We start from the raw sequence: 1,153,433 nt of genomic DNA on the forward strand, positions 1-1,153,433 counted from the left end.
ATGACCGGGGCCATGTATTGCAAGATTTTGGGCAACAACCTCCTTCCCTGAGTTAGAGCTTTGAAGATGGGTCGAGGCTGGGTCTTCCAACATGAGAATGACCCAAAGCACACAGCCAGGATAACCAAGGATTGGCTCTGTAAGGAGCATATCAAGGTTCTGGCGTGGCCTAGCCAGTCTCCAGACCTAAACCCAATAGAGAATCTTTGGAGGGAGCTCAAACTCCGTGTTTCTCAGCGATAGCCCAGAAACATGACTGATGTAGAGAAGATCTGTGTGGAGGAGTGGGCCAAAATCCCTCCTCCAGTGTGTGCAAAGCTGGTGTAAAACTACAAGAAATGTTTGACCGCTGTAATTGCAAAGAAAGCCTACTGTACCAAATATTAACATTGATTTTCTCTGATGTTGAAATAGTTATATTCAGCACTGTAAATACATCAGGTCCGGGGCTTCATCAGGGAATGCATGGCAAGGGACCCTTCAGCGCCCTGAACCGACGACGGGTGCCAGAAAGTCACCGCCGATCCAGGACTCATTCATCTTTATGAATGTGAGTCTGTCCACGGAGTCTGTGGACAGACGGGTCCTCTTGTCCGTGACCACCCCACCTGCCGCGCTGAATGTCCGCTCAGATAGTACGCTGGAGGGGGGCAAGACAATAACTCCAGCGCATACTGAGCGAGCTCGCGGCAGGTGTCCAATCTGGCAACCCAGTACTCCATGGGGTCGTCGGTGCTCATACTGTCAGAAGCACCGACGGACGCCATGTAGTCTGCCACCATGTGGGCCAGCCGCTGGTGGTGACTGCTGCTGCTGCTGCTGGTGGTGGTACTGGGTCGCTCGGTTTGGAAGAACATCCTCATCTCTTCCATTAGGTCCCCTGCTCGGCTGCAGCTGGGTGCAGCCACCTGCTGGGTGAGATGAGGGGGGACAACTGGAGGCCGGGGAGTTGCCTGCTCCAACCGTCTGACAATGGCTGCCTGCAGTTCCTCCATCCGGTGCTGCCTCCGGCTGGCTGGGATGAACTGCTCCAGTTTCCCCTTGCACCTGGGATCCAAAAGGGTGGCCATCCAGAAATCATCCCTCGTCTTGATGGTCTTAACCCGGGGGTCCCTCCTGAGGCATCTCAGCATGTGGGCAGCCATGGGGAAGAGCACAGCCCGCTGTGACTCCTCAATGCTGGCCAGGTGAATGAGGTGCGACTCTTCATCCCTGAGGCGCTGCTGGTCAAACTCAGACATGCCCAACCCCCGGCTCTCCCTCCTGACCAGGCCCTGACTCCGGGACGACACCAGCAACCACCTCCTCCTCCTCTTCATCATCATCCTCCTCCTCCTCCTCCTCGTCCTGGCCCTGGTCTCGGTGGAGCATTGCTGACTCCTCCTGCTCCACCAAGGCACTCTCCCCAGCCTCGAGCAGGCGATCTAGTGTCCTCTCCAGCATGAACAGTATTGGCAGCACGCTATTGAGGCCAATTTGCTCACTGCTGACCATCTTGGTCGCCTGCTCGAAGGAGGACAACACTTGGCAGACCTGGTTTATCTGCCCCCACTGCGCACAGGCGATGAAAGGGAGTTGTGGTGAAGCCCTCTCAGTGCCTAGTTCCATCAGGTACTCCCTCACCGCCCTTTGCTGCTCCCACAACCTCTTCAGCATGTGGAGGGTGGAGTTCCACCGCGTCACACTGTCCACAATCAGCCTGTGAAGGGGCAGATTGTACTTCCGCTGCAATTTGGACAGGGACGCGGTAGCGGTTGGGGAGCGTCTGAAGTGGCTGGCAATCCTACGCGCCTTTGCCACAATGTCACTCAACCCTGGATAAGTGCGCAGGAACTTCTGCACCACCAGGTTGAGGACATGTGCCAGACAGGGCACGTGGGTCAGACTGCCAGCACTAAGGGCGGCGAGTAGGTTGCTGCCGTTATAGCAGACAACCATACCTGCCTGGAGCCTTCGGGGTGTCAGCCACTTCTGGACCTGAGCCTGAAGTGCTTTCAGCACTTCTTCTCCAGTGTGTCTCCGGTCCCCTAAACTAACAAGCTGGAGCACGGCCTGACAGCGCACGTGCCCCACACTTGAGTAGCTACGGGGGCGCTTGCTGGGAGGCTCAGCAGCTGCGGAGACAGTGGCTTGAGGGAGACCAGCAGTTCTCCCCTGGACACCCCGGGGCGGCACCACAAGATCGGTTGCCGCCGATCCCTCACCGACGCCTCGGAGGGAAACCCAATGGGCCGTGAAGCTGATGTAGCGTCCCTGCCCATGCCTGCTGGTCCAGCCATCCATTGTCAGATGAACCCTGTCGCTGACAGCGTGATCCAGCGACAGGGTTACATTCTGCACAATGTGCTGGTGTAGGGCAGGGACACCAGTCCTGGCAAAGAAATGGCGGCTGGGGACACGCCATTGGGGTTGGGCCTGCTCCAACATCTGCCTGAAGGGGTTGCTGTCAACTATGTTGAAGGGCAGCAGATGTTGGGCAATAACCCTTGCCAGGAGCCCATTGAGGGAACGCACACGTCGGTCTCCAGGGGGGAAGGGAGTGGTGCGGTCAAAGGCGTCTGAAATCGACGCCTGGCGCCGGACGGCAGTGCGGGACACAGACGTGGAGGGTGCTGTGGAAGTAGAGGTCTGGCTGCCGGTACCAGTACCTCTACTAGAGGGAGCGGGGGGGCATGACCTGCTGGAAAGAGATGAAGATGTGGCAGGGGCTGCTGTACCCTGCTCACTTGTGGTGGTGGCGCTGCTACCACCACCACGCTTCATCTCGTCATACAACGCCCAGTGGTTTATCCTCAGGTGCTGGTTCAGGGCTGTGGTACCCACCCGAGCCAAACACTTCCCTCTCTTCACCCTCACTTTACAAATCCGGCAGATGGCCACGGTAGGGTTGTCTGCCACCAGGGTAAAGTAATTCCAGACAGGTGACTTCAGCACCGCCCTCCTGTCAGATGGGGTGACGCTTACTTGCACCTGCTGGGACTCGGTGCGCACAGGTGGAGCTGCCTGCTGCTGCTGCTGCTGCTGCTCCTCCTCCTGACACCTCCTGCTGCCATCACCAGTGGAGACCCTGACGATGGTCTCCCTGGTGGTGACCTGGCGCACCGTTTCACCAGGGTGCCTACCTTCCCCGTCGTCACTGACGTAGTGAGCCGACGCGTCAGATGGCAACCATGATGGGTCACCCTCTTCGCCCCCAGAGATGTCAGACCAAGGGCTGAAATGTGTTGGTCTGAGGGAACCACCTGACATGGAGCCTCTAGCCTGGCTCCGCTGTCCCCTCACCCACGCCTGGGTCTGACTAGGTGCTGCTGTTTCCTGCACCAAAACAGCAGCACCAGTTTGAAGGGATGTCTCTGGGATACTGCCAGCAGGTATCCCATCCTCCTCATCCATCCCTTCAAAAAGGTCCTGACCATCAGGACAGAGCTGGAGGTCTGCCTGATGCATGGCCTCCCCCAAGAGATCCCTCTCACTGTCGCTGTCGAACAGTAAGATGCTGGACTCTTGGGGGCTGGGGGGGGTAGTACAGGCACCGGTGTAATGGTGGTACTACTGTGAGTCGGGACCGACGACTCAGTGGCACTGCTGTGCCCCATGTAGTCCACCACTACTTGAGCCTGAGATGGCAATATCGGGCGGCTGCCCGATGGGAAGAACTCCCGGATCAGGCGTACTCCCCTTGCACCCGATCCTCTACCACTAGTAGGGGCACGAGAGGTACCCCGTGCTGGCAGCGATCCAGCACTGGGAGTAACTCCCCTACCCCTGCTGCCACGGCCACGGATGCCGCTCATTATTGCTGATATGTGTGTGGGGGGGGGTAAACTTTATTGGGGGGGGGAAATGTGAACAAAATGTGTTTTTGTGTATTTTTTACAAGACAGGCACGCAGACAAAGACGTACACAGACAGCTACTAAACTATAAGAAAAGTAGTACACCAGACAAGGACTACAAAATTAAAGAAAAAAAAAAAAGCACTAAACAAACACTAACTTTTTTTTTTTTTTTTTTTTAAACACAAAACACAGACACTAAACACACACTAAGCTAAGCTAGATGAAATAAATGTACACTAACAGTGTGTACACTTACTACACAAAATTTAACTAAACTGAACACAAAACTTAGCTTTTATAAAAGCTCTTTAGGAAAAACTAAACAAAATGTGAACTGAGATGCCTATCAAATATCACTGAACAGCGAACCTGCAAGATCTAACAGTAACACAAGATGAACAAAACTTAGCTTTTAGAAAAGCTCTTTTATAAAGCTCAGCAAAATGTGTTCTGAAATCTCTTGCAAATATCACTGAACAGCGAGGATTGCAGGATCAAACAGTAACACAAATGAAAAAAACAGCACAAAACAGCACAAAACGTAGCTTTGAAAAAAGCTCTTGGGTCTATTGCTTTGAAAAAAGCAGTTGATATACTGGAAAAGATCCACTGGAATCACTAAATAGCAATGCTGGTGATGATCTAAATCAATCAAGAACAAAGACACAGGAAACCAGGAACACAGAAACAGCCTCCACACTCTATAGCCAGCTTCTGAATCTGCAATGAAATGGTGCTGGGAGTGAGCTTATATAATGTCCATGCAGGCAGGTTCCTATTGGTTGCTAACCTGTGACGAGTGTGGAAGGAGAACTCTGATTGGCTCTGATGCAAAAGGGCGGAGCAAATAATCGCGCAATATTCCTATTGCCGAATATTCGCATTGCGAATATTCGGCAATATAAAATGATCGCTTCAGCTACTCGGCCCAATGGCTCTAATCATACCAGCAATGCTTTCAGACGTCTATGGAGATCACTAGGATGTGATCTGTTTTAAAAATGAAACTGTAAAAATCGCTCTGATGCGGAAGATCGGGGCGAGGAAAGTAATCGCGCGATATTGCGTTTGCCGAATAATCGCATTGCGATCTTTCTGGAAAATTCAATGAACGCTTCAGCTACTCGGCCCAGGGTCTCTAATGATACCAGCAATGCTTTTAGACGTCGATGGAGATATCTAGGATGTGATCTGGTTCAAAAAAAAATTGTAAAAAATCGAATATTCGGAATTGCGAATATTCACCGCGAATTTCGAAATATAGCGCGATTGCTCGAATATGCTATATTCGAGTCGAATATTCGCAATGCGAATATTCGTGAGCAACACTACTCATAATAGCTTTTCAGTATCCTTTTTAGCTGGTTCAAGGTCAATCCACTCTTCCTCTCCAACATGCCCCTAACACTTGAACCTGGGCTGATGGCATGGATTACAGCCTCTCTAATTTCCGATTCCAGATATCCTTTCTGTAGCCCCAACTCTATTTGGTGTAGGAGGCTGGTGTAGGACAGTTTGTCCTTCTGCCCTCTTTCTCCTATCTGGCCGTCAATGTGGAAATCCTTCCGGATGGTTACTTCCTGCAAGCGGCCCTGGGTGCGTTTCTTCAGTACCTTCCCAGTGTTGGGCGTTATCTGGCCATCTTTCTGGTCCACCCATTAATGCGTTCAGCTATCATACTGGAGGTCTCCTGAAACCTCTCCTGTATGTTACAGTACTGTCGCTTCAGATCAGCCAGCTGTCGTTCTGCCAGTGATTTAACAGCAGCCTCTGCTTTCCTGTCTAAAGGTTCTAACTGCTTTTGACTGGGAGAGCGCCCTTCATGTTTGCTGGGGTGTGTCAGGTGGAACTCTGTCTTTTCGGACAATTTTATACTGGCACCGTGGAAGTTTTCAGGGACATCCCGTTCCCACTCTATCAGTGCATAGGTGCAGTCGGTCCCAGGATCGGGTTTCACTGCGACCACGTAAGCCTTTCTGTCCGGGGACAATGCTTGTACCACCTCTTTAATTTGTTTCTTTCCCCAGTCGCTCCATGGAAGTTCAATGACCACGCTTTCTTCTGAGCGTGTCCCTTCTGCTTCGCACCATTGGACTACTTTGATGGGGTCCATGATAGCGTGAAGGGGCGGGCTTGCTTGTAGAGTGACAGGAATCCCGGACGAGCCCCCACGTGTAGCACTGACCCCCGAAGGAGCTGCTGGTTTAATTTGGGCCTGCACTCTACCAATAAACCCCACTAACTTGGCTCAATCCCCTTGGCACAGCTGTGATGCAATGCAATACAATACAATGTAAGACAATACAAAATACCTGTATTATAACCCCAGGATCCACTGACTGCACTTGGAGTGAGAAAAACAGTACGCCACAACAACTGGATATATTTTACTGTGAAATATGCAAAGAAGTGATTACAGTAATTGTGCTGTCATCCCAACGTAAGACGACAGCACAATTGATTTAAACATAAGCTATTTGAAAACAGTATACATAAATATTTTATACCTGGGAGCTCCCCCTACTTTATTAGCTATGCGTGAGATCTCACTTAAAGTACTTAGTCTTGGATCTTCTTTCTTCGCTAGCTAAAGTGATTTGTAATCCACAGTTTTGATGAGTCAAATTGAAGTGAAAATGCTCCTGGTGTAACTGCAACAACTATTTTAAAATCGCTTGAAACGTCAAATTAGATAGGCCTCAAGCCTTCTCAGTTTAAGTTCCTCTGTGGAACTATAAATCCCAGTGAGGCCTGTATATGAGTCTAACTGCGTGTAAACTTAGCAAACTGTGGGTCGTGACACGCTCACCCACTGGATCGGAGCTCCGGGTAGTAACTTTTGTTCAGGGTCCTGTGACTGCAACTTGCTTCTCCGTCAGCTCTGTTCAGCTCCGCTGGATGGATCCGGTTCTCCGATGCTCGGATGAGTGTCTCTCGGTCTCTGCAATCCGGCCACTGTCCTCTAGCTCTCCGAGCTCAGCCTTCGCTCCCCAGCAGCTCGGCATCAGCCTCCAGAAGGCTTTTTGTTTACACTCCTGTCTCCACTTGTCTCCAAGGCAACCAAAACCCTCAACCAAACATCTCTCTGCATTACCAGTATTTGGGTCTCTAGATGGCTCCAAATACTTAAACATAGCAATGTCCATAGACGTTGTATTAAAGTATGCAAACACACATCAATATACAAGAATGTCAGCGCTACATATATGAAAGCTTTTCTTTTCTCAATCAAATGTATAGAATAATGTCATTATTTTTCTAAATTCATCTTAAGACTATACAGTAGGTTATATTGCAGGCCACTGAATTATATTGAACAACAGTGCACTCGGTTTACACAGCTAAGCTGCGGGAAGCGGGCCGGGAGATAACAGCTCCACAATCTGATGGAATAGGGTAGCTACCTCTGGAGGACGTCTTGCCTTGTTGGGGTTGTGCCTCCCCCCTCAGTTTCCTCCTCTGCTCTATCCGGCAACCCAAGTCAAGTCAGTGACCTCATCATCATCCCCTCCATCCTCATCATCACTTGAGCCAACTTGGCGATACACTACGGAACATGACTGCCAATTTGTTGTTAACCTTTGTTCTTCCCTCTCTGTAGGCTCATGTTACTCCCTTCCTCTACCTCAGAACCAACCTCAGAATCAAGTAATGTCTGTGCATCCTCAAAAATCAAGTGACTGACTCTGTGTTTAAATAATTAAGCTTACTACATGCTGGGGCTATCGCTTGAGTAGCTGTGGACAAGGAGGCAGAATAAGCTGCTCTGACAGCTGCGGTGGACTGCACACTAGTGTCAGCTTGGGTCATAGAGGATGAGGAGGATGATTTAGTAAGTCAAATACACCAAAAAGGAAAACTCTGCGCTCCTGAAAGTTCACCAATTATAAATCCACTTAATGTTTGTGAAGAAAAAAACATACATTAACACTTTAATTTTCGGAAGATCCAGTCCTTTATATGGTTAAAAAAGGGAAAGTTTCCACAATGTGCACAATATGATAAAAAAAGTATAAAAAAAACTTTCCAAATGTCTGCATCAGACCAGCACCCTCTTCAGACTTCAAATGGTTAAAGCTTGCGGTTTTAGTTTGTGGGCTGTCTAGCAAGACATCATTAGTGCAAATGGTGAGCACAGTACATTACCCAGCCAGATGTAAACATCGATCGAATGTCCTTCTCCTGGCTGATGTAACAATGTCCGGGATCCTAAGCTCTCTCCTATGCGGGTCTGGAAGCTTCACAGACCCGATAAATGTGACTGCTGGAGACACAGGGTGGATCAGCCTATCAGAAAGGACGCTCTCCCTGGGTGAACATGCAAGCGTCCCACGTCTGAGACACTGTTTCAGTAAACCAGCTGTACTGCAGGGAGAAGTTTAGGCGCCCTCCAGTGGGCAAATTGCAGTATGCGCTTGTTGAAAAATCAACAGCGTTGCATGGCGATTAAAATAATCGGATATAAAAGTTCTTATGCATGAATAGGATCTTCCATCATAAAAGGGGGATATTAAGAGGGGTCCTAGACGACGCGTTTCGCCCTTACAAGAGCTTTGTCACAGTCAATAGGACCTAGGTATAAAGTTTAATTAAATAGACTAAGATAGGGGGGGGAATTTGAGGAAGGGGAGGAGAAAGGGGAGGTGTACCAAACCGAGAGATTTAACCCTTTGGACATCCAAAAAGACAAACAGACAAATAAATCACATATATATTGCAAGAGAATTATTTTTAAAAAATATATAGCAAAAGAATTCGTTTTTTAAAAAAAACATATTAGCATATCATAAATTACTAAAAGATAAACAGCAGTTTTTTTGTGTCTTAACTGGTCACTAGATCTCATTATAACAAATCTATATTGTTGCAACATAATATTCACAATAGGTTGTATGGGCACTCTATCCAGATGGTGCCCTCTAGTGGCAATTCATAAAAACTATATTCTAAAAAATGTTATAGAATATAGAATAAAAAGCTATATATAAAATAGGAAGAGTTAGATAAGAACGTTAACTTCAATTTCCTCATTTAACCCCTTAGGTGCCAAGCTGTCAAACTTATGTATCCAGAAGACCTCCCTTCTGCAAAGAAGGGAGAATCTTTCATTGATTTAGTAAGTCAGTCCATCACCTTGTATGCATGCTTCGGCTGGATAGCATAAGCAAAATCACTAAAACATAGACAAATGTGCCCTGTCTGAGGACAGACCATGACCACCTTTGCCTGTGGACACAGACGCTGCAGCCCCCCTCATAGTGCCATTAGATAGGCCTCCCAGATGTGATGGGGGGGCTTATTACCCAACTTTTATAGAAACTGGGAAATGTGTGATTAGATTCACTTTGTTGACTAAAAAGTGGTGTTTTGTGCACTTTAAATTGAAAACTGACACTGGCAGAAATGTAAAAACGATATAAAAATAAAAAAAGGGGAAAACTAGTGACGCAGTTACAAAAACTGCGGCTGACAATTTTTAAAACAAAAGGGTGCAGGTAGGGGACAGAAAGAAAACAACACTCAGCAACCCCCCCCCCCCCTCCACCAAAAAAAATAAAAGGTACACAGCACTGTATACAGCACTAAATGTCATGTAATCCTGTGTCAAACACTGCACTAGAATAATACATTACACTGACAATACACTATACTGACACATTACACCAGGGCTCAAAATTTCAAGTCCAGAACTACTAGCCAGGCCTCAAGAGTTACTCGCCACCAGTTGCCCCACCTAATTCATGCACTACCCTGCGCCTAATTGCACACGTAAACACGCCCTCGTAGATTATCTCATGGAATGACAATGTTTTATGCAGAATCAAGTTACAAAATTAAATATTACTAACAACAACTTTAACAAAATGGGACAGGGCACTGGGGGCAGACCAGAGGGACAGGGCACTGGGGGCAGACCAGAGGGACAGGGCACTGGGGGCAGACCAGAGGGACAGGGCACTAGAACTGGGTCTCTTCCCCATTCTCTTGCTGTCTCCTCTGCAACTCCCATCCATCCTCTCTCTCTCTCCCATTAATCTCATCGTCAGGAGCCTGTGTGTGCGGCTCTACGCTTGCATGTCCCCACTTCCCCCTTTTATTCAGGCTGGCAGAGAGGAGAGGAGCTGCAGCACAGCGGGAGGGAACAACAATTTTGCCCATAATTCAGTTCGTAACACAACTAGTCGCACACGTCTAGCAATCAGTATGACTTTATGAAAGATCATTCTTATCAAACCATTCTTTGAGGAAGTGAGCTGTCATCTAGATAGAGGAAGGCTGTTTTGTATCTGGATTTTGCTAAAGCATTTGCTACAGTTCCCTATAAACACTTAGACCCCTTTCACACTGGGTTGCTTTGCAGGCACTATAACGCTAAAAATAGCACCTGAAAAGCGACCTGAAACAGCCGCTGCTGTCTCTGCAGTGTGAAAACCCAAGGGCTTTTACACTGGAGCGGTGCACTAGCAAGACAGTAAAAAAAGTCCTGCTAGCAGCATCTTTGGAGTGGTGAAGGAGCGGTGTGTATACCGCTCCTCCACCGCTCCTGCCTATTGAAATTAATGGGCACTGTGGCTATACCGCCAGCAAAGTGCCAAAAATTTACGGTAAAGCGCCGCTAAAAATATCGATGCTTTACTGATGCCGCTGCCCCAGTGTGAAAGGGGCCTTAATTTACAAAATTAGGTCTGTTGGCATAGAGGGTATGCACCTGGATAGAAAACTGGTTATAGCTGCACATCCAAAAGGTGGATTTACTCAAAACTAACAGGTTTGCTAGATAGCAGGTACCACCAATTGTTGTCTTACCTTCCACCTATTCTTCCAACTCTCTTTGCCATCCAGAGTTCACTACAAATTGTTGTGTATATTCAGATTTGAAACTTGACCTGAACTTCACCAGCAAAAACTAGCCACATACTTATTTATCGCTGACAAACGAACAATAGGGAGGGCTTGGAAGAAACCTTCTGTCTCATTTCCAGAGGCCAAGAATACCTTGACGACCCTTATGATCCATGAAAAAATGTCCAGTGTCCTCCATGACTCCCATGCAAAATTCCTTAAGGTATGGGCCTTGTGGTGGTCCTATACACTCCCTAATCTACACCCGACTGTCTAGGACTCTAAATTTAATTTGACCCCATCTCCAGCCTGGGGGACCCTCCTTTCTCTTTCCCACCCCTTCTCTGTTTCTGGGTCTCTTGCTCGCTGTACTGTTCTACACCTACCCCCCCCACTGTTGTGTGTGTTTTTCATTTTTTTGTCTGTTTTTTATTATGCCCCCCCGTTCTGCAGAAAACTCTGCTTCCCCTTGTCTCCAGGCTCTAACGCACTGACCCCCGGCCCTGGCTGGTAGGTCAGTGTCAGTTTATAATCTGTACCCTTAAAATATATATTTTTTCATGTACTTTTGCCAGAGCTCCTTTATGTTTCATGTCTATATCCCCTGCGTGGGAATTGGTTATCTGTTTCCCTTTTCATACCTCAAAAAGACATTGAATCAGAAAATAAAATCATCTAGGATGTGCCCCCACCCGTCCACAGTTTGTTCCCAGTAGGGGTCGTCGCATGGTCTGGAGGCATGTTCAACGTTTCCTATGGACTATCATAATCTCTCTGTACTAGTCTTTTTGAGATCCAACTGTATCAACCTATTATTGATTGTTTTGTTCAAGTTCAGCCAATTGTACGTGATCTTTCTTTTACTGATGTTCATAATGTACATATGTTATTTGAATGTTTGTATCCATACTATCATATTTCTGAAAAATTTCAATAAAAAATATTGAACAAGAAACTTGACCTGAACTTAAGCAAGCACCAATGATCCTTCTCCCAACCCAATGTGATATTACTTGGGCCTGGCTATTGGGTGCTCAAAGACCCATTACTGCATTGTCGGTAACAGAAGAAAAGTTGTATATTTCCCTATAGCCAGAGCTACAAAGTTGTTTTTTTTGGTTCTCAATTGGGGGAACAGGGTGGTGAAGAGGTAGTAGACTTTAAGTAAAAAACATTGGTTAGCACTTACTATCCAGAATACCTGTTACTTTTCCCTGATAGGATCACATTAATAAAATAGGGAAAAACGTGCAATCTGTGCTATTCTCACTTGATTTTATAAAGTATTTCACAAGGCCTTTTGTTAACCCAAATTAAATGTGATCAATAGGTAAAGTGTAATTTCCTCCTTTGTTAAGTTGGAAAGACATGTAGCATCTAAATCCTAAATGTCAGCTTTTGTTACATTCAAAGTTGGTCTTTGGCTGAGCTTCAAACTGAGTCTTTTTCACTATTCACTCCTTTGTTTGACCATTTTTTTATCTCCTCTTTATCAAACAGCCCGGTACCTCGTCTTTAATATGGAATAAAGTGAATGTAGGTTAGGGATCAATATGAAGGTATTGTTCTCAAAGACCTTCACAAATTGCATTTGCACCATCATCTGAAAAGCCATCAATCTTGCTTTCGCTGGCATCGGCTATGTTTCATAAGCCACTCTGAAAACAAATAGGAATGGAGTCATTGTAGAAGAAGAGACCATAAAATCTGATTTAACTTTGCCTCCTATAACATTATGAATTGAGTAACTGACACGTTAAGAAAAGAGGGCATGATGTGATAATTCACGGCCTTGAAATTGACTCCTGTGAAGCCATTTATGCTCTGAGAACACTCTTTACCTGGATCAATAACCACTAGGGATTCAATTGCAATGCTTAATGTTGTATTGGAGTTTTACTTTCTGTAATAAGTTTACGTATTTTATAAAACTTTTATGATGATAACTTTTACAAAGCCAATCTGAGCTAGCTTTTTTATTTTTTTTAAATGCTGAAAAATTAGATGATGAAGAAACTAATCATGATTTCTGAATTCTAGCTCTAGAATCAGGTCTGGTGATCTGTTAGTTTAGAAACACTTGGTGGTATAAGTGATGCAAGTGTAGCACTACCCCCGAAGGAGCTGCTGGTTTGTTTTGGGTGGCATGTTACCTCTATATCCCCGCCGTCTAGGGTTCTTGATGAGAGCTGCAGTAAAGTCAATGTCCACATGACAGGTGTCTTTCTGTGCTTTTCTTACCCAGTCGGGTAAAAACGATTAACAGTAGAAAGGTAAAGGAATAGCAAAATAGAAGATAGCAAATTCAGGTGTAACTGGATATGGAAAACAGTCCTGCTTCCAATGACAACTTTACTTTGCCACTCCAGCCGGAGTGGGTACAGTGCACTTGGACAGGCCTCTCTCACCAGCCTGGCAGCCAGAGTGTCACTCGGATGAATAGGGTTAGTCTCTGCCACAGACCCTCCTAAATATTGAAAACAATTGTGGTCCAAAATCCTTCTTGACTGGATTTAGCACCCGGTTCTCCTTCACATAGCTTCTGGTTTGATCAGCAACTGATAGGCGACCCACGTCCAGCCTCTCAGAACCAAAGTGTCCTCTGATGAATAGACAGGCCTCTCCTGAAACACCAGCCTCGTGCTCGGTATCTCCCGGACAGGTTCCTCATCAGTCAGCTTCCTCCAATTGGACGGACAGCCCAGGAACACTTGGCGAAATAGGGACCCAGTCGACTCACTGGATCCACAATATAGATGAATGCGCTCCGGACCAACGTGGTCCCGGAGCCAGGAACACACACGCACACACCCCGGCCAGGAGGACCACACACAGGGTGATGGGACGACTGCCCAGCTTAAGGGCAGGTACACAGCGACCCCCGAACCAATGGCGTCCACCATTCAAATACCCCCTCCCAGCATGCACAGCGAGGCGGTCAACCCTCCTGATTGGCTGCTGAGAGGAGTTATTCAACTACACTTGACCCCACTGCTGCCATCTGCCGTCCGGGGGTGACAGGAGTCCCCAGACAAAAGGATAGCACACAGTACAGCCAATCTGGAGCAGAGACCCCAAACTTAACCAAATAACAGGTTCAGAGCCAACTACCTCTCTAAACTCCCTCTAAATTTACCATAGCACCGGCTCTGAAAATAGCCAGGCTCTACACAAGGAAATAAAATGGTAAGCAAAGTATTAAAGATATCATTCAGTTAGCATAAAGCTCTTGTTTTCCGATTTCTCTTGAAACTTAATAAGGCTGACATTTGATACAGATTTTCATGTTGCATTTGATGGGAACTTTCTATGCTATATTGTCTCAGGCAGAATAGTTATCAAATCACCATTTTGATAGATAGCAGTCAGAATTTTGTATGCCAAAGCACAATCCACAGACTATCACTTGGTGACATTTATTGTGAGTTTATTTGAGGAAACTAATGAAGAAAGTAGAAAAGAAGACCTTTTTGATTAACATATATTCATGACTCCCAAAAAGTACATGGGGAAGAAATAACTTTAGCAAGTAGAGAGTAACTCCACTTTTGTTGAGACAAAAAATAATCAACCCCTGATGACATTGCAATTGACTTAACATGTTGGATGGCGCCTAGAGATCATTCTTTGTTAGAAGAGTCTGGTACCGTTTCCTGTCAACCAGAGGAGATCGGAATATAGTGGAGCTCATGCAGGAGTTGATGCAGCTCTGCCCTGTACCCACTTTGTGACTGAAGGCTTTTTCTATGTTATTATACAAGTGAATGTATCAACTTTTATTATTAAAACTTTGCATTACAGACTTTTGTCTTTGAGCATGGATTGATTTCCTGGTGTGAGAAAAGCTTTCATCCAATAGAAAGGATACAGTCAAGCCCTGGCTATAAAAAGGATAAGCCTTATAGACCTTTTCTTTTTAAAAGGTCATATTAGCAAGGTGAGGGTGTGGCCTTAAGAATTTTGTGGAGGTCTTATTGGAAGTAAAACACAAGTGATTTGATGGTGGAAAATAACAGGAATACTCATGGATAATTTATCATTTGTTTACTAGTTTGTGTGTTCACATTTGTGTATATCACTAGAATATTTACATTGTGGTGTCAGTATACAGAGTTATGTGGATCATATTTTTTAATATTGTATACACGTTGGGCTGATGTCACATTGGGAACAGGATGTGCACGGTCGCCATCTTGGATAAGGATGTCTTCGAACTTTCTTACAGGCTGGTGAAAGTTTCTTTAAAGTGCTTGTAAAGGATTGTTTTTTTTTTAAATAACAAACATGTCATAATTACCTCCACTGTGCAGGTCGTTTTGCACAGAGTGACCCTGAACATCCTCATCTGGGTTCCCCACGCGGCTCTTGCAGCTCCTCCCTGCATTGGATTAACCCCCTAGGAGAAGCACTATCCCGAGGGGGTTACTTTGTGGGTGCTCTCCTGTATCCAGCATTTGCATCCACAGACACGAATGCCGGACTCGTCCCCACCCCCCGGAGCCCGCATCATTGGATATGATTGACAGCAGCAATAGCCAATGGCTGCGCAGCTTTCAATCTATCCAATCAAGAGACGGGAACCCATGGAGAGACAGAAATTTGAGCTCAGGTAAGTAAAACGGGGGGGGGGGGGGCTAGAGAGCTAGGGGGACAGTGACAGCAAGGTGTTTTTTCACTTTAATGCATAGGATGCATAAAGATAAAAAAACACTAGGGTTTACAACCCCTTTAAATGTAAGTGCGGTAGTTGCCATTTGTTTTTGTTTTGTAAAAAACATACATTCCCTAGGCAGGGCCCCTCACCTTTGTATTATCTATGTGGAGAACAATGGGATGAAACTGTACACTCACAATAGAGCTAAAGATAGATTTGTAGAGGAACTGAAAGCCATATACCTCTGGTCTTTTTGACTCACTTCCTAAAAACAAAGAGTCAATTCCATACAGTAGGTGAGGTGTGAATCCATGTGAGCTATCTTTCCTTGGAGGAACATTCCTTTGTCGAAACACCTTTTCTTTGAAACTCTATAATGTGTGTCACATTTGTCATTGGAGTTAACACAACTACATGGACACTTATTGTGAACTCTATATGTGGCATTTTTGCACTCATATGTAATACAGTAGGTGTTTGTGATATTGTGCTTTTAGCACGACAGCGTCGCGCTGATACTCGGCGACAGGGTGCCGAGATCTCCCCGACACCTCGCACTCACTGGAATAGTGACAGCACATCCCAGCAAGCGCGTCATAGAAGCGACGGGAGATCCGACTTGGATTCCCGCCAATTCTACACGTGTGCGGCGTTTGTTATGAATCCTGAGGGGGAAGTCCCCGCCGGATTTTAAATAAAAATCCGGCATGGGTCCCCCCCTCAGGAGCATACCGGGCCCTTAGGTCTGTTATGGGTTGTAAGGAGAGCCCCCCTACGCCGAAAAAAACGGCGTAGGGGGTCCCCCTACAATCCATACCAGACCCGTATCCAAAGCACGCTACCCGGCCAGCCAGGAAGGGAGTGGGGACGAGCGAGCGCCCCCCCCCTCCTGAGCCGTACCAGGCTGCATGCCCTCAACATGGGGGGGGTTGGGTGCTCTGGGGCAGGGGGGCGCACTGCGGCCCCCCCACCTCAGAGCACCCTGTCCCCATGTTGATGAGGACAGGGCCCCTTCCCGACAACCCTGGCCGTTGGTTGTCGGGGTATGCGGGCGGGAGGCTTATCGGAATCTGGGAGCCCCCTTTAATAAGGGGGCCCCCAGATACCGGCCCCCCACCCTAAGTGAATGAGTATGGGGTACATCGTACCCCTACCCATTCACCTGCAAGAAAAGTGGTAAAAACACAAATAAACCACACAGGGTATTAAAATATTTTATTTTTCTGCTCCGGAGGCCTCCCCTGTCTTCTTTATTAGCTCTTTTACCAGGGGAGGCTTCTTCTTTGACGTCTTCGGGTGGGTGGGGGCCGCCGTCTGGTTCTCTTCCACCGCCGGGGGGGGTCGCTTTTAAAAAAGCCCCCACCCCCCGGCGGGTTTCCTCCGGCGTCTTCGGCGGGGCTCTTCTTCTTCCGCTATCCCGACGGGTCTTCTCAACTCTCCGGGGTTCTCCTTCTGTCTTCGCCGCTCTCCGCTCTTGACTCGTCGCACCCCGGTTCTTCGTCTCGCTGTCCGGTGTCTTCTTCCGTGCTGTACGTCTTCTCCTTCCGTGCTGTGATGAGTTCTTCTTCCGCGCTGTGACGTCATGTTCTTCACTTCTCTCCTTCTCCCGGTGTTGACACGTCGCCGGCTCCTCTCTGCAATGACGGGTGCGCGGGTGCATCGGACCTATATAGGCCTCACAGTCCCATCATGCTCTGTACCTACCCATGTGATACCTACCACGTGGGTAGGTATCACATGGGTAGGTACAGAGCATGATGGGACTGTGAGGCCTATATAGGTCCGATGCAAGGCGCGCATCCGTCATTTCAGCGAGGAGGACCGGCGTGGCAACATCGGGAGAAGGAGAGAAGTGAAGAACATGACGTCACAGCACGGAAGAAGAACTCATCACAGCACGGAAGGAGAAGACGTACAGCACGGAAGAAGACACCGGACAGCGAGACGAAGAACCGGGGTGCGACGAGTCAAGAGCGGAGAGCGGCGAAGACAGAAGGAGAACCCCGGAGAGTTGAGAAGACCCGTCGGGATAGCGGAAGAAGAAGAGCCCCGCCGAAGACGCCGGAGGAAACCCGCCGGGGGGTGGGGGCTTTTTTAAAAGCGACCCCCCCCGGCGGTGGAAGAGAACCAGACGGCGGCCCCCACCCACCCGAAGACGTCAAAGAAGAAGCCTCCCCTGGTAAAAGAGCTAATAAAGAAGACAGGGGAGGCCTCCGGAGCAGAAAAATAAAATATTTTAATACCCTGTGTGGTTTATTTGTGTTTTTACCACTTTTCTTGCAGGTGAATGGGTAGGGGTACGATGTACCCCATACTCATTCACTTAGGGTGGGGGGCCGGTATCTGGGGGCCCCCTTATTAAAGGGGGCTCCCAGATTCCGATAAGCCTCCCGCCCGCATACCCCGACAACCAACGGCCAGGGTTGTCGGGAAGGGGCCCTGTCCTCATCAACATGGGGACAGGGTGCTCTGAGGTGGGGGGGCCGCAGTGCGCCCCCCTGCCCCAGAGCACCCAACCCCCCCATGTTGAGGGCATGCAGCCTGGTATGGCTCAGGAGGGGGGGGGGGCGCTCGCTCGTCCCCACTCCCTTCCTGGCTGGCCGGGTAGCGTGCTTTGGATACGGGTCTGGTATGGATTGTAGGGGGACCCCCTACGCCGTTTTTTTTCGGCGTAGGGGGGCTCTCCTTACAACCCATAACAGACCTAAGGGCCCGGTATGCTCCTGAGGGGGGGACCCATGCCGGATTTTTATTTAAAATCCGGCGGGGACTTCCCCCTCAGGATTCATAACAAACGCCGCACACGTGTAGAATTGGCGGGAATCCAAGTCGGATCTCCCGTCGCTTCTATGACGGCTCTGTCTCCATCGCGGCAAGCCAGCTCGGCGCTGGCTCCCGCGATGGGGCTCGTAGGTGCTCAATCTCGCTGAGAAAGAGAGCGAGATTGACACAAAATCGGGTTCACCTACTGTACTTGGTGTTTCAATGTGCAGAAGAAGAGACAACTTCCATAGTCTAAACATTCAGCGACTGTTTACTATGAGTTTAGAAGCTTCTCAGACTCTGCAAAAGCGAAAAAATATAGTATCAGCCCAATATATCTTTTATCAGTTTTAGAATTTTATGCATCTCTTCAAACTTATTGGACTGTATTTAGTTAATTTGTAACAAAAAGTCCTTACATCAGAAAGGCCCTTGTGCTAAAGCCATATGTCATAAACATATGGGGGTAGATCCACAAAGAAAGTATGCCGGCGTATCTATTGATACGCCGGCGTAATTTCAAAATTCCCGCGTCGTATCTTTGTTTTGAATCCTCAAAACAAGATACGACGGCATCTGGGTTAGATCCGACAGGCGTACGTCTTCGTACAAAAAACAACAAAAAGTGTAGCGCTCATAATAAGTGAAAATAAACAATAAATGAATAAATAAGACCCTTGGGTGAAAAGGGACATAAATAATGGGGTTCAAAGAAACCAATCCAATAGTTGTGATGGATAAAAAACGTTCAATGATAAAGTTCAATAATAATAGTTGCTCCAGCATAAAAGTGACTTGATACTGAGAAAAAAGTGAGGTGAAATTTTGATAGAGAGTCCACCACCAGGAAAAATTCAGAGGCTTACCAGATGTCGTGGACCTAGATAGGTATATACCTAATAGGTCACTAGAGCTTAATGGTAGTCATGCCTTGACTCCAGGGTGACTTGAACAGCACACAGGAAGATGATTCCCCAGGTTGATACGATGGACGGTGATCACTTTCCTCAGAAGACCTCAGATACCCCGAGGAGCGAGGTGACGGCGACTTCCCCGGTCACATGGTGTGTCTGGATTCCTATAGGAAGTGGAATACTGAATATGAGCTTCCCTGTCCATCATTGCTGATCACTGTCAAGTATTGGTCTATGTCCCTATGATCTTACCGTCCATCGTATCAACCTGGGGAATCATCGTCCTGTGTGCTGTTCAAGTCACCCTGGAGTCAAGGCATGACTACCATTAAGCTCTAGTGACCTATTAGGTATATACCTATCTAGGTCCACGACATCTGGTAAGCCTCTGAATTTTTCCTGGTGGTGGACTCTCTATCAAAATTTCACCTCACTTTTTTCTCAGTATCAAGTCACTTTTATGCTGGAGCAACTATTATTATTGAACTTTATCATTGTACGTTTTTTATCCATCACAACTATTGGATTGGTTTCTTTGAACCCCATTATTTATGTCCCTTTTCACCCAAGGGTCTTATTTATTCATTTATTGTTTATTTTCACTTATTATGAGCACTACACTTTTTGTTGTTTTTTGCTTGTGTTTCAGAATCGATCTAGTTCTGTAGTGTTGGCTGCCATTATTTGTTTTTTTAGTAGTAGCGCGGTGATTCATATACTATTGTATATCGTACGTCTTCGTACGCCTTCGGATCTTAGATGCAATTTTTCGACGTCCGCTAGGTGGCGTTCCCATCGTAATCCATGTTGAGTATGTAAATTAGCTATTTCCGACGATCCACGAACGTACGAGCGGCCGTCACATTTTTTTACGTCGTTTCGGTTCAGCTTTTTCCGGCGTATAGTTAAAGCTGCTATTTGGTGGCGTACTCAATGTTAAGTATGGCCGTCGTTCCCGCGTATAATTTTGAACATTTTACGTTGTTTGCGTAAGTCGTCCGTGAATGGGGCTGGATGCCATTTACGTTCACGTCGAAAACAATGACGTCCTTGCGACGTCATTTGGAGCAATGCACCCTGGGAGTTTTGACGGACGGGGCATGCGCAGTTCGTTCGGCGCAGGGACGCGCTTCATTTAAATGAAACACGCCCCCTACCCGCCCAATTTTAATTCCGCTCCCTTACGCCGCGAGAGATACACTACGCCGCTGTAACTTACAGCGCGAATTCGTTGAGGATTCAAACCAAGTCAAAGTTAGTTACAGCGGCGTAGCGTATCTGACATCTGCGCCGGGCGCAGCGTATGTATGTGGATCTGTCCCATGATGTTTAATTTACACTATGATTTTAAAATTCAAACTCACTCACAAATTGATATTGCGCTCAACCCATATTATGTATAATAATTTAGCCATGCACTTACCTTAACCTTACCAAGTTCTCAGTCTTACCTTATCTCGCCTTCTGGGTAAGTATTGCAGCATTTTGCATAAATTCTTGATTGGTTTTCAAATACTCATTATTAAAGAGGAACTGCAGTCTGCTCACATAATCTCTAAACAAAAAAAAAACATCTTTTCCATTCTGAAGCTTCCCTCCAACCACTTTGCATATTATTTTTATATATGCTGTGATTCTGTACTTGCCACGTTTCTTCAGAAATCTCCCTTTACTGAGTCTGGCTGCAACTATTTTATTAGTGGGCAGCTCCAACTCTGCAACTCTCATTGGTCCTCTTATGACTCACCCCCTCCCTTCCTGGCAAACTCTCACAAGAGTGAGAGAGAGAGCTGTGCATGATGTCATGAGCCTAGGCTTTTTACCAGAAAAGAAACAGGAAGCGGGCTGTATAAGGTATTTACTGGCAGAAAAAATGTTTTACTATCCAAGTTAAAACAACAAGTGCAGGGGATTTAATAGATGGAAAGATGAAAATATTACTGAAGTTACGCTTTAATGTTCTACTAGTTTACTTTCAAGCTTAAATTACATATCTGGATCAACACCTTGCTCATTATCTATAAAGATTATTAGTACTCTGTGATTACCATGTTGTCTGTGAATATTTGTAAAAAGGTTGAGTACTGTCTGTAATACAGTACTTTTTTTATTTGCACTAACATACAATTGTTCAGGACAAGCTTTCGGGGTATGTCCCCTTCTTCAAGGTCCAAGCAGTATTGATTCACAATTTTTTTAAATTGTAAATCAATGTCAATCAATGTAAAAAGGTTAAAAGACTTATGAAAAGGATTACATTCTAGATAAAAAAAAAAAATGACTACTTTAACCACTTGAGACCCGCGCTATTGACAAAAAACGTCAACAGCGCGGCTCTCAAGTGCCAAGTGGATGTCTTTGGACGTCTTTTAAAGTGCATTAGCCGCGCGCGCCTCTGGGGGACGCGCAGCGGGTAAACACTGTCCCAGCGCATCGCTGAAGATCCGATGCGTGTACCTGGCGGCCGCGATGTCCGCCGGGTACACGCGATCGTCGGTAACAAGGCAGGGACGTGGAGCTCTGTGTGTAAACACAGAGCTCCACGTGCTGTCAGAGGAGAGGAGACCGATCTGTGTCCCTTGTATATAGGGACACAGCATCGGTCACCTTCCCCAGTCACCCCCCTCCCCCCACACAGTTAGAACACACCCAGGATACACATTTAACCCCTTCCTCACCCCCTAGTGTTAACCCCTTCCCTGCCAGTCACATTTATACAGTAATTAGTGCATTTGTATAGCACTGATCGCTGTATAAATGTGAATGGTCCCAAATTTGTGTCAAAAGTGTCGGATACGTCATCCGCAATATCGCAGTCCCAATAAAAATCGCAGATCGCAGCCATTGCTAGTAAAAAAAAAAATAATAAAAAAAAATCATAATTCTGTTCCCCATTTTGTAGGCGCTATAACTTTTGCGCAAACCAGTCGCTTATTGCGATTTTATTTATTTTTTTACAAAAATACGTCGAAAAATACGTATCGGCCTTAACTGAGAAAAAAAATAGTTTTTTTAAAAAAAAATTGGGATATTTATTATAGCAACAAGTAAAAAAAATATACAGTAGGTGTTTGTGATATTGTGCTTTTAGCACGACAGCGTCGCGCTGATACTCGGCGACAGGGTGCCGAGATCTCCCCGACACCTCGCACTCACTGGAATAGTGACAGCACATCCCAGCAAGCGCGTCATAGAAGCGACGGGAGATCCGACTTGGATTCCCGCCAATTCTACACGTGTGCGGCATTTGTTATGAATCCTGAGGGGGAAGTCCCCGCCGGATTTTAAATAAAAATCCGGCATGGGTCCCCCCCTCAGGAGCATACCGGGCCCTTAGGTCTGTTATGGGTTGTAAGGAGAGCCCCCCTACGCCGAAAAAAACGGCGTAGGGGGTCCCCCTACAATCCATACCAGACCCGTATCCAAAGCACGCTACCCGGCCAGCCAGGAAGGGAGTGGGGACGAGCGAGCGCCCCCCCCTCCTGAGCCGTACCAGGCTGCATGCCCTCAACATGGGGGGGGTTGGGTGCTCTGGGGCAGGGGGGCGCACTGCGGCCCCCCCACCTCAGAGCACCCTGTCCCCATGTTGATGAGGGCAGGGCCCCTTCCCGACAACCCTGGCCGTTGGTTGTCGGGGTATGCGGGCGGGAGGCTTATCGGAATCTGGGAGCCCCCTTTAATAAGGGGGCCCCCAGATACCGGCCCCCCACCCTAAGTGAATGAGTATGGGGTACATCGTACCCCTACCCATTCACCTGCAAGAAAAGTGGTAAAAACACAAATAAACCACACAGGGTATTAAAATATTTTATTTTTCTGCTCCGGAGGCCTCCCCTGTCTTCTTTATTAGCTCTTTTACCAGGGGAGGCTTCTTCTTTGACGTCTTCGGGTGGGTGGGGGCCGCCGTCTGGTTCTCTTCCACCGCCGGGGGGGGTCGCTTTTAAAAAAGCCCCCACCCCCCGGCGGGTTTCCTCCGGCGTCTTCGGCGGGGCTCTTCTTCTTCCGTTATCCCGACGGGTCTTCTCAACTCTCCGGGGTTCTCCTTCTGTCTTCGCGGCTCTCCGCTCTTGACTCGGCGCACCCCGGTTCTTCGTCTCGCTGTCCGGTGTCTTCTTCCGTGCTGTACGTCTTCTCCTTCCGTGCTGTGATGAGTTCTTCTTCCGTGCTGTGACGTCATGTTCTTCACTTCTCTTCTTCTCCCGATGTTGACTCGCCGGTCCTCCTCGCTGAAATGACGGATGCGCGCCTTGCATCGGACCTATATAGGCCTCACAGTCCCATCATGCTCTGTACCTACCCATGTGATACCTACCCACGTGGTAGGTATCACATGGGTAGGTACAGAGCATGATGGGACTGTGAGGCCTATATAGGTCCGATGCACCCGCGCACCCGTCATTGCAGAGAGGAGCCGGCGACGTGTCAACACCGGGAGAAGGAGAGAAGTGAAGAACATGACGTCACAGCGCGGAAGAAGAACTCATCACAGCACGGAAGGAGAAGACGTAAAGCACGGAAGAAGACACCGGACAGCGAGACGAAGAACCGGGGTGCGACGAGTCAAGAGCGGAGAGCGGCGAAGACAGAAGGAGACCCCCGGAGAGTTGAGAAGACCCGTCGGGATAGCGGAAGAAGAAGAGCCCCGCCGAAGACGCCGGAGGAAACCCGCCGGGGGGTGGGGGCTTTTTTAAAAGCGACCCCCCCCCGGCGGTGGAAGAGAACCAGACGGCGGCCCCCACCCACCCGAAGACGTCAAAGAAGAAGCCTCCCCTGGTAAAAGAGCTAATAAAGAAGACAGGGGAGGCCTCCGGAGCAGAAAAATAAAATATTTTAATACCCTGTGTGGTTTATTTGTGTTTTTACCACTTTTCTTGCAGGTGAATGGGTAGGGGTACGATGTACCCCATACTCATTCACTTAGGGTGGGGGGCCGGTATCTGGGGGCCCCCTTATTAAAGGGGGCTCCCAGATTCCGATAAGCCTCCCGCCCGCATACCCCGACAACCAACGGCCAGGGTTGTCGGGAAGGGGCCCTGTCCTCATCAACATGGGGACAGGGTGCTCTGAGGTGGGGGGGGCCGCAGTGCGCCCCCCTGCCCCAGAGCACCCAACCCCCCCATGTTGAGGGCATGCAGCCTGGTACGGCTCAGGAGAGGGGGGGGGGGCGCTCGCTCGTCCCCACTCCCTTCCTGGCTGGCCGGGTAGCGTGCTTTGGATACGGGTCTGGTATGGATTGTAGGGGGACCCCCTACGCCGTTTTTTTCGGCGTAGGGGGGCTCTCCTTACAACCCATAACAGACCTAAGGGCCCGGTATGCTCCTGAGGGGGGGACCCATGCCGGATTTTTATTTAAAATCCGGCGGGGACTTCCCCCTCAGGATTCATAACAAACGCCGCACACGTGTAGAATTGGCGGGAATCCAAGTCGGATCTCCCGTCGCTTCTATGACGGCTCTGTCTCCATCGCGGCAAGCCAGCTCGGCGCTGGCTCCCGCGATGGGGCTCGTAGGTGCTCAATCTCGCCGAGAAAGAGAGTGAGATTGACACAAAATCGGGTTCACCTACTGTATGTTTTTTTTAAATTGTCGCTTTTTTTTTGTTTATAGCGCAAAAAATTAAAACCGGAGAGGTGATCAAATACCACCAAAATAAAGCTCTATTTGTGGGGAAAAAAGGACGTCAATTTTGTTTGGGAGCCACGTCGCACGACCGCGCAAATGTCAGTTAAAGTGACGCAGTGCCAGAAGCTGAAATTTCGCCTGGGCACGAAGGGGGTTTATGTGCCCAGTAAGCAAGTGGTTAATGCTCATAAACACACTAGCAATTTAACATACATTTACAAAAAGAAAAGCCTCACTTTGTTAACAGTAGCTGCTGAAGTATAAAAATATTTTTTTGGAAGATTTACTAAATACTGTTTCATTACACCTACAGGATGTCCAAGTTTTTGTTTTGTCACTCTGTTGAATGTTGCACCAGTCGCATCTATATACACTTCTGTACTAAGAAATGTATTTTAAAATATGTATTTTTGCTTTGCTGTATTTATATAAATTGGTAATTTTACACACTCCACCAAGCTAACTATAGAAATTACTAGTCAAACCCTTTCATAGGAAAGAAACTTCTTTCATTTTGTATAAAGTGGTGAAGTTCAGACCTTGGTTTCTTAGTGAATCCTAATAGTTTAAATTTGCATTTCCTGAGTATTTTTGCTGCAAATTCGCTAAAGAATTTTTTAAAAAACATAATGCTTTGTATGGTATTTGAACCATGGCCAGTGGGGCTAAGAAGGGCTAATAATCAAAAAAACTCCCTCACTATAAAGGGGGAAAAGAGCAGCCATTGTGTCAATTACAAAGATACTGCTGCAAGATATTTGTTTGGAAAATGTCAATACATTTTATGAATTGCAGTAAATGGGCCTTGTTTAGGGGTAGGGGAACCTACTTTGTGGAAAAGAAACTAGGTCATACCTTTTTCTTTGTTTGGTAATAAAGAAAAAGATGTGGACATTTGAAAATGTACCCAGTGCTCAGAGTCTTTGCTGAGACTGGATTGTTTATTGGTAAAAATAAATTAATTGCTCACCTATAAACACTAAGGACCATTTCAACAATCACCACTCTGTATTTACATGGAGAAAGACTTGGCAGTTCTAAGTCAATCCTCCATTACCACCTTGAACTGTAAGGTAACAGAGGTCAAAGAGAATGGGTCAGATTGTTTCTATGCCATCAGTTTACAGCATGTACCCAGAAACAAGATTTATTTTAAATGGTAGCTCCACTTTCATGAAAAAAAAAGAAAAAAGAAAGAAAAAAAAATCTAGCGTATATAATTGAGACTATGGATGAGCCGAACACCCCCCCATTCGGTTCGCACCAGAACCTTCGAACGGACCGAACGTTCGCGCGAACATTTAGAACCACATTGACGTCTATGGGACTCGAACGTTCGAATTCAAAAGTGCTCATTTTAAAGCCTAATATGCAAGTTATTGTTGTAAAACGTCTTTGAGAACCCGGGTCTTGCCCCAGGGAACATGTATCAATGGAAAAAAAGTTTTAAAAACGGTTGTTTTTTTTCAGGACTCCATTTTTAAAACTTTTTTTCCATTGATACATGTTCCCTTGGGCAAGACCCGGGTTCTCAAAGACGTTTTCACAGGCATACTATAGACATACTATAGACACCCAGCAGGTACAATATTTAAAGGATTTTTTTTTTTAAATTTAAGCATCATTAAAATCACTGCTCCTGATATGTGCAAACTACAGAGCACACGGCCAGTACGCACCAAGTAGCTTTAGGTGCAAACTACAGAGGACACAGGCAATAAACCACATAAGAATACTGCAGCTAGCACAATCACCTGCCTGCCAGTAAATTAGTAAGAACTGATCTAGCTAAACTATACAGTGTATAAATATATGTAAAACACCTGGGATGTATATATATCCTCTACACACTGTAACATTACCTGACTAGCCTGCCTGCTCTATCTACCTGCAAAAAATGACACCCTCTCTGTCCTCTCTTAACCACTGCAACACACTACACAAGGCCGACCTGCAGGTGGCCTTTTATAGTGTGGGGCGTGTACTAAACTCCCTGAGCCATAATTGGCCAAAGCCACCCTGGCTTTGGCCAATTATGGCTCTCCGTTTTTTGCAAGCTGTGATTGGCCAAGCATGCGGGTCATAGTGCATGCTTGGCCAATCATCAGCCAGCGATGCCGCAGTGAATTATGGTCTGTGAAACGTAACTCGAATTTGGCACAAACGACCCGTTTTGTTCATATTTCGACAAACGATCGAACATACGATGTTCGAGTCGAACATGAGTTCGACTCGAATACGAAGCTCATCCCTAATTGAGACACGTCATATTGTAATTTACCTTTCCTTCTCAATCTGCACTTCTGTAATTTTCTTTAACTTGCAATACAATATAGCTACCTGGAGGTGTTCTGTACACAGAATTTGATCACTAATTCTGTTTTACACAAACTCCTGAATGATTTACTCAATATGAAGATAGACATACCTTAGAACAAAACCAGCCATGAAGCATTTGGTCTGTAAAATTTACTAATAATATTGTACACCCAAAATGTCTTGTGTCTTATAGATCTGTTCAGGGTTTGCAGTCTAACTTGGGTACATTCTCCACCAGTACTCTCCCAGGGGCCATCAGCACATGCTGGATGGACATGCATCCATAATGCCACAAGCTGGCCTCAAAGAAGTAGATATACACAGGTGTGAATATCCTTTCAGCCCTACCACTTGTTGGGCACCACAACAAACAGAAAGCTGACTTCTAACCTGGTGTAATGTTTCCTGTCCTGTTGGATGGGAAGAGCTCCTGTTTCTAATATGTTGTTCTGGAATATGAGTGCGTTAAAAGCATTTTTATAACTGCTTGGTGCTTTGTGGGGTCATTCACTCTAAGGGCCCCTTCATAACCTAAAAAATAGCACCTCATCTCTTTTCCCAAATGCAGAGCACCAGAGCGCAAGATAGTGTGAGTTGCAATGTTGCAGCAGAAAGTCCAGCTCTAGAATCACCTATAGACTACAGAATGTACTGCACTCTGTTCATGTTATGCTTGGGCATTGCAGGAACATCCCCCTGGCCAAACTGTTTTTGGTCAACCAGCAGCAGACATATCGGTAGTCCTGAACCTGGAATTAGATTCCAAATGTAGAGCAGAGGGATGGCAGGTTTTAATAATAATAATAATAATAATAATAATAAATAATAATTATAATATTAACCACTTAAGCCCCGGACCAACATGCAGCTAAATGCCCAGAGGTGTTTTTACAATTTGGCACTGCACTGCTTTAACTGGTAATTGCACGGTCATGCAATGTTGTACCGAAACTAAATTTGCGACCTTTTTTTCCAACTAATAGAGCTTTCTTTTGGTGGTATTTGATCACCTCTGCGGTTTTAATTTTTTGTGCTATAAACAAAAATAGAGCGACAATTTTGCAATATTTTTTACTTTTTTCTATAATAAATATCCCCAAAAATATATAAAAAAAAACATTTTTTTTCCTCAGTTTAGGCCGATACGTATTCTTCTACATATTTTTGGTAAAAAAAATCGCAATAAGAGTTTATCGGTTTGTTCGCGCAAAATTTATAGCGTTTACAAAATAGGGGATAGTTTTATTGCAATTTTATAAAAAAAAATCATTTTTTACTACTAATGGCGGCGATCTGCAATTTTTTTCGTGACTGCGACATTATGGCGGACACTTCGGACAATTTTGACACATTTTTGGGACCATTGTCATTTTCACAGCAAAAAATGCATTTAAATTGCATTGTTTATTGTGAAAATGACAGTTGCCGTTTGGGAGTTAACCACAGGGGGCGCGGAAGGAGTTATGTTTCACCTAGTGTGTGTTTACAACTGTAGGGGGGTGTGGCTGTAGGTCTGACATCATCGATTGTGTCTCCCTATAAAAGGGATGACACGATCGATGCAGCCGCCACAGTGAAGCACAGGAAGCCGTGTTTACATACGGCTCTCCCCGTTCTTCAGCTCCAGGGAGTGATCACGAGGGGGCGGCTAGAAACAAATAGCCGCGCCCTCATCCCGGATCGCTCCCAGAGGCTTACCGACCGCCGTATGTACCGGGGGGTCCCGATCGGACCCCCGACCCATGTCTAGGCAGCGACGAGTGGGCACATCGTTCTTCCTGTCCGTGCCATTCTGCCGACGTATATGTACATGCGGCGGTTAATAAAAAGTTTTTATTATTATTATTATTTATTATGTCAGATAATTTGTAACTTTGGATAAATTCGTATACGTTCACTAAAAGCCATATTTGGAAATTCCAATACCTATAATTTTATAGTTAGTAATAGTTATTATTGTTAGTTAGTTATTATTTCGGATTTTTCGAATTTTCAGGTTTTCAAATGTTCATTCTTTTGAATTTGAGAAGTTTCGAATGTTCTGGTTTTCAAAATTTTGTTCTTTTGAATTTTCAGTCTGACTTTTTTAATTTTTTAATTTTAGAATTTCTGAATTTTAATTTTCAGAAAACTTTGTTAAACGGGTTTTCGTTAATTTGAATATTTTCGAATGAACAAATTTGTCAAATTTTGTTGAATAATGAATTCGGAACTAAATGAATTGCAAATGTCTAGCCCTAAGCTACATCACCAATCTTGTCTTCAAATATCATCCAAATCGTCCCACCTGCTCCTCTCAAGACATCCTGCTCTCAAGCTCCCTTGTCTTCTTCTCCTATGCTCCTCTCCAGTATTACTCCAGATCCTCTCCCGTCCTCTGGAACTCTCTAGCTCAATTTGTCTTGCTATATTCTACTCTGGTGGCCTTTAGGCGATCCCTAAAAACTAATCTCTATAGGGGAGCCTATCACACCTCTAACTAATCTTTTATTTCTTCCATCAGCTCATCCCCCACAGTTAAACTTTTGAACCACTTTCTCCACCCTATTAGATTGTAAGGTCTTATGGGCAGGGCCCACTTAATGCTCTTGTATTTTATTGTACTATAACTGTACTGTCTCCCCTTTTTATATTATAACATGCTCTGTAAACTGTTGCCGCTATATAAATCTTGTATATGAATAACTTTAGGAATTCAGCGATTTTTTTAAATGTGCAGGCTTACTATGAGTTTAGGTGCAACAAGGTGCATGCCACATGTGGATCTCTTTTATTTACAACTAACAGTTTTATTACGATCTGGGAGTACAGATAACACTATACTTACAGCACTCTGACAGTAAAGATGCTGTTTTCTCAAAACAGCAACAGCTCTGCTGCCCCTTGCCCTTGCTCTTGCTGTCCAATTACAGAAGACTTTTCTATTTTGTGAATGGTTTCACAAAACACAAAGCACCCTGTGATTGGATAGGAGGAGGGGAGGAATGGGCACAGTTGCTACATGTGAATCTGCAGCTGCAGCTGCAGCTGCAGGAGCTGAGACCAAAAGGTCCAGCACCTGAGCATCGGATGTATAGGGATAGCTATTCTCCCAGCGCTCAGTGAAAATGTAAATTGTAAATTCAAGAGATAAGACCATATTTGGCAAACACCTCATTGGACACAACTCATAATAATCTGGCACATATTAGAACGTGGTTGAATTTTTGGAGTTCAGCTTTAAATCATTAACTCACATAACAAGATTAATTATACACTGCTACAAAAAATTAAAGGAACACTTTGAAATCAGATCTCAACGGGCAAAAATATCCTGCTATACTGATATGGACTGTGTAATGTGTTAGGAATGAAAGGACGGCACATAATTTGATGGAAATAAAAATTATCCACCTACAGAGGGCTGAATTCAAAGACACCCCAAAAATCTAAGTGAAAAAATGATGCAGCAAGCTAGTCCATTTTGCTGAAATTTCATTGCAACAACTCAAAGTGGTCCTCAGTAGTTTGTATGGCCCACAAGTGCTTGTATGCATGCCTGACAACATCAGGGCATGCTCCTAATGAGACGACGGATGGTGTCCTGGGATATTTCCTCCCAGATCTGGACCAGAGCATCACTGAGCTCCTGAACAGACTGAGGTGCAACCTGGCGGCACCGGATGGACTGAAACATAATGTCCCAGAGGTGTTCTTTTGGATTTAGGTCAGGTGAGCGTGGGGGCCATTCAATGCTATCAATTTCTTCATCCTCCAGGAACTGGCTGCATGCTCTCACCACATGAGGCCGGGCATTGTCGTGCACCAGGAGGAACCCAGGACCCACTGCACCAGCGTAGGGTGTGACAATGGGTCCAAGTATTTCATCCCGATACCTAATGGCAGTCAGGGTGCCATTGTGTAGCCTGTAGAGGTCTGTACGTCCCTCCATGGATATGCCTCCCCAGACCATCACTGACCCACTACCAAACCACTCATGCTGAACAATGTTACAGGCAGCATAAAGTTCTCAGCGGCTTCTCCAGACCCTTTCACATCTGTCACATATGCTCAGGGTGAACCTGCTCTCATCTGTGAAAAGCATGGGGCACCTGCCAATTCTGGTGTTCAATGGAAAATGCCAATCGAGCTCCACAGTGTCCAGCAGTGAGCACAGAGGACACTAGAGGACGTCGGGCCCTCAGGCCACCCCCATGAAGTCTGTTTCTGATTGTTTGGTCTGAGACATTCACACCAGTGGCCTGCTGGAGGTCATTTTGTAGGGCTCTGGCAGTGCTCACCCTGTTCCTCCTTGCACAAAGGAGCAGATACTGGTCCTGCTGATGGGTTAAGGACCTTCTACGGCTCTGTCCAGCTCTCCTAGAGTAAATGCCTATCTCCTGGAATCTCCTCCATGCTCTTAAGACTGTGCTGGGAGACACGGCAAACCTTCTGGCAATGACACTTATTGATGTGCCATCCTGGAGGAGTTGGACTGCCCATGCAACCTTTATAGGGTTCAAGTTTCGCCTTGTGCTACCAGTAGTGACACTGACCCTAGCCAAATGCAAAACTAGTGAAAAACAGTGTATATGAGTAGGGAAAAAAATGTCAGACACCTCCACCTGAAAAACCATTCCTGTTTTGGAGGTTGTCTCATTGTTGCCCATTAATTTCAATTAACAGCAAAGCAGCTGAAACTGATCAACAACCCCCTCTGTATACACCCCTCCCCCTCTGCTACTTAACTGACCAGATCAATATGCCAGGAGTTCTGATTCAAAAGTGCTCCTTTAATTTTTTTGGAGCAGTGTATTAAATTTAAACTCCAGACAAAACATTTTTTTTACAGAGCCTTGAAAAAGCATTCATACCCCTTGAAATTGTCCACATGTTGTCATGTTACAACCAAAAATAAATATATTTTATTGGGATTTTATGTGTTAGACCAACACAAAGTGGCACATAACTGTGAAGGTAAAGGATTTTTTTTTTTTACAAATAAATATCTGAAACGTGTGGTGTGCATTTGTATTCAGCCCCATTAAAAAAAACGAAGTTTTTCCAACTTCATCATTAAAACAACGTTGCTCACACACCATCGTTTTAAAAAAAATGCTCTAGCAAAGCGCTGTGACGTACAACACGTACGACGGCACTATAAAGGGGAAGTTCCATGTGGATGACACCACCCTTGGGGCTGCTTTAGCTGATTCCGTGTTAGTTAAAGACGATTTGCGCTTTTCTGTCTGTTACAGTGTGATGAATGTGCTTACTCCATTATGAACAGTAGTTTTACCAGAACGAGCGCTTCCGTCTCATAACTTGCTTCTGAGCATGCACGGGTTTTTAACGTTGTTTTAGCGCACACTCGATCATTTCCGAAAAACGACATTGTTTAAAACGTTAAAAAAAAATGCAGCATGTTCGGAAATTTTTTTTTTAGTTTTTCAGAACCCGAAAAATAATGTGAAGCCCACACACGATCAATTTAAATGAAATTTTTTTAAAACAATGTTTTTTTCATGCCGAAAAATGATCATGTGTACGCGGCATTAAAGAGAGAGAAAATGTAACGGCTGCCACAAAAGTTGAGGAGAAATCTTTCAATGGTGACACCTGTTCTTGCAAGAACTGTCAAACTTTGGGAAGATTTCTACTCACTTTGTGTCATGTTTCTGGGACACCAAATGAGGCACAATTTCCCCAGAAGTGGCACAGACATCAACACAAGCCTATCAGAAGTTTAAAGCTTTGGTCACTCACCACCCCACATCGTGCAGCAGAAATTCAAAATTGGCTAAATTTTTGCACTAATCATCCAAGTTTGCTGTTGCTGTGTGTGTGTTTTTCCCGCATTTTACTGCTCATAGCTGATAAATGTGAATCCCAGTGTACTCTTATGCTGCTATAACCCTTTATGATGAATGGTCAATGCGTTGTTTGCCCTTTTGCACACAGTATTATGAAGAATGGTTATTGGCGATGTAGAGGACTCCCTGTTGACTTGATCTACTGCCCATTCTTTTCTGGCAGTTAACAAAGTGTTTTCACCGACAGTACTGCCAATGATTTTTGGCTTTGGCATGGTATTCTGCATTTGTAGAGAGTGTAGTATATTAATATCCCAAGAGGTTATCAGTTTCAGAAATGCTGTAACCAGCATGTCTCCACCAACAATTATTCCCAAGTCAAGGTCACTTATATCATGATTATATCATCAAATTGATGTTTAAGCAACATCTGACTTCTTTTAATTTTATTCACATGCCGTTAACATTGAGTTGAAGTCATGTGAATTGATATTTAACTGTTTGTGTAAACGGTGTGGTGGACTTAAAGGGGTTGTAAAGGTTTAATTTTTTTAAATAACAAACATACCATACTTACCTCCACTGTGCAGGTCGTTTTGCACAGAGTGGCCCCGACCCTCGTCTTCTGGGGTCCCTCGGCAGCTGTCTCGACTCCTCTGCACAAGAACTAACCCCCCCCCCCCTCTGGAAAGTGCTCTCCCAAGGGGGTTAGCTTGCGGGCACGCTCCCGTACGATACAGTTGGCAGCCATAGCCGCCGAGTGTATCACTCGGTCCCGCCCCAGCGTGCCGCGTCATTAATTTGATTGACAGCAGCGGGAGCCAACGGCTGCGCTGCTATCAATCATCCAATGAAGAGCCGCCTCAAGCTGGGGGAAAGCAACACGGAAATTGCGCCCACGGAGGTTTGGGGCTCAGGTAAGTAAAACGGGGGCTTGAGGGGGGCGGAGAGTGCAAGGTGTTTTTTCACCTTAATGCATAGGATACATTAAGGTGAAGAAACACAAAGCTTTACAACCCCTTTAATAAAGTGTCTACTGTGTGATAATTGTTGGGAGTCATTAATACATTTGATTCAATTGCTTAGCTCACAGTTCAGCTTGTAAAAATAACTGATGCAACAGAAGGACCACAGTAGAACGAACAGTAGACCAAACAGGATTGTGCTTCATGTTGGTTCACACCATAAGACTAAAGTGTGTTAGCCCAGATCATAACTGTACCAACTGATCACAGAGAAAATCTGGATGGCTGCACTCCTAAAATCCATAAGACGGTCATCTTCATTTTACACATCAGTCCATAAAAGAAGCAACTCAAAGTGGTGGAGAGATAGAGAGAGAGGGAGATGGGTTGACACATTTCACGTTGTATTTAGCGCTTACTCAAAACCCTAATGATGATCATTTTATGGATCTAAGGAGTGCAGCCATCCAGGATTTTCTCTGTGATCAATCAGAAGGTCCACAATCGTTTTGACCATAAATGGTTTACCATCCACACACCTTATACATATTTTTCTATATAGTTTAACATTAGACACAGGATAAAATGCTTGTTGCAAAGAAAAATATGTGTATTGCACTTACTGTTGCAGAAGGCCTACAGACCCTTGCATACTGTAGGTCTTCCAACACTAATAAGAAGTGAAGTTCTACTTACAGAGAGCTTTTGTCAGCAGAATTAAAATTTCAAATTTAGGGATGAATTTTTCCAAATTGTCTGCAGTATGGTCAGAGGATATAAAGTTTATTTATTGCTTGTTAACAATATGTCAATATTAAAAAGTCTATTGATTGCCCACAGTAACTCCCCATTTCTTACATTTACTAACCTCCCCTTTTCAGAATGGTATGACACAGTTCCTCTCTAGCCCGTCTACCTGAAACTCTGTTAAAAGAGGCATTCATTTTAGAGTCCTCAAGTTTATACAGTTAGGCCCCATACACACGAGAGGATTTATCCGCAGATACGGTCCAGCGGACCGTATCCGCGGATAAATCCTCTCGAGGATTTCAGAAGATTTCTATGTGATGGCGTGTACACACCATCGCATTGAAATCCGCGCTGAAATCCTCTGGCGATGACGTGTCGCGCCGTCGCCGCTATTATGACGCGGCGACGGGCGCGACGCTGTCATATAAGGAATTCCACGCATGCGTCAAATCATTACGACACGTGCGGGGAATCCCTTTGGACGGATGGATCCGGTAAGTCTGTACAAACGAGCGGATCCATCCGTTGGAATGGATTCCAGCAGATGGATTTGTTGTGCATGTCAGCAAATATCCGATCTGCTGGAATCCATCCCAGAGGAGATTTCTCCGTGGAAACAGATCCGCTGGCGTGTACACACCATAGGATCTATCCGCAGAAACCCATTTGCTGGGATTTATCTGCGGATGGATTCTATCGTGTGTATGGGGCCTAAGGTAATGAAAACATCAGTGAGGTTGTGTACAGTTAAGTAACCCCTAGCAAATACCAGGACTGTATTTTGCCCATTTGTATAACATTGCGCTACTATTTGCATTACCTATTATACTACTTTGCGTAAAAAGCTTATTTTTATCTTGATTGTGTTTGTTTACAAATTTTTAATAAAATCAGCATATTTGTACCTTCCTTTTGGGGATATTCAGCAGGGTTTTTGAGAATAACTGATCCTATTCTTTCATATACAATATGAATAATAATATGACTACTTATTATTTTGTTATAGAAACAATAACAAGAAACAACATTTTTTAAATAAACTTTATTCTATATTACAAATAGTTTGTTTTTGTTGTCCTGGACTGCAAAATAGGAATGCATTATATTTACATACACAGGTATACAATTAATTATAACAAAGTTACAGAAGCTTGCCTTTACCAAGTTACAACTCTTTTTTTTCCAATTTAAATAGTATATCTAGCATAATAAAAACCTCCATTCCAATATTCATTGTTTTATCTCTTTGAGGCTCTTGGTAACACTGGACTCTAAAGATATGGTTATATAGGTGGAAGCTTTATCAAAAACCATCCTGGCCCATAGGTTTTTTTGTGCAGGCTTCATACCATGTAAACTGTACCTTGGTAATCCTGGTAAGAAACAGCTTTGGACTTGCATAGACATATTGCAAGTGCTAACATATGCACAATATTTATATAGAATATGCAATACTTTGATCAAAACAAGGGCATTTTATATAGTACATTTAATACAATAAAATCTGTCAGGAAGACAAACATTCACAGAAGAGCTTTTGATATATTAATAAAAATTTGTATTGAATTTGTGAATACTATCAGGCTTGGGACAAAAAGAAACCTCTCAAGCTGGAAGACGCTTAGAAGCTCTCAGCAATAAGCAAAATAGACCATCTTAATATACAAAGGGAAAGCTATTTTTGAGTATAGCGTTGCAGCCCTTTACAGATTACTATGGTGTAAATGCTTGAACATATTTATACACAGTATGAAGGAATACAAAAGGAAGATGGAAAAGTATAACTAGAGAAACAAGAGCTTTAAACAGGAAAAAGAAACATACTTCTAACATGGAGGTCCTAAACAAAGCGCTGAATCATTTGCAACCAGTTCTACGTTTGAAAAACAGAGAACAGAATTTAGTTCATAACCACCTGCCAACATGTACTTGATAGATGAAAGTAGAATCAGAGAGTTAGTACTTGTTTTTTTTCTTAAATGTATCAAGTTCACCATGGTTATGTCAATTTATTAAGGAAAGAGACTTTCCTATTTATTATTTAAAAAAATTCTGCAGATTAATGTCAAGTTGTCAATATTGTAATTGTGGGTATGAGTTTGTCCAGTTTACTGTTTTTGTTTATTTTACTAGCATTGGTACCCTATTTGAGTATGGTGCGGAACAGAAGAAAAACTCAATTGTGCCCAATAACAGTTGATCTTTTAAAGTGGATGTAAACCCCATTCATAAAAATCAATCTGGGCACATATATCTGTAGAGTTTACTTATCTCTCTCCAAAGCTCCAAGTCCTGTGTCTTTCTACTGCTCCATTCCTCTGTTATCAGCATGATAACTTCTGACAAAATCTCAGACACAGTAGATAAAAAGATCTGAGAATTTGTGTCAGGGAGGGTGATTAGAAGGAGATTAGGAGAGAGCTTGTCTATTCACAGTACAGCTCTGCATGTTTCTTTGTTCCTCTGCCTATGTGGAGGGGGGTGTGCCTTTCCTCCAATCAGCTCTCACACAGTGTATGCCCAGACTTCCCTCCCACTGCTGAAACAGGAAGAAAATCTCAAACACGATGTACACTTTCTAGAAGAAGAGTCTAGAAAGCTGAAGACAGCAGATATACATATAAAACTTATGTAGGGAGAATCATTTCATCTCTGTGTATCATCTGAGGCTGTTTACATCCACTTTTATCTCAGGTTTCCTCATTTATCTCATGTTGAAGCTGTGCCATCAGCAGCAATACTGGTAGGATTCAATTTATTACCATCTGCAAGACACATTCAAATGTAATACATAGAATGATCATCTGGCAAAATACACTGACATCCTTAGCATGTGGCAATCCTAAATGATACTTGCAATTTATGTATTTAACTTATACTATTGTACCCCTCCTTTCTGTATACTGAGTGGAATTTCACATGGAAAGTCAGGCTATGCCTTTTATCTCCCATTAATGCATACAGGATTGAAAATTAATACTAGAATATCCTAACCTAAATCAATATTGAGATAAAAGTCCCATGTCTCAGAACAGTAGGTCTGAAAATCAAGGTCAGATCCATTTTAGTGGCAAAACTTGACTTTAGCAATTTATGCCTCCTCCTCCAAGATATTATTTGTCCCATACTAAAGAGAAAGTAAGATGCCACTGACCCATGTAATTAGAAGAAATTAGTCATTCTATGTCATCTCATCTGCATATTTAAGATATATAAAAAGCCAGTAATTCAACTTCAAGCAACAACAATGCGAAAATCAAATTCCAGCAGTAATGCTGGCCTTTTAGGTTTCACTTCTGTAAACTTTATTTTTTTTGCATTGGGTAGAGTTGCAAAAAACATTCTACCTCTTCTCCACTATACTAACATATATGTTCTTATCAATTGTATGTCCCTGTTGTATAGATTTATAAAGATTTGTCACAGGAAAAGGAAATAATGGGACATTTTCCCAGCAGAAGCACAGCGATACAATATGTCAAAAGTTCTCATCCTTCTCCACTGTATACAAAACTCAAGAAAAAATTATTAGGGTTGACCACGGAGTAAGATGTTCTTATCAATATTTATGCCCCAGTTGTAAAGATTTTAACCTTAGCTTCTTGTCCCCGTGATATGGGGGCATTAAAATTTGGGAATGTTTCCCAACAGGGGCACAGAACAAAAACAAGTCAAAAATGTTCACCCATCTCCACCATATACAAAACCCAAGAAGAAAATGACTGGGGTTGGCCATATTTATTTTAAAGTTTAATAATGCAAACTAATGATGTTATTCTAAAGATAAGAGTAATTAAACTCTATACTATACAACATGTTTGGGTCATATGGTAATGTTGCATACATGTTTTAATTCAGATTGATGTATGTGTATTTGGACTGTAAACCTTTAATAATAAAAATAAAATCTCAACAGTTTTAAAGTCATGATTGTATAATATGCAAAGATACATTCTATTTGTTGACATCCCTGAATGCAGTTAATATATGCAAGCAGGGTAAGGAGATGATACTTTTAATAGATAAAGCTGTATCCGATATAGAGGCATTAAAATGTGTTATATTACCATTTACAGTATAATTAATATTTTTTAATCCATAAATCTGATTTATTTACAATAGGCTTCAATGGTCCCCAAACAAGGGAAAATAATTGAACATCTACATTTGCCAGGACAGCAAATGTGTGTTTTGAAGCTTGGATTAGGACCTCAACCATTGTACAGTACTTACTTGTGAGCCATAAAACTTTAGTTATATGAGTTTCAAACCATGTATGATCTGGGATTACATTTTAATCTGCAGAAAGTTAAATCAATTCCAATTTAGTGATAATCATATTTCTGAAACCTGTGCCATTTTGCGGTCTTTGATAAAGTTTCCACCATAACATAGAATATATTCACATGACAAACCACTCAGATCAATGCTTTCAGGCAGACATAAATAAAATAATAAAAAAAACTCAAATCAAAAAGAAAGAATAAAATGGGAACCACGTCCACATTGTCAGCAAGGCTTTCATTTCTCTCAGCTTTAACTGTATTAACATGCGCTATTTTAATAAAAAATTAACTGAATTCTAAGGTATACCTCTGGAGCTCCAGGGCAAAGACCCTACACGTTCACAGCACAAATCTGGCAGGTCCCAAGGCAAGAAAGAATTTTGAGGAGAAAAACAAATTTAAAAAAGTACAGGGTTTGAGACGGGTAGCTTTGAAGCTCACGATGGTCAACACGAAAAATTACGTTTTTCTATATGTACTTATCTTGTTTTTTTCTTTTATTTATTTAAATTGTCTGAGGTTGCTTTTTTTCTTAAAAAATGGAAAAAAATATGTACTATACAAAGAAGAATAAGGTAAGGTTGATTGAATTGGATAGCATAGTGGTCTACTCATATTCTTTCTGTACAGCTGTGCAAATGTTTGACTCATCATCTTCCTATATATCATGTGAAACGTCTGGACTGGAGCAGACACAAATGCATACGTGTTTGTCCTCACGAGGGCAAGTAGAAAGCCTTGAGTTGTCTACCACCATGACCTTTGGTTTTTTTTTGTCTACAATTCTTTGAGTATGTTGCTTCTTCTTCCCCTTGCAAAGAGTAGTTGCCAACCAATGCTTTAGACTTCATTTAAATGGCATTTATAGTTCAAAGGCCATCAGCCAATTCCAAGCAAATGCTATGAAAAGTTCAAATAAGGTGCATAAGGAATTAAGTGCTCTCAACAAAAATAAACATGATTCAGCAGTGGTTTTCTGTAGGCTTCCAGATTGTGGCAAACTAAATCCGTACTAAGGTTTTTTTTTTTAATTGACATAAATGTACAAAAACATGTTTTTTTATGCTAATCATTCAGAATAAGAAGACTTGTTATGGTCCATTACTGTCCCACAATGAAAAGACTTAAATGTTACTATCTAAAATATTAACTGTCAACCCTGCAAGTTTACAAAAAGAAGGTAGAATAACCTTGGAAAGATACTGTAATTACCTGGAATTTCAATGTTACGGTTTTAAAACGAGTAACTTGTTGCCACTCTTGTTGTTGATTTACTCAAGCAATGTCAACCTTTTCAAAAGGTGACATTGTATCCTGTTATCCCAAATAAAAATTGTGCTGATATTCTATTGCTTTAATTTTTTTTTTTTTTTTGTTTGCATGAATATCAAAATTTGTGCTCCTAATCCAAATGGCAGTTAAAATGTTTATATTCCAAGCCTTCAGAATGTGTGTAATCCTTCCAAGGCTGAATAAATAAAATTAATGATGGTCTACTCTGTTAAATGAATTACAGACTTTCTCTCTGTTTATGATGGACTTTTTGATGCATTGTGCTAGATAGTACAATCAATGTTTGATGTACAAAATTATTTCATAAAACAAACCTTAATAATCTGATATTTACATAATTATAAATTAATAAATTGTGGTTTGCGCTAAAACATTTTCTCTTGGTTCAATGCCTGCCACTGAAGAAACAAATCACGGGAAAGTACATTTAATGAGGCAGAACACGTAATTGGCAGGACCATCCTAGAAAATGATCAGGCCACATTCAAAGAATACAATATAAAATGGAAAACTGAGTTTAAGATGGTGCTTAAGGACAAACTAAATTTTCTGTGATAAGATCACTGTTCTGTGTACTGTAATATGAATACTGGATCACAAAATTAAAAACTCCTGTATAATATCTGAAACCATAAGTATGTACATGGAAAACTATATTGTTAATTTAGTAATGTTTCTATGTTTTATCAAAATAGGTAAGATCCTTGGGGATATGGAGACAAAACGTATCTGTAGAATTAGAGAGCAAACAGCTAATCCTCATTTTCAAGAGAGAGAAAAATATGGATCTAAAAAAAAAAAAAAAAAGGAGAAAACTTCTTTCTTCTAATGGCCTCTGGGAGATTAAAGAAGGATTCTCACACATTTCATTTTCATGTTTCATGTTCGAAGGCTTCATGAAGACATTTTTCAAGTCATTTTGTTGGGATATCAATCATGCCAACTTCTGCTGAAGAAAGGTTTTTTTTATATTGTCTGTCAAAATTCTTAATACTAGGTTCATGTTCCATCCATACCACGTCATGGCAAGGAGAGGAGCTACAAGCAGCACAGCACTTAGGACCTTATAGTTTCCCATACTGATACGGATAATGCGACCATTTGTCTGCAAGCAGAGGTCTTAGCTAGAATGTTTTTGATTCCCAAAGTTGTCCACATTATATGTCCTTCCTTAATCCACTGGACATTATAATGTATCCATGAGGTTCATAGAAGGAAGAAGAGGAAGCAGAAGACCCTGCATCCAGTCAATCAGAACTTGCACTTGGTAAAGATGACAATCTTGACTGAGGCACGGCTTGGTTTATCCCTTCCAGGGTAACCTGGAAGGACAGTTTTCAGCTGTCTATACTCATCAGGGTAATGACTTGTTCTAATTTGTAGGCAAGTTTTTGTTTTCCAGCCTGGTCATCTTGATCTAAAGCTGTTAAAATCTGAAAAAAAACAAAAACAGAAAAAAAAAACAATATTTAGAGCTGTAAATCAGCTTACAAGACCTCAAGAACAACCAAAAGTGTATGAAACACTCTAGTAACACTAAGAAATAATGCTGGATGTTAGGCTTCATATAAAATAAGCCCTGGTTATGAAGTTTAGAAATGTATATAAGGCACCTCAAAAGGTCTAGTATAAACCGAGTCAAGTCATGCTGTCTCCTGATTATAGTAATTTTGGTCATAAAACAGAGACAAAACCACTACAATCCACTTAGCCATTTGTTTTAAAATGTGTCTAAAAGCAAAGCTATACGTTTTAGAGAGGTTGGGGTGAGAACACCTGTCAGGTTTTTACTGCTGTCTGTGTTCTTGCCAAGGAGATTCAATCTCTCTCTTTGTCCTAATGGCCACTGGGAATAAAAAAAATTACTTATGAGTTTTAACCAGTTAGAAATAATGGGGAAATCTTCCAATGTAACACTTTTTCAAGTGCCAGCTACCAAAAGGGGATTTCTTCATTAGAATTTTGAAAAGATTTTATATTATTTTCAGTTGTATCTACAGGACAGGTGGTGAAGGGGATCTTAAATCGGACAGCGATGGCATTAAAAAATTCTCTTACATGGTTGTAACTTTTCCCTACACTAAAATCTACAATGATTAGTAGCTTTATCTAAACTTTAAATTAGCATTTTGCATAAAAACTAAAACATTTCTAAAGCTGTAGTTAGTACTTATGGTATGGTAAGGTATCTGACTTATCCCCCCCAGGCACTGAATAGGACCATTTTTAGCATTAATGCTGCAATTTGTGCAAATCTACCTTTTTATGTAATTCTAAGGCCTCGTACACACGACCGAGAAACCCGACGGGCGAAACACATCGTTTTGCTCGTCGAGTTCCTTGTGAAGCCGTCGAGAAACTCGACAAGCCAATTTTCTCCATTCCCGTCAAGGAAATAGAGAACTTGCTTTCTTTTTGGCTCGTCGAGTTTCTCGACAGTTTTCTCGACGAAAATGTACACACGACCAGTTTCCTCTGCAAAAAATATCTCCCAGCAAGAAACTGGTTTTTGCCGAGAAACTTGGTCGTGTGTATGAGGCCTAACTCATTTTTCACTAACTGTGTTATGTAACAAGGCCACATATAGATATTCCTCTGTACTAGGCCATGTAATGTGTAACACCAGATCACATAACCACTTGCAGGGGACTTGCATGTGGAATCTTCTTTGTGCTGGCCTGTGACTTTCCCACACAGCTCTACAATAGACTTCTGTTGCTTCCCTTTATTATTATTATCATTATTATTATTTAGGTACTTATATAGCGCTGTCAATTTATGCAGCGCTTTCCATATACATTGTACATTCTGTACATTCACATCGGTCCCTACCCTCAATGAGCTTACAATCTAAGGTACTTTATCACTTAGACCCCTTTCAGCGGTGACATGCCCGCTGACATCCGACCCGCTCCGATCCGCTAAAGTGTGACGTATGGAAACCCTATTTTCCATCTATCAGGTGGATTGGATGAAGGCGGACTCTACGGTCTGTCTTCATTCGATCCCCCATAGGGGAGAGCGGCGCTCTGACAGGTCAGTCCCTGCACAGTGTGCAGAGACAGACCTGTCATCTGCCTGCTCAGCGGGGATTGACGGAGTGATCCCCACGAAGCAAAGCGGAGGCCGCACACAGACACATCCGTGTGAAAGGGCCCTTTAGTGTATTCTGCTTTTTTTTACTGTGTTGTTCTGGAAAGTAGAAGAAAGGCTCTGTTAAGGATCCCCTGGAACAGGAGCCTGGTCACACTAGTTATTGCTGCAGTCCCTGTTTCTTCCCCACCAAACATGCCCAGATACTGCAATCTGTATTTAATATGAAACAGCAGAATACAAGTAATAGTTGGCATTTTAAAGTGCACCTGTGTGTTGGACATGTAGATAAAGGAAACAGGTTCCTTTTAATGCCAGCTCCAGTGGCTGAGGCACCCAACACCATCACATAGGGGTAGAAATAGAGTCCTCAGCTCTGTGTAAGCTCCAAGTTCTATGTGAGATAACTAGCTTATGTTATGTATAAATAACCAAATTGGTAAATCTGACTTTTTTTTTTTATCTCACATTTTATTTATTTCTATAGACACAGCAACATAATTCTCTAAAAGTAATATCTCTAACTGAAGCTAACACACTTTTTCTCCAAAACCAATTAGGACTTTGGAAGATATCAAGTATTGAAAAGCGCAGTTTGTAATGACTAATTATTTTGTGGCAAATGTCTGGCAAGAACAGACAGTAACACTTTCAAAGGGAGCACAAGTGGTTCACAAAGAGAAAGAGAAGAATCACAGTGACCTAGTAGTAATGAGATTAATTCATCAACACCCAGATAGAAGCTTTCAAACAAGTCATTTGGCAATTCTACATTCTGGGTGAAAGGGAATAAAACGCAGTAAGCAATCAAGGGCCCTTTTCAGGAAATGTTTATGAACATCTTTTTTTAAAACACTAAACAAATATAACAAAATAATAACCACAAATTTCAAGCAGACAGTTATGTTCATGTTTATAGATGGCAAAATGTGCACTAAAAAGATAAATTATTATGTTTTTGGAGGTCTTCAATGTGCTTTAATTACAGTATTTAAGCTTTACAAAATATTAATTACGACTGCACTGAAATTCTTAACATGCACAGCTTTTGTAGGTTTCTCAAAACACTTTTTTTCTGTATTTATTTATGCATCTTTTTAATTTACTCAGCTTCTGTTATTAGGATTGTCACTCAGATTATATGGACACCACAATGGCAACAGTGAATAAAAAAAAAAGCTTTTTACGGTGTCATATTCAATTACATTTTTTTTCTAAAGACTAGACAGTGTAATGGATACTGTTAGTGTAATTAAGACTGCAAATATTAAAATGTGTAAATGCTTGAGAATTCATTCATGAATTTGACCACAAATTAGTAAGTTTTAATAAGCAGAGCCACTTTGGGAAGAACTTCATTATGCAGTTATTACATGGAAATTGATATAAAAAAACTATATGGGGGATATTTACTAAAACTGGAGTGTGCAAAATCTGGTGCAGCTCTGCATAGAAACCAATCAGCTTCCAAGTTTATTGTTAAAGCATAATTGAACAAGCTGAAATTAGAAGCTAAGTGGCTACCATGCACAGCTACACCAGATTCTGAGTGTCCCAGTTTTACTAAATTTCCCCCTGTGTAGTTATTTTTAGGATTCCTCTAAAAGTCATACATACGAGAACGAATTATATAAAAAAAAAAAAAAAAAGCTGTGTGCAATCACTTCTGCCCAACATGTCATAGCTGTTAATGGGATAAGTTAGTACAGTGGTTCTCAACCTCAGTCTTCAAGTACCCCCAACAGGCCAAGTTTTGGGAATTTCTCCTATATAAAATAGCTGTCCAAAATAGCAAGCAGAAGGAAAACCTGCAAACATGACCTGTTGGGGGTACTTGGGAACTGAGGTTGAGAACTACTGGGTTAGCATATACATGGCATGGTTCCTATGGATCCTTCCAAAGCTGGTTTGGCACAGACTGCAACTTATTCTGAGGGCTCATTTACTCCAATTAGCACAGTATGCATGTACACCATTTAGTCATAGTTTTCAATGGTACAAATTTACATTTATGTAATACATTGTCATGCATTGTCTATTTTTGATGCATCAATACACTTTAAGAGGCCTATTGGTGACAAAAGCAGTGTATGAAAATGCATTATTGTTGCTAACACACCTAAAACTCACGAAAACATGCACAGAAAAATAGGAATCCAGTCTGTATGTTTGGTCAGGCAATTTGTATATTAGGAGACCTTCTGCAAACTGAAGGTATATGGGAACTATAAGTGGGTTAAGAAAAGATTAAGCTCTTATTGTATATACGGTATAAAAAAAAACTTAGGGAGGTTGATTTACTAAAGCTATATAGGCTGTTCACTGTGCAAGAAAAGTTTCCCTTATCTTTGTGAATGAGACAAGGTTTTGATTACTTCTATCACCCAATCGTGTTCAAGCAAAAACATTTTTTTTTCTTTGTCTGTGAATGTAAAACAACCTATTAATCAACCCAGTGATGTCTATGCATTACCGTATCATGTTGCCACTTTAAAGCAGTATTAAACAAAAGCCCAATATATATATATATATATATATATATATATATATATATATATATTGACGCTTACCAATTATTAGATGTGGTGGTTGCATCAGTTTTCTTTTATGTGAATGACATCATCTCCACCCAGCCAATGACAGTGGCTGGTAAAGGGAAACCAAAAGCTGGCCACCCGAAGATGTCAGCAGCGGGGTGGGGAGCTCAAGGATTCTGCATTGTTGGAGCTGAGGTGAGTATTGTTCCTCTTAGGCCTTGTACACACGGGCAAACATGTACGATGAAAGCGGTCCGCCGGACCGTTTTCAGCGTACATGTCTGCCCGGGGATTTCTGTATGATGGCTGTACTCACCATCATACAGAAATCCGTGCATACTCGATACGCGGCGTCGAGGCCGTGCCGTCGCGGCAACGTGCGTGGCCCTGCCAGTTCAATGCTTCCATGCATGCGTCAAAGTCATTCGACGCATGCGAGGGATGGTGGCCGCTCAGACATGTACGGTAGGTCTGTACAGACGACCGAACATGTCCGAGCGGACAGGATTCCAGCGGGCTGTTTCTAAACAAGTTTGGAAATATTTGCCCACTGGAAAAAGGCCCGGCGGGCAAATGTATGCTGGAATCCTGTCCGCTCGGCTGTACAGACGACCGAACATGTCTGCTGAAACTGGTCCACGGACCTTTTTCAGCAGACATGTTCGGTTGTCTGTACGGGGCCTTAGGGCCCTTTCACACGGGGCGGATCAGTAATGATCCGCTCCGTGTGTCCGCAAAGCTCAGCGGGGATCCTCCGTAAAATCCCCGCTGAGCTGGCAGCTGACAGGGCGGTCCCCGCACACTGTGCAGGGACCGCCCTGTCTTTCCTCCGCTCTCCCCTATGGGGGATCGGATGAACACGGACCGTATGTCCGTGTTCATCCGATCCGAACCGGCAGACGGAAGAAAAATAGGATTCCTTCCGTACGCAAATTCGGATCTTTGCGGAGGAGGACAAATTACGGGTGTCAGCGGATGTTCATCCGCTGACACCCGTAATCACAAAGGAACCCATGTATGTCCCGTTTTCATCCGCAAACGGACGGATGAAAATGCGGACACAAGGTCTGTATGTGTGAAAGGGCCCTAAGTCTTAGGCCCCGTACACACGACCAAACATGTCTGCTGAAACTGGTCTGCGGGCCAGTTTCAGCAGACATGTTCGGTTGTGTGTAGGCCCGAGCGTGCAGGATTCCAGCAAACATTTGCCCGCCGGGCCTTTTCCCAGCGGACAAATATTCCTGGACTTGTTTTAAAACAGTCCGCTGGAATCCTGCCCGCTCGGACATGTTCGGTCGTCTGTACAGACCTACCGTACATGTCCGAGCGTCCGTCATCCCTCGCATGCGTCGAATGACTTTGACACATGCGTGGAAGCATTTAACTGGCAGGCCCGCCCACGTCGCCGCGTATTGTTTACGCGCGGATTTCTGTACGATGGTTAGTACAGCCATCGTACAGAAATCCCCGGGCAGACATGTACGGTGAAAACGGTCCGGCGGACCGGTTTCATCGTACATGTTTGCCCGTGTGTACACGGCCTTAAAGTGTTTACAGTTCCTTTTTAGGATTTTGCATCTATCTGTGTGCTGCTTAATAATTTTCATAGTATTATTTAATTTTAACAGCCATTTCAACCTAGGAAAAGGCTGAGGGAAAGGTGGCTAGCTCTTTTGAGGAAAATGCTAGAATGTGCTTTAGGTCTATTGGTCCTTATTAATGCCACCAACAGTGGAAAACAGAATTACACAAAATATACAAAAGAAGACTATGCAGTTTGCCCCACTGTTCTCAGCACATTGATATCAGTAGCCAATTAATTTGCGTCAGCTGCAAATTAAGTATGTTTTTAATTAGAATTAAGCATTTCCTGCTATATTTGAGAAGGGCTGAGCAATAAGATGTGTTGTGCAATGAGATGTGTCCTGCCATAAAGCAGAGAAAGCTATTAACACTGAGGGATTAAAACTCTCAAGTTAAATTTGACTTTGCTAGCTGTATACAAAATCACAACACCATACAAATGACTTAGTATCCAAAGATTCATTATCATAAAGCATACATTGTGTACTATATTCTGCCTGTATTGCTTTATCGGTATGTTTCCAAAGATATTTCTGAACAGGGTCCATATGTTTTCTTAATTTCTTTGTTGATATGTCGATGGCTCCCCAGATGTTCTATGTCATTCTCAAATGCTATACTCATCACAGAGTTGGCATCACTTCATAAGCATGTCTCATTTCTTAAATTCCAGATAAAATGTTAACCAATAACAGATGCACCGCACATTGATCTTCTGCTTAACGTTTCCAGTTCGCAAGTGTGAGTTGGAAGAGGATGTCATATAAGGTGCACAATGATTTCCTAAATGGCTATTAGTTATGCTTGCTAAATAGTCTCTGTCTTCAAATGAAATAGTGTCTTTGTACTATAAGACGGCAAAAGTCAAACACTATTCAAAATCAATGCTACTTTTTGATTAGTAACGTTATAACCAAAAAATAAATCACCTTGTAGAAGCAGGCAAACTAAAGCTTTTGCAGATCATTGGCCAATATACATCAGCGTTGTAAATTCAGTTTTTTAGCTTTATTTTTCAAAGAGATGGAATTCAATTTCTGAGGCCTCGTACACACGACAGAGATTCTCGGCAGAATTCGCCGAGAAACTCGGTCAAAACCCGGATTCTGCCGAGAATCTCTGTCGTCTGTACAGTTTTGGCTCGATGGAGCCGCCGAGGAGCTCGACGAGAAAATAGAGAACATGTTCTCTATTTTCTCGTTGGCCGCGTTGTTCTATAGGAGAAGGCGGCCCGCCGAGCTCTTCGGCGGCTTCATCCCAAAACGAGACGAGGAACTCGACGTGCCAAGCACGTCGAGTTTCTCTGTCGTGTGTACGAGGCCTAACACGTAAACCTAATATTTTTTTTAGTGGCAACATCTAATTAAAAAAATTACATTTAAGCAAAAATGCATTACGGTTTTTAAACAGATATTTTAATATATATGGGAATGTTTGACCATTCTTCCAAAAGTGCATTTTTGAGATCAGGCACTGATTTTGGATGAGAAGGCCTGGCTCTCAGTCTCCACTCTGATTCATCCCAAAATGTTTCGGATTGAGGTCAGGAATCTGTGCAGGGAAGGCAAGTTCCTCCACCCCAAACTTGCTTATCCATGTCTTTATGGACCTTGCTTTTTGCACTGGTCCAAATTATTTGGTGGAAGGGAGATTATGGTGTTGTTGTTTTTTTCAGGGTTTTTGCTTGGCCCCTTCATTCCAGTAAAGGGAACTCTTAGGCCGCATTCACACGGTCGATCCATCCAATGAGAATGGTCCGACGGACCGTTTTCATCGGTTCGCCGCTGAAGCAGACCGATGGTCTGATGTACGTACACACCATCAGTTCAAAACCCGATCGGGTCAGAATGCGGTGACGTAAAATACACGACGTGCTGAAAAAAATCGAAGTTAAATGCTTTCAAGCATGCGTCAACTTAATTCTGAGCATGTGCAGGTTTTGAACCGATGCTTTTGTGTACTAACCATCGGTTTTGATTTTAAAGCAAGTTCTATAATTTTTGTCTGAAGGACAACAGACAGATGGGCCGTACACACAGTCGGTTTGGACCGATGAAACTGGACTTCAGGCCGTTTTCATCGGTTTGGACCGACCGTGTGTACGCGGCCTCAGGCCCTGTACACACGATCAGTCCAAACTGATGAAAACGGACTAGTTTCATCGGTCCAAACCGACCGTGTGTGAGCCCCATCAGTCTGTTATCCTTCGTTCCAGAAATTTAGAACTTGCTTTAAAATTGAACTGATGGACTGGTAACCGATAGGTCAAAACCGATGGTTAGTACGCAAAAGCATTGCTTCCAAACCCGGGCATGCTCAGAATCAAGTCGACGCATGCTTGGAAGCATTAAACTTCATTTTTCTCAGCACGTCGTTGTGTGTTTACGTCACTGCGTCGGTTTTTGAACTGATGGTGTGTAGGCACATCAGACCATCAGTCAGCTTCATCGGTAAACCGATGATACTGAACTTCAGTCCGTTTTCATCAGTTTGGACTGATCGTGTGTACAGGGCCTTAAGGAGTCAGCATACCAAAACACTTGTGCACAAAGCAAGGTCCCTAAAAACATGGGTGGAGAAACATTAACTGGCCTGCACAGAGTGCTGACCTCAACCCGATTGAACACCTTTGGGATGAATTTAAGCGGAGACTGCAAGCCAAACCTTCTCATCCAACATCAGTGCCTGACCTCACAAATGTGCTTCTGGAAGAATGGTCAAACATTCACATAAACACTCCTAAACCTTGTGGATAGACTTCCCACAAGAGCTGAAGCTGTTATAGCTGCAAAGGGTGGGCCAAATCAATATTGAACCCTATGGACTAAGATTGGGATGCCGTTAAAGTTCATATGTGTGTAAAGGCAGTCATCCTAATACTTCCTAACCATCCTAATACTTTTGACAATATAGTGTATATATTAAAAATGAACATTAATAAAGGGTACATTTATAACACTAATGTTACAGAGCATTTTTGATTGTCCAGAGAGCTCAGTAGAAGACTTTCTGTCTGTGGAGGTCTCTGTCTAACTGAATCTCCATACCGCCATGTTTAAACAGATCAAATGGGAGGGAGGGGTAGTTGGTGAGCACTGTGCCTGAGAGGAGAGGACACTTTCACCACTTTCACTTTCATTTCGGGAGTTCCCCCCTGTCATGTCACGGATGGTGAGAGGAGAGAAAACTGAGGGAAGAGGTGGTGAGCACCCCCCCAGTTCTCAATGTCATATTCTGCAGCAGCACTCCCCCCCCCCGCTTCTCAGTGTCCTGCCAAAAAAGTCCCCCGGCGGATAATGTCCCCCCTGTACTGCGCAGGCGGGGGCGGCATTGAAGGACCCGGCCTTGGGGCGGCAAAGGGAGTAAATCCGGGCCTGTTGGTGAGTCCCTCCTCTGGTGCAATCTGTTTTAATGGTAAATTGTTTTTCAGCTACTTACCTCTGTGAACTGTGTTTTAGCTAATCAGTAATCTTAGTCTGATAAACATATTTAAATGAGTCCAGAGCTTCACCTGCTGGGTGGCTTATAGTAAATGGCTTTAAAAAAAATAAGTTATTTTAATGAAGAGGGGTAACATCATGTAAACTTACCTCTTCACTATACTTCCCCACGTATGAGTAGATTTCTGAGAGTGCGCTCATTGTGTTAAACTCATTCATGTGCATACGAGATTGCTCTGCCAAATACGCATTCATATCTTGATCACTTATAGCTTGCATTTTTCCAATGTCAGAATAGTACCTGAAAGCAAAATAAAAAAGCTTAGATGTAAAGTTCATAAGAAGTATATTTAATCTGTAAAAATATTTAATCAAAAAGGCAACTATTTTCCTTGTCAGTCAACTCTTATTGTTTTAACTATTTCCCGACACCGATCTGTCTGTGTGACGCCACAATAAAGCAATACAAAATTCACTCCTCACTGCTGGCTGATTCTCATTATAATTACATTTCATCTAAAGTGATCAGCCTGTTCATGCATATACAGTTCTGTTTCTTGCTATTACAAATGTTCAGACTTTGAGAGGGACTAAGAGGAAGATGGAACAGGATCAAAGTCAGATGTTCAACTTCTCTAGAATATTTATATAATCATACTAACAAGACTGATTCCTGTTCCTTATCTTCGTTTTGAAAATTGATCTAGTTGTATATTATTCATACACTGTAGAAATGCTTTGGCCCTTTCAACTCTAAAGGTATGTAACAGTTGAATGGTACAAAGCATGTATATTTCATACTCTCCTTTACTTCCTTTAGAACCTAATAGGACTTGCTAAGTTCTGTTCTATCTGTATTTAATGGATACAATATGTTGGCTTCATTATGGCTGTTCATACATAAGCACAGAGAAAGCTCCCTGCAGCTTGAGTATGTAAGAAGACAAGAGATCTTAACATATCATTTTATCTTTCTTCCAATGGTTTTCTAATGCCTTGTACACACAATCGGAATTTTCGCAACAACTAAAAAAAGACTGAAAATTTTGAAAAAAAATACGTTTTTATTTTTTTCTGTTAATATTTTGTAAATAAGTAAGTTTTCTCTTTCAATTACAGGCACTGATATGGCGGCACTGATGGGCACCGATGAGATGACACTGATGGACATCAATGAGGTAGTACTGATGGGCACCGATGAGGTGGCACTGATGGGCACTGATTGGCAGCGCTGGTATGCGGCACTGATGGGCACTCATAGGCGGCACTGGTGGACACTCATGGGCAGCACTGATGGGCACTCATAGGCGGCACTGGGCACTCATAGGCGGCACAGATGGGCACTCATGGGCGGCAGTTATGGGTGGCACTGATGGTTACTTATGGGTGGCACAGATGGGCACTGATAGGTGGGCACTGGGCATGGATGGGCACTGTGGGGTGGCACTGATGGACACTGTGGGGTGGCACTGATGTATCCATGTTGTATCCATGTTGCCAGTCTGTGCCCATTTGGGCACTGATTGGCATCTTTTATTTTTTTTACTGCCCTTTTTTTTTACTGACTTTTTTTTATTTTTATTGCCCCTTTTTTTTGCCCTTCCCTGGTGGTCCAGTGTGGGCTTCCCTGGTGGTCCAGTGTGGTGATCCGAGGGGGGGGCTGCGCTGATAAACAATCAGCGTGAACCCCCCCTGTCAGGAGAGCCGCCGATCGGCTCTCCTCTACTCGCGTCTGTCAGACGCAAGTGAGGAAGAGCCATCAACGGCTTTTCCTGTTTACATTGTGATCAGCCATGATTGGACATGGCTGATCAGGTGGTAAAGAGCCTCAGACTGACACCCCGCATCACTGATCGCGCGACATGAAATCCTCCAGGACATCCATAGACGTCCAGTCATGATTTCAGAACCACTTCTCGGACGTCAATCTCCTATTGACCGGGCGGGAAGTGGTTAAGAGGATGACGTCACATAATAAAACATCCAGGAAATTTAATAATCTATTTAGTCATGCAGGAAATAACTAAAATATCATTATAAATGTTATCTTTTGAAGGACAATATGGTGGCTAAGCTATTATCAATCTTGCCTTGCAGTGTTGGCGTTCTAGTACTATATGGAATTGTTATGTTCTCCAAAAGCTTCTATGGGTTTCCTCTGGGAAATCGGCTTTCCATCCACAGGTAAAAGATGTGTTTTACCCAAATGAGTCCTGTTTCTGGAGCATTACTGGGTTATGAGAAAATTATATTATTATCCTTTATGAAACGGTTGTATCTAAATTACTGCACAATATGTTGATATTATGAGTGAACAAAATAGCTGTTGGGGTGATAGGTTCATATGTGGCAGAACTAAGTGTATGTACTTCACTGATCCCTCTTCAGAGTTTAATAAAAGCTTGGTTTTCAACCTTTTTTAGTTACCCAAGTACTTTGTTTTACACGCGCTCAATACTATTATTCCAAGGAACAAAGGGTTCTTGTTATAGATGTCCTTCTCTTACCCTAAAAGCAGTGGTTTAGATGTGAAGACCCCTTAACTAAGGATAATAATAACATTGGGTGGTTCAATATTCTTTAAAGATTGCTTAAGAAGTATGTACTGTGGGCCAGATTCACAGAAAAAGTACGCCAAAGTATCTGCTGATACTCCGGCGTACTTTCAAATTTGCCGCGTCGTATCTTTATTTGTAATTCACAAACAAAGATACGACAGCTTTTGGCTAAGATCCAACAGGCGTACGGCTTCGTACGCCTTCGGATCTTAGGATGCAATACTTCGGCGACCGCTGGGTGGAGTTTGCGTCGTTTTCCGCGTCGGGTATGCAAATTAGCTGTTTACGGCGATCCACGAAGGTACGCGCGTTCGCCGCATTCTCTTACATCGTCGCTAGTCGGTTTTTCCCGTCGCAAACTTAAGGCTGCTATTTCATGGCTTAGATTTAGACCAGCCATGTTAAAGTATGGCCGTCGTTCCCGCGTCGAATTTCAAATTTTTTTTTAAGACGTCCGGATGGAAAAGGATGGAAAAGGATGTAACGCACGTAGCCAGTCAAAAAACACGTCGGGGCGCAGTAATTTCGCGCAAAGCACGGCGGGAAATTTCCTAATGGAGCATGTGCAGAACGTTCGGCGCGGGAACGCGCCTAATTTAAATGGTACACGCCCCATTTGAATTAGGCTTGCGCCGGACGGCTTTACGCTACGCCGCCGCAAGTTTACACACAAGTGCTTTGTGAATCAAGCACTTACGACGAAAACTTGCGGCGGAGTAACGTAAAGGGGATACGTTACGCCGCCGTAATTGTTCGTGAATCTGGCCCACTATGTTTCTACAAAATTAAAGTTTAACTGTATTTTAAGTAAACATCATGCTACGGTACATCTCTCTGCAGCTTATCCAAAATGTCAATATGATGGATTGCCTTTTCTGAAGCTAAAATCTGCTTCAAGAAACATGGCTTGGCTCTGTGTTTGCATACACCTTTGGAGTGGAGAAGCTGTTCTTAGCAACCACCAGAGGGTTCTGTTTGAAAAGGAGAAACCTGTTCTGCATTGAGCTAACTAAATAACCCCTCTGCCAGAAACAACTTTTCAAAACATAGCAGGAAGTGCTCAGTGTCAGGAGATAGTAGGCGGTATTGCTAGAAAAAGTATTCTCTTAATAAAAAGACTATATATTATATTGTCAGTTTTGTCACAGACCCCTAGGACAAGTGAATATATATTATGTTGAAGTATGAACTTTTAATCAATGCAACAGTTGTACTTTACCAATTGAACTCACATAGCTTTTTTTGGCCCATATGAAAATGGATGGAGATGGTCAAGTATTTTGTTTCCCATGCCTGTGTAACTCATGCACATTGTGCTTAACACAACATTATGACATACTGTAGTCACATAGTCACATAGGGGTTGATTTACTAAAGGCAAATTCAGTTTGCACTACAAGTGCACTGCAAGTGCATTTGGAAGTGCACTGGGGAGTGCAGTCGCTTTACATCTGAGGGGAAGATCTGAAATGAGGGGAAGCTCTGCTGATTTTATCATCCAATGTACAAGCAAAATTGCTGTTTTTATTTTCCTTGCATGTCCCCTCTCAGATCTACAGCGACTCCACTTCCAAGTAGACTTTCAAGTGCACTTGTAGTGTAAACTGGACTTGCCGTTAGTAAATAAACCCCATAGTCTCAAGATGCCAAACAAATCAACCATATAAAAAATAAAAATGGATGAAGCTAATTTGTTGCAAACCCAAGAATATTCAAATTTCATTGTAGTACATTCCCTCTAGATTTTCAGACTCATCAAGGAATGTTGTATTCTCCATGTCCTTCATCCCTGGTGTAATTCCAGTGTGAGCGGACGTTGCATGAAGAAGGCAATCAGTCATTGCCATTCGCATCTGTGCTTTGCTGTCAACTAGTTAATTAGACTCAATCATTTACATATTTAATTTCTTCATTCTGACATTCTGTGCACCAATGCAGTCTGCAACATGATACATGATTTTATAATTAGGAGTAAATTCTGATATACTAAAATAGCTGACAGGTGTCCTGTAGACACCTATTAAGCATAGCAACTGAGTTTAAGCATCTGCCAAGCTAAGAGAAAATACTGTAAGGAAAAAACCTGGACACTGAGATCTTAAATAATATAAACAGTGGTCTGACTAAGTACACAGCTGCCTTTTAATGATGGAAGTAGATTTTTTTCTTAAGGTGTAAATTCACCTTTACAGAAATATCTGTATGGTAAATTTACACAGGACCTCCTTCTCGCCCCCCCCAAGTCCTGACCAGCATGGCAGCGATTACCCGTTCTAAGCTCCTGTACAGCCGCCTCACGGCTCCAGCACTTAGAACTCCTCTAAGCTTTCTCTGTTCTTCTTCCCTGCTGGCAGGATGGGCTACATGGGTTCTGATTGGTTAGTGCCACCCATGTGATGGCGCCAGCCAATTCGAATGCTCCTAAACATCTCTCCTAATGAGGGACGTTTAGGAAATTAAGCTCTGGGGATTTCTAAGCCGTGAGGCGGCTATACCGGGGGTTAAAAATGGGAGAACGCTACCATGCAGGTCAGTGGGACTGGGGGGGGGGGCAAGGAGGGTGTCCTGTGTAAGTTGACCATACAGATTTTTCTGTAAAGGTAAACTTACCCTTGAAGTTAATCTTCAGCTTTAGTTGTCAAGAATCTGGTAAGATCAGTTGGGTTTAAAAAAGTTATTTCACAGTGATATCACTTGATTCTTTTGAAATGGCAGAATGCATCCTTTAAATTATGCCACTAGGAAAAACATGTCTGATTGAAGTTTAAAGGGTGACTTACACTTAATAGGCTGTACAGATGGGAAAAAAAAACATATTCAGTACACCTCTGCAATATATTTACATTTATCACATTTTATGCCTTTCTTGCAATGATGCAAGTACAACAAATACCTGTTGGTCTGCAGAAACCCAACATGCTTCTAACTTCCTTTTTACCTGAAATATAGTGCCTCTGCTGCACTACAATTCCAAGCAGAGTTATCAGCGCTACCCAGTTCTTCCCTGCTGGACTACAGAATATCTCCCCATATCCTCATCTCTCTCCCTTTTCCATCTACATAACTCCTTCTTGTTTCTTCTGCCGGCATTCCCTCCCCTCCAGCACACACGGCCCTCTATTTGTCCCTCTCTTTTGCTATCACACACCCTGCAGTGGTTCCCCGATGGAGAAACAGCAGGTAAATGGGAAAAAACATCAGGCAGCTTGTGTGAAGGGGAGTGCAGAAAACATGAACAAGGAGTAGTTATGGAGATGGGGGAGGGGGTTATAGTCCAACAGGTAAGAACTGGGCAGGGCTGGCATCAATGCTTGAGATTTCAGTGCAGCAGAGGTGCTATGTTGTCAGTCCAAACAGGAAGTTAAAACCACACTGGTTACCTGGAAAATCAGGGAAAACGCATACTGAAAAGAGCATACAGTATATTGCAGAAACCTACTGAATATATTTTTTTCCCCCAGACATATACTTATGGGGGTAGATCCACAAAGAAATTACGCCAGCATATCTACTGATACGCCGGCGTAATTTCAAAATTCCCGCGTCGTATCTTTGTTTTGAATCCTCAAAACAAGATACGACGGCATCTCGGCTAGATCCAACAGGCGTACGTCTTCGTGCAATTTTTTGGCGTCCGCTAGGTGGCGTTCCCATCATAATCCGCGTCGAGTATGCAAATTAGCTATTTCCGACGATCCACGAACGTATGACCGGCCGTCGCATTTTTTTACATCGGTTTGGATTGCCCATATATACTCACGTCCGGCACAGCGGATTAATATATGAAGAATTCATATTGGGACTTTTATATAATTTGTATGCACAACTAATTATTGATGTGAATCATCGAGTTGGGGTGGTCACTTTGAATATAGTGTTATAATTTACACACTTATAATTGGAGTTTAAATTAAGAGGTTAGCGCAGTTATCTACCTTTATATTTTTAAAAGGGTCTAATTATCAGTTCTATACACTTTTATGCATTTCACGTGTCATTTCTTATCATAGAATGTAAAATACTGGAGACCATTACCTTTCACAAACACTAGTCAGAACGTTAATTTGTATTCCAGTAAAAACATACTCAAATTCATTCTGGAATTCACATCCAATGCTTTGATTTTTTGATAGCTACTACAGGTAGAGACAGAGGTAAAACAAAAATAGAATTTTCTCTTTTTAATGTAAAACTTATTTAACATCTATTGAGATATTTTTTATTCAATTGAGTAAAATCTGCTTCATGGATTTATGCTAATGGTTTCCTTCCTTTTTTATCAGGAACCTTTCGGCCAAAATCCAAAGACCAATTCATAACAATGTACAGATGCGTTGCAGCAAAATTACATTGCACCTGCTGCTGTGTGTCAACATGATATGTTCAACACTGCACAAATGCTGTCTGCATTAACAATATATTAGGCACGGGGGAAAAGGTGGATTGGTTATCATGCTACCTTACACATTTTATCAGCCCACCGCCTTGAACATATGTGCAGTATGAGTATATCTACAAGAAGCCTCCCTATGTAGCAGATTCATATTCCAGCGATACTCTAACCTTCTCCGGATCTCATGTAGAAGAGCAACTGACTGTGTTAGCATAGCAAGAATATTTCTATTCCCATATTCTAGTTTAAAAATAAACAGAAGACTTTATTTATTGCTGTTGGAATACAGACAATTCTTCTTTTAGACTCTTTTATAAATGAAACATCTCTTCCATTAACTTTGTGTTGTCTTCTTTTATTAGTACTTGTCTTCTTTTGTGAAAGTGTCTTAATTTATATATTTAAACAGAACAACAGTGAATCAAATGTAACCTCTATAAAAAATGAGAATTGACATTACAAAATACCTACAAGTTTAAACTATGAGGTCAACCCTTACCCTGGATAGGCCCACAAAATGTGAATATATTTTGGCTCAGGGCCCTTATCAGATCCATTTAATTTCCTCCATTTATGAAATACTTCATGAAGCCTCCCCTCTTATTAATAACCTGCACACCTATATGTAAAAATTGTCTCATATCATCCAGAGGCCTATTCTTCTTTACTGTTGGGCTAATATTTGGTCTTCCACCTATAAAACATCCTGATGTGTGGTGCAGAGAGAGACTGCTATTAAACTTTTAATGTTTTGGTAAAGAACACCTGAAGTTCTACATTGCCATGACCCCTAATATTTCGCATTGTTGTTGGCCTTGTAGCTTTGATATACAGTGGGGAAAATAATTATTTGGTCCCCTGCAGATTTTGTAAGTTTACCCACTTACAAAGAAATGAGGGTCTATAATTTTTATCATAGGCGTATTAAATTAAATTATAGAGACAGAAAATCAACCAAAAATCCAGAAAAACATATGAAACAAATGCTATAAATTAAGTTTCAGTTCAGTAAGTAAAATAAGTATTTGATTTCCAACCAAAACATGAATTAGTACTCGTGGAGAAACCTTTGTTGGCAAGCACAGAGGTAAAACATTTCCTGTAGTTGGTGACCAGGTTTACATACACCTCAGGAGGGATTTTGGTCCACTCTTTACAGATCTTCTCTAAAACCTTAAAGTTTCTTGGCTGTCGCTTGGTAATTTGACGATTCAGTTCCCTCCATAAATAAATCGGATTAAGGTCTGGAGACTGACTAGGCCACTTTATGATCTTAATGTGCTTCTTCTTGAGCCACTCCTTTGATGCCTTGGTGGTATGTTTTGGGTCATTGTCATGCTGGAAGACCCATCCACGACCCATCTTCAGTGTTCTGGCTGAGGGAAGAAGGTTCTCATCCAAGATTGTACAATGCATGGCCCTGTCTATTGGCCCTTCATTGTGGCAAAGTCAGCCTGTATCTTTTGCAAATAAACAGCCCCAAAGCATTATGTTTCCATCTCAGTGCTTCTTAGGGTCATAGTCAGCATTTTTCTTCCTCCAAACACGGCAAATTGAGTTAATGTCAAATAACTCAATTTTGGCCTCATTTAACCAAAGCACTTTCTCCCAATCCTTCTCTGAATCATTTAGATTGGCATGATTGTACCTTCTTGAGCTGGAGGACTCACTGAGTTGGGAAGAAGAAAAATGCTTACTAAGACCCTGAGAGCACCATCCCTACAGTCAAGCAGTGGCTGAAGAAGAAGCATATTAAGGTCATGGAGTGGCCTAGCCAGTCTCAAGACCATAATCCTATACAAAAATGTATGGAGGTAGCTGAAACTTTGAGTTGCCAAGCGACAGCCAAGAAACCTTAAGGATTTAGAGAAGATTTGTAAAGAAGAGTGAACCCTGGTCACTAACAACAACAAACATCTTACCTCAACAAGGGTTTCTACACCAAGAACTAAGTCATGTTTTGTCTGGGGATTAAATACTTTTACTCACTGAACTGCAACTCAATTTATAACATTTATAGCATGTGTTTTTTCTGGAATTTTGGTTGATATTCTATCTCTATAATTTAAAATACACCTATGATAAAAATTATAAACTCTTTTTTTATTTTTGTAAGTGGGCAAACTAACACAATCTGCAGGGGATCAGATAAGTATTTTCCCCACTGTAGGTTCTTATTTTCATATTTTCTGTCAGTGTTCACTAATACAACCATTTTGGGCTACTGTAATGCCCCTCCTTCAAAGTCTATTTGCTGTGCCCTTCCCGTTAGACCCGATCCACTATCTGTTGGATCTTCCTTTCCCAGGCCTTTCACTTATCCACATTTCTAAAGTTAGAAAATGTGGCTAGACACTTCCAGATTAAGTGACATTTATCTCATTGTTATGGCACCTTAAGGGCCTGTGTCATCAAGCTATCTTTCACTTCAAGCGGGCTTTACATTCATATACAAGTCTATAGAAGTGCAAAACCTGCTTGAAGTAGGTCAAATGCAGGTCAGAAAGATGTCAACTGCGAGTCAAACGCACCAATCAATGAACACTTAATGATTTGAAATGCTTCTCAAACTGATGCCATCAACACAAGGCCAAGCCCATTGACACAGTCCCATAGAGTAGACTGATGTGACTGATTATCAGAGATACAGTGAGGTTCTGTATAGATATGTTTTATATGCAAGCAGTGGTAATTATATATTTTTTTTCATTCAATTACATGTACCACCATATTGTTGCATCAGAAATTCTGAAATGGAAACACACATGCAAATTTTCATCTTGTAAAGGTGTATGTGCTGGTTAAGACTTAAGAGAGGCTGAATATATGAACACAAAGGGCAGCCAATTCCTGGCTGTCTGACTGTACAGAACAATAAGATTGGTATTAAATGGCAGTATATAAAAAATAAAATTACCCACTATTTCTTTGCAGTTCACCAACAGTTCACTAGCACCTAGAATGTTAACTATAATTTAAGGAAAACCTGCCATGCGAGAATGTGGAGGCAACCAGTACTTACCTCTGCTTCTGAGGTTACCCTTTATAATGCCCCTTTAAGTCTCTGACTTGAAACAAGTATATAAATAAGGACCTCTGGCTTTTCCCTGACTTTTTGATTTGCATAATTGTTTTGGGTCAGTGACTCAAGTATTACATTATTGGCAGCCCTTGCATTTTTCTCAAGGTGAATTTACTTAAATTGCTTATGTTGAACTGGAAAGAGATAAAAAAAAAAGAAAAAAAAAAGCTAATGATATTTATCCAAAAAAAAAATACTCTTTGCTAATCCAGAGTGGCAATAAAAAAATAAAATAACTTGTCAATTTGTGGTGATAAACACATGTCTAATGTCTCCTTGATAAATTCCATAAAGAGTATTGTGAAAAAGGGCAACATAACAACTATAAGCATGGAATTTAATCTCTGTGGTATGTGCATTAGGGATCTTGGGATTACTATTTTAACACCTTCCTGACTTGCATGACACCATTAGAATGAAAATTGTTGCAATTTTGCCCTTTGACATAAAAAGTACCATTGTATGCTTTTACCATTTTAGTGTATATAGTAAATAAGCATGAAACACTTGTAAAATTCATGAGACAAGATAAAGTTATTAAACCATGTTTTAAAAGCGTACCTTTCTACCCAGTTTTTATAACTTGGGATGTCCTTGGCATAGAGAAGCTTGTTTGAAGGTGAATCTTTGCCTAAACGGTGCTCTGAAGTTGAGCATGAGTCCATAAATGTCTGAGCCACCACAGAAAGACAGGCGTCCGTAATGCTGTTCTTGTGGATGTCAAAGACAAATTGAGGATTTTTGATGACATTCACCCAGAACCTCAACGGTAAGCTAGCAAGAAAAATACATATATGGTAAATACTTTACAATATATAGAAAAAGCAAAAGACAACTACATAACTAAATACACAACTGGAAGGACTGGCATACATATATACCTATAGCTAATCAAAAGATCTTGTATTTAACCACTTTAGCCCCGGGCCTGTTTTTCAGAGTCGGTGTTTATTATATATTTTTTTTCTAACACCCTAGAGAATAAAATGGAAGTCATTGCAATACTTTTTGTCACACCGTATTTGCGCAGCGGTCTTACAAGCGCACTTTTTTTGGAAAAAATTCACTTTTTTAAATGAAAAAATAAGACAACAATAAATTTGGCCCAATTTTTTTATATATTGTGAAAGATAATGTTACGCCGAGTAAAATGATACCCAACATGTCACGCTTAAAAATTGCGCCCGCTCGTGGCATGGCGTCAAAATTTTACCCTTAAAAATCTTGATAGGCGACGTTTAAAAAATTCTACAGGTTGCATTTTTTGAGTTACAGAGTAGGCCTGAAGCTAAAATTAATGCTCTTGCTCTAACGATCGCGGCGATACCTCACTTGTGTGGTTTGAATACCGTTTTCATATGTCGGCGCTACTTGCGTATACGTTCGCTTCTACGCGCGAGCTCGTCGGGACGGGGCGCTTTAAAAAAATTTTTTTTTGCTTTTCGCATTTATTTTTATTTATTTTAGAATTTTTAACACTGAAAAAAAAAAAAAAAAAAAATTATCACTTTTATTCCTATTACAAGGAATGTAAACATCCCTTGTAATAGAAAAAAGCATGACAGGTCCTCTTAAATATGAGATCTGGGGTCAAAAAGACCTCAGATCTCATATTTGGGCTTAAATGCAAAAAAAAATAATAATTTGGAAATGTCATTTTTTCAAATGACAAAAAAAAAAAATGTTTCTTTAAGACGCTGGGCGGGAATGACGTTTTGACGTCACTTCCGCCCAGCGGAGCTATGGGGACGGGCGAAGGAGATTTTTCCTTCAGTCTCGTCCCCGCTCAGCTGCCGGATGGTCGCGATCTCCTCCGCCGCTACCGACGGCTACGGTAAGCGGCGGAGGGCGCGGGAGAGCGGCGGGAGGGGGGGGGGGCCCCCTCTCCCGCCACCGATAACGGCGATCTCGCAGCGAATTCCCCGCGGAGACCGCCATTATCGTTAACACGGCCGCCCACAGAAGAGATGAATATTTCGATTGTGGCAGCAGCTGCTGCCGTTACCGAGATATTCATCTCTAAAGTGAGGACGTATAACGACGGTGGGCGGTCGGCAAGTAGTTAAAGTGATTCTAAGGGGATTTTTCTTTTACTCAAATATTTTCCCTGCATTAGGATACAAATTCTCTAGTGTTTGTATCACCCCCCTCACCCCCTAAATACTTACCTGAGGCCTAACTCGATCCAGCGCTGTGCCCATCTGCAGTGGCTCTCTTCTCTCTCTCCTGTCTCAGGCCCCATACACACGGGAGGATTTATCCGCAGATACGGTCCAGCGGACCGTATCCGCGGATAAATCCTCTCGAGGATTTCAGAAGATTTCTATGCGATGGCGTGTACACACCATCGCATTGAAATCCGCGCTGAAATCCTCTGGCGATGACGTGTCGCGCCGTCGCCGCTATTATGACGCGGCGACGGCGCGACGCTGTCATATAAGGAATTCCACGCATGCGTCAAATCATTACGACGCGTGCGGGGAATCCCTTTGGACGGATGGATCCGGTAAGTCTGTACAGACGAGCGGATCCATCCGTTGGAATGGATTCCAGCAGATGGATTTGTTGTGCATGTCAGCAAATATCCGATCTGCTGGAATCCATCCCAGGGGAGATTTATCCGCGGAAAAAGATCCGCTGGCGTGTACACACCATAGGATCTATCCGCAGAAACCCATTTGCTGGGATTTATCTGCGGATGGATTCTATCGTGTGTATGGGGCCTCACAGGACAGAGAGGCAGCAGCAGGAGCCATGCTGTGCATGTCTATAGACGTACAAAGCAGGGCTCAGGAAGTAGATTTCCTATGGTGGAAAATGGAGCATAGGAGGAGCCTAAACCACCAGCAAGGGGCCCAGAATGGGAGGATCAGGGACACTATGTGCAATACCAAACAAAACAGAGCAGGTAAGTTTAAACCTGTAATATTTTAAATGAGAAGTATAGCCAAATCTTTCTTGGTTGTACTTTTCCTATGAATCACAGGATTGTAGTTGTTTTTGCACCCCTGTGACCTGTTTTCAGCCAACAGATGACATCACAGAGAAAGTCCAGATTATGAAAAAATCCAGACCGAGAGCTGAGTGATCAGCAATGTTTGATTGCTCAGTTTTTTTCTCTTAAACCCATACTTCTCTTTTAATAAAAAAGAGCCTTTACAAATCCTTTAAGACAGACAGCACAGCTAGGTCAACAACCCACTCTAGCCAGCTGAATGAAAAATTAAATATAAGCAGCACACTGGTAAAAATCCAGTGTTCTCCCATTCTATCACCATGTTTACCATATGAAACTGAAAGCACTGTGAATGGAAATATAGCCTTCCTGCCTCAGAATTCTGACTATGCTTATGCAGTCTGTTGTACAAGGGAATATAGCAAGCTAAAACGTATAACTGGGCTGAATGATGTCTTCCATCTGTCTGGATTTCAGTTTTAAAGTAAATTTATCAGCCTTTTTTAACATTTAACATCAATCAAACATTAAGTCTAAAAGTATGCACCCCATGATGCATTCTATTACATTGATTAGACAGAAATGCCTCCTCTATAAATACATGCCTCTTTGAACCTTGTTATTAGTAGGCTGAGCTCATTGGCTTCAGAACTAAGAAAAATTACCAGCTCCCTATCCAAATCTTCTTAATATTAAAAACTAAAATGGCTGGCAGATAGGGTCATAAAAAACAAAACTCTCAAAAGAACACTGCGACAATACAGTAGATGGCCACATTTGAACCAAATAACTCAATTTAGAACTTGTATTAATTCTTCCCACATTTTGAATTACTCTCATTGTGGATCGTCTAATTCATTCAGCAGGTAAACCCACTTTTTTCCAAATATAGCGCTGTAGTGCCTTTCAGTAACCACACAAATGGCCTTTGCTTGCCCCAATATCATCATTTTAGTAAATGCCTGGAAATATAATATCAGATTTCACATTCAGTGGAAAGCATGACCCTCCTATCATATTGTAATTTATGGATATAACCCACCAAGTCATCCTAAACAATTGTAATTTAAGAGCGCGGGGGGGCGTGTAAATAGTGCAACTGTCAGTGGGATTAGAAGAGGACAGTGTGATATATGTGCAAATGTATGCCCTTAGATTTTATAAATGCATTTCTTCTGCTTCTCTGCCATCTAAAAAGATACATGACACTGTTCTGATGTTGGTCCTGCACTGGATAGAGTATATAGAATTACAAATCGTATTGTATCATGGGGCAACTAAAAAAAATGAGGGTAAAAGTCTGTGTCAACAGGCTTTTTTTCACAATCAGAACTGCTTCTTTTCACCCACACAAGTCAACAGGAATGCAAAAGCACCTGGCGATTTACTAAATGATCTCAGACGTTTCTCAAACTGATTTTAAATGCAACAGTAGTGCATCTGAAAAGGTGATGCATGTGCCCATGGGTGCTAGGCTTAAAGAGCACCAAGGGAGAAACCTATTAATTTACTAAGTATAAAAAACAAACAGAACACAGGGTGCCCCCATATAGGTGTATAGATGTATTAAAAATAATAAAAGACAATAAAGATACACTCACTAGTTAAAAGTGGATCAAAGCTTGTAATAAATCTATATAGACCTCCAAAAGATCACTGTGAGGCAACAGAGCTCTGCAGGCATGTGGCAGAGTTCTTGGTGAAGTGCAGCGGCCAGGCTTCAGACTTGAACATAAGCAACAGCAGCTTCCAGAAGTACCAAGATGGCTGCAGCTCCAAACAGCACCGCTTTCTATTGGGTGATGGTAAATGGAAGTGGATGGGGTGTGGCTACAAGTTATAGGGCAGACAGTACCCCCTTATTATTGTCAAAGGTGGTTGTTCAGCGGTTCAGGTGTGATGTTGATATGATTCATAGATGTGATTGTGAATACCCATTTGTTAAATGTGAATTTAGTACTGCTGTAATTTTCTATCCACCTTTACATGCCAGACATATGTCCAGCCAAATGCCTGCAGAGCTCTCTGCAGCCTCACAGTGATCCTTTGGCGGTCCATATGGATTTATGACAAGCCTTGATCCACTTTTAACTGGTAAGTTCATTTTTATTGTCTATTTCTTTTTTAATAAATCGCTACAACTAGATGGTTGTGTTTGTTTTTTTACATGTGTATTAGGATCTCAAGACCTAATCTGAGAGGAGCTGCTTCCACTTCACCTGGTGTTCCTTACAACTCTCCTGGCCCTCTTATGTGCCCTATTAAATAACAGTTGGGTCCTAGTCAGAGCAATATTCATTTTATTTAGTAAATTAATATGTTTAAATGGATTGTGTCTAAAAGTAGAAAACTAAAGTAAAAAAAAATCTGGTATCTTTCTAGATGCCAAAATGCATTCATCAACATTTGATCAACTGCCTTTATTTGGTAAGGTCATGCAAAAGTGGCATGCAATACACTAATCTATAGAAACAGGAAATCACCTTATTTGAGGCACATCAATTAACAGATGATTTGTGATTGGTAAGGGTTACTGCATTTTGCAATGTTTTATGCACTGCCTAATTCAATAATCAACAATGTTGTCAAGTTAAAAAAATATATATAATTTCTTAGGGTTCAGCTACCTGAGTGATTTTAGCAGAGCTACTTAATTAATGAAAATTGTTTATTACTTATCTCTGTGTGTAATGCAATCAATGTAAAATGATCAGTAGCAACTGATTGCACATGGTGGGGCAATACTGCAATCATAGGCTATTAACTGCAGCTTTCTTCTAAGGTCTAGCTCATCTTATAATATTCACCTGCTTGTGAGCTTATGATCACTTTACAGCAGGTCATGTATTTATTTATTTTCATTTATTAGCATAGCCAGAAATCTCTTAATGTAGCAGTTAAATTATTAGTAAACATCTAATATAGGTTATGTCCATCCACTCTAACTTTATATACACATTAACCATCCAGCTATGTTTCACAATAACAATCCAGCCCTGTGTCTATCCCCAATATAAATAATTTCAATGATGGTTGCTCTTCACCCTCTACCGTACATATTTCTGGCAGTAGAACATTGGGAATGTGGGATTCTTCCTGTTCCCTGTGACAATGAGCTGGATCAGGACACCACAGTGACACATATACACAGCCTGGGCACCAATAAGTGTCTGACTAATGAAGCATTAGCATATTATTAACATTATCTGCGCTTTTAATCTCAAACTGATTGCAGCCACTCAGACTAAATGAGCAGGAGGTTTATTTAAAGGGGATGAGGGAGGGGAGAGAGGAAATGAAGAAATTATCTCCTTGCAATCAGATTAAATTAACTTTGAGTCACTTCTTATAGACCTTCACATCAATGAGTCTACAATACAGGCTTCAGTAAGCCCTTGATCATAGAGGAAAATACACTGTCATTCTCAATCACTAGCACTATGGTAGTATGTGACACAGCAAGATGTAAATCTTGCATAACTGAATGTCAACTAACACATCTTGAGCCTCCCCTAATACTGATATAAAACACTTTAAAAACATATTTTATTAAAGTTGGAACAGTTTTAGCATGCTTCTAGAAATCAGTACAAATGAAAACAGCTATACAAAGTAAACTTTTAATAACACCTGTGCAGAGGAAAAAAGTACAAGTTTTAAAATTACCAGGCAAATGCACATTGCATTATGTTTAATCTGCAATCACATATATAACACAATCAGGGCATTTAAATAAAGTGTCTACGACACTTAAAATTCCATTATGCCTCCAAATGTTGGGGAAGGCAACATGCAAAGCAGATAGTGTGGAAAGCACTGCATGTAAAGGCTGAAGACTAAGACTGAAGAGTCCATGCAGACACTCTGTTCTAGTGTGTCTGTCACACAGATAGCACAATGGCTGGAGAGTTTTGTAGCAGGGTGGGCAGGACCTGATGGGAATTCAGAGACAATAGTTGCCCATTAGGTTTGCTCCTCTTGTGAATGGCAACAGGCAATGGGCAAACTGACAGCCAGATGGAGAGGACAAACCTAAAGAGGAATTAGTGTCTGAGCTTCCCGATCAGTCTCTGCCCACTGTCAGCATTACTGGTTGCAAGAAAGCTATTGGCTAGTCTTAATTGCCTCTAGTTTTATTATCTTTAAAATAGAGAATTTTTTTTAAAAATTTGGTGCAGTAATAGTGCCATTTGTTAAATAGTGGCACTAGTAAAAATTACCTTAATCTCACACATGTCGGTAAAACTATCAAAACTGGCGACAGGGATTTTTGTAATCTGGAAAAGGGCCTTTTAAAGGGCCATACTGTCAGAATAGCTTTACTGAATTCCTCTCCAATAAACCTCAGCAAATCCTAAATAATAATAGAGTGTGCAATGTAGTATATCCACAGTGAAGTGTCAATATGTTCCACAGCAGTTATTTTACAGTCCAACTATTTACATCAACAGTTTATTAATAGTGATTGCATTTAGTGTATGTAAATGTCAGAGATTACAATCTAGTCATAGGCAGTATATTTTAAGGAGGATCATTTCATGAGTAAGTTCAGAACCTATAACTATTACATTTCTGATTAAAGTGAAAGGGGCTGCTGAAACTTTAAATAGTAACTACACTTTTGTTAAGGAAAAAAAAAAACAATTTCTTCTTATAAGGATTTTAACAAACTTTGTTGTAAAGTCCTGCCTGTTTCTGCTCTGCAAAAAAAAAAGCTGTTTGCTTTTCAATGTATTTTGGATACCAATTCTGAATAGGAGTGGCCTTTTCATTAATGATCAGCTAATACCCTTGCAGGGCTCTAATGAGGAACACTGCAGTGCATAACTTTAGAAGTGATTAACCTTATGCCTAAAATCTGACTTTTATCTTAGTGCAGTGAGCCAATCACACAAGCAGGCAATTACATTTTTGGGGGCATCCAGCTGTGTACAGAATGCCTCCAGGTTGCCATATTGCATTGAATTTTACAGAAAATTACAGCAGCTGTAGAATGAAAAGGAAAGGTAATTTTCATTAACATTAAATAGTGTATTGTGTTGCAATTGTATATTCTATATTATTTTTTTATTTGTTATATTTTTTTCTAATGAAAGTGGAGTTACCCTTTGAGGGTTTTGTGAATTGAAACTGCTTCCAGGACAGGATATGGGGGCCCAAGCTGAAACTGGCCATGAGGATGGTCTTAAGAAATATTTTCAACACACAATCTCCCTGGGCGCCCTTAGTTTTTTCTAACTGACTTTGTAACCCATTTCATTGACTGGTTATCCCCTGAACAGCCCACTATTATGTGCCCATGGCTACCATAGACATGCCCTCTATTATTTGGAGGGGAGACAATCCTTTTTTGTATTTTGCAGTATAAGAACATAATCTACTACAGTGTAAAACATATCTTACTTTATTATATTTGGGTAGGACAGAAGGTTCTTATTTTTTGTAAAAATAGTTGTTAGTGTTCTTCAACCAAATTAATAACTTTTTCTAATCATACAGGACACATGAACAGATTATTATATTTGAAATATTTTGTTTAAATCAGACAGGTATTGTATTCACATGGGATCAGTGTTTCTTGGTGTGCAATAAGATACTGTCAAAAAAGGTGTAGTATTAAAAACGTTGGTTCTATCACCCAAAAAGGAAAGTTTTGTTCCCCAAGGATTTATCCAGTGTAAACCCTGAAATCCGTCTGTAAATGCAGAATAGCATGCTTGTTATTCTCACTGTGGAATTTAAGAGATTAATCCTCCTCATTGTGTAAAAGGGCTCTTTGATCTGTATGCATAGATCCTTCCCTCCTGCACTGTCAATCTGGGAAAGGCCAGCTAACACACAGGCAGGGTAAGCCAACCTGCACATGCTCAGTTGTGTCTTTTATGCTGGAGAGAACATTTCCTTGTTGAACACACAGCTCTGGACAAACTCTGCAGGTTATCATGTGACTGCGGTATACAGCTCAGCCAAAAAGGTATATAGTGGCAGTATTTTAATGTAAAAAGAAGATTTATAAGCTGTGGGCACTGTGGATGGGCAGATGAACTATTTTTATATTACCGGGTTAACAGTTAGGAACTGTGGTAGGGTTTACTGGATTAATTAATTTAATTTGTGTTTATGGTCCATTTTAGGTGTGCTAAAAAGAATGAGAATAAAGAATAAATGAGAATAAGAATAAGAATAAAAAAATGGAGCCTTTATGTGTATATTAGCGTTAGGTTAATGGTTAAGTTTATATTAAATGCCAATGATTAATTTTCAGTTGTTAACAGTTACATTTAGGTTTTATTTTAAGGATTAGGTTGTTTTCAGTGTCAGGGTTAGCTTAAAGGGGTTGTAAAGGTTTGTTTTTATTTTCTAAATAGGTTCCTTTAACCTAGAGCATTGTTGATTCAATTACCTTTTCCTTTGATTTCCCTTCTAAATGTTTTTTTTCTTTGTCTGAATTTCTCACTTCCTGTTTCTCCTCAGTAAGCTTGCCCAGTCCCAAGGGAGGGGGCGAGCACACTGACTAACCACCAGCCAGAAAAGCTTGGGTGATGGGGGAAACCTTACTGAGAAAAAAACAGGAAGTGAGAAATTCAGACAAAGAGAAAAAACATTTAGAAGGGAAATCAAAGGAAAAGGTAAGTGAACCAACAATGCACTAGTTTAAAGGAACACATTTAGAAAATAAAAAACAAACCTTTTCAACCCCTAAAGCAGTGATGGTGAACCTTAGCACCCCCGATGTTTTGGAACTACATTTCTCATGATGCTCATGCATTCTGCAGTGCGGTGTAGTTAAGCATCATGGGAAATGTAGTTCCAAAACATCTGGGGTGCCAAGGTTCGCCATCACTGGTTTTAAGTGTGTTTCCACTTTTGCAGCCAAATTTGGGATAAACCCCACTTTACATTTGTTACATGTTCTTATTGACATACCATAACTTAAACAAATGCTGCTTACTTTTTACTTGCTGTTTTCCAATACTGAAGGCTTCTTCTGCTATGAGGGGGGGGGGGGCTGGGGGGCTAATGATTACCATAATTAGCCCTGTCTGTAAATTGCTGGCTGACCTCATTATCAACAGAACACTGTCTGTCCTAACAAAGTGTTAAAGATCTAGAAGTTGGGTTTCCTCATTGAAAACTCAGTGTGTTGCTCTTTGTCAGTGGGGATTCATTGATTTCCCCTCTTTTCAAATTTTTCACAGTAACTTGCAGTTTGCCCAATGCCTGCTGCAAACACCAATAAAATGTAATGCCGCGTACAGACGGTCGTTTTTTGTGATGAAAAAAAAACGACGTTTCGAATCATGAAATAAAACGACGTTTTTGAAACTTAATTTTCAAAAACGACGTTGCCTACACACCATCGTTTTTTAAAATGCTCTAGCAAAGCGTGGTTACGTTCAGCACGTACGACGGCACTCTTTTCCATTGAAGCTAGCTTCATAACTTGCTTCTGAGCATGCGCGGGTTTAAAAACGTTGTTTTGAAACGTCGTTTTGCCCACACACTATCATTTTCATTGACACAAAAAACGACGTTTTGAAAAACGACACAAAAAATTCGAGCATGTTCGAATTTTTTTTTTGTCGTTTTTCAGAAGACATAAAACGACGTTTTCCCCACACACGGTCATTTTAAATGACGTTTTCAAAAACGACGTTTTTTTTCATCACAAAAAACGACCGTCTGTACGCGGCATTAGAATTGAAAAAAAACTAAAAAAAACTTTATTAATGCCATGTGAATGGAAACATATAACAGACATATAGTTGGGATTTCTCAACTTTGACAGCAAAAGTGCAACTACACTTTAAAAAGGGTCAGGAAGATGTGGGAAAATAATCTCCTCTTGTTTTCACACTGAAAGCTTTGCGTTAAATATGCTTAAAAAGTGTCATGTCATGCTATATGTGTACTCTTCCTTGTGATTTCATTTATGATTATGCTCTGGAGTTTTGTAAGCTGTTTTTGCTCAATAAAAACCTTTGTTTGAGAAAAAAAAAATATCCTTAAACATTTGATTATATTGGACAATATAACACATACTTTTTCTGTTGTCAAAGGCTGAAAACTTACCAGTTGCTCTTCCAGGTGTGTCGAACATGGGGATCATGGATATTGTGCTTGTCTGCTTGCTCATCCAGAAAATCAAACATATATTTGATGGCTAAGGGAAGAGCACTACCTCGATGTGCTGTGCTGAATATAGTCTCAAACAAGTCATCCACAAATTTCTGTAATGTGCCCTGCATTAAAAAACAATAACACTGTTAAAATATTATCAAATATTGATCACAGCCGTCAACTATTTCAGATACTGAAAACCAAGCAAATGTTAATTGATATTATCTTTTTCTTATTTCTTATATTCCTGAATTAAAACAGTAATAAGTGAACAGTAAATGGACAATGTATAGTGAACACTAAATTGACAATGTGACTTAAGAAATAGAACTTAGAGTGCTGATTGAAGTGCCACTACAGATATCGAAAGGGCTCATCCCGGCCCTAGCAAGAGTGCATTGAAACAAACAAATAAGATGTCACACTCCAGAAGATCCAGCCAAAATACATGAAAGTAAAATACGGCTTCAGTCCTGTAAATGGGGGCAAAACAAATTAGAGGGACATGGCCTGGGAGGAGCCGGATTGCATCTTACTTCCATGTATTTTGGCAGGATCTTATGGAGTGTGGCGTCCTATTTGTTTGTTTTAGTGCACTAAAGCAATCAGGAGCTTTCAACATGTGTCATGAAATTTTTATAGGTAAATGGCTAAATAAACATTTTCAGCATGCATATGCTTACTGTTTACCTAAGGATTTGTATTTCTGATTTACAAACCTATGCTTGGCTAAAAGAATACTATGTTACTTTTCTGCTTAGCATTATTGCTACCAGAATCAGTATTTCTACAAAAATGTGCATGTAGAAGACCAAACCATTATTCAGTTTTAAATATATTAAATTATTCTGTTTTAAATATATTTAGAAATGTACAGTATGTTATGGAGTGACAAAATAAAACTAAAATGAAGTTATGTGTTAAACAAAAAAATGTAATCAAACCGTTTTATGAAGATGAAAAATAATTTGAGCATAGTGAGGGAATGAATTTAATCAAAGCTGGATTTTGACAACACCTGCTTGTGTTATGCAAGTTTTAGGGAAATGAATATTCTAGTTCTGAAAACACCTGCACTTGTGAATCCCGTTTGCATAGAGTTCAGCTAGCAGCATGCATAACAGTATTTTTTTAATACACTAGGAAATGTGTTTTAGGATTGCATTTAAAAAGAAATTCTGTTCTTCAAAATCATACTTAAAACATAGAATATACAGTTCCAGGCAAACAGTTAAATACACAGTTTAAATACATATATGAATACGTTAACCTGTCACAGGATTCTTAATTTCACTCAGCAAGTCTAGTGATTCATACAGTTTTCCCACACTGCATGGCTAGGCAGGTTACACCATTATTTAACATTTAAGCTCTGCAGCTTCATTTACCATCTACCTGTTTATCTTCTGGTTGGGGTTATCATTTAGGGGGATTCCATAGTTTATTATCATATACATAGAACGAAAAGAATTGCGTATAAAGAGAAATAACTAACATTTGTACATTTTTGAAGTATGCCCAGGAGATAAGAACAGAGGACCAGATTCACATAGATTTACGTTACTCCACGGCGGCATAACGTATCCCATTTACGTTACACCGCCGCAGGTTTACAGCAAAAGTGCCTGATTCTCAAAACTCTTACCTGTAAACTTGCAGGGGTGTAACGTAAATGCGCTCGGCACAAGCCCGCCCAATTCAAATGGGGCGGGCACCATTTAAATTAGGCACGTTTCCGCGCCGAACATACTGCGCATGCTCCGTCGGGAAAATTACCCGACGTGCATTGTGCTAAATGACGTCGCACGGATGTCATTTGTTTAGACATTAACGTAAATGGCGTCCAGCGCCATTCACGGACGACTTACGGAAACGACGTGATTTTTTAAATTTCGACGCGGGAACGACGGCCATACTTAATATGGCTTAGAACACCTAGGGCTCAGCCCTAATTTTACGCGGCGTATCTCGACGGAAACAACGTAAAGTTAGATCGACGGGCAGCGCGGACGTTCGGGAATCGTCGTAACTAGTCATTTGCATATTCTACGCCGACCGCAATGGCCTCGAATTGCATCCTTAAGATCCGACAGTGTAATTCAATTACACCTGTCGGATCTTAGGGCTAGCTATGCGTAACTGATTCTATGAATCAGCCGCATAGTTAGGACGGGCGGATCACAGAGATACGACGGCGTATCAGGAGATACACCGTCGTATCTCTTTTGTGAATCTGGCCCAGAATATGTGTACAAGCAGAATGGCAAAAAAAATGTTTCCAACATTTAATACCTCCAATTCTTAGTGGGAAGAACAGAGAAAAGCAACTTAACTGCTTCCTATGTTTAGGGGATACAATTGCAGGTCCATAGTTTACAGACATCACATCTGTTTTTTTTGTTCAATATCTTCAAATTGATCACTTTTTATGATTCTGAAATTGTATTTATATAGCTACAGGCTATCATTTTCTATTCTTCTGTGTATTATTCCTTTTAAATATGTTTTAGCAGCTATAAACATTCCTTAAATGAATTGCTAGCAAAGTCATTATGGATCTCAACTCCACACAGCCATCAAAACATCACAAAATGGTTTGATGGCAACAAAAATTCCAACATACAAATATTCAGTGGGGATGACTAACTAAAAGTGGATAATGCTAAATTTGGGGGCAGTTGTGCCTGGTACTCAATCAGCTACAAACTTCAGCTTGTTCAATTAAGCTTTGAAAGTTAACTTGATTTTGTGTTTTAGTAACTCAACCCCAGTATGTCAGAGAACACCCTCACACTGGTATATATGGATTTGTATTTACTTGTTTTGAGTGCAAGATTATAAGGGCAGTCTTGGAGTAAAACATTATACTTACCTCCCTCATGGGAAGATCCAACAATCTCAAGGTCTTCTGGTGACCTTTTTTTATTAAAAAGCAAAGAGATCTATCACTTTGTTATAGATCCAAAGGGGTAAAATAATAGCCACTGATGTGTTTTAGCCATTGTTGGTGCCAATCATGTCGAGGATCTCTTTCATTATTACTATCTGTTGAAAATATGTACCAGCCCTTTGATAGGAGAGTCCTCCAATACTTCGAAATTTAGCAGTTGTGTGCCACAAGGTAAGGAGATTGCTAAAGGTAATAAAGTAGACTGAATCCGGTAACCTTAACCAGGATTGATATTATTTGTGGATTGGTACCTGCTGATGAGACTCCAATGGAGAGTTGTCCCTCACCTTTCCCAGGTCAAGAGACAAGCTATTGCAATTTGTATGCACAAACACAGTACTATATGACTAAAGTTATACACACAAATATGTTTATTTTGATATATTAGGGGATACAGTAGGATCCTGTTTCATAAACTGTTGTTCATATTACTCTCATTCTTCAGCCTTAGGAGTTCCAGACTATTCCATGCTATCTGTTGCTTTTGATATCCATTTTCTGACTCAAGGCTCTCTTGTCCATTGTCCACATCACAAGCCATGCATTCTTTGATGTTTCCTTCTTTCTCCTGGATTTTTTTCATAAATCCTCCCCAGGATTATTTATCTCTTCTTTATCATATGGTCAGTAGTTCCATTGAGCTACATATGTCTGTGAAGGCTCTCATGTATCCAGGTCATGGTATAGCTAGCAGTAGTAGTAGCTAATATGATGAAGATTTTTTGTGACTTTCATGGCTTATTTGTGGCTTCTTCAGTTCTGAAGAACATCAGGAACACACCCCAACATTTATTGTATCCCTTTGCCTTTCAACCCCAGCAATATGCTGAGTCTGAAGTTTGTACATGCAAAAGACCCAAATACAAAAAAAGTAACTTGATATATGCAGTGCAGTGAATTCACAGACTAAAATCATTTTACAGGGCGTCCCAAAAGTCACCGTACATAGGAAAAATGGTAAATGTAGGTACATGTACCTTTTTTTACAAAAAATGTATGACAATATCTTACAAAATATTTTTTATCCCCCCCACTAAGCTGCTAGGACCTAGTAGAAATGTATTTGAAATTAAAATACATAAATTAAATAAATAGTGTAGCAGGTTCCACCTTACAACATTGAATAAATATACTGTATATGTGCTATAAACCAACACTATGCAATCAATCATACAAGCTAAAGAACAGATAAACCATGACTTACAGAGATTTAACCAAGGGGGCAGACTCTGTATTGACGTCATGACACTGGAAACTGGAAGTGGGCTGAGACATTGTGTTCCTCACATTCCTGCTTATATATGCTGGGTGAGTTTTACTTAGAGCACAGTTATAGTGCACTTATTTTGTAAGCGCTTTTGTGTGTGCATGTATTAAAATGTTTTAATGTATTAAAATGTTTTAATGTATTAAAATGTTTTTGAATAAAAAGTTTAAAATTATTTTAAAAGTTTAAAATCTTGTCTCGTGCATTTGCCTTATAAAATACTGAGATGATCATGACATTCTAAATGCTATCAGAACCATATGGTGATACATCCCTCTAAGCACTAAAGCAGGATTTTGTGTTGTACAATGTGTGAGGTCCACCATAGAGGGTGGTGCTGTTTTGATTAATTGGAGCACTAATATACTTTGGTTGCTACTATAGACATCCACATGTTGAACAAAAACTTTTTTTGCACTGTGAAGAAAATCTTATTTGCATAATTGTGGGATGCACACAAAGCACCCTTTATAAGCTTTATATCAGAGCACTATAAAGAAAAAGTTTGCTTGCACTTTATGGGCCTGTTCACACTAGAACATGGTATGGAAAGACACGTTCCATGCATGTTTCTCGCACCACATGGGAATAAACTGCCCTTGTGAGATGTGTACAGATGCCATTAAGTATTAAACATTTTTTAATTGATATACAGTATGTAGTGTATAATGTTATCACTATCTGTGCTGTAAGTTTATATGAATAATTACCTAGAGTTGGTCTATAATACATAATGTATATGAATGTATTTAATCTTGTAATGTGGGACAGCACTGCACTATTTTTTAGTTCATTTTAATTTTAGTAACACATATAACTGATCACTCTATCTGATATCATCCCACGTAGGGAAGTGATATCAAAGAGAGTGATCAATTGAATGTGTTACTAAAGTGTGTTATTCATCTATCAAGGCCCCGTACACACGACCAGTTTCCTCGGCAGAATTCAGCTTCCGACCGAGTTTCTGGCTGAATTCTGCCGAGAAACCCGGCCGTGTGTACACTTTCGGCCGAGGAAGCCGACGAGGAGCTCGACGAGGAAATAGAGAACATGTTCTCTATTTCCTCGTTGTTCTATGGGAGCTCTTGTCCCGCCGAGCTCCTCGGCGGCTTCAGGGCTGAACTGGCCGAGGAACTCGATGTGTTTGGCACGTCGAGTTCCTCGGCCGTGTGTACGAGGCCTCACAGTTATCCTGAAGCAGTGCAGGAAACCAGCAAAAAAAGTAATTCTATCAGTACATTTTTTTATATTTGTAATTGAGGTGGTCATACTTATGACATTTGCACTTTTTGAATTTGTGAGGTTTTTAAACCAATCATTTCGATATATTTTAAGTTTTGCTTAACCACTTAAGGAACAAGCCTGTTTTTCAGATTTGGCGTTTACAAGATTAAAACATATTTTTTTGCTAGAAAATTACTTAAAACCCCCAAACATTATATATATTTTTTTCAAACACCCTAGGGAATAAAATAGCGGTCATTGCAATACTTTTTGTCACACCGTATTTGCGCAGCGGTCTTACAATTCACTTTTTTGTATTAAAAAATAAGACAACAGTAAAGTTAGCCCAATTTTTTTATATATTGTGAAAGATAATGTTACGCCGAGTAAAATGATACCCAACATAGCTTCAAAATTGCGCCCGCTCGTGGAATGGCGTCAAACCTTTACCCTTAAAAATCTCCATAGGCGACGTTTAAAAAATTCAATAGGTTGCATCTTTTGAGCTACAGAGGAGGTCTGAGGCTAGAATTATTGCTCTCGCTCTAACGATCACGGTGATACCTCACTTGTGTGGTTTGAACAATGTTTTCATATGCGGGCGCTACTCACGTATGCGTTCACTTCTGCGCGCAAGTTTATCGGGACGGGAGCTTTTAAAAAACATTTTTTTGTTTTCTTATTTATTTTTATTTATTTTATTAATTTTTACACTAAAAAAAATGGATGACTTGTATTCCTATTGCAAGGGATGTAAACATCCTTTGTATTCGAAAAAAGCATGACAGGTCCTCTTAAATATGAGATCTGGGGTCCAAAAAAAAAAAAATTGTCATTTGAAAAAATGACAACCAGAAAATATTGCTTTAAGAAGCATGGGCGGAAGTGACGTTTTGACATCACTTCCACCCTGCTATGCTATGGGGATGGGTGGGGGCCATCTTGCCCTCACTTGTATCCCAGCCGAGCAGGGGAAAGGACCCGATCGCCTCCACTGCTGGCGACGGCTCCGGTAAGCGGCGGAGGGCGCTGGAGAAAGGAGGGAGGGCCCCTCTCCCGGTGCTGATAACGGTGATCTTGCGGCGAATCCGCCATGGAGACCACCGTTATCGTTGACAGGACCGCTCACTGAAGAAATGGATATCTTGGTTGTGGCAGCAGCTGCTGCCGTTACCGAGATATCCATCTTTAAAAAAATTATGTATATATACAGTGAGCGGTCCTTAAGTGGTTAAACACAATGTTGCATTTTATATGCATATTTTCAGCTCCAAGATACGTACTCATAGATATTGTTTAAGTGACCCTTTACTTACAAATTATTATTTTTTGTTTGTTTTTCTGTTAATACAAAAAAAGCCACATAAACATTGCCTACGAATGAACTCCTGTATTTAAGACATACCTTAGTAGCTAGTAATCTTGTTAAATAGATTTCTGACACCATTTTACTTCCCCTGTCCCCTTCTTTCTGGTCTCCATGTTCATGGTTCTTCACTAAGTGCCACACTTTGACTCCACTTTCTAAGTCTGGTGTTATCATGGGTGTGCGAGAACGAAGGCTGTCTGGACTTCCAGTGTATTTGATCATATTCTCTGTAAAAAACAAATAACACATATAACTTTAAAACGGAATGAAAAATTAATTTTGAAATACAGAGTTTGTCTGAGATTATTTAAGGAGGCAGCACAAACAAGGAAGACACACAAAGTTCATTAAGCTGCTACAGATAGATTACAATTTTCTGTATTCAAACCAGTTATAGGTTATCATTTTTGGCCTGTGGGTTAGAATACACTGGTCTCTGTTTTAAGCCACATGTGTATTTGCTGACCCATTGGAGTTGATTGACTATACCTGGAAAGTGAAAAATTTCAGGCAGCTGTGCGTGGTAGCCAATCAGCTTCTAAGGTCAGCTTGTTCAGTTAAGCTAAATAAAACCTGAAAGCTGACTTGTTTCTATACTGAGCTGAACCAGATTTTGCTCTCTCCAGTTTTAGTAGATGAACCCCATTGTGTATTTTCCAGCAACCGGTCAGGCAGCATTAAGATAAGTAATGATAACCCGTAATACTAGAATATACACATTCAAAAAAAAGTCTAAAAAAGACAGCTTCACATAAAAATTACAGTGAAGGGTTTGACAGATTGACTTAAAGTTCCACCCCATTTAACATAACCATGGTAGCTGATCCCTTCGCCATTACTTTTTTTGTTTTTTTACAAATTCCCTCACTTCCATCCCACCTTGCCCCGGGTACACAATTCCACTCTCCTGTTGGCTCCTGGGATATCATTGTCATCAATCCCAGCAGTCAACATGCATCCTCCGCTTCTGGCATTGCTTTATTTCAAAACCAGAAATGACGCAATGCTAGGCAGAGTTAGGTGCCATTTTTGAACTGTAGACTCTTTTGTCATTATACCGGGTACTGAGCGGCGGTGGAGAAGGAATCCTTAGCGCTGGTTGCATGACTGGCAGAAGCAGGAGCAGTAAACTTAGGTGGTTCTGAACAAAAGGAATGTTGCAGAGCACTATGATGGGGGCAAAGATTTTGGCATCAGCACTATGGCAACCTGTCATGAAGAAACTAAGCAGGCGCAAGGTCAGGAGGAGCATGCTGGGTAGCCAGCTGCACCTAATCCCAGAAATAAGCAAAAGCGGGCTTCAGATGCCCACAACCTCAATGGCCCTTGCCTGCTTATGAGATCAAGTAATATTTTATTGATCTCTAAGAAAGAAGCATTACTAACATTATGCAAATATTATAGTACACGTTGTAACAATTACAGGGGAGCTTTAAAAAAAAGTTTTTTTGTCTTACCGCCTCACGCAACTCTATATATTACATAGATCATACTTGATCCCGATTCGCTTGGTCAAATATAAACCCGACTACAGCCCTCTATGCCCCAGCTGTGGTGACCCATCCAGTACTTTTTTTCATCTTTTGTGGTCGTGCCCGGTAATAAAGGACTATTGGACTCACATAGTAAAATTCATTCACCCCTGAGGTTATGCCCCAAGCAATGTTTGCTGGGGATGTTCCCAGACCCAGATTTAAGTTCCATAAAAATTTTCTCCAAGAATTGTTGGTCATTGCTAGACTGCTCAGAAAGTGGGTCCAGGCTGTGCCCCCATCGCTGCAGGAATGGATATCCACGGTTAATAAAGTACTGCCATACAAAAAGGAAATATATGTACATTTGGGACACATGGCTAGGCACCGCTGCCACTTGCAATGAGATATCTCAGTGATCCCTGCAATGGGGTGATGCCTCCCCTTTTTGGTTGGGTTCGCCTTTCTTCCCATCTTTGTGTCTAAATATTCCACATTCCCATACTTACCTGCTCTGTGTGCACGTTGTAATCGATGTGTGCAGAACACTGGTCAATTGTAATTTGCATTGTTTCCTGTGCAATAACCGGCATTAGTTATGGATGCAATGTTTATGTATGTATTGTAAAATGATCTTACTCTTCTCAATAAACACCACGTTATATGTAAAAAAAAAAGCATTTGTTGGTAATGTTCATACAGTATCCCAAAAAAAATCCATAAAACGTAAGGGTGATCACAAAGTGACTTACTCAAGGACACTTATTTCTCACTGATGTTCAATTCCACGATCTAAAAATCTGCAGATCAATAGCAATTCTAAAGCGGAACAATCAATCCCGATCTTATTCCATGAAAATAAGATGAAATTCTCATTTACACATTTGTTTATGAAAGCTAGATTGTAATAGAGTTCTGGCTTCAAGCTATCTATTCTGGTTATGCTCATAAGGAATAAAGCATGATAAAGTGAAATGATTAACTGGAAGGTAAGTAAAGACAGTGTTTATTGGAGCCAGAAGATCAGACGGTATATATTACATCTTTCTTAATCAATCTTGAGGACAAGGAGGCACAGAGATGTATTAGTCCATAGATTAGAATTTGTTGCTTCAGCAGTATAGGCAGAGGTTGAACAATTTAATTTAAAGAGGGTGGATATCAATGATGTCTATCTATCAAAGACTACAGAACAAAGTATTTATGTAACAAATATGTTGTGCACTATGAGAAAGAGCTACTCATAGCGTAAATAAGGATGCATAGGATGCATTAAGGTGAAAAAACATTTACCTTTACAACCCCTTTAACTTGCAATTCAGTTATACTAAGCTTCTTTACTATTGTCTGACGTACAATCTCTGTACAGAGATCGCACAGAAGTGATCTCTGTCGATTGGCAACAAGGGAGTATAAGTTTTAGTTTTAGTCTTAGGACTAAAATGGCATTTTAGTTTCAGTCCCATTTTAGTCTTCTGCAATTGTTTTATTCTTAGTTGTATTTAGTCGACTAAATCTCAAGTACATCTTAGTCATCTAAAATCTAAAGAGTGTAATTAAATTGTAATACATTCGTTAACATTTCTCTACCATTTCCAAACTCATTAAATACTGCTGGAGTGAAAAACCAAATATGTTATTATTTATGGTATTGAGGTATGAACATGCACTACAGAACAGTGTTAATTTTGAAGTCAAATTTAAATTTGGTTTTAATCTTAGTCTTTTGACTAAAATTACATTTTAGTCTTAGTCCCATTTCAGTCTTTTAACTAAAATGCTATTTTAGTTTTAGTTATATTTTAGTTATCTCAATTGTTTTTGTTTTAATCATATTTTAGTTGACTAAAATAGAATTCAATAGTATAAATGTTTTAGTTGACGAAATTAACACTGGTGTACCCACACTAAGACCGGGTTCACATATGTGTGGCTACAGTTTGCAGTCCGTGGTGCGGTTCATTTCTGTTCACCGGTTCAGGTGTGATTTAGGTGCAAATTTTTGCCTGAATTCACACCTGAACTGAACCCAAAAATGCACAGGATCCTTTTTGAAATCACACCATGGCTGCCCGGACATGTTGAGAGCCGGTCAAATTCCCATGTCTTGCAAATTGGATGCAATTAAAAACACATCCAATTTGCACATATGTGAACCTGGCCTAAGGAAGCAGTTACACTTTAATGGTACCTTCCTTTATTGATGTGTTCCTTGTAAAACAAACCATACAGCAACACTGCAAAAAAAAAATGATTACCTTCAGAAAACCAAGAATATGATTACACTCAGAAAACTAAGGTTCACAACTAATAGTCATCAAAGTACTCACACAACTTGTGTTGCAATTTTTGCAAACTGGTTAACTGACACAACAAAAGTTTCATGCAATTAACAATTTTTAACAAGTGGTGACCAAAGCCAAAAAAAACAGAGCAAGGATAGAAGAAAATGTTGATAAAAATGAAAAATGTCTAAAAAAAGCAATATAAGAGTGGGAGTCTGTACACAATAAAATATAATAAACAACAGAAAAAGGATGTAAATGAATGATAAAAAAAATCTATCTTCTAAGTTATTATTAACGTGATGAGCTTCCTCTTCAAAATCTATAGCAGAATATGACATGAGTACAAAAGCAAAAAGCACATTTAAATAGAGAAAGAAGGAAGTGTGAGAACCATTTGTTGTATGGATAACAGATATGATAGTTTGAAATGATACTGTATCATTATTATTCCCAATTCAACACGCATAGAATAGCTTCATTTAACAGCTACCTGTCACCTTCCTGACAAGAGACATTTGACTGCGAGAGCTTGTCAAATCTATTACCACTTTACTTGGTATTGTAGTTTCCTTGTCTGACTCACATGCTGGTTATTAGTTTTTACTCTTATTCTAAACCAAGCCACACAAAGCATACAGCAAATAGATCAGCATGAGATACAATTTTGTGTGGGAGCTGCCATTCACAAGACACTTCTTTTATAGTGCTCCATTTTGTTTACTTAGAGTCTCTGCAGAAAATGTACTGAATGCAAACAGAATGGTAGTTTGTGGCAGAAAGAGCTGTGAAAAAGCCTTTATAAAAACGGAAGTGTAAAGAGGAACCCCAGGTTGCTATCTTGATTAGCAATACAATACCTATCCCATATGTGAATTCTTTATTACCAGCTAGAATATTTCTTATTCTGTTCAGCTACTCTTGTGATTCTTACAACCCCAACACATGGTAATACACTTAGTGCTGCAGTTTTACAGCTTTTCCTACTGACTCAGTGGACTATTAAGTTGTATAATCCCGATGGTGTAGTCCTCCCTGTGACCTTCTCTTCCACCAGAACAGCAGGGATCTCTGAGAAAATGTACAAAAGTTTGATTAAATGATCAAATCACAGCATAAGATAGTGATGTTTCGGGGAACCTACAGTTCCTTTGTGTACCAGCTTAGTTCCTATTGGAGGATGCAGGATGAAACCTCTTTTGGTTGTCTGGTATTAGTGAAGCAGACGCTGCAGGTCTGAATTTACCTGCTCTGATTGGCTGAATCTACATCTGGGTAACACATTTGTCTATTTTGTGATTTGTGGATGGTACTTTAAGTATCACTTTGTTTCACACTGCACTTGTTATATGCCTTAATAATGAGTACCCAAAATGATGCTACCTTATGTTGTGATGTGATCATCTAATAATATTTTGGGATATTTTTATTCATCCCTGGTGTGCTGCCAACATATCACGTCTGAGGGTCGACCAGAAGTGATGCGGATCCCAGTAGGGCAATGAGACGTGGCTTGCAATCTTATCACACGGTCGGAGCCTGATCTTATGCATGATAAACAATTTTTTAAGGCATTCTTGTGAGTGTTATTTTAAGGTGCATTTTTATACAATAAAGAGTTTGCACAGGATTATGTTTTGACGATCGGTTTTGTAATCTTTGAATTCGTTTTAGTGGGGATTTCCAACCAGAGGTAAAACCAACATTGTGATTGGAGAATTGAGTTTGTTGAGCCAATCAATATAATGAAAGGCAAAATTTGCGGTGCATTAGGTGTAAATAAGGGAGTATGGCTAACTTAACTGGTGGTGATTCCAACTATTCAAGTGGATGTCAAGCAGTCGATTATGGACTCTTAACCATTCAGTTGATTATATTTATGGATTTATTAATGACATATTTTTGCCACTGGGTGGTAGAGGTGCAGTCATATTCCTAATAAATGCTGTAGAGCGCTGCTGAAGTATATGCTGCAATTTGCTATGTTTTTATTTTGTTTATTATATGTTTTAGAAGGCAGCTGCCTACCATATTAGTATTGGTTAGATATTCACTTCCCCTCTAGGAGCATGTAGTATTGGGCTACAGAATTTGATTATTGTATAAATTGAGGTGGTTGCCATTTTTGCATAGCTTGCTTTCTAAAATTGGTGTAGGAAAACATTGGATGCCTTCTGCTGCCATTGTGCTGTTCTGGGTTGCTAGTGTGTCCCTGCACCTTTAAGGGGGAATATGTTTCTTCCAGACATACTTATTCTTAAGTTATCCATTGCCAATTTGCTTCAATATGGAGTCACTCAAATGTAATGCCGCGTACACATGATTGGAAATTCCGACAAGAAAAGTCCGATGTGAGCTTTTGGTCGGAAATTCTGACTGTGTGTATGCTCCATGCTTCCAACAAAACATTGAGAGCAGGTTCTCTATTTTTCCAAAAAGTTCCTATCAGAAAATCTGCTTGTCTTTATGCAATTCCGACATGCATTAAAAAAACACACATGCTCAGAATCAAGCAGAAGAGCCGAACTGCCTATTGAACTTCATTGATCTCTGCTCGCCGCACGTCTTGTACGTCTACGTGTTCTTGATGGTTGTTTGTGTGACCGTGTGAGCCAACATTCCGTCAGAAAAAATCCACGGTTTTCTTGTCGGAATTTCAGATCATGTGTATGCACCATAAGCGTTAGGACCACATTTTACAGAGGGGTCTTGATGAGGCAGTGAGGCTTCAACATACACCTATCAGCCATTACATTATGATCACTGACGGGTAAAGTGAATAACATTAATTATCTCAATACAATGGCATCTGAAAGTGAGTGGGATATATTAGGCAGTAAGTGACCATGTTGTCCCTAAAGTCGATGCACCGAAAGCAGTAAACAAATGGGCAAGCATAGGGATTTGAGCAACTTTGCAAGGGCCAAATTGTAATGGTTATATGACTAGGTCAGGATCTATAAAAAGTGATCCAAGGAAGGAAGCAAAACTAGCAAACCTGTAACAGGGTCATGGATGGCTAAAGCTCATTGATGCACGTGGGGTGTGAAGCCTGGTACATGTAGTGTGATCCAATAGAAGAGCTACTTTAACTCAAATTTAAAAAAAGGTTAATGCTTGTCATGAACAAAAAGGCGTCAGAACAACTGTGTAACTGCAGACCAGTCAGACTGCCCTTGCTGACCCATATCCACATTCAAAAGCACTTCACAATGGGCATGTAAGCATCAGAACTAAACCACAGAGCAAAAGAAGAAGGTTGGCTGGTCTGATGAATTCAAGAACGGTTTGAGGAACACAACAATGATGAAGTCTCCAAATTCTCCAGATCTCATTTCAACAGAGCATCAGTGGGATGTGTAGGATACCACAGCATACATTCTAAGGTCTAGTGGAGTCTATGCCTCGATTGGGTTATGATGGGTGCATAATAAAGTGGTTATGATTAAGCACTGAGACAAGAGTGAAAGGCGTCAAACTTCAGTCCCCCGCTGTGTGCTTAACACGTGTATATGCTGTGTAGTTTGGATTTATAGTAATAAAGATGCAGCCATCTGGATTTTCCCTCTCTTGTCTGGGTGGTCATAATGTTATGGCTAATTAGTGTATATTTGCAAATGTGTGCAACTAAAACCTCTGTGAAAACTGTGAAAGGTGATGTGAAAACTTTTGTTTGTTTTGACTGTGCAAAGCCCTTTCATGTGTACATTGCTTCAAAGGCTAGTTATAAATCAAGCTGGATGCCATTTTGTAGCTTGCCTATCCAAAATGTAAAAAAAGTGGTTTATAATGACTTTATTATCTGCATGCATTATAACTGCCTAGACTTCTAAATATGCATTTCAGAATTTCTGTATGTATATACAGAAAAATCAAACATTTACAATTTCACACACTTTGAATCTCCTGATTCCATCATAACTATCAGATTATTTTTGTAAATACTGTCAATTATGTGTTTCATAAAAAATATTATTGCACTAAAATGTATAATTTAATGATTTCCTGAAGAGTAGTGATCATTTCTTGAATTCTTCATAAATATGGCACTTGAGATTTTAACTGAAATGAATTATAAAACCTCAACATTTTAACACCTCCATAGAATCTTCTAATTTCCAATCCAAAGAGTAATAATAAAACATAAAGACCTTTTTAATGTAATAGATGTATTCACATACTGTACAGTAAATCTAGAGGCAGAGAGGTCATTAAACCAGAAACTGGGGGATGTACCATTGCAGTATTTCTAGCAATGCTCCAATGAATGAAATTAATACTGCTAATTACACTCCTGTAAAGTTTAAACATGTTTAATGATGTATTTTATATGGTTATTAACACGCAGAAGCATTACTGATGATTCTTACATTGTCTTAAAGAGCACTGTTAATGCTTCCTGGTCTTCAATATAATTACCAGGTAAGTGTCATGTTCATTTAGACACCGACTGCTGTATACGGAAATTAATGATTATTTCTCATCCTCCAACTTTTTTCCTAACTTGGCAATAACAAGGAATGTAAGGAGAAAATATCTTTGAAAAGGTCACAGTGTCTTTCATTAATTGCAGTAACACTTCAGAAATTAATATTAATGAGACTTCTTGGCTCATTCGCATCAGTGGATGGTGCTCCCTAGGAGATTAAGTGACTGCAGTATTTCTGTTATCTGGAGTGGGGGAACTGCATTTATCCATGTTCATAGAGATGTGAAAACAATAAACTGCATGTAGCTAACCCCACGCGGTTATAAATAAAGATGATGCTAGACCCAAATCTGTAATTAACGTACGCATCAAAAGGGCACTTGAGAATATTGCAAGTCCTATCAAATTTTTAAAGCAAGTCAACTAAACTTCACAATATTGTTGCATTGAATTAAACATGTTTCTCTAACAGTTGGAAGCAAACTTGTTAGCCAATAACTTTAACAATATTTCATCATCATACAGCTTAAAAATATTTAGACACGTTATAGAGTTTACCAAATGTTTAAATTACTGGATGGAAACCTTCTTCATGTAGCTGTATGAAAGTAAAGGATGGTGCAGCTTTTATGCCTGTTGGTTATGTTATGAGAACAAACAGCCATAGGGAAGGTCTTTGCTAGCTACCATACAAAGATGTAAGGCGTATTCTGCTACTTAACCACATTACTTTTTTTGAGAAACACTCTACTGCCCCCTAAGCATAATCGTACGTAAAATGAGGCTGGGTTCCTATTTGGTGTTGTAAATATGTTTGTAGTTTTGCAAATTTTTTACAGCATTTTTCTGTTGTGATTTTCTTGTGCTGATAACATGCATTTCACAACCAAATAATCAGTGTACATAAATGTGACAATGAAATTATTGTGAAAGTCCATTAATCCTTAATTAGGACTATATTGTGACATTTCAGTCTCTATATTAAATAAAATGAAAATCTAAAAATAAATAAATAAATGTTCAGTTCTCCCCAAAATAGTGATCTTCTATTTCTTTCTTTCATCCAGTGATCAGTGCACTTCCACACACCAGGTGAAAAACCTGCTCAACTTAAGCAATTAACAACAAGCTCATCTATGTTAATCCTTCAAACCACCTCAGATGGTCACCTCTCTTCCCTCTTCCACAGATCCCATTTGATCTCCAATTTCCAATATACTAATATCCTGCTTATGGATTACATGTAACAGAATAGTGGATACATAATGCTTCCAGTTTTACACCTTTATTTAAATGCCCCTAAAAAAAAACACTTACAAGAGTAAGCGACTTTAAAAATACATCAGCCGGCTCACCACTCTCTGCAGCCACGGTAGCGGTGTGATATCACGGACTTGGCTCCTCCCTCCTAGACATATAGCGCCCTGTGATTGGGCTTTTTCAGTAGGGGCACATGTATGTACACTGATTATTTGGTTGCACTGCACTAGTTTATTTTGGATTTATGTTATAGGGTGTTGTGAAATCACTATAGAGTTGGAATTGGATAATGTATGCATTTCATTGTGTTTTCCTACAGTTTGCATGTTCTTGCCTATAAAATGTAAATCACTTATGTCAGCTATAATACAGTATACAATATATAGTACACAACATAACAAATGCACTACATATGTGTTTTTACTGCATTAAAATACAGTACATGTATTTGGGCCCCTAAATGCACATTTATACAGCAAGATGTTAAGACCACTCTCATACCACCAGTCAAGGGATTTATAAAGCCTGTGTTTTCTGCACAGTATCACAAATACATTAGAACCTTATAATTTGTCATTGGGAACTGCTTAGATATGAATACAGTCTACAGAGTTTTTTCCATTTCAACTGGATGGGCAATGACATCTATACTTTTTTTTTGATCCTCAACTAATGGTAAGAGAGAGGTCTTATCACCCTTATGCCCCTTACCCACTAAATTTGTAAAATAATTTCAGCTTGGTAAAGCAATTAGTTGAAGTTGAACTCCAGCCTTACTTTCAATCTTATACAGTTGTACATGCTCCTCTTTCTGTAATAAAATTGTGTAACCAGATTTCACAGCACACTGTGAGTTTCTCATAGGGTTCATTAGAAACTGCAACAAATCAGATAGAGCCTTTCTCATTTTCTAGCAAGAAGATGTCCAACATTATGTCGCCCTTTCCATCCCAGCTGTACTGTCCCTGGCCAACTCCTTTTATACATTGGATTTCACTTCTTATAATCATGGAGACTCTGCATCATATGTGGTCATTAACACAGTTTATTGTTTTCAGGAAGTTATTTACAGCACCCTGCTGGCCCCTCTTACCAGCTATGATCTGCCTGCATTACACAGGGGAGCACAGAGACCTAGTTATGATATCGCTGAGTCCAAAATAACGTATGTAAAACAGAAGGGTTTTATTTAATAATTTCATTAGCATGAATATGAGGGGGAAAGGAAAAACCATGGATGGCAAAATATAAGCAGATTAAACTTCAGCATTCATTTTAGCAAGGCAGATTATACTATGAAAAGTCATATTGGATTATGAATTTCTCATGTTTGAGATAACATTGCTTTTGATTCCTCTACATCTCAGTGCCACATCGCTACTCAAAATCATTACTAAAATGCTGCAGCAGCTCATATAACAAAAAATACACAAGTGTTCCATGATAAAGTGATGTTCAACAACCTTATTCAACAACCTTCTTCTGATTTCCAACATTAAAGAAACAATTTTCCTGGCCATTCTTGCTTCACTACATCAAATGATAACTAAATTGGGTTTTCCTGAGTGAAAAGTCATTGCTTACAATATTAAATAAAATAAATAGTCTGACATCTCCTAGAAGCAGCCAAAGCCTGCATCCCACTTAATTGGAAGTCCCCACACCCACCAACCATTGCCCAATGGCTCCACAAAGTGGACAATACTAGCCAGATGGAGGGCATGATCCTCACTAACCAACATAGGCAAGAGGTATATTCCAAGACGTGGCAACTATGGCATACATGTAAATACTCAGATGAGGGACAAAACCTCAGAGGGTCCGACTTAGCAACCTAATTAACTGACCTATTGCCGCGTCCTGACTCTTGAATGCTTGAGAAGGGCGACACCGTCCTAATGGACAGCCACCCGAATCCTTTTTTCGAATACACCTGCCCCTATCCCCCCCACCACAATTTTCCCTCTTCTTCCTTCTCCTGCCCTGTTTCTTTATCTCTGCGGTACTACACCGTTTACTGTGTTTCTCTTTATGATAAAAGGAAAAATTAGAAGGAAAACTAAACCCACAGGACCTGTCACTTCCACTTTCCAGGCACACCAAATTGTACTTTATACAAGTGGAAATGCCATGGGCTCACATAGGGCACACATGGGTGGTAATCCATACACGGCCTCCACTTCATTGTTTTACGTTGATGGGAACTCTGTATATATGTACCTTTGACTGTATCAATGCTGACATATTACTTACTTATGTTGTGGTCCCTGTGGACCAGTTTCTCTGTTATAAATAATAATAATAAAAAAAATAGCTTTAACTCTAATTTTTAATTATGTTTGGTAATTGTAAGAGAACAAAGGACTAGTACCATGAGTTTATGTCACTTTGTTTATGGGCACTATTTGAATTTAGCAAAACGAGCAGTTAACAGCTTTCTCTAAAGCCTGATTGTAGGGCCAGACTTAAGCCAAACTGATTCTACAATGAACAACAAAGGAGGAAAATTATTTGAACGCCTGCCTTTGCACACACATGAACTTTAATGGCACCCCAGTGTTAGTCTTTAGGGTTCAATATTGAGCTGGCTCACCCTTTTCAGCTATAACAACTTCAACTCTTCTGGGAAGGCTGTCCACAATGTTTAGGAGTGTGTGTATATGAATGTTTGGCCATTCTTCCAGAGGCACATTTGTGAGGTCAGGCACTGATGTGGACGAGAAGGCCCTACTTGCAGTCTCCACTCTAATTCATCCTAAAGATGTTCTATCAGGTTTAGGTCAGGACCAGTGCAGGCCAGTCAAGTTCCTCTACCCCAAACTCGTTCATCCATGACTTTATGGACCTTGCTTTGTGCACTGAACAAAATCATTTAGTGGAGGGGGGATTATGGTGTGAGGTTGTTTTTCAGGGTTTGGGCTTAGGTGAGGCTTGGGTGAAAGGAACTCTTAAGGTGTCAGACATTTTGGATTTTTTTTTTTTAAATCCACTTTATTTTTATTCTTTTCTTTTCTTATTTCATACATAGATATGCCTATTCGGCATCCATTACATTTCATTTGACATACATTTTACCACATTATTCCACATTTTTATATTCCTATAATACTCCAATGTACGTCTCTATCTTTTTATATCCCCCCCTCCCCCTCCCTCCCCCTGTCCTCTGCACTCTACATAGAAAATCTGTCCATCACCAATTTTGGTGGAGCGACACTCACATCTCTCAGCCAGGAATACCAAATCTCCTAATTTTGGACAATTTGATGCTCCCAACTTTGTGGGAACAGTTTGGGGATGGTCTCTTCCTGTTCAAACATGACTGTGCACCAGGGTACAAAGCAAGGTCTATAAAGACATGTATAAGCAAGTTTGGGGTGGAGGAACATGAGTCCTGACCTCAACCCGATAGAACACCTTTGGGATGAATTAGAGCAGAGACGGCAAGCCAAGCCTTCTCGTCCACATTAGTGCCTGACCTCACAAATGTGAATCTGGAAGAATGGTAAAATATTTTCATAGACACACTCCTAAACCTTGTGGACAGCTTTCCCAGAAGAGTTGAAGCTGTTATAGCTGCAAAGGGTGGGCCAACTAAAACTGGGATACCATTAAAGCTCATGTGCGTGTAAAGGCAGGCATCCCAATACTTTTGGTGATATAGTGTATATAGTACCTGCAAACACACGTTTTAATTGAATACTTTAATAATCTGATCTGATCAAATAATGTGTTAAGAATACTGATGTTTGTAGTTTCTGTATAAATTGAGTATATTTATAAAAAAAAAGTTATACGCTAATACAGATGCTGCACCTCTTAAGTAAAATAAATTGAATTGAATTGAAAGCTCAGTGTCAGATGTTTACCTGCTTAATTTCTTAAGAATTGCACAAGAAGCAAAACACTAATGCCGCATACACACGATAGTTTTTCTGCATGAAAAAAAACATTGTTTTTCAGCATGTCCAAAAAACAAAGTTTTTCCAACTTTATCATTAAAAACGATGTTGCCCACACACCATCGTTTTTGAAAAATGATGAACAAAGCGCGGTGACGTACAACACGTACGACGGCACTCTAAAGGGGAAGTTCTATTCGCCTTTGGGCTGCTTTTAGCTGATTCCTTGTTAGTAAAATTTGCGCTTTTTTGTCTGTTACAGCGTGATGAATGTGCTTACTCCATTCTGAACGGTAGTTTTACCAGAACGAGCGCTCTCGTCTCATAACTTGCTTCTGGGCATGCGCGGTTTTAAAACGTAATTTTTGCCCACACACGATCTATTTTATTAACACGAAAAACGACATTTTAAAAAACGACGTGAAAAAATGCAGCATGTTTGAATTTTTTTTTTGTTTTTCAGAAGCCGAAAAACAATGTGAAGCCCATACACGATCATTTTAAATGAAGTTTTTAAAAACGTTGTTTTTTTTCATGCCGAAAAACGATCGTGTGTACGTGGCATAAGTACTATAAACTCATGGAATTAAAACAGAATTCATTTTACCAAAAGCAAGCTGGACACAAACTTGAGCAATTCAAAATGAACATATGATAAAGAAATGCTTAAGTTGATATAACCCCTGAGTGAGAACTGCATATCCTAACGCCCAATACGTTCAGATATATAAGCAGCTGCATCTATATGCAAGTATTGACTTTTTTGGGGGAATTTCGTTTTTTTTTCCTTACCTCTTCTGCCTCCCTGATGATCTTTTAATGTTATGTTTAATGTCTTATAAAACTTCACTGACCAGTAGTGAGGCTCAGAAGTTGGGAGGCCCAAGGTCAAGCTCAAAGTTGAGATTTGTATACAACTACCTAAATCTCTAGATCATGGTTTCTCAACCAGGGTTCCATTGATCCATAGGGATCCTCCAAAGGTTGCTAGGGGTTCCTTGAGCAATGAGCAATCTTTGCCTCTCAGATAAGTTCCCACTGACACCATTGATCTTTTTAGCTATCTGTAAGGGGGTAATTCTTCCCAATGACCACAAGTGTAAGGTGCATTCATATGACTGACCATCTCACTAATGTATCATGAGCTGTAGACATAGTAATTTTTAGCAGGGGTTTCCTAGAGCCTGGGATGTTGTTTCAAGGGTTCCTTTGTGTTGAAAAGATTGAGAAAGGCTCATCTAGATCAATGCATAGTTTTTCACTAAAAGTTATCTATTATGACATTGTTTAATCAATGCTTTCTAAATTGTTTACGATTAGGAAACATTTGAAATTCAAATACCATTACAAGATAAAATGTGACTAGGTTGCTATAGGTACAATCAATGGCTGGAATTATATAACCTTAATATTCTCTTGGATTGCACCAAAGTTAGGCATACAGGGCCAGATCCTCAAAAGGGATACGCCGGCGTAACTGCTGTTACACCGTCGTATCCCTGTTTCTAACTATGGAACTGATCCACAGAATCAGTTTTCCATAGTTAGGAAGAAGATCCGACATGTGTAAGGGACTTACACTGCCGGATCTTAGGATGCAGTACCGCATCCGCCGCTGGGGGCATTTGGTGTCGAAATGCCGCCTCGGTATGCAAATTAGCACTTACGGAGATCCACAAAGCTTTTACGCTTCATTTTTTCTCCGTAAGTTTTAGTTTGCAAACGCAAAATTAGGGCTGCTTTTACAAAGTGTAAACTGTTTACACCTTGTAAAAACAGACCCTTCTGTCCAGCGACCCGATTTTTTTTTTGTTTTGAATTTTTTTTTTTCGCCGTATCTTTTTTTTTTCCCGACACAACTTTATTGACCCATCGCAATCCACAAAGCTCGGCGTAACGTAATTTCGCGCTATGCACGTCGGGAAAATGACGTCACGAGCATGCGCAGTATGGCCGGCGCGGGAGCACGCCTAATTTAAATGGGATCTCAAAAATATTCCGATTGCACACCTTCCGGCAAAATGGCCAAGTAGTAAAAGGGTGCTGAAACGATCACCGGCTGGGAACCGGAAAGCAAATCATATATATATATACTCGCCAGCACACCAGGAATCATAACGTCCAAAGATTTAATGCATATCTATTATGTCAAAAAGAGCAACGTTTCGAGGCCACGCAGGACCTCTTCGTCAGGCAAAAAGATACAAATACAATAAAGCAAACAAATATATAAGAAGCTGTCACCAATGAAAATCTTTGAAAAATAAAACCCACCCACCCCAAACACCTCCTCCCTCTACCCACCCATCCAATCAGGAGTCTACATTAGGTATGTTATGCAAGCACCTATTAGTGATCAGTTAATCACAAACAGGCATGAGCAAAGAGTCACATGGGGTACATACCCCCAGCTGTGTTCACGATCAAAACAGTGATCGCATAGCTGCTCAGTTGTACATTGCCAGAAAAAATGTATAATGTGACAGCGCGACTTGTAAAACAAGCCGCTGTGATATGGTTCAATGGGAGGTACTAGAGAGGAAGCGTGCTATATTCACCCAGGATAAGATAATAAGTGAAGAAAAGAAGAAACTTTTTATAAAAAAAGGTAAAATGACTAATAATAAGCACCAATACAGAACCATACACCTACATAGATAGACAAAAAAGAAGAAAAAAAGGAGAAAAAGAATAAAGAAAAAAAGAAAAAAAGTAAAATTAAACAATAATAAACAACTAGAAAAAATGTAAGAAATAAAGAATATAAATAAAAATAAAAATAGATGTAAATTAACATAAATAAACATAAATAGAAAAAAAACAAAATAAATATAAATAAATATAAATAAAAATAAAAATAAATATAAAAAATGAAAATAAATATAAAAAATAAAAATAAATAAATAAAAATAAAAATAAATAAATGCAAATAAAAATAAAAATAAAAATAAAAATAGAAAAATACAAATAAAAATAAAGATAAATAAAAATAAATATAAAACAAAAATAAAACAAAAATAAAACAAAACAAGGCAGAAATCAAAAAACAAAACAAAGTGAAATTACTGAAACAGAAGAAAAGAAAAAGCAAAAGAAAATACCAAAAAACAAAAAGGTAAGAAAGCACCAGGGTGAACAGACTGTTAAAAAAATGTAAGATATGACATGTAGACACAATACAGAGGGCTAACGGTCCGGGTGAGAACACCAACAGACAAATGGTCACTCAAAAACGAGCCATATCGATGTACATCCTATGTCAAACCTGCCTAAAGGTCTAAGTTGATAGGGTCATCGTCCATACATAGTCAAATGTAAAAATGTCTACAATGTCAACCATGAAAAAAGAAAACAAAATACAGTTAAAAGAAGCCCACAGGGGGCTTGAAAAAAACCGATGGTATAAAAAATACCATATGGGATGTCATTTCTAATATACAATGGCAAGATAAGATCAGAGAATAACTTTAAATAAATACGATGGCGCAAGAATAATATGCGATTGAAGAAGAACACTAGATAGATAAGCCCAATCAAAGGCCATAAGGCATTGCATAGGGGAGCTTAATGGAAGTCACAGCGATCAATCAGCGATCATCTATAAAGCACGTCAGTGACAAATTCGCGTTCAACCCACCAGGTTGCACTGTCCCTAATGTGTGTATCCAATAGGCCTCACGGCAAAGTAGTGCTCGATTCCGATCACCACCCCTATAGGGTGCTTTAACGTGTTCAATAACCATACCCCGGAGTTCGTGGATCTGGTGTTTGACTGTCACGAAATGTAAAGCCACAGGTTTGTTGAAGTCTACCTGTTCCCCCTTGGCGGTCTTAGTTAGGGCTACCCTAATGTCGCTCCTATGTTTTTGGAAACGCTTCTTAAATGGGCCTATAGTCTTTCCAACATATACCAATGTACAGGGACATTTTAGAATATAGACACAGAAGTCGGTGTTGCAGTTTAAATATTCGCGTATAGGATAGCGACCTCCCATATGTGGATGTGAAAAATATTCACCACAAATAAGGGAGTTGCATATATTACAGTTATAGCATCTAAAACATCCGGTTTTGAGGGATATCTTAGTTGCCGTCTTCACGTACTTGTGTCGTGGGTCAGCCTGTACTAGATGGTCTCGTAGCGTTTTTCCGCATTTGTACGCCATCATTGGTTTGGTCTTGATTGTAGGACTCAAAGATCTATCTGACTGCAATATTTTCAAATTGCGTTCCGTGGCGCATTTGATTGTGCCTGACTCTTGGTTGTACGTGTGAACTAGCATAGGGCACGAACTAGCCCTAGAGCTTTTGCTACTACCAGTTAATGCCTTATCTAGAGCTTGATCCAGAATTGGTCTGGGATAACCACGTTCGAGAAATTTCTGGTACATGATATCAAGTTCTTTCTTTTTATCTTGCTCATCTGAGCAGATCCGTAAGACCCGTACAAACTGTGAGATCGGCAAATTGTGGCGTAAATGCGTTGGATGTGCACTCTGAAAGTGTAGCAGAGTGTTTCTATCGGTGGGCTTAGTATATAGGGATGTGGTCATACTACCACCAGTGATGGTGATAAGTACATCGAGGAATGGAATACATTCACCCGAAATCTCTGGGTTGAACACGATCCCTGGGAAAATGCTGTTAATATACTCCACAAATTTCACAAAGTCCGTCTCACTCCCCGTCCATATAAAAAAGATGTCGTCTATATATCTCATCCATTTTTTTACATATTGATGAAACAAAGGAGATGGATAGATATACACCTCTTCCAGATAGCCTACAAACAGGTTAGCAAAAGAGGGAGCTGCGGAGCTCCCCATAGCTGTCCCTCTAATCTGTGTATACATCGTTCCTTCAAATCTGAAATGATTGTTCACCAAAATAAATTCAAGACATTCAATAACAAAAGCCCTTGGTAACTCAAGGGAACCTCGTTTAGACAAGAAATGATCAACAGCCTGAAGACCAGCCTCATTGGGTATGCAGGTGTATAGTGAGGAAATGTCCATTGTGGCAAGCTTCCAACCGTCATCACATGTGGAGGAGGGACCAAGTTTGTCAAGGAAATCACCCGTATCACGGATGTATGCTGGTAAATCCTTGACTACCGGTTGTAGATAATAGTCTACAACCTGGGCCAATGGCTGGGTGACAGAACCAGTGCCAGAAACTATAGGCCGAAATTTAAGGGGCGTGATGCCCTTATGGATCTTAGGCAGTCCATATATAACAGGTGTACGAGGAAATTCGTTGTACAAAAAATCAGCAACCTCGTCTGTCAACCAGCCATTGGTCCGACCGATACCGATCAGTCTCGCCAAACCATTCTTGGTACTCAATAGGGGATCACTCCCCAATAATAAATAACTAGACGTGTCAGCCAACATGGAAAGCATTCCCTCCCTGTAATCACTATAGTCCATGATAACCACCCCCCCGCCTTTATCGGCGGGCTTAATTATGATGTTTCTGTCATTCTTGAGGGATTTCAATGCTGAAAAGTCCATAGGTCCCAAATTGGTCTGTGCGTTTTTGGAGGCTTTATGAACGACATCATGTTTGATCGTTCTGATGTAGCTTTCGATCGAATGAAATTGTCCTGGAGGAATAAACTTACTTTTTAGTCTAAATGGAGACGGTACTTTAGATAATGACATAGGTTGATTGTGAAAGAATTGTTTAATTTTCAAGGTACGTTCAAACTTGAACATCTCTACTTCAAAGTCAAATAAATTTAATCTGTTAGCGGGGCAAAATGACAGACCCTTGGACAACAATTTGGATTCACCCTCAGTGATTGGTCTTGAAGAGAGGTTAATCACCGGGCACGCCCGGTTCCCCGTCTCGTGTTCATGCGAGGTAAGGGGGGGACCGGATTTCTTTATTTTTATTTTTATTTATATTTATTTATATTTATTTTGATTTTTTTCTATTTATGTTTATTTATGTTAATTTACATCTATTTTGATTTTTATTTATATTCTTTATTTCTTACATTTTTTCTAGTTGTTTATTATTGTTTAATTTTACTTTTTTTCTTTTTTTCTTTATTCTTTTTCTCCTTTTTTTCTTCTTTTTTGTCTATCTATGTAGGTGTATGGTTCTGTATTGGTGCTTATTATTAGTCATTTTACCTTTTTTTATAAAAAGTTTCTTCTTTTCTTCACTTATTATCTTATCCTGGGTGAATATAGCACGCTTCCTCTCTAGTACCTCCCATTGAACCATATCACAGCGGCTTGTTTTACAAGTCGCGCTGTCACATTATACATTTTTTCTGGCAATGTACAACTGAGCAGCTATGCGATCACTGTTTTGATCGTGAACACAGCTGGGGGTATGTACCCCATGTGACTCTTTGCTCATGCCTGTTTGTGATTAACTGATCACTAATAGGTGCTTGCATAACATACCTAATGTAGACTCCTGATTGGATGGGTGGGTAGAGGGAGGAGGTGTTTGGGGTGGGTGGGTTTTATTTTTCAAAGATTTTCATTGGTGACAGCTTCTTATATATTTGTTTGCTTTATTGTATTTGTATCTTTTTGCCTGACGAAGAGGTCCTGCGTGGCCTCGAAACGTTGCTCTTTTTGACATAATAGATATGCATTAAATCTTTGGACGTTATGATTCCTGGTGTGCTGGCGAGTATATATATATATAATTTAAATGGGAATCGCCCCCATGAAAAGAGGAACGCCTTGCGCCGGCGGAATTTAAGTTACACAGCCAAAAATTTCTAGGTAAGTGCTTTATGGATCGGGCACTTAGGTAGAAATTTTAAGGCAGTGTAACTTAAATGGGAAAATGTACGTTACGCCGGATCTTTGTGGATTACCCCCAGAGTTCACTGAACAAGAGTCTAGCTTACAACAGATCAATACAATTAGCAGCTAGCTCAGTGTTGTATTAACCAGAATGTCACGGCTGGGCACATGCACATAGAGGTACGTCCTGTGCTAGTACCCAGCCGTGGGTCGCGGGCACGCGCCCGCAACCCGGTCCGAAGCTCCGGGACCACGGGACCCGCGGACACGATCGCCGCTGGAGTCCCGCGATCGGTCCCCGGAGCTGAAGAACGGGGAGAGCTGTGTGCAAACTGTGGCGGCGGCATCGATCGCGTGATCCCTTTTATAGGGATACACAATCGATGACATTACACCTACAGCCACACCCCCTACAGTTGTAAACACACATGAGGTCACACATAACCCCATCAGCGCCCCTTGTGGTTAACTCCCAAACTGCAATTGTCATTTTCACAGTAAACAATGCATTTTAAATGCATTTTTTGCTGTGAAAATGACAATGGTCCTAAAAATGTGTCAAAATTGTCCAAAGTGTCCACCATAATGTCGCAGTCACGAAAAAAAAAACGCTGATCGCCGCCATTAGTAGTAAAAAATAAATTAATAAAAATGCAATAAAACGATCCCCTGTTTTGTAAACGCCATACATTTTGCGCAAACCAACCGATAAACGCTTATTGCATTTTTTTTTACCAAAAATAGGTAGAAGAATACGTATCGGCCTAAACTGAGGAAAAAAATATATTTTTTATATATTTTTGGGGGATATTTATTTTCAAAACTGTCGCTCTATTTTTGTTTATAGCGCAAAAAAATAAAAACTGCAGAGGTGATCAAATACCACCAAAAGAAAGCTCTATTTGTGGGAAAAAAAGGACGCCAATTTTGTTTGGGATCCATGTCGCACGACCCCGCAATTGTCTGTTAAAGCGACGCAGTGCCGAATCGCAAAACCTGGCCGGGTCCTTTACCTGCATTTTGGTCCGGGTCTTAAGTGGTTAAGCTTCTTGATTGGAACTGCTGGAGTCCCAAATCTGGAAGTGACATTATACTGTTGATTTGTTGCAATACCATTATAAGGCCAAGATTCCAAAGTGTGCTATGATGAGAGAAATGCCACCAAGATTATTGATGCACAGCAGAAACTGTTATTTATGTAACCTGTCATTTGTTATCAGTTAAGTGAATGTTATTTTTATTCATTTAAATTGTGTGTGCAAGCTATTTCACTGGTACTGTTATTGAGAGATGTAAAAAATTAGATAGATAGATAGATAGATAGATAGATAGATAGATAGATAGATAGATAGATAGATAGATAGATAGATAGATACATCTTTGGGGTCAGTGCAAGTAATTCAATATCCTAATTCTCCAAAAATAATCCATATACATCCACCACTTAATGGCTCTGTATTTTTCATGAAAACATTTCTAACTGGAGTTAATTTACTACAGGTTAATAGGCAGTTGCACTTTGCAGGGGGATTTTCCACAAAGCTTAGTGAATGTGGTGAAATTCCACTTTGTAAAAAAATACCCGATCTCATGCAAGGAAGAAAAAAAACGACATTTTTGCTTGCACATGATTGGATGATAGATGTCAGCAGAACTTCATCTCATTCACTAAGCTCTGGGGAAGTTTTCCCTGTAAAGTGCAACTTCTCTTGCAAAGTGAAGCAAGAGGAGGTGACTACATCCCTACATACAGTGGGACCATGGAGCATGAACATAGGCACTCTTTAAAAGGAAGTGCAGTCCCAACAGCAAAAAAACGAAAACATTTTTTTTTGGAGATTTGGGAACAATAGAAGGTACTTTTTGAGTTAGGAATTCATACATGAATAGAATTTTTAAACCAGTGTTGGTGTCACTTTAATATATTAAGATGAACAGTGTCAAACAACTGACAAATATATTTAAGAAGTGATCACTGAATTAGGAGTCTGTGTGCCAAGAACTACAATGATGGCAGTTGTGAGAGTCTACATTTCAGGTCATAAAATCAAGCGTCAAGCCTAAGCACCTAAATATCACCGATTTTACCTAGAATTTGCTTTTGCACCATTTCATTGAAATGGCCCAGTGATGTATTCTAAAATTAATGTGCCAACATCAACATTTGAATTACACAAAAAGCTTTAGGAATAATTACAAGGAATTATTTCTTCCTAACTGGTTAAGAAATTAGCTTTTTAAAATGCCAGAAAATTGTAAGTAAGCCAGTACTGAGAAATCTCTCCTGGTGCATTTCTTTAGAACAATGTAAGCATCTCTGAAATGCCTTTATGCACTGATTCAAGTAATATACAGAGACCATGCAGATTTCTCATTTGTACTAAAATTGCAGTAAATGATGTATCACACAGTGATATTATTTTAGCATTGTTAGCCAGTCAGACGTACACTTTAAAAGCTCTTCACTATGTTGAGTGTTGATTTAACTGTTCACTGAGATGTGCAGCAACATTGTGTGACATTTTTGTAAGTTCCTATGTAATTAAATAGCTAGTACTAGTTAGTCAAACTAAGTTTGAATTGTTCTGTAATATTGAATACAGTTAATTCTTCATCAAAGTGACTTCTTCAGTTTAAATGTGTGTCAAATACATACCCCCGCATTTATACGCCATCAAAAAGTTTACGTTTTCCAAATTATTTACAGATAAATGCTACAAAGTTGTGGATGCATAAAAAATAACCCTTAACCCGTACATACATTCTTCAACAACAGAGTAACATAACATAGTTGGTGGTTGTTAAGGCTTTTTTCTTTATCTTCATACATTCTTTGCATGAAAGTAAAAAACCTTCTGTGTGCAGACCCTCCCCCCACCAGCCCCTCCAATACCTACCTGAACCAAGCGATGTGCACGAGAGCGGCTCCTCCCGGGTCTCTTCCTCCTCGTTGGCTAAGACCGCAATGAGAGCCACTGGCTCAGGCTACTGTGATTCAAAGCTAGTGAGCCAACGAGGAGAGAGTGGGTGTGGGGCTGAGCTACCATAGAGGCCGTGAACATGTGACCCTTATGTGCATGCACGGGGTGACATCACCCTGGACCATTCAAGCAGCCAAAAATATGAAACCCAGAAGAAAGACCAGATGAACATGGAAGCACTGGGGACCAGAATCGTCCCTCCATCACATATTTTAACCAATCAGTTCTATCGGTAATCAAAGCTATAGAAACTATAGAAGAAAATGTAATGTATTATTTCTGCAATACAGTATGTTAAGAGTTTCCTTTAACCTCCCTGGCGGTATGATTATTTTAGATTTTAGGTGCTGAAAGCGGTACAATTATTTTGCAAGGAAATTTGGCGTTTTATACTGTAGGCCTGTAATTCTTAGGAATAACTCACTTAAATCTGACCAAACAAGAGTCTAGTAGGCATCCCGGGTATGAATTTAAAAAAAAAACAAAATGATAAATTATAATATAATAAAGAATTATAAATAATTATAACAAATAATAATATAATTATAATAAAAATTATTCAATAATGTAATCAACTCAAAATCACTGAAATTTGCTCAGTTGCAGAATTGTCGCTGTCATTACTTTTATTTTTTTATGACGAATTTCCCCACAAATCTCTATCGCTCAATTCTGCAAGTGATTATAATTTATTATCGCTGTTTTCTAAAACCATTTTTGACATAAAGGGACACTTTTGGTTGCTATGGACAATTTACAGTTTTCAGGCAGAAAGAACAGTTTTTATTATACAAAAGAACATGTAGGACACTGGGCAGACCACTAGGGACAAATGGGGTGTGTATTTTTTACATACAGTACTGTAATCTATAAGATTACAGTATACTGTATGTAATGTGTTTGTTTACTTTTTTGAATTTGACGCTGTTCTCCGCCCCTGTGCGTCGTAACGTCACAGGGAACGGAGATCGGCGACACACAGGGACACTGTGTGAATCGAGCGAGGACCCGCTAGCTCACACAGCGGAGAGGCATCGCTGGATCCAAGGACAAGGTAAGTAAACCATGCCTGTGGATGCTGCGAGGCGAGCCCGAGTCTGGCTCGGGGTTACCGATCGCAGCACAAAAATGTAACCGCGATTCAGACTTGGGAATACCACCAGGGGGGTTAAAACAGCCATTTCCTTTGATAATACCAACTGTTACTCAAATTTGAAGTGTTAAGATAATGCATAAGTCCCTGATGTATTATCTGTGAATAAAAAGGTTGTTGCCATTTGTACCTGAATATCCAATTTTCCACCAATGGGCTTTACTATTTTCAGGCTGCACATTCTAGGAAAAGGATGAGTTTGAAATAGAGCAGATTGTGAAGATACCACTAAGTTTATAAGCTTAAGAATTGAAAAGTTAACTTCAATAAACTGTAAGCCAGTCACATGCTTCACTATGATGCAAAACAGAGAAGTTTTGTCATTCTAGGTATCACTTGAAAAAGAATAAGCAGTTTTATGTATAGAAAAAAGGCTGTAAAACCATGTTATTATGTTTTGGCACATTTTAGGTTTTGCAAAAGTTGATTTTATTAAATTAATTTGTACACACAACTATTTTGCCTTGAACAATGACATCTATCTTCAGTGTATGGGTACTGCTATGGGAAGTAAAATGGCACCCCAATATTCAAACTTATTTATGACTGACCTGGAAGGCAAATTCCTGAACAGCATAAAATAAAATCCCTACAGATATTATCACTGTATCAATGATATTTTCATCATATGGACAGAAGGTGAAGAAAATCTAAAACAGTTTTACTCATTGATAAAAAAAATTCAATCAATCAAACTAAAAATGGATTATTCAAATATACATGTCAACTTGCTAGAAACCACAGTATACATCAGGGATGCAAACGTTAAACTTTGATATGCAGGAAACTGACTGACCGATGCCATCAGATACCATGGAATATGTTCAGACCCAGAAAACAGAGATAAACATCTCAGAACACTAGCAGACTTCTTCCATAAGAAAGGTTTCAAAGACAACAAACCATTGACACCAGCATAAACACATCCTTGAAAACCCAAAGAGAACATCTCCTCCAATATGGGAAAAAAAACCAAATAATTGTGTACCTCTAGTGTCCACATATAATACAGCAGTAGAAGGGATAAAAAGGATAATCAATGATTTACAACCCATCATAACAGAGGATGAAACTATGAAATAAATATTCCAACAACCCCTGGCATTCTACTACCAGGGCTGGACTGGGACAAAAATTTGGCCCTGGACTTCATCCAGACTGGCCCACTTTGACAGGTCTCTCCCATGGCAGTCGGACAAATCCTGCACCCCCCCCCCGGCCACCCAAGCCCCCTCTCCCCCTTCACTAGCCACTAGCCGTTCTATTTTATTAGTAGAGCGTCTGGTACTGGTATTCTTATAGGCAGTACCAGTGGGGAAGCTAGACATTATTTCACCCGGGGCAAGGAATCAGTTCGGTGCTCCCCCTTATGGGACATGATTAGGCAGAAGTGGGAAACTCCCAGGTCATAGCTGTTGAGTCAGCTGTCTGTCCCCTCCCCCATGCTCCTCTGGTCCTCCCCCTGCTTCTCTGTTCCCCCCCAGGTGAGCGCTGCAGGGAGGGGGAGGGGGTGAGCGCTGCGGGAATAGAGAGACAGAGGAGCCGACGGGGGCAGCGTTCCGCTGTCACTGAAGCTGGCCCACTGAGCCATCGGCCCACCGGGAAACTCCCTGTAGTCCCAATGGCCAGTTCATCCCTGTCTACCACCCAACTTCATACATAATCTAATAAGCAGGAAACTTCATTCATTCTGAGTCAAAAATAATGGTAGTAAACCCTGCAAACTGTGCAACAAAGTCTATTCATCTAAAAGTATCACACACACACAACTCCCTCTGTCTTATCTCACTAACTATGCTTGTTATATTACCATTGCCATGTATATTTGTGTGTCTGTTTGTTTGTTCTGTTTTTTTTTTATTATTATTATTTCCATCAGGGATTGTCTTCTTTTTTTCACAATCAAGATTTTCAGAGATTGTCTTCTTTTTTAACATTCTGCTAAAACTTTTATGAATCAGTACTGCTAGGACCTTGAAGAAGGGGACAAACCCCGAAAGCTTTTCCTGAAAAATTGTATGTTAGTCCAAATAAAAAAAGGATCATGGACAGTACTCAAAAGGTTTTGCAAACACATCCTTTGGGCATCAATTAAAATAAAAATATGAACTCTTTCATTACACAATCCTGTTCCTTTTACGTTATGAATTCATAAGATGTTAGATGTTGCAATACAGTTGTGTATTATGTGTTGGGCAAAGTATTAAAGTTGTACAGTACTTACAGGATTTACAACAGAATATATAAGAAGCAATGGATCAATATTTTTTTTCAGCAGTCTGCTTACCAGACAGTGAGAAAAAGTTTGTTTCAGCCAGCGTGTTAATGTACCAAAGGAGATTAATTGAAAGCATCAGCCAAGCTCCCTGTACAGCTCTGTTGACACCACAAATGCCTCATTACATTCGGTTTTGTAAGTGACATTCTCAGCAAAGAGGTTGGGGGTTAAAAGCAGAACCTAATGATCCTTCAGACGCTGGTAGACATTGCATGCCAGTAATAACCAGCCTGAACATTTCCCATAATCCAATTCATCATCAATTTAATAGCTGTGGTAAAATTGAAATATTGGCTTCAGTAAAGTACATTATGGCTGGTTGCTGTAGGTTACACGTTGCCCCTTGTACTGCTTATTTGCAAAGCTTGTAAATGTCACACGGTGGTTGGCAAACTACAGTTCTATTTCATTTCAGTTGGAAATTAATTATCAAATACACTCATTTATGAAATTAATTCAATAAATAATTGCCTGGGTAGCCGCAGCAATTTATCAGCAGACCCATTGACCGACAAAGGATAACTAGGACATTATGTATGGAAAAAAAATAGTTACCCAGTTTTAGTAAATCAACCCCATTATTTAATCTATTTCCCAGTGTACAACAGAACAAAAAGAAGACAACATGATAAACACTATGGAATTTACTATGCTTAGTAAAGAAAGCTGCTAGAGCCCTGTTAGCTTTGTATAGTTGTCTTTTTCCCAGCTGCAGATTTTACCTCACTTTCTGTCTGGTATAACATTGTTCCCAGAAAGCTAAAACTCTATCATGGATAGCAGGAAAACCTGACATGTGTTCAAACCTTACACTTTAAAGCTAAAATATACTAATAAAGTATTTTCCTGCTTCCTACAATAAAACTCAGCTGATTGATCAGTTGTAAAGGACACACAACTTGTGTTAGACATCATACTAACATTTTATATCAAAACTGACATAAGCTGTCCTTCCTATAAGCATTACACTGATATGGTATATTAAAGTTGGATAATATCTACTGTCAAGGTCAATTAATATTCTTGAAAACACAGCCTGGTTTGAGCACCTTATGGGTATTCTCTTGGCAATATCTGAGTGCCTCTTCTTGGTAATCTAACAAGGCACAACAGATGCAACAAAAGTGTTATAGACACTGGATCTATTACAGATATTAATAAGTATGCTTTTGTAAAGTTGTCTTTACAACTACAGCAACTATAATGGATGTAGTACTGTAAGAAGTAATTTATTGTGAAGACTAGGAAAACTGTTCAGTGTAATAGTGTGTGACAAGCACTGCTGTGATGGGTATGATGTTACATGTTTCTTTCTAGAAATGCACATCATTTATTAAACTCATGCATGCAGCTCAACATATTTGAGTCATCACAAAAAATTGGAGTTTGGCCAAGCAGAATATTTAACCTGCTGTTTCACATTAATAACATATTTAAATGCAACAGAATGTATTTACTATATAAGGCCTCGTACACAAGACCGAGGAACTCGTCGTAAATGAAACATTGTTTTCCTCGATGAGTTCTAGGCTTGTCGAGAATCTTGAAAAGCTTTCTTTGCATACACACTGTCAAGACAAAATCTCATCGTTCTCAAACGCGCGGAAGTACAACACGTACAACGGCACTATAAAGGGGAAGTTTGATTCCACTGGTGCCACTCTTGGGGCTGCTTTTGCTAATCTCATATTACTGCATGTTAAGTAAAAGTTTGGTGAGAGACGATTCGCGCTTTTCAGTCTGTTACAGCGTGACGAATGTGCTATCTCCATTACAAACCCTACTTTTACCGAAGGCATGCTCCCATCTCATACTTTATTCTGAGCATGCGTGGGTTTCTGAGCATACACACACGAACGTGTTTCTCGTCGTAAACCAGCCAGACGAGAAACACAATGAGGAAATTGAGACTCCCGACGAGGAAAAAGCGAACTTGTTCTCTTTTCTTCTCGTCGAGTTACACAACAGTTTTCTCGATGAAAAACATACACACAACCGTTTTTCTCGGCAAAAAAGCTCTGCCACCAAGTTTCTTGATGGATTCTGTCGAGGAAAACGGTCGTGTGTATGAGGCCTGAAATACAAAGCTCAACACAATTCCACAGTAGAAATTAAATTTTATCTTTGTACAGTAATTGTTCCTACCCATTGGGCAACATCTTCTTGGGTACTAAAAATTACTGCATGTCATTGGTCTTTTACCTTATTAAACCTTCCTACATAAATTTGATATGCAAAAAAAGGGCACAATATTTACATATAACAATATATTCAAGTGATGAATGTCCCTACACAATTAATTTTCAACAATTTGTCAAGACAGCAAAAAAATTTCTCACCGTATCTGCTGGCGGAAGTCCTGGATACAGTGGAGTTGTTGACTGCATTGTATTCTGTCACCTGCTTAGACACAAGTGCTACCACTGCACCATCTGGAACCTGATAAAAAGAAGCATGAACACAAATCACTCAGGTGTTAATATATAGCACGTGTGGTAAATGACAGTCAATATCTCTTTTTTTATACCTAACATGCTCCTTTTGAATTTTTATTTTTTTTGACCATCTAATTTGTTGTTTAAGTTTACTAGGTGTTTTAGGGAAACAAACATTTTCTAGGTTGTCACTTCACATTGGAAAGTGCACTTATAGGCAGTTGGTGTGTCTGATGGGGCATGCTATATTTTCATCTATTGCAAACCTTTTTAATGTTATAAGGCAGCTTAAATGGTGGCACTATGGGTGGACCTTTGGCACCGGTTGCAAAACTTTTATTAAAATGAATTGGACTAAGAAGCAGACCTTGTCCACTGTGTGTGCAGAAATTGTCTAAGGTCGTAAAAGAGCTGATACGGTAAGGATAGAATGCAAACAAAGAATTTCAAATGAGGTTTTAACTACTATGGAATGGAGAGACCAGAGATCAATGGGTCTGAATCTAGCTTAATTTATACAGTGCTACAATTTGAAGAAAAAAAGAAGGAAGAATGTAAGAGACAAACAAGAGAGATAAAAAAGAGAGAGAAAGGAGATGGGTAGATGATAAAAATGGTAAATAGAAAAAAATGAAGGTATAAGTCTATGTCAGTGATTAACCTCCCTGGCGGTATCCCCGAGCGTGACTCGGGGTGGGTTTTTCTTGCTGCGATCGGTATCCCCGAGTCACGCTCGGGGTAGACATGCAGAGCCTGCAGCGTGCGCTGGCTTACCTTGTCCTGGATCCAGCGATGTCACCACGCTGTGTGAGCGAGCGGGACCTCGCTCGATTCACACAGCGTCCTCCTGTGCCGCCGGTCTCCGTTCCCTGCGACGTTACGACGCACGGGAGCGGAGATCGGCGCCAAATTCAAAAAAGTAAACAAACACTATACATACATTATACTGTAATCTTATAGATTACAGTACTGTATGTAAAAAAAACACACCCCCCTTGTCCCTAGTGGTCTGCCCAGTGCCCTACATGTCATTTTATATAATAAAAACCTTTCTTTCTGCCTGAAAACTGTAGATTGTCCATAGCAACCAAAAGTGTCTTTTTATGTCAAAAATGGTTTTAGATCAGCTAGAAAACAGCGATAATAAATTATAATCACTTGCAGAATTGTGCGATTGCGATTTGCGGGGAAATTCGTCATAAAAAAAAAAAATAATGACAGCAACAATTCTGCAACTGAAAAAATTTCAGTGATTTTGATTTGATTACATTATTGAATAATTTTTATTTGAATTATATTATTACTTGCTATAATTATTTATAATTATTTATTATATTATAATTTAAAATTTTGTTTTTAAAAAAATGTCATACCCGGGATGCCTATTAGATTCTGGTTTGGTCAGATTTAAGTGAGTTATTCCTAAAAATCACAGGCCTACAGTATAAAACACCAAATTTCCTTGCAAATAATTGTACCGCTTTCAGCATGTTTTTTCAGACAGAATCATACCGCCAGGGAGGTTAAAAGATGACCCATAACAGCAAAATAGTTGCTAAAATAGTTTTTTTTTACTTCCTGCCTTTATCAACCCCATCAAGCTTCAAGTTTCATCTTGCCTTGCTGAATTATTACTGGGCACTTTAATAGGTAGATTCAGGTACCTGGGTGCAAACTTGCGGCGGTGTAGCTTAGCCTGTTTAGGCTACGCCGCCGTAAAAGTTAGCTAGGCAAGATTCTCAATGTACTTGCCTGCTAATATACGGCGGCGTAGCCTAAATCGGGCGCCGAATTCAAATGTCTTGGAGGGGGGCGTGTTTTATGGCAATGAGGCTTGACCTCACGTTTTTTACGTCTTTTTTTAACTGTGCATGCACCGGGCGCCTACATTTCCCAGTGTGCATTGCGGCTAAGTACGCCGCACGGGCCTATTGATTGAGACGTGGACATAAACAACGTAAATCCCGATTTGCGGACGGCTTATGCAAACGACGTAAAAAATGTGAATCTTGCGGCGGGAACGGCGGCCATACTTTAACATTGTTATTCCACCTAATAGATGGAATAACTTTAGGCCTGCTACTGCCTTACGGAAATGGCATAAATCGACTGGGGTGGCCGGGCGTACTCATTTACATATTCTACGCTGACCACAATGGAAGCGCCACCTAGCGGCCATCCAAAATATTGCAATCTAAGATAGGACGGCGCAAGCCGTCCTATCTTAGATATGTTTAAGCGTATCTCTGTTTGAGCATACACTTAAACATAAGTCGGCGTAGATTCTGAGTTAGGTCGACTTATCTACTGATAAGTCGGCCTAACTCTACCTGAATCTACCTATAAAACTGTCGTTTTCAAAGGTCACTGAGAACTGAGAATTTTTTTTTTTATGGGTGGTGGAATTTTTTAGTGAAGTGGAAAGCAAAAAGCAGTTACTTTGCCTAATGTGCTCTTTGGCCTTAATTCATCTCTGCTCATAGAAGAAATCAGATGTGGTTATTGTAAGCATAGGGCGATGACAACATTATCCTGCATTCATAGCACCATAAAAACTGATATCTACTGGAGGACCTTCCATATTTTCACATGTACATGGGAATTTTAAGGGCTCTCACTCACTGTAAGAAATGCCTGTAATGCTTATAAAATAGTAAATGCTTCTAGTGTTTAGATGTAATATAAAGGGTTTGGGAAGAATGAGAGGCTGGGCTCCTTTCACCCCACGTGTATAGGTGCAGTGGTACCATGCCTGTTTCTTGTAGTTTGGCAAATTATAAACAGGTACGCCTTATTAGGACTAATATATTAAAGTGTCAATACAAATAACTACTTTTCTAAATAGAAATGTATTCAGCTGAATATCAGCACCAGCACCATTACAAATTTAATGTATAAACATTTTAATTATACTACCTGGAGTTATTTCCTCGCAGACAATAATGCAATTAATTGTTTAAGTACAAATATAAACTTAAACAGGTAGCAATGAGAAAGTAGTTATTTGTATGCACAAAAAGGAAAAAAGTTAGGACTTTGAGGCCTGGTTTACACTGGTACGATTTGAAATGCGATTTGAGATGTCAAATCGCATCTCAAATCAGCGGCATTTGCCGGCAATTGTCAGCAATGGCACCGTCCTAATCCTGCACCAATTTTAATAAGTAGTTCCTGTACTACTTTTTGCGATTTCGGGCTGCGATTTACATTGACATCTGTGCAGAAACCTGCACAGATGTCTCTGAAATCGCGGCCGAAATCGGGACTGCCAGCGGGAGTAAAATCGTGCGAGTTCAGCTGAACTTGCACAGCTTCACTCCCGCAGCCCAGTGTGAACCTGGGCTGAAGGTGCTGAAAACCTCCCTTTGGAACAACTAGTCGTATACCATTTACAAATAAACAATCTTTTATTTGATTTGTTAAAATGTGTCTCAAAACGCATAAGACACTAGATTAAAACATAATGTACCAGCATCATACTACTAAGTATTATGTTTTAATCTAGTGTCCTATGTCTTTTGAGACACATTTTAACTAATCAAATCAAATAATTTTATATTTTTAAATGGTGTACAACTAGTAGAAATGGAGGAATTCAGCACCTTTAGAGTCCAAACTTTTTTCCTTTTTGTGCATACAAAGAACTACTTTCTCATTGCTACCTGCTTAAGTTTATATTTGTACTTAAACAATTAATTGCATTATTGTATGCAAAGAAATAACTCCAGGTATTATAATTAAAATGTTTATACATTAAGCCCATAATTTGTAATGGAAATGATCCTAGGTAAAAAAAGGAAACACACATATCTAAAGTAAAACAATTACTGTTACCTCCAGCAGCCAATTCTCCCTTTCATTCTTTTATGTTTATTGGATATATTAAATGGAAAGCATATGCCATAAATCTGTTGCAAACCTGGGCAATTCAGACTGAGCATGTGCTAAAAAATAATAATATGCAGAGATAATTGATCTTGTCTGTGCTTTGGTGTTGCAGTGGATATTTGTATTTCTTAAAACTGAACATGTAACTCAGGGAGAAAAAGAGGAAAAAGGAGAAAAAAATATAATTTTATGCAAACATAATTTTAGTCACAGTTCTATGTAGGAAGGTTAGGGCTCCTTATTGTTCCTATTTTTTTCAACTTGTAATAAAATGCACATCTACTAGAAAAAATAAATGAACACTGATAAGATGGGTAGTGTAGTGTCTGTACTAGCTTTTTATAACATTAGCGCTGTAAAGTTCTCAGTTTTGTTAATGCAAATATAAATATTACCCTTTATCCCCTGGGTAGAAAATGTCAGTTTATAAGCACATAAAATACATTTGGGGAATGTTTATATGTTATACTCATGCAACTGCACCTTGTACAGTATGTACATATAGACTAATCTCATGCAAATTGTCGAATGTAACAACATTTTATTTTTATAAATGATTTATAAGCAATTTTGGAAATGCGACAAAAACACAACTTACATTCCCTTACTTCTTTGTGCACAGACCTCATCTAAATAAATCTTACCCTGTGTATTCAGCAGCTCTGGGAGAATAAATAACAAGCCCTTTAAGTTGTGTTTTGTATAATTGGTACATTACTTTGTGTTGCAGCTTTCTGCAAAAAAATATATAATTTTAACGATTGTTATTTTTATAAACCAAATTAAGTTATCACCAGCCAACAGGATTGTAACATTTCCTGTGAAACCATGCACAGGAAATATGAACAATCAAACAGAAATGTCTCAGCCATAATATGGTGTTATATAGGGAAATACCAAGATAATAGGCTTCTAAAGCATGTAATTTTGGTGTTATTGCTGCTTAACTGATAATCCCATTGACTGAAAGCAAGAATATAGTTAATCTTGCAAAACTGCTCTGTAGCATTAGGCCTGGTACCTGGGGCTAGCACCCAGCAGAAGCAAGCTTTTACTTCAACTCCTGAACTCTGTAAATACTCTGTGTTTGTATACTCTAGCACACAGTGATTGGTCCTGTGCAGGATATCATTTAAACTGCTCTACCAACAACCGCAATAAGGAGAAAACAGCAGCGAGCACTCTGTTAGAGCAACAGGATCATGGCTACTTTTTTTATAACCTCCAAGAAAAAGGTTTATTGAGAAAAAAAAACATACTTTCTTCTAATATTTATTGTACTAGCATCTGTTAAAAATTGTAAAAGGTAGATCGGGAGTTGCATAGTGTTGTTATGGAACATGTGTATACGAGTGTAAATTTGATCGGTATCAAAAGTTTATATTGTGCCAAAGAATAAGTATAACTTGTATTAAGTTTATCTAATCTAGATAAAATATTACAAGCATTGTGGAATTTCCCAAAGGTCACATTTTGAAATGTGTGCAATAAAAAAATAAAATCTGTTTGCTGAATTGTAATTACGTAAAACATTTGTAAACATAAATGTGTAAATTAAAGGGGTTCTAAACCCTCAAGGTTTTCACTTTAATGCATTCTACGCCATGGTATATATGACATGTTTGTTTTAGTTTTTTTAACAGACCTTTACATATTCTTTAAAGTGCATGTGAATGTGTTAAAACTAGTTTTAATTAAAGTGGTATTTAACCACTTGCCGCCCGCCAATGACAAATTGACGTCGACAAAGTGGTTGTAGAATCCTGACTGGACGTCATATGACGTCCTCAGGATTCTGAGCCGCTGCACGCCCCCGGGGGCCCGCATCGCGGCGATCGTTGTTGCAGGGTGTCAGTCTGACACCCCGCAACACCGATCTCGGTAAAGAGTCTCTCACAGAGACTCTTTACCATGTGATCAACCGTGTCCAACCACGGCTGATCACGATGTAAACAGGAAGAGCCATTGACAGACGCGAGTAGAGGAGAGCCGATCGGCGGCTCTCCTGACAGGGGCGGTCCCCCCTCGGATCGCCACATGGACCACCAGGGAAGCCCACCCTGGACCCATCTCATCTATGCCCATCAGTGCCGCCATATCAGTGCCCGTAATTGAAAGACAAAACTTACTTATTTACAAAAAAAATGACAGAAAAAAATAAAAACATAATTTTTTTCTAAATTTTCAGTATTTTTTTAGTTGTTGCGCAAAAAAAAAAAATCGCAGAGGTGATCAAATACCACCAAAAGAAAGCTATATTTGTGGGGAAAAAAGGACGCCAATTTTGTTTGGGTACAGTGTAGCATGACCGCGCAATTGCCATTCAAAGTGCGACAGTGCTGAAAGCTGAAAATTGGCTTTGGTGGGAAGGTGCGTAAGTGCCCTGTATGGAAGTGGTTAACCTTTTGATCCAGTCACTCAGACCCCTTTCACACTGATAACGCCTATAGCGGAGCGTTAAAATAGCAGTAAAACACTGCGATGTTACCGCTATTTTACCGCGTTTTTACAGCGTTTTCAATTCATTTCAATTAGAGAGGGACGTTTTTGGAGCGTTTTAATAGCACTATTTTTACAGTGAAAACGTGGCAAAAACGCTGCAAAAACGCGTGTAAGGGCTATAAGTCTGTTATTTTTAACGTCTTTTAAAATACCACACTGTTCAGGCAAAGTAGCAGTAAAGGGGGTTGAGACAAAAACTGTTTAACATTTAACAGGCGTGCTTACAATGATTTTTTTTTGTACAACCTGTATCCCAAACGAAAGAACGAGTTTGCTGTACCTGCCTAAAAAGTGCTTATACAATATATTTTGTAAAAAATAAAGAAATTAATATAAGGTCACAAAATAATTTTAAAATGCAAAAAGAATGCATATTTACACAGCAGCATATAAAACAAAGAAAAGCACAAATATCAAGAAATTAACCTTTGTTTTTACAGGTATAACCACCAGTTTGAGTGGGGTGTGTGCCTTACGCAGGGTAAATTGACACAAAAACTAGGGCTAAGTAGGGATGAGACGAACACCCCCTGGTTCGGTTCGCAGCAAATCATGTGAACAGGCAAAAAATTTGTTCGAACACACGAACACCGTTAAAGTCTATGGGACATGAACATGAAAAATTTAAAGTGCTAATTTTAAAGGTTAATATGCAAGTTATTGTCATAAAAAGTGTTCGGGGACCCGGTTCGTGCCCCAGGGAACATGTATCAATGCAAAAAAAAGTTTTAAAAACTGAAGTTTTTTTTGGGAGCAGTGATTTTAATAATGCTTAAAGTGAAACAATAAAAGTGAAATATTCCTTTAAATTTCATACCTGGGTGTGTGTGTATATATATATATATATATATATATATATATATATATATATATATATATATATATATATATATATATATATATATATATATTAAATATATCTGTAATTAATAAAAAATATATAAATATTTGTCTTTTTATTTATTTCTCATAATTTCTTTCCTTGGTGCCTGCTCAACCTGGTTCTGTATACTCTTCTGTCTCTGTACTGTATCAGTAAAAAGTAAACAGCAAAAGAAAGCAAATAATGCATTTGGGAGCTGTTAATGGGCAATTCCAATGTGGTCCACACACATGTACTACCATATGACATCACATGCATGTACAATAGTTGTGCACAAACACAGAATGTTGAAGAAAATGTAGCAATGGGACAAATGAAAACTTGCATTCTTAGTTTCCAGATGAATAACCTACAAACATACAGTCACCTGTTATACTTTCTGAAAAAAATCAAAGAATATCTGTTTAATGCAATATGATCTGATTGAAAGCCGAGCCCAAAAATAATACTGCATTTTTTAAGGAGAATATGCCCTCCAATGCGTTGCTAGGTATTAACGCCTGTCTGTGTGATTTCATCAATGATGGTAATCGCTTTTTAATCTGCTCTTCCTGTCCCATATTTCTAGCCCATGCCAGCAGACAACACCCTGACATTTAATTTACTGGTATTGCCAAAAATGCACTCAGGGCTCTTGTTTGAGAGGCTGGTCGGCTTATCTCCAAAATTATTTGCACTTTAATGAACAGAGTGAGATTTCTATCAGGCTTTAGGCTGGCAGAGGCAGCGGACAGACAATGCCAGCAGCAAGAAGGAGAGAGGCCGTTCTCTGTGATTGGCAGCTGGGTGACAACAGAAGGCTTATCTCTATTATATAGCAAAGGGCTGTCTGTGCTCCTTTCCCCTTATTTCTGTCCTTGCGCTTCCCCTCTGCCTTTCCATCTTTGGACACGTTCTTGTTTTTAATCTCTGCAAATCCTAAAGGCAGGGTGACCCCTTCATATAGAACTTAAGACAGTACTGTATTTTCAACGTTGTTCTCCTCTATGGTCATCAATAAATTAGCTGGCAACATTCATTATGGTATTAATAGATGTAGGTATATATTGTCCAAAAGTAAAGTTTTTCCTTAGTTCTAATATTTGCACCAGCTTCGCAGCAGCATTTTTTACATCTATCAAAATAACCATTTAACCATGAGGTTAAACATAAAGTACTACACATAAATTCATACATGTAATACAATTATGAATCTGAAATAGTATACATTGTTAAGGGATAATAAACATAGTAATGTTTATATAACCATGATTCTATAATGTGAAATTAAAGTGATTGTAAAGGCAGAAGGTTTTTATCTTAATGCATTCTATGGGGCAGATCCACATACAATTAGATGGGCGCAGCATATGTGAGATACGCTACGCCGCTGTAACTTACTTTTGGCAGCTTTGAATCCACAAAGAATTTGCACCGTAAGTTACGGCGGCATAGTGTATCTCTCGCAGCGTAATGGCGCCTAATTCAAATCGGCGAGTAGGGGGCGTGTTTCATTTAAATGAAGCGTGTCCCCGCGCCGAACGAACTGCGCATGCGCCGTCCCTAAATTTCCCGCCGTGCATTGCGCGAAATGACGTCGCAAGGACGTCATTGTTTTGACTTAGACGTAAATTACGTCCATCCCGCGATTCACGGACGACTTACACAAACGAAAAAAAAATCTAATTAAACGCGGGAACAACGGCCATACTTAACATAGCAGGTCTAACTATACGCCACGAAACAGCAGCTTTAACTATACGCCGGAAAAAGCCGACTAGAGACGACGTAAAAGAATGCGACGGCCGCTCGTACGTTCGTGGATCGTCCGAAATAGGTAATTTGCATACTCGATGTGGAAAACGACAGGAACGCCACCCAGCGGACGCCGAAGAATTGCATCTTAGATCCGAAGGCGTACGAAGACGTAGGAAATTTAAAAGTACGCCAGAGTATCAGTAGATACGCCGGCGTACTCTCTCTGTGGATCTGCCCCTGTGAGTTTAAGTCAGGATGGTGTGAGCCTTTGCAAAGTCCATTTGACGTGTAGATTTACATCTCCTGTAATACTCTATCGTGCAGAAAGGAGCCACTATAGTAATGTCAGTTTTAGTGTGATTAACAGTGAATCTGTGTAGATTCATTCTGTGGTGTAATGTCTGTTCACTTTTTCTAATGTGCATTTTGCACACATGATCAGGAATACCAGTCTAGAGGATTTTGCAGGAGAAGATTTCTTGTATTCTGTATTGGTCTGGCAAGCCTTTTATTGGAACCTTGTCAGACGCATATCAATACTTGTAGCAGGTCCCTTCTGCAGAATGACTGCAACTGAAGTGGCCTTCACATTATGGTGTGCTAGAAGAATTTAGTTTAAAAAAAATGGTGTGGGGGTGTAAATTCATAAGTAAATTAAGCACTCTGGAACAAGGTCTAAACAGTGACAGAAATTGTATGTGCCACTATGTTCCTTTGTGAATCGTCACCCCCCATCAAAGGGAATTTACAAAAACAGGAATTCCTATCAATGTACCTTAACCTCCCTGGCGGTATGATTCTGTCAGAAAAAACATGCTAAAAGCGGTACCATTATTTGCAAGGAAATTTGGCGTTTTATATTGTAGGTCTGTAATTTTTAGAAATAACTCACTTAAATCTGACCAAACAAGCTTCTAATAGGCATCCCGGGTATGACATTTTTTTAAAAACAAAATTATAAATTATAATATAATAAATAATTATAAATAATTATAACAAATAATAATATAATTATAATAAAAATTATTCAATAATGTAATCAAATCAAAATCACTGAAATTTGCTCAGTTGCAGAATTGTTGCTGTCATTATTTTTTTTTTTTTATGACGAATTTCCCCACAAATCGCTATCGCACAATTCTGCAAGTGATTATAATTTATTATCGCTGTTTTTTAGCTGATCTAAAACTATTTTTGACATAAAGGGACACTTTTGGTTGCTATGGACAATCTACAGTTTGCAGGGAGAAAGAAACGTTTTTATTATATAAAATGACATGCATGACACAGGACAGACCACTAGGGACAGGGGGGGTGTGTTTTTTTTACATACAGTACTGTAATCTATAAGATTACAGTATACTGTATGTAAGGTGTTTGTTTACTTTTTTGAATTTGGCGCCGTTCTCCGTCCCCGTGCGTCGTAACGTCGCAGGGAACGGAGATCGGCGTCACACGGAGGCACTGTGTGAATCGAGCGAGGTCCTGCTCGCTCACACAGCGCGGTGGCATCGCTGGATCCAGGGACAAGGTAAGTAACTTTGCCTGTGGATCTAGCGAGGCAAGCCCGAGTCTGACACGGGGTTTCCGCTCGCAGCAGGAAAATCTAACCCCGTGTCAGACTCGGGAAGACCGCCAGGCAGGTTAAACTAACCTAATGTCACTTACTGTATATTTCAAGTTGATGACTTCAATATCTCTTTGTTGTACAAAATGCATGTTTCATGCTGCCTGAAGAAGGGTCTATTGCACTTCAAAAGCTTGCACTATAATTTACTCAGTTAGCTGATAACAGTACCACTCAAAATCCAAATTAGTACTTGAACACTGTAATTATGAAACACTGGTTTTGAGGATACATGTGTACATGGAAGTCAGGAGGCAGTGGCTTACAGGAGAATGTGTTTAAAGCATGCACCCTCTGTTCCTTGGAGAAAGGGTCTCCAAACTTTCTAAACAAAGGGCCAGTTTACTGTCCTTCAGATGTTATGGGGATCAAGATATGTCCAGTGGAAGCGAAAAATGCTAGTGTCAGTGGAAGTAAACCATGACTCAGGCCTAGTGATTCATATGTGTAAAAGTAATTCCATAGCACTTGTGGTCAGTAGGTGGAATACTTCTCCATTATTGGTACTGGTAAGAACAATAGTAGCACATTGTCGCTGTCAGTGGGTGGGATAGTGCCCCATTGTTGGTTTCAATAAGTGTAATAGTGCCCCGTCTTTGGTGTCAGTCGAATGAATAGTAGCAGTGGGAGGAACAGGGTCCCAAGGGTCATTTAAAATGCAAACAAAGTGGGCCACCATTTACAATTACAGCCGTTGAAATCCCTATTCCTATTAAAGTGATCGTAAACCCTTATGCCCTGTACAAACGATTGGAATTTCTGATGGGTTAAAATCTGATGGAATTTTCCCGCGGAATTCCGTTCAAGCTGTCTTACATACACACTGTCAGACCAAATTTCCGACCGTCCAAAACGCGGTGACGTAAAATACTACGACAAGCCGAGAAAAATGAAGTTCAATGCTTCCGAGCATGCGTCGACTTGATTCTGAGCATGCGTATTTTTTTCTCCTTCGAAGTTCCACACAGATGATCGGAATTTCCGACAGTATTTTTTTCCATTCTAAACTCCAACGGAAAAAAGTCTGATGGGGCCCAGACATGAAAAAATTCCATCTGACTTTTTTCATCGGAAATTCCGATCGTGTGTACAAGGAATTTGTTTAGTTTTTTTTATAGCAAACATTATACTTACCTTCTCTTTGTAATGGTTTTGCACAGGGCATCCCAGATCTTCCCCTTCTCGGATCCCCTACAGGCATTTCCTATGTGGGCTCACTCCCTAGCTAGCTCTGTATGTCCATAGACACACTGAGCATGGCTCGGCTCCATCCTCTGCTCGATCCTTACTGACTGTGATTGACAGTAGTAGTAGCCAATGGCTTCCAATGCTGTCCCTGAGCCTATGAGGAGGGAGACAGCTGAGATCACTCAATCGAGATTGGGCTCAGGTAAGTATAAGGGGGGATGGCAGCACTCAGAAGGTTTCTTACAATAATGCAAAAAAGTTTTTAATACAACACCCTTTAAACTTGGGTACGAAGTTATACACGGAGTCAATGTATTTAAAGTTTTTTTACAAAGTAGGGGAAGGTTATGTTTTGTTTTCTGCATCTCATTAGGAAGATTTCCCTTCACTTCTTGTCCTGTAAAAGGACATAAGAGTATATTTTTTACAATGTGGATTAAATCCTCTTTGTAAGTGTCCCCACTGGAAGATTACCCCTCTATTCTTGTTCTGGTGGCAACTCAAAATGTTGGATTTTCCTGCACTTTCATTACCAGAGACACAGGCAGCATTTACAGCAAAACCTGACATTGTTTGTAACCCTTCACCACGCTATTGAATCTGAAAAAAGTTTTGTCTTTAGTCATACTAAAGAGCTACTGGGTCTGTTGAATTATAAACTATTTAACAGTTTTTTTTTATCTCAAATTATTTCAATTAATGAGATATTACTTGATTTTTTGTAAACCTACAGTACATTAAAGACTTTAATACATTTAAATCTTCAGTATTAATACAGGTTAATTGCATGTAATTATGCAATTTTTCAATCCAAGAAAATGTATAATGACACCAAAGATAAGACATTCATGTTTATCTTTCAACTTTTCATAGTCTAGAAGTATTATGTTTAATCATTGTACAAATGGAAGAATTATTCTTTGCTTAACCCCTCCAGTATTAAGAATATATTAGCTGGCTTCAGATTCTTACAGATAAGACATTAGTACGCCCAAATAGGACTAATAACATGGCACTGTTTTATTGTGAAATTATCAATTTTTTTTCCGTTAATATAGACTTGTGATTTTGAAAAATGTTAATAGGTTTACCATTGCATTGCTGAAGACAGAACAGCTTACTATATTAAATACACACACAGAAACATTACCAGGTGATTATGAACAATCTGCCATGTTGCAACCATATAAGAATATATAGAATTATTTGGTGCTTATCTCAGTTAATGTATTTCTTTAGTTCCTTAGAAAGTGTAATACAGTATATTGTAGCTCACCATCCCTTAGATGTGGTGGCTGCAGTAGTTTTCTTCTTTCAGGCTAGGTACCTTTTATGTAAGTATGGTAAAATACCTGATGATCTTTCCGTATTTCAGTGTAAAATTTTGTGCACTGAAGTGATACCCTACACAATGTTATCAGCTTTTCCAGCTGTAGTCTATAACCTACAAACAAACTACAAGCCACCGCCTCAATATATAATAGAGATAATAATAATAGGAAGTGTCGGTAGTCCAAATAAGGAGAATGGGCTAGGGTGAAAACTGTGTTCCTCCATAGATAATGGTGAGTGATTGTTGTCACCCTAAGACAGGAAGTGTTACAAGATGAAAAAAATAGAAAAAGGAGAAAAAAAATAGAAAAGGGAAACGAATACAACCATTACATCTAAGGGCTGATAAGATGCAATATATTATTACAATTTTGTGGCAAAAAACTTTCTTAGGATCTGAAAAAAAGAATTGGTGCTCTACATAAAGATGGCCTAGGATATAAGAAGATTGTCAAGACCCTAAAACTGATCTGCAGCACAGCAGCCAAGACCATACAGCGGTTTATCAGGACAGGTCCCACTTAAAACAGGCCTTACCATGGTCAACCAAAGAAGTTAAGTGCATGGGTTCAGCGTCATATCCAGAGGTTGTCTTTGTAAAATAGATGAATGAGTGCTGCCAGAGGTTAAAGGGGTGGTGTCAGCCTGTCAGTGCTCAGTCAATATGCCGCACAGTGCATCAAATTGGTCTGCATGGCTTTGGTCCCAGAAGGAAGCCTCTTCTAAAGATGATTTACAAGAAAGCCCACAAACAGTTTGGTGAAGACAAGCAAACTAAGGATATGGATTACAGGAACCATGTCCTGTAGTCTGATGAGACCAAAATAAACTTATTTGGTTTATATGGTGTGAAGCATATGTGGTGGCAACCAGGTGAAGAGTACAAAGACAAGTGTGTCTCTTGCCTACAGTCAAGCATGTTGGTGGGAGTGTCATGGTCTGGGGCTGCATGAGTGCTTCAGGGACTGGGGAGCTACAGTTTATTGAGGGAACCATGAATACCAACATGTACTGTGACATACTGAAGCAGAGCATGATCCCTTCCCTTTATAGACTGGGCCACAGGGAAGTATTCCCACATGATAATGACCCCAAACACACCTCCAAGATAACCACTGCCTTGCTAAAGTAGCTGAGGGTCAAGGTGATGGACTGCCCAAACATGTCTCCAGACCTAAACCTTATTGAGCATCTGTGGGGAATCCTCAAATGGAAGGTGGAGGAGTGCAAGGTCTCTAACTTCCACCAACTCTGTGATGTCGTCATGAAGTAGAAGATGACTCCAATGGCAACCTGTGAAACTCTGGTGAACTCTATGCTCAAGAGGACTAAGGCAGTGCTGGAGAATAATAGTGGCCACATAAAATATTGAAATTTTGGGCCCAAATAGGACATTTTCACTTAGGGGTGTACTCTTTGTTGCCAGCGGTTTAGATATTAATGGCTGTGTGCTGAGTTATTTTAAGGGGACAGCAAATTTACACTGTTATACAAGCTGTATACTCACTACTTTACATTGTAGCAAAGTGTCATTTTTTCGGTGTTGTCACATGAAAAGATATAATAAAATATTTACAAAAATGTTAGGGGTGTACTCACTTTTGTGAGATACTGTGTATATAAATATTATATATATATATATATATATATATATATATATATATATATATATATATATATATATATATATATATATATATATATACTATTTTTTATTTTGGGAAACCTCTTAAAGGACTAACTGTAAAAAAAAATAAGGAAAGAGTTTAAAGAAAAAAGAGCAGCTTCCCCAAAACAGCCGCTCACGTTCTTTGTTCCACTTTTCTAGTAGATATTAAACCTGACAGACTGCTATGGTCCTATATTCTCTTTTGCTTTAAGCCATGAACATACATTTTTGTAGCAGGTAATAATCATTCAGATACATTCAGCTAAATTGAAATTATTCCTCTGCCATCCGATTTAAAATCAATGAAGTAACAAATTCGAACATGTTACTCCAAATAAAAATCTCAATATTTTATTGATATGTTAGAAGACTAAGGCCTCGTACACACGACCGAGAGACTTGATGGGCGAAACACATCGAGTTCCTTGTTAAGCTTGTCGAGGAACTCGACAAGCTTGCTTTGCGTACACACAGTCAAGCCAAAATCTCCTCGTTCTTACACGCGGTGAAATACAACACATACAATGGCAGGGGAAGTTCGATTCCACTGGCTAAACTCTTGGGGCTGCTTTTGCTAATTTCATGTGTTTGCGTGTTAAATAAAAGTTTGGTAAGAGATGATTTGCACTTTCCAGTCTGTTACAGCTTTAAAAATGTGTTATCTCCATTACAAATGCTACTTTTACTCCCATCTCATACTTTAATCTGAGCAAGCGCAGGTATCTTAGCATACAGACGTCCAAGTTTCTCATTGAAAACCAGCCCGTCGATGATCTCGACGAGCCAAATCAGACTCCCTTCGAGAAAATAGAGAACTTGCTCTCTTTTTGGCTCGTCGAAGTTCTCGACAGTTTTCTCAACGAAAATGTACACACAACCGGTTTCCTCGGCAAAAAAATATCTCCCAGCAAGTTTCTTGCTGGTTTTTGCCGAGAAACTCGGTCGTGTGTACGAGGCCTAAGTTTATTGGCACTAACTGCATTATTTGGAAAGTGAGTTTTATGCACTATTCATAAGAAATAAAAAAAAAAAAAACAGAATGAGTCATGTTTCTTATTTTGTTAACAGAATACAAAAATATAAAAAAAAAGTCCATCATTTGTGGTCAAAGTAATATTTTATATTATTTGCTAATACATATGACATATTGCTTAAAGTACCTGATAGTGTGCAATGACATTGAGCCTCTTCCAGTCGTTCTCTATTTTTGTTGTAATATCTTCATCCTGAAGAATCATCCGTGCTCCACTTGCTTGTCTCCATTCTGTAAAGTTATAGATTTAACACATTAAGAAAATATGTTGAGGGTTAATCATAATATTGCAATCTCTATGTAGCAATTCTAGTGATCAAAATGTAACTGAACGTATAAAGGGAAAATTTGCGATGTTATAAGAAACATTTAGAAATGTTACTTTTTGCCTAAGCAGTTTCTCCCAAAACCTGGTATGTAATAGTGCCTAGGTAATCTTGAGAATACAGCCTCATAGTTGTAGCAATCTGAAATCTAAGGCACTGATTTCTCTGACTGCTAGTCTCAGGAGATTTGCAGTGAGATTGAATGATGTGCCTATTGTACTGCTGTACTGTTTTCCTTTCTAGATGTTCAGACTTTAAGTGGTATTAAACCAAAAGTAAACATTTAGTACAGTATATTGCAGCTTACCATTTCTTAGATGTGATGGCTGCATTTGTTTTCTTTGTTTAGGCTTTCTTTCCTTTATTTTCACCTGGTAATCCTATCATTAAATCTGTTGTTTTCAACAGAACAAGCTTTCTAGCAGATATAAGGGTGAGACAAACCATTTACTACTGAAAAGGGTGCTTACAATAATCAGCTTTTAATATTAATGTAAAACCTTTAACCAAAAAGGAAAACAACTTGCTGTAACTGCTAATAATGTGTTAGCTGGAGTTTGGCTTCAATTTGTTAGTGTATCTAAGTCTGCTAGTCATTTTAACACTCCCTTAAGCCCTGTACACATGATCGGATATCTGATGGAATCTGATCCGATGGATTTGTTCGTCGGATATCCGATGAAGCTGACTTTCATCAGTCTTGCCATCCTTATTCACGGTGGAGGATACTTACTTGGTCACTTTTATTTATCTGCACCACGCGATTGAAAATGTATTGGATTTTTTCTTCTTTTTCACATTCACTTATGGACTTTATTTATTTTTAAGTTTAATATTTTTAGGTAGATTCAGGTACCTGGGTGCAAACTTGCGGCGGCGTAGCTTAGCCTGTTTAGGCTACGCCGCCGTAAGTTAGTTAGGCAAGTACATGATTCTCAATGTACTTGCCTGCTAATATACGGCGGCGTAGCCTAAAGCGGGTGGGCGTAAGGGCGCCAAATTCAAATGTCTTGGAGGGGGGGCGTGTTGTATGGTAATGAGGCTTGACCTCACGTTTTTCACGTTTTTTTGCTAATGCGCATGCGCCGGGCGCCTACATTTCCCAGGGTGCTTTGCGGCTAAGTACGCCGCACGGGCCTATTGATTTCGACGTGGACGTAAACGACGTAAATCCCGATTCGCGGACGACTTACGCAAACTATGTAAAAAATCAGAATCTCGCGGCGGGAACGGCGGCCATACTTTAACAATGTTATTCCACCTAATAGATGGAATAACTTTAGGCCTGCTAATGAATTACGGAAACGGCATAAAACTACTGCGGCGGCCGGGCGTACATTCGTGAATCGGCATATCTCCTCATTTACATATTCTACGCCGACCGCAATGGAAGCGCTACCTAGCGGCCATCCGAAATATTGCAATCTAAGATAGGACGGCGCAAGCCGTCGTATCTTAGATATGTTTAAGCGTATCTCTGTTTGAGCATACTCTTAAACATAAGCCGGCGTAGATTCTGAGTTAGGTCGACTTATCTACTGATAAGTCGGCCTAACTCTACCTGAATCTATCTATATATGTTTTGCGCTGCACTGTTTATATTACAATTGTCTATGGAACGTTTTATATGAATTTATCCTTAGTGCTGGCTTGCAATTTTTGTATTATTGATTTATAAAAAAAAATCCCAGCGCTGAATACTTTTTATTGTTTTGCCTACACACCATCAGTCAAAAATCCAATCGTGCCAAAACACTTCAACGAGGTGAAAACAGAGGAAAAAAGCCTAAAAAATAAAACGAATACAGTCACCATAGTCACCATATCCAATGACAAGTAAACTGCAATATATAAAATTTTTGATTTTGTGTTTAATACCACTTTAAGATAGAAAACTCCAGCTTCTATCAAGATGGATGCCCACACACCGAGACACCATGCAGAACCAGGCTTGGTATGTCAGTATGTCAGTAATTGAGAAAATACTTTCATGTCTTGTACACATGATCAGTTTTCCTGATGGGAAAACTGTGAGGAGAGCTTTTGGCCAGGAATCCCAGCCGTGTGTATGCTCCTTGCAGTTTTTCTGACGGGAAAACTGCCCCAAAAAAAAAGAGAACCAGACGTTTGCCCGGCAGTTTTCGGCAGTTTTCCTATGGGAAAAACTTTGATGGAGCATACACACTAAAGATTTTTTCACTTTCATGCATAGAATACATGAAAGTAAAAAACGTTGAGCCTTTACAACGACTTAAAACACTTGGACTTGGGGCATTAAAAAGTCCTAAGGGTGTGTTGAATGAATTTAACAACGTATGGGCAGATTGGGAACACCACTCCCCACAGATATAAGGGGAGTAATGAATGGAGTCTATCCCCCGTCTCCTCCTTTAGTTTTTTTTTTTTTCCTGGAGCCACATACACTCACTCCTCTCTCTAAAATATACATGACGATTAATGGGAAAGATAAACTACAATATCAGATGACTGAATTTTCCACCATTTTATTTATTCATTTTTTTTTTATGTTGTTTGCTTTACCCTACCCTACTCACCTACCCATCCTTACTGTCCCTACCCATGGGGGGGGGGAGATGGGAGGAAATAGAAAGTGAAGGGGGAAAAACAATGGGCCTTTCCCTCCCTCCTTCTTTTTTTTTTTTTTTTTTTTTTCTTAGGTGGAGGTAAATCATCCACAATGATAAAACACGATATAAACACGAAAAACACGATAGGAACACAAGAATAGAAGAGAAGAAAGGAGGGAATACCCAAATAGGGAACAGTTTCTATGGAGGAAGGGAGAGGAGGAGGAAGGTATATTAAGTGATTTACTCCATTTCCCCCCCTTTTTTTTTTTTTTTTTTTTTTTTTATTTATTTCCCTTTTTTGTTTTTGTCGTGTTTTTTTTTTTTTTTTCTCTTCCTTTTTTTTTATTTTTTTTTATTTTATGTATTTGTCGTGTTTGCACTTATAAATGTAATGTTCATTGTCTTTGATGGAAGTTGGTTTTATATGTAAGTGATGTTAAGCAATATACAGAAAATGAAAAAAAAAATAATTATAAAAAAAAAAAAAGTCCTAAGGGTAACATTGTTGTCCAAGTTGTACGTTCCATTCATTAGTTTGTACATACTGTATTGCATTGTTTACAAAGTTCACTAAGCCTGTCAATGAATGGGACAATTTATTGTTATAATTTTTAATGGGAATGATATGTTGCAGCACAATCATGAGGACAGAAGGGGAGCCTCCAAACAAATACTAAAGTCTATAGGGAGAGTTACATTGAGTGCGGCAGTGATCTGCTTTAGAAGCAGTCTATATGAAACTTTGTACGTTTTTACAGTTTTAGTTGAAGGATAAAAAAAAAGCTTAATAGAGAAGCCAATAAAAATGTGAAGTTTTTGTATTTTTCAGAAAAATTAATTGTTCCTGACATTATACCCTTACTGTCAGTTAAATTTACACACTAAAGTTCTGTATTCAGTTTATCACAACTGCTGGTGAATAAAGTACATTGAACAAATGTTAGTGGCAGAGTTGTCTATGTACCAAACCAAGGATTTCTGGGCCAGATTCACAGAAGACATACGCCGGAGTATCTACTGATACTCCGGTGTATTTTCAAATTTGCCGCGTCATATCTTTAGTTTGAATCCTCAAACCAAGTTACGATGGCTTTTGGCTTCGAACCGACAGGCGTACGGCTTCATACGCCTTCGGATCGTAGGTGTAATACTTCGGCGCCCGCTGGGTGGAGTTTGCGTCGTTTTCCGCGTCGGGTATGCGAATTAGCTGTTTACGGCGATCCACGAAGGCACGCGCGGTCGTCGCATTCTCTTACGTCGTCGCTAGTCGGCTTTTCCCGGCGTAAAGTTACAGCTGCTTTTTTTGGCTTATATTTAGACTTGCCATGTTAAAGTATGGCCGTCGTTCCCGCGTCAAATTTAATTTTTTATTTTTTTTTGCGTAAGTCGTCCGGGAATAGGAAAGGACGTAACGCACGTCGCCGTTCAAAAAGTTACGTTGGTGCGACGTCATTTCGCGCAAAGCACGGTGGGAAATTTCAAAACGGGGCATGCGCAGTACGTTCGGCGCGGGAACGCGACTAATTTAAATGATACACGCCCCATTTGAATTATGCGGGCTTGCGCCGGACGGATTTACGCTACGCCGCCGCAAGTTTACAAGCAAGTGCTTTGTGAATCAAGCACTTGCCCGTAAAACTTGCAGCAGTGTAACGTAAATGCAATACGTTACGCCGCCAGAATTCTACGTGAATCTGGCCCTATATTAGCAGGTGCAAATGAGTAAAATAGCTGATAAAAACATCTTATTATGAGTCTATGATGGGACTTATTTTACTTTAAACAAGAGTGCAGCAATCTAAGTCCAGTTTCCATAGGAATTTCACATCTGCCTCCTCAGAAAACTTGCATTTAAGCTACTGTCTCAGCCTTATACATCTTAATCCTATTTTACTGACAATTCATCAGACACCCTAATGTTAAGCACATTTTTGGATAGTTATTTTTAGTGTCTCTACAGAGCTATAATGTAAGGCAAACTTGACAGTAGGGTAAAACAACAGCCAACTAAAGGATTCCACTCTAATTACCAAAGACCATCGAGTGAACTGCTCACAATTTATTAGGAATGGTAAAAACGATTTTCTTAGTACACTTTCAAGGTTACAAAGTTTTTGAGGCTTGATTAAAAATATATATATAATTGCAATGAAAGCTTAAAAGACATCTATTTTTTAGTAATGTCATATTTCCTAATGAATGATCCAATAAACTGCAAAGAAAAACTCAGCTAAAGGTGACCTCCAAAAAGTATTCATATTCACCAAGTATAAGAACAGGAAAGTGTGCCCTGTACATTGTCATCAGATCAGTGAGCTTCTTTAAGCAAGAACACTAAAGACAGACACTCTCCAATCCAATCTGTTTCTGCTCTACCTTGTAGAGGGAGAGAGAGAGAGAGAGAGGTAAGTAAAAATCCCATTATCTTTATCTCTCCTTCCAATCAGAAGTGCCGATGAATGCAAACTCAGAAGACAGCAGCTGTGAACTCTTTATATTTCATTCAGAAGATAGTGTATCTTTCACCGCATATGTGAATTGTTGAATTTCTGTGCTTCAAATATTGCAGAAAGCTGCAGTTCAGAGAATATCCTGAATAAAAGCCAAGGACACTGGGATAACATGCCTACCTGCTGCTGCATACTTTAAGAATATATAATGGAAGTTGTGCAGATTATTTTTAGCCATGAACTCTATTTATTAATTCAGATATAATAATAGCTATAGAAATGTGTTGGTGTTAAAATAAATCTTGCAAATCAACTGCCTTAGCTATGGGGCCTACATGGAGTCACCATATTGTCAACACTAACTATTCAGTGAAAACAATTACAAAACAGTAACATACACAACAGACACAAGTCCATCTAGTTCAACCAATAGGAAATAAACTGTATCAATGTGTAGTATCTGCCTTTCAGATGATTGTTTGAACGTTTGCTGCCACTGGATATACTTGAGTGGGTACTGTGCTTCAAAACTTATTCAAATCCCGAAAAAAGTGCACCATCTAGTAGATTATATTCTGAAGGCTTTGTCCTCCCTAATAGAACTTGGAGTCCTTGTGTAATCTATTTTACATACACCTGTATACTGCAATACTCTGCATCAATGTGATGCTGGCAGCAAGCCGTGATAAATCAATCTCTAGGTAAAATTCAATGGATTTGTCTGGTCAATTGATTTGGTGGTACAAGGTGTGAATTTACTAACAGCAAATAGGCTGTGCAGTTGCACTCTACAAGTGTAGTTGCTCTAGAGGTTAGTAAATGAGCAAACGTTCTGTTGACTTTCATCATCCAATCATGTACAGGCCAAAATGCTGTTTTTTTTTTCTTTTCCTTCTTACACAATTGGGTATTCTTTGCAAAGTGAAGGTTTATCTTGTTTACTAAGCTGTGGTGAAACTGCACAGTCTATTTGCAATTATTAAATCAACCCCAAGTTGTCATATTTATGCACATATTGTGGAATCATTTTCCACAGTTGGACAATTAATGCTTAGTCCAACCCCTGTCTAAAGCCATGAGCACTTTCAAATCATGAACAACCAGTTGATTAAGTACAACTGTATCTTGAGATATGTATCATTGTTAAGCAATAGAACAAAATAAGAAACTGCAATTTTTTATAAGAAATGGAGGACTGGAAAATTGTTATCTGCTTCATAAACATACTTTTTAGCTAAAACCACCAGTGCTGTTTTGACCAAAAATTATTGGTTGGCAGTTATGGTTCTTTGCCCACTACTGTAGTTGTGTTGGGTTGCCATTCTAAATGATTGACACCACAACACACTTCATTAGGCACCCGCATTAGAGGGAAATTCAATAAATGGAATGTGTTTGTAGCGAAACCGATCCCAACCGCTCTTCATGTTCTCTTGATAAATCCATCAACCCATATATATAGTATATAGTGTTAATCTGCCTTATAACTGATCATACAAGACATGCAATGCTCTGTTTATTTACCTAAATCCATGTCTGCTGCTTTTGGTCGAAGGGAGCAAGGTAAGTTCTTAAAGATGGTATCCAATATCTTCTCCTTAACTTGGGTAATTGTGTCACAGTTGAGGATTTTTACAGGAATCATGGGGCTGTTCACATTATCAGGGTTAACACAGTTAAGAACCTGAACAGATAAATAAATACAAAAAAGAAGCTGGTAAATTTTGACAGCTAGGACAACACCACTTTTATAGATCTACACATTTGATGAGGTTTTGAAGACTATTCATTCTTCTTTTTCTACTAACAATGCAGTTGATGAAAACAAGAAAGGAAGTATCTGTTTGGTAATTAACCACTTAAGGACCGGACCAATATGCTGCTAAATGACCCAAGGGGTTTTTACAATTCGGCACTGCGTCGCTTTAACAGACAGTTGCGCGGTCGTGCGACGTGGCTCCCAAACAAAATTGGCGTCCTTTTTTCCCCACAAATAGAGCTTTCTTTTGGTGGTATTTGATCACCTCTGCAGTTTTTATTTTTTGCACTATAAACAAAAATAGAGCGACAATTTTGAAAAAAAATCAATATTTTTTACTTTTTGCTATAATAAATATCCCCCAAAAACATATATAAAAACATTTTTTTCCTCAGTTTAGGCCGATACGTATTCTTCTACATATTTTTGGTAAAAAAAATCGCAATAATCGTTTATCGGTTGGTTTGCGCAAAATGTATAGCGTTTACAAAATAGGGGATAGTTTTATTGCATTTTTTTTTTTTTTTTTTTTTTACTACTAATGGCGGCGATCAGCGTTTTTTTTCGTGACTGCGACATTATGGCGGACACTTCGGACAATTTTGACACATTTTTGGGACAATTGTCATTTTCACAGCAAAAAATGCATTTAAATTGCATTGTTTATTGTGAAAATGACAGTTGCAGTTTGGGAGTTAACCACATGGGGCGCTGTAGGAGTTAGGAGTGTAGGAGTGTGTGTTTACAACTGTAGGGGGGTGTGGCTGTAGGACTGACATCATCGATCGAGTCTCCCTATAAAAGGGATCACTCTCTCGATGCAGCCGCCACAGTGAAGCACGGGGAAGCCGTGTTTACATATGGCTCTCCCCGTTCTTCAGCTCCGGGGAGCGATCGCGACGGAGCGGCTATAAACGAATAGCCGCGCCGTCGTCCCAGATCACTCCCCGCGGGAATCCGACTGCCGCATGTAGCGGGGGGGTGGTCCCGATCGGACCCCCGACCCGCGGAAAGGCAGGGACGTACATGTACGCCAATGTGCCTGTACGTGCCATTCTGCCGACGTATATCTACATGCGGTGGTCGGGAAGCGGTTAAAGGGGTTGTAAAGGTTCGTTTTTTATTTTCTAAATAGGTTCCTTTAAGCTAGTGCATTGTTGATTCACTTACCCTTTCCTTCAATTTCCCTTCTAAATGTTTTTTTTCTGTTTTCTTTGTCTGAATTTCTCACTTCCTGTTCCTCCTCAGTAAGCTGTTCTGTAAGCTATTCTAGATGACTTTCCACCGCTCGGATGATAGTGGAAAGCTTACAGAGGAGAAACAGGAAGTGAGAAATTCAAACAAAGAAAACATTTTTTAGAAGGGAAATGGAAGGAAAAGGTAAGTGAACCAACAATGCACTAGCTTAAAGGAACCAATTTAGAAAATAAAAGACAGACATTTACAACCCCTTTAAAGGTAACATAATTGTTTGAAGGGAGAAAAAGAAAGGAATGTAAAGGAAATAAAAGGAAATAAAGGGGCAAGGAAATGAAGGGAAAGAAAGAGGATATAAGGGAAGGAAATCACTGGGAAAAAGAAGGGGTAAGGAGAAAAAGAAAGGCAAAGGTAGAGGAAAATTAGTACGAACATGAGGAAAGAAAGTTGCATGCAGCCCTCGTTGTGGTGCAGCAATGGAAAAATGTCCTATTAATCCTACTAATGGTATACACAGTAGGTTAGTAAGACTAATATTGGAACAGAAGCCCATACTTTAAAGTTCTAGTCTGATCCCTGATGTATTCAGGTAACAGATGTAAATGACTTGTTAATATTTAAAAAGAGTCTGTCTTCTGGGCTGATAGCTGTGGTATTTTCTCCCCCAGGCTTTTTGTGCTTTCTTGTTCATTCATTTCCATCATAGGTGGGTATTTATCATCGACAGCAGCGCATCCTATTCATCAGTTCAGTCACAGCCAGATCTCTGTAATTTGACCTATTCATTTAAGGAGCCTAGTGGGATTTCAATTAGTTACTGAGATCTGTAATGTACTCTGTGCAGCACACAGCAAAAGAAAAAACCTCCTGAATATGACAAAAATCATTTGAAATGTTTGCTGCAATTCAGAAGCATGGTGGGTAGCAGACTGGCTGGTGATCACCTGAAGTCACCTCTACCAACTTTTCCACACAATTCGTTTTGAGAAGTTTGTCAGAAATTTAATAAAAGTGGGAATAAAAGAGTAAAAACACTTCAACATTGGCAACTTTTCTGCTCGCGTCTAGATTTTTGAACAGGAATTTATTTATTCAAGTGGCACAGTACTAATTTTTGAATGTTACGTTTCCCTTCATGTTCTAATCCTTCTTAAGTATGAAGGAGATTTGGATGTTCCTCTAAAAGCTGAAATAAGATGTGCTTTTAAAATATACATTGCTTTAGGTCACAGTAGGCCGGATTAGTAAATTAATCAGCACATAAACCTTTCTTATTTACTGAAGGTGCAAATTCATCTTGCTTTTAAGTCAATGTAAGATGTCCATAAAACGACTTACGTCCTTTTGGGCACATCTTGGCCAAATGTTTTTTATAAGTGGGGTAAAAAAACAACATTGATGGTCGACCAGCTAATGACTGGATTTACCCTTAAAGCTAAAAATGCTGTGATTGCTCCACCCTTGCTATGAATAATTTGATGTTTTGTAAAAAAAAAAATGATTTTTCATACTTGGTCACTTACATGTATAAATAAATGTCACAGAGATGCAGTTGCCAGGCTTTGCTCATAAACAGCCATTTAAACTAATCTCACACATACAAAAAATGTTACATACTGTTAAATGTTATGATGCAAAGACCATCCCCAAACTTTGGAACCTAAATTGAGCAGAGCGAATTCTGTGAGGCCTCGTACACACAACCGAGAAACTCGACGGGCGAAACACATCGTTTTGCTCGTCGAGTTCCTTGTTAGGCTGTCGAGGATCTCGGCAAGCCAAATTTCTCCATTCCCGTTGAGGAAAAAGAAGACATGCTCTCTTTTTGGCTCGACGGGATCCTCGACAGTTTCCTCGTCGAAAAGTGTACACACAACCGGTTTCCTCGGCAAAAAAAAAAAAACAGCAAGTTTCTTGCTGTTTTTTGCCGAGAAACTTGGTCGTGTGTACGAGGCCTCAGACAATTTCCTTGTGTTTTTGCTACAATAAGGAGCTGTGATATTTACTAAATAGTGGATATACATTTTTGTATGATAAAAGCTCTGTTCCCTCCTGCAAAAGCAGTCAGAAGCCACTGTGCCATGTAGAGTGTAGATCCCCGAATACTGTAGAGAAATCTTACTGTACTTTGACTATTTTCTGATAATGGACAGGAAAATGTCCAATGTATGGTGATCTGACCTCTAAAAAGGAATATCCAAGAAGCAAGACCATGATTTAGCCATAACATCTGTGAAAACCACTGAGAGTCTGACCATGTCTAGTGGCTAATTGAGCACTGTTTAACTGCTTATAACTTGGTGGTTTATATTTAAGGGTAAGAGGCCCAGTGTGCTGTGGTGTAAGTGGGGGATTATTTAACCACATATGGGACAATATTAGACATACACTTGGGGTTTTCTTCATGCCTTTAACTTCATTTAGATCTATACAAACAGTTTTAAAGGATTTTATTTATATTTTAAAAGCAGTGCATTTTATTTCTAATAAAACCCAGAAGCTGGTTGAGTATTGTATTCAGGGTGTAACGTGTGAGGCCCCGTACACACGACCGAGGAACTCGACATGCCAAACACATCGAGTTCCTCGTCGAGTTCAGTGTGGAAGCCGCCGAGGAACTCGGCGGGCCGACTTTTGCCATTGAACAACGAGGAAATAGAGAACATGTTCTCTATTTCCTCGCCGAGGTCCTCGTCGGCTTCCTCGGCCGAAAGTGTACACACGGCCGGGTTTCTCGGCAGAATTCAGCTCTGAACCGAGTTTCTGGCTGAATTCTGCCGAGAAACTCGGTCGTGTGTACGGGGCCTGACATGCTACTGGTGCAGCAGACCCTAACCCCCCCCGAAACCCCACACTTGCTGTCCCTATTTGAACTATCAGGGCACTAATGAGCATTCTAGGTGGTTAATTGAATCTTCCTGCCATTCAGTAACTGCCTGCTTCTACGAGGTACAGGTGAAAAGCTACACTGACAGTCTGGAGGAGCCATAGGTTGCACCCGTGATCTGCTGATCGTGGTGCAATACTTTAAAGACTCCTAATAAAAAAATAAGAAATGCACATTTTTTAACTTGCCCCCCACTCTCACCCTGCAGTGCTGCTGTTAACTTTGTTTACTATGCTTCAGGTTGTGAATGAACAGGAAGCCGCTCAGCACAAAGTACTTTCCATTCATTCACTATCCAGTGCAGCTAAGGCTGCAGAGAAAGAGACTGAAGAATCTCTGTCACAAAAGTGGAGCATTAGGGGTCTGCTTATACCTCTGATATTTCACCAAAGGCCCCGAAGTCCTAAAATACATTTTTACAAATAGTAAAAGCAAAAAGCAAAATAACATAAAAAAAAAAAGAAAAAAAATACTGACACCATCCATTGCCCTACTGACACAGTCCTCTGCTTTACTGACATGTCCACTGCTCTACTGACATGGGTTAATACATTTTAAAATGTTTGTTAACATTTATTTTTAAGTGTGGTGGGTGTGTGTGTGTATGTATATTTCTGGTTGTCAAAATGCTGACATGTGACAAGTTTAGTTAATGGTATTTTATCACAAATGCAGAAGTGAAATGAGAAATCCTTTTTTTTAATTACAGTGATTGTAATGATATTACACTAGTGACTTGTAAATTTGTTTAGCATTTATGTAACATTGTTAACCTTAGTAATGCTGGGGAACGACAAGAGCAAAATAATAATTCATTAATTAATTGGTGAAAGGGAATTCATACATATTACGATTACCTGGGGATCTTCTAAAGCCATAACTGCAAAATGTTCACAAGCAATCAGCATGAATATTAAATGATATTACAAATGGTAAATATTTTACCAGTCTGTGGTTGAAAATTATTTTCCTCTATGAAACAGAAATGAGGTGGCTTGAACAGACATTGGAAATCAATTATAATTGTAATGTTTAAGCTAGTAATAAATGCTGGAGGGACATTAGCAAACTGATTACATCAAAAGAATTAAGCAAATATATTCTTCCTAATATATCAATTATACTGCAGAAACTATTAGCAAAACAAGTGGTTTATTCAAAATAATGCATGCCCAAGATTAAAGCAACAGATTCAATTAAGAGCCAGTTGTTGAAGCCACTTATACTTCGGGCTGAAGCAGAACCTGGTGCTGAAAAGGCCCATTCTGTGAGCAATTCCTGCATATCAGGGGAAGGCGCTGCACTTGCGATTTTTATGCGGGTGCCACAGTATTGTTGATGGCACTCTATCAAATGCAGATTGCAAACACACAGCATTTGTGGGCACCAAATTGCACAGTACCAAGCATTTTGGTGTAGTGTTTTTTGAAAAAGTATTGCAAGCACTACTTTTTCTGTGGTCCAGTGTATTATACAGCCTATTCAAATGAATGGGCTGTCAAAACCCACTGCATAGGAATGCATGAGAATCACAGGAGAAAGCGTGTTCCTGTGTTAACTGGCCCCAATTGTTTATTTGCTACTCTGCAACTCTGTTAAACTATGTGAGTGGAGACAAGTTGACCTTATGCAAGATGGAGGACCCTCTCCCAGCCACTACACAATATAGCTGGATACCGAAGCAACCAATTGCCAAGTAACAACACTATTATATGGAAGAAAGATGAGAGAGTAACAAAACAATAGACATTTCTTTCTATCTTTTTGGGTGAAGTGAGCAGTGGAGGGCATAGGAAAGAGAGTATATGCAGACAATAGGGCTCCCATTAACTTAAATCTGTAGCTTTTCTAAAGATGGGCAAATCAAAGGTGCAATTTAAAATGTAACTGCACTGCACAGAAATTGGGGAACAAATTTATAGGGGGTCGATTTACTAAAAGCAAACAGACTGTTCACTTTACAAGGAAAGTGCAAGAGAGTTGTTTTGGTTAGAACTTGGTGAAATGAGGTGAAGCTTTGCTGACTGCCATCATCCACTGATGTACAAGTAAATATGCTGTTATTTTTTGTTTTCCTTGGACGAAATTGTGTATTCTTTGCAAAGTAAAAATACACCACATTCACAAAGCTCTGGGAAGCCAAGACTACATATGTAAATGAGGCCTCAGGCTTTAATTGTTGTGTTTGCCCCCAGTTAGGGACACACACAACAATAAAACACTTTGTTAGTAGGCAGAAAAGAGTGATTGTGTCTGCCTTGCAGTGTAACATGTGTCATGTGGGTAAAAATTTACATAGAATGTAACCTTTCTTTATTTTTATTTTCATTTTGCAACACAATTGTTTTTCCCAGGCTCTATAACTCTAGCAATTAAAAGAAAACATTTATTTTTGAGAGAGAGTGATGTTCAAGTGACAGATAACGAATTGTCCTAAGCTTAGCAAACATAGTGTGTAATAACCTTCATCTTAAATTAATAACCTATTATGTTGTTTTAATAAACAAATGCTACATGAAACAATTTTCCACTGCCAAACAAGTTACTGTTTTAATCTGATCCTATTTTTTTCGTTTGCCCCAGCAATCATAAAGCACACACACTTAATAAAGCATCATCAATTGCTCAGAAAGCCAATTAACCTATACAATTAATTAGTAGTTCAGATGTCCTCCTGTGTTTGTCCCCGTGTAACATAACTTACCAGCGTCTTGTAGTCAATCTGTTGTCTGATAAGCTTGTCTTCACTCAGTGAATAACGGGCTTCTCCTGTGATCGAATCAATGGGGCCTTTTTCCATTTGCTGCTTAATAGCACAGAACAGAGAAAACAAGGGTTCTCCGGCACACTCCTAGTAAAAATACAAGAAATGTATGCACATGACAGTTAAAGATATATGTCACCTTTGCCTGGCAAAACAACAACCAGCAGAAAGCAAAGCATATGATGTAAGGTTCCTACTAAACTGCACTAAAAGTATTTTTTGAAATTCAAGCTCAAGAAATTGGGGAAAAGACACATTTTCAGATACAGTACATCCTAAACCCTAGTAGTTACTCCCTGCTTTGTAGAATGTATGCCTTATGTGTACGTGGGATGAGGACCCTTGTTACATACAGCTTTATACAATATACTTCAATATGTTAGTGGGTTAGGCATGGATTTTCCAAAATACCACCTGTGAGTCACAACATGCACCAGTGAAAGGAACACCAGGCCAAATGAATTTATTTGTTTGCTTTAAAAAACAACTAAAACGTTTCCCCTTCATCAGGACTTAAGTTAAAATAAGAAAATGTAATTGACTTAGAGAGTAACTCCACTTTTGTTGAGAAAAAAACATTTCCTTCTGTTTGATCACAATGTAAATTGCAGGGATTTTAACGATCTTTGTTGCAGATTGCTCTCTTTTGTTATTCTGAGGAAACAGTTGTTCATTTGTCTGTGTCCAGGTGAATCTGTGTGGGAGTGGTTTTATAATTATCAATTAGCTGCTGCATCTACAGGGCTCTAATGATGAAAGTGTCCAGCTCTGAATATGTTTGGAGGTGATTTCTATTTGGGTTATCCCATCAAAAATTAAATTTTTGTTGCAGGGGATGCCCAAAATCTGATTTGTATCTAAGTGCAGACTTCTGGGATAATCGGTAAGCCTGTCACGCAAGCAGGAAATTACATTTCCGGGGGATATTCTGTACACTATCTGTGTACAGAATGCCTCCAGGTTGACATTGCATTTTACAGATAATTGCAGACCTGCAAATTGAAAACTAAGTCATTTTTAATAACACTTAATTACAATATGGCTTGCATTACAATTGTATATTATTTGTCTTTACTCCATGAAAGTGGAGTTACCCTTTAAAATAGGGCTTTCCTGTGTAAAGCTAAGCATGGAAGTAAACTGCTGGACTGGGATCATTATTAGCTAGTAGCATCTGCATGAGCAATCAACCTATGAAAACTTTCTTATGGCCCCTTTTTGTGTGGCCAGGTAATAACCATACCTCACATAACCATCCCCTTGCCTCCATTCCATAAGCTTCATGAGTGATGTCTGTGCCTACCATAACATTGCAAAAAAGGTTTGTTGCACTGCTAATAATATCAAGCTGCACGTAAGATATGACAGCGTCTGCTTTTAGATTAGGTAGATTAGCAGTAAGAACCTGCACATATCTCTGTGGAAGTGTGGCTAGGTAATGTCAAAGTAATTACACTGCTCTGACACATATTGCATAATAATTATATGTTATATTTTGTTTATAAAAGCATGAAAGTGGCAGAATTGCCCGGGCACAGCTGGGCTCAGTAAGCCTGTTTAGGAAACATATTCTATCTTGTGTAAGCTCCTGAGTTGTTCGCTGATCTCCCGCTTGTAGCTAATAAAGTGGAGAGCCAGACTGGCAAATTGGAGAAGCCAGCATTGCAGGTGTGAGGGACAGATACTCGATTGTTTATGGTCTTAAGCACAGCGGTTTAGAAAATGTTTATGCAGAATCATCCTTGCTTCTCACAATTAGAGTTATGTAAATAAACCGAGGGATGCTAACATGGTTTAATTTACCTTTAATTTGTGAAGCAAAAGATAACTCTGCAAGGATAACTGGGACACAAGAAAAGGGCCATGAAGCTATATGAGCTCATACAGCAGCTGAATGTATAGGAAAATTACCCCAGCGGGAGCAATGGTTTGAATTTCACTTCTGATTCATTTTCAAAAATAGTCTAAAGATGAGTACTAGCGATTCTCACTACTGCTTCTTTATGTGACATGTGCAAATGGATACTGTCATGTAGTGTCTATCTTTAGGTTGTTTTGCTATGAATGTGTCCGAAATATTAAAAATAAAGCAATAGTTTCTCCATAGTCATTACTTGAAAACAGCTTCCTTTTCATTGGAAAACAAAAGAGACAATTGGAAAACAAAAGAATCAACACAATAGTGTCATTTAAGTAGTTATTTTCAAGGTAATGGGTAAAATGAAAGGTAATTGAGCATGGGTAAAAGCACACATCCTATTCTGTTATTCATGTTATGACCTCCCTTCTTCTTATTGCTTTAAAAGTACATCATTGCTGCTGATGCAACCTCTCTAGAAACAATAACAGCAAACAACATGAAATCAGTTTTTTTAACTTGCATTTAAACGATTAATTGGGAAGAACACACACATAATTCTAATCATTTAGCATTATAAATATGTGTGTATTCCAATAAAAGCATGTATAATGTAAGTATTTAAATTTGATTGTATAAGATATATTGTTAAAGTAGAACTAAAAAGCAAAACGTTTTTCTTTTTCCATTTTGGATAGAGCAATGGAGGGTTATAACCCCTGTCAGATTTTTTTCATCATCTGTGTCTAATTGCAGAGATTTCCCTTCACTTCCTGACCCATAGCCAAACAGGAAGTAAGAAGAAATCCCTGCAAATTAAGGGAAGTTCTTGGGGACCCCTAGGTCACCAGAACTATGGGAATGTGACCTAGGAATTTGGGATTTTCTTTAACTTTTTGATGATAATGGTAAACAGGACAAATAGAGATGGTGAATCTCCGTAATGGGAGCACAGACAGCAATAAAAACTGACAGGGGGTCTAATCCCACACCCCTTTATCCGGAGAGGGTAATTCTCCTTAATGGGAGCACAGACAGCAATAAAAACTGAGAGGGGGTCTTTTCCCTCTCCCCTCTATCCAGAGAGGGTGAATCTCCTTAATGGGAGCGCAGACAGCAATAAAAACTGTCAGGGGGTATAATCCATCTCCCCTCTATCCAGGGACAGTAAATCTCCTTAATAGGAGCATAGACAGCAATAAACACTGACAGGGGGTCTAATCCCCCTCTTCTCTATCCAAAACAAACAAAACAAAGTTTTGCCTTTAGTTATATTTTAAGCACACATCAGTTCACTAACAGTGGCACAACAATTCTTATTGAACAATACTGTGGTGTACCCAGCCTTCATTTCAGGGTTTTGAAGATCAGTTGCTAAACCACATTAAATAGCAACATACAATAATAATTATGGACCACAGATTAACATGTACAGTACAAGGTACATTTTATTTAACTTGGCTGCATTCTTTTAACAGTTAAATATTGTCATCATTACTTGTGATTCAGTGTTTCTAAAGAAAATGCACTGTACCTACAGTCCCTAAATTAAAATTAAATAAATAGAGACACAAAACAAAATCTTTAACTAAACATTTTTTACCACTTTTTTTTTAGAAAGCTGTACATTAAAAATCTAGGTGCATTAGAACGAGCCTTGTTCTTGTATTGCATAGCTTAATATAATATATGGATTATACCTTAAGGAACTTGTACAGCAAGAATGTGAACCAGTTTGTCAGCATCTTCTCTGCTACAGATTCTGTTCTAAAATAAAACATAAACAATGGCCAAGTAAGTAGATACATTAACAAATTATATGTTTTTTTTTATAAAGAAAAGAAAACCAAAAGGCAAGAACCCAACAATTACTCATCAATAATTCATTAATCTGATTTTGAACTGCCAACTAACGCTGGCAATATATAGGAGATGAGAGCCACCTGACAATTAAATAGCCTAGTACACACGGGCCGAAAGTTGGGTGGCATCAATAGAAACCGTCTGACATTAGGCCTGTGTGTACTGTTGTCGGTCCAACAGAAGCCCTCCATTCAGGGCCGGCTTCTGTTAAAGGGACATAACTGAAATAGGCCTGCTGATCAGCTCCTGGAGTGTTCTGGTGGGGGGTGTCCCCATGTCAGAGCACAAAAGAACAGCAGGGGAAATGGCTGTACTTATGTCATATAGGTAACACAGTGGCTCCTCCTAAGCTGTCAGGTTTTTTTTTTGTTCAGCCCTGAAAAAAAACTACTAGTGTGCACTACGGGCAGATGCCCCATTGACCGTCTGCTCTTGATCAGGAACAATGATTAGACTTTTTTTTTCATCCTATACCTGATGTTTATTTGCTTAAAATTACCTAATTCCTAAAATAAAGTATTGTAATCAAAGTGAAACTTAAAGCATGTGTGGGCATTCACATTCACTTCCAGGACTAGTCTTATGAGAGTTAAACAGATCTGTATATTCACATCAAATGATAGAAGATATATAGTTAGTTCAGCACCAAGGACAGCTCAAACTGTTGATACATCCCCAAATCATTCATAGGATTCCTTATGTATGTAAAGAATGCTGCATTCCTACCCAGTAAAACAATATTATACATAGTCTGGATCTCCATTCGTTTCTGTGCTATTTCTTTTTTCAAATGTGCCAAACAGTAAAATGCTTAGAAAACAATTCAATGAATAGTGCAACATTAAAAAAAAAAAAAAAAAACGTCACGATACAGTAAAGTAAATAATAATTAACATCATCAACCCCAGCTCCAGGGCCAGCATAGTCATGTGCGTATATGATTCATATAGCATTAAAAGAGTTTTGAACTATGATATTTTGTAAGTGCTGCTGTTTTTGAAGAAGTTATTTACTTCAGTGGGAGATACATCTATGTGTTTTTCTAGCAAGCTTTTTGTCTATTATGTATACTTTGTGCTTTAACTGTAAGTCACCCTATGTCAATAGTAATCACTGTAATAACATAGTGATTTCAATACATTGTACTATATATAACAATACAATTTTAAGGAATACAATTTTTAAGCACAAATTGTAGTGTTTTATGCTTTGTTCAAGTCAGCAGGTAGCCATAATGTATGGGATACTGTTGTTATGGTGCATATATTATTATACGTGTTATTGTTTCCTTCATTCTTTCATTCATTTTTAACAGTTTTAAAATAGTATTTTCTGAATTTCCAGTGCTGCACTGAATTGATTTGTGGCTAAAAATACGTTTTAAATGTCTTCACCTATAGATAGAGTTGTTCTCTCTAGCCGTACTAATTGTAATCAACATATTTACACATATTATCAATTTTAACATATTTACACATAATTTGTTGCTGAACATTTTCATTGAATTACAAAAATAGCTAGGGATATTAGCAGAGCATGTTATCATCTACTGACCACTAGTTTGTAATAGAACTTTGAGGTATATCTCTAAAACAAAAGCTTAAGTTATGGAAGTGGAACAGACTGGGGTGGATTTACTAAAACTAGAGAGTGTCAAATCTGTTGCAGTTCTGCATAGAAACCGATCAGCTAAGTTTTGTTTGTCTAAGCTTAATTGAACAAGCTGAAGTTAGAAGCTGATTGGCTGCACCGAATTTTACACTCTCCAGTTTTAGTAATTCAACCCTATTGAGCTTTTCATGAAACACACCTGCCTTTTGAATATGGGGGGCACACTGTCGATATTCATAATTTTTTAAGTAACAAACCTAGTTATACATTTAAATGATTCTCTCCTTTATGTTCCCAGCACATAAGAATTGAAGTTTGATAGGTAGCTAAGGGCAATAGACAGTCCTCTTTTTTTCGAATGTTAACCCTGATTTGTTAATGCACTTCTTATTTTCTTGTAATGAAAGCATAAAAAAAGATTTAAAATGTCACAAATAAAAACTCAGTATCAGCCTGATGCATCTTTTTTGTTCACTCTTAAATGTTTTCTAAATGTTATGTGATCATCACAAAATGTCATATCTAGGGATGTTACGAAAAGCCCAGTGAGAGTAAAGACGCTGCATTCATTTGATAAGGTTACAGAAGTGAGGAATCTTGTAAATGTAATTATTATAAATTTCTATGCTTAATACATCTTATGCAGCATATTCCCAGAGGCCTTGCACAGGAAATATGCAGCAGCAAATTTCGGAATCATTTAAATGTATAACTAGGTGTGTTACTTAAAAATGATGAATATGTAAATTATGGGAGACAGTGTGTCTCCCATATGCAAAAGGCAGGTGTGTTTTAGTTCAGCCATCTGATGCTCCCTTACACTGGCTGCATTTGGCTGAGCTACAAATGATGAAGGGGGTGTCACTGCTTTGGGCCCCTGTGTCTGAATGCCAACCAAGCTAAAGCACATGGCATGGAACTGGGAGCCTCTGAGCAATATTACTGTCTCTGCATAGAGTCCTTGGAAGTCTTTAGATATTCAAGATTTGCATACATAGAGAGCAGATTCCAATAAAGAATAACAAGGTCATAGGAAGCAGTGTGACACTAAATGATGCTATATCCATAATTACAACAGTAGCTCTTCAGGATTTTGGGCAGTGAAAGAAGAACCCAAGTCTAATCAAACTTTTTCCCATGGTTATCAGTTCTAATCCAGTAAGATCTTTATAAGTATTTTAACAAATCCATTATAATTTATGAAACTGGAAGGCCTTCAAGTAGGTAAATCAACTAATATCATAAACCAGACACCTTGAACTATTTTGTGCCTTATCCATCCCGGTTTGCTGAGAGCTATTGGGAGTCATGCTGAGTACACTGAGTACACTAAAATAGACTATACAAATTAGTTTTTCCAGTCTCAGATATCCATAGAATCAATACTGTCCACAACTGTAACAGGATATAGTAGCATGAACTGCCATGATAAAGCAGCTCTATATTATTTTCTGAAACATTTTGGGTTAAACCAATTTTTTTCTTGCCATGGACACACAATAAACACAACCAAAATGTTCATATACTTGTACTTAACATCAGTCACAAACAGTAGGACCAAAGAGGACCGATCAACTATCAACTCAAACTCAGCTCTGAAGGGAAATTGCATTGTTCTGTTAGTATTTTTTCTTCCTCCCTCTAACCAATACAAAAATGCCCAGTTGGTAAGACAGCCACGTTAACCTCCCTGGCGGTATGATTCTGTCAGAAAAAACATGCTGAAAGCGGTACCATTATTTGCAAGGAAAATTTACGTTTTATATGGTAGGTCTGTAATTTTTAGAAATAACTCACTTAAATCTGACCAAACAAGATTCTAATAGGCATCCCGGGTATGACATTTTTTTAAAAACAAAATGATAAATTATAATATATTAAATAATTATAAATAATTATAACAAATAATAATATAATTATAATAAAAATTATTCAATAATGTAATCAAATCAAAATCACTGAAATTTTCTCAGTTGCAGAATTGTTGCTGTCATTATTTTTTTTTTTTATGACGAATTTCCCCACAAATCGCTATCGCACAATTCTGCAAGTGATTATAATTTATTATCGCTGTTTTTTAGCTGATCTAAAACCATTTTTGACATAAAGGGACACTTTTGGTTGCTATGGACAATCTACAGTTTGCAGGCAGAAAGAAACGTTTTTATTATATAAAATAACATGCATGACACAGGACAGACCACTAGGGACAAGGGGGGTGTGTTTTTTTACATACAGTACTGTAATCTATAAGATTACAGTATACTGTATGTAAGGTGTTTGTTTACTTTTTTGAATTTGGCGCCGTTCTCCGTCCCCGTGCGTCGTAATGTCGCAGGGAACGGAGATCAGCGTCACACGGAGGCACTGTGTGAATCGAGCGAGGTCCCGCTCGCTCACACAGCGGGGTGGCATCGCTGGATCCAGGGACAAGGTAAGTAACTTTGCCTGTGGATCTAGCGAGGCAAGCCCGAGTCTGACTCGGGGTTACCGCTCGCAGCAGGAAAATCTAACCCCGAGTCAGACTCGGGAACACCGCCAGGCAGGTTAAGGTGATTCCAGTGACCTTTAATTTTAATTCAAATTTTCCAGGTATATACAAATCACTGAAGGCAACCAACAAGATTTGATTATGTGACAAGAAATGTGCCCTACAAACAATAGCATTTGCAGAGGTTTGCTAAATAGAGCAACTTGTTCTTCTAACTATGGCAGTATCCAGAATAAAACAACAGCCTAATATTTAATTCATCATGAACACACTGAGCATGTATCTGCTGCATCTAAGCACATAGCTGTGTCAAGACCTCTGACTCCAAGCAGTATTCTGCTATATATAAAAATAAAAAAATATGAATTTCCACTGCTTATCATTAAGCTTGCATGACTTTAATATCAATGCCTGTTCTATATCACATGTGATCCATTCAACTTAGTGGACATCCTATGTAAACACATAACACACCACCTATACATATATGCTGTCCTTATTTCAGTGATAAAATAAAAACTGCAGGTTCAAACCCCCTGACAGGACGCATACACTGAAGATGCTAGATGTCTATGAAAACACTATAGTGTAACCTGCTTTTTGTATTGTACCTGCACTCAAATTTATATGTTTATACAGCCGATATCCACAAGAGGTGAGTACAGTCATAGGCCTCGTACACACGACCGAGTTTCTTGGCAAAAACCAGCAAGAAACTTGCTGGGAGAATTTTTTTTGCCGAGGAAACCGGTCGTGTGTTCATTTTCGTCGAGGAAACTGTCGAGAAACTCGACGAGCCAAAAAGAGAGCATGTTCTCTATTTCCTTGACGGGAATGGAGAAAATTGGCTTATCGAGTTCCTCGACAGCCTAACAAGGAAATCGACGAGGAAAACGATGTGTTTCGCCTGTTGAGTTTCTCAGTCGTGTGTACGAGGCCTTTGTGTCAAAATCTGGATGGTTGAGAGTTATAGAAGACAATATAATAACAGAGCATGCCAGACATGCAGTCACTGTACCTTAGGTCCATATATTTTTGGACACAGGCACAATTTTCATACTTTTGGCTCTGTATGCCACCAGAATAAAATTAAAATGAAACAATCCAAATGGATTTGAAGTGCAGACTTTCAGCTTTAATTCAAGGGGTTGAACATAAATATCAAGTACAAATTTTAGGAACCGCAATCATTTTTATACACAATCCCCCCATTTTCAGGGGCTCAAATGTAATTGGACAAATTAATATAATCAAAAATACAATTTTCATTTTTAAAATTTTGTTGAGAATCCTTTGCTGGCAATTACTGCCTGAAGTCTGGAACTCATGGACATTACCAAAGACTGCGTTTTCTCCATACTGAGGCTTTGCCAGGCTTTAACTACAGCTGTTATTTGTTTTTGGGTCTTTTTGTCTTTAGTTTTGCCTTCAGCAAGTGAAATTGGGTTGAGATCAGGTGTCTGACTCGTTCATTGCAGAATATTCCACTTATTTTCATTCAAAAGCTCCCAGGTTGCTCTTGCAGTGTTTTTTGTATCATTGTCCATATGTACAGCGAAGCACCATCCAATCAGCTTTGCTGCAATTGTCTGAATCTGGGCTGACAGTATATTTCTAAACACTGCAGAATTAATCTGGCTGCTTCTGTCTTCTGTCTCATCATCAATAAACACCAGTGACCCAGTGCCACTGGAAGCCATGAATGCCCATACCATAACACTGCCTCCACCATTTTTTACAGATGACGTGTGCTTTGTATCATGAGCTGTTCCAAAGCCTTCACCACACTTTTTTCTTCCCGTCATTCTGGTATAGATTAATCTTGGTTTCATCCATCCAAATAATGCTTTTCCATAACTACTCTGGCTTTTTTAGATGTTTGTTGGCAAAGTATAATCTGGCTTTTTTTATTCTTCAGGCTTATGAATGGTTTGTACCTTGTGGTGAACCCTCTGTATTTGCTCTTGTGAAGTCTTCTCTTGATTGTAGACTTTGACAATGATACACCTATCTCCTGGAGTGTCCTTCACGTGTCTGGATGTTGTGAATGGGCGTTTCTTTACCATAGAGAGGATCCTGTGATCATCCACCACTGTTGTCTTCCGTGGACGTCCAGACCTTTTTATGTTGCTGAGCTCACCAGTGCATTCTTCTTTCCTCAGAATGTACCAAAACTGTTGATTTGGCCACACCTAATGTGTCTGCTACAGTATCTCTCTGATGGATTTGTTTCACTTGCATGGCCTATTTCACTTGCATAGACAGCTCCTTTGAACACACAATGTAGGTTCACAGCATTAGATTCCAAATGTAAATGCTGCGCTTAAAATCAACTCCAGATCTTTTACCTACTTTATTAATGAAGACATAATGAAGGAGTAGCCCACACCTGGCCATGAAACAGCTTTTGATTCAATTACTTTTGAAAAAGGGGGTGGCTATGCTTAAGAGCTGTAATTCCTAAACCCTTCCTCTGATTCGAATGTACATGCCCTCTAATTAAACCTGAGAGTGTGCACTTTCAGCCCATATTCATTATATAAGTATAGCTTAAATATGTTTTGGTAAATACCTGAAAAAGCTAGAATTGTTCCTGTTTTGAAATGAACTTCATCCTAGAGATTCACCATTATTATTTAAAGTTCCACAAAGCTGGCTATGCAACAAACCCCAGAGACAGAAATAATAAGGTAGAAAGAAAAATTTGTAAAGAGCAGTAATCTTTAGCAACCACTCAGAATTATTACTGAGAAATTCATACTGATCTGGCTTTGGAGAATTACAATTTAAATATAAATAAAAACAGCCTTGAGCACATCATAAATTATCTTTTAATCTTTTAATTACTATAAGGTTTATTTATTTGTCAGACTCACCTTCTTAGTAACAATTTGGGGTGATTTTTGCTTTCCAGGTTTTTGTCAATGAGATCAGACAGCAGTTGCTTTAGCACATCAGTGGCATACTCTAACTTGCTCTGCAAGACTGTCATAATGAGGGAAGCCACATTGCCTCTATCACGCATGGAAAAGCTGCGCTGGGATTCAAGTGTCCGGATAAAGGAGAGGAGGAACACTTTGTTGTTAATTTGCTGTGCAAACAGCTTGAGGCCTTTCTCCACACGCTCCTGTCTGTAGCCGGGAACCTGTGGAAATATAAATAATTGTAGGCATGTTTGTTACTGAGGGAAAAGTCCTAATGTACAGTATATACAATCACAAACAGGTAGTTCCATGAACTAAAGAAACTTTGCTCATGCAATATCAATCAGAAACAATTATTGTGTGTGCAAACTGAACACATTGATTAGAACAATACTTAAAGTGCACCTGTGACCTGCCTGTGGGCATTAAAGTATTTCTATATGTATAACAAGCAGTAGGTGATTGTAGCTGTCTTAGTGTACTTGTGACAGAAACAATTGAGTACTGTCGTGATACTTTATTACTTGCACATACAACTTTTCAGGACAAGCTTTCGGGGTATGTCCCCTTCTTCAAGGTCCTGCTGGGAACTTGATGAAGGGGACATACCCCGAAAGCTTGTCCTGAAAAATTGTATGTTATTGACAAAAAAAAAACAGTACTCAATTGTTTCTGACACATACTACAGACAAAAGTAGTATATTCAGACAGCATGGTGCTTGCAAGCCAGTGGGCAGTCTTACTTTAACCAATTTTCAGGTCTACATATGTTGCTTGTTTATAAATCTGAGCCTGATTGCATTGATTCAGTCCCTGTTTTAAAGTGCACCCGTAAAGTATTCACAGCGCTTCACTTTTTCCACATTTTGTTATGTTACAACCTTATTCCAAAACGGATTAAATTCATTATTTTCCTAACAATTATACAAACAATACCCCATAATGACAACATGAAATAAGTTGTTTGCAATCTTTGCAAATGTATTAAAAAATAAAAAAAACATCACATGTACATACATATGTACAGCCTTTGCCATGGCTCTCAAATTGAGTTCAGGTGCATCCTGTTTCCACTTATTATCCCTGAGATGTTTCTACAACTTGACTGGCATCCACCTGTCTATATAAGGTCCCACAGTTAACAGTGCATGTCAGAGCACAGACCAAGTCCTGAATTTCAAGGAATTGTCTATAGACCTCTGAGATAGGATTGTATCAAGGCACAGATCTGGGAAAGGGTACAGAAAAATGTCTGCAGCATTGAAGGTTCCAATGAGCATAGTGGCCTCCATCATTCGTTATGGAACCACCAGGACTCTTCCTAAAGCAGGCCACAGGGCCAAACTGAGTGATCGGGGGAGAAGGACCTTAGTCAGGGAGGTGACAAATAACCTGATGGTCTAACAGAGCTCCAGCCTTTCTCTGTGGAGAGAGGAGAACCTTCCAGGAGAACAGCCATCTCTGCAGCACTCCACAAATCAGGTCTGTATGGTAGAGTGGCCAAATGAAAGCCATTTCTCAGTAAAAGGCACATGATAACCCACCTGGAGTTTGCCAAAAGCCACCTGAAGGACTATCAGACCATGAGAAACAAATGTCTCTGGCCTGATGAAACAAAGATTGAACTCTTTGGCTTGAATGGTAAGCGTCATGTCTGGAGGAAACCAGGCACCACTCATCACCTGGCAAATACATGGTGGTGGCAGCATCAGGAGACTAGTCAGGATCCAGGAAAAGATGAATGCAGTAATATACAGAGACATCCTTGATGAAAACGTGCTCCAGAGCGCTCTGGACCTCAGACTGTGGTGAAGGTTTATCTTCCAACAGGACAACAACCCTAAGCACACAGCCAAGACAACAAAGGAGTGGCTATGGGACAACTCTGTGAATGCCCTCGAGTGGCCCAGCCAGAACCCAGACTTGAACCCAATTGTTCTCTCTGGAGAGGTCTGAAAATGTCTGTGCACAAACAATGGGAGAAACTACCCAAAAATAGGTGTGACAAGCTTATAGCATCATACGCAATGTATTTATTTTTAATACATTTGCAAAGATTTCAACCAAGCTTCTTTCACTTTGTCATTATGGGGTATTTTTTTGTGGAATTTTGAGGAAAATAATGAATTTAATAAATTTTGGAATAAAGCTGTAACATAAAATGTGGGAAAAGTGAAGCGCTGTAAAAAATTGCACTGTATATTTAGGTATTATGAAGAAAATCATCAGTGCGTTACAAGGGTTTAATAGTAATGTTGGATAAAAACCTTTACTACAATAAAAAGTTCACATATGAACAAAGATCCTTCACCAAAAAGACAGTTCTTTTGATGTGAAATCTTGCTATGCCACATTTGTATAAGCAGCAAAGTTGATCAGAGCACTGCTAAAAATGTAAGTAAAAAAATGACTGTTCCCCACTGCCTCCACCCACTAACTCACTCACTGCCCAGGAGATCGCCAATCACTTCAAACAGAAGATTGATACAATTTGCAAGGAGATCTCTACTGTTCAGATATCCTCCATGCTATACACCTCATGCCCACAGGTACAATCTTCCCTCTTTCAACCCCAACCCCAATGCTACGTTCACCCTCCGGCTCTATTCTACACTCTCTAACCCACATCATCCATCTCTCCCTCTCTTCTGGCATCTTCCCTAACTCTTTGAAACATGCACTAGTCAGCCCAATACTTAAAAAGCCCTCACTGGACCCATCCAGTCTTGACAACCTACGCCCTATCTCCTTGCTCCCCTTTTCATCCAAACTCCTTGAACATCTAGTCTACAAACGACCGAGCGTCCACCTTGCCGATAATAACCTTCTTGATCCCCTTCAGTCTGGATTTTGTCCTCCAAAATTCCACAGAAACTGCTCTCCTAAAACTAACAAACGATATACTAATGGCCAAAACTAAGGCACACTATTCTGTACTCCTACTCATGGACCTCTCTGCTGCCTTTGATACAGTTGACCACCCACTCCTCCTCAAAAAACTCCACACCTTTGGTCTCCGTGACTGTACTCTTCGCTGGTTCTCTACCTACTTATCCAACTGCACCTTTAGCGTTACTTACAATTATCCTTCCTCCTCTCCTCTTCCTTTCTCTGTTGGAGTCCCCCAAGGTTCTGTTCTTGGACCCCTCCTATTTTCAATCTAAACCTCCTCCCTGGGTCAGCTTATAGCCTCCCACAGCTTCCAATACCATCTCTAGCTGACGACACTCAAATCTATTTCTCTGCCCCTCAACTCGCCCCTTCATTCTCTTCACACATCACTAATTTACTATCAGATATATCAGTTTGGATGTCACACCACTTCCTCAAACTCAATCTATCCAAAACCAAACTTATCATTTTTCCTTCCCCACATGCCTCTTCCCCTGATCTCTCTGTCAAAATTGATGGCACAACCATAAGCCCATCCCCATATGCCAAGGTCCTAGGAGTAGTCCTGCACTCTGAACTCTCCTTCAAGCCCCACGTCCAATCACTGTCCAAATCTTGCCGCCTCAACCTTCGCAACATCTCTAAGATATGCCCCTTTCTAACCAATGACACAACAAAACTCCTAATTCACTCCCTGGTCCTCTCTCGCCTCAATTACTGCAACTCCCTCCTCATTGACTTACCTCAGTATACTCTATACCCCCTTCAGTCCATCATGAATGCTGCTGCCAGACTCATCCACCTTACCAACCGCTCTGTCTCTGCTACTCCTCTTTGTCAATCCCTCCACTGGCTTCCACTCACCCAACAAATTAAATTCAAAATACTAACAACTACCTACAAAGCCATCCACAACTCTGTCCCCAGCTACATCACTAACCTAGTCTCTAAATACCAACCTAATTGTTCTCTGTGTTCTTCTCAAGACCTCCTGCTCTCTAGCTCTCTCATCACCTCCTCCCATGCTCATCTCCAGGACTGTTCCAGAGCCTCTCCAAGCCTATGGAACTCCTTACCCCAATCTGTCCATCTATCTCCTTCTCTGTTATCTTTTAGAGGATCCCTGAAAACCCTCCTCTTCAGAGAAGCCTATCCTACCCACACCTAACAACTGTATTTTAATTTTGTCCATCTGATCATCCCCCCAAAGATACTACCCTTTGTTCCACTTAACCCTCCCTTCTAGACTGTAAGCTCTAACGAGCAGGGCCCTCTGATACTTCCTGTATTGAATTGTATTGTAACTGTACTGTCTTCCCTGACGTTGTAAAGTGCTGCGCAAACTGTTGGCGCTATATAAATCCTGTATAATAATAATAATAATAATAATAATAATATTGTGGCGCTTTTAAATGGAGAAAGTATTTATTATCTTTGAGCACATACAAAAATAAATTGGCGCATGTATATATTAAAACCAAGCTAGAATATTGTCCTGTTTTGTTTTCACTTCTTTAGTATTCATCAGAAACTTCATTCTGTCATGTAGAGCTGATTGCTTGGAAAACCAGCCTTAGGTCGCACTTACAAATTAGATTAAGGAAGCCTTGCAAACAAGTTCCCGTGTATCACTTTGATTCAGTACATCCTGCTGGAGCGCATGTTAATTTTAGGCTGCATGCTCACCAAGAAAACACACCGCTTATGGTAAGAGTGCCAAGAAGACAAAATTTACTGTAGCTAAAGTAAAGGAAACAGGCACATTTGTTTACCATAAAAAAGTTTCTTTTTCAGCAATACATGTCAGCTGTAAGCTACTGTAATTAGAAAAAGCACACAAATTGAGTGGGCTGCATAACCTGTCTAGAATATGTGTTGTAGTGAAGGCCTTTTTCCAGCAATTAACTTCAAAAGACATCCCTTCCAGGGAACTGTTCTTGTTTGTACTAATTACTGTGAGGCAATTAGCAGGAGACTGTAACAAAATAATTTCCATTAAGGTTGTTCTGTAGTATTTATAAATGATTTGCAATGGCTTTTCTTTTATATTATATTTGTTATATGTTTGTTAGTCTTCAGAAAAAAGTTTGCCACTTGGGCATTTCCAAATACTTGTGTTGAAATGGTTGATTACTGTTAACAGTGAACGTCATTGTTTGTACTGATGGAAAAGGAGAATTTTTTCTTCTAAACTGTTAGACAAAAAATAAGCGATCTAAGTTTACTTGTGCTTATATGTAGAATCAGCATATACAATTTCAAAAATACATATCTTTTTTTAAGTACTGTTGGGTAAAAAGATTTATTTCATTTCTGAAGCCTAAAGCCCTGTACACACGGCCTGGAATCTCGTCAGGAAAAAATCTTGTTTTTTCCTGACGAGATTCTTGGCAAGCTTTCCTTGCCCGCCGAGTGTACACACGACCATTCAAAAGAACCACCGTTCTTTTGAATGGCAAGAACGCAGTGACGTCATCGAATATGACGAGCATGCGCTCGTCACATTTGATGCAGTCGCTGGCATCTTGCTACACCCTACACTATGCCTTGGAAGCTACCGCGCATGCGCCAAAGTCTCATCGAGCATGTGCAGGTTTCCATGGAGGCAGGTAAGTATACAGACGCTCGGGTTTCTCGGCAGTTCTCTATTTTTCTCGTCGAGATTTCAGGCAGTTTTCTCAAAGGGAAACCATACACACGCACGGTTTTCTCTGCAAAAAGCTCTGCCAGCAGTTTTCTTGCTGATTCTGGCTGAGAAAACCGTGCATGTGTACGAGGCATTACAATGGCCTGTTTCACATGCATGGATAGCTCCTTTGAACGCATGATGTAGGTTACCAGCAATAAAGTCTAAATGCAAATACAGTGGAACCTTGGATTACGAGCACGTAAAGCACATAATCCAAAGTACTCGCATATCAAATCGAGTTTCCCCATTGAAGTAAATGGAAACTAAAATAATTTGTTCCGTATTGACTTCAATGGCGTGCAATACCGCATGTGGCCAAAAGGGGGGGGCACCGAAGAGCCTTGGAAAAGCTCAGAAAGGCTCAGGAACTGAATATTTCCGAGATTTTCCAAACGCGCAGATCGTCTCCTATTGGCGCCGTTCGGCTCTGCTCGGCTCTGGTGCCCCACCTCAGGCCAAACGCGATATTGCACAACGCTTTGACTTGAATCCTGCTCGTTTTTCGAGACAACACTCGCAAACCGAGTCAGGATTTTTTTAAATACAGTGCTCGCAATCCGAGGTTCCACTGTAACACACTTTAGGGTTGATTTACCAAAAGAAAATCCACTTTGCAATACAAGTGCACTGCAAGTGCACTTTGAAGTCCACTTGGAGGTGCAGTCGCTGTAGATCTAAATGGAAAAACTGAAATGAAGGGGAGCTCTGCTGATTTTATCATCCAAACATGTAAAAGCAAAAATGCTGTTTTTATTGTCCTTGCATGTCCCCATCAGATCTACAGCGACTGCACTTTCAAGTTCACTTCCAAGTGCATTTGCAGTGCACTTGTAGTGCAAAGTGGATTTCCCTTTAGTAAATAAACCCCTTATAATCAACTATAGACCTTTTATCTGCTAAATTGATGAAGAAATAAGGAAGGAGTAGTCTATACCTGGCCAAGAAACTTTTCATTTTATTGTCCAATTACATTTGGTCCCTTGAAAAAGGGGGGTGGCTATTCTTAGGAGCTGTAATTCCTAAACCCTTCCTATGATTTGGATGTACTGTAAATACCCTCAAATAAACCTGAGAGTGTGCAGAGCCCATATCCATCATAAAACTTTAGCTTGAATATGTTTAGGCAAACAACTAAAATTGTGCCCGTGTCCAAATATATATGGACCTAACTGTATGTGCATAAACACTACTGTTACTGTGCCCACTGCTGTTTGCATGCATGTTATCTTTCTGCTTACTCTACACTTAATTTGTATAAGTATATTGATTGTCAGCACATTTGTACACAGCATACGTGGTTGGCTCTTAGTGCTGCCCCTCTCTTTCACTGAGTTCATGGGATTAAAATAATCTGATATCAAAGTCATTGTCATTTTGTCTCTTGAATCAGCCTAGAGTTCCGCTTTAAGTTATAATTACTCTACAGGATGTGGGTACATTGTAAAGCATCCACCAGCAAATGAATACTTTCTGGAAATGCTTCATACTGTATATTGATATGGTATCTAAAACACTACAGTACCTCCAAGTCCCTCAGCACTGGGTGGTCTTCAATGCCAGGAAACAACACCCTCATTGTGTATGTACGATAATCCAAGAAAGGAATACCAGCTCCATCTAGGTCACTTGTCAGCTCATGGATATCTGTCTGAAGCTCAGCAAATGCTAAAACACAAGAAAAAAGTTATGACCCTCACAAATACCTAGTAGTTAATAACAGGTACATTTTTATGTGAGCAGCAAACTCCTTGTTGACCTTTGTTTGGTGGATGTTAGTGAGATCTGTACCTATGTGGCAAATGCACTTCACTTGAAATGATAAGGTTATGACAAAGTGCAATGATCTCCTCTAGAGGGCAACAAAGAGATGCAGTATTTCCAAAGCTTAACCAATATACACTTCAGCACAATCCATTTTTAGCCTAGAATGTTTTGCATTGCAATATGACATAAATGTATTTCTTCGAAACATGCACAAGATGCCTATCCTTCATGTTTTAAGCAAAACAAAAAAAAAATCCTTTGACCCTAATGTTACGAAATGTGGGCAAAAATAGCATAAACAAGGCTTAGGAATCCTGGGTTTAACACTTTAACCTTCCCAGTGTTCACAGAGCCACGGAAAGCATCTGTAACACCAGGTTGTCATGACAATATATCATTGCCAGCTCTACTCCTGCTAATAACACAGAAAATGCAATTGAAAACAGGTTGTGGAATAATAATAAAATACTTTAGCTAAAACACTTAAAGGTCATCAATTTGAACCCATTTTGAGAGAAAAAAATGAACTTGTTAAGTATTTAAGTCTTGCATTTTAAGGAAAAGCATTCAACATGTTTCTTATGTGCTGTACCCAATCAGTGACATTTTAAAATGTGTTCAAAATGGAAGAAGTAATCTCTTATAAGGCTTTTAAAGCACTTACATATGGCTAGCATAGCTCGTAAACCTGGTAAAAAAAGATGGGGAGTCAGTAAGTTCAGTAAACAACCAAAATTGAACACTCAAAGTGCAGATAAAATGTTTTGTTTTTTGTAGTAATTTAAAAAGATTTATGATTCAGTAAAAATATATTTTTTATGTGTAATATAGCATTTTAATTAAGATAGAGTAAAAAGAAACAATAAAAAAGGTGACAACTTTGATAACAATGTTACAGAATGATAAACCTTGTCCTGCTACACATCTGTCAAACCACCATATTATTTTTATGTCCAACTGATTTGTTTTCAGAGTTCAAGTTCTGCTACCTACACAACAACTCATATAAAAGATGGAGTGCTCCATTCCCTTGAGAAACAATGGGCCAGATTTAGGTACATTTACGTTGCGCAGCGGCGGCGTAACGTATCCCATTTACGTTACACCGCCGCAGGTTTACAGCGTAAGTGCCTGATTCACGGCGACGTGCGTAATGTCGTTTCAATTGAAATTCGACGCGGGAACGACGGCCATACTTTAACATGGCTGTTCTAAAGATAAGCCATGAAAAAGCAGGCCTAAGTTTGCGACGGGAAAAACCGACTAGCGACGACGTAAGAGATTGCGACGAACGCGCGTATCTTCATGGATCGCCGTAACTAGTCATTTGCATATTCTACGCCGACCGCAATGGAATCGCCACCTAGCGGCCGGCCTAGAATTGCATCCTAAGATCCGACGGTGTAAGTCAATTACACCTGTCGGATCTTAGGGCTATCTATGCGTAACTGATTATATGAATCAGCAGCATAGTTACGACGGGCGGATCACAGAGATACGACGGTGTATCAGGAGATACGCTGTCGTATCTCTTTTGTGAATCTGGCCCAGTGTTCCTGGCTGGCCTACACTACCAGCCTGAATACGGCTGCATTTTCATATTGGTTTTGTTTATTTTTTTGTATTTTTTATCATTTGTATTTATAGAATCAACATATTATGCATGCACATAGACCTTTCCTCATGTCCCTTCCCCTGGTCAGCAAAAGGACTCACAATCAAATATTTCTCTAACATCATATACATCAGCCAATTAACCAATTAAACACTGGCATGATTTTGGGAACAAATCAGAGCACCTAAGGAAGCTCATGCAAAAATTGGGAGGAACACACAAATGCCATGAATATAGGCTCCTTTGTAGGATTAAATACTTTTACTTAATGGTCATTAGGGTCATATTTATTAATTGTCACTTTCAATGCAGAAAAGTTGTATAACACCCACTGAGGCAATACAAAAGAATGAAGTTAAATCCAGGCATGGGGTGTGCTTTTAACTTTTTTTTTAGATACATATGTCTGTAAACTTTTTGCTTTATCCTGGTATTTCCTTAATGAAGTTATACATGCATAAGTTAAACTAAAGGTGGCTGAAAACAGGAAGAAGGATAACAGGTGATTCAAAAATCTCTACTTCCTACTATCTTTGTACCCACTAGTACTTACTAAGGGACATATAATAGCTAGTACAGTAGTTGTTTGTCACATTCAACTGGACTTATTCTGTAATGTCAAAGACATTTCATCACTCATCCAAGTGGCTTCCTCAGTTCTAGCAAGTTTTAGGAACATGCCCCAGCATTTATAATTACTTTGGTAACGCACTCATCTTAGTCAAAGAAGGCAGACTTTGCTTGTCCAAGAACAAGATAGATGGTTTAAAAGTTTCTGAATCAACCTTGTGCTAATTACATAATCCAATCACCATGGTGACATTTATCCAGTAGCTGGTTAGGGAAATCTGCCAAAAAGGTTGTTCTAATGGATCAAATCTTAAAGTGCACCAAAGGTTCCTTGTGTAACATCACTTGTAGCCCCAAAACTGTTTCTGTGTAAAAGACAATATTTCATTTTAAACACAGATGAGGCTGCTAATCCCTTCAGCCTATATCATAGCATTTAGCATCCCATTCGTCAGTGTGACATGTTCAACAAGCTCTTTTTTGAGCTTCCATTGGAATCCTGACTTAATTATAATAATAATAATAATAATAGAATGTACATAGTCATTTTTTTGCTATGTAAAACCCACCTTCTTTACATTCCAAGGCTACCCGTGATTCCAAGTTGTCCATTTGCATTTGCAGCCTTTTCAATGTTAAGTCACTTTCCCTGGATTTACGTTTATATGCTATAAGCACAGCCACAATGAAGATGATTAGCAGTCCTCCTGCTGCAGCAATACTGACAATAGCTGGTACACTAAGTGGGCTATCAGGTGTTATATAAACCATACCAGGGGAGAACTCCATTCCACCAACTCGAGCCTACAAAGAGATGACACATCAGAGACATTAAAACCATACTTTGAGTCTTAAATCACACGTCTACAAATTATTATATACATTGATCTATATTTTAAAAAGAGTAAGTGGTTGAACAAATTGTCAGCAGCCTAAAATAGTATTTACAGTATATGCTGAACATACTGTCAATTTAGCATAATCATGTACATAAGGAAGTGTACTAAGGTCAGGGAAAAGAGACAGACCAGAAATAGTAATGTTACAAATGTATATAATGTAATATAACAGAAAAGCAATTAGAATTTAAATAAAGCTCTTTTACCTGAAGGTCATGTCGGATGTGCAATCAGTTTGCTGTTAACCACTTACCAACAACAGATTGCAAACAGACAACTTAGTTATTCCTACTAAGTCACTCCCTTACTAGCTGGACTGCCGTACTACTACCTCTAGCGAGAGAAATGTTGCTGGGTCAGCGAGGAAGAGATTTCATTGGGGGCAATGGATCCCTTATCTGAGTGGTCCTGCCACTGGCAACACATCAGAAAGGGTTGATGTACCCCTTTTATTATAAACCTAAACCAAGTAGAGAATGCTAGGGCTTATTTACATGCTTGTGGCATGCAAATGGATGTGTGTCAACACAAAGTATGTCACATGTTAACGTGTGTTGTGTTAAGGCAACCCATTGGAATAAATTCCCTGCCAATGCATCAAAACATCCAAAAATGAGACATGCCATACATTTTGTAATGTAATGCACGCCAACATATTATGGTGCATTGCACTGCATTGTGGCAAGCAGAAATCTATATGGGTTGAATATGTAACATTGCAATGCAAAGATAAACATGGGCCCCCGTTATATTGCTCATAGTAGTTAAATTCTTCTCAAAGGTGGCACCACTGAATACAGATTATTTTTATACAATATTTTTACTGCAGTGACTGAGTATCGGATGCTAGTAATAGAGATTGTTTCATTCAGCCTCCTGCAGTCCAGGCAAACAAAACCACAGAAACAGTGTTATGACAAAACTACTCTGTATGTCAGTAGACACTTCTATAATCCTTGGAGCTCAGTAAGATATGTCCCTGATCATTTCCATTTTTCTTTCTGATAGACTGTGTCAGAATAAATGACCAATGAAAGTAGTACTGTATGTATAACTACATGTCTAGAACAGGACTGTAACACCAAAGGTGAGTTTTTAAGAATTTAACAAATATCCATAGTTATCTATCCACATTGGTCTATTTTATGGGGCAAATAGTAATGTGAAAAGCACAGCATTGTTTAAATAACAATCAACAATCTTTTTTTCATTACATAGAATTGGAAACCATTGATTGCTGTTTATTTTTTTGTTGAAACTATAACCTCAATTGGTTCTCATTCATTGCTACAAATAACAACTTTCTATAAATAAAGGGTCATATGCACATTTCTTTTTCATTTTGTGCATCTGGAGCCCATTTTATCTTAGCTGCACTGTTTGTCTTTGAAATTACATATTACTCATACTGTTAGCACTTTTGTAAACTTTGAATCTATACATAAAAAATACACAGCCAATTTGTAGGTGTGGCTTGACGATATAGACTACAGCTGCCTAAATAACTCTCTGAGATAACAAAGGAATACATTAACGATGACCAGAAAAGTTCAGCTGTCCTCTAACACGTTGGGGATTAAATCAGATTTGGCCTTTAGACAATAATAGAAAGTCATTGGGATGGATATAACAGTGTGGCTGTGTATCAGAGACAAGATGCAATAAGTAAGCTGGAATCTGTCTAGCCTTATCAATCTCCCTTTAACCAGCATTTGTAACTGATAACCTTGTCTACTTTGATTTGCAGCCAATACTCTAACACTTCAGTGGTTTTATATCTACGTTTATACCAAACCTGTAACTCACATTGAGTACAATGCTTTATATTAATGATAATTGTTAACACTTTACATTTTATTATCTTGAAACTATACATAATGTATTCTTAATTGGCCTTTTTATGTAACTTTTTTTTACCTAGGGTGAATTGGATTTCCCATTCAACTGGAAAAGGAGGAAAGAAAAACTGTATCAAGTAGGGATACAGTTCAAGCTATACCGACACCTCCTAGCCTACCAATTTTGTGAGATGAAAAGAAATATAAACTCATAATAAATGTTATTGATCCACTTAGCTTAGACTGGCACCAAGGGTGTTTTCTTGGTTTATAAACATTTATGTAAGGCTGAAAAGATTGTGCCTATATATGGAAATTTTTTTTTGCAAGTAATGCCCCATACAGACGGTCATTTTTTGTGATGAAAAAAAAATGACGTTTGAAGTGATGAAAAAAAACAACATTTTTGAAACTTAATTTTCAAAAACGATGTAGCATACACACCATCATTTTGAAAAATGATGAACAAAGTGACGGCACTCTAAAGGGGAAGTTCTATTCGCCTTGAGGCTGCTTTTAGCTGGTTACTTGTTAGTAAAAGATGATTTGTGCTTTTTTGTAGTATTGAGCAGAATATGCCATATTCGATTTCGCGATATATCTCGAATATATATTCGAATATTCGAGATATATTCGCTAAATTCGAATATTCGTGATATTTTATCGAAATTAAATGATTGCGATTTTTCGCTATTGCGATTGCGAAAATAATTGCGATTTTTTGATAACTGCGGTAGGAGCACTCTGATTGGCTCAGAATATTCGTGATATTTTATCGAAATATCGCAACATGCGAATGCGATATTTATTGCGCAATTTCGAGAAATGCTGGAGGAGCGCTCTGATTGGCTCAGAATATTCGTGATATTTTATCGAAATATCGCAACATGCGAATGCGATATTTACTGCGCAATTTCGACAAATGCTGTAGGAGCACTCTGATTGGCTCAGAATATTCGTGATATTTTACAATACAAAATAATTGCGAATATTCGGCAAATGTGGAAGGAGCACTCTGATTGGCTCAGAATATTCTTGATATTTTACAATACAAAATAATTGCGAATATTCGGCAAATGCGGAAGGAGCACTCTGATTGGCTCAGAATATTCTTGATATTTTACAATACAAAATAATTGCGAATATTCGGCAAATGCAGAAGGAGCACTCTGATTGGCTCAGAATATTCTTGATATTTTACAATACAAAATAAAAAGTGTTTTGCATTGGTGGTGATTCTTTACTCTATCCATCTGTCACAGCCGTTTGTCAATCAAACACCTTGAAGATTGAACACGTTCATGCTGCATGCTTTGGACTTTTTTTCACTTCACATATCAAAGACATTTTTATGAAAGATTATTTTTCTATTATTGGGACTATATTTCTTTATATATTTGTTTCACTGTGTATTTCACAAGTTATTTGCGCTTGTTTATTTTATAATTTGCCCACATGTCTTGTCACTAGACATATTTTTTATTCTTGTAGAGCGACTCCATTTTCTGTCTTGTATTAAATTATGTTGTATAACATTTTTGAGTTGCTGCTGTATTCTCCCCTTTTTTTAAGGTATGCGCAATTTTTTCCTTCTTACAAAAAAAAATAATATCAAACATACAAATATTCATAACAGAAACATACACAAAGCCCCCCCCTTTTGCATCAGAGACAATCAGAGTTCGCCTACCACAGTTATCGAAAATTCGCAATCATTTTCGCATTCGCAATAGCGAAAAATCGCAATGTTTTTTTTTTCAATTTGGCAACATAAAAGGATCGCCTCAGCTTAGCTACTCGGCCCAGGGTCTCTAATCATACCAGCAATGCTTTTAGACGTCGATAGGATGTGATCTGTTTTAAAAATCAAATTGAAAAAATGCGAATATTCGGAATTGCGAATATTCACCGCGAAATTCGAAATATAGCGCGATTTCTCGAATATGCTATATTCGAGTCGAATATTCGCAATGCGAATATTCGTGAGCAACACTACTTTTTTGTCTGTTACAGCGTGATGAATGTGCTTACTCCATTATGAATGGTAGTTTTACCTCCTGTCTCATAACTTGCTTCTGGGCATGTGCGGGTTTGAAAACGTCGTTTTGCCCACACACTATCATTTTCATTGACACAAAAAATGACATTTTGAAAAACGACACAAAAAATTCGAGCATGTTCGAATTTTTTTTTTGTCATTTTTCAGAAGACATAAAATGACATTTTGCCCACACACGATCATTTTAATTGACATTTTTAAAAATGTCATTTTATTTCATCACAAAAAATGACCGTCTGTACGCGGCATTAGGCTTCATGTACACAGGACATTATTCAATCTCTCCTGAACGATTTAACTTGACAGCTAGAAACCAGTGTCTAAAAATGTCTGTTTAGCTGCTTATAGCCGCGTTTGCATTTGGAAGCATTTGAAAAAAAAAAATTAAAAAGAAAAACTTCTGTAAACAAAATGCTGCTTAACGCGAGTTATCACGTTTTTGCTGCGTTTAGCAGCATTTGACGCTTGAAATGCCTCTAAACACAGCTTCTGAACGCATTTTTTTGGATTCCAGAAAAATACTCTGAACTCAACTGCCTAGAAACAAATATAAACGACCCTGTGTACATGTGCTTAATGTATTAGTGTATATACACATACAGTATATATAATATATGCAATGTATGGATAAAACTACAAAAACATTGACCCAAAACCATTATAATGTCTATATAAAGTTAAGCTTTAACACAAAACAAAAAAATGTGATTAGACTGTGTACACAGAGGAGAGTGATATAAGATGTATGGTGGTGAACTGTGAGGCTCCCAATAATTTATCTTAAACGATTACCTAAAAGGTACAACAAATAAATAATAACCTGAAATGTTAAATTAAAAAAAAAACATAGGGAGCAATGCAGACCATTTTTGAGGGGAAAAGTAGAGTGTAAGTGTCAAAGGGTCTAATGCTGTAGATTCTATTCCTGCTTTCAAAGAAAATACCTACAGTTCTATTTTGGGGGAAATCAAGGTTGTTTTAAAAAAAAACTATACCAAAACTACCACTTTGTAATGTGTGAAAGAAGTTCTAAAGGGGTATACAATTATTTGTACACAAGGGCCCATTTTTTAAGGGAAAGTTAAATAAAAACATGCAAAAAATAAATAAGGATGTTGTGGCCTTTAGGGCTATAGAGTTTTCTTAGCAATAGGAAGAGTATAACAGTAACACCAAATTCTGTGGTAATGGTGGTATGATATCACACAAAGAAACTCTGCCTACAGTACTTACCAGTACTTTGTGGCGCCCGGTTAGATTTGGGGATTCACACAGTAACTGAACATCAGAAACGGTAACTGTGCATTGCTTTTCACCAATGTACATAGAATACTTGAGCTTCATATTACCTCCTGCTACTGGTGGAATCAAGTTCTTCCCCTATAATAACAAACAGGTATCATTGCATCTTATAACTTGTTAAATTCACGATGGAGATAAATGACAATTTATGATCAAAAATCATACATAGGTGTCAATTATTTTCTCTTTACACACAATTTAAATTTTCATTCAGATCAGCAGAAAAGTAAATATGGCTCATCAGAACGTGAACCTTTGAAACTGACATGCTAATTCAAGCTAATGACTGCAAAACAATGTGCCCAATCAACATATTTAGATAGAAATTCTCCTAAAGGAAGTCTGCCATGACACACCTGTGTGATCACACGTTTACTTAAGCAGGCATTCCTTGGGGTAGATTTGCTAAAACTGCACTTTCATTGAACCTAGGTTTGCTTTAAATCAACAGTCACATGCAAAGAAACTTCTTATTTTTCAAAACTTCCCTTCACATGACTGGGAGTTCACAATGAGTTACAAACTAAACTGTGGTAGTGCGTCAGGTAATGGGTTTATCTTTACTGTCCAGAACCAGTAGACAACACATGAATGATAGTATGGCTGCTACCATAATGCCGTGTACACATGAACGGACATTCTGACAACAAAACCGTGGATTTTTTTCTGATGGAATGTCCACTCAAACTTGTCTTGCATACACATGGTCACACAAATGTTGTCAGAAATTCCGAACATCAAGAACACGGTCACGTACAACACGAGCCAAGAAAAATTAAGTTCAATGATTCTGAGCATGCGTCAAATTGATTACATTTACGACAAGAACTTTTGTTGTCAGAAAAATTGAGAACCAGCTCTCAAACATTTGTTGTCGAAAATTCTAATAGCAAATGTCCGATGGAGCATACACTCAGAATATTCGTCCAAATCTCACATCGAACATTTGTTGTCGGAAATTCCCACCATGTGTACGCGGCGTTAGAGTCCCATTTATCGAAGTAGGCATGTAGCTGTTTTTGTATATGTAGGAAGTTTCCTTTGTACCTGTTGTCTGTATAATCAGATATAATCAGATATAAACGCAGTGCCGAATCGCAGAAAGTGCTCTGGTAGTTAAAGTGAAACTTCTGCCAATGCTTTTGTTTCAACCCTTGTCAGATTTATATTGCTATCTTTATATAGCCCTGGTTGCCACTAGTAAATAAAAACGTAAAGTGTTTCTAAAGTCCAAATATTTTTTACCTTAATACATTTCCCAATCCCCCCTCCTGCAAACACTTACTGTACATGACACCTCTCAGTGCTGTCCCCACTGCCAGCCCCACTCTCCTCTCCCCCTGGATAGGCTCCCGCTGCTGTCAGTCAAATCCTGTGAGGAAGAAGCCTTGGCCGAACTGTGCTGTGTGTGTCTATGCATGCACACAGCCCAGCTTGGAAGTGCACCTGAATGGGTGCCCCCATGGAAGAGACGTGAAGCACTGTGTGCAAGCAGGGGACCACCAAAGAAGAGGTAACGGATCACTCTGTGCCCTATTACTGCACAGAGAATGTAAGTATATCATGTTTTTATATTTTAATTAAAAATGTTTTACTTTAACCTCCCTGGCGGTATGATTCTTTCCGAAAAAACATGCTGAAAGCGGTACCATTATTTGCAAGGAAATTTGGCGTTTTATATTGTAGATCTGTAATTTTTAGAAATAACTCACTTAAATCTGACCAAACAAGATTCTAATAGGCATCCCGGGTATGACATTTTTTTAAAAACAAAATTATAAATTATAATATAATAAATAATTATAAATAATTATAACAAATAATAATATAATTATAATAAAAATTATTCAATCATGTAATCAAATTAAAATCACTGAAATTTGCTCAGTTGCAGAATTGTTGCTGTCATTATTTTTTTTTTTTTATGACGAATTTCCCCACAAATCGCTATCGCACAATTCTGCAAGTGATTATAATTTATTATCGCTGTTTTTTAGCTGATCTAAAACTATTTTTGACATAAAGGGACACTTTTGGTTGCTATGGACAATCTACAGTTTGCAGGGAGAAAAAAAGGTTTTTATTATATAAAATGACACGCATGACACAGGACAGACCACTAGGGACAGGGGGGGTGTGTTTTTTTTACATACAGTACTGTAATCTATAAGATTACAGTATACTGTATGTAATGTGTTTGTTTACGTTTTTGAATTTGGCGCCGTTCTCCGTCCCCGTGCGTCGTAACGTCGCAGGGAACGGAGATCGGCGTCACACGGAGGCACTATGTGAATCGAGCGAGGTCCCGCTCGCTCACACAGCGCGGTGGCATCGCTGGATCCAGGGACAAGGTAAGTAAAAAGTGCCTGTGGATCTAGCGAGGCAAGCCCGAGACTGACTCGGGGTTACCGATCGTAGCAGGAAAATCTAACCCCGAGTCAGTCTCGGGAACACCGCCAGGAAGGTTAAAATCACTTTTAAAAGAATGTTGGACCCATTTGTATCCCTAAAACTAATTCGGACGTTTTGGCTGGAGTTTCACTCCAAATATTACTGAACTTATTGTATAGTTACATTAGGAAGGCTACAGTATAAAAATAAAAGGAAATTTAACATAGCAATAATTGCAACTCATCCAGTCATAAAAGACAGCAACAATTCACAATGTGACTTTTATATGTAATTAATATAAAAACAAGACTTGCCCTATTCCATTTACCTTTAATATTATAGGACTTCCAGGTTTCAGCTCCAAGATGCCAGAAGGATTGAATGACTCAAACACTGGATCTGGATAATATGTAAAATTGGTCTTGTTGAGGACCAGCAGGGACTGAACATTGTCTAGGATGAATCCAAATTCCTCAGGCCGTTCAGTAGTTTCACCCAGGTTGTTGGAATTAATGGCCACAGCTGGAGCTTGGCATGTCATTTCGGTAGAGTTCAATACTGTACAATTCTTTAAAAAGAAAAGGAAAATCATGGCAGTCACTTTATAGCAGCCGTAAAATCATTTGTACAACTGTTCAGATGCCTTCAGCATTAATACAGTTAAAATAAGCTTTGTATGTGCTGCAGAAAATATTATGTCACACGTATAATTATAATTTCAGAGTATTAGAAATCCGGGTAGCTTATTGCCTTTCTAGTACGCTTGGAACAAATACTGGAGTGTAATTAACCTTTTCTTCTTTGCAGTAGTGATGAGGATAATTAATTTTGCATGGAAATATTGAAGCTGGAAAAGGCTATAATATAAATCAAAGGCATTATATGTCCTTACAGCATGACTCAAAGTCTGAAATGCTTCTAACATGAAGATCTTGTTGCATTAACACGTTCGATAGAGCACTGGAAAAGTCTGTACTATCATGTTACTATGGTGAACAGTAGCTGCATAGAGAAGATCTGTTTGTGTGAAATGAAACTTTGCAATGGGAAACTATTACTTTTGCAATAATTTCTGTGTGGTTTTCCACGTTCCTCAGCAATATCAAGCATAGATGATAATTGAAGCTGCCAAGAGTACTATTTCCTGTTTTATTTTATTTTTTTGCTGAAACTCTAGAGACCCCATTTTTCATAATGTTGGTCTCTTGAAAGTCTTAGATGGTGCTAGATTCTGTTATTTCACAGCACAAGTTTCTGTGACCAATTAAAAATAATGTATTCACCTTTTTCTATAAAAAGGAACAATCTTTTCTCTGCACATCTATTTAAAAAATACATAAATGGGGAAAAAAATGATATAGATCCTGGTGACCATTATAAGAGAGCTACTGCAAAATTACATGATATTGGGTTCATTGCTAACCTTTTTAACTGTGAGTTACAGCACTGCCTGATATTTGCAATTGAAAAAGAAGCTCATTCTAAAGCCTCGTACACACGGGCCAGAATCTCGTCAGGAAAAAAACATAGTTTTTCCTGACGAGATTCTTGGCAAGAATCTCTTGTTGCCCGAGTGTACAGACTCTCCGTTTTAAAAGAACCGCGGTTCTCGTGAAAGGCAAGAACACAGTGAAGTCATCGCGTACAACGAGCATGCGCTCGTCACATTCAATGCTGTCGCCGCCATTTTGCTGCACCCTACCTATGCCTAGGAAGCTACCGCGCATGCGGCAAAGTCATTTCGAGCATGCACGGGTTTCCACGGCGACCAGGTAAGTATACACATTCTTCGGTTTCTCGGCAGGAAAACTGCTGAGAATCTCACGATTCTGGGCAGTTTTCTTGTTGAGAATCCTGAAACCCTACACACGCTCTGTATACTCGGAAAGAGAGCTCTGCCAGCAATTTTCTTGCTGGTTCTTGCCGAGTAAACCGAGCGTGTGTACGAGGCTTTAGAGTATGTCTTTAGAGCAGTGGCGGCTGGTGCTCACTATTTCGGGGGGGGGGGGGGGTGGCGCAAACTAACACGAACATTCATTCATTTGCTATTGTCACACAAGTGGGTGTGCTCAGGGCACAGTGGCCTCTGGCATTAATTACATGCTTCAAAAAAAAAAACATTGGAATCCATGTGTCCAGCGCCCCGCATGTAGATTAGGGGGCCGGATGCATGGATGGGGGGGGGGGGCTCTGCTTTAGAGGCATATTTAATCAGCAGTAAATCTTCAAATCTGCATTTTGAAACACATGCACCAGGAAGATATATCCTCAGTGAATGTTTGGTGAATATCAGGTTTACTGCTTTATGAACATATCCACTGGGATTCATTTACTAAAGGCAAAAAGGCTGCAAAATGCCACTTTGCAAAGATTACCTATTCACATGCAAGTAAAAAAAAAAATGTTTTGCTTGTCCATATTTGGGTTGATGGAAGTCAGCAGAGGTTCACTTCATTCACTAAGCCAAGGGGCAGATTTACCTTGCAAAGTGCAAATTCCCTTGCAAAGTTAAAAGTCTGTTAGTAAATCAACCTCTATGTCAAGGGCTTTACTAGGGAAAGGAATTATACAATGTGTAATGGCAAGTTTATCCAATAAATACAAAATCAAGATGTTTGTAAAGACTCACCACTTTACTTGTTACAGGTAAACACATTTTGTAAAACTGAAAAATTTGTGTTAAGATCTCTGCAATGTAAAATTTTAGTGTCAGGAATGCGAAGTTTCCCTCATGGCTAAATACTTAGCTTTATAAGTTAAACAAATTCTAGCCTAACGTTACTCTGAGGCCGCAATCAAGTGCTAGGAAAAGGTTAACTGTTAAAGCAAACCTGTGGTCAGGGTTTGAACATTTGAATACTAACATATTCTAACAAGGAGGAAATTATCTGGAAAAAATTCCTTGCACTATGGCACTGTGGTGCAATTAATTCTCAAAGTAACAAAGCCATATTGCTTCCCAATATTGTCATCATAAGGGTAGCTGACTAACAGAGATACTAGCAGGGTTGCCAACCGTCAGTAAATTTACTGACAGTTTGTAAAAATCTGTGATTTTTTTTAACATCTACCAGTAAATATTGGGGGCTGATAATTTCATGCTCTGTTGACTTTTTAAGTGTAAATCAAGTAAATTACTTTGTTATAGGTATTGTTGGTGTTTCGATATCATATTTATACTGTTCAGATATTCACTGTTAGTTTAGTAGTTTTTAGTAAAAAAATGTGTTCCACCAGTAAATTTTCCATGTTTCGAAAGTAAAACAATGCTGTGGAAGGTGGGCAACCCTGGATACTAGAAGCACTCCCAGTAGAAGCGCCAGAGAGGGACACGTTAGATAAATAAAGTATGTATTCAGTTTGCATATTATGACTGAATTTCACATTGTACCAGGAGTTCTCCTTTAAGAGGGTAAACGTTTTACTAGAGTGTGCAAGTTCAATGAAAAATTATTTTTGCAGTGATATACTGTGAGAAATGATAAACATAGAAATAGGTTCTATTTTAAAGTTGCAGACCAGCATTCAAATGAAATGTCTCGCTTAGGTTTAACAGTTTCCCTTTACCTTTTTCCCAAGTGATCTGTCAATCTTATTCAGAAATAAAAAAAGTCAGTCACAATGCAATAGCTTGGGGAATAGTCAGATGTCAAAGGCTAGACATGAGATGTCAAGTAATGTGGTGTTCGTGCCATTTGGGGGATCATTCTGAGGTTCACAAATATCATATACACAATAGTAGAGGGAGAAGTAGCAAATATATCTCACTATGTCTTCTTGCTTTGTTCTGGGATAATAAATTCAATCATAGGCTTCTATTTATAGAGCAGATGCTACATGTAACCTGAATGTAATAGGGTTATCATTCCTGGATCACTAAGGTATTACAAGGAGCAATGTCCCCCCTCTTGTAGCCTGAAACTGCATTACAATGCACATACACTTTCCAGGCAGGCCATACAGCTGTAAATCCACAGTAAAGTCCATTATGTTTGTATAATATATAGTGTCAAGTACATTTCATTATACATTGCACAGATTACTTCTAGAATTGGTATCTGATGTATCTAAATATGAATGTCTAGGTAGACATAAAGTCATGCATGCAATCAGAATATATGTCTTAAGGGCATAATATGAATTTTCTTCCAGTTGTAAATGTATGAAATGTTTTCCCTACATTAATCTATTATTCCCGTGTTTGTAGTTCACAAAGAGATTGGAAAGCGCTGTGCACTTTATTGTTATATACACTGTAGAACGTACAGTTCTATGGCCGATGAAGAGTTTGCAGCTGTAAATTTAAGTGGGTATTAGGACAAGAATCATGTGCACATTAAATCAGTATTCATAGAAAATGTCTGCTCAAATCCTTCTCTTAAATCTGTAATGACCTGTATATAAACATTCACAAACCACATCAAGGATGGGTGATGGCTGACCATGATGCTGAAATCAATCCAAGACATATCACCCTGACCATAAATCGTTTGGTTCAATGTCATTAGAGTGATAAGTGAGATGTGACATACAAAGCATTGCAATGGCATGTATTACTGTGTCTGTAATTCTGTGCGCTGGGCTGTGTGAAAAATGTGACATCTCTGCCCAGGCTAAAACTAATATAGTAAAAAGCTAAAGCTGGCCAGGCAGATACTGGCCGTATTTTGATCAATGTATGGGCACTGTGGTTGAAGAGAAGTTGATCTACCGATCGGCTTTATTCCAACCACTCTTTTGGAAACTTTCTGCTTGATCAGCACTGCAGCTATAGCCTGCAGCGCTGATCAGTGTATTCTGATGGCGAAGAAGTCTGCCTACTATCAGAATACAAAGACACAGCAGGGAGGATCCCCCATCCACACTGAGTGAATGGATGGGGAAATTAGTTCAGTTTAACTCGCTGATTAAATGGTAAAAACGGACTAACCTATGACCAGCTTAAGTCACCATTCCCATACAGATATTACAGATATATTTACTTATTACTTTTAACTTAGTTTTAGCTATTCATTATTCAAGAGCCTGGGGCCGCGTACACACGGTCGGACAAAACAGATGAGAATGAACCGAGGTTCAGTTTCATCGGTCCAAACCGACCGTGTGTATAGCCCATCGGTCTGTTGTCCTTCGGTCCAAAATTTTAAAACATGCTTTAAAATCAAACCGGCCCGCTGCCCGATCGGTCCAAACCGATGGTTAGTACAGAAAGCATCGGTTCAAAACCTGCGCATGCTCAGAATCAAGTCGACGCATGCTTGGAAGCATTGAACTTCGTTGTATTCAGCACGTTGTGTGTTTGACGTCACCGCGTTCTGACCCGATCGGTTTTTGGAACGATGGTGTGTACGCACATCAGACTATCAGGCCACTTCAGCGGTGAACCGATGGAAATGGCCCGTCGGACCATTCTCATCGGTTTGGAACGACCGTGTGTACGTGGCCTAATGCCGCGTACAGACGGTCGTTTTTTGTGATGAAAAAAAACGACGTTTTAAAAAACGTTATTTAAAATGATCGTGTGTGGGCAAAACGTCGTTTTATGTCTTCAAAAAAACGACCAAAAAAAAATTCGAACATGCTCGAATTTTTCGTGTCGTTTTTCAAAACGTCGTTTTTGTTTCACAGAAATTGACCGTGTGTAGCAAAAAACGACGTATAAAACGACGTTTTTAAACCCGCGCATGCCCAGAAGTTAGTTATGAAGCGAGCTTCAATGGAAAAAAGTGGTGAAACGTAACCTCGCTTTGCTAGAGCATTGTGAAAAAACGATGGTCTGTATGCTACGTCGTTTTTGAAAATTAAGTTTCAAAAACTTCGTTTTTTACATCACATAAAACGTCGCTTTTTTTTCATCGCAAAAAACGACCGTCTGTACGCGGCATTAGGCTTGAATGCCCAGTGCATATGGATTTGTTTTCAGCCATATACATTAAGCCAACATGATTAGTACTTTAAAAAGGGAACAATAATACTTTCGTAATGCATATTTATTATCTAGAGAAAATGATTGTAGTACTTTAGGCATACATACAAACATAGTATAGACTATATGTTTAGCAGAAGATAATAAAGATATATGGTTTATGTAGACATTTCCATTAGAAACTGGACACCTAGAAAAGGTTGATTATTTAGGCAGGCCATAATTGATGTGATTTTCTTTCCTGCAGTCCCTCAATCCCTTCCATGGAGCTATTGTGTTCTCCTGGTGGGGGAAGGGGGGGGTCATCGAGAACACAGTGATTATTGCTAGTGGCTATAGATACTGGCAATAATCACATGTAGAAATCGATAATCTAAATGTACTCACGTCAATTGATGAATCGACTTGGGTACAATCAGCCTGCCCATATATGGTTTGAATCATCGAACCATCTATAGCCGGCTTAAGTGAGGCTATAGAGTGGAAATTAAAAATACCTTCATGCACATGAGAAGACATCCAAGTCCATTAAACTGGAGCTGGAATGGAAGGTGTAGTAGGATGCACCGACTTGTGAATGTGCTTTGATATGATATGATATGCTCTATCAGCAAGTAGGCCAGATGCCTGCATTGGTCAGACTTGCTCACCTTACTGGACAATGGACAAATCTGTTGCAAGGTAGGTTGCCAGGAACAAAATTGAGAAAGGGTTAGGTATCCCAATCTGTGCAACTCACATGGTTGATGATTAAAAGAGGCATATCTAAGTATGCAGGCCTCCGTCCACATAGACCATCCCTCGCACCGTCGGCTCTCACTGCTGTCAGTCTGCAATGGTGACCGGGAAGACTACCCTGCAGTAGAACGATTTGAAAGCAAGGCCTGAAGTGCTCGTAGAAGGGATAATGTTAATGGTGGTGTGGAGGATGGTCTATGTGGGCAGCTTTACCCCAGATGCCTGCATACTTAGATGTGTGACTTGCTAAATGTTGTACCTTCATTAAATGTAACCATATTGCTACACTTAGAGGCGCCGTTGTTCTGTTTTATACTCAGTTGTGACATGACGCTTCTTGTATATCAAGACATTATTTGTATATCACGCCAAAATGTATAAAAAAAATCTCAAACCAAGTTACTCTCAAACCAAGGTTTATAAAAGATAAACTGTATTACAGCTCCATAAAATACACACAGATTAAAACTAATCTGAACAAAATTTCCCAGCAATATATTTGTGCATAAAATGTTAATCAGATAAAAGTGGCCCTCCTGGAACTGGTTTCTACTGTACAACCATAATGTTTCTGATTTACAGTTAGTCCAGAGACTGCGAAATCCAATGCGTTAAAATTTTATTTCATCTAGCTTCTTCAGGAATAATGAACCACTTGCACCCCCTCAAATAACATCTTATTTTTGTATAAAACCAAATGTCCTTTCATGGCATAGAGGCTGATCATCCAGAGGGATACGATTGGGGCACACAGAGACCACTCAGGTTCACACAGGAAGATTTTCATTTCTTCCTGGCCCAAGTCCCATTTGCACAGGACACTTTGATCTGATTAACATTTTATGCACAAATATGCTACTGTGAGATTTTGTTACTATTGGTTTTCATCAATGTGTATTTTATAGAGATGTAAAAGTTTATCTCTTATATATTGAAACTTGGGTTCTCCCTAAAGTCCCATTAGAGGAAAAATTACTATAGTTATTTGTGTAACATGTAAGATTTTCTAATATTCTGCAATGGCCACCTCAAGCTGACACAACAAGGTATGTTTTATACGTTAATATGTGCTTTGGATATAATGTTTTACCTTAAAGCACCTACTGTATATACATTTTTTTGTACTTTTTGAATTGGTGTAGCCTACAGTGTATATTACAAATACATTTATGAAAATGTTTTGGTAACACACTTCTATTAGTGCATAGTTCATCTACAGCTGACAATGTAGCCTGTCTGTAAAAAATGTAAGCTTCCAAAAATTCTTCTTCTAGTGTGTCCCCACTTCACTGAGAGCCGTTTTTATAAGACCATTCAATAACATGCAGACCATGGGCTAGATTCAGCAATCATTTACGGCGGCGTATCTCCAGATACGCCGCAGTAATTTCAAATCTGCGTTGGCGTATCGTTACGCCGATTCTCCAACGCAGATACGTCCAAAAAATAGGCTTCCTCCTCCGACGTAACTTGAATGCGGCGGCGTATAATTGTGTGCATTCTCACGCTGGCCGCTAGGGGCGCTCCATTGTTTTCAGCGTAGAGTATGCAAATTACCTAGTTACGTAGATTCACAAACGTACGTGCGCCCGGCGGTAGTTTTTTACGTCGTTTGCGTAAGGCGTTTTCGGCGTAACGTTGCTCCTGCTATTAGGTGGCGCAGCCAATGTTAAGTATGGACGTCGATCCCGCTTCGAAATTTGAATTTTTTTACGTTGTTTGCGTAAGTCATTCGCGAATAGGGCTGGACGTAATTTACGTTCACGTCGAAACCAATATGTCGTTGCGGCGTACTTGGGAGCAATGCACACGGACGGCGCATGCGCCATTCGTAAAACACGTCAATCACGTCAGGTCATCATACATTAGCATAAAACACACCCCCTTCAACATTTGAATTATGCGGGGTTACGCCGGCCCCATTTACGCTACGCCGCCGCAACTTACGGAGCAAGTGCTTTGTGAATACTGCACTTGCTCCTGTAAGTTGCGGCGGCTTAGTGTAAATACGATACGCTGCGCCGCCGTACGAATAGGCGCAGCTACGTGAATCTAGCCCCATGTATTCATGTGAAAAATTCTATATGTGCTCTTCACTATGACTAGATTCTTTCTTGGGAAAATGAAAAATACTCAAAGAATTGAAATGAATGAGTTGTGACCATAGGAGCAAAGGGCAGACAGAGGCTTTATCCAATATAGTATATCAGCCCTTATATCATAATTCTCCTATTGATTTTCTGTTGGTATGAAAATAATAAGAACTAACTGAAGCAGGCAGCTGGTTCCAAGTCCATCTCAACAGAGATGCCACATATTGTACTCTGTTTCAATAGAGATATAACACTGTGTACAGAGACATCTTTCACACTGACCTACATTGATATATTGATATTAATACCTAAATTAAAACAGATAGTGTTGTGCCTTGTTTACTGCTTGATTATTTTGCTATAAGAAACAGTTTTAATAAATTGCATGTGTTCATTATTCTAATGGTATTGTTTTACTAAACCACAATGAGCTCAATGCCATGTATGCTTTCTCTGTTTTTTAAATGTTATATTATATAATTAGATGCTTTAAAGTGGATGTAATCCCACTCTCATCCTTTCTAAACTACTGCCATAGTGCTGATCTATAAGGGTATACATGCCTCCTTCATGTATCCTTATCTGTCAAATGTCTCCCTACTGTCTGTTATAAGAACTGAAAAACTGCAGATTCTATGGGTGGGTCTGTTGTCTGTTGTCTGTCCACCTCTACATTCCCCTTGTCAACAAGCATTTTTTCCTATGTATTCCTTACACTAAACTCTGCTACGATCACTAACATCCAGTCAAAATACAGAAAAGTAACCACATGACTGCAGAAAAGGAGTGGGGTGGAAAACAAAAAATAATGCCTGTCTCAGGCTAGTGCATGAGATATGTAAATAACCTGTCATTTACAGCAAGGGGGAAGAACAGACAAAAGTTTTCTCCTGTTTGTCCTTTTATCTCACTGAAAAAAGAAAAGAGGATTGCTCAGAGCTGGATTAACTCTTTGTGGCAGACTGGGCACAGATGATAGGAAATATTATACTCTACATTGTGACAGCAAAAAAAAAAAATCGGGTTTACATCCACTTTAATATCTAAAAGTGATACTAAAGTCTCAATTTTTTTCTCATTAAAAATAACAAACATGTTATACTTAGCTGCTCTGTAAAATGGTTTTGCACAGAGCAGTCCGGATCCCACCCTTCTCAGATCCCTCTTCGCTGCTTCTGGCTCTTGCTTCCTGTTGAGTTCCCACACAGCAAGCAGCTTACTATAGGGGCACCCGAGCCGAGCTGCAGCTCCCAGTGTCCATTCAGACACAGAGCTGTGGCCCTTCCCCCTTTCTCTCCTCATTGGCTCACTGACTTAGATTTACTGCAGTGGACGCCAATGGCGACATGCTGCTGTCTTAGCCAATGAGGAGGGGAGTACCGGACAGCCAAGTCTCTTGTGCAACATCGCTGGATCGAGATGGGGATCAGGTAGGTATTAGGGGGGCTGAGGGGGGCTGCTGAACACAGAAGACTTTTTATTCTAGTGCATAGAATGCATTAGGATAAAAAAACAAACAAAAAACTTCTGCCTTTATAAACACTCTAAATTACTTTTAAGATAAATGTTACTTTAAAAGTACACAACATAAGTAGAATGTATTCCTTGTATCTATTATTTAGATACAGGAGAGACAGCTCTGCCCATACAAGCTTACAATCTAAAGAGATACAGGAAAGAATGAAAGTAAGGCAACGAGTATGCTACATATGACAGTGAGTGCCTTGTCAGATGGTGGAAGAGAAATTAGGCCTGGATTAGCTATGGTTATTTCCTAAATGGTAAATCTGGGGTATTACTCCTGAATTCAGACTGTAATTTTATTTGATAAGAACCCTATAAATATTCAACTATTAGGTTGACTTTACTATGCATTAAAAAGAAAAAGAAAGAAAGAGCGCAAATGTTCAGTCGAATTACATAATCAGGAACATAGAGAGGGGGTATTACTCCTGAAATTTTGGACATAAATCTTGACATCTGCCATGAACTTAAAATCTGAAGTCTCAGGATTAAACCACCCATCCAAGGGTGGCAATGATTTAATATCAAGATATACCCATGTCATTTACTTACTCATAGGCCACTACCAGCATGATATGAAGCTTAAACTGATAAATATACAGCCATACATACAAATCACTCCCTTTTCTCAAAGAAAAATGTTTCTCTAAACAGCAGCAGTTTTGTCTTATAGGTTATTTCTTTTTTTTTGTATTCACTGAAAAGACTGATCGCTAGCCATTACAAGGAAAAAAAAGCTGAAAGAAAGGACAAGCATTACTTTTATAAATTAAATGTTCTTTATAAAATGTTCCAGCATCTGACATTTCTAAAATTTCAGCAATCAAAAGGACAAAGGGCATCCAAACTATGAACACATGAATTCACATACATACTGGGGCCAAGTGTATACAGTAGCTGTAGAGCCCTTTTTGTAAGTGATGGTAGGATATCGTATTTTTAGTGCTAGCTATATTTACCTTATAGTGGGAAACACTTGACATCATTTTATTCTCTGTACATAAAACACTTGTGCTAGCGATGTAGAAAACATTTTTGAAATGTTGGCAATTCACTTATTTCTAAAAATGTTTTAAAGTGATATTCTGTATGGTAACATATATATATACATATATATATATATATACATATATATATATATATACATATATATATATATATATATATATATATATATATATATATATATATATATATATATATATATATATATATATATATATATATATATAGTTCTAACTCCACATACCTTAATAGGGAAAGGATTTAGCATTAGGTAGATTTGGATTTAAGTACACATTATCAGTGATTTTCTTTGGGCACAAAGGACTGGTAGGGAGTGAATTTGGTCCCTTTTTGATGACTGTGGCATTAACAGTGAGCATCTGCTCCTTATCACCAAACTACCTTACGACCTATGTCCCTAGCTACTTAAAAAGTAAATACACATGTGCTGTTTTCATGTCAGGGTAATCAATGGCAATGCATTTTCCATTTCATGGTGGTACTTTGAAGATAATGCTCACTTATTAAATACAGCCAGTCCTACTCTACATAGCTCCTATAAATGACAGAAAATGGTACCAGATGATCAGGTAAAATGACAAATTTTACAATGACAAGTACTTACATTAATGTGCTCTTTTCCATTAAGCTTGGCTCTTATTCGAGGGTTTCTAATAATATCTAGGTTCGTTCCCCACACTGATATTGGAGTATTCCCACTGTAAAAGAAGAATTGAGAAGAATCTTTAGTGTAATAATATCAACCAATGTTCATTTTAAAGCTCATCTCCAGGCACCACCTGTCATTAACCCTAAACCTCCCTCTACCCAATATGTGCCATCACTCTGTGTTTCTTAGTCGTCTTCCTTGTCCCTGGAGGTTGATCTTTATTCTTCATAGCCCCTGTGACATCACACAGGAGCTGAAAAAATCCTGCAGCCTGGGGGAAAGAATCTTTGGGGCACCCTATGTCATTTCCTACAGATGTAGGCTGTTCGCATTTCTAATGAGCCCTGTTCCTTCGAACTGCGTACGTAGGTGGGCTCTGGGATATGCGGGCATTGCTGTAGGTGTGTATGTAGGTGGTGACAGGGGGATAAATAACTCCCCTGTCCTTGTGGGGATACACACACACTGCCAACATAGCTCAAATTCCGCGTTAGCATGCAATGCATGGCATTTAATAGAAAAGCAGAGTCTTACAAGTCCATCATACATTTAGAAAAATAAAAATTTCTCAGATAACAGGGACTCAATGCATCTATACACAAGCTTCAGGTCTTCTTGATATTAATAGACTGGCAGCAGGAGTTTCATCTATTAAACTATGTTATTTCCTTAGCAGGGTATATCGTGTATAGAGGGGACTGCAAAGGAATCTTTCATTCTCTTATTTAGAAACTGTAAGTGGCAAGAAGACATGACTAGGATACAAAAGCTGTTCTTTTCCTAATACTATATTTTTTGGTGATATAATGCAGTGAGCATATTGGTTTTATTCTGTGAATGTACAAAACAAAACCATGTACATGTAACCAATATCCAGGAAGATAAACCATTTGAAATCCAACTGGGTAATTTAACAATCAGAATAATATAAGGGCACAGTGTACTGGGTTTCACCCTATTAGCAAATTGGTCTATGCAAGGAACAGGACAGGGGGCCTATTTTAACTGTTACATTGGTACAGTTCTCTGTGCTAACCAATATTATAAGTGTTTTCTTCTACTTGTTCATTATTTAATTCTATCTTAATAGAATGCAAAACATATCCCACTAAATTCAATATTCACTAAGCCAAAACAACTATGTTGGCAAATTTGTAAAAAAAAAAAAAAATCAGTTTTATAAATGCAAAACATGTTTAGAAATACCTATTTAAATGTACAGAAAGTACTTGCTTTGAAGACTTAATTTTGCGCAACAAAATGTGATTTTTCTCACATGTTAGATCAATCAAGTGTGTTTCAGCTGCTTAATTACATTTAGTAAGAAATAGGTAAACTAGCCAAGAGCCCAGGGCTGTTTACTTGAGAGCATATAAATCATATTTAGTATTTAATTGTACTATTTTTGCTTGCACATGTTTTCTTGTGAGTATGAAACAAAGGGTATAACTTGTTGGATGTTCACACTAGCATGTCAGTTTTGGAAAAACTGGGTTGTAATAATGGAGATCCTAAAATAAATATTTAATGACCCTTGAACCCTAATGTCTAAACCATATCAATAATGTACAGAGGCAGCTTGTATGCATACAAGGAGTCATCATAAATTACTACAGGTATATCTTTGCTATTGTGACTATTTAGTGTCACTGCTTAGGCCTCATGCACACTGGGAATTTAGTCCCAGTGCATGAGACTTCGTTGATTAGGTGCTTGTGGTAAGTAGAGGCACACCACCCAACCCCGCTGCTGGCAACCTGTAAAAGTCTCTGAGAAGCTGAAAGCTGTCATGGATGGATGAGGTTAGACGGTGCACTGAGGGGTGCTTAAATTTAGGGCAGGAATGAATGCTTAGAAAGCTAGCAGTCTGCGTTCTGGGTACTTATTTCTGGGTGCATGCTACCCTAAATGTAAGTACTGCTCCATGAACTGTCCAGTGACAGCAGCTGTCAGCCTCGTATAGACTTTTATAGGCTGCTGGCAGTGGTGATGTACCTTCCACCTACACCGAAATGCCTGAGCCTCATACACCTGGGCTAAATGTACAATGTGCATGAGGTCTAAATGTTTTTGAGTTCTTTTCCATGCAAGAATAGTTTATTCACATAAACATAATAAAACATTTCTATTAGACTGACATATCTCCCAACACTATTTGTTTTTTAAATAACTCTACATATCAAACTGCCATAATGATTGTGGGCATGTGAAGCTCAATCAATATCTCTTCCCAGTTTGCTTTGGAGAGGTGCATACTGGGTAACCAGCATGCACCTCTCGATCTCGTGCATGCGCGATTCACCGGAAGCCATAGCACCGATTGTTTCTAAAGTTGGCAACATAAATAAACACATTTCGGCACTGTGATCCGCCCTAAATTGCGTCATTTCCTGTCAGGAAATAATGTGATTTTTGATCACAGAACTGCCCACAGACTCATGGTAAATTATGATACATAATTTCCCAGGAGCACAGGTGAAGAAGGAAGTGACGAGGTGCGCCGTGGACCAGGAAGTGGCAGATTAGGATGACTACATAGCAACAGGGAGATTCTGGTAAGTAAAACAAAAAAAATTTCCTCCAAATCTTATCGTAGTCTGATAGTGAAAAAAAAATTCAAGGTGGAACTTCGCTTTAAGAAATACAGATACTTTTTGAAGTTCCTGTATACCTGTGCAATATTCGTGCTAGCAAATACATTTTTTTTTGTACATGATTAGGTTTACACATTTACCAGTCATTTACTTTGCAAAGTAAAGTTGCAGTTTTTAAAGTGAACATTTACCTTGCTAAGTAAGTAGCCCCTATATATTTTAAAAATCAATTACAAAATCACAGAAATCTATAATAATGCAATGGTATATTTGTAAACAAACTCAGTAATAACAAAAAAGTTGAGTTTTTCACATTGCTTTATATATTTTCACGAAAAAAGCTTCTGGTTCTGTAAAGTCTTCTACCTGGCAGCCCCTGCCTGGATATAATTGCGCTGAACAACATGGAATCTCCTGCTCATAAACTGTTCTACAGCCTCCAGATAAAATGATATAAGCAAATTCCTAGATTCTGTTCTTGGTGAAAAAAGCATTAATTGGAAGGATTTGTAGAGGTGTCAGCTGTTTTAACCAAGTCACATATTTCTCTGCTTAGATGTTCAGTTTGGCATGCAACGTTAAATACCTCTTTTAGCTTATTTTGGTTTGTAAGAGAGAGAAATGACAGGTACAAAAAACTAGACTTCAAACAAGCTGTGTGAAACATCATAGAGTCTGTATAATAAACCCTTTTTCTATGTTCTTTCATGCTTAACTTCTCAAAGGTCTATATATATAGTGCCAGCGTAATTTAGGTTACCTGTAGGTATCAGATTTCGACTTAACAAGTGATCAGCATTAAAAAATGCAAGACATGACAACTTAATGGGTATAAATATGTTTTGTAATCCTCACTGGACCATTTGTTTTAAAATGGCTGGAAAAATGCAGAACCAACTGAATACTTAACAATTACACAGTACAAATTGATCACATGTGAAAAATCTTAAAAATATGGACATATCAATGGTCATTGATCATTAACAAAACTTGTTAGAGGGAGTGTCCCTCCTCTGTGTGATTATCTTTTCTACTCAGTCTAAGATAATTGAAAGATATGGAAATAATAACGAGACAATAAAAGCCCAGCTTTTTTTTTAAATCAGCGAAATGCATCTCAGGTACACAAAAACATGTATGAGTACAAAAGGTCTTATTGTTCATTTTCTTTAGAATATAGAAACAGCCTGAGTAGAAAAGTCATCTGCCATAAGACTGTAGAGAAGGACCCTTGCTCTCTGTGTGGAAGCAGTGGTCTTCCTGCAAAGATCTAACACCCACCCAGACCCCCCCCCCCCGAGTCAGAGCTAAATCTATATAATCAGTGTAGGGACTGAAGAGTTCTTAACAATCAATGACATCACCGCCTTAATCACTGAAATGGCTGGGAATTTAACATTCATGTAAGCCAAGGAACCAGAAATAGTTGGAAAAATGATTTGAGGTTTTCCCCAATAATTCATACCATGCCCTTCAGGTTTGGTATCAATTTTAACAGGGACCCTGTTCAAAAAAAGCCAGTAATTCCCCAATCCTAGCAAAGGAGCTGGGGTTGAAAAAAATTGCATATTAGTCGCATATTAGTCTGCTATGCATTTTGAGGGAGAACCCCATGTATGAATCAGGGGAGAAAAAACATGAAGTTCTCCCGAAAATCCCACACCAGACCCTTATCCAAGCATGACAGGTCTGATGGATGACTGCTGATATAAATGAAGGGACGTGACACACCCGGGTTACATTATTAACTGTAAAGTATATTGCCATGTCCATATATGGTAAATGATATCATCAAGAGACCTGGCCCCTCCACTGGACCTGCCTCAGTTTGTCGGAGGCCAGTCGGTTTTTTGTTCTCTAAGCAGGTTAGGACACATTGGGCTTTGATAATGACAAGCATCACTGGACAATGTTATTGACTATGAACATACATTGTGGGATATTTTTTTTTTAATTAAGGATTTGCTACAAACTATGTCAGTGTGTTTATTTATAATTTTTTTTTTTTTTAAATGAGTACCCCCTACTTATTTACATAGGAAGGGCCAGTATTTGGGTGTCCCTATATCATAAAAGAGTATTTTCAGTGTCTGTTATGTGCCTGCCCACATACCTCCACAACCACTGTAAGTGTCAGTTCTGCTGTAGTAGATTATATAGATGTTACAGATGTGGCATTTCACAGGCAAGTTCAAAGCATCCCCCGGGATGCTAATTAAAAGATATTTTAAATATTAATAATTCACTTTAAGCATTATTAAAATTAATGTTACCCGCCAGAGTTTTTAAAAAAAGTTTTGTTTTAGTACATGATCTTGAGACCAGTGATTGACAATTCCTTTCCCTACTAGCCTAGAAAATATACATTATTGTTTTTAACCATTCAGCTCCCTTTGACTTCAGTGGGGTTCAGATTTGGCACCCAAACTGTAGTAAGGTTTGCTGAACCTGTCCCCAACCAAACTCAGGAATGTTCGGCTCACCATTACCAATCAGTAACAAGCATGAGTTTTGCTGAATGAAGAGTTATGGGTCTGACTTAGCAGGGTCCTTCTATACAGTGCAATGGCAGGGGACAGGCTTTCTGTTCATATAGTAGCTGTTTTCTAAAGTAAACAAACCGTAAAGCCCTGTACACACGATCGGATATCTGATGGAATCTAGTCCGATGGATTTTTTTCGTCCGATATCCGATGAAGCTGACTTTCATCAGTCTTGCCTACACACCATCAGTCAAAAATCCGACCGTGCCAAAACGCAGTGATGTAAAACACTACGATGTGCTGAAAAAAATGAAGTTCAATGCTTCCGAGCATGCGTCGACTTGATTCTGAGCATGCATGGATTTTTGACCGATGGACTTCCACACAGACTATCGTTTTTTTCTATCGTTTTTTTATCCATAGGAAAATTTTAAAACATGTTCTATTTTTTTTACCGATGGAAAACAAACTGATGGGGCCCACACACGATCGGTTTGTCCGATGAAAACAGTCCATCGGTCTGTTTTCATCAGACAAACCGATCGTGTGTACAGGGCTTAAGACTTTATTCTACATTGAAAAGTATCTTGGCCTTCCAGAAAGAGTGAAGACTGAAAAAGAGGTAAGTAAATTCTTGATTCAACTTGAACCCCAGACCTACAGTTATGCATAAGAATGAAGGACATCTAATGGAACACATGTCTTAAAATACCACCCTTTTCAGTCATTTAGTAAAGTTCCCTTCTGGCTATGTGCATTGAGTGATTCATCAAAAAAATACACATCAAACTATTACAGTCCCAAGCACAAAGGCAAAGAACTACACTGATATTTTTAACTAGGCATTTTCAAGTCTGCAAGCTATATGAAGGTCTTCAGTGTAAATAGATAAACTTACCGTCAGATTAAGCTTTTAAATGTACAGTATTTAATAAATTACTCTGTCAATCTAATTTTTTCTAGTTTACGTTTTGGATCTCTTTGGATTAAATAATATAGAACTTCTATAACTCCAGCCTATACAGACAAATACGAAGCAAGTCTAAGCCAAATGATAAGATATAAAGGAGCTGTCACCTAGTCTATTGATCAGACTGCTTCTAACCTCATCTTGCCTCTTTACAAGACAAGTGAACAGGTTTAATGAGCAGTGGAGCTGAGAAAGGTCAATGGTATTATCGTGTGCACACTCCATAATTTGAATACATCGCTTCAATAGTGACCAACTATAAAATGTTTCTAAGAAATATTGTTTTAGCTACAAACTCTGCATTTTTATTATAACCAAGTCTGTGAAAGCTGAGTTATAAAAGTATAAGTATTATTTTAAATAATAATAATATTTTATCATATTGATTCAGTTACAAATGCTGCACCTCTAGTGGATATGCAGTTAAGTATATTTTATAGCAAATACTGTCTGCAGTCGTCTTAACAATACCTGAAAATGCTCCACTCTGGTTCAAGTTTGATAATTCTAGGATCCTCCACATACTCAAATATTAATTCCTGAGGAATTTTGGCTTTGTCAATCTGAACAGTCACTTTCACCTTCTCCAAGCCCTCAAGGGAAGCTGTGGTGTTACAGAATATTTCATTTGCTGTTCTCCTGTAACAAAGCCAGCAAATATCATGACTAAACATGCAGCACTCAATAAACATATATATATATATATTATACACAGTACATATGTTTGTCTCTGTATTACAGATGCACTTACCCCAAATACACAGTAAATAACAACTGCTTTGTATCACTAAAATCTGTGAAGGTAAAATATCTTTATATCTAACACCCAAACATCATCTAAAATGTATAGAATATAGAAAGGTTTAACTTTTTTATCATGAAAATTGTTGTGAAATTAAACAAAGATAATGCATTTTTTAAATTAAAGTTGGATTGGTGGGCTTTTGTAAAATGTTAAACCTTTCAAGAAGTGAAGGCTGAGCTTTTATATATATATATATATATATATATATATATATATATATATATACACAGTATCTCACAAAAGTTATATCTTTTCATGTGATAACACTGAGGAAATGACACTTTGCTACAATGTAAAGCAGTGAGTGTACAGCTTGCATAACAGTGTAAATTTGCCGTCCCCTCAAAATAACTCAACACACAGCCATTAATGTCTAAGCCGCCACCAACAAAAGTGACTACACCCCTAAGTGAAAATTTCCAAATTGGGCCCATTTTCCCTCCCTGGTGTCAAGTGACTCCGGGTGTGAGTGGGGAGCAGGTGTGTTAAATTTGTTGTTACCACTCTCACTCTCTCATACTGGTCACTGAACTGAGAGTTCAACATGGCACCTCATGACAAAGACCTCTCTGAGGATTTGAAAACAATTATTGTTGCTCTATATAAAGATGGCATAGGCCATAAGAAGATTGCCAAGAACCTGAAACTGAGCTTCAGCATGGTGGCCAAGATCATACAACAGTTTAACAGGCCAGGTCGACCAAAGACGTTGAGTGCACATGCTCAGCGTTATATCCAGAGGTTGTCTTTGGGAAATAGATATATGAGTGCTGCCAGCATTGCTGCAGAGGTTGAAGGGGTGGGGGTCAGCCTGCCAGTACTCAGACCATACACCACACACTGCATCAAATTGGTCTGCATGGCTGTCATCCCAGAAGGAAGCCTCTTCCAATGATGATGCACAAGAAAGCCCGCAAACAGTTTGCTGAAGACAATCAGACTAAGGACATTACTGGAACCATATCCTGTGGTCTGATGAGACCAAGATAAATGTATTTGGTTCAGATAGTGTAAAGTGTGCGTGGAGGCAAACAAGTTGAGTAGTACAAAGACAAATGTGTCTTGCTTACAGTCAAGCATGGTGGTGGGAGTGTCATGGTCTGGGGCTGCATGAGTGCTGCCAGCACTGGGGAGCTACAGTTCATTGAGGGAACCATGAATGCTAACATATACTGTGACATATATGTGGAATTTAAAATTTTTAAACAAAAGATGTGTAAACAGGTAAAATAGTGGCCCTTAAACAATGCAGTATACAGGAAAAACTGTAAATGATAACAATGATTAATGTATAAAACATGGATATTAAAAAACATCACCCAGTGACATGTGATAAATCAATAGTCCATAAAACAAAAAAAACTTTTGTGAAGTATTTCAATGCTTAATCTTCCTAAATCTTCCATCACACCAACGTGCAAGTAACTCCTCTACCTTTGAAATCGCACTCACCAACTTGCAATGCCTCCCGCTTTTGTGTTTGGCTCAGATGCCTTTTAAACCTCATAATGAGTTAAAAACGATCATTCAATATTCAACCGTGCTTTACACAGGATCTCTCCACATGTGAAATGAAAAGAGTGTTCCAATAGCGTGATATCATTTCAACCAGTTTATTAAAATCACACACAAGCTTCAATCTTGGCACTCACATTTCAAATAATTCAAACCAGCAATCCGTGAAAACCACAGCAAAACCTGCAAATGTTGGTACAGTGGTGCACTGCAGTCACGACCTGAAGTGTGCGCTCAATATTAGATCTCACCCACTCCAAAGCTCCAAATCGCGATGTCAGTGTCCTGCTACCAGCTCAGGCGTCACACGTCAGTATGGATGATTGCCGACAATCACACAATCACATTTTCAAAGCGCAATTCTCACACAATCATGCGTGTTCACTTAAATGGAATGCCCTATGCGCATTTGTCACCAAAAAAGAACCTCCTAAAAGCTCCTTAAAATATAATGGCATCTACTGCACATCGTGAGTTGTACAGCGATTAAAACTAAATTTGGAATTGTGGGCAGAATCTCTGCCATTCTGCCAGTAATTCCAAATAGTGAACTGTGAATGGAGCCTCATCTAAGGACATCTGAATAGGGCCAAAAAGAAACTGAGTAGTGTCATGGACAGGGCTAGGTAAATGCTGGATTTCAAGAAGATACATGATTTAAATAACGTTATAAGGCAGTACCATATACTGTAATACTGGAAAGAAGCTCAAACTTCCTTTTATGCACAACAAACCATTTATTCCACTATGAACATACATGTCCTTTTATACACTACAGTAAATAAGCCTAAGGCTGAAAAGATTGCTGCATGCCTTTCATAATGACTGCATCCACCTTTTTCACTTTGGGTATTTAGGTCCACTTCCCTTCAAGTCTGATCTAAAGAGCTATCATAAATACCAAAGAAGAAAAAAAATAAGTTAATCCTATTACTGGTTTCCTTTTTTATCATACAAATGGGAACAAGATAATTTTGTGCAGATTTAAAGCACTTTGTGAAATAGCCTGTAACCTTAATCTGAATATATTATGTATGCTTCATAATATATTCTCAAGAAAAACTGCATTAAAAGAACATTATCTGACAAATCATAAAACTACTGAATACTAATACATTCAGTATGTGACTGTCTCATGTCACTGCTTTAATCTTGCAAATCACTTGCACAAATGCAGATTATTATGAAACAGTTTTGATGTTTTATCCACACAGTTATATAACCAAATTTTATTTTACTCTTGTGGTTTAATTTTACTATGCTTGATAAATAATTCAAAGAATAAAAAATTAACACGTGTCTAATCTGAGCACCACAGATAAACCACGATCACAGAAAAAAAAATAAAAAGTGAGATATATTTAATGCAAATAATCAACATTAAATGACAAAGGCAATGTTACCTGTCAAAAATGCATGGTTGTCCCCCAAACATCACTTTGACACTGCTTCCTGCACTTAAGTTTGTTCCAGTGATAGTCACTTGTGTCCCTCCTGAGACGGGTCCTTGGGTGGGCTCTAACTTTGACAAAGCCAATGTCTGTTAGAAGAAAACAGTTATTTTATTTATTGATTTCTGCAATTAGACATGTATTGTGAAAGGAATTTACTAAGACTGGAGCAGTGAGAATCTGGAGCAGCTTTGCATGGCAACCAATCAGCTTCTATTTTCATTGTTAAAGCCTAACTGAACAAGCTAAAGATCAAAGCTGATTTGTTACAACTGTTTCAGATTCTGGCTGCCAATTTTAATAAATTCCACTCTTATATTTCTACAGTATATAATATTACATACGGTAATTGAGATTTGTATTTTTTTTCTTACTTTAGTTTCTTTTCAGCTAATCTGAATATTTATATTTCCCATTTTTCTTTCATTTTAAACAGTTCTCTGTTTTACAAATGTATTTGTAGGAGGTTACCTTCTCAGATAGTCCTTACTGACCTCTATCTGATTTTAATTGAAACACAAGAAAACTGAATACTCAGTACTGAATATAATTTCATTGTATGACCTGTGATAGTATAATGACAATACATTTTTGATTCCTTGTATTGTATCCTTGAAGTGTAAACTGAAGCTGGAGTTTTAGTGTGCAACTTTTCCACCTACTCAATGATAGTAGAGTAGTTACATTTGCATCACTATGCTTAGCATTACAAGTACCATTTAGTCAACCGCAGTATGGTCTAAAGCTAGCCATATACATTAGAGCGCAGCATGCATGCATGAATGATTATACCATCTCACAATGTCTCCTGGGCTATTTTCTCCCATGTATAAGAGCACTCTATAGGTACTTTTGTTATGGGTAATGGAGAAAGGCGAACAAGCTAAATACAGAAAGGGTGTGTAAAAATAATGATAATTGAGCAAGATTTTCTAACCCATCCAATCAGTTTGTTCCCCAAGAACACTCATTTTGGGCTGTTGATTGATACCCCCTAAATAGTGTATTTCTGTGCAATTTAACTACAAAGGAAGATCTAATGTCTATGGGCATATTTAGGCTAGCCATTGATAAGGGTTGAGACCATTTTCTGATTAAACAGAAGCATGAACAACAATAGTCTACTCCCTTATCTATATAGAACAGGCACAAATTGACTGAAAAATCTCTACTGTGGTATACAAGATGTAATTTCAAGTATCACAGCCAAGCAGTTTCATTTTTAACTCCATTCCTCAGTGTCTCTGCAGTGTATCTAAAACATTCTAGCAGTTCAAGCTGCTGTGGGCCATAGCTGCATTGTGAGATTATGGGGGTATTAAAGTGATTGCAAACCTACCACACACATGTAATACTTACCTGCTCTGCGCAATAGTTTTGCCCAAGCAGCCGACCCTCCTCTTCTTTCTCACGCCGATGCTCCTGGTTGCTTCCCCTTGCCGAGTACCTACAAAATGCAAGCCGTTTGCTATGAGGGCAATTGTGCTGTGCTCCACATCTGTCCCTTCTTACTGCCTGTAATTGACAGCAATGGAAGCCAATAGCATACAGCTAGATCAAGATTGGGCTCAGTTAAGGTCAAGGTGGGGGGGGGGATTTCTACCTTTCTATGCATTAGGATAAAAAACTTCAGTGTGCAGCAGCCCCCCATATTTACTTAAACCCCATCTTGAACCAATGATGTTGCACAAGAGTCTCAGCTCTATCTGGGACTCTTCCTGCTCATTGGCTAAGAAAGCAGCAGGGTGCTATTGGCTCCCTCTGTTGTCAATCAGTCATGGAGCCAATGAGGAGAAGGGCGGTGAGCCGCGTCTCTGTATCTGAATGGACACACAGGGCTGCAGCTCAGCTTTGGTTCCCCCCATAGCAAGCTGCTTGCTGTGGGGGCAGGAGGGAGGGGACAGGAGTGCCGACGGGGACCCAAGAAGAGGAGGATTTGGGATACTTTGTGCAAACCACTGCACAGCACAGATAAGTATAACATGTTTGTTATTTTTAAACATGAAAACCCAAGACTTTAATATCACTTTAATACAGAGAATGCATTAAGGTATAAAGCCTTCAGGTTTTAGAGCCAGTTTTCAACAACACCTGGCCATGACAGCAAGCAGCTGCTGAGGTTCAATGAAGCACAGTTGGGAGTTCCCACAGAGCTATTGCCGTAGGAGAGTGCACAAAGGTGCCCTGCATGCAGAACATGGAGCAAGGATAAGAAAACAAAAACTTAACTGTAATTCTTCTTTAATGATTTTTCTTGGGTTCTGGAGTTGTTTTTTTTTATTTTACATATGTGAGTTAAGGCTTGCCCTACTTGTGCCTCTTAGTAATAGCCAGATATATTTCTAGTAAGATGTAAATTCCCTTGATCGCTTTTTCAACCCTATTGTGGAGTTAACCTTCCCGGGACCACCAAAACCATCAGTCTAAGGAGATTCATTTTTGTATTTAGAATGCGATAACATATGATTACAGTCTGATACAGGAGATCACAATGATACAGAAATAAAGCATAAAAAATGCCTATTACAGAAATGAAAATCTGGAGTGTATACTTAGATTAGCATTTTAATGGAAAAACTCCTAAGGACTGCAGGAGAGGAGAACATCTGCATTCAAGTGATGAGTTATGCAGAAGTGACAGCATACACACAAAAAATGGAGTCAGTGGCTATATGAAAGCTGAACCTGCTATTGCTTGGCTCTGTGTGACTTTCAAAATTTGGGTCTGGAAAATTGCATTTTAACTACATTATCCTAGCATGGCTGTTATCCCATATTCTATTAATTGTATATCGATGAAATAAAAACATCCTCAAAATGTATATACATGCTGCCATGGCGACTCTATTGTGGACCACAACATATGACTTTAAATGACGGATGTGCCCACAACCAAGATGTGCCCAGGCTTACATTTTGTGCATTAGAATTTGGAGACTTATGAATAGGTATAGATTTCTTACAAAATAAAACAGCGTTACAGGTAAAAAAAAAGTCCCTTTAAGATGATGAGTGCTGCCCACTTCAGATTGTGGTAAAACCAACACTGAAATAAAAGCAAAAGAAGAAGCCAACAGCCCTGAAGCTCTGAAGAAGAGGGCATGGCCCTTAAAATGCATAAGCTATGCCCTTGGATGGACAAATATTCAGAGTTGGGACTGGATTATGTTACATGCACTCTATTGTGTGCCTTTGTGAGTACATTGGAATTAGGTTTTATTCAAAAAAGAGTCTTGTGATAATGAACTAGGCAGGTGCAATTTCTTCTTTTGTTTTTAATATAGATTCTTTAGTCCCTGATGTAACTAATAATATGGAGTTCAAGAAGCATGTATTTGAAGCCTTGAATTGACCACTTGTATGAGGGCCGACTTCCCTTCCCAAAATCTCATCGTTCTCAAACGCGGTGACGTACAGCACTATAAAAGGGGACGTTCGATTCCACTGGCGCCACCCTTGGGGCTGCTTTTGCTAATCTCATGCTACTGCGTGTTAAGTAAAAGTTTGGTGAGAGACGATTTGCGCTTTTCAGTCTGTTACAGCGTGACGAATGTTCTATCTCCATTACGAACGCTACTTTTAGGTGCGCTCCCGTCTCATACTTTATTCTGAGCATGCGCGGGTTTCTAAGCTTACACACGAACGTGTTTCTTGTCGCAAAACCAGCCCAATGAGAAACACGATGAGGAAATTGAGACTCCCGACGAGGAAAAAGAGAACTTCATTTTTGCTCGTCGAGATCCACGACAGTTTTCATGACGAAAAACATACACACGACCGTTTTCCTCGGAAAAAAAGCTCTGCCATCAAGTTTCTTGATGGATTCTGTCAAGGAAAACGGTCATGTGTACGAGGCCTATGACTCCTTCCTGTTGACTGGTGGAGCCAATGAGTCTCTATATGCCGAGCTTGGATCATTATGCTTTCTTGATATTGGTCCCTGAAAGCTTGATTGTTGAATCTGCACTGCTGTACAAGCCATGTGCTGGTTCCTGTGATGTTAAAGACCCTATCAGTCTTGCTTTTTTGGCTCCCTGCTGCTGGCAGGTAGCCCACACCATTTGGTAAGAGTACCCTATTGCCTCTACTGGTGGTGGTAGCACATTTGATGGTGAATATTGTTTCTTTGCCGAATCGAGCACACACCTCTGTCCAAATATCTACTTATTTTGCACCATTTTAAAAATTACTTTTTTTAACTTTGGACTTATCTAAGCGTCACTTGACACAGTTAAATGAACATTTAGGTTCTCAATATGTTTATGTATATGTTGTTTCACTATTTTGCATACTAGTCTTGCTTTGACTGCAATGTCATTAATGTATTTTTAATTGTGCACTGTCACGTATATGTTTGCATTATTACATATATCACTAGTTACCTAGCGCTGCATTAATTTTGAATCTATACTGATATTAGGTATAAACTGTGTGATTTATAAGTATACAATAGAATAACTGACTTTTGTCAAGGTTAATACAAAGTGAAAGTTATATTTATTTTAAATAGTTAGGTATTACAGCATTCTTTCTGGAAGATTTATGATGATTTAAACAGAGTTTAGTGTTAAAAAATCTTTTCCACTTTTCTAGTAAGACTGGAAGCACAAAGAGTTCTTAAGTAATAGTGCATATTCCTTATTATTCTAGTCTTTACATACTGTGAATTTAGAGGAAAAATTTCTATGAACATTTATACAATGACTTTAAAACATCTCCCATTGTATAAGTCACAAGCTCACAAGGAGGAAAGATGAAACATAAAGACAACATGCCTCAATGGCACTTTCTTAACAGAAGGCCACTCATAAGGGGAATTAATTTATACATTACATTATTTCTAAGAAAGACATGTTGAGCCATCTATTTAAATAAGTTAGTCCAGGAAAATATTTCTGTTTATTTGTTTAATTTCACTATTTTGGGTTTGTTTCTTAGATACAGCACAAACATATCACAGGATGTGGTAAATATTCTTTAATTAGGATGATCTGGATTTAGTTTACAACTTGAGCATTTAGTCGGCTATTTTATTATTTAATTCTAGAAGTGCAAAAAATACCTATTATTTTATGGAAAGAGGTGTCACATAGCTCAATTTAAAGACATGCAAAAAAGTGACACTTCCATGTAAGTAGGATTTTTAATGTTAATTTCACCTAAAGACACATGTTCTAACAATGCTCCCCCTGATCAATTTTACTTTATTTGTAGCCAGAACTGTAATACAAAATTTAATTTGTATAGAATAGGGAAAGGGTTAAACACCTTTGCAGGTTGTTTTTATGTAAACCATTGAAACAATTTGGCATCATTTCCTGTCATAGGTATACGAGAGAAATTTTCCAAGAAAGGGGAATTCCCTTCTTAGACAGTTGTCACCTAAACATGTGTTCCTATTGGAAGGTTAACCCTCTCTTTTTGTTCCTGTGACAACTCAAAACATTTTGGATTTCACCCTTTATGTCTTGGTGGCAATGGTGACCAGTTCAAATAGAAAGGTTATATCTTCCCAATGGTGACAAAGACAGAAATAAAAATGTTTATAGAGTGTCTATCGACCACATAGAATTTGCACGATCCCCCCCCATCAACACAGACAGTGCTGACAGGGGAATATCTCCTGCCAAGCAATTGTCTGCTCCCAGCAGGGGGTGGGGAAGCGGTCTCTGCTGGAGAAGACAGTGATTATTGCTAAAGGCTATAGTGAATCCGACAGGCTGGTTGTACCCAAGTTATTCGAAAAATCAACTTGGTACATTCAGCCTGTCCACACATGGTTCGAATCTCCAGATTTAATCCATCTATGGCCAGCCTTACTGCTTTATTCAAACTAAAAAAACAAAGTCTTGTCTTTATGTACTTTTTAATATCATTCTGTAAAACACATATGAATATACCTAAATTAAAAGTTCCCAATTTTCAGATTCCAAACATAATAAGACTCTGAGCTGATTTACTAAAGGCAAATAGTCTGTGTACTTTGCAAGTGCAGTTGCACTTGTTTTTCCCCCATAACTTACTGAATATGTTCAAGCTTCACTTCACATGCACAGGCTGGATGATGGAAATCATCAGAGCTTCAAAACATTTCACTTTTCTGGTGAAAATGAGTGCAACTGCACTTTAGTAAATCAACCCCTTTGCCTTGCCTTTTGATCTAAGGTTTTGACTTCTTTTCATCTGTAATCTATCTGGCATATTCCCATTTAAGTTTTTCTCCAGACACAGAGAAAAAGCGAATGGTCTGTGTTGATAGGCTTTGGACCTTTGCTGATGGCATTAGTTTGACATCAGTTTGAAATGCTTCTGAGCTCATTCATTTGACCTGCAGTTGACTTACTTCTGATCTGCATTTTAACTGCTTCAAGTGGATTTTGCCTTTCAGTAAATTTGTATGGGAATGCAAACCCAACCTCACTTGATGAAAACAATAGTCCTTTGACAGATGCCCCTAATCACTCTAAATTTAACATAATTCCCTCTTTAGATAGTTATCCCCCAGAACAGATATCCCCACTGGAAGATTTCCTCCCTCTTCCTATTCTGTGACTACTAAATACTTTTAGATTTCCTGTCACTTCCTGCCCCAATAACAATGGTCATATAGAGAAGATATACAGGACACAGACAGCAATAAAAAATGGACAGGTTTTATCATTTACTGTTCTATCAAAACAAAAAAAAAAGTTTTGGGTACAGCTTTAACCTCTTGACCACCGCCCCATGTCAAAAAGACGTCCTCTTTTTAAAGTTGAATATCTCGATAACGGCAGCAGCTGCTGCCACAACCGAGATATTCATCTTTTCAGGGGGCGGTGGTGTACACGATAACGGCGGTCTCCGCGGCGGATTCGCCGCGAGATCGCCGTTATCGGTGGCGGGAGAGGGGCCCCCCCCTCCCGCCGCTCTCCCGCGCCCTCCGCCGCTTACCGGAGCCGTCGGTAGCGGCGGAGGGGATCGGATGTGTCCAGCAGCTGAGCGGGGACGGGACTGAAGGAGAAATCTCCTTCGCCCGTCCTCATAGCTCTGCTGGGCGGAAGTGACGTCAAAACGTCAGTCCCGCCCAGCCTCTTAAAGAAACATTTTTTTTTTTTTGCATTTAAGTCTAATTATGAGATCTGAGGTCTTTTTGACCCCAGATCTCATATTTAAGAGGACCTGTCATGCTTTTTTCTATTACAAGGGATGTTTACATTCCTTGTAATAGGAATAAAAGTGATCATTTTTTTTTTTTATTTCAGTGTAAAAAATTATAAAACTAAATAAAAATAAATAAGAAAACCAAAAAAAAATTTTTTAAAGCGCCCCGTCCCGACGAGCTCGCGCGCAGAAGCAAACGCATACGCGAGTAGCGCCCGCATATGAAAACGGTATTCAAACCACACAAGTGAGGTATCGCCGCGATCGTTAGAGTGAGAGCAATAATTCTAGCCCTAGACCTACTCTGCAACTCAAAAAATGCAACCTGTAGAATTTTTTAAACGTCGCCTATCGAGATTTTTAAGGGTAAAAGTTTGACGCCATGCCACGAGCGGGCGCAATTTTTAAGCGTGACATGTTGGGTATCATTTTACTCGGCGTAACATTATCTTTCACAATATATAAAAAAATTGGGCAACATGTATTGTTGTCTTATTTTTTAATTCAAAAAAGTGATTTTTATCCAAAAAAAGTGCGCTTGTAAGACCGCTGCGCAAATACGGTGTGAAAAAAAGTATTGCAATGACTGCCATTTTATTCCCTAGGATGTCTGCTAAAAAAAATATATAATGTTTGGGGGTTCTGATTAATTTTCTAGCAAACAAATTGTGATTTTCACATGAAGGAGAGAAGTGCCAGAATTAACCCGGTGGGCAAGTGGTTAAATATACACAAAATAAACATATGCACGCATTTACCTAAACACTATGTAGCATGCTTCAAAATTTAAAGCAGACTTTCATCCAAAAAGTAAAGTGCAACTCATCTCTTCTCTTGCCTCAAGCATCTAAAACATTTTCAGCTTTTTTTTCAGAGGATGGGCACCTTTTTTTGACAGGCACCCACTCTCAATTTCTCAATCCTCCCATAGGCGAGAATGGCATGCACTTGACCCGCCCCCTTGCTGTCCACTCCACACCCTCCTGGGACATATTACACATCCTAGGGGGGCTACAGGACTAGTCTCGCTGCACTTCCCTGCTTTGTGCATGCATATTGCAAAGCCAACTGTGAGATATCGGAAAATTATATGTGGCTCCCAAATTCAAGATGGTGGCACCAAAGAGCCAAAGCCCAGCACAGAACAGACTGAGAGGAAGACAGCACTGGTCTCCATGTACTGGTAAATATTTGTTTCTTGAAAGTCAGTAGTTACAGAATCTATCTATAGCTTAAAGTCAATACAATACTTATATATTTTGATATAGTTAAATTACCCCAGCATGTCATGGCCATGGTTGCATTTTACTTCATTTTTGTATCATAGTTTTTTTATTCACTTTACTGGGAATGGTGTGGCCATGTAAGATTCAGCTCAAAAAGTCATACACAAAATGGTGAAAAAATGCCAGTGATAGAAACCCATCAGAGTTACAGACATAAAAGTTATTATCCAAAAGTTAAGTGACACAAAGGAGCATCAATTATTCAAAGGTATAGTTATGAATGTTTTATTTTCTATTTGCAGTATGATCAGAAAAAGAGATATCATGTTTGATTGTTTTAGTCAGGCAAACAAAAGAATACCTTGCTGAGAGATGGAATAGAAATTTAGAGAACATATTATCCCAAGATGTTCTGCCACTTGTGTGTTTCCAAATATACACTGTTAATCTAAACTGGAAAACCAATCCACAAGGAAGTAAGATGGCATGTACAGTTCTGTTTGGTATGGTCTACAATTTGGAATATTTGTCAATGGAAATGTTGTTTACTGTAACACATGATGCTCTTTCTAAGTGTTTTTTTTATTTTGCCAACCCAAGGATAGCGTATCCTTGGCGTCACACACCATTTATTAAGTAACCGTTTAAAATTTGTTGTACTAAAACTGCTGTGATAGTTCCAAATTGTTATGCTGCATGTCTGTGTTTAATTGTTTGATATTTTATGCCATATCAGTCACAACCTCAAAAAGCAAACAGTGCCGGCAGAACTGGATCTTCCTCTACATAGTGGGGCTGATTTATCAAAACTAAAGAGCGCAAAATCTGGTGCAGCTGTGCACAGTAGCCAAACAACCTCTAACTTCAATTTGTAACATTTAACCACTTCCATACCGGGCACTTACTCAGCTTCCCGCCCAAGCCATTTTTCAGCTTTCAGCACTGTCGCACTTTGAATGGCAATTGTGCGGTCATGCTACACTGTACCCAAACAAAATTGGCGTCCTTTTTTCCCCACAAATAGAGCTTTCTTTTGGTGGTATTTGATCACCTCTGCGATTTTTTTTGTTTGCGCAACAACTAAAAAAAACACTGAAAATTTGGAAAAAAAATTACGTTTTTATTTTTTTCTGTTAATTTTTTTGTAAATAAGTTTTCTCTTTCAATTACGGGCACTGATATGGCGGCACTAATGGGCACCGATGAGATGGCACTGATGGACATCGATGAGGTAGTACTGACGGGCACAGATGAGGTGGCACTGATTGGCGGCGCCGGTATGCGGCACTGATGGGCACACATATGCGGCGCTGATGGGCACACATAGGCGGCGCTGATGGGCACACATAGGCGGCACTGATGGGCACACATAGGCGGCACTGATGGGCACACATAGGCGGCACTGATGGGCACACATGGGCGGCACTGATGGGCACTCATGGGCGGCACTGGGCACTCATAGGCGGCACAGATGGGCACTCATGGGCGGCACTTATGGGTGGCACTGATGGATACTTATGGGTGGCACAGATGGGTATTGATAGGTGGGCACTGGGCACGGATGGGCACTGTGGGGTGGCACTGATGGACACTGTGGGGTGGCACTGATGGACACTGGGGTGGCACTTTTGCCAGGTTGCCAGTCAGTGCCCATTTGTGGGCACTGATTGGCATCTTTTTTCTTTTTTTTTAATGCTTTTTTTTTTTTTTTTAGACTTCTTTTTTTTTTTTGTAGGCTTTTTTTTGCCCACCCTGGTGGTCCATGTGGCGATCCGAGGGGGGGGCTGCACTGATAAACAATCAGCGCGAACCCCCCCCTGTCAGGAGAGCCGCCGATCGGCTCTCCTCTACTCGCGTCAGACGCGAGTGAGGAAGAGCCATCGACGGCTCTTCCTGTTTACATCGTGATCAGCCATGATTGGACACGGCTGATCACGTGGTAAAGAGTCTCCGCCGGAGGCTCTTTACCGAGATCGGAGATGCATGGTGTCAGACTGACACCCCGCATCACCGATCGCCGCGCGGCATGAAATCCTGCAGGACGTTCTGGAACGTCCTGTCAGGATTTCATAACCACTTCCCGGAAGTAAATCGGCTATAGGCCGGGCGGGAAGTGGTTAAGCTCTGACAACATATCTGAAAGCTGATTGGTTTTTATGCAGAGCTGCACCAGATTTTGCACTCTCAATTTTTGTAAAACAACCCCAAGGTGTCTTGTGAGATACTCTGGTCTTCACATTGATCTTTTTTCTGCTTTTTCTAATGAGTGCATTTTTGCAGACTATTTCAGTTTACCAATCCTCAGATGTGGTGGCTGAAAATTGTTGTAAACCTAGTCATGGAATTTGAACTAAGCTGATGCTGAACCGGGCAAATTTTAATACATGTATACCCAGCTTTACTGAGTAGATCACCAGGTGAAAATAAAGGAAAAAAAATCCTTAAAGTGGTTGTAAAGGGAGAAGTTTTTTTTATCTTAATACATTCTATGCATTAAGATAAAGACTGTTCTGTGTGCAACAGCCCCAGCCCCCCTAATACTTACCTGAGCCCCATCTCTATCTAGCGATGTCCATGAGTGCCTCGTGCGTCCAGGACTCTCCCTCCTGATTGATTGAGACACAGCAGTGGTGCCATTGGCTCCTGATGCTGTCAATTAAACTCAGTTAGCCAATTAAGAGAGATAGGGGGAGGGGCCGAACCACGGCTCCATGTCTGAATGGATACACAGAGCTGCAGCTCGGCCTCTAGGGTCCCCATAGCAAGTTGCTTGCTGTGGGGGTACTCAACAGAAGGGAGGGACCAGGAGCTCCAGCCAGGGACCCAAGAAGAGGAGGATTTGGGCTGCTCTGTGCAAAACCACTGCACAGAGCAGGCAAGTATAACATGTTGTTATTTTAATAGAGTAAAAAAACGACTTTACCTTCACTTTAAAAATAAATGAATGCAGTCATCACATCTAAGAATTGGTAAACTGCAAATTAATAAATGTTTGTTTTTGTCTGTAACACCAGTTTAATGGAAATAGTAATGGAATGTTCAAGCTGATTTGATGTACCAAAAAAGAAAAAAAGAAAAATAGCTGTTTTGAAAACCACAAATCCCAGAAATTCCTGTTAGGCAAAATCTCATGGATATGTTGTGACATCCAGTTCTTCAATCGCTGTTGCTAGTTTGAAGGTTTTAATCATTTATTCAGTTTAATCAAATAAGTAGAACTGCACATTAAATAATTAAAATTAATTTAATGACAGCAAGCATTCTTTGCTAAGCAAATACTTGTCTATTGATTGCTATACAATGGAAGTGTCATACATACAGAGTTCTAAACAAACATCTTTTCATCATTTTTGTTTTCTACTTCCCATAATTCATTATGGCTCCTTTTATCTTTAATTATACATTTGATTGAAATATTGTACTGTGAATTTAGACTTTACACATTATTATTTAGGACATATGGTGTTTCTCAAAAGAGTTTATTAGCAATCTCAAATGTTCTTTCCTTTTATTGAACTGACCAAACCTAAGATGAAGCCATGCCCTACTACTACCAATGACTGTTCGTACCTAAGCCTTTTAAACCTTTTAAACTATAAAGTTATGTGCAGAATATAATTCTACTTCTCCATGGGACAAAAGTTCAGTCATTAACAGAAGTTTAAACTGAACACTAAAGTTTGCTGATCTGATGTGAAACGTAAACCCTTCTGTAGTTTATCCCATATCATTACTTTGGTATTATAGACAATAAAATAGCATTACTGTCTACCTTGAATGTTTTAACAGTGGCAAGGTTAAGTTCACGCACTGCTAGAGTTAACTGGATTCTCTAAAGAGTAGATGTTAAGGCACAAAAACATTGCTGAGCTCAGCAGACAGACTGGGTGCCAATCCAGCTTTTGCTTAGTGCTATTCATGAGGAAACGAATTACTCAAATCAAGTTGCATTACCCATCAAAATGAAGAGGCAAAGGGAAATTCTCTGAGAGATAAACTCTCTTTTCTAATGTGCCCTTTTCAGATGAAATAATTAAGGAAAGTGTGCAATGCAGTCAATTTTCAGTAACACTTCACTTGAAATGTTCCATCATTACAAACTCATTAGATGCTTGTGCAGATCCCGCATGTTTTTCCCACAGGCATTCCAATGCAATTTAGTGTTAATGAACACTTAAAAACACTTCCGGATTAAGTTGTTGCAACAATAGATGTGATGAACTATAAAGTTGCATTAAAAAAATCAGTCTTCCATTCAGTGCTTTCCTCAAAGTGATACACTTTATAAGGAGAAGACTTGAGTCTTAAAAAGCTCTCAGTATGCTTACTGCTTGCATATATTAATCTTAACACCTTGTACGCTTGCTGTATATATAGGGACTTGGGTATACAGAAATCCTGCAGTGCAATTATACATATAGATGAATAAGAAGTATTATATAACTAGATAATACATTCACTGAACGGTTGGACTTTGCCGCAGGGTTATTGAAGCAGGGTAACAAATGTTCTCCAAGAGCCATGTTTATGAAAAAGAAGCATTATGGGAAATAATGCAGAGGCAAAAACAGCAAGTAGTGTCTGTCAGATTATGTGTTCGGAATTAAAATATTTCTTATCAACTTCACACTGCCATTTTTAAAAGCATCTTGTAGTCTAATAAATTTATAACCAAATCGTTCTTGTATTTTTTTTTTCTTTCAAGATTGATAATTAATTTCATGCTGGTTGCTAAAAAGCAGAGAATGTAAATGCATACTAAAATGACAAACACATTTTAAAGGTAACATGTACTAAGAGACTTATGCCCTATACACACGATTGGTTCGTCTGATGAAAACGGACCGATGTATTTTTTCATCAGATATCCGATGAAGCTGACTTTTATCAGTCTTGCCTACACACTATCGGTTAAAAATCCGATCGTGTCCAATGCAGTGACGTAAAACACAACTACGTGCTGAGAAAAATGAAGTTCAATGCTTCCGAGCATGCGTCGACTTAATTCTGAGCATGCGTGGATTTTTGACCGATGGATTTCCCCACAGACGATCGTTTTTTTCTATCGTTTTTTTAGCCATAAGAAAAATTTAAAACAGGTTCTATTTTTTTTCACCGATGGGAAAAAAACTATGGGGCCCACACACGATTGGTTTGTCCGATGAAAATGGTCCATCGGTCCGTTTTTATCAGACAAACCGATCGTGTGTACAGGGCATTACTGTATGTAGGCTGCCATTTCTGCACCTTCCTGAAAATGGCAGTGACTATGGGGTTGATTTACAAAAACTGGAGCATGCAAAATCTGGTGCAGCTCTGCATAGTAACCAATCAGCTTCCTGGGTTTTATTGTCAAACTTAAAACGATACTAAAGCCATGTATTTTTGTTTTAAAAAATAACAAACATGGTATACTTACCGGCTCTGTGCAGTGGTTTTGCACAGAGCAGCCCGGATCCTCCTCTTCTTGGGTCCCAACATGCCGCTCCTGGCTCCTCCTTCCTGCCGGGTGGAGCTGCTTGCTGTGGGGGCACCCAAGCAGGCATGCTCCCAAGCCACGGCTCTGTGTGTCCATTCACACATGGAGCCATGGCTTACCCTGCCCCTTCTGTCTCCTGATTGGCTCACTGGGTGTGATTGACAACAACAGGAACCAATGGCTCCCGCTGCTGACAAAATCCAATCAGGAGTGTGAGTCCCCGGAGAGGCAAGGCTTTTACTTAAAATACAAAGCTTATTGAAATTCACTTTCCAAAGTTTTTACCTTTACTAAGTAAGGGGTTCAATACGTTTGGTATATCAACCAAAAAAAAGTTTACTGGACCTAGAACAAACATGCAGATTAGTTACTCTGATTTCACAGTGATTGACCAGATGCATGTTGTTATTTGTATTTCGCTCAGAAATTGGGCCAGCCAAACAACAACATTCACAACATTGTCAACATTGACAGCCCACGTATTTATCTCAGTACAGTATTTTTATTTTTTTGCTTAGCTTGTGTTTGAAAACTTAAATGCTAGAAATAAAGATAATAGAATGCAGAGAGCAAGAAGAAGAGTGCATATACTTACAACAAAGTAATAGAGCAGGGAAGATCTTGCCATGAAACGAGGTCTGCAGTTTCCCACACAGACGTCCACGAATCCAGCATGCTGACTTGGCTTGGCATCCCCTATTTCACATACAATTCTAAAAGTATTAAAACAAAGAGGTTAGTGGAGGCTTATTTTAAAGCAATTTATTGCTGGATAGGAATATATTGGTTTTTTTTATGTCTATATACCGGACACACTTCTTCATTAAGCTGTCACTAATTAAAGTGCATTGGTGGTTGAGTGCAATCTGTAACAGGCATGAATGACAAACTGTGTGCATGCTTACTGCTTTAACATTTTGAAATCTCTTTGACTGTTACTACAATCAAACATATAAATGCAAAAGGAAGTTTCTGCTCCAGGTGAGTCTGCTGTAAATATCTGGGTGCACATTTAGCCTGTCAATGCACAACATATTCCTCTCTTTAGGACCAGAACTTGCTGCAATGCTGTACATTCAGGAAAACTGTAGAACTAAGGCCTTGTACACACAGCCGAGAAACTCGACGGGCAAAACACATCGTTTTGCTCGTCGAGTTCCTTGTGAAGCCGCCGAGGATCTCGGCAAGCCAAATTTTCCCATTCCCGTCGGGGAAAAAGAAGACATGCTTTCTTTTTGGCCCGACGAGATCCTCGTCGGTTTCCTCGTTGAAAAGTGTACACACGACCGGTTTCCTCAGCAAAAAAAAAAACCAGCAAGCTCCTTGCTGGTTTTTGCAGAGAAACTCGGCCGTGTGTACGAGGCCTAAGATGCATTTCACAGCAAACAACACTTACTAGGAAGCCCTATTTTGCGTGAAATGTGTAACATTTTTCAATGAGCTATTAACATTTTTATTTTGGTCACCAGAGGAGACTTCAAGACCCATATACAATACTTAAACTGAAATCTGGACTTCAGATTCCAGCATAGCTATTGTAAAATTGGCACCTTTCCTTGTGTTTTGATAGACGGGCACAGAACAAAATATTGTTTTATAGAAGACAAGAAAACAATCCATTCAAGACAAATGTCATAATCCAAATTCCTTCAAAATACATTCATGATTGGTAAATTAGGAAAAAAACAAGTACTTTCTTTTTTATGGATAACACTAAAGTGTATAATTATCAACAAAATCTTACTGTTCTGCAGGAATATATTCTTCAATCAAAGGAGTGCATTTGACTTCTGCCACTTTGACATCATTTTCTATTTCCCAAAACTCAAGTCCTAAATTTTCTCCACGAATGGTTACTTTTGTGCCTCCTTCACGGGGACCAGTAACTGGAATGATCTGAAAAAAAGATAAATGCATGTAAGTAAAGCAAGCTTTATACATAGTCGACAGGAATGTTAGCATGTTGACATGGATTACTAAGGTTGCAGATGCAAACAGGAATTCATTTGTTGAAGTCTCCAACAACCCACAACAGTGAATTATGAAGTATTATTTTTTGCGAATGTTCTAGTCAGTGTTGTTGCTTTGAGGACACTTTTGGCAAAGAGGATTAATATATGTTTGCATTATGCATAGTGATATCACCACTATGTGGTGCAATCCCCTAAAGGGAACCTTTAATGATATAGACATGGAAGCTTCCGCAATGTCTTGTTTTCAAGGTGCAAATTCCAGGGTTGTCATCCTGGATGCCCTATCCAGTGATCATAGGGAGATTCTGACTTTTAAGGCTTCAAAGACTACTTGATCCAAGTCAGTGACTCATTAGAAAGAGAAGCAGGGAACATGATTTAATTTCTGTAAATTTATGTGATTTTCCTAGTAGCAGTAACATTTAAAAAAAATGATCTTATATATTTTATTCTGCAATAAAATTATCAGCTTAACAAATTTTAAAATCAAATAAAAATGGCAGCATGACACAGACAATTCTTCCCATCACACGATTAGGGGCTAGCAGAGGTTGTGGAGAAGATGTAGATTTTGTAACATCATTAATCCCAGTTGCCTAAAGCCAAACACAAACCCTTGTAGGTCTAAGCAGTGAATACATGATTAGCTCTGTGGTGGAAGTCTGCTGCCCCAGGGACTTGTGATAAGCTCTTATTGAGCTTTGTGCCCTCCAACTCCTCTGCAAGCATTCCTAACCTTTATAGGATGCTATTGAATACACTACACTTTGATGGATTGCTTCCCTTCTTATGTTTTAATTAGTGCAAGAAGAAAATGCTTAAAAGAAATACATCATTTGCACTGAAGTAAAGCAGTAAGAGCCTAAATGACATTTCTCTGCAAAGTTTTGTGAGTTTTAGCTTCTTATTGTCATCTGGTGAACTTCCCAATGAACTTCCCAATTATCTTCTCCAAGTGTTCTTTTAACTTTAATTTAAACCATGTTATGCCACAAACTAATAGCACATCTAGGATGTAAAAAGGGATGTAATAACTGACTTCAGGTAACTGTAAAACATGGTACCATGTATGTGTTCTGAATAATGAGCACTTATTAACTAGCTATACAAAAAAAGTATTAAAGGGGTTGTAAATGCAGAAGTTTTTTTATCTTAATGCATTCTATGCATTAAGATAAAAAGGCTTCTGTGTGCAGCAGCCTTCCTCAGCCCCCCAACACTTACCTAAGGTCCCTCTCTGTCCAAGCAATGTCCACAAGTGTCTCAGCCGTCCGAGACTCTCCCAACTGTTTGGCTAAGACACAGCTCCCGCTGTTGTTAATCAAAGTCAGCTAGCCAATCAGGAGAGAGAGGGGATGGGGGCCAGGTCGGGGCTCTGTGTCTGAATGGACGCAGAGAGCTGTGACTCGGCTCGGGTGCCCCCATAGCCAGCTGCTTGAGGGAAGGGCCAGGAGCACAGAAGAGGTACCCCAGAAGAGGAGGATCTGGGTTGCTCTGTGCAAATCCACTGCAACAGAGGAGGTAAGGAAACTTCCTAGCAAGGACTCTACCTCTTCCCTCTGGGAAGGTATGCACCATGCAGCATGGGTGAGTTAACCAGGAATTAACTTCACTGCATTGTTGGACTATATTCTTTGGCTTGTTCAGTAGTCTGTTCAACTGATTTTTTGCCTGGTCTGAAGTTTTTTAAAGGGTTGCACGGTGGTATATGGCATATCTAGGAGAACAGGGCCTGTAAATCACATACAGGGGTGTAGAGGAAGGAGTGGAATGCTACCTCAAGGGGTTCACTCAACAAAATGAGTTGGGGGGAAGTGTGTAGTTACAGGTAATCATGAACTGGTGGGAATGTAATAGCAGCCAGACAGCAGAGAGTGGTAACAGGCATAGGTGACAGGTTTGTTGTTATCAAGGAGGTGGTACTCACTAGTGGTTGGTTCCCCAGGGGCAATTGGGCTTGAACCTGCAGGGCGGAGACCCCAAGTACTTAGCCACATGGTACAGGAGAGGTGAAGGATTTAATTAAGTGCACGCATGAGGTCCGCGCTTGGTGCACAGCAGGACCCTATTTTGTCATTGGGGGTGAGGTGGCAGAGGAAAGGTGGACTGGTGGAGAGGAACACAGGCTTTATGATATTCCCCTTTAGATGCTACATTCTGGAAGCCAAGGTATGCAGCGATACAGGACAAAGAGTTCTACAGAAGGGACCTGTATGTTGCTACATATTTGAACAAGGTGTATGGCTCATTTCTACTTTCGACATTAGTGAGTGTGTGCATGAGAAAGATACCCCCCTACATGCAGAGTAGGTCCTGTCCACAAACCATTTCAGATACAGGGTAGAAATGGTTGTCTCCTTATTTCTCCCACCACAAGGGTCCTTTAATCCACAAAAAACTTTCCTTTCCTTTTTATTATTATAAAAACATCTGAGGTTAAAGAAGTAGAAAATCTTTCCTCTATAAATCAATAGCAGATTAGCTGCAATAATCTAATTATGTGAACAATACAAGGGCCCTGAAAAAAGTTAGAAAATGTAACATTACTGTAATTTTGACTTCTATAGTTCTTTTATTTGTATGCAGACTGCCCCAGATAAGGTCCACATGTAATACCGAGCCTCTATGACCACAAGAACTTAAATGTAATGAATACAAGGGGCATGCTAGGGAGAAAAGAACTAGATGATGCTGGACATCCTCCATCCAGGAAATTATTTGCTCTCTGTCTAATTTGCTTTTCGAAGCTTACAGTGAAATCAGAATAAGCTATTTCAGAACAGGAGACAAGGCTGTACAACTGTCCAAGACTGAAGGTCAGGCTGGAGTTGAGCTTTGCCACTTTGCTCTTTGGTAAATAACTCCCTTAACATCACTATCTTAGAGACAAAAGCTCAAAAGTGTAATAACCCAAGTTTAAATTGAGTTCTGTGCAATCACTCTTTAAATGTCTCTTCAAAGTACTGTTTAATTAAGAGACATTTCCATGCTAATGTCTTGCTGGCTTGCCGATAATCTGGCATGTAAGTTAGAGTTTAATAATTAATGGGAGAAGAGAAGGCTTATCCAATATTATATATTATTCAATAAACTAATTTGATTCATACCTCATTAATCTGAATAGGATTTTAGTTACATTAAACATTTCATAAAACACACTAAATATCCCTATTTCATCCTGTTGTGGGCAATTTTTCACGCATTTGCCAGACATTATGTGAAATATAATTAATGGAGACTTATTACATCAAATCAATGTTAATACAGAAATGAATTGGCATTCTTTTCCTAATTTTCAAATTGACAGTTTAGCCGCCACCTCTTTGCTGAAAATTCCCAGTACAAAGAAATCAGCTTTCTCCTAACAGTATACAGACCCATGGGGTCGGTGCTGAAAAGTGGTTTTACATCAGATATCCTGGTGTATTCTTCATTAAGCTGACAAAGCATCATTTTGATTATTAGTAAAGGCTTTTAAAGTATCATTAGTGAAACATTTTTTTTTCCTCTACTGAAGTGCGGAAAGCAAAAGAACAGGCAGCGTGAAATGTATTCCGATCAGTGTAAGAGTGACTGATCCACTGTAGGTTCAAGTTAATGAGGACATGCGTAAATCAGGCTGTTATTACACTGAAGGTGTATCAACGGGACTGTTTGTTAACCAAGGTATGGTGTTAGTTGGGACGCAACATCCAAAATGGCAAAAAAATAAATGTGTTTGTTGAGTTTATATATACTGTGTATATATATATATATATATATATTTATATATAGATATATACAGTATATATATATATATATATATATATATATATATATATATATATATATATATGTATGTATATATTGGAAAGCACTCACCGCCTAAACTGCTGGGTTACCACCAGCCACTAAATTTTCGTAAAAATCCTAAAACTCAAAGCACTACCGCTTGCAGCTTGTAAAAACATTCAGGAAAACTCCAAATATGTTAACTCTATTAAAATAAAACAAAATACTGCTGCTCCACATAGTGCAAATCAACAGATTAAACAAGTATCTAAGTACACATGTAAAGTCCGCACTTGACTATATTGACAGTCAGAAATCAATGCTGTATGAAGACGGGTAATGCCTGTCTCAATAACAGAAACCCAAGATAATTGGATATTTTTTGCCTTCCTCTGGATCAACTGTGGGTGAAGAATTGTGTATATGGGATTGTATTTTTTTTTTGGTTGAACTAGATGGACTTGTGTCTTTTTTCAAGCTGACCAACTATGTAACTTTATAATTAAGCAACTGCAGCATCCCAACATTGGACAGCCTGCTCATAATACCATGCATCCTTATGCACAATCAGACCACTATTCCATCGCAATTCTATTTTATTGTCATTGTTTAGCTGTATGTATCAGCCATGGGTAAAATGAATGAGGCAAATCAAGGCTTATGTTTGGTAAATATAGGCTTTTAGCCTTGTGCCTTTATATGAAAAACTAAAGCTCTTCTGGAAGAATAATGTGTATTGTATTGGAAACTAAAACATGCAAAAAGCTTCATCTGAAATAAAGCACAGCAAGGCTTTAACCCAACTAAGTCAACAGTGGATATTATATCCAGACTGAAATTACTGTGTATCTGCAATGCAAATCAGTGTCATTTTCTTTTGTCTTGAGCACAGACGTTTTCTTCCAAGCTGTGTAGTTTCTCATTTCATATGGCCACTGCTCAACATGTAAAGTCAATGCTATATACAAATAAATTACAATTATTACAGGAAATGGGAAAAATTGCAGTCTAAGTGTGTAAGCCTGTACTTTAATTGAGAAGTGAATTACAGTTCAGACACAACAGTGTATGAAATATCCAGAGTAGGCGGCTACCAGCAAAGTCTGCAGAGGTGCTTTTACATGGGAATAAATATACTGGATCATAACAAGCTGTCAGGCTTTACACCCTCTGCTAACAGCAGCATAATGCCAAAGCTTTGCTTGTCATCCGCAGGAACTGTTTTGCATCAGAACAATTTTATAGTCCTCTAATTTTCAGAGTGCCAGCATCAACACAGCCAACGGAAAAGAACCTTAGCCGATTAGATTTCCTCCTCCTATTTATTTGCTGTGTGTACTCAGTATTTCTTTTAGAGAGAGTCTAATACATTTTCCTGAATTCCTGTTAGCTAGATCTCTACGCCAACAAATAATACTCTAATAGCACACTGAGGATGTATAAAGGACCGGCATTTATTGGAAGAAACAGATAATGTGGTGAATTATAACATTATATATCTGTGATATAGAAATTAAAGTTGTAAACATCATAAAGTCCACAAAAAAGTCCAATTTAAATCTGTGTATTTGTGATATGGTGCTCCTTTACATAAAGTTCAACTCCACAACTGATAAACCCTGCTAAGTCCATGTACACGCTTGTGTAAAACGACATTATGTTTTAGTGTGGCTTTTCAATGCACTTGTACTTGTATTGTGTATTACAGCACACAGATGCACATTTTGAACGTGAAGACTTGAAATACCATTCATTTATATATATGCCTAAAAGCCTCTGCAGAAAAATACAGCAGGGTTTTTAAACCTACTGAGCTGCAACACAGCACAATAACAAATTACCTGGAAGGCTGTATGACACTTAAAGTGTCATTAAACTCACATCATTATAAACTATCAATACATGATGTTCATACTCAGTCACTATGGGATAAGTTTTCTGTATTTTGCAAGCAACCTGGTTGATCCTGCTGTTCTCTATTCTACCCTCCTGTCCATGTCCCCACTTCAGCTGGGGATTCTGCAGAGCAGCTGTCGACAGCTAATGCACATGCTCAGTTTCCAATGTGTTTCTATGCTGATCACATCTGAGCAGCCCAAGTGACTATAGAGTCATGCATGAGGGGCCGGCATATACCGGGTGATAAATGACAGACCACTCCCTAATTCCTTCTTTACACCCACAAATCAGCTAAACACAATTGATAAAGGCTTCAACTCCCTCTTATTCTAAGCACATACACACAATTGACACAGGTTGGAGGGGTGTGACACAACCTGTGATTGGCAGAAATCCACTCACACCGTGACATTGGCAAAAAATAATAAAGATTTTATTTTGATTGTATATTTGTATGACAATTTGAAACAATTTGTTGACAATAATTACTTATTTTTTACTACGTATTCCAAGGGCTGTGACCAGCAGCAGAGGACTGGAAGCTCCTCTCACCCATGTTTCCCTGCAGTTAGGTCAAGGTCAATATGGGTCAAGTTACAGCACTATATTGATTAGAAAAAAGTACTTTGATTTTTAATTACCATATTTATCGGTGTATAACACATGCTGGCGTATAACACGCACCCCAATTTTAAGAGGGGAGTTTAAGGGAAAAAAAAATTCTCAGCACCCATCCAGTACACATCCCCCCATCCATTATACACCCCCCCCATTCATTATATAGCCCCCCTCCATTATTATACATACCCCCATACAGTACACAGCCCCCCCATACATTATACATCCCCCTCCAGTACACAGCCCCCCCTATACATTATATATCGCCCCTCCATTATGCATTCCCCCATCCAGTACACAGCCCCCCCCATACATTATACATCCCCCCATCCAGTATACAGCTCCCCTCCATTATACATCCCCCCATACAGTATACAGCCCCCCTCCATTATACATCCCCCCATCCAGTACATAGCCCCACCATACATTATACATCCCCCTCCAGTACACAGCCCCCCCATACATTATACATCCCCCCTCCATTATACATCCCCCCATCCAGTACACAGCCCCCCCCCATACATTATACATCCCCCATACATTATACATCCCCCCATACATTATACAGCCCCCCTCCCCAGTATACAGCCCCCATCCATTATACATCCCCCCCCCCATCCAGTACACAGCCACCCATCCAGTACACAACCCCCATCCATTATACATCCTCCCTCCCCAGTATACAGCCCTCATCCATTATACATCTCCCATCCAGTACACAGCCCCCATATACATTATAAATTCCCCACTCCCCAGTATACAGCCCCCATCCATTATACATCCCCCATCCAGTACACAGCCCCCCCCATACATTATACATTCCCCCCTCCCCAGTATACAGCCCCCATCCATTATACATCCCCCATCCAGTACACAGCCCCCCCCATACATTATACATTCCCCCCTCCCCAGTATACAGCCCCCATCCATTATACATCTCCCATCCAGTACACAGCCCCCCCCTGCACCCCCAAGAGACCCCCTGGGACAGTGCTGCCAGCATTCTCTACAGTTAAGTAAAAAAAATCACTGTCAGCCCCTTCCACACTGCTCCTCCTGTGTCTCCTATTGCAAAACGAAGCTTCTATTTACCTCAATAGCTCAGTTTTTTTTCACTGACCTGGTCACATGACTTCTCTCCTCTGATGGGCTGGAAAAACATGATATCGATGTATAACGCCCATGCACTGTTTACCCTCTGTTTTCAGAGGAAAAAAGTGCGCGTTATACGCAGATAAATACGGTACCGTATTTATCGGCATATAACACACACTTTTTCCCCCTTAAAATCAAGGGAAAATCGTGGGAGGGAACGTGCGCCGCCGAAATAGACAGAGCCGAGTGTACTGTGTACTTGGCTCCGCTCGCAGTCATGCCTCCCGCCATTGGACCGGTGTTATGTCCATCATAGGAGCTGGGCCAAGAGGCGTGACTGCGAGACGAGCTGAGAGAAGCCAAGTACACAGGACCTCCGGCTCCGTGTATCTCGGCAGCACTCGTTCCCTCAATGCTGCAGATTGACACTGGGTGGGGGCAAGGCTGCAGATGGATGTCAAGGCAGCAAGGCTGCAGATGGATGGCAAGGCTGCAGATGGATGGGCAAGGCTGCAGATGGATGGGCAAGGCTGCTGATGGACACTGATAAGGCTGCATTGATGGGCATTTAAAATGTATGTTCTTTCTTTAAACTTCCCTGTTAAAATGAGGGTGCGTGTTATACGCCGGCGTGTGTTATACGCCGATAAATACAGTAATAAAATAATTACAGCGCCATCATTTATATACAGAAACAGAAGGGATAATGTAAATTAAAAAGTGTGCCCATGACTGGAGACTGAATGACTGATATTATGCCAACATAGGGTTTATTTACTAAATGCAAATAGGCTGTTCATTTTACAAGGGAATTTGCATTTTGCAATGACATGTTCCCTTAACTTAGTGAATGAGTTGAAGCTCTGCTGAATTCCATCATCCAATCATGTGCAAGCAAAAATGTATATTATTAACTTTTCCCTTGCACATGATTGGGTATTCTTTGCAAAGCAAATTTTTACCACATTTACTAATCTCTGGGGAAACTATGCTAAAAAAGTTCTGCTGGAGTCTGAAAAACCCATAGGGGCAAAATATTTAGCAAGTATGTTAAATGTGCATGAGAGAAATAACAGACCAATAAAATTTCTCAGTGTCTTTGATGGACTTTGATGGTGTGCATTTTGTCATGTGCAGGCCAAAACCATTTATGGTCTTGTAACAACAACATGGGGTCTAACATTCATCATGATATGGATCATGGGTTCTAGATATGTAATACTGTAGATTAAACTATAGACCTACTGAACTATTTTTTTACAAATACATTGTATTTTGGATAACCATATATTATATATATATATATATATATATATATATATATATATATATATATATATATATATATATATATATATATATGTCGAATTTTGTGTCAAACTGGTTCTGTATACTCACTTGTGTTATTCTTGGATTTGCACACTTAGCATGGGTTCCTGATAGCTCAAGCCAAGGGTTTTCTGCAGGTAAGCAATGCTGCTTCAGTGTACATTTGCCTTCTCCAGCACACCAACCACATTCAAAATCGGGATCAGCCTTCAAGCACAGGCCACAGCTTGGTCTCTTGGCACCGCATTTGTACAGGTGAACTGTAAATGACACATCGAAAGTACAGTAAGCTTGTATAGTAACAGAATGTACTCTTTGCATGCTGTGCACTGTGAATTGAATATTTTATCACAGTAAATACATTGCACAAAATAATTAAAACTGTTATAGCAGAAATCTCAAGTGAACCTCTACTCTGCGCTGTGCTGTTACATAAAAATACTTTGAGCTCAAAAGGCATCACACACTATAGAATATTCTACATTCAGCAGAATTATACACAATCATTTTCTTTCCTTTATTATGAAATTGAGAATTCTGATGATGAATGGATATATTAAATTAGAATAAATAAGTCACAAATCATTTATAAGGTTGCATTTGGAATATGGAGTATAAAAGTGACATAAGAGCTTTGGCAAAAGTTCAAAGACAAAGAACAAAATAACAAAAGAGATAGGGAGTTTTACTTTTAGGGCTCATTCTCACATACTTCAATACCCTGTGTGTAAGCAGCACTTCAGAAGGATTTACCCCCTTCCTAACCAAGCCATTTTTTGCGATAGGGCATGGCGTCGTTTTAACTGACAATTACGCGGACGTGCAACGTTATACCCAAACAAAATTGACATCCTTTTTTCTCACAAATAGAGCTTTCTTTTGGTGGTATTTGATCACCTCTGCAGTCTTTGGGCCAGATTCAGATACATTGGTGTATCTATCCGCGGGGCGTAACGTATCTCAGATACGTTACGCCGCCGTAAATTAGGGCGCAAGTTCCATATTCAGAAAGAACTTGCGCCCTATGTTACGGTGGCGTAACGTATGTGGTCCGGCGTAAGCCCGCCTAATTCAAATGTGGATGATGTGGGTGTGTTTTATATAAATTTAATGTGACCCCACGTATTTGACATTTTTTACGAACGGCGCATGCTCGAAATTACGCCGCAAATCGTCATTGCTTTCGACGTGAACGTAAATTACGCCCAGCCCTATTCGCGAACGACTTACGCAAACGACGTACAATTTTCAAAATTCGACGCGGGAAAGACGTCCATACTTAACATAGGATACGCCTTAATTAGCAGGGGTAACTTTACGCCGGAAAAAAGCCTAAAGTAAACGACGTAAAAAAATGCACTGGGCGGACGTACGTTTCTGAATCGGCGTAACTACCTAATTTGCATATTCCTTGCGGAAATATACGGAAGCGCCACCTAGCGGCCAGCGTAAATATGCAGCCTAAGATACGACGGTGTAAGACACTTATGAATCAGTCGCATAGATACGACCCCGCAACTCAGAGTTACGACGGTGTATCCGGAGATACGCCGTCGTAACTCCGTTGTGAATCCGGGCCTTTATTTTTTGTGCTATAAAGAATAAAGAAATGCAAAAAAAAAGAGAGAATTTTGAAAATATATATATATATATATATATATATATATATATATATATATATATATTTTTTTTTTTACTTTTTGCTTTAATAAATATCCCCCAAAAAATATAAAAAAAATGAATTTCTGCCTCAGTTTAGGCCAAAATGTATTCTTCTACATATTTTTGGTAAAAAAAATAAGCGTATTTTGATTGGTTTGTGCAAAAGTTATCGCGTCTACAAAATAGGGGATAGATTTACAATACCCCACTTTTAAGTACACAATGGGGTTTATTTACTATTGCTGGAGAGTGCAAAACCAGGCTCACTTCTGCATAGAAACCAATGGGCTTCTAACCCCAGCTTGTTCAATCAAGCCTAGTAATAAAACCTGGAAGCTCATTGGTTTCTATGCAGAAGTGAGCCTGATTTTGCACTCTCTAGTGATAGTAAATAAACCCCATTGTGTACTTAAAAGTGGGGTATGCCTGTAAATCTATCCCCAATTTTGTAGAAGTGGTTAAAGAGGACCTCTAGACTCCTTCAGAAAAAAAAATGAAAGTCAGCAGCTACAAAGACTTACCTGTCCAGGATTTCTAGCGGTTTCTTTATCCAAGTCGATTTTTTAGTGCTGCTGCCGCCATTTTAGGTGAGGGAAACCGGCAGTGAACCCTTGCGGTTTCACATCTGGTTCCCTACTGGGCATACACTGCACCGGTTCCCTACTGCGCCGGGCCATTGTGAATGGTCGGGTGGTTGGGGAAGGGGGAACGGACTGAACTTTCGGATGAGTTTGCCGTTGCAAAGCCATCCGGAAGTGGTAGCAGGTACCTTTTAAAACAAGGTACCCGCTCCCCCTTCCTACCCTAAAGGTGACAATTGTGGCAGCGGAGAGGGGGAGGAAGCAGATAAGCGTAGCTTTCCCTTTTGAGTGGAGCTCTGCTTTAATGCAGATCATTTCCTCTACATCGCTTTCCCTTTAAAGTTGAAGTCCATGCTAGAACTAAAATCCCTGCATCTATATATACCAACATTCTAACACTAACCTATCTAGCCCTGTAAATAAAAAATCAGTATACATACCTTTTCTGCAGGCGATCCAAGCCCAATCTCCAGCGGCGGAAGCTCTGCAGAGAACACGGTCGACAATGGCTGTAAAATGAATGAGGAGTGACGTCACCCATAGACTTACTATGGGGCTTTTGTTGTCGGACATGTCCTCTGCACCCACCTCCACAGCAAAGCCACAGATGACAGCTCAGCGTGGGATTGGGTTGAATCGCCTCTAGCGTTAGAATGTTGGTGTCTATAGATGCAGGGATTTTAGTTTTAGCATGGACTTCCACTTTAAGCACTTCCTACTAGAAAAACAACATTATTATGGGCATTTTGGGCCAGTTCACACCGCAAAGTTGCACTCTGGATACGTTCTGAATGAGTTCACGCCACATGCAGTTCCAGTGCATTTTTGCTGTGTTCCAGTACATTTCTGTGCAGAAAAAAATGCAGCATGTTTTATTTTTATTTCTCTGCAGCAGATACTGACTGGAACTGACTGCACCAGTGTGAACTAGAGTCATTGGAATACATGAAAAGCACTATGCATGCATTTTTCATGCAGAAAAAAATGCACTGGACTGCATTAGGTGTGACCTAGCACTTTTTCAATGCTTCAGAAATGCATATAAAACACATTTTAAATGCTATAGGCGAGTTATTGAGCGTTTCTTTATTCTTCATAATTAACACATGTGTGAATGAGCCCTTAGAAAGGATTAAAAAGTTTAGTTTGGAAAAAAATATATTAGAGATGACATGTATATGATGAAATCATTATATATAAATATATACAGGGTTAAAATAAAGATGCAATGAATACACCTGTTATGCCAAGGAGTATATGGATAAAAGACAATTTTACAGTAAGTTTATGGATTTTTTTACTGCGATTACGTTTTGCAATGCCCAAGCATATGAAGATGTAATGGAAAAATCTGTATAATAATTTAAAAGCAGATCACTAGATGCTGTGTTTAAAAAAAAAATAGATACTAAAAATGTAAATAAAAAAATGGAATTCCTGTGTGGGGGTGTGGAAGGATTTTTACCACCATTGATACAAAATACAATTTCTCAGGGGGTTATTTAGTCTTCTTCTGGAAGAAAACTGCTAGAGATTTTTTGAAAGCCAGACATACGTGTCTTTTTTTCAGCCTATTTAACTCCGTAACTATGAAGTCACAGAAAATAAATTATATGGAAATGTGTGACTATGAAGTGATTCCATTTCAATAAGAGTTATACAAAATGAGTACTGAAAAGGTTAGGCCTTTGAGCCCTAGCAATAGATAAATGATGTTGCCATGGAAACTGTTTTGTCGCCCAAGCCGAAGTTCCACTTTACCTTTGTTCAGAGCCGGATTGTCAATGCTGAAATCCCCGTTCCATACCACAGTCAGTTCCACTGGGAGGCTGTCAATCTCCATCCCTTCATAGTTATACTTAAGAGAAAAGACAAGACTATTTAGAATTGAGAGGTTCTTGAGAAGTATTTCATTTTTCATTAAAGTTTTTATGTTTTAGAAGAGCGATGATTATTATGAATGTCTCTTTTGGCCAGATGTGACAACTTTCTTGCACATGTTATAAAGACTGATATTTTGGGCTAAATTGCACAATTTACACAAGCAAACGATAAAGCAAATATTTATTTAGAAAATGACACAGAGCATACTAAATATTCAATAGAACAAATCAAATTTGTGAAATTCTCTTTATATAAATTCATATTCCAATATTGCCTATTTACAAAGGGCCCACCACTGATATACTGTATATCCCATAATAGATGCCCTTTGTCACCAAAGTCAATAAGAATTTATAGTGTCTGAGATATTAAAGCGGAGCTCCACCCTAAGGTGGAACTCCCGCTCATCGGAAACCTCCCCCCCTCCGGTGTCACATTGGACACCTTTCAGGGGGGAGGGGGGTGCAGATACCTGTCTAAAGATAGGTATTTGCACCCACTTCTGGCCACGCAGTCTTGGGCAGACTGTGGGCATGACGTCACCTCCCATCCCGCCCCCCCCCCCATTATGTTCTGGGAACACTCGGCTCCCAGTACACAGCGGGAGCCAATTGGCAGGTGTAGCGCGACTCGCACAAGCGCTGTAGGGAACCGGGCAGTGAAGCCGGAGCGCTTCACTTCCTGGTTCCCTCACCAAGGATGGCAGGGGGGCAGCAGAGTGACGAGCGATCGCTTGTCCTCTGCTGCGGACGGCGCTGGACTCCAGGACAGGTAAGTGTCCTAATATTAAAAGTCAGCAGCTGCAGTATTTGTAGCTACTGGCTTTTAATATTTTTTTTTCAGTGGACATCCGCTTTAATACTCCACACATAAAGTGACCCTATCACCACAGGGTCACCTAACAAAATAGGTCACCTGTAAAATAAATGCTCTTATAGTTATCTTTCTGATGGCTTATGTATTAAAAAGTCATTACATTACTGCTTCCCAGCAGCCATTGGGAGAAACCACAGCAGCTGGAGAGGTAACAAGTATTCTACAGACCCAGAACTATAGAATACTTGCAGTGATTGGGGAGCAGAGAAGCTGAAACCTTTCAATACAACTTTAATTTATAATGAATTGCCATCATGCCATTTTAAATAATTCTTCCTGTAGTGAATGACTAGTAATTGTTTATTCACATCGTTTACACTTGTAACCTTGGTACAAGTGTACAAGGGTACAAGGGTCACTTTAAAGGGGAGTTCCAGACAATATTTATGTTTATTAAAAGTCAGAGCTACAAAAAGTGTAGCTGCTGGCTTTTAATAAACAGACACTTACCTGCTCCAGCGTTCCAGCGACGCGCCGGCCGGGGCTCCGCTCCTCTCCCCCCCTCCCCGGCCGGCGTCTTCATTGTCACTGTGGGCACCCGGCCGTGACAGCTTTCGGCTTCACGGCCGGGCACCCACTGCGCATGCGCGAGCGGCACTGCGCATGCGCGCGCGGCCTGGCGCTGCGCTGTTTGATTGGACAGGCGATCACCTAGGACCTGTCACGTGTCCTAGGCGATCGCCTACAGGGAGGGGCTGCCAAAAGGCGATTAAGCCCCTTCTCCTGAAGCCCCCACTCCCCCCCCAAAAAAATTACATGCCAAATGTGGCATGTAAGGGGGTGAGGAGTGGGATAAGCGGAAGTTCCATTTTTGGGTGGAACTACGCTTTAAGCATTTCTCCATGTAAACTATTTTTTCTAGATGCAGCTATGAAAGTTAAAATCTTGCATGGAGCTCCAGACCGAAGGGGATTGACGGTTATTTTGTATTTCTTCCATTTGCAAATAATCGCTCCAAAAGTTGTCTCGTTCTCACCAAGCTTCTTGCTGATGGTCTTGTAGCCCATTCCAGCCTTGTGCAGGTCTACAATCTTGCCTCTGATATCTTTTGACAGCCCTTTGGTTTTGCCCATGATTGTGATGTTTAAATGGAAGAAAAAGATTTTGTGGACGGGTGTCTTTTATACCTTGAGTTGTCGTTAGGAGTACTTTCTTAAATTGACAGGACTAATCTGTGTACCACATGAGCACATACTTTAGCCATTCTGTGGGAGCCAGAATTATTGTTGGATGGTAGGGGATCAAATACTTATTTTACTCACTGAACTGCAATTCAATTTATAATATTTGTATCATTTTTTTCTGGATTTTTGGTTGGTATTTTGTCTCTATCATATAAAATACATCCATGATAAAAATGATGGACCCTTCTTTTATTTGTAAGTGGGCAAACTTACAAAATCTGCAGGGGATCAAATAATTATTTCCCCCACTGTAGCTGTGATGCTTTTACAACCTTGACAGCAGTCACAGACATTTGGCCGAAATAACCTATTTAAAGTGAAGGTAGACCTGGAGTTTTAAATCTCAGTAAACTCGACAATGTGAAGGAATACACAGTGAGAGCCATACACCCTCCAACCCAGAGAGACTGTCACATCCACAAGAGAACAATTCTGTCTCTGGTTCTAGACTTTTTTTTTTAGTACCTTAGTGTTGAACATACCTAAAATATTTATTACATAAAGCTCACTCTGTAAATCTGTGAAGAATGTGACGCTTTAGATATTATGAATCATACAGGACGTGTACCAGAAGAGCCTGAAGCCTCGTACACACGACCGAGGAACTCGACGGGTGAAACACATCGTTTTCCTCGTCGAGTTCCTTGTTAGGCTGTCGAGGAACTCAACAAGGCAAGTTTCTCCATTCCCGTCGAGGAAAAAGAAGACATGCAAGTTTCTTGCTGGTTTTTGCAGAGAAACTCGGTCGTGTGTACGAGGCCTGACATTGGTGAATTTGAGACTCAGTATAGCCTGAGAACTGGTGTTTACTTTTTCAAAAGATTCTCTGGCTGCTACTCTAAAGACAACATGCTAAACCCAAAGCATAACAGATGAGAATAATATCTAGAGGAATAATTTAATAAATGTGTTTTTCTCCCCTGCCTGCTTTTTGCTTTAAGGGCATACTACTCGCCTGGTAGATAAATTTGGAAAATATTGGCTTTAGAGTGAAAGCCTTTAAAAATAAATTATACCTAATACAATTGCTGGCCTACATGGGAACAAGAGAAACTCATGTTCGTCTAATGACAAGGAAAGCGCACACCAGTCTTGCCGGAGGGCTGCCATTATCTGCTGCTGTGTTGTTTAGTTCAGTCATTGCAAAGCCATGAAGCCATATCTGCCCTGAAGAAAGTGAACATTTCAACCCAATAGACACACACAGGCTATTTAAAGCTCCTTTGTAAAATGTCAAAAGGATGCTCCAGAATGGCACATAAGGGAGAATATTGTAGACATGACACAAAATAATTTCACTTTTGGAACTTGAAATACACTGGAAATGTAGCACAGCAAGTAACTAATTCTGCCCAGTTCTGAGCTAAGCTAAACCTGACTAAATAATGGAGCAAGTCTTCTAACCTCTACTCATGGACCTAATTAAAGGCATGGAACAAAGGGATTGCTGTGCAATAACTTAGAATTTTCAGTCAAATATAAGATTTCTTTGTATTGGGAACACTGATTTCTAATTAAAGTGGATCTAACATCAAAAACTAACTTTATTTCTGCCTGCTTTTAGGCTATTCAAAAATCAGCAGGCAAATACTTATCTGTCGCCTGAAGAGCTCTCCTGAGAGAAGCAGAGTTGCTGATTGGCTACCTCTGCCCTACGGGTATTGTGGACTGAAGTTTCTGTCTTTAGGTCCATATTAACGTGAGATACTGCACACCAAAGCCCTTAAGGCATAAGAAGTAATTGTCCTTTAGTTTATAATGAATTGTCCTACTCCATTTTAAATAATTTATCCTGTAGTGAATAACCAGTAACTGTCTATTACAGAAGCCTGTACATTGCTCACTTGTTTGTCTTTTTCCAGTGGTGTTTAATACAGCTATTAACAGCATCCAATCATAATTTAGTATTCCGAATCTTAGGCCTCGTACACACGACCGAGGAACTCGTCGTAAATGAAACATAGTTTTCCTCAGCGAGTTCCTTGTCAGGCTTGTCGAGAATCTTGACAAGCTTTCTTTGCGTACAGACTGTCAAGACAAAATCACGTCGTTCTCAAACGCGGTGACGTACAACACGTACGACGGCACTATAAAGGGGAAGTTCGAATCCACTGGCACAACCCTTGGGGCTGCTTTTGCTAATCTCATGTTACTGTGTGTTAAGTAAAAGTTTGGTAAGAGACGATTCGCGCTTTTCAGTCTGTTATAGCGTGACAAATGTGCTATCTCCATTACGAACGCTACTTTTACTGAAGGTGCGCTCCCGTCTCATACTTTATTCTGAGCATGAGCATACACACGAACGTGTTTCTCATCGTAAACCAGCCCGACGAGAAACACGACGAGGAAATTGAGACTCCCGACGAGGAAAAAGAGAACTTTCTTTCTCTTTTTTTCTCGTCGAGTTCCACGACAGTTTTCTCTACGAAAAACATACACGCAACCATTTTCCTCGGCAAAAAAGCTCTGCCACCAAGTTTCTTGATGGATTCTGTCGAGGAAAACGGTCGTGTGTACAAGGCCTCAGAATAGTTATTGCCCGTACACACGATCGGCAATTCCAACAGCAAAAGTCTGATGTGAGCTTTTGAATGGAAATTCCGACCATGTGTATGCTCCATCAGACTTTTGCTGTCTAAATTTACGCCACCAAAAGATTGAGAGCTGGCTCTCAAATTTTCAGACGGAAAAAAATCATATCGGAAAATCAGATCATCTGTAGCAATTCCGATGCGCAAAATTCTGACGCATGTTTGGAAACAAATTGACGCATGCTCGGAAGTATTGAACTTAATTTCCTCGACTCATCTTAGTGTTGTAAGTCACCGCGTTATTGACGGACAAAGGTTCAGAGAACTTTTGTGTGACCGTGTGCATGCACTTGAGCGTAATTCCGTCAGAAAATCCTATCATGTGTACGTGGCATAAGAGTAATAAAACATTATTGCTTATTGGTTGTAATAGATTATTTTGCGTATTGCGCTTATTCATACATGTACAGACCTCTATGCTATTAGCCGCAAGACACTAGTACTGTCCTAATATGATTGTTCTTTGTTTTAAAACTAATAGTCTTTTAGGGTTATAACATACTGCTATATTATACTTCCATTCAAAAATCTGGTGCCAGCCTTAGCTCAAATTCATTGCTCATTAACAAAGTTTGCTAAATCTTCTAGCTGTGAAAATGCACGCATTACAGCTGAACTCCAGCCTTCCCTTTAGCATTGCACAGTTTTACAGTCTACTGTCTTGTACTGAAATTGCCGACTTAGATTTCATTGCACAATGTGAGGTTCTCACAGTGAGCGTTAGAAGCTGCAGCAAGTCAGATAAAGCCCACCTTACTTCCTGGCTAGAAGGCATTCAGCATAATCTGACTATTTCTTCCCCAACTTGACTGTCCCTGGCTCGCCCATTTCATTCATTGGATTCATTGGATTATAGTTCTTTGAGGCTCACATGTAGGGTTACTCCTCCAGACTGAAAACTGTACATCAAATGATTTTGATATTTGTGCAACTCTCCCCATGAGCCGGCCCACTGCTTGCATCAGGGCTGAGGACTCTTGACATGAGTACTGAGGAAGGATTCTCCTATGCTTACAGGAAATTATGTACAGCGCCCTAACAACCCTCCCATCTTCCATAATCTGCCTGCATTGCATAGATAGACACAAAGGCTCAGTAGGTGGGATTTACAAAAACTGGAGCACACAGAATCTGTTGCAGCTGTGCATAGTAACCTAAGGCCTTGTTCACACTTGTACGATTTGAGATGCGATTTGAGATGTCAAATCGCATCTCAAATCGGCGGCATTTGCTGGCAATTGTCGGCAATGGCACCGTCCTAATCGGTGCGACGCCGCATCTGTGGCGCTGCACCGAATACAAAAAGTAGTTCCTGTACTACTTTTTGCGATTTCGGGAGGCGATTTACATTGACATCTGTGCAGAAACCTGCACAGATGTCTCTGGAATCGTGGCCGAAATCGGGACTGCCAGCAGGAGTGAAATCGTGCGAGTTCAGCTGAACTCGCACGGCTTCACTCCCGCAGCCCAGTGTGAACCTGGGCTGAAACTTAGAATCCGATTAGTTACTATGCACCGTTGCACCAGATTCCATGTTTTCCAGTTTTCATAAATCCCCCCAGTGATGTCATTACTGGGTCTGAAATTAGAAATCTAATGAGAAGGGAAAAAAATCATTAGTATGCTAATAATGGAGGGAGGAAACAGGAAAGGTAAAATATAAGTAGATTGAACTCCAGCTTTATGCTGGACAACAGAGAAAACAGAAATAATGATTTAAAAGTGTGTTGCTATAGCTAGTATTATTTATTGCACAAATACTGTGAGTTGAAAAAAGTGTGCAGTGACTACTTGGCTGTGTTGGTTTAGAAGGGAGCCATACGTAACCTGCTCACAGTCTGAATTCTTGTCTTTAATGCTCACTGAGGCTAACACGGGGAATCTGCCGCCAGCTGCCTCTTTATATTAGCAAATTATTCATGTAACAAAAGGCACTTTTCAGGAGGTACAGCTGTTCAAGATGTTCAGGCAGAACCTCCAGGATAGAATTCAGTACAGAGAAAACAGCACACAGGTTGCATTTGGGTGGAATCCAAACTAAAAATCTACCTAAGGACCTGCATACATACCACTGGGAGATAAAGGGCAAGATATTTATTCCTTCAGGCCGTATGTTGCACTATCATATCTTTGTAACATATTGTACTAAATCTGAGCTGGAAGGAATTAAAAGCAAATCAGCTCATAATGTTCAGAGCAGCCTTGCTTGTTCTGTATATAAAACAGGCAAGGTTCTTGAGACTTTTATCCTAGGCCACCCCAAGTGCTTCTTATGGGCCCAGAGGGGCAAAAGTTAATAAGACCATTTCCACTGCAATAATGTGACAGCTGCAATTCCTCATTAATACTCAGGTGTTATTTGTGTCATTTTGTGCAGCACAGAAAAGTTTCTGCAACAGAAAAAGTTTGTATACCTAAATTTAACAGCTAATAGTTCTTATTTGACTGAGTAATAATCCTGTCACATTTAAACTTGTATATCTAATACACATGAAATCCAATTATCATAAATTGTGTGCACGGCCAGATGTCTAACAGTAAAAACCAGTGCCCTGTTGAACTTTATTGTTAGGATTTTTCCAGAATAATAGCAAAGCCATTTTACCCTTTCAGCTTGTGGTTCACCTGCCTATCATGACACTTTAAGAATATCCCATATAAACCATAAAAAGTTAATAAGTCTGTATCTTAAAATGTGGCCACTATAGGCACTGTAAGTAAGTAAGTGATAATGTCCTACAAATAGTTGTATTTCTACTTAATTTGTTATCTGTGTGAATCTTAACAACAATGTCAGTTTAAACAATATTGAATATAATCACAATAAAAGTGACAGACTGTCTAAGACAGTGGTCCTCAACTCCTGTCCTCAGGACCCACTAACAGGCCAGATTTTAAGTATTACCATGTGGAGATGCAGACTAGAATACTGCAATTACTGAGCAGCAAATTATATCACCTGTGATGTTTTTCAGTTATCTTGCAAACCTGGCCTGTTAGTGGGTCCTGAGGACAGGGGTTGAGAACCACTGGTCTAAGACAACCCACTCCAATAGGAAAATAATGATTTGCTCTTGATCATACCTTTCTAATTACCTCACCTGACATATAGGCAAACTATTCTAACTGAGAAACCCAGAGAGATGGTTAGAAGAATGTTTTCTACCCAATGAAATTAGTAATCTAGAGGGTATTAAACTAGGGTAGCACTGCCCTGTCTGGTCTGGGAGTTGAATACTGGTCTGACATATATAAGAAACCATCTCACATATACATCCATTAAGGATGAGCTCAAGAATCATCCAAACACAAGTTTGGACCACACTTTGACTGTTCATGAATTCATCCTAATGTCAGACTCTTCCATTTGGCTGGAACTTAACAACATATACAGTATAGTAGCAGGATTTATGCCACTACTATATATGATAGCTTTCCATCTGTCAATGGTTGCTGAGGAAGTTAGCAACCAGTGACATCAACCGTCAAATTCAGTTACTGGCCAGTAAGCTCTACAAGATCTGGGAGAGTATGGGACCATGCCCCACGAAATGTCAATTAGTGTGAGTCAGCAATGGGATTTTTTTTGGCAGGTGTCATTCACTGTGATTGACAAAGGATGTACATTGTTGGATATTTTTTTTACAGGACTTGACAAAAATTGTGTGTTTTTATTATTGTGTACTTTTTGGGGGGAATGAGTACAAGTGTGTACTTCTTACTCATTCCTATGAGGGTAGGGGGTGATATCAGGGTGCCCCCCTATAGATGATAGATTTCAATAATAACACTGTCCACAGCCCCCCCTTCCCCACAACCACTGGACCAGGGTTGTGGGTAAAAGGTTATTTTCCCTCATCAACATGAGGGACAATTACTCCTCAATGCCTTTTATGGTTTAGGAGGGGTATGCACATTCATCGCCCTCTTTCCTGGCTTCCCAGGCTGCATGCTCGGATAACAGTCTGATATTGATTGGGGGGTCTATTTTTTTTTGTTTTGTTTTTTAAATGGGATTTCACCTTAAAAATTATACCTATGGATTTACTAAAGGCAAAACAACCATACATTTTTCAAATGCAGTTGAACTCATTTTCCACAGCGCTTGGAAAATGTGGTAAAGTTTCACTTTTGTAAACAATACCCAATCAGGTGCAAGTAAAAAAAAAACACAGGAGAGTCAGGACGCCCATTAACACACAGCTCCTTTCTCTATCTGCAACGTAGAGAGAGTCCTGACTCTCCTGTAGTCCAAGGGAGGGGGCGAGCACAACACTCCACACCAGAGAGAAAGCCTCACATTACTGTGTGGAGTTGCAGACAGAAAACCAGGAAGTGAGGATTTCTCAGAAGAAATAAGGACATTTAAAAGCAAAATCGAAGGACGAGGTAAGTGAAGGAGGACTGCACTAAAGAAAAGGAAGCTATTTAGGAAAAAAAATGTACCCTTTAAGTTTAGCTTATCCAAGCAAAAACTGCCTATGACTCCAGTGATGTAATAAAGAGCAATATCAAAGACTTTAGAATGCTATTATTATTTATATTACACATGAAATTGCTGTCCTATTATGCCCTGTGAATGACTAATCTAATCAACAAAATCATACAATATCTATGGTTGTCAAATTAATATTATAAGGGTACATCTTGAAGCACAACAGTATTCTTTTATCAATTTTCCATTGTTTTTCTTATTATTCATTCACACTCTGAAGTCAGATAAACAAACCAAACTGAAATGCAAGTGAAAGAAGACTGATTTTCTGTGTCTCTCCCAGGGTACCATGATCCCTCCACATTTCTTGTGTTACATCTAATTACACATTTACTTCTTATACAATTATTTTGCACTTTGCCATGTGTAGCACAATGAAAAAGTGATTACACAGTGGAGAAAATAGCCTTCAGCTGACATTTGAAATCAGAACAGAAAATTAAATAAAGGTCAACAAGAGATCTGATCATCATACCTTCTCTATTTTTTTCGATATCTAAAATTGCAGAATCTCAGCTTAGGGTATTTTACTGAAATCTTTCATGCTAAACACAACTTTTTACCATGGCAAAATAAATACTGCTCTGTATACAGTAAATTACTCTTTATTCTCCAAGCATTGAATACAAGAATATTTGAAAGGGGGAGGAATTGGGTGGGGATTGTCACGGTGCTACCCCTTTAGAATATTTGACTATTTGGGATGAGGTTCTAAATACTAAAAGTCTACCTTAGTCGTATACAATTCTACAATTTGTATACAACAGTATATGACCATATTCAAGTGATCTGGCTAATGGCATCACAGTAAGTATCAGACATTTTCATAACGTTGGTAACCAAATGGGTAGACACAAAAAAGAAAATAATGTAGCATGCGCTTCTGCCATCTTTGGAAGCCTCACTATTGATGCAAACATAATTAAGGGTTCTTTTATAGTACTGTGCACTTACAGAAGTGTTTTGGCATTGAACACTGGAACTGTTGAACCTTAGAGCTGGCACTCTTTGCTCATTGCCCTGGATATTCAGGATGCACTCATAGCCCTTTTGGCCTGATTGGGGCTGGGGTAAATTCTTTGCCTTTAATGTGATAGGTTTGACAACATCAACTGGAATCAGGATCTTTTCAGTATGTAGAAGCTGAGGGCATTCCTGCATAAGAAAAATAAATGTAACATTTAAGTATATTCAAATGTATATTGCACATATTTAAAATACAAAACATATTCAAAATGCAGCAATCACAACATAAACTCATAAGAATTATATTAGTACAAAGACTACCTCAAATTCACCTATATTGTCCCAACTCAAAAAAACGAAAACACTGTAATATCCATTGCATAGATAATATATAAATATACACAAACTAAGATATAGCTCAACAATTGTTTACTTTATTAACTCATATAAAACACTAGCAAAACATATGTATCCCTAGGGATCTGGATTATCCCCTATACTGCATATATAAAAGGACATATTATATAAAATAGTATTGACAAATATATATCATATAAAGTCCACATAATACATAAAATATATAACCTGTGTAAACCACTCCTCAAAAACACAATAACACTGGATGTGAAGAAATTAGAACCTTCTATATGTTTGTACAAGATCAATACATTTCATATGTTTATTAACAGCCCAGCCAAGTGCATGTCAGCCATTGTCTAATGCACAATATTGTGTTTGCATGCAAAAGCACAAACACCATGGAACAAGGTGTGCAGTTGTACTTTTCTGAGGCAAACAGGGAGATGGACTATTAAGTGTAATATTCTTGAATAAAATAAAAGAAGCAGCTGAATAAAAGTTGAATAAAAGAAGCAGCCTCCTAGCTGTAAAAGTAAATTGATGGTAACATTGGCTGTAGTTGATATAGCTGCACAATTCCAAAATTGGACAGGTTTACCAGGAAACAGCTTTCTGGGACTAAATGAGTGTCCACTGATGATAAAAAACTGTATACGAATTGTGTAAATAAATATTACCTTTATAAGCTGGTATATCACACAGGGGAGGGGGGAGGTAGCTACTTCTATCATTTTTTTTTTACTTTAATGCAGAGCATGCATTATGTAAAAAAAAAAAATTACCTTTACAGCCGCTTTAAAGCGGACCTTTCACCATCACTTTACCTTATTACATTTGTCTCCCTTCCATCTCAGCTTTACTAAATAACTTATATTGTACATAGTTTATTTATTTCTTCATCCTCCCACTTCTGTGTTTCTAGCTTCTTGCCAGGGGGCCAGCTGAGAAAATCAGGAAGTAACAGCTGGCTTCCAGTTTTTGTTGGATCCAAAATGGCATCATAGCAGCAGAGAAGCTAGGGGAAAATGATGGCTGTAAAGCCCTGAGCCCTGTACACACGATCGGACCTTTGTCCGACCAAATTCACATTGGAATTCCGACAGAATTCCATCGGAGGAAAAGAGAACATGTTCTCTATGTAAACTCCGATGGAATTCATCTGAATTTCTGATAGAATTACTCAGATGGGGCATACACACGGTCGGAATTTCCCATGGAAATTCCGAAAACTTCAGTGGACTACATTGACTAATAGGTATGTATTTTTTTAATTCTAATGTGATAACATATTTTGTAGTGCCTGAATTTCAATTTAGACATATGCCTAGGTGGAAGGTTCACTTTACAGTTCTAGCCACTGCTGATCAAGAAGCGTGAAGGAGAAAATTCCAAAATACTATAACATATGTGTTTAATTTATGCATTCAGATATGCACCTTAAGTTCCACTTTAAGCATGACCATTATATCTCCTTCTCAAGTTTCACATGTTTTGTGTATACACCATACAAAGTGAACTGCAGCACATCTGAACTTTGACTTGACAATCCTCATCGCTTTTTTCATTTTAGTGTTTGCAGATCTGTGAATATATGCTCAGTTTGGCATGGAAAACAATTATGCCCAGCAAAGTGAGAAGATAATTGGGTCTCTAAATGCAACAATTATAAAATTGTCACACATCTAACTGGACCATGCAGCCCTCTCTTACCTATACAGGATATAATTAAACTGTTTAAATGAAATGTGATATTGCAGCAGAACAGGTTTAAAACAAGCTAGCACTGCGACACAATAATGGAAAAGTGATAATCAGATGAATTCAGCATAGACCTAATTTAGAATTAATATTTTATTTTCATTTTCATACTAAAATATAACTAGGTTCCCTCAAAGTGAAAATCCAGCTGTTAATAAAGGAAAAAAAAAGTTTACCGCACATGCAAGGTAGTATGCTGAAATGATTTTAGCTAAATGTAATGAAAATTCCTACCTGCTTTTCTTCTAGAGATATTATAAACTTTTTCCTACATATTTTAGATATTGTTCATAAGCGGAGCCATGTGAGGGTCTAAAGGATAGCAACAACTAACATTTCTTTATATAGAACTTCAGAATTTATTAATGCAATTGCACCTAAAAAGTCCAATATAAGTTTGTACACTATAAGATTTTTCTTGCATTATTTGTATATTATCTATAATTATTTTCTTTCGAGTTTAGAGTTCAGTGCTTGATAATCTCTCTAGCAAACCACATTTATATCTTGATTCATGCATCCTGATTTCACTTGTTAAATTAATAAAAAAAACAGTTTTCTAATCACAACAATATGTACATTTTAGAGCTGTTGTTTGGCTACCAGAAGGTTTGACAGCCAAAAACGCAAGAAACCTCCAAAAAAAAAAGGTAAATCACCTTAAGTACAAGGCTGTAATGTTTTTTGAGAGCTAAAGCTATGGACTCTATATAGCATTATGAGATTAACCACAAAAAAAATGTATAGCAGATGTCAGAATACTCCTTAAAATATGTTAAAACATGTGTTTCTTTGGATGTTTCTGCATCTACAGTACATTAATTACTATAGTGAAGCAATATATTCCAGATATTCACATAATGGGCATCACAGTGAGTTTAATAGTGAAATATTAAGCTACTTATGTTGATGATTTTTTTTCTATATAAACAGATGAATTTTCAGGAGTCTGATTTTTACAACCTAAATCATGGGTGGGTTTTAAGGCGCCAGCCATTCTTTTGTTTCCAAAGATTTTTTTTTGGAAGGTCAACAGCAAGAACAATCACCGTATGACAGTCACAGAGAACAAATACAATTTTCATGATAAATAAAAATAAAAAAAAACATGTAATACTGGAGTCCTTATTCCAGGCATGGATAACCAGGACAAAGAATCACACAAGTGACAAAAATATATGAACACCGGAAAGGTTAGTACATGTAATATAATGCTGAAAGATTAGAAGTTTACAAGTTGGAATAACAAAATGGTCTTTCAAACATATAAAATGTCTAATCATACAAACGTAGAGATAACTGTGGTATATCCCAAAAATCATTTTTTTTTGTGATATGTATGAATCTTGTCATATAGAGTCTGATGTATACCAGACTTGAGACCAGGAAGCAGTTAGGAAACTCCAATTATAGGCTATTGCCCATTAAATGGAATTGAAAAGAGTGTTTAGTAATTTTTTGCACAGGGTAGGAATATCAGGTATAGAGGCAAATAAAAGGCATGGTTAAAGAGAAATTACAACCTGCTATTTTAGTTGATTTAGTGGCAGCCTGTTGAACAAAACTGTACACTACATTAGTATGCAAGTGTCAAACCAAAGCAACCATGTGAAAGGACAGCCATCCTATGCCCTTATCATTTGCAGCTATGCCTACAGTACTGGAGATCCAGCTACCATCAAGAATTGCAGCAAAGAGCTTCCTTTGGGATTACTCCTGGGTGGTGGCAGCAGATCCCACCTATAACCCCTACCTTCCTCCTCCTCTTTACCACCAGCACCCTAGTGCCCCAACTTGTATTTCTCCTCTGCCCCCTGCTGCCTGATGGCAATCCCTCTGGTGGAGGGTGGGAATGAATTTCTATGCAAAGTAATGGTGTCTGGCATATTAGCAGCACTGTAAAAAAATGGCTGCTATGTGCAGGAGTACATGACTTTTGTTGCTGATTTGTCTCACTGAAGTGCTGCCCCACTGGGAACTTTGGTGCATACCCATATGCACCAATGCCTGGTACTTAGGGGCGGACTGACCATTGAGCCATTTGGGCACTGCCCAACGGGGCCCCATCAGGGTTGCCAGGCTCAGTAAAACCAGGGACAGTATGCAAAAATCTATGTTTTTTTTAGATCTGTCCCTGATATGTCCGAAACCGACATGCCTTTTATGTGAAAATCCAGAGATTTTAGCTGCCCCGCCTCTGCACTGCCTCCTGGCGTGGTGGCCATCTGTAATCTTAGGGGCCCCATAATCTTCTATTGCCCGGGGGCCCCATGAGTTGTCAGTCTGCCCCTGCTGGTACTTGTATCATGGCTTATAAGCTGCAGGCAGAGGCTGCAGGCCACAGCAGTGTTGTCAGCAGCAGATATGTTAAAAAAGGCCCATACTGCAGAGAGCTTTCTATTTTCCGCATATTCAAGTGCTTGTGTATTGTTCATACCTTATACAGTTTCTAATAAATGAATGCCTAAAGTTTATATTTTGAATCTTTTACGAATACTTAGGTATACAGGGATGGAAGGGGGTTCAAGGAATGTGAGTTGTTGTTTTAAAGTGTTTTTGTGCACTTTGATTTGAACTTTATTAAACTTTTAAGAGTGTGGGACTGTTAACAAAAGCTCACTAACTATACTATCAAACTGTTGGTCTACTGTCCAGTTTGAAAGACGTTGAGGGCTTTAACTTGGTTTTTGTATAGGTCGATTCAGGTCCAATACTTTTGGATCATATCATATGTTGCATCCAAAAATACTTAACAAAAAAAATATTTTTTTGCAAGTTGCAAGGAATCTTTTTGGGGCTGCTGTTGCATTTAAGTCAGGCAATAATGTAACAAAAATAAATAAAATTGAGATGGTAGAAGACAATGTCGCTGGCCCTGTTCATGAGAACTGTACCACTCTGTATAGCCACATACAGCTTACAGCCACTTCCCAAGCAGGACATTTAAATAATTTGTGCTTTTTATAAGATTAACCTAAAAGTTACATAAAAAAGAGGATCCTCTCCCCACTATATGGTATTTAAAACAATTTCATTTTTTTGCATTTGGTACATTTCCTCTATGCCAGTTCTAAGCTCCCTATGCATTTTTTTTTAATCCCTTGCTTTGAAAATGGCCAGAATTGTTTTTCAAGATTCATCTCCTATAGACTTTACTGGGGTTCAAATTTAAATTCCCAATTTTCAGACTTTACTATGGGTTTAACATACACCTCATGAACTGAACCCAGACACACTGGCTCACCCATATTGTTGCACAGACAGTTTTACAGGCGGTGCTTGGGATAAGCAGAGCACATACAGAAAATGCATGCACACAATTCAAGGAAATTACAAAAAATATTTTGTGATACCTATTTGTAACCATTATATTTTCTTTTTTCAGTTTGCTTGATGGTTCTCACATAATACATAACATTCAATGCAGCACAAACTAGCACATTAGTATTGCGGTCACAAAAGTCACAGGAAACGTACAAGTGAAGCCAGTTTATGTGAATGTCAGGGGACTGTCTCTTGGAAAGCTCCACTACCTAATGAATCTGTACATTAGCTCTATGTTCCAACATCTACCCACATACCATTTCAATTTAAACGTAATTCTCAACCTCACGGCTTGTGAGTGCACATTCTGATCTGACTTCTTCTAAACATTATTTAATTTGTTTGAAATGTAGCTCTTTGTTGATATGTTCTAACAAAAGTCTCTGATATTGAACCAACCTGATCTTGTATCCTCTGAGAGCAATTTAAGGGAAAGAAATAGAAAGCTGGCAGGAAGTCAGGTGATGGCCAAGCTCTCAGTCATGATTAGAGCTCAATATTCCTTGAGTAAAAGCTTTTTCTCCTACAAGGCTTTTCTCTCTTTATTGATGGATCCTTTGAGCCAACTATTTAAACTTAAGCAAAAAAAGGTTACCTCTTTCTCAACCTTTGAAATAAAAAATTCATAAATTGCAAAGAAATTCCGTTCTAAGAGGTAATTTTTACAAGCTAAATAGGCTAACAATGTTCACAGGAGCTTTGAAATCCAAGCACAGAAGGAACCATGTGTAGACTTTGTTAAAAAGGCAGTCCTTATATTTTAGATAACATTATCTATTAATCAGGCACAGTCATCTTCCCATATCAGATATATTAAAAATTATAAAGAGCAACAACATACCCTGTACATAATAAATGTTGAAGCTCTTATGGTCCTGGCTGCCTCACCCAGGCACTGTTGCCCAGTGTGGCATAAATCCATCTAGGCAGATGAAAACATCTGTCTCCAACTATCGTCATTAGAAATGTGTCACAGCCTTGCCATAGAAAAGGAGAATTTGGGGCAAGAAAGGTCACATGAATACTGTTTGATTAGTGGAAGGAATATGAAAAAAATGTCACTTTAGGAGTGCATTTTTTTTTCGCCAGTTATGTCTAGTGAAGGCCTGGAAATAGATTTCTATACATACAGTACATACATTTATGGGTACTTTTATTTTGTATGAAAAATGTCATGCTTGTTATGTATGCTGGGTATATTGCTCAGTAACTGGTAACTGTTCCTATTCTGTATGTCAAACTGCGCATCACTGTATGTTTGCGCTATATATGAGGCATGTAATTCTCAATAGCTTTACTCTCTCTCTCTCTCTATATATACACACATACTGTATATACACATAGATACTGTATATATCAGTTTGTATATATGGAAATTGAATACTAGCACAGTACTATTTTCTGTGTTCTGTATTTTGTACTAATACGTACTATGTTTATGACCACTACATAGTAATATTCATACTCTTTTCTACACTATACCCATCTATTTTTGCACCTTTTAGGGCTCATTCACTCGTGTGTCAATACCCTGTGTTTAAGAGCTCATTCACACATATGTTGATTAAGAAGAACTTGGCAGTGCTGAATGTTCTTGTTGTGTTTTGAAGAATGCTTGTTACAGTAAATGTCCATGACAGTGCTGTTTTTCTAGGGTGAAGTGCTTAAAGGGGAAGTAATACAGGGTTATGATATGCTTATGATATGCTTTGAGTCATGGTTAGGTTGTGGTGTGATAGCAGGCATTTTTGAAAATTCTCTGCAAGATGGATTCATATACTTTGAGATCTTGATCTTTGATATCTTTGGCACTTGCCTTGGTCCAGCTCAAGCTCCTGCCTGAAACGCTTGTGTCTGCACATAGAATTATATAGGATATTACCACAAGGCTGCTTCATACAAACAGGAAGTGGCTGGCAATTATCTGTCCCAGTTCTCTATTATTTCCTTGTGAATTTTGGGATACGCTAATCTCTATTGCCTCTCCCCCAGCACCCAGCTTACACTTTATAAATGCTTCACTAACATGCCATAAATGCTATAGGTGCGCTTATGGTGTGGTTACAGTGCATTAGCATTGAAATTAATGGTGGCGGCTAACAAGCATTGATGCCTCATGAAAGCAACATGCTGCTTAATTTTAGATACAACATGACGCTACAGCTCATGTGTGTACAGTTCAGTGTAGTGCCCATTTTAATATTCAGACAAAGGCATGGGTGATTATGATGCTTTAAAAACACTACATAAATGCTGCTTAGACGTTCAGGAACATCCTTCAGAAGGAGAGAGATCGCGCTCCCGCACGATCCCAATGATCCCACTTTGGATTGGCAGGAGGGCTCTGTGATTTGCCCTCCTGATCACATAATGGCTGTGTCAAATCACAGCCATCATGTGATGTAAACAGCCTGGGGGACATCACAGGAAGCAGGAAAGGGGTAATGTGGCCGTGTCCCCCAGAGACAGGGCAAGGTCGCTCGGCAGGAGGGCTCTGTGATTGGTCCTCTTAATCACATTACGTCTGTGTCCAATCACCAACATCATGTAGTAAACAGAGAGCTGTTGCCAGGCGATCGGCTCTGCTTCTCCTCACGCAGTGTTAGGGCTCTTTCACACGGAGCGGATCCGTAATTGATCCGCTCCATTAGCCCGTTTGGCTCAGCGGGGATTCCTCTGTAAATCCCAGCTGAGCTGTCGGCGGACAGGGCGGTCCCCGCACACTGTGCAGAGACCGCCCTGTCTCTCCTCCGCTCTCCCCTATGGGGAATCGGATGAATACGGACCGTGTGTCCGTATTCATCCGATCCATTCCGCTGGACGGAAGAAAAATAGGGTTTTCTTCCGTCCGCAAAAGCGGATCTTTGTAATAAACGGACCGTTTGTCCATATGTGTGAAAGGGCCCTTAGTGAGGAGAAGGAGAGCGGATCTGCGAGGTGTATATGAGCTGTTTTTTACACACTGATCACCCAGCTAGTGTTCCCCAACAATGTTCCCAAACTGTGAAAAACACGAACACCTGTCACACATGTGTCCCACATATGTCCCAGTAAACATCTGTCTCAATGTACATCTGTCCCAGTAAACATCTGTCCACATCTGTCCCACTAAACATCTGTCCCAGTAAACATCTGTCCCACTGAACATCTGTCCCACTGAACACCTATCACATATGTCCGTGATTATCTGCGCACATCTGTCTGTGATCATCTGGCACACATCTGTCTGTAAATATCTGCCACATCTGTCAGTGATCATCTGCGCACAGCTGTCCGTGATCATCTGCACACAGCTGTCCATGCTCATCTGTGTACAGCTATCGGTGATCATCTGCCACATCTGTCTGTGATAATCTGCTACATCTAATTCCATTTTCCTGTGCTCCCGGGCCTTCAAAAATGTGATAGTTACTCAGGAAATTAAATGTGTAAGTTATGCCTTTAGAACGCCTGACGGGGCTACTTGGATGTTGGACCTCTCTATGTGGCTAGGCTGTGTAAAAGTCTCACACATGTGGTATATACTCAGGAGGAATAGCAGAATGTATTTTAGGGTGTAATTTTTGCTATGTGTTAGAAATATCTTATAAATTGACAACTTTGTGTAAACAAACACATTTTCATTTTCTTTCTATTGTGAAAAAAATCACATATTCACAAATCTCATTATGCCTCCTAGAATATACATTGGGGTGTTTTCCTTCCAAAATTAGGTCATTTTGTAGGTGTTTCTATTGTCCTGGTTCTCCAGGGCCTTCAAATTTGTGATAGGTAGTCAGGAAACTAAATGTGTAATTTATACTCCCAGAACGCCTGATGGTGCTCCCTGCATGTTGGGCATCTCTATGTGGATAGGCTGTGAAAATAAGCCTCACACATGTGCTATTGCCATACTTGGGAGGAGTAACAGAATGTCAGAATGACAATTTTGTGGGGGGATTTTTTTTCCTTTTCCAAACTATTGTGGGCAAAAAATTGCAACTTCAAAAAACTCACTATGCCCCTTACTAAATAAAGACTGTCATCTTTACAATAAGGGGTTGTTTTGGGGGTATGTGTACTGTCCTGACATTTTAGGGCCTGGAAATGAGCTAGGCTTTCAGTACATCAGGATTGATAAATTTTCAATGAAACATAGAATAGCTTGTGCTGTAGACTTTCACGCAAACCTAATATCATACACTTATTGGGATTTTTTTTTACCAAAGACATGTAGAAGAATAAATTCTGGCCTACATGTATGATGAAATTAGATTTTATTGTATTTCTTTTAAAAAAGAAAGTAGAAAATATATATATATTTTTTTTAAATCGTTATTTTTTCTACTTATATTGCAAAAAAAAAAAAAACAGTGGAGGATAAATACCAAAAAAGAAAGCACAATTTGTGTGAACAAAATTATAAAAATTTTATTTGGGTACAGTGTAGCATGACTGAGTAATTGTTATTGAAAGTGTGAGAGCACTGAAAGCTGAAAATTGGTCTGTGAAGGAAGGGGGTGAAAGTGCTCAGTATTGAGGTGGTTAAATACAGAGATGATGATATTGATGCACATGTGAACGAGCCCTAAGCAACATAAGCCCTAAAAAGGCAAAAGCATCAAGCCAGAGAGTAATACTGACAGTGCCAGAGAGGAATAGAGACATTGAGAATAGTTGCCATTGCAAAGCTTTTTGTATCAGCAAAATTGAGCCAGACCAAGCCAAATGTCAAAGAGATCAAAGTATATGAATGCATTGTGAGAATTCACACAAATGGCTGTTATTACACCACAAACTAACCATTCCTCACAGCAGATCATTCCTCTTCATCACTTCCCCTTTAGGAACTTTCCACTAGAAAAACATCACTTTTTTTGGCATTTAACAAGCATTCTTGATGCTATTTCAAAGCTTCAAAAACACATCAAAAACATGTCATAAATACTATAGGTGCATTAGTAAGCATTGCTTTATTCTTCATAATCAACACACACATGTGAACGCCCTAATATAACTTTGTTTGCTTTACTTCCATTTATTATAAGTGTAGCTAGTAGTATCGAAAGGTATTGAGGCTGACTAATTGAATGCTCACTTTGCAAGCAAATTCTCACTTAGCTTATTGAATGTGGTAAAAATATGTACATATCTATACATCCTGGTTGGGAAGTGGGTAAACTAGGATCATGGCTGATATCAATTGTTACAGGTGGCAATTGGCCTTCAGGTAAAATTGATTTATCACTTTTACAGGGCTCAGAAGGGGGTCTTGCCTACTACCATTTCCAGGCGCTCTTATTACATTGGTAGAGGTTGGGTTGGCTGACCACAGAGGGGATGGAGGAACATCCAATTTAGTTCACCATGTCAATCAGGATGGGGTAGACTGCTTGTGAACAGCCTTAGGATCATGATAAACAGGTAGATGGCTTGCTATGAATATTGAGTGGATATATTTATTGTCACTTCCAAGAAGTAACCACAATTGGTTCAATACCTGCCTAAGGCCCCGTACACACCATAGAATCTATCCGCAGATAAATCCCATCGAATGGGTTTCAGCGGATAGATTCTATGGTGTGTACACTCCGGCGGATATTTATCCGCGGATAAATCTCCCCTGGGATGGATTTTCAGCAGATGAATATTTGCTGACATGCTCAACAAATCCATCTGCTGAAGTCCATCCCAAAGGATGGATCCGCTCGTCTGTACAGACTCACCGGATCCATCCGTCCAAAGGGATTCCCCGCACGCGTCGTAATGATTTGACGCATGCGTGGAATTCCTTATATGACAGCGTCGCGCCCGTCGCCGCGTCATAATCGCGGCGACGGCGCGACACGTCATCGCCAGAGGATTTCGGCGCGCATTTCAATGCGATGGTGTGTACACGCCATCGCATAGAAATCTTCTGAAATCCTCGAGAGGATTTATCCGCGGATACGGTCCGCTGGACCGTATCCGCGGATAAATCCTCTCGTGTGTATGGGGCCTTAGTGTTCCATCAGATTAGGGTGGGATTGAATTGTCTGACCAATTATAGGATAGTCATGAAAGGAAATATGTCCCTATGGGGGTGACCTCTCCTGGGAATATTGTTTAAATGCCAAATCCTCAGTCTAGTGTTGCATTGTGCCATTGGGTAAAGGTGGCAATGGGACATTTATGACCAGCCTTATGCTGCTTATGGACATTTTTTCCATTGGTGTTTAGAAATAGAACATGTTTTATTTTTTTCTGATGGAAAAAAATGATAGGAAATTCCTAATAAAAAATATTTCAAATGGTCAAAATTAGTCAGTAATACCCACCAGAGTAACGCCAAATGGATCAAGCTAATCTGAGTGCCCTTACTGGCATCAGATCAGGGCAGGATTAGCCCAGCAAGGCCAAACTTGGTAACTCAACTATGCTTTCTATTCCCTAAATCTGTGCTTGTATCAAATTCATTAACATATTTTGATTGCAATCAAACCACAATGTCTTTATAAAAATGTCTGCTAGAGTTAAGAAGTTTGTGGAAGATAATTGAAGAGGCGGCTTCATTATAAAAGTACATTTCCATTATGTTCCTATCTGATTAACCTAATGTTTTTCTAATTAAATGTTATGGGTAATTCCTTTAGATGATTTATCGCATGACAAATTCTCAGTCCTGCCCCATTTACCCTCCAAGTGCTAAAGGGTATGTATTCAGTCTCATGTCTAAAGCTTATGATAATTACAATATGGTGTCACACTGCCGTACATTCTTTATACCCTCTAAAAATTGATTTATGTTTGGCAGAACTGCTGGAAATATTAAAACAACAATTAGAGTTTTTATTCCAATTTAGAAAATGCCTTCAAGGCAGTACAATATGTGTTTTCTTTGCACATTCCTATTCCTCCCTCTTTATATGCTGACACACCTTCGTCCTATTAAAATCTCATAGCTCTGCATAGGCAATCAAAATCTCTGATATTAATAGCAATTATACAGACACTGATCACACTAGCCCATTTTGCTATGTGTCAGCATCTGCTGTAATATCTTCATTTGGTTCAGATCACTAACAGCAGATTGGACATTTGATAAGGCTGTGAATTAAAAGTGAATTGAAGATCTATGACCATACATGTGCACTGAATAGCAAATTCAAACTGTACGTTCAGAGCATACTACAGTACAATTCCGTTTAGTAATACAGAATACAAATATACAAAAAAAGGGCCATGCCACATGTTCAAGTCTTTTTGTAAAATTCTTCTTGCTGGTAACTTCAAGTCTGTTATTCTGCAGGCCGGGGACTTTCAATAACTCACATCAAAGTATCTACAATGAAATCATGTACACCCCACAGTAGCTTATATATGCACACCCCTGATCATTCAGAAAGGAGCCATTTGTAGACTTGTTGCACCACCACTTAAGTCTATGAGACTAAAACTCCACCTTCACAAAGACATACTTTAAAGGAAGGAATGTTTCGCAAAATGAGTGGCCAAGAGGCAATAAGAGAACTACGGTATATAAAACATTCGGGAACTCCATTTTGTATTTACATAATATTATTCCACCTAGAAAAACAGCAACCATTTATGTGAAAAAAATATTGTGACAATCGCCAACTATTCATTGTAGGTGAACGTTCCTAGAGCATGTGTTTTAATCACCTGTCAATGTTTGATTAATAACACATTTAATAACACTGATAAGAGGCATGGAGGAGCTCAGCTATGAGGAAAGATTAGAGGAACTGAATTTATTCACTCTTGAGAAGAGGAGAATAAGGGGGGATATGATCAACGTTTACAAATATATAAGGGGTCTATATAGTGAACTTGGTGTTGAGTTATTTACAGTCAACACAAAGGACAAGGGGGCACTTTTTAAGTCTAGAGGAAAAGAGATTTCATCTCCAAATACGGAAAGGTTTCTTCACAGTAAGAGCTGTGAACATGTGGAACAGACGCCCTGCAGAGGTGGTTCTGGTCAGCTCAGTAGATTGCTTTAATTAAGGCCTGGAAACTTTCCTAAATGTACATAATATAACTGGGTACTAAGATTTATAGGTAAAGTTGATCCGGGGAATATCTGATTGCCTCTCCGGGGATCAGGAAGGATTTTTTTCCCCTGCTTTTGCAAATTGTATCATGCTCTGCTGGGGTTTTTCGCCTTCTTCTGGATCAACTGTGGGTATAGAATTGGGTATATGGGATTGTATGATATTATTATTATTATAATTTTTTTTTATGGTTGAACTGGATGGACTTGTGTCTTTTTTCAACCTGACTAACTATGTAACATTTGCTTTATACTAATGTCCCATTGCACGTGAAGTATGACCATGAACCCAATAGAAACCTTAATTTCTATGCTTCGTACACTATATTGTCAAAAGTATTGGGATGCCTCCCTTTACACGCACATGAACATTAATAGCATCCCAGTCTTTATCCGTAGGGTTCAGTATTGGGTTGGCCCACCCTTTGCAGCTATAATAGCTTCATCTCTTCTGGGAAGACTGTCCACAAGGTTTAGGAGTGTGTATATGGGAATGTTTGACTATTCTTTCAGAAGCGCATTCGATGTTAAACGAGAAGGTGTTCTATCGGGTTGAGGTCAAGACTGTGCAGGCCAGTGAAGTGACTCCACCCTAAACTCGCTCACCAACACTATATTGCCAAAAGTATTGGGACACCCCTCCAAGTCATTTGGTGGAGGGGGCTTATGGTGTGGGTTGTTTTTCAGGGGTTGGGCTTGGCCACTTAGTTCCAGTAAAGGGAATTCTTAAGGCATGAGCATACAAAGACATTTTGCACAATTTCATGCTCCTGTGTGGAAACAGTTTGGGGATGGGCCCTTCCTGTTACAACATGACTGCGCACCAGTGGGCAAAGCAAGGTCCATAAAGACATGGAACTTGACTGGCCTGCTTAGAGTCCTAACCAGTGATATTTCTTTAAATTCTATTGGCTGCAGCACGTTGTGAGGTGGTGGACTGCATCACCCAAGACTGCTCTAAAAAAAAGTACTGCATGACTTTTTTCAGCATACATCCCTACAATGAGGGGGTGAGAAATGGCCTGATAGGAGACAATGGGGGTTATTTACGAAAGGCAAATCCACTTTGCACTACAAGTACACTGAATGCATATGGCCTTGCCTTGTGCAAAAACTGTGCTGGGAAAAGAAGCCCAGCACAGTATTACTGCACCTGGTGTGAATGGGCTTTTAGATTGCACACTGAATTTGATTAAAAAAACACTATTTTATTTATTTACATATTTATTATCATGTGTTTATTAAATATTTTTGAAAATTCAATATAACTATCTGACCTCTTTTTACACAGGTCAGGTCAAACCAGAAGGTAATTGTACAGTACACATATGGACCTACAAAATGTATTGTTACTAATATTGCCTGTTAAAGGGGTTGTAAAGGTTTGTTTTTATTTTCTAAATAGGTTCCGAAGAGAGGGGGCATGCTGACTAACCCCCAGCCAGAACGGCTCGGATGATGGGGGCAAGCTTACCGAGGAGGAACAGGAAGTGAGAAATTCAGGCAAAGAAAAAAAAACATTTAGAAGGGAAATGGAAGGAAAAGGTAAGTGAACCAACAATGCACTAGCTTAAAGGAACCTATTTAGAAAATAAAAATCTAACCTTTACAACACCTTTAAGTATCACAATAGTGTTGCACTATTTTAAAATACAATTCAGTGGATGTTTACATTATGACACCATTAATCCTTTTTTTGCCATAAAGTCAGACGCAATTGTACAAGCATGGCATCAGAGATGTTATTAAGTTGTAAAGAAGAACAGGTCAATGTAATCTAGGCAGAATTCCAAGTTCCATAAATTTCAGCTTATACTCGTCTCTCTTCCTGCTGAAATTTACATAACCGTTACAAGCAATCAAACCGCTAGGACATGCAAGTGGCCAACAAATGCAGAATGCACCATATATTTTATCTCTCTTCCTGAACTTTACAATACCATTATATTGATAAATTGCACACAAATCTCCTGTTTTAGCTGTGGGAAAGCTAACTCCTGCTAAGAAAAATCTCAGGGATTTATGGGATGTGTGAATTTTAGAAGAGATAAAAGCCCGGTAATTGCATGGAAGTATATCCGCCATGTAATATAAACAGTCCCATGCTGCTTGTCATGTTCTATGCTTCATATCTCCAGATACCTATCTGATATACTAAAAAGGACTGTAAAACATTGGGAGTTATTTTCTGATGCTAGAAGATCTATTCACAGACAACATTGTGCGTTAAAATAAGTTTTGATAAACTACATCAATCTGCGATCAAAATATTCAGTCAGTCTTATACTGTAATGCAACAAGATAAACACAAGAAAAAGCAAGCATTGTCACTTGTATATAAATGTTATCATAACTTTAATAAGCAAAAAAACAACCTTATTAGAGGCTTGCCTATAAAACATTGTAAGCATCTGCAGTGAGTATACTTAGAATCAGTTACAGTATTGTTTCTTTTGGGATAAAGATTTTGCATGACTACATAAAAGCTGATAATTCTAACCACTTACCAAACGTGTAAAGAAGATATACGTCGGCAGAATGGCACCTGTGCGCATATGGACGTACCCGTATGCTGCTTTAAAAAAGCCGCCTTGCGGGCAAGCATGCCCGCTGCAAGCTCCATGACCGTGCCTGTGGGACCCGCGGACTCAATGTCCGCTGGTGTCCAGCGATCATGTCACGGAGTGTCAGAACGGGGGGATGCCATTGTAAACAAGGCATCTCCCTGTTCTGCCTAGTGACAGGACAGTGATCGACTGCCCCCCGTCATCAGGAGCAGCGATCAGTGTCGTTTCACAGTAAGTCCAGCCCCCACACAGTTAGAATCACTTAACCCCTTCCTCGCCGCCTAATGGTTAACCCCTTCACTGCCAGTGTCATTTACACAGTAATCAGTGCATTTTTATAACACTGATCGCTGTATAGATGACAATGGTCCCAAAATAGCGTCAAAAGTGTCACAGTCACGATAAAAGATCACCACCATTTCCAATAAAAAAATAATAATAATAAAAATGCCATAAAACTATCCCCTATTTTGTAGACGCTATAACTTTTGCACAAACCAATAAATATACGCTTATTGTAAAAAAAAAAAAAAATACCAAAAATATGTAGAAGAATACATATCGGCCTAAACTGAGGAAAACAATTTTTTTTTTTTTTTTTGGGGGGGGATATTTATTATAGCAAAAAGTAAAAAATATTGCTTTTTTTCAAAATGGTTTTGGTTTATAGCGAAAAAAATAAAAACCGCAGAGGTATGAATTGTTATGGTAGTGAGTAAGAATATGTGAGTGTGAATGTAGTAGTTATTTATGATAAAGAAGCTAATAGACATTAATCAAAATTCTTTTTTTAATACATTAGAACTGCGAGTCGGCTCTATACGGCGCCTGCGCACCGACGTTTGGCTTCTTTCAGAAACTGGTGACGCGCATTATGCGCCGGGGGGAAGCTTTTGTCATCACGTCAATCACTTAGTCTCTTAATAGGAACGCCCACTCCCGCGGGAGCCACTACCTGGAAGCCGGGGGGAAAATAGCTATACAAAGGTATGTACAGCGAAAAAAAAAAAAAAAAGCATACTGTACATGTCGGCAGTATGCTGGATGGAATGGTATATACATGTTTTTTAGGGTGAACCTCCGCTTTAAGACTGAGCTGTTTGAAATTTATTGTTTGGAGAATTTTGTGTATTAATAAAATTATCAATATGTTGTTATTATTTATTTAATTGATTTAATTGATTACACCAATAAGCATGCCATGGCCATTTTTATGCCATCAATTTGTTATGTGTGATTATTTAATTAAGTAATTTGTTATTTTGGGTAAGGAAAGGTGGGGCTTGCATTCCCATGCATTTCACACCACTGATGCCTGGGAAATTCTGCACTGGAAATATCAGCATGGCAAAATAATTTTTTTTACTTGTTTTGAAGAAGGTGGAGGTAAAAGGAGGTGACCCAAAGGAGGTGACCCAAGATTCAGAAAATACTAAGACTGAGGATTAATATGGTAGCCAGGCAAATACAGGTTGATTTACCTGATTTACACAGTACACCTATATCTCATGATTTATACAATACACCTACCGTATTTACCGGCGTATAAGACGACTTTCTGGATGTAAAAACATGCATCCAAAGTCGGGGGTCGTCTTATACGCCGGGTACGGTCTCCGTGCTCACTTTTTTTGCCGGCGGTGACAGTCTCCGTGCGGCGAGCTTCAATGATTTAAAAGACGCTCCTTCTCCTCAGAGTGTTCTGTGATAGGAGGAACACAAATCTTCCCAGCAGCGCCTCTGTTCTGTGTTCCTCCTATCACAGATGCCTTCTCATCCTTGGACGAGATGAGAAGACGTCCGTGATAGGCGGAACACAGAACAGAGGTGCTGCTGGGAAAATTTGTGTTCCTCCTATCACAGAACACTCTGAGGAGAAGGCGCGGCTTTCAAATCATTGACGCTTGTGCTCGCAGTACGGAGACTGTCACCGCCGGCAAAAAAAGTGAGTGTTTGCGGCGATTGCACTGGGGGGCAACAAGTTCAGGCACAGTGGGGGCAAGTGATGGCACAGAGAGGGGCAAGTGATGACACAGTGAGGGGCAAGTGATGACACAGTGAGGGGCAAGTGATGGCACAGTGAGGGGCAAGTGATGGTACAGTGAGGGGCAAGTAATGGTACAGTGAGGGGCAAGTGATGGTACAGTGAGGGGCAAGTGATGGCACAGTGGGGGTATGTAATGTAATGGCACAGTGAGGAATGTAATGTAATGGCACAGTGCAGTGAGATTTGAAAAAGCCTGTTTCTATCAGCGGTTCTGGCTACCCCTCAGCTTCCAGAAAGACTAGTAAGAAGGGGGTAGTCTTATACAGTGAGTATATCCCAAAACCAACATTTTTCCTGGAAAATTAGGGGGTCGTCTTATACGCCCAGTCGTCTTATACGCCGGAAAATACGGTATATATCTTTCTATATAGTGCATGTGCATTTGTGACATTGTTCATGATATAAAGGAGCAAATAAAGCAGTTTTTTTATATAGGCTATTGAAACCTACTTGGACTACCAAGAGATGCTTGGGTAGCTTCAAAGGCCTATCTGACTTTGTATCATAAGACATTGCGCTAAAAATAAAGATTTCACACTTTTTCTTTGTTTCGTCTAATATTTCTTTTGAATAATTTCTGATCTGAAAAAGTGACAATCAAGTCTTCCAAAACCAGCAACCAGTGTTTATTTAACATCCAGTGAAGCTCAGCAGAAGAGTATAGCATTTTACAGGTCTTTGTGCTCAGAGGCTCTTTAATGTTCACAGCTCTATTTTATTACATTTTTTATTACATTTTTTTAGCTGGTAAAATATATCCCATTGCACTTTTAAAAGTTAAACATATGAAGACATCTTCACTAAATCCTCTTGCTGCGTGTGTCCTTTCACCAGCTTTAATGTTTTCCATTATACTTTATGACGGGCTTATTCCATCCGCAGGTTTGTGTCTTTGTTGTACAACTTCCTTTGATTCTTTATCCTTTCAATATGGATTAGTCATTTAATGGCTCATAATGCACCGTTTGTTAGCGTTGTCAATTGGAGGAAGCTGTGTCCGATAGGTACAAAAAGTCCTTTTTTGATTTATATCAATAAAGCCCTTGAGACCCCGCTACATTTTTTTTATGACAGAGGATGCCCCTCCTATGGTCCCATGGACAAAGCAGCAGGAGTGTTGTCTATCTCAGCAGGCTGTACAGAAATTAATTGTGGCTGCTTGTCTGCAGTCATATCTTACATGAGAGACATCTTTTAATCAGCCTCTAACTATCCTCAGTTAGACTCAACAGGGTTCTATAAAGGGGAATCTGGCAGCTGCCCTTCATTCTCAGGTTTTGAAGAGATGCAAAGCAACACAAGATGAACAGATTGAGCACTGCTCCTGGTTTTTGTATTTTCATTTATTAATGATATTCTGTAGATGCTAGGGATTTTTTGGAACAATTTCTTTGACTTACACTACGTTATAGTTTAGGTGAAATTTTGTTAGAACTGTAAACTGATTTTCTTAAAAGGGTATTTGAGGCAAGAAGACACATAGATGGATCACACTGCCAAGATCTGCTTTAGAAAGCAGGTCAGCTAACAAATGTAAATAAAACTACTATGTGAAAATAGGGCAGACTGGGTGAAAAATATAAAATTGTCTATAATAGGGCTTATTCACGTGGTGACCCTTCCCAGCACTTGGCAGGGGTTCTGTGCCCAGCCAAACACCCTAAAAATGCTCTAAGAAATGTTTTTTATGAACGTTAAAGCTTGATTACTAATTAATTTGTGTGTGGTGGTCCCAATGCTATTTACAGCATGCAAACCAAAGCTAGCTATTGTTTTCTATAACTTCTTCAGGCGCACTAATCTGCTGTAATTCCTATAGAAAACTTTGTCTTTCACCATGGACATTCTGCTACAGTAGCCTTTGCGGTCACAGACAGTTCTTTGAACTCCACACACTCTGCACTGCACCCTCAAAGGGGTTGATGTATTAGGCCTCATGCACACTGGGCAGTGGCGTTTTCAGCTGTAAAAACGCTCTAACGCTGATAAACGTCGATAAACGCCCAAAAACTCACCAGCGTTTTTCAGCGTTTTTGATACATTGGAAAAAAAATCCTCAACAAAAAAATGCTAAAAACGCTAATAAACGCTAATAAACGCTAAAAAACGCTATTAAAAAAAGTTGAAAAACTCATTGCAAAGCTACTGGTGTTTTTAAAACGTTATTTTAACGTCCAGTGTGCATAAGGCCTCAAAGGTAAATAGACTGTTCACTTCACTGTTTCTGGCTTCCAGAATGGGGCCGTCAGCAAATCCAAGCTTTTAATTGTGCTGTTTCAGGTAATAAACCTGCACCTGTGCAGAATACAATTCAGCAATAATGTCTGAGGCCAACATCAGCTCTTCAAAAGAATAAAACTTACTTACAGGGAATAAATGTCTATTAGTGAAATGTATCAAATTGCTTACACACTACCTTCTTACACCACATAGAAGTATATCGCCTAATATGTACTACTGGCAACGCAACTAAACCTAAACGGTTCACCAACAGTAATTATCCACCCTTTAGATGTTTCCTAACAGGCCACCTTACAACCCTTTAATAGACTGCATACATTAAAAAGTGGCAAAACTATTTTTATTCATCCTTGTTTTTAGAGATAACTATTTTTAATAAAAAATGGGCTAACTTTACTGTTCTGTTATTTTTTAACTCCTTCCCGCCGAGCGTACGCATATATGTGCCCTTGACTTTAGGGGTTTATACCGGGATGATGCCCGCAGCTGCAGGTACCGTTTTTTAGAGCAGGCGGTCGGCTTTTCAGGCTAAAAGCTGCTCGGTTGTTATCCCGGAGAAGAGGGAGGGGACATCCCCCTTCCCGCCACCTTTTGCCACTCTTACCAGGCCTCGCGTCCCACCGTCCCACAGGGAGACCAGATCGACGATCTGCCTCTTCCAGCGTCTAGACAGAGACTGGTACGAAGCCGGAAATGGCTTTATTCCAGTCTCCTGTATGTAAACACAGAAGCGAACACAACATCACTTCCAGTTTACTCGATTGCCAATGGCGCCGGATTGAAAAAAATATACAGTATTCAGAATCACAATTTTTGAATACTTTGAAGTGCAAAGGATGGATCGGAGGTCTTTTAGTCCACCGATCCCCCCAAAAAAAACACAATGTAAAAATATAAAAATAAATAAGAAAAAAAAGAAACAAAATTTAAAGCGCCCCCGTCCCAGCGAGCTTGCGCAGCAAAGAAGCCGCATACGGAAGTCGCGCCCGCATATGTAAATGGTGTTCAAATCACACATGTGCGGTATCGCCACGATCGTCAGAGCGAGAACAATAATTTTTTGGTAACCGTAAAATTAAATGTAAAGCAACGCCTATGGAGAGTTTTAGGTAGTAGTTTGTCGCCATTCCACAAGTTTGTGTAATTTTAAAGCGTGACATGTTTGGTATCTATTTACTCGGCGTAACATCATCTTTCACATTATACAAAAAAGTGGGCTAGATTTACTGTTTAGTTTTTTAACAATTCATGAGTGTCTTTTTCCCCAAAAAGCTGCGTTTAAAACACTGGTGCACAAATACCGTGTGACATAAAATATTGCAACAACTGCCATTTTATTCTCTAGATTCTCTGCTAAAACAATATATAATGTTTGGGGGTTCTAAGTAATTTTCTAGCAAAAAATACGGATTTTAACTAATACCAAATGTCAGAAATAGGCTTAGGCATGTAAGGCATGAAATTCATGAAACAGTTTTTTCCCCCCAAAAAAAGTGTTTAAAAAAATTGTTGCGCAAATACCATGTGACATAAAAAGTTGCAATGACTGCCATTTTATTCCCTAGGGTCTCTGCTAAAAAAACATATATATATAATCAGTGAGGGTTCTGAGTAGGGATGAGCTCCGGTGTGTTCGCACACTCCACGTGCAGAGCCTGTCAGGAAGTCGACACAGCGCTGCACTAATCACAGGCAGGGAGACATTGTCCCGATGCTCAGCAGAGATCCGGAAATGTCTCACTGTCTACAGATAAAGAGGGGGATTCAATAAAAGCTGAGAGTCTGATGTCATAATATTTCAGTTTGGTCTACTGGGACTCAGTGACAACTCTGCAAATCATTACTTATCTTAAAGTGGTTGTAAACTTCAGGCATGAATTATTATTATTATTATTATTATTATTATACAGCGCCAGAAGTTTACACAGCGCTTTACAATATAAACGGTAGACAACGGTAGACAATACAATACAAGAGGAAATATGAACAAAATATTTCCTTCTATAGTGTATACTTGCCTCAATTAAAAAGACTGATGCCGCGTACACACGGTCGGAATTTCCGACAACAAATGTTCGATGTGAGCTTGTTTGAAATCATTAAACTTAATTTTTCTTGGCTCATTGTAGTGTTGCACGTCACCACATTCTTGACATTTGGAATTGCCGACAACATTTGTGTGACCGTGGGTATGCAACACAAGTTTGAGCCAACGATAAATTGGAAAAAAATCCACGGTTTTGTTGTCAGAATGTCCAATCATGTACAGTATATGCGGCATGAATGCCATTTCTGTCTGCTGCTTTGTTCCTCTGCTCCCAGCATGAATAACTTCTGACAAGTTTTCCTGACACCAAGAGAAAAATGGTGGAGGAATCTCTAGCTGATTGACAGCATCAGCTCTGTTCCTGTGTGCTGTGTGAAGGGGGGTGTGTATCTTCCCTCCAATCAGCTCTCAGAGCTCTCCTCACTAAGCACTGCAGTGTAACTTCAGCTCTCTTCCCCCATTTTTCTGAAATCTCAGACAAGCTTTATAATTCAGCTGTAGAGAGGGGAAGACTGCAGATATACAGGTGCAATTTATGTAGGAGGATGTGTTCTATCTCTGTGTATCACTTGAGGATAGTCCCATCACTGGGTTTATGTAAGAGTTTACAACCACTTAAGCCTCGTACACACGATCGGAATTTCCGATGGAAAAAGTCAGACAGATTCCGACCGTGTGTATGCCCCATATGAATTCCATCAGAGTTTAGATAGAGAACATGCTCTATTTTACTTTACTATTTTAGGTTCGATCGTGTGTACGGGGCTTTAGGGTTTGCAAGAGGGAAGGGGGAGGGGGGCGTGTTAGCTATGTGCTAATCACTGAGAGAAAGGAAAGAAATGCCTCCTCCTGTCTGCAGCAGAATGATGACATCATCTCATCCTAGGCTGAGTCACTGGACTGGAGGTAAAGGTATGCATTTGAATAGGAAAAAAATTTTTGAAAAAATTATCCTGTCTCTGTAAATTGTGACATGTCAGAAATGTATTCATGCAAACTTGTAAAGTTACTGAAAGGTTCACTGTAACGCTTTGCAAATCTTATGCAATATGGCGTAAAATGTTACAGTTCCAAATGAAAAAAATATATATAAAATAAGGCTTTCTTATAATAAAATTAGATTTTTTTTTAGAATCTGTTGTTACAATTCCACTGAACGTCTTATACAAGTGTGCCCAGCCAATCACAAGAGAAACAAAAAAAGGTAACATTTAGGTTGTTTTCCTTCACTTTGATTTAAAATATAATTTTTACTTGTCTCGAAATATCTCCCGGTCATAAGAACCATATGGTAGCGATTCAATTTTGCAAGCCTATTAAAACATATATAGTCACCCGTATTTCTCCAGTATTACTTCCTTTCAGCTATAACAGGTCTCTGGCAAACACTATTACCTATCCATTTTCTCTTCCCCAAACACAGCATGAAGTCTGCAGGTTTCCATAACAACAGCACTTAGCTCCCATCTCCACTTTTAATGATAGACAGGTGCCATCATCGCCGGATAATAAACTGGGAAAAATGAGAATTAAAGGCTCTAATATTGGCAGTTTGTTCATCACCATAATGAGACACAGTTACAGTTTAAAAGATGCTACTATGCCATAGGACTTGAAGCAACTAAGTGATCACAGCAGGTCTGTTTTATCACCTGATCCATCTGTCAAAGGAAGATGTTATACACCTCTCTATGTTTACCCTTATTGAAGGCTGGGTGTTGCTGTGAATTGACAAAATACATGTTCCACTTCTGTCTAAGCATTTTCTGTTTTAGAAAATTACTTCTGCATCTTTATACTTTGTGATAGTCAAATAGGATGACATGCTAGACTGTAAAGGGTCAGTGAACCCAAAACAATTATTTTAGTTACTGGCAGAGCCTGGTGTTTAATATGTTTTGGATACTCATACAGAGAGAATTCCCTGCTATGAGGCTCCCTTCACATCTGAGCGATCCGAATCGTAGGCAGAATCGTAGCGATTCTGCCCACTTTTCTAAATCATGGGACGCTCATGCGATCCCTATCACTTCCAATGGCACCCCGGTTGCAGTGCGATTTTAGCGTAATTTTCGCCCCACGAATCGCGCAAACAGAATGGGATGCCTGTTGCCCAAAAGACATTTGCTGGTACCATTGGAAGTGAATGGGATTGCACAGGCATCCCGCGATTTGCCACTTTTTCGAATCGCATGCAGAACAGCAGCGATTCTGCCCACGATTGGGATTGCTCACATGTGAAAGGAGCCTAAAGCCTTGTACACACGACCGAGTTTCTCGGCAAAAACCAGCAAGAAACTTGCTGGGAGATATTTTTTTGCCGAGCAAACTGGTCGTGTGTACATTTTTGTTGAGGAAACTGTCGAGAAACTCGATGACCAAAAAAGAGCAAGTTCTCTATTTCCTCGACGGGAATGGAGAAACTTGCCTTGTCGAGTTCCTCGACAGCCTAACAAGGAACTCGACGAGGAAAACCATGTGTTTCGCCCGTTGAGTTCCTTGGTCGTGTGTACGAGGCTTAAGTCCCAAATTTGCTTCTGTCCATAATGAGATGTGGGAGCTGCCACCCACCTTTATGCCTTCAGCTTATACCATCACATTCTGCATAATATAAAATAAAAGAAAATGGATCCCCACTCATAATGAGAGCAGCTGGCGTGCAAGAATCTTAGCTCCAATATCTCAGGATTAGAATCCCATAATTATTTAAGATTCCAGGTGATACAATTTACCAAAGATCTGGGTTGACTGATCCTTTAGCTTTTTTTTTACAGTACCAGACATGCTGAAGTCATAATTTTTCCTGTCTTTATCCCTGCAGCTACGACCAGCTACACTCCCTTTCCCTGGCCAGAGCATCCCTGTGCTGCCAGCAAGAACACCTCTCCAATTGGTTAACACTCTCAGGGCCTGGACTTGAACCTGGGACCTCGGCTGTGTGTAGCAATGACTCTGCTTGCTGAGCCACCGGGAATGCTGGACAACTCCTTGAACAATTCCTTGAATGATTCTTTTTTCTGCCAACTCATCTAAACCTCCAACCACGTCACTTCTGATTACACTTCAACATCAGCAAATAGAGATTTTGATGACTTGGCTGTTTTGACACAACACCGGCAGCATATACACTACAGTACACAACAAGTTGGCTGTTTTGACAGAGCAGAGGCTAAGGAGGAAAAAGTTGTCGCAATCTTGGAGGCGGCCATGTTATTGGTTGCTACCGGGTGGAGTAACAATGTCCACTCATTATATCATGCACCATTGTGTATATGCTGCCGCTGTTGTGTCAAAACAGCAACATCTCCAATTACTGATGCTGGAGAGTCACTGGAAGTAACATGGTTGGAGATTTGACAGAACACCTGCCTTGAATCTTATTTGTCCTAAACCTTGTACTCTTTGCTCCTTGCATGGACTTCCTGATTTAATCCATGTCTCTGCACTTCCTAGTTGTCAGAATATTGTGCCCTCTCCAGCCAATATCTCGCTTTGTCTCTCCTGCTGCAGTGGTATATTTGCTACCATTTATTACCAACCTTAAGCTTGTTCCTTGACTATGCTTCTGCTGAATCCAAGCCTGCAACTATACGTTACCAACCTTTGGCTTTTTCTTCGACTGTGCTTCTGCTTGGTCTCTACCTAATATATCTGCTACTGGCCCCTGGCTTGCCCACCTCCTGGTGGGGTATTCCTGAGGACTGCAACCTGGTACTAACACACAGCAAGGCCCATCTCCACCATCAGAAGCTCTGGTGACTATTGGTTAGACCCTGCACCTCAGGTAAACCCGTGTCATCAGCCAGGGTGACCTGCGTGAATATCTGTCCTGCTTGTCAGTGGGTGAATGAATGAAAAACTTATAAAGCGCGGCGCATGCAAACTGAATCGCTTCTGGGCGCTAGTTGTTCGTGTCTCATGACATCAAAAGAGCAGAGTTTTGATCCGTCTTCTGAAAGTCAGATGGTTTTCCTCCAACCGAATGCTGGTTGGTAAAGCGTTCCATAGTCTAGGACCCTGAAAAGCAAACCTTCTTTCTACTTTGGACTTGTATTTGGTTTTTGGTACCCTGACCAGATTTTGGTCGGTGGATCGCAGAACGCGATTTGAATTGTGAGGTTCTATCTTGTCGCAAAGATATTGCGGAGCCTTCCCATGGATGCACTTATGTGTCAGGCAGAGTGCTTTAAATGCAATTCTGTCTTTTACTGGCAGCCAGTGAAGGGTTCTCAACGAAGGTGAGATTGATTCCCATTTTTTTTTCCCATATAGCCACTGGCCTCGGAGCCTGACTCCAGACCATGACAACTCCCATCCATCTAGTCTGCTCTTTCTACATTTGCTGGCAGTACTGTGGTTCTTTGTTTAAACATCAGAAGCCTAAGGCACTGGGTTTGTGATAGCGTTGCTACCTGGTTCTTTTTGCCTTGTCTGGATTGCTTCTGTTTCAGACCCGTACCTAAAAACAGATCAATATTCTGATTGCTGCCTGTCCTGACATTTGCTTGGATACATATACTCTTCTGATTGCCACCAGCCCGCCCTAACCTTTGTCTTAATATAAGGTACTCTTTAAATGCTGCCTGCCCTGTCCATTGTCTGTATAGGGATACTCTGTTGATAACCCTTGCTTGGATATGATTACTCTTATGATTTTTGCCTGCTCTAGTCCTTGCCCTGATACAGATACGTCTCGGCTTACAGCCTGTCCTGACCCCCCTGTGCTACCATCTGCTACCATCTGCTTTCAGTTCAGACTGCCCACCCGATGACCCACCAGTCACCAGTCCTGTTGGCTACAGTAAAGAACATGCACTCTGAAATTTACCATCTAAAAGTCATCTGACATAGTGCATGAAGTTTTTCTCTCTAGCCTGTCCTGTGTGCTTCCGAATGCTAGTAGGGATACTAGCCTTAAAGTGGTTGCAAACCTGAGATAAAAATCTGAACAAAGCTTATCCTTCATTATTGTGTACTTGTCTCTATCCAAAGCACAGAGTGTGATTTCTATCTGCTGCCTCATTCTTCTGTTATCTGCGTGAGTCACTTCGGACAGCTTTTTCCAGAGACCAAGAGAATAAAATGAGTCATAGGGAGGAGAGCTCCAGCACAAAACATGTGATTGACTGCAACAACTGTGCATGTTCTCTGTGTAGTCTAAGGAGCAGGGTGTGTCCCTTCTCTTCAATCAGGCTCAAAGTTCTTCTCCCCAAGCTGTGCAGTGTGTGAATTTAGATCCCTGCCCCTACTATGTGCTGATGAGAGATGCTAACAGATTCTGTGTACATTCTGTCTGTTGTAGAAGGCTGCACAAGAAAGAGAGCTGCAGATAAATGGATACAACCTATGTAGGAAGATTTGTCACCCATTGAGTCGGGAGCACCCAGCCTATATCCATCTTCCTAGTTTTTAATATGCAACTAGCTTGCCTATGTAAGTATAACTTTGAATGCTATTAACATCAATATGGTGTGATCATGCAACTTTATCGCTGAGAGAGAAATCGTGAGACAGTGATTTTGAGATATATATCATATTTATTGAACTAATTTTGATTATTTATATTGTAGAATACCTCCTGACTCTTCTAATGACAGTAAGCCTATGAGGAAGGACCATTCCAGTCCGAAACATTTCAGGCGTAATTTATCCTAACATGTACGCTCGCTAGCCCATCAACGCACACAGGGTAGCTGAGAAACATGTTATATGTTTGTATTAAGGTATCAATTCGTTGCTTTTAACATTAGACACATGTGTGTCATATATTGTATATTTGTCTAAACCATTTTATTGTCTATACAACTTTCATTGTGTAAACTTAACAAACTTTTTAACTCATACCTGGTCCACCTTCTAAAATCCTGAGGGGTCACACTGTGCAACGAGCACTAGGTTTTTTCTTGTATATTATATGGATTAGACAGATCAGGTCATAACACACATACTGCCACTGTAATAGGGGAGTCTAAAAAGGTTTTGTGGGTTAAAGACAATTTAACGATTTTTAGCCCGTTTAAATTGCCCAACTCCACATGTGTTACTATACAGGCATAGCCTACTTTTAAGTACACAATAGGGTTTATTTACTAAAGCTGGAAAGCACAAATCAAGCTCACTTCTGCATAGAAATCAATGAGCTTCTAACCCCAGCTTGTTCAATTAACCACTTAAGCCTCGGACCATATTGCTGGTCAAAGACCAGGCCACTTTTTGCGATTCGGCACTGCGTCGCTTTAACTGACAATTGTGCGGTCGTGCGACGTGGCTCCCAAACAAAATTGTCATTCTTTTTTTTCCACAAATAGAGCTTTCTTTTGGTGGTATTTGATCACCTCTGCGGTTTTTATTTTTTGTGCTATAAACAAAAATAGAGCAACAATTTTGAAAAAAAATAATATTTTTAACTTTTTACCATAATAAATATCCCCCAAAATATATATATATATAAAAAAAAATCCTCAGTTTAGTCCAATATGTATTCTTCTACATATTTTTCGTAAAAAAAAAAACGCAAAAAGCGTTTATTGATTGGTTTGCGCAAAGGTTATAGTGTTTACAAAATAGGGGGTCGTTTTATGGAATTTTTATTAATATTTTTTTTTTACTAGTAATGGTGGCGATCAGCGATTTTTTTTGGTACTGCGACATTATGGTGGACACTTCAGACACTTTTGACACATTTTTGGGACCATTGGCATTTTTATAGCGATCAGTGCTATAAAAATGCATTGATTACTATAAAAAATACCACTGGCATGGAAGGGGTTAACACTAGGGGGCGGGGAATATGGTTAAGTATGTTCCCTGGATGTGTTCTAACTGTAGGGGGGGGTGTACTCACTAGGGGAAATGACTGATCGCTGTTCATACATTGTATGAACAGACGGTTAGGCATTTCTCCCCTGACAGGACCGGGAGCTGTGTGTTTACACACACAGCTCCCGGTTCTCGCTCTGTAACGAGCGATCGCGTGTGCCCGGCGGTGATCGCGACCGCCGGGCACACGCGCGGGAGTCAGGAGCGTGCGGGGATAGCGCGCGTGCCTCCGGTGGCACATGCGCGCCCCTAGTGGCCACTTCGAGAGCCAATGTAGAGCTATGGACTCTCGGGCAGGAGAGCCGACCTGCCGCCGTAGAACTGTGGCGGCTGGTCGGCATGTAGTTAAGCTTTGGTAATAAAACCTGGAAGCTCATTGGTTTCTATGCAGAAGTGAGCCTGATTTTGCACTTTCCAGCTTTAGTAAACAAACCCCATTGTGTACTTAAAAGTGGTGTATGCCTGTACTAGGTAGAATATTTTTTATTAAATTCCTTAAATATATGTTGAGGATTTTGGGTACATATTCCTATAGAGCATCTCATTTTTAGGAGCACTAAATAACCAATATCTAAGAGAGAACTTAAAATTTAGAAGTGGTATTGTGGGTATGTAGCCCCGTTTTTGTAACCCAGCCTATTATTGGCATATTTTGGGGAATTTGATACCTCATATGGGATAGTTACAATGGTTATCACAATTTGACTGCAGATCATATCAAGGTTTTGTGGTCCTCATAAGTTTCTACATAGCCTTGTATTTGTATTTTTCCCTGTTACTTGCTTGGAGCAGACATGGATTGTTCGCTGCTCCATTATATGATCTCTTTGTTTTTTTATTTTGTTTTATAAAAACAATAAAAACGATTGAAACAAAAATTTAGAAGTTTTCCATTAAATGCTTTTCAATGCTTTTGTGGTTAACGCTACATTCAGGGATAGTCTAGTTGGTTCAACATTTATGAGATCACCATTCAAGTTATAAATTTTTGTCAACATCTAGAGGTAGAAACCACTTACACATAACCCCAGCTAGGTTTTTATTCAGGCTAATCATAGTGCATTGAAAACTGAAATTGCATTCATACATAAGGAGCAAATGTGTGAGTAGTACTCAGTGTGAAATTCCCAAGCATTATTCTTTCAAATCTTTCTGGAAAGCATAGACACTAAGGTGGCTCCAATTTCTGGCATTGTTTTTACTTGCGTCTTTTTCAGCCCCTTACAGCTTACAATAATAAAACCAAAAACCTGACCCTACAGCAGGTACTATTATCCCTCCATAGAGGCCCAATGAACATGACAAAAAATGTAACCATGGCAACCGCTTCAGGTGACAAAACTAAGAGCCGCAAAGAAAGAATTAGAAGGAAAAAAAATATATATTTTTTCTGCTTATCTTTTCTTGTGCTGCAGTTTATGACAGCAATAATAGCTTCCTCAGAGAATCATTGTAGACAAGCACACAGCACAACAGAGCTGTTATCACATAGATAATGGACATTTAGGACCTGGCAATATTGCTTAGTCATTATTGCACATATGGAGATAGACGTATCTGTTTGAAAATATAACTGGATCTTTACCTTTTTTTCTGACCAAGAAAGGGATAAATAGCTCTAAATAAGGATAAAACAGATGATTTTAGAAGCATATTCACCATAAGAAGTCTCAGCTGACATTTTCTTGTGGAGACAAGTTGCATGCTTCTTACGTAACCTATCTTTAAAATGATAAACCACTAGCTTCCTACCATGCTCAACGTCCAATTTATCATGTGCAGTAGAGTGACATATGTGCCAATACAAGGCATTAGCAAAAATATGTCATTTTATCTGAGGCGGGCTTGACATTATCAATTGGACATATTTTTTCCTGACACTTTGCTACAATGTAAAGTAGTGAGTGTACAGATTGTATAACAGTGTCAATTTGCTGTGCCCTCAAAATAACTCAAAACACAGCCATTAATGTCTAAACCGCTGGCAACAAAAGTGACTACGCCCCTAAGTGAAAATGTCCAAATCGGGCCCAAAGTGTTAATATTTTGTGCTGCCACCATTATTTTCCAGCACTACCTGTACCCTCTTGGACATGGGGTTCACTAGAGCTTCACAGGTTGCCACTGGAGACCTCTACTACTTCTTCATGATGACATCACAGAGCTGGTGGATGTTAGAGACCTTGTACTTCTTCACCTTCTATTTGAGGATGCCCCACAGATGCTCAATAGGTTTTAGGTCTGGAGACATGCTTGGCCAGTCCATCACCTTTATCCTCAGTCTTTTTAGCAAGGCAGTGGTCATCTTGGAGGTGTTTGGGGTCATTATGAATGAAAAAATGAATGAAAAACTTATATAGCGCGGCACATGCGAACTGAATCGCCTCTGGGCGATGATGTTGGAATACTGCCCCGCGACCCAGTCTCTGAAGGGAGGGGATCATGCTCTGCTTCAGTATGTCACAGTACATGTTGGCATTCATGGTTCCCCCAATGAATTGTAGCTCCCCAGTGCCGTCAGCATTCATGCCGCCCCAGACTATGACACTCCAACCACCATGCTTGACTGTAGGCAGGACACACTTGTCTTTGTACTCCTCACCTGGTTGCTGCCACACACATGCTTGACACCATCTGAACCAGTTTATCTTGGTCTCATCAGACCACAGGACATGGTTCCAGTAATCCATGTCCTTAGTCTTCTTGTCTTCAGCAAACTGTTTGTGGACTTTCTTGTATGTCATCTTTAGAGGAGGCTTCCTTCTGACAGAACAGTCATGCAGACCAATTTGATGCAGTGTGCAGCATATGGTCTGAGTACTGACAGGCTGACCCCCCCCAACCCATTCAACCTCTGCAGCAATGCTGGCAGCATTCATACATCTATTTCCCAATAACAACTTCTGGATATGATGCTGAGCATGTGCACTCAACTGCTTTGGTCGACCATGGCGAGGCCTGTTATGAGTGGAACCTGTCCTGTTAAACCGCTGTATGGTATTGGCCAACGTGCTGCAGCTCAGTTTCAGGGTCTTGGCAATCTTCTTATAGCCTAGGCCATCTTTATATAGAGCAACAATAATTTTTTTCGGATTCTCAGCCATGAGGTGCCATGTTAAACTTCCAGTGACCACTATGAGAGAGTGAGAGTGATAACACCAAATGTAACATACCTGCTCCCCATTCACACCTGAGACCTTGTAACACTAACGAGTCACATGACTCTGGGTAGGGAAAATGGCTAATTGGACCCAATTTGGACATTTTCACTTAGAAGTGTATTCACTTTTGTTGCCAGCGGTTTTAGACATTAATGGATGTGTGTTGAGTTATTTTGAGGAGGCAGCAAATTTACACTGTTATACAAGCTGTACACTCACTACTCTTCATTGTAGCAAAGTATCATTTTTTTAGTGTTGTCATATGAAAAGATTTAACAAAATATTTACAAAAATGTGAGGGGTGTACTCACTTTTGTGAGATACTGTATATATATTTACATACTTAATGCAAATTGCACCATATAGCTGTTAAAATGTACCTTATAAGGCAATACACATGGGACCATTTAAAGAGCAATTCTGGGTAATGGGTAAACAAAATTGTTAATGTTATCCAACATACACGGTTGCTATGCTAAAGTAAGACAGCCCAATCAAAAAAACTTAACCTGAGTATATCATATGTGTTGTGGGTAAAATTACTTCCTGAATGTAAACTATAAAAATTAATATCTCTGTGTTTGCCACCTCTAAGGCAAATTTTGAATCTGTTTGGTGGCTGTGAGAAACTTTTCAGTTCTGTCTGATACAGTTAAACCCTAACTGGATGACATTTAGTTTGCTAAAGCAATTTGAATCATAAATAACTGCCATATCTTCTTCCTAAAAAATATTATTTCACCTTTTTAGAAATCCTTTTTTGCATCTCAGTGCTTGCTTTTAGCCACTCCCTGTCTATATCAATACATTCTAGCAGAGGCTGTACATAATTGCTCTGGGCTAGCTTCTGCAGTAGACCATGTCTGTGCCATGTGTGAGGCCAGAGTCACTTATTGCCTCCACCACGGGCTCATGTTACCTATATGTGTTATTTTAACTGACAATTGCATGGTCATGCAACACTGTACCCAAATTAAATTTATGCCATTTTTTCCCCACAAATAGAGCTTTCTTTTAGTGGTATTTGATCACCACTGGGTTTTTATTTTTTGCTGTCGGCAAGCGGTTAAAGAAGACTTTAAAAATACAATGTTGGTTCATACATCAACTACATTTATAGTTTGGCAAAAGATTAGATTAGGTTAATTAGAATAAGAAAATAGAAAATTACCTCTGGTATCTTGACTCTTCCTTCCTGGAAGGAACATGTCTGTGGATCATGGGTACACACATGTCTGTATTTACACCAATGACATTGATATGGACTTTCGACACAAGAGAGGCACCTGTAACCAAAGAAGGACATGCATTTTATAGATTTTATTTTAATCTTTAGTACCCAAAGTCACATGCATATCAACAATAAAGCTTTTTTTATTGTTATTTTTTTATTGTATCCACATTTATTGTATTGTTGCATAATTTTTAGATATGACACCGAGCTTGATACTTTGATACATTCTTCTTTTTTACATTTAGGCCTTGCAAACAGAGCAGATTCCACTCTAATCAGCAGGGGATCTGTGAGCTGATTAAAGCAGAGTGGAATGGATGTCACATTCATGGACATGGACTCCATGGATATCCTGCTGTGCGCTGTGCTCTAAGGGTGGCTTAGTGTGAGTGGTCTCCACTGTCTCTTTACATCAGGCTATCTCCTATCTAGTTCATCAAAACGGAAAAGGACGCAGCCCTTTTCATTCTTTTTTTTTTAAGCAAACCTGATGGCCCTGAAGGTAGGCAGGTGTAAATGGACACAAATCAGTTTACACCAGGGGTAGGCAACCTGGGGCCCTCCAGCTGTTGTGGAACTACATTTTCCATGAGGCATTGCAAGGCTGGCAGTTACAATTACTCCCAGAAGCATGATGCAACTTGTAGTCCTGCAACAGCTGGAGAGCCCCCAATTTTTTTAAACATCCCTTGTAATAGAAAAAAAGCATGACAGGACCTCTTAAATGTGAGATCTGGGGTCAAAAAGACCTCAGATCTTACATTTACACTTAAATGCAATAAAATAATAAAAATAAATAAATAAATGTCTTTTAAAAAAAAAATCCCTTGAAGGAACATTGGGCGGAAGTGACGTTTGACTTTGCTTCCCTCATCCAGTGTTATGGAGCAGAGCGGGGGACATCTTTCCCTCACTCAGCTCCATGTCTCAAAGGGGAGAGAACCCGATTACCTCTCCCACCCCCAATAAAAGTGATCTCGCGGCGAATCCACAGTAATCTACTGTACGTCAAGGTGCTGACGTATAACAACGGCGGGTGGTCCGCAAGTTTTTAAACAGCATTTTGTTTTTCTATGTAAATTTACATTTTTGCTGTAATAGGCTGTTTACATTGTACAGATGTGACACTTCACAGGAAGTTAAAAACATCCCCTGGCATGTTGGTTAAAGGAATTTAGCTTTTTTAATGTTTTACTTTAAACAGTATTAAAATTGCTACTCCCGATCAAACAACATTTTGAAAAGAATACGTTCTGATATACATGTCTCCCTGTTGTAATATGTTGGACCAGGGCCAGGGGCGGACTGACCATTGAGTCACTCGGGCACTTCCCGAGGGCCCCATGCCACTAGGGGGCCCCAGCAGGGTTGCCAGGCTCAGTAAAACCAGGGACAGTATGTAAAAATCGATGTTTTTTTTAGATCTATCCCTGATATGTCCGAAACCGACATGCTTTTGATGTGAAAATCCAGAGATTTTAGCTGCCCCGCCTCTGCACTGCCTCCTGGCATGGTGGCCATCTGTAAGCCCAGGGGCCCCATAATCTTCTATTGCCTGGGGGCCCCATGAGTTGTCAGTCCGCCCCTGCCCAGGGCAGTTCCCAGCATCGTGTGCCCATGGTTTGACAATCCCTTGCCAATTAGCCTAGAACATGGTCATGACTGCTTTCCTAGACTCGGCTGCCATAGACTTTAATTGCGTTTGGATCCATCATCTCAAACGCTGTAAAATGTGTAAAACCTGCCACAAACCAGACCCTGGTACGCTTGACTCATAATTAATCTAACATATAGGTGCATAGCAAAGACATTTACTGACAAAATTACATTATTCTTTATTATATAATACATTTGTTTGCATTACATTTTTTCTAAAAGTAATACAAATAAAGTTGCAAGGGATCAAAATGTTACTTTCCTAACTTGCTCCACTAAAATGATTGAACTTGGGTCACGTTGGCCTCTAGGAAATGGTACCAAAGTTAATAGAGGTATTGAAATGTTTTAGATTTACCATTCTCATGTTAAAACATGTTCCTGTATTCCATTTTAGAATGAAACCTCTAATGGAGAAAAAAAATCTGTATCTGGCAGGTCCAAAGTGTAAGGCCGCGTACACACAATAGGATCGCCAGAGGAGAACGGTCTGAAGGACCGTTTTCATCAGTCCAAACCGATCGTGTGTAGGCCCCATAGGTTCTTTAACCATCGGTCCAAAAAATTTGAACTTGCTTTAAAATTGAACCGATGGACGCCTAACCGATAGGTCAAAAACGATTGTTAGTATGCAAAAGCATCGGTTAAAAACCCGTGCAGGCTCAGAATCAAGTAGAAGCATGCTTGGAAGCATTGAACTTTGTTTTTTTAAGCATATCGTTGTGCTGATATCACTCTTGTGTTTTACGTCACCGCGTTCTGACACAATCGTTTTTTTAACCGATGGTGTGTAGGCGTGACTGACCATCAGTCAGGTTCATCGGTTAATCAATGACAACGGTCCTTTGGACCGTTCTCAATGGATGGACCGATCGTGTGTACGCGGCCTAATGCAGATTTACCTACCTAGTCAGTATGCTTTGAAAAATGAGCAGGGGATTGAAAAACGTCAATGACTATGTCCTACATGAGAGTGAAATGCATCAGTGGAGATGCAGCACCCATCAGAAGTATGATGTGCCCTGAACAATAAAGTTTATTAAAAAAGTAAAAAATGTGTAGTGTGTAACTAGAAATTTGGGGAGGAGATGAACCCCTTGTCTTGTCCCATAATGAAGAGTGATATCACGGTTTGGTGCCAAACTTGATCAGGCAGTGGCCACAAGATTTTACTGTACATTTTTTTTAAACATCCCCTGCAAATTCAGGAAAATTGGCTTGGGTACTGAATGTCTTGCTTTGACAGATTTGTCTTTGTGTATGTGGGGAGAAAAAAAAGACAAAGAGAATTCTTGTAGTTACTTACAAGTTTTTCAATAAAGAGCCAATGAAGCAAAACGATTTGGTAAATCAGCATAAAATAAATCTGGCTGGAAAAAAAGCCTATTATATGCCTTTGTGTGTATGACCAGACTTGTACCTGTGTGGTATGATGAAGTATGCACCTCCAGGTGTCCACACACCCACAGCATCATGCTTGGCTGAAAATCCAAGAAACTCTATTAAGCAAACAGATCGTTTTTCTCTCCTCCGCTTCCTATTGATTAGTGAGTTTATCTTACACACCTTTTGGCCATCAGGGAACTGAGAGAGAAGGAAAGGGCAAGCTGCAGGGCAAGACAGCCCTGGATTTATATGGAAATTGAGAACTTTTCAAATGTACTTAGGATGTATGGAGACACCTAGACTAGCCTGCTCTGTCACCCCATGCCCAGGTTATAAATTTGTAACATCCACAAGGTTTACTTTAAGCAGTGATGACCTCTATGTAGAGGAAACCAAAGCCTGTAAACACATGTGAGAACTTTAAAGTGGTTGTAAACCTTAGACATGAAATATGAACAAAGCATATCACTCTATAGTGTGTAATTCAATACAAAATAAGTGTAATTTTTGTCTGCTGCCCTGTTCCTCTGCTATCTGCATGAGTCACTTTTGACAAGTTTTCCTGACACCAAGAGAAAAAAGGGAATCTCCAGTACAGAGCCTGTGATTAAAAGCATAGCTCTGTTCCTGTGTGCTGCGTGAACAGGGCGTGTCCCTTCCCTCCAATCAGCTATCATAGCTCTTCTCACTGAGCTTTGTAGTGTGTAATTTATGCTCCCCACCCCCTGTTTTCTGAAATCTCAGACAAGCTTCATAAATTGTGGACTGTAGAGAAGTTCTGGATGTGGATTTGTTTCATCTCTGTGTATCACCTGAGGCCAGTCACTTCACTAGGTATATGTAAGGGTTTACAACCACAATGAAACAGTGTTCGTCCCATGCAGGGAAGGCAATTATTGTCAGCCCTACAGCCACTTATATTTCCCTTCTTTCAACCACAGCTTCATTTACATGTAGGAACAAAAAGATGAAGCTGTGACTAAGTTCCAAGTCATGACTTAAGCTTATACAGGGTTCAAACTTTGTCCCACTCTTAAGTGTCAGTGCTGGGTGTTTAAGTGGCCAGCCACCAAACACCAGCAATGTCACCTGGGAAGAAGAGGAGTGAGTCATATTTTATCCATTAACATCACAATTTTAATTCTCAGTGACATAGAGTACAGCAGGGACAGTCCTCCAAAAGCCAATTAATTGTGCAACACTTTCTGGTGCTATCAGTCACAAAGTAAGATTGGGGAGAAGATGGATTATCCTATCAAAATGGGAGGCGTGAAATCACAGTTATGAATAACTCTTGTGTAACCCTGTTCTGTGTTATCTAGATTATTTAATGACCATGGAACTAATACAAACTCAATAGTCTGTTTTCAATATTTAACATTGCGCTGATCAGTAATTAGGAATCCTTTTAAAAAAAAGTAAACTACAACAACTGATTTTAATTATCCAATATACACATGGGTTGGAATAAGCTATAAATCTTCTGAGGTCAAATTTTGTTCATATTTGATGCTCATTAAGATGCTCATAAGATTACAACAGGAAATTCAAGCTTTTTGAATCTCTTTGGAATATTCAGAGCAACATCTGTATTTAGTATACACAAGTATTTTCTACTAATATTCTAAGGATTGTTAGAAGAATATACCAAAGCCATACCGAAGTCAGCAGGAAGGTGTGTGTGCATGTAGGTATCTGTGCATAAAGGCGAGAGGGGGTGGGGGTCTCTTTTATAAAAACAAGCCCAGCAGATTTAAGCAGCAATACAATACTTGTTATTCAAATTGATAACAGACACTCACTCTGATAAAATCAAATTAAAAATGTATACTGTATGATATTGTGTCAAGTCAAAACATAGACAGCCATGAATATTTAATTATTATTTTGTTATCATTATTTCTGCTAAAGTATGTAGGAACTGAATTGTTGAACTGTTTGTAATAAAATTATCACGGAAAAATATAAGACTGTGCAAACTGAAGAAAAAGCTAACAAGTACAGCACGGTAGATACTGTACACATTCATTCTGGATTGATGAGGTTTAGACAAAGATATTGGGCCAGATCCACATACATGTAGATCGGCGCAGCGTATCAGAGATACACTACGCCACCGTACCTTACCTGGCGCATTTTCGAATCCTCAGCGAGTTTGCACCGTAAGTTACATCGGCGTAGTGTATTTCTGGCGGCGGATTTGAAATTGGGCGGGTTGGGGGCGGGTTTCATTTAAATGAAGCGCGTCCCCCGCGCCGAATGAAATGCGCATGCGTCGTCCGGAAATTTCCCGACGTGCATTGCGCTAAATGACGTCGCTAGGACGTCATTTTTTTAGCTTAGACGTGAGTTACGTCCATCCCTATTCACAGACAACTTCAAATTTAGACGCGGGAACGACGGCCATACTTAACATGGCAAGTCTATGTATACGCCGAAAAATACCAGCTTTAACTATACGCCGGAAAAAGCCGACTACAGACGACGTTAGAAAATGCGACGGCCGCCCGTACGTTAGTGGATCGTCGTAAATCGCTAATTTGCATACCCGACACAAAAAACCCCACCCAGCGGACGCCAAAGTATTGCATCTTAGATCCGAAGGCGTACGAAGACACCTGTCGGATCTAACCCAGAAGCCATCGTATCTTGTTTTGAGGATTCAAAACAACGATACGACGCGGGAAATTTGAAAGTACACCGGCGTATCAGTAGATACGCCGGCGTACTTCGTCTGTGGATCTGGCCCATTGAATTTAGCATCCATTACAGAGATACACATTGAGGGGGGGGGGGGGATTTACTAAAACTGGAGTGTGCAAAATCTGGTGCAGCTCTGCATATTAAGGAACCGATCAGCTTTAAAAAAAAAATTGGCAAAGCTTAATTAAACAAGCTGATGTTGGAAGGTGATTGGCTACCATGCACAGCTGCACCAGATTCTGAGTGCTCCAGTTTTAATAAACATCTTTTTTATGCTCTTTTTTAGCAATACATTAATTATTTACCCAAACAAGCTTCACTATGCGCTTCCTTATATCTATTTTTTGGGCTCAGTTCCGTTATTGTTTATCTGCCCTCTGGTAAGATTATTTTATAGGTGCGCTGTGGTGTGATGTGTCATTGCATACACTGAAGCTGGTGTGAGGGTCCTGTCTTTTCTACACACCATTTACTTAACCTCCCTGGCGGTATGATTCTGTCTGGAATTACGTACCAAAAGCGGTACATTTATTTTGCAAGGAAATTGGCGTTTTATACTGTAGGCCTGTAATTTTTAGAAATAACTCACTTAAATCTGACCAAGCAAGAGTCTTGTAGGCATCCCGGGTATGATTTTTTTTTTTAAAACAAAATTATAAATTATAATATAATAAATAATTATAACAAATAATAATATAATTATAATAAAAATTATTCAATAATGTAATCAACTCAAAATCACTGAAATTTGCAGTTGCAGAATTGTCGCTGTCATTATTTTATTTTTTTTATGACGAATTTCCCCGCAAATCGCTATCGCACATTTCTGCAAGTGATTATAATTTATTATCGCTGTTTTCTAGCTGATCTAAAACCATTTTTGACATAAAGGGACACTTTTGGACAATCTACAGTTTTTAGGCAGAAATGACATTTTTTATTATATAAAAGTACATGTAGGACACTGGGCAGACCACTAGGGACAAGGGGGGTGTGTATTTTTTACATACAGTACTGTAATCTATAAGATTACAGTATACTGTATGTAATGTGTTTGTTTACTTTTTTGAATTTGGCGCCGTTCTCCGTCCCCGTGCATCGTAACGTCGCAGGGAACGGAGATCGGCGTCACACGGGGACTGTGAATCGAGCGAGGAGGTCCCGCTCGCTCACACAGCGGGTGGCATCGCTGGATCCAGGGACAAGGTGAGTAAACCAAGCCTGTGAATCCAGCGAAAGGTAAGCCCGTCCAGCCCGAGCGTGACTCGGGTTTGCCGATCCTAACATGTAAAACCAACCCCGAGTCACGCTCGGGTTTACCGTCAGGGGGGTTAAGGCTTATTTCTTCAAGCTCTGCATATGTACTCTTTTTAGCTTAAATACACTGTTATTGCTTATTTTCAAAGCAATATGTACATACAAAATTATATTGACATTCTAATGCCATTCACATTAATAGATATCTGTTGTTTTATTTATTTTTGCTTTGCAGCCAATTGCTTTATCGTATTAGTGATTTAAGGCTAAAGGGGGTTTCATTGACAAGATATCAACAGGGGATTGTGTAAGAAAATGCATTTCCTCATGTATTCAGTTATCTTATTAGCCAGTATTGATTTTTCTATTATCGGTTTTTATTAGATTATGAAACATGCACATATATCTATACATGTTTATAGTTCCAACATAAAACAGGTAATCGTTTAGGTTTGCAACCAATCGCTTGATGACACTGATGATTTCTGGGCAAATGTTCCAAATCAGCTGTAGTGGAGTATTTCTTGGACAAAACAGCTGAAGAAACACTTTACATACCTTGGCCAGTCCCAGAAGTATTTAAAATTATAGGATATGCCATATGGAATAGAAAGATGTGCCTGTATCCTGGCAGGTCAAATTGTAAGACTGCTTTAATGTTAGATTTCAGAAGTATATTAAAAAAAACAAACAAAAAAAACAATAATGTATTTTTAATAACATCTAAGTTTTTTTTTAATTTGTCTTGAAGATGAAGATTAGCCTAAGCCCTTGCATAGAAGCATTCAGAAGAGAAGGATGGACAGCATTTCAAACCATCTGATATAAGGAGAGAGCATAAATGGGCTATTCTAAGGGCTCTTTCACACGGGCAGACCGTATGTCCGCTTTTTCATCCATCTGTGTACGGATGAAAAAGGGACATACATTGGTCCCTATGAGATCGCGGGTGTCAGCGCATGAACATCCGCTGACACCCGATCTTGCCCGGTACCGCAACCCTCCAATTCTGCAGACGGAGGAAAACCCTATTTTTCCATCCGTCTGCGGATCGGATCGGGTGAACACGGACAGACGGTTCATCCGATCCCCCCATAGAGGAGAGTGGAGAAAATTCAGGGCGGTCCCTGCACAGTGTGCGGGGACCGCCCTGTCATCCGCCGGCTCAGCAGAGATCAATGGAGCGATCCCCACTGAGCAAGCGGAGGTTCAAAACTGTCAAAACTGACAGGCGGACCTGAACAGTCCGATCGTGTGAAAGGGGCCTAAAGATCTACATAAATAGAGAAAGAAATATGAAAGGAGACACCAACTATCACCAAGTCCACATCCCTGTCCCCTCCCACCCCTCCTCCATCTTCCCCAAACCAAAATTCCCCACCTATCCCCAAAATCAACCCCTAGAACTGACTCCCTCCTGGAAATGCTACATTTGCAAACACATGTATCTGACCCACGTGTGAGCAATATACTTTGAGTATATATACATACATGACCGCTGTATCCGAAGGTACCTAATGAAGAATTACCACACACTGTGTCAAAAAAGGCAATAAAGACAAAAAAAGGTGTGTCAGCGCAGACACATAATTAAGAAGTGACATCATGGGGCATGCCCCCTTAGGCCCCTACTACCCTCCATTGGGTAGGAGTGCACACCAGCCCACCTCGGTAAAAGACTACAATCAGTTACAGCTGTACATATGGCGATGGGACTATATAAAATTGCTTAATGTCCAGTGCATGGATAGACCTTATCTATGGAATTAGAGTGGGTAAGATGGCATAACGTCAGCAAGCCTTGAGGTGTTAGCTGCTTATGACTCTCCATGTGCAGATAATCCAGACCATGACTATGTTGACAATTTGATCTTAGACGTCTACATTAGGTCATACAGCATTGTGGAAGTCCTTGTCTATTACACTGTGGATGTTATACTATGGCCGGTTTATGGACGTTTACATATTAAGCAAAGCCAGCTGGCAGAGGCAACAGAATATAACCTATCACCACTACTAGGAAGTGTTATCTCTTTAGATTGATCATTGAACGGTGTCTTTTCTATTAGTAAAGCAATGTCTAATAGTGGAGACCATAGAGAGCCGACAGTGTGTTTATTGATCCACACATGATGCTCTTATATATGATCCAGACTAGGGATGAGCTCCGCGTTCGATTCGAACCTATGTTCGAATCGAACATCGGTCGTTCGATCGTTCGTCGAAAATCGAACAAAACGGGTCGTTCGCGCCAAATTCGAATGACACTAAACGTCCCATAATTCACTGGGGCGTTGAGCGCTGATGATTGGCCAAGCATGCTGTATGTCCCGCATGCTTGCCCAATCACAGCGCTCAAAAAACGAAGAGCCATAATTGGCCAAAGCCAGGGTGGCTTTGGCCAATTATGGCTCAGGGGGATTAGTACACGCCCCCCACTATAAAAGGCAGCCTGCACGGCTGCCTAGTGTAGTGTGTTGGCGGTTCTAGAGAAGATCAGTCAGTCAGACAGAGAGAGATAGAGAGATAGAGACACAGTGTCTTAACTAGATAGATAGATAGATAGATAGATAGAAAGATAGATAGAGTAGGAAGTGTAGTCAGTATAGTTAAAAGTACAGTTTGTAGAGAATATATTCACATCCTTAGGCGTTGTCAATATATTTATAAACTGTACAGCTCAGCTAGTTTATCTATCAGGCAGGAGATTGTTCTACATGCAGCGCTCTAACGTGTTGTATTGCCTGCATTAGGGATTTACTTTAAATATAATTATTCTGTGTTATTTAACGTGTGCTAGTTAATTGCACACACAGACGCATTACCTGTTACTGCACGTGTGCAATTTATTTGCACAGAAGCGCAGTCGCTGTTAATGCAACTGGGCTATTGAATTGCACAGAAACGCAGTCGCTATTACTGCGTGCGTGCTGTTTAATAGCAACTAAAGGCAGTTGGTGTCACTGCGTGCGTGCTGTTAAATCGCATTTGACCGCAGTCGCTATTACTGCGTGCGTGCTGTTTAATAGCAACTAAAGGCAGTTGGTGTCACTGCGTGCGTGCTGTTAAATCGCATTTGACCGCAGTCGCTATTACTGTGTGCGTGCTGTTTAATAGCAACTAAAGGCAGTTGGTGTCACTGCGTGCGTGCTGTTAAATCGCATTTGACCGCAGTCGCTATTACTGCGTGCGTGCTGTTTAATAGCAACTAAAGGCAGTTGGTGTCACTGCGTGCGTGCTGTTAAATCGCATTTGACCGCAGTCGCTATTACTGCGTGCGTGCTGTTTAATAGCAACTAAAGGCAGTTGGTGTCACTGCGTGCGTGCTGTTAAATCGCATTTGACCGCAGTCGCTATTACTGCGTGCGTGCTGTTTAATAGCAACTAAAGGCAGTTGGTGTCACTGCGTGCGTGCTGTTAAATCGCATTTGACCGCAGTCGCTATTACTGCGTGCGTGCTGTTTAATAGCAACTAAAGGCAGTTGGTGTCACTGCGTGCGTGCTGTTAAATCACATTTGACCGCAGTCGCTATTACTGCGTGCGTGCTGTTTAATAGCAACTAAAGGCAGTTGGTGTCACTGCGTGCGTGCTGTTAAATCGCATTTGACCGCAGTCGCTATTACTGCGTGCGTGCTGTTTAATAGCAACTAAAGGCAGTTGGTGTCACTGCGTGCGTGCTGTTAAATCGCATTTGACCGCAGTCGCTATTACTGCATGCGTGCTGTTTAATAGCAACTAAAGGCAGTTGGTGTCACTGCGTGCGTGCTGTTAAATCGCATTTGACCGCAGTCGCTATTACTGCGTGCGTGCTGTTTAATAGCAACTAAAGGCAGTTGGTGTCACTGCGTGCGTGCTGTTAAATCGCATTTGACCGCAGTCACTATTACTGCGTGCGTGCTGTTTAATAGCAACTAAAGGCAGTTGGTGTCACTGCGTGCGTGCTGTTAAATCGCATTTGAACGCAGTCGCTATTACTGCGTGCGTGCTGTTTAATAGCAACTAAAGGCAGTTGGTGCCACTGCGTGCGTGCTGTTAAATCGCATTTGACCGCAGTCGCTATTACTGCGTGCGTGCTGTTTAATAGCAACTAAAGGCAGTTGGTGCCACTGCGTGCGTGCTGTTAAATCGCATTTGACCGCAGTCGCTATTACTGCGTGCGTGCTGTTTAATAGCAACTAAAGGCAGTTGGTGTCACTGCGTGCGTGCTGTTAAATCGCATTTGACCGCAGTCGCTATTACTGCGTGCGTGCTGTTTAATAGCAACTAAAGGCAGTTGGTGTCACTGTGTGCGTGCTGTTAAATCGCATTTGAACGCAGTCGCTATTACTGTGTGCGTGCTGTTTAATAGCAACTAAAGGCAGTTGGTGCCACTGCGTGCGTGCTGTTAAATCGCATTTGACCGCAGTCGCTATTACTGCGTGCGTGCTGTTTAATAGCAACTAAAGGCAGTTGGTGCCACTGCGTGCGTGCTGTTAAATCGCATTTGACCGCAGTCGCTATTACTGCGTGCGTGCTGTTTAATAGCAACTAAAGGCAGTTGGTGTCACTGCGGCTATTTTGTTACTTTACACTTGAGCCAAGTCGCTCTTACTGTGTGGTTGCTGTTTAATACCATCTGAACGCAGTTGGTGTGACAGCGACTATTTTGTTACTTTACACTTGAACCAAGTCGCTCTTACTGTGTGATTGCTGTTTAATACCATCTGAACGCAGTCGGTGTGACAGCGACTATTTTGTTACTTCACACTTGAGCCAAGTCGCTCTTACTGTGTGGTTGCTGTTTAATACCATCTGAAAGCAGTTGGTGTGACAGCGACTATTTTGTTACTTTACACTTGAACCAAGTCGCTCTTACTGTGTGATTGCTGTTTAATACCATCTGAACGCAGTCGGTGTGACATCGACTATTTTGTTACTTCACACTTGAGCCAAGTCGCTCTTACTGTGTGGTTGCTGTTTAATACCATCTGAAAGCAGTTGGTGTGACAGCGACTATTTTGTTACTTTACACTTGAACCAAGTCGCTCTTACTGTGTGATTGCTGTTTAATACCATCTGAACGCAGTTGGTGTGACAGCGACTATTTTGTTACTTTACACTTGAACCAAGTTGCAGTGTTATGTTGCGCCTACGGACACATTTTTATGCCCCTGTGTAACAAGGGCGCCTAATAACAATTTTTGATGCAATACTTTGCACGTGGCTCTTTGTTGCGCTCCAATTACAGATATTGGGAGGGGTTGCAGTGTTATGTTGCGCCTACGGACACATTTTTATGCCCCTGTGTAACAAGGGCGCCTAATAACAATTTTTGATGCAATACTTTGCACGTGGCTCCTTGTTGCGCTCCAATTACAGATATTGGGAGGGGTTGCAGTGTTATGTTGCGCCTATGGACACATTTTTATGCCCCTGTGTAACAGGGGCACCTAATAACAATTTTTGATGCAATACTTTGCACGTGGCTCCTTGTTGCGCTCCAATTACAGATATTGGGAGGGGTTGCAGTGTTATGTTGCGCCTACGGACACATTTTTATGCCCCTGTGTAACAAGGGCGCCTAATAACAATTTTTGATGCAATACTTTGCACGTGGCTCTTTGTTGCGCTACAATTACAGATATTGGGAGGGGTTGCAGTGTTATGTTGCGCCTACGGACACATTTTTATGCCCCTGTGTAACAGGGGCACCTAATAACAATTTTTGATGCAATACTTTGCACGTGGCTCCTTGTTGCGCTCCAATTACAGATATTGGGAGGGGTTGCAGTGTTATGTTGCGCCTACGGACACATTTTTATGCCCCTGTGTAACAAGGGCGCCTAATAACAATTTTTGATGCAATACTTTGCACGTGGCTCTTTGTTGCGCTACAATTACAGATATTGGGAGGGGTTGCAGTGTTATGTTGCGCCTACGGACACATTTTTATGCCCCTGTGTAACAGGGGCACCTAATAACAATTTTTGATGCAATACTTTGCACGTGGCTCCTTGTTGCGCTCCAATTACAGATATTGGGAGGGGTTGCAGTGTTATGTTGCGCCTACGGACACATTTTTATGCCCCTGTGTAACAAGGGCGCCTAATAACAATTTTTGATGCAATACTTTGCACGTGGCTCTTTGTTGCGCTACAATTACAGATATTGGGAGGGGTTGCAGTGTTATGTTGCGCCTACGGACACATTTTTATGCCCCTGTGTAACAAGGGCGCCTAATAACAATTTTTGATGCAATACTTTGCACGTGGCTCTTTGTTGCGCTACAATTACAGTATGTTTGAGGGGTGCCCTTTTTTCTACAATTTTGCTTTCCCAAAAAGATAATGCCACCCCCCCACCACCCCTAAAATAATCGAGATATTGTTCCCACACAGCACGTGCGCAACCAGTATTAAATTACTTTGTTCTTATAATAATTTAATGTTGTGCAGGGACATTTCTAAACATGTGCCACTACTAGAGACACACAGCAGGTGTGATATTTGAAGGAATTTTTCATTTTTATTTTTTCACTTTAAACATCATTAAAATCGCTGCTCCGCAAAAACGTCCGTTTTTAAAATATTTTTTTCGATTGATACATGTTCCCTGGGGCAAGACCCGGGTTCTGAAAGACGTTTACCAACATTAAATTGAATATTGGTCTTTAAAATGATCGTTTTTGAATTCGAACGTTCGAGTCCCATAGACTTCAATGGGGTTCTAAATGTTCGCGCGAACCAGCGGTCTGTTCGAACGTTCTGATGCGAACCGAACCCGGGTATGTTCGGCTCATCCCTAATCCAGACTTAGCCAGTCCACAACAGTTTTTCACTCCACGATATACTTCTGTGAGCTTTTACTGGATGCTTATCTTTGCAATGCAAGTCTTTGGTATTATTATGCTCATATCTTCTTCACACTGGCCGCATTGGGTTCATCCATGTTAATGTCGACTTTTGGACACTGCTTGTTGATTACATTATATATTTAATATTTTTCAGGACTGGTCTGTTTATGTGTCGGTACATACACACTTTTTTGTCTTTATTGCCTTTTCTGACATGGTGTACAGTAATTCCTCATTAGTTACATTCTGATACCATGGTCATTTATATACAGGCATACCCCATTTTTAAGTACACAATGGGGTTTATTTACTATCGCTGGAAAGTGCAAAATCAGGCTTACTTCTGCATAAAATCCAATGAGCTTCTAACCCCAGCTTATTCAATTTAGCCTGGTAATAAAACCTAAAAGCTCATTGGTTACTTTGCAGACGTGAGCCTGATTTTGCACTTTCCAGCATTAGTAAATAAACCCTATTGTGTACTTAAAAGTGGGGTATGCCTGTACTTGCAGGTCAGATATTAGATGTTTACAATTGTTGCATTTTCATGAGGAAGTTAGGTCTTACGAGGTTGATTTGGGAGATAGGTGGGGAATTTTGGTTTGGGAGAGGGATGGGGGGGGGGGGGCAGTGATGTAGTCTTGGTGGTGAGATACATGCTTTTTATGGCTTTTTGATACTGTGATGACGTGTTTATGACTCACTCAATAAAAATATGATCTAATAGCTTAGCTTTTAATTAATGTCTCCCTCCACATTTCTTATAGTATGTTGGTTAATCTCTGTGGTGACATCCACCATCACTTAGTGAGCATTTTTAATCACACTGGGTTGGCATCAGGGATCATACTGTGGGCTCCCAGAGCCTAAAGTTTTGTAGAAGATACTGTCTGGCAAGGGAACCACGGTCTGACAAACGGCTGGAAAAAATGAAACTAAAGGCAAAACTTTTTTCTTAGTTTTGGATAGAGTAGAGATGGATTAAAACACCTCTCAATTTTTATTTATGTCTGTCGGGGCCCCTATTTGTCCTGTTAACTGTTATCATCTAAATCAAAAGAAAATTCCAAATTGTGGGTTGACATCAGAACAGGAATGGAGGGAAAATCATCCAATGAGAACACTAGTGCTAGTGACCCTGATGTTACACTACAATTCCATCACTTTTCCCTACCTTTCAGGGATTTCTTTTCACTTCCTTCACAACACGTTAGGTACAAATATTACATGTATCCCTCCAAAAGAGCTTGCATACAGTTAAGACAAGAAAAGCAGTTCTAAACTGTCTTAACAGACCTCTAAAAATCTAAAATGCACTAGTTTTTTGGCACAGAGAGCATTTCCCCCCTTGTGTGCACCACTGGTAGAAGTTTAAAAAGCAATTAGCAAACACGATTTTCCAAAAGAACAATGTAGAAATGTATAAAGCTGCAGTCTTCAAAGACCAGTAAAAAAAAATGTTCTAGGAGACAAAGTATAATCCTCTACTGTAGGCACTCATTATTTTCCTGACATAGGGAGCTAGCTCCCAGTGGTTCCGGAAACTTCCCATTCCTTATGCCGCGTACACACGATCGGAATTTCCAATGAAAAAAGTCAGACGGAATTTTTTCATCTGATATTCCGACCGTGTGTGTGTGCCCCATCAGAGTTTTTCCTTCGGAAATTCCGATGGACTTAGAAAGAGAAATTCCGTTCATCTGTATGGAACTCCGACGGAGAAAAAAACATGCATGCTCAGAATCAAGTCGACACATGCTCGGAAGAAAAGAAAAGAAAACTTAATTTTTCTTGGCTCGTCGTAGTGTTGTACATCACTGCGTTCCAGACGGTCAGAATTTGGTGTGACAGTGTGTATGCAAGACAGCTTGAACGGAATTTCGTCGGAAATTCCGATCATGTGTACAAGGCATTAGACTACCTCTCCAAAGGTAAAGGAAGCTACTCACCATGTAAAAGCCTTGAGTCCAATTTATTCAAACTCTCCACGATACAGACAACTATATCAAACTGTCAAACTGTCTGCTATGTGTATGTACTAACGCGTTTCACTCCAAATGGAGCTTACTCACATGGTCACCTTTACCTGGAGCTTCCTTTTCTTGTGGAGAAAAACAAAAAGTGATTATTAAACTCCACTAATATGTTTGGCTGGACAAATGAGAACAAATGATATGATGTTTGTTACCCCCATTTACCATCAGCTAGCACTGAGGTGGACATGCTGCGGGCACTAATACAAAATCGCTTTATAGGACAACCATAGGATAATACTGAGAAATAACATGAACCCTCAAACATGAGGGTCATGTGTAATGCTCTACGGAAAGACCTGATGTTAGGCTGTTCTGTTTGAAGCCACATAAGCATTGGCAACACCATGAGACATTAACCACTTCCGCCCCGGACCATTTTGCTGGTCAATGACCGGGCCACTTTTTGCAATTCGGCACTGCAACGCTTTAACTGACAATTGCGCAGTTGTGCGACGTGGCTCCCAAACAAAATTTACGTCCTTTTTTTCCCACAAATAGAGCTTTCTTTTGGTGGTCTGCATTTTTTATTTTTTGCGCTATAAACAAAAATAGAGCGACAATTTTGAAAAAATGTATATTTTTAACTTTTTGCTATAATAAATATCCCCCAAAAATATATAAAAAATCGCAATAAGTGTTTATTGATTGGTTTGCGCAACAGTTATAGCGTCTACAAAATAGGGGATAGTTTTATGGCATTTTTATTAATATAGTTTTTTTACTAGTAATGGCAGCGATCTGCTATTTTTATCAGTACTGCGACCCTATGGCGGACACATCGGACACCTTTGACACATTTTTGGGACCATTGGCATTTTTATAGCGATCAGTGCTATAAAAATGCATTGATTACTGTAAAAATTTCACTGGCAGGGAAGGGGTTAACACTAGGGGGCGATCAAGGGGTTAATTATGTTCCATATAGTGTGTTCTAACTGAAGGGGGGCGTGGAACTGACTAGGGGAAATGAAAGATCGCTGTTCATACATTGTATGAACATACGATCAGTAATTTATCCCCCTGAAAGAACCGGGAGCTGTGTGTTTACACACACAGCTCCCGGTTCTCGCTCTGTCACGAGCAATCGCGGGTGCCCGGTGGTGATCGTGTCCACCGGGCATTCGCATCAGCATCAAGCCTCCGGCGGTGCGCGCACCCCTAGTGGCCGCAAAGCAAAATCACGTTATATTACGTGATTTTGCGCAGCCGAGCTGACCTGCCACCGTAAAAGTGTAAGCGGCAAGCGGTTAAGTAGGTATGATGTCAAAGAATATTTAGATGGCAGCACAGATTGGAGTGACGGAAGCTGGTTGTGTGCCACTATGGAAGTGAGTCAACAACAGTGTGTTATAAAAGGAGCCACAAAGCATCCCCTGGCATATAGTGTATCTGTGTCCATCATTAAACAATACCCAGATGCTTTTTAACTGCCTGTTTGTATAAGAATTTAGCTATTACAGTATGTGCAGAAAATGTTAATATGGCCAAGATATACATTAGTATTAAAAAGGGGAATTACTTATTTTAGCCATGACTAACACATTTAAACAGTGTATTACCAGGTTTAGAAAAATGTCCATAAGTTACAATAAACAACCATTATTGCACTGCACAGGTCCCAGCTATAAAAATGCTGACATGAATAGAACAGTAGGGAGCACCATAGTGCTCAGGGTATGAGGGCAGGAAGTTTAACAAAAGAACCACTCATGGGTCTGGGTTGTTATGGGATCCAAAGCATAAACAGAACACAAGCATTATATAAAGGATTGAGAAAGCTATTCAATTATGCATTGTATCATTGACTAAAGAATACACACAAAGCCTAGAATCCCATGCATTTTTTATGTCAATGTAAAGTTGAAAAAATGTGTGCACATATTGTATCCACAGCAGTCTATGAATATTGTTTTAGACTTATTAGATAAGTCAGTTGAGTGAGTATTATACAAAGAGTTAAAATCCCAGGTTAATATTCATGTACTGTATTAAAATTATGCATTGCAACTTCAACACTTGCCTCAATTAAACACATATATTCATAAATAAATGTCTTGGAAAATCATTGTATAAAATGGCCATGGATTTTCAGCAAAAGAACACATGAGTAATATTGGTTTGCCATCCATATTTAAAGAGGTGTCTGGAGAAATACTAATGACAGAAAACAGGTCTTTAACCACTTAAGACCCGGACCAAAATGCAGCTAAAGGACCTTGCCCCTTTTTGCGATTCGGCACTGCGTTGCTTTAACTGACAATTGCGCAGTCATGCAACGTGGCTCCCAAACAAAAGTGACATCCTTTTTTTCCCCACAAATAGAGCTTTCTTTTGGTGGTATTTGATTACCTCTGCGGTTTTTATTTTTTGCACTATAAACAAAAATAGAGCGACCATTTTGAAAAAAATTCAATATATTTTACTTTTTGCTATAATAAATATCCCCCAAAAACATATAAAAAAAAAATTCCTCAGTTTAGGCCTATACGTATTCTTGTACCTATTTTTTTATCGGTTGGTTTGCGCAAAATTTATAGCGTTTACAAAATAGGGGATAGTTTTATTGCATTTTTTTTTTACTACTAATGGCGGTGATCAGCGATTTTTTTTCATGACTGCGACATTATGGCGGACACTTCGGACAATTTTGACACATTTTTGGGACCATTGTCATTTTCACAGCAAAAAATGCATTTAAAATGCATTGTTTATTGTGAAAATGACAATTGCAGTTTGGGAGTTAACCACAAGGGGGCGCTGATGGGGTTATGTGTTCCCTGAAGTGTGTTTAAAACTGTAGGGGGGTGTGGCTGTAGGTGTGATGTCATTGATTGTGTCCCCCTATAAAAGGTATGACAGTGAAGAACGGGGAAGCCGTGTTTACACACGGCTCTCCCCGTTCTTCAGCTCCGGGGACCGATCACGGGACTCCAGCGGCGATCGTGTCCGTGGGTTCCGTGGTCCCGGAGCTTCTGACCGGGTCACGGGAGTGCGCCCGTGACCCACGGCTGGGTACTAGTACAGGACGTACCTGTACGTACATGTGCCTCTGCCAACGTATATGTGCAGGAAGCGGTCCTTAAGTGGTTAATGTGCCTAGAAGTGCAACAGTAGTGATATTTTACCAACTCTGTGGTATGCCTAGAGATGTAAAACATTTTAGAAATGTAGAAACCATGGGATGAAAAAAAAATTCCCAGCTTTTTCCCCAAAAATTTTGGGAAAAAAATGTAGTTTTATGAATTGAAAGGCATTTTGTTACACTGGGAATATGAAATACAATGTATATAAAAGCATTTTTTTTAAATCTCATGCTTTCCATTGTAGAGGAGATATCTGGGGTCTTATTGACATTTCCACTTATAGACAATGCTGATACAGATGCATATATTACTCTATGAAGAGCTTGATGAGTGTTCTCCTGATTTTCAGATGTCATGTTATCTATAAATGAAGGGATCCTGTATTTTTGGGAGGCAGTGGTTTGCAACACTTTACTTGAAGATGCTGCTGGAGAAGAGACAATTTGTTTCTATAATGAGAACTCTGGAGGGAAAAGTTACTACTGAACTTTCATTCTGGTCCTCATCATTTAATTCCATAAAGTATTTTTCAATGACTTTAGGGCACCTCTAGCATTGAGTATGTGTTTTGTCAACCTTTGAGTATTTTGAAAATAATATTTCTTCTCATGATATTTGCAAATTGCAGCTTTGCTCTCAGCAGACATTGCACTGTGGAAATGTTTCCAAACTCTAGATGTTGGTCAAACCATTTTACTGAGAGGAGGAAAAGAAAAAACAATATACCGACCAGACTTTAGGTAAACATTATGCTTTGATGATGAGAACATTATTAGGAATCATTTAAAGGTTATAAAGATAAACTAATTTGTCAGACAAATGTATCCTCTTACCTGTGAATTAAGGTTTGAGAGGACAAAAACTATCTACTGTACCCAAACAATCGCCCAACTGTAGGAGGTACAAGATGGAGCTAACAAGCAAACTAAACCAGAGGAACAGTTCCCCCTAGTAGCGGAAATGCAAATTACTCTTGTTTGAGAACTGTGTTGAAAAGTATAGTGTTACTTGAACTGTGTTTCAGGATTTACTGGTTTTCTTCAGCTAAGAGAACTTACAGTAATTGAAGACTACATAAAGTCTCAGAAATCTTTCAGTAAGGTCTCCATGTTATATAGTTTGAATATCATGTCAAAGATGTATTACAGGCATATCCCACTTTTAAGTACACAATGAGGTTTATTTACTATAGCTGGAAAGTGCAAAATCAGGCTCACTTCTGCATAGAAACCAATGAGCTTCCAGGTTTTATTACCAAAGCTTAATTGAACAAGCTGGGAATAGAAGCTCATTAGTTTCTATGCATAAGTGAGCCTGATTTTGCACTTTCCATCTTTAGTAAATAAACCCCATTGTGTACCTAAAATTGGGCTATGCCTGTATTTATTATTGTAAAATAACATATTCCACGCATCTTTTTCTTTTTTTAAATTTTCCCAAAAAAAAACAAAACATAAAACGTTTTTTTTCCCCAATGTTTTTATTCTTTTCCTCATCTCTAGGTATAGCTAGCATATGTAAATCAGAAATGATACATCTGTCAAACTGTTTTAGAAGTGTATCTAAAATAAAATAATTAGGGGAATTGAAAACAGCCCCAATGACAGTTTTAAGGTGGTTGTCCTCTTAAGAACTACCTGCGCCTAATTCAAACAAAAACAAAGAAAATCCCCAGCTCAACTTACCGATCTGAGTAAATTCAGTGCACCAGTGCGCCTCTGTGCCTGTAAGGAGGAGACCTGTCCTCAATCTATACATTATTATATATGTGCTCCTACTAAGGAGGCTCTCAAAAATGAAAGAGATAGGACTGCAGATAATACTGGGGTGCCTTGTTGCGGCCTCTGCAGCTTATGCATGTATTTGCAAATGTGTGCAAACGAAACCCCTGTTTTTAACATGAACTGTTGGAAGGGACAGTTTGGTTTGTTGCAGGCTGTTGGAAAGTTGAGCTGGGAATTTTCTGTGTTTTTGTTTGACATATGTCACCTTTGCATGTGCTCTTTTGCTGTTATTGGTTAGGGCAGTTGCCATTTGTTTGTACTGCACCTAATACAAGCAAGCACTTGTGCCAGTATTGGTAATATAACCGACATGTGTGGCAAATTGAAGCAAAATATAAGCAAAAGGGCTGAGGATACAGTCAATTTCATTACACAAATATGAGTAATGCCCATATTTTGGAAATTACTTGTCACTGGGAGGGTAGAGCCTGATAGAGAGACTAGTTGCTTATCAGGTCTGCTTCAATTTTGAATGACAGTGCAAAGCAGTGGTCAAATTCAAAATCTGTCATTAGACTGAATAGTGGCTATGGATCTGCACACTCCAGTGCACTTTTAATCAAAAGTAGGCAGACCTGATGGGGAAATATAATTTAAAAGTCATTTAATACTGTTTCATCATTATTATTACATAAAGTAAAAAAAAAAAAACATTTAAGGCACAAGTACTCACGAGTTGTGAACACTGCAGTTGTAGAAGACAAAGTTGGTACTTGCAAAAGTCATTCCAGTTTCTTTGGACTTAAGTTGAAGTTGGACAATGTGATGGTCACCTAGAAGGTAAGGAACAATATGACTAAGTCAGTTTAACTTAATCTAGTGTCTTTACTTTTCAAAGTCATATATTACTGAAACTGCATAATGCCATGAATTATATCTTTTCCTATTATTGTACAGTGAGCACCTTGACATTATTATACATTTTCTAATAAAAATGATTGAAGATTCTAAGCTTTAAAATGAAATCAACGATGGTCTATACATTTTAATAATGTAAAATAAGGTGTTCAAAGCTGTAGGTGATCATTGTCCACTTTACAGTCATCTTCATTCAGAATGACATAACCAGGCAGTGTGCAATTTGCCTTTAATCTTCCTCCCAAGTCTAAATTTTCTTTTTAACTAAGATCTTATGGGGCAAATTATTTTAGTTTCAAATCTGCATTAGAAAAATGATAAGTCAATTCTCATTAGCTGCTATGGGCAACATATTTGCATATTTGCCTTCCTTTCCAACCAGTTGTAAAGATTACTATTCCCGTATGCCTAAAATATTTTGACAATTGAATTTTTTCCACTCACTAAATAAAGTAGGATTATCTTCCTCATAAATTAGGGGAATCAGGCTAACGTTATAAAATCACAATAAATTCTTAATATACCTTGGCAGAATAATGGCTAATAAGCAAATATAATTTCTACATAATACTCAGAAATCTTATAAAGTAAATACTTTATACATCCACTTCCAATGCCTCGATTTAACAATTTACAGATTCAGCATGATTGTTAAAACCAATGCAAATTCAGCTGAATGCTCCATATTTTTAGAATAATTATTGCTTTGGGGAAGAGTCTTAAACTATATATATATATATATATATATATATATATATATATATATATATATATATATATATATATATATATATATATATATATATATATATATATATATAAATATATATATATATATAGCAGTTCATTGCTAGATTTTTACTAGAAAGCATATTGCATACTGCCACCCTGAGTATTTCATACCAACATTATTAAAATTGCAAAAAGCTAAATCATTCTACTTTTTTTTCCAGAGGCTTTCCCAGAACAGTTATCTATTAATGACACTTTTTTTATTATATATTTTTACTGCACTTGTTTTATGTATTATACAGTATAAAGCCTAACATTAATATGTTAAAGACTGTACATAACTGTTTTGGGTACATATTTTGAAAAACAAAAATACAAAACACAGGGTGTATCTATAAATGATTTAAACAAGATTCATAAACCCTTTACCTAAGATTCACACATTTTTCTAACTGGAAAAATTAGTGAATCCTGTGTAAAAGTTATGTGAAAACCTTTATAAACAGACCCCTACACGTTCAGTATTGAATATTTAACATGCTAAGTCACAAATGACATAGTGGTAAAACAATACAAGTTGAATAGAGGCAGGTACAAAAGATACACATTTTTAAAAGGACAATTTATGGCCAATTCCCACTATACTACCTTGAAATCGCAGATCAGCCGCAGCAACTCACCGCTCTGTGTTGCCGCTGCACTAGGGGGCAGTGTAATTCACAATTAATTGTATCGCACTGCTTCCTTTTTGTTTTGCTTTGTTTTGCACTAGCGTTATTTATATATATACACAGTGGGGTTTATTTACTTAAGGCAAATCCAAGATATAATAAAATACTTACAAAAATGTGAGGGGTGTACTCACTTTTTTGAGATACTGTATTTCACAAAAGTGAGACGGGCCTATACTGAAGGGGCCATACCCAAACTGGTCCCACAAAGTTTGAAGCAGGAAATTGTCCAAAATGTCTTGGTACGCTTAAGAGTTACCTTCACTGGGACTAAGGGGCCAAGCCGAACCCCTGAAAGACAACCCAACACAATAATCCCCCTCCACCAAATGATTTGGATCAGTGCACAAATCAAGGTCCATACAGATATGGATTAGCGAGTTTGCAGTGGAGGAACTTTGGCCATCACAGAGTCCTCACCATAACCTGATAGAACACCTTTGGGATGAATTAGAGCGGAGACTGTGAGCCAGGCCTTCTCATCCAACATCAGTGCCTGACCTCACATATGCGCTTCTGGAAGAATGGTCAAACATTCCCATAGACACACTAAACCTTGTGGACACCCTTTCCAAAGGAGTTGAAGCTGTTATAGCTGCAAAGGGTGGGCCAATTCAATATTGAGCCCTATGGACTGAGACTGGGATGTCATTAAAGTTCATGTGCGTGTAAAGGCAGGTGTCCCAATACTTTTGGCAATATTGTGTATATATCTGGTAAAGTTTTAATAAAGGCCTAATTATTCACTCCATAAATACTGTAACAGGATAGGAAGGTTAAAAAGTACATAAAACTTCAAAAGCCATATTCAGTAAGTAATACAAATTCCAGACAGAAGACACCTAATACCTTTTTGAGATTCTGCATGTAAATGGTAATTCATTGTTTTCTTTTCATGCTACCACTTTGTTTATTGTTTAGCCCTGTACACATGACCGGGATTCCCGGCGGTATAAAGACCGCCGGGAATCCCAAGAACCTGCTCGTTAAGTTTCCCTGTGTACACACAGCCGGGTTTCCCTTCGGGAAAACTGCGGGGAAAGCTTTGGCCGGGAATCCCGGCCGTGTGTATGCTCCCTCACAGTGTTTCCCCATAGGAAATCTGCCGGGTTTAAAACTGCCAGGAATCCCAGCGGGAAAATAGAGAACAGGTTCTCTATTTTTCCGCCGGGATTCCCATCAGTTTTCCTGTCAGGAAAACTGCGAGGAAGCATACACACGTCCGGTTTTCCCGGCCAAAAGCTCTCCCCGCGGTTTTCCTGGCAGGAAAACCAGTCGTGTGTACGAGGCTTTACAGTTTACAGTTCTGGCCTTATATTTAACAGCAGTCCATGCCTGTATATTTAGGCAGTACTGACAATTTAGAGCTACTTTGGTGAGTTAGATGATTAAAAAGAATATACATTTATCAGCCACATGGTGTGTTCTTAAGTTTTGATTCCGATTCATTCAGCACACATATCCCCTGAATCCTTTACTTTCTGAGCAACAGCTTCTCTTACCACAGGGAGCTGAAAGTCTGTACTTGCCAACTTTCTGTCATTATCAGACACTGACCCTGCACTCTGTATCTCCTCCCGGGAGGTTTCTAGGGATTCTTTAGAAAGACATCTTAACAAAACACTAAAGGCAGCCAAGTGTGAGACCTTTATGTGATGAATAGTTATTCAGACCAGGCACACATTGGAGCTTTAGATAAATTAGCTACTGTACCTAAAATAAGCACAAATAAAGGAGAACTCTGCAACGATACAATGCAATTAACTCCTCCCTCTAATTAGTATAAATAGGATAGTTAAAGGAAAAGACACCTGCATATAAAATTGACTTCACTTTTTAAATCACTTAACACAGCATGCAATGAGAAATGTTGTCCTAAATCAGTGCTTCTCAAATAGTGGGGCGCGCCCCCCAGGGGGGGCCCGAGGCTCCATAAAGGGGGGCTCGTTCCGGACCGCGGCGATCGCGCCATTTAGTATCCGCTTCTGTCCCCAGCCTCCTCCGCTAGTTAGAGGAGCGGACGGCGGGAGGAGGGACATTTTTTAACTGGGGGACGGGACCAGAGAGGTAGCAGGCTGTCATGTTGGACGGCAGGTGATTGGCTGCTAGGAGGCGGTCCTAGCAGCCAATGACCAGTTCGCCCAAAAGTCGCCCCGCCCAGTGCTGCTGCGGCTTCACTTGACGAATGTCCCGCCTCCTGCTCTCCGTGCTGAAAAGTTACAGGTAGGAGTGGAGAGGGAGGAAGGGAGTAAAAATATATGGAAATGTTAAGGACGAGGAGTGGGGGCTGTGCTGTGGGGGGAAAAGGGGGGTTATGTGATGGGGGAAACTGTGTGCAGGATATGTGATGGGGGTCATGTAAAGGGGGCAATACTTTGTGGGGGGGGTATGTGATGGGGTCATGTAAAGGGGGCAATTCTGTGTGGGGGGATATGTGATGGGGCAATACTGTGTGGGGGGGATATGTGAAGAAGGGCAATACTGTGTGTGGGGGGATATGTGAAGAAGGGCAATACTGTGTGTGGGGGGATATGTGAAGAAGGGCAATACTGTGTGTGGGGGGATATGTGAAGAAGGGCAATACTGTGTGTGGGGGGATATGTGAAGAAGGGCAATACTGTGTGGGGGGATATGTGGATACAGTGTTATGCAGAGGTGTACTTATAACAATTTTATAGACAAATGATACTATTTACAGTCGCGCGGGGGGGCGCGAAATGTTTTCTTCTTCCTAGGGGGGGCATGACAGAAAATAATTGAGAAGCACTGTCCTAAATGAAGTAATATATACCAAATATATTATATATATTTATATAATATAAATATAACCAATTACATTTTTGTTTTATTCAGCCCAAAAATGAAACCTGTTTATTACAGTCTAATTCACATTGCTGTTTGGTTTGGAAAATAAATCCCTTAAATGGGTTGTAAAGGTTTGTTTTCTTATTTTAATTAGGTTCCTTTAAGCTAGTGCATTGTTGGTTCACTTACCTTTTACTTCGATTTCCATTCTAAATGTTTTTTTTTCTTTGTCTAAATTCTCACTTCCTCTTCCTCCTCATTAAGCTTGCCCCCATCATCTTAGGCCACGTACACACGATCAGTCCATCCGATGAGAGCGGTCCAAAGGACCGTTCTCATCGGTTAACCGATGAAGCTGACTGATGATCTGATGTGCCTACACACCATCAGTTAAAAAAATGATCGAGTCCAACGCAGTGACGTAAAACACAACGACGTGCAGAGAAAAATGAAGTTCAATGCTTCCAAGCATGCGTCGACTTGATTCTGAGCATGCGTGGGTTTTTAACCAATGCTTTTGCATACTAACCGTCGGTTTTGACCTATCGGTTAGGCGTCCATCGGTTCAATTTTAAAGCAAGTTCTAACATTTTTGACCGAAGGATAACTGACCGATGGGGCCCACACACCATCGGTTTGGACCGATAAAACGGTCCTTCAGTCTGTTTCCATCGGTTTTGACCGACTGTGTGTACACGGCCTTAGACGTTCTGGCCGGGGGTTAGTCAGCCAGAACAGCTTACTGAGGAGGAACAGGAAGTGAGAAATTCAGACAAAGAAATCAAAGGAAAAAAAAACATTTAGAAGGGAAATCGAAGGAAAAGGTAAGTGAACCAACAATGCTCTAGCTTAAAGGAACATATTTAGAAAATAAAAAACGAACCTTTACAACTCCTTTAATTACATATCTGGGCAAATAATTTCACATGTTAATGTTCATAAGAGGAGTTGTAGAAGGTTGATGTAACTTATCTAAAAGATGTCTAGTAAGGTATACTGAAAACCATCATGTGCTCCTTCTAATAATAGTTGTACCGGTTTAATACCAATATTCATAGAAATAGATGCTTTGGTACTTATTGAGATTCTGACCAGTTTTAACTTTGGTCAGACATGCTTTGCAACTTACTTGTTTTAAGTATGTGAAGCCTCGTACACACGACCGAGGAACTTGACGGGCGAAACACATCGTTTTCCTCGTCAAGTTCCTTGTTAGGCTGTCGAGGAACTCGACAAGGCAAGTTTCTCCATTCCCATCGAGGAAATAGAGAACTTGCTCTCTTTTTGGCTTGTCGAGTTTCTCGACAGTTTCCTCAACGAAAATGTACACACGACCGGTTTCCTCGGCAAAAAAATATTTCTTAGCAAGTTTCTTGTTGGTTTTTGCGTACGAGGCCTGAGTGACTGAAAAAAAAAACTGAAGCCAGAGCCAGACAGGTAGCTAGCATTTTTAGAGGGAGTTTAGCAATAGTAGTCTATATGTGTGCTTTAGAGCAAGTTCCCATTAAAATATTTGCAATGAATGCCTCAAATTTTCAGTTTCCCATGAAACTCTACTTTGAATCTGGAAATTCTTTAATCCTAAAGCCAGCTGCAATATAGTCTTCTTCTGGCGCAGTTTTTTTTAATGCTGCCCATATACTGTACATACCAGTGATTGTTCGATATATTGATTGCTTTGTATTTCTGACACTGATTGCATGTATTGATCAATAAATCAATAGGCAATTTTCATTGGAAAAAGAACTCCAGAAAATCACATTTATTTACAACAAATTGGTATTTCTTTTCATTGTATTTAACAATTATATTTGAGTGTAAGATGATAAAAACAAAAAAAGTTTTTTATATAAATTTTGCAAGCTAGCAAACTTCACTGAATTTTTTGGGCAGGTTACCATCCAGCCTGGAGTCTTCCATCACTTGACCTGACAAGGGGTGCTAAAGCAGGGAAGCTTCACGCATATGTAGCAGCATGTAAAGGAGTCTTTCACAGGGATAGGGTAATGGTAGGCTCAAGCATTTGATGGGAGACTTAAAGTGATTGTAAAATCGTGTTTAAAAAATAAATAAAAAAATAACAAACATGTAGTTACCTCCTCTGTGCAGTTGGTTTTGCACAGAGCAGCCTGGATCCTCCTCTTCTCTGGTCCATCTTTGCTGTTACTGGCCCCTCCCTCCTTTCGAGTGCCCCCACAGCAAGAAACTTGCCATGGGGGCACCCAGGCCAAATCATAGCTTTGTGTGTCCATTCAGACATGGAGCCCTGACCCGACCCTGCCCCCCCCCTTTCCCCTGATTAGCACACTGACTTTGATTGGCAGCCACGGGAGCCAATGGCCCTGCTGCTGTGTCTCAGCCAATCAGGAGGAGATTCCCAGAAGGCTAAGACACGTATGGACATCACTGGAGAGAGATGGGGCTTAGGTAAGTATTATGGGGTGCTGGGGGGGCTGCTACACACAGAAGGTTTTTTATCTTAATGCGTAGAATGCATTAGGATAAAAAAACTCCTGTTTTAAAACTCCTTGAACTGAAGAAATTCTTTCAGGGTCTATTTAATTACATTGTCATTTAGAATATAACTTTATACGTCAATTGTGCAATACAATAGTTTCAAGAATTAACAGTATAATGGGCCCTAGGTTATGCTTTCCAACTTCGGAGCGAACTGCTGATATCTGCCATTTTAGTGACAATAAGATTGTCCCACTGGGCAGGTGTGAGGAGCTTAAGGAACGTAAAATGAAATTAGAGAGGGACACAGAAGAGGCTTGTCTGACAAATAAAGGGCTCATGCACACTGCAGCTCAAAAACAAGCTGCTTTTACAGACATATGAGCTTTTATTTCAGCTTGAAGAAGCTCTTTCGCTTGTATTTTTTGAGCTCATTTGAGCTTCTTTGAGCTTTTCTGAGCATTTTTTTTTTCACAAACCCTCCCTTCAGCTAATGTATCCTATTTTTGCTTTTGTGTGCATTTCCGGGCACTTGGGCACCTTTTCTGCTTGAAAATTTCTCTCAAAAACACAAGTTTGGTGGGGGAGGGGTTTCTGCCTGTAGGAACATATGCCTGTAAACGACTGAAAAAGACACTGGGATTTATTTACTAAAGGCAAATCCACTCTGCACTACAAGTGCACTTGCTGTAGATCTGAGGGGAAGATCTTAAATGAGGGGAAGCTCTCCTGATTTTATCATACAATCAAGTGCAAGCTAAAATGCTGTTTTTTATTTCCTTGCATGTCCACCTCAGATCTAAAGCGACTGCACTTCCAAATGCACTTTCAATCATGAGTACTTGCAGTGCACTTGTAGTGCAAAGTGGATTTTTCTTTAGTAAATCAACCCCATAGTGTTATTTGAAACATTGGCTAACATAAAGGGGAGTTTCCATGCATAAAAAATAAGAGCTCAAAAAGATCAAAGGCCGTAGGAGCAGCTTCTTTGAGCTGCAGTGTGCATGAGCCCCAATGCCACTTTCAAACTGAGGAGCTTTACAGGAGTTTTAGCGCTAAAAATAGCGCCTGCAAAGCACCTATAAAAAGCCTCTCCTGTCACTCCAGTGTGAAAGCCTGAGTGCTTTCACACTGTAGCAGGATGTTAAAAAAAGTCCCGCAAGCAGCATCTTTGGGGCGGTTTAGGAGCGGTGAATACACTGCTCCAAAAATGCCATGCCCATTAAAATCAATAGGCAGCGCTCTTGAAGTGCCTGCAAAGCGATTCTGCAGCGGCGCTTTGTGGGTGCATTTAAACCATTTTTTAACCCCTTGCGGGGTAAAAAATGACCACCGCTAGTCGCGGCAAAGCGTCTCTTAACCTCCCTGGCGGTATGATTCTGTCTGAAAAAACATGCTGAAAGCGGTACAATTATTTGCAAGGAAATTTGGTGTTTTATACTGTAGGCCTGTGATTTTTAGGAATAACTCACTTAAATCTGACCAAACAAGAATCTAATAGGCATCTCGGGTATGACATTTTTTTAAAAACAAAATTTTAAATTATAATATAATAAATAATTATAAATAATTATAGCAAGTAATAATATAATTAAAATAAAAATGATTCAATAATGTAATCAACTCAAAATCACTGAAATTTTCTCAGTTGCAGAATTGTCGCTGTCATTATCTTTTTTTTTATGACGAATTTCCCCGCAAATCGCTATCGCACAATTCTGCAAGTGATTAGAATTTATTATCGCTGTTTTCTAGCTGATCTAAAACCATTTTTGACATAAAAAGACACTTTTGGTTGCTATGGACAATCTACAGTTTTCAGGCAGAAAAAAACGTTTTTATTATATAAAATGACATGCATGACACTGGGCAGACCACTAGGGAAAAGGGGGGTGTGTTTTTGTTACATACAGTACTGTAATCTATAAGATTACAGTATACTGTATGTATAGTGTTTGTTTACTTTTTTGAATTTGGCGCCGATCTCCGCTCCCGTGCATCGTAACGTCGCAGGGAACGGAAATCGGCGGCACAGGAGGATGCTGTGTGAATCGAGCGAGGTCCCGCTCGCTAACACAGCGTGGTGACATCGCTGGATCCAGGAGAAGGTAAGCCAGCGCACGCTACAGGCTCTGCATGTCTACCCCGAGCGTGACTCGGGGTTACTGATTTTGGTAGAAAAAATCAACCCCGAGTCACGCTCGGGGATACCGCCAGGGGGGTTAAACAGCTGTAAAGCGCCACTAAAACTAGTGGCGCTTTACCGCTACTGCCCCCACTGCCTCAGTGTGAAATTGCACTTAAGGTAAATGCAGGTATCTGGTAGTGTCTTCTCTCAGACCGGACATGTACTTAAAAGTTACATTTGAGTGAGGTTCACTTTAAGTCTCTAAAAAAATACAATTCTGTTTCAATTCATCATGCATTGCCTGACACAAAGGGAATGTTTAGAGTTAATTAATGATAATAATTGTATAAAGCATTCAATGATTAAATGCAAGTTTTTGACCCCCATCAACCCCACACTTCAATTATTTTCTTCCTCCACCAAATGATTCATTAATCAATCACTGCAAATTGACCTTGACAATTAATCTATCTGGAAGAAGTTTGCTGTGTAAATTTACCTGTCAAAGCAGTGCACTGCTGCCCATCTGCCACTTGTTGTTTTGACAACCTTGTTAAGAAACTCTCATTTAATGGCCCAGATAAATGAATACAGATATTATTGTTTGACACAAAAGTGATGGCAGGGTTTGCAGATTATGTGCACTGTGTTATACATTGATTTGTTCTGCCAAACAATATGAACAATAAGAAAGCATGCTGTTGTTTTGTTAATGGCCAAGGCAGCAATTTAAAATCTAGATGCTGTTAAATGTGCATGGTATAGACCTGGCCAATTTGATATTTTCTACAGATATCATCTGAACTCATGCAGGCCAAAAGCAAAATGACAATGTTTTAATGATCGAATTAAAGATAGGGAGAACCTCAGTTGATGCAAAGTTTTTTTTTTTATAAATTGCTATCACAGAGCCATGTTCCTGCGTGGATTTTTAACAGCCCATTCATTTCAATGGACTGCTGAATGCACAGAAACAGCAGAAGCGACTTTTACAATTGTGCAGCACCAAACCACTTGGTACTATAGTACTAGTGGTGCAACGGATCGTCATTGATCCGTGATTCCAACCGAAGATATTGATCCGAACCGCACACATGATCTGCGGATTGATTTCATGAACATGTGCGCATGTTCAATCCACGCACAGTGTGGTCATGGCAAGTGGAGAAACAGAGGAGATTAAACGCTTGCGTCATTTAAATCCCCTGTATGGGAGCATTTTGGCTTCCCTGCCAAATATAATGATGAAGGAAAGAGGTTAGTGGATAAAACCGTGACGATGTGTAGGCACTGTGGCACAAGAAAGCCATATGACTGTGGAATGCATCAAGCATGGCCACGCATTTGAAGCGACATCACCCCAGTGTTTCACTGACAGGAGTGAAAACGAAAACAAAAGCTGCTTAACAACCGCTTATCACTGCGGCATTTAACCACTTGACCACTGGGCACGTAAACCCCCTTAATAACCAGACCAATTTTCAGCTTTCGGTGCTCTCACAATTTGAATGACAATTACTCAGTCATACAACATTGTACCCAAATGAAATTTTCGTCCTTTTTTCCACACAAATAGAGCTTTCTTTTGGTGGTATTTAATCACCGTTGGGTTTTTTATTTTTTGCGCTATAAGAGAAAAAAGACTGAAAATTCTGTAAAAAATAATAATTTTTCTTTGTTTCTGTTATAAAATTTGGCAAATTTAGTATTTTTTCTTCATTCTTTTGCATAAATGTGAAAGATGAAGTTACGCCGAGTAAATAGATACCCAACATGTCACCCTTCAAAATTGCACACGCTCGTGGAATGGCGCCAAACTTCGCTACTTAAAAATCCCCATAGACGACGTTGCAGGGTATTGTGGGGTATTGCAGAGTATTGTGGGGTATTGCGGAGTATTGTGGGGTATTGCGGAGTATTGTGGGGTATTGCAGGGTATTGCGGGGTATTGCGGGGTATTGCGGAGTATTGCGGGGTATTGCGGGGTATTGCGGAGTATTGCGGAGTATTGTGGTGTTTTGGGAGGCATTGCGGAGTTTTGCGGGGCATTGCGGAGTATTGCGGGGCATTGCGGAGTATTGCGGGGCATTGCAGAGTATTGCGGGGCATTGCAGAGTATTGCGGGGCATTGCAGAGTATTGCGGGGCATTGCAGAGTATGGGGGCATTGCAGAGTATGGGGGCATTGCAGAGTATGGGGGCATTGCAGAGTATGGGGGCATTGCAGAGTATGGGGGTATTGCAGAGTATGGGGGCATTGCAGAGTATGGGGGCATTGCAGAGTATTGCACAGGGAGGGATGGATGGCTGGATCTGTGACTGAATGTGTCACAGATCCAGCCCGCAGCAGCAGCAGCAGCCGGTTTGTTTACTAGTGATCGCTCCGTCATTGGACGGATCGATCACATGGTAAACCGCCGCTATCAGCGGCGATTTACCGTGATCCGTGATCAGTCGGGTCCGGAGGACCCGGCGATCACGGAGACTCCCGTGTGCGCGCCCCACAGGGCGCGCGGGAGCGCGATTCTAGGAGGACGTACATTGACGCCCTCCTAGAGTTAAGCAACCGCCTTGTAGACGTATTTTGTCTACAGGGCGGTTGCTAACTGGTTAAGCAGCCCCTAAGGCCATCACAAATGCTATCGGTGTGTATAGGTGCAGACATGAGGCCATATTCAGTTTTGCAAAACGAGGGCTTTAAACACATGCTGAAAGTGCTTGAGCCACGTTACAACATTTTTTTTTTTTTTTTTTGCTGATCCGAAAAATGATCCGATCCGTGACTCTGATCCGAGAAACGATCCTTACCATGAGTTTTTTTATCCATTGCACCCCTATATAGTACCATGCATTTTGATGCCCATGAGCGCACCTGCGTTGATGGTGTCATTGAGAATTACAGCAGTGCATTCCTGTGCAGTGTGGGAAAGTTTGCATGTGTGTTCCCACACCACAATTGTTCTAAACATGGCTCCTGAATTAAACATTTTATCACTCTCATATTACATGCTATATATGTAAATGTATGTTATCACCAAAATTACAATAATATATATTAGTATTTCTTTTGTCAATTTAGGGTATGTAAACTGAATAACAGAAAAACAATTGCAAACATTGTTTTTATTCTCAGTGCTGCTGATTGTGACAAAAGTAAAGCATGTCTGCATAATGAGTGTTAAAATGGCCATTTATTGTCTCAGTTAGAATCATGTGTGACAACAAAGGAGAAAAACTTGGATAAAAAAAGAAAGTATTGCCATTATGTTATAGTACCTGAACAAAAAAGACCTTAAAGTGATACCAGTCTTGTTTTTTTTTGTTAAAAAAATAACACACATGCTATACTTACAGTTGTGTTGCACAGAGCAGCCCAGATCCTCCTCTTCTCGTGTCCCCTGACGGAACTCTGGGCCCCTCCCTTCTACATAGTGCCCCCACAGCAAGAAGCTTGCTATGGGGGCACCCGAACCATTGCTCTGTGTGTTTATTCAGACATGGAGCCACAGCTTTGCTCTGCCCCCTCACTCTCCTCATTGGCTCACTGAGTTTGATTCACAGCAGCAGGAGACAATGGTGCCTGCTGTGTGTCTTAGCCAATCAGGTGGGAGAGTCCCAGACAGCCAAGCCCCTTGTGCAACATTGCTGGATCGAGATGGGGCTCAGGTAATTAGGGGGGCTGAGGAGGGCTGATGCACACAGAAAGTTTTTTATCTTAATGCTTTAAAAACTATTACTGGGTACTAAGTATTATTTTCTGTGTATTTCTGTGATATTGCATGCTTTGTACACTCAACCTAGTGTATCAGAGGGGCTGAAGTTCTTAAAGAGGTTGAGGTACTGTAAAGAACAGAAGACCCATACTAACCATACTATCGCGGTCACCAACAGTATAATCTTACAGGAAGGCTTTTGTTGAAATCAATGGTCTGGGGATAGGGCCTCTTTAAGGAAAAAGCTGGCAAACATATGAAATAACAGAGATAGAGATGTTCCCAACCCTGTATTTACTATTTCTCAAAAATAATAGTTACAAATTATGCAAACCAATTGATCTGCATTACATCAAAGCTGTTTAAACTTAATTTCTCTATTTTTGTGCTAATTCCAGTGAAGCACCACATTGTGAATAACCTTAATTGCCTGTATACACAAAGAAGCTTCTGCAAAGTCTTAAGATTAATTAATGTAATAAACGTTTCCTGCTGTGATTTTATGTTAATAAATTTATGCTTGACCACTAACAGTCTTTTTGGAACCACTAACAGTCGTTTTGGAAACCATTTATATGTAATTTTCCTATATTTTCAATATAGGTTTATTAAAATGTTTACATTAATCCTTTTCACATGATTATTTACTTGGTAGAATTATACATTAGTCCAATGGGTGTGACGTAACTATGACATTTAACCTTTGTAAGTAATGGTAAACATATGTAATTTTTTGAGAAAAAAATATAAACGTGATATATCAGTAACCAGTTTATTTTTTGTAACCTACAGAAATATTGCCTTTGGAACATTATGCACTAGCTAATGTGTTTCATGACCAAAATATATTCCAAAAAATCAATGACACTTTTTATTTCTTTCTCATTCACGATTATACTATTTGTTCATATTGTTAGAAGAAAAATCTTCTTTCTATTTTCTGCCGCTAAATATTTTCCTCACGTGCCACTTGCTTCTACTGGTTGATATATGGATGCAATAAATTAATGCTAAAGATTAATGCTCGGCCCTAAATAATAGCTTCACAGTCCTCTTCCACTCCTCTTCCACTCCTCCATGATGATGTGACGGAGCTGGAGGAGGTTAGAAACCTTACGCTGATCAACCTTCCATTTGAGGATGCCCAACAGATGCTCAATAGGGTTTAGGTCTGGAGACATGCTTGGCCAGTCCATCACCTTTACCCTCAGCTTCTTTAGCAAGGCAGTGGTTGTCTTGGAGGTGTGTTTGGGGTGATTATGTTGGAATACTGGCCTGCGGCCCAGTCTACGAAGGGAGGGGGATCATGCTCGGCTTCAGTATGTCACAGTACATGTTGACATTCATGGTTCCCTCAATGAACTGTAGCTATCCAGTGTCGGCAGCACATTGACTGTCTTTGACACACTTGTCTTTGTAATCCTTACCTGGTTGCCGTGACACACGCTTGTCACCATCTGAACCAAGTACGTTTGCTTATCTTAATCTCATCAGACCACAAGACATGGTTCCAGTAAGCCACGTCCTTAGGCCCCATACACACGATAGAATCCATCCGCTGAAAAATCCCAGCGAATGGGTTTCAGCAGATAGATCCTATGGTGTGTACACTCCAGCGGATCTGTTTCCGCGGATATTTATCCCCTGGGATGGATTTCCAGCAGATAAATATTTGATGACATGCTATCAAATCTATCCGCTGGAATCCATCCCAACGGATGGATCCGCTGGTCTGTATAGACTCACCGGATCCATCCGTCCGAAGGGATCCCCCGCATGCGTCATAATGATTCAACGCATGCGTGGAATTCTTTATATGACAGCGTCGCGCACGTCGCCGCGTCATAATCGCGGCGACGGCGCCACACGTCATCGCCAGAGGATTTCGGCGCGGATTTCAATGCGATGGTGAGTACACTCCATCGCATGGAAATCCGCACAAATCCTCGAGAGGATTTATCCGCGGAAACGGTCCGCTGGACCGTATTCGCGGATAAATCCTCTCGTGTGTATGGGGCCTTAGTCTGCTTGTCTTCAGAAAACTTGCTTATTCTGGAGTTCAGTTTTTTGCAATACTTATCCTAAACCTTTACAGACTATTGACATATTGTGACATATGTTTTCAAATGTACTTTTTATTCTTTTGCATATGTATTGTATATATGTATTTGCATGTATTGAAACTGGTTCTGAACAGATAAAAGAGCCCAAGCAATACTATAAACAAAATCATAATTATTTTACTTGTTTGAAAATTTTGCTTATTTTTGCTAGAGTTCAGCTTCAGGCAAGACCCTATTCTAAACCTTTGCAAGAGATTGTAAGCTCTAACAAGCAGGACCCTCTGATTCTTCCTGTATTTAATTGCATTGTAACTGTACTGTTTGCCCTAACATTGTAAAGCACTGCGCAAGCTGTTGCCGGTATGTACAGTAAATCCTGTATAATATTAAAAACATATGTACTGTGATATATTTGTAAATGGACTTTTTATACTTGTGCTCATATGTATTTGAAGACAAGCTTTTAAAAGTTTTGCAAATATTTTGCATGTATTGAAAATGGCTCTAAACAGATAAAGGAGCCCAAGCAATGCTATCAGCCTAATCCTATTAATTCTACTTGTCTGAGGAAATAGCTTATTTCTGCCAGATATTAATATCTTTTTTATATCTCTAATGGGCAACCAGTAGTTGAATTCATTTGTATTTTCAGAATAAACATTATTCATATTCACTAAAAGGAGGGCAGTCTCTACACAAGAAACTGAAAATAATTATTTTTTTTGTGTTCTTGGAATTTTAATAAACATAATGTTATAAAGTATATGTAAACCCTTACCTTGCAAAACAACACATTGAAATTTAAAATAGAAATGAAAAGAAAAACATTTCTGAATATAATGTATATCCACTTAAGCTCTGGAAGGTTTTAATTTCTTCATGACCAGGCCATTTTTTCCTTTTTAGCACTGCGCTACTTTAACTGATAATTGCGTGGTCATGCAACGCTGTACCATATAACATTTTTTGTGCCATTTTTTTCACACAACTAGTACAAAACTTTGGAGTTTCACCCTACTTTAGAAGTTCAGCCCCAGGCATTTCTGTTCACAGTCCCATTAATGTTCAGAAAGTTATTTTCTTGTAAAGCGTATTACATTCTTTCGGCAGTAAATAGCTCCACTTCCGCTGTACCTTGCCATGGCGAGGTACGTCATATGCGGCCGTCCGTTGGCTCCTGGGATAAAAGTGTCATCAATCCCAGGAGTCAATGGGCATCCTCCACTTCAACCAGTGTGCCGCGCCGCATGCGCAAGATCGGACTGTGTAATCAGCAGCACCGTATACTGAAAGAAGCGAAAAGCGGGCTTCCGATGAACACTGAAGATGGGAGCATTCTTACAGAGGTTACTGTGAGTATATTGCATAACTATATAACAAAAGAAGACTCAATAAAAAATATATTGTGATTAAAAAAAAGACTACATTTACAGCATATGCTGGAATGGATTAGGTAACCTGCGACTAGCGTGGTTTTGTGTTTTTAGGGTAAAAAACTGACTGGAACTCTGCTTAAAATAATATTTCCACAAAACAGACTCATAGTGGAAATACAAAAGTTGCTCTGATTCAAAAAAACCTGTATGAGAGCTGAAGTGGTTAGCATTGTTTTAGAAGCATTTGTCCAGCTTTGGCTCCACATATTTAGTACAACATATACAAATAAACCGTTGTTTATTGTTTTGTAAATTACTATATTTGTCAAAGTGAAAATTGTTAGCTTGTATCTACTTTAACTGCAGATATTCTGTAGGCATTATTGTGTGTCTGTCGGGCAAATTTACTGTGTGTATGTAAACACTAAAAATTCAGTGCAATCTATTTATTTTTTATTTCATCTGAGCTTTATTCAGATATGCAGCCCAGAGGGAAGATAATATAGGATTTACTCTGTAAACTCTGATTCTAACCTCGATTAAGCCTGAGTGTACCTTCAAGGCCCAAGAACCTTTCAAGTCATTTTCTGTTCTCTGTTTTCTTTCACAGTGTGAAAGCACCATATTTACTACCTTTACTGTTACTGAATGAAACTGACCTTTTGCTTGTACTTAATATTTTATATCATTTTTGCAGTTCTACTTTTGTCATAAGTATTGAAAGGCTTCTAGACATTGGCTTTAGAAGCAAATGAACTTAAATCATTGTCTGTAAATATAAAATAGTAAAGTAATATAAAAAGTCTGTATATACTGTATATTTATTACATACAGTGTCATCACTAGAGCTTCTCTGTTCACATCATCATTCACATTGATCAGTTTAAACTCAGATTAGTTGAGGGCCCTAACCAATATTTACACTTGATCATTTTAAGCATTTTTTTCTTCTCCGGAAATAAACGAATTCATGAATTTAAATACATGATATATATATTTGGATTTTTTTACAGTTAAAAAGCTCAAGCAAATAATGTCCTCAACATTTCTAATGTTGAAAAATATGCAAACCTCTTTACAAGTGTTTCAAATATGAAGTAACATTTTATATCCAAAGTAAGAGAAATAAGAAATAAGTATGCGATGGGTGCAAAGTCCAAATGTTAAGCCCCATACACACGATCGGGCTTTTGCCCGACCAAATCACATCGGAATTCCGACTTTTACAAATCGGTGTGGCACTGTAAAGTTGGCGTAACACCGATCTGAACAGTTTCGTTGCCGACAATAGGGTGCAATTTGTTGTGCGATTTGCACCTGTCAAGTTGCACCACTGTGAACAGGGACTTATTGTACTACTATTTACACTTTGAGGCATATTTATAAAACAGTTAAATAGTTAAACTAAATATTTACTGGAGGTGAATCAATCCCTGTCATTTAAAATCCATGCACTAGGAAGATTCACTTGTAGTGAATGTTTGGTGAATGTCATATTCACTGCTTTATAAATATACACCCTCTGTATTAAATCTACCACCAATCAATACCCAGAAGAACTCAGTCAAATACTAAATGGCTGCAATGACATAAGCAATGAAATCATGATTCTTTTTCCAATAGATGCGGTTATTACCCATTAGCTGATCACAATCTATAGATTAACATTCTTTGGTACAGTTCTTAATACAGTGAGAACAAAGCTTTATGTTCCAGCTGAGAACAAGACGCATAGGAATTCTGAGCCTCTCCCTGACCACTGTAGAGAACCGATTACCAAGGTTTCCAGTCATGTGTTCACCAATTAAGTTATTTATGGTCATCATATATAACCTGGAGACAGTTAAAAAATGTATATTAAACTGTTATGTAAAATAAATAAAATTGCATTTATCAGCTTAAAATTGGAAACAGGAGCAGGACACCCATAAAATGTAGTAAAAAATATTTAGGTAAGCCGATTAGTCATAGAGTCATTAGTAACTAGTAAGTTGACCCTCTTGTACTGACGCTGCAAAATTAGGCCTTAGGTATCTAGGCTTTAATGACTACTGGTCATGACGGTGTTAAACTACCATTATCAATGCTGTTTGGTAGCAAATTTGGTCTGTTGGCATTTTGATAATCCCACACAAGCACAAGATACTATAGCCGTTCACATTCAGATTGGTTATACTCAGATGTGCGCTTGAACTTTATTTCTGATAAAGTAACAGGCCTAAACATATTGCTACATGATCCTACCATTTTCAGTAATAATACGGGGTACTTCTTTTTCTGCTGGTGAAATACATCGGATCTGATTTCCAACCACCAAGCCATCCATTTCTGAAAGGTCTTCAAATGTGCAGTTGACACCAGCGGACAGCTCTGGTACATTGTAAGCCTCCAACACCAGCTGTAAAAAAAAAAAAAATACAGTGAAGTGAATCAAAATCAGAACTATGACTGACTATTGACTGTGTTGAAAGGAATGAAAAGATGGGAAACCAAGACTGGAAGCTTAAATAAGGCATAATTAAAATGTCTTGACAATGTTGCTGTTTAACTATCGAGGTTGTTCAATATCACTCAATATTGGATGTCATTTTTCTGTTGTTGTAAAAGAATGGAACAAGCACAAAAATATTATTTCCTACAAGCCGATGCTCCATGCAATGTGGATATAACTGGGCGGCAATGACCAAGAAACGACGAGCGGCTCAAAGAAATTGACGATTTCAAGGATGAGCACATTATGCTGAAATAGTATTGTTATTCTTCGCTGCTCTGAGCAAAAGATCCATTCAAAATAGATCTTGTACATCTTTAAAATAATTCTGCTGCAAATAATTACTCCAGAAGACTGCAATCAAGTGCATTTTTGCAAAAGAAAATCAATTACGCTTTTTAAATGTGTAGATTCTTGAAAAATACAATTGCCAAAGGCAGAAAGACCACTTGTTATTAAGTGGTGCTATTATCTTTAGCTGAATGGACTTTTCTGGAGTTTTCTGGCATCACACAGATCCGGTGTAACAATGATAGTTAGGTGAAACAGGCAACCTCACTAGTGGCTGACATGCTCTACATTTTAACTGTTAAACTCAATTTACCTTGACTGTTACACAGTATATCCTTTACTTTAAATCACCACCACTTCCTTAAAACCAAACAGTGTCATAATTTTTTTTTTAAATGTGCCTCAGAGCAGGTTTTAATACAAACCTTCAACCTAAAGCTGTCACCATTCAGCATTTCTTCTTTGCCATATGGTGTCTTCAGTCTTGGTTTGAATAACAGCATCATTCAAGTTTAAAGAATGTGCCTTTTAAGCACTCTAGGAGCCCCGAAATCTAGAGTGCTCTGAAATTCAAATCTTACATTCTCCAATGAATACTTAGCTCTAACCCAAACACTTCCATTTTCTGCAACTCTCTATTAGTTATGTATAATAATGTGCAACCTCAACAATAAGTTACAGGGCAGTCTTTGATATTCCTTGGAAAGTCAAGGTTAGCATATTAAGGAGTCCTGAGCTATGGGGCTCTTGCAGTTGAGGAAAGTAATGTGAAAGCACCTGAGGGAGCACTGATGTTTCATTCATGATGCAAGTTTAGGTAATTGTATATACATTGTATATACAGTAATGACCAGCATTTAACCTGCAACAAATGACTCAATAACAGGGGATTGGTCAGTGTTTGGCAGAGCACAATACATGTCTAAACACAAAGAGATTAGGCTTCATAGTTGGTACCTCCGTTACCTAAAAAATTATACTTCAAGTAAATCTGTGAATATGGGGTAATCCAAGGCCCCATAAATATATGCCCTATTTTATTCTCAACATAACTAGCAGATCACATCAATTATATGAAATGGGATGCAAAGAACAATGATGATGTGCAATATAAAATAAGTGATACAAACTATGTACCGTTCTTCTTTACTCCATTAAGAGCATTTAGAACAATCCAAACTAATTGAAGCTTTGTTTCCATGGGCTGCCACACTTTGCCTTATTAAATAATCGCATGTGTAATTTAACTTATTAATTAGGAATCATGAATACAACCATCAATCTTTATATACCAACAATTTCAATTATTATATGATCTATCCCATGGAAAATGGCTTCAGTATTTTTATGTCTCTGGCTGAGCGGTATTTGCAGCTTGCTTTATGTTACTAAATACGGTTAGACACTGGATTGATATGCGAGTAGGAGGGCTCTAGCAAATGCAGCACAATTACATAATCAAAGTATAGAATTTATATGTTTGTGAACAATTCTCCATATTTGTATTTACAGGTAAAGTATGCAGTTATTTTCAGTGTTCCAAGGTGTTCTGCAGTAATTATTTATAACTGACAGCATTACTATTGATTTTAAGTGGTGTCAAATACCAGCAATGTGTTACAGGCTAAACAAAAGTAGAGCAGCTTGTCTTTGGTCTAGGACAGTAGGAAATGTATTAGTAATGTTTTGGGAAACAGAAATATTACATAATATAAAGTTGTACAAAATATTTGTTTCCTATCCAGTCTACCAATATAAAAAGGTACATAACGTTTTAATTTATTTCAGCCTGTCCAAAATAATTCTGCAATACAGCAGTGTAAAAGTGGGCAATCATTTAAATGCAGGTACAGTTCTCCTTGTCCGATAGTAATGAATTGATGTGAGCCCTACACTGCTTTCTGTTCCCTGTGAATGGCTTAACCCCCATGAGGCTTTCCTCAATTTCTAGCCTGCACTGGGGCCTAATACACAAGATAATAGGTCTCTCTTCCTGCAGATTCAATTCAGAAGCAATTGTTTGGCTGTAACGCAAATCCGCCAGCAAATTGCTTTTGTTCTCCCAAAGATAACTCTACAAGTGTAAATTCTATGTTTCAACATAGATCCGTTTTTCCACATTAACAATGAAAATAATGATGAATTCGGGGAAATGATTACATTTATTAAATTAATAAGCTTGAATCTTTAGCTACAGTAATTACCATTTGCTTTGTTGTTAGGTTTCTTTGTTGGTATATATATAATACACTGTACCTAGGAAAGATATAAAAACTGCTTTATGCTGTTCTAAAGACTAAGAGGATTCTTACCAGCACATTATACTGAGAGACAGAGATATTGTTAGGATGGACGGTCAATCTGACACACTGCTTCATCTCTGACGCAAATCTTCGAGCCTCATGAGAACGCTCGCATCTCTCTTTTCTTGTACATCTAAAACACAGAACAAAACACACACATTAGCTATGATAGTCTACATTAATTTATCCAAAAATTCCTTAAAACTACAAATGGTTATGTCACATGTTGTAGGACTACATGTCTAAATATGCATTGGCCCACAAATGACTCCACTGATTCTCCACATGAAGCCCAAAACATACTGTTTTTTTGCATGCCATATATTTAATAGCATATTTTCTTCTCAATTGTGTTAACTGCATTAAAGTAGAAGTTCACTATACAACTAAGATCTATAAATCTACTGCCATCCACAATCTAAGACTTACCTATCAAGCCCTGTAAAGAAGAAATCGCTATACACACTTTTTCTGAAGCTGATCAAGTCCGGTCTCCAGCGGCGGAAGCTCAGTGCAGGAGACAGCCAACAATGATTGTGAAATGCCTGGGAAGTGACGTCACCCATAGACTTACTATGGGGCTTCTGTTGTCGGAGGCCCCCATCTGCACCGCCTCCACTGAGAAGCCACTGCTTCTCTGGACCAGAGCGGCTTCAAAAAAGGTATGTATAGTGATTTCTTCTTTACAGGGCTAGATAGGTCAGTCTTAGATTGTGGATGCAAGATTTACAGATTTTAGTTTTAGGGTGAACTTCTATCTTAACACTGCTTATCATATATGTGTTACATCAGTGGTCATCAACCCTGTACTCAGGGCCCAGTAACAGGCCCAGTTTGCAAGATAACTGAAATACATTGCAGGTGATATCATTTGCTGCTCAGTGATTGCAGTATTCTATTCTGCATCTCCCCAAGGTAATACATAAAACCTGGCCTGTTAGTGGGCCCTGAGGACATGGTTGATGACCACTGTGTTAAATAACAGAAATAAATGAAGATACAAATGTATTGTAGTACTGTACTTCAGGCTGGATTCACACTATGTGCAGCTGCAGGGCACAGCAGGGGGTCCAGCGTGTCCCCATTCACCGTTTAAGGTCCGAATTAGGTCCAAAATGTTGCCGGAATTCGGACCTGAAACTGAGCCAAAGACGCACAGGACCCTTCTGCTGTGCTCTCCGTGGCCGCCCCCGGAGATGTGTGAATTAGATGTGGGGCATCCAATTACCATAAGTGTGAACCCGGCCTGGAGGTGGTTTGGTAATTCCATTCCAATTGCCTGCAAGGGTCTCAGTTGTTGCTGAGTAAGGACAAGTCACTAGCCAGAGATCATGGTTACCCTTAACAGTGCAGTATGGAGAGAAAATTTGTTTTGAAAAGTTTGTGTACATAGGCTCTTAACTGACTTACTAGAACTGATCTACTGTGTGGGCTATAAGACATTTAATGGATATAAGTCTGCAACAGAAATCAGGTAAAACAAAAAAAAAGATGTTAAATATGGATACTGAATTATTCCAGTTCTCTGTTCAGCAATTTGTCATTAATTGTGGTGATATCCTGTAATAGGCTGTTTTTTTGTGTTCTAATGCCTGATAAAAAGACAGCAAAAATATTAGTGCAAAGTTTAGGGCCCATTTAAAGAGTGCCTATGACCAGGCTAAGGACAGCTAAGCATTTACATATGCCTAAAAGAGTAAAAGACAGCTTTAACCTCCCTGGCGGTATGATTCTGTCTGGAATTACGTACCAAAAGCGGTACAATTATTTGCAAGGAAATTTGGCGTTTTATACTGTAGGCCTGTGATTTTTAGGAATAACTCACTTAAATCTGACCAAACAAGAATCTAATAGGCATCCCGGGTATGACATTTTTTTAAAAACAAAATTTTAAATGATAATATAATAAATAATTATAAATAATTATAGCAAGTAATAATATAATTAAAATAAAAAATATTCAATAATGTAATCAACTCAAAATCACTGAAATTTGCTCAGTTGCAGAATTGTTGCTGTCATTATTATTATTTTTTTATGACGAATTTCCCCACAAATCGCTATCACACAATTCTGCAAGTGATTATAATTTATTATCGCTGTTTTCTAGCTGATCTAAAACCATTTTTGACATAAAAAGACACTTTTGGTTGCTATGGACAATCTACAGTTTTCAGGCAGAAAAAAAGGTTTTTATTATATAAAATGACATGCATGACACTGGGCAGACCACTAGGGACAAGGGGGGTGTGTTTTTTTTACATACAGTACTGTAATCTATAAGATTACAGTATACTGTATGCAATGTGTTTGTTTACTTTTTTGAATTTGGCGCCGATCTCCGCTCCCGTGCGTCGTAACGTCGCAGGGAACGGAGATCGGCGGCACAGGAGGACGCTGTGTGAATCGAGCGAGGTCCTGCTCGCTCACACAGCGTGGTGACATCGCTGGATCCAGGAGAAGGTAAGCCAGCACACGCTGCAGGCTCTGCATGTCTACCCCGAGCGTGACTCGGGGTTACCGATTGTAACATGAAAAACCAACCCCGAGTCAGGCCCCATACACACGAGAGGATTTATCCGCGGATACGGTCCAGCGGACCGTATCCGTGGATAAATCCTCTCGAGGATTTCAGAAGATTTCTATGCGATGGCGTGTACACACCATCGCATTGAAATCCGCGCCGAAATCCTCTGGCGATGACGTGTCGCGCCGTCGCCGCGATTATGACGCGGCGATGGGCGCGACGCTGTCATATAAGGAATTCCACGCATGCGTCAAATCATTACGACGCGTGCGGGAAATCCCTTTGGACGGATGGATCCGGTGAGTCTGTACAGACGAGCGGATCCATCCTTTGGGATGGACTTCAGCAGATGGATTTGTTGAGCATGTCAGCAAATATTCATCTGCTGAAAATCCATCCCAGGGGAGATTTATCCGAGGATAAATATCCGCAGGAGTGTACACACCATAGAATCTATCCGCTGAAACCCATTTGATGGGATTTATCTGCGGATAGATTCTATGGTGTGTACGGGGCCTTACGCTCGGGGATACCGCCAGGGGTGTTAAAAAAAAGTCCTTGTTGATCTCTGAAGCTGCGGGCACTGTGAACAAATACAATTTCTAAGTTCAAAGGCACTGTAATCACACTCCTCTCATTTTTCTTTCTCTGGCAGTAGAGGCTTTTAGCCTCCCAACCTTCTAATGTAAAAAAGACCTGGTGCTGTAAGGTGTTAGAAATTCAACTTTGTAGTATCTGTTGTGATTTTTGAGAATGCTATTTTCCACAGCACTTGCGGTAGAAAGGTTGGGGAGGAATATTTTTTATTTTTTTTGCCTGTTAGGATACAAAAATTAAAAATAAAACAAACTACAGATTGCAAAGATAGTAGGACAAACCCCCCAAAAATCTTCAAAACTATTAATAGTAAAAAGGTCAGGTCTGAGCATGTAGACCCTTTACCAAATAATCTAGAGTGGGTAACTGGGGACAAAGAGAAGGCAAATGTATTAAATATATATAAAATGTACTACAGCGCTAATATGATCAAATAAGGAAAAAACAACAACAAAAATACCCAAATGATAAAGCTGCATACATAAAAAAGGTGCTAAACCAGTGAAAACAAATTGGATAAAATAGGATAATTGGATAAAATACAAAAACAAAAAAGTCCACAAACATATATAAAGTGCTCTTGTGCATCAGTGCAAACACTGTAAAGTGAAAAACACCAGTTATAAGCAGCAAGAAACAAACCATTCACAGATCCAGCATGTAGACTGACTCAATGATAGGAGAAGCCTAAGTGACGCGATCGGCAGAAATACATCCGCATGAGGAGATCGCCACACTGAGCTGTATCTACAGGCTGTCTATGTGCAGAGGATTCATGAGTGTGGTTTCTCTAATCCAGGGGTCTTCAAACTATGGCCTGCTCTAATCAGTCCACAATCTCTGTTTTTTCTCGGCCATACTACACTATGAGCATTTTCCTTTATTGTTTTTTTCTCTCCCCTCTCTATGAGCTGGCTTTCAGAATCAGCAAGTGGCAGTATTGGACTGTGGATGGGAGGTATGGTGAAGTGCTGAGCATATCGCATGTGCTCCCTATCATTGAGTCAGTCTACATGCTGGATCTATGAATGGTTTGTTTCTTTCTGCTTTAACCTGGTGTTTTTCACTTCACAGTGTTTGCACTGATGCACAAGTGCACTTTATATATGTTTGTGGACTTTTTTGTTTTTGTATTTTGTTTCATTTGAACATCTGAGTGTTTACACATATATATACACTTGATGTGTACTGTACAATAGCAAGGGTTGATTTAGCGCATTCATCTTATTTTATCCAAACGTATTAAATATTTTCTTTAGCTCTGTGTATACAAAGGAGCATGGGGGAGCTCATGTCCATAATGGGGGTGGTAGTGACACAGCCCCAAATGATCCACAATGACTCAAAGAGTGATATGGTCCAGAAATATTTAGACAAAATAAAAGTGGATAAAGCACCTGGACCAGATGGCACACACCCATGGGTCCTAAAATAATTTAGCTCTGTCCTTTCAAGGCCATGGTTTCTAATATTTAGGTACTCGGTAATGACTGGAATGGAACCACTGGATTGGCGCAGGGCCAATGTGTTGTCCATATTTAAAAAGGGATCAAAGTCTTCACAAAGTAACTATAGACCTGTTAGCTTAACTTCTATAGTCGGGAAGATACTGGAAAGTTTAATAAAAGACCACATAAATAAGTTCTTGCTGGAATAAAATATTTTAACCTTCCTAGTGGTCTGATTATGTCAGATTTTTGTATGGTAATTTGGAGTTTTATATTGTAGGCCTGTAATTCTTAGAAATAACGCACTTAAATCTGTCCAAACAAGAGTCTAGTAGACATCCCAGGTATGATAAAGTTTGAAACATAAAATACATTTACAATTGGGCAACTAAGGGCAAATGAGGTTTAATTTTGATAAATGTAAAGTTATGCATTTGGGGGCTAAGAAAAGGATCTGGGGGTTTTGGTAGATCATAAGCTCAATAATAACATGCAATGCCAAGCTGCGGTTTCCAAAGCAAGCAAAGTCCTTTCTTATATTAAGAGAGGTATGGACTCCAGAGAGAGAGATATAATTTTGCCCCTGTACAAATCATTAGTAAGACCTCACCTGAAATATGCAGTTCAGTTTTGGGCACCAGTTCTCAAAAAGGATATCGGGGAACTGGAGAAAGTGCAGAGAAGGTCAACCAAACTGATAAGAGGCATGGAGGAGCTCAGCTATCAGGAAAGGTTAGATGAACTGAATCTATTCCCTCTTGAGAAGAGGAGATTAAGGGGGATATGATCCACATGTACAAATACATAGGTGATCCATATAGTCAACTTGGTGTTGAGCTATTCACTTTAAGGTCATCACAGAGGACAAGGGGGCACTCTTTACGTCTAGAGGAAACAAGATACAATCTCCAAATATGGAAAGGTTTCTTCACAGTAAGAGCTGTGAAAATGTGGAATAGACTCCCTCCAGAGGTAGTTCTGGCGAGCTCAGTAGATGGCTTTAAAAAAGACCTTGGATTCTTTCCTAAATGTACATAATATAACTGGGTCCTGACATATATAGGTAACGTTGATCCTGGGATAATCCGATTGCCTCTCAGGGGATCAGGAAGGATTTTTTCCCCTGCTGTAGTATATTGGAGCATGCTTTGCTGTTTTTTTGCTTGCCTTCCTCCAGATCAACTGTGGGTGAAGGATTGTGTATATGGGATTGTATATTTTTTGGTTGAACTAGATGGACTTGTGTCTTTTTTCAACCTATGTAACTATGTAACTATATATGCAAATAGTTTATTGTCCATAGTCTGGGCATAGGTGTCCTTAATCCCAAGGTTTCTTCAAGAAGCAGTGTCATTTTTTTTTGCAGTGTACAGTTTCCAATAGAACAAAGTAGTACTATGTCCTTTTTTCAAAGATGTCCTGTAATGATTGTTGCAATGTCAGACAGGGAACCCCCATCCCCCACATGGCTAACCATTACCACAGCTAGCAAGGCAAGCACTGGCACAAGGAATGTAGAAGAAGGTAAGGCTGACTCCTTGTGCCAGTGCTTGCCTCAAGCTGAGAGCAGAAGACTGGCACTCGTCCTGTAGTTAGCTGCAGTTTCAGGTCCCTGTACACCAAAGGGATGTGAGGTGGCCCGTCCAACCAAGCTAGCATTACATCTAGAAACATAGGACACAGTACTACATACACTGATCCATCGGGAACTGTAAAAAAAAGTGATACTTCTCTTTATGAAGGACAGAATCCATGAATGCAGTACCTGGAATGTTGTTGGGGCACTAATAGTCTTAACTAAATGCATGTTATAGACATTTATTGGAAATAGCCTAGATTAAAAGTAGGAAAACTAGTTGCACATGTGTTTTAATGATCTAAAACATCAAACTGAGATGAAAGAAGCACTGTAAATACAGAGTACATTCAATTTAAATAAGTGGCAAAGTAAAGAACTTGCATTGTATGTGTGTGTATTGCCCCTTTTCACCACAGGCATACCATAATAGCTTTGTATGCTTTTTTTTAAATATAATTCACCATGTATATTTCTCAGTTCAAAGTGTGCCTTATCATGCCAAATGAAACCAACATGCCAACGAATGAGCAACTCTAGCACCCAGACTAGCAGTCTGGTGTTTTTTTAGTGTTGTTGTAAGCAAGTATATATGTGGGCTGGTGGGCGTTCATAGGGGCTGCTGAACCTCACCTTACCTTTTTATAGCAAAAAAAAAACATTATAGTTCTGCTGCGTTTTGGTACATATATGGGCAAAAATAATTTATATGATTGGGACGCTATTAAGCCCATTCCAATGCTGGCCAGCTCACAAAGATACATTCAATATTATCCATTACACATACAGAGGATCTGTCAATCCACTGAAACAGAAAAGCAGCAAGCCAGTGAATTTTCCACTGATCCTAGAAAAATGTGAAATACATCTTTCTGACTGTATTTTATAAATATGCAACATTTTCTAATGGGAACTCTCAAAGGCAATACATTCACTGCACTGGGTTAAGTGTATAAAACTCTTGCAAACCGAGGCAGATGCCGATAGTGCAGCAGGGGAGCTATTAGCTGTGAAAACAAAACCAACTCTCATCAGATCTTTCAAAGAGAAAAGGGAGCTTGGCACAGCAGAGACACCAAGTGAAATTCTACCAATCAGATATGATTTAATTAGCAGAAAGTCAGAGGAATGCATTATTGGTATATGCCTCCAAAAATGTAGAACTCATTAGGAGTCCCTGGTCAATTAATCTATGCTAATGGCAGTGTTTATTTTATTTTATTTATTTTAAAATATTGCCGGAAGAAATAGAGATAAATGTTGCATACTGTGTAAGTCTTCTGCACAGTAAGAACTCTTCCTATATCAGGGGATTTGTCTATTGCAGCAATGTGTATGATGACATTTAATAAAGTCACCTCTGCTTTTCTACTTGTAAATTGAGTGATGAGGAACAGCTTAAAGGAACCTCACTCATGCTTTTTATTATCCATTGACACATCCAATATGTCCAGTTCATTGACTCAAAAAAATACATTATTAAAAAAATAATAATACTGCTGTCCTTAGATATCCCTATTTTTAAATAAATGTCTATATTAGATACAAATTCAAGTGTACCGTATTTTCCAGCATATAAGACGACTTTTTGGATGCAAAAAAATGCAGTCGGGGGTCGTCTTATACGCCGGGTACGGTCTCCGTCTTCTCAGCGTGTCCTGTGATAGGCGGAACACAAATCTTCCCAGCAGCGCCTCTGTTCTGTGTTCCTCCTATCACGGATGCCTTCTCATTCTCGGACGAGATGAGAAGGCATCCGTGATTGATGGAAACACAGAACAGAGGCACTACTGGGAAAATTTGTGTTCCGCCAATCACAGGACACGCTGAGAAGACGGCGCAGCTTTGAAATCATGGACGCTCGCAGCAGACAGAGACTGTCACCGGCCTGCAAAACGTGAGTGATGGCACAGTGGGGGCAAGTGAATGCGCAGTGTTTGGGCAAGTGATGGCAATGTGGGGGAAAGTAATGTGATGGCACTGTGGGGGCAAGTAATGTGATGGCACTGTGGGGGCAAGTAATGTGATGGCACTGTGGGGGCATGTAATGTGATGGCACAGTGGGAGCATGTAATGTGATGACACTGTGGGGGCATGTAATGTGATGGCACTGTGGGGGCATGTAATGTGATGGCACTGTGGGGGCATGTAATGTGATGGCACTGTGGGGGCATGTAATGTGATGGCACAGTGGGGGCATGTAATGTGATGGCACAGTGGGGGCATGTAATGGCACAGTGGGGGCATGTAATGGCACAGTGGGGGCATGTAATGGCACAGTGGGGGCATGTAATGGCACAGTGAGGCATGTAATGGCATAGTGAGGCTTGAAAAAAGCCTGTTTCTGTCAGCGGTTGTTTCTGTCAGCGGTTGTTCTGGCTACCCCTCAGCTTCCAGAAAGACTAGTAGGAAGGGGGTAGTCTTATACGGCGAGTATATCCCAAAACCAAAATTTTTCCTGGAAAATTAGGAGGTCGTCTTATACGCCGAGTCATCTTATACGCCGGAAAATACGGTATTTACTTTTTTTAAGCTGATGCAAACTAAAAATACAAACAACTACTCATTCAACAGTGGGGCAAAGGGAGATATCCTTCCCTTGTCTGCCAGTGTTGGATGAACTGTGGACTTCAAAGGGGTTTTCTAAGCTATATTAGAGTGAAGTGCTACAGAAGGCAGTTGAATCCCTCATACCATGTTTGCTGTTTACCTATAACAACTACGCACCTGGTCATAATACAACTGTGAATTTACCTTGTTTAAACAGTTTTATTAAATATTCATTGAAAATTCAGACTAACAAAATAGGAAGTATATATGAAAGATTAACAAGGTTTCTCTATGCAGAGTAACCAGCTTATCCACTTGAATACATGACACTTTTTTCCCTTCCTGCTCAGGCCATGTTTTAGCCTTCAGTGCTGTCGTATTTTGAATAACAATTGCGCAGTCATGCAACACTGTACCCAAACAAAATATTATATAATTGTTTTCCACACAAATGGAGCGTTCTTCTGGTGGTATTTAATCACACTGTTTTATTTGCTAAATAAACGGACAGAAAATTTTGAAAAAAAGCATTTTTCTTAGTTTCTGTTATAAAATTTTGCAAATAAGTAATTGTTCTTCATAAATTTAGCCCAAAATGTATTCTGCTACATTTATTTTGTGAACATAATCCAAATCAGTGTATACTATTATGTAGGAAAGTTAGAGTCCACAAATTATGGTATACAATATATCAGAAAATTGATCGATTAGGGACACTGATTGGTGACAGTACAAAAAAAGTTTGACTTTTTAGTATGTTTTTTTTTTTTTTTTAACACACTGACTAGAGCATTGTAAGGTTACCATAATAACATTGTGCTACTGTGAGGAAGTGATCAGGATTTTTATTTATTTTTTCTTTACACATTATGTTTGCAGTAAACATCCACATTATCTTTCATAGTCTCCAGGAGGACATATGAGGGTAGTGAGGGGACCAATGCCCTAAAAGATAATGAGCACTAAAACATGTCTGGTCCCCAAAGCAGGAAATCAGCTTGTCTCAAAGAGTCAAAAACGGCTTTGATCTATTACACTGTAAGATGTCCTGGGAAGAGGTGCATGGAATCCAGGCTGAAGAGTAAGGTAATGTGATGCACAATGCACTATTTAGTTTAAAAAATAATAATCTGGAATTGGGCTTTAACTGACAGTACCCTATCTCTTTAATATGCATAGTAGGAACAGTTTGCTTTAAACAACATGCTGTGCCCTTACCACACATACAGTAGATGCTACCCTTCCTGTACCACAAAATCACCAAAATTATCTTTCCAGTGAATTTTAGGGGCTGCCTTTTACCTATTGTTATACCAACATGGCCATAAAGCCACCATTTTGAGCTGTGCTCATTTCAATAACAGAGGAGAAGTCCTGCTTTGATGAGCTCAGAGTCATGTTGGGATAGAGGGATAAACTACAAAAACTTACAATTCCAAATTTCAGTACACAACAAGCAATGTGGGTGGGTATTAGTTGAACTGGTCCAAGCCGCTCATTAATACTATCCCCTGTAACCTATTTTTTAGATATCTCCATAACAGATCGACACCGCACCAAGCCTGCAGTGTCATGGGGCATGGCCGATGAGCTGAAACCAGTTTTTCATTCACCTTAAATTGGAATTGAACACAGTGTGCAGTGGTAAATGCATGCTATACTGATATTTTTCAGCTACTTAGCTTTGTCTTGCTGATCTGAAATGGCCTATGGGCTGTAGATTGGACGGCTCCATATGATTGTTTTGAAAGAAAATAGTATTCTATATTACTATAGGAATTGCCTTTGAAAGAATGAAAGGTCCCAGCAATATGCGGGACCAACATGGGATAGTTCAAAGGAGAAAGCACGCTGTGCAGTTCTCCTGCTGTGCATTTCTCTCGTTCCAGGTGTCATGCGATGCTGGGCAGCGGCGGCCGTGATTGGTGGACCAGGCGGAGCAGCTGATTGGCCGGTTCGAGCGGGAGGAAGCCCGCGCTGTAGGAGGCTATAAAGGGTCTCCAGCACGGCGGTCTCCTCAGCAGCCCTGTCAGCCAGCGTCGCAGCAGGTTAGTGCGGGCGCGTCTCTGCCTCTTATAAAAAAAAAAAAAAAAAAGTATGAAGCGCCGCGCTGCTAATAGCAGGGAGGCTCTCCTGTGCCAGCTGCTGGAGAGGGCTGAAAGCAAGGGGGGTGAGGAGTGGCTGCGCCGCTGTCTTGGGGAGGATAGTGCTGCGGTACAGGCTACCCCCCCTCCCCCTGTGCAGAAGAAGAAAGGCTCAGCTGCGGTAAAGCAGCAGCCTGGTAAGAGAAAGAAAGGGGGTCAGTGTGCAGCTCCTTCTCCCCAGGTAACAGTCTTGAAGGAAGAAGTTGGAGCTGTGACAAGAAGAGCATCTCGTCAGCAGGAGTGCAGCACTACTCACCTTACAGCTGTGGAGGAGAGCGAGCAGCCAGTGTCCTATGTTGGTGAGAATTCTTTATCTGATTTATCTCAATTGTCAGTACTAGTTAATTCATTGTCTAATGTGTTACAACAGTTCCAAGGGGCACATGTTAGTGGTGCTGATAGAGTTCAAGGGGCACAGGGTTCTGGTGCATATGCTGAGAGGAATGTACATGTTAATACAGGTGCACAAGCTAGTGGTGCAGAGCAGAGTTTTCATGAGGCAGAATGCCAGAGAGCACAGGCAGCTGGTGCCAATTATGTTCAGGATGTCAGCAATGATTTTGTGACATATGACATGACATGTTTGGATGATGTAAATTCTGTTTGGCAAGAACCAAGTGCTCCTGCTTTACAAAGCACCAAGAAGCCGGTTCCAGTCAGGGGTACGGTTAACATTATTAACCCTGCGTTGCCTATCAGGCCGTCGGCTGGGACAGTAGGGGAGTTTTCCTTTAAAGAACCCCTCCCATGTGTGCTGTCCCCACTGGGCTTTCATTTGCCTTTCATTTGACCTATTGTCATTATTGCCCTCCTCCAAGGAATTTTTAGTTAAAGCTGACAAGCAGGCCGGCGATAGGTCCGAGGAGGACAGGAGGCGGGCCGTGCCTAAAACATTTCAGAATTGGCTGCAAGCTTTCTGCATTTATGCTGCAGTGATGGGGGAACGTTTCCCCGGCAAGTGCTCCGGGCTATTCCAGCACTTGGACATTATAGCCGAAGCCTTCCGGCATTTCGGAGGCTCGGCTTGGTTCTCATACGATGAGAATTTTAGACAGAAATTAGCGGTCCACCCTTCGTTACACTGGGGGACAAAGGATGTAGGTTTGTGGTTAAACCTAATGTTGCCACCTAAACCTCAGTTCACCCCTAAGCCCCCGACAAGTAGTCAGGGTAGTTTTCGCAAAGGTTTCTGCTTTGCCTTCAATGAAGGCCAGTGCAAGTTCCTTACAAACTGCCGTTATAGGCATGAATGTTCATACTGCAGCGGTTCTCACCCAGCCAGCAGATGTTTCCGCAAATCCGCCGCATCCTCTTTTCAGCCGGTCACTAAAGATAATCATGGGAAAAGCACCGACGCCGGTGAGGCTAGCCGTAATGCGACCATGGTTAGAGCGCTACCCAGACCGCAGGATGGCGGCTCTGCTAATTGAAGGATTCAAGGAGGGTTTTTTAGTCCCGACCTTTAAAGGTCCGGGTTGTACGATGGTAAGAAATTTACAATCTATTGATTGCCACTTGGAAATAGTTCATGAGAAAATATCTAAGGAGCTGGCTGAGGGTAGGATCGCGGGCCCTTTTCAGGTCCCCCCTTTCGAGAATTTTCGTCTATCTCCCCTGGGTATAGTCCCAAAGAAAGAGGCGGGAGCATATAGACTGATACATCATCTCTCCTACCCTCCTAAATTCTCCCTGAATGATGAAGTTTCTGACGTTTTAGCTCCAGTTTGTTACTCCTCATTCGATGAAGCTTTGGTCATCTTGAGGCGGATGGGTAAAGGTTCGCTGCTGGCGAAAGCCGACATCAAGGCAGCTTTTCGGTTATTACCGGTCCATCCACAAGGTTTCAATTCCTTGGGTTTCCAATTCTCGGGTCAATTTTTCTTTGATAAAGCCATGCCCATGGGATTTTCGTTATCATGCTTTTACTTTGAAGCCTTTTCCACCTTTTTGCACTGGGTTCTAACACAGAAGTTTCCCCATGGTGCCGCCCTTCACTACCTAGACGATTTTTTAATTTTTGGAAGAGAAGGATCCTTGGAATGTGCTGAGACATTACAAGTTTTCTTCGGTATTTGTGAGGAATTTGGAGTGCCCCTGGCACACGGAAAGACCTCTTTTCCCTCCACGACTATCGAATTCCTCGGTATTACCATAGATTCGATACGAATGGAGTTCAGATTACCTGAACAAAAATTACAGAAGCTCAAATCTTTGATCTCTTCATTTTTGTCTAGGAGGAAAGTGCTATTGAAGGAAGCCCAGTCACTACTGGGGCTTTTTGCGTTTGCCGCCAGGGTCATCCCTATGGCCAGGGTTTTCTCTAGAGGTTTTTCCTTGGCCATTAAAGGCCTTACTAACCCGCGGGCTCATGTCAGTTTATCAAAAGGGGTCAGAGAAGATCTTAAGGTTTGGGATGCTTTTTTAACAAACTTTAACGGTTCTACAGTATGGCAACAAGAGTTTATAGTAAGCAGTCAGATGAATTTCTTTACGGATGCGGCCGGATCGGTGGGCTTTGGTGCCTTCCTTAACGGTCACTGGTCCGCAGGCGTTTGGCACAGGGAGTGGTTGCAGGAGGACATTTTGCAAAACTTGGTCCTCCTGGAATTATTCCCTGTAGTAGTCTCAGTGGTAATATGGAAGGAGTTCTTTGAAAACAGGAGAATTCTGGTCCATACGGACAACAAAGGGGTCCTGTTTGCTATTAATGCCTTGTCTTCCAGATCTCAGCCAGTTGTTAAGCTTTTGCGTTTTTTGGTCCTGCACTGCATGCGCTATAATATTTGGCTTAAAGCTGAGCATATAGCAGGTATCCATAACAATATTGCCGATGCTTTGTCTCGCCAACAGTTCACAAAGTTCCGGGACCTGGCTCCGTCGGCGGATCGACAGGGAACCCCTTGCCCGGAATTCCTCTGGGGCTTGATATGGAGCTGATTTTCAGTAACCTGCGCAACTCTGTTTCAAGTAAGACATGGTCGGACTATAAGTTATCTTGGTCCAGATGGTGTTCTTTTTGCCAAGAGAGGGGTTCTGACCCCTTTAGTGTCACCCCGTTATTAGCTTTGACTTTTTTGTCTAATCTGATTCAGGCACAGATGTCCCCGGCGTCAGTGAGTAAGATCCTTGCGGGTGTTTCATTCTTTTTGAAGTTTTCTGGTTTACCAGCATTAACCTCTTTTTTCCAAGTAACTCAGGTACTGAAGGGTTTTAAGAGATCCAGGCCTTCCAGTGACGGCAGGCGTCCCATTTCGGTCGAACTGTTAATCGACCTCCTTGGATCACTTCGGGAAGTATGTTCATCTGAGTTTGAGGCCCTTCTGTTTCGTGCCGCCTTTTCAGTTGCATTTTTTGGTGCCCTCAGGGTGGGTGAATTTACAGCACTTAACAAGTCCTCTTCGGCTTTTCTCAGGTTCGATCATGTTTGTGTGCAGGACGGTTGTCTTTCTGTTTTCCTTTGCAGGTCTAAATCGCTCCCTGTTGGTAAGGGCTGTTGGTTCTCACTCGCTAGCTCTCCTAACAAGGTTTTATGCCCGGTTACGCAGGTCAAGAAATATCTGTTGGTACGTCCTATGTCCCATGATTCATTTTTTGTGCATATGGATTCGTCCCCTCTTAACAGGTACCAGTTTTCTTCCGTTTTTAAGGCTTGTCTGAGTTTCCTGAACCTCTCTGGGTTGTGTTTTTCTTCACATTCTTTTAGAATTGGGGCGGCCACCGCAGCAAATTCGTTAGGTTTTTCGGAAAGCAGGTTAAAGTATGTAGGGCGTTGGAATAGTTCTAGGTATAAGTTATATGTTCGTCCGGAACTATTAATTTTATAATTTTCTTTTTCAGATCAAGGCAAGAAGGTGGTGTGGATAGTTGGCCATTCTTATATTTTTTGGGCCGCCAAGCATGCTGAATCAAGGCCCTACTCCACAAACCTAGGTCTAGACTCCTCATTTTCTTTGTTATGGTCGGGTGTTAGGGGTTTGAGATGGCGGAAGGTGAAGGAACATCTAGTGTATTTGTCGGCCATGTGGCCATCACCTCAGATTTTAGTGCTTCATGCAGGTGCCAATGATTTAGGTAAATTGGGTACTTGGGAACTGATATGTGAAATAAAGAGGGATTTACACACTATAAGCCTCATGTTTCCAGGTTCTGTTTTGGCCTTTTCCGAAATGGTCCCAAGAATGCTATGGTCTCCACAGAGTGGTCTGTTTTACCTGGACAGAATTCGCAGAAGGCTTAACAGAACCATTCATAGTTTTCTGGTTTCATCTGGCGGAGTGTCGTTCCGCCATTCGGAACTAGAAGGATTTATTCCTGGCCTTTTCCGTAAGGACAATGTTCACTTGTCACCCATTGGCATTGACATTTTCAACATGGGTTTACAAAACCTGATTGAAGCAGCCACGGTGGTGGGGGGGCCTCAGCCGGCAGTTGCTCTGCCGCCATCGGCCGGTGGGGATTAGTCGTCCAGCTTTTGCTGGATGGACAACAGGTTATTCCCTTTGAGATATATATGACTATTTATTTATTTAATTAAATTAATTTAACCCTTCCCCTATGGGTAACACCGTGGCCTTTTAATTTCCATTAATAAATATGTTGGATTATATTTGAGTGTGGAGTTTTTATTCTGTAAATACCTTTGTGCTAGCCCATGAAAGGTCCCAGCAATATGCGGGACCAACATGGGATAGTTCAAAGGAGAAAGCACGCTGTGCAGTTCTCCTGCTGTGCATTTCTCTCGTTCCAGGTGTCATGCGATGCTGGGCAGCGGCGGCCGTGATTGGTGGACCAGGCGGAGCAGCTGATTGGCCGGTTCGAGCGGGAGGAAGCCCGCGCTGTAGGAGGCTATAAAGGGTCTCCAGCACGGCGGTCTCCTCAGCAGCCCTGTCAGCCAGCGTCGCCCACCCTCCCTCCCTATTCCCTGTCACGATGTTGTCCAAAAAGGGGGATTAGTCGTCCAGCTTTTGCTGGATGGACAACAGGTTATTCCCTTTGAGATATATATGACTATTTATTTATTTAATTAAATTAATTTAACCCTTCCCCTATGGGTAACACCGTGGCCTTTTAATTTCCATTAATAAATATGTTGGATTATATTTGAGTGTGGAGTTTTTATTCTGTAAATACCTTTGTGCTAGCCCATGATTAGAGAGACAGGAGGTCCATAATGGTTTTGCTGTGGGGACCCATCACACATAATTACAGCACTGGTTGTTGTATATAACTGAGGTGGCAATTATAGATAACCTCCTGATCATTGTGCATAATTAAAGTAAAGCCAAAACTTTTTTTTTCTTTTTGGGATGTAGAATGAGAAATGGATAAAATCATTGACAGGTTTTCTTTGCTGTTTGTGTCTTAGTGTGTAAATATTCCTTCACTTCCTCTGGCCAAAGTAAGAACAAGTCCCCTCTTAAGCAGCTGCCTTTGCAACAATGTTCCATTTTGGAAAATTTCCACCCATCTCTTATGCTGGTGACAACTGTAAAATTGTGCTAAGCCCAAACTGATAATCCTAAAAATGCGTCACACTATATTTTCGCACTATTCTAAAATCGGCAGGGAGCACTTTTAAAACTTGTTTTGCCAGTAAATGCATACCTATTTAAAATGTAACACTTATGTCTTATTAGCATAGCTAGCTCACTTTTCATCTCAACCATTCAACATTGGACAATAAATAATTTTAATGCTATCAATGACTTTACAATTATCTCAGCATTTAGGAGATATTGTTGTAAGGGTTTAAACTTTGTTTTTTGTTTTCTAAAGTGCACTTAATTCAAAGAAAATCCTTGGCTTCTAATTTCAACAACCCCATACTGTGCACAAATGTCACAAACAATGAGAGCGCCTGCAGACCAACTTTGGAAAAGTAATACTGTTGGCTCTGTGTGAACGTCTTGTGTGCTGACCAAAGGGGGCACTGACACATCATTTATAACAGTCCTCAATGTGGGTTCATTTCAAATCAGGCCTGAAATCATACAGAATGCAAAGTCTTAGATCTCAGCAAAGCTCTTTCAATAGGAATAGTGTTGTGTTGCAGCTAGGGAATAAAGCAAGCTTAGAGATCTCTGCTTAGTATGACCTTTCTTTCATACTTTGTCCCACAAAGAAAGAGGTATCGCTAACAGCAAAGTGCATGGGAATGTTAAAGTAAGTTCCTAGCAACATGGTCATGCCAAGTCACCCAGTCACCTTGTCTGCTGAAGCAAAGCTATACCATATCTGCTTCACAATATGTAGATCTGCCAATGGAAGATACATATTCTGGATTATATTCTATTCTTTTGAAGAAAAATTGATTTTGCTAAATAACTGAAATAGTATTGTCAGTGAAGACGCATGCATGTGCGCAAGCACATGATTCCTGTAAGCCCTTTTTTTATGACCGTTTAGCACATTCATGATCACGAACAGAGGTTAGCACACATGCTTACTGGTGTACTATTTAAATTGCACCAGTGCCTTGTGTGCAGTTTGTTCTATTACACATTAGCCATCCATCCACAGCATAGCCAGAGTTTAGGTGAAGGTGCTAGCACAGCTCGTCTGCAGATAAACAATCAAAAGAAATCTGAAAGACATCAGAGACAGTGTGGAAAAAGAGAGATACCCCCCAGATGGGACTTTAAAGGCCAAACCACAATATAGGTATAAAAAATTAATATTTATTCGGACAAAGTGGACCTGTTGACATTGGCTCAAAACGCACATTGAGCACCTAAGTACATAAAAACATAAAAAACATATTCCATAGGCATATGGAATCACCAAAAAAATGTATAAAGCGTGTGCCGAGTGGCAAAAAGAAAAAACATAACACAATACAATACACAACAAAAACTGTAACATCAAAAACACTCTCCAAATGGTAGATAATGCCCGACGCGTTTCTGGTTCTTATCAAACCATCATCAGTGGCTTCAGGAGTGGGTATTATGCGAGATTTGACATTCGCTGATAAGGTAGGTGTAGGTCTCCCCAATGTTGTTCATGTGCATAGGTTAAATGCACGAGAAGGTAAATACTAGTAGCTTCACACAGAACACTCCTAAGAGAATATATGGAGCTATTGTGAAGTCCAAGCCCTGCTGACTGGCATACAGACAGGTGGCTGTCCAGATGCCCATGGAAATCCTGGGAGGTTGTAAGGATCGCTCAAGGCGTTATCCCCAATGTGTAGATGGGTGCCTGAGACAGTGTGGGGTACAGTAAATGTTGACATGTATCGCATTGTGGCTAGTGATTACTCATACCCTCAGGTACAATTAGGATGTATTAACCTCCCTGGCGGTATGATTCTGTCTGGAATTACGTACCAAAAGCGGTACATTTATTTTGCAAGGAAATTGGCGTTTTATACTGTAGGCCTGTAATTTTTAGAAATAACTCACCTAAATCTGACCAAGCAAGAGTCTAGTAGGCATCCCGGGTATGATTTTTTTTTTAAAACAAAATTATAAATTATAATATAATAAATAATTAAAAATAATTATAACAAATAATAATATAATTATAATAAAAATTATTCAATAATGTAATCAACTCAAAATCACTGAAATTTGCAGTTGCAGAATTGTCGCTGTCATTATTTTATTTTTTTTATGACGAATTTCCCCGCAAATCGCTATCGCACAATTCTGCAAGTGATTATAATTTATTATCGCTGTTTTCTAGCTGATCTAAAACCATTTTTGACATAAAGGGACACTTTTGGACAATCTACAGTTTGCAGGCAGAAATGACATTTTTTATTATATAAAAGTACATGTAGGGCACTGGGCAGACCACTAGGGACAAGGGGGGTGTGTATTTTTTACATACAGTACTGTAATCTATAAGATTACAGTATACTGTATGTAATGTGTTTGTTTACTTTTTTGAATTTGGCGCCGTTCTCCGTCCCCGTGCGTCGTAACGTCGCAGGGAACGGAGATCGGCGTCACACGGGGACTGTGAATCGAGCGAGGAGGTCCCGCTCGCTCACACAGCGGGTGGCATCGCTGGATCCAGGGACAAGGTGAGTAAACCAAGCCTGTGGATCCAGCGAAAGGTAAGCCCGTCCAGCCCGAGCGTGACTCGGGTTTGCCGATCCTAACATGTAAAACCAACCCCGAGTCGCGCTCGGGTTTACCGTCAGGGGGGTTAACTATAAAGCCCAGAGATTGGAAAACTTAGTACAGGCATACCCCACTTTTAAGTACACAATGGGGTTTATTTTCTATCGCTGGAAAGTGCAAAATCAGGCTCACTTCTGCATAGAAACCAATGAGCTCTTGCAGATAGATAGTCTGTATCATTTATCTGGTCTGGCAGGCCCAGAAGCATGTCCAGATGTATACTCCGAGGTATAGCCAGGAGACATAAAAAACTAAAACCCAGGATGCTGGTAAAAGGTCACAAACATCTGTAGAGAGGAGATAAAGAAAGCTCATGTATAGAAGCAATGTCAATCATCACAGCGGAAAGATTTCCCATCACCTTGTGTTCTTAGAACAACTGAAAAATATTGGATTTCTCGTCACTTTTTGTCTTATTGACAATGGTAACCAGGACATATAGAGACGTTGAATGTTCCCAGTATGGACAGAGACAACATCCAATCCTTTCATACTCCATGCAAAAATAGACAACGTTTAGTACAGTAGCTGTACATAAATTGCCAATTGCTAGACATGTAGCAGTAAAATATACAACAGTTTCAGTGAATCCCAACGTTGTCCAGGACAAGAGGTGAGCAGTAGGGAAATATAGAAGTAGGACTACTGTGGGCCATGGTTCTGGATGTGAAAATGTGGAACATATATGCCAGTACACCTAAAAGTGTATGTCATATAGATATAATGATAATGTTATGATATAATCAGAACTATTTTGGTTTTTAATTTTTAAGTATAACTAAAAGCATTTTTTTTATTTAGTTTTGAAAAGAGCTGAGAGGGATTATAACACCTGTCAGATTTTGTTTTCCATGTTAGAAAGATTCACCCCATCTCAACCAAGCAGAGGATTATTATTTTAGCTCAGACTCCTGCTTCACATTTAATCTGTGCTTTAAAGTGGTTGTACAACCACTTTTACCTACAGGTATGCCTAGAATAAGGCTTACCTATAGGTGCTGGAAATATCTCCTAAACCTTCACGTTTTAGAAAATATTTACAATAGAGCCATGTACCGAGGTCTACGGCGCATGCACCGTAGACAACGGCGCAGGCGCACCTTAAAAATGGCGATTGTGCCTTTTCTAAAGGGGGTCTTGCCTTGACTGGCAGCTCCGTGTGAATGCACGGAAGTGACGTCACGTGACCCACAGCCGGAGTTCGCAGGTCACAGAGCCAGAGTTCGCGGCCCAGGAAGGAAGAGGGGTGAAGATGGATGCTCGCTGCTAGTGGGGACAGCGTTGACATTGCAGGCTTTGGTTTCAGGTAAGTGACACATAATGGGCTACTATGCATCGCATAGTAGCCCATTATGCTTTACCTTTGTAGGGAAATAAAGAGGAAGTAAAATCCATCAGGGTTTACTTCCTCTTTAATTCCTCCCATAAGGTATTAATTTATTGTGATTGAGGCACATGGTACACAGGTACAAAAATAGTTAAAGTTTCTTAAGATGTTATTATTATATTAGATTGGGATCAACATTAGAGTATCCATTGCTGAATCCAGGAAAGTCTGACCATGTTAACATGATATCAGTTCCAGGTGGTATTTAAGTTTGATATCAACATGAATGTTAGTGACACCTCAGAATGTGACATGTATTTATTTTAGTTGATGGTAAGCATTGAGGCAAGAAGGTTAACTGGATTAAAGATGATTAGAAAATGAGAATGTTTGGCAGATGAAGTTTTCAAGGAAAGCACACTTTCCTTCTTCGTTGGCTGTCTCCTGTTTAAGGTTTTTCTATTCATCTGTTAATGCACCAGGTTCTTATGTTCTATTGCAGGTCAGACCCCTGTCAAGTGGATTTTCAGGCAATCTTACATCTTTTATATGAGTAAAAGTGCTTATTTTTCTATAGTATTTTTAACGTTTTCATTTGGACCCCTGTCAAAATTCGGCACTTCCCATTGAGTTGAGATCTTCCGCACATTCTCCATTTCAGGAAATCAGTCTCAACAGAAAGCTAATAAACCTGTTTCAAGCTTTCTTTTTTTAAGAAGAAAACCCACACAACACTGCTACCATCAAATAGAAGGACGTCTCATAATGTTGAATGGCAAGAATGGTGGAGGGTAATGCAGGGCTGGGACCCAACATTTATGACTCACTGCCATCCAGCATCACAGTGTACCAATGCTAACAGACGATACAACATTTACTCTATTACTCTAACTATTTTGCTTTTCTGTCTCTAGTAGACATGTGCATTCGTTTTTGTCCAAATGCATTTTCATCCCAAATTTCTGGTATTTTCGCGCTTGTTTTAACAAACGATAAAGAACGCGTAGAATCCGAAATCCAAAAGATCTGACATAAAAAATGCTTTATTTTCATTTCGTTGCAAAAACAGTTTGATATAGATAGAAGATTCGATATGACGGTGACAATAGCGATCTGTGTCTATGGAACCTGCAGCTGAATGTGCCTAACCTAAATCTATTATTTCAAGATTATTCATCATAGAGAGAAAAGATTCAAAATGATAGAGACATGAAGATTCGACAAAGCAGCTAAAAACATACAATCGCCGCAAGCGGACATTTATGGTCAAATGCTCCCCCCTTAGGCTATAGAAGAATTCTAATGTTGGTTAACTAGTAATAATAATTAATAAATATAATTATTACTAGTCATACGACATTAGAATTATACTATAGCTTTTGGGCGGAGCATTCGACCGGAAATGTACGATTGCGGCGTCGTCCAGTTTAGCTGCTTCGTTGAATCTTCTTAGAACATTCGACAGACACCATAAGCCTTCAGTTGACAGATTCGACCCTAATTAATTCGGATTTTGAATAAAAAAGAATTTCGGGAGTAACTAAATAAATGTAAACTCTGAAACTAAATATTTCAGTGTGCACATGTTTAGTATTTAGCTGAATTGTGCTATTTATACTATAAGGTAGTCTTTGGTGTAATTGGCAGTGATTTTTACATGACATCAGATCACAGTGCAAAAAAAGGAAAATAATTATTTGTGTTATTTCTTTTGTTTAATGTTAATATGACAGACATAATTTATTGGTACTTGCTAATATATATATCTTTATACACATTCTCATATAAGCTGTGTTCACATTTTACAATAAGTGCTAGCCATGTCATATGCTTTAAAACCTCTTTCTATTACTAGTTTGTAAATTGAATTATACTGGCCTGCGCTGAGATGGATTGTTGGCACTTATACACAGGAGGTGTAAGAGGTTGACGCATGGTTAATACTCTGGATTTCTTCAATATTTCCCAGACTCTATGGAACTGTGACTGAGGCTATTTACAAAAATGACTGCTTCCTTTTCCTAGCTGACCATAAGCTCTAGACCCATTACATCTAAACTCAAACCATATTGCTTCTTTAATCTTATGTCTGCTCCATGACAGGTTCGTGATTTGTTAGTAGATATTCAGTGTTTGTATGAAAGAATGGGTCTTTCTTCATTACAGAAGTTGTTTTATTATTGAAGAGAAGGAGAGAGAGGAATTTTGCTGGAAAACTGCAAAGATGTTGGGCTACTTTCTGCTAGAAGGTTAGAATTTACATGGAATGGTATACATTAGAAGTAGTGACATAATACTACAGCTAAAGGCTTATTGTTAATCACATGTTTATATACAAATAAACACATGTATATATGCATATTTATGCACATACACTATATTACCAAAAGTATTGGGACACCTGCCTTTACATGCACATGAAATTTAATGACATCCCAGTTTTAGTCCATAGGGTTCAATATTGAGTTGGCCCACCCTTTGCAGCTATAACAGCTTCAACTCTTCTGGCAAGGCTGTCCACAAGGTTTAGGAGTGTGTCTATGGGAATGTTTGACCATTCTTCCAGAAGTGCATTTGTGAGGTCAGACACTGATGTGGACAAGAAGGCCTGGCTCGCAGTTTCCACTCTAAATCATCCCAAGCATGTTCTATGGGCTTTAGTTCAGAACTCTGTGCAGGCCAGTCAAGTTCCTCCACCTCAAACTTGCTCATCCATGTCATTATGGACCTTACTTTGTGCACTAGTCCAAATCATTTGGTGGAGGGGGGATTATGGTGTGGGGTTGTTTTTAGGAGGTTGGGCTTTGCCCCTTAGTTCCGTGAAGGGAACTTTTAAGGTGTCAGCATACCAAAACATTTTAGACAATTTATTGCTTCGACCTTTGTGGGTACAGTTTGAGGATGGCCCCTTCCTGTTCCAATATGACTGCGCACCAGTGCACAAAGCAAGGTTCATAAACACATGGATGAGCGAGTTTGGGGTGGAGAAACTTGACTGGTCTGCACAGAGTCCTGACCTCAACCCCATAGAACACCTTTGGAAGGATAGAACACCTTTGGGATGAATTAAAGCCTGACCTCACAAAGGTGCTTCTGAAAGAATGGTCAAACATTCCCATATTGAACTGTACGGACTAAGACTGGGAGGCCATTAAAGATCATGTGCATGTAAAGACAGGTGTCCCAATACTTTTGGTAATATAGTGTATATGCATATACAGTATATATACATACAGTATAATATGATGTATAAAGAAGTGTGATGCTTTTTCTGTATGAACCCCAAACACACACAGTGTTTAGTACATGATGTATACCACTCAGAGCAACTGTGCTTGCATACTAATTTACTATGCAAGCACAGTTTCTCAAAAGGTAATATTATATTGAAATTTTCTTTATTTTTCATATGCAAAACGAAACACGAAATCGTAACATCATAAGTAATATCAAAACATAATTCAATACACCATAATGTACCAAAACAATCCCTTTATTTTGACACTTTAGGAAACATGCTCAGCAAGATCACTTTGTACATCTAACAAGATTTTCTCCAGCTGCCACATACTGTAGTTGAGGGTCATGTGGGCACTTTCCTATGTTCTGTGCATCCAAACAGACAGAAACTGATCAGTTGTTTCCTGCTATGTCATGTGGCAGGCAAGAACCATTTCAAAATGGATTGTGAAAAGCATGCCACAAACTACATTTTCTTACTTGCTGGATTTTGTGCTTTTAGTCCCTTGGGCATTTTAGCAGTTTTTGTTCTTTGTCTTTATTCTTTTACTCCCCCTGGTGTCTTGTGGTTTTGTGCTTTTATTTCTCTAGTGTAATGAGGGAGAGAAAGAGAGCTAAAGCCTTTGTGGAAATACTGTAGGCATTGGATGCATAGAGCTGTAACAGAAACATTCTGTCCCTTCTTCAGTTGCAGGATTGCTCTATAATTTGCAATAGAGTCACCTAACATCTAAAATGTGAGTGGTGTTATTGCTAAATAATTTTAGAAGCTGCTAAAGCCACCAATGTTTCAGTTACATACATACCTTTTGCACCCCATGGGCCCAATCTAGATCAGGCAAGAAATGACCTGGCAACACTAGAACAGTTTTCAACTCTAGTGATGGTGCAATGCTTGGTAAGAACAACCAAAGTTATGCATGTAGCAATTTTCTGAGAATTTTGCCCCGTACACACGATCGGAATTTCCGATGGCCTAAAATCCGATGGAATTTTTAGTCAGAATTTCGTTCAAGCTGTCTTGCATACACACTGTCAAGCCCTGTTCACACGGGCCAGAATCTCGTCAGGAAAAAAACGTTGTTTTTGCTGACGAGATTCTTGGCAAGAATTTCTTGCCCCCCAATTGTACTGCCGTTCTTTTGAATGGCAAGAACGCGGTGACGTCATTGCGTACGATGAGCATGCGTGACGAGCACGTCGCTGCACCCTACCTATTCCTAGGAAGCTACCGTGCATGCGTCAAATTCATTTCGAGCATGTGCAGGTTTCCACAGTGACAGGTAAGTATACACACTCGCGGGTTTCTCAGCAGGAAAACACTGCAGAGAATCACGACGAGAAAATAGAGGGAAGGCCTCGTACACACGCACGGTTTACTGGGCAAGAAAGCTCTGCCAGCAGTTTTCTTGCTGGTTCTTGCCGAGTAAATCGTGCATGCGTACGAGGCTTCAGACCAAATTCCGACCGTCCAAAACGCGGTGACGTAAAACACTGCGACAATTCGAGAAGAATGAAGTTCAATGCTTCCGAGCATGAGTTGACTTGATTCTGAGCATGCGTGGATTTTTTCTACATCGGAGCTGCACACAGACGATAGGAATTTCCTATCGTTTTTTTTTTCCATCGGAAAAAAATAAAACATGTTCTATTTCTAAACACCGATGGAAAAAAGTCTGATGGGGCCCACACCCGATCGAAATTTCAGATGAAAAAAGTAAATTAGACTTTTTTCATCAGAAATTCCAATCATGTGTATGCGGCATAAGTGTCCGACCAGACTTTTATAACCTTTGAAAACGAAAATACAGACAAGCTGAGCAGCTCTGTATCTATTAGTACTATATACCCTATTAAAAGCTGCCTTGTGTCACATTCATATAGTCCTTTTAGTTGGCACAATTTTCTCCCAAAAATCCTCCCTCCCCTTACCAGCTTTGTGTGGTTTCTAAAGTGTAGGCCTTTTGTGTCTGTGAAGGTTTCCAGGTCATGGTATAACACACTGCACTGCACATTTACCTAGCCTTGTCTAGTAGTGTCAAACATGTTTTACCACTCATCCAAAAGGCTTCCTAAATTCAAGAAATAGTTTATTTAGAACAGAAAAAGCTTTAACATTACTAAAACCAGCCTACCACTAGCTTTACTCTTGGGGAAGTGCCTATTCCAATATAGCCACTGAAGCCTGTAACATTTTGGTAACATTTTGGTCCACGCTACTGCTTTATCACTAGACTGAGAACATCTTGTTCTAGAGTAGTCCTGCACATACATCAACTGCAGTAATTATCAGCCATAAGTGGTAGCAACCACTTTGGAAAACTTTGTCAAAGTGGCAACTATATTCCAACTCTAGCACCATGTTTTGAAGATAATCTTGACCTAAAAATATAGGCCGGGTGCTAATATATTTTAAACAAATGACTCTCGTACTTTAAAGCCCAAGTTCACCTTTACCATTTTTGACTCCTTTGCTCTGCTGTGTTTTTCTGACCTGTCCACTTTATCAGACTATGCTGGTTGCCATAGGTGATCTGTACATAACTGGAGCCCTACGTGTTGGGAGATTTCAGCTTTTCCCACATAACATAACAAAGGAGTTATAATAAAAAGTATATATTCAAATAAAATGAATGAGCATATGAGGTTTGGTATTTTCTTGCCTTTCTAGGATGAAAAAATGCAGTTCCATTTTCAGTTTTTAGAGAAACATAAATTGATATTTTGTAATCTGCTGAGAAGCCCTAGGTGTAGTGGGTTTGTTTCTAATATAGTACTGAATTCAATTTCCAATAATACATGGAAAACATTATGCATAATATGCTTTACATTCCTTGCTAATTTATCTTCAATTGAAGTTAAAAATTATCCATGGGAGCGTGGATAACCAGATATTATAATGTTCATAGAGAATTATGCAAATTCTAGTCTACATCTACACCACATATGCACAAAAAATGGCATAAAGTCACTGTATTAAAAATGGAGTCACATTTCCTTCACCCAAAGCCTGTTTGCCCTGGGCTTTGTGTACAAGAGCGCTGATGACTTTGAATGCAGTCTGATGGTGTTTCCATCTCAAGAAATTGTCTTTTTCATTAAGGAAACGAAACCATGGCGAGTGTTGCTTCATTGCACATTAGAAATATGTCTGAATATAGTTCACTTGGGGCACAAGCGGAAATCTCACAACAGTCAGATTAATTTCTAATTATTTTATAAGTATGCATTTTATTTCAGGAATAGCAAAGCTCAGTGGTGGGTACATTGACATATCTTGGTGCGTACAATAGCCTGTGTTTTTTACCTTTAGGAAAACAATTCAAAAATATTGCATTGTTAACCACTTAAGACCCGGACCAATATGCAGGTAAAGGACCGGGCCCCTTTTTGCGATTCGGCACTGCGTCGCTTTAACTGACAATTGCGCAGTTGTGCGACATGAATGAATGAATGAAAACTTATATAGCGCAGCCCCTGATCTCGTTGCCAAATTTGCTACGGGAACTTAACCATTTTGGAACACTTTCAAATTTTAAAATTAATTACTCGAAGTCCGAAATACTCCCTATACAGATGTCACCCGCACTAGCTGACCGGTTACAGACGGCTTTCCCATTTACCTGGGCAAAATCCTCCCTGAAATATTTAGGTGTCCGGCTGATGGATAGGTACGATACCCTCTATGCAGCCAACTTCCCCCCCTTGCTAGCCACAGTCAAAAAGGACCTGGCCAATTGGACTAAGACGGCCTTTACCTGGCTGGGGAGGTTGGCTGTAGTGAAGATGAACATCCTGCCTCGCATCCTGTTTTATATGCAGATGCTGCCCATGTCCCTTCCTAGGACTTTCTTTACCCAAGTGTCCACTCTGATCTCTAAATTTATTTGGAACGACCGGAGGCCGAGGATCGCACTTCGGTTGCTTATGCGCCCGAGAGAGGCAGGGGGACTGGGTCTCCCCGATATTCAGAGATACCACAGGGCGATTATCCTACAGAGGATACTTAATTGGCGCTTCCACACTACCTCTAAGATCTGGGTCTCCATGGAGAAATGTATGGCGGGTAGGAACCTTTCCTATGCCCCTTGGCTGTCCCGGGGGGATAGAGGACTGTCGGACTCTGTTTCCCCGCTGACTGTCCAGACCTTGAGGATCTGGGATCGGCTCAATGCTCGGCTGGCGTTGGCCCCCCCTGTGTCCTCTTTAGCCCCACTGGGTGGTTTCCTGTGGTTCGCACCGGGAGAACAGGCGGGTTTTTTCGGGCCGTGGGTGGACGATAGTAATGCTAGCTGCGGTAAACTGCTACGAGACGGTAAGCTTTTGACCTTAGAGACGCTTAGAGGACGGTATGGGTCCTTTCCCATGGACTTTTGGCGCTATCGACAGCTTCATCACTTTTTTGAGACCCACGGGGACTCGATCAGGGACACTTCCACGCTTAAAGCCTTTGAACGCCTCTTTATTGAAGAGGAACCGATTCCACATATGATCTCTGAACTTTACCGCTTGCTTAGCCTTGCGACCCCCACACGAAAGCCCGCTTTTGTCCGGACATGGGAACGAGACTTAGAAATAACTTTTACCCCCAGCCAACTGACGCAACTGTACCAATTCACCCGATCTAGCTCAATTGACTCCAAGACCCAAGAAACAAATTATAAATTGCTGTCGCGTTGGTACCGTGTACCTGCGGACTTAGCTAGAATCTACCCTTCGGTGTCTGATAGGTGCTGGAGGGGCTGCGGCCACAGGGGCACGCTCTTGCACATTTGGTGGGACTGCCCGGTGATCAGACCTTTCTGGTTAGATGTACAATCCCAGATTAAGGATATACTAGACCTGGACGTCCCTTTCTCCCCGACCCATTTTCTGTTGCACATTCCTCCCATGCCGACGAGCCAATATAAGCGCAGTCTACTGCCTCATCTCCTGAATGCCGCAAAACGGCTACTTCCAATATATTGGAAGCGCACACAGGTTCCCAGCAGGGAGGAATGGATTCGTAGAGTAGATGAGATACGGGAGGCAGAGGACTGGATTGCCACTTGTAGGAATACGCGGGAGCGCTACTCTAGCACCTGGTCGGCCTGGACGGAGTACTTCCTGGACTCGAGACTTGTGTCATCTAGCTTAGATGTGGCATTGTTGGAGTTAGCAGACCCCTCCCTTAAGCAAAGACCTCGGGCCCAATAACCTGCAGCTCTACCCTTGGCTGAGCTGCTCTGAATTTCTTGAGTGTCGTCCTCTTTTAGTCGCTATCGTTGTGAGCTGGTGGTGGCGTGTGGCGCGGGGGCGGAGCTGGATGTCTGGTCTCAGGTACGTTCCTTCTGACTCTAAACCTTCTCTATCCCTTTTTTCTCTCCCTATCTTTCCCCCTTGTTTCTTCCATTTTCTCCCCCACCTCCCCTTTCTTTTTGCTCTCCCCCTAGGGGCCTAAGGGTGTTGTGGTGGCACTGGGGGTCCTGGTGGCTGATGCGCTGGGGGGGTGGGTGCTGGGGGCCCTGACTGGCCGGACGGACTCGGCAGCCGGCTCCCGGGGGGGCAGCCTGGCCTCTTCTGAGGTGAGGCCCCTTTTTTGCCACCCCGGGGCGGATCTGTCGATTGCTGGGGGGGTGGGTGGGGGTTACCGCGGGGAGGAAGGTAAGTTGGAGGCCCTTGGAGGCCCCCCTTCCTTCGTGCGTGCCCGGCCGGCTTCCCCCTATACCTTGCACAGTGCAATTGGTTTTGTTTTTCTTTTGTCCGTCGGACGGGTTGGGTCGGCCTTCGGCTCCCGGCCCCTCCTTGGGGCCCTTAAGGTTCCGGAAAACCCCTTTTAATACCTGGAGGATGGTGTGCCACCTCTGTATCTTAAATCTCAACGTAGGTGTACTGTATGGGGGAGGTGGGCCCCGTCCTCGGTCTGCCACCCGATTCTCCAGCCTCCCTTTGTGATGTTAGTACGGCTACTAAGCCTCGATGGGAATATGTGCATCCCCTGTCTTTTTCTCTGTTATGTTGAAAAGAAATGACAAAAATGGATGGCTTATTGTTTGATATATGATGCCTTTGACAACATAAGTTGTAATGTATTATCATGCCGTCCACAAATAAAGATTTTACAAAAAAAATTATAGCGCAGCACATGCAAACTTAATCGCCTCTGGGCATGGCTCCCAAACAAAATTGGCGTCCTTTTTTTCACACAAATAGAGATTTCTTTTGGTGGTATTTGATCACCTCTGCGGTTTTTATTTTTTGCGCTATAAACAAAAATAGGGCAACAATTTAAAAAAAAATTCAATATTTTTTACTTTTTGCTATAAAAAATATTCCCCAAAAATATATATAAAAAACATTTTTTTCCCTCAGTTTAGGCCGATACGTATTCTTCTACCTATTTTTGGTAAAAAAAATCGCAATAAGCATTTATCGACTGGTTTGCGCAAAATTTATAGCGTTTACAAAATAGGGTATAGTTTTATTGCATTTTTATTAATAATTTTTGTTGTACTACTAATGGCGGCGATCAGCGATTTTTTTCGTGACTGCGGCATTATGGCGGACACATCAGACAATTTTGACACACTTTTGGGACCATTGTCATTTTCACAGCAAAAAGTGCTATAAAAACGCATTGTTTACTGTGAAAATGGCAATTGCAGTTTGAGAAGTAACCACTAGGGGGTGCTGAAGGGGTTAAGTGTGACCTCATATGTGTTTCTAAATGTAGGGGGCGTGACTGGACGTGTGACGTCATTGATCACCTTTCCCTATATCAGGGAACAGACGATCAATGACAGTGCCACTGTGAAGAACGGGGAAGGTGTGTTAACACACACCTTTTCCCATTTTTCAGCTCCTGTGACTGATCACGGGACTCCGGCGGTGATCGGGTCCACGGGTCCCGCGGTCACGGAGCTTTGGCCCGCGGTGCGCGCGACCCACGGCTGGGCACTTAAAGAGGACGTACAGGTACGTGCTTGTGTCCAGCCGTGCCATTCTGTATATCGGCGTTAGGCAAACAGCTAAACAAGGTTGAAAAACAAATGTTTACTGTTTAACCTGCCTAGGAATTTGTAATCTTGGTCAGTTCTTGTGATACACATAGCGTTCCTGATTCCTTGCTCACTTCTTTTCACATTGAACTGACTGGATGCTAATTCATTGTTCAATGATCCAGCTGAAGACAGAGAAGTGACATAGGAAGTTACACAGCTTAACCAGGCAATGCATGGGTCTTCTGTCTGGCTGTGAGCAAAAGGAACAAAATCACAAAACTAGCTAAGCAGAATTCCAAATCCTTTTGTAAATAAATCAGCAAATATGCTTGTATTTTGGCCGTATAGTCAGCTGTTCTTTAGGGTTTCACTTTAATTCAACTGAGGGTTCATCCTAGTAATGAGGTTTTATACCTTTTAGAATATAAGTCCTATATCTGTTTGAAAGAGTTCCAAATAAGAACCATTTGAATTGTCCACTATAGTAGTTCAATATATAAAAAGTAGCCAAAGGTTCCTGATAAATGCCCCTCAAGCATTCAAAAGGTGGCCGCCGGCTCCAAACAATGGGGATGCCTCTTTGGAACCAGCTCCCTCATCAGCTCCGAGCATCCTCCTCCTTGATGGCCTTCCGTAAGGGCTTGAAAACACTTATTTTTTCACAAGCCTACAGATAGAGACTTGGCCTTCCAAGCCCTTAGCAGGACGCTGCCTTAATCCCAGGCTGCGGTCCATGGTCAGGGAGTAGGGATAGGCTTTTTGTGCCCTGACACCCCCCCCCCCTTCTTTTTATATTTCTGTTTATTTCTTGTCTGTTCCCCTCTTTTACTTAGAAAATATGACAAAATGTATCAGCCACACTCTACTCTTGGCTCCCCTTGCAATATTTATCAGATGTCAGTGACTGCATACAACAATGTCAACCTGGGAAGTAGCCTTCCTTGACGCGTTTCATCACTCCTGGCTTTCTCACAAACATAGAGGAAGATCCTTGTGAGCAAGACAAGAGTGGTGAAATGAGTCAAGGAAGGTTAGTTCCCAGGTAGAGACATTGTTGTATACAGTCACTTTTCTGACAGCTGATAAATACGGCAAGAGGATCTAAGAGTGGAGTGCGGCTGATACCTTTATTTATAATGATCATTATTTTATTTACCTTTTCCAAATGTTATACAATTTTCATGCAGCTAACTTTAGTTTGGTTCTATATTAGAAATAAAATGTTTCTTGTATGACTAAGTATTGTAGTATTAACAGGGAAACCAAGCACAGAGTCTTATGTGTATTGCAGCATTATTGACATTTAAAGTCAGCTACAACAACACTTTGACATTTACAGTCTTCTTGGGAAACTCGAATGGCACCATAAATGTTGAGATACAGATATCATTAACCTTCAGCTTTATTGGATAATGTGCTGAGCCCGACACATGTATTGGATGTTGTGGATCCTTCCAAACCACCTTTGTGCACTGAACCACATTAACAAAGGATGCAGTCTATTTACAGGTTTACAAATTCATACAATTACTCATAAATACCTCCAGGCAAATTCAAGAAGCTATTATTTTTTCAATATCCCTTGCTCATGTCTCACATCAATAGTAGTTGATGCGACAAATAACAAAACTTAGGCTTACAAAAAGTGTCTAAACTTTTTCTTGAATTTCTTAGTATTGCTTTTCGCAGCGGTTGATGAGCCTGACACATGTATTAGATGTTATGAGATTTGTTAGGGTCCTAAATTTCACCATTATTCCAGTGTGAAAAAAAAGCAAGCAGGGTCAAAGCTGAAAATTAGCCCTACCTTCAGCCGTGCGTAGTTGTACAAGCTCCTCTGCGGTACTGAAATTGGTTACTTAGATTTTTCTGCACACTGAGCTCCTCAAAACATGCATCAGAAGCTAAAGCAAGCCAGATACTGTAAAGACACTTCATGTTTTGACTGGAGGAGGTCCAGCATCATCTAGCCTCCTTTTTCCCAGCCTGGCTTCCCCTTTTACTAACTCTATTTCATGTATTATGATCATAGAGGCTCAGAACCACATGTGGGATTACCTATGGTTATCTGCATGCACAATGAATGTCTTCTTCTCTAGACTAACATCCACCCAAAAATATGTATTAGTATACTGCTTGCATCTGGGCTTCAGGAGGGAAAAACTGAGGCAGGGTGCCCTAATGTTTTCAGAAATCTTTGTATAGCACACAGCTGGCCCCTACCAGCAGCCATGACCTACCTACATTGCATAAAGTAGCACAAAGACCCAGTGATAACATCCCTGGGTCTTAAATAAGGTATGAGATAAAAAAGTGAAAAAGGATTTATTTAAACATTTTGATTTGACTGGAATGGAGAAACCAGAGAAGGCAAAATATAAGACAGTTAAACTGTAGCTTAAATTTTAGGTATGGTATACCTGTTTCACAAGAGGAGTCTGCATTTTCTTTGTTAACTCAGCATGTGATAAAATCCAACACACACAGGTGTTGCTAAGGTACTAAAAGGCCTTGGGACACTCACAGATGTTTTCTTTAAGGGAATACTGTCATACTATCATGTGCATATAGTAAAATGATGGGTGCAAATTAAAAGCATATGGCTAAATGATGTCTGAGAGTTGTAGTCCCTGATCTTACTGTACATACCAGTGTTGTACTGACCTGTTCCTGTATTAAGACTTGTAAGTGACATCCTACATCACATAACCATATCACATAACAGCAAAAGATACAAGGAATGAAGTCTATGTACAGGATCAGGTGAATGTTGAATGAGAATGGGCTGCTTCAAGTACCTGGGCCTAGCTCATTATTCAATACATTAGAACCTTAAAAGCCACCTTTGAGCTTGAACTGCAAAAAAAAGGTAAAATAAAAAAATAAATTCACTGTCTATTCATAGTTTAACAGATCTACTCAAAAACCTACAGACAGATTTACGCATTCTCATGACATTCCTTGTTCATGTCTCATATAATAGTTGATACTGCAATTAAAACCAAGACTTAACAGCATCCACTTTTTAGGTTGCTTTTTTGGTGAAACTCTAAGGGCCCTTTCACATGTGCGGATCATATGTTCGCATTTTCATCCATCCGTTGCGGATGAAAACGGGACATACATGGGTCCCATGTGATTGCGGGTGTCAGCGGATGACCATCCGCTGACACCCGGAATTGTCCGCCTCCACAAAGATCCGTTTTTTCGGACAGAAGAAAATCCTATTTTTCTTCCGTCTGCCGGATCGGATGAACATGGACATACAGTCCGTGTTCATCCGATCCCCCATAGGGGAGAGCGAAGGAAAGACAGGGCGGTCCCTGCACAGTGTGCGGGGACCGCCCTGTCAGCTGCCAGCTCAGCAAGGATTTTATGGAGGATCCCCGCTGAGCAAATGCGGACACACGGAGCGGATCATTACTGATCCGCCCGTGTGAAAGGGCCCTTAGTTAGTTACATATGTCTGACCAGATATGTTGTATAGCAGTTAACCTATGAATGTTTGTTGACTTTAAGCCTGGCTGGCAAGTCTGTTTACTAATCAAGAAATAAATAAATAGTTGCGCTAAATCAAATACCATTTGTGACAAGATAAAAGTACTACCACTGAAGGAGTATATTACATGCACATACTAAAGAAAAAAGGTAAAAAGCCGTGAAGCAATTTAACATAAGTGCCCAATGGTGAATGGACAACCTAAATATCAGAGAACACAAAAAATTGGTGAAACACAAAAAATAAAAATCAGTGGCACAATGACCATATATGATAAAGTCCAAAAAAATATTAATAAATGAAGAAGTCCATATAGTTGTGTGGTATAAAAGAACACCCGTGCACAATTCAAATACTGCACTCTCATGATGCCGTATAAACCAGAGTGTATCCGCCACCAATAGCCAAATAGTCTGCTTACCAGAGCCTAAGGTCCAATGGACCTAATCCAGCATGTAATGAAACCCAGCGGGTCACTAATATCAGCTGTATCCGAGGTGTGATATAACATAACAATACTGTTTACTGCTGTTCTCTTAGTTTTATTTTGTGAATTCTATGCTATTTCTCTAGATGCCTTCACTGACATATGATTCTTGTTTACGATATTTTTCCACTTTTATATGGAAATCCTTGATAAACATATTTAATAAAAAGAAAAAAACAAGACTTAAATGGACATACAGAACTGAAAAAGAGTTATGCCGCGTACACACGATCGGTCAAACTGATGAGAACGGTCTGATGGACCGTTTTCATCAGACCAAACCGATCGCGTGTGGGCCCCATCGGTTATTCATCCATAGGTTAAAAAAAGCAATCTTGTTTTAAATTTAACCGATGGATACCTAACCGATAGAAAAAAAAAGATTTTTGTAGGCACGTCCATCGGTTAAAAATCGATGCATGCTCAGAATCAAGTCGACGCAGGCTTGGAAGTATTGAACTTAATTTTTTTCAGCACTTCGTTGTGTTTTACGTCACCGCGTTCTGACACAATCGTTTTTTTAACCGATGGTGTGTAGGCACGACTGACCATCAGTCAGCTTCATCGGTTAACTGATGAAAATGGTCCATCAGAATCATCAGCTTGATCAACCACCTCTGTGGGCTACACAGAAAGGCTGTATTTATACTGAGTTAAAATTACACACAGGTGGAGTCTATTTACGAATTAGGTGACTTCTGAAGGCAATTGGTTCCACTAGATTTTAGTTAGGGATATCAAAGTAAAGGGGGCTGAATACAAATGCATGCCACACTTTTCAGACATTTGTAAAAAAAAACATTTATCATTTTCCTTCCACTTCGCAATTATGTGCCACTTTGCATTGGTCTATTCCAATAAAAAAAAAAAAAAAGTTTTTGGTTGTAACATGACAAATTGTGAAAAATGTGGGATATGAATACATGAACACAGGCACTGTGTATATGTATAAATAATATATATATATATATATATATATATATATATATATATATATATATATATATATATATATATATATATATACACACACACACACACACACACACACACACACACAGCATTTCTACAAAACATGGCAAATAGGTGATGTCTATCAAAAGCACATATGACAACAGTATAAAAAGTCCTATCAAGCCAAGTATGACTTTTTATTTTTTCAAAGTGATACATTACAAATGATACATTTTGATTAAATCATGTAAAAGGGTTCATTAACACACTGCTACATTTCAAAAAAAGATTTCAATATGCGACAAGGTGCCTATTTGTCACACTACATGCAGCAACCTAGAAGGGTGCTTTGATCAGTGGTTAAAAGCTCAGTTTATATCATGCAAGTAATGCTTGATGGAACTGACATGGCATGCTCAGAATTTCTAAATTTATTAAGACGGCAATGTTTCAGGATTTCGCTCACTTGCTCTGCATCTGTTTTGCTTTTGCACAACATTAAGGAAATGAGAAACAGCTGTTTTACCATATTCTCTCCTCGCGGGGACATTTCGCTTTGCTCAAAGGCCACCAAAGAAAAATTGGTTCTTCTCAAAGAAGACTAACAGAGAGACATGGTCTGCATATTGCAACACTAAATACCAAAAACTAAATCTTACACAAAAAAAATTATATTTCCTATTTTAAACAGTAAGGAATGATTCATCGTACACATTACAATCTGACTATACAATCTTTGAACATTCAACTTTAGAATTAATAGGAGAACCTACCTAATCAATCCAATAATTTGTATCCAATCAGACAGACCCTTCTACTACATACTTTAGTTGTTGGCAGTTCTAAGGGAGACTGTACAATCAGATTGTAAGGTGTACATTGAGCTTAAGACCTAGACCTCTTAAATACACACATATAAAACCTTTAGGTCACATGTTTTAAAGTGAGCTTACATTCATAAAATGTTGCAAAATATTCTAAAGGGAGCTTTCACACTGACTCGGTGCATTTTCTGAAAGCACACAATAAGTCCTCCAATGGCAAAGCACAGGTCACCCACACTGCAAAACAGCACCACATTAGTTTAAAACCACCCTAAACAGAAAAAAAAATCTTAATGTTTTTCCAAGTTTGAGGACCTTCTGCTAATGCCAAAGTTAAGAAAGTCATATTATGGCCCATAAAGTTATGTAGAAGGTTCACAAGAGTACAGTGCACCCAAGTATGTAGAGAGACTATAATATAAAGTCCACACCCCTTTACACTGTTTAAAATACTTTTTTTTCAGATTTCAATAGAGTGGAGATGGATTAGTAAAAGAAAATCACAAATTGTGGGTTGACATCAGAACACCGATGAAAATAACTGGCGGCACCAATGGTGAGTTAGGTTTGTTATATTAGAAGGGAGGTATACTTCTGTTGTTCCATTATAACAAATTTAAACTTTGATATCTGGGATCGCTTATATAGCTACATAATTACAGAACATAGTTAGTACAGTTGAATAAAGACACCAGTCCATCCAGTTTAACCCTGGTGTGTTTGTGTTTACGTCAATACCATATTTCATATCCTAGTATTTTGCATTCACAAAGAAACACATCTATAAGGTTTTTTATTTTTTATTTATCTAGACTTCCTGCTGACAGGGAAGGGGGAGGGAGTACTCCATCCTCACTGCTCTATCAGTAAAGAACCCCTTACACAGTTTAACATTGATCCACCTGCCAACCAATTTCATTGTGTGGTCACGTCTTTTTTTGAAACCTCTGGTTAAATAGTTTCCTCCCAATGCAAGAGTTACCATTTAAACATTTATATATCACTATCATATCACCTCTTAAGTGTCCCTTCTCCAGGGAGGATGCCTAATGTTTGCAGCCACTCCTCATGACTGAGGTCCTCCAGTCCTCTTATTAGCTTTGTTGCCTTTCTCTGGACTCTCTACAGTTCAACCACATGCTTCCTAAGGATCGGTGATCAAAACTAGACTGCATATTCAAGATGTGGCCGAAAAAATAGTTTTGTAAAGTGGGTGAATTAAAGTTGTATTTATTGCGTAAATACCCTTTTTAATGCATGCTAATAGTCTGCTAGGATTGCTTGCGGCAACTTGGCATTTAGACATATAGGCCCGGATTCGTGTAGATCGGCGAATTTTTAGACCGGCGTAGCGCATCTCATATGCGCTTCGCCAACGTAAATCAGGGAACAGTATTCACAAAACACTCGCTCCCAAACTTGTGCCGGAGTAACGTAAATTGGCCGGCGTAAGCCCGCCTAATTCAAAGTAGGAAGGTAGTGGGCGTGATCTATTAAAATGAAGCGTGACTCCATGTAAAAGAAGGGCCGAACGAACGCCGCATGCGCGCGCATGCTCAGAATCACGTCGCATATAATCCCTAAGATACGACGGCTCAATGCCTACAACGTGAACGTAACCTACGCCCAGCCCCATTCACGTACGACTTACGTAAACAACATAAAATACGACGGCTGTTCCGACGTCATGCATGGGCTGCGCCTCCTATATGGTGGTTTATTTTTACGCCGGATGTACGCCTTATGTAAATGGCATAGATTACAGCGATGGGCGCAAGTACGTTCGTGAATCGGCGTATCTCGGTCATTTGCATATTCGACGCGCAAATCAATGGAAGCGCCCCTTGCGGCCAGCGTAAATATGCGCCCAAGATACGACGGCGTAGGAGACTTACGTCGGTCGGATGGAGCCAAAATTCAGGCGTATCGTATTTCAAGCATCAGGCGCATAGATACGGCGGCGCATCAGTGCACTTATGCGGCGTATCAGAAGATACGTCGGCGTAAGTGTCTGTGAATCCGGGCCATATTGTTTCTGTAGAGCAGTGTAAAATAATTAAATTATTAAATGCATTCTTTGTGATTTAATGTTCTATCACAATAAAACAGGAAAACTTTAAAGGAGATGTCTTGTAATACTTCTTTAATGACTCTAAGTGAGATGGTAAAAATGCAAAACAAGGCTTTCTGCAACATACAAGCCTTCCCTCCATTCATTTATCTTGTTTTTTTCTGACAGCCCTGACAGAGTAACAGCAAGGGAAAGATCAGACTGGGACCAATTTGCTTTCAACACTTGATGCATGAACCCTCCACATTGGGAAACATGAATGTGGGGCAGGCAGTTGGTACACCTATAGCACAGCATCACAGGCAGGAGTGTCAGCCGTGAGATGAATGGCATTTACACATACATACACCCATGTATTATTCATCTCTGCATGCTTGTCAGTGATGACTTTTTAAGCTTGCAGAGCGAACATAACTATGTTTGAAGTGCATTTTCAAAGGCATACATACAATTGTACCTGGACAAAACACAACAGGAAACTTTCTATAAGAACATTGTGTAGCAGTAAAATGCTGACCTGTTTTTATTAAGTGTATGTAGTATGTATAGTACAGAAGAACCCACAGCACTACTTTACTTTATTTCCTGCATTTATATAGTGCCAGCACATTACATAACACTTTAGACAGCTCATAAATCCATTCATTCAGTCCCTGTTCCAAAGGAGGCTTACAGCCCAATGTCCCTACCACAGTCATAGAAAAACACACGCACTCCCAAGACTAGTTTTTCTAAAAGTAATTTAAATACGTTATTCTTAGGGACTGTCAAAAGAAATCAGCAGACCCAGGAGACACCAACACAAACATGGGGATAATGTGCAAAGGCAATGCAGACAGGATCCCAGCACTACAGTGCAAAACCACTACCCACTTAAAGAGGATCTTCACCCTAGGAACAAAAAATAAAAAATCAGCAGTTATAAATACTGTAGCTGCTGAATTTTAATATAAGGAGACTTACATGTTTAATGAACCAGTGCTGTCCTTCTATGGGCCCGCTCTTTGAGGTCGCCGGGTCTCCAGCGCCGGCCTCTTTAGAGTAGGAAGCCAGCTGTGACTCCTTTCAGCTTCACAGCCGGCTTCCAACTGCACATGCCCGAGCCGTGTTGCACTTTGTGAATGGTCTCGCAGCCTTCTGGGACCTTTGACGTGTTGCATAAGACTGAAGGCAGGGGGGCAAACATCTGCTTGAATTGCCTAGGCAAGTGGAAGTGGAAGCAGATACCTATCAGATACCTATCACTCTCACTGGGAGTGGTCAATTATTCTGGAAACAATTCAATTAAAAGGAACAGTGCCTTCTGCAGTATGCCATTATATTCCATCTGGAGTGGTTTCCTGTATATTTATTCTTGTAATATATATATATATATATATATATATATATATATATATATATATATATATATATATATATATCTTTTTTTTATACAAAGAGATTATTTGACCTTTTCCACAATAAGCCTTAGGATGCAATAGGCTCAATTCACAAAGACTTCAACACAAGCATACATATTTTTACTTTAACCACTGTACTTTTCAAATGTTATTAGACTTTCCCAGTAATTCACACCTCCTTGAAGTCTCTAACACGTAGAGAGCGTCCTGCCACACAGATGTAGTTCCCAGGAGGGGGTGAGCATGTTACTGACCACCGCAGTAAAGCCTCCCTTCACGGTGGTCAGTAAAATCAGACAAGCAGGAAGTGAACAGAACAGAGAAGAAATAGAGCAACTTCTGAGCAAAAACTAACAACGAGGAAGTGAAAAGAGGAATGTCTGCAGGTAAAGGATGCTTATTATGAAGAAAAAAAATTCCTTTACAACCCCTTTAACCAAAATAACTATATTTTAGAAAAAAGTATACTTACCCTGGTGTGTTAGCCTTGTATATTGAGCCTACTAAGTGAAAAATTTGAAAAAAAATGAAAAAAAAAAAAAAAAACTATTGCACATAAAGATGGGGGGGGGGGGGACAATAAATTAAAATTAAATTAAATTAAATATAATAATAAAAACAATAGAAATAAAATAAATCGAAAATGGACAACTGTCTCTTAATTGCTGAGATTTGTTTATATTGTAGATAGTGTGGAGAGGAATGACCCCTCTGAGATTTTTCCTAAATCCATATCTCTGTGGGGTTCAGTTGGGACAGGAAGACACTGATAACAGTGGAAATCGTATTATAATTTCAAATCTTTTCTTACTCTTCTAAAAAATTTTTGTACTGGTGGAAATTAAGACCTGACAGAGGCCAAAACCCTTAGTCACTCCATCAAAAACAAAATAAAAATGCTTTTAGCTTGGGTTGAGCATTGAACTGTTTTAGAATAGCAATTTAAGTACTGTAGGGGAACAGAATGTACTGATACAAATTATCTAAACAGAATTAATAAACAAACAAAAAAAACACACAATGTCCATAGTTACCCCTATCTACATTACACATTTCATGTCACTAACGTTTTTCAGAATTTCATTTTATATTAAACGATAAACTGACAAACACTGAGTGGCATAACATAGTGTGCATTGCTCTAGATTCAGCTCTGCATGGCTCCCTCTACACTGAATACCACTGTTATTGTGATAGTTATCAAATATTAATGCATACGCATTGATTCACTTAGAAGCTGAAAGTAAGAACATTGTTTTCAATGCACTGCTACTACATTGTCAGGTTATGGAGCTTCCCTTGCAGACCTTTCATAAAAGCAAACGATTTATTGGGTTTGCATCCTGTTAAAAGCCTTAAGCGGGTCTGAATGCCGACAACACAGGTGCTGTGTGTGTGTATATATATATATATATATATATATATTTATATATATATGCTTTAGCAAATACTTTATTTTTTTAATTCAGTGTAATATCTGAGATACATATTTAGCAGACAGTCTGTATATCATTAAAATTGATTTGCAACCAGTTGTTGGTGGGCTCTTTATTTTCAATATAGCAGTACTGTATACTGAAGAGCCTTTATTGAAACCTAACTTGAAGCCAACAACTGGATTTATTTCATTTAACTGGAAGGAATGACAACTATAGTGTGATAAAGGTTCATGCAGTCGGAATGTAAATATGAAGGTGTGCCATTTGCCTGAGTGTACTGTAATGACATGCATCTTATTAGCCAAACAATTCTTGCCCTACAAACACTGCATCCCAGGCAGATGATCTTCCAGCAATGACAATGGAAACTGAACACCTATCCACTAGGGTTGCCACTATTCCATTTCTGAACCAGACAGTTTAGTTTTGTCTGTCTGGTTCTTGAAGGAGAAGTGGGGTATTGGAAAAACAACAGACATGCATACTCACCTTAATGTCTGCAGCATCCATCTGATGCTGCAACTGTCTCCCCCTGGCTCCAAGACCAAGAGATGGTTGATGAGCATGGAGCAGCCCTCTGCTCTGCCCCTCCAGTGCTCACTGGAGTGCCGGGCTGTGCAGGGTGTGTGTCAGGGGCATACTAAAAGGCTAAGCCAGCTGCCAGTCTGGCAATTGGGTGAATCCCAGTGGAGTGACGTCAGTGGACTGGGTGGCATCAGACAGATGTTGGCTAAAAACGGCTGCAGAACTAAGTACAGTGCAGAACTAAATACACTCCAGTGACTCCTTTTAGGTTGAACTTCAGACAGACTTCAACATACAGGTTTAAAATACATACTGTATTTTAACCATGTTATCTGGATAGCTACCAGATAAAGGAGTATGCATGCTCCGAACACGCGCAATGCCCGCTCCCCCCTGACCTGGATGTGACGTCAGTGGCCAGCTCAGTGTGTACCTAAGTGTCCAGGAAGCACTGGCAGCCACCAGCACCACTGAAACCAACATTTTCCCACACCACAGCACGTCTCCACATTGAGCGGATGAACTGTTAATGTACTACATGCGTTGATGTATCTGCAACACTGAGTTTCTTTATTTATACTTGCAATAAACATTTTAGCACTGCTGCACTTATAAGGCACTGCTCTCTTTTTCGGTTTTCATATTCTTGCAGAGTTTATTCTAGCTCTTTTTAGAGCCAGCAGCTGTCAAGTACCAGGCCTCACATCTTCAGAGACATTTACTGTCATTGGTGGACTGTATCACCTACACAGACTACTTCTTCTGGCTAAGCCCTGTGCAATGCCCATTTCATCCAGCTTCCACAGCACCAATAGCTATTTTCCTTTATAACAACTAGACCTGGGTCAAAGAAGTGCATAAATGAGTGCACTCCTGTGACCCACAAGAGAAGTATGTGTGGAGTTAGATGGACTCCTGCCCAGCCAGAACTCTAACTCTAATGCCGCGTACACACGATCGGTCTGATGGACCGTTTTCATCAGACCAAACCGATTGTGTGTGGGCCCCATCGGTTATTTATCCATCGGTTAAAAAAAAATGGAACTTGCTTTAAAATTATCTGATGGATACCTAACCGATAGATAAAAAACGATCGACTGTAGGCACGTCCATCGGTTAAAAATCCAATGCTCAGAATCAAGTCGACGCATGCTTGGAAGCATTGAACTTCATTTTTTTCAGCACGTCGTTGTGTTTTACATCACCGCGTTCTGACATGGTGTGTAGGCACGACTGACCATCAGTCAGCTTAATCGGATAACTGATGGAAAAATACATCAGACCGTTTTCATCGGATTGACCGATCGTGTGTACAGGGCATAAGAACTCTAAGGCCCTGTACACCTGATCAGTCCAAACTGATGAAAACGGATTGAAGGTCCGTTTCATCGGTTAACCAATGAAGATGACTGATGGTCTGATGTGCCTACACACCATCAGTTCAAAATCCGATCGAGTGCAACGCGGTGACGTAAAACACAACGACGTGCAGAGAAAAATTAAGTTCAATGCTTTCAAACATGTGTCGACTTGATTCTGAGCATGCGCTGGCTTATAACCAAAGCTTTTGCATACTAACCGTCGGTTTTGACCGATCGGTTAGGCGTCCATCGGTTGAATTTTAAAGCAAGTTCTAAATTTTTCGACCGAAGGATAACTGACCGATGGGGCCTACACACCATCGGTTTGGACTGATGAAACGGACCTTCAGTCCGTTTTCATCAGTTTGGACTGATCGTGTGTACAGGGCCTAAGACGTCTGGTTCACCCACCAAAAATCTATGGCAACAGTGTCTGAAAACCAGCCCTTTTTGCACTGACTGAGTTTTCCTGCATCAACTGGGTAGTGTTTTCTCAGCCAGAGAAATAAAAGCAATTGCTTGATAAACAAAACTGATAACAAATGGGTGGTTATCCAGGATGTGGTATAGACCACTGGCCACCAGTGCCGAAAAGGAGTATTATTAGGGGTACTATATTCAGGGTTTATTTTCATGGGGAACTTGGTGGAACTCAGTTCCACCACCTCTGGCTCAGACCCTTGGGGGGGGGGGGGGGGGGGGCTGATCAACACAATCACTTGTAAACACAGAAGTCTGTTTTCTGTGTTTACAAGGGACAGCTCTCCACTCTGTGTAACCCCCCTAAACTCTGCACTCTGTATTTAATGCAATCCTGGTATTTAATGCCCCTTTAAGACCTTCCTACTGTGTGAAATTTGACTGATCACACCCACTATTTGATGTGATTTGAAGGGCGTTTGTCGGTGGAGGTTTTTTTGGGGGTTGTGGTTGAGTTCCAGCACATATTGTTTGAGAAAAAAAAGCCCTGACTATAGTGGACACTGAACTTCAAAAAGGAAGCCTCTGGGGGTGTCATTTAAATGAAACAACGGGGTCCTGGTGCTGATAATGCATATGTAGTTATACCCACTGAAAAAAGGCAAACGGCTCAAGATCACATCACATTTAAACTGTGCTACCTTGTCCCTGCAGATGTAATGAATGCAGCTAGGGGTCATTTAGTAATTACCACAAGATTCCAGATACACATTTTGAGAATAGTCTGCTGATGCCTTTGGTTTCTATTGTCCACAGTTGTCTAGATATCCTTGCTTTCTGAATCCATGTATCTATTTACTAGACTATCTTCATCAACCTAGCAATAAGAAAGATCAATGAACCTTCCTTTGTTATGCTATACTTGAACTGAGAAAACCAATTAGCCTTTCACTATATAATTCTGTTTCCTAACTCAATGGAAAGAGACTAAAGATACAAAAGCTATCCCTCTTGAGGCTCAGGTGTTAGCCCATTATTGATGGCGGAGTAAACATGCATTGTTTATAATGTGACGCTCTACAGTGCCTTGAAAACATATTCATACCCCTTGAAATTTTCCACATTTTGTCATGTTACAACCAAAAATGTAAATGTATTTTATTGGGATTTTATCTGATAGACCAATACAAAGTGCCAGATAATTATGAAGTGGAAGGAAAATGATAAATACGTCAGTTTTCATTTTTTTTACAAATAAATATGTGAAAAGTATGGCGTGTATTTGTATTCAGCCCCTTTACTCCGAGCCCCCTTCAAAAGCACAGTAGTACATCAATGTAAGCAATGTAAATATACTAGCCTGAGAACAATGTCTGCTTTATAAAGTTGTGTAGTTAGGAATTGTAAAAAAATGTAAAGCACGCATCACTTGTAACACACAACAGGGATATGCATATATACTGTATAATCTGTATATAGGGATCTAGGAAATAGTAGTCACACACACAAATACAGTTGAACTGGGTGGACCATTGCCTTTATGCAACCTCACTAACAATGTAACTATGTAACATTATACTAATCAAAACTATGTAATGTACCGGTACATTGTAATGTACAGATATTTCCCAAATTTCCAATTTAAGTTTTTCTTGTACTGGTCCCATGTTTCTTTTTCAGTGTCACAAGAATAAATGGATAAATGGATGGACTACAATAGATGAATGTGATAGTCACAATATAACTTATATATTTTAGAAGTCAAAAGCAAAGGAGCATTAGCGGTCTCACAACTATCGTATTTATCGGCATATACCGCGCACTTTTTTCCCCTTAAAATAAGGGGAAAATCGTGGGTGCGTGAAATACGCTGATACCCGCTTCCCGCGCCGAGTTTGAACTGCGTTGCCGACATATACCGAGCGCAGTACACTCGGGTACATTCGGCCAGGCTCGGCTTCGCTCGAGGTCACGCTCTGTGACGCCTCCTAGCCTTTATGTGTGAGAAGCTGAGCATGGCCGAGCGTGCCCGAGTGTACTGTGCTCGGTATATGTCGGCAGCGGCGTTCAAACACAGCGCGGGAAGCGGGGATTTGACTCAGAGACAGCGCGGGAGGACACCAAAGAGGCCGCAGACGGACGCCGGACCAGACAAGGCCACCGATGGACGCGGGCAAGACACCGACAAGGGGCATTCAAACTGTAAGTATTTTTTTTTTCTGAAATTTCCCTTCCAGGTTGGGGGTGCACGCTATACGCGGGTGCGCGCAATACCCCGATAAATACGATATGTCAATTCTGGCAATGTGAAAAACTGCCAGGATTATAGCAAGAACTAATTTGTCATCAAAGTAAACTCTCAGCAGTCTGACCCTTTCCTAAACCTTTATGTTAAAGCCAAACTTGGGGTAAACAAATACATTTACAGATGAACAACATACAGTACACAATATTGTCAAAAGTATTGGGACGCCTGCCTTTACACGCACATGAACTTTAATGGCATCCCAGTCTTAGTTTGTAGGGTTCAATATTGAGTTGGTCCACCCTTAGCAACTGTAACAGCTTCAATTCTTCTGGGAAGGCTTCCCACAAGGTTTAGGAGTGTGTCTACGGGAATGTCTGACCATAACTTCCGGAGGTGCATTTGTGGAGTCATGCACGGATGATGGATGAGAAGGTCTGGCTCACAGTCTCTGCTCTAATTCATGTCAAAGGTGTTCTATCAGGTTGAGGTCAGGACTCTGTGCAGGCCAGTCAAGTTCCTCCACCCCAAACTCGCTCATTCATGTCTTTATGAACCTTGTTTTGTTTACTGGCGCAGTCATATTGAAACAGGAAGTTGGGAACATGAAATTGTTCAAAATGTCTTGGTATGCTGATGCCTTGAGTATTTCCTTCACTGGAACTGTGGAGCCAATCCCAACCCCTGAAAAAACAACCGCACACCACAATCACCCCTCCACCAAATGATTTGGACCAGTGCACAAAGCAAGGCCTGCACAGAGTCCGACCTCAATCCAATCGAATAATGTTTTTTATATCTATACACAAATACCTTTCATTTTCTTTTATAAATGGAAGGGGTTGTTTTACAAGATGAGGTTCACAATCACTTTAAAAAGGTTAAAAGAGAAGTGCGAAAATCAAACAAAACAAGCTCACATATGCCGCATACACAAGATCATTTTTCAGCATGAAAAAAACAATTTTTTTTTTCGAACATGCTGCATTTTTTAACGTCTTTTAAACAATGTCGTTTTTCGGGTTGTAAAAAATGATCGTGTGTGGGCTAAAATGATGAAAAAAACCTGCGCATGCTCAGAAGCAAGTTATGAGACGGGAGCGCTCGTTCTGGTAAAACTACCGTTCATAATGGAATAAGCACATTCATCACGCTCTAACAGACAAAAAAGCGCAAATCGTCTTTTACTAACACGGACTCAGCTAAAAGCAGCCCCAAGGAATGGAACTTCCCCTTTAAAGTGCCGTCGTACGTGTTGTATGTCACCACGCTTTGCTAGAGCATTTTTTAAAAACGATGGTGTGAGTTTGTTTTGTTTGATTTTCACACTTTTTTTTTAACCTTTTTAATGATGAAGTTGGGAAAACGTCGTTTTTTAGACATGCTGAAAAACTATGTTTTCTTTCATGCTGAAAAATGATTGTGTGTACGCAATACTCCCCTAGACTGCTGTAGCATGGATCCGATACTGCATCTGTCCCCCATCAGCTCTACACCGAGAACTGAGCGATCAAAGACTGCTGATCACTCAGTTCCCCCTCCACTCTGAGCACAGAGGGGTGACTGCTAGTCACTGCTCTCTACTCTGCCCCTCCAGCGGCCACTGGAGCACTGGACTGTGGAAGGGACAGGAGTGCCTTGCGCAGGCTCTAAGAGGCTGAGTCCGCTTCTGGACAGGCATCTGGGTGGATACGAACATTAATGTCAGGATCCCTGCTGAGCTTGGAACAGCTCTGTGATGTCAGCAGCCCACTGGTGCCAGACACTGGGTCACAGGAGTACAGATGTAAGTGCACTCCTGTGACCCACAGGAGAAGTATGGCCAAAAGAGCTTGGACCATACTTCTCTTTTAACAGTTATTGCCAACAGTGATTTGTGTAATCCGCCATGTTCCATGTGAACCAGCTCCTGCATGAATTTCACGTAAAAATGGTCAGATCCACCTGTATTCCCCTCTACAATTGTGGATCAATTCACTCAAATCTAAAGGTCAGCTTTAGGATACAAGTGCACTTTACATATGGACAATAAGAAGGGTCGCTATGCACTGGGTTTTAACTTTTTGTTCAGTCCGCCTTTCATCTAATGCAGTGGTTTAAATACAAATGCCCAAATGCCATCTAATGCCAACTAAATAAGCTGGTTTGTCTAGCTTGCTATTTCCCTGTGGGACAGGTTTATACGAATTATTAATCTCTGCATCTTAAGAGAAGTATTTCATCATTACAACAAGATTTGCACATTTAGATTTACAATTTAGACAGCTTTCCAGCAAGATGATATATTTGATTTTTCTACTCAAAATAGTCCTGGTTCATAAAATGCAAATTGTTATTGCTCTTGTACTGTGCAAAATCTAATTCTGTTTTAAAGGTTAATGATGTTTTATACAGAGAGAGATTGAAAATCTTTATTAGAATGAAGCCAAAATAACTGCATATTTTCTTAACTGCTAGAAACAGTAAAGCTGGACTAATTCATCTCAATGCCATATCCATCACGGCAGGTGCAGCCAGTGATTTTTGTGTTTAAGCTGTCATAGGAATATTTGGTCTGACATGAGCTAAAACGGAACAAGTAGTTTAATGACAGCAGGGGGAATGTTATGAATGGCTAAACTAATGTTACCATTATGGGATAAAAGCACAGAGGTGTTGATTTCGCAACTTCTCCTGGGTCTATGAGGTCATAGGTTACAGGGATCAATTATGTATTTACGTTGCACCTGTGTGTTCACATTACATCTCCATTGAGGCTTGCTGTATGAGATGAGTGGATCACATTTATAATGCAAAAAATAATTCTTGTGAAAGAAGTGGCTGGGGCAGTTCCACAAAGAAATTACGCCGGCGTATCTATTGATACGCCGGCGTAATTTCAAAATTCCCGTGTCTTATCATTGTTTTGAATCCTCAAAACATGATACAACGGCATCTCGGCTAGATCCGACAGGCGTACGTCTTAGTACGCCGTCGGATCTAAGATGCAATTTTTCGGCAGCCGCTAGGTGGCGTTTCTGTCGAAATCCACGTTGAGTATGCAAATTAGCTATTTACGGCGATCCACGAACGTATGTTCGATCGGGGCATTTTTTTCCGTCGTTTGCGTTCGGCTTTTTCCGGTGTATAGTTAAAGCTGCTATACTGAGGCGTACTCAGTGTTAAGTATGGCCGTCCTTCCCGTGTACAATTTTGAATGTTTTGCGTCGTTTGCGTAAGTCGTTCGTGAATAGGAATTTGCGTAGAATGACGTCACCGTCGTAAGCATTGGCAGGTTCCGGTTTAATTTCAAGCATGCGCACTGGGATACCCCCAAGGACGGCGCATGCGCAGTTAAAAAAAAATTTGTTTACGTCGGGTCACGACGTATTAACATAAAACACGCCCCCATCACAGCCATTTGAATTCCGCGCCCTTACGCCGCGAGAGATACACAACGCCGCCATAACTTACGGCGCAAATTCTTTCAGGATTCAAAATAAAAAAGATAAGTAGAGTATCTTAGATACGCTGCGCCCAACGCAGATTTGTCTGTGGATCTGCCCCTATGTGTGTAGGTGGGGGGAGTGACATGTTTGAAGCTGAAATCCAATCGAACGTTCAGTCCTGAACAATTGTACAAGCTCCTCTTCTATACTTAAAAGGTCTGTTCTGATTTCACTGCACACGGCAAGCTTCTCACAGTGTGCATTACAAGCTGTAGTAAACCAGAGTCGACATCATGTCGTGGCTGGAGAATGCCCAATAGTATCTAGCTCTTTAACCATTTTACCCCCCTTCATGACCAAGCCATTTTTTGCAACATGGCAATGCGTTACTTTTACTGACAATTACGACGCTTTACTCAAAAAAAAAAAAGTATGTACTTTTTTTCCACAAATAGAAGTTTATTTTGAGGGTATTTGATCACCTCTGCGTTTTTTACTTTTTGCGCAATAAACAAAAAAAAAGACTGATGACTTTGAAAAAACAACAACACTTTCCGCTTTAAAACACATCCAATAAAAAAATGTAAAAAATTGAATTCTTTTTTTTTTTTTTATACATCATTATCAGGTTCATATGACAATACCTCATTAAAGGATTAACACCTAAACCTCCATGCCTGCAAGCCCCCTTTCCCCTCCCTTTCCCTTCGACCCTTCACTTTCCTCCCTTTTGCCTTTTTTAGTTTTTTGCCTTCTTTCCTTTTTCCTTTTTTTTTTTTGTTTCCTCTCGGGGCCTTGGCCGCCCCTCTATTTCTTATTTGATTTTCACTTTTCTAAAAAAAATGGAAAATGTATATAACTTAAGTTTATGATATCCATGTAGGTGCACGAGCAATATTGCTGATTATCTGTTCTTATTGTTATTCTTTTTTGTTTGTAACCCCTATGGACCAGTTTCCTTGATATAAATAAAAATAAAAAATAAAATAAAAATTGAATTTCTTCATCAGTTTAGGCCAATATTCATTCTGCTTAATTTCTATGGGCCAGATTCACAGAAGAAATATGCCGGAGTATCTACTGATACTCCGGCGTATTTTCAGTTTTTAGTTTGAATCCTAAAACCAAGATACGGCAGCTTTTGGCTTCGATCCGACAGGCGTACGGCTTCGTACGCCTTCGTATCGTAGGTGTAATACTTCGGCGCCCGATGGGTGGAGTTTGCGTCGTTTCCCGCTTTGGGTATGCAAATTAGCTGTTTACGGCGAATCACGAAGGTACGCACGTCCGTCGCATTCTCTTATGTCGTCGCTAGTCGGCTTTTCCCGGCGTATAGTTAAAGCTGCTATTTCTTGGTCTATCTTTAGACTTGCCATGTTAAAGTATAGCCGTCGTTCCCGCGTCAAATTTTTTTTAAAAAAAAATTGCGTAAGTCGTCCGTGAATAGGAAAGGATGTAACTCACATCGACGTTCAAAAAATCACGTCGGTGCGACGTCATTGCGCGCAAAGCACGGTGGGAAATTTCAAAACGGAGCATGCGCAGTGGGTTCGGCGCGGGAACGCGCCTAATTTAAATGATCCACGCCCCATTTGAATTAGGCGGCCTTGCGCCGGAGGGATTTAAGCTACGCCGCCGCAACTTTACAGGCAAGTGCTTTGTGAATCAAGCACTTGCCCGTAAAACTTGCGGCGGTGTAACGTAAATGCGATACGTTACGCCGCCGCTATTGTACCTGAATCTGGCCCCATATGTTTGGCAAAATAAGCAAATATTGATTGGTTTGCGCAAAAGTTATAGTATAATTAAATTTTTATTTTATTTTTTTACTAGTAATTGCAGTGATCAGTGACTTATAGCGGGAGTGCGATATTGCGGTGGACAAACCGGACACTAAACCATGTCCCCAAAACATTCCCGTTTGTGAAATTGTACAAAAAAAAAGTTGAACTGAAACAAATGCATACATTTTAAAGTGTTACTAAACCCAGGACCCTGCATTCACTATATCTGGTCTCCCACAGTACGCAAAACATGGAACATAGTTTTAGAAAATATAAACTGCTAAATACCCTTTTTCATCAGCAGTTAGAACAGTCTTGTAACTTGTATCAGTGTCTAAATAAAGCTTGTAAGATGAATTTTAATTTTCCCCTGACCCTCTGTCTGGACAGTGTTGATTGGCCATATGCTGATCACTTGCACTCTCCCATGGAAAAATAAAAACTCTAGCAATACACACCAAACTGAACATGTGCAGCCTGACTCCTAATGCTGTGTTCTATAAGTAGATAGGTTTGAGTCAGTTAAAGCAGAGGAGGATCAGAGAGACAGGATCACACAGCCTTTATACACAATGCAAAAAAATTAACCCCTTAGGTTTCACAGTGAGTCGAACCAGCATGCTTCACTGCATATGCAGACTGATTTAACTGTTGTGGGTTTAGTAACACTTTAAAGTGGAGTTCCACCCATAAATATAACATTACATCAGTAGTTTTAAAAAAATGTCATTAGTCCTTTACGAAAAAAAATATTTTTTTTAGATGCCTTCAAAGTGTTGTTGCTAGGCAGAATAGTTAATCTTCCCACTTTCTGCACCTAGATGCTTAATGCTTCCTAACCTACACCGCACAGACTCCTGGGAATGTAGTGGGTGTAACTTTCCAGGAGTCTGTGCACTCCCCAGTCTCAAAGAATCATGTGACTTGGACAGCACAGGTGCTGAAACCTGATCTGACACTGATTGTGCAGCATGTGCGAGATCTGCAAGGCTGAAATCCAGGAAGTCATACATTCTGGCTTCATGATGCCCACACTTAAGATGGCCCCAGTCAATTTCTATTTTATAAAGTGTCTAAATGCTGTAACAACATAACAAAACAGACCTTAGTTTACAGACTAACTTTACTAGAATACATTAAGCTTGTGTATTACAGGGGTATTTATATTTAAAAAGTGAAATTGTGGCCGGAACTCCGCTTTAAGGTAAAACAAATGTGCATAATACACACACATATTTTTTTTCTAACCTCAAACAGGCATATATAAATATATAAAAATATATAAAAATAGGCAAACTAGCAAATGTAAAAAATATGGAAATGTTGAATGAATGTATTTTGCCTTGCATTTGGTTGTCAAACCAGAGGTTAGGCAAAGGCTAGTTGTGTTGTATATTATTTTACAAATGTCTTTCAGGATTCTGGCACTATTCACTTTCATCTGAATTACAGTGGATCATTAACACAGGACAGGATGCTCTGCCTAATTTTTATTCCCCATCAGAACACCAACTATTTCAACTGCTGCCTGTTGAGATGTGTTGAAGGATTCAATGACCCTATTGCTTATTTACAGTCTACAGTAATGGTGCCAAGATGAAGCGCCAGGAAGAAACAAATGTAATAGCCTCCAGAATGAAGCCAATTAGTTCTGTTCCACCTTGGCATTCCGTAGTGCTCAAGCTATCTTGTTTGCATTCAGCACAGGCAGATTTTGCCCAGAAATTACACATCTCCTCGTTTATATAGCCTATAATACCATGCTATCAAATAGCAAAAACATACTTTTACATAACCATTATGTTTATGACAATTACAACTGTTTTAATGGTCTTGTTCAAGTGAGCGGTAAGACAATGTATAAACATGAAGTAATAAAATGAAAAGCAAGAAACCACAAAAGGACCCAAAGAGCAACAGCACATTATAATATGGTTATATATGTTTTCCAGTATGTATTATGTGTACATACAATGACTGTTTAAGAACTTTGTATTAATGCTTTTTTTTTTAATCAAGATATACAGTATATGAAAAGCACAACACAATACATATCGGTGTTTAATCTACATGTTATCACACAGAATTTTAATTTTCTGTTTTGTGCATATAGAAAACCTGGCCAATTGTACAAAACTGCATGTAATGGCATGAGTTATTAACTTCAATTACCTAGTTAAAATCTACAGTGTATTCTGGGATAAGATTACCAGGTTTTAAAAATGTAATCAATGAATGCCTGTACACTTTTAACCACACCTACCAAAACAGACCCCCACATATTGCCACACTCACAAAACAATGACCCCATTTTTTACACAACCTTAAACAATTGATGACCTTTGGAACAAAAATCAGGAATTCATAATAAAGAGACAAAATGTCTTGGGCAACATGTATAGGGGGAAAACTGTGGGTGTGGCAAAAATGCGGTAAAATGTGAAGGGGCTTAATGGGATGTATCAATAACCTTTGAGAGTGTTCAACAGACCCAGACCTGAAGGCCATAACATCTTTCGTGAGTCATTAGGGTGGCTCTTTCAAGCCCTGTGTCAATGTCTTTCCCCTTCCACATATTACTGATGTATTAAGCCATTTAAAAATGTTGCTCCAATTGTGTGCCTCTGCTCTGTCATCACAAATATGCATAATCTTTAAAGCCTGTCTACTGCAGAAAGAAACTTCTGATGTGATGAGTTACTACTACTTGAGAAATAACTTCTAAATGCCAGTTTAAGCATTGCCCTCTATTTTTTTTATTTAATATGCCATTTATAGAGCTGCCAGCTTCTTTCCTGGCCTGTAGGACCACCCACCGCCTGTCAGACCTGTAAAGATCTATGTCGGCCTTCAAATTAAATTCTATGGAGTCCCCTTAGATTCAAGTCCCAGGCTGTACAAAAAAAAATTAGAGCACACTTTTGTCTTATGTTCTTTTGGTAGAGAAGTGGATCCTGGCAGTGGCACGAAGAAGCGCTAGGCATGACAGGAGATGGCTCAACACTAGGGTAAATAATCTGAAGAGTACTTTTCTTGTTTAGAGCTTTCACTTGTGGCTTTCGGGTGCAAACTCTCCCTTATCAGTAGGATGCCTGTAAAATAAGTGACAAGAAAAGGGGGCCATACTGCTGGGGGCTGTTGTTTGCTGGGGACAGATGCCTCAAAATAAGGACTATCCCTAGCAAATAAGGATGGATGGAAACCACATTCTGGGTAATTGTTCAACAGTCAAAATCTTCAAAAGCAGTAACAAACTTTTATGTCAATATGTGGCTGAACTCCCCAAAACACTATAATTTATGTTTTCCTAGATGATGACAGCTTCATGCAGAAAAGTAAAGAGCTAATGATAGATAGAGCAATGCAGTTTACAGCACACGTTAAATAACACATGTTTAGATGTATGAGTTTGCTGAAAATCCTTCCTGTCCACATTTACAGTAAATTTACATGAGCATGCCATAAGATCAGTTCTGTTTGCACAAATTGGTGTTATAGGTTGAAACAAATGCTTTACTGTCGTCTGCCAATAAGCTGACTTTTCAATTCCTCATTTATATACTGGGTCCAAGAAGATAGTATCATGATCTCATATACCTCGTCTGTTAACAGCATTCTTTAGGAGAGGGCATCCAAAAGTGATATTTTGGTCATAATGCAAACTTTGTGGGGTGTGTCAGCCCTTGTCTCCTTAAGTGGAAAATTCTCATAACTGCCACTGTACAGTGAGTGTTCAAATTTAGGGAATCAACTAACAGAGGGGCAGATTCACGTAGAAATCTGTTACGCTGCGGCGGCGTAACGTATCCCATTTACGTTACACCGCCGCAGGTTTACAGCGTAAGTGCCTGATTCACAAAGCACTTAGCTGTAAACTTGCGGCAGCGTAGCGTAAATCCGCTCGGCGCAAGCCCGCCTAATTCAAATGGGGCGGGCACCATTTAAATTAGGCGCATTCCCGTGCCGACGGTACTGCGCATGCTCCGTCCCTAACATTTCCCAACGTGCATTGCGCTAAATGACGTCGCAAGGACGTCATTGGTTTCGACGTTAACGTAAATGGCCTCCAGCGCCATTCACGGATGACTTACGCAAACAACATGAAATTTTAAATTTCGATGCGGGAACGACGCCCATACTTAACATTGGCTAGGCCACCTAGAGGGCACCCTTAGTTTTACGCCGCGTATCTCTACGGAAACAACGTAAATTTAGAGCGACGGGCAAAGCGGACGTTTGTGAATCGGCGTAACTAGTCATTTACATATTCTACGCCGACCGCAATGGAATCGCCACCTAGCGGCCTGCCTAGAATTGCAGCCTAAGATCCGACGGTGTAAGTCAATTACACCTGTCGGATCTTAGGGCTATCTATGCGTAACTGATTCTATGAATCAGACGCATAGATACGACAATCGTATCTCAGAGATACGACGGTGTATCTCTTTTGTGAATCTGGCCCAGAGTTCTCAAGCAATGTACAAAATTGTTAGGTGCTTTAACTTTCCAGCATCCATCCAAAAAAGCTTTGGTTGGACAGACCTTCAAGTATTTTTCCTGAAATGAGGGAAGGTAAAAAAAAATATATTTATATATTCCTATTTGATGTTCAGAAGAAAAAAAACAAACATACGATAAATTAGCAACATGCCTCCTTTTTCCCCAGGTTTTTTTTCAAAATTAAACCATAGGCTGTAAAGCTTACTAGAGCTTTTCAATCATCTTGAAAGAATTAGCACAGTTTCATAAAACAAAAAAACATTAACTGAAATAATTAGGGAGAAATTGTTTTGTTCCTGTGTACACATGGATCAAATATTCTATCATGTGTTTGGAAGCATTACTGGAAATACTCTTCTGGCTACATTTGAATCTTTTTGTTTTTGGTTAATTTAAAACATTTTTATTAAGCCTGGAAAAAGACAGCCATACACATTGTGATATGCTCCTATTTTTATATTCAATACATTTATAGTTTATATTGATAACGGTACATGTTAATATTCACAAATGCCTACTGAAGAACCAGGTTTGTACACATAAACTTTAAAATTCTCTTTAATACTAGAAAATAAAACATTATGTAGTCCTGTAATAATCTTTCTGAATCCAAGTGTTCTGTATTTTCTAATGAGAACCAGAGAAGAGAACTTAAAAACCCAACTGGAAACCTGATCAGGAATGAAAATTGTGCAATTTCTGTCTATAAAATGGACAAGCTGCCACAGTTGTTTGCCGTAGATGATCGTGTTTTGCGCATTACTGCTGCCCATTTACCTGTACAACCAGCCAAGCCATTAATGAACTGTATGATAGATCAGTATGGTATTGCTTGTCAAGACTGCCAAACACACAGATTAATCCATTCACTCCATAAAAGGGCTACTAATAAACAACACCATTTTCTATTACGTTCCCAGTTTGCAGCAATTATCTTGATTGATTTCAGTCAAGTTTTACATAACACATTTCCTTTAACAAGGTCTCACATTATGCACTAAATATTGTGCTACTTTGAAAAGGAGCAACCTGTGAGATGTAAAACATGGCTTATATTAGATGTGAGAGCACAGGCCCTTTTGATGAGAAATATTGTTTCTCAGCATTTACTGACCTGAATGATATGTATATTCTAACATATTTTACAGCATAATGAATAATATGTCTATTTAGTTGTCCAGGTTTCAAAGTATTTGTTCTCCTCTTCTCATTAGCAGACATATGGAAGTCCACAACTGATGCCCTGAAACATTAATAATAATACAGAATGGTGGTGCATACATTCACTCAACTAACTTAACTATAGAGATATCAGCACATATGCCTGGCATGCATACATTTTGCCATATGTATTTCTGAGTCTTTAAAAGAGCTAACATTCCAGATTGTAGAAAGTCCAGGACTCAATGCTTCTTCCAATCTAGGGACAACATAGCACTGGTAGATATTATCCCTTAACCATTGCAAACAACCAGAAAACCCCAAAGGGAATATATGATACTATATATATATATATATATATATAAATTATGTTATACTGAATCTTATATTGTCAAATAATATATATATATATATATATATATATATATATATATATATATATATATATATATATATATATATATATATATATATATATATTATTTGACAATATAAGATTCAGTATAACATAATTTTTATTGTGCAGTGCTAAAGTTGATATTGAGTGGAAAAATGTTGCCAAAATCACATATCATTGGAAGTGAGGACAACAGAGGACTGTGAGGAATGTGAATGGGAATTCACTCAGCATGGGGGCAATGCTTGTAATGAGTCCATGTGTGTATAACCTAACAGGTGAATGGAAACACCGACCAGGTGCAATGAACAATGAAAAGTTCAATGAACAAATGGAAACAGTTCATAGGTATGCTTCCCAGTGGAAGGATAAAACACTTCAAACGTAATGCTGGTTCAGATAAAGAAAGTAGCAGTCATGGCTTGTCTGTAGCAATCTTCAGAAAATCATATAAAGAGGGTGGATACTCTTACCAGCTAAGGTGGACTTGCATGTTAGTACTAACATCAAGTCGGATACAGCATGGTGGTCACAGCGGACCCTGGGCTCTGTGCGGATGGATCTGTGGGATGGTCTCTCCAACTGGAACGATGGAACCGATCTTTTCAGATACCTCTCTCAGGAACAGAAACCCAAATGGACAGGGCCGATGACTCATGGATCAACACAGCATGTGTGGAAAGGAAAAAAAATGCTCCAATGGTGCAGGTCAAAAAAAACTGTGAAGGCTTTATTTGTAAAAAAATTAAACAATAAAATCACGTGAATAGTTATAAAAGGCAGTATGGGGTACTAAGCATGTTACCCGACGTGTGTGGTAACATGCTTAGTACCCCATACTGCCTTTTATAACTATTCACGTGATTTTATTGTTTAATTTTTTTACAAATAAAGCCTTCGCGTTTTTTTTTTGACCTGCACCATTGGAGCATTTTTTTTCCTTTCCACACATGCTGTGTTGATCCATGAGTCATCGGCCCTGTCCATTTGGGTTTCTGTTCCTGAGAGAGGTATCTGAAAAGATCGGTTCCATCGTTCCAGTTGGAGAGACCATCCCACAGATCCATCCGCACAGAGCCCAGGGTCCGCTGTGACCACCATGCTGTATCCGACTTGATGTTAGTACTAACATGCAAGTCCACCTTAGCTGGTAAGTGTATCCACCCTCTTTATATGATTTTCTGAAGATTGCTACAGACAAGCCATGACTGCTACTTTCTTTATCTGAACCAGCATTACGTTTGAAGTGTTTTATCCTTCCACTGGGAAGCATACCTATGAACTGTTTCCATTTGTTCATTGAACTTTTCATTGTTCATTGCACCTGGTCGGTGTTTCCATTCACCTGTTAGGTTATACACACATGGACTCATTACAAGCATTGCCCCCATGCTGAGTGAATTCCCATTCACATTCCTCACAGTCCTCTGTTGTCCTCACTTCCAATGATATGTGATTTTGGCAACATTTTTCCACCCAATATCAACTTTAGCGCTGCACTTATTGTTTTCTGTTTATACTTGACTTTGTTTGTTTGTGTGCTGGCTGCTACATGGTCTAAATTTCTCTAACTAGCGCAATTTTTTTCCCCACATTTTTTTTAACATAATTTTTATTGCATACAAAATATAAAACCTGATATAAAAAAAATCACAGGGTGAAACAGCATACTTATGTGTTTTTTATCTTTTGTTAATGTTTGCCAAGTTTTTTCCAGATGGATCATTATCTTTCTTTTCTATTGGCACAAGAGCATCTTCACCGAATGTCCTGATGAAGCAGAAGTTCCATGAAACACGTAGACTGATAGACCTGATGTATCTTGATTAAGTTCATAATAACCCCTACTCTTGGGGTGATGTTTTCTATCAGGTTTTATATTTTGTATACAATAAAAATTATTTTATGCTGAATCGTATGGTATTGTAAAATGATATGTACCTGTATATATACAAGGGTCTTCAAAAAGTTTCCACACTTTTATATTTTTGTTGGAAATAAAGAGGGTGAGAGGAGTTTTGCTGATGTCATTTTTAAAGTTGGTACAACGCTGGGAAAAAATGCATCACAAAGGAAGGTAACTATGTAGAAAAGTGATGTCATTTGTTTTTGAAATTCTTAAAAAAAAAAGTGTGGACATTTTTTGAAGAACCCTTCTATATTGCACTGGTAAGGTATATTTAAAGTCTCATATATTCCCTTTTCTGGTTGTGAGCTAACATGGTTCCATGATTCAAGTGGTAATATAGAGCCTCAAGGTGCTACTTGAAAAGTAGGTAGTATAATTTTTTCTGTTTAAAGATACAAATAATTCTCAATATGCTTGGTCAAAATAAACATTAACTACATACAGTTTAACCCTACTAACCAATTTGCTTGGAATTGTAAATATTTAGGTTTGGATAACAATGGTGGTGGTGGAGCCACTACATTGACTTTTACCTTGGGCTCACGTATGTTAAAGTACCAAACACCAGTTTGGAGATTTATATAATGCATCACAGAATAAGCGATTCATCAAGAACAAGACTATGGGTACTGTCTGTGACCCTGTCTTTGCAATATATATGTAGGGCAAGCCAAATAAACTTTAGGGGAATATGCACTTAAAGCTAAATTCCAGGTATGCATTTTATAGCATAGTTAGATTGTTGCAACATGGACCAATTTAAGTATGCATATGCCATACCTTTTGGATCCCTGTGGAAGGAGAAAATTGCTAAATAAAGTGCTGCTACTACAGTGATCACTATGATCTTCCTGGTTCCATGATGCGTGGCTGCCCTACTATATAGTAAACACACAGGGTCATTCTCTTATTGGATGATGTGGAGATTGTGATGTCACCACCCCACTTCTCAATCTCATCCAATTAGAAAACACCTTGCATTCATTGAGAAAAAATGCAATGAGTTCTGTGAATGGCACCCCTGAAGAGGAGGGGAGACTACTACAGTGATTTACAGCTTCAGCAGGAATTCCATAGGTATGGCATATGCATTCTTACATTGGTCCAAGCTGGATCCTTTTAACTATGGTATAACATCCATAGCAGGATTCACGTTAATGTGGCCCTCTCTGAATTTTAAAGGAATGTATATGAGATACACAAGAGCACTTTGAGGTTGAGGTTAAGTAAATGCAGCACAAAAAGCCAACCATAGATGGATTGAATCTCAGCCGGTTCAGCAGGGATCGGCTAAGATTCGACCCATCTATGGGCAGGCTGGTTGTACCAAATACATCCATTGATCGGCTTCAGAATAACCAGTCTGTTCATTTTTTTGCATGCAAACACTGCTGTTGGCAGGGAAGGCTCCCTGTGCCCCCTGCCGACAGAACACAGTATCACTGTAAAAGGGATTCCCCCATCAACACTGACTGTATTGATAGGCAACTCAAGCTTTTTCTTCCTTCCACTCATGGTAGAAGGAAAGAAAACTGCATAATCTGTGGGTTGCTTTAGTGTAGCATTGGATTATTGTGTGAAGGTAACATTTAACAGATCCTGCAAATGAAAATACAATCATGCATCTTGTAATCACACAAAAACACTGGTTCTATAATTGTTGGTATGTAAAAAGGGATTTTGGGAAACTACTTTAGTTGATGAGTCTGTTACGATAACCTAAACTGAGTACCTGACAATTCTATTACATCATGTGGTAAAAAGTATTGTTTCATATGCTCTGCACATGATATGTTACAAGTTATCACTGCTACTAAGCCACTGTTTATTTTGGATATTCACTTCCTGTAACTATGTTTCTGTAAGAAAATTATTGCCTTGAAAAATCAATTGTTATGATGTCATTAGTCTTGTGAAATAAGTGAAACAAATCACGCACTATTATTTCCCATTAGAGCACAATCTGCAATGCATTACTATCATCTGGCAGGGTGCTAGTTAAATGGAATGTTTTAGTAAACAAGATTCATATTGCCTCCTGATCACATGTTTGTGCTTAGCTTGGAACACGGCCCTGCCAAAGCTATCACTAGGGAGGTCTAGTCAAGCAAACAGCTGAGCTAAGCAAACAGCTGGATTTTCTTCCCTGGTACTCCGTTTTTTGTGGCTCTAAGATATAGGATGGAAAATCAATGCCTTGTGTACTTCTTTTGGCCCACAGCAAAACACAACATTTGTTTTTTGTTTGCATATACCGTATGCCCCTATTCACATGTAATATTTTATTTGTCGTTTCATTTCTTTTAGTGCTAAAGTATATATTAAAATAAACAAATTACAATCAAATTACTCTTTCCCTTTCAGGGAAAACTACATTGCATGTAGACAAATTAGTTTTGCAGAAGCCTGCCTGCTAAAAGTTTTTGAAATGGTTTAGTTCCACTGTAAGTTGAGACATAACCAGTCAGTTAACATTAACAAAGATGTTAAAGTCACCAAAAATGACTTGGGTACAAATGACAGAAAGTAGTATTGCCAGGCAGAGAAGTCATCAAGAAAGCACAGGACGGGTACAGACTGATGAGTTACAGCAATGCTTAGAGGAAATTGAGAATAAAGATGAATAAGTAGTCTCAAAAGAGCAGAGGGATAAAAAGAGAGGTGTAGGTAATTTTTAAAAGTGTTTAGTGCAGGTAGAAGGAATCCAAATCCACCAGCTTTTTGTCCACTGGGCCTGGGTGTGAGTCCAGTGGGGGCCAACATGGGAGAGCCCATTTGTAGAGTCAGAGTCAGATTCTTGAAGCCAGGTTTCAGTAACCTCAAGCAAGTTAAAAGAACCTGAGTTAAAAAACTAGGAAGGCAAATAAACCAGCAGAGGCACAGGTTATCAGGTGAACTTTTAATTTTGCCCTATACAACAAGTGAAAGATTTACTTTAAAAGAATTAAACTGCTACTATCACAAATTGCTAGGAAGTTGAATATTTTGTCAGAAGACACATGCAAAGTCTAATCTACTAAAAAAAATGATTCGTCTTTCCATCTATTTATCTTCTACAATATTGTAACGTCACACCAATAACTTTGCACTAAGTACAACTATAGTTGCTTCTTTCCCAGTCAACTCTCTTCCTTCTTTCTGAATAGCCTCTCACTTCCTGCAGCCTTGCTCCCCACGGTGGTTGCGGAGGTGCGCCACCTAGTGGTACTTCCTGGTTCGCTCATGTGCGGCCTATTTAAACTCCCAGCACTGACAGGAAGGTGTTCCTCTATTGCTGAAAGAACGCCACTGTCAGCTGGGCTTTCCAGACTCACCTTACTGAGCTCCAGCTTCCTAAACTAGGACCACCAGGACTCCACACATGGCACAGCCGTTCTCACCAACCAGGTCCAGGCTCCCAGGAAGCTCATCCATGACCGCTATCTGCAACCGCAAGTACTCTGCTATAGAAACCAATTACTAAACGCTGATCTCCATACTTGCCGCTTTGCTTCTAAGTTCATGTTCACTGCTATGCTAATCTTACCAAGTACTTTGGAGTTTCACTGAAGTCTCAACTACAGCTCACATGTTATGCTCACTGCTATAGATACCAATTACCTGCTTTTGCTTCTATGCCTGAGTTCACTTTCTCTAGTCAGTATGACCCCTAGTGTGCAGTCCCAGTACTGCGGCTACATTTATTCCTATACATGTGCTATACCATTAATACCAAGATTTACTTTAATGCTGCTTATGCTGGAATAAGCATTATTTACTTTACTGAGGCTGTGATGATAGAACCCAAACTCTTAACTGAGTTAAGAGTGAAACCTGGGTTCGAACCTGAGAAGTCTCCGCAGTTGCGATCCATAAACCTGAATCTACTTTGGCGTATTGTTACAAGTATATATATTGTGCAGTAAGCATATTTGTCATGCAGTGTACACTCCTGGCATCTGCAAAAATCTGGGTTGATTTACTAAAACTGTAGAGTGCAAAATGTGGTGCAGATCTGCATAGAAATCAATCAGCTTCCAGTTTTTTTTTTGGCCAAAGCTTAATTGAACAAGCTGCAGTTAGAAGCTGATTGGCTACCTTGCACAGCTGCCCCAGATTTTACACTTTCAGGTTTTCCTATATCTACCCCGCTGTGGCTGCATGCATGGGGGCTGAAGAGGACATGAAGCAGCAGAGGACAGAGCGATGACTGGGAGCCTGAATTATGCAGTGCTAGAGGAGTGCACTCTTATAAGGTAAATGAGCCATAATGTGCCCAACACACACACACAAGACAGACTTTTGTTCTGCTTTAAAGATAAGAAAATTATGCCTGGATACAGCAACATTTGTAATGTCTAACCAAGATTTGTTGGCAGCTACTGGTAAGCAGAAACACCTATATTATGTTCTTGGGACTCCAGCAGCGAGACCTTTACAGAATGCTGCACATTAGTATCAAACCAAATTGTTTGATATAGAAAGGTTTCACATATTTACCACTATGGAAAAATCAAGGACACTTAAGAGAACTTGTGGTTGAGTTCACTAAAAGCTTTAAGAGGCTCCTCCAGTGTCCACTTATATACCCTATCCAGTCCCACCACATTGTTGACCTTATTGATTAATATGTTTTTTTTATATTAAATAACATTTGAGGCACAATACAGGTACAACATCCTCACCCACTTGAGTTTTTTTTTTTACATTCAAGCATAACTTTTCATGCTAGCTAAATATTTTATGTGCTCGTTCTACAGTGTTATGATTCCATTACATGTAAGTCTAAAACATGAGGTTTCACAATTTCACCTTGCAATAGTAGTAAAACAATACTATGCATGTACCCATTGGACAGACCAAGTCATACAGTATGTGATTTGATTGCACTAAATTTTTTACACCTTCTAATTTTATCCAGAATCAGATCAAAGATGCAAATTAAGTACATCTACATATACTATGTAATTTCAGCCAGATATATAATAATGGCTGTAATGGGGGTGCTTAACCTGTGTAAATGTTCCAATCCAAATTCTACCACTGCACTGCATTCCACTAACAAGCTGGTGGATTTTTTTCTTAACAAGAAGGTCATTTGAAAGGCTAGGCATAAAATGCATTTGCGTCGCATTTGCATTTTCGTAAAATCCCAAGGTAAATGTACAACTTCCTGAGGCATATTAATCAAATGTTAACCAAATCACAGGCAATTTTCCTCCACTCTGGTATTCTTAATATGCAGCTGCAAGAGTATTTCTTTACCTTTAATGTAACTCAGACTGCATATGTCAAAATAAACTATAGCACCTTACATCTCCAGGCTTTAAAAAACGACCACAACAATACAGAAACGCCTACGTGTGAACACTGAATTCATTTGTTGAGAATCTACTGAATTGCAAACACTTAAGTCTTGTTATGTTTAGAATACTTATAGGTCTGAAGGTTAGTAATTACATAGTGAAGTGATAGTACGTGCTAAAGGTAGCTCACACCTATGGTGTAATAACTACAAGAGAGATAAACACTGCTTTGTTGCTCATAAATGGATGAGATCTGGACCACCTTCTGGGTCAACTGTCACATAACAGCAGAAATAAGAAATCAGCTTCTTATTTATGCCCCATGCTCCACCACATTTTCTACCAATTATGGCAAGCCTAAAAAAAAACTATCTTACAATTTTGTAGTGAAATTTGTTAGAGAGAAAATATTTTGTGCTTATTCTAAGAATGTGCAAACCATAACAATACTCCTTTCTTATTTGCTTCATATTTTAAATATAGCACTGAAATTGTTTTGTTTTATCCATTAGATACTGTAAATACAAAAATATAACTGTTAATTTTGACAGAAATCCAATGTTGTCTTGTACACTTTGCTGTGCCATTTCAAACAATGTCAACAGTAAGTATGTTAGGACTACAAAACTCATCCCCCTATGTTGTGGAGATGAGGACAGAAGGGGGTGTTCTGTGAAAAAATAAACTTCCTGTAAAAGGTGACAATGTTACTCCTCCAAAGATACAGCTAGAACTTTCAACATAAGACAGGAAGGGTGTTACTGGTAGGTCCAACACGATCCGATTATCGGACGAATGATCGTCCGTTTTTTTGTATGCTAATCTCATGTCGAATCTGATGAGTTTACTAAAGTCGCAAAAATTCTCGTACGGCAGAATAAGAAATCGGAAGTGATGTCATGTGTTGTAATGCATTAAGTATTGCATTTTCGAACGACAGCTGTACTGATTAAATGAAAATCGTACGATCTGGCATCATACGAAAAAAAAATTCTGTGCATGTCCGATAGAATAAAATCGGATGAACTGTCCTGATCGGCTCTCGAAAGCTCTGTACTAATGATCCGATTATCGTACGATCGTTTCGAAAGCGGCATTTTTTTTAAGATTTTCGGATCGTGTGTACGGGGCTTAAAGCCTGAAAAAAAATTGCAAGCTGGGATATATTGCTTTTTTATTCTTGGGATTAGATGTACTAAGCTAAATACTAAAGAAAATTGTACGAGATTGTATAATGCTTGGCCAGCTTTATACAAGTACATAGGAAGGAGTGGTAGATAAGAGCTGAAGGTCCTTGGAGCCGCACATCAGAACAGGACCCCCACCAAGCCGAGACTGCCACTTGTTCACACACAGCAGGTCTTGTTCTGATGTGTGGCTCCTGGGATCTTCAGAGATTATCTAACATTGTTTGGAGCATGTGCAGGCTCCTTCCCAGCCAGCACGCACAGCAGCAGGCACAGGTCTACCCTTACTTGCAGCCTGAGCAAGTCACATACACAGCATGGGTTCACATAAGGAGTGGACAGAGACACTCAGCTGTCGGGCTCCCGTTCACATTTCAGCGTAGCGGGAATTTATGCTCCCGCACCACTTTTTTTTGAGTGGTGTTTTGGAGCGTTTCTGCTCATTGCGCATAGGGTGGCCCATTCACATGAATGGGCTGCCTTATGTGTGGCAAAAGCTCCAAGGAAGCTTTAGAATATTTTTTTGAGCTGAGCGTGTTGGATTTCTTTACCTTGCTTATTGGTTCATTTACAGCACGATTGTCATGTGACAAAACTCACAGCAAACATACACCTGCTACCCACACTTGAGGTGCCATTAACATTTAATGGCAACACAAGTGCCATGTGCATTTGCAGTGCACGTTAGAAAGTGTGTATTTTCTGTTCAGAAACACACATATGTGAACGCTATATATATATATATATATATATATATATATATATATATATATATATATATATATATATATATTATATACACATACACAGTATATACACAGTGAGTGTCATCTATGCAATTAAATGTTTTACTTATGTTAGTGGACACTTTACTATTGATTCTTACTAGGGGGTAAGAAAGGGTAAGATAGGGTCTGCCTGATCTGAGGGTGCAACAAAAAAATGTCAAGGGACCAGTAAAATCCCTGCAATAGTAGCCCTAATGTTTATCAAATCACTACTTTCACTATTTTCACACATTATTAGCACATATAGACACAACATAACTTACAACATTCCTATTAAATTCCTACTAAAGCATCATTCACATGGGGTGAATGTAGAGGTTTTGTTTACACACATGGGGTTGCACAGGTGTTTACTGCATCCTTGTGCAGGTAGTCCCATTCAATGAGGCTTCAAAGACACAGTCCCTGCTCCCAATCTGATATCCATGTGAGTGCGGGTGCACAGCCCTGAATGCAGAGAGTGACAGTTTAAATCGTAACACCTGTCCATCGCCATGTGGGTAAACACGGCCTTAAATGGGTGTATGCTGCAGTATGCCCCATGTGAACAAAGTCTTACTATGTTTATTTTTTTTTTAATACAGTGTTATTTTCATTATTTTTTTAGGGGGGCTTTGGGCAACACAGGGGTGTAAATAGAACACCGGTGTCCCTTTTATGGGACAGAGAGAGGGACTGAATGAATAGAAGCCTCTGTACATAGGATCCTATTCATTCACAAACCGAAGCATAGTAAATTGTATTTAATATGCTTCAGTGATGAATGAACACAGGACAAATCTGTACTGATCACTCAGTGTTTATTTAGGAAGGGGCTGGTATGACATGACATATTTACCAATCCCCCCCTTCCACACTTCTTCCAATCTCCATCCTGACACTGATATTCCCGCCCCAGCATTAGCTGTAGTCAGCAAGAGGCATATGAGGGGAAGAAAGCCACAGCACTATAGGGAGGGGGTGCCTGAGCTTATGGGGGCAGTATGGGTGGGGTCAGAGCACCCAGGGGATCTATTTTCACAGTTCAGTCCCCCTCTGTTACCCAAAGCCAGTGGGAAGGGAGATGAGAAGTGGCTGATGGGAGGATTAGCCATGGTTCTGCACCGTGTAGAGTGCAGGACAAAGATAAACCTCCTCTTGACCATTCTGGCACCCCAAGTTTTTTGAGCAGTACGGGAATCCTGTAGCATGATGGTCAGGAGGAAGCACAGCTTGCCATTACTATGTCCAGAGCAGCCTGGGGATTCCAATGAAATCTGAAAGGGGTGCAGCCCTCCCCAGCACCCCCCTAGATGTGGCCTTGAACCTTACAGGTTAAATAAGTAGCTGCTTGAGAAGAAAAAGGATAGAAGCACAGAGTTCTATCACCAAAAATATATTTATATATATATATTCGACTTCTGAAATTCTGAGAGTATTTTTCAGAAGTACAAGCTGTTCCTTCAGTGCCACAAAAGTCTCTGCATTAATATTCCATGCTCCAAAATATCAATGTAAACATTGCTGAAGCTATGTCCAGTTGAAGAAGGATGGATTACTTGCGTTGTTTTTTGCCACCAGTAAATTATTCTTGATAATAAGTGCCATTTCAGGATAGAAAATAATAAAATAGACAATTTTCCAAATTTTTTAGCTTTTTAAAGTATGGCATACACAGATATGACCTCATTATTTTCTAGTATTTTGGTCAATGTGCTGTTTTACTACATAGGTTTGAAAAAAACATAAACTCCTAAGAGATGTGAAACTCGATAAATTCCCCAAAGATTTGTTAAAATGATTTTGTTTCACATTCTTACAAATACAAATCTCCTCAGAAAAATAGTGGACACAAAACCCAAATGTGTTCCACTGCAGATATAATTCAAAGAGAATCAGAAGGAAACAAAATCAATTTACATGCATGGCCAGAAGGCAATCAGAGGAGTCCGGCGCTGGGATCTAAGTCTTGTTAAAGTTTAGGTTTGACAAAAAGACAAAAAAGACTGGCTTTCAGCCAGATGCTGCTGAGTTATGTTCATGTGCTGTTTGATCATCTGAGAGGTAGGAAGATCTTTTTTAAAAATTCTGTAGTGGAAGGCCTAATTTGCTGAAATCTAAATTGCCGTAAAGTGGAGGGCACCTGCATTAACTTTAAACATTTAAAGAAACTCTAGTTATTTTTTAATTATCCTGCACACTATTGGAAGTTAAACTTAATCACAGGCTTCCTTTACTTCATACCTTAATAGGGCTCGTTAAATGTGTGGGTGCCCTTGCCAACCCTTTGAAAAGTAATCTCTGGTGGATCACGTTTCAGAGGTGTTTGACAAGTGGTGAGGAGGTAATACGTCATCTCTTCACCACCTAATTTAATCCAGTAAATGCTGCCCCACCTGTGATTCTGCCCCATAGGCCTGCATGGGTCAGGTTTAGTGATGTAAAGTGATTGTAAAGTCTATTTTTTTTAAATATCAAACATGTTATACTTTCCTGCTCTGTGAATTGGTTTTGCACAGGGCAGCCCAGATCCTCCTATTCTCAGGTCCCTCTTCGCTACTCCCAGCCCCTCCCTCCTGTAGAGTGCCCCCACAACAAGCAGCATGCTATGGGGGCACCCAAGCCGAGATGCAATCCCTGTGTGTCCATTCAGACACAGAGCTGCAGTTCGGTCCTGCCCTCTCTCTCCTGATTGGCTAACTGACTTTGATTGACATCAGTGGGAACCAATGGCACCACTGCTGTGTCTCAGCCAATAAGGAGGGAAAGTCCCAGATGGCCAAGGGACTTGTGGACATTGTTGGACAGAGATGGGGCTCAGGTAAGGTTTGGTGGGCTGAGGGAAGTTGCTGCACGCAGAAGGCTTTTTTATCTTAATGGATAGAATACATTGAGATAAAAAACCTTCTGGCTTTACAACTACTTCAATGTGACAAGGTGATTAATTGTGATTGCAACATGCGATGCTGTGCTTTACAGATGTGGCATGTATACAGCCCTAAGTGGCTGAATGTCTCTGTTCAGGAGGGAGGTTGGGAAGTGGTAAAACTGTGACTGTGTACCACCCCCTGGCTGCCCGTGTGAACAAACCCTAATGCCTCGTACACACAATCGTTTTTCTCGGCAGAAAAAAAAACAACGTTTTTCCCGACGGGATTCCTCTCAAGCCTGCCTTGCATACACACGTTCAGGCCAAATACCGCCCGTCCAAAGCGTGGTGATGTACACCACTTACGACGGGACTATAAAGGGGAAGTTCCATTCAAACAGCGCCACCCTTTAGGCTGCTTTTGCTGATCCTCATGTTAGTAAAAGTTTGGTGAGAGACGATTTGCTCTGAACACTGAAAGTGTTTGTGGTTTTCATTCCGTTACAGCGTAACGAATATGCTATCTCCATTCCGAACGCTAGGTTTACCAGAATGAGCGCTCCCGTCTCATACTTGATTCTGAGCATGCGTGGGTTTTTTCCCCTCGAACCGGTGTTCTCTTTTTTCCCACCGAGATTCGCGGTTTTAATGTCAGGAAGGCTGCGAAGGAGCATACACACGGCCTGTTTTCCCAGCCAAAAGCTGTGTACGAGGCATTAAAGTGTAACAAATTAAAATTAGACCATAGGATAGGAAAGCATAAACTCGTAGGCCCACAGATAAAATGTAAATCCATAGTATAATGAGTCCTAAATGTGTGCCCTTGATATGTTTTGCACAGCAGTTACAAATGTATTTCTCCCATATTAATTTTCTCAGAACAATTCCTTTTTTCTATTTGAGCTTTTTTGACATTTCCCGATTTATCCATCTCACATCATCTGTAAGTTTATATTACTTTTTTATGTACATTTTTTTGCTACATTTCTTCTGTTTAAGAGGAAATTATTTTGTAATAAATCAGCAGCAGTATATTGGGATCCTTGCTGAGGTTAGCTGCACGAGACCGACGTTGTTCTCTCATCACGTTTTTGAAAAAAGTGGGTGAGAGAAAGCAGAAAGACAGAGCAGAGAAGGAATACATACAGAACAGCTGTTATTTTTCATAGACAGATTATTAAAACAAAATGGGTTGCAGACATGTGCCAAAGAAAGAAGCAGTCTATTGTGCTTTTCTCCAACTTTTTTTTTTGATCATCTCATTAACATCCTAGGTGTACAAAGAAAAATTCTCTGTGCCTAGAGAACAGCAAACAGCCTAATGCAGCATACACACGATCAGTCCATCCAATGATAACGGACCGATGGACCGTTTTCATTGGTTAACCGATGATGCTGACGGATGGTCCGTCGCGCCTACACACCATCTGTTAAAAAAAAACAATCATGTCAGAACGCAGTGACGTAAAACACAACGACGTGCTGAAAAAAAAACAAGCTCAATGCTTCCAAGCATGCGTCGACTTGATTCTGAGCATGCGTGGATTTTTAACCGATGGTTGTGCCTACTAACGAGCAGTTTTGTCCTATCGGTTAGGAATCCATCGGTTAATTTTAAAACAAGTTGCCTTTTTTTTAACCGATGGTTAACTAACCGATGGTGCCCACACACGATCGGTTTTGACTAATGAAAACGGTTCATCAGAGCATTCTCAACGGTTTAACCGATCATGTGTACGCGGCATTACTCTGTACAATTGCTTTTGGTGCTGCTCAAAGTAGAGGTGAAAGCATATCTCTGTGTCCCAGAACATGGGGTGAAGGGTTGTCCTAATACCAATAGAGAGGGCTAATAAAGAGGAAAGGATCGCCAACTCCCATCGGGGCTTAATCATAGGGTGGTGCTAAAAGCATCAGAGTGTGTGGTTTGGTGGAGACATGTAGGTGGAGGTTGCTCTTTATCATTTATTCACCTGGACTAAGAGAGATGAAAAAAGATGGCACAGATTAGGCAGCACAAATATCTCCAAATAGAATGATACTTTTGTGGAGTTAAAACTACCTTCAGAATAATGAGGAAAGACATTGTTCACTTTCAGGCCGCGTACACGCGGTCGGTCCATCCGATGAGAATGGTTCCGACAGACCATTTTCATAGTTTCACCGCTGAAGTAGACCGATGGTCTGATGTGTGTACACACCATCAGTTCAAAAACCGATCGGGTCAAAATGCGGTGATGTAGAACACACGACGTGCTGAAAAGTTCAATGCTTCCAAGCATGCGTCGACTTGATTCTGAGCATGCGCAGGTTTTGAACCGAAGCTTTTGTGTACTAACCATCGGTTTTGAGCGATGGTCAGCCGTCCATCGGTTCGATTTTAAAGCAAGTTCTATAATTTTTGTCCGAAGGACAACAGACCGATGGGTCATACACACGGTCGGTTTGGACCGATGAAACTGCACTTCAGGCCATTTTCATCGGTTTGACCCGACCGTGTGTACACGGCCTCAGTGTCATTTTGTGAACGTTGCAAACCCTGACAGGGTGCTTGAAGTGTATTTCTGCTTTTGCAGTCAATCAGGGATAACACCTACTTTATATTTGTTATGTGTTTCCATTCAAATAGCATAAGTAAAACAAAATATTTAAAAGTTGCAGCTCACTTTTTTAGGTGCTCTTTTCTGCAAGTGCTATATAATTTTACTTAATTTTCTTTATTTATGGGGAGACTGGGCAGCTGTGTTTGCTATAATTAAACCTTCATCAGTAGTAAAATTAATTTAAACAATATCTGACCTAAGAAAGGTTTAGAAGCAGGGGTTCTTGCATTAAATGGTAATGAGAGGAAACTCAATCTGTCATTAGAAAAGCCTCATTACATAAAGCCCATGTAATTGAGATGAACAAAGACCAACACGTTTGATTACTCGCAGGATTACCAGGTGAAAACAAGGGAAGAATACAAATGCAGGGACCTTAAAGCGGAGCTCCACCCAAAAGAGGAAGATCCACTTATCTGCCTCCTCCCCCCTTTGGTGCCACATTTGGCACCTTTGAATGGGGAGTGGGTACCTGTTTTTGATGCCGTGGCAAGATCACCCGGAAGTTTGGCCCCCCTTCCTCCTTCCCCCGCTGCCAGGCCATTTATAAAGTGCAGATTGCTTTGCGCAGGTGCAGTAGGGAACCAGCTGTGAAACTGCAAGGCTTCACTGTCGGTTTCCCTTAAAAGCAATATAAAAATTGGCTGGGGTGAAGACACTGTGGCATTCCTGGACAGGTAAGTGTCCTAATATTAAAAGTCAGCAGCTATAGTATTTGTAGCTGCTGACTTTTACATTTTCCGAAGGAGGCTGGACCTACTCTTTAACTAAATATTGGTAAGCTACAATATGTCTTTTCTTTTTTGTTTGTGGGTCTAGATACACTTTATATTTAAAAAAAACTGTGTATGACTACATGTAAGAACTACAAAACCAATAAGCAAACGACGTTATTGTGATATAATTTTATATAATTGTAATATCTCGACTAGGCAATGCATGCTCCAGGATAGGCATCATTGAAGTAACCTTGTTGTGTACATCCTAATGGTAGGTATTCCTTCTAGTAACCTAGCCGTTAAAGAACATCTTTTCTCAAAAGGGAGACGACGCAACATATTCTTCATTTTCATCATTACTTGATATGAGATTCACTACTCCCTCAGAAAGTAAATGAAATTTGATTCACTCCATTGCTTATTTGATTTAAAGAAAACCCATATTCCCTTAGCTTTGTAATTAGCCTTCAGTGAAACTAATTAGCTAAAACCCAATCCACACTGAAGTCCACAGCATTTGCAGTCTATATAAACAGCAGTAGAAATGTTGATTAAGGCGTGATGTACAGCATCAGTTAGAAAATGCTTTTGTTCATTGAGATGGATATTTACTGAGAAGTCACTGAGTTCGATTTTGTCAAGTCGGCTGTCATCACAATTTACAGAAGCGACTGATCATTCAACAAATGAAAGTCTAAGCGGTTCCATTACCACTGTAACTATTTTCTATCTGCATCTGAGAGGCAACTAATTTGCTTTCCCAGCTCTTCCAACAGTGAACAATTTGTGTATGTCCACATAGAAGAACAGGTGGATTTGCAGTGGTTAAGCAATGTGGGCATTTTCACCTGTGCTTCTTTGAAGGCAGGTAAAGAATTAAAGGTTGGGGAGGCTTGATATCAGGTCTGTGATATCATATAGCAGACAGGAAACAAACACAATGGCTCTCCAACTGCTGAGAACTTCAAGAGTTTCAAGTACATTTATATGAACTGCCGGACAGCTGCCATGCAACATTATACTAGTGTAACTAAAAAAACTGTTTGTTTTCTAAAGTAACTTGGGTGATACAATTTTGAAATCTACTAAAAAACATCTAAGTCTAATCATCGAAATCCCAATCAAAAGAATCTCATATAAGTTGTAACATGTTAATGTGATTTAAAAAAATATATATATATTTTAATATGCAGCTTTTTATAAAATAAACATGACTAAAAGTGGCTGGAGGAGATCGGCAGCACTGTGATGTAGAAATAAAGAGGTAAAAATGGTAAAAAAAACGGACGATACAGCACATAAAAAGACATGGTCACACACTTTAGCAAGTTAAATGTCATCTACTGCAATAATACTGTTTGACATAAATTTCTTTATCCAAGGTTTATTGTCTGATCTAAACTTCTCCATATACATTCCATGACGACTGAACCTTATGTAATCTCACCAATCACCATTAAGATTTTTGCACAGTACTTACATTTGAAGGAATAGGTGTACCTTTTCTAAAACGATGGGAAAGGGTGAATCAACATTCTCTTAACTTTTTGACATCCCAGTCCGTTACTGATATATTTACACATGGCACTAACTAAATGCAGTCTGAATAGTGGTAAAATTGTCAGCTTCACATGTGGGGTTGATTTACTAAAGGCAAATAGAATGCTCATTTTGCAATGGAATTTTCTCCAAAACTTAGTGAATGAGGTGAAGTTCTGCTGACTTCCATCATTCAATCATGTGAAGCCATTTTCTTTTTAATTTTCTTGCATGTGATTGGGTATTCTTTGCAAAGTGAAACTGAGGGACAGATTCTCAGAGACTTACGTCAGCGTATCAGTAGATACGCCGTTGTAAGTCCGAATCTGCGCCGTCGTAAATTTAAGCGTATTCTGGAAACCAGATACACTTAAATTAGGCTAAGATACGAGCGGCGTAAGTCTCCTACGCCGTCGTATCTTAGGGTGCAAATTTACGCTGGCCGCTAGGTGGCGCTTCGGCGTATAATATGCAAATGATTAGATACGCCGATTCACGAATGTACGTGCGCCAGTCGCAATTAGTTACTCCGTTTACATTAGAGATACGCCGGCGTAAAGATAAAGCTGGTCTCTAGATGGCGCATCCCATGCAAAGTATGGACGTCGGAACAAGCGTATCTTTTTACGTCGTACGCGAATAGGGCTGTGCGTAAATTACGTTCACGTCACAGGCATTGAGCCGTTCATTCGGCCATGCATCTACATGGGGTCAAGCCTCATTTAAATACAACACGCCCCCTACAGCCTACTTTGAATTACACGCGCTTACGCCGGCCCATTTACGCTACGCCGCCGTAACTTAGGAGGCAAGTGCTTTGTGAATACAGCACTTGCCTCTCTAAGTTGCGGCGGCGTAGCATAAATACGGTACGCTATGCCCGCGCAAAGTAGAATCGGCCGTACCTGAATCTAGGCCTTAATGCAAATTGAAAAACACCTATTTGCCTTTAAATCAGTCCATGTGGCTCTAAATGTCTATGGGCTTGATAAGCACAGACAAATTATATCTCAGGTTGTTAAGAAATGCGGCAGCAAGCTATAGTCCAGCTACAGCCCAAACTTGTTATTTTGTTTTCTATGATGATAACAGGTTAGGGTGTGGGTGCTCAACCTATAGCCCTTAAGCTATTGCAGAACTACAAGTCCCATAATGACTTAACCCTTGGGAGTCATGCGTGTAACTGTCTGCTAATTTCAATGCCTTATGGGACTTATAGTTCTGCAACAGCTGGAGGGCCAAACATTGAGCACCCATGGGTTAGAGCCTTGGGTTTTATTATTGCCTATTGGGGAGATTTCTTCCCACATCCCATAAAGACAGAATGTGTTTGGGAATCTTTCCAATGCGGACATAGAAAAAGAAAAAAACACGTATTTATCAGAGTCAGAAAGAGTAATTATTTCTGATAATGTTTTTATTGCTATCTATGCCCTCCTGTCCTGGTGACACCAGTATCCCCTATTTCTTGTACATGCATCATAAGCATGGAAAATGATAGAAAATCCCTACAATGGAGTCATGAACCAAACAAAAATTTAACTCCTACCCACTTTATTCTAAATGAAAAAAAAAAAACAACATATCTTGACAAGGACTGCATTGACTTATTATAAAGGGTTGTTCATGGTATGTATGGAAATAATGAGATGAAAACTTTTGGGTTGTTGTCTTTTCTTTGATAACCCAAAAGCACAGAGCACAATCTTAGAAAATGCACAATGTATGCTTCCTATAAATGTACTGACTTAATTTATATTTATTATTTTTTTCTATCATGGATTTTTTTCTTTAACAAGGACAGTGCCCATTAATGTCACATTAGGCTAATGTTATTCCTTCTGGAAATAGGTCCAGTTGTAACGTTCGGTACATAATAATGTTTCATTATTAAGGGCATAAATATGCCCATTTATTTCTGAAGTGGACATTGAGTATTGATGTTAAGCGGTAAATAGAAGAGATCACAGTAAAACAAGCAGCGGTTCATGATCTCTCATTAATGCCTGCTGTTTTATGCCTCTTTGGGTTTGGTTAGGATAAGTTCTAAAGCCAGTTTAACATTATTTCACAGTTCCCCTTGGCTGTTCTGTTCCTGAAAAGTGGTGATTATCTTGGGAGGAGATGAAAAAGAAGGGGGGAAAAGATGAAAATCAATACTATAGGGTCGATAGTTTCACAGAGAGAATATTGGCTTATGCGACAAGGAAGCATATATCCAGGGAAGATTGCTTGTTCATTGGTAATGAAAGTCTGTTTTAATTAAAATACGACCGAGGCTTAATTGTCCATTCATGTCTTGTATTGTGATAAATTTCCATTGATCCCAAACTAAAATGGCTTATTGGATATGGCTATATATGCTAGTGGCATAAAGTACTTTGCCTGGTGATATATATTATTAGCAGTCAGAAAGTGAGAGGAACATTTTAGATTTTTTTTTAGCTAAGCAAAAAGTTAGTAAGTTTAGAAATACTAGTTCAGGTATAGGTTCACATATAAAGGAATAAACATATTACAAAACTAAAACACAAAACAGTGAAACAACAAAGCTATTACTCAAAGTGGTTAGTAAGTAGTTGCATTATTTTAACTGCAACTGGGGAATAAAACAAGAAATCCAAATAGATATTATGGCTATAAGAAAAAGGAGGACACGAATGCCTAGTGCATTACCTTTGACACCATAGTCCAATTATTAGAAAGCCAAAAACATACTCACAAACACCAGAACATAAAAAGCCCAGCAAATCACAACTCTAGCATAGAAGATAACACAATCTCTCTGATAGAAAATCTAACATGTTTCAGGAGACAGACCCCCTTACTCAGAGCTAAGCTAGCTCTGAGGAAGGGGGCTTGTCTCCCAAAACACATCAGCTTTTCAATCACAGAGATCATGTTATCCTCTATGTTGGAGTTGTGCTTTGATGGGCTTTTTATCTTCTCATGTTTGTGAGTATGTTTTAGGCTTTCTAATAAATAGACTATGGTGTCAATGGTAACACACTAGGCATTTACGCCCTCCTTTTTCTTTCTTGTAGCATAATGGAATTTCCCCACTTAAGGAGAGTAGCATCGCTCAAAGCATTGCCACAGTATTATTGGAGTCAGACCACTTGGCCTTCAAGAGAAAGATTAAAACCCATCTCTTCTGAGGTCAAGGGGTTCCTTACCCATGAAATGGATACAGCGCCCAGAGGCGATTCAGTTCGCATGTGTTGCGCTTTACAAGTTTCTCACTCACTCACTCACTCAGTATTAGATGTGGGACATAGTGAGCACTGAGGGTTGACTGGATATATTATGGCTATGTTCACACGGTGCAGTTTTGTGAGCAGTGCTTGCTGATTCCTGCAGGAAAAAGGTTCCTTCACCTTTTTTTTAAATGCAGCTGCCCAGAAACTGCCTGGTGCTTTGGCAATATGCAATTCCACAGGTGTACCAAGTTTTATGTGCAGCTGCATGTGGGTGTGGGAATGCAAGTGTTTTTTTTTTGGATATCCCCATTGGAGAGATTTCTCTGTTCTTCCTGTTACAGTAGTTATACAGGAGGTGAGTGGAAATCTTCCCTAAGTATAGGGAGATCAGGCCTTCTTGGAAGATTTTATTGACTGCAAGGTATCTGTTCTACTTTTCTTCTTGTGACATAATAAAATACTGGATTTTTTTCTCACCTTCTTTCCCTGTGATGGTCAAAGGGTCAAGGGAAAACAGATCTCCCCAATGGAGACAAAGAGGTTCTAACCTTTCCCCATTGTACCAATAACGAAAAAAAAAAAAAACTAAGGGCCAGATCCACAAAAGGGATACGCCGGCGTATCTACTGATACGCTGTCGTATCCCTGTTTCTATCTATGCGACTGATTCACAGAATCAGTTACGCATAGATATTCCTAAGATCCGGCAGGTGTAATAGTTTTACACTGTCGGATCTTAGGATGCAGTACCTCGGCCGCCGCTGGGGGCATTCCTCGTCGAAATTCCGCGTCGGGTATGCAAATTAGCACTTACGGAGATCCACGAAGCGGTTTCCCTTCATGAAGTCTCCATAAGTTGTTAGTTTGCAAACGCAAAATTAGGGCTACTTTTACAAAGTGTAAAGTTAGTACACCATGTAAAAGTAGACCCTTCTTTCCCACGATGCTGTCAATTTTTTTTTTAAATTTATTTTTTTCCCGCCGCATCTCTTTTTTTTCCCGACGCAACTTTTTTTACCCGGCGCGATTCACAAAACTCGGCGTAACATAACTTCTCGCAAAGCACGTCGGGAAAATCGCGTCGGGAGCATGCGCAGTACATCCGGCGTGGGAGCGCGCCTAATTTAAATGGGACTCGCCCCATTAGATTAGGCACGCCTTGCGCCGGACGGATTTAAGTACCACCGCTGAAAATTTCTAGGTAAGTGCTTTGTGGATCAGGCACTTAGGTAGAGATTTTGCAGCGGTGTAACTTAAATGGCAAAAGTTAAGTTACGGCCGTTTTTTGTGGATCTGGCCCTAAATACATAAAATAAAAAAGAGTGATGCAAATACAAATCTAAAATTGTGAGCATTAAATTCGATCATGGTTATGATCCCCCCCAACTTCTTGAAATGCCCTTTTCAAAATAGAAAAACTGCATGTTGCCCTAAATACAAAGAGAAATAAACTGGCAGCTGGCAGCTTGATGCCCTTAAGGAAAACACTACAAAGTTGAGATAAGGACATGTTCCACACAACTGCAGCATTTTAGACCTTTGAGGATCCAGAGGCAATTTTCATTCTTAGGGTGAAGTATTGATTACTTGGTAATAAAGATAAAATATGTAATTAAAGGAAAACATTTTTGTAATTTTTTACCACCCATTATGCAAATAGTTGCACGTCTGTCAGTTGATAAGACTGTGCAATTTATTGCGAGCATTCTGAAGCTATTGATTATATCCCTGCCAGGGGGAGAAGCATCAAATGATTAAATCTTTTCTTATATCTTAGCGATAATGTCATAATCATGTCAGAAGCTTTATTATCGCTCCCTTCTAGCCCAATAAAATTTCAGTTCATAATGGGTTTAATAGTTACTATTATTACACATTGATTTTTCCATTCCTTCTTTACGCTTACAGCGCACTTGCCAAGTCTGCATGCAGCAGTGGCTAGCTCTTCCTATTTGTTTTATCTATTTACTTTAGAGGAATGCTTTTTTTATGGTTTCATTACACATGCCAAAATCAATATTGTATTAAGTGTGCCACTCAATAAGTGAGCCCATGGTCCCTGACCTGTATCCTATCCCTATTCTAGGGAGAAGGTAGCACACAAATAGCAGAGGGGTGGAATAATCTTTTTCAGTTCTGCACAAATCATTTAGTATTGTATTGCCAACTAGAAAGCAGAATATACCAGACATGCTTTATTGGACACATTGATAGGTCTCAGTTGTCTGTTATTGTATAAATTAATGCTAAAAAAATGAAAACAGCAGAGGTGTGAATTCATGTAATGATCACAACAGATCATTGTAAATTTGGCCACTACCATAAATCAGCTCCCATTAAAACAGGGGGCCAGGTTTGGGCATGTATTGCACATAGAAGAAAGTGGACAAATAATGTGGATTGCAGCGGTGCTTATCTGAGGTTATGCAATCCTCTGTTTTATTTATTTCTTCCGTCATTCTAGGTTTCTCAGGGAGAGATTATACATCTCAAATATATTACTCTCATACACAGTCCAACCAAAGCCCATCCCAATTCTGTCCTTGGGCTATCCATCCTTGAAACTCTTAGACAGCAGAAAGTCCCCGGCTCCCTCATGCCACTGAAACACTGGAAGTGGTACCAGAACAATAATCAATTAAACACACATCTGTAATGTAAAAAGTGCTTGTCAGTTATTTTTTTTACTGTGCTATAAAAATGTAACATTTTGATGGTATATACTTCTGTAGAGTTAAAGTAGACCTCTGGGCATATATTTATCTAGTTTGACATTACAGAGTAGGGAAGCGTTATAATGCCTTTCTGTTTTATTATGGTCTGTGTAATTGTTGGAGAATTCTCTACTTATTTTCTGGCCATTGTAACCACTTTCCCTAGGAGAATAAGCTAGAGAAACTTTCTCTAACAGGAAAACACAAAACAGAGATTCTACTTTACCTTCACTGTATCCAAAACAAAAGTTGTGGTTGGAGTGCCATTAACACCAATAAATACACAATTAACCTAATTTAGTGGTTTTCAAAATGTTTGGTTTTTGTGGGTGTACATGTGTCATTCTGTTCCTGTGTTTGGAGAATACATCAAGCTTAATTTCCAATAAAACCAAATAATATCGACCACCACTATCAGCTCAGATCTTGGGGAAACTACTGGCACCCTGATACAACCATCCACAGTCTGAAGGTGTCTTATCAGAAAAGGTCTGCATAGCAAAAGACCATTTATCTAATTTGGAGATAAAGACAACAACTCACCTACATATGAAACACAAAGACTGGGGTGCAAAAAAAAAATGTCAGCAGGTGCTCTGGACTGATAAGTCAGATAAAGTACAGGCACATTTTTCAATCATAGAATATCACCAGGATTGTGCCCAGTCAGTCCCTACTTCATTCTGTAGCATGACAATAACCCCAAGCTCACAGCCAAAATCATAAAAAGCTATCCTCTGTGAAAAGAAGAACCATGAATTGTACGACAGATGGCATTGCTGATATCAACATCATTGAGTCAGTCGGGGAATACTTGCAGAGACAGAAGGAAGTACAACAGTCAACATCTGTGTAAGTTCACCAGGGTGCTTGGACAACCCACCAGGAGTACCTTCAAAAACTATGTACCTTCGAGAATTGCTACCGGTTTCAAGGCAAAGGGTGGACACAGCAAATAGTAATTTAGTTTATGTGTGTTTCTGTTTTGGTGATTTTACTAGGAAGTGCATTAATTATTCATAGCACAGGAAATGGATTTACAGCCTATCTACATAGTACCGTGTTCTAAATATGTATTCCAGTAGGTCTAAATACAAGATGTGACGTGACAACTCATTTTGCTGTAAAATCCATTTATCTTAGCTAATGTACTTATTTAAAAACACAAATAAAAGGTATGTCCCTGTAATCTAGATAATTTTATTTAAACTCTAAGCTCATTTGGCCAAATCTGGATTATACCTTTATGTTGAATCGTTCACAGTCACGCTTTCTGCTCAATTTTCTTAATACTACAAGCATGGATGTTTCGCCCCAGATAAAAGCTTTTTATGTCACCAAGTATAATTACAATTTCAACTATCTACCAGAACAGTGTGTATCAGGAAATTATTCCAGGAGAACCTGAGCCCCAAGCTCCATTTTGCCTTTGGAGAATGGCCTTTTACAATATTGAATACAAGTCCAAGTCTTCCTAAATGCAAGTGACTTCCGTGCAAGCCTTCCCTCTGTCTGTTCTTTGTGCCTCTCAGAAAACATTGCCAACAAATTAAATACATGTTCAGTTACACTCGTTGATGCAAATTACCTTGGCCCAGAGACACGTATTTCACATGAAAGGAAAAATCTTTCTGAAGCTGGTAATTTGATAAAAAGCTACATTCAAAATAATGCAAACACTGACTTCAGAAAATATTTTAGGGTAAACTCTGCAAGCCAGAAAATGATTTCATTTATGAACAAGTGTCCCTAATTTCTGTGAACAGTAGTTTTTAAAGAGGAACCCCAGACAGGGAAAAGGGACACTGTTTAACCACTTATCAACCGCCCGCCACAGTTTTACTGCGGCAACATGGCTTGGCTGGGTGAAACAACATTATGTTACGTTGCCTTGTGGCCACTATTGGTGCGCGTCCTGCCGGAGGCATGTGCACTTACCTGCGGGCACCCACGAGCACACAGCTCCCGGTTCTTTCAGGGGAGAAATGACTGATCATTGTTCATACAAAGTATGGAAATTTTTAGGAGAAAAAAGCCCCTTGGATGGTACGGATTGTAATAATAGGATGGAATTGTCAAAAAGTATATAAAAAGTATATAAAAATAGAAAAGTTTATAAAAAATGTTATATACCTTTTGACAATTCCATTCTATTATTACAAACCGTACCATCCCAGGTGCTTTTTTTCTCCTTCACATTTCCAAATTTTGCCGGGATGTGATTGTGATTCCTTGGAATTGCATAACAACTGATCTAGCTTGATTCTTTTTCTTTATACTATACAAAGTATGAACAGCGATCTGTCATTTCCCCTAGTAAGTCTCATTCCCCCTTCAGTTAGAACACAAATTAGGGAACACAAATAACCCCTTGATTGCTCCCTAGTGTTAACCCCTTCACTGCCCCGACATTTTTACAGTAATCAGTGCATTTTTATAGCACTGTTCGCTGTAAAACTGTCAATGGTCCCAAAAATGTGTCAAAAGTGTCCGATCTGTCCGCCATAATGTTGCAGTCCCGATAAAAATCGCAGATTGCCGCCATTACTAGTAAAAAAATAATTAATAATAAAAATTACATAATTCTATTCTCTATTTTGTACATGCTATAACGTTTGCGCAAACCAATATCAATATACGTTTATTGCATTTTTTTTTACAAAAAATATGTAGAAGAATACATATCGGCCTAAACTGAGGAAAAAATTATTATTATTTGTTTAAATTGGGGTATTTATTATGGCAAAAAGTAAACAATTTTGGGGGTTATTTACGAAAGGCAAATTCACTTTACACTACAAGTGAAAAGTGCACTTGAAATTGCACTGAAAGTGCACTTGGAAGTGCAGTCACTGTAGATCCGAGGGGGACATGCAAGGAAAATAAAAAACAGCATTTTAGCTTGCACATGATTGGATGGTAAAATCAGCAGAGCTTCCCCTCATTTCATTTCTACCCCTCAGATTTACAGTGACTGCACTTCCAACTCCACTTTAAAAAAAAAAAACAGCACCATAATTTACATTCATGTTCTGATTGCAGTCAATAGACATTAAAGTTAAACAAAACTAATAGTGCCAATATAATTAGACCAAAGGTTTCTCAACGAATCCTATTTTATTTTTTAAACTAGGAAGCTGAGCGGTGGAGCTTTGGGTAACCGCTTTATCTTTTGCAAAACATATTTTTCATATTACAGTAAAACCTTGGATTGCGAGCATAATACGTTCCGAAAACATGCTTGTAATCCAAAGCACTTGTATATCAAAGCGAATTTCCCCATAAGAAATAATGGAAACTTAAATGATTCGTCCCACAACCATTTATTCGTAAGTCCTTCAGTTTATAGTCCATATAAAAAGATTATAGCAATGTAATAGGATGTGTAACCATAAAATGCCCATCCACAAATGGAAGCCTCCACAAGGGGCTTAGAAGCAAAATCCAGCAGGAGCTACAGAGTATAAAAAAAGAAGAGAGGCGCCTCTAGTGTAGTAATAAGTTGCTAAATGTTGTACATTCATTAAATGTAACCATATTGCTACACTTAGAGGCACCTCTCTTCTTTTTTATATTCAGTTGTGACATGACGATACTTGTATATCAAGACATCACTTGTATACCAAGTCAAATTTTATTTAAACACTAGCTGAATACCCGGCGTTGCCCGATCTTCCTATCTTAACCTTTTGGGGAGGAAAATCATAGTAATATAAATATACCCATCTTTTATATAAGGGTGTAGGTAAGGGTTAATTTAACTGTCATATATTTTTATTTGGCATATAAGTAATATGTGTACCAGGTATTATTGAAATATCTCCAGGCATACAGAAGTTATGTGGGAACATACATTTCCCATTGATTTTCATGGGACTTTAAACAAAAACCCCGACCCTCACAAATACCCCGGCCATGGCAAATGGGGGTGGGTAAGGGTTAAACCACCTATCCTATGTTTGTTGCTGACATATAAGTAACATGTGTGCCAAGTTTCATGTTAATATCTTTAGCCGTTTGGACAATATGTGTACCAGGTATTATTGAAATATCTCCAGGCGTACAGAAGTTATGTGGGAACATACATTTCCCATTGATTTGCATGGGACTTTAAACAAAAAACCCGACCCTCACAAATGGGGGTAGTTAAGGGATAAATTAACTATCCTATAGTTTAAGTGGACATATAAGTAACATGTGACCAAGTGTTATCGAAATATGTACAGCCGTTTGGAAGTTATGAAGTAACATGTATTTCCCATAGAGTTGAATGGGACTTTAAAGAAAAACCCTGACCATGGCAAATGGGGGTGGGTAAGGGTTAAACCACCTATCCTATGTTTGTTGCTGACATATAAGTAACATGTGTGCCAAGTTTCATGTTAATATCTTTAGCCGTTTGGACGTGATGCTGGAACATACATACACACACACACACACACGTTGAGTTTTATATATATAGATTTGCTTGTATTGCAAAACGCTCTCAAACCAAGTTACTCTCAAACCAAGGTTTTACTGTACATCTGTACAGTGCTGCATAATCTTTTTTTTTTGTTTACAAAAGTTTATTGTAAAGTTCAGTTCAGAGAAAAAAAAACACAAGTGGTGGTTTACAGTTAGATACAGACGATGATTAAGACAAATATTTTAACAGGGTTGATGATTAAGAAAGGAATAAAAAAATAGACATATATTGCATATGAGGATATTGCATAGTGTTGGAGAAATAAGTTGCTCAGTAGGATAAAATTAGTTAAGGCACATCAAGGAATGAATAAGGCATAGTTAATTGTATGGTGGGGTGCTCCAACATGACCATTTTGTGTTGTATACTTGAATACTGTCATTAAGCGTATGATACACTCTTTCGGATAACTTGACCGACTCCATTCTTTCTAGAACCTGTGACCAGGAGATTACATTGGATCTCCAGTTGAGTGCAATCATCCATTGTATTGAACTACACAATGAATGAAATAGTCTGGTGGAATGGGTGGGGATTCCCGGTATTTTGTCATATAAAATACATATTTGAGGGGAGGGGGTGAAGGTATGACCTGAAGAGTTTATGAATCTGGTAACTGCCTGGTTCCAGATATGTTTCAGGAGAGGGCAGCTCCAGAAGGTGTGTATTAGGGTGCCTGGTTCTGTGCAGCCTCTAAAACAGTTTGGGGAGATTGATTGATAAAATGTGTGTAACTTGGATGGCGTAAGGTACCATCTAGTGAAAAGTTTCATTGGGGTTTCTCTGAAGGAGATGGCCTTGTTGCATTTTTTTAGATTTTCTGCCATGGAGTACCAGGTGTCAGTGGTAATGGTAATATTTAGATCATTTTCCCAGTGAAGCATTTGATTAGATTTGTCTTGAAGATTAAGGGAATTGAGGTAGGAGTATAGGCGGGAAATCATCCCTCTATCTCTGGAAGATGAAATGCATATCCTTTCAAAGACTGTGTTTGTGGAGGGGATAGTGAGAGAGAAGTATTGGACATAGAAGGCTCTAATCTTTTCATAGTTTTCAAGTTCGGATGGGGGGAAGCCTTTTTCTTTCTGGATTGTTGTGAATGGCATAAATACCCATTTATTCATAAGTGAGGAGAGTGTGGTAAGATTGTTTTGGATCCAAAGGGAAAATTCTTGCCTGTTGTCGAAAGCAGGCTTGAATCTAGGGTCCCCCAGGAAGGAGGTGAGGGGGGAGATGGGTGAGGAAAGGAGGTATGTATCTCTGATTTTTAACCAGAGTTGGATCAAGTGTGCCACTATTATATTAAGTTTAGAGAGCTTCTTATATGTAATATTATTGGACCATAATGTCCCTTGGAGATGGAAGGGGAGGATTGAGATTGTCTCAAATCTCTTCCATGGTAGGTCATTTGAGGGAGGGAACCATTGGGAGATCTGAGTTAATTTGGTAGCTAGGTAATAATGCCAGAGATTTGGAAGTCCCAGCCCACCCATAGTTTGGGTACGGTGTAGAAGGGCATAACCATATCTTGGTTTTTTGTCCGCCCATATAAATTTATTTATTGTCCTTTGTATGCCCTCTATCTTAGATTTGGGGACAATTATAGGGAGGGAGCGAAAGTAATAGAGAATTTTAGGGATTATAGTCATCCTAACCGCACAGATTCTGCCCAAAAAGGAGATATGGTATGATGACCAGGATTTCAGGAGGCCCTCAATCCGAGCTATGATGTAGGGAAGGTTGGCTTTATAGAGGAGTGTATGAGAGGATGTAATGTTAATTCCTAAGTATTTAAATGAGTGGGAGCACCAGATAAAAGGGAAGTTATGTTGTAATAGGGTTTGTACAACAGGAGGAATGTTAAGCGAAAGGGCAGAGCATTTGTTGGTGTTTATTTTAAGGCCCGAGATAACATGAAAAGTCTTTAAAGTGTCAAGGAGAACTGGAATGGACAGCGAGGGTTCTGTTATGAAGACCAGGGCGTCGTCTGCGTATAAGCTAATTTTAAATTCTAGATCTTTTTTGGTATATCCCCGGATATCTTTATTATTCCTAATGGCGTGTGCCAATGGTTCGATGGCCAGGGCAAAAAGGAGTGGGGATAATGGGCAACCTTGTCTTGTACCTCTGCCTAGTGGGAAGAATTCTGAGTTGTTACCCGGGATCTTTATACGAGTCTGGGGAGAATGATATAAGGCGTTAAAGCCTTGTAGAAATTGGTCTGAGATTCCAAATCTAGGGAGTAAGTCATTCAAATAGGACCAGCTGACGCTGTCGAAGGCTTTGTGGATATCTAGACTTAGAAGGCAAGCCTGTCTGGAGTTCATATTGGCGTCTTGGATAATGTTTGTCACCAGTCTAATATTGTCAACAATTTGTCTGCCTGGTATAAACCCAGTTTGGTCAGGGTGAATGAGGGGAGTTATGACTTTAGCCAATCTATCTGCGAGCAATCTACCGAATATTTTTAGATCGTTATTAAGGACTGATATGGGGCGATAGTTCTGAGGAAGGGTATGATCTTTGTCAGGTTTGGGGATTAATGAGAGATTCGCCAAGAGCATCTCCTCAGGGAAGTTGTTTCCCATAAGAATGTGATTGAAAAGATTAGTTAGGTTGGGAGATAGAAGGGGGGAGAATTTTTTATAATAGGTGGATGTGAATCCATCCGGGCCAGGGGTCGTGGATGTTTTGAGAGTTTTAATGATCTGAGAGATTTCCTCTGTAGTACAGGGCCTATTTAGAGAGTCTATTTGGTTTTGATTCAAGGAAGGGAGATGGAGGCTATCCAACCAAGCTTTGGATTGGGGATTTGGTCTGCCACCTGAATCAGAAAGTAGATCCTTGTAAAATGATGTGAAAATTTTTAAGACCTCTTGGGGGTGTGAGATGAGGTTTCCCTTGTTGTCTTTCAGTTTATATATATGGGTAGGGTTACCATCCTGTTTCAGTTTTTTGGCAAACATGGTTGATGGGGAATTACTGTGCAATAAAAATTTGGCTTTAGAGAATCTTAAGGACCTTTCAGTGTTGGCAGATAGGATTAAGTCGAGCTCACGACGTTTCGTTTGTATTTGATCAGTAATATCTTGGGATGTAGAGTGTTGCAGTTTTTGGTATAGTTGGTTCAAATCATTTGTTAGCGTTTTGATTCCTGTTAATCTTTCCTTGTTTTTGGCTGCCGCAATTTGGATAATATGGCCCCTCAGGACCGCTTTATGAGCAACCCAAAGGGAGGTAGGAGGGGTGTGCTCATTAATGTTCTCTGAGAAGTAATTCTCGATATGGTTGGTGACCAAGTTCTTAATGTTAGGGTCTGTCAGAAGCGAGTCATTAAGACGCCAGTTGTATATAGAGGGGACAAGACCTATGTAGGAAGTTTCAAAAGAGGAAATGTCGTGATCTGACCAAGGGCATGGATGTATCTGTGCCTGTGATGAGTTGGCCAGAAGAATTGGGGTGCAAAATATGTAGTCCAGCCTGGCGTAGCAGTCGTGAGGATGTGAGTAGTGTGTAAAAGATTTGATGCCCGTGTTATGTGCTCTCCAAGAGTCGATCAGCTGGAATTTGTTAATGAGTTTATTAATTGTTTTAGAGAATGCTTTAGAGGTGGGGGAAACCTTGCTCCTGTCTAGGGCAGGGTGTGCAGCCAGGTTGAAATCTCCACCAAGAATAACATGAGGGGCTTGGAATCTATCAAGTGTGTCGAAGAACTTGGAGAAGAAAGTTGTTTGTGCGTCGTTTGGAGCATAAACCGATGCAATTGTGATTGCTCTGTTGTTGATGGTGCCCTTGAGAATAATGAAGCGGCTGTCTGGGTCCTTAAAAATGTGTTGAATGTCAAAGACAATTGAGTTTTTAATAAATATCGCTACACCTCTGGTTTTATTAGTGAAGGTTGTGTAGTAATGTTGATTATATGACCTATTAAAGAAGGTGGGGTGTTTAGAGGTGGCAAAATGGGTTTCTTGAAGAAGAATTATGTCCGCACCTAATCTTTTGTAATGTTGGAATGCTTTTTTCCTTTTGTGGGGGGAGTTAAAACCTTGTGTGTTATGGGATATAATTCTAAGACCCATGGAAAATTATTACAGGAAATATCAACTGAGAGCATATCCCCATTGTGTACAACCAGGGGGAAAGGCCACAGTCACAGCCGAGCCCAGATATGGGCACCAACAGGAGTGCGGTCCATTGCCCCAAGAGAATCTGAAACCACCTAGAACAATCAAGGACATTGATGAGCAAAGTACCATATAGAGAGCTGAGGCAACAATAGTAATATAATGCAAAGATATACATGTCTTGTGAAAGGTAAACCACGTTGAACAAAAGATGATTTTTGCAAGCCTCTAAGGGGCGTGTCACATAACTATTGATAAACTTGTAACTTGTGGGGACAGAAAAGGATCTGTCACTAAAACAGATGTCAAAAAGGAACAAAAGGAAGGACAGGGAGTCCTTATCCCAACAGCCAAACGGGGGACACCCCATAGCAGGATGGGGTATCAGCCGGGTGTAACTGTAGGGGTGGGGTCAATCTAGCGGTGGCGGATGCGTCGGGCATTTTGATATCTTATGAAAGGTGCCATAAGATTAAACTATGTGTTGCAAAGGGGTTGCCTAGTGCATCATCTTATGTTAAAGAAAATGGAGTATAAGTTCCAACCAAGATATTTGCATTAGAACGAGAAGAACTAGACTCAGCAACAAAATTCAAGACTCAGCATTAAAGTTACAATAAATTCTCAGGTAACCATAGCAATGTTTGTGCTAATGAATATCTACAACGTCCAGACCAACGATGGGAGTTATAAATTTCTGTCTCTATGTGGAATCAAACAGTATAAACAAGCTGAATATAAACCTGAGGAATCCCCAGAGGAGAGACAGTCGGTATGCTGGAAGAAATATCTGATAACTTTCAATTGTCTCTTGTGGGCAGCGCCGTCCCGGGAATTGTAGACTATGGCTCCATTATTTCAGGGAGAGAGGAAACCTCTCCGGGTTCCCAAGTCCAATTTGAAAGTTGCGTTGGAGCATATTATTGAGGGATTAGATGTGATAGGGAGGAGGAGTTAAGGGGCAAAAGCCATCCGATCCAATTATATGAACAGTACTTTTCTCCCCATCATGTCGAGTACCTATATAGGTGACTGTGTACTTTCACCCTCGAATAGAGTCGTGGTATCCAAACAAAAGGGGTATGAAAAGTTCCCAGGAGGGTAGGTGCTGTGTTGGGAACAGCGTTTGAGAAATAAAAAAAAAAGAGAAAAAAATAGGTCAAGGAATCAGAAATGCATTGCATCACACACGTTATAGTTAGAAGCGTTGGTTCTGCAGGGAATGAATTAATCTTCTCTGATCCCTCGTATTGCGTCTGGAGGGCGGGGTGGACCATATTGGGGAGGGCCTGGGTGTAGTAGGAGGGCGTATTTGAGGGTCTTGAGCCAGCAGGCCCAATTTTATGAGCAGCTCTTTACCCTCAATCACATTGTATACTGTGTATGTGGAACCGTTATGCGGGATCGTCAATTTGAATGGAAATCCCCATCTATACTTGATCCTGGCCGTCTGCAATACATTTGTTACCTCCTTCATCCTGCGTCTCCTATCCAGGGTAGCAGGGGATATGTCTGGGTATATTTGAATCCTCTTACCCTCCATTGTGAGGTTAGGTGTATTCCTAGAGGCACGCATAATGTCCTCTTTTACCAGAAAGTCTCTCATATGCATGATGATGTCTCTGGGGGGGTTGTCAGCAGGGGGTTTAGGACGGAGCGCCCTATGAATCCTGTCACATGAGAAGGCAGATGGTGGTTTGTCTGGCAGGAGGCCATGGAAAAACCTTGTGACTGCAGGCATTAGGTCTATGACTGTTTCAGGGACTCCGCGCAGCCTAATGTTATGGCGGCGGTTTCTGTTGTCAAGGTCCTCGACCTGTGCCTGCATAAACGCAAAGTTGTCGGCCAGATTTTCAAAATCTTTTCTAAGGTCGTTGTGGGCTAGGGAAAGCTCATCATGCTTTGTCTCTAGTAAGTCAGTGCGGTTACCAATATTAGCTATCTCCTGTGATAGGGCTGCTGTTGAGCTATGAACCTCCTTTTCTATTTTGTCAACCAGTTTGTTGAAAATATTGGTCAGACTGGCATCAAGGTCTGCCTTGGATAGTGGAGACTCGTACTCACTGTACTGATGTGCAGATGGGTCCGGAGAGGGAGAGGAATCCCCGCAGATCTGTGCCTGTATTCCCACGTGCTGTCCGGCGCCATCTTGGGACACCTTGCTGTGTCTTTGCTCCATGTCGATGAGGAAGTTCGTTAGGCAGTGGTTAGAGCGCCGATTCCCCTTTTTCCTCGCTGATGGCATGCACCGGGTGTTCCCTCAGGGATGTTGCGTGAAATCGCCGCTGAAAAAGCTGTTTAGCCCTGGATAATCCGCCCGATGGGTCCGAGACCGACGGAGCTTGGCTCAGGCGAGTCTTCCCAGCATCGCGCCGCGCATGCGCCCCCGTGCTGCATAATCTTGACTGTGGCATACAGCATTATACAACACAGTCTATTATTGCAATCCCTCATATCCTTATATATTCTGCAATGTATCCTGCCAGTTTTATGTATGTGAATATGTCTCCTCGGCAATGACTTGGTAATCCCTTAATCTCTATATGCTATTATAAGAGTGTGCACCTTAGTAAACACAATGTTTGGGGTCACTAATCCTGTTTATGCATGTCACATGTATTTGGACATTTCCTTCCAGCCACTCCAAGTGTTATAATCTTATGCAGAATTCACACTGCGGAAGTATATAGCGAAGAAAACTGGAAATGTATTCCATTTTAGTTTACAGTGTAAATAAAATTTATATGGAAACATGGGCACGCTATAAAACTCAGCAACGCATTTCTAGCAAAGCAGGTACTGGATTTCAAATACAGCATCCCAGCCTTGGCATTTGTATTTAAAATGATGTTTACCTTAATTTGATATACTGCAGCAGAATCCAAACTGCCTTCCACATGGCCATTGGGAGTGTACTTCTTAATACCTGCTTTATGTAATTGCAAACATCTAAGGTGGGTTTGAATCTGATTGAGGATGTAAAAAATGTCTTAGTGCGCATAATTATTTTATATCAGTTGTTCTTCTTGTAAGAGGCATCTTGAAAATCTGGTGTGGGCCAGGTCCATCCATACGCGCTGTTGATCCTTCAGGTATAAGCCTTATTGTTTTGTCTAGCTCTCCCTGAGGCCAGCACCTGTTCCCCCTTACCCTTTTCTTGTTCCCTCCCCATTTCTCCTGTTCCCTTATCTAACTCTCTCTTTTCCTTCCTTTTCTTATCCTCTTCTTCCCCTCCAGCACTCACTGGAGGGCTGTTGAGCTTTGAGTGTAACAAAAATCCTGCTGCCTCTGGTATTTACACCATGTTGTTTTTTGGACAAACTGTTAAGGCTAGTTTCATTGCTCGGGCACGGTTACTATTATGGCATAATTGTTAATGTTCCTGGGGGTTTTTTCCTCCGGCAGGTTTAAAGGGGTTTCTTGATACCTTTAATTAGTGCACTTTGATTCAATTTTCATCTGGATACCGGAGGGCCCTGAGACCTTGGCACAGTCTGAACCCATCTGGGGTGACGAGGTTTCATGGCAGCCGGCGGAATTTTTAGTTAATGTTCGTTGTGTCTTCTGCTTATGTTATAAGTTTAGTGACCTTTGCATTTGGCCTTTTGCACTAGTACCAGAACCGCCTGGATTGTGTTTATCCCTGAAGTTCTTAGTGGATAATAACTGTCTTTACGCATGTTGCTTTGTATTCTTCCTGACTCCCCTGCACGGGAGACTCTTTGTTACATTATTTCTTACTTTCCAATAAAAGTTTGAAAAAAAAGAAAAAAGAGAGAAAAAAAAAAAAAAGTGTGGGATAAGGAATATACCTGGTGCACAGGTATGGATTCCAAGATTTCATTTTTACTGGAATGTGACTTTAAAATGGCGGATTTCCAGCAGCTGGAAAACCCACTCAAATTGGCTGTGCTGGGAGTTTATTTATGAAACACTTTTTTTTACCCTCTTACTCATTATACAGGGTTGCCCTTAATTCACAGCAAAATACAAGAGATACTGTATGTGCATGTACTGTATTTTACTTGAATCTCGGTGCACTTTTTGTATTTCTTCCAGATCTGTGCAGTAATCCAGTGTGAAACTTTGCCTCAGTGTCCTGTAATTAAAGTGGTTCTAAATGCAGAGGTTTTTACCTTAATGCATTATATGCTTTTAGGTAAAAAAGCTTCTGGGTGCAACTCTCCCCCCAGCCCTGCCACCCTCCGGTGGGAGCCAGTGAGGAGGGGGGGCAAGCCATGCTTTGTGTGTGAACAATGCCAGAGGAGTGCAACTCGGAAGGGGAGTAGCCAGAGCTACCAACAGGGGACCCAAAAAGAAGAGGACCAGGGCTGCTCTGTGCAAAACCATTGAACATAGCAGGTAGTATGACATTGTTCTTTTTTTAAAAATGTTAACCATTAAAATCTTTTTTTTTTTAAGACTGCTCACTGTTTCTCTAAATCCTTGTCCAGGGTAACCTGTCTTGTACATTGTAGTGGGTGAAGCCTGTTGGGTCTCTCCCACAGCTCTGTCCTCTTGACAGACTTTGCACATAACAATGATGATGCCATTGCTATGTTTACAATGTAATAACTGGGTTTATATCCTTTGTGGCTATAACAAAATACAGTATATTTGAGTGAAAGTTTTTGTGCCCAAATTCAAATATTCCCCTCTTGCAATATGCTTTTGCACGAATGTACAACATACGTGGTCAAATTGTGTGCTTAGCAAAGCATATGGGCAAATGAAAAAGTGCAGAGACACATATAAGCAAACATCAAATGCATATAAGGCGGTTTATACTTCAAAGACCTGATTATGTAAATGAGTAAAACAATCATTTATAAAATTCACCTTAATATAACTTGGTTCACTGCTATGACATAACACATACACCATCAATCAAACAACCTATACAGTATAAAGCTACAGACCAGAAATAACACAAAATACACTATTTTGTCAAAGGTATTAGGACACACACCATAAACATTAATGGCATTCCATTCTTAGTCCGTAGGGTTCAATATTGAGTTGGCCCACCCTTTGCAGCTCTAACAACTTCAACTTCTCTGGGAAGGCTGTCCACAGTTTTAGGAGTGTGTCTACGAGAATGATTTTTCCAGAAGCGCATTTGTGAGGTTAGGCACTGATGTGGACAAAAAGGCCTGGCTCCCAGTCTACACTCTAATTCATCCCAAAGGTGTTCTATCGGGTTGAGGTCAGGACTCTATGCAGACCAGTCAAGTTCCCACAGTTGGTAGCATTAAATTGTCCAAAATGTCTTGGTATGCTGAGGCCTTAAAAGTTCCCTTCACTGGAACTAAGGGGCCAAGCCAACCCCTGAAAAACAACCCCACATGATAATCCCCCCTCCACCAAATGATTTGGAGGGGTGGCCCAATACTTTTGGCAATATAGTGTGGATGAGCGAGTTTTGACTTGTCTTAACCTCAACCTGATAGAACACCTTTGGGATAAATTAGAGCAGAGACTGCGAGCCAAGCCTTCTAGTCCAACATCAGTGTCTGATCTCACAAATACGCTTCTGGAAGAATGGTTAAACATTCCCATAGGCACACTTCTAAACCTTGTGGACAGTCTTCCCAGAAGAGTTAAAACTGTTATAGCCGCAAAGGGTGGGCCAACTCAATATTGAACTCTACGGACTAGGATGGGATACCATTACAGTTCATGTGCCTGTAGAGCGTCCCAATACTTTTAACATTATAGTGTAATTGATGAAGTCTGATGCCGCGTACACACCATCACTTTATGTGATGAAATAAAACAACGTTTTTAAAAACGTCAATTTAAATGACCGTGTGTGGGGGAAAACGTCGTTTTATGTCTTGTGAAAAACGACAAAAAAAAATTGAAGCATGCTTAAATTTTTTGTGTCGTTTTTCAAAACTTTGTTTTTTGTGTCACAGAAATTGACCGTGTGTAGCAAAAAACGACGTTTAAAACGACGTTTTTAAACCCGCGCATGCCCAGAAGCTAGTTATGAAGCGAGCTTCAATGGAAAAAAGTGGTGAACGTAACCTCACTTTGCTAGAGCATTGTGAAAAAACGATGGTGTGTAGGCAACGTCGTTTTTGAAAATTTAAGTTTCAAAAACGTCATTTTTTACTTCACAGAAAATGACGTTTTTTTCCATCACATAAAGTGATGGTGTGTACGCGGCATTAGTCTTATCATTGATGACAGTCACAGTTTGTCTTTTGTATGTCAGTGGCAGCCTGACGGCATGATTTTCATTCTGTTCTGGTATTCTCTGCTAATACGTTGGATCAGTTTACAAAGCGAGCAGCAACCCATTTTTTCAGCATATATAAAGAACATATACAAATCAGGGCTGTGCATAAAAATAAGAGCAGGGCAGGTGGCACTTGTCAGAACAGTCACAGTTCTCCGCATAGCTTAGATAATCAAACTTGGCAACACTGCTGCCTTCTGGAGAGTAAAGTGCAAAAAAAGAAATAAATAAGTGCAGTAAAATTCTAGCGTGTGCAGACCGTGACTTATAATGGAATGCAGGACTTGTCCCAAGTATTGTACGATTTTTACAGCACATTCTTCATTTCATGTAGCTGTGTGAGGTATTTAACAAGCCACAGTCCCAGAACAAGTTCATTAACACAAAGATGCAACTTACTAAAGGTCAATGACACATATGGTATTTTGGGGCGGAAATCCATTTCCTGGAGAAATCTTTCATAATGTTGGTACCTGGGAACAGATAAATGTCAGGAACTGTAACTGTAACTGTAAGTCTGGCCAAGACGTGAGTTCTGAGGGGAAACTCATTTCAGCTGCCATTTTCTCACCTTTGCCAATTTGCCAGCTTACATCTTTAGGATGCACTATTATAACATATCAAGATCGCAGAGACTTCATAAACAAAAGGCCTCAGTACAAGAAGTTCTACTTGCACAGCTGTATCTGCAGGGTTGTTCAGTTTTTTGCTGCACAATCATAATGTCTGTGGACAATTTTATGTTTTGTTTTGTTTTTTCACTAGAAAATATTTGAAGTAACTCCTTCCAATCATTCACAGTATTACAGATCCAGTGCTGATGAAATGAAATTAGATGCTATGGATTGCCTCACATCATTAGGATGTACATTTCCTTATCACATAGAACGGGGGATCAAAACCAAGAAAGAGAGGCCTGGAGCAAGAGGATTGAAATAGAACTAGCAGAGGGCCGGCATGACAGGAGTGATAAGGGACAGCAAGGGTTAAAAGAAAGTTAATTCAGGAAAGTGGGGGATTAGTGGATTGGAGGAAAAGTTTGAGAGTAGGGGTTTTGTTTACTTAAAGGGGTTGTAAAGGTACAATTTTTTTTTCCTAAATAGCTTCCTTTACCTTGGTGCAGTCCTCCTTCACTTACCTCACCCTTCGATTTTGCTTTTAACCCTTTCATGCCAAGCGTACGCATATATGCGTCCTCGGCTTTCGGGGGTTATACCGGGATGATGCCTGCAGCTGCAGGCATCATCCCGGTACCGTTGTTTAGAGCCGGCGATTGGCTATCCAGACATAACAACCAAAGCGGCTAAAAGCCCCCCCTCCCGCCGGCTCTCGCCGCTCTGACCGTGCCTCCCGTCCCACCGGGAGACCCAATCCTCGATCCGGCGCCTCCAGTGTCCAGGCGCAGACTGAAACTAAGCCGTAAACGGCTTAGATTCAGTCTCCGCAATGTAAACACGGAAGCGACGTCATGACGTCACTTCTAGGTTTCTCGGCTGCCAATGGCGCCGGATTTAAAAAAGTACACAGAATTCAGAATCGCCGTTTTTGACGATCTGAATACTTTGAAGTACAAAGGAGGGATCGGGGGTCTTTTAGACCCCTGATCCCTCCATAAAGAGTACCTGTCACCACCTATTACTGTCACAAGGGATGTTTACATTCCTTGTGACAGCAATAAAAGTGATCAAAATGTAAAAAAAATACAGATTTTAACTTGTAAACACCAAATGTCATAAATAGGCTTAGGCATGAAAGGGTTAAATGTCCTTATTTCTTCTGAGAAATCCTCACTTCCTGTTCTTCTGTCTGTAACTCCACACAGTAATGCAAGGCTTTATCCCTGGTGTGGAGTGTCGTGCTGCCCCCACAGTAAGCAGCTTGCTATGGGAGCACCGAGCGGAACTGCTGCTCTGTGTGTCCATTCAGACAAGCAGCCATGGCTCAGACCCTCCCCCTCTCTCTCTTCATTGGCTCACTGACTTTGATTGACAGCAGTGGGAGCCAATGGCACCTGCTGTTGTGTCTCAGACAATCAGGAGGGAGAGTTCTGGACAGCCGAGGCTCTCGTGCAACATCGTGATGGGGCTCAGGTAAGTATTAGGGGGCTGAGGGGGGCTGCCACACACTGAAGGTTTTTTTTTATAATATTTCATAGAATGCATTAAGATAAAAAAAAATCCTTCTGCCTTTAGAACCACTTTAATAAAACTTTCAGCATATAGAAGTGGCTTTCTGATTTTAACACTTAAGACCAATCTTAGCATGCAGTATTGTTCATTTTTCGGTGACATATTATGCTAGTGAATATTTTGTAATGTCCGAATTTTGTCTGTGACAAGTCACGTTATAGCTAGATGGTCATATTGCCCTTCGGAAGCACACATTGACTCTGTAGCACAAAGAACACTTGGAATTTCTATCTAATTGCTTGCCTACCTGCTGGATTGGAAAGCTGTGGCCTCTAAACCCAGCCCCTCGCAAACATGAGAAGCGGACAAAAGGCTTTGTAATTCTTGAACAGCCAATCATGCATCACATATTTCTTTCCCTCTATGGTTCCAGCTAAGAAGTTTAGAAAGAAAAAGGCGAAATCAAAGACACTGCTTGTTTTATGCAGGCTGAAAGTCAACCAAGCAATGTGGTTAAAAAGAGAGAGTGAGATTCTATCTTTCTCTCTGTAGACGTCTTGAGTTACCTGAGGTCTATTAGCTACAATTCAGAAGACTTTCAGTAAGAAAGGTAAACGCAGGGTCAATCAATTAGACTGTGTCTGGCTGAAAAGATAATATAGCCTGCTGTGACCAGAAAGCTGGTATCTTCTAACCCAAGAATAAGGTCAGACGAGAGAGAAACCTAGAATATAGGGCATAATATGACAAGATAATAATCTGTGCAATGCCTTGGTAAACATTAGTAAATTGGAGTTAACTTAAAGCTGAACTCCAGGCAGATGTGAAAACACTATGTGCTGCAATTGTGTAGTCCTTTAAAAAAAAAAAAGCCAAATTCTGGGAATTGGACACAATCCAAAGCACTGCAAGAGTTAAATGCTCATTTAGTCTAGGGGTTCAGTAATAAGCACTGAGGTCATCGGTTTTATTACCAACCGCAACCAGTGGAGGTGTGTCCATAAAGGGGACAGAAGCGCCGCCGCCTCTCTCCTGTCACCCCTTTATCCCCATAGATAGATTCATGCGTTGCATGAATCTATCTATGGTCGCCGCTGCTGCCCCCTATTCAGGTGTCAGGCCTGTTGTCGGGCGCCGGGAACCTGAATTACAGCGGCAGTTTTTTTTTGGAAGCAAATAAATCTCTTTTCTAACACTGATCCGCCTCTCAGCCAATCAGGTGCTTGGGTCTGGTTACCAGTCACCTGATTGGCTGAAGTGACAGGCTCTGTGATTCGATGCCTATCAGGCGTCCAATCATAGTAGAGGACGGGAAGAGCATGGGAGAAGACATTGATGGGGCACAGTAGTGGCAATTGATGGGACACAGTAGCGGCAATTGATGGGCACACTGGCAGCAATTGTTGAGGCACAGTGGCAGAAATTGATGGGGCACAGTAGCGCCAATTGATGGGCACAGTGGCATCAATTGATGGGCACACTGGCAGCAATTTATGGGTACAGTGGCTGCATTTGATGGCACAGTGGCTGCGTTTGATGGCACAGTGGCTGCGTTTGATGGCACAGTGGCTGTGTTTCATGGACACAAGTAATGTAGCTGCATTTGATGGGTACAGTGGCTGCAATTGATGTTTTTTTAGTTTGTTTGTGCCCCCCAGAAATTTTGAGCACCAGCCGCCACTGACCACAACACTACCTGCCTCATGTCTGCATGTTCTCCATGTGCCTGTGCGGGCTTCCTCTGCATGCTCCGGTTTCCTCCCACACGCCAAAGACATGCTGGTAGGTTATTTGGCTCCTGTCTAAATTGGCCCTAGTATGTGTATTCATGATTGTGAGTTAGGGACCTTAGATTGCAAGCTCCTTAAAGGGCAGAGACTGATGTGAATCTACAATATATATGTAAAGTTCTGGGTAAATTGATGGCGCTATATACAGTAAGTACCTGCAAGCTCCAGTGCTGTACCCGAACCTCCAGGCTGTGAGTTGTTCCACAGCGTTACAGCGTGCAGTGGAGAGCTATTAATGTTGTATTGTATGTGGAGGAGGTGAACATGCAACTATGAGAGCAAATTAAATGAGAAGTTTGGGGTTCTAAAAAAGTAAACAAACATACATATTCATCTCTGTGCTGCAGCTGTCCAGCACCAGCTCTAAGCCCAGGAACTGAGCGATCACATGATCACTGATTGCTAAGTTCTTGGTTTTCTTGGAATGGAGGGTGGTAACTGTCATTCAATCAAGCAGCTGGGTGGCTCCCATTATTATGATCAGGATTCTTCTAGAGCCTGGAGCAGCTTTGTGACATCAGTTGGCAGGTGTTTAGCCTGTCAGTTGATTTTGGGCCGTAATAGTGCACAAGTAAGTGCACTCCTGTGACCCAAAAGAGAAGTATGATCAAAAAAGCTTTTGTCATACTTCACTTTTAAGGATTAAGGGAGCCTGGATGAGTGGGGAATGTTGTAATCATTATACCCTAAATGAGCATCTAATCCTTGCAGTGCCCATTTCAAGGGTATATATTGTTTAGTTCACAGAGTTCCTTAGATGTATTTTTTATTTAACTTGCAAATGTCTCTGCCGTCCCCTTATACAGCACCCCTCAGACCCAGAGAGGGAGAGGAAGCACTAGGGGATAACAATGCTCTGATATATACACATGCACTGGCAGGGAACATGCTGACCGAAGGAGAGGACAGAGTTGATGGCATATTAGTGCGGTATATGCCTAAACAAATGGATAACTAAGTGCTGGACATACAGGGGTGTGGCTATGCTTTTTGGAGCCGTATGTCACCTTTCTCAGGCAGCTCCAACATGCATTGCCACACCCCCATGTGGCATGTGACATCACTTCCTGTCAACCTTGCATTCCATGGACCATCTCTTCTTCCTGGAAGCTGGTATCCTCACATGACCCAGTTGGTGGTTCTACCATGGGCTCCAGGACTGGATTGATGTGTCCCCCACTGGGTCCTTGTGCTAATAGCCAGTTTTGATGATACGTGCTGTGCTATTCATCATCTTGTGAGTAGCTATTATTTCCTATATACTGCACTTAGCCTCGTGCCCTAATGTTCTTTTATAGTAGTGTACTCTTGCTAGTCAGTAGTTTGGGTGGAGGCAGTTGACACTACTTTATTCTTTACCAAAGGAAATGGTGTGTCAGTGTGGAAGAAGTGTATGGATCACAAAAGAGCCTAGACAAAATGTCTTTAATGTATTATACAGGATGTATATAACACTAACAATGTAAAGGGACAGTAACAGTACAGTTACAATATAATTCAATACAAGAGGATTAGGGGGGCCGATATGACAGTTCACATATTTGTACTTAGCTTCCTAAGTTATCAGCAAACTTGGCAGTACAGTTCCTAACAATTTATGACTGATTCTATAATAATTCCATATATTTAAACATATAATTCTGTTGTAACTACTCTAATATATAAGAGAAGCTGGATACCGATACGCACAATGCATTATGGTCATGATCTTGGTGTTTTATAAAATGGGATGTTCTTTCCAGGTGATTCAAACCTTTCACTGCTGGAGGGCTCTACAATATGCTTTCCCAGTAGTCCGGTAGAGCAAAGGTTTAACCTTTAGTTAGAAAGCTCTGGAGAGCGGCACAAAAGGCCAGCACATTCGTTTCCAGAGAAAATGGCCTCTGCACTGAGAAGGCTGTGAACATGACCAGAATCAAAGAAGAAAATAACTTTGCTTCCGTGACTGGGAGAGAATCCTGCTAGTGGACTACAAAACAATGTCATGGTATTGGCATTGGCAAGCATGAACGGGGTTAAGTAGCCAACCATATGCTTGAACTGGGCTATTGTTAATATTCTTTTTCTCGTTCAATTTTTTTACCCACCAGGACAAACTGTTAACAGGGATTATTCAGCTAATATTACAAAGGGGAACATTTATGCAGCAATAGGAATCAATATTATGCAGAACTGAATACCTATAAATGCAATTTCTATTAAAACCACTTTACACCTGTTGATTTGTATCGGGCACCAGAGCTCGATGTATCCATAGGCACTGTAGACTTTTGGCTATACAGTAAATGCCATAGTAAATGAGGCAAGAGTTCAAAGGACTCTCAGGCCTCGTACAGACAAGCGGACCTGTCCGATGAAAAATTTTCATCGGACATGTCCGCTGGGATCATTTGGTCTGATGGCTGTACACACCATCAGACCAAATTTCCCGTGGACAGACGACGCAGTTACGACGCAGTGACATGGCAGCGACGATGACGCAGCGACGTGCCCAAACCCGGAAGTTCAATGCTTCCACGCATGCGTCGAATCACTTCAACGTCATGCGCGGGTTCTCGGGCCAGCGGACATGTCCGATGAGTCATACTGACCATCAAACATGTCCGGCGGACAAGGTTCCAGCGGACATGTTTCTTAGCATGCTAAGAAACATTTGTCCGCTGGAAACCTGTCCGGTCGGCCGGAAAATTGTCCGGTCAGCCCTACACACGACCGAACATGTCCGCAGAAACTGGTCCTCCGGACCAGTTTAAGCGGACATGTTCGGTCGTGTGTACGAGGCCTAACTCATCAACTCCAATCTTTCACATCAGACAGATCTTTCATGCCCGTGTTATCCTTCTCCCTTTTGCACTTTATTATTATTGTACAAAATATAGATAGCTGTCGCTTAGCCACAAGTAAGGATGAGCTCTGGCGTGTTCGCATGGTACACGTGCAGAGCCCGCCAGGAAGTGTGCACGGCGATGCGCTAATAACAGCCAGGGAGACATTTCATGATCCCTGCAGCCGAGCATCGGGACAATGTCTCCCTGGCTGTGATTAGCACAGCGCCGTGCACACTTCCTGGCGGGCTCTGCACGTGTTCTATGCGAACATGCCAGAGCTCATCCTTAGCCACAAGAAGGAGCTTTGGATTTCACTACAGTCACCCCCCCCCCCTTGTTTAAAGCCCCCCCCCCACTGTGAGATACAACACATTTTTCATAGTACCGCCCTCACAACCCCTCCACTCTCAATCTCAAATATATTCAAAGTGCCCTCTCAATTGGGCACCCCAAGACCACCAGCCCCATCTCCTTTTGGTGATGTCCTCTTCTTGGAGGTGTTCAAATCTCACAGGCAGTGATGAAGGCACCAGTGCCAGGACAAGATCATCCAAAGGTGCCAAATTTCACCCCTCCCCCTTCATTATGTGCAAGCTTATGAGGAGGAGAGAGAGCACAGCCCGCACATCCACTCGGCTCTATCCTCCTCTCCTTGCAGCTTCCAGTGCTGGGCTTACAGAAGTAGTGATACCACATTTCACTACTCCTGTTAGCCTTATAGTAGAAGAAACTTGTGGTGCCCCCCCCCACCCTTTGTTTTAGCCCTGGTAGGCACCCAAAGAAGTCCTTCCTCCAGGAAGTAAACAGAATAGGAAAAGTTATGGGCTGGCAATGTCACATGATTGTGGCTTCAGGCAAGTTAAAAAGGGGATTTTATTTAACTAATTGGATCAATTGGAGGGGACGATGAGAGGGGGTGGGTGGGGGTTGAAAGGTTTACTGGAGTGGGGCATTAAAGAAACTTCATACTGTTGACTAGGTGCAGATGGCATTGCTAACCTCCCCTTCTGAAAATGACTGTTTCCTGCAGTCATACTGGTTCAGCTGTCAGTGACCTGGAAGTATACAGATCAGGTATTCGCTCATTCTAAATTCACTAGCTGCACACTAGTAGTTCTAGATTAGTGCCTCAAGAAGAACTGAACCTAGAAGAGCCAGATAACTATAATTTTCAGAAAGAGACCAGCAATGGTAGCCTACATTTTTCTTTCACTACAGGCTTCTTTTAATAACTGTTGGGGGAAAGATATCAGCCACAAAGGTAGAGCGTTGTTTTTAATGTGTCAGCATATTTATAGACTTGCATACATTTGTGTATTACTGCAAGGCAGGTATCAGAGCCTGCATATTTAAATGAGTTAATGTAGCAGCCCCCGTGTACATATAGAATTATGAACTAAATGTGAAAAATAAAAATACATCAAGCTGTTCTCATTTACATGCTATACTCTCTTTAAATATGTGGTTTTGTAAATTATCCACTAGAGGGAGCTCTGTATTGCTTGAAATCAGTCAGCCATTTAGATCAGAATCTGTTGAGAATAAAGGGAACCTGTCAGGTTGGAAATATGGGGGCTCCTGGCTTGTTAGTCTGTTATCTGCTTCATACTTAGTGAGTCATTGACCTGGAAACATGTGCATACCAACTGTCCCAACAGCATACATTATATCAAGTGTCACAACAACATATACCATACACAGTTATAAACCAGTGATATGGACTTATCACGACCATACTTTAGCTTTTCAAAGACAAGATGTTTGATGCATTTGGAAAGCACAGATGTGTGCTTTCCAAATGTGCTCATCCCTTTGCTTGCATCAGGACTCTGAAGGAAGCAAAGTCTCATTCATTTTAATGGATGGGGATAAAAAAGTGACAGGAGGAGGCAACCGGTCGCATGCACAAAATTAAGTTGATAACTATTTCTAAATACAACATTAAAAGGACTAATGGGTAGATTCAGGTAGGGGCGCGCAAAACTAGGTCGGCGTAGCCTATCGTGTTTACACTACGCCGCCTTAAGTAAGAGAGGCAAGTACATGATTCACAAAGTACTTGCCTCCTTACTTAGGGCGGCGTAGTGTAAATGCGGCGGGCGTAAGGGCGCCTAATTCAAATGGGTTGGGGGGGCGTGTTTAATGGTAATGAGGCTTGACCTCACGTTTTTGACGTTTTTTTGTCACTGCGCATGCGCCGAGCGACTACATTTTCCAGTGTGCATTGCGGTTACGTACGCCGCACGGGCCTATTGATTTTGACGTGGACGTAAACGACGTAAATCCCGATTCGCAGACGACTTACGCAAACAACGTTAAAATTTCGAATCTCGCAGCGGGAACGACGGGCATACTTTAACATTGTTATTCCACCTAATAGGTGGAATAACTTTAGGCCTCCTAAGGCCTTACGGAAACGGCGTAAAACGACTGCGGCGGACGGTCGTACGTTCGTGAATCGGCACACAAACTCATTTACATAATCTACGCCGACCGCAATGGAAGCGCCACCTAGCGGCCATCCGAAAAATTGCAATCTAAGATAGGACTTTTTTTTAAAAAAAAAGTGCCTGGCCTAACACAACCAATTACAGGTCATCTTTCAAGCCCTGTACACACGCTCAGTTTTCTCGGCAGTAAAAAGTCCACAGAGAAAACCGAGGGGAAAGCCGAGAACCCGGCAACTGCCATGGAGCTTTGGCCTGGAATCCCGGTCATGTGTATGCTCCATCGGCACTGCCTCGCAGTGTTTCCCATAGGTAAGTAGTACCCGGTGAAAAAAAAAATGGCGGGAATCCCGATGGGAAAATAGAGAGCAGGTTCTTGTCGGGAAAACTGCGAGGCGGCATACACACGTCCGGTTTTCCCGGCCAAAAGCTCTCCTGGCAGTTTTCCTGCCGGGAAAACCGGTCGTGTGTACGAGGCTTTATTGTTGTAGGCATTTTATCCTGATTTAAGGTCAAATCTGATTAGTTATTGCTTAACAAGCAACATGACTCTTTACCTTATTAATCTAAAATATCTGAAATGGTTAAAAAATTGAAGCTACAAAATATAATAGATAATAGGGAATTAGCACATATTTTGGGGGAAAATCACTGACAGAGAATCTCCACGCGCACGTATATGACATTTGTCCTCTTATCACAGTCTATTTACACTCTATTTATACTTCATCCTTTCATTAGAAACCATTATTGATTGCTTCTTTTCTGTGCCACTCTCTGCTCTTGATTTCTTAGTCCTCCCCAGCCAGTCATAACCTTTGTGGTCAGGTCTGGAGAAACACTTTTGTCCTTGAAACTCTCCTTGTCCTGCCAGTTGTATGAGACCTAGGCACAGCGTCTAGCTCATGCCAGCAAATGTTTAGACCTGGCAGTCTCCTGTAAATCCCTAGAGAGTTTTCCAGCAGCCAAGCTCCACGATTTCATTTCACACCATCTAAATGATTTATCAGAGTCATTGCTTGGGACAGGATTCAGATATGCCTTTAACGGCCTGTAGAAAGGGGCAATGGTTTGGCTCATTTTGATGCCTGCCCGTTTTTACCCAGAGAACCGACGTTAACCATTTCAGCTACAAAGATTCATGAAGACACAGTGTTACAATACACAAGCCTTAGGTCTTCGAAGGTGCCGAACCAAGAAATCTGAGAAATTAATTGCTTAAACCAAGAAATCACAGAATGACAATTTGATTTATGGAAAACAGAATCAAATTTACAGTAAGCCATAAAAGAAGCATGTTTTCTTTAGAAGATTCCAAACGAATTGATAATTTAAGTGTGTAGCAAAAAAAATGTTTGCGATATTCCCATTACCGCATACTTTTGCATGCAACACAGAGGTTATGTACTTTGACCCACAAAAAAAAAACACAGACAGACAAATTGCATTACACCAAATACATGCATAAGGGAATGTTGGGTGCTGCATTTATGGATCCAGATCACGGCTGCAGCTATTTCCAATTAACTTATGTTATAAGTGGTCATCCCTTTAATCTCTTTCCTTAAAGCGAAGTTCCACCCAAAGGTGAAACTTCCGCTCATCTGATTCCTCCTCTCGTCCGGTGCCATAATTGGCACCTTTCAGGGGGAGGGGGGACAGGATACCTGTCTTTGACAGATATCCTTTCCCACTTCCGGGAGCCTCAGTCGTGGGTATTGACGTCAGGGCTGGGGCTCCTTCCCCTGTCGCCGGGCCAGTAGGAGAGAGGAGCGGGCCTCGCGCATGCATAGTAGGGTACCCGTGGGGAAAAGCCAAAAGGCTACACTGCCAGGTACCCTTACCTGCAATGGCGGTGGTAGCACCCTACAGATGATGGAAACATCAGCTGCGGTGCGGACATCGCTGAGCTCCAGGACAGGCAAGTGTCCTATTATTAAAAGCCAGCAGCTGCAGTATGTGTAGCTGCTGTTTTTTTTTTTTTTTTTGGGTGGACCTCCGCTTTAAGAACAAATGAGAAGGATGAATAGGCAAACTCCTTCACCTGAACAGGTAGCACTGAGTAGCATCGAGCCACAATCACTGCAGGTAATCACTGGTATTGCGAACAGCCACACATAGCTGGGACCACTGTCAGCCTTTCCTTGCACTGTATTGGAGTGGTCAGAGCTTTTCACACACACCTGTCATTCCAGACGCAGGAAGATTTATGGCCGCTGGAAATCGCAGGTTGTGCTAATCATGTAAAAGAACCATTTGCACTATTCACTGTGGATCACCAAATAAAAGCTGTCCATCTACAGGACTGGATTAATGCAAAGCCATCTACACATCATGTTGCCAAATATCAGTAAGGTGGGATGAACACAACACATAGGGGTCTATATGTAAAACGTAAATTCACTGTATGCCTGTGACACACATCTGCTCAGTTCTAACAAAACTTGCCCTATTCTGTGTTATCGTCGTATGATCATAAGCACCATCTAGCGGCCATAACAGTATTTATTTTTTAATACCTCACTATTTTTGCCACAAGATGGCATTTAAAATGATATGAGATAATTATATAACACAGAATAGGGCAACAAAAATTCTCCGCTCCAAGCTGCTCTTCCTCACTGCCACTTCAAACCTGGGTGTCGGGGGCATTACAAAGTCACCTCTGCTCACAGACCAAGTGCTAAGATGAAAGATCGCACACCACATTTTTAGAAAGGATATATGTAAAGCTTAAAGTAGAACTACAGGCAAAAACTTTTTTTGGGATAGTACAAGGGACGGTAGTAACTCCTGTCAGATTTATTTTTGTCATCTGTGTCCCATTGGGGATATTTCCCCTCACTTCCTATTCCATAGCCAAACAGGAAGTAAGAGCAAATCTCTGCAAATTAAGGGAATTCCTTAAGGCCGCGTACATACGGTCGATCCATCCGATGAGAATGGTCCGACGGACTGTTTTCATCGGTTCACCGCTAAAGCGGCCTGATGGTCTGATGTGCGTACACACCATGAGTTCAAAATCCGATCGAGTCAGAACGCGGTGACGTAAAACACACAACGTGCTGAAAAAAACGAAGTTCTATGCTTCCAAGCATGCGTCAACTTGATTCTGAGCATGCGCGGGTTTTGAACCGATGCTTTTATGTACTAACCATCGGTTTGGACCTATCGGTCAGTGGTCGGTTCGACTTTAAAGCAAGTTCTCTAATTTTTGTCCAAAGGACAAAAGACCGATGGGGCGTACACACGGACGGTTTGGACCGATGAAACTGAACTTCGGTCCGTTTTCATCGGTTTGGACGGATGGTGTGTACGCGCCCTTAGAACTCCCATGTCACCAGAACCTATTGGAACTTTTCCCTTCTATTACTTTTCAAGGGACAACCCAAAATTTGGGGATTTTCTGTTACTTTCACCTTCAATGTTAATGGTAAAGAGGACAAATAGAAAGGTTGAGTCTCCTTAACAGGGGCACAGACAGCAATAAAAACTGGCATGTTCTAATCTATCTCTACTCTATCCAAAACTGCAAAAAAATTGTGGAGGCCTTCTTTTGGCAAGTTTCGTTGAAGCTGAGTGGGTGTGTGTCACATTCGTTCAGCAATTTTTTTATACACAGATCCCATAGTCCCATAGTCATGCGCAAAACCGTCTGGGGTGCACATGCATTTCAGGCACACTGGTGTGAGCCATAGTAAGATACCCTGCTAATGTACAAACCATCCCTAGCACAATTTATTGAATATCCTTGATCTTCCTTGCACAGTTTGTACATTTTTGTTGACATCCTAGAGTCCTAACACCTAAACCAAACTGCTAGCTGAAGTGGATTGTGGAACAGCAGCCGTGGATTGTAGGTGTATTGATGCAGGAGTATTTCTTCACTGGCCTACCCCAACTTGGTGTGCTGTGTATGGGTATGAAGTCTAATTTTGATGGTGTAAAATTAAGTCTAACCAGGTGAATGGGTTAAAAGATTACACTAAACAGTTGGCTTAGGGGGCAGGAAATACAAATCTGACCACTTATGTAGATGGAAAGCAGCTAGTGCAGTCACTGTAGTTCACTTCTAAAGCAAGTGTCACTATTAACTATGCAAAGATCTGCAGAAGTCAATAGAAACACTACTGCCAGTTCTATTTGCCACAGTTAATGGCAGCATGGGCAAGAAAAATACCATACTTGTCTCTGCAATGGTTTCCTTGCACCCAAGCATTATAGTATATGATCTGGAAAGGCTACAGGTCTGCTGCGGATATATTATTACTTAGGTGAAACAAGCAATTTACATTTCACTTTACTGGAACTAGGACCTTTGCAAACCCCTTCTTTTAACATCACAGTAGAAGGTAATTTCTCTTTGCCGCTACCTCAACTTCAGAGATTGGGAAATGAAAGAAATAAAGGTGTGCCTTCACTCTCCTATTTCCAAGTATGATCTCCTATAAAGGAATCAATAACCCTGTGCTGTTTTCTTTCATTAGAGTCAGGTTTCCTATTGTAGAGTTGGGAAAAGAGTAAGGTTGGTGAAAATCAATGACAGCTCCCTGGCATGCAGCCTTCAGACATAGAAGCCAGTATTGCAGCCTAAAGCAGTATTAAAGCCAAAAACAAACATGAATTACATTGATGCTTACCAATTATAATATGTAAAGGCTGCATTAGCTTTCTTTTTTTCTTTTCTCATCTGGTGATGAGAAAAGTAAGTCTGTTGTTTTTAAATCTGTTTTTAAGTCTGTTGTTTTTAAATAGAGCATGCTCTTTTCCAGTTGTATCACTTTACAGGGATGAGGCCTCGTACACACAAACGTTTTCCTCGACAAAATCCATCAAGAAAAATGCTGGCAGAGCTTTTTTGCCCAGGAAAACGGTCGTGTGTATGTTTTTTGTCGAGAAAACTGTTGTGGATCTAGATGAGAAAAAAAGAGAACATGTTCTCTTTTTTCTCGTCGGGAGTCTCAATTTCCTTGTCGTGTTCCCCGTCGGGCTGGTTTACGACGTGTGCATGCTTAGAAACCCACGCATGCTCAGAATAAAGTATGAGACGGGAGCGCACCTTCGGTAAAAGTAGCGTTCGTAATGGAGATAGCACATTCGTCACGCTGTAACAGACTGAAAAGCGCAAATCGTCTCTTACCAAACTTTTACTTACACACAGTAACATGAGATTAGAAAAAGCAGCCCCAAGAGTGGCGCCAATGGAATGGAACTTCCCCTTTATAGTGCCGTTGTACGTGTTGTACGTCACCGCGTTTGAGAACGACAAGATTTTGTCTTGACAGTGTGTATGCAAAGAAAGCTTGACAAGATTCTCGACAAGCCTAACAAGAAACTCGTTGAGGAAAACGACGTTTCATTTACGACGAGATTCTCGGTCGTGTGTACGAGGCCTGAGACAAACCATTTACCACTGGCAGGGGTACTTACAATGATCAGTTGTATCCCAAAAGAAAGAAAACTGTTTGGCTTTATTTTGTTAGTGCATTGAAATTTGCTAGTGCATCTAACACCCCTCCCCCCCCCCAACTGACAATACTGCTGTCTGCTGTGCACACTGTTCTTATTCATCCATAGTGGAGGCACTCCAATACAGGAAGTGTGTTACTGGCCAGATCACCAGGTACAAACAGAACAAAAAAGAAAAAGAAAAAGAAGAAAACAAATGCAGCCACCGCACCTAATGATTGAGCTGCAATATATTGCATTTTTAGTTTACTACCATTTTAAATAAAAAAGCAAAGAGATAACCAGAAAGGCTGCCCTATACTCTCATTGTGTTTCAAACTAGGGACAGGCAAATGTCTCTGGGTTCAACTCATTAACTCATGTTTGATATTCACTTTAATGGCTATCATAAATAGGTACATCTCTCATCAAATATTAGAAAAGATCCATGAAATGGCCATTCTAAAGTCTCATACACACGATCAGTGTTTCCGAAGGGAATTGTGTGATGACAGGCTGTTGGCAAAAAATATGATCGTTTTTTTTTTTGTTCCATTAGACAATTGTTGTCGGATTTTCCGCAGACAAATGTTGGATGGCAGGCTTTAAAATTTTCCGTGGACAATTGTCTGTTGTCGGATGCTCTGAGCGTGTGTACACAAGCCCGTCCAAAGTACAAACGCTCCCAGGAGACATTGCGGCATCGAGGAAGTGACGGAATACCCGCACACTACCCGATGAATCCATATACAGGAAGCGGCCAGTAACATAAAGGTTTACTAAGCTTCGCCTGCCCCTGACAGTGACTCGAGCTGGGCATCGCCGCTTAGTGAAGGATTGGCTCGGGCGGCTCGGCTACTCTAGTCCTGCAAAGGGAACTGAGTTCCTGCTGTGAAAAAAGTGCAGGAACTCCGTTCCCACGCGTTCCCGCAGGACTTGAGCCCTGCTCGGAATCAATGCTCTCCAAATACGACATTAGCAGAAGGTGCCCAAAGGGTGGCGCTAAATAGCTGAAAAATCACGTAGTTTCGTGTTTGCTAGCCAATGTTCTTCGGACAAAAGTCCTACGCTTTGTCTGCGGAAAATCCCATTGTGTGTATGAGGCTTAAGAGTCACCACCAAACACCTATAACCACTGTTCTACTTCCTACTAACATGAGTCTCCAATTTGTTTAAACAGTATTGTAAATTAAAACAAAATCATCAGCATACCAAGAGATCTTTCAAGTTGTATGTTATTTTGCTCACCTTAAACTCTGTTCCGTCATTAGTATATGTACACTGGAGCCCACACAGGTTTGAACTACCATACATCAGGGCTGGCTTAATGAGAGGGCACACCTGGGCACTGTCCAGGGGCCCCAACTGCATGGGAGGCCCCTGCACTTTCCCCAAAGCAGCTGGTCCTTGAGCCCACACTGCCCCGAAATTGGGGGCCCTGTGATGGCACTGAGAGTGATAAATACACACGGGAGGCAGTCTGCCTCCTTCCTACTTGATGTCTGTTTACCTGCACTGTCATCATTGTAGGGGCCCAAGAGCATTACCTTGCCCAGGGACCCATGATGCTATTAAGACGGCCCTGCCATACATATGCATGATTTTGCTGCAGTGAGTGCATGATCTAGTGGTGCACCTGAAGTCAGTAATCACTGCTGTCACTAGGCAGTTTAGATGATAGACTAACCTCAGGAATCATGTGTAATGGTCCCCGAGGCTTGTGATCATTGTGATGCCTTGTCACATTGATCACGATAAAAGTTGAAAACTAAAAGAGATCCTTACACAATGCATAAAACCCACTCTCATGGCTGTGTGTAAGAGCGAAGCTTGCTTCTGCATTTAATTCCCATATTAACCCCATCTTACCAGACATGCTTTTTTCGCTGACTGGTCTATTTTATACTTTTATGGTCTTTTTCCTTTTTCTTGTCGTCAATTGTGTACATTTATAGGACTATCTACAACAAAGCTGTAATCTGAATAGGGGGCACAACCTCTTGCATTGTTGGATTTCTGATATAATTTACTGAGCCTTTCCCTGTGTATTTATCAAGCCATGATCCACAGCCTGGCAAACACATACACCACAAAAGCAGTTTTCACAGGTTGACAAGGAAGCTGGGAATTTCTGTAACTAGTTGAGAAAAAAAATAGCAAAATAGAAAAATAAACACAACTTGGAAGATGGAGAGGGTTGTATTTCAAGTAACTTTGCAAACCATTGTTTTAGTAGGATAGTGGAATTAACAATAGAGAACTGCAAAACTGGGCCTCCTTAAAGCGGTGGTTCACCCTAAAAAACAAGTTTCTACCTTGAAATCCAGCATACTAGCGTGAGCTACAGTATGCCTTTATTTTATTTTTTTGCGCCTTACTCACAGTTTAATGGCGTAGTTAAGTTTCAGACTCCCCGCGGGGAATGGGCGTTCCTATGCAGAGGGGAACATGATTGACGGCCGGCTATGGCGCATCACGCTTCCCGAAAATAGCCGGAGTAGGACTCGGCTCTTCACGGCGCTATACGGCGCCTGCGCACAGACTAGGAGCTGACTGCGCAGGCGCTGTGAAGATCCAAGTCCTATTTCGGCTATTTTCGGGAAGCGTGACGCGCCATAGCCAGCCGTCAATCATGTTCCCCTCTGCATTGGAACGCCTACTCCTCGCGGGGAGTCTGAAACTTAACTACGGGATTAAACTGTGAGTACGGCGCAAAAAAATAAAAATAAAGGCATACTGTAGCTCACGCTAGTATGCAGGATGGCATGGTAAAAAAAATAAAAAATTTTAGGGTGAACCCCCCGCTTTAACATGCTAGGTGGATCGCTGACCTGGAACAAGCATGCAGCTAGTGAAGTCAAAGGAGAATCTAGACCAGTTCTAGACCAATAACTCAGAAAGTAATGGAGAAATTAGAAAGCTAATGCAGCAGTATAACAGCCAATTAACAAGCATTTTGCAAAGGAGGGCTCAGTAACTGCTCATCTATGTATTGTGCCAGTATTGGTTTAATGGAAATGACAAACCAAACCTTTGAACAAACTTTTCTAAATGGGTCAAAGTGTAAAATGGAACAACAAACTCATGGAAAAAGCAACAAATGAATAACTTAAAACCTTTATAAATTGGCCTCACAGTGTGACAATTTATCTTGTTGTGATTTAAGATGCAAAAAACGTTATTACATTTTTTAAATTAATAGTAGCAAAAAATAATATAGTGCTTTATTTGATTAACAAGAAAGAAATGTATACATTTTGTGCTATCAAGCGCAAGAAACTTACAGGTAGACATGTGCAAAACTGAAAAATGTGCTTTGTTTCGCATAAATTCGTTATATTACTAATTTTGTTTCCTGGACTGGGGAATTTGTTTAGTTTTGTTTAGTTTAGTTTCATTTAGTTTATTAATTTTCTAAAGAATTCCAAATTTTCTGAAAGACTCATTAGCTAATTTATCGACCAACTTGATCTTATGTCACTATAAGTAATGCCGCATACACACGATCGGTTTGTCTGATGAAAATGGTCTGATGGACCGTTCTCGTCAGACTAAACCGATCGTGTGTGGGCCCCATCGGTTATTTATCCAGCGGTTAAAAAGTTTGGAACTTGTTTTTAAAGTATCTGATGGATGAAAAACCTATAGAAAAAAATGATCGTCTGTAGGCACGTCCATCGGTTAAAAATCCACGCATGCTCAGAATCAAGTCGACACATGCTTGAAAGCATTGAACTTCATTTTTTTCAGCACGTCGTTGTGTTTTACATCACCGCGTTCTCACACAATCGTTTTTTTAACTGATGATCAGTCAGCTTCATCGGATAACCGATGGAAAAATCCATCAGACCGTTTTCATCGGATGGACCGATCGTGTGTACAGGGCATAACTTGTTTGATTCATTTAGCACTGCACTATTTATTTATTATCCTGATTTACTTTGTTTGTTTGAGTGCTGGCTGCTTTATATTTATTTTATTGTGGGTTAGCGCAGTTTTTTTTCCTTTTTACATAATTTATCGACCAATCCGAATTCTGTGTGAAAAAAAGCTGATTGTTAAGGAGTGAACCGGGAAGCCTGCCGCTGTGTCCTTAACATCTGATGACTCATCAAATTAAAAATTTGAAAAAAAAACAGGCCCCTGTGCTTTGTCAGTTCTACAGTCCCTTGAAAAAGTATTCATAACCTTTGAGATTTTCCACATTTTGTCATGTTACAACCAAAAATATAAATGTATTTTATTGGGATCTTATGTGATAGACCAACACAAAGTGACACATAATTGTGAAGTGGAAGGAAAATGATAAATGGTTTCCAATTTTTTTAAAATAAATATCTGAAAAGTGTGGCCAACATTTGTATTCAGCCCCCCTGAGTCAATGCTTTATGGAACCCCCTTTTACTGCAATTACAGCTGCAAGTCTTCTTGGGTATGTCTCTACCAGCTTTACAGGTTTTCCTCTAAGATTGCCCTGTATTTGGCTCCATCCATTTTCCAGCAACTCTGACCAACTTGCATGTCCTTGCTGAAGAAGAGTATCCCCACAACATGATGCTGCCACCACCATGTTTCATGGTGGGTATGGTGTGTTCAGGGTGATGTGCAGTGCTAGTTTTCCGACACATAGCATTTTGCTTTTAGGTAAAACTGTTTAATTTTGGTTTCATATTACCAGAGCACCTTCTTCCACATGTTTGCTGTGTCTCCCACATGGCTTCTCACAAACTGCAATGAGACTTCTTATGACTTTCTTTTAACAACGGCTTTCTTCTTGCTACTCTTCCGTAAAGGCCGGATTTGTGGAGTGCATGACTAATAGTTGTAATGTGGACAGATTCTCCCACCTGAGCTGTGGATCTCTACAGCTCCTCCAGAGTTACCATGGGCATTTTGGCTGCTCTTCTTCCCCGGCCTGTCAGTTTAGGTGTCTTGGTAGGTTTGCAGTTGTCCCATACTCTTTCCATTTTCTGATGATGTATTAAACAGTGTTCTGTGAGATGTTCAAAGCTTGGGATATTTTTTATAACCTAACCCTGCTTTAAAATTCTCCACAGCTTTATCTCTGACCTGTCTGGTTTGTTCACTGGCCTTCATGATGCTGTTTGTTCACTAAGGTTCTCTAACAAACCTCTGAGGGCTTCACAGAACAGCTATATTTATACTGAAATAAATTACACACAGGTGAATTCTATTTACTAATTAGGTGACTTCTGAAGGCAATTGAGTCCACTAGATTTTAATTAGGGGTATCGGAGTAAAGGGGGCTGAATACAAATGCACACCACCACCCTTTTCAGATATTTATTTGCAAAAACAAATCATTTATCATTTTCCGTACACTTCACAATTATGTGCCACTTTGTGTTGGTCTATCACATAAACTCCCAATAAAATGCATTTACATTTTTGGTTGTAACATGACAAAATGTGGAACATTTCAAGGGGTATAAATACTTTTTCAAGGCACTGTATTGCTGTTCAATCAGCAGGGAGCATCATATTTGCTGATAGTATGCTAGCAGATTACAAGCTTTTCTGCTCTGTGGCTGCTTTCCAAAGAAAATAAACTGTAAGGTCTCAGTTACACGGGAAGCTGCCAACATAAAAAAGATTATAGGCATTGTGGCTACAACACAAAAATTATACCCTATGTTGTCTCTGGTGTACATACTACCACCAAATTCATCCCATTCAAGTGAATGGGGCTGTGCTGCAACAATCATTCAAGTGCTTAGCATACACTTGCAACAGAGGGCCAGATTCACAGAAGAAATACGCCACAGTATCTACTGATACTCCGGCGTATTTTCAAATTTGCTGCGTCGTATCTTAATTTGTGATTCACAAACAAGATACAACGGCATTTGGCTATGATCCGACAGGCTTACGGCTTCGTACGCCTTCAGATCTTAGGCTGCAATACTTCGGCCGCCGCTGGGTGGAGTTTGCGTCGTTTTCCAGCGTTGGGTATGAAAATTAGCTTTTACGGCGATCCACCAAGGTACTCGCGTGCGTTACGTCGTCGCAAGTCGTTTTTTCCTGTCGCAAAGTTAAGCCTGCTTTTTCATGGCTTAACTTTAGACCAGCCATGTTAAAGTATGGCTGTCGTTCCCGCGTCGAATTTCAATTTTTTTTTCCTATGACGTCCGGGAATACGCGCAAAGCATGTTGGGAAATTTACCAACGGAGCATGCGCAGAACGTTCGGCGCGGGAGCGCGCCTAATTTAATAGGTACACGCCCCATTTGAATTAGGCGGGCTTGCGCTGGACGGCTTTACGTTACACCCCCGTCAGTTTACACGCAAGTGCTTGGTGAATCAGACACTTGCGCTGAAAACTTGCGGCGGTGTAACGTAAAGACGATACGTTACGCCACCGCGATTCTTTATGAATCTGACCCATAGTATTTACATAGAAAATCCCCATTCAGCTGTGAACAAAATATGAGCATGCCTGGCAGCCACCGCTCTACCACCCTCTGAAAAGTTATCCGCCAATAATCACTTTTCAGAGAGGAAGTAGACAGCCGCAGGTGTGAACACATCCTAAGACTTCGCACACCTTTTGTTTTCTTGAACCTGGAATGCATTTAGCATATTTAAACTGTAAGTTATGTTCAGGAGCTCAGGTATTATTTTGGGTGTTACTAGCACTTTAGGATTATATATTAAATATATATATATATATTTTTTTCCCAAACTGCGTCATCTATCAAAGTGATAGTAATGAAAACCAAAAGAAACATATAACATCCTGAAACAAAAATGTCTCCTTAGTGGGTATACTTGTCTGTTATTTAAATGCTAATTATAATTACATTTTTTATGTCACTTTCTAATAATGTTGGCACCCGGCCTGCACTTAATATATATCGCTCCACGGGTGGAAATGTTTCAGCAAAAGACAATTCCATTTCAAATTAACATATTGTTTATCTGTGTGAATCCTCACAGCAGAAACACAGCAAAGAAGAGGTTCCCTTCAGAATATACCAAGCTTTAATTAAATGTATCTGTGCCTTTTTTTGGGACCTTGTTATAATAAGCTATATCAAGCAAGTGGAACTTCTCTGCTTGCAAATATGCCTTGTTATAAATAATAAAATAATACAAATATAATACTACTACCATTACTACTACTAATAATAAAAATAATAACCATCATCATCATCAATAGAATAATAATAATCATCATCATCATCAATATAATAATAATAATAATAATAATAATAATAATAATAATAATAATAATAATAATAATAATAATGTGATAGAGTTCTACTTTCTCTAGCACCTTAAATAAATTCATATAATCCATATCTACTCTCATTTTTTTTATATTAACCAAATAAATGGCAGCTAGCATATGACTGGTTGCTATGGGTGACAATTCTATTTTCTTTGTTCTCTTTGAACACGTGAGCACTATAGTTCAAAGGGTAGAAATGTGCAGCAACTCACAGCAGTTAATCAGATGTCAGCTTTCATTAGTCTCATGACACTGTGCTGAGAAAATAAAGGGCCTGTACTACACGAATGAAAATGGGGTACTTGATGCATATACCTGCAGCTCACTGATTGCTTCCCAATGGTCAATGTGAAAATGTGATTTAAGCCACATAAATGCATCAGCTTTGCTTTGTACTACTCATATGTATAATTGTTATAGACTATAGCATATATAGTCATGATCGCCGGGTTTCACAAAAATAAAGGTTGGCAGAAATTCCTGAGTGCTCCACAGCACCTGGTCTACAAAATGTGTATTCATCCATGTAGTTCATACTGGCATGTCATCGCACCTGGAAGAGTGCTGAATGTTGCCCATTCCTGGCATATGTGGCATAGCTGGGTATTAATTTGCTATATACAGCTAAAATACAGGCTGGATGCTAAATGTAGGAGTAGAGATAAGCAGGCACAGAGATTGTTTTGTTAGGCAGAGGCTCACAATCCACATATTGTATGTTCACTTGACCCCAAACACATCTCTCAACAGGATCTATTGAGAATCGTACTTTCTTTGCAGGATCAGGCAGTGCAGGTGCTTGTGAAGTGGGATTCCCCACCCACTGTAATGCCATTTAGTTCTTTATCAAGGGTTTCCCAAATAATGAGGTATTGTATTTTCTAAAAAAAAATATTACATTACAGAGAGTGGGGAAGTCCACTGTACAATCCCCAGCACCAGAGTGTGATTCCCAATGAAACCTACTCACTCTTAGTTCAGGAGTCTGTAAATGTTACATGAAAAAAAAAAAAGGACACATGAGATTTTACTAATCCACAGAATGGATTGTATTGCATGTGGTGTCAGCCTGTAGTGCTGAAAATCTTAGGCCCCGTACACACGTCCGAGGAACTCAATGGGCAAAACACATCGTTTTGCTCGTCAAGTTCATTGTGAAGCCGCGAGGATCTCGGCGAGCCAAGTTTTCCCGTTGACTAACGAGGAAATAGTGAACATGTCCTCGTCGGTTTCCTCGGCCGAAAGTGTACACACGGCCAGGTTTCTCGGCAGAATACAGCTCCGATCGAGTTTCTGGCTGAATTCTGCCTAGAAACTTGGTCGTGTGTACGGGGTCTAAGGCAGCTGATACCTATTCTATTTTTGCCTGTTTAGGCAGATGATACCCATTTTACTAGTTTTTGAATATAAACCTTAAATGAGGGTCACAGCTTTTGTTCTAAACATTAAAAGTTGACCTTGTACTTACATGTTATGAAGCACGCACCAACCACAATGTGGGTCCCCAGAGCCAAGGCAATCACTGCATGAGGTATACTGACCACAGGACTCTACTGGCACTCGAGTTAGCTGTAAATGAAACAAAACAAATTATCATAATGATATATGTGTAACATTTAACTAAAGATCACCTTATATTATTCTTTCACTAGCATCAGCACATGAATATACAGAACAAAAGAAAATAAGTATACATTTAAGAACCAGCAGGAACCAATAAAGGATCAGACTGTAAATGAATCTCTTAAGTCATAAATGGCATAAAAGTAGCATGTTCTGAACACTGCATAAATGTCCAGATAAGATATCAAGCTTTACCCAACACATTTTAAATATAATAGTACACACATGTATTTTTAATCAGAAAGCTCAGCATACTTGGTTTTATATGGCCATTAATAAATTGTTTTGAACATACTCCACATAGTACAAGTCTGATAACTAAGTAGCATAAACACAACGGAGCAAGGTGGCCATATATCTTTTATATTATACACCTCACCCACCCCCTCCTTTATTGGAGACTAAATAATAGATATGAATTTTTAAAGTAAAATGGGAATGTATTGTGTGGGTCTATCTCATGCTGAAAGCAGAAAGCAAGCCTTACCCACTGTTTTATTATTTGTCTGCTCTCATTTTCCCAGCCTGTGTCTGTCTGTCTGTATCGATTAGATTCCCCTTGGCTGAAGGCCTGGATAGAACATGGGAGCCTAAGCTCATCCCTTGAGCTTCGTGGGTAGCAATGTTCTGAACTCACGTTCCGAAATATCTCATCAAAATGTAATCTATAAAGAATGTCTCTTTAATCAGTGGAAACACTGCCCCTCTTTCACTGCCTTCTCTGCTTCATGACTTCTTCACCACCTGTTGGGCCCTGCTTTTATCATAATAAGGTTAGATCTTGTGTGTCTAACATATAGAATGACTTTGTTTAACAGCTGTATGGTGATCTGCATTAAATTGTGCCCATGGCATTGAACTTTATGTTACTAAACTTTATGTTACTGAAGCACAAATACCAAACAGGATTCAATATTGTAACTGTTCCTATACTATACTTCTAACTGCTGGACTTAACCATGAAACATTGTATTAAACTTGGATCAGCTTCCTTATGATATATATTTAAATATTTACAGTATGAACACACACAGTCACATTTCAAATTTATGTTCATAAAATATAAAAAGAGGATTAATCAAGTAATAAACATCAGATGACAGTCATTCATTGGTAAATGAACTCACCACTTCTATATTTTACCCCTGCCACATAAACTGTACATGCTTAGAACAGTCAGGCTTTGTTGGTTTTGCCTTTTTCTTAAAAATGAAAACTGAGAGCAGGGAAATAAAGGCAAAATCACCCTGTTCAATACAATTCACCTGTCTTTAAAGTCCCAAGATGTGTTGCCATTGTGCTTACCCAAGACAAAAAACAGGTATCGCCCAAATGTTCTGAAATTGCATGCAAAAAAACTCTTTGTTACCAAGTGATAAATTGTTGCTTTTGTCTTGAGAAAAGTAAATAGTAATTTTATTGTGTATTTGTTATAAAAATTCCTATAGAGTATGAGCATTGCACAGGCACCTTTAATCGGGCAGTGCAGTTAAACTCTCAAACCCAGATATAAAATGTAGTATTCATGCATTCAAACATATTCCTTAAAGTTGCTACACCAATCATGTGTTCAAGAAAAGGTATCACATGATCTTTCATTACATATACACACATTTTGAAAGGCCCCAGAGGCTGCAACACCTAAGCAAGTGGCACCACTAACCAAACACTGCCATGAAGACCAAGGAACTCTCCAAACAAGTAAGGGACAATGTTGTTGAGAAATAAAAGTCAGGGTTAGGTTATAAAAAATATCCAAATCTTTGATGATCCCTAGGAGCACCATCAAATCTACCATAACCAAATAGAAAGAACATGGCACAACAGTAAACCTGCCAAGAGATGGCCGCACACCAAAACTCATGAACTGGGCAAGGAGGGCATTAATCAGAGGCAGCACAGAGACCTAAGGTAATCCTGGAGGAGCTACAGAGTTCCACAGCAGAGACTGGAGGACACTGGAGTACATAGGACAACAATAAGCCATACGCTCCATAGAGTTGGGCTTTATGGCAGAGTGGCCAGAAGAAAACCATTACTTTCAGCAAAAAACAAAATGGCACGTTTTGAGTTTGCGAAAAGGCATGTGGGAGACTCCCAAAATGTATGGAGGAAGGGGCTCTGGTCTCATGAGACTAAAATTGAACTTTTTGGCCATCAAAGAAAACGCTATGTCTGGCGCAAACCCAACACATCGCATTACCCAGAGTTGAGGGAAAGATGGATAATGCTAAATACAGGGACATTCTTGAGTAAAACAGGTACCACTCTGTGTGTGATTTGAGGCTAGGACAGAGGTTCAATGACAATTACCCTAAACACACTGCTAAAGCAACCCTTCCATGGTTTAAGGGGAAACATGTAAATGTGTTGGAATGGCCTAGTCAAAGCCCAGACCTTAATCCAATATAAAATCTGTGGTCAGGCTTTGCTGTTCACAAGCGCAAACCATCCAACTTGAAGGAGCTGGAGCAGTTTTGCAAGGAGGAATGGGCAAAAATCCCAGTGGTAAGATGTGGCAGGCTCATAGAAACTTATCCAAAGGGCCTTGGAGCTGTGATAGCCGCACAAGGTGGCTCTACAAAGTATTGACTTTAGGGGGGTGCACATTGACTTTTTCTGTTATTTTGTCCTATTTGTTGTTTGCTTCACAATAATAAAATAAATCTTCAAAGTTGTTGGCATGTTCTGTAAATTAAATGATGCAAACTCTCAAACAATCCAAGTTAATTCCAGGTTGTGAGGCAACAAAACACGAAAAATGCCAAGGGACGTGAATACTTTTGCAAGGCACTGTATATCTGAAAATCTTCAGAGATGTCCTTGCTAGGATCTATTTTTTTTTCACATCAAATGCTATGGCAGCAGCCAGGAGGAATAGAACTTTTTTTTCTAAATATACGGGAATCTACTTGTATGCTGATCTAAGTAATTTTTAAGTGGGCATAAAATCTCAATGATCACTAAAGCCCTCATAGACTATGAAATCCTATACAAATGGATCTAGCCCACCAAATTGCTGATTTCTGATCAGGGCAAAGCTTATGCTATATTTAACCACTTGGGATCCGCCTGCCGTCAATTGACGGCTACAGTGCGGATCCCAATTTCCAAACTGCCGTCAATTGACGGCCGCCCCTTAGGGCGGTCCCCGCGCGCGCTCCAGAGCGCGCTGCGGGGAAAATCTGTGTTGGCCGTGTCCCTCGGACACAGCCAATTACAGATCGCCGCGAACGGCCAATCAGAGTGGCCGTTCGCGAGGCGATCTGTGCGGCCAATGAGAGAGGATCTCATATGTAAACATGTATTTTTTTCAAAATTGTCTCACTTTTTTGTTTATAGCGCAAAAAATAAAAACCGCACAGGCGATCAAATACCACCAAAAGAAAGCTCTACTTGTGGGGAAAAAAGGACGTCAATTTTGTTTGGGAGCCACGTCGCACGACCGCGCAATTGTTAGTTATAGCGATGCAGTGCCGAAAGCTGAAATTTCACCTGGGCAGGAGGGGGGTATATGTGCCCAGTAAGCAAGTGGTTAAACTGAAAGCAGGATCCTAAATGGGGGATGGGAGATTTATTTTAGGGGTAATTATGCAGATTAGGGCCCACATTTGTTGTTTTTGGGGGGGGGGGATTTTGCTGACACATAATGCTTATATATCTTGGGGGGGTGCAGTTTGCGGTATGTTCACCCCTTGTCCCGTGACATATTCACAACATTTATGCCTTTTACCTATTGCCAAAGCAATATGCTGAATGCAATAGTATGTGTACTAAAACCTTAGTAAATGTATACATCAAAATGTGAAATGGGGGGGAGGGTAACAAACCTGCCTTTGGTTAATAAATATGCCCCTTTAGGTATTTGTATATATTAGGTATTGGTGCACATTGCTATTAGTGCAAATGTATGAACCAATATACATGCTATTACAGGGAATGTCTTGAAAAGTTTACCTAATGTTTATTACCTTATGTTTCAAATATATATATATATATATATATATATATATATATATATATAAATTGCAGGACTCTCTCATCAGGACAGTATGTTCTATACCTAGGACATGGGGCAGAATATATATTAACTGATTTGATTGGCAGGACATTTCAGTGAGACAATAACAAAACCTACACAGGCACACTTCCTTCCTACACAGGTCTTTTTGCCTATCTTTAGAGCCAGAGAAGTAACTGGGCTAAGTGTTTCTGTAAGACAAGCACATCAGAACTCGTCTGTCTTTGGCAATCAGATAAAGACTTTCCTCTTCTCTTTCATGTGCATTCCTTTTTCTGTGCTGGAACTCATGCAATCATTCTCCTCTGAAGCCTAGACCATTGTAACCACACAAAGTGCTACAACAATTGGGACCCTCATTATTTCTGAATACAGAATAAATAAAATTTGTAGTTGACTGACATTTAACACTCTCCAGAGTATGATGATTTTAATTATATTTTCAGATGCTTTCCAATAGGATCTGCCTAAGTTTTTCAAACTTGCAAAAAAAAAATAAGAGTCACACCAAGTAATTACAAATTGCTTTTTGCATTGTTGAAGCTGCATGAAACTGACACAGAACAAATCGAAATGGCAATTTTATCATTTCAAATAAATACTAAGCTATACTTTATGGGGAGGGATGAACATTTTCTAGGGCACTGGATGGTGGAAAAATAATATTTTCACAGAAATTATATATATTTTTTCCTTTATATAGCACTAGTGGCTCCTGTCACTCAATAATAGATATGTGCATTCCCGTTCGTACGAATGTTATTTTCGTACGAAAATAATCATTTTCGTACCCGCAGAATAATGTGTACATACGAAGAAATTTAAGCACCAAAATACGAAAAAGACGGGATTACGAATGAGTCGCATAACAAACAACCGCAAATACGAACAAACGATCCGACGAAAATACGACAAAACGAAAACGGCAAAAGAACGAATATGACATCTATAACAAAAGACTTGCATTCTGTATTTTGTTTGAATCCTTGTTCTGTTCGTATTTTGATTTTCAGTCGTATGTTCATATGACATCTTATAACAAAAGATTTGTATTCTGTATTCTGAATTCCTTTTTTCTGTTCGTAATTTGGTTTCAAAATACAGAATGCAAATCTTTTGTTATAAGATGTCATTTTCGTTTTTTTGAATGGACAGTGAGTGTAGTTAGTTAGTGAAGCAGCTTCTCTTTTGTGCTGAGTACAGTAGTACAGTAAAGCCAAATAAACTTTTCTGTGGATTTTCGTCTGAAGGGAGAGATCAGTTTTCCAGACTTTTGAACCTGGAACCCAAAAATGGTTTTCTGATGGAGTTTAAAAACTAACGAACGGTAAAACGATCGTTTTTATGTTTGTTGCTAAAAAAAGTCTGACCAAGTGTATGGGGCTTAACAATAGTTAATATGGATGAGCCGCGTGTTGAAAGTGCCGCGAATCCCGCGATATATTTACGAAAGTACAAAATGACGAAAATTCACGAAAATTATTGTCTAACAAGTAACGAACATGAATTAAACAGAATAACGAACCGTTCCGCATGTACGAAAATAAAACGGTAACCAAAATACGAAAAGATCGGAATACGAAAAAATCGCCTCGTACAAAAAACGAACGGGAACGAACAGGAAAACGGGTGTCTTACGAACAACGAACGGGAACGAACCTACGGAACGATACGAAACGGAACAAAAAAAATTGAATTTTTTTTCTGTGCACATGTCTACTCAATAAGAACAACATGAATGAACTCAATCAAAACACAATCACCTCAGGATTGTAGATATCTTAAAGTAATTGTAGAGTCTCATTTTTTATTCTATAACAATAACAAACATGGAATACTTACCTGCTCTGCGCAGTGGATTTGCACAGAGTAGCCCAGATCCTCCTCTTCACAGGTCCCGCTTCTGTGATCTTGGCCCTTCTCACCTGTTTAGTGCCCCCACAATAAGCAGCTTTCTATGGGGGCACCCAAGCCGAGCTGCAGCTCAGTGTGTCTATTTAGATATGGCGCTGTGGTTCGGCCCTGCCCCCTCTCTCTCTCCTTATTGGCTAACTGACTTTGATTGACAGAAGTGGGAGCCAATGGTGCTGCTGATGTGTCTCAACCATTCAGAAGGGAGAGTCCTGGACGGCCGCGACACTCGTGGACATCGCTGGACAGAGATGGGGCTCAGGTAAGTATTAGGAGGGCCGAGGGGGGCTGTTGCACACAAAGGCTTTTTATCCTGGATAAAAAAAAAACTTCTGACTTTACAGCCCGCTTAGGAGAGTAGGAGAGGTTTAGAACTTGTGTACGGTTTCTCTATTTTTTCTCTGTTGTCCTTCTTTCATGACAACACAGCTAGTAATAGAACAGACATACTACCTTTGCTATCCTTATCAAAACCTACAAAACATACATTTTATCAAGGGTTGAGAAATAAACTCCCCACATTGCTGGAAAGCATGTGTCGGGCTGATCACCAGAACCAGCACTGTCACAAGTCATATGCTTCTACATATCAAGAACAATGCGCAAGGAAAATGTCATTATGTGCTGCAAAGGAGGGCAAAGCACATACATATTTTAATAGTCTCAATTTTTTTGGTTCACATAGAAGCTTTATATATGTATATATATATATATATATATATATATATATATATATATATATATATATATATATATATATATATATATATATATATATATATATATATATACAGAGAGAGAGAGAGAGAGAGAGAATATATATATATTTGTGTGTGTGTGTATATGCAAATTTTTATATACACTTGCACAGAGTAATATGTACTTCAAGCTTGAGGGCCCTCTAAATTTACAGTGCTACAAACAAGATGCATAACATTTTTTATTAGCAAAATTTAATGGGAAGACATTCAAGCACGCTAAGTTATGAATTGAAATAGCTTTCATGTAATCGCTTCTTTTCAGTACAACATTTTGGCCAGTTTGAAAAGTATTTCATACAGACATACTCTGCTCAAGGGTTATCGGCAAACGACATACACAACAGTTTGCTGAAGTAAAAAAAAAAGGAACTCTACTGGGTTCGGCTGAACAAAGTGTTTTTCTGTTGAGTTATACAGTACTCCCACTCCACTCTCTGCTTACCAATGTGTCTCTCACTCCTGGAGTTATGTTAAACTAAACAGCAGGTCTTTTAGCTGGGGAAAAGAAGGGTGAACAGCTGCAATTTTCTTTTCAAAACTCCTACAAAGCTCATTTTTTCCTGCTGAAAAAGCTCATGAGAATTTAGAGAGTACATAAAATACCCCCAAGATATTACGTTCTACAATTGAAAGAATATTAATGCATTTCATGGTACTGAGACACATTGTTTGGCCTATTTTAATAATCATTTTAATTATTATGGCTGTCAGGCTTCATATCTGAAAACACTGTGTAAAATGCAATCTAACAAGTTCCTTACAGAACTCTTGGGTAAAGGGAGATAGATGTATTGTTAAAGCCCATCTTTGGGCATGTTTTTTTCCCCTACCTTGTGAAGAGTTGTAAGAACTCTGCTGTCCCGGTCCCTTACAGGAGTTGTATCCAGGTGCACCTAATCCAGCGCTGCAGATGTGGCTGACAGTGGGGATGTGATTCTATCTTAACATTCTTCCACTGTTCAACACAACACTAAAGTTGTGTACCTATGCAATGCTTTGCATGTTGGAAGCTAAATATGTTTAAGATTTTAACTTCCTGCTGTGGTCTCACATGGTGGCCCCACTGGACTCCCTCACCTAGACCCAGTGGACGAAAAAGAAGGTGGAGTTGGATGCCTTTTATCCCCACAGAACACCTTCCAAGTTTTTCCTACCCTCCCTCTCTATTCCTCTCTTCTTTCGAGATGCACTGTATTCCTCCGTTTTCTCCAATTTCTCTGAGGATTGCTGCAATTTATTGGCCTCCTGGACCAGTATTGTGCTTTTGTGATGACTTTGCTGCCTGGCTAACCTACTTTTTCTCCTGTAAAATATCCACTCATTCTTACTCATGTACTCCCTTATTATCTCTCGCGTTGACTATTGCAACTCCTTTCTCATAGTTCTACCTTGCCAAAGGCTATACCCTCTTCAGTCTAACATGTATGCTGCTGCCAGACTTATTTACCTTACCAACTGCCCAGTGTCTGCCACCCCTCTTGGCCAATCCCAACACTGTCTTCCCGATTACCCAGCAAATTTAATTAAAAATACTAACAACATACAAAGCCCTTTGCAACTCTGAACCTGAGCTACATCACCAATCTTGTCTCCAAATATCACCCAAACCATCCTCTCTGCTCCTCCCATGACCTTCTGCTCTCAAGCTACCTTGTCTCTTCCCCCCATGCTCATCTACATGACATCTCCAGAGTATCTCCCATCCTCTGGAATGCTCTGCCTTAAAGGGGTTGTAAAGGTACATGTTCTTTCACCTTAATGTATTCTATGCAATAAGGTGAAAAAACATCTGACAATTATCGGCCCCCCAGCCCCCCCGTTTACTCACCTGAGCCCTGGAAAGTACAGCGTTGCGAACATGCTCGATCGTTGCCTGGGCTTCACGGCTCTTCATTGGATAGATTGATAGCAGCGTAGCCATTGGCTTGCGCTGCTGCAAATCAAATCCAATGATTCAGCGCATCAGGGGGCAGGGCCGAGTCATACACTCGGCGGCTATGGTTGCCGACTGTATCACACGGGCCCCTGGGGAAAGAGCTTCCCAGCGGGGGTTAGCTCTTGCAAGGAGGAGCAGAGAGAGCCGCCGTGGGACCCCAGTAGAGGACATTCGAGGCCACACGAACTGCAGAGTGGAGGTAAGTATGATATGTTTGTTATTTTTTTTTTAAAACACAAACCTTTACTATGACTTTAATCTGTCCAGCTATATCTCATACTTTGGCTGCCTTTAGGCGATCCCTGAAAACGAATTTCTTCATGGAAGCCTTTCATGCCTCCAACTAATCTTTTATCACTTCCATTAGCTCATTCCCCACAGTCATAACCTTCTCTTCCACTTGACCACCCTATTAGATTGTAAGTTCTTATGAGCAGTGCCCTCTTAACTCTCTTGTATTCTATTGTATTGTAACTGCACCGTCTCCCTTATAATAATGTAAAAAGCTGCGTAACTTGTTGGCGCTATATAAATCCTGTGAATAATAATAATAATAATAATAATAATTACACAGTATTCAGCATCTAATATTTGAATAGCCCATTACAGAGTGATGCAACGATTCTTTGCTTTGCTTAAAACACTTCCAGTAACATGCTATACAACAGTATAAGAAAAAAGGCAGGTTGCCATTCTGTGACATGAGAAGACAGAGATTCTGTCTTTTTGCTAAGCAGGACCACGGATTTCTGCCTTCTTACACTTAAATCACATCCCCCACAGTTAGAAAGCTCCCCCCTAGGGACACATTTAACCCTTTGATTGCCCCTATTAACCTTTTCCCTGGAAGTGTCATTAGTACAAATACAGTGCATCTTTTTTTTGATACTGATCACTGTATTAGTGTCACTGGTCCCCAAAAAAGTGTCAAACGTGTCACTTAAGCCTCGTACACACGATAGGTTAACCAGAGGACAACATTCTGAAGGACCGTTGTCATAGGTTAACCGATGAAGCTGACTGATGGTCTGCCACGCCTACACACCATAGGTTAAATAACCGATCGTGTCAGAACGCGGTGACGTAAAACACAACGACGTGCTGAAAAAAATGAAGTTCAATGCTTCCAAGCATGAGTCAACTTGATTCTGAACATGCATGGATTTTTAACCGATGGTCGTACCTACTAACGATCGGTTTTGACCTATCGGTTAGGAATGCATAGGTTAATTTTAAAGTAAGTTGGCTTTTTTAAAACCTATGGTTAAATAACCTATGGGGCCCACACACGATCGGTTTTGACCGATGAAAACGGTCCTTCAGACCATTGTCCTCTGGTTAACCTATCGTGTGTACGAGGCCTAAGTGTCTGATTTGTCCTCTGCAGTGTCACAGTCCTGCTATAAGTTACTGATCACCGACATTACTAGTAAAACTATTTTTTTTTTAATTCCATAAAAATATCCCATAATTTGTAGACACTATAACTTTTGTGTAAACCAATCAATGTACGCTTATTGAGAATTTTTGACCAAAAACATGTAGCATAATACATATTGGCCTAAATTGATGAAGAAATTTGATGTTTTACATTTTTTATTGGGTATGATTTATCACAGAAAGTAAAAAATAGATATATTTTTTTCCAAATTGTCTGTCTTTTTTTTGTTCATAGCGCAAAAAAAATGCAGAGGTGATCAAATACCACCAAAAAAAAGCTCTATTTGTGGGGAAAAAAGGCCATACATTTTATTTGGGTACAGCGTCGGACGACCACACAATTGTCAGTTAAAATAACGCAGTGCCGTATTTATAAACTTAACATATATCTTAAAATAAATCCGAACTATTTTAGTTTTGCTTTAGATAGATAATTAAATATTAAAGTATAAACCTCTCAAAACAGTACAAACGGTTTCTTTACATGGAGAAGTAGAGTTTACACCTTCATGATATATAATGGTTTATTTGGGATTTTTTTCAATGGTCTTATCTGCTGAGAGATTACATGAAAATAGAATATTCACAGTACGTACACAATGTAAGCTGTGAAGTAATTGCAGCTCTGTCAAGTAATGGCTTACAAGGTTGATGTGATAAGACCAACTATAGTGCATAATATTTACAATATACTCATATAAAAACAACATAACCTTCTATTTGTGGTTTATGAAAAGGCTGAAGTTATTTTTAGCTATGTATTTTAATAAAATGGAAAGCACATTAAATAAAAAAGATTCACACAGAGAAGGTGGAATAGACTGGCGTGAAACAGATAGTGGTTTAGAGTTACCAGGGTGAAAATCGTTTGGAAATTCATAGGCCGGGATCCAGCTACAACTAATTAGCTTGGCTACAGAAGGGCAGCGATGGAGCCAGTGAGAAAATTGCTACTCCCATACATTGACAAACAAGCTTTAAACCTTCAGTCCGGCAAATTCTTCCACACAGGGAAGTAAAAAAGAACAGTGACATAGAGATGGGCTCATTACAAACCACACATGTCATTTTATCCAAACATTCTATAGAATAAAGCAAAAAAGAATTCAAAGACAACAGGCTTCTTTCACATTGGGTTAATCTTCTTTTCCTTCTTCGATGAGTGATTTCAGCCAGCTTCATTAAAGTTTTATAGTGTTAACATATAAGAATAATTGCTTTTTCTCCAAAGCATATATTGGCAATGCTTCCCAAGAAAAATAGTCTATATAACATCTCAGCTAGGTTTAAAATTATTCTTCTTACTAAAGATTGTAATTCAAAATTGTGGGCAGCTGAGCCCTGGTAGGAGAGAGTTTACTTATGCATGCTGAATGTCAGCTTGAGATGCTACTGGATACTCTGCCAGCTAGAAAATAATAGAATGAATGTCTTAGCAGTTAAAGTATATCCAAACCCAAGAACAAAAAAAAAAGTATTATATTGCAGCATGCAAGTCCTTAGAAGTTTTGGCAGAATTACTGTATTTATTGGCATATAACACTCACTTTTTTACCCTGCAAATCGGTTGCAAATAGTGTGTGCGTGTTATACGCCGATACTGCAATTTGGGCTGACTCGGAGAGAATGGGAAGGGGGCGGGACGAGACCCGTCAGATTACATACAGCAAGAATCTCCTGTTTACTCAACAGCCTCTGTAATAGGAAGTCCCGTCTCCTGGGTTGGCATTGGAACAGTGTTCTGTCTATCATAGAAGCCGGTCCAGGAGGCGGGACTTTGAATTAAAGAGTAAACAGGAGATTCTCGCTATATGTAATCTGACGGTGCTCATCCCTCCCCTACCTGAGATGGGCATTGATCAGGCTATATTCATGGCATTGGGGAGGCTGCAGATTGGCATTAATTAAGCTGCATTGACGGGCAATAGTGAGGCTACAGATTGGCATTGATTAGAAAGACTCAGAGATTGGCATTGATTAAGCTGCATTGATGGGCAATGGTGAGGCTGCAGATGGGCATTAATCAAGTTGAATTGATGGGAAAATGTGAAGCTGCAGATGGGCAATTTTGAAGCTGAAGATGGGCATTGATAAGGCTGCATTGATGGGCACAGACCCTTATTTTTCTTCAAAGTTCTTTATTTAAAATGTAAGTTGTGTTTCCTGAAACTTCCCTCTTAAAATGACGGTGCGTGTTATACGCCTGTGTGTGTTATATGCCGATAAATACAGTATTTTTTTTTTCCAAGTCCAAGACTATTTTCTGCAAGTACAGAAAAAAACATGTTGATCCCGTCAGAAATATTGTGTCATTGAAACATCCTGTGGACTGAACTGAAATCTCAAACAATGTTATCAGCTTTCTCAACTATTTTTTGTGTAGCTCTTGGTTATATACCTAGTTCTTTTGTGACTTAAAAAGCAACACCCCTCTACGTAATGAATACGAGGACAGGGTCAGGTGTTTGTAGTCCAAATAAGAAGAGCAACTTAGGGTGATAATGCTGTTCCTCCACAGATACAGTGCAGTGAGCGAGTAAAAACAAAGGAAAATAAGCCTGAAGAAAAAGAAAACGAATGCAGTAAAAACTAAAGACAGTGTATCAATTTTTTGTTTTTGGGTTGAAGTAGACTTTAAATTCATAAAATGGATGCACTGAAAACTACTGGGAAAGCTAGCCTGGGGTTTGAGCATTTTCCCAGCTCTATGAATGATCTCAACAGCTTTGTTGTACAGGAGAACTATTACTTAGATATAATTCCTAAAGTATAAACAGTTGTATGTATGTTAAAGCTCAACCCTGGGATATTAGCAACCACCTCCAATGTCTCATTCCCACCACCCTAAACAAAACTGATATAAACTGATAAAAAAAAAAATTGGAATGTACATTTTGCTTAGCTGACATCATGGTCCTGCAATGATCCTTCTCTTGTCTTCTGTTGGTTTCCTAAGGTCCTACTTTGGGTGTCACTGCCTGCATAATGCAAAAACGTACTATTGATGGAGGCAACACTCTCAGTGACCAGGTTCTTACTCATACGTTCCACTGGCAGGAGAACTCACAAAGAGATTTCCTTAATTTGTAGGGATTTCCTCTAACTCTCTGTTTGGCTATGGGACAGGAAGTGAAGATAAATCTCCACAATGGGACACAATTGGCAAAAAAAATAATGACAGGGGTCTGACCCTCCCTTACAAGCTGAACTGTCAAATGAACTGTCTAATCAGGAACAAAATGCAACACCCATCTGGCAAGGTGGTGTGTTAAATGTTCCCAGAGCAACGTGCACCAAGAAGTTATAAACGTTGTTATCGATGCCACCCAAGCAAGTCACATGAAGAAGCTTTGCAGCACTGAAAAAGTACCATTGATTCCTATTAGGTGGTAATTTATGATAGGTTCACTTTAAGGTCACCAAACATTAGTGCATTTTTATAGCAGATGATGTCATTGAGGCATGTGATGATTACATTCATTAACACTGTATATATTTCAGTAAATACTACTCCGTGTTATGTTATATAGGTTAAAAACATCATAGGTTAGGCCGCGTACACACGATCGGTCCATCCGATGAAAACGGTCTGATGGACCGTTTTCATCGGTCAACCGATGAAGCTGACTGATGGTCAGTCGTGCCTACACACCATCGGTTAAAAAAACATTTGTGTCAGAACGCGGTGACGTAAAACACAACGACGTGCTGAAAAAAACGAAGTTCAATGCTTCCAAGCATGCGTCGACTTGATTCTGAGCATGCGTGGATTTTTAACCGATGAACGTGCCTACAAACGATCGTTTTTTTTCTATCAGTTAGGTATCCATCGGTTAAATTTAAAACAAGATTGCTTTTTTTTAACCTATGGATAAATAACCGATGGGGCCCACACACGATCGGTTTGGACCGATGAAAACGGTCCATCAGACCGTTCTCATCGGTTTAACCAATCGTGTGTACGCGGCCTTACTGTATATTTTTTTTTTTCACGTGTAATCGAAAAAAAATAAAAACTGTTTTCTTACAATGAAAGTCAAACTAAAAAATAGCCTGCACATCGTCAGTAGAGCTGTACTATGGAAGCATAAATATATGTATTTGGATTGATAATATGTCACTGTTGATTTAAAGTAGACTTTGGTCTATGAAAATGTCAAAGGAATTACATTGATGTTTTGCACAAATAGGAAGAACACCTGCAGCTTAATCTGGAATACAAAAGTGAAGACAGAAGTCACGGAGCTTAAATTCAGAATGTAGCAAACTAATTCAAGGCGCAGGATTGCAAGGGGTGAGAATGCATCCACACTATATTACTCTAGAGGACAACATAAGCAGCATATACACTCCCTGTAGATACAAAGGTTGCTTTGAAGGTTCTTTTAATCTTTATTGTGGCAAAAGATATATTCTCAATTCAATAGCTATGCTAAATTACAAATTTTGTAGTGAAGTGGAAAATGCTTCACAGTAAATGCAACCAAAACACTAAAAAGTTTTCTTTATCAAATACACACACATACACATTCTTCTTTGAGAAGCATATGATTGTACTGTTGCATGATCGATCCTTCACCCAAATCACATATCCACTTATCTGCACAATACGTGACCTCCACATAATCAGGAGTTTCATTAAATTCCTCTTATCAGCATCAGTTAGCAGAAAACTGAAAAAGTTCACACTTTTTGACCCCTCGTAACGACAAATTTGGTCTTTCAAAGTCCTCCAATGCTTTGTTTGTAACAATTTTACATGCATTTTGGCACAGTTGTACAGAGTATACATCAAACCAGTCACTAAAATACCCTATAAACCTAAACCCGAGGACCCTGCATTCACTATATATGATCTCCCGCAGTACACAGAACATGGAAATGTGATTATTTTACTAAATATAAACTGCTATATACCTTTTATGATCAGAAGTATATAGCAGTCTTTTGACTTCTATCAGTGTCTGGTTAAAGCTTGTAGGAGGAGTTTTCTTTCTACTCTGACTGCCTTATGAGGCTGAACCCTGATCCTCTGTCTGGATAGTGCTGATTGGCTCTGTGCTGATCGCATGTACCCTCCCAAGAGAAACAAAAGCTCTCTAGCAAAACATACCAAACTGAGCATATGCAGAGTGACTCCAAAAGCCCCGTCTTATCAGGAGACGGATTGGGGACAGTAAAAGTAGGGGAGGAGCAGAGAAGACAGCATTAAACAGCCTTTTTACACAATGTGGAGTATTAATCCCTTGGGTTCCATAGTGAGTATAACACGTATGCTTTAGTGCACATACAGACTGTTGTGGGTTTATTAACACATTTAAGTATGTTAAAGCAATTTCAAAAGTTACTTTCAAAATCTGCAGGTTTCGTTGGAATAATACCTGGTGATCCTGCCTTCAGGATCACCTTTTATAGAGTGACCCTGTATTCTCCCTGTCTATCCATTGTTCCTTTGCTGTCACCCTGATACATGCTCTCCCAAAGGACACTATAAGTAGCCATGCTAACACATTTAACAAACCAGGAAAACATCCAGTATAGAAACCCAGTGAAATGGCTATTAATGTGACACTAAACAATGTAATAGTTTGTCCAAAAATATCTTCTACACATTCATAACTTAATGGCCCTGTAATCTGTTTTTCATTAATTTCTTTCTTACTGTGTTTTTCTGCCTCCTTGTAATATTGTTCATAAGCTCCTGAACCTCTCCCTTTTAGTCTCACTTCTGTTTATTTTGACTCCATGCACAAAACACTTCCCAAAGTCCATAGTCCCTGATCCATCCGGGAGTGAGCAAAAGAGTATGACTACGGTCCTACATACAATGAGACCACAGAGAGCTGTAGCATCTAACAGGGACGCAGATCTCAGCAGTGAGCAATAGAAGGATTTTTTTTTAGTTAAGAAAACATACTTGAATAGAATATATTTTTTATAACCATAGACTGGTGTTCTTGCCTATTTATATTTCATTTTGTACTGCTTGGAAATCTACAAAGATTGTCCTTTCTGTTGTGGTTAGCACTGCTTAAAGAGGAACTGCAGTGTCCTGAAATCATTTTGTAATAAAAACACCTTGGAAGCTTCCCTCCAACCATTTTGCATATTATTTTATATATACTGGGATTCTGTACTTGCCAAATATGCTGCAAAAATCTCCCTCCACTGAGTCTGGCTGCAACCATTTTAACTGTGGGCAGCTGGAGCTGCTGCCCGTTCACTTCCTGGATTTACACAGAGGCACACCTCCAGCTCTGCAGCCTTGCAACTCTCATTGGCCCTCTTTTGACTGATCCTTCCTCCCTTTCTAGCAACCTCTCACGAGAGTTAGAGAGACAGAGAGTTGTGCATGATGTCATAAGCCTGGGCTTTTGACCAGACAAGAAACAGGACGTGGGCTGTATAAGGTATTTACTGGCAGAAAAAAATGGTTTACTATCCAAAGCTAAAACAACAAGGGAAGAAGAATTAATAGATGGAAAGTTGAAAAAATTACTGACGGGCCACTTAAACCAAGTTGGTGTTTTTTTGGATACTTGTACCACTGTGACCGTCCATTGGGTATTCCTGGCTAAATATGGTCACAGGAATAGAGTGCCAGGGACAAAATAAAACTAGAGCTAATTAAGTCAGACAGAAGTTAACCTACCTGCACGAATTTGACTCATCTGAGGAAATTAGAGCATCTGAATACATTAAAAAACATATTTTTGTTTAGGGAAGTAGGGCCTTGGTAGAAATTAAAACCAGGATGGCAGCACTGCAAAACTAGATTGCTAGAAACTAAAGCACTGAGTTACTTGTACCTGCAGATATATATAATATATAATATAATCAGTTTCTAGTATACACTTCTTAAAGTCATAAGGCACGATGCTCAACAAAAGAGTCTCAAACACATCCTGCAGAGCTCACCTTTGTTCATTCACAACACAGAACAACGTGGGCATAGCATGCATTTTTCTAAATATGAAAGAACACAACTGTTGGCAAAATATATGAAGTGCACTCCATAAAATACTTCAACAGCACCAGTGCTATAGATCTTGATGATTATCATAAAAATGGAAATGTGCAATCAATGTCGCCATATAACTAACTGGGCTGTTTAATAAGGATGAGCTTCTTATTATTTATCGGTAACATTATTAAATGTTGCATTTTTATGACTCACTCAGTCCCCAACCTTGCCGTAAGATCTGCCTCTAGCTGCGAGGTTATGTAGAGTTCAACCTGTTTTGTGACACCTTTAAGAACCCCATTTAGGACGCAATTGGCAGATTTACACCTAAGCAGATCTCCTTCATGGTCTATAAACTACTTTCAACGAGCGCCATGTTATTTAGCTTGTAGATTACGTACCTTCTAGAACTGGTCTTCATAATTAAATAAAACTGGTAATCACATAAGAAAATATCGTCTCTATTTTATAGGCCTATGTGAATTCTTGTATAATTAGGCTTCTTAGTTGTCCCTCCCTCTGTGTCAGTCTCCGTTAGCAGTTCTTCAGATTCTATTCCTTCTAGGCAGCTAAGTCATTTTCAGCCGACGCAATCACCTGCCTCCCTCTCCCTGGCTGTTACATGTAAGTCTACTTACAGGAGCTTATAACTCTACATCTCCCACGGCTCCCCTTCTCTCTGAAATGTCTTGATAATAAATCAATGCCAAGCAAATTAATATACTCCCAGGTGGGACCCAGAGATTGGGGAGTTCCATTCTCTGGCAGAGAAACTACATAGAACATAAATCATGCTTTTTTTTATGAGTGACAGGGATATCAAGAACAATCATGGTAATTATGTGATATGTGAGATTATCTACACCCCGTTGTGTTTAACAGTATGCCCAGTGCACTCGAACTGTAGGTTAATCAAGACTCAACATACCTGAGAATTACAATGGAAACCATGAGCAGACATCTTGCTGTTTATAATTAAATTCTTATAATAGTACATACTTTGCTGGTATATGTAAAAAAATAAGTGTTTAATCTGAAATTCTGCTAACATGTGGGGCACATTGACTTAAAGAATAGTTAGCCATTAGGAAAAGCTAGATTAGCAAAAGCTGGACCAAATTAATTTAATAAAATTTAAGTTAAAGGGGTTGTAAAGGTTCGTGTTTTTTTCACCTTAATGCATCCTATGCATTAAGGTGAAAAAACACCTCTTTGTCAAGGGCCCCCCAGACCCCTGTTTTACTTACCTAAGCCTGTTCACCTGCTCTGTGCGTCCCCTGGCGTCCTCTCCTCCAGTCTCAGCGTCCATTGGATAGATTCATTGGCTCCCGCTGCTGTCAATCAAATCCAATGACGCAGCCGCTGGGGGTGGGCCGAGTCATACACGGCGTCTAGGGATGGCCACGTGTATGAGACGGGAGCGTGCCCGCAAGCTAATCCCCTCGGGAGAGAGCTTCCCAGAGGGGGTTAGCTATTGCAGGGAGGAGCCGCGAGAGCCTCCGTGGGACCCCAGAACAGAAGGATCGGAGCCACTCTTCGCAAAATGAACTGCACAGTGGAGGTAAGTATAACATGTTTGTTATTTAAAACTAAATAAATAAATAAATAAACCTTTACAACCTCTTTAAATAAGCTACAACTTGAATGGGATTATTTCAACAAGGCAGTGCACAGTCTGATCAGGGCTGATGTGCAAATCACTGAAAGATGCATACAGGTTGGTTGCTGTGCAGTACTGTACTTTGCCCATTGCTTTCTATCTCCTGAGAAAGGCTGTGTTAAAAAAAACGAAACACCTATTTAATACTAATGGCTTGTAGATAGAAAGAGGAGGTGTATAATCACACATTTAGGCTCAATTCACACTACTGCTATGTGTTTTTGATTTGATTTTCAGCGCAATTATGTAGTTCAACTTTGATGCAACTTTGGATGTGGCTCGCATATTCTATGGAGCCAGATTGCACTGAAATCGCACCAAAGTAGCACAGGAACTTTTTACAAAATCGCACAGCACAGAGTTGCATTTATGTGAACGAGAACTTAGTATATACAAAGATAATTGGACTGATTTATTAAAACTGCAGAGTGCAAAAAATCTGGTGCATGCACAAACACATGGGGAGTAAATTTACTAAAACTAGAGCACTCAGAATCCTGAGCACCTGTGTAAAGTTACCAATCAGCTTCTAACTTCAGCTTGTTCAATTGGGCTTTGACGAAAAAACCTTGAAACCCATTGGTTTCAGTGCAGATCTGCACTGGATTTTGCACTCTCCCTTTTTCGTAAATGTAAAACAGCTACATTGGGGGTTATTTACAAAAGGCAAATCCACTTCGCTCTACAAGTGCACTGAAAGTCACTGTATATCTGAGGGGGGGGGGGGGGCATGCAAGGAAAATAAAAAAACACATGCACATGACTGGATGATAAAATCAGCAGAGCTTCCCCTCATTTCAGATAATTTCAGATCTTCCCCTCAGATCTACATCGATCTACAGCGACTGCACTTACACGTGGACTTTCAAGTGCACTTGTAGTGCAGAGGGGATTTCCCTTTAGTAAACCCCCATAGTTTAGCCAAATAATTGATATATGGTAAATTTTAGTCACAGGGCATTGCATTGCACATTTCTAATTTTACAATACTATATACATGTAAGTGGGTGTAAAGTAGACCTGTAGGAAAATAAATTCATGGACGGACCTCTATCTGAAAATACGAGTTGCCTGGTTGTTATGCTGACTATTTAACTATAATATTAACTGAGTGAGTGATCCGAAACAAGTATTTGCATCAGGAAAGTCAAACAAAAGTCATAATTCCTTATGAAGTAAATCTCCAACAGCAACACAGAAGTAAAAACACTTTTGTTAGCAGAACAGAGGGAGGTTAGCAGCCCTGTCAGCTTTTTGCTGCTGTTTGCTGCAAATGCTCACTTCCTGTCTATTAAAATAGTTATCAGCAGGAAAATGTCCTCTCAGGACAGTTATCCCTGGAATAAGTGTACATATTGGAGACACAGACAAAAAAAATGCTCAATCCCCAAAAGAAAAAACATGTTTTGGCCAAAGCAGAACATCAATCCACTTGCTTATGTGGCATTGTTATTATTATGATGCATGAGCGGAAACACCCACATGGGCTATGCCCGGCCTTTGGGCCCTGGCAGAGCCTATGAGCGTATCTGTTCACACGCCACGAAAATCTTGCCCACAGAAAGAGACAATGAAGGTTTCTAGCTTCCGTATTAGTGGCCTTTGTGTGCAGCAAAACCTGTGCATGTACAGATATCAGGTAACCCTGGCACATGCACGGATGTGCCACAGCGTTATCTAGGGATCTGAGCCCTACGGCACATGTGCGCATGTACTGGGGGTGGTAAGGAGGTCTCATCTAGACATACAGAGTGGAAAAAAAGGAATGAGAGAGATGGGGTGGAGGCTGAGGAGGACAACTTCACAGTTAGGTTGAAGGTCCACTTTAAGATAAACCTAAAGGTTATGTTATCAATTAATCTAAACTACAAGGTGAATTCTAATGTCCTTAATTTAGAACAAGAATTAAAACTTTACGTACACCAAAACCCACAGTTAGGCCTAGTTTACACTTTTTTTTACTACTCCCCAACCACCCCCCTTTAAAGGGGTTGTAAACCTACATGTTTCTTCACCTTAATGCATCCTATGCATTAAGGTGAAAAAACACCTTAATGTGTCCGGCCCCCCTTCCCCCCCCCGTTTTACTTACCTGAGCCCCAAATTCCTGTAAGCACGTCCCCGCCGCCCTTCTCTCCACGGACTCCTGGCTTTGATTGGATAGATTGATAGCAGCGCAGCCATTGGCTTCTACTGCTGTCAATCAAATCCGGGGGCGGGGCCAAATCATACACTCCGTGTCTGTGGACGGAGACTGTATAACTCAGGAGCGCACCCGCAAGGTAACCCCCTCAGGAGAGAGCTTCCCAGAGGGGGTTATCTAATGCGGAGAGGAGCCGCGAGAGCCGCGGTGGGACCCCAGAACAGGTGGATTGCGGCAACTCTGTGCAAAACTAACTGCACAGTGGAGGTAAGTATGACATGTTTTTTATTTAAAAAACACGAACCTTTAGTGTCACTTTAAGCTGCCAAATGGGGTTGCATACTAGGTGTGATGCCTTGCTTTGTGGTATGGTAAAAATGTTACCCTGTCACACAGGGTATGAGGCTGCTCTGCAATCGCCCTGCAACTGTGTGAAATGCACATGGTTATGGTGGTGTGGGCTTCAGGCAACATATTTCCTCCTCGTAGTCTTTAAAATGCACTCTGAAATGTGATTCACCATGGATTGCCTAAGGCAATGCTAGGGTAAATGTGCCCTTATAGAGGCTAACAAGAAGAGGCACATAAGGAATGTTAAAAATTTGCAAACACAAACAGCAACAGGTGGAAGCAGGTCAGCTCAAACGGGACACCTGACAAGGTTCGGAATGCATAAATAGCACTTGTCTGAAAAAAATGTGATTAAAAAAATAAAAACATGAGACCTGAAATCATATTTTGCTGTAAATAATGTTCTGAATAAAGATGAGTTATATAGAAAGTAAGATATTAAATCATTCCTTATACGCAAGTAAAACATGTATGCCTTTTTATTGCAACAATTTTTTTATACTAATTGCCAAGAAATCTCCCACCAGCACAGTTTGTACAAGGTCCCCTGCAGGGAAAGCCACATGTGGTCTAATAGGCAAGACTAGAAGGTAGAATAATGCATACTGATGTCTCTCCACGTGCTGAGATTTATCACCTTGTAACTGCCCTAGAAGCTCCTGATCTCAAGTCCAGCCTAAAAATACTTTCAAGATAAACGGTTGCAGATTGATATTTAAAATGCTGTCCTGTCTGCTAGCTGTGATTTATTCCTTTAACCATTCTAATAAAAGGAAGGTTTCTTCAAGGCACTGTTGATATCACAAATCATTACATAAGACAGATATATTGTTTTCAGATGATTGCAGGATTGCTAAACTGATTTTAGCCATGAATATGTATCAACTTGCCTTCCCCAGCATCCCCAGATTGAATTTACCATAGAATTCTATACAATATTTGGTTTTAAAACAAAGTGTGCCAAAAGTTTCAGAACTGTCAATGTGGGTAGATGATATTTGCTTCATATCTACAAACCACTGTAACAACCAATTCGATGATGACTATCTTTCTATAAAGTAGAGTAACCGACACCTGAAGTTTAAATGTTTGTTAGTGGTGACTTTAGCTTCTGTCCTAGCTTGTAAAGGGCACCAAGCAGAGTGTCCCTTGCCTCTTTTAATTAATCTGATACCGTAAGAAACAAGATCTGTTCTTCTTTAAAATAAGCAGAAAATGACGAGGGGTGTAACATTATCCCCTTCACCACAGCAACCTCATCTAGCCAGCATGGTGGATTGGGACCTCTCTTTCATAAAACTCCACTCTAGAGCACATAGCTTCAGTGTCCCTGTGGTTAGTGAATGACAGATGAAAAGAAAAAAGAACCCAATAAGCTACTTAATCTGCAGAGGTGGTAGCCATGGTCATCTTTAAATAGGCAGTGGTGAACTGGCAGGAGTTACGAAAAGAGGCCACAGTCTACTGCAATGACTTTAGACCACTATAAATTCTGTTCATAGACCACTGATGATTACTTATAAAGGATAAACACAAATATGACAAAACTAAGACATAGTGGCCCAGATTCTCAAAGGACTTACGACGGCGCAGCGCCATGTTCGCCGTCATAAGTCCTAATCTGGCCCGTCGTATCTATGCGACTGATTCTTAGAATCAGTTACACATAGATATCCATTAGATCCGACAGGCGTAAGTCTCTTACGCCGTCGGATCGTAACTGCAAATTTTTTTTTGCCCGCTTTCTCGATTTCCGCGTCGAGTATGCAAATTAGCTAGAGACGCGAATTTCTGAACGTACGCACGGCCGACGCAGTAAAGTTACAACGTTTACGTTAGGCTTTTCCCGGCGTAAAGTTGCCTCTGCTATATGAGGCGCAGCCAATGTTAAGTATGGTCGTCATTCCCGCGTCGAAATTTTAAAAAGTTACGTCGTTCGCGTAAGTCGTCCGTGAATGGGGCTGGACGTCATTTACGTTCACGTCGAAACCAATGACGTCCTTGCGACGTCATTTGGAGCAATGCACACTGGGATATTTTACGGACGGCGCATCCGTGTGTCAATTTTCCACTGAATACACAGGGATTGGTTTACTAAAAGCAAATAGGCTGTTTACTTTGCAAGGGAATGTTCCCTTAGCTTAGTGAGTACAGACACAATTCACTTTGCAAGGAATAGCCTATTACACGCATAGAAAATAAATGCTGGCCCATGATTGAATAACGAACACCAGCAGAGGAACCTAATTTAATTCCCTTTAGTAAATCAACCATTATCTTGATCCTAGACAGACCTTAACCGGCTCAATGCAACTCAAAGGGGACCCTGAGTCATATCTGGAAAGTGCTGAACGTGTGCTTAAATATTTATAGTGAATCCTAAAGAGAACACAATATATTACCAGTCTGTGATGTCAATATAGAAAGTAGCCTGACTGAGCTCCATTACTTCAGCACCAAACACAACTCATCATAAACAGATCAGGCACAGAGAACTATTGTTGGCAGTACACTTGGCAATATTGTTGGCAGGCTTGGAGCTTTCATTTACTTTCATCCACAGCAATCTGACAACCATGCATTTATATTTTAGCCAAATAAAAAAAAAAACTGAGATGGAATCCATTTGAAGTCAGCTAAATGGCAATTTGATCAGTTTGCATGATGTAATTACTTACTTGGTCACTTGAAACAAAAAAAATAGTGTGTAGCAGATTGCAGTGGTTGAATGCTGATTGAAAGCTTACTGTAGATCCTTTTTTATTGCTGTGATATCTATTAGACATGTGCATTCGTTTTCGTTCAAATGCATTTTCGTTCTAATTTCTGGGATTTTTGCATTCGTTTTAACAAACGATAACGAACGTGCAAATCCAAAACCCGGAAGATTTGACATAAAAAATGCTTTATTTTCGTTTTGTTGCGACAACAATTCGATATAGATAGAAGATTTGACATGACAATAGCGATTTGTGTCTATCGAACCTGCGGTTGCATGTGCCTAACCTAACTCTATTCGTCCAAGATTATTCGACATAGAGAGAAAAGATTCGACAGAGAGAAAAGATTTGACATTATAGAGACATGGAGATTCGACGAAGCAGCTAAAAACATACGATCGCCGTGAGTGGACATTTATGGTCAAATGCTTCGCCCATAGGATATAAAAGAATTCTAATGTTGGTTGAATGGTAATAATTATAAATATAATTATTACTAGTCATACAACATTAGAATTCTACTATAGCTTGTGGGCGGAGCATTAGATCGGAAATGTACATTTGCGGCGTCATACAGTTTAGCTGCTTCGTTGAATTTGACAGACACCATAAGCCTTCAATTGACAGATTCAACCTTAATTCGGATTTTTGGACGAATGCCTTTTTTAACAAAACAAAATAAATAAAAACAAAATTTGGGAGTAACTAAAAATTATTTTTTTTCGGATGAAAACTAAATTCCGAAACAAAATATTTCAGTGTGCACATGTCTAATATCTATAGCTTTTCAACCTAAAAATACAGCTCCAACCAACCAAACTAGTAGTTTTTATCACTGGTAAAACAACAGCAAAACCTTACAAAATTACACGCATATATATAAAAAAAAAATAATAATTTTATAGCATAGATACAGCACTCTACCTCCTTGAGATGATATATTAGCTACATAGGCAGCACATTGTTTTCAATCAAATGATAAGGAACAGTACAGCACAACCATTATGTTGTGCTTCAAAGCAGAAACCAGAGCCTGTGAATGGTATAAATCAGGGGTCTCAAACTGGCGGCACTCCAGCTGTTTCAAAACTACAAGTCCCATGATGCATTGCAAGGCTGACAGTTACAAGCATGACTCCCACAGGCAGAGGCATGATGGGACATGTAGTTTCACAACAGCTGGAGGGCCGCCAGTTTAAGACCCCTGGTATAAACAACTACGGCACATAACAATTATGCAGAGAACAAATCGATCTCTTCTACATTCAAATTAAAAAATTACTGAAAAGACTCTACATTCCGTTTTATACACCTTCACCTTTCTTCTTCAGTAATACAAATGAGTGATCATCCAAGGCCTCACATTTATCATCCCTGGAAAAGGGATTTGAACTAGCACTGTTTTTAAGGGGTTAAATCACAAACCATATTCTTATCCAATGCCAATAAAATGAAAATCCCCACTTTCCTAAAGCTTTCCTTTATTGCTTTCTTAGCTATGTGCGCTACGGCTGGCTTTCTAAACAGCCTGCAACTTTTAGTAGAGAAAGGACACCATTCATCATTTCTTTTCTCCGGCTCTTGCTTGTAACCGGCAGATAATCAAAAAATCAATAAAAGACAGTTCAAGATTTTATTGATTTCAAGGTTTTATTCCGGGCAGCAATATTTTCACCGCAAGTGGTCAATTTCTAGGTTTTCATCAGTTCTGTCACTGTTAGAAACATATTACAGCCTCAGTCTAGTCAAATTACCAAACGAAAAGCAATGAAAAATAAAACTGAAGTACTCCTCCAATTCTGGAGCAGTCTTCAAGGCTTTAATGAGTTTTAAGGGTCTCCTAAGTGAAAACAATGACATGAAAAGCTTTGGCCATGAGCAGTAACAGACTGGATTCAGTTTTACATGCTTTAAAACCTTTTAAGATACATATATACTTATCTTGCTTTCTGCCTGTTATTGGAAAATCGGAAAAGGGAAAAAAAAATTTGTGCAAGAGGTAATGTAAAATTTAATGTTTATGTTGAAAGTCACCCCAGCAGCACAAACATATGAATGCATTAAACGGGAAACCACTTGTGGCCAATAGAAGTGGCCTACAGAAGAGACCCAATTCAATTGCATCATCAATAGTGACACTTTAGTCACTTTCATATTTATTGTATATGTTGTTATGTAGGGATATTTTGGATTTTGTTTTGAAGTAAAATGTTATTCAAAACTTTACTTACTTTGGACAGAGTAGTAAAGCTTTCGTACCTCGCCTACTAAGTCTTACGTGAGGTTCTAATAATCATGCAAACTGAAATCTTTGCCTGTTCTACAGAAATTGGTGCTCTATGCTTCCTTGTGACCAAATCGTATTCCCTTCTGGAGATTTACATGACTAATGGCTACATTTTAGATCTATAACCTGGAATGAGCCTGTAGCACTGACATTGGCACAACAGCCATTTCACTTTTTCTATTAAACGCCCGGATGGCAGAAAAATTTGAATTTCTAGGTGAGCATTGGTCCGATTCAACTTAAAAACACTAAGTAATGCAAATAACTATAAAAAACAAAAAAAAAACAAAGGTAATATGCAGAAAATTTATATTTTACAAAAAATGTACACTTTATTTTAAAATGGAGACTTTCCTAAATGGAAGGCGTTGGCATTCACAAAAAATGTAACCTTCAACCACTCTTTTCTGCTCATATCTTTGTATCATCAGGAAACCCCAATGTCCTATGTAGAAAACTGTGCAGTATATCCTGCTTTGTCTACAGCTGTCAATAGAGAGGCTTTGACTGATTTGTCCAGACGATTGTTCACTATCTTCACATATGTGTCCAGTTTAAAGGGAATACAATCCAGTAGCAAAGGAGCAAGTGAATAATATATTTGAGTGAGGATAAACTGTCTGTGATTACATGTACTATGCTCAACAGTTTTCTTTAGTTGAGGTTTTGTAAATCCACCTCCAGTGATTGAATATGGGCACAGTAATAATGCAAAGGACAACATGGACATTATTATTATTATTATTATTATTATTATTATTATTATTATTACTATTATTATCAGGGCTTTTTTCTCAAACAATAGGTGCTGGAACTCAACCACGACCCTCCAGAACCTCTCCATCCACGCACACCCTCCAAATCACATCAAATAGTGGGTGTGGTCAGTCAAATTTCATGAACAGTAGGAGGGTCTTTAAGGGGCATTAAATACCAGGATTGCGTTACAAACAGAGTGCAGAGTTCAGGGGGGGTTATACACAGAGTGCAGAGCTGTCACTTGTAAACACAGAATCCGGACTTCTGTGTTACAAGTGATTGTGGTGAGCAGCCCCCCCCCCAAGGGTCTGAGCCAGAGGTGGTGAGTTCCACCAAATTCCCCCTGGAAAAAAAGCTACAACAGGACACTGAGCTGCGACCTGGTACCAATTTGGCAAAGGTCTTCTCCCAATGTGCTTTAGAAGCTGAATGCCAGATATAGTCTGCCTTATTTCCTGGCTGGAGGAAGTCCAGCCAGGAAGGAGAGTGATGGGGTGCTGCGCCAGGTGACTATCTCTTGAAGCTCATCAAGAGAATGCCAAGAGTGTGCCAAGCAGTAATCAAAGCAAAAGGTGGCTACTTTGAAGAACCTAGAATATGAAATATATTTTCAATTGTTTCACACTTTTTTGTTATGTATAATTCCACATGTGTTAATTCATAGTTTTGATGACTTCAGTGTGAGTCTACAATTTTCATAGTCATGAAAATAAAGAAAACTCTTTGAATGAGAAGGTGTGTCCAAATTTTTGGTCTGTACAGTACCAATTGATTTCAATAGGCAGGAGTGGTGGAGGAGCGGTATACACACAGCTCCTTCACTGCTCCAAGGATGCTGCTAGCAGGACTTTTTTTTACAGTCCTGCTAGCTCACCGCTCCAATTTGAAAGTCCTCGGGGCTTTCACACTGGAGAGACAGCAGCAGCTGTTTCAGGTCGGTTTGCAGACGCTATTTTTAGCGTTATAGGGCCTGTAGAGTGACCCAGTGTGAAAGGGGTCTAAATATTGTAAAAGTGTGTGCATAGGTATATGGGTTTAGATGTTTTGGCCACTATATACATGGTTATCTAGAAACCAAGCCCAGAAAAAGAAAATGTTCAATATCCTGAAGCTCTGCAAATTAGTATCTTTAGCAAGAGCATTTATTTATCTGTGCTGCCTTTAAATGCTTTCAAATGGGGATTTTGTAGAAACTGGAATCACTTACTGTGATATAGCCACTAAAATACACCTGAGATATTTTATTGGCTGTGGGATGGAAATACTAAATGTATACAATTTAAATAAAAGCACTCAAATGTATAAAATTAAAATAAGTGCACTACTACTTACTGAGGTTGGCAGAATTGGCTGTATATAAAAGCAATAAATGAAAGCATAATGCTTTCAGGGAATTTAGTGGATTGTTTTATTAGGTTCTACCTAAATAGTGAAGTTCATACAAATAGTTTTCTCTTCTAGCAGATAGTTTTGAAGGAGCGTTTAAAAATGACCGAACAACTTACTAGCATGTATAAATGTCATTGCAATCAGTTATTATATCTACTGTTAAGTGTTTGTAGAACAGTAGAATCAATAGGGGAAGAATATCCCACATTGCAAGGATTATAACCACAGTAAACATAAAGATCAGCCAGTTAGTTTCCCTCTTTATGGTTCCATTGCAAAGCAGAACAAAAATGCATTGAACGAGTGAATTTGATATTACTAAATGCAAACGTAAAGGAAGCTGTTAGGTGAGAAACCCAACGGCTGCTATTTTTCTAAACACCTGAAAATGCTATTAGCATGGTAGTTATGTTGCACCAAAGACCTAGAACTGTCTGCACGAATGAAGTCAAAGTCCCAAATCTGCATTCCCAAACTGTTCAGCAATGCCAGCCTTTAACCGGTTAAGACCCGGACCAATATGCAGGTTAAGGACCCTGCCCCTTTTTGCGATTCGGCAGTGCGTCGCTTTAACTGACAATTGCGCGGTCATGCGACGTGGCTCCCAAACAAAATTGGTGTCTTTTTTTCCCCACAAATAGAGCTTTCTTTTGGTGGTATTTGATCACCTCTGCGGTATTTATTTTTTGCGCTATAAACAAAAATAGAGCGACAATTTCGAAAAAAATTCAATATTTTTTACTTTTTGCTATAATAAATATCCCCCAAAAACATTTTAAAAAAACATTTTTTTCCTCAGTTTAGGCCGATACGTATTCTTCTACCTATTTTTGGTAAAAAAAATCGCAATAAGCGTTTATCGATTGGTTTGCGCAAAATGTATAGCGTTTACAAAGGGGATAGTTTTATGGCATTTTTATTAATAATTTATTTTTACTACTAATGGCGGTGATCAACGATTTTTTTTGTGACTGCGACATTATGGAGGACACATCGGACACTTTTGACACATTTTTGGGACCATTGTCATTTTCACAGCGAAAAGTGCTATAAAAATGCACTGATTACTGTGAAAATTACAATAGTAGTGAAGGGGTTAACCACTAGGGGGCGCTGTAGGGGTTAAGTGTGATCTCATGTGTGTTTCTAACTGTAGGGGAGCGGGGCTGGACGTGTGACATCAGTGATCGTCATTCCCTATATCAGGGAACAGACGCTCACTGACATTGCCACACAGAAGAACGGGGAAGGTGTGTTTACACTCACCGCTCCCCGTTCTTCAGCTCCTGTGACCCGATTGCGGGACACCCGAGGCAATCGGGTCCACAGGTCCTGCGGGCACGGTCACGGAGCTTCGGACCGGGTCGGGAGAGCGCCGCCGGTGGCATGCTCGCGACCTGCGGCTGGGCTCTTAAAGAGGACATATACATACGTCCCTGTACCCAGCCGTGCCATTCTGCCGACGTATATAATCTTGCGGCGGTCCTTAAGTGGTTAAAGGGAAACTCCACTTTCGTGGGGAAAAAAAAATTGCAAATAAAGAAAAAAAAAATAGCACATATGATTCCGAAACAAATCATTTTGCAATTGAATGCTATTAAAAATGTAATTTTTTAAGAATACATTGCAATATGGCTACCTGGAGTTTCCTGTACACAGAGTGTGTACTGACCACTCCCCAGAAACATAATTTCCTGCTTGTGTGATTGGCTCACCAATTTTCCCAGAAGTCTGCCTAAGATACAAGTCATATTTCAGGCATCCCTTGCAACAAAACTTTTATTTTTTGAAAGATACTTTCAATAGTAACCTGTCTAAAGGGATGCAGCCCAGCAGATTTCCCCATTAGTGCCCTGTAGCTCCACACCTAACAGTTATTTATGAAACCACTCCAATTAGACCTTCTCAGAACAGAGGTACAGAGAAACACACAAGGATTTCTTCAGAATAACTAAAGGTAGGAATCTGCAACACAGTTTGTTATACTCATTGCAATGTACAGAGATCATCCAGAGGGGAATGTTGTTTTCTTAAAATAGGTGGCGTTACGCTTTAAATATCTCTGATGACTGTTGCTGTCTGTTCCCTCATTTGGAAGATTCTCTATCATTGTTTGCAATGAGGTCACCTAATTTGGGTACAACTGTCTAAGGTGGGGAATTTCCTAATTTTGGAGGGATTTGGTGCAATTTTATCTCAGTTCGTAAGTATCTGGAACAGGAAGTAAAGTGAAATCTCCTGAATGGAATATCTGCAATAAAAACAAATTCCACTAACAGTAAGCGTTTAATGTTTTATGTAACAATTGTTTCATTCTTCATCATACCACCCATTCAAAGTGATCAGTATGACTGCCTGAAAGCTACACAAAAACTAAAAAAAGGTCAATAAAGCTGCTAGTAAATACAGTAATACAGCAAATGTATTTTCTTCAACAATCTACTTGACAAAATTGTCTCCAATTGTAAATGTTAATACAGTTTATATACAGTATCTCACAAAAGTGAGTACACCCCTCCCATTTTTGTAAATATTTTATTATATCTTTTCATGTGACAACACTGAAGAAAGGATACTTTGCTACAATGTAAAGTAGTGTGTGTACAGCTTATATAACAGTGTAAATTTGCTGTCCCCTCAAAATAACTCAAAACACAGCCATTAATGTCTAAACCTCTGGCAACAAAAGTGAGTACACCCCTAAGTGAAAATATTCAAATTGGGCCCAAAGTGTCAATTATTTGTGTGGCCACCATTATTTTCCAGCACTGCCTTAACACTCTTGGGCATGGAGTTCACCAGAGCTTCACAGGTTGCCACTTGAGTCCTCTTCCACTCCTCCATGATGACATCACTGGGCTGGTGGATGTTAGAGACCTTGCGCTCCTCCACCTTCTATTTGAGGATACCCCATAGATGCTCAATAGGGTTTAGGTCTGGAGACATGCTTGGCCAGTCCATCACCTTTACCCTCAGTTTCTTTAGCAAGGCAGTGGTCGTCTTGGAGGTGTCTTTGGGGTGATTATCATGTTGGAATATTGCCCAATGAAGGAAGAAGAAATCCACTGCTCCAGATGTGTATGATGACCTGAGGGGAACCAAGTAGGAGTGCTAGCACTGGCTGGCCTCCGTGGAATACTTGGAAAAAGAAGAATGGCTGCCCATCCGAAGGTTCCAAAAAATTTGCCTTTATTAAAAATCACCAGGGTACACCAAGGACACCAGATATTTAGTTATGCAGATGTGTTTCTCACCTCCAAACTGTGCTTAATCATTACTCTTTTACATTACTCTCCATTGGAATATTGCCCTGTGGTCCAGTCTCCGAAGGGAGGGGCTCATGCTCTACTTCAATATGTCACAGTACACGTTGGCATTCATGGTTCCCTCAATAAACTGTAGCTCCCCAGTGCCGGCATCACTCCAGCACCATACTCCTCGCCTGGTTTCTCAACTCAAACTCCCACCCTTTAAAGGTGGCTATAGAATTAGACTTTACCTCCCACATGAAACTTCATCTAGCTCAGGAAAACAAAAAACAGGCCATTTGGACTATATTCCAAAATTTACTGGAATTCCTTGACTGATTATGATCCCCCTAAATGTATACTTTCTGAAACATACTATGGTGACGGCGGAAAGAAAACACCCCTATATACTCCTCCCCCTGACACTACCTCTACATCCCCCTACACTAGACTACCCTCTTTTTACTAAAACTAACATTTTTTTTGCTTTCACGCCTTTCATTTTGTGCTTTCTCTCTCTCATGTCCTCAGCCTTGCCTATGTGTTGTACATGTGATTATATAGACATGAGCAAACAAGCCCCTAAATATTGGTGTCTCTATACACATACTTGATGAATTCCTTTCCCTTATTCTAGTATATACATTCATGTAAAACATATTAGACAAACTGAAAGATATGGACTTATTGGAAATATAACGACAAAAAGGTCCTGTTATGATCCGGAACGTCATGCCTATGTTCCCACTGTTGACCATAGGTGTGTGCAGCATATAGGATTGGGGTGTGCACCCCAAAGCTCAAACACACATGCCTCAGCATGACACAGCCTCAGCTGCACCGGGCAGTGAATGCATGGCAAGTGCTCTGTGCTTAGCAGCTTTCTATTCATTCACAAACCGAAGCCTAGTAAATACAGTTTACTAGGCTTCAGTTATGATTGAACACAGTGAGTTTGTTCACTGTGTTCATTTAGAAAAGGATGCCTATGCTGTTGACAAATAGTACTGTACCTCTGTAGTCCCTTACACATGTTTCTACATTCTGTATCCTGCAACTATCTTTAATGAATATAAAACAAACGCAGATAAAAAGAAAATACAAAAAATAAAGTAGTAAATAAGACTAATGGACTTTTTCTATCGGATTTTCCGATCCTGTGTAGCCTCATCTGAGTTTTTTCATCGGAAATTCCGATGAATTCCATCGGAGTTTAGATATAGAACATGTTCTATTTTTTCCGATGGAATTCCGATGCGATTTGGCCGGGCAAAAGCCTGATTGTGTGTATGCGGTATTAGCAATATGAATATAAAGTTTGCATTACAGGTTCTGTAAGTAATAAGGACATATACTGTATATTCTTATATAAACATTCAGATATCAAGTTAATTACTTCATGTTGATTAAATCAAATAGTCAGTCAACTAATAAATATTACATCTTCAGAGTTAATGCAGCAAGCTATACTAAGCACCCATGTTTTGAAGCATCTTTATGACACCAGTTAACATTTGTTAACTGTATTAATGTACATGGAAATAAATGCTATCTATATATAGCAGAACCTGTACCTTTTCTATGTTTTATTATCCCATACAAAGAGCTGCTAAGGAAACCTTAAATGTATGCTAGCTGAAAGGGCACAAAGCTGCTAAAGAATTTTATTTCAATGGAGAAGTATTTGACTGTGCATCAAAGTCTACATGACATTTTATCTGCTACTCATTCACTTCCTGACTTATGCAACTAACGCTAACTTAGCAAAAGTCACTATTCCTTTTCTTATTACCTATCTCATGATGAAATACAGTATCTCTTTCCTTCAAAAGCAGACACAGCAGGGCACAAAACAAGAATGGTAACAAAACTGAAGAACCATATGACCCGCTTGACCTTTTTTTGCAATTAAATAAATGTAGTCTGTATCTGATCTGAATCTTTTAGTTATATTCGCTTGAACCCACAGCTGTCTAAAATCCTTTGTGAACTATCAAGTACAGGGAATGTCTTTATAGCATGTGTTACTGGGAGCACACTTGTCTATAAAGATTGTCAGCTTAGAATTAGGATTTTGAAATTGCATAAGTGCATGTTATATTTGTAGATAGACAAGTATATATATAAAAAAAAAAAAAAATGTGAAATACAATGAACCATACGAAAAAAATTATTCCTTTGCTCCATTCTGTACAATAATGTAATAGTACACACACAACATGACTATTACATGAATCTCTACACCTATGCATCCAATATGTATGCACCTCTGTATGGGTACTACATACTTTGTAGTGTTTAAATGAGTAAAAATTGCGTTGTTGGCCAAAGGTATTGTCAGGCAGATTAAGCTGGGCCAATCTTCAACTAAGGATCAGAAAACAATTAATCAGGAACTGTTGTTGTTCAGTTAAATATTTCCTGTCTAAAATTATATATAAGGTATATTGCTTTGTGGACCTTGACCAGGGATGGACTGGCCATAGGGACTACAGGGAGTTTCCCGGTGGGCCGTTGCCTCAGTGGGCTGTCCCCCCCTCTGTCTCTTAGTCCCTGTGTCTCTAACCCCCCCCCCCTATTTTAGCCCCCTCCTCTGTCTCTTAGCCCCCTCTATCTCTCAGACCCCCCTCTGTCGCTCACACCCCCCTCTGTCTCTCACACCCCCCTCTGCCTCTCAGCTCCCTCCCTCTGTCTCTCAGCTCCCCCCTCTGTCTCTCAGCTCCCCCCGTCTGTCTCTCAGCTCCCTGACTCTTAGGCTGCTTTCACACTGGGGCGGGCATTGACGGTAAAACACTGCTAGTTTTAGCAGCAATTTACTGTCATTTTAGCTGCACTATTCGGCATCTAGCAGGCGCTTTTAACCCCCGCTAACAGCCGAATTCAAGGTTAAATGTGCCCGTGTAGCACTGCTGCCGAAATGCTTTGCAGGCGCTTCAGCAACGGGGGCCATTTATTTCAATGGGCAGGAGCGGTTTGTACACTGCTCCTCCACCGTCCCAAAGATGCTGATTGGAGGACTTTTTTTAACGCCCTGGCAGCGCCCCAGTGTGAAAGCACTCGGCTTTCACACTGGGACTACAGCGGAGGCGTTTTTCAGGCGCTTTACAGGTGCTATTTTTAGCTCAAAAGCGCCTGAAAAAAGCCTTAGTGCAAAAGGGGTCCTACACTCAACCCCTCTCTTTTACACTCACTCTCTTTTTCTTACACTCACCCCCCTCTCTCACCCTCTTTCCCTCAACCCTCCCTCTCTCTCATTTCCCTCTCTCTCACCCTCTCATGATATACAATAATGGATGTAGGGGCCTTTTGGTGAGCATGATTTTTCGGGGGTGGGGGGCAGCATTTTATTGAATTAAAGTGGGCCGGTCTGGATGAAGTCCAGGGCCAAATGTGTGTCCCAGTCCAGCCCTGACCTTGACTAGAGATATTTAGGAGAAACCTCCAAAAAGTAATCCCCTATTTGTTGATTTTAGTGATTACTACTATACAATTTGAATTCTAGCCTTAGCTTCACCATTGTACTATTGTACAGTCTTCTGCCCTGTACGGAAACAGAATACTATGATTTCACACCACACTATGATCTTCTCACAATATGCATTAGAAACTGCAAGGTTATTGAGCCCCTTTCCTTACACAAATGACTGTATCTGGCTTGCCCCTTTATTCTTTGGATTTCATCACTTTCAATTGAGGAGGCTCAATAGGTTATCTAAGGCTGTCTGCATGGAAATACATTCTACCTAGGAACTCCCACTTCTCAAAAATGACATCCACCCATCAAGGCATTTTTACGTACTGTATGCATAACCACTCCCAACAGCCAATTCACTCTTGCATTAGGATCAAAGGTTCCTCAAAGGATTATTGAGTGATGTGACATTTTCAGGAAGCTCTGTACAGCACCATGCCAGCCCCGCTCAACCAGCCATGATCTACCTGCCTTGATGACATCACTGATTCTGCAATATGGTTATTTTTTATTTATTTTGATAAATGGGCAGAGGATGACCTAGGGAAAGCAAAACATAAGCAGATTAAACTTCAGCTTTAATATTTGCTGTTTTTTTTTTGTTTTTTTGTTTTTTGTTTTTTTAGAAACAATTTCTGCCTGCATATGGCAAATCAACCTACCTGATATCATTCCATATGTATATCAGCACTGAGCATATGATTTAAAAACCATCTGTAAGAATTATTTAAAGCCCATCTCCAAGCCCCTCACCACCCTTAAGACCCCCTATGTGTATTTAATGCTTTTTTTAAAAGTTTTCCTTCCTTTTACATATGTCTTCATGAGAGAGATGTGATGCACATGGTCTAATTTCTCTTCAAATCTTCCCCCAGCAAGTTTTCAGCTATGCAGAGAGCAGTGCTGGTATGACATTGTGATGTCAGCATTGTTTTATTCATCATTACACAATGAATTTAAGATGCTATGGTTGTGTCCCCCAGGTGCATTCACAGCATATCCTCAGGCTTCCAGGTTGAAGAACACTTAAGCCCTGTACACACGATCAGTCCATCCGATGAGAACGGTCCGAAGGACCGTTGTCATCGGTTAACCGATGAAGCTGACTGATGGTCTGATGAGCCTACACACCATTGGTTAAAAAAATGATCGAGTCCAACGCGGTGACGTAAAACACAACGACGTGCAGAGAAAAATGAAGTTCAATGCTTCCAAGCATGCGTCGACTTGATTCTGAGCATGCACGGGTTTTTAACCGATGCTTTTGCGTACTAGCCATTGGTTTTGATCTATCGGTTAGGCGTCCATCGGTTGAATTTTAAAGCAAGTTCTAAATTTTTGGTCCGAAGGATAACTGACCGATGGGGCCCAAACACGGTCGGTTTGGACCGATGAAAAGGTCCTTCAGTCCGTTTCTATCGGTTTTGACCGACCGTGTGTACGTGGCCTAAGAATCATTCAACCCATAAATCTGAGGAAATCAGTCTGTGTATCAGAGAAGATATGATGCAAAGGGCAGCACCAGAGAGTAGGTGAGAATTTCAGCCAAAGGTGATTTTTCTTTAAAAAAAAACAAAACATTTAAAACTTATCCCAGAGTCAGAATAGGGTATTAAAAAACAGGCACTGCATTTGAAAAGCCACACTGGTTAAATTGGGTACTTTACATCTTGTGCCTCTTATGATGGCTAGCCACACCCCCAGCTCCTCCTTTCTGAAACTCTTGATTGCCACACGATAGATTACCTATTACATTTTTCCCAATTAGGATAGCTAAAGCATAACTAAAGGCAACATTTGAGAGGGGGGCGACATTAGAACACCTGTAAGGTTCTTTAGTTCTGTTTCTGCCCCTGTGAAGAAGATCCATCCTATGTGTCCTGTTTACTATTATCACCAATTCACTACGAGTGCAAGTAAAAGTAAATATCACATTTTGGTTTGTCACAAAAACAAGTATAGAAAGGAAACCTTCCAAAGAGGACATTAGTTTTGGTACCCTGGTGACAATAAGGGATTCCCTCACTGGAGGGATTTCTTCCCACTTCCTGTTGTGGATATAGGACAGGCAGTGAAGGGAAATATTCCCAATGGGACACAGATGGCAAAAAAACGACAATGATTATAAAGTTTGCTTACTCTATCCAAAGTGAAAAAAAAAAAAAATAATTTTTGCCTTTAGCTCAACTCTAAATATTTAATGGTAACTAAAAAGGAGTAAAAGAGTAATAAAGAACATTTGTATGTCAAGTAGGGTTGCACTGATACCGATACTGGTATCAGTGCCGATACTAAGCATTTGCACGAGTATCAGTACTTTTAGGCTTGGTTCTTTCAGCTGTCAAAAAGCAGGCAATTATCGGTTGTTAAGGAGTGGGGCTGCTGCATCCTTAAAGAGGAAGTAAACCCTCCTTAATGAATACAGGAAAAAAATACACCTGCAAGAGAAATGCATAGCATACTAGCTCATTATGTGGCACTTACCTGAAATTGAAGCCCCCAAAGTGCTTCTCGTTCCCCTCCGCCGCTGCCGCCGCCATGTCCCCATGCAGCTTCTTTCTGGTATCACCGCTCCCACCCTGTGATTGGCCGGAGCGGCGATGACGTCACTCCCGCGCATGTGCGTGGGACCGGCACGATCCCGCGCATGCGCGCGGGACCGGCATAATATCGGCATTATCCCATTCAGAATGCGCCATAGACATCGGTGCAGTGTTTTCTGCATATATCTCCTTAACCGTGTAGGTTAAGGAGATATTTATTGCACCTACAGGTAAGCCTTAATCTACCTGTAGGCTTACCTGTAGGTGAAAGTTGTCAAATTGGGTTTACAACCACTTTAACAAACAATGATTCATTCAGCTGTCAGTGGGGTTCCCCTGTTGACAGCTAAAGTGTAAATGAAGAAACAAAAACAAAAAACTGCTGGACAATGTTTGTCAACAACATTGCTCAGCCGCTACAAATCAAAGGGATGAACTTCTGCAGATGAAGTCAGTTTAAATCAACCTGTCAAGTAAAAAAAAAAAATTCTGTAAATTAAATGACCCTCTGTTTTAACCCCTTAATAATCCTTAATGTATTCAAATCAGCCTTAATTAACTCCTTATTTTCTTTCTCCATTTAATTATTATTTGCCTGCTGATTTTTTTTCACTTCTATTTCATAAACTATTAATTAAAACTTTTTTTTGTTTGCTTTGCTCATTAATATTTTTGCACCTTTAACATATATTTACATGTCTCAAATAAAAAAAAAGGCTATTATTTTTAAAATATTTTATTTGTAAATAACTTCTCAATGCTTTGTACCATTGCTGACAGCTGAAGTGTAAACAAAACAGTTGCGGTAGGTATCGGTAATTCGTATCAGTGAGTATTAAAAAAAAGTATCAGTAACAAAATGGTATCAGTGCATCCATAATGTCAAGTTAAATATAATGATAAGTGTCAAATCAAAAGGAAGGTCTTGTTGTAAATGCTGAATGTGTGTGTGTGGGAGGGGGAGGGGTGGCGACTTTTGGCATAAACTTTTGACCAATAGAAATTGCTGCATATTAAGTAAGATATCGTTTTTGGCAGAGTTCAGTATACAGAACCCCGTGTGCCATCCTCTGTTCTACTGTGTATAAAAAAAATGCTATAAACAGTACACTAACTAGCAATCTTTTATACATGTGTCACAAAGTTCAGGTGCAATTGGATCATTAAATGACTAGCAGGCCTGTTACTTAAAAAAAAACAAAAAAACATTCAGTAGAACCTGCTACAGCCCCCCATCCCCTCTAGTAAAATGTAACAAAATAGAACAAAGCCAGAAACAGCTCAACCTGCTCCTTATAGTCTTGAGCTGCATGATTGTTCTAATAATGCCAGTCTTGAAATGTGTATACCGTTTCGCTTATTACTTTCTCCCTGTGTATACACGCATGAATCACCTTTCTGAAAGTGTATTTAAATAGACAACAAACTAAATTGTTCCCAGTGTTATTGCAGCCTCTCTGAATATAGTGCACGGCCATGCATAACAAAAGGACAAAGCATTACTCTATCAAATAACTGTACAATGCCAGCGTGCCATTGTGTTGATGTAACAATAGCATACAGGCAACAAATGATATCTCTCCCCAGAGAATTTGTCTTATTTTTCAAAACAAAAAGCTATGTCTTTGTATTTTGCGGCTTCTCTTGCATTAAATAATGTTAAGTGAAAATCAATAAAAATCATACACACAGTATTGGGTTTCATGTGCCTTAGTCATTTACAAGGTTACATTACCAATCAATAAAAACATACAATTTATCAGCACTTGTGGTGGCTGGGACTTGGGGTTGGTTTTCTAGAAAAATGGAATTGCAAATATGAGCATTATACAGGCATACCCCACTTTTAAGTACGCCATGGGGTTTATTTACTAAAGCTGGAAAGCACAAAATCAGGCTCACTTCTGCAAAGAAATCAATGAGCTTCCAGGTTTTACTACCAGGCTTAATTGAACATGCTGGGGTTAGAAGCTCATTGGTTTCTATGCAGAAGTGAGCCTGATTTTGCACTTTCCAGCTTTAGTAAATAAACCCCATTGTGTAGTTAAAAGTGGGGTATGCCTGTACATTTTTTTCTGTAAGAAATAATTATTAAAAAATCCCAAATAAAGCAGATTCATACATCAATTATATTATTATAATCTTAGGGCTGTAAAGGCAGGCAAATCTTATAGCTATCAGCTGAATGTGTGGAATTCTCTGACCAGTGGTGGCTGGTGCTCCATTTTTTGGGGGGCGACAAACAAACCCACCCCCACCGTGTCCACAGTTCCCCCATCCATGATCACAGCCTCAACTCATTCCCCGTCACTGTAAAGTCAGCAGATGGACAAAGAGCAGCCAGGTGGGCAGAGTCAGGCCCCGTACACACGACCAGTTTCCTCGGCAGAATTCAGCTTCCGACCGAGTTTCTGGCTGAATTCTGCCGAGGAAACTGGTCGTGTGTACACTTTCAGCCGAGGAAGCCGACGAGGAGCTCGACGAGGAAATAGAGAACATGTTCTCTATTTCCTCGTTGTTCTATGGGAGCTCTCGCCCCGCCGAGCTCCTCGGCGGCTTCAGGGCTGAACTGGCCGAGGAACTCGATGTGTTTGGCACGTCGAGTTCCTCGGCCGTGTGTACGAGGCTTCAGGCAGTGCACTTGTAGAGGAAAGTGGATTTACCTTTCGTAAATAACCCCCTATGTGTCCATGTACACATAGGCTTTTAGCAGAGTTTTGGAGTTGCCACATTTAGGTGAGTTTCAACCTCCCTCTCTTGAACATGGAAGAATCACATTCAGGATAGGAACTTTTTGAGGAGAAAATGCAAATGTGGCAAAATGCAGCACAATTTTGGCACGCTTTGCATTTTCCCGCAGCTGCAGTAAATGAAGGCAGGGTGTACATAAAGCCGAATCCATTTTACCTTAGAGAACAGAATAACTAAATTTGGATAGTTTAAAGCTGAAATCCAGGCAGATACACAACAAGACAAATTATTACATCATTCAAAGTACTTTAAAATGCAAGCAATTTTAAAAGAGAAGTGCAAATTTAAAAAAATAAACATTCATATTTGTCTATGTAGGTGCAGCATCAATCCAATGCTGCATCTGTCCCCTCCACCTCTGCATGAGAACTGAGTTACAAAAGACCATTAATCACTCAGTTCTTGGTCCTCAATGAGCAGAGAGCAGTGTCTGTCAGTCACCGGCTCTCTGCTCTGCCCCTTCAGCACTCACTGGAGAGCTGGACTGTGGAGGGAGTCAGATTGGCTGTCTGAGATTCTCAGTGGTACAATGAGGGCCAAGACAGCTGCTGGTCAGGCACCTGGGAAAATCCTGGCATTGTCGGGATCACTGTAGACCTTGGACCGGATCTGTGAAGTCAGCCGACAGTGAGCTTTAGGCCTCGTACAGACGGGCAAACATGTACGATGAAAATGGTCTGCCGGACCATTTTCAGCGTACATGTCTGCCCGGAGATTTCTGTATGATGGCTGTACACACCATCATACAGAAATCCGCGCGCCCTGGCAGTTCAATGCTTCCACGCATGCGTTGAAGTCATTCGACGCATGCGAGGGATGGCGGACGCTCGGACATGTACGGTAGGTCTGTACAGACGACCGAACATGTCCGATGGACAGGATTCCAGCGGGCATGTTTCTAAACATGTTTAGAAATATTTGCCCGCTCGAAAAAGGCCCGGCGGGCAAATGTACGCTGGAATCCTGTCCGCTCGGCTGTACAGACGACCGAACATGTCTGCAGACATGTTCGGTCGTCTGTACGGGGCCTTAGACATAACAAAAATCAAAAAGTAATTTTCATACTTAGAAAAAAAAAAGAAAAAATCAGAAAGACAGACTATCAGCTCAACTAATATCAAACATACAGCAAGCACTGTCAGATACTATTCATCAAAACATTCAGATAGCTTTTGCAACAAAGGTTACAGCATAGAAAAAAATGATTTCCTGAAATCATAACTAAACTATCATGTGTATTAAAGTCATACAGTCATCTCTGATTTATCTAAGCTATCTAAAACACTTTATATTTTAATTAACAATGTTTCAGTATTGTGACAATAAGAATGACAACCACTGCTATTTACACACAAATACCATTCTACTGTTTGTAAGTGCTGAGCTTTCCACAGAGCACATGCAGGAGCTGTCCATAGACAGAGGTGCTGAAATGAACTGAACAGACAGCACTGCAGTATAATCAACCCACAGAAAAAAAAAATCCAAAGCAAACACAAATCGAAACCGCCATTTGCACAATAATATACCCACATTTGATCCAGAGGAAGGCAAAAAAACAAAAAACAGACAATAAATCATTCAGTGAGAAAAAAATCTAAATAGACCAACATCAATTCTGTAAGCTAACTTTGCAAAACAAAACAGACTGTATACAGTTGTGTTGGTTAGAATAGATTCCCTGTGAATTATCTAATTTAGATGATTCAAAAAGACCAGGGATAGATGAACTTAACACTGATTTATGTAATGCTTTGGGCTAAACGTAGACTAACAATGTACATTGACCTGAAGCAGTCAGAATAAGTTGTATTAGGCTTCTACCTTGAAGCTGCGCAAAGTTCTTTATACTGTATTATTATATGAACCAATATATGCTACTAAGATTGGCATCAAAATACTTGAACTGTGCCATGTTAACCAATTTTAAAAGTGAAAGGAATTACTTTAAGGGAAAGCCAACTTTTGTTAAAATCATTGTGACATAATATACCCATGCATGCCATTTTATTGTTGTTTAACCTATTGTCATTATAGCGGAGTTCCACCCAAAAGTGGAAGCTCCGCTTATCTGCTTCCTCCCCCCTTCCAGTGCCACATTTGGCACCTTTCAGGGGAGGAGGAAGTGGGGACCTGTTTTACCACAGTGAGATCACTCGGAAGTTGGGCCCCCCTCCCTCCCTCACCGCTGGGCCATTCAGAAAGCACAGCAAGTACAGCAAAGGCGTTATGCCTCAATCCGAATCCTTCGCTCAATCATTGTACTGTTGTCTTTTCATAAAATAAATAAACATATTTAAAAAAAAAAGAAAGCACAACACGCTTCGCACATGCGCAGGTTTCCCTTCCCATAAATGGCGGCGGCAGCCCCCGAAAGCTGATGAAAACATTGGCCTTGGGTGCCAACATCAATACTGGATACTAGAGTCCTAATATTAAAAGTCAGCAGCTACAGTATGTGGAACTCGGCTTTAAAAATTACTTTTCCATTTCAACCACAAACCAGTCATATTTTTTTTTTAAATCTGGAGGTATTCTGTACTCCATTTTCATACATAAAGTTATCATTAACCTAATTTCCTGATTGATTAGCTCACTACTTTTTACATAAGTTTGAAATAAACATAAGAAGAACTTTTAAGACATTACCTATTCCATTCTTAGGATTATTACGGTGAGCATTTCATAGTTGATTTTTCTGGTCAAACATCTAAAGGGGTACTGGGGGATGCATTTTATTACAACACTGGAACTGAGCAAACAATTATTGAAAGCAGGCGCTCCTACTCAGCACCTGAAGAAGTTGGTTGAGTAACCTATCTCAGCAACTCAGCAAATTTGCAATTGATTTGACTAATAGACTTGTAATGCATATCATTTTCTTGAAGAGCATTGATTAATTCTCAACAAAAGTGGAGTTTTGCTTTAAATAAGCCACATAAAGGCACTTAGACACTTAACACAAATACATCACCAGTTATGTCTTTAGCCTTTTGTATTCTGGATATCTTTGAAAAGATTAACCTTTGATAAAATTGAAAGGTAGGAAGGGCAATTAATAACACCTATTAATTCAGTAGATCCAGATAATAGTGTTATAAGTAGCAAGCTATTCCAAAAGTGACTTCATCTGTGCCTGCTTTAACCCACAACCATTGTCCTAGCTATTTCATAAAGAAGCTTTTCCCATCAATTAAAATTCCATATCCTCGACTTGCAGCGTGCTAATAAAATGAAAAGCCCTGTCTGCAATCAATACACATTAGCATATTTCTCTGAATTGGATTGAAACTCTGTAGCTTAATTATTAGATTTTGCCTCTACAAGATTAATCAGGCATAGCTTATCACACCATGACTATCCAGTATGATAAATCAAACCTGCAGGGCCCCTTATGATGGCTCTCTGAGGGCAAATAAAAAGGTGAAGATGGGAATTTTCTGCTGAGAATCAGGATTATCTCATTCTAAAATATGTGCAAAGATAATTGTCTGCTGGGAAAAAAATATACACATGAAGGAAATGGAAGTTTATGTGACAGTTGTTGATGTCACATTGAAGTCAAGTAATTGTTACGTCTTTTAAGACATTCCCCTTTTGTAGACCCTGGCTACAGTGTTGTACCATCTGTTTCTATAAAGATTGTTGGTCTTTTTTTAATAAACCACATTTTGGAACAAAACGAGACATTACTATTTTTACACAATATTCAACCATACTCTGACCTTGAACAACAGCTCCATATAATGATTTCTGAATCGTCATTTTATTACTAATAGCACAGTACACAGCCTTCCATCTCTAACTGAATGGATAAAGGTAGAAAGCATTTTCCAAATAACCCAATCAGAATGAAAATTATTGGGTTCTTCTAAGTCTTTGCTGTTTCTTTCCCTGTATGTGACCTACAGCAGCACCTGTGATGAATAATAAAAACCTATTCAAAGCAGGTAAAAACAGTTTCAGCTCAAAAGTGAACATGGTAGGATTTAGCATTAAGTCAGGATGCATTTAGACCAACGGCTACCATGTTGTCTGGACGGAAAGGTATAATCTTATGCCTGAGGCCAAAAAGATTTGGGACAAAAAAAAAGGGGGGTGGGGGGCTGCCACCATTGCTCAGATATGAAACATAACAATTTTTTGGGGATAATAATGTGCTACAGAATAACATTTGGTTCCAACCAAACATATGCATTAACAAACTTGAATGTAAAGCCACAGAGAGAAAAAATCATACTGCTCTATGAGTGCAATGATGTTTTTGAACTAATTTACAATGAGGCATAATACACACACTAGCAGTTAACAATAGACCATCTCTTTTCAGTATTTACTGTTTATACATATGTGTGCACTATCTGGGGACAGGGTGATAAACTTTAAATGCATGTGTGTATTGCGCAAGTATAAAGAACCATATTGCAATGCGGCATTGTAACCTTTTTCAACCAATAGCATATTAGCTTACAGCAGCTAAATGCAGCCAGAATAATGAAAGCTATTTTAGATTGACTGCCATGACTTGTGACACAATATTGCATACCATACTGTGGCTAACTAAACCCTTTTTGTAAAAAAAATAAACAATTTATGTTGTGCTTTTAATGCCCAAGCTTGTACTGAGGATGAACTCTACACACATTTTACAATGGGATATGATAAAAAAAAAGGGGTTTGATTTATTAAACTGAAGCATGCAAAATCTGGTGCAGCTCTGCATAGAAACCAATCAGCTTCCAGGTTTTATTGTCAAAGCTTAATTAAACAAGCTGAGATTAGAAACTGCTTGGCTACAATGCACAAATGCACCAGATTTGGCACTCTCCAGGTTTAGTAAATCAACCCCTAAGTTACTCTCTGTGAACAACTCTATTCATGTCAGAGAACCCCTGCATTGAGCAGTAATGAAAAGCACTTTAATGCCACGTACACACAGTCAGAATTTCCGACAGCAAATGTTCAATGTGAGCTTGTTGTCCGAAAATCCGACCAAGTGTATGCTCCATTGGACATTTGCTGTCGGCATTTCAGACAACAAATGTTTGAGAGATGCTTCTCAATTTTTCCGACTAGAACTTTTGTTCTTGTCGGAAATTCCGATCGTCTGCAGCCAATTCGGATGCACAAAACGCATGCTCGGAATCATTGAACTTAATTTTTCTCGACTCAACGTAGTGTTATACGTGACCTCGTTCTTGATGTTAGGAATTTCTGACAACATTTGTGTGACCATGTGTATGCAAGACAAGTTTGAGCGAACAATCCGTCGGAAAAAAATCCACGGTTTTGATGTCGGAATGTCCGATCGTGTGTAGGCGGCATAAGGCTACGTTCACCTCTAAGTGGTTCACAGCGGTGGGACACGTTCAGCTAACACAGAGAAACCACAGTAAACATAGAATTAATATAGAAATTAAACAAGCCTATGTATATGTACTGCAGTACTGTGGACATACTATGCACTATGAAAGATACATCCTGAATTAAATTGGCACTTCAGCCAAGTTTTTCTGGCTCAGAAATGTTATTGAGGAAATAAACAAAGTTTACATGGCAATGAGATAAAAAGTTAGTCTTCCCCTAAGAACAGGGCATGGGACAAAGTATTTAACAATTTGGCACTGTGTCTGTGTATAGTAGGTACATAAATAAGGATTGGAGAGTAGCGCAATACGCGCATTAGCAAAGTGACACAAATGTTCAATGGTATGGCGTGGCAGAATGATAATTTCGGTTTTGTGCCAGTAGACACTATCTAATGGTGGGGTACCCAATTTGGTGATGTTCTGGGACAGCGCAGAAACGTGAAAGTTTAAAGGACCAGGTAATGGGAGGAAATGGTTTTCTTAGCAAGTATACCCATTGTGGATAATGTCCCAAAAGTTACAGGAAACAAAAAAGGAACCCCTCCCCCTCAAATTTCCCAATTGTTTAATAGTTTCAAACTGCATGACAAGTTGCACCCTATTGTCCGCAATGGAAGCAGTCAAGATACATTGAATTTTAATGTAGTTATTGTACTACTATTTGCAAGTTCAGGTACGACTTGCATAGACATCTGTGCTCGTAACCAGAGATGTGTTCCAAGTAGCACTTGAAGTAGTACTACTTTGAAATTGTGCTACTTTCAATGTCGTGTTCAGTGTGATTGGGGGCTAATGGATGTAGGTACAGAGATTTAGCTCTTTGATGTATATTCCCCATACCCCTAGTATGTTATCTATACAACATAGCAAACTACATACTGTATGCATTTTGTTTTGCTGAATTAAAAAAATATATATATACTGTATTTATTGGCGTATAACACTCACTTTTTTACCCTGAAAATAGAGGGTAAACTGTGCCTGCGTGTTATATGCAGGGGGCTGTGGAAGTTCTTTTCCTGAAACTTCCCTCTTAAAGTTAGGGTGCGTGTTATACGCCTGTGCGTGTTATACGCCGATAAATACGGTATATATCCTTAGGTATGCTGCGTGAATGGGAACACATAACAAACTTATAGTAGGGGTTTCTCAAATATGACGACAAATGTGTAGATACACTTTAAAAAGGTAAATAAAAAATGAACGAAAATGATTACAACAAAAATGCACATTTTCACATGTGCAAAAATTTATCAAATTGTAGCATTTTACAACATGCATTCGGAATATGCATTGCATGTAAAAGGAGTGTACTAAAATAATTTAACCGACATTCAAAATAACATAAACAAGTTTTGTCAGTGTTTTTTCCCCAAGTATAACTTTCGCTAAAATATTTTAAAAACACTTTGAAAATTAATCCTAGCAGGGTGTATCTGTATAGGAATATATTCAATATAAACCATGTTGGACTTTAAATTCCCACAGCTGCTCTTCCCTGAGGTTTAACAGTAAATTTTCACAACATCCCTCTCTCTCTATATATATTTTTTTTCCTTTTAAGACTATCTGGAACATCAAGTAATCCTGAGGGCAGTACAAACAATGTCAATGCTGATTAGTTTCTAGAATTCTATCGGGGAAATGCCTACTTATCTTGGACACTTATCTGTGATGTGAACCCATAACATAACAGGGGAAGAATAGAAATGACAATTCGCAGTGTGTGGCTTGGAATTTGTTTCCTGACAGCACAATTCTCAGTTGAGCAGATATAGCTCAACAAATAGTTATGATCTTCTATTGAATTATTTCTCCCCACAAAAAAAAATCAAGCACAGATCTATTAAAACATAGCCATTGACCCATGCTGGGGACATCTACACATAATGGAGTCGAGGAAAATTTAAGAAAAATGGCATATAGCTGCACTAAAAAAAATATTAGAATCAGAATTACCTATACAATTGTTTCAAAGCCACTGGGGGGTAGGTTGAGTGAGCCTTATCATTGAACAATGTTATTTTCTTAATTTATTTTTTTTAAGTAACATAAGCTAATTAAAGTTGAAATTTGGGAATTCTAATATGGGCATATAGGTTAAAGTACTTAGGTGGGCTTACAGGAAGAGGGAAGTCAAAGTGGGTCCCCCCCCCTAAAATATTTTCTACCTGTCCACAAAGAATGCAGTGCTGTTGCCAACTGGGTGGATCACAAGAATCTGTTCAAAGCTTTAGACATTTCTAGGCAGGTAATGTGATTCATACATGTATGCTGTAACTGTGCATTTTATTGTGATACCAATTGTATATTCAAAGCATGTATTGCTTGTGTAGGATAGGATCAGCCATTGCCCTCTTCACTTTAAAACAGCAGTGAAACCAAACTGAAGTGGTGCACTGTCTATGCCAGGGATGGGTAACCCTGGCACTCCAGCTGTTGTGGAACTACAAGTCCCATGCATTGCAATACTCTGACAGCCAGCAGCATAACTCTCAGAGGCAGAGGCTTGATGGCATGGTCTATCTGGCAATATATAGGCTATTCAAAATCAATCAATCAACCTTGTTTTAAATAAGAAACAATGCTCCCTGTAAACTATATATATTCTTCAGGATAAATGCTTAGGGTGGTAACCCAACAAACTGCACTTTGAACCTCATCAATACTCTCTGCAATGTACATTCTAATCTAACCAAACCCTTAAGGTACTTTCACACTGGGGTGGGGGTGCGTCCGTCATTTAATCAATGCTTTTCGGCCACTAGCAGGGCACTTTTAAACACCACTAGAGGCCGAAGAAAGGTTTAAAATTGGCTATGTTGTGGCGCTGCAGAAGTGATTTTTAGGCGATTTCGCATCCTGCCCATTAATTTCAATGGGCAGAGCATTTTGGGAGTGGTGTATACATGGCTCCCAAATCGCCTCACAGATACTGCTTGCAGGACTTCTTTTCCCATCCCGCAAGCGCAATGCCCCAGCACTCAGGCTTTCACAGTGTGGAGCTTTTCAGGCGGTTTACAGATGCTATTTTTAGAGCTAAAACTTCTGAAAAGCACCTCAGTGTAAAAGTACCCTTAGAATTTAGAGGTTCTAGCATTTTATTTTGAGCAATAGCTGTTGCAATTATTCCTCAGTTTTGGGGATCTATCCACTGAAACTGGTCCGCGGATAAATTTCAGCGGATCGATCCTCTCGTGTGTACGGGGCCTAACAATTAAAGTGGATGTAAACCTTTTTTTTTTTTTTTTTATGTCACAATGTACAGTATAAGATTTCCTATACATCATCATCTGTGCCCAGTCTTGCCACACATAGTTAATCCAGCTCTGAGCAATCATCTTTTATTGTTCAGTGAAATACAACAGACTTTCATATAAAAACCAAAGTCCTTGCTTCTGAAAAAAAGTGCACAATTCACATCCCCTCCCCTGTGTTTTGATTAAATGTTTTCAAAATATGGGGTGAGTCACAGTTCAGTGCCATGAGAAAATGCAACAGCCATCAGAATATACATAGAGCTGGAGGGAGGAGGGGGAGGGGGATGTGAATTGAGCACTTTTTACAGAAGCTGTGTATGTCTGCAAGCAGTGCACGAGATATGTAAATAACCTGTCACTCAAGCAAGGACTTTGGTTTTTATCTGGAAGTCTGTTTTATTTCCCTGAACAATAAAAAGAGGATTGCTCAGAGCTGGCATAACTCTGTGTGGCAAGACTGGGCACAGATTATAGGAAATCGTATTCTCTACATGTGACATAAAAAAAAAGCAGCTGAACATTTTAGGCCGAAATACCAAATCCTAGCAAATAGACAAAATATATACAATAGCGCAGCGCTGGAACATAAAAAGAATAGATAATATAAAACTACTACTAAAAGTTCATATAGAGCAAGACACTTTCTGGGATCTTTTGTGTCTTTCTCTATATTATTATTCATTTTATATTATCTATTCTTTTTATGTTTTATATATATATATATATATATATATATATATATATATATATATATATATATATATATATATATATATATACACAGTTAGACAGGATACACCACTTAGATCTCTATAAAGCACTCAGCCCACATATATTGAAGTTTTTCTCTCTGATAAATTGCTTATTTAGTTGTTAAATTCACTGTTGCTTTAGTTTAATTAACATACTGTCAAATAATCCTATAAAATATCTTCACACACATAACTTATAGCTCTGAGAAAGGGATTTTTATTAGCAGATAAAATAGCCTTTATTTTCTGAATACCACTGCAAAAATACTAAGACGTTTGGAAAATAATTATAAGGTTTGCTTCTTGTAAAACTAAACAGAAAACAGTCAAATCCCTCAAATGCCTTTAGCCATCGGGAACCACAAAATTCAAGAGTCAATGCTGTTTGCAAATGACTAGACATTTTTTTTATGGTTCTATGAGAAAAGGGCTCACAGTGAGAATCAATGCTTTGTACATCACAGGTAGGAAGAGTCCCCTCATTATTAATTATCAAGAGAAAAAGAAACATAAGCTAGAATACAGAGCTGCAATTATTCCACTCTGAGGTCCTCATTAATTTGAAAACTTCTGTGGTTGCAACATACTCTGTTACATTTCCCTACTGTTCACACCACTGTGTCCTTCCCATTCTTGACACCTCATCGTTTCTTTCACCAGACTGCCTGTAGTAACCATGGCAATGCCTGAAGAGTCGTTACTCTCATAGGAGAATTACACTACATCGTGATATGGAAAATAGCCTATTGAACATATGCTCTGAACATCTCATTAGCAACTGTGTCCAGAAATATTCCCCATCTTGCCTTTCTAATATGGAACCTGTCTTTAGCGATAGGTCACACCTCTCCTACCCATCAACTTTCATCAAGGGCAACTCTTTTGGTGCAGAGAGATCAGCTGTCATGTCTGTTGAAGTTTTAAGCTGATGAGGAGAGCAAAAGCATGTGTTTATGTCGTGGTACAGAAAGCAGGACTGGAGTCTTGCCAGCTTTAGCCTCTCCCAAGCACATGGCGTTATGTTTTGTATAGCCACAGGCATCTGGCAAAGGACAAAACAAATACTAAAGCAAAACAAAGAAAGCACCAAAGTAGAACATAGAGGTCAACTCTCTGTAATTGTTTGCCAGTAATCATGTTACCAGAACAGAGTTTTGTACACCAATATATTTTTCACTTTAACCTCCCTGGCGGTATGATTCTTTCAGAAAAAAGGTGCTGAAAGTGGTACCATTATTTGCAAGGAAATTTGTCGTTTTATATTGTAGGCCTGTAATTCTTAGAAATAACTCACTTAAATCTGACCAAACAAGATTCTAATAGGCATCCCGGGTATGAAATTTTTTTTAAAACAAAATTATAAATTATAATATAATAAATAATTATAAATAATTATAACAAATAATAATATAATTATAATAAAAATTATTCAATAATGTAATCAAATCAAAATCACTGAAATTTGCTCAGTTGCAGAATTGTTGCTGTCATTTTTTTTTTTTTATGACAAATTTCCCCACAAATCGCTATCGTACAATTCTGCAAGTGATTATAATTTATTATCGCTGTTTTCTAGCTGCTCTAAAACTATTTTTGACATAAAGGGACACTTTTGGTTGCTATGGACAATCTACAGTGTGCAGAAAGAAAAGTTTTTATTATATAAAAGTACATGTAGGGCACTGGGCAGACCACTAGGGACAAGGGGTGTGTGTATTTTTTACATACAGTACTGTAATCTATAAGATTACAGTATACTGTATGTAATGTGTTTGTTTACGTTTTTGAATTTGGCGTTTTTGAATTTGACGTCGTAACGTCGCAGGGAACGGAGATCGGCGGCACAGGAGGACGCTGTGTGAATCGAGCGAGGTCCCGCTCGCTCACACAGCGCGGTGGCATCGCTGGATCCAGCGACAAGGTAAGTAAACACTCCCTGTGGATCCAGCGAGGCGAGCCAGAGTCTGACTCGGGGTTACTGCTCGCAGCATGAAAATCTAACCCCGAGTCAGACTCGGGAATACCGCCAGGCAGGTTAATACAAGAAGCAGGCATCATTTACCATGTGATTATTCAATTTTCAAGTGAGACTTTAAAACAGTAAAACTTATTAATCATTGTACATCATGAGCACTTTATAAATTATGGCTAACACCACCATGCATGTCCCACCTTGCCCTACGTCCAATAAAGGGCTTCATGCAACAGCATCTAAACTAAAATTGTCCTTGTTACCCAGGGCAACCAAACTGTAACTGAATTCAACAAAATTCAAAAACATCTTCTACACACTTCTGATTTATGATACCAGGCAACTCATTTGTATAGCCATTTTGCCTGATTCTAAATGATCTTTCAAATAAACCACATAGTGAAGAATGCAAAACTCACCTGCTTCTCAGACATGATAAAGAGCTGCTCTTCATTCTTAGTAAATGCCATATCCCGCAAGATAGGACCGGAATCTACCACTTGTATGGTTTCATATTGGAAAGCTCCAGTGATAGGGCCATCAACACGTATCTGAAACAGATAATAAAATATGTAATGCAGGTATATTTCAGAGAAAAAACAATCTGTGAGAAGAAAAAAATGTAATTACAAAATCCATGTACACCATACTTGTGAGGATGCATTGAATGCAGAACATGTTGCTGTTGCAGAAAGTAAAGGACAAAGTTATAGGCATGAGTATACTGCTGGCGCAGCAGATGGATGATAATGGAACAGTCTCCAGCACAGGGAGATATCCTAGTAATTTATTACATTTCAACTGAAGCAAAAAAGAGAGAGCACCACAGAGAAAGCTACAAAACAAAATAAAGAAATCTACAACTGAACAAAATATTTAAACCATATGGTGCTGCCATGTGATTGTATGGCCTTATGTTTGGGTCTTCCTAAAACAGCAAGTAGAGACAGAGCCTAGTCTAAAAGCCATTATAAACTTGTTTTTTTTTTTAATTATAAACTTTTTTCAATAGTCAGGTTTTGTATAATATACACAGTTTAACCACTTAAGCCTCGGACCAATATGCTGGCTAAAGACCCAAGGGGTTTTTACAGTTCGGGACTGCGTCGCTTTAACAGACAATTGCGCGGTCGTGCAACGTGGCTCCCAAACAAAATTGGCGTCCTTTTTTCCCCACAAATAGAGCTTTCTTTTGGGGGTATTTGATCACCTCTGCGGTTTTTATTTTTTGCGCTATAAACAAAAATAGAGCGACAGTTTTAAAAAAAATGCAATATTTTTTACTTTTTGCTGTAATAAATATCCCCCAAAAACATATATAAAAAAAAAAATTTCCTCAGTTTAGGCCGATACGTATTCTTCTACCTATTTTTGGTAAAAAAAAATCGCAATAATCGTTTATCGGTTGGTTTGCGCAAAATTTATAGCGTTTACAAAATAGGGGATAGTTTTTTTGCATTTTTATATTTTTTATATTTTTTACTAGTAATGGTGGCGATCAGCGATTTTTTTCGTGACTGCGACATTATGGCGGACACTTCGGACAATTTTGACACATTTTTGGGACCATTGTCATTTTCACAGCAAAAAATGCATTTAAATTGCATTCTTTATTGTGAAAATGACAGTTGCAGTTTGGGAGTTAAACACTGGGGCGCTGTAACATTTGGGGATTATTGTGTGTGTGTTTACTAGTGTAGGGGGGTGTGGCTGTAGGACTGACACCATCAATCGAGTCTTCCCTATAAAAGGGATCACTCGATTGATGCGCTGCCACAGTGAAGCACGGGGAAGCCGTGTTTACACACGGCTCTCCCCATTCTTCAGCTCCGGGGAGCGATCGCGACGGAGCGGCTATAAACAAATAGCCGCGCCGTCGTCCCGGATCGCTCCCCGAGCGGACCCGACCTCCGCATGTACCGGGGGGGGGGGTCCCGATCGGACCCCCCACCCACGTCAAGCAGAGGACGTACAGGTACGTGCTTGTGCCTGTCCGTGCCATTCTGCTGACGTATATGTACATGAGGAGGTCGGGAAGTGGATAAATAAGGTAAAAACGGTATATCTATGAACAATTACACAGCTCTATTTTTTCTAATGACAACGAGACTGTGTATGTATGCTGACAACGATCACAGTAGATGACCTCTAGACATCAAAGTCAAATAACGAGAATGGGTAGCATATGTCAGTAGTTCTCAACCCTGCCCTCAAGTACCCCCAACAGGTCATGTTTTTGGAATTTCTCTTGAATAAAATAGCTGTCCAAAATACCAAGCCATTGACTCTGATTTAAAGTACCCGTGCAAGATAAGGGAAAATTGGCAAGCATGACCTTGGGGGTTCTTGAGGACAGGGTTGAGACCCACTGGCTTATGTCACATACTTTTCCATAATACTTTTTCATTATAGGAGCTCCAATGATGTGCACTAAATCAGAGCTGGATTTTGTAGCTTGCAGACCCTAGGTTGCTCCTGTTTGTAGCCACTGTCAATCCTCTTTTTTGCATATAAGGTAACTGTCACACTTACTAGTTAGTACTGTAGAGGATTTTGTAAAAAATATAATTATTTTACATGCTGCATAATTTGTTGGCATGCCCTACTCTCTACAAGAGAAAGAGACTGGTACATCTGAAGTAAGTTTTGGTGGTTGGATGTAACCGGAAGTGGACTTGGATGCTGCAGGCTTGAGGTGGCCTATGCACTTGGTGCTGGGGCACAAACATCACGCATGGTGGTAATGTATCCTCCTAGGTTGCATTTTGTGAGTTGTCTTTAGCTGTAGATAAAAAGCTTCTATAGCCTCGTACACACGGCCGAGGAACTCGACGTGCCAAACACATCGAGTTCCTCGGCCAGTTCAGCACTGAAGCCGCCGAGGACCTCGGCGGGACGAGAGCTCCCATAGAACAACGAGGAAATAGAGAACATGTTCTCTATTTCCTCGCCGAGCTCCTCGTCGGCTTCCTCGGCCGAAAGTGTACACACGGCCAGTTTCCTCGGCAGAATTCAGCCAGAAACTCGGTCGGAAGCTGAATTCTGCCGAGGAAACTGGTCGTGTGTACGAGGCCTATGTCTTTCTCCTCTTTTCTTAACATATAAAAGCAACCAGTAAAAAAAACAAGCTGAGATTTAAAGGCAGACCTTTTTTTTTTAAGGTCCTGCCTGGTAGGTCCTGGGCAGCATTCACCTAATGTGAAATTTGGCTCTCCTTTGGTATTTGAAGTACTTAGTAATTTCTAAATAGAGCAGTGAAAACTACTCTGTATTTCCAAATATCTAATATAAGGTCTGTGCTGTGATAAAGGAGGCTGTTAGCAGAAAGGTTGATGTACAAAAACCCTATGGAACCATAAAAATAATCACTTGTACTTTGATTGTGTGGAGCAGCAGGTGATTATCTTAACTTTGTATTTCCACTCCTCTCTACACACTGCAATTGTACAAGTAATGTAAAGCAAGCTTGCATTGTCCCTCCAAAGTACAACTTTAACAACTACAGACTGCACTAGGTGAATTACTAGGAAACTTATAGTTCCAAAATGTTAAATAGATAGTGTAACTTCACTTCACTGAGCTCCAAGTGGCTGCCTTTGAGCTAGTAGCTATTAATAATGTTACTGTTATATTCATATTGGCTCTAAAAGAGTTAGGTAAGTCACTTTTAAAAAACTTTTATAAAATATTTGTCAGCACTTTTTAAAGCTTGACTTGCCAAAAAAGTCTCATAGTCCCTAATCAGTTTATAAGGATGTAAAACTCAAAGTCATAAACGCATAACTCTGCAGGGAAACCTGCCTGATTGACATTAGGTTAGATATGGAAATGACCTCTAAAACATTATGGACAAAAGAAACTGCAGAAGAACAGGAAAAACCATGGATCGATCTTTTAATAGATGTCCATGCAGAAATATGAAATATGAATATTTATTCCAAATCAATGCATGTTTAAATAGTACTAGTATTAAATTATATATATACATATACACACACACACACACACACACACACACTGTATATATATATAGAAAGAACATGTAATGCAATTAAATTCATAATTCAGCAGGTGGAAATTATGTTCTAATTCTCATGTCATTTCAATGCTTGTACATGTAAATAAACTCATCCTAGCCTTTGATTTATTCTAAGCTTAATTCACTGTATATGATATACTAAATGTATGTCAACATATATTATACTGCAGCTAAGTAGCCTAACAAATTATTATGTAAGCTATTTCTATTACGGTCAATGTTGTTTAAGTGGCATTAAAGTATATGTAAATCCAATAAAACCCATTTAAGCTTTACCACCTTAAAGTGGTAGTAAACCCTATTTGGTCATTTATTTTTACCTACAGGTAAGCCTATAATAAGACTTACCTGTAGGTAAATAGAATATCTCCTAAACGTGCACTGTTTAGGAGATATTCACCCTGGATGCAGCCAGTTACGTGACCGGCGCATGCGCTCTGAGGATCCGGCATACCTTGCCAGACCTTCAGGAACCGAGGGCTCCCAGTCACATGCGCGGAAGTGATGTCATCGCTGCTCCAGCCAATCGCATAGTCAGAGCGTGCAAACCCGAAATAAAGACAGGGGAAAGATGTCAGCCCTCTCAGCGGTGACAGTACAGTGCTGGAGGGCTTTGTTCCAAGGTATTTTATAGTGTGCTAGTATGCAATGCATACTAGCAAATTATGCCATTACCTTGCAGGTGTTTTTTTTTTGTTTTTGTTTTTAACAACAGCCACGGTTTACAATCGCTATAATGTAATTTCAAAAGTAATTTTCATCATTTTCACTCTGCAGCTTTCATTGAAATACTGTACTTCCCTTGTCCATGCCCTGTTATAAGATGACAACTGATTGCCCCTGTCTCCCAATTGTGCTATTTCTTTGCCACCCTTTCATATTAGTTTCTTAAGGCTGAGTTCACACTTAGGCCTCGTACACACGACCAAGAAACTCGACGGGCGAAACACATCGTTTTGCTTTGCGTACACACAGTCAAGCCAAAATCTCCTCGTTCTCAAACGCGGTGACATACAACACATACAACGGCAGGGGAAGTTCGATTCCACTGGCTAAACTCTTGGGGCTGCTTTTGCTAATTTCATGTGTTTGCGTGTTAAATAAAAGTTTGGTAAGAAACAATTTGCACTTTTCAGTCTGTTACAGCTTTAAAAATGTGTTATCTCCATTACAAATGCTACTTTTACTCCCGTCTCATACTTTAATCTGAGCAAGCACAGTTTTTTTTTTAGCATACAGACGTCCGGGTTTCTCATTGAAAACCAGCCCGTCGAGAATCTCGATGAGCCAAATCAGACTCCCTTCGAGAAAATAGAGAACTTGCTCTCTTTTTGGCTCGTCGAGGTTCTCACAGTTTCCTCGACGAAAATGTACACACGACCGGTTTCCTCTGCAAAAAATATCTCCCAGCAAGTTTCTTGCTGGTTTTTGCCGAGAAACTTGGTCGTGTGTACGAGGCCTTAGTGCGGACGTGGCCCACAGCAGGTGCCCCTCCTGTTTTTTGTTTTAGGGACAAATCTGGCCTGAATTGTTGGCTGAATTTAGACCTAAAACAGAGCCAAAGACGCACAGGACCCCTGTGCAATTCGCTTTGCAGCTGCCACGAAGATGTGTGAAGCAGCTCCATTGAGAGCCGAGCACACTCTCCCTCATCCAATTCGCACTAGTGTGAATTAAGCCTTAAAGACTACAAGTTACACATATCTGTACGCATTGCACAGGCATGGTCTGTTGTCACTATTGGGAAACCTGCCTTAATAAATGTCATGCAGTCATAGTAGCATGCAGTGTAGTGCATGCATGCAGGCATGAAATGTCTACAAAGAGGCAGCAGGAAGATCTGCTACACTGACATGCACTAACAGATGAAAAATGTGAAAATAATTATTTTATTGAAAAATAGTGGCAATTGTTTATATTGTTTAGCAAGTTAAATGTCAGTTAGGATTTACATTTGCTTTAATTAGCTTATTGATAAATAAATTCTTACTGTCTTGCTTATTATGAGCATTCTATGTTGCCTATAATGACGCCAAAGGAAATATAGCAAAGAAAAAAAATGTAAATGTGTAGAATATAACATAAATGTTATGTATGATGACACAACACATGAAACACAGTAAACTATATATGCAGGTGAGAAATAAGCAGATTTGATCACATCAGAAGAGAAAGTAAGATGCCTATTGAGAGAACATCTGCTTTGCGTCTAGCTTTGTGTTCTCAAGTTGCCTCTAGTGAACCAGACCCGAGCCTCTAACCTGAAAACCGCTTCACTGCTGCCAGTAACTGGCTTTGCTGCTTTGTTTTTCCGGATGGTTGAAATGACTGGTGCACAGGACAAAAGTGTTCTTTCAAATGCCTGAGTTAAAATTTCCTTGTGTGTAACAGACCAATAGTGGAGAGCACGAGGGATTTTCTTGGAAAAGCTACATACGAAAATAAGATGCCAAACTGAAACCTTTTACTTCAATAATCTATAACACTACATGAATGTGTTAATCAATTTTAAAAGCATTGCAGGTTATGACTGAGCAGTGTTGCAGAAAACCAAACAAGCCAATCATTTATTCATTTAAAGATCCGGTTATTGCAAATTCTATGAAGACAGTAAATATCCGATTAGCTGTTAGGATTAAGCGCACAGGCACACATGGTGATTTTTGATGAAAAAAGTGGAGTTATAAAATGAGTATCTAGCCATGCCCTCCCGATATTTCCCATTGAGATATTTTTTTATGCTCAGACTGGTCCCTCAGTCAGATTTGATTTTCCAGATCAACAGAATTATGCATTGTAGTGTGGTGATCTTCTTGACTGGATTGAAGTTGAATGGATTATTTAGACAGGTCCTCACACCACAATTCTGTTGGAAAATGTTTCTGATCAAACACAACATTACTGTAGCTGTGTGTGGCCTTTTTAACACTAATACACCACAAACATTCTCCCTAACCCCATCCTAGTTGGGCTCTATAGACAGCTAAACCAAAAATAAATTGCTCTAAAATGATTGAATACTAAGTCTGTATTCATAAGCACTTTAAAAAAAGAGGAAAGTCCATTGTGATGTGATGTCCAATATATCCCTTGACACATTCACCAGAATATTAATGGAATTTCAAGAAAAGTCTGCACCTTATTGAAATGGCCCCTTACCAGATCCTTATGACCTTCTGTTAAAGAAGGTCTTGAACGCTGGTGACTATATACCCAGCCCGGGTCTCTGATCATCCGGGGTAATCGCGCTCTTTCAAGCCTCCACCACCCGAAATGGGTTTGATCATTAAAGAGCCCCAAAAAGACATAAGGCCTACATAGTGTAAATAAAATCTGTCCTACTCAAAATTTTCTGATCAGACCAGTAGCTCCATTCTGCATACAGACGGCAGAACTTGTTCAACCAACATTCACGAAACAACATGTTTTTTCTGCTCTTTTGCGGCACCCTTTGGGCAACTTCTTCTAATGTTGTCTTATGGTTAGCATTGGTTTGGAGCATGCGTGTTTGTACTTTGGATAATCCGACAAAACACATTTTTTGTCGTACTATTTGAGAGCATGACCATCCAACATTTGTTGTCAGAAATTCCAACAACAATTGTCTGATGGAGCATACAGACGGTCGGATTATCCGACAAAACACCTCCATCGGACAATTGTTGTTGGAATATCCGATCGTGTGTACGGGCCTTAAGACTTACACGACTATGTATTAAGTGTTTGTCCTTTTGAAACTACTTCAACAAAATATAAAAGTCTAAAGGCCCATACACACGATCAGACTTTTTGACAACAACGTTCCGACAGACGTGTTTGATTGGACAATCCGACCATGTGTATGCTTAATCGGACAATTGTTTTCGGTTTTTCATTGAACAAATGTTCTCTGTGAATGCTCTCAAACTTTTCGGCAACAAATGTCCGATGGAGGATAATCCGATCGTGTGTACACAAGTCCATCGGACTAAAGTCCAAAGTACAAACATGCATACTCAGAACCAATGCTAAAGATCAGACAACAATAGCATAAGTTGCCCAAAGGGTGGCGGTAAAGAGCTGAAAATACACGTGATTTGGTGAAAGTTGGCCGAAAATGTCCTGCCGTGTGTATGCGGAACAAGTTTGCGGCCAACGCCCATTCAGACCAAACTCCATGGAAAAGTCAGATGGAAGTCCGATCGTGTGTATGAGGCTTTACAAATGACATCTCTGCCTTGGAATTAGGTTAAGTTGTCACAACATTTTTCCAATCTTGTTTTTAGGCTAAATTAAAGTTTATTAGGGAGGACTTAGCATTAGATATATTTTATGATAAACGAACAATATACAAAAATATGCCAGTACTAAACCCAATGCACTCTGTGACAATAATAACATGCTCTTTTTCTGAATATATATAATATATTGACTATAGCTACAAATGAGACTGTCAAGTAAAAAAATATATATATTCTGCAAAATCTTCCAATCATTAAAAGGTATTAACTAATAGAGGGATTTAGAAATGGTGTTAACTATTTTATCACCAGATACTGCTGTGCTATAATATGTAAATACAGCACAATGAAAACAGCAGGCAAGCAAAGCATGAATGGATATTTCCACCTCCAATATCACCTGCCTGGGTGGCAGTGAGGTTTTACAGCTATTTCAGAATCAGAGAAAGGTTAAAATGACTGTTAATTAGAATGTGTCATGATGGAAAAGGCCATTCAAAAAGTTAACAGTTCTGTCTCTCTATTTTCTTGTAATTGAACTCTAGAGTCTTTAACGGATAGCAATTGCATTAATGTCAATAATTTCCTCCCTCTTGCTGTTAATGCAGTGAAGTTCACTCCTTATCATGTGTCATTCACATAAGGCCTCGTACACACGACCGAGTTTCTCTGCAAAAACCAGCAAGAAACTTGCTGGGAGATATTTTTTTGCCGAGGAAACCGGTCCTGTGTACATTTTCGTCGAGGAAACTGTCGAGGAAATGGACGAGCCAAAAAGAGAACATGTTCTCTATTTCCTTGACGGGAATGGAGAAACTTGCCTTGTCGAGTTTCTCGACAGCCTAACAAGGAACTCGACGAGGAAAACGATGTGTTTCGCCCGTCGAGTTTCTTGGTCGTGTGTACGAGGCTTAAGAGATTAAAATGTAATGTGACATATACAGAAAACTTTAGTTTACCAAAACATAATAAAGCAGAGCACCAACTTGAAGAATTACAGAGGGCACAGACATTTGCTTGTAGGCCATGTTAATAATTGAAAGCAAATCTGTGTTTTGCACATGTAAGGTGACTCACTCGGTTTGCTTTAAAACACCCTTACCAAGTAGCATTTGTATAATCACTTTTCCTTTATTTCCCTTCCTTGTTGTTCTGTTCTGTTCTGTCAACAAAGAGCAAAGAAAGCACACTCTGGGGGTTATTTACAAAAGGCAAATCCACTTTGCACTACAATTGCACTTGAAAGTGCACTTGGAAGTACAGTCGCTGTAGATCTGAGGGGGACATGCAAGGAAAATAAAAAAAACGTTTTTTTTTTTTGCTTGCACATGATTGGATGAAAAAATCACCAGAGCTTCCCCTCTTTTCAGATCTTCCTCTCAGATCTACAGTGACTGCACTTCCAAGTGGATTTGCCTTTCATAAATAACCCCCTCTGTGTAAACTTCAAGTTGCTTTCTTCTTGCCCCCACTGGGCCAATCACCAAGCACCAGTGCTGTCACGTGTATGTCACATGATCCTCCATACCTAGAAGCACTAGACATTTTCTTTATTCCTGGTGGTTCTTCTCTTTTTTAAACATAGAGGCAGAGCAATGAATGAAAGGTGAGTATGTGCTGCTGGGATTGGGGACATTAAAGCTGTGCTAATGTAAACACAGTGCTGAGGACTGTGACATTACCTGGTATACCTGGCTAGGGTATTGGAAGTGTCAATATTGGGTATTGGAAGTGGTCAATTTTTCAGTGGGTCCATGAATTGCAAATAGGCTTGGTTCATCCTGATGTCAAACTGATGCCAAAGACACAACTCCAAAGCCCATCAACACGGACCCTAGAGGTGATTTTGGCTAGTAGGAAAAAAATATGAAAACATATGTGCAATAGGACTTCACATCTAAAAAATATTATGGCATACTTTCCATATCCACCTATTATGATGTTACAAGTGCACATTCGCAAAACACACAAAGCTAGGTCAAAGTAAATATTATATATCAGACAAACATAAAAGTTATATTACTAAGTAGAAGTCCTTTGTACATTGCATCACAATAAATAAATCCCAATCCAAGCTTTTCCCCTCTGTGTTGTCAACATCGAGGTTGATTTACTAAAGGCAAAAAGACTGCTCTTTGCAAAGGCAACTGCTTCAGAGCTGAAACCTCGTACACACGATCAGACCTTTATCCGACCAAAATCACATCGGAGTTCCAAAGGAATTCCATCGGAGTAAAAGAGAACATGTTCTCTATCTAAACTCCGATGGAATTCATCGGAATTTCTGATGGAATTACTCCGATGGGGCATACATAAAGTCGGAATTTCCAATGGAAAAAGTCCGTCTGACTTTTTCCATTGGAAATTCCGATCGTGTGAGCAGTAGTTTTGCAGGCTTCCATCATCCAATCATGTGCAAGCAAAACATTTTTTTTTGTTTTGTTTTTTTCCTTTGCACGTGATTGGGTATTTTTTGCAAAGTGAAGCTTTACCTCATTTACTATGTCCTGGAGCTACTGCACTTGAGGAGTGCAACTGCACATTGCAAGGTGCATAGTCTATTTGTCTTTAGTAAATCAAGCCCATAGTGTGAACTTCAGTAACCTACACTGACGTCTTTCTAGACATGCTAGTCAGACATACTTGAGTTAATTACAGTCTTAAAAATATCCATTTCTTTTATAATCGTACTATTGTCTACATACACGTGTATTGGAGCAGGTAAGCTGTACGATAGGGTACACTAAATTGTATTCTAATCCAATGTCAGAACATTATTATTATGATGATGAATTCATGCTGTTTCATTGATTTTAGTTCCATTTTCTCTGACTATTGATCTGGCCATTATGCCCAATTTTCCTTCCACAATCTAAGATTGTTATGAAAAGTCTGCTAAAAGATTATTCTGGCTTAAATGTTCTCATAGTCAGAAACAACTAAACAGCAGGGTCTTACATTTTAAAATCTAATTTCTAACTTACCAAAACAGGCAGCTATTCGTTATAAGCCATGATGCTTTATATAAATTAGTACCAGCAGCACTATGTTTTATGCAGATGCAACTCTCATCTCACTGGAGTGATTCCATTAGTAAACACTTCTTCTATGTTCTACTTATGTTTTTGAAAAGTATAAAACAGCATAAGTGATGTAATAAAATTTCTTACATTTTAAGCCTCGTACACACGATAGGTTAACCAGAGGACAACGGTCTGAAGGACCGTTGTCTTAGGTTAACCGATGATGCTGACTGATTGTCCGTCACGCCTACACACAATAGGTTAAATAACCGACCGTGTCAGAACGTGGTGACGTAAAACACAACGACGTGCTGAAAAAAACGAAGTTCAATGCTTCCAAGCATGCGTCGACTTGATTCTGAGCATGCGTGTATTTTTAACCGATGGTTGTGCCTACTAACGATCGGTTTTGAACTATCGGTTAGGAATCCATTGGTTAATTTTAAAGCAAGTTGGCTTTTTTTTAACCTATGGTTAAATAACCTATGGGGCCCACACATGATCGGTTTTGACCAATGAAAACGGTTCTTCAGACCGTTGTCCTCGGGTTAACCTATCGTGTGTACGAGGCCTTAGTCTTCAGATTTAAAACTATATAAAGCCAACATTTTTATTTTATTTTTTTGAGAGGGGTTAGAACAGATTTGTTTGCACTCTGGGTCAAAATGAGGAGATTGATTCTTTAAAATTATTCTGGTGACCATCATCACTGGCCAAAAAGTAGGGAAAATCGCAAATTTTTGAGTCAGTGGAAAAATAAATCATGATAGGTATTTCAGCTATTTGCAACTCCATCCAAAATAAAAAAAAAGGTTTTCGCTTTTGATACACTGTCAAATGTAACTGTACAAAATATAGAAATACTAAAATAGCCCATGGCTGACATCTAACTTTAGTTGTTTGAGATTAACTAAATGTGTTTTGTTCCTACGGAATATATAAGCCCAAGAGCATGACAATTCTGTCAATTTTGGGACTGCTGTCATTGGACACTAAGTATTTACATGAAAAGAGCAGTTCTGTGCAAACTTTAATAGAAACACAAGAATATATATACTGCAATTTTGTAGCAGTTTTACCCACATTAAGGCAAACCCCATCAAATGAATCAAAATAATAACCCCTAATCTTATCATGATCATATTAGTAGGTTGTATTAGGCCTCGTACACACGGCCGAGGAACTCGACGTGCCAAACACATCGAGTTCCTCGGCCAGTTCAGCACTGAAGCCGCCGAGGAGCTCGGCGGGACGAGAGCTCCCATAGAACAACGAGGAAATAGAGAACATGTTCTCTATTTCCTCGCCGAGCTCCTCGTCGGCTTCCTCGGCCGAAAGTGTACACACGGCCAGTTTCCTCGGCAGAATTCAGTCGGAAGCTGAATTCTGCCGAGGAAACTGGTCGTGTGTACGGGGCCTAAGATGTGTTGATCTATTCAGTAATTCATGCAATCAAAATGTTCAACCTTATTAGAAAATGTACATAGTATCACTATTTATACCTGCCATTGCCCAAATATAAGGTTGAAGTTCCAACATGCTCATGAAAAAATAAATAAAAACTATTTCAACCTACAGTATCACTGATGCTGCCTATAAATTGGTCGTGGTATTATTCCCTGTGCATTAGCTGCCATACATAATGTAGTAGTTGTGCCTTATTTTAAATACCTGACGTATGTCTGTTTCATATGGAATTAAATAACAAAAGACAATGCACAACTAAAATCCATATTGCAGTAAAAATGTGCTGAGAAATACACTTCTATAATATAATAATATTCTGTGTACAATAAAGGAACGAATTTCAGCCCAAAAAAAACAATTAGACCCCTTTCACACAGTGGCGTTTTTCAGGCGCTTTAGCATTAAAATAAAGTGCCTGAAAGAAGCTACATCTGTAATCCCAATGTGAAAGCCTGAGTGCTTTCACACTAAAGCGCCTGAAAAACTCCCCAGTGTGAAAGGGCTCTTAGCGTTAAAAAAGCGCCTGTAAAACGCCTGAAAGAAGCCTCATCTGCAATCCCAATGTGAAAGCCTGAGTGCATTCACACTGAGGTGCTGCGCTGGCAAAGCGTCAAAAAAAGCCCTGCAAACAGCTTCTTTGCAGCACTTTAGGAGCGGTGAATACACCGCTCCTAAAGCGCCCCTTCCCATTGAGTCTCTTTTTTTATTGCCAAAGCACCTGAAAAACGCCCCAGTGTCAAAGGGGTCTTAGCGGAGCTTTACCAGCATTTTTCGGGGGCTGGCAGTATGAAAAGGCTCTGAAAGCACTCAGGCTTTCACATTGGGATTTCAGATGAGGCTTCTTTCAAGTGCTTTTTTAACGCCAAAGCGCCTGAAAAACGCCCCAGTGTGAAAGGGGTCTTAGTGCATATGATGAAAAATATAACGGACGATCAATGAGTAGTGAAGCTGCCACTGTGACAATGTGATCCAAATGATAAAGGTGCTCCGTGTCTCCACCACCCATATAAGTTGGCCGTTCACCTCAAGGTCATGACCCCTGCATTACCAGAAAGGTCAAAGCCAACTGTGTTCCCCTCAGGAGTAATGACTCTGAAGAACACTTGTTAAATCCTCACTTCTTTTCCCTCAGGTTTGGGCCCAATGATCCTCAGAAGCTCAGGAACCCAAGATACATATGGGAAGCAAAATGGAAGCACACAAGATCTAATGCTTTCCGTTTGAAGATTTTATTGTAAAAAAAGATCATAAATATTGTACAAGTCAAGCCCTGCCACCAGTGCCAACACAAACAGATATGTCAAACACATATGTCGGCATTCAGTTGGGCACTTAGATGGCCACAGGATGACATCACACCCAAGGCACCGCCCCCCTATGCGGGTTACATCCGAGGCAGAGACTTCTTCAGTAGGAGATACTTCATTGATTGGATTTTATATTTTTGATTAAATACACTAATTGTTTTTTTCTGGCTGTGATTTGTTTCATTACAAAAAATATCGTTATTATTATATTGTAGCAGTATATTTCATTTTTCAGCACATATTTAGTGTAATGTGGATTTTAGTTGTGCTGCACTGTTTTTTTGTTATTTAATGTCAGTATTGAGTTTCGTGATTTCACTTATATGGTGTTATCTGGCAACTTTATTTTGAATATTTAAGCACAGTTAGTATATTTTGAAAGCGCTTATTGATTTTGTAGCATATTGTTTCATATGAGAACCTCACGTGACGACACACACAAGTAAGAAGTGATTTTCCCTGAAGTAGTTCCTGTGTACATTCTCAAATAATAAAAAGGTTAAATGTGATCCAGTCCCCAAACACCATATGGACTGGAAAAAAAAAACTACAATGTGACCTATTGGTTTCATTAAATATCATCCAATCTTGTATAAAAAAATAAAAAAAGTGTATATCTTTTCCTAACCTTTTCTAATCTGTACTTGGCCTCTGTTAGCAGAGGACTTATCTCTTTAGTATTGTATTTGAGACAAAAAAAAAAAGACAGTTGTGTGCCAAGAGACATAACATGGCAAATGTCCTCTACACCCTTTAATGTAAACACTGTAAATGCACAGAATGTGGTGGATTTCTGCCTGCAGCCTATAGCCAAGGATGACCCCTTTATTTCCCCAAGTATGTCTGCTTTAGCTCAGCACACATTTCATAATATCACTAACTGAAGTGCTAAAATACTTGTCAGAATACATGCAGTGCTAACCCTTTTTCCATTATACAGAAAGTACATCTGAAGCATACAAAATGTATCAAAGGAACAAGTGCACAATTACTTCTGGTCTAAAATATGAACTCTGTACTGTATGAACAATTCTGAGTAATGTCATACATGACATTATACATATGCTTATAAATATTTAACTCACACAATGCTTTTGCATAAACTGCTCAACATGCCTATTATTTATGCACTCTTACAAAAAGATTGAACAGAAAAAGGAACAGAAATCAAAAGAGCATTTTACACTTAAAAGGAAAATCATTTATTGATTACCTAAACTTTGTATGTCAAGGAACATTGCCTTTTACAATCCCACGGTATATGAAATATAAGCATCGGTGTGCAACTGATAGCAACGAATCACATGTAAGCTAGCATTAGTTTACAGCAATCAGTCAGCATTTTTTTTTATCCTCATACTTGCCTGCCAAACAAATCTAATGTTGTCCTGTTGTGATTCAGTACTCTGCTGCCATATACTGGGTCCAGCACCGCCACCTTCTTTCCTTACGTCATCAGAAACCAGCTGTCTCTTAAGTGTTTTGGCACAAAGTCCTCCCACCTCCAATGCTGGCTAGAATCGAATGCCTCTTGGGATATCCAACATGGGTATCTCAGGAAGTTTCAGGAGCAAGGTCCAAAGGGGGTAATCCACAAAGATCCGGCGTAACTTAATTTTTTCCATTTAAGTTACACTGCCTTAAAATTTCTACCTAAGTGCCCGATCCACAAAGCACTTACCTAGAAATTTTGGGCTGTGTAACTTAAATTCCGCCGGCGCAAGGCGTTCCTATTTTCATGGGCATGACGTCATTTTCCCGACGTGCATAGCGCGAAATTACGTTACGCCGAGCTTTGTGGATTGTGACGGGTCAATAAAGTTGCGTCGGGAAAAAAAAATTATAAATTAAAAAAAATCGCGTCGCTGGACAGAAAGGTCTGTTTTTACAAGGTGTAAACAGTTTACACTTTGTAAAAGCAGCCCTAATTTTGCGTTTGCAAACTAAAACTTACTGAGAAAAAACGAAGCTGAAAAGCTTTGTGGATCTCCGTAAGTGCTAATTTGCATACCCGAGGCGGAATTTCGACACGAAATGCCCCCAGCGGCAGATGCGGTACTGCATCCTAAAACCCGGCAGTGTAAGTCCCTTACACATGCCGGATCTTCTGGCTAACTATGGAAAACTGATTCTGTGGATCAGTTCCATAGTTAGGAACAGGGATACGATGGCGTAACAGCAGTTACGCCGTCGTATCCCTTTTGTGGATCTGGCCCAAAATGTCTACAAATTGCCCAAAAACTGTATACAAGCCAGCAGGTGGATAAGGTTTGCCTTTTAATTACGCAAAGCCGCAGGTTTTCATTGTTCACTATTACAACATTCTAGCTGCCAACTTCCTAATCATGAATGACATCATTAGTTGCTAGGGAGGACATTGGGTGCCTGTGCAGTGTCATATTCTGCTCCCTATCGCAGAATGCTGCGGAAGTCACGTGGCGGTTAACTGCACATGCGCAATGCGTTCCAACGGCAAATGCGATGCATTCCAGGGGATTTACGACACTACCCTTCAGTGAACCATCACAATTTGTCATGGAAGTGATGAGGAACCATACACAGAGCGGCGGGGGGGTGGCGGGAGAGAAAGAGACATACAGATGTAATGAGAACCATACTGTATCTGCATGTCTCTTTATCTCTCCCCCCGCTCTGTGTATTGTTCTCATTATATCTGCATGTCTCTTTTTTTCCCGCCCCCCCCCGCTCTTTGTATGGTTCTCATTACATCTGTATGTCTTTCTCTCCGCCCCCCCCCCGCTCTGTGTATGCTTCCTCGTCACTTCCGTCACAAATTGTGATGGGTTCACTGAATGGTAGTGTCGTGAATTCCCTGGAACACATCTCATTTGGCGTTGGAACGCATTGCGCATGCGCAGTTCGACGCCACGTGACTTAGGCTGCATTCTGCGATAGGGAGCAAACGGTGACACTACACCTGCACAGCATCCTTGTTTTCCCCTCCCCTGCCCCTCTCCGTCAGCACTGGAGTCACAGCTGAGTGAGCGAGAGAAGCTGAGGGTGAAGAGAAACATTGGCATACTAGTTAGTACCAGTGTGCAAAGGTGTATTTTCTTTGGAAGAATATATCACCTGTAATGCTTGTGTCCTATGTGTCTGGATGTTGATGTGTTATGTAAAACAATTTGTCTATTTTGTTACATTTTAGAACGGGTGCCTGGAGATCATATAGAATTCTAAAGGGTGAAAATAGTAAAAAAATCAGCGCAATATACAGGTAAAACGGAATCAGCAGCTATGCACTAGGATTCAATTTATAAATTCCTTAAGAGTCAATGTAAAGTAGATAGTGCAGCGCTAGAGGAAAAGTCCAAATAAAGATCATCCAGGTGATTCTCTTATAAGTGACTGACAATATGAGGCATGCAGGTGATGTAGCGTGGGTTAGCAGGAGACCTCCACCAATAGTAACAATGGCCGCTCACCTCATTGATAATAAAAAATCGCTTTCCCATAAGGGTCAATCCCAGGCATGTAACAGCATAATCCAAGCAGGAAAGGAATACATCTCAGGTAATATCAGCATGGATGGCAGATCTCAAGTAATATCAGCATGGATAGCAGCCATGGAATCCGATGTAAGAAAAACAAAACATAGTGTTTCTCCGCAATAACCAATATAACATTTAATAGTGAAAATACACTTACATAAAAAGCACTATATCCAGTGCTAGGAATCAAATGCAAACAAAAACGCACAGCGTGGTCCGATAGATGGCAGCGGGTGACGTCACGTACTTCCCTACCGAACGTTGCGTCCCAAGGGCGGGACTTCTTCAGCGGATGTAGGGGAGAGGAAACGTGCACCCAGTTATATACATGTATGTTGCTATGGAAAGTAAGTAGCTACAATGCAGCATATGGACCAAAAAGGTCTCTAGCTACAGGGCAATGTGTGGGACAAAAAGCTCACTGGCTACGGATCAGCATGCAGGACAAAAAGCACCGCAAAAAAACAGAAAGCAAATCACTTACTGCGGCGATCATACCTATTCAAATCTGTCAGCAGAAATATGCAAGGGGAGAGTGAATATTACTTAAAAGCCCCGGAATACATATGTTTAGCAACGACAAAAGAAAAAATATAAAAATATATAAATATACAAAAGTCCCATTTAGACAAAATGGAAGATAGAAAAAACAGGGCTGCATAATCATGCAGACCAGTACAACACATGAGGTCAACCGCTGCAACCATCGGACAAGCAAAAACATAACATTAAAACAATGTAAATACAAATATTAATTATGAACAATGTTAAAAATATTTTGTTTAAAAAAATATATGTATCTGAAAACGCATGTCAACGATCGGATAAAAACAATTGACATCAAAGTCCACATTAAAACAATGTAAATACAAATATTAATTATGGACAATGTTAAAAATATTTTCTTGAAAAAATATATGTATCTGAAAACGCATGTCAACGATCGGATATAAAACAATTAACATCAAAGTCCACATTTAACCCGTCAGGACAAAGAACATGGGTCTCATGAATCCAATAAGATTCTTTCTTGCTCAATTGTCGGATAAAATTACCCCCCCTCCAATGACGATTAACCTTTTCAATTCCCCAAAAACGCAATCCTTTTGGATTTTTATGATGGAAATCCCTAAAATGGCGGGATACATTGTGTGTGGTTTTCCCTTGTTTGATGTTATTAACATGTTCGGCTAAACGTACATGTAGGGGTCTGGAGGTTCTACCTATGTATTGCAGGCCGCAATCACATTCCAACATATAGACAACACCTACGGTGTCACAAGTGATGAGCTGTTTAATATCATATTCTTTATCAGTGGCAGATGCCACAAATTTTTTCCTCTTTTTAATGTTCACTTTGGAATGTTTGCATGGAACACAACGTCCACACGCATAGAAACCTCCCAGGAATTTGAACATTCTATTATCTGAAATGACCGGGGGATCGAGCACACTAGGTGCTAATCGATCCCTAAGAGTGGGAGCTTTCTTGTATACAAATTGGGGTTTTGCTGGTAATGCAGGTCCCAATATTTTGTCCTGTTTCAAGATAGACCAATTTTTTGAGATGATCCGTTCAAATTTTTTATGTTGGACATTATAGTCCAAGATAATTCTAAAATTGTGTTTATCATTGGGGGGAAGGCTGACATTAGCCACACGATCGGACACTAAAACAGTTCTATCTAATTGCTGAACCTGTCCAATTTCCCTCTCAAGGTGGTCTTGGTTGTACCCTTTTTGCACAAATCTATCAGCCAAAACACGAGATTGGTCAACAAAGTCAGACTCAGTGGTGCAATTACGGCGTAATCTAATAAATTGCCCTTTGGGGATATTACATAACCAAGATTTGTGATGGCAACTTCCCAATGGTATGTATGCATTCCGGTCTGTAGGTTTGAAATAATTGGTGAGTTTAAAATGGTCCGTATTTTTGACTATGGTCAAATCTAAAAAGACAATTTTTTCATAGTCAATGGTCCATGTGAGTGTAATATTTTTGTTGTTATTATTGAGACCACTGATGAAGGTATCCAATGAGGACCTCTCACCATTCCAAATGATGATGAGGTCATCGATATAACGACGGTAACAGACTAACTCAGGGGGGCGATGTTGGAAAATCGCCTCTTCCTCCCAGTGGGCCATGAAAATATTGGCCACACTGGGAGCAAAACGAGCGCCCATGGCAACTCCCCTTGTCTGCAGCAAATAGTCTCCATTATACCAGAAATAATTTCTGGATAAGCAGAAATCCAAACAGCCCAAAAGGAATTCTTGGTGTCTCCCTGATAGTGTTGATGTGGAAAGGGCCCATTCAACAGACGCCATAGCGTCACTGTGTCCTATAATAGTATAAAGCGAACTGACGTCCGCAGTGACTAATATACTATTAGTGGAACAACCAAGAGATTCCAATATTTGGATAATATGCTTAGTGTCTTTCAGAAAAGCAGGGGTTTTAACCACTAAAGGTTGCAAAAACGAATCTATATATTGGCCCAATCTGGCCGATACCGAGTCGATCCCATTGACAATGGGCCTCCCAGGCGGATGGGTACTATTTTTGTGGATCTTTGGCAAGAAATAAATAATGGGGGTTCTACAAAACAAGGGATCGAGATACAACGCCTCTTTTTTAGTAAGAATCTTTTGATCCCTCCCATCTTCAATGATATGATGAAGTTCATCCTTGAAATCAAACATAGGATCTTTAGACAATACCCTATAGGTATCACTATCAGAAAGAAGATTACTCATTTCAAGTTGATAATAGTTTTTACTGAGGACAACGAGACCCCCCCCTTTGTCCGCAGGGCGGATAACGATGTCTTTCCTTTTTGCCAAGGATTCAATACCCCTTTTAATGTATTGAGGATCCAATACCTTTTTTACCTTCAATGCTTCCAAGTCATTTACAACCATGTTCTTAAAAACATCCAAAAACTTGTTCTCTTTATTAAGAGGGTTAAAAGTGGACTTATTACGCAAACCTGAGTGATAGGAATTAGCAATAGGTGCCGCTGTACTAGTGGGCTTAGACAGGAAATACTTTTTCATGTTAAGTGTCCTGATGTACTTTTGCAGGCTAATGTACGTTTGAAACTTATTCAAATTCTTAGTGGGGGCAAATTTAAGACCTCTATCAAGGACTTTCAATTCGTCCTCATCCAGAGGAACCCCACTAAGGTTATATATCCCTGCTCCAACTATGGTCTGGGTTTTTTGTAGGCGCCTGCCCCCTCTCCTTCCTCTCTTTCTTTTCTCTTTCTGGGAGTTCCAATATTCGGAGGGATGGGAGGTGGTGGATGTCTCCACCAATCCCCTGGTGGGGGATACTGGTAGTGGGGGTCTAATTGGTGTCCCTGGCGTGACCCTAAAAAATCCCCCTCTGCATAAGAGTGATGATTAGCCAAAGGAGTGAATCTGTTATAGGTGGAGATAGGATGGGATCTCGTGACATGAGAAGAATCCCTATAATCCCCATGTTGGCGTATATCCCTCCAGGGTGTGGGGGAGTTGGGTTGATATACTGGGGGATGATGAACTGAACCAGAAGGGGCAGATCCTCCCCTTCCCCTCCCTCTTTTGTTCTTACCTCTTTTGTTAGTACCTCTAGTGAAATAATTTCTCTGAGGAGAGGAATATCTCTCAGGTGGTGGATGATGTTGAACATCATTACTAAAGTGGGCTCTCGGGGTTAAATTCTGAACTTCATTAATAAGTGGATTGACAGGCAATCTGACATTATCATTGGTAACAGTTGTGGAGGTGCTTTGCCATTTGAAGATACTGTTTACACCAGTGAAGTCATCCCAATCCCTTATAAATTTTTTCTTTTTCTTGTTCTGAATTTCTGAGTCCCACTTCATGAGTTTATTTTTAAGTTCACCTGAGAGTTTAAGAAATTCCTCACTATCCTTGAGGGGTTCCAAAATGGTGGTAATGTCATTAATCTGGGAATTAAGGATCTTGAGTTTCCTCTGTTTACGAACCAAAAGGAGCTCCATGAGCTCCATACCTTTTTTAATAAAGAAACTACTCCATTCAGAGATAGAATCAATGTCCACCAGGCCATCATTAGGCGGGACATCCCATCTTAAACGTCTCGGAATGAGTTTTGAAGTAAGGTACTGCTCAAAAGATACAATGTCCCACCATGTTTTGGTCTTTTTTTCAAACAAATGTCCTAACTTGCGAAAGGACTGGGCTATATCATTCACTGGCTCGCTAGCATTCCTAGAAAAGACATCAGTGATTTTAATATCCCTTTTTTCCAAATATTGGAAAACATCCATATTGCTGCTAGATTAATATAAATTGATAAGCAGATAAATGAAAATAGTAAAAAAATCAGCGCAATATACAGGTAAAACGGAATCAGCAGCTATGCACTAGGATTCAATTTATAAATTCCTTAAGAGTCAATGTAAAGTAGATAGTGCAGCGCTAGAGGAAAAGTCCAAATAAAGATCATCCAGGTGATTCTCTTATAAGTGACTGACAATATGAGGCATGCAGGTGATATAGCGTGGGTTAGCAGGAGACCTCCACCAATAGTAACAATGGCCGCTCACCTCATTGATAATAAAAAATCGCTTTCCCATAAGGGTCAATCCCAGGCATGTAACAGCATAATCCAAGCAGGAAAGGAATACATCTCAGGTAATATCAGCATGGATGGCAGATCTCAAGTAATATCAGCATGGATAGCAGCCATGGAATCCGATGTAAGAAAAACAAAACATAGTGTTTCTCCGCAATAACCAATATAACATTTAATAGTGAAAATACACTTACATAAAAAGCACTATATCCAGTGCTAGGAATCAAATGCAAACAAAAACGCACAGCGTGGTCCGATAGATGGCAGCGGGTGACGTCACGTACTTCCCTACCGAACGTTGCGTCCCAAGGGCGGGACTTCTTCAGCGGATGTAGGGGAGAGGAAACGTGCACCCAGTTATATACATGTATGTTGCTATGGAAAGTAAGTAGCTACAATGCAGCATATGGACCAAAAAGGTCTCTAGCTACAGGGCAATGTGTGGGACAAAAAGCTCACTGGCTACGGATCAGCATGCAGGACAAAAAGCACCGCAAAAAAACAGAAAGCAAATCACTTACTGCGGCGATCATACCTATTCAAATCTGTCAGCAGAAATATGCAAGGGGAGAGTGAATATTACTTAAAAGCCCCGGAATACATATGTTTAGCAACGACAAAAGAAAAAATATAAAAATATATAAATATACAAAAGTCCCATTTAGACAAAATGGAAGATAGAAAAAACAGGGCTGCATAATCATGCAGACCAGTACAACACATGAGGTCAACCGCTGCAACCATCGGACAAGCAAAAACATAACATTAAAACAATGTAAATACAAATATTAATTATGAACAATGTTAAAAATATTTTGTTTAAAAAAATATATGTATCTGAAAACGCATGTCAACGATCGGATAAAAACAATTGACATCAAAGTCCACATTAAAACAATGTAAATACAAATATTAATTATGGACAATGTTAAAAATATTTTCTTGATAAAATATATGTATCTGAAAACGCATGTCAACGATCGGATATAAAACAATTAACATCAAAGTCCACATTTAACCCGTCAGGACAAAGAACATGGGTCTCATGAATCCAATAAGATTCTTTCTTGCTCAATTGTCGGATAAAATTACCCCCCCTCCAATGACGATTAACCTTTTCAATTCCCCAAAAACGCAATCCTTTTGGATTTTTATGATGGAAATCCCTAAAATGGCGGGATACATTGTGTGTGGTTTTCCCTTGTTTGATGTTATTAACATGTTCGGCTAAACGTACATGTAGGGGTCTGGAGGTTCTACCTATGTATTGCAGGCCGCAATCACATTCCAACATATAGACAACACCTACGGTGTCACAAGTGATGAGCTGTTTAATATCATATTCTTTATCAGTGGCAGATGCCACAAATTTTTTCCTCTTTTTAATGTTCACTTTGGAATGTTTGCATGGAACACAACGTCCACACGCATAGAAACCTCCCAGGAATTTGAACATTCTATTATCTGAAATGACCGGGGGATCGAGCACACTAGGTGCTAATCGATCCCTAAGAGTGGGAGCTTTCTTGTATACAAATTGGGGTTTTGCTGGTAATGCAGGTCCCAATATTTTGTCCTGTTTCAAGATAGACCAATTTTTTGAGATGATCCGTTCAAATTTTTTATGTTGGACATTATAGTCCAAGATAATTCTAAAATTGTGTTTATCATTGGGGGGAAGGCTGACATTAGCCACACGATCGGACACTAAAACAGTTCTATCTAATTGCTGAACCTGTCCAATTTCCCTCTCAAGGTGGTCTTGGTTGTACCCTTTTTGCACAAATCTATCAGCCAAAACACGAGATTGGTCAACAAAGTCAGACTCAGTGGTGCAATTACGGCGTAATCTAATAAATTGCCCTTTGGGGATATTACATAACCAAGATTTGTGATGGCAACTTCCCAATGGTATGTATGCATTCCGGTCTGTAGGTTTGAAATAATTGGTGAGTTTAAAATGGTCCGTATTTTTGACTATGGTCAAATCTAAAAAGACAATTTTTTCATAGTCAATGGTCCATGTGAGTGTAATATTTTTGTTGTTATTATTGAGACCACTGATGAAGGTATCCAATGAGGACCTCTCACCATTCCAAATGATGATGAGGTCATCGATATAACGACGGTAACAGACTAACTCAGGGGGGCGATGTTGGAAAATCGCCTCTTCCTCCCAGTGGGCCATGAAAATATTGGCCACACTGGGAGCAAAACGAGCGCCCATGGCAACTCCCCTTGTCTGCAGCAAATAGTCTCCATTATACCAGAAATAATTTCTGGATAAGCAGAAATCCAAACAGCCCAAAAGGAATTCTTGGTGTCTCCCTGATAGTGTTGATGTGGAAAGGGCCCATTCAACAGACGCCATAGCGTCACTGTGTCCTATAATAGTATAAAGCGAACTGACGTCCGCAGTGACTAATATACTATTAGTGGAACAACCAAGAGATTCCAATATTTGGATAATATGCTTAGTGTCTTTCAGAAAAGCAGGGGTTTTAACCACTAAAGGTTGCAAAAACGAATCTATATATTGGCCCAATCTGGCCGATACCGAGTCGATCCCATTGACAATGGGCCTCCCAGGCGGATGGGTACTATTTTTGTGGATCTTTGGCAAGAAATAAATAATGGGGGTTCTACAAAACAAGGGATCGAGATACAACGCCTCTTTTTTAGTAAGAATCTTTTGATCCCTCCCATCTTCAATGATATGATGAAGTTCATCCTTGAAATCAAACATAGGATCTTTAGACAATACCCTATAGGTATCACTATCAGAAAGAAGATTACTCATTTCAAGTTGATAATAGTTTTTACTGAGGACAACGAGACCCCCCCCTTTGTCCGCAACACTATCAGGGAGACACCAAGAATTCCTTTTGGGCTGTTTGGATTTCTGCTTATCCAGAAATTATTTCTGGTATAATGGAGACTATTTGCTGCAGACAAGGGGAGTTGCCATGGGCGCTCGTTTTGCTCCCAGTGTGGCCAATATTTTCATGGCCCACTGGGAGGAAGAGGCGATTTTCCAACATCGCCCCCCTGAGTTAGTCTGTTACCGTCGTTATATCGATGACCTCATCATCATTTGGAATGGTGAGAGGTCCTCATTGGATACCTTCATCAGTGGTCTCAATAATAACAACAAAAATATTACACTCACATGGACCATTGACTATGAAAAAATTGTCTTTTTAGATTTGACCATAGTCAAAAATACGGACCATTTTAAACTCACCAATTATTTCAAACCTACAGACCGGAATGCATACATACCATTGGGAAGTTGCCATCACAAATCTTGGTTATGTAATATCCCCAAAGGGCAATTTATTAGATTACGCCGTAATTGCACCACTGAGTCTGACTTTGTTGACCAATCTCGTGTTTTGGCTGATAGATTTGTGCAAAAAGGGTACAACCAAGACCACCTTGAGAGGGAAATTGGACAGGTTCAGCAATTAGATAGAACTGTTTTAGTGTCCGATCGTGTGGCTAATGTCAGCCTTCCCCCCAATGATAAACACAATTTTAGAATTATCTTGGACTATAATGTCCAACATAAAAAATTTGAACGGATCATCTCAAAAAATTGGTCTATCTTGAAACAGGACAAAATATTGGGACCTGCATTACCAGCAAAACCCCAATTTGTATACAAGAAAGCTCCCACTCTTAGGGATCGATTAGCACCTAGTGTGCTCGATCCCCCGGTCATTTCAGATAATAGAATGTTCAAATTCCTGGGAGGTTTCTATGCGTGTGGACGTTGTGTTCCATGCAAACATTCCAAAGTGAACATTAAAAAGAGGAAAAAATTTGTGGCATCTGCCACTGATAAAGAATATGATATTAAACAGCTCATCACTTGTGACACCGTAGGTGTTGTCTATATGTTGGAATGTGATTGCGGCCTGCAATACATAGGTAGAACCTCCAGACCCCTACATGTACGTTTAGCCGAACATGTTAATAACATCAAACAAGGGAAAACCACACACAATGTATCCCGCCATTTTAGGGATTTCCATCATAAAAATCCAAAAGGATTGCGTTTTTGGGGAATTGAAAAGGTTAATCGTCATTGGAGGGGGGGTAATTTTATCCGACAATTGAGCAAGAAAGAATCTTATTGGATTCATGAGACCCATGTTCTTTGTCCTGACGGGTTAAATGTGGACTTTGATGTTAATTGTTTTATATCCGATCGTTGACATGCGTTTTCAGATACATATATTTTTTCAAGAAAATATTTTTAACATTGTCCATAATTAATATTTGTATTTACATTGTTTTAATGTGGACTTTGATGTCAATTGTTTTTATCCGATCGTTGACATGCGTTTTCAGATACATATATTTTTTTAAACAAAATATTTTTAACATTGTTCATAATTAATATTTGTATTTACATTGTTTTAATGTTATGTTTTTGCTTGTCCGATGGTTGCAGCGGTTGACCTCATGTGTTGTACTGGTCTGCATGATTATGCAGCCCTGTTTTTTCTATCTTCCATTTTGTCTAAATGGGACTTTTGTATATTTATATATTTTTATATTTTTTCTTTTGTCGTTGCTAAACATATGTATTCCGGGGCTTTTAAGTAATATTCACTCTCCCCTTGCATATTTCTGCTGACAGATTTGAATAGGTATGATCGCCGCAGTAAGTGATTTGCTTTCTGTTTTTTTGCGGTGCTTTTTGTCCTGCATGCTGATCCGTAGCCAGTGAGCTTTTTGTCCCACACATTGCCCTGTAGCTAGAGACCTTTTTGGTCCATATGCTGCATTGTAGCTACTTACTTTCCATAGCAACATACATGTATATAACTGGGTGCACGTTTCCTCTCCCCTACATCCGCTGAAGAAGTCCCGCCCTTGGGACGCAACGTTCGGTAGGGAAGTACGTGACGTCACCCGCTGCCATCTATCGGACCACGCTGTGCGTTTTTGTTTGCATTTGATTCCTAGCACTGGATATAGTGCTTTTTATGTAAGTGTATTTTCACTATTAAATGTTATATTGGTTATTGCGGAGAAACACTATGTTTTGTTTTTCTTACATCGGATTCCATGGCTGCTATCCATGCTGATATTACTTGAGATCTGCCATCCATGCTGATATTACCTGAGATGTATTCCTTTCCTGCTTGGATTATGCTGTTACATGCCTGGGATTGACCCTTATGGGAAAGCGATTTTTTATTATCAATGAGGTGAGCGGCCATTGTTACTATTGGTGGAGGTCTCCTGCTAACCCACGCTATATCACCTGCATGCCTCATATTGTCAGTCACTTATAAGAGAATCACCTGGATGATCTTTATTTGGACTTTTCCTCTAGCGCTGCACTATCTACTTTACATTGACTCTTAAGGAATTTATAAATTGAATCCTAGTGCATAGCTGCTGATTCCGTTTTACCTGTATATTGCGCTGATTTTTTTACTATTTTCATTTATCTGCTTATCAATTTATATTAATCTAGCAGCAATATGGATGTTTTCCAATATTTGGAAAAAAGGGATATTAAAATCACTGATGTCTTTTCTAGGAATGCTAGCGAGCCAGTGAATGATATAGCCCAGTCCTTTCGCAAGTTAGGACATTTGTTTGAAAAAAAGACCAAAACATGGTGGGACATTGTATCTTTTGAGCAGTACCTTACTTCAAAACTCATTCCGAGACGTTTAAGATGGGATGTCCCGCCTAATGATGGCCTGGTGGACATTGATTCTATCTCTGAATGGAGTAGTTTCTTTATTAAAAAAGGTATGGAGCTCATGGAGCTCCTTTTGGTTCGTAAACAGAGGAAACTCAAGATCCTTAATTCCCAGATTAATGACATTACCACCATTTTGGAACCCCTCAAGGATAGTGAGGAATTTCTTAAACTCTCAGGTGAACTTAAAAATAAACTCATGAAGTGGGACTCAGAAATTCAGAACAAGAAAAAGAAAAAATTTATAAGGGATTGGGATGACTTCACTGGTGTAAACAGTATCTTCAAATGGCAAAGCACCTCCACAACTGTTACCAATGATAATGTCAGATTGCCTGTCAATCCACTTATTAATGAAGTTCAGAATTTAACCCCGAGAGCCCACTTTAGTAATGATGTTCAACATCATCCACCACCTGAGAGATATTCCTCTCCTCAGAGAAATTATTTCACTAGAGGTACTAACAAAAGAGGTAAGAACAAAAGAGGGAGGGGAAGGGGAGGATCTGCCCCTTCTGGTTCAGTTCATCATCCCCCAGTATATCAACCCAACTCCCCCACACCCTGGAGGGATATACGCCAACATGGGGATTATAGGGATTCTTCTCATGTCACGAGATCCCATCCTATCTCCACCTATAACAGATTCACTCCTTTGGCTAATCATCACTCTTATGCAGAGGGGGATTTTTTAGGGTCACGCCAGGGACACCAATTAGACCCCCACTACCAGTATCCCCCACCAGGGGATTGGTGGAGACATCCACCACCTCCCATCCCTCCGAATATTGGAACTCCCAGAAAGAGAAAAGAAAGAGAGGAAGGAGAGGGGGCAGGCGCCTACAAAAAACCCAGACCATAGTTGGAGCAGGGATATATAACCTTAGTGGGGTTCCTCTGGATGAGGACGAATTGAAAGTCCTTGATAGAGGTCTTAAATTTGCCCCCACTAAGAATTTGAATAAGTTTCAAACGTACATTAGCCTGCAAAAGTACATCAGGACACTTAACATGAAAAAGTATTTCCTGTCTAAGCCCACTAGTACAGCGGCACCTATTGCTAATTCCTATCACTCAGGTTTGCGTAATAAGTCCACTTTTAACCCTCTTAATAAAGAGAACAAGTTTTTGGATGTTTTTAAGAACATGGTTGTAAATGACTTGGAAGCATTGAAGGTAAAAAAGGTATTGGATCCTCAATACATTAAAAGGGGTATTGAATCCTTGGCAAAAAGGAAAGACATCGTTATCCGCCCTGCGGACAAAGGGGGGGGTCTCGTTGTCCTCAGTAAAAACTATTATCAACTTGAAATGAGTAATCTTCTTTCTGATAGTGATACCTATAGGGTATTGTCTAAAGATCCTATGTTTGATTTCAAGGATGAACTTCATCATATCATTGAAGATGGGAGGGATCAAAAGATTCTTACTAAAAAAGAGGCGTTGTATCTCGATCCCTTGTTTTGTAGAACCCCCATTATTTATTTCTTGCCAAAGATCCACAAAAATAGTACCCATCCGCCTGGGAGGCCCATTGTCAATGGGATCGACTCGGTATCGGCCAGATTGGGCCAATATATAGATTCGTTTTTGCAACCTTTAGTGGTTAAAACCCCTGCTTTTCTGAAAGACACTAAGCATATTATCCAAATATTGGAATCTCTTGGTTGTTCCACTAATAGTATATTAGTCACTGCGGACGTCAGTTCGCTTTATACTATTATAGGACACAGTGACGCTATGGCGTCTGTTGAATGGGCCCTTTCCACATCAACACTATCAGGGAGACACCAAGAATTCCTTTTGGGCTGTTTGGATTTCTGCTTATCCAGAAATTATTTCTGGTATAATGGAGACTATTTGCTGCAGACAAGGGGAGTTGCCATGGGCGCTCGTTTTGCTCCCAGTGTGGCCAATATTTTCATGGCCCACTGGGAGGAAGAGGCGATTTTCCAACATCGCCCCCCTGAGTTAGTCTGTTACCGTCGTTATATCGATGACCTCATCATCATTTGGAATGGTGAGAGGTCCTCATTGGATACCTTCATCAGTGGTCTCAATAATAACAACAAAAATATTACACTCACATGGACCATTGACTATGAAAAAATTGTCTTTTTAGATTTGACCATAGTCAAAAATACGGACCATTTTAAACTCACCAATTATTTCAAACCTACAGACCGGAATGCATACATACCATTGGGAAGTTGCCATCACAAATCTTGGTTATGTAATATCCCCAAAGGGCAATTTATTAGATTACGCCGTAATTGCACCACTGAGTCTGACTTTGTTGACCAATCTCGTGTTTTGGCTGATAGATTTGTGCAAAAAGGGTACAACCAAGACCACCTTGAGAGGGAAATTGGACAGGTTCAGCAATTAGATAGAACTGTTTTAGTGTCCGATCGTGTGGCTAATGTCAGCCTTCCCCCCAATGATAAACACAATTTTAGAATTATCTTGGACTATAATGTCCAACATAAAAAATTTGAACGGATCATCTCAAAAAATTGGTCTATCTTGAAACAGGACAAAATATTGGGACCTGCATTACCAGCAAAACCCCAATTTGTATACAAGAAAGCTCCCACTCTTAGGGATCGATTAGCACCTAGTGTGCTCGATCCCCCGGTCATTTCAGATAATAGAATGTTCAAATTCCTGGGAGGTTTCTATGCGTGTGGACGTTGTGTTCCATGCAAACATTCCAAAGTGAACATTAAAAAGAGGAAAAAATTTGTGGCATCTGCCACTGATAAAGAATATGATATTAAACAGCTCATCACTTGTGACACCGTAGGTGTTGTCTATATGTTGGAATGTGATTGCGGCCTGCAATACATAGGTAGAACCTCCAGACCCCTACATGTACGTTTAGCCGAACATGTTAATAACATCAAACAAGGGAAAACCACACACAATGTATCCCGCCATTTTAGGGATTTCCATCATAAAAATCCAAAAGGATTGCGTTTTTGGGGAATTGAAAAGGTTAATCGTCATTGGAGGGGGGGTAATTTTATCCGACAATTGAGCAAGAAAGAATCTTATTGGATTCATGAGACCCATGTTCTTTGTCCTGACGGGTTAAATGTGGACTTTGATGTTAATTGTTTTATATCCGATCGTTGACATGCGTTTTCAGATACATATATTTTTTCAAGAAAATATTTTTAACATTGTCCATAATTAATATTTGTATTTACATTGTTTTAATGTGGACTTTGATGTCAATTGTTTTTATCCGATCGTTGACATGCGTTTTCAGATACATATATTTTTTTAAACAAAATATTTTTAACATTGTTCATAATTAATATTTGTATTTACATTGTTTTAATGTTATGTTTTTGCTTGTCCGATGGTTGCAGCGGTTGACCTCATGTGTTGTACTGGTCTGCATGATTATGCAGCCCTGTTTTTTCTATCTTCCATTTTGTCTAAATGGGACTTTTGTATATTTATATATTTTTATATTTTTTCTTTTGTCGTTGCTAAACATATGTATTCCGGGGCTTTTAAGTAATATTCACTCTCCCCTTGCATATTTCTGCTGACAGATTTGAATAGGTATGATCGCCGCAGTAAGTGATTTGCTTTCTGTTTTTTTGCGGTGCTTTTTGTCCTGCATGCTGATCCGTAGCCAGTGAGCTTTTTGTCCCACACATTGCCCTGTAGCTAGAGACCTTTTTGGTCCATATGCTGCATTGTAGCTACTTACTTTCCATAGCAACATACATGTATATAACTGGGTGCACGTTTCCTCTCCCCTACATCCGCTGAAGAAGTCCCGCCCTTGGGACGCAACGTTCGGTAGGGAAGTACGTGACGTCACCCGCTGCCATCTATCGGACCACGCTGTGCGTTTTTGTTTGCATTTGATTCCTAGCACTGGATATAGTGCTTTTTATGTAAGTGTATTTTCACTATTAAATGTTATATTGGTTATTGCGGAGAAACACTATGTTTTGTTTTTCTTACATCGGATTCCATGGCTGCTATCCATGCTGATATTACTTGAGATCTGCCATCCATGCTGATATTACCTGAGATGTATTCCTTTCCTGCTTGGATTATGCTGTTACATGCCTGGGATTGACCCTTATGGGAAAGCGATTTTTTATTATCAATGAGGTGAGCGGCCATTGTTACTATTGGTGGAGGTCTCCTGCTAACCCACGCTATATCACCTGCATGCCTCATATTGTCAGTCACTTATAAGAGAATCACCTGAATTCTAAAGGGTGCCTTGACCGGAAAAAGGATAAAAAACACTGGCCTAGACCAGTGTTTCTCAACTCCAGTCCTCCAGGCGCCACAACAGGTTATGTTTTCAGGCTTTCTATTATTTTGCACAGGTGTTTTGATCAGTTTTACCACCTTAGTAATTACCACAGCCGTTTCATCTGAGTGAAATCCTGAAAACACGACCTGTTGGGGTGCATTGAGGACTGGAGTTGAGAAACACTGGCCTAGACAGATTAATGTCCCCTTTTTCTAGGTCGGTCTTGGGAAAGAAGAGAGAGCAAGCTACAAAAGTCAATTACTAGTCAATACCCTTTGAGCGTTTTTTTTATCCAAGTTTTTTATGCTTGGGATTATTCTACTTTTTGGATAACACTGGACATTATTTAGTAAATCTACTGAGGATGAATATGGCTGAGAATTGCGCCATGGTTTAATTAATACCATAGGGTTTAATTACAAAATGTCATTTGGCTTTGGAATCGGGACAAACCCTCCAGGCACAATTTCCAGAAGAAATACTAGAGTGACAAGAATTCAGATTTGAAAAATGTACTATGGCTTTTCCGTATCACATATTTCATGAAGCTAAAAAATATGTAATCACATAAACATAAGTAATGTAAAACATGATCACTTTCATATAGAGTACATTTAAAAAGCAGCAGTAGGACTGTACCATGAAAAGCTTTACAGCTGCAAAAAAAGTATATGCGAAACACAACTTTATTGTTGAGCCTTTTTAATGTGGGGATTAGGCACTTCCCAAAATATACATTTGTCTGTGCCGATATGACGATATTCTCATAAAGGCATGAGGACACGGCACATTCCACAGATGATTCACAGACAGCTCTGGAAAAAATAAATGCTGTGTGTGGTTTTCAGTGGAGGCCTGGATCTGATTTCAGTTACTCAATCCAAATTGCAAAACACAAGACATCTTCAGGGTCAGGTCCAATGCACCAGCTTAAGATGTCTCCCTCATTGCCCTTGTCTCTTGAAATGTAAACTAGCAAGAAAACATGATGTTACAAGCTAGCTTTGCCTAATTGATAATGCACTAATCTGAAAAGGTAAAAATAAAAGGACAGGAAATATAGTGAACTTTTAAATTTTTGATATGTTATTTCATATTTAAAGAACATTCATCTACAAAAGTAATGTTATTTATATTAGCCACAGAGATAATTTTTTAAACAAAAATGTATATATGGTTAACCACATCTACATAACTTTGTTATACTATTTTAGTTCAATCTTAGTTTATTGGGTTTACAAATACATAAGCACAGTTCAGGAATGTATATTAGACCAACACACATAATGCGAGACCTAAAGCAGTAGCAAAGATGCATATAATGGAAAGTGACATGAGCATATGGACCACAGTTCATTAAGAAAAGACACCATAAAAACCATGTCAAAATATTGTTAGTGGTCCAGTAGAAAAGTGACATTTCATGATATGGACATGTATATACTAATGGCTCAAATAAAATCTGTTTGTTGAGAACACTGGGTCACACCTTGAAAGTCCCACACACTTTGTACTCCAGGGTTATCCTTGGTTGTGAATTATTAAATGTCAGTAAGGGATGTGGTGGTGAGTATTCATATTTAACCAATGACATGACTTACTAACATATAAAAGGAGAACATCTGCAAACAAGGAACATTTTGTATGAAGGGAACCAACAGCATTGTTTCTGAACTCTACTGCCAGGTGTTGCATCATTAGGATATAGAGATGGGGCATTCCTGGCAGGTACCATTATTAAAGAAAAACCTAGAAGAGAGGGAGCCATTCACCCTGACCCCTGTTGATAGGGCAGAGTACAAAGCGAGAATACTAGAAGTCATTTTGGGGTCAAGCCTGATTTGTAGTATAGTATGTATTAAGGATGGCCAGCTTACCCTGTCAAAAGCTTTCTCTGTGTCGACTGACAGGAGACACATGGGGACATGAGATACATGTTCATGTTGCATGGGAAGAATGGTTTTATTCAAATTGTCCCAGGCTTCAAGACAGACAGCAAGCTCTACCTTGTCCAGATGGACGAGCTTAGAGAGTAAGGGTTGGATTTTGTTAGCAAAAATCTTGGAGTAAATCTTTAGGTCCAAGCCAATTAAGGATATGCCCTATTGTTGAAGCATTAACTGTGGTCCTTATTAGGGGTGGGTAATAAAGAAATATGTGTTTTTAAAGCCTGAGGGGGGAATAGTATCCTAATGAAAAAAGGGGTGCATATGTCCCTGATATGGTTATAGTATTTATGGGTAAAATTTGGGACAGGACTCTTCCCAAAAGGGGTGTTCCCTGTAGAGATTAATTCCTTCTCTTTGAAGGGTACCTGTAATGCATTTATTGTTTCTAGTAGGCAGAGGGGTTTCAGCTACATACTGTGACATCTCTTGATTCAAAGACTCCCTTGCTCTGGGGGTTACTAGACCCCAGAAATTCTAAAGGTTATGAAAGCATTCGCTAAAAGCCTGGAAAATTGAGGAAGGAGAATGGATGAGATTATTGTTGGAAGCCCTGACCTAAGGGATGTAAGTTACATTAGATATAGGATGCAGAATTTTAGCCAGAGGTCTACTGCATTTATTCTCATATTTGCGAACAGCTAGCTTATCAGAAAATGTAATCATGAGTAAACTGAACATGTCAAGAAGTTTGGAACTCGGCAAGATTTCTAACATAACGGCAGATGAAAAAGTCCTACACGTGAAGAGTCTTATGCCACGTACACACAGTTAGAATTTCCGACAACAAATGTTCGATGTGAGCTTGTTGCCGGAAAATCTGACCGTGTGTATGCTCCATCGGACATTTGCTGTCAAAATTGTCGACAACAAATGTTTAAGAGCTGGTTCTCATCTTTTACGACAACACGTTATTGTCGGGAAATTCCGATCGTCTGTAGCCAATTCCGAAGCACAAAAATCCTACGCATGCGCGGAATCAATTTGGGGCATGCTTGGAATCATTGAACTTAATTTTTCTCGGCTCTTCGTAGTGTTGTACGAATTTCCGACAACATTTGTGTGACCGTGTGTATGCAAGACAAGTTTGAGCGAACATTCCGTCAGAAAAAAAAATCCACAGTGTTGATGTCGGAGTGTCCGATTGTGTGTACGTGGCATAGCACTTGGTCTCAATAGTCTGTAGATGGTCCAATGTCAATAGTATGTCACAGACTTTATAATACTGTTGTTTTAGTCACATTACCACTGTCATTTGTTAATACTCATATCCCTCTGTTGCTGCCATCTCTCTTAATTTGTAATTGAATGTGGCAGCTTTCCAATAAAGAATATTAGCCATGACAAAGATGTCAGAAAATAGTTTCTATGAGGTCTTAATGCATTGTGAAAATTCATACACTGTCCTGATAACTAGCGGTACATTTTTCAATGCTATGAAGTGAACCAGAGCTATCAGAGCACAGTATCTCTGTGGTGCCTGTGTGTGCCTTTGGTAAAACAACCTTTGCCTGCTCAGGACAAAGAAACAACACATTTTAGCCCTGTTTCCCAGCAGCACATAGTAAACTTCTGCTATTGACCCAGCTGTTGTGAATGAAGGAGATACCCTTTTCCTCTGGGTATGGAGGAGCATGCTGCTTTTGCCCCGCTTGGGTTTTGGGATGTTAGTGCTGGGAACATTTAATAGCACTTAAAGGGGTTGTAAAGGTAACATATTTTCCTAAATAGCTTCCTTTACCTTAGTGCAGTCCTCCTTCACTTACCTCATCCTTCGATTTTGCTTTTAAATGTCCTTATTTCTTCTGAGAAATCCTCACTTCCTGTTCTTCTGTCTGTAACTCCACACAGTAATGCAAGGCTTTCTCCCTGGTGTGGAGTGTCATGCTCGCCCCCTCCCTTGGACTGCAGGAGAGCCAGGATGCTCTCTACATTGCAAATAGAGAAAGGAGCTGTGTGTTAGTGGGTGTCCTGACTCTCCTGTAGTCCAAGGGAGGGAGCGAGCACGACACTTCACACCAGGGAGAAGGCCTTGCATTACGGTGTGTAGTTACAGACAGAAGAACAGGAAGTGAGGATTTCTCAGAAGAAATAAGGACATTTAAAGCAAAATTGAAGGATGAGGTAAGAGAAGGAGGACTGCACTAAGGTAAAGGAAGCTATTTAGGAAAAAAATTGTACAGTAGGTGCCTCCAATTTTGTATATCCAGCGCAATGGGATCGCGCTGGATATCGCCGCTGGAGGCTGTGCTTCTTGTGCTCGCTGCCCCCACGAGATGCCACGCATCCACAGGAATCTATTGGGGGCAGCGAGCGAGATGAGCGAAATAGCTTGGCGCTGGCTCCCGCGACGGAGATCGCGGGTGGTCAATTTCGCCGCTAGCAAAGGCGAGATTGACACAAAATGGGCGGCACCTACAGTACCTTTACAACCCCTTTAATACTTTGTTGATATTTTCAGAGAGTACAGGGAGAGGTTGATTTTTATAGGAGAAATGGAACAGCTTACAACAACTTTGAATATGCAAAGATAGGACTTTATAACAGATACAGTGTCAACATAAATGCCAATAAGGCTAGATATCTAGACTTCCATACAGCTCAAATGAAGATGGTTTCCATAATCTCTTCCAGCACACTTTATTGGTAATAATAGTGTTCAATCCACAGGGGTTCTAGTGGCATTTTTTTTTAATATTTACAATAAAAGTTAAGGTGAAGTTTTAGGTGAGCTGTGATACAAGCACATCACCTTTGAGCCTGTATATACAGTATATATATTTTTTAACAAGTGATTAGTTGGAGGAGCATTCATATTTGCATTAATATTTGCCTGGAGTTCAGCCATAGGCCTCATACACACGACCGAGAAACTTGACGGGCTAAACACATCGAGTTCCTCGTCGAGTTCCTTGTTAGGCTTGTTGATGAACTTGACAAGCTTGCTTTGCGTACACACAGTCAAGCCAAAATCTCCCCGTTCTCAAACGCGGTGACATACAACACATACAACGGCAGGGGAAGTTTGATTCCACTTGGGGCTGCTTTTGCTAATTTCATGTGTTTGCGTGTTAAATAAAAGTTTGGTAAGAGACAATTTGCACTTTTCAGTCTGTTACAGCTTTAAAAATGTGTTATCTCCATTACAAATGCTACTTTTACTCCCGTCTCATACTTTAATCTGAGCAAGCGTGGGTTTCTTAGCATACAGACGTCCGAGTTTCTCGTTGAAAACCAGCCCGACCAGAAACTCGATGAGCCAATTCAGACTCCCGTTGAGGAAATAGAGAACTAGCTCTCTTTTTGACTCGTCGAGTTTCTCAAAAGTTTCCTCGACGAAAATGTACACACGACCGCTTTCCTCGGCAAAAAAATATCTCCCAGCAAGGTTCTTGCTGTTTTTTGCCGAGAAACTCAGTCGTGTGTACGAGGCCTTACAGTACTGAACTTTCCTCAGCACTGAGAGACAAAACCTGTCTACAAAAGAATCAAACTGAAGTAAAAATATCTACTGAGTGATGTGTATTTTCCATACTGCAGCAACATCATCAACAAGGTATAAATGTTGTCTCCATTTTGTAATGAGTGTATTATGCTGCTAATAGCAATATGACATTTACACACACATCAATTAATACTGCTAGAGAAAGTGTTAAATATCCAGACGCTTTCACCTTATTGAGACTGAGGGATCTGTTACAAAGTAAACTCTGGGCAATGCACAGTAACCCGGTCAGTGTAACTGAAGACAAAGTGGTTTGAACATGAGGTCAGAGACAGACAAGACAAGGTCAGAAGTTCAGAGACAATACAAGTGCCTTTTGCACAAAGGCAGAGGGATTGAATACACCTATCAAATGCTGCCTATGAGTGAAAAAGATCTTACATTGAATGACTGAGAGAATTTTCAAACTGTTCCTTGGGTTCTGCTATTCTTAATATTTTATGCATCGATTACTAGAAGTCAAAATTCTAGTATCTTGCTTGGCACTCTAACATATTTTGAGGAGGACACTAATTTTCAAATAACACTTTCCACTAAGCTGGAACTAATAACCTGGCAAGAAAGCAATTCAATGCCCGAAAGGGGTGATATGCCATTGAGCATTAGCCTTGGTCCTGAAACCAGGACACATTCTTGGCTATGCAAGTGACAGGGGTATAGCACCACTGTAACCTTGCTATTTCAAATGTATGCTGAGTCAAAGTGTTTATGAACTTACACATATGGAAGGGGGATTAACAAAGGGAAATATGTCAGTTTTTCTGTGTAAATATTGGTGTATTTGGTGTGTTCAACAAATTAACAATGTACTATGTGGTGTTTTTAACAGTGTTTAAAGCGGAGTTCCACCCAAAAGTGGAACTTCCGCTTTAAGCACTCCTCGCCCCCTTACATGCCACATTCACATGTAATTTTTTAGGGGGGGGGCTTCGTTAGGAGTGGCAGTTCCTGTCCCACTTCCTCCTTCCACCTAGGAGCTGCCTAGGCGACTCCTCAGCTCCACCTAGACGGCCCCTTACTCTAGGTGATCTCCTGGGACACGTGACAGGTCCCAGAAGATCGCCTGTCCACTCCGAGAGCGCAGCGCGACTCACACATGCGCAGTGTGTTCCCGGCCGCAAAGCAAAAAGCTGTGCCGGTTGCCCAGATGGCAATGGAGGAGCGACGCTCCGGGCGGCTGCATCGCTGGTCCGCGGAACAGGTAAGTGTCTGTTTATTAAAAGTCAGCAGCTACACTTCTTGTAGCTGCTGACTTTTACTAAACATAAGAAAGCCTGGAACTCTGCTTTAATCACCAAGTAATTGCTGTGTTATGGTATCAATTAATGTCTATTAGCGTGCTCCAAATAATCAACCACTTATGCCACAGATCTAAGTTACTAAGTGACCTAAAATTTACACTGTGGCTACAGCGGTATAAATACTCATACATACTGTTATCATTTTAGCCAGGAACTGCTAAAGCATATTTGAGTCTGTGTCTTCCAACGTTACTAGAATACTATATAACTATAACTTTAACTCAGAGGAAGTGGTTGAATGATGCTGGATATCAAAAGATGACATCTGGTGGCAGAGAATAAGTACTGCAGGGGAGAGCTCTAGCTACACAGCTGGGCCATTGTATTGAATAGAAGATTACAGCGCATATTTGTTTTGTGGTACTGTTAACCGCTTGCCGCCCGCCGCACGCAGATATACATCTGCAGCATGGCACAGGCAGGCAAAAGGACGTATATGTACGTCCCCTTTAAGAATCGGTTGTTGCGGGCATGCGCACGTGCCCGCCGCAATCTCCGTGAGCCCGCCCGCGGGTCCTGTTAACTCGATCGCTGTGGGCCATACTCGCAATTGTCTCCCGGAGAGATAGAACGGGGAGATGTTAGTGTAAACACAACATCTCCCCATTATGCCTAGTGACACTGTCACCGATCGTGTTCCTGTCATTGGGAACACGATCAGTGACGTGTCACAGCAAGCCACTCCCCCCTACAGTAAGAATCACTCCTTAGGGAACACTTAACCCCTTCACTGCCAGTGACATTTTCACAGTAATCGGTGCATTTTTATAGCACTGTTGCTGTAAAAATTACAATGGTCCCAAAAATGTGTCAAAAGTGTCCGATGTGTCCGTCATAATGTCGCAGTCATGATAAAAAAATGCTGATCGCCGACATTACTAGTAAAAAATATATATTAATAAAAATGCTATAAAATTATCCCCTATTTTGTAGACGCTATAACTTTTGCGCAAACCAATCAATAAACGCTTATTGCGATTTTTTTTTACCAAAAATATGTAGAAAAATACGTATCGGCCTAAACTGAGGAAAAAAAAAATTATATCTTTCTTGGGGATATTTATTACAGCAAAAAGTAAAAAATATTGTATTTTTTTTAAATTATCGCTCTATTTTTGTTTAAAGCGCAAAAAATAAAAACCGTAGAGGTGATCAAATACCACCAAAAGAAAGCTCTATTTGTGGGAAAAAGGGAAGTCAATTTTGTTTGGGAGCCACGTCGTGCGACCGCGCAATTATCAGTTAAAGCAACGCAGTGCCGAATCGCAAAAAGTGGCCCGGTCATTTAGCAACAAAATGGTCTGGGGCTTAAGTGGTTAAACATAGCAATAGTATAGATTGCATATACAGCAAATAGTTGACGTAAAAGAGTGTAAAATAAAAAAAACTCAAGAACAATTACATTTCTTCTTTATGGTCTGCCTAAATATTTCATAAGCACAATCTTGGTCATCTCTGTTTTTTCAGAACTGAGGGTTTAGTCTGGAAACCACATATTTCTTCATTATATACTGCTATACCAGGAAACTATTAAGACTTCCCATTAGGTAACGTATAATGCATTCCACATTAAAGCACTCTCAGCATACCCGGCCATCACAATTACATGCAGTAAGTGTTGGACAAGATGTAAATGGAGAATCAGGATGTTAATGTTTTTATCTGAGCCTTTTTGTCTAGTAGACTTCACTTTGTACTCTTCACTCATTATCTATGAGTTTTTATTGGATGCATTGACAGACTCAGCTTGAAATATGAATATTTGAGGTGTAATTGCACAGGTGGATTGCAGAGTAGTGCTTGACTCACATATTAAAAACTGTAAATGAATATCTTATAAATCAAAATCAACCCTGCTAGTAAGCAATATAAGGTGTAAGTGCAGCCTAAGGCCCCTTTCACACTGGGGCGGGAGGTGCGGTGGCGGAATAGCGCCGCTAAAAATAGCGGCTCTATACCGTCGGAAATTGCCGCAGGATTCGGCCACTATCGGTGTGGTATTAACCCCCGCTAGCGGACAAAAAAAGGGTTAATACCGCCCGCAATGCGCCTCTGCAGAGGTTTCTCATTGTTTTAAATGGGAAGCAGCGGTGAAAAGCTCCAAAGATGCTGCTTGCAGGAGATTTTTTTCAGGCGGTATTTAGGCGCTATTTTTAGCGCTATACCGCCTGAAAAACTCCTCAGTGTGAAAGGGGCCTTACCGTAAGCCTAGCAAAGACCCCCTCAAATATCACAATGCAGCTCCGATATCTGAGTGACCTATTGCAGTCACATTACTTTGCACTTTTGTTCCTGCTATATAGGAAAACTTTTGGTTTACATAAATTTTGTTTTGTAAGCTTTTTATTTTTTACTCCTAGTGCTGATACACGCCTCAATTGCACAGAAACACACTCCCTGGCAATTCAGTTCAATGTGATTTTCGGCCTATTCACTGCATGGGAAAAAGGAAATATTTCTTCTTTAAAGCTTGAAAAAACCTGCATAGATAGTGTCTGGCTTAGATGAGCAAAGCTATAGTAAACATACCTGCACATCATAAGGACAAACAGTAAAGAAAAATATATAGTATAGTAAAATAAAGCTGGCCATACACTAAGGGCCGGATTCAGATACATTGGTGCATCTTTCCGGGTGGCGTAACGTATCTCAGGGGGCGCAAGTTCCGTATTCAGAAAGAACTTGCGCCCTTAGTTACGGTGGCGTAACGTCCGTAAGCCCGCCTAATTCAAATGTGGATGATGTGGGCGTGTTTTATTTAAATTACACGTGACCCCGCGTATTTGAAGTTTTTTTACGAACATCGCATGCGCCGTTCGTGAAAAAATCCCAGTGCGCATGCTCGAAATCGTCAATGCTTTAGACGTGAACGTAACTTACGTACAGCCCTATTCGCGAACGACTTACGCAAACGACGTAACATTTTCAAAACTCGACGCGGGAACGATGTCCATACTTAACATTGGCTACGCCTCATATAGCAGGGGTAACTTTACTCCGGAAAAAGCCTGACGTAAAAAAATGCAACGGGCGGTTGTACGTTTCTGAATCGGCGTATCTACCCAATTAGCATATTCATTGCGCAAATATACGGAAGCGCCACCTAGCGGCAAGCGTAAATATGCAGCCTAAGATACGACGGTGTAAGACACTTACGCCGGTCGGATCTTAGGGAAATCTATGCGTAACTGATTCTATGAATCAGGCGCATAGATACGACGGCCCACACTCAGAGATACGACGGCGTATCAGGAGATACGCCATCGTATCTCCTTTCTGAATCCAGGCCTATATGTTTTCAAATGAACATGTGCACAATATTCTCATTACACTTGATGACTTGAAGAATATAATTCAAAAGTACTTCAAAATTGTGTTTGCTTTTACCATTCAATTTTGGAACAAATAAACTTTACTGAATGAAAACCACATACACTGTTTGTTCGATTAAAAAGAAATTTCCATCCTGCTCCTTCAAATGTAATCATCAAAAATGAGTGTTGATTTGACCCCACTAATGATTAGAAAATTGCACAGCTTTTCTTAGAATGAAATTCCTATAGTGTATGGCCAGCATAACAACATTTTAAACATTTATTTAAAGAAGGTGATTGGGAATAAAAAAAAAAAAAGAATTGCTGCATCAGCCACTTCCAAGCCACATTATAGCAAACTGTGAATTTCCACTGCAGCGGCTGAAACCTGGAATACACCACGTTTCCAGAACCAGTCCCTTAGGGACAAAATAATAGGGTACAGGAGTCACAGATGAAATCATTAGTGACGTTCTTATACAACTACCTGGAAGTGCAGAAAACATAACAATGTGGTGGTTCCCTGGGGACTGGATCTCAGAAAGACTTTCCAATAGGAATTCTCCAATAGGAATTCTGTTATAGTAATAGGCCAATATTAATTTAGGCGCGGATGACCTACATTTCAGAGTCCCTAAGCACATCCTTTATTTAGTGTATGGAAAATGGTAAAATATGATCAGAAATTAAATGAACATCCAGTTACATGTACACATATTAAGGATACGCTATGTAAACACACCTATTATAAGTATGTATAAAATGATACAGTCACTTAAACATTTGTTACGGCTCTGTGTCCGGTCATAAAGAGTGCGTTGCACCAACAAATATACTGGGAGGTATTGAACGGTGTGATACTTTATAAAAAATGTTTATATGATAATTATTAAAAAGTATTTTCGAGATAAAAAAAAAAAAGATCAATATAGAATTAAATGTCTTTTCCCTGTCTTGTATGGTAGTAAAACAACAGTCTATGTAGTTTAGTTGCAGCTCAACTCAATTTTTCAGTTTGTTCTTCGTGTTTTGTTTTTCCACTAACTGACCACTAGAGGTCTCACTAATGCCAGATGTCCATCTGAAGTGTTCAGACGCGAGCTGTCTACGTAGAATATATAAAGACTTCGAGCCTTGCTTTATACGCATTTTCTGCAAAGGGAAACTATGCAGTAGTAATCCACTGACATAGGTGGCCCACAGACAAGGACACTAGGACCTCCAATTTAGCTAGTTGAATAATAAAATTAATAATTAATAAAATATGACTAGTGAATGGCTGAGATGCACAATCCAGAATATTTCAGTATGGAAGAGGCTGATGGCACGACTGCTTCTGGGTCCATTATGCCAGGAGGCCCAACTGTGATTTATATTCAAGTTATTAACCAGTTGTATCTTAATTAACTTTGTGTTTTTCTTCACATCTGCTGTTTTAGCCCCCTTTACCCAGTTCTCATAGAATGCAGCCAATAGCAGTTGAGATAAGTTGCAGTCAGCAGGATTTTTTTATAAAAGTTTTATTGAGAGTAGTTCCTCTTTTTTGCAGCAGCTGTGCATATAGGGCAGGAATATTCAGGCTCTTTCCATGAGAGCCTGTGACAGCACATAAGGTATATTAACCCCGGCCACACTGTAGGATTATGTCAGTGGGGGGAAGGACAGAGAATAATTTTCGGTAACAGAAGAGGAATCAGCACTAAGCTGTAAGCTTAGTCCCATGTACTGATTTTTCTGTTTGTGATTTTGGCTGGACTTAAAGGGGTTGTAAAGACTTGGAGTTATTCACCTTAATGTGATCTTTCCAGCAATGAGAACAAGCACGGCAACTCCAGCCGGTATCTCGGGTCCTCATTGGATAAATTGATAGCAGTAGGAGCAGTGCAGATCCTGACCTCCCTGGGGCCCTAAGCAAAATTACATGTCACATTAAAGTTTAGAAGCGGGGGGGCTGCCGAAAATGACATGTCACACTAAAGTTGAGAATCGGGGGGCGCTGCCGACAGTGTTCTGCTGTCAGAAATGACATCTTGCATTAGCAAGTAAGAAGTGGGGGGTGCTGCCTTCTTACCTCTTCTCCTATGCAGTCAGCGAGTAGACAAGCGGGGTAAGGGGCCGAAAAGGACTTCTCACCAGACGGGGCCTCTAGTGATTTGGGGGGCCCTCCGCAGCATTGCGGGGGCCCTAAGCGGCTTGCATAGTGAGCCTATAGGCCAGACCGGCCCTGAGTAGGAGCAATCGGCTCCCACTGATGTCAATCAAATCCAGTGACATGGGGGCTGGGGGAGGGGCAGAGTCCTGCTGTCTGTGTCAATGGACGTAGTTGCAGGAGCGTGCCTGCACGGGTGCCCCTATGGAATGCGTCTCTGTGGGGGCAGCCGATGCAGGGAGGATCCAGGAGCGCCGCTGGGGGAGTCCAGAAAAAGAGGATCGGGGCCACTCTGTGTACAACCCTTGCACAGAGGAGGCAAGTATAACATGTTTTTTTATTTTAAACAAAAAAGCAAACCTTTACTATCAAATTAAGCTTTAATTATTAGAAACATAAGGTGATATTAACGAGTTTAACAAAACACAAACGTACTTAACTCAGTGTAACTAAACCCAAGCACCAAATAGTTTGTTGCAAAAGAACAATCACTTCATTCAAATCATTCCTGTTGATCCTACCAGCAAGGTGTATGCACACATCAATGGAGAGCATGCATGACTAACACATTGCATTGCATCCTAACTCATAAAACGTGAGAGTTGCAGTTCAGTGTGGTGTACAAAGGAGCTCCTAATGTAAAAAGCTACATAGAGATTTTCAGTAGCAACCAACAGTTGCACAATGCTGTAGTTTTTTTTTTTTGTTTGAAAGAAAATGTTGGTAGTTAAGTCATTCCCGTTCCCACCCAGCATCCTTTTAAAAAGTTCTGAATGCCTGGAGGGAGGGAAGGATTGGTGATCATGTGACCATTGTGATTGGCTGTCAAGGTGGTCACATGATTGGGAGACAGTCCCACTGGCTACTAATTGTTATTGAGGACTGAGAGCTGACTTTGACAGCTTGGTCTAAATGCTGCCACCCAGTGACGCAAATATGCAGCATGTGGGCATTCAAATACACATTTTTTTTAGCGCTGCACATATTGTATGTGTTATGAGGACAGAAAAAGGTTAAAGTGGAGCTTCATACAAAAGAGGAGCTTTAAGGTCTCCTTCCTTGCTCCTGTTTGTGAAATGGAGCTTTGGGATCATTCACAGTGAACAGCGCCGCTCACGCATGTGCAGTAGGCACCCGGCTGTGAATCCGCAAGCTGTCACAGCTATAGTAAAGATGCCAGCAAGAGAGGACACAGGGAGAAAACAGCTGGGGGAGCACACGCTGAAACATAGGACAGGTGAGTACTGTCAATAATTAATAATTTTAATATTAACTAAGAGGCTGGAGCTTCTCTTTAAAGTACAACTAAAAACAGCTAGCTAGATTCAGAGACAGTTACGCCGTCGTAACTCTGAATCTACGCCGTCGTAAATTTAAGCGTATTCTGGAAACCAGATACACTTAAATTAGGCTAAGATATGAGCGGCCTAAGTCTCCTACGCCGTCGTATCTTAGGGTGCATATTTATGCTGGCCGCTAGGTGGCGCTTCCGTTGAGTTTGCCGTAGAATATGCAAATGACTAGATACGTCGATTCAGAAACGTACAGGCGCCCGTCGCAATTAGTTACGCCGTTTACAAAAGAGATAAAGCTGCACCCTAGGTGGCGCAGCCCATGCAAGGTATGGACGTCGGAACAAGCCTATCTTTTTACGTCGTTTGCGTAAGTCGTACGCGAATCGGGCTGGACGTAATTTACGTTCACGTTGAAACGGCATACTTTGCAGCAATGCACACTGGGATATGTCCACGGACGGCGCATGCGCCGTTCGTTAAAAATGTCAATCACGTCTGGTCACCAGTCATTAACATAAAACAAGCCGCCGTGTTCCACATTTGAATTAGGCGCGCTTAGGCCGGCACACCACCCTTCCAGCTATGTTCCCTGTGATGTCACAACGCTATGCTTTATGTTGATAGGGAAGGGAGTGACACAAATGGTGACAATGCTGTCCTTTAAATAAAGAAGCTGCGTTGTCACCAGTTTAGAGAAAGTGTACTGTAAGCCCCCAGCTGCCAGGATGCCAGAAATCTTTCTTGCAATGCTTGCCATGTACTGAAAAACTAACAAAGGCATGTTTTACATCTGACAGATTTATTAAATGCTGAATTTCAGATTTTGATCATAGTGCTCTTTTCTTCTGCTCCATAGATTTAGGTACGGAGCGTAAATGGTGCTACAATTTCTCATTTAGGAGCTTTTTGGGTGATTCCTCCCAAGTGCAAGTCGACTGCGTGAGGTTAACCTAATGAGCATAATATCTTTACAATCACCAAGCAATTTCCTGTAGTAGCACCCAAGGGCGATTTTTATACTAGAAGTTTAAAAATCACCTGTGTAGCATCCTACGATTACATCAGACTTAGCAATGCTAAAACATGACGCTGCAAATTTAGGGCAATTCATGTGCTGTCAAAACAGAGATCATCTTCCCCATGGAAACTCACATAACTTGAGCAGCACACTGGATATGTATGTCACCCAGTAAGACTATATTTTACAAGTCTGCTTGTTCAGAAATAACAAGGACACCTGTTTATGGCACAATAAAATTAGGAACAATGCAGCGCTTGCCTTCAAATATGAATGATCATTTACTGATGAGGTGATGAGAAGCCGGAATTTATGGAAAGGTCTCATAGTCTGCAGCCTAAGGAGGAAAATTTTCATCAGGAATGACAGCTATTTCCTTTTTTCAGTGTCATGAAAGCATAAGAAAAAGGATTACCTTCAGTTGTATGTATGACTCACTTATATTATTCAGCGTCAGGAACTGTACGCCACCAAAATGTGAGGTCATTAAACATGCACTGTACAAGTGACCTATGGGGTTATTAAAATAAACCTGTGCTTTGTCCATGTTTACATTGATTCCCTTGACAGCATTAACTGGGAGCAAAGAAAGAATGGTATGGAGCAGGGATCCTCAAACTACGGCCCTCCAGCTGTTGTAGAACTACACATCCCATGAGGCATTGTAACACACTGACATTCACAGACATGGCTAGGCATGATGGGAATTGTAGTTCCTGAACAACTGGAGGGCCATAGTTTGAAGACCCATGGTATGGAGGAACATGTGGCTAACTTCCCTTTTTCACATATGAGAGCAGTGGAGCTTGGTGATTGGCTCAGAGATGTCACAAGAGGTTTATTGCAGAAAGATCACATCACAACAGGATAAGTGCAATGTTTCGGAGTCACGCAGGACCCCTTCATCAGGTATGTCATCACATGCCTGACGAAGGGGTCGTGCGTGACTCTAAAACATTGCACTTATCCTGTTGTGATGTGATCTTTCTGCAATAAAAGATTTGGACTGAAATTCAAGATCCACAGTGTTCTGGTGAACATGTGCATTTTTTTCATTAGAAAGCATGTTTACATATCAGCACAGATCTTGTTTGCCAGGATGACTGAATTCCCGTAGATGTGCAGGAACGACCCACTCTGACCAATGAAGATGGCCCCAGAAGAAGCCTAGTAGAAGATGCCAGTGCCAGAGAGGGACCCTCAGACTGTTGAAGGAGAGGTAAGTACTGCAGACTTTAGTTCGGCTTTAAAACCCCTGTCAAGTTCATCTACTTTAGGTGTGACTGTTAGGGAGATTTCCTCTCTCTTCTTATTCAGTCTAAAAGAATGTTGAATCTTCAATGTTGGTTAACAATTCCCCATTCTTTCCTTTTTTTTAATATATATATATATATATATATATATATATATATATATATATATATATATATATATATATATATATATATATATATGTATATATATATATATATATGGGGTTTAGCTATACATGAAGGTAAACCTGTCTATTTACTCTGCATAGGAAAAATACAGGTTAACTTTAATGGAATCTTGGTCTGAGTACTACACGCTATTACCACCACTATGATAGAAACTGCTGTTATCACATGACATTTTTTCCAACTAATTTTGATCACAGAGCACTCGGGCATGACATTAGTAAAATGATGGCGTTGTCAGTAACCAGTTTACTGCATTTAGTTCATGCATTTTAAAGTTTGGGGGGAAAAAATTGGGGACAATGAAGACTGGCAAGTGTACGAAAGATATACAAGACACATTTATCTGTTAGTTTTGGAAATCTTACTTTGACACCAATTATCTTTGATGTTTGAGTCATTGGCTTTCACAAATTTACCATACTTCCTTGCTTCCCCACTAAACAACACAATGATGTCTTGTGTGCTTCCTTCCTAAAACCCTGCTAATCCACTATATCCCATGAAAGTGAATCATGCCTCATTGTGTGTGCTATGAAAAACAGAAAACCATATGTATACTGAGACCTAACATGAAAATGTTTCATATTAAGCTCAGACATATCAGGCTGTTTATAAAAATATGGAAATAAACTATTGAATTTACAAATTTTTGAATGTCAAAAAGTGTTCATACACCAAAACTAGCTATAGAGGTGGCCAGACAGAAAGGCACAATGTGAGCAAGCTGAACAGTTCAATCAAATTCTCTACATATACTAAGGAGGTATAACTCTGCTGTCGAAATATGCACCAGTTGAGGGATGGTATATCTGAAAAATCTATTTAAGGTATAAGTGATTTTTGGTAGTTATATTTCATGCACATTTCATCCAGAAACAAGACTGCATTAAATGTGCACTAGTATCAATGTAAAATAAATTGTAAAACATGCAGCCACTTTCAGAGAGGTCAACAATAGTAACCCACATATTTCAATAATTTTAAAAGCGATCTATAGTCACTGTATACAGTTTCATTTTAGAACATTAGCATTGTAATACAAACAATAGTTATTTTTGATAATCCAGTAAAAAATTACATGAAAATGTTCATTCATGTTGTGAGTGCTGCCTGGCTGCTGACCATCTTTTTACACAACTTCCTGGATTCCGTGCATGCTTTCCAGCTTCTCCTCTGCTCTTTACTTTCAATTTCAAAGAACTATATATCCCATGGTACATTTCTGCCTACAATTAGTGATTTTTGAAACTCCTCCTCTCAGCACTCCTCTAGTTTAGAAGTCTCTGTGAATTCTGTGACACAGCAGTGTCTTCTTACAAGGCATAATGAATACAGGTCACAGAATTCAAGGAAGTAAATGTGTGTGGGTCTTCACAAAGTATGTTTACTTACTTACAAACTTCAAGATTGTTCAGATTATTAGGAGTAGGCTAGACATAATTGAAATATAATACAGAATACTTTATTAATCCCAAAGGGGTTTGGAAAATTGTTGTGACACAGGCACACTCAACAAAGTCAACACAAGATCACAATAATAAACTGAACAAGATACAAAAATACAACAAAATTACCAATAACAGCCACCAGCACCAAACAAAACAAAACTACACTACAAATAAAACAGCCATACAATTAAAATACATTATAAAATAAACAGACAATCAAACTACCAAATGCAAACAATGCACCACTTTCTCTAACACCACCCCAAATAGGAACCAACACAATCCAAACATACTATAAAAACAACACAAGATCCTGATCATAAACCAGAATTGAATCTTCACCTCCAACCCTTACAGAGAAGAATGATATAACTTGATCGCTACAGGCAAAAAAGATTTCCCGTGGTGCATCATGGTTGTAACAATCTGTCACTGATGGTACTCTGCAGACTGACCAGCATATTGTGGAGTGGGTGGGAGGAGTTGTCCAATATTGAATGTACCTTGAACAACATTCTCTTCTCCAACACTGTTGCAAATGCTCCAATTTTAATCCAACATCAATGGCCTTGTGAATCAATTTGTTGAGTCTGTTGGTGTCGAACACCCTAAGTCTGCTTACCCAACATGCTGCTGTCTACAGAAGAGCACATTCCACCACAGACTCAGCCAGACATAAAACATCCTCAGCATTGTCCGGCAGATGTTAAAGGACCGCAGTCTCCTCAAAAAGTAAAAGTGGCTCTGGCCCTTCCTATGGAGCACTTCAGTGTTTTTGCTCCAGTCCAGCTTATTTATGTGCACCCCCAGATACTTATGACTCACTACTACCTCAGGTGGAGATTGGGGTCACTGGTGGCTTCCTCTTTCTGAAATCCACAACCAGCTCCTTTGTCTTTGTCACATTTAGATACAGATAGATGATTATCCTAAAACCATGTGGCAAAGTTCTCCACCACAGTCCTATACTCAGTCTCTTCCCCATCCCTGATACATGCCACTACCGCAGAGTCATCAGAAATGGCCAGACTCTGTCTGGTAGCTGAATACATTGTTATAGAAAGTAAAACTAGAATGTGGAAATTAATATATGATTTTTGACCTTAGATACACTTTAAACCACTGTACCCACTGTAAACACATTTTACCATTGTAACTTTCCCACAATATTATTCTTTATAAATGCCACTGTTTACTACCTGCTGTAGGTCACTGTACCATTTAGATAATTTGCACCTCTTCACAAAGTTGAACATGTAACAGGGTCTAACCAATCAGATTTAAATGTTACTAAACCCACAACAGCAAAATCAGTCTGTATATGCAGTAAGGCATGTTTGATATACTCAATGTGGAACCTAAGGGGTTAATTCCCTGCATTGTGTAAAAAGTCAGCTTGATCCTGTCTTCGCTGATCCTTCCCTTCTTCCACTTTTCCCAAACTGTCACCTTATAGAACAGAGCCTTGGGGGCAAGCTGCACATGCTTAGTTTGGTATGTATTGCTAGAGATTTTTTATTTTTCTTGGGAGAGTGAATGTGATCAGCTTAGGGCCAATCAGCATTGCCCAAACAGAGGGTCAGTGGACTTGCAGCCCTATAGGACAGTCAGAGAAAAATTAAAACTCCTCCTACAAGCTTTAACCAGACACTTATAGAAATCACAAGACTGCTCTAACTGCTGAAGAGAAAAAGTATTTAGCAGTTTATATTTACTAAAACGATTGCATTTCCATGTTCCGTGTACTGTGGGAGACCAGATATAGTGAATGCAGGGTCCTGAGTTTAGTAACACTTTAAGTTTTCTGGTTGATTGCTATGCTATCATTGATCTATGTACTATCTGCCTGACTACACCAGAATAAACTAATACAAAGCTAAAAACAATGAAAATGATTGATGAAAATCTTGATGTCCAAGAGCTCTTAAACACAGAAAGCAATGAATATATTTAGCTCAATTTAATGTAATTTGAATGGAATTTGCATAAGGTTGTAAAAGTTAAATAAGCGGGTTAACAATAGCAGTACTAAAATTATAATTATAGTCATCATAATATCAGCTGTGCAGGAGGTATGTAACACCAAACACTTTTCTGTTTATAGTCTAAAAAAACCCTCTGAAATTTGTTTACGGAGAGCAAGATTTGCAGAGCCTGGGTAATGCTGCCATACTATTAATTGCATACAAAAAGGTCTAAATTGCCTCAGCTTTCCTTTGATTTAAATAAATTGATCAAAGGCTTTGTAATTAAATTTCTTTGAAAAAGCTTCTTGCAGTAGACAAAGGGAATGTTAGTTATGGAGAGAGACGCGTTACCCTGTATTGTTGCTCTCCTGCAATATTTTCATATTGTTTGGCGCATAAAAGAAAATGATGTTAAAGTAACTAAACAGTAAATTGTTTGTTACATTGCCCTTTAGCCCCAGCCTTGTCATGCAAAAAAAATATTTCAAACATATCTATCTCCTAAATTGTACAATACGTTACGGTTTTTCTACATACATAAAAGTAGAATGCACAGGGATATTTTACAGGATAGTTTTAGAAAGATAGTTTGGTTTTATGTAGGTATCATTGTGCTGAGCCACCTTTCAGCTTTGAAGATCTCTTGGAAACTCCAATGACAACATTCCTCTTCTTAGCGTCTCTGCTATGGATTTTATATTTTGGAGAATCCATTTAAAGAATATGATATGGGTATGTGGCTTTGGAAGGCCAGAACTGGAAGCTTTGATTGTGGCTTGTTCAGTCTTCCAAAGGAGTTCCAAAGGGATACAAAAAATCAGCTTGTGATTTAGATAAGTAATCCAACCAAAGATTAGCATGTATGTCAATGAAAATTCAGTTTGGGTAAATTTGGCCTAATGCAGTGGTTCTCAACTTTTCTAGTGCCAGGACCCCTTGGTAAAGTTTCCCAAGTTGTGGGGACCCCTAACAGTAAAGTTATTTTTGTCAGCACCCCAGGCAACACGGTGAGTTGTCAGCACCCAAGACATTTAGCACTCCCTGAGTCCCTTCCACTTGTACAGTGTTAAAACCCCTTATAATACATTTCTCCTTCTTTCTTTTTGTTCTCATTTCTTTCCCTTTTAACCCTCTCTATCCTTATTTCTTGTTCCCCCATCCCTCTCTCTAGCGTGTTCTTTCTCTTATTCCTTCTCTTCCTTTTTCTTTGTTCCTCCCCCTCTTTTCTCTCCCTTCCATATATTCTCTATTTTTATTCCTTCTCTTACTCCTTGGTGGGGAGTGGGGGTAATGGGATGAGTGCCAATACTAGTTGGAGTTCTGATCAGCCATGGGCTCTAGGAACAGCCCATCTGGGCAGCCACAGGCTACAGGGACAGCCCTACTGGACGGCCACAAAAAGGCTGGTAGAGGGGTGCATGCTTCAGGAACAGCCCAGGATTTGGTAACCCCTGGCAAATCATCATTTGACCCCTAAGGGGGTCCTGACCCCCAGGTTGAGAACCATTGGCCTAAAGGACCTATTCACACTTGTCCATTTTGAATTTGACTGCATGAAAATGCATTACAAGTTGAAAATACCAGTATTTCCTATGTGGCTGCTTGATATCTATGTGCTGCAGTTTAGTTTGTTGTAAAGGTACATTATAAGGATTGGTTCACAGCGTAGAGTGTAAATGGGCCTTAACGTTAAAAAGGCTATATACTATCAGGAGATGGATTGGGGACTGTGGAAGAGGGGGAGGAACCGAGAAGACAGGGTCAAACTGCATTTTTACACAATGCAGAGGAGTATGACAAGGATGCTTTATTGCTTATACAGACTGATTTTACTGTTGTGGGTTTAGTATATGCAAGTGTATTGAAATTTGTTCTGAAGTATTGCACTGCATTACATGCTGCATGTTCAACCTTTGCCCAGCGCTTACCAGAGCAGCACATTGCTATAAATGGAAACAATGCATTTTGACTGGTTATTGCTTTCAGCCAGCATTGAGCAATGCAGCCCAACTCATGCGGTGGGAACGGGCCCTAAATAAAATATATTGTTTTACCCTGTGAGGATCAGCACAATGCCATTCTTAAAATGTTATTACACAACTTGTAATTAGCTATATTGCTGACTGATGAATGTTTAGAGTGATGTAGCCCCCCTATGCACAAACCAAGACCTAATTAATGGTGTATCAGTATGTAGTTTATTACATTTATTATATTATATTTGCCATTTTTAATCCTGTCTCCATTTCATTCACATCCTCTCCAGTTCATAGAAGTAGCAATCTCCCTGGATAACTATATTTCTACATGACTGAACTCCCTCAATGTGCTAGACCAACAATTAATGTACTATTACAAACGTCAGTGCTCTCAAAAGCTGGCATACTTGGGCATTATGTCATCCCTGCATCCCATAAGGTGAGTAAAAATCTAATATGCAGTCACCATTGAAATATAATATCCTCTTCACTTTTCTGGCAACCCTGAAATTTATAACCTGGCGTCAAAGGGAAGCCTGTGCTGGAGATATATGGAATCAGCTGACAGCGATTCAGGCTCATGCTGTGGGAACCATTTATTCACAGGTCCCATTCACTAGCCTTCTGTCCCTAACTTATCACATCCTCAGAAGAGACGTCCACGGACACCAAGGCTCATATATCAGAACATCTATGAAGCTCATTTATCTCTGTGCTGTGAGAGGTATCACAAACATTGCACAATCAATTTCATATCTAAAGCCCAGAGGTTCCCATTGAAAACTGATTTTCTCTAAAAGTTTCCTGTTTTCTCTTTCTGCTATTTCGAGAAACACCATTATAACAATGATTTACACAATTTATTTTTGTACGTCATACAACCAGTTGGGCTGTAGGATCCTTCCATCCTGCTGTGATAACTGCCAGTTCTTAAAAGGTGTTTCAGTGCACTGTTTTAACATAGAACTCCTTTATCACAATTGGATTCCAATTGGCTTTATGTTGAAGCATCAAAAAAGATATGTATGTGAATAGAGTTAAGTGCAGGTAAAGTATAACAGGATTAGAAGTGCTTATTATTGCTGCTGTTCCAGGGCACATTCGAGAATAATAGTTATAACCCACAACCTGCAATTGTTGAAGTGTATTCTGTCTGTATTTCCCACTGTTTTTTTAAATAATGCTTCCACCTTAATATGTCATGTGTGTTTCACTTTGACAGCACAGTGACATATCCAACATGTCCCATTGCCCTTTCTAAAGAGAATTACTCTTTTAAATTACAGTATATGCTTTTCATGTTTGCAGTAGAATGTGTAGGCAACAACTAATGATTCACATGACTCCCTGGATCAGATGAAAGGCTTATTATTTTTTGCACTCTGCACCTTTTCATTTAACCTTTACAGTGTCCTCTACCACAAAGAAATGCAATTCCAACAGGATCTCAAGACATAAAATGCCTGTATCAACCTCCCTAGACAAAGCCCACAATACAGCCAACCATTTCCAGCCAACAACAAAGAATTGTTGATCCAGGAAATATGCCATTGCCTTCTGATGGATCAGGAGAGGATTTTGTTTTATCCCCCCCCCCCCCCAACAGGATCTCAAGACATAAAATGCCTGTATCAACCTCCCTAGACAAAGTCCACAATACAGCCAACTATTTACAGCCAAGAACAAAGAATTGTTGATCCAGTAAATATGCCATTGCCTTCTGGTGGATCAGGAGAGGATTTTTTTATCCCCCCCCCCCCCAACAGGATCTCAAGACATAAAATGCCTGTATCAACCTCCCTAGCCAAAGCCCACAATACAGCCAACCATTTACAGCCAACAACAAAGAATTGTTGATCCAGGAAATATGCCAGCGCCTTCTGGAGGATCATGAGAGGATTTTTTTATCCCCCCCCCCAACAGGATCTCAAGACATAAAATGCCTGTATCAACCTCCCTAGGCAAAGCCCACAATACAGCCCAGCCATGTCTAGCCAACAACAATGAATTGTTGATCCAGAATATATGCAATTGCCTTCTAGTGGATGAGGAGAGGATTTTTTTATCCCCCGCCCAACAGGATCTCAAGACATAACATGCCTGTATCAACCTCCCTAGGCAAAGCCCACAATACAGCCCAGCCATGTCTAGCCAACAACAAGGAATTGTTGATCCAGAAAATATGCAATTGCCTTCTAGTGGATCAGGAGAGAATTTTTTTTATTCCCCCCCCCCCCAACAGGATCTCAAGACATAAAATGCCTGTATCAACCTCCCTAGACAAAGCTCACAATACAGCCAACCATTTCCAGCCAACAACAAAGAAGTGTTGATCCAGGAAATATGCCATTGCCTTCTGGTGGATCAGGAGAGGATTTTTTTATCCCCCCCCCCAACAGGATCTCAAGACATAAAATGCCTGTATCAACCTCCCTAGACAAATCTCACAATACAGCCAACCATTTACAGCCAACAACAAAGAATTGTTGATCCAGGAAATATGCCATTGCCTTCTGGGGGACCAGGAGAGGATTTTTTTTATCCCCCCCCCCCCAACAGGATCTGAAGACATAAAATGCCTGTATCAACCTCCCTAGGCAAAGCCCACGATACAGCCCAGTCATTTCTAGCCAACAACAAGGAATTGTTGATCCAGGAAATATGCCATTGCCTTCTTGTGAATCAGGAGAGAATTTTTTTTATCCCCCCGCTGAAGCACATTGTACCATGCTTTAACCACTTCAGCCCAGGATGATTCCCCCCCCCCCTTAATGATAAGAGTATTTTTGGTGATACGGCACTGCGTCGCTTTAACTGACAATTGTGCGGTCGTGCAATGCTGTACCCAAAAAAAATGTATGTCCTTTTTTTTCCCACAATTAGCGCTTTCTTTTGGTGGTCTTTGATCACCCCTGCGGTTTTTATTTTTTGCGCTATAGACAAAAACAATTTACATTTTTTTTTGTCAATTTGGAAAAAAAAAGCAATATTTTTTATATAATAAATATCCACCGAAAATATATAAAAAAATGTCTTCCTCAGTTTAAGCTAATATGTATTCTTCTACATATTTTTGGTAACAACAATCGAAATAAACATGTATTGATCGGTTTGTGCAAAAGTTATAGCCTCTACAGGCTTTTTTGTCTTCCTCTGGATCAACTGTAGGTATATAATTTTGTATATAGTGATTTTCTATTTATTTACCCTATTTTTTTTTTCTATTGATTGAACTAGATGGACTCGGGTCCGATTCATTACTTTGTCAATACCTATGTAACAAATTTCTAGTTGAAAAAAATATATATACCATAGCTTGTAGATGTTATAATTTTTGCACAAACCAGTCGAAATACGCTTATTGGGATTTTTTTTAATAAAAATATGTAGCAGAATACATATTGGCCTAAATTGATGAAGAAATTTGATAAAAAAAAATTATAGCAGAAAGTAAAAAAGTGTTGTTTTATTTCAAAAGTGTTTGTCTTATTTTTTTGTTTATAGCGCAAAAAATAAAAACACAGAGGTGATCAAATACCACCAAAAGAAAGTCCTATTTGTGGGGGAGAAAAAAGGACATCAATTTTATTTGGGTACAGCGTCGCACAACCGCACAATTGACGTAGTGCCGTATTGCTAAAAATGGCCTGGTCGTCTTCTGGATGTGATTAATTATAGTGACACTGCAGGTGAAATCTGGTACTACAACCTGCCCGTGCACAAAAAATAAGAGTCAATATTTAAGGGAGTTTCTTTTCCAGACCAGCAATATGTTAATACCTTGGCCATGACTTGTTTCTGCACAATTACACATACAGACAAATAAAAGATTGTCTTACATCAGCATTTAAAAACATTTTTAATGACCAACTTCATCCAGAATTGATATTACAGCTGGGGATGGTTGTTGCCAAGTATAATTACATTGATATCTGCTGAGACCTGGCTTGGTACGGGTTTCATCACATTTCTGCCAAAACTACCAGTTCTGCCCAACTGCCACAGACTTTACAAAGCCAAATTACAGTGTCATCATGGTCTCACAATGAATTCTCCATAAGAAAATAACTGAGCCATACAGCTGCAAGTAAATGACACCTTTGTTATGGTCTAGTAGGAAGGGGCACAGAACTAAACTACTGTTTGGTGAATCACACTACTCGATTCTGCAACAGATATTGTTGGTGACTTAAAGCAACTTTGTTCCTTATAAATAAATATCTTTATTAAAAAAATACATTTATGCACCCACTTTACATCTAGGTGTGCTAGATATTTGTCCCACACCGTTCACTGTGTGTTTATTTTTTATTTGCTGGCCTCTTTTTGGAGATTATCTTTATCTTTCCAGTGACATCATTGTTTCTGGGTAAGGGAGAAGGGGTAATTTCCTGTTTTCGAAATCACATATAATTTAGTGGTGATATTAGGAGGTACTGCAAGAGGCAATAGTAGGAATTTAAGTGGGGAGTTCTTGCCTCTAAAACAAAAATAAGGACAAACGTGATTCAACCCATCAGTATCTGTCATTCCAGATAGAATTTTAAAGCGTTTTTAAAGTAAATGTTTTTATTCCCTAGAATGAAAAAAAAAACATGTTTTACCTATCTGCTCTGTTCAGTTGTCCCTTACATCCCCCTCTGGGGTTCCCTACCACTGCTTTCCGCTCCCCCTCTTCTCAGAGTGCCCCCTTGTGTGGGCAAGCTCCTTAGCCATAGACACACACAGCTCAACTTGGTCATGCCCACCTATCCCCTCCTCACAGAAGTTGACTAACAGCAGCAGGAGTCAATGGCTTCCACTGCTGTGTGTGTTTCCTGTGGAAAGAGGAAGAGAGAGCAACACTACTGTAGACGGGCACAGTGCTGGATTCAGAGAGGACTATTTGAAGGGGGAGGAATAAGTAATGGGACCTTATTTACCTGAAAAAAGGAAACCGCCGCTCCAGGTGGGTGCACTTCAGTGGTAGATGTATGTCTCAAAACCCGATGGGTGCAGGCAATGCACAGAGCATATGACTAAGCATTGTCCATCAATGTGAAACGCATCAGCTCTATCACCCCACTGTTTGCTGTTTTTTTGCTCTTGTAGTGTTTTTATTTACTAGAATAAAAGGCACAACTTTTTACTTTTACATTCTACTGGAGTGCAGCTGTCCATAATTGTTATTCTTTCATTTATTATTTACCTGAAGGCGGGAGATGCATTAAGGTAAAAATGTCATGACTATAGAACCACTTTTTATTTATTTATTATAAGAAGAAATTGTTTTTTGACCATACATTGGGATACTGAAAATAGTATTAGGTAACTGAGTGTAGTCAGATTCAGGAAACACAAAACACGCAATTTATAAAGTGCAAAATATACGTGCAGTGCAATCACATAGTGAATACAACACTACTTAAACAATAAAAAATAATAAAATACATCAGCTCAAATAACCTATATAGTAAATACAGTATAAAAGTCCCGTGTATAGGAACTCCACCGCTTGGAAAACACAAAGTGACAGTTCACGTGTTTTCTTCCAATGTTCCACCACCTTCATATAAACTGCCTGCTCACCTCCAGTACCTGACCCCACTCAGAGTCATCATAGAATCCCACACTAGATGGTACTGGAACACTCCTCCTACTATCGCCCCTGAATCTCGCTACTTCACTTTTTTTCCTGGTGTCTTCAGTCTCATTTGGTGACATCATTATTTAGGATGGATGGGTGTCTTGCTACCTGCACATTTTTCCAGGTGTCTTTGGTCTGGTCACGTGACATGTCCTCTCCTAACATATTTCATCTGGCGGTCAGTACAGCATGCTCCTGTGGGCCCACGGTGATTCAGCTTGGTAGACAAGCAGCACTGGATCGGTGAGCAGGTGTGTCTTCTTTTATCGCATTCCTCTCTGAGAAAGTCAGCATATGGTGAAACTCCACCAAAATATATGAACTGTCACTTTATGTTTACACAGCGGTGGAGTTCCTATACATGAGACTTGCATGCTGTATTTACTATATAGGTTATTTGAGTTGATGTATTTTTTAATTAAGTAGTGTTGTATTCACTGTGATTGCACTAGACGTATATTTTGCACTTGTTTATCAGAAGAGTTTGGTGGACACACTCAAGAAGGTGTTAGTAGCAGTCTCAGCCTATGTTATAAGGCAAACGATAGTTACTGGATGATATTTTGCACATATATTTAAATTGTTGATTGCGCTAATTATATTTTACCACATAGTTGTATGCAATTTATAAATCATCACTGTCTCATCCAAAATCACCCTATAGAATCTTTTTCACACCATTCATCTTGCCAAACACACTTTTATTACAATAATTAAAGCAATTAGTTTGCAATTTCAAGAGAGCTTTCCAGAGAATAACCACAGAACACCACATTATTAATTATACAAACTGGCAGTGATGGCAGATTTTAGAACACAGGCAACTCATACGAATGATGACCTAATATAGGAGTTCAACCAATGGAGGCATCCAAATTGGTCATGTCACCTCAGTGATATGGATTTATTTATTTATTTATTTATTTATTTGTCAATGGAGATGTGCATTATAATTTGAAACCACTACTACACTCTAAATTACATTTAAAGTAATTTAGTATCCATACTTTTAATGCATTCATATATTGCATATTGCATTAAATGAAACACATAGGAATGCACAAACTAGCAAAAGTGGGTGTAAACTGCCATTCCAAAATGTCATTCTAATGCATTTGGCTTAATAGTGAGTCACACAGAAAACGCTAATGTGAGCCTAAAGCTATTGGGAAGGGGATACACAAATGCTCTGCACATTGTGACTGATGGCCCTAGTTGGGAGCCAGTTTTTACCTCATTTGTCTATACTCTCAGTTTGAGAAGCTCAGCTTCATTATCATCTTTAATGCATTGCACTGCCTGTCCCCAAGTTAATGCTCTTCAATTTTCACAGCATCTTAATCCAATTCAAATGTGTGATTGTAAAATGTCTGGCTTGGTCTTTCTTCCAGAACCTGATGAGCACTAGACAGATCCTGACACATCAAACATTAAAGATACTTGTTACATGGATCTTACACATTTACCTACATTCTAAGACACATTAGCGGTGAAAGTATAGCTTTCATAACAAGCAAATAGTGCTAACATAATACTGCACACATAGCAATTTATCCAGGACCATTACTGTCTTATGGATCAGAGTGTTTTTGCCTCTAGCCCCTAGTAGCCATAACATCAACTGGTCCCCAGTGTTTAATTTGTCCACTGTAATTAACTAGAGATAGTAAACAAAGACCACAAAGCTGTTTTCTTTTGAGATTATAAGTGTCATTTATTATGCAGAACACAACTTAGATAACAATCATAGGAGAAAATTGTGCTAGAGGTGGCTATATGTGATTTTTTTTCATTGTCTTTAAATGGAAACCTTTTTAGGAACCCTTTTTTTTTTCATTTGACCAGGCCATTTACCGTGCGGCTAATTTTGAACAAGTATCTAAGTGCTAAACAAACTCTACATGTTTAAGGCTGCATATAGACATTAAAAGACCTTTTTAAAAACATGCATGTTCGCATTGGACAAACTTGCATTTCACAGTGAAAAACAAGACCGATCACCTGGGGAAATTATTCCCATCACGATCATGTTACATGACTTGGTGTCAGTGCCATTCTGAATGGACAGTAACATACTCCCAGTCATGATAACATTGTTATATGCATTTTATTTACAGGTTTACATTTTTTTAATACTTGTTATTTACATTTTTATTTTTTACAATATGTTACACCTTACCACGCCAGGTTTCTCCATTCCCAAAACACTCACATGCCCAATGCCCAGTGCCTGAATGAAAGCTTGGCACTTGAATTGCTTACATACCAGCTGCTGGAAACAACCTCATTCCTCTAGTCCTTGGCCTAGTTGGTTGCTAAATTATATTTCCACCCACCATTGCTATGGGTTTATACATTTTATTTTTGTTAACCATTATTTATCAATTTAATGTTTTAATAATTATTATATATGGACTTGTGCTGCAGACTGGCTCCAAAGTTGAGGTCCTTAGGGAAAATTAAGTGGCAGATTTATAAATATCAGACTTTATAAACATGCCCCTAAGGCTGGTATCTTTTCTTGCCATTTAGTTTTCTAAAATTGTTTTTGCTAATCTAAAAACTGACTCGCATTCACACATTATGGTCTATTTCAGGGGTTTCCAAAAGTTCTAAACAAAGGGCCAGTAGACTGTGGGAGGAACAAACTGGGGCCAGTTGGAGTAGAAAATGTCCTGGTAACAGTGGAAGTAAACAATGACCCATTGTTGGTGTCAGTGGTAGGAATAGTGTCCCAATGTTGGTGCCATTAGGAGGAATTTTGGCCCTTCATTGGTGTCAGTGGGAGTACATATGCACACTTGTTAGAATAAGTGGATGGAATAATTCCCCAAGAACCAGATAAAAGCAGATAAAAGCAAGCAAAGTGTCAGTAGGAGGACATATGCCCAATAGTTGGTGTCAGTTGGAAGAATTGTGCTCAAATGTTTGTGTCATTAGAAGGAAGTTTGCCCCATAGTTGGTGTCATTGGGAGGAATTGTGCCCTATTGTTGTGTCATTCAGATGAATTGTGCCCCTTCATTGATGTCAGTGGGAGTACATATGCACACTTGTTAGAATAAGTGGATGGAATAATTCTCCAAGAACCAGATAAAAGCAAGCAAAGGGCCCCGCATTCGACCACTGGGCTACAGTTTGGAGACAACTGGTCTTTTTACTGGTCCTTACGCGTTTCAACACGTAAGAACGTGACCCACACGACACGCCGGAAGTGATATGTGCGCTCCACTGAGCGGAATCAGGAACAAGGAAGTTACCCAGCATCCAGCCTACGATTCTAGCGCGACATTCCGATCGGCGGTTACGGTGCAGTGTCATTTACACTTCCATGCTTATGTTTGAATTTGCAATGTACGTTTAATGTATAAGGGGATTAGGTGGTGTAAGGGTTTATTTTTAAATAAATGAGATTACGCTATGAGCTGTCCTCTGTTTGTTTATTCTATCTGAGGCCCACCATTACCAATCATCTCCCTGACTGATGCAGTCGTTTCATCTTTGATGAATACTTTCTGCTGAAAGGCCTGTTTATTCGTTTTGGTAAGTTTGAACCCCTATGGGGAGTGTGTTCACTAAGGAATTCGGTGGACACTATTTGAAACACTTTGCGTGTTCTTTCTGTCAAAAACTTTATGGTGGTGTTGGTCACCTATTACTGTCACTCAACAATAGCGCTGTTTGTAATCTCTGACTGAGACAGATCTATCTATTTTTTTACTTATTGTTTTTTCAATGTTTACATACTCGCTGGTTGCTGACCAATTTGTACCGAACCATGTCTAGGGTTCTAGCTTTAGTAGTTTTGGATAACTGTGTATACTGCGATAGGACAGGGGTGGATGTGAATCTGGGGTAATGGGGTGCTGTGTTTTTGGTGCACAGTGTTTTTATATTTATTTTAAAGGGTGAATTGAGCCGCAGCAAAAAAAAAAAAAAATGAATCTAACCAATACGGCATTCTAACCATCCAAGCTAAAATATATAAAAGGCGAATCAGTTTATCTAAAAACGTCCTTATTTGTCCTACCAAAGTAAATGACATAATTTCAAAGGCCAAGCAGTGCAACAAGGTTACAAAGAATTCACTGGAACTGCAAACTTCAAACTTCAAACTGCACGCCCACAGTAGCACAGCACTCAAACCTCATGCCTATTCAGCGGCAGGGATCTAATTAATAAAACACAAGTGTCTGAGAGTCTTATTTAACTGGTTAAGTATAGTTTTTTCTTTTTTTTAAAGGCTCCATAGCTGTAATCAGGATGATTCAAGCTCCTATGTCAGTGAAATGTGACTGTTGTGGAAGAAACTTCTGACTGGGATTTTAATACATGAACAAAAGAACAATTAAACGTATTTAAAGTGATTCCATTCTCATTTAAAAATTAAAAAATTGTATATATACCTCTTAATGTGATCAGCCTCAATTAAATAATGAGAAATTTTACTTAAAGCAGAACTTCAGGCAGATGGGAAAGACAAAGAAATCTTTTAGCTCTGTAATTGATAATATATTACTACATGTGTTTGTTTTTTAATGCAATCAGCCTATCCAAATTTGTCTTGGTATAAGCCTTTTGCATTCTACTATACAATTTTAGCAGGAGAGCTCAGAAATGGGCCAGGGGGAGCCAGTTTTGAGGTGCAAGGAGCATGAAATATCATGTTGCAAAGCATAGTCATCCTGAGAGATGGAAATTGTCATTATTAAATACAAAGTGAGACGATCAAGGGGATTCCCTGCGGCGATCAAGTCTGTGGGATCTGCGGTTGGGCTCACGGAGATCACGGTGTGCTTGTCCACAATACCGCTTACTTAAAGGGGACATACAGGTACCTTTTACCCAGGAGTGACATTCTGTTGACGTATATGCTTGTCCACAATACCGCTTACTTAAAGGGGACATACAGGTACCTTTTACCCAGGAGTGACATTCTGTTGACGTATATGTGTGTGCGGCAGTTGGCAAGTAGTTAAAGTAGATAAGGTCTATATATATTTATACAAGCTTCATGTTGCTACACCATCTTTCATGGGGTAGTTAAAACCACTACAAATGTAAATTTATGATAACCATTTTGTCCCACAACATAGTCATATGGTCTAGAATGTTTGCATCTTCAATGGGTTCATTAAGATGTTTCTCCATATCAAATTGTACTAAATGCTTCTAAATTCCCCCTTAAGGCACTGGGTCACACGGGTCACACAGGCATAACATCTATTTATTCTTTTTCCTGAAGATTTTCCATTAAAATTGACCACAATATTCAAAGAGAAATATTTAGCCACTGGCATTGGATTATCACAGTGGGTTAGTCAAAGGCTTCCTGCTAAATCATGACACGCTAGTTCAGACTACACTGCAGCCATCTATCCCTGCATCCTCCATGACATCATTGATCTGTCTCCCTTTCTCACAAAGACATGCTTGTGCATTTATAGTGTTATTAGGTGCTGCTCTACAATTCAGGATGCTTTCCTAGCTCATCAGCAGCTGTGATTACTAAAAAAGTGAAAAGAAGGGGAGCTAAGGCAAAAGTCTGTGCTGCCTAAAGCAACCAACCAAATATCGTGTTTCATTTTGTAGCACACATTTAAAAAAAAGTAACCTGGAATCTGAATATCTTCTACAGCCAAATAGCCAATAGAAAATCTTATTTGCAGAAAAGAAAAAAGTAAGTAGTAGACATAGTCAATGGGTTTACTTGTCGTTTAACAACATTTTTGAATCTTGCAGGAAAAATGTTACCTACTCTGCCTAATCTCAGAATGTTATGAACACAACATGAATCCATATACCCGTTCGGTCTTATGCCACAGTTCATGAAGGTTTTATTGCTATGATGATACTATTGAGTCAGTATGGACCACAGTCAGACTTTATCCTGCTGTTTGTGTCATACTGGAGAAATTTCCCTTCATTTCCTGTTTAAGAAACACAGCAGAAAGTGGAAAAATATCTCCCAAACAACAACAGCTGTCTCCATGATATGATTTCCCCTAGAATTGCTTATCCAGTGAAAATTGTAATGTTTTGGATTTCCCACCCTTCTCTGTCCCATTGACAATGGTCTCAGGTGTGTGTGGCTAGTTGACTCCTTTGAGATCTGTGTTACCATACAAATGCTGCATTGTGAAAGTCTGGCTAAGCTAGTGACACACAGTGTCAAATGTTTGTCCTTGGCTAATGCTTTGGAAGGGGCAGCACAAACTTGGGAGTTTTAGGCTATACTCAGATATGGTTAGATTTTATAAATGATTTTATAAATGTGAAAATTGGGCACCCATAAGGAATTTATTGATCATGCTGTTATGTGGAAGAACTTGACTGTAAATGCTACTAAATTTGTCTTCCAGCCCTATGATATCCAGTAAGATAATAATTGGATAGGATAGTCACAACTATCCGCTATACATATGGGATAGTTGTACATTAACATTTAAATACAGGAGTGTGATCTAAATAGACCTGTGTGAGTAGCTAAAATAATATCTAAAACCAAAAACAAAACTGCAATTTTGTAACTTACTTGTCCTTAGATGTGGCACCTATGTTGTGTTTCTTTCCCTTTGTTTTTACCTAATGATACTGCCATCAACACACTTCCTGTTCTAGGGTGACAACATTTATTCACCATACTGTATCTACAGGAGCAGCGTTATCACCCAAAGTCTCTAATTTAAACATCACCTGCTCTCCTCATCGACATTACATAGGGGAGAGTTTTTGTAGTTAAAGTGATACTAAAGTTTAATTTATTTTTTTTGTTTAAAAATAACAAACATGTCATGCTTACCTGCTCTGTGTAGTGGTTTTGCACAGAACAGCCCAGATCCTCCTCTTCTTGGGTCCTTCATCAGCACTCCTGGTCCCTTCCTCTTGCCAAGTGCCTCCACAGCAAGCAGCTTGCTATGGGGGCACCAAAGTTGAGCCGCTGCTTTGCATGTCTATTCAGACACGAAGCTGTGGCTTGGCCCCCACCCCCTCTCTCTCCTCATTGGCTCACTGACTTTGATTGACAGCAGCAGGAGCTAATGGTGCTGTCTCAGTGAATGAGGAGGGGGAGTCCCAGACAGCCGAGACTCTTGTGCAACATCACTGGATCGAGATGGGGCTCAGGTATGTATTAAGAGGGCTGAGGGGGATACTGCACACAGAAGTTTTTTTTTTTATCTTGTTACATAGAATGTATTAAGATAAAAAAAACTTCTGACTTTAGAACCACTTTAACAATAGATATCTGGGAAAGCTGATCACATTGGTTGTGGTTTCAGTTAATTACACAGGAATTTACAAAGAGAGTGGATTTCTACCAGAATCAGCAGACGTTCTCTTGTACTTGCAGAAAATTTACTTAGCCTGAATAAAAAAAGAAAATAAATGCAGTCGCCACATCTAAAGGCTATTAAGGTGCAATGTATTTAAATGTTGTTGTTGGGTTTATATACATCATCAACAGGTGGAGTTATAAATAAAATTGCAGAGCTAGTAATCCCACAAAACTGCAGGTACATTAATTCTATATGCTTGCAAAATGAATGTTAGTAGACAATTTTACCTTCACGGGAATAGTGTGCATCAGGAAAATACTGCATTTTGGCAACTAGATGGAGTTGACAATCAATCATAGTAATTAGATATTTCTTATAGGTATAAAGCCTAAGTTAAAAACCGAATGAAATGGCATACGAAATTTACAAACGCATAAATTATGTTCAGTGTAATTAACTACATGACACCCCCTTTTTATAAATTGTGTTGCAACACAAGCAACGCGCTTCATATTAACAAGTGGCTTTATCTACTGCAAACAGTCCTACAGTTTTCAGGAGTCCAGTTATAAATGAAACCAATACTATAAGGAGACCGTTGCAATTATGCCATATATCAAGTAAAAGAAAATAGGAAACTCTTGTGATATAAATAAGATAAGGACTCAAGGTCACATGTCTGCATGTACTAGCCATTATCATATTCATTTATTAAAAAAAAAAATCTGAAGGTGGAATATTCCTTTTAAGCAACAATCATTTAGAAATAAACATTTCAGTGGAATTGCCATATGAAAGGCATAACACCATTTAAAAAAATGTATCTGCAGTGCCTGTCCCTGCATATTTTGTCATATATCTCTCTTCTGTTTCTCCTTCTTTATCTTCTCCAACGCGCCCAGGAAATTGAAGAAAAAAAGACAAAAAAATGATAGTCTTAACAGTAGCTGGATTGTCACAGAGTGTGTTTCATTGAGGAATTATATATGTTTTTAGGTATTATATATGTATTGTTTCTGTAGAAAAGGATAAATCCAGGACTTATCATTGTGAGAAAGAAAATATTGCCTTGTACAATATGCCTTTCGGCATTGCTACATTCTATCAGTAGCACTCCATATTTCTGTTTGCTTGCCCTGCGTGTGGTATATATCAAACCTTTTCTCCTGGAGCACCGCCAGCATTCCTTATGACTTGGCAGGCTGCCAGCAAACTCAGAGTTGATAAAAAGTACTAGTTGAAGCCTATCATCAAACAGTAAGAGGCTCTGTACAACCATTTCAGAACCCACTATCTGCGGAGGGTAATTCTGCTCTGAAAAGGAAATACAGCAATCACATTACAAGACGCCAGGTAATGTCTCGGCACCTTGGTGGAGTCTTAGAAACGAATGAAAAACACAAAACACTTGCAACTTTTAGCCTCTTTGTACTGTATACTTTTAATGTCAGAAAATGACCGTATCATCTGCTTTGGTCCTATAATAGGATGGAGACAGCTACGTCTGAGTTATATTCTAGCTGTACTAGGTTGATATTAGGTATCTGGATGAAGTCATAAACTCCAAAAGCTTTCATCCTGCTGATGCCCATCAGTATAATATTCACTAAGTACTGACCTGTAATACACAGTATCTCACAAAAGTGAGTACACTCCTCACATTTTTGTGACAACACTGAAGAAATTACACTTTGCTACAATGTAAAGTAGTGAGTGTACAGCTTGTATAACAATGTAATTTGCTGTCCCTTCGAAATAATTCAACACACAGCCATTAATGTCTTAACCACTGGCAACAAAAGTGAGTACACCCCTAAGTTAAAATGTCCAAGTTGAATCCAAAGTGTCAATATTTTGTGTGACCACCATTATTTTCCAGCACTGCCTTAACCCTCTTGGGCATGCAGTTCACCAGAGCTTCACAGGTTGCCACTGGAGTCCTCTTCCACTCCAACTCCTTCCTGGAATTAATTTGCTAATAGCTCAAGCATGCATGCAGGAGAATGTGCTTAGCTGAGAAAACCCCTTCTCCACTCCTGAAAACTCCTGGGTTACTTAAAAAGTAACCCACTTGTTGACCCTCCTGAAGACTCCTGTGACGTACATCATTTATCTAGGCCAGAAACCAGGAAGTAACTGAAGTATTTTTTTTTTTAAAACAAGTAGATATGATATACCTTCCAATCTCTTTACTAATGCTAGCAGCATGAGTATTAAAAATAATCAATGGTGATTGGGAGAGTGAAGTTCCGCTTTAAGATTATTTTTGGGATCAATTGTAAAACTCAAACATAGGGCATTTATACACATGTGTGACTTACCAATGTCAGATTTAGTCATTGCACGTTACAATATTGCATCCATAATGCCGCGTACACACGATCGGTTTTTCTGATGAAAACGTTTGTGGGCCCCATCGGTTTTTTATCCATCGGTTAAAAAAACTAGGAACTTGTTTTAAAATTATCTGATGGTTAACTAACCGATAGAAAAAAACGATCGTCTGTGGGTACGTCTATCGGTTAAAAATCCATGCATGCTCAGAATCAAGTCGACGCATGCTTGAAAGCATTGAACTTCATTTTTTTCAGCACGTTGTTGTGTTTTACATCACCGTGTTCTGAAACGATCATTTTTTTAACCGATGGTGTGTAGGCACGACTGATGAAAGTCAGATTCATCGGATATCTGATGAAAAAATCCATCAGACCGTTTTTAATCGGATGAACCGATCGTGTGTACAGGGCATAAGAGTTTGCTGTATGAGTTTACCGCACGTGAGCATTTTCTTTGTGTGGATGATTTCTGGTAATATTAAACACCATTGGGATATTTAATAAGTCTACCACATTGCATAGCAGTGCAAAACTGGAAGAATGAGGCAGCTTTACTATGAGACTGATGTTTGATTTTAAAAGTCTTTGCTCTGATTCTCAGAAGCAGAATTTCAAAAACATAAAACATAACTCCTTGCCAATTATTTGTGTGCTTGCATCCTAAGTGGAAAACATTTTCAAGTTCATTATCAACTCTAATTGGGTATTTTTGTAAAACTATGGCAGTTGGGGGCCAAGGATTGTGAGCCCAGGGGTCACAGACACATAACTGTTGGAAAATGTCCTTTGATATATGAGAAGCAGACTGATACGCGCTAATTATGAGCATGATACTGTCAGCAGCGCACTTGCTAAATCTCCCTATATAACTAAATATATAGCAAGCGTTCACTTTATGAATCTTGTTATGCAAACATTATCATGTCTTGTGATTGCAGGCATTTCAAATACAAAATAGTAAAATGGTGGAATAATCACATTTTGTTAAAGCCAAATTAAAGCTGAACTCCAGGATAAGTAAATATCTAAATACAAGGCATGAGTGAAACATTGCCTCTGTGGAAAAGCTTCCTGTATTAAGACCAGTCACTACTGCTTTCTCTCCATGTACAATGTGGCTGGTCTTGTCTCTGCCCCTCCTGTAGCTTTCTATAGGCAGCCTGAAAAGAGCGGAGCCTTCTAGGCCCCTCCCACAGCTCTTCTCTCAGCACAGGCTACATAAAGCAATGTAATGATGTCACTGCTACTTTAATACGGCAATATTTGGGTTTGCAAAAGCATGTGATTCACGCAAAGTACATTTAAATCATTTGTGGCTATTGAGGAATATATTTAACTGAACGTTTTCGTAGTCGGCATTTAGCTTTAATAATCCTGGTAACATACAGGAAATATGTAGCAGTGTTCCATTCTTCTAAACAATCCTTGATTAGAATTTTGGATAAATATACTTTAAAGTCTTAACAACTCCCACTTTATGCACTTTAGACTGCATGAGCATATTGAGGTCCCTGAGGAATCCGCTTTGATCATGATTAAGGACAAGGACTCTACTACATGCATCACTTTACAGTCAATTCGTAACACAAATAAGCCTAAAGCAAACTTCAAAACCCATGTTTTCTAGTAACATCAAAATATATATACAAAACTCCAGTGTATCTGTATGCCCTGACAGACTAAATGGAAAGTAGAAAGAATGGAATATCACTTTCCCTTCTGTATTCTTTATACTACAGGAAGTACAAGCCTACAAGGCGCAAATGTGCCCACGAGAAAACTTGTAGTATAATTTAAATTGTAGATGATTCCCATTCTCGTTAAGAAAAAACCTGTAAACCATAATACATCCATTCAATCAGCCCGAGAAAATCTGAAAGCTGATGTTGTAAGTCTCTAGGCAGTGAAGGATGCACAGTCATTGGACTGCAACCTCATCCGGGTCTATAAAACTGAATAGGACCTGAGATGAACTCTCCCTATTGTCTGGTGCTAAAAGACAGTTCTAAAAAACGTTTGGGTTGTCCATAGCAACCATTCTGCTTCTCATATTTATGTTTCTAGGGCACAGTATAAAATGTAAAGAGATAAGACAGTTGATGGTTGTTTGTATTGTACATCTAAGCCGGACGTAGAGGATTCGGTCTCAGTCGGTTCACAGGGACTGGCTGAGATTCGAGACATCTATGTGCAGACTTATTGTACCAAAATTGATCTTGAGCGTGCTTTTTACTTGCGATTATTGCTAGTGGCTATAGCCACTAGCAATAATAATTGTGGTCACTTCCGGTAGAAGACAATAGCTTTGTGGGATTCCTCTATCAACACCGGCTTCTCCTCCCCCCACTTCAGTTTGTTTGGAATGAGTAGTGCACATTTGTTTCACTGCTCTAAGCACACTATTCCATAGTCCATAGCCCCCCTTAGAGCTAGGAAGAGAGGGTGGCTACTTTTCTATATACAGTGGGGCCATGGGGAATAAACATAGCCACCCTCTAACAGGAAGTCGGATGACAGCAGCAATAAAAGGAATTTAGAGATTTGAGGGGAGGGGATAGAGAACAATAGAATGTACTTTTGATTATGTATATGATTGATTAGATTTTTTTAAACCTGAGTTTAATGACACATTAAGGTAAAAGTGTAACAACAAGTGCTGTTAAAGTTAAAGCCAATGGAATGTAAAATAAATAGAAACGTGTGGTTTTGCGCTTTTAAAGGTAAAAATGTATGTGAAAAAGGTGAAATAAATAAATATCAATCCTAAAGGTGAATAAACATATTAACCAATGTTCTGGACAGTACATAAGTACCTACGGTATATAAATATGTGGTACAAAAATCTCCCAAGATGATGAACACACAAATAAGAACGGTAAAAAACAGTCCTAAATAGGAAAAGTAAAGAACAGTCCTAAAATACGAAAAAAAAACACAAAAGAAAATCACTATGTGTGGATAGTGAACATATAAATAGCGTGACTGAATGAATATACCCTGTGACGATACACACCGCGATTGATTGAAAGGCACACCAGAAGTGACCCGGGAATACAAGCTCGCTGCTTGTGGATTGTATGCTGTATGTTGCTTGTGTCAATGTGAGTAAAAAGAATCAGTTTTTTTATCTAATAAATATACAAAACACTACTACACTATTTGTGAACCATTTTCTTCTATATACCATACAGGTAAGTCTGGGTAGGACCCCCCAGACCACAAGATTATCCTAGAAGAGCCAACGTCCACCTTAGGGAGCTACCGGGCTAAGGAGAGGAGGACCCATAGAGGTAGCCGGAATTTTCTGCCTGAGAGAGCCACCACCTGGGCCAACCATAGGAGTCCTAATTGAAGTCATTGGAATTTCAGCAGTAAGGTGAGAGGCCAATCAGCATAGAGGTGTCACTGCACTGAAAGAAAAGGCACTTGTCACATTTTGCTTTATTTTTATGTTTGCCCATTTTAAGTATTTATCACTTTTGATATTATCCATATTGGACTGATTCCAGGACTTCTATATCACGTATAGTGTTCATTCATTCATGCTATTTATATATTCAATATCAGCACAAAGTGATTTCCTTTAGTTTTTCCGTATTTTAGCACCATTTTTCCTATTTATGACTGTTTTTTACCCTTCTAATTTGTGCATTCATCGTCTTGGGAGATTTTCATACCACGTATTTATACACCGTAGGTACTTATGTACTGACCAGAACATTGGTTTATATGTTTAGTCATCATTAGGATTGAATATGTATTTATTTCACTTTTTTTCACATTCTTTTTTACCTTTAACAGTGCAGCACCACACATTGCTATTTAAAAACCAAGAAGTTCTTGGCTATATCATAAAGAATAATTCTTAATGTAACTAAAATATTTAAAATTTAATAATTAAAAGAATAAACATAACAGAGACATTAAAAGGAAGTTCCAACAAAAATGTTCCATCTGGACTGGAAGAAAAACTGGAAGAAACAGAAAAACAATATTGGATTTTTGCCTTCACAAAGCAAAGTTGTTTCTGACTATTCTTTTACCTTTATCTGTTTTAGTTTGATTTCAGGATGAGCTCCTCCTGAACAAGAGCAAAGGGCATAAAGTATATTATTCTATCATCTAATCATTCCCAGATGGGAAAGCCTAATAAAAAAAAAAACTAATAAAAGACTATTAACCATTCCCATGAAGCCAAAAATTGACTTTATTTTCTGCAGCTTTGTAAGGAGATACCTTAATGTCCTCTTGTACGTACAACTCCTTTTAAGGTTGTACGAGTTAAATATGAAATGTCTATACCAGCATCAAAATCAATAGGAGATGGGATGAACTGTTTGTTTTTATTGAGTTTTATATGTTATCAAATTTTCGAAGGAAAAAAGATGTAAAATCTAGTTTCATATTCCAAGCTAAGAAATAGTACAGTATAAGCTGAATGCAGTGCCGGGACAAGGTCATCCTGTGCCCATAGTGAAGATGCCAAACCCACTGGTGTTAGTGACAGTAATAACACTGGCTGGTGTCACTGGCTGCAACAATAACCCTCACCATTTGTATCACTGGCCACAATAATGGCTTCCAGTATTTGTGTCAAAGGGAAAAATAATAATACACAGCATTGGTGTCAGTGAGAGTACTATTAAAGCACCCCACATTGGTGGTCAATGGCAGTGCTGTTAACCCCTCCTTCTGCAGTGGTGCTCAGTTGCAGCACATTTTGAAAACCCTGAACGGTGCTGTTAAACTGAACCCCACCCCCCCTACACAAGTGTTCAATGGAAATTCTATTTTACATTCTCACCAATTGGTGGTCAGTGGTAGTGCTATTTAACATCCCCTACTGGTGGTCAGTGGTCGTGCTATTTAACATCCCCTACTGGTGGTCAGTGGTAGTGCAATTTAACATACTACACTGGTGATCAGCGGTAGTATTATATAACATCCCCTATTGCGCACTGTAAAACGTAACCCCCCAGCAGAGCATCTGTCTCTCCCCAACCAGATCAGAGCCTTACTTATTATGTCGGGCAGAGATCACTCCAGACAGAACAGTCTTTATTGTAGTGCCAGGTACAGAAATGCAGAGAGCGCTTCAGCCTATGACACTCTGCTGTAGTACTGCTGTGAAATGCGGCAACCCCCACATGAAAGCACTGCACCTGGGGCAGTTGTCCCTCCTGCTTCCCCCTCATTCTAGCAATGGCTTAATGCACCAAGTTATATATATATATATATATATATATATATATATATATATATATATATATATCTTCTCAAGAGCTCCTACTCTCTAGCTCTCTCATCACCTGCTCCCATGCTCGTCTCCAGGACTTTTCCAGAGCCTCTCCAAGCCTATGGAAGTCCTTACCACAATCTATCCGCCTGTCTCCTTCTCTATTAGCTTTTAGAGGATCACTGAAAACCCTCCTCTTTAGAGAAGCCTACCCTTCCCACATCTAACAACTGTATTTTCATTTGCGTCCATCTGATCATCTCCCACAGCTACTACCCTTTGTTCCACTTGATCCTCCCTTCTAGATTGTAAGCTCTAACGAGCAGGGCCCTCTGATCCCTCCTGTATTGATTTGTATTGTGACTGTACTGTCTTTCCTGATGTAAAGCACTGCGCAAACTGTTGGCGCTATATAAATCCTGTATAATAATAATAATATATAATCATGTCTACAAAATAACCCAGACACCAAAACTACCGATAGTACACACCAAACATAAAATATATATTATACAACTAAAAGGGACAAAGAACAGCATAGAAATCTTTAACTACTTGCCGACCGCCCACCGCCGTTATACGTCATCACTTTAGAGATGAATATCTCGGTAACGGTAGCAGCTGCTGCCACAATCGAGATATTCATCTCTTCTGTGGGCGGCCGTGTTAACGATAATGGCGGTCTCCGCGGCGAATCCGCCGTGAGATCGCCGTTATCGGTGGCGGGAGAGGGCCCCCCCCCCTCCCGCCGCTGTTCCGCGCCCTCCGCCGCTTACCGGAGCCGTCGGTAGCGGCGGAGGAGATCGCGACCATCCGGCAGCTGAGCGGGGACGAGACTGAAGGAAAAATCTCCTTCGCCCGTCCCCATAGCTCTGCTGGGCGGAAGTGACGTCAAAACGTCAGTCCCGCCCAGCGTCTTAAAGAAACATTTTTTTTTTTGTCATTTGAAAAAATGACATTTCCAAATTTTTTATTTTTTTTTTGCATTTAAGCCTAAATATGAGATCTGAGGTCTTTTTGACCCCAGATCTCATATTTAAGAGGACCTGTCATGCTTTTTTCTATTACAAGGGATGTTTACATTCCTTGTAATAGGAATAAAAGTGATAATTTTTTTTTTTTTTTTTTTCAGTGTTAAAAATTGTAAAATAAATAAAAATAAATGCGAAAAGCAAAAAAAAAATTTTTTAAAGCGCCCCGTCCCGACGAGCTCGCGCGTAGAAGCGAACGTATACGCGAGTAGCGCCGACATATGAAAACGGTATTCAAACCACACAAGTGAGGTATCGCCGCGATCGTTAGAGCGAGAGCATTAATTTTAGCCCTAGGCCTACTCTAACTCAAAAAATGCAACCTGTAGAATTTTTTAAACGTCGCCTATCAAGATTTTTAAGGGTAAAAGTTTGACGCCATGCCACGAGCGGGCGAAATTTTTAAGCGTGACATGTTGGGTATCATTTTACTCGGCGTAACATTATCTTTCACAATATATAAAAAATTGGGCCAAATTTATTGTTGTCTTATTTTTTCATTTAAAAAAGTGAATTTTTTCCAAAAAAAGTGCGCTTGTAAGACCGCTGCGCAAATACGGTGTGACAAAAAGTATTGCAATGACTTCCATTTGATTCTCTAGGGTGTTAGAAAAAAAAAATATATAATGTTTGGGGGTTTTAAGTAATTTTCTAGCAAAAAAAATGGTTTTGTCTCGTAAACACCGACTCTGAAAAACAGGCCCGGGGCTAAAGTGGTTAATAAAGCATCCTAAAGAAGAAGATATAAAAAGAAATCTGTAAATTATAGTCTGTACAAATTGCATTTATAGAAGTAATAAGATAGGTATGTGGATACCCAGATAGCAAGAAATTGCGCAGATAGCAAGTAATTGTGCTGCAAGTTTGAAAATGACTTGCTAAGCTATTGCTAGACCTGCCAGGCTTCACAAGTTTGTTGCACAATTGCAGCAAGTTTGCATTGCATGACACCAGATCAACGTTCTTTGCAAACATTCTGCAAGTCTGCTGCAAGTTCTGGTTCAGTTATGTTGTGCAATAATCATCCCACCACAGGGGTCACTGTGACTTGCAGAGCTCTTGCTGTAGACTCACCACTACAACTGTGCTCTTGCTAGAGACTTGCCATGCAAATTTGCTACAAATTGGAAAATTGTCAACTAGAGCTTCAAGTGCTCTGTAAATGTACAACTTGCCAGTCAAAATGTGCAGCAAGACTTACAATTCAACAATGCCACACATTTGTAGCAAGTTATTCTGCTATCAGGGTATATTGTTACTTTACACTGATAACCACATCTTTTTATACACAGTGCATATTTTTTTATTTTTTTTATGACGTACGTGAATGGGGATGTGCGTAGGTTACGTTCACGTCACAGGCATTGACCCGGCGTATCTTAGGGAGTAAATTTGACATGATACTGAGCATGTGTGCGCATTTGCATGGGGTCACGGCTCATTTTAATAAAACACGCCCACCTCTTCCACATTTGAATTACGCTGGCTTACGCTGGCCAATTTACGCTACGCCGCCGCAAACTTACGAAGCAAGTGCTTTGTGAATACTGCACTTGCCTGTCTAAGTTGCGGAGGCGTAGCATAAATAGGATATGCTACGCCCGCACAGAAATACGCTCTCCTACGTGAATCTGGCCCCATGTCGCTATGTTTGCAGTCTACAATAAAAAATACAAACATAAGGACCCTGCCTTGAGATTGTTATCACTATTATGGAATGTGATTGCTAAACAGCATAAAACACACATCGAGTTTAAAGCCTGTGTATAGTAGATAATCGAGGGACCTATTTATATTGGTAAATGAAAAACAACATCAAAATGAAACAGAAAGTGAACAAACAATGGAGATTGTACATTATAGATATGCTGCATTTTAACCCTTGTATAACCAAAGTTTTTGTAAAGCTTCGATTGCCAGATCAAGTTTAGCTGCTGTGTCAGTTAATTTCACAATAACTCCAGAACTAATTTTTTTTATTGACAGCGGTTCTGAGAACTAAGAACACACACCTGCACATTCCTAGGGCTCTTCAGCCAAGTTAATTAATTTTCTAACTGCAATAGGGCATTTTACATATGAACTTATACAGACGTACCGCGGTCAAGAAGGGGTTAAATAAATCATTTATTCATAATTTTCATTATTTAAATGAGCATATCTATAAACATAATATGATAGTTGCTTAGCTTGGACACAGAGACCAGTTGTGAGAGGGGCTTCCTGCGCTCAAGAGGGGACCTGTTGAGAGCACTCATTAGTGCCCCCAAAAGGCAGGCTGAGCCTGCAGAACAACACAAGGGTGCTATTTAAAGCAGTTGTAAACTGCTGCACTTTTTTTCCCCTTACCTGCAAGGCAAAGGCATAATGTGCATGCTCTGGAGAGATCCCAACTTCAATGTCCTATAATGATTTGCAGTTACCTGGAATATTCTGTTTTCATGTGCTATCAAAAAACAATTCATGAATGCCTCCACTGCTATAATAGTAAATGTGTGCTCCAATCACCCAACTCACCTAAAACAGAGGTAAGCTCCCCTTGGTGCCGACAACTTCACTGAGTCTGGGTTCAGGATCCTCAGCCATCTTGATTGGCTGGGCTGGAATTATGCAACTCCCACACATGCACACAGGAGGTTATTCATTCTGGTATTGCGGTATGTCAAGAATGTGTACTTTCTGAAGAAAATCATGAATAGACAGATAGGTTGGTTTTATTGCACAAGAAGTGTATTATGCCTGCTCGCATTTTTTTTCCCAGCAAATTTCTGCTTTTAATAAAAGGCTGCACAGAACATTATAGTTGTATGCCACCTTCTTAAGGCTTTGTGCACATGGTCAGTACCTGCGTAATGCCCGTACATGGCCGGTACCCGTACATGGCCGTTCAAAAACTGTACAGCACACACTACCTGCATAATGCCTCTGTACATGGCCGTTCAGGGACTGCACAGCACGCAGTATCTAAGTAACGTCTCCCCCGGAAACCGGGTTTGTTGCATACAGCCACCCACAGAGGTGAATAGGAACAGAAAAGCTGTACTCAATTATGTGCCCAGAGTTGCATTAAGCACCCATTAGCATACATCCCAACTTTCTGAAATGGGAATGAGGGGCACCTATTAGCAAGAGTATGTAGGCATAGGTCACACCCCCTGCCACGCCCCCCCCTCCTTAAAGGAAAATTGTACCAAAAAAATAATTGTGCTTTTTACCACTACTATTCCTTTATATTGGCTTTAAGTATTTACAAATGCAGCAATTTAGAATTTGAATGAAAGGTTTAGCACTGGGAAACCCTTTTTGATAGATAAATTGTGCATTTTATATACACCTATAGAGATCAGACCAAAATGAGGGACAAATGAGGAGGAATGAGGGACAGAGGGACATTGTTCCAAATCAGGGACAGTCCCTCTAAACCAGGGACAGTTGGGAGCTATGCATATGGGCACTGATGTTTGCTCTGAATGTAGACAGTGTGCTTGTAGGTGCTTTATGCAACTTCTGCTGCATAACTGCGTACAGCCACATATTCCTATTCATCTCAATGGGTGGCTATACAGGGTGGCAGCAGGTTTTGGAGGAGGCATTACACATGCTCTTTATACTGTACAGTCCCTGAACAGCCATGTGCATGAAGCCTAAATCAGTGCACTAAGGTTATTGTAAAAGGAACGCTGCCATTTTCCACTTGTACTAAAAAAGAAACGGATAAACCCCATTCATACAGGTCTAATGCCCAATTCTTCATCCAAATCACATCCCAGCCTGTCTGTAAAGCTGGAACCTGTTCAAGGACAACACATACAGCCATTATAAGAAATCAATTGATTTCACATCCTGAAGATGGGTACAAAATAGTCACAACGGAAGGACACAATTCAGATCTTATTGAAAGTTCTAAGTTTAATAATTAAGATGTGATATTACACTACAAGCTCAATAGCTACAGTACAAGCATATAATTGTATTTATTAGAAATCTGGTTTAAAAACGTTAATGTGCAAAAGCAGTTTTTGTGTAAAGGACAAAAGAACACCATAAATATATATATATATATATATATATATATATATATATATATATCCTGCACCTACACATGTAATTAACAGAGAAGACTGCAATGCAGCTGCTGGTGGAGCCATTAAAATGCAGTAAATGAACCCACACAGTTCCAAAGCCCGTCCATCCAGGACAAGCTGGCAGGAAAAAGAAAGATTTGGAGCAGAAAAGACTATACTAATCATAAAGAAAATTGTGTAATAAACACAGCAGGCAAAGATGGCATGCACTGGTATACAGGTGCACAGCTGCTGATCATGGTACATTTTACATGGCACAATGGGCAGTAAACTACAAATATATATTCAGAGACTCAGCTGAGCAGGAATAAATTGGATCAAAAATTCCACTTTCACACAAATTGCAATTCAAATAGTATACAAAAATGGCGTCTGATAACGCATTCGTGGAACATGCAAGTTACACACTGAGATATGATATAGCAGTAAAAAAAGGCAACAGAAAATGGCTGTTATATTTAATTTGGGATCAGTTAACCTAATTGTCCAAAACACAGCAGAATTCACTTGCAGTTAAAATTCAAGTGCCGTGTCTGCATGAGTACAATGTAATGATGTGTGTACATCAGAGAAAGTAAAGACAACAATGAATTCACTGCACTTATGTGCAATCAGTGTTCACTGCAAGTGTACTCCAATAGCACCACTACACTTGTGCAGGTGACTGCAGGAAAATCCTGGGAGTGCTTGGGTATGATACAAACATCTATATACACTGACCCTAAGGCCTCATGCACACTGGATGTTTTTTGACGCTTTTACAGCAGCTGTTTTTGGCAGTAGAGGTTTTTTCCTACAGTCATTAAACTCTCCATCATGTTATCCTATTGGTCCATACACACATAGGCTGTTATCAGCAGTTTTGGGCATTGGCGTTTTTGAGCAGTAGAAAAAAAAAAAAAATAGTGGGTTCTGAGAGACATTTTTCAGCTGTAAAAACACTCTAACGCTGATAAACGCTGATAAACGCCAACAAACGTTCAAAAACTTCACTCACCAGTGTTTTTTTAACGTTTTTGATCCATTGAAAAAAAAAAAAACCTCTAATGTGGAAAAACGCTAATAAACGCTTAAAAACGCTATTGCAAAAACGTTGCAAAAAAACTGAAAAAAGTTGAAAAACTCACTGCAAAGCTACTGGCGTTTTTATAACGTTAGTTTAACGTCCAGTGTACATGAGGCCTCAAGCCCTGTACACACGATCGGTCCATCCGATGAGAACGGTCTGATGGACCGTTTTCATCGGTTAACCGATGAAGCTGACTGATGGTTAGTCGTGCCTACACACCATCAGTTAAAAAAACGATTGTGTCAGAACGCGGTGACGTAAAACACAACGACGTGCTGAAAAAAACTAAGTTCAGTGCTTTCAAGCATGCGTCGACTTGATTCTGAGCATGTGTGGATTTTGCCTACAAACGATCATTTTTTTTCCTATCGGTTAGGTATCCATCGGTTAAATTTAAAACAAGTTGGCTTTTTTTTAACCGATGGATAAATAACCGATAGTACCAACACACAATCGGTTTGGACCGATGAAAACGGTCCATCCGACCGTTCTCATCGGTTTAACCGATCGTGTGTATGCGACCTTATACATACCTGCCAACATTTTGAGATGGGAATGCGGGACATCTACTAGCAAACATATCTAGCCATTGGACACGCCCCTGCCACTCCCCCTTAAAGGAGAACTAACCAAAAGAAAAAGTTTATTAAATCCACAAGGGCTTATTTTTTTACCATTACTATTAATTTACAAATGCCGCAATTTAGAAATTGGATGAAAGGTTTAGCAAGGAGAAACACTTTCTGAAAGGTAAAAAGTGCATTTTATATACATCTATAGGGATTAGACCAAAATGAGGGACAAATGGAGGAGAAAAGCAGGACAGAAGGACATTGCTCCAAATCAGGGACAGTCCCTTCAAATCAGGGACAGTTGGGAGCTATGGTTATTAATGTATTAATGTGACACCAATGTGACAGCAATATTAAGCCCAAAAACAAAAATGTACTATATGGCAGCTTATCAATGCTTTAAATGTGGTTAGTTGCATTTGTTTTTTTTCATTTTGTAAACCCTCACAGTTTTTCACCTTAATGCATTCTATGCATTAACCACTTCAGCAACGGAAGGATTTTCCCCCTTAACTGACAATTGTGCGTCGTATTGTACCCAAAACAAATGTATGTCCTTTTTTCCCCACAAATAAAGCTTTCTTTTGGTGGTATTTGATCACCTCTGCGTTTTTTTTTTATTTGTTGCCACAATTTTTTAACACTTTTGACACTTTTTTGGGACCACTGACATTTATACAGCGATCAGAGCTAAAAATAGCCACTGATTACTGTATAAATGTCACTGGCAGGGAAGGGGTTAATACTAGGGGCGGCCAAGGGGTTAACTGTGTTCCCTAGGTGTGTTCTAACTGTGGGTGATGTGGTTTACTAGGGGAGAAGACTGATTGGTGTTCCTACTTAGTAGGAGCACACAATCTGTCTCCTCTCCCCTGAGAGACACACAGATCCCAATTCTCGCTCTGTCACAAGCAATCGTGGGTGCCCGGGCGGTCATCGCGCCCAACAAGCACTAGCATCGCCTCTGGGGACACGCTGCAAGCACGCACCTGCTAAAGCGTCTTAAAGAGCTGATGTACAGCTATGACAGCTCACGTAGGGGAGCCAACCTGTCGCAGTATAACTGCGGTGGCTGGTCCAGAAGCAGTTAAGGTGAACAACGTTTTATGCTGCAGAACCCCTCAGACCAGTTGTGGTGTGGACAGGACAATTGTTTTCTATGTGCCTTTGCAGTGACCTGCGATCTTCCAGTGCAGTAAAATGCAGGTCACTGCAGTATGTGTTAACAGGGCCTCAGGCCCCTTTCACAAGGGTGCCTTCATTTTGTGGAATCCGCTTGCTCAGTGGTGGTGACAATTCTGTTTCCGTTCACTGTCTTCCCTCCTCTATAGGGAAATCAGGTGAAAATGGACTGTCAGTCTGTTTTCACCTGATCCTATCTGAGACGATCCACTAGATGGATGGAAAATAGGACCACCATCCATCTGGATTTTGAGGGCAGGATCGAATCGGATAGCAGCAGATACTCAGCGGACATATATGGGACTGGAGGGCCCGATCAGGTCTGCCTGTCAGTTCTTTTGGGCCGCGTGAAAGGGCCCTTAGAGTGTTTCCACTCTGGATGGAGGAGAAAGGGAGATACCTTTAAACAGCAGCATTGTCAGCCTAGGGAGAGGGTAGTGTTAGACACGCTAGCAAATTTAGATGGCCTTTACCAAAATTTAAAGCTGATTTTCAGCTAACAGCTTTAAACACAATTTTTCCTTTTGGAATAAGGGGTTTTATATGATTAAAACATTCATATTAGTAATATGATTGAAAGTCGAGCATTGTAAGCACCCCTGTCAGTGGTAAATGGTTTGTCTCAACCCTCTGCCACTTTTTCTGGACAGCTTGGTCTGCTAAAGGTTTAAGTTAAAAAAATAACTGGCTGCATCACCAGTTGAAAATAAAGAAAAAAAACATCACATCCAACAAATGGAAAGCTGAAACTTAGTGCATTTCTGTTTTGGGGTTAATGCCATTTTAATATTGCTTGAATAACTTTTGAGGTATGACCTGCTTAATGCTAATTGTGGCTGTGTCCTACTTTCTATTTACGGACTGGAATAAATATATAGAATAATACAATTCCTGGATACAGAAAGTACCCGGCTCCAACATTTGGCCAAAGGATCTGAAAAATAATTATTGTGCTCCTAACAATATATCTAAAGCAAACTAAAAGGACAGTGCCAGCTGAAAATGCACTACTCATTGCACTACTGATATAAAATAGTTCTGGTGTTCATTTAGAGAACATGTTACTGAGTGTGTTATTATCTATTATTATTGCCAGTTAAAGAAGATCTACCATTGCCATTTTTCTTACAGTTCTGTTCCCTAAGGCAGGGGTCGTTAACCACCGGGCCGCAGCCCACTACCAGGCCACGGCCTTTCTGCAGCCGGGTGCGAGCGGCTGGCATGAGACACCTGAGCGGGTGGCATGAAAGAGCCATGAAAGAGCCAGGTGGCCGGCATAAGAGAGCCTTGAGGGTGGCATGAGACAGCCGAGTGGCTGGCATATGAGAGCTGGGTAGATGGAAGAAGCGAACGGGGCGGCAAGCAGAGATGTCACCATCTCTCTTTGCCTCCGCATCACTGCTTTCCTGTCTTCACAGCCGGTGTTCTGTCAGCCTAAATTTCGGAGGTGCGGCGGGGTGCAGAGAGATGACATCATCTCTCACCGCCTGCCCCGCATCACCGTTTTCCTGCCTTCATTCAGAACCCACCACTTTTTTTGGGGGGGGGGAACAGACACACACTCTGGCTCTAATCAGGTGCTTAAAGACAAACAACCCTGCCGCTATAATTCATATGCCTGGCGTCCTGAAAGGGTCTGGATGCATGAATAAGGGGATGGCAGCGGTGATGGAAAGGGGAGGCGGCACCTGTGTGCCCATAATGGATGGGCCGCCCCTGGCAGCTTTACATAGCAACTTGCATTCCCAGGCCTGGATCTGACTCGTAAGTAAAGTACATTTACCGTCTTGAAGGAAAATAAGCACCTCTTGTAGGTGAGAGAGAAAAATAGAGAAACTATGGGGAACAAACCAAGCTTATAGAGTACAAAAATCCATTCTCAATGTGCATTTCCCCAGAACTGATACAAATAAACTGCAAGGTCAGTATAGACAATTACTAGAAGCTTCCCATTGCTTTATTTTTCTATAGATGAGAAACGTTTGCTCTGTTTGTTTTGTTTAGCCAAAATCAATTTTGTGTTATCTCCCAGCGTGCTCACTTTTAGAGGAAGTGGAAGCACCAACCTGCAACGTTTCTTTGAAAACCCTAATTGCATCTATAAGAGGAATACAAAGGCTTTGCTGCTCTGATCTTCCTTCAGATATGTAGCTTTCCTCCTTTACCCTTTTAATATCTCACACAATGATTGTTTAGAGCTGAACCTCTCATTTCAGATGGGATTTAAGAAAGACAAGGTTGAAGTTCCACAGCATACTAATGCAATATCCCTGGCTGAGTCACGCGGGATTACTGCACAACTGCAACAAGGTCACCGTTCATGAAAATCTAAGTGATCTCCAGCACTCTTTGAAAGCCGCAGAGAAACTATTAATGTCTCTGGCTGAATATAACACTGACCCTCAGGCGCACACACAATCCCTAAGAGAAGCATCTGATCCATCCTCTGCTGCAGACACATGAAATTAAATCAAATCATTTATTTCATGGGAACAAATCGTCTTTTACATGTCTTTAAACCAATTAGAGGTGCTTGCGAAGGACAGGAAGTCAGAAAGCCTTTGATGTGCACTAGTGGATGTTTCCGTTGTGACATGACAGACAGAGGAACATTACATCAGTGCAGCATGACAGTGACATGGTATGACACCACTGGTATACTCTGTTATCTTGTAAATAACACATTTCTCAGACATATAGGTATACAAAAGACGTGCGGAATAGACTGAAAAATCAACCTTCTTTGCAACAAGTGTACAATGAAAGGCAAGCACTAAATGCAGCCATACACCAGAGATGTAGTACAAGTACATTGGAATCTCAGAGGTCAAAGCGGATCATCCATGTGTTCATGGAGGATAACAGAACCCTCCTCTTAATCATCACCAAAATGTACAGGATACTGGGTGGGGATTTGAAGCCCATTGACTGCTAGCCACAGCACATATGCAGATATATTTCTCGGTCTGAAACATATGTAAGGCATTGTAACATACGTGACCTATCTGTATGCCATGTGTCCTTCGTTGTCCCTCCAACCCCCCAATTACTGTTTCTAAATATGCTGTGACGACTGACAAGGCCTATGATTGCTATAATGGTTTAGAAACCATGTAATCACAATTACATAGCCATCTTAAGAGTAATATTGTTATTGTGCACTGAAGTACGATATTGGAACTCTCACCTGTCTATCCATATGAGGCACCCACTCCATCCTTCAAAGGGGAATACCAAAGTACCAAACAATATAACCATCATGTAGTTAATGCCACTTTATTGTTTTGGTGTTAGAAGCCTGGTAACAATGTAACAATGCTACAGTCTCTTCCCTTATTGAGGGAAAGGGGCTTGCAGTATCCCTCCAACTAAAAATGATATTCAGAATGTTGAACTCTGCTGTAAATGTCAACTGTAGTAGATGTATAAATGTATAAAAATAAGCAAATCCCTAGAAAAGTACACCTTGGCTAACAAGCAATCATCTTAAAGGTTAAGTCACAACCGAGACCTGTAACATTCAAAAACTAAACTGAACCACATTGGAAAGGTATTCACCTTATTTAACAGATGCTACTGCTTCCTTGGTGAATTTATGTATTGCCTGAGTGTATTAATTTTGTTCTGCCAGCAAGATACATAACAATTGCATAGTTTGCTACAATTAGGGTCATTGCTAGGATTGTGATAAGCATGGGACAACCTTGGACGCATAAGGGAAAGGAATGAAGCTGAATGGTGGGTGTGACTAGGTTTCACGTCATCTTTCACGAAACGTGTTGAGCGGAGTCCATGCTCTGAACTTTACCACGCCCACCAATCCCATGAGGCTGTAATTTCAGCGTGACAATTTTCTGTTTGTATATGCTGCTTACATTCTTATCTGTATTGTTTTTGCCAATAGCTTTCAAATTTGGGTCTATCTGCGCAATAACTTTGAAATTAAATTCAGGAGGCAGGAGACACATGTGTAAGCCGTCGTGTTGCAGAGGAGGAGAAGACGCCCGTAGGAGCGCTGTCTACCCAGAACCTACCTAGATGGAGTAAGTGCTGGATAATTGACCGACCGCAAGACCCCTGGGGGGGTGTGTGTGCTCCAACCGAGTGGGAGCATGGGGGTACCACTGGCCAACCGGGGGAGTGGTTGTTTTCCACAAAAAAAAACACTAGCCCCCACTGCATCAAAGCCAAGGATGGCTCTGGGAAATTGAAACAAACGACAAAAAATTAGGATCATTGGTTTGAATCCCAACCACAGCACTGCTTTATTCAAGTCAGTGTCTCAAAAACGAATTCAGCCCAAGCCAGAAAATCAGCCTTTTCAGAAGGAGGCCAGAAGGAGGTGAGCAGATTTAGCTCCATTTTTCTCATTAAAGAGTTCCTTTAAATCTTACATTGCTGTCTGTGCTCCAAGGCAAGTGAACAGACTCCTGTTCCAAAGGAAAAATTATAAATAGCAACATTTAGACTAAAAATCAAATATGAGCGAAAAAAAGGACAACATTTGCATTTGCCTCATAATTAAAGGAATGCTCGTGAGCTGCCGCAGTTTGCTTACAAGCTCATATTTTAATTGATGATTTTTGTGTGACTGCAGTTGAGTATTTTATTTGAAGGCTGAAAGCATCATGTTAAGTCCCAGTGCTATACGGTAATTAAATGTCTATTGTTGGAATATATTGCTGTTATTTCTATTTATAGAAATACAAAAATTTACCCTTGCTGTATCCAAAAGAATAGCTCCCGCTGCAATCATCACAGCGGCTAAAACTCTCTGTTGTATTCTAATAAAAAAAAATAAAGAAAAAAAACAAAACCATAACAATGTGTAATATAAGTTAGAATATTAAATGGATCTTGCAGCACAAGCGTCTCCCTGGTTAGTATAATGGATAATCCACGCCACGCACATTTTCCGGCATGAGCTTCTGCGCTAGAAAATGAGAAAAGCTGGTTTATCAGGGACAGTAACACTTTATTCCCAAAGGACCTTGGCTAAGTCCATTTTCTGACTGCAGCATTAATTGAAAAGCAGGAGTAGGGAGGCCTGTGAATGGTTCTGCTATGACAATAAATCGTCCCGACAAAGACAAATGCATGCATTTACTGAGCAGCCCAAGACTTCCTTACAAACACGCACAAAGCTGCACCAAGCATAGCATCTGCCTATATCATCATACTTCTTTTTTTTTTTTAACTCAGTACCTGAAAGTGAGAATGGTGTGCATTTATATAGGACATTTTGTAAGTCTGACAGCATTGCTAGGGCTTCTTGCAGAAAAGTAGGTTATATAAAACACAAAATAGGGAATCTAGCTTTTTTCTTCTTCTTTTTTTAGGCTGCTAACACCATCCTCCTGGTTACAAAAATTGTAATTGTTTCAACTGATATAATAAAGTTTTTCAATGTGGTTAGGGACTAAAGGGTCTGTGCAAAAGGCATACCTGGGTACTTGCCAGATCTTGTTGCCAGGTCATTAGAATTTTCATAACCCTTGGAATTTCTATTTCATAGATGTAAACAAAGTGCAGTGCGTGTGATGTCATTTCTGAACTGTGCGTTTATGACACAGAAAGAGGAGGAGGGGTCCACGATGCATAGGGTGCCAGACGGGTAAGGATTCAAGGGCAAAGAAAGAGAAAGGTGAAGCACAGTGACCTTGAGCCTAAGAGAGAGAGGATAGACTGTACAAGCCTACTTGGATTATATAGACTAATTAGTGGCAAAACTGCAGATGATGAGATGTTTGTGAGTTTACACTGAGACTGGCTCAGTTGCAAAAAGATTTACTTGTTGAGGAGCTGTGTTGGGCTGGGGGTGAAATAGACTTCTGTACTGGCTGCTTCAGGGCTCAGGAGCCATAAAGGTGACTTTTGAGGCTGAGGGGAATATGATGGTAGTGCCTGGCAGTGAATCTAGTGGTCACAATTGCTTGGGAAGCAAAGCTCCTTGATAGGCAACACAGGTGGAGAACAAGCAGGCCGGCTGGACAATGTGGACAAGGCAACATTTTTTTTACAGGATCAGACTGTTGGAATGGCATATTTTTTATGTTGGGGGCATGTTACCAAGGCAGTGCTGTATTTATGTAATTAGGAGTGAGTGCCTAGAAGAGAGGAAATCCTGCTGTCCTGCTGCTACTGACTGCATTAACGCTACAGCGTTTTGAATTGTGGACATATATATAGAAAGTGCCAATGTATGAATAACATATCGTGGGACTTGCATTTCAGATACCATTTATTTGAATGACACCTAAAACACACTGCAATCGCGGCAACCCGCATCATGGGAATTATGTCATCCTACAGAAGCTCCTGAACTTTATTTAGGCGACATGCTTCTCGTGATATGGATTGCCGCACGATTTATCACGCACCGTGATTTTAGGTGTCATTCAAATGAATGGGATCTCAAATGCAAGTCCCACGATTTGTCATTCACACTTTCAAATCGCGGGCAGAATAGTGCCAAATCTGAAGTATGAATGCAGCCTCGCAGTCTTCATAATTGACAATGAAATTATAATAAATATTTAAAAACAGGACCAGCACTGGAAATGTTAAAATCTGTTTTGTACACGCTTCAAAATGAATGAAAGTGAAAGGAATGCAGCCTACCACCATATTGCTGCCAGACTTGCTGCTTGGCATTGGACTGGTATTTCCTTATTTATTCACAGAAAAAAACAAAGCATTTGATCGTTCTATTGTAGGTGTTACAGTATAGGACTTGTGTCAGAGAAGGCAATCTGCTGCTATGGGGAGTGAATAGTTAAGTTTTTTATATAGCCAAGTAATGCACAGGGAACAACAGGTTATTAAAGCCAAAGTCTTTAAAAAAATAAATAAAAATGTGGGCATTTTTTAAGTTTAATTAAATTTTTTACGTTTGATTAAGTTAACATTGTCTAATGTCTGGCCCATGTGTAACTGTTACTTCATTCACTAAAGCTGTTAGTTTGATTACTCTCGTACACTGTAGTAAATACTGAACATCTGGTGCTGAAACTCACAGCTCTGGCTGGAGTACAGTTTTCATAATAGGTCACTCGCTTTCCTAGTATTCCAAAATCTTGTATTATTTTCACTAAATACAAGATGCTCTGAGACTGAAGAACTAGAAATGGTGACATTCATACATCTCTCCTCCAATCACAGAACACCTTACAGCCAGACTGTTAGTTTATCACTTACTGTAATGTGTGGCAGTACTGAAGCTAACAGTTTAATCTAATGCAGCAGCAGCCACACATGTGACCACAACATTAGTGATGATAACTTATTTTTACATTGCTAATGTTCAAAACTTTTTTTTTTTCCTGGAGTTTAGCGTTAATATATTTCCAGGGATAGCAATAGATGGAAATGATGCATCCACTGAATTCTTACATCAAGGGCTGATCCTCATGTCAGTGTCCACAAACAAGGTGTACTTAACCCCTTAACATCACCTCCCAGTGGCCCTTTCATTGGGCTTTAATGCCCGGTAGGTGGCATGGCTTCTGTATCATATGACTGCTGTAATTGGCTACTTATGATCCGGAGCCCATCCTACTGGCTCCCAATCAGAAGCCTTGACCGAAAAACTGTTGGTGACTCAGAGCACAAACCTAATCCCACCATGGACATACAGTATACAGTAGGTGCAACAGCTTGGCATTTAAGCCCATCTTTCTTGCCATGGCATATATGCGTTACACGATCAGCAAGAGGTTAAATCCCAAAGCCGACCAGTCTCAGGAGAATAGTGATCCCCTGTCCTGGATATTTCTGGCCGATAGATATTATTTCCCTTTTAGATACAATAGAAGCAGAGGTGCCTGGAAGTTCTGCTCCAATGACAATGTATGATTTAATAACTTTTTTTGTTCCAACAAACACAATTCATATTTACACTTTAACCACTTATGGACCCCTTCACGCCGATATACGTCGGCAGAATGGCACGGCTGTCACATCAACGTATATGTACGTTGTCCTTTAAGCCCAGCCATGGGGTCGCGGGTGCGCTCCCGCGACCCGGTCCGAAGCTCCGTGACCATGACCGCGGGACTCGCGGACTCGATCCCCGCTGGAGTCCCGCGATCGGTCCCCAGAGCTGAAAAACGGGGAGAGCCGTGTGTAAACACGGCTTCCCCGTTCTTCACTGTGGCGGCGTCATCGATCGTGTGATCCCTGTTATAGAGGGACACAATCGATGACGTCACACCTACAGCCACACCCCCCCTACAGTTGTAAACACACTTCAGGTCACACATAACCCCATCAGCGCCCCCTGTGGTTAACTCCCAAACTGCAATTGTCATTTTCACAATAAACAATGCATTTTAAATGCATTTTTTGCTGTGAAAATGACAATGGTCCCAAAAATGTGTCAAAATTGTTCGAAGTGTCCGCCATATTGTCGCAGGCATGAAAAAATTCGATGATCGCCGCCATTAGTAGTAAAAAATAAATAATTAATAAAAATGCAATAAAACTATCTCCTATTTTGCAAACGCTTTAAATTTTGCGCAAATCAACCGATAAACGCTTATTGCGTTTTTTTTCTACCAAAAATAGGTAGGAGAATACGTATCGGCCTAAACTGAGGAAAAAAAATATATATATATTTTTTGGGGATATTTATTATAGCAAAAAGTAAAAAATATTAATTTTTTTCAAAATTGTCGCTTTATTTTTGTTTATAGCGCAAAAACTAAAAACTGCAGAGGTGATAAAATACCACCAAAAGAAAGCTCTATTTGTGGGGAAAAAAGGACGCCAATTTTGTTTGGGAGCCACGTCGCACGAGCAATTGTCAGTTAAAGCGGCGCAGTGCCGAATCTCAAAAAGTGCTCTGGTCTTTGACCAGCAATATGGTCCGGGGGTTAAGTGGTTAAAATGTGTTTGCATGTCTGAGAATACTCCAATGTATCTGGCCTAGATTAAAATGCTGCTAGTGATCAAGGCTTTATGCATTACATTTCCGTGTGTAGGAAACAAACATTTGGTGCAAATGAATAGCACATTAAAAATGTAATTAAAATTAACTGGACTTTTCTTCCTTTTAACACATCTGGGTCAGCTTAGTATTTATTTATGACAGACCATTGTCTGGTATTTTCATGCATCTAACCACAATATATTTTATTATTTCCTTGTGTTTAATTGTAGTTTAATGTAACATTTTCCATTTCTCCAACATAAATAGGCTAGAAGATATGGGTGACTAAAAAGCTTGTGTTAAGGCTCACTTGCTAAAGTGCAGGTCTAGCCGTCCATTGTGTATAGGCCATCTGCATCTAATTATGCACAAACATGCTTATCTTCATGCAGAGCACATGAGTTTCACACAAAAAGTTTGATTTCCAAATGAGAAGAACTGAGTACAGTTGCTCAAGGAGTATTAGACCTTTGTGTACCAAATTTCACAACTGTGTCAATTGGAATAACTATCCATAAATTTATGGCCAAATCAGACAACTCTTGACATTCAACTAAAATAATGTTATTGTGTGTTGAGTATTCAAGCAGTAATGAATCTTCTTTCAAAGTTAGGGCAAACCCCATATATGACAATTTAAACCAGATTCAGTCTTTCCTAATGCCCCACGTACTTGTGAAAGGGTTTGTGTATGAGCTTTTTCAGTTAGCTCAGAATAAAACTATCACGACCAGTGACAATTTGGCAATATACAATACGTACGTAGATAAAAGCAAGGCATTGCAAGTAAAAAAGGTCTGCCCCCTCAGGCCCCATACACACGAGAGGATCCATCCGCTGAAAAATCTCAGCGGATCGGTTTCAGCGGATAGATCCCCTGGTGTGTACGTTCCAGCGGATATTTATCTGCGGATGTTTCCGAATTCCAGCAGATAAAAATTTGTAGACATGTCTACAAATCTATCCGCTGGAATCGGCACCAGCGGATCGATCCGGTGGTCTGTACAGACTCACCGGATCGATCCGTCCGAACCCATCCCTCGCATGCGTCGTAATGATTCGACGCATGCGTGGATATCCTTATATGACAGCGTCGCGCACGTCGCCGCGTCATCATCGCGGCGACGGCGCAACACGTCACGGCGATGGGAATTCGGCGCGGATTTCAATCCGATGGTGTGTACACTCCATCGGATTAAAATCCGCAGAGGATTTATCCGCGGATACGGTCCGGCGGACCGTATCCGCGGATAAATCCTATCGTGTGTACCAGGCCTAACTGTATTCTCATGGCTCATTCTTTCCTATATTGTTTCACAACACACATACAAAGGTAAAGATTAATTGAGTTCTATATGGAAATAGCTGCAGGTTCAGCAAGGTGTCAACAAGCAGTATTCTTATTTCCTACTGTGAGGCCCCGTACACACGACCCAACATGTCTGCTGAAACTGGTCCGCGGACCAGTTTCAGCAGACATGTTGGGTCGTGTGTAGGCCCGAGCGGACAGGATTCCAGCATACATTTGCCCACCGGGCCTTTTTCCAGCGGGCAAATATTTCTGGACTTGTTTTAAAACAGCCCGCTGGAATCCTGTCCGCTCGGACATGTTCGGTCGTCTGTACAGACCTACCGTACATGTCCGAGCGCCCGCCATCCCTCGCATGCGTCGAATGCCTTTGACGCATGCGTGGAAGCATTGAACTGGCAGGGCCGCCCACGTCGCCGCGTCATCGTCACGGCGACGGCGCGGACACGCCACGCGTATTGTTTACGCGAGGATTTCTGTATGATGGCGAGTACAGCCACCATACAGAAATCCCCGGGCAGACATGTACGGTGAAAACGGTCCGGCGGACCGGTTTCATCATACATGTTTGGTCGTCTGTACACGGCCTAAGAATTTCCCTGGCCATATTCAGACATACACTATATTGTCAATATATGGTATTGGGGCACCTGCCACACAACTTTAATGGCATTCCAGTCTTGGTCCGTAGGGTTTAATATTGAGTTGGCCCACCCATTGCAGCTATAACAGATTCAACTCTTCTGGGAGAAATGTCTACAAAGTTTAGGAGTGTGTCTATGAGAATGTTTGACCATTGATCCAGAAATGCATTAGTGAGGTCAGGCACTGATGTTGGACGAGAAGGCCTGGCCCTCAGTCTCTGCTCCACTTCATCCAAAAGGTGTTCTATCAGGTTGAGGTCAGGACTCTGGGCAAACCAGTCATGTTCCTCCACCCCAAACTTGTCCATCCATGGCTTTAAGGATCTTGCTTTGTGCACTGGTCCAAATAATTTGGTGGATGGGGGATTATGGTGTGGGGTTGTGTTTCAGGTGTTTGTCTTGGACCCTTAGTTCCAGTGAAGGGAGCTCTTATGGCGTCAGCATACCAAGACATTTTGGACAATTCCATTCTCCCAACTTTGTGGGAACAGTTTGGGGATGGCTCTTCCTGTTCCAACATGACTGTGTACCAGTGCACAAACAAGGTCCATAAAGACATGGATGACCGAGTTTGGGAAGGAGGAACTTGACTGGCCCACACAGAGTCTTGACCTTAACCTGACAGAACACCTTTTGGATAAATTAGAGCGGAAACTGCGAGCCAGCCCTTCTCACCCAATATCAGTAACTGAACTCACAAATGCGCTTCTGGAAGAATGGTCAAACATTCCTATTGACACACTCCTAAACTTTGTGGAAAGCCTTCCCAGAAGATTTTAAGTTTTTAAGTTGTTATAGCTGCAAAGGGTGGGCCAACTCAATATTGAACCCTACAAACTGGGATGCAATTAAAGTTCATGTGTGTGTAAAGGCAGGCGTCCCAATACTTTTGGTAACATAGTATATATATATATATATATATATATATATATATATATATATATATATATATATATATATATATATATATGCAACATTATTAAGCAATCACCTGCCACTCACTTCTACTCCCAACAATCAGTGCCTGACCTTACAAATGTGCTTCTGGAAGAATGGTCAAAAATTCCCATAGACACTCTCCTAAACCTTGTGGATAGCCTTCCTAGAAGAGTTGAAGCTGTTATAGCTGCAAAAGATGGGCCAACTCAATATTGGGCCCTACGGATTAAGACGTCATTAAAGTTTATGTGTGTGTAAATGCAAGAGTCCCAATACTTGTGAAAATATAGAGTATACTGATCAGCCAAAACATTATGACCACTGACAAGTGAATAATATAGATTATTATTGTTGTTGTTTAATTCCTAAATACCACAACTGTATAATCTTTTACCTACCAACAACAAAAACTTAAGCTTTCAAATATTGTATCATATGTCTAGTGCAATGCTTCATTGATTTTATTGACGTTTGTAAAGTTATGAATAATTAACTTTATTACAGTCAATGGCAACATAAGATCAACTGTGAACAATATTATGATAGCTCATGTCAGATCAGTTTTATGTCAGTACACAGGAGCGAAAGTGGATACGTCTTGATTACAAATGCTAGAACTAGATGCCATTTGATATTCAATCATGTGAGAAGAAGCAGGGGTCATGTCTCTGAGGGACAATGAGGTCATCTGGCTTTGAGCTTTGACAGTTTATTGTCTTAGCCAAAGTACTGCAAAATACTCTTATTAGTTAACACAAAAACTTGTGATGTGAACAAGATCTGTCCAAGTTAGCATGCCAGTCCATAGACTGTTAATATCTGTTTTCTATTTCAAGTCTATAAATGTTTACTATTACTCAGACCCATTTCTCTGTCTTTGTGATTCTCCATGTGTTTATGCTTTCCATTATGTTTATATTTCTGCCATTTGATCTTTGTCCCAGAGGGACAGAAAAAAAACACAAAGCTGTAAAGCACCGCTCTGAACATGCAGACAGAATCAATAGCAGCCAGAAAGACAGGTCTTAGTGATGGTATTAAAGTGACACTAAACTTTGGTTTAAAAAAAATATATTCTATTCAAGTGCTGTATAAATTCGTACCTCAACAAATTACCTTCTGTTGTCCTCAGCCTCATGCAAATCTAAAAATAAATTTTTGATTGCTCCTGTGATCCGACTTCCTGTTAGAGGGTCACTACCAGTAGCGGCCTGTCTATTAGGAGAGCCCAGGTGCCACCCCCTCTTTCCTCTCTACCACCTATATGCAATGGATAGATTTGTGCATCTATCCAAGGCCGCCCCCTATTCATGTGTCCAGCCGCTTTCAGGGCACATGAATTACAGTGGCCATGGTTTTTCTTAAAGCACCTGATTAGAGCCAAAGGCTCCAATGAGCTTTAAATAGGGTGGGCTCGGGTTGCAGAGAGTGAGTCCGGAGCCCACCCAGGTGTGTTGTAACAGCGAATGAATATCCTCCTCCCGGCCAATCGGGAAGCAGGTATGAAACCCATTTCCCGATTGGCCAAAACATCAGGCAATCCTATTGGACGCCAAGGGTCAGGAGAAGAGGAGAGGAGACACACGGTGGAGCAGAATCTAGGAGAGGACACCGGAGCCCGCCACGCTGGAAGATGGCCACAACAGCTTCGACCACTGCTCTCACCACCCGCATCAACGTTAAGGACAGAGGGTGGTGGAGGGGTTGTTAGTGCCAAGCCACGGAAGGTGTAGCTGGCAGGTGTGCTAGTGCCAATCCACCGGTGGCTCGAGGGGTTGTTTGCTGCCATCCACCCCCAAAAAACCCCACCAGCCGCCACTGGTCACTACCTTTGTTGTCTATGGACCCACTGCCTGTAGGAACATAGCCAACTTCCTTTGATTGCTTCTGAAATGGACTAGGGACTATGAGACTGAGATTCCTTCTGAGTTGGACTAAGGACTAGTGTGCATAGAGCAGTACACATGACCACAATTAACTTGTACTGCTAATTTCGAAAATACGTAAGTGAGGGGGTTAAACAAGAGGTTTGGTAGATAGTGGATGATGTTACAAAGAGGCAGAAAAACACAGTAATAAATTATTTAATACAAAATGGATTGCAAGCCATTAAAGAGTGACTATACTGTATATGAATGTATTTTGGAGAATAAGGATATAATTTTTGTGTCACTTTAAAGTAATCAATGCAGTGCATTCTTGTTTAATGCTGGAAACATAATGGCTCATTACTTTTGGCACTGAAAACAAATGAGAATTTCTCTGTTACCTGACCTACAACATAACCTATCCCTAGCTTTAGATTTCACCCTGACACTTTGGGTTCTATGTATAGAAAATTATTTGCACAAAAGTCACATATAATACCTGTAATATATGTGACTTTTCCCAAACATTGGATCCTAAAATAGAAAATAGCCCCAAAAAACATTCAACAAGAAGAGTTATAGAAAATCCAACCAATAGAAAAAAAATTGCCTAACAACACTATAGAACATTCAACCGGAAGTGGAAATATTTATTCCATCATAAAAATTCAAGGTGCCAAGCAGGCGTGATAGGGGATCTAAAACCATAACCCCCTTCATTCTTTATTGGAATTATTGCGGCTTCTGGTTTTTAATCCACCAAAATGCATTGGCTAGTTATCTTTGATGTCTATGATGGAATATATGCCTTTGGGCTCTCAAATCATTGGTGTGGTGACCTTATTCACTCACATTCACTGAACTGTGACACAAGTAAATTTTACCGCTATATGATGCCATACATTACGCCTATACTACTTTTAAAACATTTTCATTTTTTTATTTTTTTTAGATAACATTATTTGTCACATAACATGAGTCTGCAGATATTGAGTGTTAACCACACTCTCTTTTTTGACTCATTGGTGGAACCCACTATGGCTGATAAAGGTCCTAACTGTGTATGACATCTGACTCAAGATCCCCTACCCATCCTTCCCCAAGACATTCCATTGAGATTACCTGGTTGGCAACCCCTGAAATGCTATGATGCTGATGGTGCTGAAATTGCTCATGGTGTTGCCTCCTGTTAAAAACACCAGACAGATTTTATGCATGCTTTGGATACAGTGAGGGGAGGAATCTCTAGCTTGCTGTCATATTTTTAACCTTTGTGTGTTTGGGAAGATTTCATTCCTCTTCACTATTTGTCCAATTGATGGTGGCTATAAAAACAGGATGTAAATCTACACAACTAGGATACTGACAGCAATAAAAAAAATTGCAAGGGTTATAACCTTTCTCAAAAAAACTGAAGAAAAACTTTTGACCAGAGTTGCACTGTATTTTTTCCATACAGTAGGTGGTGCGTGTTCAGGCTTTTTGCAAGGACAAAGTGTGTTATGTGGTTTAGAAATGCCAAATACAGCCCTCAATACTACATATAAATAATATGAATATGAATTATTCATTAACAAACACACTTTTTAGCTAGTGTACCTAATAGCCATCCAACTTGGCACAGACTCACCTAATACTTGCTAGGTGAAAAATATTCAGATAAGCTGACAGTCACAGTTTTTCAGAACTGCTTGAAATAGAACATTGGTTAATGAAGGTACACAGAGCTTCGGGACAGTATCATGAAGAATATAAGAAGCATCAAAGAAAAAATAAACTATTTTGCTGATCTCCCGCTGAGCTGGGCAAGGCTTACAAAATATAAATACCACTGACATTACAAAGCTACATCTAATTCATTTCTTTCCTTTTCATTGCTTGAAATAATTGCCCAGCACAACAAGCTAGGGAAATCAGTTCGCTGTTTTGCCTTTTGGAGGTACAACTTGGATTAGATGGTGTGTAGCATGGCTGATAAAAAGGAAAAAAAAAAAAGGAAAAAAAAATTAAGTCTCTAATACAAAGAGGATTCTAGCAAATTGTTGGAGTGCCAGCACAGAATGTGGCCTTGATATTTCCATGGTAACCGCACACACTGCAACGGCAGTTTTACCTAGACGTTATTCAAATGCTGTCTTAGAGGAAGTTTGCACAGTTTGTTATGGTCAAACGGAAGATGCTTTTGAAGAGATCTGTTTTTTTCTGCTTCTAAGAAAGGATATTAAAATGATTTCTAGGTATGTATTTATTTTGTTGTCGCATAGCATAACTCATGTAATTCCTGGTGGAAAGAATTCCACGGTTGTAAAGTGTTGTACCATATTAGTCATAGAAGGTATAAGGAAGGACGTGTAGAGTTAAATAATACTTTTCATTGGTTAACTCAGTAGATTAAAGTAAAACTCTAAAAAACTGGGGTAGCTGAAAGTTATTAGGCAATGAGAAAATGCATAAACAGAAGCAATTGGACAATCTACAGTATAACTAAGAGTTATCTTACAGTGAAGACTGAATGTCAACAGAAAAAGTAGATTCAAAACTACTGCCAAGTAAAATTTATGCATGGTGCTGCTCCCTCCTAAAGCCCCGTACACATGGGCTGAATGTCGGGAGACATCGGCCAGTTCAATGATTCCATGTCAACTTCTTCCAAACTTTACCTTACCATAAACACACATACCTACCATAATATAACAAACCAGGGAGCTTTAAAGGGGACAAGAAATTATGAATGAGAGTCACAGTTGTCTCCTAAGATTGTAAGATCTCCTTTTTTTCCTCTTGTTGGCCACATACATTCTGCATACTAGAGTCAGAATGGGCTTAGCCTTCCATAAGAACAGGGAGGTAATCATTGTTTTAACATAAGGTATCTGCTTTATATCTGCACTATATCTTGTTCTTGTACAAGAATATAAAAACCTCATGCAATCCTTCAAAGTAAACTGCAGGAAGCCACTCAGTCGCTCATATAATATAACAAAAGGCAATTAGTTTCACTCTGCTAAGGATAACATATGAATTTAAACTGTGTCATGTTATCTCTCAGTTTGTTGTTTTCATCCCAAAGATTCCTTATTCATTATAAGGTTTGCCAACATTTGCACAAAACAGAACTTTGATAATGTCACTTGTCCATGAGCATAGTGACAAGATACAAATTAAAGTAGGGTAATTCACTGCTATTACGCGTGTACTGATCTTCAAAATCCAATTAAACCTTGTGGCTTTTAATAGCAGACTTCTATTTTAAGGTTTATTATACTATATTAGGATTGACATACATTGCTTCTGACATAATATAGATGCTTAATTGGAAAAAAAAAAGACTGGAGAGGCTTCATTTAAGCCCAGTCAGTTCTTAACCCCTTATTTCAGGAGGTGTCTGCATTAGATTAGGAACTCTAATTTCAACTTCATTTAACAAGCCAGTTGGCCTGTCGAGTACTATCAGTATAATAGCAACAAATGAATCCTGGCCTGCACATTGTACAGTAAAATTCAATGTACTTTAATCTTGATATTGATGATGAAAATAATGGAAAATAATGTGGATCCACGCTATAAGTCTTCTGTTTTACCAACATTTTTTATGGTAAAAGGTCAATTAAAACACTAACAGGAATTTAATAGCTTTCCAAAAATTAGGATATCTGATTTGAACAACAAAGTGATTGTGTGTCTATGGACACTGTGGATTCTGAAGACACCTCCCAGATGACGGATCTTAAGGGAACACATTGATTGGACTTACAAAAGTTATTGTATCATCCAGATAAGGCTGGCGTTCATTTTACCTAAATGAGTGTTCATGTTTAGAAAAGCTGATGGACGTTTTAATCCCTCACTTAATGTCATTGAGTAGCTTTAGTGTAGGTTATAGAGGAAGAGACTAAATAGATATATTTTGGATTTTATTGGCCATAAAATCTTACTGGAGAATTTCAATACATTCTTGGGTCAACTGAGTAATATAATTCCCCCATTATGATTTAGGTTTCTATCAAGAGATCTTTTCAGTTAGATGTTCCTGGAATATATCCAACAAGAACCTCAAATATGTCCAAACTACCGCAACTCTATCTTGCTCCAGGCAAAGATTTTTTTTATTATTTTATAAATCCCAAAGAACTATAGTCATATAGATGATAATTAGTATAAATTGTCAGCTGTTGCTAAAGATTTTGCTTATTAAATTGAGTAAAGTGTAAAAATTCAGCTGAGTCTGCACCTTTCATTTTTTTAGAATATAATATGAGAGTTAATTGATTTCACCTGAGGTATACCTTATGAGAACAGAATCAGAAATGTGTTTGTTACTTTCCATCATTGAAAAAGTTCATCAACAGTATATCTAAATGAAATTAGGTACAACAATCAATGCAAGACGCAAACATACTATGTACATATGACAGACATGAGTGGATAGCTCAGGGGTCTTTTGAGACCCTGAAACATTGGTCTCTATGGAATTCAGTGAATTGTTTCAAATATGCTGGAATTTTGCAGTAACACTATTGGCCAGGCACCTAAAAAAACAACACTGGAAGCTGATTGGTTTCTATGCAGAGCAGCGCCAAATTATGCACTCTCCAGTTTTAGTAAATCAACCCCAATGACTTTTAGGAGTTATTGCAGCATGGACTGTTTACAGCAATCATAACCTGGCAGAGGTTCTAAGCCTACCCTCTTTTACTAAACAAATGTCTTTTGGTGAAGTCTGCATCCCCAATGGAGGAATTTCCCATAATTTCATGTCCTGTTCTTTTGCTGTTATGAGGCTGCACACTGCTATCCTATATGTATGTGTCTGTTTATAAAAATAAAATATTGCCTTTGGACACTTGCATAAGCATGAACTTTCACGTCTTCAGCAGGAAACCTCAATATGTAAAATATGAGACCTTTATTCATCAGTCATTGACAACTGATGATGTACTCATCTATATTTTCACATTACCTTTGCTTTGATGTTTTAATTAATTACCGTATTTTTTGCACCATAAGACGCACCTTTTCCTCCCCAAAAAATAGGTGAAAGTGTCCCTGCGTCTTATGGAGCGAATACTGCGCAGGCTCCACCACCCGTCGCCGCCGCCGTGTCAGAATACAGACACTCGGCTTCTCTGTGTAAGAGAGAGAGTACAGGATGTGAGGCAGGTCCTTGCAGGGGCATACCAAGTGGAGCGGGGGGAGGCGGTCTGCCCCAGGTGCCAAAACATGGGGGGTGTCAGCGGCGTTGATATAATGGTGCGCTCCGCACCCAGGTGAGTTGACACCCGCAAGATGTGACACCATCCTGCAAGTGACAAGAGCCCTGGCTGGCTTTTTGTTTTCAGCTGGAACACCCCCGGCGCTGTGGTCTGGTCCAGTATCACTTCCTGCCTCTCTCCACTGGCCGCTGCTGCTGCTGCTGCAAAATATGTCCTCAGTCCTCCTTCTTAGCTGCTGCCTGAGTGTATCTGATGCTGAGAGACAGCCAGAGGGGGTGTGCATTGTAATGGCAGTGTCCTCCACTGCCTGAGGTGAGCTGGTGATAAGGGGGGTGGAAGGTGTGGGCTGGCATGATATCCACTGTCCATCACCTGAGCTGTTGTGATAGAAGAGGCTGAAGGGGAGTTTGTGTCTGCCCTGCCACCCTGAGCTTATCTGGGAAAGGGGGGGGGGGGGTTGCTGTGTGTCCACCACCAGCTGAGCTGATTTGATAGGGGAGCTGGTATTACTGTGTCCACCACCCACCTATAGTAGTAATATAATATTAAATATTTTATTACATCATTTGGTTCAGAATCTTTTTTTTTGTTTTCCTCCTCTAAAAACTGGGTGCGTCTTATGGTCAGGTGCGTCTTATGGAGCGAAAAATACGGTACATATTTGTTTATTTTGTGCATAGGAAAAAGTAGCTCAGATATCCCTTGTATAAATGTTACATTGAAATATGGAAAAACAAAAAACCGCGCTTCACCCACAAAGTCTATAGGCAGCAGCTGACGTTGGAAAAACAAAGCAATATATAGTATAAATAGCCGCGCCAATCTAAATACATTCAAATAAATGTCAGTCAATGATTGAAAATAGGTAAAATCTCCATGAAGACAATAACATCAGATGGAGCCTTTGGTTTGCTTGATGGATGACACTAGGTTCTTAGAATATGGTCAAACCACGAACACCCAGGTGACATGCATGCATATAGTGCAAATCCTCCACCGTAAGAATAAGCTGCTTACCAAACGGCAAGCCTGTATTGCAATTGGCTATAGCCCAGCCACGGCCTTTCAATCCTCTGGATACTCAGGGTGGAATACTTGTGTGAACACTTGTGTGAACACTTGTGTTAAGCAGCGAGATCCAAGCCTCAGCAATGGGTTAGAAAAGAGTTGCGGTTCACTCTCGTTACACCCCTCACAGGACAACAGGATAACCGCTACTCCGCGCTCCGTGAGGAAAAGAAGCGGCTGTTTTAAACGGCCCCAGCGACAGCTCCGGAGAGTCTGAACTGCTTTGGAGGAAGTGCTGTATGTAAGGTTGCTGGTTCAACTAGACCCGGGTTTTAAGGACAATCTGGATGTATGGAAGCTCCCCAATGCATTGGTAGTGAAAACATCCACACGCACATATGGTGTCTGGACCGCTTGATTGCTGTTGTCCTGTGAGGGGGGTAACGAGAGTGAACCGCAACTCTTTTCTAACCCATTGCTGAGGCTTGGATCTCGCTGCTTAACACAAGTGTTCCACCCTGAGTATCCAGAGGATTGAAAGGCCGTGGCTGGGCTATAGCCAATTGCAATAAAGGCTTGCCGTTTGGTAAGCAGCTTATTCTTACGGTGGAGGATTTGCACTATATGCATGCATGTCACCTGGGTGTTCGTGGTTTGACCATATTCTAAGAACCTAGTGTCATCCATCAAGCAAACCAAAGGCTCCATCTGATGTTATTGTCTTCATGGAGATTTTACCTATTTTCAATCATTGACTGACATTTATTTGAATGTATTTAGATCGGCGCGGCTATTTATACTATATATAAATGTTACATTAACACCAACATTCTTGGGTCCTTTTGACCTAGAACTGACTGGTACTACGCTTTTTATTAGATGAGATTACACATATAATGATATCAAGAGTAACACACTACTCATTAAAAAAAAAAAAAAAAAAATCTGAGCATTTACAATGAAAACTCATCTCATTTCTCATCAGTTGGGACTAAAACAGTTACAGTGGTGAATTCATGGATAATAAAGATTACTTACAGTAATTCTCAGTAAGTTCTGATGTTATCATTAATTGCAGGTATTTCTATCAAGTGCTTAGAGTATGTGTAAGAAGGCTCATATTATTTTCATATGCCCAAAGAAAATCAGTTTTACTTAAAATATCTGGAAAGGTATACACCACAAGGTAGGAGAAGTAGTAGTATTGTTTATGACAACCAAACAGCTGATTGTTTCTGGTCCAAAGTTATCAGCTGAAAAGTAACACTTGATTGGCTGCTATGGGAAATGGGTCTTCACAAACTTTTTTTTTTTCTTGTTATAATAATTTTTTAAGTATTATTGGAAAATATTATGACCTCAATTTGTTATAATCTGAACGAGTCAATTAATTTAGAATAAGTCTGTCTTTAACATTCCCTGTGCAGAAAAAAGTTTTCAACATTTTTGTATTGTGCCATATCTATTCATCACTGGCTTTCCTGCTAAATTATACCACATAAAAATGAAATGATATGCAAATGCATGCAGATTATTTTTATTCAAAAATCTATTTCTTTATACAATGTTAAATGGACTATATTATTTGTGTCATGAAGTAAAGAGAGGTTAAAGTATGGAGCCAACATAATCAAATAGTGATAAATATATTAAAGTGTTGGTAAAATTAACACATTTAATTGCTGTTTTATGTGACACTAAAATGGTTTGCATAGTCATAACTGTAGCACATGTTTGGTGTATGAATACTTAAACCTGGAACGTGTTCAGCTTACTCTTTCAAACTGATTTGCATTTAATTCAATATTTTGTTTCTAATAATACCTTTTTTAGTTATACTAACTGTAGTTCTTATGCTGAAAGCACATCTTACTGTGTACATCCATAGTACATATGATGGCATACACATTTTATTAAATGATTATGTTGAAGCATATCTAAAGCCAAAAACGAAATGTAATGTGTTGCAGTTTACCAGTTCTTAGATGTGATGGATGCATTTGACCCTTTTTCTTTTTTAGGCTAGCTTCACAATGAACCACAGCCGTGTTCGCGCCAAAGTGCCGGTCATTTTAGAGCTGTTTAAGCAGCACTTTTCTGGGCCCTACACCCCCCCCCATACACACACACATAATCACCTTACCAGCATACCCTGCTGTGTCTTCCTTCTCTGCAGCCAGCACTAAAGACTGGAAGGAGTGGCAGATTAACACTGGTGAGTCTAAAGGGGTTGGAGGGGTCATACTTTAAAAAAACACTATCCCTTTCCCCTGTACTGGCAAGGTGACATGGTCTATTTAATCATGCTACATCTTTCTACACATTTTGGGTCAGGACAACAAATTAAATGCTCCTTTTTAGGTACCAATACCAAAATGGGATCATCTAACCAGTTGTTATGAGCAGTACAGATAGTAGTTTTTCAGCCATTCTTATATCTGTGATTCTACAGTCCTAGGCCTGGAATCAATGATCATTGTACAGTTTGACTAAAATATTCTATCCTTTCAAAAACAGTAGGATATAAAGCCAACCTAAAGCCTAGTACACACGGGCCGAATGTAATGCGGCATCGGCTGGTTCAATAGAAACCGGCCGACATTTGGCCCCTGTGTACTTCAGTTGGAGGGGGCATGACCAAAAAAGGTGAGCCAATCGGCTCTCGTTCGGCTGAAAGCCCTGACCAGACCGTTGTCAGAACATAATAGGACAGCAGGGAAGATTGCTGTATTTACATCAGCAAGCTAGTACAGTGGCTCCTTCTGAGCTGTCAGGTTTGTTCTGTTCAGCCCTGCAGGGTTGAAAGGAAAAAAAACTACTAGTGTGTATTAGGCTTATTAGTTATTAACTTAAAAAGTCACTTTGCCTTTGCTGAGATTACTGAAGTACAACTCCAACACTTTCAATGCTCACCAACAACCAAATGTATAATGTGTATGATGCTGAAACCAATCACCTTCCATTGCAGTTGAACATCTTCAATAAAGACAAGAATATCTTTTTTTTAACTGGTAAGGGAGTTGACTGGCAAATAAGCTGTGATGTGTGAAGGCCAGAATCAGGTAAGGCACAGATAGGAAAGAGACTGATAATGAAAAGGAAAAGTTGCACTGATGAAAATGTGTAGACTGCTATTGCTAGTCATTACGAAGAATCCCAATGTAATCAGCTAACTATGTGAATGCTATACAAAATGCACCTAGATTTCTACATATTGACAGGGGAATTCAATAAGGCTTTAATTTCATTGCACATTTCTAGCAGTAGGTCCCTTTCGAACTACCTCTGCCTAATTCAGGCAAGCATTTGTGACAGTTTCAGTAACATTATCGACATGGGTGACAAATTCAGGTAGGTCTTACATACGCTATAACAGTGACAGGTTCTTAAACAATTATTGCTAGTTTTCAGATTAGGAAACTAGCAGTAATTAAGTAGAAAGAAAGGAGCAGGGTTGGGACTTTAATTGAGGCATGTGGGTGTGTATGATGGTATGTATGGACTGTAAATAACTTGAGTGTCACAATTCCCTGGGGGTAATTCATGATAGTAGTATTAGTAAACATACCGTATTTATTCGAGTATAACGCGCAAAATTTTATACCCAAAAAAAAGTTCAAAGTTTGGGTGCGCGTTATACTCGAGGACTTTTTCCCCCCCGCCGCTACCGCCGCCGCACACGCCGCTGCTACCGCCGCCGCACACGCCGCTGCTACCACCGCCGCCACCGAAGCCACAAACGCCACTACAACGTTAATCACGCGGCGCGGGGGAACATTAGACAGCTTTCGTTTGAATAGCTGTTTTCCCTGCCGCGCGTAGACACTCCCCCTTGGACGGATCTGTCCAATCGCGAACGAGGGGGAGTGACTATGCGTGGCAGGGAAAACAGCTGTTCAAACGAACGCTGTCTGTAATGTTCCCGCGCGCCGCGTGATTAAAGGTAAGGGGGCACGGCTGGACACATACAGGGGGCACGGCTGGACACATACAGGGGGCACGGCTGGACACATACAGGGGGCACGGCTGGACACATACAGGGGGCACGGCTGGACACATACAGGGGGCACGGCTGGACACATACAGGGGGCACGGCTGGACACATACAGGGGGCACGGCTGGACACATACAGGGGGCACGGCTGGACATACAGGGGGCACGGCTGGACATACAGGGGGCACGGCTGGACATACAGGGGGCATGGCTGGACATAAATGATTTTTGGCAATTACAATGATTTTATACCGATTTTTAATTGAAAATTAGGGGTGCGCGTTATACACGGGTGCGCGTTATACTCGAATAAATACGGTAGTTCAAAAGTATAATAAGGCATTTATGATGTAGAAATACAATCATAAGTTGATATTATAATAATTAATTTACAAAGTTGATCACTAAACATGATTTGTGACAAACATAGCAAGAAAACAAATAAATACAAGTAATAAATAGAAAATATAATATATACAAAATTCACATAATAAGTACAGATAGAAATCATGATTGGTTAGAGTTATTGGAGCAAACGAGTTTCATGGCCTTTTGCCTTTTACCAATAGTCAGGAGTTGGATGCACGGAAAAATAATGGAATAAATGGTGAATTTAGCAGCTAGCTATGCATTCTATCCTAGAGGTGAAAATAAGGGACAATACCTTTACTACTTACAAAGTATCCCAAAGGTTGAAATCAGCTCCGAAAGTGGGATTAAAACGGTGGTCTGGTATGAGTAGGCTCCCCCGAGATTGAGACAGGGAATAGCCAGATAGGCACCAAGGCAGAGAAACAACCATGGGGGCCAGGCCGACGATCATTGTGGCGGGATTGTGACACTCAAGTTATTTACATTCCATACATATAATCATATACACCCACATACCTCAATTAAAGTCCCAACCATACTCCTTTCTTTCTACATATCTACATACAGTGAGGAAAATAAGTATTTGAACACCCTGCTATTTTGCAAGTTCTCCCACTTGGAAATCATGGAGGGGTCTGAAATTGTCATCATAGGTGCATGTCCACTGTGAGAGACATAATCACATTTTTTTTTCTAGAAATCACAATTTATGATTTTTTAACTATTTATTTGTATGATACAGCTGCAAATAAGTATTTGAACACCTGTCTATCAGCTAGCATTCTGACCCTCAAAGACCTGTTAGTCTGCCTTTAAAATGTCCACCTCCACTCCATTTATTATCCTAAATTAGATGCACCTGTTTGAGGTCATTAGCTGCATAAAGACACCTGTCCACCCCATACAATCAGTAAGAATCCAACTACTAACATGGCCAAGACCAAAGAGCTGTCCAAAGACACTAGAGACAAAATTGTACACCTCCACAAGGCTGGAAAGGGCTACGGGGAAATTGCCAAGCAGCTTGGTGAAAAAAGGTCCACTGTTGGAGCAATCATTAGAAAATGGAAGAAGCTAAACATGACTGTCAATCTCCCTCGGACTGGGGCTCCATGCAAAATCTCACCTTGTGGGGTCTCAATGATCCTAAGAAAGGTGAGAAATCAGCCCAGGACTACACGGGAGGAGCTGGTCAATGACCTGAAAAGAGCTGGGACCACCGTTTCCAAGGTTACTGTTGGTAATACACTAAGACGTCATGGTTTGAAATCATGCATGGCACGGAAGGTTCCCCTGCTTAAACCAGCACATGTCAAGGCCCGTCTTAAGTTTGCCAATGACCATTTGGATGATCCAGAGGAGTCATGGGAGAAAGTCATGTGGTCAGATGAGACCAAAATAGAACTTTTTGGTCATAATTCCACTAACCGTGTTTGGAGGAATAAGAATGATGAGTACCATCCCAAGAACACCACCCCTACTGTGAAGCATGGGGGTGGTAGCATCATGCTTTGGGGGGGTTTTTCTGCACATGGGACAGGGCGACTGCACTGTATTAAGGAGAGGATGACCGGGGCCATGTATTGCGAGATTTTGGGCAACAACCTCCTTCCCTCAGTTAGAGCTTTGAAGATGGGTCGAGGCTGGGTCTTCCAACATGACAATGACCCGAAGCACACAGCCAGGATAACCAAGGAGTGACTCTGTAAGAAGCATATCAAGGTTCTGGCGTGGCCTAGCCAGTCTCCAGACCTAAACCCAATAGAGAATCTTTGGAGGGAGCTCAAACTCCGTGTTTCTCAGCGACAGCCCAGAAACCTGACTGATCTAGAGAAGATCTGTGTGGAGGAGTGGGCCAAAATCCCTCCTCCAGTGTGTGCAAACCTGGTGAAAAACTACAAGAAACGTTTGACCTCTGTAATTGCAAACAAAGGCTACTGTACCAAATATTAACATTGATTTTCTCAGGTGTTCAAATACTTATTTGCAGCTGTATCATACAAATAAATAGTTAAAAAAAATCATACATTGTGATTTCTGGATTTTTTTTTTGATTATGTCTCTCACAGTGGACATGCACCTACGATAACAATTTCAGACCCCTCCATGATTTCCAAGTGGGAGAACTTGCAAAATAGCTGGGTGTTCAAATACTTATTTTCATCACTGTATATATGCAGGGATGGAGGCATGTTGGTGTTTAGTTCTAGGTTGAGACAGGTCACACACATTTTTAGCTCTGGCGGTAATTAAGGCTGGGTCTGTGGTGTCATACAGAGGTCCACAACACTATTTATAAATTCCCCATCAGTGTTATTTGACTCTGTACACCTCATACCTTTATCTTCTCTTTTAACAAATAATATAATCTCAAATTCTATGAAAATCTTAGAGAAATTAAGATTTAAATATAAATGACCAGCCAAATATTTAGTTTAGAGTCTGATAGTCCATGACTCCCTTCTTCACACCTGGCTTGGATGCTAAAACCTTCCATTATATTGCATTAAAATTGGGACAAATAAAACCTTCCACTGATTGGCCCGAGGTGAAGAGGTCGGAGCATGACATCACTCTCCCCATCTCAACCAGTCAGAGGAAGCCTTGTATTCATAATGTATACAGCGCTAACAGTGGGTGCATTTCTTAGTAAGGGAAATTGTTTGTTTGGGCCACCTTAGGGCGAACATACTATTTAAATTAAAACAAAACCTGGAGTTAGGCTTTCAAATTCCCAACTTTTAAGGGACAGCCTTGAAAACTCAGATTACACAAGTGAATGCATTCAATAATAGCATTTGATATTGCTATTATTTGTTCTGGAACAACCAGGTTTACAGAGACTGGGAGATACTTCTTTGGAGTCAAGAATCATGAAGTATAGGAGTCCTTAAATCAGCATGAAAGCCAGGTAACTAACAATTTGTGAAGGATGGCTAAGCAGTGGAAGCTTGCATAATTCTCTATTCACAGGTATTTTAGAGCATGTTATAGAAGTTTTAATTTTTCAGCAGCCATACTGGTTTAAAATCCTGTTTACCATTATAGCAGCTAACTCATATATTATCCTATAATTAGAACATACCAACAAGATTAATGCCTGACAGAGCTGTTCCACATTATATGGTTGAGATTGTTTGTTTAATCATATTGCAGTCACAAGAGAAACACACAAGGGACACACTCTCTATTTTAGTGCACAGGAATGTTTTCAAAGAGTTCCTTTTCTTATACTGCAAACAGTTATCTTTCCAGAGCTGAACAAGCATTTTATACAGAGAGAAGGGCAAGCACAGAATAAAATGGATTTTTTTTCAGACTAAATGACTGATACTTAAAGCCAAACTCCAGGTAAACAGAAAAATACACTGATGAAATACATATATGGCACAACATTTTTACCCTCTGGGAGAGTAGAAAATCAGGTACGTGGCAGTGGAGGCAGGAGCCTGTAGAAATCGGCTAGCTGGGTGCAGCGCAGGGATTGCAGTACTGTCAGCAGGCCGGGATGAAAAAGCTGATATCTGATAATAAACCAGGGCTAGAGCCAGAGCGGTGAGGTGGCAGTGTTTCAAGATTCGTAGCTTCCAAGAAGAGGACATTGGTGGCATTGAGGCATGGCTACGCATTTCGGGGGAACAAGGACCATACAGACGAATAGGCTTGAGTGTTTATGAAGGCAAAAGGGGAGTCTCCTTCTGTCTCCGTGTTGCGGTTGACCTGCTGCCATCCACAGCACCTTCCCAGTCAAACAGATGTTCTCTCCCAGCGGCTTCTACAGCCTGATTGTAGAGACTCAGCCACAACCCTGCCGAGCTCTGCATAGTTTTCACCAGGATACATGTTTTTACAATTTCACCAAATGTGAGTGGCACCTTTAATTTTATTTCTGGCTTCAATTGTTTTTAGACTAATTGCACTTAGATGGTGGCACTTCCCACTCCTCATTGTATACACAGATCCTAAGGTTTCCAATCCTTTCTTGGGACAACTGCAGCCTGAATCCTAGTGTTTTTATGACTCTGTCTCCCAACACGTTGTTGCTTTTTAATTTGTTCCCCCGATAAACAAGTCCAACCCCCCAACTCTCCCCCACTCTACTTTGCGTCATCATTTTGATGAGATAAGCTCATCACTGTGCTGCTTCTCCTTTTACAGTCCAGTTACATGCTGAAGCAGGTACAGGAAGACCTGGGCTCAGAAAAAGTAGGTTGAATGATGCTGGTTATCAGATGTAAGACATCTTTTAGCAGAAAAAAATACTGTGTTGGAAATATCTGGATTTATTATGACTATTAAAGCAAAAGCTGGTTTTATCTTTTAATGGGTTATTTGTTTTTTTCTTACTGTATCTTGGCTGGAGTTCTGCCTTAATATAACATATAGCACAGTAATAAAAAGTAATCTGCCATGTAACCTCTGAGGCCTCGTACACACAACCGAGGACCTCGACGGGCGAAACACATCGTTTTGCTCGTCGAGTTCCTTGTTAGGCTGTCGAGGAACTCGACGAGCCAATTTTCTCCATTCCCATCGAGGAAAAAGAGAACATGCTCTCTTTTTGGCTCATCGAGTTCCTCGACAGTTTCCTCGTCGAAAAATGTACACACGACCGGTTTCCTCGACAAAAAAAAAAAAACAGCAAGTTTCTTGTTTGTGTACGAGGCCTTACTGCATGTTAAATCAGTGAAAAGTGACCATCACGTTGCCAGCACATTGTGGTTTAACAATTAAAAAGAACAGCAGCAAATTCAATGATATAATAAAGTTTTGTCGCAGCTGCTCCTCCTCGTGGTCACATTTTGAGTGCCCTGGCATGATTCACTTTAGTTACTATAGCAACTGACATTAAGTTGGAAGAAACTTAATAGCATAAAAAAGTTGCAGTGTGCTTTGTGAGGTTTACAACATTTTAATTAGTAATATTAATAACATTACCTACGTCTAATGATAGCGACTTTGTTTTAGCAAACACTGTAATATGTCTTATGAGTAACAAAATCATCTATACATTTTTATGCATAATGTAACTATACTACGGCACCATTGGCAGAAAATAACAGTGACCGAGCTCTTATGAAATGTACAATTATAAGTAATGAGTGCTCTTGTAAAAGAATATTTACAATCTTCTGCATACACTCTATGATTGTTATTTAGAATTTCAATTGACACAAGCTACAGGCTCCAGCTTTATTTCCCAACAGCTCTCTATTGCACCCTGTGAACGCATGTAGAGTTATAAGGAACAGTAAGCCTATTGAAAAGAAAAAAGAGCATGAAGGCGTAGTAAAGAGCCACATAAAGCAGCCATGATAATTTAGAATTTCTTCTTACCATGGGATAAGTTCCCATTGATGAAAACAGAAGGATTGATGGTTGGTTCAGAATACCTAGTATAAGTTAAACATAAAGGAATAGAAGATAACAAGAATGTCTATTGAAGAGAACAGGAGATTTAGCTGGGCAATCGAGCGATTGTGAGAGATACATAAATAATAAAATACCTCTCGTGGTCTGAGAATACCGCTGCCTTATGGGTAAAGTCACTAAAGAGGTCGCTTTAGGCCCGAAGCTAAGGAAAACAACTCTACTATATCTTATACACATTCATGTTGATGTTTCCAGAATGCAGTCTGCAGATATTAAGGTCCTGCAATGCATATATAATGAGGGCGAGTAATTGAAGGGGATATTAGGATAGGCAGAAAAAGGCACAGAGATGTATTCTGATGTCAGTCATTATGTCTAAGGTGTTTTCACAGGTATTGTATTGGGCCTGTAATATATTCTGCAAAAGAAGCTAGGCTTGTTAATAAAGGGTAGACTCCTGGGGGCAGTGACCTAATCAAGATGTATAAATTGCATGTCATATGTAAATGATTGTATCCATCATAAACATGGTAATGCGTATCATTGTGGATTTATGAGCTGAAAAATTCATCACTGGAGGTTAATTATAATGTTTAGTAAACAGATTCCCATGAGGAACATATATTCAAAGATGCCAATGTCCATGATATCAGAATGGAATTAACTGGTCTGGCTGGAATACAACTACATGCCACTAATTTTAAAGCTGGTTAATAACTGTTTTGTTTGCATTTGGAAATATAAAAACCAAATTACTTGTACAGTGACAGTCATTATATCTAAATGTTTGTAATTTAGAAAAAATAGCCTTAGATACGGTATTTATCCTTGATCCTGACAATTTTAGAAGGACATGGTGATCAGTTGCATGTCTATGGACCGAGTAAAATCTAAATAAACACCTTTGATCTGTAGATCTTTCTCTCAGCTAGATAGAAATTTGTGTCTGAAAAGTGTGGCTGCTATGTAAACGGTGAATGTCTGCATATAGAAATATCAGACATCAAATGCCGTGTTTCTGAATATGTCACTGCTAATGACAGCAAATCTTTAACAAATATAGCCTTCTAAAATGCAGATCTAAGACATTTAGGGAGAACTAATGATGAAAGTAATCTGGCAGTGATGGAGAAAACACAAAACACACAGGAAAGAGGTGCACATTGAGAGCAAATGTGTGTCTGGCCACTCTGCTGCAGCCCAACAGTACTTTTTTTCTGTGCAGACGACCTGCTCAAGAGAGTTCTGAAAGCATCTTATAGGGAGAATGTTAACCTAAGATGGCCTTTTATGTCATATCAGGCAACATTTGTACGTCCAAAGAGCTGAAAAACCATGTCATTTTGTGTTTGTTGGCCGACAATTCTTTGCCGTTTGCATGCAAGACAAGTTCATGGCCAACGCCCTTCGGACAAAGGTCATAGCCTTTGTCCGCGGAAAATCCGATAGTGTGTACCAGGCTTTAGAATAACATTCACACCTGAAAATTCTCATTCACTGGCTATCATCTAATGTTTGTAGGCAACATTATTTAACAGAAAACCTACCATTTCTTAGACAAACACTAGAAGCACACCCCCAGACTTAAAGTGGAACTATAGGCAAAACTTTTTTTCTAATTTTGAATAGTGCAAGGTAGGATTATAACCCCTATCAGATATTTTTTTGCCATTTGTGTCCAATTGCAGAGATTTCTCTTCACTTCCTGTCCCATAGCTAAACAGGAAGTGAGAGGAAATCCCTTCAAATTAAGAGAATTCCTTGGGGACACCCAGGTCATCAGAACTAGTATCCCCATTGGAAGATTTTCCCCCTTTCTGGGGACAACCCAAAATCTGGGCTTTTCTTTTAGTTTCACTTTCAATGATAATGGTAAACAGGACAAATAGAGCGAGTGAATCTTCCTAATGGAGGCACAGACAGCAATAAAAACTGGTGGGTATTATAATACACCTCCATTCTATCAAAAAAAAAAACAGTTTTATAAATTAGGCACGTACATCCCACAAATTCATAATATATAATGCAAGTCCATAAAGTGCAAAAAGTGTCCATAGTGTGCATAGATCATCCAATGAAGATGTAATACCAGTGATCTCAGACATATAAAGTGACAACAGTGCTTCTCTGCATAAAGTGACTCCAGTGCTGTTTCCTTCACCACTATGCATTTACCAGAATGCCATTGGTAAATGGCATAACACAATATCCTTTGAGGTTTCCCAGCAGACATCCAGTGGCTCTTTCTCAGGTGCAATGGCCTCTTGTACTGATACCTAGTCAGAAAGGTGCTGCGGAACAGACACAATAACTCAAGGGAACAGCTATTACCAATGGCATTCTGGTGAAGGAAACAGCACTGGAGTCACTTTATGCAGAGAAGCACTGTTGTCACTTTGTATGTCTGAGATCACTGGAAATGCGTCCTCATCGGATGATCTCTGCACACTTTGGACACCTTTTGCACTTTATGAACTTTGATTATATGTTATGAATTCATGGGATATAAGAGGGTCACATGTTTGATTTATGATATTTTGTCACATATGACATTTTATGTTTTAAGTATTGTAGCACTACACTTTCCATTTCATTTGGGTTTTATCATAGGGTCAGTCACCTTTGTGCTAGTGGCGTCACCTCTGAAGCGCTCACTGTGTTTGACTAAAGGGGAGTTCCAGGCTTTTTTAATGTTTATTAAAAGTCAGCAGCTACAAAAAGTGTAGCTGCTGGCTTTTAAAAAACATGCACTCACCTGCTCCACGGTCCAGTGATGTGCCAGCCGGAGCTCCGCTCCTCTCTGGCCGGCGTCTTCATTGTTAGTGTGGGCACCCGGCTGTGACAGCTTTTGGCTTCACCGACCGGGCACTTACTGTGCTCGCCTGCGATCGCCTGGGACCTGTCACGTGTCCCAGGCGATCGCCTACAGGGAGGGGCCGATGTAAGCGATATGACTTATCACCTAGGCAGTCCATGGGTGGAATGTGGAAGTGGGACAGGAAGTCCCACTCCTCCTGAAGCAACCCCCCCCCCCAAAATGTGGCATGTAAGGGGGCAAGGAGTGGATTAAGCGGAAGTTCCACTTTTGGGTGGAACTTCGCTTTAAGAAAAAACTGTCCGAAAGTTTTCAGAAGTCACACTGGTGTCTACTGTGCACAAGCGCCTATAAACTTCATAGCACCCAAGTCTGATAACTAAGCAAGATATACCAAACACTACAAGTGCAGCATAGGGAGCCTGAACATTGTCTGGAAGAAGGATGTTTATTTGACTCATGTTTGTCGATAAGCTTGCCTGTGTAAACAGATAAGGTGTATACCCATGTAAATAACTAATTAGTCTCTGAACATCATGTATTGCAAACAAGATTTGATTATTAGCAGGTTATTTCTAGGCACAATGCTACTGTGAAATGCAGAGCAGTGTCCTTTATCTTTGACTAACAAAATAACAATTATAATAATACTGTATGATACACAAGTGTGAAACTTGTGTCATCTAAACATAAAACACAGTGTGGGTGATCGAATCTTTTAGAAACACAGAAAGCGCAATGGATGTTGAGTGTTTATTTTTACAAACTCCACATGCATGAAGCAGAAAGCATAGTCTACAGGGAATAATATAACTAGAAGTACAGTATTCCACCTAGTCCAGACCAACCAAGGTTGTGTTTCACTACATTTACCAGAGTAAACTAATTGACGCTTTTAATACATTTAATGCTATTAATTCTTACATGTGATTGCTCTTTCCATCTTCTTGTGTTAAATAAAACCAACAGTCTTAGTAGTTTGCTTTCTATTTTGCATACTTTACTCTCCAAAGAAGCTCAGTAGTGTTGTTTGATCTCCCTGTGGTCATGGATTTGCCCAAAAACAAGGGTAAAATATTTAACATTTACAGACCCTACCTAACAAACGCCTATGACTGCACTCTAGGCGCAAGAGAAAAGCATACAGTACAAGTCCACTCAAGTACAGAGGCCCCAGAAAATCGACCTGCACTGATTTTTTTTTTTTTTATGGACAATACATTTCCTACACTTTAGTTGCTTCAGTAAGAAATCTATGTTTGACAAGAATAAAAAGACCTGTGAACACAAAAAAAGATTGAATACACTGTGCTGATTAAGCATCTTATGCCACGTACACACGATCGGTCAATCCGATGAGAACGGTCTGATGGACCGTTTTCATCAGACCAAACCGATCGTGTGTGGGCCCCATCGGTTATTTATCCATCGGTTAAAAAATGTGAAACTTGTTTTAAAATTAACCGATGGATTCCTAACCGATAGAAAAAAAATGATTGTTTGTAGGCACGTCTATCGGTTAAAAATCCACGCATGCTCAGAATCAAGTCGACGCATGCTTGGAAGCATTGAACTTAATTTTTTTCAGCACGTCGTTGTGTTTTACGTCACCGCGTTCTGACACAATAGTTTTTTTAACTGATGGTGTGTAGGCACGACTAATCATCAGTCAGCTTCATCAGTTAACTGATGGAAAAATCCATCAGACCGTTCTCATCGGATTGACCGATCGTGTGTACAGTACAGGGCATTACACACTCAGGGAGTCCAGTGTTTCTTAGCAATTCTAATAGTTTACAATGTGCTCCCAACAATTTAATAAGAACCCTGTATACAGTATGTGACATGAAACTCCAAATTACTCTTACATTATATCCATAGCTTGTATATATTTATACCATGCATCCATACATATAAAAGCCAATATGGCAAACCATTCCACAAAAGTGCAATCGTATTTTTGCTTGAGTATGTAACTAGTTGGACACAGTTTTGTAAGAACAGTAATTTAGAGTGACCTGGTAACTTTGAAAATTACTGCATATATTATAAAGATATTAATGAAAAGGACCATAATAAAAAATGCATTAAAACAAAGGCTAATGGGCAAATGACTTTTCTAAGAAATGATTCATCAGGCATGCCATATCACTTTGCTGAAGCTGCAGAATAGTTATGGCTGAGATCATCAGAACTGTGTCTGAAGTACCAGCAGTACTGGAGGTTATTAACAGTGGAGCAGTGATGTACAGTTAAAGAAATGAACCATGACATCCAGTGCCTTCAGTTATGTTAGATAGGGGCAGCTACATTCAAAATTTGTGTATACTTAAAAAATAATTATCACAATTTTTTTTTATTTATTAAGCTCCCAATGAGACAAAGTACACACAGTACTTTGTCCAATCTTCCTAGGTGCCCTATAACATTAGCTGCAATGACAGGCAAGGTGCCTCTTCCCACCTTGGCACATGACCACCCAACACCACAGCTAGTAAGGAGAAGGCTGTTTTGATAGCAAGTACCTGTCTCTGGCTCCCATGCAAGCCCTGAAAAGAGGAATGAAGAGGGGAGTGAGATGTGTCAGCATTCATTTTGCTGGTGTTTGCCTCTGGCAAGACCTTTAAACCAAAGACAGGTGCTCACTATCAATGCAACTAGGTTGGGTGGCTGTATGTCAAAGGGGGAGAGCCCTGTCTAACATTGCAGCTAGAAAGATGGGACAAAGGACAGCATGTACATTGTCCAATGGAGAACTGAATAATGATAAAAACAGTAATAGGTCTTCTTTAGGAAAAAATATAATATATCCAAAAGATAGACATGATTTTTTTTTATTATTTGACAAGCTCCTTTTGCATCCTTGCATTTGGCTTTGTCTTTGTGCAAGGTTTTTAAGCTTAAACAAGAGCTCAGACTTTGAGTCCTTCACCCTAGAAAGGTCTTTTTGGCACAGTGCTCTCTGGTTCTTTGATTACAACTCTTGATTTGTACTAATATTGTAACATGATCCAAAAGAGCACACTTAGTTAATGGATTTTAGTGTATTGGATCTTGTTCTGTCCCATTTGTTGATCCAGAGGGAAAACATTTAGAGCTTTCACATTAACAGGCTCAAGTCACTTCCTTGGACCACGTTGCTAGAAATTTTTGATCACAGCAAAATAATTACTGGATAATGGTTTACTTGGCTCTAGGCTTAGAGCCATATGCTTATTCAAAACTGCAACTTTCTTACTTAGTTCAATTTGTGTTGCAATAAAAAGTGTACTGGACTGTTCAGATGGGAGTTTTTGCAGCCCATCACAGCATGTCCCACATAAACAATGTGTTTCAGAGATTTATTTCTTTTTACAGTGTCACTAAAATGAATGGTGCATTTACACCATATCATGTGATCAGTTGTATTTAGGTCCTGATAACTAGACCTTTTTAACAAGTTCACTCACAGGACATTTAAGTAAGGTCAAATCTAAAGACGTGCAGAAGAAAACAGGCATATCTTATCAAGACCGCAGAAAACTACAGCCATCTCAATTTTCGATTGCTGTGTTATAACCAAACTTTATTTTAGGTTCAAACTACCTTAACCTCCCTAGCGGTATGATTATTTCAGATTTTAGGTGCTGAAAGCAGTACCATTATTTTCAATTAAATTTGGCGTTTTATACTGTAGGCCTGTAATTCTTAGGAATAACTCACTTAAATCTGACCAAACAAGAGTCTAGTAGGCATCCCGGGTATGAATTTTTTTAAAAAACAAAATTATAAATGATAATATAATAAATAATTATAAATAATTATAACAAATAATAATATAATTATAATAAAAATTATTCAATAATGTAATCAACTCAAAATCACTGAAATTTGCTCAGTTGCAGAAATGTCGCTGTCACTATCACACAATTCTGCAAGTGATTATAATTTATTATCGCTGTTTTCTAGCTGCTCAAAACCATTTTTGACATAAAGGGACACTTTTGGTTGCTATGGACAATCTACAGTTTGCAGGCAGAAAGAACAGTTTTTATTTTATAAAAGAACATGTAGGGCACTGGGCAGACCACTAGGGACAAGGGGTGTGTGTGATTTTTACATACAGTACTGTAATCTATAAGATGTGTGTATAAATGTGTTTGTTTAAGTTTTTGAATTTGAATTTGGCGCCAATCTTCGCCCCCGTGCGTCGTAACGTCGCAGGGAACGGAGATCGGCGGCACACAGAGGCACTGTGTGAATCGAGCGAGCACCCGCTCGCTCACACAGAGCGGTGGCATCGCAGGATCCAGGGACAAGGTAAGTAAACACTGCCTGTGGATTCAGCGAGGTGAGCAGGAGTCTGTCTCGGGGTTACCGATCGCAGCAAAAAAATGTAACCCCGAGTCAGACTCGGGAATACAGCCAGGGGGGTTAAAGTTATGGTAAAAGTTATTTTTTTCTAAAATAATAAACATGTCATACTTACCTCCTCTATGCAATGGTTTTGCACAGAACTGATTCTTCTCTTCTTGGGTCCCCCTGCTGGCTCTCCTGGCTCCTCCTGCCTTCTGAGTGCCCCCATAGAAAGCCGCTAGAACCTGTTGCATCCGTTCAGATGCAGTCCAGTGAGTTTTCAATGTGCACCAAAATATATCCATGCAAAGTGTTTTTTCCCATGTACTCCAATGACCCCTCTAGTTTACCCCAGTGCCGTGTGTTCCAGTGCAGTCAACAAAAGTAGAACCTTTTGCATTTTTTCTGTATGGAAGACAGCAAAAGGCATCAAAATGCATCAAAATGTATGTTCTAAATTTAGATGAATAAAAAAAGAGGGAAACAATTGCAATGGAACAGCAAATTGTGGTGTGAACCCGTCCTTATAAAGAACATTGCATAATTCTGGAGGAAAAGTGGACTAATAGTGGTGAATTTAAAGTCATCGCTGTGTCAAGCACACAAACTTTTAGGCTCGGTTCACACTGCCATGACTTGGGATCCAACTTGTAAGACTCAAAGTCGCATGACATGTGAAATCCCATGTTTGTCAATGAGAGCTGTCTTAACCACTTCAGCCCCGGAAGAATTTACCCCCTTAATGACCTGGCTATTTTTTGCCATATGGCACTGTGTCGCTTTAACTGACAGTTGCTCAGTCGTGCAACGTTGTACCCAAAAAAATGATGTGTTTTTTTCCCCACAAATAGAGATTTCTTTTGGTGGTATTTGATCACCTCTGCGGTTTTTATTTTTTGCACTACAAACAAAAAAAAATACCAACAATTTTGAAAAAATATATATATTTTTTACTTTTTGCTATAATAAATACCCCCAAAAAAGTAGAAAAAACAAACAAATCTCTTCATCAGTTTAGGCCCAATATGTATTCTGCTACAGATTTTGGGTAAAAAATTGCAATAAGTGTATATTGATTAGTTTGTGCAAAAGTTATAGGGCCAGATTCACAAATGAGATACGACGGCGTTTCTCCTGATACGCCGTTGTATCTCTGTTTCTATCTATGCGACTGATTCATAGAATCAGTTACGCATAGATATCCCTAAGATCCGACAGGTGTAATTGTTTTACACTGTCGGATCTTAGGATGCAGTACCGCGGCCGCCGCTGGGGGGAGTTTGCGTCGTAAACCAGCGTTGGGTATGCAAATTAGGAGTTACGGCCGATCCACGATGGATTTTCGCGTTCGCTTCGTCGCCGCTAGTCTAGTTTCCCATCGCAAAGTTAGTCCTTTTTTTTGGTGCCCTAACTTTAGTCAGCAAGTGTATTGCTGTCTAAAGTATGGCCGTCGTTCCCGCGTCGAAATTCAAAATTTAACGTCGATTGCGTAAGCCGTCCGGGAATACGGAAGTACGCTACGCGCGTCGCCGTTCAAAAAAATTACGTCACGGTGCGCAAAGCATGGCGGGAGTTAAGAAACGGAGCATGCGCAGTAGGTCCGGCGCGGGAGCGCGCCTAATTTAAATGATACACGCCTATTTAAATTGGCCCACCTTGCGCCGGAGGCCGCCGGCGTAGTTTTCATCGCAAGTGCTGGGTGAATCAGGCACTTGCGATGAAAAATTGCGGCGGTGGAATGTATCTAGGATACGTTACGCCGCCGCGATTCTACGTGAATCTAGCCCATAGTGTCTACAAAATAGGGCATAGAATTATGGCATTTTTATTATTATTATTATTATTTTTTACTAGTAATGTCATTGATCAGCAATTTTTAGCAGGACTTCGACATTGCGGTGGACAAATCGGACACTTTTGACACTTTTTTGGGACCAGTGACATTTATGCAGCAACCAGTGCTATAAAAATGCACTGATTACTGTATTAATTACACTGGCAGGCAAGGGGTTAACACTATGGGGGGGATCAATGGGTTAAGTATTCCCTGGGTGGTGTTTCTATCTGTTAGGATGACAGACTGATTGGGAGTACAGAGAGATTGCTATTCTTGATGACTAGGAACAGACAATCACACTGTACTCCTCTGACAGATTGAGGATCTGCTTTGTTTACAAAGTTACATCCCCATTCTATCTCTCTGTGGAGCGATTGCGGGTGGCCGGCGGACATTGCAGGCGCCGGCCACGTGCATCGGCCCTGACTCCGCACCCACTGTATCTGGTATGGCATACTGGTATGTCAATTTGCGAAATAGACCCACCCTGCCACAGTATAACTGCGGTGGCTGGTCAGCAAGTGGTTAATTAGCACTACTGAAGTCGCTCTAACTTTAGAAAAGGTTCCCAATGTGACTTCTATCCAATTTGTGCCCATAGACTTTAACTGAAGTCGCTTCCAAGTCGGATCCTCATCTATATTGAGGTGATTTGGATCCGACATTTCAGGAAGATTACCCAGGCATTCCCTGAAAGTAGCTTCAAAGTTCCATCAAGTCGCATCAAAGTAGTACTCAAGTCACATCAAGTCGCCAGGAAGTCGCCTGGCAAAGTTTCATCGTAAGTTGCGTGACTCTCTGCTTACAGTGGTATGAACAGAGCCTAAAAAATGTCCTGTGTGTTTGCTTTATATCCTTTTATTTGCAATGTTTACTTTTATGTGTTGATTACTAAAAGTGTTACTTAACCTACAACAGTAAAATCAGTCTGTATATGCAGTAAAGTATGCTTGTTATACTCACTGGGGAACCTAAGGGGTTAATCCTCTGCATTGTGTAAAAAGGACATTTGATCCTGTCTTCTCTGCTCATCCCCTATTCCCACTATCCCCAAACCATCTACTTATAGAACAGAACCTTGGAGGCAAGCTGCACATGCTCAGTTTAGTGTGTATTGCTAGAGATGTATTTTTTGGGAGGCTGCATGTGATCAGCACAGGGCTAATCAACACTGTCCAGGGGTCAATCAGGGGAGAAAGCAAACGCCTCATACAAGCTTTAACTAGACACTGAGAGAAGTCACAAGACTGCTATATGCTGCTGATGAGAAAAGGTATTTATCAGTTTATATTTATTAAAATGATTGCATTTCAATATTCTGTGTACTCTGGGAGAGCAGATATAGTAAATGCAGGGTCCTGGGTTTAGTAAAACTTTAAGAAAACCAAGTCCAATCATGTCACAATAGAAGAAAAAAGAAACACATGCAGCCTATATATTCTCTTTTTGTGAATCTGTTCTATTTTAATATTTCAAATTAAACCATGGGGGGTCCTCCCACCATGTCTCCATTAATGAGCTCCAAGCCATAGCTACCTATTATTAGGGCTCACGGAAAGTACATAGGAAGGCTGTAAATGACATAAGCAGTCAGCGTTTTCCCACCTGTGTTTATTACACACAGTAGAGTGCTCAGAGTTATAAAGCATTGGCTCTATTAAGAGTAATGTTTGACATGCAGAAGAACAAATGAGAAATACATTCAGATGCTACCCTGCAGATAGCCCCAGTGGGGGAATTCCATTAGCATATTAGGTTCAGTGGATTTATACTCTAAAAACCAAACATGTGGAGAGAACATGTTGCGTACACACAAGTCGGCAAAAGAATAAAAAGGCAGCTTCCAGTTGGTCAGCAGACATCAGTAAAGCCATACTTGGAACAGAGAAATCCTGCAAATTCCTTGACCTTTCTGTCTGCAAATATCAGCTGGAAGGTGGTTTAAATGCCATATGCCTGAGCGCACGGAGGCCTGTTTTCATATTACCGCCACGGACTGATGCTTAAAAATTGGCAGGCTGTTAGCGTTCTGGTTAATATGCATTATCTATTAAAGTGTCTATGCTGTGCAATCTGCTAGCCTACTATTGTATGATAGTATGATACTTAGGTCATTCTGACTATATGCAGTAAACTGATGATTGGATCTTGCTTGAAAGTTAAAAACATTATAAAACTGATGACAGCAGCATGTGCCATCAGGCATGACCATTTTATTTTTTTTCAATATACACACACATGCAGTTTTGCCAGATTACTGAAAAATATATGTACAGTGCTGTGTATAGCTTTCTGAAGCATCAGCAATTTCCCAGCATGGCCTGGAATCTGCTTGTTATAGTGGAAAATAAGAAAAGTGGGGGTGGTGCGCTTAGAATCCAATCGCTTTTTTTTTTTTCTATTGGCTTCCGTCTTACATTATAAAATTTATAGTTGGAATTTACTATAAGCAGCAACTCTTCCTTCCATTCTAAAAGAATATTTACATAGAATTTAAATAGATGCATGCCTTTATTTACAGAATGGCAAAACCACTCTACATTGGAAAATGATTATTATTATATATATATATATATATATATATATATATATATATATATATATATATATATATTATAACAGTTTACGCAGCGCTTTACAATGTATAGGGGGGACAGCACCATTTTCTATAGGGGGGACAAAATGTACAGGGGGGGGTGAGCAAATACAATACAATGTATGGGGGACAAATAGAAATAATAACTAGACAATGCATTTCCTGAGGAAAATGCGAGTGGGAATGCTGAATAGCTGAATTGCTGAGCCCGCACAAAAGCCATTCACCATAACCACTACACTATCTTTAGGACATACAAGCAGTGTTCCTTCAGTACTTATAAAGCCTAATATCACACAGCTCCTTTCTCTATCTGCAATATAGAGAGTGTCCTGACTTGACTGGTCGCCCCTCCCCCCTCAAGAGGCTTTCTCCACATGAGGTGGGGGAGGAGGACTGCACTGAGGTAAGGAAAGCTATTTAGGGAATCAAAATACCATTAGAAACGCTTTCATCCACACACAAAATCAGTTATCGAAGCCTTCAAACAAAACGTAATAAATCCACAACCGTACATGCGATCGATACAGCGACTTCACCGTTTGAAAGACACGGCCCTTGTGAACGCATCGATATGAAATTTATGTTGATAAACTTAAAAATGTGGCCATGTCAGCGATTTAGAAAAGAGCGTCTTTGTGTGTTTTGCAGAAACATTTTTTAGACTTTTTAACATGACTCTTGTCCTTTAGAAGCTCCTGGAACTAAAACTAAAATACGTATCACAAAACTGATCACATTGCCTGAAACCAGACAAGCATACCTACGTTTTGATATATAAATTGTGTATGACAAGTAGATCTTGTGGGCGTGAGAGCAATTTGTTCCCCCTTTTTTTAAAGATAATATTTTTTGTGGATGATCTGCACTCTAAAGGTCACATGACACACTCTAAACCTGCTCCATAGGATTACATTATAACCGATAAAATATCACTAAACGTAAATTGCGTTTTCACAAAAACCGTAAAAGATATCAATCTGAAAAGTCATGTTTGGATAGCTGAATATTTTGTGACCGCTTTAAAGTTTGTTTGGTGTCTGTAAGTGAAAGTATGAAGGAGCTGAAACTTTTGGCAGAACGTGTGTTTTGAAGCAGGAAAAAGGATGTTCTCATTGACTTCAATGTTAAAAAAAAGTGTCTAAAAGCTTAATATTTTAAAAAGTATAAATAGTACAAAAAAACTTGAAGAAGTCCCATCGTTAGCTGAACGAGATGAACATTTTAAAAGTTGAATGGTCTCAATAGCTGAAAGTATGCAGAAGTTACGCAGAGCCAAAAAACGTACGGAATAAAATTAAAATTAAAATTAAGAAGAACTAGAAAATGCATTCCCTGAGGAAAATGCGAGTGGGAATGCTGAATTGCTGAGCCCGCACCAAAGCCATTCACCATAACCACTACACTATCTTTAGGACACACAGCTCCTTTATCTGCAAAGTAGAGAGTATGCTGACTTCCTGGTCGCCCCTCCCCCCTCAAGAGGTTTCCCCTCCCCCCAGGTCAGTGAGGAGGAATATTGCACTGAGGTAGAAAGCTATTTATGGAAAGAAATTCCATTACAAACGCCTTTTAATTCACAGACCAATACATTAATTACGCCTCCAAACAAAACGTAATAAATCCACAACCGTACATGCGATCGATACAGCGACTTCACCGTTTGAAAGACACGGCCCTTGTGAACGCATCGATATGAAATTTATGTTGATAAACTTAAAATTGTGGCCATGCCAGCGATTTAGAAAAGAGCGTCTTTGTGTGTTTTGCAGGAAAATTTTTTAAATTTTTAACATGGACGGTCAATGAGAGTGGTTTTGTCACTCTTGTCCTTTAGAAGCTCCTGGAACTAAAACTAAAATACGTATCACAAAACTGATCACATTGCCTGAAACCAGACAAGCATACCTACGTTTTGATATATAAATTGTGTATGACAAGTAGATCTTGTGGGCGTGAGAGCAATTTGTTCGCCCTTTTTTTAAAGATAATTTTTGTTTTCAAAGATCTCCACTCTAAAGGTCACATGACACACTCTAAACCTGCTCCATAGGATTACATTATAACCGATAAAAAAATCACTAAACGTAAATTGCGTTTTCACAAAAACCGTAAAAGATATCAATCTGAAAAGTCATGTTTGGATAGCTGAATATTTTGTGACCGCTTTAAAGTTTGTTTGGTGTCTGTAAGTGAAAGTATGAAGGAGCTGAAACTTTTGGCAGAACGTGTGTTTTGAAGCAGGAAAAAGGATGTTCTCATTGACTTCAATGTTAAAAAAAAGTGTCTAAAAGCTTAATATTTTAAAAAGTATAAATAGTACAAAAAAACTTGAAGAAGTCCCATCGTTAGCTGAATGAGACGAACATTTTAAAAGTTAAATGGTCTCAATAGCTCAAAGTATGCAGAAGTTACGCAGAGCCAAAAAACGTACGGAATAAAATTAAAATTAAAACTAGAAAATGCATTCCCTGAGGAAAATGCGAGTGGGAATGCTGAATTGCTGAGCCCGCACCAAAGCCATTCACCATAACCACTACACTATCTTTAGGACACACAGCTCCTTTCTCTATCTGCAAAGTAGAGAGTATGCTGACTTCCTGGTCGCCCCTCCCCCCTCAAGAGGTTTCCCCTCCCCCCAGGTCAGTGAGGAGGAATATTGCACTGAGGTAGAAAGCTATTTATGGAAAGAAATTCCATTACAAACGCCTTTTAATTCACAGACCAATACATTAATTACGCCTCCAAACAAAACGTAATAAATCCACAACCGTACATGCGATCGATACAGCGACTTCACCGTTTGAAAGACGCGGCCCTTGTGAACGCATCGATATGAAATTTATGTTGATAAACTTAAAATTGTGGCCATGCCAGCGATTTAGAAAAGAGCGTCTTTGTGTGTTTTGCAGGAAAATTTTTAAAATTTTTAACATGGACGGTCAATGAGAGTGGTTTTGTCACTCTTGTCCTTTAGAAGCTCCTGGAACTAAAACTAAAATACGTATCACAAAACTGATCACATTGCCTGAAACCAGACAAGCATACCTACGTTTTGATATATAAATTGTGTATGACAAGTAGATCTTGTGGGCGTGAGAGCAATTTGTTCGCCCTTTTTTTAAAGATAATTTTTGTTTTCAAAGATCTCCACTCTAAAGGTCACATGACACACTCTAAACCTGCTCCATAGGATTACATTATAACCGATAAAAAAATCACTAAACGTAAATTGCGTTTTCACAAAAACCGTATAAGATATCAATCTAAAAAGTCATGTTTGGATAGCTGAATATTTTGTGACCGCTTTAAAGTTTGTTTGGTGTCTGTAAGTGAAAGTATGAAGGAGCTGAAACTTTTGGCAGAACGTGTGTTTTGAAGCAGGAAAAAGGATGTTCTCATTGACTTCAATGTTAAAAAAAAGTGTCTAAAAGCTTAATATTTTAAAAAGTATAAATAGTACAAAAAAACTTGAAGAAGTCCCATCGTTAGCTGAACGAGATGAACATTTTAAAAGTTGAATGGTCTCAATAGCTGAAAGTATGCAGAAGTTACGCAGAGCCAAAAAACGTACGGAATAAAATTAAAATTAAGAATAATAAAAAACGAATATCAATACTGGGAATGCTTATTAAAGCATTCCCACTAATTAAGAAGAATAATAAAAAACGAATATCAATACTGGGAATGCTTATTAAAGCATTCCCACTAATAATAAAAAACGAATATCAATACTGGGAATGCTTATTAAAGCATTCCCACTAATAATACAAATACAAATGACAAATACAATACAATGTATAGGGGGGGGGGCAAATACAAATAATAATTCAAATACAAATGACAAATACAATACGATGTATAGGGGGGCAAATACAAATACCGTATTTATCGGCGTATACCGCGCACTTTTTTGTCCTGAAAATCAGGGCAAAATCGTGGGTGCGTGGTATACGCCGATACCCGCTTTCCCGCGCCGAGTTTGAATACTGCGCCGACATATACCGAGCGCAGTACACTCGTGTATTGTCGGGCAGTCTCGGCTCCTCCCGCGCTGACGTCCTGGACGTACAGGACGTCAGCGCGAGAGTAGCCGAGCATTGCCGACAATACATGAGTGTACTGCGCTCTGTATATGTCGGCGCAGTATTCAAACTCGGCCAGGGAAACGAGCGGGGAGGACGCCGGACCCGACGAAGAGGACACCCGAAGCCGCAGACGGACGTCGGACCCGACGAGGCCGCCGATGGACGCCGCGCAAGACACCAAAACTGTAAGTACATAAAAAAAAAATCCACAGGATTCGGGGCAACTTTAGGGGTGCGCACTATATGCGGGAGCCCGCTATACCCCGATAAATATGGTAATAATAACAATAATAATAATACAAATACAATACAATGTATAGGGGGGACAAGATCTAATTTTCTAGGAATATTACTGTACTTGAAAACGAGTGTATAATCAACAAAAAACAAAACACTGCCATGGCCATTGAACTGTTCATACCATATACACCCTCTGTTCGACAGGAGATACTTGCCATGTATTCTGTAACCTAAATTCATAACAACACTGCGTTATGAAAGGAATCAGAGGAATGTGTGCTTCTAGTTCCATGTAGGAACCATCTGTTATATTTTTCTTAAGACTCAGCCACAAATCTGTCAGGAAAACTGTTATCCTTTCCAGAGAGAACATTGCATAGTTATTTCAGACGTAAGTGTGATTGTTTTCTACTTTAAAATATGCTTTACAAATTCAGATGGAAGATGCTTATTAAATGCATTCTAAGTCAGTGATCTCTCTGATCTTCCCTTATGCTGTCTAGTTAGTCATCCTGCTAATGCTTCTTACAAAACAACATTGTACAGAAAGTATTCCCGACCACCTGGAGAAAAAATAATGGAAGGCCTTGGGGGAAAAAAAAAGGATGGGAGGGTGACAAATGTATATAAAGTCATGACTGGTTATACAGTAGCTATAGGGAATATACACATTTATGTATTATTTCCATCATGGTGTTAAATACTAATAGTGGGACGGCCCACAACATGGGTACAAATTATTTTGGCATTTATACGGAGGGTCATATACTGCTTGCACAGCAATTCAAATGTGATCCATGCCAAATACATAACTGGAAATGTACCGTGGAGTGGTCACAATTTATGATTGCCCCCCTCCCACAATGTAATGAATAGGAGTCTGCAACTGTACAAACATTGAGGCAGTTAAAGAGGAAGAACTGAAGTCTGCTACATAATTTGTAATAAAAACATCTTTGCCATTCTGAAGCTTCCCTTCAACCACTTTGCATATTTTTTTATATATACTGTGATTCTGTACCTGCCAAATATGCTGCAGAAATCTACCACCACTAAGTCTGGCTGCATCCATTTTAACTGTGGGCAGCTGAAGCTGCTGCCTGTTCACTTCCTGGATTTACACAGACACACAGAGGCATACATCCAGCTCTGCAGCTCTCATTGGCCCTCGTATAACTCATCCCCCCTTCCTTCCTTTCTGGTAAACTCTCACGAGAGTGAGAGAGAGAGAGCTGTGCATGATGTCATAAGCCTAGGCTTTTTACCAGACAATAAACAGGAAGTAGGCTGTATAAAGTATTTAGAGAAGAAAAATGTTTTACTATCCAAAGTTAAAACAACAAGGGCAGAGGATTTTAATAGATGGAAAGTTGAAAAAATCTACTGAAGGTCCACTTTTAAGGTGTAGGTGTCAAAATACATAGTAGTTGATTTAGTAAAACTGGAGAGTGCAAAATATGGTGCAGCTCTGCATAGAAACCAATCAGCTTCCAATTTTTACCAAAGTTTAAGGTGATATTAAAGCTTTGATTTTTTTAATAACAAACATGTTATACTTACCCACTCTGTGTAGTAATTCTGACCAGAGCAGCTCTGATCCTCTTCTTTTTGGGTCCTCCGCTTGCGCTTCTGGCTTCTCCCCCTTGAGCAGTGCTCCCAGAGAAAACCGCTTGCCTTGGGAACACTGCTGTGTGCTCGCTTCTGAGCTGCTGCTCCATCCATTCATAAGACACATAGAGACATGGCTGGGGCCCGCAGCCTGCTCTCTTCTCATTGGCTAAGCCAATGGGCTCCCACTGCTGTCTCAGCCATTGAGGAGGCAAGGTCCCCATACAGCTGAGGCTATCATGAACATCGCTGGATCGAGGTTGCTCAGGTAAGGATTGGGGGTGCACAGCACACAAAAGATAATTTACCTTCATGCATAATGCATGAAGGTAAAAAAAAATTTAATTCAACAAGCTGAATTTAGAAGCGTATTGGCTACCATGAACAGCTGTACCAGATTTTGCTATCTATCTATCTATCTTTTGCTATCTATAGTTTTAGTAAATCAACCCCACAATATATTAGTTTATTTTAGAGTTAGATTTTACTGAAAATGAAAATCCAATTCTGCCAGTTCTTTACTGTTCTCTAATAGGGAGGTTTAATCTTTCATCCTGTACAGGGACAGAAAGCCAACTTCATCCTCATCTCAATAAATACCATTCCTGGAAAGGAACTGAAAGAATCTTCAATAGGGAAAAATACAGTAATATAATCCTGCCAGAGGTTTACCCCATCATGTACAAAACAATAACAGTAATGCCGTGTACACACAATCAGACATTCCAACATCAAAACCGTGGTCACACAAATGTTGTCAGAAATTCTGAATGTCAAGAACGCGGTCACGTACAACACTACGACGAGCCAAGAAAAATTAAGTTCAATGATTGCGAGCATGCGTCAAATTGTTTCCGAGCATGCATAGAATTTTTGTGTGTCGGAATTGGCTAGAGATGATTGGAATTACCGGCAAGAACTTTTGTTGTCGGAAAAATTGAGAACCGGCTCGCAAACGTTTGTTGCAGCAAATGTCCAATGGAGCATACACACGGTCAGATTTTCCAACAACAAGCTCACATCGACCGTGTTTACGTGGCTTAACAGTTTTGACTAAGCTTTTACTATAATTGTAAATAAATCAGTATACTTTTGGAGTATTGAAATGTCAGGTTAAATAAATAAAATGAAAAACTGCAAGTACAGATGAATACCTGCTGATGTGCCAAAAATTAACTCAGTCCCTAATGTCCTGTCGCAGACTGTGCCTTTTCTAGACCACAATTACAAGAAGTGGTGTCAGCCCTGTCCAGTTGTTTTTTACATAAATACAGAACGTCTTTTCCTTTCCTCATCTCCAAAGCTAGAGGTAGGTGTTCTGTAGTCTACGGGGAAACCTGGTAAGACTGATTAGACTCCTTAAGATAAAATGAACTGCACACAAGACAGCTTCAAATTTATGACAGGATCAACTTTTTGTTTTCTGAAAGGATATAACAAAGTGCTTTCATCTGTATATTTAGCAGACCGGAAGGGAGACAATAAAAAAGTTTATTGTTAGCATCTACATAGACTGTATGTGCAGCTCTGTGCTGAGTGTACATGAATATGAACACTTTAGGGTTGATTTACAAATATAGTGTGCACTCTGCAAAGTGCAGTTGCTCCAGAGCTTAGTAAATTAGGTAAAACTTCACTTTGCAAAGAATATGCAATCACATGCAAGGAAAATAAAAAACAAAATTTTAGCGTCCACATAATTGGATGATGGAAGTCAGCAGAGCTTCTGCTCATTTACTAAGCTCTGGAGCAAATGTTCTTGCAGAGTGTAACTGCACTTTACAAAGTGCACAGTCTATCTGCCTTTAGTAACTCAACCCCTGTGTATTAGGTTAGCCCACAAACTTTGGATGTATAGTCCTGGCCTCCTGGTCCTATTGGGTAAGGGTAGTGATGCATTAAAAAGATAGGCATATAGATGATAATCTTATGAAACTACATAAGGAGGTCACCAGTAGAGAATTAGCACATAAAAATGGGGTAACTAGCTTATTCACTTCAGTGTACCTAAAAAACATTTCCCACATGTTAGGAATGCTTTGGTGTTGTGATGTGCAAATAATAATAATAAAAAAAATTGCATTGATTTAAGAACGCTTCTCACAGAGTCCTTTAAAAGCATCCTCGAAAGGCTGCGTTTTATGGATTTCTGTGCTTGAATTTTAACTCAAGCTAATAAATACAGAGTGTCAAGTACATCCTACAATAAATGCGCAAAGAATACATTTTCACAAAAAAACAGCTACCTTGATAGCAGCAAGTGGTTGTCAAGTGAGCGTTAAAAGTGATCCCACTGTAGCCCCATATTTTAAAAGGTTTTCCAGCGAGAGGGGATAGCTCTCCACAGTTTGTGACTGATGCAGTTTCTTTTAACTTTTACTTTTCTCCCCCAGGCTAAATCACTTGCACAGACTGAACTAATCTCCACAATAAGCCACCTCTTTGATTATAATTCCCAGTAAAGCGCCACTGTGCCAGACTGCAAGTTCATTTAAATACTTTGCCCATAATGTATACTTACTGCCATGTCTCAGCCTAGGAAAGCTTGATCCTACCATGGCGGCAGGAGAATGTTTTTCAAGGTCAGTGTGTGCATGTAAATGAAGAGGTTGCATAACATTTCAACGTTGCTAAAGCCCTATTTCATAAATCACTGACACTTCTTAACCAGAGGTGGCTATATCTATGTAAAGAGATCTCCCCATGACAAAGATGGTTATTAATACAGTCTTGCAAGATAACATTGTTTGATGCATTTTGTCCAATTTGCGGCAAATTCTTGTCTGTGTTTCTTTAAGTAAACCTGTCATGAGAGAAATATGAGGCTACCATTGGTCTCCACAATCTTCAAATATCAGGTTTACTTTAAAGGTAAATTGTGATAGGAAGTAAAAACATTGAAAAGAAGCAATATTTAAAAAAATATCGGTGAAAGAACAAATTACAAAATGCAACAAAATCTAAAAAGTAAAAAAAAACATTAACTCAAGAAAAGATTTTCATGAAAATGCTTTCAACTCAAAATTAAGGGTTTTATCAGATTTATAGTAATGCTAGTTTACAGCAAAAGGGTTTAGAAATTGGGACATTCTGTCTAAATATATATTTCCTATGTTATCTGAAAATAATAAATAGAAATTGCCCGGAGCTGTTTTATAAAGAGTTTAAGCTGTCATCCAATGTATAAGTTTGGAATGTCAACATTAAAAAGCAGTGTCCAAGTTTTCCTTTTAGCTTTAAAATTAGCCATTGGTTTCTTTAGGTTCAGGTAATCACTGCCCATCTTCCCCAACTCATTACTGAATCAGATACAAAAAACTGGCAAAGTATAAACACGTGTACAGCATGGTATCCAAGCAGTTCAATATCTGAGAAACCCAATCATGACTATACTCAGTGGCAGTTTCATTAAGGGCTGTCTTAGAACCCCATCTCAGTTGGGGATATGAGTTCAGACTTATACAGTAAGGGTCATTAGCACTAATTGTTTGCAAATGATGTGTTAGACCTGGTTTGAGGGGGCATGGGAATATCACGTTGCTAAGTTACTTTTCCTACTGGTAAATTGCCACTTCATTTCACACTTTCATAAGCATTACATGAATGACCTCATTGTTCCAATATTCATGCATACAACATGCACTAACAGATAATGGATCATGGAAATAATTATAGGCAACACATAGAAAAATTAGATAAAATAGATTGCATGCACAGAAAATATTTTGTAAGTGTGATACAATACTGTGAACCCTCTGTAGATGCCAAACCACATGTATCATGAACGCCAAAATAAATAAAAGGTATAAGGAACTTTAGCGTGTCCAAATCATTTGGTGGAGAAGGGATTATGGTGTGGGGTTGTTTTTCAGGAGTTGGGCTTGGACCCTTAGTTCCAGTGAAGGGAACTCTTAAGGCATCAGTATACCAATACATTTTGGACAATGTCATGCTCCCAACTTTGTGGGAAAAGTTTGGGGATGGCTCCTTCCTGTTCCAACATGACTACGCACCAGTGTACAAAGCAAAGTCCATAAAGACATGGATGAGTGAGTTTGGGGTGGAGTAACTTGACTGGCCTCAACCCAATAGAACATCTTTGGGATAAATTAGACACTGCGAGCCAGCCCTTCTCACCCAATATCAGTAACTGAACTCACAAATGCGCTTCTGGAAGAATGGTCAAACATTCCCATTGACACACTCCTTCACTTTGTGGAAAGCCTTCCCAGAAGATTTTAAGTTGTTATAGCTGCAAAGGGTGGGCCAACTCAATATTGAACCCTACAAACTAACTGGGATGCAATTAAAGTTCATGTGTGTGTGTAAAGGCAGGCGTCCCAATACTTTTGGTAACATAGTATATATATATATATATATATATATATATATATATATATATATATATATATATATATATATTGGCAACATTATTAAGCAATCACCTGCCACTCACTTCTACTCCCAACAATCAGAATAAGATAGGTACTGGTACCAATATCATACCTGTTAAATAGATTATATGTGAATAATGCCTTAACAGAACCATCAAAAGTCTCCAGCTCTAAATTGCATGGCTGGGCACTATGGAGTACAATAGTTAGCATAAAGGCCTTATTATGACCCCAGTTCTTCTAGGCGTTTCTCTTCTTCTCTGTTAAATGTTTCACCTCTGAGTGTGGTCAAATCAGTCTGTCTGATTTCACATCAAACTGTCTGTTTTTTTGCCATGATTTAAATGAAACGTTGGTTATAACTGAGATAACTTAAAGTAAGGGACCATTTTAGATTACATTTAAATTTAGATGCTTTAACCTGGACCTCCACTTGCTTGCCGTTATCCAGAGAAATCTCACCCCCTTGCCTGTGTCATTTTTCCAAAATTTCCCATGCATGTTGTTCCACTATAGATATGGCCTTCAAGCACTGGTGATCTACTTCTATTGAAGTTTTCTATTCTCCACCAATGTCCTTTTTAGTGTGTATCAAGCCTAAATTACCTTTCCACAAGAACAAAAATACATCTTTGTGAATAGTAAATACATTTTCATTACACATTGGGGATAAATAATTTTACTGTTTCTCAACAGGTGAAATGTGATATTTATTTAACTCTACGTCTGGCAAATAAATTGCATTCAACTGGAATGCACTAAACCCAACTGTTATACTTGCTGCTTCATTTTAACCTTTGAGTTGCAGGGGATGGGTCCTTACTGCTTTTTTCAATCTTTTGAGGTCTTCAACCCCTGCTCCTTGTCAAAGAGCATTTCCGTTTTGTTGCCACTATCCTTGTCTGTAATGGATGTAATAGACTGGTCTCCAAGAGTTCAGTTGACTCACATCATTGTCTGCTCTAGGTGGTCTGTGGGGTGTATTTACTAAAAGCAAATAGATAGTTGCACTGTTCAAGAGTATTTTTCCTAGAGCTTAGTGTTGGAGGTGAAGCTATACTGACTTATATCTTCCAATTATGGGTAAGCAAAAATGCTCTTTTTTTTTTTTTGTCTTGCACATGTTTGGGTTTTATTTGCTTATTTCACTTATTTAGTTATATTTCACTTTATTCACTAAACTCTGGGGGAACATTCCTATGCAAAGTGAACAGCCTATTTGGCTTTAGTAGGTCAATTGTAACTCATATATTATTATTATTATTATTATTATTATTATTATTATTATTATACAGGATTTATATAGTGCCAACAGTTTACACAGCGTTTTACAACTTGAGGGTAGACAGTATAAATACAATACACTTGAATACAGTAGGAATCAGAGGGCCCTGCTTGTTAGAGCTTACATATAAATATAAATATAAATATAAATATAAATATAAATATATATATATATATATATATATATATATATATATATATATATATATATATATATATATATACCTGTCATGTTTGACTGAAGTATTGTGTCAATAGTGTTGACCATGTTGCACCTCTTATCAAAGGCAAAATGTTATGTTGAAAAATTAAGATCATCATGTGGCTTCAACATGCGATTATTACATGCTGACTTTTGCTCAGCCATGCAGTGTAGAGCTGGGAACCTTTGATAGTGCTATGCAGGCACACTTGACATATGATTTATTGAATTAATGTGATATCGGTTGTGATTCATTCTGATTGATGTGAGGAAGCATAAGTGGAAAGTGGTTGGCGGATGATGTTGTCAATTTGCCTTTTACTTTAATACGTAGACAATTTTGGAGAGGAGTTTACATTCAACATGTTATATATATGAAAATGTATATTAAAAGTATTTTTTGTGCAGCAATTCCTTATAACTTTTCTTTCTTTTGGTGTTCTTTATAATTATAAGCAACCCTGTGAATTTATTGTTCACATATAATATACACCTTGCAAACGTTTGACACACAGGCCCATTATGTACTACTGTCATCATTCACATCATTTTAACAAGAAATAACCCTCAACTGATTTTCTCGGTATATACTAAAAATAAATGTAGAATAAAAAACAGTCATTAATTTTGTGACTCACAAAATGTGAATTTAACCTTTACCTCTACTACTCTTACAAGAATATAAGTAATACTACACGGCTGACCAATAAAACTCTTTGAAAGAAGAAAAGGCCATGATACAACATAGAAAAATACTTCTAACCCAGAGGATGGTGTCATAAATTAAAGACAGTATAACCTGAATGGATTTTTTTCATATGTGTGTCTAGCGCAGAAGAGCTTTTATGTTATCTTGCTGCACTGAAAAACGTAGGTCTTGTATTCTTGTCCCCTGGTACTTGTGGATTATTAAACCTCAATGACTTATCTCTACAACTTCAATCAACAACAATGGGGGAAGGATAGTGTTCTAACTCTATACACTGACAGATAAACAAAGGTTTTAGAATAGTTTGTGTCAAAAAATGAGTCACTATTTCTAATTAATCATAATTATAACCCACAACAAGAACATTACCACTGAGAGATAGTGAGATGATAGCTAGATTGAGGAAACACAAATGGATAGAACATTAGAGATAAAGCACTGTGGGGGTTATTTACTAAAATTGGAGAGTCCTAAATCTGGTGCAACTCTGCGTAGAAACCAATCAGCTTTCAGGTTTTATTGCCAAAGCTTAATTGAACAAGCTGAAGTTAGAAGCTGATTGGCTATCATGCACAGTTCCACCAGATTCTAAGTGCTCCCGTTTTAGTAAATCAACCAATGTATCCTATCTATCCAAGGCAGGTTCCCAGTAGCTGTTGTGCTATTCAGTTAGCTCATGGTATAAACTTTGAACTCCAACATACCCCCACTTTATCATTATTTTTTGTTTTTACTAGGAGGATGCGATACAGGTAGACAAGTGCTTTAGAAATAGCACATACACATAAATGGCTGCGTTCAAAGCTTTCACATCATAAAGCAAACTTTGGTCTTTGAAGGTAGACCGAATAACTCTTCAGTTCCTATTTCAGTTCTGACATGAGATATTATACCTTGGGAGGCTTGAATGGGCCTGTTTCAATAAATAAAGAAAAGCAAGATGTTTCCACTCACGGCTTATTGAAGTCAGCTGTGTGGAAAAAGCTATGAATGTAAATCTATGGATGGTGTAATGATACTTTTACTTGTTCTGCAGATTCATTATGAAATCAGGTGATTGTTAAAATACAAGACCTATTTACTGGAAATAGTTTCAAAAATGGGGAAAGATTCATCTACCTTAGTTAGGCCTCTCTTATGGCTGATGTGGATTCAATTTAAAAGCTTTTCTGCATGAAAACAGTAAGGTCACTCCAAGTCTAAGCACCTATACTTCCTAAGAAAAGCACAGGCTGTGTAGAGAGATAATATATTTAATTTTCTGCATACCCTGCAGACTTGGAATGACGTTCAAACAATCTAGTTACGTCAGTATCTAGTCAATCTAATGTTAGAAGAATTTATATTAATGTTGATATATACAGAAGAGGTAGTGCTAACCATTCCACTTACTGCCATTTGGTCTAGGACTATCGATTTCAGAAGAAAAACCTACATAACAATGTAGTTAGGTGCACAATCACTTTGCTCTGGATATACAGTGCCTTGAAAAAGTTTTAATACCCCCTGAAATTTTTCACATTTTGTCATGTTACAACCAAAAATGTAAATGTATTTTATTGGGATTTTATGCGACAGACCAACACAAATTGGCACATAATTGTGAAGTGGAAGGAAAATGATAAATGCTTTTCAAAATGTTTTATAAATACATATCTGAAAAGTGTGGTGTGCATTTTTATTCAGCCCCCTTTACTCTGATACCCCTAACTAACATCTAGTGGAACCAATGTGTAATTTAATCTCACCTTTCCACCCGTGTGTAATCTCTCATTATAAATACAGCTGTTTTGTGAAGCCCTCAGAAGTTTGTTAGAGAACCTGAGTGAACAAACACCAGACAGGTCAGGTATAACAGTGTGAGGGAAGTTTAAAGCAGGGTTAGGTAAAAAAAAATATCCCAAGCTTTGAACATCTCGGAGCACTGTTCAATCTATCATGCGAAAATGGAAAAAGCATGGCACAACTGCAAACCTACCAAAACATGATCGTCCACCTAAACTGAGAGGCCGGGCAAGGAGAGCATTAATCAGAGAAGCAGCCAAGATTCCCATGGTAACTCTGGAGGAACTGCAGAGATCCACAGCTTTAGGTGGGAGAATCTGTCCACAGGACAACTATTAGTCGTGCACTCCACAAATCTGGCCTTTATGTAAGAGTGGCAAGAAGAAAGACATTGTTGAAATAATTCCATAAGAAGTCTTGTTTGCAGTTTGCGAGAAGCCATGTGGGCGACACAGCAAACATGTGGAAGAAGGTGCACTGGTCAGATGAGACCAAAATGTATCTTATTGGCCTAAAAGAAAAATGCTATGTGTGGCAGAAAACTAACACTGCACATCACCCTGAACACAACATCCCCACCATGACACATGGTGGTGGTAGCATCATGTTGTGGGATGCTTTTGTTCAGCAGGGATAGGAAAGCTGGTCATAGTTGATGGGGAATATGGATGGGACCAAGTACAGGGTAATCTTAAGAAAACCTGTTAGATTCTGCAAAAGACTTGAGACTGGGGCGGAGGTTCGCCTTCCAGCAGGACACCGACCCTGAACATACAGCCAGAGCTACAAGGGAATGGTTTAGATTAAAGCATATTCATGTGTTAAAATTACCCAGTCAAAGTTCAGACCTAAATCTATTTGAGAATCTGTGGCAAGACTTGAAAATTGCTGTTCACAGATGCTCTCCATCCAATCTAACAGAGCTTGAGATATTTTGCAAAGAAGAATGGGCAAAAAATTCACTCTCTAGATGTGCAAAGCTGGTAGAGACATCCCCAAAAAGACTTGCAGCTGTAATTGTAGTGAAAGGTGATTCTACAGGGGCTGAATATAAAAGCATGCTACACTTTTTAGATATTTATTTGTGAAAAATAAAAAAGGAATTGAAAACTGTTTATAATTTTCCTTCCACTTCACAATTATGTGCTACTTTGTGCTGGTCTATCACATGAAATTCCAATAAAATACATTTATGTTTTTGATTGTAACATGACAAAAAGTGGAACATTTTAAGGGGTTTGAATATGTTTCGCCAATTTTGTGTCCTTCATGTGGAAATGTGGTAACACGCAGTGGATGTCATGTTCGCATTTCTCACTAATTACCATGGTGCCAAGAACAAGTCCATGGTTGGTTAAAAAAATTATATGGGAAACTGTTTACTAGCATTTAGTGATGTGCACTGACACTGACATAATGTGCAATTAAGTTTGAGAAATGTTGTCAATGTTTTAGACAAGGTAGCTTTCAGGCCTCGTACACATGACGTTTTCCTAAACAAAATCCATCAAGAAACTTGGTGGCAGAGCTTTTTTGCTAAGGAAAACGGTCGTGTGTGTGTTTTTCGTCGAGAAAACTGCCGTGGATCTCGACGAGAAAAAACAAGTTCTCTTTTTTCTCGTCGGGAGTCTCAATTTCCTCGTCGTGTTTCTCGTCGGGCAGGTTTACGACGAGAAACATGTTCATGTGTATGCTTAGAAACCCGCACATGCTCAGAATAAAGTATGAGACGGGAGCGCACCTTCGGTAAAAGTAGCGTTCGTAATGGACATAGCACATTCGTCACGCTGTAACAGACTGAAAAGTGCGAATCGTCTCTCACCAAACTTTTACTTAACACGCAGTAACATGAGATTAGCAAAAGCAGCCCCAAGGGTGGCGCCAGTGGAATAGAACTTCCCCTTTATAGTGCCGTTGTACGTGTTTTATGTCACCGCGTTTGAGAACGACGAGATTTTGTCTTGACAGTGTGTATGCAAAGAAAGTTCGACAAGATTCTCGACAAGCCTGATAAGAAACTCGTCGAGGAAAACGATGTTTCTCAAACGACGAGATTCTTGGTCATGTGTACGAGGCCTTAGTATGCTGAAAAATTTCTGAGTTTTGACGTGGTAAACAGCTTTGTAAATACAACATACCGGTACTTACATTTTACCTGAATTACTTGTAACTAAACTCCCCTTTGAGTTAATATAAATAGATTTGATCATTTAGAGGACTGATATATAAGGAAAAGACATGTTACCGCAAGATTTTTCTTTCCGTATCGGATAAGTAAAATAAATACTTGATTACAATGAAAAATTCTGTGTAGTACTTATGTCACATACCAGCTAATTCATATTGTAAAATGTAACACCATACTTAAAAAATATAGTTTTGAATTTGAAACATGCACAAAGGGTAATGTTGAATGTAAAATGAAATGTTATTTTTATTTGGGTACTGAAATCGTACATGAAGAGGTTAAGATTATTTACAATATAATACCTACTAAGCAAATATATAACAATGCACCATCATGATCAATTTGAAGCTATGCATGCCTGTCTATTAATTACATCACAAAACCACTGCAATACAAGATTTCACATTTCACAACACAAGCTCTAGAGGGAAAAAGGAAATAAAAAGAAGGTTTGCAAAATGCATGAGTCTGGAAATTGAGGTTTTGTTGACATTCATGTTTGATGAATAGAGAACATGCGGGCAAGATTTATTCTTTAAACAAACACCGCTGCAGGCTGTATTCCACACTTCTACCTCATAAGAGGCTGAGAAAAATTAGTTTGGAATCTCAACAGGTTGAAGAAAGAAAGTGGGTAACACAATAAAATGTATAAAACTTTTCTGTATCATATTAAAGCTTCTTTATAGATTTTCATACCTAGCCCTTTTACAATTTTATCTGGATTTCAAAACTAAAATTGACAGATTTTTTATGAAAAGATTCATTTATGTGCTGTATGCAGGGATTATTTGTGGTAAGGCTTTTCCACTTCTTAGAAAAGTTATTCCATGTTAAAATCAATCTCTATAGCAGTGGATTTTCCCTTGCATCCTCCAAGCACTAGTCAAGTTATGATCTTTCAAATTGTATTTGCAGTAAAATATATACTGTATCTATCAATGATCATATACACTTTCTGCTGCTGTGCTACTTTAGTATTGGAAGATCCTTCACATAGATATAAATACAAAATGATATGCATGCAGAATGTAATTTTTCCTTACAGATTAGGAGGGGGTTTCATTTTTTACCATATGGAAAGACCTGAAATCATTAAAAAAAAATGTAATGCCTTACAAACACTCTGGGGTTGATTTACTAAAACTGGAGAGTGAAAAATCTGGTGCAGCTGTGCATTGTAGCCAATCAGCTTCTGACTTTAGCTTGATCATTTAAGCTTTGACGCAAAAAAACATGGAACCTGATTTCTCTGCAGAACTGCATCAGATTTCGCACTCTCCAGTTTTAGTAAAGTAAACACCTCTGCGTCTGAGAGGGTGTACTGAAGTGAGCAAAGCAGTACAGGCTTATGAGATCATCAGGTACAGCACACAGCACTCAGGCTGTGCATAGCTATTCACTTCAATGTCTTAACCCAGATATTAAAATAGTAAAAGCAACATAGACCTGAATGCAGCCTTAAGTACAACAGTGGCCAAACAAGGAATATTCAAATATTCGAACAATTTGGCTTTAAAACAGGCCTCACTCATCTCAGTAGCTGCAAGCACATTGGAGCCATTCTTCCACAAAGTTTATAGCAGGAGTACTGAGGTCCTTGTCTAAGACAGCTCAGCTCCCCCTGCTTCCCCCCCCCCCTAACAGTGACTCAGTAGTCTTCCAACATTAGATGCAAACAGAGAAAATGTACAGACTGGCATCCACAATAGGACAAAACTCTAAAGGCTTCATTTCGATTATTAACACTTTTTTTTACCTTTCTAGCAAGTTTAGGTGAATATTTATTATGCAATCTAGACCAAGGAAAAAACATTTGGTACTGTATACTTCAACATACTGCAGACTGACAAAACAGCCTACATATAGTGAACAAATGATGTCACATGAAGGGTCCGGGGTTTCTTAGTTTTACCATATAGTTAGACGACTAACCTGACCTTGATAACGCATATTAAATATACTGCACACATTACAAAGATATGCTCACTAGAGCAGTGAGCTAACACATTTGTGCCAACTGAAAGTTCTGCCACCCTGGTGGCCACTGTATAAAGGTCAGGTTCAGCTAGGAAAGAAGATTTTCCACTTGGAGGAGTGTCTTGTCCTGAAGACACCACATTTTGGGGGTGTTTAGTATAGAATGCCTGAGCAAGCATACCCTTTATCTGTATAAAATTTCAGATAAGATGTAAATCGTTTTTGAAATGCTTAGCAACAGCATATACTCTAAAGTTTAAGGCCTCATGCACACCGGACGTTAAAATAACGTTATAAAAATGCCAGAAGCTTTGCAGTGAGTTTTTCAACGTTTTTTTTTTAATTTTTACAACCGGTTTTTAGTGGCTTTCAGCCTTAGCGTTTTTTAAGGTTTAAGGGGGAAAAAATGTATTATTTTTTTTTTTATTTGATCAAAAATGTTACAAAATGTTGCTAAGCCATGTTTTTAAGAGTGTATCAGCGTTTAACAGTGTATTTTGACGTTAGAGTGTTTTACAGCTGAAAACAACTGAAAAATTACTCTCAGTACCCACTAGTTTATTTTTTTTAAGCCAGAAAACATCCCAGCCAAAAACTGCTGATAACAGCCTATGTGTGCATGGACACATATGATCACATGATGAGGAGTTTATTGACTGTTCAAAAAAACGTCTGAAGCCAAAAACAGCTGCTGTAAAAACGTCCAAAAACGTCCAGTGCGCATGAGGCCTTAAAGTGATAGACAAAAATGAAATAGATGCAAACTCAAGTGGGAGTAGTCACATGGGATTTCTAATTTATTCTCCATCCAATTGTGATATGAGTCATTCAGAGTTAATACTTATATTTTCTAGCGTAGGTTTCAGTCACAGTACATTCAATAAAATAAAACAATGGGAATTAAACTGACATAAGAGTATTATCCTGTTTATTAAATGAATGAAAAGAACCAGAGCACTCTATAATCAATTACGCCTATCAAACTCTTTTCATTTTAACATTTCTTTTTTTCCATACCATGCCTCAGAATAAAGACACTTAAGTGCTACATTAGTTTACAAGTCTAACCAATGTTTTGAATTCTATTTGCAGTCCCATTTTAGTGATACCCCCTAATTCATCCAAAAGTATACAACATAAATGCAGAAATAACAAAAAAAAATAAAAAATAAAAATAAAAGGGTGCTTCTGATTCATTTGTGTAGTTCATTTGCTGATGAACTATACAATTTAAACATATGTGTGCTACCTCCTGGGGTTAGACTCAATGTTAAAGGTTTTATTTATGCTGGACAGACTTTTTTAAAGTGAGCAGACATATAATCACACACATAGGTTGGACTTGATGGACTTGTGTCTTTTTTCTACCTCACCGACTATAACTATGCAACTCTTACCATGTTTGTATATCTTCGTTAAAGAGAACCTGTCACCAATGGGCATCTGTAGTAATTTAAACTTTCAGTCTGAAACTTATCATAGTTCAGTCATATCTCTCATAGATTATGTTTTACTTACTTGTATTCTCTCCCAGTCAGAGCAGAAGAGTCAGGCTGTATGTAAAACCAACCTATCTTCAACCTGAGCTCATTGCTGATAATGGACATCTCCAAACTGTCATAAAAAATGTGCTGCCACCATCACATCATATAAAACTAAAGGCTTTTTTTTTAAATGACCGTTTTATCCTCCTCCAGCAGCATACACATTGTGTGAGTTATAATCCCTGGCAGAAACTAGGCCAGCCTTCAAGGGAGTCTTAAAGACCAAAATGGACTGATGCATTACCATGACCATACCATTGCTTTAATAAAAATACAAAACTCATAGCTCTTTGCCAGTTTCAGGACTCTGTAGCCTTAGGAGCACTTTTTAAATTAATGGAGCTTGTAAAAAAAAAATGGTAGGCCCTAACTTTCACATGACTGCCCCTCCTCCAGTAACAGAATACTTTTGCTGCATTAAGCTGAGATCACTCTATAGGATACCGTAGCCCACATTTTATGAATGGACAGGTGGCAGTATGCAGCAATACTGCGCAATACAACCGAGAGTGGATAACAATATTCCCTGTTTAAAGCGGTGTTCCGCGCATAATTTTTTATTTTTTTTGCAAGCTAAAATTAATCACATTAAATAGTCCTTAAAACATATTAATAGCTCCCCAATTGTTCCAGAAATCATTGCCTTATATCCTCCAGCTCATGTTGTGGTCGTATCCATTATATGTGTGGGAATGTGAAGCCCAGTTCCTTTTTCTTCCTGGTTTTCAGGGAGAGGTGCATGCTGGGTGATTTTTAGGCACAGTAATGCCCAGAGACTCCTGGGAAATGTGTGTCATCATTTCCCAGGAGGAAATGGGGTCTTAGGACAGGAAGTTGACCCACCTAGGACCAGGAACTAGGCAGATTACAAAATCTGCCTAGTAACAGCCAGATAGAAGTGAGTACGTTTTTTTTTTTTTTTTACATTAAAGGCAAGCTGATAATAGAAAGTTAATTTTTAGGGTGGAACTCTGTTTTAAGTTAAATAGACCCATCATTTTGAACTGTTAATTTTCAAGCTTATGTTACAGTTAGGCTGGCCTTAGCATATTCTATGCAAGGTGGATAAAAGAATCCTCCCTGCTGTGGTATTGTATTCTGACAGCGGGACTTCTCCACTGTCAAAATACATTGTTCAGCCAATGAGGCGGAAGATGGCAAACAAAGAAAGAATTTCCAGCATTCCCATTCAACAGAAGTCAAATCATGACATTGATTTCTGTCAAGTGGGAATGGACAAAGATGGATTGAAATCTGGCCAGTCCCTGTGGAACCGATTGAATTTCGATCGATATATGGCTAGCTTTAAGTTTCAATGTAAGGAGGGGGATGACTTACTTTTAGGGGGTAGGTCAATTGTTAAAGAAAAAGAAAGGAAAACAGTCCTTGGAGGTTTCCATTACTGACCACCCCTTTTTGGTGTCAACAGTCAAGTTTTGGTGCCTGCTTTCAGCCTAGGTTCACACTAATGTGGTGCAGGCAACCCCGTGATCCATGCATGTTTCTCATACTGCATTAAAATAACACTGCCATTGTGATCTGCAGCGGGTGTCAGTGCAATCTTCATGACTACCCAAATGCAGGTCAAAAAAGCAGTGGGTTTGCCAGAACCAGATATCATCGGATTGCACATTACAAAAGTACCATGCGATCCGGTTGCAGTGCAGTTCCAAAATGAACAGGCTCAAATCTACTTACTGAATTGCATGTGAATTAAAAAGGAATGCCGTTCCTGTGCAATTCACATAGTGTGAGCTAAAGTTTAGGAACAACTTCTTAGTTTAAAACTTTTGAGAACAGCGACAGGCTGGCTTTAAATAAAAATGACAGTTTTATTTTGGTGTTGGACAGGATCCTTAAAAAGTGCCAACCTTCTATTACAGTAGATAAGGAATAGGTTTACTTTTTGGGATGTTGCAGTCCAGACTCATGTACGTGCTGAATGCTAAAGTTATATAAATAAATTCACTTTTATTCTTAGATTTTTGCAGCTGTGTACTGTATTGAAATATCATCCCATTCAAATATATGTAAAAAAAATAAATAAAAATAAAATATCTTTAGCAAAACAGCCAAACACTGTTCATGTTTTAGATTGGACTTCCCGATTTCCTGTAATCACTGCTGGAGACAGAGCCCAGCCCTAACAATGTAGTAAAGTTGAATTGCCCTCCTCCAATCCTGGAACATCTGGGTAGCAGTCAAACATCTGTCCAATGCAGTTATTTCTAGACTACAAGCCTTCAGCATACGGCTGCAGAACATGAAAAAGAAGATGCTGTAATTAAAGCTTAGTCACTGATAAGAACACTATTTTTTCTTGGAAAATGAAGTTGCCATACAGTGTGAGAATGTTTCCATTAAACTGTGCTGTATATGATAAATTCTAACTATATTTTTATGCAACTAATGGGCTAATTTAAAACATGACAGAAGAGCAAAAATAGTGTTGCAGCCTTTAAATAATTATCAACCTTTAATGTTTAGATATGTCCCGATGAGTTGCAGATTTTGAGCCCTCGTTTAGGCCTCATGCACACTGGACATTTTTACAGCAGCTGTTTTTGGCAGTAGACATTTTTTTCTACAGTCAATAAACTCTCCATCATGTTATCCTATGTGTCCATGCACACATAGGCTGTTATCAGCAGTTTTGGGCAGTGGCGTTTTTGAGCAGTAAAAAAAAAAATATATATAGTGGGTTCTGAGAGAAAAATGCTCTAACGCTGATAAACCGCGACCGGAGCATGATGGGACTGTGACGTCAAAGGAGGCCTATATAAATCATCACGCACCGGACACCCGGCATTACAGCGGGAAGAAGCGTTGTGTCAACATAAGAAGAAAAGAAGAAGGCAGAAGATGGCAAAGAAAAGCGGGCTGCACCACCGCTAGTAATAGAGCTAAAAAAAGATAGCGGCGGCCAGCCCCGAAGAAGGCACCGGAGAGCAAGCGGGAGAAGAACCGGGGAGCGCTGAGACGACAGCGGAGAGCGGAGAAGACGGAAGAAGACCCCCCCCCCCCAGAGAGCGGAGAAGACCCCCCTGAAGCTGACTAATAAATTATTTTAAAACCTGCGTTGTGTGTTTATTTTCTTTTACACTTTTCCTCCAGGTGAATGGGTAGGAGTATGATGTACCCCATATTCATTCACCTAGGGTGAGAGGCCGGTATCTGGGGGCCCCCTTATTAAAGGGGGCTCCCAGATTCCGATAAGCCCCCCGCCCACAGACTCCGACAACCAATGGCCAGGGTTGTCGGGAAGAGGCCCTGTCCTTATCAATATGGGGACAGGGTACTTTGGGGTGGGGGGTCACCCAGTCCATGAAAAAAATTGAAGTGGTTCTTCAAAGCAAGGTTAAAAAGCACACACATCTATGGCGTTGTTGGGAGAACCACCCCCACATTTTGATGATACCTTGCTTTTCCCCCAAACGACTTTCCACGCACTTCCTTTTGGCCACTTCCTTTTTACTTCTCAGGGTCAGATTTCTTCTTGTCCCCTGGAAAACTCCCATGCAGAGATTTCCCTTCGCTTCCTGTCCCATAGCCAAACAGGAAGTGAAAGGAAATCCTTGCAAATAAAGGAAATATCTTGGGGACCCCCCAGGTCACCAGAACTAGTGTCCCCATTGGAAGATTTCCCCTTATTCGTTTTCTGGGAACAACCCAACATTTTTGTTTTACTATCAATGATAATGGTAAACAGGACAAATAGAGAATGGAAAATCTCCTTCATTGGGGCATAGGCAGCAATAAAAACTGTCAGGTGTTATAATCTCTTTCCACTCTATCTCTTTCCACTCTATCTAGGCCTGGTTCACACCTATGCATTTTTTAGTGCATTTACAGTTTTGCAGAAACACACTTCAGTCCATTTAACACGGTTTCCTATGGGTCACGTTCACATCTGTGCATTTTATGGAACGGGCCAGAGATTTTTTTTCTGGTTTTTGATTCCAAGACTTCAATAGATCAAAAACGTGTATTGAAAAACACAAAATGCACCTGGGTTTTGCAAACTGCAACCTGCATAGGTGTGAACCAGGACTTAGTTATAATTTAATGCCGCATACACACAATCAGAAATTCCGACAAGAAAACCGTGGATTTTTTTTCAACGGAATTTTGGCTTAAACTTGTGTTGCATACACACGGTCACACAAAATTCCGACCGTTAAGAACATGGTGACGTACAACACTAAAACTAGCTGAGAAAAATGAAGTTCAATGATTCCGAGCATGCGTCAAATTGATTCCATGTTTTTTTGCACGTCGGAATTGCATACAGAAGATCGGAATTTCCAACAAGAACTTTTTCCGTCTGAAAATTTGAGAATCAGTCCTCAAATTTTTCTTGGCAGAAATTCCAACAGAAAAATTCAGATGGAGCATACACACATCGGAATTTCCGACCAAAAGCTCACATCGGACTTTTCTTGTCGGAATTTTCCGATCGTGTGTACACGGCATAAGATTACCATCGGTTAGGCCATGCTAGTGTCCTTTCCATCTGATAGTAGTTTAGTTCACTAAAGTCTTGAAGCAGCCATAGATACTGGTTCAGCCCTCAATATAACAGCTGCAAGTTATAGATGTTTCCTAAAAGTCTGATTTGCAGGTTGTACATGTACAATTGGCTACATGTAAATAGGTGAAAGAACGGTGGGTAGAATTTATTGATTTGAATGTTGCTGCTGCATTGTATGTGTCTATAGGAAACAGAAAGGAAAACGTTCTACAATTTGCCAATGCTGTTCTATAATGAGCATTTGATACTTTAGTAGGAAGTCAATTACAGGAACCAAACTGCATGCTGTGTGGAAGGTTTGTGACTCACACCAGAGTTGGTTAAGCTTGCTAGCCTCACAAAATAAAAAAAAAGGGTTGCCATAGAAACAGCAAACATGATCATTCTACACATTCACAAATAATTCAAGTGTAGGTGTCCATGGTCTGTTTATTTAATATATTTAATTTTTTGCTATTTTGCCTTATGCCATTCAAAAGGATTTCCTTATATTTAATCAATGAACACTTAATGTACTGCACAAGTACTATGGATGTAAAATTTTTTGAATCTTTCAGTGTTGAGGAAAGGAGTTTTTTTTTTTACTGAAATAAAATTCTAGCATGTTTATAGCCACAGAGGCACTTTTTTTTTTTTAAAGGGTATTCCCCTTTTGTCAAGTTGTAACGTACTTTACTAGCGTCATTAATCAGCACTTAAAAAGAAGCCCATATGGAATTTTGAGGTAAACTGAGGACATAAAGCTTCTCAGCATTTTTCAGCAAGATGCTGCACCTTGGAACTTTGCTTATTTTATTCTACAGAGCAGGGGGGGGGGGGGCTTTTATCAGAAAATAATTCTAATTTTACATGAATCAGTAGAGTACATGTCAACATTGGTGTGTTCTGTGTATTTCCTCCAGATCTGTGCAGTAAAAAGCATTGCCTCCATGTAAAAAAAGATCACTGCTTGCCTCGTTCCTTTAGTAGAATGACTGGTCTTGTATCTGCCCCTTCTCTAGACTTCTGCAGACAGCCTACAGTGGGTGGGGCCTGCTGAGGTCATTTTTTTGTTTGGCTCTAAAGAAGAAAGAACTCCTTCAAAACGTGTTAGCCGTTAAGGATCCTGGTACGGTCCCCCGTTATGATCGGAATATCGCCCGGTCTGCAACACCAAGCCGTGGGAGTGTGGCTAGATGAACACTTTTACTTATATGCTTGTGAGTAGCTTTTTTTTTTACTTCTTATTTATTAAAATCTATTGGATAATGCACTAGGCCTTTATTTTGTTTGCTCTACCTGCTTATAAAGTGTTAGCTGGAGTTTGGCTTCAAATTGGTAGTGTATATACATCTGCTAGTCCCTCTGAAGCCCCGTACACACGGCCGAGGAACTCGACGTGCCAAACACATCGAGTTCCTCGGCCAGTTCAGCCCTGAAGCCGCCGAGGACCTCGGCGGGCCGAGAGCTCCCATAGAACAACGAGGAAATAGAGAACATGTTCTCTATTTCCTCGCCGAGGTCCTCGTCGGCTTCCTCGGCCGAAAGTGTACACACGGCCGGGTTTCTCGGCAGAATTCAGCCAGAAACTCGGTCGGAAGCTGAATTCTGCCGAGGAAACTGGTCGTGTGCACGGGGCCTAACACTCCTCTCCCCCCAGACTGGCAATGCTGATGTCCAAATGTATCTCTGTTGCTCCTTAATCCAGAGTAGGCACACTCTGAGGCCTCGTACACGCGACCGCTTTCCTCGACAGAATCCATCAAGAAACTTGGTGGCAGAGCTTTTTTGCCGAGGAAAATGGTCGTGTGTGTGTTTTTCGTCGAGAAAACTGTTGTGGAACTCGAGGTTGTGTGTACAAGGCCTAAGGCTCGATTCACACCTATGCATGTTGCTTTTGAGCGTTTTTGCACTGCTTTTTGCGGTGCTTGCTGAGTTTTTCGACACACGTTTTTACCGCGATTTTACAACGATTTGCGTTTTTTTACATTAATTTGTATTTTTATTTTTTTACATTTCCTTTAACAACCAGCTATAAACAGGTTAAAAAAACGCAAACCACAAATCGCGGCAAAATCGCGGTAAAAATGCGATACTTGCGTTCGGATGCATGCCCATTGAATTCTATTACATGCAAAACGCTACTTTTTGCGGGAAAAAAGTCCCTGACCCTTTCCAAAAATGCAGAGGCACAAAAAAGCATTGATGTGAACATGTTCCATAAGAAACCATGTTAAAAAAATGTCCCTGCATTTCTAGCAAAATACATCAAAAAAATGCATTAGTGTGAATGGAGCCTAATACAGGTGGTGTGTTACTGGCCAGATCACCAATGGAAAACAGAGGGAAATAAGCCTTATGCTTCGTACATACGATCGTTTTTCCCGGCTGACTTTTTATCGCCGGGAAAACCGAGGGAAAAGCTGAGAACCTGCTCGACAGCTTTTCCCCTTACACACAGCCATGAGAAAAAACTGCCATGAGAGTTTTGGCTGGAATCCCGATCGTGTGTATGCTCCACTGCAGGCTTTCCCCATAGAAAAATTGCAGAGAAAAATACCGCCGGGAATCCCGGCGGGAAAATAGAAGACATGCTCTTATTTTTCCTGCCAGGATTCCCGGCGGTTTTCATGTTGAGAAAACTGCCATGGCGCATATACACAGGCAGTTTTCCCGGCCAAAAGCTGTCCTGGCAGTTTTCCTGCCAAGAAAATGAATCGTGTGTACGAAGCATTAAAGAGGAACTGCAGTCTGCTCACATAATTTGTAAAAAAAACACCTTTTCCATTCTGAAGCCTCCCTTCAACCACTTTGCATATTATTTTATATATACTGTTGTGCTGTAATTGCCAAATATGCTTCAGAAATAAAACTCAACTGAGTCGGGCTGCATCCATTTTAACTGTGGGCAGCTGAAGCTGCTGCCTGTTTACTTCCTGGATTTACACAGAGGCACACCTCCAGCTCTGTACCCCTGCCGCTTTCATTGGCTCTCTTATGACTCATCCCTTCCTGGCAAACTCTAACGAGAGTAAGGGAGAGCTGTGCATGATGTCATAAGCCTAGGGTTTTACCAAACAAGAAAGAGGAAGTGGGCTGCATTATGGATTTACTGGAAAAAAAAGAAAATGTTTTACTATCCAAAATTAAAACAAGGGCAGAAGATATAATAGGTGGAAAGATGAAAAAATTACTGAAGTTCCACCTTAAAAAAAGAAAATGGATGCAGCATACAACTAAAGATCAGTAAGTTGTAATATATAACATTTTTGGTTTTGGGTTTATTACCACGTTAAGACCCGGTTCACACAATTGCATGTCATCCCTAAAGTCATTGTTTTCAATGACAGTCGTTCACATACATGTGCTGCGATTCCTCTACGAATGCGATAAAAAAAGGGTCTTGTCCAACTTTACTGCATTGTGTTGCGAATTTAGTCTCCATAGACATCAGTGTAAATCATTCTGGAATCACAATGATGGTTCACATATGTGCGAATTCCACCACGCGATTCTCCACAAAAACCAGGAAGTGCACAGGAAGTTAACACCTTTTTTTTTACACTATGATTTCATTGGCTAGAACATTAATTGCAGATATGTCCCACTCCTGAAATTCGTGGTAAAATTGTGGTAAAATTCGCACCTCAGAATGGACAAAAAAAATGATCAAATTCACAGCGAATCAGTGTGAACCGGGCCTAAGACTTGGTTTGAAATTGTGCGATTGCAGCTAAAGCATTTCAGTGCGAGTTCGAGGGCGATTTGAAAAAAGACATCTGTGCGGGTTCATGCATGGTAGTCTATTAAAATCGCCCCCAATGTCGCCAAAATCAGTGCGGTGCCGCAAAGTCGGCATCACACCGATTAGAACGGTGCCGCTGCCGGCAATAGGCTCTGATTTGGCATGACAAGTCAAATCGCATGTCAAACCGGCCCGATGTGAATGGGGGCTCCAGAACAGTTTCTGTGCCAGAAGTGCAAGTTCAAGCAATGCCGACCAGTCCAGCAGTAATGAGGCGTACACACGGTCGTTTTTCGGCATGAAAAAAAATGACATTTTTCAGCATGTCCAAAAAACAAAGTTTTTCCAACTTCATCATTAAAAACGATGTTGCCCACACACCATCGTTTTTGAAAAATGATGAACAAAGCGCGGTGACGTACAACAAGGGGAAGTTCTATTCGCCTTTGGGCTGCTTTTAGCTGATTCCGTGTTAGTAAAAGACGATTTGCGCTTTTTTGTCTGTTACAGCGTGATCAATGTGCTTACTCCATTATGAATGGTAGTTTTACCAGAACGAGCGCTCCAGTCTCATAACTCGCTTCTGGGCATGCGTGGGTTTAAAACGTCATTTTAGCCCACACGCGATCATGTTTTACAACCCGAAAAACGACATTTTTCAGAAGCCGAAAAATGATGAGAAGCCCACACACGATGATTTTAAATTACGTTTTTAAAAATGTCATTTTATTTCATGCCGAAAAACAACCGTGTGTATGCGGCATTATAGATAATTAGAAGCCTGACATTTAGTTACAGATCAATCAGCTGAGACAACGTAAAACTAAATATTATCTCCTCCTAGAATTTCTTTGTAAAGCAAAACATACTAAACTGTGATGCCTATCAATGCTTAGTTTGTATACATTACACCTGGAACACAAATCATATTTAGGTAGATTCAGTAAGAGTTAGGCCGGCTTATCAGTAGATAAGCCGACCTAACTCAGAATCTAAGCCGACTTATGTTTAAGTGTATGCTCAAACAGAGATACGCTTAAACATATCTAAGATAGGACGGCTTGCGCCGTCCCATCTTAGGTTGCAATATTTCGGATGGCCGCTAGGTGGCGCTTCCATTGCGGTCGGCGTAGAATATGTAAATGAGTAGATACGCCGATTCACGAACGTACGCCCGGCTGCCGCAGTACATTTACGCCGTTTCCGTAAGCCATTATCAGGCCTAAAGTTATTCCATCTATTAGATGGAATAGCAATGTTAAAGTATGGCCGCTGTTCCCGCTTCGAGACTTTTTACGTTGTTTGCGTAAGTCGTCCGCGAATAGCGATTTACATTGTTTACGTCCACGTCAAAATCAATAGGCCCGTGCGGCGTACTTAGCTGCAATGCACACTGGGAAATGTAGGCGCCCGACGCATGCGCAGTAGAGAAAAAACGTCAGAAACGTAAGGTCAAGGCTTATTAACATAAAACACGCCACCCTCTCACACATTTGAATTTGGCGCCCTTACGCCCGCCCGCTTTAGGCTACGCCACCGTGACATAGCAGGCAAGTACATTGTGAATCATGTACTTGCCAGCTAACTTACGGCGGTGTAGCCTAAACACGCTAAGATACGCCGCCGCAAGTTTAAGGCAATCTACCTGAATCTACCTATGTGAGTGAACTGTGCTGTGCTCATCATTTTAAGCTGAGTCAATCACCAGTCTTCCTATGCTTTATAAGTGAGGAACAAGGGACTTAGCTGTCTAATAAGAGAACTGGAAGACTCTAATTCAACTCATCACACGTTGATTTTTGGTCTGCCTTCAGCAATCTGCTTTCATATGTGGCTGTCGATAGTAATCATCATATATCAATGATAATATCTGTATAAACAAAACTGGCGATGTAATAATATCAGTTTCAACAAAAGCCTGATCATATTGATTATCCAACATAACAGTAAGCTTGCGATGATTAAGTCAGAGTATTAAATATTCATCACCAGTGTTTCACATTACGGTACTTTAATATCATATAAAAGCAAGTGCATGCCCACAGAAAGCTCAATTTAACCACGGAATGAAAAGGTATGGGCATTTCACAGTTAAAGTGGAACTTCAGTAATTTTTTCAACGTTCCATCTATCAAATCCTTTATCCTTGTTGTTTTAACTTTGGATAATAAAAAAAATAAAAAAATCCGCCCGTAAATACCATAAACAGCCAACTTCCTGTTTCTTGTCTGGTAAAAATCCCAGACTTATGACATGCACAGCTCTCGCTCTCACTCTCATGAGAGTTTACCAGGAAGGAGGGGAGATAAGTCATAAGATGGCCAATGAGAGCTGCAGAGCTGCAGGTGTGCCTCTGTGTGTATGTGTAAATCCAGGAAGTGAAAAGGCAGCAGCTTCAGCTGCCCACAGTTAAAATGGTTGCCTCTAGACTTAGTGTAGGGAGACTTCTGCAGCATATTTGGCAAGTACATAATTGCAGTACATTATATATAAAATAATATGCAAAGTGGTTGGAGGGAAGCTTCAGAATAGAAAATATGTTTTTATTACAAATTATGTGAGCAGACAGCAGTTCCTCCTTAACAAACACTTTTTTTTTAAAGGACCCTTTGTTCAAGGATCCAGCACTGCCCTCATCTGAGCCGGTCCCTCGCCTGTCTTTGGGTCCCTGGCAACAACACGTTAACTGTCAGGCCTCGTACACACGGCCGAGGAACTCGACGTGCCAAACACATCGAGTTCCTCGGCCAGTTCAGCCCTGAAGCCGCCGAGGAGCTCGGCGGGCCGAGAGCTCCCATAGAACAACGAGGAAATAGAGAACATGTTCTCTATTTCCTCGTCGAGCTCCTCGTCGGCTTCCTCGGCCGAAAGTGTACACACGGCCGGGTTTCTCGGCAGAATTCAGCCAGAAACTCGGTCGGAAGCTGAATTCTGCCGAGGAAACTGGTCGTGTGTACGGGGCCTGAGAAGCTGACTGTAGCTCCTTGTGGTTTTACAGCCGACTTCCCATTGCACAAGCCACGCTGTGCTTTGTGGATGGTCCCCCAGCCTTCCGGGACCTGTGATGTGTCCCATAAGGTTGTGGGCAAAGAGGGGGGGGGCAAGTGGGGATGGGTACCTGTGACGTGTCCCATAAGGCTGTGGGAAAAGAGGGAGGGGGGCCAAGTAGGGATGTGTACATGTGACATGCCCCATAAGGCTGTGGGCAAAGAGGGAGGGGGGGCAAGTGGGCATGGGTCCTGTGACGTGTCCGATAAGGCTGTGGGCAAAGAGGGGGGGCATTTAAAGTGTCCAAAAGTGATAGAGGAAGGAAGGAGGAGGCAGAAATACGAACTTCCCCTTTTGAGTGAAGTTCTGCTTTAGATCTCTCAACATTCTTCCAAAGAGCCTACAATTTAATTATTCTTTGTAATCCTGGATAAATTATCTGAACAGATTTTACATGATAAAATATTGCATAAGTGCATCTGCCTGTTTTTATATCCCATTGGAGAACAGTAAATGTTTAACATATCACTTTTTCACAATTCATGTGCATGTTAATTTGGGAAATGTGACTCACAGGGAACATCTAAAATAGTAATAGTGCCTAGCAATAAACTGAGAAATGTAGCTTAACTGACATTCACACTCAAGCAGAGCGCACTCCTATCATTTTGAAGCAATTTTTTCAGTACATTTTTTTAAGTGGTTGTAAACCTCAGACATGAAATATGAACAAAGCATATCCCTCTCGAGCATGTACTTAATTAGGAGAACTAAGCATAATTTCTGTCTGCTGCTTTGTTTCTCTGCTATCAGCATAAATCATATCGGACAAGTTTTGATGACACCAAGAGAAAGATGGTGACAGGGGAGGGAGCTCCAGCTGATTGACAGCCTCAGCTCTGTTTATGTGTGTTGTGTGAAGTGGGGTGTGTCCATTCCCTCCAATCAGCTCTTAGAGCTCTCCTCACTCAGCTATGTGCCCCCTTTTTTTGACAGCTCAAACAAACTTTATAAATTAACATGAATAGATGTAGACAAGAGAAGACTGCAGATAACAGGTGCAACTTTTGTAGGATAATTTGTTTCTCTGTGTATTACCTGAGGCCAGTCACTGCACTGGGTATATGTGAGGCCGCGTACACACGGTCGGACCGAACCGATAAGAATGAACCGAAGTTCAGTTTCATCGGACCAAACCGACCGTGTGTATAGGCCATCGGTCTGTTTTCCTTCGGTCCAAAATTTTAAAACATGCTTCAAAACCGAACCGATGGACCGCTGCCCGATCGGACCAAACCGATGATTAGTACAGAAAAGCATCGGTTCAAAACCCGCGCATGCTCAGAATCAAGTCGACGCATGCTTGGAAGCATTGAACTTCGTTTTTTTCAGCACGTCATGTGTTTTACGTCACCGCGTTCTGACCCCGATCGGATTTTGAACTGATGGTGTGTACACACATCAGACCATCAGGCCACTTCAGCGGTGAACTGATGAAAACGGTCCGTCGGACCATTCTCATCGGTTTTGTCCGACCGTGTGTACGGGGCCTTAGGGTTTACAACCACTTTAAAGCATTTTGAAAACTTTGTTTTGAATGTGTATAAGGCAATTCCTGGGCTCTGCAAAGTGAAGAGAGTGGTACTAGAAAAGGAGAGGGGTTTTTAGGCATAAAAGTACAAGCTAGTTTGACCAGATTTAAAGTTCTGGTGATGTCACTACTCTACTGCTAACAGTTCTTCTTGCTAGAAAGAAAGCTGTACCTGGGGGCCTGCAGTGCAAGGATTTCCCTGACCTACATTTTTGGAAAGAGAACTCCAATTACCATAAACTGTATAACTCTGAATTTCACCTTAGCATTTTATATTGCAATTGTACCTATTAAGTACGATTCGGCACTGTGTCGTTTTAACTGACAATTGCACGGTCGAGCAGCGTGGCTCCAAAACAAAATCAACGTCCTTTTTCCCCCACAAATAGAGCTTTCTTTTGGTGGGATTTGATCACCACTGCGTTTTTTATTTGTTTGTGCTATAAACAAAAATAGAGCGACAATTTAAAAAAAATGCAATATTTTTTACTTTTTGCTATAATAAATATCCCCCAAAAATATCTAAAAAAAACTTTTTTTTCCCTCAGTTTCTTTTACATATGTTTGGTAAAAAAAAATCGCAATAAGCGTTTATTGATTGGTTTGCGCAAAATTATAGCGTTTACAAAATAGGGGATAGTTTTATGGCATTTTTATTATTATTTTTTTTACTACCAATGGGGGCGATCAGTGATTTTTTTCCGTGACTGGCGGACACATTGGACACTTTTGACACATTTTTGGGACCATTGTCATTTTCACAGCGAAAAGTGCTATAAAAATGCACTGATTACTGTGAAAATTACAATGGTAGTGAAGGGGTTAACCACTAGGGGGTGCTAAGGAGTTAAGTGTGCCCTAAGGGAGTGATTCTTACTGTAGGGGGGGCGTGACTGGACGTGTGACGTCCCTGATCGTTATTCCCTATAACAGGGAACAGACGATCAGTAATAAGCCACAGAGAAGAAGGGGGAAGGTGTTTTTACACTCACCTCTCCCCGTTCTTCAGCTCCTGTGACTGATCGTGGGACACCGGTGGCAAACGGGCGGCGTGCTTGCGACCCACAGCTGGGCATCTTAAAGGGGACGTACCTGTACGCCCATGTGCCCAGTCATGCCATTCTGCCAACGTAAATAGTCGTGCAGCGGTTAAGACAGGAGTCTCAAACTGTAAGCCCTCCAGCTGTTGCAAAACTACAAATCCCATGAGGCATTGCAAGGCTGACAGGTACAAGCATGACTCCCACAGTCAGAGGCATGATGGGACTTGTAGTTCCGCAACAGCTGGAGGGCCACCAGTTTGACACCCCTGTAAATTTGGCTGCCTGTACCTACAGTACCAATGCTGCAAAAATTGTCTTGCCGGTATTTACTTTTTTTATACCAAGGAAAATGAAATGCTAATTTAGAAACATAATAATTTGTTGGCACCAGCCAGGATAATATAATTGCCCAAACCTATGCTAATAAAACAAAAGATAAATAAGTTAAGAAAAAGTTACCCAACACAGTAGTTTGCCTGATAGAAACTGAAACATAACTGAACAACAAGTACTTGGATTCTTTTGCCTCTCGATGCATCACATTTTTGGCTGGATGGAAGTCACGGTCCATTACGGCTTACTCTAGTCTGGGCAGGTTGCTTCTTGAATGGCTTACAACGTGAGCCGAATGAGTTCAGATCAAGATAAATAGCAACATGAAATATTTGTGATGTCCATGGTAATGTTCCTGTATAATGGCTTGCTGGAACCGGTCTCAGCTTAAGTCCCATAATTCCTATGGGCTTGCTATAATTATGAATCAATCCAGAAACACATTTAGTGCTCATAACCCACATTTGCTCCAACTGTCTCTCCTCTTTATCTTTGCCTCTCCAGTATTAGCCATAGTGAACAACAGTAACCAGTAGCAGATGCTGTTCAGTTATGAAAACAGATGCAAACTAATTAATGTGTAGTAATGAAGTTATTGGGCATACGAAGATAAGCAGCTGTCAATGTCCCATCACCTGTGTCATCATTTGTCACTCTCTCAAGAGAGGGTAAACAGACCACCTCCAGATGGCAACAATACCTTTAGGATATTACACTCAGTGAATTCCTATTAGCTAATATGTTGGCGATGCTCATCAACTGCAAAAATATAAACTCTTCACCTGCCAAGTGTCAGATATATTTTCATGAGATGAGTTCAAACATTTTTGTTTTGTTTTGTTAAGCAGTGCTGCCATCAGATGTTCGTTTCTCTTTGTATGTATTTTCCTATTGCACTCTACTGGAAGCCTTGGTCAAGGGAAAACCAAGCAAAGGCGCCTGACTTCAGAGCAAAGAACAACAGTTAATCACTTTTGGTACATCTCATAGCTAGATCAGTAGCAGCAAGTCTCTTCTTGCAAGAAATGTACTGCTGGCCATGATTTCATAAACCACTAAAATGAACTCTCTGATAGCAGAGGATAAAGGTGAAGAATAGTGACATAAAGCCGTGTGAGTTGGGAAATAGGTTGGCTAGACAGTACAGATTCAAGGTCATGTCAAGGTACAAAAGAAACTTGCAGTGCTTGAGAAACTGGGACTGGAAAATAATCCATAATTAGGTTAATTTGATCCACAGATGTCTTACCGGAGCCAGTGAAGAAAAATATGGGATGTGCATACTCTGCCAACCACAAAAAATCTTCATCCCAACTGGCAATGATAGCATAACAAGTAGTCTGGACCTGATACCTTGTAATTACAAAGATTCATAACGCATAAGCAAGAATAAACATTTTAAACAACATTTCCAGCTCCCACAACTTGCCTACAAATGCTCCTTCTGAAGAATTAACAAACTAAAAACTCTGTATATTTTAAAATGTCATTGGAACAAGTGCTTTGCTAGAAATACCATACACATTTCATGAACTTCTCTGGAATAAAAGGAACCTGTTGCTATTGACTTTTTTTAAAAGGTGTAAGGCCCCTTTCACACGGTCGGACCACTCAGGTCCGCCTGTCAGTTTTGACGGTGGACCTGAATGGCCGCTCCATGCATGCCTATGGAGAGTCGGATGTCAGCAGGGACTTGCCTGATGACATCTGACCTGCCAAAATCAGACGGATGGCAATATGTCCCCATCTGTCCATATTGGATTGGGTGAGATCTGATGAAAATGGACATGCTGTCCGTTTTCATCAGATCTCTCTATAGGAGACAGCGGCGCTGCACAAGCCCCTCCCCGCTCAGTGAGCAGAGAGGGACTTGTCATCTGCCGGCTCAGTGGAGATCAGCGACCGAGTCCACCTCGTGTGGAAGAGGGCTAAGTCACAGGCCCCTCTTCTTTATCTTTTCTTCTCCTGTATTTGCAACTGGATGTTTTCCTGTTAAAGTGAACCTATGCTTTGCCCACACAGGGGGACTCTATCCAGCTACCCATACTGACCTTCTCTTGCTGCTCAGTTTGGCCAATGGATCAAAATTAGAAAGCCTGATGTAAATTCTAGATCACAACTTGGATCTTTACATGGCTAGTGACTCTACCAAGCCCCAAGTGTCAGTGCTGAGGGTCTAATTGGCCCATTTTAAAGTACAAGGCTATAACACAGGAGGAAGAGGACTTGAAGGATACACAGGGCTAGTGCTGAGGGCCCAATTGGCACATCCCCTTAGTATCAAGGCTTTTACATAGTAGGAAGGGGACTTGGAGGGATACACAGGGCTAGTCCTGAGGGCCTAATTGGCCCATCACCAAGTACCAAGGCGATTACATAGTAGGAAAGCGACTTGAAGGATACACAGGGCTAGAGACTTTTTTGTCTAATCCTAGGTGATAGCAGTGAACACCTAAATGGGCAACTGTCAAGTACCAGGGCTTTAAGGGAAGGGGAATGAGTAACATGCTCCCCATACTCAAAAAGTACCAAGTAGAGGCAAGAGAGTGAAAGCAGGGTGTGTATGTTCAACTGGGGAGGATGACAGTTAAGTGAAAATATTGCCCTTTCCTGTATAAGCAAAGCACAGGTTCACTTGGGCAGTAATTTTCTTAAAAAAAAGGTTTATTCAGTAAATTAGTACAAAAAGCAATGACCATGTGCAAAGTGCAGTAAAAACTATAGCAGATAGGTTTTAAGGTGATTTTTTGTTAAAAATCACTTTTTGTTAAAGTGATAAGACTTCACTTTAACAAAGTCATTTTTGTGGACGTAACAAAGTATGCTGTAGTTTTGATATACAGTACTTTTCACATCTCATCTGATCAGCCCGGATAATAAAAAGAGATCCATTATTTTACCCAACAGGGGTCCCGACAAGGAATTGCAACCAACCTAGCAACCTCGCTTTACCTTCAATTATTTATGAAATGGTTAATAATATAATGTAAAACTGATAAGCTTACTCAACTACTTATGTTAACACAATGAAAAATATCTCAAACTTTTCCAAGCTATAGGAACTTTTACTCTTCTGCCCATGAATGTTTTCTAAAGGCATCTTTATGGTAGGCAAACATGTTTAACATTTCTTTAAAAAACAGGTAGGAAGCTATCGGAAATTACTGAAGTATCAAATATCATTGCATGATATCCATAACACTGGGGCTCCAATATTTGGTGTATTTTATAACTCGGATACATTTTGAAGTTCACATTTTCACTTATCAGGTCCTTTGCTGCAATTATGTCTCTATTGTGTTCAGAAGGATGTACATTATGCCCATTGTGTGCGAAAGTACGCGCTTTTCTTTAGAAAGAACGGTTTTGCATACACAGCATTGTGTAAACCGAGACTGCTCATACAGAATACATTCTAAAAGTATCCATTCCTCCTGATCTCTCGAAAAACTCTAGTTGCAATTTTATAGTAAAAAATAGAATGTAATTAGACGTTACAAAGGATCTTGTCTTGTGACACTACCTAAATATCTGCAATTGAAAGTCAGCTTTTTTGATTGTAATGAAATCAATGCTTTGGTTGTATAGAATAAAACAGAACATGACCAGCTACGATACGGAAAGGTTGGTCAAGGCAAAATACGACGCTGCTCTAGAAATGTTTGATTGTACAGATAAAAACCTATTAGCTTTGTTTCTGAGACATAAAACTGTACATGGATAGATTTTCTACAAGTCTTGAAAATTATGGACTTTCCACTAAACAGACACATCTAACAGAAGGTTTCCCATTGAGGAGAAGAATGGACAGGATCTGATTCACAGGAGCTTTATTCACTGCTCGAGAATAGAGCACACCCATTAATGCACTGGAAAAGCGTGTCATTCGGAGCTCCCTATGATTAATGGTGCAGCATACCTTGTGCTGTACTACAGAAAACACTGGCTGCTGAAGTTTTGGTGCACTGAAAAGCATTCTCAGGTTGATGCCTTTCGCAATTCTGGCAACATGCCTAGTACATACAAGCCTGATCTGCCCTCTGGTTTTCATTGTAAACAATACCTTAAGTGAATACTATTAACCACAGATATAATGTTAGTGAGCAGACAATTACATCCCATCCTCAAATACTATTTTCACTTTGTTTTAGATCTAGATGTGTTTTTATGTAAACCAGCTCCCCATAAGTTAAAGGGGTTGTAAAGGAAAACATTGTTTCCCTCAATAGCTTCCTTTACCTTAGTGCAGTCCTCCTTCACTTACCTCATCCTTCCATTTTGTTTTTAAATGTCCTTATTTCTTCTGAGAAATCCTCACTTCCTGTTCTTCTGTCTGTAACTCCACACAGTAATACAAGGCTTTCTTCCTGGTGTGGAGAAAGCCTCTTGAGGGGGCGAGCAGGAGTGTTAGAACGCCCATTAACACACAGCTCCTTTCTCTATCTGCAAAGTAGAGAGTGTCCTGACTTGCCTGCTCGCCCTCCTCCCCACTCAAGAGGCTTTCTCCACACCAGGGAGAAAGCCTTGCATTACTGTGTGTAGTTACAGAGAGAAGAACAGGCAGTGAGGATTTCTCAGAAGAAATAAGGACATTTAAAAGCAAAATCGAACAATGAGGTAAGTGAAGGAGGACTGCACTAAGGTAAAGGAAGCTATTTAGGGGGGGGGGGGAAACTTTAAGTTCTGGATTCTGCACATGTGCAGCTGTGCATGGTAGCCAATCAGCTTCTAACTTCAGCGTGTTCAATTAACCACTTCAGATCCAGAATATTTACCCCCCTTCATGAACAGGCCATTTTTTGAGATATGGCACTGCATTAATTTAACTGACTATTGCGCTGTCGTGCAATGCTGTTGCAATGCTGTACCCAAATAAAATGTATATCCTTTTTATATCCACAATTGTTTAATTTTTTTCTTAACATGAACCAGGGTCCCTGTCATCAATGGAGCCCATCACACTGCCCAGAAGATTTTTCCCCAGCCAGGGCTGACTGACCAGGATAAGTAGGCGGCTCCATGTTCTCCCATCTCACATCTCCTCCCCCTCTCCAGAGAGCCTCGGATCTCTTGCCTGCCATTTGTAAATATGCCTGCTGCGGCTCCTTTATCTCCACTCCACTATACATGTCATCATGCCCAGCCATCAGTGCCCCCTATCAGTGCCACCTATCATTGCCACATATCATGGCCTCCCATCAGTGCCGCCTATCAGTGTCTCCTATCAGTGCCTCCTATCAGTTCCTCCTATCATGGCCTCCCACCAGGGCCTCCTATCAGTGCTGCCTATCAGTTCCTCCTATCAGGGCCTCCCATCAGTGCCACCTATCAGTTCCTCCTATCAGGGCCTCCCATCAGTGCCTCCCATCAGTGCTGCCTATTAGTACTGAACTGGATGGACTTGTGTCTTTTTTCAACCTGACTAACTATGTAACTATGTACTGCCTATCATCAGTGACACCTATCAGGGGTGTTGCAGGGGTACAGTACTTCACCATAAAAGGTTGAGAAACACTGACATAGAACATGTAGGTGTTAAAGGGCCCATAGTTTCCCTTTGTCTTTCACACTAAATTGCGGTGCATAAGTGTGAATATGCCCTTAAGATATTAAACAGACTTTCAAGTGAACAAATGCAAACACCTATAAAGTGGGTCAATGCACCATTTCTTACAACTCCAAAGATATATATTTGCATGCAACATTCCTCCTCCCTCCTAAGCACAAAGCATGCATATTTTCATTACTTTATCATATTTCAGCTTACAGTGGAATGCTACCTGCCAGTCTTAAAGTGTTCAGCAACTTCAATAAAATCTAATAGGACTGGATGTAAATCATGTGTAAAAAATATTTTAGCTATGATGCAGAACATGCAATGGTGCAGTGGGTTTTGTAGCTTGACACCTGTATTTGCTAAAACAGCCTCAAAACACTACTTGTTAAAAAACCTTTGAAGAAAATGCCCAAATGTTTTGACAAAACACATTTAATGCAAAACAGTAATTGCACCTTTTTTCATCTTGTCAAATATAAGTAGGATAACTATCCATTCAAGTAGTAGATTCGGTTGGCATTTGGCATTACACAGTTTGACATTAATTTGCCTAATTATCTATGGCACTCGTGGCTCCAAGACGTTCAATTAAGCTAAATCCACTGCAATTAAAACTGAGAGGTCAAGACATTAGGAGCAAAAAGTTCAAATCACTTGGCATGTCAGATGCACTGGCTGCCCTTTGCTGGGTTTGAACTTTTTTGACAAGCCACGGCCATCAAGGCTCCTCCATGGAGCACTGCGGGCAGAGTTAATGGAGCTGCTCTCAATCCAGAGACATTGCATAGTGAATCCCTATTGCTGGCACACTTTCAAACAAAACTTAACTGTGTTCAATATTTATACATATTTTGTCTGAAACCACAAGCATCATTGTTATTCATAAGTCTACATATTCTGTCTTTAAATATATTACATTTATGGATATCAATAGGGAGAATAACTTTGTGCAGCCTTGATTATTCTACAATTGTGCATACATGTACCAATGTCTAAGCAGACTTGGCTTGCCTACCCTTATTGGACAATAATTAGGCTGTGTATGAAACAATAATGGTTTATAAGGCTACAAGATTTCTTCTTTTGAATGCCTTGATACTGAATCGCTGGGATAGGAGACATAACCAAATGCTAACCTATTGCTATGGCATTATCTACAAAAAAAAATGTTTTTCCTCATACAATACAGAGATTCGATTCAGATATTCAATACATGGAATGTCTATATTATGGTTTCAGCATCTATGGGCAAATCTGGTATACATCAAATTATACAGCACATAATGCTTCAATATTAAATGCATTAATAAATATGGGCCATCTGACACAATTCTTTATACATGTATGTGTGTCAGACCTCTGTTAAAAAGGGCTACAATGCCTTAACTCCCTTATGGGATAATCATATTCTGCCTGAAATTGAGAAATTAGAATATTATGACTTTTACAAAACCTGAGGTATCACCCATCTCAATCACTTATACTCTGACTCGACTCTTAAGTCTTTTTAGGGACTCATAAAAGAGCTTCAGTCTTTGTAAAATAGATTTTATTATCTTCCACTTAGACAGTCCAGTGTAGATAATTTCCCTTAAAGTGATCGTAAAGTCATATTTTGTATTAAATAAAAAAAATGTTATATTAGCCTGCACTGTACAATGTTTTTTCACAGAGTAGCTCTGATCCTCCTCTTCTGGGGTCCTCTGCTGGCACTCCTGGTTCCTCCCCCCAGCTGAGTGCCTACCATAGCAATCTTTTTTCTATGGTAATTCGTGCCAGCTCACAAGGCATGGCTTGGCCTTGCCACCTGCTCCCTCCCCACTGGCTGTGATTGACATGGCTCCCGCTGCTGTGTCTGAGCCAATGAGGAAAGAGAGAGCCGCTGCTGTTGTGCACAATGCTTGATTAGGTTCAGGCTCATGTGAGTCTAAGTGGGGTGGGGGAGCTTCACCTAGAAGGTGCAGAGAAAGCATTAAGGTAACAAACCTTCAGCTTTTACAAACAGTTGACCTCATTATACTTCTCTATTTGAACTCAACTAGTGGCCCAAACATTCAGTACAAACAGCCGCATCTCAAATACACTATCCTTTTCCCCCTTCGGAAACCTAACTCTAAAAAACTCAGCTGCCCTTTAGGGCAAAATAGGAAAAAAACCTGGGTTCAGTAACTGTCGGTTGTGTCCATATCCTCATCGTAAAATGTACCCAGATCATATTCATATTATATAGAATGTACAGCACGCCACAATGTCTCTATCAGTATGATCATAAACCCAACCCTGACTGTACACGTTGTGCCCTACTGGACCTTATACATATGCTATGGAGGTGCCCAAAGCTCTTTCACTGTCAAAATGAAGTGCTGACTACTATTATTAGTCTTTCACACCAACTTTCTATACTGATTTTAAATTAAGTCTACCGGGGCAAGAAAAATAGTGAGGGAATAATGACTGATATACAGACACCTATATATAGATTGCAACAGATGGATGGATAGTTCAAAGATGGATTGTTCCTTCTTCACCAGATGTAAAACAAGGAAAGCCACTGTCAATAAGATCCTAATATGTGAAAAATTAGTCCATAAACGATGAGGTGGTTTACAAAAATTTACAAAACTATCAGGCAGATGGCTTAATGTAGCCGACATTGCTTTCATGTCACTAATAACTCACAAATTGCGCTCAAAGTAAAATGTGCACTTACGCTTTTGCTGCCACTTAACCCCACTATGCAATTTTGTAGCCTATATATCTTTAGCATGGGTTTCTAATCTCTCCTTTCATGGGTCCAAGATATAATAGGTGTCTGGATAGTTTTGGAGTGCCCTTGCCCCTACCTTATGGACATTATAAGAACAGTTTTTCATGTGTATTTGATATTACACGTTGCCTCATCCTTTTATCAGCATATGCAAACCACACACTTTTGTTGCATTAAACCTTTATTATATGCACTGGGATTGGTGGGTGGAATTGGAGGTGGGAAGATATGGGGTTTGGGGAAAGTTTGCCTAATTTACCTGTAATGAAAACAAACCTGTTCAATAAAAACGACTTATGAAAAAAAAAGCAAGCTATACAAACTAGATGTAAGGTTTGGCAGTCAGGCTTTTCAACAAAAGCGAAATTACTTTTTTTGCCTCTCAATAATTTACAGACTTACTTAAACCTAATTAGAGAAGATCTGTGAAGTTACAGGTTTCTCCTTGGTAGTGATTATTGCACACTAAAGCGGTTACATTTCCCTTGTTATGAATGATGATTACTAGTTTTGACAGCCACCAGCCATGAGAGGTGTGAAAAGGAGAGGATATTTGCCTCGGAAGATATAATTTGGCTATAAACTGTTCAATTTACAACATACATAAGATTTTCAGTAATGGCATGCATGTGGGAAGAAATATAATATTTAGTCCATTAACAGATATTGTATGCTGGTTATTTTTATTTTTCTTCTGTATTGCATTCCTGATTTTTATTGTATTGTATTAACTATTGTTCAGCACTGTAGTCTCCTTACACTATTCTAATTTGCTCATAGATATTAATTTTGTAAATATTTAGACATTGGCATTTTACTTAATTAACTGTATATAGCATTTCACAATTCAACCAAAAGTGTAACAAGCATGGGGCTTTAAGAATATCCAATAAATATTTCCTCGGTGGTGTTGTGATGATGCTGTTAAATTGGCACTCTGTAATTATCCCTACCAGTGACATATCTAGCAACTGAACTGTAAACTTGTGATGCTATTGATTTAACACATTCTTTCATCCTGGATTCCAGCAACAATAATAAGGCAATCACCATTATGATAACAATGCACTTTCTATTGGAATGAGGCAATGATGGACAGTAATTAAAGGCAATGGCTAGATGTGCCCCAAATAGCCTCCTTAACCATACTTTGTCAAAGTGGGGTCAATTAGAAAGAGCGGTAATGTCATTTTGTGAGTGTCAATGTCAGGCAAATACAAAAGAAGTCAATGATGATGGTCAATAAGAATTAGATGTAAACAAATGGAACCGAAATTACAGGAACACATGGCTGTACACTAGATTTGCTCCGCTAATCAGAAAGGATACTATTGATGTTTTTCTTGTGCTGATAGATTAAGCTGATGAGGTGATTACCTAAGAGTGACATGTCAGGTCTATTTTCTGTACTTGGTATTGTTCATTAGTTATAGATTATAATGCAGTTAAAAAAATGTGTCATGGCAACTACACAAAACTGTAGAAGATTTGGTGATATCATGGAAGACAGATAAAATAGGAGACAATTGTAAATTTTAAGAACTATAAAAAAAAAAAACACAACCAACATGTGTAATAAATTGAAGGTATATTGAAAATGCCCATGCATACCTTTAATAAGTCTTAAAGTGAACCTGTCACAAACCCAAGCATTGTCCAGTAACATTGCATACAGAGCAATTTTCAGCTCCCTGCAAATACTTAAAAACGTTGCCTGGTCTGATGAGTCTCCAGCTGATGGTGGTAGTGTATTGTGTGGGGGATATTTTCTTGGCACACTTTGGGCCCCATAGTACCAATCAAGCATCGTTTAAATGCCACAGCCTACCTGAGTATTGTTGCTGACCATGCCCATCCCTTTATGACTACAGTGTACCCATCTTCTGATGGCTACTTCCTGCAGGATAATGCACCATGTCACAAAGCTCAAATCATCTTACCACTGGTTTCTTAAACATGACAATGAGGTCACTGAACTCCAATGGCTTCCACAGTCACCAGATCTCAACCTAATAGAGCACCTTTTGGATGTGGTGGGATGAGATATTCGCATCATGGATGTGCAGCCAACAAATCTGCAGCAACTTTGTGATGCTATCATGTCCATATGGTCCAAAACCCCTTAGGAATGTTTCCAACACTGTGTTGAATATATGCCACAAAGAATTAACGCAGTTCTGAAGGCAAAAGGGGTCCAACCCCGTACTAGAAAGGTTTACCTGATAAAGTGGGCTGTGAGTGTATATTTAATACCATAAAGAGGAGGTCGTATATGAAATATAGATATGGCACTTGTGTCTTCAATAGCATTTTCAATGCCTGGGAAGATCAACCCCCCCCTGCCCCCCCCCCCCCACGGACAAATCAGTATCTTAAAAGTAAGACACTGAATTACATTTAGTTTGCTTTTAAAAGTAAAATACTTATTCATATTTGCGCATTCCTTTAAAGTGTATCTATAGCCGAAAACTTTATTTGTCTATATATATACTCAACATGAACTTCTTCCTGATTTTCAGAAAATCAAAATAGTAACAAAGGTTGTCTAATACTCCAAAAAAAGAGGAAAAGCAGTTATATATACTATACATATGCATACATACAGTATGTTCGCTGACCAATGTACTCTGCACTTAGTGAATTATTTAAAATGGTGTTCACATTGAATACCCAATCCAGTGCAAAATAAATAAAAAATAAAAAAAAAAAGGACTTTTTCCTATATATAAGTAAATGATTGAAGTGATCATTGCTCCACTTTAGCTAGTAAATACAGTGTTCATTCACTTTGCAAATTGAAAAGTCTCTGCCCCTTTAGTAACATGTTACACTGACACCACTGACGCTGTACTTATTGTTCTACCACATATTGTCATCAAAAAACAAAAAACACACTACAGCAGCATAGCCATAAAATCCTGACTGCAAAAGCCATTTTTCATTAATACATTTTAAAAGCTTAATAAACCCCAAAGCCATTCCTTCTTGAAAATATTGTTGGAGTTTCTATACACATACACAGCCTCCCTATTTTACATGGGGTCCTCATGGGGTCCTCGCTCTGTATAAATTAGAAGTTTGAAAAACACATTTTAAGATATAATGCATTTAAACTACAGTTTCATGATATAAGATAAGCTAAATACACATAAATAAAATAGTAATAGAAAATTGCTTTCTAGCATAGTTTGTTATGTCTTGGCAGCTATAAAAGATGCATGATGTTAATAGGAGGTCAATGACAGTCAGAACAAGGACGTCCATAATACCTGACACATTGAATCTCTTTTCCACAATTGGTGTCAGCTAAGGCTTAATTATATTGTTTATGCTGTGGCCTTCTGCCCCCTCATTTCCATTCTGATGATTGTCTATGATTGTCACATTTGCTCCCTGCTGTTTTAACATGTGTAATATTCACTTTCTACCCCATTAAATGGCAGTACAAAAGCTTATGGGCCTCTCCGCCTAGGGCTCTTAATGTACAAACCACAACATGAAAAACTGAATACCCAATTAGTAGCATCATGTTAAACAAGTAAATACTCAACTAGCACAATCTTATAAAAAACAAGAAAAAAATAAAAATAACTGGATCTGGATCAACTGTGGGTATAGAATTGGGTATATGGGATTGTACGATATTTGTTTTTTTTATGCTTGAACTAGATAGGCTTGTGTCTTTTTTCAATCTGACTAACTACGTGACTAACTATGTAACTATGTATTGTGTAACCAAACATTATAAATCTTGAAATAAACAATTTCATAATTTTTTCCTTTAGATTTACCAAAACCATATAATATGAGCCCAAAACTGAACACTTTCAATTGGTATGCAATCAGGCAGGCCGCTGCACTACATAGCTGAAGGTAAATCTAAAGGAAATTGAAAAATAAAATGGTATAATGTATAGACAGCTTAATGGCCCTTTCACACTTATGCACTTCTGTCATGCTAGAAGGCAAAAAAGAAGGTGCATTTTAGGAGATCAAAAGTATGCGTTTTGTGCTGCCATTTGAAAAATCTTGCATGCAGCATCTTTGGTGCGCTCTTTAAAAGCGCACCAAAGATGCACCTTCTATTTAAGTCAATGGGAAATGCACCAAAGTTGTATGGGGTCATGTAGCACAAAAATTAAGGTTTTTAAGGAGTGGGCACTCTCCAACATCATAAACAACCAGACAATAACTGATTGTTAAGAAGCCAGCTTCCTTAACAATCAGTGGATCGGTAAACAATGCCCCCCCCCCCCACGACCACCCCTGTCAGGATAGCATAGGTGCTCCGCAAACTTTACTAGCCATCTAGCTTCCTCACTCTGGCTACCCCTTCTCTCCTCACATTCTCGGAGCCAATGCGCCAGGATGTGCCGTCTGTTGTCTTTTTGGCTCCTTCCCCCTCTGGTGGTAGCATCTGTCCTACACAAGAGGAGCTGGGGCATGCTCACCACCAAAGAGGTACAGGGGGAGGCATTATCAGTGGTTGTTAAGGATGGTGGCAGGTTTTTATTCCTTTACAACCACCCGCCGGCATATTTAATAACCAATGAATAAACGGTTATTAAGGAACGGACACACCCAATGGCGTTCTTAAAAACCAGCTATTCATGCATATGCACCGTAATGCAATGCATTTAAAATACACTATGTATTTTTTTAAAACACATAGGGGGTTGATTTACTACTTACCTGTATTTTCCTTGCATGTGATTGGGTACTCTTTGCAAAGTGAAGCCATACCTCATTTACTAAGCTCATTTACTAAGCTCTGGAGCAACTGCACTTGAGACTGTCAGTGTATCTGTCCGCTTGTACCTCATATGGGCAGGCAGTTCTACACTGACAGGAACAACCAATGGACTACCAGAGCACTCAAAAGCACCCTGGTAGTTTATTGAGGACTATAAGTCGACAGCCGCAAAAGCTGTTGGTACTCATAGTTTTTACATTCACAGAATTCTGTGACTGAACGGTGTGGGCTTTTTTAGTTGTGACAGCGAGCGAGGGGAAAAGATCCCCCACTCGCTGTCACAATAGGGGTTTGGGGGTGCAGGGGCCGGTGCGTTAGACTGTTATTGGCCATTTGTGCTGATTCAGTGAAGAAATTGGAGAGGATATTTTACTCGCACTCTGCAATTGTTGGTAAATTATAAGCAATCAGATTGCAATGTGTGTGGTCGGCGTGGCCAGTATTTTTTCCCCTGCTTTTTACACATTAGCTTTAGTATGTCCCCTATTGCTTTATATTGGTGCTTTAATACAACCATGGCTATAAATGCTGAGGGTTACACTTGAAATAACAGGTTAAACGTAAGGAATACAAAACGCTATTTGCTACTCATGATCAAAACCTGGCTATTACTATATAACCTAGAGTTGCTGCAGCTGAGGAAGACATTAACATGTGTTTGCTGGCTGTAGTAATTTTTAGAAAACCAGTATGATCTGTATATATTCATCATGGCAACAAAGATATAACTGTTCATTTTAAGGCAGGGTATGCAATAACATTTTTACTGCACGTTTAATGTCTTGCTAACACATTTATGCTATATGAATTTAAAATATCACTTACTGTGCAGCTCTCGACACCATAAAATGTGCTAAAGGCATATAAAATGTTCCTGTCTACTAAGTTTCACCATCTCTTAAAAGTTGTTTGCACCCTTGCCCTTGAAATCCAAGTCTGGCAAAGACAGCCTGCAATTAACAATAAAAATGTGTAGGGACAGCTAAATATTAGCTCATTCTGCTGCATTTTCTATAATGAATTTCTACCGCAAGATGGAGGTCAGTAGGGTTCGTTGCCTAGAAACTAGGTTTGCATTACTGCGCTAAGCCAGCTGGGAGTTGGATTTCCTGTGCTTTTAACAACTTTTAAAACGTGTGTATGTTACACTATTGGATCAAGTTTTTTTTTACCCTCAATGTAGGTATAAACACACTGCATTTACTTTACTTTTATTGAAGGCAAAAATAACTTTATTGCCAGGTGTGCTGCAAGTCCCTAATGGCCTGATCAAGTCTCAAGTCAATGTTGTTTAGATAAGATTTCTACTGTTGGTTTTCTTATATAAAAAAAAATGATTACTATAACTAATGACACCATCAAAATATAGACCAGGTTATATTAAAGCACACCGGTTATGTGAATCCTCCATTTTGCTTATTGTCCAGGGACAGAAGAGACTCTATGCAATAACATGCTTTTTTTCCATGCCCCAAGGCAGATATTGGGTACTCTGTCTAAACATAGCAAAGAGGAGCTCACTTACATTTGGTTTTAAAATATTTTTTGTCACCTTCTATGGGCAGGTTTTAAAGAGGAAGTAAACCCTCTGAAAGTTTTCCTAAAAAAAAAAACTGAGAATAGCATACTAGCTCATTATGAATTACTTACCTGAGATCGAAGCCCCTGCAGCGACTCCCGTTCCTCTCCTCCGCCATGATACTTGGAGTGACTTCCGGGTATCTCTGCTCCAGCGCTGTGACTGGCTGGAGCAGCGATGATGTCACTCCCGCGCATGCACGTGGGAGCCGTCAGGGACGGCACGGTCCCATTCATTAATAGACACATGCATTCTTTTTGTCCCGAATTTCAGGTATTTTCGTTATCGTTTTAACAAGCGAAAACGAACGCACAGAATACAAAAAACAAAAGATCCGACATAAACAAATGCTTTATTTTTGTTTTCGTTGGTCGAATGTGCCTAACCTTAACTCTATTAGTCCAAAATGATTCTACATAGAGAGAAATGATTTGACATTATAGAGAGAAAAGATTTGACATAGAGAGAAAAGATTGCTGCTGGAATTGGGCCTTCAATGACAGATTCAACCTTTATTCGTTCGGATTTTCGGACTAATGCAATTTCCAACGAAAAACAAAATAGATAAAAACGAATTTCGGGAGCAACTAAATTAATACATTTTTCGGACGAAAACGAAATTCCTGAAACAAAATATTTCAGCGTGCACATGTCTATTCATTAACGGTACGCTCAGTGCGCCTGCGCGGTTGACATCGGTGCAGTATTTTCTGCAAATATCTCCTTAACCATGTAGGTTAAGGAGATATTTCTTGCACCTACAGGTAACCCTAATCTAGGCTTACCTGTTGGGCCAAGTGGTCTGTATGGGTTTACAACCACTTTAAGGGCATTTTAAGGGCTTTTTCTGAGCATGCATGGATTTTTAACCGATGGACGTGCCCACAGACGATTGTTTTTTTCTATCGTTTTTTCAACCATCAGATAATCATTTAACCGATGGATAAAAAAACGATGGGGCCCACACACGATTGGTTCGTCTGATGAAAACGGTCCATCAGACCGTTTTCATCAGACGAACCGATCGTGTGTACGCGGCATTAGCTTGCCAGGTATAGTTATTTATGTTTTCCAGCCAGCCAGCTGAATAAAAAATTTACAGATTTCGCCATCTACAAAGATGGAAGGAGCAATCCCCCCACGCGGACACTGCATTCTGACAGAAGCAATTACCAGCTGATTGGCTATGGCTGCTGATGGAAATGATATCAACACATCCCAACAAAAGTCAATGAAACAACTGATTTCTGTTAAGTGGGGAGCTCACACACTGATCAAAATGTGTGCCGTCCCTGCCGGAGCAGACAAATTTTATAAGTGTATGACCAATTTTAGTCTCTTGCTAAATGAAACCTCTTGTGGCAATTCTAACCGATTTAAAAAGTGATATTAAAATCTTGGGTTTTTTTTTTTGTTAAAAAAAAAAAACATGTTACACTTACCTGCTCTGTGCAGTGGTTTTGCACAGAGCAGCCTGGATCCTCCTCTTCTTGGGTATCTTCTGGCCCCTCCCTTCTGCCGAGTGTCCCCCACAGCAAGCAGCTTGCTATGGGGGCACCCGAGCGGCTGCTCTGTGTGTCCATTCAGACATAGAGCCGTGGCTTAGTCCCACCCACTCTCTCGCCTAATTGGCTCACTAATTTTCATTGACAGCAGCGGGGGCCAATTGCACCTGTCTCAGCTAATCAGAAGAGAGAGTCCCAGACAGCCAAGGCTCTTGTGCAACATCACTGGATAGAGATGGGGCTCAGGTAAGTATTTAGGGGGCTGAGGGGGGCTTCTACACACAGAAGGTTCTTTATTTTAATGCATAGAATGCATTAAGATTAAACTCCTTCTGCCTTTAGAACCACTTCAACCAGTAATTTATTCTCAATTGAAAAAAGACATTTCACCTCGACAAACGTCATCCTATATATTTCCCTTTTATACAGCTTCTTTAAATTTGAAATGGTAGCGAACTACATTTTCATCTTGGTAAGTTTGTAGCAGTATAAATAGATTTATAATTTTGAAAGTCATGTCTTGAATTTCAAATAGATACATTAAATGAAACCAGATGTTTTACAACTTGTCCTTGCCTGGAGCTAGCGCATTTTTTCGCATACATTCAAATTTATGTATAGATTTGTTTACAATCATTATATAACAGTGATAGGTCCTAAAGATTGCAAAAATAAGATAGTATACTATACACATATATAGGAATAAATTGTGTTATTAATTGTTAAGGCTAAAGAGAAATGTGTAAAAACTGACATAGATTCTCATTTTATGTATAGTTCAGAAAAATTGGGCCAGATTCAGGTACATTTGCCCAGGCGCAGCGTATCAGAGATACGCTACACCGCCGTATCTTACCTGGCGCACTTTCGAATCCAGGAAGATTTTGCGCCGTAAGTTACGGCGGCGTAGTGTATTTCTCTGCGCGTATTTCAAATTGGGCAGGTAGGGGGCGTGATTCATTTAAATGAAGAGCGTCCCCGCGCCGATTGAAATGCACATGCTCCGTTTCAAAAATTCCCGCCGTGCTTTGCGCCAAATGACGTCGCACCGACGTAATTTTTTGAACGTAGATGTGAGTTACGTGAATACACGGACGACTTACGCAAAAAAAATAAAAAATTTAATTTGACGCGGGAACGAAGGCCATACTTTAACATGGCAAGTCTATCTATACGCCACAGAATAGCAGCTTTAACTATACGCCGGGAAAAGCCGACTAGCGACGACGAAAGAGAATGCGACGACCGCGCGTACCTTTGTGGATCGCCATAAAAAGCTAATTAGCATACCCGACGCGGAAAACGACACGAACTCCACCCAGCGGGCGCCGAAGTATTACACCTACGATCCGAAGGCTTACGAAGCCGTACGCCTGTCGGATCGAAGCCAAAAGCCATCGTATCTTTGTTTGAGGATTCAAACTAAAGATACGACGCGGCAAATTTGAAAGTACGCCGGAGTATCAGTACATACGCCGGCGTACTTGTACTGTGAATCTGGCCCATTGTTTCTTGACTTGGACAATCCAAAGGATCAATTGTTTGCATTTACATATTTATTAATAATTAGTTACAACTACTGTAAGTGTATTTTGCAATCCCCTTTACAGCACCACTGAGACTAGAAAAAGGAAAGGCATCAGTAGGAATAAAAACCCAATTCAATTGCAGCTTACCAATTCCTACAGTAGATGTGGTGGTTGCATTTTTTTTCTTTTTTTTAAGCTTTATTCCTTTTGTTTTCACTGCTGACAGGGGTGCTTACAATGATCAGCTTTTATTTATTTATGTAAAACCTTTTTCTCCAAAAAGGAAAAAAATAAAGTTTTGCTGTGACTATTTATAAAGTGTTACCTGGAGTTTGGCTTTGGTTTGTTACTGTGTCTAAATCTGCTAGTAAATCAAACACTTCCTTTCCCCTAGACTGAAAATGCTGCTATCTGTATATATCGCTCCTAAAGCGCCTCAAAGAAGCTGCTTGCAGGACTTTTTTTAACGTCCTGCCAGTGCAGAGCCCCAGTGTGAAAGCACTCGGACTCTCATACTGGGATTGCAGATGAGGCTTTTTTCAGGTGCTTTACAGGCGCTATTTTTAGCATTAAAGCACCTGAAAAACGCCTCATGTGTGAAAGGTGTCTAATAAAGGAGGTAAGTTCCTGGCCAGATCACTCTGTAAAAACAGGGGGAAACAAGCCTAAAAAAAGAAAACAAATGCAGTCACCGCATCTAATGATTGGTAAGCTGCAATATATTACATGTTTGGTTTTGAGTTTATTACCACTTTAACAGAGAATAGTTTGCATGTCATCTGACTAAGGTTCTTCAGTAAGGCTACTTCTTGTCCTTGGTGGTAAAATATTAGAAGAAACAAGCAAACAATCAGTGGTGGCTGGTGTTGGAGGATTTTAGGGGGGTGTTGGCGGGCTTCTCTAGGTCCGTATTCACCCTACGGGTGGAGCCCTCCAGCAGTCACAGCTCCCCTAGTTTAAAGGAAGAAGGACCCACTGCCCCAGGTATATAAAATAACCCAATTGGAACCTAGTAAGGATTGCCAGCCGCGGCCCACCTCCGTGGGAGACTTGAAGAAAAAGAAGAACGGCTGCACATCCGAATGTTCCAAATGCCTTTATTGAAATCACTGTGATGACACCAAGGACACCAGAAAATAGTCACATAGACGCGTTTCACACATACATCTTGTGCTTAATCATTTCCCTAATGAATAACTATGAATGATTAAGCACAAGATGTATGTGTGAAACGCGTCTGTGACTTTTTTCTGGTGTCCTTGGTGTCATCACAGTGATTTCAATAAAGACATTTGGAAACTTTGTATGTGCAACCGTTCTTCTTTTTTTTCACAGCTCCCCTGGTGCCTGATGCCACAGCTTCTGTGTTGATTCAGTCTTCAGTCTCCTGTGTTGATTGGCTGGGGCAGGAAGCCAGAAGCCAAGTGTTCATTCGCTGGTATGGCAGGGTCAGGGGGTTGCGCCCCGAGGATTTCATGAAACAGGCCAATTGAGGCCTTGAGCTCTGGTCACATGCTTGTGAGGGGGTGATGGACCTGGTAGAGACCTATTGGTCCAGCGCCCCACACAGTGCATGGCCAGACACATGATGTTTGATTGTGCAGGCTGGGGGGGTGGATTTTGCGGGCTGGGGGGCGGCCGCCACTGAAAACAATTCCAAAATGTATTTCAGTAAACATGATTTGTTTTTCACAATAACAAATTCTTATATTATAAACAGTATTGCAGAGGGTTAAGGATTAGGGAAGCTGTTTTGGTGTGCAACAGAATGTTGCTATATTACATCGCTTTCCAACAACTTTTCAGATATGAATCAAGAGATCACAGTCCAAGTACTAGAATGCTTCCAATGATCTAATTATGAGGTTTCCCTAAGCATCAGATCCCTACCACTGGTTCAGCAGGTACAGCATAAAGGGCCAGATTCACAAAATACGCTGTTGTATCTCTTGTTTCTATCTATGCGACTGATTCATAGAATCAGTTACGCATAGATATCCCTAAGATCCGACAGGTGTAATAGTTTTACACTGATCTTAGGATGCAGTACCGCGGCCGCCGCTGGGGGGAGTTTGCGTCGTAAACCAGCGTCGGGTATGCAAATTAGCAGTTACGGCGATCCACAAAACTTTTTCCCGTCGTTACGTCGCCGCAAGTGTTAGTTTGCCGTCGCAAAGGTAGGGCACCTTTTACAAAGTGGAAAATTACTCCACCATGTAAAAGTATACCCGTCTTTCCTGCGTCGCTTTTGAATTAAAAAAAAAATCCCAGCGCAAGTCTTTTTTTCACGTCGCGATTCACAAAACGTTGGCGCGTCGTAATTTCGCGCAAAGCACGTCGGGAAATTTGCGTCGGGAGCATGCGCAGTACGTCCGGCGCGGGAGCGCACCTAATTTAAATGGTACCCGCCCCATTTGAATTGGCCCGCCTTGCGCGGACGGATTTAGGATACACCGCCGCAAATTTCCAGGTAAGTGCTTTGTGGATCGGGCACTTAGACAGAAAATTTGTGGCGGTGTAACCTAAATCGGTTACGTTACGCTGCGCCCGGGCTACGTGAATCTGGCCCTAATTTCCTTAGCAACCCAGGTATTCCTAGATCACACTTGGATATTCCTGGTGATGTCTGCAAGCAGCACAATATAGCACAGTTTATTCTTGGCCTGTGTAAATGTAATAAGAAAAATAAAAATAGGTTGAGGCCTGAATATCATATTCTCAGGAGACACAGCTATAGTATCTCCAATTACGGCTCAATCTCACTTGTCCCATAAAATTAAAGTATTCCACGTCATCTTATTTTCCAGTACATAGCTGTATTTTAATAAATAAAGTTTCATATGCCTTGCTACACAATGCAAAGAAAACTAATAACATTATTACAGATAGAATTTATATGCAAATGCACCTAAAAGCCTTTATTGTATCTACTACATCAACATTAGACAACATGGCTTCCACTGGGGAGCTGATGGAAAGAATACAATTGTAAATTCTATTACTGTGGAAGATATGCTTAATCTCATTCACCAATTTAGGAAGTCCCATTCTTCACAATTGACAAAGAAGTGAAATATCTGGCATACTAGGGCATTATGCAATGAAATCACAAATCTGGTTATGTATGTATTTCTCAGTGACAGTGTTGTTAATAGTCTTTTCAACTGATCTCTCATCTTTACAATTCAAGAGACAATATCTTAATGTTGCCAGAGCAACCCTAGATGAACTACAATAGTCACCCAACAATCGTCAAAGCACTGAGCTTTTAGCATGAATGATATTACTAAGAAAAAGTCATTCTGTGCCTTAAACCATTCTTCTATAAGGCAGTCACACTATAATACATTGTTTTGCTTTAAAACCCAGAACTTTCTTTATGTATACAACATCATATAATTCCTTGAAAAAAATAAAAGCATATAATTGGAGTCTTTATATTCACCATTGCTCATGAAACACGGTTCACAATGTATTAGAATAAAGGTTACATATTTCTCATAGTTTCTCAAGTGCAGTATTATTAAAGTGTCGAGTTTTATAAATGGAACTGTAATTTTGTTTGTCTGTTATTATGGACCAGTCAATCAACAAAACAATAATTTGTTTCCTGCTTAGCAAAAAAACGATTACTAAAAGAATTGGTAAAAGTAATAAAAAAGTATAAAATAAAAGCCTATTTATGCATAAGCAATGGGTGTCCTTTAATTAACTACAAGCAAACGTGTGAAGGAAACAGGGCTATTTATATAAGAAGGTCAAAAATAGACCATTCATCCATTAAAGACCTGAAGGGCGCTAAATGTTTTACAACAGGGGTGTCAAACTCAATTTTGATCTTGGGCTGCATCAGCATTATGGTTGTCCTCAAAGGGCCAGTTGTATCTGTAGGACTGGCTGTCCTGAGCACCACACTGCCCCTTACACGTTCCCCGCCCTCTCTTACATCACAGTTCACCCCCCTACCTTGTGCTGCTGCCAGTGAGAAGCTGTTGGGGGAGCCGGGAAGCAAAAAGTGCAGGGTCTGGAGGACCAGAGGAGGTTGGAGCCAGCTGAATGTTGAGACCAGAAAAGGTGGAGACCAGAGGGTGTTTCGGCTAGATCTGTAGGAAGCACAGGATCAGTAGAAGGAGTTCTAGCCTCCACTCTGTTGCCAACTGCTGAGATGGGGGGCAGACATAAGCCTCTCTGCAGCTGCAGAGAGAAGGGCAGGATCTGGCAGAGGAGATCTGTTCTCCCTGCTGCCAACAGGTGAGACAAGGTGGGGGCAGGAACAAGGAGGTTGTCACAGCTGCAAGAGAGGTGCAAGGGCCAGATGAACTGGCCTGGAAGGCTGGATTCGGCCTGCAGGCCTTGTGTTTGATACCTGTGTTTTACAGAGTTTATGGTTAAAGCAGAATACAGGTATGGATATTTTATACATAGTTGCATTGGTCCAGGTCAACCAATGTAACTATGTGTATTCCATACGTGGTGGATGCCCCTGGAAGAAATACATCACTGACGTAGCCTCCGCTACTCCAGTGACTTCCACTTGCTTCTGGGTCCTGTGCGGAGTGACTGCCCTGCTACATTGTGAACATGAGTGCTTGGCACAGGTACCATTCAGAGAATGTGTTGCATTTTCTTAATGAATGCAAACAGGGGTCAAGTCCTGGGGAAAAAAGTGTGGGAACTCCCACCCAAGATCCACTCCCCCACCAAAAAAAAAAAAAAAATGATACGCTCATATGCATAATTACTAAACCGCATGGTTTTTTTGGGTTTTTTTCCGATCCACTGTACCTTAGTAATCCTTTATGTTACTGTCCGCAAGCAAGTTCTTTCTTAATCCCACGTTATCTCGCGGCAGACCTCCGCAATGTCTCCTTAGGAATAATGACAAAAGCTCCCAGGAGACATTGTGGCATCGAGGAAGTGACGGAATACCTGCACACTACCCGATGAATCCATATACAGGAAGCGGCCAGTAACAGGATTACTAAGGTTTGCCTGCCCCTGACAGTGACTCGAGCTGGGCATCGCCGCTTAGTGAAGGATTGGCTCGGGTGGCTCGGCTGCTCTAGTCCTGCAAAGGGAACTGAGTTCCTGCTGTGAAAAAAGTGCAGGAACTCCGTTCCCATGCGTTCCCGCAGGACTTGAGCTCTCAATGCAAAGCATTTTCAGATTGGACGAGGTGGAGAGCATGACATTACTGTCCTACCTCTCAACCATGTCCAATTAGAGAATGCTTGGCATTCATTCAGAAAATGCACAGTATTTCCTGAATGGCGCCTGTGCCAAGCAGCCAACCTCCCTTGTTCACAAAGCAACAGGCCAGCCACTCAGTATGGGACTCAGAAGCAAGTGGAGAATACTAGAGTAGCGGTTTCTAGTTCAAGGAATTTTACTTCATATTTACTGTACATTGGTATAAGCTTGACCAATGTAACTATAACGAAATATCCAAACCTGGTATTCCTCTTAAAATGTACTAAAAACACGAATGAGCCATTAACGGCAAAAAAAAAGCAACGGTGACAAATGTGATATATTTGTGCATTTGTATATAAATAGAAATTGTACACAAATGATGTAAGATATCAGAGAACGGTACAGCACCAGATATAAAGGATGCTGTGTAGTACTAGCTTGTGCCTGATTCATTCCCTTAGATCCAAGTAAGTGTTGGTGTGTATATTATTGTGCTTGCAGCTCTCCTGTGCAACATGAATCTTTAAAGAGTCAGCTTAGAGGAATCAAACTGCTTGCAATTACCACATTAGCATCACTTTGCAAAGGCCCTTCCAAGCGTGGCTTTTCAGGTCTGCATTTGAGCTGCTGTCACAGTTCTTCTTGTTTTCGAACACTCATCAAACCATTACACTGCATTTTTGATTGCCACTATTTCTGCAGCTGGTTTTACTATATTTTTAATAATGTTTTAGAATAACCGGCTGGGCATCTGTAAAAATAATGTAGTTTCCAAGAAAAACACATTCGCACACATATATATATATACAGAAATAACGTTCTTCATTCCATCTGAGCAAAAATGACAAGATTAAAGAATGAGAACATACTGGGATTCCTCCTGTATTAAATTGGATTGTAACTGTATTTTCTGCCCCAGCGTTGTAAAGCGCTGTGCAAACTGTTGGCACTATATAACTCATGTATAATAATAATAATAATAATAATAATAATAATATCCAAGATAACTTAAAGCAGAACTAAAGCTCCACTGTAACAAACAGGCAAGAATTTTATTTCAGAAGGGACACACAATGCCTCCTCTGCAGTAAAATGTACCTACCTGCATGCTTGCTGTATTCTCAGCTTTGCAAACTAATCTGCACATGCACAGCTCAGCTTACAGGACCAGCAACGTCCATGTGTGCTGGAATGACAGCTTCCTATGCAGGCAGAGAAGTGATGTCCTACCACGCCGGCCAATGAAGTCAGCCAAAGACTGGCACAGAATAAGCCGGAACCGGCGAAGGACTGGATCCATTGAGGGAAAGGTAAGTATAGAACCCTTTCATTGCACTATAAATAAGGCTATACTTGTGCCAACTTCCTTTTGACCCTTTTGGGTCAGCCCATGCCACTTGCAGACTCCTGGGATTTTGTCACACATCCAAGGAGGCTTTAGAACAGTCCCATCCAGTCAATGCATCTCGCTTATGTACAGTAAGGCCGAGTACTCACGAGCAAACATGTCCGTTCGAAATGTCCGACGGGCTGTTTCCGGCGTACAAGGCTGTTTTTTCATTTGGCCCGCTGGCTTGTACACACCAGCGGACGATATTTCCCTGCGGACCTGAACGCGTGCACGTAATCCACGTTTGACGTCACTATAAAGGGAAAGGCCAAAGTCAATGGCGACGCCCTCTGTTCCGCTTTTGCTAGTTACGGCTTTGCTCGTGTTAGTGAAGGTTTGGTTAGAGCTGATTCGCGCTTCTCGGTCTCCAGGCTTTAGCAGGTAGTATTTTCTCGTTCAGTGCGTGTGCTTGTGGGTACGTAGTTGGCATTCGGGTACAGGCGTGCAGTTCGTTCTGCTTAGCAGATTCGTACTGTGCGTTCGTATCTGTGTGTCGTGCGTTCTTTGCAGGTACCGCTGGATTTGATTGTGCTTTCTGTTGGAGTGTGTTCTTGACTGACCAGCCGGCCGGTTTGAAGCCATGATGGAGCAGCAGCGTCAATTTTCGCGAGTTGGTGCTGTTTATGGGATGGCTGCTGGATATGTTCATTATTCCAGTACTTTGGCCAGAAACAGGGGGCGGAGGCGTTTCTGGACCAAGAATTGGTTGCGCCAGCGTGACCAGTTCTCACATATGCCTCTGCTTAGGGAAATCCAGGAGAATAATCCTAATGACTATAGGAATTTTCTCCGCATGACGGACCCCGTATTCAACAGTCTGCTGGATCTTCTGTCCCCCTATATCACGAGGCAGGACACTGTGATGCGCCAAGCCATCACGGCCGAGCAGAGGCTTATTGCCACGTTGCGGTACCTGGCGACTGGGAGGAGCCTGCAGGACCTCAAGTTCTCGACAGGCATCTCTCCGCAGGCGCTTGGGGTCATCATACCGGACACGTGTGCTGCCATCATTAAAGTTATGCACGAGGAGTATATGAAGGTAAGTTTCCTCATTTTAACCTCACAATGTGTCTTTAATAATGTGGCAAACTAACTTTTGATTTTATTTCCCAGATATGCTGTGTGTTTAACTAACGTTCCCTTTTCTCACTATGCATGTTGATATCAGCTTTTACATGTTCTTTTTATTTTGGCCTACCTGCATATTTTGATCTTACCCAATATTAACCTGTCCAGCATGCTATCTTCGGGCCAACCCCCACCATGCCACTTTATTTTAATTTTTTTGGTTTTCTAAAAACAGTTTAAACACCCCCCACCCCCCCTTCAAAGTGTTTTTGTCCCCATCAGAGGGCTGTGGAGTCTGTTATTAATTAAGTGGCCCTATATATTTGTGCCCCGAAATTCTCCCTTCAAAATTTGCAAATGCTATTTAACAATTGTAAAGTTGCACAAGGATGCTTGTAGGATTATGTTTGCAATGTTTATGTGCCAAAGTACTAAATCTCTTTTTTTGTTTGTCCCCACAGCTACCCTCCACACCACAGGAATGGCAGTCTGTGGCTTCCCAATTTGCCGAGCGGTGGGATTTTCCTAACTGCGGTGGAGCAATAGATGGGAAACACGTCCGCATTGTGCCCCCACCCCACTCGGGGTCCTACTATTATAATTACAAGGGTTATCATAGTATAGTGTTGATGGCGGTGGTGTCGGCACAGTATGAGTTTCTCTATGTGGACGTGGGGAAGAACGGCCGGATGTCAGATGGGGGAGTGTTCGCACGGACTGATTTCTATGATCGTCTCCAAACTGGTGGTCTGGCATTGCCACCAGATGAAGATAATGTGGAAGGACTTCCGTTTGTGTTCCTAGCGGACGAGGCTTTTGGCCTTGGACCTCACCTAATGCGGCCTTTTCCCCAGAGGACCCTCACCTCAGAGAGGAGTGTGTTTAATTTTCGGTTGTCCAGGGCTCGGAGGGTAGTCGAGAATGCCTTTGGGATCCTCAGCAACCGGTTCCGCCTGTTCCTGACATCGATACATTTGGCGGAATATAAATTGAACACCGTTATATTTGCCTGCTGCATTTTGCACAATTTTCTACGCAGGCACTCCCAGACGTACCTAGCCCCCATGGGCTCTGAGGCAGGACTACCCTCAGAGAACATTCCTGGCCTGGACACTGGTCGCGCTGGCTTGGCCCCCCAATCTGCTCGTGAGGTACGCGACAAATATGTTGAGTACTTCATGGGTCGGGGGGCCATTGCTATGCCAGATCATATTTCTTTCTAATTCGGCCCCCAAAAGAAAGGAATATTCTCACAACTAATAAATAATTAGACCATTGGACTTTATACAGTTGTTTGTCATTACTGCTTTTTCTCTATTTTTCTGTCTTCCAGGTTATCTCCAAAAATAGTGCACTTCTAGTGCCACATTTACTTACTCAGATGTATTAACTAACCACATTTGCACATTATTCACTCATCTACAAACTGGGTATTCAGTCTATAAATAAGAAGCCACTCTTTTTTCTGCTTTTGATGTCTCATTTATTTTTTTTATTTTAGTCATTTTTTAACAAGAAATGTGTATTTTTAGGCAGAACACATTTCCTGCAAATTCTGGAGACAAAATATTGGCTTTTAATTATTTATTTTTTGGTCTTTATTGACAGTGATTATCAATAATAATGATCGAAACACAATGTAACAATAATTTCACTGAAACTATACGCAAGAATTTTTGGGCTTGTCATTTGTTTGTGTCTAATTTTTTAAACAAGATTTTAACACAACACAAAAATTTTTTTGTTTTTTTCTAAAATTAGTTAACTTCTTTCTTTAGGTGAGATTTATTGTTCGTTTTGTGATCTGAAACTGGAAACATTTACAAACCAAAAAAGATCAACACCAAACAAAAATTTAAAAAAAGAACAGCAGTCAGTCATATGGATGGTGTGCTTTCACACTGGAACACGCCAAAATTTCTAAATGCACACATTCAGTGAAAACTCGCCAAATGTCATTGGTTAAACAGACAAATGGCCACATGTGCTATCTGACATCATGGGTGATCAATGTCTGTGTTTTGTGGGAGCAAACCCTTCCTCTCAACTAGTTGAGGATCGAGGAGGGGTTTGTACCCACAAAGCACAGACAATAGATAGTCTGTGATGGCAGATAGCACATATTGGCACACTGTGTGTGCATTTAGAAATTTTGGCGTATTATAAAGTACAAAAATTAAAAAGGGTTTTGTGGGCGGGGGATGGGCGGGGGATGGGCTTCTGTGGTTCAGTCTTTGACACGGCCCATCATGTCCATGATATTTTTGTAATTTTGGTTGATGACTAGCATCCTTTGTCGCATGTTCTCCATTTCCGTGCTACACTCAGAAATGACATTTCGCACATTCTGCTCCATGACTAGCATCCTTTCCTGCATAATGTCCATTTCCGTGCTGCACTCCATTAGTTGCTGTACAATGATAGAAGCACTTGCACGTGAAAAATGTGCTACTCCATCTTGATCCCCTAAAAAGAAACAAATTGGCATTCAAAATATGTAAATAATTTCCAGCCTATCTGCATATGTTTGGCCCTATTAATATAGGGGTGACACTGACCTGATGGCCTGATAATTTCCACATCGCCAATTTCTTCATCTTCTATCACTCCTCCTTCTTCCACCACCTCCCCATCATCTTCTATCACTCCTCCTTCTTCCACCACCTCCCCATCATCTTCGACTCCTCCTTCATCCATCAATCCACCTTCTTGCAATTCGCCAAATTGTTCTTCCGCCACTTGCCCTTCATCTGATATAAATTCTAAGTCCAAAATAACTTCTTCCTCCTCTCTTCCTTCCTCCTTTCTTCCTTCCTCTTCTCCTTCCACATCCTCTTCTCCTTCCACATCCTCTTCTCCTTCCACATCCTCTTCTCCTTCCACATCCTCCTCTCTTCCTTCCCCAGCCTCCTCCTGCTCAACATGTGGAGGTGTTTGATTTTCCGGGTGTCTGGCCCTCTCTGCCTCCTCCAATTGCTGGCGTCTTCTTTCCCCTATAAGAAATAATAAAAAACAAAAGGGATACTCATCAGCACACAGATATTGGATATCATAAATCGCACACATTGCATAGACGATACATTTATGATGATTTTTGGTTGTTTTTTCTTTCAGCAATCCTCCATTTTTGGCGTAGTTCTAGGCCAAGCTCAGATCCTGCCCCTTTTTTGCAAAGAAGTGACACACATGGATTTCCCCCCAAAACATTAATTCTCGTCGACCCTCCAAATAAATATACTTTGATTTTTGAGACACAGGTGCTTTGCATTTCAAGATGTTAAAACATCAGCTTTATTTGCATTTTGGAGAATGAATCTTGTTTGCCTGTCACATTCACTCAATTTAATTTCTGTGATTTTGCTAGTCAACAATGTTGGAAAACCAAGTTTGGGGCCAGTCAGCCATGTCCAGGTGTGTTGTTCCTGGAGTAACGTCACATTTTTGCGAAACAATGTCATATTACGCGTGTTTACTATTTAACCAAATTTGTTTAAGGTTGTTATTTGACATAAACACAATACAGTATCTACACATGTTCAAAAGTAAAAGCAGGCCAAGGAGGCAGATGTGAAAAAATACATGTCAACACATTATTGCAGACATTCCCCCCCCCCCTTAAATAATATGGACTTACTTTTACGCAGAATTTTGAGGATCTTCTTCATGTGATGTGGCTCCCTCAATTTTAAATCGGACCAACGCTTCCGTAGTTGCTCCTTTGACCTGGTGACACCAAACATTCTCCTCATTCTCCTTGCCACCTTGTCCATTATGTGTGACTTCCTACGGTTCGGTGTTTTGTAGGGCCCACATTCACCATCATAATCCTTCCTCCTCATGATGTAAACCAACTCCACCATTTCTTCGAACGCCATATTAGTGGCTTTATATCTTTTAGGCCTGGATCGGGACGGTCCAGCCTCTGTCCCTTCACTTGCGCCATGAGAGCTCCGTGCCCGCTCGTGTGACATCGCCATCTTTCCTTCCCACAGAGATTAGGGGCGTGGAAACGAGGAAATGTCCCGTCAGGGGCGGAGATGAGGGCGGGGATTATTGCATATGCGGAGTGTCGCGAATGCCAACAACGTATTGACGTAGGTTACGCGGAGAATATTCGCGCGATTCCAGAACCTACACAGTTAACGCCACATTTACTTTTTCAATTGATTAGGGGCATGGCAAAGGTGACGAGGGCGGCGTTTCATACATACGCGGAGTGTATAAAAGGCGCTTGACGTGATTACGTAGGTTACGTGTTAATTCAGCGAGCGGAAGAAACGAGGATTGTGAGAGAGGCAGGTAAGAAATTTAAACATGGGATCAGCAGCGGGCTCTAAAATGTAGAGCAATGGGATGGGGGTTTGGTCTGTTGGTTGCACAGTTTTATTAAGCTATTATGTCTCTTGGATACCAGAATGTGATTTTCGTACCCAAATGCTTTTGTAGACATCACAAAATAGAGAGATCAAAAATGCTGTGACTCATTAGTAATTATGTAGGGTGTATTCAGATCAGGCCAAGTATTGTTCTGTGTTGGTTGGACAGAGGTCATTAGGAAGTTTCTTTCATGTAATCAATGCTGAGGGGCAGGATATCTACACATGCAATAGTGCCTTGATGAATGCTGTCATTTGTAATAATTGTGTATGGTTGTAGATTTATATTATTTCCTGCAATGTAACCAAAGGGGCGGCATGTTAAAAAAAAATGTTAGCTAAAACCAACCAATGGGGCAGAGCTGGCCAGCATTTTCTAAACAAGAGACACTGTGTTTGTATTTCTATATAGGTACTACTTTTTTAACAACATATTCTATCAATGTAAATGCTGAGGCTTTTTTTAATTGTGTTTTTGGTTTCTTTTCATTTTTTCAATCTAGAATAAAAAAAAAAAAAAATTTATTTCACAATGGATCTCCTGCAGAGCCAAGACATTATCCAGCATTTGCTGGATAAATTTCGGGAAATGCCCATCCTGTGGGATTCAAAGCAGGACCATTACCACAATAAGGACGTACGAGCGGCAGCACTTGAACAGCTAGCAGCATACATGAGGACATGGGTGCCAGAATGCAGTGCCAACATGGTGAAGGATAAACTTGCCAACCTCAGGGGCACATATAGGAGAGCGTACAAAGCTCACCAAAAACAGCTAAGATCTGGAGCAGCAGCAAGACCACCAAAGGAACCCAAGCTGTGGTATTACAACCAGATGTCATTTTTGCGGGATCAACTGGAAGGCAGGCCATCAATGTCGAGTCTGAATCCCAACCTTTCCTCCACGCTACCTCCCAGCGGGACTTCCCAAGATCACCACAGCCCTGCAGAGTCAGATGAAGAGGGCCTGGCTGACAGAGAGGCAGATCTGCGCCTCTACGATGATGAGGTATAGTAGTTTCATAACTATTTATGTAATAATATTAATTATTGTTTGATTCTTGACTTGATATTGGTTAATAAAATACAAGCTGGGAAGTAAAAATCTAAAATCGTGGGCAAACAAATAGGTGTCAGGGATGACAACTGCAGGGGTCAGAGGGTGAGTCTGTTTTCAAGTTTAAATTCAAGGCAAAAAATAAGATTCAAGCATGAAAATGTGAGTGAGTATATTCCTAAATATATTACAACATGTCCCTTTTTTTTACACAGGAAGAAGAGACCAGCCAGGAGGTGGCAGATCCTCTCCTCACTGACAGCCAGGCCGCAGGGGTCAGTGGCAGCCAGGAGGAGGCCGGGCCCAGTGGCGTTCAGCAGCTCCCCAGGACAAGCACCACCAGCCAGGCTCCTCCCCTTTATATTAGGCCACCAGGCCGTAAGAAGAAATTGGGGGCAGTGGAGGAAGCCAGCCTCCAAATGATTAGGGAGGCGAGTGCCATCATGAGGGCCCCCCTCAACCCCACTGAGGCCTACAGTGCCTCCGTGGCACATGACCTGAATCAAGGCACGGAGGAGCAGAGGCAACTGGCAAAGGGCGTGATCAACCAGGCCCTTTGGTGGATGCAGAGGGAGCTGCTGACCCCAGACACTGGGCTATGTGACCCGGCCCGGCTTGCTGAACACCATTCTCCTGCTGCCACATCATCCCCACCTGCAAGGGCCCAGGGAAGACCCGCTGGAAGGCAGCCTGGAAGGAAGGTTTCAAGGAAGAGGAGACGTTGATGCCCTGCCTTCCATTTGATCCCCCACAAATGGCATCTTGTTTGGACTACCACAGCTTGGGTTCCTTTGGTTATGTGCTGCTGCTTCAGATTTTATTTAGTGTGCTTCCTGAGGTTGGCTAGTTTATCCTTCACCATGTTTCAAATGCAAGTTTGCATGTATGTTGCTAGCTGTTCAAGTGCTGCCATTCTGTTTTTGATCCTTTTTATAATTTGCTCAAATAAAAGCCTTTTTGTTGATTTGAAAAACTTGCCTATTGTTTGTAATACTGTGGGTATTATTTTAGGCATCAAACATTACAAACAAATAAAATGATTAATCTAAAATATTCACTAACTCATGTGGGGGGGGGGGGGGGTCATTTGGTGTGCCAACATGGTAGACAATTTAAACAACCTTCAACAAAATCATGTTAAATATACAAACAAAAGCTAAATCAAAAATATTTCCTATTAAAATATTCTAAATGGTGACATAACTATAAACACCTAAAGAAAGTGGGAAAGATAACCATTAAACATTAAAAGCAAAAAATTTGAAATGTGGAGGACCACTAAAAATATGATACGTCGGGCCAATAAAAGTTTGCAAAAATCTTACTACATCACAGCTAACAAATGTCACTTTTCAGTATGGAACAACTCAGTTGAAATAACATGAGCTAAATAACTGATTAGTTATAGCAAGAGAAGAATGAATAAAACGACGGCATCAAGCATTGGTTATTGTGTGTTTTGCTTCAGTGTTCTATTGCTAGAATTAATCTTTCTATTGACGAATGTGCCATATCCCAAAGAAACGTGAGTTTTACCTGAACGAGCGCTCCCGTGGCCTCATTTAGTCTGAGCATGCGCGGGGTTTTTGTACGTTGGTTTTGTGTACTCACCACCAAACATGTACGTTCGGACAGGATTTGAGCGGACGGTTTTAAAACAAGTTTGGAAATAAATGTCTGCTGGAAAACGGCCCGGCGGGCAAATGTACGGTGAAATTCTGTACGCTCGTAACTACACACGACCAAACATGTATGCTGAAACTGGTCCGCGGGCCAGTTTCAGCAAACATGTTTGGTCGTGAGTATGGGGCCTTAGGGTTGGATGTGACTGGTCAGGAAGTCATAGGTGGCACCTGAATCAAAGATGGTTGCGCTGGACCAAATACAGCACTAAAGACTTCAGGTAGGAAGACAGTGCTGAACGTCTTGGGATGCAAAGTATGACTTTTGTAAAAGTAAACAGCTAAATTACTTGTACCTCCTGACTTTTAGTTTTTTTAGACCAAAGTGATGTTCCTCTTTTAAGCCCTGAAGCATGACATTGTCTGTATTATTGTGACCTAACCATGTGCTACTAACACAGAGGCCAAGAGTAGTTTTATCTATCTACGCTCTAGTACATCCCATAATATTCATGCATTAAAGAGGAACTGTAGTCTGCTCACATAATTTGTAATAAAAACATCTTTGCCATTCTGAGGCTCCATACACACAGTCGGTTTGGTCCGATGAGAATGAACCGAAGTTCATTTTCATCGGACCAAACCGACCGTGTGTATAGGCTATCGGTCTGTTTTCCTTCGGTCCAAAATTGTAAAACATGCTTCAAAACCAAACCGATGGACCGCTGCCCCATCGGACCAAACCGATGGTTAGTACAGATAAGCATCGGTTCAAAACCCGTGCTTGCTCAGAATCAAGTCGACGCATGCTTGGAAGCATTGAACTTCGTTTTTTTCAGCACGTCGTGTGTTTTACGTCACCGCTTTCTGACCCGATCGGATTTTGAACTGATGGTGTGTACACACATCAGACCATCAGGCCACTTCTGCGGTGAACCGATGAAAACCGTCCATCGGACCATTCTCATTGGTTCGGTCCGACCGTGTGTACGGGGCCTGAAGCTTCCCTCCAACCACTTTACATATTATTTTATATATACTGTGATTCTGTACTTGCCAAATATGCTGCAGAAATCTCCCTCCACTGAGTCTGGCTGCATCCATTTAAACTGTGGGCAGCTGAAGCTGATGCCTGTTCACTTCCTGGATTTACATAGACACACAGAGGTACACCTCCAGCTCTCATTGGCCTGCTTATGACTCACCCCCCCCCCCCTTCCTTCCTGGCAAATTCCCACGAGAGAGAGAGAGAGAGCGGTGCATGATGTCATAAGCCTAGGCTTTTTACCAGACAAGAAACAGGAAGTGGGCTGTATAGGATTTTTACTTTCAGAAAAAAGTGTTGTACTATCCAAAGTTAAAACAACAAGGGCAGAAGATTTAAAAGATGGAAAGATTAAAAAATAACTGAAGTTCCACTTTAAGCTTTCATAAAGAAAAAGGCTTCAGTTGGAAGCTACCATTCTTTGGGTTGGATTTACTAAAGGCAAATAAACTATGCACTTTGCAAGTGCAGTTGCACCCATTTGTTGCACCCATTTCCCCTAGTAAATGTAAATGTGGTAAAGCTTGACTTCGTAAAGAATACCCACTCAGGTGCAAGGGAAAAAAAAAAAGATTTTTCTTGAACATGATTGGGTGATAAAATCTTCTGCAGAGCTTTGACATGTTTACTAAGATCTGGAGAAAATTAGTGTAACTCTACTTACAAAGTGCACAGTCTATTTGCCTTTAGTAAATAAACCCCTTTGAATCCTGGGCCACCTGGAGTCAAAGGGGTGAAGTTTACAGCCTCAGCATAAGTGATGTAACTGGCCTGAAACTGTAATGCAGCCCAGGAGCCAGAGGATGGCAACTTCAATCTGAAGATTGTAATACATATAATTTCCTTAATGATAGTGTCCCTTTCAAAGACCCGATGAGTGCAGTTTCAATACTGCTAACTAATGGGTGACTAATAATGCTAAATTACGTTTTAGTCAGTAGATAATTATGTTTCACCTTGCATGCAAAACTTCCAGACTAGATACAAATCTTTTTTTCCTAAAAAGCAAGTTGTCTATGATATTTATCCATCTAGGGCAAGTAATGCAAGAAATTGCTGTTTTTTTCACCATGTTAATCTTTTATAGAAACTCTGCACTCAGATCCGGGATATAGAGTAGGGCTGTTCACAATATAAAGTGTCAGTTATGCGATGACAACCTAATTTAGAAAGAACGTTATTAAAGGAAGGATGGTTAGCATGACCCTATTTTATAGCATGTTAAATGCACTCCTTCTCCCGTTAATTCATTCTAATAATTTTAGAACAGTGACGCTATTAACTAAATGTCCTCTAGTGATTTTTTTCACCTCAAAGAAATCCAACAAGCTCATCTTTCATCCTTATGCCACAGGCTAAAAAAGAGAACCATGTCACAAATTGCCATTTCCTATGACATGCTTACAGTATATTTTTCCCCAGTACAATAAATCCTATAGTATCATGAATGTGATAATAGCGCATTACATTGCAAATACTAAGTACTAAGTTGAAGCATGGTAAATATTTTCTTTTGTATGGCATGATAGCAACATTGTGAGCATCACTAAACCAAAGGCTCATATACAGGCACTTATTCACACCTGTGGAAGTCACCGTACTACTGTGTTCGGATGTACACCTTTATTTGGATGGGATATTTCTATAAAGGACAGGACCAACCTGAACACAAATGTGTTCATAGAGCAAGCAACGCAAAACTTAAGAAGGGATGCACTGGTCCAAATCATTTGGTGATGGGGTGATTATGGTGTGAGGTTGTTTTTCAGGGTTTGGGCCTGGACTCTTATAGGTAGATTCAGGTACGGCCGTGCAATGTTAAGACGGCATAGCCTAGCGTGTTTACACTACGCCGCCTCAAGTAAGAGAGGCAAGTACCTGATTCTCAAATCACTTACCTCCTTACTTAGGGTGGCATAGTGTAATCGCGGCGGGCGTAAGGGCGCCTAATTCAAATTGGTTGGAGGGGGGCGTGTTGTATGGTAATGAGGCTTGACCTCACGTTTTTTGACGTCTTTTGCTACTGCGCATGCGCCGGGCGCCTACATTTCCCAGTGCGCATTGCGGCTAAGTACGCCGTACGGGCCTATTGATTGCGACGTGGACGTAAACGACGTAACTCCCGAGTCGCGGACGACTTATGCAAACGACGTAAAAAATTCGAACCTCGCGGCGGGAACGGCGGCCATACTTTAACATTGTTATTCCACCTCATAGGGCGTACATTCGTGAATCGGCGTACAAGCTCATTTACATAATCTACGCCGGCCGCAATGGAAGCGCCACCTAGCGGCCATCCGAAAAGTTGCAAACTAAGATAGGACGGCGCAAGCCGGCCTATCTTAGATATGTTTAAGCGTATCTCTGTTTGAGCATACGCTTAAACATATGGCGGCGTAGATTCGGAGTTAGGTCGGCTTATCTACTGATAAGCCGGCCTAACTCTTTCTGAATCTACCTATTAGTTCCAGTGAAGGGAACTCTTAAGGCGTCAGCATACCAAGACATTTTGGACAACTTCATGCTCCCAACTTTGTGGGAACAGTTTAGGGATGTCCCCTTCCTGTTCCAACGTGACTTTGCGCCATTGCACAAAACAAGGTCTATAGAAAGATGGAAGAGCAAGTCTGGGGTGGAGGAATTTGACTAGCCTGCACAGAGTCTTGACCTTAACCTGATAGAACACTTTTGGCATGAATTAGAGCGGAGACTGGTCAACATCAGTGCCTGACCTCACAAATGCGCTTCTGGAAGAAAGCAAACATTCCCATAGACACACTCCTAAACCAGGTGGACAGCCTTCTCAGAAGAGCTGAAGCTGTTATAGTTGATAAGGGTGGGCCAACACAATATTGAACCCTGCGGACTAAGACTGGGATGCCATTAAAGTTTATGTGCGCGTAAAAGCAGGTGTCACAATACTCTTGACAATATTGTGTATTTTGGACAGGATATATTTATAGCAGAATTTATTAAAATTCTAAACTATGCTAAAATGGGGTCTTACTGAACATTGCAGTACCTTATAAGGACCAATATGCCTGCACTGCTGCAGTGATGTAGAAGTGTTATTTAAATAAATACATTTAAGCATTTAAGTACAGAGAAACTCCATCGCTATAGTTCTCCATGTTCGTGAACATTCATCCCTAGTAGAGAAATGGCACATTTCTTCTGGTGCAATAGTCGTTCATGGCCAGGACTGCTCATGCAGAAAATTAGTTATTTTTTTTATTGTACTTGTTCTTTCCATGGACAAAACCCAGAGAAACCGTGTACGTAAATTCTATAACAAGCCCCCACTGACACTCCCCTTCCTCAGTCACAGGAAAAGATGGATGCTCTGTGTTTCTCCCTTAACTGGTTTTCCAGTTCTGTGACTTGCAGCTGATGCTATTTGTAATAAAACGGCAATGATCCTACTCTGAGCAGGTGATGTATTAAAACACTCAATGGGAAACTTTCCTATTTTACCCCTGCTTCTTTCTGTGAATGAAAAACAGGAACCATTGGGTTGAAGACGATAGCTGTATTAAATATCCTTAAACAAAATATAAAAAGAAAAATGTATTGTTTTTAATGGGGAAATCTTGAAAATAAAACAAACTGTTTTATTTTTTCAAACACCGCACTGTTAAATAAAATGTAAACTAAATAAAGGAGATGGGGGATATCATCTCTTGCACATGGGGGAAAAAATGAAGGGCCAGATTCATGTACATTTGCGGCGGCATAACGTATCGCATTTACGTTACACCGCCGCAAGTTTTACGGGCAAGTGCTTGATTCACAAAGCACTTGCCTGTAAAGTTGCGGCGGCGTAGCGTAAATCCCTCCGGCGCATGCTCCGTTTTGAAATTTCCCGCTGTGCTTTGCGCGAAATGACGTCGCACCGACGTTATTTTTTGAACCTCGACGTGAGTTACGTCCTTTCCTATTCACGGACGACTAATGCAAAAAAAATATTCAAAATTCGACGTGGGAACGACGGCCATACTTTAACATGGCACATCTATCTATACGCCACGAAATAGCAGCTTTAACTATACGCCGGGAAAAGCCAACTAGCGACAACGTAAGAGAATGCGACGGCCGCGCGTACCTTCGTGAATCGCCGGAAAAAGCTAATTAGCATACCTGACGCGGAAAACAACGCAAACTCCACCCAGCGGGTGCTGAAGTATTACACCTACGATCCGAAGGCGTACGAAGCCAAAAGCCATCGTATCTTGGTTTGAGGATTCAAACTAAAGATACGACGCAGCAAATTTTAAAGTACGCCAGAGTATCAGTAGATACTCCGGCGTACTTCTTCTGTGAATCTGGGCCGAAGTGTTTTTTTACTGATTTGAAATGGGATGCATTGTTGTCTATAGAACCATGCACACAGAGTAATGATCAATAATATAGCATTGAGTTCAGAGCAGTAAAACAAAAATAGAAAATGTTACATTTAAGTGCAGTCAGTTATTTGCATACGCATGTTTACTCGTCTATAAGCATGTTTACGTGAGTATAAATGAGTGGCACTTCCGCCTAGCAGCACTAGGGTTCGAATCTCAGCCACGGCACTACCTACCTGGAGTTTGAATGTTCTCTCTGTGCCTGCGTGGGCTTCCTCTGGGTCCTCCAGTTTTCTTCCACACCCCAAAGACATGCTGGTAGGTTAATTGGCTCCTGTCTAAATTGGCCCTAGTATGTGTATGTATGAATGTGAGTTAGGGACCTTAGATTGTTAGCTCCTTAAGGACAGGGACTGATGTGAATGTACAATATATAGGTAAAGAGCTGCATACATTGACAGCGCTATATAAGTACCTGTAATAATAATAATAATATTTTAACAACACTGGCAATGAAGAATAATTGTATTCGTCTATATGCTTCTTCACCTTTATCCGCCTATACTTAACATTACTGAGGTCTTTACACACAGTTTTTTACTTTACTGACTTTCTGTCAACAAGTTCCTGAGTAAACATTAGTAATTTATTACGCTTGTGTGCAACTGGCCTTAGACCTCGTACACACAACTGGTTTTCCTGACAGGAAAGCTGCCATGAGAGTATTTGGCCGGTAAAACCGGTCATGTGTATGCTTCATGGCAGTTTTCCCGACAGGAAAATTGCCGAAAAAAAATAGAGAATCTGCTCTCTATTTTCCCGTTGGGATTCCCGTCTTACTTTTCCCTTTTGAGAAAACCGGTCTCGTGTATGCTTTTCCAAGGGTAAAAGAAATGCGCATGCTCAGAATCAGAATGTGATGGGAGCGCTCCTTCTGGTAAAAGTAGCGTTTATAATGGAGATAGCACATTCATCACACTGCAAATTATTATTAACCGCGAATCGTCTCTCACCAAACTTTTACTAACACGCAATGACACAAGATCAGCAAAAGCAGCCCAAAGGGTAGCGCCATTGAAATGGAACTTCTCCTTTATAGTGCTGTCGTACATGTTGTACGTCACCGCGATTTGGACCGTCGGGATTTTGTATGACAGTCTATATGCAAGACAAGCTTGGCAGGAATCCCGTCAGGAAAACTGACGTTTTTTTTTCCAAGGGGAAAACCGGCCTTGTGTACAGGGCTTTAAGGAGTTAATATATAACCAACGCATTTGTACTGGAATGTGCATCTTTGGAGCTTTCACTGGGTGTTAATGTGCAGCTCCTCTTCCTCCCACATTTCTCCCTGTTTCCAATAGAATAAGATATTCTAATGTCACTTATTTTTTATTCATTTCGGACTGAATGTCACTTTTAATTCTGTCCAGTAACCTGCACATGTTATTAAATTTAATTTCACAAATTCTAAATTTCACATTTATATGTTTCTCAGGCATATCTGAACAGTCATCTGCCATCACTGACAGAAATAAAAAACACAAAAAAAGAAAGGGGTTTCAGGAAATCTGAAGTCTGCATAGGCATGGATGTGTATCTTTCAATTAAAAAAAGTACAACTAAAGTCTTCTGTATTAAAGTAGAACTATAGGCAAAACCTTTTTCTTTTTCATGTTGGATAGTGCAAGGGAGGGTTATAACCCTTGACAGATTTGTCCCATAGCCAAACAGGAAGTGAGAGGAAATCCCTCATAATAAGGGGAATCCCTTGGGGACTCCCAGGTCACTATAACTAGTTTCTCCATTGGATGATTTGCCCTTCATTACTTGTCTAGAGACAACACAAAATGTGGGATATTCTTTACTTTCACTTCAAATGAAAAAGGAAAACAGGGCAAATAGAGAGGGTAAATCTCCCTAATGGGGGCACAGACAGAAATAAAAACTGACAGGTGTCCTAATCTGTCCCCACTCTTTTCAAAACACAAAAAAAGGTTTTGCCTTTAGTCATACATTAGGTCTAAGCTAGCACCAAATCTAGTTACTATCTGATGCACAAGCAAACAAAACACCTTCTACCTTTCATAACTTAACAAATCTTCATTCATTCGTGTCTCAAACGCTCTCCCTGCCAGACACTACCACTCACAGTGGGACTGGAGGGTTTTAGCAACAATGGCAGTGCTGTCAATCCAGAAAGCAGTGGGAAAGACTAGGTGTGGCAGTGGCACTGGTAATAGCCCCACCTCACGATGCAACATTATTTAATCACACTGTAGTGCAAGCAGCTACAGCCTATATACAATTGGCAACTCGGCTCTGAATTAAGGAACAGTGCTGCATTGTTGCCACCCAATCACAGAAAGATGCATTCGGTGGGATCCACTGGTAGAATCAGCATTTAATTCTGAGACTAAGCAGGAAGAGAAAATTGTAAGTGCAGGTGCACATACAATTAAAGCAGAGTTCCACCCAAAAATGGAAGCTTATCTCCCTCCTGCTCCGATGCCAAATTTGGCACCTTTTGGTGGTGAGGGGGGAGCGGGTACCTGTTTTTGACAGGCACCTGTCCCTACTTCTGAGAGATCTCGTAAAATCACTCGGAAATTCGGCTCCCCAACAACTTCCCCGGCCGCAAGGCCATTCAGAAAGCGCAGCAGGCTTCGTGCCGAAAGGCTTCACTCCCAGTTTACCTTACCATGAATGACGGCAACAGCACCCGAGAGCCAATGGAAACATCGGCTGGGGTGCCGACATCACTGGATTCCAGGACAGGTAAGTGTCCTAATATTAAAAGTCAGCAGCTACAGTATGTGTAGCTGCTGACTTTACATGTTCTGCTGGGTGGGTGGGGGGGTACTCTGTTTTAAGTGAGGCAGAACATATTTTTATTTAGAGGCCACAATTCTTATCCAAATTTTACAGTTTGAGAAAGCTGAAGTTGAGAATGTTCCGCAGACACAGTGGATACATATACCAGTAAAATTGGAAATTTTGTGTGGTAATTTGCAACTGCCATAAGACAAAATAAGCTATAAACCATAAACCAAAAATAGGGGGAAATAGCTTGAACACATGTTGTGAAGATATAAGAGGATAATAAACTCTGCCATTTCACGCACTATTGCTGCAAATCACAGAAGCATCTATGTATCATAATATTTCATAAATATATTTACCCAATAAAGTCATATTCCAATGGGGTTGAAAATTAGCAATTCAATTTCTAGATGGGTGAAATAAAATCTTAAAAAGCAGCATTCTTTTCATAGGTGTATAAAATATAAAAACAACACACACATTAAACTGGGGAAACCTCATACTGTTTACCATAAATGACAGATATTGAGTGACAGACCAATAATATCTATGGACAGGTTTACCGTCTGAATTATTGACAAGATAAATAGAAAGAACAGCAGAAGAGTGGCCCAACATGAAAGCTCTCCATGCTGCTATTTCATGGTTGCCAGCTAAACTATGTTTATCAATCTTTGTATCTAGAAACCTACCATTACTTTTCTTAATAATGTATAGAATTATTTCATTTAAGCAGAGAAGGAAAATGTTATATATTCTATAACACCAGTCATCGAGACATAAAAATGGTTATCCACTCATATTATAGATCAGGGGTCTTCAAACGTTCTAAACAAAGGGCCAGTTTACTGTCCCTCAGACTTTAGGGGGCTGGAGTGGCAAATGGAAGTAGTAAATGCCCCAGCCTCAGTTGGAGTAAAAACATGATATGTGCCTATAGTCAGTAGAAGGAGCAATAGTGCCCCATCATTAGTATTAAAGGGGGGAATAGTGTCTAACCGTTTCTATCAATGGGAGGAATTATGCCCCCTTGCTGGTGTCAGTTGGAGGAATAGTGTCCCATCATTGGTGTGAGTGGACGGAAAAATGCCCCATTGTTGGTGTCAGTAAGAGGAATGGTTCCCCACTGTTGGTGTCAGTGGAAGAATGGTGCCCCCCTGTTGGTGTTAGTGGGATAAATAGTGTTCCAAGGCCTGGATAAAGGCTTGCAAAGAGCCACATTCAGCATACTGGCCGTAGTTTGAAGACCACTGTTATAGATGCTGCCTGCAAACAATAGCAAAAGACTAAATTATAGAATACTGGGGTTTGGGTATTTTAATACGATAGTCTTTTTTTTTTTTAAATAGATACAAACTGTATTATGATGTGAAAAATATTGAATGTATATCTCAGCCATTTTTATGCTTTGGATCTATTTGGGAATGGGTAACACCCTGTCAGTTTTTTTTTTTGAGAGAGTAAATCTTGCCAGCAGTTAAAAGAGAAGTATGAACATTTAAAAAACATTTATACTTACTCTGATTGATGCTGCATCTGTCCCCCACATGCTCTGCAGTAAGAACTGAGTGATCAAACACTGCTGATTACTCAGTTCTCCCCTGCTGTCTAAGCAGAGAGCTTTGACTGTCCCGGCTCTCTGCTCTGACCCTCCAGGGCTCACTGGAGCACTGGGCTGTGGAGGGAGCAGGAGGTGCTGGCTCAGGCTTTCAACAGAACACTAAGAGGCTGAGCCAGCTGCCAGTCCAGGCATCTAGGTGGTTCTCAACCATATGGTCAGGATCATTTCAGAGCCTGGACCTGCAGAACTAAGTGCACTGTGATATACAGGGGAAGTACAGCCAAAATATATTTGGCTATACTTTTCATTTAAAAGGAGTGGAATCAAACCTGATGGGGCTTTAATTGTATCTCACTGTATCATAAAGAATTTTTTTTATAAAGTTTTGGCTTTAGATATACTTTAACCACATCATGTGAGCTGCAGTTACAAGTAGAATATTACACCTAGCAATTAGGTGCTAATTAATATGCAGAATTTAGATTTGTGTGCAAAGGTATAGGTGTCAGGTCATTGGGGATTTAAAAGCTAGAAAATGATAAAAGCTATAAACTGGAAATGTAAGAGTGCGGAAAAGGTTTGCTTGTTGACGACTCTCCTTCTCTCTCATTTTCTCTGTCACATCTACCTCTACTCTCATCTTTAACACTTGATAAAGCTCTGTAGAACAAGCATCCGTAGTCTAGATGCTTTGATAGTGAAGTCTGAATCAATATGTGTAAAAAGAACAGAGAACAGTAATAAGTACCTTGATGTTATTCTATAATTAAGCTGCATTAAGCTGTGTTACAGTCCAGATTTAGGGATAAAGAGAAACTAAGGAAACTTTTGTAATTTGGTAGATTAGTGCATTACAACAAAGAATACAGTTTTCGCACACATACACATTAAAATAGTTTTGTTGTTATCAGCAGTGTTTATTGACTACATGTCATAGGAACATCATATTATAGCTCACAAGAAGGGTCTCATATGACATTGAACATTATGGGGAAGTGTCACATATAAACCACCCATATAGAAGACATTTTTAGATTATTTCACAAGGGAAACCAGTGACACCCATGTTTACAGTAACGAATCTCCATTGTGTTCATCATATGGTGTAATAATATTATGTTATTGTAAAAAACCTAAGAACTAGACAAAAAGCCACCAAGCTTAGTGGCCTCCAAATCTAAGGCAGATGAAACTTTACTGTTGTATGTGTTTTAAGCATGTCTATTTTGATTGACACAAGCTTCCATGTCTTTTGTAAATAGGGGGGTCCATCCATACATGTGTTTAAAATGAATGGGCTAGATTCAGGTACAATTGCGCTTTTTTTACGGAGGCGCAGGGCAACGTTTTTGCCCTGCGCCCCCGCAAATTTACTGCGCTACCCTTGATTCACAGAGCAGTAGCTCCGTAAATTGCGTGGGCGCGCCGGCAAAATGCCCGGCGTAAGCGCGCGCAATTTAAATGATCCCGTAGGGGGCGGGAATCATTTAAATTAGGCGCGTTCCCGCTCTGATCGTAGAGCGCATGCTCCGTCGGGAAACTTTCCCGACGTGCATTGCGGCAAATGACGTCGCAAGGACGTCATTTGCTTCAAAGTGAACGTGAATGGCGTCCAGTGCCATTCACGAATCACTTACGCAAACTACGTAAATTTAAAATTTTGCGACGCGGGAACGACGGGTATACGTAACTATTAGCAGGGGCAGCCTTACGCGAAAAACGCCGTACGGAAACGACGTAAACTGCGTACGCAGGGCTCGCGTAACGTTGTGAATCGGCGTTAGTATGCAATTTGCATACTATACACTGAGCACAACGGGAACGCCACCTAGAGGCCATCGCAAGAATGCACCCTAAGATATGCGGGCATAAGAGCCTTATGCCGCGCATATTTTAGGCTGCAGTCGGTGTAACGAGGTTCCTGAATCAGGAGCATTCGTTACGCCGGGGCAAGCAAGCAATTGCGCTGTGTAACTATGGTTACACAGGCGCAATTGCTTCTTGAATCCAGGCCAACGTGTTTTAATGGATGTCACTGCATGTACACAAGTTAGGCACTGTTTTAAATGGTGCTTTTTCAAAGGGTATTGACATGCATTGTCTACTTTTTTTTATTTTTTATTCTTTATTTAAAGAAATAAAGTATTAAAGTATCCAACAAAGCGGTGCATGATATAACAGAAGCAACTTCTCAAGTGTTGTACAAGAGGGGCACATACAGAAAATGCACACAATATGCAAGAGTACCAAAATGAGTGTCATATACTGAATGTCAGTAGAGAAGGTGTTCTTGAATATGGGGAGGTCTAGCTAATGGAAATAAATAATCTGAGAGTCGGCTTTAGGCCACGTTGGTCAGAAAGCACCGCTAGACGCTAAGATAGTAAGAAGAGATGTCTCCAGATTTCAGTACGGTTAGTTACCAGTCATAAAGCATGCTCAATTGGACAGCTGATTTCCTCAAGATGTAGGTCAGAGGGTCTCGAGAGCTGATAAAATGAGAGAATACAGAATTAGTGGGGGTGTCACGCTGGAGAACACACTGAAAAAGTGGAGGCCGAGAGAATTCAATCCCCAGAACAGGTTTTTAAAGGGGACTTTCCCTTATCAGAGTAAAAGAACATGTTCCAGTAGGACCATATTTTAATATATTGCTCCGGCCTATTCTGGGTGGTGAGGACCAAGTCTTCTAGTTTGTTAACATCCTCAACTTTGTGGAGCTTCAACGAGATGGAAGGAGGGTTTGGATCCTTCTATTATAAAGCAATGCAAGCTTTGGTGACATTAAGTGACATAGGACCGATATTTTGTAAGTCTTTACTGGGATCTGAGAGCAATGGAGGAGAAAGAAGGTGGGGCATTGCCTACTTTTTGACACACTAACATGCATTATAGAGACTACTAATGACAAACGTAGCACAGCAAACAGCATGATTGTTGATACACATGAATGTATGAATCCAGCTGAAGGTTACATAACTATAGACTGGGTTTATAGAAAAGCATATCAATTTGAATTCATAAAGAAAAAAACAAGTTATGCGAGATTTCCATCAATGAGCAATGTGGACTAACCCAGTGCACACATTGTAATGATTTTAACTTTTCTATAACTCAAATATATATGGGTTGTAAATGCTGAAACAATGCTTCAAACTATGCTTACTGTCTGCTGTAACAACCTTATTAATTTCAGCAGCTATTTATTTAGCTTACATTAACTCTAAGCACTGAATATAATTTTCACAGATCATTATCCTGATAAATAGAGTATGGTATATGCAGACAGAAGTTGAATGAAATCAAAACAGTAGTGAGGCTAATGGAGAGTGAAAGGATACAGGTAGAAACCTGGATATTGGAGAAACCATCAACTTTATTTTAAACAAACATAAAATATGTATTTAAACATATAGGAAACACAAAAAAGATAGAACAAATGTCAACTTTTTATGACTCCAACAGTGAAGTGCTCCACTCTTTGCATATCATCAATGTTCAGGAAATATAAATTATACACAAACAATTTCCAACAAGGTTCACTACCTCTGAATAACAATAAGGATTTCATTTCCACTGAAGATACCCAGTATCTTTAATAGATCTTACCCTTCACTGGAGCAACCTGTTGGGCAGGTTATTTATTTTATTATCTTTACGCAAATTTTATTTATTTATTATATGTAGTTCATTATTATACCAATCACTGGTCTCAGCTAGTCCTTACTATTTTTTCTCACAACTAGGTGTCTGTCATGCTGGGTGCATTTCTACTTGAAAACTCTCTAGGTAAAGTTAACAAACCACCACTGGTATGAAAGAGCAGGAATGTACATGTGCTCATAGGTCTCTGTAGACTTCCTGTTGAGCTCCATGGGACCAATGGGACCCTTGATTTACGATGCACTATAAAATGCATAATTCAACCATTTCTCTAGGTTCTGACCATGGTGCCATCCCTTCTGCACCTCACTACTGGTCTATCCATGTAATAGATAGCCTAATTGAGTGAGGCTGTGAGGTGTAGAGAAATAAAGGAGGCAAAAGCTGTCTCTAATTCAGGAGAGTCCACACCCAATATACAAGATACATAGACCTGGAGGTACCTGGCCTAGTTTGCCATACCACTGATAGTTTGCTAATTTGAACCTGTTCTTTTTTGAAGATGCAGAAAGCTGATCTAGCCTGTCAAAATATAGTAATATTATTAAATATTAACTTTGCATGGTATATCATGTTTCACTATAATATATATGTTCAGCCATAGTTCCTACAATTCACAGACGTACAAAATGGGACTACTCCTGTAGACAATAGTATTGTTATTACCATAACTCAACCTAAATGACTGAACATGTTTCAGCGGATTTTTCTTTTACAAGATATTTGCAAATTCAAGCCAAAAGAGATCAGGGCTATAGTAGAAACAACACTGCAAAAGGGTTGATTTCTATACCAAATATAAAATGGACTCCTAACAATTGTTCAATTTATATAAGAAGTCTTCAGGATTTTCAGAGCCATTCAACATAAATAGAAAAATGGGTAAATAAGTAATGTTATAGCAAACCACATAGAAAATGCTCCTATTTGATACATACCAGGATCCCATAATATTTTTCAACATCCGATGAGTTTCATTTATGCCTTGTACACACTTGGTCGGACTTTTGACCATGTAAAAGTCCGCCGTGAGTCCGTTGGAAGTCCGACGGAAAGAAAGAGAACAGGTTCTCTATCTAAGGTCCGTCGAACTTCCGGAAAAAAATTCTGATGGAGGCTACACACGGCCGGACTTTCCGAGAAAAAAAGCCAGTCTGATTTATTTTCTCGGAAAATCCGGCCGTGTGTACGAGGCATAAAAAATACTTTTCAAATAAACATAAAAGTGACAGTCACTGCATATGCACCAAAAAGGAAAGGGCAAAAGAGTTTAAAACAATAAATAAAAGCACAGTGGTAGTCGGAGATTCAGGAATCAGATAAGAAGTATAGTTTCTACATCCACACGCCTTGTACTAAACTTTTACAGTTATTTAAACCCCAGTCCAAATCCCTTATGAAAATTAATAACGTTCTTTTTTTTTATTGTCTTCGCCGTAGATTCAATATAATTGCCGCTTGATCCTACTGACCTTCTCGTCACTTGAGAGGTTAATAAAGGGCAGGGTGCTTATGAAGATAAATGGTCTGCAGTTTAATCTCCATCATATATCCTGTATAAATGGCAAGAGTATTGTACACCGGCTTCATGTGAGCAGTCCGCTCATTTCAGTTGTTGGATTCCACACATGTGGCTCCTTTGTGCATGGAGATGGTTATTCATTCCCATTGGATAGCTCAGCCTATGACTACTATATGAAGAATGAACTTATTTGAAGAAACAGTTGCTCATGTGGGTCAAGTTCAAACAGAAAAGAGATAATAGAGACTGATTTATAAAAGCTATAAGGAAAGGAAAGTGGAGGTGTATATGACAGAAAACAATCAGGCTCCATATTAGTGCTGGTTAGAAAATGAAAGCATCAGTGATTATTTGCAATGAGCAATGCCTCTGCTTTTGCTTTTCTCTAGTGTTTAGACCTTACCCTCTATGTAATAGAATTCCTTTAAAACTCAGCCTTGCCTGAACAAAAAATGAAAATGCCATGTTTTTATTTTATATTGTTGACTGCTTATTTAAAAAAGAAAAAAAATCCCAATCACGCCTGAAAGTATATATTTTTTTTCCCGTTTGTCCAGCACTGTGAGAATACATGCAAGATTGAAAAAAAGTCTACTGTAAAAGGACAGTAAACAAATGTGGATATAGAATGACATATATGACACCGAGCTGAGATAGCGGTCATTGGTTCAATAATGATCCGACTGTCACAACACTTTCCTTTTTATAGATACTGACAAAAAAATCTGTCTTTATGCTTTGAGTTGTGCTTATCTTAGCACACACTTCTGTCACAATTATCACCATTATAACTTTATAAATAACAATTTATGTATAACAATTATAACCTTTAGGTTACAATAAGCTATAGAACACCAAAACATGTTTGAGAGTCTTATGCCTTGTACATACGATCAGAATTTCCGATGAAAAAGTCAGACGGAATTTTTTCATTGGATATTCCGACCGTGTGTGGGCCCTATCAGACTTTTTTCCGTCGGAGTTTAGAAATAGAACATGTTTTATTTTTTTCTGATGGAAAAAAATCCTATCAGAAATTTCGATCGTCTGTGTGGAACTCCGACGGAGAAAAAAACACGCATGCTCAAAATCAAGTCGACGCATGCTCGGAAGCATTGAACTTCATTTTTCTCGGCTCGTCGTAGTGTTTTACGTCACCGTGTTATGGACAGTCGGAATTTGGTCTAACAGTGTATATGCAAGACAGCTTGAACGGAATTCCGACGGAAAATTACATCGGATTTTATCCCATCGGAAATTCCGATCGTGTGTACAGGGCATTAGTATTATAAAGATGTCTGCTGAGGTATGTAGATACTCATAGACACCCTCCAAAGCTTTCCAATGTTAGTCATGCAGCAAATCATCTAATGACTTTGTATCAGGCACATCGGCAGTAAGACAACGGTAAATATGTATTGCTTTCAACCGGTTGAAATGCCATTAGGGCCGAGATAAAACACATTGGTGCTTTTTCATTTCACTTAATGAAAATACTAGTATGATTACAAATTAATGAGCAAAATAAGAAAGATGGGGGTGAAAAGATAAAGGTTAGAACAAGGAATGGGCGTATAGTGATAATGATGCCGTTATTATTCCAGCAAATTAACCATCCCTTTACCTACTATGCCAAGGCTGAAAATGGTTCTCATAATTCTAGAGACACCCAAAGGTCAACTGGAATCAGAAATGTTAACAGAAACTGAAGTTCCATTTGCAGCCATTATGCAAATGGAGGGCTAATTTCATTGTGTGGGTTAGGATTCTGTGAAAGCATGTGCATGGAAAATTGATTTGTTTTAGTGATGTTATCATGACCAACAATACTTCTGTACATTTTTATGTTCGTAGTATAGTACACTAAGCACCATGATTAGTAGAATGTAACAGTGTATAAAATATTTATTAGATCATGTGACCACATTGCATAAGAAGACCTATTCATTGTATTTTTTTTTTATTAATTCATCTTTTATTAACATTTTTTCTTTACAAAAATCAGACATAACAAACAAAAAGCAAGTAACAAATATTTCCCCTTATATATTTACATACATATATCTCCCCTAAAGAAGATTATATAAAGTTCCCCAAGCCTATTCATTGTAATACCTGTATTTACAGGTCACAATTATATTGAAGCATTAACCACTTCAGAAGAATTTTCCCCCTTCCTGACCGGGCCATTTGAGATATGGCACTGCGTTGATTTAACCACTTAAGCCCGGACCTTTAGGCAGCTAAATGCCCAGGCCAGGTTTTGCCATTCGGCACTGCGTCGCTTTAACAGACAATTGCGCGGTCGTGCGACGTGGCTCCCAAACAAAATTGACGTCCTTTTTTCCCCACAAATAGTGCTTTCTTTTGGTGGTATTTGATCACCTCTGCGGTTTTTATTTTTTGCGCTATAAACAAAAATAGAGCGACAATTTTGAAAAAAATTCAATATTTTTAACTTTTTGCTATAATAAATATCCCCAAAAAACATATATAAAAATGTTTTTTTTTCTCAGTTTATGCCGATACGTATTCTTCTACCTATTTTTGGTAAAAAAAATCGCAATAGGCGTTTATCGATTGGTTTGCGCAAAATTTATAGCGTTTACAAAATAGGGGATAGTTTTATTGCATTTTTATTAATTATTTTTTTTTTACTACTAATGGCGGCGATCAGCGATGCCATTCTGTGGATGTACATTTACATGCGGCGGTCGGGAAGTGGTTAACTGACAATTGCGCGGTCGTGCAATGCTGTACCCAAACAAAATTTGCATCCTTTTTTCTCCCCACAAATAGAGCTTTCGTTTGGTGGTATTTGATCACCTTTAGAACCACTTAACATTTTTCATGTTCACTGTAATGTACAAGCTACAACCCTAACAACAGAACAAAACAGGAAATATTAATAAAATGAAAATAAATAAAATGCATACAAAAAAAGGTACAGTGGAACCTTGACTCCCGAGCATAATCCGTTCCAGGAGAATGCTTGTAATCCAAAGCACTTGCATATCAAAGCGAGTTTCCCCATAGAAGTCAATGGAAACGAAAATAATTTGTTCCACATTGACTTCTATGGCATGCAATACCACATGTGGTCAGAGGTAGGGGCGTCAGAGAGACTCAGAAATATTGGAGACTGTTCAGCTGCATTTGGAAACCCTTTGGAAAGGCTCTCACACACACCTGGGGACCGGAGTATTTCCAACCGGCTCTGATCGGCTCCCGCGCCCACGCACCTATGGCCAAATGCGGTACTGCACACTGCAGAGGCTTGAATCCAGCTCGCTTTGTGAGACAACACTTGCAAACCGAGTCAGGATTTTTTCTTTAAATAATTGCTCGTATTGCGAAACAACCGCTCGTTAACCGCATTACTCGCAATCCGAGGTTCCACTGTATTCTGGAAACCATACTTACAACTGTTTGGTTCTAAGAATCTGCCAACATTTATATTCATACATTTTCTATATTACTGATTTATTATGAATTTAGTCTGTAAAGTAGATTTTAGTTCCTCCAAAACAGTATCCCAAAGAACTGCCCACAGATTATAAGTCTCCTCATTTTCCTCATAGCTGTTACATTTGTTTAATAGTTTATCATTTAAGATAATTCATCTAAATATTGGATCACCACGTTCCACACTTGCACACCCCTGAATAATGTTCAGATCTCAGTACAAAGTATATCCTGGCAAAAAAGGCAAACAAAAAATTATTATATGGATTTTTTTCTCAACAGCTTCGGGGCTGTTCTGTCTGTTAATTTATTGTGAGCCGGCATATTACACATTCAGACAAAATGTCTCATTCTCAACACAGTGCATGAGCACAAACGGCAGAAATCACTGCAAAATAAGCTGTCATGTTTTCATGCTCTGTGACGAGATGTTCAGTGGCAGAACATGAGCTTCAAAGTCTTTTTACTGAAGCTCAGTGCTGTGATCGGAGCTGCACTGGACACCATATTTGAAAATTATTCAGGGCTGGAAAAGCTTTTCAAAGCACACTAACCTTTGGTTGTGAAACCCTATAATAAAAATATTAGTTTTTTCAATTTTTCTGCTTTTATTTGTACACATGCATTGCAAACCCTGATAATCTGGATTTGTGTGTAGCGTACATTGGAAAAGGAGACCATCAGAGTGGCCTCTGAACAGGCACGTTGAATATTACCTCTTAAAATGATGGGTTTTGTATTTGAAGGGGTATGAAAGAAGACCAGTTTTTGATATCCATAGCAGCCATTTAGGATCTCCTTAAAGCAGTTTTATACCAAAAACAGAAATGGAATATATTGCAGCTTACCAATGGTGACTGCATTCCTTTTTCTTTTTAGGCTTTTCCTTGTATTTTACCTGGTGCTTTTGCCAGTAACACATTTCCTGTCTTATGGCATCTGAATTATTGATGAAGTAATAAAGCAAAACACCTTTAGAAGCTGTAGATCTGGGAGGAAGGTAGTATTAAGTTGCGTACAGATGGTCGGAATTTACGATGGAAAAAGTCAGATGGGAGCTTTTCATCGGATATTCCAACCGTGTGTATGCCCCATCGGAAATTCCAACTCAAAAAGTCAGACGGACTTAGATAGAGAGCAGGTTCTCTATTTTTCCGTCGGAAAGTTTTGCCCGGTCAAAAGTCCAACCGTGTGTATGCGCCATTAGACTAGCAGATTTGGTTGAACTAGACTAAACTTTATAAGCAGTTACAGCAAACTGTGTTTGTCTTTTGGGATACAGATTTTACATAAATGAATTAAATTGTGCATCTGTAAGTGTTAAATGGTTTGTCTCAACCATGTAACTACTTTGCCAAGACAGCTTGGTCTGTTAAAGGAAATGTAAGTAATATTAAAGGGTTGGTTATTTATTTTCTTTATTAACAAACATGTTATACTTACCTGCATTGGGCAATTGTTTTGCACAGGGCAGCCCAGATCCTTCTCTTCTCGGGTCGCCCACCAGCTTTCCTGGCATCGCCCTTCTGTCTAGTGCCTAAGCAGTTTGTGCATTCACACATGGAGCATGGCCCTTCTCTACTCTATCCTCATTGGCTCACTGGCTCTGACTGACAGTAATAGGATTCAATCGCTGCCACTGCTTTCTCAGCCAATACAGAGGAAGAGACCCAGGAGAGCCAAGGCTCTTGTTCACATTGCTGGATCGAGATGGGGCTCAGGTAATTTTTAAGGGGGCTGGGGGCGCTGCTGCACACATAAGCCTCGAGCCTTTAAAAAATAACACACTTACTGGCTGGATCACCAGATCAAAATAAAGGAAAAAACACTGAAAAAAATGAATGCAGCCACATTTGGCGAGTTGCAATTTATTACTTTTTTGTTTTTTGGTTTAATACCACTATAATCTGAGATACACAGTGTGCACAGTACAGTTATTTCAACTACTTATATAGAAGAGGATGGGTGTGATTGCAAATACAGTACTCAATAGACAATTTTTTAGGTACACCAATTTTCCATCTACAAAGGGGTCATCAACAATACCCAAGTACAGTGTGGTATAAGATACTGCTCAACTGGTATTAGAGGCCTAATATGTGCCCAAAAAACTATTCAGCCACTGCCATCGGTGTAATGGGAGGGTTCAACAAGTTCATGCTTTGAATTTTAACCCTACCATCACGATGCCCCAAAAAAACAAAACAAAAAAAAACTGTAGCCCTTTAGTGCTGCTGCAGCAGTTTAACTTTCTGGTTCTTCAATGCCAGCAGTGTGATCCAGTATATTATGCATTCAAAGATGTCCTTCTGCTGTAAAGTGTGTTCTTGTGAGCAGCTATGGAGTTCCTATCAGTCTGAACAATTCTACCGGTTCTTATCTGACCTTTCTTATTTGGAAGGTGTTTTCACCCAGAGAATTGCCACTTGCTTTTTTTGCAGCTTTCTCTATACACTCTAGAGACTATAGTACATGAAAATCCCAGGAGGCCAACAGTTTCAGAGATGCTACAACCATCACATCTGGCACCAGCAATCATTCCCAAGAGAGTGTTGCTTAGCATTTACTCTAATAAAGTCATTTTGAGCATAGTATATTGTCACCTTTTTATCTTTGTACACTGTATACTTTCATTAAAATTCAAAGTTCCAGGTTCCTATAGCAAAAAAGAAAATGCTGAGTGTGTGATGAATTATCATGTATTTAGTTTTAACTGAGAAAAAAATGTATGGACTATTATGCATTACATAATAGCCCATTATGTGTCACTTACTTGAAACTGAAGCCTGCGATGTCACCGCTGTCCCCACTAGCAGCGAGCGTCCACCTTCACCCCTTTTCCTTCCGGGCTGCGAACTCCGGCTCTGTGACTGGCCAGAGTTGTGCGACGCCCTTTAGAAACGGCACGATCGCTGTTTCTAAGGTGCGCCTGTGCTGTTGTCTACGGCGCATGCGCCATAGACATTGGTGCACGGCCCTAATGTAAATACCTCCTATACCGTGGAGGTTTAGGAGATATTTCCAGCACCAACAGGTAAGCCTTAATCTAGTCTTACCTGTAGATAAAAGTGGTTGTACAGGGTGTACAACCACTTTAATAAGCAGAAACATCATTTAATAAAAAAACAAAAAAATATTCTTTAACTACTTCCTTACTGGGCACTTAAACCTCCCTCCTGCCCAGAAGAATTTTCAGCTTTCAGCGCTAACGCACTTTGAATGACAATTGCGCGGTCATACAACACTGTACCCAAATGACATTTTTATCATTTTTTTCACAAAAGCTTTCTTTTTCTGGTATTTGATCACCAGCGCTATAAACAAAAACACAATATTTTTTACTTGTTGCTATAATAAATATCCCAATTTTTTTTTCTCAGTTTAGGCTGATACATATTCTTCTATATCGCAATAAGCGTATATTGATTGGTTTGTGCAAAAGTTCTAGCGCCTACAAAATAGGGGATAGATTTATGAAATTTTTTAATTAATTTTTTTTTTACTAGTAATGGCCGTTATCTTTTTGTCAGGACTGCGATATTGACACTATTTTGGGACCATTCATATTTATACAGCAAACAGTGCTATAAATATGCACTGATAACTGTATAAATGTGACAGGAAGGGAAGGGTTAACACTAGGGGGCGATCAAGGGGTTAAATGTGTTCCCTGGGAGTGATTCTTACTGTGGGGGGAGAGGTCTGACTCGGGGAGGTGACCGATCTGTGTCACTATGTACAAGGGACACAGCATCTGTCTCCTCTCCCTGACAGGACGTGGATGTCTGTGTTTACATACAGACATACACGCCCCTGGCTCTGTGACTGCCGGTCGCGAGTACCAGGCAGGCATCGCAGCCGCCAGGCGGCGCTCAACATAGAAGAAAACAGCAGAACATCCAGGGACGTCCACCCGGCAGTTCAGGTCCGCGCTGTGGCCGTCTTTCGGCCATAGCGCGGATCTGAAGTGGTTAAACTGACTTCATCTGCAATTCAAAGTTTATCCCTTTGATCTGTAGATGAAGAAACAGAAAGATACAAAAAATAATGTTTCTTTTTACCTTTCTGTTTCAGTGGCTGAGCAATGTTGTTGATAAACATTGGCCATCTGCTTTTTTTTTTTTTTTTTACACCTCCATTTGCTGAGATTTTTTTTTTACACTTCACCTGTCAACAGGGGAACCCTACTGATGTGGCATCCCCAACAACTGGCACCTTTTTTTTTTTTTTTACATTTCAGCGAGATTCCCACCAAATGTATCGCTTTCAGGTATAGGAGCATTTGCTGATACATGTGCACGTGCTTAATATCGGTATCGGTGGTTTTACCAGAGTTTAGAAGCTACTGTAGTTAGGGGAGCTTAAACCTTCCTTAACCTCCCTTCTTGAATTTGAGGAATCACATTCAGGATAGGAACATTTTGAATGCTGACTGCTGGAAAACTGCTTACGGTTTACGTGTTCCTGGGGCCAGCGGTCAAAGTAGGCTGAAGCCTTACAGTAATTAGATATCTACATTATTAATGCTGAAATAAATACATGTTACTTTATTAAATTTTTACCTTATCAGGAATCATATTTTGTATATCTAAAAAAGGAAAAAAAAAGAAACTGCAATAACTGTACACTGTAACTCAGTACGGTTCATATAGCACACCAAAATATGCATGTGCCCTTTTGTTCACACTGCTACTGAGACTTCAGATTTCTATAGAGCTCGCTATTGTACTGAATTTCAATGGGAACTCCCACAAGGAGAATAATGCTGAAGACTGAAGCCATCAGGAGCAGCAAGTCTTCTATACTCGGCTTTATATATTCCAGCTAATCTCTGCAGACATGGCCAGAGTAAGCCACTACACTGGGTGTTCACGCAGAGGGATACATTGCGTACACCAAAGGCCATATTCAAATTCTCTGCCAAATGCAATGTCTGACCCAACAGAATAGCAATCTGCTGCCTGGCTGCTCATTTCTCGGCTGCCCTTCTTGTCAGCAGTCCGGAATATGAGAGCTGGTAGCCAGCCAGATTCAGCTGGCATTCTCTGCTGTTGGACCAGACAGGCAGCAAACTGCAGAAGCCCTTCCATAAAAGCATGAAGATCCAGCTCAAATAGTTGCACAGACACAGCAGTAACGCTCAGGGTTGAAAAGCGCGACCTCCGATTTAAGTTGAAACATCCAGATTTGAATTGAATGGGTTGTTACTTGCACCACTAAAACTTTTACCTACTACTGTATCTGTAAGAATCCCATTTTATATTTCAGCTCTGAATACCGTATTGGGGGGGGGGGAGCAGAGTGTGTTCTTTTCTGTAGCATCTTACATCACACACAATTTCAGCTCAAATTATTAATCAAGCTGTAAAATCCAACATTGCCAAGTTGAAGAGAATCATAAAATTAAAGCAATTAGATCAAGCAAAGATGGCTTAAAGATTGCGTTAAACCAAATGCTCAAAATGTGACAAGCGGAATGTGAGATCTCTACATCACAGCTTGCAAGCACTGAGACGCAGGGGTAGCATTTGTGCACAGGATGTGTATCCTGCTGCAACAGAACCACATTTTCTATTTTAAGTAAAATGTTCCTCATACAAACACAGTCAATTCTGACAGCCTGGAGCAGAAATACCTTGAGACACCAACGGTGCAATTATATTGCCGCTGCACTGTTTTCAACGAGTTTACCCCAGCAATCCCATTCTAATAAACTATGATAGCATGGAGAGGCGTCTGACAGCCACCACTGCAATGGACACGCTTTGCGGAGCAGAAACAGTGATGGAAAACATATCAGCAAAATGCAGCATTAGCACAGGCTTGAGTTCTCAGCTTGAGTGCTAAGGCTCTATTTTGCCCTTTGTGACCTTTTCATACCCCAAGCATGCAAAACATAACATCTAGTCCTTTATAGTTCATCAGCTGCTTAAAACCAACTCTTCCCAGACTGCGGCTATGGTGACGTAAAGTAGAACTATAGGCAAAACCTTATTTTTCATTTTGGATAAAGGAAGGGTTAGAATCCCTGTCAGGTTTTTTTTTCGCCTTCTGCGTACCAATTTAGAGACTTCCCTTCACATCCTGTCCCATAGCTAAACAGGAAGTCAGAGGAAATCCCTGGAAATTAAAGGAATTCCTTGGGGACCCCCAGGTCACCAGAACTAGTGTCTCCATTGGAAGAGTTAGCCTCTATTGCTTTTCGGTATTTCTTGGGATTTTCTTTTACTTTAATTTTCAATGATAATGTAAACAGGACAAATAGAGACGGTAGGAACTTGTATTGCATACAAACGGCAAAGAATTGTCAGCCAGCAAACATGAAACTATGTGTTTTTTCAGCTCTTTAGCGCCACCCTTTGGACAACTTCTGCTAATGTTGTGTTATGGTGAGCATTGCTTCTGAGCATGCGTGTTTGTACTTTGGATTTTTTTCCGAAAGGCTTCTGTACACACGATTGTATAATCCTACAACACACGTGTTGTTGGAAAATGTTAAAGCATGCTATCCAACATTTAATTGGCGGAAAATCTGACAACAATTGTCCGATGGAGCATACAAACGGTCGTATTTTCCGACAACAGCCTGCCATCACACAATTCCCGTCGGAAAATACGATTGTGTGTACGGGCCTGAAGAGATAACATTGAAGTCGCCTTTGCTACTTCTCATTCTGAAAATGCTAGTTTTGTCCGACAACACACAATGGCAGACAATTTTAAAGCATGCTATTCCACATTTGTCCGCGGAAAATACGACAATAATTGTCTGATGGAGCGTTCAAGCGGTTTTCCGACAACAGCCTGTCATCACACAATTCCCGTCGGAAAATACGATTGTGTGTACGGGCCTGCAGAGATAACATTGAAGTCGCCTTTGCTACTTCTTATTCTGAAATTGCTAGTTTTGTCGGACAACACACAATGGCAGACAATTTTAAAGCATGCTATTCCACATTTGTCCGTGGACAATCCGACAACAATTGTCTGATGGAGTGTACAAATGGTTTTCCGACAACAGCCTGTCATCACACAATTCCCGTTGGATAATCCGAATGTGTGTAGGAGGCTTAAAGAGTGATAAAGAAACAAACAATTTCAATATGTGCTGCCCTTTTGTGATGATAATGTAGATTCAGTTTGGACAACAACTTTAGCTATTGGCTTAAGACGGCCATGGTAGGAGGCTGTGTGAAATCATAAACTGGTATAATATAAACCAATTTCTGAAATTCTGTGTCTTTTTTTAATGCAATTTCTACTTAAAGATAATTCAAACCTTGATTTGAGACACACGAGACTAATCAAAAAAACGATATGACTGTTCTTGGGTTCAGCTTCGGGGGCAAGAGTCATTTACCATGTCTAAATCCACAGAGTTACAGCAATACAAATAAATACATAAACTAATGGATGAATAAATAAATGATAACCTTACATTTTCTATTTATTCATCTAGATGCTTTTGGCAATAACATTCTCACCATGCATGTTACCAGCTTTTCTCTTGTCATTATGCATAAGAAAAACAACACTGATAAGGAGACAATATGCAATCACCTAAGCAGCACAATTTCAATAATCTATATATGCATATGCCAACGAAAATATTATCATAAAGCCTTCTGAAATAAGGTAAAAATGAGTATCCATGTTATAGTAAGATTTTAAATATGTATTATTATTCATGAGTAAATGTAATGCTGCATACACACGATAGGTTAGTCTGATGAAAATGGTCTGATGGACTGTTTTCATCAGACCAAACCGATCGTGTGTGGGCCCCATCGGTTATTTATCCATAGGTTAAAAAAATAGGAACTTGTTTTAAAATTATCTGATGAATAAAAAAACCTATAGAAAAAAACAATCGTCTGTGGGTACGTCCATCGGTTAAAAATCCACGCATGCTCAGTATCAAGTCGACGCATGCTTAGAAGCATTGAACTTCATTTGTTCAGCACGTCGTGTTTTACGTCACCGCGTTCTGACACGATCGGTTTTTTAACTGATGGTGTGTAGGCACGACTGATCATCAGTCAGCTTCATCGGATAACTGATGGAAAAATCCATCAGACCGTTTTCATCAGACTAACCTATCGTGTGTACAGGGCATAAGAAAGCAGTGTATATAAGATGAAATGCTAAAGTTATACATGTATTTCAATCATATTCTTTTAAGGCAGCAAGAAACCTTGGTCAACAGTTTGTGCTGTTTTTAATAGATAGTTGTATTGTAAATGAAACCTGCCACAAAAGCAATAAGGAAGCTATCATGCTGAATTGTTTTGTCAGCCAATCTTGACTTGACTTACGTTGTAGCAAGCATGCACATAGGTGTACCTACTTTCTCTGGGTCAGTCAGCATAAACCATGCACTTTCAAAAACAAGTCAGCAATGCCAGTTCTTTTATTTCTATCCTGACAGATCCCCTTTGTAGTCCATATATCAAGCAAGCAAAAAGTACAAATTGGATAAGCAATAGATAAATTAAACTTGTTTTTTCAGTTAGGTGATGTAATTAAAAAGGGAATCTCTGTAGGTTCCTGCTTCCTGTTTCTCCTTATGAATCTGTGGCCAGGCTATGTGAATATAATTATTTCTATAGGCCCAACTGACCTCTGTAGCTGCAGGCACTGTGGAGTAATTCATCCTTAAGGGTCCCAGAAGGAAACACTTAAGTGCTCTGCCTGCTTGTGTCTTTCAGATCGAATTACTTTTTAGTCTTCACCTGTAGAACACTAGACTGAGAGACCCAGGGATTGTGAGATTTGTAGTTTCTTCACAGGAAGTGTCAGTTCTTAGACTACAAACAGAGATCATGCATTAGTCTAAGACAGCTAAGCCAATCCTGCTTCCAACAATGACTTTGCAAGCTTTCGGCAACTAATATGAAGACAGAGCAGATGCACTGTGGTGGGGGGTGGGGGGGGGGGGAGCTGTGAGAATATCATTCTTCAGAATTTCTGCTGTGAATTTGGAGGATTAATAATTACTGAAGGAAGCAATTAATATAATTTTTTTTGCATGATTATTTATTTATTAATGTAGTTATATTCCTGGTATTGCCTATTTGACTTACATTGTAATGTTGGGCTCACATGTAGTGGCTGCAGTTGGTAATTCCATGGATAATTGATTCCCCTATATCTATGTATTCATTCAACTAGCTTGTTCCTATTCACTTAAGGTACAGCAACTTATTTTTCCGGGTCATGCAGTTCCAATCAGATGCCTTGCCATTTCCTCTCTGTTGCATCACAAATGTGGGCGTGCTGATGTGACAAAAAGCACATCTCCTCTCTATATTGCTCTGCCTGCTTGTGTCTTTCAGATCAAATTACTATGTAGTATTTACCTGCAGAACACTAGACTGAGAGACCCAGGTATTGTGGGATTTGTAGTTTCTTCACAGGAAGTGTTCGTTCTTAGACTACAGACAAAGATCGTGCATTAGCCTGTGCATTGTTAAGCTGCAAGACTCATGTTTCAACACACACAGATATTGCTGACAAAGGAATGTGATGATTTTCTTTACTATAGGTTGCACAAACAGAGCAACAAAAAAGATAATGAAACAGCATGATCAATGTTAAAGGGGGGCACAACCCTTTGGATCCACCTTTGTGCAACTGCGGCTGCTCTCCCCCCTGCCTTTGCTCTCTAAGCTGCTGTTCATTTTTGAAAGCTTTGTCTTCACTGTTTATTGGGCACACTGCCCCCTTGAGAAGTTTCTCAGTTTTTCCAGGTGGGGTATGCCAGCCAATGGGAACAATTGGAATGCTCTGGAATGCTGGTGTGAGGCTATATAAGGTGGCTGGACCAGATCTAGTCCTCATTGGACCTTCTAGCAAAAGAGCTCCTGCCCACCGTTCGTGGGATTTTATGTGGTTTTTCTGCCACCCTGGGTGGGCATTGATAAATCTCAGTAATTCAACTTACAATTGAGTAAGAATGTTGGTGAATCTGTTTGTTTATTTTGAATAAAAATCTTCCTGTAATGATTATTATTTGCATGTAAGCACCGCTGCCATTTCATGCCATTTGGTTGTTGTCTTGTGTTTTTCTTTAATGCTTTTATGCATTTACAGGTTGGTTGGTGTTTGTGGTCTGCGGTCCGATGTACATATTAGGCAGGTGAAAAACACAAGGAGCAGGTAGGAAAGCTTACAATGCATTCAAAATAAAAAACCAAAGCAACGTTGAAATCCTTGCATATTGTACATGCTTTTCCTTATATTGTATTTTACACATCTCATCTATCTCTCATTATCACAATCACTCAATTCAAGCCCTTCATTTGGGCTAACAGCATTGTGAGAAGGTGTAACATATAAATTGTCAGACGTCCCTTTCCAAACTCAGTTTGAACCAGCAAGAGTTAATATTCCAACGCGCTGCTCTTTTTATACAAGATCTCAGCAGAAAATGCAGAAGTTTTCTCTAAACTTTCATTGCTTTCACTGGAACACAAAAAAAATCAGTCTTACATCTGGATACCACATCGTGAAAAGGTAAAATATTTCTTAAAACCCCAGGCTATATAATCCTTTCCTATCCAAGTCTGCAAATTCAAACCTCACTAGACAGTTAGCTAAAACTTGTGCGACTGGCACAACAAACCCCAAAAGGGATTTCTGATTATTGAGCTAATTGTTGAAAATACAATAAGAAAAATTATAATCGCAGAGAAACAAAGTCATTAAAAAGTCTGTTCAGAAGAATTTTAGCCATACATAGCACACAAGCATGCTTTGACTGTAAATGAGGTTTACTTCACTTTCCTACAATCCTACAGCTTTTATTAGTGGAACAAAGGGAGGGATGCTTATTGTAATAAATACAATCCTATCCATTGGCTCTGTAGGCTACCACTTCATAATGAAATCCTGTATAATAATATCTTATGTAAGCCTGCAAAACTATACTTGGACAATATGTATGTCTATATTTTATTATAATTCATAAGACTCTGTAATGATGATTTCATTCATGTAAACAGGCAGCCCAATACTGTGTACCTGGGTAGGTAGAGGCTACTGACAGCCTCATTTACAGCGCCAGCAACTATAAATGTGTGAATGGCTCGGTCTTAGAAGAGAGCAGGAAGAGAGCAGGAAGTCTAGACATATTTCCAGCCTAGATTCGTACTGGCGCCACTCTGTTACCAGGGACACACTCAGCTATACAATATACTGCAACACTAAGGACTTTAACGCCTTTGCCTATTATCCTTTCCATACCCATGGACTAAGGTCAGTTAGGTAGGCGGTTATTTAGACAGATTTACCTATCTGTTTTTTCTATGTCCGATTAATACACTGTATGCACTAGCTGGGTGTGTGAACATATACCTGGATCAGATTCATTGTTCGTTGCTTACCAGCAATCAACTGCCATACCACCGCATGCAATTGAGTTCTGCTTTTTCTTTATGATTATATTCTCCTATCTGGTTGAAACAATTTCCTTGTGAATTACAACCAGTGATAGGCCAATAAAAGACCGTTCGTTGATTACCACCAACGCGGGATACCCCTTAATGAAATATCTATGCTCCTGAGGAAGCGCTAATTCCATAAGCGCGCAACATGTCGAGCAAATCCTCCTAGTCCTCTGGACAACCATCCGGTCACTTGTGATATAACGTTTTTTATAATTATGCTTTTTATTTTAAGCTTTTTATGTTAGAACTATACAATGTATGTGAACCGTGTGTGGTAAACCAGTTGTCAATTGAACTTCACTTTGTGATTTTTTATTTATAACGGTTTCTATGATATTTCTATATTTATAATAAATTTTTCTAGTTTTCTACAACTTCTGTATCGTGTGCCTTCAAAGCCCAACTCACTAGTCCTTAGTTCAATTCTACAATATCGGGGCGGTGGCACATTTAATACCGGTGCATCCGTATTATCACCTTACGCTTGATGCACACCAAATTAGGTTTTTTTCTCCAGCCTAGATTTGCCCATATGCAACAGCAGCATATGCCAGCAAATGCAAATAAAGCTAAAATCTTTACAACCTGGGAATCGAATGTTCAGTAAATGTAGGCAATGATGAAAAACACCGGAATGGGTGCAGGAAGTCCTCAACAGAAACAGCATGGCAAATTAGTGATCAAATCAACAGCTTGTCCTCTCCAAACAGCACATGTCAAAATCACATTGGCTGGCTAAAACATTGGGCCTATTATAAATAAGACAAATGTAACTAAGATCTGTATTTCTCAGCAGCATTTCTTGCCATGTACAATACAGTTCAGTTTTAAAAAAAAAACGTATTAGTGGAATGATAACAAGTATCACCACCCTCAGGGATTTCCATCACTGGACATGGCCAGCGAGCAGCCAAACACTGGTTGCCAAAGCAACTCTCCCCTGGTAGGATAGGTTCCAGGTAAATATGAATCAAGGTGTGAAAGAGGTTTGAGACTGTAGGTGCCAGATAAGCTGAAGTTGTAGATGCCAAAGGGGCTGAGACTGAGTGCAGCAGAGACTGAGGCTGCGGTGCAGCATAGGTTAAGACTGTGAGTGAAGCAGAGGCTAAAGCTGCAGCAGAGGCTGAGACTGGGAGTGCAGTGACGGCTGAGGCTGTGGGTGCAGTAGAGATTGAGACTACAGGTCCAGAGAAATCTGAAGCTGCTGGTGCTGGAGGTTGCACATGCAGCAGCACCTTGGCTGCGAATGTAATGGAGGTTTGGCCACGGGTGCAGCAGAGGCTTGGCTGTGGATGCAATAAAGGCTTGGCTGTGGGCACAACAGAGGCTTGGCCATGGGTGAAATGGAGGCAGGAACTTGGCTGGGGTGCAGTGGTGGCAAGGCTGAAGGTGCAGTGGTTTAATGGTGGGTGCATTGGGCTTCAGATGCTAAGGTAGAAAGCTGAGGCATTTGCAGGCTACAGTAGTTCAGGGAAGCATAGGCTTCTTTAGCTTGGGGGTGCATATTGTTTAAATAATTGAATTAAAGCTATCTATCCATAACTGTCAGAAGATGATCCCGAATGTAGGCAATAACTACCCACCCCGAGACCTATCTTTTGGCCAAATATCCTACATATATATTAATTCAGATTGGAAAAGGTCATTGTTTATGCCTGTGAAATTTGCAAGAAGCAACCAACACAGAATTCCAGCAGCTTATCTTGGGACAAGCCAACTGTCCTTCCATAACTGGTCATATTAGGGTATCTGGTGCCCAAAGAGATAATAATATTGCATAAAGCAAGCTGGGTTGGTAAGTGCTACCTCGTTTACATAACTACTGTAACAAAATAATCAAGAACTGATTAAAAAAGACATTTCTGTGATATGTTCATGTGGAAGTTGTGATTTATTTAGCTCTAGTTGAATCTACAAAGTAAATGAAGCTTAGGGTGCCTAGTGCCGATGACACTTTATTATACGAGCCACCTTAAGTGAGCTTGAACGGTACTTCCACGCCACCTCACAGCTTTGATCTATGTTGCTTTCTTTGGTAGTATAATAACAGATTAGCTTTAGAATCGTTCAACTTTCTTCATCCTCACTAACATGGCCAGAAAACATAGCATTCGTAATACTATTATCAGCCTCACAGCTTCCCTAATCACAGCTCACAATGTTACTAGAAAATAGTTCACAGTTTGCACCGCTGTAGAAATCAGTTTGTTGTATTACTTTGGCTTCTCTAGAGGGGAAAGATTTCAGATCAGCATCCTTATCCATTTTCACAATGCCAGGAATGATATAAAGAGAGTGAAAAGTACACCATTTTTTCAGTTTCACTAAAAAAAATTATTAAATTAGATGGTCAGCAAATTAAAATGGGATTTTTTTCGTTCAGAACATGAATTGCCAATGCTAAAAAATGCCAATACTAAAAAATGTAAGATTAAGATGACTGTTAAAGAGTTGCACCACATTTCACTATTAAAGGAAGCATATGGTGTGAGAAATAGTGGGCTTCCATTACTGGCCCCCTTCTAGTTATCTGACTTTTATTAATTTAAATGGCCTCAATATTGGATGTCACTGTCATAGAACAAGTCTCAGAAAAGTCAGGGAAAGTTTGAATATTTATCTACCTATTTGCTTAGGGTAATTTACTCTTGAATAAGTGGATCAAGTGGTTCAGCAGCATCCATGTTTCTTTAATGACAGGTTCCCTTTAAGGACATTCTTTGTGTTTGACTTTCACTGGTAGAGAGGAGATTGATATGCCTGAGGAAATTTAAACTTTTCTCTAAGGGCCCTTTCACACGGATGTGTCCGTGTGCGGGCTCCACTTTGCTAAGTGGGGATTGTTCAGTCGATCTCTGCTGACAAGCAGATGACAGGTCGGTCTCTTTGCAGGGATCGACTTGTCATATCGCCGCTCTCCCCTATGGGGGATCGGATAAGGACGGACCATAGAGTCCAAAAATAGGGTTTTCATCCGTCCCACTTTGGCGGATCGGAGCAGGTCGGATAACATCCGTGGCTCCATAGAGGTGCACGGAGCGTCCGTTCAGGTCCGCCTAAAAAACTGACAGTCGGACCTGAACGGTCCGTCCATGTGAAAGGGGCCTAAGACATACATTACATGACCTCCATTAGCAACATTTTCAATATAGCATTCTTCTAAATTCTCAAAAAACAATAAGATTGTGATGAGTGTCATATACATTGTGTAAGGCAACCTTGCCCAGCTCATGCCCCGCTTGTGGCTATATACAGAATAAGCAGCCTGCTAACTGGCACAATCAACCCTATGTTCACCTTGTAAGCATTCTCCCTGTGTTAGACTAGTAAAAATGGTCACACACATTCTTTTTTTTAATGCACAGATAACTGGGTTAAATTATGTTTTTTTATTAAATCATCCTGGAGTTTAGGTTTATTAGTTAGGTAACTACAGTGTTTAGTGTATCCATCATAAAAAAAAATGAATTATTTGCCATATTAATATTATTTTTTATGATTTAACAAAAAATAGCGATAAGTTGACAAAAGAATATACAGAAAGAAATAGCCAGAAATATTTAAGTCACAAAATAAAGAAAACATTTGTCAGCAACCACTAGAAGAAAAAGACGAAAGAATCCCAAAATCTTGCTTTTTTTCCCCTATAGTCTGCATTAAAGAGAACCCTGGAACCATGTTGCTGATAAGAACAATTGACAACAGAGTGCTATTAATCACTAGAAGTAGGTCTGAAGATGTACACTGCAGCAGTGAAATCAAGTGCTGCACCTGCACAGAATCACTAAACGAGTCAGTCCGCTGACGTAGCTGCAGTAGCTATGCCAACACAAAAATACAAATAAATATACATACAGTATATATGCAAATATGAGAGCATAATTCACCCATTGGTCAAAAGAATAAAGCAGTGATCGTACAAAATCATACATTCTAAGGACTTCCTTTTATAGGAAGCCTGTCATTTGGGCAATGCAGGATTTGAAGAATATAAACCCCTTTAAACCTACAATATCACCATCAAGTATTAGACAAGGTCAGAATTAGACATTAAAGGAACATACAGGCTTTAAGGCCAGGATGTTCTATCATGATCAAACAGCGTCTATCTGCTTTCTTAGTACAGTCACTTTGCAAGAGCTAGAAGTAAGCAGAGAAAAAATTGATTTCTATGAAGACAACATAAGGTGACCATAGCCATATTAGTGCATTTTGAACAAAACGCTGGAGTTTGCTTTTCTAAGTAAAAAAAATAAAAATTACATGTTACCTCAATGCATGGTACCGCACGTTACATGAATTAGTGATCTGGGGCGCAATTCATTTTCAATGACACCCCAGTGCACTAAAACAATGCACCCGAAAGCTTACATTCCTTTGATGCATTGTGGTGTGCAGTGCTGGAAAAAAGTCTGATATTTGGTGTGTTGGCAGCTGACTCAAAGTAATAGCCCCTTTAATGCAATGCATGTTAACACACAACATAGTGAGCATTAATATGCATTCATATTTGCACCCCCTTTAAAGCGGAATTAAACTGTACCTGAGCACCACAAAACTGAAAACACTATTTAACTCATTTTTAATATGCAAAGAAAGTTCACCCATTTATTCAATTCTCCATGCTTTATTTTGTAATCACTATAAAAAACATCCCCCATCCCCCCCTCCTTTAACATTTCTGTCCCTGGCCATCTAAAATAATGGCAGATAATTCATGTAGCATTTACTTCCTATACTCCATCTTTCCTTAGCTCAGGCATGTAGGCAGGAAGGTCTGCTTAGCTGAGAAAGTCCCTCCTCCCCTTCTCCAGATAAAAATAAAAATCTCCTTGGGGATGTGTCACATCATTTTGACCTAGGCCATAAACCTGGAAGCAACTGGATAAATGTAAAAAAAGGTTAAGTAAATATAATATATCTTTCTACCGTGTTTCCCCAAAAATAAGACCTACCCCGAAAATAAGATCTAGCGTTATTTTCCAGGAGGGCTGCAATATAAGCCCTACCCCGAAAATAAGCCCTAGTTTAAAATGCTTGTAAAATCCTATAATCCACTCTATTACAGTACTATATAATGTACAATGTGTGTGTTTCTGTAATATAAATGCGGGGAAGAGATCTCTGGCAGGTCACAGAAGCGCAGATCTGCGCTCTAACAAAGGTATTTGGCACAATTATATTACAGAAACACACACACATTGTAAGCTATATACTACTGTAAAAAAGTGGATTATAGGATTTTACAAGCATTTTAACCACTTAATCCCCGGACCTTTAGGCAGCTAAATGCCCAGGCCAGGTTTTGTGATTCGGCACTGTGTCGCTTTAACAGACAATTGCGCGGTCGTGCAACGTGGCTCCCAAACAAAATTGGCGTCCTTTTTTTCCCACAAATAGAGCTTTCTTTTGGTGGTATTTGATCACCTCTGCGGTTTTTATTTTTTGCGCTATAAACAAAAATAGAGCGACAATTTTGAAAAAAATTCACTATTTTTTACTTTTTGCTATAATAAATATCCCCCAAAAACATATATAAAACATTTTTTTTCCTCAGTTTAGGCCGATACGTATTCTTCTACCTATTTTTGGTAAAAAAAATCGCAATAAGCGTTTATCGATTGGTTTGCGCAACATTTATAGCGTTTACAAAATAGGGGATAGTTTTATTGCATTTTTATTAATTTTTTTTTTTTTTACTACTATTGGCGGCGATCAGCGATTTTTTTCGTGACTGCGACATTATGGCGGACACTTCGGACAATTTTGACACATTTTTGGGACCATTGTCATTTTCACACAAAAAATGCATTTAAATTGCATTGTTTATTGTGAAAATGACAGTTGCAGTTTGGCAGTTAACCACAGGGGGCGCTGTCGGAGTTAGGGTTCACCTAGTGTGTGTTTATAACTGTAGGGGGATGTGGCTGTCGGACTGACATCATCGATCAAGTCTCCCTTATAAAAAGGATCACTCGATCGATACGCCGCCACAGTGAAGCACGGGGAAGCCGTGTTTACATACGGCTCTCCCCGTTCTTCAGCTCCGGGGAGCAATCGCGACAACAGTAAGTCTGTTGTTTTGAAAAACAACAGACTTACTGGATCACCAGGTGAAAATAAAGGAAAGGAAGCCTAAAAAATAAAACAAATCCAGCCATCACATCTAAGAATTGGTAAGCTGCAATATAATAAATATTTGCTTTTGCATGTAATATCGATTTAATAGCTTGGCTGTACCTTTTCTACGCTACACAAGAGTAAAAATGGTGGCACCCAATCGGGGGGGGAAACTGGATCTCTGTTGACAGACTGGAACAGTGTTTTTGTTCACTGATTAGGCACCGGTGAGTTGTTTATAACCTGAAGAGTTCATACTTGGCAGCTGTTTCTGCAAACATTGGCAAAGAAATGGGTTGATTTAAACAGACCTCTTAACAATGTTGATTATTATGGCTGCTTACACTGTGGAGCCATACTACTGCACAATTGAACCACAGTAGCCATCATAAAACGTAGTGACATTTCTCCATATTCTAAAAAGCCTTGGTACAACCCTCTTCTGGACGTCCCCATGTTATCTTTGGGTGGATCTCAAGGTTGTCAGATAATCCTCACATGTAAGACCTCGTACACACGATAGGTTAAACAGAGGACAACGGTCTGATGGACCGTTTTCATCGGTCAAAACCGATCGTGTGTGGGCCCCATCGGTTAAAAAAAGCCAACTTGCTTTAAATTTAACTGATGGATTCCTAACCGATAGGACAAAACCGATCGTGTGTGGGCCCCATCGGTTAAAAAAAAGCCAACTTGTTTTAATTTTAACCGATGGATTCCTAACCGATAGGACAAAACCAATCGTTAGTAGGCACGACCATCGGTTAAAAATCCATGCATGCTCAGAATCAAGTCGACGCATGCTTGGAAGCATTGAACTTCGTTTTTTTCAGCACGTCGTTGTGTTTTACGTCACCGCGTTCTGACACGATCGTTTTTTTAACCGATGGTGTGTAGGCGCGACGGACCATCAGTCAGCTTCATCGGTTAACTGATGAAAACGGTCCATCGGTCCGTTCTCATCGGATGGACCGATCATGTGTACGCGGCATAAGAAATTGACACAGAGTCCCCCTTTCTAGACTCTCTACAGTCATTCTCTGGCTCTCCCCAGACATCTTTAGGATAAGCAATCTATTTAATCTTAACAGGCTGGGGGAGGAGGAGAAAATTTGTAGAATTTATTAGCTTAAAGTGGAGGTCCGCCTAAAAAAAAAAAAAAGCCAGCAGCTACAAATTCTGCAGCTGCTGCAGAAGCCGATCAGTCGCTCGGCTCTTGGCTGCTGCAGCCGCCATCCTCGTTGAGGGAATCAGGAGGTGAAGCCTTGCTGCACATCCTCACTGGTCCCTGCTGTCTTCTGGGACCTGTGTGTCTCCCAGAAGACAGCGGGGAGGACAGTGTAGGCGCAGGAAGTGGCATAGGTCACCTTGATCACCGAGGTGATCTATGCCCGGAAGTGGAAGCAAATACCTGTATTACACAGGTATCTGCTCCCTCCTCCCCCCTGAAAGGTGGCAAATGTGAGGGGGGGGGGGAGCATTTCTAAAAGTGGAAGTTCCATTTTTGGGTGGAACACCACTTTAAGTCTGATTTCAATTAAAGCTGCCTTTCAGTTTATAAGTAGATGTCGTCCCATTGCTGCGACCACCGCTATAGAAAATATTATTAAAGTGGTTTTAAAGGCAGACGTTTTTTTACCTTAATGCACTCTATGCAGTAAGGTAAAAAATCTTTTGCAAATAACTTCCTCCTCAGGCCCCCCAAAGCCTGATCTCAATCCAACGATGTGCATAAGAGCAGAGGCCCTCTCCTCATTGGCTCAGACACAGCAGCAGGAGTCATTAGCTCACAGCCAGTGAGGAGGGAGTGGGGGTCAAGGCCAAGCCGCGCTCTGTGTGTCTAGCATGCATGAGTGCCCCCATAGCAAGCGGCTTACTATGGGGGCACTCAACGGGTGTAAGGCAATCACAAGTGCTGGTGGGGGACCCAAGAAGAGGAGGATCAGGGCTACTCTGTGCAAAACCATTGCAAGAGCAGGTGAGTATAACACGTTTGTTTTTATAAATAAAAAAAATGCATTTGGTATCACTTTAAGGCCTACTGTTAGTAGATTTAATATATACCTGTAAAGATAAAAGTTAGATCTAGGGCTCATGCACACAGGATGTTTTTAAAGCTGCTGCTAGGGGTGTTTGACGTTTTTTTTTTAAACTGCCTCTAAAAGCCCCTCCATGTTAGCCTATGTGTCCAGTCCAGTAGAAAAAAACAACAGCCTGTGCTTTCAGTAAAAACGAGCTGTAAAAATGTAAAAAATCGTGTCTTGCCGCCTTTAGCAGCATTTGAAGTTTTTAGGCATTTTTACATTATAGTGCTTTTAATGAAAAAACTCCAAGAAATGCACAAAAACTTGGGAAAACGCGCAATAATGCTAATGTTAAAAAACGCGGCTAAACATGGAAAAACTGGTGTTGCTCTGTAGTCCTCAGGATCTCAGCGGAAGGAGTGTGACTTCATCCTCACCTAGGAGCCAACAGTAGATGATGGGGTAAGTATAAACCCTAATTGTACAGGTACATTTACTAGTCAGTGATTTGTGAAGGGGAGGGGGCCCTAAGAGTGTGAACATACCCTGCATTTCACTACAAGGTTTGCTTTACGGGTAATAATTATAATTTAGATGTTTGAATATTTAATATTACTCCGAATGATGTCTGCTTTCACAGCAAGGGTTGCATGTCTTGTTAGACCAGCAGTCTGATGGACCAGACCTTGAAAAAGAAATGATCTCATGTAATAAACTTGTTAGTACCCTCCAGCCATACAAAATTCATGGAGCACCACATTCGTTTTGCAGACCACTAGCTGCTCTGATGTATCAGGTTTTCTCTTTGCTTCCTCTTTCAAATCACACATACATTGCTAGTCCCCAGTGATACATTTTGATTTGAAAGTAGAACAGGCACAGTGGTGCTTAAATTGTACTTTCAATGTAGGAAGAAAATAAAGCCACATTTTATATCCATAGAACTAGCCTGTCTGAAAACACTGAGGCATACTGGAATGCCATTTGATGCTTCTAAGCATTATGTGATACTTAGTATTAAGCATGGCTCCTGCTTTCTTTCACAATGACTCAGCCAGGCACTAAATATAATCCAGCGGTAATGCTATTTATGATTGTTGTACATGTTCATCAAGAGCTAACATAACACATAAATTTTCCCTGAGAAGTATAGAGACTAGCATTACATAATTTAAAGCCAATGTTGATCGGCAGTAAAACCTGGTACACACCACAATTTTTTTTTCGTTCAACCCACTGGTTGTGTTCTGACAGATGGGCAGCCCCCCCCCCCCCTCCCGTCAGAACACTGTGGTCAGTGCTCTCAGCCGATTGGCTGCTGGTTTTCCTGCATGCTCGCCTGATGGAAACCGGATGAATGGACTGACTGCCATGCAAACGGGCCGAATGTCGTGTGCGGTTTTTATTGAACCGGTTGATGCTGCCCAATATTCTGCCCGTGTGTACTAGGCTTAACCCGTGTGTACAGCTTCCAGTTTGACTGAAGCTGGTCTGTCAAAGTGGCATGCTGATCAATTGGCATCTGATCAGTGTTGGCTGAACTGAATGTGATGACATCAGAAACAGTCCCAATTCAAAAGACCACTAGCATGCAGGGGGGCAGGAGAGGCGGGGACTGGTCTTGTGCTTGAATGATTGACAGATTAGGTATGTATATCTCTGCTCTGAAATCCCCTAGACAAAAATGAGCCGTTAACCCATGCAGTGTGTGCACAGATAGTGTCAACCTTTTGGGAAGAGAGGAAGATGAAGAATTTGTTGGGGAAGTGCTGTGAAATCTCTTAAAAGATAATTCATTAATATTTTTTAAACTGATTAACAAACACTTATGCAGTGTACACACGATTGGAAATTCCGACAAGAAAACCGTGGATTTTGTCTGATGGAATGTTGGCTCAAACTTGTGTCTCATACACACGGTCACGCAAATCTTGTTGGAAATTCCGATCGTCAAGAACAAGGTGACGTACAACACGAGACGAGATCAATGAAGTTCAATAGGCAGTTCGGCTCTTCTGCTTGATTCTGAGCATGCATGTTTTTGTGCGCGTCAGAATTGCATACAGATAAGCGGATTTTCTGATAGAACCTGCTCTCAATCTTTTGTTGGCAGAAATTCCGACAGCAAAAGTCCGACGGAGCATACACACGGTCAGAATTTCTGACCAATGGCTCACATTGTACTTTTCTTGTCGGAATTTCCGATCGTGTGTATGCGGCATTACTGACATACTAACATTGACAACAGAGTTTTTGCCTATGAATTCTCAGAGCCATGAGATATTAGCATAGAAGTGTAAGATTTTAGAGTGGATATTTTTTATACTCCATATGGTGGGTGTGCACTGTGCACCTGTAAGGAATACAGAACTTTATGGATTCATTTGGGTCAGTAGTTGCGGTTAAATAAAAAAATAAAAAAAATGAAATTCAAATATATATTCTGAACTCAAAAAATACTGTATATTTCTCCCAGCCTCCTCTAAATATCATAATTCCTTGTATTTGCTGCTGTGAACTGACTTCCTGTTAGAGCGTGGCGTTCGTTCTTCATTGTCCTAATGTATGTAGGAACATAGCCACCTGGGCACACAAGGTATTATTTGTTAATAAGTTGGTATAACACCTTACAATATTTTGAGAAATGGAGACTGACATTAGGTGGTACACTATACCATTCAAACAGAAATGATATCAAGACTTTATATACTCAAACTGGTTCCACTTTTGTTGAAAAAAATACTCTGAAGGTTTGTTCCATGCGTCACAAGTATATTAGCAAGCTTCATTTTAATAAGTGTATTCAGAGAGTGCATTTGGTGTAAAGAGAAACACTAAATTAACAGTGGTGGTAGCCTAAAGCCCTGTACACACGATCAGATATCTGATGGAATCTAATCCGATGGATTTTTTTATCGGATATCCGATGAAGCTGACTTTCTTCAGTCTTGCCTACACACCATCGGTTAAATATCCGATCGTGTCCAAACGCGGTGATGTAAAACTCTACGACGTGCTGAGAAAAATGAAGTTCAATCCTTTCGAGCATGAGTCTACTTGATTCTGAGCATGCATGGATTTTTGACTGATGGACTTCCCCACAGACAATCGTTTTTTTATCCATAGGAAAAATTTAAAACAAGTCTTATTTTTTTTTTCACCGATGGGAAAAAAAAGATGGGGCCCACACACGATCGGTTCGTCCGATGAAAACGGTCCATCGGTCCTTTTTTATCAGACAAACCGATCGTGTGTACAGGGCTTTAGAATGAATCAGAATTGTCCCTATTCCTAAACTGTGTGATTTTCCACAGATCAGACAGATCTACATGGAAGGAGGATCCAGAAATTAGTTTTAATCATATATATATATACATATGAATATATATATTCATAAAATGATTTCTTTAATTTGAGGGAAGGCATACATTCTATTCTGCAGGTCTAAATTGCCAATCCTGCAATAATTCTAATCCCATAATTAATTCCATAATTAATATTAACAATGGGTAAAAGGGTTAACATATGCTTGGTATTTAGGTTTGGCACAGATACCAAGTGCGCCAGCTGGCACCTCTGAGCCTTTTTGAGCTTTCAACTGTAGAATTGGTGATGGAATTTGTTATTGACTATTCAGACATGTAAAGGTATGTAGGTGAAGTGATTTAATGAGACCCCTTTTATGGAACATATGGACTCTTTATTTATAGGACATTTTTGCATGTCACTAATAAAACAACTATACAGATGGTATCTGGTAAATTATTGTCACTAAGGGTATGTGCATCTAGCACTGATTTTTTCCTTTTATTGTATTAAAACAACATGGTGTTCATAAGGTCCAAAGCCTGTGTGCTCTAAAGGAAATGTGTACTTGCCTTGTTGTCCTTCAGGCTCTTTATTTTAACATCTAAAACTGACAGTTGGTATCTAATAAGCGCAAGGCAAACTTTGGGTTCTAAGATGCCCTGTGCAAAGTTTTAATTTCATAACCCCTGCCAGTGAAAAGTGAATTACGGTATCTATTGTGTTACCTCTTAAGTCATGGCCTATATTTATTATGGGTCCTATAATGGCTAATGTAGTCCCTTAAGTCCATATTTGGACTCCCTATGGAACTTAAAACCATGCCACTTGCTGAGATATCCTTCACTTCTTAACTGGCTGAGGTTAAAAATTATGGAGGAGAGACCTATGTTCTCTTCTTTGGCATTTCACTGCTGGAGGTGATCTGCTGCATCACACTTTTAGATAGAAGCTAGAATGTAAATATTGGTAAAAATAACATTAATCCCTTGTTAGTGCTGGGTGCCAGCTCATTAAGCTAGCCATGGAACTCAAAGCTGGTAGGTGGGGCTCCTAATTATGCAGCACTGTGATTGGCTGCACAGTGATAACGTTACCATTACAGTAATGACATCAAGGGAGGGGTGGGCTCCCTCCAGACACACTTGTCCTTAAACTATTCAACTGCTTTATATGTGCTCCCATTTGGGAGACTCTCACAATTATAGTGTTAGGACCACAGTAAACTGGAGTTCCTTGACATGACCACTACGGCTTACATATATGTTTGCAAATGTATGTGACTGTACCCCTTGTTTTTAACATGAACTGTTAAACAGGGTAGTTTATTTTTGTTGCAGGCTAGCTGGTACTTGAGCTGGGAAATTGTGTTTGTTTTTGTTGTGTCTCGCCCTTCCATGTGCACCTTGTTGCAAAGGCTAGCTATATGTTGGAGTGGTTGCCATTTGCTTGTATTACGTCATCGGGAACCCTTCCAACTGGCTCCCTACCATGAGTAGTTGACTGGGACCTGTCAGCGAGAGCTTGGTCACAATTCTAAGAGTGCTAATGGAGCATGCCTCAGAACAACATAGAGACGCATGTATGCAGTGGCTGGGCATTAAAGTCCATCTGCCATGTTACTGCATATATGACCAAGGCCGTTGTAAAGGGGTTAATAAAATAATTTTGATATGCATGCATTATTTTACGGTAAGTTCTCACACTCACACAATGGCGAACTGGTTAGGAATCCAAAGGACCCCTAAAACAAGTTCAAAAGCGAGGAGATGATCACCTGTTCAGGTGGGTAGGAAATAAGCATCTCCACTCTGCCAGCACCCCCTCCTGGGATGAAGAGGCCAGGGCCCATCAGCATAGAAAGCCAGAGCTTTGGGAGGTGTACCCCTGTTTTTTTTTGGAAAGTCCTGTTTTTTGGGAAGCACTTCACAATGCTGAAGGTCATGTAAGGCTATGTTCACACTAGCTGCGGCTGCGGCTCACAGCAGGGGGTCCGATGCGTGTCTGTTCACCGCTTCAGGTACAAATCAGGTGTGAATTTTTGGCTGACTTCGCACCTTAAACAGACCAGAAGACACACAGGACCCTTATGCAATTCGAACTGCGGCCGCCCCGGAGGTGTGTGAACCAGCTCCTTTGAGAGTTGGTCACATTCTCCTGTCATGCGTGTGAACCTAGCCTAATGCCTTGTACACACGATCGAAATTTCCGATGAAAAAAGTAAGACGGAATTTTTTCATCGGAAATTCCGACCATTGAACTTTTTTCCATCAGAGTTTAGAAATAGAACATGTTTTATTTTTTTCAAATAGAAAAAAATCTGATCGAAAATTCTGATTGTGTGGAACTCCGACGGAGAAAAAAAATACGCATGCGCTGAAAAAATTTAAGAGACGGGAGCGCTTGTTCTGGTAAAACTAGCATTCGTAATGTACAGGGAGTGCAGAATTATTAGGCAAGTTGTATTTTTGAGGATTAATTTTATTATTGAACAACAACCATGTTCTCAATGAACCCAAAAAACTCATTAATATCAAAGCTGAATATTTTTGGAAGTAGTTATTAGTTTGTTTTTAGTTTTAGCTATTTTAGGGGGATATCTGTGTGTGCAGGTGACTATTACTGTGCAGAATTATTAGGCAACTTAACAAAAAAAAAATATATACCATTTCAATTATTTATTTTTACCAGTGAAACCAATATAACATCTCAACATTCACAAATATACATTTCTGACATTCAAAAACAAAACAAAAACAAATCAGTGACCAATATAGCCACCTTTCTTTGCAAGGACACTCAAAAGCCTGCCATCCATGGATTCTGTCAGTGTTTTGATCTGTTCACCATCAACATTGCGTGCAGCAGCAACCACAGCCTCCCAGACACTGTTCAGAGAGGTGTACTGTTTTCCCTCCTTGTAAATCTCACATTTGATGATGGACCACAGGTTCTCAGTGGGGTTCAGATCAGGTGAACAAGGAGGCTATGTCATTAGTTTTTCTTCTTTTATACCCTTTCTTGCCAGCCACGCTGTGGAGTACTTGGACGCGTGTGATGGAGCATTGTCCTGCATGAAAATCATGTTTTTCTTGAAGGATGCAGACTTCTTCCTGTACCACTGCTTGAAGAAGGTGTCTTCCAGAAACTGGCAGTAGGACTGGGAGTTGAGCTTGACTCCATCCTCAACCCGAAAAGGCCCCACAAGCTCATCTTTGATGATACCAGCCCAAACCAGTACTCCACCTCCACCTTGCTGGTGTCTGAGTCGGACTGGAGCTCTCTGCCCTTTACCAATCCAGCCACGGGCCCATCCATCTGGCCCATCAAGACTCACTCTCATTTCATCAGTCCATAAAACCTTAAAAAAATCAGTCTTGAGATATTTCTTGGCCCAGTCTTGACGTTTCAGCTTGTGTGTCTTGTTCAGTGGTGGTCGTCTTTCAGCCTTTCTTACCTTGGCCATGTCTCTGAGTATTGCACACCTTGTGCTTTTGGGCACTCCAGTGATGTTGCAGCTCTGAAATATGGCCAAACTGGTGGCAAGTGGCATCTTGGCAGCTGCACGCTTGACTTTTCTCAGTTCATGGGCAGTTATTTTGCGCCTTGGTTTTTCCACACGCTTCTTGTGACCCTGTTGACTATTTTGAATGAAACGCTTGATTGTTCGATGATCACGCTTCAGAAGCTTTGCAATTTTAAGAGTGCTGCATCCCTCTGCAAGATATCTCACTATTTTTGACTTTTCAGAGCCTGTCAAGTCCTTCTTTTGACCCATTTTGCCAAAGGAAAGGAAGTTGCCTAATAATTATGCACACCTGATATAGAGTGTTGATGTCATTAGACCACACCCCTTCTCATTACAGAGATGCACATCACTTAATATGCTTAATTGGTAGTAGGCTTTCGAGACTATACAGCTTGGAGTAAGACAACATGCATAAAGAGGATGATGTGGTCAAAATACTCATTTGCCTAATAATTCTGCACTCCCTGTAGATATCACATTCGTCATGCTGTAATGCAGTGTTTCCCAAGTCCAGTCCTCAAGGCACACCAACAGGTCATGTTTTCAGGATTTCCCTCAGATGAAACGGCTGTGGTAATTACTAAGGCAGTGAAACTGATCAAATCACCTGTGCAAAATAATGGAAAGCCTGAAAACATGACCTGTTGGTGTGCCTTGAGGACTGGAGTTGGGAAACACTGCTGTAATGGACTGAAAAGCAAGAGGCTGAAAAGCACGAATGGGCTCTCACCAAACTTTTACTAACACGCGGTAACACAAAATCAGCAAAAGCAGCCCAAAGGGTGGCGCCGTTGGATTTGAACTTCCCCTTTATAGTGCAGGCGTACGTGTTGTATATCACCCCATTTTGGACAGTTGGAATTTGGTCTGACAGTGTGTAGGCAAGACAGCTTGAATGGAGTTTATCACGTTCGAAAATTCAGATCGTGTGTACAGGGCATAAGTCAGTATCAAATGACGGTAAAACCTCCCAATGCTGAAACTGGGTAAAAACATATATTTACACTATTGAAAGCTGATAATATGTATTGATCTAATATTAAACAAAATCTGACTGTGTGTGTGTGTGGCCAGCTTGACTGAAAGGAAAGTTGCTTATATTGTTATTTGCCCCTACCTTTGGAATAAGAAAAGACAATTAGAGAACAAATCAGGCCAATCTTTACTTACTGACCTAACCTCAGTGCTCTAAAGAATCTGCCTGCCACTGACTGCACATCCGATCATTTATCTTGGGCACAAGCAATGTTCTGAACTCTGAAAATGATACAGCTTTCCATTACACCCGAAGTAATCGTGGAATGATACCTTACAGATACTGCATTGTAGCAATGTAATAAATACCACCAATTAGTTTATATAGTGGCTGTATATCAGGTGTGTGGATCTGTTGGCCCACCAGGTACAATAAGCGTGCTGTCCTTCCTAACAATGCTGCTGTGCAACAACAGCACAGAAAGTAATGTAATTAACTGGCTTTTTGCATAGCAATATTGAAAACCTGCCTGCACAATCTATATAAAGATAAAGTTAGACTTGGGAAGAGGTAGATCTTGGCATATCTTGGCTACCTGGCCACACAATAAAATAAAAACGCATTTTCTATTTCATGTTTTTTTTTTTTTTTTAAATACAAGACTACGAGTACATATTATACTTCAATGAAAAAGCTTGTCAAGAGAACAAGCATATTCCGTTATCAGCTGTTTAAATTCTACTGGGTTTGCTTATTCACTTTGATGAACAATTTTTTCTACTCCGTACATTGCCTAGAGTGTGGATTACTGTGTATCAGAGATATTTTTTCTCAGTTGGGACTGCACTAGTTATCTACAAGGAATTGACTGAGCGGAAATAGCAGACACGTTTTTCAGATATCGTCCAGCTCTTCTGCAGAGGATCCCCAAATCTATTACCACACAGGTGGCACCACAAAGCACATTTTTAACTGGACTTGGCATATGTTTTGGAAGACATAAAAATCTTAAAAGGATATTTTCACTTTTGCATGCAAATTAAAAAACAAAACAAAAAAAACACACTATATGAATGTGGTCCCATTCACATAGCATACCTCAAAGAAAAATTGAAAAAAAAAAGGTCTAAACATTTATAGATGTTTCTAAGCATAAAGGGCCAGATTCACAAAGAATTGCCCTGGCGCAGCGTATCAGAGATACGCTACGCGGCCGTATCTTACCTGGCGGAATTTCGAATCCAGGAAGATTTTGCGCTGTAAGTTACGGCGGCGTAGTGTATTTCTCGGCTCGTATTTCAAATTGGGCGGGTAGGGGGCGTGATTCATTTAAATGAAGCGCGTCCCCGCGCCGATTGAAATGCGCATGCTCCGTTTCGAAATTTTCCGCCGTGCTTTGCGCGAACTGACGTCGCACCGACGTAATTTTTTGAACGTCGACGTGAGTTACGTCCTTTCCTATTCACGGACAACTTACGCAAAAAAAAAGTAAAATTCGACGCGGGAACGACGGCCATACTTTAACATGGCACGTCTATCTATACGCCACGAAATAGCAGCTTTAACTATACGCCGGGAAAAGCCGACTAGCGACGACGTAAGAGAATGCGACGGCCGCGCGTACCTTCGTGAATCGCCGGAAAAAGCTAATTAGCATACCCGACACGGAAAACGACGCAAACTCCACCCAGTGGGCGCCGAAGTATTACACCTACGATCCAAAGGTGTACGAAGCCGTATGCCTGTCGGATCGAAGCCAAAAGCCGTTGTATCTTGGTTTGAGGATTCAAACTAAAGATACGACGTGGCAAATTTGAAAGTACGCCGGAGTATCAGTAGATACTCCGACGTACTTCTTCTGTGAATCTGGCCCAATGTGTTCTGGCTGATTCTGGAATCAGAAATTCAGGATAGTCTTAAAGTTTGAAGATCAAAATTTGGCCGGTCCAGCAGGAACCAGATAAATTGTGATGAATGTTTGTCTCTGATCCACAAGTACACAAGATCCGATTTTTGGCCAACCGAGCATCAGACTTTTGTCAAAAGGGCGTGTTTTTGGATTTTGTCTGGCATGCTAACGGCACACAATTGTCAGCCAACTAACACAAACGTAGTGACGTACTATGTGGAATTTCAGCTCATGAGCGCCACCCTTTGGGCACCTTCTGCTAATGTCGTGTTTGTGAGCATTGATTCCGAGCATGCGTGTTTGTACTTTGGACTTTTGTGTGACAGACTTTTTTTTACAGACGATATGAAAATCTTACAACAGACCGTTGTCCGCCAAAAATGTACTAGCCTGCCATCCAACATTTCTTAGCCGAAAGTTTGACAACACTTTTCTGAAGGAGCGTACTAACGGTTGGATTTTAGGCCATCAGACATTCCCCTGCCGACAATCAGACCATGTGTACGAGACTTTAGAATGACTTTTGTGGAATGGGCAAGCTGGAAAAAAAAAATTTGAACAGTGGCTGCAGCCAATGAGCTGTCAGAATACAGGGTCCGAACAGGAGGATTCCTCGATCCATCTCATTTGTGTGGATGCAGGATTTTTTTGTTGTTGTTTTTTTTTCATGCAGCCAGCTGTCTTAAAGTGTCACTAAACCCAGGACCCTGCATTCACTATATCTGGTCTCCCAAGTGTACACAGAACATGGAAATCCAACTAGTTTAGTAAATATAAACTGCTAAATACCTTTTCTCATCATTAGTATACAGTGTAGCATTTTAATGACTTATATGAGTGTCTGGTTAAAGCTTGTAGGAGATTCCTTTATTCTACTTTGATTGTCCTATGAGGCTGCAGGACCCCCGACCCTCTGTCTGGACAGTGCTGATTGCATATCACATGCACCCTCCCAGGAAATAAGCATGTGCAGAGTGCCCCCAAGGCTCTGTTCTATTAGCAGATGGATAGGGGGAAGTGGAAGAAGAGGTGAATCAACAAAGACAGGATCAAACAGCCTTTTTTTTTTACACAATGTGGAGGATTAACCACTTAGAGAGTAAAACAAGCATACTTTTACTATTGTGGGTTTAGTAACACTTTAATGAAAAAAATCTAGAATTAGCTTTACAGTGTCTTCGTCCCCCATACAGTGTGAGCTACCTCATTAACAAACAATGCAGGAGGGCAGTTTCCATAATGTTTAACCCTTTGTTAAGACAGTGTTAAGGTTTAGTTTACATCTGATAATGAAGAACACAGTACAGACAAAGTTAATTACTCTACAGCCCATAAACATTACAAAACAGGGAGAGCATGCAAGGATTTTTAAGCAAGAAAGCACCTAAGAAGGTCACCAGCAATTGAACAATATTACATATATAATATATATATATATATATATATATATATATATATATATATATATATATATATATATATATATATATATAATGAGATCATGTAACAAATATACTAAAGTAGGTGTTATCCTAATTTGGCTGAAAAAGTAGAAATGCGCTTTAAACGCATGTTTATATATACATGCACATTAAGTACATGTAACTATTTTAAGTTGCTTGTTATTGCATAGAAATCATTTATCTCCATATGCTGCAGGAAGAATACTGGCCTGAATAATTTTTCTATGCACAGCCTACTTGCAAGGGTGACTTTACGCCATGTAAGCATGTGATCAAGGCAGCTGTGGTATGTTAAAACCACATCCCAGACTGTAGGTGAAGTTGGCAAGGATGGATGTGTTTACTCGGCAGCAAACAAGAAGCAGATTTCTTTGTTTTCCTGTAGGAAATGTGACTCTCTCTATTCATTTATCTCACATCCTCAGTGATTCAGCCATCAGGGCCCTTGGTTGCTGTAGATACCTTCTAACAATTCTACCTAGTTATTGCCATTCATCTGCAGGGACTCGCACCCTGACATGTTGCCAGAAATGTACAAAAACACGACTTGCTCATCTGAATATGTTCGTTTTTGATACGAATGTTATTTTAGGATGAAGACACTTCAGAAAACTTAAATAAACAGTAAAGCCTTGTACACACGATCGGATATCTGATGGAATCTAATCCGATGGATTTTTTTCATTGCATATCCGATGAAGCTGACTTTTATCAGTCTTGCCTACACAACATCAGTCAAAAATCCGACCGTGCCAAAACGCGGTGACGTAAAACACTACGACGTGCTGAGAAAAATGAAGTTCAATGCTTCCGCGCATGCGTCAACTTGATTCTGAGAATGTGTGGATTTTTGACCGATGGACATCCACACAGATATCTATCGTTCTATCGTTTTTTTATCCATAGGAAAAATTTAAAACATGTTCTATTTTTAGTCACCGATGGAAAACAAACCGGTGGGGCCCACACACGATCGGTTTGTCCGATAAAAACAGTCCATCGGTCTGTTTTCATCGGACAAACCGTTCGTGTGTACAGGGCTTTAGAGTAGATAGATAGATAGATAGATAGATAGATAGATAGATAGATAGATAGATAGATAGATAGATAGATAGATAGATAGATACATAGACAACAGATGGATAGACATTTATATCCCAGGTCCTGCTATACACAAATGTTTCAGATTGTGATTTTTTAATATGGCTATTCTCATGAGGTTAATGGCTATCTGTGTTTAATTAGAGCTGTACAGGCCTGGATGTTGTGTTATATTTTTTCCAGAACATGTGAATAAAGCTGGCCCAGGTTAGTTTCTATAGAAACAATGTCACATCATGCTACTTTTGCCTGTGCTATGTGTCTGCACCACTCCACCTGACATACTTAGGCCGTTATTCAACATGTGATTGGGGGGGGGGGCAGCAGTACAAATGCATGGTTCAGCAGTGTTGTAAAACCCCCCCCTAGAATGCAATGGCAGTAGAGAGGGTGTACGGATGCACCAAGACTGTACCTGTGCTGTCTCGTTCAGCGGGCAGTACCATCCACCAAATGTAAATGCATTCAATAAAGGGGGGTGCCCTTCAACTGCATGCAATGCATGCAGGTGTAGTGCTCTGGTGACAAGTTTAAGGGTTTAAACAGGTAGTAATGAGGTGTTATCTGTTATCTGTTAGATTTATTTTGTTCTGTTCACATTCCAGCGTATGGCCAGCTTTATTCAATAAGGTAAAGTGTAGTAACCCATTGCAACCATAATAGAAATTTAATAGTCTTTCTTTACCTCCTGACAAAGCCACGCGTGGAAGTGGCATAATGCGTAGAGGTGGAGCCAGGCGGTGTGTGTTACCAGAAGGATACTGTGAGATACTGTTCATTTTGATGCTATGCTGCCATGTTTTGACGCTTGTTTTTATCAATAATAAATGTGAATGCATTTCCTAAGTTAGGCTAGTAAATCTTTGAATGCATTAGCCAAAGATTCTGCACTTTTGGATTTCTTTTCCACTTTACCCCGAGAGTTATAAGGATCCATTTTTTTGTGGAGAAGCCAAGCTACCCAAGGAGCAATAGAGCGGAAGATTAATATCTGGTCTATGGAAGTGTTTTTCTGTATTGCCTAGTTGACCCATTTCTGTGTATGAAGGTGAGCGTGCATTTCACAAGGTGACGGTGCACAGTTTTGCATGCGGCAAAGCACTGAGAGAGTTTCAAGAGCAACATGTACTTTTTTTATCTATAAAGATACACTGTTTTTGAGCACCTGCGGTGTGGACTTTTTTCTACTTACACTTTTTTAATGAAATATCTATAGTTGTTATAATTTTCATTTATAGCATCAGTAATTTCACTTGGAAAGCTTTATATTATGTATTTTAGGTAGATGGTATAATAAAGTCCTATTTGCTTTTTTATCTGGCACCCTTTTCACAGTTATTTGGTATTTGTGATAAGGTTATTCTCATGATATATTAAACATATAATTGGGCAGCGCTATTCCACACTATTTATAATTCCACTGCAACCATAACAACCAATCAGAATTCACGTTTCAGGGATCTGATCTCCTTTGACACATTTCTGATTGTTTGCTATGGATTACCTTACTCTATAAAATGCCTTGCAGAAGAAGCTAGTGGATCTCTATTTAGATCTTCTTAATGCGGAGGTTCACCCTGAAAACAATTTTCTAACATTACATTGTGCTCACTATCGACAGTGACAGTACGCTGTTTTTTTTTTTGCTGTACATGCCGTTGTATCGCTATTTTCCCCGCCGGCTTCCGGGTAGTGGCTCCCTCGGGAGTGGGCGTTCCTATGCAGAGGCTAAGTGATTGACGTGATGACAAAAGCTTCCCCCCGGCGCATAAGGCGCGTCACGAGTTGCCGAAAGAAGCCAAACTGCGAGTCGGCGCTTTACGGCGCCTGCGCACCGACGTTCGGCTTCTTTTGGCAACTCGTGACGCGCCTTATGCGCCGGGGGGAAGCTTTTGTCATCATGTCAATCACTTAGCCTGTGCATAGGAACGCCCACTCCCGCGGGAGCCACTACCCGGAAGCCGGCGGGGAAAATATCGATACAACGGTATGTACGGCAAAAAAAAACATCAGCGTACTGTCAATGTCGAGAGTGAGCACAATGTAATGTTAGAAAATTGCTTTTAGGGTGAGCCTCCGTTTTAAGCTATAGACATGGTGCTGCATGACATGCATTGTAGAAATAGATGGTAGCTAGGTCAGCTGTCAATTCCTTTAACAGGCTTATGGAATAAAGCCGTATGAAGAACAAAGAATATTTGGCATGTTGGTATGCACTGCAGGTGTACACATGCTCGATGGAAGCCTTTGCAGATCTTATTATTAATTTACGTACTGAACTGAGTGTGTTAATCCCATAACTTTGTTTTCCTTAGTTAATATTAATCTTGTGTTTCTGGAAGACATTCAGTTTTCATAACACCGTATCTATATTTAGCAGAGCATGCCGTACCTTTCTCCCCTGGTCCCAGATCACCAACAATCATTCCAAATATAGGTTCAGCAGAAGTCAGCGGTGATGGGTCTCTGTGTGAACAGCAGTCATGGCACATGACACTGGCTTCATGACAGGGCATTCTTCCAGTAGTGTGGCAGATCATTAAGCTCCACTGGCATTTTGGATAGACAACTGGCAGTAAGCAGGAAAAAATGTATGCATCTTCTAGGATATCATACACCTACATGAGCATTCCATCTAGATGTATTAACCTTCTTGTTTACAGTGAATATGTGTTTAACATAGGACTCAGATACAGTCTGTTTTATGAAAAATAATAACAGGATATGCAAGAAGATATAAAAGTCAACATATGACACAAATGATTTCCTTTTAATTTGGTTTGAATTGTTTTCAATTGCATAGAAAATAATTTAAATTAAAAATATACAAATAGCATAATTAACTTGAGAGACAGATATAGCAGATTGGTCTTTACAAGTGTTTCAGAATAGTGTCATGGCTAAATGTGTACAGGCACTGGTGCACCCGATGCTTACATTTTTGTCTCTCTATCTTTGGTTTCTAGGATACTGCATAGTGTGATTGGTTGTTAGTACTTGGGTGGCTGGGTTGGTTGCTATGGTGCAGACAACCATCTGCAAAAGTTCACCTTTGGAACATGTTACATGTTCCACCCATATTTAGGGTGGAACATGTAACATGTTTCAACTCCTGCCTCCCCTCCTCTAAATGCCCCCTCCCTGTGATCCTCTTTCCACACCCACTGTCAGAATTTTTAAAACAGTGCAGCTGTGCAAAGCTCCGCCCACACAGATGCGTCATTCATCTGTGAATGAATGAACTACAACTACTGTTGGACATTGTGTAGTTCTCAATTAACTGCAAGGGTACTAGTGAGTGGTCTCATAGTCCATTGATTCTTCCTGCCATTCAGTAACTGCCTGCCCACATGGGAGGTACAGTCAGACAGTTTGGTGGAAGCCTGGGACTGCACCAGTATTCTTCTGATCACAGGTGCAAAGACTTAGGCCCCGTACACACGACCGAACATGTCTGCTGAAACTGGTCCGCGGACCAGTTTCAGCAGACATGTTTGGTCGTGTGTACGGCCGATCGGACAGGATTCCAGCGTACATTTTTCCCCGACAGACCAATTTCGAGCGGACAAATGTTTCTAAAATTGCTTGGAAACATGCCCGCTGGAATCCTGTCCGTCGGACATGTTCGGTCGTCTGTACAGACTTACCGTACATGTCCGAGCGGCCGCCATCGATGCATGCGTGGAAGCATTGACCTTTTAGCGTCGCGCACGTCGCCGCGTCATCGTCGCGGCGACAGCGCGAACACGTCACCGTGCTCTCTGTCCGCGCGGATTGTCTCTCATTTCTGTATGATGGTGTGTACAGCCATCATACAGAAATCTCCGGGCGGGCATGTCTGCTGAAATCGGTACGGCGGACCGTTTTCAGCGGACATGTTTGCCCGTGTGTACAAGGCCTTACAGGCTGCAGAGTAAAAAAAATTATAAATACACATTTTGTAATCTGCATGTGCATTTATTTTTTTTATTTTTATTTTATTAAAAGGTGAATATAGCTTTAACACCCAATGATGCTGAATGTTGCATGTGCTGAACATGCATTAAGGGCAGAGTGTCTGGTACAGACACTACAGATTCTATGCCACCCCCACTGTGTCTCATTGAGAGACATCTGATGCACTTGGCTTCATGAGCGGCATAGCCTAGGCCCTAACTCACTTTACTGCCCAGTCATACTTTACTTTACTGCAGTAATAAAAAATTAAACTGATGATTGATGGTGCAGTCACAGTATCCATGGACCAATAACTTCTATCTTTGCAATGCTATATTTTGACTACTTAATATGTATTACAAAATAAGTTTGCAAGGGTGCACATCAAATTACCTATTATTTCTTTCAAAACTCCACTATACTTGAAAAAAAAAAGGAGAATGAAAGAAAGTTCTGCTTTGGAGTATCCTCCAGCAGTTATCTTCCCCCTCTTTTCCTTCTACCATAAGAAACATTCTGACACCTGTTCTAGAGAACTCAAGAGGAACTTGTTGACACACTGTTGGCCAGAAACAAATAACAGCTATATAATGGACCAAAGAACATTTGGTCCATGAAAATAAAAAGGACAAGTGTTTGAATTTCTTGCAACAGGTGCCAATTAGAAAAAAAAGCATGGGTCTTTTAAGGTACAATAAATTCAATTAACATAAAACTATTTTATGCTGATTTGTGTTAATGCACATTAAACCTACGTAGTAGATGATAAATGCAAGATCCCAAGGACACAAATTACTATTTACAAGCACAGCAAAAGCATTTGGCCAGCACAAAAAAAACTGACCTTTACATCTTTAACATATTTTATATATTTTTTTTAAATCATGAATCATAAATACAAGGAGTTGACAAATGGATTAAGAGGTATAAAGTCATAATAAATTGTGCAGTTTAAATTTAACACTTGACCTCTTCTACATCAGCAAATTTCTCATTGTACTCGTGAAGTCTCAATTTGCCTTTGTTTGCCAATTCAAACAACAACCATTTTATCTTTTTGTGTATAACTCTGCATACAGCTAGTAATCAGAGCTAAAGAGAACAAGGACTAAAGTCACAGTTGTCATGATTGTGCAGGCTGAGATGACTTCATCAAAAAATGCCTTTCCGAGAACCAATGTCTCCAAATGACATGCCAGTATTCAGTGGCACAATTCTACTCCAGAAACAGAACAAAAGCCATGAACTTTGTGTCTCTGTGACCAATTGGCTTGCAGGTGCAAGCGTACCACTTCTGTTTTACTGCTTGGGAAAAGGCTATTGATCCTTTGCATAGCAATTCAAAGACTTTACAAATGGGTGAGTCTCACTCGAAACAAAAGTCTGTGTAGATACTATGGAAGCTTCATTTCAGGTTATGGGAATTCTTAAACCTTTACTAACCATGAACGCATTTAGATCAATGAACACATGGACAAGTTTCTACAATGTGGTCCGATCAATCTTGGGCTGGCATGAATTACAAAAGATTTTTGTAGTTTTGGATAAACTGGACATTGGCTTTGCTAATGCAATTTTAAGTTTTGATGACTTTTGCTTATATTTGACCAGAACATTAGACCATACTTGCAAAAACTGTTGGCCTGTTGTTGCTAAAGTACTACCTATGTAGCTCAGGTTGCCTTGCTTATGCATACCTCCAAGACATGTATCTTCTTAAGAGTAACAATTGTGAAAAAAAACATACATTTTGAATTTTCATTACTATTCTTATATTACATGGCCATTAAAAATATGTAGAGGCAAACAGACCTCAGTGCAAAAACAATAATGTCCATCCATTTCCATCTAAAACCTCTTTATTCCCTGGCTTGGAATAAAGCCAAGCAAGATGTTCAGGGCCACGTGAGGGTGGAGTTGAGAACTCTGTAGGGAAATTTTACTGCCAGAGTAAAGACTAATGATAAGTAGCTGCTGCATCAGGTGCCCAGCATTCATCAGCTTTTGGATGATATAGCAATTCAATTAAAGGGTTTGTAAAGGAATTTTTTTATTTTTAATCTTAATAGCTTCCTTTATCTTAATGCAGTGCTGTTTTCATGTCCTCGTTGTTCGTTTTTGCTCTCAAGTTGCTGTAATTCTTCTCTGATCTCCACACTTCCTGGTTGTCTGTTTTCTGATAACCACAGTGCTGGGAGCTTTCTCTCTGTGGTCACTAACTTCAAGGAGGTGTGATTACGGGGCCAAATCCTCAAAAGGGATACGCAGGCGGAACTGCTGTTCAGCCTGCGTATCCCTGTGCCTATCTTTGGAACTGATCCTCAGAAGCAGTTTTCCAAAGATAGGCAGAAGATCCGACATCTGTAAGAGACTTACACTGTCGGATCTTAGGATGCAGTACCGCATCCGCCGCTGGGGGCATTTCGAGTCGAAATGCCGCCTAGCGTATGCAAATGAGGACTTACGGAGATCCGCAAAGCTTTTCAGCTTTGTGTTTTCTGCGTAAGTTTACGTTTGCATACGTAAAATTAGTTCTGCTTTTACAAAGTGTAAACTAGTAACACCTTGTAAAAACAGACCTTTTTTTCGATCGCCGCGATTTTTTTTAAATTTTGAATTTTTTTTTTCGGCGCGTAACTTTTTTTTTACCCGACGCAACTTTATTGTCCCGTCGCAATCCACAAAGCCCGGCGTAACGTAATTTCGCGCACTGCCCGTCGGGAAAATGACGTCACGAGCATGCGCAGTACGGCCGGCGCGGGAGCGCGCCTCATTTAATTTGTCATCGCCCCCTGCAGAAGAGGACCGCCTTGCGCCGGAGACATTTAAGTTACACGGCCTGAAATTTCTAGGTAAGTGCTTTGTGGATCGGGCACTTAGGTAGAAATTTTAAGTCAGTGTAACTTAAATGGGAAAAGATAAGTTAGGCAGGATTTTTGAGGATTTGGCCCACTGTGTGTCTAAAACCCCTCAGCACCAAACCATCACTGCCCTGTATTGACTCTGTGCCTGTGTACAGCAGAGAGGCAGGAAACAATATGCAAAAACGAAACTAGAAACTACAGGTACATTATATTATTGATTTTTATCTATGTTTTAATCGTTTTTAAAAGGAATCAGTTAACTATTATGTCTATATACCCTGTAAACAGTCATTTCAGCATAAAACATTTGTTTATTTACAACTCCTTTAATCTATATCTTGAAATAAACTGTAGAAACTCCTTTAACCTTATACCTTTAAAATATGCATACCAAGTACCTTTCTGTCAACATTAGAAACTGTTCATTTGAATATAACTTAATATGAATTAAAAATTCACGTTCTGAAAAAGACCATCTATTCTTTATCCTGTAGCCAATACACATTTATAACAATTTGTACTTACACACCTGAAGTTTTTATGCTGAGAATTAGGTCTCATTGCAGGTGAATTTAAATGGCCCTTAGTTAGCTATACAAATCTTCCTTTAGAGGAGACAATTTCTGGCTTTCTGCCAGCAATTAGAGCTGGACTCCGAAACCCTGTGAACGGTGGTAAACGAGTTGGAATCATTAGCCGGGGCTGGGAGGGAAAGCATATTATTCTTTTTTTTTTAATTAGGGATCTTAGTCATCTTTAGAAGTAGGAAGCAGAACACAGCACAGGAGGGATTGCTCCATTGCTGTTACAGCTGAAGCTAAAAAAAAAAAAAAAAAAAGTGGCACTAACTGTAAAATCACACTAATGAACTGGAGAATGAAATAAAACAACAAACCAGAAGAAGAACATGGGGAGCCCCTTCATAACATATTATAGAACATCTATCAATAGCTACCATATTAGGGAACATGAATTAGTTTACTATTGAGAAGTGTCTTTCTAGACAGGCCACAAATGCAAGTATAAATTCAAAACACAACAGGGCTCATTTTAATTAAATTATATTATATTTTACATAATAGGTATAAATCACCATCCTGTGATTCAAGCCCTGTTATACCATGCAGAAGCAATGCTATTAAAGAAGACCTGTGCTGAGAGTACGATTGTCACTTGGCCAGTAGAAATAGGAATTATTTCCAATGTTATTAATAGTAAAAGGATGAACGGCCAGCATTTGTTACCATAAAAGTTGGCTAACCCCAGCTAAGAGATACCTTGCCATTGATAACCTGCTTCTGTAAATGCTAACTGTCCTGTCGCAATGCTAATTTTCTGACTTCAGTACATTTTGCATTGGTGGCCTAGAACTTGTATATAGCATATAGGGTCAGTGAAGTCAGATCTCCTAAAATGCATGCATGGTCAGTGATTCTGGAAGATGCTATTATAGCAGCAAGACAGCCAAGGAGCTAGCATTTTCAGAAGAAGCAGTCAGCAGTGCTTTTTCTGTACAGGTCTACTTTAATGTAGATCAAAATGGGTTCATTTGTTTTTCTTGCCATTACAGTAAAAAACACACCAGAAACGTAGCAATCTCCTACAGAAATACCTAATAATTCTAAACTGATGAAACAGTTCTATCACTGCAATAATTAATGAATAAATGTTTTGATGAATAAACATACTTCTAAAAGAAGCCAGCATACTATCAGATCCAGCTGCTCATCTCAAACCATTTGGGTTGGCATGACCTTTAGGAGATGTGAACATCTTGATTAAGTGACAATAAAATAAGTAGTACGGTGTCTACCAACATAGACAGATGCAGTCTTCCATACTAGTAATTCAATATAATGGATACCGATCCTTCCAAGCACAGGACATTGTTTGGTAGATTAGAACTACAGTGAACTGTGGGTTAGGGCCAAGGCAAAATGTTGCTGACATTTTTGGTATAACAATGAGTGGTGAACACCCCAATGGCACTATAATAAATGTGTATAATCTTAAAAAAGGGCCTCAGCCCACTAGTGACTCAAGTATGTTCATTGGTACACAGTTGCACTGAAATGTTTATTTGTTCCATGCACTTAACTAGTTTATATAGCTCATGCTCAGTACGAACTATTCGCTCCCTCGTGAGAGGACACATAGTTGGTCAGACAGAGCTCTGGATATTGTCAAATATGTTAATGGCCACTCTACTAATTGTTGCTTATGAGGATGATCTTGTATCTATACATGTATTGAAAATCTCGAAATAAAACTGTTATTGATAAAAAAAAAGGGCCTCACAGGGATTGCATGTCTGTATTAATACATTCCAAACATGTTACAATCTAAAGTAACCACATAATGAAAAGTTTACACTTTGCCTAGGCTGATATGTTATTAGTTTGCTGCAGGCAGAAGGATGCATGTTCTTAGTCTTCTGTTTTCTTGTGCTCCGACTGCAAAATTCTGTTTTTGCAGCAAGTCACAAGGTGAGAGGCTGTGGCTGGTGGCTGATCTGTGTGATACATTAATCAGCATAGCCAAGAACTGCACAAGAACTCTGCATGCATGAGTGGGCCATTTCTAAGCCAGCACCTGAGCCTAGGAATTACTGTAGATGCTAACCATGGCTGATGCCGGAACGAAGATGGCTCCATATTGCTAAAAGAAAATCAGAAAACATTGTCAGGGGATGTAGTGTAATCTCTGAGAAGTAATGCTTACCTCTAAGGCCGGGTTCACACTATTGCGAATTGGATGCGGGATCCCCGCATCCAATTCCCAATAGCAGGAGAATGTGAATGGCTCTCTATGGAGCCGGTTCACATATCTCTGAGGCGGCTCCCGTGCGAATTTGAACAGGAGCCCTGTGCGTCTTTTGGTTCAAAATTTGGGCTGAAATCAGACTTGAAATGGTGAACCAGGATGCACAAGACCCCTGCTGGGAGCCGCATCAGCATCCAGTATGAACCAAGCCTAAATGTTACACTTGCTCAAAAATGTATCTGATGCTATGTCCACTTTAGGTTTGAACATGGCAGCGATCTATATCAGTCAACTGTACATTTTAATCAGCTGCTAAAATTCTCTTATGTTATGCCTACAGTTTCTAACTTGAATTTCTGTTCTAATATGAAATTGCAACAGGAACAACCCAAAGGTTGATAGTCCAAAATGTTTGAATAGTTCTTAAAGACATAAAAAACAGCCTTTGTATTTTGGGTGCAACAGCATTGAATGTTCAAAAGAGTCTGAAATTTGTCAGTGTTCAATTCAATATTCAATTCATTCAATATTATAATTTCTCTTCAGTCCATATACATTTTTCAAACCTCTAAGCCCTGATGAAGAAGATATTGTGGCACCTGAAACATGTTGGATTTGCTTAAAGTTGCTAACTAATTACTAAAGCATTTTGGACTCTTAACCTTTGGCATGGCGCTCCTGTTTTATTCTCGTGCTTTGAATTGTGTCCTTGGTACCCATCGGAGGAAATCTTCACTGAACTATTGAATGTTTTTCACTCATAACTAAGAGGTAATTGAAGTTCCAGCACCAGCTTTCTATGAAGTCTTTTACTAATATGACAGCTGCTTGTCTAGCTCCTTCTCCAGTAACAAGGCAACCTAAAATAACATGACAGATCTTTTCTAAAATAGCACTTTTTGGAATAAGCAGCAGCTAAAGCAAGCTTCAAGTAGGACCCTGGGTAAAATAAGGCCAAAATTGGGTTACACTGGTATGGCCCTACTAAAGAAAATGCCCCACACAAGCTTCTACTCAATCCTTACACAGAGATATTTGATTTACATTGATCCAGATGATACAAGCACAATTTCCCAGGCATGTATTTGAAGAAGAATCACACAACTTGATCAAATTACTAAAACATCAGATATTTTGATAAAATGCTTTGATTGATTACCTTGATTTTTAAGTGCTCCAAAAAAATAAAAGGCCAATATAACTGTAGATTGAAACACAGTACAACAGCAAAAGGAATTACAATGCAGCAGGCACAGGGTTAATGGAAATACAGAATGCTTCTGTAGAGGCACCAAAACATAAATCCATGACTGTGATTCTGCAACTTACTAATTAACTAGATTTCTCAAAACCGTAATTTAAAGAAAACACTAATTATGCTTTACAAAGAAAAAAGTTTTCCCTTATTAGCAGCTCCACACAATGAAAAACGCAAAGGTCGGCTAAAGTGCTCTTCGTATGCTTAATGCAGCTGATTAAACCTGCAGTTGGGTTTTTCATTCAATTTTTGCGCATGTTGTAAAGCTTCACGTTACCATCATCAGTTCCAAAATAAAACGCAGTCAGTGTTTTTCTGAGCTACTTTGAGGAGAACTTGGTTCTTTGTAGAGAAGGCTGTCTGAGCACTGGGTCACTAGGGACAGAATGCTGGCATAATTTAACTCCACTCCAATTTCATGCTTGGATTTTTCTTCACTTGCATTATTTTTGAAATTCAGCAGCTGAAGATTTTGTAAAGATGAAAGTATAAAAGTATAATGCAAAGAGTTTTAGTTTTCTAAGTTTTAAAAAACCTCTGGAACTTTATTTTTTTTAATACAAATGCATACAAACTTTTCAGTAAGACTAAAAAGAGGAAAAAACTGTGCAAATTACACAAAGATCCAATCAAACTCACAAACAGTTTACTGCAGTCAATTTAACAAGTTTATTGATGTTTGGTAGTTATGAGTGCTCTATGTGAATCTCAATGCACTTTTCTTTTTCTTATTAACTATTTTTTTTCCCTATTACTATTGTTATTATTTTGATTATTAAATGCATTATAAACCTCCCTACCGGCACCTTTTTCACCTGCATAAGTTGTGCATTGATGATATAGTTTTGTGGTGTAATTTGTTGCCCCGTATGCACAGCGTATATAGTGAGCTAAATATTCATATTCTGTCAAAACTTCTGTATGTGTTCAAACATGAGGTATGGCACTGCACAGGGTAATGCATGACATCTGTCTGTAGTGTGAGAACTGACATTTCCTCTGAAGAAACTACATAACATACAATACTTGGGTCTAGTGTTCTGCAGGTAAAAACTGCATTCTGATTCTTTGATTGGACCTGCATTGATGTACACTTTGGGATGCACTTGGAGATCCATGCAGACCTGTGCAGTCGGTCACCCGTCAATGATCTGAACAGGCTGCATGGAATGAAAACAGCATATCATTTTTCTATTCATATATAAGATATTGCATTGGGAACTGCAACTGCAAAGATTTGCAGCCACAGGTAAGAAAGACACAAAGGTGAGTGAATAGTTGGCATCCCAGACCTATCTACCTTACCAAACGTTCAGTGTCTGCTACCCTCCTCTGTCAGTCCCTCCACTGTCTTTCGCTCACCCAATGAATTAGATTCAAAATACTAACAACAACTTACAAAGCCATCCACAACTTTGCCCCCAGCTACATTACAAAATACCTACCAAATCGATCTCTACATTCCTCCCAAGACCTCCTGCTTTCTAGTTCCCTTGTCACCTCCTCCCATGCTCGCCTCCAGGACTTTTCCAAAGCCTCTCCCATCATCTGGAACTCCCTACCTCAATTTGTCCGACTATCTCCCACACTGTTTTCTTTTAGAAAATCCCTCAAAACCCTTCAGAGAAGCCTATTCTGCCCCTACCTAACAACTGTAGTTTTATTTTCTCCATCAGATCATCCCCCACTCGACCCTCCCTTCTAGATTGTAAGCTCTAATGAGCAGGGCCCTTTGATTCCTCCTGTATTGAATTTTATTGTAACTGTACTGTCTGCCCTCATGTTTTAAAGCTCTGTGCAAACTCTTGGCACTATATAAATCCTATGTAATAATAATAATAATAATAATAATAATAATAATAATAATAATAATAACAATAATCTAGCATTGTGTCCAAAAGATAGTTTAGAGTCTGAAAGAAATATATGGGGTAACCAATGATCTGGTTGGTCTGATTTTACATTCACAAGTGGAAGCTTTATGCTAGCGATTGTAGACGTAAAATAATTTTTAAGCAACTATGAATTATCAAAAATAAAGGGGAACCTTTGCTATTTTGAATTTTTTAAACTATATTTTCATTGGACAACTTCCTTTATTTTTTAGAGTTTTATAAACTTACTCTTAGCCAGAGAATAAAATTCTGATTTTTTCTTTTTACCCTTGGCGCCTAGCTTTCATATAATCTGAACCATCTCTATCCAGCTTCTGTTCACTAGTACAAAAGAAAGAAATGTGGGTAAAAAGGGGGAAGCATAACAGCAAAGTTCTGTCTGGAATTTCAGACCAGCTTTTGTTTTATATATTTTATTAATTGCCACTGCTAGTGAAATTCAGCTTCCTTGTTACTGTATTCAGCATGGAAAATGCTTCTACTGGAGTAGACGACAGCTATAAACTTTCAAGTAACCCCAGACTTCCTGCAAGCAGACACAGAACAAGGAGTTTAGAAGAGACCTGCCAGACTGATCTACTTTACTCGCTGTGGTGCTGCGAGATGACAAAACAATACATATATATGTATACACACACTCCATTATTAAGCTGTTGAGTGAAAAAAAAAACGCTACAGTTTCTTAAAAGCTACCTGTTTTGGCCTGCTATGCACAGTGTATGCGTTGGAAATAAAACAATATATAGACATACCAGGGTGAAATGCTGAGCTGTCATTTTTTTTAACACTAAGTGGGTGACAATATTGGTTTTGAAGGTATTTTGCCAATAGGCTTTTACATTATCCCATGCATTCATTTTGTTTTGTTTTTTTGTCTGTAAATGTATTAAACTGTTTTCGAGTAAGTAGAGTAGCTACTGGTCATGCTAAATTCAAGATGTCTAATCTACCTACAGTTTCTAATAAATATTTTTACTGATGCTCTGTAGAGGCTTAAAAAGATTTAAATGTGTTATATGGATAATTTTAGAAGATTTTATAGAGAAGATTCTGTTATTAATATCTCATGACTTATCTCCTTTCACACATACAGACCATTAATTTCATCAGTTCAGTTACGTTTTTTCAAAGAAAAAAAAACGTTATAATTTACATCAGTTCTTCATCCGTTTTTTACATCCTCCAGCTAGAGCCCTTAACCACTTGGGTCCCGGAGGCATTTTTTTCATGCAAAAAGGGACTGTTTGTCCGTTTACATCTGCTTTTCGTCCAATCTGTTTTATTAACAGAAGAAAAATAGGGCTTTGGATGTTGACGGAAGCGGATGTACACGGATGTAAATGGATGACCATCCATTTACATCCGTTTTTCCATAGAGATACATTGATGACCATTTTTCACCCATCAACGGATGAATGAAATACAGACAAATGGTCCGCATGTGTGAAAGGGGCCTTTTTCGCGACATTCATTTATTTGATGGTTTACTTTGATTGCATTGAAAACACTAGGGCAGTCAAAAACAGGTGATTATCCATCCAAGAATTAAAAGCTCAAAGGCTGGGTAGCCATAAAAAAAAAATCCTGACAACCACCCAGCATTCCATCTTGCTACCAATGTGAATCAAGGGGTGAAGCCCAGCCACTCTCCTTGGTACATCATTTTATTTCTACTTGTAATAAATGAGCATAAACTATACCATTGGCTGGTGGTTTTTCTATGTAATGAAAGATGCACTCGTGCTGCCTATCTTTCTCAAATGCCCTGGAAATATTTGTCAATAATTAAATATATCTTCATAATACCACAATTCATACATCTATATCTATAGATATAGATATATGGATATATTTATCTATATATATATATATATATATATATATATATATATATACACACACATATATATATATATATATATATATATATATATATATATATATATATATATATATATATCTTTAGATAGATAGATATATCTTTAGATATATATATACCGTATTTATCGGCGTATATCGCGCACTATTTTCCCCTTAAAATAAGAGGAAAATCGTGGGTGACATACGCCAATAGCCGTTTCCCGCGCTCAGTTTGAAATCCTGCGCCGACATATACCGGGTGCAGTACACTCGGGTACATTCGGCCAGGCTCGGCTTCGCTCGTGCTCACGCATAAAGTCACAGAGCATGAGCGCGAGCGACGCCGAGCCTTGCCGAATGTACCCGAGTGTACTGCACTCGGTATATGTCGGCGGAGGCGTTCGAACTGAGCGCGGGAAGCGGGGACTCGACGTGAGGCGCGCGCTGGAGAAGCCGGGAGGACACCATCGAGGCCGCAGACGGACGCCGGACCGGACGATGGACGCTGGGAAGACACCAAAACTGTAAGTAATAAAATCATATAACTTTTTTTTTTACAGGAATTTCGGGGGCAACATTAGGGGTGCGCGGTATACACGGGAGCGCGTTATACCGCGATAAATACGGTATATATATATATATATATATATATATATATATATATATATAGATAGATAGATGTATCTATAGATAGATAGATAAATAGATAGATAGATAGATAGATAGATAGTGAAATGTGGTTATAGGACAGTGCTACATACTTCTTGTTATACAATTCTAGTGAAATTGCTGGAAACAGCTTTCCCAATGAATGCCATTGGTGACCCCATTGCGAGAATGAACAAGCATATGATAAGAATATGTTGGTATTATAAAATAAGATTACTTTCACACATTTAAAGGTGATATACCAAAGTATTGAATAAGTATAGAAGTCATTTTAAATGTTACTAAACAGATATATAAATACATGAGAAAGAGGAGATAAGTTAGATTGTTCGTCAATGTAAAAAATATTGCAAGGAATTTAAAAAAAAGATTTGTCCAACTCTTGGAAGCCATTTTTAATATATTTACCGGTAAGTTGCATTCACTAGAAAGCAGATAAATAAATGCATTTTTGACCTCAGAAGACAGACTAAGTATATCTCTTCTGGGTAAAAATGCATTGAAGAGGAAGGGATGATGGTGGCGCATGCATCAGGAATATAAAGTGACGAGCTGTGGGAATTTTGCCACATAGAAACCATTGTAAAAGCTAAGGCATCTCACTTGAATGAACTTAAGCAAGTCTAGCTTAACTTCCCACATGCCCCATGTTGACACATGGTTAATACATCAATACTTTTTATGTGGGAGCAAAGATCCGAAATAGCGACTGCATCTCCCACTACTTTTCTTTAAAGCTATTTTAACCTGCATGCTTGAGCAGTAAATATTATGCTGCCTCTGACATTCCATCTTCTGCCTCTCCATTTAATAGCAACCTTCAAATGTCAATTTAGTGTAAAACAAAGTGATGCTTGTCACAGGTTTCATATGCCCACTCGCTATGGTAAAAGAAAGGTAAAATGGCAACAATGTAGCTTTAAGCAGCACAGAGTAACTTGCTGTGGAGGTTACTGACAATGCATTTTGTTGCTTGTGAATTGATGGACAGCATAGTTAGATCTGATAACGTGCCTTGTAGAATTAATCATCACCTGAACCACGAGATGCTGCATATTTCAATAGGCTGCTACCTGGAAGCTCAAATCTTGAAAGAAAAATATAGTAAGTGACCAGTGTTTAAATATGTAGAACCCAGATACTGCTGAATTTTCATATTCATTCAACATCATAGATAATGCATACATTAAGCAGAGTTTGTCTTTTTAAGCCTCATGCTGTTCTGTTCTACAAAGGAAAAATGTCATACGCTGAATACACTCAGAAGGAAAACTTTAAAAATTATGACGGGAGTTCTATTTTTCATTTCATGTGTAACCAGATGGTCATTCTCATCTGTGCTAAGGTGCTTGTAGACATATTAGGGCAGTCTATCATACAGACATGATCAGACCACCCTCTGGTTCTTATGACAGCTGGAGCTGCTATAGACATAGCTTGGCTAAATGCACATATTTATTGCTATGAATATAGGAGGAGAGGGTAGAAGACTGGCATAAGAAAAGCCTGCCCATCACCCTCACCTTAGGGGGGACAACAGGTTTATATACACCAACACCCATACCAAAAGTGCTGGCAGCCAGGCAACATCAAATGTGTTTTTTACTCCAAAAAAACAATCAATAGTATGTGGTTACAAGGATTTTTTTTAATTTTTTGGAATAAAACCCTAAAAAATTGTAGGTTAAAACTTACTTTATTTAGCTTTAGCTCCATACACCCTACCCCACCTTAATCCCCTCCCTGCTCCATACACCCCCCCCATCCAATCCCAGCTCCATCCATCCCCCATACCATTCCGACTCCATCCACCCACCCCTGATCCAATCCCAGTTCCATACATGCCCCCATATCATACCAGCTCCATACACCCCACCTCAATCCCATCCCTGCTCCATCCACCCCCCCCATCCAATCCCAGCTCCATCCATCCCCCATACCATTCCGGCTCCATCCATCCTCCCGATCCAATCCCAGTTCCATACATGCCCCCATACCATACCAGCTCCATACACCCCACCTCAATCCCATCCCTGCTCCATCCACCCCACCCATCCAATCCCAGCTCCATCAATCCCCCATACCATTCCGGCTCCATCCATCCCCCATACCATTCTGGCTCCATCCATCCCCCCAATCCAATCCCAGTTCCATACATGCCCCCATACCATACCAGCTCCATCCACCCTACCTCAATCCCATCCCTGCTCCATCCACCCCCCGATCCAATCTCAGCTCCATCTCCAGCTCCATACACCCCACCTCAATCCCATCCCTGCTCCATACACCCCCCCATCCCCCATACGATTCCGGCTCCATCCATCCCCCCAATCCAATCCCAGTTCCATTCTTGCCCCCATACCATACCAGCTCCATACACCCCACCTCAATCCCATCCCTGCTCCATTCACCCCCCATCCAATCCCAGCTCCATCCATCCCCCATACCATTCCGGCTCCATACATGCCCCCATACCATACCAGCTCCATCCACCCTACCTCAATCCTATCCCTGCTCCATCCACCCCCTGATCCAATCCCAGCTCCATACACCCCACCTCAATCCCATCCCTGCTCCATACACCCTACCTCCATACACCCTACCTCAATCCCATCCCTGCTCCATCCACCCCCTGATCCAATCCCAGCTCCATCAATCCACCATACCATTCCGGCTCCATCCCCCCCAATCCAATCCCAGTTCCATCCATGCCCCCATACTAGGGTTGTCCCGATACCAATACTACACATTTTAAAAAAAGTATCGTATTCGGTATCGGCGAGTACATGAAAAAAAGTATCGGTACTTGTATTCGGTCTTAAAAAAGTGGTATCGGGACAACCCTAACATATATATATATACATATATATATATATATATATATATATATATATATGAATTGGTCTGAATGAAGAAAAATATGTATTAACTAATATACATTCCATTTTTTTCCCCCTAAACATGGCATAATTTAAATTTTATATTGTATTGCCTAATTCTTACTTTCGACTTTAAAACTCCATAATCAGAATTTTTTAACAAGAAGTGGGAAAGTATGTGGTCCTTTATTTTATATGGTCCTTTGGGATATGCTAAAAAAAAGCTTTTTTATATTAGGTCCATGAACATATGTCTGGTACAAGTGCCTTCATCACCATCTTTTGTCTGCAGCGCTGTTTGCCAACAACTATTTTTCCTTCTGTATATCTTGAGATTCCCTTTTTTTTCTCTTGCCAGAGTGGTTAATGCCAAATTGCCATCTAAATAATAAACAGTAGTGGGTAATGTAGGAGACACTACAAAATGCAGCATTTCGGCTAGATGATAAAAGAGCTAGCGTCATTATAAGTGCCACGTGACTTATGCCATGATATAGATCACACGACCAGAGAAAGAAAACTTTTCACTAAGAAATTTGGGCACTATGCAAGGATTCAATTTAATTTGATTATACTTTCCATTGTTGTACATTTGTGTTGCTGCCATATGGAGGACATATGTTTTTTATGATGATTGACTCTTCTGACTGGCCCACTCAACTCTTAAGGTGCACATTTTTAATAAAATGGCGTTAAAAGTCATCCTCTTATTTTCTTATACGTCCACTAGATACCCAAACAACAAATAGGAGGGGTAAAGAAGTTATGAAGGAAGGATAAAGCTGCTTTATTTTGTTAAATTTTAATTTTCAGCAGACAGATGCTAAATTTGGAATTATTGTGGCCTCCTCTCCCTACTTAATGGGCACAGAAGCAGTTCCACTGTCTGCACATAGTAGTTTCACCCAAGCATTATCCTCATGATAAAGATCTCATTAGGTTACTAAAGTGTAAACACCAAAGATAAATTATTTGAAAATATTTATTAGGAATATATAAAGAAGTCATTGAATGCAGCTAAGTTCAATTATCATATATTATTTAGTTCTTTATTTTTATGTGCAATCATTTAAAAAAAAATCGAATTTGAGTGCCACAATTTTATATGTTCTTCCAAATATTAATGTGCTGAAATAACCAGTCTTATCAGAAAGATAAGCAAACTTTGCTGGACTTCTGAGCTCTGCATCCTTTGACGCCACTCATCCTCATGGGTGCTGGCCTATTAAGCATGCTTATTAAAGGTGAGAAATGTACACTGCTAGCTTCCGCACTCTAACATCCCCAGAGAGAACAGCCAGTCTGCCTCATGCACTACATAGCATCCAGAATGGTGAGGTGAGATGATCTATGAACAAGGAAATCACTACTGTGCTCTATACACATTCACTGCAAGCCTTCACCTGCTAAGGCATCTCCGTATACCTATCTTTGTAAACATTTTAATAAATATGGATCAGGTATGTGTGTTCTTGTTTTCAAACACCTTCAATTCTAATAAGTTACTTTTTTCAGTAAACATAGGAATGTAAAATGTTGTCCAAGATATGTATATCTGTGAAAATACTAAGATCACACTTTGCCCTCTGATGCCCCAGTTAGCACAGTTAAGCTGTGTTCATGGTAATCATGTGCCAGGGCAATTCCAATGCATAAAGGTTTGCTGGGGTAAGTGAACTTTCCACTCCTTTACAAAATCAACCCGGTCATTTCATCTCCAGCGACCAATTTTCCCCATGTTGAGCGTCACAAGTCGATTTGTGTTCATTCACAGTTAATGTAGTTCAGCTCAAATGAAGCATGCTTGCCCTATAAGCAACTGTATACAAGAATTATATATTATTTGTGTTTTTTTGGGGGGGGAATGTAAAGAACTTACATTTTGTGGGGAACTTGTTCATTATTTGAACATTGTTCTGTAAAGCCACATGTCACTACTGCCTACTGAGCATTTTGAGTCTGAGAAAATCAAAGTCTCTGCGGACAGAAGAAGATATCCACATTGTACGAAAAAAAAATGCATTATTCATTGATCTAATTTGGCACACAATAATATGAATAGTAATCAAAAAGCTCTTTTCGTACATTTCTACATTTTCCATTTTAATTGTATTCTCTTACAGTTGGTTGTTTTTTGGGCTTCTGAACTTAAAGTCAGGCCCAACAGATCTGCATTCAACAGATCTGCATTCTCCAAAGTTTACAATCTCACATTTTCGAAGTACCCTTGTAATACAAAAATAAATAAAAAACACACAGTACATTTTACCACAATCTGACAGCAAGTCTGGCGTCTTGCCCACTTCATAACAAACTCTGCCGCAAAAGTAGATATCAAAATACACGCAAGACAGGATTTATACTAATGTTCACAACCAATACGGTAACAATATTAACCCTTCCAGAAATTATATACTAGTTACCAATATGACTTGATCTGTTATCTGAGCTTTTCCTAACTACCTTAAATTATATCTAAAGCCCAAACTTGTTTTTCTAAGTTTTGGGTAGAGTTGGCAAAAGGCAGAATCCTGTTTTAGACAGTTGTCACATCAAGTTCCCTCATCGAAAGATTTCCTATTTATTTCTGTTCTTGTGACAACTCAAACTTTTGTCTTGTGTGCCACTTTCCCCTCTTGATCGTGTGTGCTGTCTCTTATTGGCTATTCATCTCCTTCTGAGCAGCTTAGTTGAACGACAGTGGTGGTGCACCTTTGAACCTTGCTAGCTTAGTAATCATAACATAGATCAGAGCAGGAACAAATGCTCCATGCACCTCTTCCCTTTGGGGATTCCACAAGTATTTAAAAATTATGGTGGTACTTCTTTTTCTTAGGGCCTAGTGAATATGTTCCAATGCAAGTATGCAAATGAATGGGTGCAAATAGAGTGATTGTGAAGCATATATATTTTTTAAATAATAAAGATGTTACGCCTACCCGCTCTGTGCAATGATATTGCACAGAGCAGTCCTGAATCCCCTCTTCTAGAGTCCGTCGCCAGCACCCTTGTCTCTTTTTTCAGGGTCCCCATAGCAAACTGCTTGCTGGGGGGGGGGGGTTGTGGGGGCTCAATCCTGAGCTGGGCTGTGTGCATCTATTGCCAACCCCCCACTCCCTCCTCACAGGATTTGAATGACAGCAGCAGGAGCCAATGGCTCCCACTCCTGCCACTGAGTCAGAAGCCACTGAGTCAGTGAGCAGACAGAGAGGAGAGCACCGCTGCTCTTAGGCACAAAAAAAGCACAATTATTTCAAAGGTGGCAAATTCCAATCCATGTGTCTTAAAGGGGTTGTAAAGGTAATTTTTCCCCCCCTAAATAGCTTCCTTTACCTTAGTGCAGTTCTCCTTCACTTACCTTAACCTTCGATTTTGCTTTTAAATGTCCTTATTTAGTCTGAGAAATCCTCACTTCATGTTCTTCTGTCTGTAACTAAACAGTAATGCGACACTTTCTCCCTGGTGTGGAGAAAGCCTCTTGAGGGGGGAGGGTGTGAGCAGGAGGGTCAGGACGCTATCTACTTTGCAGATAGAGAAAAGAGCTGTGTGTTAGTGGGCGTCCTGACTCTCCTGCTCGCCCGCTCCCCCCTCAAGAGGCTTTCTCCACACCAGGGAGAAAGTGTTGCATTACTGTGTTTAGTTACAGACAGAAGAACAGGAAGTGAGGATTTCTCAGAAAAAATAAGGACATTTAAAAGCAAAATCAAAGGATGAGGTAAGTGAAGGAGGAATGCACTAAGGTTAAGGAAGCTATTTAGGGGGGAAAAATTACCTTTACAACACCTTTAAGTCACAGCAACTTTTAAAAGGTTCCTGCATCAATTTGAAGTGACTTTGATGCGACTTACAGTCCCATAGACTCTAATGTTGCATAAAAGTTGCAAACGCATCACACTGCATAGTCGCACTTGAAATTGCATGACAATAGGGTTGCAATAGTGTGGACCGTGGCTAAAGAACACCTGTCATAGAATAAAAATGGGGGCTGCCAAACCTCTGCGAATGTTTGCTGCTTGTCTGTATCTGGCTTCAATAAAACTGTATCACAGACATGGGACAAGCATCCATCAAAGTCAAAGAAAATTCATGATCTCTGTACTTGTTATGGGTTATTGACGTAAACTGAAGTATGGAAGCCAAAGACAGACAGGCAATTAGCATTTACAGATGAGAGACCAGCAATGGTGGTCTTCATGTCTCTCTCATGACACATTTTCTTTAACATAGTTGTCGAATGTACTGCTTTGTATGTTTCATTTTATTTGTATTCTAATTTACAGACAAAACCGATTGTGGAAAACGCCCTTTAAAATATATGAAGCTTCAATGATTTGCCTAATGTGTAAATTGGAAATGTGTAAAGTGCATTCAACACGTCACCAAATAGACCTAGGGGGAAAAAATATGAAAACAAAAGGCAAATTGCCAAAAGTTGTCACTTTCTCACACACCAGCCTAGGGATGATTCCCTTTTGTAGTTCCTCTCAAACAGTTTGTCTTCTGGGTGAGTAAGCAGTCTTTCAAAACCGTCATGAGAGCTCACCCGAACGCAAGCATCTTTTATGTGAGCATTTCTCCTGTAAGGTGCACTGATTAGCTGCATTAATCATTCTTTATCTGGCAAGTGCATATTGATAAAGCACACAGAAAATATAAACGTAAATATCTGCCGTGCCTATCACCGTCGAGCACAATTTATGAAAAGTACAATAACTGCCAATCTTCTTTTGAGCCTGCTGCACCTCAAAGAATTGATGTGTCCATCCTATCAATTATCACAATAACAACAAAAGGAAACCCAAGTGGCACACCTGATTTTTTTTGCATAGTTCATTTCCCAAAGCGATTAGGCAGTCCAAATTTCCCTGGCTTGAAAACACAAACAAGACATCAGCAAGAGGCAGTAAAGGCAATCCTATGGGGTGATTGAAGGGATCCTGAAGGACCCAATCCACGTCACCAAGCCTTTGGGGAAAAGGCAAAAACATTAGGAGATTTCAGATACGGTGCTTATAAGATTATTCCAGCCACAAGTCCCAGCCTCAGGTTCTCCCATGTGACAGAGGCATGCCCTGAATAGCTGGCTGGCCAACAGGGATTTTTTGCATAGCGTCCCAGAGAGAACTACATAAAGCTGGCACTGTGCCATGCAGCCGTTTTCTGCTCCTGATTTTTCCGGGGCTGCACTCATTTTATAATAAGGTTAAGAAACAGAGCAGAGAACAATTAGGAGAATAATGAGAACTAATTACATAAATACCGTCCTCTACACAGGAAGTCAGAACAGAAATCTGTGACGTTAGTTTTGAGCTTTTGCGTACAACCGATTGGTGAAGTCACTTATATAATTTAATGTTTACAGCCCCTTCCACTAGGTTATGGGATCTCATAAAATTGTGTCGGGAAATTGAAATAACCATAATCATAATAATTACTCACTAGATTTAAAAACAATAACTTTAATGCATGTGATAACTGGGTGTTTAGCAAGCAATGGGAATTGTGTAACTAAATGAGAGCTTAGAATAATATGATAAATGGCATTTTCTTATGGTACAATGACTTCCAGTTAAGGGAATTTCACTAGCTTACATCCCTTTGTAAATAAAAGGGGAAAAAAAAGCATATTTATAGCTTTTAAGATGCAAAACGCATATCAGTTATGCGGAATGGTGATTGACACTGCAGCATTAAAGGGTTAACGCAGTAAATTTGCACACCGGCACTTTCATGCTGCAACATGTCTTGTGTTTATTGCCACGTACAGTTTTTAATGCTCTGATTAAAAGAAAGAGAAAACAGTACTGTAAAACAAAACACAAGGCCATAAAACCTGTTGCCATGACAACAATTCATTCTCACATTAACGAAGGCTTCGGCCTGCTCTGATATTTGAACTGCACTGACATTGCAGTGCGATTAGTATGTTTTCCACCAAGCCGGTCTGCGCATAATAGGATGTTATATGTCTGTGCGTACGCCAAATATTTCATACAATTACAAGTATGCACTGGGATCCTTTGTGAAGGTCTTGAAGGCTTGCTTTATAAAAGGAAATGCTCATATAAGTGAAATGCAGGTTTTATTTTTAACCTATTTTTTTCCTGGACAACACTTTAGAAACATTCTTAGGCACATGTTTCCAATGGGCAAGTAAAATCTACAGTTCAAAGTAGGCCTGTCGCTACAAGGCAGGCAAACCAAGCAATTGCTTGGGGCCCCAAGCAGGGCCCTTGCCGGGCTTCCTATATGCTGCAGCCGCATGAGCGCTCTATAGAGAGCCTGCAGCACTGCTGCCTCGAGTCATCACTTCCCCTTCTCTGTAGCGTAGCCGAGGTCCTCTTCCTTCCTCCTGTCAGTCCGGACTCTGGCCGGGTACCGCACGGTACAGGAGATTCAGTTTCTGTTCCGGCCGGACTGACAGGAAGTGCAAACTGATTGCTCACTTCCTTTCAGTCTGGCCGGGAACAGGAAACTGAATCTCCTGCCGCGCGGTATGGACCCGGTAGGGAGGGGGCCCGGGGGGGCATAAAAAGAACATGGGGGCGTAAAAAGAACATGGGGGTGCTTGGGGCCCCCAAATTCCTTCAAACGGCCCTGGTTCAAGGAAAACACCCTAGAAGTAAAACAAAATGTTGCTTTTAGGGTGCAATAAATTGGTAGTTCTTTTAGATCCCTTGTATACAAATGTCTGTCCAAATACTGTTCTTCTCTCTTGGTGTTTTAGCATGCCCAGGAGGCCTGGGTGCAGGGTTTAGCCCCGCGGCAGACAGCCTGTCAAAGTCTAGATTAGCTGGGGCTGGATAGGGCAGAACACTGTACAGAATGGTACCAGCATTTAAGGTACTGGCCTTTGTTTCTGAAAAGTACAGGGCCCTAAGTGTAATTACAACTCAGTTTAGCATTAGCTCCATCCAGTTGTAGCCTGCCATAGACTTTGACAGGTTGTCTGCAGCAAGGCTGGAAGCTGCACCTGTCCCTGCTGTCCCTCTCATCTTCTCTGTGTTTCCATTGCAGGATGAGATTGTGTAGACCAGCTGGTGTCCTCTACTAGGCATGCTCAATTTCAGTTCCCTTCTAAGCACCTTATTTACTTCTTTTCCATATCTGTGCAGCCCACATGACTATAGAGTCACACATGAGGGTGTATACACAGTGGTAAATGACACTCCTCCATGTCCTCATATTGCTAAACATTATAGGGGTGGTATAAAGTATGCTGCTTGATTAGATTCACTAAGAAACTCACAAAAAATGCTTAGTTTTATTATAAATCTGTATTAAGTATATCAAATATGTCCGATAGTAGAGCCTTGATCTTGGATTCATTGTATCAGAGACCTGACCTTCTTCTGCTACAGTTAAAGGGGTTGTAAAGGTTTGTTTTTTATTTTCTAAATAGGTTCCTTTAAGCTAGTACATTGTTGGTTCACTTACCTTTTCCTTAAATTTTCCTTCTAAATGTTTTTTTTCTTTGTCTAAATTTCAAACTTCCTGTTCCTCCTCAGTAAGCTGTTCAGTAAGCTGTTCTGGCTGACTATCCACCGCTCGGATGATGGTGGAAAGCTTACTGAGGAGAAACAGGAAGTGAGAAATTCCGACAAAGAAAATAAAAACATTTAGAAAGGAAATTGAAGGAAAGGGTAAGTGAACCAACAATGCACTAGCTTAACCACTTCCCGCCCGGCCTATGGCCGATTTACGTCCGGGAAGTGGTTCTGAAATCCTGACAGGACGTCCATGGATTTCCTGCAGGATTGCATGCCGCGCGCGCCCGTGTCAGTCTGACACCCTGCATCTCCGATCTCGGTAAAGAGCCCCTGGCGGAGACTATTTACCACGTGATCAGCCGTGTCCAATCACGGCTGATCACGATGTAAACAGGAAGAGCCGTTGATGGCTCTTCCTCACTCGCATCTGACAGACGTGAGGATAGGAGAGCCGATCGGCGGCTCTCCTGACAGGGGGGGTTCACGCTGATTGTTTATCAGCACAGCCCCCCCTCGGATCGCCACACTGGACCACCAGGGAAGCCCACCCTGGACCACCAGGGTGGGCCAAAAAAAAAAGCATTGAAAAAAAAAAAAAAAGTCTTAAAAAAAAAAAAAAAAGATGCTAATCAGTGCCCACAAATGGGCACTGACTGGAAACATGGGTAGATCAGTGCTGCCCCACAATGTCCATCGGTGCCACCCCAAGTGTCCATCAGTGCCACCCCACAGTGCCCATCCATGCCCAGTGCCCACCTATCAGTGCCCATCTGTGCCACCCATAAGTATCCATCAGTGCCACCCATAAGTGCCGCCCATGAATGCCCATCTGTGCCGCCTATGAGTGCCCAGTGCCGCCCATGAGTGCCCATCAGTGCCGCCCATGAGTGCCCATCAGTGCCGCCTATGTGTGCCCATCAGTGCCGCCTATGTGTGCCCATCAGTGCCGCCTATGTGTGCCCATCAGTGCCACATACCAGCGCCGCTAATCAGTGCCACCTCATCTGTGCCCGTCAGTACTACCTCATCGATGTCCATCAGTGCCATCTCATCGGTGCCCATCAGTGCCGCCATATCAGTGCCCGTAATTGAAAGAGAAAACTTACTTATTTACAAAAAAATTAACAAAAAAAAATAAAAACGTAATTTTTTTTCAAAATTTTCAGTATTTTTTTAGTTGTTGCGCAAAAAAAAAAAAATCACAGAGGTGATCAAATACCACCAAAAGAAAGCTCTATTTGTGGGGAAAAAAGGACGCCAATTTTGTTTGGGAGCCACGTCGCACGACCGCGCAATTGCCATTCAAAGTGCGACAGTGCTGAAAGCTGAAAATTGGCTTGGGCGGGAAGGTGCGTAAGTGCCTGGTATGGAAGTGGTTAAAGGAACCTATTTAGAAAATAAAAAACAAACCTTTACAACCCCTTTAACAACACAGCTATGTCACCTACCTACCCTTAGCTTGTGACTGGACAGCAATGAAGCTTAGTATGCACCACTAGGTATTTTTCATTCAACCCAGCGTGTTAACTGGAAAAATCCAGGCAGCTCAGGTTGGGGCCAATGTACTAACAATCCAGCGTTGGTGCAGCGATCTCCCCTGCTGTGCTACTGTGATGGCCCCCCGTCAGAAGACTCTGGTCAGCACTCTTAGCCATTGTCTGAAAGCGCCGACCGGTAGACCTTTTCCAGGCATGAGCCTTTGACGTACGGCCAGCTTCTGTCAGTCCAGCTGCCATACACACAGGCTGAATGTTGGCCAGTGTCTTTTGAACCAGCCAACATTTGGCTTGTGTGTACTAGGCTTTATTTTACAGATAATTACAAAAGGCTGGTACTTACACCTGGGCACTACACTAGCGTTTTTTTAAAATATGCTTAATGTTTTTTTGATGATAATATAACTGTATTAATTGATGTTTATATATATATATATATATATATATATATATATATATATATATATATATATATATATATATATATATACCTGGAGTTTAGCTTTAAGTGCCAATTCTTAAGTACTGGACATATAGGGGCAGATTCACAAAAGAGATACGACGGCGTATCTCCTGATACGCCGACGTATATCTGAGATACAACGGTCGTATCTATGCGCCTGATTCATAGAATCAGGTTACGCATAGATCTCCCTAAGATCCGACAGGTGTAAGTGAATTACACCGTCGGATCTAAGGCTGCAATTCTAGGCCGGCCGCTAGGTGGCGATTCCATTGCGGTCGGCGTAGAATATGCAAATGACTAGTTACGCCGATTCACGAACGTACGCTTTGCCCGTCGCTGTAAATTTACGTAGTTTCCATAGAGATACGCGGCGTAAAACTAAACCTGCCCTCTAGGTGGTCTAGCCAATGTTAAGTATGGCCGTCGTTCCCGCGTCAAATTTGAAATTTCACGTCGTTTGCGTAAGTCGTCCATGAATGGCGCTGGACGCGATTTACGTTAATGTTGAAACCCATGACGTCCTTGCGACGTCATTTAGTGCAATGCACGTCGGGAAATTTTAGGGACGGAGCATGCGCAGTACGTTCGGCGTGGGAACGCGCCTAATTTAAATGGTCCCTGCCCCATTTGAATTAGGCGGGCTTGCGCCGGGCGGATTTACGCTATGCCACCGCAACTTTACAGGCAAGTGCTTTGTGAATCAAGCACTTGCCCGTAAAACTTGCGGCGGTGTAACGTAAATGTAATATGCAGAGTAAGGCGATTCTACATGAATCTGCCCCTTAGCAACCAATCAGAATCTACTCTGTTACGGTCAGACCAGTAATATATGAATTTTGTTTGGTTGCTATGGATTACTTTTCTAATGACTTGGCACTCTTTACTGAATAAGGCTGCATTTCAGTTATGCTGTCAGATGCCACTATTTATAATGTGATTTCACTAGAAATCTCATGGGAAGAATGTGTATTTCTCATGGAACCTACATTTTAGTTGTTATTTTACTAGTTCAGCCTAGAAAATAAAATGAAGTTGTTGGTTAGTTTGGGCAGCACTTGTCCTTCTTACTATTTTTACATAAGATTTATGGATGCAAATTTTTCACAATAAGCATATTTGCAGTTTTCAGCTAAAGATAGCAAAGTCAGTATTTTTTTTTAAAAGAGATAGGTAGCAACTCTAATGCCATACAGGCAGTGCATTTTACCTGGCCATTAAAAACTGGACTAGGGTGTTACCATGACCATACCACGTTTTTTGAAAAAAAAAAAAAAAATAGCACGTTCATGAAACACATTGGTGTGATTTACAAATGTGTAAAATGCTTTTATGGATTTTTTTACTCCAAAGCCAGCTGAGCACTATTATTCTGAATCGAAGATCAGAATAAGAAAACCAAAGCCAAGAGGAGAGCTCTGGCAGGTGATCTGTCAAAGTCATGTGATCAATCTCTCACCCAAATAAGTTCTCCTTGCTTTGTTAAGCACAGAGATATCTATGAAGTTCTGTAGAGGCCGTACCATGGCCCATCTTTTATACATGGGCTAGGCTGAGGTTTGTGTAACCTTGACAAAAAATAACAGAGTGGATAATGATAGTGCCGACTACTACGGAGATTAATATGTATAGGATTATTACTACAAAATGATGTGAATTGGTTGGGGACGATGCCTGTCCTATAAAATAAAACTATAACCTATTTTTAACTTTAATAGAATTGGCACCAGCTTTCAATAGGTCACTAAAATAGATACAGACCTTGGCTGTGGTATGTATTGAACATTTTTAAAGAAGGGTAAAATGTCATATGGTCACCCAATGAATAGAACATTGCCTCCCTGGGGTCTTTGACTGTTCTTTACTATTACTGTTAATGTTTCATACACAAAAAGAATTATAAACAACTACCTCTAATGTAAATGGATACGGATCCACTCCCTCTGCCTCCTACCCGACCCTAACCCTCTCTTCTCTTTCCAATTAAATGTTATGTCCCCTATGCTTTTTCAGACACATTCTTTTAAGTTGACATTCCTGGCCACTACCAGTCTAGCCCTAGTTCCCCTTCACCTGTTTTTACTCCATAATTACTAAGTGATCTTGAGGCTACAAACTCACTCCATGTGACAGAACTAGTCTACCTCCTCTAAGCCTCCAGGATATTTCAATTACGCCAATGCTTGGATTAACCCAACTAACACCACGTGGCAGGAGATGGGTGGTTATCGTGGCATACATGAATGGAGAAGGTGGCGTGGTCTGGTGTAGAATAACCTTTTGATCAAAATTACATAACTAAAATGTGTTATACCTATGAAATATAAAACAAATCCATTTATTTTTTATTGAAAATTAGAAGTTTTATAGGGTCAAGTTACTCTACCATGGAATATTATCATGGTGTGAATGTAGTACAGTGTCTTACCTTTACATGACCACATATTACTAGTAAGCAAATCCCTCTCAAGCTAGCATTAGACACCACACAAATCCTTTTTATTCTGTCTAGTCTATAGTCTCTTTTACTTTAAAATGGAGCACTGGTAAGGAAATATGTGGGTAGCAAATATGTACTTACAGGTATGCCACTTAACTCCCCTTACCAGCTTATCTCAAGAGATAAATGACTTTCCTCCTACACAGGGAATATGAGGCTCCTTTTATACGTTCAATAACAGAGCCCAATCTGAACTCGCTCAAACAACAAACACACTAGAGAAGCCAGCTATTTAACCAAACAACAACATCTGCCCACAAAATTACCTCTTATGAAATATAAAAAAAGTTATTGCTATTACATAAACATCTCAATTCAAATAATGCATTGTTAAGAACAGAGAAAACAAGTAAATGTTTAATTGTTGTTATTAAAACAGATTGTATGTTCCTAAAATATTATACATGTTGTGCAAAGCCTAGTAATTATTCTGTTGGCAACTGCAAATGTTTAAAGAGAACCCATCAGTTCTTCACTAACCTGTGTATGACATTGGTCAGTACAATGTGTACATGCAGATGCATGCTTGCCTCGGTGCCCCACCTTTGCCCAAGGCTGGTATGCTTTTAGAGCGGTTTGGTACATTTTTCAATGTGGAAAAAATGTACTCCATGGGCCAGATTCACATAGCCCGGGCGCAGCGTAACGTAACTGGTTTAAGTTACACCGCTGCAATTTTTCCAAGTTAGTGCCCGATTCACAAAGCACTGGAAATTTGCGGCGGTGTATCCTAAACCCGTCCGGCGCAAGGCGTGCCCAATCGAATGGGGCGAGTCCCATTTAAATTAGGCGCGCTCCCGTGCTGGACCTACTGCGCATGCTCCGTTTCCTAACTCCCGCCGTGCTTTGTGCGCCGTGACGTCATTTTTTTGAACGGCGACGCGCGTAGCGTACTTCCGTATTCCCGGACGGCTTACGCAAACGACGTTGATTTTTAAATTTCTACGCGGGAACGACGGCCATACTTTAGACAGCAATACACTTGCTGACTAAAGTTAAGGCACCAAAAAAAAGTGTAACTTTGCAACGGGAAACTATACTAGCGGCGACATAGCGAACGCGAAAAACCGTCGTGTATCGGCCGTAACTCCTAATTTGCATACCCGACGCTGGTTTACAACGCAAACTCCCCCCAGCGGCGGCCGCGGTACTGCATCCTAAGATCCGACAGTGTAAAACTATTACACCTGTCGGATCTTAGGGATATCTATGCGTAACTGATTCTATGAATCAGTCGCATAGATAGAAACAGAGATACGACGGCGTATCAGGAGATACGCCGTCGTATCCCTTTTGTGAATCTGGCCCCATATTTTTAGGATAAACCATTTTTAATTACACTAAATATAAGAATAAGCAAAAAATTTGCTAAAAAATAAAAGTTTCACTTTTTAGTTCAAGTAAGTTGTATGCGGTCCAATTAAATGCACCATGGAAAAAACATGGAACACTTATCCTAAATATGTGTTAAAACATTCCTTTTTCAAATGCAAACAAGCCTAAGCTATGCATTAACCGGATGCAACTTGAAGTAGAACTATTTTTTTCATTTTGGATAGAAGGGGGTGAAAGAATGCCCCCCCAGCTCACCAGAACTATGTGTCCCCTTTGGAAAATTTCCCCTCTAATACTGTTCTGGGGACAACCCAAAATTTGGGATTTTCTTTTTCTTTCAATTTCAATGATAATAGTAAACAGGAAATAGAGAGAGTCAATCTCCGTAATGGGGGAGAGGAAGCGATAAAAGTCTGGCAGGCGTTCTAATCCCCCTCCACTGTGTCTAAAACTCTAAAAAAAAAATGTTTTTCCTTTGGTATCACAACACACACAGGCACAAAACCAGACACACGCACACTTATACTAAGATTTTTTTCTTCCCCAATGGTATTTCTGGGTGTGGGGAGGGGGGATTTGACTCTTTCCCTTTCCTCTAACTAAACTGGTAAACTGTCAATCGTGGTCCACCTGTTGTCTGTGGGCAGGTGACAGGTAGACCGCGAACAGGTCTGTTCCATCGACCCCTCCTTCTACTGCTAGCTGCCAGATTTTATCTCTCTGCCCTAGCCTCCTCCGCCGCTGTCATCAGTGAACAGCGGAGAGCAAGATAAAGACAGAAGATATACATGTAAAACTTATATATGGAGATTTGTTTCATCCCTGTGTATCATCTGAGGCTATTCACTTTACTGGGTATATGGAGGGTTTACATCCAGTTTAAAGGACATATTCCATTATATATAACAGTATTGACACAGTGGAGCAAAACATTACATTACAGAATGATTGATACCCCTAAAAAAAATTATGAATTTTTATTCCATTTTTGTACAATAAAAATACTTTTATAAAAATCACTATTTTTGACTAATTCAATTTGCTGCAAAAAAAAAAACCTTGGGGGAATTATCCCATCTTGCAATATTATCTGTGGTGTGCAGCCCCATCATCTCTCATGTGTGTTTTTGTATTTTCAGGAGATATTTACAGTACCTATAAGTTATACCGCGTACACACGATCAGAAATTCCGACAACAAAACCGTGGATTTTTTTCCTACGGAATTTTGGATCAAACTTGTCTTGCATACACACGGTCACACAAATGTTGTCGGAAATTCCGAACATCAAGAACGCGGTGACGTACAACACTACGACGAGCCGATAAAAATGAAGTTCAATGATTCCGAGCATGTGTCGAATTGATTGCGAGCATGCGTAGGATTTTTGTGCGTCAGAATTGCATAGAGACTATTGGAATTTCCGACAAGAACTTTTGCTGTCAGAAAAATTGAGAACCAGCTCTCAAACTTTTCTTGTCGGAAATTCCGACAGCAAATGTCTGATGGAGCCTACACACGGTCGTAATATCTGACCAAAAGCTCACATCGAACATTTGTTGTCAGAAATTCCGACCGTGTGTAAGCAGCATAAGCCTTATTATAGGCTTACCTATAGGTATACACACACATGGGGAGTTTACTTCCTTATTAAGTCTTAATTTAAAGACTAACACAGGTTTCTTGCAGATACCACAAGGTACTTTTTAGAACAGGTCAGGTTTACTTTAAAGAAGACCTATCATTATAATCTTTATTTTACAGTTCTGTCCCTCTATGAGACAGTATATGTAGTACTTTGTCCCATGTTTTTAAGTGCTTTCTAACCCTAGTTATGGGTAGCGACCTGCCCAACCACCCCTGCTGCCACGGTCGATCCAACTACAGCGTTGAAGGAGATGGTTGATTCCTAGATGCAGCTTGTCTTGGCTGTGAACACTTTCCCAACACAAAGACAATAGGGATGCAGAGGAAGGGGGAATGTGTAAACCTCTGCATTCCTCTTGCCATTGCATTGTCTCAGGAAAGTATGTGTTATTGGCCCTGGCAGGAGGGGAGGGGGGCAGGTCGGTAAACAAAACTTCGGATCCAAAAGCAATTCAAAATATGGGACAAAGTACTACATGTACTTTGTCCCATTAGGGACGGAATTGTAAAATACTAATTTATAATGATAGAGCTTTCTTTAAGAAGATCACAGGCACATAGCTGTTTATTAGATAACATCTCAAATCTTTCTCACCTTTCGAAAAAGCAAATGCTAGCAAGTAATCACATTTTATCATGTCACTGACGGAGATATGAGATGAAGTGTATATTAAACAAGACCAAGCAGGTCTAATGATACAATCTGAATCTTTTTGGACACAAACAAAACTTCGGATCCGAAAGCATTTCAAAATATGGGACAAAGTACTACATGTACTTTGTCCCATAAGGGACGGAATTATAAAATACTAATTTATAATGATAGAGCTTCCTTTAAGAAGATAATTTTGTTGCACGATTCCCAAAGCCCTAAAACACTTGAGGTGAAGAATCCAGTTGTTCTCAATGTGCCCATTCACACCTTAACATTGCATTGCTTGTCACCTGTCATGTGAAGCCTGAAAAAGTACATGCAGGTCGGTAAACAAAACTTCGGATCCGAAAGCAATTCAAAATATGGGACAAAGTACTACATGTACTTTGTCCCATAAGGGACGGAATTATAAAATACTAATTTATAATGATAGAGCTTTCTTTAAGAAGATCACAGGCACATAGCTGTTTATTAGATAACATCTCAAATCTTTCTCACCTTTCAAAAAAGCAAACGCTAGCAAGTAATCACATTTTATCATGTCACTGACGGAGATATGAGATGAAGTGTATATTAAACAAGACCAAGCAGGTCTAATGATACAATCTGAATCTTTTTGGACACGCCAGTTTTTGTGTATCAGATGTCACACATTTGGTCTGCTATTTTTATACACCAACATTTCTAAACACCCACTTGAGTTCTAGTTCCCAGCACAAGTCTGGGACGGAGACCAAACATGCCATGCTGGAGGAACAGACACTGCTTTAATAATCAGGGAATGTGATACTGTAGGGCAAAGAGAAATTAGATGTTTGCACCTTATGATACTGATGAGCAGGGCTGACAATTAATGGCATTTTACTGTTGTTGTACGCTTATAGAAAACTGTGGGGAGTTACTATGTAAACACATATATACAATGATCATGGCTTAAATGGTGTCTGCATATTTGCTGAGGTCCACCGGAGGCAACAATGATACTACTGACAGCTGTGTGTCTGAGGACAAAGATGAGGGCTTGGCTCAATCCCAGACCAGTCACATTTTCCCTACCGTGGTAATAATCTGGTATTCAGTGTTCTGCCCAGTCTTCATACATTCTGTAAATATTACTTGATTATATGTATTTATCCAGGATATTTCAAAAAAACACACACATTTAATTCCTAGATTGGAGCATGCAGTGTATGCTAGTTAAGTCTTAGTAACTGGGGGGAAATGATGTAAGGGGGCACACTGATGGGAGACACGAGATGTAAGGGGGCCCTCTGATGCAGAAACCTGATGTAGGGTGGCACTCTGATAGGAACACATTATTTAAGGGGGCACTCTGATGGGGACACCTGATCTAAGGGAGTATTCTGATGGCAGCAACTGATTTATGGGGGTAGTCTGATGGGGGCACCCAATGTAATGAAGTACTTTGGTAGGGGCACCTGATGTAAGGGGGAACACCAATGAAGACATTTATATTTACAGAGTGTGTGGAAGAAACAGTAACATAAGCGCCAGAGAGAATGGCTTGCGCAAATAAAAAAGGAAAGTAGACACATACAATCTTTCTGAGTGATAGCATAGACTTGAGATTCAAACATCGGCCAGAATTTTTTTTAGAATGACCAGGCCTCCTTTAATTTTAATTACTTGCCCCTGCTTTAAAGAGTATGTAAACCAAACATTTCATATTCCTGATATGTGTCTGCTGTACCATGTACTTGCATAAAAAAGAATCCTGTTCTCTTTGTATTGCTTCCTTTGTGTTCCTGCCAGTACCTCTGTTTTTCTATTAAAGCCACACTAAGCAAGAGAACACACCGTGGTCAGTTCTCTAGATATGTGGCAACGCAGCCTGCTTTTCTCTAATGATCAGACTTGTCCTGACACCCCCCCCCCCCCTGCACAACCATTCACTGTGAATCTTAGTGTACTGCTGTTTCTCCTCTCCCAGCTCTTGTGCAGCTGAGAACAAAGGGTATGTGATGACTTAAAAAAGGGGGAAATGGTATTTATAATGTTTTTTTTATATCTATACACAAATGTTTTGCCTTTCATTTACAACCAGTTTAACTTAGCTGTTCATATGTGCCTGCACATTCAGGATTCAGGACCATCAGGTTCTACTGCATTGTACAATGCTGTCAATCTAACAACGAGAGCATCCTTGCAGGAGGGGAGAGTGCTCTCCTTTATTATGTAGCCTCCATCCACACCTGATAATTTTGTTGCACAATTCCCAAAGCACTAAAACACTTGAGGTAAAGAATCCCGTTGTTCTTAATGTGCCCATTCACACCTTAACATTGCATTGCTTGTCACCTGTCATGTAAAGCCTGAAAAAGTACATGCGCTTCTATGATGCAGAATTGCGTGTTTGTAGCCCTAGAGGCTTTATGGAGAATGCCTTGAAACCATGTGTGAAACCATGTGTGTATGCACATTTTTCAGGCACTCCCGTTTAACTGTTTCGGGAGTAAAAAAACGCACAATTTAGCCCCAGCACTAGTTGCATGTAAAAACACAAAATAATGTGTACATACTTGCAGGAAAAAAGCTTCTAAATCTCCTGGCTAAGTTCACGCTCAAGTGTGAATGGGGGTGTAAGCTGGAGGCTTATGAGGTGACCAAGTTTTATTGCATAATAAAGACAATGAAGTCACTCAGCTGGCTATGCATTGAAGCAGTTGTGCTTAAATCAAAAGACTGAATAAACTAAATTACAAATCTTTTGGCAAGCAAAAAAATTCAGAAATCTGTATTTCAACTGTGTATTTAACTGTTTGGCACGAGGTTAGCTTTAAACCCCATCACCATGTATAAGAGCAAGAAAACAAGTCGCCCACACAGCTGATCATGTAACTTAGTAAACTGTTTAGAGAAGAAGAGTGACCGTGAGGCTGCTTTGTCAACACTAAGACCATTAAAATCTATTCTGTAGGATTACTAAGGAAAATAAGCTAAGATGTCATACTGCTTTATAACATAAGTAAAGTTCACTCAGTCAGTCCTTTTTCTCTCAAGAACTCTGAGTTCACATTATAAAGTCATCCTAGAGTGCCATAAACAGTAAATGAAGAAAAAAAAACAAGGGCATTTTCACCCAAGAGACATGAATAGAGCAGTAAAATTGCCCACGGTATGTTTAATCAGCAAGACTCGTATATCAGAGGGGTCATTCAAACTTTATGTAATGCTGCTACAATATAATTCACTGCCAGGGCTGACTCCATTGAAAACCAAGAAATTACCACTATGATCCACAGCGCCTAAAGTCTGCTTACATGAACGCCATAGCGCAGCAGTCTATTTAATTTACCAAGCCACAGCTGTGGTGAACACACTCGTATATCTAGGGTGAATGGACAATTTGTTTCCCAAGAGCAGCTGGTGTTGAACCTTAATATATCCACAAGGCATAAATTGCCCTGTCTTGTGGCAAAAGAGGCATGAACTGTAGCCTTGTCTGCAGCTGCTGTACTTGGCCCTAAATCACTAGAGGAGCGCAAAGATAGTTGTTGTATTTTAAAGGATCATTATACCATGCCACAATAGATGGAATTACTTAGCATTAAAAACCTTGTTAGCAGTATTATTTAAAATTACATTTCTACTTTTCCCATGATAGGACAGTGTTGGGAGTGTTTTTATTAGTATTTTTTATTTTTTTTTATGTCTGCACAGAATTTTCTGGCATTATATGTTACTGTTTGTTACTAAAGGGAAACTGTAGCTACAGCTACCCAAAGTTATCTACAGAAAACTTCAAACACAAGGCATTGTACAAGCCTACAGTTTTACTCTCATTGTAATTAGACAGCTTTCCATTGGGCAGAGAAGCCACTCTGAAGTCCCTACCGGCTAAAGGGAACAATAAGTAGAACATACAGCTACAAAGCAGCTTCAATTGTGGTCCTTGTTTTCAATATCACATTTGCCAAAAAAAATCACAATCTTAAGCCTGGTACACACCCAGCGGACTGAATGTAAAAAACTGAAGCACTCAGGAGGAGCTGCTGTATTAACTATGCATTGTTAGTACAGCGATTTCCCCCACTGAGCTACTGTGTTCTGACGGGGGGCTCCCCGCTCCCCACCAGAACACACCATTCAGCAGTCTCAGTCCCATTGGCTGAGAGCACTGATCAGATGCCGATCAAGAAGACCTTTTTTGGGCATGCCCCTTCAACAAAAGCCGGACTGGCTGCCGTACACATGGGCTGGTTTCTATGCCGCACAGTATTTGGCCCATGTGTACGGCCCTTTAACCTGTACTATTTTAGGGACAGTTACTTCTAAGAATTAATACCATTAAAAATTCAAAATCCAACCTGTGAATGCATATGATCCAGTCAAATATATTTAAACATGTGCATCCCAAGTTTTCACTGGTCCACCTAATCTTCCTATGACTATTCAATATGCAAAAAAAGGAATGTGCATAATGCAATAACACCTGAAAACCAAATAGCCAAAATAATAAAGTAGGACTAAAGCCTCCAAATATTTAGCAGCATTATCTCTATACAGGTGAGTTGAACTAAGAACAATAACTAGTTAATTTAGGTACACACTACGGTCACACAATTTGCTATGTTGACAAGCACAGCCTCCAAGATTCTCTATGAAGCTTTCCTGAACTTCTGATTAGGGAGCAAGCAATTATAACTGTATGCATATTTCATTAATCCCTATCCGTGGGTCTACATTTTACATTACTCAAGCACCACAATACCCTTATAGTTCTCTGGCTGCCTGTGACATGCATACATGCCCCTTTCTAGTCCTTTCTGGCTGCTAGTGCATGTTGGTGCAGCCAACATCATAAAGTAGGCTTAGAGTCTCTCTCCCAGCAGTAGGCACAAAAAGGGTGGCTCCATAGGACCCCCACAAAGTTATGCAGCCAACCTAGAAGAAGAAACCTGGGTCAGGGAACTTTTGACAAGCTCAGTCAAGAAGAAAGGACCTTTCAAAAAAGAAGAAGGAGCAGTAGACAAGTTGAGTGACAAGTTCAGCTGTTATATTTTTTTATAAAAATGTAGACTTTAAATAATCCAAAACAAGGATTGGAGAGCTACTCACGGGAGCATAATCGTAGGGTCATGATTAAGCGACTGTGAAGAGTGAAACGCGTTGGGTCTGTAATAACATCATGTGAACTGTCTGTGCATCGTTGTCTTTAATAAACTAAAAGGTGTATTTTTTTTGTTATTTTGGGTTATTTAAAGATTACATGTGCAGTGGCTTGTGTCTGCGGAGAGGCAACTCCTGCAGCTGAGAGACAAGAGGGACAAGCAAAGCCTAAAGCGGAGTACGGTTTGTTCCTAGTACACTATAAAAATGTAGTGTTTAATAACACTAATCAAGCTCCAGGGCACCTTCATTACTATGTTCTACAGGTAAAAGATGGCAATAATTTAATAGCAACTAAGATTCTTCCTGACAGTTTTGCTATAAACAGCATGACTTCTTTAAAAGAAGCCATGTTATTTTCAAAGCTTGTACAACAGCAAGTTTGAAACAAGCTCATCTTAATACCTTATATATTCCATTAAATTGGACTTATTTTGTGTGTGTATGTAGGCTATAGAAATAAATAACTGAATATGCCATAATGAAGAGGCCATTTCTTTGACAAGTGATTCAGTATATTACCAATGGTATATTAGAATTGGTAAAGCGCAATGTACACAATATTAGTACAATACAATCATGCGACGATTATAACAACAGTATCGCCATGATCATTTTGTGAGCAATAATTCACATCAAGGAGCATTATTGTAGAGAAACAGAATGAACAGAGGCCATGAAAAATGATGGAAACTGGTAATCACCCCCAACGTGCCTAGGAATAAATTCTACAGAGCAATTGCATCTATAGCACCGGGAATATCATAAAGTATTTCAGTGTGCCCAGTCTGCCTGCCTCATTTCCCTTTCACTCTATCTCTTGAATGTTATTGTTATAACAACGCTCCTAGCACTTATGTTCCACTAGCCTTGGAAATAAAAGTAATAATCTGAAAAATCATATCAGCACACTCATGCACACACTGCACCATTTCCTCTCTCTAGCTTCAGGTACAGCTTGGGAAATCAGATTAAGCCCTACACCTCTGCTCAAGCTTTATTGCAAGTTTAGATGCAGTTTGAGTGCTTTTGCCTGTTACTATAGAAACATTCAGTATACAGCTGGTCCAATTGATGAGTACTGTGTATAATAGCATACAGGTCCAGTTTCTGCTTAGCCATTTATGTGATTTATACTGAATGCAGAATGCAGTTGTTACATTGTTGCTAGTTTAAATAGACAAGTATGCATTGAAACTAAGTGCAATGCAAATATGTAGCACCCATAGCAAGACTGATCTGCTGAAAGAGTTGAGAATCTTTACACAATAAATCATGGGAATATTTACTTTCATTATCTAATAATGTGAAAAATAAATTGTTATTTACTTATTACATCTGCACGTTTGGTTAATTGAAGGGAAAATTCACAGCATTTTTTCACACTTTTCGTAAATCAGTACAAAAATGTATTCCTTGCCTTGTAATGGATATCAGCGATATCTAAAAGTCTGATCCCATCTACACCATTTCTGATCATTACTGAAAAAAAAATATTTTGCTTGTTGCAGGTCCATAATCTCCAAGGGCTGATCATTCACAGCAATTACCTGCGAATGATCAGCCCTGGACGTCGATAGTCAGCGTCCAGGGCTGACAATTGCAGGTAATGACTCCATGAGTGATTACATGTGAGCAGCCACAATCAGCTGTGTGAGCTGTCAGTCTCTCTCCCGTAGCGAATCGCTGGAACCCCCTGCTGGTTCCCCCGCATGTAATCACTAGCAGCCCCATTCGCAAGTGGGAATTGGGCCTAAGGCATTCAGGTGAGCCGACTGGTAATAACAAAAAGGGTGGTACACGGTGCATAATGCATCGTATATTTCATGACCGCTTCATTTACCTAAAGAGGAACTAAACCTTTCGAACAGTTTAAAAAAACTGTTATATTCCCAGCACGTCGGAATAGCTAACTTTCACATTTGCTTTTGCTCTCAACCAAATTGTCAAACCATCAAATGGCTGCTGTCATAACTGATCACATGTGCAGCATCATGCCAGTTACAAATCCAACAGAGACTAAGATGGCAGGTTTATTTTTTGGATAGAGTGGATAGGGATTAAAGCCCCTGTTTTATTGCTGTCTGTGTCCCCATTAGGGAGATTCACCCTCTCTATTTGTCCTGTTTACTGTTATCATTGAAAGTGAAAGTAAAAAAAAATCCAGAGTTTTGGGTTGCCCCTAGAAATTGAATATTGTGGAAATCTTCCAGTGGGAACCCTAGTTCTGATGACACCCCAGAATTTCTTCACTTTGGAGGGATTTTCACTCACTTCCTGTTTTGGCTATGGGACATGAGGTTAAAGGAAATCTCCCCAAGGGAATACAAATGGCTAAAAAGCTGACAAGGGTTATAACCCTCCCTTACTTTATGCAAAAATGAAAGAAAAAAAGTTTTGCCTTTAGTTACACGTTAAAATAAACTTTAGGGGCTTGCTCACACCAGGTGCAGTGTCACATGTGGTGAGCAGAATGGAAGCAATGTAGTGGGAGGTGAGCAGGGACTGGAGAGAGAGGAGGATCAGCAAACCAGACGTTTAGTAGCTCTATGGGTTACTACTGAGTGGCGCATCAGCAGAGCTGAATGAGGTACTACTGAGCAGAGGTTTTGCTGAACGAGGGTACTAATGAGTGGGGGGTCTGCTGAATGAGGGTACTAATAAACTGGGGATGTGCTGAACAGGGCGAGCTGGGGATACACTGAGCCAAGGCTCTACTGGGCTCATTTAAAGTGGTTGTAAAGTCAAAATATTCACTTTCAATGTAATTGTGCACTTCATCCTTGTAAACCGATTGACATTTTATTTTTTTTCCTTACCTGCCTGCTTCTGAAGTTACAGCTAGATTGACGAGTGGGGACGCGTACCGCGCATGCGCCGGATCCCCGTTAATTTCGGCAAGCAGAGCCTCTGCCGGCCAAAAATCTGTTTATGTCGGGGCTGCGTCATTTCCTTATGGTGACGTCAGCCCCGACATCCCGCGATACTCCTATTGAGAAGCTGAGCCTTGACCCCATGTGACTCGCTACGTCAGAGGGGTTGTGGAGAGGAGACGCGGCTCGGCTTCAGGAAATCATGCGCACGCGCGGGATTATAGACACAGCTACATACTGAGGGCGGAAATATATCACTGTATAGGCATGGAAGACAGCAGTAGAAATGGCGGCGGGGAGGTACAAGCAGGAGTGTTCACAAAAACGTATATTGAAACAAGTAAGACGTTTTTTTTGGCATACTATATATGTAACTTTGATTGAAAATACCTAACTTAAGCTATATATGGCGATTTAGTAATTACATGTCTGAGTTTACTACCGCTTTAAAACAAATAGAAAATCAATGCACACAGGGAATTTGCCAAGCTTTATTAAAGCTTCAAAAAAGCATCATTGAATCACCACTAAACCATCACTGAAGCATCGCCAAAGTATCACAGAAGCATCAAAATCACACCAAAAAGGCATGTTGAAGTGGTAGGAGCTTTAATGCATGTTAAAGTCAGAGCAAGTGTAAATGAGCCTTTAGGGTTGCAAGCATGAGCAATGTTTATCTTATTTACCATTTGTCAAATGCAGGTCAACAAATTCCCCTGTACTCAAAATGGTACAATGTGGATGACTGTTATGAGGCTTCATTGGACCCTGTGTGTGTTGTTGCAGCAAGTCCTATTAGAGATGGTTTAAATTAGAGACAAAGCAGGGCAAACACAGCCTTATGTGTTCGATTCATGGGGTTAATACACAATGGGGTTGATTTACTAAAACGGGGGAGTGTAAAATCTGGTGCAGCTGTGCATTGTAGCCAATCAGCTTCTAAATTCAGCTTGTGCAATTAAAACTGCTCGAAAACCACATAATGTAGGCTGGAATACTGCAATAATATGGCTGTGGCATGTCAGAGCTCCTTTACCTACAATACATGTGTTAGTAGTTGGACACCTCTACTGCCGGTATTTAAACCAATGGTATGTAAAGTGCCCATGTATCTGGACCCCAAGTACAATAAGCAAAGCCAATTCAAATTTGCGCTGATGGAACTCTTCTGTTAGCCGAAAGAGTACAGGTAGAAGGGTACCTATACTTTAGAAGCCCCCCAAGTACAAGAATGATATGCAAATCACTAATCCTTTAAAATGTAGATATTATCAGTGAGTATAAAAAGAATGCAATGCAATACTTTTAAGCCTATTCAACTATGTTTGTGATAACTACGCCTCAGACCAGAGACCTCTAAGAACAGAATAGATTTCTGCCTGTGCTGAAAAAAAACATATAAGCCTCTAGCCAGCGGGGCTTACTGTTATTACAGTAATTGCAAGGAGATCAACTGCTGCCATTTCTTTAGCTAATATTTTAGCTGTGCACCTGAGGGACGTCAGGTGTATCTCTAGGGGGAAGGCTGAATGAAAGTTACCTCTGTGGAAACAAAATGAAAGTTGCTTAAAGGAACACTAAAGGTACAATTTTTTTTTTTTTTAAATAACATACATGTTATACTTACCTCCACTGTGCAGATCGTTTTGCACAGAGTGACCCGGATCCGTGTCTTCTGGGGTCCCTCGGCGGCTGTCTCGGCTCCTCCTCGCAAAAGCTTTCCACGTTCATGCGAGCTCCCTCGCATGGTGGAAAGCTTTTGCGAGCGCGCTCCCGTGATACAGCAGCGGCCATAGCCGCCGACTGTATCACTTGGCCCCGCCCCCCGGCGCGCCGCGTCATCCGCTGTGATTGACAGCAGCGCCAGCCAATGGCTGCGCTGCTATCAATCCGCCCAGCCTAGCCAATCAACGGCCAGGCTGGGAACCGAGCAGGATGACAAGCACGCGCCCGGGACTTTCGAACGGTGAGGTAAGTAAAACGGGGGCTCGGGGGGGGGGGGGGCGGTGCTGTCAGATGTTTTTTTACCTTAATGCATAGGATGCATTAAGGTAAAAAAACTTTTACCTTTACAAACCCTTTAACCTTCACTCTTCCACACTGACATTCTAATGATTCTTAAAGCTTGCATACTATTTTCTAAAATGTTTTATGAAGCAGATGTTGGGATACTAAGGAATGATTTCTGCATGATATTTTACAGAGTAATGGGGTTTTATGTTTTATAATTGCATTTGTTGGCATGGAATAAGCAAAATTGAGCCACAAATTGCACTCTAGCTCTTTATTTACTTAGAAAGCAATTTAATGCACAATTAGCAACAACACAACCACACCACATTTAAGAAAAAGGAAACACAGCCTGATTGAAGGTTATTTTTGTTTTCTTGGGGTTCTTCTTTGCATTTATGAATTTCACAACCATTAAGGTGGATCTTTACTTACATTTAACACATCACATCATCACATTTAATGCATCTCATTTGGAAACCAAAGGCCCGGAGTATGGAGGAAGAATGGAGAGGCACACACTGCAAGATGCTTGAAGTCCAGTGTGAGGTTTCCATAGTCTGTGTTGATTTGGGGAGCCGTGTCATCTGCTGGTGTTGGTCCACTGTGCTTCATTAAGTACAGGGTCAACGCAGCCGTTTACCAGGAGATTTTGGAGCACTTAATGCTTCCGTCCGCAGACAAGCTCTATGGGGATGCCAACTTCATATTCCAGCAGGACTTGGCACCTGCCCACACTGCCAAAAGCACCAAAACCTGGTTCAATGACCATGGGATTACTGTGCTTGACTGGCCAGCAAACTCGCCTGACCTGAACCCCATAGAGAATCTATGGGGCATTGCCAAGAGAAAGATGAGACCGAACAATGCAGAAGAGTTGAAGGCCGCTATTGAAGCATCGTGGTCTTCCATAACACCTCAGCAGTGCCACAGGCTGATGGCTTCCATGCCACGCCGCATTGAGGCAGTATTTACTGCAAAATGGACCCAAACCAAGTACTGAGTACATATGCATGCTTCAGAGGTCAGATATTGTTCTATGTACAGTACAATCCTTATTTTATTGATTGCATGTAATATTCTAATTTTATGAGATTGTGGATTTGGGATTTTCATGAGCTGTAAGCCATAATCATCACAATTATGACAAATCACAGCTTGTACTATCTTGCGTTGCATGTAATAAGTTGATCTCATATATTAGTTTCACCTTTTAAGTTGCATTAGTATCACCTGTATTGAATTTTTCTTTTGGTATAGCAAGTACCTTTTTCCCTAGGTACTTGTTCCCACTTCCTCCTTCCTCGTCTAGGTGAAGATGGCACAGTTCTTGCTGAATCTAAGATGGTGGAGCAGGAACAAAAAACAATGGTGAAGACTTTGATTTTCATGAAGACAGCGCTAAACCTCTTGGGCTGGTATGTGTTCTTTTTTTTAAGTTGGCAGCTACAGAACTTGTAGCTGCTGACATTTACTTTTGGACAGCTGGGTTAAATTTCTCTTTAACCCTTATATTTTATCATTGCCTTAAAGCAGGATGTGACAAGTATCCAAATTAAAATTAAGTGGATTTTGTACAATAAAAACATGACCTATTTTAAGTGGTGAATGATAAAAGATCACATGATCTGTTGTAATCTTTGCTTTTATACATCCTCGAAAAGCTGAAAAATTAGCACCAAGAAGAGGTCTTTGAATTCTGTGTCTTCCAGTCAAAAGATAAGTTAAGCGTCCCTGGCTGTGTAATTGCTGGCTGGTACTGTTTTATTAATCAGATCCTTGATATTCATTGCAGGAAATCGGTACTGTGGGAATTGTGTAGGCTGCTTTTTTAAACCATCATCTGAAAATGCTAGTAGTCTGGCTGCTATGTGGATAAAATAGCTTTAACACCTTCAGAGTCACTGACCCAAAACAAGTTGTAGAGAAGAATGCACAATTTTGTGATGCAGGCGCCATACTTCTATGAATACTGGTTTCCTTTAAAAGACATTAGGGCAGATGAGCCTAGGAAGTTATATGCATGAGTTTAGTGCATTAAAGGGGTTGTAAACCTTCATGGATTTTCCCCTCAATGCATTCTATGCATTAAGGTATAAAACCTTCTGTAGTGCTGCATCCCCCAGTGCCCTCATTTTACTTATCTGAACATGGTTTTCTTTTTGCCGGGGGACGATCACACCAGCTCTAGCTGGTGTCTCATGTCCTGATTGGATAGATTGATAGCAGCGCTAAAGACCAAAGACATCGCTTCTCCAAAGACACCAAAGACAGCGCTTCTTCTATGTGGTTTACCGATGCGGGGAGGAACTACCACGTGCAGTTCGGTAAGTATGACATGTTTGTTATTTCAAAAAAAAAAAACACAAGGGTTTAGTAACTATTTAAAATGGCTGAATCTTAGAAGAAGATACATTACCAGTGACCTTTACTAGTCAGTTATTAATTTGGCACATTGAGGTTGAATTGCAAAAGGGAAAAAGGCTGTTTACTTGCAAGGGAATTTTATCCTAGCTTAGTTAAAGTAGGGAAAGTACCCAAACACGTGATTGGATGATGGAAGTCTGCAGAGCTTCACCTCATTCATTAGGCTAAGGGGAAAACCCCCTTGCAAAATGAATAACCTTTTTGCCTTTAGTAAATCAACACCACTGACTTTTACTTACAGTATCCTTAGTAAAAGGTATATCACTAGTAAAGACAGAAAGGGCATGGTTGCCTAACAAAAAATAAAGCATAGAGCATTTAAACTCCCTAGGAGAAAATAAATCTGTATCCAATCTATGTCCCCTTCTCTAATGCTTGATGACACCCTTCCTAAAACTTTCGTTCCACAGTCAGCTTCTCTTCTCATAAATGAATGATGCACTCTATTAATTGGATTCATTTAAATGCTGATAGCTGGATAAACCATCAGTTTAATATAGCGCTGCCATAGCGTCTTACAACACAAGGAAGGAGCATGCCTGCAGCTCATCAAATTAACATGCAATTAATTAACAAATAGATATGACAGTAAACTGCTGCTGCTCCTGAAGGTGCCCATAGGGGACCTGGTAGGGAGGAAGCTGGAGAGTTAAACTGAGTATTATATTCTTTATTCTGCATTATGTCTCATACAATATTCCATCTCCGCAGTTTCACACTGAATAATGCCTGACTACTTCATCAAGTGAAGCTATAGGGGGAAAAATGTGAATCAAATCTGCTATATGCCAAAGCTAAGGCAATGTATTCTCAATGGAGGTATATCAGATGTGTTCTTGAAATATTATAAATCAGCTACTGAGAGGCAGAAAGTTTATGAAGTATTGCAATGAATCACAACCCGCAACATTTTGAATAAAAAGTTATACAAAAACGTTGAGATTTATACAAATTTTTCTGGATACTTTGGGATCTCTTTAATCTGTATTAGGCTGGTATCACATAGGTGGTCCAATTAGGTCCGCATGTCAGTTTTTCAGGCAGACCTGATCGGACCAGCCATTTTTCTCTATGGAGCGGTAGATGTGTCAGCTGAAATCTGCCGACATCCGACCCTTTCCACCAAAAACAGACATATGGGGGATCCTTTCCCCATCCAGCGGATCGGATGGCAGTAGGGTGGAAACGGACAGGCAGTCTGTTTCCGTCCAACTGCTCCATAGAGAACAGCAGAGTCTGTGTCCACTCTGCATAGCGGAGGCACATTGTGGAGTGGGCCCCTTGTGAAGGGGGCCTTCATGAGTTTTTATGTCATAGAAGGCACACTAAATCCACCTCTTTATTGTTTAGAGGGAATAACCATGAACCCTTTTTATAACTCTAAAAACACATTTCAGATGCTGTCTACCATATTGTAATGTTTTTAGCTTTGGGTTTCTAAGATATTATTGTATTGGATTGGGTGATACCCCTAAGGGAGCAACTGAGGTGAGCAAGGACTAAGTTATAAACGTAGGCAGTCATTCAAGTAAACATCTCCCATGTACATTAATCTATTCCACATAACACATTGTTCATGTAGCCATGATCATGGTGCACAAGGGTGCAGGATCTTGTGAAAGATGCTTCCTTTTGGCACTGGTATAAATAAGCTCATGGCAAACCCAACCTTTTGTTCCTCAATTACACTGGTAAAAGCCCAGGGTTTTAAAATGAATCAAGGATACAATTGTTTTACTTAACCAAGTTCAATGAATGAAATTCCGATTAGTTGCTAGTGGGTGATGTACTTTAAAAGTGAAAACTGCTATTTGCACTAAAATATTGAATATAGAACTAATATTATATTTTTAAGGATCACCTTCGATAACCATATATGCGATTCTAGAGAAAGATGATGGAGAGGAACTGGAAGTATAGTATCAAGAAAATAATTACTAATTGGTTTTATATTAATTATGAGCTAGCTTCTGAAACTAAACTTTGCTCTACTTCTCTTTATGTTTAATGCACATATGCTTTTGAGATGTTTGAGTTTTGCAACCCATGACCGCAAAGGATTTGTGCCCAATTTTGGGACATTGAATCATAAAAGTATAAATTAAGATCTTCAGAAATAGTGCAAAGTCCAAGAGTCTCCCAAAATTATCATCAATCATCACCAACATCTGAAAATCGTCACCAGCATCTCACCAATGACCAAAGGACTGCTTGACTTGCACATTTTCTATTATAAATGCCTATGTCAATAATCCAATAAATTGAGACAGCTCCGACATACATTTGGTGTCTTATCTCCCGTACTGCAGTATTGTCTTTGAGTTAGGCCTCACTGACTAACTATGGACAGATACGTAGCTGTACCTGTATTTCTAAAGAAATCCAAGATAGAAATAAGTCACCTATCCACTCCAGACCAAAATGTATCACCCTCCAATAAAAGCTACCGTGTCGAACTTAAAATTAGAAACTTCACATGTGCTTCCACAAAAATCTTCCAAATACACCTCAAAGTGCCTTTTACCTTGCTGTAGCAGACTTTACACACCCCGATTCCTCCTGTCTAAAATAGATACATCTATCTTGTATGATTTAAGTTGTACATATCTTCTGTCATATCTCATACTACAAGAAACTTCGCTTGGAAATGCCATGATTTTACATTGCATCCTTAAGATGGTTAAGGTCAATTTTGCAATTGACAGAAGAAGGAGGAATATAATCTGATGGGTTTGACAGTGATGGAATTAAAGCAGATGACAAATGCTATTATAATGCTTTTACAGCTACAAGATGAATGTGTGATGAGATGATAACAGAGCGGGTGAGGAGACGGCTGGTCCAACGTGGCATACAGTTAGGAAACAATCAAAGGGACAGAGGTAGGGATAGAGTGGATTGAGGAGATGAGTCTACCTAACAGATAAATGGAGGAGATATAGACTCTCTAAACAATCAAGAGCTCCAGATCATATAAACTATATGCTTACTCACAATGTTTCTGATTTACAACAACATAATTAATTCTGAACTGGAGACTCCCTTTAAAAAAAAGCATATCAACAACATATCCATGTTTGAATAAAAAAAAAATCCTCTATAATTAAAAATTAAGCTAAAATTGCTATATATAAATAATTGCTACACAAACCATTTCAGTCAATGTTTCTGTATTTTTAAAAAGGATTTTCTATTTCAATCTGCAGCCAGCTATGATTTTCTAAAAATAGGAAAAAATTCAAATAGTTTTCCTTGACACCGCAGCAACAATTCTGTGTGTACAGGACTCCCCAGAATTCCCAACCCCCTCTGAATTGACTTTTATTATTGCTAGCTGATTATGTGAATATATAGTAAAAGCAAACTCTTCCACTTAGCAGTTACTTTCAGAAAGTGCTGCCAATGCCTAATCAATATAAGAAAATAAGAATCTGCAATTAAGTTGTCTAGAACCAGAAATAAATACACAAACGAATGCAGGAACCACATCTAATGATTGGTAAGCTGTAATATATACAATCTTTGGCTTTGTTTTTTTTCTTTTTTTTGTAATACTTTATTAATCCCAAGGGGAAATTGTTGAAAGGGCTACCAAGGCCTAATCAATATATGAAAATATAGATTTGTAATCGGTTTGTTAAAATCCTTACAATGTAAATAATGCAGCTGACCTGCAAAACTATAGTTTTTTAGTGATGAGAGATAACTTTTTTAGTAATATAACTATTAATACCACATTTCCATTCTATTTCTCTTACAGAAACCAATCGAAAGCCTCGTACACACGATCGGACTTCCATCAGACTTTTTTGTGAATTTTGGTCTGAAGGACGTTGGTCGTGAACTTGTTCTGCATACACACGGCACAACATTTTCAGCCAACATTCACCAAACCACGTGGTTTTTCAGCTCTTCATCTCCACCCTTTGGGCAACTTCTACTATTGTTGTCTAATGTTTAGCATTGGTTCGGAGCATGTGTGTTTGTACTCTGGATTTTAGTACTCTTGCGTACACTCGATCGGATAATCTGACGTAAAAGATTTATTGCCAGACAGTTGGTGAGCATGAACAGCTAACATGTGTTGTCGTTAAATCAGCCAACAATTGTCTGATGGAGCAGTAATGTATTTAGGTTTTGTGCTGCCCTAGGCCTGACTAAACTTGTGCACCCCCTAATTTAAATATGACCAACCCCTTCCTGTCAAGGCCACACCCATTTCTGTTTAAAGCGGGGGTTCACCCTATCGACGGGAATTTTTTTTTTTTATTTTACCTTAAAATCAGGCATTGTAGCGCGAGCTACAGTATGCCTGTCACAAATTTTTTACCGCCGTACTCACCTTGTAGTCGTCCATCGAAGATTCCGGGGAATGGGCGTGCCTATGGAGACGGAGGATGATTGACGGCCGGCTCTGGCGCGTCACGCTTCTCCGGAAATAGCCGAAATAGGCTCGGTCTTCACGACGCGTGCGCATAGCCTGTGCGCAGGCGCCGTGAAGAGCCGAGACCTACTCCGGCTGTCTTCGGGGAGAGTGACGTGCCAGGGCCGGCCGTCAATCATCCTCCCTCTCCATAGGCACGCCCATTCCCCGCGGGAGCCGGAATCTACGATGGACGACTACAAGGTGAGTACGGGGTTAAAAAAATCGGGACAGGCATACTGTAGCTCGCGCTACAATGCCTGTCTCGATGGTAAAATGTGTCGGGGGGGGGTGAACTACCGCTTTAAGACACACCCTGACATTTTCGAGTGGGGACACTAGTTCTTGGGGCCCGAGGGGGGGCGGCATTGGATTCCCTTAATTTGTATAGACTTCCTCTCACTTCCTGTTTGGCTTTGGGGCAGGAAGTGAAGGGAAATCTCTGCAATGGGACAGGGATGGTAAAAAAAAAAAAACTGACAGGGGCTATAACCCTACCTTACTCTATCCAAAATGAAAAAAAAAGTGTTGCCTATAGTTCTACTTTAAGCACAGATTTCTGATAATTTAATGGAGAGGACTAAGAAGATATAACCATGCCCATGGTGCAGCAGAAAACATAGTACAGTGAGGAAGGTTTGTGGCCCAGGATGAGAGGACAGTCAAAATTAGAAGCAGCTTGCGTTACACTAACAGTGTAGCGCAAGCCGGCGGGGACGCTTTCCGTGCTGCCCCCTTGAAAAGTACTGCCCTAGGCCTGGGCTTTGTTGGCCTAGGCCAGTATACAGCGTTGTGATGGAGCATACACACGGTCGGAATATCCGACACAACACGTCTATCAGACAATTATGGCCATAAAATTAGATTATGTATACGGGCCTTAAAGCAGAGGTCCACACAAAAAGTGAACCTCTGCTTTTCGGAGCACTCCCCCCCCCCCGGTGTCAGATTTGGCACCTTTCAGGGGGGTGAAGCACCCACTTCCGGGAATAGACTCCCGCAGAAGTCACGCCCCAGTGAGGGCGTGCCGCGTGGCTCGCGCATGTGCAGTAGGGAACCGGGCAGTGAAGCCGCAACGCTTCACTTCCTGATTACCTCCCTGAGGATGGCGGCGGGGGCAGCCGAGAGACGAGCGATTGCTTGGCCTTGGCTGCCGACATCACGGGCGCGCTGGACAGGTAAGTGTCCATTTATTAAAAGTCAGCAGCTGCAGTAATTGTAGCTGCTGGCTTTTAAAAAACAAATTTGGGTGGACCTCCGCTTTAGGAGTGCCACAATAATAATCACTTACATATCAGAAATAAAAACCCCTACATTAAAATGTTTTATATTAAATCTTTGCAGACCAGCTACAGTATTTACATTGTAAGGATTTTAGCAAACCGATTATAGATCCATATTTTCATATATTGATTAGGCCTTGGTAGCCCTTTCAACAATTTCCCCTTGGGATTAATAAAGTATTAAAAACAAAACAAATTGTATATATTACAGCTTACCAATCATTAGATGTGGTGCCTGCATTCGTTTTCTAGGCGCAAATCACCTTATATCGCCATCAGTACATTTATTTCTGTTTCTAGACAACTCTGATTTCACGTACTTACGATTGTTTTCTTCAATCTTTTTTTCTTTAAAATTCATTGTTTTTACCTAGATAGAATTCTGTAACTGAGAGACAGGAAAAGCCTTGTCTGTTTGTCACCTCTGCAACTGCAAAGGCTCCAGCAACACTTCTGTCTCCCTCATACAATGGTGCTAAGTGAATGTGACCTTTCCATCTCACATTTGTCTCCAAGTCTTTATCACATCCATGACCACCCTCTCTGTCACTTTCATCCTGTCATTGGTACTTCTGTGACAAGCATTCATACAAGAACTTTTTACTTTCAGCCTTTGCCCAGGTCTATTTTTTCTTACATTAATGTCATCTCTGAATTTGTCTTTCTTTGCTGCGAGGCAAGATTGAAAATCAGTTTGCACCAAAACTGATAGAATTACATCACCGCAGGCTATTGATAGCATGTCTATACATAATTCACCAAAACTTGGTAAACATTTGTGTATTTCCCTTTTGTACGCATATTTGGTTTTACAAACTTCATATTTTCCACATTTACATGCAGACCAAGTTGTCCGGAGATTGACAGCAAAAGGGTTTGGGACAAAAAATGAATGCTGGTAAGGATGATTACAATGTGCACCTTTTATTTACATTCTATTTACATAAAAGCATTGTTGCTTCCCACCCATGAGCTATGTTTTCTTCTTATGTTGTGTGTTATGGCCCATTTCTCCTTCTATGTACTTAGTTCCATTTCAATAAATACACATTTTGGTGGAAAAAAAGCATTACTGCAGCTACTCAAAAGTCCCCCAGCAGTGTAATAGTTTGCTCCAACCACTGTCCTTGATGCTTTTGCTGGACAGCATGTAAATGTGGAGAAAAAATTTAATAAAGGTAAAAAAAAGGGAAATAATATACTGAATACTATCATTATATGTATTACCTGCATATAGGTATTAGAAAAAAAACACATGATCTATGAATGGAGGACTGGGGGATGATTAACCACTTGCCGACTGCCTAACGTAGATATACGCTGGCAGAATGGCATGGGCAGGCATAGCAACGTACAGGTACGTTGCTTTGAATCTGCCACCTAGCGGGCACGCCCCGCCGCAAGCTCGGGGACCGGTGGACTCTATATCCTCCGCTGTCCTGCGATCGTGTCATGGAGCGGCAGAACGGGGAGATGCAAACAAGGCATTTCCCTGTTCTGCCTAGTGACAGGACAGTGATCTACTGCTCCCTGTCATCGGGAGCAGTGATCAATGTCATGTCACTGGTAGCCCAGCCCCCCCCACAGTTAGAATCACTCCCTAGGACACATTTAACCCCTTCCTTGCCCCCTAGTGGTTAATCTCTTCCCTGCCAGTGTAATTTACACAAAAAAAAAATCATACATGACAATGGTCCCAAAATAGTGTCAAAAGTGTCAGATGTGTCCGCCGCAATATCGCAGTCACGATAAAAATTGCTGATCGCCGCTATTACTAGTAAAACAATTAAATTATAATAAAAATGCCATAAAACGATCCCCTATTTTGTAGACGCTATAACCTTTGCGCAAACCAATCATTATACGCTTATTGCGATTTTTTGCCAAAAATATGTAGAAGAATGCGTATCGGTCTAAACTGAGGAAAAACTATTTTTTTATATATTTATATTTTTTGGGGATATTTATAATAGCAAAAAGTAAAAAATATTGCTTTTTTTTCAAAAAAAAATCTGTTTAATAGCGCAAAAAATAAAAACCAAGGTGATCAAGTACCACCAAAAGAAAGCTCTATTTGTGGGGGAAAAAAGGACATGAATTTTGTTTGGGTGCAACGTCGCACAACCGTGCAATTGTCAGTTAAAGCGATGCAGTGCCGAATCACAAAAAATGTCCCGGTCATTTGGCAGCCAATTCTTCCAGGGCTGAAGTGGTTAAACGGTCCACCCCTTCATGCATACATCATATTTCACTCATAGAAGCTGTAGTACAGTTTTTATGAATGGAGGAGCTGGGTGGAAGGGGCAGGCATAGTTGGGCACTTTTGATGTGAGCCTGTGACAGCTCCCTTAGTTCTACTAACGCCCAACATACCAAAAGATTATGTCAGTGGGGGTGGGGATTGGGAGCATTGGAGGAGGAAGATTTATGTTAGGTAAAACTATGCTTTAAAGTGGTTGTAAAGGCACAAGGTATTTTACCTTAATGCATTCTATGTGCAAAGGTAAAAAACCTTCTGTGTTCAGCAACCCCCCCCTAATACTCACCTGAGTCCCCACTTGATCCAGCGATGTCCACCAGATCATTGCCTCTCCAGAGACTCGCACTCCTAAATGGCTTTTGACAGCAGAAGGAGACATTGGCTCCTGTTGCTGTTAATCACAGCCAGTAAGCCAATCAGGAGAAGAAGGGGGTGGGGCCGAGCCACAGCTACATCTGTGGAAGGACACACATAGCAGTGGCTCAGGAACATGCCTGCTTAGGTGCCCCTAGAGCAAGCTGCTTGCTGTGGGGACACCGGGCAGGAGGGAGGAGCCAGGAGTGCCGGCATGAGACCAGAGAAGAGGAGGATCCAAGCTTCTCTGTGCAAAACCACTGCACAGAGCAGGTAAGTATAAAGGGTTTGTTATTCTGCAAAAAAAAAAAAGCTTTAATATCACTTTAAAGGGTTCATTCACATCTGTGACACTTTCTACCATCCCTCTAAAGAGAGTGGTCCATGATGGATCGCTTTTCAGACAGCGGTAGAGCAGTGCCAGGAAGTTAGATACAGCAATCGCCTGGATGCCTTTCTGTTTTTTTGACAGACAAATGGGGTTTTGCCATCCTTTTGCTTCTTAACAGGAAATTATTTGTAATTTGAAAATTTCAAAGTTGCCAAATTCTTAAATGTATCATTGCTTGGTAGTATCTGTGGTAATGGTGTCATGCCAAGGAATAAGCATCACAGACATACCATGCTTGTGCTTTGTAACATAATACATTATTTTGAAATACAGAACACTAGCTAGGTCCTTAATGGTTAAAAAGGACAGAACCATCAGAAGTGTACCATGAAATGACAGTATTACCACCTATTTAATATGGTATTGTTATTCGGAGGATGATATTATTGTTATAATTATTATTCATTTCCTAATTTCTTATACCATACAAAAATACCTTCTCTCCTTATCAGTACATAAAATAATTTCTTTAAGTTTTTAAAAGTGGAAATGACACATAAAGCATGGCAGGCACTGTCATCGTTCCTCAAACACCTTGGTTAGGTGACTAAAAGTGTCTCGTGCTTTGGAATTCCAAAAAGATAAATCTTTGCTGCTAATCCTCAACAGTATCCAGCTGACACACTCTTTTAGGATGGGAATCACGTGAAGTGACAAGCATGTGAATTCTAGGTGACATCTAGCAGCATCTTTGCCCTGCACTCATGTGACAGCTTAACACAGGAGACACAGCATGATGACACTTGGGGACAGTCTCCAGCACTACCTTGTCTGCCAGGCACAGCCGAGGGATTCCTGCACACACTGGAGTCCTGCCATCAGCTTAACCCTCTCAGATTTAAAGTGTGAAGCACTTTACTGCAATCATTGCAACACTTTTACATTGATATCATGTTGCAATATGAATTGCAACATTACCTGTCTACAGTTGTACATGGCATGGTTTCAGATATAGGGTATCAGTTGCTCTGTACCCACTGAGCTGGAACTGTCATGACATATTTATTTACAGTCTTAAAGCCCGCACACACGGTCTGTTTTTTTGCCAACAAACTTCAAAATCTGCAAGTTTTCAAATTTGTCCGATCATGTGTACGCTCCATCGGACCAACTTTTTTGGGTTTCATCGGACAAAAAGTTTGGTCTACAAACGGACAAACTTTCTGCAACAAAAGTCCGATGGTGCCTAGTCTGACCGTGTGTACAGCAAGCCATCTGACTTTTGTACAAAGTGCAAATACGCATGCTCAGAACCAATGTTAAAATCAACCAACAATAGCAGACGTTAACCAAAGGGTGGCGGTAAAGAGCAGAAAAGAGCAGAAAAAACACGTGATGTTGGGAAAGTTTTAGAAAAGTTTGCAGAAAAGTCAGAGCGTGCGTATGCTATGGGTGTGACCGGACAACTCCCTTCGGACAAAAATCCAAGGGAAAGTTTGTTTGATGTCCGACCGTGTGTACGAGGCTTTACCCATATCTTGGAATACCTACGGGTCGCCATACATCAACAGATGACCAATCAATTCGATCAGATCAGTGTTGCTACATATACTAGACCTCTAGTTCACCTAAAGAATGTTGATGGTGCGTTAAAATGTTATTTTTAACCTTTGCTTCATAAAAACAACAAGATCCTCCATCGCTCTTTTTCTACCTAGTTTCCACACTTTGCTTCTCCTCTACCTTCTCTCCTTACCTGTCAGACCTCATACGTACTAGCTCCCCTGATTCGGGACAACTCATTTGAAGAAAGGCGATCTGTTCTGATCTCAGCTACATCTGATGCTTCAGGAATTAGAGCTTTAAGATATGCATATTATCCCCTCCCGTCACCATCCTCCTCTAACCTATGGTTTTCCTGGTTTTAGCTGCTCACTTATAGGATAGCACGGATTTATTTAGTTTTTTGTATTATGCTAAGATATATTACATTTTTGTTTTTAGGTTTAGATACACTTAAAGGAGTTGTAAAGGTTTGTTTTTTATTTTCTAAATAGGTTCCTTTAAGCTAGTGCATTGTTGGTTCACTTACCTTTTCCTTCGATTTCCCTTCAAAATGCTTTCTTTCTTTGTCTGAATCCCCTCCCCTGGGACTACATCCCTGCGGGGAGACGCTGTGTTCACAGCCTCTCCCCGCAGGGATGTAGTCCCAAGGGAGGGGTCGAGCACGCTGATTAACCCCCAGCCAGAATGGCTTGGATGATGGGTGCAAACTTACTGAGGAGGAACAGGAAGTGAGAAATTCAGACAAATAAAAAAAACATTTAGAAGGCAAATCGAAGGAAAAGGTAAATGAACCAACAATGCACTAGCTTAAAGGAACGTATTTAGAAAATAAAAAACAAACCTTTACAACCCCTTTAACTGTAAAACAGTATATTAAAAAAATTAATGCAGGCCTAGGAACCATACTCATAACTTTGAGTAGATGATAAACACTGATTAGCAAATTGTAATAGAAAAAAATATCTACTAGCAGAGAGTTCCAGATGAAAAAATAAACGGTTAATCAACCAACAGAACAAGTCTATGCTGTTCGAAGGTAAAGTTTTATGGAGCTAATGATAATGTGGCAGATGTGAGATTTGGCACTAATATCTAGCACAGACATACTTTAGAAATGTGTTAATCCCGAAGGCTCTATCCTGATGAGCATGTATTCTGTTCTGCACATTACCTATTCTAAGAGCTTCTGTCAAGCACCAACTTGTGTTCACTTCACGTCAAACATTGTCCTACAGGTGACGTTACATAATAATTTTCTAACTTTTACCCTCAGAAGTCTAACAAAATGCTCATCAAGTAGTTTAGATAGTTTATGGAAGTTCATAGGCCCAGATTCTCATACATTCGCGCTGCTCCTGGGCAGCGTAATATATGAGCTCTACGTTACACCGCCGCAGGTCTACAGGTTTACATCCTGATTCTCAGAACACTTACCTGTAAACTTGCGGCGGTGTAGCGTTAGATTGCTCGGCGCAAGCCCGCCCAATTCAAATGGGGCGGGCACCATTTAAATTAGGCGCGCTCCCGCGCCGAGCGTACTGCGCATGCTCCGTCGGGTAAATTACCCGACGTGCATTGCGCTAAATGACGTCGCCCCGACGTCATTTGCCTAGATGTATACGTAAATGGCGTCCAGCGCCATTCACGGACGTCTTACGCAAACGACGTAATTTTTATTCAATTCGACGCGGGAACGACGCCCATAGTTAACATTGGTTGCGCCTGCTAATTAGCAGGGGCAACCTTACGCGTCGGGTACGCTACGCAAACGACGTTAATTTGCTGCGTCGACCTCGCGTATGTTCGGGAATCGCCGTACTTACCTCATTTGCATAGACGACGGGGAAAAGCAACGATGCGACACCTAGCGGCGGGAAAAAAAATTACTTTTAAGATCTGACAGCGTAACAGCCTTACGCTTGTCAGATCTAATGGGTACCTATGCGAAACTGATTCTGAGAATCAGTCGCATAGATACCCGGGGCCAGATGAGGTGTTACGACGGCGCTAATGGTGTTGCGCCGTCGTAACGCCTTTGAGAATCTGGCCCATAGTGTATTATAACACCACCCTGGTAATGCATTCCAATATTCTTAGACTACATTCACATGGTTTGTTGCTAAGAAGCCGCCCCTAAATGCAGCTGCACACTGTGCTATGGCCACACACAAACTGGCCGATCAGCAATGGCCAATTTGTGTGTAGCCAGAAACTCTGCAGAAATGCCATCCTCTGCCAATCCTAGCCCATCAGCTTCTAACTTCAGCTTGTTCAATTAAGCATTGACCAACAAAAAAAAACTGGAAGCGGATTGGTTTCTATGCAGAGCTGCACCTGATTTTGCACTCTGCAGTTCTAGTAAATCAACTCCAATGTCTCCATACAGGGTTGACTGCCCCTAGATGCATGTGAGAATGCAGCCTGAAGCCTCGTACACACGAGGAACTCGATGGGCAAAACACATAATTTTCCTCGTCAAGTTCCTTGTTAGGCTGTCAAGGAACTCGACAAGGCAAGTTTCTCCATTCCCGTCGAGGAAAAAGAAGACATGCTCTGTTTTTGGCTCAACTGGATCCTCGACAGTTTCCTCGTCGAAAAATGTACACACGACCGGTTTCCTCGGCAAAAAAAAAAATGCTGGTTTTTGCAGAGAAACTTGGTCGTGTGTACGAGGCCTGAGAGAAGGTATAGGCATACTGAAGCGGAGCTAGCCACTGTAAAATGCTCTTATTCTGGACCATGTGAAGGTTCCCAACAGTTAACGCTTAGGTCAGGAAACCAGAGCTGCCACACCTTAGTCAACGGTATGCCAAGTTGTGGGGAACTACACTAAGGGACTAATTTGCTTTGTTTTATTTCTCCTAATTGTTTTCTACCTCTCTTTACACTTTAGTAGGTCAGGTTCGTAGAATGAAAAAAATAAAAATACATTTTGTTGCATAAGTAATAACTAAAGTAACTGTTAGAATGGACAAAGGTTCTGACTGGATTAATGTGCACTTGAACTGAATAATGTGACAGGTGTCCAGACAGAGAGGGCCCTGTTTACTAGTTGAAGAAGAACTGCAAGCAAAAATTAACGGACCTCTAAGCCTTATGCAGTGCCTCAGTTTCTATTTGGAGACCACTACTGTAGACCACACAAGTGGTGTAATCATTTAAATGCTATAACCTCGGAAACCGATTATATTCTAATTCCTATTTTTTGTGCAGCTTAAAAAGTGAAAGCATGAAGATTTCTAATTAGCTTACATGGTATGCCACCGATTAGCATTCTTTGCTGGGTAATGTATAAAGGAAGAATAAAATAATATTACCATGTTGCCCATAGCAACCAGTTGGACATTGTGTTTAATTTTCTGGCTGTTCTATTACCTCTAAGCAGTACATATCATTTCTTAACACTTATTTTTCAAACATCAGCACCTACTGTATTAGTTAAAGGTTTACTTGTAAAACATGCAAACTTTTTGTCTTTCGCTTCATCATCAACAAATATGTCACCCTTCCTGCATCTCCCATGATTGGGTAAAGTGTTGTAATCTTTCCTCTCTGTCTGAAAAGAGCTGCTCTCCATTCATAGTAACTCCCCAGGGGCTTCCCTGGTGTGGAGGTTGCAGAGTGTGTATTTCATGCTGTCATAAAGAGCATCTCTGATGTTTGTTCATGGAGAGCCTGGCAGGCAACCGACATCATAAGACAGTGCTTACACTGGGTGACCTCTCAACTCTACAGAACTTTGAATGCCTAATGCAGAACCAAGTGTTGGCTGTTTTACAGGAAGAAATTTCATTTTTCAAAAGTGTTCAATGGTAATAATTTACTTCTCCATTTCTAAATAAAAGCCATCATCATTATGTATTCCATGCATGCGTAAATACTATTCTTATTTACTAATAAATTATATCAGAGATAAAAAAAAAACAGTAGGACAGAGGCTAATTAAAATATTTTTCAAATTAACTAATGAATCTATAAATAACACAAGTTATTATACAATTCCACGTGGTAAAAAACAAAAAAACAAAAAACACATTATTGTGCTAAAGGTTTATTGCCTGAACCGTACAAGCAGATGAGCTGATCAACTCATTTACTTTCAAAAACGATAAAACCTGCAATAAAAAATCATACCTACATTACTGCAATCCACAACTTGTAATTGGCAAAAGGAACTCTGAATTGAAATGTTGCAGGTCTGAATGGCAGCAAATGTGAATTAACATAAGTAATGAGAACAACCTTCCAAAAATCTTTCAGAAATTAGAAGCAAACTATATTCAAGACCTGTGACATGCATTGCATATAAATAGCTTGCTAAAAGAAAGGTATGCAATGCTATAGAAGAGAGGTGCACTTTGGGCAATCTTAAAGCTGATCTCCAGGTTTAATTTAACTTTAAACAGTTAATTTGGACCATGGTGGTCCAAATATTTTTTTTACTTCACTAACAGTGGCTTATCCCAACTACATTCAGTATACGGCGCTCTGGACAATATCAAGTCAGGCTGAACACTGCCCAGCCATTCAGAGGAACATTTGTATTCTATGAATGAATACAAAGCTTCCGCTAATTGGCTAAGGTGGAAAGGTGGGCTGATGACATTTATAGAATAAAAAGCTTCCTCTGAATGGCTTAGCCTAACTTGACTTTTCTCCAGGAGTGGGAAGGGGGTACCCCACTGCCAGAACCAAATGCTGTTTACTGTATGTAGCCAAGGCTACATACTATCCATACAGTGCTGCCAGTTGCTGCAACTGTTAGTGAAGTAAATAGATCATTTGAACCAGCTTGGTCCAAACAAACTAAAGCTAAATGAAACCTGGAGATCAGCATTAATTTGTTTTTATTCACTTGGTTCTCAGGTTATTAGGTATATGAGTGCATATAGGACAGGACCACCATTGGAAATCAGTCTTTGACAGCACAATGAAGACCAAAAAGAAGATTTTGATTTAATGTTTCTCATAATGCGGATGGATCACTTTTTATAAACTCCATGTCCTGTCAAATATCAAACCATGATTTGTTTATCTCTGAGAGTTCAGTATTCAGAAGCATTTTCTTTTTAAATGGTACAATTGGCCGGCTAATTTGATTCTACCCAACCCTTCTTTACTGACTCCTGGGTGGTATTGATCAGGGAAAAAAATATATTTTTGGCAATGACTTGACATAAATGAATGCCAGGAAAAAATAAAAACATGTTAGGATGAAGATCTTTTCCACTTAGTTTACCATAAAAAAACAACTTTTTCACCCCAGAGGAACTCTTGAACATTTTTTAAGGTCTCTAGGTACCCCTGCTAAAATCAATTAATTGAGATGCCCCCCTTACAGTAGTTGTCAGAATGCAACCCTTTCAGACAGCTATAAAGATCATTGGTGTAATGCCACTTGGCCAAATGGTGTTGGCTTGTAATCGTGCAGGCACCATCAGATGGGAGGTTGATCAATCATAGCTCAGAGAAACTTTAGCAACCTCTGGAGGAAATCTAAACAGCCATAAAACCCTGGAGTTCATTTGCTAAAGGCAAATAGGTTTTAGAATTTGCAATGAAATTTGCCCCAGAGCTTAGGGATTGAGATGAATTATCACTTTGAAAAGAATACCCAATCACATGCATGGAATATAAAAAAAATACAGAATTTTAGCTTGCACATGATTGGATGATGGATTTCAGCAGAGCTTCACCTAATTCACTAAGCTCTGTGGCGAATTCCCTTGCCCTTATTATTTTATGAAAATATTGTATTAAATGCAGGTGTCTCACAAATACAACATACCTGTCGAATGCATGGCTGCCCAATGCATGTTTTTTGCTAAGACTATCAAGTGTTAAATTTGTCTCTGAGCTTTGTAAATATCTCAGTGGGCTGCTAAGGATCACAGACACCGCGATCACAAATAACAATGGTTGTATAGACTTTGCCAGCTGATTTTGCAGCCTGATTTGCATCTATTGTGTCGCTGATTCTCTTGAATTATGTCCCTCAATGTCTTCAAATGAATGGGCCAATGTACAGTACAAACTCATTCCACCGTGTATAATCCATTTCCTGTGACAATGGTTGATATGTTCAGGTAAAAATGATGCCACAGATTGGATCCTTTCAGAAGGAGCCGAGCTGCAACTCTAAATTTGAATTCATATATTATTACACTAAAGGTCTGTCTGCTTCAAGTGTAACAATAAACCCTCCCACTTGAAATATTAAACAAGCGATTGCATCTATCAATTGTAAATTTGTACATGATTTTATTCCCTTTCTCTTTTCAATGCTGAAGATTTCATATAATTATTATAATGTGCAGAGAGCTCTGTTGTAAGATAAAACGGGGGCAAGAGGTTAAAACATAACCATGATAGAGTTTTATTACGGCGTCTCTTCTAGCCATTACTACAGGAGGTAGCACAGATGTGACTGTGCAGGGTTTGGGTTGACATGAATCTCCCAGCACCTAACCTAATTTATGGTGTGTCTGGGAAAGCTTCGGATGCCGTTTTCAGCATGATCAATTGGGGGGCAAAAAAGCCCTACAAACAAAATGATCTTTAACTTTAGTTACATGTCTGGAAAACCATCTGATTTCACAATGCCCTGGCCTGCTCTACCCATAATTCAATGCACATCTTCTGTATGTGTCATTACCCAGGATGCATTGCTGACACTATGTAACTATCGAGAATACAATTTTCGGTTGTGGCAGATACATCTCTTTTGTCAAATATTTATTGTCAGGGGAAGCCGCACTTTAACATAAAGCACAAATCAATGTCATGTCTGAGTACTGAATTACATGTTTCAGGAAGCATATTATGCTGGGAAAATGGCATGAAGGAAGAAGTTGGCTGAAGTCAAGACAAATTATCTTATGATGTGAAGAAAAGCAAAATGAAAATTATTATCTTTCTGTTTAATAAAATTATCAGGCATGTACATGACAGGAAGGTTGATTTCCTAAAAGCAAATATACGGTGCACTGCAAGAGCACTTCAAGTGCACTTTGAGTGCACTGCAAGTGAAGTTGTGCTGGATCTAAGGGGAAGCTCTGAAATAAGATAAAACGTTGCTGATTTATATTATCCAATCATGTGCAAGCAAAAAATGTATTTATTAATTTTTTTTTCCTTGCCTCAGATCTAGAGCAACTGCACTTGCAGTGCACTTGAGGGTAGACTTGCAGTGCACAGACGTGTTGCCTTTAGTAAATCAACCCCTTTGTGTGAACATTCATGTTATGCTGATTTAACTGCAGTTTTATATTAGTATTCTCACGCTTTAGCAATGCCAACGTAATGTATTACATCACATTTTCAGCATTTATGATGTTAGGGAGGCAGAAAGTGTGTAGGTAAGGTTAATTAAGGTGTAAGTTTGCTATAAGCATTTCCGACAAAGTTATTTGGTGACTGGTGCACAAATCTTTTAGGAAAGCCTCAGGACTGTTTCACTGGGGGGGGAAAAACACTTACCATGCATATGTTTTAAAGGAAAGTTGCCAAAGCGAGGATAGTAGTGGATTTATTTCTTCTTCAAATTCTTAAGACTTGGAAGTCTATCTACAGTCAGCCCTGGGCCAATTCTTACTAGGATCTCTCTTCTTCTATTAAGAAGGGCATAAAGAAACACAGATGTGCCTCAATAAAAGTATGTGCATAGCACTATCATTATATTATATATTATATTGATAATGCAATGAATTTTTGTACAAACAGTCTCAGTATTGGCATAATGCTTCCACAAATATACTGAATGTTGAGATCTAAGTGCGGAGAAAAGGCTTATATTTCTTGTCAGTGTCTCCCAAGGTATAAGATCCATCATTGATAGGCGAGGCAAGGGACAGCAAAAAAAGAACAACAAGGCAATTGATTGTATGTCTAGATCATCTTGGTGTCTCTCCCAAAGCTCTAATCCCTGTGCAGGTATATTCATTCCTTTACCATCGGTATGACAGGAACAGCAAATCAACAAGAATTTCCAATGACTAGGTCACAGCTTTAATTAGATTTCATCCAAAGGGTGCAAAAATTAATATAACAGAGATTTATGCTGGCCTTTCCTTTAACCTCTCAAGAGAGTTTGAATATTTAATATTAGCAGAAGTTTGGCTGCTTAAAGCAGCTTCAAATAGTCCACACACATAGTAATGGTGGAAATATGCTGTCCTCTAACATGAATAATCTCTACTAGAAAAATATTTGTAATAAATGATAATTGTGGAAACTCATACCTGCACAAGATCAGTGTCTACAGCTAACTTTTACAGTCATCACTCTAGGTTAGAGGTCTCAAAACTTTCTAAGGAAAGGACCAGTTCACTGTCCTTCAGACTTTAGGGGGCTGGACTGTGCCTAGTTGAAGTTACCAATGTCCGACCTTTGGTATTAGGGGGAGAAATAGTTGGTATCAATGGGAAGAATAACACCCCATTGTTGATGTCAGTGGCAGGAATAATAGCTCAAGGGCCGGATAAAAGCAAGGAGAGGGCTGCATCCAGCCCCAGGGACGCAGTTTGAAGACCATTGCTCTAGGCCGGGGATAAGCAAATATCGGACCTCCAGCTGTTGCCAAACTACAAGTCCCATCATGCCTCTGCCTCTGGGTGTCATGCTTGATGCTGTCAGAGTCTCGCTATGCCTCATGGGACTTGTAGTTTGGTAACATCTGGAGGTCCACTAATTGCTTATCCCTGCTCTAGGTGTTTAGAGCTGAATCTTTAGAAACAAGCAAAAACTGGAAACAGAAACATCGAAATGTCATTGACATGGGTCTTACTAATTGGGAGGAAAGGAGTGAAAGAGGAAAAGCCAATTGAGAAAATATGAAGATGTAGTGTAATATGGAAAAGGCAAGTAAAGTTCCCCTTTGCTCAATATCAGGGGGAACAGTCAATTTCCAATTACTCATATTGTTTTTATTGGGGGCATTGGTGGAGTAATCTACTGAACTAATTGCATCATACTCCTGTTGGATTTTTCATAGGGCCAATTTGAATATCCAGTGGTCAGAGCAAGGCCACATTTTGGGGCCAGAGCCGGGTTCTCAGATTTGCATGCCCCCTAGAAACAATGGAAGGTTTAACTTTTGCCAAAATTAATGGTGTATCAGAGTTGAAGGGCTCTCCGGGGGCTCTTGTAGGCTGCTCAGACTCAATCATCCTTTTTCCAATAAACAGATATTCATGCTGCCATAAAATCTTGTGACATTTTTATGCTTTCAGTACTTGTGCAGGAGTCATACATATGTATGTAACACACACAGTGTCTATTGACCCTACCTGGGTAATTTCTTCCCCAGGTTCCCCAAACAATATAAAGGGTGATGAACACAGGTGTTAGATGATGTTTTTGAGTTGCTTTCAGCTGCGTTTGCATTCAAGTCCTTATTAATTGGAACAGCTGCTGTACTTTTGAATGTACATTCACTTATTTAAAAGTTTAAAAAGATTTGAATCAATTTTTTTAAACTACTATAAACATTAAAGGCAATGTCACACAGGACAGATGTATAAAGTGTCCATTCATTGTGACCTGTCTTACAAGTCATTTTTTCGTTATACCATCATGTATTCCACAGCACAAGTAAATAAAAGCAGAATATAAAGACTGTGCACCCATAGAATGATTTAACTTGGAATTTGGAGTTGTGTTTTACCATCTGTCTTTTGGCAGGATGTCATCTTGTCACCACTGTCTCTAATATGTTTTAGTGTATCTTTACCATGGCATGCTCCCTAGCACACATGACATCTGATCTATTAGCCTGCTTTAATAGGGTGATAGGTCCCTCTGTTCCCATACCCTGCAGAAGGTCTGCCGTCTGAAAACGTTGCCTCTAATCTGATTTGTGAGGGGTGCCTAGCTGTTCATTCTTTTCTTTTCCAATAAAAGCCGTTAAGTTGTGATCAGGAGCACTGTTCTGGCTTTGCAAAGTAACACTTTCCTACCAGCTGGCCTTGGCTTTCTCAGCAGCTGAAGTACGGAAAACCAAAGACAATAATTTTCTATTAAAACAAACACAGAGCTAAAGTAACATCTGTCAGTAGTTACTGATCAGAAAAAAAAATGTAAGGGCTCATTCACGCCATAAACAAAGGGCTGCGCTGGGCAGTAATGCCACAGCTTAAATCAAACCTGCACTGTGCCCCTAATAGGCAAAGTAACAACTTTTTGGCATGGCAGTTACCATAAAGGGCCTAAACTTACCTTCCCATGCATTCTTGCGGCATTGGCCCAAGGTACTCCTGGGTATGGGGGAACATGTAATACTCCTGCCTCCCTACAATGTAGCACCCAGTGCCTGAGTAGGCAATCATCAGACCACAGTGACATCACCTGGGGTAAGTAATTTGCTTCCTGAACCCTGTGTAAGTCAAAGCTATGGACCCAGGCAGGGGTTTTTGGATTGCTTTTTAATAAACAGGTTCCAAAGCAGACAATGGTATGTGGTGGCAACAATAGTTCATTGAGCGCTGTACAGGATTACAATTTTAGAAAGGTAAACTTGCACAGGAATGTTGGGGAGCTCTGGTGGCAGATAAAAACAGCCGAGGAGTGCAAGGAAAGTATGTATAGTCACTTTATGATGGCTGAAGTTTGAAATCTTCTACTTTGCCTTTATGAACAGAGTACAGTTTTACTATAAAGCTTATAATGCCGACACAGCTGTTTCATGTATAAAGCAATCTTGGTCAGTTCACAATGAATCTATCCTATGCTGAATTGTGTAATTGGCAGCACTTATGTTCTTATGCAACCTTACACATCTTTGGTGACGTCTAAGGACTCGTTCACACTACCTGCACCGATAAAGGGTTAATACCGCCCGCAACGCGCCTCCGCGGTAATGCCGCAGTTTCCCATTGTTTTAAATGGGAACGAGCGGTGAAGGAGCTACATGCCGCTCCTCTCACCGCTCCAAAGATGCTGCTGATAGGAGATTTTTTTCTCTCCCGCCAGCGCATCGCCTCAGTGTGAAAACCCTCGGGCTTTCACATTGAGTAGGCAGTGAAGGAGTTTTTCAGGCGGTATAGCAGCGCTATTTTTAGCGCTGTACTGCCTGAAAAACTCCTCAGTGTGAAAGGGGTCTTAGCGGTGCTTTACCAGCACATTGGGATTGCAGATAAGGCTTCGCTCGAATAATGCTCGAATAACGCTTGAAAAATGCTTGAATAACGCTCGAATAATGCTCGAAAAATGGCCCTGTGTGAAAGGGGCCTTAAGCCTACGTTTTCCGATCTCATACCCTGCTGAACCCATATGACCCCAGCCAACTGCCTTGTCATAAGTCACATTTACAGTGGTGTAATATATACAAAGTCAGAAGCAATATGGCTTATACTTAATAAGTTCAAGATAATTATATAATGTGTTCTAACCTACAACTACCACTCAGAAATCATATATCATTCTTTTGACTACTCTAAATTAAAAAAAGGTGAGATCTTAGCTAATATTGATATATATTGACGTAGCGTGACGTAGGAGCTTGTGCTTTTACAAAAAATATGTACAAGACATATATGCCTAAACTGTGGAAGAAATTAGTTTTTTTATATATTTTGGGGGGATATTTATTATAGCAAAATGTAAAAAATATTGTCAGTTAAAATGACTGAGCACCATATCGCAAAAAATGGCCCGGTCAGGAAGGGGCTGAAGTGGTTAACACTTCCTGTTAGCCAGTTTAGAATGTTTTAACCCAAATCTGCAGATCATTAGCACGTGTATTGGGCAATGATAACTATCCCAGCTCCAATCTTGAATGTTCAGTATGACAAATTCTGCATGACTGGGGTCTTCATATTACCATCATTTGTCTTCTAGTTGTTTAACGCGAGAATTAAACATCTCTATGGCCACATATTTTAGGTTTTCCAAACACAGACCAATATTTGCCAGTGATACAGCCATTTCAAGAATAACATTACAAATTCATGCATCTTAGGAGTTGACACCAAACTCCAGTGGTGGATATATGATTTTTTGATGGAAGTGAAATACATTATTTGCCGCATTTTCAGCAGTTGCAGTGGGCCTGATGCTTCCACAATATAATCTCTCACCATCTGCCAAACCTCGTAAGACTTATTTATGAACATCCTTAAAGATTAGGCTTCCTACCCTTGAGTAAGGTTCTTTTTAAACAGTTCTTGCAACTTTGTTTTTTAAAATTCAGTTATCACACCTGTGAAACAAAAGGTTGTATAAATATGAGCTGAAAAATACCCAATCTAGACAACCACCACCTTCCCTTGGCCAGTTCTGATCTAAGAGATAGAATCAGCCAACCAATATCTTTTGCAAGACACTTTGAGCTGTTCCCCTGAGATGAGGCTGGCACCAACGCTTTCTGCTCTTTGCACAAACATGCATGCTTGGCTGAAGCAATCCTGCATGATTATGTCACAGACACTGAGCAGACATTTTTGGTTTGCCAATCGAATCATACCTATGCGTCCACCACACAAATCGCTGGCAACATGCTAACACTGAAAGAGAATGAAATAAATTCAGAGCAAGAAATAGATGAGAAAGTCAACAATAAGCCAAGGATAAACAGATCAGTGGATAAGGAGACACAGCAAGCTCTGGGACACAGACGTTTTATCTCTGTCTTTGTGCTATTCCAACTCAGTGATAAGTATGAAGCTTAATCAAATATGCTAATGATAGTCTATTGGGAAGATACAGACTCTGTTCAACTAGCAAGGCTGAAAAACAAAATATATTGTATTTTGAAAGCTCATCTCTCACTTTTTATAGCTCCTTATTTGCAAAACAATGAGCTCAAAGCATTTACTCTTAAAAGAAGATGCGTCTATATTACCATTTTCTATATGTGTTTTAGGCCATACATGGACTTAAGTGGTTGCATTTACCCTGAAGAGTGCTGCAAAGAATCCACAATGTGGCTAGTTCAGCCAAGAATTCAAGTTTATATCAATGAATAAGGAAAAAGGAAAAGGCTGAAGAAGGGAGGAAACAGGTGGCAACGCTAAAGCATTATACATTATGCAGTTTTATTTTCTTCAACCATGGGTTGAGATGGTTCCTCCTCTATCTCTCACTTGCCGCAGTATAACTGGTCAAAATCAGTGCACAGATGGGGAACACCACGTGATGTCCCATTCCGCCTATGACCACACTGCACCTGCATCTTCCTAGTCCCCTCTGTGAGTGCAGGGCAGGCAGAGACCTGTGAGGGCTGCCAAGAAGAAATCTAGCCTTGTAAACACAGAATGACAGTGGTGAGCAGGGAGTGGAAGGTGAGAGCTGGATGTGGGGGAATGGAGTTCTGAAAAAAAACTCTGGGTGCAAGGACCACATGAAATAGCCTAGTGGGCCTGATTTGGCCCACAGGCCTTGTGTTTGACACATGTGAACTAGACGAACTTGTATATTTTTTACAACCTGGCTAACTATGTGGCTAAGTAACACTGAAATTTGCTGCACCAAAAAAGTATTTAGTAAAACATTTTGGGTTTTTTATGATCTATAAATATGAAGTCTTTCATGCGATTTGAAAGACCAATATGCTGTTCATGTAAAAGAGGAAATGTTCTATCTCCTTTATTAACACCCCTGCACCCGTAGTGCATTTATTGAGATCCCCTGTTTATCCAAGATTTTTGGCAGAAAAAGAATGAACATGCAGAAAAGGATCAGAAGCTACAAAACTGAGCTTTCTGGCAGAAAAAATGCTACACTTGCTTAAATTCGTCTAAACTGTGTATTGTACAAGAACGCTCCATAAGAGCATTTTTTTCTGCCTGGGGAACTGTCATTTTTTTTTTTTGTGCATGGAGCCTTACAATGGATAGCTACTGAAAACTGACTTGGTATTAAAGTTGTAAACGTGAAAACATTAAACTAACAGTATAACAAGAAAGAACATGTTGCCATGGATCTGAATCATGGACTTTGCTGTGACCTGTAAATGCTATTGATTTTGTGGAAGAAGAATGAAAGTAGGCATCTTGGTTTCCAAGAATCTAGTGAGATTTGTAGGACAGTGTCAGTTTTAAAGCTACCCATACATTGGGTTGATTTATGAAATCTAGGGTATAGAAAACGGCACCAAAAGTATTCTGTTCCCCAGGGATAACAGTCAAGTATAGTTTTTCATTCTCAGAGGATATGAAAAAGGGAACCTGATTTAATGCTCTGAACAGCTTTGGTTTTTGCTCCAGTTTTCATATATCAACTTCCTGGAATCAAACCTTCATGTGGCAGGAATGATAATGTTTGAAAGTATGCAATACTGTAAAAGTGAATAAAGTAAAAATGTTCTATTATCATAAAAGGCTGATGCAGAAAATTGACCAATGCTCTACTGCTATTTGTTCAACATGTTAAAGACTAAAGATGGTTTAATGCGATGTTCAGGGCGCTCTGGTCACTTTTAAATGAACAGTTGTCCCAGGTATGTTCATTTTAATTAGTGAGACCAGTTATTAGGAACTCAGTATGCTCTTGCCATAGATTATACAATTTTTATGAGCTTTTTGATAATTTTTAGATTTTGAGTTTGTAATGCTCCACAATTAATCAGTATAACATATGCAGGAGAATTCATAAAGAGTATCTAGGATACTCTTTACAGTTTCTGCGTGTCTTCATGTGGAAAATTATGGTGTAGGCGACAGATTCATGTGCCTGTTGTAAAAAGAGCGTGGAGACACACAGATCGGAGCATCGATATGGACACTCCACCTATCAGTGCAACTGTGCTTTTCTACCTGGGGAGGCAAAGCCTGATGGGGATTCACAGACAGGGCTGATCCGCCCTATATGCTCATTATGCAAGCCGCTTAGGGCCCCGCAGAGCTGCGGAGGGCCCCCAAAATTACTAGAGGCCCCGCCTGGTGAGAAGTCATTTTCGGCCCCTCACTCCGCTTCTCAACTTGCTGGCTACATGGGAGAAAAGGTAAGAAGTCAAGTCAGCACCCCCCACTTCTCACTTTAAGATGTAATGTCACTGTCGGCAGCGCACTTCCCCCCCACTTCTCAACATTAATGTAACATGTCATTTTGCTTAGGGCCCCAGGGAGGTCAGGATCGGCAGTGTTCACAGACACTAGTTCCCCATCAGTTTCGCTCCCTTTGTGTTTGTCTATAGAATCCACCCATTGCCTGCTGTACCCACCTTGTGGGTAACTAGGGAAGCCAACAGCGTCCTTAATAACCAGTGACAGGAAGAGGGTAGCGACAGAAAATATGCCACTCTGCTACACTGCATACAGGGACACGGACTCTGCCTATCTCTGTAGGTCAAGTTAGAGTAATTACCTCCAGTTTCATTATTTACAAACTGAAAGTAATTATTTTTGAATTTGGCTAATTATTAGTACCACTTTGTAAAAATGGCACTATTACAATAGACCTGAATCTGCGGCATGGGTCAGTAAAGTTACCAAAATGGGCAGTAGAGATTTTTTAATCTGGTGAAGACATTTTTAAAGGGCCATAGTGCCAGAAAACTGTTGGTGGTGCTTTATTGAATTCCCCTGATGAAAGACATATAGCATACCCTGGGCCAATGTGTAGTCACCACTGAAACCTCTGGCAGTCTAAAAATCTTGGAAAATTAAATGCAGAGGTGTTGTGCACAGCAACCATATTTGTTAACCACTAAACCACATAAAAGTAATAACTAATGCCCTATACACACGATCGGATATCTGATGGAATCTAATCTGATGTATTTTTTCATCGGATATCTGATGAAGCTGACTTTCATCAGTCTTGCCTACACACCATTGGTCAAAAATCCGATCGTGTCCAAACGCAGTGATGTAAACCCCTTACGACGTGCTGAGAAAAATGAAGTTCAATGCTTCCGAGCATGCGTCGACTTGATTCTGAGCATGCATTGATTTTTCACGGATGGACTTCTACACAGACGATCGTTTTTTTCTATCGTTTTTTTATCCATAGGAAAATTTTAAAACATGTTCTATTTTTTTTCACCAATGGAAAACAAACCGATGGGGCCCACACACGATCGGTTTGTCTGATGAAAACAGTCCATCGGTCTGTTTTCATCGGACAAACCGATTGTGTGTACATGGCTTAACTTGTTGCTCTGGGAAACACATCTTTTTTTCTTTTAGGTGTATAGAATACTCCTAAAAAACTTTGAAGCAAAGAGGCATAGCATCAAAATCTATTCAGCTAAAGTTGGCGTAAATCTTCACACTGCAGCAATACTACATTATTCTATTGTACTGTTGAACAATTAAAGAACCTTCTCCCGGCAGGCATCGATGGAACTAGTACACCCTGCAGTTTTTCATAAGCTGCCTTTAAGATTGTGAAATGCTGTATTTTTTAATAGACATACTTTATGTGCTGAAAACATGTAGTCACTGCTAATGCTGGTCTCTATTTCTGCTTTGTATGCTGCAGCCTGTCTTCCAGAGAGAAGGATTCAGTTAATGATAGCAGGAATTCTAAATGCATTTCTTTGACATTCCCCACCCCCAGCTCTTTTCTACAGGAGTGACAGTGTGTAAAAAATGAGCTCATGAAAATGCTCTAATTTGTCAGAACAAGATTGTAGGTTGCTGCTAATTGCAGAGACACGTAGTGATCCCTGCCTATTGAAGTGCACTGCTTGATTCCTGAATATATAGAGACTCCAGAATCCTACACCTTTCATAGCTCCCATGGGGCACCTTGAGGATGACAGCTCTGTGAAAGTTGTTAGCAGGGGACTTCTTACCTCCCTCCCAGCATGGTTGCCTTTAAAACTTTGTTATGCCTACATTGATAATATTGCAGAGCAACAGACCATAGTGTGTTAGACTTTCCTCTGCCTCAGGCGTTTTGCCACTTTTCACTCACACATGAAAAAGACCAATTGTGTAGATGTATAGTGTGTATGACTTTTTAGAATAGTTATACTACATTGTATTTGTATATCTGTATAAAAGAAAGCTGTGTGCACAATGCAAACCTATAGATGAAATATTTTGACAGACTGTATAAGCAGTTGACAGCAAAATAGCCATAGCAGACTATGCAGTTATGGAGCCTGGGGTAGGGCATCAGGAAGGCTTTAAAGAAAACTAAACTATAATTTTTCCAATATACGGGCTGACCTCTAAATTGTCATTAGTCTCAGACCCCCCTCCTTGCAGTAAGAAGCATGTGCTTAGCTTTCTTAAGCCCACTGGGTTGAACGAAAAAAAAAAACTGTCAGCTCCAGTCTGAGCCGCTGTACTAACTAACCAAAGTGAGCATAGCGATCTCCCCCTCTGAGCTATTGTGTTCTGACAGGGGGAAGCCCCCCTCCACCGGAACACTCCGATCAGCGAGAACGCTGATCAGAAGGCAGATTGGCTGCTGATTTTCCAGCATGCTTGTCTGACAGAAGGCGGCTGTTCGGACAGGGTGCCATAAACAGGGGCTGAATGTCGGCCGTTTTTTTTTAACTGGCCAATGTCTCCTGACATTCAGCCGGTGTGTACAGGGCTTTAGCAGTGTGGATTGATTGCAATCTGAACATCGGCTACAGACTAAGATTATGCTTGGCCATAGATGGATTTTGTTATTTTGTTCAGCCAAAGGGCTGAAAATATTGGTTTCCTCCATCCACACAGTCGAGGTGTATAGAGGAATCCTCCCCACTGAGACATTGTATTATGATAGTGATAGATTTCAGTTGTTAGAATACACTGATCCAGCTGCAGCAAATTAAGAAAAAATTCCAACAAGCCTGTTCAACAAAAGTCAATTCATAGGCCTCGTACACACGTCCGAGGAACTCGACGGGCAAAACACATCGTTTTGCTAGTCGAGTTCCTTGTGAAGCCGCCGAGGATCTCGGCGAGCCGAAATTTCCCATTGAACAACGAGGAAATAGAGAACATGTTCTCTATTTCCTCGCCGAGATCCTCGTCGGCTTCCTCGGCCAAAAGTGTACACCCGCCCGGGTTTCTCGGCAGAATTCAGCTCCGATCGAGTTTCTGGCTGAATTCTGCCGAGAAACTCGGGTCGTGTGTACGGGGCCTTAGAATGATTTCTGTCAAGCGGGAGAGGCCACACATCATTCAAAAGAAAGCTAGAGTTTAAAGAAGCTTGTATTAGCATTATAGAGTAATTTTGTTTAAGAGCATTAATACATGTATCTTAATAAAAATCATTATTATGGTTATTATTTTTGCTCGTACAGCTATAACTGTTACCCAAAGCACTGGTCCCTAAAGCCTAGTACACAAATGTCAAAGGACATTGAGCCTGTGTGTACTGGAGTCAGTCTGACAGAAGCTTCTGTCGAAAGGGCCCGACCGAAGGGGAATGACCAAAGAAAGTCTACCGATCAGCTCCCAATCAGTGCACTCTTGTAGCTATGCCCATGTGCTATGTGCTATGTGTCTATGAGGTCTACCCAAAACTGAAATTTTCCCTGATGGGTTTAAATGCCCTATAGCATGGGTGCTCAACCTGTGGCTCTCCAGCTGTTTCAGAACTACAATTCCCATGAGGCATTGCAAGCTACTGACTGTTACAAGCATGACTCCCAAAGGCAGAGGCATGATGGGACTTGAAGTTCTGCAACAGCTGGAGAGCCACAGCTTGAGCACCCATGCCCTATAGCTTCTGTCAGACTGAGAACATTTCTGTCTGCATTGATATCTGGTAAAGCAGTGGTCATCAACCCTGTCCTGCAGGGCCCACTACCAGGCCAGGTTGTATGTATTACAATGGGGAGATGCAGTCTAGAATACTGCAATCACCGAGGAGCAAATGATATCAGCTGTGATGTATTTCAGTTATCTTGCAAACCTGGCCTGTTAGTGGGCCCTGTAGGACAGGGTTGATGACCACTGTGGTAAAGCATCAGCAGGATTGGGAGTGAGAGGAAATCTTTTTAGAGTACAAGAGAGTAGTAAAAACACAAGAGGGGTGCTAACCTTTACCACACTATCCAAAACTAAGAAAAAAAAACTTTAATGTCATGCTTACTTGTTGATGCCGATCAATAGGAAGCTATAGGGAGAAGGATGGATAGGCTGTTGTTATGTTTTGTAGTTGAATCTGGCAAGGACCTTAAAATCATCATCATTCACCGATCTATAATCATTCTGTTCACTTATGTCTAGTTGCTACAAAAATTTCAATTGATCTTACCGCCTTTATTTTCTTTGTAAGATTAAATAAAAGCATTAAAGTGCACTGTAAATGAGGATGTAGCTATCAACTTCCTAGGAATAAATTCTGGTGAATAGTTAGGAGGAACATTATTTTGTCTTCATTGCGTGTATGCATGAGGAAAATGTTAAGTATACCAGGAAATGACTGCAAATGTAGCTAGGGTTATCTCAAAAGGAAATCTGGTTTTACAAAATTGGCTATTTATATCGCTTAGTAGATTACTTCAAAAAATGTCTTAGATACAGCAGGATGAAATTTAACACTGGAAAAGGCTTGAAAACCGCTTTTCCACAATAATTAAAAACAATCTAAAATGTTATTAAGCTTGTTTATCATATGCTAGAGAACTAAAGAGAGAAAATTTTAGTGCTGAGAATAATAAAGTGTGGAAGCTGATGTGACTGCCATGCTAAAACAGTAAAATACCGCTTAATCCCTTATTTTATTGGTGCAAAGAGCAGTGTGCAGTAATCAGTTTAGCATCCAATTATAAAGTATATTTTAAAAACCTAACTACAAAAGACTGGTAAAGGCTAGTCTGCAACCAGTTGCTGTCATCATTAATGTTTGTACTTCATTACTAAATCAAGATCTAATATTCACAGATGTTGTTTTTAGGATATAACATCCAAGGAAAAGACAGAAAAACATAAAGGTTACCTTATATATCGGTCTCATTACGTTTTATAGTTTCCAGTAAATGTTCAGTGTATTAATATCATTTTATACATAATGCCAAGCCAAGTTTAGCTGCCAAATGATGTTACCCTCTATTTCTACCATATTTAAATCAAGCTGCCTTCAAGTGGAATTGTTCAAAGTAATTTTCTCTGATATGGCCCTATAGATTAAAATGACAGGGCTTACTTTCATATGAGATGTGACCAGTCAGTTCATATTTAATTACTATGCAACTCTTCCTTTCCAAAAAATGTAACTTTGAAATCTATGTTGAAAAGCTAAGTATTTATAAAGGTTGCCTGGCATTTTCATGATGCAAGGTGTTCCCAGCAGCACCTCGGCATGATGCCTTCCCATCTGTAGTTTGCGCTCTTGTCTCTGGCGTATATTTGTTTAATCAATTCCTTTTGTTAGAATGCAATCAACTCCAGGTTTGTAAAGGCACATAAAACTGTGTGGACCCAAGCCAAGGATGTGAACAAAGCTCTGAACAATGCAGTACTTCCCTAAGTACAAGGAGCTATCAGCACTAAGTGCATTAAGAGTTCAACCACAAAAGTGACGCTGAATATAATAAGTCAATCTTTTCTGATAATCTTTCTTTTAGTGGTTGAGGAAGGCTGTCTTCCATTCTTCACCAACCCTTTATGAATGACATCATCTTTTTACATTTCTAGAAGTATTAAACACTAATTACTTTCATGCCACATTTCAACACACTTATCTTCACAGTTTCATAATTTCAATCTATGGAATCTCATAACCCTCATTTTATTATGAAACACTAAAAGACATGCATTTTAACCCTTAGCTATGGAAGCAGCCTACGAGGCTGATAAGAGATATATGAGGGAGTATGCAAAACAGATGGTCAAAAATGTGTGTAATTATTAGATAAGGATGTTTTTCTTAACACAGACAGGTTAATTTGTTTCACTAATTTGAAAAAAAAGCTTATTTGACTATTTAACAGGTTATTATGGAACATTATGTACAGACAGACATGTATTTCGGACAACAAAAATACTAAATTCTCATTCTTAAATTAGTATACAGTAACTTTATAGTCTTACCACTAAAGTCCTTTCACATGGCATTTCTGATCAAGTCCGCTTGATACATTTTTCAGGAGTGCCTGATCAGAAGCTCAATGTGGGTTTAGGAACAGGTAGATGTAAACAGATCCCCTGCTGAACAGAGCGGAGCACCCCCAAGTGAAAGGACTCTTGAGGATTTTCTTTCATATTTAGCATTAGCTATTCCATCTTAGCAATTTCCTTTTTTTCTTAAATTTTTATTTTTCTTTATTTTGCTATGAATTTTATGGGGGACCCCACACCAAAAAAAATGCCCCCCACACCCTAAAATTCACAGCAAACCTGAAGGGGAACTCCACACACACTATCTCAGCTACTTTGCTTACATGCCTGGGCAGTTGCTACCAGCAAATTAATTTTGAGACTGGATGGTAAAGTCTCCTGCTGCGTTCCTACTATATTTGATGTGCAGCACCTTCCTAATGGGCTGAAAGCCTAATTTTTGGATGAACGCTCCAAACACGCAAAGTTTGGTCTGACAGAACTAGGAGCTCCTCCTTACACACAAGGTGCCCTTGCAGCATTCACACGGGTTACTGAGAGAGGTTAGCTCCCATGGGAGTTGGGGTGATCCTTTCTAATTGTTGTGTGATTATCCCCAGCATGTAGCAGTCACCAAAAATCTCAATTCTCAAAGGCTACCTTGTGCTGCTTTCAGATAGGATGATTCTGCTAATCTTGCTCATTGACTCGGCTGAGTCAATTGTCAGCTCCACTGTAAACAAACTGGGCTGCTCCGTACAGCCTCCCTTGATTACAGATGCTAGGTGGTAGGACAGGGTCATTGAAGCTGTCTCCATGGCCCCGATCCTGGGATGTAGCCTGGGACACACACATTGCAGGACAACTGACTAATAAGCAGGGCTGTCCCAACAAATCTGGGGCAGATGGTAAGTGTGCAGAGGTTTCCTGAAAACTACCAGTTACTACCTTGTCAAATCTCTGATGTAACATATTGTTTATATGTTACATCATATTATTGGATACTTGCATCTTACCCTTAGATAGCCAACCTGACTAACCTGTTGTGTATAATTCTTATGACACTGATAACCTCTTACCCTTCAGACCAGAAAAATATCAATGTCAATGACCTAGTAAAACTAAACACCTTATTTAAAACACTGTGGAAATATTCATATTGTCTGGTGGTTTTAGTGAGTACTCTGTTGGAAAGTTGTGCGAGCAAACATTTAGCAGTTCAATTACAAACGCTAGCATGTGCAGCAGGCTTCCAGCCCCTGTGTGATATCATTGACTTAATAAGGAAGTTCTATAATTCCTTTTGAAGTAGCACCTAAAGGAGATGTACCTGCTTACTTTTAAGGCCAATAATATCACATAGGTGGCCCAATAATCAACTGTGGCTGTGGATTCCACCAGCTGCCTATTTGGGTCCCTTTTGCAGTATGCTGCTTGGAAGTTAAGTCTGTTGTTGGAAATAAAATAGTAAGTGGTCTTTCGGGCTAGTTAAGCAGCAGGTGTGCCAGTAAAGTCACTATTTCCTGGATGGGTTGGAATAAGCTGGCTGGATTTGTTGCAAATTTTAGCAATTTGAGTCAAACCAATTTGCTAATCTGTACTACATCCAATTTGGTCTTTCTGTAGTTCATCCTGTATGTACACAACTAAATGTTTTTTTAAAGTTGTCTAATATGTTCAACACTGGCTTAGAAAAAATATTTGGGGAAAAAAGCAACCAGCATGATTCTTAAAGTGCAACATTATATAAAAGACTTCTTAGCCAACCACTCAAGCACTGATAAGTGCAGGTCTAAGCATTAGCAAAACCAGATGGAAATAAGTGCATGCATTTAGCTGGCTGATAAACCGGACATTATGGATCTGCAACTATTTCCCATCCAAAGCACACTTGTGGGTACAGAGAAATGATTCACACTCATGAAAGACTGAAGTCAATTAACCTTTCTGCTGTGATTCCCAACAGCCTGCTTGTAACATTTCTGTTGCGTCAACATTTCTTATCATTCATGACAAGAGGTCTATTATCCTCCAATCATCTCTCAGTCTTCAAATGCTAATGTATTTTTCTCTGCAGTTCTAAAACATTAATAACATAATTTCTTGATAATGGGTCCAGTATGACTTTGTACATAACATTCGAAAAGGACTCCACTAAGCACCATTTCAATTTCTACTGGCGAAATAGCATTCCCCCAAAACAGACTAGAAAAATAACTCATTCTGAGAATAAAAAAAATACAGTTGATGGGATCCCTACTCCAAAAGTCACACATATGTAAAAATAAATAAATACGGGTGTCTTCAGCACAGCATGGCTCACACTGACTCCCAGTGATCTTCAAATAGGATGTGCTCAGACAACAAGTAATTATTGGTGTCTGGTTTAGGAAATTAGGCAATTTGCATATTAGCAGCTTCAGAAACAAAGATACAATTGTCAATAGGTTACATTTAGATAGTGAAACAGCCCTTCCAACAGAAGTAATAAAAAATATATTTTTTGGACAGATCTTCAAAAAATCCCTGTATGAGGAGGAGTGAATCACATACAAACATGTAGAAATAAAATGAACATATGTGCCTATAAAGCATTGTAGCAGTTGCATTATATTTTCAACAAATCTAAATTAAAGAAAAATTAACTTATTAGAATAAACTATTAAAACCACTAAATACAACCATTTATAGAAAATCATGTATTATAAACTTCAGTATTCAACACCCTAAACACGATTTGTGTCCAGTCCAGGCCCATCATCTCAACTAGACCATACTGTGTAATAGTACTGCTTACCCAGCATTTTCCTGGTTCAGACTTACTCAAATATAATACGAGTAAAGGTGGCCAAAGATGTATTGAAATGTGTCTGGTTCAGCAGGGACCAGCCGAATTTAAATCTATGTGTGGCCATTGTAATTGAACAGATAATAATCTACTGATCGATTTCTATTGAACCACCTTGTCAGATAAAAGCCGCTCAAATCCGTGCTGCAGGCAATAGGCTGCAGTGTTGATCTGTATATTCTAATATCAGGGGAGTCTCAATGCTGTCATAATACAATAGCAAAGTGGGGAGGATTCCACCATCCACCATGAATATGTAGATGGAGAAATTCATTCAGAACCATATATGGTCAGGTTTAGGGTGGGCACTTTTTTTTTATTCTGACAGCCTCCTAAGAATGGGTCATATCAGTCAACTAATAATAATCCTGCATAGCTATCTTTTCTCTTTTGCTTTAAGAATTTGTTCATTTTCAATTACAAGGTATTAGTTGGCATCCCTTGGAGATCTGATACCCAAAGAGAGAGACAACTTTTTAAATTCTGCATCCTACACTAGGTGGTATTTCACTGGTGTGGGAGCCAACCAACTGTGCATCAACCTTACCATACTTTATTGCAGGCAGATGGCACATGAGCAGTACACAGCACACAATGTTGGCTGCAGTGTTTAGAACTGTATGATCACTTGACCTAAGGTCTTTGTTTGGGTATGTTTTTAATAGGGAGAGGCTAAGCCTTCCTTTGGTGAAAGGGCACTAGTTTTTGAAATAGCACAATATTCCACCCAGGCAAGAGGAATTATAACTAAAGTGTTAAAGGGGTTTACAACCCCTTTAACCCACTTTAACCTACAGGTAAGCCTAGATTAAGGCCCCATTCACATGAGGCGGACTCCGTTCCTACTGTGTCCTCCTGCTCCCGCCAGCTCAGTGGGAGATCAGTCCGCAGATCTCCGCTGAGCCGACGGATTACAAGCTCCTCTCTGCTCACTGAGCGGGGAGGGGCTTGTCGGGCACCGCTGTCTCCTATGAAGCGATCTGATGAAAACGGACAGCATGTCCGTTTTCATCAGATCTTAAGAGATCCGATCCGCCATGAACGGATGGGGACGTGCCCCCCATACGTCTGTTTTTAGTGGATCGGATAGGGTCGGATGTCAGCGGACATGTCTCCGCTGACATCCGACGCTCCACAGGATTGCATGGAGCGGCCGTTCAGGTCCGCCGTCAAAACTGACAGGCGGACCTGAAAGGTCCGTCGTGTGAATGAGGCCTAAGGCTTACCTGTAGGTGCAACAAATATCTCCCAAGCCTAAAAGGTTTAGGATATATTTGCAGAAAAGACAGGCACCGATGTCTACAGAGCATGCGCCGTAGATATCGGGCGCAGGTGCACTGAGCATGCCGCTTCTAACAGCGATCATGCCGTTAGTGGCGGCACCCCCGCGAATGCGCGGGAGTGACGTTATCGCTGCTCCGGCCAGTCACAGCGCCGGAGTAGCGATACCCAGAAGTCACTCCAGGTATCATGGCGGTGACGGAGGAGGTGTCCGAGGACCGCTGCAGGGGCTTCGATCTCAGGTAAGTAATTCATAATGAGATAGTATGCATACTAGCTCATTATGCCTTTGTCTTGCAGGTTTTTTTTTTTAAAGAGGGTTTACTTCCTCTTTAAATGTTAAAGTTTTAGTTGTAGGGTCTATATTTGCATCACCATTAGCTAATTTGTTATGTAGCTCTCTTATCCGAAGAAAAACCTCTCAGTCATACTTTACTTTGCAATAAAACATTTTTAGATAACTACTTATAGGTTTTTGAAGTGGAGGAAAAAGTGATTTTGTCTGGCAAAGTATAAACAACTTATACAGTATTCCCATTCTAATTAATATTTTTCTGACATGATGTTATGACATTTTAACCAAGACAAAATACATACGTAAGACCTATTATTGATTGCCACCCACTACACAGCCATCATAAAAATAAAGGGGCACACAATGGTATTTATACATAAAAAATAGTGAATCCATATTGATCTGCTGATGAAATAAAATCAAACATAGCTCTGGTGTGCGCTTTTTCTTTAGTCTCAAAGAAGCGACACTGGCCGAAAAAGAAAAACGCATGTACACAAGGAAAGAAACTGCAGATTTAATGAAACAAACTTCCTTTCTTTTCTTTCTTAATGGTGAAGCAGGAAAAATACCCATTACGACAGGAAGTAGCTCATTAGACAGCAGGTCCCTTTTTATTACAGTGGTTATGACAATTTGTCCTAAAAGTAGGTCAAAAATAAATCAGAGACATCCAACTCTGTGGTGTATAAGGAGCCATTTGCACGGTTATTTATATGCTTTTGTTTGGGCATGGCAAGCAATTTCTTGTTCAAATGTTCCCCTTCTGAAATCACATGCTGTTAATAAGTAATATGCATACGCTGTCTTCCATGTTTCTGTGACTGCTCTATGCTTCTCTAATGCTGCATTAACAAGCAGACGCTGTACATAATGCTTTACTGCAGTCATGTGACTCTCATACATCACTCTGCTATTTATTCTGTAATCCACGCACTGTATTCAAATTAAAACCTGGAAGTATAATGACTATGCTAATTAACGTAGCTTTGGTTCTATCTATAAAGTCAATATGTTAGCGGTAATGTTCTAGGCAGATAAATGAAAAAATAATCCATGCAATAATTCTATCTGTTGCTTAGGTAATAATTCATTGGTAGTGTGCATTAAGATGACCTCACATCATTTATTCTATCTGTCATCTACAGCTTGTCACACATATCGTAGTCTGATTGTACATTCTCTGTACAATCTACTTTAGATTCACAGACAACTATGTACTTGTTCAAGGGTAAACCTAATGAGAAACTGAACTCTGAAAACTGTGCCCAAAAAAGGCAGGTAGATGGCAAAGGAGTAGTTAGTTGCATTGCCTGTGGTCTCCTGTGGTCTCCTTAGCAGCGGATCTTTCCCCATAACTAACATAATATGTCTTGTTCTGCAATGTGTGAAGGCAGCCATGTTGGCAGAGGCAGGGCTTTGCTTCCTTACATCAAAGCTTCCAAGCAAGGAGAAATGTGAGAAACACAGCAATGACATTACTAAAACACACTCCAAATCTACTACAGACTAGCAGTACCTTAGATGGCACTGGAGTGCCAAGGCACTTCCATACCAGTAGGAATTCAAGACTAAAAGTACATCTTTCAGGGTACTGTTTAGGCACAACTAACATTTCTAAATATTCCCTGGAACATAGCAAATCTTCACTTTTTGAGTTCAGTTCCATTTCTAAAAAAATACATTAAATTATATCCAGTTAGGTAGATACAATATCTCAAGTCAGGTGTGTTTGACCTGTCTTAGCTGTTTTGATAGACGCGTTCACACCAGTCACTGCATTGCAACGTAGCAGCTAATGTGCGGTGTGGTCCCACCGGACCAGCGCAATGTTGTTTTTGAGTGGATACTGGCACATCGTAAGGGTACTTTTTTTATATACTTTATAAAAATGAAACAAAGTGACTCATATACCACCCTGTGCTGAAAGGAAAAGTACTTCATACAGTACTTTTTTTCAGTACACACCACCCACACACCAATACAATGCAGCGGTGTGAACTGGTCTCACCAGAGACAAGGCATTTTGCCCTGTTTTCCGGTAGAGACTGTGCTGGAATAGGCACCCATTTCAGTCACACCACACCTAGTCTGTCTTTACATATGTTTCTTCTGTTCTGTGCTTGTGGTCCATGTCCTTACCAACCAGGGCTGATGCATCTGAGTGTATTCTGTCTTTGACACTTCAGCCTATGTACGTTCCTGCATTTGAGCTAGGGCATTCTATCTTGTATTTTGATTTTACTACTTTTGAATTTATTCCTGAGAGTCAGTCTGTATTGATTTCAGCTTCTAATTCAGTTTGCCTGTTTGTACTAGCTTTATCTGTCCATACTGGCCACTGCTTTTGATCCTCTTTGTGTTTGTTGCTCCTGGACACAACTCTGTCATTTATTTTCTGCCTGTCTGTCTTTGGTTGATCAGGTCGGCAACCTCAAGGGTCATCTAGTGAGAACTGCCCTGCCACGCAAGTCCATCTGTACTTTCAACAGCTCTGCTGAAGGCCAGAAGCTCCTGGTTCCTGCACCTCGATGAAGGACATTTTCCTTTAGCTGCAATTGGGTATACGCCTTTCTGTCTCCCCTGATCCTATATCTGCTCTCCTTCATGTCTGCCCCTTCTGCAGATTTCTGTTTCTGATCTTCCTAGAATTTCTACTAATGCTACTAATGCTAAATTGTACTAATGCTAAATTCTACTAATGTTCCTCTCATCAAGTTCCTTTGCTCCAGGACCTCCCAAAATATCAATATAAGGCCAGCAGTACCCTCCAACCCGTGACACACACTATGTGTTTGCTGGCAAAAAAATGTACAATCAGACTGTTATATGTGTGGCCAACTTTAATATAATAATACACGCAATCCTAAACATATCCTAAATACAGGCTTTTGTGCTGTTGACAAACAAAATCCAGATTCATAAATTTCACTTCCCAGTTGATATAAGAAACTTTTATAAAATGCTCATTGTTATTGATTTTTTTTTTTAACCGCACAGCCCAAAAAAAAAAGGTCCCCAGGATAGAATATTTTCCACACATTATGACAAGGTTGCCAGTCATATATATTACAAAATATGGCAGGGAGGTGGCTATTTCTAAAACAAGGCTACCATTCAAACCATAAGTAAAAAACAGGAATAATATACTGGTAAACTTTATTTCTACTATATAATAATACAATACAAAAACTGACTGGAAAATGCTGAAGGGTCCACCATGTTCCTACCTTTTTGAGCTTGCCACTTTTGGTCCCCACAAATGCCAGGGAATGATTTTTGTAGACATAGGCGATAACGGAAGTCATTCTGTCCCGATCCTCTGTGAAGACAGGGTACCCTCTCACCATTTCCGATACTCCCAAGGGGGCGTTCATGTCCAATCCACAGAAATCATCAGCAATTGTTATGAGCTGTGGGAAACATACAACAGTATTGTCAATAAGATATATAATGTTTGTTATATATGAATGAATAGAGGATTTCAATTCAAACACTAGAAATCCATATTTTAATATTTATATTATCTATATTTATTTCTATCTATACTATTAGACAAGCCAAAATAGAGACAAACTTAATAAAGCAGAACCGCATGCTCTTAATCAACATTGGCTCTTTTTAATCGTTCTGCTGCTAGCATCAGTAAATAGATAGTAAAGTATATCATATTTTCTTGTTTTACATTTTTGCTTTTTGCATATCTTCAGGTCCTGGTTTTCATGCCTAGGCAAATGATGTCAATGTCATACATCCCCGGAGTTTTTAGGTGAAGAGGAAAGGTTTTCTTAGCTAAGCACACTCTTCTGCCTGCATGCCTGAGCTTAGAGCATATGGATTCCAGGAAGTAAATGCTACATGAATAATTTCCCCTTACTAAAGATGCCCATGGCCAGAAATGCTAGGAGTGATTTTTCAGCAAAATAAAGCGTTGAGACAGTGATAGATGGGTGAGTTTGCTTTGAATATGAAGTAAAAAGTACGATCTATTACTAGTGATCAACAGAGTACTTATTGCCTATTTCGAATACCACAAAGCAAACCAAAGTCTTAGGAGACCATTTTCACGAAAAATATGGTATGGTATGTTCTAATACAGGGGTGCCCAACAAATTTGAAGAGCGAGGGCCACTTAAGCAACTTGGTAACGGGTTGCGGGCCGCAATGAGCAGAGAGGGTGGATGGCGGATTGGACATAGGCGTTTGGAAATAGACACAAGTCCATTTACATCTTCCACTCCTTAGAGGTGAATGGAGGGTCTGATTGGGTTGAACTGACCGTGTAAAAGGGGCCTAAAGCTGCTTTCTCACACTGATGCACTGTTGTTTACCTATATCAAGGGTGCAGTACAGTTCACCTGTGACTTTCCGGCAGGTTAGCTGCACTTTTCCATAGACTTCTATTATATCCTGTAGGTGTGGTGCACTTTCAGAATGCACACCAAACTCGCAGATAATAGAAGTCTATGGCTCAGTGCAGGTAACCCACAGGTGCACTGTGGTGGATCAGTTTGAAAACAGCCGAGTATCTACTGCAGAACAGATATGCCCAAATATATGTTGTGATTTTAGAATTAAACCTACCTTTAATAACAGTATTCTGACCTATTTTATTCCATCCCAGAGCAGGGGGTCGCGGGCCACATCAAAGGACTCCACAGGCCACATCAGTGGGCTCTGCGAGCCACATGTGGCCCCCGGGCCACTGGTTGGGCAACCCTGTTCTAATAGATAATATACATAATTATAGTATTCAGGGTAGGGTTTACTTATCTTTGTTTCTATACCTTCATTTATATTGTTTTGTGCATAAAATAAATGAATATATTGCATGTGCCTCAAATATTTATTAGAATACAATACTGATACTATAGTGATTCTAAAAGTAAAGTAAAACACCTGGAAAATGGATGGTGGTTGTAAAATGCAGGCAAAAGCTGGTTTACATTTTACAATTTATTTTTAGAATATAGTTTACAATGTTATGAAATACGAACCAAAACCAAACTTTAGAACTAATGTAATAATACCCATAACAACTAAGAGTCAAAGTTAAATCATAGTAAATATTTCCTGTAATGTGTAAAGTGAACATAACATATAGACTATATGGCTGCCTTGAAAAGCACCTCCCTGTTCATCCAGTTTTTATGAATTACTTACAAATTAGGGGGAAGGTATGAAATGAAGTGCCGGTGCCAAATGCTACAAGAAAATGAAAGCCAGTCACTGTGTTAGCATATGTCAACTTACAAAGGGTGAGTGTAGCAGGTAGACATGATATTTTCATTGTATTCAGTCTATAACCATATGATGTCCAATATGTGGTTCTGAAGTAACATGTGGTGCTCAACTCCCTCAATTGTACCTTGTGGTAATTGCTCAGTGAATCCCAAGCTTTGAAATACTTGTCTTATCTGAAAACCCTCTACCTTATATCATTTGTAATGCTTATGGCAAATAAATATTTTTGTATACAGTATTAATGTAAATATATGTATGATTGTTAATTTTTTTCATTACTAACCAGTGACTCTTCTTTTGTTTCTATGGTTTATATCTTACTATGCCCTACCAACCAGCAGATGGTAGAGCCTACTGGGTCTTATAGAGCTGACAGAATCAGTTGTCCCAGTGGTTCTGTAATCTCTCCTAAAGCTGGAAAGCTGAAATTACTAGGTATAGTCACTTCAGCATCAGCTGACAGTTACTTTGTATCCTTTTATTTTGTAACTTTTATCAATTTTTACCTTATGCAAATTTATCTCAATAAGCAAATTTGTTAACACTAAAATCAGACACTTTATAGCAATACGTTAAATTTTTTAGCTGAGTTTCAAAAACATCTCGCTGGACTAAAAAATACCCAATTCGTTTATTTTTATTCATGAATTTAATTTGATTTAGTAAAGCCAAAAATACTGTGAACTTTGCAAAGTGCAGTTTCACTCTGCAAGTGCAATTGCTCCAGAGCATAGTAAATGAGCAGAAGCTCTGCTGACTTCCATCATCCAATCAAGCTGGTCACTCAGACTATGAGTCCTGCTTGTTTAGAGGGCCCCAACTCCGATTCACAAGAATTTTGCAATGAATTATCGGATTATTTCATTAATAAAATTGAAAAAATCCGTGAAAGTATTCAGCAAAATGGAACCGTCACCAACTCCCCCCCAAATCACAAAACTAATACCCACATAAATCAGCCGCAATCACCAAAATTCATTCTAAAACCCATTTCCATCAATGCCACTAAAAACATCATTGGGACTCTGCGCAACAGCACAGCACCCAATGACATCATACCCACTTAACTGCTTAAAGAAAGTGCCGATATAATGGCACCAGCTATCACGCAGCTCATAAACAAATCATTCAAGGTGGGCATGGTGCCCTCCTTGCTGAAACAAGGTACAATAAAACCAATTCTAAAAAAAAACACCCTCGACCCCAAAGACCCAAACAACCGGAGGCCCATAACAGCTCTAAATGTTTTTCCAAGGTAATGGAGAAAGAAGTTGTACAACAGCTGCAACTGCATTTAGACACCCATAAATTACTCGATCCGTTTCAATCGGGTTTCTGTCCAGGTCACGGAACAGAAACGGCGCTGGGATGACGTTCTAGAGGCCACAGACGAAAGAGAATCCTCTCTCCTAATACTGCTGGACCTAAGTGTGGCTTTTGACACTGTAGACCACAGACTACTACTGGCTAGGCTAGCTGAAGTGGCCAGAGTCGCAGAAGGTGTTTTACCCTGGTTCTCCTCCTTCTTGGAAAACCGATCACAAACAGTGAAACTGGGGCCCTTCACTTCTGAACAACGCACGGTAGCATGCGGAGTCCCTCAGGGATCTCCCTTGTCGCCCGTACTGTTTAATATCTATCTTCACCCTCTCTTTGAAAACATCAGTAGCCAGAAGTTACTTTACCACTCCTATGCAGATGACACACAACTGTATTTCCGCATCTGCAACAAAAAGGAACATTCTCTTGGACTAGAGAAATGCCTTACTTTAATAGATAACTGGATGACAAACAGTTATCTTAAACTCAACGGTTTGAAAACAGAACTTCTCTTGTTTCGCGCTAACCGGAAAAGTCACCTCGTGTCAACCTGGACTCCCCCGCCCATTCTGGGCAAAACTATCTCCCCTAGCACCAAAGTCAAAAGTCTCGGGGTCATATTTGACTCTTACATGACAATGGATGCACAAATAGGGTCAGTAGTCAGCGGATCTCATCACCTGCTGCGCCTTTTACGCAGACTCACGCCCTTTATCCCGAAAGAGGACATGGCAGTCGTGGTTGGAACAATCATCAATTCCAGACTTGCCCTCTATTTAGGTCTCCCCAAATACCAAATCACTCATCTGCAAGTCGTTCAAAATATGGCCGCTCGACTAGTGACTGGCAAAAAAACATGGGAATCAATCTCACCTTCACTGAGATCCCTTTATTGGCTGCCAGTAAAAGACAGAATCACTTTCAAGGCACTCTGCCTAATGCATAATTGTATTCAAGGAAACGCCCCCCAATATCTATGCGAAAAAATAAAAGCCCACAACTCCAACCGCGCTTTGCGATCCTCCAATCAAAACCTGGTGGAGATACCCAAAGCCAGATACAAGTCCAAAGGAGATCGAAGATTTGCAGTCCAGGGACCTCGGCTATGGAATGCGTTACCAACTACCATCCGACTGGAGTCGGACCACTTGGCCTTCAGCAGAATAATTAAAACCCACCTCATCTGAGGTCTAGGAGTTTTCCTTGCCCATGAAATGACTACAGCTCCCAGAGGCGAATCAGTTCGCATGTGTTGCGCTTTACAAGTTTCTCACTCACTCATGTGCAAGCAAAAATGCTGTTTTTTTCCCCCCCTTGCACATGAGTTTGGTACTCTTTGCAAAATTAAGCTTTACCTTATTTACTAAGCTCTGGAGCAATTTCACTTGCAGAGGGAAACTGCACTTTGTAAAGTCTACAGTCTATTTGCCTTTAGTAAATCAACCCCAATCTCTCATGATAGATTTATTTTTCATGAAACCATAACAAGGTGTACATCAATCAATAGTTCTTTTAGGTTGTAAAAAATCCTGTTGGTTTATCAAATTATTCAGTCCCTGGCTGCAATGCTACTATGTGTATAATAGGTCAAACAATTTACATTTACAAAACTCTAAGAATTAATATGCCATAAACCGTACATATTTACTACAGGAAGATGCACGTGTTCCCATTGGAAAAATATACCACTCCCCAAGTCCACTGAAGTCCACTGAACAGACAACAGGTTTTACAGTTTTTCTTTGTGCAGGAGAAGGTGTTAGAGCTGAAGTTGGTTTGTCTTTAGGGAGTGTGCTGTCATTTGATTTCAAGAAATAAATAAATCAAAAGGCTGGTGGAATTCTTATAGTATGACAGCCTTCGAGGGCAGAATACTAACAACATTGCCTTGGGATGCACAACCTGGGATATTGATGCCGTAAGAATGTAGAGTTGATATGCAGCTCATTCTGCTTGTCTGAACTACCTTTGATACATTTGTTCAGAATGGTTTCAGGGGCACCTCATCTATCACTTCTACAGGTGACCACAGATACAGAGATTAGCCACAACATGAAAAGTTGACCTAACGTATTGGGCAACAAAGAATAAAAAAAGTTTATTGTTAAAGAATAAGTCAAAAAACATAACTTGTGTTAAAAAAAATGTATATAGCATACAGTAACTCTCTGCTATAAAATAATTGTTTACCTTTTTGTTGCATCTGCATTCAGCTAGGATTTTATAAGACTGGCAAAAAAAATTTAATAAAATGGCTTTATTTGTATGAGGACATTCTGTAAAGTACATCCTGTACATCCATTGCTGCGCATTTAATTTGTTCACTGCTGTTTCCAATGTTTTTTTCTTACCACAATGCTGTCACTGATCAAGGTACTATAGAAAGAACAATATCCCATTCAGTTCTTGGATAGTAGGAAGTGGCTAAAACATATGGCGAGAAGACAGAAGGTGCAACCCATATTGTCATAGCTTTGAAATGTCCCTGATTTTAAGGGACTGTCCCTCCGTTTGAACAAAGTCTCTCTTTGTCCCTCATTTTAGATTTATATGGACGCATATAGAATGCACTATTTATCTATCCAAAAGTGTTTTAGGATACTAAACCTTTCATCTAGTTTCTAAATGGCTGCATCTCTAAATACGAAAGCCATAACAAAGGAAAAGTAATGGTAAAAAAAATAAACACTTGTAGGTTTAACCAATCATTTTTTTGTATAATTCTCCTTGAAGGGAATGTGGCATGAGGTGTGTCCTGTGCCTACATACTTTTCCTAATAGGTGTCCCTCATTCCCATCTCCGAAAGTTGAGGGGGTATGTATATTGAGCCTGCATTTTTGTTGACAGTGGCATCATAAGAGCTGTGCCAGCTTTCCTGGCAAAAACCATAAGCTATTGGTATTGCCAGAAACACTGGCTCCACTGAAAACTGGCAACTGGAGTCACTGCCAATAGTGCAGACCCAATTGATGAAGAGGTTACCTATACGGAATAATAAAGCTAAGTTTCTCTCTGAATCCTGCTAAAGCTCGTATTAGATCTTAAGCCCGATGAAGGGGAGGTTTTTTTGTTTTATTGTGAAACTTTAAACTCCATGCACATGTTTTTTTTAAGGTCCTAGAAGATATCATGATCATTTTCTTTCTGCTCCTAGAAGCTAATAGTGTCCTCCTGGATTGATACCCTGCAGCCACATCGTTGACCGGAGGGTGATGCCCCTCTGTCTATGGGACTCCATTTGCTTTCTTGATCCCCCCTCCTTCTTTTCCAGACTTGCGGACTTATCTCCCCTAGTTGGGCCTCCCGCTGACTTTGATGCAACTGTCTGGAGTTGGGTCTGGGGGATATCGTTTGGATGGCGCTGTCTACTTCTGGCGCCCCAGGTACTGAACTACCCAAGTATTGTGCCCCTGCTTGCAGGAGAAGTTTTTTGTTTTTTTTGGACTGACCTACCACATGCTGCTCCTTTTTTTTCTGTTCCTTTTGGTTATTGGGTTGCTTATTAGAGGTTGGGGTTAGTCCCCTATAATATTATCCGCTGCGGTCATAGCCCTGGAGAACTTTTCGCTACTATTAGCATTCCTGTATGATGTTTAGTCGTAGCCAGCGGCTCCGGTGCTGAAGTGGCACCTGGACTAGTGTGTAGACTTGTCCGGTCTACAGTCCCTCAAGTTGCGGAATTGTTTTAACAGACCTGTTGTCTGGTGTTTGGGGTATATGCTCTCCATATTTGGGATGGGGTTGCAGGGTGGGGGGGGGGGTTACTTTTCTATCATGCTGCAGTTGCAGTGGGCTGGGGCTAATGTTCTGTTGTTTTTGTGTGACATGACATGCTTACATTTTTTTCCTTCGTATGCAGGTTCCTGGACTGTGGGAACCAGAACTGTAACTGTAATTGTAGCCCGAGTAAGTACAACCATTTGATTGTGGAGTGCCTTAGCTACTCCCTTATGGTGAAAATTATTTCTCGCTTCATCATCAAGTTCCTTGCCTATACCCTCCATTAAAGTGGTTGTAAAGGCAGAAGTTTTTTTATCTTAATGCATTCTATGCAAACCTTCTGTGTACAGCAGCCCCCCTAATACTTACTTGATCCTCATCTCTATCCAGTGATGTGCATGAGTGTCTCGACCATCTGGTACTCTCCCTCCTGATTGGCTGAGACACAGCAGCAGGGCCATTTGCTCCCACTGCTGTCAAAGTCAGTTAGCCAATCAGGAGAGAGAGGGGGTGGGACTGAACCACGGATCCGTGTCTGAATAGACACAGAGCTGCGTCTTAGCTCGGGTGCCCCCATAGCAAGCTGCTTGCTGTGGGGGCACTCGACAGAAGGGAGGGGCCAGGAGCACCCAAACAAAAGAACTTGCTGCTCCAGGTGAGACAGGAAGCCCAATGATATCACAGGTACCTGCCTCGGCTGACCTCGGCATACGATCAACCCTGAAGAAATGGCAGCACTCCAAGATCCATCAAAATTCTTATTTAATGAACGAACATCCCAAGTGTTTACAGACAGTTCAAATGGTAGACGTGTTTCACACAAAGATCTGCTTATTCAATACCTAATGAATAAGCACATCTTTGTGTGAAACGTGTCTACCATTTGAACTGTCTGTAAACACTTGGGATGTTCGTTCATTAAATAAGAACTTTGATGGATCTTGGAGTGCTGCCATTTCTTCAGGGTTGGCCAGGAGCACAGAAGAGGGACCTGAAAAGAGGAGGATCCAGGCCACTCTGTGCAAAACCACTGCACGTAGGAGGTAAGTATAACATGTTTGTTATTTTTAAAGAAAAAAAAATTGGACTTTATTATTGCTCTAGGCTGGGTTCACAATGATGCGAATTGGATGCAGGTTTCCCTGCATTCAATTCGCATGACAGGAGACTGTCACTAGCTCTCAATAGAGCCAGTTTACACATCTCTGGGGCTCCTGCGGAGTGCATTGCACAGGGTTCCTGTGCATCTTTGGCTCCATTTCAGGTCTAAATTCAGGCAAAAATTTGGGCCTGATTCATCCCTGAAAAGGAGAACAGGGACGCACCAGATTCCTGCTGCGAGCCGCATCCGAAGACAGTGTGAACCCTGCCTTAAAGTGTAAGTAAACCCACCTATCATTTTCAGCCAAGGAAACTGCCATCTTGGCCTATGTTTAACCTTCAACTGCCATGGTGCTGCACATGTGATCAGTTATGACACCAGCCATTGGATGGTTTGACAGTTTGGTTGAGAGCACAACCAATGTCACAGTTAGAAATCCCGGCATGCCGGAAATGTAACTGCTTTTTAAAACTGTTAAATCGATGGGTTTACTTCCGCTTTAACTTCTGAGCTTCTTCTCCCCACATCCTAAACTCACATTCCCCTGACTATGGTTTGAGGAAAAAAGGCTTTCTTTTGCCTCTTTTCGAATTCCTTTCTTAGAATAGCACATGTAAAGGGAAGAATTAATTCCTTGTCTTGACTTTCTCAGCAGCACACTTTGGGAAAGATTAGGTATTTAGAGGTGCAAAAGGTGCAGGTATGGGGTCTGTGTGGGAGCCAAGTAAGTATTTCCCCTGGGAACAGTAAAGGTACGGATATCCTTTACTTCAAGCCGACAGCATCGCTGTCTTTCCTTTCCACTATATTTATAATTAGACCCCTGTGTATCTTATGATAATTTATCATATCACACAGTATGTATAGTACCTGACACAGCTTTTTTATTGCTGTGCCTTCACATGTGCTCAGCGGCTCTTCCATCTATACTTTCATGGCTGGCACGATGAAATTATTAAAATATTCCTATCAAATCACTCTGATGATCCTGATCCTCATAAATCAAACATGGAAGGAATGTATGAGGGAAAAAAATTAACTTGATTCTCCTCCTACATGGCGCTGGCAATTTACAAATAATAACATTCAGTCTTTTATCATCTAGCAAAGCATACATAACCGACCTTCCCTCCGCTCATCTCTGAAAAGCACACATCTGAAATGTTTCCCTTGGAAAAGCATAAAAACGATTGCATTTATTTGTCTTCATTAGGATACACAAGACTTTTAAAAGTGCAGCACTTTTACTCTGATGGTAACCACAAATTGTTATGCAGTTAACAGTGACAAATCTTACGGCCATTACAGGAGCGAGCAGAATAATTGAGTATGAATTCACAGGCACAAACAGTACAGCCTGCAGTCTCATCAAATGCTACAGTTCAATAATATAATAGTTCCAAAGTAACTGCGTAATTACATGTAACTGCGTAAAATGTCACGGTGTTCACAGATTTGTTTTTTTTCCTACCTGAGAAGTACTACTGCAGTATGAGCACAGTGCATCAAAATAATGTTCTACCGGTATTAGCTGTACTTACAGCACTATAGAGCTCTTCTATGGAAACACAGTGACTTAACTCCCAACTTTCCAGTAATAACGCTTCATGGGGTGATCCATTTCCTTAGAAAGTACTCTCTCTGGCATCACCTAAGAGTAGAATAAAACTTCCGCCAGCACTAAATGAAGCATTTTGCATTTAAGTCATCCTCTATTTTCCTTGCATTAAAACCAGGATGGAACACTGCCAGTTCATTGTTATGTACCATATCCCAGCTCTTAATCATATGGGATCATATTAGATTGTAACATACAGTACATACTTGGAGGCTTAAAGTGGTTGTAAACCCACTTTAAAAAAAAAAACACCACCTGCAAGACAATACTCACCTCCGATCGAAGTCCCCACAGCCGTCCTCGTACACCACTTGGGCGGCCGACATCTCTCCCAAGGGTTACCTCTGGGTATCGTGGCTCCGGCGATAACGTCATTCCGGCACATGCGCGCGGGAGCCGCCAGTCACGGCATGCCCTCTTTTAGAAACGGCACTGTGCCCAACAATTGTCACCACTGTGCTCATCAATTGTCACCACTGTGCCATGCCAAACGCAGCCACTGTGCCATCAAACGCAGCCACTGTGTCATCAAACGCAGCCACTGTGCCATGCTATCAAACACAGCCATTGTGCCATCAATTGTCACCACTGTGCCCATCAATTGTCACCACTGTGCCATGCCAAACGCAGCCACAGTGCCATCAAAAGCAGCCACTGTGCCATCAAATGCAGCCACTGTGCCATGCTATCAAACACAGCCACTGCGCCATCAAACGCAGCCACTGTGCCATCAATTGTTACCACTGTGCCATCAATTGTTACCACTGTGCCATCAATTGTCACCACTGTGCCCAGCAATTGTCACCACTATGCCATGCCATCAAACGCAGCCACTGTGCCATCAAATGTCACCACTGTGCCATCAATTGTCACCACTGTGCCCAGCAATTGTCACCACTGTGCCCAGCAATTGTCGCCACTGTGCCCATCAATTGTCACCACTGTGCCCAGCAATTGTCACCACTGTGCCCAGCAATTGTCGCCACTGTGCCCATCAATTGTCACCACTGTGCCCAGCAATTGTCACCACTGTGCCATCAATTGTCACCACTGTGCCATCAATTGTCACCACTGTGCCCAGCAATTGTCACCACTGTGCCCAGCAATTGTCCCCACTGTGCCCATCAATTGTCACCACTGTGCCATCAATTGTCACCACTGTGCCCAGCAATCGTCACCACTTTGCCCATCAATTGTCGCTAACTGTGTCAATCAGTTGTCACCACTGTGCCCATCAATTTACGCCATCGTGCCCTATAAAATGCCCCCCCGCCTGGCACTTTTATATTACAACAAATTCTATCATAATAACAGCATACTGTATGTGCAATATATTACCCATGACCCATGAAAAAATTATACAATAATAATAGAAAACTAAAAAAATATTAACATTGGCAGCCTTCCTTTTCAGAACAGAAACAAAATTTCAAATGCTTTGGATATGGAGGAGCTGTCCCGCTGTGTTCTTTGGAGATCATAAAGTGGCAGGAAGAGCAGAAAAGACAAACAAATGTTCACTGAATATATTCAATAAGCTACTGGAAAGTTTAAAATGACTTTTATACAGTGCCAGTGACACCCTGCCAATGACATACAAAGTCTTGTATTTACGGCTTTTCTCTACCCCTTACACCTGTATGATCAGCTTCATGAAGTGTTTGAAAGAAATTCTATTTGATGGTCAGTGCAATACTCATTTCATGTTTCATTGCACTGACATTTGCTTGATCTGTTGTTGTGTTATTGAGGAACTCTCCATGGAAGATTGAATGTTATGGAGAAGTTTTCTCAGTATACATAGTCATTGTTTTTACAGTGCTGTTTATCTTCTACATACGTAACAATGACTATATGTTACATTAATAGTTGCGTAACCTCGGCCTACTGAACCAAAGCTTTCTAGAGCTATCGATAACAAATAACAGAAAACACTAGAGTGTTCTATCTTATATAAACCAGCTTTTTTCAACAGGTATTCTGTATATAGAATTTTTTTTTAAATAAAAAAAAAATGCTTACAACTCCCTCCAAGGGAATGATTCCGTAACAGTGCATGTGGGCTATTATCTCCAGAGAGCAGTAGTCTCCAAACTGTGGCCCATGGGCTGGATGTAGCCTTTAACTTGCCTCTATCCAGTCCTTGGGGCACCATTCTATTCACAGAGACCAATCATGGGGCATCATTCCTTCCACATACACCAGTGATGGGGTACTATTACTCCAACGGATACCAACAATGAGGCACCATTCCTCCCACTGATACCAACAATCGGTGACTATTCCTCCCACTAAAACCAATGATTGGGCATTGTTTACCTCCACTGACCGTCAAGTCTAAGGCATTGTTTTATCCCAGTGACGCTGGGGCATTTTCTACTCCCATGGGCCACCCTCTGGCCCTTTGTCTACAAAGTTTGGAGACCCCTGGTCCAGAGCCATGACCATGAGAGCCCTAACCTATGCAGCTACAAGCTTATATGTTCTTCAGGACTGGATTGGTGCTTCAAGATGGGGACCCAAAATATACTTCCCCTTAAAGTGGAGGCGGCATACCAATTCTTAAGGGTGGTGGCTGCATTTGTTTTCATTTGTATTCTCTTTTTTGTTCTTTATTTTCACCTAGTGCTCTGGCAAGTAACACACTTCCTGTCTTAGGGAATCTCCATTCTGGATGAAGGAGTCACCCTTGGACAGCAGCATTTTCAACCTAGAGAGAGGGTAGTAACACTACTAAATATGCACTAGCAGATTCAGATGGAGTTGACTAACAAATGAATTGACCTCCAGATAGTACTTACAGTTACATCAACATGTTCTTTCTTTGTTGCATAAAGGTTTTTCATAAATAAAGAAAAGTTTACCATTGTAAGTGCCGTGCCGTGCTGTCAGTGGTAAATGGGTTGTCTCAGCTCTCAACTGGACGTTTTTTTTTGTTGTAATACTTGATTGCATTCCTTTTTTTTTTCATTCCCTTTGGTGCGGTCATGTGATTAATAAGTCCCAGGCCGGGACCCTCTTTGTCAGTGAGCAGTTCAACAGCGGGGCTGAATTCACAAACCCATGATGTCACCTGCTGTTTCCATCACTCCCCTGTCCTCCCATTAGCTGCAGCTCACTGACATGGGGTGCTAGAGCTTAGAGAACACATGACTGCAGCGAAGGAGATTAAAAAATACATTCAGCTCTGGTTCACATTGCTGCTACTTTACTTGAAACTACGTTTGCAAATCGGAGCGGTGCCACAAAATCGGTGTCGCACCGATTGGAACAGTGCCATTGCCTCCAATAGGCTGGCACTTGTCATGCGATTTGATCTCTCAAATCGCATGACAAATCGCTCCAATGTGAACCTAGGCTTACACTGAGCTATTTTATATCAACATGCTTCATGTGTTTGAGCAGAGGAGAGAAACTTTTAAACCTGGGGTTAGATTAGCCTTTTACTACTTCTTTAATTAAAGATAAGATTAGGATTAGAAGATACAGTTGTGCTTTATGTGGTTATGTGTTGGGGTTGCATAAAGTACATATGCTAAGAATGCAGACTATAAAGCAGGTCCCATCCTAGGAATTCTTTACAGGGGGTCCGGAAGCTGTACAGTCCTGAAGTCAGGTTTCTGCTGGTTAGAAACAACCGTTGACAAATACCCCACTTTGTATAGGACTATTGTCTTACATATTTTGATAGCCTCAAGAATTACAGTGGCCTCTCTATGGAAATCCGCAGACGCCCCAAACCTACCAATGGTCATCACCAGATTAAACACCCAAGCTCAATTAGAACTATTATTAGCCTATAAGAATGATTCTATAATCCCCTATCGTAGAAAATGGAAAATGTGGTTAACCCACCCGAAAGCTTCCAAATATTTAAAAGATTCCTTACTTTAATAATCTTCCTATAGTCTGAAGAATAACAGTATAAAATACTGAATCTTTGGTATAGATAATGACTAACAGCAGCCTTTATTTCAGTTTTCTCCATCCCTTCCCCCCCTCCTTTATTTGTCTTTACTTTAGCTGTATAGGTGTACCACTGATCATCTTGGTGACCTCCTAGTCCTACAGTTTGTACCCAATTGGGGTAGACTGGCCTAGGTCGCTGAGTACCGTATTCTTTTTCTGTTAAATGTTTGCCTGTACATGGTGATTATACTACTCAAGTTGTATATTGAATGCAACTATCTCAAGTGTTGTAAATTGATAAACCCAATAAAAATTTATTGATAAAAAAAAAAGAAACAACCGTTGTGTATTTAGAGTAGAAGGCTGTCAGATTATCAAAATCTATTTTTATAGGAAAAAAAACTGTGTCGGAACTTTGAAAGTGAATTTCTCCACAATTCTTACAGCTACAGAGATGAATGAGTACTTATTTTAAATGTATTTTATGGTTTGTGTAGATTATAAAAATAGTTTGTTGTGCAAAGTCTGGGTGCACATCCGCTTAACATTTTAAAAATTAAACAAATAGAAATGAAAAAGAACATACATTTTTGTTCTTAGCAACTTCTTAATAAATTGGAGTAATGTTTGTATGTCTAATAAATTTAAATTTTGAATAGTAAAAGCCTATTTTTTTACTTTTAGTTGGGTGATTAACAAAAGACTGATGGAAAAGGTTCCCAAGGACATAAAAAAACATTTGGGAAGTTTTCACTTCACATTTTTAAACGTATATAACAAATTTGGAATTTGCTTTTAAGAGTAGAATCACAGCAAGCCATTAATCACCTCTCACAGTGTGGAATACATGCTATGAGAAATACATATACTAATACATGCTATGAGAAATAAGGAATGCCCCATTACTACATTTCATAGCATAATATAGAAACTTTGGATCACTTATACCTGATCCCTATCAAAATCACACATACAGTAAAACCAATAATGAAAAGCTAGCCTCTGTTCTAACCTGTCTAACTCATACATCATTTTTTTCTTTTTTTTGCATTATTAGGAAATGATTGTACTTTCTGTAGCATTTGGAAACAAAATTAAAAAAAACTAAATAACTAAAACTGACTACAGTATTGTACATGCAATTAAAAAATAGATGTTATTTAATATTGCACTGTCCCACTGGGTTCAATGTTGAGTCACTGACCCGGAAGGAGCATTTATATCAGGAAAGTCAAAAGTCAGATGTTCTTAGGGCTCTTTCACACGGAGCGGACCGTTTCTGGGTCCGCTCCGTGTGTCCGCCAAAGCTCAGCGGGAATCCCCGCTGAGCTGTCGGCGGATAGGGCAGTCCCCACACACAGTGCAGGCACCGCCCTTTCTCTGCTCCGCTGTCCCCTATGGGGGACCGGATGCAGACGGACCGTCTGTCCATCTGCATCCGGTTCGTTCCGCCGAGCGGAAGAAAAATAGGGTTTCTTCCGTTCGGAAATGCGTTCCCATAGGGATTCATTACAAGTCCGTTAACGGACTTGTAATGAACGGACGAACAGTCTGCTCGTGTGAAAGGACCCTTACTAGTAAACTTGTTGTAGGTAAGAGATAGGAAGTATTGAAGCAAGATGTTAAACATGATATTCAGGAAACTAGCATTTTCAGAACGAGAGGTAGAAAAGGCAACTTCAATGTTATCTCTACAGGCCCGTACAAATGATCAGATTTTCCGGCGGGAATTGTGTGATGACAGGTTGTTGTCGGAAAATCCAATCATTTGTACGCTCCATCGGACAATTGTTGTCGGATTTTCCGCCAACAAATGTTGGATAGCATGCCTTAAAATTTTCCAACAACACTTGTGTGGTGAAGGATTATCCGATCGTGTGCACAGAAGTCCTTCGGGAAAAAAATCTAAAGTACAAACACACATGCTCAGAAGCAATGCTAATCATAACACAACTTTAACAGAAGTTGCCCAAAGGGTGCCGCTTTAGCGCTGAAAAATCACGTAGTTTCATGTTTGTTGGCCGGCAATTCTTTTCCGTTTGTATGCAAGTCCTACGCCTTGTCCGCGGAAAATATGAGCACGCGTACCAGACTTACTTCATACTAGAAGTTGAGCTAGTTTTTTGGCAATAGGAATGTTCTCAGTTTCAATAATGTTTATGAAAAGCTATAAAATCGGAAAGTGGACGCCTGTTAGCATGTTCTTTAATTCTAAAATGTAGATAAGTTGTTTAGCAATGACATTTGTATCTCTCAAGCTTCAGTTTGGAAAATCCATTTATTCAACACATGCTTCTATTGTAAATTTTTTTGACATAGAACACAAGCCTTTAGGGAAATAATTAAAAAGCGGGTGGCTGCAATAATAAAATTATAGGCTTGCTGGGCTGACCTCCCAATCAGTCACTCTCAGTCTGGTATGTCATTTCCTCATTAGTAGAAATAAATTGGATTATACAAGACCACCCTCCTTCACTTAGGATCTCTGTACAATGTTGAGCATGTAATTAATGTATATAGATTTCCACAGGGTGCCTATTGTTTGGTCATACATTAGAAGTTCTATGTCTTTATAGTCACTTTGGACTTTCAGTGATGGTATAACAACAGTTTTACATTTAAAGATATTTTATAATAACAAATGATAAGCTAAAGTTTGTTTGAAATTGAGAGTCATAAAAAAAAAAAAAAAAAAAGAAGAACAGTCATAAATGACTGTCCATACATTTTACGAGAGCGTATGGTATATTCCCACATAAAACCATGGTGTGATAACCGCCTAAAGCTAATTTTATCTTTGAATTCAAGTAACCATCTGCCAGTGCAGTTGGTCTAATACAGAAACGACAAGGCAGGCACTGACCATACATGGACAGATTTTTATTCCAATGCAATGAAAGAGAACCAGCTTTTTATTTCTCTGCGCGCTCAGTGAGCATCAATAGATACAGACACTTAAACTATTTTTGTTTGGGCGCGTGTCATTTTATTTTCCATGCAGTCAATTGGCAGATTTCATCTCCAAAAATGCCTTTGCATTGAAACAAAGAAGTCATTGAAATATGTTATCAGGCTGAGTACAACCTAGAACTATGCCCTCTCTCGTGAATGATAACAGATTCTCCAACAGCTAATTTGGCTTTCTACAAAAATCACAGGGACTATGATATTTGCATATGATCATAAAATGTTCTAATTGTTTGTGTGCGTTTTATGTTTATAGCTACTGTTTGGTCATTGAGAAAACAAATCAGATTAATTATTGTTTGTTTCAAAGTTCACCATCACTGGACTGCAAGGGTGGGTTTGCACAGCAGCATATTAAATCCATTACGTAGCAAAGCCTAAGCGGTCCAAAATGCTGGAAAATGCGGTGGACCAATGCCACTGAGTTTTTTTTTTACTTCAAACTAAGTGTTTTGTGATTTTGTTTTCATTGTTGATATGTGTTCTTTATCATGTATGGACAGGTTATCTGAAGAGACTTGGATCTCTGTTAAGCCCCGTACACACGATCGGAATTTCGACTGTGTGTATGCCCCATCTGACTTTTTTCCGAGGAATTCCATCGGAGTTTAGATAGAGAACATGTTCTTGTTTACTCTGATGGAATTCCGTCGGAATTCCGATCTTAGCTTGGCTGGGCAAAAGCCTGATCGTGTGTAAGGGGCATAAGGCCTGATTCACACCTATGCTTTTTTGCAGATTTGCACTACAGTCCATCTAACATGGTTTCCTATGGAACACGTTCTGTAGTGCAAATCTGCAAAATGCAAAAAGCACTAAAAATGCATAGGTGTGAATCAGGCCTTATGGTATTAGTGGTCTTTAAACAGCAGTCTGAGGGCCGGATGTGGCCCTTTGCCTGCCTTTAGGCTGGATTCACACATATGCAGTTTTAGTGCTTTTTGCATTTTGTAAATTTGCACAACAGTCCATTTAACATGGTTTCCTATGGAACACGTTCTGTAGTGCAAATCCGCAAAATGCAAAAAGCACTAAAACTGCATAGGTGTGAATCCAGCCTTATACAGCACTTGGGACAATATTTCTGCCATTCAAAAGAGGCACTATTCCTCCCACTGACCCCATTGATGTAGCACTATTCCTCCCTATGACAATGATAGAGCAATATTCCAACGGCTGACACCAACAATGGGGCACTATTCAACCAACTGACACCAATGATGGGGCACTATTCCTCCCACTGATGCTAACGACGGAGCACAATTCCTCAGACTGACACAAATGATGGGGCATGATTTATCTCACTGATACCAATGATGGGGCACTATTCTGCCCTCTGACGCCAAAGATGGAGCACTATTCCTTCCACTGACACCAATGATGGGGCACTATTGATCCCACTGACACCAACAACCGGGCATTAGTCCCCCCACTTAAACCAATACCAGGGTGCTGGTTACGTCCACTGGCACTGGGGACATTTCTACCCCCACTAGACAAAATCTGCCCCCCCTAAAAGCCGAAGGACAGTAAACTGGCCCTTTGTTTGGAAAGATTGAAACCCTTCTTTTAGAGCATAAGGTCTATGGCCAGCATTGCAACTTTAATACCTAAAACTAACAGAGAACTTGTCATCAACTTTAAAAATTGCAGTTGAACACCTTACAGCTAAATGACAGAATACACAGGACAAATGTAATGCTATGTCAGGCAATGGGACTTCTGCCTGATCCTAGGTCTGTGCTGACTCTCTCCTGCATTTCCATTGTAGCCATGTGCATTAGATGTCTCTCTTTTGTCAGCTTTCTCCTACCCTATACATTCCTTTTTTCTCTCATACAGTGCATCCCTGGTATCTTCCCCTTTGGTGTTTCTTTGTTTTCTCCACTTGTGTCATAATTATGCTACCACTACTAGCCTTCTGTATATTAAGTATTAAGTGTGTAATATACAGTGATCTAAATTATTTGGATATCTGTGTTTGATGTTTTATATGCTTTTCTATATATGTCAGAGGGCTTGTTCTTTTCTATGTAGATCCATCTATATTTGCCTTGACAAATTTCTTTAAAAAACTTTTTTTATTTATCCATAAATAATGTTTTATTCACTTGCAAGGGGGGAGATTCACCAAAACTGGTACACTTGGAATCTGGTGCAGATGTACATGGTAGCCAATCAGCTTCTAACTTCAGCTTGTTTAATTAGGCTTTGACACTAAAAACTGGAAATTAATTTGTTCTATGCAGAATTGCACCAGATATTGCACCATGCATTTAGTAAAAAAAAAACACAGTGTATCTTTGAACTTGCTAGCAAATTTGGCTTGTCCAGGAAAGTCAATTCCCTAGCACAGCTCCCTCCTTTCTAGCGAATAGACATGTGCATTAGTTTTCGTCCGAATGCATTTTCGTCCAAATTTCGGGTATTTTTGTTATTGTTTTAACAAATGAAAACAAACACGCAGAATCCGAAATCCGAAACATCTGACATAAAAAAATGCTTTATTTTAGTTGCTACAACAGTTCAATATAAATAGGAGATTTGACTTGACGCTGACAATAGCAATCTATGTCTATCGATCCTGTGACTAACCATAACTCTATTAGTCTAAGATTATTCTACATAGAGAGGAAAGATTCAACATAGAGAGAAAAGATTCGACATTATAGAGACAGTTTTGGGGTAGACCATTCGACATGAACGACAAAGGTTCGACGAAGCAGAAAAAAACATACAAACGTTGAATCTGTCATTGAAGGCTTATGGTGTCTGTCGAAAGTTCTAAGAAGATTCGACAAGCAGCTAAACTGTACGACGCCGCAATCGTACATTTCCGGTCAATTGCTCTGCCCATAGGCTATAGAAGAATTTGAATGTTAGTTGACTAGTAATAATAATTCATAAATATAATTATTACTAGTGTCATACAACATTGGCTATAGAAGAATTTGAATGTTAGTTGACTAGTAATAATAATTCATAAATACAATTATTACTAGTGTCATACAACATTAGAATTCTTCTATAGCTTGTAGGCGGAACATTCAACCGGAAATATATGATTGCGGCATTGTACAGTTTAGCTGCTCCGTCGAATCTTCTTAAAACATTCGACAGACACCATACGCCTTCAATTGACAGATTAATTCATTCGGATTTTCAGACTAATGCATTTTATAACGAAACTAAATTAATAAAAACTAATTTCGGGAGTAACTATATACATTTATTTTTCGGACGAAAACAAAATTTCGAAACAAAATATTTCAGTATGCACATGTCTACTTACGAAGCACTCTCCTTTTCTGGAAGTGTCTGACTGTGTCCGTGTTGGATTAGCTCCTCCACCTCACCTACATAGCTGTCTGGGGAGTGAAGGGGAATACAACAAAGTGTAACTTGAATGACAGCACTGAATCTGCTTCAGGTGCTAATATCGCATTCAAGATGGTGGCACCCAGCAGCAAAGCCTTTACATGTCAACAAAAGGAGAATTTTGCAGGTAAATAACAAGTGTAAAATATGGTAAATGCACATATAATGAAATAGGAAAGTTATTATTGAAATGAATGATAGGCCACAGGGTCTCGTTAAGGTTGGTTTAGATAACTACACAACTGAAAGAACCCACATTTTGTAAAATAAGAAACTAATTTCTGCTAATGTGAGAAAAATATGCAGAGATGTAACCTGCTCATTAGCAATTACATATGGAAAATGTAACCTGGGAAAGGTTATGTAGTTTAACAAGTGTGAGTTAAAGCCAACTGAATTACAATAATGAGGAAGACTGACATTTTTACCATGGGAATGGTTGCCAGGGAGGATAAAACTGGAACACAAAGGACTTTGGTAGTTAGATTTTACTCTGGAAAGGGCTGCTGGGTTTCCAAACTGTATTTTTTTTAAATAACTTTTGTTTTAACATTTTTCTTGCTTTAATTAATGTTCTTCATGTTTCTTAAGAAAAATCTACCTGTATATTACAAATGAATAGCTAATTATTTTATTTAGCCTACATTTGAAATTCACTGTTGTATAATAAACATGGATTTTTTTTCTACAATTACATAACAGTTTTAATACTTTTTGCCTGGACTACTTACAAATTTCTAATTTTATTCTCAGTTTGGGGAGTTTAACCACTTGCCGCCCGCCAATGACAAATTAACGTTGGCAAAGTGGTTGTAGAATCCTGACTGGACGTCATATGACGTCCTCAGGATCTTAAGCCGCTGCATACTCGACGCGGAATTCGACAGAAACGCCACCTAGCGGCCAGCGTAAATATGCACCTACGATCCGACGGCGTACTAAGACGTACGCCTGTCGGATCGCGCCCAGATTCCGTCGTATCAGAGATACAACGGGGGAACTTTGAAATTACGCGGCGTATCCAAAGATACGCCGGCGTAATTCGTTTGAGGATCTGGCCCATTGTATATAGTTGCTGGAGCCACTCCACATAACCAGCATACAGGACAAAAATTAGAAAAATCACACACTTGCACTAGGAAGTATTGAGTCAGACAGCAGTAGGAAAAAACAGTCATAAAAGTGGTAAAAAAAAGGTTCTGTGATAGCACCCACACCATCCGCCACCTTTAAATATATGATTAAAAGTTTATGAAAGATATAAAGTTTTGCACTTATGACATAGGCCCCTTGACGTCGTCATCTTATGACAAAACATGTAGGGTGGAGCAACATCACAGCGCTTCTCAGGTACTGGAATAATGGGTAGCTGCGAATAGCTGGTTGGCTTGTTTCTGTCTCTAATGCGATTATATGCTCTTCATGACGTAAGTGCAATACTTTATATCTTTAATAAAGTTTTATGGACTTTTTACACTATGACTAGTCTTTTATATTTTGGGGATTGTCTGTGATATCGACACTTGAAAGGGGAGTCTACATACCCTAAGGGGCTCCTGGGATGTTTGAAAGCCCTGGCTGGGTTAAGACCCACAAGTGTCACTGACCTTTCATGATAGAAGGTCCCTGCAATCTGGTAAGCAACTATTTTGCCTTTGGTGGAGGTGATTGTCACTGAATCATATATTTAAAGGTGGTGGATGGCGCAGAGGTTATCACAGAACCTTTTTTTTAACACTTTTTGGACTGTTTTTTCCTACTGGTGTCTGACTCAATACTTCTAAGCGCAACTCTGTGTATGATTTTTCTGATTTGGGATTGTGCTATATCTCACAGTAGAGTTTGCAGCTGTTTTTGATATTTATGTTAATTTTAGAACAATAGCACAGTTTTATATGCTTTTTGTTTTGGACAAAAATTACACCAGTTGAAAATAATTAAGATTCACTTTGACAAGGAATGGTTATGACTTAGGGGGGTGTTAACCTACGCTCTGTATAAGCAAATGTGTATTTAATAATGATGCCAGTGGCTTTGTACTTACATGAAGTACCAAATAGCCTTGAGGAGGCTAAGCATGTATTTGTATTTTATGATGTTCATGATGTTTATGAATGTTTTATGCATTTGCATTGGCAGCTTAAAAGTCCCAATAACCATAAGATAAAATTGCTGATGTTTTATCCTCTTCTATTTTTAGTGCAGTAATGTATGAACATATTATAATACAAACCTAAACTAAAGAAAACGTAAAGGGTGTCTAAACTCGATAACAAAAATATCACATACGGATGCTTACTAGTCCTTAGATTTGTTGGCAAGCTAAGAACAATTTCAGTAAGTACAGAAAATACTTGTTGAACATCATGCAAGCTGCACCAAAGTGTATCCTTCTTCACAGATATCTTCTGTAAACTACTGACTACCTTGACCCCATGTGATCAACGCTGTATCCTGGCCTAGGCCAACAAGGATTGCGGGGGCCCGGCGGACATTTGCGGCCGCCGGGCACCCCCTATACCCCTTAAAGTGGTCGCCGTACAGCTACGACGATCCGCACAGTAGAGCCATACTTCAAACAAAGGCAGGTGGTCGGCAAGTGGTTAAAGTGGATTTTCAGCCTTACACTAACAATGATTGAAAATGTTCTTACCCCCCTCCTGCTACCTATCTACCTAACCTGTGTAAAAAAGATGAGTATACTTACCTATTTTTATTCTGCTTATGTCATTCCACAACTCTGACTCTCTTGTTGTTAGTGAGCTGTGGTTGCAGGGGAGAGGTGAGTGCGTCGACAATGGCTGGGACATGGGAGTCTATGGGTGGCATCATGGCTCCCAGAATTCCCAAATGTTGTCGATTCCTCCTTCCTTTTCCATGTAACTGCCGCTCACTGAACAGGGGATCACATGACCAGACTGGAGCAGACTAAAAATAGGTAAGTACAGATGTTTTTACACAGGTTAGGTATGATAGGCAGCAGGAGAGGAGAGTGAACAATTTTAAGCATTGCAATGCCTTCTACAAACAGTCGGACTTTTGACCGCGCAAAAGTCCGCCATGAGTTCATCGGAAGTCCGACGGAAAGATAGAGAACAGGTTCTCCAACTAAGGCCTGTCGGACTTCTGGAAAAAAAAGTCCAATGGAGGCTACACACGGCCGGACTTTCCTATAAAAAAACCTGTCTGACTTTTTTCTCGGAAAATCTGGCCGTGTGTACGAGGCATTAGTGTTAGGCTAGAATTCCACTTTAAGCAGGCTCTACCAGTTTAAAAACACTACTGCACTCAAGTGTTTTTTTTTGTCTGGTTGCCCTAATAGCAAAGTCAGTCCTGCTTGGAATCTCCTTATTACCATAATGATGCTTCTTTACAATGATGGATTTTGTATTATTAATTGCATTGCATGCCATCCCGTCATGGAACTATGACCTATCTATAGAATTTATGATCAGAGCTTTGAAAGTTATAATCACAGTGTACACTTTGTTCAGGAACCAAGGATTTCAGTTGATAGATTGGGCTGCATGTATTGGGGAAGACAAGGATTAGATTAGATTAGTCACCAAAGTATTCACATGCTGTATGAGTAGGATGGATTTTTATTATAGGCCTTATAGTCCTTAATTTGTTTTGTACAGCAATGTCAATGCTGAACTTTTTCTAATACTTGCATAATCATAGGGGTAGATTCACAAAGGGCGTCCTAACTTTGCAGCCGCTGTAGCGTATCGTGTTTACACTACGCCGCCGTAAGCTAGCGAGGCAAGTACATGATTCACAAAGTACTTGCCTGCTAAGTTACGGCGGCGTAGCCTAAAGCGGGCGGGCGTAAGGGCGCCTAATTCAAAATAGGCTGAGGGGCGTGTTTAATGTTAATTTGGTTTGACCTGACGCGATTGACGTTTTTTTTGGAACGTCGCATGCACCATCCGCCTACATATTCCAGTGTGCATTGCGGCAACGTACGCCGCACGGGCCTATTGGTTTTGACGTGGATGTAAATGACGTAAATCCCTATTCACGGACGACTTACGCAAACAACGTACAATTTTCGAATTTCGACGCTGGAATGGCAGTCATACTTAACATTACTATTCCAGCTATTTGATGAAATATCTTTAGGCCTGATAATGCGTTATGTATACAGCGTATCTGTACTGCGTCGGCCGGGCGTACGTTCGTGAATAGGCGTATCTAGTTATTTACATATTCAACGCCGACCGCAATGGAAGCGCCACCTAGCGGCCAGCCTAAATATTGCACCCTAAGATAGGACGGCGCAAGCCGTCGTATCTTAGATAGGTTTAAGTGTATCTCTGTTTGAGAATACACTTAAACTTAGGTCGGCCCAAATTCCGAGTTAGGTCGGCGTATCTACTGATACGCCAAACTAACTCTTACTGAATCTAGCCCATAGGCTTGGACATTCAAAAGGTTGTAAAAGTAAAAGGTTTTTACCTTGATGCATTCTCTGCATGAAGAAACCCCCCCCCACTTATATACAAGCCTGATCTTGATCCATCACTGAGCATGAGAGCAGGAGCTCTCTCTGCTTTCTCCCTCCTCACTGGACATAGAGGGAGCAGTGGTAGCCATTGGCTCCTTCTTCTGTCAATCACAGTCAGTGAACAAAGAGTGTGTGTGTGAGGGGGGGCAAGCTGCGCTGTGTGTGTCAGTGGACAAACACATAGCACAGCTCAGGACTGAGCCTGCACAAGTGCCCCTATAGCAAATGGCTTTCTATGAGGGCACTCGGCAGCAGAGAGAAGCCAGGAGCACCGGCAGGGGACCCCAGAAAAGGAGGACCAGGGCTGCTCTGTGCAGAACCATTGCACAAAGCAGGGAAGTAAGACATGTTTGTTATTAAAAAAATAATGTTTACAATCACTTTAAACTAAGCTCTATTAATCTATATATTTGTTGCCTATTAAATATCAAAAACAGCATTACCCATCTCACTTAAGGCAAAACATATTTTGTCCCTCATAGATGCCTCCTGCATGTATCCTTACCTGTCAAATGTCTCCCCTCTGTCTGTTATGAGAACTGAAAAACGTCAGATTCTGTGGGTGGATCTGTTGTCTGGAGCTCTGTGGGTGGAGTCGTGATGTCAGTAGACTCCCCACCCACCTCAACACTCCCCTTGCATTTTCTCCTGTGTATTCCTTACACTGAATTCTGCTATGATCACTAACATCCAGTCAAAATCCAGAAAAGTAACGACATGACTTTAGAAAAGGAGTGGGGTGGGAATTAAAAAATAATGCCTGTCTCCAGGCTACTGTATGATATGTAAATAACCTGTCATTCATAGCAAGGTTGCAGAACGGACCAAGGTTTTTCTTTGTAAGTCCGTTTTATTTCACTGAACAATAAAAGAGGATTGCTCAGAGCTGGATTAACTCTGTGTGGCAAGACTGGGCACAGATGATAAGAAATATTTTATTGTACATTGTGACAGCAAAAAATAAATCCACTTTAATTTAGCCGGCTCGTCGTAGTCTTTGACGTCACCGCGTTCTTGCCATTCAAAAGAACAGCGGGTCTTTTGTGTGGCCGTGTGTATACATGGCTTTTCAAGGCAAGCTTGGCAGGAATCCCATAAGGAAAACTGACGGTTTTCAAACAGACGGGATTCCTGGCCGTGTGTACAGGGCTTTACACTTTGGCACATTATTTACCAACACAAACTATCCCGCTCCATTGTTTTCATTATAACCTTCGCTTATTCTTCCCCTGTGTCCTTTACGGTTTTCCCTACTGCCTGCTGAACCACTTCACTAGATTTCTGCCGCATTTTAGAAAACAGGAAAAGCTTGAATATAGTAATTTAATTGTCAAAACTTGATCCTTTACTAAAAAAAAAAGCAGGAACAGTGCAGTGCAGCAGCGTTTTTGACCGCCGTGTGATTCATTCGGACAAGACATCATTAGAGAATACTGTTAGCAAGCAAAAAGGTGACACCTTCTCATCTTAAAACTCAACTTCCCGTTAAATTATATTATATGTATCTCTCTCCTGCAGAACAATTTCCTATTTTTGTAACTGCTCTCAAAGCACTTTCTCCTGCTGCATTTATTGCTTTCCATGCCTGACTAATAAATGAAGTTTTGTGTCTCTTGTTGAAAAAGTATTGCAAGTTTAATTCCTATGCTTTTGTTAATTTCACAGAACATTGGCATAGTAGAGCAATGTAATCATTTAACTACTAGGATCCTAGCAGTATGTAGATAAAGGAAAACAAGCTGGCACTGCCTAGGGTGTTGCAATATGCCCGTTATTAGGCAAGCTAGTGATTCTCACTGCGATTGGCCTATTGTTGCCATGGAAACTGTCTTTTAATTTGTTAAATGTTTTGTTGAACTTTTATAACATTTGTAGTGTGTAGGAGGTGCCATAAGAATGACAATTCTTTGCTTTTGGAGAAATTCTTGACAGAATGTATAAAATAGTACAACACACACTGAAAAACGCAAAAAGTATTTAGAAATAAAAGAACTATATACTGTACGTGTTTAGATTATCGCTAAAAGAACGAGAGTTACTACACACATCACTTGCTAGCTTACAAGGTGATCGATTTCCTTTAGGTTGCAATTGAACCACTAAATAAAATGGTAAAGTTCTCATATGCAGCTATCCTGCAGTACACAGCTGGTCTAAGTTTACCAGTATGATTGAACCCTTAACCTTAAAGTGGATGTAAACCCCCCAAAAAAATGTTTTCTTTGATGACACAATGTAGAGTATAAGATTTCCTATCATCTGTGCCCAGTCTTGCCACACAGAGTTAATCCAGCTCTGAGCAATCCTCCTTTATTGTTCAGTGAAATACAACAGACTTCCAGATAAAAACCAAAGTCCTTGCTTCTGAAAAAAAGTGCACAATTCACATCCCCTCCCCTGTGTTTTGATTAAATGTTTTCAAAATATGGGGTGAGTCACAGCTCAGTTCCATGAGAAAATGCAACAGCCATCAGAATATACATAGAGCTGGAGGGAAGAGGGGAGGGGGGTGTGAATTGAGCACTTTTTACAGAAGCTGTGTATGTCTGCAAGCAGTGCACGAGATATGTAAATAACCTGTCACTCAAGCAAGGACTTTGGGGCCTAATCCTCAAAAACCCGTCGCAACGTAACTTTTTCCATTTAAGTTACACCGCCGCAAAATCTCTAACTAAGTGCCCGATCCACAAAGCACTTACCTAGAAATTTTGAGCGGTGTAACTTAAATCCGGCCGGCGCAAGGCGTTCCTAATTTAATGGGGCGAGTCCCATTTAAATTAGGCGCGCTCCCGAGCCGGACGTACTGCGCATGCTCCCGACGTCATTTTCCCGACGTGCTTTGCGAGGTTTTACGTTGCGCCGGGTTTTGAGAATCGCAACGGGCGTAAAAAAAAAAATACGAGTTGCGGCGGGAAAAAAAAAGTGAAAAAAAAAAAGACAGCGACGCGGGATAGAAGGGTCTACTTTTACAAGGTCTAAACCGTTTAGGCCTTGTAAAAGCAGCCCTAATATTGCGACGGCAAACTAATACTTACGGAGAAAAAACTAAGCGTAAAAGCTTTGTGGATCTCCGTAAGTGCTAATTTGCATACCCGAAGCGGCATTCCGACGAGAAATGCCCCCAGCGGCGGCTGCGGTACTGCATCCTAAGATCCGACAGTGTAAGTCCCTTACACATGTCGGATCTTCTCCCTATCTATGTGAAACTGATTCTGTGGATCAGTTCCATAGATCGAAATAGGGATACGACGGCGTATCAGTAGATACGCCGGCGTATCCCTTTTGAGGATCAGGCCCATGGTTTTTATCTGGAAGTCTGTTTTATTTCCCTGAACAATAAAACGAGGATTGCTCAGAGCTGGATAAACTCTGTGTGGCAAGACTGGGCACAGATGATAGGAAATCTTATTCTCTACATTGTGACATACAAAAATATTTTTTTTTCCGGCACTGCATCGCTTTAACTGACAATTGCGCGGTCGTGCTACGTGGCTCCCAAACAACATTGGCGTCCTTTTTTTCCCACAAATAGAGCTTTCTTTTGGTGGTATTTGATCACCTCTGCGGTTTATATTTTTTGTGCTATAAACAAAAATAGAGCGACAATTTTGAAAAAAATGCAATATTTTTTTACTTTTTGCTATAATGAATATCCCCCAAAAATATATAAAAAAAACATTTTTTTCCCCTCAGTTTAGGCCGATATGTATTCTTCTACATATTTTTGGTAAAAAAAAATCGCAATAAGCGTTTATTTATCGGTTTGCGCATATGTTATAGCGTCTACAAAACAGGGGAAAGTTTTATAGCATTTTTATTAATATATTTTTTTTTGGCGGCGATCTGGGATTTTTATCGTGACTGCGACATTATGGCGAACACATCAGACACTTTTGACACATTTTTGGGACCACTGTAATTTTTACAGCGATCAGTGCTATAAAAATGCACTGGTTACTGTGAAAATGACACTGGCAGTGAAGGAGTTAACCACTAGGTGGCGCTGTAGGGGTTAATTGTTCCCTAAGGCACGATTCTTACTGTAGGGGGGCGTGGCTTGCTGTGACACGTCACTGATCGTGTTCCCGATGACAGGGAACACGATCAGTGACAGTGTTAGCTAGGCAGAACGGGGAGATGTTGTGTTTACGCTAAAATCTCCCCGTTCTATGTCTCCGTGAGCCGATCGCGGGTATGCCTGCAGCGATCGAGTTTGTGGGACCCGCGGGCACGCTTACGGAGATCGTGGCGGGTGCGCGCACCCGCAACAACCGCTTCTTAAAGTGGAAGTACAGGTACGCCTTTTTGCCTGCCCGTGCCAGTATATCTGCATGCGGCGGGCGGCAAGCAGTTAAAGTAGAACTATGGGCAAATTTTTTGTTTTTTCATTTTGGATTGAGCAAGGGAGAGTTATAACCCCTGTCAGATTTTTTTTTTTGCCATCTGTGTCCCATTGCAGAGATTTTCCTTCACTTCCTGTCCCATAGCCAAACAGGAAGTGAGAGGAAATCCCTGTAAATCAAGGGAATTCCTTGCGGACACCAGAACTTCCCCACTTTCCGCCCGGCCTATAGCAGAACGACGGCCGGGCGGTGGTTCAGTTATCCTGACTGGGCTTCCCCGACTACTGCACCCGGCCAACCCGATCTTCTCTAGATCCACCTCCTGTCCTCATTGACCAGGAGGAGAAGTGGGAAACGAATAGCGAATATTGATTCGCAAGTGTCACAAGTGAGTGGGTTCGTCCGCAGTGCTCTACGTCCTGAGCCCAACCCTTTTTCAAGCCAATTAGAGTCTCAGGTTCTAATAATGTGCTTGAAGATAAAAAAAACATAGAGGCCTATGAGTTGGGCGCCCCGCATGCAAACCTTATGGACCACCGCTCCCTGTTCATCTGTCAGCTGCTGAATGCAATAGCCAGAAGGGAAGATTCCTTTAGCCATGCTGTCTTTGGAGCAGCTTTTGGGCGCTGAAAAAAACACTCCAAAAACGACCCTCTCCATTGAAATGAATTGAAAGCGCTGTAAAACGCTTTACCCTTTCACACTGAGGCACTGCAAAAATGCCCTAAAACGTTAGGGTCTTAGCGGTGCTTTACCAGTGTTTTTCGGGCGCTGGCAGTGTGAAAGGGCTCTGAATGCACTTGGGCTTTCACATTGGGATTACAGATGAGGCTTCCCTCGAATAACGCTCGAAAAACGCCCGAGTGTGAAAGGGGCCTTACAGACCACTTTTACCTACAGGTAAGCCTAGATTAAGGCTTACCTACACGGTTTTGGATATATTTCCAAAAGACATGCACCGATGTCTACAGCGCATGCGCCGTAGACAACGGCGCGCAGCCGCACTGAGCATGCCGTTACTAACGGTGATCATGCCGTTAGTGATGGCACCCGTGCGGTAGTGACGTCATCGCGGCTCCGGCCAGTTACATTGCCGGAGCCGCGATCCGAGGAAGACACTCGGGGAAAGACACTTGGCCATCCAAGCTCTTAGCAGGACGCTGCCTTAATCCCAGGCTGCGGTCCATGGTCAGGGAGTAGGGATAGGCTCCTTGTGTCCTGCCCCCCCTCCCCTCCCTTCTTTTTATATTTCTGTTTACTTCTTGCTTGTTCCCCTCTTTTACTTAGATGTCCTAGTCTCTTGTCTTTGCTCCTGGGAACTGGATACCCCCAGCTTGTTGGTAAGCGCTTAGACCAGGGCTCGACAAATCCTGGGCGCCATGTCGCCATGGCGACTAGAAATGGTGTCCTGGCGACTTGGCTTGGCTTTTTTTTTTTTTTGAGCTGGCGCCATCTGGTGGTGAACCGTTGGCATTACAAGTTATTACCACCAGATGTGTGAGCTGGCGCCATCTGGTGGTGGCCGTTGGTATTACAAGTTAAACAGCAATTCTAATGTCATTTTTCACTATTTTTCACTGCCATCTTCTTCCCTCTAATTAGAACCCCCAAACATAATATATATTTTTTATCCTAACACCCTAGAGAATAGAATGGCGATCGTTGCAATACTTTCTGTCACGCCGTATTTGCGCAGCGGTCTTACAAGCGCACTTTTTTAGGAAAAAAATACACTTTTTTTTATTAAAAAATAAGACAACAGTAAAGTTATCCCCATTTTTTTTAATATTATGAAAGATAATGTTACGCCGAGTAAATTGATACCCAACATGTCACACTTAAAAATTGCGTCCGCTCGTGGAATGCCGACAAACTTTTACCCTTTACCAATCGCGGCGATACCTCACATGTGTGGTTTGAACACCGTTTACATATGCGGGCGCTGCTCACGTATGTGTTCGCTTCTGCGCGCAAGCTCGTCGGGACGGGGTGCGTTTTCTGGCTCCCAACTTTTTTAGCTGGCTCCTAGATTCCAAGCAAATTTGTCAAACCCTGGCTTAGACGCGAGTTTCACAACTCGAATTCGGCGCTCTATAAGCATTTATTCCAATCCAATCCAAAGATGGTGGCGACGGAGGTAAGGAATGAGCACTGCTGCGGGGGCTTCGATCTCAGGTAAGTAATACATAATGAGCTAGTATTCTATGCATACTAGCTCATTATGCCTTTTTCTTGCAGGGTTTTTTTTTAAGACTTTTTTCAAGAGGGTTTACTTCCTCTTTAACACTGAATCCCTGTAGTCACTTGGATGACTAAAATGAACACAGGACAATTTTCTCAGCAAGCATCCCATCTTGGCACCGTTAACCTCCTCTTGTTAGTATACATATTACGTTGTTTCTTAGTAGGTAAGTGTGAACGTGCGTTCAGTTTTAGTAAACTACAAATGAAAGGTCACCCTCCCTATTTTAATCACTGTGCTTCATGCTGATATACTTTCATGGGAGGATTGTTATCATTCCATGTCAGGTCAAGATGCACTGCTCCGCCATGTGTTGTTGTCCCCACTGGTAGATTAAAGCTTCCACGTAGCACCGCTGTTAATCCATGTTGAATCTCAGATTCTGATTACCCTCCCTCGCTGTCTGATAAGACATGTGAGAATTCGCAAGTGCCCTGGTTTATTTTACAGAAGGAATTAATGATATACAGCGAGCCAGTGGTTTAACCCTTTTTGCCGTAGGATGCTGGCAATGAGTGGTATTCCAAAATGATTAGATCTTTAACATCTGGATAATCTCTTCATCTTCTGCTCTCGGTGGGCCCCTAAATTGGTTTCACTGCAAGCTGACTGCAATTGTTTTAGTAAAGATTGTATGTTCTAATCCACGTGTAGAGGATGTGAAGGATTTAGCTATATGGTCTGGATGCATAGAAGCTTTAGGGCAATACTCGGTGCCAATTATTAATTTAACCAAATTTTTTTTTGCATCATTACAGTTTTATAGAGTTAAAAAATATACAACGTAACTTATTTTAAAAAAGTGGATGTAAACCCAACATTTTTTTTTTTTTAATGTCACAATGTAGAGTATAAGATTTCCTATCATCTGTGCCCAGTCTTGCCACACGGAGTTAATCCAGCTATGAGCAATCCTTTTTTATTGTTCAGTGAAAATTAACAGACTTCCAGATAAAAACCTGTCTAAATAAAAAGTCCTTTCCTCTCTCCTTGCTTTGAGTGACAGGTTATTTACATATCTAGCTTGGACATGTTTATCATATGTTATGTTATGTTATGTTTATCATAATATGAGGTGATCCATAGGTCATTGTATATTACCAGGATGTGTTATGTGGGGGAGGGGTGGATTTCTCACTTTTTATACTGTATACTGATAAACATAACATAACATATGATAAACATGTCCAAGCTAGATATGTAAATAACCTGTCACTCAAAGCAAGGAGAGAGGAAAGGACTTTAAAGCGGGAGTTCACCCGAAAATTTTTTTTTAACATTAGATTGATGCTCATTTTGTCAAGGGGAATCGGGTAGTTTTTTTTAAAACGAAGCAGTACTTTTAGAGAGCGATCTTCTCCGCCACTTCCGGGTACGGGCTGCGGGACTGGGCGTTCCTATTTGATTGACAGGCTTCCAACAGGCTTCCGACGGTCGCATACATCGCGTCACGAGTAGCCGAAAGAAGCCGAATGTCGGTGCGGCTCTATACGGCGCCTTCGCACCGACGTTCGGCTACTTTCGGAAAATCGTGACGTGATAGATGCGACCGTCGGAAGCCTGTTGGAAGCCTGTCAATCAAGTAGGAACGCCCAGTCCCGCAGCCCATACCCGAAAGCGGCGGAGAAGATGCATCTCTAAAACGGTAAGCACTGCTTTGATTGTAAAAAAAACTACCCGATTCCCCTTGACAAAACGAGCCTCAATCTAATGTTAAAAAAAAAGGTTTTTGGGTGAACCTCCACTTTAAGAAGAAAATGTACGCCCAATACAAATGCTTATTAGGAATTAAAGTGGTATTAAACCCAAAAGCAAACATTTATTATACAGTGGAACCTTTGATTGTGAGCATAATCCATTTCAGGAGAATGCTTGTAATCTAAAGCACTCGCATATCAAAGCAAGTTTCCCCATAGAGGTCAATGGAAACAAAGATAATTAGTTTCACATTGACTTCTATGGCATGCAATACCTCACGTGGCCAGAGGTGGGTGGCCCCGGAGAGACTCGGAAATACTGTAAAACCTTGGTTTGAGAGCGTTTTGCAAGACAAGCAACATTTTTAAATACATTTTGACTTGATATACAAGCGATGTCTTGATATAAGAGTAGCGCCATGTCACAACTGAGTATAAAAGAGAAGAGAGATGCCTCTAAGTGTAGCAAAATGGTTACATTTAATACAGGTACAAAATGTTGCAACATTTTGCTACACTTAGAGGCATCTCTCTTGAGACACACCATTTACCACTGGTAGGGGTGCTGAGAAATCCTCACTTCCTGTTCTTCTGTCTGTAACTCCACACAATAATGCAAGGCTTTCTCCCTGGTGTGGAGTGTTGTGCTCGCCCCCTCCCTTGGACTACAGGAGAATCAGGACCCTCTCTACGTTGCAGATAGAGAAAGAAGATGTGTGTTAGTGGGCGTCCTGACTCTCCTGTAGTCCAAGGGAGGGGGCGAGCACGACACTCCACACCAGGGAGAAAGCCTTGCATTACTGTGTGGAGTTACAGACAGAACAGGAAGTGAGGATTTCTCAGAAGAAATAAGGACATTTAAAAGCAAAATCGAAAGATGAGGTAAGTGAAGGAGGACTGCACTAAGGTAAAGGAAGCTATTTAGGGGAAAAAAATTGTACCTTTAAAACCCCTTTAACACAGCGTGGTCGATTTACTAAAGGAGAAAAGAGCTGTGTGTTAGTGGGCGTCCTGAATCTCCTGTAGTCCAATGGAGGGGGCGAGCACGACAACCAAAGAGTGCAAAATGTGGTGCAAACCAATCAGCTTCCAGGTTTTATTGTCAGCTCAATTGAACAAACTGATGTCCCAAGCCGATTGGTTACCACGCACAGCCGCACCAGATTTTGCACTCTCCGGTTTTAGTACGTCAACCCCAGTATGCCAAATCCTGCAACCAGTGCAGCCGTACACTCATCTATGTTTGAAATACATGCTGTACATTTTGGAATACTGCACGGTCATGAAATAGGAAATTTATAGAACAATTTTGCTGTCTAAAAAAACAAAACGAAAACCCGTGTTAGGATAGAGAGACAGCCATCGGCACTCTGATACCCAACAGATCACTCCCAATCCAACTTTAAATCTTCAGAATTCATTATCCTCTAAGTACTTAGATTTGAACAAGCGAGTTAAATCAGAAGTAAAAGTGTTTTCTGCACTCCCGTCAATGCTTACTTTAACACGTTTATGATGCCTGCCTCTTTTACCTTCCACTTACAGTGCATTACAGGTCATTATAATCATTGTCTGCATTCAGCTTCCTGTCATTAACGCTACATCAGTGTCTAAGCAGATAGAAATATTAACGTTTTTAGTGCTTCCTGGGCTGCTTTGAAATAGCTTTTTCTTTATCAAAGTGGCACTCGGCTTATCCTTTCATTATGAGAGAGTAATAAGTGTATGGTAGGATATCTTTAGCACATCTTGGTCTTGATGTGACCTTGATAACCCCAGGGAGAGGCACAAGCCAGAGGTGATAATGTGATTGCAGGGAAAGTGACAGCAGATACACTAAACAGAGTGCAGCTTTCTTCCATTTAAATAAAGACACCTGTTTACTGCCAGAGGCTACTGTCTGTAAGTGAATTATGATCTCCTCTCGTGGGACCTTCACCATTCCACTGAAGCAATGGTGGAAGTAATTCCTTCATTAATTGGACAATATTACTGAAAAATGATATTTAACTTGGGGAAGTTTTTTCTGCCACTGCGTGTAAACCCCAGGCAATTGTCTGTTTGGCTTACTCTTCTTGTTCGTTGTATTCCTGCTCATTAGTTTGTCCCCTTGCTTTGTCGGTTGCTATACAAAATCTTCCTCTTGTTTTCCACAATTTGCCTTCTCAAGCAGACCTACCTAGATACAGTACTGCATAGCTCCCAACTGTCCATAGGTGTGCGCAGCCTATTGCATTATTAGGGTGTGCACCCCAAAGCTCAAACACAGAGCAACAGAGGGAGTAGCTAGGTAGTGGCGAGTAGGGTGCCCACGTGTCCCGGATTGCCCGGGACTGTCCGGCAATTGACATGTCTGTCCCGGGTCCCGGGCACCTTTATTCTGGGACAATACAGTGTCCTGGAATGAAATAGAGAACACATTCACCCCCTACTAACTAGTAACTACATTTCCGGAACTGGTGGCTAGGGCCGGCGCTGCCTGGCGTCTTGCAACCAGTGACAATTTACTTTCAGACAGTGAGGCCGGGAGCGAGGCCTGCGCCTAGTGCAGCCCTGCTGTCCCCACCCACCTCGGCACCTCCTCTTTCTCCGGCACCTAGTGGCAAGCAGAAGGGAACTGGTGTGATCTTCACTCTCCAGATAGCGACTCCACTCCTTTCCTTCTACGCACGTGGCTCCTGCAGAGGGAGTGACAGCAGCACTGCATCTGGTGGCAGGCTATGGGTGGCAAGCGGCACTGCATCTGATGGCAAGTGGCACATTCAGCTGACAAATAACCCACTGTCAAATTCCCCATCAACCCCGAGACTACATTTCTCCCCGCCCCCCCTCATCTTTTTTGGGGAAGGTGAGGGGGGGCAGGGTGTCCCTGAATGGCAGTTTGGAAATGTGGTCACTCTAGTGGGGAGTGCAAAGCACATGTGAACGAGTCCTATTTATTTATTAAATTTTTTTAACTACTTGCCGACTAGCTGCCAGCTTATACGAACATATTCGCCAGCACACTGTGGATCGTACAGAACGTCCAAAAATGTATTGCATTGAAAACATCACAAGGATTGTAACGTTTCGAGGTCGCGCAAGGCCTCTTCGTCACGCAAGTGACTTGCCTGACGAAGAGGCCCTGCGCGACCTCGAAATGTTGCAATCCTTGTGATGTTTTCACTGCAATACATTTTTGGACAATCTGTACGATCCACGGTGTGCTGGCGAATATGTTCGTATGATTGTTGTTCCAGTTCCCAGCTGGTGATCGCTTCAGCACCCATTTTTGCATTTATTGGCCGTTTCTCCAGGAAGGTGTGCGATTGGAATATTGACTATAGTTGCCAGCTTAGTCCAGCCTGTCTATCCACCATTTTACAAACTAGCCTCAGATTTTGAAGACCAACCTAGAAACTAGGTGTCCTATAATGGGAATGATTTGGGTGTATAAGGCGACCGGGCGTAAAAAGCCTCGTACACAAAAACCAGCAAGAAACTGCTGTTTTGTTTATTTTGCCGAGGAAACCGGTCGGGTGTACACTTTGACGAGGAAACTGTCAAGGATCTCGTCGAGCCAAAAAGAGAGCATGTCTTATTTTTCCTCGACGGCAATGGAGAAATTTGGCTCGCCGAGATCCTCGACAGACTAACAAGGAACTCGACGAGCAAAACGATGTGCTTCGCCCGTCGAGTTCCTCGGTCGTGTGTACGAGGCCTAAGACGACCCCCTAATTTTACAGTTTTTTAAGATTTTTTTGCCTGTACTCACCGTATAAGACGAGGCTTCCGACGCTTCATATTTCTTCCTTCTGGAGCCATATTCTTCTTCATTCTTGCTGGAGCTGGAGCCAATCACGGCGAGCAATGTATTCTATTAATGAATACAAAGCCTGCTTGGATTGGCAGAGGCTGTAACATCATCAGCTCACGCCTCTCTGACTCTCAAAGCCAATCCGAGCAGTCTACTGTATGTAGCCTGCTCGGATTGGCAGAGGTTGTTACTCCAATCCGAGCAGGCCCTGTATTCATTTGAATACATCGCTCACCGTGATTGGCTAAGCGGTGTATACTGTATGTAGCCGAAGCTACATACAGTATTACCGCACATCCAGCAGGCATCCGCTGCAAGCTCCGTGACCGTGCCCGCGGGACCAGTGGACACGATGTCCACCGGTGTCCTGCAATAGTGTTACATAGTGCCAGAACGGAGAGATGCCGTTGTAAACAAGGCATCTCCCTGTTCTGCCTAGTGACAGGACACTGATCGCCTGCTCCCTGTCATCGGGAGCAGTGATCAGTGTCATGTCACAGGTAGCCCAGCCCCCACACAGTTATTTTTTGGACTATCCTCTCGTACGCAGGAGAGTTTGTTTTTCTGTGTCCCACACAGTTAGAATCACTCCCTATGACACACGTAACCCCTTCCTCGCCCCCTAGTGGTTAACCTCTTCCCTGCCAGTGTCATTTACACAGTAATCAGTGCATTTTTATAGCACTGATCGCTGTATAAATAACAATGGTCACAAAATAGCGTCAAAAGTGTCTGATGTGTCTGCCGCAATACCGCAGTCACAATAAAAATCGCAGATCGCCGCCATTGCTAATAAAAAAAAATAATAATAAAAATGCCATAAAGCCATCCCCTTTTTTGTAGACACTATTACTTTTGCGCAAACCAATCAATATACACTTATTGTGTTTTTTTTTTTTTTTACCAAAAATATATAGAAGAATACATATCGGCCTAAACTGAGGAAAAAAACGTTTTTTATATATTTTGGGGGATATTTATTTTAGGTAAAAAATATTGATTTTTTTTTCCAAAATTGACACTCTTTTTTTGTTTATAGCGCAAAAAAAAAAAACGCAGATGTGACCAAATACCACCAAAAGAAAGCTCTATTAGTGGGGGAAAAAAAGGACATCAATTTTGTTTGGGAGCCATGTCGCACAACAGCGCAATTGTCAGTAAAAGCGACGCAGTGCCGTATCGCAAAAAGTGGGCCGGTCATTTGGCAGCCAAATCCTACAGTGCTGAAGTGGTTAAGGGGGCTTGGCAGTGCGTGTGTGTCCTATGCCTACATACCTTTGCTAATAGATGTCCTTTGTTTCCATCTCAAAAAGTTGGGAGGTAGAGTATGGGTATGCATTACACCATCATAGATATGAACAAAAATGAATAGGTGGATGGAAGGAGGTTGGAGAATATGTCTGCAATTTCCTAACACTGCTTTCATTGCTCCATAATATATCATTGATGTCTGGGTAGATAGTATCCATGTCTTGACCTAGAGAGCAACAGTTATCTTGCCTGCACTATTTCACCAGCAATTTTCCTTAGATGTGATGTGACTGGAAATTATTAGGAGAAGCTGCTCCTCTGGATAACTCCTAGGATGCCAGCTATAAATAAACGTATTGTTCACGGGGCAAAATAAAGACATACATTTTTCTGAGATAACTTTAGCATAATGCTCCAAGGTTTTGCTATTAGCATAGTTACTGGCGCTCTCAAACCCAGAATAATTATTCATAATATTTTGTGAAGGATTCAAAAGCAATATATTTTTAAATTGAAAATGATTCCATCCTTCAGCAGATAAACAACATCTACATTGTACTCTGACTTCATGAAAATTCTGTTTATAGCCACCTCCACATATTTCGCATCAGGAAAATGAAATATGGCTTCTGAGGCCTGGTACACACGACCGAGTTTCTCGGCAAAAACCAGCAAGAAACTTGCTGTTTTTTTTTTTTGCAGAGGAAACCGGTCGTGTGTACATTTTTTGACGAGGAAACTGTCGAGGAACTCGTCGAGCGGAAAAGAGAGCGTGTTCTCTTTTTCCTTGACGGGAATGGAGAAAATTGGCTCGCCGAGTTCCTTGACAGCCTAACAAGGGACTCGACGAGCAAAACGATGTGTTTCGCCCATCGAGTTCCTCGGTCGTGTGTACGAGGCCTAAGTTGTTTTAGATTGATGCAACATTTATGAATGGCATTTTGAGAAGATGATAGCTAGACATTTGCATTCCATCTGATCACTAATGATCCCTCTATGATGTCACCCAAAATAGCCTCGGGCAGGGGTCAATCTTTTGGTTGGAAGTATACACCCAGCAAGGCTATACTTGTCACAAGGTTGCTTGTCACTGGCCTTATTTATTTGTGTATACTACATAGAACTTTGGCAGCTAGGTTAAACACATGATGGCCATGCCAGTTTGGGGAAATGTCTCCACACCAAGTCACCTGCCAGAAATGAAAACCAGTTGGGGACTAGAGCCCTGTGCCACTTTATTGACCTTTACTTGACCTCTGGAAACTTTACCCCCTTCATGACCAGGCCATTTTTGGTAAAAAAAAAGAGGAAACCCCTTGGGTGGGACTTTAAGGCCATTTTTTGAGATACGCACTGCGTTACTTTAACTGACAATTGCGCAGTAATGCAACACTGTACCCCTAATAAAATTCATGTAATTTTTTTCCCACAAATAGGGATTTCTTTTAGTGGTGTTTGATCACCACTGCCTTTTTAATATTTTTTTGGGCTATAAACCCCCCAAAAAAACAGCAATTTTGAAAAACTAAAAAAATCATTTTTACTTTCTGCTATAAAACATATTCAATCAATTTTTAAAAAAAATCGAATTTCTTCATACATTTAGTCCAATATGTATTCTGCTACATTTTTTCGGTAAAAAACAAACAAACAAAAAAAACATTAAGCGCATATTGATTGGTTTACGCAAAAATTAGAGGGGCCTACAAACTATGGGATATATTTATGGAATTTTTATTTATTTATTTATGTTTGTTATAGACTAGTAATGGCGGTGATCAATGAGTGACCTTTAGCAGGACTGTGAACTTGCAGTGGACAATGGGATAATTTGTGGGAACCAGTGCCACTAATACAGTGATTAGTCCTAAAACTATGCACTGTCGCACTAATGACGCTGACTAGGATGGAGTTAAACATCTAGGGCGATCAAAGGGTTAACTGTGTGCCTAGCCAGGGTTTATGTGTACTGTGTGTGCTGCTTTTACCAGGGGAAGAGCTGGAATATATTCCATATAGGGGCGATTCGGAATGTTCCTTACATTGGTGGTCAGTGGAAATTATCCCATCCTTAGGGCTTATTTACACAAGTGGTGTCCTTTGAATAACGATTGGTGATGGATCCCTCAGAGGGCATTTAACAGGCAGTGAGAAGACACTATTTCACCTTCTCACCTACCACCTGTTTTAACCATTTAAACTCCACCCTGGGGAGACACCATTCAGTTGAATGGGTCGCCTTCGACAGGCATTACTGGCATTGACATGGATGTCCTATGCCTATGCCCTACCTTTGCAGCTTAAAGCGGGGGTTCACCCTAAAAACTATTTTCTAACATTACATTGAGCTCACTCTCGACATTGACAGTATGCCGATTTTTTTTTTTTTGCTGTACATACCTCGTATAGCTATTTTCTTACCCGGCTTCCGGGTAGTGAATCCCGCGGGAGTGGGAGTTCCTATGCAGCAGTTAGTGATTGACGTAATGAGAAAAACGATCCCCCCCCCCCGTCGCATAGCGCCGACTCGACGTTCGGCTTCTTTCGGCAACTTGTGACGCTCCTTATGCGACGAGGGGGGGGAGTTTTTGTCATCAAGTCAATCACTAACTGCTGCATAGGAACGCCCACTCCCGTGGGATTCACTACCCGGAAGTCAGGTAAGAAAATAGCTATACGAGGTATGTACAGCAAAAAAAATAAAAAATCGGCATACTGTCAATGTCAAGAGTGAGCTCAATGTAACGTTAGAAAATTGTTTTTAAGGTGAACCCCCGCTTTAAGAGAGCAGTTGGGGGGCAGTAGAAATGTAGTTCATCCATGTGTTTTCACTGCCCCCAACTACAAGGGTAATTAAGGCCTTACAGTGGTGGTCAGAATGCCACCCTTAGCTAACAAGCTTACAAGATCACTGGGGTCATGCAGCTGGCCCTGCCAAGTGGTATCGGCCCTAGAAATACAAAGGCACCATCAAATGATAGGTCAGTCAGCCACAGCTCAAGGAACCCCTAGCAACCTTTGTAAGAACCCTAGGGTTCGAGGAAACCTTGGTTGAGAATAAGTGCATTAAAGATACATTATTTTATTTCCTTAGGGTAGCTGCAAAATCATTGTCCTTGGTGCTGATTGCCTCATGAAAAAGTCAGTAAGAGCATATGTATACTTTGTCTTCCAGAAAATGTCACACAGGGGTTTATTTACTAAAACTGGAGAGTGCAAAATCTGGTGCAGCTCTACATAGAAACTTCTAGTTTTTTTTGTCAAAGCATAATTGAACAAACTGAAGATGGAAGCAAAGCGGCACCAGATTTTGCACTCTGCAGTTTTATTAAATCAACCCCATAAGATCCTAAAGAGGGAAAAATGTGTGCTTTGTTTACATACCTTCGAGCTTTAAAGATAAAAATAGCACTTTGGCGTTTCATTAAAAATCCGAAATCCAATAAAAAGCAAATAGCTAGGGTGAGTTTATTCCACTAAATTTGTCTGATACAGTCCAGGAATTTTTATAAAAGAGCCTGACGAAGAGGCACGCATGCCTTGAACGCGCGCACCTCCCCGTGACCTACACCCGGAAGTGACGTCATACCGCTGCGCTCCACAGAGCGCCTGTCCCCCCTTCCTCCTTAGCATCGGAGGTTTACCATCCCGCTATAGCGGTGGATGGTGGTGTGAAACACCTAGACGCCCTTTTCATCACCAGCATTAGACCCTCACTGTCCCGCTCCTGCTGGTAACAACAGTGTTGTATCGACCAGGGCGTCCTTCCCACCATTCCAGGACCAGCGGAGCAGCTTCACCCCAGATGTCCTAACGGAAGATTATTATTACAGATAAGCCTTTTGTTATCTATTACCTTGTGAGTGACACCTTGATATGAATAGCCTGTTTTTAACAATAAAAACATGAATACTACGCTTAGAGGGCGCTGCTTTTTGTCATCTTCTTTTATAAAAGGCTGTGAATATTCAGTTACAAACAATTAGGTAAAAACATACCTTATTCTACATATTTTATCAGGCCTAGATCTATAAAGCATGGCAAGAAAACTTAAAATCAGTTGACTAGGTCATCTCAAAGAACATTCATTAAATATTTCGGGGCAGGAATATTTTACATATACACATTTGAAGAATTAAATAGTCATTTAAAACTAATTATTAAAAGTGCTACTTACTGCATTGCCGCAAGGAACATCCTTGACTTTCAACCATGCAAGGTCTAAAGTGCCTTCTCCCTTGTAGCAAGATTGCAGTCTTTCTTTAATGCGGTCATTAATCTGTTTGAGAACAAACACACATAAGGCAGATTCATCCAGTGATTTCATGCGCCGCTTTTGACCCTTAGAGAAGATGGTAAATAAAACGTCATCACCAGGTTTGATTCCTAAAGATTTTGCAAGTATTAATCCGGCTTTGGACAAATAAGCTGCCTGAAGAAGCCTGTACTCCACACCATTTTTCTCACATCCAATGGGAACCTCAACATAAGAATTAAAAGCTGTGTCCTCTTTACACAGCCGCACCAACTTAGAGGTATAGACTTGTTCCTTTGTAGTAGACCCTGGTGGAGAGGTCATCTCTGGTTGAAGAGTCAAGAAGTAAACATAGTTGCCACTGCTAAAACCATATATATAATAGATGTCAAAGTCTGGAATAATGTTAAATGTATCTGAGGGTATTTTGATCATTGAGGCCACAAATTCATCATGAAACACATAGGCAAACATCCCGTCGGCTTCTGAATTCCTGGTGAGCTTTCTGCTTGAAATGGTAGGAAAATATTCTGGCTTCCCATCAACTGACGTGGCAATAAATAATTTGTCATCATCATTGTTGTTAGAAACAATAACTCCAAAAACTGAGCCACTCTCATTGACCCCTGAAAGATAGTGTTCTTTCTTATGAAATGGTTCACCAAGTTTAAAGAGGTCCTCAAGCCTGAGAAGCTTGCATATACCTTGATAAAGGCTTCCACAAGCTATTAACCTATGCTCTTTGTAGTCTATTAGCAGCATTTTGTTTACATTGTTGGTATACACCAAGGGCTCGTTACAAGGCTGGACTATCCTAGGAGGGTAACACTTTGGGTTATCTTCATCTGGTCCTGTCTGGTGGGTCAGCATGACCTTCAAGTCTTCGGAGAGTTTATATATTCTGTTAATAGCTCCTAGGTAAATATGTCCAGTCCTCGCATCAACCACTAAGTGGTTAAAAGTCCAGTCAGCTTGCTCAGCATAGAAAGTATTAAAGTTTCTTTTTATCTGGAGGTTTTTTTGGGCGAGAGCTGACACTGTGGCAAATAACGTGACATGGGTGATTGCACAAATCCAGCTCCATTTTGCAAAGGCCATTTTTTTAAGATTTAAATGGGCTATGTTCTGTGATCCTCTAGATAATTCTGCTCCTTGGTGTTCTCCTAGAAGAAAAAAAATAATGATTTAGTCTATGAACCAAGACTATTACAACAGCAATATCATTCTCAAAATACGTATGCTAAAGTTGTCAAAAGAAGCTTTAAAAAATATGTCCGTGCTTTTACACTCACATCGAAAATGTTATGTTATATACAGTACATGTTACACAACTCAAGTTAATTTTTTTATTTACAAACCTAATACAGTGACCAGCTTGTATAAACATTATATGAATTAATGCAAAACTCTAAATAAATGCGCTAATCTATGGAAACTGTTTTACCTAGCTCTTAACCACTTGCCGACTGCAGGGCCGCCATCAGGGGGGTACAGGCAGTACACCTGTAAGGGGCCCGATGATCCCCAGGAGCCCCGCCGGAACCCCCCTCTTTTTTTTGTCAGCTCCCCAAGCACCCCCCATCCCACCTCAATTAACCGCGGCAGAACCCCCCGCGGCTCAATTTGCGCCCCCTGCTTCTCAATTTGCGGCACCCCCGCTGCTCAATTTGCGGCACCCCCCGCTGTTCAATTTGCGGCACCCCCGCTTCTCAATTCACGGCACCCCCCGCTTCTCAATTAGTGGCAAACCCCCAAATCCCCCCTCGTTCTCTGCTCCAGGGGGCCCATACCTGAAGCTGTGTAAGGGGCCACAAAATTCCTGATGGCGGCCCTGGCCGACTGCCTCACGCACATTTACAGCGGCATAATGGCACGGGCAGGCAAAGCAACGTATATATACATACTATACTATATATATATTGAACTTGCTGCCTAGCGGGCGCGGTCTCCATGATCCCACGATCAGGTCACAGAACGGCAGAATGGGGGATGTCTTTGTAAACAAGGCATCTCCCTGTTCTGCCTAGTGACACTACACTGATCGTCTGCTCCCTCTCATCGGAAAAAGCTGACTTGTCACAGTAAGCCAGGCCCCCTAACAGTTAGAATCACTCCCTAGGACACACTTAACCCCTTCCCTGCCCCCTAACTGGTTAACCCCTTCACTGCCAGTCACATTTATACAGTAATCAGTGCATTTTTATAGCACTGATCGCTGTATAAATCTGAATGTCCCAAAATAGCATCAAAAGTGTCCGATGTGTCCGCATTAGCGATAAAAATCGCAGATCGCCGCCAACTAGTAAAAAAAAAATTAATAATAAATATGCCATAAAACTACCCCTTATTTTGAAGACGCTTTAACTTTTGCGCAAACCAATATACCCTTATTGCGATTTTTTTTACCACAAATATGTAGAAGAATAAGTATCAGCTTAAACTGAGAAAAATGTAGCTTTTTTTAAAAAACAAATGGGGATATTTATTATAGCAAAAAGTACAAAATATTGCTTTTTTTACAAAATTGCCATTCTATTTCTGTTTATAGCGCAAAAACGAAAGACCGCAGACGTGATCAAATACCACCAAAAGAAAGCTATATTTGTGGGAAAAAAGGATGTAAATTTTGTTTGGGAGCCATGTTGCACGACCGCGCAATTGTCAGTTAAAGCGATGCAGTGCCGAATAGCAAAAAAGTGGCCCGGTCATTTGGCAACCAAATGGTCTGGGGCTGAAGTGGTTAAAGGAATTGTAATTCCAATGGTATTGTAAAGTCAATGCTCTAATTCAGACAGACAGCCTGCTACACCACATAGCTAGATGGGTGAATCTCAACAGAATGACCATCATAGTCTTTGTTTAGTTTTGCAGCTTTCTTTGTGAACTCTCCTCCTCTGCCTAGGTTCACACTGCTGCGAATTCAAAATCGCGGTAAAATGCGCGATTTTACCGCGATTTCGCGGCTGCGATTTTGCCGCGATTTCGGCCGCAATTTAATGTAAATCGCAAAAAGTAGTACAGGAACTACTTTTTGAAATCGCAGATGCGGCGTCGCACTGATTAGGACAGTGCCATTGCCGACAATTGCCGCCGATTTGAGATGCGATTTGACATGTCAAATCGCATCTCAAATCGTTCCAAATCGTACCCAGTGTGAACCAGGGCTAAAGGCTGTACAATAGACTATAAAGCATAAGGTATCATCACCACCTCCATCCAATGAGCAAGGAGGTCAAACTAAAAGAAGTAAGCTGAGTCAGGACTAAAGCTGACCATGCACTAGTAACATTTTTTAAAATAAAAATATTCTTTTCAGGGCATTCATTAATTTTCAACCAGAGTGAGTGATAAGAAAATTTGAAGGCGTAGAATGGAACAAAGTTCTAATAGTATGGTTTTCGTTCAGGAAAGTCTGTTCATACCAAAATCGAATGTTAAAAGCAAATGAAATGTTGAAGTACTTTCAAATGACATTCGTCAAGTCTCCATTGGTAATACTGAATACACTGCTGATAGAGTGGGCCTATTACAAAGTGCAGTCATGTCTGCAGGGGAAGGGGCTTATACAGTACACGACTTTGTCAGAATTGTGTAATTTAATGGCAGGCTTCTAAATCCAGGAGTAAGGCTAGGTTCACACATGTCCGGAGCAAATTTCCCCTTTAAAAGCAAAAGATAAAAAAAAATTGCCTTGTTTACATGGGGCTGGAACCGGAAGTGACATCATGACAACACTCCGGTCCTCCTAGGCCAAAGAGATGTGCAGAGGCCATCTTTCCTTCACTCATCTCTGTGACCAGCTGTCTCCAGCACCGGATTGGTTCCCAGAGCTACAGATCGTCTAGGTAAGCCTGTGAATCACTGAAGGGCATTGGGGAGGGGGGGTTGGTCTGTGTGACCCTTCCCCCACACGCACACACGATTCTAAAAGTGATCTAGCTGCGAATCAGCTGCTCAGATCACTTTTAGCAAAAAGTCCGGCGCTTAAAGGGAAAAATTAATACCAGGGTTATGGCATCTAGCTGCAACCATAACTTAAACGTTAAATTAATGACATATTTTACCACTTAGGCAGTCGGCAACTGGACATAATTGGGGTTTAATTTACTAAAACGGGAGAGTGCAAAATCTATCGTCGCTTTGCATAGAAACCAATCAGCGTCTAGGTTTTATTGTCAAAGCTTAATTGTACAAGCTTTGAAGTTCAAGTTAGATGCTGACTCTGCATGCACAGCTGCACCAGATTTTCTCTCTCCAGTTTTGGTAAATCACCCCTATGGCATATTATAATGCATTGTTCTGTTTACATATTTAGGCTTATGTCGGCCTATAATTAAAAATAAAACAAAAAAAAAGTGTATTAATTCTTTATAAATTATTAAAAAAAATGTATAAAAATATTTAGGTATGCAAATTAGTCATTGAGGTATTGCTACTGTATGTTAACTGACACATGCTGATGCTGCTAAATTTGTCCTTTGCATCTAGGCATCAATGTCAAGGTCATAAAATGGTTAACTTTAGTTCATAACGTTAAGCAATAGTGCAGTGCAGTAAAATGTATTAGAGAAAATATTAACACAAACTGATTACTGATGACAATAATGGGACAAAAGAAATGTAGAAGGTTTGTGTTGTGCAACATATATAAATACACACACACACTCATACATACACACAGTATATATGTGAAACCAGCTGGTAATACACACCACAAAAGATTAATATCCTTAGTTGCCAAGCAACTCCACACAGATGCTATGGGCAGCGAAGGGGTGAAAGGGTTAGAGTGCCATTCCAAGTCTATGTATCACTGCAAGATCCCTGTGGCATTGTTTATGTGCTGTTGAAAAATCCCTTTATTCTTTAATAAAATCACTCCGTTCCCTGGCTTTTTGAGCACAGTGAATGGTTGTGAGTCAGTAGAAGGGTCTACAGTGGGTCCTTTAAATCTACATCATGTAAAGTAGAGGGCACACTTTGAAGTGGCAGTTCTCAGGCAACATATGTTAGAGTTTGCCACTGAATGGACAAAGATGTCAAAGACTAAACTAAAGTTCAAAAAGTTAGACTGCCAGCCTCATTGGCACAATCTCTAACATTACTGTGCTGTGAGAAAAAAGAAAGTACATTGTAAAATGAGAAACAGACTTAACAATATATTTATGTTTCTAATATGTAGAAATGAATCCCAAATTCTACGTATGAATAAATGTTGAAAAAAAAATCATTGTCCGTTTATTTACAATTTTTTATTATTACGACATAAGCGCATTGACAGATCAGCGGTGTGCCTTGTTCACATAGAAACAGCGCTGCTCCATGTCACCTGTGAACGATTGGTGGGTCACAGTCACCCGACCCGCTGATTGGCTTCCCCTGTGCCCTAAATGGAATGCACAAAATCATGTACAGGTATGCCATTTTGCATAGCCGGGCCGCCCTGTTGCAGTAAATGTAAGGTGGGCGGTCAGAAACGGTTAACCTCCCTGGCGGTATTCCCGAGTCTGGCTCAGGGTGAATATATTGAATTTTACATACCAAAAGCGGTAACCCCGAGCCAGACTCGGGATCGCATTGCAGGATACAGGGGAAGTTACTTACCTTGTCCCTAGATCCTGCGATGTCTCCCCACTGTGAGCTGTCATCTCGCTGGATTCACACTGGTGACTGCCGAGTGCCAAGCTCTGTTCCCGGGCGGCTTGACGCACAGGGGCGGAGTTTGGCACCAAATTCAAAAAATGAAAAACACAGTATACATACAGTATACTGTAATCTTACAGATTTCAGTACTGTATAAAATAATTACACCTCCCTTTTGACCCTAGTGGTCAGCCCAGTGTCCTGCATGCAGTGTTATATAATAAAAACTGCTCTTTCTGCCTGGAAACTGGAGATTGTCCATAGCAACCAAAAAGTGTCCATTTATGTCAAAAGTGGTTTTAGAGCAGCTAGAAAGTCAGGACGCCCACTCACACACAGCTCCTTTCTCTATCTGCAACGTAGAGAGAGTCCTGACACTCCTGCTCGCCCCCTCAAGGGAGGGGGTGAGCATGACACTCCACACCAGGGAGAAAGCCTTGCATTACTGTGTGGAGTTAGACAAAAGAACAGGAAGTGAGGATTTCGCAGAAGAAATAAAGACATTTAAAAGCAAAATGGAAGGATGAGGTAAGTGGAGGAGGACTGCACTAAGGTAAAGGAAGCTATTTAGGGAATTTTTTTTTTACCTTTACAACCCCTTTAAGCCCAAATTCTACGTATGAATAAAGGTTAAAAAAAAATCATTGTCCGTTTATATACTAATTCTTTATATTACGACATAAGCTCCCTCACTAATGTGTCATGTAGAGCATTCCTTTAATGAAAATAGCATTCCGTAGAATGTGTAAATGAACACCAGTAGTAGAAGGATCAACTTGCTCTTGCAAGTATTGTAAAAACTTCACAAATTTTCTTGGTTGTCTTAGTGGGACTTCTAAAACCCACCCATGGTGTTTTCCCAATAATATTCAAAGAAGGGGGCGGCAGAGCCACGTCACCGATCATTTTATCCAACATATATCCTCTAAGAACCCTGCCAATGAACTCTTTACACTAGGAGCTGAGCCATACATAAAGGATGTATATCTTTTGAATGTCCAGCCACATATTCAGTAGCTTATACCTTTTCTGGGTCTTCTAAGGGGCTACCTCCTTTAAATGATTATCCCTACGCCCCATGACTCCTCCAATACACAAACTAAATAAAGATATATCCATTTAATAAAGCTCTTTATTTTAGAACAATCCTTTCACATCCAAACAGACTTAATCCTAGAAATCTGCAAAATTCAAACAAGTCATTCAGTCACTTTCAAAATGAAGCTGTATTCAATTTGATGAATAAAAACTCTGATGCATAAGACACCAAACGTTGTAATCGCTCGATTGTATCCAGTATGCATTTGGAAGAGGCAACGCCAGAAAGTGCCCAGCTGTTCCTGGGAAAGCACACTAAGGATCGGTTTCAGATCACTTCCAGCGAGCAATGGAGAAGGAGCTTAGTGACTCTGCCAGAGGACACCTAAGGCAAGAGCTATGAAGTAAATAAAACCCAGCAGTATGCCTACTGCTAATCTGCCAGTGCATTATAGTGTTTATTTTCACCCTGTGATTGCATAGCTATGTCGTTTCCTGGGATACAGAAGGCGGTGAATAGATGATAGTTGGACTGACCCCTGTCCCAGCTGCAATGTAATTTCTGCCAGTGTAAACATACAAAACTTTGGGGCCAATGGCATTTTCCTTCTATATTTCATGTCCTCACATGTGAAATACATTTGTGAAATGTGCATTTTCTTTATTAGGGGAAAGTCGTGTGTGTAGAACTGTCCGAATAAAATAACATTTGGTACTGAGCAAGCAATACGTAGACTCAGGCTGTTAGCAAATATTAACATTGTACACAAAAATGTGTTACAGGCAGGGCTTTTTTTCTCAGGCAATAAGTGCAGGAACTCCCCCTTTTCGAGTCACTCCTTTTCTCCGCCCCCTACCTACCTCCCAGTACCGCCCCTTTTAGACAATATAGAACCAAGTATCATTTTGTGGTGCTAAATAATTTATATGGAATTTGGTAATGATATCAAGAAAAGCAGTAAAATAGATCCCCTGCAGTCAGCAACAATAGATTCCCCTAACAACAATAGACCACCCACAACAAAATTTCCCCACCAGCAACAATAGACTCACGGCAGCATCAACAGATCTCCGTACAGCAAGCATTAATAGACTCTCTCTGGCTGCCATCAACAATAGACCCCTCCCCCAACAGTAGATCTCTTTCAGCAACAAATGACCCCCCCCACCCCCCAAGAAAAAATAGGTCCCCCACCAGCAACAATAGACCCCCCTGCAAAAATAGATCCACAGCAGTGAGCATCAATACCCTGCAGCACACCCCAGCATCCCTTGCCATTACATACAGTCAGTCCAGAAGGTGCAAGAACTGCGTTCCCCCGCGTTCCCGATGAAAAAAATCCCTGGTTACAGGTTCTATATTATAAAATTAACCTACTAAACAAAATACAGATATAAAGTGTTTGTTACCCCAGAATTTCAAATTCCTGATATGAGCCTGCTGTACCATGTATTTGTATGAAAAAAGTCTCCTGTTCTCTTTGTAGTGTTTACTTTGTGTGAAATCCCGGGTGTTCCCAACAGTCCCTCTGCTTTCCTATTAATAACTGACCACACTAGGAAAAAGAGCTCCACTTGGTCAGTTCTCTAGCTATAATATAAAAGAATGTAAGGCGCTTTTCTGCAGAATAACAATGTGGATCCATATCAGCAGCTAGAGAAAGGTGCAGAGCCTGGTATGCGGAGTCGTCTGGGTGACCTCAGGAGAGACCACAGGATATCCAAAAACACAAAGTCAGGTCGCTCCAGAGAGGTCCTATGAAAACAGTCCGTGGAAGTGACTGTGTGGGGTAAATGCACTAAGCAGAGTCCAGGATCCACAGGAGTCAATGAAATCCAGTTATAAACTCATACTATACTGAAAAGGGTATTTCAAAGTCTTACATGGTGCTGTGCACACAGCAGCTAGTTGAAAAGGATAAGCCAGTGATGGAATGGATGTGCCTGAGGGGCTGTGAGGGCTGTAGGAGTCCATAGCAGGAGGCAGTGATGGAGCTATAGATCTGTGATAGCAGCACAGGAATCTGAGGATCCTGTGAACCTCAAAGTAACTTCACCGGAACTCAAGAGACAGCTAAACACCATAGGCTGTTGGGCATGTAGGAGCGCACCTGAAGGCAGATTAAAAAGCCGGTTACCAGGATAACATGTTTCGGGACATGCCCCTTTGTCAAATCAAAGGGGCATGCCCTGAAACATGTTTGACAAAGGGACATGCTCCGAAACCTGTTATCCTGGCTACTGGCTTTCTAACCATCCTTCTGGTGCACTCCCACATGCCCTGCTAGCCTGTGGTCTGCGGCTGTCTCCTGAATTCTGGTCTCTGTGCTGCAGATTGCAGTCTCCTGTCACAGACCTGTAGCTCCATTACAGCCTTCTGCCCCTCCGACACATCCCTTCCATTACTGGTTCTGGCCGTTCAACTAGCAGCTGTATGCACAGCAACATGTAAGACCTCTAATTGTCCTTATAATTATAATATTATTTTAATTGGATTTCCTTGTCTCCTGTGGATCCTTAGTGCATTTACACCACACGGTCCATTCCACAGACGGTTTTCATAGGACCTCCCTGGAGCACCTCGACTGTGTGTTTTTGTGAAAGTTCTCTAGCTATGCTGGAAACTCAGGCTGCTCTCCTCTAATGATCAGACTTGTCCTGACATGCCCCCCCCCCCCCCTGCACAGCCTTTCACTGGGAAGCTCAGTGTGCTGTTGCTTTTCCTACCACAGCTTGTATGCAGCTGAGAACATAGGGAATGTGATCACTTATGAAAAAGGGGAAAAAAATTGTGTATATATATATATATATATATATATATATATATATATATATACACACACACACACACACACACACACACACATGTTTGCCTTTGATTTCAGTTTTAAACTGAATGGGTTGTTTTACAAGGTGATAATTTACAATCACTTTAATTAGTAAGACAGTGCAACCAGCAATAATAATGTAAAACAGTAGCACAACCTATAATAACCACTAATATATATTTTTTTACTGATCTGACAAAGTAAACTGAGATGTGATTGGCTGCTACATGTAATATATATATATCATCATTGTTCTTTGCTTACTATGCCTGCCTGTACACATGCATGTATAGCCTTGGCTAGCAATAAAATCATGACTTAGTCATAAGTGTGGCACATTAAGAAGCCAGCAAAACAGACGGTTTGCTTATGACCTTGCTATTTACCAACAACTTCTTGATGAAAGTGGAAAAGCTCTCATAAAATATATTAGCCTCATAACTACAGTATCAAACGTAACATTCAAGTTGGCTATCTTTGATGTTAAAATATGTTCTTCCAAGGTCATTCTGATTATCCGGTAATGCATTCAAATGTCATGCATTGGAAAAGATGTAAAAAAAAAATGACCAGCAAACGCCTTGGTGGATTTCGTTTTACTTAAAGGGTAACTGCTTTTGTGGAAAAAAAAATCCTATACTGTATACAAGTTGAGAGGTATCTTGATGTAGCGCAGTCTTTCCCTGAAGGGTCCTGACGCGCTTGGCCAATTTAGACAGGATCCGATTAAACTACCAGAGTGTGGGAGGAAACCCACACAGGCACAGGGAGAACATGCAAACTCCAGGCAGATGATGTCGTGGTCGGGATTCAAACCAGCAACCCTTTTGCTGCTAGGTGAAAGTGTTAACCACTACACCACATATTGTAATTGAATGTTATTAAAAATTACCTTTCCCTTTCAAATTGCAGCTCTGCAATTTTCTGTAAAAATGCAATATGGCTACTTGGAGGCATTCTCTTCACAGATGGTGTATAGAACGCCCCCGAGAAATATAATTTCCTGCTTGTGCGATTGGCTTACTGATTTCCCCAAAAGTCTGCACCAAGATACAAGTCAGATTTTGGGCATCCCCTGCAACAAAAATGTAATTTTGGTGAGATACTCCCAAAGGGAAATCATGCATAAATGGATGTAGACCCTGCCACTTTTCTCATTAGAGCCCTGCAAGTGCAGCAACTGATTAATAATTATAAAATCACTCCTATATAGATTCACTTTGCAAATGGACACAGACAAACAGCTATTGCTTTAGAATAACGAAAAGTAAGAATCTACGGTAAACTTTGTTAAAATCCTTGCAATGTACATAGATCACCTAGAGGGGAATGTTTTTATTCTCAACAAAAGTGGAGTTACCCTTTAACCTCTTCATTGAGAGCACATGCAAATATGCGGCCTCTCAGCGGCCGGACCTTGGCGCCTAATGGCCACATATTTACGTGCATTGGCGCAGACAGTGCTGTTGCAAGAGCAAGTTCCTTGCACGCTCTGGCCACAGTGATCAGCAGCTCATGGAAGTTCCCAATTGCCGATTTAGGCCTCGTACACACGACCAAGGATCTCGACGGGCGAAACACATCGTTTTCCTCGTCGAGTTCCTTGTTGGGCTTGTTGAGAAACTCGACAAGCTTGCTTTGCGTACACACAGTCAAGACAAAATCTCCTCGTTCTCAAACGCGGTGACTACAACACATAAGACGGCAGGGGAAGTTCGATTCCACTGGCACAACTCTTGGGGCTGCTTTTGCTAATCTCATGTGTTTGCGTGTTAAGTAAAAGTTTGGTAAGAGACTATTTGCACTTTTCGGTCTGTTACAGCGTAAAACATGTGTTATCTCCATGACAAATGCTACTTTTACTCCCGTCTCATACTTTATTCTGAGTAAGCGCGGGTTTCTTAGCATACACATGCTCAAGTTTCTCGTCGAAAACCAGCCCGTCGAGGAACTTGACAAGCCAATTTGAGACTCCCGTCGAGGAAATAGAGAACTTGCTCTCATTTTGGCTCGTCGAGTTTCTCGACAGTTTCCTCTACGAAAATGTACACACGACCAGTTTCCTCAGCAAAAAAATATCTCCCAGCAAGTTTCTTGCTGGTTTTTGCCGAGAAACTCGGTCGTGTATACAAGGCCTGAGACTTTTCTGATCATGTAACCGCCGTCACAGCCAATCACTGTGGTCACGTGGCAATAAGCCCTGCCCATCTCCCGGCATAGCAAACCTCTTAAAGGGCTGGCGGCAGCCAGCGCCAATGGGTTAAACTGCTTTTGCATATATTATTTTGTCAAATAGATGCCGCTAATACTACAGTTAAAAGGACTTAAGCCCTGTACACACGGGCCAGAATCTCGTCAGGAAAAAAACGTTGTTTTTCCTGACAATATTCTTGGCAAGAATCTCTTGCCGCCCGAGTGTACAGACACTCCATTCAAAAGAACGTAGTGATGTCATTGCGTACGACGAGCATGCGCTCATCACATTCGATGCCGTCGCCGCCATCTTGCTGCAACCTACCTATGCCTAGGAAGCTACCGCGCATGCGTCAGTCATTTTGAGCATGCGCGGGTTTCCACGGCGACAGGTAAGTATAAAAACGTTTGGGTTTAAGATTCTCTAATTTTCTCGTCGAGATTTTAGGCAGTTTTCTTGACGAAAAACCTGAAAGCCTCGTACACACGCACGGTATACTCAGCAAGAAAGCTCTGCCAGCATTTTTTTGCTGGTTCTTGCCAAGTAAACCGAGCGTGTGTACGAGGCTTTAAGCTCATATATTTGGAAACATCATACTGCAGCTACAGTATATTCCAACCAGTTCAATATTTGCATACCTTTCCTGTTCTGCCTGTGCTAATATGCAAAACTATTTCACCTGGAGGATCGAAGGGACCAAACTTGATGATTTCCAGAGGTGTCTAAATCTTGCTTTTTCTCACTGAATATTTTCTTGGCTGTCCAGGTGACATGTACACATTGAGTGACTATATTGTCACAGCTCTGTGAATGGGAAACTCAAGGCGGAACTTTTATCTGGATCAAGCTATTCTCTCATTCACATCTCACTCTGCCAATTTCACACAGAAATGCACAGGCGGGTATCGCCATGCAATATAACAAAAGAGTCTTCATATCTCCTCTGCCATCATTTATCAAGCCAGTGGAGAGAGAAATCCTAGCAAGAGAAAGCAGACGTGTCTCTCTATTTTCATCACTGTCAGATGGGCAACCAGTGATGGCAGTAGCAGACACAATTGAAAAGCTACATAATATCAATTAACTAATGTAAATATAGAACAATGTTATCTCTTGGAAAAATATACTTCATAGGTTGGCAACAAGTCAACCGTGAGCTACACAATAATTCTGAGCTCCTGACCCCACCCACCGCACCTCAGATCTCAGATCAGAGTGGAAATAGGCACTGCAGAGCCCGAGGAAGTCCTAGGCTTCTTCTCAGTTCTGTTGCATCATATGGCACAGCAGAGGGGAGACCTGGGAGGACTTCCATCGCTCTGCAGAAAGTTGTATATGAAGTCTGTTGACTTCATTTTACAAAGACAGGGGGGAGATTTGTGCTGTGGGTATTTGTAGCTTGGGGGGGGGGGGGTAAATGTTTGTACTAGAAGGTGGTTAATTATGCTCGTGTAGGGGGTGTTAGTCACTCCTGACCCTTGCACTGTGGTTTACATACTACTGGCTGCTTCTCTGTGTCTTACACACTACTGACCCCTACACTCTGCACTATATACTACTGACCACCGAACCCTGTGTTACAATACTACTGACTCCTGCATTCCTACTTCAGATCCCTGCACTGTGCATTACAATCTATTAACTAGTGCCCTCTGTGCTACTTACTCCTGACTCCTGCACTCTATGTTACATGTTAGTGACCTCTTCAGTCTGCATTACTTATTCCTGACCCCTGGACTCTGCATTACCTACTAATGACCTCTGCACTGTGCATTACATACTTCTGCTCTCTGAACTATTCGATACATATTCCTATCCTCTGCATTACTAACTCCAGTCCTAACCATTGCACGTTGCTTTGCATACTACAATGCTAATGACCTCTGACTTTCTTACTTCTGACACCTACACTCTGTCATACTTCTAACCCCTGTACTGTGCTTTACATACTACTAACTCCTGCACCCTTCATTACTTACTCCTGACTTTTGAACTCTGCTTTACTGACTATACATTTCAGAACTCTGCATTATTTACTACTGACCTCTGAACTCTTCATTACTTAATTTTTAATGGGGTCTTGTTTGATTATCTATTTAAAGTGTTACTAAACCCTGTATTCACTATATCTGGTCTCCCACAGAACATGGAAATGCAATCATTCTAGTAAATATAAACTGCTAAATACCTTTTCTCATCAGCAGTACAGTATATAGCAGTCTTGTGACTTCTATAAGTGTCCATCCAAGCAGTGGTTAAAGCTTGTAGGAGGAGGTTTCTGAAAGTCTTATGAGTCTTTAAGAGCTCTGACCCTCTGTCTGGACAGTGCTGATTGGCCCTGTGCTGATCAAATGCACCTTCCCAAGAAAAAAATACCTCTCTAGCAATACACACCAAACTGAGCATGTGCAGCCTGACTACATAGACTCTGTGTTATCAGGAAATTATAAGGGGACAGTGGAAAGAAGGGAGGATCTGTGCATACAGGACCCAACAGCCTTTTTGCAGAATGCGGAGGATTAACCCCTTATGTTCCACAGTGAGTATAACAAGCATGCTTTACTGCATAAACAGATTTTACTGTTGTGGGTTTAGTAACTCTTTTAAAAAAAACGAGTGCTGCAACCTGGTGATCTTTGATATTTTCCATGTTGCTCAGGTAGATCTTTATGTCTCCAGGGCTGCCTCGCCCCGATATACCTGGAATTCTAGCAAATGCTTGCCACAAATTTGGATGTCTGCCAATGCTTATTTTTAAGCTGAGCAAATATTAAAAAACCCTAATTAATCCAGTTATGTAATAATCAGTAATCATTAAATATAGTTTCAATATATAAAATTTCCCTTCACACCTGCTTTCCTTATTCCTTCTCTACACCAGAACCTCGACTAAGAGAGGGAGTCAGTCAAGCTCTGTTACTTTAAAGCTGAACTCCAGACATTTTACAAAAATAACATTTGCAGTGGGCCCCCTGCACTACAAAAGTTAAATGCTCATTATGCCTAGGGGTGCACACATAAGGAGTAATACACATCTTACGCCTGGCTCCAGCAGACTCTCCTCGTGATTCATGCGATTGCCCCCCCCCCCCCACCCCCCTTAAAGTGGAGGTTCACCCTATAAAAAATTTCTAACAATACATCCAGCCCAGTCCTGCATATAAAATGACACTGACCTTTTTTTTTTTCTTTGCCGTAGAAAGCGTTTAGCCGTGGAATTCATCGCGGCTACCAGGTAGGGAATCCCGCGGGAGTGGGCGTTCCTATTGTCATGCCAATTGATTGACATGCTAAACGACGGCGCACACAGCGCGTCACGACTCATCGAAGGAAGCTCGGGTCGGCTCGGCTCTATTCGGCGCCGGTGCGCAGGCGCCGAATAGAGCCGAGCTTCCTTCGGGAAGTCGTGACGCGCTGTGTGCGCCGTCGTTTAGCATGTCAATCAATTGGCATGACAATAGGAACGCCCACTCCCGCGGGATTCCCTACTCGGAAGCCGCGGTGAATTCCACGGCTAAACGCTATCTACGGCAAAGGAAAAAAAAAGGTCAGTGTCATTTTATATGCAGGACTGGGCTGGCTGTATTGTTAGAATTTTTTTATAGGGTGAACCTCCACTTTAATGTGCTCTCTAGGGTGCTTTGGGTAGTGGTCACTTGCTTGCCCCACTCTATGCATAATATAGGGTTAATAGCCCTTTATTGTATATGATGATTTTAGGGAGAGAAGGATAGCTCCATCTAGAGTGGGGAGTCAGTTGTGTATTCCTGCCAGTTCAGCTCTCCCTAGACTAAGAGGGTTGATTTACTAAAGGCAGAAAGACTGTGAACGTTGCAAAGTGCCGTTGCTCCAGAGCTTTGTGAATGATGTAAAGCTTCACTTTTCAAAGAATACCCAAATATGTGCAAGAAAAAATTATGAAAAATAAATAAATATTTTGCTTGCATATCATTGGATGATGAAAGGCAGCAAAGCTTTTGCTCATTTACTAAGCTCTGGGACAACTGCTCTTGCAGAGGGCAACTGCACTTTGCAAAGTACACAATCTATTTGTCTTTAGTAAATTAACCCCATAATGAGCATTTAACCTTTGCAATGAGGGGTGGGGCACTACAAAAGTTATTTTTTTATCACATCCCCAGAGATCAGCTTTAGGGAGTGCTGTCAATTTAACACTGGGAGCTTGCTTACAGCAAATGAGAGCTGCTGGTATTGCACTGTCAAAATAGCAGGCCAGGGGGAAGCAAGGAGCGATGATTGCTTTAAGTGCTAATTAACGTATTTATCGGCGTATATCACGCATAGGTGTATAACCCCAAGTTTAGGAGGGAAGTTTAAGGAAAAAACTTTCAGCAGGGAAGTTTAAGGAAAAGAAGATAGACAGAGCTGGATGTCCTGTGTATTCGGCTCCTCTAGCAGTTCTGCACTGTCCCGCCCCTTGGCCCGGCTCCTATGATGGACATAACACCAGTCCAATGGCAGGGCGTAAATGCTAGGAGGTGGGACTGGGCGTGACTGCGAGCAGAGCCCACTACACAGTACACTCGGCTGGCTCTGTCTATTTCGGCGGCGCTCATTCCCTCCTTCCCCTCCGAGGCAGCCGTTTGGTGTATAACACGCACTCACAATTTTCCCCTGATTTTGAGGGGGAAAAAGTGCATGTTATACGCCGATAAATACGGTAAGTTAAAAATTTTATTTTATATGTTTATTTTAGATAGATTGGCGAAGAGCTAGAAAATAATACCTGCCATGAAAGTATTTGTTCAGACACTTTGTTCAACACTCAATCCCTGTCCCCCAACTGCACTCCTAAGTTGTCACCTTGCCACATAGGCCTCCAATGGAGACTGCGAATGGCCGTTTCAACACACATTAGGCCCCGTACACACGGCCGAGTTTCTCGGCAAAAACCAGCAAGAAGCTTGCTGGGTTTTTTTTTTGCCGAGGAAACCGGTCGTGTGTACACTTTTCAACGAGGAAACCGCCAAGGATCTCGTCAGGCCAAAAAGAAAGCATGTCTTCTTTTTGCTCGACGGCAATGGGAAAATTTGGCTCGCCGAGATCCTCGGCGGCTTCACAAGGAACTCGACGAGCAAAACGATGTGTTTTGCTCGTCGAGTTTCTCGGCCGTGTGTACGGGGCCTGACAGTACATAGGCATGGCCACTATTGTCATAAGCCAAAATGACCAAAAAAAATATCATGCAGCCATCCATACAGTGCATGTAGATAAGAAGTGACTGCAAAGAGCCCAAAAGAAATACAAAAAAGGTGAAAACTTTCTTTTTTTTTTTTAAAAAGGCAACTGTTTATGATACGCAATCCTTTAGTAAACTAAATATAATTCAGTTAAAAATAATGCTTGCATATAAAACTACTTATTTACATGCCAATTACCCGATTTACAGGCTAGATATTCTTTACATTTTTATTGAGCTGAAGTGGAAAGTATTATTCCATGCTCTATGTGCGTAAAAACAATGAGGGTGAAAGCGTCTGTATATAATGTAAAGCTGACGGATGACATTACCACTTATCCATGTTGGGGGTTTCTTGGCAACAATTTCTTAGCTAATTGAAGCATAATTAGTACTGACACTTCAGCAATCGGGTGTTTAGAAGAGCCCCATTCTTTCCAGGTGACTGGCATTAGCAGGACTAACTACGGGACTTCATTAGGCGTATTTAATACAGACCTTAGGGTTAAGTGCAAAGGGCAGTACTAACATCTCCTATTCACAATGGACTGTGCAATGGTTTGACTTCAGCAAAGTGAACTGTGAATGGTTTGTATGAGTGGTTGCACTTTGCTCCCTATACCATTCTTGTAATAAGCCAATATTTCTTGACAGCAAGAAGTGGCGTCCAGTATTGGCAATCATCGAGGCTTTTGCCATACAACTCCCGCTTTATGTACTGCTTGTCTTTGACATCAAAAGTGGTTTTCTACTCGAGTTTCAAAATGAACAGAGACTTTTAACAAGTCCATCTGTGCCACCGTTTTATTTTCCTTGCTAAGAAAATAGGACTAGGTAATTCCAAGTGAAAATGAAATTGCCGCTAAAGCCTTTACGGGCAGAGTGATCAGGTAGAGACAGGTAAACAATTTATATAACGCTGCCCTATCCTCTGTGTGACAGCTGTTATTTAATGTCTTACTTGTCAGTGGTTTATCAAACAATCAAATTTAAGGGGGGTTTAACATCTTTCTGATAGAGTTCTGTGTTGCATTAAAAATTCAAAATTTTGTTAAAAGATCTCAGCTTGCAGAAACTTCATAACTCTTGCAGGTATACTTAAAACAAACCCCTACTTTGTCCATTCAGAGGAAATATCAGGGTCGCTTAAGGCTGCATTCACACCTCCGCGACAAGTAACGGCGCGTACGCGGCGTATTTTGCCGCGAATAGTGTAACTTTTTTTTATTTTTTTTACAAATCCTTCCCATTGCTTTGTATGGCCGAACGCCAATGCCGCCTGAAAAAAAGGGTCCGGGACTTTTTTTCAGGAGGCAGGCGTACGGCGTCTATGAGATGTGAACCATCTCATAGACAGCAATGGGAATTCTCCCCTCCAGCGGCACGAGCGTCCGGCGTCGGGCGTTTTGTCGAGGAGGTGTGAATGGGGTGTTAGGGCTTCCTGCTAAATCAGCTGAAATTCCTTCCATAGGTGGCCTTATTGGCACCACCTGGCTTGATAAAAGTACATTTTTCTATTTGTGTCGATGAAGCTGGGTGGGAAATTCTTGGGTGAACAGCACTTTCATGCATTCTGATGCAGCCACGGTTTGTGTATTCTGACAACCGTGGGTGCAGGCTGTCACAATACAACAGTTGGCACCACAGATTTGTCCATCTGCGCTATTTAGCATGGATGTGGAATCAAGTGATCTCTCTTGTTTAGAAGCACATGCTTACAATTAGTGATAAGTTCAGTTGTTTTCAGATGCTAGTCAACACCCATTCAAGGCAGCCCACCCAAAAGCTATCTCCTGTATTGGGCCAATCATCTGTAGCCGGGCATGAATTTATACAATGGGTGTGTATACTTGTGGCAGTGGTAAAGCAAATGCCTCAACCAGTTTTGATTAGTCTAGTAGAGCAGGGGTCTCCATCTACGGCCCGGGGGCTGGACGCAGCCCTTTGCTTGCTTTTATCTGGACCTTTGGAGCACTGATACAAGACACTATTCTGCCATTGAACACCAACAATGAAGCACCATTTCTCCCACTGACACTAATAATAGGGCACTATTCCTCCTTCTGATACCCATGATTGGGCACTATTCCTCTAAACTAATACCAAATGTGGTGATGTTTACTCCTACTGATGCCAGAATTTTTTTTACCCTCATCTGGCCCTCCTGAAGTCTGAAGGACAGTAAACCGGCCCTTTGTTTAGAAAGTTTGGAGGCCACTGTATTAGAGTAATAGCAGGCTTGCTCAGTTGGGTTCATACTAGGAACCAAACACGCCTGAGCTCATCCCTACTTCCAATCCATGCACTATATTGCTAAACTGTTTGTCTGCTTTAGCTCTCCACTGGAAAAGTTTTGACCTTGGGCCTGGTGATTGGCTGTTCAGGCTACAAGCAAAAAAATGTAAAGGGAGGGGGAAGCCGTGGAGACAGGTATGCGTGCTTCCATACTGGGAAGTGCAAGTTTTTTTCTGGCTCTGGTGAGTGAACCAGGCAGCAATTTGATGAATAGTATGTGCTCCTTGCCTTACCTACTCTAAAGAAAACCTGTTACTTTGCCCCAAATAGGCAGTAGGGATGCACTCAGGCGTGTTTGCACACGGGTTCAAACCTACAGGGCACCATCTGTACTTGGAATGGACTACACTTACTACCCTCAGCTGTTTGCATACATATTCCAATGTCTTTGCAAGTGCCCCTGGGGCCCTCGAAAACATAAGGCACTATGAGATGTAAATACTGGCCCGGATTCAGGTAGATTTGCCCCTTAGTTACGGAGGCGCAGGGCAGCGTTTTTGCCCTGTGCCCCCGCAAATTTCCTGCGCTACCCACGATTCACGGAGCAGTAGCTCCGTAAATTGCGTGTGCGCTGTGTAAACTTGCCCTGCGTAAGGGCACCTAATGTAAATGATCCCGTAGGGGGCGGGAATCATTTAAATTAGGCGCGCTCCCGCGCCGAGCGTAGAGCGCATGCTCCATCGGGAAACTTTCCTGACGTGCATTGCGGCAAATGACGTCGCAAGGACGTCATTTGCTTCAAAGTGAACGTGAATGGCGTCCCCCTAGCGGCCATCGCAAGAATGCAGCCTAAGATATGCGTGGCATAAGAGCCTTATGCCGCGCAGATTTTAGGCTGCAGTCGGCGTTACGATGTTCCTGAATCAGGAGCATTCGTAACGCCGGGGCAAGTAAGCAATTGCGCTGTGTAACCTATGGTTACACAGGCGCAATTGCTTCTTGAATCCGGGCCACTGACTTTTGGACATCAAGAACTGACCCCTTACTTTCTGCACCTATGACATTAACTAAGCACAGGAGACAGGAGGAGGTGAACCAGCCTTTGCCTACTTCGAAAAGTCTACAGTATATTTGCATTTCTGGCCACAGCAGGTTTAGAGGGTCTCAAGGTGCTAGAACACCACTTGGTATTTATATGCATGCTCGTTATGCTGCATCCTTTTTCTTTAGATTGCTTTCCTTATTTTGTAAGGAAAGGTTCACTATAAGGTTTTAATTGAGCTGTGTACTGATTACAAACAAAAAAAAAACATTGGGCATTGTAGTTATGATCATCATAATACTTTTCATATTTTTATCTGGAAGCCTTATGCACTTGAAAGGCACATAACTCAGTTGAGGAAACCGGCACTTGTAGGCATTTTTTTACATTTACTTTATTCTGTAATACTAGCATGGGCTGTCCCAAATGAACTAGTAGGTGTGAGAGTAGTTCCTCTTTCTGTGGCAGTTATGTCACAGTACAATAAGTTCATAAATAAAGGCTCAGTCCTTTTAGTATTGCATTCCTTGACTGATGTGCAATATTTTCACAAAAAAATACAGCACTGAATAGAAAACAATATCTATGGAAGACAGTTTTGTTAAAGAACTGTACCAATATTATGCCAGCATTTCTAGTAAGGAGCTCATGTATACCAATGGGCTCCCTGGTGGATATCACTGGAATTCTACAGGACTGAAGTCTTTTATTATTGTGTTTCTTGCTGACTGAGACATATTTTCACACTCATACAGTTGAAAATACAGCATTGAATAGAAATTAATCCTATTACAGATATTTGTATATCATTGACTATTTACATATACAGTATATTGTACATCCACATAAATCCCTGCCCTTAAAGTGAATGTAAACCCACTCTTGTCCTTTCTAAACTACTGCCATAGTGTTGATCTGGAAGGATATACATGCCTCCTGCATGTATCCTTACCTGACAAATGTCTCCCCTCTGTCTGCTATAAGAACTGAAAAACTGCAGATTCTGTGGGTGGATCTGTTGTCTGGAGCTTGGTGGGTGGAGTCGGGATGTCAGTAGACTCCCCACCCACCTCTACACTCCCCTTGTCAACATGCATTTTTTCCTGTGTACTACCCCACTTTTAGGTACACAATGGGGTTTATTTACTAAAGCTGGAAAGCGCAAAATCAGGCTCACTTCTGCATAGAAACCAATACTAAGGCCATTTTTAGACAGGTACAAAATAACCTACCAGCATGTCTTTGGAGTTTGGAGGAAACCAGAATACCCAGGAGAAACCCACGTAGTCACAAGGAGAGCATGCAAATTCTGTGGAAGTATGGTTGGGATTCCTAACCAGTGACCCTAGTGCTAACCAATTAGTCAATGTGCATCCCAAGATCCATGCAAGACAGTTTTGTTGCAGAGCTGTACCAATAATATGCCACAATTTTTTGTAAGGCGCTCATGTTCGTACACCAATAGGCCATCTACACTGGTAGATATCACTTGAACTTTAAAGAGCTGAGGTCATTTAGTATTGCGTTTCTTGTTGACTGATGAGCCATATTTTCACATAGTGGAAAAAACACTATTGGAAAGAAGGGAATATCTATGACGGACAGTTTTGTTGTAGAACTGCACCATTACTATACCAGTATTTTTAATAATGAGGTCATATCTATGAGTGGGCTATCTTCATTGGCGGAGATCACCTAAATGCCACAAAACCACAGGCTGGTACTGGCTTTTCACATGGCAAATGTTACATTTTACTGATTCTAATGCCTCGTACACACGGCTGGACTTTTGGTTGTGCAAAAGTCCACCGTGAGTCCGTCGGAAAGCAAGAGAACAGGTTCTCTATCTACGGTCCATCGGACTTCCGACAAAAAAAGTCAGATGGAGGATACACACGGCCAGACTTTCAGAGAAAAAAGGGCGGTCTGACTTTTGTTCTCGGAAAGTCCTGCCGTGTGTACGAGGCATAATTCCACCTAGATTTGCTTATGAAGCATTAAAAAGCATAGTGGATACGTAGATAGGAAATAGCATGCCAATCAAACAAAGATAATGAAGGAGCCACATGTCATGGGTTGAAATTACATAGACTTTCTTGGATTTGAGTCGTGCTATTCAGCAAATTAGAAGACTGTGTGCATAAATATAGCCTACATATGTAGGATAAGAGGATCCCGATACACAACAGCAAACCAATATCCTGGTACAGCCTAACAAGCTTTGTTCAGTAATGATCAATAGGACTCAAAAGCATTACTCAAGGTGCAAAAAAAATGTGTTCATACATCATTATACATGTATTGTTTATTGCATTCCCATTGTGCATACACGCACACATACAGTACCTTCTTATTGCTATGCTGTAATCTTTTCCCACAAATGGCCTGACTAAGCAGCACTTTATTGCCAAGAATAAAACCACGTAGGAAGCAGGTCTGCATCCATGCTGTGTTTTTGAGTAAAAAAGGAGATAGTTCATAGCATCCAAATGAGATGGCTCTTTCAGGACCGGAGAATTGTATTGAGGGCTGAGCTCAGTCATTATCTGTCTCTAGGTCATACTGGAACTGAAAGAGTCTGGCAGCTGCATGTTGCTGGAAATCGCTTCATGTACCCGAGGCACTACCTTGTTAAGAGAGTGCCCATCACTGTCTGAGGAGCCAAACAAGCAGTCTCAGCATTGATGCAAATCAAAAACAATCAGCGTCACCACATATATTTGCTGTACACTGAAAGGAAGAAAAGAATATGAACAAAAATCACAAAAACCGAACAACTGAAATTGGGACTGGAAAGGTATCATTTAAACTGTCCAGCTATAGATAATTTGATTTCATACAATTAACCTTTTTTTCCATATATACCAGGGACTAGGGTGACCACGTGTCCCGGATTGCCAGGGAAAGTCCCGCATTTTGCAGGTCTGTCCCGAGCAACTTTATTCCAGGACAATACAGTGTCCCGGAATGAAACTGACACCGCCACCCCCCAGGCCAATCTGATGCCCTCAAAAAAGGCCACCACATTACCGCTTTATTCACTGACAGTACTTGTCCTGGCCATGAATGCCTGGAGGAGCACAATCCCTGCCCCCTGCTTGTGATTAGCGAAATCATAAATCCCGCCTTTTGGGAAGGGAGGGTGTCCCAAATGGTAGTTTGGAAAGGGACACATGTGTTTGCAAGTCAAAAGTGAAGATTACATGAAAGCCATCCTTCCTACTCTATAGCCATATTCACATGGCAAACATGTACCATGTGCGTCTAGAATCCAGTACAAATCTGCAGCTTGATGCAAAAGTGGCTGTAGATAGCTATACAAAGCAGTGACAGTGGCCATAGCCATCCATGGGTGTTAGGATGTAATCAACCATGGAGTAACTACCTGCAGTTAGGTGAGAAATGAGTGTCCCTGGATGCAAATGGCTTGCATTCAAATATATGTATGGTTATTAGGATAAGTTCCTAGGCCAGTGATGGCAAACTTTGGCACCCCAGATGTTTTGGAAATGCATTTCCCATTATGCCCAACGTCACTGCAGAGTGCATGAACATCATGGGAAATATAGATCAAAAACATCTGGGGTGCCAAGGTTCACCATCACTGTCCTAGGGGATACACCTTCATATGTTTGTAACTATATCCATGTTGTGGTGTCTACGAAACCCATATGGTTTTCCCTTGTTTTTCTGCTTATTTTATGAACGTTGTCTGGGTTTTTGATCGTGATGTATTGTTTTTGTAAGACCTCTTTCACACTGAAGCGCTTTTCAGGTGCTTTCGCACTAAAAAAAAGTGCCTGAAATACTCCTGAAAACTGCTTTCCATTCATTTCAATAGAAGCTTTCACACTGGGGTGGTGCGCTGGCAGGGTGGTGGAAAAAAGTCCTGCAAGCAGCATTTTTTGAGCATGTTTGGAGAGCTTTTAAAAAAAAAAGCCCCTCTCCATTGACATGAACAGGAAGTGCTTCAAAAGCACACAAAAAGCGCTTCAAAAGCACCGCAAAATTTTTATTTTTTTTTAGACACGCAACCTAAAAAAAAGCGCACGGCTTACACCACAAAAGTGCCCCAAAAGTGCTGTAAAAGCACCGCAAAAACACCCAACATTTCCTGGGCAGTTTTTAAAAGCGGATGTTCCGCCCAAAAAAAATATTAAAAGCCAGCAGCTACAAATACCGCAGCTGCTGACTTTTAATATTAGGACACTTACCTGTCCTGGAGTCCAGCGGCGACCCTGCTGCTCCCCCCCGCCATCCACGCTGAGGGAACCAGGAAGTGAAGCGCTGCGGCTTCACTGCCCGGTTTCCTACGGCGCATGCGCGAGTCGCACCACGCCCGTCGATTGGCTCCCGCTGTGTGCTGGGAGCCGAGTGTTCCCATCACACAACGGGGGGGGGGGGGTGACGGGATGTGACGCAATGCCCATCTTTTGCCTGTGAATGCCGGGCCGGAAGTGGGTGCAAATACCTGTCTTTAGACAGGTATCTGCACCCCCCTCCCCCTGAAAGGTGTCAAATGTGACACCGGAGGGGGGAGGGTTCCGATCAGCGGGACTTCACTTTAGGGTGGAGAACCGCTTTAAGCTCCTCCGTGAGAAAGGGGTCTAAAGCAGGCCATACACGGTCGAATTTCGAACAAATTTTCTTTTCAAAATCGGAAAGTTTTTTTTTTGTGGTCCGATTATATCACCACTGATTTTTCGAAATTCGGCCGACCAAACCTTCATGTTGCCGGGAATATTAGTTTCTCTCCGGGAATATTCGTTTCTCTCCGGGAATATTCTTTTCTTGCACATGCGCATTTTTTTTCTATTACATTTCTCGCACGATTCTCCCATCATTGATCAGAAAATCGTTAGTTTTTCAAAAAAATTCCAACATGTCGGATTTCTCAAATTTGTTTGCCGCACGAAAATCGGCTGTTGCTGCAGCCCACTAACGGGGTGAAATTCGTACGAAAATTCTTTAATACGATTTTCGAAAGAAAATTCTTTCGAACGTGTATACAAGGCTTAAGTCACTCCCCTGCTACTCCAACTAGGCCAGTGATTAACATCAGCTGCGTTTCCACTACCATCCACAGTGAGCAACATGACTGCTTATGATGTGAAAGATCCGTATTCCCCAATTGGAAGTAGTTCTGCATTGTAAAGGAGCATGCCTAGAGCCCACCCACAAAACCTAGAGCTATAGAAATGAGAGCACCAGCTGTTGGAAGAGTAAGGTATAAGGATAAGCATGTAACCCTTGCAGCTGCAAGGGTACCTTTGGATTTTATTCAGTATTTAGCTTTGAAGACTTAAGCCCTGTACACACGATTGGATTTCTGACGGAATCAAATCCAATGGATTTTTTAGTCGGATATCCGATGAAGCTGACTTTCATAAGTCTTGCATACACACTATCAGACTAAATTCCGACCGTGCCAAAACGCGGTGACGTAAAACACTACGACGAGCTGAAAAAAATGAAGTTCAATGCTTCCGAGCATGCGTCGACTTGATTCTGAGCATGCGTGGATTTTTCTCCAATGGAGTTCCACACAGACGATCGGAATTTCCTATAGTTTTTTTATCCATAGGAAAAATTTAAAACATGTTCTATTTTTTTACACCGATGGAAAAATGACCGATGGGGCCCACACACGATCGTTTTGTCCGATGGAAACAGTCCATCTGTGTTTTTTCATCGGACAAACCGATCGTGTGTACACGGCTTTACTACGCTTGGCCCTGTATACCTATGCTTTGCAGTAAACACGGTATTAACAGATGACTTGTTATCATGGCTAGCTAATCTATATGACATCTCCATATGATACAATGTGTCAGTCACTGACTTTAACCTCGAACATACAGTGACAGCTGTCAGAAAGATCTATTAGCATAAATTAAAAAAACATAGTGTGAGAATTAGTGTTAAAAATCACATGTGAGTAAAGCTGCGTGAAAAAATCTAAAACGGGCCAAAAAAATAATTAATTATTTTAAAAGGCAGAAGGTGCAAAATTCCCTGAAGCAAAAAGTGTAGGAGGCCCATGATAAATACAATCTTGTCAATTTTCATTCATAACTGGGGAGCTGATTGCTAGACAGCTTTACTTGTTATAAGCAATACACTAAAAGCTCACAACTGTGGCTGGTTAAAGGTAGTAAATCATTTTTATTTATTTTTTAATCTATATGTCCAAAAAAAAAAAACACCACCGTGTAGGTAATTTCACAACACCTACTAAATTCACAGAGAAATTTAAAATAATGAATTCACAGCGGACTTTTTACTTATTTATTAACTGTTTTGGTGTTCTAATTCACAATGGGGGTTATTTACTAAAGGCAAATCTACGTTGCACTGCAAGCTACAAGTGTAAAGTGCACTTGAAATTGCACTGGAAGTACAGTCGCTGTAGATCCCAGGGGGACATGCAAGGAAAAAAAAAAAAAAAGTTTTAGCTTGCACATGATTGGATAAAAAAAAGCAGAGCTTCCCCTCGTTTCAGATGTACCCCTCAGATTTACAGCGACTGCACTTCCAATTTCAAGCGCACTTTGCATTTTTAGTTTACACTTGTAGTGCAAAGTGGATTTTCCTTTTGTAAATAACCCCCGATGTATCAATAAGGGATTAAGATATTGAGATGTACTGTCATGTTTTTGATAATAATCACCAGTAATCACCAGTATAAACTTTCAGATTATTTAACATAACATACAAAATATATCCAAATCTAGGTGTGCCTAAAGTGGTTGTAAACCTCAAACATGAAATATGAACAAAGCATATCCTTGCAGTGTGTGCTTGTCTCAATTAACCCCCCTGACGCGGGGTTACATTTTTTGCTGCAATCGGTAACCCCGAGTCAGACTCGGGCTCGCCTCGCTGAATCCACAGGCATGGTTTACTTACCTTGTCCCTGGATCCAGCGATGCCACCGCACTGTGTGAGCAAGCGGGTCCTCGCTCGATTCATGTCCTCATGTGCCTTCGATCTCTGTTCCCTGCGACGTTACGACGCACAGGGGCGGAGAACGGCGCCAAATTCAAAAAGGTAAACAAACACAATACATACAGTATACTGTAATCTTATAGATTACAGTACTGTATGTAAAAAATACACATCCCCCTTGTCCCTAGTGGTCTGCCCAGTGCCCGACATGTTCTTTTATATAATAAAAACTGTTCTTTCTGCCTGCACACTGTAGATTGTCCATAGCAACCAAAAGTGTCCCTTTATGTCAAAAATGGTTTTAGAGCAGCTAGAAAACAGCGATAATAAATTATAATCACTTGCAGAATTGAGCGATAGCGATTTGTGGGGAAATTCGTCATAAAAAAATAAAAGTAATGACAGCGACAATTCTGCAACTGAGCAAATTTCAGTGATTTTGAGTTAATTACATTATTGAATAATTTTTATTATAATTATATTATTATTTGTTATAATTATTTATTATATTATAATTTATAATTTAGTTTTTTTAAAAATGTCATACCCGGGATGCCTACTAGACTCTTGTTTGGTCAGATTTAAGTGAGTTATTCCTAAGAATTACAGGCCTACAGTATAAAACGCCAAATTTCCTTGCAAATAATGGTACCGCTTTCAGCACCTAAAATCTGAAATATTCATACCGCTAGGGAGGTTAAGAGCACCAAGTGTAATTTCGGTCTGAAGCCCCGGTCGTCTTCTATCAGCATGAATCACTTCTGACAAGTTTTCCTGACACCAAGAAAAAAAAGGTGACAGGGGAGGGACCTCCAACAGATTGACAGCCTCATCTCTGTTCCTGTGTGCTGTGTGAAAGGGGGAGGTGTTGTGTTCCGTCCCTCCCCTTCCCTCCCCTCCAATCAGCTTTTAGAGCTCTCCTCACTGAGCTCTGCAGAGTGTTATGCCCCATACACACGATCAGTTTTCCCGTTGGAAAAAGTCAGCTGAGAGCTTTTGGTCGGGAGTACCGACCGTGTGTATGCTCCATTAGGCTTTTTCCAACGGAAAAACTTCTGGAAAAAGATAGAGAGTAGGTTCTCTTTTTTCCCCATCAGGAAAAAATCTGATCGGAATTTCCAGGAACAAATCGGCGCATGCTCAGAAGCATAGAACTTAATTTTCTCGGCTCGTCGTAGTCTTTTACGTCACAGCGTTCTTGACAGTCTGACCGTGTGTATGCAAGGCAGGCTTGAGCGGAATTCCGTTGGAAAAAACATCCGTTTTTTTTTTTACGGGAAAACCGATTGTGTGTATGGAGCATAACTTTAGCTCTCCATACCCTTTTTTTCTCTTTCTCAGACAAGCTTTATAATTCAGAACTTTGAACAGATGTAGAGACGAGAGGGCTGCCAATAGACAGGTACAACTTATGTAGTAGGATTTGCTTCATCTCTGGCTATTACCTGAGGCCAGTCACTTCACTGGGTACATGCTAGGGTTTACTACCACTTTAAAAGCACTACTGTTCTTAAAAAGAAAAAAAAGCACATGTAGGCTGTCTTTGCCAAGTTACCTGAATGGCTCTGAGGGCGCCCAGTGAGGTTACTCTCAGCACAAATGCATACATGTGCTGTCATGGCGTTAAAGCTTGCCTCTGTACTGTTGCATAAATGTTTATGGAGGCGGGAACAAGGGAAAAGACAGCTTTTCGTACAGTTGTCCTTTAAATCTTCCCCCCACATTCCAAGTGGCAGTACCTACCTAAATAAATACCCTAATACCCGATCTTCAGATATTTATTGTATGAACTGCTCGTTAACGCACAACCTTTGGAGAAAAAAGTCCTGAATACACTGCTGGTTCACACTACAGCGACTTAGGATCCTACTTGTCAGACCTCAAGTCGCCCCAAGTGGCTTGACATCAGTAATCTCATGTTAGTTAATCTTAATGTACACTACTGACGTCGCTCCGACTTCAGAAAAGGTTCCTGTACTACTTCAAGGCGAGTTCTAGGCAACTTGTAGGCAGCTTGCACCCATAGATTTCAATGGAAGTTGCCTCCAAAGTCGGATCACCATCCTAACTGAAGCAACTTTACAGGAAAAGAAAATAGTTTACTCAGGCAAACCCTTCCCTCCCACAGAGCTGATTATTCTGTGATTGGCCACAGCCAAAGTCGCCTGTCCTGGAGCCAAAGTCGCGTTGTAAGTTTCTGCAAGTCACGCTGAAGACGCGCTGAAGTTGCCTTGCAAAGTCGCGCTGTAAGTCAGGTTGCCCCTGTGTGAACCGGCACTAAGCTTCTACTGCACAAACGTGCCACTCACTCCATTTATTTCTGCAGTTTAGGCCATGCTCTTCTGAATGGCTGCAGACCATCATGAGTATAAACACTAAAGTGAAGTTGTACTTAAAAAATATGGACCTACCTTCAGACATAAAATTGTAGCTGGATATGGTCATATACACCGACTGCTTAAAGACTGGATAAGTGAAACTTGTTTGCTTGCTTAAGACTATTGATAAATAAATTCACAAGTTGAATCAGGAATAGGACTACTAGACATTTCTGGTAACCAGCGTATCTTGGGATAAATGCATTGGTGATGGGATAAAGAAAATTCAAACCCTTCCAGTTATTTTTTTTTGTTATAATGGTTGGCCAGGTGATGTTCAGAGAGGTTAATTGCATAAAAAAAATACAATCATTGTCTGACCCAGATGTACAGTAAAGCCTCGTACACACGATCGGATATCTGATGGAATCTAGTCCGATGGATTTTTTCGTCGGATATCCGATGAAGCTGACTTTCATCAGTCTTGCCTACACACCATCAGTCAAAAATCCGACCGTGCCAAAACGCAGTGACGTAAAACACTACGACGTGCTGAAAAAAATTTAGTTCAATGCTTCCGAGCATGCGTCGACTTGATTCTGAGTATGCGTGGATTTTTGACCGAAGGACTTCCACACAGACGATCGTTTTTTGCTATCGGTATTTCATCCATAGGAAAATGTTAAAACTAATTTTTTTCACCGATGGAAAACAAACCCACACACGATCGGTTTGTCCGATGAAAACAGTCCATCGGTCTGTTTTCATCGGACAAACCAAACGTGTGTACAGGGCTTAACTTGTCGGACTGGGCAAAATTGATCCTATTTCTGTAAAAACTAAAATAGTAGATGAATCTTTATCAGTTTTTGTGAGCATGATTGCATACAATGTTATTGTGGTATGAAGTACAGCCACATGCCAGGTTGCAGTCCTATCTAGAGATCATCTTAGGCAATAAGACAGCCAGTGGACATTCCAATTTGCACTGCTAGTGAGCTGCAGCTGTACTCAGCTGCCGCCCAGACATCACGTGTTTTGGCTCTGCCCTGAGGCCAGAAGAGGCTCTTGGCAGAGTTCCATCATAGACACATGTGAAGTTGAGTCCAATTACCATCCTAAGGATCCAACTAATTTTTCAAGTGTCCCTATAAGAACAGCATATTTTATCCTAAGGCAAAAAATAAAGTAAATAGTAAAATAACAACAGATAAGTTTGATACAGCAGTCAGGTAAGAATTTGGCATAGGGACTTGGCATTTCCAAAATGTGATCCCTAAAATAAACCCTAGGCCAAGGTACACAGGGAGTGCGCCTCTTAAATACGGGTTCTTCCTACTTACTGTACTAGCAAGATCAGCGGATGTTCAAACTTGCATCTTAACCTCCCTGGCGGTATGATTATGTCTGGAATTTTGTACCAAAAGCGGTACAATTCTTTTGCATGGAAATTTGGCGTTTTACATTGTAGGCCTGTAATTCTTAGGAATAACTCACTTAAATCTGACCAAACAAGAGTGTAGTAGACATCCCGGGTATGATAAAGTTTTAAACACAAAATCATAAATTATAATATAATAAATAACTATAAATAATGCTAACAAATAATAATGTAATTATAACAACAATTATTCAATAATGTAATCAAATCAAAAACACAGAAATTTGCTCAGTTGCAGAATTGTCGCTGTCATTACTTTTATTTTTTTATGATGAATTTCCCCACAAATCGCTATCGCTCAATTCTGCAAGTGATTATAATTTATTATCGCTGTTTTCTAGCTGCTCTAAAACCATTTTTGACATACTGTAAAGGGACACTTTTGGTTGCTATGGACAATCTACAGTTTGCAGGGAGAAAGAACAGTTTTTATTATATAAAAGTACATGTAGGGCACTGGGCAGACCACTAGGGACAAAGGGGTGTGTATTTTTTACATACAGTACTGTAATCTGTAAGATTACAGTATACTGTATATATTGTGTTTATTTACTTTTTGGAATTTGGCGCCGTTCTCCGCCCCCGTGCATCGTAACGTCGCAGGGAACGGAGATCGGTGGCACACAGGCACTGTGTGAATCAAGCGAGGACGCCGCTCGCTCACACAGCGGGGATGCATCGCAGGATCCAGGGACAAGGTAAGTAACTTGTGCCTGTGGATGCTGCGAGGTGGCCCCGAGTCTGGCTCGGGGATACCGCTTTTGGTAAAGAAATCTTACCCCGAGCCAGACTCGGGATTACCGCTAAGGAGGTTAATACTCACATACCTAATAATTAGCAAAGACATATTGGGGGTTATTTACGAAAGGCAAATTTGGAAACTTGGAAGTGCAGTGGCTGTAAATCTGAGGGGTAGATCTGAAATGAGGGGAAGCTCTGCTGATTTTATTATCCAATCATGTGCAAGCTAAAATGCCGTTTTTTATTTTCTTCCTCGGATTTACAGCGACTGAACTTTCAGTGCAATTTTAGGTGCACTTTGCACTGGTAGTTTGCACTTGTAATGCAAAGTAGATTTGCCTTTCGTAAATAACCCCCAATGTTAGTATTACAACTAGCAATTTCAAGTCTACAATGTTAGAATCTAAAACAGCAATGAGAGAAAAGGAAGACTGTCATCTTGTGCCCTAGCGTACATTCACTCTGCTGCTATCATTCCACTGTCTTGAATTTTCGTCTCACTTCATCAAGCTTCCCAGCCTTCAGAGGTTTACACTCTCCCTGAAGATCCATCTCTTCGACTAACCCTACTTGACATAACCTGGCATCTACAAACCCTTAGGACACTTAGCAACAATCCACAAAATCATCAGCTTACCAATTACTTTCAGTGTGTGGGTCCCCGTTACGTCAACGCTGACAGCTTTGCACAATCACGGCACCTCTCCTGCAGACAGCGTTATTATTTTATCCATAGCCATTTGACACTATTGCTGGTTATGAGGTTACATTAAGCGAAGCCTTAGTGCTTAATATTTCACAGAGACTATTTAACTTCTCTAAAGCTAGACAAGGCCACACGTGGCAGACTACAGGTGATGAGCGGCACGCCGCAGCTTGCAGATACGGAGCACAAAAGCTTCAGCTAACATCCATTTAATCTTCAAAACAACCTTCCTATCTTCGCTTTATGATTTGCATACATAATCCTACACTGGAGAAACTTGATTTGTTTTACAATTAAACAGAACTACAGTAGGTCAGATGTGCCAAGAGTATCATTAGCAATGAAAGCCAAACAAAAGAAGTGAGGAGATGCTGCAGAGATGCGGCTGCTGTGTTTAGTCTGCAGACTGCTTGGAGCAAGCTCCTATTGCTGCCAACGAATGTCCTGGCGTTCCGCCACTTGCATATTTACTAAGCTGTCTATATTTTTAATGGCTTGTGAATTTGGAAAACTCATTTATTCTCACTGATAAATACATCTATCTATGTGGTTAGAGTCCTGCATTAGCGGAGTCTCATCTACGAAACCACTTTAGGGCTTCATAGGGCACAACTACACGGCACGGCAAAGAGCCTTCTGAGAAATGTTATAAGCAACGAACACAAAGAAAATGAATCACGGCCAAGTGATGGTATTGCCACTGCACAACTAATGCTATAGTAGTACTGTAAAATTACAATCATGTATAATGTTTTTATAATGTTATTGGGTCATTGGCGGTGATGGAAGAAACATTAAATAGAATATTGATATTATTAGCCAGATTCACGTAGGCGGGCGCAGCGTTAGGCAGGCGTAGCGTATGGCATATACGCTACGCGGCCGTAAGTTAGAGAGGCAAGTGCTGTATTCACAAAGCACTTGCCTCCGGCGTAGCGTAAATGGGGCCAGGCGTAAGCGTGCCTAATTCAAATGAGGATGAGGGGGTGTGTTTTATGTAAATGGGTGGTGACCCGACGTGATTGACGTTTTTACGAACGGCGCATGCGCCGTCCGTGTACATATCCCAGTGTGCATTGCTCCAACGTATTGGTTTCGACGTGAACGTAAATTACGTCCAGCCCCATTCACGGACGACTTATGCAAACGACGTAACATTTTCAAATTTCGACGCGGGAACGACGGCAATACTTAACATTGACTAGGCCAGCTATTTGTTCGACTAACTTTACGCCGGAAAAAGCAATACGTAAATGACGTAAAAAAAATGCGCTGGGCGCACGTACGTTCGTGAATCGGCGTATCTAGTCATTTACATAATCTACGTCATACTCAACGGAAGCGCCACCTAGCGGCCAACGGAAAAATTGCACCCTGAGATACGACGGCATAGGAGACTTACGCCGCTCGTATCTTAGCCTAATTTAAGCGTATCTGGTTTCCAGAATACGCTTACATTTACGCCGGCGTAGATTCAGAGTTACGACGGCGTAACCCTACCTGAATCCAGCTATATGTGTGCAAAAACGTAAAGAGTTTGTAAAGGCTACATTTTTTTCTATTAAATTATTATATTTACCTGCTCTGTGAAATGGTTTTTCACAGAGCATCCCCAATCCTCCTCTTCTCGGGGTGCCCCGCCGGTGCTCCTGGCCCTTCCCGCTGATGAGTGCCCCTATAGCAAGCTGCTTGCTCTGGGGGCACTTGTGCTATAGGGGCACTCAGCATGGGGAAGGGCCAGGCACACCGGCGGGACACCCCAAGAAGAGGAGGATTGGGGATGCTCTGTGTAAAACTATTGCACAGAGCAGGTTGCTCCCACTGCTGTGTCACAGCCAATGAGAAGGGAGAATTCCAGGAGAGCTTCTGCTCTCATGCACATCGCTTGATCGGAATCGAGTGAGTATAAGGGGGGCTGAGGGGGATCTGCACATAGAATGCATAAAGGTAAAGAACAAACTTCAGCCTTTAGAACCACTTTAAAGCAGGGTTCCGGGCATAATCTTTTTTTTTTTTGCAAGCTAAAATCAATCAATAGTCTGTAAAACATATTACTAGCTCCCCAATCATTCCAGAAATCATTGCAAACACTTGCCTTATATCCTCCAGCTCATGTTGTGGCCGTATCCATCATATGTGTGGGCATGTGAAGCCCAGTTCCTTTTTCTTCCTGGTTTTTAGGGAGAGGTGCATGCTGGGCGATTTTTAGGCACAGTAATGCCCAGAGACTCCTGGGAAATGAGGGTCATCATTTCCCAGGAGGCAATGGGGTCTTAGGACAGGAAGTTGAACCACCTAGGACCAGGAACTAGGCAGATTATGAAATCTGCCTAGTAACAGCCAGATAGAAGTGAGTAAAAAATGTTTAAAAAAAAAAATGTTTACATTAAAGGCAAGCTGTTAATAGAAAGTAAATTTTTAGGGTGGAACTCCGCTTTAACAGTGATGGGGCTTTGTTGACGGGATTTGGGTGTCAATGAGTCTGCTCATGACATCAGAAATGTGAGTTCATTCAGAATTCATTGACAGGTGCATTTGACCCCTTTTCTAACAAGCGTTTGACCTACTTTAAATCAGACCTTTCCCCCTTTTACTAAAATGTGCACATTCTTTTTAGCCATCAAGTTAGCAAAAAGCCAGGTACCGTATTTATCGGCGTATACCACGCACTTTTTTGCCCTGAAAATCATGACGGAAATACCGTGTGTAGGCCCCCTCTGAATTTTTCTGACAGCAAAAATTTGAGAGCTGGTTCTCAAATTCTTTGGTGGGAAAGGTTCTTGTCGGAAATTCCGATCGTTGACATACTGTAAGGTGGCGGCAGCGGGCAGAGAGTCGCTGATTGCCGCCATTACTAGTAAAAAAAAATATGTCCCCGGATTTCATTTTAAAAATCTGGTCACCCTAGCCTAACTATCAATGTGCATTAAGATCCTGTTAACATTGTTACAGTGTGGAAACATTTATGTTCACTTTCGTGTTGCTGCAATGCAATGCTACTTGCGATGGTGCAATGCAGTGCCATTCATTCTGTATGCCACCCCTATCCCTATGCACCTTGCTTATAGCAAAACAGCACTGTCAAAAGGAGGTCCAGATTCTGGGCTATTGAGGCGTGTACCAGCCCGCTTTGAATGGTCTGCCTAATGTAGCGCAAATTAACATGTGAAAAAATATTCATGCTTTAACACCCTGCCACTCAGCAGTTAGGTGTGAACCTAGCCTAATGCTAACATGTGCTTGAAATGAATTAGGAAATGGGAAACAAGGTTAATTTAGAAGGACATTCACCCAGCAATGGTTTTCAGGGCTATGCAACAACCCACAACACAGCTGCACAATACTCTTTTTTATTTTTTACTGCAGCATTTCTTGCCAGCTCATAAAAGAGCTATGAATTGTTTGTTTTGTTATCAAAGCCCCGTCATTTGAGATTCGCAGCATTGCAAATTCCTTGTGGTAGCTTTAAATCCAGGACACCTGTAATGGTAAGGAAAAATACTAATCCTAAATATTCTACAACTACGCTACCTGTTTTCAAATATTCTGCTTGATTTAAAAGGAAGTTGTATGGAACAAAATATAGGCGTATACTTGTTGCATATCTTCCAGCAGCACAGGGTCCTGTCATTTGCACAGGAGTAGTGGTAGGTGAAGATCGTCATGGTGACTGGTCAATCCTAGAATATCTTAAAGTGGAAGTAAACCCTCCTATCGTTTTCAGCCAAGGAAGCGGCCATCTTGACCTCTGTTTAATCTGCAACTGCCATGATGCTGTACATGTGACCTGTTATGAAACCAGCCATTGGATGGTTTGGCAGTTTGGTTGAGAGCACAAACAAATGTGACAGCTATCATTCCGGCATGCCGGGAATGTTAACTGTTTTTGTAACTATCAATTTGAAGGGTTTACTTCCACTTTAATCTGTATTATAAACACCCCTAACTATTTGAGGTTTGGCCCTCCTCATGTAAAATTGTTATTCCCTAGCTTCCTGTAACAGGCAACCTAAAGCCTCATACACATGATCGGGCTTCAAACAAACTTTTCTGTGTTTTTTTTGTCCGAAGGGCCTTGGCCATGAACTTTGTATGCATACATACACGACAGGACTTTTTCAGCAAACTTTCCCAAAATCATGTGGTTTTTCTGCTCTTTACCGCCACCCTTTGGCCAACTTCTGCTATTGTTGGTTGATTTTAACATTGGTTCTGGGCATGTGTGTTTGTACTAAAGTCTGATGGATTTCTGTACACACGGCAGGACTTTGCACCGTAGGACTTTTGTTGCCGAAAAGTTTATCCGTTTGCAGAGCGAACTTTTGTCCAGTGAAAATCAAAAAAGTTTGTCCGATGGAGCGTACACAAGGTCAAATTTTTTGGAAAACATGGAAATTTTGAAGTTTGTTGTCAAAATGTCCGATGGTGTGTATGGGACTTAACACATATCCAGAGATTTCACCTTTCTCAAACAAGGTTCGGTGGAATCCAAGGGTTGCTCCAGAGGTTGCTAGAGATGCCTCAAGCAAAAAGCAATTTCTGACATCTATGATATTTCTAGCCATCTGATTACTAATAAAAGGAAGCACTTCACTGACCACCAATGTAAGAGGCAATATGCAGACCAAAAGTGTAAGGGAACATTTCACTTTCTACCAATGTAAAATGGGGTTTTCTCCACCAACCACCAATTTAAGAAGTAATTTCTCCACTGACCATCAATGAAAGGGGACACTTCTCCACTCATCACCAGTGTAAAGAGGCATGTATCCAGTGATCACTGATGTAAGGGGACATTGACCACAAATGTAAGGGGGTATTTTTCTACTGATCACCGGAGTAAGTTTTTTTTTCCACTGATCACCAATGCATAAAAGCATTTCTCTACTAACCGCCAATGTAAGGAGTAATTTGTCCACTGACCACCAATGTAAGGGGCATTTCTCCACTGACCACTGGTGTAATGTAGCATCTCTCCACTGATCACCAATGTAAGGGGGCATTTCTCTACTGATCACCAAAGTAAGGTGGCATTTTCCACTGATCATCAATGTAAGGGGGCATTTCTCCACTGACCACCAACGTAAGGGGACAGTTCTCCACTAATCACCAATGTAAGGGACATTTCTATACTGATCACCAATGTAAGAGGGCATCTCTCAAATGATCACCAATATAAGGGGGCGTTTCTCCACTGATCACCAACGTAAGGTGACAGTTCTCCACTAATCACCAATGTAAGGGGGCATCTTTATACTGATCACCAATGTAAGAAGGCATCTCTCCACTAATCACCAATGCAAGGGGGCATGTCTCCATTAATTACCAATGTAAGGGGGCATTCCTCCACTGACCACCAATGTAAGGGTACAGTTCTCCACTGACCACCAAGGTAAGGGGACAATTCTCCACTAATCACCAATGTAAGGGAACATTCACTGATCACCAATGTAAGGGGACAGTCCTTAACTGATCAGCAATGCAAATGGGTATTTCTATACTGATCACCAGTGTAAGAGGGCATTTCTCCATGAATTACCACTATAAAGGGGCATTTCTAAATTGACGATCAATGTAATGGAGCATATCTCCACTAGTGATCACCAATGCAAGCGAGCACTTTTCCACCGATCACCATTACAATTTTCACAGTCTAATTTTTTTTTAGGTTATCATTATTATTGTTTAATTTTATTATTATTGCTGCAAAAGATGTTGTTGTATAAAGCTGCCTTGGGTGTCATGTATGCTAAGTAGACAACATTCCTTGTAAGAAAATAAATGGCTGCACATTCAAGAATTCCGATATCATGATTAAGCACAAGATGTTTGTGTGAAACGCGACTATGTGACCTTGTGTTGGCGTCTTTGGTGTTATCACTTTGAACAATAAAAGGCAATCGGAATTCCTGGATGTTTCTTTTCTTACAAGTTTCCCATTGAGGCGGGCCGGGGCTGGCACCCTACGAGACGTTCCACCTTACGTTATCATCGTACACCTGGAGGAACCTCTCTTTTTCTTTGTATATAGACCACATTTCTTCCTCAACTAGCTGCTTGTGCTAATGTACTCTGTAGCTATGAAGAGGTTGTTTCCTTACACCTGAATGTTAATATAAGGATTCATTCATGGTTAAAAGTTTGAGAAAAGCTAGTTTAGAGCATTTAGTACAATACAAGGCTTCTGATTAGTAGTTGAGAGAGCTGCACTTTGCCTAATTAAATAAACCCATGCCACAGGCAAAAAGAACCATACGGAATAATAAAATTAAAATTAGCATTATATTATTTCAGTGAATTTTTCCTAATAAAATAATATGATACATATGTTAGTATATATCTGCATAATAGATGCTTATGTATCTAATGGTACAACAAATAAATCCTTATAAAAAAAATAGCTTTCCACATTTGCTTCATGATGACAAATGCACAGTTTACTTTTTGAGGCCGAAAGGGTTAAAAGAGGGAGCAGGCAATCTAGGCACAGTGCATAATATTCAGAAATTATGCACATTTGCCATTTTATCTCCTTATATTTGAACAAAAATGATAAATATACATTAGCTGCGAGTGAGTCTTCTTTATTAACATTGCTTCAAGCAGAGTGTTTATCAAGCAGGGAGCTTTGCCATTACGACAGAGAAAAATACAATTAGTTCAGACTGCAAATGTTTGACATTTTCCCATCTCTGTAAGGGCGGAAGCAGAATTTGTCAAATTGCCCCCTATTTTAAGCTTTTTTGAGCTCTGAGACAATGACTTACACTAAGCAAATGTAATCCAAATTACTTTTAAAGAACTTTTTTTTAAGGTGTCATTGAGCCCACCCAACACGCTCATAATGAGAGATGGATGAACCTGACTTTCACTAATGGGATTTGCCATTCTCTGACACAATCCAGAATTTAACCAACTTAACCTCACAGCAAGTGACATCATTGCCCTGAAGCTAATATATAGTCTACAAGTTGATGGCATCTACTTGAGGCAGGTATTACGCTTGAGACAAACTCTATCCATAAACATTCAGTAGGTCTTTATTTCTTATAAATGGTTGGGATGCTTGGAAACCTGGACCATGCATATTTTTATTTGGATGGATCTTAAAGAGAATCTGGCCCAAAAGCAAAATAGCAATACTGCTGATGTTATTTAAGAATGGATTTAGCTTTAACTAGTATGCAGCAGAGGAGTTAAGAGACCAGTACTTCTTATTGAAGTATTCTTTCAGAGACCATTTGTTGTATGTAAGCTGTAATTTCTGAAAATTTAAAACTGCTTTTGTAAAAATGTGCCAACTGGTTTTCAAGGTTTAACAGTAATGCCCATGTGGTAGAATACAAATAATAGGACTTGTAAGTAGTCACTCCTCCTTCATCAGTCCTTAGCAGAGGACAATGTTGGGCTGCTGCCACACAAGTAGAAACAGTGTTGCCAGTCTGCGATGTGTGGTCATTGGCCTGCCATTATTGCTGCTAATTTTCGAGGCAGTGGCTTAGCATTGTCAGCCTGCAAGAAAGAGAACTGTTATCCCCCCTACACGTGTGCGGGATTTTCAATGGGAATAGTTCCCATCGGAAATCCAGAGGGGAAAGCCGAGAACCTGCTCGGGCAGTCTTTCCCCCTACACACGGCTGGTTTTCCCAACAGGAAAACTGCAATAGAGCTTTGGTCGGGAATCCCGGCCATGTGTATGCTCCATCGCAGTTTTTCCCATAGGGAAACTGCAGGGCAAAAGTCTGCCGGTTTTCCCGGCGGGAAAAAAGAGAGCTGGTTCTTTTTTTTTGTCCTGCGGTTTTTGGGCAGTTTTCCCGTCTGAAAAATTGTGAGGAGCATACCCACGGCCGGGATTCCCAGCCAAAAGCTCTCCTCGCAGTTTTCCCATAGGAAAAACTGGTCGTGTGTACGAGGCTTGACTGGCAGGATATTCCAGTAATGTACTATGCAACAGGTTCACGAAGAAAAATTATTTGCTTAAAAGAGAAGTGTTGGATTATAAAATACTATACATCCCCTAGGTGGATGCAGCATCACTGTGATGCTGCATCTGTCCCCTGCTGGCTCTAAGACCGAGAACTGAGAGATCAGACTGCAGAATTCTCAGTTCTCAGTCTTTAGTGTGCAGAGAGTTGGTGACTGTAAGTTACCGCTCTGTGCTCTGCCTCTTAAGTGCTCACTGGAGCGCTGGGCTGCTGAGGGGGGCAGCTGGCTCAGGCAACTGCTGATCTGGCAACTGGGTGGATCTCAACATTAAAGTCAGGATACTTCCAGTTGAGTGATGTCAGCCAACAGCAGATTGTAGGTTAGTCACAGGAGTGCATAACTAAGTGTACTCCTGTGACTAACAGGAGACTTTGGGCCCAAAGAGCTTTGTCACTACTGTTTTCAATACCTACATATCTTGTGTAAACCAAGGTCTCAAACCAACTACTCCAAGTTTTGTGAAAACTTGAATAGGAATAATTTTGTAGATGTATCAACTCTTCCATTAATCTGGATCTATGTACCTCTTTGAATCTTTCCAATATAGTATAACTTTAGGCCTGAAAATGCGATACGTAAACGGCGTATCTTTACTGCATCGGGCAAGCGTACATTCGTGAATCGGCTTAACTACTCATTTACATATTCTAGGCCGACCGCAATGGGAGCGCCACCTAGCGGTCAGCCTAAAAATTACACTTTAGGATACGACGGTGTAAGATACTTACGCCGCTCGTATCTGAGCCTTATTTAAGCGTATTTGGTTACCAGAATACGCTTAAATTTGCGTCGGCGCACATTCAGACTTAGGCCGGCGTATCTACTGATAAGCCGGCCTAAGTCTTTCTGAATACACCTATTAGTGTTTTCTTTCATTTCCAATATTTCGGGATTAATATCTTTGCTGTTATTAACTGGACTGGTGTGATAGACATTTTATAGTTTTTTCTTTGGCTTACTAGTCGCATGGAATAGACATCGCAAAACTATAAATAGTGAAGCATGACACCAATCATATTAAAAAATGGATTTTGGGTTTTTGTAGACTTAACGCTTACAGACATGGTATATTGTCAGGCATTGACTGTGGGGTTAGAAAAGAGTAAAAAGCATTGACTATGAAGTTAGAAATGTAACAATAGATGTCTTTGTAAATGATGCGGACAACCAGTAGTTTATTATGAAAGCTAAAAAAAATAAAAAATGGAAAAATGAATTTTCACTCCTCAGGACTGATTTCACTGCTTACATTGCTTAAATCTTCGGTTTACACTGGCACTGTATATAGCAGTAAAATGGTGCAGCCAATAACATAATAAAATCATGCCTTAGGAAATGTTAGTTCACTGACTGAAGTACATTAGGCAGAATTGTAGCCAGCTTCCTATCAAAATTACAAGCACAGAATGCAACTTTTACAACCATAAGATCAGAACACTTGTTTGGGAAAGAGATGTGATCTTAGCAGAACTAATATATAAAAAGCTACAGCAAATCTTTAGTTCACATCATAAGCAAGTTTTAATTTGAGTAAAAACTGGCTCCTAAAAATTCTGTTTAACTGCATAATGTATATGGGGGTTTATATCTGTGATTGCCACCTATGCAGCCTTATGTGGACAATCTGTATATATGTTTTTTGTAATTTGTTCCTAGGTGCTTTGGCTTCAAGATTGGGAGGATGCCCCCCCCCCCACACCCTGCAGGTGTTTGTCAATGCAGCTAGCAAGGAGTTCCTGATTTCCGCCTTTTGTCTGAGCTCCGAGCACTTGCCCGAGACAAGTACAGTGGTGGCTGGTGGTATATTTGCGGGGGGGGGGTCTGCAATCCGTCTGTCACCAACCCCCCAGCAGTCTGGTCTCCTGCACTCCCCAGCCGGTCGATCGATCGGTCCCAGCACTTACCCCATTTAGATGTGGGCTTCCTCCGGGAGGCAGACCTCTGCGCCTCCTCCTTCCTGGCTTCATGGCAGCGCAGCTTCCCCTGTATCTCCTCCCTCCTCCTCAACGGCCAATAGGATCACTTCTCCTCTCGGCCAATCAGGTCTCAGGACCCCCTTCCTGAGCCGGGACTGGCTGGGAGGAGAAGCAGGAAGACAATAGCGAATATTAACTTACTATTGTCGCACAAGTGGGTGGGCTCAGGTTGCAGATCTCTGCGCCCCGAGCCCACCCTTTTTTTAAGCCAAATAAAGCCTCAGGCTCTAATCATGTGCTTCTAAAAAGAAAAAAACACCCATTGTAATCCATGCTTCCAACACCCTGCATTTAAATTAAAGTCCGGGTGCATAGATTAGGGGGTCGGCGTTCCTGCGCCCTGCATGGACGGGTCGCCGCTGGACAAGTGGCAGCAAGAGAAATGTCTGATGGGAGATTGACAAAGCATGTAGGAACATGGGACACAGTACCACATCTATACTGTACCCTGGGGAACAGAATACTGAAAAAATTGAATTGAGCATTCTTCTTTAAAGATGAATACCAGGTATGGCATACATTTTTGCATAATTACTTTGGTACACCCTGGACCTAGCTATGTGTATACTATACCTGGCTGATGCTCCTGGAAGCTGGAAATCACTGAAGTAGTAATCATTACAGTTTTGGCCATCGTCATGATTCTTTTTCTTGCTTTAATAAATAAGCACCAAGTAAATGTAATCCCTAACTGGTTGACACTTGATGTTTTGTATTAGTTGTATTATAACAACTGCCTTTTTTCCCCCCTTTGTAGAAAATACTGTTTTCACCCTTTTTCATTATTTTTTTTGTTGTATCTCGGATTTCTGGCTTTCTGTCTACATGCATGTGCTCCAGCAGCAGCTGCATGCCTTTTCTTAGGGCAGGTGTCTTGGTGTTGACAACACTTCGCAATGATCATCGGCATGGCCTCTTATAGTTTTCACTAGAAGTGAATATTTGACAGGATGACAACATCTTGTCAATTAAGAGACAGTAACAGAACGTTGTTACTCTATATCTCCAAACTTTTCAAACAAAGGGCCGGTTTATTGTCCTTCAGACTTTAGGAGGGACGGATTGTGGCCAGCGGGGGCAGAAAATGTCCCGGGCCCAGCACCAGTGACAATAAATATGGCCTCAGGGTTGGTGGTCAGTAGGAGGAGGAGTATGGCCCCTATCAGTAGGAGGAATAGTATCCCATCATTGATATCAGTAGAAGAAATTGTGCCCCCTTGTTGGTGTCAGTGGAAGAAATAGTGCCTCATATCAGTTGGAGGAATAGTGCCCCAAGGGCTGCATAAAGGCTAGAAAAGGGCCACATCAGGCATTATTCTAATGAAAGCTGTAGATTTTGAAAGATTTACAATTACATTATTATTGTAATGATTATAAGAGATTTTTATGATTTATGTTGTTGCTTGCCCCTTGATCATTTATTTAATGTGGTCATTCTTTGCATATGGTCTACCTTTCCCTTTTTTATCACTTTGCTGACTGCATCAGGTTTGGAGAGACTGGTTATTGAAATCAGTTGGCAACAGTAACATGCCATTCATTTTTCTAGCAGCATATTGAACTTAGTTGCTATGGATAACAAAGTATGGCATTTACAGTATTCACTTGTTCCTCAACTCTAATAGGACAAATATAGTTGCTGATCTTCTCATGTATAGTAGATGCTACCATTATATACAGTATTTTCCAAATTTGAGTGCCAGGCCCTATTTTACCAGCCTCTGGCATGGACATTTTTTAACAAAAATTAGACAGGTGTGCTTCATTTCTTGTGGAACAAATATGTTCAACACAGTGCTTGACAAATCCAGGTGTCGTGCCTTTTGGCATGTGTATTTTTTGATTTACAAAGTCTATTTTTTGTACACCTTGACTGATTGAAAGTGCAGAGACTGGCTCGGCTCTTATGCACAGATATACAATTATGTGCCTCCACCTACTGTTTTCTGTACTATAAATTTAGTTAAGAATTGAGCCGGTCTAAGCTCAAAGAACATCATGCTCCAACATGATCACAGGGTACAGAAAGTGAAAAATGCCAGAGGGCCGAAACACTTGGCCCGACACCTGGATTTGTCAAGATCTAGTTATGTATTTTCCTCATAAAAAGACAAATACAGGAATAAATATGATGTCCTGCCAAAAAGTACACTTTGGAAAAAAAGATGCCTTTATAAAAGTTTCTATTGCCTAGATTTCTTATAGTTGACGATTGAAAATATACAAAGCGAGGAGAAAATTTACCTCACACGGTAGAATCTTTCTGTTGTTTTCCTAGCATGATGCTATACTCCATCTGTTCCCTGCAAGTGTAATGCTGATCTTGTCTTTATATAACAAGAAATGGTGAGGCCTAAAAGAGATTGATGAAGCAACCTGCAAACAAATGGATATTTTGTAGATTCCTATGCCGCTGTACACTGTTTGGCATAACACCCACCTTATCTGCATAAAAAAACCAAGCCTACACATGAAGCCTACACATGAATCGCACGCATGTCTTAAACACCTGAACTGATTTCCATGCTAAATAAGAGCAAGGCTTATAAGAAAATCTTCACCTGGGTTCACTATCTATGATATTACATGATTTCTTTTGTCTAGAAGTAACATTGAACATAGAAAATCATATAACTTGCAGCGCTCCAAATACCATACAAAACAAGTGAACATAAAAAATCCAATGATGTGTGAAATTCAGTGATTTGAATAAACAAAACATTGATTATATTATATATCAATCCGCTGGATGTCAAAGTCATCAGACCAGCGAAATATAATAAATAAATGAATAGTCCAAAAAAAGTCCACCAGATAAATATCCAAGTGAAAATTCTTGTATAGCTGTATTGCACGCTCACCAGAAAAACAGGCTGCTGGTTTGTAAACCCTTGTGGTTGTAACCCTTGGCCCTCCTCGTAAGCCTAGATTAAAGCGGAAGTAAACCCATCCATCAAACAGTTTCATTTCTGGCACGTGCCGGAAATGCAACACTCCCATTGGTTGTGCTCTCAACCAAACTGTCAAACTATCCAATGGCTGGTGTCATAACTGATCACATGTGCAGCATCATGGCAGTTGTGGATTAAACAGAGGCAAAGATGGCGGCTTCCTTGGCTGAAAACGATAGGGGGGTTTACTTACACTTTAAGGTTTACCTTTTAGGTGCAAAAAATATCTCCTTAACCTACACGGTTCAGGAGATATTTTCAGAAAAGACTGCACCGATGTCTACGGCACATGCGCTGTAGACAACGGCGCAGGTGCACTGAGTGTGCCGTGAGGCCGTGCCGTCCCTGATGGCTCCCACGCGCATGCGCAGGAGTGACGTCATCACTGCTCCGGCCAGTCACAGCACCGGAGCAGCGATACCCAGAAGTCACTCTGGGTATCATGGGGCAGCGGAGGAGAGAAACGAGGGTCGCTGCGGGGGCTTTTGATCTCAGGTAAGTAATTCATAATGAGCTAGAATGCTATGCATACTAGCTCATTATGCCTTTCTCTTGCAGGGTTTTTTTTTCTTAGGAAAACTTTCAGAGGGTTCAGAGCGTAAACACATATAAAATGTTAATATTGGATTCAAACCAGTCACACACCCTAAACCTAGGTTCACACTGATGAGGGATTGTCAGTCCGACTTTGGAAGCGATTTCAGAGACATCTGTGCGGGTCCCTGCACAGATGTGTATTGAAATCGCCCCCGAAGTCGCCAAAAGTAGTGCAGGAACTACTTTTGGGAATCGGTGCAGCGTCGCAAAGTCGACGTCGCACAGATTCGGACAGTGCCCTTGCTGGCAATAGGCGCCGATTTGACAAGTTAAATGGCCCGACGTGAACGTAAGCTAAATTAATTCTTAGGAGCTGGAACTCAGGAGAAGAACATATAGCGTAATGCTGCTAGATAAAATCAACTCCAAACCAGCCACGTGAATAAAGTGCCACTCTGTGCAGAAAAAGTACTTCAAACCTCAGCCTCCACCCGCATACAATGCACACTCACTGCCTTTTTAGCTGCCTAATAAATGAGCAGCATGAATAACTTGTATGATGGTAATAAACACAGACATCAATCTGAGGAAATCTCCAATCCTTTAATTACATCCTCCAGAGTGCAACACTACTACTTGTTGCTCAACATACACCTTAGGCAATAAATAGAAAAAGGACATATACTGTAGTTATTAATTTAATGAGGAACAATAGCAAGAGTGTACATCCAGTGGCGTATCTAGGGTATGGCAGCCATGGCAAGTGCCATGGGCTCCATGAGTAGGGGGGCAACAAAAAGCCACTCCCTTGCATGAAAAAAACCCCACCTGTCCTCCCACGGCCGCCTCCCGCACTAATGTAGCTCCCGGCGCCGCGCCAACTCTGCTGATGCGCAACGCTGGCACAACAATTGCTAATATTTTCTCCTTCTGCCTGGGGAGGGGAGTGGCAGGTGCACCAAAGATGGCCGATGACTGGCCAGACTGGATCCACATAGGGTAGTGGCTACATTTGATGGGCACAGTGGCTTAAATTTATGGGGGGGGGGTTTTCAGTTTGTTTGCGCCCCCCCCCCCAGTGTCCCTCTCTGTCCCCGCTGTGTCCCTGGTTATCTGAAAGATGGCTTTAAATGTTTTGACAAGGGCGCAGTTTTAAGTGCTTGCCATAGGCGCCATTTTCACTAGATACGCCTTTGTGTGCATCTTAAAAACCAAAACCCATCTAGACACCTAAAAACAGAAAAAAGTGAGCCCCTTGGACTTACATTGTGCTCCAATGTGGTGACTTGACGTCACAACACAAGCTCTGCCCAAAAATTTAACATAGATAATCAGCGCTTGCCTCAGCTTCAAACACTTTTCAGACAAAAGCAGCAGCAAAAGAGGCTAGTAGACAGCTGGAGCATAGGGGAGAGGAAGGTACAGGGACCGGTCTGGTAAAGGTTTCAACAGCAGTGGAGGATCAGGTTAGTAAAACTGCTGTACCAAGTCCCCTTAGATGGAAATGAGTGATTAACACTTGCACTGCAGGAACAGCCTCACTGCATTGGAGGACTTTGTGTTTTGGCAGAGATCAGCTTTAGGACCAAACCCCATTGTACAGTGGTTGTGTGACTGTTTTTACAAAATCTGTGACAAAAGTCCATGTGTACGGTAGGGTCTGTTTAAAGTGCACCTGTGCCCAGACAATTTGGGCTTGATCACAAAGAATATCTGTTATGTGATTAAGCCCTTACTGAATGAAAGAGGTGGGCCTGCAGTGTGCATTGTTGAGCTTTAATAAAGTTGGATGTGACCTGCCATCACTGGTGTGCGACAACCTACTTTCCTTCTTTAACAGATATACGTTGTCACTCCTAGAAAAGATTCAGTTTTGACAACAAACACTCATGTATTTTAGAGGGGGAAAGAGAACAACATCTTTCAGGCCGCGTGCACACGAACAGTCCATCCGATGAGAACGGTCCGAAGGACTGTTGTCATAGGTTAACCGATGAAGCTGACTGATGGTCTGATGTGCCTACACACCATCAGTTAAAAAAACGATCGTGTCAGAAAGCGGTGACGTAAAACACAACAACATGCAGAAAAAAAAAGTTCAATGCTTCTAAGCATGCATCGACTTGTTTATGAGCATGCGCTTGTTTTTAACCGATGCTTTTGCATACTAACCATCTGTTTTGACCTATGTGTTATCAGTCCACCGGTTACATTTTAAAGCAAGTTCTAAATTTTTTGACCGAAGGATAACTGACCGATGGGGCCCACACACGATCGGTTTGGACCGATGAAACGGTCTTTCAGTCCGTTTTCATCGGTTTTGACCGACCGTGTGTACGCGGCCTCAGACTCATAGGTCCAGGAAGACTCATAATGACACAGTAATGTTAGACCGCAGATGTGGTGGGGGTGATCCCATCACTGGGACAGAATAGAAGGAGAATTATTCACAATAGGTGAACCTGTAGGTGGGTCCTAGGCCCAAGGTACCCAATCAGGGAGCCACGCACAACTTCCACTGGAGGGGTAGTGCTTGGCGGTGCACTGGACATTACAACAACACTGCAAGGAAAGCCTCACATTCCTGATCTGGATATCGGAGTGTTTCCTAAAGACAGGTGATGTCTCTGTGTTCACCCTAATCGCCAGCAACCTTTCCCTGCGCTATTTACTTTTTTCCTGTCAACAATGGTTTGTTTCCCTAACCTACAACTTTCTCTATGCACTCTCCAATGTTGTTGATGACTTTATTTATAAGGTCCCACCCCAAGATGGCTGCCAAACCAGAAGTTGCAGCATCCAAAGACAGCTGATACTTCTGAGACACCAATGGAATCCCTAAGGGCACAATTCTCTCTAAAGCCTCCACTCTATCTTTACAGCAGCGCAGTGCCACCTACTGGACAGAGGAAACCCTGCACAAGCCTACATACCTGCAGCATAATCCCTTCCATCCAAATTTAAAAATAAAATTTTTGTTGGAGGTGGGGGCTTATAGTGACACTAAACGATATCCATATTCTCCCCAATAAATCGCTATATCCACTACTTAAGGGCCCTATAATCTATTTTTCATTAAATTATTTTTCTCTGTGCTTTTATGTCTCTTTGTAACATCCTCCATGAGCTCCTGTGCAGGGGTCAAGTCCTGGGGAAAAAAGTGTGGGAACTCCCACCCAAGATCCACTCCCCCACCAAAATAAATAAATAAATTGTACCCTCATATGCATAATTACTAAACCGCATGTTTTTTTTTTCAAGCAAGTTCTTTCTAAATCCCACGATAACTCGCGGCAGATCTTCGCAAAGTCTCCTGGGAACAATGACAAAAGCTCCCAGGAGACATTGAGGAAGTGACGGAATACCTGCACACTACCCGATGAATCCATATACAGGAAGTGGGCAGTAACATAAAGGATTACTAAGGTTCGCCTGCCCCTGACAGTGACTCGAGCTGGGCATCGCTGCTTAGTGAAGGATTGGCTCGGGTGGCTCGGCCTGCAAAGGGAACTGCGTTCCTGCTGTGAAAAAAGTGCAGGAACTCCGTTCCCACGCGTTCCCGCAGGACTTGAGCCCTGCTCCTGTGCCTCTTTGTTTCCTTCTCTATTCCATTTATTAGGTACGTACAGTGCACGTTAGTTTTGGTCATATGCACTGCTCTATGCACTCTACCAATTCCATACTTAATAGTCCATAGTCTATCTCAGGAGTGGGCAAGAGAGGGTGGCAATGTTCCTACATACAATTGGACTACGGGGAACGAACTTAGCCACCCATTAACAGAAAGGCAGAACATAGAAGAAATATAGAGATTTTGAAGAGACTCAGAGCAATTGAAAGTAGTTTTTGAGACAGGAATACATGCTTGAATAGATTTTTTATTAAAACCAGAATTTAGTGTTACTTTAAATGACTTCTACTGCAGTCACTTGGTTAAGAATGTGATTTCCTTGCGTTTGAGCTTTCTGCGATTAGCAGAATTTCCTATTCATCATCAGAATCTGCTGATTTCCGTGGCCCAGCTAATGACAAAACCTAATCTTTTCTACGTCTATGAAGAACATGCCGGCTTATGTCTGGTGTATCTGTTCATTTTTACAGCGGATGTTCGCACCTGAATAACACTTCTGTAAGCAATTATAGATCATTATAGAATTCCAAACTTTATAGAGCCAAGTCCCCCAGCTCAGGTTGCACATTTTTTTTTTTTTACTGAAGACCTTTGGATGGTTTCCTGGAATTTAGTTTCCATTTATATAGTTTTTATTTGAAATTGAAATATGAAGAACAAAGGATCATGTGCAGCCCCAGACACACAGATACTTGCTGTGCGGTTTTTCGGTACTAGAATGTTTTTATTACGCATAGAAGTGCGGCGTGTAAGTGAAATATTTCTGTCAGTGAATCACCTCTGTGCGAGATGAGAAGAGCTCCTCCTCTATTCATTCTCTATTGCCATCTGCTCCCGTGACAGATCATCTTAAAAACACACATTGAGTGCTCCCAATGGTCAAACAACTCTTCTTCTTCCAGGCAAGACAGAGACGAGTGCAGAAGGAGCATGGCACAGTGTCTGAACTTGTATTTCTTTCTACGGGAGCAGGTGGAAGCGTCTGCTGTTACAGATGAGCAGACACAAAGAAATATATATCACTGTAAGGTGAACAAAGGTGAACGAACAATGGCACTGACTTGTGTCCTGGTCCAGATGGCAACACACATCTCCTAAAGCAATACAAACTACACTTAATCTAATGTTCTCATCAAATCAGGGGTATCAGATAGCCATGAAACACATGATGTGAGAAGCGGACAATTCTACACTAGGGGCCATTCGCTTCATAATCTCATTACCATCATGCACGAATGATTAGCAGAAAGCTCATGTGCCAGTTTCAGATCATCACTCTTCTACAGCCTAACAGATGTAACCTTGTATGTTTCATACGCTGACACTTAGCATCTACCATAACCCTGTGCCTATATGATAATACATTGCTAATATATCACTTGCTATGAATCGCAGAGATTGTCACAAAACTTCCAAATCATTCACATTAGTGACACTAAAATCTGGTTGAAAAAAAATATTCACGGGTGTATTCTTAAAGCAGTGATAAACCCAAAAACAGAAGTGTAATATATTGCAGCTTCTCAGTCTTTAAATGTGGTGTCTGCATTTGTTTTCTTTTTCTGATGCCTTGTACACACGACCGGTTTTCCTGGCAGGAAAACTGCCATGAGAGCTTTTGGCCGGGAATCCCGGCCGTGTGTATGGCCTCGTACACACGACCGTTTTCCTCGACAGAATCCATAGAAACTTGGTGGCAGAGCTTTTTTGCCGAGGAAACCGGACATTTGTACCTTTTTCATCGAGTAAACTGTCGAGGAACTCGACGAGGAAAAAAGAGAACAAGTTCTCTTTTTCCTCAACGGGAGTCTCAATTTCCTCGTCGTGTAGCAGCGCATTGTGGGTGGTTTTAACCCTTCCTCGGGCGCTAGCAAATCCGCTCATAGCGTCGGCGGTAAAAATAGCGGAGTTTTACCGCCGACGCTATTAGCGGCTCAGTGTGAAAGGACTCTTAGATGGAAATGGGATGGTAAAGAAAGAAAACGGAAAGAAAGCTATGGTTATTGTTTCTATGGTAAATCTTTTTTTTTTGCTCTCCTCATTAGATGTCATTAGATATACTGTGTCCACTGTACAAGATGTTTATCCTAGTATCCATAATTTATATGCCCAGCCATATGGATGCTTTAAGACCTTATTATTTACTGCCACAATGCTTTCATGTTGGTGTGTACGTAACCCTCCTATTTTGGAGTGGAACAACCAAAACAGGAGGGTTACGTACACTGTGATTCACACCAACATGAAAGCATCATGTGGCAGTAAACAATGAGATCTTAAAGCACCCATATGGCTGGGCATATGATGGATAAGGGATAAACATCTTGTACAGTGGACACAGTATATCTACCAGTGGCGGTGCATCCATAGAGGGCGCAGGAACACCGCCCCCTCTCTCTCCTGCACCGCCACTGATCAACAATACATAGATCCATGCATTGCATGAATCCATGTATTGTCGCTGCCACCCACTATTGAGATGGCTGGCCCCCTGGTGAGCGCCGGCCATCTGAATAATGGCAGCTTGTTGGCTTTGGAAGTGCCTATCAGAGCCAGCAGCTCATGGGCACAGTGGTGACAATTGATGGGCACAGTGGCGACAATTGATGGGCACAGTGGTGACAATTGATGGCATGGCATAGTGGCTGCGTTTGATGGCACAGTGGCTGTGTTTGGCATGGTACAGTGGTGACAATTGATGGGCACAGTGGCGACAATTGATGGCACAGTGGTGACAATTGATGGCACAGTGACTGTGTTTGATGGCATGACACAGTGGTGACAATTGATGGCACAGTGACTGTGTTTGATGGCATGGCACAGTGGTGACAATTAATGGGCACAGTGAGTGGTGGCAATTGATGGCACAGTGGCTGCATTTGATGGCATGGCACAGTGTGGGTGAACTTACACTGTATCGCTATGCTGTGTTTCTTGTAGGCTTTGCGTGCGTGCATTGGGGGGTGGGGTGGGGGCCTCCATGTCCATTTTGCTTGGGGCCCCCAAATTCCTTCAAACGGCCCTGTATGTATATATATATATATATATATATATATATATATATATATATATATATATATATATATCAGAAGTAAGATTAGGGAATGTAGAATATGACTTACCTGTACACACACAAAACAAATCCCCCTTTGTTAGTTTTGATGCATCTATAGCAGGAACTTATCTTACCCTTTCATGATATACAGTAGTCAGGTTATATAAGTTTAGAATTAAAATTTTCTGTTACCCTGGTCAAGTGTTTTAAGTGAACACGGTCTATTCCCCCCTATTGATCCTGTAAGAAAAATGCTCTACACTGTGGGTTTGGAGGCGAGGGCAGGGTATAAAAACCAATTGCTCACTATACTTGCATCAGAGCTTTGCCGCATATGAAATAGAACTGATACAAGACTATAAATTTCAGTCTTTAATAATTCAGGAATGTTTTTTTTTTTTTTTCATAGCTGTAGCCCAGCAATATGTCACAGGTGTAAAATCTATTAACAGCACTTAAGATCATCATTCGGTAGGGAGGGGCCACTATGTAAATCTGGTATTTATTAATCATAGTTTTTCACCTAGATGATAGGATATAATCAGTTTAAATCTTGTGCTTGTCAATTAATCAACGGGGGACTGAGCATGCAAGAGATAAGGACAATTAGCTTGCTTTAATCTACAAACACTGCATATTTAAAAGGATTTTATGAAATAATTTGAAGAATAGTTATAATTAGTCGCCCTTAGTCCCTATCTCTAAGGATTACATGGTAAAGACAGAAGATTATCTAGCAAAAGAATAATCATAGTCCTGTAGGTCACACAGTTTGTTTATTTCTGTGTTAGGCTGTTCAGTGAATAAATTAAGTCTCAAGCCAATCTTGGTGATCAATATGGGATTGATTGAAATTGTACACAGCATGAACGCACAGGGCATTAAAGAGCAAGGCTTTGATATTGAACTTTTATAAAGCGAACTCAAATTTGTCATTGTCTGATGAATGCATTGCCAAAAATCTATTGTAACATTCTATTTTTAAAGTGCACGACACTATGAATTAACCTTCCCTGCATTAAAAAAATATCCTCCATATTAATGTCAGTTATAGTCAAAACTCAAAACTATAGGGAATTACATTATAAATATACTATCGAAATCTTGTTATCCACCCCAGACATCCTAGCCAGGTCTCTGACCTCCAGTGCTGGTAAGCACTACATTGAACCAGCTAATGTGACATTGAATGAGCTGCACAACACTAATTAGGTCATCCCTGCACTCTCCCCTCCTGTAAGCATATTTACAGTGTTAGACATACAGCACTTTGCAAAGTATAAGAGCCCTGGTTGCCTCAGGGTGCTCACAATTCCTCTTCCAGACTCAGTGCTACTTACCAAGGTTCCACAGGCTTCTTTTGGACCTGCTGTGGTGATAGATCAGCAGTGCATAGATTAACCCAACTTTCCAAAAGATATGTGCCAAAGTATTCATTGCTCAGGTGGGATGTAAGAAGCAATCTATTCAGGGCGATATCAGCCAGTGTAAGTGGATCTAATGCATACCTCCCAACTGTCCCTGATTTTGAGGGACTGTCCCTGATTTGGAGCAATTTCCTCATTTGTCCCTCATTTTGGTCTGATCCATATAGTTGTATATAAAATGCACTTTTTATCTATTAAAAAGTGTTTTCCAGTGCTAAACCTTTCATCTGATTTCTAAATTGCTGCATTTTTAAATTCCAAGAGCCAATATAAAGGAATAGTAGTGGTAAAAAAGCACTTGTGGGTTCAACCAATCGTATGTTTTTGTACAATTCTCCTTTAAGGGGGCATGGCAAGGGGTGTGTCCTATGCCTGCATACTTTTGCCGATAGGTGTCCCTCATTTCCATCTCAGAAAGTTGGGAGGCATGCTAATGTGCACCAAACAATATGGGTGTCTAGCACCATCTGGGTCATCAATTGCCCATCAGCCAAGGATACTGCAGATCAGATTGCCTTCTGCTGAAAAATATAGTTTTGAGTCTTAAAAGCAATCGACTGCACCATTCAGAAAAATGTAAGGTATCATGCACACGGGCACAATTAAAATGCTCATATCTCTGCCAAATCTTGCTGCCAGAAGTTGGCAGAAACATCCAATGTAAAAATCACACAAAGTAGCATGCATACTATGTGCATTTATATTATTATTGATAATTATATTATTATTAAACAAGATTTATCTAGCTCCAACCATTTGCACAGCGCTTTACAATCTAAAGTCTCAGTACAGTACAGTTACAACACACAAAAGTTACATAGTTAGCCAGGTCAAAAAAAGACACATCTCTGAATGCTGTCAAGGCATGCATCCCTCTCTGTTGGAGATCGGAGAATCCGACAGTGAAGTCCCTGTGGTTTTCTAAAGTGAATGAACTGAGAGATATGGAGGATCTCACGGCCACCCTGCACAACAGGGAGGAGACCTTTCGGGAGACTTGGAGACCCTGGCAGCATTTCATCTACACGGACGAGTATCTCCATGAAGTAGCATGGTCTGGTTGACCCACAGGGCTTGCCTTGCCTTCTGGTCGGGGGTCGCTTTCCCGCTTTTCTTTATTTTATTCTCTCATTCTTCCCCCTTCCTTTCTCTGGCCCCTCCTCTCTTCTTTTATGGCCAGTTCCTGGCCCATTCCCCCTTCCCCCCCCCCCCTTTTCTAGCTGATGCTCCTTCCCCATAGCTATCATCCAGTCATGGGCTTTCTCGATTATAAACTGTTTTATTCCCATGAGCACCGATCACTCTGTGTGCCCCATGTTCGGGCCCATCTAGTTGTTGGATTGCTCTGCCCTCAAACTGCTATTAAAATGTACTGTATTGTATAGCACCATATGCACTACTGGAGGTTATTGGTCACATAACCATCTGTTTGGTTGCCTCTACGGCTTTGTACGTTGTTCCTGTTTCATTGCCTTGCCATTTGTGCCTTATTAACAGTATACTACCGGAGTATTTGCTATGTTTATCTAGTCTGACGACCCCTTTTTATCTTTCTGTATGACTGCTACTGAATGCTGATGCTGTATGTATTTTGTACTGGTTGATAGCCGTACAATTTTTTATTTTTGAAAATAAAGGAATTACAAAAAAAAAGACATCTAGTTCAACCAATCAAAAATTAAAAAAATAATTCAATCTTATATACACAATCCTATACACACAGTTGAGCCAGAGGAAGGTGAAGGTGAAAATAGAGGGTTAAGAGAGCCCTGTTAATAAGAGCTTACAATCTAATAGGGTGGGGCAAGTGGTACAAAAGGTTATAACTGTGGGGGACGAGCTGAAAAAGTTCAGTTAGTGGGGGCATTATAGGCTTCCCTGAAGATATGAGTTTTCAGGGATTGCCTAAAGGCAGCGAGAAAACCAAACAGATTAAGGTAGAGAGTTCCAGAGGATGCAAGAGGCTCTGGAGAAGTCCTGGGGACAAGCATGGACATGCATGTACTGTATGTCCATACATTATTTGGAAGTGTGTAATTCTTCATTCACTCCTGCAGCTTCACGACAATACATTTACGGCATGTCCATATACAAGCTTTTATACATGTATAGGGGTGTATAACTACAAAATACTCATCTCAAATGAAGGACTTGGGCATTTTTTACATTGCTAAACACTGCTTTAAGCCTCGTACACATGATCAGTCCATCCGATGAGAACGGTCTGATGGACCATTATCATAGGTTAACCGATGAAGCTGACTGATGGTCCGTCGTGCCTACAAACCATCGGTTAAAAAAACGATTGTGTCAGAACGCAGTGACGTAAAACACAACGACGTGCTGAAAAAAAGTTCAATGCTTCCAAGCATGCGTCGACTTGATTCTGAGCATGCATGGATTTTTAACCGATAGTTGTGCCTACTAACGATCGTTTTTTTCCCGTTGTCCTCTGGTTAACCTATCGTGTGGACCAGGCCTAAGATTACAGAGCTAAAATCTGCTATGTGCATGTACACATTGGCTATAATAGAGCTGTGTTAAGATCCCTAAAAAAAACACGGTACGGATCCGAAAGCATGTACACGAGTCCTAAAAGTTAACAACCACAGGAAAAAAATGAAATATACTCTAAGCATATTACAATCTTCTAATGAACATGCAAAGTGTAACCATTTGCACTTCTGAAAGAAACCAATTTCATTCACCCAACTTGTACAAGATCTGACAACACGAACCGTGGAAGTTAACATGACATTGAGCCATTGTATTGAACATGTGATGTAGAACTGTCTTAAAAGGGTGTCTAGTTCAATTTCCTGCTTTGTATATACATCTCACTTATCAGAAGTGTTAATTGGGAAATGCACACAAGTAGGGAATCCTTTCCTCTTTATTCTTTTCTGGAAATGCTCACTAACCATATGGACAAATTGTACTGTACACAAGGTCTCTGAATAGCTGCAATTATAAACATGAATGGAGCTTCCATATTGTCTTGGCATGACTTTTAACCGGTTATACGTTTTGCTGCCAGATCAGAGGGTCTGACAAAAGGGGCAACAGAATGTACAGAGCTCATCTCAAAGTATTGTGACAGGGCACAGGTGGAGTAATAATCAAACAGACCTTGTTAGTATTGGTGCTGATGCCCTCCAGTCACCATCAATTCTGTTCATAGAAATGGTACAATAATTACTGTACTAGGTCACGCTCCTTATGTCTCAATCAAAGAAACTTTGATTAATAACTAAAGTGTCCTACTCCTGGATATTATTTATTAGAAAAAAGCAAATTAAAAATAGTTACTTTGGGCCAGATTCACATATAGGTGCGGCGGCGTAACGTATCGTCTATACGTTACACCGCCGCAAGTTTTCAGCGCAAGTGCCTGATTCACCAAGCACTTGCGTGTAAACTTACGGCGGTGTAACGTAAAGGCGTCCGGCGCAAGCCCGCCTAATTCAAATGGGGCGTGTACCATTTAAATTAGGCGCGCTCCCGCGCCGGACGTACTGCACATGCTCCGTTTTGAAATTCCCGCCGTGCTTTGCGCGAAGTGACATCATTTTTTTTGAACGGCGACGTGCGTAATGTACTTTTGTATTCCCGGACGTCTTACGCAAAAAAAAAATTGAAATTCGACGCAGGAACGACGGCCATACTTTAACATGGCTCGCCTAGAGTTAAGCCATGTAAAAGCATGCTTAACTTTGCGACGGGAAAAAATTACTAGCAACGACGTAACGAACGCGAAAACCTTTGTGGATCGCCGTAAAAGCTCATTTGCCTACCCGACGCAGGAAAACTACGCGAACTCCACCCAGCGGCGGCCGAAGTATTGCAGCCTAAGATCCGAAGGTGTACGAAGCCGTAAGCCTGTCGGATCTTAGCCAAAAGCCGTCGTATCTTGTTTGTGAATCACAAATTAAGATACGACGCGGCAAATTTGAAAATATGCCGGAGTATCAGTAGACTCCGGCGTATCTCGTCTGTGAATCTGGCCCCTTGCTTTTAACTTGGTTAGTAAAATGGCAAGGATCCATAGGTGGGCTCTGAGGAAGAGGCCCTTGACGCCTCGAAACGCGTAAGCCAGCAGTGACGTACCTCGAAAACCCCCCCCTACATTCCGGAGTGTGTTCGAGGGGTATTTTATTTCATCGTTTGTGACAAGCCTTTTATCACCATTTGTTTGTGAGTAGTTTTTAATATCATTTTTTATTCAATAAATTGTCAAATGGTAGTACACGAGGCTGGTGCGCCTTTCTTTCTCCCTTTGTGTTTTCTGCCAGGATTTCCCCATCCATGAAGGGCAGCAAGGCTTGTGTTACCACTACTTTTGACTTTTGAGGAAATCTGCGTGCAGACTATTGACCGAGTGTTGAACATCCCACCCGGGCGCAGGAGTTTGTGTTCCGTTGTTTGAGGATCCATAGGTGCTTTAACAACAATCTCAGCCAAGTGAATATAGTATTTCTAAATAAATTTCAGTAGTGGACCCATATAGATCGTAAGTGATTACATATGTTTTAATGGGGCGGCATACCTCAAAAGAATGCTGGCTTAACACACATGTGCTTTCTTGACTCCTTTTGTGTGGAATTTCTATTAAAAATACTTGCTGTACATTTTTAGTGAAAAACTTTACTACTATAATTAGCCCATTGACCTTAACAGAAGGTCATCTAAGTGCAAGTCCAGTAAATTCCTATTAAAAGATCTAGTGGGAACGTTCAGGGTTTTTAAAGAGAACCTGTCAGAATAAAAACATGGGATCTGCCATTAATGACTTGTTATTAAATCTGCATGCAGCCCCGGACCATTTTGCTGGTCAAAGACCGGGCCACTTTTTGCGATTCGGCACTACGTCGCTTTAACTGACAATTGTGTGGTCGTGCGATGTGGCTCCCAAACCAAATTGTTTCCCACAAATAGAGCTTTCTTTTTGGTGGTATTTGATCACCTCTGTGGTTTTTATTTTTTGCGCTATAAACAAAAATAGAGCGACAATTTTGAAAAAAAAAACAATATTTTTTACTTTTTGCTATAATAAATATCCCCAAAAAATATATAAAAAAAAAAATTCCCTCAGTTTAGGCCGATACATATTCTTCTACATATTTTTGGTAAAAAAATCGCAATAAGCGTCTATTGATTGGTTTGCGCAAAAGTTATAGCGTCTACAAAATAGGGGATAGTTTTATGGCATTTTAATTAATATTTTTTTTTTACTAGTAATGGCGGCGATCAGTGATTTTTATCATGACTGCGACATTATGGCGGACACATCAGACACTTTTGACACATTTTTGGGACCATTGTCATTTTTACAGCGATCAGTGCTATAAAAATTCACTGTTTACTGTGAAAATTACACTGGCAGTGAAGGGGTTAACCACTAGGTGGCGCCGTAGGGGTTAAGTGTACCCTAGGGAGTGCTTCTTACTGTAGGGGGATGGGCTGTGTGTGACAAGACAGTGATCACTGCTTCAGATAACAGGAAGCGGTGATCACTGTCATTGTGAGTAGGCAGAGTGGGGAGATGCTTGTTTACATCAGCATCTCCCCGTTCTGCCTCACCGTGAGACGATCGCGGCGATCGAGTCCGCGGGGCCCACCGTCGGGGGCATGTGCAAGCTAAAATGCTGTTTTTTATTTTCCTTGCATGCCCCCCTTGGATCTACAGTGACTGCACTTTCAAGTGCACTTGCAGTGCAAAGTGGATTTGCCTTTAGTAATTAACCTCCATTGTGTCAATATTCCCTTCAATTATCTAATAGTGAGAGAAGAATTATTTTGAATACCCAATCATGTGCAGATAAAATAAGTAAAAAGGAGTTCGTTTTTTTTTCACATTATTGGACAATTGAACTGAAAATTCACACAATTTATTGAATGAAGATTCTAAACTTGTTTAACCACTTAAGGACCGCCTCCTGCACATATACGTCGGCAGAATGGCACGGCTGGGCACATGTACGTCCTGTACTAGTACCCAGCCGTGGGTCGCGGGCGCGCTCCCGCGACCCTGTCCGAAGCTCCGGGACCGCGGAGCTGAAGAACGGGGAGAGCTGTGTGTAAACACGGCTTCCCCGTTCTTCACTGTGGTGGCTGCATCGATCGTGTGATCCCTTTTATAGGGAGACACTATCGATGACGTCAGACCTACAGCCACACCCCCCTACAGTTGTAAACACACACTAGGTGAAACGAAACTCCTTCAGCGCCCCCTGTGGTTAACTCCCAAACTGCAACTGTCATTTTCACAATAAACAATGCAATTTAAATGCATTTTTTGCTGTGAAAATGACAATGGTCCCAAAAATGTGTCAAAATTGTCCAAAGTGTCTGCCTTAATGTCGCAGTCACGAAAAAAATCGCTGATCGCCGCCATAAGTAGTAAAAAAATTTTTTTTAAAAATGCAATAAAACTATCCCCTATTTTGTAAACGCTATAAATTTTGCGCAAACCAACCGATAAACGCTTATTGCGATTTTTTTTACCAAAAATAGGTAGAAGAATACGTATCGGCCTAAACTGAGGAAAAAAAAAGTTTTTTTATATATTTTTGGGGGATATTTATTATAGCAGAAAGTAAAAAATATTGCATTTTTTTCAAAATTGTCGCTCTATTTTTGTTTATAGCGCAAAAAATAAAAACCGCAGAGGTGATCAAATACCACCAAAAGAAAGCTCTATTTGTGGGAAAAAAAGGACGCCAATTTTGTTTGGGAGCCACATCGCACAACCGCGCAATTGTTTGTTAAAGCGACACAGTTCCGAATCGCAAAAAGGGGCAAGGTCATTTAGCAGCATTTTGGTCCGGGTCTTAAGTGGTTAATAAATCAGCTCAGCAGTGTCAGTCCTGTGCTGCACAAATGTCAGACAGACTGACCCCTTCCAGTAGATGCTGCTTGCAGCATTTTCTAGAGAGGATCTTTCATTGCAATATAAGTATGCCAAGGGCAAAGAGATTCCTATGTAACTTGATGCTAAGCTCACATTGTGTTTTAAGGTTTAGCATGGTGAATACATTCCATTGTTCTCTCTTCATCTTGTCTTTATTTCCATGATACCAAACAACTGTTAAAGGTTAAGCACCATAGAATTTCTCAGGCCTTGTGTACGTGGAAGTCTCTCTGCACATATGGCATATTCCTAACGGATTTTTTTTTTTTCAGCACGGGCCGATTAGATCTTCCCGAAAATGTACAGATCTGTCATTAATTTTTCCCAGGTGAACAGAAAAGGACCCAGGTATATCAGCTTTAAATGCAGCCTTTACCAGTTAAAGTGATTCTCCTTTAATGCGCCAAAGAATACCGCGTATAAAAGCAGATAAAGAATTTATTCACCATCCAAAAGCCAAGATTGCTGCCATGCATTATTTACTTTCAGTTTGTGTTCTATGCCAAGGACAAACTAGCTGCTTGGTTATTCAATAGCTGTAACAATATAATTGTCACATTGATTAGACGTTAACAAATAGTACAGCAAAGCTGTGCACTGTTCATTTAAGCTTTCTTTGCAACGTGGCAGAAAAACACAAATTCATCTGTTAGTCATACTTGTAGTTTACATATCAGCTCAAGAAGATTTATTATTATCTTTTGAAAGAATAATGGAACTCCACAGCTGCATTTATCATGTAAGCAATATAGGCGTATGCTTTAAGAGCAACTCCGGGCAACAAGTGAAACCAATTGGGGAACTGCTGGGCTTTTCCTTGAAACACCACTGATGTGCCAAAGATAGACACTCAGTTGCCTTTACCTAAAAGGAAATCCGTAACAAGAAAAATATGGAGGCTACTATTGCTAACCTCCTTCTGAAAATGTAGGTTGTTATGCTAACCAGTTGATCGTATTACTTTCTGATTCACTGGCCCAGAACAAACATGCAGATCCAAAATACAGGGCTATCTTAAAGCGGATGTGCCATGGGAACAAAATATTAAAAGTCAGCAGCTACAAATACTGCAGCTGCTGACTTTTAATAATAGGACACTTACCTGTCCTGGAGTCCAGCGCCGATCGCAGCAGAGCACGAGCGATCGCTCGTCACTCTGCTGCTCCCCCCGCCATCCACGCTGAGGGAACCAGGAAGTGAAGCGCTGCGGCTTCACTGCCCGGTTCCCTACGGCGCATGCGCGAGTCGCGCTGCGCCCGCCGATTGGCTCACACGCTGTGTGCTGGGAGCCGAGTGTTCCCAGCACACAACGGGCGACAGACGGGATGTGACGGAATGCCCGTCTTTCGCCCGTATCGTGTGGCCGGAAGTGGGTGCAAATACCTGTCTTTAGACAGGTGTCTGCACCCCCCTCCCCCCTGAAAGGTGTCAAAAGTGACACCGGAGGGGGGGAGGGTTCCGATCAGCGGGACTCCACTTTAGGGTGGAGGACCGCTTTAATGAGAGGGCACACCTGGGCACCCAGGGGCCCCAGCTGCATGGGGGGGCCCCTGCACTTTCCCCAAAGCAACTGGTCCTTGAGCCCACGCTGCCCCGAAATTGGGGCCCCCATGATGGCACTGAGGCCTCGTACACACGACCGAGTTTCTCTGCAAAAACCAGCAAGAAACTTGCTGGGAGATAATTTTTTGCAGAGGAAACCGGTCCTGTGTACATTTTCGTTGAGGAAACTGTCGAGAAACTCGACTAGCCAAAAAGAGAGCAAGTTCTCTATTTCCTTGACGGGAATGGAGAAACTTGCCTTGTCGAGTTCCTCGACAGCCTAACAAGGAACTCGACGAGGAAAACTATGTGTTTCGCCCGTCGAGTTCCTCGGCCGTGTGTACGAGGCCATAGAGTGATGGATACACAGGGGAGGCAGGCTGGCAGCAGTGCGCCGTGCTGTGCAGAACGATACCTATTATTTTACAGCCAACAGGGAGGGGCCTCCTACCTACTTGATGTCTGTTTACCTGCACTGTCTTCATTGTAGGGGCCCCACAGCATTACTTTGCCCATTACTTTGCCCATTACTTCCGCTTTTTGGAACCCTCCCCCCCCTCCGATGTCACATTTGGCATCATTGAGGGGGGAGGGGGGTGCAGATGCCTGTCTTAGACAGGTATTTTCACCACTTCCTGGTTCTGACTCCTGCAGGAGTCTGGCCCCCCTACGTCACCCCCCGCCCCCCCCCGCTGTCTTCTGGGAAACACTGTTCCCAGCAGAGATCGGGGACCAGTGACGGCGCGCCTCGATACTCGCGCATGCACAGTAGGGAACCAGGCAGTGACTTACTGATTCCCTTACCCAGGATGGTGGCGGAAGCAGCCGAGGACCGAGCGATTGCTCAGCCTCATCTGCTGACATCGCGGGCGTGGTGGACAGGTAAGTGTGCATTTTTTCAGTCAGCAGCTGCAGTATTTGTAGCTGCTGGCTTTTAAAAAAAAAAAAAAACTTTAACACAAAGGAAGCCATATAAAGAGAACAGGATGCATTTTCATATAGGTACATGGTACAGCAGGCACATATCAGGAATATTAAATTTGGGGTTGACATATTCTTTAAAATACTCCAGTACTTACCACTGTAGATAAGGTAAAGTTGGCCATAGATGAAGAAAATTTCAAACGCAGAAAATGTGTATGAAAATTCTCAGAACATTTATTTTGCTTTCAACATTTGATTTTGGAATCAATGGACAGATCACTGAAACCATGCAGGTCTCCTGTAGACTGCCAGTGTATCTGTGTGCCCGTACATCCCGTATGGGCAAGCAGATAAAATCTGACAGGAAGAGAGAATGAACTACCACGGCGCTCCACCGCACGTGGCAGTTCATTGAAAACTACAAGTCGACAGCGGCAAAGGCTTCTGGACCTTGTAGTTTTTTATTGACAGGACACTGAATGAGTGACTCAGCTGGGCAGGTTGAGGCCCAGCACGGCCACGTGTTATTTGAATTGTGACAGATTTTTTTTTTTTGGGGGGGGGGGGGGGATCCCCATGAGTCATCAGATCAGGGAATCTGGGAGGTGTGGGGGCAGTCCGTTAGTAATATGTTACACCCTGAATATGTATGTAACATGTTACGAAAGGTGAACTTATCCTTTTAATCTCAAAGATTTTTTTGCTTGAACATATTTCACTTGGTGTATTTAAAGTGGTAGTAAACCCCAAAACAAAAATGTATAATATTGCAGCTTATCAATCCTTAAATGTGGTGGCTCCATTCGTTTTCCTTAGGGCATCTCTTCTCTCTATGTAGGAGAAACAGAGTCACCCTTGGACAGTAGTTTTGCCTGGAGAGAGTAATGCTAGATTGACTGGTGGATTGAGATGGACTTTACATAAATTACTAACAAATTTTAGTCTTTTAGGCAGTTACAGAAACATTTTTTTCCTTTTGTGATAAAGGTTTTTAACTATATGAATGAAAACTGACCACCCCTTTCAGTGTTAAAACGTTTGTCCAAACCATTTAAATGACACTTTTGCTTCACATCTTGGTATGTTAGAGGAAAATGCAATATAACAGCAGGAACAACAGGTAAAAAAGTAACTTATAAGGGGAATAAGAAAAACAAAACCTGTTAAAGTGGTTGTTAAGTCACTTAGCGTTGGTGCTACAATCCCCTCGGTTATAATAAATGATTTGCCCCAGTGTATGTGTTTTTTAAAAAATACGCTACTAAATACCTTACTTTATAGCGCCGCTGGGTACTCACGTGACCGGCTGTCTCTCTCCTCTCTCGATCTGACAGCAAAGCAGGTGGGGCCGAGAATTCTCCACTAACCTCAGCCAGGAGGAGGAGAGAAGACAGATGGCCGGTCAAGTGAGTGCTATAAAATAAGGTATTTTTTACAAAACACATATCAGAGATGACAGTCAGGGAGGGAGGGTTGAGAGGAGGACAGAGGAGAGAGAGCGGATGATGGAGTCACGTAAACCAACTACAGTGCCATGATAAACCATGATCAGTTTACAGGGGGAGGGCAGAACCAGGCAGGATCAACCAGGTATTTCAGGTGATAGAGCCAAATACACAACACAAGCACTGTGGTGTTTAACATGCTTTAAAGCGGAGGTCCCACAAAAAAAAATATTAAAAGACAGGTTGCCCGTGATGTCAGCAGCCGAAGCCGAGCAATCGCTTGTCTCTCAGCTGCCTCCGCCGCCATCCTCGGTAAGGGAATCAGGAAGTGAAGCGCTGCGGCTTCACTGCCCAGTTTCCTATTGTGCATGGGCGAGTCGTGTGGAGCATCCTCACTGGTTCCCACTGTCTCCTGGGACCAGTGTGTTCCCCAGAAGACAGCGGGGGGTGACACAAAGGGGCGTGACTCCCACGGGAGTCTATTCCCGGAAGTGGGTGCAAATACCTATTCCCGGAGTGGGGCATGGTTCCGAAAAGCGGAGGCTCAATTTTTGCGCGGACCTCCGCTTTAAAGGAACAGGATTTAAACTTTGTAAATAAGGTTTTTAGCAGCGTATTTTTTACAAAACACATACACTGGGGCAAATGATTTATTATAACAGAGGGGATTCTAGCACCAACACTAAGGTATGACACCAGCAGGAGAGGAGTATCAGGAAGCGATCAGAGCTAACAGGCACGGAGGGAGGGGGAGAGGAGTACAGAGGAGAGAGCGGATGACAGAGACGCGTAAAAAAACGACCATGGTGTCAGGGCTCAACAGCCATGATAAACTGTGGTCAGTTTACAGGTGGAAGAGCAAAACCAGGGAGGATCAACCAGGTATTTCAAGTGATAGAGCCAAATCACACAGCACAAGCACTGTGTTGTATAACATGCTTTAAACTGGAACATGATCCTAACTAATTCTTTAATGCTAGTGTCAGACTGCAACATATATGTCATTTTTGGGTTTGCCTTTAGTACCATTTTAAGTCACTGTCTAGTCTTGTCGAATATAATGTTACAGAATTTACTTCCCGTTTTGTGTAGTGCAAGCAGCATTTTAACTCATAATTGTCAGTGAAACTGATAACATGAGAATCGCAGAAGTACAGTATACAGCTTTCCTTCTGGAAATCCCTTTTAATAGAATACTGCCAAGAGGAGTGTATAGCAAACCAAAAACAACCAATCACGGGTCATATTCTGTGCTCTGATATTCAGCTTCTGATAAGACTGAGCTTACTAGATTTGTTCAGCATTCACTCCGCATATAAACCCATCATTTGTGTGTCTTAGAACTCCCAAGCCTTGAATCTTGGAAACGGTGACATAACAATGCTGTTACTTTGTATGCTATTTTGTAACGCTTGGCTATTACTGTATAACAATTACACACAGCACTGTTGTTCTGTATATTTCTAATTACTACACTTGAAATCCTAATAACAAAGGGCAGATAGCTTCCCGGCACTTTGATCAGAGGAAAACATGCATATTTATAATATAAGCAACCCACGACAGTAGATAATATGACTAGGCAGTAGGGAGTCAAGATGAATAGCATAGCAGAGGGGCATGATTTTCTACCACGTACGGTAATGACTACTTGCATACTGCACATAAAATCAGCAGTGAACACCAAATCCATACATAACATCCTCTGGCCATGTCATGTCATAAAACTAGACTGACAGCTCAACATGGTAGCTATAACAGAGCAACATCAATGTTGATATGCAAAATTACACACTGCTGCTCTCTGGAGTAATCAGTCCAGTTTAATTTCAGTAAAGATGGCTTGGCAAGCAGAAATGATAGAGCCAGAAGAGACTGGTGAGTCGCAATAATCCCTTCTGTGTGCACATTGCAGCAGCGTTCAGGAAAATAAGCACAGCATCATAGAAGATGTACCATAGTTTAGCTTTGGCTCAACATACAACTTGAAGTTCCTGTACAGAATTCTAAACATGTCCAGTTATTATGTGATGAACAAGCCGTAGGTCTATTGCACATGGTCGTAATTTACAGTGTTTGGGTGTACAGAGTAAAATACAGCCATAATTGTGGCGCTCGGGATCCACAGCTACAGTAAATGTTTTGCCCATAGCAATGTATTACAGAAAACGCTGTGCGTGCCTATACATGATAACTGCTGGCACCGGTGATTACTCAAGCATGCATATGGGTGTATTTTTCAAAACGTATTTTATGTTTTGAAATATACACCCAATGCGTATATGGAAAAAAACAATGGTCCTTGCAGTTCTGTGCAAATACTGTAGGCATGCACAGCGATTTCTGTAATGCATTACTATGCTTATGCTGCAAGTTATGCTTGCATGCAACAGCTCTTAGAACTTCGCCTTAAGGTAACTGATGTTTGTAGATTAATACAAACTTGACTAAAGATGAATTATACCCTTGCTATAGGTGTAAGCCATTTACATACCTTGTGAAGCCTGACTTGAATACTCCCAGGACGTTGCTAAGTACTCCCAGGATGTTGCTAAGTGAGGCCTAGTCATCACTTCCACCATCACAGGAGTTCGCTTTCTCTGACTCAAACCCCCTCACATACTCTTTCTCTCCCTGATGCCGTAGCTCTGAGCTCCTCATTTGAGAGCTTTCTCTTTTGGCGATGGTGGAAGTGGGCTGTAATGACTAGGGCTCATTAACAAAGTTTTGGGAGTATTCCAGTCAGGTTTCATAAGGTATGTAAATGGCCTACACCAAATTCTCCTTTAATCTGTCTCATGTGTTCCACCCTCAGACATTGCAGGTCACAGTGGGAGAGTTTTGGTTACAGAGGCAGTGCTATCCAACCAAAAAATGGTGGACAGAACTCAGTGTGGCCAAGTACTAATTGGTAAGCTTGTTAATTAGCAGTGACAATGTTATTAAAGTGGTTCTAAAGAAAGTGATTGTAAAGTCTCATTTTGTTTATACTTACCTGCACTGTGCAGTGTTTTTTTTTACAGGACAGCCCAGAACCTCCTTTCCTTGGGTGCCTGGCTGGAGCTCCTGGCACCTCCCTCCTGTTGAGTGCCTCCATAGCAAGCAGCTTGCTCTGGGGGAACCCAGCTTCAGCTATGTGTATCCATTCAGACACGGAGCCACGGCCATCCCCGCCCCCTCTCTCTCCTGATTGGCTAACTGAGTTTGTTTGACAGCAGCAGGAGCCAATGACCCCTCTGCTGTGTTTTAGCCAATCAGGAGGGACAGTCCTGGACTGACAAGGCACTTGTGGACATCACTGGATAGAGATGGAGCTCAGGGAAGTCGTAGGGGGGCTGCTGCACACAAAAGATGTTTTATCTTAATGCAAATAATGCAATAAAAAAAAAAATCTGACTTTACAACCACTTCATTTCACCTTAAAGCGGGAGTTCACCCGAAAAACAATTTTTAACATTAGATTGAGGCTCACTTTGTCAAGGGGAATCGGGTGGTTTTTTTTTTAAATCGAAGCAGTACTTACCGTTTTAGAGATAGATCTTCTCCGCCGCTTCCGGGTATGGTCTTCCGGACTGGGCGTTCCTATTTGATTGACAGGCTTCCGACGGTTGCATACATCGCGTCACGCGTAGCCGAAAGAAGCCGAACGTCGATGCGGCTCTATACGGCGCCTGCGCACCGACGTTCGGCTACTTTCGGAAAATCGTGACGCGATGTATGCGACCGTCGTCAGCTCCCCCACACCGTCCCAGCCCCCATTATACTTTCTCAAGTCCTATCTTGAACCACAAGTGCAGCAGCTCTCTCCCTCCTCATAGGCTCAGAGATAGCAGCAGGAGACAATCACACAGAGCTGGCTAGGGTGCAAGTCCACATGAGTTCCTCCATAGTAAATGACTTGAAATGATGGACACTCGACATGGAGAGGAGCCAGGAGCTCTGGTGGGGAACCCGAAAAGAAGAGGATCGGGGATGCTCTGTGCAAAAACCCTTGCACAGAGCAGGTAAGTATAACATGTAAAAAATATTAAAAAATGTACAATCACCTTAAATGAAGTGCTGCATTTTTTAATGGGAGGCTATAGTTCTAATTTAGACTATTCATTTCCAGAAGGTATTTCAGTAGATGTCAATGTTATGTAACCCAATTGCATTCTCTATCTAAATCAAGCAATTGCTGAAATCAAGCAATTGTAAAACAAATATTGTGATGCTGGCTGGAGATTTTGCACAAATATTAAAAGCCAAATCACTTACCCGAGACTACTTTTGCATTATTATTGCTAAAGGTAGTTCCCACTTTAACATGAGCAGCACTTTTACTTTACTGTCAGCAGTGTAAGTTATCTAGAAGCCCTACTTTTTATGTCTGTAATTTAAAATTCATATGACGGTGAACAACAAAATGAAAAATAAATAAAATATAAGTTATAAAAATAATGCATGCAGACTGCTTGGCAGACTCCAGACGCAGATTATCATAATATAGTTGGCTGAAAGAAATTTAAATATGGGATACTCTAATCCTAAATTTAGAAAATAAGACAAACACCCAGGAGAACCAGTGGCAATGCATGTCATGCTTCTGCGTGTCTATAGGGCACAAGGGCAATAATGAGATATTGCGGTTAAACATATATTTAGGTAAAAATATATACATACATTTCCTAAATTAAACATTTTTTTAAATGGATTTGTATAGCTGGATTTAATGTAAAGATTTTTAAAAGTTCTAGTAGATCTGATTATAAAAGTAAAATTGGGCTGATAAGTTATTATCACTATAAAATATAACTATGTACCAGGGCTCGACAAACCCCAGGCACCGCCCCAATGCTCCACACACCCTGCGCGTGCCCCACCGCTATATATTCTGGGCTCCGCTTGCCCATCTGCAGGGCCTGGACCACCGGCATAGTGGGTGTCAGCAGAGGGGAGGGAGGAGAGCAGATTCATATCCGCTCTCCTCCTCTTCTTCTTGTTGACCCAGAAATGATGTGTGACGTCACTTTTGGGTCCCCGTTGACAGGTTACCCAGCCATCAAGTCCAGGATAGAATGTAATGCAGTGCGGTGTGCATTACAATACATTCAGTGGAGCACATGGAAGACATGGAGGGTCTTTTAGATGCTGATGTCTCATTAAAGGGAACCTGTCACGAAAAAAAAATCACATAGGGGACTTTTTGTTCCCTATATGTTGGGGGAAAAAGTTATCTAAAAAAAAACGTAATTGTAAAAAATTAAAGTCACACCCAATCATACAAAATCCCCCTCCCCATAAAAAAATTGCGGCCCACCCACCCTCACATATACGCACGTACAAATGTAAACGCACACCTCCATTAGCTGTTCTCTCTATTATTGTTGCCCTACCAACAAATCCACAACTGAAGCTGAGATGTTGCATTTGAAGCAAAAAGTTTAGATTTTTTTTATTACAAATCTAAGCAATAAAGGATAATGTAACTTTAAACTAATTTCTACCCTAATGAAGTCCTGGTAATAGTTGAATATTCAACACATTTTTAACATTCAACACACACGAATAAATTAGCTTCTTATATTGTGCAGTCAAGCTACATTTGTACCATTTTAATATCAAAAGTACATACAATCCAAATGAGAGATGTCTAATAAAATAATGACTTCAGGGCTCATTTAGTATAATGAGCACTGAACAAAGATTTGTGGTCAATTCTGCAGCTCATTGTCCATGAATTCAAGGCAGTCAGTAGTAAAAGCTGATTTCTGATTGGCTGCTGCAGGCTAGAGAAGTTCACTAGGACAGTGTTTCTCAACCTTTTCTCAGTCAATGCACCCTTTATTATTCTGCACAGCCACACTGAGACCCTGTACACATGATCGGACAAAACCGATGAAAACGGACTGAAGTTCAGTTTCATCGGTCCAAACCGACCGTGTGTGGGCACCATCGGTCAGTTATCCTTCGGTCCAAAAATTTAGAACTTGCTTTAAAATTCAACCGATGGACGCCTAACCGACAGGTCAAAACCGATGGTTAGTACACAAAAGCATCGGTTCAAAACCTGCGCATGCTCAGAATTAAGTCGACGCATGCTTGGAAGCATTGAACTTCATTTTTCTCTGCACGTCGTTGTGTTTTACGTCACCGCGTTGGACTCGATCAGTTTTTTAACTGATGGTGTGTAGGCACATCAGACCATCAGTCTGCTTCATCGGACCGTTCTCATCGGATGGACCGACCGTGTGTACGCGGCCTAAGATACACAACATTAGTGATGATAGTTGGGTTAGCTTAAGCTTTGTTGGTTAAAAAAAAAAAAAAATCTGGCTCCTAACTTTTTTAGCAGGCACCAAAGCAATTTTTTAAGCCCTGCTATATATAATATATTGGATCTATAATATTACCATATATAATAGGCAGTTAAGATCACTATATGAATTTATCTAAATAGGACAAGGGTTGTGATTGAGCAAAGAGTAGGCAATAAGGGGTCCAAGCTCTCCTATTATTGCAAACCCCAACATCCTGCCTTCATCCATTGAACCCAAATACAAACTCTGTACTTTCTAAAGTCAGCATCAATGATCCTCCTTTTCTTTACCCCCATGAACATCTTCAAGCATTTAGACACTTGGCATAGCATAGGGTTTCTATGGCACATTTACAGCAAAATCAGTCATTAACCACTTCCCGACGGCCGTACGACTTTATACGGCCGCAGGGTGGTTCTAAATCTCTGAGCCGCCGTGTTCTTACGGCTTCCGCTCCTCCTGGCCACTGGGGGGCGCGCAAGCGCGCCAGCAGGAGCGCGCGCGCCCGCCCGGCGCATCACTGGAATGCCGATGCACGTGCCTGGCGGCCGCGATGTCCGCCAGGCTCCCGCGATCGGCGGTTACAGAGACAAGGACGTGGATCTGTGTGTGTAAACACACAGATCCATGTCCTGTCAGGGAGAGAGTAGACCGATCTGTGTCTCTTGTACATAGGGACACAGATCGGTCACCTCCCCCAGTCACCCCCCTTCCCCCACAGTTAGTAACGTTCACTAAGGTACACATTTAACCCCTTCCTCACCCCCTAGTGTTAACCCCTTCAATGCCAGTCACATTTATACAGTAATTAGTGCATATTTATAGCACTGATCGCAGTATAAATGTGAATGGTGCCAAAAATGTGTCAAAAGTGTCCGATGTGTCCGCCATAATGTCGCAATACCGATAAAAATCGCAGATCGCCGCCATTACTAGTAAAAAAAAAAAAAAAAAAAATCTGTCCCCTATTTTGTAGGCGCTAAAACTTTTGCGCAAACCAGTCGCTTATTGCGATTTTTTTTTTTACCAAAAATATGTAGAATACGTATCGGCCTAGACTGAGAAAAAAAAAAAATGAGCTATTTATTACAGCAACAAGTAAAAAAAATTTTTTTTTTTTTTTTCAAAATTGTCGCTCTATTTTTGTTCATAGCGCAAAAAATAAAAAACGCAGAGGTGATCAAATACCACCAAAAGAAAGCTCTATTTGTGGGGAAAAAAGAACGCCAATTTTGTTTGGGAGCCTAGTCGCACGACCGCGCAATTGTCAGTTAAATCGACGCAGTGCCGAATCGCAAAAAGTCCTCTGGTCAGGAAGGGGGTATATGTGCCCAATAAGCAAGTGGTTAAAGAGATGTCGTCGGTCTCTATATCTGCTGTGCATGCCCCCCTCCCCTACTCCCCCCCCCCCCCCAGCTTTTTTTTGAAGTTGCAATCTTTTACTACATAATTAGAAACTAATGTACAATTAGTGATTGGCTGTATAGAGAAATGTAAACAAATACAGGCTGACTCAGTCTTCTGCCGAATGATAAACTGTAGAACAGAAAACAGCACAAAACCGTCAACTTTGTTTCAGGCACTGCAATACAAAAGAAGGTGCCGGGCCCTGTTATCTGCAGAGATTTTAAACCAGCCAAAGGGGGGCCATGTGAGAGCAGTAAAGTGGCCTAAGATTAGTGACAGCTGTGAATTCTCCAAATGTATAAAGGACCACCTTTTTATGTTATATCATCAGAAATTTTCAGGGTCAGTGCCTCCCAATGATAACCAATATGTAGTGGCCATAGCTTTAGGCAGATCATTTATGAGCTAGCACTAAACTGGCTACTATCTCTGCCAGACAGAGAACCCCATTCATTTACTGTCCTTTCAAATGCACAGTGGCTTATTAAAAAAGGTTTCTGTGTTAGATTAATGTAGCTCATTTTTAAACACATTTGTATAAAAACAATTACAAGATACAGAAAAAACACTATAGTATATTCATATAATGGTGACCAAAGGAACCAGAAAAAAGGGACTAGTCAAAGTAAGTAAAGAAGCTAAGACCATGTTTTTGTATCCTAGTGCAGCCTTTTTCAACCAGGAGGTTCACCCCCTAGTGTTAACCCCTTCAATGCCAGTCACATTTATACAGTAATTAGTGCATATTTATAGCACTGATCGCAGTATAAATGTGAATGGTGCCAAAAATGTGTCAAAAGTGTCCGATGTGTCCGCCATAATGTCGCAATACCGATAAAAATCGCAGATCGCCGCCATTACTAGTAAAAAAAAAAAAAAAAAATCTGTCCCCTATTTTGTAGGCGCTAAAACTTTTGCGCAAACCAGTCGCTTATTGCGATTTTTTTTTTTACCAAAAATATGTAGAATACGTTAGCCAGAACTGGTTCTGGCTAACTATAACTGGATACTAACATTTATAGGTAAAGTTGATCCAGGGAATATCCGATTGCCGCCCGGGAGATCAGGAAATATGTTTTACCCTTGTAGGAGAAAATTAGATCATGCTTTGTTTTTTTTGTTTTTTTTGCCTTCCTCTGGATCAACTGTGGGTATGGGATTGTGTATATGGGATTGTATGATAATTATTTTTTTTCAGCTTTTATTGATTGTACTAGGTCAGTGGTTCTCAACCTGGGAATGACGATTTGCCAGGGGTCACTGAATCCTGGGCTGTTCCTGAAGCCCGGACTTCTCTCCCAGCCTTTTCATGGCTGCCCAGCTGGGCTGTCCCCGGAGCCCGTGGCCGCCCTCTCAGCCTCTTCGCAACTTCCAATTAAGTTCATGGCATGGCTGGCGGACAGAGACTAGAGGTCAGCTGACTAGTGAGGAATGTGAAGTCGGAGGGGCTGGAAGGTACCCTATCTCCAGATTTTACTGTTAGGGGTCCCTACAACTAGGGAAATTTTATCAAGTGGTCACAACACTAGAAAGGTTGAGAACCACTGTACTAGATTGTATTTTTTCAATCTGACTAATTACGTAACTACTGTATGGATGCCCAGGCATCCTGGTGTGCCTTCAGTTTTCTTTAGGAGTGCCTTGGCAAGGTGCCTTAAAATTGCCCAAAAATGGTATACAAGCCAGTGGGTGTATCAAGCCTGCCATTTAGTTAAACAAAGCCACGGGTTTTCATTGTGCACCATTACTACCTCCTACCTGCCCATATCTTAACAAGCAATGGCATCATCGATTGATAAGGATGGGTGCTGGCACAACATCCTTGCTAAACACTATGGGGTGGAATATAGCATGCTGATTGATTACATTCACTCAGGAACTAACAACAAAGCTTAGTTTTAATATAAATCAGCATTGAATATATCAAATGTAATTGCTAATAACTGTAAAGTAAGAAAAAAAGAGCCTTGGATGCAGATGCCATTTGAACAAGGTGCAAGCTAGTGTCAATCATCGCCTACACCATATAAATGCACAAAAAATACACATTTGATGTTTAATAAAGATTTACACGGAGCTACAAAACAGTTTTTAAAATTTATAATCTAATTTGTTTTAGTCATGCCAGTGCCCATACGCCCCTGATGACGTCATTGATGACGAAGCGCGTAGAATAGAGCCGTGAAATTTGACATCATCGCACATCAGGATGTTTCCACCATTTTGTTTGTTGGAAACATTGGAGTTTTTCTACAGACGTGTTTTTTTTTATCTATATTGATGTATGTTTTAAATATGTTTTACATTGCTACACTATGAGATACACCTATTGCTTGCACCTACATAACTGGGAGCTTTCAGAGAGACACCTCAGAGGATTGGGAGGATTCTCCTTTGATGCACTCCACTCTCTTTAATGCATTTCCAACTTAAGAGCACCTTTGGGACATTTTAAATAACTTTTTTGTGGACTTTTTCAGTCTTGGAACTGTCTGTTAATTTGAAATAAGTTTTTTTTAGCTCTGCACCTTTGTTTTTATGTAGTAATAGAAGCCCCTCCAAAGGATCTTTTCAGTTGCCAAATAACATGGAAATATCATCACATCACTGCAGAAATAAGGTCCTTAGAGGCTTTGGAAAAAAAACGGCATGATATACTATATATGGTTAATGTGAATTAATTAAGGCAATTAACACTCTAATTACTCTGTTTAGTATCACTTTAACTGTTGCAGCAGAAGACCGAGTAAGGAAACATCATGTAGACTTAGACATAAAATTCAAAGATAATGCTGCAAAATGTATTAACCAGGTTTGAAACCTAAAACAAAATAAAGATTCCTATAAATGTACCTTTGTGTAAATAGTTTAGGGATTTGCTAGCTTGGAAATATCCATTTACTTTGTGAATTTAAATTCAGCTCTGTGGATAGTCAATGCAAGACATGCATATGAGAAGCCTGGGTAGAATTCATTACAACATTACTTCACATGTACTGTCATGCACTCCAGTGAGATGGAGTTGGAAATCACAGGATCCTACTGAGCTCTAAAAGGTCACAGATAAATAATATAAACACTCCTTTCTAGCACTCGGAGCTATGAACAGAAAGATTTCGTTTTATAGGAAGCCTGAGGAACTTGGTGCAGTGGAGGTGAAACATATTAATCTACTGTAAGCCTCTGCTGCTTCAGGCACCCATTACAAAACATTTGGCCTGGAGTATGTGTGGCCTCGGGATTAGCTGGCTTTTCAGTTTGAATGTAAGCCACTGGAAGGCAAAAAAAAAAAAAAGAAGGGTTATATAGAAATATCACCAGCGGAAATAATGAAGTGGTGATACCCCTTTACGGATCACTGGTGGGGCATCATTTCGAATATCACTGCCATTTCTGGAGGCCATATCTCTAAAAAGATTAGATAGAGTAGATGTAGTTCATAAAATGACAGGTAAAGTGAGCAGTATAAATCAGGTACATGTTTCGAGAAAGAAATCTGATATACCAGATAACTTGCCATATTTAAACCTGCTGTAGCATTGGGTTTTACGATGTTAACAGCAAGTTAAAAGAAACACTTTAAAATCTTACGTTTTTTATAAAGGAAATCCATGGAACATTTTATTACATGTAAATTGTGGATAAGTTAACTTCTACTAATTGTACACAGGCTGCAAAGAGCCCATGTGCAAACAACCCAACACGGCACTGCTTCTCCTTTCACTGTCCATTCAGGGATCAGAAAAAGTGGGTTGAAGGATGCTGGACAACAGACTAAGAATGTTTAGGGGCTGATAAAAGGTATTTATTGTTCACTGTGTATATTGTCAGAGCCATGTTGCACTCTTTTCTAATACATTATAATATTTTACTGTTATTCTGAAAATTTAATAAAAAGATTGAAACAGAAAAAGTACTGGAGGGGAAATTAATTCATTCTATTCTTGTTATTTTTGGCTTTAATGATATGCTTAATACCACTAGAAGTTAAAGGAGCTCCAGTCTCCCCCCAAAAAATGAAAAGTCAGAAGCTACAAATACTGTAACTGCTGACTTTTAATATTAGGACACTTACCTGTCTTGGGATTCAGCGCTTTCCTCACATGAGTCAATTCTTTAATCGGCTTTGGGTCCAGACTCTGGCATCTTAACTAACGAAAATCAGAAGTGAAGCCTTACAGCTTCACAGCCGGCTTCCCACGGCAGATGCCCGAGCTGCACTGAGGTTTGTGAATGGTCCTGCAATCTTCTGGCAACAATGAGGTGTTCCAAAAGGCTACAAGGGAAGGAAGGGGGGCCGAATGTCCACTCGGTTTGCCAAAATGATTCTATCGGAAGTGGGAGCGGGTACCTGTTAAAACCAAGTGCTCGTTCCCCCCCTTCAAAAAAGTGCCTATTATTAAAGAGGAGGAGGGAGAGGATGCAAACAAGTATAACTTCCCCTTTTAGGTGCAGTTTCCCTTTAAGGTAAGGTACTCACATTCCTGGAACTTGGAAAAAATACATGGAATTACCCAAATATTGAAGTTTACAGGCATCCAAATCGAGCAACTCCGCACTGGTTTTGTGAAAATGACTGGACTTTAAGAAGCTTGTAGATTTGAAAATCCATTTTTTCTGCCAGCACGCACAAGGCAGCAAGCCATGTTTTCAGCAGCAGTTATTAAGGCAATAAATAAACCCAAATAAAAGGACAGGGAATATCAAGTCGAAAATCAAATGCAGATTACATGAGCCAATGCCAGGATTATGATTTAGATGCTTAACCATATCACCCCTTTATTTGCTAGTTCTGTGTACAGTAGCAGCAGCTAATCTCCCATGTGGGCTTAATTGTTAGAACAGCAGTAATTCTTCCTTTTCCTCCTATTACACGTTTCCACACATGCTCCGCTGCCATTGGTGAGTGTCCATATATTTCATTCCCAATACTCCAGTCTACAAGTCGTAGCCTGAAACTGAGCGACAAAGCTGCATTAATGCCAGATTTATAAAGCCACGGTTATGATGCTATTACAGGTTGATTTAAAAGGATACAGGAGTGATCATATTTTGCCTTTTAAATACATGGGTGAAATTTTGCCACCTTTATGATACTCCTTGCCTTGTGAATTGGGTTAATAAAATGTTTCTGAAGAGATACTTCATTCTAACGGTTTACTATGAAAACTTCCAAATCAAATAGATTAGGGCTGAAAAAATTGTCTACATGTGCTGATGTGTATTGTTGGTATACATAATAATTTTAAGGCTGCATTCACACCTCGGCGTACAAAATCGCGGTGTATTGTCCCGCGAATTGCGGCGACAAATATCAGCGTTTTGTACCGCGATTTGCAGCGACAAAACGCCACGATTGTGAATGCAGCCTTCACCCCCTCTATGGAGATGGTTCACATCTCCTATGCCGAACGCCGAAAACCGCCTGAAAAAAAGGTCCGGGACTTTTTTTCAGGCGGCAGGCGTACGGCGTGGAGATGTGAACCATCTTCATAGAGGTGCATGTTAAATCATCCCTCTGGCGTCTCGGGGCTGCAGCGGCGTTGCACTACAGGCGTATATACGCCTAGGTGTGAACGGGGGCTAAGGGTCTATATCTGAGTAGCTACCCTACAGATAGTCTTGCATAGACACTGGCAGGATGTTTAAAGCCTCACTCCAGGAATTAAAAAAAAATCTACCCTTCAGGTGCCCCCCTTTTCTACTCTGTAAGGGTTAAATGCCTATTATGTTTACAGGCTACAGGAACCAGCATTGTTACTTACCTTATCCCCTTCTTTGGCTGGCTCTGGTGCTGTCCTATTTTCCCCATGAATCTGTAGGTGGTCTCTTTGTGTCATCACAGCCTTAGAAGGGAGGCAGCAGGGGATCAGTCGCACTACTGGAGGGACCCTACTGGAGATCGGAATAACATATTTTTCCTTAATCCGGCATCATTATTCCGACATAATAGGGACATAATTTGCAGTGGGGGGGGGGGGGCACTGCATGGGTGATTTTGTTGTTGTGCCTGGAGATGGGCTTTAAATTAATGATAAGTTTCATTTACAAAATGGACAGTTTTCTTTTACTTTATACATTCTACAAATGTCCAAAAAAGTGTCCTTAAGATAGCATACATGCTGGCAGTGGCAAAGGTTGACCCTTCCTACTTCGAACTACTTGTAAAAACTAACATGTGAGTTTAATAAAGCATTGCAACATTGTGGACACCATTGTAAACCTGTACAGAGCAAGAATGAAGACTGCTATTGCTGACCTTCCCTTCTAAGAATACTGCTGGCCTTGCTGTCATGCGTACCTAATACGTTCCAAAGTCACCAAGTTCTTTTGATTCATCCTTGGCATTCCTGATCTGGATGCCTGCTCCATATCTGAAAGGGGAGAAAGCCAGGCAACAAGTATTTTCACATGAGGTCTACAATGGCAGCCTTTTCTTAGTACATGTCAATCAGCAGATGCTGTTGCTTTGACAAATCAGGGCAGCTGAAAGCCCACCATCCTAGAATAGTGTACTAACCTTTCTTCTCCTACACAGCTTTCATGCCCCATCAGTGTCTTTACTCCTGAACTGAACTTTGGGATATAGGGGAGGGACGTGTGACCATTGGTGGAGTCCTGCAGCCAGGAGGTGGTGAAGGAGCTTAGATAGGTGAATATACCTTGCTGGAGGGGAGGAGCTACCAACTGTCACTTTTGCCATGAATGGTCGAATCAATGGTGTTTCTTTAAGACAATTACTAGGGATATTCTGATGCTTTGCTGGATGGTATGGTCTCAGAAATTCCATACTACAGTCTAGCAATATTATGATAGTATTTCCTGTAGCTGTGTACAAAAGAATTACGTGTTCAAATAAGAACCCCAGTCAAAACACACTGAACTGTGAAAGGGCTCTCACACTGAAGCAGTTTTCAGGTGTTTTAGCTTGAGAAATAGCGTCTGTAAAGTGCCTGAAAACTGCCTCCCATTCACTGCAATGGGTGCTTTCACACCCGGACAGTGAGCTTGCGGGGCGTTGGGAAAAGTCTTCTATACAGCGCTCCCAAAACGCCCCTGCCCATTGCAATGAATGGGCAATGCTTCCGAAGCACCTGAAAAGCGCTTTGGAAGCGCTGCAACACAGGAGTTTTCAACCCCTTTTTTGGGGTGAAAAGCGCCCTGCTAGCAGCCGAAAGCGCTGCAAAAGCACCGTTTTAACATCGGTAAAGCACCGCTTAAACGAGCAGCGCTTTACCGCGAACACATCTGTGCTCATTATGTCCTGCACTAAATCATTCTAATTCTTTCATTGAAATCTTACAATGTCAATATTTCATCTTTAAAAATAGTTCACACAGTGACACTGTGTAAATAAAGATGAATGTAACAAAAGGATACCGATTTTATTTCAAATGCAAATTGAATTAATGAGTATCAAAGCTCAGAAATCCCACACAGAAAATGAATATACTATGTTTGTCATGCAGAAGAAAGGTTTCATATGGCAGTTTATTAGTACTGAATAACTAACTGTGCTGATGTGGAATGGCCCAGTCATCAGATTCATTCTGTTTCTAATGCCGCGTACACACCATCACTTTATGTGATGAAAAAAAACGACACTTTCTGTGAAGTAAAAAATGACGTTTTTGAAACTTCAATTTTCAAAGACGAAGTTGCCTACACACCATCGTTTTCTCACAATGATCTTGCAAAGTGAGGTTACGTTCCACCACGTTTTACCATTGAAGCTTGCTTCATAAGTAGCTTCTGGGCATGCGTGGATGAAAAAACGTCTTAGAAAACGACATTTTTTGCTACACACGGTCAATTTCTGTGAAGTAAAAAGTGCACTTTTGAAAAACGACACATAAAATTGAAGCATACTTCAATTTTTTTGGGTCGTTTTTTAGAAGACATAAAACGACGTTTTCCCCCACACACAGTCAATTAAAGTGACGTTTTTAAAAACGTCATTTTTTTTCATCACATAAAGTGATGGTGTGTACGCGGCATAAGACATTACAAAAAACTGGACTTGTGATCTTCCATATCCTGTAGGGACCCCTCTACAGCTGGAAGCACTTATCACTCTTGCATCAATTCCCAACATCATTTGGATTGTAAGCTCAAGAGACAAGAGTCGTTCTATCACCCTCTCTGAGGAAACACAATTATTGTGTTGCCAGAGTGCGCACAATTCCACTCCCAACTGTACTCTACTGTAAATCAGTTCTTTCTAAAATATCATTGATTTGTTCCCATGTTATTTGAAACTTCTTCAGTCGCTGTTGTGTTTCAGTTTACTTTTTTTTTTTTTTTTTTAAATGGCTGAATGACGTTGTATTTAAAAATTCATCAGAAATAAAAAATGTTGGCTAAATTGTGGATGTTATAAGTAAAGGGGATTTAGAACGTCTCCCAGGTTTTTATTGCTGTCTGTGCTCCCCTACCTTATGGAGACTCACCTTTCCTATTTTGACATTTTTACAGTTATCACTGAGAGTGAAAGTGAAGGAAAATCACACATTTTTAAATAGAGGGGTTATTGACAATGAGGACACTAGGGCCTAGTACACACGAGAGGATCGATCCGCGGAAACGGTCCGGGGGACCGTTTCCGCGGATAAATCCTCTGGCGGATTTTGATCTCATGGTTGTACTAACCATGAGATCAAAATCCCCACGGAATTCCCTCCGCGGTGACGTGTTGCGCCGTCGCCGCGATGATGACGCGGCGACGTGCGCGACGCTGTCATATAAGGAATTCCACGCATGCGTCGAATCATTACGACGCATGCGAGGGATGCAATCGGACGGATTGATCTGCTGAGTCTGTACAGACCAGCGGATCAATCCGCTGGAATGGATTCCAGCGGATAGATTTCTTAGCATGCAAAGAAATCTTGATCCGCTGGAAATCCATCCCCGGGGGAAAAAATCAGCGGAAAAATATCCGCTGGATCGTACACACCAGGGGATCTATCCGCTGAAACCGGTCCGTGGATCAATTTCAGCGGATCGATCCTCTCGTGTGTACGGGGCCTAGGGATTCTCCCACTTTGGTTTTGGCCTTTGGAACAGGAATTGAAAGAAAATCTCCCCAATGGGTACATATGACAAAAAAAATCCTTATGTCGAGTACATACGACCGTTTTTCATGACGAGAAAAATGCAATTTTTTGAATTGGTAGTTAAAAAAGTGTGTGTAGGCTCCAGAGCATTTTTCTCAACGAGAAAAAATGGCCATTAACAATTTAGAACTATATTTTCTTGTCGTTTTTCACGTCGTCGTTTTTCTCGTCGTGAAAAACGGTCGTGTGTACGCTTTAACGACGGGCAAAAAAAACTTGCATGCTCAGAAGCAAGTTATGAGAAGGGAAATTTGCATAATCAGCCCAAAGGGTGGCGCCATTAGAATAGAACTTCCCCTTTATAGTGCCGTCATTAACGCTGTATCCTGGCCTAGGCCAACAATGCCCAGGCCTAGGGCAGCACTTTGCAGGGGGGCAGCACGGAAAGAGTCCCTGCCGGCTTGCGCTACACTGTTAGTCTGATGGGGCAGACTGGGCTGAGGCAAATTGTGTGTGTGTGTGTGGGGGGGGGGGGGGGGGCGTCGTGCTGCTTCTAATTTTTCACTACGTTTTTAACGTTGTTGTTTTTAACGTCATAAAAAAAATGGTCGTGTGTGGACGTGAAAAAAAACGCGCATTCTCAGAAGCAAGTTATAAGACGGGAGCGCTCGTTCTGGTAAAACTAGCGTTCGTAATGGAGTAAGCACATTCATCACGCTGTAACAGACTGAAAAGCGCAAATCGTCTTTTACTAACACGAAATCAGCAAAAGCAGGCCCAAGGGTGGCGTCATCCGCATGGAACTTCCCCTTTATAGTCCTGTCAGTACGTGTTGTACGTCACCGTGCTTTGCTAGAGCATTTTTTTTTTCACGATCGTGTGTAGGCAAGGCCGTTTTAACGATCGGGTTGAAAAAAACGTTGTTTTTTCTAGACCATTAAAAACATAATTTTTTACAAAACAAAAAAGGTTGTGTGTATGCGGCATGACTCCAACAGGCAAAGGCATGATGGGACTTGTAGTTTCGCAACAGCTGGAGGGCCGCCAGTTTGAGACCCCTGATGTAGGCTATCTTTGATTACCATGTGATCATCAGATAAAGTTTGGCCAGGAAAGCTGTGCATTACTGATATAGGTGCCTATCATTAGCAGATTTGGTGTACAAATGCCCTTTTGGTCCATAATTGTCCTATAGCAAGATGTTCTATAGCAGGGGTAGGCAACCTGCGGGCCTCCAGCTGTTGTGGAACTACATTTCCCAAGAGGCATTGCAAGGCTGGCAGTTACAATTACTCCCAGAGGCATGATGGGACTTGTAGTTCTGCAACAGCTGGAGGGCCCCAGGTTCTATAGTCTTGTTCTAGCTATCCCGATAATGACAATACATATTCTATCAAATACCTTTTCCTATTTTGAAATCTTGGCACGCTTTTGTCGCTCACCTTTCAGTCACATGGGCGCCTGCTGGATCATTGCCTGAATTCTCCAAACTTCTCCTATTTGTTTAGACGTGTACAGTATACAAATGGGTTATCGTATACACATCCACACCATGGCTTTGTGCTCCAAGTATGCTGCGGCTCCAGTAAACAGTTTAATATAAGCAACTGTTGGGTTACAAAAAGATTAGCGGCGAGCCCAGATGGTGTGAGAGGCCCGGGCTTCTCTGCTTCTCTCTCACTCAATATAGTAAATCTCACAGTCATAGAGCAGTGAAAGGATTATTTAATTATTTAGTGTCTTCTATTCTCTCCCTAAGGGGGGAGGCCACGTTTCCTCTAAAAGCCTCGTTTACTCAGAGGTCTCCTGGGACACAAAGGGCAAAAGTAGTATGGTTGTTTCCGAGGAATCCCAGACAAGTGTGTGTTAGCAAAAAAAGAAGAAATGAGGCTGTTTCGACATTAACCCATTCGCTGCCAGGGTGCCAGATGATTACTTATCCAGCTGCTCTATTATTGCATTACTGCAGAGGGGCATCTCCAAAGTCCTTCGGTTTGGTAATTGTATTGTCTGACCTCTTCAGTAAATCACCCATAAGGACTTTCATCCGGTATGATCAGTAATAAGTACAATATCGAGTGCAGCTGAGCAGGGCGTAAAGGGGAACTTTAATGGTCTTTGTTAAAGTGGAGTTCCACCCATTTTTTTATGTTTGTCTGTGCTGCATGCTCTAATCTCATAGTGTTCAGAATGGACAATTTTTATTTAATTTGTTGCTTGTAAATACCTTTATTTTGTAGTCCTTCATTACTTCCTCCTCCTTATTTGCCTAGGCTATTTGCAAGGGTTTCTGGGATAGGTATCATGTTTCCCAGTTGTCCTTGCAAACCTGACTGAAACCTATTACATTGCTTGTGCACTGAGCATGTGCGAGATCTGCAAGGCTGAAATCCAGGAAGTCATACAGTCTGGCTTCATGATGCCCACACTTAAGATGGCCACGGTCTATTTCTAGATTATAAACTATCTAAATGCTGTAACAACCTAACAAAACGGATCTTAGTTTACAGACTAACTTTACTAGAATACATTAAGCTTGTGTATTACAGGGGTATTTATATTTAAAAAGTGAAATTGTGGGTGGAACTCCCCTTTAAGCTTTATTTTTGGTCTACACATTTATAAACTGATCTTTTTACATACTGTAAACTGTTCACTGTATGTTTTACATATAATACCTACTTTACAAATAAACCTTTCACATCAGGGCTGCTGTTAGAAATCGTGGGACCCCATACAGCCTATCTGACAGGCCCTCAACCTCCTCCCTGGCCAAAAGAGGACATAGTAGATCAGTCCCTTTGTCTGCAGCCTCAGCTGCACAGATGAATGAATAGGCTTCCTGCTCATTCACAAACTGAAGCATAGCAAATACAGTTTACTATGCTTCAGCGATGAATGGACACAGGAGTGATTGGTACCAATTGTTCGCTGTGTTCATTCGGAAATGAAGGGGCCAGTAAATGACACATTTACTGCCCTGATCCCAGTCATGTAATAGCTCATAACATTCTGGTCCAGGAATTCCAGTTTTCAGCTGTACACTACAATGGTGAGAGATGGCATTGGGATAGATTGGGATAGATTTGAGCACAACGTCCACAGCATCCTTAATCTCTATAGTTGCATGGTTCATGTCTTCCTTGCCGATTGCTATACCAGGATGCCATAGACCCTTAGACAATTAATACCACAACATGACGTGTTGCAATGTAAACACAGATCAATATATCTATATAGATATCTATATAGATATATATATAAATACACACACACACACACAGGGATTCCAGATAGGACTTGCATATTTGGGGACAGATCCACAAAAACCCGGCGCAATGTAACTTTTTCAATTTAAGTTACACCGCCGGAAAATTTCGACCTAAGTGCCCGATCCACAAAGCACTTACCTAGAAATTTTCGGCTGTGTAACTTAAATCCGGCCGGCGCAAGGCGTTCCTAATTTAATGGGGCGAGTCCCATTTAAATTAGGCGCGCTCCCGCGCCGGCCGTACTGCGCATGCTCACAACGTCATTTTCCCGACGTGGTTTGCACGGTTTTATGCTGCGCCGGGTTTTAAGAATCGCGACGGGCGTAAAAAAAAAATACGAGTTGCGGCGGGAAAAAAATAAAATTGTAAAAAAAAAGACGGCGACGCGGGATAGAAGGGTCTACTCTTACAAGGCCTAAACAGTTTAGGCCTTGTAAAAGTAGCCCTAATATTGCGACGGCAAACTAATACTTACGGAGAAAAAACGAAGCGTAAAAGTAAAAGTGCCAATTTGCATACCCGAAGCGGCATTTCGACGAGAAATGCCCCCAGCGGCGGCTGCGGTACTGCATCCTAAGATCCGACAGTGTAAGTCCCTTACACATGTCAGATCTTCTGTCTATCTATTGGAAACTGATTCTGTGGATCAGTTCCAAAGATAGAAACAGGGATACGACGGCGTATCCCTTTTGTGGATCTGGCTCTTGGTACCTAAGTTGTGTGATGGACAATAAGGCAATACACACGCACACACATCGGTTTTTCATTGTCAAACATGTATTCTTTTGTATCCTCCAGAGGAAGGCAATCCAAACAGAATCCAACTGAAACAGTTTTTCCTGCTGCCTCCTAAGGGGGAAAATCTTTCTGGCTCCCAAGTAATGATCTCTCTCTGGATTAGAATTATATGAATGGTTAAATGACTTCAAATAACCATGGATTTTCAAAGCGTGTGCTTTCTGCAAGTATCGCGTTGGTGTACTTTTGTTTCTTAATCTTGTTTTCTTGATTCTGCATCTCTTTTCAACACTGATTAGAGGGAATTATTGCACCTTATGCCATGTGTGTGCAGGAGGAATATTTTTAGGTTATTTATTTTTTCCTATATTTAAATCATAAATCAAGCAAGAAAGTATGCACCAATGTAACACTTTGCTATTCCTGAGAACAAGAAAGAATATGTACGGAAACCAAAATTAAAGACTAGGTACACACAGAATTCCATATTCCTGATATGTTCCTGCTGTACCATGTACTTATATGAAAAAATATCATGTTCTCTTTGCATTGCTTCCTTAGTGTGAATTACTACTAAAAACTGGCCATAGGCATGTGAGAACTCAGCCTGCTCTCACCAACGATCAGAATTGCCTTAACACACCCCCTGCACAGCCTTTCACTGTGAAGACCAGTGTGCTGCTTTTTCTCCTCCCCCAGCTCTCTAAGTTCCTTATGCAGCTGAGAACAAAGGGTATTTGATCACTTAAAGTATATGAAAGGGGAAAAAAATATATTTTTTAGGTTTTGGCATTCATTTCTCTTTAAAACTGAATGGGTTGTTTTACAAGGTGATGGTCTACATTACATGTTTTAATAAGCTCCTACACCAGGTGCAGCCAACATGATTGTCAAAAGATATGGTCATTAGGGATGATCCGAACACCCCCCAGTTCGATTCGCAGCAGAACATGCAAACAGGCAAAAAATGAACACCGTTAGTCTATGGAACACAAACATGAAAAATCAAAAGTGCTAATTTTAAAGGCTAATGTGCAAGTTATTGTCATAAAAAGAGTTTGGGGGCCTGGGTCCTGTCCCAGGGGACATGTATCAATGCAAAAAAAAAGTTTTAAAACAGCAGTTTTTTTGGGAGCAGTGATTTTAATAATGCTTAAAGTGAAACAAAAACATTTTGTACCTGGGGGTGTCTATAGTATGCCTGTAAAGTAGCACATGTTTCCCTTGCTTAGAAAAGTCCCTGCACAAAATGACATTTCTAAAGTAAAAAAAAAAGTCATTTAAAACTACTCGCGGCTATAATGAATTGTCAGGTCCCGAAAATACAGATAAAAGTAATTGAAAAAAAACGGCATGCCCCCCCAGTCCATTACCAGGCCCTTTGGGTCTGGTATGAATATTATGAGGAAAAAACTAAATAAAAAAATGCGTGGGGGTCCCCCCCAAATTCCATATTAGGCCCTTCAGGTCTGGTATGGAATCGGCCATCTATGTATGAGTAATAGCAGTACAATGCATATGGAAACTTTTACTACCATTTTGTCTTAGGCCCCATACACACGATAGAATCCATCCGCTGAAAAATCCCAGCGAATGGGTTTCAGCGGATAGATCCTATGGTGTGTACACTCCAGCGGATCTGTTTCCGCGGATATTTATCCCCTGGGATGGATTTCCAGCGGATAAATATTTGATGACATGCTATCAAATCTATCCGCTGGAATCCATCCCAACGGATGGATCCGCTGGTCTGTATAGAGTCACCGGATCCATCCGTCTGAAGGGATCCCCCGCATGCGTCGTAATGATTCGACGCATGCGTGGAATTCCTTATATGACTGCGTCACGCACGTCGCCGCGTCATCATCGAGGCGACGGCGCGACATGTCATCGCCAGAGGATTTCGGCGCGGATTTCGATACGATGGTGAGTACACTCCATCGCATCAAAATCCGCGCAAATCCTCGAGAGGATTTATCCGTGGAAACGGTCCGCTGGACCGTATCTGCGGATAAATCCTCTCGTGTGTATGGGGCCTTAGACCATATTCATTATCTATAAAGGTAAAGCAGCGCTCAAGGTGATTTATTTTTTCATGTTTAGGCAAAGTAGGTAAGGGGGCAGAACGTCTTTAAAGTTGTAAGGGCTGTCTATGTCCCTGTTAAAGATGTTTAATTTTATCAGATTTTAAATTCTCTGTCCCCATAGAAGAATTTTTGTATTTATTTTTATTTGTGCGACACATAACCTGAACAGGAAATGAAGAGAATCTATCATAGGAACACAGAATCCACACCTTTCTTATTTTTTCAAAATGGGCATTGGGCATATTCTGCTCCACTTCCTGTCAAATAGACAGGAACTGGAGACATTTTCCCTCCCTTTCTCTTTGGAACATAAACATCAGTAAATTGTTAACAAAGGTTCTAACCCTTCCTTGCTATATCCAAATTAAAAAAAAGTCATGGTTGTAGTTGGGCTTTAAAAAAGGGAATGGAGAAGTAGGGCACTGTTGGGTGGTGCCTAGGAAAAGCGGGACAGAAGAGTACTGGCCCTTCTTTGAGATAATACCTCTCCTGTAACAGATTGCTTTTATCATATCAAAGCATCACTTTATAAACGTATTTGTTATCATTTCATTAATTTATTCATGAATTATTAATTTAGTGTGTTTTAAACAAAACCTGCACTGGGAAAAGTATGGAGGCTGCCATTGCTAGGAATACTAGACTCTTGGTTGTCCCTGGCCTTGATATTGTTGGATAAGACCCAATAAGCTAGTTAAGACAAAGATCCCGATGCATACTCTTTCTGAGTCAATAATTGTAGCCTTTGGATCAGTATACCAGCTAGCCAGCATCATTTTCATATGAAGAGCTCAGCAATGCAAGCCCAGGTTTTCTTTTCTCAGCACCGGTGAGGTGCACAGGCATTCTAATCATGTGTGACTTAGTGAGTAAACAAGCAAAGGGTTTCTGCTCTTTGTATTGTGGAATGATGAAAGTGGACCGGCAGCAATAAATGGCGATTTCCTAATAACAGAGTGGATCAATCATCACCAGTGTCACAATTTGCTTTGAGAGGAGCTACTTAACGGAAGCCGGGGCTATGAGAATGCCAGGACTTGAGTTATGTTCCCTTCAGCCCTGCCAGATATTTTTAATTTACAGTAAACTGCTCCTGCTCTCATTACATCAGCTGGGACTTGATTCATTGCTAATTCATTGCCCTGCATCCCCTCATTCTGAACGCCACAAACAGCTTAATGCCGATAAAATCACCAATGTAATCATTTATGATGCTCCTTCTACGAACCTTCATGTAACAAGTTGTGCGGAGAGCACTTGCATAACAGCGCTAAGCACTGTCTCCGTAGGAAACATTTACATTAGGAAAAATTTACATTTGTAAGTCTAAAGCTTCTAAAAAAAATACCATCAAATGTTTGATCTCCTTAATATTGTATGAGTGTTTGTAATGAGATATATTACATTACATTACAATGGCCTCTTGTTAAAGGAAGCCCCTGCTCAGAGAAATATGGAAGCTTTGGCCGACGTCTTTTTGTAGTGCTATTATACTGATCCACTGGCTTGAATATTTCCATAGTCACTACATTAAAGCTGGTTTTAGGTATGGCAGCTACAATAGTTTCCACCCTCCATGGGCATCCCACAGGTATGGCACATACATATTTACATTGGTCCAAGTTGGATCAAGGTAACTATGTAAAAACTGCCATACCTAAACTTAAAGTGATACTAAAGGTTTCCTTTTCTTCTTTTTTTAAATAACAAACATGTCATACTTAACTCCACTGTGCAGCTCGTTTTGCACAGAGTGGCCCCGAAAATTCTCTTCTGGGGTCCCTCGGCGGCTCTCGCAGCTCCTCCCTGCATTAGATAACTCCCTCTTGGAAGCTCTCTCCCGAGGGGGTTACCTTGCGGGCGTGCTCCTGAGTCATACACTCGGCGTCCATAGACAGCAGCCGGAGCCAATGGCTGCACTGCTATCAGTCTATCCAATCAAAGCCGTGAAGAGGAGGACGACGGGGACGCGGCAAGCAGGTGAACTGGCTCAGGTAAGTAAAAACGGGGGGCTGGGGGCCGGTGATTGCCAGGTGTTTTTTCAACTTAAAGCGGGGGTTCACCCTATCGACGGGAAATTTTTTTTTTTTTTTTTTTACCTTAAAATCAGGCATTGTAGCGCGAGCTACAGTATGCCTGTCCCGAATTTTTTCCCCCCATACTCACCTTGTAGTCGTCCATCGAAGATACCGGGGAATGGGCGTGCCTCTGGAGACGGAGGATGATTGACGGCCGGCTCTGGCGCGTCACGCTTCTCCGGAAATAGCCGAAATAGGCTTGGTCTTCACGACGTGTGCGCATAGCCTGTGCGCAGGCGCCGTGAAGAGCCGAGACCTACTCCGGCTGTCTTCGGGGAGAGTGACGTGCCAGGGCCGGCCGTCAATCATCCTCCCTCTCCATAGGCACGCCCATTCCCCGCGGGAGCCGAAATCTACGATGGACGACTACAAGGTGAGTACGGGGTTAAAAAAATCGGGACAGGCATACTGTAGCTCGCGCTACAATGCCTGTCTCGATGGTAAAATCATGGGATTGTGGGTGAACTACCGCTTTAATGTATAGGATGCATTAAGGTGAAAAAAACATGAACCTTTACAACCCATTTAAAGTTGACCTTCAGCTACAAAAGTCAAAGGAGATTACATTTTTTTTCTTAAATAAAGTATTCTTACCTGCCTGTATACAATCCTCTTTACAAAGTACACTGATCCGGGTATATGCCGGGATTGAAAGTGATATTAAGTGCCGGTTCACACTATAGCAAAATTAAAGTCGGCACGACTTTCCGAGGCAACTTGAGGCAACTTTGAGGCAACTTCAAGTCGCCTCCAGGACAGGCAACTTTGCCAGTGGCCAATCAAACAATAATCAGCTCTGTGGGAGGGAGGGGTTTGCCTGAGAAAACTATTTTCTTTTCCTGTAAAGTTGCTTCAGTTAAGACACTGATCTGACTTTGGAGGCAACTTCCATTGAAATCAATTGGTACAAGTCGCCTAGAAGTCGCCCTGAAGTAGTACAGGAACCTTTTCTGAAGTAGGAGCGACTTTAGTAGTGTACATTAAGACGCCTCCCATTCACTTTAATTTAATTTCTCATGTCACAGTAGTGTGAACGGGCACTAAAGCCTTGTTTTTAATTTTTTTGTTTAAAAAATAACAAACATGTTTTTCTTACCTGCTCTGTGTAGTGGTTTTGCATAGAGCATCTCGAATCATTCTCTTCTCGGGTCCCTCGCCGGTGCTCTTGGCCCCTCCCTCCTGCCGAGTACCCCCCACAGCAAGGGGGCACCGAGTCGCTGCTGTGTGTGTGTCCATTTAGACACAAAGCTGCAGCTCTCCTGATTAGCTCGCTGACTTTGATTGACAGCAGCATAAACCAATGATGCCTGCTGCTGTGTCTCAACCAATCAGGAGGGAGAGTCAGACAGCCGAGGCTTTCTTGCAACATTGCTGGATTGAGATAGGGCTCAGGTAAGTATTAGGGGGCTGAGGGGGGCTGCTGCACACAGAAACTTTTTTTATCCTAATGCATAGAATACATTAAGATAAAAAAAACCTTCTGCCTTTAGAACCAGAGTTATGTCATTCCAGCATGGCCAATCTTGATAGCCAAAGATATACCCAAAATAAGCTCAGGTGAATATGTTAATGGCTAATGATGGAGCTCATGGACATTGTATCGCTGGAAGAAAACAGAGTATAGTTCTGTTTTAGGAAATACTGTAATGGTGAAATGTCATATGCAGTATATAAGCAGGTTATCAGTATATCACTGCAGGTAATCATTATCCAAGCTCCAGTCAGAGAGTGCACATAGGGACTATGTTGCCCTAAAGTAAGTGCCCAAAAAATGCTTAAAAACATACTCTTGGTGCGTTTTTGATGCTTTGTTTGAGTCCCATGTCAAAGTTTCTCAGGTAAATGCTGGGAGTCAGAAATCAAGAAAACGCACAAAAAAACACATTAAAAAGCTTTCAAACCGCAATATGCATTTGTGCACAAGGCATACCCACCAAGTTTTTAAGAGCACCAGTGTAAAAAGGACCCTAATGTCGCGTACACACGGTCGTTGTATGTGATGAAAAAAAATGACGTTTTTAAAAACGTCACTTTAATTGACCGTGTGTGGGGGAAAACTTTGTTTTATGTCTTCTAAAAAACGACCAAAAAAAATTTAAGTATGCTTCAATTTTATGTGTCGTTTTTCAAAACGTCAACTTTTACTTTACAGAAATTGACCGTGTGTAGCAAAAACGTCGTTTAAAACAACGTTTTTTCATCCGCGCATGCCCAGAAGCTACTTATGAAGCGAGCTTCAATGGAAAAACGTGGTGGAACGTAACCTCGCTTTGCTAGAACATTGTGAGAAAAACGATGGTGTGTAGGCAACTTCGTCTTTGAAAATTGAAGTTTACTTCACAGAAAATTTGGGTTTTTTTCATCACATAAAGTGATGGTGTGTATGCGGCATAAGGCCAGAACACGTTCTGTAGTACAAATCTGCAAAATGCAAAAAGCACAAAAAATGCATAGGTGTGAATCCAGCCTAATGCCGCGTACACACGGATGGAATTTCCGATGAAAAAAGTCTGACAGAATTTTTTCATCGGATATTCTGACCGTGTGTATGCCCCATCAGACTTTTTTCGACGGAAATTCCAACAAAGTTAGAAAGAGAACATGTTCACTTTCTCTCCGATGGAAAAATTTCGATCGGAAATTCTGATCGTCTGTATGCTTTTCCGACGGAAAAAAAACCCACGCATGCTCCGAAACAATTTGACGCATGCTCTGGAGCATTTACTCTGCTCGTCGTAGTGTTTTAAATCACCGCGTTCTTGACGCTCGGAATTTAGTGTGACAGTGTGTATGCAAGACAGCTTGAGCGGAATTCCTGTCAGAGTTTATTCCGACGGAAATTCCGATCGTGTGTACAAGGCATACGGCCTGATCCACACCTCTGCATGTTGCAGTTTGCATATTCCAGGTGCATTTTGCATTTTTCAATACACGTTTTTGATCCATTGAAGTCTATAGAACCAGAAACCAGAAAAAAATCCCTGGCCCTTTCCATAAAATGCACAGATGGGAACTATGGGCCAGATTCTCGTAGAACTCCGGCGGCGTAACGTATCGTGTTTATGTTACACCGCCGCAAGTTTTTAGCGTAAGTGCCTGATTATCAAAACACTTACCTGTAAACTTGCGGCGGTGTATCGTAAAGACGTCCGGCGCAAGCCCGCCTAATTCAAATGGGGCGTGTACTATTTAAATTAGGCGCACTCCCGCGCCGAACGTTCTGCGCATGCTCCGTTCGCAATTTTCCCGACGTGCTTTGCGCAAAATTATGTTGCCCCGACGTGTTTGTGAATGGCGACGTGCGTAACGTACTTACACCGTACTTACGCCGAAAATTGTTTTTTTTTTAAATTCGAACCGAGAATGACGGCCATACTTTAACATGGCTGGTGTAAAGTTAAGCAATGAAAAAGATTGCTTAACTTTGCGAAGGGAAAAAACTACGTTACGCACGCGAGTCGGTTCGTGGATCGCCGTAAATGCTAATTTGCATACCCGACGCTGGAAAATGACGCGAACTCCACCCAGCGGCGGCCAAAGTATTGCAGCCTAATGCCGGGTACACACGAGAGGATTTATCCGCGGAAACGGTCCTCCGGACCGTATCCGCGGATAAATCCTCTGGCGGATTTTGATCTCCTGGTTGTACTAACCAGGAGATCAAAATCCCCACGGAATTCCGTGATGACGCGGCGACGTGCGCGACGCTGTCATATAAGGATATCCACGCATGTGTCGAATCATTACGACGCATGCGAGGGATGTGTTCGGACGGATCGATCCGGTGAGTCTGTACAGACCACCGGATCGATCCGCTGGAGCCGATTCCAGCGGATAGATTTCTTAGCATGCTAAGAAATTTTTATCCGCTGGAAATCGGTCGGCCGGCCCGAAATATATCCGCGGATAAATATCACACCAATTTCAGCGGATCAATTTCAGCGGATCGATCCTCTCGTGTGTACGGGGCCTAAGATCCGAAGGCGTACGAAGCCGTAAGCCTGTTGGATCTTAGCCAAAAGCCATCGTGAATCACAAACTAAGATACGACGCGGCAAATTTGAAAATACGCCGGAGTATCAGTAGATACTCCGGCGTATTTGTTCTGTGAATCTGGCCCTTTATCCATAGGAAACCATGTTAAATGGACTGTAGTGTGTTTCTGCAAAACTGAAAAGGAACTAATAAATGCATGTGAACCAGGTCTAAGGTAAGAATCTCGCTTTAATGAGCAAACTACCTGCCTTTGGGGTACTGCGTCTTAAGCCTCGTACACATGATAGGTTAAACCGATGAAAACGGTCTGAAGGACCGTTTTCATCAGTCCAAACCAATCGTGTGTAGGCCCCATAGGTTATTTAACCTTAGGTTAAAAAAATTGCAACTTGCTTTAAAATTTAACCCATGGATGGTAACCGATAGGTCAAAACCGATCGTTAGTATGCAAAACCATCGGTTAAAAACCTGAGCATGCTCAGAATCAAGTCGACGCATGCTTGGAAGCATTGAACTTTGTTTTTTTCAGCACGTCGTTGTGTTTTACGTCACCGCGTTCTGACACGATCGGTTATTTTGGTTTGTTTTTTAGAGGGATGGATCATATGATGCCCTGAGTACATTTTATTGAAGAAGTAGCTGAGACATAACATTGATTCGATTATTTTTATTACGTTTATAGCTCTTCCTATTAAATGTAAATGGCTGATCTGTGCCCATGTTATGCAAATGGAAATTTTATCAACTCATTTTATAATTCACATATGCAAACTTTGCGAAAGAGAAACAGCTGCCACTAAATTTATATTCCTAAGCTGCAGATTTTAGATTTAAAGCTTTGTATAATGGAATAAAAGGGTATTTAAAATGACCAATGTGCGCTCACAGCTCCTGTCCCCTTTGATGTTAACCAACAGGCTTAGCCAGCTGGTGGGACGTCGTTCGTCCCTACCACAATAAAATATCTCGTTGCTCGCCTATTAGATTATTTTAGCTGTGGGAAGGATGATAAATTCGTTTGTGAAATTTATATATGGAAATAATCTGCTCTTAGTGAGTTCAACCAAGGAACTCATGTAAAAATCTGTGACGTGGTAGCACAGCAGTGTCAAGGAGCTTGGGGCAGTGGTTGCACATGTTTGTGGCCGGGAGAGTGCTACAGTAGTAGCTGTGTGTCAATGGAGGGCAAGGGTAAAAGTAAATGAATACAATTATTACTGACAAAGTTGTATAAATATACATAATATGATGAGATGGGTCATACAATTCCAGGCATCTTCAAAACAGAACTTCAGCCAAACTAACAGGATATAAATGAATAGCCCAATAAAAGATGTAAAACAGCTTGTTCAGCAATATTCATCCCAGGGATTTCTCATTGCAGTTCTGTTTTTCTGCAGCTTGATGACTTTAATCTATAAGCATAACTCAGCCCACTTCCTCTGAGCCCAGGTCATCCAAGCCTGTGACTGGACAGTAAAAGGAGAAGCAGCACAGAGATGAGCTCATCCATCAGTCACTCTGTTTTCTCTTCCTATCATCATGCTTCTTCTCATCACACAAACTGATGGGCTCCATATGCTGCCTCTTCCTCTCATAGGTTTACAGGCAGGGCGTCTTTAAGGCAGGGCAAAAGGGGCAGCTGCCCTGGGTCCTGTCATTGTTGTGGGGCCCAAAGCTGCTGCCTCATACTTGTCAACTATCCCAGTTTAAATTCCCTTGACCCTTGAAGTTTTAGTCCTGTACTGTGTCCTAATATCTCAGTGTGAAGTGCCGCTACTAATGCTGCCCAGCTCCTCCCTATTGTTGTGTACAGATGACTCACCTGCAGACCCTATGTTTACATGTAAATAACCATCATTCATATGTAAATAACAGGAGCATGTATATGTAAATAGTTGAGGCCAGCGGCATTCATATGTATATCACATATCAGGTGTCCATTCAGTAAAGCCTCATGATGTCCGAGTGCCCAATGCCTCCTATGACATGTCACTGTGTAACTACGGCATTGCCACATCATTCTGCCCAGTGCCCGCCAAAGCCAGGCGACAGGTACCATTTAAGGCGGTAATTCAATGTAGCAATTTACCTTATTATTACCTTTTATTGGGCCATTTATTTACAACATATACAATTACAACAAATATATTAATTACAAATATATTACAAAAAATAATAATATATTAATTATAGTTTGCTAATATGAAGAGTACAATTTATATGAATGGGCTGCCAAAATGTACAATTTAAAAAAAAATGGCTTCTAAGGCAGGGGTCTCAAACTGGCGGCCCTCCAGCTGTTGCAAAACTACAAGTCCCATCATGCCTCTGCCTGTGGGAGTCATACTTCTAACTGTCAGCCTTGCAATGCCTCATGGGATTTGTAGTTTCGCAACAGCTGGAGGGCTGCCAGTTTAAGACTCCTGTTCTAAGGCAAAAAAAAGTTGGGAATCACTGCTCTAAGTCAATAAAAGTGTATGTTGAACGCAATGAAGTGCACTTTAATAATTAAAGCGCTTCCAAAGACTAAACGTTTTTTTTTAACTTAATGCATTTTCTGCATTAAATAATTAGGTAATACTTACCTGAGCCCTCACTCCATCCAGTGCTGTACCCATAAGAAGAGGCTCTCTCCCTTCTCCCCACTCTCATGCACTTTACTGAGAACAGCGGGAGCCATTTTTTGGTCCATCTTATGACTGATTCGAGTTTGTACTTCGGACAGTCCTAGCTCTAGCACATTAATTATTTTCCTTATATAAGATATAAGAAAGTACTTGAAGGAATTGTAAAGTTGCCCATAGACTTACAGTATGAGGACAGTCGTTCATGCATGCATTAGTCAACCTCCCAAAGGCAGGCTGTCCACAGACATTCCTGCCAACCTTACAGGAATATAATGTGACTGAAGAGGAAAGGGTTGGGGAGCCGTGAGCAGGAACCTAGTGCCAGGAGAAGGAACAGTAGCTATCGGGATGGGTTTTCTAACCTGTCCAATGAACTGTACCCTGCCAACAGCTCCCTGACAGGTCATGGCCCTCCTAGAGACCTGAAATCGTCACATCATCAGTCTGCAATCTCATTTCTATCAGTACCTTCAACCACACTTATGCCGCGTATACACGATCATTTTTCGGGTTGTAAAAAACAACGTTTTTTAAAAAATGTCATTTAAAATGATCATGTGGGGGCTTCAGAGCATTTTTCGGGTTCTGAAAAACGGGCACATTTTTTTTTCGAACATGCTCCATTTTTTCACGACTGTCGTTTTTCGGGGTTGTAAAAAATGATCGTGTGTGGGCTTTAACAACGTAAAAAAACCCGCGCATGCTCAGAAGCAAGTTATGAGACGGGAGCGCTCGTTCTGGTAAAACTACCGTTCGTAATGGAGTAAGCACATTCATCACGCTGTAACAGACAGAAAAGCGCAAATCAACACAAAATCAGCTAAAGCAGCCCAAAGGGTGGCGTCATCCGAATGGAACTTCCCCTTTATAGTGCCGTCGTACGTGTTGTACGTCACCACGCTTTGCTAGAGCATTTTTTTTTTATGATCGTGTGTAGGCAAGGCCGTTTTAATGATGAAGTTGAAAAAAACTTTTAGCTGGATTTAGGTAGATGAGCCTAACGTTAGGCAGGCGTAGCGTATCTCATATACGCTACGCTGCCGTAAGTTAGAGAGGCAAGTGCTGTATTCACAAAGCACTTGCATCCTAAGTTACGGTGGCGTAGCGTAAATGTGTCAGCCTAAGCGCGCCTAATTAAAATTGTGAAGAGGTAGGCGTGTTTTATGCTAATGAATCGTGACCCGACGTGATTGACGTTTTTTACGAACGGCGCATGCGCCGTCCGTGGCCATATCACAGTTCCAAATTACACCGCAAAGACTTATTGGTTTCGACATGAACGTAAATTACGCCCAGCCCCATTCACGGACGACTTACGCAAACGACATAAAATTTTTTAAATTTGACGCAGGTCCGACGTCCATACTTAACATTGGCTGCGCCATCTTTTTGGTGGAATATATTTAGGCCTGAAAACGACTTACGTAAACTTTGTATCTTTACTGCGACGGCCGGGCGTACGCTCGTGAATAGGCGTATCTCGCTGATTTACACATTCTAGGCGTAAATCAGCGTACACGCCCCTAGCGGCCGGCGTAAATAGACAGCTAAGATACAACGGCGCAAGCGGTCGTATCTTAGCTAGATTTAAGTGTATCTCAATTTGAGAATACACTTAAATTTACGACGGCGCAGATTCAGAGTTACGACGGCATATCTTCTGATACGCCGGCGTAACTCTCTCTGAATCTGGCTATTTGTTTTTTCTAGAGCCTGAAAAAAGTTGTTTTTTACAACCCAGAAAAATTACCGTGTGTACGCGGCATTATGGTTTTTATTGAAATAACAGTCAGTTAAATTCAAACTCATTTCTGAAACGGATTACTGTATATCTTGTAGACGTGCTGATAACACTCAGAGTTATCACTACCATATTTCTTTGGGATGTAGTTTAACATGAAAAGATTATTCGTGTTCATAATAGTAAATTATAACAACTGTGTCAACACAAGCATTTCTTTCCGCTTGTGTTCCTCATTAATTTGTCTTTAGGTAACAGCGGCGGCAAGTCAGAGCACTTGAGGTCAGCCATGATATTCTAATTTGGGAGCCGAGTAAAAGATGCAGTTTTTAAAAGATGTTTGACACAGTTCCAGGCAATACTTGAAGGAAACAATGCCTAATGATAAATTTAAGAATGTCCCAGCAACAAGTATTTAAATAAAGCCACCTAATAAAAAAAAGTTTTCCATCTTCCGATCCTGAATAAATTGGCTGAAAAGGGCTGTTGGAAATAATACAGTGCTGAATACACTTCCCTCCATTGTTTTGTAATGAGCCCATTAAACAGAGCTCTCTGACTCCAGGCTGCACATTACACCGAGCTGCTCATTTTGACATGTGAATTATGACAATGTTAGCAATGGGATAAACTAGGGTAGAGTATATATCTGCCTTGCCAGTCTGTGGTCTGTCTCTACAGTTATCCTCTTTTCGTATCAAAGTACCTTTTTGTAAAGTCAGTAGAATAGGAATGACAATTCTGGCATTCATCAGAAGGCTAGTGCAACTAAAAATATTAGTGTATTCGTTTTAATTGACCGGCTCTGACAGAATCAGCCCTGTTTTGTTAAAAAAGTTAAATTCATTGTACAGTAAGGCCGCGTACACACGATCAGTCCGAAGGACCGTTGTCATCGGTTAACCGATGAAGCTGAGTGATGGTCCGTCGCGCCCACACACCATCGGTTAATGAACCGATCGTGTCAGAACGCGGACATGTAAACCACGTACGACGCAACTATAAAGGGGAAGTTCAAATCCAATGGCGCCACCCTTGGGGCTGTTTTAGCTGATTTTGTGTTAGTAAAAGACGATTTTCGCTTTTCTGTCTGTTACAGCATGATAAATGTGCTATCTCCAAAACGAACGCTAGTTTTACAAGAACGAGCGCTCCCGTCCCTTCATTTAGTCTGAGCATGTGTGTTTTTTTAACCGATGGTCATGCGTACTAACGATCGGTTTTGACCTATCGGTTAGGCGTCCATCGGTTAAATTTTAAAGCAAGTTCCTATTTTTTTAACCAAAGGTTAAATAACCTATGGGGCCCACACACGATCGGTTTTGACTGATGAAAACGGTCCTTCAGACCGTTGTCCTCTGGCTATCCTATGGTGTGTACGAGGCCTTAGACGGTTGGCTCACAATACTTGAGACCACTGTGGGGCAAATATTTACTTTTTTACATATAGTTTCGATAAGCTGAAATTGGTATAATTTCTCACAAATCTTGGCTGTCATAATTTACAAATATGGTTAGATTTCTAAAATGCAGAAATTGCTCAAGAACACCTAACAACCCCTGGAGGAACCCTAATGTTCTACGGAGACCTAGTTCAGAAAGTCTGGTTTAAGTAACAGTGAAACAGAGTATTTCTTTTTTCTCACCTGAAAATTAGTATCAGTTTGAAGAAAAGTTATGTAGTTGGCGTTGAATAATTAAACAGTGTAAAATGTGTTATTGACTTCTTGCTGTAAGATGTGGCCATTTAGACTTCCCTACTGCTGTTACAACTAAAAAAGGAAAAATTGCAAGCCCTCTTTAAACATCCCATGTAATTCCCCCTATTCTCTCTATCAGGTCACTTACAGTGTCAGTTTATTTAAAATCTAATGACTCTATACATAGTTTCCCATGAGACTGATGTGGCCTTACTATGCTTTTTACCATACATTACTGAAAAGTATTGCAACCTCTAATGCATAACATCAGCCACTCAAAAAATCTAGCCCAAGAGCATGCATTTATAATTTATGTTGTATATGGCCTTTCTAATATATTAGTTTGAGAGCTGTAGATTAACAATATACAATCTGTGATATATACTATGTCCAGAAGGAATTAAAGAGGTTTCTTAGTCTAATGCCGCGTACACACGATCGGTCCATTCGATGAGAACGGTCTGATGGACCGTTTTCATTGGTTAACCGATGAAGCTGACTGATGGTCAGTCGTATGTATATCTTTAAGGATTTACTGCTATGAAACTCAATGCACATCACCCCTTTCCTTGTTCCGTTTCATTAAAAGGCTTTGGCCCGGATTCAGAGAGCAATTGCGCCTGTGTAACCATAGTTACGCAGCACAATTGCTTACTTGCGCCGGCGTAACGAATGCTCCTGATTCAGGAACCTCGTTACGCCGACTGCAGCCTAAGATATGCGTGGCATAAGGCTCTTATGCCTGCATATCTTAGGCTGCATTCTTGCGATGGCCGCTAGGTGGCGTTCCCGTTGTGCTCAGCGTATAGTATGCAAATTGCATACCAAGGCCTAGTACACACGAGAGGATTTATCCGCGGATACGGTCCAACGGACTGTTTCGCGGATAAATCCTCGAGGATTTCCGCGGATTTGGATCCGATGGAGTGTACTCACCATAGGATCGAAATCCGCGCCGACGCGGGGGGGAGGCCCCTTGGTCATATAAGGAATTCCACGCATGCGTCGAATCATTACGACGCATGCGGGGGATCCATTCGGACGGATTGATCCGGTGAGTCTGTACAGACCAGCTCACTTTGAAACAAATGATGTCCTTGCGACGTCATTTGCCGCAATGCACATCGGGAAAGTTTCCCGACGGAGCATGCGCTCTACGATCGGCGCGGGAACGCGCCTAATTTAAATGATTCCCGCCCCCTACGGGATCATTTAAATTGCGCGCGCTTACGCCGGGCATTTTGCCAGAGCGCCCACGCAATTTACGGAGCTACTGCTCCGTGAATCGCGGGTGGCACAGAAAATTTGCGGGGGCGCAGGGCAAAAACGTTGCCCTGCGCCTCCGTAAAAACTGCGCAAAGGTACCTGAATCTACCCCTTTGTGTTCAAAATGGGAATTCCTTGCGTTACTGGGTGTACGAAGAAGGAGCATGCCTTTCATCTATCCATATGGAACAAAGTACCGCTTGTTTGAAGGATGCTCCTCCAAAAACACAGTAATGCAGATTCTAACCATTAGGGCCTCCTTAGTGATAAGCGGCACCACCATTTACCACCCCTCAAACCTTGCATTTCTAATCTAAATCTATTTGTGGCAACTAGAATGCATGTTTTATGCTTCTTCTAATGAGGACTGAACCGTAATCAGTATCTATGGGTGAAGAAGTACCATCACTCTTTGCATCTTGTCATTAAAAATAATCTGCAATGAGAAAAATACAGGGAAGCCATTGCTGACCTCCTTCTGAGTCACTGACCTAGAACAAGTATGTGAATTAGAAAGTCAGAACGCTCTGCATAATTGTTCCAGGTCAGCACCTCTTAAAGTATTGAAGTCATTAGATCAGCATGACAGGCAGGTAACTAGCATTTTTAGAAAGAGAGGTCAGCAATGGTAGTCTCCATATTCTCTCATTACTGGTTTCCATTTAATGCAAGCGTAATACTAAAGGCAAACCTCAGTCAACCATTACAGTAGTAAGAGGCCTTCATTCTAGGTCACCTGATGATAAACATTGTAAATAATGACGCTAGCTACAAATCTGTAGGCAAAGCTATGCTTATGGCTCTGATTGATCTGGCACGTTGTTTAGCAGCTACCTCCATGTCCTCCATCTCAATAAACTGTCACCTGAAAACCAAAAGGTATGCGTATTACAACATGGACTGCCTGCTAAGATCCAGTGCTAATGTAAAACACTACATTAGAATGCAATAAACATTTACAAGGCAGGCTTTCCATTATTCTGTTAAATGACCCCATGACCTATTGCGCACACACACAGATGAAGCCAATTTTATAGCATAAGGTAATGAACATGAAACGTGATGTGTTAACACTAGAATGGTGTTTATTGCTGTTCTTTTTGCATTTGCCAAGAAGGTAATATGTGTATTTGCCCTTACATATATGTTCTATCTATAGCATTTAGGTGTGTGTGATGAGCAGCACCTTGCTCACACTCCATCAGCCCAATATAACAATTAGGATTAAAGTGCCTTCCATGAAGATATATAAAACATATATTGGAAGAAGTATTGTATACCACCAGTGATGCACTGATCATTAAATGCAGCATCAGCATGAAAATTATAGTAGCCAACATTTTGGTAAATGCCAAAAATACCTGTTTTTAAGAATGTATTCTACTATTGATGCACTGAGCACTGGTATTTTATGAAAAGAAACTGATTGATATTGAGTAGCCCACGTGAGCTTACATTGGCCCACACATGCTTATACAAAGTCTTTCAGGAATTTTGCCAAATTTACCAGACAGCCAGTCTGCGCGGCTTCAAATATTTTTCCCCTCTCACATAAACCCCAATAGTTGTAGTTATAAGAAAGGCAAAGCACCCCCCCCCCCAAAAAAATCCCAATAGTTGTAGTTATAAGAAAGGCAAAGCACCCCCCATAAACCCCAATAGTTGTAGTTATAAGAAAGTCAAAGCACCCCCCCCATAAACCCCAATAGTTGTAGTTACAAGAAAGTCAAAGCACCCCCCCCATAAACCCCAATAGTTGTAGTTATAAGAAAGTCAAAGCACCCCCCCATAAACCCCAATAGTTGTAGTTATAAGAAAGGCAAAGCACCCCCCCCCCATAAACCCTGATAGTTGTAAGAAAGGCAAAGCACACACCCCCCCATAAACCCCAATAGTTGTAGTTATAAGAAAGGCGAAGCACCCCCCCCCATAAACCCCAATAGTTGTAGTTATAAGAAAGGCAAAGCACCCCCCCCCCCCATAAACCCCAATAGTTGTAGTTATAAGAAAGGCAAAGCACCCCCCCCCATAAACCCCAATACTTTTAGTTATAAGAAAGTCAAAGAACCCCCCCCATAAACCCCAATAGTTGTAGTTATAAGAAAGGCAAAGCAACCCCCCCCCCCCCATAAACCCTGATAGTTGTAGTTATAAGAAAGGCAAAGCACCCCCCCCCCATAAACCCCAATAGTTGTAGTTATAAGAAAGCCAAAGCACCCCCCCCCCATAAACCCCAATAGTTGTAGTTATAAGAAAGGCAAAGCACCCCCCCCCCCCAATCCCCTGGGACAACTATGGCAACTTCTGCCTTACAATCATATACATATACAAATATTTCCATACATATTTCCAAGCTTGAGAATGCTTGTCTGAGGAGCTGTGCATAATGCGGACATCTACAAACAAAATCAAAAACCTCAAGCAGCTTTCTTGACGCCCTTAAAGCACCCTTCAGATTCAGAAGTACCGAAAATAGATCTTATTAGAAGTTCTGGCTGCAGCTTTAAGCAAGCTTAAAACGAAATGCTCGCTGGAGCCTGCTAAAACTTATTTTAAGCTACAACCACAATCCCATGGTAGTTCATATTCAAGCTAAATGCGTGCTGAAGTTTACTAAACCTTGTTTAAAGCTACAACCACAATCCCATTGTAATCCATATTCAAGCTAAATGCGTGCTGAAGTCTACTAAACCTTGTTTAAAGCTACAACCACAATCACATTGTAATCCACAGTCAAACTAATTGCTTGCTGAAGCCTGCTAAACCTTGTTTAAAGCTACAACCACAATCCCATTGTAATCCATATTCAAACTAAATGCTTGCTGAAGCCTGCTAAACCTTGTTTAAAGCTACAACCACAATCACATTGTAATCCATATTCAAAACGAAATTCGTGCTGAAGCCTGCTAAACCTTGTTTAAAGCTACAACCACAATCCCATTGTAATCCATATTCAAACAAAATGCATGCTGAAGCTCGCTAAACCTTGTTTAAAGCTACAACCACAATCCCATTGTAATCCATATTCAAACGAAATGCGTGCTGAAGCCTGCTAAACCTTGTTTAAAGCTACAACCACAATCACATTGTAATCCACAGTCAAACTAAATGTGTGCTGAAGCCCGCTAAACCTTTTTTAAAGCTACAACCACAATCCCATTGTAATCCATATTCAATATTCCAACCCTGAAGCTGCCGTGTACTTTAAAACCTGTGCTCAGCTAAAATCAATGAAATCAATGACTGACCACTTAGGCACCAAGTGCTGCATTATGGGAGGTAGGGGGGAAACATACTGGTATGCTTCATACCTGGACTCACCAGGTTTTTCAGGACTGCAGCAGTACATTGGGGAGACAGATGGTGCTTTGTTACCTGCTATACAGGGACTGTGTTAAATTCATTGATTTTAATTCAGTACAGGTTTGATATATGGGCTTCAAGAAAGCTGCCTGAAGCTTGTACCCATTGCTTTTCAGACCCAATGTCCCTGGTGCATTATACCCCTATATTCTACAGTAGTAGGCAATTCCCAGACTAATGATCCAGCACTTCTTGCAGATGTTAGAAGGACAGGGTGAGTGTGAGCTTCATTGGTCTGCAGAGAATCAATCAAGCCTTAGATAACTGTAGATAGAAGAGTAGCCCATACTGATCAATATTGTTAAGCAGTCCACACAGCATTTTTTTGCAGTACCTTAAGTCTTTGTTTAAAATTTCAAAGCATTTTTACTGCAGTCCTAGTGGCCATAATACTACACAATATACGGGACAAGCATGCTCCACTAAACTGCAGCACAGCAAACCAGATACCTATTGTGCTCTGCTCATCAAAAATCTGCAAACTCTGGGACTCTACTTTTCTTTTTTTTTATTTCATTTCTGATGTAAATGGTTCATATGATAGCAATTATGTAGCTTATACTACAGTAGTAAAATAAACCAGGTTTCAACATTAAGCAATTTATAAACCTTTGGCTTTGAAATTTACATTCTTAAAATATAAAGATCTTATGCTTGGATGCATGACGTTTTAAACATTTCTTATCGTTTCTGAAAAATCTATTGGCAACTATCGAATGTAGTGGGTTCACTTGTGGTGGTAAAAGGAACAGGGATGAAAGGTTACCAATAGTTATTAAAATCTTCATCAATGGAGTGAGAACAGTAGATGACGTGTTTGACTACTATGGGTTAGTGCACTCTGCACACTCCTTAACCTTTTTAGCTTTTCCTTTATTTAGAAAATAACTGAATTGCTGAGCACATTATATTTATAAATAATACATTTATAAATGTAACAACATGAAAAAATAAATATAAGTATTAAATGAAGGTTGTCAACCTGCAGCTTATTTTCTCTAATCGGGGTATTCTTAGAGATGAACTGCCCCTCTAATAATTGCTGTGCTCCCTACCGCACAAAAGACATCTGGTGCAGTGATTTCATAGCATCCGCTTCTCAAATAAGGCTTCCCATCTCTTCCAGTAAAGTCCACCAAGCATACATTCTATAAATTGTGAGGCTGAGGAGCTGCTGATGCATGTCTCAGTGTGCCAACCAGGGCCGTCTTAATAGCATCACGGGCAAAGAAATGCTCTGGGGCCCCTACAACAATGACAGTGCAGGTAAACAAGCATCAAGTAGGTAGGAGGCAGATTGCCTCCCCTGTGTATCTATCACTCTCAGTGCCATCATGGGGCCCCCCAATTTCGGGGCAGCGCGGGCTCAAGGACCAGCTGCTTTGGGGAAAGTGCAGAGGGCCCCCCATGCAGCTGGGTGCCCTGGGCAGCGCCCAGGTGTGCCCTCTCATTAAGACAGCCCTGGTGCCAACCTAGGTTCTACACCACCGAAAAGGCAAAGGCAATCTATTAGGCAAGCACTTACTGACAAACGGGCACATCTGTACCGCTTAAACCTCTCCATTACGTTTCTGCAATAATTTATGCCAGGTTCGACTCGAAATGCTGAAAGGTTATTGGCTTTGAGGGCTCCACTGCAGAAACACCCTGATAACACCCTAGCACAGCCTTAAAGCCTTTAAACACAGCATTCTAAAGTGTAAATTGAACTAATCTTTAAAGAGGCTGTCTTCTCAACACAGCAACCATGCTTATCTATAAAACATCAGCTGAGTGGAACAGCCAAAGCTTCATTTAGAATGGGAGAGCAGAAAAAAAATGCCCAAATCTCAGCAAAACGCATCGGTGTGTCATCGACACTTGCAAAGACCTTTCACTGTCATTATAATTCAAAAACCTCCTCTATAATTCAAATGTCATACATCTACTGACATGGAAAGAACATGCACCGAGTGGGAACCTAGACTCACTGTAATGAGTTCTATTCTTATAAGACTTCAGATTTATATCACAATGATCTGTCATCAAAAAAATCTGGCCAGAAATCAGTGAAAAGGGGGAAGTAGTGCCACGCTTCAAATGGATAAGGATACACCGCCTGTACAAGCTTAGTGGGTTTAGTGAAGAGAAGGGTTTAATGAAGCTGTAAGGGATCCAGTGCAACAGAAGGGTGGTTTACTGGGCACAGATCTGTGGGATGTTTGAAAAGCAGCAGCACATTGTCCATAGCCCATATTCAATGAGCACGCTGCAGTAAAACAGAGATCAGGAAATGTGCTCTTCCACATGCAGCAGTTCTCTACAATTTCACAATGCACAGATCTTCCTGAATCCCATAGCAGCAAAATGATGGATCCTGCACTGTATCTATGTACACAAGACATAACCTGAGGCTCAAACACTGCATTCATTTAAAAGACTGTCTTGTAGCCAAATCTACCAATTCAGTAACCTAGGTCACTGAAAATGCACATATATATATATATATATATATATATATATATATATATATATAGATATATAGATATATATATATATCTATATGAAAAACATCACTCTCACATATACTTTTTTATGTTTCTGGTATATACACCAATGGCAGAGCTGTACACCAATGTTTTCCCTGAACCTTCTTACAATTTTCTAATGCAATCTTTTGTAGAAAATGAATGGATCTTCTGTCAAAGTGGAGTGAAAATAGGCTTCAATTTTACATTTTTATCTGTAAAATTTAATTCTGGGCCCCTTTGGAACATGCAAGTATTCCAATGCTGTAGAATTTGGTTATCACACTTGTCTCCATACCCTAATAGCACATATCACTACAATAGGCAGGCTCAGGGGTCTAAGGCATAGGTCTGTCTATACTGACCATCCAAGTCCTATCTTTATCTTATGCAGATCTGGAATGTAAAGTGACTTTCTGCCCTGAAATAGACTATAAATTATATTTATATTCAATCTGCTGTATACGTTGTAACATTATAAAAGAGAGCTCATCCTACATCCTTGCTCTGGATGGGAGTCATGTGTGAGCGGTCCCTGCTAGCCTCTGCACAGAGATGATCAGCTTATTCTAGACACATTTATCCTGATAATGATTATTCAGGTCTGTGGGCAATGTATGGAATTCTAGTGCCCTAGGTTCCATGAGCAGTATGTATAACTGGTGTCCCAGGTCCCATGGGCAGTGTGTATAACTGGTGCCCCAGGTCCCATGGGCAGTATGTATAACTGGTGCCCCAGGTCCCATGGGCAGTGTGTATAACTGGTGCCCCAGGTCCCATGGGCAGTGTGTATAACTGGTGCACCAGGTTCCATGGACATTTTGATAGCCCTGGTAACCCTGCCTCGATGAAGTGTATATAGCTGGTGCCCTGGATTCTTTTGGCTGTGTGAATATCTCTGGTGCTCAGGGTTCAATGGGATATTTCTATGGTGCCCAGGGTTCCTTAAGCGATGTATATAACTGGTGCACTAGGTTACATGGGGATTGTATATAACTGGCACTCTGGGTTCCATGAGCAGAGTATATAACTGGCACTCTGGGTTCCATGGGCAGAGTATATAATTGGTGCCCTGGGTTCCATTGGCAGTGTATCTAACTCTGGTTCCTTAGGCTCCATGGGCAGTGCATATAATTGGTGCCCTAAGTTTTATTGGTAGTATATATAACTGATATCCCAGGTTCCATGGGTAGACTATATAACTGATGTCCCAGGTTCCACCAGCAGTGCACATAACTGGAGTCTCAGGTTCAATGGGCAGTATTATCACTGGTGCCCCAGGTTCAATATTTAGTATTATTACTGGTGCATCAGGTTCAATGGGCAGTATTATCACTGGTGACCCAGGTTCAATGGGCATTTTTTATCACTGGGGCCCCAGGTTCAATGGGCATTATTATGACTGGTGCCCCAGGTTCAATGGACAGTATTATCACTGGTGCCCCAGGTTCAATAGGCAGTATTATCACTGGTGCCACAGGTTCAATGGGCAGTATTATCACTGGTGCCACAGGTTCAATGGGCAGTATTATCACTGGGTTCCCAGGTTCCATAAAGTTCAGGTGCCACATAGGACCCGCTGGGTTATACCCCCTGCAGTGAGGAGCAGGTTGGGCTCTCCTCCAGGGAACACTGATCAGTCATCCTACACTCATATTAGCTCCTCAGGTCGGTGTCATCCAGTATAATCCCACCGCAGTGATCTTGAACCACAGATGAAGCCATGATGGCTCTAATGCTCCGACTTGATGTGCCCTTGCCTGTGTCTTGTCATTGGCCCCGGATCAGACCTGCATCTAGTGAAGGACATGTAGATGGCTGCTGGTATATGGAGTGGCACTATAATATCCGATAATATAGAAATGCTGGAGATCCAAAGACCCTTTGCAGATCGCAGGCTCTGGGGGCCCCTGTCATACCGCAGTACTGCTCCCCTAACTCTAGTGAGCTGGTGAACCCCCATAATACAAGGCATGCCATGGCAGGGGAAAGAAGCGGAGAGGAGATCTCAGGTGCGCAGGCATGGCAAGTGAAGCTTCCCCCCTTGGCACAACATCAAGCAGAAAAGGTGGCAGCACCTGCCAGTCCCCCCACCCCACAGATGGCATGAATCAGGTAGTGGCACTCCTCTCCCCCGCATCAGATCTTACCTGGGAGATGAGCTTCTTCTCCCCCTTCCTTCACAGCAGCAGCCGCATTGACGCTGCAGATGGAACCTTTCCCAACATCCCCTAATCCTCCCCAGACATCGGAGCTCACAGGTACTTGTCTCCTCTCTGCAGCCAGCGAGCACACCTTGCTAGAGGAGAGGAGGGATGGCGGTTGCGGCAATGAGCTCTCCCCCTCCCAGGCTCCCCTGGCTCCGATTACAAGCGGGATCCGGATGGCATGGACGGCGGCTCTTCTCCCAGCGCCTGCTCTCCTTTCCTCCTCTCCCAGCGCCTGCTCTCCTCTCCTCCTCTGCCGCCTTCTGCTGCTTACAACGGAGGCGATAGATCCAGCCAATAGATGATGGGGGGACCGAGCTGTGCCAGGTGGACGGATCCTTCCTCCTCCTCCTCCAGACCAGGTGTTGTCAGCTCAGCTGTCACCTTCATACATCCCGGGCTAGTCCAGTCTCCATCCTTGCAGCCACCCGAAGTTTCCTGTAATGCTGTGTGTGTGCTGGATGGAGAGACACTAGCAAGCCTTCAACTTCCAGCTGCCTGGCTTGTGCTCCAGAGTCCTCCCCCTCTCCTTACTCACCAGTGACATCTACGATCTGCAGCCTGATTGGGCTAATTGTACATTTTTATTGCCAGCACAGAGGCAACATCTCAGGAAAACGACACGCATATGGTTTGCTTTTAGAATTTTTCCTGGACCTGTTCTCTAAAGGAACAGTTTAGGAAGACAGTGGATTGAAGACTTCTGTCCCCCCCACGCTGGTTTCTGATGAATAGAATTCGAAATACTAACATCATGGTATATAAAGTCATTCATAACTCTGCTGCAAGCTATACCGCCAACCTTGTCCAAAAATATTACCCAAACTATTCTCCTGCTTTTCCAAAGATATCGCAAACCTCCTAAATTATCACCTAAATCATCCTCTTTGGTCCTTCGAAGACATTGCCAATCTCATCCCAAAATATCACTAAAACCATTCTCCGTGCTCCTCCCAAGACATTGTCACAGTCATCCCAAAATATCCTCCCAAGACAGCCAACCTCGTCCCAAAATATTACCCAAACCATTCTCCCCGCTCCTCCCAAGACATTGCCACAGTCATCCCAAAATATCCTCCCAAGACAGCCAACCTCATCCCAAAATATTACCCAAACCATTATCCTCGCTCCTCCCAAGACATTGCCACAGTCATCCCAAAATATCCTCCCAAGACAGCCAAGCTCGTCCCAAAATATTACCCAAAACTTTCTCCTCGCTTCTCCCAAGACATTGCCACAGTCATCCCAAAATATCCTCCCAAGACAGCCAACCTCGTCCCAAAATATTACCCAAACCATTCTCCCCGCTCCTCCCAAGACATTGCCACAGTCATCCCAAAATATCCTCCCAAGACAGCCAACCTCATCCCAAAATATTACCCAAACCATTATCCTCGCTCCTCCCAAGACATTGCCACAGTCATCCCAAAATATCCTCCCAAGACAGCCAAGCTCGTCCCAAAGAATTACCCAAACCTTTCTCCTCGCTTCTCCCAAGACATTGCCACAGTCATCCCAAAATATCCTCGCAAGACAGCCAACCTTGTCCCAAAATATTACCCAAACCTTTCTCCTCGCTTCTCCCAAGACATTGCCACAGTCATCCCAAAATATCCTTCCAAGACAGCCAACCTCGTCCCAAAATATTACCCAAACCTTTCTCCTCGCTTCTCCCAAGACATTGCCACAGTCATCCCAAAATATCCTTCCAAGACAGCCAACCTCGTCCCAAAATATTACCCAAACCTTTCTCCTCGCTTCTCCCAAGACATTGCCACAGTCATCCCAAAATATCCTCCCAAGACAGCCAACCTCGTCCCAAAATATTACCCAAACCTTTCTCCTCGCTTCTCCCAAGACATTGCCACAGTCATCCCAAAATATCCTTCCAAGACAGCCAACCTCGTCCCAAAATATTACCCAAACCTTTCTCCTCGCTTCTCCCAAGACATTGCCACAGTCATCCCAAAATATCCTCCTTGCTCCTCTCATGACATTGCCAGCCTTGTCCCAAAATATTACCAAAACCATTCTCACTCCTCCCAAGGCAACGCCACCGTCATCCCAATATATCACAAAATTATCCTCCTTGCTCCTCTCATGACATTGCCAGCCTTGTCCCAAAATATTACCAAAACCATTCTCACCCCTCCCAAGGCAACGCCACCGTCATCCCAAAATATCACAAAATCATCCTCCTTGCTCCTCTCATGACATTGCCAGCCTTGTCCCAAAATATTACCAAAACCATTCTCACCCCTCCCAAGGCAACGCCACCGTCATCCCAAAATATCACAAAATCATCCTCCTTGCTCCTCTCATGACATTGCCAGCCTTGTCCCAAAATATTACCAAAACCATTCTCACTCCTCCCAAGGCAACGCCACCGTCATCATAAAATATCACTGAAATCATCCTCCTTGCTCCTCTCAAAACATTGCAATCCTTGTCCCAAAATATTACCAAAAGCAGTCTCACTCCTTACAAATAGAGTTGAGCGGACACCTGGATGTTCGGGTTCGGACCCGAACTTTAAAAAAAAGTTTGGGTTCGGGAACCCGAACTCCGAACCCCATTGAAGTCAATGGGACACGGACTTTTAGTAAAAAAAAAAATGCGCGGAGGTCCCCCCAAATTCAATAACCAGACCCTTTAGGTCTGGTATGGATATTAAGGGGAACCCTGCCGTCAATTTTTTTTAAAAAAATGACGTGGGGTTCCCCCTAAATATCCATAACCAGACCCTTCAGGTCTGGTGTGGATTTTAAGGGGAACTCCACCCCAAATTTAAAAAAAAAAATGGCGTGGAGTTCCCCCTAATATCCACACCAGACCCCTTATCCGAGCACGTTGACCTGGCCGGCCGCAGAAAAGAGGGGGGGACAGAGTGCGGCCCCCCCTCTCCTGAACCGCACCAGGCCACAGGCCCCCAACATTGGGAGGGTGCTTTGGGGTGCCCCCCAAAGCACCTTGTCCCCATGTTGATGGGGACAAGGGTCTCATCCCCACAACCCTTGCCCGGTGGTTGTGGGGGTATGCGGGCAGGGGGCTTATCAGAATCTGGAAGACCCCTTTAACAAAGGGGACCCCCCAGATCCTGGCCCCCCCTGTGTGAAATGGTAATGGGGTACACTGTACCCCTACCATTTCACGAAGGAAGTGTAAATAGTAGTTTTCAGGAAAAAAAACACACACACTGTAGAACAAATTACTTTATTAATTAAACCAAATAAAAATCCAGCGGTGAAAATAGACGATCGCTCCAACGTTGTCTTGTATCCAGTGACGGGTGATTTTTCTCCAGCGACGGGTGTAAACTCCAGTGACGGGTGATTGGTCCAGCGATGAGATCCATCCATCCATTCAGAGCACAGCTCAGTGAATGACACGCCAATGCTGTGACGTTTCTTTTATAGGGGAGGAGGGCCACGCGTCACGTGACCCCGTCCCGCTCTGACGCACACTCTGTTACGTCACTGGGAAAGCCCAGACGTAGCAGAGTGTGCGTCAGAGGGGGACGGGGTCACGTGATGCGTGGCCCGCCTCCCCTATAAAAGAAACGTCACAGCATCGGCGTGTCATCATCTTCCACACTCCTCCCTAGATCTCCTACTCTCCAGCCTCCTCATTACATCCTCCTATGCTCACCTGCAGGACTTATTCAGAGCCTCTCCCATCCTCTTGAGCTTTATTCCCCAATCAGTCCAGCTGTCTCCTGTCCTGTCTTTAGGCAATCCCTAAAAACACATCCAGGGAGGTCTATCCCACCACTACCCAATGAACTGAACTTTTGCCTTCTCCATCAGCTTACAGTATTTCTCACAATTATTACCTTTTGTATTTGACCCTCCCTCTTAGATCAGGGTCTTCTGAAACCTCTTGTATTGAATTGTATAGTATACTGTCTCCCTTTAATTTGTAAAGAGCTGCACAAACTGTTGGCACTATATAAATCCCAAATACTACTACTACAACTACTAATAATAATAACAATATTAATAATGATAAATCAGCCTACATCAAGCCATACATACTGACCATTTTGGATTAGTTTAAATATTGCATTAAACAAAAAATTTAAATGCCTAAGAAACGTCAAAATAAAAACACAAATTTCAGCAAGGGACATGGCTTACTATTATTGTGGTGTGTTCCTTCTGCTTATGGCTTCTTTGAAATTTTCTTTGAAAATTCCCCAGCAACCCCAAGACCATAATCTTTCCATGCCGCAGGGGCTAATAGTACTGAGGTAGCTGTAATTTGCACTCATCGAGAGTGCCAGACTATGCTCGCCCTTTACACCACCCTCCTCCATTCACATAAGCCAGTACAAAGCTAAAACAGGATCTATGAATAGAGGATAGGCAGATGCTTGCCAAGTCCACCTCCTCCATTCATAGATTGAGTTTCACTCACAGGAGCTATAGTACTGGCTTCTAATAATGGAGAAGGGGGCGGTCATAGTCAAGCACTCTTGATGAGTCCATATTAACCCCTGCTTCACATGCAGATTATGGCAGCAGAAGTGGGGGGTTGGGGGGGGGGGGTCAATGGAGGGAAATTTCATGGAAACCAGCCAGCACAACAATGGACATAACACATTAATAGTAAGGCCCCGTACACACGGCCGAGGAACTCGACGTGCCAAACACATCGAGTTCCTCGGCGAGTTCAGCCCTGAAGCCGCCGAGGAGCTCGGCGGGCCGAGTTCTCCCATAGAACAACGAGAAAATAGAGAACATGTTCTCTATTTTCTCGACGAGTTCCTCGGCGGCTCCATCGGGCTGAAAGTGTACATACGACAGAGTTTCTCGGCAGAATCCGGCTCTGACCGAGTTTCTCGCTGAATTCTGCCGAGAAACTCTGTCGTGTGTACGGGGCCTAAGTCGTTTCCCTTTGTGCTGATTTTTGGGGGCTTTATTTTGACTACACTTAGGCTTTAACTACTTTGGGCCAGATTCTCAAAAGAGATACAACGGCGTATCTCCAGATACGCCGTTGTATCTCTGAGTCAGGGTGGTCGTATCTATGCGCCTGATTCTTAGAATCGGTTACGCATAGATTTCTATTAGATCCGACCGGCGTAAGTCTGTTACGCCGTCGGATCTTAACTGCATATTTACGCTGGCCGCTAGGGGCGTGTACGCTTATTTACGCCTAGAAATATGTAAATCAGCTAGATACGCAAATTCACAAACGTACGCCCGGCCGACGCAGTACAGTTACGCCGTTTACATTAGGCTTTTCCCGGCGTAAAGTTACCCCTGCTATATGGTGGCGTACATGCGGCGTACCAATGTTAAGTATGGACGTCGTTCCCGCGTCGAATTTTGAATATTTTACGTTGTTTGCGTAAGTCGTCCGTGAATGGGGCTGGATGTCATTTACGTTCACGTCGAAACCAATACGTCCCTTCGGCGTACTGTGGAGCAATGCAAACGTCAATCACGTCGGGTCACAAGTTATTTACACAAAACACGCCCCCCTGTTCCAAATTTGAATTAGGCGGGCTTACGCCGGCCGATTTACGCTACGCCACCGCAACTTACGGAGCAAGTGCTTTGAGAATACAGCACTTGCCCGTCTAAGTTGCGGAGGCGTAACGTAAATTGGATACGTTACGCCCGCGCAAACATACGCCGAACTACGAGAATCTGGCCCTTTATATCTATCATCCTAATTTCCTATATAGTAATCAATGCCTTGTGGTTACTAAGTAAAAAAAGTGCCCCTATTACCTCTTCACGAATCCCTCATTTTGCAGTCACATGACTTTTCATGCTTGCCCTGAGGGACAGTGAAAGATCTGGAGGAGAAAGTAAACAAGAAACCTATGACACATCTAGTAATAATCATCTCAGGAAGTCTGAAGAGTTTCTGATGCCCACACGGCGCTGCCTGGTATTGTGGTCATGCCTGCCAGAGCCTACCTGCAAGATGATGAGGTAATCACATGGGTGGAGAGGAGGAGAGAAGGAGGACTTGTCAATTAAAGTTCTGGAGCCACCCCTAAAGGTAACAAATATACTCACTAAAATAGGATGTGACTGTCTTCCTTGGTATACACATGCAGAGCATGCACAGTAAATGTGGCAATGCAACAGGCAGAGGATTGGCTGCTGTTTTGTTGGCACATAAAACAAGGAAGGGAAATGAAACAGCAGGATTAACCAGGTATTTACTAATTTATACAACTTGAATAATTTACTTCAGCTAGAAGGTAAAGAATGTAATGTAAAAAAAAAAAAAAATTGGTTTTGATGACACTTCAAGATCTGTAGGCAGGGACCCAAATACAAATCATTATACTACTATACTATTATACTGTAGCAAGATTTCGATGGGCCCTCACTGGCTAAAACCTGGCCATATACAGGAACATTTCATAATCATGTAAACAAATCCATAGATTCACCCATCCATGCTAAACCTCTGGCAGCTTTTATATTCTGACAGCTGGAACCGGCGGCTGTCAGAATACCCGAACAGTGACTGAAGCTGTTTGGCTGCAGTCATTGTTCAGCTGACTTTTTCCATTCGGCTCCTTCTATTTCAACAACCATAATAATATTTTATATTATAACAAAATAAAAAAATAATAACAATTTTCTATGTGCCCCGTTCACAGCTTACGGGTGTGTTTGCGTGTGTTTGCATGTCTGTATCTTTGCGTAATGCAAAACACAACCACAGAGCATCATATTCACAATGCATTGTTGTATATAGAGGTGGATGAAATGACATTTTGGGACATTTCAGTATAGTGTAACAGAAGGTAAAAAGTAAATACCACCCGCACACAACACACACAGCAAATGTATTATATGAGCCATAATGAGTACCCGCTGATGTAGCGGGCCTGAAATCTTCACTGGTAAGAAAGCTAAGAAAGCACTTCTCACTGCACAGAGGGGGATATGAGTCTAGGAATGATCCTGAGGTCTCATTTCAGCCCTTCTGTACTAGAAACTTCACAGCGTTTCTAAACAACCTTAGTAATGGGACCTCCTCCTATCCCAGGCTATTGTTATGTCACTGTCTGTAAGGTGGAGAGCAATGCATAAAATTAATTATCTGGAAACCCGAAGCTTTCCAAGTTCCAAATTATTTATTAGGTTGCGTTAAAAGCTGCACAATATAGCTAACATGTTTCGGCCATGGCGGGTTTCATGGCCGAAACATATTAGCTACATTGTGCCGCTTTTAAAGAAGCCTAATAAAGAATTTGGAACTTGGAACATGTTTTGGTCATGGTGTCCTTCATGGCTAAAACATGTTAACTGTATTGTGCCACGTTTAATGGCCCGGATTCACAAACAGCGGCGCACATATAATGCCGCCGTAGCGTATCTCCTTTTCGCTACGCCGACGCAGCGCAGGGAAGCAAGCACTGAATTCACAAAGTCAGTGCTGCAAAAACTGCGCTGGGTTTCCTAGGCGTAAGCCAGCGTAGGTGGAAGTGGGCGTGAGGCATGCAAATGAGGCGTGACCCCATGCAAATAATGGGCCGAGCGCCAGACAGATACATATAACGAATTGCGAATGCGCCGTTCCGTGGACACATCCCAGTGCGCATGCTCAGAATCACGTCGGAACTACTCCCTAAGATATGTCGGATCACTGCCTACGGCGTGAACGTAACCTACGCCTAGTCATATTCACGTCCTACATAAACTTCATAAAATACGTTGACTTGTGTTCCCTTTGCATGGATGCTGCTGAGTTACACCTCCTTTATGGGGCATAACTTTATGCCGGACTTATGACTTTACGCGCACTGCGTCGGACGGGCGGACATTCGTGAATCGGCGTATCTCCCTCATTTGCATATGTGAATAGAAAATCAATGGGAGCACCAAATACATCCAGCGTAAATATGCGCCCACTCTACGCCGGCGTAGGCAAGTTACGTAGGTCCAATGAAGCCTATTTTCAGGCGTATCTTAGTTTCTGAGTCCGGCGCATAGATACGATGGCGCATATTTGCACATACGCAGCGTATCTGGAGATACGTCGGCGTAAGTGCTTTGTGAATCCGAGCCAATGTAGCCTAATAAAGAATTTGGAACTTGGAACATATTTCGGCCATGGCGGCCTTCAGGGCCAAAACATGTTAGCTATATTGTACAGCTTTTAATGAAGCCTAATAAAGAATTTGGAACTTGAAACATGTTTTGGCCATGGTATTCTTCATGGCTGAAACATGTTATCTATATTGTGCCGTGTTTAATGCAGCCTAATAAAGAATTTGGAACTTGGAACATGTTTCAGCCATGGCGGCCTTCAAGGCCAAATCATGTTAGCTATATTGTGCCACTTTTAAAGGAAATCTAATAAAGAATTTGGAACTTGGAATGCATTGGGCTTCTGGCTAATTTCTTTTATGAATTGATGCCTTGGAGTACACACACCTGCCATGAGCACCGACCCTCAGTAATCTTTGTGGTAACAGACCAATCAAGGGTGGGTAACATTTTTTCAGCTTGTCACTAAAGTGGAGAGCAGTGTAACCCATTACTAAAATTCTGGTTACACCCTTAGATATAAGGCAAGCCTCTAAAAAGTAAAATAAAAAAGCAATTTTGGCATTGGTAGCTTACCTCTTCTTATCTCTAAGGCCCCGTACACACGAGAGGATCGATCCGCTGAAATTGATCCGCGGATCGGTTTCAGCGGATAGATCCGCTGGTGTGTACGATCCAGCGGATATTTATTCGCAGATATATTTCGGGCCGACCGATTTCCAGCGGATAAAAATTTCTTAGCATGCTAAGAAATCTATCCGCTGGAATCGGCTCCAGCGGATCGATCCGGTGGTCTATACAGACTCACCGGATCGATCAGTCCGAACCCATCCCTCGCATGCGTCGTAATGATTTGACGCATGCGTGGATATCCTTATATGACAGCGTCGCGCACGTCGCCGCGTCATCAACGCGGCGACGGCGCGACACGTCACCGCGGACGGAATTCCGCAGAGATTTTGATCTCCAGGAGACAACCAGGAGATCAAAATCCGCCAGAGGATTTATCCGCGGATACGGTCCGGAGGACCGTTTCCGCGGATAAATCCTCTCGTGTGTACCCGGCATTAGGCCTTGTACACACGGTCGTTCCAAACCGTTGAGAATGGTCCGACGGACCGTTTTCATCGGTTCACCGCTGAAGTGGCCTGATGGTCTGATGTGCGTACACACCATCGTTCCAAAAACCGATCAGGTCAGAACGCGGTGACGTCAAACACACGACGTGCTGAATAAAACGATTCTGAGCATGCGCGGGTTTTGAACCGATGCTTTTCTGTACTAACCATCGGTTTGGACCGATCGGGCAGCGGTCCATCGGTTCGGTTTTGAAGCATGTTTTAAAATTTTGGACCGAAAAAAAACCGATGGGCTATACACACGGTCGGTTTGGACCGATGAAACATAACCTCGGTCCATTCTCAACCGTTTTGTCCGACCGTGTGTACGGGGCCTTATGGGTCATCTCCTTTTTCTCTGAGGCATCTTATTCTAAACAGACCTACTGATCCTGCCAGTTTTGGCATAGGAAATGTCTGCTTTTAGGATGACAATGTTGCCTTATGCAGCCAGTACATTTTGCATTATTTTTATTCAACCAGTGGATGTGGATAGGGGAATCCCTCCCACTGTGGTTATGTATTCTGACAGCAGGGAGCCTGCCCTGCCATTAGACTGCAATGATCAATGTTGCCGCTATAGTTCAACAGGCTTTGTGTGTACAACCAGCCTGCCGAACATGAAACAAAATTTGTTCGATCCCTGGTGGGCCGGCCAAATTTTGATCCATGTATGGCCAACTTTAGTGTCAGTCTCTACAGACTCAGATTGTCACCCTAAGATTCACAGTATTAGTTGACATGCCAGTGCAGCTTGACTTGACATGATTGTGTAGCACCCTCTAGTGTAAAGTGCTAGCTGTATATAGTTAGTTTTTGTAGGGTAGGTTGAATCTGGGTCAGGGTCAGGGTGAGTGACTCAGGGAGCCTGGATGACTCATTAGGCAGCAACTCTGGTACTTACTCCTACCTGCACCTACTTAGTTCATTGGTTCAGTTGCGATTCAAGTGCGAATTGTTGTAGTGTGTCACATTGAAAATCAGGTCTGAACTAGGCTGAAAATTGTATAGAACTCTTTTTAAAATCGCACTGTGGCCAGCCCCCACATATGTGAACCGGTGGGCCGGCCGCAGTGCGATTTTAAAAAGAGTCAGGTGCGATTTTCGGTCTGGGTCAGGTGCCAATGTAGCCTAATAAAGAATTTGGAACTTGGAACATGACGCGGTGACGTCAAACACACGACGTGCTGAATAAAACGATTCTGAGCATGCGCGGGTTTTGAACCGATGCTTTTCTGTACTAACCATCGGTTTGGACCGATCGGGCAGCGGTCCATCGGTTCGGTTTTGAAGCATGTTTTAAAATTTTGGACCGAAGGAAAACCGATGGGCTATACACACGGTCGGTTTGGACCGATGAAACGGAACCTCGGTCCATTCTCAACCGTTTTGTCCGACCGTGTGTACGGGGCCTTATGGGTCATCTCCTTTTTCTCTGAGGCATCTTATTCTAAACAGACCTACTGATCCTGCCAGTTTTGGCATAGGAAATGTCTGCTTTTAGGGTGACAATGTTGCCTTATGCAGCCAGTACATTTTGCATTATTTTTATTCAACCAGTGGATGTGGATAGGGGAATCCCTCCCACTGTGGTTATGTATTCTGACAGCAGGAAGCCTGCCCTGCCATTAGACTGCAATGATCAATGTTGCCGCTATAGTTCAACAGGCTTTGTGTGTACAACCAGCCTGCCGAACATGAATCAAAATTTGTTCGATCCCTGGTGGGCCGGCCAAATTTTGATCCATGTATGGCCAACTTTAGTGTCAGTCTCTACAGACTCAGATTGTCACCCTAAGATTCACAGTATTAGTTGACATGCCAGTGCAGCTTGACTTGACATGATTGTGTAGCACCCTCTAGTGTAAAGTGCTAGCTGTATATAGTTAGTTTTTGTAGGGTAGGTTGAATCTGGGTCAGGGTCAGGGTGAGTGACTCAGGGAGCCTGGATGACTCATTAGGCAGCAACTCTGGTACCTACTCCTACCTGCACCTACTTAGTTCATTGGTTCAGTTGCGATTCAAGTGCGAATTGTTGTAGTGTGTCACATTGAAAATCAGGTCTGAACTAGGCTGAAAATTGTATAGAACTCTTTTTAAAATCGCACTGTGGCCAGCCCCCACATATGTGAACCGGTGGGCCGGCCGCAGTGCGATTTTAAAAAGAGTCAGGTGCGATTTTCGGTCTGGGTCAGGTGCGATTCCCAGTGTCATACACTTTAAAAATTTACACCTGAACCACTAAATGAAATTGCACCGGGCTCTTGAAGGTATTGGCTTTAGAATCAGAGCATTTGCACGAGTGCAAGTACTCATACAAATGCCTAGTATTGGCACTGATACCTGTAATAGTATCAGTGCAACGCTAGTGGCCACATTTATAGAACCACAACCAACTCTGCTGATGTGAACCATCTATGCCATTATGTACCAACAAGCACCCACAGAGCTGTTGTGGGTGCATAGACCAGCAACCAAGAGATTCACTTCCATGAACAGCATGGTAAATTAAAACCACAAAAGTAAGCTAAGCTAAAGGACTTTAAGAGGCAAATAGACTTTAAACTGCTATCTTCCTTCTAATTTCTATTTTATTGGGTTTAATTATATTTTATTATCAGTAAAATACAGCAGTTATGAGAATACAGAAGCCACCATTGCTGCTCTTCTGACAATGCCAGGTTCCTGGTGGTCTCAGACTTCAGAACTTTTGAGTCACTGAGCTGGAACAAACATACAGCAAATAAAATCAGAGGAAATAAAGTCCAAACTCTTCTCTCCATATTTGGCCCCAGGAGCATGAATCGGAAAGTTTTGAAACCAAATGGTCAGCATAACAAGCCAGGACAGACTGCATATTTCTCCTATGACAGGTTTCCTTGAAGCCATAAGTGCTCTTTGACAGACTGTAATTGATTAGAGCTGGATTTGGAACCAGGGTCAGAAAGCATGTGCCTACAGGCGTCCACATGGGGGGAGGCACATCTTTCAGGATCTTGCCTCTTTATTCAATCTAGGAAATCAAGCATTTACATATTCATTATTGCTGCCTATCTACAATTATGAGGCATGGGCTCTAAATAGGTGACAGCAGAGATATGTACCGGGGTACACCAGTAGTTCACAGCAACAATACAAGGTTTGGCATCTGATATTAACATTTTAATGTGTAACCCCACTGGAATTTTTGTACAGGCAGGCAGAGAAATAATATATTACATACTATTTATCTCATTTAGTTATAATTGTACAGTGTTTTAGGCTTCATGCACAAGTAATTACGCCCAAGTGCACACTCTACAGTCCTCTTGCAGTAATGTCCATGAAGCATTAATGTATCTGCTATATACTGAAGAGAGCTGAATGGGTCTCATTCACATAACCAGACCTGATAACCGAAATCTACTTACCTGCACTTGAAAAGCAATAACTAAAAATAATTACAACTAAAATAAACAAGGGTTTTCCAAATTCATTGCTATTTTAAGTGTAATTAATTGTGCCCAAAGCAAAAAGAGCAATAGGGGGACTGCAAAGACACCGCTATTTTTAGTTATTTGTAGTTGCCTATGACATGTTCCCATTTATTGCCTTTATGTTACTAAGAATGCCTTGTACATCCTCCAATTCATAATAGCATAAGTGAAAAGATAATTTGTTTCAGAGGAAAAACGACAACTCATGAAAGCCCCATAGCAAAATTTCCAGGCCTCCACAGCATCTTCTCTGTGTGGCACCTGCCAGTGTCAATTGAGACAATAGTGTAATTGATCTTACAGGGTAAGGTCATTTTTTAAACATAAATGAAAAGGTCTAATGGCCCAATGCAAGTATGCATATGTGACCTGCGCAGGAGGGAGGTTGGGACACTCCATTCACAGAATACTTTGCATTCAGAAAAAATAATGCATGTCTTTTTATGAATGAAGGAGGAGCTGAGCAACTTCCTGTGATTTTTGTACTATAGCTGAAACTACAAGACTCATGCCGCGTACACATGATCGTTTTTCGGCATGGAAAAAACAAAGTTTTTCCAACTTCATCATTAAAAATGATGTTGCCCACACACCATCGTTTTTGAAAAAAGAATGAACAAAGCGCGGTGACATACACCACGTACGGTGGCACTCTAAAGGGGAAGTTCTATTCGCCTTTGGGCTGCTTTTAGCTGATTCCTTGTTAGTAAAAGACGATTCGCGCTTTTTTGTCTGTTACAGCGTGATGAATGTGCTTACTCCATTATGAATGGTAGTTTTACCTGAACGAGCGCTCCCGTCTCATAACTTGCTTCTGGGCATCCGCGGGTTTAAAACGTTGTTTTTGCCCACACACGATCATTTTTAACAACACGAAAAACAACATTTTAAAAAACGACGTGAAAAAATGCAGCATGTTCGAATAACGATCGTGTGTACGCGGCATCACTGCCAGATGTTCAACACCAACAGGGGAGTGTGGGCTGATTAACAGCAAAAGTTATAATACAGTAAATACTGCAGGAGCCAGAAATGGGGATCGCTTCATTGGAGGTAACTTATTTTTGCTGTGCAAATACAACATATACACAAATAGTTTTTGGCCATACTTCAGCTTTAACATGACATTGTTCAGCTGAACATGCTATTAATTGCCAATGGCTAAATAATATGGAAGCCCTTAAAGCTATGCTGTACTATGGTGAGAAACCATTATGTTATAAGAATGGTTTATGGTAGTTATATTCATATATATTAATGTGCCATTAGTGTGTCCATGCTGTGTACATAGGACTTGTTTCTCTGTTTAGAAGGGGGAGAGGATAATAGTATATTACATTTAGGAAGTACCACATCCCTTCATATTCATTTCAGACGGCTCATGCGATAAGTAGTTAATTTTATTAGCCAGAGTTCATCTTAATAAAATTTATGTTATACTTTCCCCTCATCATTTGCATTTCAGGCCTCCTCATGCATAAAATGACCAAAAAAGACATTGCCTTTGGATAACCATAAACCCAACATCGCTTGTTTGGAGAAAATGTGCCTGGCTTGAATTTATAGATTTTAGGAATTTATCTTCTGCAGACAGATTGGGTCGTTATAAAAGCCGTCTGCGCGTAGTGTAGTTGGTGATCCGAGGGTGATATTTCTGTACTACTGCATGAATTTGTCTACAATAAAGGTCAACTAATGTTTTTTTTTTAAATAATACATATATATTTATATATATATTTATATATATATATATATATATACAGTACATATATAGTAAGGACTAATAATCAGGAGTAAATAATTGCTTTATTAGATTTTTTTAAATAAATAAACAGCACTAAAATGTCCTATGAGCTCCAGGACATTTTTTTAAGTAAGCTTAGAAGTGCATGAGTGCTCTGAAAATGTATTCTTTTATTAATTACTAAAATATCTACAGATTTGCAAATAGGAAGCTAAAGATTCCACTGAGACGTTATAGACTATCTCTCCGTACAGGTTTAATTATTTTCAGGTCTTTGGATGTTTTGGTTAATTCCCAGTGCAAAAATATATGCCCATTCCTCAGCTACATATAAAAAAATGAAAAAACAAAAAACAAAGCAGCCGTTGCATAAACTGTATCACAAGTTAAATTTTTCCCTGCAACAACTCATCTTTGTAATAAAATATTGCATCCCAATGGAAATATGTTTAAAAAGATACATGTGGTTTAACAAATACTAATGTGTACCATTGCCCATTTCAAGGTTTACACTTTTTAATTAGCTGTAGAAAATGTCTGATCTACTTTAAAATGATAAAAACGTGAAGGCTTGGAGCAAAATCTCTTCTTTGTCCAAGTATAGCACCAAGCACTCATTTATTCTCTATTTACAGATCCCACATAGATTAGAATGGCAAGATAGTGTTAATTGTGGGATGACCAAATATTTGCTCAGAATGATGGAAGAACTTGGCTGGGTTATAGGACTTAAAGCAGAATGCAGTATTTGAGCTATAGGACACTGCTGCAATATGGAAGGACTGAAACTGAAACTTGGAGAGAGGAGACACTGGAATCTACTTACCTTAAAAATCACCTCTCAACAAATATAAATGCATAAAGTGCTGCGCAAACAGTTGGCGCTATATAAATCCTGTATAATAATAATACAGTAATCATGTGTTGTGTTGACTTGTGCTGGCAAAACATGGTCAAAGTGTTGATGTGTACCTTTAGATTAGTCTCTAAATGTTGATTTTATGAATACATTGATGGAAATTTTAATGACTACTAATTTTCAACTGCAACAACTGCTTGTCACAGTCGATTTCATCATCATTTTTAGGCAGAATAATCATATAGGTGTAGCGCCCTGCTTCTGTTAAACAGGCGCTGCTTTAAATTTAGTGGGGGTCTGAGCTGCTATTTGGCCTAGACTAGTATGATTGATGGCAAATTTAGCCTCTGTTCCAGCCATGGCTGTGCTGAGAGTTCCACCATTGCCTGCCTGGGGATGTCATTACCACCCCAGGCCAAGGGTGGCAGCAGCAGGGTCAGGGTGTATTGGGTGTTCCCCTCAGCAGCAGATCAGTGGGAGTGGTCGCCACCCTGTGCATGCTAGTGAGGGGTACTTAAGGGACAGACGCCATTGGTGCAGGGTCCGTTGTTCGCGCCTCGTGGCCCTCCTGGCCTGGGGTGCGTGTCCTGAAACCTGACTCTGGGACCACGTTGGGTCGCGGCTTCGCCTGGTAGGCCCAGTAGTCGGACTGGGGCCTGCTTTTTGAAGAGGTGATCCTGTGCTATGCATCCTGTGGGAGGAAGCCACTTGATGAAGGAAGCCAGGGGAGGACCTATCATAGAGAGGGCCATGCAAGAGGCTGGTACCTTGGGAGTAGGCCTGGAAACTGAATCCTGTGGCAGGGGATTCCGGACCAAAAGTGTCTCCTCATAAAGGAAGGTCTGTGGCAGAGACTGTACTTTATTCCGTGTGTCATCCCACCTGCTAGGCCAGTGAGAGGGACCTATCCGGGTGAGCAATACCCACTCTGGCTAGAGTGGCGACGAGAACTGTTTGCTGGAAACAGGAGTGCATTCTGTGGACATTGAAATTCTTCAGACTCTCTTTTCACCCTGGACAGCGAGAAGACAGAGGTAACGTGCTACCCAAAATTACTCAGCAGCTCCTCTGGGGGTAGTGCTACATAGGGATCATGGAAGTAGCATGCTGAGAATGTCACTCTAGAATTCCCTTTTGTTTGTGCTTCTTCAAGTATTCCAGGATATATTTACCTCACTGGATCTTTATCTGGTATAGGTGAGAAGTGGGAGGCAAAGGTTAGCAACTTGGCAGACGAAGAATGATAAATAGAATGACAAGCTGTGCCAATGAGCTCCCTTTATCACCCACAACACTTATCTCTATTATACATTCTATTACAAGCTTAATATACCCCTGCAAAAAAAAATGAGGGTGCTCCAGGAGCCCACATGCAGTAGATGCCAGAGTGAACATGGGGACCTCATACATCTTCTGTGGCATTGTCCCAAATTACATTTATACTGGACAGGAATAGTGAGTACTGTGAATAGGGTTTTCACAGTTAATATACCAATGGACCCAAAACACCTGGAAATCTTGGACCAACTCCAAGAATTTTCCAAAGGGGCTATATCAAGAGCCCAATGTGCAAAGCTGGTAGACACATACCCAAAAAGACTTGCGGCTGTAATTGCAGCTAAAGGCGGTTCTACAAAGTATTGACTCAGGGAGGCTGAATATAAATGCACTCCACACTTTTCACATATTTTTTTGTAAAACATTTTGGAAAACCATTTATTATTTTCCTTATACTTCATAATTATGTGCCACTTTGGGTTGGTCTATCACATAAAATCCCAATAAAATACAATTTTCAAGGCGCTCTATGTTCTGGAACTCATTACAGTTCCTGTATTGTATAGATTATAATCTGTGTCATATTGAAATTGTTCATGGATGGCACATCTAAGTTTTAGTGTCATTTGCGTTCTACTTTTTTGCTAATAAACTCTTGCTGATTTAAAAAAAAGTATTCCAAGATATTTTCCGGTCAACTGGCAGATATAATCTCACCAACAGTTTTTGGCACTTGTCCCTGGTGTTTATCCAGATGAACTGCCTGAAACTACATAACAACATTCAATTAAAATAAGAAGAGTCGCAATTGTATATGCTATATCTTTTTTAGTTTTTATTTGCTATTTTTCTTCCCCCATGAAAGTCGAGTTACTATTTAAGGTTTTTCAATGTTGCAGTGCTAGTTTCCAATTTTACCCACTATATCATTATCTTTGTCTTTCACCGGTGATATCAGTTTATTGACATAGGGGGCATTCGTCATTCACTTACATACCTTTTTATTTTTCATTTTTACATTTTTATTTTGTTTTTAAGTAGCTAGTGTAGTTTTAGTGACCACCTAGTTTACTTATGTCTTGCTTAACCCATAACACCTGCAGGACTGCATTGGCACTTACTTTTACAATTGGAACTGTAAACCTTTTTGTAGTCCTGGACTGACCGGACAGTGGAAAACAGGGATCTGCTCTAGAAAAGTAACTACAGTATTGATATGTTATTTATTCTGCTTACTTAGGGCTGAAGCTTTAGTTGAAAGTGTACTTTCCCAAGTTAAAAACTACAATGAGCTCCAAACTGTTTTAGATGTGCAAACCATCAATGGGCACTTTTAATTACTTAGTGCCGCATGCTTTACTCTTTTCTTTTTTCCAAATGCTTATTTTCACTTGATTGTAAATGTATGCATTTACTAATCATTGCCTGGAGCATTCTATTTAAAAAATACATTTGTAGGTTTTAAATTAAAAAAAAAAAACTTATTCACTATAAAAGGGCACAGTTGTAATTTGCAAAGTACAACAATAGCTAAATGTGTAACTTTTTTATTTATTTTTTGGAGCCAAACCGGTGCCGGTTTGCAACAAGCTTCCTGTAAGAATGTAATGCAAGAAGAAAAGAGGGGGAGTCCTCAGCTGACCTCAAAGAAGTTGTAGGAAAAGGATACAAGCTGACCTGCTTTTTCAACCACTGCCAAAGTCCCTGTCAAATAGACTCCTTGCCTTTGGTGCCTGTGAAAGTAGAAGGAAGTTACACATAAACAGAGAGACGCGTTAAGCCCAAGTGCATGGGTTCACCTTCACTGACCGACTCGGTACCAGGAGGCATGGGAGGTGAGGGAGGCAAGAGTGGGACTGCAAAGCTCTGAGACTAATGTACAGCAGACTTCCACAAGTGCTCCTTAAAAGAAAGTCCTTTTCTAAATCTGAAGTCAATTAGGATGGCAAATGTGATCAACTTCTCCAGCTCAGTGGGTATATCTCAGGCTGTTATCTCATCCTTTATGTTATCCGAGAGACCATGAGAAAAAGCATCCATGAGGGTCACATTGTTCCAAGCAACCAACAGTTTGATGGACATGAGGCTCTTGACAGCAGAAGCGGAGCGTGCGGGAACGTCAAATACCCTTTTGAAGGAAGCCACAAATTCTGGGTAACTCAGGACCACAGGTTTTTGCGTCTCCCATAGAGGGTTTGCCCAGGCCAAGGCTCTCCCAGAAAGCAAAGGTATGACGAAACCTACTTTGCTTCTGTCTGTGGGAAACACCTGGCGAAGCATCTCAAAATATATCTCAACCTGTTTGAGAAACCCTCTGCATTAAACTGTATCGTCCACAAATCACTGGGGAAGCGGAGCAGAACCAGACATACCTCTTATAGAGGTAATATTTAAGGCGGCTGCCTGCACAGAGACTGGAGCAGCAGCAGGGATGGCCTGCAACAAAGGTTGTATCGGAGCAGCCACAGTGGGAGATTCCAGATGAGCTGTGCGATTCAGGAGCGTTTGTAACGCCATGGCAAACTGATCCATGCGGTGATCCTGGTCATCCAATCTGGAAAAAATATTACCAACAAGTGGATTGACTGCATCTTTTGAATTCATGACCTTCGCCTACTGTCAGAATCCATGAATCAGACCAAGACAGAAATTTAGTTAAATTACACTTGTTTAATAATAATAAAAAGATATACAGCGTAAGCGTAGTCAAAACATAGTTCAGGAACCAGATCGGATAGTCAGCCAAGCCAAATGTCAGAGAGCCAGAGAAGAACATGTAGAACAGCAAGTGGGATCAGGAGCCAGAAGGGATTTCAGCCAAGCAAGTCTTCTACAGGAATGCAGGAGATAGTCTCTGTGATGTTGACCAAGGCAAAGGTAGAGAGCAACTGAACTGGAAGGCTTAAGTAGACAGGACTGATCAGCAGGATCATCAACAGATGAGTCACTGTGGAGAGATCGGAACTGGCAATTAGCTGAGCGGCCAGCTCAGAGAAGGAAGGGCTGAGCCATCAAAATGTAGCCTTGCTGTTATGTATCCCCACCCCACAAACTTGTCTCCACCCTTTTCTCTGGTGAGTCACTGTGGAGAGATCGGAGCTGGCAATTAGCTGAGCGGCCAGCTCAGAGAAGGAAGGGCTGAGCCATCAAAATGATGTAGCCTTGCTGTTATGTATCCCCACCCCACAAACTTGTCTCCACCCTTTTCTCTCTGATCATCCAGTCTCTCTCAACTCTCTATAAGCTGGCATTATTGTCTCTTCTCTCTCCCTCTTCCACACTTCAGTGTCGCCACCTCCTATCCACCCACTACCCTCCAATCCAGTCTCATTGTTTTCTCTCCACACAATCTTGTATACTGTCTTCTCTTTGCTCTTTAAACAGTTAATCTTGCTGCTTCTCTCACCAGCCTTTCTACAAACCAGCATTGTGACCTTCCCCACAACGTGTTCCCAGCTCTTTCTGTACTTCCTCCAAGACCAGGTCTTGCTTTCTCCTTTTCTCGCTCTTCCCATTTTCTTCTGCATCCTCTTCTTCCTTGTCCACTACCCAGTGCTGATACCTTTCTTTGCTAACTTCACAATATTGCAATGTCGTCCTGCTGCCCCTTTCTCTCTTACCGATGCCACAATTCCATCCTACTTTCTTTTCTGCTCTCTCCTCTATTATGTGATCTCACCACATTCTGTGTGAGAATTGGAATACAAATATTAAGGAATTTATAAAAAAATATATAAGTTACCACAAATAACTTGGGGTCACACTTTTTTTTATTCAACTAGCAAAAGTGTTCCCATTCAGGAAATAGATAATCTTATTCACTTAAAGATTTTTACCTTTCCATGCAAGAAGACTGACAACTCTGCTAGAAAGACACAAGTGTAATGTGGGCCTAAAAACACTACTTACCAAGGTGATACAGTCCCAAAAATCTATTAACAGGAATATGACTGCAAAGGCACCTACTGATTTATTCTAGACTGACCTATGTACAGTTTTTAAAGACCAAATTATTGGTAGATTGGTGGATGCTAGCACCATCAGAGTGCTCACTTGTGTGTGTAGTGTGGTGCTGCAGTAATAATTCACATATAATCCAATTGCAATCAGTATAATTTGTATTGTAGCAAAGGCAGAATTTGTATTGGAGAAAGGGCAGAAAGGGCAGAACGTGTTTTGTAGTCAAGGCAAACAGTTCACAATAAATCTGGTGGGAGAGGACCCAACTGGGAGCACTCACAAATACCAACAGCATATTGTGGAGCAGGTATCAACCTAATTAACAGCATCTGTTTGGAGGGGAAAATGCAGCCTGGTGGTCTCGTACCCAGACATGAAAATGTTTAAGGAAATTGCGAGCCCTATGCTTTCCCTTCTCATCTGGAACCTCTCCCTGATGCTAATAATGTCCCAGACAGATGGGAAATCTGTCCCTACACTACTCTCACGTGAATGCACACCAAAACCTAGGAAGCAGAGTCTCAAAAAATACTCTGCAGACTCAAGATAGCCGCCAAGGGTCAACTGGATTCAGCGCAGCCAAACCAGAATGCTGAGTTTCCCCTGACTCCCTCTCCAAGCTGTGATGACTCTCTGTTTCGAGTGCGACCTACAGTGAAGGAAGTAGACTGCACCTACCTACACACTACTCATAGTTTTAAGAACAAAAAGTCTCTTAAAAATTCAACAGGTGTAAAGTACAGACATCTGGTGGCACCTCCACCTAACTAAAACCTTGAATACCCTGCTTGTGTGGCAGAATCTTTATCCATTCTTATAGCCATAGGTCAGGTGCCTGGGTAGGCTTGCTAATGCCACCAGTTTAATCACGCTGATAGGTTGCCTCAATGGGCAACAGGGATGTGCAGGAGGTAAGATGGAGGAAACATAGTTCAGTACTAGGAAGTTGGAAAGCTATACCTGTCTGAATAGCCATGAATTTGTTTTGGAATCTGCGACAGGAACAGTCACTTTAAACCTGCAAGAGTTTATTTTATATGACAAATTCTCTTTAAGGGAGTATAATTCTGTATAATTCTTTTCACATTTGTTTTCATGAAACACATTGTGAATAACTTATTCATCCTTGATGTTAGCTTTGTTATGTTTCTTTTGCATTCCTTTTACAGGCAATTCATCCATCTTCAATTTGTTAAATCATGAAGTAATTTAGGTGCTTTGTGCGCTGTGTTATGGTCAGTTGAGCTATTGATATTTAGCCATGAAAGTTAATATTTTTTTTATAACATGCCAGAAATCCATTAATGAAGCAAAATATCATAAGAAGTTTCCATAACAAGCAATCTCCATGCGTATCACCAAAGAGATTAGACATGGATTGTAAATATCGCTTCAGAGCATTTGGTTGCTATGGAAACATTAAAGATGTAAAATAATTCTTAAAAATAATCATACTGTGATATGTTTGAAAATGTTGTCAGTCATCTCTAAACTGAACATATTACTTTCCCTCAATCAGAGATACCCCTATAGGGAGAAGACCTTGGTGCCATGTGTAGACTATATAGTTGGTGAAAGATTGTGTCCTGTGCTAATCCCATTACAAGGGTCCCTTACCAGTTTAGACCAGCTGTAATGGTAGATCTATTCTCTCACCAGTAAGGCCCCTTTCACACGGTGCAGCAGAGGTGCGGTGGCGGTGTAGCGGCGCGATTTATAGCGCCACTATACCGCGATATTCGGTCGCTAGAGGTGCAGTTTTAACCCCCGCTAGCGGCCAAAAAAGGGTTAATACCGCCGGCAATGCGCCTCTGCAGAGGCGCATTGCTGGTGGTATTACCACGGTTTCCTATTGATTTCAATGGGAAGGAGCGGTATAGGAGCGGTAAACACCCTGCTCCTATACCGCTCCAAAGATGCGGCTAGCAGGACTTTTGGAGCGGTCCTGCTAGCGCACCGCTTCAGTGTGAAAGCCTTCGGGCTTTCACACTGAAGACTGCAGGGCGCGATTTTTTCAGGCAGTATAGCAGCGCTATTCTTAGTATACCTCCTGAAAAACGTGTCAGTGTGAAAGGGGTCTAAGGATGATCCAGCGATTGTAATCAAGAATCACTGCACTGCCAAAGCTTTCCTAACTTCTATGCCACAACATTTTACCCACATTTTACAACATTTTATCCACACCATGCATACAGCCAGGGGTAGCCCTGTTCTCTATTGAGAAAGGAGAATTATTTGCTATTGGATTCAGAGATTTTCCATTAAATAAGCACCTACTATTGCCTATAAATAAGCACCTACTATTGCCTATAAACAAGCACCTACTATTGCCTATAAACAAGCACCTACTATTGCCTATAAACAAGCACCTACTATTGCCTGCCTTTACACTCTGTACTTATAGGAAATGATAGATACAGTAAATCAACTGAATATTCATATCGGGTGTGTATGTTCGTTCACTGCCCATAGTGTCTTTGCGACACAAGTCCATAGCAACCAATGATATTTTAGTTAACTGTGGTCAGATCTGTGCAGGTGTTTTCCTTTGCTCATGATTACTGCTATTTTGCTTACGTATTACAAAAAATACAGGGTTCAATATTGAGTTGGCCACTGTTTGCAGCTATAACAACTCTACCAAGAGTAGCTATTTTAGCACATAAGAGTTGGCAAATCTGCAAGATAGAGTAGGACTGACCAGAGAGGGATTACTTTGACACAGTCGGCCAAATTGAAATGTATTGCAATATATGGTATCTAAGAATCCCTGTTTAGTAAGAGTTTGCTATAGGAAAGAGTTAACAAGTGGTAACACCTATTCAGTTTCCCATGTGTTTTTATATATATATATATATATATATATATATATATATATATATATATATATATATATATATATATGAAGCTATATGTACTCAAGCATTATTTTTCCTATTTTTACTGCATGGTGCAGGTTGATAACTATAATAGAGTAATGGTATAGGGAATATTTTCTTGCCACATCTTGGGTCCCTTAGTACCTTAGTCTCAGAGTGAGAGTATTGAGAGGATGGGAGTTTTGCAGGGGTTAAAACTCTGAAAAACAAGTCTATCCATTATTATAAGACAGTATACCTTGGCCACTGGTGGAAACCCAAGACAAAGTCAAGAGACAAACATCAAAACATAAAAAAAAACTATGATGGAGGTATGAGTCTTAGGGGTCCAGTTTTCAAAAAATTGCTTAAAGCATGTCTCAGCATTCAGGCAAGAGTCACTAATAATTCTTGTGATGTTTGTGATATGTTTGAAGCATCAGTTTACAGTATATTTGTTACTTTTCACAGGGCAAACATGACGTTACCTAACATGAGAAAAAGCCTTCAAAAAGAAGGTTGTGGAGTGGCTATCTAAGCAGGGCCATCTTTAAGGCAGGGAAAAAGGGGAAGCTGCCCTGGGCCCTGTTATTGTCGTGGGGCCCAAAGTAGCTGCCTCATACTTGCCAACTATACCAGTTTAAACTCCCTTGCCCCTTGAAGTATTAGTCCTGTGCTGTGTGCTGATATCTCAGTGTAAAGTGCTGCTACTAATGCTGCCCAGCTACTCCCTATTGTTGTGTACAGATGGCTCACCTGCAGACCCTGTGTTTACATGTAAATAACCGTCATTCATATGTAAATAGTGGCAGCATTCATATGTAAATAGTGGCAGCATTCAAATGTGTTCCCACATCTAATGTGACTAAAAAATAAATATATAAAATGTGCTTGAGCTGCTTAAAGGGGTTGTAAAGGTATTTTTCCTAAATAGCTTCCTTTACCTTAGTGCAGTCCTCCTTCACTTACCTTATCCTTCCATTTTACTTTTAAATGTCCTTATTTCTTCTGAGAAATCCTCACTTCCTGTTCTTCTGTCTGTAACTAAATACAGTAATGCGACACTTTCTCCCTGGTGTGGAGAAAGCCTCTTGAGGGGGGAGGGGGCGAGCAGAAGGATGAGGTAAGTGAAGGAGGACTGCACTAAGGTAAAGGATGCTATTTAGGGAAAACATTTTTTACCTTTACAACCCCATTAAATATCTCCACTCCTTCCCCCTTCAACATATATTTCCTCAACAGCACCATAGACAATAACAAATAAAATAAAATATTGATTGTGAATTTATCCACACTCCTCTATACATAGGTGGGGTGTTTCTGTACTCCTTCACTGGGTAAATCTACTTTGTTAATCAATACATTTTTACTAAGAAACTATTTCAATATATAAATAAATAGTAAAGAATGACTATATTCAAATGAATATTCATTATAGTGCGGTTCCACCAGTGAAATATTCATAAAAAATAAATAAAAAGTAGCTTCTGTTGTTATTAATCACTTTTAACTGCTTCAGCCCCAGGCCCTTTTGGTGGTCAAAGACCAGGCCACTTTTTGCGATTCGGCACTGCGTTAATTTAACTGACAATTGCGCGGTCGTGCGACGTGGCTCCCAAACAAAATTGACGTCCTTTTTTTCCCCATAAATAGAGCTTTCTTTTGGTGGTATTTGATCACCTCTGCGCTATAAACAAAAAAAGAGCGACAATTTTGAAAAAACGTTTTGCTATAATAAATATCCCCAAAAAATATATATATAAAAAAAAAAGAATTCCACAGTTTAGAACGATAAGTATTCTTCTACATATTTTTGGTAAAAGAAAAATCACAAGAAGCGTTTATTGATTCGTTTGCGCAAAAGTTGTAGCGTCTACAAAATAGGGGACTGTTTTATGGCATTTTTATTATTATTATTTTTTTACTAGTTATGGCAGCGATCAGCGATTTTTATCGGGACTGCGACATTATGTCGGACACATCGGACACTTTTGACACCATTTTGGGACCATTGTAATTTTTACAGTGATCAGTGCTATAAAAATGCACGAATTACTGTTAAAATGACACTGGCAGTGAAAGGGTTAACCACTAGGTGGCGCTGCAGGGATCAAGTGTTCCCTAGGAAGTGATTCTTACTGTTAGGGGGCGTAGCTGCACGTGACACGTCACTGATGATCGTTCCTGATCACGGGGAATGGTCATCGGTGACAGTGTCACTAGGCAGAATAGGGGAATGTCTTGTTTACAAAGGCATTCCCCTGTTCTGCCCTTGCCTTGCCCTTGCCCTTGCCGACCACAATTGCAGAACTCCCGGTAACATCGAGTTTCCGAGACCAGCGGCCGCACTCGCGAGGCACGTGGCTGGAGCGTGTGCTGGGTGGCAGATTCAAAGGGACGTACCTGTATGCCAATCTCCCTGCCCGTGCCATTCTGTCGACGTAAGTAGACGTGCGGCGGTCGGCAAGTGGTTAAACATACTACACAATTGGCCGCTATTCCTTTTTTATTTGATAAGCTTTTATCCAGCCCCACTCTAAGGCCTCGTACACACGACCGTTTTCCTCGATAGAATCCATTCAAGAATCTTGGTGGGAGAGCTTTTTTGCCAAGGAAACTGGTCGTGTGTACGTTTTTCATCGAGAAAACTGTCGAGGAACTCGACGAGGAAAAAAGAGAACAAGTTCTCTTTTTCCTCGACGGGAGTCTCAATTTCCTCGTCGTGTTCCTCGTCGGGCTGGTTTTCGACGAGAAACACGATCGTGTGTATGCTAAGAAACCCGCGCATGCTCAGAATAAAGTATGAGACGGGAGCGCACCTTCGGTAAAAGTAGCGTTTGTAATGGAGATAGCACATTTGTCACGTTGTAACAGACTGAAAAGTGCAAATTGTCTCTTACCAAACTTTTACTTAACACGCAGTAACATGAGATTAGCAAAAGCAGCCCCATGGGTTGTGCCAGTGGAATCGAACTTCCCCTGCCATTGTATGTGTTGTATGTCACCGCGTTTGAGAACGAGGAGATTTTGTCTTGACGTGTGTACGCAAAGCAAGCTTGTCGAGTTCCTCGACAAGCCTAACAAGGAACTTGTCGATGTGTCTTTTCCGACGAGTTCCTCGGTCGTGTGTACGAGGCCTCAAGGGGAGCTATAGACAACAGAGGGATTCAGGTGGAAGATCGCTCCAGGCCATGTGAGACCCACTGAGGATTACCTTGTGCATGCTTTGTTGACCTACACTTGCAACAGGTCCATGGTCAAGGTGAGCATGCATTGCACCTGGTGATGGGGCGCTATTTGTATTAAGGTGGAGAACATAGTTTTCCTTGAGAGTGATTGAATTGAAGATAAAGATAACATCACTTTATTCGGACTGATTAATGGGAACTTAAATTTTATTTTATTCTTTTTTATTTATTATTTTTTTCTGATCATTTCACTGGTAGAACCGTCTATATTGAATATTCCTTTGAATATAGTTATTCTTTACTATTTATTCATATATTTAAATAATTTCTTAGTCCAATTTTTTTAAGCACATTGCACTTTTATTATTTTTTTGTATGGATTAGCAAAGTAGATTTACCTAGTAGATGAGTACAGAAATACCCCTCCTATAGAGGAGTGTGGATATATTCACAATCAATGTTTTATTAGTGGGAATGCTCAATAGCATTCCCAGTATTGTTATTCGTTTATTATTCTTATTCATTTTAATTTTATTCCGTACGTTTTTTGGCTCTGCGTAACTTCTGCATACTTTCAGCTATTAAGACCATTCAGCTTTTAAAATGTTCAGCTCTTTTAGCTAAAAGTTGGAACTTCTTCAGTTTTTTTTCTACTATTTATACTTTTTAAAATATTGAGCTTTTAGACACTTTTTTTTTAACATTGAAGCCAATGAGAGCATGCATCAAATCCTTAAAATCTTCTCCGCTACCAAAAGTTTCAGCTTCTTCATACTTTCACCTACAGACACCAAACAAACGTTAAAATGTTAACCCTTTAACTGCCAAACCAATAGTTTTTTGTCCCCCCCCCCCCATTTCTCCGCCATTTGTTACATTATAAATAAAGAAAATCCTGTTTATTTTTAGTGTTGGATGGAGTGGAGAGGGATTATTAGAACCTGTCAGGCTTTTTTCCTTTAAAAAAAATTGACAGTTATTTTTTTTATTTATTTCATGAGTTGTTTTTGAAATCTCTTGATGACTCAAAAATAACAAATGATTTTTCTTAACCACTTGCTCACTGGGCACTTGAATCCCCCTCCTGCTCAGACCAATTTTCAGCTTTCTCACTCTTTGAATGACAATTGCGCAGTCATACAACGCTGTACCCAAATTAAATTTTTATAATTTTTTTTCCCACAAATATAACTTTCTTTTGGTGGCATTTGATCACGTCTGCGGTTTACATTTTTTGTTAAATAAAGACCGATTTAAAAAAAAATATATATATAAAACCGTTTTATATTTAGTGGGAATGCTTCAGCAGTTTCGTTCGTTTTTTTTTTATTTATCTTTAATTTAATTCTAAATTTTATTCCGTACTTTTTTTTTATCTCTGCGTAACTTCTGCATACTTTCAGCTATTAAAACCATTCAACTTTTAAAATGTTCATCTCTTTCAGCTAATGATGGGACTTCTTCAACTTTTTTTCTACTATTTATACTTTTTAAAATATTACGCTTTTTAACACTTTTTTTAACATTGAAGTCAATGAGAGCATGTGACAGTTTTTTATGGGGAAATAGGATGGGAGGCAGTTTTTCATAGGGGGCAGTTTTTGATAGAGGGGCAGTTTTTGATCGGGGGCACTTTTTGATGGGGGGCACTTTTTGATGGAGGCAGTTTGGGGGCACTTTTTGATGGGGCAATATGATGGGGCCAATTTTGATGGGGACAGTTTTTAATGGGACAATTTGATGGGGGGCACTTTTTGATGGGCCAATAGGATGGGGGCACTTTTGATTGGGCAATAGAATGGGGGCACTTTTTGATGGGGCAATATGATTGGGGGCAATTTTGATGGTGCAGGTTTTGATGGGGCAATTTGATAAGGGCAGTTTTTGATGTGACAATAGGATGGGGCAGTTTTTGATGGGGGCAATTTGATGGTAGTTTGGTGGTAATATGATGGGATAAATTTGATGGGGCAGTTTTGATGGTAGAAATTTGATGGGCAATTTTATGGGGCAGCTCCTGCAAAAGGTAATTACTTTAAAAAAAAATGCTAATTAGTTGGGATGCTGATTCTCACTTCAAGTTTTTCTTATGGATTTAAGCTATTCATCCATTTGGCTTTAGCAATTCAGCATTCCCACGCATTTTCTGCAGGAAATGCATTTTCTAGTTGGATTTGTTATTGTCTATGGTGTTGTTGAGGAAATCTATGTTGAAGGGAAGGAGTGGAGATATTGAAGTAATGCAAGCACATATATTTTACTAGAGGGCACTGCCACATGAGTGCAGGCCACTGCTATCCACATAGCTCTTTACCTTTTTTAAAGGTTCTAAAGCCTAAACATTTTTTACCTTAATGCATTACCGGTATTAAAAAAATGTTTAGGTAGTAATATCACCCCCTCACCACCCCTTATACTGATCTGAGTCCTTACCCAATCCAGCAGGTAAGTATAGCATGTTTGTTATTGAAATAAAAATTACTTTACAATCACTTTAATATATGTACTGCCAACAACATCACCGTGGTTTGCAGCCTCTGTCTGCAGGGTATCAAACATGATAAATGTACCAGCCAGTTGGGTACCATTCACATGAGAAGACATGATTCTTCACCAGAAAGCAGCACACTAAAGATACTGGTCAGCACCAAAAAAAGGCCACATTCCTCCTCCTTGCTCCTCCTTTTCAATGTCCCCTCATTGCCACAAGATTCTCCATCTGCAATCATTCCAACCTCTGTGGCCTTTAGTATGGCTTCTATAAAAGGTGCAGACAGGAGGAAAGTCAGACATAGCCAGGCTCTCTTTCAAAAGTGCTTGTGACAGCCCCTTCGTTTTATTAACCCTTGCTGCACTTCACAGGGGAAGAAGCTCCAGCACACAGCCTGTAATTGACAGCCTCAGTTCTGTTCCTGTGTGCTGTGTGAAGGGGGTGTCCCTTCCCTCCAATCAGCTTTCAGAGCTCTCCTCACTGAGCTCTGCTGTGTGTAATTTCAGCTCTATAGCTCCTGTTTTCTGACAGCTCAGACAAGCTTGATAAATTCTGGACTTTGAACCAATGTAGAGAATAGAAGACCAAAGATAAAAAGGGACAACTTATGTAGGATGATTTGTTTAATCTCTGTTTATCAACTGAGGCCAGTCACTTCAATGGGTATATGTAAGTATTTACAACTATAAGAAGTAACCCTTAACAAAATCTTGTATCTTAGTGCAGACTGGTAAAATCAGTGAGCCAATCACACAAGCAGGAAGTTACATTTTATGAATTATTATATACTATGATGCTGCAGATTGAAATGGAAAGGTTATTTTCTATAACATTAAATTAGAATATGGCTTTTGTAACAACTGTATATGCTATATATATATATTTATATATATAAATAAAGATATCTATCTATCTATCTATATATATACACGCGCGTGTGTGTGTGTGTGTGTGTGTGTGTGTGTGTGTGTGTGTGTGTGTGTGTGTGTGTGTGTGTGTGTGTATACCGTATTTATCGCGGTATAACGCGCTCTGGCGTATACCGCGCACCCCCAATCCTGTGGGAAAAAAAGATTTTTTGTTGTTTTGTACTTACAGTTTTGATGTTTTGAGGTCCGGTGTCCATCTTCGGCGGGTCCGGTGTCCATCTTCGGCGGGTCCGGCGTCCATCTTCGGCGGCGTCCTCCCGCTCGTTTCCCGCCACAACTTTGAATACTGCGCCCGCATATAGCGAGCGCAGTACACTCGTGAATCTTCGGGCAGGCTCGGGCGCCTCTCGCACTGACGTCCTGTACGCTCAGGACGTCAGTACGAGAGGCGCCGAGACTGGCCGAAGATTCACGAGTGTACTGCGCTCGCTATATGCGGGCGCAGTATTCAAACTCATGGCGGGAAATCGGCATATACTGCGCACCCACGATTTTGCCCTGATTTTCAGGGCAAAATAGTGCGCGGTATATGCCGATAAATACGGTATATATATATATATATATATATATATATATATATATATATAAAAAAAATATTTTTGCTATATATTTTTCTTTTTTACAAAAGTGGAGTTACTCTTTTAGTTTAGTTAGGCCAAAATAAATAATAAAACATTAACTTTCCGATCAATCAAGATAAACGAAAGGGGAAAGTTTATAAAATAGGCATGCGTTTTGAGTTGTGGGATAGAAGTAAGATACCATAAGACAGATGAATGAAAAGTCAGTTTTTAAACATAAAGGGGTTGATATACTAACACCAGAGAGTACAAAATCGTGTTTAGCTCTGCATAGAAACCAGTCAGCTTCCATTTTTTTTTTTTTTTTTTTTGTCAAAGCTAAACAATGCACAGCTGCACCAAATTTTGCACTCTTCAGTTTCCGTAAACCAATCCCACATTACAGCAAAGCAGGTCAAGGGTTAGATTGTTGCCATAGGCAGATGAATGGAAAAATTGCAAATTTTAAGCATATAGCACAGCAGAACAGGGCAATGGTTAGATGGTTACTTGATAAGAAGCAGCCAAGCGATCATCTGCCAGTAGTACACTTATGTGGAAAATATGCTTTCTTTCTATGACATAATACACTCTAAGGCCGCATACACACGAGCGGTTAACCAGAGGATAGCGGTCTGATGGACCGTTTTCATCGGTCCAAACCGATCGTGTGTGGGCCCCATAGGTTATTTAACCTTCGGTTAAAAAAATGGCAACTTGCTTTAAAATTTAACTGATGGATTTCTAACCGATAGGTCAAAACCGATCGTTGGTATGCAAAACCACCGGTTAAAAACCCGCGCATGCTCAGAATCAAGTCGACGCATGCTTGGAAGCATTGAACTTAGTTTTTTTCAGCACGTTGTCGTGTTTTACGTCACCGCGTTCTGACACAATGGTGTGTAGGCGTGACGGACCATCAGTCAGCTTCATCGGTTAACCTATGACAACGATCCGTCGGTCCGTTCTCATTGGATGGACTGATCGTGTGTACACATAGCCTTCATGTACACATAGCCTACTTTGACCACTGGCCACAGGAAAATGCAAAACGTGGCAAAATTGCTGTAAAATCGTTTTTTCGGGTTTTGCAGCCAGTGGCCAAACGTTCCTATCCTAAATGTGATTCTTGTACGTTCAGGAGAGGGGGGTTTAGAGTGGTTGAACCTCCCCTAAACGCAGCAGCTCCTAAATGATCCTAAAAGCCTATGGGTACATGGACACACTGAGTTGAGTTTAGGAGCATTGACAAAAAGGTGCCAAAAGCTCCTAAACTCAAGGTTAGGAGCAGTAGTATATGAAGCCCAATGTTGATTTTTTTATGAAAAGCTGACTGGTATCTGTCTTTTTCAAAATGTGGCCTACTACAAGTGCTTAAATACTGTGTATAGAGTTAACACAATATGTCTGGCTTTTTCTGTGATATATTTACACCCTAATGTTGATTTTGCTTTTTGAAAAGCTGTCTGTTGTTTTTCCTTTTCAAAATGCAACCTACGTCAAATGCTTCTTTATTGTATATGGAGTCTGTACTATAATTATAGCTGTTGTCTATGCTATAATACTACAATCTATTATTTATTTCATGACAAAACCTTCCAATTCTCTGTCTCTGAAATTGTGTCTTAGTAATAAGTCTAACATACAGTATAATATATGGAGTCTGTACAATATTTCTGGCCTTTGCCTCAGAAATACATTTTTACATTCTAAATTGAATTTCATGATTAAACCTTTTTAAATGATTAAACAAATTCCCCTGACGATGGTGCGCACGTGCACGTGCACGTGAGGACGCGCGCGCGCTCGTAGGTGGGGGGAGAGAACAGCAATGAGACTGCTCGGCTGGAGGACGGACCGCGCCGATGAATGAGAGGAGAGGAGGAGAAGGCACTTGTCACCCCTGTCATCCCAGCACGCCACACGCTGAGTACCGCAGCGTATCACCCCACAGGAATCAGCACACGCTGCCAAGCTGCACTAAGCTACGCTGCTACACTGTGGGCATATGAAACAGCCTGTAAGGAGCGGGAACAGGTGAACAGAAGGACGGCGCAAAGCTGGAAGCTGGACACGCAGTGGGTGGTGTGATTGAGTACACATGGAACCCCCTCATTTCTGGTAAAGTAGACATCAAAGCAAGGAGAGGTACATACAACGTGAGGACGGAGGCGGCCGACCCCACGGATGGATACCTTCAACTACAATAAATAAGGTCAGATCTTAGCCATCTGCTTTTTTAAAAGGACAGAAACAATGATGGAAATGTAGAGGTAAGGTAAATCTCCTTGTGGAAAGGTAAAGGAGGGTATGGAAGGAAAAGAGGAAAAAATAATGTCAAGCTATGAAGGAAGAGTGTAAAAGATTTGTCATTAACTATTTATTGCCACATGATAAGTAAAGGGCGTTTTTAAAAGCGGATGAAAAACGGAGCATAAGAATTGTCTGATAAACTTCAAATTAACTTAATTGATTGTGACTGCCTAAAGACAAAAGTTGATAACATTAAACACTGCAAATACACTATACAAGGAAGGGGGAATAAGCAGGAGGAGATTTGGATTGCGGTCTGGGGATAAGAAGGGGTTAAAAAGTGACTCTTAATTAAATAACAATAAGTAAAAAAACACGTAACCCCACCGTACAAGACATCTTATACAGCGTATTAAAAGTGGCCCCCCCTTTTTCTTTTGCATTCCCCTCTTCTTAACCCTTACTTACATAAGGCACTTTGTGGGCTGAGGGATTAAAAATGAAAAGTGTATCCCCAAGAAAGTTGATATGAGTCAAGGGGATCCACCATTATAGGATATGATCTGTGCAATTTAAAAATTTGGACATTGAAATCCATAGCAGGAGCAAAGGATGAAAATTGATGACTGATTGATAATCAACTGAGCGGGGTTTTTCCCTTTTTTTTTTTTTTTTGTGTGGTTCCCTTTTTCTTTCTCTCTTCTTCCCCCTTTTCTTTTTTTTTTTTTTTCTTTTTGTTGTTGTCCCGGAGGCCTGCAGAAAGGGGTGGGAGAAGAAGGGGACTAGAGGGGAATGGGGAACATTGGCAATTAGTATCCACATCTTATTCGTTAAAACTTCATTCTAGGACTGGGAGGAGAAATTTAAATAGATCTAACCGACACATACACTTGGGATCCAAAACCCCAAGCGTAGCATATAGGGTAAGGGACGGACCCCCCCCCCCCACACCCCCGCTGTGCATTATTTTATGCGATTCTCTTTATTGAGGAAATCATTTACCTGGGGATCCTGGGCGCCCCCTTCTGCTCCGAAAGAGGATCACTGTCACTGTCACGGTCCATGCTCACCCTGAGAGCATTCCTATTCCCTGGATTAAATAATCAAATAAAATAATATTTGGCAGGGTAGGAGTCAAGGGGGGGTAAAATTTCCGGTCTAACCCAGCCCAGTACCCCCTACTGGTCTCCCCCTTCTTTACTGGATTCCGTATTAATCTGCTGGGAATAAGAGGTCAAGCTGGGGAAGAGAATCAGAAGGAGCAGAATGACGAGTAGATCAACAAAAGGGGGTCCCCCAACTACTCCAAGCAATACTACAGCAACAAGCTCAATAAGGCCATTTGTGACTAGAGGGGAAAGTCCGCGTGTCCCTGGTGCCCAGGGGGTAACAAAGCAACAACAAGCAAATAAAGTCAAAAAGGCCGAAAATAAGAAACCCCAGAGTGACAACTCCAGAGAAACATCCATAGAACAAAGGGAGGAAGGGTCCACAAGAAGTGGAATGGAAAGCAGCAGGATGGATGAACGAAGTGCAGACACCCACTCCCCCTCAAAAGGAGAAATGGCAGAGATGTTGTTAAGATTGGAAAACGTGATAAAAAGTGAAATACAGAGCTTACGGACCGATCTTGGCCACATGCTGTCCAGAATAGAAACAGTAGAGGAACAAATAGAGAAACAAGAACAGGAATCAATTATGCTAAAAACCCAGATGGACCAGATTCAACTACAACAGAGGCATATTCTTTACAAATTGGAAGACCAAGAAAACAGAAGCCGGAGACAAAACTTGAGGATAAGGTCTTTACCAGAGAAGAGAGGTGAGGACCTCAGGATAATAATGCAGACGTTATTTAACCCACTATTGGAAAGAACAGACAATCCAATTGGGATCGAAAGGGTCCATCGAGTAGGAAATCCGAAAAGAGTGACCTCCGAGAGAACAAGAGATGTTATAATAAGGTTCAGATTCTATGAAGAAAAAGAAGCAATTTGGAAGAAGTTGAGGGGACAACCCCCGGTAGAGTTTGAAGGGACGGAGCTGCAGATATTCACCGATGTGGCCCCAGAAACCCTGGCTAGGAGATGGTTGTTAAAACCGCTCCTAAAACAGATGATAGATCTGAATATTAAGTATAACTGGGGGTTCCCTGCTTGCCTAATTGGAATAAAGGAGGGGAAATCGGCGACACTAAGATTCCCTGAGGACTTAAACGAATTCTGTAGGAAATTGGATATTCAGGTCCCCGACCTTCCAGGTTGGGGGTAGGAGGGAAGCGGAGGTGGGAGGGAGAGGGGAAGAAATGAAAACTCCCCTTCTCCCCCCCTTTTGCTTTGCTTTCTCTGGTTACACTATGGTCTTCTTTGAGCTCCTCTTGAAGCCCCCGGCTGGCTTGCTTTCTTTTTTTTTTTCTCTTTTTTCTCCCTTTTTTTTTTTTTTTTATGGCTTGTTTCGCCTTCTCTCCGATCTCTGGCTCGGGTCCGGCCCCACCCCCCCTCTCCCGGGAGGAAAACCGGGAGGGGGGAGGCAGTCTCGGGCCCCACCTGGAGCGATCTGAGCCAAGATATGGAAGATGGTTCAGAGGTCTTTAATAGGCCAAAGAGGGGGGGAGGGAGGGGGGGATGGGAGGGATGGGTTGGAGGGAGGGGAAGGGAGGGAGGGGGGGATGGGTGGGATGGGTTGGAGGGAGGGGACGGGAGGGAGGGGGGGATGGGAGGGATGGGTGGGAGGGAGGGAAGAAACCCTATCTCACCAAAACAATCAGGAGAGAGCGTAACCCAAAGAAAGGAAAACAAGGATGCCAGTGATTAAATGTCTATCATATAATGTGAAAGGCCTCAATAGCCCAACCAAGAGACATAAGATACTAAAGGAATTGAAAAGGTATAGGACAGACATTGCCTTTTTACAAGAAACCCATCTTACTCTAGGATCAAACATAAAGATATACTCCCCCGACTTCCCCAGATGGTACTATGGAGATACTATTTCCAAAAGAGCCAGAGGGATAGCAATTGGAATAGCAAAGGGGACGCGTTTTGTATTAACAGACAGAATGACAGACCCGGAAGGGAGATTCCTCTTTTTAAGAGGAAAACTGGAGGGGTTGGAATATACCCTAGTAAATATATATGCCCCGAATACCTCTCCGATGAAATATTTGCTGGGAATATTAGGGAAATTAAAAGACTTTAGAAAGGGAAAGTTAATATTAGGAGGAGACTTTAATTTTTGTATGGATCCGAAAGTAGATAAGACTCACCAGACATTAGAAACCCAAGACATACAACTAAGAAAAGTAAAAGAAAGTTTATATAGAAATCAATTAGTGGACACATGGAGGATTTTTAATCCAAGCCAACGAGATTATACGTTTTATTCTCCGGTGCACGGGAGCTATTCTCGGATTGACCACATTCTGGTGGATCATAGAATGCTGGAGATGGTGGTCGAGACAAGAATAGAGACCATGACGATCTCGGATCACGCCCCCATTAGCATATCCATAAATATCTCAGGAAATCAAAGGCCTTATCAAAACTGGAGACTCAATGAGGAACTAATAATCGAAGAGGAAAGTTTTTCAAGGGTTAAAAAAGAATTGGAAGAGTATTTTAAGACAAACGAGACAGATGGAATCTCGGTAGCAACACTATGGGACGCCCATAAGGCGGTGATAAGAGGGGTCTTGATCTCCGAAGGAGTAAGGAGAAAGAAAGAAGAGAGTAGCAAAAGAGAAAAACTTATAGGAGAGATCTTGAACCTCGAACAAAAACACAAGAAAATGGGAAAGCAACGAGATTTATATCTGAATCTAGTAAGCAAGCGAAACGAACTTAAAGAACTCTTAGATAAGGAAACAAAAAGGGAACTCAACTTGATAGCCAGGGAAAGATATAGGTGGGGTAATAAAACAAGCAAACACCTAGCTCGGATGGTACAAAAAAAGAAATCAAGGAATTATATAGACAAAATTAAAAACGGAAAAGGTGAGACCCTACATACAACAAAAGATATTGCAGAAACCTTCAGATTATACTATGAAAAATTATACTCAGTAGAACAAAAGAACTGGCAAAAGGGTGAGAAAGAAAACAAGATCACAACATTCTTAAAAGAAGCAGGAATATCAAAAATTGGTCAAATGGAGGCAGAAGGAATGGATAGGCCCATTACAGAAAATGAAATTAAATTAGCATTAACAAATTCAGCCGTAGGGAAAAGCCCGGGCCCGGACGGCTTCACAGTGATGTATTACAAAAAGTATAAGGAGATTCTCCTCCCAAAATTATGCCAATATTTTAATGGCCTTGGAAGAGAGTATAAATTAAGTAAAGAAGCATCAGAGGCAACTATCACTGTTATCCCAAAGGAAGGTAAAGACACGGGAAGCTGTTCAGGGTACCGGCCGATATCTCTGTTGAACACAGATATAAAATTGTTTGCAAAGGTACTGGCCGGAAGAGTTAGACAGAAAATGACAAAACTGATACACCCGGACCAAACAGGGTTTGTTCAAGGTAGAGAGGAGAGAGACAATGGAGTAAGAACACTCTTGATACTCCAAAGAATGAAGGCAATGGGGTCCCCAGGTCTACTCCTGTCGATAGACGCAGAAAAAGCGTTCGACAGGGTAGACTGGGGACTCATGTTGCTCACTCTAAAGGGCATGGGGTTTGGACTAAGAATGATGGATTGGATTGCAGCCCTCTATAAGTCCCCCACGGCCAAAATAAAGATTAACGGTAGTCTATCTCAAACTTTCTCAATGGAAAATGGCACAAGGCAGGGTTGCCCTTTGTCGCCATTACTGTTTGTGCTTTCATTGGAACCTCTTCTCGCCAGGATCCGTAACTGCCAAGAAATAAAAGGGGTTAAAATTGGAGAGGAGGAACATAAACTCTCTGCTTTTGCAGATGATGTCCTCTTCTACTTGGAGAAACCTAAAACATCAATTACAAACTTATTAAATTTATGTAGAGATTACGGGGAAATCTCGAATTTCAAAATAAACATTACCAAAACGGAGATTATGAGTATAAATACAAGTAAACTGGAAGAGCAATTCCTGAAAGCGAAGTTCCACTTCACATGGGTCAAAGAACTCAAATGTCTAGGGATATTGTTAGCAAATTCCATTAAAAAAATGTATAAGATAAACTTTATACCCTTACTAAATGAAATTGAAATAGAAACAAAAAGGGTGGAAAATAGAGCAATATCATGGATAGGACGAATTAATTATTGTAAAATGGTCATTATACCTAAAATTCTATATAAATTTCAGATGATCCCCATAGCCCTCCCTAAGACATTTTTCTCAGTAATTAAAAAATTAATTATGAACTATATATGGAGAAATAAGAAACATAGGATATCACTCCAGACCCTAAAACAACCAGAAAAAAAGGGGGGATTAGCTGTCCCGGACATCAAACGATATTATGATGCAGTGGTATTAACAAGAGTGGTGGAGTGGGCCAGAGCCAATAAAGAAAAAAGGTGGGTAAGTTTAGAAAATGAATTATCACAGGTGAGGTTGGACAAGATTATTTGGAATCCTCCTCAATTTAGGGCACTAGACAAAAATGCACACGAAATAACAAAAAATGCACTTAAAATATGGGACACTGTTTATAATAAAACTGAGAAGGAATATAATTCACCTCTTATAGCACTTAAAAATAATGATTACTTTGCACCAGGTAAAATACAGGTAGGGGGTAATTGGATCAAAAAGGATACCGCACAATTAAGGGACATAATGAATGATGGGCACATAAAAACACTGCAGGAGATAAAATCTAAAAAGAATTTAATGGAGATTAATGAATGGAGGTACCAGCAGCTCAAACACTTTATTCAGGACCTTCCACGCCCGTTGAGAACGGGAGATCAATTAACAGAATTAGAAAAAATGTGCTCCACAGAAAAATCTAAAGGAACCACTTCAAAGTTATATAAGATTCTACTGGAAATGGACGAGCAAAGTGTACCTCCATACATTAAAAAATGGGAAAGGGAACTCGGGACACAGCGGGATAGGGTCACAATAGACAAAATGCTGGCTCTGACACACTCCTCGGCGGTAGATAGCCGTACAGCGGAGATGTGCTTTAAATGCATATCCGGATGGTACATGACACCTGATAAGCTCAAAAAATTTAAGGAAGGACAGGCAGGAGATTGTTGGAGGGGCTGTGGTTTACCAGGAAATATGGCACATCTCTGGTGGGGATGCCCCAAAGTAAAGAGGTTCTGGGAAAAAATACTGGATTGTGTGGAAGAGATTACAAAGAAAAAGATCAAGATGGACCCATGGGTCGTCCTATTTCATGGGGGGGAAGAAGAAGGCATAAAAAGTTACAGGAAAACACTTGTACCACATTTACTCAATGCCGCCAAGAGACTTATCCCAAGGAAGTGGCAAGAGGTGGAGTGCCCCTTAATTTGGGAGTGGGTAGATGCGGTTGAAGAAACTTATAAAATGGAAGAACTGAAAGAGGGCTTAGAGGGGAACAACATCTTACAAAACACGAAATGGGATAACTGGAGGACTTTTAAGAAATCATGGAGTTACGCAGAAAAGTTAAGGGAAGTAGAAGTATAAGTGATTGTTTTGGGTGAGATAGGGGGGAGGGAGGGGAAGGATAAGGGGGGGATTATGTAAATGTAAACTTTATGCTTTCTCTAGTAAAAGGAGATATAATCAATAATATCCCTCAAATAAAAAAATATATATATATATTATATAAAAAAAAAAAAAAACACCACACAAGAAAAGCGACACTAATGATGCAAAACCAATATAGAGATGCAATGGGCTGGCACGCAGAACATGAGCATATAACGCTCACTCTATGAGGTTGAGTCTGAAGTAAAAAAAAAAAAATGATTAAACAATTAAAGAACGAGCCTCTTTCTGAGATTTATTGTTTACAAGTTAAAAACAATTTTTTTGCTAGAAAATTACTTAGAACCCCCAAACATTATACATTTTTTTCTATTACCCTAAAGAATAAAATGGTAGTCGTTGCAATACTTTATTTCACACCGTATTTGCGCAGCGGTCTTACAAGCGCACTTTTTTTGGAAAATCCCTTGTAATAGAAAAAAGCATGACAGGTTCTCTTAAATATGAGATCTGGGGTCAAAAAGATCTCAAATTTACACTAAAATGCAATAAAAAAATTAAAAAAATGTGTAATTTGAAAAAAAAATTTCCCTTTAAGAGCTATGGGCGGAAGTGAAGTTTTGACATCGCTTCTGCGCTGCTATGGTATGGAGATGGGTGGGGGCCATCTTCCCTTCACTAATCTCCATACTCAGCCACAGGAAGGACCCGATCACTTCCGATATCGGTGTCAGGGAAAGGGACCACTGTTAACGGTGGTCTTGCGGCGAAGGCTAAAGACGGGGATACCTGGGTTATGGCAGCTAGATATTCCTCTTCAAAGTGCCGACGTAGTCGTGCAGTGGTCCGGAAGTGGTTAAACATGATTAAACAGTTTATATAATGTTTAATGAGACTGTACAATATTTCTGGCTGTTGTTTTATAAATAATACACTCTAATTTTTATTTCATGACAAAAACTGCCTTATCTCTTAAATTTGCATAAATATTCTCCAGCCACTGTGCTATCCGTGTGCCTCATCTCTGGAATGAAGGTTTTAAAGTGTTTTTGTGGAGTCTGTTTCAAAATTTTCTTAAAGCGGAGGTCCGGTTTAAAAAAAAAAATATTTAAAGTCAGCAGCTACTAACACTGTAGCTGCTCACTTTTAATAAGGAGACTTAGACCGCATTCACATCTAGGCGTTTTTACGCCTGTAGCGCTACGCCGCTGCCGCCAGAGGGCTGGAAATACATGTCCCTCTATGGAGATGGTTCACATCTCCACGCCGAATGCCTGACGCCTATCGCCTGAAAAAAGGTCCCGGACCTTTTTTTCAGGCGTCTTTCGGCGTTTCGGCTAGGAGATGGGAAGCATCTCCATAGAGGGGGTCATTCTGGGGCACATCTGGGCGGACAATACCAGCGTTTTGTCGCCGCAAATCGCGGTACAAAACGCCGCTATTTGTACCGCGATTTGCGGCGACAAAACGCCGCGATTTCGTCCGCCTGGATGTGAATGGAGCCTTACCTGTCCAGGGTGCCCACGATGACGGCAGCCAAAGCGGAGCAAACACTCGGGTCTCGGCTGCCCTGCCGCCATACTCGATAAGGGAATCAGGAAGTGAAGCCTTGCGGCTTCACCGCCCGATTCCCTACTGCGCATGAGCGAGCCGCGCGACGTGAATGGACAGTCTTCCACCCATCACGTCCGGCGTCTCGCGGCTCTTCCCGCATCTGCGCCAGACCAGGCCTCATTCGTGGCCGCCGCAATTAGGAAAGACTGACGACAATGTGACTGGCGACAATGGCTAATCTGCGATACTCTGCGGACTCTATTCGGGGTCTGAGACAATTCGCAACAGCATTACCAGCCGTCACCAAAAAGGCCTTAAAAATAGAGCAACTTTTGAGATTCGATCGACCATCAAAAATTTTAACTATTTAACCCAGCTCGAGCACATATCATGTGCTTTGATCAACACAAGATCGGCAGTAAAACACCGATTAGAAATCCACGATTTCTTACTACAAAGCGATCTAGACTGCCTCTTTATTACAGAAAGCTGGCTCTCAGACGACTGCAACACCATTCTCGGAGAATTGGTGCCAGAAAACTATCGCATTATAACGGAAAACAGAATAGGGCAAAGAGGAGGAGGCCTGGCGGTGATCCACAAGAATCGCATTACAATCACTAAGCCAGCCCTTCAAAATCCTCTTCCATTCATGGAAACCCTTACTCTTCAACTTCAAACTTCCCCCCCAGGAGACTGTTCACATTCTCCTCTGCTATAGGCCACCTGGGCCAAAATCGCAGTTTTTGCCATCATTAACGGAGTTTATATCCACTTATACCCTTAACAGCAAACACCTTTTGCTGCTCGGGGACTTTAATCTGTGGGCCAACTCCGCACAGGATCCCATTGCGGACGCCTGCATTGATCACCTGGAGGGATTAGGGCTACAGCAACTTATATGCGGGCCAACACATGCTTCAGGTCACACACTCGACCTAATTTTCAGACAAAATCTGAAAATAAGCATTTTAGAAAATGAACCATTGCCATGGACAGACCACCATGCAATTAATTTCATAATCTCCAAAATTCCCCCAGTGATAAAAGCACCCAAGCCGGTGACAATACACTGGGCTAGATCTCAGAAGAAGCTCCATTCGGAACTCTTCAAATCTACCTTGGGAAACAGAATCAAAACAATCCATCCACATCAAACAGCCGCAGATACACTGGATGCCATAAACGCAGCCCTGCTACAGTCAGCCGATTTAGTAGCACCGAAACGCAAAGCCTGCATCAGAAAAAGAAAGTCCAGCTGGTTCAACAACCAGCTGTCGCTTCTGAAGCAAGAGCGCAGAAGGGCGGAAGCCGCCTGGAAAAGAAGTCCTGCAGAGGATAACCTCATCATCTACAAGGCAATAACAACACGATATCATAAAGAAATCTTCAAAGCCAAGAAACATCATTTTTCTATGGCGATTAACAGCGCCCTAAACCGCCCCCGCGAACTCTTCAAGATGGTCACCCAGACCATGAATCCAGGATGTCTTGAAGTCCCCAACTCAGACACCCAAGAGTTCTGCAATGAACTATCGGATTTCTTCATCAACAAAATTGAAAGAATCCGGGAAAGCATCATGCAAAACAATACCCCCCTCAACCCCACCGTCAATCAACCACAAAACACCCACAGAAACGCTCTACAATCAACAAAGTTCACTCTGGTACCGATCTCCATCGATACCACAAAAAATATCATTGGTGCTTTGCGGAACAGCACATCGCCCAATGATATCATCCCCACCAAACTGCTGAAGGAATGTGCCGACATCCTGGCACCACCCATCACACGGCTTATAAACCAGTCATTTAAGGAAGGCACAGTGCCATCCCTGTTGAAAGAGGGCACAATCCAGCCCATCTTGAAAAAACCTAACCTGGATCCCAAGGACCCAACTCACCGCCGTCCCATAACAGGCCTAAATGTTCTCTCCAAGATAATGGAGAAAGTAGTGGTACAACAGCTGCAACAGCATCTAGATACCCACAATCTACTGGATCCATTACAATCAGGCTTCCGTCCCGGACACGGGACAGAAACGGCCTTACTCAAAATATGGGACAATGCCCTCGAGGCCGCAGATGAAGGAGAATCTTGTCTCCTTGTTCTGCTGGACCTAAGCGCAGCCTTTGACACGGTAGACCACAAACTGGTACTGATGCGACTAGCCAAGGTAGCAGAAGTCGCAGAAGGTGATTTACCATGGTTTTCTTCCTTTCTTGAAAACCGATCACAAACAGTTAAATTGGGTTCTTTCACGTCGGAAAAGCGCACGGTGTCATGTGGAGTCCCCCAAGGATCCCCCCTGTCACCGGTGCTTTTCAACATCTATCTTCGCCCTCTCTTTGATATTATCAGTAGCCAAGAACTACTCTATCACTCTTATGCAGACGATACGCAACTGTATTTTCGCATCTGCAACAAAAAGGATCATCATCCCAGTTTAGAGAAATGTCTCTCTTTGATAGAAAACTGGATGACTAAGAGTTATCTTAAACTCAACAGTTCAAAAACAGAACTCCTTATGTTTCACGCCAGCCGAAAGAGTCAACTGGCAACAACCTGGACACCCCCGCCCATTCTGGGCCAAATCATCACCCCTAGCTCCAAAGTCAAAAGTCTCGGGGTCATCTTCAACACCTTCATGACAATGGACGCACAAATAGGGTCAGTAGTCAGCGGAGCGCACCATCTGTTGCGCCTACTACGCAGACTTATTCCATTTATCCCCAAAGAAGACGTAGCAGTCGTGGTGGGAACAATTGTGAATTCCAGACTGGACTATGCTAACGCCCTGTACCTCGGACTCCCAAAGTACCAAATCTCCCGTCTGCAAGTCGTTCAGAATACGGCCGCCAGACTGGTGACTGGGAAAAAAAAATGGGAATCAATCTCACCTTCGTTAAAAACCCTTCACTGGCTGCCAGTAAAAGACAGAATTGCATTTAAAGCACTCTGCCTGACACATAAGTGCATCCATGGGAAGGCTCCGCAATATCTTTGCGACAAGATAGAACCTCACAATTCGAATCGCGTTCTGCGATCCACCGACCAAAATCTGGTCAGGGTACCAAAAACCAAATACAAGTCCAAAGGAGAAAGAAGGTTTGCTTTTCAGGGTCCTAGACTATGGAACGCTTTACCAACCAGCATTCGGTTGGAGGAAAACCACCTGACTTTCAGAAGACGGATCAAAACTCTGCTCTTTTGATGTCATGAGACACGAACAACTAGCGCCCAGAAGCGATTCAGTTTGCATGCGCCGCGCTTTATAAGTTTTTCATTCATTCATTCAAGACACCGCTCCCCCATTCCACAGGAGGCAGCCGAGGAGCAGAAGAAAGAAGACGGACCGCGGATCAGGAAGTGGCAGATTAGGACGATCTGCCTAGCAACAGGCATTTCAGGTATGTATAAAAATATATATATATATATTGTAAACTGGGGGATAGGTAGCAGGTACAAACGCTCCCTGGGATGAGCAGGCACAGATACCAAGTCCATAATATAAGTGACAAACAGTGGGGTGTTTATTGGTGCTATATACAAAGTCTTTTTACAGGTGCTGTACAGTGTGCATAAAAGCAAAACAAAAGTAAATTAAACAAAATCCTAGCCGTGTCCCGGCTCTAACTATACAATATGCACGCCCTTACTACCAGGCTGAACAAACCTACAGCTTGTCAGCCTCCACATAGATTGCTTAACAGTTTTGTTTACCAACCTCTTTTCTCTCACAGACCAACACTATCTGTGTGTCCCAGGGCAGAGCAAAGGCTGTCTGCACAGGTGAGCTTAAATTGGCCTGGGGGAGAGGGCCAACACCCGTACTGGATCAGAGCTCAGAGATCCCTGAACGTATAAGAGAGGAGCCTGGGAGAGGTGTAAACCCCAAACAGGACTTTTCCAGGCTCTCTCTGGGACGCTCTGCTACAATATATATATATATATATATATATATATATATATATATATATATATATATATATATATATATATATATATATATTTGCAGCATTTTAGATTTTTTTTTTTCTTGGTGGAGCTCCGCTTTCAATTTTTTAAATAACACAGTGTGATACTGCATAAAAAAGAAGAGCTATATTATGACATAATATGTTTTCTTCGAAACTGGCACACATCATAGCTTTATTTTTTTCTGTAAGAGTCAACTTTCCTTTAGATTTTAGCTTTGTTGTGGCAGCTATTTGCATCGATCAATTCAAGCCTATTACCGTTGGTTTCAAAATCAGTTTTGCAGCCAAAACAACCTACAAAAAGCCTTTTTGCCACGTTGAAATAAATCATATTGGGGTGTTGCTGCTGTGTTTAAGTCAAGCTAAATGTAAAATGTAAAATAAAAATCAAATACACATGCAAAGTATGTGATGTCAGACTGACACCTCCATAAAAATGTACTGTTCTGCAACACCCCAATATAGCTTTAATTCGCTGCCAATGCCATTTTTAAAAAAATGTTAAAATGAAAATTTTAGGCATGAGGATAGGCATATATGGAAAATAAAATGCTGGTAGTTGCAATTTTGTATGACTAATGATATTAGCACAACAATTTTTTTAACAATGTCTCTGCATAAAAACTGCATACAAACACAATACAGTATGTTACCATAATGTGATTAGATATAAAAGATGAGGTTGCATTGAGTAAATAGATGCTAAACATGACAAGCTGAAAAATTGCAGGCATGTGTGAATGGCAACAAGCTATGGTACTCAAAATTATTATTATTATTATTATTATTTAGGTACTTATATAGCGCCGTCAATTTACGCAGCGCTTTACATATACAATTTACATTCACATCAGTCCCTACCCTCAAGGAGCTTACAATCTAAGGTCCCTAACTGTCCATAGACAATGCTTTAAAAGGCTTTACCATTAATATTGATACATTTTGATCCTAAAAATTTTATATGGGTACATAATATGTGTGATGAAATCATCATTTTCATACATAGGTACACCTCATGTGCATGTTTATGTTCGTATGTGCATGTACTTGAGAGCAGGGGACCTTAAAAACAGTTTTTATTATTTTGTTAACTTTTTAAACATTGTAAACGGTGCACTTCATGACTAATTAGATGAATGGCCAACAAACTAAACACAGGCCAATTTGCTCATTCCTACTGCTGGGCGTTAGCTTGAAGACATCAACCAATTTTAACCAATCAGTGAGAAAAAGCACATTAACAGGTTTCCAACATCTCTTCCTGAAATTGTAAATCTTTTCAAGGAGATATGACTATTACAAAAATCACTACAAATAGTCTTTCCCAGATCTCAGATAGCCTATCTTGTATCGTTAGTGAGGAACTCTCATGCCGCGTACACACAACCGTTTTTCGCAATGTAAATTTTTTTTTTTAATGTCATTAAAAACGATTGTGTGGGCTCCAGGGCATTTTTTGCAACGTTAAAAATGGGCATTAAAAATTTAGAACATGCTCTAAATTTTCACGTCGTTTTTAACGTCGTAAAAAATGGTCGTGTGTGGGCTTTAACGACGTGAAAAAAACGTGCATGCTCAGAAGCAAGTTATGAGACGGGGAGCGCTCGTTCTGGTAAAACTACCGTTCGTAATGGATATAGCACATTCATCACGCTGTAACAGACTGAAAAGACTGAAAAGCGAGAATCGTCTCTCTCTTTTACTAACACAAAATCAGCAAAAGCAGCCCCAAGGGTGGCACCATCCGAACGGTACTTCCCCTTTATAGTGCCGTCGTACGTGTTGTATGTCACCGCGCTTTGCTAGAGCATTTTTTTTTCCACGATCGTGTGTAGGCAAGGCCGGCTTAACAATGATCGGGTTGAAAAAAACATATTTTTTTCTAGACCATTAAAAACGGTAGTGTGTACCCATCATGCCCTGTACACACGATCAGGCTTTAGCCCAACCAAACTCACATCGGAATTCCGACGGAATTCCATCGAGGAAAAGAGAACATGTTCTCTATGTAATCTCTGATGGAATTCATCGAAATTTCCAATGGAATTTCTCCGATGGGGCATACACATGGTCGGAATTTCCTATAGAAATAGTCTGCCTGACTTTTTCCATCGGAAATTCTGATTGTGTGTACGATAGGGTGACCAGACATCCCCAGTTTCAGGGGACAGTCCCCTGATTGAGGACACTGTCCCCGGACCAAGACTGTCCCTGGTTTTGTCCCCAGATTGGATTTAATAGGTGGCAGGGGCAATTTCAAAGACAATTAGTGCAGAATTAAAATAAAAAATTTGTATTACACACCCCCGCTCCGCCGTGCCTACTGGCATATGGGGTTTGTATTTTTCCCATTATCTGTGCCCCTTTCTGATGATTATGTGCTGGTCGGAGCGGAGGGAATATTTCTTCAGTTTCGGACGCATGCCCATTCAGCTTTGCTCGCATGTTATTCTGCCTTGGCTCAAATCCTGGCCAGCCCCCTGCCTATCTCCTTGCCTTCCCTGGCGGAGTGATCTTCCTCCACTCCCCCATCCAGTAGTAGCCGGGGCCCGAAGAGTAAGACTTGAGAGGTTGTGAGGCGGGCGGCGATGGGCAGAGAGTCACTGATTGTTGCCATTACTAGTAAAGAAAAAATATGTCCCCGGATTTCATTTTAAAAATCTGGTCATCTTAGTGTAAGAGGACTTAGATAATAGGAATAGTCAGCATGTATATTAGAGCAGGAGAACTAAGACCCATAATGGACAATCGGTGTAGGCCAAAATTATATACATATTAACTGGCAGGAGATACAAACCAGATATCTACTAAGTGTCAGCAATAGAAGGACACATTTCATGCACACTTCAGCAAGAAAAAGACAAGATATATATGTTTCAGACATAGGTCAATAACAGAAAAGCAAAAAATTAGTGTGTGTTGAATCACAATATCTATTCCTAAATGAAAACACAACAGAAGGTACCTTTAAAAAGAAAATATGCCCTGTGCAGAGAAATGCTTTTCTCTCGCATTTGCCTTCTGACCAGAATCCAAGAAACAAGCTTTGAGTTGTAAATATAGACTGCAGAACAATGGCTCTTCTGCTGATGCACATAACCTTTAAAAGCATTAATTTCATGGTTCCTTCTCTCCCTAACCCAGAGGGCCTGCATTTTACTGGCTGACTACAATCGACATGTTGCCCAGCAAAGCTTTACATAATTTTGGAATCGCTGCTTCATATTTAAAATGGGGACCCAATCTTTATACTTGCTCTAAGGTCTATGACTAAGTTTATATTCATACCCAGCCTAGTTCAACAAATGACAATGTAAAGAGCATGATGATATAGAAAGTGCTATTATGTGTAGCTTGAAGGGCAATAGATCTTTTGTTATTGTGGGTTACAGCTCTGAGCACATTTTTTGCCCATTGCTCTTTGCTTTACTGAATAATATAAGGGAATGATTAAAAAAACAAAAAAAACAATCATCATAATCAGTAGGAGAACTACAACAGACACAGGGAGATTAACTTAATCACAGAGTCTTCTTATCCTTGGTCATTACTAGGGATGAGCTTCGTATTCGAGTCAAAGTCATGTTCAACTCGAACATCGTATGTTCGATCGTTCGTCGAGTTACGAACGTTTTGGGACGTTCGCGCCAAATTAGAGTGGTGTGTCAAGGCCCATAATTCACTGCGGCAGTGCATTTCTGGCTGATGATTGGCCAAGCATGCACTATGACCCGCATGCTTGGCCAATCATAGCTTGCAAAAAACGGAGAGCCATAATTGGCCAAAGCCAGGGTGGCTTTGGCCAATTATGGCTCAGGGGGTTTAATACACACCCCACGCTATAAAAGGCGAGAGTGTGTCATTTTTTGTAGGTAGATCAGGCAGGCAGGCTAGTCAGTTAAAGTTACAGTGTTTAGAGGATATATATGCATCCCAGGTGTTGTATATATATATATACACTGTATAGTTTAGGTAGATCCGCTCTTCCTAATTTACTGACAGGCAGGCAGGTGATTGTGCTAGCTGCAGTATTCTCACGTGGTGTACTGCCTGTATCCTCTGCAGTGTGCACCTAAAGCTACGTGGTGTGTACTGCCTGTGTCCTCTGCAGTGTGCACCTAAAGCTACGTGGTGTGTGTACTGCCTGTGTCCTCTGCAGTGTGCACCTAAAGCTACATGGTGTGTGCTGCCTGTGTCCTCTGCACTGTGCACCTAAAGCTACGTGGTGTGTGTACTGCCCGTGTCCTCTGCAGTGTGCACCTAAAGCTACGTGGTGTGTGTACTGCCTGTGTCCTCTGCAGTGTGCACCTAAAGCTACATGGTGTGTGCTGCCTGTGTCCTCTGCACTGTGCACCTAAAGCTACGTGGTGTGTGTACTGCCCGTGTCCTCTGCAGTGTGCACCTAAAGCTACGTGGTGTGTGTACTGCCCATGTCCTCTGCAGTGTGCACCTAAAGCTACGTGGTGTGTGTACTGTCTGTGTCTGTGCTATTTTTCTCAATGATTTTCATCCATATTGCAGGGACCAGACATTACATTAAAGCCGCAAGCAGTTTTAAATTACTTTTTTCTTATAGTGATCTCATTTTGTGCAGGGACAGTTCTAAACACGTGCCACTTCACAGGCATACTATAGACACCCAGCAGGTACGATATTTAAAGGATTTTTTCATATTTTTTTTTCACTTTAGGCATCATTAAAATCACTGCTCCAGAAAAAAACTTCCGTTTTTAAAACTTTTTTTTTTCCATTGATACATGTTCCCTGGGGCAAGACCCGGGTTCTCAAACACGTTTTACGACAATAACTTGCATATTAGGCTTTAAAATTAGCACTTTTGAATTCGAACGTTCCAGTCCCATAGACGTCAATGGGGTTCTAAATGTTCGCGCGAACGGTCAGTCCGTTCGAAGGTTCTAGTGCGAACCGAACAGGGGGGGGGGGGTGTTCGGCTCATCCCTATCATTACAAGAAAACATTTATAGTATCAAAGTTCACCAAGAGTCATTGAAATCCTATTTTACACCTCTGTAATACTGCTTCCAGAGCATATACATAATAAGCTCTACTGAATTGTATGTAGGGCCCATGGACCCAAAAATACATTAATATCCTGTCTGGCTGGACTTGATTATCTGATGTTGATGTCATGGTCTTACTTCTTATTATCCCAACTGGACCATCTGTATCTGTTCTCCTTTGTTTTGTGTCAGACAGTATTTTTTCATTCTCCCTATGTGTCGCCACTTCCTCCTCACCTGTATTTAGTTTAGGGAATCCCTGAGGGTAAGAAACTCTAAGGCTCTGTATACACGGGCAAGAATCTCGTCAGGAAAAAAACGTTGTTTTCCCTGATGAGATTCTTGGCAATAATGTCTTGCCGCCCGAGTGTACACACTGACCTTTTGAAAAGAACCGCGGTTCTCTTGAAAGGCAAGAACGCGGTGACGTTATCGCGTACGACAAGCATGCGCTCGTCACATTCGATGCCGTCGCCGCCATCTTGCTTCACCCTACCTATGCCGTGGAAGCTACAGCGCATGCGTCAAAATCATTTCGAGCATGCACGGGTTTCCACGGCGACAGGTAAGTATACACACTTACCTCGACGAGAAAAAAGAGCGCAGGTTCTCTTTTTTTCTCGTCGAGATTCTGGGCAAGTTTCCTGATGAGAAACCTGAAAGCCTCGTACACACAAACGGTAATCTCGGCAACAAGCAGTTTTCTTGCTGGTTTTTGCCGAGAAAACCAGTCATGTGTACCAGGCCTTAGTACACACGACCGAGGAACTCGACGTGCCAAACACATCGAGTTCCTCGTCGAGTTCAGTGTGGAAGCCGCCGAGGAACTCGGCGGGCCGACTTTTGCCATTGAACAACGAGGAAATAGAGAACATGTTCTCTATTTCCTCGCCGAGGTCCTCGTCGGCTTCCTCGGCCGAAAGTGTACACACGGCCGGGTTTCTCGGCAGAATTCAGCTCTGAACCGAGTTTCTGGCTGAATTCTGCCGAGAAACTCGGTCGTGTGTACGGGGCCTCACTCCTGCATTGCTGGTACATTGCTTGGCTTTCTGATTTATTTTCTTTAACCTAAATTTGTATATCCTTGAGTTATCTTTAACTACTTCAGCTCTCACATCTGTACATCCACTATGGACCAGCTCATTTTTCACATTTCTGCTATGGACCTATTTATTTGGCAAAAATCTTGTCATTATTAAGGAAAACAAGGAAAACAATGTTATACACAAGGTATATTATTTTTTAAGGATGAATAAAGCTTCCTATTGGTGATATTAAGGTTGATTTACTAAAACTGGAGAGTTTCAAAATCTGATGCAGCTCTGCTTCCAGATTTTTTTGTCAAGGCTTAATTTAACAAGCTGAAGTTAGAAGCTGATTTGCTACCATGAGCAGCTGCACCAGATTTTGCACTCTCCTGTTGTAGTAAATCAACAACAAAGTAAAAAAACTTTAACCGCTTGCCAACCGTGTCCTGCACATATACATCGGCAGAATGGCACGGCTGAATTTTGCATCATGCGGGCTCGTGCGCCGCCAGCAGCACGTGTGCCCCCCTGACTGTGCCCGTGGGACCCGCAAACTCAATGTCCGCTGGTGTCCTGCAAACGGGTCACAGAGCTGCAGAACGGGGAGAGGCCATTGTAAACAAGGCATCTCCCCGTTCTGCCTAGTGACAGGACACTGATCGTCTGCTCCCTCTCATCGTGAGCAGCAATCAATGTCGTGTCACAGTATGCCCCACCCCACACAGTTAGAATCACTCCCTAGGACACACCTAACCCCTTCCTAACCCCCTAGTGGTTAAGCCCTTCCCTGCCAGTCACATCTATACAGTAATCAGTCATTTTTATAGCACTGATCGCTGTATAAATGTGAATGGTCCCAAAATAGCGTCAAAAGTGTCCGATATAATGTCGCAGTCACAGTAAAAAACGATGATCACCGCCATTACTAGTAAAAATAATATATTAATAAAAATGCCCTAAAACTATCCCCTATTTTGTAGACGCTATAACTTTTGCGCAAACCAATCAATAAACGCTTATTGTGATTTTTTTTCCAAAAATATGTAGAAGAATACGTATCGGCCTAAACTAAGGAAAAAATATTTTTTTTATATATTTTAGGGGGATATTTATTATAGCAAAAAGTAAAAAATATAGCTTTATTTTTTAAATTGTCGGCCTATTTTTATTTATAGCGCAAAAATTAAAAACCGCAGAGGTTATCAAATACCACCAAAAGTAAGCTCTATTTGTGGGAAAAAAGGACGTCAATTTTGTTTTTGAGCCACGCCGCACGATCGTGCAATTGTCAGTTAAAGCGACGCAGTGCCAAATCACAAAGTGGCCCGGTCATTTGGCAGCCAAATCCTCTGGGGCTGAAGTGGTTAAAAACACAATTTTGACCGATGTTAGTTTTAAGAAAGTCACTGTAGATAAAAATCTAAATGTTATTCTATAAATTGTCATGTTTAAAATGACACTAAAATGTACATACTGTAGTTACATAGAAAACCTTCATATACACAATCCTATACCTACATTTGATACAGAGGAAGGCAAAAAAACAACACTAAACTATAATCAAATTTGCTCCAGTGAGGGAAAGCATTCCTTCCTGATCTCCCAAGAGGCAATAGGATATTCCCTGAATCAACTTTTTACCTATAAATATTAGTATTCATATGCATGCGCACAGGGTGTGCCACGTATGCCTGGGCACACCCTAATCACCCGTGCGGTCTCCTGAGATCTGCTTGGAAATGCATCCAAGGAGTGTGTAGCCCGCGCTGCCTGTGAAACAGTTTCACACAGGCAGTAGATCGCAAGGCTTGTGAGAGCCACTCAGCGTGTGAAACTGTCAGGTAATGTAACTGCTTGCAGGGAGAGAGACCAGCTGTCAAAACTCAGCGGTGGTGGGCGGGGCCGAACAGCTATCAAACATCAGCCAATAGGATGGGGCCTGGGCGGGCCGCTACATTTATGTGGCTTCACCCCCTTTCTTTAGCAGCCCAATCATTGACTGGTGTTTGATAGCTGCTCGGTTCTGCCCATCCCCAACATCTCGAGTTGTGACAGCTTGTCTTTCTCTCTGCATGCAGGTACATTCCCTGACAGTTTCACACACTGAGTGGCTCTGGCAAGCCTCACTATCTGCTGCATGTGAAACTCCCCCTCTCCTCTGTCAGTGTCCATGAGTGCTGCCAATCAGTGCCCATTAATTAGTGCTGCTGATTAGGACTGCCTATCAGTGCCAATCAATGCTGCAAGTCTGTGCCCATCAGTGCTGACTATCAGTGCCGATCAATTCTCCCTATCAGTGCCAATCAGTGCTGCCCATTAATGTCCATCAGTGCTCCCTATTAGTGTCAATCAATGCTACCAATCAGTGCCAATCAGTGCTGCCAATCAGTGCTGCCAATCAGTACCCATCAGGGCTGCCTATCAGTGCCAATCAGTGCTGCAAATCAGTGCCTATCAGTGCTGCCCATTTGTGCCCATCAGTGATGCCTATCAATGCCAATCAATGCTGCCAATCTGTGCCAATCAGTGCCAATCAATGCTGCTAATCAGTGCCCATCAGTGCTGCCCACAAGTGCCAATCAATGCTGCCCATCAGTGTTGCCTCTTAGTGCCAATCAGAGCTGCTTATCAGTTCCAATCAGAGCCTATCAGTTTTGCAAGTCAGAGCCGCCTATCAGTGCCAATCAGTGCCGCATATTAGTGCCACCTATCAGTGCTGCCAATCAGTGCAACTTATTAGTGCCCATCAGTTCCGCCTATCAGTGTCAATCAGTGCTGCCTATCAGTGACCATCAGTGCTGCCTATCAGTGCCGCCTATTAGTGCCAATATGTTTTGCCAGTCAGTGCTGCATATCAGTGCCACCTATTAGAGCTACCTATCAGTGCCCATCAGTGCTGACAATTAGTGCCCATTGATGCAGCCAATCAGTGCCGCCAATCAGTGCAGCCTATCAATGCCAATCAGTGCTGACCATCAGTGTCAATCAGTGCTGCCTAACAGTGCCAATCAGTGCTGCCTAACAGTGCCAATCAGTGCTGCCAATCAGTGACACATATCTGTGCCAATCAGGGCATGCCAGTGTGGCCTATCAGTGCTGCCAATCAGGGCCCATCAGTGCTGCCTATCAGTGCCAATCACTGCTGCCAATCTCTCCCAATAAGTGCAGCCTATCAGTGCCAATCCGCGCCACCTATCAGTGCCAATCAGGGCCCATCACTGCCCATCAACCTATCGGTGCTGCCAATCAGTGCTGCCTATCTGTGGCAATCAGTGCCCATCAGTGCTGCCAATCAGTTCCCTGAGTGCAGGGATAGGGAGATGAACTCTGCAGCAAGGCACATTGTCCCTGGTGGGGGGGTTGGCCTGGTGGGGCACAACTGAAATCCGTTGATGTTTATTAATGCCACATGCCAATCTTTAGTGTAATAGGTAATCACCACACTACTATTTACAATAAACTACTGGAGGTAAAATAAAAAAGTTTCAGTTATCGGCCTGCCGCTAAGCACTGTTCCATGTTCCCACACCAGGAAAAGTGCAGCCCTAACTTACTAATTAATAACTTGACAATAACGGTGGAACCCTCTAATGTATGAAAATCTCAATAATCTTCAATATTACCCCAATGATAGACTCTGTGATATGTAACGTCATATATAGAACACATCAAACTGAAAACAAGACATAACAAATGAAACTTAGCATGGGTGGTGGAAACCCCTCAGATAATTGCAATACAAAGTAACTTCAAGTGCAACAACTTTTCAGTTTGGAGGTTGACACCATTATAGCACTATGGAATTTTTTTTTTTTAATTGTTACCTAACTTTATATAGTTTTAGTTACTATTATAATGTGAGTTATTGCACTTAAAGTTAATTTCCCCCCCTCCCTGCTAAGTCCATATCTTTATGGACCTTTCTTTGTGCACTGCTGCACAGTCATGGTTGGAACGGAAAGGGGCCATCCCCAAACTGTTCCCACAAAGGTATGCTAACACCTTAAGTGTTCCCTTCACTGGAACTAAGGGGCCAAGCCCAACCCCTGAAAAACAACCCCACACCATAATCCACCCTCCACCAAATGATTTGTACCAGGGCACAAAGAAAGGTCCATAAAGACATGGACGAGCGAGTTTGAGGTGGAGGAATGTGCCTGGCCTGACCTCAACCCGATAGAACACCTTTGGAATGAATTAGAGCGGAGACTACGCGCCCGGCATTCTCATCCAACATCAGTGCCTGACCTCACAAAGGTGCTTCTGGAAGAATGGTCAAATATTCCCATAAAAACACTTCCAAACCTTGTGGACAGCCTTCCTATAGTGCAAAGGGTTTAGTATGGATTTAAAGTATGGATTTTTAGTATGGCGTGGGGTCCTCCCCAAAATCCATACCAGACCCTTATCCGAGCATGCAGCCTGGCAGGCCAGGAAAGGGGGGCGAGCGAGTGCCCCCCCTCCTGAACCACACCAGGCCACATGCCCTTAACATGTGGGGGTGCTTTGGGGCAGGAAGGCTCTGTGACATCACCTGTTGGCACCGCCCACTTGTGACATCACCGACCTAGTTAAACCTTGTTTGTGGCACGGTGTGCAGTCACAGGAAAGGGCCATTCCCAAAACTGTTCCCACAAAGTTGGGAGCATGAAATTATCCAAAATATCTTGGTATGCCGACGCCTTAAGTGTTCCCTCCGCTGAAAAACGAAGGGGCCCAACAACTCCACCAAATGATTTGGACCAGTGCACAAAGCAAAGTCCATAAAGTCATGGCTGAGCGAGTTTGTGGTGAAGAAACTAAACTAACCTGCACAGAGATGAATTAGAGCAGATACTGTGAGCAAGGCCTTCATGTCCACATCAGTGCCTGACCTCACAAATGCGCTTGTGGAAGAATTGCCAAACATTCCCATAGACACACTCCAAAGGCAGGTGTCCCAATACTTTTGACAATATAGTGTATTTGCTTCCATTGTCATGCTGCTGCTAAGACACAGTGGAGTTGAAAGCAAAAATGTTGCTGTTTTTTTTCTTCACACATGATTGATTATTCTTTGAAAAGTGAAATTTCTCCACATTCACTAAACAAATTCCCTTGCAAACCTTCCTTGCAAAGTAAACAGCCTATTTGCCTTTAGTAAATCAAAGAAAATACATTCCAAAGGTTGTCTAATACCACCTAACCCCTTCAATACAGGGCTTTTATACCCACCTCCATACCGGGCCTATTCTGGCACTTCTCTCCTACACGGAAAAATCTTCATTCTTTTGCTAGAAAATTACTCAGAACCCCCAAACATTATATATGTTTTTTTAGCAGACACCCTAGGGAATAAAATAGCGGTCATTGCAACTTTGTATCTTGCACAGTATTTGCGCAATAATTTTTCAAACGCCTTTTTTTTGGAAGAAAATGGTTTCATGAATTAAAAAATAACAAAACAGTAAAGTTAGCCCAATTTCTTTTGTAAAATATGAAAGATGATGTTACGCCAAGTAAATAGATACCTAACATTTCACGCTTTAAAATTGCGCACACTCATGGAATGGCGCCAGACTTCGTTACTTAAAAATCTCTATAGGCGACGCTTTGAAATTTTTTACAGGTTACCAGTTTAGAGTTACAGAGGAGGTCTAGTGCTAGAATTGTTGCACACGCGGTGATACCTCACATATGTGGTTTGAACAGCGTTTACATATGTGTGCGTTCGCTTCTGAGCGCGAGCTACCGGGGACAGGGACGTTTTAATTTTTTTTTCTTTTTTACGTATTTATTTATTTTTTACAGTTTTGTAAACATGTAAACATCCCTTGTAATAGGAATAGTGTGTGACAGGTCCTCTTTATGGAGAGATGCAGGGTCAATAAGACCCCACATCTCTCCTCCAGGCTGGAAAGCATGAGATTGTGAAAAAAAATTCACCGATCTCATGCTTACTAGCACCTGGCCATGATGTCATCACATCACGCCCGGGCCTCCGACGGTCATAGAGATGACTGGTGACCATCTGGTCACCAGTCATCTGTATGCTTCCTATCTGGCGCTGGATGGCACGGGAGAGCCCGGAGAAGCACCGGATTGCGGCGGGAGGGGGAATGTCCCCTCCCGCCGCCTATAAAAATGATCAAGCAGCGGACCCGCCGCTATGATCGTTCTTATGGTGCGCAGGATCGCCACCGGCAAACAATATCTGAATGATGCTTCTAGCTGCAGGCATCATTCAGATATCACCGCACAAAGTCCAGGATGTCATATGACGTCCACCCAGAATGGGAGATCCCCTCTGTGGATGTCATATTACTATGTGCGGTATGGAAGTGGTTAAAAAGGCCTCATGTACACTGCTGCTGGTAAACGAATGTTTAGGAGCAGTTGGGCATTTTTTTCAACTGCTCCTGAACTCTCCTCTATGTTATCTTATCAGTACATGTAAACAGGATCGTTTATAGTCCTTTCTAGGCAGTTGAGTTTAGAGGCTTTTTCTGAAACCCCAAAAAATGCATTCAGAAGCTGTGTTTAGAGGCATTTCAACCGCCAAACGCAGCTAACCGCGGCTAAACGCAATAACTCGCATTTAGCAGCGTTTCCTTTACAGACAATTTTCATTTTAACCAAAAAAAAAATATTTTTTTTTTCAAACGCTTCTAGATGAAAACGTGGCTAAACGCGGCATGTAAACGCAGTTAAATGGCTGTTTTTAGATGCCGGTTTCTAGCTGTCAAGTTAAATCGTTCAGGAGAGGTTGAACAACGTCCGGTGTACATGAAGCCTAATAAAGAGAAGCATTTTGTTGTACAGTATTTCACCCTTCATGTGTCAGTATCAGCCTTTTATACTGTACATGGCATTAAATGTGAATTCTGTTAACAGTTTTCCGAATGAGTCATACCTCTCAGGCTCATGTAATAAATGCCATTTTATTCAGGTTAAAGCGCATTGTGCCCTGTATTTTTAAGGACTTAATCTACCCACAAAGACATCTGATTCCATGCAAAAAAATACTATTTATCTTCCTCTCAGAGCTGTGTGGTTGTACTTTAACAAACACATGTCTTTGTTTAATGATGGATTGGTATGTACCAACAGCCTCTTTCTCAGTCAGTGCATGAAATGCATTTATTAGATTTTATCTTTCTCTGATTTCTCACAGTCATTTGTTTTCATTCGGGTGAAATAGATGAATATAATGTCTTTCTTCAGGTGTAGTACTATAGCTACATGAGGAATCTTTCGCTAGCAGCATTAGAACTGTGCTGTTCTAATAAGGATAGTGGCCCTCGTAGGCAGACAGTTGCCTTGGGTTAAGTCGAAAACCGAAGGAAAAAAATGTATGTACATGTAGGTCAAGCTGTCATAGACCAATATCATGCAGGACAAAATGAGACAAATCATGAAAACCAGTATAGCAAGTAAATATATCAGGCATCTCTGTACCAAGCATATCAGCCTTAGATGAAACCTAGAACCAAATTGGGAGAATGTCAATGGGACATAGTTTTCCTAATTAACACATGTATCTAACATCCAATTTGGAACATAGCATTTATTTATGCTTTTTGTTCTTTATAGCCAGGTCTCTATATATGCCCTGTGGACTGAGACGTTTTTTTCTCACTCAATCCTAATTTCTGGACAGGTGGGGCATGGCATGCAATTTCCCTTTCATCCTGCTGTGGTGAAGGTGGGTTTTTTGGTGTTCTCCTTCATGAGCCATGACAAGATAGTAAACACTAAGTAAAGGAAATTTCATGTTCATGTCTGTACTTTTCAATTTTCACTTATTGAGTCTTTATATTTTATGCTAGAGCTGGGCTATGGACTGGTGGTCCCAAATTAAATCCCCTGAGGAAGCCTAAAACGGCAAAACATGTAGAGATGGGGCTATCTCCTGTGACTGTTACTACCACTTTATGAAATTTGGGAAAACCAGCGACCCACAATTCGCAATATCTGCTCTGACAATTGATTTTAACCACTTGCCGACCGCGCTATAGCAAAAATACTGCTACAGCGCGGTCAAGTTACTCTGACAGGACGTCCCTGGGACGTCCTCGTGCACTTCCGCGTTTGCGCGTCCCCTGGGGCACGCTCGGGGAAGTGTCCATGCTCGCCGGGTCTAGAAGACCCGGCGCATCACGGATGACGGTAAATTGCCGCTGATCGCGGCCGTTTACCACGTGATCGCTCCGTCAAATGACGGAGCGATCACTTGTAAACAAACCGGCGTCATTTGATGACGCCGAGTCCTCCCTCCTCTCTGTACCGTTCGGTACAGAGAGGAGGGGGGGAGCGGGTGTCAGCAGTGCTGTGGCTGGATCTGTGACAACTGCAGTCACAGATCCAGCCATCCTTCCCTGCGCAATACTCTGCAATACCCCATACTCTGCCTGCAATACCCCATACTCTGCCTGCAATACCCCATACTCTGCCTGCAATACCCCATACTCTGCCTGCAATACCCCATACTCTGCCTGCCATACCCCATACTCTGCCTGCCATACCCCATACTCTGCCTGCCATACCCCATACTCTGCCTGCCATACCCCGATACTCAGCAATACCCCGATACTCAGCAATACCCCATACTCTGCCTGCAATACCCCATACTCTGCCTGCAATACCCCATACTCTGCCTGCCATACCCCATACTCTGCCTGCCATACCCCATACTCTGCCTGCCATACCCCATACTCTGCCTGCCATACCCCATACTCTGCCATACCCCATACTCTGCCATACCCCATACTCTGCCATACCTCGATACTCTGCAATACCCCGATACTCTGCAATACCCCAATACTCTGCCTGCAATACCCCATACTCTGCCTGCCATACCCCATACTCTGCCTGCCATACCCCATACATTGCCATACCCCATACTCTGCCATACCCCATACTCTGCCATACCCCATACTCTGCCATACCTCGATACTCTGCAATACCCCGATACTCTGCAATACCCCAATACTCTGCCTGCAATACCCCATACTCTGCCTGCCATACCCCATACTCTGCCTGCCATACCCCATACATTGCTATACCCCATACTCTGCCATACCCCATACTCTGCCATACCCCATACTCTGCCATACCTCGATACTCTGCAATACCCCGATACTCTGCAATACCCCAATACTCTGCCTGCAATACCCCATACTCTGCCTGCCATACCCCATACTCTGCCTGCCATACCCCATACATTGCTATACCCCATACTCTGCCATACCCCATACTCTGCAATACCTTGATACTCTGCAATACCCCGATACTCTGCAATACCCTGCGCAATACTCTGCAATACCCCAATACTCTGCAATACCCTGCGCAATACTCTGCAATACCCCAATACTCTGCAATACCCTGCGCGATACTCTGCAATACCCAAATACTCTGCAATGCCCCCAATACTCCGCAATACCCCAATACTCTGCAATACCCAAATACTCCGCAATACCCCAATACTCTGCATATATAATGTTTTGGGGTTCTATGTAATTTTCTAGCAAATAAATTGTGATTTTTCCATGTAGGAGAGAAATGTCAGAATTGGCCTGGGTGCTCCCTGCATGTTGGGCCTCTGTATGTGGCCACGCCGTGTAAAAGTCGCACACTTGGGGTATCGCCATACTCGGGAGGAATAGCAGAATGTGTTTTGGGGTGTCATTCGTGGTATGCATATGCTGTGTGTGAGAAATAACCTGCGAATATGACAGAAACAAGTTTTTATTTATTTATTTTTACAGAATTTTCTGTCGTTTTTCTTTTATAGCGCAAAAAATAAAAAACCCAGAGGTGATCTAATACCACCAAAAGAAAGCTCTATTTGTGTGAAAAAAAAGGACAAAAATTTCAAATGGGTACAATGTTGTATGACTGAGTAATTGTCATTCAAATTGTGAGAGCACCGAAAGCTGAAAATTGGTCTGGTTAGGAAGGGGGTTTAAGTGCCCAGTGGTCAAGTGGTTAATTAACCCTTTTTGTATATGTAAGTTGTTTATTAGATTTTATGGATCTTTGATGGATATTGTCTATATTGACTATATTGTCTTTAGCACCGTATGGCCTTATGTACACTTCTGCTGGTAAATTGGTGTTTAGGAGCGTTGGGCATTTTTTTCAACTGCTCCTGAACTTTCCTCTATGTTACCTTATCATTACATGTACACTGGTTCGTTTACAGTCGTTTCTAGGCAGTGTTTAGAGGTTTTTTCTTGAACCCAAAAAAATGCGTTCAGAAGCTGTGTTTAGAGAAAGTTGAAGCGCCAAACGCGGCTAAACGCAGAAACTCACATTTAGCAGCGTTTCATTTACAGACGTTTTTAATTTGAACAAAAAAATTTTTTGTTTTTAAATGCTTCTAAATGCAAACGCGGCTAAACGCACCATGTAAACACGGCCAAACGCCCGTTTTTAGAGTTAAATCGTGTAGGAGAGGTTGAACAACATCCCGTGTACATGAAGCCTTACAATCCCACCATCCTCTCTTGTTCACATGTATCTAACACTACTACTCTGATTTAGACTTTAAAATAAATTTAAGTGCATGATATTTTAATCCCAGTTTTTTATGTACGGTAATTTGGTTAAATCGTTTAATGGCCTGCCACCAATCAACTAGGAAACCTAAAATGGTTTAGCAAAGTGTTGTAGAACAGTTTCACAATGCATTTAGGCCATATTGTTCCAACAAAGTCTAGTAAAACTGTATACGCCTCAGACTTCATGTGATCGCATGTACCATAAAAAAATATTGTCAAGTTCAATGTATTCCTGGGGATCAGTAACAAATCATCCAAGGGACACCTGAATGAATACTTTCCATGAAAAATGTAAATGAGCTATAAATTAATATACAATCAATATGAGTATCCAGTTTGCTTCAGGATGCTAAGGTAAAGTCTCTACTTCATTTTCTGCTCTGAGCTTAATTTTGCTGAAAACTGGTTCTCAATTTGCATGGAGTGCTATGAGAGAGTCAGTAAAGACGTGTAACAGAAGATAAGGATTAAATTAAATTACAAGTGCAGTGTGCATAACCAGAAAAAGCGTGTGAGTCTTTCCAGATGCACCTTGTCATGGAAGGGCCTGACACATATTCTGGCACATGCAATTCCATGATAGCTGGACATAATCTGTAATAGGACTTGTGGTTCCTACCTGTATTGAGATCTGTTGTCAACCTCCTTCATCCACTGCCAGGAAACAACCGACACAAAGAAAAAGAAAATAAGTGTTTTTTTTTTTTTTTTTCATTAGTGATATCATCATTTACCCATCTCTAGCTCTATGCTATAATTTAAAGCTGAAGCCATTTTGTCTGAGGTTTTTTTCAATTAGTGTTACAGCTGTAATATAGTATAAGCTCTGTAAGTGGTCCTTGTGGTTGCTAAATGACTTTGACACCCTTATCTATGTTTTATAAAAGGGTTACACTAATTCACAGAGAAAAACTACATCTGCCCTAATACAATGAGGATAATGAAAGAGAAGGTAACCAAGCACATTTGAGGCTAGTTATTGAGTGATATATACAGTACCCAGGCTTCAGCTGTAAAGCAGAGGGCAGGTGGTACCAAGCAGTGTGACTTTCGTTACTTGTTTACAGGGAATGCTGATATAGAAAAAAAAGAGGAAGAAAGTAGAGACTTTGGATTTATGTTCCACCACAATGCTTACTATCCAAACAGAGAGCCTCAGTTGTAACTAACAGTTGTCCAATTGAAAAGATCATTATCATGTACAGGGAATAGCACAAAACAAATCTAGAGATGGAAAGGGGAAGACCAACCATAGATCCTCTAAACTTGGTTTCCTTTCATTACTAAGGGATGGAGAAATGATTCCACATTAGGCCTCGTACACACGACCATTTTCCTCGACAGAATCCATCAAGAAACTTGGTGGCAGAGCTTTTTTTCAGAGGAAAACGGTCCTGTGTATGTTTTTCAATCGAGAAATCTGTCGAGGAACTCGATGAGAAAAAAGGGGACATTCACAGCATATTACAATCATGGTAATTAGGGAAGGAGGAAATAAATACAATACATTAGCATAAATTATAAACATTAAATGTGATATTAAAGGAGAAAACTTACCCTCATATAGTCGTCCTGCAGAACCTGTATTATAGCAGAACAGGTATCCGGGATTATGAGGCCCAGAGCCTGGGGGGAGATGCCCGTCGTGAACTTCAAGTCCTGAAGGCTTCTCCCAGTTGCCAGATAGCGTAACGTGGCAACTAGTCTGTCTGTGGCATGGAGCTGTCATGCGATGCACTGACTGAACACTTCTGGTGCAGTCCAGGGCACTGAAGGTAGGAATGGATCCTCTTCTCCTCCCACACCCCCTCCTTTCAGATTGTGGAAAAGGTGCCTTTATGTGCGCCGGGACAGTGGACCACCCCGCTCCCCTAAGCCGAGCTGAGCCGAGCCCTTCAGTGGACCGCCCCGCCCCCATAGCTGAGCTAAGTCCTTCAGTAAATGACCCCTCCCCGAGCCAAGCTAAGCCGTGCCCTTCAGTAGACTACGCCACCCCCTGAGCCGAGATGTGGAGGAGTAAGAGTGGGTGGATCGACCCAGGAGGTTGAATCACAGTGGCTGGATCGTCACAGGAGCTTGCTCCTGTCCATCGAAAATGATGGATCAGATGGGGACAAGAGTAAAGCTCCTTGTGCCAAAAGCACTGGGCAGGCTGTCACTGAAACCAGCCCACAGGGAAAAACTCCCAGTAGTCCCGATGGCCAAAACATGCCTGTACACAGGTGTAATTAGCCCACTGTTAGGTATCCATAGGCCTACTGTAGGTGTCCATATAAAGTAAACCTGTTGTTAGGATAGGTGAAGGTTTCTCTGCAAATCCTAAATTACCACATTCTCCAAATAACCATGTCTGGCTACCCCTAGTCTGATAAGTACAAAGGTACATATTGTTGCATTGCTGCATTGCTGCAATACTGTATTTTATCCTGGCAAGAAGTAGAGACTATTATATAATTGTTCCTGTGTTCTGGCTGTTTAAAGCAGAGGTTCACCCAAATAACATCTATATAAGACCAACTTCTTTATACTTCTAACATGTACAGTAAGCACTTTTTTTTTTTTTAGGCTGTACATACCTTATTATCGCTATTTTCAATCCAGCTTCCGGGTACTCACTCCCGCGGGAGTAGGCGTTTCTATGCTGTGCCACAATGTAATCTGGGAGTTCGCCCAGATGATTGATGTCCTTCAGAAAAAGTTCTCCCCGGCGGATAAGGCCCCGCCCCCCGTATTGGGTAGGCGTGTCACGAGAGTCACGGAGTTTCCGAAAGTAGCCGAACAAGTAGAGCCGCGAGTTAGCTCTACACGGCGCCTGCGCACCAACTAGGAGCCGTGTAGAGCTGACTGCGCAGGCGCCGTATAGAGCTGACTCTTTTTTTTTTCTGAAGGACATCAATCATCATGGCGAACTCCCAGATTACATTGCGGCACAGCATAGAAACCCTCCATATCCTCCGGATTACTACTCGGGTTACACAATATAAGACTGTATCTTTAATTCTGCTTTATACTTAAGCCTCTGTATACTAAGATTATATAAGTACTGTGCTAACCTCTGTAGAACCAGCTTTTCATTTAATTTCTATGTTGATTTTATGTTTATAACTGATTTTATGATATTTCATACCAATAAATTTTCTAGTATTTTCATATAAATTGTATCGTGTGCCTTCAAAGCCCAAACCACTAGTTCTCATTCCAATTCCTCTTAACCCCTTTACATTACACAGCACCCTGCACCTCTGAACCCCTTTACATTACACAGCACCCTGCACCTCTGGACCCCTTTACATTACACAGCACCCTGCACCTCTGGACCCCTTTACATTACACATCACCCTGCACCTCTGGACCCCTTTTCATTACACAGCACCCTGCACCTCTGGACCCCTTTACATTACACAGCACCCTGCACCTCTGGACCCCTTTACATTACACATCACCCTGCACCTCTGGACCCCTTTACATTACACAGCACCCTGCACCTCTGGGCCCCTTTACATTACACAGCACCCTGCACCTCTGGACCCCTTTACATTACAGTCCCATAATGTACCTCAGGTGCACAACACTGGTCAGGTCCCCTCCCCCTGTGTAGACACTCTGCTCGGCTGTGCCAAGACTGATCAGAGCCGCGACCAATGAGAGAAGAGGATCCGATGGGTGTCACTCGAGTGCGGCTCGCAACCTCCTGCAAAACCACTACCTCAGGCTCTCTGTGTATTCTGTCACTGCGCGCCACTGCCTAAGGCTAAACCCGCCCACTGTCTCTCAACCCCCCCGCTGTCTCTCAACCCGCGGAGGGGGGTGCCAGCTGCTGCCTAAACCCTCCCACTGCCTAAACCCACCCACTGCCTCAACCCGCCCGCTGCCTCAACCCGTCCTCTGATTCTCAACCCACACGTTGTCTCTCAACCCGCCCGCTGTCCCCGCTTCAGTCACGGAGGGGGGACACTGGCCTGACACCCCCCAGTGTGTGGCATCCGCCCCCCACTTAGTACGCCACTGTGTAGATTGTCTTTTATTAACCACAGTGCCCATACATGGATCGAAATGTGCCCAGTCCCTGATGATCTAGCTGAATTTCAGTTCCTGACAGTAATATTAGCCATGAGTAACCATAATACAGAGGTGTATAGGTACATATTTTTTACAGCTAGGCTTAAGAAACCTAAATTTGAATATATTAGATCCTTATACCAAATTTAGATGTACAGTATATGTTTGTATAATGAGCCTTCAAAAAATAAAGAACGACTTGCCAGTCAGTTGTCTTTCCACATTTTTATGTAATTTAATATGATTTTAGACTGATATGCTATATTTGATGTTATGGATATGAAGAATTTACCGGTTTGCTTTAGTGAACAAAAGACCTGTGTACAAATAAATTAAATCCAAGAAGAGCATGTTTAAATCAATGCAATAATTCTTACCAACACTGGTTATTAGACAGCATAAGACAATTCAAACACATGGGTGCCTTTTGAAAGCATAATATACTGTGCTATCAATTGTCATTTTTTATCTATCTACATAGAGATTCAAACAGGTATGTTATTGATAACAATTCATCACTTTGTGAAAAGTTAATACAGAACAAGGCAGAATACTGGATGAGGAATTAGACTGTTGAACAGCTCAGAGATAATCAGGATTTCAGTGGATACTGAAATGATCAGATTAAAAAGAGGTTATCAGCTTGGTTATTTCTAGAGCTGATTTCTTAGGAGATTATGTCATCAGTGCACTAGACACTGGGACTGTATATTTATGTTTAGATTAACTAGAAATGAAGTTGTTTTTTGCAGTTTTCTTAGATAAGAATTATGCTGCACTATTGGATATTTGATGTATTATCAAAGGAATTTTCTTTAGTTTTAGTTCACTTTCATGAAATTGTAGCCAAAGTAAATTAAACAGAACAATGTTGCTATTAGAGTTCACTGCACTGTGTCATTGTCTGAGCAAGAGGTTTCTGCTGGTCCTTGTGCCCTATTGTACATAAGCTGTAAATCCTGATTGCTACTGTTTTTATAATAAGGCCTGTCCTAACATTTATGAGTTTCCTAAATGGCAGGTCACCGTGGCTGCCAAAAATATGCTGGCAAAGACATGGAAAATGCAGAGGTTGAGTATTATTGAAGCTAAGAACAGAGTCATGCAGCCAGTGATTCACGGTAAAATAAAGGCTACTTTGCAAGAAAGAGTGTGAGCCAAAACAAGCTGTGGCTTCTATTGATGACCCATTTCTTCCCACAGGTTTTGATAAGCCATTGTTTGAACTGTGACCTGCTTTTCCTAAGTGACTACGCCAGCTTGGTAATTTTTTATACACTTCAGGCACATCCTCCTACCATCTGCAATTATTCTGTTTATGTACTTTATTTAAATGTACTACTGAGCACCTTTCCATTCACCAATTGTACTCAAACTTTTTTTTTTTAACCTTCCTAGTGGTATTCCTGAGTGCGGCTTAAGGTAAATTTTTAGTACCAAAAGCGGTAACCAAGAGCCACAGTCGGGATTGCATAGCAGGCAGGCATGTACTGGCCATCTGGACTACCGTGACTTTCCCTGTGGGCCGATGGCTCAGTGGGCCACCTATTGCATCGGTGGTACGGTGAATTCCCCCCTGGAGCTGCCACCTGACGGGTAGATCAAGGTGCATGCAGAATAGCGCAGGAAGCGTCTGTCATAAGTCCTCTCTCATGTCACGCAGCACTGCTCCGGGTGGCCCCTCCTCTCTTCTCTTCCATCCCCATTTGCTTGTCATATCATCTGGGATGGATGAGAAGAGAGGAGGGGCCGCCCAGGAGGAGCGTGACATGAGAGAGAACGTATTACAGACGCTTCCTGCGCTAATCTGCATTTGAAGAAAAATACAAGTAAACTCTGTGCCCTGATGTGCCCTGAATGTGCCCTGAATTTCAGGGCAAAAAAGTGCGCGATATACGCCTATAAATACGGTATATGTATACTGTTCTTTCTGCCTAGAAACTGGAGATTGTCCTTAGCAACCAAAAAGTGTCCCTGTACGTCAAAAGTCCTTTTAGACCAGCTAGAAAACAGCGATAATAAATTAGAATCACTTGCACTTGGGGAAATTCGTCATCAAACACTGAAAGTAATGACAGCGACAATTCTGCAACTGAGCAAATTTCTGTGTTTTTGATTTGATTACGTTATTGAATACATTTTATTATTATTATATTATTATTTGTTATAATTATTTATAGTTATTTATTATATTATAAACTTTATCATACCCGGGATGTCTACTAGACTCTTGTTTGGACAAATTTAAGTGAGTTATTCCTAAGAATTACAGGCCTACAATATAAAACACCAAATTTACAAGCAAAAATCTGACATAATCATACCGTCAGGAAGGTTAACTGCTTGCCGACCAGCCGCCGCAGTTATACGGCAGCAGGTCGGCTCTGCTGGGTGAGATCACGTAGCTATATGTCATCTCGCCGAGCAGCCAATGCACGCCAATGCACCTGCACGGCGGGCGCGATCACCGCCGGGCACCAGCGATCGCTCAATACAGAGCGAGAACAGGGAGCTGTGTGTGTAAACACATAGCTCCCGGTCCTGTCAGAGGGAGAAATGCCTGATTGTCTGTTCATACAATGTATGAACAGCGATCAGTCATTTCCCCAAGTCAGTCCCCCTCCCCTTTCAGTTAGAACACACCCAGGGAACATACTTAACCCCTTCCTCGCCCCCTAGTGTTAACCCCTTCCCTGCCAGTGTAATTTTTATAGTAATCAATGCATTTGTATAGCACTGATCGCTATAAAAATGCCAATGGTCCCAAAAATGTGTCAAAAGTGTCCGCCATAATGTCGCAGTACCGATAAAAATCGCTGATCGCCGCCATTACTAGTAAAAAAATATTAATAAAAATGCAATAAAACTATCCCCTATTTTGTAAACGCTATAACTTTTGCGCAAACCAATCAATAAACGCTTATTGCGATTTTTTTTTTTTTTTTACGAAAAATAGGTAGAAGAATACGTATCAGCCTAAACTGAGGAAAAAAATTGTTTTTTATATATTTTTGGGGGATATTTATTATAGCAAAAAGTAAAAAATATTCATTTTTTTCAAAATTGTCGCTCTATTTTTGTTTATAGCGCAAAAGCTAAAAAACGCAGAGGTGATCAAATACCACCAAAAGAAAGCTCTATTTGTGGGAAAAAAAGGACGCCAATTTTGTTTGGGAGCCACGTCGCACGATCGCGCAATTGTCAGTTAAAGCGATGCAGTGCCGAATCGCAAAAAGTGGCCTGGTCTTTGACCAGCAATATGGTCCGGGGCTTAAGTGGTTAAAGCAATGTAATGGTGGATGTTATATGTTCTGTTTTCCAAACAAAAACATATTAAACGAGAAAAAGGCCTGTCCTGTGGATCCTGTTGTATGTCTTTCTGTCCTCTGACCTAGCCTTCTGTCTGACATGAGTGAAAATTATGTGCCCTGACCTGTGCCTGTTATATTCTGTGCCTGAAGGGCACCACCTGCCCTTTCTGTTTAGCTGCTTCCAGTGGAACAAATAAGAAGGCTTTGACCTGGGAATGTCATGCAGTGAATTCCAAAGGTGATTGCTAGGAAGAGATGGGGGGTGTCTTCAGAAAGAATACTTAACCGTTTCAGACAAGGAAGGATTCACCCCCTTAATGACAAGGCCATTTTTTGCGAAACAGCACTGCAACGCTTTAACTGACAATTGCGCGTTCATGCAACGTTGTACCCAAACAAATTTTTTTCCCCACAAATAGAGCTTTCTTTTAGTGGTATTTGATCACCTCTGCTGTTTAAATTTTTTGCGCTATAAACAAAAAACTATTTTGAAATTTTTTTTTTTAACATTTTGCTATAATAAATATCCCCTCCCCCCAAAATAAAATCAGTTTAAGCAAATATGTATTCTTCTACATCAGGGGTGGCAAACACAATTCCCGTGGGCTGAATCCGGCCCGTGGGACCTTGTAACGTGGCCCGCACAGCAGCCACCTCATTTTGCCAGGTTTCAGCGAGCGAGTGAGTGGCCAGTCTGAGCAGGCATTGATTACAATGTAGAACGAGCGGAGGCGGCGCGGAGGTGAAGGCGGAGACAGAGCGGAGGAGGAGGCGGGCACCAGAGCGGCATTGTAAGCTGTCATGGCTGCAGAAAGAGAGGCGGAGGCAGAGACAGGGCGGAGACCAGAGTGGCAGCCTGAGACGCAGCGTTGGAGGCGGGGGCGGAGGCGGAGATGGAGTGGCACAGAGTAAGGGGAATATGTAATCATTACATATTCCCCTTACTGACTCTGTGCCGTCCGCCTCCGCCCCCGCCTCCAACGCTTCGTCTCATGCTGCCACTCTGGTCTCCGCCTCCGCCCTGTCTCTGCCTCCGCCTCCCTTTCTGCAGCCAAGATGGCTTACAATGCCGCTCTGGTGCCCGCCTTGTCCTCCGCCCTGTCTCTGCCTCCACCACCGCCTCCGCTCGTTCTGCAGGCATGAAGGCTTACAATGCTGATCTGGTGCCTGCCTCCTTCTCCGCCTCCACCACCGCCCTGTCTCCACCTCCACCCCGCCTCCCCAGTCCTTCCAGCCAGCGATGGCAGCTTTTTTTGCATGCCACTGAATGTTGTGGCAGAGATTGCTGGCAGTTTTGCACTGTGTGCTGCTATTTTACAGTTCTAGTAAAAAAACACAAAAGTAAACTAAATACTGATAACACAGGAGATCCGCCCACAGAGGGATGGTACCAGTGTAGCCCAATAAAAAAAAAGGTACTATAGCCCAATACAAAGGGAGGGAGCAGCCTACACAGGGAGGTACCAGAGCTGGTCCAGGTAGGATAGAGTACAGATGTGAGGAATTTTTAGGTGCAATCCTGACCTATGCACTGTGTACTTAGCGCAATCCTGACCCCTGCACTGTGTACGTAGCGCAATCCTGACCCATGCACTGTATATGTAGCGCAATCCTGACCCATGCACTGTGTACTTAGCGCAATCCTAACCCATGCACTGTGTACTTAGCGCAATCCTGACCCCTGCACTGTGTACATAGCGCAATCCTGACTCCTGCACTGTGTACGTAGCGCAATCCTGACCCATGCACTGTGTACTTAGCGCAATCCTGACCCATGCACTGTGTACTTAGCGCAATCCTGACCCATGCACTGTATACGTAGCGCACCCGGCCCTTTGAGGGTAACCATACTGCTGATGCGGCCCCCGATGAATTTGAGTTTGCCACCCCTGTTCTACATATTTTTGATAAAAAAATCGCAATAAGCTTATATTTATTGGTTTGCGCAAAAGTTATAGCGTCTACAAAATAGGGGAAAGATTTATGGCATTTTTTTTTACTGGCAATGGCAATGATCAGCGATTTTTAGCAGGCAGGACTGCGACATTGTGGGGAACAGATCAGACACCTTTGACACTTTTTTGGGATCAGTGACATTTATACAGCGCTCTGTGCTATAAAAATGCATTGATTACTGTTTAAATGACACTGGCAGGGAATGGGTTAACACTAGGGGCGATCAAGGGGTTAAGTGTTCCCTAGGGAGGTGTTTCTAACTGTGGAGCAGTGGACCGACTGGGAGAAGAGAGAGATCACTGTTCCTGATCACTTGGAACAGGCAATCTCTCTCTACTCCCCTGACAGATTGGGGATCTGTTTGTTTACATTGACAGATCCCCATTCTGTCTCTCTGGGGAGCGATCGGAGGTGGCCAAAGAAAATCACGGGTGTCGGCCACGCGTATCGGCTCCGTAACTGTGCCGCGGGTGCATACGTGCGCACCTCCGGTGCCGTGCATGCGCCCGCTGTAACTATTACACAAACCGACGTACTGGTACGGGGATTCGCGCAAAAAAAACAACATGCCGCTGTATATCGGCGGTGGCTGGTCGTCCGCCAGGCACGCTCACGCGCCCCCTAGATGGCCAGGAAGTAAGGACGTCATATGACATCCCCCGGAGGAAGGGAGGGTTCCTGCCAGCGTCATATTATTATGGCCCGGTAAGAAAGTAGTTAATATGGCAGGGTCAATATCAAAAAGTTAGATAATTTTAAACCTATTTTATAAATAGTCAGTATACGTACCTAAATCTTGTGACTTCAACCCCCAGTCATTGGCTACTGGTTTTACTTTGTGCAAGACTGAAACAATGTCTAGTGAATACTGTTTCTGCCTCTGTATGTGGTTCTTGCACGTTGGTACCTTACATGGAGATGCCAAAGGGCAAAATCATTCAAATTTAAGAGTAAAATCTTGATGTGTGATCTAAAGGTGAATGGTTAGCTTCAGTGTGACACAGAACCTGGTACAGCCTGTTATACAATATCAGATTTTATTCTATAAATTTTACTTTATGGTCACTATTGCTCAGCCATATTTTTTTTTTCTTATAAAGAATGCTCTCACAGAATTCTGTAATAGAACATGGTAAGCAAAATATAATAAAACGTACATACATATAGACACAATATGTATGCCCTTAAACCAGTGAAAGATTTTCTGTGGTGACATTTACTCAAATAACAATGGCTAGATCTTTTTCATTTTACATCTGTTGTTGGATCTGTAATAATTGGAATAAATGTTTGAAATGAACAGTAAAAATATAATCCTATTTTTCTCACATGGAAAATTCCAGTAATGTATTTTTTTAAGGAATAAGGGCAGCTTTTTGTAGGTATACAAAGCTCATGCATAGTTACTTTATGCAGGGCTGTCTTTTCCCATGGGCGCTGGGAAGTTGCCCGGTGGCCCCACTTGCCTGGGGGGCCCCACCTGCCCAGCAACCCCAGCCAAGCATCATTCAGCCGCCTCCCGCACTAATATAGCACCCGGCGCTGGCACAGCAACTATGACTGTGCATAATTATAATTTATTTAATCCACATTGAGCACTATATTTGATTGGCTGCTTGCTTCTGCTTGGGCCTGGGCCTGGCACATGATGACTTAAGCCTCGTACACACGACCGAGAAACTCGACAGGCGAAACACATCGTTTTCCTCGTCTAGTTCCTTGTTAGGCTGTCGAGGAACTCGACAAGCCAATTTTCACCATTCCCGTTAAGGAAATAGAGAACATGCTCTCTTTTTGGCTCGTCGAGTTTCTCGACAGTTTCCTTGACGAAAATGTACACACGACCGGTTTCCTCGGCAAAAAAAATTCTCTCAGCTATTTTCTTGCTGGTTTTTGCAGAGAAACTCGGTCGTGTGTATGAGGCCTTAGGCTACTTTCACACTGGGGTGTTGTGCCGAAGCGCCACTATTTTTAGCTGAGATTTACCGTCGTTTTTGCGGTGCTATTCAGCCACAAGCGGTGGGGGGGCAGTTTGCATTTTCTATTCACGTGCGTGATTGTGTAGTGCACTCTATTGCCCGGGGGCCTATAATGCTCTTAAGATGCCACTGACTTTATGTTACATTTCCTGCTGTGTGTGCTTTTGCAGTTAGCAAGACCCACTAACTATTTTCCTTCCGAGCTTAAAGATAGCTTAACCGCTTGCCGACCGTCCACCCTAGTCCTGTCAGGGGGAGAAATGACTGATCGCATGTTCATACAATGTATGAACAGCGATCTGTCATTTCCCCTAGTCAGTCAAATATGTAGAAGAATACGTATCGGCCTAAACTGAGAAAAAAAAATCGTTTTTTTATATATTTTTGGGGGATATTTATTATAGCAAAAAGTAAAAAATATATTATTTTTTTCAAAATTGACGCTCTATTTTTGTTAATAGCGCAAAAAATAAAAACTGCAGAGGTGATCAAATACCACCAAAAGAAAGCTCTATTTGTGGGAAAAAAAGGACGCCAATTTTGTTTGGGAGCTACGTAGCACGACGCGCAATTGTCAGTTAAAGCGACGCAGTGCCGAATCGCAAAAAGTGGCCCGGTCATTGACCAGCAAAATGGTCCGGGGCTGAAGTGGTTAAAGAAGCTGTAAACCCTCTAATATACCCAGTGAAGTGAATAGCCTCAGATGATACACAGAGATGAAACAAATCCTCTTACATACGTTTTACTTGTTTATCTACAGTCTTCTCTTCTCTACCGCCATTCAAAAGTGCAGAATTGTGATAAAATTATTCTCCATCTGTTAGTATCACAGAGGAGGGGGTGGAGAGCTGCAGTTACAGTGTATGAGAGCGTATTGGAGGAAAGTGACACAACCCCTTTCAGACACAGCACAGGGCTGAAGGAAAAAATACAGGGATGTGTCCTGAATAGACATGCAGTGTGCTGAGCTCTCTCCCCAGTCACAGATGTATCTCATGTGTTGGAAAAACTTCTCAGAAGTGACTCATAGTGTTGCTCACGAATATTCGCATTGCGAATATTCGACTCGAATATAGCATATTCGAGAAATCGCGCTATATTTCGAAATTCGCGGTGAATATTCGCAATTCCGAATATTCGATTTTTTACAATTTTTTTTTTGAATCAGATCACATCCTAGATATCTCCATCGACGTCTAAAAGCATTGCTGGTATCATTAGAGACCCTGGGCCGAGTAGCTGAAGCGTTCATTGAATTTTCCAGAAAGATCGCAATGCGATTATTCGGCAAACGCAATATCGCGCGATTATTTTCCTCGCCCCGATCTTCCGCATCAGAGCGATTTTTACAGTTTCATTTTTAAAACAGATCACATCCTAGTGATCTCCATAGACGTCTGAAAGCATTGCTGGTATGATTAGAGCCATTGGGCCGAGTAGCTGAAGCGATCATTTTATATTGCCGAATATTCGCAATGCGAATATTCGGCAATAGGAATATTGCGCGATTATTTGCTCCGCCCTTTTGCATCAGAGCCAATCAGAGTTCTCCTTCCACACTCGTCACAGGTTAGCAACCAATAGGAACCTGCCTGCATGGACATTATATAAGCTCACTCCCAGCACCATTTCATTGCAGATTCAGAAGCTGGCTATAGAGTGTGGAGGCTGTTTCTGTGTTCCTGGTTTCCTGTGTCTTTGTTCTTGATTGATTTAGATCATCACCAGCATTGCTATTTAGTGATTCCAGTGGATCTTTTCCAGTATATCAACTGCTTTTTTCAAAGCAATAGACCCAAGAGCTTTTTTCAAAGCTACGTTTTGTGCTGTTTTGTGCTGTTTTTTTCATTTGTGTTACTGTTTGATCCTGCAATCCTCCCTGTTCAGTTATATTTGCAAGAGATTTCAGAACACATATTGATCTGAGCTTTATAAAAGAGCTTTTCTAAAAGCTAAGTTTTGTTCATCTTGTGTTACTGTCAGATCTTGCAGGTTCACTGTTCAGTGATATTTGATAGGCATCTCAGTTCAAATTTTGTTTAGTTTTCCCTAAAGAGCTTTTATAAAAGCTAAGTTTTGTGTTCAGTTTAGTTAAATTTTGTGTAGTAAGTGTACACACTGTTAGTGTACATTTATTTCATCTAGCTTAGCTTAGTGTGTGTTTAGTGTCTGTGTTTTGTGTTTAAAAAAAAAAAAAAAAAAAAAGTTAGTGTTTGTTTAGTGCTTTTTTTTTTTTTCTTTAATTTTGTAGTCCTTGTCTGGTGTACTACTTTTCTTATAGTTTAGTAGCTGTCTGTGTACGTCTTTGTCTGCGTGCCTGTCTTGTAAAAAAAACACAAAAACACATTTTGTTCACATTTTCCCCCCCAATAAAGTTTAACCCCCCCACACACATATCAGCAATTATGAGCGGCATCCGTGGCCGTGGCAGTAGGGGTAGGGGAGTTACTCCCAGTGCTGGATCGCTGCCAGCACGGGGTACCTCTCGTGCCCCTACTAGTGGTAGAGGATCGGGTGCAAGGGGAGTACGCCTGATCCGGGAGTTCTTCCCATCGGGCAGCCGCCCGATATTGCCATCTCAGGCTCAAGTAGTGGTGGACTACATGGGGCACAGCAGTGCCACTGAGTCGTCGGTCCCGACTCACAGTAGTACCACCATTACACCGTTGCCTGTACTACCCCCCCCCAGCCCCCAAGAGTCCAGCATCTTACTGTTCGACAGCGACAGTGATAGGGATCTCTTGGGGGAGGCCATGCATCAGGCAGACCTCCAGCTCTGTCCTGATGGTCAGGACCTTTTTGAAGGGATGGATGAGGAGGATGGGATACCTGCTGGCAGTATCCCAGAGACATCCCTTCAAACTGGTGCTGCTGTTTTGGTGCAGGAAACAGCAGCACCTAGTCAGACCCAGGCGTGGGTGAGGGGACAGCGGAGCCAGGCTAGAGGCTCCATGTCACGTGGTTCCCTCAGACCAACACATCTCAGCCCTTGGTCTGACATCTCTGGGGGCGAAGAGGGTGACCCATCATGGTTGCCATCTGACGCGTCGGCTCACTACGTCAGTGACGACGGGGAAGGTAGGCACCCTGGTGAAACGGTGCGCCAGGTCACCACCAGGGAGACCATCGTCAGGGTCTCCACTGGTGATGGCAGCAGGAGGTGTCAGGAGGAGGAGCAGCAGCAGCAGCAGCAGCAGCAGGCAGCTCCACCTGTGCGCACCGAATCCCAGCAGGTGCAAGTAAGCGTCACCCCATCTGACAGGAGGGCGGTGCTGAAGTCACCTGTCTGGAATTTCTTTACCCTGGTGGCAGACAACCCTACCGTGGCCATCTGCCGGATTTGTAAAGTGAGGGTGAAGAGAGGGAAGTGTTTGGCTCGGGTGGGTACCACAGCCCTGAACCAGCACCTCAGGATAAACCACTGGGCGTTGTATGAGGAGATGAAGCGTGGTGGTGGTAGCAGCGCCACCACCACAAGTGAGCAGGGTACAGCAGCCCCTGCCACATCTTCATCTGTTTCCAGCAGGTCATGCCCCCCCGCTCCCTCTAGTAGAGGTACTGGTACCGGCAGCCAGACCTCTACTTCCACAGCACCCTCCACGTCTGTGTCCCGCACTGCCGTCCGGCGCCAGGCGTCGATTTCAGACGCCTTTGACCGCACCACTCCCTTCCCCCCTGGAGACCGACGTGTGCGTTCCCTCAATGGGCTCCTGGCAAGGGTTATTGCCCAACATCTGCTGCCCTTCAACATAGTTGACAGCAACCCCTTCAGGCAGATGTTGGAGCAGGCCCAACCCCAATGGCGTGTCCCCAGCCGCCATTTCTTTGCCAGGACTGGTGTCCCTGCCCTACACCAGCACATTGTTCAGAATGTAACCCTGTCGCTGGATCACGCTGTCAGCGACAGGGTTCATCTGACAATGGATGGCTGGACCAGCAGGCATGGGCAGGGACGCTACATCAGCTTCACGGCCCATTGGGTTTCCCTCCGAGGCGTCGGTGAGGGATCGTCGGCAACCGATCTTGTGGTGCCGCCCCGGGGTGTCCAGGGGAGAACTGCTGGTCTCCCTCAAGCCACTGTCTCCGCAGCTGCTGAGCCTCCCAGCAAGCGCCCCCGTAGCTACTCAAGTGTGGGGCACGTGCGCTGTCAGGCCGTGCTCCAGCTTGTTAGTTTAGGGGACCGGAGACACACTGCAGAAGAAGTGCTGAAAGCACTTCAAGCTCAGGTCCAGAAGTGGCTGACACCCCGAAGGCTCCAGCCAGGTATGGTTGTCTGCGATAACGGCAGCAACCTACTCGCCGCCCTCCATGCTGGCAGTCTGACGCACGTGCCCTGTCTGGCACATGTCCTCAACCTGGTGGTGCAGAAGTTCCTGCGCACTTATCCAGGGTTGAGTGACATTGTGGCAAAGGCGCGTAGGATTGCCAGCCACTTCAGGCGCTCCCCAACCGCTACCGCGTCCCTGTCCAAATTGCAGCGGAAGTACAATCTGCCCCTTCACAGGCTGATTGTGGACAGTGTGACGCGGTGGAACTCCACCCTCCACATGCTGAAGAGGTTGTGGGAGCAGCAAAGGGCGGTGAGGGAGTACCTGATGGAACTAGGCACTCAGAGGGCTTCACCACAACTCCCTTTCATCGCCTGTGCGCAGTGGGGGCAGATAAACCAGGTCTGCCAAGTGTTGTCCTCCTTCGAGCAGGCGACCAAGATGGTCAGCAGTGAGCAAATTGGCCTCAATAGCGTGCTGCCAATACTGTTCATGCTGGAGAGGACACTAGATCGCCTGCTCGAGGCTGGGGAGAGTGCCTTGGTGGAGCAGGAGGAGTCAGCAATGCTCCACCGAGACCAGGGCCAGGACCAGGAGGAGGAGGAGGAGGAGGAGGATGATGATGAAGAGGAGGAGGAGGTGGTTGCTGGTGTCGTCCCGGAGTCAGGGCCTGGTCAGGAGGGAGAGCCGGTGTTGGGGGCACCGATAGTCCGGGGGTTGGGCATGTCTGAGTTTGACCAGCAGCGCCTCAGGGAAGAAGAGTCGCACCTCATTCACCTGGCCAGCATTGAGGAGTCACAGCGGGCTGTGCTCTTCCCCATGGCTGCCCACATGCTCAGATGCCTCAGGAGGGACCCCCGGGTTAAGACCATCAAGACGAGGGATGATTTCTGGATGGCCACCCTTTTGGATCCCAGGTGCAAGGGGAAACTGGAGCAGTTCATCCCAGCCAGCCGGAGGCAGCACCGGATGGAGGAACTGCAGGCAGCCATTGTCAGACGGTTGGAGCAGGCAACTCCCCGGCCTCCAGTTGTCCCCCCTCATCTCACCCAGCAGGTGGCTGCACCCAGCTGCAGCCGAGCAGGGGACCTAATGGAAGAGATGAGGATGTTCTTCCAAACCGAGCGACCCAGTACCACCACCAGCAGCAGCAGCAGCAGTCACCACCAGCGGCTGGCCCACATGGTGGCAGACTACATGGCGTCCGTCGGTGCTTCTGACAGTATGAGCACCGACGACCCCATGGAGTACTGGGTTGCCAGATTGGACACCTGCCGCGAGCTCGCTCAGTATGCGCTGGAGTTATTGTCTTGCCCCCCCTCCAGCGTACTATCTGAGCGGACATTCAGCGCGGCAGGTGGGGTGGTCACGGACAAGAGGACCCGTCTGTCCACAGAGTCCGTGGACAGACTCACATTCATAAAGATGAATGAGTCCTGGATCGGCGGTGACTTTCTGGCACCCGTCGTCGGTTCAGGGCGCTGAAGGGTCCCTTGCCATGCATTCCCTGATGAAGCCCCGGACCTGATGTATTTACAGTGCTGAATATAACTATTTCAACATCAGAGAAAATCAATGTTAATATTTGGTACAGTAGGCTTTCTTTGCAATTACAGCGGTCAAAAATTTCTTGTAGTTTTACACCAGCTTTGCACACACTGGAGGAGGGATTTTGGCCCACTCCTCCACACAGATCTTCTCTACATCAGTCATGTTTCTGGGCTATCGCTGAGAAACACGGAGTTTGAGCTCCCTCCAAAGATTCTCTATTGGGTTTAGGTCTGGAGACTGGCTAGGCCACGCCAGAACCTTGATATGCTCCTTACAGAGCCAATCCTTGGTTATCCTGGCTGTGTGCTTTGGGTCATTCTCATGTTGGAAGACCCAGCCTCGACCCATCTTCAAAGCTCTAACTCAGGGAAGGAGGTTGTTGCCCAAAATCTTGCAATACATGGCCCCGGTCATCCTCTCCTTAATACAGTGCAGTCACCCTGTCCCATGTGCAGAAAAACACCACCAAAGCATGATGCTACCACCCCCATGCTTCACATTAGGGATGGCGTTCTTGGCATGGTACTCATCATTATTCTTCCTCCGAACACGGTTAGTGAAATTATGATCAAAAAATTATATTATAGTCTCATCTGACCACATGATTTTCTCCCATGACTCCTTTGGATCAGTCAAGACAATTATGTCAGCAGTTATTTCACACCCTATATACTCTTATTAAGACTGCTGTACATCATGGCAACTCCTGCCCATGTGATATGACTCTGTATCAACTACTACTGTTAATACTACTACTGCTGCTTCTGCTGCTGCTGCTGCCCAGTCAAGACACCTATGTCAGCAGTTATTTGACACTCTATATACTCCTATTCCTACTGCTGTTCATCATGGCACCTCCTGCCCATGTGATATGACTCTGTATCAACTACTACTGTTAATACTACTGCTGCTTCTGCTGCTGCTGCCCAGTCAATACACCTATGTCAGCAGTTATTTGACACTCTATATACTCCTATTCCTACTGCTGTTCATGATGGCACCTCCTGCCCATGTGATATGACTCTGTATCAACTACTACTGTTAATACTACTGCTGCTTCTGCTGCTGCTGCCCAGTCAAGACACCTATGTCAGCAGTTATTTGACACTCTATATACTCCTATTCCTACTGCTGTTCATGATGGCACCTCCTGCCCATGTGATATGACTCTGTATCAACTACTACTGTTAATACTACTGCTGCTTCTGCTGCTGCTGCCCAGTCAAGACACCTATGTCAGCAGTTATTTGACACTCTATATACTCCTATTCCTACTGCTGTTCATCATGGCACCTCCTGCCCATGTGATATGACTCTGTATCAACTACTACTGTTAATACTACTGCTGCTGCTTCTGCTGCTGCTGCTGCCCAGTCAAGACACCTATGTCAGCAGTTATTTGACACTCTATATACTCCTATTCCTACTGCTGTTCATCATGGCACCTCCTGCCCATGTGATATGACTCTGTATCAACTACTACTGTTAATACTACTGCTGCTGCTTCTGCTGCTGCTGCTGCCCAGTCAAGACACCTATGTCAGCAGTTATTTGACACTCTATATACTCCTATTCCTACTGCTGTTCATGATGGCACCTCCTGCCCATGTGATATGACTCTGTATCAACTACTACTGTTAATACTACTGCTGCTTCTGCTGCTGCTGCCCAGTCAAGACACCTATGTCAGCAGTTATTTGACACTCTATATACTCCTATTCCTACTGCTGTTCATCATGGCACCTCCTGCCCATGTGATATGACTCTGTATCAACTACTACTGTTAATACTACTGCTGCTTCTGCTGCTGCTGCCCAGTCAATACACCTATGTCAGCAGTTATTTGACACTCTATATACTCCTATTCCTACTGCTGTTCATGATGGCACCTCCTGCCCATGTGATATGACTCTGTATCAACTACTACTGTTAATACTACTGCTGCTTCTGCTGCTGCTGCCCAGTCAAGACACCTATGTCAGCAGTTATTTGACACTCTATATACTCCTATTCCTACTGCTGTTCATCATGGCACCTCCTGCCCATGTGATATGACTCTGTATCAACTACTACTGTTAATACTACTGCTGCTTCTGCTGCTGCTGCCCAGTCAATACACCTATGTCAGCAGTTATTTGACACTCTATATACTCCTATTCCTACTGCTGTTCATGATGGCACCTCCTGCCCATGTGATATGACTCGGTATCAACTACTACTGTTAATACTACTGCTGCTTCTGCTGCTGCTGCCCAGTCAAGACACCTATGTCAGCAGTTATTTGACACTCTATATACTCCTATTCCTACTGCTGTTCATCATGGCACCTCCTGCCCATGTGATATGACTCTGTATCAACTACTACTGTTAATACTACTGCTGCTGCTTCTGCTGCTGCTGCTGCCCAGTCAAGACACCTATGTCAGCAGTTATTTGACACTCTATATACTCCTATTCCTACTGCTGTTCATGATGGCACCTCCTGCCCATGTGATATGACTCTGTATCAACTACTACTGTTAATACTACTGCTGCTTCTGCTGCTGCTGCCCAGTCAAGACACCTATGTCAGCAGTTATTTGACACTCTATATACTCCTATTCCTACTGCTGTTCATGATGGCACCTCCTGCCCATGTGATATGACTCTGTATCAACTACTACTGTTAATACTACTGCTGCTTCTGCTGCTGCTGCCCAGTCAAGACACCTATGTCAGCAGTTATTTGACACTCTATATACTCCTATTCCTACTGCTGTTCATGATGGCACCTCCTGCCCATGTGATATGACTCTGTATCAACTACTACTGTTAATACTACTGCTGCTTCTGCTGCTGCTGCCCAGTCAAGACACCTATGTCAGCAGTTATTTGACACTCTATATACTCCTATTCCTACTGCTGTTCATCATGGCACCTCCTGCCCATGTGATATGACTCTGTATCAACTACTACTGTTAATACTACTGCTGCTGCTTCTGCTGCTGCCCAGTCAATACACCTATGTCAGCAGTTATTTGACACTCTATATACTCCTATTCCTACTGCTGTTCATGATGGCACCTCCTGCCCATGTGATATGACTCTGTATCAACTACTACTGTTAATACTACTACTGCTGCTTCTGCTGCCCAGTCAAGACACCTATGTCAGCAGTTATTTCACACCCTATATACTCTTATTAAGACTGCTGTTCATCATGGCACCTCTTGCCCGAGTGATTTGACACTGTATTGTCAATGTCTACTACTACTATTACAGCTCAGTCAAGACACCTGTGTCCCAATTTTTTGGTACACTATTGACTACTATGACCACTACTGATGCTGTAAAGTATTCCCCAAGTGTTTTTATGCTATGTATTACTATTACCACTACTGCTTGTAAATCATGCCTGTGTGATACTTAGTGGGAATGCTTTAATAAGCATTCCTAGTATGGATACCCGTAAATGTATTAATCTTAATTAGTGTGAATGCTTTAATAAACATTTCCAGTATTGATATCCGTAAATTTAGTAATCTTATTATTCCTTAAGTTTTTTGGTTCTGCGTAACTTCGGCATACTTTCAACTATTGAGACCATTCAACTGTAAAAATGTTCGTCTCGTTCAGCTAATGATGGGACTTCTTCAAGTTTTTTTCTACTTTTTACACTTTTATAAATTTTAAGCTTTTAGACCCTTTTTTTAAACATTGAAGTCAATGAGAACATCCTTTTCCCCTTTGAATTCACATGCCATGCCAAAAGTTTCAGCTACTTCATACTTTCACTTACAGACACTGAAAAAACTTTAAAGCGGTCACAAAATATTTAGCTATCCGGCTATGACTTTTCAAATCGTTATCGTTTACAATTTTTTGGTGAAAACGCAATTTACGTTTTGCGAATTTTTCACAAAAATGCAATAGGTTATAATGTAATCCTATGGAGGGGATTTAGAGTCTGTCAGGTGACCTTAACATTGGAGATCTTTGTAATTAAAAATATCTTTACAAAAAGGGGAAACAAATTGGTCTCACGCCCACAAGATCTACTTTTCATACACAATTTTTAGATCAAAACGTAGCTATGCTTGTCTGGTTTATGGCAATGTGACCAATTCTGCGATACGTATTTTAGTTTTAATTATTGGAGCAACAGCCAGAAATTATGTCTCATAGACTCTCATGTGAAATTATCTAAAAAATGTTGCTGCAGAACTCACAAAGACGCTCTTTTCTAAATCGCAGAAATGGCCACATTTTTAAGTTTATCTACATAAATTTCATATCGATGCGTTTACAAGGGCCGTGTATTTCAAACGGTGTAGTCGTTGTATCAATTGCATGTACGTTTGAGGATTTATTAAGCTTTGTTTGGAGGCTTAAATCATGTATTAGATCTGTGAATTAAAAGCGTTTGTAATGTTATTTCTTTCCATAAATAACTTTCCTGACCTCAGTGCAATATTCCTCCTCACTGACCTGGGGGGGAGGGGAAACCTATTGAGGGGGGAGGGGCGACCAGGAAGTCAGCATACTCTATACTTTGCAGATAGAGAAAGAAGCTGTGTGTCCTAAAGATAGTGTAGTGGTTATGGTGAATGTCTTTGGCAAGGGGCTCACCAATTAAGCTATTCAGCATTCCCACTCGCATTTTCCTCAGGAAATGCATTGTCTAGTTATATTATATTTTAATACTCCTGCTGCTGCCTCCATGCTGAGTAAAGCTTCATGAGCTTTCTGGCACAGCGGATCCACCAACAGCCTCCGCTACAAGCTACCAGACCGGACTACCAGACCGGATCTAAACAGCAAGTGTAACTATAACAATGAACCTTATGTTAAACCCTGTTTTGCGGCATTTATACTGCAACCATTGGGCTGACTGCAAGAGCTCATCTGCATTCTCTCTCTTTCTTGCTCTCCCTCTCTCTCTCTTTGTATATATATATATATATATTGTTGCTTTTGTTATGTTCATTTTTCAACAGTTTATTTTGTGTTCGTCGTGTCTGTGTCGTGTGCTTTAGTTTGTCCTAGGTTAATGTTAAATAAAATAATAGTATAAAATGTTTTTGCTTATTATGAAGTTAAATGTGTTGATGTTGATTTGTTTGATGTGAAGTTAGATGTGTTGAAAAACCTACAACTCTATCTCAAAAAGAAATGAAACATTTCCAAAAAATAAGTTTTTTTAATACAAAAATAAATTTAAATATAGCTCTCAATCCGTTTTTGAATGCGGTGCATTTCCGCAATCTGACCCGATAGCTGCTGCTCTAGCAGAGCATTTTGTTGGTTGAGGTAGCTCATCTTACGCTGGTTCTGAAGGATCTTCTGGTGCGTCTTTTCAATGAGTATATTTTGCCTCTTCAGATCTCTTGATGCTTTTAGGATATAATAAAAAAACATTTGGATTTCAAATAACGTTACCAAATAAATAAATATTTTTTTTTGCTTATTAATCAATCATTATCATGTGTATACACTTGTTATGTGTCTAACACATCCCGGGAGTGCAGAATTATTAGGCAAATGAGTATTTGGACCACATCATCCTCTTTATGCATGTTGTCTTACTCCAAGCTGTATAGGCTCGAAAGCCTACTACAGATTAGGCATATTAGGTAATGTACATCTCTGTAATGAGAAGGTGTGTGGTCTAATGACATCAACACTCTATATCAGGTGTGCATAATTATTAGTCAATTTCCTTTTCTTTGGCAAAATTGGCCAAAAGAAGGATTTGACAGACTCTGAAAAGTCCAAAATAGAGAGATATCTAGCAGAGGGATGCAGCACTCTTAAAGTTGCAAAGCTTCTGAAGCGTGATCATCAAACAAAAGAAGCGTGTGGAAAAACAAAGGTGCAAAATAACTGCCCATGAACTGAGAAAAGTTAAGCGTGCAGCTGCCAAGATGCCACTTGCCACAAGATTGGCCATATTTCAGAGCTGCAACATCACTGGGGTGCCCAAAAGCACAAGGTGTGCAATACCCAGAGACATGGCCAAGGTAAGAAAGGCTGAAAGACGATGACCACTGAACAAGACACACAAGCTGCAACGTCAAGACTGTGCCAATAAATATCTCAAGAAAGATTTTTCTAAGGTTTTATGGACTGCTGAAATGAGAGTGAGTCTTGATGGGCCAGATGGAAGAGCCCGTGGCTGGATTGGTAAAGGGCAGGGAGCTCCAGTCCGACTCAGACGCCAGCAAGGTGGTGGTGGAGTACTGGTTTGGGCTGGTATCATCAAAGATGAGCTTGTGGGGCCTTTTCGGATTGAGGATGGAGTCAAGCTCAACTCCCAGTCCTACTGCCAGATTATGGAAGAGACCTTCTTCAAGCAGTGGTACAGGAAAAAGTCACCATCCTTCAAGAAAAACATGATTTTCATGCAGGACAATGCTCCATCACACGTGTCAAAGTACTCCACAGCGTGGCTGGCAAGAAAGGGTATTAAATAAAAAAAAGTAATGACATGGCCTCCTTGTTCACCTGATCTGAACCCCATTGAGAACCTGTGGTCCATCATCAAATGTGGGATTTACAAGGAGGGAAAACAGTACACCTCTCTGAACAGTGTCTGGCAGGCTGTGGTTGCTGCTGCACGCAATGTTGATGGTGAACAGATCAAAACACTGACAGAATCCATGGATGTCAGGCTTTTGAGTGTCCTTGCAAAGAAAGGTGGCTATATTGGTCACTGATTTGTTTTTGTTTTGTTTTTAAATGTCAGAAATGTGTATTTGTGAATGTTGAGATGTTATATTGGTTTCACTGTTAAAAATAAATCATTGAAATGGCTATCTATTTATTTTTTGGTTAAGTTGCCTAATAATTCTGCACAGTAATAGTAGTCACCTGCACACACAGATATCCCCCGAAAATAACTAACACTAAAAACAAACTAAAAACTACTTCCAAAAAAATTCAGCTTTGATATTAATGAGTTTTTGGGGTTCATTGAGAACATGGTTGTTGTTCAATAATAAAATGAATCCTCAAAAAATACAACTTGCCTAATAATTATGCACTACCTGTATACTTCTAGCATCAATACCATATTATGGTTATACAATCTGACAGGTGCGCTTTATATGTTGTCCATTTTTATATCTACATTTTGTTGTTGAAATGTTATTAATCATTGTGCACATATTTACCTTCCTGAATGAGGCTCACAGGACCGCTCTCTTCCTCCTGCTCTTCTGCTTGAGAAGTTGGGGTGGTGGGGGGGGGAAGCTCCTCAGCTTGCTCCTCAACAGGAGCTGGGGTTGGGGAGTGGGAGGGCCCTGGCTGCTCCTCCTCATCCATGTCCTCCTCTGCCGCATCCTCCTCTGCCGCATCCTCCTCCTCCTCCTCATCGGCCTGGCGCCTTCTGCGCTTGGCGCGGACAACTGGCATTGGAGCTCCTATAATAACACAATGTTCATATATTATAAAAATGTTTTCTAATGACGTATGCAAATTCTGTGTACTGTGCTGTATTGTATATGAATACAAATTGATTTATATAGACAGTTAACCAATGGGACAATGTTATATTAAAGGGTCTTGTGGGCACTACAGGGGACTGAGCGTGAGCTGGGATGCAACCATGTTAAAATGAGCTGTTTTTGTCTCCTTTGTTTTGTTCAGACCATCTCATGTTAAAAAAAGGGCCTGATGGAGCACACGGGATTACTATAACAACCCCACTCCTAACACAGGAATTTAGTGGTAATCTATATATATAAAACTCAACGTGTGTGTGTGTGCATAAATGTATGTATGTATGTATGTATGTATGTATGTTCCAGCATCACGTACAAACGGCTAAAGATATTTATATGAAACTTGGCACACAGGTTACTTATATGTCAGCCACAAACATAGGATAGGTGGTTTAAACCTTACCCACCCCCACTTGCCATGGTCGGGGTTTTTCTTTAAAGTCCCATGCAAAGCAATGGGAAAATTATGTTCCCACATAACTTCTGTGTTCCTGTCTGCTGCCCCATGTCTTTTTTCAACAGTACTATGAATACCTTGGCCGGTGGTGATATATGTTAGCACAACATGGCATCTTGGTTAACAACATCTGACCTTACATGAATTACATATGACCTTACATAACTGTCACCAAAGGAGCTGCGGTGGCTCCACGCGATTGCCACTGCACTGACAACTGATTCACCTCTGCAGCTAGGGGTTCGGATCCCGCTCTCGGCTACCTGTGAATTGAGTTTGGTGGTCTCAGCCCCGCCACTGGTGGGTGTGCTATGCGAGGTTGGGTTGGGAGGACCCCCTCACACCCGCCATTGCCAACCGGGGCATGGAGAAAGGTGGCAGATTGCCTCTGGGGGAGGCCTCCCAACTCCTGCAGGCCGGCTCCTCTCTCTTTCGAGTTCACGCACAAAATACACTTTTTTAAAAAAAAACATAACTGTCAACAATAACTTACCTGGATGATATTTAGCCCGAAGACGTCTGACATTACCCATTTGGCGCCTCTTGAGGTCAGACCACTTCTTAACAATGGCCTTGTGGTCATGTTGGCCGCCAAAGTCAGCGATTAGGGCGCTGACCACAGCCCTTTTCTGTGGCTGCCGCCGCAGGTCATCGTATCCTGTTTCCAGGAACTTCTGCAAGATGAAGAACAAAGTATATTGTAATACTTCTGTTGACAGCCTTATGGATATATGACGTAAATGTATGCTATTCAACAATTGGAAGCATTCTCGCCTTATTAATCAATGACAGGGGTAACATGAAAGATTTTATATCCTGCCATTTCGGTCGCCACCTTTTTTGCATAAATATAGCAGCCATTATCATTTGCATAATTATGAATATATTATTAACAACACAGGATACACGTATAGGGGAGATATGCGTTGCTAACTCTTTTCCCTGTCAGGAGCCTAACGCCCCGGGGGGTCAGAGACGGGACCTTTTTCGGAGGACCACTGACGTATGTACCAGTCGCAGTTTTTTGTGATGTCACTCTTTAGGTGTGTGCACATTTTTCACTGCATCCGGGTGGAGTTTTTGGGTTGTGTTTTGCACGCCACAGGCTTTTCAACAGGAAAAAAACAGCTGGAGGCAGAATGGTTGCAAAACACTACGTGTTTGTTACTTAACTCTGGGTTTCAAGACCAGTCCACCTCCAGCTGTTGCAAAACTACTACTCCCATCAGCCACGGTCTGTCAGTGCATGCTAAGAATTTTACTTTTGCTGCATTTAGGGTGCCACAGTTTAGAGACCCGTGCATAAAGGCCTGAAAAATGTGGGCCTGCAGAACTTACAATACTAGAAGTGCCAGCATTCCCAGGCATGCTGGAAGTTGTAGTTCTGCAACATCTAAAGGGCAATATGTATTCGAACGTCCTTGGGCCTTGAGGACACTGAAGTCAGGACGTTCGCATACGTCCTATGTCCAAAAAAATTTTAAATTCATTATGCTAAATAACAAGGAAAAGTGCCTAAATACACATTTGCCAACCAGGGTGTCTGCAGCTGTCCAGGCATGCTGGGACTTGTAGTTTTGTAAAAGCAGGAGACACATTTTTTGTGAAATACTAATATATGATCATATATACTAACTTTTAAACTAGACTTAAATGCTGGGCTGGGCTGGGACTTGTAGTTTTGTAAAAGCAGGAGACACATTTTTGGTTAAATACTAATATCTGATCATATATACTAACTTTTAAACTAGACTTAAATGCAGTTGAAGATGATGAAATAACAGTGGTCAAAATACTTACACAAATCAGCAACTTTTCCTCAGACTTAGTGAAATTGCTTCCAACCATGTTGCTGTGTGATTGCGCTGCGATCATAAGTTGGAAACTGGCAAGGCTCCAGGAAATGGTCGCGTGTTGTTCGCGTGTTGATTGCGCTGCTTGGACCGAGATGGGTCCATATGGCTTCGGCTGTATGGACCACAGTAACTCTTTTCCCTGTCAGGAGCCTAGGAGCCTAACGCCCCGGGGGGTCAGAGACGGGACCTTTTCGGAGGACCACTGACGTATGCAACCGTCGCAGTTTTTTGTGATGTCACTCTTTAGGTGTGTGCAAATTTTTCCTTGCACCGGGTGGAGTTTTTGGGTTGTGTTTTGCACGCCACAGGCTTTTCAACAGAAAATAACCAGCTGGAGGCAGAATGGTTGCAAAACACTACGGGTTTGTTACCTAACTCTGGGTTTCAAGACCAGTCCACCTCCAGCTGTTGCAAAACTACTACTCCCATCAGCCACGGTCTTTCAGTGCATGCTAAGAATTTTACTTTTGCTGCATCTAGGGTGCCACAGTTTAGAGACCCGTGCATAAAGGCCTGAAAAATGTGGGCCTGCAGAACTTACAATACTAGAAGTGCCAGCATTCCCAGGCATGCTGGAAGTTGTAGTTCTGCAACATCTAAAGGGCAATATGTATTCGAACGTCCTTGGGCCTTGAGGACACTGAAGTCAGGACGTTCGCATACGTCCTATGTCCAAAAAAATTTTAAATTCATTATGCTAAATAACAAGGAAAAGTGCCTAAATACACATTTGCCAACCAGGGTGTCTGCAGCTGTCCAGGCATGCTGGGACTTGTAGTTTTGTAAAAGCAGGAGACACATTTTTGGTTAAATACTAATATCTGATCATATATACTAACTTTTAAACTAGACTTAAATGCAGTTGAAGATGATGAAATAACAGTGGTCAAAATACTTACACAAATCAGCAACTTTTCCTCAGACTTTGAGAAATTGCTTCCCACCATGTTGCTGTAATATTGGGAAACTGGCAAGGCTCCAGGAAATGGTCGCGTGTTGTTCGCGCAATTGCGCATGCGCGATCGAAAAATCGCAATCGCAATATGTATTTTGGTTAAAATATCATACATATTCGATTTCAGAGTGCTGCTACAGCAGTTTTCGAAATATCTGCAATAAATTTCGCATTCGCATGTTGCGATATTTCGATAAAATATCAGGAATATTCTGAGCCAATCAGAGCGCTCCTCCAGCATATCTCGAAATTGCGCAATAAATATCGCATTCGCATGTTGCGATATTTCGATAAAATATCAGGAATATTCTGAGCCAATCAGAGCGCTCCTCCAGCATATCTCGAAATTGCGCAATAAATATCGCATTCGCATGTTGCGATATTTCGATAAAATATCACGAATATTCTGAGCCAATCAGAGCGCTCCTCCAGCATATCTCGAAATTGCGCAATAAATATCGCATTCGCATGTTGCGATATTTCGATAAAATATCACGAATATTCTGAGCCAATCAGAGCGCTCCTCCAGCATATCTCGAAATTGCGCAATAAATATCGCATTCGCATGTTGCGATATTTCGATAAAATATCACGAATATTCTAAGCCAATCAGAGCGCTCCTACCGCAGTTATTAAAAAAATCGCAATTATTTTCGCATTCGCAATAGCGAAAAATCGCATTCAATTAATTTCGATAAAATATCACGAATATTCGAATTTAGCGAATATATCTCGAATATTCGAATATATATTCGAGATATATCGCGAAATCGAATATGGCATATTCTGCTCAACACTAGTGACTCATGCTAATAACAGAGGAATGAAACACCAGAGAGAATTTACACTTAGAGCTTTGGAGAGAGACAAGTAAATACTATAGATACATGTGCTTAGTTCAGATTTCATGACTATGATTTACAACCACTTTAAGTTTGATCCTCAGGCTTAGATTAAAATAAAATCGACTTAAATGGTCAAAATACTTACCTAATTCTGTGGTCACGTGATCTCCTTTAGTCCAGAGTTTTCCTTCTTTTAAACGATAAAGGGGCCTTCTTGGGTGCCTTTGTTGCCTGGTGATGATGACACATTATTGGCAGTCCATCAGTAGGGTTCCCACAGGTCTTGGAGACTAAAACAGCAGCTTAATGACATTATAACAAAGAGTGGTAACAGAACTGGTTGATGGTGGGACGTAACTGCTGCAGCAGATCACTGGTCTCCACTCATGGAAGAGGTACAGTGGAGGGTCACAATGGCAGACTCAAATGAGACCATAATTATTAAATAATATTGTGAATTACTGAAAAAATATTTAGGAAAGAACACATTTACCCACAGATAGGCTTAACCAAAGCACAAAGCACACCACTTTGTGCTTTGGAAAAACAACCTAAAATAAAGTTTTGTAATTTTCTATTAATTCTCCTCAAAAAAAATAAAGGCAATATCTCTAATACATAAACACTATGGTGTCTATTAATAAAGCAGTGATTGTTACTTCTACCAAACATTCCCTGGTAGAGTATTTAGAGTATCAATGTACAGATTATTGTATATCACTAGGGGAAAGCATGCTTAAAGGATCACTAAAGGAAAAAAAATGTTTTGCTGAAATGACTGTTTACAGGGTATAGAGACATAATAGTTAAAGCGGAGTTCCACCTAAAAATTGAACTTCCGCTTAACCCACTCCTCGCCCCCTTACATGCCACATTTGGCATGTAATTTTTTTTGGGGGGGGGGGAGTGGGGGCTTCAGGAGAAGGGGACTTCCTGTCCCACTTCCTCCTTCCGCCGAGGGGCTGGAAAGGCGATTAGCTTAATCGCCTTTTCACAGCCCCTCCCTGTCGGCGAGCGCCTGTCCAATCGGACGGCGCTGCGCCGCTCGCGCATGCGCAGTGCCGCTCGCTCATGCGCAGTGGGTGCCCGGCCGTGAAGCCGAAAGCTGTCACTGCCGGGTGCCCACACTGAGAATGAAGACGCCAGCCGGCGAGGGGGGGCGAGGAGCGGAGCCCCGGCTGGCGCGTCGCTGGAGCCGTGAAGCAGGTAAGTGTCTGTTTATTAAAAGCCAGCAGCTACACTTTTTGTAGCTGCTGACTTTTAATAAACTTAAAAAATGGGTGTTATGGTTCAAAGGGGGGAGGGGGAGGACCAGAGAGGAAAAATAGGAAGAAAAAGAGGAAGAGAAGGAAAAAGGGGGAAAAAAAGGGGGGAGTAGAAACACGAGGATAGCACTCACATGGGCCACATCTGTAATTATATTAGGGAAGAAACAATATCAAGCAGGTGGACATTGATGGTCAGACTTTCAGGCCGAGGAAGTATGTTTTTTTAAAAAAATATAGTTTAATAGCATATAGATTAATTGAACAAGATATACAAAAAATAAAAATAATAATACAAAAAATAATGTTGATTTACAGCAATTGACCACTGTATATTCCTCAGAAGTCGCCAACGCACGTTTCGCCGTGGGGCTTCTTCAGGACGAAGACGAGGAATACAAGTTTAGCAGAGAGATAGAGACTTATATGACTAATGGTCCTTTAGCGGATGCATCCATGGGGCATATAAGGCACAGGTGGAGACAATCAAGTCAAGAAATAAGCTTCAGTAAAGGTTTTCACATGTCGAGAATCTTGGGTTGACCAACAAGGGGTCAAAATAGAAATCCAGGGATTGGAAATTATGCACCACAGGGAGAATTGTAGCTCTAAGGTAGACTATTTCTATAAGGTCCTGGGCAAACTGGGACAGCATATGTCAGCAAAGCAGCAGTGTAAAGGAGCTTTCACAAGGGGGCCCTTACTTAACAGCGTTTGCAGAGGGCATTAATAAAAGCCATACAGCTGATTGCAGCAACGCGTCTGTGTCCCAGGGTGTACACACGGTAACACGAGTATGTTACCGTGTGTTACCGTGTGTACACCCTGGGACACAGACGCGTTGCTGCAATCAGCTGTATGGCTTTTATTAATGCCCTCTGCAAACGCTGTTAAGTAAGGGCCCCCTTGTGAAAGCTCCTTTACACTGCTGCTTTGCTGACATCTGCTGTCCCAGTTTGCCCAGGACCTTATAGAAATAGTCTACCTTAGAGCTACAATTCTCCCTGTGGTGCATAATTTCCAATCCCTGGATTTCTATTTTGACCCCTTGTTGGTCAACCCAAGATTCTCGACATGTGAAAACCTTTACTGAAGCTTATTTCTTGACTTGATTGTCTCCACCTGTGCCTTATATGCCCCATGGATGCATCCGCTAAAGGACCATTAGTCATATAAGTCTCCATCTCTCTGCTAAACTTGTATTCCTCGTCTTCGTCCTGAAGAAGCCCCACGGTGAAACGTGCGTTGGCGACTTCTGAGGAATGTACAGTGGTCAATTGCTGTAAATCAACATTATTTTTTGTATTATTATTTTTATTTTTTGTATATCTTGTTCAATTAATCTATATGCTATTAAACTATATTTTTTAAAAAAAACATACTTCCTCGGCCTGAAAGTCTGACCATCAATGTCCACCTGCTTGATATTGTTTCTTCCTTAAAAAATGGGTGGAAAACCCCTTTAACTGATTCCTTTTAAAAACGATTAAAAATAGATAAAAATCAATCATATAATGTGCCTCCTAGATGCAAAAACGAAAGTGAAACTAGTTTAGTCTTTGCATGTTATTTTATGCCTCTGTGCTGGACAGTGCCATAGAGAGTCATGGCTAGGAAAACTAAACTAAAGTCTCCCATGACTTTTTTCATAAGGAGCCAGACAATCAGGAAGTGTCCACAACAGACCAGAATTAAAGCAACATCAGAGCAAAACTGAAAAATAAGGACATGAAACCAGGACTGCAGTAAGGTAAAGGAAGCTATTTAGCTTAAAAAAAAAATCCTTTAACCACTAGCTGACGGGCGTACGATTTTGTACGGCCGCAGCGCGGCTCCCAATCTCTAACAGGCCGTCTTTTTACGGCCGCCCCTTTGCTCGTTCCCCGTGCGCGCTCCCGTGCGCGCAGCGGGGAACTGCTGTGCTGGCCGTGTCCCTTGGACACAGCCAAACACAGATCGCGGTAAATAGCCAATCACACCTCATTTACTAAGCTCTGGGGAAAAATAAGTGCATCTGCACTTACAAAATGCACAATCTATTTGCCTTTAGTAAAACAACCCCTTTGTGTCTTCTACAAGCGCAGAAAGTTTACTTTTAATCCCGCAGGTGAATATCTCATATTTACATTTTTTAATAGCTCAAGCTCAAATGTACATATAACTGAATGAATAAGAGCAGTCTGAAAACAAACAACATCTACTGAGCTTTGTTTTTAGAAAACGTATACTACTCTGTGACACCAGTGTCATCAGACAAACTGTTTTGACTATTTGTAAATGAAATGTTTTATATACCGTTAATAGTGAAAAAAGATTACAAATTGGTTAAATATTTTCAAAATGAATTGGACATAACTATTATGGCTGAATTTCACTAAAACATATTAGTGAACATGTACTTTTGTGTCTTAAATAAACTAGATAAAGTATTAATAAACTTTATTACTGCCAGTTTTTCAGGTCAGTGACAGTAATTAATAAACCTGTCCCCATGTATTGCTGCAGTGCATGCTGTAATAAGATCTGTATCCCTGGACTGTGGTTTCAATGATCTACACTCACATTATCTGATCTTTAGGATACAAAACAAACACACAGTTTAGTTTCCTAACAAATGCCATAAATTGAGCAGTTCAGAACAGCCATGCCTATTCTGGCTTCCATTTCATTTGATTACCCGGTAACAATCCGCTGAAGATGAAGGTTTGTTTTCTATGTATGCGTTGTTATCCAGATACCGGGAGGGCAGTGCAGTACACATCATTCATTATACAATTCTACCTTAGGTTACAGCTCATAAAATTACATTTTCATAGCTTGTATCTCAATTATCTCTAATTGCTGGGTGGAGGAGTCAATTGAATAAGCAACAACAAGTTTAGCTTTTCTGAGTTAACGGGGGTAGTAACAGAACTGCTATTTAGACTGGTAGCAGGCACATTTGCTTGTTAAAAGTCAGATCCCTTTTGGTTGTGCAGATGAAATGACTGGTGCATTCGTTGCGGTCGTACTTGGCAGTCTAGAATTCAAAGCTGCTTGAAAGCCTACATCTTAGTGCCACCTGCAGGATTATTAGATTTTCTCAAGTTTAGAAAGTGCTGGGGAAAAAAAAAAAAAAAACAGCAAAAGGAAAAAGTAAACCAATCAAATTCTATTAAATATTAAAAAGCAACATGTCTAACAGAAGACATGATAGATTTTTGTTTTTTAATTCATATTTTATTTATAAAAGTCTTAAAAAAAAAAAAATACAACACCAATAAATACATAAATAAACAAATAAAAAGACATTACCAGGCAACATTAAAAAAAAAAAGCTAAAAAAAAAAAACAGAATGCTAAAACATCACTTATCCCAACAGAACATGCTTCTGGGCCAAAAAATAAATAAAAAAAATTGACAAAATATTACTTCTATATTCCCAAGAATCTAACATCAATCCTTATCTTACCAAACAATAAGAAAATGATCCACACTAATATATACCTCATCATGGGCGTCCGCTGAATTTTTTTCAGGGGGGGGGGGCGCACTTCGGACCCCTTTACATTACACAGCACCCTGCATCACTGGACCCCTTTACATTACACAGCACCCTGCACCACTGGACCCCTTTACATTACACAGCACTCTACACCTCTGAACCCCTTTACATTTCACAACACCCTGCACCTCTGGACCCCTTTACATTACACAACACCCCTTTCCCTTGACTGAAACACTACATTATATTGACAGTATATTTATTTCAGGTCTAAAAGGGGAACCTTTAGGAATGAGGGACAAATGGATTCGATTCCAGAAGAGGGACAGGCACTCTAAATAAGGGACAGCTAGATACTATGCCATAGGCTACAACTCTGTGTTGTGTTTGCTCTGCGTTTCCAGACTTGCTAAAAACACATCAGAAAATAGTCTAGTGTTACCTGTGGCAACAGATGTTGGAACAAACAAAGCATAGGCCTGGTAAACGATATAAAACGGTGCTCCTCTCCCTCTGTCCTCTGGCGTTCGTATCGTATGTCACGGAGCTGGGTCTGTGTGTAAGGTCCCACCCCCCTAGTTCGGCTCCTGTGATAGGTGGGACACTAGAAGACTATCAGACGAGCCAAACTAGGGGGGCGGGACCTTACACACAGACTCAGCTCCATGACATACGATACAGTCGCCGCTTAAAGCAGCCCCAGGGCCAGTTCGGCCCTGCTCCTGCCTCTCACTGGCGATTCCAGGGGGGGGGACCCCCCTTGCCCTATGGAGCGGATGCCCATGTACCTCATCTATATTCCATACTCTCTAAGCAAACCCTTATGAAATAAATAAATTGTTTAGTACTAAACCAGGTGTCTGAAGCCATTTTGACCAAATATTTTAAAATATATTAGGGACATTCCTATGTAGAAATGTTAACTTATAATTAACCATCCATATACTTTCCCTAATATGCCTCGTACACATGGCCAGACTTTCTGAGAAAAAAAGTCAGACGGGCTTTTTTTCCTTGGAAAGTCCGGCCTTGTGTAGCCTCCGACGGACCTTAGATAGAGAACATGTTCTCTTTTTGTCCTTCGGATTTCCAACAGGGTCACGGCGGACTTTTGCACATTCAAAAGTCCAACCGTGTGTACGAGGCATTACTGTTTGCTGGGTGAGGCATAATATACTTTTGTGCAATAGTGAATAGTATATAGTGTTCTGAAAAGCACCCATCTCAAATGTACTTGTCTTTCAAGATATCTAGTTGCCCTAAAATACACATGTATTTTGTGGAAAGAAAGGCAGGGGCTTCAGTCGCTGTCCTCCCTTTTCTGGCAAGGGGACCTCACACTGTTTTTAACAAATAAATAAATAATGGTGTGCTAGCCTTTTAAGAGAAAAAAAAAATGATGTGGGGTTCTCCTTAAAATCATAAAAGACTCTTATGCCAGCATGCAGTCTGACTGGAGGTGAGCAGTGATTGTAGAAGAATATTCGATCATGGCTGCATGAAGTTTAACAGTTATTGCAAAAAATTAAAGAGACGCAGGGCACCCTTTCCAGGCACCAAACTTTAATTGAATCTAGCTAGTTGAGCAATTTTTTTAAATTTAAATTCCATACATGGATGTTGTTGGAGAATTTTAACCCATTAAAGTAGTAGTATACTCTGTACTACCACTTTCACTTACAGGTAAGCCTATAATAAGGCTTACCTGTAAGTATAAAGAATATCTCCTAAACCTGTATGGTTTAGGAGATATTCCCCTCACAATGCGCCGCTGACTGCAGCGGCGCATGCGCAGCGGGGATCTTCGGCTAAAGGCCTGGCCACAGCGCTGGAGCGGCGATAACCGGAAGATACGCAGAGGAAAGATGACATCTCCCTCGGTGTGGACCAGGTAAGTTCCCCTAACCTCGTTCCAAGGTAAGTATTTCATAATGAGCTAGTATGCGGTGGCTTTTGCTTTACAGGTATGAAAAAAACACCAGCAGCTTTACTACTGCTTTAAATAAAATTTAGAGCGAAAGTGAAATCATTGCCCACTGACAACATTATTCAGTACTATAAAATGCCTTAATTGCATCCAGGGAAAATAAATCTCTGGCCCCTCTGTTGTTCAAAGTTATAGGTATATTTAAAAAAAAATATGTTAAAAATTGAGGGCTATAGTCTTAGGCCTCGTACACACGACCGAGTTTCTCTGCAAAAAACAGCTAGAAACTTGCTGGGAGATATTTTTTTGCCGAGGAACCCGGTCGTGTGTACATTTTCGTCGAGGAAACTGTCGAGAAAGACGAACCAAAAAGAGAGCATGTTCTCTATTTCCTTGACGGGAATGGAGAAAATGTGCTTGTCAAGTTTCTCGACGGCTTCACAAGGAACTCGACGAGCAAAACGATGTGTTTCACCCGTCGAGTTCCTCGGTCGTGTGTACGAGGCTGTATTGTCAAAAAGCCTGTTTGATCAGGATTTATGAGTTTATGTATTACTGAACCAAACAATTTGTTATTAATTTTTCACCCCCCTGTAAACAGAAATATCGAAGAAGTCTGGATGCAGCTCCTAGTTTAAATGTAGCCACAAGAATCACCTCATACATGGAGACTGGTAATGATTTAAGCTCAAAGGCTGCATACAAAGTATCTAATAAGAATCACAGAGTTCTTTTATACTGTAGTTCTTATCTCTGCAGGAAGACCATATCCCCCAGGGACCTTATTTAAAGTGTCTCCAATGCTTTTTCCAACTCCTCCAAAGTAATAGATGAATCTAAATACTTCATGTCCCCTAATTCCAAAGAAGGTAAAGTTATCTGTATCTGTTGTAAGCACTAGCAGGTATATAACTGTTTACTTGTATATGACAGATTTGAAGTACCGTATTTATCGGCGTATACCGCGCACTATTTTGCCCTGAAAATCAGGGCAAAATCGTGGGTGCGCTATATACGCCGATACCTGCTTTTCTGCCACGAGTTTGAATACTGCGCCGGCATATACCGAGCGCAGTACACTCGTGAATCTTCGGGCAGTCTCGGCGCCTCTCGCACTGATGTCCTGAGCGTACAGGACGTCAGCGCGACAGTTGCCGAGCCTGCCCGAAGATTCACGAGTGTACTGCGCTCGGTATATGCCGGCGCAGTATTCAAACTCGTGGCGGTAAAAGAACAAGCAGGGAGGATGCGAGGACGCCGCAGAAGGACGCCGGACCCGCCGAAGAGGACACCCGACCCGCCGAAGAGGACACCCGACCCGCCGAAGAGGACACCCGATCCGCCGAAGACGGACGCCGGACCCGCCGAAGAGGACACCCGAAGCAGAAGGACGCCGGACCCGACGAGGCCGTCGATGGACGCCGCGCAAGACACCAAAACTGTAAGTACAAAAAAACAAAAAAACTTTTTTTCCACAGGATTGGGGGCCACTTTAGGGGTGCGCGGTATACGCGGGAGCGAGTTATACCGCGATAAATACGGTATACAGATTGGAATAGAATTGACAAAACATGTTGACAATTTCTGAATAGAAAAAAAAACGCCAGGAGGCCACCCCCAATGGTCACCCAAAATGAGAAAAATGTACTCATGGAAATCATATAAGGTAAATTAAAACTTTTTATATATTTTATCGATACAAATACAAAAAAATCGGTATATTCAGATATAGACAACATATATCGCATTATAAGAAAGCATATTCATAATTTCAGAAGTACAACAAGACATCGTTTTCATATTCTATCACCCCTTTATACTCTGAAGGCTGTTGAGCCCAGGCTATATTTGCTGAAAAGTGACCAACTTTATGTCTTCAAAATGTTTTTTACCCTGTTCTGTCTACCCTGTGCCACTTCCCAATCATTTAAAGAGATAGTAGGATTACTAACATATTCTTCTTCCACTCCGTTCACTTGTGCCATTGGATTCTACCATACTTTCATATTAGCTTTAATAGTTGAAATTTGTTTCACATGAAGTCGTCCATTTTACACCTTTAAATCAACCCAAATTACCAAAGGAAAGTCCATGAAGTTATTCCAACTTAAAAATCATTAAGATCAGATTGAATTAAGGCAAACACTGAACACATTCTTTCCCAATAGGAATTAAATCTCTAAAAGGTTTAGATATCTCTACAGTTACTTTTTAATTGTATTGACAATAGAGAAGAAACAGATATTTCCCTAACCATATAAACAGTGTTATTAAAATAGCCTACTGCTATTAGAAACTCATATTGCTTGCCCAATACAAATTCAGTTAGACGTTTCATTATTTCACTGGAATATGGTGGAGGAATTAAAAACCCACACCCCTACAATTCCTTCTAGAACATTATGGGGAGAAATGAACCCTCAGTTATTAACCCAATCATCCTAAGGGACAACCTGTCCCCAGTCTACACACTAACTTTCTGTACTTACAATGTCTCTTGTACACCGCTATAAAGAACAGCATAAGGATTTATAGTGTGAAATGCATCTGTTGCTGTGGCACCTTGGAGCCACAGCTGCAGCATATTTTTACCCATAAGAATGTTTTTACAGAAAATGCTGAAAACGTATCACTGCCGGCCATAGGTGTGCGCAGCCTATTGCATTAGGGTGTTCACCCCAAAGCATGTGTGTGCAAGTGTATATACAGTACACTGATGGTGTCAGCAGAGTGGTGGACGGTGTCAGTAGGGCAGAGATTGGTGGCAGTAGGGCAGTAGTGTCAGTAGTTTTTTTTTTTTTTTTTATATATTTTTTATTTTAGGAGCCCCATTAGGGAGCTTTGGTGAAATATCAGGGGTCTATTTCATGTGAGTTACTGCACGTTTAACGCAGTATATTACTGTGCATTACTGCATGTTTAACGCAGTATATTTCTGTGCATTAGTGCATGTTTAATGCAGTATATTGCTGTGCATTAGTGCACGTTTAATGCAGTATATTGCTGTGCATTAGTGCACGTTTAATGCAGTACATTTCTGTGCATTAGTGCACGTTTAATGCAGTATATTTCTGTGCATAAGTGCACGTTTAATGCAGTACATTTCTGTGCATTAGTGCACGTTTAATGCAGTATATTTCTGTGCATTGGTACACATTTAACATTATATATTTCAGCGTGTTATGTGCCGTTTAATGCTGTTATTTTCTGTGCGTTAGTGCAGGTTTAACACAGTATGTTTTGGTGCAATCTGCACCACACAGGGTGATTAGGGTGTGCCCAGGCACACCTGGCACACCCTGTGCGCACGCCTATGCTGCCGGCAAAGCTGATTACTCAACACATGTATAAGCACACTTTTCAAAATGAAAAATTTTACAATTTGAAAAATATACTCATACATGTGTGCAAGCAAACACATGTGCTGGTGGTTACACATGCACAGTGATTTCAGTAATGCATTCATATGGGCAAAAATATAATGCAGCAGTGTCTCCTGGGCACTACTACAACACAAATAGTTTACACTGTATCCTCATAAGACTTTCGTTAAGAGTTTCTGCAAAAAGCTTTATGAGTATGGATCATATACGTTGTTCTTTACAGCCTTGTGCAAGAGGCCTAAGTCATGCAGGGAAGACAAAGCATATTGCAAAATCTGGTGCAGGTCTGCATAGAAACCAATCAGCTTCCAGGTTTTATTGTCAAAGCAAAACTAAACAAGCTAAAGTTAGAATCTGATTGGCTACCATGCACAGCTGTACCAGATTTTGTATTCTCCAGCTCTATCTAAGAAAATGGGTTTCTCCCCTAGCAACAACTCTCATGCCGCGTACACACAATCATTTTTTGGCATGAAAAAAACTATGGTCCGGATTCACAAAGCACTTACGCCGACGTATCTCGAGATACGCCACGTAAGTGTAACTATGCGTCGTCGTATCTGTGCGCCGTGCCCACAATCTGAGATACACCTAAAAAATAGGCTTCCTATGACCGACGTAATTTTCCTACGCCGTCGTATCGTAGGCGCATATAATTACGCTGGGCGCATTTTCCGCTCCCATTCATTTTCTATGCACATATGCAAATGAGGGAGATACACCGATTCACAAACGTAGTTGCGCCCGGTGCATAATATACGCGGGTTGCGTCAGTAACGTCCGGCGTAAAGTTATTCCCCATATAGGAGGCACAACTCATGCAAAGGTATGGACCAGGGAACACAAGCCGTCGTATCTTTTGTGGTTTACGTTGTACGTGAATATGACTAGGCGTTGGTTACGTTCACGTCGTAGGTAGTGATTCGACGTATCTTAGGCAGTTGTTTTGACGTGATTCTGAGCATACGCACTGGGATGTGGTCACGGAACGGCGCATGCGCCGTTCATTTTAAGTACTACTATGACGCTTGGCCCATCATTTGCATGGGGTCACGCCTCATTAGCATGGCTCACGCCCACTTCCACCTACGCTGGCTTACGCCGAGGAAACCCAGCGTATCTTTAAGAGCGAGTGGGAGCAAGTGCTTTGTGAATCCAGTGCTTGCCTCTGTGCGCTGCGTCGGTGTAGCGTATATTAGATACGCTACGCCGGCATAAATATGCGCCGATGTATGTGAATCCGGGCCCATGTTTTTCGGCATGTAGAAAAAACTTTGTTTTTTCCAACTTCATCATTAAAACAACGTTACCCACACACTATCGTTTTAAAAAAAATGCTCTAGCAAAGCGCGGTGACGTACAACACGTACGATGGCACTATAAAGGGGAAGTTCCATGCGAATGCTGCCACCCTTGGGGCTGCTTTAGCTGATTTCCTGTTGGTAAAAGACGATTCGCGCTTTTCTGTCTGTTACAGCGTGATGAATGTGCTTACTCCATTACGAATGGTAGTTTTACCAGAATGAGCGCTCCCATCTCATAACTTGCTTCTAAACATGTGCGGGTTTTTAACGTCATTTTAGCCCACACACGATCATTTTTTACAACCCGAAAAACGACATTGTTTAAAACTTTGTTAAAAAATGCATCATGTTCGGAAAAAAATATTGTCGTTTTTCAGAACCCAAAAAATTACCCACCATCATTTTAAATTACATTTTTTTTAAACGTTGTTTTTCTCATGCCAAAAAATGATCGTGTGTACGTGGCATCAGCCATGCTGGACAGAACATAGTATTTCACACTTTTAGCTCTGGGAATGCTTTTTAGTTTCCTGGAACTTAGCTCTGTTCCTTTTAATCTCTGAAGAAAAATGTAGATACTGTAATATCTTTACTCAATTTATTGATAAAACCTCAAGGTCGCATGCTTTTTGTAGGATAGTATCCCTGACCTGATAATTAATCAGCTGAGGGAAAATTGGTCTTTGAAATTCTCCAAGCGGTTTAGATGCCGATGTGCAAAAACAGAGAAAAACATACATTTTGCAGATACTAGCTATTTCTCAGTATACTGCATTGTATTGCCCCTTTCAGTTCTTTATGGAACTATTTACATATGTTTAAAGGCTTAAAGTGACTGTAAAGTCGAATTCATTTTTTTCTCAAAAAATTTCAGTGGATTTACAAAGAGCAGCCCGAATCTTTCAATTCTCAGGTCCCCCTTCGGCTCTCCTGGCCCCTCCTTCCTGCCAAGTGCCCCCACAGCAATCAGCTTGCCATGGGGGGGGGCACGTGGGCTAAGTCACAGCTCACTGTGTTCATTCAGACATAGAGCCCCCTGGTTCGGCCACACCCCCTTTCTCTCCTTATTGGCTAACTTACTTTGACTGACAGCAACAGGAGCCAATGGCACCACTGTTGTGCCTCAGCCAATCAGGAGGAGAGTCCCAGAAAGCTGAGGAACTCGTGGACATTGCCGGAGAGAGGTGGGGCTCAGGAAAGTATTATGCCACGTACACACGGAATTTCCGACAAGGAAAGTTCGATGTTAGCTTTTGGTCAGAAAATCCAACCGTGTGTAGGCTCCATCTGACTTTTTCTGTCGGAATTTCTGACAGCAAAAATTTGAGAGTTGGTTCTCAATTTTTCCGACAAGAAAAGTTCTTGTCAGAAATTCCGATTGTATGCAATTCCGATGCACAAAAAAAAACACGCATGCTCGGAATCAAGTCGACGCATGTTTCGGAAGTTCATTTTTCTCAGCTCGTCGTAGTGTTGTACATCACCGCGTTCTTGGTGGTCTGAATTTTGTATGACCGTGTGTATGCAACACAAGTTTGAGCCAACATTCCATCAAAAAAAAATCCACGGTTTTCTTATCGGAATTTCCGATCCTGTTTACGTGGCATTCAGACTTTACAACCACTTTAACCACCTCCTTCATATCACATTTTCTGCCCATTCAATTGCTTCACTCTTGGTCTAACCACCTTCTTACACAGCATTACAAACATCTTTCAGTGTAGGTTTCCTCTCACCTTGACCCTGTTCATGAATATAAGCAGAGATTTATCTACGCGCAGTGTCCTGCGAATCAGTTATCCCCCAGAGATATAGCTAGGTACAGTATACAAGAATGGACTTCAACTGACAGCTTGGGAGCAAACTCATATAAAATTACAATATCTACCAAACTGCTCCAACCTGGCTTCTATCTTCATCCCCTTTTCCTTAGCGGTTTTCCCACTGTTCAATGTGCCTACTCCATCTTGGAAAAATCTGAACTCCACCCAGGGCCGATCCTAGGCAGGGTGCACAGGGTGCATTGCACCCAGGCGCCTGCAGAGGTGTGGGTGCCGAACATCTAACAGACTTTCTAACAGAAGCCCTCTCTGTGTCCATTAGAGGCCCCCCTCCAGGTCCCAATAAAGTACTCTGCTTCTCTTCCTGTATTTTGTTTGTTGTTAAGAGATCATGTAAGGATCCCAGATTAATGAAGACTTTGTGGGGGAGCATCTCTATGGTTGAGTCATTGCCATAGAAACAGTTGTAAAGGGGAGGAGTTGGTAAAATTACGACGCCCATGTGGGGGCGCCAGAAATATTTCTGCACCCAGGCGCCTGTGACCCTAAGATCGGCCCTGCCTCCACCAACACTTATTCAGCATCCTGACCAACATAAACACAAACAGATTGAAGTACATTGTATTTCCTTGAGCTATCATTACTCCATCATCAAAAACTCTCATTAATGTTAGTGCAACTTAGTATTTCAAGTGCAGTGAGAATTGAGCTCTCATTCATAATGACAGGTTTACAAGCCTGAATCCCACTAAATAGCTGCCATTACAATTACATTTCAAGTCAATAATTAACCCTCAGGGTATTCTGAGCATCTCAGCTAAAGAATGTTCCACCCTGTTTGGAGCTCAGCAGTGGGAGTTGTATTCATTCTCACAACCCACTGAACAGTTGTCAGATTATGAAACATCAGCTGATGGATCGGTCTTTCATTCTACCAATGCAAATGTACACCTGGGTTTTCCGGGAAATCATCTTTTTATCATGCTCCATGTACTCACTTTGGGCCAGATTCACAAAAGAGATACGACGGCGTATCTCCTGATACGCCGTCGTATCTCTGTTTCTATCTATGCGACTGATTTATAGAATCAGTTACCCATAGATATCCATAAGATCCGACAGGTGTAATTGTTTTACACTGTCGGATCTTAGGATGCAGTACCGCCGCTGGGGGGAGTTTGCGTCGTAAACCAGCGTCGGGTATGCAAATTAGGAGTTACGGCGATCCACAACGGATTTTCGCGTTCGCAAAGTTAGTCGTCGTTTTAGGTGCCCTAACTTTACACAGCAATCGTATTGCTGTATAAAGTATGGCCGTCGTTCCCGCGTCAAAATTTAAAAATGAACGTCGTTTGCGTAAGCCGTCCGTCCTAATTTAAATGGCACACGCCCATTTGAATTGGCCCGCCTTGCGCCGGACGTCTTTACGATACACCGCCGCAAGTTTCCAGGTAAGTGCTTTGTGGATCGGGCACTAAAACTGGAAACTTGCGGCGGTGTATCGTAAACGGGTTACGTTACACCGGCGCTCTTGTACGTGAATCTGGCCCTTTGGATATAACATAAAGGATTAAAGGACCTGGGATATTGAACAAAGGAAAGTTCTAGGGCCCTTTCACACTGGCAGCATCTGTTCCAGTCAGCTGGGGATCCCCTGCTGAATCAGAGAAACATAGCTGTTTTTTCTTCAGCCTGAAACTGGACCCATGTTAGGTCTATGGGAGTACATGCATCCATCCACATCAATTTACCTCTGATCAGTCATGTTTACAGTATGTTCAAAAACCTGTAAAAGAATGCAAACCTTTTTTTTATTTTATTTTTGGACCTAGACAGATTTGGAGGTAATTATGTGTAAACAAATCTTCTTCACTTCAGATCCATCTGAAAACTTGTGGACCCGATCGCACAGCCCATGTAAAAGAACTCTGAAAGAGCAATTGCATTTTTTCATTTTCTTTTTAGCTGGACCCCTCAACCCAGTTCTAAGCACATGGACTTACATCATAGCAACAACGGGAAGGAGCTCTGTGAATGTATTTTATTTTGTGCAGATGTGGAGAAAGTGCTTAGCATGAATAAAAAACTCTCAGCATTGACCCTGTCATATGCATAGACCATAGGTGTGCTCACTGGGTGGCCTGGGCACACCCTAATCGCCCCATGCGGTGCACATTCCCCCTGCTGCCTGGGCTTCCCCCCCCTCTCCAGTTTGCTATGCTTCAGTTTGTGAATGCCGCTCAACACAGAGTACTTCCAAATTATTCACTGTTGTCACGGTCTGGAGTCAGGCTCAGAGGCCAATTGCTATAGCAGTGACAGAACAGGTATACAGGCAGTAGAGTAGTCCAGGAACAGGCTGAGGGTCAAACACAGGTGGTTGCAGATTGGGATCAGGCAATAGAGAAGTCCAGGAACAGGCCGAGGGTCAAACACAGGTGGTTGCAGATTGGGATCAGGCAATAGAGAAGTCCAGGAACAGGCCGAGGGTCAAACACAGGTGGTTGCAGATACAATGGCAGCAGAGCAGACAAATCGCAAGGCACTGGCTGGGAAGGCACAATAACCTGGCAAAGAGGAAGTGCAGAGACAAGGCTTTTATAGGAAGTCTGTGGGAGGAGCAAGGGGTTCAAGGTTCAATGCAATCAAGACACAAGGAAGGAATGTTCAATGGATCAGATGGGTTTGTCCAGCAGATCAGACAGGGAGCTGTCCAGCATCCCAGATAGCTCAGTGAGAAGGTTCACTGCCAGACACAGATGAGGTCCCAGGTTCAAGTCCCGGTCCTGACAGTACTCCCCTCCTCTCAGGATGTCCTCCGGACGTCCTAGGACTTGGCTTGTGAGGAAACCTCTGGTGGAATACTTTTGTTAATCTAGGGAGTGAACCTTATTATTGCTTCAGAAGTTCCTGTACGGGAGATTCTCCTCGCTTGCAAGGCTTTTTCAAACATCTCTAGCTCCTGCTTACGGATAAGGGTGCCATTCGAGGCATACATACAGTCAGGTGGTAGAACTTCTTTGGCAGGACAGGAATTAGTGATGAAACCATACTTTACGGAAGTGGTGACGGTATCAGGAACAGGCGTTTTCTTAAGAAGTAGCGAAGATGTTTCTGGAGCAGGAGGTGGTTCTTTGGCAGGACAGGGTGATGTTACTGTATTTACCACTGTGGAGTGTGGGTTGACTACTGGAACTGATCTGTTGTCAGGAAGATGCATAGTTGCCTTTAGGCCAGATGGTAGGGGTTTCCCAGGGGTATTGGTTGCAGGTTCAAGAGGGGCACTGGTATCGTTGACCACCGTAGTCTGGGAACCCACTTGTGCCATCGAACACGGACAGGCCTTAAAGCAACCTTGGCAGTTCACAGGCCGAACAGCAGGGATAGCATGATGAGTCCCAATAGTACACACTTGAAGAACCTTTGGTCGAGGTGGGCGAGTTGGGCAGAGGGAGATAAGGTGACCTCTTTCTCCACAATAGAAACAAAGGCCATAGCCTCTCCTCCGCTCTCTTTCACCTTTAGACAGCTTGGTCTGGATGACCCCGATCTCCATTGGTTCCACATCTTCCAGGATAGGTGTGTGTATATCCACAGGAATGCCAAGGCTTTGTGGTGTTAGGGCTTCACGGCTTGGCACATACTGGGATGGCTCAGAGTCGTATCTGTACCGGGTATTCCTGTCCCTGGGTTCCCGTAGGCCACATTAGCTAGGAACAGACTTGGGAACCCTGGTTTTCTTGGCAACAGTACAGTGAGAGTCCAGAGCTAACATAAATGCTTCCCAGCTGTCCAAGACTGGACTCCTTTCCTGTAGTACCTGATGAGCCCATGCTTTGATTGGTCCAGTGAGCAGGTTGATAGTAGCGCGAACCTTTATATAATCGGTGGCATAGGTCCTAGGCTTAAGAGCAAACAACAGCTCGCAATCCACCTTGAAGCACAAGAATGATGCACGGCTACCATCAAACCTCTCTGGCATCACCACAAATGGCTCAGGGCATGCTGGTTCCAGGGCTGGGCCTACTGTACCTTTCAGTAACAGAACTTCTTGCTGGAGCTCCAAAAGTTGCTGCCTGAGAGGAGCCACAGCCTTTGCTATAGCGGCCTCCATGTTTTAGGCCAGGTTATTCTGTCACGGTCTGGAGTCAGGCTCAGAGGCCAATTGCTATAGCAGTGACAGAACAGGTATACAGGCAGTAGAGTAGTCCAGGAACAGGCTGAGGGTCAAACACAGGTGGTTGCAGATTGGGATCAGGCAATAGAGAAGTCCAGGAACAGGCCTAGGGTCAAACACAGGTGGTTGCAGATTGGGATCAGGCAATAGAGAAGTCCAGGAACAGGCCGAGGGTCAAACACAGGTGGTTGCAGATTGGGATCAGGCAATAGAGAAGTCCAGGAACAGGCCGAGGGTCAAACACAGGTGGTTGCAGATTGGGATCAGGCAATAGAGAAGTCCAGGAACAGGCCGAGGGTCAAACACAGGTGGTTGCAGATACAATGGCAGCAGAGCAGACAAATCACAAGGCACTGGCTGGGAAGGCACAATAACCTGGCAAAGAGGAAGTGCAGAGACAAGGCTTTTATAGGAAGTCTGTGGGAGGAGCAAGGGGTTCAAGGTTCAATGCAATCAAGACACAAGGAAGGAATGTTCAATGGATCAGATGGGTTTGTCCAGCAGATCAGACAGGGAGCTGTCCAGCATCCCAGATAGCTCAGTGAGAAGGTTCACTGCCAGACACAGATGAGGTCCCAGGTTCAAGTCCCGGTCCTGACAACTGTCCAATGCAGCTACGGCTGCAGAGAAAGTGACTGGGGACTCCTCATCCTCAGTCACTTTCTATGTCTCAAAGGTGAAACATCAGAGGTCTGTTTAGACGCCTGATATTTCATCAAAGCCCCCCAATGGGGCACCTAAAAAATTGTAAAAAAAAATAATAACATCGTAAAAAAATATAAAAACAAATTGTTAAAGGAATTTTAAAGGCAGAAGTTTTTTATCTTAATGCATTCTATGCATTAAGATAAAAAAAACGTTTGTGTGTAGCAACCACCCAAGCACCCCCCTAATTACTTACCTGAGCTTCATCTCTCTCCAGTGATATCCACAAATGTCTAATTCATCCAGGACACTGCTCCTGAGACACATCAGTGGTGCCATTGGCTCTCGCGGCTGTTAATCAAAATCAGTCAGCCAATCAGAGGAGAGAGGGGTCTATGTCTGAATGGATACATGGAGCTGTGACTCGGCTCCAGTTTTCCCATAGGAAGCTGCTGACTGAGTGAGTAACTTGTATAGCGCTGCAAATGTGAACTAAATCGCCTCAAGACTGTGGGGGCACTCGATAAGAGGAAGGGGTCAGAAGCAGCAAAGAGGGACCCGAGAAGAGGAGGATCCGGGCTGCTCTGTGAAAAACCAACTGCACAGAGGAGGTAAGTATAACATGTTTGTTTTTAAAAACAAGACGTTACAATCACTTTAAATATGATAAAAGACAAAATAATAATAAGAAAAAAAACTACTGACACTGTCCATTGCCCTACTGATGCTGTCCTCTGCCCTACTGACACCATCCACTGCTCTACTGACACTGTCCTCTGCCCCACTGACACTGTCCTCTTCTCTACTGACACTATCCACTGCTCTATTGACTGACACTATCCACTGCTGTATTGACTAACACTATTCACTGCTCTACTGACATCGTCCTCTGCCCTACTGACACTGTCCACTGCTCTACTGACACTGTCCTCTTCCCCACTGACACTGTCCACTGCTCTACTGACACTGTCCACTCCTCTACTGACACCAGCCACTGCTCTACTGACACCAGCCACTGCTCTACTGACTGACACAGTCCACTGCTCTAGTGACACTGTCCACTGCTCTATTAACACCATCTACTGCCCTACTGACATCAACCTCTTCCCTACTGACATGTCCACTGCTGTACTTACACCATAACCTGCCCTACTGACACCATCCACTCTACTGACATTGTCCACTCCCCTACTGACACTGTTCAATGATCTACTGACACGACACCATCCTCTGCTGTACTGACACTGTCCTCTGTCCTACTGACAGTGCCCTCTGCTCTACACACATGTGAACTTTAATGGCATCCAAGTCTTAGTCCGTAGGGTTCAATATTGAGTTGGTCCACTCTTTGCAGCTATAACAGCTTCAACTCTTCTTTCAAGGCTGTCCACAAGGTTTAGAATGGTGTCTATGGGTGCCAGGTACCATTTAAACGATGTGGGCTAATCACAGCATCACAATATTAAGACGGCTGTCATGAATGGCAGTTTTGTCTGCATGTAATTATGTGATTGCTATCGTTGGTAATCAGGTATCAAGCACCGTGGTCTGCTGTCACGCCACCGCAGGGGGCGCATCAGTGCGTATGTGCTGAGGGACGTACCAGCACGTCACCTAGCCTGGAGCTGCTGCCCATCCTCAGTAAATGTACTGTGGTGGATGACAAGTGGTTAAAAGCCAGGTCAGTATGAAAAATGTAGTTATCTGGTTGTGCTGTGTCATTCTAAGGGCTGAATGGAGAGACATGTGTATTTATATATCCTATGTACATACAGTATGTCCTCTGTGTATTTGCCTGGACTTTAGCATTAATGTACAGTGGCGAAAATTATTTTTTGATCTTCTGCAGATTTTGTAAGTTTGCCCACTTTTGCCCACAGAAAATGGTCTATCGTTGTTATCATATGTGTATTTTACATGATAGAGACAGAATATCAACCAAAAATCCAGAAAAAAACACAAGATACAAATGTTATAAATTGAATTGCAGTTCAGTCCTCCACCTACCAACAATAATTTGGTATCACACAGACTGGCTACAGTATGTGCTTATGAGATACACAGATTAGTCCTGTTAATTTAAGAAGGACTAATGACAACTAATGACAACTCATTATGTGTATAAAAGACACCTGTCCACAGAATCTCTATCTTCCATTCAAACCTCACCATCATGGACAAGACTAGGGCTGCCAAAGGATGTAAGGGACAGGATTGTAGACCTGCACAAGGCTGAAATGGGCTACAAGACCATCAGCAAGAAGCTTGGTGAGAAGGAGACAACTGTTGGAGCGATTATTCGCAAATGGAAGAAATACAAAATAACCATCAAATCACCCTCAGTTTGGAGCTCCATGCAGGATTTCACCTTATGGAGTAAGGATGATCATGAGAAAAGTGAGGGATCAGCCCAGAACTACATGGGAGGAGCTTGTGAATGATCTCAAGGCAGTTGGGACCACAGTCACCAAACAAACTATTGGAAACACAATACGCTACCATGGATTGAAATCCTGCAGTACCCCTCCTCAAGAAGGCACATGTACAGGCCTGTCTGATGCAAATGAATATCTAAATGATTCAGAGAAGGATTGGGAGAAAGTGCTGTGGTCAGACGAGACCAAAGTTGCGCTCTTTGGCATTAACTTGACTCGCTGTGTTTGGTGGAAGAAAAATGCTGACTATGACCATAAGAATACAAAAAGATACTTGGTGGGCACACCCAAAAAATGCTATACATCTAAGCTGGTGCTGCTATAAGACCAAATACAGTACAAAACAGATTATAGCGCACACATGCAAAAATGACATTTATCCTGCAAGGCTAGTTAAAAACACCTGAACATATTCAAAAATACGGGGGTTTGGTCACACTATATAGTCATATAGTGCTAAGCCCACTTACTGCGACAAAGTACCCCGAATTAGTGGGTCCTACCCTAGTAATAGAATGAAAGAACCTGGGTCTCAACCATGGGAGATAAACTCCTCTATGTGGGAGAACTGAAGGGATTCTTCCTATAAACTGGTGGCCACTAATGTGAGGTAATGAAGAGGGGGAGGGGTGCTCCAGCCAAGAGACCTGGTCAGGGTCTATACAAAATACAAAAAGATACTTGGTGGGCACAACCAAAAAATGCTATACATCTAAGCTGGTGCTGCTATAAGACCAAATACAGTACAAAACAGATTATAGCGCACACATGCAAAAATGACATTTATCCTGCAAGGCTAGTTAAAAACACCTGAACATATTCAAAAATACGGGGGTTTGGTCACACTATATAGTCATATAGTGCTAAGCCCACTTACTGCGACAAAGTACCCCGAATTAGTGGGTCCTACCCTAGTAATAGAATGAAAGAACCTGGGTCTCAACCATGGGAGATAAACTCCTCTTCTTTCATTCTATTACTAGGGTAGGACCCACTAATTCGGGGTACTTTGTCGCAGTAAGTGGGCTTAGCACTATATGACTATATAGTGTGACCAAACCCCCGTATTTTTGAATATGTTCAGGTGTTTTTAACTAGCCTTGCAGGATAAATGTCATTTTTGCATGTGTGCGCTATAATCTGTTTTGTATGACCATAAGAACACTATCCCTACAGTCAAGCACCGAGGTGGAAACATTATGCTTTGGGGCTGTTTCTCTGCTAAAGGTACTGACCGTCTTTGCCGCAGTGAGGGGTCAATAGACTGGGAAATTTATTGAAAAATCGTGGATGAGAATCTTCTTCCCTCAGCCAGAACATTGAAGATGGGTCTTGAATGGGTCTTCCAGCATGACAATGACCAAAACATTCTGCCAAGGCAACAAAGAAGTGGCTCATGAAGAAGCACATTAAGATCATGGCGTGGCCTAGCCAATCTCCAGAACTCAGAAAATGTATGGAGGGAGCAGAAACTTCGAGTTGCCAAGTGACATCTAAGAAACCTTAAGGATTTAGAAAAGATCTGTAAAGAAGAGTGGACCAAAATCCCTTCTGAGATGTGTGCTGGTAACCAACTACAAGAAACGTCTTACCTCTGTGCTTGCCAACAAGGGTTTTTTTACCAAGTACTAAGTCTGCTTGGGGATCAAATACTTATTTTACTCACTGAACTGCAACTCAATATATAACATTTGTAAAACAAAAAACTGCGCTAATAATACCCAAAATAGACACGCTAAGGTAGCAGCTGGCGTGCGATACACAGATAATATACAAAAAACAGAAAAGCCGCGCCACAAATATTACACAATTCTTGACAAGATTCCTAGAGGGTTGGAGTGTTAAAGTCAATATGCATGTATGTTACACCATAAATCTCTTTTTTTTTTTTAAATAGTCCATGGGAAGGCAAGGTGTAGCACTTAATCCTAAGGTTCTCCTTGATACAATCCTGTAGATAGTGTCCCAAGCCCACACCACCAAGTGACATATATGGCAAAAAGGTGACCCTCCACTGGAAATAAGTGGCCGCTTACCAGAGGGCAAGCAAATCAGACGTCAAAGTCAATATGCATGAATATTACACCATAAATCTCTTTTTTTTTTTTAAATAGTCCATAGGAAGGCAAGGTGTAGCACTTAATCCTAAGGTTCTCCTTGATACAATCCTGTAGATAGTGTCCCAAGCCCACACCACCAAGTTACATATATGGCAAAAAGGTGACCCTCCACCGGAAATAAGTGGCCGCTTACCAGAGGGCAAGCAAATCAGACGTTTGGCTATAGCCCAGCCGCGGCCTTTAACTCCTCGGGGACCCGGGATGGGAGAGGCACTCGATACAGGACCACTCCGATCCGATCGTTTTTAAGACAAGAAAGAGAGGTGCACCATAGCGTGACTCCGTTTCACAAAAGGTTTATTTAAAAAAATTTAGAGATACCCCCATTGAAAACGTCTGTTGATGACGAAACGCGTCTGGGAGGCCAAGCAGTGATGTCACCACGCAAAGGAGGAGGGCTCCTTGTATGCCGACCGGCATTTGTTTGAATGTATGCTGTTTTTAAACCTATGTTTGTGAGTATCTCTCTCAATTTTTTTAAATAAACCTTTTGTGAAACGGAGTCACGCTATGGTACACCTCTCTTTCTTGTCTTAAAAACGATCGGATCGGAGTGGTCCTGTATCGAGTGCCTGCTGTTTAAACCTCTCCCATCCCGGGTCCCGGAGGAGTTAAAGGCCGCGGCTGGGCTATAGCCAAACGTCTGATTTGCTTGCCCTCTGGTAAGCGGCCACTTATTTCCGGTGGAGGGTCACCTTTTTGCCATATATGTCACTTGGTGGTGTGGGCTTGGGACACTATCTACAGGGTTGTATCAAAGAGAACCTTAGGATTAAGTGCTACACCTTGCCTTCCTATGGACTAGATTTATGGTGTAATATACATGCATATTGACTTTAACACTCCAACCCTCTAGGAATCTTGTCAATAATTGTGTAATATTTGTGGCGCGGCTTTTCTGTTTTTTGTATATAACATTTGTATCGTGAGTTTTTTTCTGGATTAGCATATTTTGTATTTCCAGTTAAGAGAGGCGGAATTCCCTTGCTTGAGCTTTATAGACAGGCTATTCTTTAGTAGTTCCAGCGGAACACATTGAAGTGGATATTCTTGGAGCAACTTGTCCTCTAGCTGCTGACAATGTTTTGTGCTTATCTCAAGACTTATATTGTACATTAATTTATATCCTTTGTTATATAGGCAGGAGTGCAGAGAAAGCTAGAACAAGCATGCAATAAATAAAGGAATACAAGCTGCCATTTCTGCAAGCTCATCCTTTACATATTCTGCATGCACTTTTCCATTTTAATTCTTTGCAGACCAAGCTAATAGTGCTGTCAGCACATACATTAGACTACTCACAAACTTTATATTGTCAGAAATGCAAACTCTGGACACAGGCATATTGCAGTAAAAGGAATAACATAACATCTATGCTAGAGCAGATTTTCAGTTTGTTGCTTTGAAAGTGGCTGTTTGCAGCTTGCCTGCCTCATAAAAAACATAAAGGCCAATGTACGCCGTCGTAAGTCCTAATCTGGGCCGGCGTATCTATGCGACTGATTCTTAGAATCAGTTACGCATAGATAACCATTAGATCCGACAGGCGTAAGGCTCTTACGCTGTCGGATCTTAAATGCAATTTTTTTTTTCGCCGCTAGGTGTCGCCTCCGTCGTTTTCCCAGTCGTGTATGCAAATTAGCAAAATACGCGAATTCCCGAACGTACGCGTGGTCGACGCAGTGAACATACGACGTTTACGTTAGATTTGCGACGCGTAAAGTTGTCCCTGCTATATGAGGGGCAACCAATGTTAAGTATGGCCATCGTTCCCGCGTCGAAATTTAAAAATTGACGTTGTTTGCGTAAGTCGTCCGTGAATGGGGCTGGACGCCATTTACGATCACGTCGAAACCAATGATGTCCTTGCGACGTCATTTAGCGCAATGCATGTCAGGAAATTTTAGGGACGGCGCATGCGCAGTACGTTCGGCGTGGGAACGCGCCTAATTTAAATGCTCCATGCCCCCTACCCGGATCATTTGAATTAGGCGGGCTTGAGCCGGGGGATTTACGCTACGCCGCTGCAACTTTACAGGCAAGTTCTTTGTGAATAAAGCACTTGCCCGTAAAACTTGTTGCGGCGTAACGTAAATGACATACGTTACGCCGCTGCAGTTTTGCGCGATTCTACGAGAATCTGGGCCAAAAAGTTTACTGTCTAGTTAGACCTTAGAACTCAAATCCATATCTTCCTAAAATGTATGACTAGATTGTTTACTTTGTCAATTACAATGCCACTATATTTTAATCATTTATATCAAAATAACATATTGTACAGAATTTATTGAAGCATCCACATCAGCTTTTATCCAAAGAAACTTGTTGCCAGGGTCAGACATTGTAGACCCACAAAAAAGGCACACACTCTAGGGCAAATTTGTGTGACAGCCTGTTTATTCCCCACTATGTATTTGGTGTGTTGTAGAAATGAAGAGAACTTACAATCTCTATGTAGACAGTACATATGGCAGAAATTACATGCTGTACCACAGGGTTACATACATGGAAAGCAGGTCCGGATTAACATAGGGGCTATTGGAGCTGCAGCTCCAGGCCCCTTCCTCAAGTTTTGCCCAAAAAAAAAAAAAAACTTTGAGGATTGTAGCTCGGCGAACAGGGGTTCCGGACATACGGGGCTGCTTGCCCAGCCTGTCAGAAGCTACATACAGCAGCCAGTTTAAATACAAGCTGACACTCTGCAGCAGACTGAGAGATGAGATCACAGGGCTTATAATAATTATTTGTATATTACTTATGGTAATTAACCCCTTGCCACCCAGGCCGATTTTGACACTTCTCTCCTACATGTAAAAATCATCATTTGTTTTTTGCTCGAAAATTACTCAGAACCCCCAAACATTATTAATATAAAAAAAAACACTAAAGTTAGCAGGATGTTTTTTGTATACTAAGCCAGTGGTCATCAACCCTGTCCTCAGGGCCCACTAACAGGCCAGGTTTTATGTATTACCTTGGGGAGATGCAGACTAGAATACTGCAATCACTGAGCAGCAAATGATATCACCTGTGATGTACAGTATTTCAGTTATCTTGCAAACCTGGCCTGTTAGTGGGCCCTGAGGACAGGGTTGATAATGACCAGTGTCCTAAGTGATGCTTTAATTTTTTTTATAGGTTACATGTTTAGAGTTACAGACAGGCCCGTCGGAACAAGCAACTGATTGGGGCCCTGAGCTGGCCAGGGGCCCCAGAAGGACGGGCCCTTGCTGCGCCGTTTCCTATAAGTGTACAGCATACTGTACATGTCGGCAGTATGCTGGATTGAATAGTATAAACTTGTTTTTAGGGTGAACCTCTGCTTTAACTCTGGAATCTGTTCCCAAAAAGCCAAAGAGAGACAATACTTGTCATTAGTATTCCCTTTTGTCTAAAGGCAGTTAATCTTTCTTTATTACTGACTTACCATGTCTTGTTTTGCACTATGTCTCTTTGTGGAGGTGGCCATCTTGGTAGAGGCGGACTTTGCTTCCACATGTCAGAGCCTCCAACAAGGATTACAGTGAGAAGCAAAGTAGTAACATCACCAAATCTCAAATCTGGTGGATATAGAGGTGGCATTTGGAAAAGTTTAGCTATAAAGTCATGAAATATCAGACCCCAGTAAACATAAACTGAAGCAAAGCTGGGCAGAAGAGACGTTTCTTACTAGTAACATTAGTGTCAGACAGACCCAAAATGTATATTTTAGTTTTAGGTTGAGTATGGTAGGTTAGACTTGTACGCATATCAGGAGGTCCAATGGTGAGATCCCCTGTTGCCACTACCATGTGGTGTATGGTAAGATCAGTCACCCCTATGACTCCATACGTTTTTCAGAATTTCCAAGGCTGAGATTGCCTATCCTACTTTCTAGGAATATTATTGCCCAACATGGTTTTCTGTACATTATCTCCACTTTAGGTTCTTCACACTTTTTCATAATATATTTTTCATCATATAATTAATATACATTAAAAATTGAACAAGAAGAGTGGGTGTACTGATTTACAAAGAACAGAGATCTCACCACTAGCATCTCTGAGAAATATAAGAAATTGTAAACTGGTTTAACTGCACAGCATCCTCCAAAATCGAAATTCTTATCAATAGGTGAACTAAAATAAAGTATAGGTTTACCATAAAAAATAACTGATTTTCTATACATAAGAAACTGTGGGGTTGATTTACTAAAGGGAAATTAGCTGTTTGTTTTGCAAGGGAATGTTCCCTTAGCTTAGTGAATGCAGTGAAAATTCACTTTGCAAAGAATAACCAATCATATGCAAGACAAATACAATTCTAATTAATTAAGCTGTATTCAGCCCATTTGCCTTTGGTAAATCAATCACACTGCCTCCTGATAGCTCACCACCCCTCAGCAGCATATACCTACCCATCCAAACTCTCTCATTGCCCCGTCTCCCCCACCCAAGGCCGATCCTCGCTATAGGCTCACTATGCAAGCCGCTTAGGGCCCCGCAAAGCTGCAAAAGGGCCCCCCAAATTACTAGAGACCCCACCTGGTGAGAAGTCATTTTCGCTGGCTGAGTAATTTCCGACAGAAGAACACCCCCCCCCCCCCCCCGCTTCTCAACTTTCAACTTTGTGACATGTCACTGTCATCAGCGCCCCACCGATTCTCATTTTTAATGTGCCATGTCATTTTGCTTAGGGCCCCAGGGAGGTCATGATCGGCACTGCCCCCACCCCAGTCTGTTGGAGCTCTTACACTGTTGCTCTAGGTATTGACAAGTTTGTTACCTACCCATGTGGCAGTGCTTGGGCAACCAATCTATCACATGGATGGGGGCAGTGACTGGAGGTTACTCAGGGTGGACTCCTCCAGCAAGAGGAGAATGAAAGAGAGTGGATGGTGAGTATACTTTGGTGTGTAGATAAATTGTGTTTTTCTCTCTGTAGAATTATTTATTTATTTATTGTTTATTGAGATATTCATCAGATTGTCAGATGCTGCATGCTGCTAGTATGTATGTACTATTCTTTTTAGATACTTCCTTTCTTGTTCAATGTACATTAACACAGAGAAAATCTTTAGGAACAAGATGAATTCAAAGTAAAACTGGAGCATTCTAAGTGTTCAAAATATTTGGTAGGCTCTTTAGTATGTAGTCAGTCCATAGAAAGTCATCTCAAAAACAGTCAATAGTCAATTACATCCAATGATTTAACAAAACACAAGTGAACACAACATTATTCTCAAAACAATATCTTTAACTACTGTGTTTGTTCCAAAATGGTACTTAGAGCTTAAATTACCAGGAATGACAACAGACATTGTGATGATCATTCAGTTGGGGCAACGATTGCAAAGGATAATTTTTGACCTTGTAATCACAGTGTTACAATGCATGACTTATTTTGATAGATATTTCTGTGCACATGCAGGAATATTGTTAAAAACTCCTACCCGTGAAATCGAATCTTAAAATGACTGCCTTTGGCCTTCTCTGACTTGCGTTGGGTCATTATGAACAAAAGACCCTGAAGTACTATGGTCAAATACATTATTAAAGCATTTTATTGATCTCCATTAAATTGGTCAGCACCCTTTCTGTTTATTACTTTGACCTGATCAGCATTTTGAAAAGTGTGGATGAAACTGGAAAAAATACAATGGTAAGCTAATTACTTTAATTTTTGATCTTTTAATATTCAGTTGTCGCTAAGTTCACCAAACCATCATGCTGCCACACTCTAAATATGGCAGCAGAAGACAAGGATATTAATGGAAAGTGGGGGAGTGAATATTATCCTTTTCCTGCTGGAAGAATGTCCATGGATGTCTTCGGGTTTCAGTGGTTATACCAGGAATACCTGCACCAGGAGGCATCATCCCAGTATGAAAAATTTAAGCCGGAAATTCTGTTTCCAGCAGAAGTGATTAAACTGGCTGAATAGCCACTCAATCACTTCTGCAGGTGGTGGAAGGGGGTAACTCCTTCATCCCACTCCCACCGCCTTTCTCAAGCTCTGCCATCTGATTGCGGAGCCCAGGAGCGATGCGCCCAGCAGCGATGGCTGCCCACAACAGAGAAAAAGGAACTGATGTTGTTCCTCTGTCTCTGTCCCCCCGGAAACAGGAAGCGACATGTATTTCATCACTTCTAGTTCCGCCTCTTTGTTTACCTGGCTGTCAGCAGGCAGGAGAGCAGCTGATCAGAATGATTTGTGCCCGATTGGCTGCATTGGAGGCCAGAGGAGAGATTTGGGGTCTAGTAGACCCCAGATCTCTCCATAAAAAGGACCTGTCACCACACATGCTATCACAAGGGATATTGTTCATCCCTTGTAATAGCAATAAAATTAATCCCCCCAAAAAAGTGTAAAAAAAAAAAAAAGTTTTTGTATATAAGAAATAATAATTATAAAAAATATTTAAAGCACCCCCATCCTCTCGTGCCTAAGCGCAAATGCAAATGCATATGTTACTCCCGCATGCATATGAAAATGGTGATTGAACCACACATGAGAGGTATTGTCAGGAACGTCAGTGTGAGAATTTTTTTTTACCCCAGACCTTCTGGGTATTTAAAGCATTGCCTAAAAAATGATATGTTGGGTACATATTTATTTTGAACCCCATGAAGAAATCATTTCGATGAAACATGTCGGGGAGTGATTACTGAAGTCACAACCGCACACCTAACTTTCTAAGCTTGAACGTGGAATGGTCTAATCTGCCACCAGCTCAATTACCTAAGCAGCAGCTCCAGTACACCTGCACAAGGGCTGTGAGTAACACTTGGGCTATTCGTTGGTCCGCTGTGACCACTAGTTCACCTGGAGGATATCTTTATTTTTTGTTTTACACCGTGTCAGTTTTTGGATTTATACACTGCTTGTAACAAGAGTTACCTTTGTGAGTGCATTCTTTGGGAGATTTGTAGTGTGTTATTAAAAGTTGTGTTACAGTATCACACTATTGTGCTCTCTTTTTCTTATTTGCATATGGCTGTTATCTTGGAGTTTTCTTTTTGCTTCGGATCTCCATCTGTTTAACTGAATGCTCCACCCTATATGAAAAGAAGGAGTTCTATCAACTAAACTGAGGGGGTCAGTTAACAAGCCTGTGTGCCTAAACACGAAAGTGTCAGGCCATTTGTTGCGGTGAGTTTGCATTTCTGATGGGTGGTGGAAGCACGCAGTCACTGTGGTGTGGTGAAAGCACTTATTGAAGATCGGGAAGGATTTTTTCTTTTCCTTTGCTCTCCATTTATGAACTATTTATATATATTTTTTTGTTCACTTAGACAGTTCATGGACTTTATTTGCCAACCTGGTATTTTTTGATGCGATTTTTGCACGGATTTTTGGACACTTATATATTGACTCACTTAGAGGGTGGATTATTTATTTATTTTTCACTATGTCACTGTACCAATATTATATTTGTTGATATTTACATTTTCACATATTTTTTTGAGCGCTGTTTAATATCACATTTGGCACCTTATTTATAATAGGTATCACTGTATTTGCATATTAACTATTTTGGATTCTATAATTTTTAAAGCAGCAGCTCTTGCATATTTATTAATTTATTCATTTATTTTATAAATATCACTAGTGTTCACATTTATTCTCCAGCTACGCGCAGTGAGGGTGGCTCACATTAGACGGCCCTTATCTCACCTTTAATATTTTACAAAAAAAAATAGGTATTATATTGTGTTTGTGAAAAAAATAAAAATGTAGTAAAGTGTATTTTTTCCATCAAAAAATTGTGTTTGAAAAACAGCTGCGCAAATACAGTGCGATATAACAATTGCAACACCCATCATTTTATTCTATAAGGCCTCTGCTAAAACAATATATACATAAAGTTTGGGGGTTCTAAGTAATTATGTAGCAAAAAAAAGTAGATTTTTACATAGGAGCGAAGTGTCAGAATTGGCCGATATGGCAAGTTGTTATATTGTATACATACTGTAAATATTTTGTAATCTAAAAATAGTTTTTAGTATTTTCCGCAAGGTAGTTAAAAATATGAACAGACAGTGTATTTTTGTAATGCAATATAGCATGTGAGAATTTGTCATGTTTAATCTCTATCTCTTGCCCTTAGGGCCCTTTCACACGTACGGACTGTGGGCCAGATTCATGAACAATGGTGCAGATTTGCACCGGCGTGGCGCATCATTTTTAGACTACACCGTTCCAGCGCGGAGAGGCAGTTAGGTGATTCAAGAAACTTTTTTTGTCTACGATGCCCCAGCGGGGCGGATTTTAGACGGCGTAAGGCGGGGTAAGGCCAACTGGGAGTCACCCTATGCTAATGAAGTGCCGACCGTGGCGCAGGGGTCACGCCAGGGCACATCTTAGACCGCACATGCTCAGTGACATCCAGGGGTAAATGCCCCAATCTGCACATGCTCAGAACTGCGGCCCGGCGTGATCCCTGAGCTACGCCGACCCACTACCAAAGCCCAGTCCATGAATCAGCCCAGACTTCCGCCCTGCAGGTGCAAATGTACTGAAGCTTTTTTTTTTCTAAGCTAGGTCGTTTGCATTGTGGTGGGGCAGTTATGGCTGATGAGGAATCCTCAGGTGGGCGGATGACCAATTTCAGCCCAGAGGAGAGGGCTGTAATTATTGAGGGCCTCTCCCAACATGGGGACCGCCTCTATGTGTTGTCCAGCAAGTGTTGTTGCTCAGTTCGTTTGTAACGCTGCTGCTTTAGCTGTTCTCCAGCTGACCTCTGCAAGTTTGGTGCAAAGTTACCCCTGCTTTTATGAGGTGTAACTTTGCACCGGAAATTTCAGCTCCGCTCACCGGGAGTAGCCTGCGCCGGTCAAGCTTAAGTTGATGAATCGGCCCAAAAACCTCATTTGCATATTTAAAACACAAAAACCATGGCTGCGCCAGATCCGACCAGCGTAAATCTGCGCCAACGCCGCGCCGGCGTGGAAAGGTTACACCGAGGCGATGAAGTCTATTTGGAGGCGTAATCTGGTTCTCTGGGTAAGGCGCAGCGATCCGCCGGCGCAAATCTGCACTTACGCCGTGCATCTACCAAAAAAACGGTGTAAGTGCTTCATGAATCTGGCCCTGTATGTCCGCATTTTCATCCGTCCGTTTGCGGATGAAAACGGGACATACATGGGTCCCTATGTGATTACGAGTGTCATCGGATGAACATTTGTCCGCCTCCGCAAAGATCTGCATTTGCGGATGGAAGAAATCCTATTTTTCTTCCGTCTGCCGGATCGGATCGGATGAACACGGACATACGGTCCGTGTTCATCCGTTCCCCCATAGGGGAGAGCGGGGGAAACACAGGGCGGTCCCTGCACAGTGTGCGGGGACCGCCCTGTCAGCTGCCAGCTCAGCGGGGATTTTACGGAGGAGCCCCGCTGAGCTTTGCGGAGACACACGGAGCGGATCATTACTGATCCGCCCTGTGTGAAAGGGCCCTTAATAAAAGGTGAATGTAGGAAAATGTAGAATTACACTAAAAGACCAAATTCCATAAGTTTCATTCAGCTGCATCTAAGCCTCTACTTTTGTAATATAGGGCAGTGTGAACTGAATGTGAGTTCTATGCGATACGGGATCCAGCACTGGAATCGCGCCTGTTCCTGCATCGCACTGGTGTGGACCGCCACTAACAGCTATTTTTTTAATGTTCAGTAATGATAATATGAATTATTTCCAATTCATATTTTCTACCCACTGGGAGGGTTTCTAATGCCCTGTACACACGATCAGTCAATCCAATGAAAACGGTCTGATGGATTTTTCCATCAGTTATCCGATGAAGCTGACTGATGGTCAGTCGTGCCTACACACCATTGGTTAAAAAAACAATCGTGTCAGAACGCTGTCACCCAAACCAAGTACAACGGCACTATAAAGGGGAAGTTCAAATCCAATGGCGCCACCCTTGGGGCTGCTTTTGCTGATTCCGTGTTCCCGCGTGTTAGTAAAAGTTTGGTTAGAGCCGATTCGCACTTTTCTGTCTGTTACAGCGTGATGAATGTGCTAGCTCCAAAACTAACGTTAGTTTTACCAGAACGAGCGCTCCCGTCCCCTAATTTTGTCTGAGCATGCGTGGATTTTGAACCGATGGACGTGCCTACAGACGATCGTTTTTTATCTATCGGTTAAGTATCCATCAGATAATTTTAAAGCAAGTTCCATTTTTTTTAACCGATGGATAGATAACCGATGGGGCCCACACACGATCGGTTTGGTCTGATGAAAACGGTCCATCAGACAAACCTGATCGTGTGTACGTGGCATAAGTCAGTTTTCACATTTATCAGATATTGCTGAAAATCTTGCTGTTTATAGAGCTCTCTAGCTCAAACTCGGATTACGCACACAGAGAAGAATGAGTTAGGCCCCGTACACACGACCGAGTTTCTCGGCAGAATTCAGCCAGAAACTCGATCGGAGCTGTATTCTGCCGAGAAACCCGGTCGTGTGTACACTTTTGGCCGAGGAACTCGTCGAGCCAAATGGAGAACATGTTCTCTTTTTCATCGTTAGTCAATGGGGAAACTTGGCTCACCGAGATCCTCGGCGGCTTCACAAGGAACTCGACGAGCAAAACAATGTGTTTTGCCCTTTGAGTTCCTCGGACGTGTGTATGGGGCCTAAGAGATGAGAGATGAGGTCTATACTGTTAGTTGGTTTCTGGCATGAAGAGGTTAATGCCTTTGGAACGAAAGTGTGGCGTACAATCTTAATGGCTGTGGTTACCTAAGTTCAGTTTTTATGTCTATCCCTTTTTTCAAACAGTAAAAAAGAGGCACTAAGATTGCAAAAATATCTATGTTATACTGTATATGTGTGGGTAAAGCAGCAATTAAGTGGGCGCAGCTGATGTGCAATTGTGTTCCATTGTATTTGGCTTCTGTTCAGTGTTATTCTTTCACTATAGAACTGATTGAGTTTATGGTACTTGCAGAAATTGTAAGTCAGAACTGCATGCTGATTATCCTACCATCTTATAAATCTATCTTTTAAAAAATGGTGCCCTGTCAATATAATTAAGTGTTGAAGGTTATAATGCATTCAACTTTACAATCAAATGCAACTTACGCACCATAAATATTTCCAGGAAATTGCTCCTAACACTACACAGGGATACATTTTCAATATTATTGTGTCTCCCAGGGAAGCAGCCAGCCATGAATGTTATTGACATAATGTTCCAAGTCTGCATATTGGAAGCTTTAGACTCCCGTGAATATCTGCTTTATTTGTTATAGATAGCACTTTTAGTATACTTTTCAATGAGCCATTTGCACATCTTATTTTCAACACAGATAGCATGTCTTTTGGTTTTCATTATAGCTTTTGCCTTTAATAAAGTGTGAAATATATGGGTAAAAAAATGAAGGTTTAAAGGGTAATATTTTTAAAATGCAGTAAACTAAGGGAAGTCGTTTTTTGTAAAAATTGCTGCTATAGTCCCAAATAAGCCTGATTTGATAGTAGACAATTGCTCGATGTGATAAAATATTTTAAACATTTTTTCAAATGGCAATAGATTGACAACAAGGGGGGTTCTCAAATATTTATTGATTTAAGGTTTCCTAAAGATTTAATGGGGTCATTAATATTTATATAACATTTATTTTTAGGCTGTGTTTAAGGAGGAAAAAAAAAACAATTTGTTTAGGAAAAAAACATCTGAATAGGCACTGAATTAAAGGGCTCTAGGTTTTTTAACTTAATCCATTATATGCATTAAGGTAAAAAAAAGTTCTGGGTGCAGCGCCCCCAGTCCCCCCTTATACTCACCTAAACTCCATCTCAATCCAGCGATGTGCATGAGAGCAGCGGCTCTATGGGGTCTCTCTCTCCTCATTGGCATACACAACAGCGGGGGCCATTGGCTCTTGCTGTTGTCAATCACAGCCAGTGAATCAATGAGGAGAGAGCGGGGGCAGGGCCAAACCACACTCCGGTGTGAACGGACAAGGTCCATTCAAAGGAGTGCACCTATGGCAAAAGGTTTGGGGACACTCAGCAGGGGGGGCAGGACCACTGGTGGGGGGCCCAAAAAGAAGAGGATCAGAGCTGCACAGAGCAGGTAAGTATAGCATGTTTGTTATTTAAAAACAAAATATTTAGAAACACTTTAAAGTGGATGTAAACCCTCAAATATAACCAGTGAAGTGACCAACCTCAGATTATACACAGGGATGAAACAAATCTCCCTATATAAGGTTTACATGTATATCTGCTGCATTCAGCTTTATATATCCTTTATAAAGTACAGATTTTCTCTTCCTGTTTAGCACTGGGAGTGGATTATTGGCATACAGCCAAGACAGCTGATTGGAGGAAAGGCACACACCCCCACTCCACATTTGCAAAAAGATGTAATGTGCAGAGCTGCTCTGTGCTAATCTATTTATAGCGACCTCCAATGACACAAACTTCAGGCTGCTTTTATCTCCCGTCTCGAAGAACTTGTCAGAAGTTATCAGGCTAATAACAGAGCTACGGAACAGAAGAAACACATGGGACTCAGTGCTTTGGAGAGAGATAAAAAAAACACTACAGATATATGTGCCCAGCCCAGTTCAAATACATAACAAAGACAAGAAGTAAAATCTCTACAGGGAAAAAAGGTATAATTAGATATGTCTTAAAGGGGGAATTTAAACTCACAAATAATAATGGATTATTTAAAAAAGTATAAGGTAGAAAAGAAAATACCTTTTAATACAGTTACTGGATAAAGATTATGTCGCAGCATGTCAGGTGGCATGCCTTCAAGGGTCAGTGCAGGCGGAGTTCAGAGAGGGGTCAGGCAAGCCGGGTCAGCTGGAATCAGGATACAGAATCACAGGGTTACAGGTTACACAGGAGGCTGAAAGACAAAGCAGTAGTGATCCTAAGCACTGACACAGCTTGAATAGCCCGTTTGGTGCCGACATCTGTCATCTGTTTACGTGAGCACACTGATGTGCACGTCTATGCGCACGTGTGCGTGCACCTCTGTGTGCGTCGATAGGTATTAGCCAAATTCCTATGTGTATGAGACAGAGCATGACTTAACCTGTGACAAGGCTCAGGAGTCCACCTAGAGATGCCATATTGTCTACTGGCATGCCCTTCATGACACATCCCTTACCTTGAAATGAGCTTGCTGTCTATGCCTAAAGGACCTGTTTACACATGTTTAGCATCAGTGTTCATGATAGCAGACAGTAACTTGTTTTCTCTTGCTTGACTCTACTTTTTGTATTACCATGTATGGCCTGGCTTGCTCTGATCTTGCTCTCTCCTCGCTGTGATTTTATACAGTTTGAACTATGATCCACACGTGTGTGACCTAGCTCATCTAGACTATGCTTTCTTCTGACCTTCCTGTGTTATCAGACTGTCTGTTACTACTTGGCGTGCTCTGACCTGCTCCTGCTACTAACTTGTCTCTGTGCTGCTCTACTTACATATGCAGTGGCGCACCACAAGCACCAGCAAGTCTGCTCTGCCTGCAGTCTTGCTTGTGGTATGTGCTATTTATTAATGAACTATATGCATATTAAAACACATCTGAACTGTGAGGCCCCATACACATGACCAAGTTTCTCGCCAGAATTAAGCCAGAAACTCGATCGGAGCCGTATTCTGCCGAGAAACCCGGTGGTGTGTACACTTTTGGCCAAGGAAACCGACGAGGATCTCGTTGGGCCAAATAGAGAACATGTTCTCTATTTCCTCGTTAGTCAATGAGGAAACTTGGCTCGCCGAGATCCTCGGCGGCTTCACAAGGAACTCGACGAGCAAAACGATGTGTTTTGCCCGTCGAGTTTCTCAGACGTGTGTACGGGGCCTTACACTGCTACCTATATTCTTTTCCTGGGATCTGGGTTTGTTATGCTCAAATAGAGCACCACAGTGCCACCGCTGATGGGAGTAACATTTTGGCCAGAACCAGGAGTGGAAGGCTGATAGGAAAGGCAGATGGACCTAAACCACTGCCTAGCAACTCCCTGAGAGCAGTACCATCACCAGGCATTAGAAAAGGACCATGTGTTGCTTTCAGAGCCTGGAGATGGGGTAGCATTAGCATTAGAAGATGCAGCGAGTGAACACAACAAAATGTGCAGTAAGAGCATGCTTCATGCTCTAATTACCACAGCTGGGCTAATAATTTATTGTTGGGCAATTAAAGGGCTTGGAAGCACTGATCAGCGTATTATGATGGTGGAGGGGAGTCCTGCTGTCAGAAGACAATGGCACAGTGGGAATGAGTGGGACAATGGCACAGTGGGAATGATATGCCCATCCACCTTGAATGTGTGGATGGGAAAATCGGTTTCATCTGTTTTGTTTCTGAATGAAATAAACTGATCCATGTATGGCCAGATTTAGCCGATCCCATTTTTGGAAACAAGACTTCAAGGAGTCACTGTTTGTAGAAAGTAAAACAAGACAAACAATTATCCCACATACTAGATGTTTTGTTGGATATCAGTTTTTGGCCATGAGCTGGTCAAAATTCTGTAACAAATCAATCAAGTGGCTATTCCATATATGAAAAATTGTAAAGGTATTGGGGACTTTCAGCACCATCAAATTATAACACGTGAAATAGTAAATATCAATGTTTTATTTCTAAATAAATAGATAGTTATTTCTTAAAAAATCAACACGATGCATTGCATGCTAGCTCTAATGCCTTTTACACATGACCGGTTTTCCCATCGGGAAAACTACCATGACATCTTTTGGCAGGGGAAAACGCGTGTATGCTCCATCGCAGTTTTCCCGACAGGAAAAAGGAGAACATGTTCTCTTTATTTCCTGCCGGGATTCCCGGTGGTTTTTAAGCCGGCAGTTTTCTTATGGGAAACACTGCGGTGGAGCATACACATGGCCGGGTTTCCTGACCAAAGCTCTCATGTCAGTTTTCCTGCCGGGAAACCCAGCCGTGTGTAGGGGGAAAAGCTACGGAGCAGATTCTTGGTTTTCCCGGCGGACTTTTTACCGCTGGGAAAACTGATCATGTGTACAAGGCATCAGAGCATCATATCACCAACCCCCAACATTCACCAAACAAGTATTAATAAAATAGTATGATCCTCATGACCCACTAAATTACAGGGTTCACAAAGTTGTATAGTCTGTTAGTGATGATAAAAGTTTTTCATAATGCCTTTCTCTGCTTCATCATGATATGGGGAAGAAGCATTTGTCCTAGAAGATAGGCATTTCAAGCATCAAGAAACAAGCATCCACTCAAATATTCAATGTAAGGTACAACCTTAACAAATGACCGTCTTTCTACATTCTTCTGCGATCAGAAATTTTTCTTTCAACAGGTATAGCAGGAAACAGAGGTAAAAGATTAGTTTGTGGGCAGGGTTCACATGGGAATTTGGAGAGGCAGAGCGCTCATGCCCTGGCAGGCTGCAGGATATGGCATTAAGGATAATGCCGCATACACACCATCACTTTATGTGATGAAAAAAAACGACACTTTCTGTGAAGTAAAAAATGACGTTTTTGAAACTTCAATTTTCAAAGACGAAGTTGCCTACACACCATCGTTTTCTCACAATGTTCTTGAAAAGTGAGGTTACGTTCCACCACGTTTTACCATTGAAGCTTGTTTCATAAGTAGCTTCTGGGCATGCGTGGATGAAAAAACGTCTTAGAAAACGAAGTTTTTTGCTACACACGGTCAATTTCTGTGAAGTAAAAAGTGCACTTTTGAAAAACGACACATAAAATTGAAGCATGCTTCAATTTTTTTTGGTCGTTTTTTACAAGACATAAAACGACGTTTTCCCCCACACACAGTCAATTAAAGTGACGTTTTTAAAAACGTCATTTTTTTTCATCACATAAAGTGATGGTGTGTACGCGGCATAACAGTTCATTTATCAATTTCTTCCTCTGTGCAGCACTTCTAAGCAATAAAAAAGTATACCAGATGCTACCAGCCCAGCAACCTTTCACCTCATCCCAGTGACACTGATGTGCATGTTTAACTTTTTGTTTCCACTCTTATGCCACATACACACGATCATTCGTTTTTAAAAACGTCATTTAAAATGATCGTGTGTGGGCTTCACATGTTTTTTCTGCTTCTGAAAAACGACAAAAAAAAATTCGAACATGCTGCATTTTTTAACGTTGTTTTTAAAAATTTCGTTTTTCGGGTTGTAAAAAATGATCGTGTGTGGGCAAAAACTATGTTTTAAACCCGCGCATGCTCAGAAGCAAGTTATGAGACGGGAGCGCTCGTTCTGGTAAAACTAGCATTTGTAATGGAGTAAGCACATTCATCATGCTGTAACAGACAGAAAAGCGCGAATCTTCTTTTACTAACACGGAATCAGCTAAAGCAGCCCAAAGGCGAATAGAACTTCCCCTTTAGAGTGCCGTCGTACATGTTGTACGTCACCGTGCTTTGTTCATCATTTTTTTAAAACGATGGTGTGTGGGCAACATCGTTTTTAATGATGAAGTTGGAAAAACGTTGTTTTTTTGGAACGGCTGAAAAACAAAGTTTATTTTCATGCTGAAAAATGATCGTGTGTACGCGGCATTAGCATTGACTAGAGGTGTATCCCAAGAAGCTCTATACCATTACTGATTTGTGCTTTAATACTCTTAGGCCTCACTTCATCTTCTGTAACTTCTAAGGTGGGTCCATAGGACACTCAGAACTGTAATTGGACCCAAGTTGGGGTTCCGATCACTAGGAAAAGAACCAAGCACACAGGTTGCTTTGCTACTGGGGACCTACATCACCTTTGCCCAGTCACCTCCGCTTTCCAACTGCCTGGCTGCTATAATGCACATAGACACTTGTACTTGAGGGTTAACGTGTTAATTATGCACTGGTGGAACTGGTGGTCGGTGGAACTGAAATGCGGAAGTAGCAACCACAACAGCAAAGTTTACTACATGATAAATAGATTTTGAGTCCCTAGTTATCCCAGTAGGCAGTGGTCAGCCAAGGTTTTACTTTTCTTTTTTTTAGCAAAGGCGTTATTTGTATGTTGCCTTTGAAAAAACGATTTCAGACAACAACAATTAGAGAGTACACCTTGTGAAAAAAAAACACATACAACCTTTTATAACTGTAGTGTATGTCAGTAGTGTATTTAGGATTTGTGCTGCCCTAGACCTGATTAAACTTGTGCACCCCATCATTTAAAAATGATTCACCCCTGTCAAGGCTACACCACTTGCTGTTTAAAACCCGCCCTGAACTAGTCTTGAGGGCCTGGGGGGGGGATTAAATTCCTTAATTTGCATAGATTTTCTCTCACTTCCTGTTTGGCTATGGAGCAGGAAGTAAAGGGAAATCTCTGCAATGGGACAGGAATGGTAAAAAAATAAACTGACAGAGGCTATAACCCTCCCTACTCTATCCAAAATGAAAAGAATAAGTGTTGCCTATATTTCTACTTTCAGCACAAATTTCTGATAATTTGATGGAGAGGACTAAGAAGATATAACCATGCCAATGGTGCAGCAGAAAACGTATAGCACAGTGAGGAAGGTTTATGGTCCAGGATGATAGGTCAGTCAAAATTAAGCATCAGTGCCCCCTCCCACAGTTGCAGAATGCCAGCCGTCTGCATACTGGAAGCAGTGTGGCCGCTAGATTAATTTGCCTCTCAGCCCAGTCCACCCCATAAGACTGGCGCTACACTAACAGTGTAGCGCAAGCGGGCGGGACTCTTTCCATGCTGCCCCCCTACAAAGTGCTGCCCTAGGCCTGGGCCTTGTTGGCCTAGGCCAGGATACAGTGTTGGTGTATGTAGACAAGTACAGGCTGTAAAGAGGCTGCAGGAAATACCTTCTGGCACCCACCCAAAAAAATTCCAAGATACACAAAACATTTAGTATTGGTTTACAACTACTAGGATCTTCCAGTGACCTTTAAACACTACAATAATGTAAGTACTTTATCAGCAGAACTCCCTATACTTTTCCTATCACAGCTAGAGCACATTGTCAATCTTTCTGAGGGAACCTACCATTTTATAGTGAGGGGGGTGGCTTATCAAAAAGCCCCCTTATTGGTTCTTCTAATCCAGTTAACCAAACTTTAAAGGCCAGTGGCACATACCTTGTTTGGAGGACAAAGTGACAAGAGGGCACCACTTGTGTCTCTGATCTGAGCACCCCTGAATATGGAGATAGGAGTACAAGGCACAAAGTAACACGGGTGCAGGTGGACCAGGTAACAGGTAGGAGAAGTGTCGAGACCATAACCAGCAGTGTTGAAGCACACCAGGAAAAAACGTGGTTGCCAGTCTGTAGGCTTGCAGTGGTGCAGTGTGGCAGCCATGAGGTGGACCTTAGATACAGTAATATGGAGATTGTGCCTAGGGCACGTTCAGGTAGCCATCAGGATCAGAGACATGGTCAGAAGACAGGCCAAGTTCGACATGAACAAAGTCAGTACCCAGGCCAGTGTCATACATGGAAGAGCAAATGTAAGCATGGCCAACCACAAGCCAAAGTCAGGATCAGGAGTTCCGCAGAGCGTGGTCAATTACAAGCCAAGGTGGGGATCATGAGCTTAGCAGAGGGTGGTCAGGAAACAAAGGAAGAGGAACACAAGACCACAGTTAACAGGTTATTCAGTCATTCTCTCTTCCTTTAAGTAGGGTGCTTGGTACCAGCCTTGACACTGGGAGTGTGCGTGTGTGCACCAATGTGCACAGACACATGGACCAATGCATGCGCAATGTGTGCCCATCTGTAGGTGCACCGATGTGTGAGCCCATGTCAGTTACTGGCAACATTTTCTTGTCTGCGTGCTGGAGACAACTACTGTTGTCATCCGGGTAGCCAGGTAGCACCTTATGGTTGCTATAGAAAATTCCAAGATTATTTTGCAGGATTTGCCTCAAACCCACGGAAATGTCAAATCAGAATCTTATCTCTATTTGCTTCCAGTACAGAGTGTACAAAATGACAGAAAATGTAATAATAGCAGCTGTCCTCAAAGTTAAATGCTGTTAGGAAGTGTATTTTGCAGTAGGATTTGATCCAAACAATGTTTTGACTTGTTTCACATGTGATCATTTATAGCAATCAAATATATAGAGCATAGGTGTCAAACACAAGGCCGTGGGCCGAATCCGGCTCTCCAGGCCATTCCCTGTGGCCCTTGCACCTCTCCTGCAGCTGCAGAAGAGTTCCAGCCCTCCTCTGGTCCTACTCCAGACTTTTACTTTCTGCTTTCAAGCAATGAATCCAGCTTCTTCCCAGCAGCAGCATAAGGAAGGGGGGGGGGGTGCACTGTGATGTAAGGGAGAGTGGGGGACTCAACTTCTGATGGTGGGGTGGCTCTTGACAGCCAATGTAAAGGAGAAGGGATGTGCTTGACATCTAATTTTACAGATACATCAGGCCCTTTTGAAGGCAATCATAATGCTCATGTGGCCCACAATGAAATTTAGTTTGACACCCCTGATCTAGAGCTTTGTTAGTAAAGAATCACTAAAACCTCAGAGCATTGCTGGGACCTAATCATTCTATGTAATAAGCAAAATTACCTTTCAGGGTGGCTACTTTCATAGAAAATATTTCAGCAATGTTTTAACTTACCATTGATTTTCCTTTTTCCTTTTACAGTAAAAGTCTAAACTTGTCTTCTGATGTCAGGAACATTCTTGTTACCTGTCAAAGAGAAAATGGTACCTATGGCAATAAGTCCTTCCCCACCACCATTATTTTACCCCAAGCATTCTTCAGTTCAATGTCAATCCAGCAAGGCTGACATCTTCTTTATTAAGGTCACCTCTTCATCCTTCTGAAGTCCATATTTCCCTTTAATCTTCTCTTCAGTTCATATTGTTCTTTTTTTTCAGGTGTTCTAACAGTACAGAATGGGCAAAATTAAACCAATATGATTTTCCCTGCTCAGCAACCTGTTGGCTTTCTTGAATAAAATTCTAAAATTTCATAGGTTTTAAAATTACCTGCACAAGTGCATTTAAATTTGCTACATGTTATTGTACATTACACCTTTTTCACATCTGTTGGCTTTTAACTTTTGTACTTTTTTTCAATAATAATTTTGGAAAAGCTTTGTACTATCTAGATTCGAATTTTGAGAACAGTAGTTCAAAGGCGAAAAGGGTCAAACAGACAAAAAGCAAACCACTGTTAGCAAAAAAAACATGTAGAAATGGAATAATAGTAAAAACACATTAGTGGCTTTCATCTTTGAATCAAAATGTATGCCTTTACTACATATTATGTGCTTAAAGGGGCTAAAAGGGTTCTGTTCATTAACAGTTTTATACCTTGCTATTTTGATCCTGATACTTTGATTGAAATGATTAAAATTACCATGATAGTATAAGTTAATCAGCTCAGCAGTCTTTTTAGCTCATTTTTACATTGCAGTAAAGTATTTGCCTTCCAAATGAGTAAGCTTAGTTCAAAGTTACACAATTTTAATTGTGTAAATTAAAATGTATATCTTATAATATATAATATATTATATAGTAATATAAAACCTTTTATAAAAAGTCATGATGCCAAATATAGGCAGGCCTAGGCACATTGGTGGCCCATCCATAGGGGGCACACGGGCGCCACCCCCCTGCCAAGGCAGTCACAAAAAAAAGGCCCTTTAAAAAAATGTCCTTTGCACTATGTGGCGCAATCGATTGCACCGTATTGCTCCCATTCATATGGTTAGTGCTGTGCCTGCTGTTTGATTGGCACTGCACAGCACTAGGGCAGTGCTTTTCCTTTGAGTTACAGCGTCACTTACGATTTATCTGTGCCAGTGACGTCAGTGGAACGCACAGCCCAAGCGGAGCTCTGCACACTGTGTGTGTGTCTTGGTCTCTGGTGCCCCCGCTGTGCCTCGGTCATGCTAGGATTTAGAAGATTATGAAGAGTGGAAGTGACCCCCTATCTGCTCCCCGCTCTGGATCTATGAGCGATGCTGCTGCTGTTGCTTCCAGGGAAAAAGGTGAGTAGGCACTGGAGGGGTCTCAGCTTCTTTTCCAGGGGATTCTGTCTTCTTCTCTAGGGGGTCCCAACTGCTTCTCTGGGCTCTGGATGTTGCAATGTTCTCTTATCAGTCATTTCAGAATTCCAGTGTGTAACAGATATCTGTTGTGTGGATATTGGGGTGTGTATGGCGGAGAGGATTACACAGCTACATCATGGTCCAGCCGCTGGGGAACTACAAGTCCCACCATACCCTGGTATAGCTCATGGCTGGCAGGGCATGCTGAGCCTTCTAGATCCTCCACAGTCAGATGTGGACAGGTTGTCGTGTGACTTTTACAAACAATTTCAGAGACTTTTTTTCAGGGTACAGAATGCAGACATGTGCGATTTACAATGTTCACAATGTAGACATGTGCGATTTACAATGTTCACAATGCAGACATGTGCGATTTACAATGTTCACAATGCAGACATGTGTGATTTACAATGTGCAGAATGCAGACATGTGTGATTTACAATGTGCAGAATGCAGACACATAATCACCTGATAAATGCCTATTTAGAGTCCTTTAATACTAACAGTGGGCCATATTCTGAGTATAGTTACGATGGAGTATCTCAGGATACTCCATCGTATCTCTCTTTTTTGACCCGCGTATCTATGCGAGTGATTCTTAGAATCATTTTCGCAAAGATACGCTTCAGATCCAACATGTGTAAGTCACTTACACTGTCGGATCTTAAATGTAATTACCCAGCCGGCCGCTAAGTGGCGTTTACGTTCAGGTCTCATTTGTTTATGCAAATGAGCCTGATACGCCGATTCCCGAACGAATTTGCGTCGCGTAACCGACGCTAACATCGTTTGCGTAAGCGTAAGGTTACCCCTGCTATATGAGGGGTAACCTTACGCCAGTCCCACGTTCGTCATGTTAAGTATGGCGTCGGGTCCGCGTCGTCTTTTCCCGTCGGGTACGTCATTTCCCTAAGTCGTTCTTGAATACGACTTTACATCAATGACGCACACGTCGGCGTCATTGACGTTTTCCGCCGAGAACTGGAGCATGCGCACTGGGCTATTTTAAGCCCGGCGCATGCGCAGTTTGTTCGAATCGGGGGCACGCTTAATTTAAATACAAGCCGCCCCCTTGGAGTTACGCGGGGATACGCTGGGCCAATTACACTATGCCGCCCCAAACTACGGAGCAAGTGTTTGGGGAATACAGCACTTGCTCCTGTAGGTTGGGGTGGCGGAGTGTAAATGGCTTACGCGACGCCCGCCCAAAATCTACGGGAATATGGCCCACTGTCATTTTTCAGTTTGTTTGCACCGATCTGTGAGAATGTGCTATATACCATGATCTGCGAGTCTGTGCTATATACCATGACCTGCGAGTCTGCGCTATATACCATGATCTGCGAGGCTGCGCTATATACCATGATCTGCGAGGCTGCGTTATATAACATAATCTGTGATGTTGAGCTATTTACTCTGTCCTGTGATGCTGAGCTGTATACTCCTGACACTATGGGTGGAAGCAAGTGGAATACAGGGGAAAGAGTGGGTGGATTCTAATAAGGGATGGGGCTTATGAAAAGTGTGTGGGGTCCAAAAGGAAGGCATGGTCTGGTGCCCCCCATCCAGGCAGTGCATCAAACCTTTAAACTGTAGATTTTAGAAGAGTTGGCAATAATCATGATATCAATAATAGCCATTGCTATAATCATGATATCAAAAAAAGGAAAAAAGAGATTGTCTATGTGTTTATGTGTGTCTCTTGCAAATCTCTGTACAGAGGAGAGGAAGTACTTATGGGCAATCAAATAAGCTGTAGGCAAATGTGCTGACAAGGAATATTATAATAGATGAGAATGAGCAGATAGATGATCCTACCAGTCTGCTGATTTATACCTGTACAGTCAGCAGGTTAATGTGGGACGATAACACCAAAGTAAAGCCTATTACACATAAACAGAAAATCAGATGGGAAATACAGCATTCAAAGCAATTGTACAATAATCTGATTGTTAGTACACAGCTTTTAAGAGCTAATCATGACAGTTCATCTAAAATTATCTGAAGGGACAAAAGCAAAAAAGACTTCCCACCTTCAAAATACACTGCACATCAGCATTGCAGGCTACAGCCTGTAGCGCTAATCAACTGGGGAAAATCTGACAGGGTGATTGTAAAGAAGTCAGTCCACTTTTATACAACTTTCTTACCAAAACATGGATCAAAATTTTGCCAGTCCCTGCTGAGCTAGCCAAATTTCAAACCATGTATGGCCGGCTTTAGCCTTTAGTCATCAGTCAAAGTCAACTAGGTATGAAGCTCTCTTTCATTAACTCCAAGTAGAGCTTCAATGACATGTGTAGCAAGGTCCAAGGTCTCCTTTGATCCAATGAGAACCTCCAGAGCCAGGGATAGCTGACATCCTTCTGTATGTATTAGGTTGCGAGGCATGGTGGGTGTATAGTTGTTAAAGTTATTTGGCGCCACACACTCCTTGGATGCAAAAGAAAGTTTATTTTTCTTAACAAACCTTTCTTTGGGGAGAGAGGGTTAGGGCCAGGACACCCTTAGGTAGTTTCAAGATTAATTGGCAGACTCCGAGACTTCAATAGGAGAACAGCCATGCAGGAAAATGCATCCAGCAAGACATCACAACTACAGTCTTTAACAGTTCCAAACACAAGGCTTAACAGTTTCTTCACTTTCACTACAATCACTCTTTGGAGTTCTTCAGCACACCGAGCTTCCAGTCTCTCACGAGACCCACTGATTCACTGCCACTGAATCCCTTGAGCTCCTCCAATCTTCACTGTGGTATCTTCCTCAAGCGTCACCCCTGCTTCTCAGCTGGGTTCCTAGCTTGGCGCTCTAGATATCTCTCAAGCTTCAACCCCTGTTGGCCTGCTCGGTCCCTGGCTTAACACACAAGGCTGCTCTGCAAGCATCACCTCCACTGGCTGGGACCCTGGCTTGATTCCCACTGAGGTTTCCCAATTCTTCACCATCCCTGGTTTTTGAGAATACTGCCCTGGTACTTGCTTTAGTTACTCACTGTGGGCCCTGGTAATTAGGCAGTTAGTCCCGTAAAGGCGGCAGCTTCCCCTCTACCTCCGACCATGACAGGTTCTCTGGCCGACAGAACCATCACTTTTGGTTTGACTGCAAGCCGCAGTCCAAACCCTGCACTGTTCTCTTGCTTCTAAATTGGCCCTCAGACAGCCTAGAAGCCAGATGTGTCTAGGATAAGCCCCATCTCCAGGGCTATACAACACACGTCCACCCAGACAGCCGTCCAGGTGCCACAGAACACAGATCACCTGATCTCACCAGAATATATAGGCTCTCCCAGCAGGCCAAGGGATTCAAGAAAACCCCTGCCTGTTGGCTGAGATACCGCATATACCCATAACCTGAACATGTGTTACCCTTCTCATATGTAGTATCACCAAGTACCCGGCCACCTAGTGGTAGAAGAGAAAAGTGCAACAAGGCCAAACCATAGATCTCTGGCAATCAACCAGGATAACTACTCCCGGCAAGTACATTTGTGAGGAGCAAACCTGCCTAAAACTCTAGGGTTCTACACTTGTATGGGATATTGAGTTCTACTGATAGTGTTCCTTCCTTGTTTACTTAGCTTTTGTCTTTGAAAACATTAGCAGACAGCAAACCAATGTCTGGGTTAGGTGCAGACAGACAAATAGAGTCCAGGTTCCAGACATGGAAACAAAGTAATAGTGGGCAATAATAGGCATAGAGGTAAAAAGCCCATTAACAGCATAGGCACAGACAATCCCCAAGATTACGCTCTGAGGGGCGAAGAAAAACATGTAGGGGACGTGGCCTGGCGGGAGTCCAGGCTGAGGTTGTCTATTCACCACTAAACACTTTTGTGGATATGCGGCATCTGGGATTTCTTCCTCTCTCTTATAGGCACAGAGAAGCTGGGGAAAAACTGATAAAATAGAACACATGTATAATCCAAGGCATGAACCATCAAACAGAGGTCAGTGACAGACAGACATCAATCCAGGGCATAGGCAAAGGCTTGATCCCCATGACTAAGCTTCAGGGGGGGGAGCAAAATGCATTGGGGGCTGGCCTGGTTTGAGCCATGCTGAGGTTGCCACTTTGGCATTTTGATGCTACTGTGACATTTTCTCCCCCCTGCCCCCCCCCCCTTCCCCACTAGATCAGCCATTGAGAGCATTGATTGGGAGATGGCCAGCAGACCTTTTTTGGTCATGACCCAGCTTCTGTTGGACCGACTGCCATACACATGGGCCGAATGTCGGGTGGTTTCTATTGAGCAGGCCAATGCTGGCCGACATTCAATCTATGTGTATTAGGCTTAAAATGATTGTAAAGTCTTGTTTCTTTTTTCTTTTAAAACAACAACCATGGTATACTTACATGCTATGTGCAGTGATTTGCACAGAGCAGCCCAGATCCTCCTTTTCTCGGGTCCCTCTTTTGTGCTCCTGGCCCCTCCCTCCTCCCGAGTTCCTCCATAGCAAGCAGCTTCTGTTTTTCAGCTTTACTGACTCCATACTTGTTCCAACGGCACCTATGCTGCTATCATGTCATGAGGCAAGGATATAAAGAATAAGCTGAACTTACTGATGAATGTTAGGTGGCAATATTTTCTGGCTCATCATATCAACTTTTCTGTGCTGAATACAGAAATACTCAAGGTGACTATGACCATCCAGTATGTGTGAATGCTGACAGGCTGTTTCTGTCTAATTCCACAGAAATGTTGTGCACAAATTTATAAAGTGGGGTTATGAACTTTGCCTTTTTAATATACAGTGGCAGGATGAAAAATCATAATTTTTAGCTGTGCAATACTAAAGCATTTCCTGTAAGAAACAAATCATTTTCCTTGTAAGGACAAGCTGCAAGAAAATCTTCCATGAGAATTCCGTTATATTTTTGTAATGATCAAGTGGAGTTATTTAATTTTGTAAACATGTAATAATGCACCTTTCGTTATTTTCTAGAGTGTTTTTTCAATGGCTCCATGTTGTGAGATGTCGGTGAGGACATCCAAACACGAAGTCCAATACCTGCCCAATCTTTCAATTTGAACAATCAATGTTCTAGACTGATGCCGCGTACACACATTTTTCAGCATGAAAAAAACACGTTGTTTTTCGGCATGTAGAAAAAACGAAGTTTTTCCAACTTCATCATTAAAATGGCGTTGCCCACACACCATCGTTTTTAAAAAATGCTTTAGCAAAGTGCGGTGACGTACAACACGTACGACGGCACTATAAAGGGGAAGTTCTATGCGCATAACGCCACCCTTGGGGCTGCTTTAGCTGATTCCGTGTTAATAAATGACGATTCACACTTTTCTGTCTGTTACAGCGTGATGAATGTGCTTACTCCATTATGAACGGTAGTTTTACCAGAACGAGCGTTCCCATCTCATAACTTGCTTCTGAGCATGCGCAGGTTTTTTACGTAGTTTTAGCCCACACACAACCTTTTTTTACAACCTGAAAAACGACATCGTTTAAAACGTCGTTAAAAAATTCAGCATGTTTGATTTTTTTTTTTGGTCGTTTTTCAGAACCAGAAAAATTATGTGAAGCCCACACACGATCATTTTAAATGACATTTTTTAAAAACTAAGTTTTTTTCATGCCGAAAAATGATCGTGTGTACGTGGCATGAGACAAAACAGCAGGAGTGTGTCTTATGGCCATGCAGAGTAGGGCTATGGAGTGAGTACGTGCGAGTGTCTCCAGAGCAAGTGGCTTGCTATGGTGTGCACTGGCCGAGGGACCCCAGAAGAGGAGAATGCAAAACCATTAATATCCAAAACCATATATGTTATGTTTGTTATTTAAAAAAAAAAAAGTTAAACCTTTACACTTACTTTAATTTTTGTGTAGTCCATGGCATTTCACCCCATATTTACAAAAATAATGTATGGGTTTTGTGTGATTTCAATTTTAACTAAAGAATTTATAACAAAATGTATGTGAAAAAAAAACTAATTAAAATAGAGCTGTGGCCAGGATATGGGCATTCAAACATGTATCATTTTTTAACATGTAAAAAGAAAAAAAAAAAACAGGACTACTAAGTATGCAGCAACGAATGAACTAAACACCAATCCATTACCACAAAAACTGGGCAGAACCATTAAATATAAACAATACAAATTGTATCTGCATATACATAGATTATGTAAAACAGTGCCTGATTCCCTGTGCTACTATGTGCAAAATTAAAAAACAAGCATGCAAGTGTTGAGGTCTGCCATTGTGTAATCAATATGTGTTCTCACATATACGTAACTGTGAATGTAAAGAAAGAAAGGTACAGCTCTATTCCTGTTGTGATAAAAGTAAAACTAGGGTTCTGACTCGCACACTGTGTACCACTAGTAAGCAATAGTGCAAATGAATAATTCAATGCTAAATAATCTTTGATCAAATATAAATTTTAAATGTGATCCACACATTCCATTACAAAAATAATAACAATGGAGGATTGGAGTGAGATAGCACATCTGAAGCCTTGTACACACGGTCGGACAAAACCGATCTGAATGGTCCGACGGACAGTTTTCATCGGTTCACCGATGAAGTGGCCTGATGTGTGTACACACCATCGTTCCAAAAACCGATCGGGTCAGAACGCGGTGACGTCAAACACACGACGTGCTGAATAAAACGAATTTCAATGCTTCCAAGCATGTGTCGACTTGATTCTGAGCATGCGCGGGTTTTGAACCAATGCTTTTCTGTACTAACCATCGGTTTGGTCCGATCGGGCAGCGGTCCATCGGTTCGGTTTTGAAGCATGTTTTAAAATTTTGGACTGAAGGAAAACAGACCTATGGCCTATACACATGGGCCCAGATTCAAGAAGCACTTGCGCCCGCGCAACCATAGTTGCGCGGCGCAAGTGCTTACTTGCTCCGGTGTAACGAGTGCTCCTGATTCAGGAACCTCGTTACACCGAATGCAGCCTAGGATGTGACAAACATAAGCCTCCTTATGCCTTCACATCCCAGGCTGCATTCTTGCGTTGGCCGCTAGGGGGCGCGGCCTTTGTGATCGGCGTGTAGTATGCAAATTGCATACTACCACCGATTCACAAAAGTTGCGCGGGCCCTTCTCACGCAAGGTACAGAGTTTCCGTACGGCGCCTTTAGCATAAGGCTGCTCCTGTTAATAGCAGGCGCAGCCAATGCTAAAGTATAGCTGCGCCTCCCGCTCGCGACATTCAAATTTCACGTCGTTTACGTAAGTGAACCGTGAATGGCGCTGGACGCCATTCACGTTCACTTACAAGCAAATGACGTCCTTGCGACGTCATTTGCCGCAATGCACGTCGGGAAAGTTTCCCGACGGAGCATGCGCTGTTCGCTCGGCGGGGGAGCGCGCCTAATTTAAATGATTCCCGCCCCCGGCGGGATCATTTACATTAGGCAGCCTTGCGCCCGGCTGCTTAGCATATTGCCCGCGCAATTTACGGAGCAACTGCTCCGTGAATCGCGGGCAAAGCGCAATATTTGCGTGGGCGCAGAGAAAAAAAATTGCTCTTTGCCCACGCAAATATTGCGCGATTCTACTTGAATCTGGGCCATGGTCGGTTTGGACTACTGAAACTGAACTTCGGTCCATTCTCATCGGTTTTGTCCGACCGTGTGTACGGGGCCTCAGTCATATATTTCACATTGCTGATTGAAGTGAACTATAAGGTCCTTCTGCGGTGGTATATGGTGCTGGCGAAAGTAGAGTCCTTCATCCCTTGCACGTCCCTACAGTGTTTCAGGGGGTGTGGTATGAATGGCACAATGTTCCATGTTTTGTTGAAATGTCCAAAAGTCAGGTGGTTCTTGATCCATACCTATAATTTCATATACTCACTCATGCAAGTGAACCTCGTTAAAACACTACTGCAAGCACTGTTGGGGTGCCCGATAGAGGGAACGACGAGACACACAAAGAGACTTATAGCCTTTATATTTGGAAGGAATTATGTGTGTCTATGCACTTTCCCCACTTGTCTGGTTTCTCTCCCCAGACACTAAGCATTGTCCCTGACAGATGGGTAACCTGTCCCTATTCCATCCACATGCAAAATGTGAGCCATGGTTGTAAACAGACTCTGCATGACCCAAGATGGCCACCAAAGTCACATGAGACGCAAGCAACCCATTTGCGCTGTGCAATTGTAGTCTTCTGGGCTGATGGCAAAGACCAATAGATGTTTCTCCATTAGTTGGTGACGCAGTCATTGCTAGGGTCATTGTAACTCATCTAACAAGGCCATGGCTGCCTGTAGCGTTGAACAAATGGCTTCTACTCCTGGTTTGGCTTACGAGATACAGTGATGGGGTACCATGTAAATGTCTGCTTTAGTGGCATGGTTGGGGAGTGAAATTGGGGATGTCCCCATGTTGATGAGTTGCACCAGCACCTTCCCTTGTTGGACCTTGGATATGGTGTGAGCAATCAGCCACTCCCCTGGTGTCACTGAATACTTGCGTGGTTCCACCATTACTGTGACCCCTTGAAGCTTTCTGTAAGCTTTGATGGGCAGAGACCAGATCACTTCTTGAAGGGGTGCTAGGAGTAAGTTTTGCCTTGGAGGCGTGCGGACAACCCCCACCTTTTCAGGCTGTTTCCTTGCTGCCCTCTAGTAGGCCTCGTAGGCCTGTATCACGTTGAGCTAAACAGCTCGCAGACTGCCTTAATGCTGAAATTTGGCCAGCCTTTAGTACGTTCATGTCACCACAACTCCTACTCGATCCACCAACTGGTCTTCTATCTCAATCTTCACCCTCTACCAGGTTGGGCAGGTTAATGGTCCCCTTGAGGTATAGCCAAGGTGGCCATGATGGTCTTGCATCCTGAACCGTTGGACGTAGAAGTCATGCTTCATGATAGTGACCTCAGAACCTGTGTCAATCAGGTATGGGATCTCTTGTCCATTAACAAAGGTGTTGCGTACTGGACTTGGCACAACCATGGACTTTCGTTTTCTGGGACCTTGTACTTACTGTCCCAGGGGTTGTCCCTCCACCCCAGGAGACAATAGTTTAACGGCAGCCTGGATGTACTTTTGGATTCAGGCCGGCCACAATACTTGGTTAAATGTCTAAAGCTGCTGCACTATCAGCACTTCTGGTCCTTCTCTGGGTCCCTCCCTAACAGAGGGGTGAGCCAAATCCCATTTTATTGTGAACATTTCTTGGGGGGTGACCTGGGTGAACGGGTGACCTGTTCCTACTCTATCCACACACGCAATGAGCATCAAACTCTAGAGCCAGGGTCTTAAATAGATTTGGCCTGACCCAATATGGCTGCCAAAGTCACATGGGATGCAAGCATCCAATAGGATGCTGCCTCTCTGTTACTAGAGCAGATCATAGAGGAACAAGGCCCCGTTCGACTTCCTCCTCCACTTGCATTGCCACTACAGATGAGCACCACCTGCAGTGGAGAAAATAGACTGCATGTGCCTACATACTGGTTAAGAACCTTCTGACAAAGCATTTGTAATTTCCATTCAATCACAGTATATTCTGTAACTAAATAAGAAAATCTGAAGATTTTAACAAAGTTAGAAGATGCTAAAAACACAAAGGTATTACAACTCACCTATCATTTTTACCTTCTCAGAATTTTATGTTTCTGATATTTTTTGGTACAACACTGTAAAAGAGAAAGAATGAAAAAGTAGTAAAATATGATGAATTGCTAATAGGTTATTTAAAGTATGCTTTGTAGCGCTACATGTACTGTGAATTTCTTTGTTTCTATGTAGAAGGAAAGCGCTTTTATAATGTCTGACACCACCTTTGTTCGAGTAAACTGAATTTTGTTTGCTTTTGTAATTAGTGACCCAGTCCCATTTATCACCTTTTTATGCTTTTTAAGGGGAGAATCATCCCAATAGTAACATATACAAATAACAGCCGTCTCATCCAAAGCACTGCCACTTGAAAAGACACCTTTATGATAAATCCTCCCTTTGAGTGTGAGTGTGATGCTTACACATTTCAGAAAATATTTTTAACCCTTTTTCTGGTTACACTAACTTACAGTAATGTTTGGTTATATGACTTTCCTAAATTACATTTTAAATAATATAAAGATCTACAAACAAAAATGAAACAACATTTTGCAATAAAGTAAGGATCACAAGGAAATGTATTGTTTGCTGATTTCGCAGTTATTTAGAATTTAGAATCTACACTTGCAATATTAAAGGGGTTGTAAAGGTTTATTTTTTATTTCCTAAATAGGTTCCTTTAAGCTAGTGCATTGTTGGTTCACTTACCTTTTCCTTTGATTTCCCTTCTAAATGTTTTTTTTCTTTGTCTGAATTTCTCATTTCCTGTTCCTCCTCAGTAAGCTTGCCCCCATCATCGGAGCCGTTCTGGCTGGGAGTTAGTGAGCGTGCTCACCCCCTCCCTTGGGACTTCATCCCTGCGGTAAGATGCTGTGAACAGGGATGTAGTCCCAAGGGAGAGGGCAAGCACGCTGACTAACCCCCAGCCAGAACAGCTCGGATTATGATGTGAAGCATACTGAGGAGAAACAGGAAGTGAGAAATTCAGACAAAGAAAAAAAACATTTAGAAGGTAAGTGAACCAACAATGCACTAGCTTAAAGGAACCTACCGTATCTATCGGCGTATACCGCGCACTTTTTTCCCCTTAAAAAAAGGTGAAAATCGTGGGTGCGCGATATACGCCGATACCCGCTTCCTGCGCTCAGTTTGAATGCCTGCGCCGACATATACCGAATGCAGTACACTCGGCTACATTCGGCCAGGCTCGGCTTCGCTCGTGCTCACGCATAAACGTCACAGAGCGTGAGCGAAGCCGAGCCTGGCCGAATGTAGCCGAGTGTACTGCACTCGGTATATTCGGCGATTCGACGGGGAGACAGCGCGGGAGAAGCCAGGAGGACACCACCAAAGCCGCAGACGGATGCCGGACCCGACAAGGCCGCCGATGGACGCCGGCAAGACACCAAAACTGTAAGTACTACATTTTTTTTTACAGGAATTGCGGGTCCACATTAGGGGTGCACGCTATACGCCGGAGCGCGCAATACCCCGATAAATACGGTATTTAGAAAAAAAAATGAACCTTTACAATCCCTTTGTCCAGGGAAGAGGAAATCCTTTACACAGGGTAAGATGAACAGTAATTAGGCATGGGTTCTAGGTGAGAAACAGCAAATTTTACAGATTCTAAAGCCCTGTACACACGATCGGATATCTGATGGAATCTAATTTGATGGATTTTTTCGCCAGATATCCGATGAAGCTGACTTTCATCAGTCTTGCATACATACTATCAGACTAAATACCGACCGTGCCAAAACGCGGTGACGTAAAACACTAGGACGAGCCAAAAAAAAAATGAAGTTCAATTCTTCCGAGAATGCGTCGACTTGATTCTGAGCATGCGTGGATTTTACTCCGATGGCGTTCCACACAGACGATCACATTTTTCTGTCGTTTTTTTAATCCATAGGAAAAATTTAAAACATGTTCTATTTTTTAACACCAATAGAAAAAAGACCGATGGGGCCCACACACGATCGGTTTGTCTGATGAAAACAGTCCATCGGTCTGTTTTCATCGGACAAACTGACCGTGTGTACACAGCTTAAGCTGCAGCAAAGACATCTATAAACAGCAGGACGATTTGGTTCTAAAGACAGCAAATGATGCTATTTCTTTTTACTTCTTGTTACTTTCTTCTGGACAGGAGGTGAAGTAAAAACTAACCAATAAACCAAACAAAACATTTTATTACATACTTTATTTAGGACCCAGTGACATAACCAAAAACAATCTTTGGGTCTCTATGCTCTTCTGTGCAATGCACAGCCTTCTAAAATACTACAGCGCCTTCCATCAGTTTTGCTCTTGAGAGGCGTTATGCAAATATCACAAATGCCATAATGTAATGCCCACATGCCATTCAATGCCTCCATTAATAAAAAAACACACCTTAAAATCCAAATAATGAAAGCGGTGGGTCAGGAACAGTAAGGCTAGGGAGGAAAAAAACTGGGTAATGTTATATGTCCCCCAGCCATAAAATTTGATAGACTCTATCTAACTTACTGCTGCTTTTAATACATTTTGTGTGAAACTCACAGTGTGTAGTAAAAATCAGAGTAAAGCTGGCCATAGATGGATCCAAATTTGGCTGGTTCAATCCATCTAATGAGCAACTTCTTATGAATGGGCTTGTTGGAAAAATTTGTGTATAATCAGTGCTGCGGGTAGTTGGCTGCATGCAATGCCGATCAGTGCATTCTGATAGCAGAGGTGTCCTGTCCTCGGAGTACAACAGCACAGCGGAGAGGATTCCCCTATCTATCTCAAATGTGTGCATATGGGAATCCGTTACTTTTTCATCAGCTGAATGATGAAAAAAAAAAAAAGAAGATCCATCTATGACCAGAAAATGAGCCTGTGCAAGACTAAGTGCCAGATTCACGTAGCCCGGGCGCAGCGCAACGTAACCGATTAAGGTTACACCGTCGCACATTTTCTGGCTAAGTGCCCGATCCACAAAGCACTTACCTGGAAATTTGCGGCGTTGTATCCTAAATCCGTCCGGCGCAAGGCGGGCCAATTCAAATGGGGCGGGTACCATTTAAATTAGGCGCGCTCCCGCGCCGGACGTACTGCGCATGCTCCCGATGCAAATTTCCCGACGTGCTTTGTGCGAAATTACGACGCGCCGACGTTTTGTGAATCGCGACGTGAAAAAAAAAAACTTGCGCCGGGAAAAAAAAATAAAAAAAAAAAATAAAAAGCGACGCGGGAAAGACGGCTATACTTTTACATGGTGTACTAATTTTACACTTTGTAAAAGGTACCCTATCTTTGCGACGGCAAACTAACACTTGCGGCGACGTAACGACGGGAAAAAGTTTCGTGGATCGCCGTAACTGCTAATTTGCATACCAGACGCTGGTTTACGACACGAACTCCCCCCAGCGGCGGCCGCGGTACTGCATCCTAAGATCCGACAGTGTAAAACTATTACACCTGTCGGATCTTAGGGATATCTATGCGTAACTGATTCTATGAATCAGTCGCATAGATAGAAACAGGGATACGACGGCGTATCAGCAGATACGCCGTCGTATCCCTTTTGTGAATCTGGCCCTGAGATCCCATTGGGAACAGAACTACTGTCCAGGTTAAGACAGAGGAAAGAACAATTTAATTAGCATTTTGTTTAATTTACAACAAAATTGTGATTCTTTTATTCTTTTTTCTCTCACTATTTTTGATATCCTATTAGCAAACTGCTAAATAAGGAGGGCCTTCTGAAACTATTAAGCAGCCTTAACCACTTGCCTACTGGGCACTTTTACCCCTTCCTTCCCAGGCCAATTTTCAGCGCTGTCAGACTTTGAACGACAATTGCTTGGCCATGCAACACTGTACCCATGTGAAATTTTTATAATTTTTTTCAGAAAAAATAGTGCTTTCTTTTGGTGGTATTTATTCACCACTGGGCTTTTTATTTATTTTTTTAAATAAAAAAATGATGACAATTTTGAAAAAAAAATGTTTTAATAGTTTGTTATAAAGTTTTCTAAACATATAATTTTTCTCCTTCACTGATGTGGGCTGGTGAGGCTGCACTGATGGACATGGATAGGCTGCACTGATGGACACTGATGAAACGGCACTGATGGGCACTGATAGGTGGCACTGATGGACACTGATGAGGCGGCACTGATAAGGCTGCAGTAATGTTCACTTATACAGTAGGTAGCACTGAAGGGCACTGAGAGGTGGAACTGATGAGCACTGATAGGTGGCACAGATGGGCACTGATAGGTGAAACTGATGAGGTGGCACTTATGGGCACTGATAGGTGGCACTGATGAGCATTGATTGGCATTAATAGTGGGCACTGATTGGCGGCACTGGTGGGACTTCACTGATAATCAGGACAATAACATAAGCTGGTTATCGGCTTTCGTCTTCTCTCCTCACACTGTCAGTGTGAGGAAAGAAAAGACAAAAACCAGCTTGTGTTTATATCCTGTGATCAGCTGTCATTTGCTACAAGCTGATCACATGGTAAAGGGCCGCTGTGATTGGCCCTTTACCCTGATCTGTGATCAGCTGAGTCCAAAGAACTCAGCGATCACAGAGTGCACCACCTGTGTGCCCCCTGTGTGAACACGGGAGGATGTCCATATCCCGGCAAACTAAGCCCTGTTGCCATCTTTCGGCTATAGCAGTGGGAGGAAGTAGCTAAGGAGCCCTTAAAATAACTTTCAGGTCTCAGGGAACCCTGATTAAAACGTACTCTATCTACATGATATCTATCATAACTCTATCCTGATACATATGCATGATGATCAGTGGAAATAATTCTCCTAAAACTTGAGGACATTGGCAATAATTACCCCCTTACAGATACAGTAGCTAAAAAGTTCAGTGGTGTCACTGGGAACTTATCTGACAGGCAGGAATTGCTCATTTCTCAAGAAACCCCTGCAACCTCTGGAGGAACCGTGATTGAGAAACCCTGCTATTGAGTTTATACTTTACATAACCGAAGGACCAGCAAAAGTCGGAACAGCTTTCCTGAACAAAGTTTGAGCTGTATCTTATATGATCTATTCCAAAACAAACTTCTTGAGGCCAGATACATTTTAACAGCATTTCTGTACAAAGAAGGCATATGGTGAGTACGCATTCTCTAGGAAATGTACTGGAAGCAGTTGGCTCAACATAAGCTTTGACATGACAGCAGTGTGCGTGCTTAATAAAACAGTTGTACTTCCCTTTAAGCTGTTGCCGTTACTGTTTTGTTCTTTGATATGAAATTATGTTTTATTTATACTGCTATGAATTTTAGGATCAATTAAGCATTTACTAAGTAGAACACTTAGGCCCCATACACACGATAGAATCCATCCGCAGATAAATCCCAGCAAATGGGTTTCTGCGGATAGATTCTATGGTGTGTACACGCCAGCGGATCTCTTTCCGCGGAGAAATCTCCTCTGGGATGGATTCCAGCAGATCGAATATTTGTTGTGCTGCACAACGAATCCATCTGCTGGAATCCATTCCAACGGATGGATCCGCTCGTCTGTACAGACTTACCGGATCCATCCGTCCAAAGGGATTCCCCGCACGCGTCGTAATGATTTGACGCATGCGTGGAATTCCTTATATGACAGCGTCGCGCCCGTCGCCGCGTCATAATCGCGGCGACGGCGCGACACGTCATCGCCAGAGGATTTCCGCGCGGATTTCAATGGGATAGTGTGTACACTCCATCCCATCGAAATCAGCGGATATCTTTGAGAGGATTTATCCGTGGAAACGGTCCGCTGGACCGTATTCGCGGATAAATTCTCCCGTGTGTATGGGGCCTAAGAGCATATTAAAAACTACATTAGTTAGATTAAAATTGGTTGCAACACATTATTACTTTTATAAGGAACATATTTTCTGAGTCAGAGGTCACGGAAGTTGATTTATTGAATAGCCTAAAGTACTTGAGCCTGCCTCAAAACAAGTTTTCCTAATGTTTTGCTGGATAACATCTGTTGCTTTGAGTCATATTTTGTTTGGCATATGTTATGTGTTTAATGAAACATCATGTGCCTAAACAGGCCATAGACATGAGATGGTTGTTAGTCTCTTATCTATAAACACCAGCAGACACCCCTATCACCCTAACATGCTGTTCTCTAAAACCCAGCATACCATACAATTCCATTCCATACCATACCATTACATACCATTCCATACCATACCATTCCAAACCATACCATTCCATTCTATACCATACCATTCCATACCATTCCATTCCATACCATACCATTCCATACCATTCCATACCATACCATTCCATACCATACCATTCCATACCATTCCAAACCATACCATTCCATTCCATACCATACCATTCCATACCATACCATTCCAAACCATACCATTCCATACCATACCATTCCATTCCATACCATACCATTCCATACCATACCATTACATACCATTCCAAACCATACCATTCCATACCATACCATTCCATACCATACCATTCCAAACCATACCATTCCATACCATACCATTCCATTCCATACCATACCATTCCATACCATACCACTACATACCATTCCAAACCATACCATTCCATACCATTCCATACCATACCATTCCATACCATACCATTCCAAACCATACCATTCCAAACCATACCATTCCATTCCATACCATACCATTCCATACCATTCCAAACCATACCATTCCATACCATTCCATACCATACCATTCCATACCATTCCAAACCATACCATTCCATACCATGCCATACCATTCCATTCCATACCATACCATTCCATACCATTCCAAACCATACCATTCCATACCATGCCATACCATTCCATACCATACCATACCATTCCATACCATACCATTCCAAACCATACCATTGCGGCATCGAGGAAGTGATGGAATACCCGCACACTACCTGATGAATCAATATACAGGAAGCGGCCAGTAAAATAAAGGATTACTAAGGTTCGCCTGCCCCTGACAGTGACTGGAGCTGGGCATCGCCGCTTAGTGAAGGATTGGCTCGGGTGGCTCGGCTTCTCTCGGCTGCTCTAGTCCTGCAATGGGAGTTCCTGCTGTGAAAAAAGTGCAGGAACTCCATCCCCACGCGTTCCCACAGGACTTAAGCCCTGCTCTTTCCCCTGTTGTAGTAGCTCTGGGCTCAGCTATGGTGTGAAACAGGAGATAGTAGACCACACATGAGAGCTTGCTCCTGTAATGGTGGAGCTGAACAGTAACAACTGGAAGTGTCTTAGCGACATCAAAGCAACAAGGCAGGATGGGTTGATACTATCACTGGGATTTTTTAGTCAGGCTTTAGGAGGTACATACTTGGCATCTACCTATAATAAGGGCATTATTCAACTTTGGCCAAAACTGTACAGTTTATTTTTATCTACAGCAAGGGTGCCCAACCTTTTGAAGAGCAAGGGCCCCTTAAGCAACTTGGTAACCGGTTGCGGGGCCACAATGAACAGAGCAGGTGGATGAAAGGTCCAGTCTGCATATGCAGAGCAGCCCCAGACCGCTCTACTCTATGGGCCCTCCAATCTGCCCAAACAGAAGGGGACAGGTCCCCTTCTGTTTTCTTTAGCAGATCAGATTGGAGGTAGGTAGATGGAAATGGTGGTGCTGCCCCATAGAGGTCATCGGAGGATCCGAATGGGTTCACTTGTAAAACAGGCAGGCAGACCTGATTAGGCCGATGATGTGAAAGGGGCCTAAGCCTGCTTTCACACTGATTTGCACCGCAGGTAAAGCGCAGTGCAACTGTGGTTTCCTGCGGGTTAGCTGCACTTTGCCATAGACTTCTATTATATTCATGCAGGTGTGGTGCACTTTCTGAAAGCGAACCAAACCCGCAGGTAATAACAGAAGTCTATGACTCAGTGCAGGTAATCCGCAGGTGCACTGCTCTGCACCTACAAATCAGTTTGAAAGCACCCCAGTAACCACTGCAGAGCAGATATGCCCATATACACTGTGGGCCAGATCCACAGAAGAATTACGCCGGCGTATCTATTGATACGCCGCGTAATTTCAAATTTTGCGCGTTGTATCTTTGTTTTGTATCTACAAAACAAGATACGACGGCATCTCGGATGGATCCGACAGGCGTACGTCTTAGTACGCAGTCGGATCTAAGATGCAATTTTTCGGCGGCCGCTAGGTGACGTTTCCGTCGAATTCCGCGTTGAGTATGCAAATTAGCTAGTTACAGTGATCCACGAACGTACGTCCGGCCGGCGCATTTTTTTATGTCGTTTGCGTTCAGCTTTTTCCGGCGTATAGTTAAAGCTGCTATATGGTGGCGTACTCAATGTTAAGTATGGCCGTCGTTCCCGCATCCAATTTAGAATTTTTTACGTTGTTTGCGTAAGTCATTCGCGAATACGGATTTGCGTAGAATGACGTCACCGTCGTGAGCATTGGCTTGTTCCGGGTTAATTTTGAGCATGCGCACTGGGAAACCCCCACGGACGGCGCATGCGCAGTTAAAAAAAAACGTTGTTTACGTCGGGTCACAACTTATTTACATAAAACACGCCCCCATCACAGCGATCTGAATGGCGCGCCGTTACGCCGCCAAAGATACACTACGCCGCTGTAATTTACGGCGCAAATTCTTTGAGGATTCGAAAAAAAAAAGTTACGGCGGCCTAGTGTATCTTAGATACGCTGCGCCCGGCGGATTATTGCGCGAAGGTACGTGGATCTGCCCCTGTAATTTTAGTAATAAACTGACTTTTAATAACATTCTTCCATTCAGGTATCGCCGGCTACTGCTATCCCAGGCAGAGTGCACTTGGTATCACTTAACCTGGAACAGGAGACGACTATATAAAGGAAGCATGAGCTTATGCGTCTCTGCCCTGCAGCCATATTCTTCCTCTACCGCCGGCTCCATTCACAACACTGATGCTCTGAGATGGTGAGTCTGCAAGGACAGATCGTGGGTTCCCAGAGCAGGAGGTCGTGGGCCACATACGAGAGCTCCGGTTGGCCACCCCTGATCTACAGGCTCCCTTATGTGCATAGGCTGTTTTTAGTAAATGTGAACTAATTATTTAAATAAGCATACTATGGGGCAGATCCACAAAGATCTGCCCCGGCGCAGTGTATCTGAGATACGCTACGCCGCCGTAACTTACTTTTTTTGGTTTGAATCCTGGTAGAATTTGCTCCTAATTCAAATGCTACACTCGGGTATAGTCGGGCAGTCTCGGGTCCTTCCGCGCTCACGTCCTGAACGTACAGGACGTCAGCGTGAGAGTTGCCGAGCATTGCCGACAATACACGAGTGTACTGCGCTCTGTATATGTCGGCGCAGTATTCAAACTCGGCGCGGGAAACGAGCGGGGAGGACGCGAGGACGCCGCAGAAGGAAGCCGGACCCGACGAAGAGGACACCCGAAGCCGCAGAAGGACGCCGGACCCGACGAAGAGGACACCCGAAGCCGCAGAAGGACGCCGGACCCGACGAAGAGGACACCCGAAGCCGCAGAAGGACGCCGGACCCGACGAGGCCGCCGATGGACGCCGTGCAAGACACCAAAACTGTAAGTACAAAAAAAAAAATGTCCACATGTTTGAGGTGCGCGGTATACGCGGGAGCGCGTTATACCGTGATAAATACGGTAATTTGCATACTCGACGTGGAAAACGAGGGGAACGCCACCCAGCGGACGCCGAAGAATTGCATCTTAGATCCGAAGGCGTACAAAGACGTACGCCTGTCGGATCTAACCCAGATGCCGTCGTATCTTGGTTTGAGGATTCAAAACAAAGATACGACGCATGAAATTTGAAAGTAGGCCGGCGTATCAGTAGATACGCCGGCGTACTCACTTTGTGGATCTGCCCCCATATGTTTGTCTATTAAACTCAGAACTCTAGTACAATATGCAAAAATATAAATATTGCAATGCTGTGACCAGAAACTGCTGGGGAAAAAAAGCAGATTAGGCTAAATGCTGCCTTACACTTTTTTTCCGAGTTAATGCTGTAATTACATGCATAATATCATATTTATAGTAAACAAGACTGCAAATCATCCACTGTCGGCTAATGAAACTTATGTACACATGAAATGTGTTGTTGATTTTCTCTTGGACTTCAGATGTGTGTGATATATAACTGCAGAGCTTTGAAGATCACCATCTATTTTTATTCATAAACATACAAAAGGCTTTGATGTGCCCATAAATGACTTACCTCTCCTTATTAAAACTGCCATGGTCCTGATGGGTCTTAATAACAGCGAAAAGCAGACATGTTTGCTGCACCTGGACATCTGCCTACTATCACAGCCCACTCCTTTATTTCTAAAAAATATATTTTAAATACCATATTTAAAATGAATCATAGACTTTAAAATGATAATGTTTTAATCTTTTAGCAAGACATTAAAAGAGGCAGAATTCCTATCTGGAAGATATATTGGTTGTTGAAGCTGCTGGCAAAGTGCCTAATACTACATGTGCTTCTTCATATCTTCTCTTGCCGTGGGATTTTATTGTCAAGATAAAAGGGGAAAGCTGACATTAATATATTCTTACCGAATGGCCAGTTTGGATAATTTTCTAAATATTTATATATATACAGTATATTAATATTATATATAATATTTTGCACATTTCAGTGCATTATATTGTAGATAGCTAAATGACCTCTCAATGAATGAGCACACAATCTGGGAACTTACCAGGACACAGCAGTGATTTAACATCTCAAGAATGAGGACACATTGCTGGGGCGGCTGCCTTTTTCTTTTTTGTCGTTGTTTTTTGTGTTATCTATAAATTGTCAAAATCAATAAAAAGAATTTTACAAAAAAAAAAAGAATGAGGACACTCAGACAGCAATAAACACCTGACAGTGATGCAACCCCCCAACAAACCCTGCCTATAGCCCATTGTTAACGCAGTATTAAATCCAAAAGCAAAAATTTATTAATATGCAGCTTACCAATTTTTAGATGTAGTGGTTGCATTTGTTTTTTGTGTGTTTAAGCTTTCTTTACTATATTTTCACCTGGTGATTCAGCCAGTAATGCCAGCCAGAGGCCCCGTACACACGGCCGAGGAACTCGACGTGCCAAACACGTCGAGTTCCTCGGTGAGTTCAGGGATGAAGCCGCCGAGGAGCTCGGCGGGCCGCCTTCTCCCATAGAACAACGAGAAAATAGAGAACATGTTCTCTATTTTCTCGACGAGTTCCTCGGCGGCTCCATCGGGCCAAAAGTGTACAGACGACAGAGTTTCTCGGCAGAATCCGGGTTTGACCGAGTTTCTCAGTGAATTCTGCCGAGAAACTCTGTCGTGTGTACGAGGCCATAGACAGAGCGATTTTCTTTCCTGCTCAATTCCCCCATCAACACATTGGCCCAGATTCTCAAAGGGCTTACGACGGCGCAACGCAATGTGCGCCGTCGCAAGTCCTAATCTGGGCCGTCGTATCTATGCGACTGATTCTTAGAATCAGTTACGCATAGATAACCATTAGATCCGACAGGCGTAAGGCTCTTACGCTGTCGGATCTTAAATGCAATTTTTTTTTTTGCCGCTAGGTGTCGCCTCTGTCGTTTTCCCGGTCAAGTATGCAAATTAGCAAAATACGCAAATTCCCGAACGTACGCGCGGTCAACGCATTGAAGTTACGACGTTTACGTTAGATTTGCGACGCGTTAAGTTGCCCCTGCTATATGAGGGGCAACCAATGTTAAGTATGGCCGTCGTTCCTGTGTCGAAATTAAAAAATGTATGTCGTTTGCGTAAGTCGTCCGTGAATAGGGCTGGACGCCATTTACATTCACGTCGAAACCAATGACATCCTTGCGACGTCATTTAGCGCAATGCACGTCGGGAAATTTTTGGGACGGCGTCTGCGCAGTACGTTCGGCACGGGAACGTGCCTAATTTAAATGATCCACGCCCCCTACCCGGCTCATTTGAATTAGGCGGGCTTGCGCCGGGGGATTTACGCTACGCCGCCGCAACTTTACAGGCAAGTTCTTTGTGAATAAAGCACTTGCCTGTAAAACTTGCGGCGGCGTGACGTAAATGACATACGTTACGCCGCTGCAGTTTTACGCCCAGATACGAGAATCTGAATCTGGGCCAGAGAGTTTTGATGGGGCAATTCCTCCTGCGTAGCCATGGTGTTTTTCCAGCGGGGGGGGGGGGGGGGGCTGGGGAGCTGTCCGTTGTTTTTATCTAGAACAAGCTGTCCTGCAGATGTAGTATTATGAGGGTTGAGACCAAACATTTACTGCTGACAAGGGTTTTTGCAGGGATCAGCTTTTATTTTATTTTATTTATATAAAACTTTTATCGCAAAAGAACAAAAAATTGTTGCTGTAGCTTCTTATGAAGTGTTAGCTGGAGTTTTGTTTCAATTTGTTAGTGTATCTAAATGTGTATAATCTAATATCCCCCTCCCCATGCTGACAATGCGGCTGTGCTCCTTCATCCAGAGTAGTGTCTCACTATTACAGGAGGTGTGTTACTGGAGTCTAAAAAAAAGAAAACTAATGCAACCACTACATCTAATGATTGGTAAGCTGCAAAATGGTTTTTGGTTTTCGGTTAATACCACTTTTCATACAGTTTATTCAGTGTGTTTGTTTGCACCACACAATTCAGTGCAATAGGCTAAATCATATAACTCACTGGAACAAAGATTTTATTTTTCAAAAACTACTCTCAGCTGACTCCAATGACATTACAAAAAACATGTATCCTTGTGTTAAGGTTTTGTGATTTGGGTTTGATGTCTTTAAACACACAACTTTGTTCTGCTTATTTATAAGCTTGTTTCATTGTTCCATGTTCCGTTGGCCTCCGTAGGATTTTCTTGCTGGCGAAATTCTAAAAGCAGCAAATAATGAGAAATACAGTGACAATACTTTATGTGCTTTTAGTAAATGTTCAAATGTTCTAGTTCTATTCTTGCTCAACAAAAAAGTTTTCTGAAATGACATGTATTTTATCACTGTGCGCCATTATTGTTAGCTACTATTAAAATACTTTCATATCATGAAAAATAGCAATGCCTTTTCTGGTAACTTTATAGATATACGTAGCTTGAAATTAGTTAATTGGTTTACCTTCTTTGACAGTGTGCTAAAATAAAAATAGAAAGATGCAAAGCAAAATAATTAATTTTTTTAACAAGCAGTATCTGTTATTTTAATTATTTTATAATATCCATTTGGTTATTTAGATTAAATAACAATGTATCTGAATTTGTTGTATGTAAAAAAGTCTGTTTTGTATAACATTTATGTGCACAATATATTCAAAGCTGTAAAATTTCAAAGAGACCAACAATGTCTCCAATAGTTGCAATTGTTATTATTTTGCCCCAGAATGAGTAAGGGCCGGTTCACACCAGAACACGGGGCACGCGGCCCTTGCGATCTGCATGGTAGTGCCAATGCATTGTTAAAGGCTCCCTAAACAAAGACCGCCAGTGCAGTACCATGTGATTTTAAAAGTAGTGAAAGCACTACTTTCTGTGCGCCCCAAATGAAAGGGCTGTCAAATTGAACCACACAGTCCCAGTGTGAACCAGCCCTACATGTATTTGTATAATGGATAGACATGTGTTGTTTGTTTCGTACGAATCGAAAAATTTGTACGAATTTCCAAAAATTTGTACATTCGGGAGCATCCTAATTCCCAATTGCTATGCTTCCGAATTGTATGCGAAATACAAAATTTTGTTGACGAATTTCGGATCCAAATTTTGTTACTACAGAAACATGACTGGTGTTTTGTTGACCAATCTTCTGCTGCTGAGAGAGGGTTGGGAAACTACCTTTTTTAATATGGGAATGGGAGACTGGTACTGGTAGTCGATGGGAGATTCAGAATTGGACAAAATAAGAATGTTCGTTAATATCGTTTTATTATTGTCATAATTATTACGATTATTCGTTATGATGAAGTTTAAAACCCAGGAAGTCAGCACAGCACAGGGATGGTGGGAGCCCCTTATATTGAGCACAGCAGGGGTACAGCCCCAGGAGGAAGTCAGCACAGCACAGGGATGGTGGGAGCCCCTCATAATGAGCACAGCAGGGGTACAGCCCCATGAGAAAATCAGCACAGCACAGGGATGGTGGGAGCCCCTCATAATGAGCATAATGAGTTGACGACTGCCATATTGAGAAAGGTATTGTTTGCTTTTTAAATTCATCATAACGAATGTTCGTAATTGTTACGAAAAGTTAACAAACCTAACAAAAATGTGTATTTCGTACGAATCCAAATTGAATTTCGGACACGAAATGTGACGGCTAATACGAAACGGAATGGAACGGAGCGAAAAAAAAAAACTAATTTATTGACGGTGCACATGTCTAATAATGGTTAGAACAAAATTGTCCAAACATTTAGTGTCAAAACATTTACAGAGTTCTGCATAAATGCCTCAATGTATACCATGCAAAATTTTATGGGGGGCAATATAGTCCAAATGGACAGGGTTCAGAATTTACTCCTTACGAAACTCTGTAAAATACCTGTCATTCATCTTTTGAGTGGCATGCGTGGCGCTGAGTGCGATGGACGACTGACTCAGTAGCTCCACACTCCACGGGACACAATCAGCTTTCAGAGGGCTATAACCTGCCTTGAACCCGGCACTCCTTACACCCCTCGAGGCACAAAGACACAGTGCATGCCGTAGTCAAAGAGACAATCTTTGGGCCCCACTCAAAGGTAGCTTAACCCACTATCTTCTCCATACCAGGGAGCAGTAAAGCATGCCCCAAACTGGCGCAGAGGACCAAGCACACTCTCCTGCTCCAGCGGCCCCCTCTATGCCCTCAGTCCATGGCAGTGAGTACACCGATTCTTTATCAAAAGCTGACGTAGATGCTAGCCTAGAAGCATTGTACAATGGACTGGCAGAAAAGTTCCAAGCAGAACTGCACAAGGACTCCCATGCACTGTCACAGGAGATTGCAGCTCTCGGTATTAGAACTGATAGGCTGGAAACTAAACATCATGAACTAGCCCTGGCATATAGTGAGCTCAGTAGGGAGCATGAAACATTATCAACAGAATTTAATCAAATACAGTCGCAAGTTGAACACCTGCACAATAGGAATAGACGCAATAATCTGCGTTTGCGTGGTATTCCAGAGTCGGTCACTTATTTAATTCCCACAGTCATCAGGTTGTTCAAGTCTTTCCTTCCAGACTGCGAATCTGCGGCCTTTACATGTGACAGGATTCACAAGTCCCTCAGACCAAAAACTTTCATCTTTTGAGTATACCCAGTCATAAGCAACAAAGGAACTTATTCACTCCTTAATTATTTCCCATCTTGACTACTGCAACTCTCTCCTTTATGCCTTCCCCTCTACACATGCTATCCCCCTTCAGTCTATTATGAATTCTGCTGCTAGACTAATACACCTCACTAACCGATCCGTGACTGCTGCTCCTCTCTGCCAATCTGCAAAATTTTAGGTTTGCGACATCACTACAAAGGAAGTCCCAAATGTGAACCCAGAAAATTAAAGTGTCACCTACTTTGTCGTGCACCTTGTTAAAGAATTTAGAATATTCCAGGAGAACCAATAAGTCTACATTTAGGCATTTAGGGCCAGATCCACAAACGAATTACGCCGGCGTATCTATTCATACGCCACGTAATTTCAAAGTTCCCGCGTCGTATCTTTGTTTTGTATCCACAAAACAAGATACGACGGAATGAGGGATCGATCCGACAGACGTACGTCTTAGTACACCGTCGGATCGTAGGTGTATATTTACGCTGGCCGCTAGGTGGCGTTTCTGTCGAATTCCACGGCGAGTATGAAAATTAGCTAGATACGGCGATCTACGAACGTACGTCCGGCCAGCGCATTTTTTTATGTCGTTTGCGTTCGGCTTTTTCTGGCGTATAGTTACCCCTGCTATATGAGGCGTACTCAATGTTAAGTATGGCCATCGTTCCCGCGTCGAAATTTGAATTTTTTACGGCATTCGCGTAAGTCGTTCACGAATATGGATTTGCGTAGAATGACGCCACCGTCGTAAGCATTGGTTTGTTCCGGTTTAATTTCGAGCATGCGCACTGGGAAACCCCCACGGACGGCGCATGCGCCGTTCAAAAAAATGTCGTTTACGTCGGGTCACGACGTATTTACATAAAACACGCCCCCATGACATCGATTTGAATTGCGCGCCCTTACGCCGCCAAAGATACACTACGCCGCCGTAACTTACGGCGCGCATTCTTTGAGGATTAACAAAAAAAAGTAAGTTACGGCGGCGTAGCTACGGCGTAGATCTACGGCGTAGATCTAGCTATTCACCTTCCGTTCCTCTGTAAAGAAGATGAGTGAGGTAAAAAGTAACTACATGTGCTGAAATGTGCTATACACGTTGGCAGATGCCCACAGCTTTGGTGTGAGACAGCCATATGCTAGAAACAAATAAGTCATATGTGAGGCAAAAAAACAATGTTGAATCTCGATGTAGCTCTGTGCCCAGAGACTACAGGTAATTTTTCAACATGGCACTGAAATCATTAGTACCTTGCATCATTAGTCTGGACACTGACACATTGACAAGCCCAGTGTAAATTTATTAGCTTGAGTTGCATGCCCAGGTGGGTTTTGTTTTCATGTTTTGTATTTTATATTACTGATTGTTTTTACGTTGCAGAATTTAAAGCAATGTTTCCCAGTCCTTTCATCAGGGGCCTATTTACACCACTGCGCTGAGATAATGGTATATGCATTGATGTGCTGTGGTGCTATTTATTTTAAATGAACCTTGAAAAACATCTGCAATGCAGTGCACCACAATAGGCAATAGCACATTGCTGTGCAGCAATAAAATATGCAGCTTACACTATTTTAAATACTTTGGGGTGCATCAAGCAGCCCATTCAATTGATACAGCTGCCTCAACGTAAATGAACAGTACCCTCCAACTATTAAAGCTGGAGGAATGGATCGTAAGTCCAACCGGCATTACACAGCAGAAACACTTATTAACTCACTTGTGCATATTTGGGTAACCTGCAAAATATGAACAAATTGTGAGACTTAAGAACAGCTTTTTAATTTGCTTTGTGTTATTTTGAGAATAAAACTTTACAATACCATAAACACCTAGCTCAGCGCATCTGGGCCAGGGTAATAAGATCCAAACGACAAGAACTCCTCCTGCCCTCCATCCTAGATAAAAGAGGGCCTTAAATGTACAAGACACATCTGGCACCAGCTATCACGCAGCTCATTAACCAATCATTCAAGGAGGGCATGGTGCCCACCTTGCTAAAACAAGGTACAATAAAACCAATTAAAAAAAAAAATACCCTCGACCCCAAAGACCCAAACAACCGGAGGCCCATAACATCTCTAAATGTCTTCTCCAAGGTAATGGAGAAAGTAGTTGTACAACAGCTGCAACTGCATTTAGACACCCATAAATTACTCGATCCGTTTCAATCAGGCTTCCGTCCGGGTCACGGAACAGAAACGGCGCTGCTCAAAATATGGGATGACGCTCTAGAGGCCGCAGACGAAGGAGAATCTTGTCTCCTGATACTGCTGGACCTAAGTGCGGCTTTTGACACTGTAGACCACGGACTACTACTGGCTAGGCTAGGCTGAAGTAGCCGGAGTCGCTGAATGTGTTTTACCCTGGTTCTCCTCCTTCTTGGAAAACCAATCACAAATAGTGAAACTGGGGTCTTTCACTTCTGAAAAACGTACGGTGTCATGCGGAGTCCCTCAGGGATCTCCCTTATCGCCCGTATTGTTTAATATCTATCTTCGCCCTCTCTTTGAAATCATCAGTAACCAGAAGTTACTTTACCACTCCTATGCAGACGACACGCAACTGTATTTCCGCATCTGCAACAAAAAGGATCATTCTCTTGGACTAGAGAAATGCCTCACTCTAATAGATAACTGGATGACAAACAGTTATCTTAAACTCAATGGTTCGAAAACAGAACTTCTCCTGTTTCACGCTAACCGGAAAAATCACCCCGCGTCAACATGGACTCCCCCACCCATTCTGGGTAAAACTATCACCCCTAGCACCAAAGTCAAAAGTCTCGGAGTCATTTTCGATACCTACATGACAATGGATGCACAAATAGGGTCAGTAGTCAGCGGATCCCACCATCTGCTGCGCCTACTACGCAGACTCACGCCCTTTATCCCGAAAGAGGACATTGCAGTCGTGGTGGGAACAATAATCAATTCCAGACTCGACTACGCAAATGCCCTCTATCTAGGACTCCCCAAATACCAAATCACTCGTCTGCAAGTCGTTCAAAATACGGCCGCTCGACTAGTGACTGGGAAAAAACCATGGGAATCTGTGATACATTTGCCTATATGTCTCAGTTTAATTCTCCCTGCTTGCCATTGTGATTACCATCCGGTTATTGAAGTGCTAATGTCCCCTCACTATTTCTAAAGGTTAATTGATCTATTGTGTTGTGTGAAGGAGATCTGTGTTTATGTGGCTTGTGTTAATTATTCTGATTGCTTCATTGTGGTAATTATCTCTCTATATGCGGGGTCGAGTTGTCTAGTTAATGTATTTAGTACAACTAGTACTCAACTCCACTGATGTCATTATCTAAAGAAAATGTGTTTTCAGACTCGGCTCCGTCGTGTCTGCCTACTCATCTGTATGGAAGCCCCGGTGTGAGGGGGGCGGAGATTTGTCATTGTAACAGTTTTGGAAATGACATATAAGTTGTGTGATATAACATTAAAGTCTGTCTTGTTCTAGCAGTAAGCCTGGACTAATGTGTGGCTTAATGGGCGATCTCAGGAATATTCCTCCTAGTGGAATATTGGGGTGATGTTCTTATGGAAGAAGGGAATCTTTGACGGGGATATCATACCGATACCGTCACAATTGGTTGGTAGCAGTGGGATTTTCCCTTCTATTCCCCTTCACACCCGGATTCCAAGCAGACACTGGAAGAACTACTGGAAGTTCGTGGAAGGATTGCTAGCAACAAAACCAAGCGGGTCATCATAGCAGAATCAATGGAGATAGACCAGGAGGACGGGATTGCAGCAACGCCAGCAGTACAAGAGATGGAGACACCAGTGATTCAGGAGGAGGAATCGCCAGCCAACAAGCTAATGAGAGAGAAGCTAGCATGGTTCGGCCCGAACCCAACGGCAGATGTGGTGCTGAGAGTGATGGAGCTACAGGAGGCTAAAGAAATAAGGGACGCAGAACTACAGTTAAAACTGGCAGCAGTCCAACAAGCAGCCGCACCTTCTCCGAACAGTGAGTACAGCACAGCAGACACAAGGAAGATTCCGTTTAGCGCTTTTAAAGCTTTTGATGAAAAGGACTGTGAGATTGATAACTACCTGGCGGAATTTGAGCGACAATGTAACCTGCACCGAATAGCTAGAAGAGAGTGGGTTGCAATATTGTCAGGCAAACTGTCAGGCAAAGCTTCTGATGCTTTCCGGACCGTGCCAGATCAGGATATCCATAGCTACGCCAGGGTTAAAGAAGTGCTCCTGGCTCGTTATGCAGTAACCCCAGAGTCCCACCGACAGAAGTTCAGGGACTCACGCAAAACCACGAAAGACTCTTACGCGGAATGGGCATGCCAGTTGTCCCTGTCGGCCTCTAACTGGGTTAACAGCAGCCAGGCCACCACTGCAGAGGACATTTTGCAACTAATGCTCCTGGAGCAATTTTACAATCACATCCAGACGGATGTCAAAGACTGGGTGAGAGATCGCAGGCCCATGACTCTACCAGAGGCCACGAACTTGGCGGATGAATATGCGGATACTCGCAAGACAAACCAGGTCACACCACGGGAACAACCTCCACGACCAACGGCGCCCTCACACCCACCAGCCGCTAGATACCAACCACCTAACAGACCGATGACATCGAGCCCTCGCTATCCACGCCAGGAGGACAACGAACAACGCTGCTTCCGGTGCAAACAGTTGGGTCACTTCAAGCAGAATTGCCCCATGAATGACAACACCAGGTCAAATTGGTCTCAACCTGGGTACCGCCCACCAGCAGCAGCCCATTGTGTAGACTCGGCTTGGGATCCCCAGGAGCTGGGTCAGGAAGAACCATTGGGCACCCCTTACGAAGCCCTCATGGTACAATCTGTTATTACGGACAACAGGGAACACCATTGTCAGCTGGTCATGGGCGACAGCCATGAGCCGGAGGGGCCTTGAAGGGAGCTGGGCAGAAAGAGGCACCGCCAGCTACCCTCCAAGAAGAAGAGGTCCTGGAAGTCATATAACCAGCGGACCTGGGAGGAGAAGAAGCAACTGGAGGAGATGGAATCGCAGCGGGCGCCCCAGATGCGGGCCGAGATGTTCGCCAAGGGCCCACCGGTGGCCCCTTACACCACCACCCAGTTCCTGATGATGAAGGACCACGTGGAAAGCCTGCAGGACATGAGCAAGCAGGATCTGATCCGTGAGTACATAGAGCTGGAGGAGTGCATAAGCTGCATGGAGGAGGAGAACAACCACCTGAGGTCACAGCGGGCTGACCCCCCCAGGCTCCATGAACTGGAGATGGAGCTGGAGAAGCTCAAAGAGGAGAACCGGCGGCTGCGGAGGGAGCAGGGGGTGGCTGACCTTATGGGGCTCTGAGTCCCCTCCCCCCCCCCCGGACTCTGAGCACCAGTGCTACAGCATTTCAACAAATATAACTTTTTCTGTTTATGAATCTCCTGTGATTGTCACTTCAGAGCCATAACCTGCCCCTCCCATAGCGGGACACCTAGATGGCGGCGCACAGACCCATTCGCCGTCTTCACACTGACTTCTGGTGACTTTGCAGATCGCACAAAGACTTGGGGACTGACCGGCGTGTGATCTGACGACCCGGTGGCATACCTGAGTCTGAAGCAGTTGCCAAGGGAGGTCAGTCATGCCAAACGGAGTTAACCTCGAACTAAAAGCTCTAAACCCGTCAACCCTACTGGACCAGGGAAGGTCCAACCGGGTTTTCCGGAGCAGGGAGAAAAAGGGGGGCCATTGTGATACATTTGCCTATATGTCTCAGTTTAATTCTCCCTGCTTGCCATTGTGATTACCATCCGGTTATTGAAGTGCTAATGTCCCCTCACTATTTCTAAAGGTTAATTGATCTATTGTGTTGTGTGAAGGAGATCTGTGTTTATGTGGCTTGTGTTAATTATTCTGATTGCTTCATTGTGGTAATTATCTCTCTATATGCGGGGTCGAGTTGTCTAGTTAATGTATTTAGTACAACTAGTACTTAACTCCACTGATGTCATTATCTAAAGAAAATGTGTTTTCAGACTCGGCTCCGTCGTGTCTGCCTACTCATCTGTATGGAAGCCCCAGTGTGAGGGGGGCGGAGATTTGTCATTGTAGCAGTTTTGGAAATGACATATAAGCTGTGTGATATAACATTAAAGTCTGTCTTGTTCTAGCAGTAAGCCTGGACTAATGTGTGGCTTAATGGGCGATCTCAGGAATATTCCTCCTAGTGGAATATTGGGGTGATGTTCTTATGGAAGAAGGGAATCTTTGACGGGCATATCATACCGATACCGTCACAGAATCAATCTCACCTTCACTGAGATCCCTTCATTGGTTGCCAGTAAAAGACAGAATCACTTTCAAGGCACTCTGCCTAATACATAAGTGTATTCAAGGCAACGCCCCCCAATATCTATGCGAAAAAATAAAAGCCCATAACCCCAATCGCATTCTGCGATCCACCAATCAAAACCTCCTCCAGATACCCAAGGCCAGATACAAGTCCAAAGGAGATCGAAGATTTGCAGTCCAGGGACCTCGCCTGTGGAATGCACTACCAACCACCATCCGACTGGAGTCGGACCACTTGGCCTTCAGGAGAAAGATTAAAACCCATCTCTTCTGAGGTCAAGGGGTTCCTTACCCATGAAATGGATACAGCGCCCAGAGGCGATTCAGTTCGCATGTGTTGCGCTTTACAAGTCTCTCTCTCTCTCTCTGGATCAAAACAGGGAAGTACTGTATGTTCTCCATCAATAAAAAGGTGTGTGATCTCAGCCAGAGTTTGGGAGTGTGAGGTACAATCCAGGTGAGCACTGCCAGGAACTCAAAGAACATGGCACCAGCTGGAATTGTAGCTACATTCAAGGGTGGGACAAGGATTCTGCAGCCCAAAGCTAAAAAAGGATTCTGCTCAGAAGGTACCACAGTCCTGGTCACACATTGCACTGCCAACACACAGGATCGAAGGGAAACCCAAGAATTTAAAAAGAATTTAAAAACACACAGACTTACAAACCATACAATAAATAAAACACATATGTAATATAGGAGGTACATTTTTTTTAATGATTGAGCTAAGTTTTTTTTATAAGTTGGTGAGAGGTAGACTTTCACTTGAGGCACAGTAACTAAAGTAAAACGTTTGGACACAAAACCTGTGGCATATGTTATTGTGTACACAGGGAATAATCTCTAGTCTTAAGCCCCTCCAGCTGTTGATGCAGTTTTTCCGCACTCGCAATTCACTGTGATGCACTACATGCACCACCGTATTACTCTCCTCTGGGTATCCAAGGGCACCTTGTGTTTTTCACAGTCCTAACAACAATTTATCGTATAATTCAATAAATATGAACCTTCATCCCTCTCTCTAGCTGTCTTTCTTGTTCTTTCTCCTATTGTTTCTCTCCCTTTTTCGTTGTTCCTCCCCCTCTTTTCCTCTCCCTTTCATGTATTCTCTATTTTTATATCTTCTCTTACTCCTTGGTGGGGAGGTGGGGGGAATGGGATGAGTGGCAGTGCTGGCGGTGGGTTCGGGATGAGTGGCAGTACTGGCGGGAGGTTTGGGATGAGTGGCAATGCTGGGGGGAATTCTGATTGGCCAACTTGGGTGCTCTTGATCAAGGTCATCTGCTGATCTGAGAACTGTAGTGGGGACTTTTAATGGCAACTATAATCACAGGTAGTGTTACTCACTGTGTCTCCGACTTTGTTGTGAGTGAGTGAAAAGCTTATATAGCGCAACACATGCGAACTGAATCGCCTCTCGTGTCTCGTAGCAGTGACACCTACGCCAAAATCAGGAGATAGGGTCTCCTCCAGCCCATCCCACTTCACATTCCTCACCAGTGAGCTGACCGCTAGTCTCTGCCCCCCAGCCATCCTGTGAACTGAATGGGTGGCTGCGAACAGGGTGAGTGGGATGCCGCAGGCTCTAGGAACAGCCCAGCTGGGTGACCACAGGCTCCAAGGACAGCCCTGCTGGGCAGCAGCAAAAAGGCTGGGAGAGCGGTGCAGGCTTCAGGAACAGCCCAGGATTTGGTGACCCCTGGCAAATCAGGGGAGATGACGTCACCGACGGCACTTCTCCTTCACCTGACGCGTTGCGTGGCAGATCGATGCCACTTAATCATAGGTTGCAACCTATGATTAAGTGGCGTCGATCTACCACGCAACGCGTCAGGTGAAGGAGAAGTGCCGTCGGTGACATCATCTCCGCTCGCGGCCGAGAGCAGAGATCTGCTGCTATTACCTTGCTTCCTGTAATCATCTGCATGCTGACTATAGTGATTTTAAATGTGAGTGCTACATTTTTTTTCATTAAAACGCATCTTAATTTACTACACTATGGAGATTGTATTGTGCTTTTGTTGAGAGCATTCTGGGAAATCTATGGTCGACTGAAGAGGCTGAGCTGTGCTGGAGCTACCTATCCTTATCTGTACCTGCTGGGCTCCATTAACATCATATAGGCTGTATTTAGCCTTACTTGAGGTGAGAGGCTAGATTTTCCTTTCTTGATCTGCACAACTACACTGGATGATCGTGCGGTGGACTGCAGCATCATCTTTTATTCAAGCACCTTTGCACCTTTGGGGAAATTATTTAATCAAGCACTTGATTGTTTTTTGGACTTTATTTTTCACAGCACTGTGCACTTTGGAATTTTTTAAGCACTTTCATATATTATTATATTTTTTTTGAACACTCATGGTTTGAACATCATATATTGATTATTGATTTTTTTACCTGCACATTTCTGGTGCACATTTTTATATTATATATTTTTTATTCTCAATTATATATATTTTTTAGGGTGTCTCTTCTTCATCCATTTTGGATTTTATCATATATTTTTATTATTATTCACCATTAATAATTATTCGCATATTGATTGATTGCACTGGATTTTATCACGTATTTTTCACTACTATTTATTATTTGTATTTTTATCATATATATTGTTTGCACTGGATTTTATCACGCATTAATTGTTTCACTTAATTTTATTTGGATGACTATAATTTGGTGTTCTAGTCATTTTTGTGGATCTCATTATTTTCACATTGTCCATGCCTCACATCATGGCTGTTGATGTATGAGGGACCATTAAGGAAATTGGAGTGGAACACGTTTTCATTGGTTACCCTGACCATACTTTATACGTTGCTGTGCGTTTTTGGATATATTTCAATTAATTAATTATTTGTTATTTTAATTGGTAAGCGCCATTGCACCCCCTATTCTTCACCACTAATAATGGTTAGCAGCTCACCTCAGCAAATGGACCCCTGAACTAGTCAGTAAGGTCATATAAACAGTTCCCTTTGTGGGATGTGTAAAGCCAGGCTCGCTGTAAGACACTGCACACCAGGATATGCTCAGAACACTGATCAGTCTCACACCATCAGATCCAGGAAGTCAAATCCAGGAAGCCAAATAGCCAGATATGTGGAAGAAAAAGCAAGGACATCTAGTGCTCTCTGTTTTTAAAACTGTAATAGCATAAAAGAATATAGATAAACTTACGAAGGTGGCACTGTGCCTCAGTGCATAGGAAAACAGCATATCCATAGAAATAGATCCACAAGTGTTAGCATGTGAGACGCGGGTGACTTCACGCAGAATCACGTCGTTCCGTAAGCGTTGCGTACCAGGGGGCGGGACTTCATCAGCGGTCTGCCTTCTAATGCCTTTAACATGATTAAATGCCGTTTTTAGACTCGATTTTGTATAGCCTCTTGCTAATAATCTACTAGTGAGTGCATTGGCCTCCAATTGGAAGTTAATATCAGTGGTGCAGTTGCACTTGGTGCGCAAGTATTGAATAAAGGGTATAGATTTTTTTTAGGGACTCGGTATGGAAACTGCTGCCATGCAACAACAATGGCAAGGTAGAAAATTTACCTAGTGATGCACCAGCAACCATAACAAAAAAGTTTACCATCAGATCCAGAAAAGCAAAAACTAGAACATATTTGAATACATAAATAGCTTCCGCAGAACTACCCTGCTTTCTTAAGCAAATGAACCAAAATGTAAAAAAAAAAAGAAGGACACAGAGGTAGCTAATATCCCAAACTGGATAGGTGTTTTAGTGAAAATATTCACTACTTCACTGCTATTCACTAGTCTAAAGCCTCGTACACACGATCAGTCCATCCGATGAGAACGGTCCGAAGGACCGTTGTCATCGGTTAACCGATGAAGCTGACTGATGGTTGGTCGCACCTACACACAATCAGTTAAAAAACTGATCATGTCAGAACGTGGTGACGTAAAACACAACGACGTGCTAAAAAAAACGAAGTTCAATGCTTCCGAGCATGCGTCAAGTTGATTCTGAGCATGCACAGGTTTTTAACCGATGCTTTTGCATACTAACGATTGGTTTTGACCTATCGGTTAGGCGTCCATTGGTTAAATTTTAAAGCAAGTTCTCATTTTTTTGACCGAAGGTTAAATAACCTATGGGGCCTACACACGATCGGTTTGGACTGATGAAAACGGTCCTTCAGACCGTTGTCCTCTGGCGATCCTATCGTGTGTACGCGGCCTAAGAAGAGTTCTAGATCTGTGTTAGATAACCTGGTTATCTATAGACAGAGTAGTGCACTTATCCAAGCAATCCAGGATGATGGTGTATTCCACCTAGTGCTCAAGCTAGTACTTATTGGTTGAATAGGGAGAGTCAAAGAACTGAACCAAGCCTTTATGTTGAACTTGAAACTTACTGAGGTAGTGCATACTGCACTGAATACCTATTTTAGCTTTGTCCCAGAATTTTAGAAAACTTGAAAAAGAGATGGTCTTGACAGGGCCACAGGGATCCTCTTTTTGGTAGGGATCCTGTGCACCAATTTAATGACAAAAATAGAAGACACTCCCCAAAGACTCAGGATGGATTTGAAATAGTTTCAGTAAACTGTGCAGGCTGGGAGCCTTCAGGTGCCCCGAGAGGGCTCTTGACCCTTACAATATGTCTGCACTATCTATCCTCCATGGTGTGTGCTTTAGTGGAGAGGAGTTTAATGGTTTATTGCAGTTCTCCATGATGGCAGAGCGGGCAGTGGAGATGTCTTCAACTTTGGAGATCCAGGATCCTGTTGTAGATAGACATGCCTGGATTGGTCTAGGTCAGGGGTGTCAAACTGGGGGCCCTCCAGCTGTTGCAAAACTACAAGTCCCATGAGGCATTGCAAGGCTAACAGTTACAAGCATGACTCCCACAGGCAGAGGCATGATGGGACTTGTAGTTTCGGAACAGTTGGAGGGCCGCCAGTTTGACACCCCTGGTCTAGGTTATATCTAATCAAAGAACATTCAATGGCTAGGTGATTGATTTTAGCTGTGGGGTGACCTTACAGACTTCCATAGCTTCTAGGATAGCTTTGTGTGCAATGTCTCCAGCATTGGGCACCTGTTCCAGAGTGGAGGTACAGTCATTTCTATAGTGCCTTACCACATTTTCCCAGGCTCCTGTGCAGCCCAAGCATCTGTAGGTTCAGGCTCCTGGTCATGGTGGAGATAGGGTATGTGACTGCACCCTGCATGGTCCATAAATCCAGCGCTAGGGTATCTGAATTCTTTCCTCCTTTGTCAGGCATCATGGTAATCCCCAAGTACCACTGAGTCGGGTATGAGTGGAGGAACTGATAGTATAATGGATGTCAGGATTAGAAACTGCGATGAGGAGGGAAATACACTGGTGATTTGGTTTTTAAAAGAGCAGCATCCAGGTTTTGGCTTTATTGCCTAATGACACAATGGCCTTCAACAAGCATGCAGCACTTCAGACTTTTGACACTATTCTAGTCATATGCATACTCCTGGTGAGAGACGCATTAGAAACTGAAACCCGGTCAGGATTTAAATTTGTAAAAATATGGTCATTAGTGGCATTTTCCATATTTTTATTCTGAAAAGGTTCTCATTAATAAAAAAACCTATTACTTTGTAAACCACCTGTGATGAAAGTTTGTATTCTCTGGCTTATAGGTCAAATAAGTGGCGGTTCACACTACCGCGACTTGGGATCCGACTTGTGTCGCACCAAGTCACGCGACATGAGAAAATCAATTGAAGTGAATGAGAGCCGTCTTAATGTACACTACTGAAGTCGCTCCGACTTCAGAAAAGGTTCCTGTACTACTTCAAGGCGACTTCTATCCGATTTGTACCCATAGATTTCAATGGAAGTTGCTTCCAAAGTCAGATCACTCTCTTAACTGAAGCAACTTTACAAGAAAAGAAAATAGTTTACTCAGGCAAACCTCTCCCTCCCACAGAGCTGATTATTCTGTGATTGGCCAAAGTCGCCTGTCCTGGAGGCAAATTCAAGTCGCGTTGTAAGTTGCTCCAAGTCACGCTGAAGTCGCCTTGCAAAGTCGCGCTGTAAGTTGGGTTGCCCCTGTGTGAACCGATACTAACAGTTGCTAGACAGCAATTTCATTCTTGGAATTTTTCACTAAATATATTTAAACTTTCTAAAAGTAAACAATGATTAGAAATCAATACACAGAATTGAGGGGGAGACTTGCATGATGCAACTTACAACATGTTCATGGTAAATCCATGCAATCTTGTGCTAAAAGCATTTCAGTTTAAAATAAAATTACGGTATGTATTGAAACATGTGAAAATATATGCAATCCATATAACAATTCCAACAAGCAGTTTACATTAACATGTGTTACATAAATCCACAGATATATAGGCACACAAATAAGAAGACACATAACACTCAGTCTTGCAGAATATGACAGATACTGATGAAATAGGAATTACTGAGACCAGTAAATGGGATTGTGGAATTGAATAAGGATACAATAAGAGGAATATGCAAGCGTAAAAGACAGTAGACAATAATGAAAGGATGAAGGATTTCACATGTTGGCATAAATAAAGCACCTAGAAGGCTGTAAAGCACCTTGCCAGGCAATGAGGTAGATTGAATGTGAAGGGGTCTTCTAGTAGGGAGCTAGAGAATGGGTAAAAGGAAGATTGATATAGAAGGGTCTAGGGTAGCCGAGCATGATATAGAGTGACATAGGATAATGTAATAGAAGGAAAAATACATTGCAGAGCAACACGATGCTTTATGTTTGCACAGGGAGAGGATAATAGGATGTTGGGTAGACAAGTCGGATGATCTATTGTCAGTAAGGGAAGGGTGTGAAGTGCAAGGAAAATCATAAAAAAGCAAACATGGGTATATGAAATAAAAAGTTGTGAGAAAGCTGCAGGAAGCAGATACATTTAATATTATTATGTGTTGGCAAAATTAAGGAACTCAACTCTGTAGACCGTAAATCACACTGGAGTTTGATTGAGGTAGGTTAGAATAAACTTTGAAATGTAATTTTGATATCTGTTTCTGTGTCACTCCCTGCAATAAACCAGTAATGCCACTGTAACATCTGAAATTTTGGGGTAAATCCACTTCCAGTATATTCTAATATTGGATAGTAGGCAGAACTTCTAATGCCGCTTACACACGATCGGAGTATCCGATGGTCTAAAATCCGATGGATTTTTTCATCGGAATTACGTTCAAGCTGTCTTGCATACACACTGTCAGACTAAATTCCGATCATCCAAACGCGGTGACGTAAAACACTACGACAAGCCGAGAAAAATAAAGTTCAATGCTTCCGAGCATGCGTCAACTTGATTCTGAGCACAGACGATTGGAATTTCCCATCGGATTTTTTTCCATCGGAAGAATTTAAAACATGATCTCTTTTTTTTACTTCGATGGAAAAAAGTCTGATGTAGCCCACGCACGATCGGAATTTCCGATTAGATTTTTTTCATTGGAAAATCCGATCGTGTGTACGCGGCATAAGAGTATATTCAAAAGACATGTGATAGGACTGCATTGGGCAGCTATTCCAGAGCAGTCCCACCACTAGGGATGAGCTTTGTATTCGAGTCGAACTCATGTTCGACTCGAACATTGTATGTTCGATCGTTCTACGAAATACGAAGAAAACGGGTCGTTCGCGACAAATTCGAGTTACGTTTCACAGACCATAATTCACTGCGGCATCACTGGCTGATGATTGGCCAAGCATGCACTATGACCCGCATTCTTGGCCAATCACAGCTTGCAAAAAAAGGAGAGCCAGGGGGGCTTTGGCCAATTATGGCTCAGGGGGTTTAGTACACGCTCCACACTATAAAAGGCCGCCTGCAGGTCGCCCTTGTGTAGTGTGTAGCGGTGGTTAAGAGAGGACAGAGAGAGTGTCATTTTTTGCAGGTAGATAGAGCAGGCAGGCAGGCTAGTCAGTTAATGTTACAGTGTGTAGATGATATATATACATCCCAGGTGTTGTACATATATTTATACACTGTATAGTTTAGCTAGATCAGTTCTTCCTAATTTACTGGCAGGCAGGTGATTGTGCTAGCTGCAGTATTCTTATGTGGTTTATTGCCTGTGTCCTCTGTAGTTTGCACCTAAAGCTACTTGGTGTGTACTGGCCGTGTGCTCTGTAGTTTTCACCTAAAGCTACTTGGTGTGTACTGGCCGTGTGCTCTGTAGTTTGCACCTAAAGATTCAGGAGCAGTGATTTTAATAATGCTTAAATAAAAAATAAATAAAAAAATGAAAAATTCCTTTAAATAGTGTACCTGCTGGGTGTCTATATTATGCCTGTGAAAACGTCTTTGAGAACCCGGGTCTTACCCCAGGGAATATGTTTCAATGGAAAAAAAGTTTTAAAAACGGTTGTTTTTTCAGGAGTCCTGAAAAAAACAACCGTTTTAAAAACTTTTTTTCCATTGATACATGTTCCCTGGGGTAAGACCCGGGTTCTCAAAGACGTTTTCACAGGCATAATATAGACACCCAGCAGGTACAATATTTAAAGGAATTTTTCATTTTTTTTTTTTTTTATTTAAGCATCATTAAAATCACTGCTCCTGAAAAAACAACCGTTTTTAAAACTTTTTTTCGATTGATACATGTTCCCTGGGGCAAGACCCGGGTTCTCAAAGACGTTTTCACAGGCATAATATAGACACCCAGCAGGTACAATATTTAAAGAAATTTTTCATTGTTTTATTTTTTTATTTAAGCATCATTAAAATCACTGCTCCTGAAAAAACAACCGTTTTTAAAACTTTTTTTCCATTGATACATGTTCCCTGGGGCAAGACCCCGGTTCTCAAAGACGTTTTACGACAATAACTTGCATATTAGGCTTTAAAATGAGCACTTTTGAATTTGAACGTTCGAGTCCCATAGACATCAATGGGGTTCTAAATGTTCGCGCAAACGTTCAGTCCGTTCGAAGGTTCTGGTGCGGCTCATCCCTACCCACCACATAACAAGCTAAAATGCCTTTTCTCCAGTTAATACCACTTGTGGTGGGGTGCAGGCCGTGCACACTGAACAAAAAAAAATAGCCGCATGCAGTCCTTTAATCCAACACATTGCAGTGCAAGGCAATCCACCGCCTTGCGCCTCAAGGTTGGCAATTTAACCTAAAGAAATGTCTCTGTAACATTTCAAAAAGTTTATTAAAAAAAAAATAATAAGTAAACAGTGCAGCACTGCAATGATCCCACTGACCCACACTACACACCAGAGACTGCATTGCGACATGGCAAATCATTTTAAAAATGTAATTAAAAACAAAAACAAGCAATAACTTATAAATGCCATCAGAAAGTGTGTTTGGTGGCAATCAGATATGGGACCCCAATGTTGCAAGGCAAGAGTGTCAACCAATTAGCCAATCAATTGAATTCGAAATTTAGGATTTTGGGATAATTGATGCAAACAAAAATCTTTTCTGCCCTTTTTAAAAGAAAGAAATAAACTCTCTGACTTCTGATTTAAATCTGCTTTCATACACTTTTAACTTTTTACATTGCGTTATGGGTAATGCAGGTGCTGTCTCTCAAAGGAGGCAAATGATCCTACAATTTAATTAGCTAACTACCTGCCCACATTAGTGTAGGTGGATATTTGAAAACACAAAACCAGTAGAGACGTAAACATTTGCAAAGTGTCGGTACCTTTGTATGTCAGCAATGGAACCCAATCTGTTTTGCATGCAGATTAATTCAAGCCAAGTCATGTAGACACAATGTAATCATCATTCAACATTAAATATGCGTGGTGAGGGGTTGACCTCAATTTCTTCTATTTCAGCAAAATTCTCAAGGAGCAGCTCATTTCTGCATTTTTCGCTGATAACTTTAGCAATTATCTAATTATGGTGTATGGAGAATAAATAAATGCTGCTGTAATTATGCTATCATTCACTATATCAAGTATAGGGTTCTAATCCCTCAGCTGTGCTGATGAGAGTTATTCGTTTAGATATACTTAGAAGAACAAAATCTAGTGAATATCATAATATTAGCATTATTGTTTCAGCAGTTATAGTTATGCAGTTCGTTTTACAGTCATTTAAGAAGCTCATACACCCTACTGTTCTGATGATTAGGCTGTTAGCATATGTAAGGCTTGTAGACCTCATTGGCACTTTATGTCATTGAACATGACTTTGAAATGGGCAAATTCTATTGCAATATCTTTAACAAACGTCCCCTGCTAGGTAAATTTCATAGCTGGCAATTGTCCACCATTAACCAGCACAGACAAAAGTGTTGAAAGTTTGTCCTTGGAAATCACTGTCTCTTGATATGTGAGCAGGTGCTACAGGGTTCTAAAGTGTTAAAAGTTTTCTTTTACTGTGTTTATGCTCTGAGGTTAATCAGATCAACTAAGTTGCAAATTGTTACAATGAATAAATGTTGCACTGTGTCCTCAAGTTCACCTGCTGAGCTAGTGGTTCCTGGGGAGGTGGGGTTAATGCTGCCAGACAGGCTTTCCCACTCTTTTCGAGAGGGTTGCCATCCCCTGTGGGTCATACCATATAAATAATGGCTTACTAGTGCCCTAAAGAGAAGTTTAGATAGGACAGGTCGGAATGTAGCTGTAATGCTGTTGGTCTTAACCACCCATTAAGGGGCCAGATTATGCTATGGTGCACTATGTACAGAGCACAGGATTCAGGGGTGTGCTATGTACAGACTGCAGGGTTCAGGGGTGTACTATGTACAGAGTGCAGTGTTCAGGGGTGCACTATGTACAGAGTGCAGGGTTCAGGGGTGCGCTATGTACAGAGTGCAAGGTTTAGGGGTGTGCTATGTACAGAGTGCAAAGTTCAGGGGTGCACTATGTACAGAGTGCAGGGTTCAGGAGTGCAGCTTGTACAGAGTGCTTAGTTTAGGAGTGCACTACATAGAAGTGCAGGGTTTAGCAGTGTGCTATGTACAGTGTGCAGGGTTCTGGTTGAATGAAATGGCCTGGCGGGCCAGATTCGACCAGCGGGCCTTGTGTTTGACACATGTGGGCTATACAGTAAGTTATTAACTTATCATTTTTGGCTGGAGTTCTGCTTTAAAAAATCATTCAATAATATACAAATCATAAGGAATATATTGACCAATTTTTAGAGGATGTGACTTCACAAAATGAGAAAATGAGACAGGATTGCCAAACCATGCACACTTCCAACAATTTTGTAGTGTATGGCATTGTTTTAAGACCTCTGAAGGGGTTGACCTTGCTCAGTGAACTTAGACCAGTGCTGAGGCTTAAGTGCATCCTTATCAATTATTTTCCAATGGGTTTGCAAATGTCGGGGCAGATTCAGAAAGAGATACGACGGTGTATCTCCTGATACGCCGTTGTATCTCTGAGTTCTGCCGGTCGTATCATGCGACTGATTCAGAGAATCAGTTATGCATAGATATCCCTAAGATCCGCCAGGTGTAAGTGTCTTACACCATCGGATCTTAGGCTGCAATTCCAGGCCGGCCGCTAGGTGGCGTTTCGTTTTTTTTACGCGACGAATATGCAAATGAGGATTTCCGCCGATTCAGAAACGAACGACCGCCCGGCGCATTTTTTTTTACGTCGTTTGCGTTCGGCTTTTTCCATCATAAAGTTACCCCTGCTATGTGAGGGGTATCCTATGTTAAGTATGGCCGTCGTTCCCGGGCCGTCGTTTGCGCAAGTCGTTCGCGAATACGGATGGACGTAATTTACGTTCACGTCGAAACCAATGACATCCTAGCGACGTCATTTAGAGCAATGCATGCTGGAAAATTTTACGGACAGCGCATGCGCAGTTCGTTTGGCGCGGGGTCGCCCCAGATTTAAATTTTACACGCCGGGGGATTTACGATACGCCGCCTCAAGTTTACAGGCAAGTGCTTTCTGAATAAAGCAGCGGCGTAACGTAACGTAACGTACGTAACGTAGCGGCGGCGTAACGTAAATGAGATAGGTTACGCGGATCTAAAGATCCGCTCACCTATCTGAATCTGGCCCGTCATGTCCACCTTTAGGCAATCTGTGAAAACTCATCTCTTCAGAGACGCCTGCCCTGCCTCTAAATACTGAGCTTTTATTTTCTTCATCAACTCATTCCCATACAGTAACTACCTTTAGTATCACTTGCCCCTCTGTTTTAGATTGTAAGCTCCCAGGGAGCAGAACCTTCCTAACCCTCTTGTCTAAAGCTGATCATACATTATACAATTTCTTACTCAATTTCCTTTAAATTTACCTTAAACTATGTAGTGCAAGGGCCTGCCTGATTGTATACAAATTGAAAGTGTTTAGGTTTGACCTCATATTATATGGTTTTGGTAAGTCTAAAGGAACATGGAACAAGAAAAATGTATAATATACTGTATGGCCAGCCTTACATTGTATTATAACTGTATTGTGTCTTTTTATATTAAAGTGCTACAGAAACTGTTGGTTCTATATAAATAATGTATAATAATGTCATAGTTACCTATATGTATGTTAGCTACACATTAAGCTTTTTCCAGTCCGGTGATGTAGTACCATCTGTGCTGCATTTTTCCCTTCTGTTTTGCCGTCTACAATCTGCTCTGTCTACAATGGGATGGTATATTAGCTGACTCTGTAAGGTGCTGCTCTGATAAGGCTAAACGAAGTATCAGCATGTCCTGAGTTTCCTGTCCACAGTTTGGTGAATATAAAGTACAATCAACGTTGTTACATATTTTAAAGCGGTATGGGAGAAGAAATAGAATGAGAACAATTCTCCCACGCACAGATTATGACCATTTCTGTGAGGGTTGGCTTCTTACTGTGTATAATCAGAGAGCAATCAGTGCTTGCTTTTTAAATGCTAAGGTACTTGCTCCATTTATATAGTACATTTAAAAGGCCAGTAAACCTATAGCAACTGGTTTATGTTAAATGGTAGTAACAACACAAATGTGTATGTATGTAATAGATCACATATGTGTTTATAAATGAGCTGCTTAATGCTATGTGTAGGTGGAGGCTCACTTATACTCACTTTAAGCTACTAAAGGCTTGTCAGTCTATCTTTGTCAGTAACATTTCGGGAAATGAAGCCACCCCAGTGTTGGATAGTTTCTCTACACCACTATACCTCCCTTGTTTAACCCTTTTACTACCATGATACTGCTGTACTGAAAACAGCTTTGCCAGACAGTATGGCCCGGATTCACAAAGCACTTGCGCCGACGTATCTCGAGATAAGTGCAAATATGCGCCGTCGTATCTATGCGCCGGACTTAGAAACTAAGATACGCCTGAAAATAGGCTTCATCCGACCGATGTAACTTGCCTACGCCGGCGTAGAGTGGGCGCATATTTACGCTGGACGTATTTGGCGCTCCAATTGATTTTCTATTCACATATGCAAATGAGGGAGATACGCCGATTCACGAACGTACATCCGTCCGACGCAGTGTGCATAAAGTCATACGTCCGGCGTAAAGTTATGCCCCATAAAGGAGGTGTAACTCAGCAGCATCCATGCAAAGGGCTGCACCAGGGAACACAAGCCGACGTATTTTAAGACGTTTACGTAGGACGTGAATATGACTAGGCACAGGTTACGTTCACGCCGTAGGCAGTGATCCAATGTATCTTAGGCAATTGTTCTGACGTGATTGTGAGCACGCGCACTGAGATGCGCCCACGGGACGGCGCATGCGCAGTTGGCGATACGTATCTGTCTGGTGCTCGGCCCATCATTTGCATGGGGTCACGCCTCATTAGCATGGCTCATGCCCACTTCCACTTACGCCGACTTACACCTTGGAAACCCAGCGCAGATTTGGAAGCACTGGCTTTGTGAATTCAGTGCTTGCCTCTCTGCGCTGCGTCGGCGTAGCGTAAAGGAGATACGCTACGGCGGCATAAATATGCACCAGTGTCTGTGAATCCGGGCCTAAGTGTGTAAAAATATGTCCAACAGCAACTATTCAGAAAGCAGAGTAGGAGAAATATAGAACCTCTCTCCACTTTTTTGTCACTACAGGTTTTTTTCCACTTCCTCTCTGGTGAAACAATTGTCACTGTCACAGTTAGTGAGGGGGAAACATTTAGAACAATGCTCAGGATTGCAGTAAAACTACTCTATTCAAAAGTGAAAAGGCTAAAATGAGACCTTAAAGGCTAAGTTCACCTTTTTTATTAATTCCAGCTTCCCTATGTACCAATATAGCATTCATGTAATTATTTGGCAAAAATAAAACAGCTTTCCATAATTCTACACCTACTTATCTCACTGTCTTCATAGCTGTTTAAACATACTGCTCGATTACTTCTGCCTTATTTCCCAGACAGACTTTAGGTCATGACACAGGAGGGAGTTGACAAGCTGAGGGTAGATGATGCAGGGTGTGTCATAATGAGATCAGCTGATTAACTCCTTCCTGTATCATGACCTAAAGTCTGCCTGACCTCACAAATGCGCTTCTGGAAGAATGGTCAAACGTTCCCATAGACACACCCCTAAACCTTGTGGACAGCAATCCTGGAAGAGTTGAAGCTGTTATAGCTGCAAAGGGTGGGCCAACGCAATATTGAACCCTACAGGTTAAGACTGGGATGCCATTGAAGTGTGTGTAAAGGCAGGTGTCCCAATATTTTTGGTAATAAAGTGTGTGTGTGTGTGTGTGTGTGTGTGTGTGTGTATATATATATATATATATATATATATATATAATATATATATATATTATATAATGTTTGGGGGTTTTAACTAATCTGCGAGTCTAAAGTTATTATTTTTACATCCGTGCAAAAAGGTTAAAAGGTTGTTGTGCACAGTATCTGCCTCCCCGCTGAGCCTGACATGCAAGGGGAAGGACACTCATACAGCTTTGGCTCAGAGACCACTGGTGTTGCGACAGTGGCTGGGAGAGTGCGGCGAGGTATGAGTGCCTGTGTAGTCTTCCGCTGGAAGTAGTGAAGCGTAGCAGGTGCGTTCATTAGAGTGAAGGCAGAAGGCAGAGCAAAGTCCAAAGAAAAGTTTGAGGCAGGTAGGATTCAAGCGAAGTCAGGAGCAAGCCGGGTCAAACACAGAAGTCAGCAGAATCAGATACAGGAACAAAGGTAAAGCTGAAGATCAGACAGCATTGGACTGATGCAGCTGCTGCACTTATATAGGCCACTTGGCGCCAGTGTCACTGGCTAATGAGCATGCACACATGTGTGCGTGTTAACGTGCGCACCTGCACATGCCTGCGCCCAGCAAGACGGGCACCCAAAAGACTAAGCCTGCACATTTGCAGGCATTTGCCTCGGAACTCCAGCTGCGATATGGACAGCATGTCCCTGACACACCCATTGACTCCATCACTGAATGATTCCGGATGTGTTTAGCAACTCAGAACTTTTCAGGTCTTTTGTGGACAGTGTCGAGTGGAGTTACAGACAGAAGAACAGGAAGTGAGGATCTCTCAGAAGAAATAAGGACATTTAAAAGCAAAATGGAAGGATGAGGTAAGTGAAGGAGGACTGCACCAAGGCGAAGGAAGCTATTTAGGAAAAAAATGTACCTTTACAACGCCTTTAAAGAAATTTCAAACAAAGTCCCAGAAAACAAAATCAAAGGGTTTACCTCACAGGGGGGTTTAACCATTAACACAATACTAGATATCCGGTCTCCCATAGACCATTCTCTTGCCAACGCTCTTTGCATAGCTAGCAGCTCCTTGCTGCTCTGGCCCTCAGGTTTGGGGGCGCTGTATTTTCCAGACATGCACTTCAGTCTCCAGGGCATCCATGCATTGCTTTGGCTTCTCCCTTGCACACTTGCCCCCCCTTTAGGAGGGTGGAGCCCAGACCATGGCCACGTCACTATTAACCACTTGCCTACTAGGTACTTTCACCCCCTTCCTGCCCAGGACAATTTTTCAGCTTTCAGCGCGGTCACACAATGACAATTGCAGATTCACGTTGTATAGGATGATTTGATCAACCAGGGGGTTGAATGAAAAAAATGTTCTGATTTCACCATCCACAAGCTCAAAATCACTCCTGCTGAGTTATAGCCTGTGGCACCGATTGTTTGGCGAAAACCCAACACTGAACAACTTCTGTACAACCAGCCTGCCCATACATGAATCGAAATTCAGTCCATGTATGGCCAGCTGTAGTAATGCTGGCATGTGCCCTACTGATGCATGGACAATGTGACATGTAAAGTGTATTTCTACCTTTGCGATTACACCTTCATTATATTTGTTACATATTCCCTTTGACATAGCAGACCTTTAAAACATTGCTACTTATCTACTTAGCCCCCACTTTCTATATAGTGTTTATGTGGCCGAAGAGTCAATTTTATCATGATTAACCCTGTCTGTACTGTTCTGTCAGATCATCATCTCTTGTAAACCAGAACACTGTCTACGGGTCTCATGAACTCGATGTGAGATGGAGAGGCAGAACAAGGAGATGTAAACAAGGCATTTCCCTATTCTGCCTAGTGACATGACAGGGATCTACTGCCCCATGTTATCGGGATAAGTGATTGCTGTCATGTCAGTGGTAGCCCATCCCCCCACAGTTAGAATCACTCCCTATGACACACTTAACCCCTTGATCGCCCCCTAGTGTTTAACCCCTTCCCTGCCAGTGTCATCTATACAGCAATTAGCTGCTATTTATAGCATTAAACACTGTATGAATGACAATGGTGTCAAAAGTGTCCGATGTGTCCGTCATAATGTCACAGTCACGATAAAAATCGCAGATCGACACCATTACTAATACAATAATTATTAATAATAAAAATGCCATAAATCTTTCCCCTATTTTGTAGATGTTATAACTTTTGCGCAAAGTAATCAATATACGCTTATTGTGATTTGTGTTACCAAAAATATGTAAAAGAATACATATCGGCCTAAACTAAGGACATTATTTTTTTTTTATCATTTTTTGGGGGTTATTTATTATAGCAAAAAGTATTGCTTTTTTTTTCAAAATTGTCGCTCTTTTTCTGTTTATAGCAAAAAAAAAACACAGAGGTGATCAAATACCACCAAAAGAAAGCTCTATTTGTGGGGGCGTCAATTTTGTTGGGGTACAATGTCGCATGACCGCGCAATTGTCAGCTAAAGCGACACAGTGCAGAATCGCAAAAGATGCTCTGGTCAGGAATGGGTAAATTCTTCTGGGGCTGAAGCGGTTAAAGTGGAAGTAAACCGCTGCAATAAAAAAAAAAAAAAATTCATTTCTCCTGCAAAATAATACCATAATGTTCTAGTATGCATCACATGAAATACTTAGCTTAAATGAAAGCCCTCAAGCTGGGCGCTGTCACCACTGAGAGGGCTTCTCCAGCTGTGTGAGTGGCCGGAACCACTATGACGTCAATTTGGGGTATGCGTGCAGGACCCCTTGGTTACGGCATGGTGCTCTGAAGGTCCACCATGTTATGCCTCAACTTCAGAGTACATGCCGGCTGAACACCGGCTGAATCCAGGGTGAATATCTGTTAAATGGTGCATATTTAGGAGATATTTATTTTACCTACAGGTAAGCCTTATTATAGGGTTACCTGTATGTAACAATCACAAAGCGGACTTTACTACCGCTTTAAAAACGTTAAAAATATCACAACGTGGGTTCTGAATTGTATGTTATTGAAGTTTTAATGCAATTAGTTCCTAAAGGGTTTCTTAATATGCACACGCAAAGGCATTCTAAACAATGCAAGCAGCCTGTATATATCTCTCCTCCAAAGAAACTACTAGAAAGGTAGAAAATACATTTAAAAATTATTTTTTAGAATTTATGTGTGTTTAGGAACAGATAACAACCATATGATGGGGGTTTCTCCAATTTGGGAAAAAAGTTGGAAGTAAACATTAATAGCCAGATTTAGGTACGGCGGCGCATCTTTCAAGTGGCGTAGCGTATCGTGTTTACGCTATGCCGCCATAAGTCAGAGAGGCAAGTGCTGTATTCACAAAGCACTTTCCTCCTAAGTTATGGCGGCGTAGCGTAAATGGGGCCGGCATAAGCGCGCCTAATTCAAATGAGGATGAAGGGGCGTGTTTTATGTAAATGGTTGGTGACCCGACGTGATTGACGTTTTTTACGAACGGCGCATGTGCCGTCCGTGTACATATCCCAGTGTGCATTGCTCCAAAGTACGCCGCAAGGACGTATTGGTTTTGAAGTGAACGTAAATTACGTCCAGCCCCATTCACGGACGACTTACGCAAACGACGTAAAAATTTCTAATTTCGACGCGGGAACGACGGCCATACTTAACATTGACTAGGCCAGCTATTTGTTCGACTAACTTTACGCCGGAAAAAAACGTATGTAAACGACGTAAAAAAAATGCGCCGGGCAAACGTACGTTTCTGAATCGGCGTATCTAGTCATTTGCATATTCTACGCCGAACTCAACGGAAGCGCCACCTAGCGGCCAGCCTAAATATTGCACCCTAAGATACGACGGCGTAGGAGACTTACGCCGCTCGTATCTTAGCCTAATTTAAGCGTATCTGGTTTCCAGAATACGCTTAAATTTAGGACGGCGTAGATTTAGAGTTACGTTGGCGTATCTATTGATACGCCGGCGTAAAGCTACCTGAATATGGCTATAAGAAAAGATCTACTTTAACATTATGCACAACATAGTCATCACTGGAAACATTAGAAATATACTAATACATTTAGGGGAATACTTTAAGTCCAGTGTTAAACAAATGATGCCTAAAAGGAAAAGTATAATATTAAATTTTTTTCCAGATAAATGTGTAAAATACATCTTCTTCATGTAAAAATCATATCAATATGTGTTATTGTTTAAGAAACCTGGTTTATATATAATATGTAATCATATTGCTATTTGTTTGAAGCCATATTTGCTCATTAAATATGCAGGCTCTGCTTCTTGCTTTGCAATGCTTAACAGAGGTTTTGCTTTACTGCTGCTTCTCACAATCAATTTGTTGGCTGACCTACTGAAGACAAAGCAATGAGGCTTATATCTTATCCCATCTTATTTTATCACATCTTATCTAGATGAATGACATTTTTCTAAAGAACTGTGTCAAATTAACAATGACAATAACTGAAAATAAAATAGTTTTCAACCTTTTTTCATCCTTTGTTGCATCTCAATGTTGCTGATCTCCTGCATCCTCTTTGAAGCCATTTCCTGTCTCCATGCTTGTTCTTCAGCAATGGCCAGATGGTATTCTTGTAGGATGGGTTAGCTAATGATGACAACAGTGGAGCATATTTGTATAATGTGTGTTGAAAAAGCCATGTGTAGTCTCCAATGGAAAACAGGAGCACTGAAAAATGTCACCCTATAACAGGAAGTGCAAAAAATATATATATTTTAATAAAACCTATATATTTAAAATATTGAACCCACATTTCAAATTATATTGCATGATAACATTTTTAGGAGATTTTAGTGATTGTGTTTTCATTTACTTTAACCACTTAAGTTATACTGCGGCAGGTTGGCTCCGCTGCATGGAGCGTCATAGCTGTACGTTGGTCACTTTAGGCGGGCTAGCAGTCTGTATCGCAGGGGTGCCGATGCTCGGGACCGGCAGTCGCGATGACCGCCAGCCACAAGCTATTGCGGGCACAAGAGGCAGAACAGGGACATGTGTGTGTAAACACACAAATCCCTGTTCTGTTCTGTGAGGAAAGGCAGATTGTGAGTTCCTAATAGCTAAGAACCATAATCTGCAATTTCCTCTAGGTCAGTCCCATCCCCCTACAGTTAGAAACATCTATGGAACACAATAACCTCAAAACCCCCACCATAGTGTTTAACCCCTTCCCTGCCAGTGACATTTTTACAGTAATCAGCGCATTTTTATAGCACTGATCGCTGCATAAATGCCAAAGGTCCCAAAAAATGTGTCAAACGCCCCAATAAAAACCGCAGATCGCCGCCATTACTAGTAAAAAAATAATAATAATAAAAATGCTATAAATCTATCCCCTATTTTGTAGATGCTATAACTTTTGCACAAACCAATCAATTTACCCTTATTGTGATATTTATTACCAAAAATATGTAGAAGAATACATATCGGCCTAAACTGAGAAAAAAATCGCTTTTGAAAAAAATTGGGATATTTATTATAGCAAAAAGTACAAAATATTGTGTTTTTTTTTTTTTTCGAAATTGTTTATGGAGCAAAAAATAAAAATCGCAGAGATAATCCAAAACCAACAAAAGAAATCTCTATTTGTGGGAAAAAACAGACGTCAATTTTGTTTGGTTACAGCGTTGCACGACCACTGCAATTGTCAGTTAAAGCGACGCAGTGTCGAATCGTAAAAAATGGCCGGGTCATTGAGCAGCCAATTCTTCCAGGGGGGGGTGAAGTGGTTAAAGTATATTTTCACTTTTACTGTCAATTTTGAGAAAACACTACTATATGTTTGTTGTGTCCTTTTGCAAGTTTTTTTGAACAATGTTGGAGTGAGCCTGTCCCAAACCTGTCCTTTCTAACAAAAAAAGTCACTACACCTTTAACTCTTTGTTGGGGTACAAAGTGTTTGAATCTAGTTACAATTGATAATTAAAATTTGACTGCAACAGTCATGGTCAGTGTCATGGAAAAGGAAGAGGAGGGCTCCATAGTGCAGTATTTTGATAAATCTTTTAACGTAATAAATAATAACTTGCAGTTGATGTAAAAGTTAAACAGCATATAACTCAAAACAGAGCCTTCCGATCTCGGCCACAACCGGAAGTGACGGTGACGTCACCACGGCTCTTTTCCGTGACGTGTTGCGTCACTGTCCACGTGACATTTTCAACGCAAAAGAGCCGTAGTCTTGTCACTTCCGGTTGCGGCCAAGGTTCTGTTTTGTGCTATATGCTGTTTATCTTTTACATCAACTCTAAGTTATTATTTATTATATAAAAATGTTATCAAAATACTGCACCATGGAGCCCTCCTCTTCATTTTCCATGTCACTGAGCGTTGTCATCCTGACAGTTTGATTGTTCCTGAACAACTGGGAAATCGATCTGCCAGTGTGGATTTTTCAGTGAGGCTTATTTATTCGATGTGTGAGGTGAGAGGCTGGGGAAAACGTCACCCACACTGGATGGAGGAGATTGGTCGGATTGGTGGCACATGCACTTTACATTTAAAGAAATTACTTTACTTGTTTGGATTCAGCGCCACATTTGGATTCCGTGGCACTTTATAGGAGATTGTTTTATATACATTGGACTTTATATTTCATTTTAACAAAGAACTCTTGCACAGAGTCAAAAGTCAAAAGTCAAAAGTCTCGGAGTCATTTTCGATACCTACATGACAATGGATGCACAAATAGGGTCAGTAGTCATCGGATCCCACCATCTGCTGCGCCTACTACGCAGACTCACGCCCTTTATCCTGAAAGAGGACATTGCAGTCGTGGTGGGAACAATCATCAATTCCAGACTCGACTACGCAAATGCCCTCTATCTAGGACTCCCCAAATACCAAATCACTCGTCTGCAAGTCGTTCAAAATACGGCCGCTCGACTAGTGACTGGGAAAAAAACATGGGAATCAATCTCACCTTCACTGAGATCCCTTCATTGGTTGCCAGTAAAAGACAGAATCACTTTCAAGGCACTCTGCCTAACGCATAAGTGTATTCAAGGCAACGCCCCCCAATATCCATGCGAAAAAATAAAAGCCCATAACCCCAATCGCATTCTGCGATCCACTAATCAAAACCTCCTCCAGATACCCAAAGCCAGATACAAGTCCAAAGGAGATCGAAGATTTGTAGTCCAAGGACCCCGCCTGTGGAATGCACTACCAACCACCATCCGACTGGAGTCGGACCACTTGGCCTTCAGGAGAAAGATTAAAACCCATCTCTTCTGAGGTCAAGGGGTTCCTTACCCATGAAATGGATACAGCGCCCAGAGGCGATTCAGTTTGCATGTGTTGCGCTTTACAAGTCTCTCACTCACTCACTCGCACATTTTTTTTCCTTGTTGGAAATCCTGGACTGTCACTTTATTTTGCCATTATTGCACAATTACCATTTGCACAGTAATTGTTTGCTATTTTTTTTGCAAATATTTTTGCACTTTATTGCTTATTTGCACAACTGATATTGTTGCAAATTGTATAGTTTGCATTAATTGATAATTATAATAATATCGTTGTATTTTTTATTGTATTGATAAATATGTATAGGAGTATTTCATTCCATAACAAATCATGGATACTTGCACCACTACATTTCTGTAGGTTTTCTTATTTTAGAATGCACAATGCTTAGTAGATCTTTAATAGCCTTACAAGTCTGCAACATATGCTCTATTCAGTACATGTGAAAATTTGGAAAATCTGCCACGTGGAGTGCAAAAAGCAAGTAGTCAAAGGGTGAACATGTTTACGATGAGCCCCAGTGTGTCTATATTTAGCTATTAATGCTTTTAAAAGCTCTTTTATATTCAACAACCTGTAATTTATCTTTACTGGTTCTTTACTATAGACTTTCACTATTTAACAATCAATATAAAGAAATTGGCTAAAGAGTGGCAATTTGTGAAAGAAATACGTTCTGCATTAAAAACACAGTACATTAATCAAACGCAGCTACTGTGAAACAATTATTAATTATGTTGCTCCATTTTGTATTGTGAATTTTGAAGGCTTCTGTCTCACAGCTAGGCTCGGCCACATCGATAAAAACCCATGTTTTACACTGCGCATGCATCATTAAAACACCGCCATGTCAAAGTGCACAGAGTGGAAAGTCTCCGGAGATCACTGCAAGTATAGAGAAAAGTTAAATCTAACATCTCAATTGTAATTCTTAAGCTCTCGTTTCAACCACATTTACCCTCAGGTATAAAGTATAAAGCAGTCACTAAATCCTAGAGATTCGCTGGGGATTCTTTACTAAACTTGTTTTCTGACACAAGTCCCTTTTGAATTATTGCCAGGAAGTCCAGGGTTACAGGTTACAGTGCACAGTATGTTTGAAATATAAACGTATCCAATAAGCAGTGTATACAAATATGTAAAACAACAATATATAGGTTGGTGCTCACCCAAAGGTTTATTCAGTTGCTGTTTTTACTATTTCCAAGCTGAAAGTACCTCTAGGATTATTATAAATGACAACTTATCTTTTTATTTGACTAAACCCTGCTAGTCACTTTTGATAAATAAATGGGGGTGTTCACAGCACAGATTTGTTTGTCAAAGTGCTGGCCAAGTTGAAGGAAATCTCTCAAGATGCTAAATGCCTACTTGAAAAGCCATTGATCAAGTTACTAGGCAGAAACAATTATCATGTTTAGCATAATGGCTAAGTTCACCTTTCAAAAAAATAATACATGCACATATTTCTTCAGGAAAAAATATGGATTTTTCATTTTTCACAGGACCTTGCCAAGCATTGGACCCACAATCAGTGGAACGCGGGTGCCATGCCAGGCTCCTGTAGACTCTTCCTCTTTGTTTTTACAGAGGTCCCAACTTTTAGTTAGAGAGTTTGCCTGCCACTGTTGACTAGTAGTTTATTTATTCGCAGATCTATATAAAAAAAAAAAAAAACTCAGCAATTAGAGCCGCACCAATTTCAAGAGTGACAGTAGAAAACAAAGAGAACTACAAACCCTGCTTGATGAACACTTGCTAGAACACTGAAAGAAAAACAACCCCTGACCTCTTTACCAGCCCATTTTTGACCGGACCCTATTCCAGTCTAGGTATTTATATACTTTTGCATATACATGTATATATTTTTCTTGATGCTTGGTTATTTTTGTGAATCTTCAGGAGTTTTGCTTTCCCTGGATTCACTAGTGTTACTTTTATCTACTATAGCCCTTGTGATTACCTACTATGGATGAACATGGTCCAGTGGGGTTCCGTTGATGCAGACTGCTTGTGGCAAGAACTATTGAATTGAATTCTCTGTATAGCTATAGACTTTTCTATTGACACATAACGGTATCATTTTAACAAGATTGGATGACCCTTGGCCCTGATAGGTAAGATTACTCATGGTCCTTCTTCTGGATGAAATTAATCAGTTGTTGTGATCAATGTATTTGCATTTACCACTACTATTACAAATGTTTATCATTCTTATCATTTGACTATTTGCAGTTTATAACTACACAGTATATGTATTTTAACAACACTGTTTTTTTTCCAATGTTGCCACAATTATTGGCATCACTTATAATGCCCTTTGCCTATTGATTATTACTCTTTTTGTATTTTGTAGTTTACCCTGTTGTATTGCTCCTGATGAAGCTGCCTCCTTGAGCGAAACATGTCGGGCATCCCCATAACAGGTTCTGCTGCGACTTTTTTTCAAAGCCGCTAACTATCCCAGGGATCACCTTTGTTCCTTATCTTTTTTATGAAATGTCATATATTTATCAATAAATTATTTGCTTGTTTATCATACTTGTGTGGATTTACCCTTTACTCTGACACCTTAAAAATCCCAGGGTTTGTTACCCTTTGCCAATTTTCTCTGTTATTTATATACCGGGATGTGGTGTCTCGATTTGATTATCTATGCCTCATTTCTTTATTTGTTCCCTGACCTCTATAGTAAAGATCTTGAAACCTAATGGGTAAATGACTTATGATCCTAAAGAAATATCTGAAACATTCCATATATATTATTCCAAGCTATACAACATAAAAAAAAAAAAAAAAAGGAAGAAAGGAAGAAACATTTTGAGGAAATAGGTATCAATATGTCAATGAAACAGCTTTACCCGCTTTTTCTAAAGAGATAATAGAAGATCTGGAAAGAGACATTTTATTAGAAGAGATACAACAAGCCATATTCACACTGGTTCTGGGCAAAAGCCCAGGCCCCGATGGATATATACCGAGATTTTATAAAGCATTTCAACATATACTTGTACCTATTCTAAAAAAAACATATAATGTCATTTCAGCATTTCAAATATTTACACCACAAAGTATGGAAGCACATATTACATTAATCCCTAAACCAGAAAAAGATCATACCCTGTATAATAATTATCATCCAATCTCCCTTACCAAAAAGATATACGATTATACTCTAAAATTGTCAGATTGTCACCCACCTTGTCTAAACATATAAATCTATATCAAACAGAATTCACCAAAGGTAGAGAGACAAGGGACAACAAAAACTTGTACATTGATGGAGTATGCCCAGTAGACCGCCATCCCAGCGTGTCTTCTATCAATAGATGCTGAGAAAGCATTTGATAGAGTGGGATGGCGGTTTATGGAAGAAACTCTAATCCAACTGGGGATGGGACACAAAAACAAGATTATGGCATTATATCAAAGCCCCAGAGCAAAAATAAGAACAAATGAAAGTTACTCTGAAAATATAGAGATATCAAATAGTACCTGACAAGGATGTCCCTTGTCTCCACTACTATACGTAATAGTAATGGAACATCTTACTACAGCTATACGGGAGAATAAGAATATCCACTGGATAAATATTAAAGGAAAAGAATACAAAATGGCAGTATATGCAGACGATCTATTGATATATGTTACCAATCCGATTATATCAATACCAAACTTAATACAGGAATTTAAACGGTTTGGAAGATTAAGTAATTTTAAAGTGAACTATGATAAGTTGGAAATGTTAAACATATCATTAACAGAAAATACACAGATGCTCCTCCAAAAAGACTTCCCCTTTAAATGGCAAAAAGAGGCAATCAAATATCTAGGAATATATATCCCAAATAACTTAAATAAGTTACAGGAAATTAACTATACATTAATATTAAAGGAAACTATAAAATTGTTTAAAAAATATAATAAAATAATTCACTCATGAATAGGTAGAATTAATGTAGTAAAAATGGATATACTTCCAAAATTATTATATATATTCCAAACTATACCCTTGATCCCTCCAAAAATAATAATGCTGCAACTACGAAAAGCAATGGAAAGTTTTATCTGGGCACAAAAAAAACAAACAAACAGTGGATTAACATAGAAGAAAACATCATAGGAGTACAACGCAAAATCCTTCCATGGATAAAACCTCAGCTACGTCCTGAAAAAAAAAGATTAACAATCTTTGTTCTAGATACGCTAAAAGTATGGGATATAATAGTAAAAAAGGGGGGACTATCTACAATGGTTGGTCCAATCACTCCATTGTTCTCCAATCCGAAATTCCCTCCAGCACAAAGGGTTAATACATTTTTTAAATGGAATAGCTTAGAAACCATGAGACTGGAGCAAATTCTTGTGGAGGGTAAGCTACCAAAATTACAAGACATGGGATTGGAACATAAAGATAAATGGATACAATACCACCAATTAAAAATCTATATTGAATCTAAAATACATTTATCATTACTAAATAGACTCTAAATATGTTTGTAACATGTTGTAAAAGGTGAAATAAGCCTTTAACCACTTAAGACCCGTACCAATATGCAGGTAAAGGACAGGCCCCTTTTTGCTATTCGGCACTGCGCCGTTTTAACTGACAATTGCGCGGTCCTGCAACGTGGCTCCCAAATAAAATTGGCGTCCTTTTTTTCCCACAAATAGAGCTTTCTTTTGGTGGTATTTGATCACCTCTGTGGTTTTTATTTTTTGCGCTATAAACAAAAATAGAGTGACATTTTTGAAAAAAAATATAATATTTTTTACTTTTTGCTATAATAAATATCCCCAAAAAAGATAAAAAATTAACATTTTTTTCCCTCAGTTTAGGCCGATACGTATTCTACTACCTATTTTTGGTAAAAAAAATCGCAATAAGCATTTAACGATGGGTTTGCACAAAATTTATAGCGTTTACAAAATAGGGGATAGTTATATGGCATTTTTATTAATCATTTTTTTTTACTACTAATTGTGGCGATCAGCGATTTTTTTCGTGACTGTGACATTATGGCGGACACATCGGACAATTTTGACACATTTTTGGGACCATTGTCATTTTCACAGCAAAAAGTGCTATAAAAATGCAATGATTATTGTGAAAATGACAATTGCAGTTTAGGAGGTAACCACTATGGGGCGCTGTAGGGGTTAAGTGTGAACTCATATATGTTTCTAACTGTAGGGGGGCAGGGCTGGACTTGTGACGTCACGGATCGTCTTTCCCTATATCAGGGAACAGACAAGCAATGACACTGCCACTGTGAAGAACTGGGAAGGTGTGTTTACACACACCTCTCCCCGTTGTTCAGCTCCTGTGACCGATCGCGGGACTCCAGCAGCGATCGGGTCCGCGGGTCCCTCGGCCGCAGTCATAGAGCTTCGGACCGGGCCGCGGGCACGCCCCCGCGTTGCGCGAGCGACCCACGGCTAGGCACTTAAAGAGGACGTACAGGTACGTGCTTGTGCCCAGCCGTGCCATTCTGCCAACGTATATCGTCATTAGGCGGTCCTTAAGTGGTTAAAGTGGACCTCAAGCCATCATTTTTACATAGGTGTGTGCAGCCTATTGCATTAGGGTGTGCACCCCAAAGCTCAAACACACATGCGCAGAAGAGCAGTGGACAGTGTCAGTAGAGCAGTGGATGGTGTCAGTAAATCAGTAGACATGTCAGTAGGACAGAGGCTGGTGACAGTAGGACAGTGGAAGATGTCAGTCAGTAGAGCAGTGGACTTTGTCAGCAGGGTAGACATTGATGTCAGTAGGGTAGAGGAAGGTGTCAGTAGGGCAGAGATTGGAAGGGTCAGTAGTTTTTTATTATTGTATTTTGTTATTACTTTTTACAATTGTATGTTTTAATTATTTTTACAATATTTTTTTAATTATTTGTACACAATTTGTTAGGAGACCTATTAAAGGAGTTGTAAAGGAATTTTTTTTTTTTTTTTTGCTGAAATGACTGTTTACAGGGGATATAGACATAATAGTTAACTTATTCATATTAAAAATGATTAAAAATAGATAAAAATCAATCATATAATGTACCTACAGTTTTAGTTTCGTTTTTGCATGCTGTTTCCTGCTTCTGTGATGTACAGAGACACAGAGCCAATACAGGGCAGTGATGGTTTGTAAAACTAAACTGATTGGTGTTGAGGGGTTTTAGACACACAGTAATCACACCTCCTTGATTAGTGACCACAGAGAGAAAGCTCCCAGTACTGTGGTCATCAGCAAACAGACAACCAGGAAGTGTGGAGATCATAGAAGAATTACAGCAACTTGAGATCAAAAACGAACAATGAGGACATGAAAACAGCACTGCATTACATTGTACATTCACATCAGTCCCTTCCCTCAAAGAGCTTACAATCTAAGGTCCCTAACTCACATTCATACCTACACATCCTAGGGACAATTTAGACAGGAGCCAATTAACCTACCAGCTTTGTATAGATATTAAAAAAACATTATACAGTGCCTTGAAAAAGTATTTATACCCCTTGCCATTTTGCAAATTTTGTAATGTTTAAAACCAATAACGTAAATGTTTTTTGGGGGGGATTTATGTGATAGACCAACACAACGTGGCACATAATTGTGAAGTGGAAGGAAAATTATAAATGGTTTTCATTTTTTTTTTTACAAATAAATATCTGAAAAGTGTGGCATGCATTTGTATTCAGCCCCCTTTACTCTGATACCCTTAACTCAAATCTAGTGGAACCAATTGCCTTCAGAAGTCACCTAATTAGTAAATAGAGTCAACCTGTGTGTAATTTAATCTCAGTATAAATACAGCTGTTCTGTCCTCGGAGGTTTGTTAGAGAACCTTAATAAACAAACAGCATCATGAAGGCCAAGGAACACACCAGACAGGTCAGGGATGAATTTGTGGAAAAGTTTAAAGTATGGCTAGGGTATAAAAAAATATTCAAAGCATTATCCGAAAATGGAAGGAGTATGGCACAACTGCAATCCTACCTAGACATGGCCGTCCACCTAAATTGAAAGGCCAGGCAAGAAGAGCATTCATCAGAGAAGCAACCAAGAGGCCCATGGTAACTCTAGAGGAGCTGCAGAGATCCACAGCTCAGGTGGGAGAATCTGTCCACAGGACAATTATTAGTTACGCACTTTACAAATCTGGCTTTTATGGATAAGTGGCAAGAAGAAAGCCATTGTTGAAAGAAAGACATAAAGAAGTCCTGTTTGCAGTTTGCGAGAAGCCATGTGGGGGGGACAGCTAACATGTGGAAGAAGGTGCTCTGGTCCGATGAGACTAAAATTTAACTTTTTGGCCTTTTGTGTGTCAGAAAACGAACACTGCACATCACCTTGAACACACCATCCCCATCACGAAAACATCATGGGGATTAGACATGTGCACAGAAAAAAAAATCGTTTTTTCTTTGTTCTGTTTCGTATCGTTCCGTAGGTTCGTTTCCGTTCGTTTTTCGTAAGACGCCCGTTTTCCTGTTCGTTCCCGTTCGTTTTTCGTATGACGAGATTTTTTCGTATTCTGATCGTTTCGTATTTTCGTTACCGTTTTATTTTCGTACATGCGGGATGGTTCGTTATTCTGTTTAATTCATGTTCGTTACTTGTTAGACAATAATTTTCGTGAATTTTCGTCAATGATTTGCATTCTGTGTTTTGGATTCCTTTTTCTGTTTGTGTTTTCGGTCGTGTGTTCGTGTGACATCTATGACAATTTGTTGTGGATGTCATGTGGGCATGCGACTGAAGATATGAACAGAAAAAGGATTTTCGTCATTTTGTACTTTCGTAAATATATCGCGGGGATTCGCGGCACTTTCAACACGCGGCTCATCCATATTAACGATTGTTAAGCCCCATACACTTTTTTAACAACAAACATAAAAACTATCGTTTTCCGTTGGTTCTCAGAAAATTTGTTCGTTTTTAAACTCCATCAGAAAACCATTTTTGGGTTCAAAAGTCTGGCCAACTGATCTCCCTTCAGATGAAAATCCACAAAAAAGTTTATTTGGCTTTACTGTACTACTCAGCACAAAAGAGAAGCTGCTTTACTAACTACACTCACTGCCCATTCAAAAAAACGAAAATGACATCTATAATAAAAGATTTCTATTCTGTATTTTGGGTCCTTTTTCTTTTGGTGTTTTCGGTCATGTGTTCGTGTGACATCTGTGGCAAAAGATTTGCATTCTGTTGAATCCAAAATACAAACAAAAAAGGAATTCAAAATACAGGGTGCGGGTCTTTTGTTGTGGATGTCGTGTGAGCATACGACTGAGGGTGCGAACAGAGAAGAGATTCAAACAAGATACAGAATGCAAATCTTTTGTTGTGGATGTCGTGTGAGCATACGGCTGAGGGTGCGAACAGAGAAGGGATTCAAACAGGATACAGAATGCAAATCTTTTGTTGTGGATGTTGTGTGAGCATACGGCTGAGGATACGAGCAGAGAGGGGATTCAAACAGGATACAGAATGCAAATCTTTTGTTATAGATGTCATTTTTGTTCTTTTGCCATTTTCGTTTTGTCGTATTTTCGTCAGATCGTTCATTCGTATTTGCAGTTGTTCGTTATGCGGCTCATTCGTAATCCTGTCGTTTTCGTATTTTGGTGCTTTATTTTTTTCGTATGTACACATTATTCTGCGGGTACGAAAATGAACATTTTCGTACGAAAATAACATTCGTACGAACGGGAATGCACATATCTAATGGGGATGCTTTTCTTCAGCAGGGACAGGGAAGCTGGTCAGAGATGATGGGAAGATAGATGGAGACATATACAGGGCAATTTTAGAAGAAAACCTGTTAGGCCTCGTACACACGACGGGACATGTCCAATGAAAACGATCCGCGGACCGTTTTCATCGGACATGTCCGCTGGCGGATTTTGGTCTGATGGCTGTACACACCATCAGACCAAATTTCCCGCGGACAGCGAACGCGGTGACGTGGCCGCGCCGTCGCCGCGATGATGATGCGGCGACGTGCGCGACCCTGGAAGGTCAATGCTTCCAGAGCTACAATGGAATGGTTTTCATCAAAGCATATTCATGTGTTAAAATAACCCAGTCCAAGTCCAGACCTAAATCTAATTGAGAATCTGTTGCAAGGCTTTACAATTGCTATCCACAGACGCTCTCCATCCAATCTGACAGAGCTTGAGCTATTTTGCAAGGAAGAATGGGCAAAAATGTCACTCTCCAAATACGCAAAGCTGGTAGAGACATCCCCAATAAGAATTGCAGCTGTAATTACAGCGAAAGGGGGTTCTACAAAGTATTGACTCGGCGGGCTGAATACAAATGCACGCCACACTTTTCAGATATTTGTTTGTAAAAAAATGTGAAAAAACATTTATCATTTTCCTTTCACTTCACAATTATGTGCCACTTTGTGTTGGTCTATCACATAAAATCCCAATAAAATACATTTATTTTTTTGGTTGTAAAAAGTGATTAGATTCCCCCTGTTCTCAGCTGCATAAGAGCTGGGGGGGGGCAGCAGCACACTTAGCTTCCCAGTGAATGGCTGTGCAGAAGAAGAGCAGGCTGAGTTCCCAGCACAGCTAGAGAACTAACCATTGTGTGCTCTCTTGCTTGGTGTGGTCAGTTTAATAGGAAAGCAAGGGGACTAGCAGGAACACCAGGGATTTCACATAAAGGAAGCAATAAAAAGAGAACAGAATACTTTCTCATACAAGTACATGGTACAGCAGGCACATATCAGGAATATGATGTGTAAAGAAGGGGTGGTGGCGCTACCTCCCACTGGGTGTCCAACAGGTCAAAGTGAGTACAATGTCTAGATAGGCCTTAGTAATAAGTGACTCCTCGTAAGTTCCCAAAAGTGCAACGAAGCCCGTTGAAAAGGCTAATAAATGTAAACAAGTGTAGCCTTTTCAACGGGCTTCGTTGAACTTTTGGGAACTTACGAGGAGTCACTTATTACTAATGTACCTAGACACTGTACTCACTTTGACCTGTTTGACACCCAGTGGGAGGAAGTGCCACCACCCCTTCTTTACACTTCATAGCTTTATTCTCCTTAGGGAGTTTTTAGGGGGGCTGCAACCTCTGTTTACCTAAGCGTGGATTTATCACCTTTTTCTTTACATATCAGGAATATAAAGTGTTTAGCTAAAAAATGCTTTAAGGCCTCGTTCAGGTTCACTCTTCAGAGAGCATTTGGTAGGCAGTGAGGAGAAGTTGTATCACCTCCTCACTGCCTGTTTTGACCCCCTAAATTCTGGACTAGTGTGTTGAAACCACATGCATTGTGCACAGTTGTGGGGCAGTTGTAGCAGGCCCCTTTGACTTGAAGGGTAAAATTCCTGCTGTAGCCACAATGCAAACCATTGTGGTATGTGCACAGCCCTAGCCGCTGCCTTTGTAGCTAAAGGGGTAGTGTTTAAGATCAAAACATGGCTCAACCCTGTGGTTTTACGACTCCCCAACAGCTAGCGTAAACAAGCCTTGTGGATTAAGCCTAGTACCCACAGGCCAAATGTCAGGCGATGTCCACAGATTCAATAAAAACCAACCGACATTCGGCCATTGTGTATGTCAGCTTCTGTCAGACGTGCATGCTGAAAAACCAGCAACCGACCAGCCAATGGCGGAGAGTGCTGATCGGAGTGTTCTGGAAGAGTGGCAGTCCCCCTGTTAGAACACAATATCTCAGAGGGGGAAATTGCTGTACTAACTTCGGATTATTAGTACGTCGGCTCCACCGGAGTTGTCAGTATTTTTTTTTGCTCGACCAGCTGGGTTGAACAAGAAAAAAACGAATTGTGTGTACTATGCTTTAAATTGTGTTGAGTGACTGAACTGTGCCACACCCAACATCCACTCAAATTCTATTTTTAGGGGTGGTAGAAGTTTCTGAGCCACAGTTGTCAGTATGCAAGGTAATGTCATATAAAAGTCCACTCTATTTTGATTTTTGTTTTTATAATAAATAAAAGTACACAAATGTGTGCTTTGAAAAAACATATATGGGCATTGGGGTAGATCCACAAAGAAATTACGCCGTCAAAATTTCAAAATTCCCACGTCGTATCTCTGTTTTGAATCCTCAAAACAAGATACGACGGCATCTCGGCTAGATCCGACAGGCGTACGTCTTTGTACGCCGTCGGATCTAAGATGCAATTTTTCGGCGTCCGCTAGGTGGCGTTCCCGTCGTAATCCGCGTTGAGTATGCAAATTAGCTATTTCCGACAATCCACGAACGTACGACCGGCCATCGCATTTTTTTACGTCGTTTCCGTTCGGCTTTTTCCGGCGTATAGTTAAAGCTGCTATCTGGTGGCGTACTCAATGTTAAGTATGGCCGTCGTTCCCGCGTATAATTTTGAAAATTTTGCGTCGTTTGCGTAAGTCGTCCGTGAATGGGGCTGGACGCCATTTACGTTCACGTCGAAACCAATGACGTCCTTGCGACGTCATTTGGAGCAATGCACCCTGGGAGTTTTTATGGACGGCGCAGTTCGTTCGGCGCGGGGACGCGCTTCATTTAAATGAAACACGCCCCCTACCCGCCGAATTTGAATTCCGCGCCCTTACGCCGCGAGAGATACGCTACGCCGCCGTAACTTATCGCGCGGATTCGTTGAGGATTCAAACCAACAAAGTAAGTTACAGCGGCGTAGCGTATCTTAGATACGCTGCGCCCAGTGCAGATGTATGTGGATCTGCCCCTATATGTTCAAAAGAATCCATACATAATCTGATGAAAAGTTCAGACAAGTGGCTATTAGATTTGCGCATTTATCCTGCAAATGTCTAGAGGGTCAAAACAGATTTTCCACATTTTCACATACTTATGTGTATATCATAGCCAAACAAAATATTTTGAGTCAAGAAAGTGAAAGCTTATGTTGCTCATTTGAGTAGCTTGCATATATGGTATTATTTATGGGAACACTCGCGTTAACATTTGACCCTGGCATCTGGTCTTCTGAGAGATAATAGGATGGAAGTACTGACAAAGCACAATATCCTAAGGACTGAAAAATGACCTCCAGGGAAGGTGAGGGATGGAATTAATGCGCGCATATTTAACAATTAATAATTTAGGCAATGGAAGGGGAAATGCTTGCATTCTTGAACGCTAATGATCTTTTGAACTGAAGTTGAAGAGATCTCAAGGAGCAAAACACTTTGCCTATATATCTCATGGGGTTCTTAGAGTAGTAGTGTAGGGGCTTTCTGTTCAAGTGACATATGGACAACTGCAACAAATTCAAACAGACGTAACCCATGTCAACATTTAGCACTTTAAAGTAAATCTATCACAAACCTCAATAAACCAACTGACAAAATATAAATAAGCTCACATTACTCTAACTGGAAGGATCTAGAAATAAGACTGCTGATGTTATATGTCATTTTACATTTTTCCAGTAAAAATGCTACCTATCCCTATTACTGTACCGCCACTATCCTCTATATTGTTCTAAAGGTAAAATCTGCTTATGTTTTTTTTTTTATCATCTCCTCACTCAGGTTTGGGTCTCAGGTGATGACGTCCTCGTCAGTCGCCAGGCACAGAAGAGGCTGCATTTAATGGACACAGGTAAGGCTGCATTTAACCACTTAACGCCCACCGCACGACTATTTACGTCCACAGAATGGCACGTACAGGCAGATGGGCGTATATATACGTCCCTGCCTTCTAGCGGGTCGCCCTCCGCTGCGTGCGGCGGGCGGCTTACCTCCAGGAGCGATCCGACTCGAGGGGACGGCTGTTCGTTTCTGTCCGCCCCCTCGTGATCGCTTCCAGCCAATCCTGTGAGCCGCTGCCTCGTCACTTCCTCTGCCTGTAAAATGTAAACATAGGGAGAGGAAGTGATGCAGCTCTCATCTCGGCGGTATTTTCAAACCGCCGAGATGAGAGAAGAGTCGCACCTAACACTACACTGACACCACACACACAGGCACATTTAACCCCTTCCGATCATCCCCCCACCCCCCTGTCACACTGTCACTGAATGCAGTGATCATATATGTACTGATCACTGCATTTAGTGTCAGTGTGACAGTTAGTGTGACAGCCAGTTAGTGTTAGGTCCAGGGTAGCCTCCGTACCCCCCCTAATAAAGTTTTAACCCCTTGATCACCGCCCTAGTTAACCCTTTCACTCCCTATTGCCAGTGTCACTAAGCGATAATTTTTCTGATCGCTGTATTAGTGTCACTGTTGCCGCTAGGAAGCTAATTTTTTTTTATTGCGATTTTTTTTACTAAAGACATGTGGCTGAATACATTTTGGCCTAAATGTTTGACTAAAATTTTGTTTATTCAATTTTTCTTATAACAAAAAGTAAAAAATATAGATTTTTTTTTCAAAAATTTCGCTCTATTTTTGTTTATAGCACAAAAAATAAAAATCGCAGAGGCAATCAAATACTATCAAAAGAAAGCTCTATTTGTGGGAAGAAAATGACACAAATTTTGTTTGGGAGCCACGTCGCACGACCGCGCAATTGTCTGTTAAAGCGACGCAGTGCCGAATTGTAAAAACGCTTCTGGGCATTTGGCAGCATATTGGTCCGGGGCTTAAGTAGTTAATGAGCACAAGTCAGGCTGCATTTAATGGGCACAAGTCAGGCTGCATTTAATGGGCACAAGTCAGGCTGCATTTTATGGACACAAGTCAGGCTGAATTTTATGGGACTGGTAAGGCTGCATTTACTTGGCACAGGTCAGGCTGCAATTTATGGGCACTGGTACATTTTTTGGTACACCATTTGGTTTCAGAATATATTTTTTTCTTGTTTTCCTTCTCTAAAACCTAGGTGCATCTTATGGTCAGGTGCGTCTAATGGACCGAAAAATACGGTACATTGTAGGACATAATCTACTTTTTATTTTTTTATTTTAGTAAAGAATTTTTTTCATTGTGTTATTTATGGGGGGTCCCCCTCTACATGGATCAGTACAATAAATTATATGTCATATGACTTAATACTGTACTCTTAATAGTGCTCTGAATATTCCAGCTTTTGGTGTTCCACAACCTGCATTTACCGGTATTTTCAATAACTATATGCATTCTTTCACCTGTTTTCTCTATCCCCCTTCCGATCCTCCCAGCCCCAGCCCATCCTCCCTTTTCTTTTTTTTTCTGCAATTTTCCCCTGATCTTGGCCTACCACACTCTCTTTTTACAAGTGTTTCCCTGATTCCCGACCCCTTCATCCTTACTGGTTTTGTTTCAGCATTAAAAACCAAGTTGGGTGGAATAATAACTCCATACATATGTTTGTGATAAGACTGTTCTTTATTTGCCATACTGCAAAATGTGATTACACATCTGCATGTTACATTGTACTACTTACACAATACCCTTCTTGTATACAATATAAAATAAAGATTTAAAAAAAGCAAACCACGTGCAATATTTTCACCATGACCCAAACTAAATTGGCAGGTGCCTCTGAAAACTCTACCAGGTCCTCTTATGTAGCAACTTCTTGGAGTGCAGACAAGGACAAAGCTCGTCCCAGCTTTAGATATCTAACAGAAAAGAGAAAAGTCCTGGAAGTCGCACATCTCTGCAAAACCCTGTAAGAAAGTGTATGACAGCCTCTGCCTGGCCTCCAACCAGTCCATGACGCATTTCACACTGCCTATGGAGCTTAGTCATTGGGAATAAACTCTGTGGGCGGAGTGAAACATGTTAAGGCATGGCCTGGTTGGAGGCCAGGCTGAGGCTGTCCTATGTCTTCTTATTGGGTTTTGCAGAGAAGTGCGACCTCCAGGGCTTTTCTCTTTCCTTTTCTCCTAGATGTCTAGAGCTGTGACAAGCTTTGTCCTTGTCTGCCCTCCAAGCGGTTGCTACATAACTGGACCTGGTGGAGTACAATGTAACATGCAGATGTGTAATCACATTTTTTGTGAATAGTTTTATCACACAATGATATGATGTTGTATATCAATCCATGTGACATTCTCTATGTAAAATTTAAGATTATCATACAGGTTTTTCACTGTTGTGTTTCTATGAGGTGTCTATTAGAGAGAAGCAATTTCACATAATGACATAATGACTTAGGGCCAGATTCCCAGAGGAAATACGCCGGAGTATCTACTGATACTCCGGCAGATTTTCAAATTTGCTGCGTCGTATCTTTATTTGTAATTCACAAAAAAGATACGACGGCTTTTGGCTAAGATCTGACAGGCGTACGGCTTCGTACGCCTTCGGATCCTAGGTGTAATTTTCCGGTGGCCGCTGGGTGGAGTTTGCGTCGTTTTCCAGCGTTGGGTATGCAAATTAGCTGATTACGGCGAACCACGAAGATACGCGCGTTCGTCGCAATCTCTTACGTCGTCGCTAGTCGGTTTTTCCCGTCGCAAACTTAGGCCTGCTTTTTCATGGCTTACATTTAGAACAGCCATGTTAAAGTATGGCCGTTGTTCCCCGTCGAATTTCAAATTTTTTTTTTTTGCGTAAGACGTCCGGGAATACGAAACGACGAAACGCACGTCGCCATTCAAAAAATACGTTGGGGCGCCGTAATTTCGCGCAAAGCACGTCGGGAAATTTTCACACGGAGCGGTAACGCGCCTAATTTAAATGGTACACGCCCCATTTGAATTAGGCGGGCTTGCCCCAGATGGCTTTATGTTACACCGCCGTAAGTTTACACGCAAGTGCTTGGTGAATCAGGCACTTGCGCTGAAAACTTGCAGCAGTGTAACGTAAAGGGGATACGTTACGCCACCGCAGATATCTGTGAATCTGGCCCTTAGATTGTAAATTACCCATTTATGAGAAATAGAATAGAAATAGAAATAGAAATAGAAAAAGGAGACTTTTGCTCCTCCTCCTCTGCTCTAGCTTCTGCAGAATGTCACTCCCTTGAACTCCTCTTCTCATGTATTATTATTATTATACAGGATTTATATAGCGCCAACAGTTTGGGCAGCGCTTTACAACATCAAGGAAGACAGTACAGTTACAATACAATTCAATACAGGAGGGATCAGAGGGCCTTATAACCATAAAGGAGCTGAATTGTTTAGCATAAAAATGGGTCAGAGTCAGGCCCCATACACACGATAGAATTTATCCGCAGATACGGTTCAGCGGACCGTATCCGCGGATAAATCCTCTCTAAGATTTCAGAGGATTTCAATGCGATGGCGTGTACACACCATCGCATTGAAATCCGCGCTGAAATCCTCTGCCGATGACGTGTCGCGCCGTCGCCGCTATTATGACGCGGCGACGGGCGCGACGCTGTCATATAAGGAATTCCACGCATGCGTCTATTCATTACGGCGCGTGCGGGGAATCCCTTTGGACGGATGGATCCGGTAAGTCTGTACAGACGAGCGGATCCATCCGTTGGAATGGATTCCAGCAGATAGATATTCTGTGCATGTCGACAAATATTTATCTGCTGGAAATCCATTCCAGGGGAGATTTATCTGCGGATAGATATCCGACGGAGTGTACACACCATAGGATCTATCCGCAGAAACCCATTTGATGGGATTTATCTGCGGATAGATTCTATGGTGTGTATGGGGCCTGAGAGGCTAACTTTATCAGGTTCTTGGATATTATTTTACTAATATCCCTATTCCTCCTTTGTGTGTTTGCCTAACCCACCCAAGCAGCTGTTTCACCCTCTTTGCCTTGGCTGTGCTGGCCTTCCACCAATTACAAATGAGAATACAGTGAGTAGGGCCCTATTCAGTACTGTATTACTCCAAGCAGAACTCTGCAGCTTGGGGCACTTGGGACACTGTTTTCAGGGAGAAAAGGGTTAGAAACATGGAACAGTAACTGTGGGAATAAGGTTTTGCAGTGTCTTTCAGACGTTAGAATTTTTATTTAATTGTATTTTGGAGAAGTAATGCTTATTACATAAAAAAGGTATAACATTTATTTTCAACTTTTGAATGTTTCTTATACTGTAGATTATTTTTAATTTATTAAAGTTTGTTTCACCAAAAGAATTGTGTGTACTTTAAAAAAGTCAGAGAATACAGAGTGTACCCTTTTCAACAGCTGCCCAAAATTTGAAGGAGGCTGAACAGTTGGCGTAACTGAGGTTTGAAAGCAATGCAGTAAAATTGCCAAAATCATCAAAAGGTAAACATTGGCAAATACATGTTAAAAGGATTACAGCCACTTAAGGTCAAAGGATTGTTGACAGACAGGCATTAGCAATACAACATATTATTTCAATCCAGATATGAATTATAAGGCACTCTGTTGTGACATATAAGTGTTGTTTAATGCAGCATTGTACTGTCAACCCATTCTGTGTAATTACACACCCCAGTGAGTGGGTCATTGACAATCCTAGGCTCACAGAAATGAATGGCCCTAAGTGGCATTGACCCCAGAAGAGCATAGGTCACCATTGGTAGAGGACATGGAGAACAGCACTGGAGCAAGGAGAGGGTGACCAAAATAGGATAGACCAAAATCATTTAGTTTGCCTTTAATTT

General features: G+C 40.8%; 1 protein-coding gene across 3 annotated transcripts; it reads right to left on the reverse strand.

Moving 5' to 3' along the window:
• Positions 1–39,521: 39,521 nt before the first annotated feature.
• Positions 39,522–949,660, reverse strand: PLXNA4 (plexin A4). Of its 3 annotated transcripts, XM_040343305.1 has the most exons (33): positions 949,078–949,658; positions 839,992–841,232; positions 797,947–798,129; positions 473,290–473,421; positions 421,007–421,107; positions 303,013–303,136; positions 300,163–300,316; positions 281,730–281,829; positions 260,256–260,370; positions 257,509–257,541; positions 226,717–226,917; positions 216,494–216,590; positions 212,559–212,749; positions 203,549–203,700; positions 202,400–202,517; positions 187,909–188,045; positions 184,657–184,824; positions 178,094–178,187; positions 166,511–166,750; positions 163,723–163,869; positions 158,263–158,497; positions 155,267–155,409; positions 148,116–148,384; positions 140,975–141,041; positions 137,357–137,503; positions 130,334–130,493; positions 123,570–123,673; positions 107,488–107,587; positions 78,652–78,842; positions 71,755–71,924; positions 61,287–61,499; positions 50,843–50,993; positions 39,522–41,471 (listed from the first exon to the last, which is right to left on the reverse strand). In XM_040343305.1, the coding sequence occupies exons 2-33, from the start codon at positions 841,165–841,167 to the stop codon at positions 41,376–41,378; spliced, it is 5,709 nt and encodes a 1,902-aa protein (XP_040199239.1). In that variant the 5' UTR covers positions 841,168–841,232; positions 949,078–949,658; the 3' UTR covers positions 39,522–41,375. The 3 variants fall into 3 exon arrangements, with proteins under 3 accessions (XP_040199239.1, XP_040199240.1, XP_040199241.1); XM_040343306.1 differs by lacking the exons at positions 257,509–257,541; positions 949,078–949,658 and having other exon boundaries at positions 41,376–41,471; positions 839,992–841,167; XM_040343307.1 differs by lacking the exons at positions 39,522–41,471; positions 50,843–50,993; positions 61,287–61,499; positions 71,755–71,924; positions 78,652–78,842 and adding an exon at positions 82,234–82,324 and having other exon boundaries at positions 949,078–949,660.
• Between the last annotated feature and the right edge of the window lie 203,773 nt (positions 949,661–1,153,433).

Source organism: Rana temporaria, chromosome 3 (genome assembly GCF_905171775.1).
Source record: "Rana temporaria chromosome 3, aRanTem1.1, whole genome shotgun sequence".
Classification (NCBI taxonomy): Eukaryota; Metazoa; Chordata; class Amphibia; order Anura; family Ranidae; genus Rana; species Rana temporaria.

Coding starts and splice junctions, on each gene's coding strand:
- PLXNA4 (XM_040343305.1), bottom strand. CDS start 841,167: ATGGCCTTTGCAAAATGGAGCTGGATTTGTGCAATCACCCATGTCACG. Junction 163,870..166,510: donor GAAGTCCTATAATATTAAAG/GTAAATGGAATA, acceptor TTGTTATTATAG/GGGAAGAACTTGATTCCACC. Junction 50,994..61,286: donor TATAAAAACTGGGTAGAAAG/GTACGCTTTTAA, acceptor TTTTGCTTTCAG/GTACTATTCTGACATTGGAA.